Source organism: Corvus cornix, chromosome 2 (genome assembly GCF_000738735.6).
Source record: "Corvus cornix cornix isolate S_Up_H32 chromosome 2, ASM73873v5, whole genome shotgun sequence".
Classification (NCBI taxonomy): domain Eukaryota; kingdom Metazoa; phylum Chordata; class Aves; order Passeriformes; family Corvidae; genus Corvus; species Corvus cornix.
This window is the reverse complement of record NC_046333.1, coordinates 87,989,877-89,143,309: the sequence shown is the minus strand read 5'-3', so window position 1 is coordinate 89,143,309 and position 1,153,433 is coordinate 87,989,877. Positions and strand designations below refer to the sequence as shown.

Sequence of the window (1,153,433 nt, the reverse complement as noted above, 5' to 3'; positions counted from 1 at the left end):
GACTGGTTATATATATATAATAGTAAAGAACTGTTATTCCTATTTCCCATATCTTTGCCTAAAAAGCCCCTTGATTTCAAAATTATAATAACTCGGAGGGAAGGGGGTTACATCCTCCATTCCAAGGGAGGCTTCTGCCTTCCTTAGCAGACACCTGTCTTTCAAACCAAGACAAGGATACAGGAAAATGTGCAAAAAGGCCCTGCACTCTAATACGCTTAAGACCAGGACCCATCTGCTGTGATGATCATTGAATCCTATAGCAATGTTCATCTTGTTATTTGAAATGTCCATTTATGGATGTTTTCCCCTACACAAATATTTCAGTCATGGCTCAAATCTGGGAAACTCTAACTGTAAATATTTCCACCAATATTTAAATTTTGTGTTGCATTTTTCCAAGATTTATAAGTAACCTGATTCTATAAGCAGTGGGAACGGCAATACTCTTCAAGCACATTAGTCCTGAATTCCTTTCCTGACAGTTGTTTTATTGGTCCCAAGAGACAGTCTTTGAGATCCACACATTAGTTTTGCTGGTTCTTTTTCTGATATTCTAAGGTCTGTGGGAGGTAAACTGTGCAACACTGCTTAACACAGCCATAAGTGGCAGATTCATGATGCCAGTACAGAAAAGTTCAAATTAGCTGTTGAACGCTTGCTACCTCTACTACCTTTATCTTTCACTCATATATTTTCAGTAATGTCATGTTGTTTGGTATAGATCTCTCTCCTCCAACACACTCTGCAATGGTTTCTTTTTTATCGAAAAAAAAATTTTTAATTTTTTTTTTTTATGTGTCTCACATAAAACATATACTCTATCAAAGGAAAAGGTAGCAAATTCCAGGACTTCCTGCTTCCAGCCAGATGTCCTTACTGCTAGGGCATGAAATTCCTTCCTGCCATGCAACTTTACCTTCTAGCAGACACAATGCCCCAGCATCAATGGGAGTGGATGACTGCTCTACAGACATATGGGATGAAGGTCTGGGCATACTGCTGGCATGCAGGGGAATTAGACAAGGAGATCATTTCAATCCTAGTCTGGTGCAAAAAGCAGTCTTTTTTTTCCCCTTGGGACCGTGCTTGCCCTTTGGTGCTTCAGTGGGTCACAAATCACTGTTTTTCGAAGGTACTCAGATCAACATAGGACCATTACATCCAAACACCACCCAGGTGCTCAGTGATACAAGGCAGCTGCCATATTTGCAGGACCACAGCAGGCTCCCTCACTTTCCTAGTCCCTGGAGCTGTCTCCTCATCTTGGAGGATGTGGCTGCACAGCAGACCTTGGATTGCCAAAAATGTTATCCATGCTGGGGCCAGGTTCCGAGAACCTGCCCTTCCTTCATCATGCGGCTTTCCTACTTGAGACATTCAGCTGTCCCATCAAGCTCTTTGCCTGAGGCTCCCTTTCTTCTGGCTTTCTCTTGAACAACTTCCAGCAGCCAAGGTGAAGAAGAAACAAGGGTTTCTGCCAAGCCATGCAGTAGCAGCCTCTTTCTCGTAGGACAGCTCAAGGATTAGTGGTGAAATAAGCTCTTTCCGCTTCCTAAAACCTTTCAGCTCCACATGTCGTGATGCTGAGACAAGCACTGCACCCACACGTGTCTGTGCTATGTGACAAGGTGAACATACCTGCTTGAGACAAAAGAGAGAGAAGTGTTGCAGTGGGGATCCTGCAACACGCATATATCAAACCAGGAGTCCTGTGGAAAGGAAATATATATGGACAGACAGATTCTTGCTAGCTGTTTCAGAGATGTTTATTTCTCCAGCCGCATGGCCGGAGCTCTGCCGAGGAACTGTTCCAGTCACGGGACCAAGGGTCCTTCTGCCCGCGCAGGGAACACAAACCAACCAATGGGAACGAGGCTGAGCAGGGACAGGGAAACCCCGTGTCTGTGCCCTCAGGGCCCCTCTCCCAGGGCTACACGGCGGGGGAGGGACCCCAACAGAGAAGGAAAATGGACTGATGGAGTCAGTGATGTAGCCCACTAGTTGTGGAGTCACATTTGGGGAAGAGGAGAGAGCTTCCATTCCTTGCTCAAGAGTTTATTCATGCCATTTACGCAAGGTACATGTATATTAGAAAGATGATTCAGTTACTGTGGCACAAATTAGAACCCAGTACTCACTTTCATATATGAATGCCATATCATTCCTTTTCAGAGTCATATCTCTCCTGGCTCAGTTAAGTCCTGAAAATAGTCATAGAATTATAGAACAGCCCTGGTTGGAATGGGACCTTCAAAGCTCACCTAGTCCAACTTTTCAGAGGAAAGGGAACATAGAGGAGATTATCTAGCACCCTGACCAACTGCATCTTGAACACCTCCAACCATGGAGACTCAACCAAATCCCTCTGCTGAAGGCAAGTCACTTCAACAGGAACCAGATAACAATACAGGGCTGATAGGATGAGTGGGAGAACTAAATTCATGGAAGAGAGAGAAGGGCAAGTGAGGGTTCCTCTGAGCTTCTGGATGGAAGGGGATGCAGCAGTATCTCCCCTACCAGTCATACTCCCAAAGAAAGGAGTTACCTAGCTTGAAGTACAGTATCTGCTTTATTTTCTTGTTCTCAGTTTTTATATTTTGTTTATTTATAAAAGCAGAGTCCCACTTGCCCTTGCACTAGAGCACTTTCCTGGGGGAGAAGCTGTCACGCAGTGGGATGTGGCAGAGAGAAGAGGGGTAGGACTGACACAGGAGGCAGCGCAGCAGGGGCTGAAAGGCTGCTGAAGGAAGCAGGATGCCATCTAGGCATGTCCCAGAGGCAGCCCTTTCTAGGGACTGGAAGGGCCTGCTTGAAATTTTCTGCACTTCAGAAGGCTACCACATTGCCTGAAACAAAGACTGGAGGAAGAGATTGCTGCTGCAAGGACACACTGGAAATTCTTTCTCATCCTTGTATTTCTGTTCTGCTGTAACAAAGGAGTAGAGAGGAGGTCCCCATATGGTTGGTGTTAAAATTTAATTTGCCTCCTTGTGTAAAAAATCGGTAATACCTTGAACCATTGAGGCTTTCTAACATTTCCTGGCAATATTCAAATTCTTTGGCTATTACATAGACTTCTGGCAAGTACCTGAATATTTAGATTTTAACAGGGTTTGGGATCATTAGACCTTGCATTGAGAAGAGGCATGGAACCCATCTTCATTTGTGATGATTTGAGAAGCAAGATCTATTCATTTTCTGCTGTGTTTCTTTTCTCATTTCTATGCTGGTGATTTACATGATGGATTCATTAACCTTAAAATGTGTTTTAAACCAGCTTATATTAAAGTAAAGCATACAATATTTCTGAGACTGTGTTTAGTTTCAGATCTGTGATTTTTTTTATCTTCTGAAGCTCATTCACCTTTATTGGCCCACACTTTCAAGTCCATTTCTGCCTGATGCAACTACAAATTTCCAAAAGCAGGATAACCACCAATTGATTCTGACAGTTCATTTCCTGATTCAATCCTGACTGTTATTATACTGATTTGATGCATCACTTGTTGGCAGGAACATGATTCAGTATTCAATCATAAGGCAATGTTTTGAGGAAAAGTTCTCCACACATATATAAAATATAATTGTAGTACAATGTATTTAACTGCCCATTGCTTTTGCAAGCATATGTTGTCCTAGGATTTCTCCTAGGAAAACTACTTAGATATACTGAGTGATAATAACTGCCACTAAATCAGGACAGCGTTAACATCATTGTCACTTAATGTGGATTAATTTACCTAGTGCTAATGCATGTAAAAAATAATTAACCAGAAGTTCAATATGTATAAAACGTATGCTTTAGCCTTTACAACAGATCAGCTAAATAAAGATAAATTCTGTAAAGTTCACTCATTGTTCAGTAGACCTTAGTAAAGAGCAAAGGATTTCTGAGCTTCACTTTACAAGGAGAGCTCGTGAGTATCAGTCAAAAATTTTTTGTTCATCTTGGGAATGAAAACAGTTATGAGGTTTTGTAACATGCTTTATTTGCATAGACAAATTCCTTGTCTTTTATTTTACTATATATGAATATTTAATTGCAAGAGACTTTATGAGGAAATGAGGAAAAATAGTGCTCTGGGATGTTGGTTACAAAGATACAGAGTACCTCAGAGTGTGAAAATAGGAAGTATTATTTACGCAGTTCTGTTTCTGAAGAATAGTCTGTACAATAACAATTTATTCAGCAATGCAGTGTCAAAGTTTATGCAGTCCATGCTGAATATTTTGGTATTCTCTGATTTTGAGGATCTTAATTCGTGGTAAGTCTTTTCTTCTAGCATAAAGATCAAACAGACTAGATACATGTACGAAGCTAGCTTATGTCTCCACAGTGTTGATATCGCATGTAGAAATTTTTGCAATGTTGATATTGCATGTACAAATCTTTGCCAGCTAATCTCTTCTTTGGCAGTTATGGGGCTGCATTTTCAGCTGGAGCATGCTACTCACTTTGCTTCAGTGTAAGATCAAGCCCTACATATTTTATTTAGGAAAAAAATTATGAAGTGAATTATGTTAATAAATGTTGAAGAGACTAGAGAAAGATGTATCACGGGTTGAAAAAGCAGATCTAATGAGGTTTGACAGGTTAACTTTCCTGGAATTTGCCTAGGGTATCCCCTCAAGAAGCAGATGATTTCAAAATCAGCATCCTTGAATGAGCTTTTGCATAAGCTTTACCTTTCTCCTCCTAAGTGTTACAGGGGGAAAAAAGTTAAGTGTCTGTAAAAGCAAATAAAGAGAAATTTTAAGGGAAGATAAAGAGATCCAACAGCACGTTCCCAGGGGAAATGTGAAAGGAGAGCACAAATGAATCTTTCTGTAGGCAAATGGAAGAGAAATTTTGTCTGGTTTAACTAGCAGTGGGTATAGCTGGTACTCATAAGAATAGCATGGTGCCAGCTTGTCTACAGCCATCAGTACATATATATTGCAGTCAGTATGAATGTGACAGCCAGGGAGTGCCCTGTGGTAGAAAGAAACCTAAGCCAGCTTCAAAGTAGTTATCTTAGTTCCAGCAGCCATCTATTGTGGCAGAACAGACATGGATGGAGTCTGCAAAACCAACATTGCAGGAAGGGAAAATTACCCTGAAACCTAAAATAACCATAGGAATTTAAATGGAAATAGTGCCTGCTGTTAAGGAGAACTGAACAATTCGAGGTAACTGTTGGTCTCAAGCTTCTGTGGACCCTAATAGCCTATAAATGTTTTGGTGCTGGCCACCAGCTATCAGCAGATGGATCTGGCTGAGAACTCCTACGTGAGAAATACTTAAAGATATTTGCAGAGATACTGGGCTGGCAAAAGTTGAACCATTTTCACATTTACTTGTTCTGCTTTGTAGCACTGCAGTATCAGTTAACTTGCAGTAGGCAAGTTAATCAGCTGTGTCCCATCTCTCAATCATTTGCATCCATAGTAGGAAGTGAGTTAATATGCAGAATACTGTTAAAATAATTCATCAACCTGAAATCAAAAGCTCAAGCACAGCCTCAGAAATAATAAGATATACTTCAGTTTAATATAAATTGCACTTAGCTGCATTGAAAACTTCATAATCACCTAATTTAAAGCACAGCAACACAGGGGGAAAATCTTTCTAGACAGCTATTTAGACTGGTTTTCTCTGACATTAGCAGAGATGGAAACTGATGGAATGGATCTAAATGCCTCCTTCCAAGCCACTGACTCTAATGAACATCCCAAATCCACTTCCAACTAAGCACCTTCCAGTTATAATATTGAATTACATTTCAGTCATTTTTTATAAAAGATGAGAAATTTAATTGAGGCATTTTATCACTACAGTACAGTATCTTATCAAAAGAAGTTATTAAAACCATAGTGCAGTCTGCTCCAGTAGAAGATTTTGAAAAATTAGAAACTTTGGAGCATCTGAAATCTGGAGAGCCCTTGAGAGCGAGTCCTCCTCCAGCACTCTGTCTGCTGCTCCTCAGACCAGCCTGCAATTGCTACTTGGGAATTCTGCTGTAGCATTAGGTTTGCAGATATGGGGGGTTTTAGCAAAAGGGAAGTTTAATTGCTTTCCAAGTTGCTCTTGTGTATGAGATATGATTTAAAATCTTTGTCATGAGTTTAGTTTAAGAGTGTCAACATCATTCTGAATCTCCACAGATTTTTTAGAAAGAATTCAGCAGTAATTTTCAAGTTCTACATTTGCCCAGCCAGCTTGCTGGCAATGTCTGATCATTTGTTTTAAATCCTGTCACACCACTTATAGAATGCTTTTCCCCCCTTTGCTTCAGGAAACAGTCACAAAAGTAACAATTAAAGAGCATTGATTGATAAAACTGGTTTGTGGCAAGTCAATTAGAGGCCCAAACAAGTAAATCTATTCCAGTCAGCTTCAGAACAGCACTCAGGCTAAATCACCAAGGTAGTCACTTCCAGGGGTATACACTGTGTGCAAAGTGTTATCTGACTGGCAAAGACTGCAGTGCTGTGAACCCTGCAGCCCCTCTAAAAATGAGCCCGTAAAAAATCCCCACACCTGTATTTACAGCCTGCAGTAAGACTAAAGCACAAATTAAATGCTCCTTCAAATATAATGGCTTTTCAGCAGGCTGTCTTGGTAGATCCTTTAGGGTCTGAGAAGACACAATGCCAACACCCCTTCCATTGCTCTTGATGAGAAATAATGGAGGCAGGAGTTATTTGACAACAAGCAGTCACTCTGTCCTGAAGAAAAACAGAATGGCAAAGGAAGAAATGGAGAGGGAAAGCTTTCCTGGCTGTCCAGCTTCCATATAGATGCTCCAAACCCAATTGCACCAAAATACTTCATATTGTTTGGAGTTTCCTTCCACGTTGGAAGGCTGGATTTGAGGGTGTGTGCAGTTTCTATTTTGTTTGGGGTTTCTATTTTGTTTGTGGAACAATCTACAGTCAAATTATCAAGCACATTATGCAACACAAAGGCCAGGATATTCTAGTTAATCTGCCACATAATTAGTGTCTTACTAACTGTTACATGGTGGTTCTATATCCCAAGCATCACTTACAAACATATGAAGAATGCTTTGGCCCCAAATCCATAAGACTGTCAGTAGCTGGGGTAGAACAAGCCAGTACTTGGGCTGTGACACTGGCAGTGTAACACAGGCTCACACTTTTATGAATGTATTGCAATGATAGGGCAAAAAGGCTGATCTGGGATATTTTCCTACACCAGGCAGATGTAACTAGATATATACATAAAGCTGAGCACACACATGTATTTCCCACCAATATATATTAGCAACATTCTGTTTAAGGATCAAAAAGAAAATAACTCTAGCAGTCACATAAAACTTAATTGCCTATGTTCTGAAACACTGCGTGGGACAAATTACTTTTCAACTCTTTTAGTCCAGTAATGGTGTCTCACTTGAAATGGAAAAAAAAAACCATTATCTTTCTTAGGAACATACCTATGAAAAATATCCAAATAAAGATTTGTACAAAAAGCAGTTATAGGAAATCTAAAAATTGTGGTTTGAATGATGGAAGATTCTTATAAAAGCTATTATTTTTACACTTCTTTTTCTGACATAGTTTTGTAATGTTCTGGTGAGTGATCTGAATTGCTGTGTTGAAAATATTACAAAAACTAAGTGCATTAGAAAATCTACAGCCTATTTTTTCTTTACTTTCTTTATTCCAGGAACTAATATTAAAATATAAAACGGGCTTTTTTGTCTTTTAAAAATTCAAACTTTAATTGTTACACATAAGCAGAATTCTTAAATTATTTTAAAAAAAATCAAATTAGCTAAGTTTAACTCTTAGTTTGTGCCAATTTCAGAAAATGAAGATTGTTGAATCAGGAGCATCCTTTAGCCACCTTCTCTGAGGTAGCTGCCTTTTTAAAAAAAGAGAAAAATTTAGTCTTTTTAGCTACAATGCATTTCTATTCTCTACTGGCATCCGTCTAACAGACAGAACTGGTCCTTCAGCAGTCCTGCCGTTTAACACAGTGTCTTGCCAGCTCCTCTTTCTGCATCAGGTTGGGAGCAGCGAAGTTATCGTCCCCATTTCTCAAAGCAAGAGCTCCACCATTTGTTGGCCAGCAGCAGTGCATCCTTCCACATGCTTCCGAGGCAGAGACAAGGAAACGGGAGCCCCGGGTTCCCTGACACGGTGGCGTTTCCGAGGGGATGCATATACTCGTTTGCTAGAGTTACCTTTGCAATAAACAGAGAGCTGTAGAATTTCTGCTCCCAAGACGCTCTCACTGCAGGGTAAAGTCTCATTTTTCACAGTGCTGCGGAATGGGAGGAGAAAAGGCCGAAGAAGGGGAGTAGGGCATTGTGGCTCGTGCATAGCTAAGAATCACATGCTTCCAGGGAGATTCAGCAGCTCCCTTGCCTGGCACCAAGTGACTGGAACCATGCTGGCATACAGGGAGAGGGCTGCTGGCACTACCGTGCCTGAGGTACCAGTGCCACGGGACATACATATACGAGTCAACAACGGGAATTTCCCAGTTTTAGGGCATTTTGAAATTTCCTCTTTTCGGCTAGGGTAGATTTAATTTCTTCTCAGTAGCTGTTACAGTGCTATTTTTTGGGTTTGGAATGAGAATGGTGTTGATAACACACTGATGTTTTGGGTTTTTGCTAAGTCATGTTTATCCTAAATCAAGGACAAACTTCCTTGTTTTTTCCTTGTCTCATACTCTGCTGGTGAGGAGGTATATAAAAAACAAAAATAACCCTAACTGTGAGGGAGCATAGCTGGGACAGGTGACCTGAACTGACCCAATTTACTTTATTTTCAATTCTTAAATTGTTCTTATCTCAGCATACAAGTTTTACTTCAATTCTCCTCCCCGTTCCACCGGAGTGGTGGGGAAGAAAGGGGGTGTTGAGCCAGTGGTTGCATGGTGTTTCATCTCCAGGTGGGTTTAAAACCATGGCAGTTCATTTTGGCATCCAATGTCTGCCCCAAAGGGTTGAGATAAGGACAGATCCAACCAGAGTGTGTTAAAAGAAATTGTTCTAAATATTCACTGTATTGGTTTAACAGCTGCTAGTTACAATTTGGAATTATCTGCTCTCGTACTCACAGCATTTTGTCTGTATTATACCAGTAATACCTTACTTGCAGTACGTGTTCTCTGTGGTATATTTTGTGGGATGGGCTTATGACGTGACAGTGTCACTGTTTGGGACACCAGTCTGGAGTATGTATTCAGTACTGCAGGCACCTTTGTGCTTTGGGAGTCATCTACTCAAAACAATTAATAATCACACCTTTGGTTTTTTCTCCTCAGAGGAACAACCTATGGGGGAGACACCTTGCTATTTTTTTCTCCTGTCCTTTTTTACTTCCTTGTCCTCCAGGTTGATTACTGTAGTCGAGAATTTTAGAGATTTTGAATATCCTTTGACTACCCTTGAAACCAAACACGTTGTCCTTGAAACCAGAACAAGTGTCCATATAGAACGAAAATTAAAGGCCAGCTAATGTTTCTGATTTTATTTTTACAAGCCCATTCAGACTTTAATAAAATGCCCAGATTGCAGAAACTGAAATCTATGAGGTTTTAAGTAGAGATGAGAGGAAATATGGAGTTGCACTGTCTCTGAGGAAGAGTGAACTCAGGACAGGATCATAGAATGGCTTGAGTTGGGAGGAACCTCAAAGATCACCTAGTTCTAACCTTTCTGCCATGAGCTTGGACACCTTTCCTTCGACCAGGTTGCTCCAAGTCCCATCCACCTTGGCCTTGAACGCTTCCAGGGTTGGGGCATCCACAACTCCACGTGTTCCAGTGGCTTACCACCCTCACAGTAAACAGCAAGTCTTCCTGGGGTAGTAAATGTGACTGGAAAATATCATGCAAAAATGAATAATATCATGCAAAAATGTCATGAAAAAAATCATGCAAATGCCAGATTAGGTAGATTTCCATAGTCCTGACAATATTAGAATTACCAAACCACAGCTTTTGTAAATTAAATGGTTGGTTTTGATATGTAGGGAAGAATTTCACTTCAGAATAAAGGACCCAAAGTGCACTTTCTGCCTTTCCACAATGTTCCCAGGCCTTGTGCATCTGTATTTCAGGACCCTACTTTTATAACCTCATATTTTCATCAAAGAACAGGAACTGCTGCACTGATCTCCTCAGAGAGCTCCAGTACCAGGCACTGTAACCTCAGTCACTCAGAAATCCAGATATTTGACTGACTAACAAAACCGTGATGTTTACCAGGCCTGAGCCACACACCACCAGTCACAGGTTTTCTTTCCTGCCATAGCTTTTCCTGTTGTACACAAAACATATTCCCATCCATCTTATACACCATGTGCCTGTGTAGGCTGAACTTCTCGTGCTATGGCATGAACTTTGATGGGCTATGGAGCAAGGGGAAAAGAGACACAGACAGGCAGAGGGAGTATATCCCCACTCTGATCCATCCTGTCTGTTCTGGCTTTGCAGGAGTGACCCATGTACCTTCCTGAAGCCTTCTGCTGTCTGTTGTCTCCTTACTACTGTATGTTTGTGTATCAGTGTGTATGTGTTGGTCTGTCTGTGTGCACCGACATGTACCTGTGCATACAGCGCTGTGCATATTACTGTGTAAGGATGGATATTATAATCGACCTATAGATCATACCTTACATAAGGTATTGCATATTATATGCAACAAGGGATGTTACACAAGTCAATCTTCAACTAAAGTTCACAAGCAGCTTGAGACACGTTTGTTTTTAAAGCCTTAGATTTATTTACAAGGGTAAGGGGTCATCTGAGGCCCGGCAGCACTGGTGGCTGCTGCACCCAGGTTCCAACAGCCTGTGGTGTGAGTGAGACTATAGTGCCAAAGGACTCCCCGCTCTAGCCAGGATCGTGTCCTTGTCCAGGTGACAGTCTCCCTTGAGACATGAATAAATATTTAATGTACTCATTCTTCTTATGACATAATTGAAAGCATGTCCGAAGCCCCGTGCGTCAGAGATTCAAAAAGAGTATTTTTAAATTCAGAATAAAGCCAAAATAATTGCCCTGCTTTTGGAAATCTGTTCCTCCTTCAGTGAGAAGCTGAAGAAACTCCAAAGAATTGCAAAAGCTTTACAAGAAAATTAATGAGAAAACTCCTACTGAACTATCTGTTCCATAATTAAAAAAATGAGAAATGCTGTCTTTGGGCACTGAGTTATGAAACAAAATTAAAACATTCATAAAATCACAAAAGATTGTAATACATTACTAATTCAGAAACCTTAATAATACTCTACAAAGAAGACAAGTGTGATTAGCTTAAGAGTGCTTACAGGTTTCTAAATGTTTAAAATAATAGTAGTTCCTGTGGTAAGAATGGGAAAAAACCTTCATATTTTAAAGGGCATGCCAAGACTTTCTGGAATCCTGGAAAGACTTCTGGGTGCCAATGACTTTTGAATCTATGTGTGGACACCTAAATTGTTTTACCATTCTAGTGCAGGAAATGTATAGCAATATCTTCTTATACTTCTCACTTGGACCTTGGAGCATAGTATTCTGCATTTTTTATACATGACGAGGATTCGGAATTGTTCCTGCAAGACTGGCAGGTCACTTAAACTTGCATAATATAATATCAGAACAATGCATTTATTACCATAACTTACTAATAAATAAATCAGAATATTTCTAGAGTCAAATTTTGTACACTTTTTTTACCTCTTGGGAGAAGGAGAAGGATGGAATGTCACACTGTGTGACAAATGAAAATGACCTGAGCCCTTCTGCTTTTATGATCTGTCAATATCTTTCAGGTAATAAGATGCCCATAACTGAACACAGCATTGCAAGAGCATGTTTTGCATCCTAAAACCATATAAAGAAAGATTATTAGCTTCCTGCTCCAATAGAGGATGATAGGGTGCCTGGTGAATGCAACCCAAAACCACACTGACCTTTCTTTCACAGGCACAACATATTGGAAGTTCATGTCTAATTTGTTACTTAATATCCCTTGGGATTTTTAAAATTGGACTGGAAAAGGTAAAGGGGAAACTACGAATCTCACTTCAACAAATGGATGGAATTTTTATTTTAAAAGGTAGTTTCCATTCTGGTTTCTCTTATCTTTTATTGTTGTTTCAAAGCAACAATTTTACAAATATAAATCCACACTGAATAACTAATTATTCTATTTCCAGTGGATTACTTTATATGACCCAAATCCTGATTGCTTTGGTAATATGAGGTGAGCCTTAGAATTAAAGTTACTAGTTCAGTGCATTAAGTAACCAGGAGCTGGCTGAAGACTTGCAATAAATACAGAGGTAAGAAATAAGCAGTGAGTAAATCATATTTCAGAAATTACAATTTCTATTAAGTATGGAATTTTTTAAATTGCAAATTAATTAAAGAGACAAAATAATTAAAGAGGCTGTATTATGAATTTATAATTTATAAATTTAGCCAGCTGAAAGCTTTTTTTCAAATAAGTGTTCATCTCTATTAACTCCTCTTGCTGAACCCTGAGTGTTCAGGGACACGAGATGGTCCCCTCGTTTAATGTTAGGAGAGCCTGGTGCTCTAACTTTGTATCCCTAAAGGCAGTGTGTAATGCAGTTGGAATGCTAATGGATGACATGTTGCAGGAAAAAGGAAGCAGGTTATCATATTTGGGACATTGACAACTCAAAGTGTTGGGTGATACTAAACAACAATAGTCACTTGACTAACATGATAGCATTAGAAAAGCCAAGTCCTGACCTGTTACTAAGATATGTCATGCTCAGAAAGTGGATTAAGTTCAAAATGAAATGTCCTGAATACAAAAAGAAAACCACCCAAACAACAAGATTTAGGGTAGGTATTATAAATATGGAATGATAAACCAAGCTTATCTCTGCAGCTACCAGCACAGCTCTGCAACGGCCAGTCCATCTCCTTTCTTACTGGTGTCGTTGTTGATACCTTCCTCTCGGGAAACAGAAAATAAAAGACACAGTTCTACAAAGTACCTAAAACTGCAAGGTGTTGGTATTCAGCATTTATGTACAGACAAAGTAGGAGAGCAGAAACAGTTGTAAACCCCTGTGAGCAGCACCCAGCAGGGCAGGAGCACACTGGGACACAGACAGGGCAGCACAGAGCAGCTGGGAGATCTCAGTGCCCAGGATCTCAGAGCTGCCACCTCCCTTGGAGGAGCAATTCCCCACTGGAGGGACTGAAGAGAGCTTCCTGCCTATGGGAAGAAAATAGCTGCAGTGACTGATCTGCACCTTGTTGTACCTGGTGATTTAGACATCTGTGACCATCTTCTGAAGATACCGGCAAGGTACAATCATCTCCTAGACACACCTTAGATTGTAACTGGCTTTTTAGTACTCTTCATCCATAAAGAAACTGCACAAGCATTTGAACATAAAAGGATATTTATTTAACAGAACAAAATTCCAGTTTGGGGGTTTTTTAGTATGATCTATTATTTTTGGTGAGATAATTCCTTGTCCCACAGAGTCAGACTAGGGTCATTGTGTGTGTGCGTGTGTGTGTGTGTGTGTGTTCCCTTTTTCTTGGTTTTGTTTTAATCTTCTAACTACATAATTAATATAAGGAAAGGAACAGGACACAGATAATATGAGCAAAGCTCTATCAGGAACCTGTGATTTCAAGGTCTGTGCACAGTAGCTTTCAGCTTGTCTCATATCGCCTTAAGCTTTCATGTTTGAAAAGCTAGGAACAAGAGTATTTGATCACACACTTCAGAAGAGCATTTTGAGGCTTAATCCATTGCATTGCCTATAATTTTGTGAAATCTAACAATATACATACAGAAGTTGTAATTGCTCTAGGCTGAAGTACTTCATATGTATAATATGGATACAACAGTTCCCTTTCCATGAGACAGTAGTCCAAATTTTTAGTTGTTCTACAACAAAAGGTTTTATTTCATCATGGAACACTCACACTCCTTTTATGCTACCTATGCTTTCATCAATCCAGACTTCAACCACACTAGCACCTTCTTCACATGTCTGTCACACGGAGCTGAAATGCACAGCAGCAATGACTAATTTGTACAATGACTAATTATCATTAGACCTCAGTAGTCATTACTGGGAAAATATTAAAACATATACTGTTTTCCCCGTAAAGTGAAAGAACAATCAGTGCTAAGTCTGATACTAATTAACATAGTCATATGTTTAAAGAAGAAAATCAGCAATGACAAAACTGTGGTGAGAACTTGGCAGTGTGAGAGGTGATACTGAGGACCAGCCAGTCGCACAGCAATCCAGATTGCTTGGCAAGATCATAAAACTCAGCACTGGCAAGTTTTTCAAATTCCCTTCTAGCTTGTGCCACACACCCAAACCAAAATTAGGGATGCCTGTGTGACCCTCATAGAAGCTTGCATAGTCTGAATTTAAATACCTCCCAAAAGGGAGATTTACTGGCACGCTGAGGGACACTTTGCCAGGGTTTCACCATCCTTACAGCACAGAAGCTTTTTCTGGTGTCTAAGCTGAGTCTACTGATGGACAAATTGAATGTTGATTCTTCTGCAGTACTCCATGCATCTGCTGTTTATCTTCCCTGCAGTCACTTTTATCTTATTTAACATCTGCTGGCCAAGTTTAATGCTGCTTTCTTTACTTCAGACTACCCCTCTTTGTTCAGATTTCCCTCACAGAGGACTTTTTGAAGACCTATGATCATTTCCAGTTTCTTTCTCCAGTTTTTCATGGCCCTTATGATTTCAAACTGTGCCTGCCTTCATAGTCCTCTCCTCCTCATGCCCTCTTCCATGCCCATAGACATATTCTTTATCCCATTCTCTAGGTCACTTATAAAGATATTGAGCAGTTGTAGACACAAAGCGGACCTTGTCTGTTTTGACAGTGATATCAGTTGTAAAAAGTCTTTGAGCATACTTTTCCAAACAATTTCTAAACTGCAGTTTGTCCAGAATGTGCTTCCCTATCTCAGCTGTCAGTGTATGACATGAGGCAGCCACCAACTACTGCTCATCTGTGCGAGAGATTTGTCATCCTGCTGAAGAAATCTAGCAAGTTGCCACAAATTCTTTCTGACAAATCTGTGCTGTTTGTAACTCATTTTATTGCTTTGATAGGGGTGTTCTCGGGTATTGGTACCAATGCTTTTTTTTCTGTCATTCATTGCCCTGGGCCAGGGCAGGGCTGTGGAGAGCTGGAGTCTGGCCTGGGCCCTGAGCAGGCTGGGAGAGCTGCAGGGGACAGTCAGGGCTGGCTGTGCCCTCGTGGCCCTGACGGTTTCCTTACTTTGTCTGAGATCAGGGAAAATCTTATCATTTAGCCACATCAGTCCCTTCTCCATGGTAAGAAACAGGACGAGACAAAATGAATTCAAATTACATCAGGGGAGGTTTAGATGGCATATTAGGAAAATTTCTTCACTGAAAGACTTGTCAAGATCTGAAGCAGGCTGCCCAGGGAAGTGGTTAAGTCACCATGACTGGAAGTGTTCAAAAACCATTTGGATGTGGCACATTTTAAGTGATTTCATAATGCACCAAGTATGCTCCATCACTCCAGAGCAGCTAAGTATGGTAGCGAATAATTGTTTCTTTGGTGACTGCAGTAAACAGCCTTATGCCTAATAAATCTAAGATAAGAGAAGAAGTCACACTGCTCAGTTACAGCAAGAGATTAGCCCTGCACTCTAGAGGCACCACATCCTGCCCAGTTGCCCAGATTCAGCCCTGCTTCCCAGCTCACAGTCATGCTGGGCTCTGTCATTTGGTCATGATTTATTTACCCAGAGTGTTAAGTTGTCCTGGCATTTCCACAAGAACTTGTAATGGATATGTAGCTGGCAGAGGGCATGTGTACACAGCACAGCACAGAGCATTGTCAGAGATACCCATCTGGCTGGGAGGGAGCCAGCACACCTATGTGGAACAGCAGAGCTCTCTGCAAAAATACAAACCTGAAATCCCCAGCCACACTCAAGCACAGAAGCGAATTAGCTCAGCTCAGCACTACACATGCACAGCTTATATCCCCCAGCCAAGCAGGATCAGGGCCAGCAGAGAGATCTGTGTGTTGATCTCTGCTGTGCAAGGCTGGCATTCCCCGCAGAGGTGGCTGTGCTGCCTTCTCCTCCTGGTGGCAAAATGAGCTCTTCCCTCAGCTTCTTCTGTACAGCAAATGCAGAAACACCATCTGCTCTTTCCTCCCCTTCTTCTTGCTGAGCACTGGCTACAACTGAGATGACCTTTGTCAGAATATACTTATGATACTATTTATGTCTTGAATTGTTGACATACCTTGTCAAACAATGGATTTACGTCCTGCCTAGTTGATGTATGAAGTCCGAACCTGATTTAGAAGCCACGCCACTTTGCTACTGCATTCATTTAAGGGTCACTGAGCTGATTTATGACTTGAGACTTTGAATGATAAATCACAATTGTATTCTGCATTTCCTGTAACTTATTTGTAAACCATCACTTTTCACTTTCATTGTATTTGCTCTACTAACTTGCCTGTACAAATAGCAAAAAGGTGCCCTGTTTAACGGGCTAAAGCTCTAGGGAATACTTTGCAATGCTCGGGGCACCTTTAGCACCACCAGGCTCATCAGGCCAGGGAAAACTATTCCAGTCCTTGTGTGACCACACCACACACAATCCCATGGACCTTTCTGCAGCCTTACAAAGGTCAATGCCTAACTCAAACCAACAGCTTTGAGGCTGGTGTGGTCCGAACCACTGTTTCCATAGGTCTGTGCTTGTTGCTGACAACTCAAGCAGCCAGCATCCATTCATACAGGCTCAATACACCTACTCTCAGCTTTGGAATTGTCCAACAAAGAGGCTGTGAAACCAGGAGAGCATGGGCTGGCAGGGCAGCTTGGGCTGAGTACTGAGATAGAGTCCAGCAAAACAGGTCTCACAGGGGAAGGCTACCAAGCCCAGCTGGGCACAGAGGAAGAGTGTTAACGGCATCCCAAAAAGATGGCAAGGTGCTAAACGCAGGAGTTTTTCACAAGGAGTGGGTCAGAACACTAATACTGCCTCTGCAGCACACTTCAAACATTAAAGGTGTGAGTTGCATCTGCATGTTTTGGCTGTTCCTTCTGCTTATGAGTATCCCATGCTCTTAACAGAGATGGAATAGGTAATAAAGTTGAAGAGAAAATAGAAAAAGGAGTGCTTACAGCCAACTCAGGTACAATTATCTTCCCTAAATTTTTATTTAAAACAGATATAGGGTTTAGCAGGTTACTGGAGGTGACTCTCTTCATGTTTGATAGTACAGTATCCCTTGGGAATTAGGATAGGAAACCCAGACATGCATTTGTACATTATTATTTGTATATTATTGCTATATATATTAACAGAGATTTCTTCTGCTGTTGTACCATGAGTCTCTACACTGGTCAGGTATTTTCTTTCAGGAAAAATAGCTTGTGTCACTAATTTGTGGCTTTGTCAACTGTAATTCAGAAAAATATGGGAGATTTTAACACCTGCAGATTACAAAACCAAGTTCAACTACAACAATTCATGTTCACAGAAAAGGAAACCTCTCTCACTGGTTCCAGTAACAACTGGGTATTTCTTCATACAAAGCAACAAAAATGTAAACATGGATGAGAACTGCCAAAGTCCTAAGGTAGGTGCCTACGCCCTGTTTCCTTTGCTCCCTCTGTACTTGGCACAGCACATGGCCCTCAGCTGTCCTCTTACAGCAGGTAAGTGTTGTGACCCAGCCCTGGAGATTGGCCCAGCACAGTAAGCCAAGTCACAAAAAAAGCCTTTAAAGAAGAATATATATTCATCTCTTTATTTGGATCCTGTGACTAAACCAGATGTAGGGGCACTGACAAAAAAATAAGAAGGATCAAAGGCTTCTGTTCCAAAAAACAAAAGGATTTGCTGAGAGAACTTTACTGTTACCACTTTGTGACTGACATTTCCACTCCTGCTGAGTGTTTCTGTGAATGCTTGTGCGTTGAGCATTACAAGTTCAGAAATAAGATAGGTTGCATGAGACACACAATAGCATTCTCTATGACCCCATGATACACATAAAAAAATAAGAAAATTGTTTTAAGAGGACTGCAGGACCAAAGGAAAAGCTGCAGAGGTTACTCCAGGACCATAATGAAGCTCTTCAGCAGAAACCAACCAATGCATTTGAAAGTGGACAGAGGATGCAAAGGACTTCAATACACATAAAAACTGTGTATTGCATGTTGCACGAGGGAGACCTCACCTAAGGCAAACATCTGTTTAACATCTTTATGGATTATTTGAACTGGGGAATTCAGTAAGTTCACAGAGGAAACCAAGTTGGGTGGGAGTGCTGATCTGCTTGAAGGTAGAAGGTCTCTGCAGACAGATCTTAACAGAATGTGGGTGGGCTGAGGAAAATGGCATGAGGTTCAATAAGGAAAAATGCCAGGTCCTGCACTTCGGTCACAACAACCCTTTGCAGTTCTACAGGCTGCAGGAAGGGTGGCTTGAGAACTGCTCAGCAGAAAGGGACTTGGGGCTGCTGGTTCACAGCCAGCTGGATATCAGCCAGCTGGGTAACCAAGAAGGCCAGTGGCATCCTGGCCTGTATCAAGAATAGTGTGGCCAGAAAGACTAGGGGAGAGATTTTGCTCCTGTACTCAGCAGTGACGAGGACACACCTCGAGTACTGTGCCCAGTTTTGGCCCCCCACTTCAAAAAGGACACTGAAGTGCTGCACTGTGTTCAGAAAAGGGCAGTTGAGAGGGCGAAGGGTGAAAATGCATCTTATGAGGGAACTGAGCTGAGGGGAACAGGATTGTTTAGTCTGGAGAAAAGGAGGATCAGGGGGACCTCATTGCCCTCTGAAAAGAGGTTGTAGTGAGGTGGGGCCAAGGCTCTTCTGCCATGCCTCAAGGGGAAGGATGAGAGAAAATGGCCTTAAGTTGCACCAGCAGAGATTCAGACTAGATATTAAAAAAAATTTCACGGACAGAGTGGTTAGGCATTGGAGCAGGTTGCCCAGGAAGGTGATGGAATCACTGTCTTGGGCAGTGTCCAAAAGGCATCTGGATGTGGCATTTGGGGATATGATTTATGGTGGTCCTATGTTGGCAGCTGGACTAAATGATCTCGAAGATCTCTTCCAATGCTGATGATTCTGTGATTCTGTAATTGCCAAGGAGGAGATTTCCAGACTAGAGGAAGAAGATACAAAGCAGAAGCAGCACAGACTTGGGCAATTCCCTAGATTGCAGTAAACACAGTATTTGATAGTTCTGTTTCTGCAACAGTGTTTGGGGATGGGTCTTGCTTTGGGGATTTTTCTGGTGAGTTTTGATAAAAGGCTGAATGGTTTGAATGAGAAAAGGATTTAAAGGAAACTTTCCTCTCATTAATTTCTCAGCTACCACTTCAGATTTCTTTTATTTAGGTGCAGATGGCAGTACTTGTAGGTGAGGAATGGTACTGACATAAGAATAAGGGTGGTGAGAGGCTTGTGACTTACTGAAGCAGATGTTAAAGGTCTTTCAAGAGTAATTATTCTGTCAGAATAAATGTATTCTTTAATAATCACACTAACAAATGTTATTATCTACTCTCCATTTATACAAGCACTGTTATAGAAATCACAGTCTGAGAAGTTCCAACTAGAACTTAAGGAGTTGTTGTTCCCTGTGAGCATATACTTGCATGGATCTAAGATTTTTGAAAGAAACCATTATCCAACAGGTTGTTTGGTTACCAACAGTGCTGATATGGTGCTGGTGATTGAATAAATCAAACAGCAAACAGGTTGCAAAACAACATTTTCCTTCTTTGGGCAGCTACCTGCAAGGACTTTTTTTGGGTGTCACCCTGACACAGAGGGAAAAAATAGAATTCTTAGGTAATTTCCTCTGCCTCTAAAAATTCATCAGAGGAAAAATAGGGAACAGATGTTTAAAAACCAGTAAATTGCAGCCATTAATATTTTCAAAACCAATAATTTAAAATTACTCCTTGCATCCATTCAGGGCTACTTGCAGCTTCTATGACCTACAGGCAGAAGGTTAGCTCTTCTCTCAGATTTGTGACAAGCAGTAGAGGGAAAATGGATCATCTCTATGCTATGACAAAATTTTTTTCTGCTATATAGACATGCCCCTGAAATAAAACTGCTGGAGGTGTTCTGCTGAAGGTATTTAACTCTCAATATCCAGAGACGATGACTGCTTGCGTTACTGAATGCAGCTGCATGGAGTTAGGAGTTGGTCCCTAGAGCAGAGAAATGGACACACACTCTGATAACACTCACAGTTCATTTCCTTGGGAAAACAAGGTTAGTGTCCTTGCTTGGAGATACTTCAGCCTCTTGTGTGACTCCAGCAGGATGCAAACTGTTGGCAGTTATACTCACACCAATCTTCAGCTTCCTTTTGAGTTGGTTTGGCTGCCAAAGCTGGAACATCTCAGTTAAAATATTCTTCATCACTGCTGGCTGACAAGATCACAGCAGCCCTCCCTGTCTAGTGGCTGTAGTTTGAGATGATAATTAAAGAAACCAAAGCACTAATATTTGCCATAGAAGTTGTATCATTACCCACAATGACACTTGTGCTTCCTGAGAATGCACCTGAACCTCTGCAAGTCAGAAAACACCCTGCAGACAGCACTGCCAGTCTGGGACTTTATGTTTTCAGTGTAAGAAATGGTCAAGCACTTAGCTTTTCCTTTTTCCATGTGCAAATCCTTTCCTCTGCCGATCCATACCTGTCCTCACCCATCTGTCCTACGCAGACGGGCAGTGTTACTTTGCAGTTTCACCCGGTGCAGTCTGCGGTTGTTTGCCATGCTCAGGAGTGGTGGTGGGACCAAACCAACCAGAACCTTGAGGTAGAACTGCTCCACATAGCTCTGAAGTGAGCAAAGCAGAAGATACCATCTGCCTCCAGCTTTTAAAGCAGGAGTTATTAGAACTCAGCATACAGTATTAATGCAGAGTAACTTGTCAGGCAGAGAAATCTTATTAAGTGAATGACGTAAATTCACAAACATTTAAACAGGTCTCTTGTTCCCTGAAGCTTTGTAGGGAAGGTCCCTCTCTCAGCGCTGCTTCCTGCCCCACCCTGCCCCTCTGCCCACCTGCTCTGGCTCTCTGCCGTCGGGGCAGAAGCCGTCTCCTCTCCCTGTTTAACAGAACATGGGAAGCACAGTCTGCCCCAAAGTGCTCCCTACTGCAACCACACAAGCCAAACAACTAATGCTCTGAGAAGCAATGTGCTCCTCATCTCTCAGTGACACCTTACTGTTAGCTGACATCCTTATAAATAAGACCTGTCTTCTCTGAAACATAAATATTCCCAAAGCTGGATTCATGGAGGACTGAAAGCAAAATTTCCAACCTTGAACCTCTTCTTCCAGCAGTCCTTTGACAGGGTCTCGCTTCAGCAAAAATTAATCTGCTTCACTGAAAGTCCAAGGTGCCAGGAGGAGGACAAGAAACCTCACTGGCAGACCTGGCCAGCCTGCACAGGCTGTGCCAAACTCCTGAAGAATCACATCTCCATGGGACTGCTCAGTACCATACACATTTTTTTTCCAATCAGATCAAATGCTGCTTGGTTTTGCTCTAAGCACAGCATCAGGATGCTTTTCTGACTTCCCAGTAGACCACTAAAGGACATGTTCAGCACACTAAATTCTTTCATATATCAGATGGCTTATCTGCAGGTATCTCCTTTTCAGCTTCCAATTTCTTGCTCAGTGCCAGACTTAGATAAGCCTTTCCACTCATCATTGTTGCTGTTGAAAGGTTAAGTCTTTAGCTCATATCAGCCTGCTGACTGCTTGCCATCTGACTTAACGTGGCCACTGACATGGGGGCTTTAAATCCTCAATGTGTCTGCAGCCTGTAAAACAGTGGTTAAGCTGACATATCAGTCTTCCAACAACCAAGAATTCATTGGGAGGAAATTCCACTGTTATTTAGTAGGTGTGCACATCTGTAATGACATGTTCTGCTTCAACAAGTAACAAATAATCCAGCTTTTTTTTATGTACAAATCAGAAGGGTTGTGACAGAGACTCTGTACCAAAGAATAAGGCGATAGTGATGAGTCATCCCAGAGACAAATAAACCAGATTTGCTATATTTTGAGCATGTGCAACTTCTCCTGAATGACTTCCATGTCATGTCCTGTGCAGGTCAGAAGTGCAAGAGAGCTGGAAAGAAATCCAAACAGTTACTGTAAATTGGGCATTTCCCGACTTGTGCACAGCAAGCCAGAACTATATTTCTAACCATTTTAGAAATATATATATATATGGCATGTGTATTTATTGATTTACCCTGAAAATCTGCTTTTCCCTGGGGAGTGCAAGCTAGGGAAAATTCTTTTGTACCACTTCATAACTCTGCCAAGTCTGAGTTCAGTTTGGTAAGACAAAAAGAAATCACCAAAGTTCATCACTTGAGCAGTGCAGAAGTTCTCAGCATGTATCTGTGCTCTGTGTGCATGAGTCTGTGGTGTCACAACTGCAGGAATTTAGGCAGTGCTTGGGCATTTTGTCTGTGTTGGGAGACTGAGGTGAGTAGGTGTGTGTGTTTATGTGTGGTGGCACCTGGCTGACATCTAGGTCTGTCTGGGAAGGGAGGGACTTTTTAATAAGCTTTTTGATTAGCAAAAACCTGAGTGATGATGTAGCTGTCACTTGTTTTACTCATTAGAGTAAAATGAGCTGTGGGTTGGGACCACAAAAAACACTCTAACAAGTAAAACAAGTGACACAGGTAAAATCGCCACAGTCTAGATGAAGAGATTTGGTTCTATCACCCAGCCACAAGGCTGCAGAGTCTGTTTTATAAGAAAATATAAGACACTTCAGGCAGTAAGACTCTAGCTGAAATACCTTGTTTTCTCTTTCAGGGTATGAAGGATCACATGTGTATTTGCAGATAGAAGGATCAGGTGTATCCTTCCAATACAAGTCCTTTCTGGGGTGGGGCAGTGTAGATTACAGAATACTCACGAACTGTTATTTCTGGATTTGGAAAAATAACCTTTCCCAAGTAAAACAGGTCTCACAAGACAGAAAGAAGGAGAAAAAAATGTAGCTTCAAAAGGTGGTGTACATGGTGCTGTAAAAGAAGAGGGAGAATGTGTGGATCTGAGGGGAACTTAGAAAATGACTCAAAAGAAAAGTCTTTTTCCTAGAAAAAGTAGACACCATACAGAATTTATCTGGAAAAAGAATGTGTTTCTACCACTGTTGTGGATAATCATCTGTCTTTGCTTATAACTGTTAAGTAGGGGAGAATGAACTGGCAACTAATAATGTATTCAGTGTCTGAAACTCCATCAAGCAACACAGAAATCCCAAGTTAAAATTTAATATTAACTTTCTTTCCCAAACATCTGAATAAATGTGCTTGATCTGAGTGTATGTAAGAGTGTATTTTCAAACAATTGGTTGGAGATCTGGGAAGCTTGGTTGCCATGCTCTTAATGCAGAGAATATAGCAGATTCATAAGAAAACCCTGGAGCAAAACAGTTAATAATATCGTGTAAACATTTTCCATACAGAGGTCACACATAACTGACACACAGCACTGCCGATTTGATAAAACACTTTTGTAGACTAAAACAACATAAGCCAGCCTGTCACTCATTTGAGCCTTAGCCTCAAGGCTTATTTAAGATATAGAAATGAAAACGAAGCGTGCTTTTCTGATACTCTCTCCTGTTTCTCTTCCACTGGTGCTGGAAGGACCAGTAGGAGTTCAGTGCATGTTGGAGGAAATTGTGGTACCTACTGGTGAATGACACTGCTATTTGTACTCCATGCCCTACATGACCCAATCAATTCTTTGTTGCAATAAACACCACTGCCTGACTAAAAAACTTAACCTCAGAAATACTGAACCCCAAACAAATGTCATTTGAACTAAATTGGATTTTTTTGTTTGTTTGTTCATTAAAATTGTTCATAAGATTCCATTTCCTGAGGCAAACCAAGGGCAATAGAAGCAGAGATACTGCTAAACATAATCCTTGATGACTTTATATTGAAACATCAGTACTCAGCTACAGCCATACATCTTAATTGTGCTGCTCTACTCAAACATTAAAATTAAAAATTACAACCAGGAATTCATAAATATAAAACTTTACTAAAAAAGCCTACCTTCTATGTTTATCTTTATTGTATTGCTACCTATCAGGCACTCTACACCAGCTCAGGATTTAGAAGTCAAGAGTTTGCACCTAAAATTAGAATTTTGATTGATTTGACAGCAGACTACTCCTGTCTCTTCATGTCTCTTGTAAAAAAGACCCGTTCCCAGAGGGAAATACCTGGTGCTATTGAAGTTGGCTCTCCAGATGAAGAGTTTCCTTGCTGTGACTGTTACAATCAGCTTCTCAGGATACTTTTTCTGATTCAACATTATGACAAAGGTAAGAATAAAATGTTACTAAACTTGAACATGCCAGAGACTGAAACGAGAGTATTTTTCTTAGTTCTTGCTTTCATCGGAATCTAAAAAGGTTGAGAACTCTCCCTTTGATATCATCTTGCAGACTAGTTGTCTAACCTACCTCAGTGAAGAAAGCCACAGAGCTGGCTGACTGATTTGTGTGAGAAATAAATGTTTTGTCAACCTACTCCAGCAGTCTGAGGGACCATGAGCCCAAAAGAGGATGTCAGGTGTGTTCTAGAAGCTAAAAAGTGCCAAAACCTTCCCAGGGAGAATAAAGCATATAAGGAAAACTGATAGAAAATTATAACTGTAGATGCATAGTGCAGGGAACCCATAATTCCATGGGACTAATTCTGGAATAGCAGCAGTATTCCCAGGCACACAAGAGGAATGTCTACACTGACACCACTAAGAAGGTAGCAATGCCTACACCAGAAAAAGACTCTTATAGGGTTGCTGTAAATTGAGTCAACTCCCTCTCCAGATGAACCCTCAGCAATATTTGTGTCAGTGGAGGAAATCCCATCATTGGACTGAAAGAAATATGCTGAACCTTTAATAATTAATGAAAATACTAGATTCCATTGAGGCAGATGAAATAGTCCCTGCACAGAGAAGGTTTGTGCCATAAGTGGCACGCACAAAGATTTTGGGTTTTTGTTGAAAACTTCTGGGCAAAGTGTCTTTGTATGGTATATTAGGAGACTGTTCATTCCAACTACATTTTCTTATTGGATTTTTCAATCTGTGCTAATTGCCTTGTCATCTGTTGCATTACAATCTGAAGACTTTCATAATTTATTTAATGAAAATTAAGAGCAAAGAGCAAGAGGGCTCCATTGTAGGGCTCAGCGGTTCTCAGAAAAACATCATTAAAAAGTCTCAAAAATTGAGAAAACTGGTGCTAATGTGTTTTGAAAAAGAGTACATTAGTTGATGACGCCAGTTACTGAAAGACAAAGGCTAGATATACAACTTGTCTTTATTGACATAATGTTTTATCTCAACACACACATTATATTGGTGTTATGGTCAAAGGACATTAGACTGGCAAGATCTGTAATCACCACTCTTTATTTGACCAACTCATATTTGGAAAGAAAAAAGTTATTTTTTTGGGCACAGAGGTTCTTGTGTACATAAAACCTTGTCTTTGTTTTCCTTTTCGTCGCTTGATAATGTTGAGGATACACATTATGATAAACACAACAATGCTGTTTCTTCAACTTTAGGCTCTTTGAAATCCATATGTGAAGAGTCTCAGGCAAAAAAATAAAGAAGGAGGAGGCCTTTTTTTTGCCATTCTCATCACTGTTACAAACATTGTGATAGACTCTGGGTTGTTAGTTCATTTTGAGCTTGGGGGTAAATTCAAATGACTGTCCTGAATCCACTTTGGAACAGGATTTGACATCATTGTGAAAATTTGTCATGACAGTGAATTAGCCTTCACTTTGGCACACATGATGAAATCATATTTGTGTTGTGCATACAGCAGTGCAATTTTGAGTGGGGACTTTCTTACAAAAAGATAAAATCCCACACTCACAAATTTTATATCTTGATGACTCCCTCTAGGGTCAACAAATCTGATTCCAGGAACTCATGACACTGTGACAAAAAGAACAGAGAAATTTGCCTTAGTCTGCCAATGGAACACATGATTTTGTCCAGTTTCAATCTGCATTGAATTTCATTATATTTTTATTAGTTCTAGTGTCAAGCATAGCTATAAAAGCAAGCTTTGTCACAGAAGATATCTGTTTAATAATGCACAAAATTTAAAGAAAAAAAATCACTACAGAAATCATTATTCACACTAGACTGGTTGTAAAGTCATTAACTGATGGTTGTCCAAACATAATTACTAATGAAGACTTGTTGATAAAAAGCATTTTCCTAATAAATTCTCTCAGGGATCAGCTGTCAGGATAGCATTCCTCAATATTCCCAGGTCAATTCTGAAGGAAAATACAGGCAGATTATAACTGCGCAGGGAGCTCAAAGATCAGTCAGCAGTGAAAAGGAGCAGTCATTTACACAGTGGGGACCATTGCTGGGTCAGATGGTGGGACAAGGAGAAAAGGGCTGTGTATGAACTGTGAATGTGTTTTCTGGCTCTGGGTTCCTATGTCTTTTAGAAGTGATCACAGGTGGCTGCTTGGAGCTCTCCCAAGCAGAAGGCAAGGAGAGACTTCTTGGTTTCCTGCTTCAGCAGTCACTGTCATGGTCAGCCTGGAGGAATGGTGTAGGCAACAAGGGGAAGGGTGGCAGCTTTGAGAGTGGCCCTGGCTATGCACCAAAGGGATGGGCTGAAGGAAAAAGGCTGCTGCTGAGGATGTGAAAAAATGATGCCTTTTTTCTTCTTTATTGTCACTCCCATCTCAACCTCAAGGCCCAATATTTCTAAGAGGTCCAAAACTAGCAACACTTTTCCTTGTTGGTGGACTCAAATCTCAAAGAAAGGATGGATAAATAGGACAGAGACTGTTTCAAAACCCTCACAAAGGGAAGCAGAGGGGCAGGTGCTGATCTGTTCGCTCTTGTGAACAGTGACAGGACTCAAGGGAACAGCATGAAACTGAGTCAGGGGAGGTTTAGGCTGGATATCAGGAAGAAGGTTCTTCACCCAGAGGGTGGCTGGGCACTGGTACAGGCTCCCCAGGGGAGTGGTCACAGCACCAACCTGACAGAGTTCAAGAAGAGCTTGGACACTGCTCTCAGGCACATGGTGTGACTCTTGGGGTGTCCTGTGCAGGGCTAAGAGTTGGACTCAGTGATCCTGATGGGTCCCTTCCAACTCAGCATATTTGTGATTTTAGTAAGATATCAGGACAGAGCTATCAGTAATGAAATTATTTTAAAACAGCAACACTCAAGTGCACCTTGAAAGAATAATGAGCCTTGTAAATCCTTAGCTGGTAATATTAGTGTATTGTGGTTATATTGCAGTGATTTAAAACATTAGAAATATATGCAATTATGCTATACAAAGTTAATTATATATTTCTAAAAGTTTAAAAAAACCCAAAAAACAAACAAGCCAAACCGAAGATCCCACACATAAAAAACCCAACCAAACATACAAAAAAAAAGCAACCAAACCAACACCCACCAAAATATTGCAATATTTTAAATAGGTGGGGGTTTAATGCAATTTTGTATGACGGTTTGGGAAAAAATTAAAGTGATTTTTACTCATGCAAATAATTAAACTCTACAATAGTTTTACAGAGAAAGAAACCTGTAAACCAATAAAAGTTCAAAGTTAAAAGAAACTACCAGTATTTTAAGGCAGCAATGAAAATAGATACAGTATACTTTTTGGTTTGTTGTTGATAATCAGAAAAGATCTCCACTTTACACAAAATCGTTTGGTATCAGGTAATGGGGCTCTGAGGAGCAATTGAAATCAAGTATGCTTCACTAACAGCATCTAACAGTGTGCAAGCTGTAGTAGCTGCTGCAGTGAGAAGGATTAAGTAAGACAAAGGAACTCACTACATTACTGTGAGAAAGATTCCACTTTCTTTTAAGGCTGATGTAAATCTGCAGTGACTTCAGCACTTTTGTAAAGTCACTACGGCCACTAAAGGCCAATGTCCTTTATCAGAATTCACATCTCATGTATATTAAGCAAATGATCATTTTTCAGAATTACTAATATCAAAATAAGCAGTAATTACCTGCATACAAGAAGGTTTTGTGCATGTGACTGTTCGGTGTATTTTTTTTTCCCCATGTATAAATGAAAGCTGAAATCTACAGAAAGGTGGTCTTTTGCAGTTACTTATTTACATTTGTTATTAAATGTCTCCCAATGCAAGAAAACTATTTATTTCTGAGAAAACACAAGGTCAGATATCCAATGAAAATATGTTTGCTAACAGACCACATGGAACAGGATAAATATTTAATTATGTAATTTTGAAACTCCAAGAGAATCAGCAAAGCTGTAATTTGTCACGTCATTCTGGCTTTGAATACTTCATACTAAACTGTCTGATTATATAAATGTGTGTTGACTCTCACGTTAAAGGCATTTTTTCTTTTGAGCAAAAAAGGACAGTTTTCTCTCTAGATATCAGAGAGTAAAAATTTTTCTGTGGAACCAATACTGCTTTGCAAAACCCACCACTTTACAAAACACCACAGGAGACTCTAATGTGAACTAGTTTTGTTTGCCAAAAGACTAAAGTATTTCCATCTGCCTTCAGCCAGTCAGAAGTTATCCTAGGAATTGTTTTATAGGAGATTGAATTGGAAATGATAGAACTGTTTGCTAAGGAACATATAACCTATAATTGATTTTAGTCCCCTCAGTTTGAATAATACTTTCCTTTATCTAAAATGCATGAGCACATTTACATCTGTGGTTCATTTTGGCACAAAACTACATTAAAGCTTCTCTCTGAAAACGAGCTGAAGTCTGCCCACATTGTTTACTGTCTTATCCTCCTTCTTCAAATATTAAATCAGTACCACAATCAATTTCAAACTATTACGTTATAGACTTTAGTATTCTTGATGGATTGTTAGGTCATCCTGCTCAAAAGTGACACACAAAACCAAAAAACAAATAGACATGATAAGTAAATATGTTGCGATATATTTATGCAAATATGCTGGTGGAAGATGTGCTCAGTTACCAACTTTCCTTAGGCCTTTTGAAATCTGTAATCATGGCTGACATATACAAGTCATAGAAAACTCTAATGAAGACTATAAACCAAATTATATGTTCTAGTTTCTGGATTCTTTTTAGCATTTTGGAATATTTACTGATCCAACATGTTTTTGAAATTTCACATTCGGCACATGAAAGATCTGACCTCACTATAATGAAGAACTGCTTTTTTAAAAAAAAATAGGAAATATCCTAGTAACTCTGTGTAACCCCATTGAGTTCCCAGCCTTATCCAAAAAAGAAGATGCAGGAAGTTCACTTGTAGAGAGAAGAATGATGTTACTGTGTGTCTTGTACTCCTTGCAGATTCTGTTTCTTATGTACTATGTTCGCACATGCAGAAGATGATTTGGGCTACTCTAACAAAGAAATGAAGAATTAATACAAGTCAATAGAATGGAGGGGGGAAGGAAAAAAAAACCAAAAAACCCCACAGAAATAAATTCACCAAAACCCAAACACATGACTTCAGTACTAAAGTTCTTAATAAAACACTACATGTCTTGACTGAAAGGTCCTGCTCAGAACTCTGACAGCCCAAAGACCGTCACAGAGCAGTGAGTCCCATACAGCCACAAGATGCATCTGCAGCATGCATGGAAGTACTGGACCTTGCAGAAAAGGTGACTTGTTTGTGCTGGTGCTGACAAAGACCAGGGAGATCTGTTACTTGTGAGCAAGAGATCTCAAATGGAAGTGAGAGAAGAAAACATTTTATAAGATATTCATAAAATGGACAGTAAAGAATCACAAGGACCACACTTCCTTCTAAACGAAGAAATGCAGTGAAAGTATTGCACTGTCAATTGTAATGCATGTGCAGGTGCTTCAAAAATATTCATGAACTGTGAAAAATGTCTCTAAGAACAGAGAGAGAGAGACTTTAAGACCTCATACACTTTAACATATCAAAGAGAAGACTGAGAGGAGATTACACAGTATAGCCATCTCTATGAGGGAAAAATACTAATACAGGTATTAAGTAGTTTTTGAAACCAGCAGCATAAAGTGCACCAACAACAAGGTTGAAAGCCAAAGTTTGACATTCCCATTATTAAACAGGCAGAGTATTTTAAAAGGGAAGGTAGTTTACCTCTGAAACATGGTTATAGAGGGAATAGCTGGTTATCCATCTCTCATGGTCTTCTAATTAACCATTCAAATTAACCGTATCTTGGGCTGCATCAAAAGTAGTGTGGCCAGCAGATGAAGGGAGGTGATTTATTCCCCTATTCCACTCTCCTGGGATCTCACCTGAAGTAGTGAGTACAGCTCTGGGGTCCTTAGCAAAGGCATGGACCTATTGGAACGAGTCCAGAGGAGGATCACAAAGATGACCAGAGGGCTGAAAAACCTCTGTTAGGAAGACAGGCTGAGAGAGTTGGGGATGTTCAGCCTGGAGAAGAGAAGGCTTTGGGGAGACCTTATGGAACCTTCCAGTACCTAAAACTGGGCCTGCAAGAAAGCTGGAGAGGGAGTTTTTATAAGGGCACGGAGTGATAGAACAAGAGGGAATGGCTTTAAACTGAAAGGTTAAAGATTGGATATTAGGAAAAAGTTCTTTACTGTGAGGGTTGTAATGCACTGGAGCAGATTGCCCAGAGATGCTGTGGATGCCCCATCCCTGGAAGTGTTCAGTGTCAGGCTGGAAGGGTCTTTGAGCAACCTGTTATGGTGGAAGGTGTCCCTGCCACGGCAGGGAGGTTGGAATTGAATGACCTTTAAGGCCCCTTCTAATCCAAACCCTTCTATGGTTCTATCCTGCACTGAATCACAAAGGAAGTACAGCTTTGTAATGAAGTAATTATAAAGAAAATGTTAACAGGTACAAAACAGGCTTCTTCTTGTAATATCACTCTGAGAAATGACTGGACCATTTCAGGTGAAAATCAAACATGCACAAACACAGAATCGGCTTGAAGGAGGCTCTTTAAAGGGGAAGTTTTGCAAAGCTGTAGACAAATTAAATTATGTCTTAATTATAAGCAGTAGTAAGAGCTCATTCTTTTCAAACAACCTTTGGGGCTGACTGGTCTTCTGTATAGGTTAGGCGAAAACAACCTTCATATCCTAGTACTAAGCAAAATTATTGACAGTATCTAATCACTGCTAAAGTGATTGCTTTCAAATATACACAAAATTAGTGCAGTTTCATAGCCATATTCAAACATATTTCTAATAGCCTTGATTAAAATTTAAAATAAAAAAAGAAGATTTTAGATTAAAAAAAAATTTTATTCTTCATGAGGACACCAACCTTTTAAAAATGCAACATAGCATTAAGAAAACTATCTGCTGTCTTTCTTAGGCCAAAAGCAATCTGAAAGATAATGCAATTATAGGGATTGACTAGATATTTTTAAATTGTGAAAATACATTTGGTTTTGAGACCTTGCAAGTTTTTGAAAATTTTTTTCAAAATTTTTCATCCGTTTAGTATAGGAGTAAAGTGCACTGTAGCCTTTACCTATATATTACCTAAAATACAGAAATAGTTCCTAACCAAAGCCAAACATACCCACATGCAGTTAGTAATGTGCACTCATACACACAGATAATATGCAAGTAACAGAGTTTGGCTTCATGTTTGCAAATTGCATTTTTTCTTCCCTTCCCTCCCCTAAAATTCAACTGTTGTAATGAAACCCTTATTAGATTTTCTACTTATTATTAACCTGGAGGCCCTCCAGCCTCCTCCCTACTCTCCTTCTTATTCGTTTTTAAACTTCTGACCCGATGCAATCTGCCTGCAGGGGCAAATACAGTTATCTCCTTCTAAATTAAAATTGTAACTCATTTGGTACAGTTTACAGAAGGCCTCAGCTTTGACACATGCAATTACTATGAACATAGGAGGAACATGATTGCTGAGAGCCACCAGAAATAGAGTTTAATCAGAAAACATGGAGTTGTTCCAAGAGATTTGTAATTTCACCACTTGCTATTCTTTTATGTTCCTGAGTGTTCAGATAATTAGATACACTATTTTTTTGCTTCCCAAGAGGCCAGTGAAAGCAAAATTCCTTCTTTTACATTAACAAGATGAAATTATAATACACAAAATCTATAACTTTTCTGTTGAAATGACAAATTCATACAACATTAATTTTAGTACTTACAAAATGTTACAAATAATTCGTTCTGTAGTATCAGTGTGTATCACACAATGTAGACTTAGGTGAATTAATCACCCATTCAGATGGATTGCCCAGTCTATCAGCCTTTACTCACATAAGAACCCCTAGGTAGCTCACTTTGCCTATCTTAAAAGGCAGGGGTTTTTTAAAAGTTCTTTAAAATAAAGGTTCGTATGTTGTGCCACTGTTAGGGAATGATTCTCTGGTGTAGTGGATCAGACTGCAGATCTGTTAAAAGAAATACAGATGTTAGGAAGCAGCTCCCCCTGATCTCCATGCCTCCAATTCATCTGTGAAAAAGGGACTTTTAGTGTATTTGAGGAACATAGAGAGGAATCAACAAAGAGACGTCACTCACTGTAATTAGAAAGGAAGATGCAGACTTCAACTATATGTTGCCTTGCATGATGGCACCACATTCTTTCAAGTATAGGGGTGTTCATGATTCAATTGCTTTTACAAATAAAAGCATCTGAACAGCAAATATAAATGAATATACAAGTGCAACATTGCAGGGTTTTGCAGTCCTTTTACCAGGGTCTGAACATATTCATCTTAATTATACTTTAATATCAAGTTCCCCAGCCTGATGGATGGGCCTCTGGGAGGACTGTAGGTCAGGTAGGGAGTAAGGTTACGGAAAAGGGCTACAAAAAATACTCTGGGTAAAGAAAATGGCATGGCTGATGATGTGCTCTGTAGTACAAATGTGGTCCTGCAGCTCTGGCTGTTTTTTCAAGAGGCCACCTGCTTTCTATTTCTCCTTTTATGTTAGCCATTAATTTTGCTGCCACAGGCACAATTCATACTTACAAGGTTGGAGGCTCAGACAAAAGCAGCTGCTGTTTCAAATAGCACTACTCCTTTCCCAAGACAGCCAACTCAGCTGCAACAACATCAGTGACCTGGTTACACCAAATTCACCAAAAGAGAGACTTTCCCATCCTTAACATCCTCTTTTATGCTGCATACATTACAGCAAAGCAAACCCATAAGGCTGGAAGGAAACAAATTGCAGGTAAGGCAAGTTTATGGAAAGAAAGAGTCTGGAAGAGCAACAGAGAAGCAAAGAAAAAGGAAAAAAAAAAAAAGAAGAAGAAGAAGAAAAGGATTGTATAAATATTGGTGATGAGGTTGCCAGTCTGTCTCAAGCAAACTTCTTGATCTAGAAGCTTTTCCTGGTTTGTAAAAACATAATTTATATGATAGTAGCAGTTACCCAATTTATACAGAGATGGCAAAATAGAGACATGTGGTATCATCATGCTTGTTTAAGTCCGGGATGTCTGAGTCCAGCTCCAAAGGCAGACTTATTTTACTTGGCCCCAGGAACATGCTCTGAGCCATTGGCACACATTGCCCCTCTGGCAGCCTATGCACCCCCAGCCCTCTCCCCAGGACCCCACACTTGGCAGGATCTGTGGTAGAAGACAAAACACCAGCAGAGTTCTCTCAGGTCTTAAAAAGTTTTTGAGCTGAGACATGGCCCTAAGCAACCTGCGCCTTTTTGTTTCAAGCCCATTTGGTTTCATCTCAGCCCATTCTGAGAAAATCCAGCCCAGGGATCCCTGCGCCACATTTTCAAAACTGAAATGGAAGCATCCCAATACTGTTACAGGCACAGGTCTTGAATTGCATGGATGTTGATACAAGGAGGCAGGAGCCTGCAGCCAGGAGCAGGATCAGGGAAGAAAAAGAGGAGAGAAAAGGACCACAGTAGCCCTGAGCAATCTGCCTTATGCTGCAGTGAAAACACCCCCTGAAGCAGCTGGAATTTAATCATGCCCTTGTGCACCAAGGAGAGCTGGAGCTTGGGAGCAGTTCTGCAGTAACATGTGGGGACAGCAATGGCTCACAGTGAGTGGTTTTGCAATACCCTGAATGGAAAAGAGACTGACTGTTCCCTTTCTTGTCCAGTACAGCAGCAAGAGCCACAAAATTCATTTAGTAGCAGCCACACTCAAAACAAACAAAAGGAAGTGGCTCACCACATGGCAGATAGAGAGCTGAGAAACTCCTTGACCAAGAGGCTGCAGCTTCAAGTTTGATGGGTGTCAAACAGAGGCTGCAGGAGCACTTAAAAGGTCCTGAGTGCTGCAAAAAAGAGATCAAGAAATACCCTCAGCTGGGGAAGTTTTACAAGGGAAGTATTTCATACATTTGCTTTTATTGTTCCCAAGCCATAGGCTTTTCGGACACTGTCGGAGACAGGATAATGGATTAGTTAGCCCATGATCTGTACCAGTCCAGCCACTCCTCTACTCTTAAGATTGTTATATCCTACCAGCTTCCAGTTAGCAGCAGCTGGGCAATTTCCAGGGCTGCAGCTAGACTGCTGAGTTTGACAGCCACATCAGGTTTATCCTCCAAAAGTATGCTTAATCCCATTTTTTTAAACCTGTTTCTGGTCTCCACATTATCTTGCAACATTCTAAATTCTAAATTCTGTTTATAAATTGTGTATAAAGGCACTTCATTTTTTTCCTTTTAATAGGTCACTTGGCACCTTCATTGAATGTGCTCTACTCACCACATTATGAGAAAATAGTAAAAAATCAGGAGATCTTTATCATATTCTTTTCCATACATTCACAAGGCTCTCTTCTAGCCTGAAGCAGTTCATCTACTCATTTATTTTTTATTCCTCAGAGCAAAATTATTCTCATAAAATGTTAGAAAGTACATATTTTAAGAGGTAACTTTGAGAGTTTAATGCCAAAACTTACTACAGATAAAGCATAGGAATTGAAAGGATAACCATTTATTTCTACAGATAATTTGCAATTCCTATGATGGTCTTCTGTTGCGCCGATTATTCATGGAAAATAGACTCTACCCTCGTACCAGATTCTTCTGCACCCCTCAGTTGTAGTTCAGATATTTACATGCACATGAACTGACTCTAAGGGAATTGGTGAGGACACTGAATACTGTAATACGAACATGAAAACACCAAATGTTTAGTATAGCAGTGGGGAATCCACAGCACTTAAAAAGAAAGGACTGTCTAAAGTGGTATTGTATCCTTACGATGGACATGAAAATTGATAGTAACAGTGGCTCGACACGAATGAGGATAGAATAAAAACAGTTGTGCAATTCATTTGATTTGTGATGTTAGACTTGCATTTCTCTCCTGTGCTTGTAGATAAAGACAAAGCAAGTGTAAATACTTCTAATGGAAAGACAAAATCCGTTGTCCTGTAAGAACAGGTTTATCTGCTGGACCAACATCGTTTCCGCTAGATGGTGCTCCTAGCTTTCCGAAAGCCATAAACAGATTAACCGGCTGCATTGAGAGGGAACAAGTTGTTTCATGGGCTGGTGAACGAGCAAACACGAAGTGGAGCCTTGCAGATCTCAATCCACGTTCCTAGATCCCTAGGCTGCAGTAATTCTGCTTTTTCCTCACACCCACTAAGTACTCACAAGCATATTTTCCATTTCATTCTCATGTTCCAGTCTTCTCATCACAGAGACTGCCCCAGTCTTCAGCAACAAAACTTCACAAAGCCTGTAAGGATGCATCTCAAACACTTTCTACAAAGCAGGTTTGTGCAGAAACCACATCTCTCAGAAAGCTGCTTTAGGAAAAAATATCTATATGCACGTATTATGCAAGTTCTTTACCGGATCATCTTCATTCTTACTGCTATTCTTTTTATCTCTTTCACTGTTTCCATAAGGGTTACCATCTTCTTCGTTTTTGACAGGTCAACACAGAAAAAAAGTCCTAAATAATGCTCTTCACAGACGCTCGCTTTTGCTATTCCATTGACAGATATTGCAGCGTAGATCCACATCACAAGAGGCATTAATTCTTTTGACTTCTTGGATAACTCCTACTGATACCTTCTCCCATACTCTCTTCCATCTGATAGCAGAGCAGCTTTTTCTTCAGCCCCTCTCATAACATCAAGATATGTAGAAGGATGTTGGAATACTGGAGATATTCCAGAGATGAGTTGCAGAAATGATCAAAGATAGGAAAAAGTATTTCCAAGTGAGAGAATCAAAAAGTTCAAATCTGTCCTCTTCAAAAGTGTTTAAGTACTATCACTTCCCAAGATGAGAAAAGAAAGTTAAGAACTAGTACAGAACCAAAAATAGACATAGTTCAGTCCAAGACAGCACTGGTGTGCAGCAGAGTTGGGTTCATGTGCATTGTGAGATGGAAGAAGCTAAAACTGAGCAGACTATGAAGTCTTCCCAAAGAGACTCTTTTTTTCTGCAAGAACTGCCTGTCTTTGACTCAAAACAGCTTCCTCTGGTGGAACAGCCCAATAGCTGGCAGCACCATCACAATTTTTGTGTCAGAAATGTACTGCCACCATCCACTAACGTGAGATTTCAGGAAGTAAGGTGTTCCTGTGACATCTGGAAGATCACCATTTACAATTGCTGTCACTGGAACACTGCTGATAAATCACTTGCTGTGACAGAACTCCACACTGCCATCATGAAGGAGCAGTACAGAGTGCTGCAATCCATTTGGAAATACCACATAGTCATGTGGGCTGCTGGTGAGATTCACGTAGCCAATACACTGAGTTTCCTCGTGGAAAGAATATTTCTCTGTTGTTCGCTAGAGTTACAGAGAAGTCTAGTTACTATAGTAAGACTGGTTTATCACTCTTAATAGAGAAAGACAGTTTGTTTTCCTCTCTAGGCTTCAAATCCCTTTAATAATTACTTTGTTAGAAGAGAGGAATTGCTGACTGTGGCCCTAGGCTGACCAACACTGAAATCTGTACTGACAGGCAAATGAGAAATCTGAGGCTGGGTCTGACTGATCCATTTAACCTATCCTGGGTGAGCAAGACATAGAGAAGAAAGGGAGCGACAGAGCTGCTGGAAGTTTGAACTGCAGATGTCCCTTGTATGAAACTCTGACGGAAGGGGAAGCCCACTTTGCCTTACCTCACTGAGCCTTAACTCCATGCTACAGACTGCACACCTGTGCACCTAGTAAAAGAGTTCCTTAAAGGGAATTGTCATGGACACTGAGTGCTCAGAATATTACCCAAAATAAAAATAGCTCCATGTCCTCTCCCAGATTTTCAGCCCTCACTACTGAGGATCTCCTCCTTTGCCTGTCTTTTCCCCTGCCCCATGCCCTGGTGCTACCTCACAGAAACAGTCAGGCTGCATTCTCGTGTCCCAAAGAACTGAAAAGGTACTGAAACCACTGCTGCCATGGTGTATTTCTGGTTGCAGAGATGGCAAAAAAACACCTTTCAGTGCAGCGAACAGGGCTGTCCTACGTTCGCCTCTTTTCATTCATTAGGGTTTTGAAAAAACATTGGTCGCTATTCCAGAGCAGAAGTCCTTGGACTCACTCTGTTACTTACAAAGCCATCAGGCTCTCTGATGTGTCCTCTTCCACCAGACCTGTTGGATTGATTCACTCTGGTTTGAGGAGCCTGTGGTGAAAACACAAAGCAAGCCTATCGTGCTTTCCTGAATTTGAAAGTGCTCTCAAGGGCCAGGCAGCCTCCTCCCATGACTACCAGGTCAATGCAGATGGGTTTGCAGCCTCTTTAATGACTGCTGCCAGCTAACTGGAATTGGCAGTTAATTGAAACCCATCAAAGAAGGACAGATATGCATAGCTGCTATCCTTTCTGTAATCTGCTCCTTTCAGGAGTTTCCACACGCAGATGTAGGATTCTGCTCCTTCCTTCATTGCTACAGAATAACCCTGCCCCAACTTAAATGATAATAGATGAAGAACAATTTTGATTTAGTTATCAAAAGCTGCACACTCCATGACTTAAGATTAAACATAGCGGAATATAAAGACCGGCTAAGAAAATCTACCAATAAAACAAATGCCAACTGCACAATTTGTCAATGCCTCTTTACTGCAAAATACAGTGAAGTTGACCCTCTTTGGGTTTTTTGTATGAGGAAAGAGCCTTAAGCAGCAGTCTCAAGTGAAGCAGAGCAATATGCCAGTGTAACAGAGGTTTGGGGGTTTCACAGAAGAGCACAAGACATTGGGGGTTGATCAGCCTGTATCTTTTGAAAGAAGATATGAAACTACAGTTTTTGTACGTGGTCTGTGGCAACAAATTACCTGCATGCAACCAGTTCCTATATGGTAAATGATGTGAGACCAAGAACTGAAAGTATGGTGTATGCATCTGTGTGCATGAATATATAAAAATTATTATTATTATATTTTGTATATTTTTATAACTATGATGCAGTCACAAAGCTTCTGCTGAACCAGGAGGATGCTGAGCTATATTACTCGCAAGTCATAGAATAAGCCAATGACTAAAAATTTGACATTCAGCACAAGGGAGAGAGCCAAACTAAGAGGGTGCTCATCACACGCTGTGGACTCTGGCATGGTTCAACTGTGAAAAGCAGTATAAAAGATTCTCTTCATCGTGTCAGACATCAGAAGGTAGTGAGTTAATGGTTCAAAAGAGACACAGATAGGGGAATAAACTTTTCTCAAGCTTTCTGAATAATCCCAAAGAGTGGTTAAAAAGGAGAAGAAAAAATGGTTTACACTATAGCAGCCGTGTATCTGAAGAAAAAGATGTTTCCTGAGAAACCTCCTTTTAAGTCATTGCCATTCCCCGACTTTCACAAACACTTCAAGTGACAAAAACAGTCTCTCCCATGCTACAGATAGTGAACTTGAGATTTTTAGGGCAGATGAGCCTTCATATTTCAGCTTGGCTACCGGTTACACTTTGGTTTATGTCTCTGATGCTGACTGGAATCATCGCCCAAGTCCCTGGCTGCTGGTAGATTGTCTGTGCAGTCCATTAGTTTAACTCACTAGTGAAAGAGGTAAAGTCCACCATACTTCTGGAGCAATGGCCATTCAAGCAGAACACCACATGACCACATAAACTGATCTCTGCAACTTCTGCCCCAAATCCCAGACAGTGACTTTTGCATGAATTTCTCTTTCCATTAGGAAAGACTGAAAATATTTACTACAACAGCTAATGCAAGAAATGTAAGCATCTGAAAGGAAACCTTTGAATATTTAATTATTTTTTTCACTAGCCTTTTCCCAAATCTGCTCTTCTCCAAATTAATTTGAATCTTGATGCTTTTAGCTTCTACTTCCAGTCTCTGGATCTTGTTATGATGTTGTTTTCTGCAGGGTTAGAGTCATCTACCACTGGCAATCTCCTAAAGTGCCTGTAATTATGAATCCTACAAGGTACATCAGACTCCAATTTTCTCACCAGCTGGTTTGGTTTTTTTTCCCAGACCACAGAATATTCTTTTGTTTTCAGGCTGAAACCTCACTTACAGACTAGTGTCATTTATGAGGATGTGATCCTCTGGTAACAATCTCACCCATGCTGCAAAGGACTGACCCATGCTCAATCCAAACGGGAGAGCCATGTTAATGCATGCTAGTGACATGAGCTGAAGCCTGAACATTGTGTAGGGGGGAATCAGCTGATTGTGGGCTGATGATCTCCTTGCCCTCTTAATAAATTCATCATCTCTGAATACTGTTTCCCTTCTCTCTGGCTCACTGTGATGTGAGCCAGAGAATTAGAGCACATGCATCAAAGGACACAGATAGGGTTGCTCTGCTGAGGGGCTACAGCCACCACGCAGGCCACGCAACTACCTCTGCCTCCTGGGGACAGCAAGTGAGTAGCTCTGTACTGCTAGCAAGGCACAGGGGCAATAATCTTCCCTGCTCCTTTGCAAAACCTCTGCTGGCTGACCTGTGATTACTGCTGGTTGTGGGGGAGCTGTGCGATGCCACACAGATGAGCTTAAAGCTCTTGTAAGACGTTTTGTTTAACAGGGGCTGCTCTGCAAACCATCACTATGACTATTCTTCTCTGCCACTGAGTAGATTTTCTAAGATACCCATCCTTACCAGAGTTCTGGGAAAACTATCTGATCCAGCCAGCAATAGCACACTATGAATGAATCAAAAGTTACTAGTAGGGAGCTCCTGCAAACTGAAAACTGGATACTTACACACTTACTTACCACTTTACACAGCAGACATAAAAAATCAATTACCTTTTGGCAAAAGCCAATGAAAAGTGTTAAAATCCAAGTACAAGATTAGTATAGAACAGGACTGTGCAATTTACAACTGAATCATTTCAAATTAATGATTTCAAATTTCAAATGACTACTGAACTACTTATAACTACTTGACAGGGTTTAAAACTTTCACATCAAATTAACACACTCTGTTTAGCCAACCTTATTGTTTGTCATCATGGCTCACCGTTGTAAAATATTTCCTTTGAAATGTTACTAACACAAAATGTTCTATTCAAAGAATCGTCTTTTTATTGGCAAGATGATCTTGAATTTAAGAAAAGCTGTAGGAAAGTTAGGTACAATCAGTCATATTAACTAACCACTCTATTCACCAGCACCAAGAAATCATTCATAGCATGAAGAACAGCTAAGTAATTCTGAGCTCATGGAAGAGCCCATCTAAATTTAACTGCCATATCACGTTAACGAGAGATAACGCCCTGCGTCCACAAACAGATGGTGCTAGCCCACATTAATAAACTCACTGGAGAACTTAATATGCTTAGATTTAGATAGGTTATTCCACTGGATGACGCAGTCCATGACGCATCCTGAAGCAATGTATCTGTATTTGGCAGTTCTTTATCATCTTACTTGGTTCTCCTGGCAACACTGCCTGCTGTCCCTGTGTCCTGTCCTGCCTCTGGGCTATCCTGACTCACAGACATACAGGTGCAGCCCTTCATGGTTCTTATTTGTGGAAGCCAAAAACACTCACTGTGGCACAGCCATATTTTTCATTTTCACACAACCCCTGGATTTTACTGACCCCGTGGAAGACCTGTGCATCCATCTGTATTTGGAGAGCAGTTGTATCCCTGCTCTCCCCACCAACATCCATGCACACACACAGACTTACTTAATCTGCTTCTTTCCCCAGCAGAGTGTGGGGAGTATACAGATCCGAAAGATATGGATGCCTGTTTCTGCCTTGCCCTGTCCCATCTGAGGGCTGCAGCTGCCAGGGAGCTGGCAGGGGCAGGGGCATGAGCTGGGCATAAGGCCACTGGCACCGCTGGGACTCCCATATGGTCTTCTTTTGGCTTCAGGCTGTGATTTTCCCTCCCTAAAATCTGCCTCCCAAGGCAACAGATTGAATCTGGACATTTTTGCCCAGGGATCTTTTGGCATCTCATCCTATTTGCACTTCCAAAAGCATAACATGTTTGAATATTATGCTTTGCATATTTAGCCAGTGTTACTAGCTTATAGTAAATAAATATTTAAAATATATTAAGTATTATACTACTTCAGGAAAATTAAACTAAGCAATTAATGTGATTGGAAAACAGTATTGGATGCAATTGGATCCTGATATTAATTTCATGAAGACTGCTTCTGGTGAAATCATTTATATGAATTTGATTCATCTTATTGGCAATCTCTATGACTATTTTGTTATGTGAATAATGAAAAATAAAATAAACCCTAAAATAAATCTTTGGATACCATTTTACTGCTCTTCTGAATAATGTTAATGTAGCACTCCTTAAATAAAGGTTGCCTAATACAAAACCTCTGTAAATATGTACAGTAACTTAGAAATGAGAAATCATAGGAAGTGGGTGGAAGAGAACAAGTGCAAACTACAGTTCAAATGTGTTGGAATTCAAAAGGCATTTTCATAAGATATTGCAATATTTGCACAAAGATAAAAGTGGAGTATTCAGAAAGCTTTAGATGTTCTTATCTACTTTATATAGTGTGATCTGGGAGACGGGAAATATTTACTCAGTGTCCTAGCTTGCAGAAATTATGACGACAGTCATGGAGCTTTAGCTGCTGTATACCTGGGCATGGGATTTACACGGGGGCAGAGAAATACTCCTTCTTTTGAGCACAAGTACATCTGTAGAATTTGATGAGCATGCAAACCACAGATGTACCTGATAAGGCACAGATAAGTCAAGGATTTCATTCCTACCTTCCAAGATTATCTTATGTCAGGGACAGTTTCATCTCCTGAGGACTGCACTTTTCTGCCAGAACTAGAAACATAAAGTGGTTTTAGCCAAGACACTCAGAGAGAAGAGGACATGAGAAATTAACACATATATAGAGGGCTACAATCATAGTAAAGCACTGAAAATATTTGCTACTTTATTTTGTACCTAGTTCCTTTTATCTGTGCTGTATTTTCAACTTCCTACACCTTGTGTGTGCAGCTATTTACAAGGATGTGGTTTTTCAAGTAAGAACTGAGAGAAGTTCAGTCTAGACCTAAACCGTAAGAACCAAATATTTTTAAATGTCTGTGAGATATTATCAGAACCAGTATGGACTCTTTTTTTCTGTGTTTCAGTTTAGGAAAAATAAGAGAGAAATAAAATACATGGGACAAATTGGGATACTATTGATCAAGTGATCAAGTACGAGGCAGATCTCAAACTGCAGAGCAATTTGTTCCACAGTCTTAAATCACCCTTTGAATGAGTTGAACAAGGCTCCTGCTGACCAAAAATTTTTTTCCTCAGTGGGGAAAGGATGAAATCAGCACACACTGCACCTTAAATTCACCCACTCTCAGAAGGCTGGGTATTTCCAGTAGTGTGCAGGGGCAGGGTTTGTGCACCAAGTGTGGACAGCTCAGCATCCAGCAGTCTGTGACACCTAAAACACCAGCCTGCTCCTGCCCCACTACTGAGAGGCCATCATCAGGGGGAACTAAAGAGTTTCTTTGCAAAGCTGAAGCCAAGGTCATGTGTGAACCATAATACTGTGAATCCTGAGGTGAAACATAGGTATTAAGTGAAAAATTATTTCTTGAAAACCCTGAGTTATGTTATGCTATGTTTCCTAATAATTCCTTAATGAGGGAGGTCTCTTTCTGTTTTTTAACTATCAAAGCAAGAAACTGCTCTTCTTCCCATAGACCTGCCATTAGCTCCAGCCATTCCTTTCCAGATTCAAGAAAGTCCGACAGATTCTGCATTTCTTCACAAATCAGAAGAAAAATGTTAGTGCATTTTCATTGCAAAAATCTGGACTACTTCTAGTAATTCAACATGAATTTACATGCCTTTTCCCTTCACAAAATACATTTTTTTTTCAAATATTTTAAAATCCTTTCCAAGTACAAACACAGAATAGATTTGTGATTAAAGTCATGGAGAAAAACTAAGAAAGAAAAAGGAAAAAGCCCCCTACAGAACATGTGAAATCAACTGTAGAAAAATTGTTTTGAGGGTGGAAGTGTACCAGAATCATGCTTGAATAGGTATCAGCTGATTCTACCAAATGGCCATCAAGGTCAAGGACCATCATAAAAATCAAAGCAAGAACTTCTCCTAGGCAGTAATTTTTTTTAAAATTTTGAAATAAAGCTCAGGGCTACGGTCAATATATTTGCTTTTTATGAATATTTATTTGATTTATTTTCGAGAAAACCACTCCAGTTTAGCTGTTAAATATTGAATACTCCTTTTCCTACTTCAAGGCTCAGAGAAGCAGATTTCATAATATTTGTATGCTTTTTATGCATGAGTCCTCTTATTTATACAGCTCCCTATAAATCATATAAATGAATGACAGAAAGGACCAATTAGAGCTTTTTCAGGGTAGAATGGCACTTAGATGTTTGTGCAGTCTCGTTTTAGTGGTTTCAGGTTCCACAGTTTCCCCGAGGAGATTATTTGAGAGCTTACTGCAATTTATTCTCATGATAGTCAGCTTCAACATTTCCTTTTCCAGTTGTATCATAATACACTTACATCCAACATAATGTATCACACATTTTCTCCTCTTGTGATGCAAGGTAGATTCCATAAATCTTGCAATAAATTCCTTATGTCCTTATAAGTTCTTATTAGCTGAGTTACTTAGCACACACCAGACTTGACAGCAACATCACAGTTATGCCTCTTTAGTGATTTGCACAAAAAAGTAGCAATCAAACCCCAACACAGTAGACATACTTTATTCAAGTTCCAAATTAATTCACAAAAATGATCCAAGTTTTTTAAATAATTCTATGATTCTGTGTATTACAAGTATAAAATACTGCCCCTTTTTTATGCATGCTTGCAGAGTCTTAACCCCATCTTCCTAGGGTCATATAATAAAGCTCCAGGAGCAAGTTTTATCATGTGTCTCTGGAAGGATTCAAATAAATTTTCCAGTTCACTACACAGTAAGCAGTACTATCGTGTCAGTGTGGCTGACTCTGCCCTGCCATGTAGGCTGGTCCCTTCACCCCTCTCTTTATTACATGCCAAACTGGTTTGCTTTCAGATTCCTAGCCTGCCTTTTCCATTCAAGTCCTGCCATGGGATTGCCCCTGTTTCGGGGCTCACGCTCAGTTCCTTCACTGCGCAAATTTTATTACACAGGAAACAGGACTTACATTCATCTTTTTACAATTTCAGCTTAAAGGGACTACAGAGATACAGGAAACACATTCCTGCAAGTTTAAGACCACTAGGCTGTACATTTTTTAAGTTATCTGTCTTAAGTTATACTGATCACAGCAGAATTTTGAAGACAACAAATGTGAACCAAAAACCAGGAAAGCACCCCTTAACGTCCTAGTAGTTCATGTATGTACATACAGCCTCTAAAACAAGCTAGAAGATGGTTATCAAATTACAATTCATGGAATATTATCCCTACTGAACAAATGAGTTCTATAAAACTACAAAGTCTCCTGGAAACTCTGTCAGGTGTTACAGATGTGCTAATTAGAAAATAATTGACTAAACCCATGAAAGCAGTAATAAAAAGTTAGAATACTCCTCACGCACTCAGTAATGCAGAAAAGTGCTTAACAGCAAAGGTTTGAGACCCAAAGGACCAGGCACGTGCCTAGTTCTTCACTGGTTTTTATAACTGAGGAAGATGCTACAGATACCAAAAGCTCTGGTGCAAATAATAATAATAATAATAATAATAACAGTAGATTCTTTTTGGAAGCTGGCTTTAGAAAGCAAATAAAGCACAACCAGCAGAAATAAAGAAGCCTGCTTACATCTCACAGCTGAACCTGTACCCTCATTGTACCTTGTGTCCTACACCTACCAGATGGAGAAGGAGGGCGTGCGCTGGAGCGCTGAGGGGCCATGGGCTGGGTAGCCAGTGGCCACCACCTCCTCCTTGCTGACCTGACAGGACAGCTTATACTGGCTGATGAGCCTGGAAGATCCCTGAAGGGAGCTGCAATGAGGGGAGCTCCTCCCTGGCTACGTGGCATCCGGGCCTTGTTAGAGAGAGCCTCTCCTTCACTCTGCAAGAACTCTGTCAGTCATTACAGAAATCAGCCCCATTTGGCTGAACTAGCAACTGGCTTGAGGTCACTGGAGAGGGAAAAAAGGTGAACGCAGCCAAATCATTTGGAATGCAGCTAGAATACTTTAAAAGGGACCATTGGATCACATACTCTGACCACAGGCCAGTAAGTTTTACTACCAGTCCCAAACTGAACTAAGGAGCTTGTTTGTGATTAAAATCATTACATTTGCATTATATTATATCAGCTCCTGACCACTGTTTTTTTAATGTTCTTTTCTACCATCTTAAAAAGCTTTAGTATGGCAAATCTTGCAGATATTTTTGACCAATTGATAATGCATTCAAAACATACTGTTATAAGAGACTTCCTCCAGTACTGTAATGTTCTGGCAGTCTTTTCTGCACCACTTGATCTTTAATGTCAAGAGCCACACACACCTATTTGTACTATCTGTTCTCATTAATACACACTGTAATGCTGGTAGTATATCCAACAGTCAGACTGGACACACTGCACCTTATCCGTAACAGTTTGCCTGACATGATTTTTAGACAACTTTTTCTAAGACATAAACTCTCATTCCAGAGGCATGGCTTGTATTCCTGGAAAATTTGGCAGTAAATTTGGCTTGCATATTTGGCTGTTTGAAAGTGTTAATTTTACTAAGCAGTCCAGATGACATTGCAGTTGCTCTCACAGTAGTTTACTAAGTTACCATTTAGCACGTCCACAGATTTTATTAACAGTGAGTTTATTTTGGATCTCTGGCAAAACTCTTGAAAATGCTGAGGCTGCAGAAGCTTGCACACCCCAAACCCATGAACACTAGCCTCTGAAAATTCTTCTGATATTTCAGAAGTCAAGAACTATTTCTCTGTTTAACCCATTGACTGTTCAACAGCAGTAGCCACTGGAAGTACATATGGTATTAACCAAAGGACTCAGAGACGATTTTGCAGTTCTAAGCCTAATAGATTAAAAACAGAAGCATGATGTTTCTGAAGTTACTTTTATCAATTTACCTGTAAATGTCACTAAATAATGCTATAATTGTTTTATAAGTCAAGTGAGGTGATTAAGGATATCTTACTTATTTCTTCATCAAACCTTTTTTGTACCTTCTTCCACTGTTTTGCCTGTGGTTTATGTTAAAGCAGTCAAGAACAGGTCATCCAGCTTGGTATTTTGAAAATGGACAGAACACGAATGTTTTTCTTTACTTCTTACTAAATTACTTTCTATTTAAAGATTTATTAAACCCCAAACTTAGCTACTTCCTCAGCCAACTCTGTCAAGATCCCATGGCGCAAATTAGCCAGACTTCATTAAAAACTGTCTAGGTTTGCTTGGAACAGAGGTTTCCCCATGGACCTCACCAATTCCAGACACGTGATGCCAGCACAACACCTGGCTTCTCCCAGGTACGGCGGCGATGCTCACCCAGCACCACCGACGCGCGCTCCGTTACCGCTGCGGCAACCCAACACCCATCTCCGGCCCTGAGCGACTCCCCTCGCCCCTTCTCGTTCCCCTTTTTTTCCAAATTCCTCTCCGCTACCGCACGGCCCGCGGAACCCCCGTTCTGGGCTCCGAGCGAGGTGCCAGCACCTGCGCGGCGGTGCCGGCAGGTCCCCGCGGCCACCCCCGCCACACTCCCGTTCTCCCGCCGGGGATGCGGCGCCGGCACGGCCCACCGGGAGCGGGCGGGCGGTGCCCCTCACGCCGCCGGGCGGGGCCGCACTCCCGGCATGCCCGAGGGGGACGCTCCGAGGGTGGGTAGGTGGGCGGAGGGAAGGAGGGTGGGAGGGTGCGCGCCCACCCCGCCGCCGCTTCCCATTCCCACCCGACGCGGAAACCGGCGCGCAGCCGAGCCGCTGTAGCCGGCGCGCAGGGCGCATGCGCGGCCGGCCGGGAGGGCGGGGGCCGGCGTTCAGCGGGGAGCGCTCCGGCCGCCAGTGCCGCCCGCGCTCCGCGCTCCCTCCCGGCGCCGCCGCTACCCGGGACCGGCGGCCGCCGCGCAGAGCCCGCGCCCTCTCCTGCGCCGGGCCCGCCCGCTGTCCTGCCCCGCCATGAAGTTGAGCAGCCGCGGCCGGGGATGCTGCGCGGGCGGCAGCCGGGAGCGCGGGCCGCCGCCGCGGAGCCCCTTCGTGCACCAGCTGCGCTTCAGCCCCCTGGAGAAAGCCAAGGTAGGGGCGTGCGGCCACCGGGCCCCCCTTCCTCGCCGCCGCCGCCTCCTTCCGCGCGTTCCCCGCGGCGCTCCGGCTGCCGGGCCGCGTCCTGCGGCGGGCGGGGGCTCCGCGCTGCCGGGGCTTTGTGAGCCGGCGGTGCCGGGCAGAGCCGGGGCAGCGGTGCCGGGCGTGTGCGAGGCGGCTGCCGGGGGCGGCCGTGCCCGGGCCGGGCGGGCGGGGGGATGGGGGCGGCCGTGATGCTGTAGCGCCCGGCGCTCGCAGGGCGTGCGCCTCAACTTGTGCTCCAACGCCTTCTTCAAGGGAAAAAAAAAAAAGCTGTTGGTGGGGGGTTTTTTTGTTTTGTTTGGGGTATTTTTAATAGGTTGTGTAGGCATTTTGAGATTTGGGAGTTTTTTCGTTTTTCTGGGTTTTGGGGTTTCTTTTTGTTTTGTTGTTTTATTGTGTTGTTTTTTTTTTAAATGGGTGGCGGGGGAGCAGCCCTGCGGAGCCACTCTTTAGCAGCGTCAAGGTAGGAATTAACCTGGGCCGAGACATCCCGTGCAGCCGAAGTTTGGCCCCTGGGTAAATAGTCCCTGCGGCGTAATTTCGGTATTGTGCAGGTAGCGGTAAGACTACAGGAAGCAGTATTAAAATGCAAATTTGCAGTTGCGTGGCTTTTTATTTCATTGTTTGGTTTTGGTTTTCTTTTCTTCCCCCTCCGTGCCTCTGCGTCTCCTCGCACAGTGAGCAGTAAGTGGTTGGGTATTCAGAGAGCATGGCCCTTGTCTTAGGCTTTCGGTAAGATCTGGGTCGCTTGCTGGAGGAAGAAATACCGTCAGAGCCTCACCTAATGAGAGGCTGGCCATTTCTGCCACTTCCATCACATCACTATAGCTTTTTGAAGCTGTTGTTTTGGAAGCCTAACAGTCTTCGGTACCTGTTAATGCTGGAAATTATGATCCACTAATATTGAGCCTCTTGGGTCAAGGCGCTTTAGATCCAGCTTTGATTTAATTGCATTCTGAGTGAAGTTCGTTGTTGCACTGCCCTGTTGCTGTCCAGATACTTAACACAAGATATGTATGGCCTGACTTAAAAAACATCGGAATGTGCTGCCTGATACATATTTGGCAGCTCAGAAGTTCATAGTAGACTCCATCAGAAAAGGTTTCTACTTTTTAATTAAGTTGCCCGCTATGTATTCAGTGGTTTTTGATAAATCGTTGCTTGAGCCAGAAGAGGGAGAAAAGGTTTGTGTCATTTGCCTAATTTAGTTCATATCTAGGGCTTCCTCAATAAGTTGCATAGTTGCAAAGTTTTCCTTTCCATGTACTTTGTTCCTGAAGTCATGGTTAATATGCGATTAATGAGGTAGAAGTCTTTCAGGGAGCAGAGAGAAGCAAAGATAGCACATGTTCACATGGACTAGGATTGTCTCCAGTTATAACAATTAATGTTGCTTTCTGCTAGGTTATTTATAAGAAATTTTTAAAATACTGGTAGGAGAGCAGACTCTGTTTAACAGTTTTTGCAGTATTGAGTCTCATAGGAGCTACTAGCCTTGCTGATCTGATGTTAGTCCTGACAGACCTTGAGGTGCTTCATCAGGGAAGTGACTGGCAGTAGAACACACCTGCCTTCTGTGTGTGTAGAACACACCTGCCCTGTACATAGGTGTGAGATGTGACCTTTTCCAATGGATTTCAAGGATTTGTTGTTTTCAGTGAAGATGAGGACACGTGTTTAAACTTCTGTAGTTTGTCACAGCGCACAGGCCAAAGGAACAGCCCCCTCACCAAAGACTGTGTCTCAGACTCACTTTTTAAGCGAGCGGTCTTTCACTGATACACAGTGGTACAGAGTTCTTTAACCCAACCTCCCATCAGTTTTACTGTTGCAGTTTTATGTGGGGAAAAGCCCATAAGCTGGCATATGGAACTATGGAAGATTTTTTTCCTTTGCCTTAGTCATACTTTTCTAGCCTCTTCACTGATGAGAAGTTGTGCTTGAGACAGAAGCAGTTAAAGCAGAGCTGTGGAACTGCTCCTCTTGAGAAGAAATCCCTCCAGGTGAATTACAGAAGTGTGCATTCTCTTCCCTACAGCCCTGGACAGCTGCAGAGGGCTCTGTGTGAGCTATTGCAGCTGAACTCACTTTCTTGTTCAGCTGTAGGCACATATTGTGTCACAGGCTTTTCTGTCTGTCCTGTGAATCTAACGGGGGGGTTTTTGGGATTGCACAGTCTATTGAGGAAGGTTAGGAATGTAGGTACAAGAGGTAGGGAGCCCAGGGGATTGGGAGACAAGACTGCTTTGTCCAGTGGTCTGTTGTCTGTTGCTGATGGTCTGCCAGATAGCTGCATTATCTTCACTACAACCTCGTCCTGCAGTCTGCGAGAGGCTAGATTAGCTTTTTTATTCATTAATGCAGCTCAGAGGCCTTTTAGCCTGTTCCAGCCTGAGACTGGGGAGTGAAAGAAAGGTAGAAAGTACAGAGGGTAAAACAAACACAAGGAGGAAGAACAACAGCAAAAAGAAATACATTTGGCTGTCAAGGAACTGTTCACTGACATTACAAAAACTGGGAGATTACAGGAGCGTAAAAGTAGTAAGCCTGCTTCAGACCTGAGTCTCATCAGTAGAAATGATGGCTCTTTTACTCTGATCTGAGGGTGACTGTAGGAGTCATTCTTGGAGCTACCTGTTTCATTTCAGTACTATAATAAAAATATTCTTTCTGTGAGAAAGACAGACATGATTTTATTAACCATGGATTTTGTTCATACTAATGTTTTACCTGTCATGTAAGTTCAAGCTCTTGATTCTTGTTACCACTTCAGAACAGGTAGAAGCATTACTGGAGCTGTCTCTAAGCATCTGCAGCTTTTTTCCCTGCTACTTCAAAACACAATACAATGCCATTTTCTTTTCTTCCAGTGTTTCTGGCCCTTTTATTTCACCAGTACTGGTGTTCATTTGGTGCCTTGGTGAGCTGATTTGGCTCATTAAGCCAGCATATCATTGTGTTTTTTCTGTGTTCTGATTATTTTCTTTTGCTGGGATGGTTGGGTTTTTTCTCACTAATGAGCTATATTGGCTCACTGCTAGCTCACATAGTGCTAGAGCTGACTCAAGGGGAGGATTGAGGAGAGAGTGAACAGGACCACTCTTTCACAGCAGTGATCTGTTAGATTGGCTTAGCTGCACAGGAAAATTTCTCCTCCTGTATTTATCTCCATGAATGTGTCTGTTGGGGGACTTGCAGAGTGGGAAGGTGGGTAAGAGAATTGTTGAGGAATTAATTCCTAGCTCCTTCACTGCCGTCTTTGGTGAGTTGAGCTATAGGGATGATAATAGTGAGGAAGTACAAGTGTGGGGCAAGATGTAATCTTTATCTGATATGTGTGAGAGAAAAATCAAAACCTCTACCATGTCAAATACTATTTTCTTTTCTCAGTATGTGACCACTACTTTGTAACAAGTCCTGGAAACTTTGTTGTGAATAAACTGTTTTCAGTGATGTTTCTCACTGTATTGCTAATTTCCAGGTTGCATTTTTTCAGCTCCCCTGTGCATGAGAGCTATGATAGTGGATTTCAAGACAAGAAGCAGACCTAGAGAAGTAGAAACAAAGGTACTCTGTGATTCTCTTGTTCAGTGCTTAGATAAGTAGGATGATATATTTTGGAGAACTTGGAATTTGAGTTCATATTTTATACCTTCATTGTGAGGCCATACTTAAATCTGAATGCAGTCTCCCTAAACAAGGAGAACATATGATACCTATTTAGTTTAAGTGACTTGCCTTTCACCCGATTTAAGACCTTCTGATGGAAGAATGGAGATCAGTGTCCCAGGGCAGCCTTCCATTACAAGCTGTCCATGGGTCTTTCACAGTATACAGTGCAGCTTCTGAGAAACTAAGTTGGACGCTGTAGGCCAGCAAGTGTTAAATAAGCTGCAGTCAGCCCCCTCTTGAGATTTCTTTGGTCATGAGCTGAACCCCTCAAGTACAACTCTGGGTGGGCCTTTAGGGGTTTTTAAATGTATCTCAAAGCACAGGTGTTTACATCTGACTTATTGCCAAACAGAATTTTTAATTTTAATAGAAGACATGTCTCTGTGAACATCCCAAATACATAGGAATGTGATCACTGAAATAGTGTCTACATAAGGTCAGAGCCAGAGTGTGTGTGTCTCCTGCGTTCTGACCTCTGACAGTGGCCAGTGGGGACAGGATCTTCTCCTTTTTCTGTCTGACACTGACGCTATTGCTGTACATAGGTTTTACAGGATAGAAGCTTTCTTACCTGCGAAGATGTCTGAACATCTTCCCAGGTAAGATATAGACTGAACTACTTTTCAAATGTCAGTGTCTTTCTTGATTCCTAACTTTCTTCAGGAGGTAGACATACTTTTCTCTCCTACCAAATTTCTTGTGTGAACAGGTGACCTACTACCTGCTAATAAGGGGCTGGTGTCACAGCCAGACCCTGTACATCTGGTGCATTTGCTTCTTGCTGGCCATTACCATGCCTGCTGTCTCTGGAAGATCAAGAGGGCTTTTCAGCACATTTATGGCATCTTTCATGAAATTAAGGATGCAACTTCTGCTTCCATTCTGTGACTAAAATTATGGCACCAAAATGATCTTTGGTACAAAGGATTGGTACAGAGAGTCAAGGGATGGGATACCTCACTACCAATCACCCGCCGTTCAGCTTTGCCCTGGAGTAGGAGAAGACTTGGAGGAGTGGGAGGGAGGGATGGAGGAGTCATGAATTCCAAAGGTCTGTGTCCTCACCTGCATTTTGTTTCCCTTATTTCTTAGTGGCTGGTCCTTCTCATTTTACAAACTGAGAAGGCTGCTGCTCTCATCTCCAGAATGCTCCTCTGTTTGCTGCCAGACGTGGTGGTCTTGTCAGTGGATGCAGAGTTGTGTGAGTTGGTGTAACTTTGGTGCTCATCTGACCATTGTAGTGTGGGAAGTTTTACTGGTTCATTTGGGAAACTAGCCTTTCTAAGGGAAAAAAATACCCCTTTTTCTGTCACTTCTGCAAACTGAAGGAGTCTACACAGGGACTGAAATCTTGTTCTGGAGAGTGAGATCATGGTTGTTACAAGATGATGGTGCCAGTCTGAACCATCACTGTAAAATCCAACTGCAGTGGGCTGGTAGTTTAGGGCTTGAAAGTGGTGTCTTGGGCTTTTCTCTTGCTGTGTGTTCCCTGTACCTACCCTAGATTTACAGATTTGTGCACCTACAGAGTGAGATGGTTGTTGAGCTGTTTTGGGAAGTGAGAGGAAGTGGAAACTGAGCTGCATGATGACTAGATCTGCATCAGGGAAGAGAAGAATATGAATTAAGCTTTCCACAGCAGCCTGGAGATGCGTCAGATTAAGCACAACATGAGACAGCACCTTATGCCTCGTTACTCATCCTTGCCCAGCTATTGTGGTGTTGAAAAGTGTGCTTTTTTTAATCTTATCTGGCATATCTGGAATTGAATTGTATTCTGCTGTTTCTACTATTAGATATTTTTAAGTTAAGAACTGGTATCAGTTTCTAGGAATCACTGACCTTTTCAGTCTGAGATTGTGTTAGAATAATGCTTTTTTTATTATTATTTTGCAGATTGCCTTCATGACCTTGACTCTGTTTCCTATCCGACTCTTTTTTGCTGCTTTTATGATGTTGCTGGCCTGGCCTTTTGCCTTCATTGCTTCAATGGGATCTGATGAGCAGGAGCTTGAAAAGCCCCTCTCCTGGTGGCGAAAGTGAGTCACTGATGTGGTGAAATACTAAGAGAATCATTATACAGTTCAGCAGTTTCAAATAGAGGAGATGGGAAATACCTTTTACCTGTCTGAGATCTGCTTCTCTCTTCAAAAGAAAAATATAAAAATTGTTAAACACTTTCCTCAGGTGGGAAACTAGAAGTGCCTCAACTCTTTGATTTACCAGGTGATCCAAGAATTATATTGGTAATCTCTGGCTTCTTACCTTTATTGAGGATGTAGCATGAAGCCTTGTTGTGGCATCTTCAATTGCATTTATTCCTGTAATGTCAACTTTTGGTTATGAAGATTGACTCTATGGAATGTGCCCAGATTTCATATTCTAAACTGTTGTTTTAAACTGCTTCACCCCATTGTTTTCTGCCCCACGATGAACTGACAAAATTTGTGTTGATTCCCTGGGGGCTTGCCCCATACTTTGGTGCTTATTAAAAGTCTGTGGTTGCTTTGATATTGCAATGCTAATTAAGGTAGAATGTAAGATAGTGTCCTCCCATCCATGAAGACTGCCATTTGAGGAGCAGGAAAGGAGGAGTGTATCACCTCTTCTGTAGACAAATTTAAAATTAGGAGCTGGCACTAGCATGAAGGAAGCTGATTGTGTTTTTCATTACATGAGGGAAGGAGGTTGAGAACCACAGAGGCTTGTCACTTTACATTTCATTTGGAGTGATATCAATACAATAACTAATGGAATAATTGGCTGCCTTCAGTTTTGCATACAGTCATTTTGAATCTTTTTAGATTCTCCCTTCCCCATGTAATCCAATTTTCAGTGTTACCCTGCTCTTCAGCCTCCAATCCCTGTAAGTGTTACCATTTGTGGTGTTTGATTTTTGTACTCTGTTGGTTCAAAGTTTCTTTTTTCATGACTGTGACAGTTTAAAAAACCAGACAAAAACCGAAAATCTTTCCCACCCCAGCAAAAAAAAAAAAAAAAAAAAAAAAAAATCCACAAGAAACAAAAATCCAAACCACTTTAGGAGGAGATGGGCAAAAGGGAAGAAAGTAAAATATTTCCAGAGCTCCCATATGTATTATGTAGGCATTCCTGTATTTGAGAATCTCTGCCCTACATTTCTCCCCTGTTTTGTTTGGGTAAACTTGAAACCAAGAATTATGGTAAATGCATTCTAGCAATATCCTAATAGCATATTTCAGGAGTCAATTTATTAGAGCTTTTTAAGGTTTTACTAGAAAACCTTTTTAGACATTGTGTAGAAGAAACTTAACAGTCATAGTCTGAGTAAAAATTAATGATGAACTAAATGCCAATCTTGGAGACTAAAATGAATTAATGTTCAGGTATAAAATGAAATTAAACAGCATCTTACCTTGAAAGTGGTTTTAAATCAGCTAAGAAAGAGAAAAACAAAGTGTGTGCAGTGTTCCAGCTCTGTTTTAAGCATCATATCCTATCTGAACTTTTGTCATGCATGTAATGTTTTTCTTTTCATTATTTTAAGGTGTTCCTGTGGCAACATAACTGTTTTCCCAACTCTTTACAGGATAGTGGATATTTTGCTGAAAGCAATAATGAGGATGATGTGGCTTGCTGGTGGATTCCACTGGATAAATGTAAAAGGCAGACGGGCGTTGCCAGCAGAAGCAGCAATATTAACAGTGGCTCCCCATTCTTCCTACTTTGATGCCATTCCAGTAACTATGACCTTCGCCTCCATTGTGATGAAAGCAGAAAGCAAAGACATTCCTGTTTGGGGAAGTAAGTTGGTAGATACTTACTTTTTAAAGACCAATTAAAAATTATTGCTTAGGAAGTTCACTGGGTGGGTATGAGAAGGACTGAAACACAAGGGGAGTTTTGCTATAATATATGGTGGTGCCCTCCCAGAAATGTGTTTTAGGAATGTTGTGTGCTCTGAATGCTACCCTGCCTTGAGGGAGTGCTGCTAATCCTTCACACATCAATAAGTTTGTTTCAGGCAGAGTGTGAGAGATGAGCAAGAACAGATTGTTGTGCACTTGGGTTTAGTCATGAGAAAAGCAGATGCCTGAGTCAGTAGTGCTTGAATACTGTCTTTGGAATTATTAATGTAAGTTCTCCCAAATGTTTGAGAGACACCTGTAATTTTTGGTGCAGTTGTGACAGGAAAAAAATTGTGTAAGTCTGTGTGGAAGCATTTTGGAGGAACTCACTATCTTGTGTCTAGTGACCAGCAAAGTTCAAAGAATACTGCCATGTCTCATTGTGTAGATTTTTATGGGTAATATAAAAGTGACAAAAGATTTTACTTTGGCCATGGGTAAGACTCTTCAATTTAAAAGTATAAACAAAAGCTTTGAGTTCCTTTGCACCTAAATGGAATCAGGCTGTTGGTGTTGACATCCTTCTAAAATTTAGTTAGACAATATGTTTTTAAGGTGATATTCATACACCAGAAGCTGAGACATGGCCACAAAGGGTGAGTGGTTAGATATGGAAGTTTCGTTTAAGGAATCTTCATGTAAGGGTCTGCCTGTATGAGGTAAAGCTCAGGCCAGATCTGTAGTTGTATCTTAATTTCCTTGAGTATCTTACTAATGGAGTTTGGAAATTTGTGGCAGTGAAAAAAAATGTAAAAATGAATAGATGCTTTGAACAAAAAGAAAAAGGGCGCAGACAGGTAGGTGTTTTTGAAAACAACTGTATGCAAACAAGCATAGTGTGAAAACAAAAAGAAACTCAACTCCCTTGTTCAGTACTGAAAGAGGATACTGTTGTGAGACAGTATGTTGGCAGTCCTGTACAGCATAGGTGTATCCAGGCCAGCTTGGGCCTTAGGAGCAGTCCAGGCATAGAAGCAGAGGCTGATGTATCTTCTTTCTCAGGTGACTCAGTTGGCTGTTTAATAATTGTTGGCTCAGCAAAATAAAAGGAGTCTGTGTGGAACTCCCTTTGACTTGAAGGTGGTCTGTCTGGAGCACCCAGATTAAATGAGGTAGCTCCAGTCCATGATGTGTTACTGCAATTTGATGAAATGGCAGGATGGCATTTGACAGAATGCTACAAGGGCTACTTGACTATCCCACACAGTAGATTCAGTGGGAACCAGAACAATCTCTAGGGATGTGGAGGTTGTAGTTCCAGGGAATGTAACACAAGTAATGCGTATTGAGTAGTTCAAAGTATTTTCTAAGTACGTAATTTAATTTTGAGGTGACTTTTACAGGATTCCATCGAAACTCTAGACTTCCTACAATACATTTTAAAAATTATTCACTTCATTTAGTTCACATGTGAGTATAACCAGTTACAGAAAAAGAGAACATGTAGTGATTTGATGGAGTATTACTGGAATGTACAGTGCAGTCAAATAAATGAATGTTTTGTCTAGTGTGGCTGCATTCACTTTATGCTTGCAGCCACAAAAGTTGTGTTGTCACTTGTGAAGGGTTCACAAAAATGCCACAGAAGTGAGGCATATCAAAGGTCGTAACTGCAATTCAGAGTTCAAAAATCTTTTTTGTTTTTAAGGGTGGACTTCCATATGAGCACCATTAATTACAGCAGTTTGTGTTATTTAAGTAAATGGACCTTAACAGAGAGGTAGTAATCACTGTATTGATTAGTTTGACTTAAAAATTAGTGGGAACTTTCCAGTAAAGTTGTGATTTATTTATCTCTTCTACTTCTTTGAAAGAAGTTTTCCCTGAAGCAGATAGTTCTATCCTTTCCTTCTTTGATCTAGCATTTTAATCCCTATGTTTTTTACACCTCTCTACATGCACACACATAAAAATATATTTCATATTATTGGACCACTGATATTTCTCTTATGCTTATGGGATAATGTGCTCATGTTTTTATTGGATTGCCTGGTGAATTGTCAACACTCTAGACATTCATCCAGAATTTATCCCAGAGAGGTCAGAATTGTGTTGTGTTCTTCAGTTTTGTAAGTCTTGCAAACTTGTTATACCATCTTCTGTAAGGTTTTGGAGCCAGTCACTGATAATCCTAACTTTTTTATCTCTTGAGTCTTTTGTTAATGGTTGTTCTGAATCTTCTGGGAAGCTTTAAGTAAAGTACTTTCATTTAACTATCTGAGCAGACTTGAAAATGTGAAAAATGAAGTGGCAGAGGAAATTTAAAGATAATTTCTAAGGATGAGGACTTTGGGTGAAAAGTACATCCTCATCCAATATATTGAAGTATGATATAAATAAATTCGCTTTTGGATGTAATGACAGTGTTTATTGGGACATTGTACATTATATACCAGAGGGATCAGGTGCTTTAGCAGGCACAAAATGATCTGATTGCTAAATGGTTACCAAGATTGGTTCTGCAAGTATTTTAATGGGTTTCTGGAACAGCTGCCTATGTTATTGTACCTTTAGTTTGCCAGTCATGGAATATTAAGCTTCTGATCCACTTGAAAGTCCAGATGATTAAAAGCCTGGTTTTTATGGGATTGAAAGTATTCCACAACTGTATGTTTGTGTACAAGTGTTTTATTGCTTTCTAACTTGAAGGCAGCACTGCTGGTTTGCAAAGGCAGCTCTCCTGGTTTGCAAAGTCCCATTTCAGAAGCAGGCTTAAGTCTTGTGATTCTTACAGACATCTTCATCCTTTTTAGGAAAACAAAGAAAACCAGATTTTAAAATGCTCTTTGGTTATGAACTCTTCAGTCAGTGGTCAGTAGTGAGGAAAATTATCCACTTGGCACACACACAAGGTTAACAAACTCTGGGGAGGAACTGCTTGCCCAAATATAAAGGATATTTCAGCAATCATCCAGAAAAAAAAAAATCAGTATCTGGAAAGTAGAGAATGCCAAACAGATGGAATATGTCATGATGCTGAAGGAAGATGTATGTTTCTACACAATGACTTTCCAGGGTTTTGGTAGACTGGAGATGTGAACTTTGCTGGACCCCTCAAGTCTTAGAGCAGGAAAATGACACGTAGGAGTCTGTTGTACCTTACATGGGCTGAAGAAGTCAGATCAATTTATCAATACAGATCCATACACTTTCCCATTTTGTCTGTTGAATCCCACTTCGAGTCAAGACAAAGTTTGTGCATAAATTCTGGATAGTTACACTTCACTGTCTTATTTTTGACTGTTGAAGCACCCTGGATAAAAGTAAATTTTCATTGCTGAAATGGTGGGTCCTGTTGCAGAAATGCTTCAGTAAGAAGGAAAAGGGATTTATCAGTAAATATGAATTGATGTGGACTTTGTTGGACCGCTTTTATGATTTGAACATTTTCAGTCTGAACTTTTAGAAACTAAATTTAATTGAAAAGCTAATTTAAACTTTAAGCAACTTCTCAACATCTCTAACACCACTCTCTGAAAAGGAGAGGGAGTTGGTACCTGTGAAATGTACAGGATGATATGTTACCTTAGGTTTATAAAGGGCAAGGAGGTAATTTGTGTTTGGCAGAACACAACAGACCTATAAAGGGAGGATCATACAGTGCTATAAAACTATGAATTCTGTTGTAGGTGGTTTTTTCCACATCTAGTAAACTCGTGAGTTTTTGTTCAAGCTTGTTTTTTTAAAGTGCATTATTGGCCTTTCTCAAGTATCATGACTAAAAGATGAGAATAAGTAACTCAGGGGAAAGTATTTATGCTTAGGTAGCTGGGTATGTTTTCATCTCAAAACTTAAAAGGTGCCAAATTACCCACCAGCTCTGTTGTGCAACCTAATATTTTAGTTCTGCATCCCAAGTGCCCCCCCACCAAAGCACAAGAGGAAGAGAACTGTGGTGGACCTATAGTTCTTCAGTGAGAATCTCGCAGTTCTGAGATTCACTAAAACAGTCCTTAAACTCCTTGTGGAAAAACCTGCTCTAAGGTGAAGGCATCACAGGTTTCTTCTCTTTTATACACTGTAAATCAGCAGCTTAAACGCTGAGGTCACCAGGATGAATGCCAATGTCTTGCGCTACGTTGGCATTGTAGCCTGCCTTGAGTACACACTTGAGCTCCCCATTTCTGAGAAGCATCTTGAAGTTGTTGCCAAGCTTATCCATTTCATCTTCTCCTTTAAAACCCTGTGTTTCAAAATTCAATGTTTCCTTCAGACTCTGGGCCCCCAGATGGTCCTGCAAGATTTTGGTCCTCACAGAAGCTCTCTCGGAGAGACCTAAGATACTTGCATTGTCACCCGTGTATTATAGGTGTGTGTTTATCATTTGGCTTGGAGTCCTGGAAAATTCTGTAAAAATTATTTCTCATTTAAACTGCTGCTGGAATGCCTAAACCACCATTACTAGTTAATATAATTTATTGAAGTTCGAAGTTACTTGTTAATATCATTTATTGAAGTTACAAAGTGCAGTATATAGGAAACCTTCAAACCAATGCTGCTGCCTGCTTTAAATACTTTCTAGACTGGCAGCAGAAAGCTAAAACATAGACCTATGCCCTCATACAGCTACTGCACGTTTGAGAGCAAACAGCAATCTCTGAGATACAAGCAAAGTCTCTCTCTCTCAAGAAGTCCTTAAGGAAATAGTTCCCATTTTGAAAGACCAACCCAAATACCACAGAATTTACTTCTGTTAAAGCTAAAGAGGACACTGATTATTTCCAACTACTGACCTTTCTTTGTCCTACGGGCTGCATTGTTTCCTGCCCTTGTCTTTGGAAATAGAGAGGAGAACTTTCCCATTAATACTGCCTCTGTCCCATGAATACTTGGTATGCCTTCTGTCAGGTGGTCCATCTGCTAAGCTTTTAGTCAAACTTGGAGAAGTTGTTCTTGGCATACATTTATCTTCAGTGGTTGGTTCAGACTTGAGTCAAATAAGTATATATTTCTGTGTATGGTTGTTGCTCTAGTAAGTTACTATCACCAGTTTTACAAATCTCTTGTAGAGTATCATGGCTATAATAACACTTCTTCTGTAAGAACAGTGTAATTCCAAGTGGAAAAGTTCCTAATTTTGGTTGAATTGAGTTTTGTGCATTGGTACATCTTTGTGTATTTGGTGTGTGTGTTCTTAAGTTTTTCCATTTTTAAGGTCTATATCCAAATACACAGGAAGTAATTGTAATCTGGAACCTTAATGGTTTTTTCCCCCTATAACTTTCAGAACAATTTTGAACCTCTTGCAGATTTCTTTTCCTCTTTTCTCTACAGGAAAGAGCAGTTTTCATAGTAGATGTTACTTCGTTAGAAAAGTTGTGAGTTCAGAACCTTGTAGGTACATTTGAGTAAGGCAGCTCTTGAAAACTCAGCCCAAGATGGCACTTTTCAGCCTTTAGGGTTTTGTACCCCTAAATACAAAATGCACAAGATCGCAACTGCAGTCAGCAAAATAATTGCATTTTTTCCATACTAGAAAAAAAGTGAGGAGTAAATGCTGTAAATAGATACCCCACTGCAGGCTGCTTGTACAGCTTACCTCCATGTTAAAGGCAAGCAGAGCCAGTTGTGCTGCCTCTGTAGGATTCCTTTAGAGTGTCAGGGGAGTGTAGTGATGGGGGTTTGTGTTGTTTGAGAGAGAGGCCAAGTGAAACCCTCAGCTTCAGCATTCTCTACTTTTGCGGCTGTTACTTTGTTTGTTGCTGATTCTACAGTGGGGAAAATGTAACTGCCCACTCAAAAATGTGTGTATGGATACATCTTAGAAGAATTGTATGTAGTGCCACGTTGCTATTCCATAGCTTTTTGTGTTCTCTGGTGCCTTGTAGAGCCAGTGGTGATGTTGCCAGTATAAATGGTTTGCTACAATACTTTCTGCTGTTGTGTGTTATACAGCACTTTGTGTCTTGAATCAAAACAAGGTTTCCTCACGCACATTTGCCTGCAAATAGAGAGGTGAAATAATTTTTTTCCCCGCTGCTGTCCTAAGAAGTTTAGTGGCACCCAACTGTATGTGTTCAGCTTATTGGGGAAAAAGAAGTGGGTTTTGTTTATGCATTGAGCTGGTGCTGAAATTGATTGCGTGGGAGTTACGGTTCTGAAATCAGTTGGAGCTGCCACCCTGCAATTAATTAAAGCAATACTGAGTTTTTGCAGGCTCTCTTTAGGAAAAAAAACTGTTTTGAGCAATTTTCAGTTGGTTAGAGTATTTGTGGCATTCTGGCTGCCCTGCAAGGCAGAGGTTTTAGTGATATACTGGCAGCACTATTTAAATTGCAGGCACCTGCCTCAGAAGGTGGAGTACAGCATGTCAGCTGTCCTCAGGATTCCTTGTATGATCTGAAATTGGGAATGAGAGTGACTAGATGAAATAGGACTGACACTGCTAGAGAATAAGCTGAAATAATGATGCTCGGAAGATCAGTTTTGTGAATTGAGGGATTGTCTGTCATTGCCCACTAGATTTGATATTTCAAGGCTGGCTTTAATGGAGTGAGATGAGCTGGGCAAGCACATTTTTCAGAATCTGACCACCTGAGCTGTGGTCTTCACTACCTGGTTACAGCCAGTCTTGGACAGTTAAATCACTGAGCAGAGAAGGGTATGATTATGTTCTGTTTATTGAACATGGTGCAGAGTTCTGCTTGTTTCCTTTAGTTGCTCAGTATGCCAGCTCTCTGGAGCCTTTTATGTATTTGCTCCTGGCCTGACTTTGCCCCAGTCCTGCCTGTTCCTTGCATCCCGTACTACCTTAGGTACTGTCTCCTTGTGTTTCAGCTTGCCTTCTGACCACAGTCTCATCTTGGCTGCCTATTTGGTATGTTTCTCAGCTTCTCCTTACAGACCTTTGGCCCTGCTCCTGACTTTCTTGCCCAGACAGACTTGGTGCAGCCTTTGAATTTTCAGATTTCTGTGTATTTACTGAACATGAATATATGTGGTGAGAGTAAAGGTCTGTGTAGCCTTGTGCTCTGTTTTCGGAAGTGGTTAAGAAAAGACTATAGAGTTAGACTTTTCTTGGTGTGTATTTTCAGCTTTTTGCTGATGACTGAGAGTTTCAATTTCACTTAAATTGTTGGGCTTAACCACTAGGGGCCTGATAGTTGGTGTTTCACAGGAGCTTCAGTTGTTTAATATTAAAAAAATAATTCTGTCAGCTTTTTAGTCCAATGTCTAAGGAAGTAAGGCTTAATATAACCGCCCTAATAGGCTAATTCAACAGGCAGGACAAATCCATAGGAAGCTAAGATTTCAGTTGCCTGTCTTTCAGCATACCATAATTATTTTTCTTTGCACAGGGGTATGTTGCTGCTTGTGGTGCTGGTCATTTGTAAGGTAACTTGCCTTGTGTTCCTCTGGAACTTAGTGCCATTGCAGTAGCTTGCTTTTGGGAAGGTTGTAACAGTAAAGCTCCCAGGTTCACACTACTTGCCTGTATAGTTTTCAGCTACAGATGACATCAGTGTAGTCTGATGTTTTCTGTCACACTGCCCGAAGAAAAATCTGTCTGCTTTGTCTGCTTGCTTAATTTCATGCGTTATAAATAAGACCCTGCTTGCAGCATGTCCTCAGAAAAGACCCTTGGAGTTCTGGAATTATCTTACTCATTCCTTGGCCTGAAGTAACCTGAATTCTGTCATTGGGGCCTAATGTAAAAGAAACTTCCAAGTGAAGGCTGGGGATGTTGGATCTTTTGCTTTCCTTTGCTTTATAATGTTTTTGCTATGGAATAGTAATTTGCAACAGTAGGGCAAACTCAGAAGTAGCATCACTTAAAAGAAAACAATTATGATATCAAGTGTGATTTCCCTTGTTTTTATTGCTTGTTCTGTGTTTGTCGGGGTTTTCCCCTATTCTTTGTGTGTTAGTATTTTTGTGATTTGTTTTGGGGCTTTTTTGTTTGTTTTTACCTTCCCTTGACAGTAACCCCAGCTGGCCAAAGATTGCTCCCCTGACAAGCGTTTTTCTGTAGATATTGTCTGAGAGCAGGGCGTGTAGGAAAAAGTACAAGAGTAAGGTAACTTCTCTGTTACACTGTCTCCTGAGCTTTGGCAACTTGTGGGATAAAAGTAATATTTCAGAGGCTGGCCGAATGTTTGGGAACTTGCTGTAAGGTTTGACAGATTAGTTTCTCAGAACCTTCAGAACTGAAGGATTTTGGTGAGTTGCTGGCTAAACTTTAAGTAGGATAACACCAGAACCAGCAGCTTTTGCTGAGTACAGGACTGTAATTCCTTACACTGTTTTTTCTTCACACTTTAAGCACTGGCTGATCCATTAATGTAGCAAGTCTATCCTTGACAAAAGCAGATTATACAATTGGTGTCAGTGAACTCCTCTCACAGTGTCTGGAAAAATGGAAACTGTGTTTGGGGCAAGTAGGAGAGCTAATGTTTAGTCACTCTTGAACCTTCAGGTAAGATTACACGATAGAAAAATTATTAAAAGGTATTTGAAGACAACCTGCTTAAATAAAGGCTTGAAGCATACATTTGAAGGTGCTTCTCTTTTAGTGCTTTTGGACACTGCAAAAGAACTGTATGGGCTTCTTATTATTTTGAAAGTTGTCTTCGCTGTCCTTGTGACAGACATGCATGGAGATTATCTTGTGGATTGACTTCTGATTTTTGCTCATGTTCATTTTGTCTGGCTATGTACAAGGGTTTTCCCACTGAGGCAGGAAGAGGATGTCTGAGATCTAATTAATCTGGTATGAGGAACTGGCAAACAAGTGACAACTGAGAAAAAGAGCATGCTTTTTCTGTTGATACTGATTCTTCACAAAAAATAACATCAGTGTATATAATGTCTTTCGTGGTGTACCTTTAGTGGAGCTGAGCAGTCATAGAAGACAAGAGCTCTAAAGACAGTTTTACCCACAGGATGTCTTTTGGAAGCACTTACGTAGCAGGGAGATTCCTGCTGCTTTGCTGAGCTGGGAGTGGCTATAGATTTTGTGATTTTTGTGGAAGGAGAAAATGGCCTATAGATAGCCACAGCTGCATTGTTGCAGAATACTGTGCATAATATGTACCATCATGTTTTACATTATCTGTGTTGTATGTAATGATCTATTAAAAACTGAAAAAGTGCAAAGTGCCAAAACTGTGAAAATTTTTTTCCTCACAGAAACTTACAAAAATATTTCAATAAAACTGCAATAATTCAGCTGAGTATTTGACTTTGCAGTGTAATATAGTAAAGTGGTTATGTTCTTCTAACAGAATTTTTGTCCAGAGGACTAATAGGGGGGTGGGTGGAGGGGGGGGGGGGGGGGGAGATGTTTTTCAAACAAAGGGGAAATAAAGGCTGGTTGCTTGTTTTTGTTTTCCCTTCTCTTCAGCTCTGATCAAATATATCCGACCAGTGTTTGTATCTCGGTCAGACCAGGATTCTCGCAGGAAAACTGTTGAAGAGATAAAGAGACGTGCTCAGTCTGAGGGGAAATGGCCACAGGTACTGTATTCTGCTACTCTGTGAGAGATGGTATTTGGCATTTCCAGGCTTTGGATATGCAGTTTGCTTTTTTCATTGTGGGTGGCTTTAGATGGTTTGGGGTGGTGTGTGTGTGTGTGTGTGAAATTTCCCTCACCCCCTCTTTCCAGAAGATAAAATGTAAGATTCTCATCTGTCTCTCATTGCGCTGTGTTTCAAGGGAAACTGGGTAAGTACATGGGTAGACAGCTCCTAAGTGGTGCTAAATGGACAGACCCCATAGCAGGTTAGGAAGTCCTCTAAGAAGAAAAAAAATGAAGTGCTCAGCAGGATACCTGGGGACATATTGTGTATTCTTGCTGTTAGCAAGGTTTTGGCACTGCCATTGTTGGAGATGTGATACTGAACAAGGCAGCCCAAGCAATTTGGATGTTCCAATAACCAGAGCCCACCTCTATTAAACCACATTATGAAAGCATGGATAAATAAGTGGCTCAGGGTTTTTTTCTGTACCTAAAGTGTGACTGTTTATAATGTGCCTTGAAAGAGAGTAATGGGAAAGAAGGGATGACTATTTAAGATCTCAAATTCCTAGAAGCATGTGATTATTTTGCAAATTTGAAGCATGCCTGTGGTTTTTTTGGGATTAGGTTACTGTATGTTTTTTGTGGGATTATTGCTGCTAACAGTGGTTATGCCTCTGCATACTGGACCTCAAAAACATTATAAACAGCTATAAATAAATTGACAGGTGATATATAGCTTTTGCATCATGCCTTTCATCATTAGGTTTCAAAGCAAGCTAGTACAGAGTGGGGAATAAAACTAGTCATGTTGGTTCTAGTCCATTGCTTCATTCCCTTATGATGCAGATTTGGGGGGGGGGGGAGGCTTTGTTTTTGTAGAGTCTACCCTATTCTGCTGAATTGGTTCAACTTAAGCATTTTTTGCTTTTTTTTTTTTTTTTTTTAGAATTCTGTTTAGGTATTTTCAGTCTCTGTCATTTGGACATCTGTGCACATGCCAAGTAATAGCAAAGAGAAAATAATGTCTTAGCCTATAAGCAGGTAGCCTGGGAGCAGGAATTTTGTTCTGGTACAAAAACAGAATATGATATTTTTACCAGCACCAAAACTTTTGGTGAAAATGCTCTTATACTTAACAAGTGTTTCTGGTCACAGTTCCAGTAAATAGAATTATTATTGGAGGGCAAGAAAGAGGCAAATTCACAGATAAAGAAAAATATTTCTCTTATTAAGGTAGAACTTTACTTAACATCTTTGGTGCCATTTATTTATTTTTTTTTTAACTCTAACTGAACTGTTTTTCCCTGAGAACATTTTTGCTGTAATCAGTTAATGACAGCTTTGAAAAGATGTGTTTATAAATAAGTTCACATTGAAATAGTTCTTAAAAGTCAACTTTTTTTTTTTTTACTTCAAGATAATGATATTCCCAGAGGGCACTTGCACAAACCGATCCTGTCTAATTACATTCAAACCTGGTAGGTATTATGCTCATTTCTCTGTTCTCTACAGAATGTTCCTGTATCTTCATTTTCTGAAATACCACTTGCATTTTAATTTGCTTGCTGTTGCAGAAGTTGAGTTAAAAATCTTGCAGTCGGGTGAAATTGGAATATAAATTTTCTGATGCTACAGGAAGATTGTAATTCTACCATTGAACAAAACAATTTAGATAATTCAGATTTTTTTCTTGGCTTCTGAGATGCATATGAGCAGGAGGACTAATGTTTCTTACTGGGTTTTTGTTTGTGGTTGTGTCTTTTAGCTTTTTTTTTTTCCTTGCCCCCTCCATTTCCTATTTTCGGTCTGTCATGCAGCATTTAATACTCTCTGCTACCTTAAGCTCTAATAGTGTATCTATTTCAGGATGCCCAGCCTGAAATAGTTTGTTGTGTTGTATCTGGCTGATCCTTCTCTAACTCTTCTGTGGAGTTGCATTCTGGTGAAGATGACACGAAAATGTTTCCCATGTAACATTGTTGTGGAGGTTGCCATTTTTTATAATTTTTATGTAAGATCCATGTTCTAAGCTCTTTTCAATAGTATCACCCTTTTAGCTTATCAGATTAGTAGAGGGTGTAACACTGAACGTTGCTGCAGCTGTAAACTGCATTTCCAGTAGGGACAAATGCCAGTACTGCAGCAAACCACCAACCTTTAATGTAAACATGCCTTTATCATTAGGCAGGGAGATGGTCAATGAAGAAGCTTCAGTGAGCAAGGCAGCTGTGAATGTGTTTTTTGACTCTTCCTAGCTTTCTGCCTAGTTTCTGGTCTTGCTGTGTGTCTTGTATTTTGTTTGGCTTGCAATTTAAATATCACTATTAGAATATCATGCAGTGAGTCAGCATTGTGGTTCCTTGTACTAATTCATTTGGCTGAAGGAATCTCAGACTTTTCTCTCAGCTCTTACCTTTTTAGATGAATGAATGGTGGTTAGGGAAACATCCACTTCTTTAGCTCTTTACTCTCCCTCTCTCTCCACCTGAATCCTTTTAGCTTTGAAAGCTAGCCTGAATCCTTCATGTAAGCCCTGATTTCCTGCCCTCCCTCTGTGCCACACACGTTCCAGGCACCATGTGTTTCTGCCTCAAATTCTCATTCTACCTTCCTCTGCTCTGGTCTAGAGCATGCTGCTGTCTGCCTCTTGACTGTCTCACTTTTCCTACTGAAACCTGGCTTCTGTATCCATCCAGCCTTCCAGAAATCCTTTGCCTCAAAATTCCTCACTTGTATCACATTACTTTAGGTCTCTATTCAAGTTACTGCTTTCAGGATGCCTTTCTCCATTCTACTAACATGGCCTACACTCCTTGCTCTTAGTACACGTTTTCTTGGCTTTGTGTTTGTGTTTAAATGGTAGTGTTGTCATCCACCACTCAGCTTTTGTCAGCTTCGGATTGTTTCAGAAGTTGCTTAGACTGTTCTTCAAGGGCAGAAGGTATCACTGGCCTCCAAACCTCCTAAGGATTCCATTCAGACCACCTTCATTTAAAGATGTTTATACTCCATTAACATATATTCCTTTTATGTCTCAACAGTTATTTTGTAAATCAAATGTTATGCTAAGAATACAGTGTACTTCAATTATTCGGTTCTTAATTTTAATTGGAATATTAGTGAGCTCTTAGTAAATTGTCAAGAATAACACACTTTGAGTGAAACTCTTAATTTCTTCATGAGAAAAGAGATATTGAGAGAAGTCTTGGACAAGATAGTTATCATGCTTACCCAATCTTTGTATAAGAAACCAAGAAAATGCTTAGCAAATGGCATAGAACTTGTGCTGTTTATTTATTAGAACTGTAATTCTCACATGAGCTGAAGCAATGCTTCTGTATAATAGTTCTAGTTCAGTATAGCTCTAGTTCAATTTATCATTATTAGTTTTCCCATAGCTACCGAATAGAAGTGACATTAATTCTGTTATTTCAGAGATGAGAAATTGCCTATAAATTGTTGTTTTTCAGATAAAAATAGAAAGCTTCTTTAGCATAAGAAATCTTGGGTTCTTCACCAAAAATATTGTGACAGGGAATTAACCATCTTGTAGGTGGTCATATTTTTTTTGTTCATTTATTGAGCTGAATTTGGTACTAAGCTTTGACTCGTGTAAATGACAATACATGTAAGTTGTAGAGGATAATTTAGATAATGACAGCAAACATTTTTAATTGCCTATCTGCTGAAAAGGTGGATATGCATTGTCATTCTCCAGTGCTTGCTTTTTTGATTACTTTTGAGGCTGCTTTCAGATCCTATTTTTTCACCATCAACTACTTCGTATCAGTGCATTAGTTGTATAACATTTTTTTGCTGCAGTAAACTTCTTCTCTACCAAGATGCACCATAAATTAATTATGTGTCATATGTGCCTTCTAGGAGCATTTATTCCTGGGGTTCCTGTACAGCCGGTGGTTTTACGTTATCCAAACAAACTGGTAAGTTCAGCTTGCAGTGTAGTTGGAAATTTAGGGCATTTTCCTTTAAATACATTGGCTCTTGTACAACCTTTTAGGTTTAAAAATTCAAAAATTGTTAGTAAGTTCTTATTAGTTAAGTGTTTATTCCTTAAGCCTCAAGCAATATGAGGAGTCTTAACTGAGACAGTTTAAATGTTTCTTCTCTGAAAGTTGTTCAGGTTGTTACAAGAAGTCCTGTACAAATGATGAGGCAAATGGCAATTTCTGTCCAGGATCTGTGTGCCTATGTGCTCCCTGTTCCTGCAGCGTGTGCTGGAGAGTTTTCTTAGTGTCATTTATTTTTGGAAGATGTTTCTGCATCTCCTGCCTTTGGGGGTGTGTCAGTCACCAATTACTGTGACTGGCTGAATGGTATAGGGTAACGTGCTGAGGACCTTTGTAAAGCATCACCTTGTCCGTGCTTTGCATTCACTGTGCACTTGGGTAAGGAATTAGCTAACCTGGACTAGTCATCCAGTATAAATTATATTCAGGTAAAATGCAGATTACAGTGTTTATTTACAATGTCTGAAGTTTCTCTTTGAACCCACTGGGGCTATTTTCATGTCCAGTCTGTCCCCTTCTGAAGTAGAAGTTATTTAGGGAGGGTGTGGAGAGTGTCAGAAGTAAAATAAGGACTACCTGGTCTCTTTGCTGTGCATATCACATCAGAACATCTCAGAGTAGCCCATTAATAATCCCTTCTTCTAAGGAAGGATTTTGTTTCTTGGTACCTGAGTAGCTTACAAATATTTCTGTGCACTGTTCTTTGTCGTTTACAGGTTTATATAAAACATGTGCTTGATTAAAAAAGAACAGGATCCAAGCAAAGTTAATATACACAGACCACCATTTGCTCTTGACTGAGACAAGGTGTAATGGCAATCAAATAGTTGCAGTAACAAACCCAAAAACTATCTTTGCAGATGCTGTGACAAGAATAGCAGCCTGATATGCTTGCATAGTATCGAGTGCGTTGTAGCAGGCTGCCTGGGACTTCTCATTACATAATTGTTATATTTTCAGGAAGAAGGATTCTTTTCTAAAAATAGTTTGAAATTTTGATGGCAGTGCCATTTAAAATGGCAAATATGCTCATGGCTTATGTCATACTTAATAGGCCCTGTAACTTTTTGTTAATGATAAGCCTATAGCAATATAAAGCTGTCAAATGTTATTTTGTAAATATCTGCAAAAATCCAGGTGCATACTGAAATGTCATTGTTCCCTGTAGTGCATGATATGCAATGCTTGTAAACCAATTTTAAATGTTCCTAACACTTTATTAACAGAAATTTGTGAGCTTTTAACATTGAATTACGACAATGTAAATGTACATGAAAATTATAATAATTTTTGTGTTACTGCAAGAATTTCATAAAAGAAACTGTAATTATTTATATAGGTATCCATTGTGAGCTGGCATGAATTTGTGTATGGGACTTTACTTTTTCCTACTACTTTTAATTGCTGTAAAACACTTAGTTTTCAGTGCCTTACTGAGTAATTTAACCTCCCATGGTGTACTTCTTAGAGACCTTCCAAAGGTCTAAGCATTAATGACAGAGGCAATAACTGCTATTACTGCTTGATTTTTACATTAGCTTGGGGGTTGCAGGAGAGTTGCATCATAGTTAGAATGAGGAGAGGCAGAAGGAATATGATGTGCTACATGAAGGTGAGGTTTCTTTTGGTGAGGATACGGAGTTAGATTATTTTGTTTCAATTAGTGAGCTGTTCTTATCTCAACCTACAAGGCAAGGCTTACCTTTTCTTCCTGATTCTCCTGCCGACTCCGGGGGAGGAGGAGTGAGCAGGCAAGCAGCTGCATGGTACTTAATTGCCAGCCAGGATTAAACCACAACACATGTAAGAACAGAGTAAGGAAAGAATACTGGTTTTCATACACTAAGACACCATTTTTAGCAAACTTTAAATGTCTCTGGCTTCCTATTTGTTGTTTTGTTTGACTGCTGCATACAATTTTAGGTTTAGAAAGGAATTTTTTAGGATCTTTGCTTAGACAGTGAACTCCAGATAGACATTGTGTGCAATCACCCCACTGCTTTTTGCTTGAAGTGCCTGCTCTGATCTGCGTTCAGAGCTTTGAGTTCCACAGTACAGATGAGAACAGTCTTGGATTTGAGTACACCTGGCTGTTTTGGGAGGCTTTTTGAGATCAGAGCCTGAGGTGAATGTAGTAGATGGGTGCACTCTGGCATGTTTGTTTCATTGTAGTCTATTCAAGAACTAGGGATAGCACTACTGTTCTGCAGTGGGCTGAAACAGCGCAAAAGTGAAGAAGTAAATTCAGCTTTTTTTCTAGAAAATACAGCTGGTTCTGGTTGCTGTGAAGAATTCTCTATTTGATATTATTTATAGTCAGGTTGCTCCCTGAATAACAGTTGCCTTGGGCCTTGTGATTATTTGCATTAGATGACATCTCTGGTCCTGTATCAGTGCTTTTTAGTAGTAGTATTTTAGTCTGTTGCTCTTCTTGATGCATGAGTAGAAAGAAATTTTAAGGCTTAAAATGTTGTTTAGACCTGATATTCAATATTTGCTACTGGTTATCTAGATTGGTAATATTTTGGGTATTGTATGCCTGAGAGCTATGACCTATACTCTAATTAAAATAAATGCTCTAACGTCTTCACCCATAGGCTCTCTGCTGCAATCCTTTTTGCAATTTTTTACTTTTTTTTTTGTTGTTTCTTCATTTGAATTTTCTGTCAGAGTGCTGTTAGTTATGAAATTATAAAAATATATAAACTGTCTACCTGTTTAAATATCACAGAGCCATTTAAAATGTATTTTATGTCCAAATGTCTTCCACAAGTAACTGTGCTATTTGATAAGAGGTTTGGCAGCAACTCTTGTACAGTTTTGGTATATCAGAGTTAACTGAGCCTTTGAAAACACAGCCAATCTCCTGTTTGAAGGTTGGCATGTGATTCTCAGTATCCTCTTGTGTCAAATACAAACTTTGTGGAAGACGGCTCTTCTCCCTGTTTCCTCCCGTGCTGAGGGGAAAAAACAGAGGGGATAACATTCAAGGTCAGGTTGGATGGAGCTCTGGCCAGCATGACATAGTTGAAGATGTCCCTGCTCATTGCAGGGAAGTTAGAATAGATGGCCTTAAAAGGTCCCTTCCAACTAAGCTATTGTATCATTTTATGTACTTCCACACAATTTAAAGTATTCATTACGTAGATACAATAGTTTCAAAGTGTACTCAGAGTGCTGTCAAAGTGAATGTTGTCCAGAAGCGTAGCTGCAATAAATACAAAAGGTAACTTAGCTATGTAAGAAAAATCCCACTTCCCTTTGTCTGCTTCTTGTTTTTATCATAAAAATAGTGATTACGCTGGTAGGAGTCTCCTGTAACATGGATCTGCCTCTTCCACATCAGAATTCTGTTTTCTCCTAGATAGCATTTCTAGCCATTATCCCTGATGCATCCTGATGTTTTGATGAGAAAAAGCATGTCTATCTGCTATGATATTTGTATTGGGAATTTCTTGCAGGATTGTTGATAGACAGCATGGCTTACTTGAGTTTGACTTGCCAGCTAGCCAGCATGGATTCTGAAAATACCTATGCACTGTTCAGTGATCCAGATACTTTGTGGAGCTCACATTTTTCTTTATCTCCCTCTGCGCTGTTGCAATTTAGAGAGCTGAGCTGGAGATGTGTAGTGCTTGGTGTTCTATAAGGCAGATCTAGTCTCTAGATATCAGCTATCTACACTGGTTTCTCAGGGTTTGTAATGAAAGTTCCTTGTGGAAAAACAGCAAACCCCATAATGTGTTTGCTTGCAGTGTTATCAGAGACATCAAAATAGCCAGAAACAGTGTAACAATAAAAATGTCCACATTAAAGTTCTGAAAGACCTCTACATGGAGGTGGGGTTTTTTAATGCAGATAAATTGATTGGTACAGAGAGACTCATCCTTTATCATATTTTGTTGGATTGAAAATGATTGTTAAAAGTAAAGTTTTAAATTTTTAATAGATCTTTGACATAGACTTTATTCTCCAAGCTGCTGTTCTATCACATTAATTGCATTTTTCACCTTGTATGAATGGGTTTGTTTTCTTTTATTTTTACTTTTGATGGCCTTTTGCTCTAAGTGGTAATTAAATCAAGTTAAACTCAAGTTTTTTCATGGTCATGGCACATGTGATCACCTGAAATCTATAGAATGGGTTTGGAGGGTAGCATAGAACTGAACTGGAACAGTTTTCAGTAGGTTGAAATAATTATCTTTCTGATCTGGTCTTTTAGAAACCTGAATTTAATGAGTCTTCTTGTCTTTACACTAATGACTTGAACTCTTTTTCCCAGTTAGAACAGAACTAATTTCCAGGTTTTCAGATTCTTACTTGTACACTTAAGTCTTGTCCCCAGGTAGTGCAGTTTTTTTCTGTGCTATTTCTTAGTTAAAAATGTGATGACTTTTACTGTCATATTCCTACCTGTTACATATTTCTTTACAGGTCTCTGTTCCCTTTTTGCTATTTGCATCTTGTTCACTGCTTTTACTGCTGTTTGTCCTTTCTTAGAGTTTTACACAGTGTCATTTTGGCCATACAGCTATATAAAAGAGAGGCTGATTCCTAACAGGATTAAGAACTTTTGCAAAGAGAGGATAGAAATTTCCATGAAAACTTTTTAGTCATATGTTGTCAGTTATGCTGTGTGCAATGTAAATAATTGAAAGCACAATAATTAATTGCAAATGTCACACTTCTTTTCATAGGACACAATAACATGGACATGGCAAGGGCCAGGAGCGTAAGTGGTTTGTTTTATTGCTTTTATCATTGCTTTTCTCAGTTAGTTTTTATTTACGTAACTTATGTGCGTATGTAGTTAACTAGTTGCTGGTTATTTGATTATTCTTTGGGATTAATTTATCTTTTATCTGTTATTCTCTGATTATGATAATAGTCATTAAGAGGAATCCAGGTGTAAACAGTGTACTTCTGCTGCTGTGATTCTGCTGGTTTGCAGAAAGAATTCTAGGTTTTTATTTCAAACTTCTGGGTTTTTTTAGCCAAGTGCCTGAAGTAAAACAACTTGCTTCTGCTCTACATATTTTATTGTCTGCAAGTTGATTTGGTATCTTATTGTATAAAATTTCTAGGGCTGTTGTTTGAAATTGGTCTACTCTCACGAAAAGAGTCGACAGACTCAAAGAATTTGGAGATACTATTCCATTATTTTGTCGGAATATAATTTTGACTTTTTTTTTAAACAAAATGTTATTCTAGAGGTTCTTTAGCAAATTCATGTAATGTAAAATATTAAATGAAGCAGTTCTTTCTTGCTTAAAAAATTTTGGCATTATTTTCATGTTGGGATTTGAGTAGAAATTCCAAAACGTTTAGATGAAGATGAAAACAACAAATTTTGAACCTTAAGTAAAGGGGAGTTGGCTTCTATGGTTAATGCTTTGTATTGTTTTGAATGTCCCACCTGAGTTTCTATATTTTTGTAGTAATGAGGAAACCATGGGGATTAGCCAAGATTCAAGTAATTTGGAATTTTGTCAATTAGTTTTGCACTTGAGAGCCAGGTCTAATTCAGGACATGATCTGGAGACTTGAGGAAATCACTGATCACTTCCAAAGGTTCAGCTTACAATTAATTTGTTACTTTGGAAGTAAATAAGTCCATGGTTGTGTATAACATAAATAGACACTGCAGCATTTGCTGCATAAAGGGATTTCTGTTCTTGTGAGCTACTACCTCTTCCCTTGCATTTGCACTGTAGTTCATGTAAAAATAACTTAGCCATAGAGGAGAAAGGTGAATAGCTTACTTCCACCCTAGTGTCCTAACTGAGGAGTCAAGAACACATGAAAGGAGAAAGAGGGAAGAAGCTTGTAGGTGTGTTTCCTCAGATCACTATAATGTCTACAAAACTCTTATTCTGAAATGTCAATCTCTGCTAATAAAGCTAAATTAAAGCTGAATCAGAATCTGCAGCAGCATGTCATGTTATACAAATTGACTGGGTCAGTTTAAATTACAGCTTTGCTTAATTAGGATTAATTCTCCTGAGTGACCTAAAATGTATTTGTGATGTCTTAGCAGAAAATACTATTAAGACTGATACATTTGCTGAGAAAAGGAAGCCCGTATCTTTTCTGTCTTAGTGTTAGCCAAAACTTAATCTGGAAATGGTTCTGTATCTAGGAGTATTCCCTTTGTTTAAAGGTGCTGTGGGTTATAAAATGGATTGAAAACTTGTCACATGCAAATTTAAACGCTTTCTTACACTTACTGAAAGTAATGTTTTTACAACTTTGACAGTATTCAGAGCAGATCAACTGAGTCTACCTTGAAAACAAAGAATGAACATAGTACATAACTTGAATTCTCTACATTGGACTTGAGTTAGATACAGGTTCTATCATTTTAAATTTTTATTAAATTCAGGGTTTAATCCTTGAGGATTACAGAGTTGACAGAGAGAAAATCTTACTTGTAACTTATTGGGGATTTTTAATGCCCTCGAACAAGGACCTAGAAGCCAGACTTTCATGTTTCTGTCAGGGACATAAACTTCCAATCACAGGCTCCATTGTTGTTCTTGATCCTTTTCTTTGCTTTAATGTGTTGGAAGCTAAATAGAAAGGAAGGGGGGGGAAATGTTTTGCAGCCCTACATGACTGTCTAACAATAAATGAGTGGGGTTTTGCTTCCAGGAACTGCACTTTACCTGTGCAAGAGGATTTTGACCAGCTGACCCGTCACAATGATTGACTGCTGCAACTACCTAGATACTGTATAAAAATGTGGCTACTAACACTGCTTCTTAATTTAGGTGTACTAAATCCTTTCCTGGATTTGAATCTTAATGCTTTCTAAGGTCAAGTTGATTCCAGTTATCTTGTGTCTTAGGCTATTAAAACACACGTACTGCATTTCATTAACAGACTTTGGAAGTGTAATGAACTTTGATTCCAAACTGAGGCAATGATAAAATCTCAGTGGTTACATAATTAATCTTGCCAACTCTGTGCTGAATACAGCATTTTTCTGAAACAGACTTGTTCTTCCTTTAACACGTTATGCATATATTACCTTTTACTGTTTGTCTTCCTTGTTTTTGACTATTTTTTAAGATGCCAATTCAGTGTAAACTACTTTTGTTCCACCTTACAGAATGTAACATGTAGGAGTACTTTCAAAGACCTTTTCTGTTAATTTCTATCTGAATATGATCATACCTACAAGTAGGAATGTTACGTGAAGTCTTTGGAGCATGATGTACTAAGGTTTCACTATATATAATCTTTTTTTCCTTCATCATTCCCTATCTTTTTCCCCTTTTAGGTTTGAAATTCTGTGGCTTACTTTATGTCAATTTCACAATTCTGTGGAAATCGAGGTCAGTAAAAGAAAATTCCGGTGTATTCTGAGCAGTTGCAGAATACATAATATTGTACTTAATTCTGCAGTAAAAGTTTGCATTCAAGTCTTGTATGTATGTCTGTAAAAACAGGTTAAGATACCACTTGTATTTTATACAAATAAATATCTGTATCTGAAAATAGAGTCTAAAAATGAAATAGCAAAATACAGTTTTCCAGTTGGCATAAGACTTTATTTTCTTACTGATTTGAATTGAGTAGATAAATTTCTGGCTCAGTTTAAAGAGTCTTTTGTGAACAAATTTCTTGTCTTTTAATGGCCTGATTGTTTGAAGTAGTGTACCAACTTTGTATGTTAGACATTCAAGTGTGTGAATGCTGATGTACAAACTTAGGACTGTCTTGCAGAGAAAAATTTGTAGGTGGCTTCTTATAGGCCACATAAGTTATTTAATGTCTGGCTAATTTTTTTATTAGGCTGCACTGTTCAGAATGTGAAATTGGAAAAAAAAAAGAGAATCTATCTATATTCTTAACTTTGTTTTGAGGAAAATACTGTAATTTTAAGGCTAAAGACTATTGTAGGGAAAATGTGGAAACAATTAAAGCCTTTCCTTTCAATTTGTTGTCCTTACGCCTTTTACACAGAGTAATTATATTTTTGTGGACAATTACAGTATTTGAAAAGCGTTATATAGGATATTTGACAGATGTTCTGCAATTCTTTTGCTTTTTGAATAAAGAAGCGGCTATTTAGCTCTGACAGATGGAACTGATGGCAGGGTAAATCAGTAGGAAGAATTAGTGCATATTTACATACACTGTGTTACAGTAGTAACATATATTGCATGCTAATCACGGTGCTTATCATTGCTCTGTGTTTGCTTATTTATGCAATCAATTATTCCCAAAATCAAAGAAAGTGCAAAATACCAGCCACTCAATAGTTGTATGTGTTGTAGAAATTTGTGGTTTGTGTTATCAATTTAGTTGGATAAAAAAACAAATGGGATTTCCAGGATAGCGGCCTGTGTTTTGCAGAAGGGCCGGGGAGTGACTGGCTCACGCAGGGCTAAGACAAACCAGCTGGTTGGCAGGATTTTTACCCTTTCTCAGAAACAGTTTTCTGCCCTAGGTGAGTAAAATGGGTTCTTTCACACAGGAGTGAACACTGCAGAGCTTTCTTGATTTTTGAGGCAGCAGCTGCTAGCAGATGTTGAGTTTCTGCAGCTCTTACAGGTCTTGCATAACAAGCTATGATCTTCAGTAGTTCTTGGGGGGAAAAAAAAAGGCAAACTAACTAGTGACCTTCTGAAATATTCCATATAAAGCAGGAGTTGGCAGAGGATAGAGGAGCAGACCTGTTTGCAAGGTTGCTCTCAAGTATGAGGCAGAGTATTTGAGAGCTACTTGTTGAAATCTGTTTTTGTAAGGAAGTGTGGTGAGGACTAGGAATGTAGAGGAAAAATTAGTTGTTCTGTGTTCAAAGTCTCATTTTCCCCCTGTTCTCTGAAGTTTGTTGGTTTATATTCCTGCTCTGTTTCATCAACACAGAGATAGTTGCAAATACCTACCAGCCTGGATACCCCAGTTAGTGCTGATGATCCAAGAACTCAGAGAGACATGCTACAAAACAACTTCAGTGTTTTTGATTAAATGACAGCCAGTAAGATTTAACAGCCAGCAACCAGGATCCAAAGTTAGCTAGTCTGGGCTTCTGTGCATATAATACACGTTCTGGCATACTATATGTGTCATCCAGTATGTGTTTTGAGAAGCAAGCATCTATGTAGGTTTTATAATAGGTTTCTGTAAATATTGGCCCATCCACCCATCAGGTACTTAAAACTGATATGCTGGCAGTGCACGATGAAGAAAGGATATATGATCATCTGCACATGTGGCTTGTTTTGGCTCATGTCTGCTTGTTTTACTGACCTGGCAGCTTCAGTGTTCGTACATCCACGACAGTCTGCAGCAGCTGAGAGTTCTTCTCTTAGTTTTGTTAGTGATGTTGAAATGATTATGCTATTTATGTTGAATTAGGCACAGACACACAGAACACCTCTGAAATCACCTCATATTCAAGTTTGTTCTGTGTTTGGAGAAGTGACTTGATAGCCATTTACAACTCAAATAAATGGAATGGGGTCTGGAAGTTGAAGGAACAGTCTTTTCATCTCTGTTAACTTCACAGTCTTTGTGGTTTTGTATATTATGTGAGGCTGGTGTACCTACTAGCAGTGTAAACCTAGAAGACAGGGGCCATATGTTTTCAGCTGCAGTGGTGCATGTAGGGAAAACTCCAGCAAAACTCAAAATAAATTCAATGTTTTTCCATTCAGGAAACAGATGAATGTCTAATGGCAGCGTTTGGGTGCTGTTGATCATACCATTATGTATTTTTAAAAACACAGCTAGCTTCATGGTTATTGAGAAGTATTTGCTGAAATTATAAACTTTATATAGGTTCCCCATTTGTTAGGCTCTATTTTAAGGACCAGTGTGAAATATCTGCATCATAATTCCCATTTTTCACTACCCATAGGTATTTGTATGTACTATAACTAAACTTCTTGCAGCTTTTTTTCTAATTCAGAGGCTTTACACAGGGTTGTGAGCATTTTGCTCACTTAGTGCATAAATTATCTCACTGTGCTGTGCTACTAAGAGAGCTGTCTGTTTGGTGCTGAGTAGGAGTGGTGATCAGAGTGATGCCTTCTCATTCCTCCCATCTGAGCAGTTAGTTACTTGGCAGAACAAAATGTTTTGAAGGTTTTTATAGGTGAGACTGGCCATGATCTTGAGGATTATGTAATTTTTCAATGGACACTTAAAAACAGCTTAAAATGCTGGAAGATCTTTTCGTGTAGGCCATGCCATTCTCAAAGCTGCCCTTTCTGCTGCAGGTCTCCAGCAGTTCTGGTTTAATTTTACACTTTACAACATCAACTGTTCTGTGGTTCTCTGGTCATCTGTATTCATTTAGATTTTTTCTTTCAATGGAGTGTTAATGGCTGATGTCCAATTTGAAGGGAAAAGCTTTCAAAATGTCCAACAACAGAAAAACACTTCTCATGTGTGCATTAGGCAGTCATACGTGATTTCAAAATGTGCAGGGGGAACAGTAAATACCTGATGTCCTTAAAATTTGGATTCTTAATATTTAAGCTATAGAACAATATTCCTTTAGTGTGTGGGGGGTTTTTTTGTTATCTGGAAGGAGCTGAACAATACAAGATGTAAGAGAAAGGTTTATGCAAGAAAATATTACTACTTTTAAATTATTTTAAAATTCCTAGTCCCACTTAGAAAAGGAAGGTAAAACTCTGCTTGGGTCCCATGAGGTAAGAAATGAGCAGAGTCAATGTTATATGAATTTCTAGAAGTATGACATATACTTAAGCATTTAAGAGTTTAATTTTAAATATATTCTGTAGTCTTAATACATTTTTGTAAGTAACAACAAACTGTATACAATTTTCACCATAGTGCTGTAAGATATTGTTTAAAATGTTAAATATTTTTGGTATAATTCAGTTCTCTGTATGCAGTTTCTTCCTGTGTATATTCCTTCAGAAGAAGAAAGAAAAAATCCAGTGTTATATGCCAATAATGTCAGACGTGTAATGGCAGAGTAAGTATGTTGTAATACTGAATAAAAATAGATGTGTGATTTTAAGTTTAGAGTGAAGAAATCATGTCACAAAATCAAGTTGGTGTGGTTGTTTGCCTACAAAGAACTTTGTAATGTGCAGGAGTGTCTGCAAGACCTTTTACATAGCTGTTGCTTTCCCTTCTGAGGAGGCCAGAGAGCCACAAATACAGCAAGAACTGTAGGAGTTGATGGGTTTGGGATATTTTTTTCTTGGTTGGTTGTTTTTGGGGTTTTTTTAACATGCCTTCATATAACAAGCCAGTTCTGCTTGCTCCAATGGGTATTTAGTCTTTTGGGGGAAGGGTGCGGTTGAACCTTAGGAAGATAACGTAACTGAATTTTGTGCTATTGGGTTTGCATTTTAAGCTGTGACTATTTTAATGAGGTTAAGAATAGTTTCATGTACTCATTGTTAGCCTGTGGCTATTTCAAATAGTAAAGTGCAGGAAAGCCACTTTCATTAGAAATAGAGGACTGATACAATGCAAATTAATTGAAGTTAATGTGATGACACTTAAAACACTTCTCTGTAGGGTATAATAAAGGCAACATTTAATACTTTCACTCTTCTGTTGCATTTTTTATTAACATCTTCTGCATTCTTTTTTTTGTCCTTTCAGTAAATCTTCCATTAGTCAGTAGATAACTCTTTTGCATATTTACAGCAAACTCTCAGGCCTGTGATCACTAATAAGTCTTGAGAGGTTTATGAATCTTCCTAACCCTGATTTCGAAAGAACTTGTGAAATCTTAATTTCCTTTGTGTAACTTCTCTTCTGTTTCCAAGTTTTGGATTTAAGCCAAAGGCCAGTCTGTAGGTAGTGCCTGAGAATTCTTCTCTGACTGAACCCAAGTCTGTGAGTTTCCTTAAGGTTGTTGGGATGATAATATAGCAATAGATCCATTGTACAAAAGGAGGACATTTCTCAAAAGAGAAAAGAACAAAAGGACCTATTTGAATCATCTTGTCTTAGAGTCAAAAATCTTTGAGGCACTGACCTCAAAGACTTTTGTTGTTAATTAAAGACAATCACCAGTCAAGTATTGTCCTCAGACTTTGTGTAGAAGGCTGAGTTACTAAACCTTCATTCTGAACTCTGCTCCAATCAGATAACAGGGATTGTGTGCTATAAGGAGAAATTTTGAAAGCCTGCAAAAGTTTACAACAACTGCCATGTCACAAGCCGTCCTTTTAAGTGCACTTAGGAGGGAAGACATGATTTTGTTTTCTCCTTCCCACCCCTGAAGAATTAGGCATTTGGGGTAACAGAAGAGGGAAGCAGATCTAAAGGGAAGACTGTCAGAATGAGAGATGTCAAAAAAGACTTACTTTGGGATGAAGCACGGGCTGTAGATGCTGTGTTGTTGTGAATAGGAAAATAAATGTGTTTGGGTATCAAAGTTTTGAAATTAAAATGCAGATGAGAATGAAACAGAATGTTGATGCCTGGATACCAGGCATAACTCTAGACCAGTTAACATAAACATAGTTAAAAATTATTTACTTCTGGCCACTTCCAGATGCCTTCTTGTGGCAGTTCTCCAGACTTTCCCAGTTTATTCATGCAGCTTTTGGTACAGGAGATTCCAGCTCAAATGCTGTCAGACTGTTCTGGAGCTGTAGCAGTTGCAACTCAAGTACCTCAGGTGCTGTTTGGTGCTGGCATTGCACTCTGCATTGCTGGGTAAAGGACAATATTACTGCTTCATCTAGATTTGTCTTGCTTTTCTTGAGGATTGAGTCAGTGGCAATGTAGCATCTTGTTGTCATGAGGTCATTTCAGGATCTATTTGGATGTCTGCTTACCCCTCCTCCCCATCATATTTCTCTGGCAGAAGAGTGTAATCCTACTGGATATTTTACAGCATCAAAGGTGGCAGTCCCAGGTAATAATGTATTCGTGAGTCTAGAACCAGTGTTGTGCAAACCTTGTGTCTTGCTCCTGGTTTCAGGAGGAGTCAGTGGAAGTTGCTGAGTGCAGCAATAGGTACAGTTGCCACTCCTGAAATTGTTTGCCTTCACAATAATCTTGATTTGTGAATGGCTTCTATTTAGCATTGAACAAAGCATTTGACAAGATTTCTGTATCTTATGCTGCTTTTTCTTGTTGACTCTTGAAGAATTCTTGGTTTACCCGTATTTGACTAGCTTTTCTGTGGGCAGCCACAGATGTGAGTGATGGTGGTCTCTAGATACTCCATTTCTATATATAAGTGAGCACAAACTATTTCATGAAGGAGATGCTGTCATTCACAGAATTTTGCTTCTTTAGGACATTAGTTTCTTGCATGTTTGCCCAAAAAGTGAAATCCAAAGTGTGCATGTGTTATCGGAACTGGAATTACTCACACAGGGTCACCACTGGCGCTGAACGTGCTTGCCATCCTTTGGGTCATTTTCTTAATTTGCACAAAAGGTATGTGCAGAATAGATTATTCTGCTGTTTATGGTCCCTACTTATCCCTTAATGATCTGCTTCACATTTGATTTTCTCATACAACCCATTTTGAGTGAGTCTGTCTTGTTTGGTCTTTCTGGCCTTGTTCTGACTACTGCTCGGTTTAGTCCATGCCCATCTCACCCACAACGTGCTATCAGGAACTGTGTTTAGAGTCACTTCCAAATCACTGAAAATGTTGAGTGCTTTTAAATATGGCAACAGTCCAGGCTGGTAAAATCAATAAAAAAAATGTGGTGCTATCCTGAACTTTAATTCACTTCATGTTTTCTTTGTTGCTCTAACAAAGTTCTGAAACCACCCTGCTAGTAAGTCATGCCATGTAGGTAAATATTATATTGCCTTACTTTTGTATTACTTGAGCAAAATCATCATTTTGGTCTTCATGTGCACAAGCTATTATCATCTTTTGTTGATGGGGTAGGCAACATGGGTTGTTTTGGTCTGTTACTGAGTTTCACAGTTTCTTCTATATATTTTCTACTTGAGTGTCAGACTCTGGCCTGTGTTGTTTTTTTCAATCTTCAAATTAATAAGTAATAATTTACTGGAGTTATGGTAGTGTTGTAAAATTGTCAGCCACTTGAGACTTCAGTCCCAGCTTTTCCAGAATTATTAGGAACAAATCACTTGACCTTGCCATCACAAGTATTTATTTCTAAAAATTTCTCAGTGATAGAGGAAATATCTCTACCACTCTTAGAACATGGGGAAATACTTACTTTTATTCATAAGACATGTTGTCTTAATTGTTTCCCAATGTAAATTATTTCACATGACAGATTTTTTTTTTCTTTTTTGCCTAATGGCAATTTTACTATCCTTAGCTAGTAGTTAGTTATGTTATTTTTATATATATTTTTTATGCTTTAAAAGGTTTCATTCTTCTTAGCTACATCAGTTGCAACTCTCTATCTGTTTTTACCTCTCTGTGTTGTTTTGCTGCATCACAGTTCCTAATTTATTGATGGCTATTTAAAGAGTGATTTGTTTTGTGGTTTGTTTGGAGTATTTTCCCCTAAAGAAATATATTAGTTGCCTCTTTTCATTGTGGGGTTGTAGCCTTTTGCTGCTGTTCTTAAATGCCTAATTTTCATTAGCAGCTTTATTCTGAAAGACATCTCATAGTTGTAATCCAAGTACTGTTTAAGGTATAGAATTCAGTTTGAAGGTAACTTTTGCTCCCACTTTGGGGGGGGGAAAGTTAGTTTGTTACCCTGCTATTTATTAGGACTCATATATGTTTGAAAGAAGTATGTTTGTAACTTAGCTTTTAGTAAGTTGCAAAAATTGATTTTGTACATGGGTGAGCTGATGGTATTGCAGGCAGCTGATGGTGGAAATCTGCACTGCAGGCTCTTTGTGCAAGGCCAAAGTAACCTCACCTGTAATTACAGATATAAGCTGATTAGATGATGATACACAAACACATAAGTCATTTACTAACATGCAAACACAGTTTGTTTTCCTTTTGTTTTAGTTTCTCTTAGAGACTATCTTCAAAACAGGGAAGAATATGTTTAGGTGGTACAATTTGGGAAAAAATGGAAGACAAAATATTGCAAATTTGTTAATTTTTTTTGTATGTGGCACATGTTGAGACTGAAACTTGATGGAAACCAGACACCTTTGCCCCTTTGTGTTTCAAAACTGTAAGCACCTCAGAACTGAAGTTCTGTCAGTACTCCTGATTTTGAGCATTTTGTTTTCCCAGATCTTTCAAGTATTAAACTCGGCATTATAACAACATGTGTGGCACTGTCCAGGAGTTGTGAAGTTTCTTTTTTGGCAAGCCCAGAAAGGCAGACTCTTGTAGAAATACCAAGATACCATAGTACAGTTTGCATTTTTCTAATAACTTTGGTTTTCTTCCTCACTTACAGAAGCATTTAAAGACATGTTTTTATATTTGCAATAGATACTGAAATTGATTGAAGTGCAGCATGTTAGACATGGAACTTGAAATATCTGTCTTCCTGATGTTTTCTCTGACAAGTGCTTGCCAGGATCACTTTCCCCATGTTGGAGCATGTCATACAATTAAAGCAGTGACTTATCAGCCTGACTTATGAGCATTACATTTTGCTTTTGAGAAGTGAATACTTTTATCCACCATGCTGGTGAAGGCAAAAAATATTACAGTAGTCTTCTGTGTCCATCTTCTCTTGTCATCTACACAGTCAAAATCAGGGTTTGTTTCTTTTCTTGCAGGCTCTGACAAAATCAGAATGTGGTCTTTGCCAATATGCATGATAGAGTAATGCTAGTTGCTGAAGAGTAGCCTTGAGGATGTGAGTTTACAATAGCTTGCTGGTCTGTCTCATGGCCAGATATTGTATTCAGTGGCCTCCTGAATCTAACTTTGGAAAAACTGCTGTGCTCTGTGCCTGTGCTGACTGAAGTTCCGTGCGTGATTCTGCACAGGTACTGGTTGGATGCTCAGCATTCAGCTTTGAAATCCAAACTGTTTTTTTGGCATTTTTATACCATCAAAGGCATGAGCATCAGTGTAAGTGGAATTACTGTAGAGCTGGAGTTAACAAGCATCCATTTGAGGCATCCATGGTGAAGGGTCTGGAGAGTAAACCATGTGAGAAGTGACTGAGGGAGCTGGGGTTGTTTAGCCTGGAGAGGAGGCTCAGGGGGACCTTATTGCTCTCTACAACTGCCTGAAAGGAGGTTGTTCTAAGCTGTGGGTTGGCCTCTTCTCTGACACAACCAGTGATAGGATGAGAGGAAATGGCCTCAAACTGCTCCAGGGGAGGTTCAGGTTGAACACGAGGAAGAATTTCATCATGGAAAGTGTTGTTAAATATTGGAATGGGCTGCCCAGGGAGATGTTCAGGAAACAACTGGACATGGTGGCACCATGGTCTAGTTGAAAAGATAGTGATCAGTCAAAGGTTGGACTTGATGATCTCATAGGTCTTTTCCCACCTAAAAGATTCTGTGCATTGTTTGGTTTTCAGGCCATACACAAAAATGGAGATGAGATATACATTGTGTGCTCTGTTCATTTCTGTGAATACTGTGAGTGTGGCAGGTGGAGAACATAGTCACGGAACAGGGTTAACTGTGCAGCTTCTTGCCACATTCATTTTCTCAAGGAAGAAATAAATTTTTTAAAGTGAAGTAATACTTCATGACAGTCTGGTTTGAACTGGTTTTTGAATGCTGACAACACAAGGAGAACCTCCTTTGTTTTTTGCCCCTTGAAGATTTGTGATGGGCAAGTCTACAGGACCAACAATTGCAGGATCCATTTTCAAACAACACCAGGGAGAAATACAGCTGTTGGCAGCTTCTTATTCTGTCTTAAAAATTAAACCATTATGAGATAATAGATTCCTGATGTGAACTTCAGACTCATGACTGGACCTTCTTTTGCTTGGAGAATGTCACATAGTAGTTGTCTGAGGAGAGAAAATGGACTACCTACTCTGGCCTTCCAAAACTAAGTAGTTGACAGTTCTTCAGCTTGGGAAAGGATGGAAAAAAAAGTGGAGGGTTGTTTTGAAGGTCAGGAAAATCATGAGTGTTCTGGAAAAGCACAGTGAGGGAAGTCTTACTTTTCATAGCAGAAGAGATGGAAAGCACTTAACAGTAGATCAGCTGAAAGTAAACAGAGTAAGTCTTTAAAACATGCAAAATTGTAGCATTCATTAGCAGATAGATAAAATGACTTCATCAGAGCTGAGATTTACTGTAAAAAACCTGTGGTTAATTAGTGATTCTAAAACATAGTGGTACAAAAGGTCTCTGGTTCAGGAAGTTCCTGTACAGATGACTGCTAATAAGTGGAGTTACTTGTCCACTGTGTTTTGTATGTCTTTTTACTGAATATTGGATAATGAAGAAAAATGCCAAATTAGATAGAATTCTAATGTTTTCAGCACCCTATAAAGCTTACAGTTGATATAAAGGGGTTTTTTTGAGCAGCCTGTGGAATATTCTCTTGATTAGTTCACAGTTCTGCTTATTAACAACGTAAAACATTTTGAAAGTGTTTTTGTTGAGACGTAGGCTCAGAATGTCCCAATATTGCCTGTACTATTTTTCTCCCTTTGCATAATATTCCAGCAGTCACATTCTGTTTTATGTTTGGCATTTTGCTGCATAGTGGATTGGTATGCAGAAAATGAGGACGTTAATAATTCATTTTATATTATCACTGCACAAATGTTAGATATAGAGAGCTGTTTGGTGTAAGACATCAGGATATAACAAGTACAACTGTTGTGTTTAACCAATTGGGTTTGCAGGAAAACTTTTGGGTTTTTGTTCCATTTGGGTTTATTATTTTCAAGTGACCCTCTGACTTTGAAATTTTATGTAGTATGATATCATGACAGGTAAGTAGCCAGCATCGCAGGGAGGGCAGGGAAGGAAAAAGTCTTAAGGTATGTCAAGCCAGGCATTCATGTCAGGCCATATAAATCTGCTGAACTTTTTAAAAGGCTAGGCTCACATTAACTGACTGCGAAAGCAGAGGTAGTTTGAAGAAAAGAGAGGGGAAGAATGCTTTCAAATGAAAATACGGGAAAAATTTTTATTTTTAGTTTATTAAATATACAGGATTGTACTTGTGATTTGCATCTCAAATGGAAATTATCTTTTTTCTTTTTCCTTTTTTTTCCAATTGAAGTAGAAAAAGATTGCCCTGGAGGGTAAGTTAAAATAGTTGATAAGTGGTTCTGTAGAAAATTCTGTGAGTTGCGGTTGTACCGAGGCCTTAGAGTGAACTCTAATATGCCAGGCTTTATTCTAAGAAATTAAAAAATTCACAAGTCTTAGCATAAATAATGAACTTCATATGTTCCCCAGCTTCAGTTTTTTTCAGCATTCTGAGCTGAAATCAAGGTCCTTAAAGCTGCTAGCCCTATACAGCTTGTGATTTTTCTTCTGAACTCGAGAGCCCCTTGAACTCTTATCTGGCCTCGGTTGATTCTGATTGAACTCTGCTTGGAGCAAAAGTGTTTCTTTCCTTCCTCATTTCTGATCTTTGTTATTGTGAAAGTCTGGAAGTATATGTACCTTGTTTTAAGTTCATTTGGTTTGATTTTTTGTTTGGTTTTTTTTGTTTGGTTGGGTTTGTTCTGTCCAGCAGCTGGAAAATTGCAGCAGGTGAACAAGAGAAGCTGCTTTTGTCTTTCTCAATCCCATTTTGTGTATGTGTTGACATTTAACATACATGTAGGTATTGTTGTGGGGATTTTCCTGTACTGTTAGCTATGTAAGTCTGGACCAACTACCACCCCTTTTATAAGGGGTGCACAGTGCTATAAAAAGATGCAGGTTGTGCTTTCCCCTTGTGGTTTGGCTGAGTCTGAAATGACCCCTGGTTTTGTTTGGAATTTGTTTTGTATCTTACGTTTGGTTTTGATTTTTTGTTGGTTGTTTGTTTTGGGGGTTTTTTTATTCCTCTTTGGCTGGGCTCCTTCCAACATAATCAGAGACCATTATTTAGCAGTTATTTAAACCTGGCATTGGTGCTGGGCTGGCAGTCAGTCAGGCTTCAACCCTTCCCCCAGGCTGAGTGCCCTAATCTTTCCTAGTCGTCTTTCTTTTGATGCGTTGGAAACGTGTCTTGCTTTTGGTTTTAACAGGCTGTTGTTTCTTGCTTTGGCTTGTCACCTTATGGTTATGTTTTAACTTGTCCATCTTCTCTGTTTCCCTTGAGAGAACGCTTGAGTTTCTTTTGTTTCTTTAAAGTCTCTTTATTTTAATTGCCACCTTTAATCAGTTTCAATGACACTAATTTTTTTTTTTTTTTTTGTCCTTTCGGAATCTTATTTGTTGAGTGCCTTACCACTTCTCCTGATTCCCTAATATGTCCAACAGAGGAACACTTTACTCTTTTTTTAACTTACTTTTAACAAGCTTCCCTTTTTGCGTGTAGTTCCCCTGTGCTTCAGCTGATCGCCTCGAAGTCCCTGTATTTCTGTTACATGCTATACCTAGTGTGGCCTGGAGAACTGATGGATTTTGGTGTAATGTGCTTGGCTGGGCAAGACCTTTGTTTATTGTCCCATTCTTTAATGGAACTGCTCTGCGTAGTACTGCCTGTAGCATGTCCTTGCTGGAGACAGTTGATGTGGAAGTCTGTAGGGACGATGGAGTGCACAGATGGTACGAAAGAGGGGAATAGGAAGTTACCTCAACTGGCAGGATAGACTCTGCTTCCTTTGTCCACTCCTTTTTCTTCTTTTGAGGTGAATTGATTTTGTATTGTAAAATACCAGGGATTTCATCTTGTATAATACAACGGTGTATTGAATACTATAAAACAGAAGTCTTGACATGCTTGCAATGCCTGATCTCTAAGTCAGGTTGAACTCAGAAGTGGATTTAAATCCCCACAGCATGAGGAGTTCTTCATCTGTATTTTACACACTTGTTGCTAGGTTAACCATAAGTCTATGGGATGAGGTAAGGTATCACAAGAATTTTGTCCATTCCATTAAGGTGATTTATTGGTTTACAAATACTGCTAGGACACTTCATAGGAGGAGTGGATTGCTGAAACAACAACAGATAAAGCAGAGAAAACTTTTGAGGAACTGGATTTAATTGCTTAGATCCCCAGTATGAGGCAATCTAATCTTCAACACTCTGCTTTTAAGATGACTTTCCTGTGTACCTGAATCATTTGGTTTAGTTGGCTTTGTCCTTTTGCTCCTTTCTCTTTGTTGTTTTTTCTTAGGAAGGGGGAGGCTATTCAGCCAGGATCACTACCTTTTATGTCCTTGTTTTGTGCATAAATGGCTTATAAATAATATCCGGGGTTTTTGCCATATTTGGTACTTTTGAGCTTGGCTATTTATTAGTGAGGTGTTCTTCCTGATTGTTTGACTTTCTCAGCCTTAAAGAGAGAAACCCTGATCAGTACCTTTAAGGTTTAGTGCATGTCCTGTATATCAGAATTCCTGAAGTTTGATAATTAATTGGTGGACAGAAGAGAACTAGCTTATGTTATTTACCTTGGTATTCAAAGGCATTGGAATGAGATTCTGAGGAAGAGACTGTTTGACAGAAATTGTTTGTTGCATGAGAGAGAACTGCCATTACAGAACAAACTATTTATTATGAAGCACAGAATTGAATGCAGAGTTTTCATCAAAGCTGAAATTAGTGTGGCAGGCCTCGGGGTTTTGCATCAGTCTTGCCATTAGTGTATATTAACTTCACATATGAAAAAGGTGGTTAGCAGTAAGGCAGACAAACTGTAGATGAAAAGAATAAAGCTAAGTCAATAAAAAAACTTTGTGAAGATTTCATCAAACTAGAAAGGTCTGCATAAAGGAGATGATGCTCCTTACTACTCTAAGTAAAATCAAGTATAATAGAAAATGTGGCAGATGAGTAGCTTATATGGAGCAGTGTTGGCTTTCTAAATTGCTTCTTATGTTTGTACACTGAATTCTTAAAGGCCTCTTTCACACCAAAGTGTCTTTCTCTCAACTTTGCCACAGCAAATGCAGGGCAGCTGTAATATCAGGATTTCCATCAATTATCTTTTGGTGCTACAATTACTACAGAGCATCAAGTCAGAAGTAAAGCAAAAACCAATACTGAATTTTTTGGTGTATAAAGTCTTGGGATTATTTTTTTTTCTACTTTTCTTGTGTCATACATTTCAAAATAACTAACTTGCTTGGAGTTTTAACTACACTTGCTTTTATGTTATGTTCTACCTGTTCTTTGTTGAGGAATGTTGCCTTTTTTTATAATATTAATATTAGCTACAGGTAATAGCTGTTCTGCTCACGTAATTGCACTAACACATTAATAAATCACAATAAAAATATTGGACACAATTGTTAATAAATGTGTTCTAGAGTAAAAATTTTGAAATCTTAGTTTTTCACTTCTGTGAAATGGATATGTCTATGAAAGTGTATGCACTGCCCAGTTTTTGCCTTTTGTTCTTGCATATTTTCATGGACTCAGTCAAAGTAGATGTTCTGCAATGGATCGAGTACCCTATTTCATTTTCGCTATGTGAACTTTTATGAGCTCTATGGTTTTTCAGAATAGAGAGCATAATTGTTACAGGATTTCTTGCTGTGAAAAAGTGATTAATTTGTTTAGTCTTCTTAGATTGTCTTGTTTACAGTATTTCTTTGGTTTATTCAAGGGCATTGGGAGTTTCAGTGACAGACTACACATTTGAAGACTGTCAGCTGGCTTTGGCTGAAGGACAACTTCGTCTGCCTTCAGACACATGTCTTTTAGAATTTGCAAAGCTTGTGAGAAGCCTTGGGTGAGCATATACAATATTTATATGTAAGGTGCATCTATGTTTATATAGTTTTCCTGTCATGTAACAATATTGCTTTTATAAATAAATAAATATGGAATGTCATCATACAGTCAGGGAGACACCAGTATAAAATTAAACTAGTACTGTACTTCACTTGCAAGCAGCACCCCTGAATCCTAATGAGTAGAGTAGGTTGTAAAGTTCTTATTTTCTGTCTGACAAGTGAGCAGAGTGAGTCTGAATCGTTCATTCCTGACCTAGAAGACGCTTTCTGAAGAGGATCACAAATACTGTGGGATTCCTAATATTTGATACAGTTAAGAGTCAATTGCCTTTTCCTGTGACATCTGTGCAGGGAAAACAAGTGCTGCCAATAGCCATCTTGTGACTGGATTAACCTTGCAATAGTGAAGATAGAGGGGTCACCCTTTCCTGAGAAGCACAAGGTGGTAGTTGATCTTCTGAGCAGGTCACTGCCAGATGGACTTTCTAGTGGAGCTGTAGGTCAATGCATGCAGCGTGGATCCTCTCTTCTTTCTTCCCATAGCACCATTTCCTGTTGGCTTTACCTTTCAAAAAAGCCTCAGCAAACCTGAAAAACTCACCTAAACCAAATAGTAGAACTTGCTGCTGTTTTCCAATTTTTCTCCTGCTTCTCCAGTGATCATATTGAGCAACCATGAACTAAATGTACAAGCCTCATCCTATTAACTCTCAATACGCAAACACCCTTTTTCATTTTCTTGTCTCATCACCCAAAAGTAGAGAGCACAGTTTAATGTTTCCATTGTGTATTTTATTTTCCTTCACTAATTTTTCCTTCATCTTCAGCTTGTGTACATAAATGAAAATGAAGAAGAGCAAGCTCTGTTGGAGAATAAGGAATGTAGGACAGCACACATCATGAATTCAGATGACAAGCATATATTAAGCTATTGTCAGGTCCTTCATCTGAAAAGTATTCTGTTAGGATAGGAGAGACTTCTAAGGGAAAAGAAAGATTCTTACTTTGTTTCAAAGGCTCTGAATTTACAGTACTAAGGAATAAAAGCAAGTGAAACAAAACAAACCAACCACCCACGTCTCTTATTATGCAGTTGATAATCCCGGGATTCAGTTTAATCCTCTTGTTAAGTTGTCTGGCTTCTGTCTGCTCAATTTAAAGCTGTTCTTTGAAATTATGCTTCTCTAGGGTTTTGTTTTGGCCTCTGAAACAGTTACATGCATTTGTGAGTGAGGTTTGCTGCAGCACAGAAGTTCTCTCTGGTTTGAGCGATTAATCATCAGTGAACTATAATCCTCTCTGAATTTGGGCATGTGCCAATAAGAAGGATATTATGATGGTATTTTTCTGGCACAATTGGATGAAGATTGTAATGTGACTTCATCTCTAATGCATGTTTGATAATAATGTAGTCATTTTGCTGTTTATTCAAAGGTTTTGAGGCCAGGGAGGCATTAAGATCATCCACTTACATCCCTAAATAACTGGAACAGTAAATTTTATCCAATGGGTTTTTCATCCAGTCTTAGTACTTGTTTTTGAGCAATGATGTACCTTCGAGATAATGTCCAGTTTTAGAAGATTCTATAGCAAGACAAATTCAGAGTTCTTTGTGGTTTAGATGTTTTGAAATCAACTTACACCTCAGTTTGCTACACTGAAGAGTTACTTCTGTGTACATTATGTGTCTACAGGATTCATTTTCATTGTCTGTAAAATTTGCTTAGTCTGTGCTCAGCTGGATGGGATCCAGTCCAGAATCCATGCAGGCATAGCAGAGAGTTCTCATGCTTCATCTAAGGAAGAGCTCAGGCTCTGTTAACAGAGCTGTACACCACACTCTGTGATAAAATGACTGCCTTATCAGTGAGATCAATTGATCATAGACTTACCTTCTCAAATTGTGCATTCATTAGTCCTCAAGCAGTCGTGTTTCTCTTCAGTCTGATAATTTGTCTGACCAACAAGCTGATTGCTAAGCTATGTGCAGTCTATGTTATTGCTTTCATATTTTTTTTTCATACATTGCAAATCCTCTGCTTCATTTGATGATTTATTCTGTAATTAATTACCCCACTGTTTAAAGTGAATCTCTGTTTTTACTTGAACTGGATCTATTGCCATGTTCTGGACATTAAATCTTGTTTGGATTTTGTGCCTTACTAAGACTTCTTTGGGTATCTCCTCCTTCAGGAAGTGTTAATACAGTTAATTAAGTCTAGTCTCTGTCTTTTTATGAGACACTTCTTAGAAGTAGTATCTTGGTAGTTGCCTGCAAGGAGATCCTTGAGTTCTGATTTGAATTGATTTGCTCCTATTGTTTCAAGCCTCTGTTTGTTCTAATTCCCAATATTACTTCCTCAAGTTGACCATGAGGATCCTTTTAGGCCATGCAGCTGTAGGCTACCAAGATCTGCAAGAACCTCATAGGCTGGTGTCTTTCTATTCTTGCTCAGCAGCCTTTACCATCCAGACTACAATGCAGAATTCTACTCTCCGTGTGTAGAATTCTGCATGTGCCTGAAATGGTGGTCCAGACTGTAGGCAGAACTTTGCATCCCCAGAGTAATAACCCTCACATCTAACTACCAGTGCTGTAACTTCAGAGTACTCAGAGGTCATCTATGACAAGGGAAAAAACCTCTGGAGGATGTTTACCGTCTCTGTTTGTGATAAAAGCAATACTCTCCACTACAGGAGGTGATCATGGATCAGGCATGACAGCAAATACCAACCATGGCAGCCCCTGCTTTTGTGGATCAAGGCAGGGTGTGCCAAGAGTATTCAAGGTCAGTTTTGCAATTTTTCAATATATTTGCTCCATTATGGCAAGAAGTTGCACAGAAGTACATCAGCAAACATAAAACTGAATGTATTGTGCTTTTCTGGCTTAGGGCATGTTTCCCTGTGCTTGCAGTTTACAGTAGCTAGCTACAAGATCCAGCTGTTCTTTCAGCTCTCTGAGACACTAGAAGGTTTTTGCAGGTTACCCGCATGCAAGAAATGAGCTTGTCTTCAAATAGTCAAATACAGCTAAAACTAGCTTACTTGCTAAAAATAGTGATAATTATGCTGTAAAATATTCTACCTTCAGGGATCTGTTTTTTCTTGTGAAGTGTGCTGTGAAGAATTTAATATCCAGGGCTGTTAATCTTGAAAAATGCCCTTTCCATCTTCATGGACTCGGGAATACTTCTTGTTCCCTTTCTAATGTGCACTGACCTAAAAAATGAAGCAAAACACCACAACAGCAAATAATTTTATATATCATAAAGCCTAGATCCTGCATGGAAACCATTGAGCCAACAACCACGATTTCATGAGGAAAGACATTTGCTTTGGCTTTCTAGAATTTATGGTCTCCATTGGGATAAAAGTAACAACTGTAAAGGAATTGGGACATTCAAACCTTTTCACATTGGTTCAGAACTTATTATGAGATTTGTGCTTGGCTTCAGAAGACTTCAGTTGAGCAGCTTATGGTCATCAACATATTAATTACTTTCTGATTTTGAAGAGCTAGAGGGAAGTGAGCCCACCTTGGATTACCAGAAGCACAATGAAGTCACACTCAAGTTGAAACAGTTTGCCTCACTGATCCACATACTGCTTTTGAGATTGCCTCACATCTCTTTCTGTATTTATAAAACACAAACCACAAGATGTCTGTAAGATTTGTGGTGAGCCATGTTACTTCCCATACAACGTTTTGCCTTCAAGCTTCTTTAGCTTTTCAAACTTAATTACTGGTGAAGATCTTGCAAGTCTTGAGTGCTGTTCACCAGATGAGTACTCCCTCAGTTCTAGAAGGTGAATTTTGAGACACTTCATTGCAAACAAAATCTCTCTGATTTAGAGACAAATGTTACACTACATATTCTGCGTCAGTGGGGGCTTATCTCAAGGATTTAGATGCCAGCTGTCCTCATGCTACAGTTAAAATCCATTTCAGCTACTGCTCTGGCATGTATTATCAGTGGACACTTCTTGCATGTAATCCTGCATGTGAGAAGCTGAGTTCTGTGTGTGTCTCAAATCCTCTATGGACTCTTTTTGGTTTTGTTCCTTCTACTTTTCTACTTGATCATGGAAAATGAATGTTTGCAGAGGGGTGTCTCACTCTTTTGTACTGTCTAGGACTAATTCTTAAGATAGGTGTTTTAATGCTAGGATGGAGAACTTGTGAATGTTCTATAGGAGCCATGGGTTTCTGGAAGAATTCTTGCTTGTTCAAGTCTTATAATTCAGAAATACAGGTCTTGGAATTGTTTAGTTAGTACATATTGGTAAGTCAGTATAGGTCATGACAGACAACATGAGAGTTGTATTTTTACTTAAAAGTCATGAGGTTTAGGAAGGGTCACTACAGCAAGTGATCAAGTTCTGGAGCTGGTATATCGGATAATCTTCCTAGCAGAAATGCTCTTATCTTTTTTCAGAAGCTCCTCAGAATGCTGATATTAAGCATTTTATTCATTCTTGTAACTGAGAGGAAGCTGCTGAGGAGTCCCAGCTGCAGTCTGGGAACAGTTCTGGTGTAAGCTTCTGAGTTGTGTGAATAACTACTTTTCCTTGTCTGCAGCAGCAAACAGCAAAACAGGCAACTGCAAAAGGACACTGTAGAAGATTTTGCTGGCAGCTTTTGCCTTCAGAGTGGGAAGTTTGGATGCCCAAGTTACCCTCAATCAGTTCAGAGGAGGGTAGATCAAGATTTGCTTGATGTTGTATTACAAGGAAAAGTTACTTTTCCTTGCATCATACTGCAGCACCATTTATTTTATTCATAGTAAGATTATTTGGTAGGGGTTTTTTTGTTTGGTTTTTGTGTTTGTTTTCTTTTGCAAAGCCAAAACAGGAAGCTTGACTTAGGAAAAAAACTAACCAACAACCATGCAGTAGATATCTGCATAAGTATAAAGCTGTTCATTCAGCATTCGAGGTATGGCTTTGCAATGGGAAGGACTGAGGAAATGCTGTAGCTGTATGAACTGCTAGAATTTTGTTTGGGTTACCATTACCTCATAATGGTGTCCAGCTAAAGACTGAATGTGATAAATGAGGACTGACAAACAGGATTAACAGTATAATCACTATTACGTAATCCCTGATCTTTTTTTTTAAGGCAAGATGCATCATATCCTTCCTGTTCAGTGACATTAGTGAATTTGGAAACATAATTTGTTTGTGTTACTGTCCTACAATACAGCCATATTCAGGTGACTTAAATTCCACCTCGTTCTCCATGCTTGGAATTTACTAGCTAGTTCTAGACTGTGTTTCTTCCTGTTGAACTGCTTACACATACGGCTTATAACCAAGGTAGACTGAAGGACGTGAGTTTGTCCCGGGTTCTTAAGCCCTTGCAGTAATTCTTAAAACAGTTTGAGAACTAATGGGAGCTTTAAAATTACAGAAATATAGTATTTTATAATAAAGTTGTGTAATAATTCTTAATCCAGACTTTGTAATGCTTTACACCATTATCATCCATTGTTTCATTTGATATTTTGAAATATGTATTGTTAAAACTGGGTTGATTTTTAAAATCTGCAAAAATAATACGCTTTATAGGCTGAAGCCAGAAAAACTTGAAGATGATCTTGATAAATATGCTGCAAGTGCCATGAAAATGAAGAAAGAAAAGGTTGATCTTAAAGAATTTTCAGCCTACTTGGAATTTCCAATTTCTCAGACATTAGAAAGTATGTTTGCACTTTTTGATGAGGTAAGAAGCAATATTAAGTTTTAAAATTTTATTACTTTTGGTAAACTCTACTTTAGCCTACTTCTGTTTCAATCGAATTCACTGAGGTCTTATTCTGAGCACTTCATAGTATTTGCTTGCTGCACTTCCCTTTCAGCAAGGTAAGGGCACATATCAGCTAAATAAAGCATTCCTTCAGGTAGAACTTAAAAGGAGTATCAGCTGGACAAAACCTGTTTTTTTCTAGATGCAAAATATGAAGAGGAAGAAAGGGTCAGGCGAGACCTCTGCTGCTGCTCATTGCAGCTGAATGCAGTGTCTGGTAGCTGATATTTCATTTACCGTGTAAATAAATATAAATAAATATAAATAAACTTGTTCTTCTACAGTGCCCGAAACCTGAAGGATCTTGGCAAATGAAGCAGTTTTTCATTCCTCTGGCAATCAGTCAGAATGGAGAAATGATGATTATCTTTGTCAGGATGAGGTGCTGTCTGGACCAGGAGGTGGATATGTCCACAGTGTTCTCTCTTGGAGCAGATGTCATGTATTCAGGGCTTAAATTAGGGTGTGTTGTCCTCTGGTTCTCTGGTTTTAATTTCAGCCCAGTAATTCAGATGGTTTAATGGAAAAAATCTTAAATATGCAAGTGAAGGGTGACAGAAGCAGCACTGTCTTCCAAGAATATTTAAACTATGACTTTTGACTGAGACTCTGAGAAGGACCTGCAGGGCTTTCACCCAGGTTCTTGTCCTCATGTGATTTCATTTCAGTGAGACTGGTTTTTTTGTTGTGGCACGTGTAAAAATCTTTCTGAATATTCTGTATTTTTAGCAACTGTTAGTTATGAAAATTCTCAGACAAACTGCACTGTTTTGAGGGGAGGTTTTCCTTCACAGAATGAAGATGGCATAATTGACATTCGGGAATTTGTCATTGCTCTGTCAGTTGTCTGTAAGCCATCCAAAACTCTGGAAACAATTCAGTTGGCATTTCAGGTAAGCAGCATTTTTTTGCTCTATGTAGTTTACTTATTTTTAGAAATTGTTAATACTGGCGTTAGACTCAATAGAAGTTTCCACATTCCCTTTAAATACTTAATTACATTTTAAAACGGTACTAATGGAAAATTAGATTAAGAGTTCACATTAACAGGGAATGCATTTCAAGTGTGAGTTGTGTAAAATTATGGAAGCTTGCTGTTTGAAATTTTTCTTTGTAGAATTCTGGTAGAATCCTTTTCAGCAAATTAAGTCTCAAACCTCAAGTCCTTGGTATTGATTCCTCTAAACAAACCGGCTGTTGAGTTGTACTTACTACTCTTAGAATGTTTCAACCAAATCTAATTTTTCAAGTTAATAAAGTATTTTTTAAATTTTTCCTACATGTTAATAGAGTATTTTTTTTTTAATCTCCTTTTTTCTTCTTGTAAAGATTTTCTTCCCTCTTAGTCTTACCATGTTTGTGTGGTGGTCGTGAAGTCTTTGTCCAGACTTGATGCTTCCCAGAAGTGCTCCTGATCTTGCTCTAGCCTCAGTGGTTTGTCGTAGCATCACCATAGATTGTTAATGCAAGCTTTTTGGGAAAGTGACAGCAGCAATGCTTAACCAATGGGTTTCTGACACCTCGATGTATTAATTTTCAATTAATTTCTTTAATATTACTGTTTCAACATGCTGCATCCTGCATCATCTTCTCTCTTTGCCTTGAATTCACATGGTCTTCAGTGTTACTGAAACTGAGAAGTGCTAAGTCTTGATGCTGTCTTCACTAGTGAATGCATGGAGCTGAGAGCATTCAATTGCATGGTGCTACATTGCAGCCTTCTTTTCTGTGTAGTTGTGTTCAGGTTCTTCAGCATGACGACTTCAACTACGTCTTGCTGAAGAAATGAGGCTCCTGTGAATGCTTAGTGTTCACATGTATCATTCTTACCCTTCGGCCAGAATCCAATAAATTTGGCAAAGGAGGAAAGAGCAAAAATTATTAGTTCCTACAAATATTGTGGGAAATCTGCCACTAGTAGCTGCTGTTATCTACTTCTTCTGAGGGAAAAGCTGACAGAAAGGTCTCTGTCCTGACTTCATCTACTTCAGCTATGAAATGGCACAGAGAAATAGTCAGGTGCTGTTTGGTCAGCTCCATGTCTTCATACTAAAATGAACAAATTTGAAGTAAACGTAAAGGGGGCTTTGGGGAGTTCTTTTTTTTAATTTAGCTGTCATGTTTGATAATGTGCAATATCATTTTATCATTTGAGAGGAAGAAAAGCTCAGATAGGGTGGTTATTTTCTTTCTGGAAGCATTTGAAGTTAATAAAACTGTTTCTTAGGAAAATTTCTGTTCTTCCTTATCTGCTTCATTCTTCAACTCATAATACATAATTTTGAGTTACTTTGTTAATTGCAAAATATAAACTGCAAAGAAGCTTTATGTGTGTATTAAGAAGTACTCAGCCAGGGAAAACAGGTTTGGCTCATTTTATCCTATTAGTGATGATTGGAAGAGTTACGAAAAGTCTCAAGCTGAGGAAATTTTGCTTGTTCTAGGAGAAAAAAAAAAAGAAAGAGCCATTTTAATCCATTCCTACCTCCTGTCCTGACTTCACATACAGTAAGATATTCACACAGCTTACTTGGACCCGTTGAAGGATCTAGCCAGTTCATGAGTGTATGACTTTGAACAGGTGCTGTCCTCTGCCTCCTGCTGCTTTTTGCTGTCATTTGCTTTCAGAAAAAGTGCAACATTTCACATAGCTACACGTTTTAGAAGTGAGAGTGTTTAGTATATGACTGAAGAACTTGAAAAATAGTATCATTATATGGAGTTGATACGGAAGTGGGGGGCGTGAGAGATACACCTGAGGGCTGTGCTGCTGTTCAGTGGGATCTTCACAGGCTAGAGGGTTTGATGGGGAGAAACCCAATCAGGTTCAGCAAGTGCAGGCCAGTGCAGGGTCCTGCACCTGGGGAGGAATAGCCCCAAGTACCAGCACAGGCTGGGGTCTGACCTACTTGGGAGCAGCTCTGCAGAGAAGCACCTGGAGTCTTGGTGGATGACAGGCTGACAATGAACCAGCAGGGCCCTTGTGGCCGGGGGGCCAGTGGGATGCTGGGGTGCACTGGGAACAGTGTGGCCAGCAGGTGGAGGGAGGTGATGCTTCCCCTCTATTCAGCTCTAGTGGGGCCACATCTGGAGAGCTGTGTCCAGTTCTGGGATCCTCAGTACAAGGAAGATGAGGAGCTACTGGAGAGAGTCCTGTGGAGGCCACAAAGATGATGAGGGGACTGTTTAGTCTAGAGAAGAGAAGACTGAGAGAGGATCTCATTAATGCATGTAAATATCTCAAAGGTGGGTGTCAAGACAATGGTGCCAGACTCTTTTCAGTTGTGCCCAGCAACAGGATGAGGAGCAGTGGCCATAAACTAAATCACAATAAGTTCCACCTCAATATGAAGAAGACTTATTTATGTTGAGGGTGGCAGAGCACTGGAACATGCTTCCCAGGGAGGTTGTGGAGTCTCCCTCTCTAGAGACATTCCAAACCCACCTGGATGCACTCCTGTGCACCCTGCTCTAGGTGACCCTGCCTTGGCAGGGGGTTTGGACTAAGAGCTGCACTCCGGTGTAAGTGCTACACCTTCCCTTCTGAACTGCTAAAGAAACAAAAGGCTGTTGTAGATCTTGTCAATATGGTGTTCGTGAACCTGACCACCCAGTACTACCTGACTGCTTGTTCTGTCAAAAGGTAGCAGGTTTTATTTAAGAAATGTCTTGTCCTTTCCCCTATTCCTGTGAAACACTGTGCAGGTTAGGTGCTGGGGGGGTAAAGGCACGATTCCTGATTTGAGCATATGTTGTCTTCCATGGAACTTCAATATTTTTATTCCACTGAGGTGTGCTACCTCATGACAACAGCTTCTGCTTGTGTGAAAAATACATACTTATGCCTGTTTTGTTCAATCTCATCAGTTCCCACCTTCTCGATGATGTAGAGAAATGAAAAGGAAGTTTCCAAAACAGCACTTTTTACATTGTTTGATGTTTGCAGTGTTACCATGCTTGAAAAGGAGACAGGAATGTTTCAAAAACTCTTCTCTCTCACTTTACATTGTACAGGCAAATTGAGTTATCTTAAGGAAGCTTAATGAAGCTGTATTTCGTACAGATGTTTTGAAGTATTCAGGTCCATTTCTCAGGGAAAAACTGCACATATGCAAAGATGGAATGAGACTATGAACAATTATTCTTAGTTATCAATCTGTCAGTAGTAAAACTAACTCCTTCTGTGAGGTAACTTTTTAGGATGTAAGATTATGCAAATTCTTGTTTTCTAGAATAAATACTTGTAGAAAATTATATGCCCATCACTGATGTATGGGGTAGGATTCTCCTGATTAATACCATTTAGATACAGGCATTTTATGCCAACTGGCTTTTGGATTTTGGTCAAAGGAATCTTGAGTTTTACATCTGACCAAGTGGAAATGGTATCTGATTTAAGCTGACCTAAATATATCTCTCGATACCACAGACTGTCTTGGAGTTTAGACATGTAGCTCAATGGACTGAATATTATTCTCATTTATATATTTGCAAAACTTGTTAGTGATTGACAGTCTTGTCACTGAGTATCACTGTAATTCCAGTGGTTAGGCATGTAAACATAGGACTTTCTTCTGAATATTACAAGCTTTACTTTCTAAGCATACACAGGTGAACTGATGATGATATCTTTTACCCAGACTAATCTGAAATCCTTGATATATCACATCAGTCTGAGAATGACTAGAATTTCTAATACCAAATTTTTATTTCGCTTTACTTCAATGTAGTGCTGTTTCTAGGAGTTGGCATTCAGCTTTGCATGATTTATCTTGCTGTCTTGATTTATAGCTGTACCAGTCAGAAAGCGGAACTATAACAGAAGAGGATTTAGCTCATATTCTGAAGACTGCCATGGGTGTGTCACAGATTGATGTTACACATCTTTTTAGGGCTGTAGATGAAGACGAAAAAGGAAAGATTACATATGGTAAGTATTCTAACTGCATCTGAACTGGCACAAAATGTCTAAGTTGCCTGCACTCACGTTGATAAACAAAGAAGTTGCATTTTTATTAAACTCTACTTTTTTTAGTTGGCTTATTGACTTCAGTACTGATAAAAGCACTGCAAACAAAGTAAATTTACATTTTAAAAATTAGTTTCGCCTTTGGTATCAAATACCATGTTTGCATGTTTTCAGTTTTCCCTTACACATCAAGTCACATAATACAAGGATTAGCTCGTTCAGCATATTCTGTTCTGTGACTTCCATGTGTGTGAATATATAGTTTTAAAGGAAGCTACCTTAGCTCTGTCCTGTTGTTTTGTATCTTGTGTCTGGGAGCAGAAAAAGAGGGGGTTAACCAGGCTGCCTATTATGTAGTCTGTAATGTAGGTGGAACGGAGGCGAGAAAGTTGAATTTGAAAAATTGAGACCTGGGTGAATAGATTGTGCTGGGAGTCAGAGTACTTGTGTGTTACTTCAGATTCTTTGTTTTATGCAGTAAGGTTCTAAATTTAGTTGTATTATTTAAGTATGAACTGAGTTGTTGATAGCCAACATATTATGTATTTCCAGTAGAGGTGCTTATGACATACCCTGTTCCAATTGTTTTTCCCTCAGGATAATCAGTATGTATTTAATTTGTAAAAATCTTACAAATTAATGCATCAGTGTTAGTAAATCATAGTTTCTACACTAGTAGTTCCTGTGTTTCAATCATACAATATGCATGTAAATCTTCAAATACAAAAATGTTTTAGTTACTGAAATGAGTGTCATTGCCACTGTCCTTTCCTTATTTCCTGTGTCTCCTCTCCTTGGTTCCTGATGCCCTACCCTGTTCCTTTCTGTGCCTCTCATCTGTCACATCCCCAGTATTTCCACATCCATCCTGCCCATTGCCTTCTTCCTGCCTATCACTGTTGCTCTGTGTTTTCCAACTCATACCCAACTCAGCTCTTCTCCCCACCTCCCAGTCACCAGCTTCAAAAATACCAGCACAAATCTTTAGCTGGTAAGCATGGCAGAACTCTAATTTTAGCACATTTCATTGTTTGAGAATAGCTAAATTTGTAGTCATGTACAAGTGAACTCAGAGAAGGTCATGTGAGTTACCAAAGAACTAGTATTTTAATATTCATCTTTAATAGTTGCAGTTAATCTGCACTTCTTCCCTAAGTGGTCCTCATATGTTCCCATCACAAGAAAATCTGGACCACCAAGCCACAGCAGTGGCCACTGGAGTGCTTGGCTCTCATTTTCACCATTTTATTTCCTGTAGTCAAGAATAGCCTTTTGTGAGGCAACACAAAGTAGATAGTAGCATGGTGTTTACATAATTTCTTTGAAACTTTCCTTAGCGTTTTTTCTGAGAGAAGTGCTCATTTTATAATAGAAACATGTCATTTTAACATATCTGGAAGTTTAATAGTGAGAATAAATATCCAATTTATTAGATTAGAGAATTAGAAGTTGCAAATAAACTTTTGGTATTGCATTTCTGTCTTGAAAGTTCCTGCCACAAATATTCAACCTCTTGCCTTTCCTGAGATTATGTGGAACTTCACACATGCTCAATTTGTTGCACTTACTTACTAGAAAGGAGAGGTGAAAAAACTTGAAGACTACACGGTTCTGAAGATATTGTCCAGACAAGTTCTGAGAAATCAAAACATTGAATCTGTTGGAACTGATGTTACTTTGGATACACACAGCAGAGGTCTACTGACAATCTTCTTTCTAGGGTGTTGGAATTTAAAGCAGGAGAAGTAAGTCAAGTCTTACTTGTAAGAACGAAAGATAAAAGTATCAAACCTAAATTGCTGCATACACGGCAGAGTCTTTGAAGCCACAGATCTCATCCCAAAGGAAAAGCTCAGGTTGCAGGTAAACAGAATAACCAGTAGCAAAATCAAGATTGTGTAACTAGATTGGTAATCAGGAGTCTGAATTGTTGGAAATCTGGATTTTTCTTGCATTTGAAAGTACACTGGTCGCCAAAGATCTGTGTATCAGTTCTCTTGAGCAGTGTGCAGCTGGCTTAGTTGTTCAGATGCACTTTGATTGCAAAGCTTATCCTTTTAGTCTAATATAGACAGAGGCAAGATTTATCAGTCTTAAGGCATGATTATGGAGAGTCTGAATAGGTTCTCTAGGAGGGCATCTCAAATTCTAGGAAACGCTCTACCAGCTCTTGATAGACAATTCAGACTGTGAAAGTGTTCTGAAGACTGCCTGGCTTGCTGTAACCAGAAAAAAAGGGGAAGTGGTCGTATTTGGAGTATCTGCATGGATGAACAATCAGAGAAGGATGAATTATTTAAAATGATTATATATTAACCACCGGATTATCCTATTAAGTTGCTGTACACTAAGGTAATTATTACCTGAGTGGAAACAAAAACTAGAGGAGATTGGTGAACACAGAGCTTCCAGGAGGAGCAGCAAGTAGTAGGAGGGTGTTTCAAGGGTAGGATAAAAACCTCTTGAAGTTCTTGCAGTGCATATGCATACTTAATACAAAGATACAGACGTGAGTCTTAGCTCCACTTTGGATTCTTTCTTTCTTTATGTCTCTTTGCTCTTAGTGGAGGTAGAAGCAAAATCACCTTCCTCCCCAAGTTAGACTGAGGTAATCTTTCCTTCAGTCTAGTGCTTCACAGTTGCTTTCAGTTTGAGCTCTTCTGTGATTAGAAGTAATGCTGGAACAGCTGGTTCTTTCTACATCACCTTGTTTCACATTTCTGATGAATGAAGCAAATGGGATTCCAAGCACTTTTCATTACACTCTGCTGAGTACAACTTTGATAAATATTCCTTAATATCTTCAGGACTTATTTCAGCAGGACCCGAAATGTCAGCTTACTGAGATCTATCTAAAATGTTACCCTGTTCAATTCAGTGCTCCCTGAAAACAGAGGTTTTTCATTTAGATCCAGTACTGCTAAAACATTGGGGGATGGATCCTCACATAATTATCAGGATGAAAATTTGGATATAAACTATTGTAACTGTGTGAACAACTGCTTCAAGGGATTTTTCTGAATTTATTTTCTGAAAAAATACTGTAAATTCTTGAGAAATCACATAGACTGGTATCTACAGTAAATAGTCCAGTCTTTCCCATGTTTAATGTGATTGTAAGAGCATCTTTGGTGCTGCTGGTTGAAATTTTTGTATTTATCTTAGTTGAGCCAAATATTAGAATGACCTTTCCCAAGGAAAAAAGGCTATTTTTCATGGTCATTAATATGATGCACACATTGTATGTGTTGTTACAAAAAACAGTACGTTCTTGGGATGTGCTTAAAGCATCCATATGAAAAAAGGGAATGCTTTCATGGTCCTGCTGCAGGCCAGACCCAGTTAAGATTAAGGCTGACAGCTGATTACTGTCTCCTTGTTAGCTGCAGAAAAAGAATATAATCAGTTGGTTTCATTGAATGTACTTAACTGTTCTGATTCTGATGAATCAGTTTGCCCTCAAGTGTTTCTAATACATCTTTGCAAATACTACCACTGTTAAATATTTTAAATATTAAAAAGTCCCATGTTTCTGTCTTGAAAAAGGTTAGATGAATCAAATTCTTCACTACGAGATTTTTTTTTTTAAGTTGAACTTGCATTAAACACTGTCAAAAGAAACATCTTTGCTGTGTGCATTTTCAGATATTTTGGATTCTTCTTTCCTCATGGAGACTTTAGCATTTATATGATCCATTAGACTGTTGTACCTAGAGGTTTTTCAACATAGATAGCAATGTTGGTTTTCATGACCTAAATTTCATCAACTTTTGTTGAAGTTATAGGTCCAGAATACTCTGTATAAACTGTGGATAAAGGATACCCACTTTTTTGTTAGTGGAAGGATAAAGTTACACTTATTTCCTTCTCCCCATCTATCCCTTTGCAACAGTTCAGAGGCAGGGTTGCCCTACAACTTCAGTGCCTTGTGAGCCATATGGCATTCCCTTGCCCTTTGCAGTAGTGAAAAATCATGTCATCTCAAAGAGGGGCAGAGAGGGAAAGCTGCAGTGGTTCCCTTCTTCCATACCAGCCCAGTTGTACTCGGAGGAACTGGGCTTCACTCCTTTGAAAGGCTTCTTCAGGTGTCATCCGCTCTGCACTCCGGGGAATTCACAGCACTGTCTGATCATGAGCTCTTCTGGGATAGCACAGTGAACTTGAGTGGGAGGTGTGTGATACATTGTAGGTGACTGAATTAGTGAAAACATTCACATCCAGATTTTTCTAGTGTCAGTTTATGTTATAAGAATAGCTGCTTGTTGCTTGGATCCTTTACAGTATCCTGTGTTCAAATCTTGTCTGAAAAAAGTCATATGGGCAAATTGAGACAAAGTTTCAAAAGTCTGATTTTTTAACACAAAATGTTACTTCTTGATATTAAGGCTTCCCCACTCCCCTAAGAAGTAATCTGGCTCTTCTTATTATTGTATTGTCATCCAACATTAAAATCAGGAGTTTTTTCATGTGTTATGAATTATCCCCTCAATATTATTCTCTAAAATATTGGGACTTTTGAAATGCTCTTGAAAGCGGAAGGTGGCAATGACAGCTGCTGTTAGGTTGAATCAAATTATGAGTGCAAAGCATTAAAGGGCATGTCTGCAAAAGAGTTTTAAGAATTTAAGAAATGACTATTGATGTTCAGTGATCTTCAGCTGGAGGGCTTCTGTACTTCCCCAGTGAATAGTGAAATGCTATGTCAGGGCATGTGGTGCTCATCATGCATTTTAATGCAAATCTGAGCCTGTTTGCCCCTTCATGCAAGCTAAGCTCTGGCCTGAAGTGTTTTCAGAGGGCTTAGATAACTCTTTGCAGCATCTCAGCTCTGCGGATGTGGTAAACTTTTGCTGAGAAGCTAAAACAAGCACGGGGGATAGCATTATGTTAACTGCTGCTATTTTTCTCTGAAGAAATCATGTGATTATATATGTGTAAGTATTCAAATTTAGCATCCTTCTGTTTCAAAGAGCTGATTCTGTGCAACAACTTTTTTTTTTTTTTTTTAGATGACTTCTACACATTTGCTGAGTTGCACCCACACTTTGCAGAAGACTATCTCTATGCTGATCAGATAGGAGCTGAGAGTGGCTTGGAGACTCCATCTCTTTCTGCTCCTAATGGTATCTGTACTGACTTCAGCCCTGACAACGCTGGAGATAGAAAGAAGCCCCTGCAGAAGAAACTGAATTAACACTACAACTGTTACCTTCCTCTCCTGGTGAGAGGGTTGTATTTTCTTGGAATTTTCATAAGTCACTCCAATTATACAGCAAATACCAGTTTTGTGTGTGAAAATTCTATCTTAATACCATCCTTTGAATCGTATGTGCTATATTTAACAATATGTTCCAGGTTACTTTGGGAAAGGTTGTTTTGGTTGTTTTTTTTTTAAAAGGTCTTTGAAAGGTAATAATGTGAATGTGCTTCATTATTAATGTTCATATTTAAAAGGAAGCGGCACAACTTATTTATATTCCATTGGCTAGTTCCATGTACAAAGTGTCGCACAAACCGTGCATGTATAAAGAAACTGTAGCTACTATGGTGTAAAGTGCACTTTGGTGATTAGTGTTTTCCCTAGGTATGGGAATGTTTATTTGGGGCCAGACTTTGCTGTCCATATCTGAATAGTCAGTCTTGTTGATTTCAGTGGGATTATTCTCTTGAGCAAAGCAAGCATACTTTGGCCCTTTGTTTTGGTTTCAGTGAACAGTTTGGAAATGGTCATACAAAAACTTGCTAAGGATTACTTTTTATTTTTATTGTTGAATGACAAAATTATTTCTCTTTCCATGGTAGAATGAAAAGGAAAGGCTCCTTATCCGTCACCCCAACACTTTTCTACTGTAATATTCCGGATGCAATTAAACATGAATTCTTTCCAAACTGACATGCCACATACTGTTTGAAAATACGTAACCGAACTGTTTGTGCTTTTCTCTTACAACCAATTCAAATCATGTCCATAAAACATTTTAATGGGAGATGTTTACACAGCTATATTTGATTTAGATTTATCAGGAATCACAGGTTTCTTTTGTAGAAAGCCTGTACAGATAACATAGCATGGAACACACCATGAAAACTTTGGTGTATCAGCACAAGTTGGAAAACGTTGCAGTCACTTCAGAGGCCAAGCCAGCAACAAGTTACAGAACATCCTGAAGAAGTGCTAGTTAAATCTCTATAGCAACATTACATATACTTCATAGAACATACATGAATCTTAGAATAGTTTAGAACTGTTAAAAAACCCACCACACTTCTATTAGTAATACCTACGTTTCCTTTTGTAAAGCCAGATGCCTTAACTACTACTGGGGGTCTCAGAGAAAAATCTGGACTATTATAAAACCACAGAGCTTCGTTGATTAGGAAATGTGACAAAAGCCTCAAGGAATAGGAAGGAGGACTCTGTCACAAAATAACTGTGATGGCAACTCTGCTTCCAAACAAAAAAAAAATCTTTCAAGTAATTTCTGACTAATTTTGTAGGGCTGTGCTAAAATATGATGATTTTGTGATTGGAAAACTGTTGAGATTTGAGTCTTCCACAAAGGAATTTAAAACTAGATTTGAAAGGAAGGAATTTTAGCAAAGGAAGTCTGTTTGTGCCAAATGCTTTTATAACTCTTTTTTAAATAGCAGGAGGTGTTTTAAAGCTCATTAGGGTATTGGAATGTGTCCTTAGAAATCCCTAACCAAATGTGACAGGTCTCCAAACTGGAACTGGCTTTAATAAAAACGGTAGGAGGAAAAAAAAGTAAGAAAATACGCTTTATGAAGGTATGTAGAGACAATAATTAAATTTTTGATTTATCTAGGTAACAAAAGCCAAGCTGACAGGGAGGCAGCAGACTTCCTGACTTGAATTAAAATTGATCATGAAAAACAGGAGAAATGGATTGAAAAAATAAGGCATATGATAAAGTACAGTTAAGTAGGAATAGTCAGCTGCTCAGAGGAGGGAGAAGGTATTACTGTGTTATATCTTGAGGCAGGGATGGCACAGAATATGTCAAACTGAGCACTGTTAACTCATTGCTGCAGAAAAGATGCTCGTGATAGAGGGATGCATCAGCATGTGGCCTGTGAGAAGCAGGGTGGTATTTTTGCATTACCAAGATGTGATAAGGTCTCACCTGAGGTACTTGTTCATACTGGGGCACCTGAGAGAGATTGGGTGTAACTGGATAAAGTCTGGAGGACAGAAAGTACTCAAAAAGAGAGATCAAAAGTATCCTTTAATCCAAAGAAGAGGAGACTGAAGGAAGATGTGAACAGTCTTCAAATATGGAAAAAATTGCTATAGAGAAAACAGGAACTCATGGATGGTAGATACCAGCTATTAATTGAAAAGGCAAGTTAAGCATTAGGAAAAGTCTCTGATAAAATACTTAGTTAAGCTAAGGAGAAGGGTTATTCCAGATGGGGTGAAGCGCCTGCCTTCCTTCACCGGAGGTTTTAATAACAGAGAAGACAGCTGAGATAGAGACACTTGATTTTGTTGATCATGCCCCAGGGTCACAGGGAAATGTCCCTATGGTCTGTTTTCTGTAATTATACAGTATGTAAGGGAAGGCATATAGTCTGGACATGTTGCATCTCTGCAAGACTATGGCACGTGGCTCAAGCTGGCTGTCTAAGATATTTATCTTTTGCTTTGTATGTGAGCTTGGGAATTTGAGAATCTCAGAATGCGGGGAAAGAGAGTTCCCCAACACGTGTCTGAAAAGAAGAAAAAGGTAAGCATAGAATCCTGTGGATAACTGAAGTGAGAGAAGCTCCAAAGGAAGAGATCCTCTGCCCACATCTGTGAAAGAGTAAAGAAAGCTGCTTGAAGTTGGCTGAATACTATTGTCTAATTTGCACATATGGTGTGAGTAACTTGGGGGTCTGTTTTATGAAAGCCCATAGGTTCATTGGCTTTTTTAAATTTTTATTTGAGATGCTTTGTAATTGTGGTGAGTATAATAGCTGTACTTGTGTGCACCTAAGCTGTACAGAGCACACTGAAGGGCGCTGCAGCCTGTAGTAGATGGGCCCTTAAACAGGAGCCACATTCTGTGGTGAAGAGGCACTGAAAGTCCTGTGCACCAGTGAGCTCAGTCCAGAGCTGCTGCAGAAGGCTGGTGACCAACACAAGTCACAAGCAAGTATTCTTGGTGGATTAAAACTCATTTTAAAAAAAGGCATAAGACAAAACAACATATTCTGGAAGGAATTGTGATTCTTCCTCTTTTGAGAAATTACTGAATGAGATGGAGACATAATAGGATCAATGATAGGATGAAGGATCAGCATGCATAGAAACAGCATTAGATCACACATCATGTCACCAACACTGAGATTTATTAATATAATTCCACTGTAGAATATAATATGACAGTGCCTTGTAGTGAGAGAAAAGCCACATTACCACAGGGTGGTGAACTCAGACTCTTGAGGGCCAAGACCTGTAACATGTGGCATGACTGCAGCAATCAATATTTGTTACAACTCATCCATCAAACTCCAACTGCAGAAGTGTTTCAGTAGTTCCTGATGAGAACCCTTTTTAGAGGCATGTGACCATGGAGCAGCTGGGTTTTGACAGTCAAGTTTCAGTGACTTGCTGCAAACTTGGAGTAGAAGTGAAAACTTCCTTTCCCCTTCACCAAACATTGACATGTAAATGCTTGCCATTAAAATATTACTGATTTTATAGGCAGATTGTTATATTTTAACAGGTACTATCAACAGCCCCTAAAGTTACAAGGAGACATATGCAGAAATTACTTTGATTCTTTGCAACTACTTAACTTCAGAAATGATCCTTATACAAAAAAATGTAGGGGTGTGAAGGCATTTGACATTTCTGATGAGCATTTTTGTACTCTTATGTAACGTTGCCATCCCTTGCCAAGTAGAGCTCTTGCATCAACCTGAATTTTACATATTGTATGAGGTACCCAGCCAAGGCTCAGAAGTATTCAGTAATACTTCTGAACAAGTATTTAAAGTTACACAGAAAAGCACAAAATCCAAGATAACTGAAGATTTGGGGGTTTGGGTTTTTTTTATTGCTTCATTTATATTTTTCAAGCATAATGGAGCCCCACTAAAACCAAACAAATGTTTAGTAGGTGCAAAGCATGTTTAAACCACTGTCTCTAGAACAGTATGGCGAGTGTTATTACAGATTTTTTGGAGAGTCCGTTGCTATAGCAGATACAATGCTTCATAGGCAATCTATAAGCCTTATGGAGAAACTAGGGTGTACATTTAGTTTTATATTCATTAATTACACTATATGTTTTGATGCATTTATTGTAGCTAGAATGATCTAAGTGTGATAAATAGCAAACAGATTTGTGTGTGTTTGCTAATCCCATTTTGAAGGTATAAATCCTTAGGTCACAGGGGTTGAAAAGGACGTGTGCAGTAGGAAGTGATGCAACCTCTTAAGTGACACAGCTGCCGGAAGGAAATAGCTAAGTGTCACACAGAGCTCTTTATTAATGTGTTCATGCAAGCTGAATACTTCTGTTAGCTAGTTTAAGCATTGGGCTGCTTGGAGTACTTTTGTATTCATAAAATGCAGTAAACATTTTTCTGGAAAAGTCATTGATGCACTTCAACATCTGATAAATTTTTGAAGCAGGTATGGTTTTATTTATTTATGAGTTCCCTGATAAGTCCATCTTTGGTATTGCCATTAAATTATTCTTCCTACTTTTATATTACCATGTGGTAAGTAGAGCTTCTCATATTAACTGTTTTAGTCACCTTCTGCTCTCTGCTCCTTCAAAAATAGCGTTCTCATTAAAAGACAAAAAAAGATTTAAAATTTAAAAATTAAAAAAGAACAACAAAACCACAACACCCTAGTAGCTGTAGATCCTGTGATCTCAGAAAAAAAAAAAAAAGCCCTGTAAGCACAGCTTTGCATACGTTACAGGACTAAACTAGGCTGGAGAGAAAAGAAAATTCAGATTAAAAACTCTGACCAACTAAGTTTAATTCTTCTTTAGGTCAGAGTGTATCTCATAAGACTTTCTGAAATGTTGCATTTTACTTAATGTGAAGCCTCTGCTTTTTTCTCCAGCAGAGTTTTCATGAGTGCTCTAGAAATAAGAAATGACAAATACACTGGCCAAGATTTCTACATTAACAAAACTCAGATTTGGCTCCTAAAGCCACACTGACGCACAAGTTCCCTGTGAACCCGGCACTTCAAACAGTTTGCTACTTTTTAGGTATCTGAACTTCAGCTGATAAGGAAAACTTAAATTATTCTGAATAGATCTTTAACCAAAAAAAAAGAAGGAAGAATACAAAATGGAAAGTAAGAGTTATCATCAGTGCTATTGATAATGAGATATTAATTAAATTATTAATTGAAGAGTCCAGCAAAGCTGCAAAATCTGTTTCACGTATGAACAGGAAGGCTGACATGGTCATTCGGGTAATTTTGCTACCCTGACTAGGTAGTATTTAAGCCAGGTGGTCTTTAGTCAGAGGATGATTTCTTGAAGGTACTGCAGCATGCCAGTAAAGGTTTGGTCACTGGCAGTGTAGACAGTGAGACTTCATCTTCTCACCCTGCCTTTTTTCTTTGAATTATGGAGAAAAGTATTCAAACCATGACAGGAACCTTGTAAGATCTCCTTACAGGTAAAAACCCTCCAGCACCACCTCAGAGGCACAAGATGATTATTGTGTGGTACAGTTATGGTGGTGAACTGGGTATACAATGTTGGTCACCAACACCTTTGGTCAAACCATGTATAAATGGTAATACTGATGTAAAACTACTGAGAGAACACAGCAGCAAACACGGCATCCTTTAGTTGTGCTTGGACTTGGGTCTGTGAGTATTTCCTGCATCTCATACTGCTCAAGTCAAGACAGTTTCTTTCTCTAGGAAACATTTCAGGTTTCTTTCAAGATACTAATAATTACTTTGACTTCTTCACGTGGAAGAGTGATTTGTTTTGTAGAAAGCAGCTTCTTTTTCCCCAGATGGTGTGATGTGCTTTATCATGTGCAATGTGATTAAACTGAAGTGGGTGATACCAAGAGAGCAGAGGATGTAAGAGGCTTATGAAATAGAGGGTTCATGTTTCTGTGAGATATGCTGAGACATTTCTGCATGGTAGTTGATACTGCCTAGACTGGCTTGCAAATTCATTATGCAAAATAATTTTACTAGTTGTGTGATAGCAGTGGCTGTTTATTCCATTTTCCTTAGCAGGGTGGCAGAGCAGAGTACTCCTGTGCAGGCCAGCTTTGGGATATAGATGAATTTGCAGTTTTAAAGTGATCACTCTGGGAACAGAAACAGTAGAATCACCTTAGCACTGACTGCACCTCAGTAAGTTATTCCTGTTACTTAACTTAGCTCTTTATGTTATTTTTTTTATGAACACAATTACCATGCTGCTTTATTCTGAGTGAAGTTGCACAGAGCCATATGAACATCAGAGCTCACTTGGGATAGCTTGGGGATCTCAAAAAAGGTGCTGAATGATAATCTGTTGGTATAGTGTTACATTTCAGTTTTTTCGCTTTGACCAAAAATGTCAGAAGCAAGAGGAAAAAAGTCATAATGACTTCTGTAATACTCTATTTTTATATTATCAGTGGGGTGTTATTTAAGAGTGCCAGTTTTAGGCCAAAGTCAGCTGGAGAAAAATCAGGCTGAACTTCTGATCCTGAACCAGCAAGTAGAAAATCCCATCCATGCCCAGCACGGCAGCAAAGTTTTCACTCTGCAGCTCGCCTTTTCTGACAGTAAAGAAGGATCTTTTCTGCCTCTTGGGCTGGTGAATTCAGTTTACTGAATCCCTAGTTCTTGCTTGTGCTGTCTGTTCTTTGTAGGTTTGTTGCAGCCGGAGGGAGACCCTGCTGTCTTTTTAAGCTGACGTGACATTCATGGACTTTCTCCCTCAGCCGGGAGCAGCAAGTGAATATTCGAGTCCTGTTCTGGTAACGCTACCCAAAACTAAAAGCCCATGTACTATTTTAGCTCATGCCTGCCATTAGGTACAGAACTGCTTTTTCTTTTCATACACTTCACCCATTGCAGGTGTGTCCAGGTGACAGCAGGTCAGAAAGAGCTTACGGGATTCTCTTGTCCCTGTGAGCAACAAGAAATTAAATTTAGAAGTATTAGAAGTTTACAGTGCAACCTTAAATTGGATTGACTCCTGACTCGCTATATATATCACTGTCAGTGTGAGCCTGTTCACTTCCATGTTCCAAATGCAGGTTCTATAATGTGATTGCAAACAAAGCCTTCTCGTGGATACCGAAGAAAGCTGATGCCCAGACACTTTTCATCCTACCATGGTACTGGAAATGAAATTCATCTGACAATAGGTTGTTTCTAAGTCTATGAATGTATATGGGCAAAACCCAAATACATGTCTTTTATTCACTATCCAGCATGAAGACAATTTTGTATTTTAAACGCTAAAGAAATAAACTTTGAAAGATCTTTTATGGCCTAAGTATATATATTTTTTGTCCTATGTTTTCTTTTATAATGAACTTCAAGGAAAATATTTCTTATATTTCAGAAGGGACATTTAGGTTAGCCAGTGCTGTATTTTCCAGACAACAAAAGCAGTTTTAAAGTAAACATCTAAAAATGAAATTGTATTTTTACATATGTGAATTAGAATTCCTTTAAGTTAAACATGTCTCCTTAGCAATTGTATATACTTAGACAAAAAGCAAAACCATTGCAGCTGCTTGTCTCTATAGTTGTTTGTGTTTGGTGATTTGTTTATATTGCTTTTTTGGATTGCTCTAAGGGTATTAAGAGTCCATGTAAATCAGCAATGTTAGAAATAGAAGTCAGAACTAAATTTCTTTAGAAGTGATAGACTTTGTTTCCTGGAAGAGGACCAAGAGTAAGCATCAGCTAACCTTGTATTATGTACTATACTACTTCAGTGTTGCAGCATTGTGCTGAATTTGACATCTGTTCAATGGGACCACTTTCTAAACCTTTTTGTAATTCCCAGCACCTCTCCAGGTGTGTGACACATTTCTAATTTGATCATAGGTACTAGTTCATCTTTTTTGGAAAAATAAAACTGAGTCATCAACAAGCTGAGAAATAAGTCAAAAAAATAGCTTTGATCTCTATTGTTGAACTTGCATTGAGGATATCATTTTTGTATTTTGGAGAAAAAAAGATTGCTATGGTTTTGAACACACTTGAAACTTTAAATACAAAATCAAAAAAGTTAACACTGAAATGATCACACTCCGGAATTTTCTTGTACTGCTACTGAATCCAAGTTAGGCACTGCCATGAAAAGGATGCTTTTAGCTGGAAACCTGTGTTGACAGAGCAGGAATCTGTTTTGTAGAGACTCACTTGTGAGGTATCATGTGGTTGTTCCATCAGTGGTACAACTTCTGTTGTTGACTTCAAGGCTGCTTAAACAGACCTGGTGTGTTTAAAGGAAAAAAAAGCTTTTTATTGTAAGAGCCCTTGGATGAGCAGTGTAAATGTGTAACATGTAGTGCTACTGGATAATAATGATCTGAATGCATATTTTCTGCTGTAAATTTCCCTCATGTGGCTCCAATTATATGTGTACATAGACTATTACCTTCGCACTGAACTGACTATATGTCATAAAATGAAGAGCAAAAACAAGTAATGTACTAAAGATGACCATACCTTGTGGCTCCAATTGTGGAAATACTTTTGCAGAACAAAAAGTATAGCTTCAGTGTTATAAATTTGATTTTTATATTTTTTATTAACATGCATGGAAGACTAAGGATAATATTTTTTAAAAATTAACTTGGTTTTGTACATTTTTTCAATGTTTAAAACTATATGATTTAACATTACCTCTGAATGCCAGTGATCAGTAAATTTTTAAAGGAAATACCTCAATTCAAGCATTCTTCTCTTGTTATTTGTCTGATAGGTTAAAATGGACTATAGGGTGTGATGAAGTGAGCATATGATGTAGGTGCTTAAACTGTGCTATAGAAGGTGTAAGATGATTTACTGAAAGGGACCTAAATGATACATTACAAGTGTTGAGTGCAGTTACACAATCATGGCTCATTCTGCCCAACTGGACATTTTCCTCATGAATGGCTTGTAAATTGAATTTTCAGCGTGAAGCCAAATTAAAAATAAAACAAAAATACTTGGTTTCCTCTGGATTTCTTTTTTTTTAATAAACAACAGAGTTTACAATAAGGGAAAGGATACAAACCATAATTGTGAGTAAGACTGAGTCTGTATATGTTTAGGCATGATTTGTTGATGTGTGTTCTCTGTGCCAGTGTGTGTAGCAAAACAGTGTTTGTTTACCTGACAACTGGGACCATGAAATACAGGTGGTTGGAGGTGTGGGGGGGAGAAGGGATGGAAAAAAAAAGAGAAAGACAATATCCCTCTGTGACTGTGATATTGGTTCCAGTTCTATTTTGCGTGCTTAAAGAAGAATATTGAAAGATCAAAAAATACTCAAAAAAGACGCTCCAGAATTCCAGAGAATAAGTCTGTCTAAATTAGACTGGATTAGCTCTTGCTACATTTTTTTTATCCAGGAAACAGACAAGAAGGGAGCCAACACTCAAGACACCTATATACCTGAGAAATTGATAATGGAGGGTGGAAAAAAGGCATCCTCTGAGGTCCAGTGAGTGTAAGCTGAACCATTAATATGAACAGTATCAAGAATAAAAGTGAAACACTGGGGAAACTCACCAGAGAAGTGACAGACATTCAGCATGGTATGAAGATTTCAAGGGACTCGAAACACTTCTCAGTGTTTTTCTTAATGTTATTCTGTAATTTCAAGTGATGGAATTGTGGTTAACCTCAGCTGGCAACGAAGTACCACACATCTGCTTGCTCACTCTTCCCCCACCCCTGGTGGGAAGAGGAGGAGAACTGAGGAAAAAAAGGAAGGAATCTGGGGGTTGAGATAAGAACAGTTTAATAGTTGAAATAAAATAAGATAAAATAATAATGAAAAGGGTGACAACAAAGAGGAATAAAACCCACGAGAAACAAGTTATGCTCAACATAATTGCTCACTACCCTCTGACCAATGCCCAGCCCCTCACTGAGCAGTGATCAGCCCTCCCCCAGCAACTCCCCCCAGTTTATATACTGGGCATGATGTCCTGTGGTATAGAATATCCCTTTGGAAATTTGGGTCAGCTGTCCACGCTATGCTCCCTCCCAGCTTCTTGTGCACCTCCTCACTGGCAGACCATGGAACACTGGAAGTCCTTCATTTGGGGTAAGCGCTGCTGAGCAACAACAAAAACATCAGTGTGCTACCAACATTATTCTCATGCTAAACCCAGAACACAGCTCTGTACCAGCTACTAGGAGGAAAATTAAGTTTATCCCAGCTGAAAACAGGATGGGCGTGGATGCCCTTCACCTACCCAAGCGTCTGTTTTCTCTCATCTGTGTTTCATGGAAACTCCTGGTTATGCCACCTCGCCTCGCTGCTGGCGCAGTTATCTGTAACCCATGCTTGTGCCTCTTCTGCCCCTCAGTACCCTCTGCCCAAGCCTCTCAGCTGAGCTGTACTTGAGGTAAGTACTCACATCATCACTTCCTTCTGGTTGACCCACACACAAGCAGCCATCTAAGGACCACAAGAAACGTTCCTTTTTCAATCCAAGCACAGGGCCTAAAAGAGCCTTCCCAGCTCCCTTGAGGGACAATATGTGGAAGCTCAGGCCTATGAGAGCAGAGTCTGGCTGGCTGCTTGGCAGTCGTGCTGCCTAGGGGCTGCTTCCGCAGCTGATGAATGGACACCAGACCCTCCCCTTCTTCTGGGTTCTGCCACCACCCTTCACTGTTCCAGTTCACAGAGTCACAGAATATGCTGAGTTGGAAGGGACCCACAAGGATCATCAAGTCCAACTCCTGGCCCTGCACAGGACACCCCCAAGAATCACCCTGTGCCTGAGAGCAGTGTCCAACTACTTCTTGGACTCGGGCAGCCTTGGTGCTGTGACCACTTCCCTGGGGAGCCTGTTCCAGTGCCCAACCATCCACTGGGTGAAGAACCTTTTCCTAGTATCAAACCTAAACCTCCCCTGAACACAGCTTCAGGCTAATCCCTCAGGTCCTGTCACTGGTCACCACAGAGATCAGTGCCTGCCCCTCCTCTTCCTCTCATGAGAAAGTTGTAGACTGCAATGAGGTCTCCCGTCAGTCTCCTCCAGGCTGAACAGACCAAGTGACCTCAGCCTTTCCTCATACAGCTTCCCCTCAAGGCCCTTCACCACCTTTGTTGCTCTCCTTTGGACCCTTTCTAATAGTTCTATGTCTTATATTGTGGTGCCCAAAACTGAACGCTGGACTCAAGGTGAGACCACACCAGTGCAGAGAAGAGCAGGAATGATTTGTGTTGGAAGGGACCTTAAAGATCATCCAGTTCCAATCCCTGTGCCATGGGCACAGACACCTTCCACTAGACCAGTTTGCTCAGGACCCCATCCAGCCTGGCCTTGAAATGTTGCTCCTTTCCTTTCCCGAACTTCTTTTTTCATCATATTGCACTACCTTGCAGTCTGTGCCTGCGTATCAAAGGTAATTTTTTGTTAGACTGCCTAAGGATATTTTTGTTATTCTTACTGTTATTATTCCAACAGTTATGGTTATTGTTGTTATTATTACCTAATAACAACAAAATAATAGGTGCTGGTTGACAGCCGGCTAAACATGAGCCAGTGTGTGCCCACGTGGCCAAGAAGGCCAATGGCACCCTGGCCTGTACCAGAAATAGTGTGGCCAGCAGGACCAGGGCAGTGATTGTCCCTGTGTACTCAGCACTGGTGAGGTGTCACCTCACATGCTGTGTCCAGTTCTGGGTCCCTCAGTTCATGAAGGACACTGAGCTGCTGGAGCAAGCCCAGAGAATGGCTTGAAGCTGGTGAAGGGTCAGGAGCACAAGGAGCAGCTGTGGGAGCTGGGGGTGTTTAGCCTGGAGAAAAGGAGGCTCAGGGGGAACCTCATCCCTCTCTACAACCCCCTGAAAGGGGGGTGTAGCCAGGTGGGGGTCTGTCTCTTCTCCCCGGTAACAGGATCAGAGGACAAAGTCCCGAGCTGCACATGGGGGTTTAGGCTGTACTTCAGGAGGAACTGCTTCACAGAAAGGGTGATTAGATGTTGGAATGGGCTGCCCAGGGAGATGGCGGAGTCACCATCCCTGGGGGTGTTTAAGGAAAGACTGGACCTGGCACTTTGTGCCATGGTCTAGCTGACGTCACAGGTTGGACTCAATGATCTCAGAGGCCTTTTCCGACCTCATGGATTCTGCGATTCTGTGATTACCGCCATTATTATCATTATCACCATAATTATCATTGTTACCATTATCGCTCTGCTCGAAGCCCTCAGCGGACCCCGGGGGCGGGCTCCGCACACAGCGCCCCCTAGCGGCCGCCGCCGCACCGTAACGCGCGCGCCGCGGGCGGGGCGGTTCCGTCCCCGCGGGGCGCGCGCGGCTCCCGGCACCGGCTGCCGGGGGAGCGAGGCGGGGGGGGGAGGGGCGGGGCCCCCCGCGCCCGCCGGAAGTGACGGACGGGCCGGCGGGGCGGGGTGGGCGGCGCGTGGGGGATGCGCGAGCGGCGGCGGCGGATCCCGAGCGGGGCTGCGGCGGGGGGCGGGGGCGGCCGCCGCCATCGGCATCGGCACTGTCAGCATGCTGAGCCGCAGCTCCTTCACCAGCCTGGTGGTGGGCGTGTTCGCCGTGTACGTGGCGCACACCTGCTGGGTCATGTACGGCATCGTCTACACGCGGCCCTGCCCGGCGGCGGCGGACGGCGCGGCCGGCGCGGCCGGGGGATGCGTTTGGCCCTACTTGGCGCGGAGGCCCAAGCTGCAGGTGAGCGGGGCGGGACGGCCCTCGGCCCCCCGGCGCACCGCCCAAGTCTCGGGCTCCTCGGCAGCACCCCTGTCCCTGCCCCCTGCACTCCGTCCCTGTGCGTGCCCTCTGCCCCCGCTTCTGCCCGCTGTCCCTGCTCCCCCCCGGGCCAGCCGCTCCCACGCCCTCTCGTAGTGCTGGGCCTTGTGGAGAGCGCCCTTGGCTGGTGCACGGGTAGGACTTGGCTTCGGGTGTTTTTATTGATTTCGTGTATCTGCTGTCATACACATCCTGGTTAGAGCAGCCTTGCGGAAGTAATGCTGGGCCTGTTTAGTCTAAAGAAGACTGAGAAGGAATCTTATTAATTTATGTGAATACCTCGAAGGACGGGAGCCAAGGGGATGGTGCCAGACTTTTTTAAGTGGCGACAGAATGAGGAGTCATGGCCATAAACTAAAACAGAAGAAGTTCCACTTCAATGTGAGGAAGAACTTCCTTACGTTGAGGGTGGCAGAGCACCTGGAACAGGCTGCCCAGGGAGATAGTGGAGTCTCCCTCTCTGGAGACATTCTGAGCACACCTAAATGTGTTCTGTGTTACCTGCTCTAAGTGAACCTGCCTTGGCAGGGGAGTTGGACAAGACGATCTCCTGAGATCCTTTCCAGCCCTGACAATTCTCTGATTCTGTGAAATGGCTTCACTTCCTTCAACTTCCAGAACAGGTCATCGCATTAAAATTTATTTAGGGGCTGTGTTTCTGCCCCTAAAAGGAGCTGAAAGACTTTTTTGAGTACACTATTTTCTTTTGCTGCGTATACAGCCTTCCTGCACCTGGGGGAATTAGTGAAGATGTAAGACAGACCTGTACTCTAAACGTAGTGATGCATGAATTTATTTCCAAACTCTGATTTCTCTGTGCTGTGTTTTGGTTTCAGTTAAGCGTGTATACTACCACACGGTCAAGCATTGGTGCTGAGAGTAATATAGATCTCGTTTTGAATGTGGAGGATTTTGATATTGAGTCCAAATTTGAAAGGTAAGGATCTGAACCAGTAGTATCCAAGGTATCAGAGTTCTTTGTTTAATTCTGAAGTGTGCATCCTAGCTAGGAGTTACATGGACAGAAGTATGCATGAAGCAAGGTAGATTTCCCTATTGGTTAGCTTGGGTCAGCGTGCTGTTTTCAGCCATATAGGCAAACATTTTGCAGAAGTGTGCCTTGCTTATAATAGTAAAAATTTCCTTCCATTGAGAAAATCTAAAGACAAATGTGCCTGGGAATGCTTAAGACTTGACTCTAATCACATAGGTAGGACACTGGCTACACATGTTATGTTTTGTTCTTAACTGCTGTGGCTTCAGACTTGGAACAGGACTTGGATGTCAGACCATGTTCTCCTTTCCTGTGTTTCAGCAACATGCTGTTCCATAACTGTTTCTCTGCTAATAGTCACACAAGAAAACCTTTCTTTCTGATAATTTAGGGTTTGGGCATCTTCTGAACAGATAGAGGTGCCAAGATTGTGCCCTTAGAGAAATTTTTTAGTGTAACAGTGCCGTCTACATAGGCGCTTTGTACAATTAAGTTGACTGGAACTACTTGTTTTGTTCACTTGTTTTGTTGTTTGCCTCACTTTCTGTTTGTTTGTTTTTCTATAATAATTGCCTCACTCTCTCACCCTCTTACTGCAGTCTCCCAGGTTCTTTCACTTTCTGTGTTTTCTATGATTAAAGAACTTGTTGGTTGCAGTTTAGGTCATATTAAACTTCATCTCTGGCAGACCTTATAAGAATTGTTTTAATGCTAAGCCGTGGAAAGTATTCAGAGCAGAATAAGCTGAGCAAGACTACAGGAATAGAGGAGGCATTATGCAAGGGTGCAAGTAGGATGATTTCTTGGCTAGTACAAGGGGAGTGACTTCATGGTTTGGGGCTCCAGTTTAGAGTTCTGTGCTTGATGTGCCATAGCTGAGAAGATGTTTTATTAATGCAAAGTGCATGGCAAAACTTTGTGATTTTCTTTTTAAACTTTGTATCATGTATATGGTCTGTGATACATATTTAGCACATGGGAGGCTGTTTTTTACAAGTGCTGTCATATTTTGGCCCTGTGACCTATCAGTAAAGAAAAGCAACAAAAGATGATGCAGTCTTGTGTTATCTAGGGCAGTAAATTATGAAGTGGACAAAGATTAAACTATCTTAAGATGATAGTAAAACTTTGGAAATGCAAATAAAAATACAAATGAGACAATATTGTGATAGGTACTGGAGTATAAAAAATGACCCTATCCAGCCATGGAACATGTCAGCCAGAAGTAATTGTTGTGTTCCAGGCAACCCAAATGTTTAGTAATAGCTAAATATTTCAGCATGTGCTATGTCATCTCATAATGTATTTATTTTGTATTTTAGGACAGTGAATGTCTCTGTACCAAAGAAAACCCGAAATAATGGCACATTATATGCATTTGTATTTCTTCATCATGCTGGCATTTTGCCATGGCATGATGGTAAGCAGGTGCATATAGTAAGCCCTCTGACCACATACATGGTCCCCAAACCAGAAGAGATTAATTTGCTCACTGGTGAATCAGCCACACAGGTAGGTGTGTGTTCCATCTATAGAATAACATCTGCAAAATAAGTAATTTCTTTTATAGACCCTTCTAGTGTTAGTAATTGCTGTGCTTGCATCTTTAAACTAATGATGATACAATGGGAAAAAAAAAAAATCCTCTTCTTGATCATCATGCTAATAGCAGACTATTCAGCAGAGCAGAGGCAGAGCACTTTAAAACACTGACTAGTTATTAAAGTACTTCCCTAGTTAACAATAATTGCTTCAAGGATTCATTGCTTTTTGTAGAAATACTGTATTGCTCTGTAACAGCATGGTGCCCCTTTCTATAGTGAATTGAATTAATGTGAAATAATATGCTTTGCTGTTGTAAAATAGCAGAATAAGATATGAAGACAAACAGGTAATGTTTGGAGGATCATTCACATCCTTTGGACTGTTTTGGAGTTACATCTGATTACTGTACAGTCCTGTTTTCAAAGTGATTTTTTCTTATTAGTATCCACATTCCTAAGGTATGAAGATTAATTAGGTGAATATTCCTTCTTGATGAACAAGAAGTTTTTCAGTGTCAGATTGTGGTGGGCCTTTATAATCCATTATTTTGTATTTGAGCAAAATACTTGATCTGGTCAAAATTACGGTAAAGTGTTTCTTAGTGGGCTTCTGATTTTTATTATAGTTAATGACTCCCTGGATTCTGTGACTTAGATTATTATTACCCTGTTCAAAATTTTGTGTTGGTTAGCAGTATGTATTTTTATTCTTTTTTTTAAAGCAAATTGAAGCAGAAAAACAGACCAATGCCCTGGATGAACCTGTCTCTCACTGGAGGTCAAGACTAACCTTAAATGTCATGGTGGAAGATTTTGTGTTTGATGGCTCATCCCTCCCTGCTGACGTTCACCGTTACATGAAAATGTAAGTCAATGACTTAATTTTGTCAGATATGTTATTATAAACTTATGGCACATTTCTTCTAAAATCCTCCCTGACTTTCTTTCGTATTTTACGTTTAAGTGGGCACCGAGAGACAAAAATGCTTGCATTTTCGTAGTGACAAATTGCTACTAAAGTATTATGTACTAGAAAACCTTACTGGGGACACCTGGTTCCTGGGCAGCTCAGAGTTTAGAATACTTTCTGTGTGTGGAGTTATCATAGTAAGGCAAAGCAGCGCTACGAAGATACAGGTAAAATGCTACAGCAGGCTTGAAACCCATTTGTTCTCCAGTTGTCCTTCTGGCCTTCAGAGCAATTGCCATCCCTTGACCCTTTCCAATTACCCTTCATCTACGAGTTACCTGTACAAACTGGAAGTGCTGAAGAGGCATGGCTGATCTCCTGTGATAACTTTTTTCTCCCTTTATGATTGGCTTTATTTTACTTTGACACTGTGTGTTCCTACATTATGTCATTTTCCTCAAGAAAATACTAACAAGCAGGGATGGGTTTTTAGGCCACTAGGTGCAGGCAGTAGCTTCTACTCACAGCTGCTTCAATCGCTTCCAGTATCAAGCATATAAGTAGTGCTGTATAGGCTTGTGCAGCTGTACGTTAATGCCTTTCTCTACTTAAATCCAGAAGTAGTTGGTTTACCAGCAGACCCTGGGGTTCTGGGATAGCTTCCCAGGAGAAGAGATAAACTTAGTAACTCATAAAATAGACCCGAGACAGCAAGAAGGGGTTGTTGGAGTGGGGTTGATGAACGAGGACATGTTTTCTGGTTGATTTGCACTGGTGCTGTTTTGTTATTGCATTATACAGGAAAATAGTTTGGATATGGAACAACCTGCTGCAATATCACTAACAATAGCTTTAATCATAGTGATTACATAGAAATCACTTCAGTTAAATAACCAAGCACTATTTCTGAACCTCAATTTAGTACTTTTCTGTGTTACTCTTGCACATTATGTGTTTATTATGCAGTCTTTCTTAGCATGCATAGAGACTTCCTTCTTTTGTTGACAGCTAAAATTCAACTTTCAGCCTTTAAAAGTCTCCATTATGCTACTTAGATTTCTACCGAGAACATCACAGTGTAGATGACTGCCTTTTTAGTGAAGACATTAAGAATTTGTGTCTGTTAGGGCATTGGGCTAAATACTTCTCTAAGATACTGACAAAGCAATTGCATGTAGATCATAATTTGCTAATAACTTTACAATAATCAATTTGATAGAGGGCTTGAAGGCTAGGAAGTTTTAACTGGATTCGTGCAGGTTGGTGAGGTGGTAGAGCAATCCAAATGAGAGCTTGTGTAGATGGCAGAGAAGATTTCTGCTCCTTGTATGCTCCCTGCAGTAGTATCTGGCCTTCCCATTTGTGCATCAGCCATCACATTCATGGTCCCATGTGGGCTAGAGCATGTGACTGATGTCCTGCTGGGCACAGAGGAGTGGGGGAGATGGTGGAGAGGTGTCATGGTCACAGTAGGAGGGGGATATTTGTGATGAAGGATACAAATATGTGGCAGTAAACTTTGGCATGTTTCTCTTCCACAGATTTCTAAATTTCCCTTGGTCATGCAAAAGCTTCAGCATCATCACAACCAATCTCATTTGTATTTTTATTTGCTTATTCTGTCCTTCTACAGAAGAGTAAAAACAAACAAAATATTTCAGTACAGATATCTTTCAATGAAAGATTGATTCTAGGCTAGTGGCTAGTTTCTTGCTGTGTGTTAAAAGAAAATGTGCCTGACAAGATGGTGGGAAATTACATGGGTAGATCTGAAAGTGATGAATGAGTGCTAATTTGAATAAAAGTAGTTTTCTTTTTAGATCACTACAGTCATAAAATCCATGTTTAAACATCCTAGGGTTCAGTTGGGGAAGACAGTGCATTACCTTCCAATATTATTTATTGATCAGCTAAGCAACAGAGTGAAAGATTTGATGGTGAGTAATAGAATACCTTTAATTACATTTAAAAGTTTTAACAGTTATCTTCAATGTTGTTTTAATTAAGATTTTCTCATAGGTTGCTTGCTGTAATGAAAAAGTAGAAACGCACAAAAGGACTCAATGACCATTTAACTTAATGTGATTACTGTGGTAACTGCAGAAGCTGGATATGTGTTTTGAGACTTCTGTCTGGCAGAAGTATCTGTCAAGTGTTGTCTTCTATTCCACCAAAGATGTTTGGATTCCGTGGCTTCTGCCTTTTGGGTGGATATGGAGGACGTCATGGTAGCACCAGAGGCAGCAGGAGCCGTCTCCTCAGAAGTTTGACTCCCTAAGATGAAGAAGCTCTGTTAGCACCCCAGAGTAGCTTCTCATACCTTCAAGGGAAATAAGCATATTGACATATCCACAGCTGATAGTGGAGCTACACTTGAGAGAAGTCAGTAGCTATTCTCTTACCTCTTCAAAATTCACTTGTGGTTAAATTTCTTGGTGCTGCTCTCTGTCATTTTAGAGTAACTTGAGCACCTGAAAGCTTGGAGTTAACAGTATGTCCAATGATTTTGTGCTCTCAAATAAATCTGGACTTTGAAACTTCAGTAATGGAACTACAAAAGGGTGAAGTTGGATGAGATTTTTGGAGATTGCTAGTCCAATGCCCCTTCTCAGAGTAGGATCACATAGAGTGAGTTGCTCACGACCTTTTCCAGTTGAGTTTTGGTTATATCTAAGGATGGAGAGGCCACAGCCTATATGGGCAACTTGCTTTAATGTTCAGTCACTCCAGCAGTTAAAAAAAAAAAAATTATAAATTTAAGTAGAATTTCTGTATTCAGTTTTTGCCCAACTCTTCTCTTGTAGGAAATCGTGCAGTTCCTTTGCTATAGGTTACACATGGCAGTCACCTATATCTAAATCATGTTGATCTTAGCAGCTCTTAGTTAAGCTTTGCAGTTCTTTTCAGTTGCACTGACTGGAGTTTGTTTATTGGAGTTACTGAGAACAGCAGTCTTGGGGAATGTCACAAAACTGTTAAATGAGCACGTCTGGATTCTCTTCTAGATGGAAGCCTTGGTAGATGTCAACTTCCCATAAACTTTCTAAATTGTCTATCCAATTCATTACTTTCGCTCAGACCAAGAATTTTGTTACTTGGTGTTCAGGAGAATCTTTACAAACTTGCGTCCCTTCCACCCCAAATTTGTACAACAAAATAAACTCGTGAACATTTGTTACAAGTCTTGATAGCAGATAGTTTTGTCCAGTATTTCTTTAGATACACGTTTGTAATATCTCTATTAGTGGTCGTAGTCCTTTGTTTTAAGTTTTATCACAGCTCATCCAGTCCAGTTCAGTACATTCATGTGAACTAATAACTGGTCAAGTCATGTACCCTGTTCACAAATAAATTCAGCATTCTCATGTTACTAATGACATTCCTGCAGTTGTCATGCATGTCACAGTTAATGCTGTTGTAACTCACTGCCTCAGAAAGTCATTAAAGATCCTGGGAAGTGCTGCAAAGGCTATTCCACTAAGAGCAGCCAACTTTCCCTTCAGCAGTGGTTTATGTGATATCTCAGTAGTGACTGGTCTAATGGCTCTTAAGCCCTGCAGCAAGAGTGGTCCTGTAGTAAACATTCTGTGAGAGAATGAGGGGTAAGTGAAGAGCAGGAAAGAGTAAGGAAAGAAGGTGGTGCAGCTTTGATGGAGCCAGGTTAACATTTGCTGTAAGTAGGGGCACAGACAGTGTCTGTTTTCTATGCCTGACCTAAAATCATGGAGCTAAAGATGCATTTTTCCTGCTTGTGCTGGGCTGTATAGATTGTCAACTGACTCTGATTTTGATCAAGATGTAGGCCTTCTGTGGTAAGTACTGCAGTGTAGAGATTATGTTCCTCATGTTCTTAAATATGCTTGCCAATGCTGGGGTTTTGGGGATTGCACAGAATTTAATAAAGAGATCATTTTAAAATTCATACCACTGAACTTATTTGCAGTGTTTGCACACTGTTTTGTAGTATTGATTAAGTAGAGTGCTAGAAGTAACGTGTGATGCTCTGATGCCATACTGCAAGAGTAGGTTGTATTGCAGGGATTCGGTCATTCCTTGCTTTCAAAGGCTTAGCAACTGTCACACATCGAGGTTGTGAGGCACCACTTATGGGCTTTTAGCTGAATGTTGAGAAAGAATTCATTCTTCTAATCTTATCTTTATTTTAGAATTTCCATCTCTGTCTTCTATTGCAATCCAGTTTTCTCTCTATGCTACCCCTAATTCCACCCTAGTAGTTCTTTGTCTGTGGAGAGTGCACTTGCCACGTGCTGCTTACCCAAGCAGTTGCAAAATTTCTGTTGCTTGTTCATCCTCCACAGGTAAAATTTCTTTTCCCTTTCTCCCATATATGTTGATGCTGTCTTTGATAGACTGAGAAATTGAAATGAGACGAATTACAGGTATCCTTTGAAAAGGAGAAGCAGTCTGGAAGATGTTTATATGTTTTTGGTAAACAGTTGTAGAATCTTCCCAGCGTTCTCTACAGTTGGCTCTAACCACACTTGTTTTTCTGTTCTGTTCAGTCCAGAGATCCCTGACACTGTTCTAGTTTCTCAAGCTTTTCTATCTGCTGTATTCATAAAACTTTCTCAGCTTCCCTTCCTCACCCTCATTTGCCTGCATGTTCTGCCACTGTCTGAAAAGCTTAAAGAGTCTTGGGAGGGTGGTGAGATTGAGATTTGTTTGTACTTACTGGAGGAAAGAACGAATGGGAGAACAAACGTAGCCCTCAGTTCACATCTGACTGATAGGTGGGGAGCCTAAAACTATGTTCTGTGTCACAAGAATCAGAAGAAGTCCATTCACCTCAGTTAGGTGTCAGCTAACTAATTACTGTAGAAAGAGATGCAGTGTAGAGTAGCAGGTCTGAGATGGGAATTATGATTGGGAGTAATTAGGAGCCTGGAGCAGTAGGTCTGGAATTCTTGCAAAGTGTCTGCTCATCTGTAGTCCTGAGCTATCCTTGGAAATGTAAAACATACTGCCTGAACTTGTACTGAGGTAGCTGCTGAGTATTCTAACATCTGAGAGGACAAGGGGTTTTTTCTTTTTTTTTTTTTTAAACCTGTTTGAGAGGTGGATATGGACAACTGTCATGCAGAAGGAGCTGAGGCAATTTAAGACTTCTTTTTTCCAGCTTAAGTAACGCATAGATGATAGAGTAGGATTAGCTGAAATTTATTCTTTGGGGGGCAGGAAGAAAGTTTTTGTGATACCCCAGATCCCAAAGTTATCTTACTTAGCTTTAGCTGTGGTGTTTTCACTAGTCTGAGCTAGTGGCATCATCTTGCTTCCCTATCCTTTCAATTTCTCTCAAAATCAGCCTCAATGTAGTAAACTTCTGACTGTGGCTTTTGGGCTACAATTTATTTGTTGGCTGAGTTTTGGGGGGTTTTTTTTATAATATTCTAGTTGAGGTGATCACAGTGTGTACATTCAGAGAAGAGCTGTCAAAAGAATTATCTTAAGCACACTTTCCCCACTTTATGCTGCCATCTCCGAGGCATTTATATACAAGAACAGTGCGGTTGCTATAGGAACTTGAACAGAACAAGCTGCTAATTTAAACATTTCTTGGAAAAAACGCAAAGACTTCAAGCATGGTATAGAAGTCTAAGATCTTATTCCCTTTAAAAAACAATCTGAGTTCTTAAAATTGTGTGATTAAACTATAGTGTGATACAATCACTTTATTTAATAAAAAATGAATGGAAGTAATTCTTGCCATTTTTCTGCTATTAAAATGAAACTATGTCTTTTTGAAATGCAGGTTATAAATCGTTCAACAACAGAGCTACCTCTTACAGTGTCATATGACAAAATATCTCTTGGAAAACTCCGATTTTGGATCCACATGCAGGATGCTGTGTACTCCCTCCAGCAATTTGGTACGCTTACCTTTAATGACTTCAAGCCAAGAAACCACAACCTAACCCCTCAGTTTGTTTCTTTTATATACATAGATGACACTTCTTTTTCTGGATAGCTGGTGAAGAGGTTTAATGCTACAAATCTTGTGTTGTTTCACCTTAAGTTAAAGATAAAAATACATGTTGACATGTGGTAGGGAACAAGAATACAGAGGTGAATTAATCATTTTTAAAATGAATTTTATTTGAATAGTACTCTGTAACAGCATAAGAGGACATAATCAAGAAGAGCATTTTCATCATGGGTTTCCCCTATTGATCCATGGAACAGAAAAGTTGGATCAGTGGTACATAGGCTTTGATACAAGGTTTATATACAGCTGCTCACTGTAGCCATATATCTGCGGTGAAATACAGGCAGGCCATCCTAAGTAAAATCCAACTGCTTCTCCTTAGCTCAGGCTAATGTATATTGAAGCTACAAGTATGTCTGCTAAACATAATGGTCTTGAAATAATCAAGTAATTGCTTGCTCAGAGTTTGTGTAGGGCCTTTGTCCACCATCACTTCTCCATAATTTTTTTGTAAGCATCCTCAGAATTGAAATTTTCATGTTCCATGCCTCAGTTGTCTTGTGAAAGGCACAGATAGCAAGACCTCTCATCCCAGGACTATCTCCTCTGCCTGGAAAAAAAGCCTGTCTAAGATGCTGCTTGTTCCCCATAAGTGTATAGGTAGTGAAACATAAGGTTTGAAAATTTCCTGTTGGAGTAATTTCTGGAGCAGTCACCTTAGATGAGTAGCAAAATTCCAAAATCACTTGAAAATGGCCACGTTCTTGCTGTGATGGCAAAGTAAGCTGGTGCTGAACTCAAGCACCATTGCCATAAACACAGCATTGTGTATTTTCTGAGAACTGTGGATTTCAATCATAATATTGCATCTGTGACCATATTTCTCACTGACTTTTGTTGTGCTTTACAGTGTAGTCCTTTTTCTCATTTTTCAACTTTTGATGTGGAGCTCACTCTTCTTATCTATCAAACTAAAGTTCAGAGGTCAATTTGAAAAACTTTTTTTTTTACTTCTCACTCAGGCCAAAATGATTTCCTGTGTCTTGCCATTTGTCTGCCAGGTGTTCAGCTTAGGTTGTAATTACTCAACATGTTAAAGGCACGTTACAAACCACATTGTAATTATATAAGTTAAAGGCTTGTAACTGATGGGTTTTGTTTATGGCAAGCCATATATCTTGCCAAAATACAGGTAGATTAGGATTTTACCAGTAAAGCTTCCATCATGTTTTGGATTTATGATTCCTTAAAAAAACTTGTGCAGGTGACGTAAGATTCCTTTCATATTGGACTTGAGCATAACAGCAATGAACTGTCTGGTACTTCTTGCGCAGTGACTTGTTCTTTTTCATAGGGTTTTCAGAAAAGGATGCAGATGAAGTAAAAGGAATTTTTGTTGATACTAACTTGTACTTTCTGGCTTTGACATTCTTCGTAGCAGCATTCCATGTAAGTGGTTTTAGGTTTTAGGAAGTACATAATACGAAAAAAAAAAGGAGGGGGGTGTGTCTGGCTTTCAGCTGTTTTATTTATTAAGAGTTATTCTTGAAAATAGCAATTTCACTAGAGCAATGGAGCCATTTTCTGGTACAAGTCAACTCTATTTCCAATACAGAATTAATATGAAAAACTTAAAAGGCAGAAATTTGAGATAATTGTATAGAAACTAACAGTTTTGACTGAAATATGAAACATTACCTTCATTATCACTTTTTTACATTGTAGTTGAACCAAAGTCCCTAGAATTAATATGCCTGTCAACATTGGTTTAAATTTCGTTGACTTCTCACAAGGTTTACCACTGCAGTGGCATAGCTGGAACACCTGTACTAGGGTCTGAGTCTCTTACTTCTAATCCCTGCAGAAATTTAGATCAGCTGAAATAAATTCCTTTCAAAAATGTTACTGTAAAGTGTGGAGCACTCATGGTTTGTTGTTGTTGTTGTTGTTTGTCTCTTTCTTAGCATTGGCTTAAATCGGAATCTTGATTTTAGACACTGAACATTTTTGTAATCTGCAACTACACTCAACATAATTCCCATACTCTGGGAAAGATAAGAACTTGCCTGGAATGTTATGTGTCTTTATATTTACATTACATACAGTTAATTTGATTGGAAAGCCTTAGACTTCTGTGACATATTAATTTAATTTTTCCACTCTGTTTATCAGGTTGCAAAGTATCTGTAGATTGGGACAAGCTTTTCTGATACGTTTTTCTTTTGTGATCATTTTCTCAAATAATTTTAAAAAAACCTCAACAACCCCTTCCCATAAACAAACAAACAAATTCCACAAAAACAACTGAAAACTTTCTCATTAAAATCCATGGACGCAAGAATTTTTGGAATCTGTGTTCGAATTTTTTTAAGACACTGCATGCTTAAAGGAAATACTGAAAAATATGCAGAATGAAAATACTGAAGAAAATAAGAAAGCTTCCTACAAATAAATTGAATTCTAAAAGGTCCTGGAAGTACAGATTGACAGAGGAAACCTGGCTTGCTATATTGTATGATTTTTTTTTTTAAAGCTTTGGTATTATCCAAACCTAAATTGACTATCAGTCCAATGCAGAGCATTTTCAGTCTAATTTAGTGTGCCTTTCCGTGGTCCCTCAAGGAGGTGTGTGGTTCCTCAGGGTCCTCGTTCTTCACCCTCTGTGATGAGTTACCCTGTACTGGGTCCCTGACTTTCTTTACAGGATGGTGATTTGTACAGCATTGCAATGGTAGCAGTATTTGAAACTCATCCTGTCATTTTGTACTGCTTTTAGAGGATGGGCTTATGAAACAGCTTTTCTTTTTAGCTTTTATTTGTGGATCTTAGTTTTCTTTTCTGTAGCTTCTAAAATGGGGGTTTTTAATGCCATGTTGAATGCATTGTTAACATTTTCAGTCTCTAATTAGTGCATGTTTCAAGCAAATGAGTATGTTTCTTCCTATTTGCAGCTTCTCTTTGATTTCCTTGCATTTAAAAATGACATCAGTTTTTGGAAGAAAAAGAGGAGCATGATTGGGATGTCAACAAAAGCAGGTATGGACTAGAATGCAAAGTGTTGTCTATACGCTGTCTATTTTATGATGTGTGTTTTCAGTCTTGCTCTAAGTTGACACTTTGTAGGTTCACAGAGATAGCAAAATGAGATGGTTTTGTGTACAAAGAAGAGATGGCTAGCAGTCTGCACAGTTAGATGGTTCTAACTTTGTTAGTTCTGTGCTCAGGTATCTCTTGAGCACTCGTTTCACTTCTGAGGTTTGACTGTCTTGGAATTGGGAATTAATATTGAGTCAGTTACCACGTTTTCCTTACTGAAGGAACAGAGAAGTACTTTGACAAAAGAATGAAGACCAGAAGTTGTTCTGTGGGTGGAGAGAATGTGCTTTCATGGATAATGCTGTTCTACGAGTCCCTTGTGTTCCTTCTAGATAACTACAGGTTCCAAAATACTTGTGGGTGGAAAGTGCTGTAGTGTAATCTCTTGCTTGATTTGGGCTCTGATGTAAACAGGAGCAATAGAGGCTCCTGGGGTGGGGGAGGGGGAGAGCATGGGAGGGTTGATTTGATTTGTTTATCAGAAAGATGAGAGAAACCTAGTGATCTGGCATCCTGCCAAGCCTTCCTAGAAACAGATGGAGGTTTTTCCAATAGATTTTTTCCAATTTTGATTATAAAGCAAAATTATAAACCTGGAGTCACTTGACCTCTGAGACTATCCCTAATTCTGTCATATTGACAGATGGATTAAAACATGTAAGGACTCTCTGTACCAGGGGGAAAAAAAAATTTATGATGATCAACATGTTTTGCTCATGTAGAAAATGCATGTATCATTTTTATGAGAGTGCATTTGTTTTTCTAAAGCAGTTGTACTGCTGTTGGCATGTGTATGCCAGAAAGTTCATAATAATTCAAAACGGTCCATGGAGTTTCAGAAATAAGAGTCAATTGCCAGTTTCAAAACTCAGTAAAGTCAAATTGAAAAGACTTAACATTTATAAACAATAAATGAGTTTCAAAGAGTGACATTATATTGTCTCACAGCCTTTCGGCTTCCTAGTGACACGAATCATGTCCATGTAGTTCCTAATAGTACTGACACATTGCTGAATAGCTGAAGTACAGAAGCGTTCATTAAATGTTCCAATTTTCTTTCAGCTCCTGTGATAAAGATTGCATAAAATGTTTTTGTTCCCTATTTGTCTGGAGACCACTGGCTGTTTCTAGGACCACTAGATATATCAAGAAGTATATCAGAATATGTATATCAGAAGTATATCAGAATAACTTCATGCTTAAACTGTGTAAGACAGAATTACACTAAATAGGTCATCAGTCTTCTGTCATCTCAGCTGTTCATTTAAATATTAATAAGCCTTCCATTTTCATTTTTCCTGTCTAGTGCTTTGGCGGTGCTTTAGTACTGTGGTAATATTTCTTTTCCTTTTGGATGAACAAACAAGTTTATTGGTACTGATCCCCGCAGGCGTTGGTGCAGTGATTGAGGTGAGTTCTTAAAGCTGTAGCACCAGATACCAGTATTTGCAGCAACATCCATAGTTTACAGTAAAAAAAGAATGCTAAACTTGTTCCTGGAAAATTTTGCTGTAGCTTGCATGTCCTTGGCTATCAGTGGCAGAGGAGATTATGTCCCTTGATCAAATAACTAAACTGGAAGTACCAGTTTTTCTGGGATGGTCCAGCGGATACTGTAGAAACCAAACACAGAGTGATGCTGAGGTTCCACCTATCACATCATCTGGTAGGCCTCACTCCTGGCCAAGCAAGTACAACCGTGTCAACAAGCCTGCATGGAAGCATTGTGGAAGAGCAGGCTGTGTGCCCACAGACAGTGTCAGGACTGAGGTGATTGGGGAAGGAGGAAAAGGAGGACGCTGCTGCCTGTGTGCATGATTCCGCAAGTCCTCGTCTAGTCAGTGGGTTGCAGGTAGCACAGTTGTCTCAAAGTGACAGTAATCATATGGACAGTACATCTCAGAGGAATTTGCTAGGAAGAACTTCTTCACAGCTTGTGCTTAACTCCTGTTTCTCATGCAGTACTAATAGTGACATTGATGCTGTAAGAATTTTCTTACTTGCATCAGAGATAACAGTAAAGGATCGTCTTTACCCTATTCCCCTTTTTTTTTTTTGTTTGGAATATATGGTGAGTAAGAGAATATTGGTTTATCTAAAGTTAAACAAATAAACCTTGTCCACAAAAAGCTTCATGGGCTGTAGCTCTCCTGGGGTGCTGCATTGCCTAAGTTGTCGAATCTGTATAGCAATGTGGGTACGTGAGTAAATTTTCAGGTGAACTGAAACTTTTGGTTTACATTAGGGTCAGGCTGTTACAGCTGTACAGTAATTAACCAAATAATTCAGTGGATTCACTGATTTTTGCTTGTAGTCCACTACTGAAAGGTAATGGCCATGTAAGCACCAACCTAATCAGGAGTTCTGAGGCACCTTCATCGAGGGCATGTAAAAACTTGCTTGGCAGGTGACTACTGGGGAATTTTCTAAATGCCTGACCGGGGGGGCATGTTGGTGCTAACCTCACCTAGGCACTGCAGTCCAGATATCATGGAAGGACTAAATTACTTCACTTAAAGTACATCATCTGATAAAGAGACTTAATAGTACAGGCTCACAACGTTGTACTTGTTTGATGACACAGCATTTGGTTTGTGTAGACACAGGCAGTGTGTGCTGCAATCAGGCTGCTACTGATTTATGCAATGGGTGCTTAAAATAGGTGTTCTGGGATCTTGATTCTAATTATCTGAATCCTGATGTTCCTTTGTATAATCTTTTATGTGCACATTTTGTTTTTGCTAATCACAGCTCTGGAAAGTGAAGAAAGCCTTGAAAATGACAATCAGATGGCAAGGTTTGAGACCCAAATTTCAGGTATAGTAGACATTGCCCTGTTAACGATTACACTCTTGAATCATCCATCTGTTTCCAGGTCACTGTGTAACTTGACTTTTAGTGAAGTCAAGACTTCTTAAAAATTACAGAAGTTTCCTGTGTACATCTCTTTATGAATGGCTTAATCCAATAGCAGGATGAGCATTTTCAAACCTGTTACTTTCTTTGAGTTCTTTAGAAAAAGCAGCTATTTGTGTATATTTATGGTGCAAGAAACTTCAGAACTTCTCTGTCAGTCCTGTTAAATCTTAATAGGTGGGACTGTGCTGCTGCCACTGTGTTGGAAAGGCAACTCTTAAGTGACATCATGTTTTGAAATAAGAAACTGGCTTTTTCATGAACCTAATGATTCTTCTAGATAAAAATGAAGTGCTGAGACTGCAGAACATGCAGTGGCAAAGTTCAGTCTACATTGAAAGTTTATGTTGTTGGTAGGAGAAACAGTTGTCTATCTTCAGTGTTTTCTTCACAAGAAGTGCTGGGGTTTTGTGCTGCTTGAAATCTAGGTGTCTGGAGCGACTGATGGCTCTGCTTGTTCCTATGTCAGTAATCAAGGAACTGTGTTTAAGCAGGCAGAATTTCTGGACATGTGGAGTTAATCCATAACCGACCTCTCCATGATTATAGTTTGTAATAAATGCTTCCTTTACCTGACATTTTTAGCTACTTGGCTTTGCTTTTGCTTTGTGAATTTTGCTGTCTCAACAGCATTTTTCTAAGCAAAGAAGCCTGGAAATTTGGTGTAAAATATGAGGTGAAAGGTTAATCTTTTTGCCTGTATTTAGAAGGCTGCACAGGACAATGTATGACTCTCCTACATAGAAGCTTACAAAAGCTTTGTTACCTGCTTAATGCAGGGGGTTGGACAGCAAATGCTTTCCCTCTGTGTTCTGACTTCATTATGGTTTTTGTATATATTGCAGTTTGGTGCATACAATGACTCTGAAAAGAAAACAGAGGAATATGATGCCCAGGTAAGAGGGAATTCTATGTCTTTGGATCTACAAAGTCTGTATATGTGACCTGTTGATTGACTTGTTTTGCTCTTTTTTTCTACAAATGTATTTTCCATGTTCTCACAGTTGTCAAGTTGATCATCATTGTGTAGATGATCAGGTAGTGAAGATTCATTCTGATAATTTACAAAAGGAAACCGCAAAATAATCCTTTCGGTTGTTGAATCTGGTTGAAGCCTTGCTCTGAGAAGCAGAATTGCAAGTGACTTAGATGAAGAGAGGTCACTCACAAATTTGAAAGCTGATATTTGTACTTGTTATTTGTACTTCTTACTTTTACTGAAGGAAAGTTCATGTGGTTCCTGATTTGTGAAAGGAGTTAGACATAGGTGACAGCATTGGTGTTAAGTAGGGAGTTACTTTTAGACATGATCTTTGTGCTGTCCCTTAGTGCCTATGCTCTAAGGTGATTGCTTGTCTGAACTGGGCTTTGGAATTTTCACCACCACCACTAGAACTGGAAGCATAGTGGAAATGATAGCAGACAATTGGGAATAGACGAAGATTCTCAGGGAAAAATTATGTCGCTGTCTTCTGTTTAATGCCAAGAAAAATCTGCTGTATATAAAATGTGAACTAACAAACTTATTTTCCTTGTCTGTTAGGCTATGAAATACTTGTCATATTTGCTCTATCCACTGTGTATTGGAGGTGCAGGTTACTCCTTGCTGAATGTCAAATACAAAAGGTACTGTAACTCTATAAATTATCTTATATGGAATTGAAACATTCCCCATTTTTTCTACATGGTTATGGAAATTGGTTGTTTTAGTTTGATTCATAAGTCAGGAACTGGAAACTTCCTTGTTCTGTCTATCTAAAGCTGAAGAGTCTAGATGGTTTTTTAACATCCTGTAAGCAACAGGCTGTTGTATTTTACAAGTAACTTTAGTATAGAACTCAGTAGCTTGCATACATGAGCAAGCTGTCAATCAGAAGAAGAGGAAGAAAGCTGCCATTGATGCTCAGAGAACCAGTTGGTGATAGGAGAGATGAAAGAAATTCAGTGGTTGAACCTGTCCAATAGTGGAGAGAAGCAAAAACTTTGACAAAATTATTTTCTTTGAACAAGAGGCTCCTCTGCTCCTAAACACGATAGCTAGGATGGCAAGCAAGCAAAAGCATTTTTGAGAAAGGGCTCTTTATTCCTTTAGAGCCATGGACTTCCTGCACCATAGTAGTACTTCAGCAAGAGCTGGACACACAATGCTTGATGAACAAGTGAGACCCTTGTCCCCTTGCACTCAAAACAGCTAGTTCATTTTGTGTTGGAGAGATGCAAGCAAGTGTGCAGCCATGAGACTTTGTTGTAGGAAAAGTCTGTAAACATAAGCATGGTGATGGCCATGTAGGCATTTTTTTTATAGTTCTTAGGCCCAGATGGGATGGGAGAAAACAAGCAGTAGTAGTTCTTTGTAATGTTATTTTAAGCTGTTGCTGCACACATGAGCCATAACACTCATACTAGAAACTGGGGCAATTTCTGGGCTATTTGAAAAGCAGGTTTTTTTCCAAAGGTTTTTGCTTTAGTAAGCAGCTAACAAATATGCAGCATTTTAAAATTCTTCTTTTCTGACAAAATTCTTGAATTTTTTTAGTATTCAAAAATACTATATTCCAGGTGTTTTATGAGCTGCAGCTTAAGGAAGTGAAAACAATTCATATAATAGAATACAGAAGTCTTGCCATTGTTAAATCAGGAAGGAAATGTGACAACAAGTAATCTAGGCAGTAGATTATCCTTTAATCTTGGAGATATTTTCTGATTAATTCATTAAATGCTTGTGGATTACAGAAATACTACTACAACGGTAATGTTGCTATTAATGTGTTAGTAACACAACAGTGCAAGTTTAATTTTAAATGATGTAACCAGAGCATGACAGTTATTAGCTGTTCTCAAGATTGGAAGCAGAAGTATGGAATTCAATCACTGTCTGTAGTACTGCCATTGTTTTGTTAAGACTATGCTCCATTGAACATCTGGGAGGGTTATTAGATGTAAGGAGGGAAAAACGTAGATTCCTTGTATTTACCTTTTTTTTTAAGTACCTACTGTCATGGTTTGCACTGAATGGTATTTGTTGTTTGAAATCTGACAAGTCCTTACTGTGCCATATTGAGTGGCACAGTATATTTATATACTGTGTGTGTCTCTAATATTTAGAATACAGTGTTACCTTTGCAGGCTTTAATACAGTCAGGGTTCAGTGCACAGTATTATCTCATATTAGTTATCTGATTATTGACACAGAAGTCTTAGAATAGTCTGTAAAAGTATAAAAACAGGTGATAAACCTCTCGAAACTTCTTGTATGGACTGATAAATACCCTTTGCTTAAAGTACCTTCTATGGAGCCCCTCCTAATCCAAGGAAGATGTGAGGTATTTAGTTCTTGCATGAAGTAATTTGTAACATAGCCATTTCTTGGAGTAGTCAGCATACAGTCGTGTATAGGATGTGTTATAATTTTGGCTGAAGAGAAATATAACTCTACTCTCTTCTTTATTTGCAGCTGGTACTCCTGGTTGATTAACAGTTTTGTCAATGGTAAGTCCCTTCTGTTCTTTTTTCTATTCATATTTCTTCAAATGAAGGCCAGACTCAAAAGCAGAATATTAACTGCTGTCATTTGGATCCATGTAATACAGAGCAATAACTTATTATTAAACTATCACAGTGATTGAAAAAGGGAGAAGAATCAATTCAAAGTGAACAAAAGAATTAGATGCATCTTCTCTCTTCAGGAAAAAATAAGTGCAAATCATTAATTATGTGTGATGTACATCTGTGCATTTGGTTTTTTTTCCATACTTTCTCTTCAGGAGTGTATGCTTTTGGATTCCTGTTTATGCTGCCCCAACTATTTGTAAACTACAAGGTAAGATTGAAATGTGATAAAAGTCTACTTTCCTAGTCTCTTCTTGCAGACTTTATTACAATTTGATATTTTTTATTTCTAGATGAAATCTGTTGCACACTTACCATGGAAGGCTTTCACATACAAAGTAAGTAAAGCTCTAATTTAAAGTTGGGTGCAGTCCTTTTGAAAATTATTTTCTGTAAAAAGCAGCCTAATAAGAAGTAGCTGAAGGATGGTGTACGTTTTTTTTAAGAACTAAACTTGTTTGCAGCTGTCCTTAAAAAAAACCAAAAAAAACCACTGACTTTCATTTTTCATAATGACTTTCATATAATGAGAATACTTGCATCCTAGTTTTTATGATAATACTGCTTTTTGTACTGTCAGCTGTCTTGCATGAGTGCAGATGTTGGTCCTGCAGATAAATTTGTCAGTCTCAGTTAAATGCATTATTTTAAGAAGATGTCAATGCATCACTGACAAGGGATAGTTCTCAAGAAACAGTTAGGGATGGTTGAAGACCTTATTTTGGCAAGTTCCAGGAGCTACCAGAGACTGAAGTAATGTACACACTGTTCTGTGCTAGGGTGGTAATTGTGAGCTTCTGGGCAAACCCAGTATGAGGGGAGTTGTTCCATGGGGAAAGAGGGACTGCACTGTGGTGTCCCCACTGCCTAGATTGCCCTGGTAGGAAATAATGCGGTGCTGCAGTCAAGCTCAGTAGCAGACCTTGGAGGGGAAGGTGAGTTTATTGAAAAACAAAATCAGCTCACTAACCCTTTGATGGCTGTGTATCCACAAGCACCCACTTGTGTGTCCAAGTGGTTTGTGGAGTATTCAAACACCAAGATGGTAGACCCCAGTGTCCCAGTCAGGACTCCTTGTGCTGATATGGATAACAAGGGACACCCACTGTTAAGTCCCCATGTCTCCTATGTTCTGCCTTGTTGGGGAAGATGAAACAGGAAAGCCTTATAAATATGATTGCCTGACAAAAGATTTTGGGAATATGAAAACTACAGGCAACATCAAAATGAAAGCCACTTTTGAAATACCAAGTCTTAGTTACTGAACAACTGGAAAACAATGGTATGGCCGACTGAAGGTAATCCCCTCTTGATGGAACAATACCCTCTGCTTGCAAGCAGGTCCAAGGGTCAGAGCAGACCCTACTAGCTCAGCAGAAGGGGTCCAAAGAGTAGTTTTTAGAAGTTAAGATGTAACACTCTATGGTAATATAAGAACTCTTATAGGCTGTATGTAAATGCTATAGGATTTGTATCTTGTATTAGATTGGTTAGTGACAATTAGAATATTCAGTATAGAAGATGATTTATTGTATTGTAACCAGGACTTCAGACACTTCCATTCTATTCCTTCCTCTCTTGCTCTTACTCTTATTATTACTTCCACTCTTGCTCTTACACTCTCTCTCTCTCTCACCCGCTTACTCTCTTGCTCTCTTGGGCCTGCTCAGAGCTGAGTCTGGCAGCTCTGAGCAGTGCCCCTATACCCACGCCCTTTGCAATAAACCGCCTGTGTCCCAAGACCTGCCTATAGAGATCTCTCGTCTCCGTCACCACCCTGCCCGCCATAACCTACACTGCCTCAATGGCAACTATATGCTAGTTTTGTTCTTGTACCCGTAAAGAGCTGGTAGTGTTTTTACTCTATCATTTCCCACCAATCTCAGTCATTAGGATTTTTGTACTGTACTTTGTTTTCCTGATCGTCGTGTCCTGAGAAACCCTGGCTGGATGTGCTGGGATCATCAAGACCCTGATGCCATCAACATGTACCCTTTTTACTTGTGCTTCTACTCATAAATGCTTTTATTTTTCCTTTGTGCTGCTATATTACAATTCTCCAGAACAGTTAAAAGGAGCAGTTTAAAAACTGCTCAAGAAATGGTATCCAGTTCTGAATAGAAGATTTGGGACAAAAAACCTAAAATGTATACATCTAAAGAGACTTTAAAGGCTTTTCCATCTCTATGAGCCTATAGCAACAGTCTAACTTTCTGCTGCCTTAATGTTTTAAGGAAACAGGGTGCATCTAGGAAAACAGATTGAAATGTAGCTGGTAGTAGAATAGCAAATAAACAGTGTTTGATGTGGAAATAGAGACAAAAATAACAATAAACACAGTATTTCGGGCATACACTAGGCAAATCAGCATGTTTCTGAAGAGGAGGGAGCAGAAGGTGTATTAGTGAAATAATTTCTCAATTCTACTTCACCAGAGATAATAACTGAGCCGAGACATCAGCAGTTAAATAAACAACAAAGGGAGGTTATTCAAGCAAGTAACCTTTTAAGCAGTACAACCTTGCTGAACAGCGTTTTCTACAGAGCATTTATGGTTAGCATTTATGGTAGCATTTAGGCTACCCACAACAAAAGCTTGTGTATATGGAGAAAGAAGTCTATTTTGTTTTCAATTATGTTTAACTTTGTGAGCTTTGGAGGGAGTAATTGACTTTTTTTAATGGATATTTAAAGTTGCTTGCTCTCTTTTGCACTTCAAGTGAAAGGAAGAGTCTGAGGGCTCATCTGTGATCATTTTTCCTTAATTTGACCTCTGACTTTTCAGTTTCTGTGGGTTTAACGTTTATGCCCTTCATACATTTATGAGGAGTACCTTCAAGTGAGATAATCTCAAAAAAAATTACCCAGTCTAAACACTATTGGATGGGTTGCCTTGGTGCACTCACTTGCAGTGGCTTATGAAGACTGCCTGTGTGCCTGAAGGATGGAGCATTTAGCTTTTTCTTCCCTTCGTCACTGTAGGATCACTCACTTGAGTATTGACTTGGAAAGGCTGTCTTTTCCAGCTTGCCAAAGTTTTTATTTTTGCTCCATGACAAACCTTTTCATAGGGTTGAAAAGTGCCATCTGTATTCCTCAGTCACTTCAGATCGATGGGTTTGCTTTGACCTGACAGAAAGAGCTCTTCTGTTGTAACTAATCAGAACTCTCTCTTGTCCAACACCCTCATTTTCTGCTGGTGTTTTGTTCCATCATATAAACATTGGTTCATTTTGTAGAGTAAATCCTGTGCTTATATCACTTGCCCCCCTTCTTATAGTATGGATTAATGTACAGCTTGCTAAAACTGCAGGGAGCCACATTACTGACTCAGTTTGTTAACCCAACTGTGCATATTCTTTGCTGAATTTGTTTCCTGATGTTTTTAGTGATTTGGAACATTTTATTGCAACATATGAGCACTAGGGCTGGTGCACTGTAGTTGATGCATGCAGCCTCCCTCTAGGTGAGAGCCAGATCCAGAGGAGTTGCATTTCTGTTAATTTACCTTTCATTATTGCTGCAGAAATAGAGTCTATAGTATGTCTAATTGATTGGAAGTGATACAGAAAATTATTCAAGATATGGTTACTTCCAGAAAAGCACTGAAAACATTTTGAAGTCTTTCCAAGGCTATCAAGTTAATCTTCTAAAGAGCAATAAATGAACAAATTTTACACAAATTTCTGCAGAAAACGAAAGTGAAGTGACATTTTGTAAGTCTTGTCATTTGAGTAATGAATGAACAAAAGTGTGGGGGTTTTTCCAGTTTCTTTTGAAGATTTCTCTGAAATTGAGTCTGTGTTTTTCCCCTCCCATAAAAATACTCTAACTTACCTGAAACAGTCCTACTTCCTTTTTACTTGTAACTTGTGGTCTGTAGTAGACAGCATGGTCTTCATTAAAAGAATGCATTTTAAAGTTTGCATTAATTAGTTTTGCAGCATAACCTTTAAGTGTTGTTATAAATATGGAAGAAGTCTGTGTTCCTGCAGAAAAACATAGGAAGCTTGTAACTTTGTATGACTGATAACTTCCTTTCTTGACAGCCAACTGAAGCATACTTTTCTTTAATTTGTAGGCATTCAACACCTTTATTGATGATATATTTGCTTTTATCATCACTATGCCAACATCTCATAGGCTGGCGTGCTTTAGAGATGATGTTGTGTTCCTGGTCTATCTCTACCAAAGATGGTATGACTTCCTTTAATGTTCATTACAGTTTTTACAATGCTATTAGATGGTTCTGTCTTGTTGTTGTAAAGAACTATAGATTGGGATAGACTTGAAGTTTTATACTGTAATAATGTATAGTATAGTATGGTCTGGATAATGATAGCTATGTATATGCCTAGTGAAAGGAATGGTGAGCAGGGCACCCTGCAAAGGAGATCTCAATACAAGTAAGAGGGACAGAAACATTTTCCCATAACTGACAGTAATCCTGGACATGATACTGAGTAGTCAAAAAATTCCTCTTCTCACAGTACTCAGAATTTTTGTCAGTAACCCCTTTTCCCTCCCCAAAACAGCCTTCTTTTCACCAGATTTGAAAGTTACAAAAAAAAAGAAAAAAACAACAAAACCAACAAAAAAACCCAACCAACCAAAAAACAAACAAACAAAAACCAAACAAGCAAAAACAAAACCAAAAAAACAATCAACCAAAAAAAAACCCCACAAACCAAAAACCAACCACAAATCAAACCTGAGACATAAATACCTGAGGTAAGGGGAAGGAGAGAAAATCCTAAGCTTTTGTTCACAAAACCACTTAAGAGTTCTGGGCTTCTAACCCTTGCTGAGGGCCACATCTCCATGTGCTCAGTGTCCTAGGCATGCTCTCCAAGTTGCTCTGCTGGGCAGTAGTAAAAGCTGTTACCTGATTGGGGACTGCCCTGCTCTGCTTTTCTGTTTATCTAGTTTGCAAACACAGTTTACCAGGTTCTCTTGTAAGTTAAGTGTCTGTCTAGTTTCAGATTCTTCAAGTAACTAAAATCAGATGGGGAAGAAAGTTATATGCAGTACTTATGAAATACTGTTCATAGTGAAGCTACAGAAAGTGTATTCTTATTGCCAAGAAGAAACATTTTTATGTGGAGCAAACAAGAATTCTAAGCCAAGTTCACATTCTACCAGAATACAGATATGTACATCTAACTAATCATTAATACTAACTGCAGACTTCATTTTGGGGTTTATATAATTGCACCAAAATGTAGTGAAATAGGTCCCCTTCTGAGCTATTTTTGTAGAAGTTAAGAGGTCAGCAGCTTCTGATAGGGGCTGGGCACTGGTTTCAAGTTTGAGAGGTATCCTGGATTGCTTGAGAAAAGACTCCAGCTAAGCTTTAGGGGAGCTAATACATCTCTTAAGAGGTCCTGTTATGAGACAACTGGTTAAGTCATATTGTGAAGAAGCTGATATGTCTGTACAAATCTTTAAAAATGTTGGGGTTTGCCACAAATGGGAATAGAGAATATGATGACAAAGAAATTAACTTTTAAAATTAAGCATGACAGAACTACTTAATTCCTTCAGATAGGAGACTGTAATGTAACTAATGATTTGGGTTTTTTCTGCCAGGCTTTATCCTGTGGATAAGAGCAGAGTAAATGAGTATGGAGAATCTTACGAAGAAAAGTCAAAAAAAAAAAGCTCATAGAGAATAACTAAGAACTGAAGAAGATTCTGACCCCTGGACTCTTACTCGCTTTGTGTATTACCTGGTCTTAAGGAAGGAAAAACTTATTTAATAAGAGTATTTTTAAAGCTTATGACAGAACTACATGGACAATACATCTTCTATATTGCCAAAATCTAGTTTTGATACCCGCCTCTTTCAAGACCCTCTTCTGTCCTCACAAGGTCTACTGTCTGCCAGATGACATTATATAAACTTCCTTCACTTCAGCTTCTCTTCAGTGAAAACCTAAGCATCCTGACCATTGTAATTAGGATCCAAATCTGTGTTTTTAAGACAACTCACGAACTGAAACTGTGGTGCCTGTGCCACTAGGCTATGAAAACTGAAAAAACAAGACACTGTGTTACAGCAGAATCAAGAATTATTGCCAAACTGGAGGCTGTTAAAAATAAAAGGTATAATATTGGATTATATGCTAATTACCAATCATTCTCATTTGATAATGTGATAATGGAGTTAGAAATTGTAGAAATTGCGAATTCAGAGCTAAAAAAATATATTGTTGGAAATATAGGATAAAGCAAATGGTGTTGTTAAACTTCAAATTCCGCCATGTTCTTGGCCCGCAATATGGCAGAGGGTTTCGGTTTCCTTAAATTGAATGAAGGTGTGAAAAAACTGTAACATGATTTCTTTCAATATGTATGCAAGTTTATAGAAATCCTTCTGCATTGTTGACAGACCTGATTTCTTGGCATACCAGGTGTTCATGTAATGCAAATCATTGTTATGTGCTGGGAAAGTCTCTTTAACGCTTCTTAAATTCTTCATCATTTGGTACTGCAGTGACCTACTAGGCCAATTCTGTCATGTTTCAAAGGGAATAATTCCTCAGTCTTTTCACCTCTCCCTCCTTGCCCCATCCTGTTTTTTAGATGAAACACACATCATTCAAATGGAATTGTTTTGCTCAAGTAGAGGTTCAACAAACTACACAGATACAGAGAAAAAAAAATAGCCTGGTAAAGAATAATTCGTACCTCTCATATAATCGAAAATTCCATGGGAATGGAATCATTGAGGGAAGTATTTTGATCTGTTTCTTTCAAATTTGTAAAAATAATCAGGTTGAATTATTATACCAAAATCCAAACTCCCCAGCTATATCTAGAAGCGACTTTTAAAAATGGTTAGAAAAAATTTAAATTTAAAATCTTTGTAAAGATTTCTAAAAGCAAGTTTCTTAGTAACAGTAAGGGAAATATGGAGTGCATTCCTTTCAGCAGCAAATAAAATACAATTATAAAAATCCAAAAGGCAGAATTGTAGTTTCCAATTCTAGTTTTGCTTTGGTCAGTAAGTTTACAAATAATGATACTTAAGTTTATTAAATTGCATGCTCTTTGTGCAAGGCTGTTTAACCTCAATTTGTCATGAATTGAAAATATTCACTGAATAACTTTGAAAAACACAGGTCAGTTCCTGTGGTCTGCAACTACTTTGTGAACTGGATTTTATCCAGTTCTGTACTGCAAAAGTCAGAACATATAAATATTTGGGTCCCAAAAAGATAAGGAAATATGCCTGCCTATTGTATTTTGCCACAGACTAGTTTTTCCTATACTGAAGTCCTCCTTACACACTGCTGGCAATGGAAAGGAGTCTTGAAGTGAATATTTATCTCCTGTTCATGTTAAAGTCTCTTTATGCTGTTAATTGTAACTACAGATTATTGATTTTAGCATTAAACACACCCAAGTAAGTCTATGCAAAACTGGGGTTGCATTTGCTGTATCTTGTACCTGTTTTGAATTTGTTTGGAATGAGCTCTTTGCTGTTAAGCAAACTAGTATTTCACATTAAGTTAAATGTATGTGAAAAGTTTTCCTGATATAAAGAATGCATATAGCACGTTCCCTTTTTGTGCCATTTCAAAACAATGAAGTCATTGGTTCGTCTAGAGTAGCTTCTCAAAGTCCAGAATATCATATTTGGGTATTTTTGATGTTTCATTGCCCATTTTTGTGCACAGCTGTTGAAAAATTGCTCTTGCACCTTTACATACTGTGAGTGTACTGGTCTTCTGTCTTGCATTTCTTGACACTGACCTCATGATATCCTATACAATAGTCATAAAGCATATAAAATTAGAACATTTTAAGTCTTTAAAATGAGCAGGACTTTCCTGTTCAAGTCATGGTTTTATGCATTCCGTTTCCAAATAAAAGACTTGGCATATGGGATAAAGAGTTACCTTTTGTTACTGGAAAGAAAGGTGATAAAAAAACTGTAAGTAGTAACTTTGGAGATACTAAATTACATGTTTTAACTTTCCACTTGTGGTAATGGCATCAGCTAAAAATGTGGTTCTGTACATGAACCAGCTCACACTGGATTATCAATATCTAGACTCTGTTTAAGTGTCCAAGAGTAACTTAAAAATTTCCTCACTTCTAATGGGATCTCCTGCTGTAACCTACTAGGTGACCATCTCACAGTCTCATCTTCATTAGGCTTCTAATGGCTTTGGAAGTTAAAAGATTACTGTGATTTTGGGTTGGGGCTGTTTTAGAATTAATTGAGAAAGCCATCCTATGCTTCTGGAAGCTGCTCTTGCCCAGGACTTAGCACTGCATAATACCCCAGCAGTCTGATTCTCTAAGGATGTAAGTGACAAAAGGCAGCTGGCTGGACTCTGTGGGTTTAGATGGCCCGTGGTGCAGTGCCGCCGAGCTGTGACAGAGACTCTGCTCTATTCCTGCACAGCTCTTCACTTCCATACCCTGCTACTTCCTGCTCGTCATTTCCTGCTGCCATTCTCCAGGAGGTGACCTTCCACCCTTTGGACTTGTATTCCCAGGAGCCACAGGACAAACATTTACAAAACTGCAGCGGCACGGACAGGTTTTGTTTCATCAGCAGAGCTCAAGAAGTCTGCTCTGCTGTGCTTCTGTCCCTCTGGAGCAGGGGCTGGGGATGCTGCTGAACTGCAGGCTCAGCACCAGTACGTGTTCCCTTTTAACACGACACTCCAGTAACTCGGCTACAGCACCTACAGCTCGGCAACAGAAGCATTAAGACACATAATTCTGTAGTTGTTCTGCAAACTCTACGCTTTCCATTTTTTTCTATCAGAAGATCAATCTCATCTTGAAGAAGTGAAGTGTTGCAATTTGTTGGTAATGCTGATACCCCTTACCTTACAACTTACAGCTTTTCCTTATAGTACAATCTAAACAGATGGAAAAGGATGTCGGGAGGCTGCCCACTACCAGCACAGCATCTTACCGCTCTTACAATGCTAATTACACTTTCCTGATAGTCCTGTGTAAAACACTGTGAGTGAATAAATCTAGCTCTAAGTATTGAGAAATGGAGCGAGAAAGACCCCAGCCTTCCTAGATGCCCAATGACAGTCTCTGACTGTTCCCCCTCTCCCACTAGGAGAGGTTTGGCCCTGTGTCTTTGAGGATCAATACATCCTCCAGTGGTTATGGGAATATAGAAAAAAGACATTAAGCTATTAGAGAGCATCCAAAGAAGGGCAATGAGGATGGTGAAGGGACTGGAGGGGAAGCTTTATGAGGAGCAGCTCGAGGTCACTTGGTCTGTTCAGCCTGGAGAAAAGGAAACAGGGGAGACCTCATCACAGTCCAAAACTTCCTTGTGAGGGGAAGCAAAGGGGAAGGTATTGATTCGCTTCACTCTCGTGACCAGTGATAGGACTTGAGTAAACAGCATGAAGTCAGGGGAGGTTGAAGTTGGATATTAAGAAAAAGTGTTTCACCCAGAGGGTGGCTGGGCACTGGTACAGGCTCCCCAGGGCAGTGGTCACAGCACCAGCCTAACAGAGTTCAAGAAGCGTTTGGACAATGCTCTTGGGCACATGGTGTCACTCTTAGGAATGGTGCTGGTCAGGGCCACAAGCTGGACTCTGTCATTCTGATGGGTCCCTTCCAACTCAACACATTCTATTACTCTATTTAAGAATTTCCTCTTAGTATAAAAGGAGAACCGTGATGCCTCCTTTTTAAGGAGATCTGGAGCTAATCAGTTTGCTTCAGCTTTTTCTTTAAGCTATTCTACTTCTCACTGCTCCTTTTAACAGCAAAAATCCTGGTTTGATTGGGGTTTTTTAATTTTTTTTTTAGAATCCCCCCCTCCTTCATCAAAAGAAGCAAAATAGATTCAAAAGGCACTTTTAACACTGGGGCATTGTGGCTCACGCTTGTCTATGGTTAAAAGAGTAGGATAGCTTCTCCCATGGTGCCCCCAGCTTTCTGTTTAGTGGTACTGTTCTTTTAGTCCTTGCCATATGGTACCCATAAAACCTCTTGCAAGCTGTTTTGAGTCTAATTTGTATTTGGGTATAGTTACCTCTCGGTTTCTGTCCCCTAAGGTTCTCTTTTGTCATCTACAGCTCCACAATCCTTATTAAGAGAGCTCTGATGCTTGCCTTGATGATTTGTCCTCCTCCTATTCTTGCACACCTGCAAAGACTTGTGGACTATCTTACTCCTATTTTGGACTTTAAAAAGTTGACTCTGAACATTTTTACCAGGCATTATTTGCCTGTAGCAGTCTCTAGCCCCAGGTTAGTCTGTGTCAAGCAGCCTAAAGCAAGGCAGACGTTTCATTGGTGTGGTTCATCTGCATGTTTTGGTCCTGCTAATCACAAAAAAAATGTGACCAGGGAGCAACTGGGAATGAAAAATGCCACTTTCCCCACTCATGAGAGATTGAAGGGGGGGGGGTAGAATGGGTTGCAGGTCAGTGTATAAAATAACATAAAATAATAAAAACAGAGGAAAATAAAACCCAAAAAAGACAAATGATGCAAATTAAAGCAATTACTCCACCAACCAACTGATGCCCAGCCTCTCCCTGAGCACCATCTGCCCCCAATCTCTCCTCAGCTTTATATGCTGAGCATGATCCCATGTGGTATGGAATATCCCTTGAGTCAGTTGGGGTCAGCTTTCCCATCTGCGTCATTGCCCAAATTCCTGTGCACCCCCAGCCTCCTCACTGGTGGAATGGTGTAGGGAGCAGAAAAGGCTTTGACCCTTTGTAAATATTGCTCAGCAGTAACAAAAACAGCTCTGTGTTATCAAGACTTCTAGCATAAATTCAAAATGTAGCCCTGTAATACTACTGTGAAGATATTTAACTCTACCCTAGCCAAAATCAGCACATGGAAAATTATTTTCCCCTCAAACTCGCTAATACTGAAAGGCAGTGTGAAAACTGAGGAAGAATGTGTCTGAGGAAGAGCAAAGTGTGATACACCTGGGCATGGCTGGCTGCCAGACAAGAGGCTGAGATAAGATCAAAGAGCTTGTGGAGGAAATAGTGGGACTGAGCATTTATTAAACAGAATAGAAAAGTTCCGTGTTTAATGGGCACAAAGTGTGTCTGATGCAATTAAGACCTGACTTCGAGGAGGCAAATGTGGGAGGAAGGGCTGAACATCTGTTCTAACGAGCAACAAGCAAGTAGGGAGAAGCTGAATCCCACAGTAAGTCTGGGGCTGGCGTTAGAAGAGTGATGCCACTCAGGTACCATCACACACAGTGTGAGAGACACATGGTGGCCTGGAAAAAGCATTTAAGAGGTGAAGGGACCACTGCAGCTCTGAGGGAGAGTCCCAGTCCAGAGGATTGTGGTGGACAGACATGGGAAGAGCCAGAGCCATATAAGTCTGTTAACTGTGGTAACAGTGGTAGGAAGGGCTTGTTTCCCCACATCACATGCCCTCTGCATAGGGCCAGCCAGAGAACCAAATGGCAACTCCATTTACCAAGACCACTGTAAAGAAAACAAAGACTGCAGATGCAAGCCAACAGAGAAGAGAGCAAGTCACTGTCACAACAGGCTTCATTCCACAGCAGATAAAAGCCATGACACGTGACAGATGCTCTAAAAAGGGATTACACTGAGCAGCTGGTTAAACTGAAGGGATGTCCTTGATTAAAGGCATATGACTGTATGATCTGTCCCAAGCAGTAGCCTTGGGTGAGACTGGCACCAACATCAGCCACAGCTGCTGAAGATCCTCCAGTCGCTGATGACTCAGACTGATGGATGTGATGGGTCAAAAAGGGGTATTACTCTGACAAATTGTACTGGGTCTGGCTAGGACAGAGTTACATTTCTTCAAAGCAGTTGTTCATGTTCTACTTTGGGTCTGTGACTAACAGACAACACACCCATGTCTTGGTATTGCTAAGCAGTGCATGGACAGCATCAGGATTTCTTTTTTCCCACTCTGCCCCCACCATGAGCAGAGTGGGGTGGGCAAGAAATTGAGAGTGGACACAGCTGGGACAACCGACCTCAACTGACCAAAGGAATGTCCCCTTGTACCATATAATGTCATCCTCAGAAAATGTAATGTTGACTCCTCCAATGTGCCATAGCTATGCACGTGTTGACTAAATCCATTCTCTACTACAGAGTTAGTCAACTTTCACAGCTAAGTCCTCAAACTTACTGCTAGGTAGTCCCCATGATCTCCTTTGGGATTCTTGATCATAGCTTGTGATTCTGACACATTCTGGCTTGACCTAGGTAGTCACTGAGTTCCTTTAAACTCACTGGTAATTACCATCTAAATATAGAGACTCACTGATTTTTGAACAATTTTTTCCTCTTTCTTGAACAACATAATTCACAGTACTTGAGCTTGAGACAGTTCATGCTGTGTGCAAAGATTTGACACAGGAGCCTCCCTCAAGTTCCTCAGTATTGCTAAGATTGTCCTAAGTGTTCCTTCTCTATTTTTGCATTATAGACTTCCGGGCAAGGTGTTCCACTCCTGATGTTTCATGTTTCTTTCAACTTTGAGAAGTTATTCATCAAACTAATCTGACATTGTTTGATTTATTTTTTACTTTTCTGTTTGAACACAGCTTCGGGTTTTTGAAAGACACTTTACATCTTCATCTTGTGATATTTCTCATAAGAGTTTCCTGTAGCCTTTTCAAATGGAGCTTTGAAAAGAGAGGCACATTTGCAGAAAGCTTACCTCTTTAAGTAGCCATTACTGAAGCTGGACCTAAACATAACGTCTCATTTCCTTTCACTTTGCTGCTTGACCGTAAAAACAGAGTTTTATTTTTATCACTCCACTATCATCATCCATTCCCAGGGTAACTCCCTTTCACAGAAACTGGTTGTAAAGCAGGATGTGGATAAGGTTAAGTATGCCTTGAAGCATAAATTTTGTTGAGGAGAACTGTGACCCCATTATTTGTCCAGATCTGGGTTCCCAGTAAAAGAGTGATATGGATGTACTGTAGTGAGCACAGAGAACTAAGGGTCACTAAGGTGATTAAGGAGTAGGACAATCTGACATATAAGGAGATCGTGAGGCAGCTGGGATTGTTTAGCCTAAGGAAGAAAGGCTCAGTGGGGATCATATCAAAGTGAATAAATACAAGATGGGTCCAAACTCTTCTCAGTGGTATCCAATATCAGGATAAGAGGCAGTGGGCACAAATTAAAACAGAGGAAATCCCATTTATACTTTTTTTTTTTTTTTAAGGGTGATAAAGCACTGGAGTAGGTTGCCCAGAAAGGTTGTGTAGTCTCCATCCTTAAGGATATTAAAGCCTGATTAGACATGGCACTGGGCAATCTGCTCTAGGTGACCCTGCTTTGAGCAGCAGAGTGGACTAGACACCTCCATAGATCTCTTTCAGCCTCAGCGATTCTACATCTCTGTGATTCTATTCTTTTCCTTATTCATCCTGCCACCCCCTCCATAAAAACCCAAACCCCAAAAAAAGCCACCTTACTCTTTTTCAATGTCACTTCATTTCCCCTATCCCTCCTGAATTCTCTCCCCAGCCTGATGGTAGACACACAGAAAAACACGTGGTACCTGTGAAAAGAAAGAGGAAAGAGGCCCCCTTAGCTTGGCTGCAGCAGCCCTCTCCCCTGTGATCACTGCCACCGAGAAGGCATCAGGAAGAGGCACAGGATGGGACTTGCCAACAGCTAGTAGAGATTAATCGACCCCTTCTTCTTCCTTTTCGTCTTACTTTCTTCCTGAACATGTTTCTCACAGGAAATGGTGAACCATGTGTTTGCTACAGGCTACATTCCACCTTGGGGGTGCTGTCACCTTTGGAGCAACAGAGAGGTGGGGGGACATACATGTCAAATAGATCCTTCAGAAGCCAGACCTAGGGCATCAGCTTTATCCCTACCCTAGGTGCAGATGGATTCAGACTGTCTCCAAATCCCCTGCCCCTCAGTATCAGTGGCAGTGCAGTATTTCAGTTATGGCCTCGCTGAGGTCCCATGAAGCCTGGTGTTATTGCTCTCCCTCACCTGGAAATGCCAGCGGGTAGCTATCTCTGTTAAGGGCTGAAGCAGGCAGTGCTGAATGGGAAGTGATGTAGGAATGCCTCAACTTGTAGGTCACAAGGTGCAGGGGAGTTGTCTCCTCAGCCATGCTGCTGTTAGGAGATGAGTTGCTTCGCTCCCAGGAAGAAATTCATTGTTTTAGTAGGAAAGGAGACCAGTCCTCCACGAGCAGTAGGATGCTGACCTCACTCCCTAGTCTGTAAAGCCTTCACATGAGGAAGGGAAGGCACACATTACTCTGTCTCAGTAGACCCACAACTTCTACACCTCTGCCCCTGCCACTGGTGAGAATTACTCACTGCATGGCACCACCACTACCACCATGACCACAGGGACACTAATATCTCCCTTCACCCAGTGACACACCTGAAAAAATAACCTTCTCCGTGATGGGATCTGTCAGATGATTCTTCTCAAAGATGAGGTACTCTCTAATCTTTGGGAAAGAGAGAACTCTGTTATATTTCTGCAGGATACTCACAGCAACCTACCTATGAAGCCCAGCTGGAAGGCAGTCACCTGACCCTCCGTGGTAGAGTGCTAACTCCATCTGGCCCAAACATTTATTCAAAAGTCCTGGGTTTGTTAAACTTATGCCGTGTGTTGTGACACATTTCCTTGCAAAGGTTTTTGGAAATCCAAGTAGCATATATCAACCAGATGACGATAATTTTCATGTCTTTCCGACACTTGACAGAACTCAAAGGCAGGACTCCCTCTTATGGGAGCAATGTTGGCTGAGCAATTTGTACATCTCCCAACATCTCCTAATTCTGTTATGGCACAGATATTTCACAGATACTGTCCTTGCCCATGGCAAGGGGGTTGGAACTAGATGACCTTTGAGGTCCCTTCCAACCCAAACCATGCTGTAATTCTATGATTTCTACTAATTCGCCTGGAACAAACATCAGGCTTAGAGACCTGCACTTCCCCAGAACTCCATAGCAATCCCTTTCACAGTCTGGCATCAAATTTTCTATCATGAAGTCTTCAGATACCAAGGCAAACTTGGAGTAGGAGGTTACACGCTCCCGCAAGCTATTTGGCTTCTCCATTCATGAGTTTGATAAAAAAAAAACCAGGATGAGCCACTTCGGTATTTTTAGGGTTTAGTCTGTTCATCTCCACCACAACCTCTCCTACAGTTGCTCTTATTTCAGACAGAGTCCCAGTGGAGTGCTCATCCCGATAAAAAAAAGCGTTCCCCGCAGGGGAATCTTCCCGCTCGGTCCCCGACGGCGGAGCTGGACAGCGGCCTCCGCCCGGCCCCGCCCCGCCCCGCCCGGCCCCGCCCGCCGCCTCTCCGCGGCCACGCTGGGGGCACCGGCGCGGAGTAGCCGCACCGCAGCTTTAAAAGGATGTTTTGGCTGGTTTTCTTCTCCCGCCTCTCCAGTTAATACTTTTATTTACTTATTCATTCATCGCTAAGCAGCTGCTCCCCGCTGTCGGTGGGGCAGCGGCGCGGTCGGAGGGGCGCCGCGGCTGCCTCAGGTGGCCCCGCGCCCTCCTTGGCCGCAACATGGCGGGCAGGGAGCCCTTCGCGGCCGTGCTGTCCGCGCTGCGCCGCTGCTACGCCGAGGCCGTGCCGCTGGAGACCTTCGTCCGGCGGCTGGGGGACAGCGGCGCCGGGGACGCCGAGGTGCTGCGGGCCGACGACGCCCCCGGCTACTGCACCTTCGTGGGGCAGTGCCTCGTGTGCGTCCCCCGCGGCGCCCGCGCCATCCCGCGGCCCTTCACCTTCCAGCAGGTAGGAAGGGGCCCGGGGGCGAGGGGCTGCCGCCCTCGCCGAGCAGCGAGAGCCCTGCCGGGGCTTCCCGGGGACCGCGCTTCCCGCGCTCCGTGCGTGCGCGGGGCGGCGCGGCGGCCCTTGGCCCCTCGTGGCTGCTGCCGGCCGGGCCTCCCGGGCTCCCACAGCCATCCGCGGCTCATTCCTGGCCCCGGAGCCAGCGGGGAGCGGTGGGGGATCGGCCCCCTGCCTCCTCTCGGGGGTGGGAGAGCAAAGCCCAGGTGCCGGTGGGCGGACAACGCTGCAGGTCTGTGTGCATGGGGCTCCCTGACTCCCTGCGTGCCCATGTGGGTAGGGATGAACAAGCCGAATGTGGCCGGGGAGCAGCTGGGAATGCAAAGTGCCCCACTCGTGAGAGATTAGGGAAGAGGTGAGTAGAACGGGCCGCAGGTCAGTGATCGAGCCGAGAAAAAACGTCTCAGAGAGGGAGGACCGCTTTTTTCTTAGCGCCGCATGAGCAGAACTGTGCTGTGGTAGGAAGCAGATGTTGCGAACTTGTTGAGTGGGTTTTGGAATTGTGTACCGAGTCGTTTAGTTGAACTTTCCTTTACATAAAAGGAAATAGAGGCCTCAAGAAAATTAGCTTAGTTCCCTGGCGGTTCGAGCCTGCGCGAGCAGGTATGTACGGATGCGTGCCTGCAAACGGGGATCTGCGAACGCGGATCCACGGGCAGGGTGACCTGGAGGCAGTGGAGTCTGAGCTGCTGAGGGACTCAAGGGGAGTAGTGTAGGGCGTTTCATGGGCGTAAAAACCGGGGATCAAAAGGGCAGATATTAAAAAGACTTCCTTGAAGTCGTTGGCTTGCGTTGCTACATGTGAACATCTTGCAGTACGCTTGGAAAGTCTTAATTTTTGGGTGCAATGCTTGTGAATCATTAATACTGGTTTGAAAGTTGGTGTGTAGGGCTGTGTATCTTTGCATGTTTTTATTTAGAGGGTATATTGTGGTTTATGGAGAAGTAAAGAAAGCTAATTCTCTTTTTTCTTTGTTTCCTCAGTTATCTAGTCAGAGCGAAGTCACCACAAGAGTCGTTCAGAGACTGTGTGAAAAAAAAAAGAAGAATGTCCTCGCATATGGATACTCCTTACCGGATGAAAACAGTTCGCAGTTCCCAGTCGTGCCATTTTCAAAGTTATACAGCTACCTACCCAATACTGCCACAGAAACTCTTCGCATCAGCGGCTTCTGGGAGACACTGTTGAGCAGGATAGGGGATGATGTGATGATGTATTTATTGGAACACTGTGCAGTCTTTATGCTGGTTCCCCCTAGTAATTGTTACCAAGTTTGTGGGCAGCCAGTTTATGAACTTATATCATGTAATGTAGACTCATCCCTGGTATTTGTTAGACAAAGGCTCTCAAAGCATAAACGTACTAGCTTGCTTAAATACGTGCAAAAAAGGCTTATGTTTCATAGAAATTATCTTTTAAAGTCATATGGGTGGAAATGCAGACAGAGATGTGAAGATAACGTCTCCAGAATGAGAAATGAAAGAAATAACAAGATACGAAGCTTAGTGCCCAGTGACCAGTGTTCTGCACAAGTTGTTTCTAAAGCAAGCAAACAGATCAGAGTGGTTACTGAACATGGGGAAAAACAGAGTGGCTCCAGTTCATGTGTTTCAGCTACAGCTCCATCCCTAAAAAGGAAGATTCATGGAGAACAACCTGAAATTCCAGCCAAGAGGGCAAAAAGAGGGGAGAAAGTGAGAGAGGAAAAGGCTTGTAGTCTTATTCCTGATGTAAACCAAAGTAGTTCCGAGATATCTGAAACTGAGTATGTAGCACCACATTCTGAAAGTCTCATTAAAACCCCCCATATTTCTCAAAGAGGTAACAATGCTGTGTCTGGTCCTTCTTTAGTTTGCACATCTCGTGGCAGGAAGAAGTTTGTGTGGGGTAAAAGCTCTCTTCTGCGGGGAGTTCAGAGTAACAAACCTTTAGAGTCCAACACTGAAATGCAAGCAGAATCCCGTAGGAAAGGAGTAGAGGTGCATACGTATGAATCTCAGTTGGCTTCAGGACAAACCAAACCCATGGAGGGTATTTCTTCAAAATGCAGAAGGCAGGAAAGTCCCCAACCTCATTTGTCAAAGAAGTTACCAAATAGATTCCTGAGTTCTGCAGTATATGTTGAGCGGAAGTCTCTTCTGTACTCTCGCAGGAGTTTCCGAGAATGTTTTCCTAAATCATTTTTATTGAATCGCTTGCAGAGCTCTCAGGCAGGTGGAAGACACCTTGTAGAAGCTATATTCTTAAGCCATAACCAAAATCTGCCAAAACGCAAGCGGAGAAAGAAGTTGTTGCCCAAACGCTACTGGCAAATGAGGGATACATTTCAGGAACTGTTAAACAATCATGGAAAGTGTGCTTACTTTGCTCTCTTGAGAAAAAATTGCCCTGTTCGGATATCTGAAATCACTATGAGAAATATCAAGCTGTCTTGTCAGGCAGCCTTGCCTGGGGAAGCAGAGGTTCAGAAGCAAGCAGAACAGTTTGGGAAGGAGCCTACTAAGTGTGTGACAAGCAGCACATGTGAACCTCGTCACACTGATGTGCCAGACGACTTAGGTGCTTCCCTTGCAGAACCTGTGCGTGGGGAGTCACAGAGTGAGGAGCAAAACCTAGGAGAGGCACGTCATTCAGCCCTCAGGGAGCTCCTCAAGCAGCACAGCAGCCACTGGCAGGTGTACATGTTTGTGAGGGAATGCCTGGACAAGGTCATCCCTGCTGAGCTTTGGGGTTCAAACCATAACAAGTGCCGGTTCCTAAAAAATGTCAAAGTGTTCATTTCCAGGGGGAAGTTTGCTAAGCTTTCATTGCAGGAGTTGATGTGGAGGATGAGAGTGAATGACTGCATGTGGCTTCGTCTAGGCAAAGGTACTTCTTATATTAAAGACCTAAGTGGTGGGGCTGTCAGGTGTTTGGTGTTCATGTTTAAGGTGGGAAGGGGAGGATATTGAACCTGGAGTCAGAATTGCTGAGTTCATTGGTAATAACCATAGCTGAGGGAGCAAACCTAGTAGTGTTTGTAACTGATGGTGGAAGGACACTTAAGTTTGTCTTCCTTCTAAAACTTGTTTGCATTCATGCTTTTTGTGTTTAACAGAATGATGTTTTCATAAATATGAATTCAGAACCTGGGCTGAACAAAAACCAAAACTCTTTCCCATCCACTCCTGTTATCCAAATTGCAGTGACTCTGAAAATCCCTCGAAGTCTGATCTAAGCACGTAAGGAATAAAGGCTGTCTGCCTGTTAGTTACTATAAGAGTTCAGAAAGAACTAAAAGCAAATCAAGACACTTGCAGTGGCATGTGTTCCTCTGCTATGGGAGTGAAAAAACCCAGGTTTTTTTACTCCCTCACATCAACCCTGTGAGAAAGATGTGAGTATGGGACCCATTCAATACAGGGATTGCCTACCATAGAATCCCAGAATGGTTTGGATTGGAAGGGACCTTAAATATCTGGTTCCAACCTCCCTGCCGTGGGCAGGAACCCCTTCCACTAAACCAGGTTGCTCAGAACCCCGTTCAGCCTGTCCTTGAGCACTTCCAGGGCTGGGACATGAACAACCTCTCTGGGCAACCTGTTCCAGTGCTTTACCACCCTCACAGTAAAGAATTTCTTCCTAACATCTGATCTAAACGTACTCTCTTTCAGTTTATAACCTTTCCCCCTTGTCCCATCTTTACGTGTCCTTGTAAAAAGGGCTGTCATCATCCATCACCTTTCTAGAGCCCTTCTCTAGGATCAAGAGACCCTTACTGAGCACTGCTGCAGCCTGGGTAGTTGGTGGTGCAGAAGTCCTCAGGCTGTGCAGTCCCTGGCTAAAAAGCTCTCAGGAGGGCAACATCTGATTGTTCCAAATTCTGTGTGAATCCATTTCTGTTTAGTCCTCTTTTACAATGACAGGTGAATCTTCCTTTCCTCGAGTTTGTTCTTCAGACACTATCCTAGGATTTAAATCTAGGCTGAAGCTGTAGTCCTGTGGTTGGTTGCTGTAGGATCTAATGCATATTTTCATTTTTTGTGCTTCTATTCTCCATTTATACAATGTGGGTTGCACTTCCTTGACTGGTATGCTTGCAGTGTTTGTTCTTACCTGATACTGTACGTGGATCCTACAGTAATGTGAGCTGAAAATGGTATTCTTTTGTTAAAAGGTGCAATAAGTTCTGAAACTATTACAGGTTCTTTCTAGTTTAGGAGGAAAATAGAAAGTCAGATGTTTGAGAACTGATGTCAAAAATAGGGGAGGTTACACTTTCATAAGAAACTCTTAATTCTAGGAAATATATTATTTCTTTATTCAGAATCTGTGGTTCAAAACTACACTTTTCAAGATTCTGAGGAGTTAAATATTTTAAAAGGCTTTATTGTAAAGTGTGTGTTTGATTCATAATCATTTGGAACATCTTATCTTTAAAAATGTAATGCCCCCTTCTTTGGCCATATTCCAGGAAAAGCAACATATAGGCTTACTTTAATTTTCATGAGAGTATTCCCATGTGCTTGATGTTTAAACATGCATTTAATTGCTTTGCTGCACTGTAGGTATGGTTGTTTTTTCCTCCAAAAGTACTAGTGGTTTCTCAACAATTTCCTAAATTGTAGTAATTGTTTACGTCTGTTGTCAAGAACTTAGAAAAGAAATAATCTGTTTCCAGAGCAGCTACCTATCAGCATCCTGATTTAATTTGTGTATTACAACTGCATATTGCAGCTCTTCAGTTAGAGAGTTTTCCAACAGTGGGCTTTTTTCACTGATGTTACCTGGCTTCTGTTAAAGTAGTAGTAGTCTTTTTTTAAGTGCTGTAAATACATGAAAATGTCTCTGCCCTGGAGCATGCAAAAACTAAAGAGAGTAGGAAACTGAAAACTTACTTCCATTTTATAAATTTTAGTGTCAGTTCTGTTGCATCAAAGTGAAGCTGTTTTTAACACATTCATGCCATAATCATAATTTGTGCTAAGCAGCTAGACTAGTATTTCTGTATAGTTTCTTTAAGAATCCTGTTTCATTTTGGCTAAAATCTACCCTTTAAATGTAATTAGAATAATTATTATTGGAAGTTGGCCAAAAAACTGTTATTGTAGCCCAGAGTCTTATTCCCCGCTCATCCGTATTTAGACGTAATTACAGATTTATGTGATCATAAAATTGACAGTAGTTAGGAATGCTCTGGGTTCATAATTGTTGTCCCATCTAAATATTGGAAGTACTGATGGACTTCAGGTGATTTGAATTTTTTCCTTTTTTTTTTCCTTTGGCTGCAGCAATAGGTTTTATATAGGATGTCTGAAATAAAGCCTAACCCTGAAACCAATTAATTTTCTTGTAATTGGGAAATCTGAATATCATTCTTTTCCCCAAATCATCCCAGTTTAACTTTGTTAATTTTTACAGTATACCTAAGTATTTTCAGTCTTTTGCTTCTTTTTTTTTTTTTAAGCTTTATATTGTAGTAGACTTGTTCCTTTTTATTTTACCTCTCCTTTCACAACAATCTTGCCGTGGTGCATTAAAGATCTTGCACAATCAATGCTGAGGGAAGAAAGTAAGTCTTTGGTCTACTATGGTGTGTATTTGTATCCTCTATGTCAATTTGTTACTGCAGGTTAGTTCCTGTATTTGTGCTTTAAGCTTGGGTCAGTTGCATTATTTAATGTCCTGAAAATTTGGAGTGGCAAATCTGTGTAATTTGCTTGTACTTACCGTTTTTCTTTCTCATGACCTCAAGCTAAGGCAAGAATGTTGTGCACGTTTCTTGTTTGTGTGTTCTGTTTCTTTACTCATACTAAGGGTTGATAGTTACTATAACTACCTTTGAATTGTTTATTGAAGGTGGTCACTTTGTTCCTGCCGATGAACATTGTTTCCGTGAAGAACTTTTGGCCAAATTCCTATACTGGCTGATGGATACCTATGTTGTTGAGTTACTCAGATCATTTTTCTATATCACCGAGACCATGTTCCAGAAAAACATGCTCTTCTACTACCGAAAGCTTATTTGGGGCAAGTTACAGAACATTGGAATTAGGTAATACTAGAAAACTAATTAAGTATTAATGGATAGATATGTAGAAATCATGTGTTTTGTAGTGTAAAGTTACATTTCTGCTTTGATTTATTGCCCATTTATCCTCCTTTTGTTTGCCTCATTTCCCAAAGGAAAATTCAGCCTGTGACCGTAGCATACACAGTTTGTAATTTCAGAAATATTTTGTGTGAGAAAACTGATTCAAATTTAGACTTCTTTATTAGAAGAGACATCTTTGCAATAACAAAATCCGTTATGAAGAGGATTTTGTTTTGATAAGTCTGTATTTTACACCTTTTAACAATGAGTAAAGCATAGTGGTAGAATCCCAAGGTAACCTTGTGAAAGTTCATTTTAAAAATACTCAATTTGCTTCAGCTACTTTAATTTAGAAACAACAAAACCAAAACCAAGGCTCTGCTGAAATTCTGTAATACTCTGTTCATAAAAATCAGGCAGTAGCCTAGTGACTTTAGGGTTTTTTTTTTTCAAGGTTAAGGGATTTAGAAGCTGCAGCTCCTTTTGTAGTACAGCTGGAATTCCATGCTGGTTTTTTGGTCCTAAAAATGCATGCATGTATTTAAGTTAGGGCATTATTTAAGATTAAATTTCAAGCAATTAAGTGTTAAAATAGGAAAGGCAATTTTAATGAACAGTGTTGTGCACCCATCTCCCTAGTTCACATCTTTCAGATTTTCATTATAAATTGCTGGTGTCTGAGAGAGCTTTGGAACTGTGAAAAATTAGCATACTTTGTCTTGTGTTTTAGTGGCTATTTTATATGGTAAACCTTTTGCTTTTGCAGTGATCTCTTGGTCCACAATGTTACGTGTGATTTTTTTCCCCTCCTGCCCCGTCACTCCCTGATTTCAGCATTGATTTCTCCAATGCCATTCTTTGCATTTGTGTTTGCACTTAACGGAGTCTTGATGTTGTTTGCAGTTGTAGCACAGAATATGCACTTTAAATAGTAGTGATAGAATGTAATTTTCAGTCCCACACATTCTGTTTGTCTTGTCTTCAAACTAACAGCTGTAGTGTTGCAATTAGTGTTTTATGGAGTTTTAATGTACTTAAAGACTATTTTTTGGCACAAAATATGATCAAGTACTGACATTTACATACTAGAGCTATAATAAAAATAATAATAGAAGTAGTAAATAATAGATTTTTAGTGGGGTTTGTGATTAAAGGAAAACAACTTGGGATTTAGCTCTTTTGTCCCTTTTCCCAGTTTCCCAGAAAAGCCCAATGTGTAAGGATAAGGTGCTTTGAACTCAAGAGACCCTAATCTAGAGTCTCATTTCTTCTGATTTCCTCACCTGGCAGGAAGCCCCTTCTCATCTTTGGCTTGGAAGGTCCCTAAGATGCAGGGTATTGGAAGCTGGAGAAACATCCCAAAGAAGTGCTGCTGCATGCTTGTCAAAGGCGTGTTCTAAGAACAGGATGTTTGCTCTTGGCTGCGGGAGTCCTAGTTTGTAAGAACTTCTAGTCTGATCCCAGCAGCTGCAGTTAAGCTTCACTGACAGGGCTTTCAGCACTGCTTTTTCAAGTGTGATGTGTACTCGTGAAGCCACGAGTCCAGCTTCCTGCATTCATGCAGGTGGCCAGCTGCCAACTTCACATGGGAGGAGAGAAATTGGGGTTTACAGTTACGGGGGTACAGGTGTTTAGGGCTGCCTTGGCCATTTTGAGCCTGTTCAGACACTGCTCTTAACCAGCTGGTGTTTCCGTGCACTGCTGGTGAATCAGTGCCAAAGGCTATCGAGCTGCTTCCATCTTCGCTGGAGGAAGAGTATCTGCGGACCTCTGTTGTTGCCCTCATGGCTGTTTTGTGGTTCAGGTTCTCCTCAGCTGGAGCTGCTCAAGGCAGTTGCTCTGAGCTGGTTCACGGGAAGGCATTGGTAGCCACTGATTCCTGTTGAGTTCTTCTGCATCCTCCTTTGGAGGAAGAGAATGGATGGAACAGGCTGGATTTAGTGGACCTGGACCTTACTTGTGAGCTTGCCTTTGCATTGACTGCACTGTCATTTGGGAGTAAATCCTCATCTTGAAGGACTGTCGTTATGAGTAGATCATCCTGGGCAGAATCCCACTCAAGGATATGGAGCACGGTTCTGTGAGGGGCCTTGGTTCTGTATATTAGCCTTGCTGTATTGGTGGAGGTCAGAGTGTGCTGTCATTGTACACAGACAACTTTGTATTCATTTTTGAAGCTATATCAAACTTCATTCCCCAAATTAAAAGCAGGATTACTAAGAAAAATATTTTATGCTACAGTTACTTCAAGTTACATAGCCTGCAGAATGTAAAGTTGTGTTTCAAAAATAATGAACCCGATGTTGTGGTGACAGCACCTATTTTCTTAAGGCTCATGCCCTTGCCACACACAGTGGCTGCTGAAGATTAAAAATGCTGCAGAAATTCTGAATCTCTCCCATCAGATGGAGGTGAGATGTCAAAAGACAGCAGGACCATCTAGTCAAGTTCCTTCAAGTTGCAGTGCTTAACAGCAATGTGGGTGCCAGTGAGGGCAGCACGGTTCAGTGGCTGCTAGATTAGCACACATTCAAAATCATTAGCACTGCCATAAATGCCACGACATAAGCAATGAATGTTGCTGTAGGCACAATGGCATCCAGTTCCACAGCTGGCCAGAGGTAGGAGTGAAGATCTGCCAGTAACGGGCCTTTGACTTCACTTTCAAAGGAAATAATATTTTTTAAAATAAGGGTAGAGGTTCATTGGGGTTTTTTTCCCTCCAGTCTTGAATGTGAGCTGTAAAGAGATGGAGATTTGATCCCTAAATTGTTTCTGTTGAACTGGAGTTACTTGTTTTGTCTTGGTTATTTGCCTAATAGTATAGTAGATGATGTTTTATGTGTTCAGCAAGGAATTAATTCTATAAATAATAGTTATCCCTCACTGTGGAAAAGCAGTCATTTCTGCTTTCCTTTGGGCAGCATCTGTACCAGGAATTTAATTTCAAATTTTGAATATAAATGCTCAAAACTTTTTCATTACCTCAACTCCCTGGCCCTGCATGCTACTGTCCCTTCTAGGTATCATGCACTGTATCCCTCAGACCCGGAGTCCCAAGCAGCTGGATCATGAGCTTGTATTTGAGTTGTATAGGCATACAAAAGAGAAGTGTTTGTGTGCCTCTCTTACCTGCATTCTTGGCTTCTCAGGTGTCTCTTAGAGCATCTTTACCAGGTTTCCACCGTTCACCCACTGCCTTTTGTAATAGTGTAGCCTCCTTTTGCTAAACCAGCCTGCTGGATTATGTGGGTTGTAAAAAGTCTTCATGCAAATTTAGATTGATGTCCCGTCTTTTGTGAGGACTTGGAAATTGCCTCACCTACTTCCCAGGGTAATATCATAACCACTAGTCTGTAGGGCACATTTTGTCTGTCTGAACAATACAAGCAGTGCAGGAGATTGATCCAGGTCTTTTATGTTGCAGGTAGGGTACTTTAACATTGCATCTTAAGTAGAAACAAGGGCTTTTTCTCCACCACCATTTCCTGATTCATTGTATGGAAAAGTATTGATTTTGATGAAGCTGCATAGAACTGTAAATCCTGAGGGGGGATCTGGGAGGAAAACACATTTCCCGTTAAGGTGAACTTGGGAAGCTCAGAACCTGTGACTTAAGCGCCTTTAACGTTCTTCGTTATTTTCTGCTGTTCATTTCAACTGACAGCTGCTCATCAAAGCCCTGGATACCTAAAGCCCTTATGTTGTCTGTGTATCCTAGCACCTTAGTTAGCTGTAACTCCTAGTAAGTGGTAGATCTCCTAATTGTTGGGAGTAGAACAGCCCATTACTCTTTGTAAGTCCTTCCCAGGAGCTCTCTTAGAATAGTTTTCAGAAGGTTCTTTTCAACTTTGTTAATGTCTTTCAAACTTCTGAAACCATGAGCAATATCCAACTTCCCGTTTCTTGCATAAAACATATGTCAAAATTTTCATATGTATTCCACTAATTTGTGCTTAAATTTTAATTTGTTAAAAGGGGTTTTTATTTGCATTGAGCAGAAATGTGTGGTCTCTTACTGTATTACATTGTCATTAAGATACTGTGATACTGTTCTGAAATTCAGAATTTCATGTCAGTTTCTGCAGAGGTTAGTATTTGTATTGTCTTAGAAAAATGTTTGGCTTTAGTTATCATAAAGACATTGAATGTTTTGTTTTCTGCCTTTCCTGTTGCTTACACTAAGTGTGTATTTGTATTTTAGAAACCATTTTGTCAAAGTACAGCTACGGCCTCTGTCTTCAGAGGAGATTGAAACTATCCGTCAAAAAAAATTTGTTCCTGTGGCATCAAAGCTCCGGTTTATTCCCAAACCAAATGGGTTGAGACCCATAGTAAAAGTGAGCGGTGTTGTCGAACCACAAGCACTCAGCAGGGAAAGCAGAGAAAAGAAGGTTTTTATTTTCTTCATTGTTTTATGTGCATTTGATGTTGGTAACTAATAAATGGAGTAAGGACTTTTGTTACGCAAAACTAGTTTTAACATGGTGCACTGTAACATTCTAATCAGAATGGCTGAATGGGTCTGTTGCAGCTTAGCTTCTCCCTTTCCAATGCTTAATTACTACAAGCCTCCAGTTCCAGAATCACCAACTTCTGTTTGCAAACCTGTCTTTAGGAAATGAGCCCAATAGAATGATGCAACTTGTAAGGTAATCCCGTTTTCTTGGTATGGATGAGTCTGGCCTGTTGGGATTTGCCTGAATACTGATGGGTGCATGTTGATCTGTGAAACTGTCTGTGGAGCCAGTGAACAGTGGTGAGCTGGGTGTGTTACAGAAGAGGGCCTAAGGAAGGGCAAGGAAGCTGGAGCAAGCATGGTAGAGAGACAGGAAGGAAGCTGAGAGTAACTGCAGTATGGGAACAGAGACAGAACACTCAGTGCACAGAATAATCTATTTAACAGGGCAGTTAACTGGAAGACATAGTGGCAGCCCAGTTTCACCATCTTGCATGGCTGCATAAATTGCTTTTCCTTAAGGCTGGGTCTCATTCACAAGATTGAATATTCCCCAGGTGGGTGAGGTGTCAACAGCTTCATAGCACTTTCTGTTCACGCTATGTGATCGCAGACCAGATATAAAGAGCATCAGCTAAAAGCACATAATATTCCATATTATGGTGTTTACAGAGCTAATCAACCTGCACGACTTCAGTGCTGCTCTGATGTGCTTGACTATCCCCACAGCTGAGTTAAATCTTAGCTCAATTACTTGGATAAAGTACCTCCAGAGGCCCAGCTGATGGTGCAGCTGGAGTTAGCATAAAGTCTCAGAGCACACCTTCTGTTTGCTATTCTTGTTGCTGTCATTATCTCCAGCAGAGAGAATGAATGATATTTAAGAAGTTTTTTTCAGATCAATGGTGGTTTTATTTTCTGGCATTTATCTATTTATCACTAACTATTACACCTTGATTTCCAAGAGTCAAGTATAGGAACAAAAGCATTTTCCATAGGATGTAACTGTACCAAAATAAAAATCTCTGAGACTGTTTTGTCACTTTGAAGTAGTTACTGCAGTGATATTCAGGCTTTCTGAAAGCCTCAGTTGAACAAAATAATATAGTAGATACATAAATTTAATCTCAAACTTCATGTAAATTTGTTATCTTTGCATTGCACAGAATTTAATGTGTTTCAACATAGTTTAAGGTGATTTTCTTTGGTCTCTTTAGATGAATCATTACAACACTCAACTGAAAAATCTGTTTAGTGTGTTAAATTATGAACGGACTATAAACGCCAGTTTTATGGGCTCTTCAGTGTTTGGGAAAGATGATATCTACAAGACATGGAAGCAGTTTGTTACAAAGGTTCTTGAATCTGGTGGTGAAATTCCTCCTTTCTACTGTGTAAAGGTATGTATTTTTAATTAGATATTTAAACTAGCTTTTCAAAACCAGCTTGTGCAGATACTTTTATAACTGTATTAGCTGTGACCTGACTGCATAATTATTTCTTTTTCTAAATAAAATTTTGTGCATACCTAACAGACTCTGGTTAGTTTTTTGATGGGGGTGGCTGATTGCTTTTTGTGGATGGGTGTCGCTGCAGTAGAGCTTCCTTTACTTGGGTGTTTTTCTGTCCACTTTTTTGTCATGTAGGAGCTCTCACTTCTATACATGTGCTGAATTTTTTGCAGTTACATTTAGCTGGGTATCAAAGTGGGAGAAAGATACAAGCTCAGGTAGGCTTTTGAGCCATATGAAAACCAGAAAAAACATCCTATGTGCATTTGAATAAATTCACTGTCTCTTAAAAAATTGGTCTTTTCTATCTCAGTGTCATTAGTTTCTGTTGAAAATGAACACATGACTTCTAGTTGGTGTCTTTCCAATAAGTTTCTTCTCCCACTTTGAAAAAATCAGTGCTTGTTGTAACCCACTATTTGAAGGAGTTTGTTCTTCACACTTTTGTCAGTTCTGTCTAGCAGACAACATTTTGTTTGATTTCAGTTCATAGCTTTGAACTGGGGCAATGTATACAGAAATATGTAAATTACACAGATTTATGTATATTATAGGGGGGTTCCTTTCTCATCTCTCATATGTCGCTTGTCATCCTGCCCTGAAATAACTTTCGTAATTTTGTCTTGTTATCTTTCAAGCCAAAGGGTAATGTCATTGACATAATTTGTGTATAATAACCCTAAGATTGTTGCTTCTACAGGAATTTTTCAGTTTTGACTATGACAAGTAAAAGCAGAGGTAGGTTTCCAATATGAGGCTTGGGAAAGGTAAAATATGTAGGTTTGCAGCTTTCCAAAAGTCTAAGATGTCCTTTCCATGGCCATATGGTGAGGAAAGTTTCTTATAATATTTAAACATAAAAATATCAGCTATTAACTTAGGTTCAGTATTAGATTTAGGGTTGCATATGGTATAATCTTCTGTTAATAACAAGAATTGTGCTAAAACTGATGATTTGCATATCCCTTCTAAGGGAATACTTGATGAGTGGGGGAAGATTTTTCAGGTAAGTGGCGAGTTTTTATTTTGTCACAAATTTGGCCTAAGTGATGCAATAATTTTACTCCCATGTGATCTATCCTTCAGCCTTGCTTATGTACTACAGCAATACTTTTTTTATACTACCACAATGTTCACAACAGTATTGCTGAATATGTAGTGGAAGATATTTCTTCTATTTCAGGCTGATGTGTCCAAGGCTTATGATGCCATTCCTCACAAGAAACTTGTGGAAGTGATTTCGCGGGTCCTGAAGCCTGAGAAGAGAACTGTGTACTGCATACGGCGCTATGCTGTGATTATGATTACCCCAAGTGGAAAAGCCAAGAGGCTCTATAGGAGACATGTATGACTTCCTGATTTCTTCTGTTTGCTGTTATAAACTTACTTTGGTCCCAGGAAAAGTCTTCCTTTATAGCTTTCTTTACTCACAATTTGAATTGGTTAAGTACTTAATAAACCCTTTTTTACTACTGTTAGATATTTTCCAGAGGTAGAAAAGTTTCTTTTTCGCCCACACCTTTTAAAGTTTTTACTCACAATTAGTAAAAACAGAGATAAATGTGTCATGGAAATAGAGATTTGTGAGTGAGACATTTCATTTTAACAGTAGATTAATTGTTGGATTAAAATAACAGAATAAGGCTAGTCCTTTGATCTCCACTGAATAAAAGAAGTCAGTTACTGAATTTTCCACTGCTTTCATCATTTATTTCTTTACAATTTAAACAATTACACAGGTTTCTACTTTCAAGGACTTTATGCCAGACATGAAGCAGTTTGTGTCCCAGCTTCAGGAGAATGCCTCATTGCAAAATGCAATAGTAGTTGAACAGGTAAGTTTTGTGAGGCTTCTTTTCAACTGAAAAAGAAAGAATTAGAGGAAGATTGGGATTTTTATTGGTTTGTACATGTTATGTGGTTACATTCTCTTGTCTAGTTACCCAGCACCTTCTCTAGAAAGACTTCTGTCAACTCCTCTTTGGTGTTTGTAACAGGCTGTCAGTGTTCAGTGGGAGGAGTGCACCAGGCAGGACATCTGGCAAAAAGTCTGAGACTTGTCCCAGATTCTCATTATTGTCTCAAACTCTTGTTTTAACCAGTGTTTTCTTTCCCTTTTCTAATTTCATTGTTTCTCGCAACAGTTCTCAAGTGAGAAATTAACTGTCTATTAAAGAAGGGCTTCAGCACTTGCTATCTCCAAAACCTACAGAAGTAAGAATGAGCAAAATGTATTATACGCTAAGTAGCTAAGGATGTGGCATCTTGACTTATTTTAAGGATTACCTGTCAAGGTTGATGAAAATGAACTCTTCTTTAGGGGAGTTAAGTGCAACACAAACAAGATCAACTCTTAAAGTTTTTGTTTAAAGAGATTTCTTGCTTTCAGTGAATTAAAATTTGAATTAAAATACAAAAATTACATGTATTTTAAATTTACTGACTGATGCTTTGTTGTGAGAAGAAGGCATGCTTCTGTTTTAATTCTTGTGATTCAAGTGTTTGTTCTCAAGACTTCCTTCTGTGCAAGGAGCATGACAAAGGCATAGATGTAGCTGATATGCTCAGTCTTTTTCTATTATGGAATCATGGGGTTCCATAATAACAACCTACAGCATCTCCTGAGCATCAAATGAGCAGACAGGTATGTTCTTTCAGGCTAATAATTCCTCTTTAAATTTTTCTTTTCTAAACCTGGCAGTGGAAAATGACAGGGTTGACAAAAGGTGATTTCTAACATACAAGTAAAATGATCTTGTGTATCTGTGGACATAGGAGTAGAATATATGGTGTGCCTGGTGTACAGTTCCAATATCCTACAAAAATAAGAAAGTCTAATGAAAAAGGAAACTAGCTGGACATCTCATGTAAAAGTACATTTTGCACATTTTTTCGAACTGATTTAGAACACTGTGCTAGATATTGCATGAGCAACAGCCTTCTATTTAAAACTATTTTCCATTTGAAAACAATTTGTGTGTTGTTATTTTCAAAGAATAGAGTATTTTGAGAAAAGTGTTGTGTCAGGCTGGGTGTCTGTACCACAGGTACATCACGTTACCTTTTCAATGCAAGCAATCAAAAGTTGGCTCTATCAAAAGTTGGGTGCATTTGTCTGCTGCCTAATCTATGCAAGTAATAAGTAATTTTATTTTAATTTGAATGAAGTCATTGTTAAAGTTATTTAAATTGTTGTAAATGGATTTTTTTATCAAACAGTTTTTAACAAAATGTTCCATAAATATTGGGTGTACAGTCATGCATGGAAGTGTTGGTAATACCTGGCAAAGTGTGTGTTTTGCAGCAGAATGGGCAAGTAAGTGTATCTCAACTTGGGGAACTGTACAGACCATGACATACAGAAATTGTCCTACAGGATAGAAAATGGCCAAAGGAGCAGAGGTCTTATACATTGTAATAATCCAGTATATTATGCCAGCACTTTAAAAAGTGTGTTTAGATGTTATGTTTGATTTCTCCTAACACGAAACAAAAAAAACCCAACATCCAACAAAAAATTAACTTGTTGGATGTGAGCAGCTTTTTAGTATGTGTGTTCACATTTTTGGTTTAGGATTTATCTTTTCACTTACTTCGGGGTTTGAGCTGCTACAGTCCACTTTTTTAAAGATTTCTGTGTGTCTTCAAAGTTGTAGTGTGTTTTTCATTTCATTTCATTTTCATTTCATTTCAAATGTTTTGTCACATTTTTAGAGCTTAACTTTCAATGAGACAAGTTCCAGCCTGTTTAATTTTTTCCTTCAAATGATACATAACAGCATCCTGGAGATTGGGAACAGGTAAAAAAGAAACTAGTTATTCTTTGTATAGCATGTTTGGTTTGTTTGTTTTCTGTTAAGAGGATACCTTTAATTGACTCTATGGACTTTTGGTAGCTGTCTTTTAAAGATTTCTATTTCATGTTAATTTGAAATTTGCATATCAGTTTAAGCTCCAAAAAAGCATGATGAGTTTAGAAACAAATTTATATTGAATAAAATTTCTCTTTCCTACCTGGATGATGTTAACTATACACAATGCATTATTCCATAGAATATGGAATAACCTTCATAATTTATTATTCCATAGAATATGGAATAACCTTCATTTAAAACTGCAAGTGTAATTCAAAAGGAAAGTACTTTAAAATGGTGGGATCCATAGTGTGAGCAAAAGCAAGGGTAACATCCAAGTAATCATGCAAAAGCCTTGTTAATCATTTCTCTGTAGTGCAAAATTAAACCTTTTCTGCATGGTTTTGCTATTTGGCAAGTTGCAATAAAAATAAAAGGCAGTAGCAACAGGAATTAAAATTATTGGCAACTCCAAAATTAAGAATCAGATGTTACAGAAGGTGGTAGTGCAGGTTTCTTCTTGTGTTGGTAGAGATACTGGCTTGGTATTTGTATTTTGCCTCTAGGTGGCAAATGTGTACCATGTCTGAAAAAGGAAGTACTTACATGATCTATATTTGTAAATTCAGAGTGATGTATCTTAGAATTAATAGCTTCTTGCTCTGGAAAAAATACCTTTGTTTTAGAAAACTTGTTTTAGAATCTCACAGGACTGAGGGAGAGTGAGAAAAGCTTCAAGGAGTCACATAGAAGAGTGTTTATAGTTTTTTCTAGTTTTGGTGCTTATGCTCCCTTTGGCAGGATTATAAGACTGCTCTTGTAGCATACTTTAATAATGACTAACCAACGTGAGTATGTTTCATGGAATTTTAATGGTTTCCAAGGAAGCACACACTGACAAAACCAGCTTCATACATTTAAATTCTGTCACAACTTGACTGAAAAATGCTGTTTGTTCTGTTAGCCCTTTTAAGTAGCTTGTTCTCGTTTGTCAGAAAAAACCCATGTAAGTTTAGTAAGTAAATAGACTCTTTTTCTCAAAGAAAAAATCACAATTAGTCAATGCTAATGTGATGTTTTGAGAAAAATGCTGATTGTTGAGCTGAGGGCCTATAAGAAATCTTTTAATACCATTTGATATGTTTATCAAAAGTCTGTAAGAAAATAAAATTACTGCAAGGAAAATTTTCAGATGACTCAAAATGAAAGTACAATCAGTGCTCAAAAGTAGTATGTGGTCTAAATTAATTCTCTTCAGCTTCGCCAAGTCATTAATGGAATAATGTGAAATGGACGTTGTAGTATCTCACTGCTTCAAAGAAGTGTTGTGAAAATCATTCCCTTGGATTTTTCAAGCCATACCAATTTGGTTTCTGCCAGCATAGAAAATTCTCCCGTTTGTTTAGTGTACAAGAACACTTCTCTTGAAGCTGTCACCGTAAGATGTAACATAAAGAATTAAAAAACTTAAATGAAGGATGTGTCTGCAGCAGAAGGAGGCCTTGGGGTTTGCAGTTAGTTATAAAATTTCATTCATCAAATATCAGTTGTCTCCTGGAGTTTGTTAATACAAAAGGAATATGTGTATTAATGGGGTTTTTTTTCACTGTTAAAGTTAAAACTTCTGGATCTCTATGTAGATTCTTAGAACAAGCAAATTTAAATAAGGCTAACTGGCAAACATACAACATATTTCTTATTGAAACTTATGTTACACTTGGAAAAAAAAGAAAATTTAACAGCTGTTGTGCTCTTGTTGCATGTTTTGATTTTTTGTTTTCTTTTACTCTTTGCTAGGTACTACTTACAGTGCTGTGGAATTCCACAGGGCTCCATTTTGTCAACCCTACTTTGCAGCTTGTTCTATGGAGACATGGAAAACAAACTGCTCAGTGGAATACAGCAGGATGGGTAGGGATGCTTTGTTTTGTGCTCTGTTACCATAATTCATAATGTGTAGTATATGTGTTAGTCATTTTCTGTGATGTTTAATTTTGAATTTCAAGGATTTCCAACTATTAGGAGTGTGGTGCACACAAACATCTCTGCAGCTTCAGTGAAACTGTGATGGTTTTTTGGGAGAATTTCCCTGTTACAAGGTCGGGAAGAAAATGCTGAGAAGCTTTCCTGTGTCTTTAGTAGGAGATTTATTCTTAGATCCCTGTATTTAGGGATGCTGTAAAGAGTCTGACAAGCTGCTCTTGTACTTCTGAGAAGTTTATGGTTTTGCCTCGCTCTTTCCCGCATCATCTGTGGTCTTTTCACCTCAGACAAGATGAGATGTTTATTACAGACTTCCTGATACTCCAGGCTTCTGCCTGAGGGCTTTCAAATCCACCATTGGTAAATCTTAACATTTTATCAAGGTCACATCTTTATAGCAGATTTTTTATGAGGAATGTTGGTTCTTGTTTGAAGTCCTGTGTGACTTTTGGTAAATCTTCTTAGTCTTTCTGCCCAGCGCGTGTGCTTGCTCCTTAGGAGCTTGACAGAAAGCTAGCCTGATAAAACCTTTGTCTCTTTGTTAGGTGTAAAAATTTTGAACTTCCTTTTACCTTTGTATGAACAAATCCCCAACTGAATCCTGGATTAGGGTATTTAGTCATGAGCTGGACCCTGAAACTTGTTTGTGTTAAGACATCTCCCTTCATTGCTGTGAATTCTTTCCAAAGCAAGAAAAAACAACTGGATGGCAGTACCCCACACAGGTAGATGCTCTAGTGATGTGAGCTGTCTGTTGCTTTCAAAGGGGGGTGTTCACAAAACTGAAATTATGAAACTGGTTCAGAAGAACGCACTCTTCAGTGCGTGTCTGTTGAATGATCTTGACAATTTAATGTGTCCTTTTAAGTCAGGAGAATAAGGTGGTTATTGACTTGGCTGGGCCAAGGTGCAGCTGATCTGGTCATAGTGATGGCAGTACTCTTGCTTTGAAGATGAGACTGTACATCATCATCTCCAGAGCTGCTTCTCTGTGATCTGCTAGGCAGGATTTACCATAAAAACCTGGGCATGCTTGGGGTCTGAATTCTGTTGGAAAAGAAAATTCCAGCCTTTACAGTGGTAGATGGTATTCCATTTTACATTCAAGCTATGGTTTCATAAACAAGTTATTATGTGGTAAATGAAGATGGAGTTGGAGCCCACCAAGAATCTACTTGTGTACCTGGTCTGGCACCTCTTTTCCTTGTCTTGTAGAGAAAGATACTGCAAATTCTCCCTTGGAAAAGTATAAACCCCTGTATCCAGGGAAGCCACTGTGGAATGGTTTGTCTGTTGTAAATTCCTTTGTGTTTCATCTAGCCATCATCATTGCTTTTTTATTTTATATAATTTTTTCATTTATGTTTAGGAAAGAAGCAGAACTGAGAATTTCTTCATGACTCTCAATTTGGAGTTCATATCGGCCTCTACCACTTTTGAATTAAAACAGGCACATTGTTGCTCTGAAGTGTATGAAAAAACTTTGAAAGGATTACGTATTAAAATCTCTAGTGTTGGTTTCTTCTTTCATTACAGAGTCCTAATACGTCTCATTGATGATTTTTTGCTACTTACACCACATTTAATGAAGGCAAGAACTTTTCTAAGGTAGGCTATTAGAGATGTAGTCTTCAAAGTAGTAAGCATTATTACCTTTTACATAACTCTTTTTTGTCTTTATGCACATAGGTGTATTTGTTTTATGAGTTAACAATCAAGGACTATTTTGGAGCCCTTGGTAGTAGCCTGTGCTTGGGAAGAATCCTAAAGCTACAGTCTTGATAGCCAGTTAAAGATCTGTTGCAGTTCACATGATGGGCGATTCCTGCTTAAGATTAAGTTAGGGACCTACCTACTAACCTTGGTGGAGCTTCAAGCAAAAATTAGTGTTGTGGGCTAACCAAAGCAGCTGACAGTTGTCTTTTAAAACCATTTTCCCTCAAATTTTTAAGATGTCTTCTTTACATTCTCAAAATGTTTTTATTGGGCACTCATGCTGCTGCTTTCTGTTCCCTGGGAAAGAATGCAGCTCTTGTCTGATCCAATATTGCTAAGAATTTTCGGGTCACTAACATTCCATGATAAGTATCTGAAGATCCCAATAGCATGGTAGTATGCAGTTCACACAGAAGTTTTAAAACAGTAATTCTTTATTGTGCTTCAGAACTACCTTTTCTTTAAAAATTGAATCCTAGAAGAGGCTCCTTACCACGGATAGGAGTGTACAGTCAGTCTTAGGGGAGCTCTGCTGATGCCGAAGTCAATTTAAAGGATCCAAAGGAAGGTCTTGAAGAAAAGCTTAGCATCTGCAGTGTAGTCAGTTGCATCATGCTTTTCAGTTAGTCAGAAAGATGCAGCTCTGTTGTGAGCTTGAAATGTGGTGGAGCAATCAATTAAGTACAGTTTGAAGTATAAATTGTGTGAAATAGGGGATAGTGTATTTTGAAGACTTCATTTGTCCTCATTTCCTTGTCAGAACAGAAAGAAATTTCTAGGGATTTGTGGGTTTACAGTTCTGGAAATGATAAATCAAACTAACAGTGAGTGCCTCAAGCTATTAATCTCTGTAATATCTTTTCAACACGATGTCACTTGAGTAGCAGTGCAGATATTGTCCTTCTTGCCCTTTGAAGTTGTCTGCATCTTTGTTGTACATCAACTTCTGCACCAGCTGTGCTGATTTTCTGTAGAGAAGTAGCCTTTTCTGTGAGAGATTTCCGGAACTATTTACAGATCCGGTGAACTCTCTGCCACAAATGGAGTAGTAACAGTTTTTCCTAATGTACTATTAGAACCAGGGGACTCAGTAAATTAGTTTTGAGGACCAGCATTACGACTATGACTCCTCAAGAAGAAGAGCCTACCTCTTCCTCTCTTTAAAAGGATGAAGCCTGAACATAAGTACATTGCCAAGTAAGACAAACTGCTGCCTGTCCATGACACAGCTGATCCAGTATGTAGCAGGTAATCAGCAGGCATTCTGGCAGTGAAAACATTCTTAGAGAAAATATTTCTCTCAAATTTCAAAACTTCTCATCAGATAAATGAGGTTCCTGTTATATGGATTCTCCTTGGTTTTATTTACTTCCAAAAACAATAACTTGTCATCTGTCTTTTTCCAGTGATTTTGATCTCAGAGGTTTCTGTGAGTGTGGTTTATACAGCTTCTTTCAAGTGTTGCATGGCTGATGTGCTTAATTTGCATTAATCTGTAAAATTTTTTCTCCATTATCCTCAAGTTTATTTGTGTTTATTTACCTCTTGTGTCTTCAATTTCTTCATTTCTAATTGTGTTCGTTAACCTAAAGAGTTGTCTGTGGTTCCCTTTATTCTTTGATTTCTGCTCTTGTGTTCAAGATCTTGTCTTGCAGCATGGCACCAGTTTTTGTCTGCTTTGCTGGGGGGGGGCTTAGCCTAACTGTTTATATCTGTTTTAGGACTCTAGCAACAGGTATTCCTGAGTACGGCCTTTTAATAAACCCAAATAAGACAGTGGTGAATTTTCCTGTTGATGATATCCCAGGATGTTCCAAATTTAAACAGCTGCCAGACTGTCGTTTGATCCCGTGGTGTGGTTTGTTATTAGATGTAAAAACACTTGAGGTTTACTGCGATTACTCCAGGTAAATAGAGCTGTGTACTCCAGTGTCAGCGTTACAATATCTCACACATAGTAGGAGAAGCACAAGGGTGTCTTGGGAGTGGTGTAGTTGAATTAACTGCCAAAAAGATGGGGATTAATTTGGTATAGACTAGAGTGACTAGCAATCCTTTCAACATCAGAGGTGTTCCCTCTGTACACTTCAGATGGGAAAGAATGTGTGGGGAAGAGAACTTCTCTTTAAACTAGCAACCTTGATCATTTACACAAAACAGTCTGAAGTGGCATAGAACTCAGGACAGGATAAAGTATCCTACTGAAAAGTTCCGTAGACCCTTTACATGGACTACTAGAGATAGCATTAGACATTTGCTAAATATTGAAAAGAAAACTGTTTAAACTCAAGGATAATATTTGCTGCATTATTGACCATTTTTAGTATAAACAGCCCTTAAATAAGTGTTTATTAGGAGGAAGTTTTCCACCAATAGTATGGTAAAGTTCTTCAGTAGTCTTCCTAAACAGAAAAGTTTGGTCATTTTAGGAAAGGAATTTTTGTGACATGGTTTCCTATAGCAAAGGATCAAAGTCAACAGCCAAAGAGATTTATTTGCTGACTTCTTAAAAAAACCAGTTTATGTTGATAAGCTCCTGGTCTGGGAGACACTAATCAAAAAATATAGAATTTTTTATGTTGGAAAAGACCTTTAAAATCGAGTCCAACCATTAACCCAGCACTGCCAAGTCCACCACAGTGTTTGTTACAAGGCTTTGCTTTTGATAAGCTTGACTTAAGTAGGTGGAAAATCAGTGTTCCAGAAACTTAGGTGGCTTCAAGCCTAAGCTCCTTCATTGAATGGATCATAGATAAGATGATTGTCACTGGAGTAATTAATAATGTTCTGGCTAGACCATGTGATTAAGAAATACATTTAGTTTGTTTTTAAGGTTATTGATTTGGCTTTTTTTTGCAGGGTGAATTTTTCAGCCCTGAAAAATTATTAGCCCTTAGCTAATACCCTTAATGCCACAGGGCCTAGTCTCCTTCAACTGAATGTAATTATGGTCATCTTTTAGCTGCTGGCTCATTGATTAGCAGGAAATGTCTGTAACATGGGAGGTTAAATGAGGCTTACTTTACAGAATTTCATTTAGTCTATTAGCTCATGGAGTTTAACTATGTTTTTTTACTTTTTTTTTTCTAGTTATACCTGTACCTCTATCAGATCAAGTCTTTCCTTCAACTCAAGTAGAACAGCTGGGAAAAACATGAAATACAAACTGAGTGCCGTCCTCAAACTGAAATGTCATAGTTTATTTCTTGATTTACAGGTGGGAATCTGAAAATGGATGTTTGGCAATATTGTGATTTAGTGATGAAGAACATTAAAGCTGCTTTGAGTTCTAACATAAAAAAGTTTATTTTGAGAGGAGATCCACGTAATCTGGAAATGTTGACATCAAATAAAATGTGGAGTCTTCCAGAGGTGATCCTTCACAACATTAACTTAGTTGCATTAAAGAAATCTTTAAAGTTTAGCGTAAAATGTTTTTTGTTTAGATCTTCAACAAATTCTATTATAACACTAAAATGTTCTCATAGCTCTATTTCTGTTCTATTCTAGATCAACAGCCTTAGAACAGTTCTCATTAACATCTACAAGATATTTTTACTCCAGGCTTACAGGTAGGTCACTGTCATCTGAAGTGTCAGTATTTCATTACTCTTTCTTGACACATGGAGGAGCTATGAACTAGAAAAAAGTGTGCCACGTAAGTGTGCAGTGTGTGCATCTATGTATGTATGATGTGTGCAGTAGTAAATGTCAGTAGTAGGTCAAGTTATTCTTGTTTAAACACTGTTCTTAAGTAATACTGTTAGTTTTAGGATACAGGGATGTATTTGATGTGTGTGTTTAAGGGATACTTCACCAAATGGATTTTCAGTGTCTTGGTCTTGACAGCCGACCTCAAGATAACCAGTCTGTTTTGCTTCAGGAGTATGACAAGAAGCCTTATTAACCATTTTATATTTAGATCAGTTAAATGTTAGCCAGTTTATATTTAGAACTTTGTATCTGTTAAAATCATATAGAACTTTGACCAGTGTAACTTTAGGTAAAGTGAGGTTTCATTCCACCAAGTTAATTGTAGTTTGTTATTGCCAATAACATTTTAATTGCTCCTTAGCTGGTAGTATCTTGGCATTTGTGAGCTGGTCTTGATCAGCAGAGGAAGTGAATGTTTTGAACAAAGATAAGGGAAAGAAATCAAAACTGATAAGCAAGTTGGATGAAAATACTAAACTCTTTACATTGAAAACTTTGAGTGATTTGCCACAGCAAGTAATTGGGTTTTTATTGTTTTGACAGAGAAAATGTGGGAGAAGTCCTTCACTCTTTGTGGAAATCAGATGTTACTCTTTTGCTGTGCTCACCCTTGTTAGGAAGGGACATTTTAGTTTTATTCTTAAATTCATCTTTGTTCACATTCAAGCTGTATTCTTAGTCCAAGAAGTGTAATTTGGTTTGTGTAGTACAGCACTGATGTGTCCAGCTCTTAAACTTTTGTGTTGTGGGTGATTTAAGATTTTTCTCTGATAGATATGATCACTTAGTTACTTCTGTTTGGTTTTATGGTCACATTCTAACAATGGCCTTTATATGTTACTTAAAATACTGTCCACCATGATAACTGCATGTCAGGTTAATTCAGCCAAAACCTGCAATGCAGCATCGTAGTTAGGTTTATCCTTTAAATATTGAAAATGTCACAGTTTTTTAAAGAGATTGCAATGTGCTGGGTTAATTAAAAATCAACACTGTAATTGGCTATATTCAGCATAAGCAGGATTATAATGCCTGAGTCTGAAGGTAAAAAAAAAAGTCAGTGGTTTTAAAATATCTTCAAACAGGTGTAAGGAAGCATACGATACACATAATTTCTATAGAGTTAGCTTCCAAATAGGCAAAGGAGTGAGTATCCTGGTCTGTGGAATAATTTGGAAGTCTATTGTCCTGCATACCTGAACAGAATTTACTGGGGGGGTTTGCTTTGTTTTTTCTTCCTCTCACACTCTGTCATGTAGCTGTTCTCTAGTGGCATGGTCTGTTATAAGGAATTGGTGATGATGTGTAGTTTAATTTTCCCTGCACATGACACAGTTGCTGTCCTCAGAAGAGAATTCTGTTACCAAAGCAGATGGCTTCAAGATCTTCTTTCAGCATAAAATTTAGAAACAAACATCATATGTGTCTGGCATTCCAGGAATGTGTATATATGGGACAGGTGTCATGCAGTGACAGTGTTGATACAGCTGAAGACTGTTGGGTGCTTTTAAATGTTGTATAGTCCCTAAGCTGTGTAGTCATAGTTTCACTTAAAATTGCAAATGACTTTTGATTAAATAGGCTGTTTTTGTGAACAGGTTCCATGCCTGTGTTCTCCAACTTCCGTTCAACCAGCAAGTTAGAAAAAATCCTCATTTCTTCCTAAGGATTATCTCTCAGACTGCATCATGCTGCTATGCTATCCTGAAAACAATAAATACAGGTATAGGATGTTAATGGCAATGAAGGTAGTGGGTTTGGGTTTTTTTAGACAAGTAACAAATCTTGAATGTGCAGTCTGATGGTGTAATTTTGGGATAAAGATCAGGAATGAATATTGAGAAGTGCATGATAAGAATCATGGTGCATTTTTCTTCTTAAACTCAGTTTTCTGAAGATTGTGTTTCAGGCACTGGTTTTTAGTTTTTCTGTTGTTGTATGAGACTTCATTGACTACACAGGTTTCTAGTAAAAAATCCTGGGGTGATTTTGTAGAAGGAGAGGAGAGATCAGACATACTTCTTAATGCTCGTCATTTTCAGTTACATTATTTTTCCTTTTCTATCTCTAGGGATTGCTGAAGGTAACAAAGGTGTATCTGGCATATTCCCTATTCAGGTAGCAGAATGGCTCTGCTACCATGCCTTCACTGTCAAACTGTCAAATCACAAAGCTGTTTACAAATGTCTGCTTACACCCTTAAAAGTCTGTAAGTATTCAGCTATTTTTACAGTTTTATCTGTGGTTAATTGTAATAAAACTTAGAAACTAATGTATTTTTAAGGTTTTCTCATCCTAAAATATTGTTCTCAGATGTACATTAACCATCTTTTCTGATTTTATTCAAATTTACTTAGTATAAGTAGGCAGATTAAAATGCTTCTCAGCACTGCATTTTCTAGAGCCTTTTTCTCACAGGACAATTGATGCTTGACAGTAAGCTTGTGCAGTTCAGAAGGCTTAGTAAGATTGGGGAAATCATGTAAGTATTCTCAGCAGGTGTAACTAAATAAAATATAAATGCTCAAGATTCTATTTTTAAAAATGTAGATTAACAGGCAACTAAATAAACTCCTCCCACAATTTAAACTCTTACCCAAAAAAGTGTCACATGGGTCACTTGGAAACAGAAGCACTGGCTGTGCTGCAGGTGTACTGTTGTAGAGTTGTGGTGTTGGTGTGTCTCTGACACTTCTGTTCGGTGAAAGAAGCTGTCCATGTCCCTCGCCCCTGGGGAGCTCTCTCCTTAAGCAGTTGTGCAGTCTGCCTGCAGGCCAGCCACAGAAATAATAGAATTTTCAGTTTTAAGATATCAGAAGTGGACAGTGAGAGGTTTTCCTGAAGCAGCCAATCCTGTTGATGAATTTAGCTGTGGTGAAGGCCAGACTCTTGATGCTGACTGTGTAATTGGCACTCTGCTTAGGCAGTTTTGTTATACAAGACCAAGAAATTCTTGGGTTTCAGTCCAGAATAACACCTATTTGATTTGAAATGTATCATAAGCTTCCTTTGATAGCTTCGCTGAGTCCAGTGCCCCAAAAAGAGAGCAGTTCTGCTTTGGAGGGAAATCAGAACATCATCTTGTAGAGAGGGTTACTGCAGACCTAAACATTATGTAGAGATATCAAAGCTAGTTTTAAACATTGTATTTTAAGTTTGGTCTTCTGGAAATCAGGTAGCATGTGTGGATGTCAGAGTAGTCATGACAGGGAAGTCACTGACTTTCAGGTGGGATCCTGTGAAGTTAGCTCAGTATCTCTGTATGCTACAGTAATCTGTAGCACAAAGATAAACAAGGCTGGTAAAAGCCCCTGTGTTGACTTAACAGCTGCATTTTTTTGTTGTCATTTTGGAGTTTGTATTGGTTACATAAAACCTATTACCTCTGTAAGATCATGTTGTTGACAGGAATTGATATAAACATGGTTTTTTCTCGTGTCCCTGCACATGCCTTTCCATTACTTTCCATGGGAATCAATATCAAGCTCAGGTTTTGGGGAGGAGGGTTCTTCCCACTATTCCCAAACCTATTCAATATCAACATCAGGGGCTTGTCAGTATGAGTTGTCATCATTCTTCAGAGTTAAGTATTTAAAACACAGTTACTGTTTAACATCCCTCCTATTATTTCCAGTGGGGAAAGGAGCAAGAGTCTTTCCTTATCATGATCAGATAGAAATAAATCATCTGTGTCCTTTCCAAATACAGGGCAAATGTTTATTGAGCACTTCTGGCTTTCTGCACCATTGACAATTTTGCCGACTCTGTTTAGTGACGGACTTAAACTGTTGCTAGGATTTTACATGTTCTTCCTAATCTTTAAAAAGTCCTTTTTACTGTCTGTAATTCTGTTGATGGGACATTCAGTCTTTCAAAGTATCTATGATTTAATAGAAGGCCTTATTTGGTGGGTAAAGTTGTTGAACAAATGGGCTTATACTTTTCAAAATATAATGAAGTTCTCAAATCTGTACAAAAAAATGCTGCAAGAACAGAAAGTAGGAGGAATTTGCTCCTTGATTTTCTTTGTTAGTATTTTCACTTATAATTTTGAACCTTTTTATTTGTTAGCCTGATTTAAGGGTGGAAGAATAGTATCATATTTTATTAGAGGTTTTTTTAATCCCCATATTCCAGGTGTTTCAACTTTTTAGTTGGTTTTAGTTAGTATTGATTTCATTACTTCATTAACATTTTCCCTAAACCAGAATTAATAGTTATTTGCAGTTGTAGTGAATTGTTTCTGATATGTTGGTAGGTAAGATGCAGCTGATCAGGAAGATTCCAGAGGATACTGTGGCACTACTGGAGGCAGTGACAGACACGTCTCTTTGTCAAGATTTCAAAGCTATCCTGGACTGACTGAGGTTTATTTCATAATTTTCCCAGGTTTGAAAATAAATCCTCTGTCTGTAGGTGACTTTTCTTTGTAGTTTCTTTTGGTAGAGTGGACCAAAAGCAAGTTCACTCAGAAGTTTTACAGCAAGTTCACTCAGAAGTTTTACAGCAAGTTCACTCAGAAGTTTTACGTGTTTGTTGCTCAGATACCATGCCAGGACATAAAAAGAGCAGACAGTTCTGTTAATACTGTCTTGTTTGGGTATTTTGTTGGTGCGGTTTTTCTGTAAATTCACAGGTTGTTTGAAGTAATTTACTTGGTTTTGTTCCATGATTCTCATCTTCTTGATGAAGGAATAATTAAACTATGTTCTGTACAAAATTATTTACTTTCTTGTTTCAGTGGGTTGTCTTGAAGGGCTATGTTTTACTTCTCTGTGTTGCAGACTATTTTATAATAAATTGTCTTGTTAGTTGCAATAACGTGTATTTGTTTCCAAGGCCTTTATTTTATAGAAATCTTTAATATGCTGGGTTATGTCACAAAAAACAGTTACCTGCACAGAGCAAATGCATTTCATGGCAAGATGCACAGGCTAGAAATTTTATGCTTTGCAGGTCACAACTAATATACACCAAAATTTCACTGTCCAAGCTGGTTATGTTTGGTGCATGTTTTATTTATTTTGACTACTTTGTGATATTTTTAATACAGTGTTGTACAGAATGATGCTGGTGCATTTATATCTACAAAACAAAAATTCTTGATTAGATAATATACCGAGTATATTGCTTTTCTATTTGCATATCTTTGGCTCTGTAAAAAGAAAATTTTATCAAGGACATATAGTGAGAGAAAAAGGGAGAATGGCTTTAAAGTGATAGTAGGTTTACATTCAATATAAGGAAGAAATTCTTTACTGTGAGGGTGTTGAGATGCTGGAAGAGGTTGCCCAGAGAAGTTGTTGTTGCCTCATCCCTGGCAAATCCCCACCACACAGGGAATGGTAGCACAGCTCCTAGAAGTTGATTTGCAGTATTTCAATCTGTCCATTAACATCATAACTCAGTTCAAAATGTACAGTCAGTCATACAGGTTTGGGTTTTTTTTCTTTCTGTGAAGTGGCACTGTTAAAATAGAATACATTTTAAAAAAGTCACAGAACAATTGTTCATTCTAGAGATGAAGAACAACCCAGTTGCTTCCCAGCCAGCAGCTCAAATGTTTAAACACCCCCGTGCCCCACAGTGGTCTGCAGTGATGCCGGATGAGGGAGCACTGTCGCGGACAATGCTGCGTGAGAGAGGCCTGGCAGTGCAGAAAGCTTTATTGTATGGGATCCTGTGGCAGGAAGAGACAGCAAGATGCTCCAACATGAAGAACAGAGGGAATGTAAACTTCACTAATGGCTTGGATATAAGCCCATTTTTATCTGTGGGAATATAATCTAGTGATGTGGTCTCAGCTGAAGGTGTAATTTTATAAAAATGAATAGTGTAATGCTTGCAATTCTCTGAGCTGATGTTTGCCTTTCCCAACAATTACTGGCTGAGTTATCAATTTTAACCAGTAGCTGCTGTTTTTGAAGGCTGCTTGTAAACAGATACAAATACAATGTAGAAATCACAAGAGAAAACTGTTTCATTTAAAATGTGCTCCCCTCAAAGAGGCAAGTGAAAGTAAAGCTGAAACTGGGTATGTGTTTTAGCAAGTGGAGAAGTTGGGGATTTGAAGAAGAGCTGGCAGTCTATACTGGAAACTTGGAGATGCTACTGTGGCTTTTGGTAATTGGAAAAAAATACTGTGAGCATTTGTGTAAGGAATAGATGAACCATGGCAAGAGCATACAGTTGTTGCTGTAAAAATAGATGTTTATGATGTTGGGAAAGTAGAAATATTCCATAAAGCTATTTCTGCACAGAACTGTTCTAAAAGAAATAGCGTGATTCATTATGGTGGTAAAGCAGATTCTACTTAATTGGTAGCAAGGCAGTGTGTTAAACAGCAACTGCTGACAGGAAACGTTTGGGTAGAGTTAATAACTTGAATCTAGAAATACTAAATGAATTACCTTAGGAGCATTCTGAATCTGTAATGTGGATTTCGAACAATCATTGGACAGCTGGGAAAATTGCAAAAGATTTGAGAGTTGCGGTGAAGGTTAAGGTCTCAGTATTTAAGAGAAGGTGAGGAGAGAGATTGAGAGCTAAACCACTGAACGTAACTCCCCGCTCAACCTGTGCTGCAAGTGTTACAAGCCACTCAGGAAGTTGATCTTGCTGGAGGGTTTATATGGGCAGGGGGAGAAATGGGGCTGAACATTGTTTTTTAGTGTGTCTACAGAGCTGTAAGGAAGGAATTTGACAGAAGCCCCTCTAGGGGAGCTCATACTATCTGGATGCATCCATCAAACACGTCCTTCTCTCCCCACTGTGTGCTTTTGGGAACGAAATATGGACTGGAAATCTCAAGCTGAGGTAGGTATCAAATTTCACAATGTAGGAAACTGCCTGTGTTCCAAAAGGAAGGTGCTTTTCTTTCTGCATCTGTTTTCTGTTTATTGTATTATGATAATTTGGATGTGTCCTTATTTATGGTGCTGTTGCAATGCTCCTTCTGAGGCTTTTTCCTTTAACAGGCAATTGATCTCCTTGTCTTAGGGCTGTGGATTCTGGTTAAGGCTGAACATCACCATGACTGTTTGTGTCTTTTACTGATTTACCCCCAAAGAACCCAGGTGGTTCCTGCAGCCTAGACAATTCTAGGAAAGTCTTGTCTGTCAGAACGGTATGAGTTCACTGCAGCACATTAGAGCAAAGAAGATTTGATGGAATATGGAGAGAAAAGGTTGGGAGAAGAGTGAGCAGAAGGAGAAGGCACTTAGTCTGTATGACTTCAACACATTGAGTTACGTGTTTGCATACACATGCTCCCTCAAGTAACACAGTCATGCTGTTCAGGAGAAAAATGTACGTATAGGATATCATCTTATTCTTCATGAATAAGAAGGGGAAGATTGTAGCACTAATTTTATTGGAATAAGGCTACAGTTTTGGCATGGAAATTTTGGTAGAGGTCACATCAGAGGTGCACTGACAACAGAAAAGCGGTGTTCATGCAAGAGTTGCTCAACACATTTTCTACATGCCCACTTGAGCTAAACAGTAACTTCAGCTTGTGTTTCCCTGCCATCATTTGTAGTTACTGGAGCTGAAAATTGTCCTCCCTCAGAGTCCTGTCCTGGGCTGAACTGCATGTCCAGTGATCCATAATGTCTCCCTTCTGGTGAATGGAAAGGATGGCTCAAAAGTCAAGTCAGGATACCATGACAGTGACTAAGGATGGATTTATAGACTTGAAAGTCTTTTATATGTAGTTTAATTATTTTCTTAGCTTGTGTGTGTATTAGTTGGATGTGTTTTTGTTTAAGAGCAGAACTCTGACCAACTACTTAAACCTGCTGCATATAGTTGCCTATATGACTTTAATGAACATTTAGCTATCTGTAGTCAGAAACATGAATATGAAGTGTATGCTTTAGTTAGTTAAAAATTGTTATTTATGTATTTACAGCTTTTCAACCCTAATCCTTTCTTTTCCTTGACTCAATTATTCAGCCTGAAGGCTTTGTCGTACTTTATCCTCACATTCTTTCCCTATCTTTTTTCAGAGGCCTCAAGTATCTTGACAAGAGAAATCCTCATCTCCCATCACTACAGAGTGGCCAGGATCTGCAGCCAAGTACAGGAAGTCCTGGTTTTCAGTAAAGATTGATTTCATTGTCATGTTCTGTAAGGTTGCAGATCACTGAAAGGCTGCCATACATCTGCATTTTTGTTTTGCCATTCAGCTATTGTGTTCAGTATGAGAAATTAGGGGGAAAAAATGGGGACACTTTTTTTTTTTTTTTTTTTACGCAGTATTTTCTTCTACAATAAATTCTGGAATCTACTAAGATGAAAAGATTTGTGCTCAATTAGAATTAATTAATTGCTCAAATTTACTTAATATGCATTCTTTTATCTGCTGATGCTTTATCTTTGCTCCTTGCAATGCTTGAGAATATGAAATAACCACAAAATGACTGCTGCTAAAGTGTGTATAGGGATTTACAAAAATTAGAGTGTAGTGGAAAAGAGGAGTCTTTATTCTTAGAGAGCTTCCATTCTGCATCTCTCGGAGCAGGGAGGCAGGGTAGTGAATGAAACTGTAGGTTCTTGCATTCCAATCTGTGTTGCTGATCCTTAGGAACACTGGTTTTTTAAAAGTGAAGGAAGACAGAAGGCAGCAACAATACTTAAGAGGCTTTCCAAGTTTAAATTCTGGCTGGAGAGATACATGAAGCTGAGAAATTGGTAGAAATTAAAGGAAACACAACAACATTGTTTATAGAGTGTCGTGATTGCTGTAAGTGTATGAATTGTGTATACTAGGTTGGTTGAATGATACCCAATAACAGCTAATAATGTCTAACAAAGGCTGTCTTATTTTTACTTACAGACAGGTACAATGGATATTTATTCTTTTGGATGAGAAAAGTTGCTGTTAGCCCCCTGACATGAAAACACTTCTGGTGGTACAAAGCTTGGGTCCTTGCTCCTTCGCTTTTGTTTGACCAGATGGAAGAGTGCTACCAGAGGTACACACACACAAGGAAGGGCAGCCAACAGCACACAGATGGCCTGTACCCAAGGTGGATAAACCTTCTCTTCTTTCCTGGGGAAGCCTTCCTGTGGAGATAAAAAAAGCAAGCAAAAGAAATAATTGGTAGGTACACTTAGATTTTGCTATGATTGCTATTTTCTTACACTGTTTAAGTAAGGGTAACAAAAGTTTTACTCTCAGTCTACAGTAGCATTCAGTAGCTGTGTCCTCTGCAAACCTTTCTTTTGTGTGTAGAGACAGCTGTAAATGTTTTACAGTTTCAAAGATGTGTAGCTGGAATTGTGACACATTCCTGGGGATATGGGGATGGCCCAAAGTGTTATCAAACCTTCACCCTCTCTTGGTTAAACTGTGTTCATCCTTGTTGTACTCAAAGCTTACCTGGTTTCAGCAATTACTGAGCATGTTCTTTGTCAAATAGGGAAGATATATGTCAGAGATTTTGAGGGAATGATGATAAAGCAATTTCTGCAAGTCTGTGGCTATGAGTTTATTTGGGATGATAGATACTTGATGGCATTTGTGGGAGACACTGCTGCTGTGTAATCCTCATATAGTTTAAGACCAGAATTGATCTTCAAACCCCTACACAGGGTGTATTTGAGAGGGATCAAAGAAACTGCAGTTGATGTGAGACAGTGACATCCGGATCAAATGTTCTCAGCATGGACATGCCTTTGTTGCTGAATTAACCAACATTGTTCTCAGACACTGCCTTTCTCCCTCCCTGTCTGCCAGTCAAAAGTACACCAGGGTCCCAGTGATACTGGTCTAAAGCTCTGCTCAGGCATTTGTTCTACCTGTGAACCCCCTGTAGGTATGGAATGTCTGTGACACATTTCACTTCAACACTTCTGAGCATCACACACATCCGTAAGAAATACGGAGCATGGAATATGTGGGACACCTCGAGAAGAGACAGTTTTATTATGTGTAACCTCTTTGCACACCTGAGCCTTCTCATTCTGAGCACTACATCACTTCAGACTGCATTCTAAGCAGTAGATAACAATGATCTTAAAGGATCTGGTAAGGGAGGAAAATAGGTAATTCTTGCTTTTATTAGAAGTTCTGAAAATATTTGAGAACATACATATTTAGGGTTCCAGGCTGTGTAGCTTGGAGGCTTCTGCATCTGAAGAGTAACAAAGGCCATGAAGACAGTTAGCAGGAGCAGAGGGCTAATAAACCTCCATGTGATGTGCCAGTAGAGATTGAGTTTTCGTCCAGTCATCCATTCCACATCTTCACTGAACCTTGTAAAAGAAGGCATGTTTATGATAATGTCATATCTAAAGTAGTAACAGTTTCCTTTTTTTATAATTTTCTGTAAGATGGAAACCAGCACTGTTAAATCTTTTCTATTCCATACCATTCTTTAATAACTTACTACTCGCTTGAGTAAATAATAATATCATTCAAGTAGGTCTTTATTGATCCATACCAGAGATGAATGACCAATTTACATTGGCAGTTTAATTACCTGAGCACCTAGTCTAAGGTTTTTAAGCATAAATAAATGATGATAATGTTGCAGTAGTTCTGTAAACTATTCAGATAGTTAAAATAAAAAGACAAAATTGCCAAGGAAACAAACATAGCATGTTAGGAAAAAGTCTCAGTTAACCAGCACCAAATCAAATCAGGTCAGGGGCAAAATTACTGCAACCTGAGTTTCATTTTTGTCTTAAGAGAAAAAAATTCCATAACTTCCCAACGTACCTTTTAATTTTATAGATGTATGCAACTCCAGTCACTTCAAAGAAAGCGATGACTAGAAGAGGCACTGAGCCTGCATATCTGTCAAAAATGTCAATCCAGTAACTCCCTGAACCCAGTGTAAAACTCAGAGCAATGAGGAAGCTAATTAGACATATTATACCTGAAGGAAAAAAGATATCTTTGTTACTGGAGTACTGAACTTGGTAGGTTTATTTTTGTTCTGAATTACTGTGTTCTTGTTCTAATAATTTTCATTCCCTCTCCCTCTATGGAGTTACAACAAGCTGTTTTCTCCTTAGAGGAGCTAATACCACTTCCCAAACTCAGTTTTCCCCTGTGTGTTGGCCAAGAGGCACCACTGTTGCAGGAGGAAGGCATTCATGTGACTCAGAGCATCCTTCAGTTGTTCATGCTTCCTTCCATCAGACAGCCTGGGCTGCGCTGTGCTGTGTCCCAGTGTTAATTTTTGACTGATGTAATGAGTTTCAAGTGCCTCATTTCTGTGCAGCCATAGGCTCAAAGCACAGGCAGGTGGCACCTTGGAAGTGTAATGACTCCCTGGATTTCTGCCCCCATTTCCTCAAAGAGCCCAGAGCCACAAATGTGTGTGTCCCTTATGTTCCAGCATGTATCATTCGGGTTTCAGCACACTTCAGCCAGTTCCTCTTTAGCTAAGATTTAGATCTGGGGTAATTGAGAGAAAAAGTGGAGAGGAAAGAAGGGAATAAAGGTATTGCTGGACACATGCATGGGCTACATGTCTTTCTAATGTGTTGCTAATTGCTTCTAACTCTGAGATGGCCTTTGGTTCATTTTTGTAAAATGTTGGCTCCAGACTTGTTTTTTTTTTTGAAGTTCACAATTGGAAGATCAATTTAAAAATAATATTGGTACCTCATGAAGTTGGGAATAAATTTGTTTCTACATGAAAATTTGTAAAATTAGGGATACAATTTAGATGCCACAGGAAGACTCTACAAAAGGCACAACAGCAATATTTCCCATAAGGATTTAAAAGGGCACATTTCAGAAATATTAATCCATTACTTGCAACTGCCAGAGATTTTTCTGGACCAGTTTCACGGTAAGATCTCTCAGACTCTCAATTGAGCCTGGTTCTTAAGGAGCAGGTTTTGTTCAGTAACCGTCTCTAGTTGAAAAGATTCCAGTTTTGGTGCCAGAACAGGATCATACACCTTTATCCCTCATTTTTCAAGTGGTAATTTTCTCCTTGGACATGTTCACAGTAAATGTGAAACTGTAGCAGCATAAACCTGGATGAAATAGGGGTGAATGACCCCTCTTACAGTGGTAAGTTTAAGAGCAGGTGGTTATGGCAGCTGATGTCACTGGGTGCCTTAAAGCGATTTGTATCAGTGTCAAAGGCTTAGGGGAAGACAAGGCTCATCCTGCTGTCTGCAACAGCTAAGAGTGAACTTGACTCCAGGACTAGCAATTTAACAAGCTTTCTCAGAGTGAAACAGCTTGATTTGCAATCTAATAAAAATGGCAAAGGCAATATAATATTGTCACCTGACAGCTTCTGCCATAACTGCTACCTCATCTCTCAGCTTATCTTCTGCAAACACAATCCACTGCCCTTACTTACACTGTGAGATTAAGCTGAATTAACCCTACAAATTATTAATTCCTCTATGATACTAATTAAGCAGTTAGTAGTTTGTGCATCTCTAAGGAAGCCAGCTGCTTTGAACAAAGCAAATACCTTACCAGATAATAGCTCTTTTGGTGCTGATTTAGGTATAATTCGAAGCTCCAGAAGAGGAGTGAAGACACCCTCAATGTTTCCAAACATGGAAGAAAGGCCCAAACTGAACAACATTATGAAAAACAGGATGGCCCAGGCCTGGGAGCCTGGCATGAGGATGATAGCTTGAGTGAAAACAATGAAAGCCAAGCCAGTTCCTGAGACACTCTGCAGAATTCACAAACAGATAGATAAAAATACACATTACAATGTCTTTTCTTGGGTATAAAGTAATTATAACACACAGCTGTCCTTCTCTTCAGTCAAGGGTGCCTGGGGCCTCTGTGGCAGCCAGCAGTTGAGAAAATGGGCAGTGGGGAGTTTGATTTTAAATATTCTACTAGAGATATCTAGGCTATCATAGAGCAGAATTTTAGCCTGCACAGAGAGATGGGTCCACAGTAAAGCAGATCAGAGTGATGTGATTGTAATAGCAATTGTTTTGCTAATGCTATCTTAAGTGTGTTTTTTAAAAATCTATGGTGTAGTAGCTGCTGGAAAGAAAGTGGTGTAAATAAGAATATGATTACCACTCTTAACACCAAGAGAATTGGTGAATCATTGATCTCAAAACCCCCCATAGCTTCCAAGGCAGAAAAGACTAATAGAAAAAAAGCCACTTTCAAACAAATTTCTTTTGATTTAGTCTCCCAAGGACAAGGATATTTAAATGTAAGCATTGAAAAATGCTAATGTTGCTATAATTTGGAAGTAAAATATTTCAAGCTGTAAATGAGAGATGGGTGCCATCAGAAGAAGTGAGGCAAAAGAAGCTGACTTGTGCCAGGGCTGGAATGTTGTCCTTGGATTTCTCCATCATGTGAGTAAAATGGCCTACTTTACCATCATTGTGCGTTAAGCGTGTCGTGCATTAGCACACTCTGACTGCTCCAAACAGGATCACTGGAGCAAGTGGAATGAGGTAGGACAAGTAAACAGAGAAGAAACATCTGTGTTTAGTGGTAGGGAAAATGTTTTAGGAGGGTTGGAAAATAAGGAGAGGAAGAAGATTGTGATGTATTTTGGTGGCAAACAGTGTACATTGTAATAGGTTTTTTGATACTTTCCTAAATACAGATTTAGGAGATTCCCGTTCAGCTTCCATTTTTTATCGTCTTTCATCTAGATGTGTTCCCCCTATTAGGTTTATTTCTGTAAACCAAACTAGGACTGAATCTAGTTCCCATGGTAGACTTCTGGTGGGAGCACCCTTGAAGATAAGTTTTGTGATAATAACATGTAATTTTGTTTGCCATAACAGACAGTTACACATGCAGACTATCCTACAGCAGTATTGTTATTTCAAATGTTGAGAAGTTGATTTGTTGCATGATTATGTGTAATATATCATTGCATGTAGAACAGAGTACATGTACTTACAAGAAAAAGGAAGATACCAATCCTGCTGCATAACTTTGTTTAAAGATTACTTACTGAAAGCACTTACGGTACCTGATCAAGAAATTCTTGAAGATTACAGCTTTTCAGTTTGAGTCCAGCAATTTTTTCTGGATATGATGAATTCAGAAAACTAATCCAGGATGTATAGTTCTGTCGCATGATGCTTTCTTCTGGAAGATCAAATTCATTGATGATACTGATAATATTCCTGCCAGAGAAGCCAACATATCATTAGTTTAAAAGTTTGCAGATGATGTGGCTGGAAAAGCTATGCCATGTATTCAGATGTTACTCAAAAGTTGTGTTTACTTTCTGTGCTGCTATTTACAGTATAAGGGAAAATATTAGTTGACAGCTTATATATAAAGTAGTAGAAAATATTCAGACTGTTTAATGTTGTCTCTTTCAGACAAAAACTCCAAGTCCTTTGTGCAGATGCAGTCTGTAAAACATTTTTGTTTTATCAGGTCTCCAGACCATTTCCACTACTTGTATTAATAACTTAGGGAATCTGGTGAAACAGAAAAAGGTGGTGTTTTTTTACTTCTGATGTTAACCTGAGAGTAAAGTGAAAACCTTGATGCACTACTTGGAATGGGTTGTTTTATAATTTGTCTTTCTTACAAATGACCATCCTTGACTCAGTGCCATAGTACTTTATATTTTTACATTAAACTTCTCTATACAGATGCTTTTCCTTTCTAAAGAAAATAAATCCTCTAAATGCATGTTTTTCAAATAACACATTATCACGTTATCTATTTAGGCAGTGAAACCACAGTGTAACTTTGGGAACACAACTTTCTCACCTGTCCAAGCAGTCCCAGTAGGCTGTGGTTGCTTTAAACCCCAAAACAGAAAAGACTGGGATGGAAGCATAGAGGGATGTCATGCTGTTCACAATTGCTACTGTCACAGCATCCTTTTCACAGTCATTTCTAGAGATAGCATTCAAACAAGTGAAGTGATTAAAAAAGGTAGGTTTTTTATCTGTGATTCAGTTATTTCTGCAAAGTTGTTCTTTTTTTTCTTTAAATTTCTTCTCTCCCTCCTTCCCCCCCCCCCCCCCCGCTTCTGTTAGAAAATCTACCGCACCTTTTAGAAAGACAGATCCTTTTCCAAAGATCCTTTAGAAAAATTAAGGAAAGAGTTTTGAAAATTTAAAGAAATTGTACAAAATGCAGCAAGAATTTAGCCAGCTTGTAAAAGTTGTAGTTCTACTTACTTTGTTGGATTGTAGCTCGCGAATGCAATAAGCCCTCCAAAAGCCAAAGAGAGAGAGAAGAAAATCTGTGTAGCTGCATCAAGCCATACACGGGGATTTTTCAAAGTGTTCAGCTGAAATAATTGGAAAAAACGCATGTATTAGGCTTAAACTAAAACTTCATTTTCTCTTGCAATTCTTATAGCTCATCTCTTATTTCACTTCTGAAATTTTGAGTTGTGTTGCCATCTAAATACTCTGAAAATGGAAATAGGTACTAAACAGGTCAGTAAAACAGGTGTTTTCAAGGATATTATTGAGGCTATTTAAATGTGTGCAACAATTATAGAATCTTTTTTATTGTGCACCTCTTCTGTCTGATGATAAAAACGTGGTTCTAAATGATAGACACTAAGAACACAATAGGGACAATACATTACATTCTTCCTCAATTTCTTTCTTTTATTTAACTCACATACTTGGTAGCCTACAGTTAAAGCATATTATCTTCCTAAAGCTATATAAACAAATACTAAACCGTAATTGTTTTAAGACAGAAAGTGATTCTATAGCTTTTAAAATTTGCTTAAAAAAATAATTCAATAAAAACAACTAAAAGCCCAAGCAGACAAGAAGAGAAGTCTCATTAGAACAGCACCTGAGATTCAAAGTGCTGTGAAAACAGCAATAAAAGATAAAAAGGCAACATAGGAAATACAAGGGAAAAGGAGAAACTGACAGTGAAATTTGAATTTTGATGTAAGGACAATGTGATACAGGAGGTTAACAAACAATGATTGTTGGATTACAGAGAATGTTAAGCAGTTTTAAATAGCTGCACTAAGGAATCTTGCCATTGAAATCAATAAAAAAGAGAGAAAACATAAATAATGCGCAAAATGTAAATGTGATCAATAAATATTACTTTCCTGCAGAAACTACAAAGTGGTGTGTTATATTCATACCCTACCAGGTGAATTGCTTTCTGATCCATTATCAAGGAAGGGGAATAGAAATGTTAAGAGTGTTTTAAAAGCCACATCGTTCAAAAGTGATACTGGGGCTGTAGAGTATTTTCACTTTGTTTTACAACAGTCTGAGTCAAATCTGCATCCGAGCCATGCAGGATGACTTGTGTGTTTTGTGTCTGTGTGCCTGTGCTAGTGATGCTAGTCCATAACTGGGAACGTCTGTGCGAGTGAGAGGCATGTATCCCAAAAGACCACTCATAGCATTTTGGGTTTCTCTGAAGCTGCCTGAGCTTGAAGAGCAAGAATAATGGGTCCACCTCAGTGTGGATGAATGCAGGCAATGCCACTACTGCAGGTGCTCTCTCCACAGGGATTACCAGTGTTTGACCCCAGCAGAACTGGTGTCACCTTTTGTACAACACAACACAGCAAGCAGATACGTGGAAGCATTGCTGCCTGAAATGCTTCAACAAAGGCAAACCCTTCTAGAGGTTTGTTTTGAAAGATCATAGTCAAGCCCTCAAAGACTAGAGTGCTCACTTGACAGGACCTTGTGCAGGTTCTGTTGCGGTGCAGAAACTTGGCATTCATGTGGCTGTGTGGCCTTCACACTTTGATTAAGTGCTGCCAAGTCAGGTGGTGCTGACACATGCGTCTCTTAAAAGTCTGGCTTTCTGACTGGGGAACTTTGGCAAGTGAGTCTGGAGGTAGTTTAGACTGGTACTAGGTAGAGTGCATTTATTGGCTCCAAAAGATACAAATCAACCCCCAAACTTGAAAGATAAGGGGCATGCAAGCATGTCATGGCAATGTCATTATCTGGTCTTCAGCAAATTATTGAAAGTGTTATTTTATATTTGTATGGCATGCAGATTTTATAAGCATATCTTCAGAAGAAAAAATGTGCTGATGCCAGAAACATGTGGATGAAGATATACGGTCAGAGTGTTAATGAATGAACAGGGGAGTAAGGAGGAAAGGAAGTATAATTGCTCCCTCATGAGTGGTAAGGTGTCTGATTTCTTGAATATGTGAAACACAGAATTAAAAATTACTGGGGTCCCTGTGACGTGTAATTTTGGTGTAAAAACACCTGATGCTTTTGCCATAAGCAAGTGGCCAACACGCAATACCGCACTTAAGGTAGTGTTTTTGTTCTCCTTAATACCAGAAACAATATGGATGGACCAGATACCTTGAAAGGTGCTTTAAGTGTCCATGTATAGTAACATAACTGCAAAAGAGGGGAAAGTTACAAATTGTCTCTGTGAATAGAGGATTTGAGGCCTGTGCTGCCTTTTTTTTTCTTGGCCATTCTCACTCCTTGTTAAATAGCTGTTGAATTCTGGGCACAGGCAGCAGTTGCCAAGCCAAGTTCTTGGAATTGTGCATTGACAGAGAACCCCCAAATATTTACGGTCTCTGAAGCTCTTTCAAATGTGAAAGAGACTGGAGAAGGAGACATTTGTATTCCTTGGGTGACACAGGTGTCCACTGAAGCTGAACCATGCAGACTGTTGCTGATGTTTGTTGGAATCTCTTTTCTGCTGCCTCTGGTTATTTACTTTTCCAAAAACCTTTCCAAAGGTCTGTTCCAGCTCCTCTGTGGCATCATTGTTGTAGAACTTCTGCTTTCCTCTCAGGTGTCACTTCAGGATTTTTTTGTTTTCTTGGCAGCTTCATTTTCCAAGTAACCAAGAATTTTGAGAAGGTGAATAAATCATCAGACTTCTCTATGTCTGAAAGTCAATGAAAAGAAGTAGTCATTATTTGGCCTAAAATTTAGGGTGTGAAAGTGTGTTAGATGGCACAAGCTGATTATATATTTCTGCATGAAAATAAAACCATCGCCTTGCATAATTAAAATTTGTATTCATGCTATTATTACTTGTACTTATTAACAAGAACTAAAATACAAATTTGGAAAGTGAAACTTTAAAAATTGTGGTTTAGAAAAAAATAATTAAATTCAGTTGGGTGATTATGATGTTGAAACTGGATAAGATGGTACTTTTTGTGCAAGATAGTATTTTCTTTCACAGATGTTCAAAAGCAACACTGAGGTGTCACAGTTACCAGATAGTGAATGTGGCAGCTGTTACAGAGAACTACAATTTCTGCTACACTGCAGAGTTAGAAAGAAGTTGGAAAATACTGCCTCCAATTAGGGAAGGATGTCAAGAAGGTTGATTTTATTTATTTTAAAAGTAAGCTGAAACAGACAGTAGGTGATCTAATTCTTACTTTATTTTGCTAAAACTTTTCCTGCAAAAAGACAGGAAAATAAGAAGAAAACAGCACACACTTAAGAAATATGCTTTACAGTTTTGTAAACTGATGTGGCCTGGGTGGGCCAAGTAAATCTGTGCCAAAAAACCTAACAGCCCTCCTGTACAACTCACTTTGGTACATCCCTGTGGAGAAGTGTAAAAGAAGAACAGGTGTTTGCTCACAGCAGGGGTGGGAATAGGCCAACAGCAAAGGCAGTACTGGTGCTGCACACTTGTGGGGTAGGGGGACAAAGAGAGGAGGGCACTGTTGAAGCTGTGTGCTTACTGTCCTTTTGAAGTCCTTGAAGTGCAACAATCCTCCATAGCAATTGGTAGGTTAGTTGAACAAAGCCATCTCTGTCTTACACTAACTTTCTGTGCAATACCAACACCAATAGCAGATACCACTTACCAGGCTGTTTCACCAGCTTTTCCACATTTGTAGATAAGAGCATCACTAAAACCATCTTCAGATGTCCTTTCAAGGATGTCCCCAGGATCTGCTTCCTCAAACCAGCTAACCATCAGCTGCTGGTTGACTGCAGGTAGATTTTCATTCTGACTTCTGTAGCCAGTGTACAAATCCATCTGTCTCTTTTACGGTGATCTGCTCCTCCTCAGCACTGCAATACCTCCAGGCTTTGTGAGTACACATAAATCTACTTTTCATCATTCAGTTCAGGATCACTGCAAACCAAGTCCCAGAGATGCCTGAGCTCTTCCAGAGAAACCCGACATCTTGGCTGAGACCAGAGCACAACAGGCCAAGGTGTGTTCTATTTGTCTTGCCTGAGCTGCTTTTTTCCCTAAGACATTGCACCAAGCTCTTACTGTCCTGTCTGGGCCCTGCAAAAATGCAAGTGTATGTCCTGATCTCCTGTAAAAACCAAGCTTGTCCTTCTTGAGTTCTGACAGCATTTACATGGATGCGTGTGCCACTGGGCGTGCAGCAGGAGGGATAAAAAGGTGTCTCATCTGAGCCTTCTCTTGCTCTTCTACCTTTCCAGCCTGGCATATAAAGCATTTCTGAGCTTCTTGGCTTTTGTTTTCTTCAATGTCTGTGTTCTTGTTGTAGGAAAGGAAAGGGAAAAACCCAGTGCTCCTGTGTTTGAAGCACTGCTGTGGCTGCAGAGGCAGTGGATGCTTGAGAATGTGTCAGTGGGTGCTGCTTTTCCTCTACACCCACCACTTTATGGAGCTTTTTAGCCATGAAGGCAGAGTTGTGAGGAGCCTACAGTGGATAGCAACCACTTAGTGGGACAGTTTGACTTTGCATTTGGGAATGCTGCCAAGGACAGTGTAGAAAAAGTCCTGAAATGGCCAGCATGTGGAGGGATCTGGAACTCCTGTCCATATGGGAGGATTAGAAAAATGGCAGAGAGGCTGTTCTCCAGCAGTTCTGTCTTTTAGGAAGAGATATGGGGAAGGGGAGAAAATCCTACTATGAAGAAACAGGGGCAGGAGAAAATGACTTCCAGCCTTCCAAAAAAAAAATCACTTTACAGTGTAATTCCTCAGTCATTCTCCTTGTGAATTCTTAAAAGACTAAAGCTGTGTAAATTCTGTAGCAGTGGCAGGGAAATCCCATCTTTCTCATGTACTTGTGAAGTACATCAGTTTCACTTACACGTTCAAGACTGAGGCACCCATACTATTCTTATCATTAATTTTCCAGTATTTTCTGATATGCTTACTACTGAACTGTTAAATTCTTTGCTGCTTCTTGTCTTGTGAAAATATATTAAAATACTAAGTCACTTCATCTCAGAAAAAGAGCTTAGCTGAGCTCTTGGATAGACATCTAAACCAGGAGTTGTTGGAAAATGAGCATACAGTATGAAATCTGAGGGGGAGTACAAGGAAAAATATTTCTAATACTTACATTAGGGGTGAAGAGGTAAAGCAGACCATCAGTGGCTCCTGGTAGAGTGAGTCCTTGAATAAGGAATATAGTCAGGACCAGGTATGGAAATATTGCTGTTACATAAATTGCCTAAAGTAAGGAGCCAGAAGACAGACAGTTACTGGCAATAACTTCAATAAATCCTATTTCAGTTATTGCAACATACAATCCTAATAATATTAGATCAGACAGCTACAGATGAATATGACCATCTTTCAAATAAGCAGGGTGTACTTTTACAGAATATATTTGTAACAAAATGGCTCTTAAAACTGTGTGAGGGAAGTCTGGTAGGGCAGAAGTTTTTGTGATGGGAAAGGAGAGAAGCATCATTTGAAGCCACCTGCACTGCTGTTCTCACTTCGTTGGATAAGGAGCACGCTGACTGGTGCTAGTGTGGTAAATGGGGAAGGCTTTCCTTGTGGTAAAAACTCAGTATCTGGAGGGCAAGGTTTCAAAGTGTGGGATAATCACTTCTCTACCCTTTCCATACCTTTCCCGTGGTTTCAATTCCTCGGATAGTGCAGAGATAGACAATTGCCCAGCAAGTCCCCAAGCACAAAATGAGCCACCACTGTAACGTGCCACTCTCAGCAATATCAGGTGTTATGTTCAAAGTTTTCCTGTACCAAAAATAATTTACTGCGGTGCTTTCATAACATTCTTCATTGAACCCTGAAAAAAAAAAAGTGGCAAGTGTTAGAATAAACTGTGGGCTGCAAAATCAAATACAGAGATGGACTTTCTGCAGTGTCTGTAATGTGCAGCAAGACAAACTCTCACAGCAAGCTGAGACTCTGAGACTTCCATGAGACCATCACCAGAGTATCACCAGCATTTTATACAGGGATAACTTCCTAATTCGAAACAGCGTCATACTCAGTGCAAGGTAAAATCTAAATTAATTGCAGTGAAAACTGAAATTTTTTAGCTGTATGGCTGCAAGTTGGTGGAGCCATAACAAACTTCAGGCACCTGAGGATACATCTAAGCCCAGGCTCCCCTGGCCATGTCATGGCCCTGTGGTGGGGAAAGACCCAGGCATTGGCTTCTTTGGTTTGAGTTTCCGGGACTTCTGTGAACAGGAACTTTAGGCATCTGCATCCAGGGGAGTGGGCATTCCACAGCCAGGCTCTGTGCCTGAAGAAAGAGGAACTGGGAACATGGCATACACCACAACCTGTGATGTCTAATTGTCTTCCTACTCTGGAACAGTCCTAAGGCCTCCAAAAGAAAGTTTAATTCTGCTGTGTTTCGGGTTTTTTTCTTAGCCTTTTACTCAGATGATATTTCTTGCTGTACCCTGGAACTTGTTCTCTCTCACACTCTAAAAAAAAATTTGAAAAATAGTTTTAAAAACCTGAGGCATTCTTCCTTATCCTGCTTACATACACTGTCTTACTTCTGTCTTACTAAAGGTTTTGTAATGGATAACAGGACTTGTTCTTTATTTTGTTTCCCGTTTTGAAGTCAAACAAAAGGACTCATGGACTTTCTGGCTATTGCTGTTCCTGTGAGGATGATGAATTTGAGTAGGCTGTCATGACTCTTGTACCTTTTTAACAGGAAATCAAACCAGGACTTGTGCACAACTCAGGACCAAATAAAGTGTGGCTTCTCAGAGTTTCTTGATTAGCCCAGAGTCTGATGTTTGTGATCCTCCTTTTGCTAGCAGTTGTCATGGAGGTGTACTTACCTGTTCTGTTTTCATTTAGAGGACAAACACTCCAAGGAAGAGGTTCTTGGAAGGAGTTTATGAAATACCACATCACCCAGGTTAAAACAGTGTTGTAGTATAAGCTCACCAGAACCGACACCATCCATGAACCAACTCCTGCAGAAAGCATAAGATCTCACTTCAGAAAAGCTTTGAAAAAAGTTATCAGTCAATCACAGAACTAGCTCTTAGAAGCTTGCATTTCCTATTTTTTCAAGATTTTCTTCTCCATCCCCCAACCCCATCCTGAGATTTTCCCATGAAAGTTAGGCATTTGTGTCCTCAGTAGCTAAACACTGGTGCACAATCCCCCAGATCACCAGTCTTGCTCTAGGAGTGCTGACACTCTCTCCTTACACAGAAGATTAAAGTTGAAATTGAAATCTTTGCTCTAGTATATAATCCGTTGTTTTCAACAATACCAGACAACTTTAATAGCAGAGGGCAAAAGAGACCAAATTTCTACAGTGTGCTGTCTGTAGCTGCATGAGACCACTCTTGTCCCAAATCATGCACCTATGCCCTACATTGGTAACTGTTTTGCTCCTGTGATGAGGAGGGAAGAATATAAACACCACCGTTTCTGCTTGCTTGCATTTTTGCAAAGGGAGTATGAACATGCCTAATTGTAGGAGATGGATTTAGCTGGAAGCACCACCTGCTGCTTGGTATTTCTTCCTTGTTGCCCTCTGGTCCTCTTACCCACCCCTTCTCCTCCCACACAGGCCCACAGGCAGGGCTGTTAGTGCCAAGCCCATTTCAGGCACCTGCATAAAGCAGGTCATGATCCTGCAGGGCTGGCTGAAGCATCCAAAAGTTTCCCCTTGCCCTCCAGGCACAAGGGTATTGCCTCAACCAGTAGAGACAATGCCTTAACCCCCTGATGGTGGCTGTTCTGGATCACTTTTTGCAGCCTGACAATGGACACAGGACACCAGATGTGTTTTTTCATGTATTTGATAAATAGAAAAGAATTGGCAGTACAGGACTGCACACCTGTCTGTCTGCTATGTGGATTGTCCCTCGTGCCCAGCTGTGTTGATAAAGTCCCTTCAATAGCCCCACCCTCTTGTGGAGGGGAGCTTTCCCAGGTGCTTTGGACTCTCAGGATCCCTGATTTCCTGTCTTTCTGTCCTCCCTAGAGTCTGACTATTCATGGACAGAGAAGACTGGGTCCGGGAGAGGCTGTGAGGGAAGAGCAAGAAGCACTGTGGGCAGGCAGCTCTTGTATGGCACCAAGGTGTGGTTGGAATGGGGCAGCGTTGAGTAGCAGAGCTCATGTTCATTAATCTCTCCACAGCAAAAGTTATTAGGTTGGCATTTCAGGCTCCTAAAATGAGCCTAAAATGTGCCTGGAGTAATGCCTGGTGAGAGCAATACAGAATTACAGAATCACAGAATGGTTTGGGTTGGAAGGGACACTAAAGATCACCTAGTCCTACCCCCCTGCCATAGACAAGGACATTTCAACTAGACCAGGTTGCTCAGAACCCCATCCAGCATGGCCTTGAATGTTTCCAGGGAAACCACCCCTCAATATCTCACCACCCTCATTGCAAAATATTTCTTTTTAATCCTAACACTCATTTCTTTTTATATCCTAAAAAACATCAGGCCCAGGTCTGTAGGAAGTGAGTGCTGGGTGGGAGCTGTCTGCAGTTCCTTGAGCTGGGACTGAAGAGATGTACCAACGCCTCCAAGGTAAGGAGAGATGGTGTTCCAGGCTCCGATGCTGCCCTTCCTCAGGCACTGCCCTAGGGCCAGCTCAAGATGTAGCAGTGGAATTCCTTCGAAGAGAAGAGCGATGAAGTATGGGATCAGGAAAGCCCCTGAAAAGACATTTAAGTGTGATTAAGCCACATGATTATCTGCATCTCACTGAAATTACTGGTTTATCACTAATCTGCTTTATGAGCCTAACAAAATCCTTGTAGGATGTGTTGAGAGAGGGATCATTGCTAGGGACACCTACCAAGTAACAGCTGTTGCTGGTAATTTTGGTAGTGAAAATGGGGGAGGAGGGACTGGGATGCTTGGCACTGCAGGACACTTCCCTCAGGCATTGCCACAGCCCTTTATAAGTAGTCTCACTATTTCAACCATTTCCCTTTCTTTTAAGCATCTTTTGTCCTCCTTCTCATAAAGCACAAGGGTTTGCCTGTCCCCTATACCCTCTGTTTTCTCTTCAGTGCATTGCTTCATTTCTTTTCTTAAAGCTCTCAGGCCTGTGCTCCTCTGTCCTGCACTGGAAAAACAGGATATTGTATACCCCAGGCTAGGTTATTGCATGAAGCTCAGCTCAGAGCACAAAGCCTCTGGCTAATGAAAAACTGAAAGCAAGGCTGAAGTTGTTCTCTGAGACATGTGAGCCATGAAACTTCTTTTCTTCTCAGTTTGTATCCTTTACGTCTTTTCTGTTTTCCTCACAACATGTCCCTTGGGCCAGAAGCAGCAGGTCCTGTTGGTTGCCTGTGGGAAGGGCCCAGTCCTACCAACAGCCTGGCTGGTTCCTGCTAAACTGTGTGCACTTTCCCCACCTTCCTTCAGAAGGGACACACATTTGGGTCTCCCTCCTTTTGCACAGATACTGATTTTTGTGAGAGCAGAAGTTTCATCAGTATGTTTATACCACCTGCCCAAACGTCCAATTAAATTGAAATGGTGGGATAGATTGAAGTGTATTGCCATGACCAACAACCACTGTGACCACAAAGTCTCTTTTCTCCAGGGCAACAAAGACAGAAGTCCTGCCTCAGCCACCTCCCAGTCCTCCTACAAATATGTACAGATTCTATGCTGCTTGTCTCTTTGTGAATAAACCTGCTTTGCCTCCAGACCTCATATCTGGGTCTGCTCAGCTCTGCTCTTCCAGCTCTGGAAACTTTCTTTATGCTTTCCTGAGAGAGAGGTGGGGGAATGCATAAGGATTTCTGGTCTCCACCTGGGATGGCGCCTGGGTTCTGCAATCACTGGCTATTTAGAAAGGCTGGGCAGATAAAATCTAATCTCTTGAGCTAGTGTTGTATTTCAATAACTTTGCTACCTCTTGCTAGGTGCTGCAATAAATACATACAACACCCAGAATGTTGTTGGATGGTTTAGCCTTTTATCAAGGTATGCATTGGAACAAAAATCACAAAGCTCTTCTCGGCAAAGAACTCTTCCTTAACTGCCAAACCTGGAAATGAATGTCTCACCTTAAGATCGCTATTCTTAAAATGTTTTTAACTGAGAAGCAGATTTGAAAAAGGAATCTCACAGTTAATTCCCAGTATGTTAAACCCTCAGTTTGAGGTCCCTTCCAGAAAAACCCAGTAACGTCTTGCCGTGCTCAGTCCTGTGTTATGTTTCAAACCTGCTGCAGTATTCCTCTCTACAGGACACTTGAGGGTGCCAGCCCAGCCCTCCTGACAGTCTGATGCCTTGGACTGTCTCCTGGGAAGAGCAAAATACTGAGGCAAGTGACCAGAGCGCTGCAGTACGGAGCACTCTACTTCTTCATCCATCTGCCTGGCCCTCCAGCAGCTCTGGGCAGCAGCTGTCTCACTGCTATCCATGCTGAGCCCTTGCTAGCAGAGCACTCCGTAAGAGACCAACCTATCTCTCATATCATATCTCCTGGGAAATAACTGTGTAATAATTAGTGCAAACTGTTATCTCTCTCCCCTTTTCTGTTTGCTAGTTGAACCACTGGCAGCAGAGCATGTTTAGACATTCTGCTGATAAAAGCATGTTTACTTTGTGCTGACTTGTGTGTATCTTCAGGCATATTTACAGCATGGCAAAACATAATGTCACACTTAGAAAAAAAGTACTGGTTTTCCATGAGAATGATATGAAAGAATCTGCTATCTGCAAATAGGAAAATATGGCAAAAGAATGGGTTAACAAGAAATGGTTTATGAAGCTAATGTTTCTCAAACCTAATTCAAGTAAATGGCTTGTAGTGTAAAATAAGTTTTTAGTTATTCATTCCTTTGGACTACAGTATTTTTATGCAAAAAGAAAAGAGGAAAAGAGCAGACAGTCTGCTGAAGCACTTGAAGCTTACTCTTTTCCACAATAAAATCCCCCACCTATAGAAAAACATGGAAAAACATTAACAGAAAGGTATCAGATATGGAATAGTGAGTAGGAACCCTCTAGCACTGTATAGTCGAGGGGTCTGTTTAATAGATAGAGGAGGATGTGCCAGAAGGCCAAATTTAAGTACCTTTTTAAAAAAATGTCATGAGAAATCTAACCATGGAGAAAGCAAGCAGAAAATCCAAGAAGCAGAGAACCTAAGACACAGTAGGTATCGCAAACCAGAGCATTCAAACACAAGCACAGCAAAACCCCAGCAGAACCCATATGATGCTTAGCACAGGCACAGCAGAACTTTGTAGATTTGGCTTCCGTGGGGCATAGAAAAAGGAAACTTTAGCAGAAAAAAATCATAAAGCGCAAGTAACAAATTATCCTGTGTCTGCACATTCTACCTAAAAAAACCAAAAAACCAAAAATGTTTAGGGATTTTTTTTCTCTTGAAAAGTGAAAAAGGAAAATGATAGTGATGAAGCATTTTTAAGTACTTTAAAAGCCTGAAGAAATGCCCATAAAAATCAAAAGTATTGCCAAAGCATGATTTAGTTGCATCCCTGGGGTGCAATGTAGGAAAATTTTAGTCTACAACATTCCTTCTGTCAGAAAGACACTGAAGATTCATAAAGCATCTATCCTGCAAGTAGATACACATGGTACTAAAAGTAGGTCAAGAGAAAAAAAACAAAACTCTTCAAAACTTACATGAGTTAAATGTTATTTTGGAAGGAATCCTGCACAAGGATATCACAAAGCTATGGAACAATCCCCACGCACATGAGAAGGCACAGAAGGCCTACAAAAGCTTTTTCAAATAAGGCTGTCACCAACTGCAACTGCTGCACTACTGGTAAGCTGGTGTCATTAACGAGAGAGTCCCAAGTGATGAGGAGCACCAGTGTTTAACACGATTGCTGAAGAGCCATTGGAGTGGAGACAGCTCCACAGTCATAGCAGTAGGCAAGAAAGGACCGGGTGCACTCGAGATACACAGAGGGCTTTTAGAACCTGACCCCTCGATTGCAATGCACAGGCAACTCAGGTCAGAAAAGCAACTGCCCAGCCATATCCAGCAAAGTGACACTTGAAGGATACAGCCTTTGTTATATCACCTGCACATGGCAGTCTGGGTGGGAAGTGCATGAACCTCTAGGCAGCCTGTGGAGAGCTGCCCATGCACCACGGGACAGAGAGATCAGGAGACTCCGGAAGGAGTGCGGTGTAAAGTTGGTTCTCAGCAAGCAGCAAAGCAGAGTGAAACAACCAGATTGGGTTTGTCACTTGGAAAGAGAGACCAGCAGACTGGACTAGTGGAAATGTAAAGCAGTTTGAAGTATCAGCCAGGTGACCTCCTAATCTACGTGTACCAAGACCAGCAGAAATCGATGGGCCTCAGTGAGAAGCAGAGAAGACCCAGTAGCTTTGCTTGATATTGGGATACTACATAAGACTTCCTAAATGGTGGGGAAAAACTTGCAAGAACTGATCCATATGTTCAATCTTGCATCTTAACTGGTGCCTGTGGATCAGCTAGCAGAAGAAAAGCAAGTGACTTGAAATGATTATCTAAAGATGCAACAGCACTTGAAAGGCCAGAACATGAATAATAATTTTCCTTCAGATAGAGATTTAGGAATAGAAAAAAATAATTATAATAAAGACTGAAATGACCTGGAAAGTGGAAAAATAGTAATTTGGAAAAAAATACATCTGTAGAGTCTGAAAAATTCAGACAGCACCTCTCAACGTGATAAAATGCACCAAGCATTTGGAGATCCACTTCATCAGTTCTTTTGGTAAATAGGAATGGTGATGGGTGCACTTTTCCAAAAGACTGAGAACTTCAATGGCAAGATACCTGTGATAATTTTTGCAGTTTTATGCAATAGGTGGTAACTACTTGTTCAGATACAAAGAAAAAGATATTAGCTATTGAAAGGGGATTTTCAGACCTGTCTGACTCTCTCCATGGGAGTTCAGCTAAGCAGTGTAGGATAGTCAACACAGCAAGGAATCACATCAAGACATCAGGTAGGAATAAAAGCAACTTAATCATGCTCAGCCCTCTCTCTAGAAAATAGCACTTCATGACCTCTTTTATGTCTTCTGCACATGCCTCAATATAGATGGGAATTATGAGCAACTCATATTTTATTTGTGCATTATGATGGCACTGATATTGCTTTGTAGGCCACATTACACGTCTTACTGACTCTGAAACTTGGCAGGGTTGAATTTCCCATGTAAATGACTATACCTCCTTGAGCAACAGTGAGGGAGCTAAGACCATGCCCAGAAGACCAAAGGGGCAATAGCCATTTCAAATGAAGATGGGTAACACCCAAAGATCACTCATAAAATAAGTTTGGTGAACTTCCCTGTGAAATGTGAAGGATGCAAGCAACCAGCACTCACATACAAGTATGCACTAACCTGAGCTGTAAAGGGCAATCAAATATAACAAATTTTGAAAGAATCAACTCCACATGTCACAGCTTTTCACCAAGGGTTCAAGCAGGGCATGTCAGCAAACCAGAAAATGAAGTTTGTTACTTTCTGTAACCCAATTTTTCTGTCAGAGAGTGAACTGTTCTGCTCTTCCCAACGTAATAGGTTTGTTTGAGTTGGTTTTGGTTTGTTTTTGTTGGGGTTTTTTTGGGTTTTTTTTTTACAGTGTCTTCCAGTTACACATTTTGTTCCTCTTAGGTTTTGTTTTTTTCCTTTTGAGGACACAGTGAACCAGGCATTTCACAGCACGTTGTAGTTAAAATTTGAGCAAAAGGTCAGGTAGGCTGTGGGTTATGAAAGTCTCTAAATGGTTGTCCCAGAAGTAAACAGTTGTCCCTTTTTAGCGTGACTGTAGTGTTTATGTGTATTTATTTTCCTAGAAAGAAACTGTATTTTATATTAAAGATATTTTTCAGTCATTTTATAGGCTCAGGCACTACACACATGATTAATACCCGTGGGTTAAGCAAGCAGGTATATATATATGACATATATATATATATATATATTTATAAATATATATACTAGTTATAATCAAAAGCCCACTGCAGTCATTTCTAGTTAGAACTGGGTTGGTTTCTCTTAAGTATACTCATATGTATGACTTGTTAGTGTCTCAGTTTTAAGTGACAAACTCTATACTGGGCTATTTAGAGACTTCTTTTCAGTCCCAGTTACCTGGGAACATTTGTGTTTGTCTCCACTGACTGTGGCAAACAACCTTCATACCCATTAGTCATGAAAGGTAAATAACTAACTTAACTCAGGCAATAAATCCAAATAATCAGTAACGGCAGCAGGTGATAAATGTCAGCAGAACTGATATTATATTAGATCTGAGTTACTGAGTAACGCTAATGTGCGATGAATCAGGGCCAGAGGTCTGATGGGAACAGCTGACATGAGACAAATACACAAGCCCTTGTTTTCATCTCTCGTTTTTGAAGAGATGCAGAAACAAGGATATCACCTACCCCAGCAGCCATTCAGCCTTCAAGCATGTTTATGCCATATCCATACCTGGTTTCACCATGCTTGTAATTGTGGCTGCAGGTGTAAAGCCATGGTGCCTCTCAGGGCTTCCAGTTAAACACAGTGCTGTTGGTCTCTCCCTTGTGCACATCTTTACATGCACACATGCAGGATTTATGCTCCAGTGCCCCTGAAAATCTATTGGGCTTTTGCACCTGAGTTGTTTGCTTTCAAAAATGCAACCCCAAACCATGTCACTGCCTTAAGTTAACAGCAGAAAATGCAGCTGCCTTATGCGCTGATGTAAATGCAGGAGCTCTGTCTTCTCAGTGATCTTCATAACTCTTTTCCATAATTTCATAACAACTTTTCCAATGCCAGCTTTCTAGGATAACTTATTCACAAACCCCAGAGCACCCTGTTACAGAGCCCATCCTGCTACTGAGCTCTTCTAACCATATATTGAAGCCCAGTGACCAAACACTGGCCGCACATCCATATGTTGACCTTAATTCACCACTGTCTTGTGCCACTCCTGGTGGTGATGCAAAGTAGCTGTTTGCCACTAGTGAGTCTGGTGGCTATTTTAAACTGGTTTTTCACTGGCAGCATTACTACTCAGGGAGCAAAGGAGCAATACAGCCCTCATCCCTGCAGCATTTTCCTGTTTTTATTACCTTTAAACCTGCTCTACCCCCTGTCTTTTTTGTCCCTACAAGTTCAAATAGAGTTTTGGAGCTGGATATGCAAGCAAGCAGACTTTCTGAGCACTGTTTTGTCCATAAGATAGGTCACCTCCTTGCAGTTGGTCTCATGCTTCTCTTGGGGTGGTGAGGTCTGTAGGGTAGGGATGCAGGGGACCCCAGAAGGGAGGATGGAGGGCAGAGATCAAACCTCAGGAGCAGATGAGCATCGCTGTCTTCTGAAGTGAGGCTGGGATCTGAAGATGTTGAAACACCACTGGCCACAGCTGGCCACAGAGAAGCAACCATTGGTGCTTCACAGGAAAGTGTGAGAGCCTTTTTATGGCCAGTAGAACAATATTTCATCTTAATCCCAATTTTGCACAAATTTTGTGCAGCCTCACGCAGCTGGTGGCTCCAGAGGCTGCTCTGTGCAATGAGATGTGTGGAGGAGCTGCATCTTGCTATGGCCTTGCCTGGGAGTTTCAAACTTTCCACTGAACACTTTGTGTTAATCATGCATTACATTACAAAAATATCACATTATGTTTGCTTTATTATGTTATTTGTTAATCCTGAATGCTTTTTCCCTTGCTTTCCAAGATAGAAAGGCCACCTGGGTTGCTGTGGAATATTTGACCTAAAGCTCCTGCTCCAGAAGAACTTTTTCTTTGCAGGACTCATGCCATACGTGCTATGGGAATGTCTCTCTAAAGATGTTCATCATGTCTCATTAATGTCAGTATAATTAGTTGAACTGACAGGTTTTTTCCCAGTAATTCCCATGGACAAGTGCAGAGAAACTGTGCACTCATGACTTTCTAGCCACCCAGTTATGGCACTTTTCTGCAGGAGTTTCACTGGGTGTCACGTCTTGTAAATAAATAATGGGAACCATTAAGTGTCTTGGGAGGAATCTAACCTACTGGTTCTTGTCTTTTCTTATTTGTATTTGTGTAACTGTAACTCTCAGCTGTTACATATTCAGCCTTAAAAAGCTCCTTGCCACCAAAATAATTTCCATTTTCTTGTTTATACACTATGATAAACATACTCTTCAGTTTTCAACTTCATCACCTAAATAGATTGAATTCTCAAGTTGTTTCTTGTCCCAGAAGTTTTCCAACCCTGGAATAATTGCTGGCACTTTTCTGCATTTTGTCTAATTTTTAAAGTTGACTTTGAAAAGTGGACTTTCAGAAAAAGTCAGGGGTTCAGAAGTTGTCTTACTGTAGGAAGCAGTATCTCTACCTACTTCCTAGTGCTCTGCCTATATCTGCCAAGATTCTTTCTCTTGATACAACCTGCTATAGCTCATTCATCGAGCTACTTACCAGAGTCCCTAAGTGGCTACTTCACTCTGAAACACCTTCCATTACAGGCAATATCCATTCTTGGTTCCTTAGATGATTGAAATATATGTAGTTCATCAAGTAATACAGACACCTTAGTAAAACAAACTTGGATGGGATAATATTTTCTGTCATTTGACAGTTTCTCCAGGTGTGAATTTTTGGTTTCTCAAATTAATTGCAAGATAACAAATTAAACTAGGCTGAAACAATTTGTTCACTCTTCTTTAGACAGCTTACCAGAAGATTTCAAAAGCTTTTGTGGTCAGTGAGTTTTCAAGTACTCTTTTCTGATCCATTTATATTTACCAAATTGTCTGCTTCTAAAGCAATTCCTTGTGGAACTGCTGCCCAGGCACAGGCTTAGGCAGCTGTCCATGACACCTGGCAGGCTCCTGTTGCTGCTGCATCAGCTGAGCATTTTCAACAGCCTCACAGACAACCAAAAGCACAGTTTAGTTTTGTACAGTGGTAGTTCCAGATGATGAGGTAGCTCCTAAGAGCATCAGAGGAGGGTGGGGAATGGCTCACTCACCATCCCAAAAGGAGGTTCGGTGGCCATTTTTCTAGGGACCAGTTCCCTCAGGCCTCCCCAGGACTTCTCCTTAAGGTAGCCAGCTGCAGGTTCATTTTCCTGCTTTCATTGGGACTGTAGTAGCAGTATAAAAACTTTAACATTAACATAGATTTTCTCTATCATCAGTCTGGTCAGCATCAGCCTGGTCTTCCTAAATGAATGTATCATTTTATAATTAAATATACTTCTATAGAAAAAGCTAATTAACCGGTGCAAAACATTAATGAGAACTAGTGTTTTTTAAAAAGTGATATAACTGATATAAATGATGTAATTTCCATGCCCACCAGAAGTTAGTACAGTTGTATGAGAATTGCAGTTCAGTATTTTGGCAAAGCCCCGCTCCAACCTTACCGCCTCCGTGTATCTGACACAAGTATGGAAATCGCCACACGTTCCCCAAGCCAACAGCAAATCCGATACAGCTTAAAATATACTGGAACTTATTGTCCCACTTGGGTCTGCCATCTTCTTTAGGGATTTCAGGTGTTGCTGATAAATCTTTTGACATTTTAATGAAATATCCTTGGCTCCTTAGCCCCTTTCCCTAAAAATGGGAAGATGCATCGAAACCTGTCTCTCCTACAGGTTTTATGCGGGGTGACAGAAGGATCTTGGAAGAGGGGTGGAGCTTTCTTTTCATCTGATGCAAAGGATTGTGGCATTGCCAAGGCTGCAGTTTAAAGACAAAACCAGGAATTATTATTATGTAGAGAGTTACCACTCTTGCCTCTTTTGCAGCTCCTTCTATAGTTAGATATCTTGGGAATATGTTGTTAATGGGTAACTCAGGATCAAATAGGTTTTTATTTTCTGTTCTTATGTTCTCAGACTCTGCCAGAGAAGTGTGATGCTGAATATAATTAAAAAGAAACCTTTGCAGCAGACTAATTAAAATTGTAAAAATACTTGTAAAAATCTGTGGATTAAATATTGGCATTTCCTTTCTTAGTTTATTAATAGAAGTAAATAAATGAAGGCATCTTTTTCAAATGCAAAAAGTCAATTAGAAAAAAAGCCAAGAAAAATTAGACCTTGTATTTTCAGACATTAGCATTTGGTCCATTTTCACAATAGTTGCTAGAAGTTAATCACTTCCCACCTGTCAATGAATCCCCAGTGACTATTTTTATTATTCATTAAATAGTTACTGATGAGTGCAAGAGCTGAATGCTTTCCTTCTATTGAAAGTATGTGGGAATATTTTTCTGTTTTCTTTCGGTCATGCCAGGGTTTTGCTTGTGTGCATGCCAAATCAGTTCACACAGAGCAGCCAGTAAGCTTGCTTGCTTCAGTAAATCAACACTTTATGCCTGGATTCCCCTCTTGAAATGGGAAGAGCTTCTCAGTGAAGGTGAATTGTTTTCCCCAAAATAAAAGCCCTGCTCTGCAGCTAATCACACAAATCAGGTTGCAGATCATCCAGCCAGAAGCTGGTTTCAGATCAAGGCTACATGGCTATCCCTAGACTGTCACAGCTGATCTGCTTACAGCTCTGCAATTATCCAGACTCATAGACAGAGCAATCCAACCTCCCAGTCTCTTATCAGGGTTGTCTCACAGGTGGTTTGGCAGCACTTGCACAACGTCAGTGCTACCAGGGCACACACCACCATCACTCCTTCCTCTGCTGCTCTTCTAATCAGGAGATGCCTTGAGCCGGGTTTGGGCCCTTCCAGCAACACCCTGAATTCCACACCTGGCACCTGCAGCCAGCCGCTTCACACATGGTGTTACTCATTCTTGGTGAGCTTTTATATCAGCAGGAAAATCCAACAAAAAATGTTCTTCCCATTAAAGGGCAATATCTTCAAATAGTTTAAATAGTTACTTACATTAATGTAATTTTAAAAAATTGAAAATTGAATGTAAATGAATTTAATCATTCAGATTCTCTGGAATGAGTTGCCCAGAGAAGCTGTGGATGCCCCATCTCTGCAAGTCTTCATGTCCAGGTTGGATGGGGCTTGGAGAAACCTGATCAAGTGGAAGGTGTCCCAGCCCATGGCAGGAAAGTTGGAACTGGCTAATCTTCAAGGCCTTTTCCAACCCAAACCATTGATTCTATGATTCCATGCAGTACACATGTAATGCCTGGTACTTTACTCTCTATTTAGAGCAGATAGACTACACTAAAGATACATTCTGGAGTAAATATACCCTAAGTATACCTATTTCTTTTAAGAGAGTGTTTCAATTACAATCAGTATGAGGGTGTAAATTGGATCCATTCTTGTTCCAAAAGGTGGGTGTAGGAATTGCTGCAAGGTGGTCCAAGTGTGTTGTCCATGTACACAGACAGCTGGATGAAGAGGATCACCCATCCAGAGGGGACATGGACAATGTGTGCTCCAGGCACTCAGCCTGGGTGCTCTAACAGTGCCCCTTTCCCTCTCTGGTGGCCACATGAGGAATGGGGCTCCTCACTGAGCTCCACTGGGTCACATGGAAGTTAGAGCCTTGAAATAGTTTTAAGGTAAATGTGTGTGAGTGTGTGTACACGAACCAGAGCCACCTACCCTGATGGCAACAGAGGAAAGCAAGATTTGCACCCTTGTGTGCCTCGGATCTCCCATCAGCATGGGCACCCCAGACAAGTTGTGCACCCCTTGCTCATGGGTGCCACAGAAGGCAGATTTTGCTGTTTCCTGAACTGCTGCTGCCCCACTGCAAGATTACCTCTGCTGTCATCAGCAAAAGTAGCACTATCTGCTTGTAACTTGGGAGTTATAGCCAATTCATAAAATATATAGAATTCTAAATTAATCAAGCTGCCATTCTTGTACTTAGAAATGTTTTTATTAAATATTTTAAACTTCTTTATGAGACAAATAATATTAGTGGCTTTGTGCAACACAGTGGCATGTAAAATAAAAACAATTTAATGTGCAAGAGAAGACAGCATTAAGTTACCCTTCATATTGGCCACCCAACTAGAATGATTACACATGGAAGAGTCACTTATGGCATTTCACGCACAGTGCATCCCCAAGAGGAGGGGATGGAAGCCAGTTTCAAACAGGCTGGCTTCAGAACCAGAAAGAGCATGAATGATTTGACCTGGTGCCCCCATCACTTGCAAAAGTCAGTGTTTTGCTTCTAGGAGCTAGGCCATCAACTCTTCACAGTGCATTGCATTGTTAAGCAAATGTTTACCTGGAAACAACACACGGTTATCCTTTCATGAAAATAAAACTAACTCCGGATTCTTAAAAAAAAATATTTTTTTTACTTTTCTCACTGACAGAGCATCCTTCCACATTTGAAAAGAAAAACTGTTTTATGATAAATGCTTTAAGTTTCCATTAATGGAAGTCTCAGATGTAGCAATAAGGCCAGTACGATCATTCTTTTTCTGGCAGTAGTTCCTGATGGCTTTGTAGATGGCAAAGGTAGGGATGGCCAAACTGGGCACTCCGGCGAGGATTACAATGATAGCATACACCCACGGGGGATATTGAACCTTCTCTGTTTTGGGGAACTCCTCCTGAAAGAGCAAACAACCAAGTTGTAGAAAGTCATGAGGAGCAAATACCTGGGAATATGCACACATTCAATAATTCAACAGATCAAAAATGTCATCAGAACAGTGGCTGGCCATTGGCACAACAGTTTGCCAATTCCACAGCTTGAGGGTTTCCAGCCTCAGCTGTTTTGGATTTATTTTTTCTTTAAAATGATGTAAAGAAAATGGCACGTAAGAAGTAAAAGCCAGGAAGGGAGACTGGGGGACTGGAACACTTCCTTGGCACAAAGGAATGTGGGAATGGGGGGGCCTGACAGGCCACCAGGGCTTTATGGCCAATCAGCCTTTTTGTGGGAAGGCTGAAATCAAAGGGTGAGGGAGGTCTGAAACATTATTAAGGGGGAAGAGAGGTTGCAAAGGAGGAGAAAAGTAAGCAGTCCCATTTCCATGTCTTGTAGCAAGTTTGCCAGAAAACTGATGGAAGATGAATATAACTGACAATGACTCTTATGTTAAACAAGAATACTTAAAATAATTATAAATAAGTATTTTGGTTTATATACTTACATAGCTAGGGTCCCAAACACTGTAGAGCAGTTCTTTGTTGACTGTCACCACAAAATAAAAGAAAAAGATAACTAACATAATGAGGGGACTGATAAGTCTCCAGGTAACCTGCCAGAAAATGTTGGGCTTGTGTCCAATCATGAACTCAATATCCTTGTTAAACCTAGAAACAAAAATAGGAAGTTCAGGACCTTAAAAGCTGGCCAGGATCAAAGAATGCCTGCTCATAACCAGAGAAGTCCAAACTACCCTTAGCTGTGGTTCCCAGGAATTAGCTAATGCCAGTGTGAGACCAGAATTGACAACATCAGGAGTTAGACCTCAGGAGTTCAAATGAAGGCACATATCATTGCAAGTCAGGAAAATTATTTGTGGAAATGTACTGTCTTGAAGAAGTCTGTGAGGCATATGTGAAATAGTTTCAACAGGAAAGAATCAGTGCAGATTTTTTGGGGATTTTCCCCAAAACATGTTTCAGTATTGCTTCACAAATTTTTGTTAAGGATCTCAGTGCTGCATAAATTAAAGGGAGTGACACAATATTAAAAAAGAACAAAGGCAAATAGCAGTAATTTAATAGTTAGATTATAATATAATGTTTGCCTATTTTGGATATCTACCAGTTTTCTCAGGCTGAATAATGAAACAATATTGAACTTTACACATTATTAAGAACACCTACAATGGTGTTATTTGGATTATTCATGGACCATGGGGCAAAAATATTTCCACAAGAAGAAACAAGCCCTGCATTGAGAGTGGTACTGTCTGCATCAGTCCTGAACCAATTCATGGCCTCTCCATATAATGCAACCTTCCACACACACTTCTTTAAAAATAGTTAGTTTGGAAGTTTGGGGTTTCTGTTTTAGTCCTTTTGTCTGGCTTTCCTGCATATCCTATGGGGATAAACTTTTAGGAGGGGGCTATTCAGTCGGTCCTTCAGCTATGAACAACACACTGAATCCACTTGAATCTCAATTACTATGTAAATTGATTTCATCTTTTCATCCCTAACATCTGAGATCTAGGTGTCTTAAAATGATACGGAGCCCCATGTCCTGACTGCAGCACACGTTCAGGCATAGTTCATGTGTGGATAACACATACGTTCTCCTTCAAGCAACAGAGCCACCCTTCCACCAATGATCTTTTCTCAGGAAAAGGTCACAGAAATTCATCTGGAGCAGATAGGACCACCTTTGGGCAGCCCTGATAGCTCTGTTCTCAAAGAGGACTACCGTGATGTGTACTGGCCAGGAACATGAAAGTTTGGTAGAGGCTCTTTTCTGAATCAAACACACACACACACACACACACACACACACACACACACAAACATATTGCCCCCACTTTATAGACTCAACCCATGTTTGTGTCCTGGGAATAATTTTAATTTACTTTGTAAAGAGTTCTGAGATCTTAAAGGGAAGGAAAAGTGATCAAGATAGACTTTTCTGTTCTGAACAAATTAAGATAAGCCCTCTTCCTCAAGGGTACACCATCTAATTTACCTAACCTGATTCATGCTTCCTCAGGTAGTATAAAAGTATGGGAAAATGGGTCACAAGGGCATTCACCCCACTGCCAGGAGCAGCAGCTGGATCTGGCACAAGTTCAAGTAAAACTTGTGGGTGATTGAATTTCCTGTACTTTATTTCACATTTCTTATGTATTAATTATAAACATGAAGATGTTGAAACTTGATTTATTACATTTCTAGAAAGCTGAGAGGATAGTTACTCACTGCTACAACTGATGAAGTCCTGGATTTATGAGATAAGAACATATCTCAGTAGCCTTGGATTTGCAACCTGCTGTAAACCAATATCTGCAGCCTGCCTGGCGATCCCCGTGTTGGACAGTATCATTTAGCACTCCCTGCAAATACTCCTGGGATATACCTCTGCTTTAAACCTTCAGCTTAGTGCCAATGTGCTTGTACTTTGCTTCTGCTAATTAAATGTCTAATGCAATTATCCTGAAGAAGGGTTATTATAAATGTCACCATATTTAAAAGGCAAATGAACTATACTGGCTCTTTTGTAGCTGTTGCAAATTTCTGCATTCTGATGCCTACTTTGAAAATAAATTATTTGCACTCATATCATTGCACTCCAGGGCTCTTGTTAACGCCTAATATTCTCTTGCAATCTTAGGGATGTGTTTATTTGAACTGGTTTTTAAAGAGCATTACTTATTATAATGGCTTAATAAAATGGAAAGAATTCATATTTAAATTCTTAACAAGCATTATTTCTTTTTGCTGAGAACTCTTTAAGAAACCTGAAACGTATAAGCAACCCTAAACTACAGCTGCATCATTTCATTGATTCTGTAAGAGAAATTCTGTGCACAGAGATCCAGCAACACTGTAGTTATACAGCTATAATCATTTATGCATTGATATCCAGTAATGGTTAAGCTGTAGTTCATACCTGTCTATTCCATAAATGTAGACGACTGCAAACATCTCACAAAATGCAATTATCAGCAGGGGAATAGAGCCAGCAAAACTATCAAATAGAGTCAGCCAGTAGTTACCAGAATTCAGCACAAAAATGAAGGCTATAAAATAACACACCAAACAAACGAGACCTGGGGGAAAAAACCAAAACAACAGCACACTTAGGCAAAGAAAGCAAAAGCAAAAAGAGGAAGAAAAGTATTTCCCCAGTAGCTATAAAGGTTTAAAAGTAACTCTTGCAGCCTGAAGGCCACCCCTTTATTTTTTAATGGCACTCTGGGAAGGCTGGCTTCTATTTGGGTAAAACTCTCCTAACATTGCACAGGTGGGAGATGTCACAAAAAAAAAGGGAGAAAGCTGAGGAAAGAAAAGAGGTCCTCTTCCTCGTAGCTGATGGGAAAACGTTGCTCTGAGAGAAATCCTGCCTGGGTGAAGGACTCAGGTCCTCCAGCTTCCCAGTGGAGGACATAGTGGTCATTGTGAGCAGGCTGATGGGCAAGCCTAAGGGTGAACAGCTGCCTGCAGGCTCAGATGGAACCTTACAGGAGCTGCCCTGTTGGGGAACATGGGAAAATCTTCAGTAGGTTACTGGGGGGTCTTAAGACCACTCCAGATCAGAAGGTAGAAGTGGAGTGTCCCTCTTTTTCAGCACACAAGCTGTTCTCTGGGGAGAGTGGGGAGGTCACTTCTCTCTAAAAAAGCACTTACCAGTAATAAGTTCCTTAGGAACTCTGGAGGGTATAATCTTGAGATCTTGTAAAGGTACAAGCACACCTTCCATATTTCCAAACATAGATGACAAACCCAAGCAGAAGAGCATGATGAAGAAGAGAATGGACCACAAAGGTGAAACAGGCATTTTGGTAATAGCCTCAGTGAAGACAATAAAGGCTAGGCCAGTTCCTTCAGCTCCCTGGGGAAGATTTAGGATCATTAACATCACATGGCACTTAAATTTACATTGGTAGTCATTAGACTTGGCAACTAAATAGTGGCTATGCATTCCTACCATATTTAAGGTATCAATATGCGTTAGAGTGTTAAACTTACATCATTCAGGAAAGTTACCAGATCACAGGTTTCAAACTTGAGGCTTGCAAAAGTTTCTGGATCAGTCATGTTGCACAGCTGCTGCATTTGTTCAAAGTTATCTTGGGTTACGTTACCTTCTGGCAAATCAAATGCATTCATCAGAGTAAGAATATTTCTGAAAAAGTGAAGTGGAAGTAATTTGAGATTATTTATTTGTAAGCATCATCAGGATTCATTTACCTCATTGAACAAATTATTAAGAGTACAATATCAAGATCAGATTTGACACTGGAAAGTCCAGCAGATGTACAGGTGCAATTCTTTCTTTCTTCTTCCAAGATGAGTATAGCACTGTCTTTCATGGCACAGATGACACTAAATGGATGGACAGTCTAGAAACCTGTGCAGGAGTTAGGTGCCTGTCTTAGCATTGCAGACTAAACACCAGTCCCCAGACTGGGCAGCTTCTGAATCATGTAGTTTCACAGTTGAATGTGGAGGAACTAGACTGGAAACCACAGAGTCTGGCTGCCCTGGTAAAATGAGGCATCTCTGATGAGACCTAAGCATTTAAGCTCTCCAGAAGGAAATCTAAACACAGAGCTAACACAGGAACCAGGGAATATTACATTCATGCCACATGTCAGCATGGACAATAATGTGAAATGTGGTTGCTTATGTAACATCTATGTAGGAAATAAGGTGACTTAAACAATTATCACTTTCTATGGGATTTGTTCCACAAGATTCCATATTTTTATAAATAATGAGTAGTTCTGATGCCATGTGGGTCAAGAGCTGCAATTAATCAGAAATGATAAATCCATCATCAGCAGGCTAACAGAGCTGCCTCAGCTAAACAAACACCTGCATATTCTGTGGGGGTTCTTTTCACAGTAACTCACTTGTCAAAACAGTCATCATATCTTGCTGTGGCTCTGAATCCAATGATGGAATATATGACGGTTGCGGCATAGATGGATGTGAAACCATTGATCACTGAAACGATCACAGCATCTTTCTCACAGTTGTTGCTGCAATTCAAAGAGAAGAAACAATGGATGTCAATCACATTCCCAAAATAAACAGTGAAACTGGCTACCAAGACTAAGAAAAAAGTAGTCTACAAATGCACAGGTACATCAGTGTACCCTCTAAGGGCACGCAAGTAGTGCTGTTAGATTCAGTAAATTAAAACTTGGTGCCTTAAGCAATTTAATAGCTATGGTTTTGGTTTCTTTTGGTGGTTTTTTCCACTTCAAATAATCCTGTTCATAAGGAATAACTGCCTGAGCTGTTTTCATGTTTGGTTCATGGGAAGTAAAGTATGAGGGGCAAAAGAGTTATGTCCCCTCCTTTTCAAGCTTGTCATGGATGTGTGCAGACACACACTGCCATGGGCTGTGCCTTCACTGCTGGTGTATTGTGCTGCAAGTTGAAAGATTTGGGCTTGAATTCAGATACTCAGACAGGAAAAGTGAGCAGAATTTCACTTTTCATATCTCTTAGGTATGGTGAAATTGCAGTAGCCAAGAGCACTTGGGAAGAGTTTTGTTTGACTGTTGAACAAAAGATGGTTCAAAATGTTCTCAAGTTTTGGAAGAACAATGGAATGTTATGCTGATAAGATGGGATAGAAAAATTCCTTGTAGAAACTTCTCTGCTGCAGGCACTTCAGTGTGCCTGTGCTAACACAAAGAATTTGCCGAGCCAGAAACAGACTTTCATCTGAGGGACAAGATAAAATATCAATATTCATTTAGTTAATGGTTTTAAGAGAAGGCTGTAAAATGGTAGATACCTTATTTCTCCTGGGCAAGAGAGGGGTATTGAGGTAAACTTGATGTTGTCATATTTGATTTTCTGAACATGTTCAAGAGGAGAGGCAAGCCTGTCCAACCAAGACCTGTCACACTGTGTTCTTTCCCCATTTAAAGCATTGCAAATAGGCTTCTGCTGGACATAGGGCATTGAATGGGAATTCCTGGCTGTAGTCTTGTGTCAGTTTTTGCAATGTAACACGAGATTCTCCATGACAGGCTTGAAAAGCATTTTTTCCTTTTAGAGAAAGTAATGTGCTCAAGCTCCTTCTCATTATGAGTTAATGAATTCTTGATGGCACTGAAACCTTGTTGTATTTTATGATGTTTTTATACTCCCAAACCATCTAGGGCAGAGTCACTGATACCTGATCCAGCTGGTTCTGGATTGCAGGTGGCCCAACACCAGATGTTTTTATACTCCCAAACCATCTAGGGCAGAGTCACTGATACCTGATCCAGCTGGTTCTGGATTGCAGGTGGCCCAACACCACAGTGTAACACTGTGGACTTTGCATGGGGATTTTTTTACTTATATTTCCTTGGAAGTTTCCTTGACTTTTTTCAGTTTCCTCCTTAAGTCATGAATCACTGAGCATTGAATGAATATGGCCCGATATCACTGCCCTGTGTGTTGGAAAACCCAGAGGGCACTGGTCCTTTTCTTTGTGTCTTTTGGAAAGGTGAATACTCTCAGTTCTGACCCCATGACTGTGGGACATTGACTTGGCCCTTAGGTGGGGCTTGACACCTCACACTGAGACTTGCGGGCACCAAAAATTCCACAGGATCTTTTCAAAAAACACCTGAAATCAAGAGGGGTAGCAAGGAACTTCCTCAGTGACTGAAATGCTGGTGTGGTGTAATTGAACCCAAACCAAAACTGAAACACAGATTTCTGAATGCATGACCAAACCACATATCCAAACTTAATTCAGAGATGTTTGTCAAAAATATTAGGTTTAGAGAATGCCACACGGTTTTCCTGCAAGAGTGCTGAAGGGATGGCAGGCACCAGGAGGCATTGGTGGTTGCTCCAATATTTTATGAGGGGGAGTGTAGAATATAGTGCTGCATGGTAGTTTGCAGGCTGGGTCAGTCTCTGCGTGATGGGATTCCTCACCCCCTGGCCTCACAGCACACATACAAAGAAATTGAATTTAAATTTCAAAATTAGATGTATCTCCTCATCTCAAAGCTAAGTTTTAAACTGTGTTCTGTGAATTGATTTGAAATGTGTGCTCTACCACCCTGCTCTGACAGCACTGAGACCAAGGGCCTCACCATGCACTGAGCACTCCCACAGAGGAAACTCCTGCTCATCAGCTGCTGGTGGGCAGCCAGCCCCCTTCTTCCTATCCTGCATCACCACATCTTTCTCTAGGAAGTCAGCCAGAACAGGGACCTGAAATCTTGGTTTGGAGAGCTAGGATCAATCAGAGGAGATGCATCCTACATGTCTAAGGGGAGGCTGTCCCAGTCCCAAGTAGCACAATAATAGGGCAAAATAGAGATGCTTCATTTGAAAGAATGAAATACTCATATGAAATTTGGGTTTTGTCTTGCTACTTACTGAACAGAGTTGTAACTGGAGAATGAAATGAGGCCCCCAAAGGCCAGGGAGAAGGAGTAAAACACCTGAGCTCCTGCATCCAGCCACGTCCCTGGGTTTGCCAGCTCGGTAACCTGAGGCATCAGAAACACAGCTTTAAGCACATCCAACATTGCTATTTAAACTAAGTAGGAGACATTTAAAACAACAATGAAAACAAGAACATTAACCATGCCAAACTCACTGTTCTTGAAGAATTTCAACAAATAGGTCAATACTTGTTGTCAAACTTACTTTTTTATTCTAAAAGAAAACCCATCTGAAATTTTTATATAAGTATTTTGAAAATTGATCTAAAAAATGCTTTCCATAGCTGACAGCTGCCATGCCTGTTCTCAGAAAAGATATTTATTGCTTAGCTTTAATAATGATCATTCAGAGATCTGCTCATGGAAAATGATCCCACTTTTAATTTTGTTTGAAATCTGTTGTATAATTAAACCATTCTCTTAGGTCTTTTGTTCATATGGCAATTAGATGGGTTCCCAAATACATGATTCATGCTATAAATTTAGGCTGGTTCTTAAGTAGAATACAGGAAAATAAATCAAGCCAAATAAATGGCAACCCCACTGCTCTGTGATGATCATTCAATTCATTATAAAAAATTTTGATGGAGGATGGAGAGAGAAAGAGAAAATATTTGTGTGTATGTACACTTGTTATATCCAATGCAAAGGATTCACCTCACAGAACCAAGATTTTTAAGGTGTCTGAGGGATAGAAAAGCAGCAGTGGAGAGGACTAATTTGCAATCAGTTGTTAATTACAGAGAGAACCACATCATGTTTCACTGAGCAATGACCCAAGCAGTGACTTACATTAGGGGTGAAGAGATACACAATTCCATTGGTTGATCCTTTCAGCGTCAAGCCGCGGATCAGGAAAATGGTAAGCACCACGTATGGGAGAGTTGATGTCACATACACAGCCTGCACCAAAAAAATGTAAATAAACCATTCAAATAAAACAAAACACTTGAGTTAAAAAAAGAGAAGAAAAGAGGGAAATAATCAAGGTATGGTGACTAACAATAATGGCAAGTTTCAAGCGAGTCACAATTAGCACACTAATAAATATTCAATGAAATAGTATGTGGAGTACATTTTTGATAACAGACATACTTATTAGCAATAGTAGCCTATTTAAGAGAAATTGTCATTGTTGAAATTCAACTCAGACCATTCAAAAGCAGCATCAAAAATAACCTACACTCTCAGACCAGCCTGATGCAAGGATGGACTCTTAGGGCTTTGCTGGTCACTCTTTTGTAGAGACAATATTTAGGATTTGCACAAACCCAAATAAATCTGTATAGGCATGTTTTGAAGAGAATGGCCATAATAAAAAGAGAGTCCCTCGATCCTGCATTAAAGATAATATTAGTGTTAAAGTGATAATACCTAAAGAATGTCTTACTAGGACCTGTAAGGACAAGGAAGACTCAAAAAATTGCTCACAAAAATCTCCACACAAATCAAATCAAGTCAGATTCCATTTCATTCACGTTCATTCTTCAAAAAGCAGTCCTGGCGATAACACAAGATTTTAGACATGCTTTTACTCAAAACCCAGACAGTTTCTACAGCATTACTAATTCTGTATAAACAAGGAATCACAACAGCATTATTAAAATTATCTCATTAAAAATCCCCCCAGGATAGAGTACCTTTCCTGTTGTTTCAATGCCTCTGATTGTGCACACGTACAGCACAGCCCACGCACTTGTTAAACATAGCAAAAGCCACCACTGGATACTGCCGGAATCCTCAATGGAAGTGGAGATGTTCAGCGTTTCTCTGTACCAGAAGTAATCTACAGGAGAGCTCTTGGCACACTCTTCTACATAATCTGTAACCACAAAATGGTTGTCATTCTGTTTGTCTTCTTTTACTTGAAAAAGAGAAAGCTAAATAATAAACACCAGTGTTCTAAATTATACCACTTAATGCCAATGGATTCGTTGTTGGCAAATTTTCAGATTTTTGGAGGCTAGTTTCATGGCAAAATGAGACATGTAAAAGACAGCTGTTTAACAGGTATTTTAATACAGTGGCCCTTCCTGTCCCACACCTCCTTCCTCCCCCACACCTCCTTCAGCAATATTTTGTCTTCTGTTTTGTGGGGCATTGTTCAATGTCTTGTCAGCTCAAGTTGAATCCTCGGCTTCCTGCACTGCCCTGGCGTGTGCACTATTCTGCCCTGGCCTGCCCTCAAATTAGGCTTTCCATACTTTATTTGGGAGGAGAGGAGCAGAGCACTCTGAACAGCTGTTCACAGACCCAGCAGAAAAACCTGCTTCATACAGTGTCACACAGGGCTGGCTATGGAAAGCAAAGCTGCTGTCACCAAGCAGTCTCCAAGGGGCTGAAGACTTGTCATATTGAGAGATACAGGTGTTTTAAATGGATTGTGCATTTTTTTCCCTTTTCAATGTGCTAACAGAGGGCTGTTGGTGAAGAGATGGATGAAACACATTGCCTAATTCTGGAAAATGTTAGTGTTTATACTAGATCTGCACTTAGTGAATATTCTGTATATGAACACATCTGTCAAAATCTACCATGAAGCTTTATATAAAAAGCCAAAATTTGCCTCAAAGATTAAGTGCTGGCCAGATTTTATTTAATGTGAATTTGTACAAAACATAAGTGTCAAACAGTGCAACGTGCCTGACAGGACTACCATGCCTTACTGTTATTTCACAGAAAGGCTCATTCAGTGTAGCTGTTAGAAACAGAAATCTGTGCTGTGCAACAAAATACAGAATTTTATAAAATATACCTGTTCTGTTGTCATTGAGAGGACAGTTATTCCAAGGCAGGGGCTCTTGGAAGGAGTTGAAGAAATACCACATCACACAGGCAATAATAGTATTATAATATAAGCCCACCAGGAAAGATACAAACATTGATGCGATGCCTGAAAAAAAAAAAAATCAGAACACAGTGTACATTTCAACACTCTTGTCTTCAAGATATATCAAAGTACACAGTATCAAACTCAACCTTTCCTTCCTCCCCTGCTACATTTTGGATGTAGGTTGATCACCTTGAATTTGTTGCCTAAAGGTTGGACAGGTGAGTCCTAGGTAGAGTTACATCCTGAAACCTCTCTGAGACCGAAGCTGATGCCCCCTTAGGAGCCATCTTTATGAGAGGACTAATTCCCTACAGACACCACACAATCAGTTCACAGCCTTGCCAGATAATATCTAGGGAGTTTGGGATGCTGGACACATGAAAAGCTCAACTGATGTGGAATTTTGATTAAATGAGACCCAGATATCTCCTTCTTCCTCAAAGTCCCTCCAGAGGTCAGCAGAGGTGGTGTTGTACAGGATGGATGGCTGCCAGGAGGCACGGTCTGTGACCAGGTACAGAATTCACACTGGTATCTGTCCTCCTCTGCTCCTTCCCAAGTAATCAACATCTGAAGACTTCTCTGGCAGACAGTAAATGCTAATCATTAGCTCCTGAGGGCTCTCAGGTCCTAAAGAATCTTGAAAAATTCCAGCTGCAATGAACAATTATCTTTTGTAACTGATTTACAAATGCAGTGGATGCCAAAACAGCCCTGTTTCTTCCCTTTCAAGTGTGTGGTTGAGGTTGGAAGGGATCTCTGGAGGTCATCTGGTCCCACCTCCTGATCGAGCAGGGCCACCCAAAGCTGGTTGCCCAGGACTATGTCCAGGCAGACTTTGAATATCTCTCAGGCTGGAGACTCCACAACCTCCCTGGGCAGCCTGTGCCTTGCTTGCTCACCCTCACAAGGTTTCCTGGTGTTCAGAGGCACCTCCTGTGTTTCCTGTGTAATGAGGCAGCTGTGGAGGTTTGTATGTTGTGTGCATAATGCTGGTTTTGCTACATTTTCAAATGGAGTGCTTGAACACTCGGGAGTCTGGTACAGAGGTGAGTAAGTTATTTTCTGCAAGATATTGGTCCTGTGGCTTTTGGAATGGTAAGTCTCAGATGCAAAAAACTAAAATTAGGTGGAGCTGAGGTCTATCAGATAAAGATTCAACTAATATTTATCCACAGAACAGTTACAGAACAATTTTTGGCACACCTAAAGCTTCATCCTAATGGTAAAAACAGCCAGTATGGCTAACATAGAAAATATCTCTGAGGCCTGAAATTGGTCTCAAATTAGAGAAAGGTTTTAACAGGGCCCATGGTATTTGAGAATGTGAACACAAATTGTCATTGTGCTTTATCATGAATAGTTTGACCTATCAATAGAGAGTTAGGAAGAGGGGAAAAGTAATAGATCTTGAAATCTCTTATGGCACACCAGAATAAAACCCAGAAGATTTGTTTTTTAGATTATCAGTTCAGACTTGTGCTTTCTCAGGCGACTTTTTGACTTACCAACCCCTTTCAGAGTAGGGTGGATAGAGCTCCATACGCCCACACTGCCTTTCCTCAGCCTTTGACCAATGGCAAACTCAAGGTGAAGCAGGGGGATGCCCTCCAGGACTAGCAAAATCAGGAAAGGGATCATGAAGGCTCCTGAAATGGACAAGAAAAACAACGATTCCGATCAGTGAAGTATTACAACAAAACAAAAACATTAAGTTTGTTGGATGTTGACATAATAAGTGACCTGTAAGCATCTTTGTGGAAACCCTTCTCTGTTTTCTGAGCAATGCTTTGCCTGATTGCCCAGGCAGGGCACTCAATTACGTATGTGGTTTCAGGTAGGAATTCTTACTCTTCCCAAGTGACACACATAAACAGAAATTATACACTCTCAAGGTTAAACTTTGAAAAAGCCACCTTTGTATTGCAAGTGGAGGAAAGGTAGGAGTGGAGGAAAGGTAGATACTCTCCTGGAATTACTTCCCCGCTCCCCCCCCACCCCCTTTTATTTTTCTGCAAAAGATTATGGTTTTATAGCTGTGACTCATGCAAAGTATATGAAATCGTTGAATGAATTAAGCAGAGTACCTCAAAATATTAGGCAGGAGCCTGGGGCTGTCTGCCTAAGACAACAATAAGTGCTTGGCATCTATGTTCAACAACTTTTATGTTTGATTTGAAGACATCTGAAGTACAGGGTTCAAACCTTCTTAATTATTATAAAGTTGGTTAGTACAGGACAAGTATTCTTAATAAATTTTTTCCTGAACAAGGTGTACCTTGGAAATGGGAGATAACATAGAACATTGCAGTGGACTCTGAAAGTGCAGAGTCAAATGCTTGAATATTGCCACACATTAGAATTATGGTTATCTGTCATTACAAAATGTCTTTAACTTCCTAATCTAACAGGAGCAAGTCATTGGAATGCAATAAAAAGAATGCAGACCAGAATGTGAAGGGTTCAGATCTGGCTGTTTACTGACTTTGCCATCATGTGCAACAAAAATCAGATAGCAAGTGAAAGAGGAAACCTGAAGAATGAAAACCATTCCAGAAACTGAAATTTACTTCCTGGGGATTCCAAGCTATCAAGAAAGCTGGGGCGCTGTGAGCACAGAGCACACCTTTTAAATTTTTTTCCTTTCCTCTTTTTGTGTCTGTGCAAGGTCATGGAACCCCTTTATCTGACTGCTCTGTCATAGACGTGTTATGCTTAAAGACTTCTTCTACAGTATCTTAATAAAGGTACCTCTGTAAGCATCTGGGGGAAATCCCCTGAGGCTGATATAGAGCACTCTTGGCATGTCTGCCATTGAAGGTAGTTCAACTCTGAGAGTCCTGCAGCAAATTTTACATGCTGTGCTGTTGATAGGGAGAGCTATGGTGTTGGGACTGTGCTGCTGCTGAATCTCCCTGTCCTGGAGGGAAAGCAACATCTGCCCAGACTGCTAGAACTGGGCCTGAATGGTGCACTTTAGATTAGTGACAAAAAATGGAGCCTAAATCAGAATATCAGTCTGCCTGCTGTCTGCTGAAAGCAAAAAGTTCAGACTACCTTTGAATGCTTTCTAATGCTGCATAGGAAAGAGCCTGATCTTCCCCCACTTCTGCCAACAGAGATGGTAGCTATCAAAAAAGATTTTTCTTTGACAGGTATGATAAGGAACAATTGGTCATAGCTTGAAAAGACTATAAAGGTTGTACATTTCCTTATTCAACAAGATCTTTGACCAGGGAGATAATTTCTAATTAAGTCCTTAAGTGATCTTACTGTGACCTGACAAAAAAAAATGATGTGTCTCCATTAGGAGCACCTGAGCGGAACTAACTGCCAGTCCATGATCTAAAATCACTGCAAGCTGAGTTTCAAAGGATGACAAGGACTTATCCTCAGTGCAAATGGGGAGTGTTTGGATCAGGCAGCTGTACAGATCTATCTTCTGGACTTAACTGTTACTGGTGCTGAAGAAGGGCTTTATCAGAGAGAGTTGAGAGTGTGGTATGGCAGAGGCCTATATGGCATCCCAGAGAGTAGGTAACAAGAAAAGATCCAGATGAGGCAGCCATATCAACTCTGTAGGATCAGGTTTCAGATTCTTATGAGGTGTCTTGGGCTTGAAACAGAAAGAATACTCCAGAATTTAAAACTGCTGGTATAAACACAATGATTGCGTCTTTCTCTGATCTTACCCTCATGAGAGCTCCTGGTCAGAGTGTGACACGAGGGAAACTGCACCAGCCTGACACGGGGTTGGAGCACAGGGCATATTTATAGCTGCTTGCACTTCCATGCATTGGTAAGTAACTCCATCTTTCTGAAAGGCCAGAGACTTTGCGTGTGGAGGTTGTCCCACTGACTCTCCCATCAGGAGGGGAGGGTGGGTTCCCTCCCAAAGGAAAGGAAGCCATCAGGATGTAAGGGGATGGAACGCAACAGTGAGGGGGCACTCACTGCATACACTGCAAAAATCTTGTTTTCTATGAAAGCAAAAGTAAAACAGTTAGGAGAAGTGTTATTCACAGAAAGAGGGTGGAGAATCAGGAGAGAACAAACTGTTTGAAGCCAAACTTGCTAATGTCTAATCAGATGAATAGGGGCCCTTAGGTGCACACCAGTTCCAGCACAGCTAGGGAAGTCCATAAAGAAAAAATGGGACAAGCCTTTAGAAACTGAAAGGACAAACGGAGTCAGTTCCTTGCAGTGACTGAGTCTGACACGGTTTAAATGAGTCCCAGAACCTCTCCCAGCATGGGCAAAACCTTTGCACTGTCAACAGTGATGCCAGGCACAGGGGGATGAGGAGTCCATTGCCATTTCTGGCTTAGATGCCTTTCAGCTGCCAGTCAACAAAGCATGGAGAGAGGGCTGCCCTGTTGTATCTGACAGTAGTAGCTCCTGCAGTCAGTAAATTTGTAGAAGTCCCTGGAGTGGTGGGAAACAGAAGAAAGAACCTTGTTTTGGAAGAGACCCTAGGCCCTCAAAAATTGGAATATGCCTTATATGTTTCACAGGTTTGTGACATGAAAACACACAGTCAGAAAGACATGAGTCAGGAATTGACTGCTTTAGCACTGACACCATTTGTAACAATATCTCAACTAAGACTACAATGCTAAATTTGAATTTGCAGCTAGGGAGCTCACTTCCCTCAAAACTAGGGTGGATCATCGTAGTTCACTCTTTTCTGGCATTACAAAATAGCCACTGTTCTCCAAAGTGAGACAGCACCAGCCTGAGGCTCCTGGATCTATCATGGAGCTGCTCCACACTATTGCAAGGCTGTTCTTGCAAGGACTAATTGGTCTCCTGAGAAGGGGATATAGCTGAGATGTGAGGAGTGAGGAAGAAAACAAATGAGATACTCTTCTTCTTGAAGATGATGTCCATATAGTTCTTTTCCTGAAGGGATAGACTGGCACAGAAGAAACAGAGGAATAGTCAGCGAAGTTGGAGGTTTAGCAAACATCTACAAATAACAAATCATAATGAATCTTTCAGTCTTTGACTAATAAAAAGTATGTCCCAAGTCAGTTTTTCTTCTGGCTTTCCTCTGAAACCTTTTCAGTTTGGCAGTCTGGATTTTCTCAGTAGTAGCTAGTTTTCATTGCAAGCAAGGTGAACCACGCTGATTTTAAAAATTGATAATTTTTTAGTAAGAAGGGGTTTTGTGTGTGGCTAAATGACATGCTTTATAGAAGTCTGAGAATACCATGTCTGTACAGCTACCTTTGGCAACCGGCTTCAATAAAAAATATCTTTTCTGGTGCACGAATCACTTTTCAGTGATTAGTCATTCATCCTGATGTGTGCCACAAAGGGCTCAGCATTTTGAATAGCATTTTATGTATTTGAAACTACCAATATTTAGCTGTAGGAATATTGTTGTATTTTCAAGAGAAATAAAATTACAGCTCTCAATTATATATGACACTTCCTTTCTCTTTCTTGGGTTCTTTGGTTTCTAGGGTTCAATTCTAGCAGCCAGCTCAGAAATCCATCTCTGCTGTATTTTCCCTTCCTCTCAATTTCCCCCCAACCTTTCTGAAAGAAGCTACAATGGAAAAATAGTAATTTGACTTGGAAAAGCTGCTGTATAGGATCATAGAGTCATTATGGTTGGAAAAGACCTCTAAGATCATGGAGTCCAAACACGAACCACAGTGTTCACCACAACACCATGTCCCCAGGTGCCACACCCACACACCTTTGGAGCACTTCCAGGTTCACATGGGACACAAAAAGATAAACAAATACTTTTTAAGCAGTCACAATTTTATGATCCTAACAAATGAACCAATGATGTGAAAATAGACCCTGTATAGATGTACACAAACAATGATTGATATTCCAGTCTGTAAACCTTACAGCTGAGATATTAGATTCTCATCCTGTTCCAATAATGTATTTCAAAATAAATAATATTTGGTTTGAACATCTGTATAGCTGTTATTCTCTCTTTAATCTAAGAGCTTCTTATGTCAAATTGAAAAAAATCATTTTTGCTTGCACATTATTCCTCATGAAGGGAAGGCAGGCAGACTTCAGATGGAGGTGTTTTACTATACTAACATGATCTTAGACCTCAGCTGTAGCAACATGTCATTTCATCAACTGCTAAGTGAGGAATTGCTGATGTCATTACTGTCACTTCATTCAGTGTGGCATGCACAGAGATAAAAAAGTTCTCCCTCATGCAGTGGCAAGGTTTCCATATGCGAGCTGTAGAGTTAGAGACTTCTTTTAAATCAATGGTTTGAACATTAAATATGCATCCTCTTTTTTATAATGGTCATCAGGGATAAAATGAAAATGTTTAACAGTTGATTAAATGACATGTTGCTCAATAAAGATTAAAAGCTATGAGCAACGTCAGAGGCAGCTATCAAATGAAAGGAAATTTCTATCTCATTAAGCTGGTGGAATTGTTGAGGCAAACACCACACCTTTTACATTGTGTGCATATTGAACTCTATTTTGCCTTTGGTAATGATGGATTTGACAACTTTTAAGACATTAAAGGATAAAATGTGCTTTGCCCTACAAATTTCACTGGGGTAAGTATTCAATTTTTAATAATATAAACTCATAATCTATCACAACAAAAGTAAGTAAATTCTGTAACCACGAATTTCTTTCAGTGTATTAGGGTATCTCAGTGTTAAAATATTATCATAGTGTTGTATGTAGGAAGAAGCAGCTCTCAAATAATTCCAGATTTAAGTTCAATGTCTGAAAATAAATGTTACTTATAAACTCAGTGTTCCTAACTACCTTCACTACAGACAATTTGCAGAGAAAAAAATCTCCCTTCTTTGAAGTCCAAGTACCACACAAGGGTAAATTTTACACTTCACTGTAGTCCATTTATGTTTCATAAGGGATGTAAAATGTGCAAGCACCGGACCATAGAGTAGGTGGACATCCAGCCCCATTCAGGGGTGTCCTTGGCTGGAATACTCTCTACACCACTGCTACCAGACCTCACCCATCAAAAATGGTCCAAACATTCATCCATACAACTCATATTCAGAAAGAAAGAAGTTAAGATAGCAAAGCAAATCCTTAGAAATTAGAAACAATTTTCAGGAGACAATCCATGCAACCTTGTTTCTGCACATACCTAATATCTGATCTGTGGTCACACAGGACTTTTTCACATCCACCGCAGATATTTTCTGCGCAGCAAATAGCTGGCTGGCTTTTTTTAAAATCCCTTAATGCACGACCATAATCCACCATCACATCCAGTGTGAGCTTTAGGACTCTAAAATAATCACTCTGGGAACAATCTGAGGAGGAACATAATCCCCGTTTCCAGTGGGAGAGCAGGAGCAGGGATTCCTGCTGCTCTGAACCCAGGATTCAGTGAACACATATCTTGAAGACACAAAGTATGAGGACATACACCACCCAGGGCAGAGGCACTGGAACTATCGGGGAAGAATGGAGTTTCCTCAGTGAGCTCATGAGTGTGGTGTTTGCTTTCTAGTGGATGATCTGGAAAAAGGTGCATAATGTTGCAGTTTTACCCTACCCTGTTGTAGAGGCACATCTGTGACCCTGAGTGGACCACACAAATGCAAAGATGAACGAATCATCTTGGCCACCATGTTGAGGGGCAAAGACTAAGGCAAAACTTGCCCAAAATGTCTAGTAAATACACATTTCCAACTGCATGTAGGTGAAAATGGATAGAGGGAGCACAACAGAGGTAGGACGTCATACACAGTGACTTCCTCAAGCATCCTGTTCTGGACTGGTTTTATGGTGTCAGGGAGTTTCCTTCAGCAATCTGACAGCTGCAATCCAAGAAGTTGCAGTGCTGCCTCCACTGGGTGCTTGGTATGCTGCAAACGTGGCTGAACGGGAATTAGAGATTACAGAAATTGTCTCAACACCAAAATATCTTCAGAAATAAGAACTTCAAGATCTGCTTTTACAATACAAATAATCACGTGTTCAAATTCAAAGGCATCCACCGAAGAGCAGAAGAGCAGGCAGTTTTTTCTTTTTTCTGATTTAAGGGAGAAGTTTGGGAACAGAAACTGTAATGGGAGGAGGACAGTGGTGGCAGGAGTTGGATTTAGACCTACCACAAGAGGCTGAAATGCACTGTGCAGCAGAGGAGGAGGAGGAGGGGTTGCACAATAGCTCTCCATCCTTATGTGTGATGAAATTAGGGAGTCCTTCCTAAGAAGTTACAGGAAGGCATTGCTGACTACTTGTGTTCACTGGTAAGAGTCCCAGAATTTGGTGCTGTGCAAAAGGATTATTAGACAAGGTACCAAGTCTGGTTAGAAGGACACATATCTGTGCATTAACTTATAATTCCTTTGCTATGTGCTCTCTTTCAATTTCTGCCTAAAATTTGACTGAGAGAGTGCCAGGGAAAAAAGAAGCCAGGGTTAACAGTTGTCAGAGTTTCTGACAGTGTTTCCTGAGAAAGGACAAGTTACAGGATGATGAGAAAGAAAAATAATTGCTGCCAGAGGACTGACACACACACAAGCAATTTGTAAGTCTTCACTGACATCAGTCATAAAACCATGATCCATACCAAGTTCTTTGCATTTGTTGGGTGCTTGCTTTTCAGGTGCATTTCACATGACTAGAACACAAGGGAAAAAAATACCAAAAAGCAGGGAAGTGCCTATAAATCCATCCTGGAAAACAGAGCATGTCCACTTTCTAAAACTAAGTAGAAGAACCTGAGAAGCCAATGAGTGCCATCAATTTTGGAGATATGCATCCACTTTTTTCAAATTAAAATTGTCAAATACAGCAAAGGGCTTCTGACTCTGTGTGTGTGTCTTGTAACTTTTTTGCTACAAGAGCTGACTCTGCTGCAAATGACCTCCAGTTTGCACTGCAAACTCTAAACATCAGCGCATGTTAGAGAAATCTTAATGGTAAAAGCATCTCTTGCTGCAACTGAGCCACCTCTTGTTACATGTCCCCGAGTCTGTGTGAGCAACTCCCCACAGAGCCCTCATTTGTCCCTACTCTAACCAGGACAGCAATTTTTAAGCATCTCACCATGCACATGTAAGGAAAATTACTTTGAAATATTGTTCCTTAAGCCAAAATTTTTGTTTCAAGATCAAACATTACAAAGGAACAAATGCATTTTACACATATCCCAGAGTGAAACATGGACAATAACCAGATATCAGACAGAAAAGTCTGTAAGAAAATGAAAAATGTATGTTGTTGTATAATATTTAAGCAATGGGTCAGCTCAAAATTACCTTTCAAAACAAACAGCAAAAGAAAACATGATTTTTAACATGGTCATTCCTTATCTAAACCCTAAGGAGTACCAGTAAATTATACAGTAAACAACATATACTTGGATGTTAAATGACTTAGTAACACCAACTGATAAAAAAAAAATTAACTTCTTTCACGCTGTTACTCCTTGCACAAATTACACAAACACTGACTCTGCAGGTGATACACGGATCAGTCCAATCCCAATGAAAAACCTATAATAAAAAAATCATTTGGGATCATGATCAGAATCATAATCCCAAGTAGTTTATTAATATTTTAAATACACACTACATATATGTATGTATGTAAAGCAACATAGGGCTTAGATGGAAGAAATAAACTATGTCATCAGTGGAAGACTCTGGAAGACTCATTTGTTCAATCCTGTGTCCTGAAATAAAAACAGACCCTTCCTTTTCTTCCATCACTAACGTGACTTCGGTGGGTGATCATGACCTGTGAAATTACCTTCTCTGTTAGCAGTCTTCTAGAGAGAACATCATTGTTCTCACAGGAACTGACCACTTCTAAACATATTCCATCATTTGTTTACCAAAAGAGAGATTAAACCTGGTTTATACCCAAAGTTAGTTAAGATGTATTAAAGACATACCTCCTCCATGGCTCTGACAGAGATACGGGAACCTCCAGACATTTCCTAAGCCCACACAAAACCCTACACATGTCAGCATATACTGAGCCTTGTTGTCCCATTTTGGTCTGGAGTCTGCCTCTTCTTTCTCAAGGACCTCAAGTTCAGCATGGGAAGGTATCCTGTCCTCCAGGCCAGGATTGGGCAGCTTCAGCTTTACCATGTTTTAAATTTCCTGACTGAAAGGGTTGCCAGTGAGGAATAATGAAACAGGCAGCTTGTCAGAACCCTGCTCAAAAAGAGACCATCTATTTGCTGTCTTCAGCTATATATACTGAACCTTTGGCACTGGACTTGTAAGTGCAGGCTTGTGGTAAAAAGAAGTGTCAGCAAATCATTCGATTGACCAAGTCAGCTCTGACACTTATTAATGCTTTATCTGCCAAGTTTTTACAGAACAGTCTGTTCATCCAGTAGGATACATCGATTTCAGCTAATGTAATTCAGGAGATAATTTGGCTATAAACCCTAATCACCTATAAGGATATGTAACACCCCTTGCCACTCCCCTGTTTAAACTCACTTAAATACAAATATAGCCCTAGCAAATGAGGAATAGTAGGATTCCACTGGCCTCAGACTAAATATAGATATTTAATATCATTTTTTATCAGGAAGATAAACTGATTGTGACTCACCATCACGTTCAGTTTCCCATTATGTATGCTAACAAAATTGTATGTTTCACAATGAATGTTTCTCTGTAATGGATTGTACTCTGCTAAATGTTCTGACCAAAAGGATGGAGAATGAAAGGGATTATAAAATCTGACCTTTAAAGTCATAAGCAAAATCTGCTTATCCTGATGCCTCTAATCAGTACAGAACAAGGTCTGAAGAACATAACATCTTTCTTATAAATGGGCTTGAAATCAAAGGTCCCTTCACCTTTTCAGTGACCCTAGATATAGTGGTCAAAAATAAAAAAAGAGACACTGGTTAACAAATATTGAAGATACTACTCCTACCCTCATTATTTCAGCACAACCATAAAAAACTGTTCCCTTTGAAACTCATTGTTTTCAAAAGATAAGTCACTTGTCACTGAAAACTATATATAAAATCCAACACTGTATATGTCATAATGAATGTTGTCAGCTACAGGCTCATTGCATGCAGTGATACAGGGTGGTCAAAGAAAAGAACTGGGAGACATCTTGAAAGTCCAGCCCCTGGAAAAAGAGGTGAACACATCGTAGCATCCCTTTGCAATCTTATCACGCTTACTCAAAGTTGATTCCAAAGGCTGTTCAATATCTTTGGACAGAAAAGTTACCAAAAAAAATCTTCATCCTTCATGTGGACAACTGTATACAGTAGCCCATGTGGATTTTCCCTGGGCCTTGTCATAGGTATTAATATTTCCCTAATGTGACCTGAAATATCTCTCAATTTGCCTAGTGATAGTGCTTGCCTTTCTCATGACCCTGTCAGGACTGTGGATGTGCTATCTCCTGATTAACCATAGGATCAGCAACTTTCTTCTCCTTTACTGATTCCAGCTAAGGATTTCCTAGCTTGTGGCAGAACTTCCTTTTCTAAGTTGTCAAAAGCATATGTTCAATTTCACTCAGTTTCTGCTACTCCAGTGCATTGAGCTGCACAGCTCTTCCTGAATGATACTTTTACAGCATTCACAATCCTTCTGACAATGTGTCAGGAGTATTTCATTAACATGCTACTATTTCTTGTCCTTAGTCATTAGTGGAAGAATGACAAAACACTGCTCCTGAACTGATCCTTCAGGAACTGCCTTAGTAACCTCCCCTTAGACCACCATTTCTGCTTTCAAGCAGAGCTTACTATCATAATTTGATTTTTACCTAGTTCTTTGTTCCCAGAGTCATCATAGAACGCTTTGGAAGGGACCTTAAGCGTCATCTAGTTCCAACCTCCCAGCCATTGTCAAAGAGACCTTCCACTAGACCAAGCTGCTCAAAGCCCCTACCCAGCTTGTGGATGGGTCATCCACAACTTCTCTGTGCAACCTGTCCCAGTGCCTCACTGCCCTCATAGTGAAGAATTTCTTCCTATTATCTAATCTAAACCTACTCGTTTTAATTTTGAAGCCATTGCCCCTTGTCTTATCACTGCATGCCCTGTCAGAAGTTCCTTTCTGGCTTCTTTGTAGTCCCTTTAGGTACTGGAAGGTGCTCTAAGGTCTCCCTGGAGCCTACCCTTCTCCAAGCTGAACAGCTCCAACTCTCTCAGCTTGTCTTCATAGGAGAGGTGCTCCAACTCTCTGATCATCTTTGTGGACACCTCTGGACTTGCTTCAACTGGTCCACATCTTCCTTGTGCAGAGGGCCCCAGAGCTGGATGCAGTACTCCAGGTGGTGACTCACGAGTGCAGAGTACAGGGGAGAATCACCTCCCTTAACCTGCTGGTCACGCTTTTTTTGATGCAGAAGTTGGTTGATTCATCTCCTGGGTTGAAAACGCCCACTGTTGGCTCACATCCAGCTTTTTGTCCACCAGCATCCTGACAGTCCTTCTCTGCAGGGGTACTCTCAGTCCATTAACCACCCAGCCTCTATTTGTGCTTGGGATTGCCCTAACCCAAGTGCAGCACCTTTCACTTCGACTAGTTGAACCCCATCATGTTCTCATGTGCCCACTTCTCAAGCTTGTCCAGGTCCCCATGGATGGCATCCCTTCCTTCTGTTGTGTCAACTGCACCACCCTGTTCATATTATATCTCCTATTTAGTTCAATTAATACATCTAGTTGTGGTTACGTGGCAACTGGTTACTGAAAATTTCTCTCTTCTAAGTTTCATGTGCAAGCAGCTTCTATCAGGATCCAAAAATACAGTCCTGACTGCCTTCTATTGAGCAAATCCTCTTTTTGAAGGATTTTATCTTGCTCTGGTAATGCAAGGTGCCAGTGGTTGTTAGTTATCTATCAGCTGTTAAATATTTGAAGAAGCAAATACGCTGGTCTGGCATCTAGCTCAAATGTCTTTATCAGTGTAATAGTATGGCTAATGACCTTTGAAGGCACTGTGCCTTTTTCTGAAGGACCTACAGTGGCAGTGACACCAGCTCCAATATGATCCCCAGGTGCTTGGAGGTGTTGCCTATATTGCCACCCTGTGGACTGGAACAAGCAAGGTGAGGCTGCCCTCCTATAGTCACATCTATTCTCCCAGGTAACAAGTGACAGCACCCAGAGGAAATGGACTCAAGTTGCTCCAGGAGAGGTTTGGATTGGATATTAGGGAAAATTTCTTCCTGGAAAGGGTGGCTAGGCTTTGGAAGAGGCTGCTCAGGGAAGTGGTAAAACACCAACCGTGGGTTTTGAATCATCCTAAAAAAGACGGATCACTGTATTTAGCAACAAAAATAAATGAAGCAAAAGACTGGGAATCCAGTGCCACAACCTGAAGTTTGAAGCCTTGGGTCATAAAAGGTTCAGCAGATTCCTTGTGCAACAGCTTTCAGACCAACTTGCTCTGCACAGTTTCATAATAGTGTATTAACAGTTCCTATTTATTGTCACAATAAAACATTTGAGATAATTTAAAAGCAAACCAAAGTCTTTTACAGCTACATAAAGTTATGCACAGCTATGCTCCTGTGAGAAGCAGGGAGTTGGAACTGATGATCCTTCTGGGTCCCTTCCAACTCAAGATATTCTATGATTCTATGATTCTTCTGCCCTCCATCATGGGCTGGAGGAGACTGCATCAGGGGAAGTTTCTTTATCTGGATCCTGTGAAGGGGAGGACAAATAGGAAGAAGCACAACAGGACAGGGAACTGTTCTTCTAAAAACCAATTCCTTTCATATAAAGCCGTTGAGAAAAGCAGAGACCACTGGCAATATACATTGTTTACAACTAGGTTTCAGGTTGCAACCAATAGTTTCAGGCATGAAATGCAATAGGATCCTTTCATTGTGATTCTGTTATGCCTGGTATGACATAGAACAAATCTGTAACTCTCCAGATATTTTCATTGTTCTTTGCAATATACCAGGCTATTAGGATTAACTACATTATTTTCTGACCCTTTTTAGTACTGCAGCAGATACTGGTGTGAAATCTCTTACTCTAGTAATTCTATAGCAATATCTTACCAGCCTTAATCCTGTTTTCTTTCCAGTCAGCTTCTACTTTGTAGTCAAAGCATCATATCCAGCAGCACAATCATTCTTGCTTGTGTAATGAGCCTAAACCAGGAAAAGATGGAAATGTAAAGATGGTGGAGAAGGAGAAGCAGAAAAAGAAGAATAAGAATAAGAATAAGAATACGAAGAAGAAGAAGAAGAAGAAGAAGAAGAAGAAGAAGAAGAAGCAGAAGAAGACGAAGAAGCAGAAGAAGAAGAAGAAGCAGAAGCAGAAGAAGAAGAAGAAGAAGAGAAAATTGAGAGGCTAAACGAAATAGTCTCTCTGATAGCCCATCCTTTAAAATTGGTGGACAAAACACAAAATCCTTTGACTAGCTGCCAATGGATAACATCCTTGACCAGATGTGCAAAAAGGGAGCCCCAGCCTCAAGAGCAGACTCAAAATCTGCAGCCTAGGGGACAATAATGATCATATTAGAAAGGGAGATATGCAGGAAAAATATTTCAGAGCTGCTTAGTTTTAAGGGTAATAAACAATCGCAGGTGGTCATGCAGTTTACCTTGCCAATAAATGATCTGTAGATCTTTAACTTGATCTAAGTTTTATGCTCCGTTGTTCTCAAACTCTACCTGATAAGTAACCAAAAGGCACAGCTCTCACAGCTCCTCAGCTGGCATGATTTGATTTCCTATGTGAGTGCTTGAAAGCTGCTGCCACCAGCACACAGCAGTTCAAGTAGGGGTACCTTAAAGACTTTGGAGATGTCCAATAAACTTTGGAGCCTAAACTTCTTCCCGTGAGATTGTAAACTTCTCCAGATGGGACAGAAGTTCTGTGCCAACAAGTATCACTGCAAGGGAGAAATAAGACAGCACTGAGCTCTTGTTGGAACTGTCCCAGTCTACTGGGAACACAATGGAGGTAGGATGTCACACACAGTGACTTCCACATGCATCCCATTCTGGAGTGGTTTTATGGTGTCAAGGAGTTTCTTTCAGCAATCTGACATGCCTAGAAACTTTCAGTTCATGTTTATTGTGGAAGCAGCAGCGTCCTTTGCCACAGAAAAAATTAAAGAGAACAAGCTATGAACAGCATGTCTGGTGTAGTTCATCCAGAACTGAGCTGACACTGATGCCTGTGTGGCCTCTTTGCCTTTTTATCTCCCAGAAGGAGGCACAATCTTTATGTTTGTCTATACTGGTAGTTTGCCTAATATTTACTTCAGTTTATATATAAACATTTCACTGAAGTAATATCAGCTCCAGTGGCAGCATGCTTTGTTGTTTTGTTCTTCTTGTTGACACCAAGGAGGGAGATGTGCTGTCTTTAATATTTCACTATATACCAAAGATCACCAAAATATTGCTTTCATCTTTGTGTACATCTCACCTTTGGAATAACTTTGAGGGGAAATACAAGTAAGGAGCATAGGTGTAGAAATGCTTCTGTGGACAGCACCAAATTGTCTGATCTCATGATCAGAGGGCTGGAGCGCTTCTTCTATGAAGACAGGCTGAGAGAGTCTGGGTTGTTCAGCGTGGAGAAGAAACAGCTCGGGGAAACCTTACTGTAGCCTTTCAGTACTTCAAGAGGGCTTATCATGAACAGGGGTATACTTTTAGCAGGGCCTGTTGTGATGGGACAAGGGATAATGGTTTTAAACTAAAAGACCATTGGTTTAGACTAGATATAAGGAAAAATTTTTTTACAACAAAGGTGGTGAAACACTGGCACAGGTTGCCCAGAGAGATGGTAGGTGTTCCATCCCTGGAAACATTCAAGGTCAGGTTGGATGGGGCACCAAACAACCTGGTCTGAGATGTCCTTGCTCATTGCAGGTGGGTTGGACTAGATGAGTTTTAAAGGTCCCTTCCAACCCAAGCCATTCTATAATGGTCAGCATCCCCCTAAATTTCTTAGTCAGCGAAGTGCTACTGCTTGGGAACTGTCTCACAACACTCTCTTCTCCAGCAGGCAGCAGAACATGTTGACAGCTGTAGATTGTTTCTTGCCGTGTTCATTAAACAATGAACAGTGTTCTTTAATCGAGTTTGTCACAGTTTTCCAATGCGGTAGAATACAATGAGGTGCTAATGGGTTGCTGAACTACACCCAATCCCTGCCTGCCGCCTTTGCACAGAGGTCTGCCGCAGCACCCACTTCAGTAGAGACAAGTTCATCCTGGTTTGATCACCGAACACTACGTTTTTGCTCGCCTTTCTTGTTATTACGTGTGGAGGCGTTTGGGCCAGAGAGCTCTGATGGGCAGCTACCTCTCTGTAGCATCAGGAGATGCGCTCCAGCGGAGCTCATGGGAACAGAGGATGCGGCTGCGGCTGCCGGCTGGAAGAGCCATCAGCCACAAGGGGGAAGCAGCATCCAGCGATACAAACACCAGCCACGGCAGCTGAGGATTTTGTTCTGATTGCGTAAGCTTAGAGGAGAGGTGTCTGAGAAACAAAAACCTGTGATGAGCACAAGAGTGAAGAGGCATTTTTTCAGCAGCTGGACAGCTCGGGTGACCTCAGCACAGGGCTGCTGGGGTGCATGACTGCAAACAGCCGCCACCACTGTTCTCACAATCCACCAGCTCTCTTCAAACTCTTCCACCCGCAGACTGCTTGTTTCCAGAAGCACATTTACTTCCAGTTTACTTTCAGTTTTTGTTGCAGCAATCACTCAGCTGTTTTGTTGTGAAGTGGCCATTGCCTCACTGCTGAGCTACGCTAAATTTCAGCGAGTTACTTCTTAGCAGATCCAGCTGTTGTCTCAGATATGCAGTGAAATCTCCTGGACCAGGCAGTAAATTAATGACCAATAAATGCGGGCCTTGGCATGCACAGCAGCAAAGCCTCCATATCCAGCTGCACCACAACTGCAACTATAAACTTGACTTTCATCGTTTTTTCACAGCAATAACTCAGATTCCTTTGATTTCATCACAATAACTGAACCACCGTTTCTGCCTTGTATCCTCTGCAAGCAACACTGTTCTCTCATGCTCACGCAGGAGTGCTCAAACCCATGCTTTAAAGAGCCAGAGGATGGTGAAGGATTGTGTCAAATACAAACAGATTTAGGATCTTTTATTACAGCAATGAGGATTTCCAGAGCGTCTGAACACTGTCCTAGAGCAGCTGGATTGCAATTCTTCACAGAGAGCAGGAAGACGAGGGAACTAAAAAGCAGCTGACATGCAGAAGGAGACATCTGAGGGATTCTGGAAGAAGGCAGAATATCCTACACAACACTCTGTCAAAGGAATGTCCCCAGCCTTTCAGAGGGATGGTCACCTTTAATGCCACATCTTCAGTCAATGCTCTGCACTTACCTGTGTAACAGTGCTCTTTCCTAAGAAAAAAAACCTTTACAACATATTCTTTTTCCAGCACCACCACCAAAACTTTTCACTTGCCAATTCAAAAAATGTACAATCCATAAAACCAAAAATGGTGCAATTAGCTTGGAAAATCTGAATAAAGTAGAAAATTCCAGTTCTCCCACCCACCTTGCCCAAGTTACAAAACAGTGCAGAAATATGTAAAGGTTTTTATTAATTGTTAAACAGTTGAGTGACAATTTTATAACAAAAATAAGTTCATTAAATACTTTGAAAACAGATTATTCTTGCATTCTACATAAATACGTGGGCAGTTCCAAACAATTAACAAATTCAGAACAAGTGCTGGGCAAGATAAAACTTATATTAGAATTTTCAGCATAACAACCTACAAAGGGGGAACATTTCAAAAATACACTGCATACCTACAAATATGAGTTTTGGTAGAAACTAACAGGACCAGTACTTCTAAACCAGTTATACACTTTTAAAAAGCCTTCTGAAATAACTCTTCACTCTTAATACAATGATCTTCAAAGTGTCCATGAACAATACTTCAATTAGTTGTACAAATAAATGACATTTCTAAAAAAGAGAAAGTGAATACCAAACCTTTACTACATTGCATCCAACCCTGTACAATCAAGTGTGTAAGGCTGGACTGTACATATTTATACTGAAAAAATAGTATTTTATCCTTGATTACATTTTCTTTCAACATTTTGAGTGATATGAGTGACAAACTATGAAAAAAAAGAAAAAGCATAAAATCTTTGATCTCTTAATGCTAAGTTGTACAAATTGAAGGCATGAATCTCAAATACACTGGCACTGATTCGCTCTCTGCTCTCAGTCAGCTGAGCAGGCTGCCACAGCTGGACAGTCACTTTCCACCCTGAAGGAATTACACACAGGCTGTTACTCAAACTAATTTGTTCTCCTGGGCAATTCGAGTGTGTGCCTATGTCCAGCTGCAGCAGCTTGGCTCAGGGTGTCACACATGAGTAGTAACTCCATTGCGTTCTCATCTCCCAACTCGCACACGCTTGGCACCCAGACAAACTGTGGCCCTTCTGGTGTTTGTGATCTCTCTTTTTTTCTCCAAGTTTGTCTACTAAAACTTTATTTAAAAAATCAGTATGAAAAAAGGATTAATAACACAACAGTATAATTAGTACTACCAAGGTGAGCAAAATCTCAACTGGAAAACCGAATATTTGGGAAACATCTATTCTGTTCAGGAATTTTGTTACGTTAGATATTTCTGCTTAGTAACTGGATTAAGTTGCACACACTGTTTCAAAAGATTTATCTGCTGTTTTCTGTGCTCAGACTAAAATAAAACCAGGAGAAAACAGTAAGAGAAAAACCCCACATCTGCAGGAAAGGGATTCACTTAGCTTGGATTGCTTCCAAGCCATGGTTCTACATGATTGCCTAGAGCAAACGTGTTTGTCAAGTCCAGCCCTCAGTAAATAATAAGCTGCAAATTAATGAACTGACAACCAACCAACACTAATCAAAGTAACAGAGAAAACTAGATGTTATAAACAAAAGCGTAAACACTGCCCCTTTGAGGTCTAAGGCTTGACTAGAAAGAAGAAAAAAGTAATTCAAAATACATGAAAAAAAGGTGGTTCCTACTGCTAAAAGGACTCAAAGTATACTCAAAATTCTAAGAAATTTCAGGTATTGAAATGCACTTGGTTTAGTTTGTTTGTTGTTAGATTTTTTTAATCTGGATCTGTTCATTTTCCTATATTATTTTACCGTACCTATTATTTTATTTTTACCATCTCTATTTTATTTTACTAGCTAAATTAAAAAGCCCCCATTCTTTAAAGTTTGCAAAGCTTGTATATTTGTAGGCTTTCATGATCATGTGTATGTAAAGTGGTGAACCACAAGCATAAAATTTAAGAGCTGCAGAAGAGTACATACTTCAGTTGTGGGAGAAGGGGGACAGGTGGAGAGGGAGTAGTGGCCACCACTGCAGGCTGCATTTGCAGGTTCCCACCTGCAAATAACAAACAGGGCCTGTCCAAGGAGCACAGCCAGGTGCAACGGCAAGGAGGTTCCTGCAAGCAAACCAGGTGGCAGCCCTAGGACACAGAAGCAGCAGCATGGGGACATCCATAATGCTGGCACATTGTTGGGTTACAACTAAAATCTTGACTGAGAAAAAAACAAGTATTCTTAAATTATCTCAAATATATGAAAATATAACTTTCAGTTTATACACTCCCTAGTATTTGAGAATGGATCCCAAGTGCCAATGAGGCATCAGTCTATTTCTTTATGTGTTATTTGATTTAGCATCTTTTGGATGTTTCATTCATAAAGCACTATTTATATATTAAGCTGGAAAACAATGCAAGACTAATTAATCTGAAACAGGACCGAACCAATCCCCCCCCCTCAGAATACTAACACCTGCTTACACACACACTCTCACACATATATGTATTTATATAACTGTACATACAGACACGTAAGATTTATGTGTCGAGCATCTGGCTCCAACACCGTCTCTCCCAAACATCTGCCTCGAAGTCAGTCTTGCTTAAACAAATTTTCAAAAAATAACAGTAATAAAAAAAGAGACTGTTGAGACCCTATGTAAAATGTGAGGGATAAGGAGCACAATGTGCTGCTGCACCTGGGGGAGACAAATCACCGTTCTCTGTTAAGGGAGTGTGACCATCAGTGAGGCAAATGCCTCTGCTCTGTTTTGCTGCTTCTGATACCTGTGGGAGTTGGCGTATCTCTATACTGCAACACAAACACACTGAGTTTAACAGCATGCACAGCTCACCAGAGCATCTGTTGTTAGTGAGAGGAAAGGCACCAGAACTACACACATCCCATGCAAACACAGGTGCAAGGAGGAGGAGAGATGGCAACACTGCAGAAGAATTTAACAGCTTCGGACTACAACTGTGATTGTCCCTACCATGCATGGTGGATCTCACAGAATCCCTCTGCTTCCCCTACTTAGCGTTTTCCTAACATGGCTTTTTCTACTCTCTTGAATTTCTGCAGTTCAACAGCTAGCTCCCAGTATCTCAGATACAGCCACATAAGCTTTCCATTTTGACTTCTGGTTCTGTTCAGCACATTGCCACAGTAGTGATCATGTTTGAAAATATCTTTTAAGCCACTCTCCACATGTAAAGCCATAGCAACAGGATCAGTTGCTGCTTTAACTAGCAGATTTTTCTCTATTTCTAGTCTCTGACTTCTGGGGACAATAAGACTGCAGTAGATGTCCTGTCTTTCTTTCAGTCCCTCTTCAAATTCTTTTAGTAAAATATTGGCTCTCTGTTGCCACTCTTCTTCCTTTACCAGGCAACTCTGGTACAATGTACCTTCTGCTCCTGTGTGCAAAAGGACTTGTTTTTCTTGCTCCAGCTTCTCCTGCTCTTGTTCTAGGAGCTTTCTCTCTTCTACTAGCTTGCGGCTCTGGGACACGAGGGCTTCACGGTAACTCAGGGTCCTGTTGCGTTCCTTTTCCAGCTCCACCTCCAGATGAGCAACAGCACGACGATTCTCCGTGATTATATCCCGGTATTTGCCTTCCAGGTCTTTTTGTAAAGTCGACTCTTTTTTGTAGTACTCTTGCTTTTCTTTTTCTATTTCTTTCTGACATTCTCTGGTCCAGATCCAACCTATCATATATGAATGAGACTTCAGATGCAAGTATAACACGTAACAATGGCGGGTATGATTAACTAGCTATGCCTCAAATGAAGCTACTAAGTCGTAAAAAACTTTCTTTCCTGCCCTCCCAAATGATATTCACTTCTATTTACTTGTCCCCACAATAACTGTTTCCGTGGCCCCTGTTTCACTGTGAGTGACTTTAAATGATCATGCTTTCTCTGAAATAACCCCATTTTTTTACTGCCAATACTCACACTACTTGGATTAGAGAAGGAAAATAAAGTCATGGAGAAACAAACTGGAGGTTTATGATGCAGGTACTGCACAGAGAATGTTCTAGGCCCAGTATATAAATATACATCAGCAACATCTGGGGTTGTTACCTCTGGGCTCTCCAGCACATCCTGCATCCATTTTTCTTGAGAGCTTTGTAAACTGGAGCTTATTAAATTTGGATTCAACTCCATGTACGGAGTGGTCATTGCCTTAGCGATACCAACAGTGCTTGTTTATGCCATTATAAACAAGAATGGGAAGTCCCCAGACGAAGCATGCCTCTACCACCGCACTGCTCCAGGAGCCCCCTCGGGCTGGGGCCCAGCGCTACTCACGGAAGGCGGCCAGGCCCAGCATGGGGACCAGCAGGGCGTAGTTCCACCTGCTGCCGTCATCGCCGGGATCGCGCCGATTGGGCAGAATGTTCCAGTTGGGAGGGTCGTTTAAGTTATTCATGAAGGCACCTGCGATGCACAGAGGGGAGACGCGGCCTCAGCTGCGCGCAGAAGGGCCGGGGCCGCTCCCGCTGCCACCTTCTCCTCCCGCTGGAGGACTAGGAATTCTGCCCGAGCCTCTCGAACGACGGCCCCGACACTTGGGAACTTAGCCGCGCTCTGAGCGGCAGCCCCGGCCGCGACACGGCATGCCGGGCCCATCCCCGTTCCCGTTCCCATCCCCATTCCCGCCCCCGTCCCGCTCCCCCCACGCACGAGCCCAGGAGCGCGCGGACCCCGGGCGCTACCACTCACCTGCCGGCCCCGCCCCCTCCCGGGCCGGCCCATCAGCCGGGAGGAAGAGAGGGGAGCCGAGGGGGGGACAACAAAAGGACTCGCCCGAGCCCTGGGCGCTGCCGGACGTCCGTCCCCGCCCCGGAGCGGCCCTTTCTGTTCCGGTGGCGCCGACAGCGGAACGCAGCCGTGAGAGGCGTCAGAATTCCACCTTCTGGTCTTGCTGAGTCTACTTTTTGTCCTAGAGCGAAAATACAGTCTTTCCTTCGCCCTTCTGTCCAAGTCTTACGTTTAGGAAATGGTCTTTCGCACAACTTCAGAAAATAATTCTGGGCTGTTTATTTCGTAATACTTAAGGCGCTGTCAGAGAGAAAAAGAGGCCGAATCTTACAGTATTGCAGAACTACATTTTTCAATATTTCACCAAGGAAAAATAATGGCAGTAACACAATCCTAGGCTTTTTTTTTTTTCTTTATTTTTTTTTTTTTTTTAAGATATTTACGCTCAAAACATGAGCAGTTTAGGAACCTTCCATTACGCAGCTCTTGGGTGGGGTGGGATCGCACTGGCGAAGCTTCGCGCGGGGGGCTCCCCCCCGCGGCATGGTTGGTCTGTCCCGCCGAGACCCGCGCGTGCGCCCTGCGCGTCCGTTCCCTCCTTCCTCCCCCCCCCGCGCCCCCCCAAGTCTGCGGTGCGTGATGGCGGCGGCGGCGGCGCGGGGGGCTGGCGAAGCGCTGGCTGCGCCCGGTCGCGGCTTCCCGGGCGGTGAGTCCCTGTCCCTGCTCTTGCTCCTGTCCCTGCTCCTGCTCTTGTCCCTGTCCCTGTCCTTGCCCTTGGTCTTGCCCTGTTTTCCTGCCGGCGGCGGCCCGGCTCTGCTGTCTCCTCCTTGACCTTGACCCGCCCGGTAATCTCCCCACCCCCGGCAAGTTCGGTCCCTCCGGTGCTATTTTGGAGAGGCACCGACCTCGCTACTCGTGTCCCGGGGGCAGGTTCCTGGAAGTAGGTGGCTGTGGGCATAGCTGGGCCGCGCCTCCCGGCTCGGGAAGCGACCGCCGTAGCCTGAGGCCCTGAGTAGGTCCTGAGGGACTGAGGGAGGTAGCGGGAACGGGATGTGCTGGGAAAGGCCCTGGAGGAGCCTGGCAGGTGCGGGTCCAGCAGCGGGGTAGAAAGCTCGCCGCAGACTCATTCTGTATCAGCAATAATTGCGTGTACAACAGGAGCAGGGACGTGGTTGTGCTCCACTGCTCGGCCCTGCTGGGACCATACCTCGAGTGCTGCGTTCAGTTCTGGACTTCTCAATTGAGGAAGGACATTGAGGTGCGGGAGCGAATCCAGAGAATGGCAACTAAGCTGGTGAAGGGTCTGAACGCAAGTCCTGTGAGGAGTGGCTGAGGGAGCTGGGGTTGTTAAGCCTGGAGGAAAGGAGACTCAGGCGGAAGTTTATCACTCTCTACAATTGCCTGAGGAGAGGTTGTAGCAACATGGGGGTCAGTCTCTTCTCCCATGCAGCTAGTGACAGAATGGGAGAAAATGGCCTCAAACTGCACCAGGGGACATTCAGGTTGGACATCAGGAAGAATTTTTTCCCAGCGAGGGTGATTAGACATTGGAATGGGCTGCCAAGGGAGGTGGTGGAGTTACCATTCCTGAAAGTGTTTAAGGGAAGACGAGACATGGCACTTAGTGCTATGGTCTAGTTGACACGGTGGTGTTTAGTCATTGGTTGGACTCTATGGTCTTGGAGGCCTTTTCCAACCTAATGCATTCTGTGATTCTGTACCTGTGTGGGAAGCTAGTGTGTATCTGAGTTGCTTGAACCTGGCTGGTGATTGTGGCCAGAAAGGGCTGCTGAGGCGTCTGGCAGGTTTGTGTTGGACTGTTAAGTTACAAGACTGTAAGCTGGGCTGTAAGTCCTGCGTGAAGGCTTGTTCTTCTCCATGGTGAGGTGGGATTTTTCCATTTCTTCTTACTGTTCTCATCCTGCATGTCCATAAAGAGCTTGGGATTACAAAAATGAGCTGTAGTTGCCCTTGTGTTACAAAGCAAGTGCAGAAAAGACAACTACAGAGAAAGGGAAATGCTTAAAGAGTGTCTCCGTGTTCTAGATGGAAGTGAGTTGGCCCTGGCTGGACCTTAAGTTTCACAAGGGTCGTGATCTTCCTGGCAGCATAACAATTCAGGATCACTGCAATCAGTGTTTCCTTCAGAAAAGTGTAACATCTTTTTCTGCTTTGCGGACTTTTGTTCGGACTCAAAGCCAGTAACACAGCAGTGTGGAACAGAGAGAGGAGCTGCCTGGAGGAGAGTACTGGTAGAACACTATGAATAGGTGTTGAGACTGATCTCTCGTTCCAAGATGACAGTAGAAACCAGAAACGTGTTAGCAAGTATAATGGCAGAGTAAGATCTGCTGTTACGCAAGAAGATAATTTGAGGAAACTGGTATGAGAAATGATAAAACTAGGTTGAGGAATGTGTACTGTAGTTCACTTCATAGATGATGGAAGAGGTGCACATTTGGAAGTAATGGACAGGGAAGAGCTCCTTGTTAGCATACTGTAGGGTGATTGAACCATGAATGTAACAGCTGCTGGAAAAGGCAGATAACACTCAGCGAATTTTAGAGTATGTTTCAAATAGGGAAATGCCGATGTCACTGGACAGGTCGCACACATGGTTTTGTGTTGCTGTTCTCAGCAATTGTACATGCTGAGTTAGGCTTTTTGTTTCTGAACTGTGTAAAGAAGGAATACCAGATTCTGATACATTGGAGAGGTGGAGACTAAAATTCTGATTGTTCTAATCTATCCAAGCAAAGATTGCATACTGAGTAGGTTTGGGTGCAGTGCTTGTTGTTTTGGTTTGGTTTTGAACATGTTGGGGGGAGGGAGTGACATTGCAGAAGGGTAAAACTTGCACCCTTGTGCTTATTTTATGTATTAATAAATGGTTCCAAATTGGTCACTAATTTAATAAAGAATAAGAGAAATATCTCTGACTTTTGAAGCAATGGTCAGCTGGAAGACCATTCCCTACAACCTTTTTTAATTTTCAGTACTGTGACCACCTGAAATAATTCCAATTCTGGGGATTACTTGACAGGAGAGTAATTTTCCATTACTTCCTATGGTTTCCACAAAGCTGTCTTCATCTCTGCTTAATTATGACAAACTACAAGAATACTACAGCATTAATTGCAAATACATTCTTCTGTCAGTGCAGCCTCAGACAGGTCTGAGAGGCTGGTCACTGTTAGTGAAGTAAATAATGCATGGCCTGGGACGCCCTGTTAACTTCAGGCTGTTCTCTCATTAGTCAAACTTTTTTTGATTATATGGCATGACTGTAGGAAAGCCAGAGGTTCATTGCAGGTAGCTCTAAAATACATTAATATTCTTGTATATGTGCTACCAGTGGTAAGTGAAGATTTGTTATAAATGTAGGGTAGCTGAGAATGACGAAAGTCTATCCTATGGAAACATTTGTTCCATAATAGTTGTCTTGGCTTCTTTCCGTAGTGGCCAGCAGCATGCCAGGCTCCCGCACGGAACTTGCACTTCACAGTCTATGGAAAGAAAAATGCCTCCACAAAGGTTTCTGACTCGGTATGTTTGTACTTTTTATATTGTGATTCGGTAATGCACTAAATGCTTGACAGACAGGAAACATCACGCTTGTAGTGGAAGTTGCCGTTAAGTATTTCGTGAGACTGAGTTGCTGAAATGCCTGACTCTTTTTAATGATGGTTTCCAACCAAGAGAGGATAACAGATGTAGCAATTGCTGCAAAAGTCTATTGAGAACATTATACCTATCCTGCTTGTGTTTTTATGAAAATTGTTTGACCTCTCTTGAGCTACTTGTGATCATAACAAACTGATTTATTTTTCCAGATTTCTACCCAATACCCAGTAGTGGACCATGAGTTTGATGCAGTTGTTGTGGGTGCAGGAGGAGCAGGCCTGCGGGCTGCCTTTGGTTTGTCAGAAGCTGGGTTTAACACAGCCTGTGTTACCAAGCTGTTTCCCACCCGCTCTCATACTGTTGCTGCACAGGTGAGAAATGAGGCAGAGCCAATGTTTAAAAAATGCTTGCTGTCAGAAGGCTGATTTGGATGTAGAATAATCACAGAACGGTTTGGGTTGGAAGTGGCCTTAAAGGTTACCCAGTTCCAACGCCCCTGCCATGAGCAGGGGTTCTACCCATTAGATTAGATTGCTCGGGACCCCATCCAGCCTGGTCTTTAACACTTCTAGGAATGGGGCACTTGAACATCTTGTTTCAAGGCCGTGCTTCTTTTTATAAATATTGCATATTTAGTAGAAACGTTTTAGGGGGGTAATATATCATAGAATCACAGGATCATTAAGTTGGGGAAAGACCTCTAAGATCACAAGAGTCCAGCCATTAACCTATCCCTGCCAAACTTTATAGTAAGTAACAGGTACATTTCATTTGGCTTCCAAGCCAGTGATGTTGCAAGACACATTTTTTTAATCTCACTTCCAGTTGTCCTTAAAATCCTTATTTCCCCTTATGTTTTCATTTCATGATACTGCCTCTTTTTTCTTCCCCTTTTCTAAACATTATCAAAATGCAGTGCTGCTTGTCTCCCCTGAGTGCAACTGTGATTCACTGTTTCACACAGAACAGCAGGACAAGCCATTGTGAAACTGAGGAGTTTACAGGTTTTTCACAGCCACATTAAATCTGACTTTATTTCTTGTACATAGATGCATAACTGGTGTGTGGTTTTTAATAGAAACAAGGTAAACCTACTAAAGCTGTACTTGAGTAGTGTAATTCCAGGAAAATGGATTTTCATTTACAGGGAGGGATCAATGCTGCTCTGGGCAACATGGAGGATGATAACTGGAGGTGGCATTTCTATGACACAGTGAAAGGGTCGGACTGGCTGGGTGACCAGGATGCCATACACTACATGACTGAGCAAGCCCCAGCTGCTGTGATAGAGGTGAGACTCATGGGATTTGCTGTCAGCTGTAGTTATAAATAACACAGGCTAGCTTCCAAGGAGATCTCCTTAAAATAACTTCTTGTATTGTGATGCACAAGCAATAGCTTTTGATGCTTGCATTTGGGTTCAACAGCTGGAAAATTACGGGATGCCATTCAGCAGAACTGAAGAAGGAAAAATCTATCAGCGTGCGTTCGGTGGACAGAGTCTTCAGTTTGGAAAAGGAGGACAGGCCCACAGATGCTGTTGTGTTGCAGACAGGACTGGACATTCACTCTTACATACTCTGTATGGCAGGGTAAGGAGTTGTGAAGTAAACTTGGTTTGGGTTTTTGCATTTGCATTGACTGATTTTTTTTTTTCCCTTTTCCCCCCAAGAGGTTGAAAAAAAAAATCAATCCCAGAGCAAACAAACATGTAGCTGTTCACATATGAATGAGGAATCCAGGGGACTGGCTTATAGCGTTTCTGGGTTATCTTCCTTCCTGAGGCAATGTGGAAGGATGAAGACAATGGATACTAATTAGCGTCAGCTTTTTGGTCTGGACTAGTTCTGCACTGTTAGTACTTTTGTGTCTGTTAACTAGACCCAAAGAGAATTTATGTAAACTTTGCCCCAAAAGCCCTTTTTTTCCAAAAATTTGACACAGCACCATTGGGGAACTCTGTAAAGAGGCACAAGCCAGCATTTTTTTTCACTCGTCTTCAAACTGGGAGGAGGGGGAAACAAGGTGTAAATGAATTAAAGCCTACTGTGCATTCCTGAGCTTGTTCTATGGCAAGTAAGTGACTAGTGTTCCAGCATGTCTGCCTGTTAATTCTGCAAACGATAATTAAAGGAAATTCTGGCTGTTTGAAAATGGTAGTGAGCTACTTGAAACCAGAAATCCAAGTGCCCGGTAGCTACTGTTTTTTATTTACTTGGTAGCCAGCTAATTGCTCTCCTCCAGCTTCGCACTGTGTGTGCTGCTGCCATACAAATTCTCAATGCTGCCAAACACTGTTCTGATCCCTGAGGGCATGAAAGAATGTTTGACTAGTTGCCTCCTGCTCCTGCTGGTTTATTGGGCTCCTGGAAGTGTTTTCCGTATCTCTGGGAGCACTTAAGTGCGACGTGCTTGTACATGTATGGAGCACTGCAGCTGGCTAATGTGTTGCCAAGTGTAGAGTGAAATGGTTAAGTCCTGCTGACTCACTCATGACTGCTCAGAGTTAAGTGCTTTTGCTGCTACTTGTATCTTTTAAAGCTAGAGCAGATTAATTAGCAAATTCAGTAATAAATAGTTACGAGGAAACAGTCTTCTGTGAGAGTTGGTGGGGATGTTTTTTATCCTGATACAGCCCATGTGTATTCACAATTTTGAAGAGAGGTTACTTCAGTAAAAGTTCCTTTTCTAATTTTCCTCCAGTCTCTACGATACGATACAAGCTACTTTGTTGAATATTTTGCCTTGGACCTACTTATGGAGAATGGAGAATGCCGTGGTGTTATTGCCCTCTGCATTGAAGATGGAACTATACATCGTTTTAGGGCAAAAAACACGGTCATTGCCACTGGGTAATGTAACATTTGGGATGAAGGACCAAAACTTGGGAGCGTTATCAGTTGGAAGTTTGTGTGCTTGCATGTGTATTCATATCCACAGCGTGGAGAAGATACATTGATTGACAAAACATAATTTATGGGTTCATTCCCCCCCACACTTAAAGGAATATAACTGAATTCAGTCATTCCCTCTGAAAGAAGGCACATGCTGATTTTGTGACCATGTATAAATTTGGTATGAGGTCTAACTTTGAATTCTAGAACAATGGCATAAAGTAAGAATATGTAAGAGTAATATATATGATTCAGATGGTCTTTGATTTTTAAAACGTACTCTTTAAAACAGCCATAGTTGCAGTGCTTCCAATGTGTCTGTCTGTAGAGTTCTGAATTTCCTGTAGGAAATGGCTGTTGTCAACATTCCAGAGAATCTGTTTCATTAAGATATTGCCACTGTAATTCTAAGTGTTCTAGGATGAAACTATCATAATATGAGTGTAACTTAACATTACTTGGTTGCAAAGTTTGTTAGAATGTCTATTAGAATGCTATTTGCATTAGTCTTCTGCTGCTTATGGCTGTGTCCTATTTCAATATGAAAAATATTTATAAATGTATCTGTAAAAGATACAAATAAATTATGTAGGCAACCAGATTTGTCTTTCTGACACATTTTTCATGCTTGTGTACTTTGAGGTACACAGAATATGTACATTGCTGTTTCTTCTGAGAGTTTGTCCTGAAATTGGGCCGATCGGCTGTTCTCAATAATGTTGGAGACTAACCTAGATGTTTGCAGTGTAATAATTCATGTTTAGTACCTGGCCAACTAAATTTTAAAATCTAAGAATATAAAACCAGGGGGATCTAAACCATTGTTATATGCTATTTTTTATAAAACTGCTAGTGATAGTTCAAATGAAGTGGAATGGTATGGATTGAGAGAACTTTCTGAAATAACTTTTTTTTCTGGCAGAAAGCTTCTGATATTAACCTAACTATCCTGCTTTGGAATTGGTACTCTTTTTCTGTCACCAGACATTTTTCAAATATGGTTGAGCATATTTGAAACCAGTTTTGTTTTCTTTTGATTGAACTTCTGCACTTTTCTTGTTAACCCTTTTCTCTACTTCCACAGTTGTGCAAACAGCATAGTTTGGTGGTATGTTCTAGTGATGTTTTAACTTTTCTTCCTGCTAATTCTATTGACTTTTGTGTTCCGTAGTGGGTATGGCCGCACTTATTTCAGCTGCACATCTGCTCATACCAGTACTGGTGATGGCACTGCCATGGTCACACGAGCTGGGCTTCCTTGCCAGGACTTAGAATTTGTGCAGTTTCACCCTACAGGTACAGAATATGAAATAGTACTTGCAGCATTATTTTTAATGAGTTGAACAGATTTTTGTGTTGTTTTAAAATCTCACAGAATCACAGAATATGCTGAGTTGGAAGGGGCCCATCAGGTTCATTGAGTCCAACTCCTGCCCCTGCACAGGACACCGCAAGAGTTGCACCATGTGCCTGAGAGCAGTGTCCAAACGCTTCTGGAACTTTCATCTGGCTTGGTGCTGTGACCACTCCCTTGGTGGGAGTTCCAGTGCCCCGTCATCCTCTGGGTGAAGAACCTTTTTCTAATATCCAACCTAAACCTCCCCTGACACAGCTTCAGGCTATGCCCTCAGGTCCTGTCACTGGTCACCACAGAGAAGAGATCAGTGCCTGCCCCTCCTGTTCACCTCACAAGGAAGTTGTAGACTGCAATAGGGTCTCCTCTCAGTCTCCTCCAGGCTGAACAGACTAAGTGACCTCAGCTGCTCCTCATTCAGCTTCCCTTCAAGGTCCTTAACCATCTTCATTGCCCTCCTTTGGATGCTCTCTAATAGCTTAATATTGGTTTTATATTTTTGTGCTCAAAACCGCACACAGAATTCAGTGTGAGGCTGCCCCAGTGCAGAGCAGAGTGGGACAATCCCCTCCCTTGCCTGGCTGGCGATGCTGTGCCTGATGCCCCCCAGGACACACTTGGCCCTCCTGGCTGCCAGGGCACTGCTGACTCATGGTCACCTTTCCACTGACCAGGACTCCCAGGTCCCTTTCCATGGCACTGCTTTCCAGCATCTCCTTCCCCAGTCTGTCTGTACATCCAGGGTTGTGTCCAGCCCAGGTGCAGAATCCGGCATGTTCCCTTTTTGAACTTCATACAGTTGGTGATTGCCCAGTCCCCTAATTTGTCGAGGTCTCTCTGCACGGCCTCTCTGCCTTGGAGGGAATTGACAGCTCCTCAGCTCCTCCCAGTGTTGTACCATCTCCAGACTTGCTCAGTATCCCTTACAGTCCTGTGTCCAGTCATTTATGAAGATGTTGAAGAGCACAGGGCCTAAGACAGAGCCCTCTGGAATCCCACTAGTGACAGGTCACCAGCCTGATGTCACCTGAAACATGGTGTGCTCACGTCAGTTTGCACTTTTCTGCAGCACTTGAGTAGTTGCTTGTGATGTGTTTAGACTTGTCTGCAACTGTTGTTGAATATAAATTTGAGAATAAGATAAAACGTGAGAAAGGTCTCTGCTGTTGTAATTTAAAGAGCAATGTTAAGTATTTTGAGGTGCTGTCTTTACAATGCTAACAGGTTTTATGAATTACAAGCTGAAACCACCTCTTAAACTTGTATTTCCATTGTCCTTAATATTTTAAGGGGTTTGATATTAGATAAAAGAGCAACGGGATAGGATAAGTGCAAATGTTAGGGAATTCTATATTAAGTGGGGTAGTTGAAGTCCAGGTATATATTTAGAACTGCAGTTTTATAGCACATGAGCAGTATCTAAACTGAATAACAATGATCAAAAACTAGATTTGTAGCTAATTAAATGCTTCAGTTTAATTTGTGATGTGATTTTTTGTAAATGGTTTGCATACTTTTACAATGTTGTTATATCATAGAGATCCAATATTCAGTTGACTTAGTTAAGGTTTTTCTAGTTAAAGCTTCATTGCTTATATGATAGTTCTGTAGCTTTTAAGATAACTATCAAGTGCATGAGTTAGTTTGCATTTTTGTTTTCTGTGATGACCAGTGCTGCAGGATAACAAGTAGGCCTTCCTTCTCTAAAGGAAAACTGAGTAAGCTTTTACATTCCACAGGATTTGAAGTCATCCTATGCTTTAGCATAGGAGAAGAGGGAACAAAAATGAGCAAATGGACCCTGAGAGTATCAACTTCTGGTTTATTAAAAGTTCTAAAATAATTGCTGAAGGTCTACAAGGTCTTCATAAAATTCTCCTGACATATTGATGGGTGCAGATCACTTCTAGTTTTAATACTTGAAATACTACAGGTGTTCCAGATCAACTTGCTTACCTTTAGGAAAGAGTGTTTAAAAGGACTAACAACACTTTTTTCTATGTAGTCTTGAGGGACAGTTCCTGGTGGTATGATTAGGGTGGAATGAAATCTGCCCCTCTTATCTGCTTGTATTATTTTGAGAAGACCTTGTTTATTCAGTGTTCATGATCCTGATGAACATTTGTGAAGCTGTGTAGAGAATCTCCTTTGATGGCATTTTCTTTCTTGAACAGGTATCTATGGGGCTGGCTGCCTTATCACAGAAGGATGTCGTGGAGAGGGAGGTATTCTAATCAACAGTCAAGGTGAAAGATTCATGGAGAGATACGCACCTGTTGCCAAGGATCTGGCTTCTAGGGATGTAGTGTCTCGCTCTATGACCATAGAAATCCGTGAAGGAAGGTTAGTTAAATGCTCTTAACAAAGCTGCAGAATAAATACTTAATCATACTAGACTGTAGGAATTGCAATACTTCATTTGATAAGCACATGGTAATTCATGAGAGTGAGCTTTAATGACTGTTAAGCTGATCTCTGTGTGTGAGGCAGAAATCTTTCTTGTTAGTTCCTAATGATACTGACAGAGAACTGATGATGTTAAGAGTCTCCTGTTTGAATTCAGTGTGTCTAGAGACAGTTGCTCGAACAAGTTTAATGTATATGCTCTTACTACAAACAGTTAAAATAATTTGGTGCTCTGTTCTCTTGACTACTTACCTAATTTTTACATATTTCTGCAGAGATGTAATAGTTTAAAGTCTTAAATAATGTGAATTATTGTGAAAAGAAAACTGGGAGTTGGAAAATGGCCTCAATTCACCCAAGTGCCACAGTCTTATTAAATATGCTAGATACTAATTTTTGTCAGATAACATTTGAAAAAGAACTTATTTATTTTCACAGATGAAACAGATTGGATTAGAAATGCTACTAGTGTTTGTAAATTCCTGTTATGTATTCCAGTGTTGCTTTTTTTTTGCTAGGGGTTGTGGTCCTGAAAAAGATCATGTGTACCTGCAGTTGCACCACTTGCCACCACAGCAGCTGGCAACCCGTCTCCCAGGGATTTCCGAAACAGCCATGATATTTGCTGGAGTTGATGTCACTAAAGAGCCTATCCCTGTTCTGCCTACTGTGCATTATAATATGGGAGGTATTCCTACTAACTACAAAGGACAGGTAAGGAATACATGTCACTTTTGGACTGTATTTTCATCATCATACTAAAAAATTATTTTCCAAATAGAAAAGCATTAAGAATGTTTTTCATAAACATAAGGATGATTAATACAATTTTTAATAATATAATAATGATGTCAGAGTACTTAAAACACACAGTCTTTTTTGTGTTCTTAAATAACTTGATAGCCAAGTTCCAGTCCATCTGGAGGTGGGAGTCCCCAGAAACAGCTAAAATGAAGTTACTGTCACGTGTGACAACAATTCTCTGTTTATCAAGCTGAGGATAATATAGTTGAACATAGATCAAAGTAGGGCTCTGTTGCATTCTGTAACATGAGTTAACGCGTATTATTCCTCTGTAGTTCATGTAATTTAAACACTAAAGCAGATCCTCCAACTGACACTAGTCGGAAGTCAATGTGATGGTGTCAACTGAATTGTTCTCTTTGTGTATTGTACTTGTTGAATTTCAGTGTGAAATTTTGCCTTAGAAGCGTGTGCAGGTCAGACTTTATTCCTGCGCATTTCTGACTTGCTGCAGGGTTGTGGTGAAATGGAGCCATGCACTCTTCATAAGCATACATAAGGAGATCTTGGGGTTTAGTCCCATCTGTATTTACATACTGCATACATTACTACTTCCCCTTTAGAACTAAGGTAATTCTAGGTTTAGAGTTGGAAAAAATTTAAGGTTGTTGTGTTCCATCCTTACATCCACGTGGCCTCTGCAGATAAGGAGGTTTGCACTGTTACAGACTGTTTAAAAAAGCTGAGTATTAATGGAGTGTGTGCAATGTCAGGTGATCACACACGTGAATGGTGAGGATAAGGTGGTGCCTGGGTTATACGCCTGCGGGGAAGCGGCCTCTGCATCTGTCCACGGTGCAAATCGACTTGGAGCTAACTCCCTTCTGGATTTGGTGGTCTTCGGTCGTGCTTGTGCCCTGACTATTGCAAATACATGCAAGCCTGGTAAGTTTCACTTTTCTAGAGGTATTTGCCCTCATGATGTAATTTCTGCCCAACAAAGAGTTGTTGCTACCTGATTCAAATTTAGAATGATAGACATAAGCTCTTATTTGTTAGAAAAGGAAGAAATCGGTGTTTATGCTTTTTGTAGGTGTGTTCTTTGCCATGCAAATGTTTTGACATTACTGTTTGCTTTGTAATTGATCCTTTTAGAACTATTGGGTCAATGCTATTGGCATGAACAGTCAGGATTTTTGACAAATTAACACAGCATATTGAATGCAAAGACTGACTTCTCTACATCCTGCGCCATCTTCTACCTCAAAATGTAATCTGTTTTATACTTGGCACTTTTTGTATAGTGGAATTTGCTGCCACCTTGCTGATTTATATATTAGAAGGACTGACATGCAAGTGATAAGAGATAGATACTACAAATTGCAGTATTTCATTCCCTGGATTCTCACTGCTGAATCTTAGATATTTTTAAATAATCTGGTTCAGCAACCTGAGAAACAAAGAAGAAAGCTTTCCCTTCCAACCCCTAACAAAATGCTGGAAGTTCCAGTTGTATTGCCAGAGCAGCTGCAGTCCAGAAGTAGTTGTCTGTTTTCTTACTGCTTAATGTCCAAACTGCACCAACTGCAGAGACTGATGAATCCTCATGGAATCAGCTTAGATATTACGGCGCTTATTGTGTTTGGCTTTGTGTCAACATTTTTTCAAATCCTTCTGTGGCTCTTTAGAGTTTGAAATTGTAGAAAGGGGTTTATTAATCTGAATGCAAAGCTGCCTGTGAGATGAACTGTGCTGGTAAGATGCTGTGTTTGCTTCGTTGCCCAGTAACACATGGTTTCCTGTATTAGAGGCAAGATGCCAGGCTCATGTCTAACTGCCAAGCTTACTGACTTGTCCTGGTCCCTTACACATCCAAGAAAAGGTGGGAGGTTTGGGAATGAGGAGACAAGGAAAGCATAGCAGAAGGTTATTCCACAGGTTTATTCCATAGTTTAGAAGAATTTTCATCAAGTGCTGCTTCGAAGGAATGAACAGCAGAATTTTGCCAAACCTATAAAATCTCTATTAATTGTTATACGAAAGAATGGGATTCATATTCCATTGAGAACTTTTAAATATATGGATATAATTGGTGGGACTTCAGGAAAGTTACACTTACTGTGTACCTCAGAGGAAGAAAACAGATTATGTTTTAGTCAAATCTGATTTTTAGTAATTACTAGTCTATGAAACTGCCAGAAACCAAACCCAAGCCTGACTACCAAACTTACTGGAATTTTCTTATTAGGAGAGCCAGTTCCCCCCATTAAACCAAATGCTGGTGAAGAGTCAGTTGCTAATCTTGACAAGTTAAGGTTTGCTGATGGAAGCATAAGGACTTCAGAAGCACGACTTAACATGCAGAAGGTAAGCCTGGGGAAGCTCTTGGGGACAGGGTGGGACAAGCTGCAAGCAATAGTGGAGTTTGGTGACTTGGCAAAGTGGACTTCAGGATTTGCCATGCAGAAGTAAAAACTGTGTGAGAAGATTGTGCAGCAAAGGTTGTATCACTTCTGTTAATTCCTTCTTCCCTTCATAGTTATTCCTCTTGTGTAGTTTACCTGCTGTATAGTAGAGTGGGATTTCAGTTGTTTGGGGTGAATGGAAGAATGTGGGGGTTTTTCAGACTGCAGACAAGTTTGAACTCAGAACAATTCTGTATCAAGCTCTGCTGAAGCTAAGGAAGTCATCTGCTTTCATATGCTTCATATCAAACTGATTTTGTTTTACTGTGTTGCAGGCAATGCAAAACCATGCTGCTGTATTTCGTACTGGTTCTGTACTCCAAGAAGGCTGTGAGAAACTTAGCCAAATTTATGGTGATCTGGCTCATCTAAAGACTTTTGACAGAGGTAATTTGATAGCAGAGAGCACCTTGCCCAGAGTACTCTGGGAAGTGTATTGATGGTTTTGGTTTTCTTTTTTCTGTAAACCTCATGTGTTTCTTGAATGTTTGGCTGAAGATTTTGAATCTTTCAAAATATTTTGTAAAGCCCTACTTATTAAACATAGTAATCAGGTAAAAATACTTGACCTTACCAGTCATTTTCTAGTTGTGTAAAGTTACAAAGAAGCAGAGACTGAAATTGGATTTAAATGTGTAAGGTACAAACTGCTCTCAGAACATGATGTGAAGTTGTGCAAATACTGAGATGAATGATGAACTTTGTCAGTGTCTTCTGAAAAGGCCAGGGAGGTGCAAAAAGGTAGCAAGACTATTCATAGGCTGGACACTCAGTTTTCATTCTCCAGCTGAGCAGATCATGGTGCAGACAGATAAACTGCCATGTCTTGTGGTGTATCTTAAGAGAACTTGGTTATTTAAGTGCAACTGATGATGCACCTTTGGTTCACTCACGTGTATTTCTCTTGTTTGTAGACCATCTTCCATAGTATTTTAATATTTTACCAGGTATTGTGTGGAACACTGACTTGGTGGAGACCCTTGAACTGCAGAACCTGATGCTCTGTGCCCTACAAACCATTTATGCTGCGGAGGCTCGCAAAGAGTCCCGGGGTGCCCATGCCAGAGAGGATTATAAGGTATAAATGTTTTCTGTGACCTGCACGTAGGATTGAATCTCCTTTATGTGTCCTCAGATGGATTCTTTTAGATTTGTAAGCTCTTCAAAGTACAGTCTTCAGTGTTAAGATTAATGTACTGTTTGTTTGGAGTCCTATCTATTCTGCTTTATCTATTCTTATTTGTTATTTATAAGGGGACCAATACATGACACGCTGGGAAAGATCTAGAGAAGAGTTCCATGCGCACACCTGAGTGATTAGAGACCTCTAAAACAGGACTGTAGTAATAATATCATGGATGTATAAACAGGACATAAAGATGCATAAACAGAATAATTGAAGCAAGGAAAGTTACCTTAGAGCCCTTGCTAAGCCTGAGCATTTCAAATTGGACACGGGCAGTGTTAACAGAGAGCTTGGTGTCTGTCCAGAGACATGCTGGGTTACAGGTGTAATTGAAAGGCAGTTAATCTTGCGGCTGTGAAGTGATTTGCAGATACAGCTTCTGGTCTATACTAATCTCATTTTCTCCCTAGTTACGGGTAGATGAGTTTGATTACTCTAAGCCACTCCAAGGCCAACAGCGGAAGCCATTTGAGGAGCACTGGAGAAAGCACACGCTTTCCTATGTGGATATCCCAACTGGGAAGGTACTTTGAGCTTGGTGCTTGAGGGTCTTTTTTGCTGCTTCTCATAAACAGCCTTGGAAATGGTGATACTCCTGCAAATGACTGTCACAAAATTGAACACATTCCATTGTTGAGCAGTAGGCCTAACTGGGAGAAGTTACTGTTGATCTTTGGGAAGTGACTTTGCTATTTGAGCTGGAATTGTGTTTCCCCTTGTGGCTAATTCAAAAGCTTTTTTGTAATGGTGACAAAACCTGTTGTTGGGTGTTTAGTAGAACTGCTTTATGGTATTTCAAAGGAAGAACTGAATTCTGATCCTATAAAAATCATAATTGTTGGTGTTTTTTGGATCTCATTCTCTGAATCCTGTTGTCCTAAAGTCTTTGTTCCCTCTTACTTCAGGTTACTTTGAAGTACAGACCAGTGATCGACAGAACTTTGAACGAGCAGGATTGCCAGACCGTCCCACCAGCCATTCGCTCGTACTAACAGCTTCCATCTCACTTGAAGCCCTCTCCCAGAGGGGTCAGTGTACATAAGCATAGCACAAGCAAACCAAAATAGTGTTGGCACTTAGCAAAATGAATGGAAAATGCTGACAAAACTTTTCTCCAGCTTGTATTCTGCTGTGGCTTACTGTACATTTATTAAAAGTGGAATGCAGAACAGCTTGTGTTCTTTCACCCATCTGTCAAAACTGACAGTGAAAACACAAAATGTGTCTAAATAAAGTCATTACAACTCTTGTATTTGTTTGAATATGCTGATCTGTGTATAATTACAATGCTCTTACTGTGAATGTGTAGTTATTTCCATATTTTAAGAGCAAGAAATGCAGTGCCCAGTGCCAGGACAAGGGACAATGGGCACAAACTGAAACACAGGAACTTCCATCTGAATATGAGGAAGATGATCTTTACTTTGAGAGTGGTGGAGTGTTCGGGTGGCTCAGCCTGCTTTCGAGCTGAAACCATCAAATGTCAGTCACCAGAAGAGATCACTGCCGTCTAGGTTACTTCCCCCTGGGTGGCTCCAAATCCTAAATTACCTCCCCCTGTTCCAGAAGTTCTCCCTTTTGTAGTTATTAATTGGTTCCCTGTTATGACTCCTGCCTCCCTGTTTTCCCCATTTGTTCTGAAAAATGGTATCCTCCCCTCTGCTTGTACCCCATTGGTTGTTTTCTCTTTCCCTGCCTTGCTCCACCCCCCCCTAAAGGGGCGAGCCCGCTTTTTCTCGAGGCTGCGCTGGACCCTGGTCCCTCCTGCAAATAAACCTGTTGGAACTCACACCAGAAGCCCCTCCCGCCTTCTTTGCCTCCGGGCTAACGCCAGCCATTCCATCGGCTGCCGGACGTGCTTCCTTTGAGGAGGAGCCAGCGCACGCACCCATCCCATGCCGATTCCACTGAGCCGGCCAGCGAGGACGCTGTGGGGGCCAACGCTGCGTCCCCTCTGCCCGAGGGCACGCCGAGGTTTGTGGTTACAAGCCCCCGGTTGCGTTAGTGGAGCACTGGAACAGGCTGCCCAAAAAGGTTGTGGAATCTCCTTCCCTGGAGATACTAAAAGCCTGCCTGGATGCAGTCCTGCGCAACCTGCTCAAGGTGAACCTGCTTTAACATGGAGGTTGGACTAGATGACCTCCATAGATCCCTTCCAACCCCAGCTATTCGTTGCAACAGTTTAGACAAGATGGAGATGCTGAATTTTGTGATGTGGGGACTTAAGCATCTTAGTTGCTGACTAAGTAATACTGAAGAAAATAAGATGATGCAGTAGTACTTAAAACTTTGTATTGTCATACTGTTTTATTGAATGAAAAAGGAGACTTCCACTTAATTCCTCTGATACAGAATAATATATATAATATTATATTCTGTATTATTACCCAATGTTTACTGTCTCTGGAACTTCTTAAGCCATTCTAGTGGCACGCCCTGTGTATTTCCTAGACTGTATTTTCTCGCAGGAGCCAAGGGGCAGAAGACTTGCCTAAATATTAAAAGCTTACAAGACTCGAATTCAATGTGCATTTAGTGCCAAGGTGTAACTTGTAAGGCATTAATAGAGCAGTTTCTGACCGCATTTCTGTGAATAACACAGTTCTTGTAGGACTGAAGTGTAGCTGTGAAGATTGCAATGGAATGAAGCATTCTCCATGTTTGCCAAAAAATTGTTTTCTTAACAGCTGAATGTTGGCTGCTCTTTGAGAAAAAACAGAATGTTGGAAAACCTGAGGTGTTGGAATATTGCTGCTGGTGGGTGGAAAAATGGAATGTGCCCTCTTTCACTCTAGAAAGGTTTCTGTACTTTGCGCCAGGGAGGGACGTAACACGTTGGAGCACTCTGCCTTCTTGAGTAGGAAGTGAAGAGGGGGCTGCGCCTTGACTTGGCTTTTTTTATAAAAGGAGCCTTGACTGTCATTAGGAGGGAGGGAATAAAGTTCTCTACATCTTTGAAAAGGCTACATTAACGCAGAACAAGCTCATACTTTTTTCCCCGCTCGTGGAGAAACCGCGGCTACAGCGCTTTCGCTGCTGCCCTTCGCCCGGGGCGGGCGCGTTTTCCCGGATTTTCCCAGGCCGGGCGGACCCGCCCCGGGGCCGCACTCAGCGCCCGCCGCTGCTCCGATTGGCGCGGCGGAGCCTCGGGGGCCGGTGACGCTCGTCCGGGGCGGTCTCGCCGCACCTCCCGCCCCCGCGGTGCTCCCGGCCCCCGCCACCATGCACCGCTCACTCCACGCCTGCCGCCGCCTCGGCCGCTCCGCCGGCCTCCTCCTCTCCTGCCCGCCGGCCCCGCTGCCTCCCGCCACCTCCGGCCGCTGGATCCCGGCGCCGCCCCGCGCCGCCATGGTGAGCCCCGGGCGGGGAGCGGGGAGCCGTGACCTCTAAGTGCCACCGCCGGCCGCCGCCGCCCTCGCTCCGCCCCCGCCCGCAGGGAGTGGGGAGCGGGCGCTGGCAGCGGGAGCGGCGGTCTCCGGCAGGGCCGGGGCTTTAGTCTCGTGTGTTGCTCCGTCGGGAGCTCGCCAGCACCGGGAAGGCGAGTCCGCCATCCCTTGCCGGGCTTTTGCGGCCGTTTCCCGCATCCTTCCTGCGGCGGGGCGGGAGGCGGCGCCGGGCCCGGCTCGGCCCCGCTCGGCAGCGGCTCCCGGGCAGGCCGGGATGTGCAGCGCGCAGCTCTCCCGTGGCACTGCCCGGGATGAGATTCACGCCCGAGCACGGCCCTGAGCCGTCGCGGTGTGGCCGGGCAGGGCGGGCATCCTGCCAGGCAGGAAAGGTGTTGGTGCAGGACCTGCTGCACAGAGCTGTGCTGTGCGGCAGCCGCTTCCAAGCAGGAATTTTAGGCGTTTTCTTGGAGCTGTGGAGGTGCGAATAACAGAAAGCTGCATCCTCGCAGGAATGGGAATATTCGCCACTGGAGTAGCTCTGGGGCTTCCTGAAAATTAGGGAGCTTTCAGCTGAGAACTGCCGGGTACCTGTAGCAGGCATCATCAGTAGATATTCGTGTATAATCAGTTGATTGTCGGGCTCAGACGCGAGTGGGACTTGATTGTTGCGTGAGGTTCAACATAGAAACAGAAACACTGTTTGGATAAGGAACTTCAAATCTCACTGCTAACACGTAGGATGTTGCATGGAAGCCTTCGTCTCAGGTGCATCTTTGTGAGTTCACTCCTTAAAACAAGGAGGTAATTTAGACTGTCAGAAGAATTTCAGCAGAAAGCGGCGTGTTCGGGATTTTATCGGTTCCTTAGTTTACTAAAATAGTTAATAGATTTATCTAGAACATTAGTTTCCAATCTGTGATATTGATTAAGGTGTAAAAAGTAGCGTTTAAAAGAACAAGCTTCCCAACGAGTGAAAAAGCTTCATGGTGGGTGAAACTTACCCTGCATAAGAAAACTGGTGTCAGAGCAGAATATGTAACTCAAACCACTGGCCTGTTGGACGGTTCCCTTTTTTATTTTGCCACTTGGCGTCATCTGAGAAAAACATTATAGATCATGGCCTTCGTTCATTTGCTGAAAACCTGGTATTTATGAATCTGATCTGCAATCTTACAAGAAAGAGAGATGTGTTTTGCTCTTTGCAGGTCAGAAATGTGACCAGTTCTGTGTGTATTGTGAGTTCCTTGAGTTTAAATAACAGCACTAGTTAAAACATCCCTCAGTGAATTGGGAAGTCAAGCCACTGTTGAATTCTTACAGGAAGAGCTCTGTATATTCTTATGTAAAAGAGGAGTGACCAAAAGATGTACTAACCAGTATTTAAGTTAAAAAAACAGCCTCCCAACAAACCCAAGGCATGACTTTTTGATGTTTGTAGAGAATTTTTCAGTAGCTAGAGTTCTTTTAAAACATGTTGTGTAGATCCAAGGTAACATTTATGCTGTCCTGGTATGCTTATTGTGTTGCCTTAACTAACAGCTAAATTGCACAAGATGTTTTAAATGAAATTGTTATAATGCTCCTTCTGTAGGTGAACATTGTAAAATATTTGAGTTTGGGGTCTAAAAGGTAAATTTCAGAATTTGTGACTCAAATTATGTTACAAAAGAGAAACAGTGCTTGAAAATGAAAACATTCTTCATCTGATAAAGGAGGGCAGTTGAACAGAAATTACATATTCTGATGGCCTCAAAAGATTGCTTTTGACATGCTAAAAATGATGGTTCTTTGAATTGAAATACTTCTATCCAAAAGTTGCTGTATCCATATATCGGAATGTAATTTTTCACAGGAAGCATTATTGCAGCAGTTCTGCCGTTTGAGTATCTCTGGTGTGTTATGGTGCAATCAGTTCTGATCAGTTCCCTGCAACAAGGCAAAAGTACAGTTCTATTTGCCTAACTCTGTAAGCTTTAGACTGTGTTTGGGTTCTAGGGATTTTGGAGGGCTGAACACACCTTCCCAGGCCTCCTAAGAAAAAAAAAAGTTCAGTAAATGTGAGGAACAGTAGTTGTGAGCAGGTCCTTGCTTGTAGCTAGGATAGAAACTAGGTGAGCACAGGAGATCGCCTTGGCTTGTGGCAGAGTTTCCAGGTCTCCTTTTGGCTTTTCCTGAGCCCGGGGGAATGGGGGAGTAGAGGGTTGATGCGAGTGTGCTACTGATGCACCACTTTACAGCTGGTCCTCTGGGTCAGGGAGTGACTGCTGAAACTGCTTTACATACAGGAACTGGGACCTTCAGCTCATAAAGCCACTCAAGAGGTTGAATTCTGGCTGAGGAGAGAGGGAATCATGTGTGTTACATTCACATTCAGACAGTGGCTGCTGCAGCGTTCTGAGAGTAATGCTGCAGCTCAGTTACTTCAGTTTGCATGAAAAATATCACTTTGCTTTTTTACCTAATGGCACCTGGTGCACTAGGAGTCAGCAAATGACATTCTTCTTAAAGTACCTCACCATGTTAATTTATGAATTTGGAATTGTCTAGGAACGTTGTTGTTTTTTTAATAGCGATTTCATTGCTGAAAGGTACTTGAACGAGGATGATCCGATCCTACTTATCTTTGTTTCGCCATTGTTGACATTAGAATTATGTAAGTTTGAGGAATGAGTTGTGCAACTGGTAGCTTTTTTGTCTAAAAGGTTACAGGTAGTTTAACTTTTTATATTGTTTGAGGGTGAATACTTTTGGTGATTAAACCACTGATGATATTGAGAGCTAGGCTTGGAGCTGAATTTGGTTCTGCTTATCCAGCTCTGTGAAAGCTGGCGTTGTGTGCTTTTACAAGGTGCCCAAATGTCAAAAGCAGGCATTTCAAAGACTGTGAGTCAGTGGTCCCAACTGTTGGAATATTAATGTGCACACATGTACATTAAGACCCAAAAGCATCCCAATTAAACATTTTTGGTAGTAATATACTAAAGAAGCATTTACTATGTTCTGTTTTTTGTTAGCATGTAAATGAATGCTAAGTGACTCAAGCAGGACAAAGAGGATTAAAGAACATAGGAATTATGTACTCTTCCACACTAAGCTTTCTGTTCTTGTGGAGTCAGTGCCTGGGAGAGCATCAGCCAAAACACAAGATGTGGGGAGCAGGACAGCCGTGTGAGAGCTAACCCTTGTTGTGGACCGGGCTGCAGTTTCTTCCAGCTCACAGGCACCACCTCCTCTGGAGTACTCAAAGTGAGCAGGGCTGATGTCTCTGGTATGTGACTGATGGTACCTGAAGGCAGAGTGTTTCCATCTGGATGGGAATGATGCTTAGGATAATAAAAAGGGTGGGACACTTTCCCCTCCCTGCCTGCAGCTTGCCATCCATGGTGATGCAAACCTGGGCAGGCAGAAGGTCAGGGCTGCTGGAGAGGGTGTTCTGGCCAATACCCAGCTGTGCTTCTGTCCAAGAACACTGAGACCCACTAAAGAAGGAGCAAGTAAAATGAACCAAGAAGAGAGAGGAACAGTCTGACTTCAGAAGTGGACTCCTAGGGAAGAGTAAGAACTGTGTGAACATAGACGATGCTTTCCCCATTTTCTGACTCAAACTCTTTATGTATTTGGTACTGGTGTGGCCATACCTCGAATCCTGTGTCCAGTTCTGGGCCTCTCAATTCAGGAAGGACATTGAGGTGCTGGAGTGAGTCCAGAGAAGCACAGTGAAGCTGGACTCAGAAGGGTCTGGGTCACAAGTCCTGTGAGGAGCAGCTGAGGGAGCTGGGGTTGTTTAGCCTGGAGAAAAGGAAGCTCAGGGGGAACCTTGACTCTATTAATGGGTTTGTTTCGCAAGGACTCACCCCTGAGGGTTGTGGTTAGGTCAGGAACTCTGCATTGTATATGTATATACCCTGCCTACAGGGCTGGGATTGTTTAACTTTTATCCATGATAAAGACATGAAAAAGACTTTTCCCCCTTCCTGAAGACTCTGAAAGAAGATAATCTCCTGTTGTGGGAAAGTAGGAATACTTTTCTCACAGAAAATTGCGACTTTGCTGACCAAGTGGGTCAGCACTTGGAAGTGGGAAGAGGAAGAGTAAACTGCTCTTGCTTCCTGTCCAGTTCCAGAATCTTTGTAGAGATGCTTCTGAATGTGATCACATCATCACAAATGAATAGGCTGTTCTACAAAAAGAACCATTCAATTTTTGGGGGGAATGTCACCTAAATTAATTTACTTATGCCTGTGTTAGATAATAACAGACGCTAGGTGGATATATGACACAGAAATATTACCATACATAAATATTGCACAAAATATACCTAGATAGAGTTCTTTGTGTTACACAGCTAAAGAGCAACTGTGTTCCTGGTTTATTAGGCCAGAAATGACAATTAGTGGTCAGTAACTTGGTACTGGATTAGTCAGTTGCTCCTTTCCAGTATTAAGTGTCCCATGCAGAGTGGATTTCAAACAGGAATTGTGTTGCCCATGTGTTGATCAGGCAGATGCTGCCCGAATTCTTACCATGCTTCTTCTTCAGTTGGGTTTTAACAAAATGCTGTTCTGTAAATTAATTACTAATTTACTAATTCTTTGGAAAGGAGAAACAGAGTCTTTTGTCAGGATGAGGCTTCATGCAGTGGGCACCCGAGGTCTTCAGCCACAAGGGCTGCCTGTCACCATGGGTCAGCTATGGTACACAGTTTGTAGTTGTGGCTTTTAGTGAGACAGGTGCTCAAACTAGAAGAATGTCTCAACTTTGAAGATCTAATTAGAATAATACCTGTGACTAGGTGCATGTCTTGGCTTTGTATTTTTTTCCCTCTTCTTTAACATCTTTTTCTTGACAACCTGCTTTCAAAAAGAATATACTGATTGCCAGTGTTTGAATTATTTTTCCTTTCCCACAGTCTTCTCAAGAGGCTTTTAGGATAGAATATGATACCTTTGGTGAACTGAAGGTCCCAAGTGACAAATACTATGGTGCCCAGACTGTTAGATCTACAATGAACTTCAAGATTGGAGGTGTTTCAGAAAGGATGCCAGTAAGTATTTCAAATCTGTATTCTCTTCTTCTCTAGAGTATGTTTTGGATGTGAAAGTGGATACCTTCCTCTTAAGCTTTTGCTGGAAGTGTGAGCAGCTTTGAATTTTAACTAAAGGTAGAAATTTCACGGCAATATATTATTCTGGTAGAGATATTTCTTGTTGCATTTAAATAAATTGAAAATTGCTTTTGAATAATTATATGGTGCTGCTTTATTTTTTTAATAAACAGAATGAATAGAAATCTGTCATCTTTACAAAGATGAAAAAGCAAATGGAATAATTTGTCTGATGTAGCATTTATATAGTTTGTTGTTGAAGTTGTCTAGCATAGCATGTGTTGATCTAAACTTATGATGTGTAGCTGTGCATAGACCATTAATGTGCATGTGCTTTGTCATAGACTGAATTTCCATGTACTGAAATGTGTCAGTTTTCCCTCAAAAGGCTGTTTTAGAAATGGAACCAGTTCTGATACATGTAACTTTTGACACACAGAGCATACCTGGGCTTACAAAAACAGCTGTGTACTGCCCTCTGGACTGCTTGGATGAATGTTACTGTTGGTGGGAGCATAGGTCAGATGTCCTGATTGCTGTCTGGTTTGGTTGATGGACTGCTGCTGGATTTAAGAGCAGAGGAGTTTGGTTTAGAAGTAGACACGTGCTATAAATTGCTAACATGTCCTTTTGGGGGGAAAGAAATTGTGTACTTAAACTTACCCTTGTGTCTCAGGTCCAAGTTATAAGGGCTTTTGGCATCTTGAAGAGAGCAGCTGCTGAAGTAAATCAAGACTATGGTCTCGACCCAAAGATTGCTAAAGCCATTGTACAGGCAGCAAATGAGGTAGGAACCAGCTGTTCAAAATACTGAAACTGCCACTGTATTTTTGTTCAGCTTTTCACAGGAGGTTGGGGGATTGCATTTCTCAGATTGTTAGAGAAAAGCATTTCCTGTTAGTAAATCTTGTTTTCCAGAGATCATTTACTTAATATAATATTCTACTGTTTTCTTTCTGGCATGTAAAGAAATGATAGAATGTTCAAATGCATGTTGATAAATGCCACCCAAGTGCAGAGAGTTCTGAGTGACCATTATTTGAGGTGTAATAATACCAGGTGTTTTGCTTTGTATAAATCAACAGAGTTGTTTATCTAGAAGCATTTTTAACAGAGTTTTCTTGTCCGGACTAGCTTAAAAATATTTCAGTGTTGGCAGAAGCCGTATACTCTTCCTAGACCCAAGAGTTTTGGAGAACTCCAGAATATGTCCAGGCTCTTCTTGTGGTCTCTAGGGTTCCCCTAGTTAAAGGTGGATTAGAAGTTTTGGTGGATTAAGGCTCCTTAGTTGAGAGTCATAAATTCTGAAAGTTGTTTGTGGCTCTTTTTGTTGTGTTTTGAAAACACCCCTGCTATGATACCCTTTCCCTCACCTCCAAAATAATTTTCTAATACAACTTAAATTGAAAGAGGAATCAAGTTACTCTTGAAGGTGGGAATGTTGCCTCTCTATAAGATGGGAAATACAGAAGATCCTCTCTTGAAAAGCGTGATTCCAGGAGGACTGATGTATCCTGATAATCTGGTTATCTAGCCTCAGAGTTGTGACAACAGATCCTTTGCTTTTCTGAGGCTAGTATGTGTGAGAGTGATACTTCTGAGCACAGATTCTGATACTATCAGAAACGCATCTTTAGAAAACTCTCTGAATGTGTCTGACATTCAGCAGGCTTCAAAAAATGTTGATCAAACAGGAGAGACTGCCTTACAGGAAGGAGGTGTTTGATACTAGCAGCCGTCTGCTGGCTTTGTTGATGCAGCATGTAATGTGTACAGGTGTCAGAGGTCTGGAACTTCCCTGGATGAAATTTCTTTATTGAGAAATAGCAGAGTCCAATTACACAGAGAGAAGATGTAACCTAAAGCACCTTTTGAAAATATTTTCTATGTCTGTAGAACATGAAATCAAATTCTATATATCTCTGTATTTCACAATCCAGTGTCTTCAAAAAGCATAGCAAATGGTTTTTTCCCTGTTAATATCAAGTATTACATAAAAATGTAATATGTAATAGTGTAAATTCCCTGATGTTATATGTAGATTTCAAAATGTAATGGAGAGCATAATTTTAATTATGCAATAAAATTTTCAGATTTAATGCTTTTACTTTTTTTTCTTGTGGAACAACTTTCTTTCTTTTTTCTATTGTAGGTAGCTGAAGGAAAATTAAATGATCACTTCCCTTTGGTGGTGTGGCAGACTGGGTCTGGAACTCAAACCAATATGAATGTCAATGAAGTCATCAGCAACAGAGCTATTGAGATAATGGGGGGCACATTGGGAAGCAAAAAGCCAGTGCATCCGAATGATCATGTTAACAAAAGCCAGGTTGTTACACTTGTTTTATACTGCTTTTAATTGCAAAAGTTCTGTGTCTTTGAATTGTAAATTTTGAGTTTTCTTCTATCCACTGTTCAGATTTAAAAAAAAAAAAAAAGTTCTGTGGACAACTTTGGCAACAATTTTCTGGTTTTTTCAGTTAAAATGAACTTTGTTTGTCAGCGACAGTATGATTAAAAACTTCAAATTCATTCACGATAGATAAGTTCATACATGATGTATTAGACAGAAGTGGCTTTATGACAACCACTGCTACAGTCTTAAATTAAGTACAGGTCCAGTTTCTAAAAGTTGGATCATGGTAGACATTTTTATTATACTTCTCTCTTAAACCTCACCTACCTTGAAGGAAAGATTAAACCACTGACTTGGTTGTGTTCCTTCCTGATCCTTTGTGCTTACTCAGTATTCTGTGAACTATGGATTTAACATTATCACAGCAACACATGCATGCTTTAAAGTTGCCTGCAATTCCTTTACAATCATCTGTCCATTCATTAGCCATCTCTCATAACTACTGCCTTTTCTTTTTTTTGTCCCAGGGTTGTTGTGAACAATCTATTAAATTTAACTTTCTGTGGGTGTAGTCATAAAAAGTTGATTTATCAATAAGGAACTGACCTTGTGGAACACCCCTAAGCTGCTTACTCTTAGTTTAGTTTCTAATTGTTTATGAGATAAAGAGAATAAAGCCACACATGTACATCTTACAGCAGCAGTGGTGAGAAAAGCTTGTAAATTAATTGCTTGAATTTTCTCCACAGAGTTCAAATGACACTTTCCCAACAGCAATGCATATTGCTGCTGCCCAGGAGGTTAATGAGGTCTTGTTACCTGGACTAAAGAAGCTACAGAATGCACTCGAAGGGAAATCCAAAGAGTTTTCCCAGATCATAAAAATAGGGCGCACTCATACACAAGATGCTGTTCCACTTACACTTGGACAGGTAAAAAAAGAATTATGCATTTCTTTGGAAAATTCTTGTAAATGTGTTGGAGGAAATTAAGTCAAACTTAAGGATGCCTAAATTAAGTTGATGGTTTAAGATAAAATATAGAAAAATGGCTGAATCTCAGCCTGAGTATTTTCAGTCTGAACTGGAATTTGCTGGGTATGGTATACACCAATACATGTGTCATAATTTTTCTTAATTTTTTTTCCATATGTGTTTTACTTCTAAAAGTAGTAAAATATAAATTGTTTTAAAATGATGTTTCATTACTAGATAGCACAGCAGTTTTTCTGTTACACTGACATTGCAAGGAAAAGGTAGTAGTAGTCTATAATCTGTAAATTTATGTAAGTTATGTTCTGCCAACACAGAAAACTACTAAGTATTTTGAATGAAAATCTTTGATACATGATCTTGTGTGTATGTATGTGTATATATATATAAAAGATGGCAAATCCTACCATATTGTCAGAAATGGCTTATATTACAGTAATTTAGTAATGAATTAAACTGAATTGATAGAAATCCAGGTAGAATTTGTGGAGTTTTTCCAAGAATGCACAGGTGGGGTTTTTACTAAGATTAAGTGAACAAAGCCCGAGATCCATTTCTCTGTTTGTACTTTGAGAACATTAGTGTCATCTTGGAGCTGATTTACTATGGAATCAGATCCTGCTAAGTACACAACTGAGATAAAAGGCAAGAGAAAGATGCATTATATGCACATTTTTATATAGTCAGATTGGTTTATGTTTAATTGTTGGTAGCATGGGAGCAGTCTTTTAATAGAGGTATGCTTTCCCTCTTAATGAAACATGCTTAGATTGGGTGCTCTCAGGTTTTTAAAGAAATTAGTCAAATCGTGTTAAAAATCTAAAGTAATCTAGATGCTTGTTCTTGGTTGTTGTCTTCGTTCCTTAACTTTGTCCTCCTCTCTTTCAAAGGAATTTAGTGGCTATGTGCAACAAATTAAATATGGTGTGGCTAGGATTGAATCTACCATGCCAAGAGTGTATCAGCTGGCAGCTGGAGGGACTGCAGTTGGCACAGGATTGAACACAAGAATTGGCTTTGCTGAGAAAGTTGCTGCTAAAGTGGCTGAACTGACGGGTGAGGAATGATCCTTGGGAGTGAGTTGTCAGTAAAGCAGTGTATGTAACATACAGTCAAATTCAAACTAAATCTTTCCAGTTCCCATACTTCTCATAAGCTTAAATTGTATTTATATTACAATGTGAAACTTTTGTTAATGTGTTATATGCCTTCTACTTTGGATTTTTGTGTTAATGTGTTTTGATGATTATACTCAGTACATTGAAAGGGACTGAAATGATGGTGTTTATCCAAGCAAGGCTGTTTGGATATGGATACAGTTTCAGACTTCTATTATTAGCCCAACTATAATGGTTCTGTTTTCATCTTTGCTCCTCTGCCTCTCTTAATTTACAGTGACTTGGTGCAAAAGAAGGGAAAAAAAACACTTCCAAAGCCACTCTGGTTTTTTCATATGAAAGAGTAGAAGTTAACTGATTTTTTTGATTCTGTCTTTATAGATCTTAAAACTTAATTTACAGTGCAGTTGAGTTTTTTGACCTGTAAACCAGATCTTTTGTGTCACGGTATCAGTTTTCAAAATGCCCCCCAAACAAATGAGTACATATGTCATTTACTTTTGCTGTGAAAGCTGAAATTGCTTAGTTGACAGCATTTTTGTTTTGATGGATCTATTATTCACTGTCTTTCAGAGGGTCAAGAGTTTCTTGTACCCTGTGAGAGAAGTAACTTCTTTTAAACAACAGCTGCCAGGAGCAGTACAGGGCATGTTTTGGTGATGTTAGGAAGCTTTCCCATGTCAATGGAATGTTTTCTGTCCTGTGTGGGCAGGTTGTATGCATAGGGCAGACTCCTGAGGTTCCTCATGCTCTTACAGAGAGTGGTTATTGGTGAGGACAAAAGGAAGAGTTTGGATGGATCTCTGTAGCTGAGAAGCCAGCTGTGCAGTTCACAGGCCCATGCAAATTGTGTGGGATTTGGTGTTTGTTTGGAAGTGCAAAACACTGGAAGTTAAGGGAATTATGCTGCTCTCCTTGGAACTGGTGCTGAAAGCTCAGATCAGTGGTTCTGCGGGCAGAAGTCCAGCCCACAGTCAGTCCTTAGTGATGTCTGTAACCTCTCATAGCATTCTGCTGGGACTGTCCTTCCAGGGCAAAGTACTGAAGGAATGTTTTTCATCATGGAACCTAGGCTTGCATCTCAGGCATTTAATTAACATAAACAGAGCTGTTCCTTCCATCGCTCCTGTCCTTTTGCTGTTGGCAGGCATCCTCCTAAGTCTCAACCAGCTTTCCCATGTTCTGGCTGGTTTATTGTTCCCTTCCAGTGCTGATACTGAGATGAGTTCTTCTCTAAGTAGCCAATTCCATTGTGATTACTTCTTACTTACCCTAATGCCTGCACTGCGATGCAAAACCATCTATTTTTATAACCGAAAGCATCACAGCAATTAACAAATTAAAGTTTCTAACTTGATTTAATGCAAGAAATGCCTAAGTTGGGCTAACTTCTGAAAGATAATGGACATTCACAAAGTACTGTGGTGCAGAAGCAATGCTTAGAATGAAACACACTATGAAAGCATGAAATTTGTACCTTTGTTGTAGGTAGATGCTCAAATTTTATACTCTTCTATATTTCAGTGACTTTTGTTGTGTATTTTTGTATTTAATTCAATTTGATTAAGAAATGTGTGTGAAGAAAGCTCTAGAGGAAAGAGATGATCTTACAGTGTTAATAATTTTTAGTTTTTATTAAGCTAGTTATGTGTTTGTCTGATTTATGTCCGCAAGGAAATGCTTCACTGGTTTAATGTTTACACCTCTCCTTGTAGGTTTGCCTTTTGTCACTGCTCCAAATAAGTTTGAAGCTCTTGCAGCTCACGATGCTTTAGTGGAGCTCAGTGGAGCCATGAACACGGTGGCGTGCAGTCTGATGAAAATAGCTAATGACATTCGCTTCCTGGGCTCTGGACCACGCTCTGGACTGGGAGAGCTCATCCTGCCTGAAAATGAACCAGGGAGCAGCATCATGCCAGGTACAGAGAAAACATACAGGGAAAAATGACCTGTTTGGTTTTTTTTTTTTTTTTGGACCACTGTCTCTTAACAGATATTTACCAAACACCATCACAAATGTCAGTAAGTCCATGATTCTCTCAGGTTTTATCTAGTGCTGTATTTTACCAAAACCTGTGTTCATAAAAATGCTTGCACAGCTGTGGGCTGGCAAGTGTGTGGGGGAGAGTAGTATCTGTACGAATATGGCTTTATTAATACAAGCATACTTCTCAAAGCCTTCCTTTAGAATTGGAAGATCTTTACAATTTTAGGTAAAGGCTTTTCTGAAATAATCTTTAATCTGTGAATTGAAGCAATACCACCATGTAACTTGACTTCTGTCTTTACTTCCTAGCATGATTAGTGTTATGCACTCACATTTTCCCTTCTGCAATGATCCTGTTGTATGGGAGGATGAGAAAGAAAGGAATAATACTAGAAATCATTCCTTTCCTCTCCTAAAAAAGTATTTATATATGAATATTGTACATCCAATAACTATTTTAAGATTGTTCCTCCTGTGTGGTAAATTATAAAAGAAACAGCTCAATGAGCATATCTGGCTCTAAGAAAAGCAAACAATGAATGTTCTGACTAGGATTATATCTAAAAATTAAGTCATAAAACAAACTTGTTGGGAGGCCACTCTAACTTGGTGTGTGTGTTGGGTTTGGTGGGGGGTTGTTTTTTTATTTTTCTGTTTTGTTTTTTTTTCTGATAAAGTGTACTAACTTTATCACAAGTAATTGTGACAAATCAGTAATACTTTCCTTGAGCTGAGTGAGATTTGTTAGTGATCTCCCAGAAATTCCAACTTGCACATGTAAAGACAGGTTGTAATCTCTTGACTGTTACGAACTGAGGTAATGAACAGCTCTTAGCTCATGCCCATGTGATCCAGCTCTGAGTCTTGGGAGACTGCTGAAGCAGCCATAGCTGTTTTACAAATTCTAGCTGAAAATACTGGAATAGTACAGTCAATTTAATATCATTTGTGGAAATACTTTATTTTCTGTGGTGCACAGATACAGAGGAGTAAGACCAGTTATCTCTTAAAAAACATTTTCTATTGAATGTGATTTGGTAAACAGCTGCTGGTGGTTGGTTGGTTGGTTTGTTTTTCCCCTTCCTTCTCCTTTGGTAACCTTTTTCTTTCCCTTTCACAACCAGGAAAAGTGAATCCTACCCAGTGTGAAGCTGTGACTATGGTGGCAGCCCAAGTTATGGGAAATCATGTTGCTGTTACTGTAGGAGGAAGCAATGGACACTTTGAACTGAATGTCTTTAAGCCCATGATGGTAAGTTCATAAAGTTTTACATATCTAGGACTTTATATGTAATTGTTTGTACAGTCAGATAATTTATGGGCAGAACCCCCCTCAGTGAATACTTGAATACTGGCAGGGTTGTGCATCTGCAACATCCCTGGGCAACCTGTTCCAGCATCTCACCACCCTCACAGTAAAGAATTTCTTCCTGATACCAAACCTGAAGTTCCCCTCTTTCAGTCTGTACCCATTGCTCCTTGTCCTATCACTACAGTTGCTGACAGAGTCCCTCTCTGCCTTTCCTGTAGGCCCCCTTTACATACTGGAAGGAAAACAGCCTGTTAAATAAGTTGATATTGTAAGGAGGGCACTGGTTATGAACAAAGGTACCAGAATGTGCAACTGGTAATACCTGAATTAAATAATTGGTATTTTGTTCTTTGTCTTGTTAGATTAAAAATGTTTTAAACTCTGCAAGACTTCTAGGAGATGTGTGTGTTTCTTTCACTGATAACTGTGTAGTTGGAATCCAAGCCAATATGGACAGGATCAACAAACTGATGAATGAATCTCTGATGTTGGTAACAGCACTGAACCCACATATAGGTAGGTTTAAGGCTCAAAAACTTCTCAGAACATACTGAAGTAATTTGTGGTAGCATTATTTTGTACACTTTATTTGTATTGTCACAATGTCTGGAGGCCAGGTCAGGTCAAAAGTTACTTTACTTCAGCATCACCAATTGCTGTTGTAAAAGGTGTGTTCTCCTTGTAGTGGCCATGCCAGGGTATTAGAAAAATAACTGATGAGAGTCAAAAGGAGATTGGGAGAATTCGTGTACCTGTTTTCCTAAATTGACCTCTAATAATGATGAGTGAAATATTACAATATGAGATTTTTTATTTAAAGGACAATGCTGTAAAAATCTTTGAGCTAAATTAATTAAGACCACAATAACAAAATTTACTTTAAGTAAGGAGTTGGTGTAAACATTTGGTACATTTCATTTCCTGCAAATTGCGTTAAGCAGTAATAGCAATGCCTAGCAAATAATTTTCCAAAGACTGTGTCACACTTTACTCTCACCTCTAATGAATCATCTGAAATTGCGAATGGATAACTTGTTGATTTTGTTTTGTAACAGGATATGATAAAGCAGCCAAGATTGCCAAAACTGCGCACAAAGAGGGGACAACGTTAAAAGAAGCTGCTATAAAGCTGGGGTTCCTTACATCAGACCAGTTTGATCAGTGGGTGAAGCCTAAAGATATGTTAGGTCCTCAGTAACTTCTGTACAAAAAAAAGTGTTCTTAATATAAAAAAATAAATATTATATCATAGAATCCATTAGTTGGAAAAGATCTCTGAGATCATTGAGCCCTACCTATGACTGAACACCACCATGTCAACTAGACCATGGCAATAAGTGCCATGTCCAGTCCTTCCTTAAATATCTCCATGGACAGTGACTCCACCACCTCCCTGAGTAGTCCATTCTCATGTCTGTTCACCTTTTCTGTGAAGAAATTATTTTAATGTCCAGCCTAAACCTCCCCTGGTGCACCTTAAGACTGTGTTCTCTTGTCCTGTCACTTCTTACCTGGGAGAAGAAACCAACCCCCACCTGGCTACAGCCTCCTTTCAGGGGGTGGTAGAGAGCAATAAAGTCTCTCCTTAGCCTCCCCCCAGGCTAAACACCCCCAGCTCCCTCAGCTGCTCATGGGACTGGTGCTCCAGACTCTTCACCAGCTTCGTTGCCTTTTTCTGGGCTTGTTCCAGCCCCTCAATGTCCTTCCTCAGCTGAGCGGCCCGGAACTGGACACAGCACTCGAGGTGTGGCCTCAGCAGGGCCGAGTACAGGGGGACAATTACTGCCCTTATCCTGCTGGCCGCACTGTTCCTGATTCACAGCACGCTTTGGTACACTTCACATGTTTTCCTGGTATTTCTGACACATTAGCTGAGCCGCTGTTACGGGGGTGATTCTACACTGCAAGCCGGCGGTGTAGCTCCAGCAGTGGCTACAAGGGGGTGTGTTGGGGAAGAAAAGCGGAAAAGCGTCCCCGTGTGGGGGCTGCTGTGAGTCCGTGCTGCCCGAGGAGCCCCTGAGCGCCGCCGCCAGCCAGCGGGGCTGGCAGCTCCGGCCGGCGCCGCCGGACCGCGCTTCCTGCTTCCCGCGGCCCTTCCTCCGCGGGGCGGGGCGGGGCGGGGCCGGCCGTGGGCTTCCGGGTCGGCCGGGAGCGCTGCCGCCGCTGCCGGGGTCGGGAGCGACTCCGAGGCACCGCCGCCGCCATGAACCGCTTCTTCGGCAAGGCGAAGCCGAAGGCGCCGCCGCCCAGCCTCACCGACTGCATCGGGACGGTGAGTGCCCGCCCTGGGGCGCCCGGGCCCGCGGAGCGCTGCGCGGCCCGGCCGCCGCCTCGGCAGGGGCGGGAGCGCCGGGGCGGCCCTAGGGACGCGCACCTGTGCATAGGTGTGAGAGAGTGTGTGTGTGGATACTGCGGTGCGTGGGCACAGTGTGTGTGTGTCCGTGTGTGGGTATGTGCATCACAGAACCACGGAATGGGTTGGAGGGGATCTTAGTGATCACCCAGCTCCGGCCCCTCTGCCATGGGCAGGGCCACCTTCCACTCGAGCAGGTTACTCAGAGCCACACCCGGCTGGCCTTGAGCACTGTAATGTGCAGGGATACACGGTGTGTTTTGGTGCAGCGTGTTTGTGTGTCCGCACACGGACACAGGTATGTACCTTTATGTTCATACACCCATGCCTGCGTTTGTGTCCTGTGCCGAGGAGCGCATCCCGTAAATGGGTGCTCACAGTGAGCATGGAAGGCACGGCTCTCCTTACATCCTCCTGGATTTTCTCAGCATTTCCGTCTGCGGAGTGCTCTGACTGCACTAGCTAACTCCTGCCGTGGCAAGTTGAGGCAAGGCAGGGGCAGGAGCAAGAAAATCAGTCTCCCCGTCCAATACAGAAGAGTGTTTTGTCTCTTAGGGGTGAGCAGGGTTGCTGTAGGGTTGATGCCAAAGATATGTGCAGATGGACAGATAGGCAAGCTCAGACCAAGTAAGAAATGCTCAGAAAACACGTGGCAAAGCACTTGACAACTGTTGTATTGGCCTGCTTGCAAAGAAGGTTAAGAAAAAGTGTTAAGATTTATCTTGTAATTTCGTAGTCTTTTTTTTGACTTTAACGTGTATGGGGAAAATGGTAGCATGGTTTTGCAGCTCCCTCTGTTGTAAGCTAATTTGAAGAAGTGAAGAAAGAACACGCAGTTGCTTGAGTATTTGTGTCAGTAAACAAAGGGCAGTAACAGCTGTGGTATAAATGTAGGTTAACTAAGCTTTGTCGCTGGAACCTGACAACAAGAAGTTTCCGTGGAGAAATCACAGTTTTTCTCCCAGAAGATCTATTCTGCTACCCAGTGAAAAGACTCTCTAAATTAAATACCTGATTTTTGTCAGTGCTACCTCCACAAACCTACACATCAGTCTCTTGTGTATGCCACTGGCTGGTATGAGGAGAGAGAGAAGTGGTCATAATGTTTGTCTCGGTGCTTTATCTTACTGACAAAGAATGTTTTAATACTGCTTTTTAGCAGTATTAAGCCCAAACATAACTCTAAATATATTTAGTTAGAACAGTGAATACAGCATCTGATTGAAAATCAGGATTAGCTTATCCATTGTTGTCAGTAAACACTTTGTTGGATGACTTGAACTCCAAAATCCATGTGAGATACTGTTATTAGTACTTAAATTTGCTATTTTGGCAATGTAAGTGAAAGAGCAGGAAGCCTTGTGTCCCTCACAACAACTGACTCCTTATTAGTCTGTTAGATTTTTCACGCTGCTTTTGCCAGTTCCAAGCTGATGTCCATTTTTCTAATATTGAGCTAAATCAAAGGAAAATTTAGATAGGTCAGCAGTCTGCTTATGCTAAGATCGTGTTCAATCCTAGTAGAGTTTTGGGGTACATAAAAGTGTAATTTAAACAGATGTTTTGATTTGCAACACCAGGAATTTATTTTTTTTTTTTTCCAAAAAAATCCTGCTAAATGCAGTTTTAATCCTCTTCTAGTTGTTTGTAATTGCACTGTCTGAAAGTTTGATTATGGAAGACAGCAGATTAACCAAAAAGCAGAATTCAGGTTCATTTTATGCATGTGATGACTTTGGCAACCAATGATGAGTTACAGTGTGGTTTTTAAAACATGAAATCGAGAGCCTGTGCTGGTCAGCTGTTGAGAAATGAAGGGCTGGTTGCAAGCAGACCCCTTAAAGGTGGGTCATCACAGGAAGTGTATAAACCACCCTGTTTCGATGCCTTTCAATTTCTGTGGAAGGGATTAAAATGTGAGACATTTCTGTATACTAGTGAGCATGGGGAGAAACACTTCCTTTCAGTAGTTTGAATTTTATGAATTAACTTTTTATGCCAAGTTATATGCTATCTGGTTTGTGAAAGACTTGCTGCCTTTTCACAGTAGTGGAGTCTCTAGGATAGGTTCTGCTAAAACTACAGACATTATTAGATTTTTTTTATCTTCAATTACATGTGAATTATTTTTGAAGAGAGGTATGTGAGATATTAAAAAACTTATACTATTCCTTTTTAATGTTAAGTCCAACAGTTTGGAGGCTCAACTGCTGTGGCTTCTGGGGTGTCTTCTATCTTAGACACATTTTGCTCTGCCTTTTGAAAGAGTCAAATTGCTTTGTAAGATACCTTACCATGTTAGTTCAGTGATAGTTAGCCATTAAATGGCAGTTGGGAAATGTGTTTGGTGAGCAGTGATTAATGAAACATTAGTTAAAAACATAGAAAACTCTTAGGCAGTAATCATGCCTATGTTTTGGATGATCTTTCATGTGTAGGCAAGTTTAGTTACGTAAAATTCATTGCACTTAAAGGCAGGATTTTTTCTGCTTGCTGGCAGAGCACAGTCAGATGACCCAAAGCTGTCACGAGGCCGGTAGGAGGAAGGATGCACCAGGAAGTAAAGCATTAATAGTGTTTTTACTTTTTGTTCTTTCTAAACTTACGGTTTTTCAGAGTAGTAAATAGGAAACATAGGAACAAAAGGCTAATAGTTGTGACAACGGTGTTAAAATTCAGGTTCCCTTTCTTTTGTGTAAATTGGGACCCTTGTGTAGCAATGAAACATTCCTCAGTGTGCCTTATTTGTGAGTAATAGACAGAAGCTCTTCAAGTCCTAATAAACAGTCTAGTTTTCTGGATAAATTAGATTCATTCTCCCCTCTCCTGTCCAGTCTCATTTTTAAAAGCTGAGGTCCTGTGTCATGTGTGTGTGAAATTTTTATGTAGTTAATGGATATGGGAGGCTCTGTCTCCACTTCCTGGTAGTACTGCTTGAAAGAATCATATAAATAAACCAAATCACTGTTTTTCCCCCGTGGAGGCTGACCTCAAAGGTGCAGTTAGCTGATGAAGATCTTGAGGAGGTGCCATGCTTTGAACCCACAGGAGTATTAAAATCTCAAATTTTTCTCTTTCTTGCTATTAGTAAAATATTTGGCATAATAGAAAGCTTAATACAAATTTTTCAATGCCAGCTGTGCCCAGGCACTTTAATGTCTTGTGTGGAATGTTCGTATCTGGTGTTCTGCTCAGGATGCCTCTGGCAAAGGCATGTTGCTGTCATAGAGTGGGCTTTTAAAAGGGTCACTGAAACATCAAAATGAAAATCCACATAATTGTACATGCTTAGCAACACCGTTAGCAAGGCAGAATTGTAAATTTGCACTGATCTGTCTTATGCTATAATTGGAATGTCATTATAATCTAATCCCCAGAGAGGCTCCTTGGAATGAGAAGTTAATAAGCTTTATTTTGTTGTTTCCAGAGAAATGCTGGGGTAGTCAGTTCATGTTAAAAAGGCCTTTTATGAATTTGTATATGCTGTTAGAACTACCTATACCCATGCTTGGTTATGTAATTGTCATTTTTAACCCTCTTATGGTGAAGGGTTAAAATATATCCCAAATGAGAGCTCTGTGGAATGCCAGCAGGGTATACCTAGAAGTTTTCCATTCTGCTTTAGTCCGTGGCACTGTGTGTTACCAGAAATTCCTGAATGGAGTTCTAACCTGAGTGCATTTGCAAGGGAGCATCTCAAAATGATGGGAACATGTTACAGTGGCAGAGCTTTCTGCAGCCTCAGAGCATTGTTTCTTGTGCTCCTTGTAGAAGTTGTTTCACTTGGTTCTGGTTTTGGATTCTCTGCAAAATCTAAATTGTTTATAAAACCACTGAGTGGTTTTATAAAGAAACAATTCAGCTAGAAACACAATAAAATGGAGGGTGTTCTTTTTATTGACCCATACCTGAATAAAACCTTAATGAATGTTGTTTTCTTTGTTTTCCCCCTCATGTATTAAAGGTGGATAGCAGAGCTGAGTCAATTGACAAGAAAATTGCTAGGCTTGATGCAGAACTAGTGAAGTATAAGGATCAAATGAAGAAAATGAGAGAGGGACCTGCAAAGGTAAGAATGTTCTATGGAATTTAAGCATGAGAGGATGTGACTCAAACTTCTTGTCATGTGATTTAGCCAGTTCATCTGGTTCTTAAAACTTTATCTTGCCCTACAGATGAGATATAAGGTCCTGCAGGATTTCTTTATTAGACATGCATCTTTGAACAGTGTTTTATTTGTTCCAGAGTGTAATGTAATTCCTCCCTGGGAAGTAACTTGCTTCCCTTCTTCCTTGTTACCTGAATTAAGTCTGGTAGAGAGGCTGTTTTGTTTGTCATCCAAAATAAAAAGCTCTACACTATGCCTAAACAGAGCAGGACAACACATTTTTAAAGGGATGAACTTAGAATATAAAATGTGTCTGAAAATAAACATACCTGATACAAACTGTATTGTCAAAGTGTCTGCTGTGGTATTACTTGATGCTGACCATTGAAATGTATTAATGAAAGCTAGTTCTGATGGACTAAGTTTGACATCTTATTCTCTGTACTGAAAACAGAAATCAGAAGCTAGAAACTGAAAATATTTTCTACTAGAAGTTTTGTGTACTCCTGTTTTGTTAATCATTAATGCAGGCCAAATGCTGAATGTAACTATTGTTAAACTTTTGGCACTAGTAACTGAGAATTTTTTGGAAAACTTAAATCCAATGCATTAGGTTTAAACAGGATAACCAAGTGTAAAGTCAGATATTTTTTCCTAATGTTACACTATTGTGTCTTTCAGAATACAGTAAAGCAGAAAGCATTGAGAGTGTTAAAGCAGAAGCGGATGTAAGTTGAAACCTTTCTGAGCTTGTAGTTAATAAAAGGTTGTTTTCTTTGGGGGGGGCAAAGGCACACTTTCATTTCTCTTTCCAGTACTCTCCTGAGCATTCTTTAGAGAAAAATGCTGAACAAGTCTTTCAGAAGCATCTCCTTACAGATTTTGCATCAGCATGTTTATGATTTATATGTCAGTATATAAATTTGGATTGGTACAAGATGACCTAAGTCTGTTCATTATTACAAATATGTTTGGCTCCTAAATTTTCTGAGAGATTGCCTCATTTTATATTATTGATTGATTACTGTGAGTTGTGTATTTGAGGATCTTGCTCTGGTTTACTGGAAATTTACCTCTTCTTTATGAACACCCTTGAGGACTTGAGCAGATGTAGTGCAGGTAATTGTGGCTCTACAGAGACCCCCAAGTGGACAGGATAGATGGTCCTGTGGTCTGGTCTTGTCTAGTGTCCTGTCTTGAAAGTGTCCAGCAACAGATCCAAAGGAAAGAATATCAGAACATGGCAAGTGTTCAGGAATGTTTCACTGGAATATGTCATAGTCCATGAACTGCAAATCTAAGAAGCTGTCTGATCCAAAGCTCCCATCATCTTGTATTTCACATCCCTCAGATGAATTGTACCTTTATGGACTCACTCAATTACTTGTTAAGTATTAGTGAACTCTTACCATCTAAAATATCAAATGGCAAGGAATGCAGTACTTTAATTAGATGTTGTGAGGAGGAGTGCTTGATTTTGGGCTTTAGGGGTTTTTTTTTTTCTGTTTTTTGACTATGCTGTTTGCTGATCTTCCTTGGTGGGAGTACTGGGCCCCTCATAATAGGCTATTGTCATATCCCTCAGTCATTTCTTTCAGATCTTGTGGAACAGTAATATATGCAGTCATTAGTTGTCCAGAAGGTTTTGCATTTGGATCCTTCTTGTCTATCAGACCTCCTGCTTTTCATGTTAGAAGGACTCATGGTTCATTTTTATGTTTTCGTTCTTTTGTTTAACTTGACATAGTTTACATTCTTGATTTGATACAAGTTTAGCTTCAAGAAGGATGATTTCTTAATTTTTAAAGTCTTTCTTTTCTCTGTGGTTACCCTTAAAGGTTTCCTTTTGGTATGCTATCTTCCCCCTCCTCCCTGCCCTGAAAAACTCCAGTGTGGAACCACTGTGGTTTGGATAACCTGCCAACTCTTCCCTTCTCCTTACAGCATTAGTGAGCATGGCATGCATGTCTAGCTTATTGTGATTAAACTTTTGCTGTATCCTCACCTACTTTGTCAGTCTAGGCAAATATGGTGTTGCTGTCAGTTAAAACAAAGCTTAGTTCAGGAATAGCTTTGTCAGCTTCAAGTACGCAGAAATGCATAATGGCCAGATTTTTATGAAGCTCTTTATTCTGCAATTCTCTACAATAAGTGAAAAATAAAAACCCAAATCTGTTCATATCTTTAGACTACTGCTGCTGCTTTTTCAACTCTTAAAAAATTAGGAGTGTTTGTGGTAATAAATAGTGTGGTGTTTTAAAGTCGTTATTTGCCTTTTTTTAAACAGGTATGAACAACAGAGGGATAATCTGTCACAGCAGTCTTTTAATATGGAACAAGCTAATTACACTATTCAGGCACTGAAGGATACAAAGACAACGGTACTAGTTTATTAATCTCAAACTTGTTTAATTTGTTTAATCAGTGCTAGATTAGATATTAGATACAAGTATGATGTTTGGCTCTTCTAGGTGGATGCAATGAAACTGGGGGTGAAAGAAATGAAGAAAGCTTACAAGCAAGTCAAGATTGATCAGATTGAGGTGAGCTTTTATAGTTTAAATGATTAAAGAACAAAAATAACGTACTGAAATAGTGGTGAGTGGACTATGTAATTTGAAGGTGACTATTTTAGTTCACGTGAGTTTGTCTGCCTTATTTATGGGACCACCATCATAATTCCTTCCTGATTTTTCTGGTATTGCACAATCAGTTGTTTGCCTTATTGTACTGATTATTGTTTCCTTGCTGAACTAATCTTCAATCTCTCCTTTCCTTGCACTTCAGCATAAATGTCAGTGGATACTTCCTGCTGTGGCTTTTTTTGTCCTTTTTTGTTTCCCTATACTAGTAACGTGCATATTAGTCCTTTAATCTCCCAGTTCAAGGTAGTGCCTGATGAAAAAGAACAAAACCCAGAACCAAAGAAACACCAGCCAAATGTCCGCAAGGCCTGGCCCTGACTTCAGAAAATGCATAAACCCCCTCCCCATAAGATCTCTAAATATAATTTCAAGTACGCTGCATTTAAACTCTTACCCAATGCCAGTGCTGAACTCCTTTAAGTTCTCTTTCGTATTGTTTTTTATATATGGCCTGCATTGTAAACCTTTAGGCAAGTATTGTTTCCTTACTTGTACTCAAGTACACTGCCAATAATTATGCTAATATATCTTCTGAATTCTGCTGTGGCACCACTCAGGTTAGTGCTTATTTTCCAGATGGTAGATTTAATTTGTCTGCATTTCATACCTTTTCTGATTTTCAGGTACTCTTGTCCTGAATGTGTGTGTGTTGACCTGTATTATTGCTGCTTCAAAAAAATGGTTTATGCATTAAAAGAATTGAGTGCTTTGTATTTTGGAATTTCTAAACTGAATTTGAGTAAATATGGACCAATTTAAAATGATTCTTGCTTCAGGACATACAAGATCAGTTGGAAGATATGATGGAAGAAGCCAATGAAGTCCAGGAGGCACTGAGCCGTAGCTATGGAACACCAGAGATTGATGAAGATGATTTGGAAGCAGGTTAGGAAGGGGGAGGGTGATTTTTTTGTTACTGAATATAAAAATCATCATACTGTCATTCAGTGATTTTTTATTTCATTGGTCAAATACTTTAAATGTGTTTTAAAAAGCTTTAACAGCTTTTTTTAAACAGTAAAGCTGGATTTGCTTTAAGAGAAGTAACAAGAGCATGAGACAAACATGAGATACCAATGGAATGCTACAAAGCAGGGAAGAAGGTTCTCTCCTGTGTGTGTGTGTATTTCTGACTGATGACTGGTGCTAAGTGAGTCTGAATATAAGCATTCAGTATGAATCCTGAGTCTAAGAGCAGCTTTTCTCTTGCAAAAGGAACTTATTTCAAAATTTTTCAACCAACATAATGTAATTTCAGAACTGGATGCATTAGGTGATGAGCTTTTAGCTGATGAAGACAATTCCTACTTAGATGAAGCCGCATCTGCTCCAGCAATCCCAGAGGTCACTCCTACAGACACAAAAAACAAAGTGAGTCCTTTGCTCTTTAACAGCAAAATACATTTTGTTTGTTTTGGATTAATCACATTTGTGTTGGTTGCTTGATATTTGGGATCCTTAATATTTTGAACAAAACACTGTGCTTAATGTTTTATGTATGTTATTTATGTATTATATGTATGGATGCTAAATACAGAGAATTTGAGAATACAGTGTACTGAATGCTTTTAATTATGTTTAGAAGAACTAGAATGACATTTTGTCACTCCTATCAAACCCTGCCAGTAGAATTTAAGTGTACCATTACAGCTCTAGTCTTAAAACCATAAGAAAGGCTTCTGTATGTTTGCTTTTGGGGCTTTAATAGAGCTTCGTAATGAGGAAGAACACTGATGCTCTTGTTTTGATTCCAGTTGTCACCCAGTGGCAATTGCAGATACAGACACTTTGTAGAAGTAGTAAGGAAGTGTCTGTGAAATGTTCTGGTTGGTGGAGAGTCGTTAACCACCTTCTTCTTCTTTCCTACAGGATGGCGTATTGGTGGATGAATTCGGGTTGCCAAAGATCCCTGCAACATAAATGTTTCAAAAGCACAATGGATATAATGAACTATACTTTCTGAATTGTATTAAGAATCTTTTTTTTTTTTTTTTTTTTTAAATTCTGGAGAACTTGTCCTTCTAGTGTAACCTTAATATCACTACATCCTAGAATGCAATATGAGTGGCTGGTGGTGTTCTTTCTTTGGAGAAAGTTGTTCTACTACTGACTTTTCTGTTAATGGAAAATTCATCGCAGTTCCCTTCAGTGGAAACAGTCAGTCTGATAGGTTTTGATTTCCGTATCTTATGGACAAAGTAAAACGTGAAGACTAGTGGTGGCTGTCGATAGCTGAGGTTTATTTTGACTTTGTATTATGTTTCTTGAGACTAAGACTACACGTTGCTGCTTACTCTCTGTAAAATAGCTCCCTTATTACTACGCCTGTTTGATAAAAGAACTGAAAGCAATTTTTAAACTACTGCAGTCTTGAAACTTTTATGCGATTGTACTTGTAACCTTCTTGAAAACTGCTCGGGTTATCATTAACTTTATGTATTCTATGGAGACATAAAATCACGTAGATTAGCAGATCCCTTTGTGTGGCGTTTTTGGTGATGAATGTGGTGCGAAGGACAGGGCGGGGGGCAGGTTATCAGCGTCACGGGCACCGGGCTGGCCAGAGGCGGGGCCTGGTTTGGGATGGGGAAGAAAAGGTCCCGTTTACGCCAGGCCCGCCTCGGCCGCGTCCCTGCTGCTGTCGGGAGCTGCCCGGCGGTGCCGCCGTGAGAGCAGACCGGGAAAACGGCATTCCCGTTTTCCTGCTCCGGAAGTGACGCGGCCCGGCAGCGCCGCGGACGGTTCCCTGTGGCGGGGCGAGATGGCGGCGCCCGGAGCCCCGGTGACCGTCACCGTCACTTACAGTAAGCGCCCGGGGCAGGGGCAGCGGGCGGGGGCGCATCTCCGGCCGCGGGGGCTGCTCCCGGCCCTTCCCCTCCCCGCTGCCCGCGATCCCCGCCCGGCCCGGAGCGGCACCGGGCGCTGCGGGGCGGGCGGGCCGCGGCCGCATCGGCGGGGGGGGCGAGCGGAGGGCGGCCGGGGTGGCCGCGGCCTCGGCGGGGCACGGCCCGGCCCCCGTTCCGCCTGGGCTCCATGCCGGCTGCTGCCGTGAGGCTTCGCTCCTTACTGGGCGCGGCTTCCCAGTGTCTCCTCCAGCTGGATCGCCGGCGTAGGTGTGCGGCAAGGTTGATAGTGGGAGCAGGTGACAGGGCGGCCTTTGCCGGAGGGCGCAGAGCAGAGGTCGTTTGGGGCCGACGAGGATCATGGGGGGACTGGAGCATCTCTCCTAAAAGGAAGAGCTGAGGGAGCTGGGCCTGTTCTGCCTCGAGGAGAGATGACAGAGGGGACCTCACTGTTGTGCATAAATATATAAAGAGAGGACGCCAAGAAGATGGAGCCTTCTCAGTGGTGCTGAGCAATAGGACAAGAAGCAATGGGCAGAAACTGATGCACAGGAAGTTCTACCTGAGTATGAGGAAGAACTTCTTTACTGTGGGGGTGACTGCACTCTGGTGCAGGTTGCCCAGAGAGGTTGTGGAGTCTCCCTCACTGGAGATGTTCAAGAACTGTCAGGACACAGTCCTGTGCCATGTGCTGTAGGATGACCCTGCTGGAGCAGGGAAGTTGGACCAAATGACCCACTGTTGTCCTTGCAACCTGACCCATTCTGTGATTCTGTTGTTTTGGTAATCTTGACTTAGATGAAATATATTGCTGAAGTCAGCACTGCATAATAAAAGCAGGTGCTACCCAGTAGGCTTTCTTCTGGTTTGTTGAAGAGACTTGGATGTGTGCAGCTAGTGAGCTACAAGACTGCAACAGAGAGTGGTTTCTTCAGTAGGACAGGTGGGTGCTGGTGCTGACCTGATGGAATGGGTCACTCAAAGGCCAGCTGACACAGTTGGGCTTTTTTCCTCCCTCAAAAACAGGAGGAGGGAGAAGAAAGTGGAGGCAAAGATGGGCTTGTATCTATAAATAGATATAAAACGGTACTGCAAAGGGATGAGAATACCTTGGACTCTGCAGTTCTTAAAAATAAGATGGGAAGCACCATAGTTAGATTTTGAAGTGGATCTAGGTGAGACAGTAGGAGGAATGAAGAAGATAGTAAAGTATTAAATCAGCAAGGTATTCTGCTTAAACCTAGTAATATTTTAATTGGATTAGTTTTTAAAATTATTGATAGTAAATTCTGCCTTTGTTCGTTTTGCACTCTGTTGGTCATGTTCTTTCTATCTCTAGAGCTTATTGTTTATTTCTGCTTGCTCATTCGTCTTTTCAAATTGTGTTTCAAATTGTTTTGTTCAAAGGTTTCCTTTATCTCCTGGTAGTTTTATTTAAGTCTTTGGTGAGGAATTTTGTAGAATAATCTGTTTGAATCATCATGATTCATGTGCTAACTGGTGCCTTCAGAGAGCTCCATTTGATCTGAGGGGTTTTCATTTTGCAAAGATGTCAGTAATTTAATGATACTGACATTTATAATTCCAACATCTTGCTGTTTGCCAACAGCCTGCTTGTCTGAGGATGTTTTTGTCTTTCCAATTGTTTTTTTACCTGCTAATTACTTTGTCATTAATAGATAGCAAATAGAAGCCTTTGTTCAGCTTGGGCTTCATCTGTCTGATTTACACCTGCAGCTGTCACATGCTGCTTGACCACTTTGCGCAAAACATTTTTAGTAAAGTTTTGTGTGCAGGAGTGAAAGTGGGGAAAGATGGAAATTAGGGCTGAAAAATACAGCGACAGTAGACCCATGTGTGTGACTTGACAATCTGCAAGTGTGGTGGGCAGACCCTGGCTGGACATCAGATGCCCACCAAAGCCACTCTGTCGCTCCCCTCCTCAGCTGGGCAGGGGACAGAAAATACAGCAAAAGGCTCCTGGGTTGAGAGAAGGGCAGGGAGAGAATGCTCACCAGGTCATGGGCAAAACAGACTTGACGCAGGGAAATGCAGTTTATTAACATTCAAATCAGAGTAGAACAATGAGAACTAAAAGAGAAAAATCTACTTTCTCCCCTGGGCGTAACTTTCCTCCTCAGTTCTCTAACTCCTCCTGCCTGACCACTGCAGGGGAATGTGGGCTGCAGTCAGTTCATCACACTTTGCTGCTCCTTCCTCCTCAGGAGGAGGACTCCTCACACTCTTCCCCTGCTCCAGCATGGGTTCCTCTCATGGATTGCGGTCATTCAGGAGCAGACTGCTCCAGTGTGAGTCCCCCACAGGGTGACAAGTCCTGCCAGCAAGCCTGCTCCAGTGTGGGCTCCTTTCTCCCTGGGTCTACAAGTCCTTGCAAGGAGCCTGCTCCAGCACAGGCTTCCCACAGGGTCACAGCCTCCTCTCAGGCATCCACCTGCTCTGGTGTGGTGATCATCCGCAGGCTGGATCTCTGCCTCTACAGGCTGCAGGGGCACAGCTGCTTCACCATGGTCTTCACCATGGGCTGCAGGGGAATCTCAGCTCCAGCACCTGGAGCACCTCCTGCCCTTTCTTCTGCACTGACCTTGGTGAGTGCAGGCTGTTTCTGTCACCCATTCTCACTCCTCTCTGTGGTTGCAGTTGGTGATGCACAGGTTTGTTTTTACTCTTAGCTACATTGTCGAAGAGGTGCTTCCACCATGGCTGATGGGCTCAGCCGTGGTAAGCAGTGTGTGTGTCTGTCCTGGAGCCAGCTGGCGTTGGCTCTGTTGGACATAGGGAGAGCTTCCAGCAGCTTCTCACAGAAACCCCCCCTGTGGCCCCCGGTACCAAAACCTTGCCATGCAAACCCAATACAGCAAGAAAATGAATTGACCTGTTTCTTAAAATATATTTATGCTTTTAAAAAAATAAGTATTTTGGAATTTTGCAGTAGTGCTTACTTCAAATTAGTGTTGTAATTTACTGAAGCAAGCTGAGAAGCTGTGATACCAGTTCTAACCCATGAGTTGTTTTTTTATGGTGATTTCACTCTGCTGTGAATTTACAGTAAAATTTGTTTACAGTCTCCCCAAAGTGGTACTCATAATTTGTAATTAAACTAGTTATTTTGTTAGACAAACTTGATCTGTTTTTTTCCTCAGTTAATGTTTTTTTTTTCTCTCAACTGCTCGCTGGCAGAGCCCTTATACAAAGCAGTTGTATATATCAAAATGACCTTTTGAAATACACTGAGGTTGTGTTTTGTGGTTTGTTTTTTTTTCCCCAAAACAAACTAGTATGAAGGGCAGTTCATGAAAAATGCTTGGGTGAGAGGGACATAATGTGATTTTAAGCTTAAAATTGTCTTGGAATAACAAATTTTGTTAGAGCTTTAAAATTTTTGAGACTACAGTGTCACTTGTCATGTGACTGTGGGAGGCTGGAGCATTTTAAAATCAACTTTTCTGGTACTCTCCTTTGTAAAAGATACATGTACTTTAAATTATGGTGTGAGAATAGTTTTCCTTCTGGTATGTGTTAAGTTCTCTCTTCCTGCAGAGTAAAAATTACCTGTTTTGATTTCCCTTGCAGCCAGTGGTGGTTGATTCCTGTGAGTGCTTTGAGATTGACAGACCTTAAGTGTGTGGGAGCAGAGGGTTGTAGAAAGGGTCTGTTGCAAAGCAGAGATTAATAGGCATACTCCTTTTTTCCCCCTGAGAGCTACCTCCTGTTTGCATGCAAGTAATCATAGGGAGTCTGAATAGGATGCTCTGTAAGTGGAAGGTGACAGATAAGCTGGGACTTCTCCAAGTGGTTATGTCTGCTTATCAGCAGTTCATGGGGAGAAATAGTTTTTGCACTCTGAGAATTCTCTCTGGTTGGTGGTGGAGATGAAACGGGGTCGACAATGATTGCTTGTTTCTTGTGTTTGAGAAGAAGGGAGCAAAGGAAGTGATAAATTGTCTCAGATACCAAAGACTCATGACATCAGAAGTTCCTACAAGTAGGAAATGGGATACATCAGGAAGGTGTGGGCTTTCATGGTTTAGCTTGTAGGATGTCTGGACACCATCTGTACTTTTAGAAAGAGATAAGGAACAATATTTAGCAGGAGCTGAATTATGGCAGTAAAAAACACCTGATCAAACTCTTCAGGTTATTCCAGTGCAACCCAAAATTTTCAGCTGAGGTCAGTCACTTCAAGAGGAAGGAAGTGTAGTAGAATAAATTGATTGAAAAGTATGATTCTACATGAGAACCTGTGATTTGAGAACTTTCTGTATTAATGGTAATAAATATTAGAGATGGATTTTCTCTGTAATATTTTCAGGTTACAGTAAGTATTACTGTTACTGTTTTTCTACTAGGTAATGAAAAACACAGTATTCAAGTTGCTTCTCAACAAGAAGATGGTGAACCTACACTACAAGACATGGCTGTACTTATTGAACAAGTCACTGGAGTGCCAGTTCCTTTTCAGAAACTGATATACAAAGGTAACTTATAAATCTGCCATGATCTGTACAGATGATGAGCTTTCATCGTAGTCACTTTCAGGTATCCATGTTTTGAATGTCTTCAAAAAGACATTCTTATGCCACTAACTGTACTTCAACTATTTTTTTTCCTCTCTCATTCTTCATTTAGGAAAGTCTCTGAAAGAATTGGAACAACCATTATCAGCACTTGGTGTTAAAAATGGTTGCAAAGTCATGTTGATTGGGAAAAGGGTAAGCATTGCCTTTGGACCTTTTTTCCCCCTTAAACTGTGATCATTTTTGTCAGTAAGTCAGCTGCTGAACACACAAAGAAGCTGTAGCATTAACCTAATCTTGTATACCTATCCACAAAGTTGAGTTCAATCTCATGTTACACTGCAAATAAGTGCAGTTTGGACTTCTCTGAAATTACATTATTGACTGGCTTCTGCTTTACATTATTGACAAGACTCTTCCTAATCTGTGGTCAGTGCTCATGAACCTTCTGTGTACTGCTGACCTTATCTGCTCATCTTATTTTTCTGGTTTAAAAAACACTTCCCCAATTGTAGCTACTGTGTCTTGATTGTCTGGGTTATTTCTGGGGAAATGATTTGTGGCTGGCTTTGCAAGTCGAGGATGAGGTAATAATCTCATTATGTAAATGTTGCCTATACTTTAGAAATGATAAGTTTACAAAAAGAAAAAAAATTTGCACTTTTCCTTTTCCCTTCAAATTAATCTCATTATAATAATACATTGCTGATTTAGCTGTATTTGTAATTAAGCTTTGGAAGAAGCTTATTTGGTAGGTATTGAAATATGGAAAGAATAGCCACAGTGTAGTGTGTGTTCTAAACCATCAGAAGCCTTTATGTCTGTGTCAGCACTGCTGCTTTTTAGCTGCATTGTATCTTTATTTGTCCCTTAGTTGTGAATGTTGTACTTTTGAATACACAGAATAGTCCAGAAGAAGAGGCTGAATTAAAGAAGTTAAAAGATTTGGAGAAGTCAGTGGAGCAAATAGCTAATAAATTAGAGGAAGTTAATAAAGAGTTCACAAGTATCCAGAAGGTATGCCAGTTTTGTATCACTTTACATCTTTGCAAAGCAGTTTTGTAGGTGTATCTATTTAAAAAAACCCAAACAAAACAGTTTGAAGGTTTTGAGTAGTCAGTAATAGGCCACCCCTCTAAATGTCCAAGAGTCAGTAATAATTCTTAATGAATTTCAAATGCCATATATGAGTTTGCAAAGTAGAGACATGGCACTGTTCAGAGAAAGGTAAATATTGTTTCATAGGGGATAAGTTATATTCTTTATATCTGGAAAAACACAGAGTTCTCTCAAAGTCCAAAGAAGAAGGTCTATTACTTGTTTATCATTTAAGTAAACCTAACAGATTTACCATGTCAAGAATTGATAACATACAGAAGAATACAGATTAAGATTAGAGTCCCTATTATGCTTGAAAATACAGAAACAGTACAAGATGTTTTCTCCTGTTGTGGATTGACAGATTTTCTAAGGTGAGTATTGTGTAGGGTGTGGGATAATTTTGTTTTTTTCTTCTTCAGGGATTTTTAGCAAAGGATCTCCAAGCAGAAGCACTAAAACAGCTGGACAAGAGGATAAAAGGAACTGCAGAGCAGTTCATGAAGACCCTTGAACAGATTGATGCCATTGTAAGTAACTAACCACAGAAGAGGTCAAATCCCAACAGAAACTTACTTGATATTTTCATGTACTAAAAATTGAATTTGACTTTGAAAATTGGATAATCCCTTTGCTCATTTTTTTCTTTAATATGCAATACTTGACCCTGTATGTTTCCAAAAGACCACCTGGCGGCCTCTCTTTCTATATGGTGCCAGTAATGCCTGTGTATGAATTCCCATTCTACAGAAGAGTTGCAATTGGGACAGCAGCCCATGAAGACTAGGTGAAATGGGTATCCTTTGCTCAAGTTTTGTCCTTTTTTTGCTTCTTGGCAAACTTTCATGGTACAGTATAGGTCTGGGGAAAAAAAACCAAACAATGAGATACACTTCATATTTTATACCACAGAGGAACAAGGAGGTCCTGCAGACTGAAGGATTTTCTGGTCAGTCATATGTGGACTGACAGTACTTTTATCTGAGATACCTGCATATTGAGTACTGGGTTCTTTCAAGAAAGTATATACTGGTATATATATACTGGGTATATCCAAGTGCTTCGCAGTCATTAGTGGATCATAACCTTACATTACATTTCCAGACTATAATATACATCTTTCTGTATCATGTAGTAGCTGAGAGCTAGATGAGAATAAGGGTCTTGTACAGAGATAAAGAGAAGATACCCTGGTTGTGGCAATCTCCTTATTCTGTTTCTCTGTCTGCTGATCATTCTCTGTAAGCTCCATTATGTAATTACATTGCATATTAAGGATATTGTAAGATCCTGCTCTGAAGGAAAAGTGCTGCTTTTCTTTGGTAGTGGTGTTTTTGGGTCTCCTCCTTGGTACAGGAGATTATTTATTGGATTTTTTTTAAAAAGATGCCATGCAAATACCTGTAACTGGTGAAATAAATGTAGTTTAATTGATAGACACTTTGAAAAGCTCAACAGTAGACTAAATCAAAGACTAATAATTTGAATTGGCCATCATCAAATGCTATGTAATACGGATGTGTTCCTAGGAATAGTGGGAAGCTTAATAACTAATTTCCTGCTTTTGCATTGTGAGTGTATGATGATAACCTAGTCTTTGCTGTTTGTTAGAGCTAACAGTTCTAAATACTTCTTTAAAAAAAATTGCTGTGTTCTGAGTATTTTGGAGTCTTCAAATTTCTGTTTCCTTCTGTGCCTCATATGGAGAATGTGCTGACAGTTACTGAATGCTGTTAGACATAAAGACTTCATATAACTGATTTCCTGTATGAAGTGGCAGATTTACTATGTGTTGTCATGGAAATATCAATAAGGTGACAACTGTCTCAATTGGATGGCATTAAAGCTTGTTTCTGACCCCTTCAATTTTTGATACCAAATCCTATTTAGAAAAAACCTCAGTACTTGTATTTGGGTGTGCAGTTCTGGAACCCAGCAGGCAGCCTTGTAAAACTGTTTCACTGCTTCCTGATTAATCCAAACTCAATTTCCCAAGATTGCTTTTAACTCTGTTATTTTCTGTGTGGTTTAAACAGCAACCATGCTGTGATGTATCACCTTACCCAAAATACTCTGAACAGTACTGGACAAGGGATTTTAGGTCTAGTACAATGTTTTAGAAGACTTATAATCAGTGACTTGGTGTTTAGGTTGGGAAATAATGGAGTCCCTGTGCTTTGTTTCTTGAAGTTTTGTTTCTTGAAGTTTTGTTTCTTGAGAAAGTGGAGCAGTCAGAGTGTTAATTTCTCTGTTTTCTTTTTGTCTCTGAATTTCGAGTCTTTTACTCAGAGTTCGGATTGAAATGCAGGAAACACCAGGCTTTTCTTCTAATTGTTGTTTATTATTTTCTTATCTGTAGCACAGCTGCACTGGATGTGTCTCTTAGTTAACAAGGTGGAAGATGGCCCTGAGTTCTAACTTCCAAGGCCATTTAAAGTACAAATCAACCAATTATGAAATGCTAAGTAATATGTTTTTATTTATAATCCAATAACTATCTATTCATGACCTGCAGCGAGGGTTTTTTGACCCAATACCAGAACAGCCAGATTTGTGCAGAAGAAGGTGAAAAGATGATGAACAAATTCACACCCAAAATCCTCCATATTGTTACATATATATATTATTATATCCCAGAAACCTAAATTCTCTAAACCCAGGGTTCCAACATCAGAGCTAAGACTAAAATTATAATTAATATCTTTCAAAATCCATAATAATTGTTTGTCACTTTATTGTATAAGAGCCTATGACATTGAAAAGTCTTTGTTTTTTTGTTTAAATAAATGAGGGTTTGGATTACTGGTGATTGCAGTTACACTGCACATATTTGTTTCTTTTAATATACAAAGCTGGCTGTGAGATTTGTCATGACTACTGGACTTCTGTGAAATCTTGCAGATGAAGTACATGTAGGTGGAATCTTTACATAAAATGTGGGAGTTCAGTGTGCTGGTATTACACCAGGTCAGACGAACAGGCCACCAACTGAGGCAGTACTCAGCTGTACTGTGGTTGCAGTATCTGGAGGCAGCAGTACAGAATGGTAATGAGGGGTGTGTATGAACAATAAATGGGTTCCACTGGAGTAAAAAATGGCAAATAGAAATGCAAAGCAGTAAAGTATTTTATCTGTATTGTAGAATTGGTTTATACAAGTAATTAGCGTTCTTTTCGGCAGCCAAGTAAAGGCTGGTTCTGACACATCTGTTAAATGCTATTGAACATGTAGAGGTGCTGTTGATTCTGTCAACAGCATGTTAAAAAATTCAGAGGGGAAAAATGTGACTGACTGAGAAGAATGGATGATGCATTGTAGAAGTGGAACATACCAGCAGCCTCACACTATAAATGTTCCAGTTTTTTCCTTTGGCAGAATTGTCAAAGCTCATTAAAGTGTCTCAGCTGCTGTGTGTTACTTGGTTCACTCAAAACTATACAGCTTGGTACAAAATGAGATTTGGTTGGTTACAGAGAGCTAAGGGTGAGGAAGCCTGCATATTGTTTTCTCTCTATTCTAGGAGTATCACTCTCTTACTGGTAGCAGATGAGCTCATTAGTTAGAGGAGCTGAGTTTGGAAATAAATATTTTTTATTTACAATTAAATACTTTTAGTTGTGTTCAACAATTGTGAATTTAAAAGACGGGATTTGGAAGGTGGAGAAGTAAGTTTATAGTCATACAGTGGTGGGGTGTGAGAGAAAAAATACAGTGTTGTCACCCCCAGAGGTGTGAAAGAAAAGTCTTGAAGGGATTCTTCTGGGTAGAGCATCTGTAACAAGCATTTTAACATAAATGTGTTTAAACAGCTACTGCTTTCACTGCTCCTAAGATTGTAAGATTTTAGGAGCATCTTACAAATTTTTGATATTGTGACACAGTCAGACATTGCTATAAACTACAGATCTTAGAGGTTTTCTTCAGGAAGAATGCAGTTGAGTCTTGTTCAACAGTTGAAGATATGTATGTGCATTAGCAGAATTGCTGTTTTATTTAATCAGTTAAAACATGTGGTCCAGGGTAGAAGTCAAAATACACTGCTTACTACAAATTTCAGTGAGAAGAACACAGGAAATGCTTTACTTGGTCATCTGGCTCAGGTTTTTAAATATCTGAAAAGCTTTTTCAAGAAAAAAGGGAAAGTTTTTCTGACAGCAGTAGGAAGATTTAAACCCACAGTCATGAACAGAATGTACTTGTGAACCAGCTCTAGTTTACATGGACGCTTTCACCAATATCGCAGTGTGAGCACTCACTTTGTCCTCAAGATGGTCTCCTATTAAATGGCCGATTTTTTTAATCTAGAAAGACAATATTGCAGAGAACAGATTGTTCTAATGACTGAAAAAAGCTTTCTCTTCTGAAATACAAGTCACTGATTTTGTTAACATAAGTTCACGAGAAATCTCTCAAATTGCGTCTATCGGTCTGGGTGTTACTGACTCATAATTATGCTCTGTTGGCCCATCCTCCTTACCTGAGGATTTTTTTAAATTATAGTTCCTCTGTAGAACTTACTTAAATTACCATTCTGTTCTGATGAAATTTAATGGTCTCCTTGTCTCTGCTATATTTGTCATTGGGTAAATCAATACCAAATTAACATTTCAAGGATTAAAAGAAAGAAGCATTCTGGAGAAAACCCCATCCTTGTGCCTGTAACAAACATTTCCCAGACATCTGGGAAGTTTTTCCAGTTAAAATGAGAACCTATTACTAAACTTTTTGAATTTATCTGGATCAATTAAAATGTGATAAGTGTTTCTTACTATAATTCTTTAATATCTTAGCATGAGTTGTAAACATGAAATCAGAGCTTCAGAGGAAGGTATTTCTGAAGCTCAAGGAGCACTGCCATGTGAAAGGGGAGATTTTCTTCAACCCTTCCTGTTTGATTTGTGTGTTGGTGGCCCAGGCTAGCTGAGACCCTTGTGCCCCCCAGTCTGTCAGCATCTTCTTATGGCGACCCTTCCCTGAGCAGTCCACTTGATCCGAGGGTAGTTCAGCTGACTTGCTTGGGGTCACATGCAAACAGAGAGGCCACCCTCCTGGGCCTCCACACCTTTAATCGATCTGCTCGTGCCCCAGGCAAGATTCAGGGACAAATGCCAACAGCATAAGAGGGACTTCCTCCTGGGTATCCATAGTCAAATATTTACTTGCTGCCAGTGACTGTAAGTGCCCTTGAAGGACTCACTCTAACAGTTTGTGGAATAGCACTCCTTTATTAATACAACAGAAAGCTGTGACAGGATTGCTGGTGATAGTATCTGGTTGCAAAACCGTACTTAAAGCAATATACTAACCAGTGCTAATCCCCAGTAATGGAGTCTTCCCTGTTTTTACACCATTTTAGACTTACTTTTATACTATTTTTATGTTTAGGTGGAGCTAAAGTGACTCTAGTCATGCATCATGTTCAGTGGGGGGGTGGTTGTGCTTTGGAGGTGGGTAATGTCAGCATTGCATCTGAGGTGACCTTTAGGCTGCAGCTATACATTAGTATTGCATCTCAGGGAGACTTTGGGATGGAGGTGGGCATTGTGATCTTGCCACAGTTGCTGGTTCAACAGCAGGAAATCTTTTTCCTTCCTTGGGTGCCAGCTGTTACGTGGCTTACCAGCTACAAGGTGCCACCACATTCCCCCTCTTGCAAGGATTTGGACAGACCCTGGCCATGCTGTCTGCAGTCCACTGTCTCTCTAGGCCCCCTTAGCCTGTATTGTGTATGGGAAGTCGGGCATGCTGAGCGCATTCCATCCAGGGAGTAGCAACCACATTTTCTCCCTATAATTTTCCATATTGTTATACCTGGGTTGGTAACTTTCCACCCTGCTCCATCCTCCATTTCATCCCCCCTTGGCCTGTATGCTGATTACAGATTTTGTAGCTTCTCAGTTTTCTTGAATTTTACCCTGGGACTTTTCCCTACAAGCATAAAAATACTGTCATCCCTCAGTGAGGGCAGAATTCTTAGCTACCACTGCTGCATTAAGAAAACCCATTGGCAAGTGCTGCCATTTAATAATTGTTTTTAAAGAAACTAGTCTACCTGTCCAGTTTACTAGTTAGTATAAGAAGGGCTGGTACTCAAGAAAACCTATAAAATATTATTTGCTCATTTGGATTTTTGAATGAACCTAATGAAAAAGCTTTTTGTTAGACGGATGGAGTGTCAATAAAAATCCTTTTTTGCAACTGATTAGAGTTGATGCCATATGTAGCAGAGTGGTTTTTATTTTTTTTTAAACCATTTGATAACAACCCCAAAATATTTCTAGGTATTACTGCTAGTGACATCCATTGTGGAAGAGTGCCTGTGTTTATAATAGTGTCACTTTGGTTCTGATAAGATAGCCATAAATAATAAATTTTACTAGCTTTCTTTTGTTTATTGATTGACTACACTGCTCTATAGTAGGTTCAGGCATCAGATACTATGTATTGGGATCTGTGGTTTAGGAACCAAAAGAGGAGAACCAAAAGACATGGTGGCAACACTAAACTTAAAAATTGTTACTGGAAGCAGTGCCAGAACAAATGGAACTTGAGCAGAGCTTAAGGTGGTGTTCTGTGGCAAGGGAGGTGGTTTTATTAAGAGATCAGCTGGGAGAGGGGACAGAAATTAAAGAGAGTCTGCATTCCCTAAGAAGCAGCGCTCAGGAATGCTGGATTCTTAGTTAAAAGAACACTCAAGAACAGAGAGAATCTACAGGCAGGAAAATACAGACATTTTTTACTGTGTAAACGGTGGTTGGTTTGAGGATTTCTTGTATAAAATGTGAGTTATGTGCATACAAGAGATGAGTCTTTGAGGCTCTAATGTGTGAGAGCCTGCAGTGCATCTTGCCAGTTTATCATGGAGTATAATCATAGAATAGCTAGGGTTGGAAGGCACCTTTAATGTTCATCTTGTCCAACCTCCTGGCAATGCCATCCCATGACTCCAGTGATGGATTTGTCCTACCAAGTTTCAGTAATGGAACTAGGTTGTAGCTTTCTACTCCAGCCATCAAGCTGTTAGGGACCAAGAGGGAAACACCACTGAAGTACCTCTGAAGAGTTAAGGAGTGTTCCCATAGGAAGGTGACACACGGCCGACAGCCCAGCTGAAGTGCCTCACACCAGCACACACAGCATGGGCAACCAACAGGAGGAGTAGAAACCATTTGTCTGAACAATAAAAGAGCAGCATTTTTTGATTGTTACAAAAGTTTATGTATCTAAACCTCCCAGCTGGGCTCACATTTTGGCTGAAATGAAACAGATTAGGTTAGGGAAACCTCTCTTCTTGATCTGGAGTTAGGCTGGAAAATAAAAGGTAAACTAGTGTGAAACTCCCAAGATTTTTATGCATCTTCACCAGTGAGAATGCAGTGTTTCTAAGAATGTTAACATAAACTTTATATAATGATAATCATCTATACAGATGTTTTTACCTGTTTAAAAAAATACCATAAACCTGAGCACCATTCCCCAGCAACAACCCCAATTTCACATAGCTCAAAAAGGACAAAGCATGTAACACTTGCCAGGATGACATACATGAACATAATGGGTGGAAGGAGTACAGAAAATGATGCAGTTTGAATTAAATTAAAAGCTGACATCATGTAGCACTTCACATCTGTTGCCTTCCATGATTACTTTGCAGAGATGATCAGATGTACAGCTTAGACTGGCAATGGCTGTATTACTAATGAAACATTCTAATGATGGCAAGTAATTGAGTTAATGTATTTGTAAGAAATTTGTTCATGTTACAATCTCTGAAAACAATACTGAAAATGAAGCTTGGCCAAATGGCTAACACAACACAGTAGAAAAAGCAGTGTGTGTATTCTGTTGCTGTGTATTCCCTAAAGGCACATGGTAGATTTGCTGGCTTGGTTCTTTGCAGTCACCATGCTGCATTCCTGACTTTTTAGTGACTTTTTCTTACATATTCTTTCCTGCGTAATCATCCTCACTGAGCAGGCATGGCATTTTCAGGATGCCTATTCAGAGGATTCTTTGATAATTCCAGTTTTTGCTGTAAGTCTAACATGTTAATTTCAGCATTAAGCTGCATCAACCTGTTTGCTTATTTTACTGCAGAATCTGCCAGAGAATTTCAGTGATTGCAAACTGAAGAAGAAGGGGTTGGTGAAGAGGGTCCAGGTGAGTTTTCTTGGTTTGTTTCTGATGGGGTTTTTTCCTTTTTTTTTCCTCCATAAATGCTGGGCACATGTATACCAAGAGTTTGTGAAAATGAGCTGCTTAGATTTTTTCAGTGTTTGTTCTTACATTGGTATTTCGTATGACCTCCCTTTGAGAGGTATTTAATAGCTTTATAGAACAGCTCACAAAATACAGATTTTCATAGTTCATGCTGTTTTCAGATAATGTTTGTCATTTACATTAGTGGTTCGTCTTATGGCTGCCTGATGATGTGAAGTACTTCTGATAACTTGTAAAGACACCAGGACTGATCATTCCTCCTTTTTTTGAATCTTGGTGGACTGGAGTAATGACTGAGGTCTGGGCACAAGGATGCAGTCAGCTGTAACTTCTGCTGACCTACTCCTGACCTTGCCAGAGGTGTTCTTTGGAAAATTTAGCTTCTATTGCAATGTACCAACTTTCTATGGAGAGTAGGTCTTTCAGATCTGTACAGAAGAGCAGCTGTGCTGGGGATGGAGGGTTTAATTGCTTTTCTATTGTATGATGCTTGTAAATTCCTAGACATTGTTTCCTTAGAGACCTTGAATTAAAGGTTTGTTAATAAATACTGGAATTCACCCCCTGCCACTCAAACTTACATAAATGAATGGTAATGATACTTGTTTTACTGGATTTCTTTGTATTGTGCTAGCTTTAGTGCCAGGTTGGGCTCCTAAAAATTGTTTGTGGAAGTACCTTGCATTCATATATAGAGTTGAAAGATTTTGCCTTTTACTGTAACCTTATTAAATACTTCCCATTGGTGTTTCACAAGTTTTTTAGAATAGCCATCTATTATAGAGGAAGGCCTACCGGGAAGTACTTTGTAGGAGAAATGGTTTTAGTTACAGCTTTAGGGACAAAGCAGTTGGTACTCAGTTACTGAGGTAAGTTCAGGTAATGCAAATGGAAACAAAGGTGGTTGCTGGTGTAGCTGTGTTATGTGGGGTTCCAAACATGCTCTTAATTCCATGTGCCTAACCAAGGCAGCAAAACTTGTAATAGACTGGTGGCTGTTCTCAGCTTTGTGGAAGCTACTGGGTCTCCACTCTTGGGTGAAGTTACAGCAGAAGTAAGTGAGACTTTGTGTAAGAACTGCTGTTAAAGCATAAAATGGACTCTGTTGAGCAGAGATTGGAATTATTGATGTGCTTTTATAGGCACAGCATTATGCAGCTGTGGGTTTTGAACCCTTTGAGGACTGCAGAAGAATCCTAAGGGGTTTCAGACCAGAGCTGTCAACAGCAGTTTGTTTTTCCAGAGCAAGAGCAGGAGAACAGTGGCAAGTTACGCTTATCATTCTTGAGTATCCATGAAAGCCAGGGGGAGCTATTAACTGCCTTTTACTGCTGGCAGTCACACATCTTCCTGTGTGGGGAGATAAATATAAAACAGTAGCAGCCAGCAACTGCAGTTGTTACCACCTTCACTTTTTCATCACTCAAGTTCTTACAGACATGAGCTGATGACAGCTCAAGGGATTGGTTGGAAACAGATGATTCAAAGCAGTGTGATGGTTGAGGAACATTCGCATGGCACAACAATTTGCTGCTTTAGAAGGAAAGCACTTTCTTAGTGTCACTTAAATGTAAATAACATGAAATATCTGGTTTGACTGTCGGAGTCTGGTGCAGACATAGCAAAATCAAAGGCAAGACATGAATAGCTAATGGGAGAATCCTTCTCAGAAAGTGCAATATAGTTACATACCTTAGGATTGGCCTAAAACAATTTATTGGCTTAAAGTGCTGGTGTGTTGTTCTGTGTACAGGATGAGCAAAGTGACCAGGGGCTGCTGGCTCCTAAATGCTCTCTGTGTGTTGCTCTACTTGTGAGAACTCGTGGGCAGGTTCTAAGAAAGCTTAAGGTGCTGTGGACTGCCCTTTTTGGAAAGGAGCCTTCTGTCTTTTGAGGAACACCAGCTACTTACTGATAAAGATGACTATTCAGTGATGTCTTTTAGTTTTAAGAAATAGAAAAGGTCTTGGTTTCATGAAAGCTTGTTTTAAATTTGACTGAGCAGGTTTGTCCCTCCCAGCCTTGGCCTCTGAAGAACACGTTTTAGAAAGGAGCTTAAAAGTCATGTTCCAAACTGAATGAAGCACTAACTTGTCTGAACCTTTACGTTTCTTACTGTTGTTTATGAACTTTGGAACAGCTGAAAGGACTGGTGATGATGTGCAGCCATGCTATTGCCTTATCCAATGTCATGTTTCTGTTGAATTCTGGGTAAATGCAGGTGTGGATAAACTATTACCAAACCAACTGGAAAATGGTTGTTGAGTTGACATCTTCAAATTCATGATAGAAACTGCAGTTTCAGTTCTTCAGAAGCACCTCCCACTGCCAAATAGTGTCTCCAATAACATTTGTTTGTTTCTTATTCTCAGGTTTTTCTTGCCCAGTGTGATACCATTGAGGGGAATATTGGTCAAGAAATGGACAAGCTACAGTCAAAGAATTTGGCACTGGCAGAATGAGGCATCGCCTTACATAATTAGGAAACATAATTGCTCTATGAGCAAGAAGAAGAGTTTGCTCTTTGTTTTGGAGCACATATCCAGCTTCCTTTTTTTTTTTTCCCCAAAGCCCAGTCTATTAGACTGGTACCAGTCAATCATTTCTTGCTTGTTGTCTTGTTTGCCGCTTGGTTAGAACTATTATTTTGAAAAGAAAATCCTTCCTGAAGAATGGCAGAACTAATCTTTGTGATGAATTGTGTATCTTATGGACGATAAGATAGTTTAGTTAACTAAGTTATGAAGTTTTCAATGGTGGGCAATTTTGTCTGATATATCTTTGAATTTATTTACAGCTCGAATCAAAGAAGGTCTATAATTGTACAAATGCCATAAGTTGCAGTTGTAGGACTTCAGCTTGACTGAAAAAGGCAAACTGAGACAACATCTGGGAAAGTTGAACATTCTAGTAGACAGTTCAGAGCAATAAAAAACCCTACGCATTTGTATCTACTTAATGTTTGTATGCATTTATAAATATAAGAAAGCTTGACTATAAGGGAGTCGTACCTATTTTAGCCTTAAATTGTCATAATAAATGGAATGTACTGTAACATGTATGGTACTTAATTTTGAGTGGTGCTTTAAGTTGTTACTGAGCTCCTTGATACAGACGTATGTTTTTTACATAGATTTCTGATGTACTGTGGTTTTTATAGATTATTTGTATTTTTATTATTTGTGTTCTGTCTTGAGTTATGTTGAGAAATGAAATGAGATTACTCATGCTGCTCAAATACCAAGGGTTCAGTTCAAGCAAGGTATAACTAAGGAGCTATTTTGAAAGATTTTTTTAATACTTTTTTCTGATTTTACTGAATTCACGATGCTATATTTAATGGGAAAATGCAGTGATTGTTTCCAGTATGTTAAGGCAATCAGTGAATTTTTATAACGTGTTGCAAAGAGACACTGCTTTATTTTAGCAATGCCATCTGTGTGAGGGTTATGACTGATGCTGGCAGTGCTGTGCTTAACCTTCTCTGTTAGGTGAGACGTCAGCTTTTGCAGGAGACAGAAACTTTGAGTGGGTGCAGCCAACTTGGCCGTGGTTGCTCAGAGGCTCTGACCAGACTGTGGAGCGTGTCAGCCTGTAGGTAACATAAATGTATAGCAGCTGCTTTTTCACTGATGCTCCTTGTTGGGAGGTCAGCCAGATACACAGCAGCTGGCAAAGCAGGGACTGGTAGGGGGCCTCTTTCTGTGCAAGAAATAAAGCTCTTTCATCCCAAATGAGTCAGACTGAGAATGTTTAGAATTGGCCCTTAGGTAGTGAGCCGTTCTCCATATGTTTTAAGGTTAGCTGTCCTTTCAAGATAAAAATAGGAAATGTATGTAAAAAGATCTTAACTTCTAGTAAGTTATAAAGCTTAAATAATACCTGAAGTGTTTTTATTACAGTATTGTCTTTGATGTTCGTAATTGGAGGAACTTTTTTTTTGTTTTTTTAGTGAAAAATGCCATTGAACAAATGAAGTGATAGTTGTGCATTAGAAAGGGTCATTTGTATTCTAAAAATGCTGGTTGACCATACCAAGATTTGACTTACCATGTTTTTTGCTGTTAACCAGTTACTACAACCTTATATTTTTTTCCTTATGAAATTCTCTTATCAGCATCTGTGAAGGATTTCATGGTCTAAACTCCTAGGAACCTTATCTATCATGTTAGGATATGGTATGGTAGGACTGTGGAAGTTTATTTCTAGGCTAACTAGTCTGGTCATGCTGCATTTTCCCAGCACTTTAAGGTTAAGAGGAGGAAGCATTGGTTGTAGTAATTTTTGTGAAGCCCTGCCCAACCTGTGGCTGCTTCTCGACCAGGTTCAGCTGACTGTTAAACCACCAGCAACACTTGCCTAATTCAGGGAATGCAAAATCAACCACTTTCCTGTGCTGGAAAGGATCTTCACCCTCCTAAATGTGGGTTCTCTAATGCGTTGAGCTTTCACAGGTACAATAAGCAAGTATCCTCCTGTGCCCATGGAGAGAACTGGGAGCTGTGGTCATGGCTAGGACTGTGTCCATTTCTGCTGTTCCTGTGCAGTTCTCTTTCGGGTGAGAACACTTACAGGCAGATATTGTCTTCCCAGCACTCTTTCTCAGAAATTGCTGCTTCCTTAGATGTGCTTATGTGAGTACATCCTCAGCCTGTCTCAGAGCAAGGTGGATTAACTTTAGAATGTTCCATAGCAGATCTTTTGATGATCTGGTACTTTGAGGCAAAGAGAGTGATGGTGAACCTCTCCCACCAGCACATCTGTACTCAGTAGAGGGTGGGTGTCCTGAGCCACATCTACCTTGCAGTGTTAAGTCGTTTGGTTTCTAGGACAAGAGTATGTGTATGAAGACCAACTTCTGCAGTGTAAATTTTTTGTCTTCCAAATATAAAAATGAGTTGATTTGTTTTGGGAAACAGATGGTTATATTTAGAGTTATCCAAGACATTCTAGAGCAAATTGACTTTTATACTTAGTTTTGGAGAGGGGAGTCGTAAACATTTTTTTTTGTCATAATAGCCTTAAATTCAGTAAAAGCAAGCGTCTGTGCTTTTGAAAAGTGCAGCAGACTGCAATTGTGGGAGGAAGGGGAAGGAAGAGGAAATTTTAAATATTCTTCAGAATTTGTAAATATAAATAATCAAGCTTAAACTATAGTCTCACTGATTCTGTAGTCCAGGTGTACTGTGATACCTGTTTTGCTACTGAATCATTTCCTCAGCCCAACCATCTGCTGTGGTCACGTCAAAATGGAAGTTACTCCCTTTTGCCTTAGTTGCACTTACCCCATTGTCTTCCTCCAGTTGCTGTGTTGCTCTGGCTGTGTTTACACACCTTGGACTTGCCATCCTGGCAAAATGTACCACAGGATTTGTCTTTTATCAAAATGGAAATTGAATTGCACATGCCCTTGGCCCATTTTCTCTCCCAGATCCCATGGGCTGGTGTGAGATGAACCAAACCCGACATTCAGGGAACTGTGGAGTCTGGAGCCATGGGATGAGTTGCTCTCCGGAAACAGCACAAAATTATAGTGGCATCCTCTGTGACCAAGTCCTCTGGAAGGTAATGTTGCTATAAGCCTGGAGCAACACTTTTTGACTTCTAATGGACACTTGTGGAGCACTTGACACCGTGGAAGTTGGCACTAGATTTTTTTTTTTTGTTAACTTACATTATTGTACTATGATAAATGAAAAGATAAAAATAAAACACAGAAAGTTGTCTGCTGTCCTTGGTCATGTTGTAGTCACTACATTCTGTATTTGGGCCGTATTTTAGCAGGGCAAGGTGCCCACTGCTCTCGCTGGTGCTGCCGTGTGCGCTGTGCAGGGCAGCGGGAGGCACTGCGAGCACTCTCTGGGCGAGCGGGGTCTCCCGAAGGGCACCGTGATTTGGGGCCTCGAGCATTCCCTGAATTGGCAACGAGACAGAGCTTTAAAAAAGCTGGGTTGATGGTTTTGTTTTGTGTGTGGGGGGGGGGGGGGGGGGGGAGGGGGGGGTGTTTTCTTAAGAGCACTTTACACAGTTGTGTTGCACACTGTGCGCGGGAACAGGTTGTCCAGAGAGGGTGTGCTCTTCCTCACTGGCGATACTGAAGAACCGTCTGAACACAATCCTGTGCCATGGGCTGTAGGATGACCCTGTTTGGGCAGCCAGGTTGGACCAGATGACCCACTGTGGTCACTTCCAACCTGACCCACTATGATTCTGTGGTTTCTGCATGTGGATGTATGGGATGTACTGTTTCTTATTTTTTACTTATTTGTGTGGTTTAGCGTGAGAGCTGGGGTTTCAGGCGTTTTGTTCAGAGACGTGTCCCACAGCTGGACTGATGTGTCTACCGAGTTCTGGTGCGGCTCCAAAGGCTTAGCTAAGAAACATCCCGCTGGCGGCGGCGGCGGCAGATCGACCCCTCCTCCAGCCCCTCCTCCAGCCTCTCCTCCAGCCCCTCCTCCAGCCCCTCCTCCAGCCTCTCCCTCCCTCCTCCAGCCTCTCCTCCAGCCTCTCCTCCAGCCCCTCCTCCAGCCCCTCCTCCAGCCCCTCCTCCAGCCCCTCCTCCAGCCCTCCTCCAGCCCCTCCTCCAGCCCCTCCTCCAGCCTCTCCTCCAGCCTCTCCTCCAGCCCCTCCTCCAGCCCCTCCTCCAGCCCCTCCTCCAGCCCTCCTCCAGCCCTCCTCCAGCCCCTCCTCCAGCCCTCCTCCAGCCCCTCCTCCAGCCCTCCTCCAGCCCCTCCTCCAGCCCCTCCTCCAGCCCCTCCTCCAGCCCCTCCTCCAGCCCTCCTCCAGCCCCTCCTCCAGCCCCTCCTCCAGCCCTCCTCCAGCCCCTCCCCCTCCTCCAGCCCCTCCTCCAGCCCTCCTCCAGCCCCTCCTCCAGCCCTCCTCCAGCCCTCCTCCAGCCCCTCCTCCAGCCCCTCCTCCAGCCCCCTCCCCTCCCAGCCCCTCCTCCAGCCCTCTCCTCCAGCCTCTCCTCCAGCCCCTCCTCCAGCCCCTCCTCCAGCCCCTCCTCCAGCCCTCCTCCAGCCCCTCCTCCAGCCCCTCCTCCAGCCCCTCCTCCAGCCCCTCTCCAGCCTCTCCTCCAGCCCCTCCAGCCCCTCCTCCAGCCCCTCCTCCAGCCTCTCCTCCAGCCCCTCCTCCAGCCCCTCCTCCAGCCTCTCCTCCAGCTCTCCTCCAGCCCTCCTCCAGCCCTCCAGCCCCTCCTCCAGCCCTCCTCCAGCCTCTCCTCCAGCCCCTCCTCCAGCCCCTCCTCCAGCCTCTCCTCCAGCCCTCCTCCAGCCTCTCCTCCAGCCTCTCCTCCAGCCTCTCCTCCAGCCCCTCCTTTCCCGGCGCGCTCCCGGCCGCGTCACACCGCGCGCGCCGGCCCCCCGCTGCGCGCCGGGGCAAGATGGCGGCGGCCGGGGCGGGCGCGGGGCGAAGCAAGTGCGGCAGGAGGAGCTGCGCCGCCTCATGCGGGAGAAGCAGCGCCAGAACGCGGGCAAGAAGCGCATCGACTCGCCCTTCGCCAAATATCCTCGGCGCCGGGCTCCCTAGAGCTCGGCGGGGAGGGAGGGAGGCTGGGAGGGAGGGGGTCCGCGCCCCGGTCGGTGCTTCCTTAACGCGGCCGACACGTACAACAGCCTGGGGCACCTGAGCTGCTCCCTGTGCAACGCGCCCGTGAAGGGCGAGCTGCTGTGGCAGACCCACGTCCTGGGCAAGCAGCACCGCGAGGTGAGCGGCGGTGCGGAGTGTGCGGGTCGCGGCCGGGCTTTGTTGTTCGGGAGCACGGGGACAGCACTTGGAAAGGGGGGGATTGGGGAGAGGCCGCACCGCCGGAACGGGGGCCTGGGGTTCGCTGCTCCTGGCTCTGTGCGGTAATGGGAGCGGCGGAGGGAGCAGTGTGGGAACAAGCCTGGCTGTTCCGTCTGCGTTCTGTGCTCTTAAAGCCTATGCGGGGATTGAAAAGCCAGCACTTAAAAAGGAGTCCCGTGTCTTTCAGGGGTCCGCTCCTCGGGTGGAGCAGTTCCCACAGCTTTTGGCTGTCACTTGTCTGCAGCTCGGAGTTGGAAACCCCCCGGGCTTGCTCTGGGACCTGTGAGCTGTCAAGTGACAGCTTATGCGGGGTTAAGAAAATACACTTTTTTGTCTTTGTAATTTAGCAGTAAAGATTAAGAACTTGTAAAGCAAGTCAGGGAGTTTGTAACTTGGATGCAATCCTAAATTTTTTTCCTTTTAAGTTCTGCTGCTGCTTCTTAGCAAAAACTGAGAGATTATGTTTCATTTCAGAAGTACTGAGGAAAAGACCAAAGGAACGGGGGGGTTCTGTGTTCAGACTAGATGACTGTGGCAAGGCACAGTGACATCTTTCATGCTGTTAAAGTGCCGTGTTTCAATTTTAAAACACTTAATATTCCAGGACCTTAGAATGGTTCCAGCCTTCCTGCTCTTTTCTCCATTGCCTTACTGCTGTCAGTGTCACAGCTCTTAGTCTTTCCTTTCTTACTGATACAGCCTCCCTTGTGTGAGTGTCAGTTCCTCTTCCTCCATGTCACATCATTCCAGAGGCTGACAGAAGCACTGGTCTTTGTTTTGGTACCTGTGGTGTCTGTTTCAGTGATCTTGTTCTAGAAAGGTATTAGCTCACTTTGATGAGCTGTTGTAAAAGCACTGTGTTTTAAGCTGCAAACCACAAGTTATTGCTAGTAACATGCCCTGAATTTTTATTTTTTTGCAGAGAGTTGCAGAATTAAAAGGCACAAAGCAGACGGCCACTGGCTCAGCTGCTGGCACATCATCTCATCCTGTCAAAAGAAAAACAGTTGAGACAGAAAATACAGACCTAAAGAGAGTAAAAGGTAATGAGAGAGAAGCGCTTGCCAGAATCCGTCCATTTTACATCTTGAATGTTTTTGGTTTGTTTTGTTCCTGTGGAAGTGAGCATGAATATGGCAGATGTTGAGTTAATGTCAGCCCGTTGCTGCTGAAAAGGGAAGAAGTTTGCTTGGTCTTTCTTTGTGAGTTTCGTGTCAGGAGAAAACTGTTCTTTCAGAAGTTTACCTGGTTTTCTTCTGGATTATTGGGTTAAATTAGGTCATGGAACTGTGGGCTTGGCCCAAACAGAGCGAGAAGCACTGTAAATTAGGCAGTAGGAGCACTTGCCTAGGAGTGGTGTTATTCCTTTTCAGTGGGATCAAGCCATTCACTGGTTTACCTCAAACAATGCAGCAAAGTTCTTCCCAGAGGAAAGACAGTTAATTTTTTTCCCTTGGTGCTACCAGACATGTAAATATATGAGATATGTTAAAAAAATATATATATATTTGGGAACTTGGTGCTGTCACAGAAGTCTGAGGGATATTTCTTTAAAAAGTGTGGATTTTAAGCAGTGACTCTTGGCTGTTGTACAGGTACAGATGAAAAGCCCCACACGTCTTCGTCTGGGTAAGTAGATCTTGTTATTACATACAAATTTTTTCTAACTACCAACAGCTGCATTCTTTCCCAGCTCTTCCTTGTCTCTGTTTCCTAGAAAAGGGCAAAGGTTCAGAGAGTCAGTTGATCCCGTTTTCTAACAGAGTTGTATATTCCTGAACATGGCAGCATCTTCCTGGATAATTGTATCAAGTCTTAAGAGTCTGAGAAACCAGGAATTCTTTTACTGTCGCTGAGAGACTTCTAAGGATTGACATGTGGTGCTATTACACAGTTTGAACATAACTAGATTGTAGCATGTACTCTAATAATGCTGCTATACTACAGAAGAGGTGGCAGTCTGAAATTAAGACAAATTTTGAATGTATAATTAAATGATATTTATTAACAAAAACTACTAACAAATGTCATTGACAGATCTTCATTAGGATGGTTTTTGTCACTTAGAATTCATGTAAGTGCATATGCTGCAGTTGAATTTTTACAAATATAGGACTGTATTTGACTTCAATGGGTTGGGTTAAGCATCTCAACTGCCACTAAAAATTTCTGATGGTATTCAGACATCTTTGCAGGGTTGGCAGATGTCAGGTGACACCTCTACACCTGACCTCTACCTGTGGGTCTCCTCTACCTGTGGGTCTCCTCTACACTTCACAGGATAAGTCGTTATCTTGCATAGGTCCCACGTGCTGTTTCCTTGTAGGAATTTGAGTTTCTGTGCAAAATTAACACTTGAGAGGTTTGTCCATTTTTGAACTTGTTGGTATGATTAGTTTAAAATATAACATGGAAAAATGTTTGGCTTGGAGGTTGCAGCTATTCTCAGCAAATTTATGTTTTCTCATTGCTAAGCCTGTGTGGCTGTTCTAAATTGCAGTCCTGGACAGCAGTAGGTACCCAAAATAAGTAGCAAATCACTTACTAGGTGGGAAAATAATTACTTTAACCACCATTCCAATTTGTTACAGGTTATTTTTATTAATGTTCCTGATAGTGACTACCCAAATAGAAAAATGGATCTAAAATGTGTTTTTAGAATTAACCCGGGCATTTCTGGGGAACTTAGAATGAGATCCCCAAGTGTGTGCTGCCTTCAGGCACTGGCTGTGTTGGCAGCTGTGCAGTTCAGGGTGTTGCTCAGTATCTCACAGAGGGACTGGGCTGCTGGTGCTGGACTGGAGTCACTGGTGTGAAGCTTCAGGCAGTTGTGTTGTGGGCTCTTCACCAGGCTGCCAGCAGATTTTTTTGATGAAGCGGAGCAAGACAGCGCCAAGGTCCAGCTTTCCAAGGGCCCAGGTCCCAGTTTATTGTCGGGGAATTACGACGATGACGATGATGATGAAGAGGAGGAACAAGAACAGTCAAGCAAATCCTCTGTTGTCCATAAGACTGAAATTCCACCTCCAGCTCAAGACGTAATAGCCAATTCTCTGCCTGCAGGTAATGCTGACTGAAATAGTGATTCAGTAAGGAGAACCCGTGATTTAACTGATGATGAAAGGTTTTTATTTTGTTTTTCTAATTACTGCCGTTGGGTGGTTGGTAATTAGGTGAGGGTGTGTAATACTGGAAGTAGAGAAAAACTAGCAAAGAATCTCCTGTTCTTATGTGGTGGTTTTTCAGTGTGCTTATTGATTTTATGTTCTAATTGTTTGAGGTTGTCAAGGGAAGTAATGTCTGGCTGTTCTTCCCTTGATTCAGTAAGGTACTAACTGAAATTCCTGTTTAGTAGGAATTTTAGAAAATGCCTCAACAGCTGTTCTTTTTGTCATAGACTTCTGTCCTTTCCTATAGACTTTTTTGACACCAAAACTCCAGCTGCTCCTATAGTTTCCCATTCAGGATCCATACAGAAAGCAGAGATACAAGAGAAAGTAGTCGAAAGGTAAGCACTCAAATTAAATATTGATAGTCTTAGGAATTGTAAACAAACATTTATCTTCCAGGAAATAGAGACTGTGATCGCTTAGAGATCTTAACTTATTGTTAAGTTGCATTCAGAATAGTTTGTGTATATGTCAGCCTCGGGCATTATTTCAGACAGGAATCCTGCACCGTAGGGACAGAAGAGATGGAGCAATGTCATACAGAGTCTGTCAGACATCTCTGCAAATTTTAACACACGGTACTGTGGGAGCTTAATATCAACCACTGCTTCCCACTCTTTAAAGAAAACTGCTTGTTCTGTAGTAAGGGTTCAGCTCACTTGAGCACTCGTTTACAGTGGTTTAGTCTTTCAGGAGTGGCAGCTGTGCTGTTACAATGTTTGGGTGTTCAGCACACTGCAACAGCTCTTGTTTTAACAGTGAGATTTAAACCTTTCTGTGCAGCTCCTTCAAAGTGAGGAAAGACCAGGCTGAAAGACGAAGTTTTGATGGTTGTAGATAAAACTGAGGGCTTAAAAAACTTGCTGTGTTTCTACATACTTATATAAAGGACTGTGAATTTCATTATTGACTATTTTTAACTCTGCAGTAAAGCAGATTGTAAAGTGTTAACTTTGGCTAATATTAGTCAAATATTTCAGGAAAGAAAACACTGCTGAAGCTTTGCCAGAGGGTTTCTTTGATGATCCTGAAGTGGATGCAAAAGTAAGTGATCTACTCTTTTCATGCTACTGGATTTATTTCTGACAGTTGTAATGAGTTTGAGTAGTAAGGATGCTTTTCCAGGTAATCAGTCATACTGGAATATAACAAAATGTCTGAACTATTTAGACTACAAGACTATTTCAATTGGAAGTGACCTATGATAATCATCTAGTCCAACTGCCTGAAAACTTCAGGGCTGAACAGAGGTTCAGGCTTGTTATTAAGGGCATTGTCCAAATGCCTTTTGAACACTGACAGGCTTGGGGCATCGACCACCTCTCCAGGAAGCCTGTTCAGTGTTTGCCCACCCTCTTGGTAAAGAAATGCTTCCTGCTGTCCAGTTTGAACCTCCCCTGGTGCAGCTTTGAACATTCATTGTGTATGAATTAGAAAACGTGAAAAGGGATGGAGGTGGGCAGGAAGAGCTTGTTAAAATCATCTCTTGGAAGGTATTTTTGATTGTGGTTCCTCTGTGGCTCTTAAAGAAATGTTATTTGTTGGTTGGAATGCTGAACTGAGATTTGGGCAGTCTACCTTTATTTCTCTGAGTCGTCCCAGGAAAAGCATTTCAGCTAATTTGTATGTTCAGTTTTGCTTTGGAATTGGGGATAAGGTAACAGTTCTATCATATCCTATGTGAGATCCTCCTGAAAAGTGTTGAGTTACTGTGTGACTGATAGGGTGCATCCTGTTGGAATGAAAATAGCTCTATTATGGCAGACACTGTCATCTGTAGTTACACCACAGGAGTGAACTTGGTCTTCAGCCCTCTTGCCACTTTGGGGTTTTTTGATGCTCAGATACGTGAGTATTCAACTTGTTTCTCAAAAAACACCCCACAACTAAAAATCTTGAAATTGTGATCAAAAACATTCATATTTCCTTCAACTTGCACAGTGCCAAGTGATGACCAAAATAAACACTGATACTTGAAACACAAATCTTGTTTTGTTTTGTAAAATTTGCCACAGAATTGATGGCTCTCTTGCGTTCGTTAGTGAAATATAGTGTTGCAGGCTTAAGTCTTTTTTATTTTCCTTGAGTGTATTTCCTTGTTCACACTGTGGAAGGCTGCTGCTGTATTTAAATTGCATTGTGAGGCCAAGCCATGACATCTAATTTGGAGACCTTTCAAATAATTCTTCTTTATGTTCAGTTAGTCCCACTGGCCCAGCTGACAAGCTTAGGTGTTTTATTTGCTCTGGCAAGCTTCTTTTGGCACCACTCATGCCCACGTGTTGCCATATGTGAATAGTTTTGAATACTGAATATTATTGAAATACTGAAATATGTAGCTTTAAAAGCCATGCTTTGGCTGTTTGGGGTTTTTTTGTCTTTTGTTTTTGTTTTGTGTCTGGCTAATTGAAGTATTAAATTTTTCAAATACTTAATTTCATCATGAATTGGGAAGCTTGTATAAAGTGGGATGCCTGGCAGGCACAGGAGAATCTGCTTATATCTGTGAGGACACTGGTTAGTGACCTTTATTCTGATTATGGCCTCCACTGGTAAATTTACAAGTGGTTACTTGTTCCAGTCAGCTCTTCCTTGAGTTGCTTGCAGAGGCTCTTCCTTTTAATCAGCATTTTCTGAGTGTAACTGATACTCAGAGAAGGAAAATGTTTGTGACATCACTTACACTGAGGTGGCTGCAGTGGTTCAGTGTTGGAATCATACACAAAATCATTATTTTAAGAATTAACTGGGCATTTGAAAGGGAGATTGTGGGTGTGAAAAATGTTTGTTATTTGCATCAGGTATTTGTAAAGCATATAAGTTCTGGATTAGATAAATATTTCAAGAAAAAATAATAACTTTAGTGTTTAAATTTATTGTAAGAAATACAAATAATTATGAATTACAAAAGACAACCACAATGCATAATAACAGTACATACACATATGATAGAAATAATAACAGAAAAATGAAATGTTGACTATTACTTCTAAGCTTCTAATTTATTCTATAAACTTAATTCATACTACTTGATTTTGTGTTATCACTCAGGAACAAAATGCACCAAACTCTTGTCTTTACTAAGGTGATGACTGATGTGTCACCAAAAGAGCAGAATGAATAAAGGAAAAATAAAACTAATGCAAAAAGATGGTGTCATGAATTATTATGTTCAAACTGTTTAGTTCTCCTAGCTATAGAATTTCTACCCAGTCCTGAGTCAGGCATAATCTGTCATCTATAATACATTATATGCCACATCTTCCAGACTTGAATTGTGGAAGTTTCAATTACATAGGTAGACTACCTTGTTTATTTATTTGCATTAAAAGCACAATCTGGCATTGATTACCTTGGCTGTAGATCTTAAAACACATTCTTACCACTACTACTTTTTCAGACTTCATGTCTTAGTACTTAATGCCATCTACCACAGAATAAAAAGCTTTGCATGTTAAAATTGGTTTGTAGCTGTACAGTCTCTTCTGTTAGCCAACAAAATTAGACTAGATTTGAAATACAGTCAGGCTACCTAACACCAGCAGACTAGTGACTGCAAAGTTTGATACTTTACATTATGCCAAAGGCAAACAATTGACTGCTTTTTGGCTTGTGAAATGGCTACTGTATGCAATTGTACAGGCAGCTTACAGAAGAATGTAATAGTTATCACCTGACACAGTGAAATGACAGACCATCAAACTCACTTTTGTTACTCCAGACATTCCACACCAGCCATTCTTAGTCAATTATTCTTTAATGCTGCAGTCACAGATGTTTTAATCCAGGAGTAGAGTCAGATTTTTCCTCCGAAACCATTGTGCAGCTGCACTCTCTCACTCATATCCATTACTTAAACTGAAGTACATCAACCAGACTTTTCTGATAACGTGGCATAATTTTTCCTATTTCTCCTGGTTTTTTTACAGTGCCCCAAAGAGTCATTAGACTTAAAATTGTTAATAAATTTTCATGTTCCTTAGGTGAGAAAAGTTGATGCTCCAAAGGATCAGATGGACAAAGAATGGGATGAATTTCAGAAGGCAATGCGACAGGTCAACACAGTAAGTAATGGAATCTATATTTATTGATTCTAAATACTATACACAATAAGGAAAACAACAGTTTCATGCAGCTCTGCAGAATGGCTGACATCTGCATTTGTCAGCTGTTTGTTTCAATGCAGTGTGTGGTTAAATGCACTTTATAAATGAGCAAAGGGTTCCTTGTATTTTCCACTTAAAGGAAATTACGTTGAAAAACTTTTGATCGAGAGCCAGTCATTGTATGCATCTAGTTACATTTGTTACAGTGTATTTAATTTAAATACTATTTAGCTAGTCTATACCTCAGATCAGTGTCCTGTCCAGATCAGGACACAATTGTGGGCTCTTCTTTAGATCTAGAGATATATTCATATTTTAACTTTCAAAAACACAGAACAAAACACTACCCATTTGTCTGTCTCTTTAAAAAAGTATCTATAAAGTGTAGGTAGCCTGGGTTTCATGTTTAGTTTAAATGTACTGGAAAGGAACTCCAAAATCTGGGAAAGTGACTAAAGAGTTTGTGTGTGAGACACGTAAACTGGCCGCAGTTTTTCTGTACTTCCATTTTTCACTGTTTACCACTGCATGGAAAGTCTTCCTGCAGCAGGTGTTTATCTGCCCTTTTGTACAATACAAAACTGTACTATAGATACCTGGTGTTCTCAGTCTTCCCCTGGAGTATTTGCTATCTTTTAAATTATTTTAATTGTAAATAGTTACTCATATGTCAACTGCTGAGAAAAGTGGTGCAGAAAAATGTATCATTGCTCATTTTGAAGCAGTCAGCACTATAAACAGAGCGAATGTTCATACAAAAGCGGTGGTGGATACATTTTGCTAGCATAAGCCATTCAGATAATTCTTCAGCTTAGGAGGAATCTTCTCAGTTATGCGTGGACCATTGATTGCATAGCATCTCCCAGACATTCAGATTTGAGAAAGTATATGCTGAAAAAAATAACAGGTTAGAAACACTTCGGGATCTAGCGGGAATATTTACACAGTATGTTCAATAAGTGTGTGTATTTAAGTCCCAAGCACTGGGATGGAGCTCCTGTTTCAACCTCAGACTATGGGTGTGTGTAGTTTGTTTATGCTCAGTTTCAAATCATAGTGTATTGAAAATTTCCAAAGATAACCCCAAAGCAGCCAAACTACTTTTGATTTTAAGAAAAAGCATTTCCATTTCAAATTAAACCAGACCTTTTTTTTTGTGTATTTGCCCTTGTGAAGATGGGAATATACATAGAGGAGACTGACACTAACTTGAGGTAGGAGGGGAGCAGGGGAGGACACAGACATTGTAAAGGAGCGGAAGTGGAATTCAGGATGAAGGTGAATTTTCTCAGCGCTTTTCTGGTTTAGATTTCAGAAGCAATAGTGGCAGAAGATGATGAGGAGGGACGACTAGATCGCCAGATTGGAGAAATTGATGAGCAGATGTAAGTAGATCAATTTTTCCTCAAATTCTCTGTTCTCCAGCAGCAATGGATTGCTCTTTGACTAGAGTGATAAAAACGCTTTTAATCTGTGATACTACCTTTCAGTAATCACCTGAGTATCTGAAGGACAGACTCCCTCAAATTGCAGAATGATACCTAATAAAGACATGAATTTTGGTACAAAGTTAGGTAACTTTCTCCAAAGAGAGAACGCACTAGAATCATTGAAACTACACAAGGCAAATTCTTGGAACAAACTGTCCCTCCTCCCCTGTCGAATGTCTTAATTAGTATTTCCCTGTGAATTTCAACTGATGTATAATTTATGTGAACATTTTAAAGAAACATCTCCTCTACTGAAAACATTCTGTGGCAAACCCTCTTTAATTCTAGTGGAAGTTTACTTCAAGGTTTTGTGGAATGATGCACTTCATTACATGAAGTGGTTTGTTTTGTTTTGCTAAAACGGTGGGTGTGGTGGTTGGATAGGCACTGGTTTAAACTCAAGTAACCTAAAAAACAGCTCAGTGGAACAGTTTGTTACCATTATCGTGTAGCTCAACCCTAACTGGTATTAACAGTGATAATGGCAATGGTACTGAAAAGAAAGAGATGCAACAAAAAGAAGACACTAGAAATTACGCTTAAACCATCTGGGCAGGTTTACCTGCTACACATAATCAGTGTATGGTAACAACAGCACTGGGTTCAAACTGAACTGTGGTATTACAGGAATGTCTTTTAACAATGTTCATGTCATTCTGGAGAGGGCTTGAGCTAAACCTGCCTCTCTCTGAGAATTCATTTTTCTCACTAGCTAAGGCTGCTATAGTACATCGAACCAAATACAGAAATTCATAGAGTATTTAAAATTTGTCACTGTAATTATTTTTCCCCAAAATAAGAGTTCCAAATAGATTTTTAAAGACTTTTTGTAACTTTTGTCTTCTGAGTGTATTTAAATGCAGGCTATTTCAAACTAAGTTGAAACTTAAATAAATTCTTTGGCCTTCAAATCTTCAGCTATGACTGCCTGTAAGAGTCATATTGGTGATAGGCAAGGGGAAAGAGGATCCAGACAGTAATCCCTCCATGTCGACTCTTCTGAGCAAATAAGAATGAAAGGAGCAAAGATAAATTTAAATCAGGCTGGTACTACTTGGCATTTTCAACAAAATACCCTTGTTTAAAATGGCTAGAATAGTTATAAAACACAATTCAAGGACTGAACTTTTTAAGTAAATGGAAACCTGAAACTTTTGGATTGCGTTTACTTAAAATGTTCTGTTATAGCACAGAGGAAGCAGATAAAGAATCTGAACACTTTGTGCTGCTTTTTTCAGAGATGCCACCACTAAGTTATCGAAATTGGTAACTGACGTCACACCTTTCTCTCATGAAAACCATCCATAAATGGATGAAAGAATGGTGTTTCTTGTGTGGAAGTGGATATTGGTTCTGTGCTTTTTAAAAAATGCTTTGTGACTGTATTGCAGTTGTTAAATACCTGGATTTCTCATTGCTGGAGAATTGACCACACCTCTCCTCTCCTCAGTCTGTTTCCACTCTATTAACACAGAGAAGGTGCACTAGCATCTTCAAAGCTTATTTCTTTTTAATTGATGGGAAGCTGTAAAGCTTCTTTATCCAAAGCTGGAGAAGCAAAATCCAGCACTGGAGATGACCAAATTAATGTGGACAGGCCCAAAGTGTTAATAGGTGTTTCACTTTCCAACAGCGAATGCTACCGCCGTGTCGAGCTTTTGCGGAACCGCCAGGATGAGATGAAGGAGAAGTTAAAGGAAGCCATGAGATTAAGAGCAGCACAAGAGAAAGAGGAGGAGGATGCTGGTAGTGAAGATGAAGAAGAACTGCAGGATTTGCTGTCACAAGACTGGCGGGTGAAAGGGGCTTTGTTGTAGCATTTCTGCAACATGGTTGATACTCTTTTTATCTGTGGTGTTACTTCCATTGTTAGAACGGAGATTCTTTTGTTAAGTATTTATTTAAAGAGGATCATGAGTTAAAGAGCTAAGCTTATTAAAAAAAAATTGTAGATCTACAGTGGTGTATTACTTGTTGTAAAAACTGTATATTGCAAATATTTTACAATACTGAGCCCACCTTTCCTATTAAAATGATTGGTTTCCTACCAGAAGTATTTTAATGGGAATAATAGATCTGTAAAGAATCTCTAAGCTTTTGGAAGCATTAGCTCAGTTTGGTAATTTTGAGACTTGGCTTTATTGTCTGTAGAAGTAAAGGACTTGCATAGTCTACAAAGTTTTCCCAGACTGGGGGTTTAGGGAAAGGAAAATATTATGCATTTATCTTTTCTTAAAATTAAGTGCCCTTCTGTCCATTGCCCCAGCTCCCAATAAAATATGTACATTTTTTTTCAGGGTCTGTTACAGTTTCTCTGTGTATGTAAGGACTAAGCTCAGAAATGCTGGGCTACAGCTTCTCCACATTGTACATATCCTCTGATGTGCCATAGCACTGCTGAATATTTTTCTTTGTAGTCTCCTGTTTTGCTTAGTGCAGCCATCATACCATACATGCTTAATGCAGTAGCATACCTCACATTTCTTGAACCAGAGGGATGAGAACACAGTGGTTACACACCTGCATCACTCAATGAAAAGGTGACAAAATGCCTAAGTGGAAGGTACTGCACTGGAAACTGAGGAGGTAAAATAAGAGCTGCAAATACTGCAAATTTTCTTAAAATACTATCTTAGGCACAGAAAGCATCTAAAATTGATTCTGTTCTGATAAACACAGATTAAGTTAAAACCAAGAACCAACAAACTTGACAAGACTGGGACATGGAAAGCAGAACTGCCTTTGGTAAGTGTCTATTTTTAATTTTTTTTACTTTTGCAAATCTTCAAAGATTTCAGATTTGTTGAGGACTTTTTAAAAATAGGAGAGATGTGTGTGGCTTGATTGCTATGAAAAAGGAAAGTTGTGAAGAACAGGTTAACCTTTTTTAAGATTCTAGATTTAAAATTAGTGAGATTATAAAGGAAGAAAACAAGCTTTGCTCTTACGAAAGCATTCCAGTTACTCGCCTCAGAGATGGTTATTAACCAAGCAATAAAGATTAAACTTATATGTTTGATTTGCTTGTTTTGCAGGAAAGATTTGATATGGCAGAAGCCCTTTCCTTATAGTGAGATGCTTTTTTATCACTCCCAATTTCCATGATCCTTGGGTTCAGCTCTTCTTATTTATAAAGCTGTCAAAATTCAAGCAATGGTCCTTAGTGGGTTATGACATCCGCACGTGCCTACTCACATGTGCTGGCTTACAGCTGTTGGGTTTGGGCTGATTTAGTAACAGTAAGTGTAAGTAGCTGTTGCTGCTAAAATGTTTGATGTGACACTGCAGTCTTACATGAATTAGGACTGTCATCGAGACAGCAACATTCAGAGATGTACTGAAATACAGAGTAAGCGTTCAGAGAATATTGAAATAAATAATGAATGCTTGGACAAGTTGGAGAAAATTTAGTTGGACCAAAACTAAAATAAAATTTCTTTGTATGGCATAAAACATACGAATATCAATGTCTAAGGTGCCTGTCATGCTGCAGTGAGAGATCTCTACATCCATTTATCCCTGGAAAGAGAACTTCCAGCTGAGAGGGTGGTGCAGTATTAACAGGACAGTCTTCTTCCAAACAAACCAAAAGACACTCCCCCAGTTTCCCCCTGAAAAGAGCTAAGCTAAGTTTGTAACTGTTCTCTCTTTGCTTTCCACTGACCCCACTCACCAAAGCACACTGAACTTCAGAACCACTCTGCATCTGGCTTAATATCAGAGAAACAGATGTGATTAATGTCAGGTTACACTGAGCATCATGGACATACATGTTTTGACAGTATAGAAATGCTAATCTCTGAGTTTATAAATTACACTTCCATTTTGTACATTTTTCTGGAATTTTACTTTCATCTTGTACATAAATCTGCAAATCATAGTTTCAGCTCTGGATGAGTAGGAAATTAACTGAGCATTAAAGCAGTTTAGCTGTTTTAGTCCAGTTGCCTTCATCTTTAGAGGTATCTTGTGGTAAGAACCTGAAGGCAGTGAGTTTAGTTACAGTGCAGGGAGCTTGAACATTCAAATCCAAACCAGTGCAGCCCGTTGTTGTTAGGAATAGATGGCAGGAATAAACACTAGATCACTCATCATTCTACTCATTATCCTTGCATAACTTGCTGGAAGGGTAAAGATGGACCAGCCAGTGGGTGTGTGCATTGCTGGGGAAGTGACAGCATCCGTCCTTCTTGGTCGTGTCTTGTTTAGGAGTTGGTGCTCTTTTCCTTGGAGGAATCTCACAGATCTCCAAATAGTGTTGCATCCAAGTTTTTCACAGCTTACTGCATACAACTGTACCTTTCTTCAGCATTTGAAACAAAGCTTTTAGAGAGCTTTGTGAAGATGATGGGAGTGACTTTGTCCCTTGTGACCACTGATTTGCTTGTGCTATTGTGTCAAGAGGGCAAGAAATTATCCTGCTTTTTAGCAGTGAAAGTAGCATGGCTATAAGGGAGAAGAGGGAAATATCCTAACCTCACTCAGTAGTCAAGCTAATTTATCAAGGTAAGTAATCTCCTGTATCTTAGAAAAACACATGGATAATTAGTTTGTAATCCTAAGTATGTTTTCAGTTTTAGAAAACAATTTTATGTACTTCTGATGAGCTATTCAGCTAGGTTATTAACCAGCGGAAATGATTGTTTTTAAAAATATGTACTTCCTTAATTTTTCTCACTTCTTAACTTTGTTGGATTCTATTTTTTAACATAAAGATGAAAATAATCCTAATAACTAGCTCCATCAATAACCACTATTAAAAATGAAATTTTAATTGGCATTAGGAAGACTGTTTTAATTCTCTCATCTCCAGGACTTGCAGAAGACTGAAGTATCGGAGTTAGGGAGGAAGACATTTGTAATCCTTATTTACTGATATAGTAATGGAAGGTGCTGTCCAAACTTAAGAACTGTGGAATTTCATGCCACCAAACAGTAGTTGAGATTCCCCAGCTCGGTGGCTTTGGAGCTGGTAAGTGACTTCCAGGGGCAGAGTGTGTTGCATGTTTGAAATAAGAGTTCCAGGGAGCAGCTCTGCAGGGAGCAGCTCAGCACAGCTACAGCTGCTGGTAGCTCTCCTCTGGCAAGGCTGGCAGTCACAAATGGTAATTGCTGTGCTAATTTCTCTCCTGCCCTTGAAGAAGTAAGCTGCTGCTCTCGTGCCTTAGATGTGGAACAAGGTCTGTATTTGGTACACAGCACCCCAAAAGTGACTGTACAAAACCAACAGATCCAAATAACAAACCAAACAATGTTCTCATTTGCCAACATGATTGTTTTTCCTCTACCACAGTATTTAACTTTAAAATTTGCTTCACATTGCAAATACTGCCTAAAAAGAACATTAACATTAGCTTTGGCCAGGCCCCCTGCCAATAAATTCAATTTGAGGAGAGACAAATTTTTCTTATTACATGCCATGCCTAATCTATAATTAGATTCTCTGCATTTTATCATCTTAAAAACACTGAGCTAGAAATGAGAAAAGCCATATTACTAAAGTATTTTCAGCACTTAAAAATATCTTTTTCTTATAATCCATAAAGGTTGCCCTAGAAAATTAAGACATTCAGCCTGCATGAATGCTGTTGTAGCTGTCATTAGAAACCACAGTGTGAGTATGTAATGTTACAGAAATTCCCTTTTGTTTGGTACCATCAAATAAACTTGACTCTTTAATTTCAGTTACTGTGTTAAGACACATGCCAGTCTGTAGGGTGACAGGACACAGGCACTGATGCAGAAACTGATTTTATCAGCATTACTGCATTCCTTCCTGGAACCAAGGAAAATAAGTACACTTTCGTGCCAAGAAGGGCAGTGTGTACTTACATCCCTGGAGTGTTGCTCAGGCCAAGAGATGGAAATTTGAAATGTGAAGCAGTTTTTCAGTATCTGCCTTCATTTGATCTTCTGTTCATCAGTTCAGTTAGAATCATCCTGGCCTGAGAGCTGGGAAAACAAACAGTTCCTTTGTGTAGACATTAAACCAGGTCTTTCTTCCAGAAATACAGTGGAGGCACCAAAGCCTTGCAGCATTGGTGGCTGCAGCAAATACAGAGGATAGAAGAGATCTCTGTTCAAATCCCTCCTTTGGACACTGTCCTTTGAACACACACTTTGTGTCACCCAGTTGAGCAGCCTGACAGTGACAGTCTTCCCTGCAGAAGCTGTGCCACTGTTGAACCACTGGATCAGTGAGCATTGTGACTTTCCTTTAGATAATCATGACCCTCACTCCAGAAGGGGAAGGTCCTGTCCCAAGAATACAAATAGTGCTGAAATACATTCAGCTGATCTTAAGGCTTTGGAAGAAACTGGATTTTTGTGAAACCCGACAAACAGCACCTTGCCTATGCAGCCTTCTGAGGCTGAGGCACTTACCAGGTGCCTCTGTTCGTGTCACCAGTGAGACTCTGCTGCTTCCTAGGAGCTTGACTGGCACAAATGTGAACCTTGGGGCCCACAGATGCCCTCTGGCTATGCCTGAGAACAGAAAGCACTTTGGTGTATTAGCAGAGGACTAACTTTGTTTATTTTCCTTCTGGTTGACTGTTCCAGCCAGCATTCATGCTGTCAATGTTTTGTTTTTTTTGCTTGAGAAACACAACAGAGCTGTTTGAATTCATTTGAGATGTTTCCAGAAACCTAATTCCAATTTGATGATGCAAAAGATGTGGAACTTGTGCTGTCTTTCATCTGGAAACTCAGAGTTGTGTGGGCAGTGACCTTTTCACAGCGAGTGCACGCTTCCTCTTATCTACCTCTGGGCATGAATGGTTTACTTTTCTGTCTCAGTATTATTATTTACCTTCTTTCCCCCTTTTTTCTTTACCACCTCTTGTTTTGTTTGTCTGTTTTGTATATTAAAGCTATTCAGGGGCTTTTTCTTGCCATTCAGAAATATTTTCCAACTAAAATAATGAAATTGCAGTAGGCTTAGATTTTATCACATCTCTGCCTGTATTTTTGCAAAAACCTTCTCAGAAGACTTCCTTCTTTGTCCATGTGTCTTTATTTTACCTCTCCTCATTCCTCACAAAAACATGCCCCTGCACTAGTTTGTTTAAATCTTTTGGTTCTGCAAGGCACATGTGAATTATTAACGTGAAAGATACTATACAGCCCAGAGCTGCTGCTGCCCTTAGCCTGGCAGCTTTACTGGGAGAGCAGAGCTTTGACCTACTTACTTGAGCTGTAATAATGTTCTTTTTTTTTTTTTTTTCATTTATACTAGGCAGGCTAGCCACAGAAATAGCTTTTGCTGTTGAAGAAATGAAGACTTATGGAGGTCTCTGCTGTGACAGCAGCTTCAGCTCTCCTTTCAAGAATGAGGAGTTAAATACATTTTAAGTAATAAAAATGTATTTTAAGTAATAATAACAAAGAGTTCTATCAAGGTTAGTACTACAGCCTATAGTTTTTCTAAGAGTTGGAATAGCTAGGTGCAGTGAGCTGTTCTGTAATGTCCCTTGGCACCTGTCATCATCAGGGGTTCTGTGGCTGCATCTGTATTGAAAAAGCTGTTGATTTCTACAGGTCTCCAAGCCTGTATGCATGTCGTGGTCGTGCCCTGATTCCAGGCTCAGACTCGAGAGATGTCTGTACCCTGGAGACCACAGAGAATAATCATGGTCTGCCCCGAAGCTCAGCAGGGGCAGGGAGGGGAAGAGGACCCCAAGCTAAACACATGAAGGCAGGTAGAGACCTTTAACAGATTAGGGAGATGAAGGTTGTACACTCAGTCTTGTGCCATTAAGGATGCTACTCTTGCACTTCCAAAAAGCTGCTTTCTCATGAGGCCAGAGCAGTACAGGTGACAGTAGTGCCAGTGCCCCAAGAGGAGAGGGGGCCAGAGCACAGCCAGGGGTGCTGTAATGCAGCAGCAGCTCGGGGCCAGCCCCTTTCTTTTGCTTGTGTGTGAAGAGAGAACTCGAGGCTGTGACTGCAGTGCTTCAGCACATCCAGAGGAGGGTCTGAACAGCTGGAGCAGAGTGTCAGGGCAGGAGGAGGCAGCTCCTGGGCCTGCTCAGCTCTCCATTCCCTTTTTTACTGCACACTGCCGAGCTCCCCCCGGCTGCTGGGCTGGCTCCTGGCAGGGTGGAAGGTGCTGACTAGAAGTCTCGCCACTGGACAGTGCTGCTGGGAGTGGGGAAGTACGAAGGGCCTTAGCAATACTGTACTCAGTATCCAAGTTCATTCTTTTGTTCCTGTTTTCCTTTCCCCAGTATCTGATCTATAAATCAGTCTGGGAAAAGACCAGAGATACAAATCAGTGGCTGCTTGTAAACTGAAGCCAAATTTATCTTTGCTATGCAGTGTGAGAAGTTCTCAAAGAGCAGCTTCGTTAAAAACCAAATCAAGTTTTACAGAAATACTGCTTACTCTACTAATTGCACAATGTGGCTCTGTCTAGTCCCGAAGAGATTTGTCATCCCTGACAACGGGCTAATATCCTTACTAAGGCTGCCAGTCTTGCACAGGTGTTACACTGTTTCCCAATGAGCACTGGGACCTTAAGCGTGATGATATGAAACCTTTAATCATTAATTGAAAACAAGCCATTTGTCTGTGATCTTAGTTTGACAATCCATAAAATAGTGCTTCTTCAATGACAAGTTAGCAACTCGGTTACAAAGAACAAAGTTTAAACAACACAACAGTTGTATGCACAAAGCTACCACGTCTTTTTTTTTGTTTTTTTAATCAGGAAAAAAATTTATTTATAAAAACGTCTCATTTAACTTACTGTCGAGTCTCTAGCTGAATACAGTGGTTTAGAACACTAACAGCCCATGCTTTTTATACAGATTAGCCAAAGCATGAACATCAATGAAAATTAACCCCCGAAAATAACTTGTCTTTGCTTTACGTTATGAGCCACAACAGTGTTAGAACTGGAACAGTAATGAAAGCAACACAAGAGTTAGGAAGCACAGTTGCTTAAAGAGTAAAGGAAGTATTTTCTTTTGATGTCTCAGAATAATAAGAAAGTTAGAAATGGCAGAAACTCCTCTGTAGATTAGTCCATAGAAAGCATTGTCTCATGGGGCTTTGGAAAAGTCCTGTCTGGTGGCTAATGCACTAGGGCATGATGAGATACATTACAGAGCCCCCAGGCCAGTAACTTCTGAAGACAGCCTAAAATGTAGGAACAAAAATGAGGAAAAAAAAAAAACAAAGGCAAAAAAAAAAAAAAAAAGAAAAAAAAAAATCTTCTCACTATTAAAAAAATACCACTTGAGTACAACCAGCATAGAACAGCATTTCAGTGCAGGCAAGTTTTCTCACACAGAGTTTGGTGGTTTTTTTTTTTCCTTAAATGTCAATTATTGAAACAGTTACAATAGTCCAGAACAATTTTACAGCACTTTTCTAGAGCTTTTAAATAGCTGTGGTACCTTGATATTATTCCCAGTTTTTCCTTCATTATATACAACCAAAAAAAAAAAGAAAAGGAAAAAAAAGAAGGAAAAAAAAATGGAAGCCACAAACAAACAAAAAAACCCACAAAACCAAAAAACCCCCAACAAAACCAACTAAAAACCCCATTTGGATAAGTGCAAATTGTAACAATGGCAGTTCTACAAATGATTACAGTGACAAAACTTAGTGCAAAGGTGCTAAGGTGAAGAAAAGCCCACAGATTACAGAAATGACACAAAATACTGAGATAGTACTTAGCCCTATACAATAACACACTTTGAAATACCATGTTTTAAAAAGTATTGCATTTGCATTGTTTTTAGTTTATATTAAAATGCACTGAATACAGTTCAACTGTTAAAGCTTTGTGTCCAAGGAGTGCAAAGTGGATGAACATGGTGGGGTAATGGGACTCTGGATTTGGAAGTGGTGAGAAAAACAATATTGCATTACTGAGTTATGCAACAGAAATTAAAAAGAAGGTGGATGGACAAACAGAAAATGCAGTTAAGAACTAGTTCCAACAGCTGGCAACCAGCCACTCCATTCCCCAGCTCTCTTGGCTTTGGCTGCAATTACCTGTCTGGTTTTAGTTCATCTGAACATCCTGAAGTGCTTGGTCAAGGGATGGGATCTGTCCAGGCAGCAGCCTTTGAATGACCTCTAAAACGCTGCATGTTTTTCATGATTACTGTACAACCTGACTGCATGATTAGCGGCGAGTTAAACAGGGATGTATTTTGTACAGAAACCTGACAAAAAATGGTCATTTTGACTGAATAAAATACACATGGCAGGAAGCATCAGAATAGTGATGGCATCTGGTTTGTACCTGCTCTGAAGTACTTACAGCAATAAGTACTGTGTTGGTATATGTAAAACATTTGAGTGCTAAAGGAGGAGCCTGCTCTCTCTCTCCCTCCCTCCCTAAAGCAGAGTTCTTAAAATTACGTTTTTCCAAAGCAGAGAAAAATGGTTGCACCCTTTAAAAGAATCATGTGGAAAGGCACAGGTTCCTGACATTTTTTCCTGACTGTTTTCCAGTCATTTTAATTTAGCAGTTTTTCTCAGACCAGAAAGCTTCACTTGTTGTACGCAGAAGTACCTGAGGTTGGTACTTCCTAGCCCCCATCTCCTGCTTGTAGGCAGATTTTGGGGGCAGGGTATAGGGGTCTCCAGGCCTTTTAGGAGCAGCAGAATGGCTGAGGGGGCCAGCAGCACTTCATAGAGCATTGTAAGGGCACTAGTGATCATCAGAAGTGCCAGATTTGCAAATTCTACCAATAGGAAAAATACATTAAAAATGCCAGTTTGCCATAAGGAATTGTTCTGCAGTTGGAGGGATCCCTGCAAATGTGGATCTAAGTGTATTTTTATGCTGGGCAGCATTGCTGGAGCAGAACCTGGCTGTGAACGTTTTGCCTCGCTGATGTTTTTTCCTTCTCTTTACTATGTCTCCCTTGGTGGGCTGGGGGCAGCCCTGGCCACAGCCCCGTCGGAGGGACGGTGTCCGGGGAGAAAGAGCCCAGGCTGGCACCCGCTGGCTGTTGGAACTAGTTGGGAGGTGGTGCCTGGTGTTAGGTGTTATGGAGAGCGGAAGACGACTTGAGTCGGCAACAGTTAACACTAGCAATTGAACAGAAAAGAAAAGATGCCGTATTGTTTCCTTGATAACTAGGAGCTACCACAGACTCTTGGCAGAGCTGGCAAAGCTTGCATTGTGTCTCATCCCTTCAATATGGAGCAAACTTCTGGCGGTCAGATTTCTTAACCCCACTCGTCGAAGGAATTTTGGCAGTGTAAGCGGACAAACTCCCCGTGGCCCCCGCGGCGGCCGCGGCATTTAGTGCCAGGAGTGGGACAGTTTTCATGCCAAGCAGACTGGAGACAGGAACGGCATAGTGGGTGGTTGGCAGAGTTGGTAGGGGAGGGGGGGGTACTGACGGTAGCGGCGGGGGCGGCCGCCAGCACGGCCATGGAGGTGGGGGTGGAGGTAGGGGTGGCAGACTGAGAGAGGTTCATGTTGAGGTCAACAGGGGTCGTGACGGAAGCGGTCTGGGTGCTGACTTTAGCCATCTCTAAGCTGCAAACGAAGAGAGGAAGAGGAACAAACAGGTTGGGAGGGTTCAGCCAGGGTGGTGGGGCCGGGAGAAGGAGGAAGAGGAGGAGGAAGGGAGGGAAGAAGGGAGGGAAGGACAGCAACCACGAAAGGGCAGGATACAGGATTAGATCGGTGGACGAGGGGCACAGACGAGTGGGAGAGAGAAGGGGGAAGAGAGAGAAAAAAAGGGAAAATGAGGGTCAAAGGAGGAACATGTTATGTGTTAAAGAAGAGAAATAACAAAAGGGTTTTCCATGATTTGATGGGGAAAACATTACTGAGAGTCTAAAGTTCTTTCAGAACAGAAAAAAAAAAAAAGAAAAAAGAAGAGGGTATGGGGGTGTTGATAGTTCATTTTACATATGAAAAAAAGAAACCTAAGGAATGCAGGTAATGGCAAAAAGATGGAAAAAACAAAACTTAAAAGAAAACTTAAAATAACTATGAAGTTTACTCTCCAGCACTGATATGGTGAATTTTGCTTTTCAAAATTAGGGTATTTTGAAAGGGGGACGCGGGGGGTTTTCGTAATTTTTTCAGTTTGTCAGTTTTGTGACATAAATAGTACCCTTTGTCATTTTGCTAGGATGAGAGGAGACTGAGCAACAATTTGCTGCTCCCATTTAAGGCATAAAGTTTTGGTTGTTTTGGTTTGGTTTTTATTTTAAGTGAGTTAGTTTTTCATTTCATTCACTGTGAGGTCAGTGTGCATTTTTCATATAAAACAAACCAGATTAGCCAGTGTGTTCACTTCGGTTTGTACGTTCCCCAGACTTTTTTTTTATATCACAACAAAATATTTATGCAATCTACTTAAAAGTAAATTAGTAAAAAGGAACACTGAAGAACACCCCGGCTTCCACAGCAGTGGTATCCTTTCTGAGCTTGCAGCAGTGGTTACAGTGAACATGACAAAACTTTCCAGCTTACAGACAAGGTACTACACAGATACAGCAAACACATCCTCAGACAGACCCCGCCAGCACCAGAAACTTCAAGACTGACCCAGCCCCCGAGCCCAAGGCAGTGATGGGCTCTTTGGAGGATGTAGGAATCAAACCACCTTCGCTTTAATCTAACGCCACCCATCAGCAGGCAAGATGAGTTTGGCCCATATATTCCTGTTTTTCTGTACATTTTTAGATATTAAAATACAGTAATTCCAAGGACACAATGTTTTTTTCATATGCCAAAATTTTTTGCCTAGGTAAATCCTCCTTTTTCCCATTTGCTTGTTGCAGCTTGTGCACTGGCTTTTGGGTTGGCAAATAACACAAATACCAATTTCAGGATGCTTTTTGCAGGTGACCAGCAGGGAGCTATGGCAGCCTAGCATAGAAATAGGACTATGGGTTAGAAAACCTTTACTAGCTACAGTTATATGTGTATAGGAAGTTTGGGGTTGTCTTTCTGGCAACTACTAACTTGTCAGGCTCCTGGGCTTTCTCCTGAGGTGAGCTGAGGAGCTGTAGCAGCTCCTTGCTTCCAGAGTGAAGTGCCAGCAAGCTGCTGGCTGGCCATGCAGAGGACTTGGTGCTTTCTTACCACACCCCATCAGGCCCAGGGAGGCTTCCCAGCACAGGGTTTGTGCTGGTCCCTGTTGGGGACTGGGTGAGCAGGCTTGGAGAGCAGCTGTAGCCAGGCTGCAGGCTGGGAGGGGAGCATGGTCACCGCACACATGGCTTGGAAGAGCCTCACTTTTCCTCACCTTAGACACAGTTCTGAGAGTAACAGCCCCAAGGCTGTTCATAGCCAGAGAAAGGCAATTACCAGCACACTGCCTGCCTCATGCAACAATGCAAGGATCAACCAGTGCTATGTAGGGAATGGGGACACTGGACTAGAGCTTCCCAAAGCACTGCTCCTGATGGTGAGTCTGAAGGGCACCTGAAGCGGGTCTGAGCTGGGGAGAGGAGTGTGTGGAGGAGAGAGGGAAATGCTTGAGCACTGAGCTCCTCTCTTCCCCACAAAGAAAAGAGGGCTCTTGGAGCATAAACACCTCGGCGGCTCTTGCTGGGAAGTTGGAAGGAGAGCATCTTCTGCGAGGAGCTGGGAGGGAAGGCGGGCGAGTGCATGAAATTCAGACTCCTTTGTGGGAGGTGAAATTTTCATTTTCCTGCTCTGAAGTCTTTATCTGTCCTCATGGATGAGCAACTCTTAGCTTTTCTAAGCAGAGAGAAGTGCACCCTTGTGCTGTTGGTGTCTACTCACACAGAGGGATTTATGTCAAGACCACTCAACTCCAGTGTACATCCTCGACTAGGGGGTGTAGGAACTACATGTGATGCCCTACTATGTTTTGAAAAACTCAGTTTATACAGTTGGATTTTTTAGTATTACTCAGTATTATTCTGGGAGGGAGGCCCATAGCAAGGTATTGCAGGACTCAGTGTTTCAGTGACTCCAAATTTGCCTACTGTGCATTCAACAAAACCAAAAAAATCCTTACTGATATGGGGGGGTGTTTGAGCCTAAGCTTTTTTCTGCACCAGCATGGAGAACAGATCCCAAGGCCAAAATGCTGGTGTTGGTAGCAGCCATTCAAACTCCCTGTCTCTGGTTTACTCACACAGGTACGACTGTAGCAGTAATTTGCCCTGTTTCCCATTTGTTACTGGTGGCAACACATATGGTGGGAGTTCATCAGGTCAGCTATCAGCTGTCCCATGGCAGTGGCAGTTTCCCAAACCAACTGTGGATGCAACAACATTGCATGTGGAAGTGGGCGAGGCAGCCTTCATACAAAATTTCATGGTGACAATCTGACACTGTCCCTTTGCAGACCTGCACCTTCCGAATACATACACTGAAGGCCACATCCTGCATTACCCAAAACTGGTGAAAAGAAGAGAGCAGGTGTGGCTTTGGCAGTCCTGTTGTGTCTGTGAATGAACCTCTCATAAAAAAATACCTTCAGGAAACTGCTCTGCAACAAGGAGCAAGTGCTGCCGGCTAAGTTCATTTATAATCCAAAGTCAGATATTACACAGGAAAACTAAAATGCAGTTCAATCTTAATAAAAGCTAGAAGATGGAACTGGGTAATGAAAATCTAGTTACTACAGTGGAGACCAGTTAAAGAGACAGAAGGTTTCACAGGAAAAAAGACATTTCTACTGCAAACAAGCTAAGACACGCTCTATTCGTACAGAGGCCAGCGCTCGGGTAAGCAATACAGAATCAAACCAATACTTTAGAAAGATTTAAATCTGTCTTGATATTATATCAATATATTTATATATCTATAATTTAGAATATACTATGTACATATCCAACACCAGATTGCAATAAAAGTCTTAAAGCAAGCTGATAAATTATTCTATAGATAGCAACTTTGGCTGGAGGACAGCTTGAAGATACACGCAGTACGTTTCAGGAATACTGTGGATAGGTAATTTTAGTTTTTTACATCTTACGTTGCTGAAAGACATTGGTTTATGCAGAAATACTGGCCCTGGAAACCGATTCCTGTGAACAATAGATCTTGTAGAGGAGAAAAAGATCTACCTAATGCTGAATGCTTATATGGCTGTTATTTTTTCTAATTATTATTTTCACATACCAGACCACATTTTGGGCAGTATCTTCCCCAAAGCTGTTTTATGCCACCGTCTTTAAAAGAGACGGCATCACTTGTGGCAGGTTTAGGAAGTGGCTCCCAGCACACAGAGGCAGCGGCAGCAGCAGCAGCAGCAGCAGCAGCAGCAGCAGCAGCAGCAGCCTGGCCCTGCACCTCTGTCCTACCCGAGCACCTAAACCTCACTAGAGCAGACCTCCTGCCCGACTCAGAGCTTCTCAGTTTTCCTCCTGTGTGACTGAACTCGCACTGCTGCTGTGGTGGCACCTGGCTGGACAGCAATGTCTCATGTGAAAGGAGAGGTCTGGAACAGTGCCACTTTTTAAAATGAAAAAGCCACCTTAATTGCCTATGTTACCTTACAGCTTAATTTATTATACATTACTTTAAGAGTCTTCATTTACAAATGAAGTCACTTCATCTAAATACAGTTCCAACACATGGTACATAATAATATATGATGGTTTATTGTAGATTATGGTAACAATTGACTTCTATCTAGAAATTTAACAGGAACAAAGAACTTTGTTTCTGGTTTCACAGGGTATAGATAGAGATCCGTGGTATATGACTGCTGAGGAGTTTTCTTCTTTGCGAAAGTATGTTAAAAGACCTCATACAGATCCCATTCCATCAAAGAACCATTAAACAGAACCAACAGAAGTGTGAGAGTTCACAGGCTTTTCTAAAGTGAGTCAAACAGTTTTGTTCACTAGAGTTTCTGTCTCTGGTGAGCAGCTCACTGCAACTCCATTAATAAGTGCATTATTCTATTTGCATGCTTTAGCTGTCTTGAAGATCTTAAATGGTTATCTTCCGAGATCCAGATGCATGCCATATGGTGTTTGTGCAACTAAAAATGAAGGGGTCTATTCTCGTCTCGATGTGTGGGGAATCCCTGAACACCAAGAGAAGAACATATCCTTAAGGGTTAAAGGAGGGAACACATTTTTATTTGATTACAGGGCTTACGGAAGTGACTTATATTTGCTACAAAGAATATAAATCAAAAGAGCTGTAGGTTGTTTTAAGGTTCTGGAAATGGCTTATCTTAGTTTTCACAGTGCCATCCCTAGATATATCTTTCCCTAGGAAGCTGCTTTCATACTAAATTATAAAAAGCAGTATTTTTGCTTGCTATAACACAGAGCTGCACAAACATCCCGTTCCTCCACTCCAACCGTTACAGTGGTGCACTACAGAACTGGGATGGAGAGGAGGCTGGACCACAGGAAGCTGTAGGCCTGTGACTGCAGCCCCCACATAAATCACATACTTTGTACTACCTTAACAGCAAACATAGTTAAACACAAAGCTCGATTCATATCACAGTATTTTTGTGGGGGTAAAAAAGAAAAGAAAAGAAAAGAAGCCATAAAATACATAGCTACTCCCCCTCCCCCAAAATATATTGCCTCAGTCCAGCATTTACAAGTAGATCTAGGAGACAGCACTATATCCATTGCACTTTCTTCTCCATGTAATAGCAAATAAAAGTGGGATCAATTTTAATATTTTTCTAAATAATCATATAAAGACTGTTAGAGAGCTAAGCCATCACCGTGACTTAGCTAAACAGCCAGTGCTTTCATTAATTCTGGGAATGAGAAGTGGAGAAGCAGTCTCACCTGGTCTCATTAGGGAATGCTTCTTACAGATTTGTGGTGCTGTCTCTGAAAAAGTAAATCCTGTGCCTCTTCAGCAACCTAATGTCAGTTTATCAACTCTGAGTGGCAATTTCCACTCGGTAAATTAGATCTGTTTTGCAATCTGTTTCACTATATTTGCCATTTAGGACAGTAAAATGGGTCTGTGAAAAGTATTTTCCTCTAAAGAATTTATGATTGTCATTTCATTTAATTTATCCACCGATATTTTAGGTGGATGCTAATGTGAGAATTCAGATTTTGCAGCTTTTGTCATTCAACATGTACCTGGAATTGCACCAGATTAAGCTCCTTTCCATATAAACCAACAGCAAACACAAGTTCTAATGATACAGGCTTTACAAACCATTAGGAATTCGGTAATACTACACAAAATGGACACTGCAAAGCAACTTTCTGGATCTACCCAGGACAGACATTTGCTGGAGAGCAGACAGAGCAATCTCGCAGAAGCATGATCACTTACAAAGCCAACTTACCTTGCATTAATGAGGTACTGTGCTAAGCTGATGTTTGCAGGGGATCCTGTGATTGTAACTTGTCGTTCTGCCGAGCCTTCTGTGGCATTAGCAATCTTGATCTGCGCTCCTGACATCTGCCTGATTTCATTTATCTTACTGCCTTGTCTGCCAATAATGCAGCCTATTAACTGGAGCGGGACAAAGACTGAGATTAGTGCCACAGACACAAGCAAAAACCACTTAACTGCAATCTGTAGTATTGCTAAAAACATGGTTATGAGCAGCTCAGTAGCAAAAGAAGATTTTTGCTCTGCTGTTTGGAAGGAATCACTAGTGCAGTCTATTGGCTCTATGCTCATATGCCTCAAGATCCAGTTTTGCTGCTACATGGTTAAGTCAGTACCTTATTTCTGGTTTTTCAAAACTATTTCACTGTCTCCCAGGGCAGAAAATGACAGCCTGCTGAGGTGCTGAGAAAAACAAACCACAGCCCCACCTGACTTGCCAGTGGCAGCAGCAAGCCAAGAGCAGCAGCTGGAAGTCAGGCTGACCATCCACAGCTGCTGAGTGTGGCTCTGCACCTTTCCAGAGCGCTGACTGCCCTACACCTCCCTGGGTACACATGGTTCTTGCTTGGCCAGGTACTGTGCATTAAAGTCAGTGGGATTTACAGCTCTCTGACTGCAGGCAGAAACAGGCATAGCAAGAGACTGAAATTTGTCTGCCTTCCTTTACAGAAACTTACCAAAACTCTTATTTTGTGAATAGAACTGAGCCTGAGCTCTGTGTGTGTGCATGTGTGTCCCAGGGTGTTGCTCCTCCAGCATGGGGAGCCCCCAGGAGCAAGTGGGCACCAAGCCAGCAGCTGAGGCTGAGATGTTTTGGTTTCTGTAAGGGTGAGGAGGGGGATTTTGTTCTCTGTTAAGGAAGGATGGGTGCTGAGAAGCTCAGCCATGGCCAGAAGGGGTAGAAAATGGAATTACTCTACAGGTCTGTTGATGCTGGGATAATGTTGCCAGTTTTGCAGAAGGATGTGCCAAGATAGAGAGACTGCCCTTCCCCTCCCACCCTTCCTGCTGCTTCAGGCCCTGACACCTGACCACCCTTTGTGGTGCTGTAGTACTTGGAGTAACTGGCCAGAAACAGATTCACACTGTCCAGACATTTTATCAAAAGAAGAAAATCTCCCAACGCAATCCTTGCTTCACACTCAGGGACAAACAAAAAGCCAAAGTGGATACCCAGGTAGCTGAAACAAAGACCAAGCTGTGACGAGCACAAGAGGAGCAACCACGAGGGGAAAAAATGGGGTGGCAGGAAATGCACACAGGGTTTCCCATCCTGCTACAACAGGGGGCCTTGCTGGCCTTATCCCACGGATCTCTCTTAGTATGTGACTACACATACCAGTGCAGAGGACTGATGTGAGCTTCTGGCCTGTCTGTGTGCATACCAGTATGCCTGCACTGGCTACCTGTGGGCAGCACAGGGACCCCTAAGCCTCTGCTGCCGATGCCTCAATCTCTCTGGCCTCCATGGTCTGCAGGGAGTGAGGGTGGCACAGAAGAGCACCAGAGCACAGGCAGAGAAGGCACCTGCTGGGTCACTCAGGAAGCTGCCACTTGTACGTGCTGGGGGTCCTCCAGCGATGCCCAGCCTGTCATCCAGGTGGGTCAGTGCAAAGAATGTGCCATCTCCTAGCTGACTTTGAGTGAGGTAGTGAGGATTGAGTCCACACTGGTCAAGGACACTGGTGATGCTGGTGTCTGGAGGAGAGGTTTGGTAACCTTTGGCCAGAAGCTCTCCGAAGTCACCCTTCACTGCTCTGACAACAGGCTGTTTGGACACCCTCTGCAAGCCATGACATGGCCTGTGGCTCGTGCAGAACACACTACTCCATCTGCCATGCAGGAAGGTCAGCAGTGCTGGGGGCTGGGGCTCTCTCTGGGATGCCTTTCACATTATGTGTTACTTACACTGAAATTTGAGCAGTACCTGAGTATTCAAGAGCTGATGTGTTGTTGAAGAAGTTCAAGGAACATCTGGCTTTGGGCATTTGGTTTAACATAAAGACACCTGCCTCAGATGCCTTGCTCTGAGATGAAACCATGTGAAACTGCATCCAAACACCTCTGGCCCATTTGGGGAGAGGAGCCAAACCTACCACAGACTACCAAGCCTACTATACACTGTAGTCTAATACTACACTTACTAATAAATATAATCATCAGTGGCACAGGGTCCAGTTGGAGGCCTGTCATTTGTAGTGCCCTCCAAGGCTCAATACTGGGCCCAGTATTGCTTAACTTGTTCATCAGTGACTCAGATGAAGGGGCAGAGGCTTCCTCAGCAAGTTCACTGATGACACAAAGCTGTGAGGAGTGGCTGGTACCCCAGAGAGCTGCGCAGAGGGACCTCGACAGGGTGGAGAGATGGGCAGAGAGGAACCTTCGGAAATTCAACAAAGGTGGGGGCTGACCTGCTGGAAAGCAGCTCCGTGGAGAAGGACCTGGAGGTCTTGGTGGACAACAAGGTGTCCATGAGCCAGGAGTGTGCCCTTGGGGCCAAGAAGGACAATGAGATCCTGGGGAGCATGAGGAATAAATAACATCGCCCCCACATCAAGTGAAGTCATCCTCCCCCTCTACTCAGCCCTAGTGAGGCTGTGTCTGGAGTGCTGTGTCCAGTTCTGGGCTCCTCAGGACAGGAGAGACAGAGAGTTCCTGAAGCAGGTCCAGTGGAGTGCCACAAAGATGATTAAAAGCATCTCTCTTATGAGGAAAGGCTGAGGGAACTTGGCCTGTCCAGCCTTGAGAAGAGACAACTGAGAGGGGACCTCATCAATGTCTGTGAGTATCTGAAGGAAGGGCACCAAGAGGGTGGATCCAGGCTCTGCTCAGTGGTGCTGAGCAATAGGACAAGAGGCAATGGGCAAAAAATGATGCACAGGAAGTTCTACCTGAATAAGACGAAGAACTGCTTTACTGTGTGGGTGACTGAGCACCGGAACAGGTTGCCCAGAGTGATTGTGGAGTCTCTCTCACTGAAGATATTCACAAACCATCTGGATACAATCCTGTGCCATGTGCTCTAGGATGACCCTGCTGGAGCAGGGAGGTTGGACCAGATGACCCAATGTGGTCCCTTCAAACAGACCCATTTAGTGATTCTTTGCATACTTGTACTATAAGTATCTATCATACACATGTATGTACATACACACACACATAGTATGTACATGCATATATATTTTGATTCTCTCAAGACTTGGCTAGAAGAGCTCACATCAGATGTGCATCAAGCCCAGTAGTCTGTCTCTGACTGTGGCAGTAGCCCACCCTTACAAAAAAAAAACCAAACCCAAAAAAACCCCAGTGTGAGGTATAAAATAAAGTTTCCACCAGTATTTCAAATTCCCACCTAAGGCTTACAGACCCTGTGAGCAGCAGCTGCTATCTCTGCTCCATAGTCCATCTGTCTGACAATTTCTTTATGAACCTGTTTCTCCTTTCGCTGTCCAAGGGCCATGGCAGTGACTTGCAGAGCTTGCTGATGTGTTGTGTCTAAGTATCACTACTTGGTTGTACACCCCAAAATTTCAGCTGATTCTTTATCTGTGAGCACCAGGTAAAAATGGTTCCCTTTCCACTTTCTCTACACCACCTCCATCTTCCCCTACCTCAATGTACCTCATTTCTCCTTGTGCCAAAAAACTCCAAACAAACCAACCCTAAAACACACGTTCTGCTTTTTGCCTTTTTCTAGCTTTACTCTGTTCTTCAGTAAAGTTCTGCTGGCACAAAGGGAAATAGGACTGAGTCAGGAGTTCTGGACTCTTAAAGGGTGGGACTCAAAGATCTGCTATAATTCCTCCCACCCCAAACTCCTGATGTCGATAGTTTCTCCCAATATGCTACGGCATCTCTGGTTCAGGTACCTCTCTTCCATTTTTTTTATCTTCCCCATAATGCTAAATAGAAATGCTTTACATATATATATACATATATATATAAAATTTTCCTGTAATGCTAAAGCACTGACAGAGTCTAATAAAAGAGTTCAATCCTGCAGAGCACTGACTGCCACAGGAAGTGGCATGGAGATTTTACAAACAGGTAAAAAAGAATCAGCTTCCTTTCTTATAATGAAGTGCATGTAAAAAGGGCCAGCAATTAGCCTCTGCAACTTGGTATCTGCTGTCAGGAGCAGAGGGGTTGACCACACCAGTCCACAGGTCTTCATGGTTCCCCCTGGTTCTCCACTGCCAACACAGAGCAAGTCCGTTTGCTTTGGCAAAGCCCCTGCATTAGTTGAGCAAGCAGGTGCTCGTCATGAATGAGACTCTTCAATCTCTTTTCAGAAAGATACAGGCTGAAACTCTTAGTTTCAGGTTTGGGTTGGTTCGTTTTGTGTTTTTTAACCAGAAGGTCTGGGGCAGAGTACTCTATAGGGAGAAATATCTCCTGAGGCAGGATTACAGTTCTTTACAGACTTGCAGCAGGGCCTGGAAAAAGATGCTTAAATACTCTGCATCTCTTAAGACCAAAACAATAATAATGTTAAGAAATTTCCTTGCCATGACAATGCAAAATCTAGACTATAATGATGCACAGACTTTGCAATGAGCCATATAGAAAACAGAAAACATGTGGGCTGCTCTGAGAACATTTTGCACATGTAGGTCCCACTCATTTGCAGGGAAGTATTTAAGGCACCACAGGGAAATAAAGGCAGTTCTTCAAGTCTGCCATATCCATCTTGGATGGATTGACACTTCTGTTTCTACAGAGTACTGATCAGATTTCCAGCTGCCTTAAAATGTTCTTGGTGCTTCCTGAGGGGTAAGATGCTTTCCTGTTGCTTGTCCCTGTCTCTTCCACATAATGCAAAATATGCCGTTTTTAATGAGACAGATTTTTAAATTATTATTGGGTTTCTTCGTTTACTCTCAATGAACATTTTGGGGTATTGACTCATGAAATCTTAAGACATCTGTTATCTACACCCAAGGATGCTATGTCTTCTTTCTTTTAAGATTCTTTTAAGGACCTGTTTATGCCACTTTGTTCTGGGATTTAGGTGAAACACATTTCTACTGTATAATTTGGGCAGCAGTGGAAGGACAGACAAGATGCCAGCAAGGAAAGAAAGGCAACCAAATGCCCCTGTAAGAGGCTTTGATGAGCAAAATGAGATACTAGATAAGGACCAAAGTGAGTTCTGAGATGGACTGGGAAAAGTGTCCTCTTTGTTCTATTTTTGGAGTTACATAGAAGTTATGAAAAAACCTAGAAAGGCAAATCTTCTGAATTCATTATTTGGAGAGGAAGCCTCAGCTTTTAGCATGTGGAAAATAACTTTCTGTGAAACGTATTTTTTTTAATTCTCCAGTATCTCTCTGTTATTGAGCAACAGGTTAACTGCCACTGTCAGCATATTGTATGAAGAAAGCAGCATGATGTTGTTACAGAAATTATTAATAACAAAAAATTCTGTCACTGACTAAAATGCCAGAGGGCGTGAGGAAAATTTAATATGAAGCTACATAACTTGTAAATGGTTATTAATCGCTATCTGCTGTAGACTAGGCTAAACTCTCAGCTCCTTATTGTCTTTATATCTGATTTTTCTCCAGCAGATTCTTACTGAGGCTTTGGCTTTATGTGTTTATGATTATTCTGGTTTTAAAAGGTATGTTGTAGCACATGTAGACATACACTGGCTTCTCTGATAGCTGCAAAGCACGTAGGTATTTGCAAGTCCCATGGTCTTCTCATGTGTGCTGGACTTTTACACAGATAAGCACATATGATAAGAAAGCTGTGGAACTAATGCAATCCCTGGAGTTGGAGCAGGCAGGGGACAAACCATGTGCAGCTTCAGGGCTGCACTGCAGCTCCATGCCAGAGCCTGCAGCTTCCTTCACCTTCAGCCAGATAAACAATCACTGTCCCACACTGACAGACCGTCCATCAAAACTGGGACTAAGAGATGCTTACTGGGAAAGCAAAGTCAAATTGCCCATGCAGGCTTTAATGCACAGCTGCTGCTGCCTCTCCCACCCTGACCTCCCTCCACACACAGCATCTGACTGATGGTGCTGGTGCCTTCCCACCCTCTCTGACTCATATCTCTCCATCTCCCCCATACCCTCATTTCTCTTTGAATCATTAAGGTTCTAAAAGACCTCTAAGATCACAGAGCCCAATGATTAACCCAGCACCACCTAAACCAAGTTTTCAAGTGTCACATCCACAATGTCCTTTTGAACACTTCCAGGGATGATGATTCCACCACTTCCCTGGACAGGCTGTTCCAATGTCTGACCAACCCTTCAGTGAAGAAATTTCTCCTAATATCCAATCTAAAGCTCCCCTGGTGCAACATCCTGAGGCCATTTCCTCTTTTCCTATCACTTACTTGGGAGACCAACCCCCACCTGCCTACAGTCTCCTTTCAAGCAGAGAGCAATGAGGTCCCTCCTGAGCCTCCTCTCTCCAAGCTGAACAACCCCAGCTCCATCAGCAGCTCCTCATGGGACTTGTGCTCAGACCCTTTACCAGCTCCACTGCCCTTCTCTGGACTCGCTCCAGCACTTCAGTGTCTTTCCTGAACTGTGGGGCCCAAAACTGAACACAGGATTTGAGGTGCAGCTTCACCAGAGCCAAGCACGGAGGGACAATCACTGCCCTGATCCTGCTGGCCACTGTTGATAGGAAGAAATACATTTTTGGCACTGGGCTGCCTGGAGAGCAGCCGTAGTGCAGCTGTGATGGGGACATGGGACACTAGTATGCATGGTCACACTGGGAGACCCCAGGGAAGGCACCTGCAAAATTCCCGAGCAGCTCCTGATTGCTGATAGGAGAAGGGCCCGTTCTTCCCTCTGCTCTGCAACCCTGGGTGTGCACACACAGACAGGAGCACACAGAGCTCAGGCGGGCAGCGCCAACCTTCCGGTCCTCTACTGCACACCTTGACACCATAGAAACATAAGAACTCCCTCTCACCACCTGCAGAGCCTCTGCAGGCTCTTCCTAAGCCTAACCCCATTTTGGCCTTGGCTTTGCTCCTTTAGCAACAACAGCAAGAACACACTGTGTAGCCAGAAAAGCCTCCTGTGAGAGGCACGGCGCAGATTCGTGTTTGCTCTTCGCCAACAGTGCTGAGCTGAGCATTTCACACCTCATGGATGAGAAACTGATGGTTTTTAAAAATTTCTAGTGCACTACAGGACCCAGGGCCAACTTTCTCCCTCTCTTTCTCTGCTATGAGCCCTGAAAGAAAGAAAGTCAGAAGAGTGACCTTGGATTTACATCTCTGATGGCAAGAACAACATTTGCCTGAAAGTGAGATTAAGAAACTTGTGCTGTAAGGATAAAGAGGGTGCTCCTAAAAAATTCTCAACCTAAAATAAATTGGGTTGCAAAGCAGGAACTGATAAATCAGGAGGGCATTTTTTATGTAACAGAAAGCTTAAGAAATCACAGCACTCACAACTCCACTTCTTCGTGATTCTGTATCTTTTTCTTACTGTAAATCATCGCCACTGAGTTTAATAGGGCTTGCACAATATTGTAAGTATCTCTTAAGTAATATAATTGCTATTTGTGATCCCACTCATGCTTGAAAGCTTTTTTTACTGGAGGGAAAAACTTCCATTTTCCAAGTGACTCATTTGTAATGAAAACTGAACAAAGACCCCAATCCTGTCTGCAATGAAATTGAATAAAAGGGGAAGGCATTTTTATGTGACGCCCAGCATATCAGCTGGGCATTTTGAGTAGCTGTTTTAAGATTCAGCACCATGTTGCTCATGGACACTGGGCCTGTTGATCACAGATGACCCAGAGTTGCTGGAGCAGGAGCGTTTCTAGCCCTTGCTTTTTTAAATAAACCCTTATACTGCACCTTTACCTATCCAAAGTAGCTTTCTTTGCTCAGGAAAAATACAGTCTCGGGTAAGTGCAGGGTTCAGTGGAGATGGGCACAGAGGACTCCAGCCCAACACACAGCACAGGGCTGCACATTCTTCCACCCCCTCTGGCCCCTCTGCTGAGAACACCCACGGCAGTGTCACCTGAGAGATGAATTCTGGGAACACAGGCTTTTGTGAAGCCAGTGAAGCCCTGTGGAGCTGTCACCATGGGGCATGAGAGGGGAGAGTGATTCCTGCTGCTTCCATCCAGCATTTCACCAACCCCTCGCACCCCTCCCCACAGACTGAGTGCTGCACAGTTTATTCTGGGGCTGGTGCTTGCAGATCAGCCAAAGATTAAAGGTGTCCCCTCTGGTGGCAGAGGAGCGAGAGAAGAGAAAGAGATACGGACTATTGGTCCACTTACATCATTGGGAATAGTAAGTTCATGGGAACTGGTTGGAGTAGTGGCATCCAGTCCTATTCAGGGGACAGAGGGAAAATGTTACGCCAGCTGTTTGCAAGAAGGGCAAGACACAACAAATGAAATTTTAAAGAAGAACACATACAGAAAGGAGAGAAAAGAAAAAAAGAGAAAAGAAAGGAGCAAAGAACAATAGAGAACTGCTAGTGAAACAGAAAAGAAAGCAAAGGATGCAAAACTCAGAGGGCTGGACTAATTTTAAATGAGTCTTATTTTAATTAACCTTTAACCCACCAAAGCAACAAATGTCACATGAGATTCCACAGGGTCATCATAAAAAGCTTCTAGAAAATGGTTTGCTCTAAAAATAGTCTCTGAAGCTTGTTCTAAACACATCAGTTGAGAAATTAATGGATGGCTGAAATTGGACCTGTCTACTAGGAGTTCTAGAACATGGAAAATTAAAGTGGATGTCAAATGAACAATTAGCAGAACAAAATACATATTTATGAAAAATAATTAAAAAAATTAAAATAAGGACGAAGAAATTAACCTAAGAAAATTTGGAAATTATATGTGGGATTAGTTGCTGAAGAAATGTTGGGAAGGGTAATTTTGGAAGGGAAATGGACAAAGTACTCTAAGCTGCATACATTTGTTTGTAAATTGGGTGGACAAAAGGAAATGCTCAGGAAAAATGGAATTACTGCTCTAACACACAGTAACACTACAGAAACATACATCTCACAAATATAACCAGGGAAAGATTAAGGAGCAGGATGTTAATGACAAGAAAAAGGAAAATACAAAGCTAGGAAAAGGCAATTTAGTATTACTTGTACATATTTTATCAGATACATCACGAAGAAACAAAAGTTTGTTTTGATGTCATGAATCTTTCTCTTCTTTTCTCTTTTTTTGGTGTTTATTGTATTATCTGTAAAGACATGCCAAAAATACTAATTTCCAACTAGAATACACGAAAAGTAAATATTCTGTAAAAAGTGGCTCACCTACATTTTATGTTTACATTGAATTATGAGTTGCATAAGCTTATTTCATACTGAATATCAAATAATCAAGTTGCTCACAGAATTTGTGATGTATGTGATAAAATGTTATTTGCCATACAAAGCATGTACCAGTAGAGATACACTTCTGCTCTGTGAAGTTTTTAGATGCTAAGCATGTATATTGTGAAGGACAGTAAAAATGTTTATTTGCAGGGTTAAGTGACTTCTCACTCTTGAACCAAGAATCCAGCCTCAGTTTTATTAAGTATGGAGCAAATTTTAAGTCCTTAACTAAATTTCCATTGCATTTTGTAGCTGTAGCTGCATTATCTTGCAGGAAGTAAGGCACTTGTCCCAGCAGTGATGATTACAGATGCTCTCAAGACATATGGCTCTACAAGAATTCAACTTTCAGCATGCCATAGTTTCTTTAACTGGTGTTTCTGTGCCATGAGTACAAGCTCTTTTCCCATGTTTGCTTCTCTCTGATCCATGTTACCAAAGCATGGACAACAAGTTTGTCCAAGCACTTCCCTTGGAACCAACTGGTACATACTGTATGGTCCACAATAACTTTGAGAGGACTGAACAGAAGAAACTCAGGGCTTTTAGCCAAGGGCACAAATGAAGCAGTTGTGATTAATAAAAGTAACAAACAAAGCACGTTTTAGTAATGATGAAAGGAACTGTAACAGAGGTACGGGAGGGAAGAAGAGAGATTAATGTGTAAAAACAGAAGGATTGCTGGTCATTGACCACATTTATTATTAAAATGATGTAATGACCACAGGAAACAAAGCTGTTAAGAAGAAGGACATCCCCAGGGGGTCATGGGTACGTACCAGGGAAACCAGGGGTGGTCTGCCCAAGGGGAGTAAAGGGGGGATGCTGCATAGCCAACTGGTGAAGCTTGGTCAACTGCAGGGCAGGATGGGAAATTAGAACTAACCAATCAAATGGAATTATTTCAGAGCAGAGAAACCGTCTTACGTGTTCTAAAACTGGATTAATTAAAATTATATTGAAAATAAAAGGTTTAATCATTCATTCTAATCTACCGTAGAGAAAAAAAAAACAAACTGGTTATAAATGACATCTCTACTGTTATTACATGTAATGGCTATTGTTAATATTAACTAATTATTGTAGAATTACATATTAAAAGAACTCAAATATATCACATGCAAAAAAGACCAAGATAACTGTCATTTGTTCCTGGGCCATTGTACTTTCTAGCAATTATTGCACAAGGTAGGAGATGCAGCTGGGCTAACACTTGGCTATACAGTGTGTTGGTCAGGAAAGGTGTCCTTAGGCCGTGTCTTTATTGCTAACTGTAGAAAGCAAATGCTGCCCAGAACAAATAAGAGGGAGAGGAACAAAAAGGGAGTAATTTACATGTGCTGGACTCACGTCTGGATGAGGGATGGCATACTGCCCCTGAATCGTGAACGCCTGGAAACAACAAGCACAGTTAAGACACAGATTAGTCAGGTGGGACAAGCAGCATTCCTGTTCTCATTAGAAAAGCTTCTCCTGGCCCCCCTCCCCAGCAAATGCCACCTGCATTGCTTTCCACGCTGAGTGAGGTTTAATTGTCTTGTGCTGCTTGATAATCCTCGGCATGGTGCAGAAAGGTCTCTGTCAGGCTGCCTGTGTACGCCCTGCAAGCAGAGGATGCCAAACGCCGCTGCCCAAGCTCTGATGATCTTGGCTCTCAGGACCTCTCTTTAGTCCAGCTCTCTCTGCCTGGAGAAGAGCTGAGGACACTGAGGGGGTCAAGGAGCACAGGGGGTGGCCACTTCCCCTCCCTGCTACTCCATCTGCCCAATGACACCAGTGCACGTAGGGAGATGCTGATGCCGCAGCGGCAAGGGGCACAGTGAGGACAGACCTGCTCAGGGGATGCCCTGCCCTCTCCTCTACCTCCAGACTGCCACATGTGTGCAGGGCCACATGCCAGTCAGCTCTGAACCACCTCCTCTGGCTGCCAACAGCCATAGATGCCAAGTGCCAGCAACAGTGTGCCCTGGGGTGCCTCCCGGAGTTCACGCCCAGGCTGCTGTGCCAGTGGGTACCTGAGCATGTGTGCTGATGGTAGCCTGTCCTGCAGTGCCTGGACACAGGGCCAGCAGGTCAGTTTGGAGACAGGAGCATCATGGAGACCCCCAGCACGGTGGGTGGTCTCATCTTCCCCAACAAGCCAAATATCCTCCCTCCAAATCCAGCCACTCTGCACCACAAGAGCAGTGCAAGGGGTATAGTTTCTGGTGTCATTTCTGGCAGCGCTGGGGTGAGATGTGGGGACACAGAAGCACATGAATGAGGAGGATATGCTGGCATGCCTGGCACCAGTTAGCACAGCCCTTTGTCCCTCCTGCTGGTCCTGTTCATGTCTCTGCAGCGGCCTACAAAAAACAAACTCCAGAGGGTTTATGATTTTCTATTATGTGTGAAAGGAATGGCATGCCAGAAAAATTTTAATGTGCTTGTGCTTAGACAGGCAGGAATGCAGAAAGACAAATTATAACATAAATATTTGTAGTGGGAGAATTATAAACAGGAACAGAGCTGATTAGCTTAGTTTGCAAAATGCTTATTTGACAAAAGGCCTTTAGAAAGTAATGAATCCTCTGCAAATGATAAAACAATCCATTTAATGGAGTTCAGATATTAAAACCTTTAATGTCTCAACTGCATGATGCACATTTCTGCAGCAGAATTCCCCTTCTGGAGAAGAAACATTTCATTTAGTTTTTGAATTAATTACAAAGCCAGGCCATAATCTGGCAACCATTACGCACATGAGCAGTTTTCAGGGACAAGTGTGTGCACCACGCTCAATGGGAGGTTCATGGGCCAACATATTCACGTGCATCTATAGGGGATGGGCATCACTCATGGGTTATATACCACAAGAAAAGGTTTCAGTCCACAGAAACAAATGATTGCCCCCATCAGGGGGTCTAAAGGAAACGTATTCAAGCAAGCAAAACTTGTTTAACTGTGTTACCAAATGAGGACAAACTGAGTGGGGGCTCTGTGCTCAGCCAAGCGCAGGAGCAGCTTCAGGGAGATTACAGCGGGTCCACGAGCAAACAGTGGGTTTGGAAACCACGCTTTGGTGTCTGAACCCCTGTGCTGGATCACAGGTGTCCTTTCTGGTCTCAGCCATACTTCAAACCCAGCTGAGAACATCTTTTAATGTCTTTTTCCAAGCAGTGGTCTGCAAACCAGCAGGAATCCATCACAAAAAAGTCACCAGAAAACCTAACAGAAGTCACCCCTTCCCTCATCATGCTGCTCCCTCATCCTTCCGTGTATACATACGAGGAAGCAAACAAACTGGAGAAGTAACAAAAATAACAAACATTCAGTGCTCGGACCAGGTTTACTTGGTTGCTTGGTAGTCCACAAAAACCAACAAATCAGAATAGACAAGATGGGCCTTGAATTTTCTTTCAAAAAAAAAAAATGAGAGAGGTTTTAATTTCTTAGGCTGCCAAAAGATCATTTGATTGATTTAGCTTGAAAAAACAGTCTCTGTCTGCTTTACCCCTTCTCAGGGAAACCATGTGTTTTTGGGACTGAGGGCTGGGGCTTGCTAAGCACAAGCCTGATTAGAGGCTACTGAGACATCTGTCCTGTAATGTTCCACTGAGCACATGGGCTATGGATCCGCTTCCATCAAAGTCAAGGGCAACTTTCCTACTGACGTAAGTAACAGCAGGGATGACCTGGTCTGCACATCTCCCTCAATTTAGACCATCCTACTGGTAAGAGACACAAAGCAAAGCTGCACCCTCTGAGTACCCATTTAAACACCAATGTAGCACACGGGGTAGAAATTTCCAATTTAACCACCGCACATGCTAAGTAACAGGGGCAGAAGAGAGCAGTGTTCCGTTTCCTTTTAGTTTTGTTACACAATGCAGTATCGAAGAAGCACAAGAGAATTAAAAGCAATACTTAAAGTGGAAGAACCCCAACTTTTATGGGAAACTAGAGATTATATTTTGCTAATGTTACTTATTTTACTAAGTGTTAAAAAACCAAAATCCTTTCAAGATAGCCATGATGTAATTTAGAAGAGAAAAATAACTTCTGATAGCTTAGCTGAAAGGTTGAATGGAATTAACAGTGCTGATAAAATTTTATTTTTGGTATTAATTTCCACTTATAAAGCCTGGTTAAAGTGTCTTTCCATACTGGTGTCCAAACACACCTTAATCATTTTCTTAAAAAGTCTGCTTAGTCAGAGCACACAGAAATTCAAAGCACACAGAAGGTGTCTGCCTCTTACACTCTTTCTCACATCAACACGGTTGCATTAGAAAAGTGAGAACACTTTTTTTAACTGATAAAACTGAAGATGCCAAGAGCTATTAGACCTGAAAATAGGACACTTTCAATTATTTATACAAACTTCTCAGCACCCTCTAGCCAACAATTTCAATACTTTTGACTGATGATATATAGAGATGGTCTTTGAAGGCAGTGGCAATTACAACACTGGCAGAATGGGCTGCTGTGGATATATATACACATACACATTTCTTAAAGGAAAGCACTGCAGTGTAGACTTATAGATATGGAGTAAATTATTCTGAACTTTCAGTCATAGACCAGTTTCTGGCACATTATTTTACACTTCAATTCAGCTTTGCTCACTAAAGAAGCAGATTTCTTATTTTGACCACAAGTAAGAGTAGTAGGCTCGAGCATGATGAAAGCTACTACATCCAGGTTATGAAAATCTGGATATACATCAGAATGAATCATTACAGAGTAGAAGGTAAAACTCTGAGACAAAAAAAATCAGAGAAAGTTCATGATAAGGGCTGTAAGAAGCATTTTGGCATATGCTTGAGAAGTGCAGGAGCTTCCTTATACACCAGCAGATTGTGGTGGCACAGGTCATCACACCAACAATGCTAGCAGCACCTTGGGCCCTCAGCCCCACCAGGAACTCCATGTTCAGCTTCTCATACCATCTCCAAATTGCCTGAGGTGGGACACAGTCTGTGCCATCAGCCCACACCCTGTGACAGGGTGATGAATGACCTGGGATGGGCTGATGGGGAGGGAGGGGGCAGCTGCCTGCAGATGTTCCACCATGCATGTGAGTAATTGGGTAACTGCTTAAAAAGAGGCCTTGGCATCACCTTGGGGAAAAGATTTGGCTGGGTGGGGGTGCCTTACTGCCAGAGAGGCTTTACACATGTTAATCCTGACTAGAGAGATGTCTGCCTTCTTCTGGGCTGGGTTTATGGGGTCGATTTCCCCTTGAGTTAGGCAGGGCTTGCAGTAAGTATCTCACTCCTCCACCACTGCTTGTAGCCTGGTGGCTACACAGGTCCCCTTGTGACCCTCCCAAGGTGTTTTTAGGGTATTTATCAGCTGTGTTCATCACTGGCTCTTCGGTGAAAGCTGAATTCCCCCTGCAGTGGATGATGACAGAGCATTCCTGCTATGCCTCTGCCACATGCTGCAGACCCATTTCAGACATTACTAAAAGACACAGAAGAACCACATTGCACGTGGGTTTTTAAAGGCAGATGAGAACCCTGACTGATATAGCTAAAGGTGAAGGGGGAATCATCAAAACTTCCTTACATAAAAAAGAAACAGGAATGCTGTTCTTGTGTTATCAATCAGGCTGTTCCAAGCCACGGTTGGGAAGGTCTTCACTTGCATGTAAGTAGTTCCAGCCACCTCAGAATTCCATTGCTACTTGGTCCCGGGGGACTGCAAGCAGTGGAAATTATGTGTGTGTAAATCCTTACTTTAAAACGCACTATTTGGTCCCAAAAAGTATAAAAACTATGAGAGAAAAATTATGCTTTTCATGAGCAGAAATGTCCTGCTGTTTCACCATCTCTGAAAATTGACAAAACCGCTTATACTGCTAGTGAAGCTGCAAGTTAAGAAAAAAAACCCCCAACCCCTATGATAAGCAGGGCTGCCCCACTCAATGAGCTCCTGATTTGGACACCTCTCAATCTGCAGAAGGGCAAACTTTTCTTAATTACAGAAGTTAATGTCAAATCTTGGTAAAATAACAGATGGTCACAATTTTGTGTAAAGTTTACAATGCAGTGTTCTCCTGCCCTGCAAATGTAAGCACACAAAGTTGACAAAGCACACCAATACTATACCAGGCAAGAAAGAGTAAAAGTTGAAAACTAACAGGCGCTGGCTGAGGCTGGGCCAGGACGGTGTGGTTTCCAGCTGAAGCCAAAATGGTGTCTGCTCTTACCTGGCCACCTGCAAAAATGATAGGTGCAGAGGCAGGTTTGGGACGGTAGGGGATGGTGGCACCTTTGGGTGGGGACTGCAGACAAAAACACAAAGGAGTCAAAATGCAGAATGAAGCAGAGCTTGTATTAAAAAGATGACTCTTTATCTTGGTCACCTCAGACAACAAGGCATGCAGATAACCCAGTCCAGCCCCCCCTGCCCTCCACCCCATCAGACCAAAAGCACGCTAGAGGCCTCCTGTCTGGGCTTTTGGGGAAGGAGCTGAGGACCCGACTGCACAGACGAAACAGGCAATAGTGACACCTGTGGATTCATTAGTGCTGCTGTCACATGAAGTTACGAAGCTTCATCAAGCATGCTAAGGCATTTCCAACAAAGATTAAAATGCCCAGATTTTTATATAAATTTATTTTCCATCATTTAATCTAAGGGCTAAAAAAGTGCCATCAAAATGAAACTTTATGGCCTTATGCAATGACCTGACCCTAAGGAAGCAAAAAATCCTGGCTGGTCAGAATTTTCTGCCCTATACTGCATCAGAATAAAGTGTGTTTCTGTCATAATGACTGAAGATCCGTGCTGGACCTGGTTGTAGTTTGACAATGTCATGACAGCCTTTGATTGCTCAACCCTGCTGTGAGAGGCTCTCAAATGCCAGGAAAAGCAGAGTCTAACAGAGCCTCTGGAAATCCCTGGCACGGGAAAGGCAGACAGCGCTCCACGGGAACCCATGGCAACTGACAATTATTAATAATGTGTTTGAGCATCTCCTGGTGAGAAGGGACACGCTGGACACCCGCTTACCTCCAGCATCACCACGCAGATCTGCTTCACACACTGGATGATGGCGTCGGGAGTGCCGGATATGGTCACCGCGCGCTCCGTCGAGTTGGGCAGCATGTCCCCTGCCACCTGCACCTGGGCTCCTGTGGACTTCAGCAGAGACACAGCAAAGACACTGTCACTGCCAGGCAGGCAATGGCACCTCTCCAGACATTCCCTGATGCGATGGAGGAGGATGCACCCCTGAACATTTTGTTTTTTCTTTGCTGGATATGTGATGGAGCACACATGGAAACTCCTACCCCAGACATGGATTTGCCTGTTCAAGCCAGTTTGCCAACACTACCACCCTAGGGTGGTTAGTCCTCAGTAGCTGTTAGTGAATCAAACTGCGACCTGAATTTCAGGAGAAGCATTTTAACCCTCTCAAAGACAGACAGTTGCAATGCCGACTAAAAAGTGAAAAGGGTGAAATGAAGTACTCTGCAATAATAAAAAAAATAAAAGGAAAAAGAGCCCAGTAATTGAAGAAGGTTGGCTAATCAAACGAGTCACTCTTTAATCTACTGATAGATGGCTCTTTAATCTACTGATGGCTGACTTGTGTCTCTTGTTGAAATTTGGGGCTGTCTCATACTATATAGTACAGAAGCACTTCTAAATCATAGTTAGTGTTGATTGAATATATGCATATCATCAACTTTTAGCTCATTAATGAACCTAAGAAGGTAATGAGCCACTTTTGGGGGGTTTTCTGCTCTGTTTTTTAAATTTGATCTTGGTACTAGTGTGTCCTAGTTAAAAAAAAACCCAAACAAAACAAAGAAGAAAATACAGGAGGCCCAAACAACCCATGACATTATTATACAAATATGGAAGACCTTTTCAGTCAACAGAGAAAATCCCAGGCATCTGATGTTGACTAAGCTCTTTAACATACTGCACAGATCTATTCCTGACTGTTATTGCAATGCAGTATTTGGGCTTTAAAAAAAGTATTTTCAGTAACAATTGACTTTGTGTCAATTTGTTTTCCTGCTGGTTATACACAACACACATTATCCTTCTTTCCAAAGACTGATTAATGTACTGATTGCATCTTCTGTTCACTAGTGCTGTTTAAGCCAAAGTATCAATTCCATGATCTGTAACAGACTTTGGAATTTCACTGCAATTTGATCAATCCCCTGTGCTTTTCTTTTCTTTTTTTTCATAATCTTATCACAAAAATAGTACTGCAACCCTACATGTTGTTCCTGGGTGCATGACTAAACACAAAAGACCATCCATCCCTTTTGCAACTTCTCAGTGTGTTGTGTGATGATGAAATTAGACCACACCTTGGGCTGGATGCTCCTCATTTTCCCCCTCTTTTCCCGGTATTTGTTTTTTAAGGTACATTCCTGGGTATCTGTACATCCAGCACAAAAGACTGCCAAATACCAGAGTCATTTATGCATTTACTTGCAGTGCTAATCTTTTTTGTTCTCTGACTTTGGTCATATATCAGTAGCAAGAAGTGAGTAAGATTTTGTCCATTATCTTTATACTTAGGAAGATGCGCAGTGTGACTTCTCACCACGCTAGCCTTATCAAAACACCTATTTGGCCAAACACTATCCTTTTACTTCCTTGTACCAGCTAGAGGCAACTGCTTCTGAAACTATGCTCACCAGGATAATCACCTCAGTCATTTCACTTAACCAACAGACCAATCTCACTTTTAAAATCCTATATCCTGAGCACATTCTCACAGTGCTCCAAATGAAGTTACCAATATTTAATATAAAATCCAAAGTATGGACAGCTATAAAAACTAGAGCTAAGCACTCACCAGTACACAGTTCACATTCATGCCTGCTCCTATTTTAACACAACTAAGAAATCAACTTAAAAGCTCCATAAAACCTACTCTCTTGAATCCACAATTTAGGTTAAAAAAAGGAAGTTTCAACTTTTTAGAGCCTGTTTTGACACAGGCAAATAAAAAAAAATGGATCAACATGTTATCTTAGTATTCAACACTTCATCCCATGCTGGAATGAATTCAAATTTAGAAGGAATATTGTCACTTCCTCCAGGATAACAATCCATTTTTCTGAAATGTCCTATTCATATTTTCTCTACATAACTGAGCATGTACCTGATTTTCTTGTATGAGTGATTACAAACACCAGATCCTTGGCTTGGCATGTGCTATATTGTTACAGTCATGCATAGAAGAGTTAAAACAGGCAGTGTATGGTACCTTTTCCATTTTTTGGTTAGACAAAAAAGTGGCTGCTAGCACAATGAATGAATACCTCTTGCTAAAGTCCAGACTAAATCTATATTCTGCATGTGTTTGGAATGTATCAAGTCAGGTCACCAGTGGCCCAGTGACATTAAGAAGAAACAGGGAAGAAGCATGAAAATCACACTTTTCTAGAAAGTAGATCTACTAGCCTGGAATCCCCAGTGCTGCTTGGGCTTTTCTCTGACTGTAAGGGTGGTAACTAATTTGGAAATGGCTGCACCTCTTTGACTTGGGGTCACTTGAGTTATTGCTGGGCAGGGGTCTGTGCGCAAAGAGAAACTCAAAGAGCCATTTGTCACTGTTGCTTTGCTTAATTGTGCATGAAAGACTTTATACATTATAAAGCTGTTTCTCTATTTCACACATGGTCTTCAGTGTCAAGGAAAGTACAAGTCCAGCTGTGCTGGATTCCCTGCTTCTCCCAGAGCAAGGCTTTTCCAGGTTTTTCAGTTGACACATGCTCATGTTGGTGTGATCAGCAAAGTGCAGTGGGTGATGCTGGCAGGGCACACTGCAGCAGGATGCTAGCCAGTGTCCCCAGCACACATCCCAAGACTTACCTCCCTGATTTCTTTGATTTTGGAACCTCCTTTTCCTATAAGGGATCCACACTGACTTGCTGGGACAACGAGCCGCAGTGTTACGGGCGGTTTGCTTGTCACCGTGCTGTTTGTCATCGAAGCGTTTATGTCCTGTAATCACAATGTCAGCAAGTATTAGCGGAGGATTTGACACTCCTGGTGAGCACTGAAGGGCTCAGAGCAAATGCCCAGGCTGTCTGTGGAGACCTGGGGAGTGTGCAAGCAGCTTGTTTTTGTGGTAAGGAAAGCCCATCACAGCTCTGCCGGTGATACACCGTAAGCATGAAGTGGCTCGTGCCAGAGGAGCCCTTCGGATGTCCAGCATTGCAAGATCCATGCTGTGGGACCAGAGGGCAGGACTAGGAGGAGGAGGTGGTGTCTGCCATTAGACCAGCCAAAACACGTGGGAAAGGCAAAGAGGCTTTTGGATTCACAGGCTTCCAAAACCTGTTTTGGTGTCTTTTTCACCACCTTAGTTAGAACATTTACACTGTATAATACGTCTCTACGTTTCACACGTTTCTTCCCAGATTTGATTCAAAGGAAAACGGTTAAAAAAAGGAATGACAAAGAACCTGTGAATAATCCGAAGCAGAGAAAATCAGATTATTTTGGTAAGTGTTTTGCTGCCCTCTAGATTTAATTTCTCTTTTGTAGCAGGTTCATAAATATTTGTAGCACTACACAATTTCTAAAATCTCTTCCATCATGGTTATGGAACCAGAGTACAAAAAGCTCAGCAGAACAGCAATTGCCTGTGTTCAGGTAATGTAACATATATCCGTGGATCCCACTATCCAATGAGACTACACTACACACTCCCATAAGCAGTTCAATATACTACTTGTTGCAAGGTTTAAATTGTTTTAAATATATTTTGTTTGTTCAAAATCTTGTAGGCAAGACAAAACAATCCCTCTAAAGACTTCATCACAGAAGGAAAGATAAAGCTTATCTTCCCACTGATCAGTGGGATGCTTTGAGGGAACTTAGGATCAAAAAATAAAAAGCCACAAACTGCACTGCAGCTGTTCAACAACTCATGAGAATCTCAGAGCGTTTTGGTAACACTACCCATGAATTGGGAAGACTCTCCTCCATCTGTGAGGTGGCATGGCACAGCTATTATACTCTTCACAGAAATGTTACCAAAAGATTAGGAGAGGAATGAGAAAACATTCATTTCCTACTGAGTCATTTATGATGCAACAAGAGTTCCAGCAAACAGAACTGACGTGATTTCCTAGGCTTACAAAGACTATCACTTGTCAAAAAAAAAAACCCAACCAAACCTGCATATATTGTGCCATCAGGATCCCAAATTACAAAAAACCGAATCAACAACAAAACTACTCAGCACTTCAAGCAACTCTGCACATCTCACTGAACCAGTGTGGGAGTCCAGTGACACCAGCACCGATTCCTACAGTACCTCCCCAGTTGTGATGGCAGCATTCTTCCATCCAAGAAATGGCTTGGTATGACCTTACTTAGCTTAAAAGAGAAGAAAATAAAATCTTGAATGGAATGAGGCATTGCTGCATGTGACAAGACAGCTACAAAATCATTCCTCTGCCAGCCAGCAGTAACTCACTGTTGCATTCTGTTTAGTGTCTGTGTCAGTGAGAGATTGCAATCTAAAATAAAGCCAGAGGGATAACAGAATTTTGCAGTACCCATGTACCTGAGATAAAGTTGCACTAATTTTTTAGCTGGAAGATGCCATCTCACTGTATCATGTTTGTGTCAGGTGGAGGCACGTGTAGGTAAATAATCCTCTTCAGCCACACAGCATGAAACCTAATAATGTCTCCTACTTCCATTACCATACGTGGCCTGGCCTCAAAGCCTTCACTGCCTTTCCTGGTTTCAAAAGCACTTTGCAGGAACTGGAAGCCACTGTTCTCTTTATTTTGCCCTCATCATTCAAGAAGAGCAAAATCGAAACATGCGAGCTCAGCAGCATGGAGTGCATACAGGAACTATTCCAGCTTAAAAACATGACAAAGGAGAAATAAGTACAAAAAAATCCCCTTCACAACTACAGGCTTCTGAGTAGGGATGGCTGGAGACCTTCCCACAGAACAGTCATCTTTCAAACTGGGAGATTCCTATTTCTTTAACCTCCAACTTTTTGTGGCATTGCATCCATTTCCTCAGGGCTCTGGCAGACACTAGAGCTGGAGCTTGCATGGCTTTCTCCCTGCTTGGTGGGCTGCTCCTCAGCCAAGACAGGCTAACTGGGAGACTGAAAGTGTTGAAGATCCAGCAGCATCCCTAGCTCTTGGCATCCCAGGGTCATAGCACATAAGGCTTCCCAAGGCAAGCTAACCTGGCAGCTCCAAAACCTACCAAACCTCCAAGGAAAAAACATACCAAAATTCTTCTTACTGGTTTCAAAGGAAATGTTAATCTGTCCAGTTTTCACAGCAAGGAGGACTCTGTGAGGTGGCTCCCCACTTGGAAATGACCACCACAGGACTGACCACAGTTGTACTGGCAAGAATTAATGTTTGTCAGAAAGGCTTCATCCTGACTGTTTTTATCACCTTGCTTTTCTCTTGTCCTTATTCCTAGAGCTGAGCAAGTTCTTCATAGATATTTGCAGAGGACAAGGATTCCAAAAACCCTTTTCTTATTTATCTGGAGGTCTGACTACTGAGCGGCGCCTGCTGCTTATTCCAGTGCTTAAGTACCATGTGCTTTCAGTGGATTATGCAGACTTAAAAGCAAAGCCAGAGCTGCCCCACTTGCCAGTGAAGTTACAGCTTCATTTCTTGGGTCTCAGCCTCCAGTCCAAAAATGACTGCACTAAAATGTCCCCTCTTGCAATGCCAGTGGTCTTCCTGGCTTAGTGCCATTTTGCAGCAACTCTCTTTCTCCCCTGCAGTGAAGACTTCAGGTATTTACGTAAATATCTACCTAGCTCGTAAATTCATCGTAAGCCTGCTAGAAAAGCAACTTCCATTAGGAAGGCTGTCAAAGCAAAGAGATATAAGGCTACAGAGCAACCACAAGAAGAATACAACTTTTCTTATTTTTCTATCTCCCTGACACATTTTGAGATTTTCACTAACATTAGAAAAGCATTCCAGGACTTCCATGTCTTCCTAGACCTGCTCATCCCCAGGTATACAGCTATAGGGTTGAAATTAAGGGTTCAAGGTCTTCATGTGGGCATGCATAACAAATACCAAAAAAGATCCCTCAAAGCAGCAGTCTCACACATGTATCTTTTCTCTTCTGTTTCAACATAGCTGCAATAACCAGAGGGGGACTGATTTTTTTTAAATGGCTGAAGAACTCTCCAGCAAAAAGATATGCATGAAAAATAGCATTTGGTAGCTAGCTAATTTGTAATTTCTGAAACAGCACTTTATTTTGCCTCCAGAGCGTTACAGTTACCTCTTTTTATTGGCAGGGAGATTTATAGGAAACCCAACTGATTATATGAGACATATTTCTTTACTGCTGTTCTTTTAAATATACCACAAACCAATTATGTTAAAACTAAATACAGATACTTCAGAAAAGTACTTGATCTGCAGGGAGTGCCAGTACTCCTTTGCTAATGCTCATATGAAGAGCCAGACTACCCTCTAAAACCTGCAAGTGCAAATAGGTGCAAAATCCAGCCAGATGCCTGAATTTCAGCTTGCTTTGCCTATTGCTACCTACAGCACTTTCAAAGACTACATCACGTTGGGTGGTGGGCTGGGGATCTGATGCTGTGCAGTGTTTGACGTTTTTATGAAAAAATGCAGCATTATTTCCATTGGGTACCCATTTTGGTGGGAACTGGCAGGGATTATCTGTGCTAATGATTCTCTCAGCATTTTACAGGATAAGGAACATGTTTTTCCTGTAGAGAGCAGAGACACTGGTCTCTCCAGGACTCTCTGGACAGGAGAGTATGGACCGTACACCAAGCTACCTCTTAAACTAGAAGAAACAGGGATTATTCCATGATGGGTAGGAGATGAAGAGGAGAAAGAGATGACAATAGGAGGTTTTAAAATTGGGTTAGACAGAATTACTTGTGTGGTTCTGCAGGCTTAAACATCAAAATCATTATTTCATTAATAACCAGCAAGAAAAAAATCCCAAAGCATTCTTATAAAATGTGCCATGCCACAAAACTAAGAAATTTCATCAACATATTGAAAGATTGGAATATCCCACAGGAAGACCTGAAAACCCATGAAAGACTGAAGAAATACAAATTGGATTAACATCAGCAGTATTAAAAAAAAAAAAAGGTCATTTGTCTGGAGCTGACAGGAATGTTTGCCAAGACTGAAGAGGTGAAAACACCTGAGCAGGAGCTGGGGACACCCACCAGGCAAAGCATGGCTGTGTGCAAAGCACTGCACTAGTAGGAGGTGAGGCATTTCCAGCAGTGGCAGAGATATGATAGCACGATAAGGAGAGCAGGGGGCTGTTAATGCTGCTAAATAAGCCTTTGTGTAACTTCATTTGCAACCTGTCCACAATTAGCGCACACATTTAATGTAAAATGTATCTGGAAAAAGGTGGACAGGGACTACTAGAGTCATGAGAGGGGTGCAGAACGCATGCTCTGAAAGACCGTGCTTGGATCACTCTCTCTGGCAAAAGCAAGGGTGTGAGAAGATAAAATCAGTTTCTGAATATGTATCAAGAAAGGGAATCCTCAGGGATGGAAAGGCAAGAATTATCTAAACTAATGGCCAGTACTGGCACAGAAACAAAGCTGCATGAACTGTTCATGAATAAATGCAGGTGAGGAGCAAAAAGAGTATGTCTAATTATCAGAGACCTGAAGCTGCAGACCCAGTGTAAGGAAACAGAAAAAATCTAACTGTTTTTTGATCATGCTGTGAAGTTGCAAGTTCAAGACATACAGTTTATTCTAGAAGACAACTGCATCTGACGACTTACAAGCTCTCTTCTAGTCCTGTTGCTCTAAGCTTGAACAATTGCCATGGGTAAATAAAGGCGCCTGTTGATAATTCTCATCAATTCCCTGTGCTGTGGGGAGATGTGGAGACTAACCTTGCTGACTTGGAGAAATAAGAACTCTTAGGAAAGGGATTAACATCTCTCTAGTTTAATCCATTCTTGAGAGACCCTGCCCTTTGCTTCTGCTGCAGGTGACTCAGTTGACCTGTCTGCAAGCTCCTCCATTACGAGAAGGTGAACTGCTTCCTGCAGGGGCATCTGCCTCTCCAGAGAGGACAGGAGAGATACCCGGACTAGACATACAGTTTTCAAAAGTAGAGGGAGCTAAATCCTCTCCAGAGTGACCACAGTTCATGTTCTGTACTCTGCTGCCTTTTCTGTGAGGTTCTCCATTAAAATGGTGACCACATCTAATTGTAGCTGGTCCATGAAACTGAAGGAAATTTCAGCAATTTAGATACATATCTGCACAGAACAGTTAGTCTACAGTGAATTGAGCTCTTGCCTTACTTACTCTGAGTACCTTTACTTTAATTGGTTTTAAAAGACAAGCTTTAAATGTGGTAATTGGTAATCATGTAGTTTGTTTTTAAAATAAAAATTTTCTAGTTAAATGAGTTATACATTCATTTTGACACACATAACATTTACATCCATACCAACTGGATTCATATAAGAACAGAGTTAGAAGTTACGCAATTATTCTTTTCAAATCAAACCCACAATGGGAATAGAATTTTTCCAAGACATTTTTCCTACCATTAGCGCACATTACTAGAAGCAATTGCTTTTCCCTGAAGCCTCCAAAAAGCAAAAGAAATGATCAAACATCTTGTAAATTGACCCATTATTTTTCTTCAGTATTGCTGCCAAAAGCATTTATAAAAATACAACCACTTTCATTGCTATTAAATAGAACATTAAACAAATCCTATTTAACATTAAAGCAAACATGAGAAAATTCAAACAGTGTTTGTATTTCAACTTGAAGGGAGAAAAAAAATTATTTGCTTACCTCTTCAAATTTTAGTGCAATCATAGAAAAAGCTTTAAAAATTGCATCTGTTGGGCCTGTTATTGTCACAATTCTCTCTGGACAAGTCCCTTCTGAAATATTGATTCGAGCACCGCTCTGTCAAAAGGAAAAAATATTTTTCAAAGTTATACTTCCCAGGGAGGAAACTAAGTAGGATTAGGGATACAGTTTGGAAAGGAATACCTTGAGGCATCTAATTCCCTCCCCTACAACTGCAGCCCCAACATCGTATAATTCAGCATAAACTGATCACATTCAAAAATTCATGTAACTGTGGGAAGCTGGATTCTGTCTGGGTAAATCCTTATGTGGCCTTCTCAGTATACAAATAGCACCTCTGTAACTCAAAGTTGCAAATAATGGCATAATCAAGTCTTTTCCCTTCCCTTTGCAGGATTAACCTTAAGTAGGACTGGAGCTACAGAATTTAAGAGAAGGTGGTTGTCTCTAGGAAGCACCAGCATCTCCTAGGAATGATGCACCTCTCTGGTTTGGAGCCCCAAAGGTGGGGCTTGGCCTCTCAGCCTCTCTACTGGGGTCTCACTTTGCACTGTGGAGAAGGCTCCTTGTAGATGTGCCTCATGTGAAGGCAGTCAATCAATAAGCACTGAGCAACCCTTTAAAGGAGTAGTGGTAAGACAAGAAACAGCAACAGTACTGTGTCCATAAGGCAAGGAGCCTGTTGGATGGAGTTAGAAAACCAGAAGTCTCGTAGAGAAGCCAGGCTGACTCTCAGGTATACTTGGTCCTCTTTATGCCACTGTGGCAGTGCAGAGAAAACTTCTTAACCAGGGGGTTTTATATATTTATAAATTTGTATTTATATATTTTTAAATATATATTTAAGAGGATCTGGGTGTAAGTAATGATCAAATCCAGTTCAGGTAAGAGCCACCCTACGTGTTCCCTGAGGTTTCAGTCATAGAAATGTGTTAATGCAGCCTAAGAAGTCACTGGAGCCTCAACTCACCCACAGGCACTGACCTGCTCAGGTATCAGCAAATGTGACCAAATGTGAGACAACCTGGGTTAGTTTGGCCCTTTGCCTGCAGGGTCACCACGCAGCTCCCGATGTGCTGTGTGTCCCATACCTTACTCACAGCATGCTGCTGTGTTTCCCCACATGACAGCACCCCCACACAACATGAAAAAAACCAAAGCTCAACAATACTAGAAAAATCTTGCTGCCACAGACCTGGGTACAGAACTGAGGGTTCTGTACTTTTCTTTAGGCTTGAAGTAATTTCTGACATTTCCTCAATGACAGAACTGTCTCTGACATTTCCCCAAAGACAGAATACATTTCACACCATAAAGATGGCATGCACCCTGCCACATCTGCCAGGGAAGTCAAAATAAAAGTTGCATTTTGCTTTTAAAGAAGTACTGAAAAAAGCAGTCATTTAAAGAGGGACCAAATTATCATCATGTGGAGACACAGTCTCTTAGTCCTGTGCTGATATAAAGATGGATAAAACTCCCTTATTTTAAAAAAACATAACCAAACAAATAAAGTATCTTCTGACCACAGATACATGACAGCAGGTGTCCAGGACTGGAAGAAGAACATTTGATATTTATCTTGAAAGACAGACCAAGGATCATACGTATTCTCTAAGATGTTTTACTCAGAAGTCAGGAGCACTTTCCAATGATGGCTTCCCTTCTGTGCATACAATTTATATACAAAGATATCTGCCCAGGATCATAACTAATAATTAAACTGAAATGTGTTTAATCAACTGTTATGTTTACCTAGTACATTGGAAACACTTTTTCTTACCTTTTTTTTTCTTTAAGTCTTAGCAAGTGTGTGAAAACCTGAGTGAAAATGTCATCAAAAAAGGAGCCCTGAACTCAGTCAGCCTGACAATGAAATCCCTATTGTGTATATTTAAAGATGGATGTCCGCAATTTTCTTTACTAAAATACTTTGACATTTCCCTGCCACAGACCTTCTATCAGAGTAGAAAACAACAAAGCAGCTGACACAGTAATGTAGTGCAGCTTTACTAGAGCCAAATTGACTTTTCTTGAGGCACCCTCTATACACTACACTCCTGAAGTTTTAAACAGTAGGATTTGTCTTTTGACTTAATACTTTTAGCAATTGCTTCAAAGCAGAAAAATTATATGGATCTGCAGGTAGGATGTGCTGCCTTGCAGGACCAGTGTGGGTCTGTAGCCTTCACCCGAGTGCACTCCTCTGAAGACAGCACAGCTTGCTCTGTGGCAGGGAAAGAAGCCTGCAGTCACTGGGGAGGCTGAGGTTTATGCAGGGCTCTGTTTTAATCCTTTTGTGTCTTCAGCCTTGTCAAAGGATGTGAATGGCAGATGTGCAGGTCTACCCTGCCCACATCCACTCACAGCTGCAAAATGAGAAAAAGCTAAGGCTTTGCCAAGACGTGGCAGGGAGATGCTCTGGCTTACACAAGTCTGGCTCCAGCTCTGCTGAAGCTTGTGTCTACGCTCAAACTTGACGTGCATCAGTCTAACGCTTGGTTTCAGATTTTTGGAAACTCTACCAGGAGGCCAAGCCATGTGCAGGACTGATGCTGGTATGTTAATGCAAGATACAGTGGGTCTGATGCACAGAATCATGCTGGTGAGCTGTTCCTGAGATAAGACAGCAGCAGGCACATCGCTGTGGGAATGAATGACTCCAGACTGAGGCAGTGATAAGGAGGTTACATGAACAACAATGTTTAATTTAGCCCAGCATATTTATACCTCACCCCTTGCAAAGAATGGGGATGTTAAACGATCTGCCCACTTGATGGCAGCATCGGTCTGCATATGCTGAACTCCCTGTTCTCTGAGCTGGAAAGAAATGCAAGTGAAGACATCAATGCTTGTCTTACCTCCTCCCTCATCTTCTTCACTGTCTCACCTTTCTGTTAAAGAGACATAAAAAAACCCCGTTAGCCTGAGCTAAGAAAAGAGAACTGATATACAATATTTTGACATGAATATAAATAAAGTTATTTTCTGACCTTTCCAATAATGCTTCCAACCTCCTGAAACAGAAAAAAAAGAGACACCGTGAATGATACGATTTGTTACAGAAAGGCATTCGTGCTGTTTCTAAGCTATTTCACTATCACTTATTTTAAAGCTTCAGTGTGAAGCATAGCTCCCTTCCATTGTTGCTGTATACAAATATGTCATGTTAGATCCAAAGGGATGGACTAAAAAAGCAGCTTTGCAGCCAACTGATCGTGCAAGAAAAACACCTTTACCAGAAAATGACCTCGTGGTTACAGATCAATCCTGCTACTAAAAACACAGACAAATCCCTATCAGGGAATGAGAAGTTATGAAATAACAGAACCATACAATCTACTGGAGAAAATGAGGTGTAATACAAACATCAAAATAATTGCTGGTTTCTCCAAGGACAGGCATTTACCCTCCTTACGCAAGGGCGGGCATTTACCCTCCTTATGCCTTGTAATAGAGCTGAATTTCCACGCTGCTGAGTGTTATTGTGTAAACACCTGGTGGCCTGTCTTAATCTCCCTATTAAGCACTTACAGAACAGTAACTGCTAATCACTTTTTAGGGATTTGGGAATTGCGACTGGGCTCCCACCATCTTCCACGAAGGGAAGAAAATACTGAGAAATGTGGCTGTGAACAGTAGGGGAACAATGTGGCAGTTCTGGCAACATCCCAAGGGTTAAAAGCTTGGTGAATAAAACCAACAGGTTGCAAAAATGAAACTATTAACTCTAAAATGAGCAGTCTGGACATGTTACACAAATCATGCAGCTGTGGCATTAGGCTGGAAATCATCGGATGGAGAGACCAGCTAAAGGAAAATAAACTCCTCTCCTATTCTAAGATTGTGAAATCTACAGTTAAAGACTATCTCAGATAGTTGAGCTGTCCCAGATGTAGGATATACCATTTCCCCCCACCCAGTCCATACACTTAAGTGTGACCCATCCTGGCACACAGTCCGAAGTGTAGGATTTTTGAAATTGTCCTCCAATGCTCTATTCAGTGATGGACTCATGATAAAGTGGTACTGACTTCACTCTGCAGGAAAGAACTACCTGCAGTGACTTTGAGTTATTTTTGCCAGTTGTTTATAAGCCCATAATATGAAGCCGTTTGTCCTTGCAACTTCTCACATCCTGCTCCCAAGACATGAAGACTTTTCAGTGAGAAGAAGTTACCTATTTCAATGAACTCTGGCACACTGTTCCTTTATGCTCTCTGCAAGTCTGCACATAACACCAGACTGAGGGGAACAGTCAATGCATTGCTGGACAGGCTGGAAAATCGGGTTGAGAGAAACCTCAGGAGTAGAACAAAGTCAGATAAAGAGCCCCATGTCTGGAATGGAAAAAGCCCATGCAGCAGGACAAGCTGGACAAAAACTTCCTACCTTAAAACTGACTGCAGAAAAAGTCCCAAGGGTCTCAACTCAGAACTTCAACATAAATAACTGAGTACGTCAGCAGTGTATCCCTGATCAATCAAAGGCTGGACTGTACTAGCAGGAGTGTAGCCAGCAGGCTAGGGCAAATGACTCTCCTCTTCTTCTGCTTGTGAGACCATGCCTGGAGGATTGTGGCCAGTTTTGGGCTCCTAGTACAAGACGGACAAGGACACACTGAGGTGAATTCAATGCAGGGCCACCAAGCTGGTCAGGGGACCAGAGCACAGGACACGAGGAGAGGCTGAGAGAACCAGATTTGTTATTAAGAAGAAAAGACTTGACAGGGGAGTTGTACTGCAGTGTACAATAAGGAAAGCAAGCTACAATATCAAATTCCTACTCAATGTGAGGAAAAAAAGTTTACCATGGAGATTGGCTGGACATTGAAACAGGCACCTGGAGAAACATCATCCTTAAAGGTGTCAGAACCCAGCCTGGGCAAGGCCCTGTGTAATCTGCTCCAATGGAATCTGCTTGATTCAAGAGGTCAGACGGAGACTTTTGGGGGTCCCTTGCAACCTTCATTGGTCTGTGATTCTTCAGTCATAGCCTTATACCCACTGAAGTCAATGCCTTATTAGCCACAAAATTCCTCAGTCCTGTGAGGCCCCTTCTCAGGTTTATTTTCAAACTGTACTTTTCCTGTTTCCCATTTCCCGTTATTATTTCTCTTCCAACTGCTCTTTCAAGATGGCATTCTGCTCTCTTGTACATACTGACCAGTGACTGGATATTGTCCAGACAGGAGATGCTAATCTTCCAGAGGTATCTGCTTTACAAACCTACAGTTCTGCTGGCTGATGTAGAGTAGACCTTTACACTTCACACAGCTGTGTGAGTGTTTTTGGTAGAGCTGCTTGTGTCCATTTGGGACCCTCATCTGCACCTCTGTACATACAAAGCAAAGAAGCAGCTCTGTGAGAATGGGAATGTATGAAGTGGACTCACTGCAGTTTTCTGTCTTGTAACCAAATTATTGTAATATTGTCTCTTAATATGGTGGTTTAGGTCACACCTTTTCCTGTGCCTAAGACACCTATACCAGCACGCTGCCTAGGTTCTCAAATGAGATGCAGCTTTTTTTGTTAGCAGTGACACAAATCTGGGACACCCATTCCCCTGGGGTGGCCTGTTAATCCCCCTGATTCTGTACATTCCCCTTGTTCCCTCTCTGGTCTTGGCCCCTCCCTCGGTTTCTTCCTATTTGTTTCTGTACCCCAAACCCACCCAGGGACCGCCCTTGGGCCCCTGACAAAACCATCCCGCACTCAGAGCACGCTGTCTCTCCACCTCTGAACATCGTGGGGATGAGATGTGATTAAAGCCATCTCAAACCCTCATGAGAGACCCTTCTCTGCCTTCTTTACCACTACTGCGCTGTAACGCTGCTGGCTGCCAGAGCCAGATGGCAGGGCTGTCCCAAATGGACTCTGGGATGCAACTGATCGCATGGCCCTAGGAAACCCTCGCTGAGCTCTCAGGGAGCAGCAGCCTGCTAGGCAGAGTCCAGCAGTTACAACATTCCCCCAAATTTTTAAGATCTTAATATTTTTTATATTATCATCGTAACTCTGCCAATTTACCAGTAATTGCTGAATGGGCTTAGACAATACAGGGAGCAAGGCTTGGGATGACAAGCCTTGGGAATCTCCCATGTCCAGCAGTTCCTATCTGACCACTTAGCACATCTGGAAGTTTTATCTTAAAAACTTCTTCCATTCTTCTCAGTTCCAGCTTTCAGAAATAATTACTTTCATAATACAAATTCTTAGGAGGTAGAAGAACCTTTTGCTAGGGGTGAGAGCATTCTGTTTTAGTTGCTATGGGCAAGCAACTATATTTCAGTCCATGGTATAGCTTCATGTTTTGTGTATCTGAAGTTTCACTAGAATCTGTAGGCCTGGTCTTGAACCTCCAAGGCCTTGTCAGTATAAACTTAGTATGGAATCTATCCCAATCCATTCGATCATCTTGGGTCCTAATGACAGATGCAGTTCTTTCAGAAATGAATGGATGGGTCATGGCTAATAAATGCAAAAATATCTTCCTTGGAAATAGGAAAACATACTTTGCTTTAGGAAAAGAAAAGCAATGTACTGTTTGTAGCATTGGTAAAAAATACGGTCCATTTCCAACATGGAAATTAGGAGTATTTAAACAAGCAAAGGAGAGCATAAAATATAAAGATTCTCAAGCTGCTTGTTTCACTGAATTCTGTGTGAGTTTTGCTTTGGATTTCAGTGGGAACAGGAATTCTACATGACCGATCATCACCTTGTTATTTATTAACAAAGAGTACACACTACCAAAGAACTGAGTGAAAGAACTGTGTGAATCCCACTGAGAAAAAGTATTTCAGTAAGACTGGTGACCAGTTCCTTGGAACATGCTAGCAAATGTCATTGTAATCATACAGAGTACTTCAAATCTCCCCCTCATCAAAGGGTGACTTCAGAGCTTATTCTTTAAGGCCGTTTCAAAACATCCAAGACAATGCCACCTCTCCCTCTACACCGGGAGAGGGGATTCTGCTTGGCAATGTGAGGTTAGGTCACAGGGACAGAGAAAAGCACTAACTTTACATGGACATTTCTGATTTTTTCAAAATTTTGCTTCATACAAATTACTAAAAAAAAAAACAAACCAGGAATGATTTTAAATGGGTCACCTCAGACTTTTCTGGGGCCTCATCTTTTTCTAGGAAAGTTCCTAGGAAGTATTGGTGACAACAGATGATGTCTTTAATTATGATGAGAAACCTATTTCAGCCACAGAGTAAATCAAAAGACTCTTTTCACCTCATTCTTCAAACTACCAGAGCTACTTCACCAAACCTTTAATGTTTCTTTTTGCAGTCCAATATTTGTTTCATACAGTTTCTTACATCACCTTGAAGTAAGTTTACTGCTAAATGAGATAATATTTAACACCATTTTTATGACACTCAAGCTTTAGCATTATTTCTAACCAAGGTTACTTTGATGGCTTTATCTTCTTCAGAAAATGTTTCTAAATCTGCCAGACATGAAATGTGCTGTAGTTAAGTGCATAAGATGTCTGTCACCTACACTGGTTCATTACAAGTTAGGAGTTCAGTGTAAGTCAGGCAGACAACCCTCGCTGCAGTCCAGGCAGAGATAATGCAGGATATTTTGTTCCTAAAAAAGGAGGGAAGAAGTGTAGTCCCAAGGGTTTTTGGCTTTTCTCATCTGCAGTAGAAGCAGCCTAAACTGACACTAATATATGCAAAGTTTGGTGAGAGGAGTCCTACAACTCATGTCAAGTTCAGCCTCAGTGCAGGTCAGACAAGTGTTTGATTTAGCTGTATTAGTAAGTAATTGCTTATTACAATAAACTAACAACTCCTGAACTATCTGCTGTTTCCCAGTGCTCAGGAATATAAGCTAGCAGTAACTATTTATCTTCAATTTCAATCTGATTTATTGACTAACCATCTGCATGTAAATATAGTGGAAAAAGTTATTACTGAGTTTCATATAATCACATTTCAACAGCAGATCAAAAAGAAGTGCACAAAAAGAAGTTATAATGGGGGGAACTCAAACTCAGTGGGAGAAAGATCCAAGCCAACCCACCTGGCAGACAGATGCCAGAGCTAAAAGTACTACCCAGGCTCCTTGGCCTCAACATATAAACAGCCATCCTTCAGAAGCAGCTGTGCCACAGCACCCATGCTGGATGAACAGGATGACCCTAAAGCACTGCAAGTGTGTGTCTGCCTACACCCACTGAATCATACTCACACACACACACACACAGGTGTATTTGTATATTTGTGAAGTCAACATATACATGCAGGAGCTAAACAATGGGTATCAACTTTCCTTCAAGGAATGACAGCAATCTGGGGTGCCTATCCTGAGGTTCACCAAAGGAGCCTGAGTTTCAGATGGCGCTGAGTACCCAGCCCAGGTAATGCCTTCCAAAGGGCATTACCACCTGGTGGCAGCATCTCAAGCAGGGGACCTCACACTTGTGCTCAAGGAGTCGTTTTGGAAAACCCCAGGAAAATTTGAAATCTACGTGCTGATTTCAGATAGCCTGAAGATAATTCTCAAGCCTGGGGGAGTGAGTTGTCATCATGATTTTCTTTAGTCGGCAATTTCTAGTCAAGTAGATAAAACAACAAGAGCTGAACCTCACCAACAAACCCTGGGAGACTGCCCAGCATCAGTAAAGTATATTGCTAACCAATCAGCCAATTCATTGCAGATAACTTGAGGAAAAGCAACAGTAGAACCAGGGGATGGTTTCTTTCATGCTGAAATGTAGCATACAATATTATATGCACACCTTATTCACAAGAATGGGATGAATTTTGTTGTTAATGAACACTTGGGAAGTGGTGGGCCCATCAAAGAGCAGAAAGCTATTTCTGCACATTTTGCATCATCTGTGGTGGAGGCGAGGCAGCACCAGCAGAACAAAAGGTGGCAGCCAAAAAGTCTGTGAGTCAAGGCTTTTGCAGGGCTCTTGATAGTAAGAATAACTAAACAAAGATATAAAACTGGCTGCAGAAGAAGGCTGTTTCTTAATCAGTTATCTGGTGTGTCCTTTGAATAACAAGAGAAAGAAATCAGTCATATTAAGAAAACAAGAGACTTAACAAATGGTAACGAACCTTGGTTTAAAGATTAACCTTTGATCTGTAAACATAAAGTGTGAAATTCCATGACTTTTTCCAAGTGTGAGGTTGGTTTAATAATTACTGAGTCCTGGAAAACCAAAACAAAAACCGGTAGTAGCTATTGTGGGACCACAGAAACACACAGGTCTTGCTCTATTATCATGCAACTTTTATTATCAGCGCTACGGGGCAAATGGAACAAAAAATTCATAGGATCCCTGAGATAAAGCCACGTCTAGATGGAAAACACATTTAAGAAATAATAAAGGAATGTATGTTTTCACCCCAAAACATTTGACAAAGAACAGGTTCCATCCTAAAGCTTGAAAATCCTTCAGGCAATGCTCTTATTGCACATGCTAACCTGCTTTCTATGAGCAAGGACAAGGCAGATCCAGTAGGGCTGGACTCTACAAAGAAAACAGCTTTGAAAGGAAAGAAATACAGCCTTCCATGGTGGGGAAACACACCTGTCATGGGGCAAGGAGGGGTCCTGGCAACAGCACACGACAGCTGTGTGATAAAGTTTTCTAGACCCAGGCCAGTTGCCTTTCTCCCATCCATAAAGAGGCACAACATAACTCAACTCTCTCTCTTCACCTTCACCTGAGGACAGAGCTGCCAGCAGTCGACTAAGCTCACGAATATGTTTGCATGGAAGATCCCAAGAACATGTTCCACAAAGATGTTCTGAACAACGCGTTTGCATGGAGCATATGGGGCATCAACATTTTTCAAAGACTAGAAGAAAAGTCAGTTTTTGGAAACATGATGTCATGTGTCAATCTCAGGGAAAAAACGGCTACCTTGAATAAACTGAGAATCTTATTTGTGTTCTGGGATTGTGTGGGATTAGCTCCACAGACATGGGAGATCTCATGTTCCTAGGTGATGCTTCAGTAGTCACTGTCTGATGCTCAGCACCCTAATTTAGAAAGGCACTGCAGTCCAAGGCCTTCCTTACTGAGGCAGTGTTGCTGCCTGCTCCGAGCTGCCCTTCCCCCTCCCTGGTCAAACAAGCCAGGACTTGTCCCTGCCATGTGCTCTGAACTCCTTTGTTCCAAGCGTGGGCCAAACTGAAAGAAACTCAAACGCTGGAGCAGTGTCTCATTGGCCGGTCACCCCCGGTCCACCCCCAGTCCTCCTCTTTCCTTTCTCCTGAATAAAAGAGGGACCTCAGAGCAGGCCCGCGCTCTTTGGCTTGCATCCCTTCTGCGAACAACATCTGTGTGTCTGTCTCTGTTTGAAAGCTTCTAACTGCAGGAATTAGGCAAACCAAAAGGCTACATTTCTCCCTCTTTGCTTCTACTGGTGGTATCAGCTTTGCAGCTATTATTTGCCACTTTCAGAGCTACTGAAATGCTGGATTGCCCGTGCTACCTCTCTAGGCTGCCCGAGGCTTTCTAAGGCATTGAACTACGAGGGCTAGCCGGTAAAAAAGCTGTGAGTATTCCACAAGGCAGATCTTATGCTAACAAATGTGGTAGTGTATGAGGAAATCTACAAATTATGGTTTTTCTGATGGACATTCCAGTATTATGCATCTTCTGCAAGTCCATCTAAACTTTTTTCTTGGGTCGCTGTGCCAATGAGCATTTTTCCTTTGGTTTTTGACAGCAGATGGCTAGCCAGCTTACATTCCATTTTGCACCTAAGCTCCCAGCCTTGCCTGCCAAAACCAACCCAAAAATTCAGTTCTGTTGCTATGTTTGTCCCCACACCTGTGATGCTGAAGCAGCAGCACTGAGTAGGGAGTGTGACTTCTGCAATCTCAGTTCACTGCACTCATGGACCGATGAGGAGATTTTGTTGGGTAAAAGTGGGAACACTCAGCTATGGAGATTGTTTTAGGGGGCAGAGAGTGCCCAGGGGCTGAGGGAACTCTCTTCCTTTCTGCTGATTTTTGAGGCTAGTGAGAGATTCTTGGCTGCTCCTACAAACACACTGAGAGGAGATCCATCTTGTGTTGTACATTTGCATGCAGACTTTTGTTCCATGAGCAGGGCTCTCAGCTATCACAGTAATGCAAGCAAACAAAACAGGAACTGTAATAGCAATAGGCAGGACAGTCAATCCTCATAATACCCTGACAGTGTTCGTGGAAACTGGAAAGAATAGAACAAACATTGGCTTGATTGGCATTTTACAGCTTGGATTGTATTACTGATGAGGTGATTCTTAAAGTTACTTTGTTGCATCCTGTATTTCAATAAGCAAAAAATAAAAAATGGAAAAGGAGAAGGGCATTACCTTTAAGACAGGGAAAATTAATTTCTGTACTTGCTTTGCAGTCTTTCAGGGAGGCAATTAAGCACGCACTGAAAAAGTGGCCACTAAAAGAAATCCCTGATGCTAAAATGGTATTATCTGTACTAATGAAAAAGGCCATTTTTCTTCATGATTTTATTCTGTATTTGAGCTGGTAAGTATAAGCCATCAATTTATGAGTCTAAATTTTCTTTCCTTTTCTTGTAAAAATTCTGTATGTAGCACCACAAAGTAATCATCAACATGTCTGAAAGTCACCACTGAAGCTGGATGTAAATCCACTGTATCCAGTACTTCCAGTGCCACAAGTCACCCACTGATCTGCTGAAACAATTTTGAACTCAGATACCCTGAGTTCCTCAGGGAATGTAAAATAAAGCTGTAAGTACTGGAAGTTTAGTGCCTAAAATTCAAGGCACTCGTAGGGTTTTGTCCAAACCCAAACATTTGACTGCTGGTACATCTTTCTAATTCACTAGTGCTGAATGAGAAATGTATCATTGAGCAAATGGTATCAAGGAAACAAAAGCTCCACTCAGTCATCATATCTTTCCTCCACCAATGCAGATTATACAATCTAATAGTACATGTGCTATTCTTTCCTAGACAGGTCTAAAATTTGCATAGGAGACTTACAGAACATAATGAAAATCATAATACCAGAAATTTTTCTTGGGATTCCCTTATTAGATTTATTTTCAAAACAGTATTTTATACCATTATTTCCAGCCACAAGCACTTGCAGCATTCAAAATAACTACACTCCATAACATTTGTATTTATTCTCTCCATCTATTTATGAGGAGGTCTGAAGAAAGCTAGGCACAGTCTCCTCAGTCTCCTAAAACTTTTGTTATCATTCTGTGAATTCCCCCTCTGCTCAGTCTTCACCATCACTCACACACGTGGCACCTGCTGCTGAGTGCAGAACCGCAGGTGTGATTCTGCCAGAAGAGTGGTAAGGTAATTACTTTCTCTTTGCCCCATGATGCACCAACGCTATACATCCAAAATTGCACACACTTTTGCTGCAATAGCTTTCCTCTCCAACTTACTATATCCCAAATGTGCCACTCTCTAGCCACTGCCACATCTGATGCTTTTTAGCCTTTTATGCTTTCCAGATTTCCTTCTGTCACTGAACATGTATCTTCTAAATTACCTTCTCCAGTTAATTGCCTCAACTCTCCAATTTACACCTCTCAGTATTTGGCAAGAGTCCTACTTCCCTGCCAGTTTTCCCTTCACTCCTTCATCCTACCTGTAAATTATTTCCTTGTTCTTCCTAACCATCCGACTTCATTAATCCATTTTGGTTTTTATTGCTGAACTCCATTCTCTTTCTCTAAAAGATTCCTCAGACTCAATACATTACTATATTCTACTTTGGTTTCTTGCAGACTTCACTGCACCCAATATGATTTCATCAATGCACATGTTCACACAGTGTCTTTGGAAACAATGCATTATTTCTCCTGCAGGTTTGTACTGGAGAGAGGAAGCAGAGATTTTTGCACCACCACTATGAGATGGAGGTGGATCTCACAGTGGATTTGTGACCTGCTGCCATTTCTGTGCTGGCCCATTTGAACAATTTCTCCTGTTCCACCTCATGGACCTGGCTTTTAAATCTTCATTAAGCTGCTTTCCTGAGATTTAAGATCTTTCTACTGGCACAGTCTCTTTACCATCCACACCTAAAATTAACCTTTAATGGTGAGTCTCCAGAGTCTTAATCAGCCTGTTAACACTGGCTGTGTACAAAATCAAACTAGTCCAAAATCATGTAATCATTATCCAATATAGTCAAAATAGGTGCTTTTTCAACAGTTATTTCTTTCTGGGCATGAACTGACCAAAGCTAGATCAAGAACACTGCAGATGTCAAGTGCTAAGGTACGTTGGCAGATACCTGTGGGCAGTGCTACAATTTTTCAGTCTTTCAACTTCATTACCCATGGCAGTAAGCAAGGAAAAAAAAAACCATCCACAAGTCAGGGGCATAGAAAATTCAGCAACAGGTGAGCAAGGAATAGTAAGAAATGTGGAGCTCTACACCTATACCCTATAACATGCAAAGAGCCAAAAGAATTTTTATCTTGACAGAAATTTAGAAAGGAAGAAAAAGTAAAAGATAAAGTTCTTTTGGGGCCTGAGCTCTGCCTCTCCATACAGAGGGCTCTGATGGCTGTGGGCTGTTTGCCCATGAATGCACATACACTCCATTTGTCTTCTTTACACCCTTCAAAAACAGTGATCTGATCTGGGCAAATGTTGCTATTCTTGCCTTTGCTGGAAGCAGAAATCTTGCAATCCCTGCAATATTCCAATCTTGCCCAGAAATTATACTTTTGAAGTAGACAAAGATAATAAAATACCCATATTCATTCACGTGTCTGTCCTACACAGTGATTTTACTTATTTTACTTCAAGAAACAGCAAGAATCAGATGGAAAATACAAAAGTAGGGCACTGTAAACAGCCTCAACTCATAGTCTCTGTTTTTCTTTTCTGAAATGTAAGAAACAGCTTTATTTCTTAATGTGGTACATCTTTCTCATTAATAAAGGATGAAAATGCATATCTGCAGTATTTAACATATTCTGTATATCCAACTGCATGTCCTTCAAACAGCTCTTCTGTTTCTGACCTCTCTGGAGCAGCATTCAGGTAACTTGGTCAAAAAGGTGCTGAGCAGCAGAGGCTGCAGCGCCTGTGAAGTGCAGCTTTACAGGATGAATTTAGTTTTTGTCTGACTTGTCCTTAGAAACCTTCAGTGATGGATGGTGCAACATGCCCAGGCAGCCTTCTCCCCTCCTCACACGTCCTCGTAACAAGTTTTTCCTAATCTTGCTTTTAAGATTTCCTGCAAACACTGACAGTTGCTTCTCTGTGGATGCAAGGAATGTCTAAGCACTGCCCTTGCGGCATCCTCGCCAACACCTGCCCTCTAATTCATCACCAGAAAACGTGACAAATGTTTTGTGCTGCTCATGATTTCTCTTCAGGGCTGTAACACCATCATAACTTTTTCACTGATGTAACATGGCACAAGATGGAAATTAGACCTTTCATCTTGCATCAGCACAAAATCTCTGAAGTCCCAGCTCAGGAGGATACCTTTCATACCAGGCCCTGGAAACACTGAGGTTACCCTGAGGTTAACCTTTTATACCTCGCAGTGGTTGGCTTTTTGCTGGGTCTGCACAAATTCTTTTTCCATTTCCACTGATAAAAAAATTGCTTCCCTCCCTTAACACCATGTTTTCTGCCATGAGAATATCAAGGCTGTGCCTTGCCTTGTTGCCAGCTGGCTGCTCCCAAACCTTGCTATGCTGTGGCTGAGTGGCTGTGCTCCCTGGGGCCATCCCAGCCTCTGCAGCCAGAGGCTGCACAAAGCCCTGCACGAACTCAGCTGGACGTGCAGATGCTCCTTTCCCCAAAGCAAAGGTGCTCATGAGTGGTGTCCTACCTGCACTGGGGAGGCACTCTTCCCATTTGTTTTCCTTTCACTACACAATAATGTTGTCTTTTGTTTTTGCCACTTAATTTGTTTGCTGTTGTGGTTTTTTTATTCATTACCATCTTGGACAGGTCTGTCCATTCATACAAATCCTAATCTTTCTGCACGTATAGAATTTACCTTAATTGCCTAATTAAGATGTCCATTCTTGACTTAAAGCCACTATACAAATCACATGAAAAGTACATGCTGAAAATTTCCTACATTTACAGAACTTACAGCCAGGATAAGCAAACACAGTAGCATGAGTTAGGGACTTCCAACCAAAATGCATGCAAACAACACAAAGCACATAGTCTTCCCTATGCAAAGTACACTGGTAATAATGGTTTAGACACAGAGAGTTAAGGTTAGTGGGGAGAGATCCTCATTTTTCCATGAAACGGATTAATAAATAAGTAACTTTAAAATTGTCTTAATTTAAAAGTAACTGAATCCAGTTTGCTACTGTTATTTTTAAAACCTATTTTATTTCCCTTCTTCTCTCTCAAGTTATGTCCAGCTATTTACAGGCCAACTTCTGCTTCTAGACAAACTTTTTTTTCTAGAAATACTAATTAGAGATCAGCAATTTCCACTGACAACATTACCACAAGAAATCTCAAGGAAGAGTCTAGAAATGTGTTTCTTCTCTTCCAGAGGCATATACAGCTTTCAGAATGCCTTCTCACATTGAGATCATATTGATTCACACATCCTTCATTCCTCCATATTATTTCTAAATCACAGAAATGATATCAAAGAAATGGAAAGCATCTGACTTTTATCACCAAAATAAAGTCTGATTTAATGTACTCTTTCCAATACTTAGGCACAATAGGATACATCATTAGAACATAGTGGAGCTAACAGAATACCCATCGTGCCTTGTTAACTGAGGGTGCATTGTATAGATCCAGGTAAAATTTGAGCTTTGTAGCTTTTGTGGGTTTAATTTAGACCCTTGGGGCTACATATGCATTGAAGGTTGCACACATAACATCCATTACTGTTAAAAGTGGTTGCACGCACCATCAGTGATGTTTAACAGAGAAAATGAACTTCATCTGATTTCATTTCTGATTTATAAAACACCCCAATAATCCTAGCTCACAGTTTAACTAAAATGTCCTGAAAATTACAGACACTTGATTTTTGCTTTAAAGGCATGATTCTGAAACAAGCAGAGCTGTCTGACAATGATTAAAAAAGCCCAAAACACCACCACTTAAGCACATGGGAATTTGACTGCAACCAGTAGGGCTGCTTATACCCACTGGGATACGTATGTGTTCAAATGCTTTAATGGATTGGGACCAGAACTCAGTAGAATCAACCCTGAAGACCTAATTTTGAGCATAGACACGTGTACAGATTTTAGGTGGGTTTTGTAAGAGAGAGTGTTATTAAATTTGTTTGACAGATCCCTATTTAAGATGCAGATTTACACACCAGATGCCTGCCTGAAGCTGAATATTTCAGGGGAAAAAAAAAAATCAAACAAAATGGTTAGATCATTTCTGAGAAAAAACGTAATTTCATCTGACATAACCTAATTTCTGAGGTTTTTAATTTGCAAACTTAAGCTGTACCCCCCCCATACTTGTCCGTAAGTAAAATACAGTGGGAGATACCTTAGTGCCCTATTTGTGCTATGAGTTTATCATGCATGTGTTCATGCAATAGGTTGAAAACATTCACAATTTTAAAATGTGAAAGTATTTCAGTTATAAAATTAAACTCTAGGAGTAAAAATACTTTTTTAGATTTATATATACAAATTTAATCTCCAGAATAATATGCATATATATTCACTGTTCCCCATTAAGGAAGAGACCAAACTACCTTCTTTATTTAACATTCATTCATTAAACCTAAAAATGCCTGGAGTTGCCTGGTGCAAAGAATACAAACAAACCTATGAAATGCGGTTTTTAATTAAAAGCCCACTTTATGATATGTCAATGGGAAATAAGCAGCGACCAGACTGTTCAGTCTGACAATACTGAATTGGCACTTCGTCCATGGCACAGATTTCCCACTTATCTGCATGCTTTAAGTGCTGCACTGGACAGAAAGGAAATGAGAGTCAACCTTCCAAAGCAAACTCGCAGGGGACCTGGACGAATCCCTGGCATATCAGAGGACCCACTCTGATGAGATGTCACACCAGAATAACGAAGAACTCTACCCCATTTGCATTCAACAGAAACAGACAGTAACTCTGTGGCAATTATTTCACACGAGTCAATGTTCCCGTATCCTAAAAAAGCCCTGCAAAACCCAGCAAATGCTGAGAAAGGGGAGCTGTATGCAGGTCAGCCTCCTGCAAGGGTCTGCTCAATTTGGCTCACTATCAATGGAAGAAGAACTTTTTTTTGCCGTCGGATCCGCTCAAAATGGGTTCATTACAGGCAGGGTTTGTTTCAATGAGCTCGGGCTGCAGTGTTAACTTCAGCAGGATTCCCTCAAAGGCAGGGGGTGATTTTTTGGCCGTGGCAATGGTGCTTTTGACTCATAGTGGAGGAGGAGCAGACCCTCTGTCAGTGTTACTGCCAGGCTCTGCTGGTAGCTGCACACACACTCAACACACAGGCAACATAAAATGCTTCACCTTGCCATGCATGAGAAGGCGTATGGTAAGCGTGACATTGAGACCTCCTTCAGACACTTTTCCGTCCTTCGTGTTCATCCTGGCCTTGTATCTTCAATACTTGAAAGTAGCTTCGTTTTTCTTTTTTTTTTTCTTCTATTCACTTAATCAACCTGCAGAGAGAGAGAAAGAAAAAGTACCATTGAGTGGCTGAAGCTACTCTGAACTGAGAATATTATGTTGTACAAACCAATTAACATCCCTTCCTTTGATTTTCTGGACTACAGTTTAGAGCTGAAAAGGCTTCTTTGATTATTATCCCTCCCCATCCAACTCTTTAGCCCTTCACCAATTACAAGATAAACTCCCTTTTGAAACCTTGAAAATTTTCTTAACTTCCTGTATTTCACAGTTGAAAGTACAGAGCACAGCAGAGTGAAATACAATGTTTTCTTCTGAAGAGCACTTTGTTATCCTCTGCAGTGTGTATATGCTATATACATATATATACATACGTTTTTTTCCATGTGCCTGGTGCTGTTTTCACTTCTCTCCTTGTTACTACCTCTTTTTCTTTTTGCTCTTGCAGAAGAGATATTTTTGTTTTCTCTCCAGCTAGAGAGAAATTAATTCTGAGCCTAAACATTGATCCCTGCCAGCAACAGTGGATGACACATTATCAAAGACATCTGAATAACTAAGAGCCACTTGCTGTTGTAAATCTGGCCACTGTCTGACTTTGTTTTTGTCTATGAGGCCCAGAGGTGGCTCAGTCCCTCAAAGGCCAAAGCTGAGCTTCAGCTCTAAGTGGAAGGAAGATTTTTCTTAATTCCTAATGACAAATGGCAGATTTTCAGTCATTTACAAAGCCATAAATATCCAAAAATGCTAATGAAAGCTGCAAGGGCTGGCTTTGAAGGGATAAACAAGATGCATTATGAGTTTATTAATGCAAGGACATTTATCAGCACAAACAAAAATGTGGGCAGGAAGGAATATTACCAAGGGCAGGCAAATTCTGTAATAGAAAAGGCTTAGCGACTCCTTATTTAGTTTTGTCCTTTTCAGGCTTATCTTACAGAGCATAAAACCCTTAAACAGACATCATGCCTCTCAGTAACCATCCCTTTCTGTTACCCATCCTCTTTAACAACCCTATTAGCTTTGGATCTTTGGGCTTCCCAAAAACTTGCCTTGCACTATATATAAATAGGGCACTGGCTAATGAGCACTCCTAGGGACACCCATGTTGTGTTTCAGAGGGTACAGCAGTGTTCCACGGCTGTCGCAGGCTGCTCTCCCCTTGCCAAGAGTGCTCAGGCATGGAACTAAACAATTGGATGGGCCTATGGGATCATTCTCCTAAAGAGGCTGGAGGAAGTATCATGAGGCAGTTTCACCACCTGATTAAGCTCTATCCTAAGAGCCACTAAGCACTTTACCAGACCGAAGTAAAGCCCGCCTTGGTTGAACATGTTATGTGTGAGAGAAGTCAACCGCAATTCTTAAAGAAAGAGCATGAGAAACATGTGGAGTGATTCCTGATGGACAGGCTGAGCTGCCAGCAATCTGTGATTCATGGTACCCTGCGAAACTGCCTCCAGGCCTGCATTTTCCATAGCCATTGGTGGACAGCTCCATGAATTTGTCTACTGCCTTCTTGAATCCATATATCTGGTCTCCAAAAGTGGTGGTCTCACACATTTAATATTAGTATGGAAAAACGTGCTCCACTCTATCTGGCTTAAATTTGCTCACTGAAGTTTCCCCTTGTCACACATTTTGCCCTGTGTGTGTTATCTGAAGACCATCACACCAAGTCACTCTTCTGAAGCTGAAACCTGCAATTTCAACCAGGGCCTGCGAGTGGCCAAGCCACTCCTAGTGTTTTTGCTCCTGGGAAATACACTGGAAGATGCAGAGTTTTGTCTCAAGCCTCTGCAGGAATGCTAGTGCCACAGAGAGTTCCTGTGCCTTCAGTGACTGCAAGAATAAGTGGCAGACATGCCTAAGGAGAGTGAAAAGAAAGAGTGAGAAAGAGCAGCTTAAACTTCTCTTTTCTCCTTCCTGATTTCCCCTAACCCAGCAGCATGGACTCTGTGAATTTTATCCCATATGCTCCATCACTCAGACCACAGCTGCTGATATAAATCCATTTATTTCGCATTTCTAGGCTTATCAGTTACATTACATATTCCCTATCCCAATGGAAAAAGGGAGACAAGAAACCAAGTGCCTGGGTGAGAAGGCAGAAAGCAGAAGCAGCCTGGCCATGTCTCTGATGCACCAGGAGTGCAAGAAGGTGAGAGGAAAATGTTCCAAGGCAGATCCTAAGGAATGGCAGAGAAAGGTATCAGCTGTAGTCTGATTGTTTAAGATCAGAGCAGAACTCAGGGGAAAACCTGCAACTGGATGACAGCCCCTTCTGACAAGTTCAGAGTGTGGAACAGAGGAGATGACTGTGGTTGTTCCCAGACTGAGAAAGGGAACGGTCTCACGCTGCTCACCTGCTCCTTGCTGAGGGAAATGTCCTGGCTCTGACAGCCCAGCATTTTTTGCTCTGTCAAAGATAACCCAACCAAACCCAAAAAGCCAAACAGGAGCACTATGGTACATAAACAGTAGCCTAGACCTCGGCAGTCTGGACTTTATGGGAGCAACACTGGCCATCTGAGACCTCTAGAAACCAATGGCAGCTTTAGGACATGCTTGGAAGATTTCAAGAACAGCTGTGTTTCAAGTCTAGAAGCAAGGTACATAAGACCTCTGTGGATCAAAATTCAGTGATGAAGGTACAGTTGTGTTTCTAATGAGATGTATTCCCATGTGGGAAAAATAATCCCAGGCTAGAAACAGATTTACAGTTGCCATGGTCTTTTACTACTGGGATACTACAGCTTCACTTTGGGAAAAAGATATGGAGGAAAATCTTTACCCCAACAACATGCCAATCTTCACCCAAGCCTGACCTTTTCCAGATAAAACCTGAAAAAAATCAGAAATAAAGACTAACAGCTTTTGGGTTCTTTTTAAAAACCCAGAGGTTAGAAATGAAATTCCACCACAAATATTGTTAAAAACATCACTACTATCTGATTTTATGAAGGATTTTGTCACCGTCCCTCCTCCCAACAAGCTTAAACTCTGGCACCTGGCACTGAGAATCAGAACAGATGTCTGGGGGAGGGCTGAGAGTGTGTGTGCCTGCAAGGAGTTAGGCAGCTGTGTGAGACACAAAAGGAATTAATTCAAAAAGGCGGTCTCACATGCTAAGGAAGAGTATTTAAAACCTATACATATACCATGAAGAGAGAAGACTTTTTACCATGCCAGGTCATTTATATCTGCCTCAGTTGTCCTGAGAGTGCAAGTATTCTGGGTAAAACATTTACAGCTTTACAAAGTAAACCTACAGCACTGTTAATGACCTGGGTATTTTGGTTCTAAAGACAGATTAAAATAAAATGCATTGTTGTACTTCATTACTTTTAACTAATTAAAGCAAATTTTTCTGCAGACAACACTAAAAACATGCTGATCTCTGTCTCTGTGCACATGCAAATGTCAGATCATGGCACAAGGAGAGAATGGTTCCCTCCACAGAGCCTCCTACCAGACAGCAAGACATCCATGTATTTATAAACCTACTGCTGTCATATACAAGCGCATTGTGAATATTTAATCAGTAAAATAATTTCCCTCTCCTTTGCAAAGTCAGCATTTTGAACAATTTACTATGTTCCTGCCTTGTGTGTGCCTCTCTGCAAGCAAAGAGGAGGCTGAACACAGAAGGCTTTCCTTCCTCAAGCACTGTGTGGTGAGGTCCCATGGCTATGCTTGGGGCTGGGAGAGTTGAGTCTCAGACTGAAAAAAAATCAGTGTGTCACACTTTTCCTGATGCCAGAGGGAAGTCAGGGGACTCATAGGTGAGCAGAGAGTACTGTGCAGGGAGGCAGAGTCAGTGGCATGGCTAAATGTTAAGAGTGAGGGTATATGCATTTCAGCCTGCCTTCAGCAGAGAGCTGGCAGTGACAGGAGGACAGCTGGACAACATCCTCTTCCTGACCTTGGGACTCTGGACCAGAATGCACAAAATCCATGATCTGGGACTCTGCAGCTCCAGGTAATGAGCAAAAAATATCATGCCCACAGAATAAAGGAAAGTAGCTCACATCAGATAGATCCCAGCAAACTGCAGGTCTTTGCTTCCTTTGGGGCTTTTTCCATTGTCCTGTGGATATTTCCACTGCTGTTTATTATGTAAAAAAGAAACATTTTTCTTCTGGTAGAAAAAGACATCCAAATGCATTTTTAAAACCACAACCTTTTTAAAACTTCAACAAAATGGATGTGCAGTCTTATGCAAATGCCTTTTATGTGTAAGTATGTGTTTCTATACATTTTTAATATTAGCTGTCCCAAACTGGCATAAACCCACATGTCCTATATGCTCAATATTCATTACATACAATTTTCTAACATGGCTTCTCTGTAATTGTGGGTAGATTAAGCGAATAAAACAACAAGCAGCTAAGCCACATGTTCATCAGACTACTACAAAACCCCAACACAGCTCCTTAGAGATTTCAGTGAATTAATAAAAGCTACAAGATGAACTACACAGCTAAAGGGCAGTGTCACAACCCCCACACATGCACACACATGGAGGTTAGGAATCCTCGCGGCTGAGGGGATAGTGTGAGCTGGCTGCCTGAAGCCTGAGACATGGAATGTCAATCTCATGACCACCTGCCTTCCTACCCCTCAAGCCTACTGACTCCCTCCAAGAAAATAAGCAGACCATTGCAGAGAATATGGCTGCACAGTGCTTTAAAAAAAGTATGTATGTTAAGGCAACCACTTCAGGCATGCAGGATAAGAAAGCAGCAGGCAGGGGTGCCAAAGATGAATAAAATCAACAAAGTACCAAGGTAGACATCAGGCAATTGATCTCTGAGTTTAAAGCCCAAATAAATTATTTGACATCTGTGATCCTGGCAAGAAAGCTACTCATCTCAAAGATCCAGAGGGATGCAAGGGAGGAGGGAGAGAAAGAGAGTGTGCACAGGGTGAGATGGGGCGGAGCTGCACAGTCACAGAGGTGTGCTGGAAAGCAAAGAGATGCAGAGATAAGAGAAGAAAGGCAGGGAGAAAGAGAGAAATGAACCTTCAGGTACCTGATACAGGGAATAATGTGAGAAAAATCAATGTGGAAGCAAGAACCACCTGGAAATATTAAAGGCGAAAGCCTGCTCTGCTGCGTGAAATCTTGATTATATGGTTGTAAAATCTGAGCTGTTGGGAAGGAGGAAACTGGCCAGAGCACCCAACACAGCATTCTCTGTGTTTGGGCCTCAAAACCTCTTGAACCTAATTATGGTGCTTCATCACCACCAACTGAAAAATGTAATTATGAAGAAAGCAAGGAGGAATCCACTGATGAAATTCAAAAGAACAAATTCCAGCTGTTCCATTGGAAGAAATAAAAAAAAAGATAAAAGAATAGGGAAATTATAGTGACTGACATTAGGAGAAGCCACTTCTAATTTACATGAGGACAGTTAAACTCAGTCATATAGTTTCCATGTATCTGTATGTTTAGAAAAAGATAACTTTTATAAGGGAAACATAAGAACATCGAGTATCTCACAGTAAATATGTCATTTTCATAATATATGGAAACATCCCAAAGGAGGGGTAGCTAGGCAGATATCAAGCCATAAGTATGGGGGGCAGGGAAAGACAGGGGATGAAAAAGAAGACTAAGACATGAGCAGAGTAATGTGAAGATGAACAAGGAGATTTATCATGAGTTAGGAAGAACTGGAAATTGGACAGCAACACACTACTGTTATGAAGAAATAGTTCAGAGTTTCATCTACTTAGCAAGAACTCCAAAAGACCAGTATTACCCCCCCCAAAAAAAAAAAAAAAATGCAAGAGTGAATAAAAAAGAACAGATGACATCTGAAACACTGGAAGTCATGAAAAGGCTGTACCTAAGTCCTCTTCATCAGAAGACTCCAGGTGGAGGGAGACCTCCCAGGAATTGGAAGAAACACACTGCCAGGGATCACGATGAGAAGAAACAACCTGTGCTTTCAGCAGAGCACAGTTCTTTGGAAGCAGATTTATGCTACTTACACAGTTTTAGTCTTTCATTTAAACTGGAGGGAATACCGGAATGAATAAGGAACATAAATTACCACAGGACAAGAACTGATGACATTATCAGCAGAATCGACATATTTGGCCATACAGTAAAAGGCTTAAAATTAGAAATAAGTTGTCTGCCACAGAAAGGTTCATGCTATCAAACAAGGAAATAACTACTTTGCTTCCAAGCTCTTTGATAGGCTAGGCAGCTATTATCTATGGCTTTTCACTTGAAAGTAGCATCTCTGGATGTCAAAGGACTAAACAGTGTAATTACCCAAAAAACCACTGGCAAAAGTTATCCCTTCCCCTCCACCCTCCCCCCCCCCACCCCCTTCCCCCAAACCCAACAACCACAACTCTAGGTGTAATGCAGAACAAAACCAGCTCATCTGCAGTTGTATTGTTTCAAGGAACATTATTTTAAGAAATGATTAAAAAGGATAATGATCAGACAATATTTACAGTTTCCGCAGAAGCAAAAGAAGACAACTGGGTATTTGCTAAACATACACTTCTTCAGTTTCTGTGTCAACTGAAGGATAAAGACATCCACTGTTACTAAACGATATTGTTGTGAGGTTACTAAGAACAAAAAGCTCAAAGGAAGCCCACAATAACGTAACAGTAATAATAATGACAGCTCTTCAAAGGATTTTTCTCCCAATAATAACTATTTGCAAAATGAGAAATCAGGCTTTGGAACACTCCAGTTTTACACAGAAGCCTCACCAGGAGAACCTGATTAATGAACAATAGCTAAAGAAGCAGGTGCAGTATCAACCTTTCTACTTTATCACTTCCATCTCCCAAATTACTAGAGAGGACTCTATACAAAGGAATAAGATTATACATTTTATTCACATCCTTATAATTTATATCCCCAAAATAGATTTAATGCTAATCTCTAACTCTTTCATGAAGAGAACAAGATCTGCAGAACCTGGCTCCCTTAAATCATCGTATCATGGCCCATTTTAAGTAGGGGGATAGTTGGTATGAGTCCAAAAATCCAGAAATGAGAAATTAATTCTTTGTGTTACCAGAACAAAGCATGCATGTATCAGTTGGCAAATGGGTTTTTGCTAAAGAGGTAAAATAAGATAAAAGAACAGCTCAAGAATGAAATTTAAAGAAACACTAGAGAGAAGAAGGATTCAGGAAATTAATAAATTACATGCTCAAGGAGATATAAATAACAACTAATAAAAGTAAGCTGAATATGGGCCACTAAGCAGTAATTGAGTACACAAACAGATATACAAAATACCTGTTTGTGTGTGGGGGGGTTTAAGTGGTAAAATATTAGCTCAAAAGTCAAAGGGGATTAAAGAGCAACACATTACTCCACCAGTTAACAGCCACTAACAAAAGGAAGTTACACAGCTTCGCAAGCCCTGTGCTCCTTTTACTAATTATTGTAAAAATCTCTTTATCTGCCATATGCTAAGCTCTGTACTTACTACAGACAGCTGGAAGTAGTAGTTTTGCCAAAGATGTGAAACTGATAAGGAAAGAACATGAAGAAAAAATAACATACCAACTTTTAAAGGCAACTGCAAGTATAAAAACTGGCAAGACTCCAGGAATGCCCCCTTTTGAATGCAATTTTATGAAGTATGTGAAGTGGCACTAATTTTTCCTTGATATGTTTAATGGTGTTTTGCCTGAGGAAGAACCTACCCTATCTATAGAAGAAGCTGCCTTGTGTTCTCCCTGCAGCTGCCTTCCTGTTCTCCCTAAAACGAGAAATGCTGTCACCCTACACAACTGACATCTCATCTGCTGAAGATCACGGGATGTCAAATAATCTTTGAAGAGAACAGCAAAAGATTAGAGACATTTCTATTCTCAACTGCTGAATGTTTAGCTGCTGAACTTGACGTATGTGAATCCTGTTCTTAAAATGGATCACTTTTCCTCATGCTAGTCAATAAGCATATGCTTCAGGCAATTACACTGGCTGTTCCCTTTTTGATTTATTAAAGGAACTAAACAGCAACATATTTATTGACTCTTCTAGTTATAATGCTTTTTTTGTAAAAGCCTTTTGAATAAACAATATGATACAGTGCATTTATTACAGGAGGAAAAATCTCAGAAGCACAATAAAGACTACTGTCCTGTTCACAAATTTTCTACTATCAACATTTAATGACCAATTACTTATTTAACATAAATTAATGCCAAAATACCACTCCATGTGTGAATAGACAGCTCAACACTGCCAAAATAGAGAAAGTTATCCCTTCAGAAAACATCACATGTCAATAAATGCTATCAAATATCTGGAAATCAAGTATCAGGAAATCTAGAAAAGCTACATAATGGCATTCAGCAAATGCCAAACAGATCTGGGATCTGAGGGAAGTAAGTAATTTCCAGGCTAAAGAAAACACAGTGATTCTTTTGCCAAAGGTATCTTCCATCTTTGTAATTTTTTCCCCTTCTTTCTGCACTTATTCCAGAAAGAACTACCTTGGCAGGAGTGCAGAGAGCACCTTTACAATTTCCCATGAACCAAAAAACAAGCAGTGGAGTAAGCATGCCAGTACTTTGTACAAACCCAGTAGCCAACTAGCACTTCTGCATACGTGCAAAAGCCAGGCAGATAAAAGCTCTTGTAAATAGAAGCTGACGTGTTGGACTAATGCAACATAAATGCTTCCACAAGAAAGTTGTGGCAGCCCACTATAAATTACTCTGTGCAAATATTCTCCAAGAGGATTCGAGGATGAGCAGGACGAAAGAGCAGAAGGTGCTTTCTTTCCTTTCCTAATGGCAGCAATGAAATGAACTGTAAGCTTCCTCACGAGCCTGCCAGTTTGCAACATCAGGGAAGACAATTTATGCATATGGTAGACCAGTTATTTACCAAAGAATCTAAAGCTCTAATTATAGCTTTAAAAATAAAATCAGCTTTAGCTGCCACTTTATGCTGTGGCTCCAAACCCTCAAGTAAAGCACCATGTTTCTCAGACCTCTGGGATTTTTTATGTTGCTTGTTTCAAACTGAAATTTTGCCTTACTTGCTTGCTTAGGTTTGACTAAGAAACAGATAATCCAACTAACTTGGATTTATCATTCCATATGGTGTGAGATAATAAATCTAATAAAGAAATGTACACGTAAGTCACAGGAAAGGTGAGAAAAAATTGAACAGATAGCCATCACAAGTAGCATAATGGTCTGCCCAACACAGAGTTGCTTTCAAGAATGGCCTGCCATATAAGAAGAGATTTTTGGTCCACACCTATTCCTGGAAAACCCCATGTTCTGATGACCTACACATTGTGAACGTGTGGTGTATTTGTTAAATAATCTCTGCCCCCTAAAGCCAAATACATGACTTTGACATTTCCTCAATAAATATTTTCATTTAGTGTTTAAATTGTAAATTTAATACAATTTGAAACAGATAAAGCCTGTTGATTTAAAAATAAATGTACTTGCACTAAATGCAAGAGAGTCAAGCGTAAACAGCTGTTCTCTTTCCAATTTTTTAAAATGTGTGAGAGAACAGAGAAATTGTTCACATGGTCTATTTCCAACATATTTAAAGTAAGATTTATGTACATACATTAAAAAAAAAGATACATTTCAACACAGTATGCATATATGCATAGAATATGGTTACATGCTGAGAAGCAAGTAAGGTATATTTTTTTACATGACAGATGTGGACAAATTTTAAAACATTATGCACCACATTGCTGGGGTGTAATCTAGTAAGCAAATATTAAGAATAGAATGATTTTTTAAAATGAGATTTTTATCTTCAGTAGAAACAGTCTCATAGACATAGAGATCTGTAATTTTCTTTGCCAGCTTCTTGTTGATCAAAGGAAAAAATTCCCCAAACCAGAAGAATTGTCAAGGAAATACAGAAGCTTCTTTAATAGGAAACAATAACCCATCAAGTACGTTCCCACTGGGCACAGTACAAACAGATATTTAAATATATTTGGGGTTTTATATTTTCATCAGTGTTGAAATGATATCTGTCCTAGAATATATCTTTGTCCAATCTATTTGTAAATTAAATGTTTTCTAGACATATCTGGTTTGATAAAGATGAGTCACTTGTTTCACTCAAACCACAGACACGGTTGTTGGTTAGCAAAATGAGGTTGACAATAATAATGATACATTTTACTTTATTAAACATAAAAATATTATATATTGATATAATTGAATCTCTGACACAAAAGAGCAAAAATATCCCTTTAGTCATCACCTTAATTATGTTATTTACAAGGCTGTGATTTAAAAATCCATTCAAGCTTCCCAGATGAATAAAATAAATACTTCTTTAAAGAAAGGGAAATTCACACAGCCTCTCAGAAAGGGAAGAGGATGAGCTCCCATCCTTCAGTCAACAAGGGGATGAGTACTAGCCTCTGGAGTGTGAGTCACAGGCTCCTTCCTGGGACACCACACTTGTGCTTGCTTGAGGCAAAGATGGAACTGTCTCAGAAACTGGTCCAACAGCAGCACAGCTGTAACAGCTGCAAATATGGCTGAGTGCTGCAAAGACTTCCATCATTCATGGGGAAAAAAGGGGAAAACAAATAGCAATGTTGCAATGTCCTGCCAGGGTGTTGGAATTGTTGCCTTCAAAAGCCACAACCCGAATAGTTAAGTTCTCAGCCACTGATGGTTAGTCAAAACATACAGCCTTATACAGGTTTCACTGTGAAACTCAGGACTCTGCAGTAGGTAAAAAACCCCAGAATGTTCCAGAGCCTCATTTGAAAAAAGATTTAACAAAAAAAGAACCGAGAAAAAAGCCCAAAACCCAGCCCAAATAACTCTTCTATGAGCAGTCAATACTCAGAATAAAGAGCCAAACACATGCCAAGATTTAAGCCACTTAAATCAATATTTTTGTCACTGATTTAAACCAGGAGAATCTTTAAACTCAAAAGCCAGTTTAATTGATGAAGTATTCAAAACCAAAGAAAAACATCAAATAGTTTATTAGCAACTTCAAAGTGCCAGTTGTAAAGTGAGCCCCTGTATCTTACTCTAGCACTGCATTTGGCTCTAGCCATCCATTTGTTACTTCTGTGGAACCTTTAGAAAGGAAAGAGCCTATTTTTGAATAAACAACTCATTTGTTTCACCAAATTGCTCAGCTGAAACAGTGCTTCATGAAGTGTCTGTCCTTTTGTCTAACCTTCAGTCCCTTTCCATACAAACACGTGCATACACATGTACCTGCATATATGTGCATGAATGCATACAAGCTTCCCAAACACTTTCCACATTTTTAAGAGATACAGGGATGTCAAATGTCAGGTTCACACAAGTCTCATTGAGACACAGACTAAGCAGAGGTGCAACGTTCCACTGCAGGCCACTGGGAGCCTCTTCTCCCAGTGATAACCTCGAGCGAGCAAAGAGGGAGGAGGGGACTCTGAAAGTGAACTAATACACTGAAAAAGCTCCCAGATTCAGAGGAATTCCCAACAAGAGGTGCTTTAAGCAGACACAGGACACACATTCCCTTTTTTTCCCTCAGCTGCTCCAGTAGCTTTGTGGCTCATACACAATCCCAATACCTTTAACAGTTTCATTCTCATAACCAGATGTGTAATTTGGTGCTCTACATTCTTCATGAAAACAAGACAGGTCCTGTGCTAATGTGAATGATTTGATGGCACCCTTACCTTCCCACCTTTGGTTTGGGACCACAAAGTGATCCATTTGTTCATTCAAAAGAAAAAAGTAAAGACCAAGAGAAGATAATTGCTGACTTATTGCAGAAATGCCAGGGATACACTGTGGAATGGGTTACTACTAAATAAATAACACCCCCCATGGACTGCAGACATTAAAAATGAGAAGAGCTCAAATAGGAGCAGAATGATAATAATGATAACACAGTGAAAAAAAAAAGTGACAATAAATCTACAATACAAGCAATACATTTACAATACAAATACAACAACTGGGAAACCCAGTTCTTCAAAATGAGTCACATCTGGAAGGCTCTGATGATACAAAAGACCTGGGGATGACCCAGGCTACAAATTAAAGGCTGAAAACTTGTACTTTGAAGCAGGGAAAGAGGAAGCAACTATGTTCACACAACCATCTCCTATTTTGTATTTGCATCTGGACAATCCATAACCATAGAAACACAAAAAAAACCAACCCAACCCAACAAACCAAATGATCACAAACAAACAAAAAAAAGGAAGTGGTAAAAGAAAAAGAAGGAGTTAATGGAGAGGAGAACAGAAAAAAAAAACCTTACTAACTAAAAATGACAGAAAGATGGAGGCAGATCTTAGCCACTGTCCAGTCTAATGTAAAGGAAACAGAGGTGAATGAACTCATGAAGTTTTATTAATCTCCAGTCACCAAGACTTTGTACATTTTGTGTCTCTTTTCCATTTATACTGGAGTAATGGAATTATTTTTATTGAAGTTGGGGAGGGGAGGGATATTTTAGAAATTTTTTTATCATTATTTAGTCAATAAGTAAGTTAACTTGGTAGGAGGAAAAGGAGGTCATACAGTATTCAAAGAGATACAATACTTGTTTTCTTTTTTCCCCTCCAGTGCTCTGTATTGAAATCTGAAAAGCCCATTTCACATTCTGCACGTTGCTATTGCACACGTAATAATAGGACACACTGGCCTTTGATACAATTCTCTTCAGGGAACAAAAGCTTCCTTTGGCACAACTACAGCCACTGCTTGTTGTAGGTTACACGTCTTTCCAGTCAAGCATGATTAATAACTGTTAAAAAAAATGCTCATGACCCATGGCAAGTATTCTTTCAACTATAATACCAGCATTATGGGCTCTGAATCTAAGTAATTTTAAAATGTGCTTCTACAATGGAACTATAATTTAATTACTTTTTCTGCAGCCTGTTCCATTTTGTTTCATCACTTTGATTGCACCATGCACTTGGCAGCTTATGGAAGACTGCATCTGCCTCCAGGATTATTTCACTGGGCTCTTTCGACATCTGTTTCTGAAAATGACTTTATTTGCAGTGGCATAAAGAATAATCAGAGACTTGTTTAATCCAGATAAATTGGAAAAGAGAGAGACACAGAGACAGAGTTGGAGACAGGGAAGAGACCAGGGAAAAAGAGAAAGCAGATCTATGCCGCATGCTGCAGAAGACATCAAAATAATCTCTCCTCTTCCTGTGCTTCTGCAAATGTTGTTATCTGATGGATGATATGATACATGAAAAGATGAGTCACTAAGTCAGTTCCTTTTACTGTTTAGGGGGAGCTCACAGATGCAATACATTCCAGCTAAAGCTTCGTGCTGTGCTTGATCAGTTTAATACAATTTTCATGAATTACATTTGCAGCCCCATCCCCTGAGAATCACAAAGCAGTTTGAAATGATCCGTAGCAGTTGACAAAAGTCCTTATAATAAATGAGCTAAATCCAGGCTCCAGCCTGACCTGACATCCTTCCAAAGGCAGCTACAGCCAACACCTGTTGCCGAGTGCCACCGCACAGCTATGGACCGAGTACACAGTTCAGCATAACTTCCCACATATCAGCAGTCATGATCTGGGTCACCTGTGTATCAGATGACCAAGTGCAAGGCATCTGTAACATGCCAATGCCTGCCCGAGCTTTGATTCAACACAATGGAAACCACCATTGTTGACTCCTGTTTATTTTTGTGTTATAGATGGATTTGTTAACCCACAAACCATTATAAGCATTTAAAGACATGCTCTCTAAAAGATCACAGGTGTTGGCCAGGTTTTAGTTCATTCTTTAGTTCTCTTTGCTTGTTTTTTTGCAGAGGGTAAACATACATTTGTCAAGACACATCCACTGCCTCCATAAGAAAGTGCTGCAGGAAGGCAGCTCTGGCAAGAGAAGCAGACAGCAAGGCTTTAGAGATAACGACCACTAAAATTCAAAGTGCTAGACTGAGCTGACCATAAGGATAACAAGCAAAACAACTCCTAACATGCTCTTTCTTACTTTTGAGAGTTTAAAATCTTGCCTGTCTTGTTGCGCCTTTCTTTTTGGAGATTTTTTCTGTCATTTGTTGGTCTTCTGGGCTATATTGCTGGAGCAAGCACATCAGAAACAAACTGGTTTGGACACATATATTTTCCTAGGAATTACTTAAAGACAATTTCAAGGGAGGCTTTGCAGTTCTCGGGAAAACAATGAAGAAAAATCATCGTCCCCAGAAGTAACAGGTGTCATGCAAACGCACAATAGCTGGACCCAAACAATTCTGTATTAGCCTGATTCCCATGGTCGTGTGGCCTTAACTGTCACAAACATTTGGGCATTCCTTTCCTATATGACCAGAATGACTCTTGCCCCAGTCAAGATCCCAGCTTTCTTCTGGGATTTCATCCATCCAGGGCATGTAACTCCACCAAAGACATGCTCTTAAGTGGTGCCCATGCACTTTGCTGTTGTCCCCATGACAAGGTCACAAAAGGGAAAGATAAAAAATTCCTCCTCTTCTGTATTGCACGGCCTCACCTTTCCTCTGCAAAATACAGCAGGTGAGCTGAGGACAGGAAAAAAATCAAAGCTTCCACGTTGTTGATCTACTTACAGGCAATATGAGAAGCAAAACTCCTCTGCCAACCTGTGTGATAGTAACTTGGCAAGCTTGACAGTCTGCATTTGGAAGCCTGGTTATTTTCATAAAAGACATAATTCCCAAAGTAAACAACTCAGACTTTTGGAAGAAAACAGACCAAACCAAAAATTTGCAGTTTGCAAAAAGGAAGAGTCATCAGTGTATTTTCCTGATGAATTACTTGAAACCTAGGAGAAGAAAAAAACCTTCTTCCTAACCAAGCTCCCTGATACCTCTTTAAGGTCTGAAGATGGAGGTGAAGATCTGATAGAAGATATCAGCTATTTACAGAAGGTTTGTAGTTGGCTAAATCAGGTAGGGAAGCTGCCCTGAAGAGAGATACATTCCAGTGACAGAGTATGCTGTGAAAATCCTATTAACAGAGAGTATTAACAATTATTTTGTTTCTTTCTTATTTTTTTCTTTTAATTTAGACAAATCTACTTCCTCCCCTCATTATTCATCTCACAACCTTGGGCTATAACACAGCAGTTGTGCAGGGCTAGTGGCCATGCAAAGAAATTACACATTGCTTTTCTAGAGCTTCAATGTAAAATGTACACAGCATAAGACGCACAGAGTCTGACAAGGCTTTGTCATCTTGTCAGCATTACCAAAGAACAAAAGCCATCATTTTCTCCCTGAAGAATTGGTAAGGATGTACTGTTTAACAGCCAAGGTGAAAATAGGTTTCCCCCTGAAGTACCAGCTAGTGACCACTGCTGGACAATGAGTAGGGCTGCGCTGCTGGTCAGATGTGGCTTGGCAGCAACTCTTCCATAAAAGGTGTTCTTAAGGACAGGGTAAGTGTTTGAACACACAAGTGTTTACCTCAGCTTAGCCACATGAACTTGGAATGAAGCTTTCAAGCCACTGGTAGCAACTGAAGAGAGAGAGACCAATGCAATCCCTTAAGCACTGATAATAAAAGCAGTTTGTAAGGTCAGGGCCAAGCCAGGATAGGGCAGCACAGGACAAGTGGCTCTTTACCCAGGTTACTTAAGAGAACAATAGAGGTGTCAGCTTGTTGCCTGTGGTGATGCCAGTCTGCCCTCTTAAAACCAATTTTTCAAGAGGTAAAACTTTAGTTTTGAGCAAATTTGAATAACCAGCTTGGAAAGAGTTGAAATTCAGGGGAAATTGGTTTGCGCCTTGTCACATGGTCAGTAGTCCTCACCAGGAAAGAGTTCTCCTCCTCCTGTAACCACAGGTTCCTATCCAGATCACTTGAGACCCATCTCAGGGAGTGGCAGGAAGAAGAGTTCATGCTCTGTCCAAGACATTTCCACTGAACTACAGCAACAAGAGATTCAGTTTATGCACAAGACCCCAAGCCCTGCCTTTTACCCACCCACTCTGCCTTAAGCAGGTCACAGAAACGATTTTTTGAAGACACTATAAAGGCTACACTGTAACATGGAATAGCTTCTCCAGAAGTGAAATCTTCGTGTGACAGCAGAAACAGCAGAGATACCTCCTGAGTGTCTTGATACTGGCAGGTCTTTAGATACTTAGCCGACTATAAAACTGGGTGGTTTAGGCCCTTTAATTCAAGCACACTAAGGATCCTGGAGCCTGCCCAGTGTGGACACAGACACCAAATCTTGCTATCATGAAATAAAATGCTGTCTGCAGTCATTCTACCTTAAAGATCTTCTGTATAGGACAGTTATCTCCCAGCAGCTGCAGCCACCGTCCAAGACTGTCTGGAATCAACTAGGTACACCCAACAAAGCATCAGAAGATATGACCTGCTCCATATTATTGCTCTTAGGTCAGCACCAAAGGAAGACCTCACTATAGCACACTAATTATTCATCATCCCTTTCCCCTTGAAATGCTCCATCAAAATCAACCATTTTTCTTGCAGCATTTAAGGAAATCTACTTAAAATTGCTTTCTGATGCTCCATTTCTCAACTATGCAATTGATTTTCATCTACAAGGATATATCTTACTTATACATCCTTGAAGTGAAATCAACTAAAAGTGGCTGAAATGAAAATAGACCCTGTTTGTCACAGACCTAGTTTCTGTCCGTGGCTATCCTTCAGCTCAGCAGAAGTTATAAGATACAAAAGGAAAATGGTCTGTGTGGGAGGCTTCACTGTGCTCTGCTTAATTAGCTGCTGTTCAATATCTGAAACACACAGCAGAGTGCACCTTCATGTCCACACACGTGCTTGTAGAACCAGTGTGCAATGGTAACAGGGTTCATGTATTTTCTATAAATTGGAATATGACACCAAAACATTGCCAAGAGCATTACTTTAAAAAAAAAAAAATCACAATTATCCCAGACTGCAACAGCCCCAGGCCTGTTTAATATTGAGCTCATGAGCAGGATCTTCCAAGTTTTCAACTGCTTCCATAAAGTAGAAGCTCTGTCTTTGCAACAGCATTCAGTCACGCTACCTAGAGTCTTCCCAGACTGTACTGTAATATAAAATCAAGACAACTGAGAGATCAGCCATGCAATACACATATACATACATATCTATTCATTCTGATGGAGTTCTACACGTATAAAACTGCCTGTATCAGCCCCAACACTCCTCCAGCGCTCAGAGATATTACTCTGATCACATAAAATGCAGCAGCAACCACTCTTTCCTCACACAGTCATTCTATACACAAATGTCAGATTATGTATTGTTCTTGCCAATGCAAGTGTCAGTTTGGATCGGCCAGAGGCTACAGACATGCCCCAGATTATTCCGAGTCCCCTATCGTGCTGAGGCACAAATTCTCAGCATCTCATAGGATGAAAAGCCCTTGCCACAGTGACAGGCGAGGGTACACTGGTCTTGCCTTTCTGGCATGGAAAAGGCACAAACAAAAAACTAAGTCCATGCACATCTAACCCCCAAACTGCAGCATCAAACAAAAGCATGGCAGCACTGCTTCAGAAGCACAGCTTCTGTGGATATATAAAATTAATGATCCAGCTTCTCTGATCTGTGAGCACAAGTGCGTGCAGACTGAGAGGTCACAGGAAGTGCTTTTCTGGGCACAAACTGGACCTTTAAGGAGGATATCAGGCACCTAAAAACCATGTAAAGAAGAACAGTACAACACTTGGTGGGTGACTTCTACAGAGAAACACTCCTTTACAGTTTCTACTGTAGAAACAACAGCCTGTTGATTATAAAAGGCTGATGGTAGATGTCTGTGAGATAAGAGAGTGAAAAACAAGGCATTTTAGGGAAAGGATGTATCAGACATATCTGATGTGTTAATTGTTTCCTTCTGTTTCCCTTGATTTCCCTGTGTTCTAAATAGGAAAGGTGGTGAACTACTTTGAAGGATTTACTGGGCTTTACTGATAGCCTCCAGAAGGCTCTACTTCACAATTTCTCATTGTGACAGATTTGGTTAATGGCAAAATTGAAGAAAAAAGATGTAGACAGTCTGGATATGTTGAACCTAATCATTTTAATAATTTTGTATGTTTCTTGGGCTTGTTTTTTTTTTTTTTTTTCTGAAGTCTGAAGGACCTTGGAAAAGAGTTACACAGGTAGTTTGATATTATGGCTAGCTAAACAAAAACCCCCAAATCTCCAAAATCACATCACTGCCTCCCAGAGTATTTCTTCAAAGATGAAGTTTTAAAGCTGCATCATGCGGTGTGTATGTGTTAATAGAAGGATATCCGTGATGACATCCCCAAGCCCTAGGCAAACTCTCTTCACTCTGAGCCATGCTGCCTGCCTTCTTCCCTGCATCAGGTCTCTGCCAGCTAGTTCAAGAGACTCAAAGCCAAATATTCCAAATTTCTGCAAGGTGCTTTGTTAAGAATTACTAAAGGAAAAACTAGTCTAAAAGTCCTATTTCTGTTACCTAAAAATATGTCAAATATCAGTTGCTTCTGAAAAACCGTGGAAGCCAGTTCTCCCCGGAGTACAGACAACCAAGGTAACTGCAATACTGAAATGTTATTGTACTCTTAATAGTAATAGCAAAAATAATAGCAAAACAACAGAGAAGTTCAAAGCTGACTAAATACTTAAGAAGCAGTACTTTTCAGGTCGTGCAAATACATAATCCAAGTCTTTTTATTCCCTGAATCACAGAAGCTGATGTAGAGGAATAGCTACAGCTTCTATGCTCTCTTTCTTCCCCCACACACCCCCTCACACCACTCCCCAGTTGCTGACATCCTGGCACTTATGAGATTTACTGGTTTTGCCACCCAGCTTCTGGAAATAAATGCAAAATTCAATGGGTCTTACCCCCTCCTTACCAATGGACTATCAACACAACCTAGCAAGCTTGACTTTAAGCGCACACTGAATATACTAACAGCCCCATTCTTTCAGAAAATGAGATACGGAGTTATTAATTTTGTCACCAGAGTTATCAGACCAGTTTCTTACTTGTGGATATGAAATTCCTTTCAGATTACACACTTAGAAAAAAAAAATTAAGAATACATGTAGTGGAGGATAAAATGACTCACATATTCTAGCAAAATACAGGCTTGTAACTGAGACATGTAGGTCTGGCTGGAAGCAAATTTGTGCACAGCCTATTACAAAAGGCATCTTGTTGGTCTCTCCCCTAAATGCGTAAGTAACTGAGACAGGCTGCTTTCAAGATTTTAATGAAAACAGCTTTTTCATGGAAAACTGAGTTATTCTATTGCTGTTTCCTTTATAATTTTAAACAAGGAGTCTTATTTTTTGCATGAAGGACATTCCAAATCCCACTTTCCAATTTTAATCACGAAACAGTTTTGCAGCATGTATTACAATAACAATGGCTCTTCCCAGGGAGAGGTCTCTTTGCTGGATGAAGTGGCAGCTAGCAAATATCATGTAGCTGGTAGAATACCAAAGTGAAAACCCATGGCCACGCTCTCTCCCTTTCCTCTTTTCAGATCTTGCCCAGAGCAGTTTCAATCTGAGTTTTGAGGAAACACTCCCTACCCTTGACCTGTTCTCTCCTTGCTTGAACATAAATGCACTTCTCCGGATTGTGAGAGGAAGGAGGACTTGTGTCTCCATGTGGAAGAGGGACACTGTCCCCTGTCCCTTCACCCCACAGCTAGCAATGACCAAAGACAGGCACGAAGGCATGCACTAACAGCACACACACTACAGAAAATGGCACAGTTATCCTTAAGACCAGGTTCAGATGGGCAAAAGCCCATGCCCAGCATTTCCTCTGCGGGGTGCAGCCAGAATATACAGAAACCACTCCAAGGTCTCAGGTGCTGCTGAAGTCATCAACCAGCTACACTATTTCCTACACTGCAGCTGTCCCCCACATCCTGCAGGAATTCTGGCCAAGCCCAGGCCTGCTATTCAGACCTATACATCCTACATAGCCACCTCAAGACTCACAAACTTACAGCCCTGTGCTGCAAATTCTGCAGCCGTTGAAGACGGTAACAGCCCATGGACCATCTGGGGACTTATCGAGCTCAGAGCAAGGGCACCAAGGCCCCCCCACAGCTACACAGGACCAAAGCAAATGGAAACAACATCTGGTTCTACATGTAGGCTTAGCTGTGAGAGCATTAGCCTGCTTTCTAGAAAGGGTTAACTAAATTGATACTGCAGGTTTCTGCCAGCATGCACTGTCAAAGGACAGGAATAGGCAGCTCTTGGGGGCTAAAGCTCTGCCAATGCAACCTTCCAGGCCAATATATGGCCAGAACCACACACCTACCAGAAGCAGTTTACTGTGCTTACTGTGTACAAGCCATAATGTGTTCACTTGATATTCCAAGCTGTAAACACAGGAGGTGCCCTTAATTTCACTTATCCTTGTAATACTACCTTGAACTCTGCAAGGTGAGCAGCCATTTACATCTTTAGTAGATTAAAAGTGCTGGCTTCATTTGAGTTTGCTTTTCAAATAAATTTAATTTTGAGTATTCCATGTCCTTTTTGTTCCTGGTATGTAAAAAGCTAATCCACTAATTTTTGTACACATCCCTGCTTTAAGGTGCTTTATGACCACACTTTTTGTGACAGAGTAACAATTTATCATATACTGGCACTGAAGAAGACGAAATCCAAAATCTTGCAGTTCTGGAGAAGTTAAGTGATCACTATGAACACTGGATCTAGATCAACCACTGCCAGCAGTTTGACAAATACCATGTTTTTATCCTGCTGCTAAATTGTCTGTAAAGAAAATAAAGTTTTTCCAAGTGTGTTTGCCATTCTCTAGTGTACTGGGTTTGATTTATCCAGCTCCAGGTTTATCCTGAACTGTTCGCAGTGAATAACAAACTGACTGGACAACATACAGGACCTGGCATTCAGAAATGGTTGTACGTGCACCCAACTTGGTTTATTCCATCACAGGGCAATGTGGCTTGAATTAACATTACAAAATAGTATTAATCAATTTAATGCAATCTGGTTTATAAGTACCTGAGCCACAGAGAGATCCAAATAAAAAGTTTCTAATTTAATAGTTTGTTTAGAGGTTGCTGGTTTCTGACTGCGGTTTCATGCATAATGTAACTACCCCTTCTAAACACTGGTAAGTGTTTAAATGTGACCATGAAGATGAATTAAAATTTCCATGGCCGCAGAATAAAAAATAATTTCAAATTAATAAAAAATTCCCCCTCTATGTATATATATATATATTTAAATATATATAATATATATATTCTATGCATTATATTTAAAAACTGTAAGTGACCCTGAGCCACATACAGCTCAGACTTGCAATCTCCTGGTGCCAGAGTAGGCAAGTCCACATGCATGTTGCACATCCTTATCTCCTATACACATGCTATTACTTTCATATCCTCAGCAGCCCGTTTCCGTAACCTGACAGACAACGAGGAATATTTCATTAGAAGATGCTGAAACTGCTTTTTTTCCATAAACTATTTGGGAAGTGGCAGATAATGTTTTTTTCTGACAATTCCCCTTTCTCTTTCATTAGAAAACTCCTAAGAAGGTGCTGTTACATCAGAACAGTGGCACTGCATACCTTCAGCCCGCAAAAATGAAAGCAGAGATACAGAAACATCTTATGTGATGACAAATGCAGTTTAAGAAGCCTTTATACTTTTTTCTTTATATTTGCTTCTTTCATGCAGTCCTCTATCCCCTCAGTCATGCTGATGCAACCATACACTGAACAAAACTGTACTGATTTGATCTGAAAACCAAACCAAACTAAAAAATAAACCCAAAATCTGGGTCTGGTTTATAGCAAAACCCTATAAATAATCATCTGGCACAATATGGAAGTGGGTGAACAACAGTGCAGGAACGGTGCCTCAGTTTTGCTGGCTGAGAAAACACTTGTGTAATCACACTTGTCTATACAGAGTGGGTGGCACTGAAGAATCAGATGCTACAATTTTTCCCTAGTCATTTTGGCCATTTCTAGTTCGTCAGGGTTAAAATTTTCTGCTGTTTTCATGTGATCACATGACATCTTGCCATCTCTTGTAATTCCTTGCTGTTTCTCAATCATGCTGACCCGGTCCACGAATGGAGGAGGACATTTGTGGAATTTAATGTCACAGCAGTATGCCACAAACTGCCTTTCTGCTGGCAAAACAAGAGGAGTGGTCATTTCTTACTACTGCTGCCTTCATCAGTCTTAGAGCTGCAGTGTTCACAGTTAACCAAACTGGAAAGATGTGTCAAATAGGGAGGCTAAATTAATCTGCAAATTTTCTTCAGCAATTCACACATCAAAACATAGGTGTGATCTCTTTTCCTTTGAAAAGAGCAGCATACACTCTTTTCCAGTAAGCTGTGACAGCTAAATGCTCAATATGGACAGAAAAGTCAAGAAAAGAAAAACATATTTACTGTGCCTTCTTATATATTAATTATAACTTTCTAAGAAAATGAAAGCTTTATTGTAAACACATTTTGATTATTGAATGAAAATGTTCTTTCACATTTCAAAAATGTTTCAAGATCCCCAGAAAAAAGAGAAAGTGTAAACCTTACTGTTAAAATTACCACCTGCTCATCTTTAGAGAAATGGTACACAAAATGTTTATAATGAATTTTAATGCAGTAGAAATGCCGACACTATTTCTCCAAGACAACTTATTTCCCCTATTTTAGAAAAGCACTTGGGCCCAGATGTTACCAGGTGAAATTCAGCAGCAGATGTCCTGTCAAAGGCATGCCAAGCAACTTGAATTTATTTTAGTGATCTGCTGGCACTCCAGTGTAAATGGCTCAGTGTTATTAACTGAATTCTCCTGGCTCACCTGAAATGGATTTAAACCCACTTTTGTCTTGTGGGAAGAACCACACAAGAGTAATCTGATTAGTTTAGAAGCTCCTGGAATAAATAAAGATGATGCTTATATTGAAGTGTGTGGCAAGGAACAACAACTACCATCAGCAGGTTTCCTGCTTTTCCCAAGGACCCAATAGTAAACTTTACCATCCTGTTTCTATGCCAGTATCCCAGCACGTTCTGACATGCACAACCATCTTGTTCTGACAATTTTGCTAACGTGATTTTTGAAGATGGGTTGAAATCAAGACCTGAGCTGGGAATGCCAAACTCTGAAGTGTAGATTCTTCCTAACTACTGACAATTACAAGTACTTCCACCAAAGCCCAAGAGAAAGATTCAAGCTTCAAAACTGAGCCTTAATTTTATTTCTACTTTTATTCTCCATCAAACAATATTATTGCCTATATTTTAATAATTTGCAGTGCCTTTCCCAATGCAAATAAGGCTCTGCAAAATATCTGCAGTTCCTCACTAAGCATCTCTGGATCAGGAAAGGACAGTTGCTGCGGCCAGCTGGAGAGCACATGCCAGTGACCACAAAACCACAAAGATCTAAGCAGCTAAGGACTGCACGCTCCTCACATCTCCCAGAGGTCCTGCTGTCCTCAGCAGCCCCCTGGTTCAGCCTCATAACCCACATCCTGCCCACTTAAACAAAACCTGCATTGACACTTGCTCCTTGGCTCTTGGCTCCAAACTTTCCTGTGCTGCCTTGTGCAGGCATGGCAGCCTGGTGGCCTCCTGCCAACACTACCTTTGGACCAACATGAGTTTTTCTACATCTTCAAACCTGGACAGACACCTCCTCTCCCTGCTTAACAAACCAGAGAATGATCATTATCCACCACTGTCTTGCACCCTCCAGACTTGGGATGACAAAACATCCAAAGCTCAGCCTGTCCCACAGCTCCGCCCTCCCCCCCTGCTTGCGGCTGTCACAGCTGCGCACACTGTGTTGGGAACCTTGGGGACCAGAGCAGTCTGGCTTGCCCATGGCCAGCAGCCAAGAGGGACAGATAAGCCTGGCTGCACTTCTCCCTTCCCACACTGCTCGGAGCCAGTTCCTAATCCCAATGCTGTCCTTCTCCCTGCCACCCTGGGGCAGTGCCAGCAGCAAAGTCTCCTGTCTCCAGTTCATCTGATTTACACACAAGACCGTCATTTCCTTTCCTGAAGCCATCCTTGCTCTTCATCACACCATTTTCAATTCCTAGATTAACTTCGTCGACAACATCCTCATTCATTACACCAAACTGATTCATGTCCTGAACACTGCTCATCTCATCCTCAAAGGGAATGCTGGTCCTCTGGAAAAAGGGCTGCAGTGATGTAATTCGGGACTGTAACACAATATGTATGAATAATAAGTTCAAATCAGAGGCACAGAAGAAATCACACATCTGGCTTCTCCTAACTTCTAAGAGCTTGTCTCTGCCACTTAAAAGTTCTTTTCATGTTGGTTTTCAGTGCAATGCTACATCCTCGTTGTTAAGCACTGACCGTGGGGTTAGTGCCACAGTGGAAACAGATATAAAGAGAGTCTCTGTCTTGAGAAAGATCATTTCAAGCAAAAAAGATGCATAAAGAAAAGAGAGTGAACCCCTGCCTCACAGAACTTCATGATCACCTCCCACCACCAGTCAAGGAAAATCTACAGGCATCACAACCCTGAACCACTACTAGGGGACACACAATTATTCCTTCATCTGGAAATAAAGCTAAATACAATTTAAGTCTATATTGTTACCAGTCAAGAGCACGGCAGCTCTTACAGCATAGATATTAAATCCCCAGTGTTCAACCAGTCTTCATTCACACACAGTCTGGATTGGTTTGGTTTTCTTTCTGAGCAAAAACTTGGCACTTTAAGCCTCCTCAGTATGGAGGCTATGCCCTAGCATTTACTTCATTAAGCTTCATTGTTCTAATCAATATCACATCCACTTTTGTTCTGCTTTACAATTAACATCACACAATATCATACACTAAGATTTTTTAAAATGAGAGTCAGAGCTGCATGCAAAAGACTAATGCCAAGAAAAAGCAGCACTACCTTTGGTTCTGCCCTCTTCTTCCTTTCAAGCCTTGGAACTGCTATGCTTGCCGTTTCCATTTCTAATAAGTGCAACTTTAATATGCTGAGAATTTTAGGCACTCAAAAAATTTGCAGACATGTTTGAGCCTCTGAATATAAAGGGTCATTCTATGCTAAATTAAAAAGGACCAAATAATCACTTATTTTGAACAAAGACTCTTTTTGTTTTCAGAAGTTGTTGCTATGCACATTCATGTGAGAATATAACTTGAACACAGGAAACAAGAAAGCTTTGTAGTTTGCATTTTTTGGGCTTACAACCACAGCCCTGTTCAGAGTGGTCACTTGACATCACTTGATTTTTCACCAATATTAGTAATGAAACATTCCTTTCTTGCTAATGTTTAGTGCTGCACAATTAATATACAACTGCAATACAACTGGCATGTCTTTATGGGTCTGGGAAGCCTGTTCTTTGTAGAGTGTTTCTTGGTGTTTCAGATGCCAAGTGGTACCAGCCATGGGCAGTGGGTGATAGTTTACACTTCATGCAGCTGTGCCTCTTCACAGCCAGTTCACACGGTGCAAGCCACATCCCAGACCTGCTCATGCTGTCCCTGGAAGCCTTTTACTTTGCATTTTGGACAGAGTGTGATGTCCTCCGTAGCACAGGCAAGGCTGCCTCAGAGAAACCATGCTCTCAGGGCAGATTTGTGTTAGGAGTGACAAGCTGAGGGCAGAGAAGACCTTTCAAACCCTGGAAGCCACCACAATGTGCTTCTGCCATGCTGTGCAGTTGTGAGAGTGCACCAGCAGTCAAAAGAGCTCTCTGGCCTCAGACCAGAGCTGGGACAACCCTGGGCACTTCAACAGCACAGGGTGTCTTCATCTGCAGTCATGTAGGTTTAAGCACTCACTTATAAACAGGCCTTAAGCTAAGGAAAATTAGTTTACAAAGCATATTTTGCTTAAGAATAAATGAAACAGAGACATGAATACGTGAAGTCACTCTAGGAGCTGAGGCAAAAAACCTCCAAACATTCCTTGCTATTGAGTGGGTTTTTAGTAAGACACTCAAAACCTGGGAACAGTATTATTTTTGACCATAATGAACCACCATCTTCATTAACCCTAGCATCAAAGAAAAACAGCTGTCTCTGCCCTTATCCAGTTACTGCTGGGCAAAGACAGGAACCTGAGGCTGGACAGGCAGGAAGAATTCTTCAATCCCCTCCCCAAAGAAGCTGTGCTAAGAGTCTGCTTTAAGACTGCCAGGATGTGTAGGTATTGTCTTGTTCTCTACTGGAACATGAGCATACATGATGTGAGCCACCAAAGTGGCTCAGTAGCTCAGGAATAGCAAGCAATGCAAATCATTTCATAAAGCAGTTTTACAGAGAGAGTCTTTCTGCTACAGCACAGTATCAGTGACTCTACGGACGGAGCACTTTTCATCTGTCACTGATCTATAATTCACTTCATTTTGTCACCCTGCATTATCATACAGTTTAACACTGAAAGCAAACTTCCATGCATCTGTTACTTTCATCTGACAACGGGATGTGGTAATACTGCTTTTCACATGTAGAAAATAGGGCATCAATTAAAAAATTGGAATGGACAGCCTATGTGAAGGACTTTTCTAATAAAATTCGATTCAGGTATTAATACTAATTGTCACTGAGTGGTATGTATTTAGTGATGTTTTGTATCCTAAATTGTTCACAGTGATTCTGTAAAACCTTGAAAACACACAGAGCATAACGACCTTCAGTGGGTCAGTGGCAAAGTAGTGTCCACTCACTTTAACCCGAAGCACAAATCCAAGTGTGGCATAGAGATGATGTCACATGAACATTTGCACACGAGTTTGCTTAGGCAGTGGGATTAGTGCAGTTACAAGAGAGAACACTCTGAGGCCTTAACATGATGCCTTTACCCTATGGAGACTTTCTTTCCTTCTTATTTCTTCTGCTCAGACTAAAACATGAATACGATTTCAACAACATAAAACTGCTTTGTTCATTTCCAAGCTTTGCAACAACTAGAAATAATATCAGAAAAACAGAGGTACCTACTCCATAGCATAGTGAAGCTTGAATTAAAATCAGCACCAGTATTTTCTGTCCCCAACTCTAATGTACAGGGAACTAGAATAACGTATAAAGTCAAATTCTCAGGATGTAAAAAACAACAACATGCCTCTTGCCCGCCTGATTTTTTGGCTCTTCAGTTTGGTTCTGCTCTGTTAAGCTAGGATGAAATCACAGCAAACACTACACTAACTCTTCTGTTAATTAACGGCCTGCTCTGCAACTGCACTTTTCATTCCCACAAAAAGTGCTGCACTTCCACAAAGTATCACTTGTAGTAAGGCATTCAAACATGCTAATCGCAGCTTTGCCTCCCAGGGAGATGTATGAGCTTATTCTGCATTAGTTAAAGGCTTCTGAGCTGATTTCCTTTTATTACTGTTATTACAACTGTGAAAAAGTAGAATTTGTTTTACTTTTGCCAACTTGCACAAATCCTGCTCAAGAATGGCGATGACACTCCGATATGCTTTACGAAGTTACACATAACCCAGTTACGTTGACAACAGTGACACAGAAATGCACAGAGGAGGGGGGTGGGAAGAAAAATTCTTCCAACGTCTCTGGTCTTTTTCCACATAGGCTTGTGTGCACTGGCTATGATGGGAATGGGATAGAGAAGTGACTGTGGACTGTGCAAAGCAGATGCGATTGTAAATTGCAACATATGCAAATCCTTCAGTGCAGCTTCCTATAAACAGTGCATATCCATTTTTTGAAATTATCTTCACTTGTATTTTTATTGAGTATTTCAGGCTTTATTCCTCTGCTTCATTTTTATTCTGCTGCTGTGTAGTTATTCAAAGATTGTAAAGTTCAGTCACAAGACAACAGGATTCAGCACTTGGTTATTGCAAATTCCTGTTTACTGCAAACACTGACGTAAGTGAATAAAGAATCTGGGTCAAAAAAGCACAACAGAGGATGCTACCTGTCTTTGTACTGAATAGCAGGCAGCTGGGAAACTGGCAGGCTTTAGCACAAAACCAGTGTGAAACTGCTTCAGAGAGATGATTTATTTTTTTTATAAAGGCATTTTAAATGTTCAGCCAAAGTAAGAAAAGTTGGTGCTTCCTGTTGAATTAAGGCTTCACTTTCCAACAGATCTACGCATCTTCGCCTCGTATTTTTGTATCCACACAGCAGTGAAATTCATCTTGCTAGGAACAGCAACACTGATTGTGTTGCTAAACAAATTAGCAGGGGACTGGACCTGTAGATCTGGGAAGAAGCACTGTTCAGAACAGTTGTCCACTGCTAGATAGAGAAAAAGAGAAAAAAGATGCCATGGAGAACACATTAGGATACTGCCTGGGAAGAGAAGCCTCAGGGACACTGCTCTATTTTAAAAGCAGCTGCTATACTGATAACATATGGTAATCTGCTTGGAAGATTCTAGGGTAATGTTATAACAAGAATAAAATTGATGATGCAATTTTTGACCATGTGTAAGTGGTGGGAGATTGTACAATATTAAGAAAAAGACAAAAACCAGGCCACTGCATGAAGAGGATCTCTGGAGTGCATGAGGAGTAAGTTAACAAGGCATGGAGAAAAGAACACAAAGCAAGCAGAGAGCCCCAAACCAATTTACAATGAGTCACAGTTCTCCAAAATAACACATGAACATAAAAATATATCCAGTTGTCATCCAAACAATATGGCACTTTCTGAACCAGATCTTGAAAAGAATAAATTGTCTCTTGAAGCTGAGCATTTGGATGAGCCTTTTTTCAATGAAATGTGTGATTAATACCTTTAAAAAAATTTCAACAGACAAACACATATGATGATATGATGCTATCTGTTGAAGGTTTTGCCCCCTTTGAAAATGTCACGCATCAAGAGTCGAGGGCTCTTCAGAAGTGCACACACACAAAGCACATTATGCACTGTTAATCTGCTAGTTGTATTTGTACACAAATTTGGTCAGCCAAAGCCAGCAGAATTGTTGTTACTTTTTTTTTCCCCTGAAAATACATATCCAAATTACATATACAAAGCCTTTATTACTTTGATCTCACTAGATGTTGTTTTCACTGGGACTAATAAAAGTCTAGAGTAAATTAATTTATCTTATTGGTATTACTGCATAGGGATGGGAAAGGTAGATGAGGCTCCATTTTACTGTACCAAAAATAGTCAAGTACGCTTGCTGTAGGCATTTTAAAAATAGAATCTTATTTTAAAAGGAAAGAAATAATTTTTAAAAGTTCCTCTAAATCCACACTTTCTTACAAAAGTTAGATTTCAAAAACATGTATTAAACCCCCAAGACTCCTCTTGTGGAAAACACCAGGAACTCTGCCACGAGAATAAATGGCAGCCACATCAATGGTAATGGAAATCGTAGGTAAATTAATTGCCTACAAACATGCCTTTATTGTAAAAAAAGAAGTCAGGATGAGATTCATTTGTAGAATGTAGATGTTAGGCGTTATAGAGTCAATTAGTGAAAGAAAAAGTTAGAGTAAATCCATCACTGTCAATCAAGACGTATTAAATGTAAGATTGTCTCTGGCGTTCTTACACATGTAAAGACATTTACCTTTAGGCTATTGTTAGTCAGCCTCTGTGTTCGAGCATCAGCCTGCCATCACAATGCTCGAATAAGATATACATTTTAAATGCCTGTTTTCCTCACTTAAAGATGAACTGCTAAGCAAAAAGCTATGTCCCTACTGCTGCTTTAGGATGCATTAAAGAACTCAGCAGCAGGATCAAGCAGTTTTTGCTTAAACATTGTGTGCTAATGTCTTTTGTCTTGGTTTCTTTTCCAGTCCCTTCCTCAGCGAGCAGCTCTGAGCAATGAATCATCTTGATTTGTTAAAGTTTTATTGTTTGCTCCTTTTGAAAGGCACATGCTTATTTATCTTGTTCTAGATCTGGGTGTTTCTGCCACCTCCAAAACACGGGCAATAGGTTTTGGGAACTCGAAGAAAGCCTGGATGACTGTCAGCTCCCACTCCCACAGCCCAAAGAGGGGGTGCACCAGCCCAGGCTGCTGCACTTGAAGAAGGTGCCCTCCCTGCCAACTCAGATGGAGTGTGCTGACAGCCCAGTGTGAAGAGGGACCCTGACCTGCTGTTTGGTTTGATACACTTCTGAAATTCCCTACCACTTCTCTGGATGACTTTGTGCACTTTGTGCTCAAGAATCCCACTCCTCTTGCTTAACCAAAACAGTGACAGACAGACTGTTCCCACTGCATGATTACTTAGATCCTGGAGCAGAAAGTAAAGAACAAGAACCCACGTTTTCTGCAGGAAACCAGGCCCATTATCAGTACTAGCACTCCTATTAGAGGCATCACCAAGCTTACATAGGGGAAGACAACCAACGTCGTGGAGAAAAAGACATATTTCTCTAAATGCCACCCTGCTGTCCTCTCCCATCCCTGCCCACCAGCTTTGAAGAGGGCAAGATACAGCTCTCTGTGAATTCACTGGGCACAGTTTCAGCCATCTCAATGAATGAATTTGACGGCAGAAGCAAAAGACTTGTAACATTTTGTTCTACACACTGAACCTCAAAGGTCCTGATCTCAAAATGTCACCAGTCGGAGATGTCCAAATAAATATGCTTCAGAAGAATTGTAACCTTTAATAAAAAGGTACAAGTACTTTTTAAGGATATAAGGATGTCTTCAGCACAAATAAAATGTATACAAATAAAACCAAATCCAGCACCACAGCTGGTCTTTAATGACACTTAATTTACATTACAAAAGCAGAATTGGATGTTTATGGACCTGGCAAAGGATTGAAAAGACTGCTTTACCTTCAAACTGCTACTAAAAAAAGCCTCCATTTCCATAGATGTGTCCCAATGCACTACCTTATCAGTAATGAGTGCTAGAAGTTCTAATCAGAGACAGGTGCCTACTGAAATACAAATCCATATCCAGTGGCTCCTTCAGACAGCAAAATTCACCTCAGTAATTTCCCTTTTTTCAGAGAGCAAGCCAGCTTTAAGTCCCTCTTGAACTTTCAAACTAGGGTTTAAATGAGACTTGGGAGAGGTATAGTTGTTATGTTGACCACCTGCCTGAATGCTTAACTTAGGTATGAAGTAGATCATACAGCACATGAGTCAACAAGCCTTGTGATCAGCGGTGTCAAAGGCTGACAATACATCTAATAATAACCAGCACAGGCACCTCCATATTCAGCATTCATTGCTAGGAGTCAATTATCGCCCATCTATTCAAGGGCCTTTTGAAGTCCTTCTTGTGTTACTTGAAAATGAAATTACACCAGGTCAGGTCAGCTGAAATGCCTGGATTTCTTGTTGGCTGAAGTCCACATCTCCTTTTTTTTTTGGCTGTATGTCAATGCTAGCTGCAAACTTCTAGTAAAGCTGCAGTATTGTGTTTAATTAATTATTTCTTGATTAAAAATAAGTTTTTAAATCCAAGCTAGCATTCACAGAGCTCAGAACTCCTTGGGAATAGTCAGTTTTATTTATGTTTGGCACCAGTGACTCACCCCAGACTTTCTCTAAGCTCGAGCTTTTAAGAGTAACTGCTCCTTGAGTGCCCTGTTATAGCCCCAGTTTTCAGACTTCTGAGGTTTGCCATAAACCTCAGGGAGATGGAAAGTCCAAAACCCCAACACCTGAGCTGCCTCAGAAGTGCTTTGAGCAGGCTGTTATCCAGCTTTCTTCTAATCTCTTCAGTTTCAGCATCCTCTTTCTGACATAAACTTCACACTATTTCTCTCCTTTTCTCTTCTTACCCATTTAGATTACAAAATTGGCTTTTCCTTTCAGCCACCTATAAGTGATCTGACATCATGGTCAGAAAGTCATACTCCACATAGAAAGTCATCAAAATTTTAAGTTTTCATATTTCTTTGATGAAGAAAACAATCCTGAGAGATGAACTACTTTGTTAGGGCATCGACCTGGAAATATCTTTATGCAAGTAATCATTCCATCAGCAGTGACAAAGGATGTCAATTAAATAAAGAAACTATGCAGCTGAGTAGTGATATTCTATCAATGAACACAGAGGTATGTGCCCAATCCATACAACATGTTGAAGAAAACATGATGTCAGAAAAGGGTAGGACAGCCAGCCGAAGGAAACCTGGTGCAATTTTACTGTCACTGATCTAGGTGATCTAAGGTGACCACTGCTCAGTGTCCCCTCCTGCAGGCACAGCAAACAGACCTGACGCTTTTCTGTTCAATTGACTGAAAAGTCTCTTGGGGAGACATACTAAGAAGTAAGTTAGGGCAAACAGCTATGACAATAAAGGTCCAGAGAGAGTAATGCTCAGAAATCTCAGAGCCTCTCCATGACATCAAATGATGTCTTGCTCTGCCTTTTGGACAAGGCCATTTTGCTGGGACTAACTGAGAAGCAGTTATATCAACACCTTTGAAATTAAATAATAAATTTTGGGTTGATCATCTCTTTTCCATTCCTTCCATGTAGGAAGGATCAAGAATATCAATGATAAAATTTGGGGGTATTTTATATCCTGTTCTCTTGTCCCCCAAGAAAGTTTAAGACTGCGTCTTAGATGGGTGGATGGTTCAGTCAAGAATACACTCATATTAAAAAACAAAGCACAACCTACATTTACAGTTAGGAAAGTTACTCCACAAAGCTGTGAGAAAGTAAAACAACAAGACCTCATTGGGGAGCTCATTTTAGAGAAAGCACAGTGGGATGTGCAGCCACAGTAAAATAATATTTAAAAAATCTGACCTAGATAACAGTATTTCCTAGTGACTAGAATTCATTAAAAACAACAGATTAAAAATGTACTGCACAGGATTCTTTGAAGCTTGAGTATCACACTCAGATTAAATAACTGATCAAAAAATGAAAGCAACTTTTATTTTTTACCTTAACAAAAAAAAAAACAACAAAGGAAGCTGTGAGTTCTGCTATTAGGAAGAAGCTAATAATAAGTCAGAATATGAAACAGAGCTCTGACTTTGTAGGGATTTATATGAGTGAACGCTGTCTTTGGCTGTGAGTGAAGCTGATGAGCTCACAGACCTAAGTTCTGCGTTCAAAGAGATACCAAATACAAAAGCAGAACTCAGTATAAGTCTCAAGTTTCCATACTGTAAATCTAGAGCATTTTCACATCATTTTAGTGAAAAAAGATGATGATTAAATTACGCTGTCTCATGGCAGCCGTGTAGTAGGATGGGTTAGGAAACGTCCTTTCCTACTTCCCTGCTTCTCCCTGAGTGCTACAGTAAAAATCCTTAGAAAAGGAGGCTCAGGTGTGTCTCCTCACAGGGAAGAAGAAAGGCGAATCAAACCTTTCACTCCTTGAGAAAGCTTCTAAGTTGTGCTGAATACAGCCCCAGGTTGCCACTCCATTTCAGGAAGGTACTCCAATGCTTCCAGACTCAAAGTTAAGCATGTGCTTAAACACTATACTAATGCCAAAGTGCCTTTCCACATCAAGCTTATATTAGCCTTGCAAGTAGAGATGGTTTACTTTAAAAGCTTTACTTTTGTACAAGTATGAATAAAGGGATGAGATTAATGGACTTAAAGTTCTTTTTTTTTTTCTGTAAAAATAACATGATGCATCACAAAATACCTTCTAGTGTAAATTCAAAACTTAAGATCCCTGCAGAAGGTCCTTTGAAAATCTGAAAAGATACTCTCCCAAACCAACAAAAACAATAATCAAACCTCCAGTTTAAAATTTGCTTAAAAAGGGGAAGAATTACAGAACAAAAACATGCCTTCATGGTTACTACATTCAACAAGTTTAACAGTTTCTTAAAAATTACACCAGAAGCACCTTTAAATTGTACAACTGCTTTACAGCTGTTGACTCCACGGTTAGTCATTTGTCACTTGAGAGTATTTACTTTTGCCCTGAATCAGTTACAGGAGAGAAACTGAGATATTATCTCTTAGAAAACACTAAAACAATGTAGGTAGATGAGTGTGCTCCATATTTGTTGTTATTTAATTCCTACTTGTATTTAATATTAACTTTGTAACTAACCATCAAGTTTTTCTGAGCAAACTTATTAAAGGAGCTCAATTAGAAGAAGACTAATGTTAGCAGCTAATAGAGGGCTCCTTCATTCCCTGAAGATAGCAAAGCACTGGTCAACCATGCTGCCAGAAAGGAACGGTTCACTGCAACTTCTACAACTGGGACTGTAAGCACTCTGCAAAGCAATTCCTACTGGATTTAGCAGCGGTGACTGAAGAGCTTGCTGGTCCTCCCATCCAATTCCCATACCACTCCATTGCCACAGTTAAATCTGATGAGTTAGTGACTCCAAGTTCCCCACCGCCTCCGCTCACGGCTGCCTCAATACCAAATGAAACCTGAAGGTGAATCACGCTGCCCTCAAGCTGGGAGCTGCAGTGGCTGGGGAGCAGACATACTACTTTTTGCTATTTTTGTACCTCAAGGATACGAAATTCCAACAGAGGCAGGGCAAAGTAGACAGCAGTAACTTCTTAAGCTGCCTCAGCCTGAATCAATTGAACTCTTCAGTCACAGTCCACAGAGCAAAACCCAGCCTAGTTCCCCATCTGCTCCATGTAAGTCACCCACAATAGGATTTGCTAAAGTTTATTGGGATTTGCTTTCTTTTGTTGGCCAAATCACTGACAAATCTCTGGAATTAAACTTTTTATAACTCAATTTCACCAAGCAGATGAAACTTCATGGACAGACAGTTCTGCTCAGTAGAGCAGTTACGTGGATGGCTTTCAATCCTGGCCAAATTTGCAGACTTATCAGAATGAAATCTGACTGAAAGAACTTTATGTGCATTTTGTAACTATACTCTTGCATTTTAGAGCTACTATTTTTAGGCCTCACAGACTGTCATCTTCTTGCAGGGCCAGTAATCAAGAGGAAAACTCATTATTTTGGAATGAGTGCTCTTCCACCTGAGATTTATGCAGATTGTCTCAGAAGTCCTAACACAACTGGCATCTGTTCAAGTGTCTCTAGTGACAGTGACTCTCTGGCAGTCATCTGCAAAATCTCCCTAGCATTTCCTTTCTTACCATCAAGAACAACACATTATTTCACTGTATTCAGACTTCAAGCCTACACGTCAGGTAAAATTGCTACAAGGTCCTCCTGCTGCTTCAAGAATCTCTGGCAGCAGCTTTTTCCTGGATGCTGATTTACTGCGTTTGGTATCTGGCATTTCTGCATCGTTTCCATCATCTGAAAGTTCAAAACATGGTTAACAGGCTGGATGGCTAACATAGGCTATGCTGCTCTCCTAATGTCAGAGTGCATGCTGCCTTCATCCCTCTGCCCAAGAGCCCAAAGGTAATGTTGCTCCCAATTTTTACCTAATTTCCTTCTGTTCCAGAAGCTTTGAAAAAAATCTGTTCCGAACTATTTTCCTGTTTTACTGTTCACTCAGAATCATTATGCTTTTTTCCTGGATGGATGTTTCTTCCAGATTTAACTGGATGGATGTTTCTCCTATTTCCACTGTATGGTACACAAAAAAATCATTCCTCCATACCCAGTTTTCCAAATAGCTGATTTGGGGCTCTACATTAACCTTTGCAGCTAAAACTGTCTAAACTGTTTAATGCTTAATAAGGAAGTTTCTTCTTGCATGCATGAATCTGAGGCTTCCACTTTGTGACACTCAAGCTCCAGAAAAGGGCACAGCTTACTGTTCCTTTATAATTATTTACTTCATTTCACTTGAGGTGTTTTTGTGAAGAACACTTCAATATGAGTTTGGATCTTCAAAGCTAATTTACAGGTGAAGCTGACAGGAACACTAAAAGATGGACAACTGCAATATGCACTCCAAGTAAATGGAATTATATTAGGTAAAGATAGTGCCACTTCAGCTCTGAAACAGGAGCCTGTTCTTCGGGAAAGTGTATCTAATCTCTAATACACTAGTAGCGAATCAGGAGCAAAGTCAGGACATTGAATGGATTTGTATCAATGACAGAGAAGAAGATAACTGGTTTTATAGAACGTACTTAAAAAATTGAAGTGGCCTGTACGTCTCCTGTCCCCAACCCTGAGCCAGCCCATACAGACCCCCAGGATGTAATTCAGGGGGAAAACAAACCAAAACTATGACCCTCACCTGTACCTTTTGTTTTTCCCAAGATATTGTTCTGGTCCTAACACATGGTTTATTTTCACACGAAGGTCAGCAAACAGATACCCAAGCATCTGCTGTATTTCCTTGAATTCTCCTTTGTTTTCTCCATAGGGAAATACAGGAAAGCGGTCTTTTCAAAGACTGCCCAAAATCTGTACTTAGGCTGTGACTAAGTATTGCTTTGATCACTCAACCCCAAATTCAGTATACCAGGTAAATTTATATTTTGGTTTTTACTGCTGAGCTAAAAACTCACCTATACATATGGTCTCGCTGGAATCAAAAGGATTTAAACATATACTTGCTTTTACACAGAGGAGACAGACTTAAGCATTATGTTCAACAGCTCTTTGGAGATGGGACTTAAGCAAGCCAACGCAAGTAACAAGTTAAATTAATAAGTACTGCTCTCTGTGTCTGTGATAGCACAGTAATTAAGATGAGGCTGCAGAAGTGGCAAATCATACTCTGTACCCCACAAAAAATGTAAGTTAATGTAATTGAGGTACTTCAGACATATTGTTGGTTGTATCATGCTCCTGACCCTGTCTTTTGGTATTATTTTGTCTGATTTATTCCACCAGGAACAGGTGAGTCCCAATTTCCACATGAAGACTTGCTCCCGTAACTGGGAGAGAACAAATTTTCAAGTTCAGATAAGGTAAAATTAATGCACCAAAATGCAGGTAACTCACCTGAGGATGAGCCTCCTCAGACTACTGTCATAAATCATCATTACTCCAGTCCCTACTCCAGACATTGGAAGAGGCTGTGGTTTAAGCCAGTCTGAAACACAATTTTGGTGACTGTAAAATCTAGTCTGATCCACAAGCATAAATCCAAATTATCCACAGTGATTGACAGTTGTATTGTTCTCCAAAGCCTTTATGTGCCTCAGAAAAGTTGATGTATGTAGAATTTACCATCAGAAATAATATCTTTAAAAAAAATTAAAATCTCGTTGCAAATGGATACAAGTAAATGACTTTTAAATGATTTTAGAAAAGGTCTTTTGCATTTACTAAAGCAATGTGTTTTAATCCCACATTTCAGGCTTGAAAGCCCAAAAATAGCTCTTCAGCAAGGTAGAGTAGCAAGTGGAGATCAAGTAATGGACACATTTAAAACCGAATTCTGTGGTGATCATCAGATTTTTAACTTTAGAGTGTATATACTTTATGAGGGCATTAAAAATACATACATGAATTATTCATAACAATATCAAAATTGCACCAAAGTGTGCATCAAATTAGTGGAGTTTCCAATTATACAAATCTTAGTACTTCTTCCAAAAAAGGTAGAAAAAAGGAATTACCTTTTCCTTTTAATCTTATGATTTAAATTAAAAATATACTGAAATTTACCTTAATCAAAACACAAAAAAGCACTGGTTTCACTGAAGATTTTATAAAAATACTGGTCTCTGTTTTGCTTGTGGTAGTGCTCCTCAGACTTATTACTGCAATTCTCTTGCAGTTCGGTTAAATGTCAATGCTCCAATTGCTTTAATAGTCAAACTGTGTGCTATTTTCACCACACAGTCATTCAGGCTTGTCATGTTTGACAAATCCAGTAATTGAGATGAACTCTTGGAGAATACTGACATGTAACCAGTCATTTCCTACTGCAGAACATTGACCTCTGCAGCACAAACCACACAGGATTTATACTGCAGCTTGAAAAAACAAACAGGCTGTTAAGTTTAAGATCATCATTTCATACATCTCCATTCATTTCCTTGTTTATTCACTTTCTGTTCCACTGGGGTGGGAATTAAAACATAAGGGGCACTTTCAATAAGCACGGGAAAAGGACTACATCAAATATTCTGAAATTCTATTCTGAATTAAAAATGGCATAGTAGATTATTAGAGGCTGAGTGTGCTGTCAGCCTCAAATCCCCCTTCAGTGCTCCCTGACCCCAAGCAGCTGCACCCCACCCCAGATTCAGCTCATTAACAGAAGAAAGTATTATACATATTGCATAAAGTATTTATCAAGAGTGATTGTTTCAGTTGTTCCAGTACATTAACCCTTGCTGGGGCCTTTTTATTTTTACTGTACCTCCACACCATGATGCCCTGCAGCTGGTGTGTAACAACGCACTGAAAACTCAGGACTCTCCTCATTCACCTTGGATTCACTGAATCACCTTGGATTCACTTGGTAGGTGCAAAACCTACCAGGTGTGTACTTGCTGGGCTGGCAGGTCCTTGGGTGACGCTTTTGGGATAACCATCAGTGTTTGACAGGTCTGAACAGCTACGACCCCATCACATTTGTACTGAAAAACAGATCTTCTGCAATGACAGCTTGTTGCAAAGGTAAAATGCAACAAAGGTCCGGAATGAGGATGCAACCTAATTCAAATGCAATTCTGAAGCTCTCCTGTGACCTACGTCAACTGGGGACCTGATGCTACTTTTGTTATGAAAGACACTACAGACCTTAATATCAGAATTTAGCCTTTCTTTGGATGAAGCACTATCATTTCATGTAATGAAATTAACCCCCCCTCAAAGCAATATAGCCCCAAAAAGAAAGAATTGTGATCAAAAGCAAATGATGGATAGAAATGTAAGAAATAATTGATACAGACAGTATCAGCTTCCAAGAAATGACCTTTGCAGTTGCCAAAATTAAACATTCCTTTGAATGCTTCTGACTGCCTTCATCAGAGACAGTGGCTGGTCTAGGACGCACATTACGGAACCACGCTTCACATCCCCTTTCCCGAAGACTTTTTGCTTGATCTTTGTCAAGTGAATTCATTTATCTATTTTACAAGCTGATGGATTGTTCTTCCCTGGAGTCTTTGAAAGAAATGCATTAACTATCACAGGTCACTTAGCTTCTGCAGGGGATAAGGACCACTTACATACCAAAGACAGCATGTCCATATAATTTTTTTAATACATACTAATTCACAAGCAAGTGTATGGCAACCACCAAGCTGAAAGGACATGAGGAAACATCTGAGAAGGCAGAACTAAGAGAAAAAAAAACCTTAGTAGGAAAAGAAAAGCTAGAAATTACTTGTGCACAATTATATTTTTGGGAAAAAGAAACTGTTCAAAACCTCAGTAAAAGGGGAAAGTGAATAACTAAGCAGTTCTACTCTGATTAAATTAGTATATATTTATTTCCATATTGTTTCCTTCCAGTATAACTTCTTCCATTAGGTGTGCAGAGCCCACCTGAGAGACCGAGACCAGGAACCTACTACGAGGCTACTTGGAGCCCCTGGTAGCGTACAAAGCCTTGGAGCTGGGGAGCAAGAACAAGGCCCCCTCTCAATGCTGAGGTGACGTAACCCACATCAAAGAGAGGCAGTTAATTGTCTCGGCAGCTGGGTGCTGCAGATTCCAGCCTTTTCCACAGGAATGCACAAGATCTTCACAGAAGATGGTGGTTAGTTACTCACACCTCATGAATGCAAACAGAAATCAGCCTGTGCTGTAGGGCACAGCTGACTGAAGCAATTCAGTGCATTTGCCTTGAGGAGTCTGACTCAAAGAGGAATAGGAGGACTGGCTCTAAGTGCCAGTCCTTTCCACAGTCTCGCAATCCTCGGTATCTCCACTGGTCACGCACACTGTGTCCATCCTTACCCAGGAGTGCATTTGCCAAGATCATGAATTAACTTTCTGTCTATTCGCGTGACACAAATCCAGTTCAGCCTTGTAACAAAGAATGATCAGCACCGAGAAGGTCACAAGGGAGACCAGGTGCTCTCCCAAGGTACTGCAAGCTGGAGAGCTGAAGGCACCACAGTCTCTTGCACCATCCGCATGCGACTGCAGCTGCCGAAGGGGTCTTCCTAAGCGTCAAAGCACTACAGAGTCCTGATCCACAGAGCACCGTAGGCACCACCGCAGTGCAGAGAGGACAACTCCTTGAGCTTAGCTACGAGCACGTATGGATAAATGTGCATTAGGAGGCAGGAGGGTTGCTACCTCTCCAAGGCAGAGCCACAAAGCCTGAAGAACAGCATATGTGCAACACAGAGGTCAGTGCCCTGCCCTCCACCCCACCATACAGCTCCCCACCAACCTTACCAAACAAGGGAAAACAGGTCATGTCCCATCTGCCAATGCATGCTGGATAGATTTATTTACTTCCTCCTTCCCCATCCATCTGCTGGTACATGACCACATTACATCACTATTCCAGACAACATCATACCCCATGCACCTGAGCAGATGAAACTTTTCCTCCCAGAGACACCAGCCTTGCTACTCACGCTCCATGGCTTCACCACCTCCAGTGACAGTGGGGCTCTGGCAGCAACCATTTGCCTTTCTGTCAGTGTGGAGAAAAGCAGCACGCCAACTGAGCATACCAAAGCTTGCAAGTCCACATTAGGCTGCAGGCAAAGCTTGAGATGTTCTTTATTGTATATGAAGTTATAAAAAGGCATCAGACAACTGCTCAGCCCAGATTTGGGAAATGGGGGAAAAGCTATTCTCCTGTCCCAAGATGCAGTAAAGCCAAATCTCATTTCCTTTCCTTCTCCAGTAACTTTGAGCCTGGTCTGACGCATTCAGGTGACTGTCCCTCTTCTTATACCTTTTTGCCATAGCTACAGAGCGGCTTCTCACTGCTGTACAAAAGAACCAGGATTGCAACTCCCATACTTTTCATGAGGGCAACAAACTGTAGACCACAACAGGGAGCAAATTTTTCAAACAAACTGGAAGATGATGACCTTCAGGGTATGATTAAGGAAAGCTGATCCTTATGACAGCAGGGCCACACTGGATGACCTTTTGAGGTGCCTTGCAGCACTCTTTCCTATGACTCTGTTTGCAAAGCCCCATTTATTAGACAGCATTTGTGGCAAAGACACAGCTTGCATTCCTAGGTATTACATTCAGTATTACTGGCCTGTAAATTTGTTATTTACATAAGGTTATCTATCTTATCTGGTCACTAACATACAATTCAGATTATTTTCCAAGACTATTTAAAATTTTATTCACAGGCAAACAGGGCCAAAAAGTGACGCTTACTAGCTGGTAACTAATAAATAAGGAAGTGTCTGAGACATGCTTTTCAACATTTCACTTACGTTGTCATACAAAGCAACCTACTGTACAAGAGATGGTTGCTAATGATTATATAAAAAACATGCTATGGAAATCTCCAGACTTACATGATTTTTTTTTCCCCCTGTATAAACATCTTCTGCCTCATGCAATTTATCTTTTCTTTTAATAATCAGTATTACTTAAGGAACATTTTAAGGCCTCAGAGATGGTCAAAGCCAGTTTTGTTGACTAAATCAAAATCAGCCATATCTCTTCTGACAGTCTGAAAACAGATTATAACATCCTGTTTGGGTTTTTTTGGGGCCACATCCTTCTCTGCAAAGTCCCAGTGAGTCAGATGTTTGAACACAGTCTGAAACAAAGACTTTGCTCTTGCAAAAAGAGGCAACGGTGAGGGAGGAGTAAAAGGGCAGAAAGAAAGCATTACTTAGGATTTTAAATTGAGAAGGTGGATGACTTAGAGGAGCAGAAATGCATAGGAATGAACTAGGAGGATTGCGGCTTATGCCTTCCAAAGATGCTACTTTGCAGGGTGGCTTGCATGACAGGCAAGTAGGTGTCTTGATTTCCAGGAGACTCCAGGATGGAAGGAGAAGAAACTATTTGGGAAACTTGCAATACATACTTAAGGATATATTTTTAATGTTGTAACTCTTTGGGGACTAAATACAGGACAGACATCTTGCTGTTTGGTGGAAGAGCAAAGACTCTATTAGGAGTATTTGCCTAAAGCAGTAACAATTTAAGGAAGTATCAACAGCCTTACATCAATAATTAGATCAACAAGGGGCAGGGAAAAGCAAGTTTATTTACAGACAAGAAAACAAATGCATGTTGTGCGCTACTGATCATATTCAAATGTTTAACTACACTGTATTTAAAGTGTAATTTTTTCTCAGCTACAAAATTAACGATGTTGGGGTTTTAGTTTAGTCCTAGGGTTTTTTTTTTTTTCTGTTAAAGGAATTTTTCCCTATGCATGTTGCTAGGGGAACAAATGGCTAAGTGCTTAAGAAAAACATAAGACCTGGCTGCTCCTTTTGTTTCACCGGGTGTGTGGGCACGTTTCGACAGAGAGGAGTCTGCTTGCTTTTCCTTGTGCTGGAAAGCCCCGGGATCCCAAAGCCATCTTCCCTGCCCCGCTCAGAGCCGCGCTGTGGCCGCCCTGCCCCGCCGCTGCTTTGAGCCTTCGCTGCGCTGTAGCCCTGCTCGCCCTGCCTGCCCAGACCGCCGGGGGATTCCCCGCTTGGATACATCGCGTCTGCCAGCCGGGATTTGTGCTCGTCCCTGCCGTTCCAGCCTGCTGTTCCCAAGGGTCCAGCTGGACACCGGGGCCAGCTGCCCAGGGGTTTGTGAAGCCTTTGTTCCATCCTTTTCCCGGGATCCCAGGGCACCGGTGCCGCGTGCTCCCCGCGCTCGCTCCGGCGCGCCCCCTGCAGCCGCGGGGGAACCATCGCACCTGCCCTGCTCACCGGGAGCCGCCAGCGCCCCTGCCGGCTGCGAGCGGAACTGCACCCGAGGGGAAAGGGCCTGACAGCCGAGAAGGCTGGCACTGGGTTTGTGATTGTTTGCTGTCACTGCCGTAGTTATTGTTGTTTGTCTGACTGGTTATACACACATAGATATATAATAGTAAAGAACTGTTATTCCTATTTCCCACATCTTTGCCTAAAAGCCCTTGATTTCAAAATTATAATAACTCAGAGGGAAGGGGGCTGCATCTGCCATTCCAAGGGAGGCTTCTGCCTTCCTTAGCAGACACCTGTCTTTCAAACCAAGACAAACGAACACTCCTTTTCTTTAAAAAAATAATTGTGGATTTTTCAGAATATTTTAGGTTAATTCACGGGTTTTTTTTGATTCACAGGTAGTTGACTCTATGCTGGCTTATTAAAAAAACCAAAACAACAACAACATAAAAAACCAACCAAAAAAACCCCCAAAAAACAAACAACCAACCCTAACATACTTTAAGTGGAATGGTTACATCTATGAAGAATGGAAAAAATTAGTTCTTGTAATACCTAATAAAGGACTTACTAACAGATCTGGAATGGAGAAGCCAAAGGGCCTAATGTCCCATAAACAATGATATATTCCTTTAAAATCACAGTAACCATTTCAGACTCAGAAAGAATTAGTTTTGGTTATGTACTGATTACATTTGTTCATGTTAATATAAGTGATCTTTAATATTCCTTTTACATTTACATTGCCAACCACTGTACTAGGTTCTTTACAGAACAGATGAAATCCTTGCCTTGGCAGGCTGATGGTCTTCAGAGAGAAGAGTGAGAGTGGAAAGACAGCAACAACACTGCACACACTTTACTAGACACATCTGTATGCAATGCAATTACCAGAGTGTGTTTTCCTGAGTGCCACTCACAGCCTCACATGGAGGAAGGTCCATTCACATCAAGCCGCAGCCCACAAGTTACAGGTAAAAGGAAGATCCTTTAGGGTTAGTCCTAACAGGACACAAAAGGCTCCATGAGTGATTATCTCCTCCCATGACCATGGAAAACTGAGATGAAACACTCTCATTTACCCACAACGCTGCTTTCACAAACTTAGTGATGTAGAGGATAATTATAGAACATAAAGGAGTCAGGGCTTTTTGTGATACTAAATGAAACATCCTTTTAATCATATTTGCTTTATGTGGCTTTGGTGGCAATGATGCTTTTGGCAAAATCTTGTTTGAGTTGCTAAAGTGTAATATCAAAGGCCAGATTGGGCTTTTTCATTTATTCTGAGAATTTATACCATCTGGGCCATTCTATGACAATACATTCTATGGCACTTTTTATTTTTTTGCAGTAAAATTTGTGATTATTATACAGAATTTTTAACATATAAATGTGCATAGATAATTGTAATATGCAGTCTATTTTTAATAAGTGTACTTGTATATAAATTATATAGTATGTAATATATTTAATGTACATGTATGATTAGATGCAGTATGCTGCAGTATGCTGTTTTTCCTCAGTACATTGCAAAACTCTTTGTACTGGCTAAACAACAAGAAACAACAGACAACGTTTATTATGCATCTTGGGCTTGCTACATAACTGCTTTTTCCCCCTCTTTTACAGCTATTTAATTAAGTTGAAGTGAGAGTGCCACACAATTCTAAAAGTGCAAAACCTGAACAATGAACTGTACAAATAGGTGTACTGTACCATGACTATCTAACACCTAGCTCCAATATCATAAAAGCATTTTACAGATTTGATCTGCATATTTATATGTTCCCCTTTCAATCTGAAAAAGTGGAGTAGCTGTTGAAAATGTGCTGTTAATTGTTCTCAAACATCTGCTGAGTAACGCTTGAGAAAATCTGAAATCAAAGGGGTACCGTTAATGGATGATTTCTTCTTTGTATCTCTCTCATATACACATTCATAAGTGTATACGGAATACATCAACCCCTAAAAACTAATAGGAAACTTCAAATTACTTTGAGAAGAAACTGAATTTTATTCCTAAAGGCATAAACTTGCAGATACTGCCTACGCTGAAAATGAAGCTAACATAAAAATTTCCAAATGAGAAGGAAAGAAAGAAAAAATTCTTCACACAATAGAAGTAAATAATAAGGTACAAAAACACACACACACACACACACACACTCAGAGGAAGCCTGTCTACAGTAAGAAATTATTTAGACTTATGTTTTTGGTTGGTTTTCATCCCACCAGAACCCTATCAACAAAATTATAACCATGTATTACAGACTGCCTACTTAATGTTAACACACACTTAATCCTGCCAAGGCTGGTTCTACAGAAAACATTATCAGTGTGCAAACCATAAATGAACAAAATTACCATCTGCACACTGAAGAACAGAATTTCAAACATAATTATATCTCTTACATGTAGTAAGTACACAGTTGTTTAAAATTTGGACTTACAACCTGTTTTTCAAATAACAGCTTCAGTCTGCTTCCAAGTCACCAAGCTAATGGCTGTAATAAGTAGCTATACCTCTTAATCAGAGAATGTCACAATAAGCATAGTGCATCTATCTATCTAATCTTTTTTGGTCATGTTATTATGGTTTATGAGCAGTTTTACCATCCATATGTTATGCTGTCATGTTCTTCTAAAAGCTGGTTATTAGGATTAAATAGAGAAAGTGAAATATGAATGCCTGTATAAATTGCAGAGATGAATTCTGCTAAAAGCAAGGTGTGCTAGGTCAGAAGAAGACATGTCATATGTTGCAGGGCATGCCACTTATTTCAGCAGGAAACCCACACAATTTGCTGGGACTCTGTGAGGCTTTCTGATTCGTTGCCACAGTCTGGCTTCATATGGAAAACAACAGCTGATCCTCATTTGTTTCTACTCTTTCAACATGTACCATGGCCCAAAACACTAGAATCAATCCTTCTTCTCATCAATTTTAAAGCCAGATGCTGCAATGACTGTGTTATTCATCACATTAAGACCGTTACACCTCATGAAAAATTACTGATATCCCTTTCTGACCTTAACAATACACCAAAATTCAGAGGACTACTTTCATTAGAACAAAAAGTTCACAATGAAATCAGACATCCTTAGATGCAGACACCTTCACGCTTGGTACAAAATAAAAGAGATGCACAACAAAAGAAAACCCGAAAAAACCCAAACCCACAAAGAACCTTGGGATGTGCAACCAACAATGAATTATGACTTGCGTAAGAACCAATACTAGTAAGGCTGTTTTGGGTGGGGGAGGGACAATTCTTGTTCTGGGACATTTTAGCAGAAGAAAACAGGAAACAATGACTGTGCTCTGCTCAGCACTGAGGAGGCCAAATTTGGTGTTTTGGGGCATTGCACTTGCAAGAAGTGTGGAGAAACTGGAGAGAATCCATAAGAGCAACATATTTAAGAGAGTTCCTGAAGGTCTGATCAGGAAGGAGAGATTGAACGGTGGGATTTCCTTGTCTCAGTAAAAGAAGAGAGCTTTCTGAGAGAAAAAGGTTTTTATAAATGAAGACAGTGCTGTTTTTCTGCATATCTGGACAAAAAATCACCAATTTAACTTGCAATTTAAAAAAAAAAACAAGAAAAAGGAAAAAAAAGTAATAATATTGTAATTCTGATTAATCAGAGAGCAGACCTTCTAACTAAAAGGACCACAAAGCAGAGAAATAGACTACTGCATGAAATCCACTTCACTGAAGATTTTTAAGGAAAAAATTCTGTAAGAGATAATGTAGCCATAAATAATTCTACATCCTAATGGAACTAGATGACCTTTAGAGATCCCTTCTAGCAGAAGCAGTGTAAGAACCATGGTGGTCCACAAGGCAGAGGGGAAGGGATGAGCCCCTTTTCCCCGGTAGCATGGCTTTCCGTCCCAGCTGAAGAAGGGCTGGTAGGGCTCGGTGCTCCCATCCAAGGGCCTGGAGGAGTCACCCTCACAACTTCTCTACCCTCCAGTCTTGTATTTCTGAGACTGACAAGACAGGCCTGCATAACAGAGCTGAATGACAGAATTTCCATTTTTTTGCATGCAGCAGGAGTCAAACAACATAATTTCTTCAGAAGTCCCTCTGCCAGCACATCATCCAAAAGTCATCTGCTGTTTCCTAGAGCTGTCTTCCTGTAGCCACCCCTGATCCTCTCTGCTGCCTTTCCCGTGACCCTCTGCCTTGACCTCCCAAGCCTTCTCAAATCTTTGCATGGACAACAGCTCCCTTTGGACTGTGGGAGCAGTCTCCAGCTCTTGTAGGAACCAGGCTACATAGAGGAGCTAAATGACCTCTTGATGCCTATCCTGGCAGCAAGATCTACCCATGGTACACTGTGGTGTATTTATCAGTAAAACACAAGCTAAGGCACTTCTGTGACATCTTTTGCTACATCACTAGAATGGCAATGTCATAACTGGAAGTCTGCAGACTTCTCCAGAGTGGACTCTACTCTGTTCCCAAGTATTCCTCCTTTCAGACATACACATCTTTATATATCTCTTCTGCTACTGTAGGAGGAAGGATTCCTTCAAAAGAACATAAAGGCTGTAAATTAAGAAGAGACTTTTTTTTTTGTAGCTGCCTCTCAGATTCTGGAAAAGGTCTTTGGCCAAAACTGGCCATGCCCAGTTCCAGGGAGGTTTAATTCTGCACGTGATGGGCAGCCCTGAACCAGAGGCATGAAACTAGCAACGTGGTAACGTAGATAAGCAGCATCCATACCAGTCCTTTGGTGACCTTATGTGCTGAATGAGCCCACAGCTGGCTGCTGAAGTAAATGGGATGCCAGCTGATGATGCACAGCACTGGTGCTGTGTGCTTGTGGTGCTGCACCTGCTAATGAGGTAGGCTGCTGCGCTCTGCGGTAGCTGAAGTTTCTATGGAGCTTTTATCTTCAGCTTCAGTGAGCTACAATAATCCAGCCTGGTTGTGCAGAATGTGTTCATCACTAATGCTACATCCACGCCAAAGAAAAGAAAGCATAGTTTCTTGAACAGCCAGAAGTAAAATAATTTATTTCTGACTATTTCTGGCGTCTTGGTATTGAAGTACCAGCTAGAGTAGAATGCTGCACAGAACTCATAATGCTTTGAAAAAGGAAGGTCAAGTGCTTTCCCAGAGAAAAGGGGTCAGTGCCTCTTCTACTTCCATCAAATCAATCACACTAGATACACTGCTATGCTGTGGCTCGGATACACCGTAAACCAGTCACTCTTGCTGAGTAATTTAACAGTATATTGTGATCTACATGTCAAAACTAGTAGGAAGATCAAGTATGGATGTTAATATGATTTAAAAGGTACTTTGCAGTAGCAACAGCTAGAGACACAATTATGTCTCCGTCTCTGCTAGTCAAGGAAATATAATGGAAGATTAGTATAAGTAATTACATTACACTGGTCAAAACAAAAGAGCTAAGCACTGCATTTTCTTTCATGTCTGTACTCATTTGCCTGCTTCAAGTGGCAGTTCCTTAATGCCTTAGCTGTGATAATATACTGTGGAAGCTTTATTGCAGGTGTACCTTTACCATTCTATTCACTTCTTATGAAACACAACTAAATAATGGCAGCACAAAATGGTACAAAAAAGCATACGCTGGAATAAACACTTCTCTAATACGCAACAGCCAAGCATTACGATAGAGATGCATGAGAGGATGGGCAATCTTCAGCACCCTGCTGCTAGAAAAGTACCACCTTGTAGTGACGTGACAGCCTAAAATGCAATATAAACCATCTTGGCTGTGGGGAAAAATAATCCCATCCCAGAATATTAATCCTTGAAGTGGTAAGCCCTCCACATTTTTCCAATTTCCAGTGCTCCTCTGAAACAGCCTGCCTTGTTAGTGTGTACTAAAACAAAGAGAGGTTTGGCATCAGCCAGAGGTAGCTGCTGGCTTTTCATCCCAACTGGAGGGCAGGGAGGGAAGGACTGGCTTTTCCCAATGACAGAATCTAGAATATGCACTGCAGAGGGGCATATACTCACAGTATTAACAAAACAGGATTACCAGGATGTTTTCACCTCTGACGTAAGGCAGTAAAAAAGAGTTGTACACAAAGCAAGACAAACATCTGACCATCCATGCAGATCCCAGGACCTGCAGTACTTTTTGCAACAAATAATACCCTGTAATGCAACGACCTCGAGTCAGTGTATGTGACTGATGGGCACAGGGTACTCCTACAGACAGACATGGTCAGAGCATGAGAGCTTTTATCCTGAGCAATGTGCCAAAAAGTGCCTCTCCGCCTTACTCATTCAGGCCTTTCTGGGATGAAATTGCCTCACAATGCAATTTTGCATTCAGAGAAAATACAAGACCTTTTGATTTCTCCCCCTCCTGTGGCCTCCTGCTTTCTGTTACCAGCCATAATTGCACTGCTGGTATGAAGCCACAAGCAGGCTGAAGCACAAGATGGCTGGACAAAGGTGAGCCAATACAGCATCCATACCATTCCCACTCCAGTGAAGCAGCAACCGTGACCTGCAGCCAGCTGCAGGCACAGCCATCAGTGCAGAACTCCCCAAGGAACAATTCACATTTTAGAGATCCCAGGCATGTCAGGAGAGCACACCTTCTTCTACACCCCTTGGGGCTACGACACACAGCAGTGGGATGCAAACCTCATCCCTAAGAATATCCTTCTCCACATTAAGGCTTATAAATGAGATCAGCATAATCCAGTTCTCCTGGTGATGGTCCACCGGGCATCACTTTTTAAAATGCTGCCAAAGACTACGAGTTCAGGTTGCTTCCTCAGCCCATGAATTTCATGTAGTATCACCAAGCAGTACTCAGTAAATCTTCAGCTGCTGCTATACAATGAAATAAAATGACCAGTAAGCACTATTTTTAACCACAAAACATCTTACTCATTATGCAAGATATGCTTCTGTCATTCTCTGAGGGAAAAATGCCTAATTACTTACATTATATCTCACTGGAAATACAACAAATAAAACAAGAAAGGCTATTGAAGGATGAAAATAATGGCAACACGTGGTACAAAGGCTGACCCTAGGAGAGAGAGGTATTTATCCTGAAGATAGGCAAATTATAACAGGAGTTTTGAGAAAAGCGCTGCCAATTAAGAAAATTGTCTGCCTCACATCAAGGAAGACACACTTACCTAAACAATATTTGCTTAAGCTCAACCCATACTGTTCTGTTTGTGTTTGCAGGGGTGGAGAACAGTGGCATAAAAGATGGATGAAATCCCGACTTCTCTCCCCCAGTGTGCTTTCTGCTACTCTTTGGAACTACAGCTCAATGTAATTCATAAAGGTAGTTTTCTCAAAACTTTTAAGGGCTGTCACTTATGGCTGAACATATGGTCAATTTGACAAAATCTTTAGCAGCCTTATGGCTTAATACCTGCATACATATATATGCTGGTTTTTCCTCAAGAGGCAATGGTATAAACCCGTATCTTTTTTCCTTTCTGCTGATTCCCCGCCACTTGCACACGTTTACACAAAGAGGTACATACTGAGAAAAAAATAATAGTAATAATAATAATTAGTGACATTACATTTCTGCAAACACAATGGACAGCCACTTCTGAGGAAACCTCTATGTCCTCCTCCACACAAAACCTGTGAATGTCCACAACAGCTGCTACTTACTAGTAGTCTATAAAGCTGCACACACACAATGGGCTGGATATGCTTGGTTATCTATCAGATATGCATAAAGGTAGTGGTGTGGCACACATTAGAATTCATTACTGCACTTCTTGCTGCTTTTTTTTCCCCCAGAGGTATATTCAGGCCAAATCAATGGCCTGCAGAAAGGGGAGACGATGCAGTGCACAGCTTGGAAATCCATTCATGAGGGAGGGTGACATAAAAGATGCATTAGATAGCTGTACTTTCTGGAGCCACAGTTGTCATTTTTGTGGAGAGGCACCTGTTACTTGAAAAGTATTTACCAGATTTGACAAAATGGGGTGTAAGTGGACATGAAGCCTTAAAAATTTATACTTAAAATTGAAAGAGAAAATGTTTAAAGGGCACCAGAGCCATCGTTCCTACACAAGCAGTACAGCACTGGGAAGAACACTGATGCACTAAGATCAGTATGAAAGGTTCCTAGCAATGACTACCTGCTAAATACAATGTAATTAGAGAACACTTCCCTATGAATTAAATGCAAATACTTTGATATTTGACTGACAGTATTAGCATATTAAGTACAATTTAAGCTCTGTTCTCAAGCATCTGAGTTTTTACCTAAAATGGCAGCGGGCAGAATACAGTATTTCCACACTAGGGGCAGGAGGGGTACTGGAAAGCTTGGTGAGGCATGAAAAATTGAATTTCAGCAAGGCAATGGAAAGGACATTGTTGGGCAATTACAGCGCTCCAGTGTTTGCCATCCACAAAGGCTGCAATCATCTGCAGCGACAGCGTGGTGCACGGCTCCCCCAAGGCACGGCACTCCAGTTAAATCAATTTGTCAGGAGCAGGGCTGCTGCCTCCCTACTGCAGAGGAGGCCCACCGGAGTGGGGGACAGCTGGGGCACACAGCTGTCTCTCTGCAGCAGATCAATTAGAACATCAAAATTCATCTGCTAATTAGCAAGCATGTACAGAGGGGAAGAAACCTCCCTTAAATTAATTATTTCCATGTATTAATGAATTCAGTGACATCCCACATTCAGAACCCAGCCCAACAAGAAGAGACACAGCCACAAGAGGCACCGGCTAGCACGACGAGACAATTACATTATTGCAAAAGGTGATCCTACTGCTGAGGTGAAAATAAAACCCCCTACAACTAAAAATTTGCACTTCCAATATCAGTGAAAGCAGACCCACATCTAGTAGAGCTACTAATGTCTGATCACAGTGTAAACAGTGATCACTGTAAGGCTGCACTGAAAGCAAATACAAGTGGGACTAGGAAAAATACGAATCCCAGTCAGCCTGACACAGGCAGCTTGCTTTGGAACATGCTGAAAGTCCCTTGACTTCTGTGATTGAGAACTGGGCCTCAGATCAGCAGTTTTTATCCTTGTTTTTATTTATTTTTATATTCAACCTTTGTGTTGTTATCAGAACGACACTTACTGTTTATTCACATGTTGCAATGTTGCTGAGGGTGTTTTTACAAGAGAATTTGGCCAAAGTCAGCTGCTGCTCCAATGTCATTTCAAGGCTTAGCAGAACAAGGTCACTAATTTTTTTTTTTTTTTCCCCTGACAGTTTTAGCTTGTTTGGCACGGACAAGAAAACACAAACCAACAATAACATACTACATTTTCCATCAGAGCTCAGACCGTAGCTGTTAATTCTTGCACATAGAGCGCCCAAACCCAAGAGAATCCAGGTGCATTGACTGGCAATACACAGAAAATTAATTTCTTCAGCTGGAAAGAGCCCCACTAACCTCCTTTGTTACTTCCAGTGCCTTGCCCATCACAGCTTAACTGCAACGGACTTGAGCGGCTCTTCTTTGGATACAAAGCGCAAACCCTTTGTTCTTGGAAGTTTGTCTGAGAATGCTTGTACAATGGGTATGTAGCTGGACATGCTCAAGGAAAAGAGAACAATGGTGTGGAGAGGACTAAGACAAAATGACCTCCCAGAAACAGTAGCAGAGTAAAGGAAACTCTAAGTCTGGCATCTGCAGTGACTCTACTGATCATCTAAGCAGCTGATTCACTAAACACAATACATTTTCCCAAGCAGTTATCTTTTTTAAGGCTCTATTTTCCTACAACTGTATGTTGCACATGCAGGAATCCACAACTGTAGATTTGATTTTCAGGCCATTTGGTACCAGATAATCAATTGCAAATCATTATTTTGGAATAGATTGCTGTAACCCACAGCTCAATGCAGCCACAACACAGAATGCCTACTTGGAAACTATATTCTTTAACCTGACAAACAGGTGCTAACTGCTTACCTTGTTCTCAGTCCTCTAGTTTCTCACCAAAATTTTTTCCCTTTTATTCTTTTAAGGACACTCATTAAAACCAAAACTGTCTTAGATGGCTGAAAACATAGAGCCACACAAGAATGTTGGTACGTGAGGAGCTGAACTCTCCAAGGGAAGGCTAGGAAATTTAATTTCCAGCTCTGCTGCAGTAAGACAAACTGCCACAGAGATCCACGTCCATTCTCATTTATTGAGGGAGGTCAGCTGAAAATAAGACACAGAGGAAGTCAACCAAGATAGTACAGTGCCCCCAATTGCCTTGCAATAATGAAGAGTGGGTATGAAAAATGTTTAATAATATGAGGAAGCTTTATCACCACCCTCACTTCTTTTCAAATCCTGCACTGGATTTTCATCTTGCACAATTTCCATTACACCCAATGATGCTTATGCATGAGCAGGAAGAGTGCGACCCACCAAGTATTACAGCTTTAAGCTGCCATTTAGTATCAAATTTCTGTCTTAAGTGAGGATTGCTGAATATGTGAAGCACTGAGCTCTAATATATACTCCACTAAAAGCAGTCCAGAGAATGTGACATTCTTCTTATCATATTACCTCAATTACTGGCAGAATAATATAATTATGATTCATATTGAAGTGGCCTACAGAATGGATTTAATCAAATTTTAATATAAAATATGGCCACTTAGAGCATATTCCATTCAGTAGCTTGTTCAGTCAAGATGCTGGGTAGGGAGGGGAAGTGCAGTTATCATTCCCAGTAACAGGACAACAATTGCTTTTAAGTCAAATATGGCATCAGGATGTTGAAGCACACATTAGAGGATGCATTGGTGTCACTGCTATTGTGCTGTACTCTATATAATTTGGCACGGATGACTGCTGTGTCATTTTCAGTCCCTTAAGCTTAAAATACAAAGACCTGAAAGAAATTGGTATCTGAGTGTGTCTAGCAAGGAATAAGTAATTCATTCAGCGAGAAGAACTCTGATGCTTCCCATACTCATGCAGACCTAGTGGCTGGATTTTGTTCAGAAGGACATCCGTGCAAATTCAGAGTGTTGTCATCGAAAACACACCAGTTCTGACTGAGCTGGTATCTCCTGATTTGATTATAACATGACTCAGAAGTTGAGTGCGTTCCATTGGTTAGATCTTGGATAACTCCAAATGCAAGGAGATACTGTGGTAAATGTGCAAAATTCTCACCTCAGGGATAGGCTTTCAGAGAATCCACTTGGGAACTACGGTTCCAAGTGCTCAGATAGGAAACTAAATGCAGAAAAGACACAAAGAATACAAGAGATGAGAGGTACTAGATACAAAAGGCATCTGTGCATGAGTTTAGGCTCATTATTGTGCACATCTTCTGCAGCACAGAAACTTGGGTTTGCTGCTTTTCAGTTTTAAGGCTCCAGCAAGGCACTCACACTCTGGTAACACAGGAAGAGCTGTGCCAAGCTAAAAATTCAGTGCCAGCTACCTTTTAGTTTACAGCATCTAAGGTCCACACGTGCACTTTACAACCATTCACATTTTATCCATTTGACTACGATATCCTAGCTGTTTATGAGTTTTTCTTCTTGAAGGTAGATTAAGCCCATGAATTCCCTGAATGTCATTAATGGGTTTTGTTGTTGTTTTATTTTGTTGGAGTTTGGCTTTTGGGATTTTTTTTGTTTGTTGCTTTTTTAAAAATCCTGTTCCATCTGCTAGTCTCCTATGGCTCTCACCATAACCCTTACTGCCTCACAGCATCTGCTTCCTTTATCCTTTCCTTACAGTAGATCCAACTGCTCTTTTCCCTTTGCTTTCTTCTGTTAACTTATTTTTGGTTCCTACCTGTTATGTCTGATCATCTCTGTTTATTCACAGAACTAGCAAACAGTTTGGTTGAAAGACACCTTAAAGACCATCTAGTTTCAATCCCCTTCCACGGACAGGGACACCTTCCACTACAACAGGTTTCTCAAAGCCCTATCCAGCCTGGGATGAGGCATCCAACACTTCTCTGGGTAACCTGTTCCAGTGTCTCACCACCCTCACTGTAAAGAACTTTTTCCTTACATTTAATCTAAACCTACCCTCCTTCAGTTTAAGGCCATTACCCCTTGTCTTACCACTACAGACCCTTGCGAGAAGTCCCTCTACAGCTCACTTGTAGTCCCTTCAGGTACTGGAAGGTCTAAGTCTCCCCAGAGCCTTCTCTTCCCCAGCCTTCTCCATATTCTGATCTCAGCCAATACACAGCATCAACCCCTCCTCCCTGTCATTAGAAGTCTCAGTGATTTCCAGGTCATGAGCCCTGGTATCTTTTTGCCTATTATCAATTTAGCCTTGCACTCCTTTGCTCCCGTGCATGCAGTTGAAGATCATCCCTCTTTTCCACTTTTTTCACTCTGAACTCAGTTGTTCTTCTGCGTCATTACAAAGTATGGGAACTGTCCAGATATCCCACTTCCCACAAGAATTTTTACAAATACTATTTCAAACCATCCATTTCCATTTTTTAACCTCTTGCAGTCTGGCTTCTATTTCTTGTAAAAATTCCTGTCTTCACTGAAGGCTTCACTACCTTCTTTTGGTGAGGTCTTTTTGGTGTGGTCTTTTTGCTTGTTTTTACAGCTCTCAGTACACTCAGAATTTCAAGAATTGTTATCTTCTTGTGGTAATGACACATCTTTCTTCAGAACTTTCAAGTTTTACTCCCTACCCCTACCTAAGAAGTGAAAGAGGCAGCCAGGTGAACAGGAAGGGACAGATTCAGCCCCACCTTGAGAATGGGACATAAAGTCCAGTATCCCGTCTAGGGGAGGAAAACATGGAAGAGAAAAAACAGAAAGGCAAAGATAAGAAAGATATGGAAATAAATAAAAGGACAAAGAATCTAAGAAGTTCAAGCACAATTAGAAGACAAGAATAAATGAATGAATGAAAGTGTATGCAGTAAAGCCTGAAACAGAAAAAGAAAAAAAAAAAAAAGTAGGGGAAGTATTTGAAACTTAAAAGGGTATTTTAAAAACCCTAAAATTAGGCAGGTAAACTCAGTTACATTTTTAGGAGAAGAAATACAACCCCCTCATACAATGAAATGTCAATGAAAATCACCTTGTCTTACCAGGAGGTATATAAAATTCAAAGTACTTCTGAAGTTTTTACTAATCTTTATCTTATTCTTGAAAACAGGGAAGGAATGGGTTTGGTTTGATCAGCTATTCCCAAGTCAATGGTTCAGCTCTACAACCATGGCAACAAAGAGCTGACTTCCTGCTGCTAGGATCTCCTATGGGAGCTGCAAAGGCAGTGCGGCGCTGGAATCATGATCACCACCAAGAGAAGCACTGTGGTTTTAGAGCTCTGTGATAGCACAGCTACTTCGTGTGTTTGTTACTATGAATGCCAGTCATAGTAGGCCTTACTTGGTTTAGGATTATTTTCCAAGGAATTTACACTCATAACAGCTTTTTAAATATATCAGTATCTTACATTAAAAATAAATGTTTTCTCCTCAGAGCTAGATAAATACCTAAGGAAAACCTGTTTTGTCTAAAAACATGTATCTTACCTCCAAACAGAAGATCTGCTTTTCCCAGGTTATTAAAAATAAACAAGAAATCCACTATATTTAAACTGAAGAGTGGCTTCGAAGATCAACTCAAAAGTACTATAGATAACTTCAAACAAAATACAGCCTATTGAACTGATTTCTACATAAATTCTATTTGATTAAAATTATGCTCAACTGTTAGTATATAAGCATGCAATATATAATGAAGACAGATTTTAGTATCTAAACATACTATTTGAAATGAAGATAGATCATTAAATACTGTGAGTCTTGTCAGAAATACTTCAACAAACAACAGAATTGTGTTACACAGAATTAAAACATTAGATAGGTGATCTTCAAAGTTAATGTAGGATATCCCAATCTCAAGATCATTTTTTTCTCAGGTAGAAGATTGAGTTTTTGTTTTGCTTTCTAATTTACATGTTTTAGAATAATCTACAATATAACTATGGTACTTCCATCAGTTCCAGAAATACACCCTTTCTGTACTACCTTTTCATTTATCAAGGCCATGATAAATACAAAAATCAAAAGTATCATAAATTATCACAGTAAAGCCATTGAATATATCAGAGATTGAGTAAAGAAAGATGCTGAAGTAATCTGTCTTGCCACATGGAATGACGGAAAAGAAGCACTGCAGGGGATAACGCTATGCATGGAAGAGAAGTAACTGGAAGGGTCTCTGTTTCACTGACGGCTTGGTATATTTTCCTGCCCAGTTCTCTCTAATAGGTTAATACTGGGCTGTCACAACCATGATAGCCTTGATGATTGTATTGACAAGAAATCATGATCTACAGCAGATCCGCTTTTACAGAATGGCCGGATAAGCCCTTCCATTAACAATACTAATCAGATAAAGTATTCCTAATGGATGACCCTGCATCTGCTTAGACTGAACTGCTCTGTTTAGTATGTATATGCTGTGTTTTTCGTCCAAGATCAAGATGTCACTGCTAAGAATTTATACACTATGTTTGGAAAATAGTTTATAATTTATTCTCTGCATCTGCTGCAACTCTGGAAAACAGAGCCGGTTCTTTGTTCCTGTCATTGGATCAGATTATTCTCATGCATTGCTAAAAGTTTCCATGATCCAAAAACAAACAAGGGACTAACATGTAAAGACTCATGAGGAATTAATTTATATACTCACTTTTTGCTCCTGGTGTAAAGGAGTTACCTATTAAAATGTGTCCTGATAATCACACTTCTAGGTAAAACATATTATGAAATGGAAGGTGTAACAGCCATTTGACAGATAAGATGCACAAAACCATAGTGCCCTGAGCCCTAATCCCTTCATGTAGCTATAAAATATTTAAAGTACACACTGTTTACAGGCAGTTAACAGATAGCAGCAATAAATCCCCTTTCAGAAAAAAACCTTGTTCTGTGAGGTTTATAGAAATGAGAGGAATCTTAAGAGGTGCAACATCCACAAAATTTACTTGCCAAGAGATTCCCCATGCTCTTCTCCATGAAAAGAACGGCATCTGTGCCAAAGTGCGGATAAAAACGGTTTTCCTTCAGTCCTGTGATGGGTTACCACCGGCTAAAGCTTTTACAGCAGTTGTCTTCAGTCAGGAAAAATCTCCCTACTGGCAGCACAGATAACAGAACTTGCTTGGCTTTTTTCTCTTGCAGAACAACATTGCAAAAAGAGAGCAAAACATCACCAATTTGTACCAACATTATTTTAAGGCTATCCTGCAGAGTCAGTCCAAAATCTGTTATAGTCTGGACATCAACAAGAAATTGCAACTGAAGTCACTTATATTGTTTTGATCCTTCCCACCTCAACATTTGTTTTATAGAAGTGTATCAGGGTCCCTGCAGACTGTGGCTGGCCTTAAATTTAAAGCAAAATTTAGGGCTCTTCTAACGTGGCTCAGAAAACAGATTTTCTGCTTCAGTATTGCCAGGTTTACAGTAAAGACACAGGGATGTGTCTCTCTACAGGCTAAAACAGAAATTAAAGCTGCGAACTGTTAAAAGGATTTATCCCGTTTCAACTTACTGGCTTGTATCCTATAACTTCTTTATTTTTCCTCTAGATCAAACATCACTTGCTACTCTATTAGGTCAAACTAGTAAGATACTCTTAAAAAGCCAAGTTACAGAAAAGCCAGCAGAGTTCCTGAACTCCCATGCCTAAGCAAAACCTCAGCTAAAAGCTTCTTCTCTTTTATGAGGATGTTGAATACCGAGGGACAGTTTCTTACCAGCAAGGGCCTTGGAAAGTCACAAGCTTCCCCCCAACCCATTGGTCTCTTATTTTTTAGATGCAACTGTGATGCACAACACACTTATGAAAGAACATAAAGCATGCCCTGAACTTCCATTCCTTTGGTATTAAGAACTTGAGCTGCATGAACTGGGAAGCAAACAGGCTTTTAGAGTATCAGTGATTTTGAAACACATTTTACTTTGGCCCCCGCAAAGTTCTGGAACCTAAATGACTTAAACCCAGCAGCACTAGCAATGCTGAACATTGCAAGGCTAACTCATAGTGCACATTTGTTGACTCACACATCATACAAAGAAGCTAAATGACATTTTCGTATCAGGTTACTAACCATCTCTCTATTAAAAAAGAAAAGACAATGCAATTTTGTCCCTTTAAAGTGGTTTTTGCCAACCTGCAAATCTCAATTTTACTTTTAGTCAATGCAAACATCAGGTTTTTTTCAAGAGTTATCTCCCCCTCCCACCAAAGCAATGCTGTGCCAAAGCTTTTACAAGGATTACTTGATTTTTTTTTTAGGTGCAATAAGGTTTGGATGACCTTTCAGCTTTAATGCTTTCATCTAAATATTGTCATGCCCTATGAAATTTTGATGTGGTTTAGCACCACACAGAAACAATGCCTGGGGTTCTGTCTGTGTATCTTTTTGCCAAACTATGCTGCCTTCCACCTGTGGTTGGAAACAGGTGCCAGGTAACTGTAAGTGAACCCTCATATCTCTTCTCCATAATTAATCCATTTTTCTTTAAACTTCAACAACTTTAAGCCTTACAGAATGCAGCTCTAGAGGACCATGCCAAAAACCACAATAAAACAGATCTCAATCCAGCACAGTTCATTTGGCTCCTTTAAGGACAGAGACAGATCCATACAGTATAAATTTTTGCCGTTAACTTGCTCTGGTACTTTTCAGCCCCAGTGCACAACAGGAGAGTGGATAATGCAAGAAAGAGGAATTTTGGTAAAAGGAGGAATTGAGCTGGCAATTTTTACAGTTTTCAAGGCTTTAAGGATTTTTTCTCCCTAAAATATAAGTAACAAAGCAACAAACCTTTTACATATAAGCCAGGCTTTTCTACCCTGCCTTTAGGAAGAGCATCAAAAAGCACAGACTGTAAGAAAGCCAGAGGGCAGCTGTCAGCTTGGTGTCTTGCCTGGGTTTCTGCCTGAGCACTCAGCCTGGGAGGAACACATGGCAGAGGACCAAGCAGTCCCAGGAGCACCACACTGGAGAGGACCAAGCAGTCCAGACTTTGTACCAGGTGAGGGGTGGAATCAGCTCCAACACACTGACTGCTGCAACCATGCTGTTCCATGAGTGCTCTTCAAAACTGAGGTCACACATACAGAAAACTATTTTCCACCTATGTTTTGGAGGTCATAGTTAGGCTGCATATGCTTCTGTAGGGATAGGAAAGTACACAGTTGAAGAAGTACCTCTCATAACCTATAAGCATCTTTTGACCACTCCTTAAAGGCAGGTGCTTTCATCAAAGAGCTGAAAGCAGCATTTGTTTCAATAAATTCATGGGTGTAAGTTGTCAGGAATCCCTCTGACCATTCTTACCACTAATATGACACCACAGTGTTACCTGGCTGCTGCTTCAGCTTTAATAGGTCTGTGATTTAACTGTGAGAAATTCTCAGCCTCAGTCATTCTGCTCTCCTGGCATCGTAAGCATGTACCCCAGAGTTCAATTATTCAGCTAAAGTGCCGCTGTCACCCTATACATATAATGTAAGAAAAAGGTGGATTTTCACAAAGGAGCTCATCTATTCATTTCCTTTCGGGGCCTTTCCTTTCATTTGTTGCTCGCTTGTCCTTTTATTTTTATTAGACGCGCTTGCTGTATAAGCAACTGCAAAATGATTTGAGGTTAGCATAGCTTTTTTCCCCCTCCCAGAAAAAAGATAGATTGCTGGTGGTAGTAGTGAAAGGATCTTTAGTAAAAGGGGAGAGTTTTGCTTTGAGGCTGGCAAGTTATTTAGATAACCTGGTGGCTTCAGGCAACAGCACAAAATGAAATTATATGGTTTCAGTCAAACAAAAGGAGGAAGGTCACCAATATCACAGCAGCGCTCCAGTAAAATGCAGTACAATTAAACTCCATGAGCTGCAGCTTCCCTACCTGCACTCAGAGTGGTCTGCAACACACACAAGCCCCCATCACCCAAACTGAAATAATGTTTTTCTGCTCAAGACTGCTGCCAAAGGCTATGATTAGACATGAGCATATTCCATGAAGATGACAGTTACTTGAGATGACAGCTACTTTAAGGGAAACAAAGTCTGGGCTGATGTCCACTCCAGGCAATCCCAGTGATTTCAGTGCATAATTCAGGTAACAGCAACCTCCATGATGGAAAAAAGGCGGCAGGGAATCCCAAACAAAAAAACCCAATGCCACATCACTAAAAACACCGTGTTCTGTCAGAAAGAAGCCAAATTCCACCCTAAACACTTTTTAGGGGTAACCTCTTCCTATAAACCTTCAAGCAAAATACCACATGTACACATAAAATAAAGGACTATGATATAAATATATATGAATGAGCTCTGACCTTCCTTCTGGCTTGTCCATATGACTAAAATAATGACATCTGCTTAAGGTCAGAGGTCTGGAATATTCGAATGCTGCTCCTGTAGCACATGCATTCCAAAGACAGGCTACATAGTCCTGGATAATTATGACATTTAGTGTAGACACATCTGTTCCATCTATAGTAGTCAATCATTTTTTTCAGCATAAATAGTAATAAACCTTGATCCCAGAACTATAAGACATCTTAATTATAATGGGAGATCTCTTTAGCAAGACTGACCATTTGAAATTAAGTGGAAAACATGATTTTTTTTTAAACTAATTGAACTTTTCATTTGCATTTAAATTTGCAGTACATTGGACACTTGTACAAGCAGTCTACGAAAGCTTCATGCTGATGTTTCAACACATCTAATGAGAAAGATCTCATTAGAGAAGGACCATAAGAAATGAAAGGCTATATTCTAGTTACAAATCATGTGATCCATTAGTAGGATGGGGGGTAGGGAGGAAAGATATCAACATCACCATAGACAAATGTTCTGCTAACTCAGTCTTGCTGGTTCTCTGAAAACAAGGAAATATATTTTCAGGTCAGTGATTTTCAACTGTTTCAATTCACAGATCCCTAAATATTTTCCAGTGGAGATGCAGACCTTTGAATCGCAAAATTAAGCCCAAGGCAAAACGCTTGCTTTTCATCTTTATCTGCCATGGGTTTCTTAGATACAGTTCACAGACCATCATCTGAAAAACGTTTTTTGAAAGACAACTTTTGATCATAATTTAGCTGTTTTGCTTAGAATACTGTCACCACAGCCTTCCTCAAAAGGAAGGTTGAAGAAGAGATACCCTGTTCATGTTCTGCAGACAGGATTTCTTTGACCTGAAGTCACAGATGCTTAGTTTTCAGGTCTCTTTGGCATGGATGGCTTTAGGTAAAAACTGCATTGCAAACCTTTGTTCTGTAGTTTATCAGCCTTCCATTACACAGGAAAGCACCCATGTCTATCTACCCCAGACTGACCTTCAGCACGTGAGATCTGCACCTGTTCTTGGTTCAGAGCCAGAACATCTGGACTTAATTTACAGCACAAAGTGAAATGCCAATACACAATCTGGGGCCCAGGGAGGTACATACCTGCTACCCCGGAGAAGCCCTGCATGTCACCTCCATTTGCCCAAGAATGACCAGACGTGGAACCAACCTATAGAACTCTTATTTTTTATTTATTTTAGTTGCCTGCAGAATTCTTTCTTTCCCTCAGTTCCACCAGAGCCAGAGGAGGAACTGCTGCTCTGACAGATGTACAGATCTCTCTACTTTTCCTTTGGGAGAATCTCGTGCACCTATTTATCAACAGATAAGATTCACAAAAAGGGCCCTTCCAGGATTATGTGGTCTATGAGAAGACTCATCTACATGACAGATATCTCCTCAGGCACAGACTTGGAAACAAAAGTATCTTTGTGCCTGCTAAGCATAGAAGTTCCTGGAGCATTTAGTTCAATCCGTGTTTTGTACACACTTAGGTTTTGAAGATATGCATCCCTACTACTCTTTATAGAGCGTTCTTGGCAGAGGCATTTAAAAGAAATAATCATTTGAACACGTTCTTTCTGGCTATGTACTTTCTCTTTCCCAACCCCTTTCCAAACTCTGACTAAAGGTTTGAGCTTCAGCTCTAACTCTGGTGTTTGTCACAGGCACGTCATGGCTTCTCTTGATACACTGTACTACAGAGAGGAGAGGACAATACAGCCACCATGCATTGGCAAAGGCCCAATCTAGATGATTATGCAGGCTCTTTACTATAACAGCAACCCCTCCCCTCAATATTTTACACAGGACCTATAATTCAAAAAATACTCACAAGAATTCTTATGTAGAGATAGTGCAATTTGATAGAAAACATGAAAAAACCTTGATAGGTTGATAGAATCACCAGAAAGAATTCTTACGCATTTATATGATGCAGGCAAGAATAATGTCATTTTTTTTCCATGGTGGTTTTCATGTTAGCCATTCCCCCATCTACAGAGTGTTAACAGTCCTTTCCCTTGCTAATACACTGTGGAAATCCTTTTCTTGGCAAATATCATCATCAAGGGGACAATTTCCCAGAGAAATCTGGCTCACATTCAAGATTCTTTGTGAGGATCAAAAATGGATCAAAAATGAGGGGAGAGGAATTCATGAGCACATCAAGCAGAAAAGTTGTATGCATCTACTCTTGCACTTGATCAAGAAAAATAAAATTGTTTTCTTTTAGTGTCTGTCTGACTGACTAACATTGTGGCTGAGTCAACACCTCTCACTTGCAACTAGGAGCAACCATGCTTTCAGAGACATCCAGATCAAGTACATGAAATAACATCAGAAATCTTCATTGAGGAACAAAAGATGCTGAACAGAGACTGGTACACTTTTTCCCCAACAAGTTTTAACATCCTGAAAGATCTAATGATCATACTATAGAACTGCACAGAAGTCAAATAAAAACTTGACTTTAGGAATCAGTGGTTCAGAGTGGCTTCAAAGAACAATTGACTACTTCAGAAAAAATCCTTATTTTTGGATGAAACAAAATGTATGATTTTCCTTTACGTGGCCATGAAAACTTATTGAGCATCTTTGTTACTTGAAACAATGGCAATTGGGCTGCTTAGCTAGGGAAAATTGAAAGTAATGTTAATAAAACTACTAAAAAAAAAACCCGAAACATGCTGTTGAAACTTGCACTAAAACTTATTACCCTTGGTTCATAATAATAAAGTAAATTTGAAATATACTGCCACACATAGAGTAAAATAACTCAGATCACACCAGAAAGGGCCTCCTTACCATTGATGACTGCCTATCAGTGGGTACAGAGGAGAAATCGAGAGTTAAGTGCCTTTGCCCTCCCAGCATTATGAACTAATACACTTTCACTTGGCCTTAAACTGTGACTGTTTCCCAGCATTTTGCAACTTAACTCTCCTGAGGTGATCTCTTTTTTGATGTCAAAAGTGCACAAAATGATTGCTATTCTGATTTTAATTTGTGTGTTACATTTTCTTTGGCAGAGAAGGTAAAAAAAAAAAAAGAAAAAAGTGGAGGGGGGGTTAAAAGCAGGGGGGGGGAGCGGGGGGGAATGTGGGAAGGAGAAAGAGAGTGCACAGAAGAGATAGTAGAACAGTTCCTGCCTCTGTAAGCATTCCCTGTACCATTCCAATTTAAAACCAGACCTGACAATCTCCATGGTGGTGATGTTCAATGCAAGCCAAAGGATGAAGCAATTAAGGTGCAAGGATTACCCAGGCACAAAAACCAGTCAGGAGACAGTAACCGTAAGCCCACACTGGTGCTGTGGTATCAACTTCTGATGCCCTAACTCTTCAGAAAATCATCCTTTTCCAGCTCTGATTCTCTGTCAAAATGGATTAATGCACTGTCACTGGGTCCCAGCTGCCTTCCTCCCAGCCCAGTGCCAGCAATATTTAGGGACTTCATGTCCCAAATGCAGCTGGGTCCCAGCTCAGCCTGGGATGCATTCCCCAGCCTGTGAGTGAAGGAGGCATGGCCTCAGCTGAGGGAACAGGAAGGGGAGTGTTACACACAGTGGTCACTCACGTCCCACGCCCACCTCATCTCTGGATCCTCTAATGGGTACAGACTTCCCCCTGCCCCAAGGAAACTCTATGACTAGGAGCCTGTTTTCTTGTTTAATCTTGCAAGGCTAGTGCAGTACAATGCAAGCGAATTCAGTACAAATTACTGCTCAGACCTCAAAAATCTGGTTTGTTTGCAAAGTAATACCCCCCAAAAAGCAGCTGCTGACTCAGGAGCAGATGTAGTTGCATTTCCAGTGCCTGTGAGGTAAAGCTGTGGAACAGCCATTTCTGCTCATCCCAGAAGGTACAGACACAAGACGGCAACCAGTCCCTGCAGCACAACTGCCTGCACTCAGCAGACTAATCAAGCTAGGTGGCTGTGTTTAAAAAAAAAAAAAAAAAAAAAAAAAAAAGAGAAAAATGAAAAAACCCAACCCAAAATGCAAAAAACCCCAAACCCAACCAAACCATCTACAAAACAAAAAGCCCCAAATACACCCCTATTCTCTCTCTCTGACAATTCAGCCACAAGCAGCATGGTCACACGCTCCCTGGCCATGCCTTGCCTACCAGTGATGCTCTAAGAGCCTATGAATACCATGGGGACACACAGTTGTGGTGCAGAGCCCACTCACACTTTCTGTTCCCTGGCCTCATCTCCAGATGCCACACAGATCTGCAGGGCTGGTAGGGCACTCCCAGGCTCTTGCAGCCAACCACAGTAACGTGGCAGCATCATTTGTTTCGGAAACCAAACAATACAGACGGCTTCAGCTGTACAAATAGAAACCAAATGGCTTCTTTTGACCTGGAGAACTTGTTATCTCTACCATGTCTGTCTTTCCCCACACATTTTTCTTTTGCTATTTACGTACTACAGCACAAACTTTCTGGGCAGGCTACTAATCTGAAATGGCACCAAGTAGAATAATTACATAAATAACTAGCCACTTCAACATCCCAAACTCAGGCACTCATGGAATACCCTCACCCTCCAGAAAGAATGCCCCTCACCACTCTTGTGTTAACAGTAATGTCACAGGCATTCAAGAGATCTGCTCTACAGATCAGGGAGGCAAACCAGGAATAACAATCCTGAACCCCTCTGCTCCGAGCACAATCTGGCAAGATGAAGTCCCCATCTAATAGCCCAAGACAGACTTTAGGAAGGAGCCAGTCACTTACCAAGCAGATGGTAATCAAAGCCATGTCTCTGCAGATTCAGTGGCAATAAGGTATGAGATAAGACTCCAGCTCCAGGGTTTGAAAACTTCCTCCAAATGGCTTAAATTTTCTCCCTAAATCCTGTTACATTCTAATTCCAGTTCAATTTTTGCAGCATGTCCCCTTTCCTTGGGCTTCCTTTCGACTGCATTTAAACTTTTCAGGACTAACACTGCTCTCCCCGATCTCAGTGACTGCTAACTTGACAAGGGAAAACACTGGATTCATCAGACTACTTAATGACATTCATTCTGGCACTAATCTTAAAGCACTTAATGCATTAAAAACTTTTTTTATTACTATTTTAAATAACCAGTATAACCTAGCAGTCAAAATGGATTTGCCAACTATTGGTAAGAACCTCCACCACAGGAGGAAGCAGGCACGTTTTAAAGGCAGCATGCCTTACTCAACTTTCACCTGAATTACTACAAGAGTCATCCTTGCAGCAAAATATTTTGTAAAATATTACAGCAATGCTTAATTTTTTTTCCATCTGAAGATGATGAAACAACTTAATCTCTCACAGACTAGTATGGAAGCAAGTAAGAAATGAGGCCACTTATGACGATGACAAATCTGGATGGGAAGAAGAAGAAACCACCGGTGGTGATAAAATCAGCACATAATCTTTTAGGTGTTTATTACATCAGCATGGGTAGATGAATTTGATAATCAAGCAACAAACTTATTTCTTACTAGTTCTGAAATTCTAGGATTCACCCAGGCAAGTATATAAGATGCCAGTAGTGTGAGCTTTTCCACAGATAAGCAGCTCTGGAAGGAAGTAAAAGGTTCTAAATGTTACTCAAGGGAGGAGCAGCAGCAGCAGCAATAGAGAAAGAATTAGACAAGTAAGATAAATTTAGCAGAAAAAGACTACTGACTTGGAAAATGCACACCAAGTAAATTACAGGAAGCTAAAATAATGGTTTTTTAATAATAAAAGTTACTATACATGTCATTAATAGAACCACGTGATATTTCTATGTAATTTGATTCATGAATGTAATTCACTGTTGGGTCATAGAAACTGAAAACATTTTGAATTCAAAATAAATTAGACAGTTCAGAGGTTTGATGTACTGGGGGGGGGATGAGTGTGAAGAACAAAACCAACCAAGCTTCTAAAAATTTAGAGGCCTCCCAAGCACAGCAACTGAAGTTGGTTTTGTGAGAGTCCTGCCAGCAGCTGGTTTTATGCGCAGTTAATTTCTATTTTAGAACTGTTACTTTGTTGCTCTCTTGAAATAAAAAATGACAAATACACATGAAAATTAACCAAAACCCAAACACATTTCCAGTAAAGATGAATGATTTCTTATTTTTTTTTAATTCCACAAGCATTAAGTTCATGTACTTCGGGGGAAATATTTTCCACCTTCCCATTTGATTTGTCTTTGCCTACATGAGAATAGTAATCCACACACATTTGAAATGTGCTGATGCAGAAAACAAGGCAATATTTCTTCATAATAAGTAAAGGTATTCTTGCTTTAGGCTGGAATATAAGCAGCACTAAATGTTGTTTAAAAACATAGAGTGTGATGCCATCTGAAATATGCAATCTAAAATATTTGATTGGAGATCGAAGATTATTTTGCAAATTTGATCTGTTTGCAGGAGAAGCAACTGCGGGTCTTTGATGTGCATGTATCTCATATAAATCCAAGGAGGTAATAATTTCAGAGTACAAAGCCATGATGTGACCACAAATGGAATATCGTATGCGGCTCTTATCTCCACGCATTGCAAAAAAAGAGATAAAATAACTAGGCACATACAAAGAAGGCTAACTTAAATGATATAGGAATTGGAGGATAAGACACTGAATATGAAGACAGACTAAGGAAGCTAAAGTTATATAATCCAGAAAAGAGGATTGAGGAGAATATGATCATAGTCTATAAATAACTTACAGGTAACAATATAGATGAAAGAAGAGAATTATTGAGAGTCCTCATAGAGGGTAAGATGAGAAGCAACTTTCTTGAGCTAAAGAAGGAAAAACTGAACAGAAGAATGTAGGCCAGACATTTGCAAAACTTAATATCCCACACGATCATGCATGGGACTGCATTTTAATCAAGGTGGAATCACTTCATACGTGTGGCAGTTCCAAGTAAAATAGGCAAGTCTTGTGCCTCACAGGACACAGCCCAATCCTGTGGTCATCTGCCAAATGGACTGGGGTTTGTTTTGGTGTCTGGGTGCCCAATAGCACAGATGAATTCAAATGAGACATTAAAGTTGAATATAAATTTAGAATACAGGCTGTGCAAAAGAAGGATTTTTATTTCCCCCGCCAACTTATGGGAGACAGGTTGTTAAAACTAACCACAGACAGGAAAAAATGGCATTGAAATGGCAAATGACCCATCAGAACACTTAAAGATGGACATATGTTGGGTGCCCAGGATGCGCCTCAAACAGCATGAGAAGACTTGCTCCCAATTAATCCAGCTTGCCAATTTGCAAATAACATCACTGTAACACATACCTTCTCATATAAACTGGAATGAGTAAATAGAGATTTACCTCAAAAACGGAAAAAAAAGTGGACACATGCACACCAAAAAACAGCTTCTCCTGCAAACAGATCAAACTTGCAAAATAATCTTCAATCTCCAATGTGACTTTCCTAATACATTCAACAGAGTAGCAGAGATCTACAAAAAGACAAGAAGCTGGTCTTATGATTAATAGAGATCCAGAAGGCTGCTCTGAATGGAGGGCAGGGGGAAGTCTGCCTAGAATATGATCTTTTAGTTATTTCACTGCTGAATGTTCCAAGTGGTTGAAATGAAAATACACAAGTTCTGGAAAGTTTATTCCTACTGAAGAAAAGTGGTGATGGACACAGTAGTGTTCCTGTACTAACCACTGACCTTTCCTACGTTAATAAAAATATTATCTCCTCTTTGGGATGTGGAAAAAAATCCACATACCAAGATAAGCTTTTTCTATCCACACATACTGCAAAGACTTTAACACTCCTCTTCCAATCCCATGGACATACCACGCTCACTTTCCACTGGTCCCATCACACTGAGACAATACATCTTTGCAAATTGCATCCTTTCTCCTTTTACCCCAACAGAAGGAACCATCCAGGTTGAAAACTCAGATGATCTTCTGAAGAAGGGAGTGAAAGTTAGGAGAAACAGATGGAGAAAGAAGACAGAACCTGTGAACACAAAATTTCCATGGACAATAGAAACACAGAATCATTAAGGCTGGAAAAGACCCTTAAGATCACTGAGTCCAACCATTAAGCCAGGCCTGCCAAGTCCACCACTAGACCATGTCCCTCAGTGACACACCTACATGTCTTTTAAATACCTCCAACGGTGGTGACTCAACTACTTCCCTGGGTAGCATGTTCTAGTGCCAGATAACCCTTTCAGTGAGTAATTTTTTCCTAATACCCAATATAAACCTCTCCTGGCATAACTGAAGCTGATTCCTCTTGTCCTATCACTTGTTACTTGGAGAAAAAGTTCTGTTCTTATCCAGATAGAAGCTGGAGTAGTGTCACACATCACTTTCACAATGAGATGCCATTTTGCAGCCAAAGTCAACAGAAGTGTCTGGGAACATCATTGTGTCATCACAAAAATTGGATGTAGGAGGACAGAGGATCCCAGAAATCCTCAGGGATTAGACAGAGACCTGTTCTGATCCTACTGCTCCAACAGACTAACCGAGGAGAAATTCTGTCACAGATTTTGTGGACATCTCGTCCTCAGCATCTTCCTTGGATGTTACAACTGGGCAAGGCTACCTACAGCTGGGACTTTTATCAGATTTGGTCTTCTGTACACATGTTAAAATTCAGGACAACCTTCACAGTCTGTCCCAAATAATTAAGGCAGCAAATGAATGGAATACATTGAAATAACTGTTTCAATTTGCAAAAAATAACCAGGTAAACCATACTAGAATAGAACTAAAGTTAAAAATGCAAGATCATTGCTGGCTAGGAATACAGATCAATGACACTTCAGATTGACAATAAATGGAAGATATTTATGTCTCAGAATCTCCTCTAATACCATTTGTGTCACAAAGTCACTATGCATATATACAAACCATAGACCGGTATGTAAATTAGGTGCTCAGTGCTTGCACAAAACTACTGAATTTGACCAAGTATTAGCTGAACAACAATATAAGCTAAAAATTAATATAGATGATGTTCATACCTTGTTGATTACACATCATAAATGAAAAAAGGTATTTATTTGAATAAATACATTTCCGTAAGTCCTTCTTTTGTATGAAAGCGTAGAGACACTGTCACAGGCAGCAGCTATTCAGAGCTGTGGACATGAAAGCTTGCCTCCAACATGAGCTATAACCCCATTTTCGTTTATTACTATAGCCTACCCATTTGACATCTACCCTAATAAATGTTCATAATGAAAAGCATTCAAGTACACACACCCTGTTCTTTGGCTTTCCCCAGAGCGCTGAGGCTCATTAGACAGATTATCAGTTTTCTGCAAGAGATGTCTGCAGAGTTTTCAAATTTTGACTAATAATCTCTTGAAACAAGGTTTGCGGCAGAAGACGCGCTGAGAAAAACCCATCACTAGACTGGATCTGTGCTAATGTGATTTTTTAAAGAAGACTTTGCCCTTAGCTTTAGACATATTTGCAGGGCCAAAGCGGTTTTATGCTATGGCTATTCCCACCCCCCAAAAAACTGCAATTACTATTAAGAAAATAAAAGTCCCAATCCAAAACAACTTTAACTGAGACATTTCTGTGATTATTCGAAGCAACAAAGTTTCTCAAACCTCTTTCAGAAGCCAGTGGTAATAGTGCAAAATTAGTTTCCTTTTAAACTAGGACAAACATACGCACAAATTTTGCCTGATTTGCCCACATTCTAGAAACGAAAGCATGCAAGAAATTTAATGTAGTATAAACCTGAGAAAGTTGTAGTTAAAGATTCTAGCTAATTTTTTCAATTGAGTAAGAATTAATATCTTTGAAACCAACACAACCAAGAAAGAATTGTGCAAAAATCTCATGAACTCCTTATGAGATAATCCCCCCATATAATAAAATATATGTATCTGAAAAATGCAAATTGCATTAGCAGCATAGGAACTAGAAATTAAACTTATTTTAGGTGTATCTGCAATCTTTTAAGATTGTCCTGTATATTTTAAATATATTATTCAGAAATACAATTATTTTCCTGGCAGGTCACTCATACTCTCATTGAGAGAATCACATTTTCATGTATTTTTTAAGTATGATCTCAGAGGCATACAGAGCTAAAATGTAAGTGACATTTTATTAGTAGCCATAGGCAACCCTAGTTCTGGATACTTACGTTTTTATATATGCCCCAATATCTACATGATCTGCTGCTTTTAACTTTATTGACTAATAATAATAATATTCACTGGAGACTGGGTCATTCCTGTCTAGGGACGGGAAATCAGAAAGGTCACAAGGTAAAAGAAAACTCCATTTCCGTAGGAACTTTAAGGCATTTCTCCTAGGGGAATTCAAGCTGCTTTAGAAAGATTTAGATATATATTGGTGGGCCCTTTACACCTGAGCCAAGTAAAAGACCATCCATCTGTGCAGAATAATCTGTGTTTAATAAAGCCACAGTAAAATAGATTCCTGTACACTTTTTCTGTAAAGCCTCTCTCACATTTTACTGCCAGCTCCCCAGTAACTCCACACACCCACTCAAAGCGTGCTCAGGGTTGTTTCTTAACCGGTGGCACAACAGACAAGGAAAGGTCACGGTGCTGGGAGATTTTTTTTCAGACAATGAATAGGATTAGAACTGAATAGGTCCTGGTTAGCAGATCACCCTAAAAGGAAACCCAGAAATGACAAGGCAAAGCCCAAAGTCCAAATTGTGTGTCAGCAATCTCCTCCCAGCAAATCTGGGGTCAAGAAGCAACTACCAACAAAACTGGATATACACATGTGTATATATATACACACGCACGGGTATGTAATCCACCACAAGTGGTGTTCATACAACTGCCCAGTCAAAACCCAAAGTAAACAAAGAGAACCCTGTCAAAGTTTACCAAATCCAAAAGCTAAGGCTACCTTTGACAGAAAAAGGGTAGTAATGGAAAACATGGAAATATCAAGATAGGTCACTTAAATGGCCATACATCCACCTTTTATCATCTTTTCATTGAAACTAGAAACCAGGAAGACAGGAGGGATGTTTCCAAGAAATCAGAAAGTGTCATCCAAGCATATTAAAGTTGATCACACAACTGCAAGAAGATTGTTTCACTCACTGGCTAGGAAGTACCACTGAGGAGTATCACTCATCAGCTGGAACTCAGCAACTGGCCATGGATGCGATCCTACTTCGCAGCAAAATGGAACAAAACAGGTGAGGTATTCTTACACTCAGTCATGACAGTCTTAATAGCTGCAGAAGGAAGCAACTTGCATTTCTAGTGTTTAAGCTAATGCATTTTCCTCCACAGCCAGGAACAGAACAGGTATCCTTGAAGTTACTGTGTCACAGCTCAAGATCAGTGCCTTCTAAAAGCATGCTTTTCAAGACATAGAGGAAATTACTCAGAAAAACCAATAAGAGGTTGAATGCCATGATGTCACATATTAAGTTATAACAGGATATGCCAACAGATTAATTGGTACTGAAGCTCCTAGAGATATACTGGCAATTAAGGTTCCAGTAAGCAAACAGGAGGCCAACAGCAACACTGGTTGGAAGTGTGGGAAAGCCACGCCAGCACACGATGGTCACCTCCAAGTGCAGCAACATTTCAGTCAGGATTGGGGGCTGCTTGGGGATCTGCTCTAGTTGACGGAAAAATAACAGCTTCCAGGAGGCTCCACCATCATGGCTCATGCTGGAGTCTTTTGTCAGAAATGTATCACTCTTATACAAAAAACAGAAGCTTCCAAAATTTAAACAGCATTTTAAAACACAGGCTCAGATTCTGAGAATTTTATCTGACATTAGAAACACTGAAGGGACACTGGACTTTGTTACAAGCCAGTTTTAACAGCTCTTACAATTTTTATTCAGCTTCCTCTACTCCACCCCAGCCCACAGTAAGCACCGCAGGATGCTCACAGCAGATTAACAGTGACAGTCTCTTCGTTACCTGCCAGGCATCTGTACTTGCGCAGTGTGAATGCTGATGGGGGAAGGAGGAAGGGGGAAACAAAGTGCATCTCTCTCGGTGACAGCACAGAGCCCTTGCTCTTCATGGAGAAATGGAACGGTGTAACTTTTGATGTTCCCTACTACTCAATCAAAATCCACCGATCTAAACTTCTCTGAATTAAATGGACTTGGAACTCCAAACCTGATTCTCATCGCTGTGAATGAATACTATAAACTTGTCTAGCAGAACAAAGGTAGAATTCTCATGTCTTCCTATCTGCAGGAGCAAAATGTTTCATTTTAATTAACTTTCACAGGTATAGCATATATTTATAAAGAAACAAGTCTTTTTAATCACTTTGGTCATATGTAATGAAATCTCCACCATATCCACGCAGATCAGGGACTTTCAGTATTTAATCCAGTACTATATAGTAATTATTGAGCCTATACAGTAATTATTGAGTGGATTTTACAACGTTTACAAAGGTTGCATTAGCCCCCAATGTTTCACAGCCTTTTCATTTAAAATCTCTGCTGTTATTCTACAAAATGTTTAATGTTACAACACAGCGAGAAATTTTCTGTTTGCTCTTCTGGGTAGATGCTGGCATGTAGCCAGAACCACCTTAATGAGATCCTTGAGGTATGCACACAGTTTTGTTAACTGAGTGAAATCACAGAAAAGTCATTTTATGGGCTTCAAGTCTCAGATTCTGTCTTTCTAGTCTAGGCTCAAATGCTGAATAGGTGCTTTACTGCCCACTGACAAGAAAATACATGCCAACAGGGGCAAAGGTAGTAGACCATCATAAATACAGGACTAGATGGTGTGGACATTGCACCACACACTTCATTACCATGTAGATACATCCAAAAGTATTCTTTTTCTTGGGAGATGTACCCCTCTTCATTTTTCTGTGGCATGCTCTGCATCTGGGATGGTATTATGCTTCCCTTGGTGCCACTGAGACAACCAGACTGTTCAGATTTCATTTCATGAAATCCTAAGATCAGCAATAATATCTGTATTTGCTTACCAAGAAACATGTACCTATTTGTACATAAAACATGACAGGAGTCTTTTCGTAGACCTCCACACTCTCTGTGTGCAGCTGCCCAGACTCCTGCTGCCGTGCCTGGGACTGCTGTTCTGACACAGCCACCCCCATTTTCTAAAACTTGGCTGAACATTCAAAAAGCCCTGCTGTAAGCATCACAGTCAAGCCCTTTTGTTGGTTTGTTTTTTTTTTAATTTTAATGAAATCAAATTCTTTCCTATTACAGACATGTGCCTAAACTATTATGTGAGTAAATGTTTTTCAGTAAATGTACTGTGAATCTAACAGAAATAAAACAATACAGGACAAAGCAGAAAAGTACAGAGTTTTCCTAAGCATTTCCACTACTTTTTTTTTTTTTTTTACAATTATTATTTGAAAACATTTATCTTAAAACGTTTTTAAGGTCAAAAAGAAACAACACCAAATATCACACATTCAAGTTTTTCTCTGGACCATTTTGTGAAAGTTTTCAGGTGTCATTGCAATAAATCCTACTAAGAAATATTGCAGCATCCTCCTCACAGAATTTTATCAAGCTATAGGCTGTCTGAGCAGCTAAATTATGCCAAGAACAACAGGTACATAGATTCTTTTTATTCATTTTGTAAACCTGCTGCTTATTTATTCCATACTGTTAGTCAGATCCTGCCACTGATGCCCGTTTCTCCCATAGGAGGAAAGTCTGCGGAGGTCACTGGCTGAGTTTTGATGGTTTTAATCACTGCTCAACAACTCCCAGCAGCATCGAGATACTATGGTCAGGCACAGACCTCCGAGGAGGTGCATGGAAGAAAGAAACTTCATCCGACTCTAAATGACCATTACAACTTTGGGGAAAACAGGGTCTGATGCAAGTGGAAGGCAGAACTAGAGAATCAGAACTAAAACACCCAACAAACTGACTCTCTTGGGAGAAGAGATCAAATCATGTTGGTTTGCTTTTTTTTTTTTGACATATAGATAATAGCCCTTTATATTTTAAATAACAATGACTTTCTATACTAATTGTTTTTTGTGTCTCTGTGCTGAAGGCTTTCAGGGCTCAGAAAGCAAGTCAAGATGCTGAACAGCATGTGTGTACACAAGATGACAGCCTCTGGCAGGGGACACAAAGGCTTCAGAGAACGGGTGAGCACAGCAAAGGGCCACCCGTGTGCGTAGGGGATGATGGGCTGTCTGCTAGAAATCTGGCAGAGTGTTCAAATGGGAGTTTGTTAGCCTGAACTTGATATCTGTGCCTGACTGATGAATATGAACATACAACTTCTCTTGCTGAACATCTCCGTGGCTCTATGACCACTTTATAAATGCTCACATGTATTATCATCTCCCTCTTCCCTCTCCCAAGCTGACACACACTACATTCATAGGGGTAAAAACACACCCTTTAGATTAGGTAAATGTCTGTTATGAAGACTTTCTGCTTGATTTTAATCCAAAAGAGCTGGCATTGAGCTGCTGTTTTTTAATTAAAACCTCCTTTGCTCCGTTGTTTTTTGTCTTGCGGAGCATCTATCAATCAGGAGGAGTCACTCTAAGATGCACTTGGTTGGCAGCAGGCTATTTCATCCCTTCCCCCAAGCCCAGACACTGACTTCTTCCTTCTTCCTCCCCTCCCCAATTTCATTAACTAAATGCACTGAATAAACCTTAACATCCCAGCTAAATCCTATTGGCCCTGGATTTGCTGCTTAATGCTAAAACCCAAGCGACCCATTTTTCTCCTGTTGATACTTCGATTGCTGATGGCAGCCAGCAGAGAAAAATACCCAACTTTAAACTATTTTAATATAAGGAACAAAACCCAGAGCATTCATCACTCACTCTTTCTGCTGCTGTTCATAAACTTTACGTAAGCTTTACATGACGTGTCAAGGCGTCCCTTGCTTTTGTGCTTCATAGGCAGCACAGTGAGCCCGTTGCTTAGCAAATGATTACAAAAGAGTGCATCTGTTATTAAAAGTGTAACTAGGTCTCTTTTCAAGGAAAATGATCTGGCAAAGTCTAGAAAATTAATTTCTCTGCATTCTACAATCCCCAATCATGTTGTTATAAACATCAGAAGATGATCCCACTAACTTAAAATCTTGGGGAGAGAATAGCAATGAGAGTAAACAGCTTCAGTGCTACAGAATCATTTTGGTTGCTATCCTTATGTTTTGCTCTGAACTCTAAGTTTGTCTTCCCAATTTCACATATGCCACAGAAAAGGCTAAAGATTATTCACTGTGCCCCTGCCTCTTGGCTGTAAGCCCTGCAGTTATAGCTGCTGCACATCATCTCCCCTCAGCTCAGCTGCTCAATGCTTCCTCCTTGGTCCGTGATGACAAATGGGAACCTTGCTGGTTCTTCCCTGCTCCTGACTCGCTCTTTCCAAAGCACTCAAACTGAGTCATCCATCCAGCTGCAAAGCCTCCCTGGGGGAGCATTACGACCTTTGGCTCCCGGTGTCACCCACCTGCCTTCACTGCTTGCTCCACTAGACCTCTGATCTCTCTTCCACCTTAAAAACGTTACACCACGACTACCGTGTGTCTTGCCACAACGTCTAACACTCCAAAACCCTTCCCTCCCACAAATACCTCTTTTCCACTTCTGCCACACACACCCGTGGCTGCAGTCACATCCCCCATCAGCTTTGCAAGCTGCTCCACGACTTTCCATGGCAGTGATACCCTGCTGCAGGGTCCCTATGCAGTTGTCCCTGCCCAGCATGCTTGGACCCAGGCTCCCAACCCTCTCAAGCAGGAGACGCACCTCACCCTCTGCTCCCCCGTGTCCTGTCCTCTCTGAGCACTGAGCACCATGAGGGATGTGAACCCAGGTCCTTTCACCAGGAGAGCCTCTTGCCCTGCAATGGATCTGTGGAAAGTGGCTTCACACGCAGAAAATGGAGCACTTTCCCTCACGGCTTGCAAAAGTCGCTCACCGTATTTTCAGTAATCTGTCAGAGTGGCTATTCCAGCTTGCTCTTGGGTATCCAACCAACACAGCAGTCTTTGGATTTGACTTATATTTTTAATACCACATTTCACTTCACTTTATTATCAGACCTCAGTGTCCTACAATACCAAGGCTGGCTTCTGAGAAGGGCTGCATCCTGAAATGCCTACCCCACGGACACCCAGTTCTTTGCCCAGCAAATTCCCTCAGCATTCAGAGGCTGCAAAGGCTGCAAAGGAACAAGGAGCCTGGGCATCTGGTGGAAATGCAGCTATTCTGAATAAAAATTGTATTTATAAAGAACCTAAAAGCAAATGCAATCTAGCACTGAAGATATGTGGCACAGGTTGTGATTATTAGTATGCTGTCTGGTACAAGAAGCTTTCAAATAAAAACACTTTCTTACTGACTGTGTGCTTGCGTTAATGTAGTTCTTACCAATACCACTAATGGAGCGCTCATCATGTTTCTTGCTTCTCTGAAGTAACAAGAGAAACAGACTGAGCCATGTAAGAATAAAATTAATATATCCATGGCGCTACACATTATCATACTGCACACACTCTACAAATGTGTTTAAATAGGGTCCTTGAAGGAAGTAATGGCAACTGACTTCAATATTACAGAAATATTCAAACCAGCATAAATTGGAAGGCAGGAGAGATAAGGAACATAACCAGTAAAACAAACGTTTATATTCTTCAAGATTTGTTTTTGCAGCAAGGACACAGATGAGAGAAAGAAAAAAGGCGAGGTCTTCTGTAAGAAACCAGCTATTCCAGACTAAAGAAAGTAAAAATATTTTTGTCCGCCTGATTATAGATAAGGATGGTATGGAGCAATACCCACATGATCCATCAAGGTTCTTCCTTGCCTTGAATACAGCGACCAGCATACTAGATAGAGGACATATTTCTTAAGAGGTTTATGAGGAAGCAAACCTCAGCTTTTCCGTTTATTTTCATAAACCCTGGATGGATTTCAGCATGGCCGATTTCTGGACTCTGCTTTGAACCATTCACGAACTTTGCACCAGGAATCTTTTTAGAATTAAGCAATGGACAAATGGATTACCAGCTGTTCAACTCCACTTTTCACTACTGCTCTACTTCTAGAAACATAAACAAAAGAAACAAACAACACCTGCAGCTAGACTGGATGGTACACACACACTTCTAACACATACTTATTTATTCATTTTTAACATTTAAAGATAGACATGCAAAGGAATTGCCAGTTATGACTGAATTTTGTAGCCTATAATTTATGCCTGAGCTGTTAAAATATGTTTAGGTAATGTGCGTTAACTGAGTGTTTATTTTTCCAGTAGCACTAGGAAGGTTATCAGAAACACAAATACAAATTGTACACTAAACATAATCATATCCACTAACAGGACATTCTAACAGATGCATAAAGGACATTAAAACATAGTTTTAGGCACACAGGAACAACATTTCTTTCATCTTCAAAAATAATAATATTAATTACCATAGTAATGAGGTATGAAGTCCAGACTCCTCTATTATTACTGTTAACTCTAAACTACCATATACTTTCTAACTTTTCTTTAGGAAACACACACTTCGAAGTTCACTTTTCCCCCACTGCACAACTCCCAGAGCGACGACAAGGTTGTTTATTCAGGCTGTTTACACAGCAACTCAAAAACAACAGCACGAAAAACCTCCAGAAACGTTAACACTTAAACGAAAGGTGGTAACTTCCAATGCCAACACAAATTCCAAAACATGGGACAATATTCCAGGTTGGTTGCTTCTGACAGTGATGCTGGTTTACAGCACATCAGAAACTTAATAGCCTCTGCCTTCCTAATCCCTCCGCAACCCCTGCGGTCTTCCTCGGCCTCTCTCCGCTTCACGTTAAACTTGCAGGAAACCATTAACCGGGGACACACGGACACACACCGAGCAGGCTCCGGATAATATTATCGCCTTCCAGCGCCGGAGCCCCGGCTCAGGCGGGGTTACTCACCCGAGGGAAGCCCACACTTCCCGACTCACAGTCCCTGACGGATCTCGCTCAGCGCGGCTCACTCGTGCGGCGGATAAACCAGCCCCATCTCCGCACGGAGGAGTTACACAGCAACTTGTTGTGTTCGGGCTTTCACAAGTGGAGTTTTCCCGACTTGGCCCGGCGCTGCCCGTCCCGGGCCGGCAGCGCGGCGGGACGCGGCCCGCCAGGCTCCCCGCGGGGCGGCCCGCTCGGCTCCCGCCGCCGCACAACAAAGACCCCGCGCCCACCCGGGGCAGCGCCCACCGCGGGCGGCCCCCGCGACCCCCGAGCGCAGCGCGGAGCCCCGCGGGGCCGGCACCCACCTGCGGAGCGGCTCCGCTCCCGCCTCCCTGGGCGCAGCTCCCGCCGTGCCGCCCTGCGCGGACAGATGGCCGGCAGCCCTCACAGCCCTCCGCTCTGCCGGAGTGAGGCAAAGCCCGGCTTTTTTTTTTTTTTTTCCTTCCTTTTTTTTTTTTTTTTTTTTTCCTTCCTCTTTCCTCCCTTCTCCCTGTTCTTTCCTCTCTTCCTCCCTTGGCTTAGACCCTGGCAGATCAGCACAAGTGTGCTCACAACACCCCCTCCGCCAGTCACTTCAATTAGTGCCACATGAGAGGAGCTTCTGCCCAAAATCTGCTTAAGAGAGGGCCAGAGGGCAGGGCAATCGCCTTTGCTCAACAATGACCAGAAGCTGCTATAAATATCCAAACAAAAGCACTGGCAAGGCCAGGAATGTCATATCCTAATGTGATAAAAATTGTAAATATCCGATGTATACCAGAAACACAAAGCAAGAAAAGTAGGTTGTTTTTTTTTTATAAAAGAGACAAAGATTAAAAGCAGTTGCCACCTCCTTACCCTCTCCCCCCAGTATGTGACCTTGTAGCGTGTTATCAAAGTTGTGTATTTCTGGGTGCCAAGCTATTATGTTTTCGAGGTCCCGAGCAGCTCGTTCACAATCCCTTTGTGACAGCTGCTCGCTAATATTTATAGGTACCCAAGTTTGTGCACCTTATATAACCAAGTCGACTGACCAGGGCTGGGCAGAGGTAGCCTCCAACGCCACAGATATGGTGCATCACACAAATAGTACAAGTGGTGACTTCTCTAAATTAAAACGTTAACAAGAAGTTCCCAGTACACCAGTAAGTAAAGCAATACATTGGTACAGTACAGACAGGGGTGCATTTATATGAAGACTGGAGGGTTTAATGCAATTTGATTTAGACACATTTTACACGTTTAATGCAATTTGATTTAGACACATTTTACACTAACATATTCTGGTGCTGTGAGGAGAAACTCCAGCCCGAAGTTTCTAACTATACAGGGAGATAGCTAAAACTAACAAAAAAACAACCAACCAACCAACTGACCAACCTCACCAAAAGCCCACACACCCTTGATCAAACACAGAGCCTCCACCAGCAGTGCCTGGACCTTGGGCTTGTGCACCACTTCAGAAACGTCCAGTTCACACTGTGCAAGTAGCGGGATGCCACTGGTTCTAGCATGGGGAGGGGGGGCAGAGTGGAAGAAGGGAGTGGTTTTGGTCCCATAAGACTGCTTGTAAACTCTGCAGTCCCTTCGAGATAGTAATTTCCAGTCTGTTGATGGCCGGATGTCAACAGCTAGGTTCATCTGAGGGGAAGCCAATAGCCACTGTCACCTAATTCCCTCCCCAGACGTTCAAGAATGTAATCATTGCAGAGGGAGGGCACTCAGCTGATGTCCAAGTCTTGTGCCTCAATGTTTATGTACAAATCTGTGTAGAAGTAGTTAATCCTATTGACCAACCTCATGCTCTTTTAGAACTGAGATAAAGGCCATCTGAAATTAACCCTGTGTTGCCTCTGTCAGGTTTCCATCACTCAAAAATCAACTTCTCTTCTACTACAAAAAAAATGTTATTTTTTCCATTTCATTCCCATGCCCTCCTCTGATCATACTTGTTTGTCCTGCTGCAGTGAACACTGCTTTCTCAAACTAAACCAAGTCACATACAGATTTATTCTCAAAGCACCCTTATCCACAAAGGATGTTCACAGAGGGGTTTTGCTGCTTTATTAACTCCCTGAATTTAAGCATGTGCCCAACATAATGAAGAGTGTACTTTAGAAGATCTTTTAAAGAAACACATTTAAAAGAGAGAATATTTAAGTGAAGCTCCTGCAAAACTCTAGTCCAAAAAATCACATGTGCAGGCTTGCAAGAACAAAACTGCCCGCAAGATTTCCAGACTTCCTAGATTCAGCAGGGACAGAAATATTCCTTATTTCAACAAAGAGTTTTGAGTAACCCCGAGTGCACAGATGCAAAACAATAACACCAACATGAGCAACACAGACTGAGCAGTCGGGGCAAAGCTACCAACTCATGGGCTGACAAAGCTCTCCTGATGACGGGGGCAGAGGGAAGCAGAGGTCCTCACTCTGGCACAGGCATAGTGCAGGTCTGTGCAGCCCAGCACAGCAGCCAGAGTTATGGCAGCACATCCAGCTGTATTTCCAAGGTGTTCAATGAAATATGGCTAATAAACCCTGCCAGTTCCACTGGCTGGTCTTTACAGAGGCTCCTGCCTCTACTTCAGTCATGGCCAAGCTGGGTGTCCACAGCAGCAGTACAGGCATGTTTTGCATTGCAAGAGTGGACAGATCTCTCACTGAAGGAATAAAACCCCGACGTAATCTTCAACAACAAAAAACCCTCCAGGTAAGCAAGTAAAAGATTTTTAGAATAATAAGCTTACCTGGCAAAAATATGAGCAATGACTTAAATAACTGCATAGTTGTAACTGAATAACAAGACAGCAAAAATAAATCACTAATAGAGTGAAATGCAAGGCTTTGTGCATGGTATAAAAATTTAGCCAGCCAGGCAGGTGAATAAATTGGTGGAACTGAGTCACCGATGCTAGAAGTGACATAAAAATATCCTTGTCTCTGAATTCCGGGTGGGTTTTGTATCTTTAATTTTTGTATCTGTCATTCCACAGTTCAAAGAGGGTAAATAAAAAGGGTTATAAAAATAAAAATAAAAAAAACTTCTCCTTTTGCCAAAAGGCTCTGTTTGTATTGACCTGTCGTGATCTGCTCCTCATTGTTTTGCATGCTGCTTTCCTACACCAGCTTTTCCAACCTGTGGATAGAAATGGTGGAGGAATCTTGCGATCTCCCTTAAGGATTGATGAAAATGTAATATGAGAAAAACTGCATGTATGGAAATATACCTCACAGAGGGGTATTCAGAAGGGTTGTCTATGCAAACTTGAAAGTATTCCAAATGCCATTTGCTTTTCAGATTAAAATGCTCTATTTGATGATAAATCTAAGAGACAGATGACAGAAATCTCCCCGACTGAGCAATGTCCCAAAATGAAAATGTATAAAGAAAAGATACTGTTTAATTTATAAACAATATAATGTATATTTGCAATTTAAATTTGTTTATAAAGTATTCCACCAATAGATCACTCATTTTATAGAAAATTATGCATTATCTGGAAGTGCTTTAGGTTAACTCATTATGGCAATGGAAACCTGGACCAGATACATTGGGTCCTTGCATTTGACATAATTTCCTGGGGAAGGAAACCTGTGTACGGAAAATTCTCCTCAAGCACTGGTTGAAGTTTTCCCTTAAATACTGTTTTGTTTGATAAGTGAAAACTGACAACACCACCAAATCATCTAGTATTAGTGTTCTTTTCTTTTACATGTCCGTGCCCTTGGACAAAAAATAATAATGGCTTCTGCTATTCCTTAGCCTGAATAAAATGTTGCAGTTCCGGAGATAAAGACGTATTGAGCTGAGCAATTAAATAGCTAAATAAATGAATCAGCAGAGCAGAAGTGACAGATTTAATTACTGCTTAGAGCTAGGAAGGGGAACTAATTATGGGGTTCATGAACCGCATGCCATTCTTTTCCTTAAGCATGTGCTTCGATTATTCTGGATCAAACTCTAGTGCACCGTGCACTAGATTTCAAAAAAAAAAAAAAAGGAGAAAGAAAAGCACAAAAAACGTTCCAAAATTTGGAAATAAAGTCTAACCTTTGAAGAAAGAATAGTCAATACTCTGTTCTAAAAGCCCATGTTCAATTGACTCTATACTATGTGTTACAAGAGCTTGCTTTCAAACAGATAAACAGTAAAAATTTAGTTCTCCAAAAAATGAAAGCACAATGAAGTTCACTAGATGTGAATAAACCAAAGATTGCAAGAGAAAGCTGTGGTAAGTGATGCATAAAGCATATAGCTCTATCGAGTGATTAGGAGCCCTGTTCATCAGAAAGTATCTGTAGCTGGAAAGCCTGAGAAAACTTTTGATCCTACTACCTCTCTCCTGCTTTGGTCAGCCCACCACACCAAGCAATACATGTCAGAAAGATGCTTGTGTGGCCACCAACTACAAAAACACTAGTGGTGGAAAAAACCTGCTCCTCTGCTTCCGCCTTCTGTCTCATTTCTCTAGGTTGCATTTACTTTACCATTCTAATTTTATTCTTGTTTGATAAAACTGTCAATGCCAATTATTTGAGCTTCACATTAAACTCATGATCCTAGTGGTATAATCCCCTAAACATAGAATTCTTTTGCTCATTAGTGGGAGGGAGAAAGGGGATAAAAGCCCACATATACAGCATTTGAAACACATCAATCAATTAATTGCATAATTTTGGTTTACAGATATCTTACACAGATAAACAGATATCATTTTAGGAATAAAAAAAAAAAAGAGCCAAGCTGTGTTTTAAAAAATTAATTAGTGAAGGGAAGAGAGGAGAAATCTTTCATTCATAGCCAGTTGTTTTCTAAAATGAAAATCTCAATATGATGGCTGTTTTAGCATAATGTTAAAAATCTACACATTTGCCTCTTCCCTAAAAATACTGTGAAGAGAGAAATATCTCTAGACAGCTGACCTCATACACCATTCTGAAAAGAAAATCAGGCCTTTTACTCAGCTGACTTTGAAAATTTTAAAAGCGCAGGACATGATGCAAACAATAAAACATCTCATGTTTGGTAAAGATCTAAATCTACCCCAGCTTTAGTCGTGATCTCCTTCCACACCACAAATAATTTTGTCAGAATGAAAATAACTGCATCCAAACCCAGAGATGTAGGCTGATCCCTTGGAAGGCTCACTGAACAATCACAAATGCCATCATCATCCAAGATTACAACATCAGCTCTGCTTGACTGAAATTCTGTTCTCTGAAGGCAGCCAAAACCAAGGTCTATTGCCTCAATAAAGTCCAAAATGAACTCTATCTTCAAAATCAGTGTCTGGGTTTCTGTATCAAGGGAGACTATCTGCAGGGAACCAGGAGCACTGTACATTCAAAATAAAACCAGGATTTTTTTTTTTTTTTTTAATGGAATTATGGTATAGCTCTATTAAAGTGATATCCTTCGCCTGGAATTCTAGTTCAGTTAGATCAGAAGAAAATGCACTTTGTACCTAGACACATAGCAAAGCAAAGAGGAGCTGATCTTCCAAAAAGACACCATCTGAAACACTGGGTGCAAGTTGCATTAATACCCATACCATATGAATTTTACAGCATCAGATATCCATGTTATTAAAGTGTGATGTCTGTAGAATGCCACTAAGGTACCAGTGATCATGAACCTTGCAGAACACACACAACTGATATCTTATAATAGACATATGATGATTGTATAAATAACTTCAGTGGAGCATGATGAGAATTAAAGGATCTCATGGGCAGGGGCAGCTTGTCAGCAGACTGCCAAAGGACAAAAGGAGAATATACTGTTGGTGCACAACAATTCTGATCTCAGGAGGCAAAATCAGCAGTATTTTGCTAGCAGCCCTGCCAGGCTCACATGAAAATAAACTTTTAAGTATCTGAGGTACCTCTCAAGACAGGACGTAATCAGCATTTGCATGTGCATCCAGAAGCAGAGTCCCAGAGGAATACAGGGCATATAAAAATGAAAGCCACACAGAAGTGAGCTCACCATCTGGGAAGAAATCTGACTATGTATCCACCATCTTCTGCTCTCACTGCAGAGCAGTGCAAAAGAAATCCCTCATGGGATACTTGGAAGTGGAGTCATGCTTAAGTATACTCTGGAAGCGAATTTGTCATGGCTTTATTTATACCCTTTTGCTCTCAATCTTGCTCTTGGATGTCTGCCCTTAGGTCTTGCTTAACATAATTTTGTGGTGTCTCACCACCCAGCCAGCCTGGTGCAGTGAAGAGACAAGATGAAACAGAGTGAAACCAGTAGATGATCAGCAGAAAACAAAGAAGGGTGCACAGGGTGTCTTGAGACATGAATGTCTCTTCCAGCAGGGTCATAGAAGACCAGAGCTGGCAAATATTTCCTTCCTATTTTCAAAGGGTCACTGGCTCAGGATGACTTTACTAGCAGGGAAAGGATTATCCCTAACAGGCATGAACTAATTCTTCTCCTGCATGCTGGCAAAGCAACACTCCACAGTTCTGGGTGAGCCCTGGGTTTTCAAACAGCCTCTGACTCTGTGTTTGGTTATTTACAGGGAAGGCAGCAGGTCATTTTTACCCGCATGGGGAGTGTGCCATTTTATCAAAGCTGCCCTTGGGAAGTTTGCTTGTGCTGATTGGCAAAAATGTGACTAAGCAGGTGTAAGAGGAGTTGCTAGTTGTGTGGTACAAAGAAGAAATTACTGTATTTTTTGTATAAAGTCTAAATAACATCTACATGCTACTAATCTCAGAGCTAAAAATAATTTTAAATCACCAACCATTTTCTTTTTTAAAAACTCAAAGAAGCAATTTTTTTTGGAGTGGCTTCCTAATAGTTCATCAAAAACTGGAAGCAAATATCCAGTCTTCATTGAGGATTATTATAAAAACCAATCAAGCTCCTTGACAGTAATGACAACTGAAATAACAGGAGCCACTGTCCAACTGCAAAGCTGGAGTAAGCCTCCAGCCACGGTGCTCGAAGGGTTTTCACAAAGAAGGGCAAGGATGTGTGCATACAAACATCAGAGCTTGCTTACTCTTGGAATAAGTTGCATCTGGGAAAAACAACCAACCAACCAACCAACCAACCAACCAGAAAAATGCCAGAAATAGGAAGAGCAAGGAAGCCTGTGAACTGGCTAGAGTGCAGCCCTAGACTGAGCCTGAGCAAAACTCGCAGAAGGTTCCTCCTGTCTCCTAGAGCAGTAGTATACCAAACAGGAAGCAGCCATAAGGAGTATGAAATAAGGAGTGAGAAATCTAATCCTCATGAGCCTCATAATACAATCCTTGACCTAATACAGACGACAAAAAGGGGGTTTATAATATGTGATAATATGGTCACTGTGACACTTATGAACAATTGTAAAAAGTAATTAATTAACTAAAAAAAAAGCTACCTTGATTTGTGAAACCAGAGAAGCAGTTACGTTCAAAAATTCTGCCACTATGAAAAACAGTGGCTGCAACATGAGGGGGTAGCACAAGCCCATAATGAACCAAGAGAACAATTCAGAAATCTAAAGGAATGGTTCACTTCCATCTTAAAAGGTCTAAGGTTTGCCAGTTTGAAGGAACAAAGCTCCACGGCACAAAAATCAATCAGTTGTGGAAGAGAACTTGGGAAGTTCCACTTAGAATTTCTGACTTTGGCTACTGAATTGGTAATGTCTGGAAATTCCATTGATAAAAGGTATGGAAATTACCAAAATCTCCCAAACACAGGGAAGTTTTAAAGTCAAAACTGAACCTTTGTGATTCAAATCTCAAAAGCAGACAGTGATAGTAGACCATCCACCATTCTGAATGAAAATGTTTTTAATATTAAATTGTTGAATTCACAAAGAGCTTGGGGTAGAAGAAGACAAAACTGAGATAGCCAGAAGTGGAGAATAAAACGCTGATAAGGTCATCTACATTTTGGAATATGTAGCATACTACACACTACATTGAGACCAAGGACGCTCCCTGAATTTCTAAATATAAGTAATGCCATGATTATTCCTCATTTAAAATATTCCTCACTATAATCATTTTGCATGCCTTTTATTCTAGAGCCAGCACAGGACTTTTCAATGCCTCAGACAAAACTGACAGTCAATCCTCCTAAAATAACAGATGGGACAGGGCCACCCCTGCCTGCCACAGAAAAGTGGGGAATTGCAATGGAGAGATCTAGAGGATCCATGCTGTTAATCTGGCTGCCTCCAGGGACTGATAGCAGTCAGCTATCACAGCTGCTGGCACTGAGCATTCTACCCATAGTTTCCACTCCTACTTTAGGGGCAGCAGCACTTTCAGACAACCTGTTTTTCCCTGTCCTAATATGGACAAAATTAGGGTGGACAGATGTTAAGGGATGTGTGCTTTGTCTTTCCAGGAGCCTGCCACCTTAGACGATTTCTGCTTTGCCTCTGCTCACAGCCAGTCCAGTTTGCTGCTGAAAGCTGAAGACTCAATTTAACTTGGCTTCTTCTGCATTCTCAGAAGATTCCACAAAAGTTATGTCCACTGGTGTCATAATGCTTCTGAGAATCAGGGGCCTTGACCGTATGAAATCCACCTTCTGTAAGTCTTAATTCCATCTCCAGAGTCACCAGGATAAAATCATGCTCAAAAAAGCAAATAGTTCATCTCTAATGATCAAGAATATATTGTCTGTATTGTGCTCTTCAAGTTCCTTATGAAAGTGAAATTGCAGGGAAATTCTTGATGTAAAAGGCCACTGTGAGATATTTCAATATGCTGGTGCAACATAAGAGTTATCAGTGTGTCAGGGTAGAGCATGACTTGTTTGATCAGGAAACTACTGGAGAGCTGTAGAGTAAATTATAGATGTAAAATCAGAAAATGCTTTGAAATGTATATTGGCAGTTGTTCCTTTTACAGGACCATCAGAACATGTGTTGCATCAGTATTGGCAAAAAACACTCAAATTTTAGTAAATATTAGTGTTTCAAGCTGAAGTTACTAAAGCCTTCTGCAGATAGATTTGCTGCAGCTTTTCTAACAGATTATTCTGTTGTTGCCCAGTAGAGTAGCAACAGCAGGAAAAAAAGGTAGAACAATAATTTTGTGCAGCATAAAATCATACATTGCTGTACTGTAATGATTTTTTATATCAAACCCCATCTTCTACTTCCATTTTTTTTTTTTTTTAATATATGAAACTTTACTAAGGGAGAAATAATTCAGTGATGCTCAGCAAATTCAGACCCCTTCTCCACCTGCAGATTTCCACTGTGCCCTCTTGAGATTCACTTTATCTTTCAGCACCTTAGCTCCAAGGATGTAAAATAATAACCTTGTCCTACCTCACAGAGCTACTATTAGCAGAGCCCATTTATATTCTGTAGCATTACAGTGTTATGGAAGAAAAATGGTTTATATATGTACCATTTTATAGGTACATTTTCCACTGAACTTTTTAAAAAACCCACAAAACCTAAATTTGTCTCTTGAACATTTGGTTTTTCATTTTCTTTTCTAACTTCCATCACCTTGTTTTGCTGTGTACTGTGTTGTGTCTCCTGGTATAGTCTTTTTCTTGCTTCAGTCACTTTTCTGTGTCATCTGTGATGAGGTTTTTTTCAGTATTTGTTTTCTCCACTGTTGCAGTCTTCTCATTTCTCCTATATATTGCCAGTCTCTCCAGATTGAGAATAGGTAACTATTCTCAAACTTACTCAGGTCTTTGTATCTCTGTTATTACTCTGAGCCTTTCCTTTCGTGTCTGTGAACCACCTTGCTTTGCTTCCTGAAGGAATTTCCTTCCTTTATGGGGGTAAAGGAGAGCACTACACCTGCAAGCATTCACTGATGAGGAGACAAGGAAATCTCAAAGAGTGAATGATCAGAGAGCTTTTATTCAGGGTACATGAAGGCCCTTAGTGATGTGTAAAATGCCTCAGAGATAATGAGTGCTTCAGGGTGGGGATGGTATCTGCCTGAAATAAAGGTTTCTTCCGTGCTCAGTGCAAAAAAGTTGCTAACCTTGCAGAGGCCTTCAAGTTGCTACAGCTCAAATACCAGGAGGCTTTACAGGTTAAATTTTACATCTTGGACCCAACTGGGAAACAAACTCAAAGCTGTTGTGAGCTACAAAACAGGTGGTTTATGGGGTGATCGCAGCCCAGGTGCTGATGGCTCCTAGCTGTGCAGTGAATTCTCAAGAAGTGCAAATCAGAACCAACCAATGCTATCATTTACCTCGATTTCAATAATTTGGAGGACCTAGTTCTGTCTTCAGAAATATAAATCAAAAGTCTCATTGTTAAGCCTAGTTGAAAAAAAAAAAAAAGATGCTTACAACTGCAACTGCAACTTGGCCTTTCAAATAAGAACTCAGAATCCAGCAGAACTCCTAGAGGAAGAATAGACATGTTATTTGCACGTAGAATGATATTAGTCTTTGTATTACTTCCCTTTAACGGGTGGTAGGTGCATTTCTAAAGTTCGATAATTGCTCAGTTCCAAAAGGTAAGATATCTTCTCTCTGCAAATCTGGAAAAATGTTAAAGTTGTCAATACATGGCTGGAAGGCCTTACCTTGTTACGACTGTAAACCGACCCCCCATTTTTGTGCAGAGCAGCTGGCTCAGGGAGAAATCAGCAACTCTCCTGGACTGGCTTGTGAGCAAAAGCTCGCAGGACTCAGTCCTGCAAAGGCACTGACATAATCTGGTACCATCCTTGGCTTCCTCTGCAAGTGTGCAGTGCTTGGCCACTGCCTGAATATACCCAGGAATCACATTTGTACACACCTGTTTGCAGGAGACAGAGCCCACTATTTGGAATCTGCTGATGAAATCTGGCAGGTGCCCAAGGATGATATTTGCCTCTAGTTAGGGTGTTCTGCTCACTGTTCAAATCTCATCAAAGCATTTGGAAACCTTGCTGTCTCAGTTGCATTTCTGAGGCAAAACATGCATACACACATGCATATATCCATATCTACACCTCTGTCTATATGTGGGTATAATTTTCAGAAAACACACTCTTTCATAGTTTCAGAATATTTCTAGGACTCACTGAACCATAGAGCAAGTGGCACTGAAATTGTTAGTACTTCAGAAGTGATTATTTTGGTATGATCAGTTTTTTTATTTATCTGTTTAAGTTTTCCCAGCTTGTTCTTTCATAATTCTGCTCCTTTCTCAATTAATTTTTGGAAAAGTTTTCTTTTTTTTTTCCCCCATGGTTTGAATTTTATGAGCATTCCCCTCATGTTTTAGGATCTTTTCTGAGGAGGCACTAAAGTGAGAGAAAGCAATTCAGAAAAAGAACAATAATTATTTTATAACTTTTAATTACATGAAACCTTAGAATCATAGAATGGGTTGGAATGGCCTTAAAGATCATCTAGTTCCAACCCTCCTGCTGTGGGCAGGGCCGTCTTTAATTAAACCGGGTTGCTCAGAGCTTCATCCATCCTGTCCTTATACACTTCCATGGATGGAGCATCCACAGCTTCTCTGAGCAACCTGTTTCAGTGCCTCACCACCCTGACAACAGAGAACATGAACTTGAGCATGATTCAATATCTAATTTCCTAATATCTAATCCAAATCTACCCTCTTTTAGTTAATGTCAGGTCATTTTGGGGGGAAGGCAGGGAAAAGGGAAAGAGAAACTCCCCAGAGTTCTCATTTTTTCTATGCCATTTCAATACACAGCACAGTAGTGGTGATTATTAGTTCTTCTGAAAGTGGAACTTGTTTCCCAACCAGAAAAATAGGCAAGAATATCAACTCTGAAAAGTTAAATTTAGTAAGTCCAGCCAAAAAATTATTTTGAAGAGCAAGTTTCCAAAGGCATAAAGCAAGTATTTTTAAGTGCATCCAAAATAGGAAGTCTGCCAGAATGTCTGTAGGGCTGATAAGTAACTTGGATATGAAAGGGGAACCCAAATAAGATCAGACTCTACCTTAGCAAAGTGAAAAGAAATCTTTACACCAGTGTTCACTGTGTAATAGACTTCGGAGGTTCCCAGGCTGAAACTTTCTTTACAGGGCACAACCTCCTTACTGGTTAGACAGTAGGAAACACAGAGCAGAAAATAAAATGTTCACTCTTCAAAATTCAGAGAGATTTCTAGTAGATCAGTGTAGGAAAAAACTGTTCAGCATAGTCCTTGGTAATTTGGTTAAGGCTGAATAGTGAGGTGAGAGTAAATCATACTAGATTATTTAATGTAGTAAAAGCCAAAGATGTCTGAAAAATTGCAGAATAATCTCAATTCTTTGTGATTGGTGATAAAAGTCTGGACCAAGAGTAATGCTGATAAATGTTCAGTCTGGAACAAAAAACCAAGGAGTCCTAACTATACAACATACCCAGTGATGAGCCTTAAGTGAGCTCCCACAAAATCTGAAATAGGGCTACTGCAACTGGTGAAACCAGGTACCATTCTATAAAAGCACTGGCCTAAAGCAAAAGGAATATTATGAATTATTAGGAAAATGAAATAGAAGAGAGATGATACAGTCACAAAGAAAATACACCTTATCTCACCTGAAGTAGAAAACATATAAACAAGCATGTATAAGTAAGTAAGATAACTAATGGTAAGGCATGGGATCTGTATGAGGAACAATAAGCAGGTTGGGATAACTGACTTTTTTTGTTCTGTTCAATAAAAACCCACAATCTATTCTGGCATCCTGGTGTACATGATCACTCCTACAATATTTCCTAGCAGCAAAGACATACATTTTGGTAATAATAATGATCTGCATTTTCACTGTTCCTTTTCTTCAAAATACAAAGTGTCCCAGGAATACTGTTTAAATCATTAAAGCAGCCATTTAAGTAAGCAAAGCCAAATTCTCTTGGAATTAGCAGGTTGGAAGATGTCTTTGGGGCTCATCACCCAAACAAGATTAGCTTTGAAGTTACATTCTAGTTCAGAGGTTGCTCAGGAGCTTGCAAAGACATCTTTGTCCTATGTCCAAGAACGGAGATGCCACAGACTGTCTAGGTACCTGTGCCAGTATTTCACACACATATATATACTCACATACCCACACAAGAAAGGAAAGATTTTTCTGATATTTAAACAAAATACAACTTGGGACTGCTGCTTCTAGTCCTATTTTGGTGCACTGCCTAGAAGTGTCTGACTTAATCTCATCTGTACATTGCCAATAGGTAGGTGAAAACTACCTTAGTTTATTAGAAGTTAGATCCCCCCTTATTCTCACTTTCAGCCAGAAGAACCCCTTTTCTGTCAGCTTCTCCATGTATGTTGTGTGCTCCAGGCACCTGGAGCTCCAAGAGACTAATTCCAGTATGTCAGTATCCATCTTGTACAGTGGAATCCAAAACAGGACACAGTCCTCTAGGTAGGGTCTTACTAGTGCCAAGCAGAGGGCAAAGAATCACTTTTCTCAGCTTGCTGGCTACACTCTTGCTAGTACAGCCCAGGATGGTGTTGACTTTCAGGATGCACTGCTGATCCACATTGGAGTATTTTTGGCTACTGGGACACCCAGGACTTTTTATGCAGTGCTGCTCTGAAGCCAATTGGTGCCAAGCCTGTCCTGCTGCATGATCAGGAATTTGCATTGGCCTGTGCTGAACTTAAAAAAGTTTCTGCCAGATTTATTCTCCAGCTTGCTGAGAATGCTCTGAATGGCAGCCCTGCACTCTGGGCACTGTAATTGCTCCCCTAATCAGGTGTCATCTGTGAACTTGCTGAGGGCTTTATTTCGTCCCACTGGGTACATTTGCAGTGAAGGCATGAATGAATGTCAGCACTGGTGTTGATTCCTGATAGGTCTTACTAGAAATCACTCATCAATTGGACTTCCTACAGGTGATCACAACTCTTGGAGCCTCATGATATGGCCAATAGTGCATTCACCTTGTAGTCCACTGCTCAAGTCTCATGAGTCATGCTCAAGTCTTGAGTCCATGTCTCATCTATTTGGCTGTAGGAACACCATGTAACAGGCCTTGCAGAAGCCAGGGTAAATAACCTCTTCTTTCATCCATCATGGCAGCCATCTCCTCAGAGCAAGCACTCAGACTGTTCAGCCACAATTTGCAGTTTGTGAATCCATGCTGTTCCCAATTGCCTTCTTGTCCTCCATGTGACTGGACATGGTTTTCACAAGGGTTTTCTTCAAAATCCTTGTGGAAACTGAAGGGAGCTTTATCAGCAAATAGTTCCCCAGATCTGCCTTCATGCTCGCATGTAACACTTGCCTGTTCCCAGACTTCAGGAACCTCTCCTGATTCCTTGGGACCTTCTGAAGAAGATACAAAGCAGTCCTTGTAGTGACCTTAGTTACTTCTCTCCATATCCTTGGATACATTCTCTCTTGTCCCATGGACTTGTGTATGTCCATTTTGCTTACTTGGTCACCAACACGATATTCCCAGATTCTGCTTGGAAGATGTGAGGACAGAACTGGCCACAAAAGACCAAAGAGAAGAAGATGCTGAGTTGCTGAGCCTTTTCGGTATGCTTCAAGTCTGCTGCCTTGCTTCATAGCCCCACATCTTCCTTAGACCTCCTTTTGATTCTACTTCTAGAAGTTCTTCTTGTTGCCATTTCCGTTCCTCACCAGTTTCAAATCCAGCTGAGCTCTGACTTCCCTAATTCCCTGCCTACACGACTGACAACGCTCTGCTCCTGAGTAGCGCTCTTTGGCTTCCTCTGCCTTTTTGCACTGGAGAGAAGCTGGAGCTCCCTGCCTCCCTGTTGTGCCTGCATGGGCTGTGGGCTGAGCTGAGCCCAGGTCTGGGGAGGTTGTCCTCAGAGAGCAGCATCCTCTCTGGGTTTCCTTCCCTTTCCCTTTCCCTTTCCCTTCCCCTTGCCCTTCCAGACAGTCTCTCATGGGAACCTGCCAAACAGTTCCCAGAATGAGCTGTTGAACTCTCTATTTTCATTTGCTGTTATCATTCTGAAAACTTTCAGGTTTTGCTCAAAGTGTTTGTTCTTTTCAGACAAAAGATTCTCAAAAAAATGAAGTGTAAAAAAAAAAAATTAAATGAAACTTTTTTCTCTATCGAAGTCAATTTAGATGCAACTGAACTTTTACAAGGAGCCATACTCACTAAATTGTGTTCATTCACTAAGGTGAAATGAAAAGTAATGGAGTAGAGATGCTTAATGCTTATTGACTAAAAATAATTTAGATTATTTATAATTTTAAATACTAATTTGTAAATAATGATCCATGACTAAGTCTGACAATATGGGTGGAAAATAAAATCAAGAGAGATTACAAAGAACACCTCCCAACTCAGCATCCCATGAATTTTGCTTGCTGCCTGTCAACATCTGTTCCACTTTTCACCTTGTCTTGCCTGCTTTGCAAGTTACAGCAGTGCCTAATTTAAACATTCTGTAATTGTGGTTTTTAGTCCTAAATCATGAGGTTGTAAAATGTGCAATTACTGCTTCTTTCATTTTATTTACAAAAGACAAGCAAGAGGGAGAATACTGGTTTTTTGCTCCCACCTGTTATGGTAAGAGAAGCTGAATGAGCTTTTGACAGGTAAAAATATAAATGATGAGCCCTCAGATTAAAATACTATCAGCATTAAATTCATATATGTTTGTGAGAGTCTGAGCAAGTTCCAGCAACTGACAGCATTTTACTTTTCCTTCAACATGTACAGTATGCTCAAAAAGCTTCTCTTAAAATGCCATATAATTAACCTAGGTTACAAGAGAGAAAATGGTGAAGAGAACAACAAAGACAATTTGTCATCGGGATTTTCATTAAACCCCTCAGTATTATAGGAATTAATTTCAGTACTGCTTTGCCCTGATTACTGCCTGTCGGATAGTATACAGGCATCCAACAGGATATTTGAATGGGGAGCGTTTGCTCCCATCCTACATCAGCCTTATGAAGGTAAGTGGTTTATCTACACTGACTGTGATTCACATCTATACTTTAATATTGCAAAAACTGAAGACTGCTCTAATTTTAACTTCCCCTGTCATTGCTTTTTTCCAGTAAATTTTACATTGATAATAGCTCACATTGCCATCCCTGTCTTGGACAGGGGGAAAGATCAATGGAGTTCAAAGTCACAATAGTCATTAATTTGTTACTTTAATTTCCCAGACCTTATAGTTCACTACATATTGTTATATCACACAGGCACACAAACCTTATTGGTCACAGAAGGGAGGGAACCAGCTCTCATTTCAGACTGTCCTACAACCTGTACAGCATCTAGGCAGCGTTCTTATCTTAGCCTTTACATTTCCAGTTTTTCAACATGCTCCCCTTGTAGAGCAGACCACTTTGGAGTCTGCAACACATTTTAAAGTAATGATTAAACACTAATCCACTAACATACTGAAGTGGCACTTGAGAATTTGGCAGTATCACTTTAAATAATCTCTTAGCCTGCTGATGGCTCTCTCAGTATTCTGTGTTTCCACACATAGCTGATGAATAAAATTATTTGAACTAATCTGTGCCTATACTTCTCACAGTATTTCTTGCATGAAAAGCAAACAGTGCAACATGTACGCGTTAGAGTAAGAAAACCTGTAGGAAACATAGTCAAAATTTTAGTTTCTGTAGCACTTTCTTCTTCAAGTTATAGAAAAGTATTTTTAGAAACAATCTCACCTTAAATCTGAGAGTGCCATTTAGGACTATATTACAGAAAGTACTTTGGTAATTTTGGCCAAAGCAATGCAGTTCAATGTCACACATGGGTGCAGGGAGAGGGTAGCAGATAGAGAAATCAAATTCACCCCTACAACATAAATGAGATAGGAAACGTTACTGAGGAGCAACAAGCTGCAATGTTGCACAGTGCCTTATAAAGCCATGTAAAATGAACACAAGTAAATGGATGTTGCCTTAAGTTCTTTTTGCTCATTGGCAGGAATTTATGATTTTTTCTGTGCAGAAAAATTGACTGAATAATGTCTGTGCTGCACCTGACTGCTTATAAGGTGGGTAGGCAAAGTATCTTTTATGGCTAAAAAATTACAGGATCAAGATCTGCATAGCTCTCAGCTATCAATTCTCCCTCTTTGATTGGGAAAGTGAAGGGGTGTGTATGTGTGTGCTGATCTTTAAGTAGTATTTCAAACAAAAAAGCAGCTTTCTCAAGTATTCTGCTTTAAAAGTTGGGTAGGTTCACTGACTTTCCATCTGTTCCCAACTTTCCTAAGAGCTGTCCCTATATGCTACAGATACTGTGTTCAAACCTGCTTTGCTTGCATCTTCTGTCATAATCACATTATGAGATAACACATACATTCATCTGGTCATAAGGGAACACTTAGAGAATTCAGGTTAAGAAGATGACTCAGTTGCCTTATTTAGATTAAAAATTCTTCTGAGTACCTGGCCCATTAAGCCTTATATTAAATAACAGAATGTGCCATCTCTCTTTCTTCTCTCTGTTCTCATTTTTCCATTAACAGTTTTCTGGCCCTTCTATCATTGCAGGTTTACCTTCTCCCAGTCTGTTGATCTCTTTTCCTCTCTTTGCTACTCATATAGTTGCCCTTCCTCCTGTTCATCTTCTCTCTTCCTACAGTCTCTGCTATACATAACACTACCAGTCATTCCCTGCTTCTCCTTTTATTCCCATCCAGCCTCCTTCTATTTATGCTGTTCCTGTTGATGGAGCATATACACAAGGATGAAAACCAACAGCTTTTACATTTTCCAGTACTTCATGTAGGGAAGATCTGTGCCATGCACGTGGTGGGTGGGATTCTTAGGGTGTCCTGTGTAGGGCCAGGAGTGGGACTTCATGATCTTGATGGGTACTTTTCAACTCAGCATATTCCATTATTTTATGATTAAATAGGATCTAAACACAGTCTATAGTAATGTCTGTTCAGCAGGTGCCCCTGAAGCAAAGGGCCACCATTCTTTTGACTGTCCCATAACCTATAGAACTGTTCTAGCCAAGAACAGGTCCTGTAAGTGACATGCATGACTGCAACTCTATGGTAAACAGTGGGTCTTGCTCATCCCTGAAACTCTTCCAGACTGCTGGATGCGTATGTGGGGTCTAACTTCACAAAAAGTGTTTTTCCCCTCCTCTCCCAGTGCTAGATTTGCTTTTAAATTATTGAAGCTACCCATAAGAACTAGTTGTACTGGTCAAGGCCTGGGGCTTCAGAATACAATTGTATCACAGGCATAAAGCATCTCTTTTCTGCCACAGTGGAGCCAAAGAGTGGAACCCGAAATAAAAAGTAGAAAATCTAGAGACAGAACATTAGATTTTTCTTTTTGATTGTTCTTGGATGTAAAACCCATTAAATAGGCCAGTATGTAGGCAACCTCTTATTTAACTAGAATTATTGCGATTGCATGCACTCCACATGGAAACGTACTGAGTAGTAGTGGCTAGGTATTTCAGTGGACTCTTTTTTCAAGAGGTAATTATAACTCACAAATATCAATTATAACCTGTATCTTTAAAAATATCAAGAATTATTGCTAAAAGGCCGAGTAGTTACTTAGAGTAGAAATTATATGCATTATGAGAGCAGAATTATTCAAAATTGTGTTCATATTCTGCAACACAGAAAATCTATTAGCACACACAGATTAACAAGATATTTTGTGTTTTCAGTCAGGGCACCATGACAGCCAGTGACTGGTACTCTAGAACACAAATGAAGCTGTGAATTTGCTGTGCTAAAGTGGCACCACTGGTATTCCTACATTTCCCATGTCTTCCATAAATGAACTAGTCCAAGAGGAAGGTGGCTGAGTGATGCTTACTTGCATTTAGCTATCAGGGTACATTGTCACAGGGCCTATATAAGAACACTAGTTTCTGTGTCTAATTCTTTCCTCTTAACAGACTTTAAAACTTCAGGTAACATCTGACACAGGAATTTACATGGAAATTAGGCCATCTGAATATGACTTTCCTCCCCCAACTCATTCTCTCAGCCTCTCCTCAAGACCAAGGAACGGGATAGGTTTTAAGAACAACCTAGCAGCTCTCCTCATGTCCAATTAACCTTTCTTCACAGAAAGGGTGATTAAAGATTGGAATGGACTGCCCAGGGAGATGGTGGAGTCACTGTCCCTGAAGGTGTTTAAGGAAAGACCACACATGGCACTCAGTGCCTTGGCCTAGATGACACGGTGGTGTTCAGTCAAAGATTGAACTCGGTGATCTCAGAGGTCTTTTCCAACCTAATTGATTCTGTGATTCTGTGGATGCAGAACACAGCTAAGAGATATCTTATAATCTGGGTGCAGAAGACAGTTAATGATGATCATAAAATAAAATACCGAAATGACTATTTAATTGCTGTTCTCTGGCAGAAATTACGATGTTGGTTATTGCAGGCCTTTTGCGCTTCAATAAAAGTCTTTAAAATACCATGTCTGACTTGACTGATGTGGTTGTGAAGCAGTTTCTTGAGTCAGAATACCTCTACTGCCAGTGTACTACAGAGTTCCCTTCAGACTTCCTGGATTTTGTAATAACAAGCTTTCTTTCCTGTGATTTTTTTCTTCTCTCTCGTGGTCAGGATTTTTGAAATACTACGCTGCATTTATGCAAGGGAACAAGGTTCTTCTCAATAATTTTATTTAACCTCCCTTATTTAAAAAAAAAACCCACTAGGTTTAATTAATTCTCATATGTGACTTCCAAGCTGAGAAACTACGTTTATTCTCCTGGTCCTTCTGTCAGTTCTACTCATGAAGGTTATAGTCATCTACTGGTAGGGAATTTAAAGAGCAATACCATTGATGATACACCTTGCAGCAGAGAAGGGATCTTCTCGTTGTGACTCTGGTGCAGCCATCCTTTCATGGTAATACACAATAAGGCAGACAATCCACTTAGATATTGCAGCAACAGGATTCTGACTGAGGTCAAAGAGACCAATCAATCCTGTTCAGCATCTGGGTTCCTCCTGAGGTGTCCAGACCACATTATCTTCTCCATATACTTAATTTTTCTTCTGGAGGAATGATCAGGGATTTCCTAGTAAATTACCAAACTGAACTCTTCAAACTCCTTAGGCCTTTCCATAGCTGGGATTATGGAGCATTAGCTGTCTGCTGCCAGGTTAAGCTCCATGAGCTGCTGAGAGCACCGCCTAATCAACTCTTATGTTTCTAACTGGTCAACTTAGAGATGATGTTGGAGTCTAAATTGAAGTTTTGTCTCCAGTGTAGCAAAGGTTCGACACATCATCATTGATCTCTACTTACTGAAATAAATGACTAATCAATTAATGTGAAGCAAAGAAAACCAACCTCAAAATGCAGGCATAAGCCCATGCTAGTCTTTAGAGGGGAGAAAACTGTGAATGAATGTCTAAATACCAGTGTGAACAAAAATATTTGCATATGGGTTTACTTATCACTGCATGCTTAGCATCACACCTGAATGCAAGTCTGCTGGACACAACCAAGCTACAGCCACTTCTGTCACCTTCTCTTGTGTTTAAAGTGGCTCAAACTTAGGGAATAGCTAACTTATCACACAACATTACACTGGTTTGACAACATTACTATGGAAGAGGGCTTCGGTGGATCGATGTCGCGTTTGTCCCTACTGGGTCCCTCATGGACACGCTCAGGCAGCGCTCTCCCAGCACCCACGCGTGCACACGATCTCACCTTCGCAGGTGGTCGCGAACAGCCGCTCACACACACAGTCTGTGCACGAACCGGAGACAAGGAGGTGAGAGGGGCTCTCTGCATGCAATTCCAAGGCGTTTAATGGCAACACCCCGAAGGGAACAGAGGCAAGAACCCAGAACTGAAAGCCCGTGCCCATTTTATCCCGAAAACTCCCAAAGGTGGGCAGAGCATCCAAAACCAATAGTCTAAGGGCTAGGGGGCAGAGGCAAGGTTGAATGACATAACAGGGGCCAATGGGAAAAGGGATGGGAGGGGGGAGAGGGCCAGTGACCAGCAGGATCTAGACAAAGGGAGAACTTTCTAGCACACTGTTGTAAGGAGAGACCACTTTTAAGGCAGCTTGGGGGGTGTAAAGTGGACTTAGCCACCGCAACACATTACTTCTCCCTGGTCTTCACACCTTGCCCAACAGCTGTGCCAGCAGAGGGGTTTGCATGAACACTCTCTAAAATACTCAAGGCCAAATGAGCCAGTTTATTTTAAGCAATGTGACCTGTGGATCTGAACTGGCTTGGCTGAGCTAGCAGGTTTCAGGCCAAAGAGAAATCATGCAAGGAACTCCACTAGCAAAACCAGAGCGGCAGCACTGCCAGCTGCTAGGTGGCAGTGGCAGAGGAAAGCAGGAACATCTTTAAGCAGAACAGCTGGAGCACAGAAGATGCCATCCCTCTGCAGCTGTAAAACTTCTGCCCCAGTGTCCCTTAGGTGTGGGAAAGACCAGCCACAGGAAAAGCTTCTTTTAGTATCTGGGGGGAAAAAGTTACAGTATGTTACCTCTGTCCACTTGATATACGTTGTACTTGGAAAAAAAAAACCCCACCCAAAACCAGCTAGTAAATGAGCAATCTCTTTTAAGTATAGAAAGTACAAATTTCTTGTACCCAATTTTAAGATAAACAAATGGTCCTTATCTGTGGTGTAAGTGTACTGACACAAACTTTCCCCTAGTTTTTGCTATTAAAACTCTCCAAACTTGTAAAACCTTCAAATTTTGAAAACTAAATCTAACCCTAAATGTTGTTTCTGTACTGGCAAAAGTTTTCAGCTAAGATTTAGTTCAGAAAAAACACCATTACTGTTGCTTAAGTGTGTATGTGTAGAGTTTACAGGCTATAGCATCAAGCAAATGGCATGTCTTAAAATCCAGTGGTGGTTTGATGGGCACTTTCCCCTGGCCTGCCTGAACTGAGTCAGCTCCCTTCCCCTTGATGCATGTTCAGTTGCACTGGAGCAATGATTTGGAGGCTACACTGCAAACCAGATGAGCACATTGCTCTGCTTTATAAAGGACCTTGAGGAAAAGAAAGGAGATGGGTAATCTTTCAAGGTAACTAACCCACATCAGAGTTCAGTCCTAAAAAGAACTATGCCAGCACAATGGGAAGGAAAGGGCAGAGATAGGTGGAAGGCTGTGGCAAGGGGTGGGAGATGCTTAAGTTCAATTTTTTTCACCAAAAAATATACATATTGAAGTCTAAAATAGCATCAGGCATGACTTCTGTGCCCCACCCAGAACCATCAATTAGCATATATTAATTTATATTAGTACTAATATACACATACATTAAATAATTTTAAGTTAAAAATTAAACATACTAAATAAATAATATTAGAAACCTTGATTTAATATTCCTTTAAAACTATAATCAAGTAAAACTAAAATGAAGGCATTTATAATGTATTTGCATTTTAACACATTTAAAGAACTTCACCTAAAAATACAGTATGCATTCTTATGCAGGAAAACACTTATGATTCACTGTAATTTGTCTGTTGGAAGGAACTGTGGTGTGGCATCATGGAAATATGTTTTCTTCTCATTCCATTAGATACACAATAAGGCTTTCAGAATATCTTTATTTCAGACACAATTATTAGCATAGAAACTGCACTTTTCTGCACAAATATGGAATATGGACTTCAAGCAATGGCTGCCAAAGCACACATTTAATGGAAGTAGAGTAATAGAGCACTGAAGAATATCAGCTAGTAAATTGCTCAGTGTTACTCATGCAAGACATCATAATTTTCTGCAAACTGTCCTAGGTTACAGTGTAAGATGTAACCAAAAGCATGTATTCTGTTATCATCTTCACAAGCTGTTAAAGCAGGTGGGGCAGTGGTCGTGTTCTTCTACCATGGCTCATCCTTGATAACTCCCGCTGAGGGGCTGTCTCTGTTCAGTGGGCGATCAAGGACCCACCGCATGACTCATAGAATTACATCAGCCCACTGTGAGATGCTCTGCCCAAGGGGGAGCAGCCAAGCATTCCCACCTGGATATAATCCTGGGTTTGGAAAAGCACGAGCACTCCTTATCTACTGGATTTCCAGAGGACAAGAGCTGGACCTTCAGGTGAAGACCAGACCCTTCTACAAGATCACCGCTTCAACAGGACCACTTCATCTGGAGTGCTACCACCACCCTAACAGGGTGTCAGGTTGTATCCTGACTCTGTCAGTGTTCTTGTACTATTGCATTTATTTTAATTTTCATATTAAATTATAATTCTGACTTGTGATGTCCCACTGGTTTGTTTTCAAACTAGTACACAAACATGCAGTGCCAGTCAAAAGCCACATTAATCTAACATTGAATTAAAAGCAGTTTAACTTTTCCAGAGGTCGAAGCAGAGGGCCGGATTCTGAGTGCCTGGAGTTTCCCGAGGCTGCACCAAGCTTGGGTTTCTATATTAAAAGCACCTGGCAGCACTTCTGAGGATGTCCGTGGCATATTAGGGCATAAAGGTCAGGAGAGGAACTGAAAATGATCACCCCAAGGGCCAACCACCCCCAAAAGTGCCTCAGTGCCATGAGACATGACATTCTAAAGGACAGTCAGTCTCATCAACAGCCTGCCATGGGGGCAAAAATCACTGCAACTCTTTAAATGTGATTGTTAGAAGATACACAAGTCTAACCTAAAGAAGGACTTACATGCTTGACACTTGCCTGCGTCTCTCCACTACTCTGGTCCACACCAGAAAGAACAGTGCTGCTCCCCTACAGCCCATCTCTCTCATCTCACAGGCATTTAAAATTTGAAACAGCAGTTTGAAGTAAAGAAAAATCTGTTTCTAGATAAGATAAAAAATTACACACAAACTTTTTCAGACACTGAATTGAATGAATGTGAGAAAAGTATGAATTGTAAATAAAGTTCTACCACTTATTATTTTACAGAGTGAAACATAAATTAGCTGAGTGGCTGTATTTAATTCTTCAAGCAAAACTGTAGGACTGGATCTTCAGGTCTCAGCTTTAATCAAGGAAAATTAAATTCTTCAGGGGTTAAAAGCTGTAGGAAGTTGCTGTTACATTGCAGAACTACATAACTGGCTTGACTTTTAAAAGAAGTGATTGAAAGTACAGGTGCAAGAGACTGAGATACTGTTTTTTATCATTCAGTGGGCAGTGTTGAAGAACAGTGCAGAAAAGGGTGTGTGTTCCAGTCAGCTGCAGAGGAGCAGTTGTACTCATATACCAATAAAACATTAGGACAAAGATTTTAACAACAGAAACAGTAACTGAAATAGTACCAGGCACTATTATATATGAGTATACATTGTGGAAGTATTTGTAGCTTTTGTTTTATCAAAAACCTATTACAAAAAGAAGTTTTGCAATTTTTCTTTTTGTTCCCAAGTATTTAATGACAAGCACAGCTTGAGGAAATATCTCTTATCCTTCTGGAGTCTGATTTCTCATGCAGCGTATTGAGGTTTTAGTATTAAATAGTTTACTCACAGCACTTTCATTCAGACTCACATGCTAGTTTTCCTCCTTCATAAAAAGGCGTTTTTCGATACATGGCTGAAGAGCCCATCCACAGAGTTGCCTTCCAAATGCAGCAGCTGAGCACAACACATAGTCCCAGAGTTACCCCTCTCGATACACTCAGAGGAATGCATGGGTAACACCCGGCACCTTGGTTCGGAGCATAACGGGAAATGCCATCTACACCAGCAAGGCTGGAAAAACCTTTTTCCCGACTGGCCGCTCATCCCAAACTGCCTGGCAGAGGTTTGAAATATGCAATTCAGGGAAGTGATATTCTGTGGCATTCATTCAATTTACCTGCACTACACTCCAGGGAGCCATGCTATTAAACAACAGCTCCACTGGGTCAATAAAGTTAACTTAATTAAATTGCTTCCCCTCCTACTCTTCCAACTAGCAAGATTTAGGGCACAGGGACACAGTGCTGCTTGTAAATAAAAGGATGATTTAGCTAATCATTTGCTGAAGAAAGACATATTTTTGTCAATAATTCTATGCACAAAGCAAGGAGCTAGTTTAAATTAAAACAATCATGTAGGATAAGGGGAGAGACAATACCAACTATTGAAGGGCTGTGAATATTTTTCAAGCAGTGTCAATTAAATCCACTATTTAAAAGTTAAATCTCAGTGATTGGACTCTTTGCTCCATAAGACTGAAATTACAATTGCTTAAATGTAATGTTATAAAACATACACTATCATTATTACAAGCATAGTGAATACACATTCTTAATTTGCTGGGGACTGATCTAGTCCCTTTCTGGTCATTTTGATATCTACACTCTCACTGCTTTACAAGAGTCATGTTTTAGGAGTCTCTAGTCTGTCCTTTTCTGTGGCAATACATGGAAAATGTCACCAATAATTAAGCATAAAAAAGACTACAGTTAAGCCAAAATTAACAGATTGTTTGCAACCTTATCATAGTTTCCAATCATCAGTCTGAAACCTGTGAGCCTCCTTGTCTATTTGAGGTCAGATACTTTGAAAGGCTACAATTAAACTGATGTAGCTTTTTTGCAAAACAGTATTTAACTATTCTTATTCCTTTGTCCTCAGAAACTCTGCTAATTTTGATAGGAGTTCCTGATGTTACCTGTGCACCCTCTGCTCTGTCTCTTGAGTGTTTTCAGCTTTGCCCCAAATCTCCTTTTGCAGATACTGAGTAAAAGCATGCCAAACAGTAGCAGCTAGACTCTCTAAAGATTTCTTCTGTGCTGTTTATATCCTATTCCCTCTGAACTTTTACCTGCAAGTAATAAGTCTTTCTTGTTTCTTTTCTTCAAATATCTTTACTTTTTCCTATTAATAGCAAGAACTTGGAGCTGGTCTGAGTTTTTATAAACAAGTGAAGAGAGAGAGATGCTTGTAAATGCACATAGGCACAGTTTAATTTAGGAAGTATGAAAATACAAGCAGAAAAAGGTCCCTTTATGCCCTTACAGCCATTTCTTGCAGTACAGGCCATCTCTCCATAAACATGTCTGCTAGGGGGTCTGAGACTGTCCTTTTGTCCTAGACCTCAAATCCTCCTCTAGTGTTGGGTTTGTTGCTCTTTGTCGTACTTTGATTCAAACCATCCAGTGCAGCCGAAGGTCTCTGATCACAAACCAATGAAATCACCAAGTTGAGTAGCCTTATGGTAGAGTCCTGTCTCCATTTCATACTGGTTAATTAGTCTCTTACTTCTTCACAGCACAAGCTGGAATGGCAACAGCCTTCCTGCATGTCCTCTCCCAGTATCACAGAAAAAAGCTCAGAGCATTACTCACATGGACTTGAGTTTTACTCCATAAGAACTCCTACTGAATACCATAAGACAAAACTAAAATGAAACATGATTAATGTGATTGGCAATGTCAGAATTTGGTTGGAATGAGGATCCCTTTGACTGCTTCATATTGCAGGATGTGTTACTTCATCAATGCCTTGTCAAAGTCAGGACTGCACAAAGAAAAATGTGTATACAAATAAAAATGTTAAATGCCTAGACTAAGAAATTTAATATAAAACTAAAGATTACCTATCTAGGGAACTATCTATCAAAGAGACTGAATTAATTTAAATTAATGGTGCAATGCAGTGGGAGGGTGGTCAGCATGCTGAGTGCTGTAGGGTCAGAGCCAGGAGGACTGCTGTGATTGCCCTTCCGTCTCCTCCCACAATTTCTGCAGCACCAAGGGTGACACACTTGACCTCCAGGAGTGGAGAGCAATATCCACCTTCCAACTGATGTTTCTCAGCCTCTGAGAAATAGAGCCCTATTCACAGCATCCAGACTTGACAGGAAAGGGAGGGAGGTCTCTCTTGTAGGACAACAGTGACCTTTCAGCTAGGATAGAATACTCTGAATAAGACCTTTCTGGAAGTAGAAGAATGAAGAAAAGGAAAGTTTCTATGATAAGACAAATAGCATTGAAATGGAGATCTCCTTTTTTTAAAACCAGTTTAAGTCCATATGGCAGCATAAAATAATTCATGCTATTATATTCACATATTTTTTTCCTTTTTTCCACCTCTACTCCCTAAGCCTGATGAAGTCAATAGGCCAGAAGACAGATGCTCTGCTCTTCTATTCAATATGTAAATCTCAGTGAATAGTAAGAACCATTAGCCAAAAAAAAAAAAAAAAAAAAAGGAAAAAAAAAAAGGAGAGAGAGAAAGAAAAAAAATGATGAAGACAATTTTCTTAGGGTAATTATATGGCCTAGTTCCTTCCTAATGAGCTGTATTTCTGGCTTTTTGCTCATTTCTATCCTGACAAGACAGGCAAATAGTATGTCTAATAAGTGTTATCTTTTAACTGGTTATTATACTACAACACAGAAATACTATGTGTGTTGAGCTACATCGGACTCCATTTAGCCAAACTGCTCTTAAGCTGGGCTGAACCTGCCCTGTCGTATCAGAATGGGGGAATCATACTCTGGAAGAGGCACTCCTGTTTAAAAAGATGCTAAACACTCGCTCTCTGCCCCAAATTCTTTGGTATGTCAGGAATTTGCAGCCCTTTGCCAGAGCCCCAGGAGGAGCTGCTGTAGACAGGGTGTCACAGACATACTCCACAGCCCCAGGGATCCCAGCTGCAGCGACATCGATTTCTTCTGTTTTTAATGTTGAGAGTGATGCAACGCTGTTCTTCAGCCAAAGGGCTGAGGCAGGACCCTGCAGCCCCTCTCAGCCCAGAATCCTGTGCTCACTGGAAGGGCTGCTGCTGGGCATCCGTGATTTGTGCCCAGAGGAGCGAGGCTGGGAGAGCCCACACCTGGAAGGCTCAGCTGCCTCTGCTGCTGAGAGCAGGAGCAGAGCAGCAGCCTGCCTGTGCACTGTAAGGAGCAGAGACCACTCTCCTCACCTACAGGAATGAGGACTGAAGTTCACAGCGATCCTGCCTACATTTAGGCACTTTACCAAAGCTCCCAGTTCTGGAGAACAGTTGCTTTTGACCAACAACAGAAAGAAACTGGACACATTGGAAGGCTCAATCAGCCCTTAAATGGACCAGAACCCTCAAGGTCTTGCCCTCCAAGTACTCCTCCTCTGTGTTAACTGGAAGAATGTAAGATGATGGCATGACTAAACTTAGGACTCTCCATCAGATGCCAGGAGTTACACAGACGTGTGTTCATGGGATTTTTGAGGAATGAGCATCCATGAGTGTGAGAGCAGTGACTATGGCACCCAACACCCCAGCAGGACCTGCCCACTTAGCTCCTCCTGTTGCCATGAGCACCCCTGCAGAGCGTCCCTCAAAGTGGGGGTTACACAAGGGTCCCCTCAAAGGGTCCCCTTGAGGGATCAGGATGAGACCTGGGGCCACAGACATTTCTGGGGAGGAAGGGAGGGCTGCGAAGAGCTTCCGCTGAGGCAGGGAGTGAAGGTGCTGCTTGTGGGTTCAGCATCAGGTGGAAAAGGCAGGCAATGGCTGCTCTGGCACAAAATCCTGAGGGAATAGATAATCCCTGCCTACAATTAGAAATCTGAATTTTTGCTTTTTGTGTGTCTGGTGCCACTGGCATTTCTTGACTGATTAGAAGCTCCCTAAAAGTGATTACCTCATTCAGATTTCCCTGCTGCTGCCCACCCCTCCCAGCCAGGTGACTGTGACCCTTCATATTCACCTTTGCATTCATCTGCAAAAACCTGAATTAGCAAAGACAAGTGTCACAGGTGCTCAACATCTCCCGCTGAGGCAAGATCTTTATTTGTTATAGCTGTCAGCCCAGTCAGTGACTGCTCTATCTCACTGTGGGCAGACATATTCCATCCTGCTGATGTCAAAAGCACATCTATCTATTCAGCAGTGCTCTATGCTGAGCAACTGCTGCACTGTGGGGAAAGAAGATTGTGATCAGCACCATTTGTCCACATAATCACACTTGTTTCTGGACAATTGTTGGGTCAGAGGCTAATGTTTTTTATTTATAGTCTTTCTACACTCATCTGAATTTTCCTGTGCCTTTTTCCACAACAAAGAATTCAGCACCATTTGGCTTCTACTGCAGAAGTTCTGCTAGAAATCTGAGAAAAAATATCTGAAAGTAAATCCATCACACTCATTTGAACAGAATTTTACATTAAGGAGCTGGAGTAGTGCCTAAGACTCAAGGTGCATTTCTAGGAAAAAAGAAAGATCAAATACATATCTAGCTTCTCTTTTCCTCATATTGCATAACTACCAAACAGAACTCAAATATACTTGCCTGGATGCTACCTTGTCTTTAAAAGCTGAAACAAAAAATGCATGTTCCCTTTATATCTCAGTGCCCATTTAATCTGGTTCTGAAATTCCCGAAATAAGAAATAATATTGGTTTTCTTTATAGTAATAATTCTGTTTATTTTCACCAAGATAATTCATTTGGTATTTTGCCTTTTTGTTATGTTTATTAAATAAACAAATCAACATGTAAGTTTAATGCAGTTGTTGCCTTAGGTAAGCCACTATTTCACTTCTTTAACACCTCAAGTGTTTCCAACTAGCCATGCAAAGTAGAGCTGCTTGCTTCATTTTCCATTGTCCTGCAGGCAGTCTGCATAGGAAGTCATGCATCATTTTTTAATACAAGAATGGATTTTGTTCAAACTGCTGTTTGCTTTTTATTAATAGGTACATTTTTAAAATTTAAACCTATATTTTAATTTTAAATTATCCTTTCATTTCAAATAGGCTAATTTAAAATAAAAAATAAAATTTTAATAATGTAGTGCCAAACTTCTTAAATTCAATATCTGATTTTACATTAAATGACATTCAGTATTCACTATTATGTGTCTGTTAGCAAATATTTGCTGATCATCAAACCCCTGAGCTGGGAGAGTTTAAGTGACTGGAGAAAACAGCCTCTGACAGAAGTGTTTAGTCCAAGTTTGATATCTGTAGCTTTGTCTGCCTGTTCAGAGAAGGTATTTTCTTCACTTTATTCAGGTTAGCTTTATGCAATATCTAGTTCACGCAGAGCTATCTCTTGAGAGCTGATAAAGGCAGAAAACCTTACTTTCTACTGTAGGGAAAAGCACCATAGCAGAGACTGAAATCTGCTAATACTAAAATCTTGCAGGGCACAGAAAAAACCACACTGTTCTGTTTACTCAGTACAAAGAATGGCTAATTTGACTAATAAATCACCTTAATATATGCCATAAATAAATAAACAAACAGAAAAATGTGAAATGTCATTCATTGGTTTCTAAGAAAACAAAAAGCAAATATCAAGAATCTGAATAAATATATCAGAAAGTTTTATGTAATTCTCTAAATGAGACTTAATATAGGTCCACCTTTACTAATATAAGTACCTAATGTAAACAAAATAGCAGTCAAAATAATCTGTTGTATGATATTCTCACAACAGTGGAACAGGACTGATTATAGTGATCAAAGACTTCTCTCCCATCATTATTTTGACTACAGGAATTATGCTGCCAGTCAACAATACAGTAAGCAGGGAGAAGATGATGTAAAAGGAGGTTACCCACTTTTTTTTGGGTAATAGTGTACTACCCAGTCTAGATTATCAAACTAGTGAGGTCATCCACCATATTATTTACTGCTACACTTTGGCAGAAAGCCAAAATACTTTAATAATACCAGCTAAGGGGAACAAACCCTTCTCCAGAAAACTCATTACAAAGCAAATGCACAGAAGAAAGACAGAGTGATAATTTCTTCTGACCCTCTATGTTTTTACAGCACACATTCTTAAAGCAGAGGCACCAAAACACAGACTTCTGGATCAGTCTCACCAAAGTCAGACTCACAACCGAAGCAACAACCCCTGTTTTACGTTATCAGTTTTTTCAATGAAGTTGCTTATCTGCTGTGATTCCTGAAATATTTCCCTCAAAGATTAGGACCCCTTAGAACACAATTCCTGTTTCTCTTGATGGATCTAGTACTCTTCAGCCTTAAATTCAGTATGTTGCTATACATAGATGGGCTGAGGTTACCAAGAAACCCAGGCTGCTTGATAGAGCAAGTGGTCCTGTTGGACTGTTGGTATAATTTACAAATTTCATTGACAAGGATATTCTGTTGGCTTCCAGGTTGTCTGCAAAATACTGAAAACATCTAATTGTGAAACTTGCTGAAATCTTCTGCAAAGACTCTGCCTCAATTACGACTCCTCTTGCCAAGTATTTTCTGTGATATTTTCATTTAGCATGTGCTCCATTGACATTGTGTAGGGTTAATGTTTTATGAGAACACTGAATAGTTTGAAGTAATCTCTAATAAATATTTTGCTGGAAATACTGTAGAGCCAAGGAAGCTGATAGGTACTGTGACCAGAGGTGAGGGATTTGTGTTCCAATATTACTTAGCAGAGGAGAGGATTTACCCTGTGACTATTGCAATTCTGTACTACAAAACAGAAGGAGATATGACCACCACTACTTCACCTATGGGTATATTGTCCTTCTCCTTTGCTTTTGTAGCATTTTCCTGAAAACATAATGTTGTTAATGAAAATAAATTAATTTGTCCAAGCAGAAATGGAGCCTCTTCCTTGGAACTTGCCTTCCCACTTCATCTCAAAAAGAAACCCTCTGTTTCCTCCATTTAGATTGTCTCAAAATTTATTATTTATTTCCTGGGTTGATGAACTGATAAATCAGTTTTATGCACAGTCCTGACATGCTTAATGCCTTAATTAATTCAATTATTAAGCTTGGATTCATTGTCAAAGAGCCTCATATTCCTTACAATCTGCTTTTCATGGTAAACAGGACAGAGCTTCCAAACTGCATCTCACAGACAAATCCAAGAAGAATGGAAGCTGTTGGCTCTAGCCTGTCTGTCCTCTTAGCAAAATACAACTGAGTGGTCACTTAAGTAGATATGGAAGCTTGTGTTGTTATCCACGCCTGTGGCATGTTCTGGCCCAAACAGGAAGGTGAACCACACAGAACTGCGGACAGGTGGATCACTTAGTAATGAGTGATGTATTCGGTACTTCTGCTTTCTGGGAAGAGAGAAATCAAAGTCATGACCCTGTGATCCTTTAGGACCCCAAACAAGACTCAAAAGTTTGGCTGTGTTCTTACAGCTAAAATGCCTGAAAAGCAACCAAACAAGCAATAAGAAAGAAGGAAGGTGTTTTTATAAATATAAACCCAAAGATTTTTATTCCCATGGGCAGTTATTAAATAGCGCATATTCTTCACAGCACTTTTTCTTCTTTTATAAAAATAATACATCAGAAGTCTTTTGCTTTGCAGACTGCTGGCAGCTAAACATGCTTAATTATCATATTGAAGGTCATGAAATATTTTATACTGTATGAACTAAATTCAATGTATTCCTTATCTCAGAAATATGCAGTGGCAAAAAAAAAAAAAACCCACCCAAAATTTCAATACGAATCATCCACAGAATAATAAAACAAGATTGTCAAAGCTGAAGCAACCTGTAACCAGGCACTACATTTCATAAAATCTACTGGATACACTGAAGTGAAATAAGTGAAATATATTCCAAGAAGTAGCAAATAACATAGTATTTGCAGTAGTTTTATGAAACTAGAAAGAAAGGTGAAGTTTAGTAGTGCTATGAGAATCTTCACTGATATTTTGGAGCAGCAGTCTCTGGATATATAAGATCTCTCACTTAAGAAGTTAGGATAAGTGGACACGGTTGTTTAGAATAATTTTGTGTTTTAAAGTGCAGTCCCTCATGAAAGTTAAACTTTATGTGCAGGAAAACTAAAATTTTCGAAAAAGTTCTGAAGCTCTCCTTCAGCAAGTCATGAACAGCAAGGAACTTTCTTTTCTGTTCCTCTTTGTAAGGATCATCTTCCTCCTCCATTCAATGCAGTTTTTTCCCTCTCCACTTTTCCCAATCCTTACCAGTTTTTCTAACCCTCTTTCCTCTAACAGTAGAGGCTATCCTCAGACACTATTATTTCCAGCAGTTTCCAAATTCTTCCATCTTCCTTTCCTTAAGTCCAGCAAGAACATGCAAATGCTTAAATAATTTAATTTTTCCATCCAAAAAACATTTTACCCGAAAAAGGTTACCCAAAACATCCAGAGATATGACCACAGTTCCATTGGCTCTACAAGCTGGAATAATTAGGCAAGTCAGTGCTTTATGTCAACTCTATCTGTAATGTTGATAGGTTTCATTCTAGCTGGGAAATTTAAGAGCAGTTCCATACTATTCAATTTGCACTCACGTTTACTTGGCCCAGAAAATGAATGTGGTAGTCCATATAAGAAATGCAAGAATAAAATACAAGTCAGGAATACCAGAGAGAAAAAAAAAAATCTGAGAATGGAGAACTTACTTGTCAGAAGAGCAGTGATGTTTAAAAACCTGCTGTTGTTGGTCAGCTTTTGCAGTCTTCAGATATCTAAAAGTGTTGAGTGTGCTCTGAAAAGGAGAAGAATCAAGGATTTAGTAATTTTATCACCTATCAAATACTAAACTGAAACTTGTCCAAAATAGATTGCTTTCCCATTTTATGGGGTTATTAATTCATAAAGTATGTTTTTATTTTCCCACTGCATTTGCAGCAATTTTATGGGCTTCCAGAAGTTGAGCTGCTCAGATCAAACTTCCTGAAGTGCACAGGGAGTCAGAACAATGAGAAGAGTAATTATATTACTCATTCTGTTGCATACCTACATTTCCAAGCTCTTACAGTTGACAGAGAACAGTGAAAATGAAAGAAGTCTGACTCCTTTCTTGTTTAAAAAACCACGATACTGGAGTAAATGACTTTCCAAAACAAGCACAGAAAATCATGTCCCTAAATGTCTTTCAAACAAATGACTTAGAGTTAATTTGCTATCTTTTGGATTAGTTCATGTATTTGGCCTCCTCATTCGTGGTCTAGTAGCTGAGAATATCCCTTTATACTCAAACCTTATTCTACATTAAAGTCAAGCTTTATAATTTCCAATTGCCGTTAACAGACAGGGGAGTTGACTGTGTCAAGGAGCACTTTTAACTCTCCAAATCAAAATGAAATTGAAAGACTGGGAGATGACCAGTGCTTCCATCTATTTAGACTGTGGGGGAAGGAGGTAGAGGAGTTAGGAATTAAAGAGTGGGGTTGAACCTGTGAAAAAGAAGTGTTAGAGGGAAAGTGGGTTTAGTGTTATCTTTGTTTCTCACTTTCCTACACTATTTTTAATTGGAAAAAAAAATTAAATTAATTTTCCACAAGTCGTGTCTGGGGTTTTTTTTGCCCATGATGGCAATCAGTGAGTTATCTTCTTGTCTTTATTCCAGTCTGTAATATTTTCTATCATATTTTCTCCCCATGTTCTGCTGAGAAGTGGAAGTGAGAGACTAGAGGGATGGGTGCCTGGCTGCTGGCCAGAGTCAGCCCACCATAGCTATAAAATAATGTTTCCATTGCCAATGTTTCCAAGATCCCCAGGACTTAGACTGGAATGGAGATAAAAATCCATACTAATAAAACTCTGCCTATAACATACTGGAATAAACAGAATTAGTAAGGAGCAGAATGTTGATCAGAGAAAGCTGCATTAACAGGAAAACTTCGTAGATCTCTGACTTCTGTACTGTAGTGCAGAGTTTATGGTAACATGGACAAAATCAAATGACTCCCACTCCATGAAAGGAGACCGCTGAAAAGATCTGTGCTTGTGATATGATACTGAGGTGTCTTTGGCCCATTAAGGAATTTTTGACAGCAATCATTGAAATATAACATAGCAAGTGTTTTAAAGTCAGAGATGAGACTGATCGACTTGTAGCAATATATTTATTCTGTCAGCACTCTTTTAGAAACAACTATTTAAAGTTCTTTTTGCAGCTAGGTTTTTACAAAACTGAAGTGATTTATTTAATTCCAGATTTCATTATGCTCCAGAACTCCATTTTAGCAATCATTATGATGCCAATAGCACATTTCAGCTATGAAAAAGATTGAAGTGCTATGCATCTCTACCTGATATTGAAGGCTGTGGGATGAAATCTCCATCGAGTTAGTACTGCAGAGGATTATGCATTTGTTTGGATTCCCTTGGTTTTGGTCAGGATATGCCTTGCAGTGGCAAAATTAACAAAACCCTCTGTAAAAGTCATTGAACAAACTCTTTCCTGAGTTTTCTGTTAGAATTAATGTTCTGTTAAAATAATCAACAACCCACTAAAAAGGTGAGCTCCATGGCAAACATTCACATTGCCTCACATACATGTGAGAAACCTCTGGTATAACAAGACCTAGAAGAATAAAAGTTGCCATTAGAACTGAGCGAGTACAAAATTCTATCAACAACCTCCCATTTACAGCCCAACCACTCTTGTAATTTAGCTGTGTTTTCAAGGCTAAATGACTAAGGTCTCCTACCTGTACCCTGGGAAATCTATAAACACACAGTGAAATTAACTACTAGTTGGGAAAGAGAGCCTGGAGACAGCCTTATGAAAATGTCACCTAAATCCTCATCAGCTGTCAAAAAAACCCCCAACAGTATATTAGGAAATACTAGGAATAGAACAGAAAACAGCAGAAGAAACATGATAATGCTGACATAGAAATCCATTGCCCACCTAGCATTTTGAATATTGACTAGGGTTCCAGTCATCTCATCTCAAAAATGACAGGATAGCAATAGAAGGATAAAGAAAAGGGTGACAGCATGATCAAAGGTATTTAATGGTTTCTGTGCTAGGAAAGGAAAAAGAAAGGCTTTAGGATTTTCATATGGAAGAGGGACAAATGAGGAAAAGGACTGTGACAGAACCCCAGGAAAATCATGAACAGTACTGAAAAAGTGAATAAAGAATGGTTTTCACTTTATTTCATAGCAAAGGAAGCAGTCACAATAAAATGAACAGTTAGCAAGTTAAAAACATGAAACACAAGAAAGAATGCTTTCCACAAGGATCATAATTAAAGGGTGGAACTCCTTGCCCCAGGATGTGGTGGGAAGCTACAAACATGTGTGGGCTTCAAAAAGCACGTCACTGTAGTGGTAAAAGAAACATTGACCAGTACCAGTCTGTGTTTTACACAAAGCTGCACGGTACAAACGGTCTGGGTAAGAAGCATCACGGAGTGCTGTAGGGTGATACCAGGGGAGGTTGTCCTTTGGTCTGATTTAAATACAGCTGTTGCAATTGTTCTCATTAATTTTGCTCTTTTACTGAACTCTTAGCAATCTCTTGCAACATACAGATGTTAGAGAGCATTAGTGCAAATATGTGATTTTAGATTTATATAAACATATATACAGAGGGGCTTATGGACCATTTTAAGTTCAAATAGTGCAGCCTACTCAGGCAGGCAGGCTTTAGGCTAGGATTTTCTGAGGATCATCAGGTCTGGAATCCAAGCATCCAACTGCTACTGAAAACTAAAGGGATTGATCAACAAAACTCTCATTTTATGGAAATAAGAAATGATACTGAATTTTCTCCCCTCAAGAAAGAAGAAAATGGTCTTTCTTGTGTAGTCAGTGATCTTCATCTTAACTGTTTCATGTGTCTCATGATGGCAGGAGTAGAGATTTTTCCAGACAACCACATAGACATAGGATGTATGGAGTTGTCACTTGCTGTTTTTTGTGGTGATAAAATACCATAATTTTGGTGAATAAGCAAGGTTGCTTGAACTCTGTATGCATCTTCTGTTCATCTGACGCAGATCTGTTAAAGACTTTGCCCTGAGACTCTTTTGACACAAGTGATGGGCTTGCGACTTCCACCACGGGATGGCCGATGCTTCCGATCAGATAAAAGGCCATGGTCAGGAAATGCTTTTAGAAGACTGTGACAGAAATGTTCTGACTGGCTTTGGCTGACTAGATCTCTGGTTGTGAAGGTGGCAACTAAATTGTGGGGCATGTCTGGCCCCACAACTCTTGGTTGCCCAGATCACTAACCTTAGTTTCTATCACTATTCCCTCCTGCTACCTACCCGTGTTATTTTTCGTTGAAAACCAGCATTTGGGAGGAGGGATGGGGCATAGCTTGGTGTGATCCCAGTCACTGGGAAGTGAACCAGAAGCCTGAGGAGAATTTTCTTCCAGTACTTTCATAGTGGTTACTCAATGTCTGTTCAGGACAAAAAATGTTTGCATGGCTTCTTAAAGTGTTAAGTATCCTGAAAGCTGAATATGTCATGCTAGTCTAAGCTAACTTGGTATTTCGGCTACTGTTGTAGGTGGGATACAGGCTTAGGTAGACAGACCTAAGTGTAGACACTTTTAGTTACTCATTTATGCAAAACGCCAAAACACTAACATATTGTCACAGGTCTGCACACAGAATAATTATATTTATCATTGTATTAATTTTTTATTTCCTAAACTATGGATGGTCGTGTATAGAACTCTGAAAATAAAACCCCTCATTTATTCTATTTACCCTAGAATGTGAAGTTGTACACAGGTGCCAGTGAAACTCAGAATTTTCTGCCCTCAAAAATTTTCTTGCATACTAGCTGGAGCAATTCCTAAGAGCCTTGCCCAAAAAATAAAAACAAGGGTCAAGAGATACTGCAGAAAAATACTTCTAATTGCCCACATTGGAACAGTGACTACTCTTGAAATTCATACTCTGTACAGAGAAATGGTAGCTGTCCAAAACTGATGGGAAACAAATGAGGTTTACATACAAATCAGAGTGTCTGCGTAAGTTCCTTCAAAGTTTACATGAATGAATGAATGAACATGAAATCATTATTCTGTCCAAGCAAAAAGACTTTCCTATGCAGGCATGTACTTACTCCAACACCTGTCCACTCCATAAAGGTTACCAGTTGTGTTAACTGGTATTTCAGCTAGGAGATTTGTGTTGGTCTAGGGCAAGCTGTTCAAGTCCCCAAGCTGAGTTTGTTTTCTCTGTGACAGTAAAATGATCTAATTCATTTCGAGTCACGAGCTTTTTAAGCTCCTCTTCTGAGGAGAGGGATTGAGAGAGCAGCCAGGTTGGTGCCTAGCCACTGGCCAAGATCAACCCACTGGATCCTTGGATCAGGCAATGTATTTATGTGACTTTGCTTTCAGTAAAAATGTCCAGACTGGGTTTGTTGCACCTCAGTTATACACACCAATTCCATACCTTCAGTTAATTTAAACTGAACTGCTCTGAGCAACCCTTATATTGACAAAGAATGATTCTGTTCTCAGGGAGCACGAGGATGCAACCCTACTGTCCTACTACATCCAGTATAGGTAGACTGTAAATGCATTATCTAGCCATGTTTTCCACTTGGAAATTGTTAATGGGCAGATTTATGCAGATGCATTTGTTAATTATGCATTGAATTATTTGGACAAAGCACTTTTAGCATGTGGGTGGTTTGTGAGCTGTTTGCTATTGGCTATGCATTGTTCACAGTTGTTTCCACTTCTGCCTTATGCTCCTTGTGGTGGAGGAAGAATGACGCTGTTCCTGAATGGCCACTTCATAGTAACCAGAATGTTTCTACTTGCTGGACAGATGAAAACAATTTTCAGCAAGATAGAGGTGACTAAGAAATGACTGAATAACAAACAGAAAATAGCAACCGTGCTAGATTGCACCTGGATTTGTTGTGTGTGTGAGTACAAAACAATCAGCATGGCAAAGTGCTTCCTCACACAGGTAAGTATTTGTCAAATAGCTGTTTGGATCTAACAAACATTTTTGTCAAATGTTACAGCAGAAGTGAATCAGTTTTTAAGAAAACAATTTTACTGGAACCATCATGTAATCTGTAATGCAAAGGTTCCCATATTCCTCAAGGAGTTTTGATTACAAGCTATGGGGGCAATCAATTAAAATAATTATATTTACTCTAAGCTCAGACAATCATCTGGAATGATTTCATTTTCTTAAAGCTTGGTCAACCCAAGTGCATACATGCCACCTGAAAAGATCACATCTGGTAGGGTCAATGCTTTTTCTTTGCCCTTCCAATACCACATACACAACATTTTTTAAGTCCCAAAGGCCTTTGACATTGCATTACAATGGATCAGCTACCTCTAATATGCTGAGCAAAATAAGGCATACTCCCCAAGAGAGGGGAAGCAGACAATCTGCCCTGAGGCTTCCCTATTGTTATTTCATTTAGACAGACTGGCAATATCACAGTATCTATGATAAGAGAGGAAAAAATTTCAAGTCCTCCCAGCTGTCTCCTCCTTAATTCGATACTGATGGTTCAGTTGGTCCCAGCTGTCCATAATGCACTGAGATTTCTTGTGGCTACTGTGCTAGAGAAATCTCCCACCTGCTTGAGGTGTGCTCTTCTTCTAGTCTGAGCTAGTCCAGCTGGAAAGTACATGAGTAATCCTAGGCAGCGGACACTGTGCTACCTCATCCAGAAGCAAGCTGGTGTTTTATTGAAGATTGCCATGGTGTGTCAGGAAGCAATACTTAAATGCTGAAAGTTTTCTAACTGCCTCAGTTTCATATGGACATGCACAACACAAAGATGCATGTGAGGAACACTCCACAGCTGAGTAAGCATTGCCTTGGGAAGGATGGACAAAAAAGAGTGTGGTGGTCAGTAGGGGATCCTTGTTTGACAAGCTTGGACTGACAGTTAGGGAAGACTGTGCAGATAGCAAAGAACAAGGGTTGTTTCCCTGACACACTTTGTAGAGACTCTTCTCTATGCAGTAGACACTGATCAGTAATGGTTAAGAATGAGAGACTGTCTAGTTCATGCACCATGCCAATTTGGCATGCTTATTGTGCCTTACTGCTCAGCAGGAATATTAAACACTTCCAGAGTTATCATTCTTCTCCACAGTGGGTATCAAAATCCTTTACTATTTGAGATGCAGTATTATGCAAGTACAGAGAAGGCTGCGCCACCGCCTCAGGTCTTGAAATGAAAGGGATAGAACCAGAAGTAAAATTTATGTGAGCTGTCCTAGGCGCTGTGTAAGTACCATCACTGCAGACTGAGTTACACAGATGACACATCTAACAGGTAAGGGCAGAGAAATGACATAACTCGCCACATGTCACATAGGTGAGGCTTACTCAGCCTTCATTATCTGATAAAGTGCTCTGCCTCTGGAATAAGCTAAGGCTAATGAAATGGTGATGCTATCAGAAGGCAACTGAAAATAAAAGTCTCAGTGTGATTTGCTGAAAGTTATTGCTAGCATCACAAAAATGACTCTCATTAAAGTACCACTCTCCAGCAAAGAGAAGCAGGACAATCATAACACAGACTTACAATTTGCACAGAGAACTCACTGTACAGGAGATACAGGTATATTAGGAAGAAAAACTTATTAGCAGAGTATCAATTTAATCAGCAATTTTTATTGCAGGACTAGAATAAATGAGTGCATACCTTGTTAAAAGAATCTGTGGGCACAATCCCATTTCATTTATATATTAAAACAATAGTCTTGCTTTATAAAAGAATCTCATTCAGTGACATCCTTGAAACCATTCACATGATTAAGATGAGCAAGATTTCACTTAATACGGTCAGCTGACATCCCTGATGCGTTCTACACATCACCAATTATACTGTTCTCTTTACTCAGCACTGCAGTACTTAAAATGATATTTCATCCATTCAAGCATCAATATTGATCTCTGGCTACATTAAGTATTTCCAGTTAAACAGTGTGAAAAATCCCACCTTTTCAGCTATGGTTTCAGTTAAATAACTCAGCGGAAAATGACAAGAATAATGCTTATTCAATTTCCTCATTTCACATATCAGAATGATTGGCAGTAATCTACCTCATTCAAACAGTGATCTCCCATTGCTTTCCAACAAGATATAAATGGAAACAAATAATCTTGATAAATCCAGACCTTATACACAGTGTTGCAATCAGTAAGCAAATCTGTAAGGGTACAGTTTATAGCAGCAGGTCATTTGCTTGTACTGCAATTTAGATTTCAGTTTTCTCATATCCGCTTAGCAATTTTACCTGCTGTGTTTCCCAGAACACTGTGGTGATCCCATTGTTGAAGGCAATTTGGCCAAGCAGAAGCACAGTGATGTTTCTCTAATTTAACTTGCATGCAGAAGTCCACCTTACCCTTCCTTGTGCCAAAAGGAGAGCCATGGTTGTTTCCATTGCTTACAGATTAGGACCTTCTTATGGGTCCTCTTTGATCACCAAGTGTGACCTACTGCAGAATATGTGATGCAGAATCCCACTTACTTTGCAAGTCCCCAACTACGAGCCTAAACTACTCCCTTCCCACCTGTATCCTTCTTTTCACCAGCAAAGCTGTTTGGTTGTAGTGTATGAAAATAGGATTCCTCTTAAAAACTATGCTTTCCCTTCTTCTCTAAAGAGAAAACAGACAAGAAAAGTAAAGCTGATCGAGAAAAAATGGTTCTACAGACTGAAAGGAGGTCAGACAAAGTGTGCTGTGGAATTACTACTGGCCAATTCCTCCCATCTAGATCCAGGGTACGTTTGTCTGTAGAATAAGGAAGTAGAATCTGTTCTACCTACAATTACATCATTACCAAAAGCATTAAGTAGTTGGAGGAATTGAAAGGTTGCATACTGAATAGGGCTCAGCTGATGATTTCAAGTCCAGGCATGCCTGGGAAAATCTGCAAGATAAGCAGGGGTTCAGCAAATTTGGGAAAGTCTAAAAAATTGTCTTGGGGATTGGGCCAAGTGGTTTGCAGCACAGTCAATTGGTAGGTCAAGGGTGGAAGCATAACCCAGCCCTCCGTGCAGATACCGGACAGTGGCTTTCATAAAGCACAGGAGCCAGGAAACACGATGCCTTGGTGTGGCAAAACCCCGCTGCCACTCCCTGCTGCTGTCCTTCAGGAGAGCAGTGTGCTGCTCTGGCATGATGAATGCTGACGCAAGCAGAAGGTTAAGCAATAGATCCAATTTTTTTTTGTTCCCTTATCTATGCAGTTGGCATGAACTGAAGTTAGTAGGACCTTGCTCATGTCTAGCAGGCACAGTAATAGTTTACCTGCACTTTGTTCCACTTTTCAGTGAGGGAGAATGAGGCCTAAGGGAAACCTGACCCTTTCTGTACCAATCTGCCACCATTAAACCTCACATCTTTGTGCCTACAGCTGCTGTAACATCACAGTCTATGGATAGAGACGGGTCCTGAATTTTTTTGTGAGTAGCCATTGCAGTTTAAGTGAAAACCCTTCAGAAACATAAAAGTTCTTTGAAGCACTACAGTGTTTATAATGAAAATAAAGTAAGTCACTATAAATATTTAAATGTCTTAAATAAAGATTAATTAAGGACTAGGCAGGAAACTGCCTTTGCTTTTAAAGCAATTAATCTTTAATTGCAAAGTATGCATTAGTAACAAATCGGTGTTTAATGGTGATATAAAAAGAGAAATCTGAAGGTCAAGGATAAGGATCAGGTACCTGTGTATGCATCTGCGTGTAGAACACTGTACTATACTTGAGCAAATATTGCAAAAATATATTAATTTGAGTAAAAATATATTAATTTGAGTAAAATGATAAGTTTTGTTAAAGTATTTACTATTTTTTTTACTTGCATGTCTTTATGCTCGTATGGAAGAGCATCCCTTAAAAGAATACAAACTGCAAATGCCTGCTGAAGTTTCATGTGGCTGACATACCACTGATAGGAAAGTACAGAACAAACAGAAAGATGCCAATTAAAAGAGATGAAAACATCTACTTTTAACTACATGGAAGAAGCCATATCTATGAAGCATGAACTTAAGCAAAGAGCTTCAGTTTTTAAGTAATCAGGTATTAAACAACATTTATACCTGATCTGAAAATAGATGTAAATATTCATGTACAATGTCATGGCTTATTTTAAGGTATTCTCAACCTAGTTGAAAATAAAGGTAATTAATTACTCTCTGGCCTTTAAAGATAAATAGAAGCCAGAAAGGCACCGTGAGTTCCATTATTTTCAGCTACTCAGAGAACCTGGAAAAACTGGCTTTGGAATGCAATGGGCAAGGCATACTTTGGTCCTGTTTTAGGATGGTGCCTTGGTTTGTTTTGTTGACTCACACTTCCCCTGTTGAATGAGCTTACTTCATTTCAATGTGTGCAACTGCACACATTGAATTTTACACATAAGTGGGGATGTTGCTGTCCATCCAGGTACACAGTACTCAGTTTTGAATATTGGGTACTAAGCTGAACAAATAGAACATTATGTTCTCCACGCACCAAATGTAAGTTGATTCCTGCAGTAGCAGTTGCATAAAGGTAATTCTGAAATGCAGTTTTATAACTGGATGAACTGAACTGAAAAAAAACCAAACCCAAACTGCAAGAAGAATCTTACCTGAGCTGAAACCCAGCTCTTGATACAAAAAACGTATACCAGACTGAAATCATGCAGTTTCCCTACACACAGGTGTGGCTTCCTAGCATGCACAGAAAAAGTCTCTTTCATATACTGTTGCTTCCCTTTGCACATTCAGAGCCAAGAACATAAGAGCTATAAAAACAAAGGGCCAGAGAAAACCTCGTAGTGTTTCCCCCCAGTTGCTCAGGAAGGAGGCTTCATACTTTTCTTGACTGTTTGAATTTCCTAGATGCAACCCTCCAAACTGAGCCCAGGCCACCTGCAGTATGACATTGCTATGATTTTTTGGGTACTGACCGGCTACCTCCCAATACTTTATTCTAAGTTTACAATGGAGCAGAGAATATGAAGTGATGCACTAAAGCAAGGGACTCAAAACCAGATGTGGGCAGTTAAATAAAAGAGATTTTGAACTGCATGGTCAAGACATATCTTAACACGCTGGGTCACATCTTCAATTGATAGAAGTAACCTTAAGACCATTAATCTCAGAGCTACACTGATTCTCCCCTGCTAGTGATGTAGCACAAGTCGAAAAACATGCAGTGCTGGGCTCCCACATTGCTAAGCTTTGGTGCTTTGTGTATTTTATAGAACATATTGAGGAAACAGTCATGAGGGGTTGCTAGCATTTTACAAGCTGCCCTGTTAGAGAACCTGAGAAACTCAGCTGGTGTGTAGCCTTGGAGCTGCTCTGCCTCCCCACAGCATGGCCTGTGCACGCTGGCAGGACAATCTGGGACAGCCTCCACAGCCTCTCCCCAGCTACGCATACCCTGGATCAAGGGATCAAGTGATGCCTTCAGCCTTCCCAGTACTTACCAAGGCAGCTTTTTGAGCACAAAGAAACATCATTCCTGAGGATAAAATCTTGTAAGCATTAAAAACAAATGGGGGAAAAAATAAGAATGTTTTTTCAACAATTTTGAGCATTGGTTTTCCTGGGAGGTATACTGAGGTGTAGACTACATTCTCAAATACTTACTCAGCTCTGATGATCTTTCCATTAACCCTTGTCAATTTAAAATGTTCATGTTCTGTGATAGGGACATTTTTCACTGCCTATAAATTTACTTATATCTGGCGTAGGCCACAGTCTTGGTTGCACTAATGAGAAGCAAAGCCAAGTGAATTTGACATCATCTGTAAGAACAGGCTCCATTTTACTGTAATAGGCTTCCTCCATTCACTCCAATATAATTTCTGTCTCATAACATTTCAAGAAGCCACAGAGCTCCTTGCTTTCCTCAGTTGTAGGTGTAAGATTTTGACAGAGGTTACATTTTAGAGATGCTTAATATAAAGAGAAATTAATAGCACTGGTAAAAGGATCAAGATATGTATTGATTATAGTAAGAGCTTAGTCTGTCTAGTTTTGCTAGATTTACAAGATCAAGAAAAAATGATCAGAAATGCATCTATATCAAGGTACACTTGGAAATAAACACCACAGCTGGCAAATAAAACCACCATGCCTTTCAGTATTATTCACAAAGATTGTTTTGGTTGCCTAGCATAGTGGTTTAATACCAACATAACTCCATTTCAAAAAAGATACAGGTGCTGGGCTTACCACTCCACTGAGGAACAGGTTTTCTACTGAGGGTTCCCTGCTGAAGTCATAACATGGTGCCACAGCAGCCCAGCTGAGGGCAGAATCAGGTCCCACATGTTTTTTGACCACCAGAGCCATGGTCCACCCCCTGCTCACACAACTCCTAGTCACTGACTGACATTTCCAGGGATTTCAACTAGTGCTCAAATCTGGCTAACAGAAATCCAGATACAGTCTTTTCTACAAGCTCGTAATTTGTCTACATCACAAATGAAACGAGCACATCCATTATCATTGATCTCTTTCTGTAATTTGAGCAATGAATGTGTTGAAGCGCTGCTGTAAACAAGGTGGGAAGAATACTCCTGTGCATCAGGAGTAAAACAAACAAGGAAAGACTGTAAAAAAAAGATGTTTTCGTGCTGAAACAGACCGAATCACAGCATGGAACTTTATTTCAGAATCTGACAGCAAAGCGCTAATTTGCTTCTTTGAATGAAGCAGATTCAATCAATAAATCCCCAGCTAGCAGAGCAAATCCTTCAGGAGGGACCAGAAAATCAGAGTTCACTCTTCTTTCCACAGAACATTTGAAATGTTTAACCTTTTTCTGCTGTACCTTATTTCTAAGGTATTGAATCCATATCTAAGCCATGCTTTATTTTCATATTCCTTAAAAATTCCTTAAAAATTCCTTAAAAAATAATTTAGCAAATAAAAAGATAATCCAGCTTCAGTGAACTAGTGAACTATTTCTGCACAGCAGTGATTCTACCAGGTACTTCAAGGTATGTATCTTGCTCACTAAGGTCAGCTTGATGCCAGTGCCAGCAAGAGATGCCCAGAGCCTGAAAAGGAATCACAAGTCAGGTCATCCTCTGTTGATTCCGAGATATCTTAAAGTCTGCCTCGGTTCCTGGAGTGTCAGGACTTCAATATAAATACAAGAAGAAAACCTTTTGTAACTAGGAACCCTTCTGGATGCAAAACTCTCACTCTGGTTAGAATGTTTACTTGCTAAGAAAAGATTCAAATTGAGGAGCACCAAGGCTTGCACCCGGATGACCCTCTTTGGTTCAGGTGTTAGGAGAAGATTCCACTGCACCATTAAACCTCCTACTCTCCTCTTCTGCCCAGAGAAAGAATAAGGGATTGGGCGGGGGAGCAAGGGAGGGAATTCTGCAAAGGAACATCAAGGGAAAATGAACTGTCATCATACCTCTGTTCAAACAGAAAGAAATGAATTTATGTAATACACCTGAAAAGTTAGAAATTAAGTAATATGTATCAGTTTTAAAAGAAACATTTTTTAGATGGCATTACCTTAACCACAAAATACACAAAATACTAAATATTAATTTTCCAAAGAAAAATATTTTAAAGACTTCCCGTTCTATTAGTCACAGGAGTTACAGAAGGCCTCCTGGTGAGAACTTACACTTCTGGAAATGACTCCCTCCTCCCAGGTCATGCTGTCCCTAGTCCAGTTTGTATAGCTGGTTGTGTTAACACCCTGTGTCCCAAAGACTGCTCTTACTGGTTGCTGCTGCAGAATTTTGTGTAAATAAGACATTTGTAAGTAATCAATACAAATTGTTCCTGCATAAATGGTCAGGTGGGACAGTATTTTATGTGCAGTTAAGATATTGAAGAGTAATTTTTTAATGTAGTTAAGATACCTAAGTAGCAATGAATTAAACAAGTGCTGGGTGGTGCCTGGATTATAGGAAGTAAGCAGAGCAGAGGTTCAAGGGCTCAGCCCATACAGCTGAAAATGCTACTGCAAGTGCCCTTACAGTGGAGACTCCTGTCACCTCCATACAAACACCAACTATTTTGCTGAGGAGATTTGATTCTCCACTATGGTAAGATCCTCACAATTTTTTTTTCTCTATCAATCACTCCCGCTGAGTGTCTGTGCAACAGCAGGATGGAAAAACAAATGTCTATGCAAGAAAAGAGTGGAAAAAGGATATAAGACTAATAAAAAATTCCCATTGAGTTTCACTCTGCTGTAAGAAAGGCAAATTCTGTCTGGAGACACATAACAGAACAACAGACTGCAAGAGAAATGAAAGGATCCTTCTGCTTCTCCCAACCCAGGAAGACTCACGTGAGGGCATAAAACTAAATCAGTTCTTCATGTCCACAACAGGCAGGACAGGAAACAATGAACATAGGCGACAAAAAAGAAGGTTCAGGTTAGAAACAAGGAAAAACTCTCTTTTAATAAAAGATCCTGGACAGTGGAGTAGTCCATTAGAAATGTTACTAAATAATCTGCTATGAACATGGGCTTCCTGATCATTTGAGTGCCTTTACCTTTACAACCTGTGAACACCTCTGTTCAGTTCTATCTCCAATGAATTCCATGATATGCAAAAGGAAAGAAAGAGATGAAACATATTTCTGTTTCTAGTAGAGCTTATAAGACCATTAAGTTCACTGTAACTGAAATATGCTCTTACAGGAGCTTTAATACCTTGAGACACCATCTAAGTAAATAGGCATTTGCACTCCTAGACACATTAGCAGATGAATAACCTATCTCATAAATGTGTAATGAATGAATAACTTGTTCCAGTCCCTGGAGGTAACACATAGACTTGATACCATAATTTTCTCCTTTAGAAGTATCCATTTCAAGGACAAGCCTGTGAATTTCCTGTGATATGAACTGGTACCACCATGATGTGCTTATCTTTACACGGGTCTATTTGCAGCAGGAAGCCCTTTTTTGTTTAAAGTGAGACAGCTGCCAAATATCATGTCCCTTGTACCACACCCAGACACTTGCCAGCAGCAGTGGTGGCTCCTGCAGCTAGATGACACTGAGGGGGCTGTAAGAAATACCTTACAGTGAGTCTGACATCAGGAACCTGTCTGGCCTCCTGCCCCCAGCTCACATGAGCAGCCAACAAGGGGAGGTACAGAGCACCAGCAGAGAGCTGTGGGTGAAGGCTGACTCCCTTAGCTCCTTTCCCAGAGGCGGCAGGAGCAGGGAAAACAAAACTGCCGAGGGGAGAATAATTTGTCAGCAGAGAAGATGACAGACAGGTGCATTGTTCCCTGTTCCCAGGAAGGCTGCAGCAAAAGTGGAGGTGAAATCATACCTTTAAACATACCCTTTAATCAAGCCAGCCTGCTTGCCCATGACATAGGATTTACTGTCATTAATGAAGACAGAGGAACACAAGCCTCTGTATGGGACACTCCGTGAAGGTGAAATCCAGAGAAGGTCTTTGAAGTGTACGCTGGTGCCTGTGGAGCCATGGACTTACTGAAAGCACTGACTGCACAACATGAGCCTTAGAAAACATCTCACACCGCTGTAAGCTCTCTCCTCTTGACAGTCAGTCCCTCCTGAGCTCTTCCTTACCCATCAGTTTACTGTAAGAAAATTCAGCACCATCTCTGGCAACACATTCCTTTCCACCTGCACCACAGACTTCACAATGTCCAGTATCTCCCTCCTTCAGACTTCTCTAGGCTCATGTGAACCCACGTGAACACCATTTAAATTCCTTCCCAGAGATAAGCATCAGCCTTTCCCACACTGGACGAATATAGCAAGTAGCTTACCTTTTTAAATACAGATTCAGCTGCTGAATTCTTCTTGAATAATTATAACCAAAATTATATATTTGACTTGCAGAAAGCCATGTGAGAAAAATCAAGTGAATCTTGTGAGAGTCCAAAAATTCTGAGTGGCTCTCAAGAAGTTACTTTTATTAGTAAGTGCACATACAACCTCCCACTCATTAAAATAAAAAAAAATTATAAATCCCTAAAGAGTCATAAATAAACTCTCTATTAAGGTTCAACATATGTAACTGTCAAGTTTCAGGAAAAATGACAGCATTCAATACAGAAAAAGACAACTCCATCTTCAGCAATTATAATCACAAATTAATTAGTTCTGATATAACTTCAGAAACATTTTAATAACAGCCATTCTAATTTATGACTTAAATCCTTTTGCTGATGAGAAACATTACACCTAAGATAGCACAATATAAAATAGCACCTATCAGCTGCTGCATTTTCTGTGGTGGCATCCACCCACTTTATTGAGGAAAATTACCAAAGAACCTCTGAGAGAAGAGGGATGGTGTGTGTGCGTATTGGTGCAGAGCCTGACGGCATCAGAGCCCAAGGCTCTCATGGCACGTGAGAGACGGAACATTCAGAAGCAGAAATTGTGTTGAGGAAGGAAGGTTTGTTTCCTTAGTTTTGTGAGTTCAGTTTTTTACCTCCTGATCCTTTTGTATTTTTCTCTAAGTCAAAGAAAGTAAGTTTTCTGATGCAGGATATTTTGAGGGGAAAAAAAATCTGTGTGATTTTGTCTATTCCTTCACTGACCTATGTCACTCACTATTCCTTGTTTTTCAGAGCTCAGCATCAACATTAGAGTCCAATTCAGCATGGCTACATTTCGATCAATCACTCTTTTCTCCTTAGGAGAAAAATACATTTCTCGAGTATAACTGCTACCTGCGTTGGTTCTTCTTATTGCAGGCAGAAGACAAAACACAGCAGCTGAGGCTGTATGGTGTAATCTGACTGACCTACATTTCACTAAGTATCAACCTCTACAGGCTTTAAACACAATATTTCCTACTTTCAACTAATTTCAGCATTTAAACTAAAGTTTTCCAAAAATCTCCTCTGAGGAAGATTTAATTTAACAGTCTCTTCAATCAGACAGAGGCATGATTTTCTGTGTTTATTTATAAAGTATGCTTTATGTTTGAGTCAAATGTCACCTAACAATTGCACCAAATCCCATTTTTTACTCTTAGACCTCATCCTAAAAAGACTAATACAAACATGCAGTTTTCTTCTGAGTGGATCATGTTGGAAGGGTTGAAGGTACTAAGGCTTAGTATGTTACAGTTCTGAGGGAATTAAATGGATCCCGTGGGATTGAAATACATTTTTTCTGATCAGTGTTTTAATAAAACATTATTGTACCATCTTTGAACTGTTGAAGTGCATTCAGAAATATTCAGTGAAATCTCAACCAGAATGAAATTCCATTCATCTTACATTACAGCGTCTTTGGGCCAAATAAATAATCATTACAGAACACTTATTTTAGAGGATAGATAGATAGATAGATAGATAGATAGATAGATAAATTGATATATATGTACGTGTATGTATATGTAGAAGACAACATAATAGCTCTAAGCTATTCAAGTAGATTCTTCTTAGTACAATGATTTTTATTAAGAACATGATAGAAAGGCAGCAGTGTACTAGCTAAAGGGACACTGGCCAATCAATATTTCTATTTATTGATCTTCCTTTAAAATATTCTGCTGTTAAGATATTGTTAAAGCATCTCCTTTCCCTACAAAGAGGACAGTCAAGTGGAGGGAGACAAAACCACTTTGGAGACTGGTGTTGATATTACAATAATTATTCTTAGGAACAGAGGGTTTTAGGTATTTCCATTGTGTTTGCCAATTTCCAAGTGCCCTGGAAAACATGAAAACAGTGGTGGCAGAGAGTACATGCCTGGGCTGCAAACCAAGACAAAGCTGGCTTATCTGATTTGAAGCCTAAGAGGTCTGATGGCAGCCTGTCCACAGGAGCACGGAGTGGGCCGTGGTGAAGGTGGCCCTGTAGGTCTGCGGGGTGCCCGCCCTGGATTGCCAACCTGCAGCCATAACCCACAGCAGAGACCAGTGCTCGCCATTCTCTTGATGGGCAGAGCTACACATTTGCATTTAAATTATCTCAGAGCCACAGCAAATGCTAAAAGTTAAAGAAACCAAGGCCAATAGTGTACATCTCTTACACTCTTCTGCAGTGACTCTCATAATTGCTTCACCAGTGTTCTCCACTGCTGTTCATTTTTTCTTTAAATTGCTGTACGTTTATAGCTTCTTAAGACAGATTATTTTCTTGAACTCCTCTATAGCACACCTTGATCTTCTTTCTTCTGCATGCAAGTAATAATTATGTAGCTTTCCAATAACCTTAATTAAAAAAGAAAAGCCCCAAATCATACTCCACGGTGCTGATACCTTTATTCTAACCTGTATCTGCTGTTATTTTCAGTGACAACACTTACTACTGTTGTGAAGAGTTGCAGTTCTGTATCTGAAGCATCTTTATCTGTAAAATAGTTCTGTATATCCCTGATAATACATGTTAAAGTTTCTAACTTCTCAAAACTATCTATTACTTCTCAGACTCTGAGAGCCCAGAGTATTATTCCAGAGCACCTTCTGTGGGCATGTATCACAATGAGAAAGCAAAATCAGAAGACACCATTACTACCCTGACAATTACATTTACCAGGCAAGGCTGAGGAGAAGTGCAGTCCCTGGAGAGACAGAATGACATGCTAAAATCACTCAAAGGGATCACCTATCACTCTATCCAAATAGGTGCTGAGAACTCATTTTATCAGCATTAACTGATCACAGCAAAAGACTGTTGGTTAAAATGATCCTTCTGGTTACAACTCCATACACCAATTTAATTCAGACAAACTCTCATTGGCCCATTAACTCTCATGCTGGAAGAAAAAGCTTGTGGTCTTGGTTCAACTCTCTTTTCAGTCACTGCTTGTCACTGTTACAGGTATTATTTAAATACCGCTCCTTTTGAACATCCAGAATCTGACTTCTGGAATATTTTTGGTAATGAAAGCCTCAGGCCCACATGATGTGAAAATAAACATGCTCATGTCTCTTTAATAACTTGGAAAGAAAATAAAGTATAAAATATAAACTCTGGTCTGCTTCTGTGTGCCACTCCAGATGTTGCTTTATCCACTCCTCTCTTTTGGGGTATGAGGCTGACAGAGGTCCAACATGCAGCAATTGTGTTTTCCACTGTCCCCATCCATGAACACATGGGGTACATGAACAGAGCTGTAAAAATCTTGGGGTGCTCTCTTCTCTTAGCTCTTGTATTTTTGAAGGTACCGTCGGCTGGGGTGCCTCATGCTGTGCTTGCACATCCTTGCACTACACAGACCAAGCTCCACCATTCCTTAAGCCTTGTTTTTCACCCTGCCTTTGACAAGCTGCATGGCAATATTCATTCAGTCTGCCCTACCATCACAGGCTGATTTGTAACCTGACTGCTCAGCTGTCAGGTCCACTGCAGGTCACATTTTATTTTAATAAAACTGTGGGAGTGAGACAACTTCTTTGTATGAGCATGGCGGAGGCCTGGAGCTTGCCTGACTCAATCCATTAAGGATTTATATATTAGCTGGTCTTCAATATCTATTTAAATATGAAGTGTTAGTGATCTGACACAATGCTCAGAATAAATTTAATTGACTTTTGTTATTTTTTCCTTTTTGGGGTCAGAAGAACTGAGTGATGTTAACGCTCTGCTACTCTACCCATTAGTGACTGCAGAAGAGAGTACAAACCTACCAAACATACCAACACACAGGACTACACCCCAGCCTGCTGAGGATACCCACACTTCATATTAAAACCTAAACATTGTGAAGTATTTAATTCAAACAGGTGAAGTTTAATGAGGAACAGGAGGTTAACCAGCTAATCTTGATGGACTAATTATTTTTTTCTCAAATTTCCAAACAATTAATATAAAACACCCAAATCCTTTAAAATAGCTTGCACATCCTCAAAAAATAAGGCACCTGGATTTGTCCCCCCTAGAACTACACTAAACTCACAGCACTTGCATTTCTCAAAAGGAAAATGTAAGCTCATGGGTTAAAAACAGATAAGGCTCGCTTCAATGGGAATTGAGGAATGCAGAATCTTTGCAAAATTTAATTCATAAAGTAAAACAAAGTAAAAGAAGTATAACTAAATATATAGGAGACAACTAGAATTAGATTCCCAGGGCAGCAACATTACTGGTTCTGACAAGGTGAATTTATCCAAGCTTTCACAAACAGGATGTCAGATTTACCTCAGAACATGCTTGTATTTTCCTGTTCCATCTTTTCAATCTGATGATATTTCACATACTGCTGTGCCGTTAGCAAATAGGTTGCTACTTTTATAAAATGGCTTTGTCAAGCCCAGAATTTAACAGAGAAATACAGTTCTGATTCTGACACCTGTGTTTCAATTCACTATCAATCATCAGGTTAATTATTGCTCAAGAGGTAAATGTAAACCAAGGTGCAAAATAACCTGGAACAACTTTTGCACTCTCTAATGCCCTTTTCTGCCTCACTGATGTAATCAACAGAAGAATAAAAAAAGGGCTGGAATTCTTTCCATTATAGAAAATAACTTTGTTCAATAAAAACTTTTTTGCGGGTCTTGTTTAACTCCATAAATGACATTTTGGTCTGATTGATGTTTTCTGTTGACTTGCATAAAGCTGCAAATCATTGCCTGTCTTCTGCTTGTAACAGCATATATATACAGGGTATATATATATATATGGGTATTTTAGGAATTTTCTCCATCTGGAAAAATAGCTGTTTTTTAAAAGGTAAGAAGTAAGATATAGGTCTGATTCTGCAGCCCTTGTGTTGCGTTGTCTTAGCCTTAATATAGGTAAAAAATTCCAAGGAATGACATACAGTCATTAATTGTCTTCAAGAAGGATTTTTACCGTTTTAACACCATTTCAGAAATTATATGCAGACCAATGACAAGAGTGTTCTCTCAACTTAAAATTGTTTTAATTTGCTTGAACTTCTATGACAAAAAACCCCACGAAAATGACTGAAATAAACATGTTTCAAACCTCACTAGGGAGTTGATTTACTGTCAAGAACTGCTTTCTGTGTCCTGCACTGCCCCTTGCTGGAGTACCTTACAAATGTGACAGTGTAAACTCTAATAGCAATACTAATTAAAATGTTTTAATAGCATCTGAACTCTGAAATAATTTTAAGATACAGTGACTGCACAGTTTATAACATTGCTTAATCAACAGTTCATTGTCACACATGTGGACTTCTTTTCTGTAAAACTACTGACCATTCCCACTTGCAAAGACTAATTTTGATCCATATAGAGCCGATGAACATTGTTAGCTTTTTGGGTTTTATTTTTTCTCATAAACAGTTACTGTTGAAGAAAGAAAATAGTGAAGTGAAACACAGAAGTATTGCTGTTTTACTGCTAATGAAAAGTGGCGAGGAAACCAAGTAAGGCAGATGCTTTCCTAAAAAACATAACATGTCCAAGATGTACAGTAAATGTGAACACGACCTATATATAGAAATGAAATAAGAAAAAAACCCAAAAAAATATCTCTTACCTGTGAAACTCCCTTAGCATCTCCTGTTATTCATCAAAAAAACCCCCTGAAAATCTGGTGTCTCTTCCCTTTGTGTGTGTTACTCATCATTGATCCACTCATTCATTCTCACAATTCCAAGCTTGACAAAATAAATACACTTGAGTACTTGTGCCTGCAACTGCATTTTCCAGCTTTATTGTTCTGGTCATTGTTTGATTTCTTTTAAGTTTTCCATCATGGATAATATTTAACCTCAAAACAATAACATGTTTTCACACAACTTTAAAGGTCATTTGTACAACTGTGTATGTAGAAAAACTGGATTACATGTTAGAAGCCCAATGAATGCTTTCCTGCATTAAAGTAAATCCTACCACCACACAACTTCTACACCACAAAATGATTTGTAATATTCCTCATCTACTCATAATTTATTCAGTTGTGCTCGTATTTTTAATTGGATCCTAACTACATATATTAGGTTTGAAGAAAGCTCTCCTATGATGCCGGATTTATGTAAGCTGATGCAAGTAACTCTATCCTTGCCTTTCAATGGAAACAATCCTTTGCTGGTGAGTGAATCTGAGGACTGACCTTCCTTGAGCTCTCTCTCTGGAACTACACCTTCTCATTCGTCAACAAATAGTAAAGCACTCTACTGTACACTTGGTCTTTGCACTGGACTGAGTGACATCACTCCTCTGAAAGATGGGGACAGTGTAAGGGTTAAGACAAGTCGACTATATTTGAAATATTGCCTTTAATTTTAAAGTGAACTGGGAAAAAAAAAAAAAAAAGAGCCAAAGGCAGCTAGTTACATAAAAGCCTTTAAGAACTTGCAGAGAAAGCCTGAGGCGAGAGCCTAGCCCTGGCCATACTGACAGCACAGTACCTTCCGACTTTCTCAAAGCTTTGATTTCACCCTCAGACTTATAAAAAAACTTGGAAATTTGGCCCAAAATATAAAGGGGCCAAGTGGCAAGAAGAGGAATTAAATTGTACCTCTTAAATAATTCTCCATGCTGACAGTTCTGTGGGTGGTAAGAACATTATGGGAACAGAAATTACTAAAAAATATGAGGCAATATTGGAAAAGAGCACCACCAAGCACCTGCATCTCTTTAAGAACTTAGAAAGAAAATAAAGTATAAAATATTAACTTTGGCCTGTTTCTGTGTGTCATTCTAGGTGTTGATTTAGTCACTCCTCTCTTTTGGGGTGTGAGACTGACAGAAGTCCAACATGCAGCAATTCTGTTTTCCTGCTGTTTCCCCACGCAGGAAAACATTGGGATACATGATTGAAGCTACAAACAGTTTAGGGTGCTCTCTTCTCTTAGCTCACACACTTCCTGCTACTCAAGGGAAGCTCAGTGTGCCTATTTAAAATGTCAACTCGCTGCCACAGCTGATTACACATCTTCTCTAGAATGGAGAGTCATCAAGGGAAAAAAAAATCTATGTGTTTTTCAGAGTGGAGAGCTCTATGTGAAAGCTAAATTTAAGCCTGCCAAACACACCAAGCCCCTTTCCAGGAAGCCTGCAGAAGAGCAGTTCTGTGAATAAGAATCTGGATGCCACCACAGACATAGCATGACAAAAAGGATGACAGTAAGTCTGAAGGGTGAGACGGTGTCGCTGTGCTTCGTCTGTGTAAAATGAGGCAGCCCAACTCCCAGTTTACTCGTAAGACTTGATTGAGGGGGACAGAAGGACAATATATTACTTCTGTGTTTGGCACCAGTGTCACTGTGGCTGGAACACTGTGCCTATTTCAAGCATCCAAATTTCAAGAAGGATGCTGAGCAATTGGACAAGGTTCATAACAGAGCCTAGGGAATGATTAAAGTATTAGAAGACATGCCTTCTAGTGAAAGACTCCAGAAGGTTAATCTACTTAGCTCATCAAAGAGGAGGTTAAGGGTTGGGTCTTAATCATAGTCTTACATCTAATACAAGAAGCAGAAGTTTGACAGTAGAAGAGTTTATCTTCTGCCTCATTATCAGAGGTCCAGTGGTTGAAAGCTGAATATAAATACATTCAGATTCAGAAAAGACAGAAGGCAGGTTTTTTACTGGTGTATTTAATTTTAACCAGGAATGGTAGTTAACTACTGGGGAAAAAAAAATAAAGCGTGCTACATTTTACCAGTAATGTCAAATCAGATAGATGCTTTCCTAAAAAACTATTTTGCAGTTCAAGTACAGATATTGGATACAGGTTGTGCTTTTTACTGACAGATTTAAATAACCCAGAACAAACTTACAGAAACAATGTCATTGACATATTGGACTAAAGAGAATTGCCATGATTTCTGAATAGAAGTCCTTTAACTCAAAAGTAGTTCTGCCTAAACCTGAATTTAAAAAGATGCCTACTGAACACTGAATCAATAAAAGGGCATATCTAGCAGCAACTTGTAGGTAGAATTAAACATGTGAATGTAACCAACTGCAAAACACATACACAATACACAATATCCACTTCATTAAGGGCTATATTCTGAGAGACTGTTTTGCCACAATGCTCCCCAAATCATTCTCAGTTATTGATTTGCAATGTCCAAATGGATGAATGCGACTCTGATAAGGATGATGATAAGGATAAATGCTTCAAAGTTGAATCATTGTCCATAGCTGTCTGACAGATAAGCTTCTGAATATGTCTGACATTACTGGGAAAATACAACATAAAAATTGCACAGGTATTGCTCCGATCCTAAACTAAAACTCCTTTGTATATGCCTTCACCTTCACCAATTGCCTGCAAGCCCAAATTTCACAAATAAAAAAGTGTATTGTTTACATCATATTAGCTAGTAGACAACTTTTTGGTAGACCAAAGAAAACATTACAGTGACCTGACAGGCCTTAATATCAACCTGGAGGTATGCCAAAATCTGCCTATTTCTTATTCAGATTGACTTTTATTATCTGCTTATCAGAACCTGAACGTATTGACTGCAGAACTGTCCATCCCTTTTGTGTGTCAAGCTTGGAAAAATGGTTGTCAGTCAGTAGTCAGATTCATACTGTTGCCTTGACACACAAAAAGTGGATTTCATTAGAGACAGCCTAGCACTTTCTTCATTCACTGAGTAATTTGGCTTCACAATTTGTTGCCCTGGGAAAAAAATTTAAAAATACATTACAAGTACATTATGTCTCATTTTAGCATGCATATGTTCTTGAATGCTTGCAGTATTTTCAGCAGTCTCTTACAGTTAAAGGTGAGAGCAAGATTCTTTTGTCCTGTTGGCCAGGATCACAGGATTACCCAGCTGAAAGGTGCCATGAGCAGCAGGACAATAACGTCACAACCCAGCACTGCCTGGGGCTGATGCCCCATTTGAGTCTCTGGAGATTTTCCAAAAGGAAAGGGAATGGACGTGTTGCTCTAGGGCTCAGAAGAGGTTCATGGTGCAGGTCCATGCCCCAGGCAAGCTTGCAGAGATGGGCATGACTGCATGCAGTGTAAACCAGCTCTACAGTGGCCCATGCAATGCTTGTTGTCCAAAGCATTCAGACAGATTTAAACCAGCTGCACACCTAAAACATGTCTGTGTTCTGAAGGACAGTCCTTTTTTTTTTATTTTCAGCATATTTTGCTTCTTTTTATGCTACTGCTGTCTATTAATTTTACCCTTTTAGAAAAGTTTAGGACTAAATCCCTTTGCTTTTCCACATACTGATAGGATAGTCTTATCAAGAGAGACATTAAAGCAGCCAGTATTTCTGAGCAATCTGCATCAATCCAGGTTAGTATAAAAGTATCCAGGTTACTATAGAGCTGAGGAAATGAAACACTGATCCTAGGCAGTAGCACTAAGAGCTTTACAGGTTTAGTGTTTTACGGCTGTGGAGGTGTATGTTTGTGTATTTCTAAACTGCTTAAATCAGTGGGATGCAATACTGTAAGCCTTGAGAATCAAGCTTATTTTTGAAAGTTCAGGGGACAATAACAAATGCTGACACAGATTCTCTGTATTATTCTGAGCTATATTTTTGAAAGTGTAAGGTGAATTCAGAATATTTTTACATTAGATAGACTCTCATTGACTTTTTTCTTCCAGATAGGCTTGAGACAAATACTGAAATTTTCCTGCTTTGCCATATTGTGTTATTTTTTGCCCATCAATTACTGTGGGCACAATACAGCTCCCCAGCATCAGGGCAAGGTGAAAAAGGCAACTTACCAAAACTCAGTGGCCCTTTTCTGATGTTTTGTTCGTAGAGGGGTGCTTACTGTGCAAAGGGTGAAGTTGCAAGGTCTGTCTAAGCAGATTTTACCAAGTTATTTTTGTGCCATTTCAGTGACCTGAACTGGTTTGCTGTAGATGGCAGAAGGTGGGTGGTGTGAGCAAGACATTAGGCTTTGAGGGGCAAGAATTGAAGCTCTGCATCTGGGCACTAACAATCCAGATAAAGTCATACCCTGAAACTCAGCCTGGAGGAGCTTTTTTTCTGCTGTTTAAGGGAACTGAGTAATGGAGGAATTCTCCTGAACAGTTCAAGGAACACTAGAGCCAAAGCAAGGGAATACAGTCAGCTCAGAGGTACGATGTGGTAGAGCCATAGCATAAGAATATATTCTGGCAGATAGATAGTTAAAGAGAAATAACCATTTCATTGCAAGATTTTTTTTTAGAGGTTTCTGTTTAGCCCTACCTAGCAATAGCAACCAGAAAATCCTGTTAAGGAACAGCAGCAATAATGCACACAGAGACATCCTTCTGCAGAAGGAAAAATGTGAGGTCAGTATGAGTTGGGGCCTAAGGATGAAAATGAATGACACTGCATACATTGCTACACAGCTAAGAGACATGATCATCCAAGTTGCATAAGAAGCAACAACAACACAGGTCTTACATTCTTTCTCCTCCAAGTTACACAAATACACCAATTTAACATCAAGTTGTTGATTTTTAATCATTTGTAGTGGAGCTATTACAACTAGTACCCTTGAGCTAACGCTTTGAAAACTGTGATTACTAGATAATAGTCAATAAAAAGCCTACATACAAATTTTTGTGCCAAGAGGGGCAAGTTTGGTATATGAATGCCAGCATACCGTATTACTTGTTAAAACCAAGGTCTCATGAATAGCATGCTCACAGGAAACCTCATTACAGAAAGTACACTAGCTACTACCTAGCAAAAAATGTATCTGAAAATACGCTGTTAAGAAGCTGGATATTGATATACTGCATATAAATCTGATGGGGAAAACTGTCAAAGCTTCCAGATTTCAATAATACCTGTGTTAGCCGAGTTAATTGGAAGTCTTACCTATAACCTTTTCTGAATATTTCCTCTTCTTGCAATGATCTGTTATTTCCTTGCTTGTTAATGGAACAACAGGTAGAAATTTCTCAATTGACAGCCTGCTCTGCAGGCTGGCTTATAAACACAGAGGAGTACATTATAGCCATCCTCTGTTAAAGCTATCATTCTGGGGATACAATTTGCAATCTTCCTAACCAACCTGAAATAACCTCAAATATTTTGTTTTGCTATTAGAAAGGCAGAAAAACAGCACATCAATTTGTTGATTTTTTTTTCTTTGAAGGAATTCTTGGATACTACAAAGACCTGCTTCAATTTTTCTAAAACTTCAATAGTATAAAAAACAAACACTTGGAGATACTGTGGCATAAGAGCTGTAACTGAAGGGAATAGAATGATATTGTGGCAGATGGAAAATACACTGGTAGAGAGTAAAAATTATTTCGTTGGGAAATTTTCTCTTTAAGGTTTCCATTCATTCCTACACAGGAATAAAAAGTAGAAAAGATCATAAAGGAAGAGTGTACAGGCTAGACAGCTGCAGTCCTTTTTTTTTTAATGAAATTGAGCAGAGTATAAATATGCACATATATTAGCTTTCAATATATTAGTGTTTGTTTTCCCTACTTTTTTGGCATAGAAGTTAATTTTAAAAATAAGAAACGTGATGGGATGTTTTTCTTTAATTTAAAAGAAGATCTTATCTCCTTCTCAGAAACCTTACTCTATTTGGGTCTTTAAGTCACAGTAGGAGTTTTTTTAGCTCCTCATTACATGATTCAACAGAGGTATAATGGGATCTCTGCTTCACAAGAGGAGAGGGAACATGGCACAGGAATATTCTACAAGCTCAGAGCAGCATTGTAATCCTAGTGGAGTAGGCAGATCAAGTTTCTTTGTTGGAAGTCAATTCTGATCCCAATTGTCTTATGTTTAAGGTGAAACTTGTAAAACAAATTAAAACTGAAGCATTCCCATCTAAACTGTAAATCTTGTCATTTATCATTAGACCTAAAACTACCAATGTATAGATCTCCAATGGCCAGGAATGATGGAAAAACTACATTACCTGTTGTGAATACTTGTTTGCTATTTAAACTTTTCCTATGTTTCCCTTCCTAGCCCTAACGCTAACCCTTTCACTTTCTTAGGTTACAATATTAATATTCCTTTAGTGGAGCTTGTCTATGTGAATTAAATTGTACTTGAGTTCTGAGGGATTCAGATGCACTGTTATTTTTCTCTTTTTTTTTTTTTCTCCAGATTACTTATTTTTCCTGAGAAAAAAAGGCTTCAGCAAAAAGGTGTTGCCACTAGCTCTCAGCTGCATGAAGATGTCAGAGCAGCACTTGGAGCATCCAATTTAGATAAGGGTAAGTTCTATTTGGAAAATTTTAGAGAATGCTAGGATAAGAAGGTTATCTGCTGACCAGCTGAATGACAGTCAAGAAAATGTAAGCATCCTTCTCAAAGGATGGTTGTATCAGAGAGAGTAAATTAGCAAAATGAATAAGAACCTCCTACTCAGAATCATTTACAAAATTATTGTACCAGATAAGAAACAGCTGGAGTTCAAGAGTCTATCTCTTACAAAACATGATTAGATTCCTTAATCTTAGGAATGATGAATATTTACTCTTGAGCTCTTGAATGTATCTGAAGATTTACATACATTTATTCCAATAATTTAAGATTTGACAAAATACTGATACAGCTTGTAAGCCTTCCCTCGTGGAGGCACAGCTGAACTGGCAAAGCAGCCTTCTACCAGTAGAGCTGACAGTCAATACTCCAAGTCACATAAAAGAAATCATGGAATAATTTCTTTTTCTGCTAGAATCACTGCTGCATACCAGGGCTCCTGCTCCTGGGGAAATTATCAACCAGAGGCCTCCTCCTCTGCTCCTTGTGTTCTTGCTGGGTGGCCCTAGAAAAACCCTGACACAGACAGGAGGTCTCAGCACAAGGGGAAATGTCTTAAACAGCTCCTTGAGCAAAGACACCAGGACAATGTGGTCTCTGTGCCTGAGGCACTGGGCTGACCCACTAAGGAAGTGTGAGTTCCCATGGGATCTTCTCCCATGGTGCAAGCACTGGAGGGACTGCACTCATCAAGGGGTATCTCTGCTGCTTGGTAAGTTATCAGGAATCTATCAAGTCTCCCATTTACAAAACAAGGATAAAAGAAAAAGGTAACTGTAAATGACCAAAAGGATGGAAAAGTAACTGGATATACCAAAACCAGAGAGCAAAGAAACTGAACTCAGTGACAACACCACTGCCTTCCCCAAAGAGGGATGTAGTATTACTTGCAAATTCCTACTGCTAAGACTATCCTTTCTTACTTCTTTGATTATGATGATTGTTGGAATGTATATATATCATATAAAAACCCCAAACCCAGTATATGACATGTAATTTACAGAGAAAATAAAGTTGAAGGAATTACCTAACTAGAAGTTATATTCTTAGCTCTTACTCCAAACTAGGCCACTTTACCAGATAATATGATTTATTCTTAGCTCCTCTTTGAGAAGGAAATACGTGTCCAGCTATGGTCCAGAGATAGTGCATTTCTTCTAGACCTCTATGGCCAAAAATGATCAGTAGCTTGGTAGTTTTATGCAGTAAGGTCTATGCAATAAGAAAAGTGCAAGCTTGCTTTGCAAACCAGAGGCTTACTTGGAGCCTCCCTCATCTGCGTCACCACTTCTGAAGAGCTCAGTTCCTTGCAAGCAGAGGAACTTCTTCTTTCTTCTCTAAATACTATTTCCTTTTCTTCTGTTTTATAGCACTGTGGTTTTCTGCCTCCTGATTACCGATTCTGCTGTAACACTTCACAAAGTGTGAATACACATCTGTGAGCATAAGAAGTGCTAACACTGCAGTATCTACATTTTAGTAAATGTTACCTTCAATAAGCATGCTTCATTGGAGACAGCAAGAGTGTGTTTGTGTGAAACTAATCTTCTGGAAAAAAGAAATTGAGCCATCTTGATAATTTCCACCTAATATTTTAGATCTGCAATGAAGATGTCTACAGTCAAGCTAATACCCTGCACTTTCTTTAGAGTCAAGGAAGAGAAATAAAAATTGGATGATATGATTTAGGTGACCAATTTTCAACATAATTTAGAATGGACTCATGTACATCCTACAAGTGGTTATTACTTTCTATGAACTAAAAAGATGCTAACTGAGAAGATTGGCTACGTCAACATTTACACTGTAAACATTTATTTTGACAACGTGAGTCCCACCTTCTCTAAAGCAGAACAGAAAAAAGGGAAAAAAGAAAAGAAAAAAGCAATTAATGAAGCAAATCTGATTGTCAGAACTGTCTTGAAGAGCTTGAGAGTTGTTAAATTCCTTGCAGTTCTCTAGCTTTGCTGCATAACTTCATAATTTGAATCTTCCTTCCATCTACAACTGGATGCTGTTGATTTAATTTCACACAGATACTAATTAATTAACAAATCAATTTAATCAACTAAGCACAATCAGTGCAAGTCCAGCTACAAATTTGATTTGTTGATTGTACTAGTCGCTTGTAATCAGTTTTGTAAAATAAAAAATTTACAGCTTAATTGATTTTTATCCTACTGGCTTGTTAAACTTCCATAAAATGCTAAAAAGAACAAAGAGCTTCTGCCCCTAAAAAGAAACACAACCTGTAACTCTGCAAGAATATATATAAAGCAACCAAACCTTTTGCCACTTTGCCATGCTACCAGCTTACCACAGTCACCCACAGAAGATCAAGAAGTTAAAGCACTTTGAAATGATAATGAGATTCTCCCACCAGCCAGTAGGAACTCTTAGAGGATAGGTGAAATGTGATAAGAATTTGTCTCACAAAGAGAGGAAAAACACCTGTCTGAAAGACCTGGCACAGAAATCTGTCCTGTGTTTCAACTGGCAAATACGTCTGAAAATTTGAAGAAAACGGTACTGGGAAATAATTTATCCTAGAGTTGCATGCTCTCAATTTACACTGTTCCACCTTACAGGAATTGTTTTCCTTCCTGGACAGCAATTCAAGAGAAGGGGAAGATCTTAAAGGGACAACAGTGTAAGGAGGCTTTTTGTCTATGATTAACAGATTGTGGTCATCTAGTTTTATGTATCCTGAAGTACAGAAATAAGAAAAGGCCCCAAAACCAACAAACCACCCAACTTGATTCCTTAAAAAATAGGGAGAAAATGGAGCCTTCCAGAGGAGCAAGAACTGCTGCCAAAGGATACTAAGAATAAGGGAAATGAGATCTTCCATTTCCAGGATTGTTCCACCTATGTTTATGGTCCCTCAGCATCAACATATTCAAGGTGAGAGATGTAAAAATGCGCTTGTGGGCAGTGGTTATGGTACCAGTTTATTGATACACAGTGTATCCATTCTGTGTGTTTTAGTGCACAGTTATCAATGGTGGTTTGTCAGCTGTGCATGAAGAACTTCAAAATGTATTGAGGTTGTCATATGATCCGAACTGGGTGTTCAGCTGCAATTTGAACATTATTTTCTCTGCAATGGGGAGAGAAATCTGTGAAATTGGTTACTTTATGAAGTGGATTAACCCTGGCTGGATGCCAGACACCCACCAAAAGCTGCTCTATTACTCCCCTTTACAAGTGGATAGTGGAGAAAAAATATAACGAAGGTTTCATGAGTTGAATAAGGACAGGGAAAGATCACTCACCAAATAGTGTCATGGGCAAAACAGGCTTGAATTTGGGATAGTAACTGAATTTATTTTTAACAGAATCAGAGTAGGATAGTAAGAAGTAAAATAAATCTTAAAAACACCTTCCACCACTCCTCCCTCCCAGCTCTACCTCCTCCCCTGCAGTGGTGCAGGAAGAGAGGGAATGGGAGTTAGGGCCAGTTCATCACACATTGTTTCTCCTGCTGCTCAGGGACAGGAGTTCTTCCCCTGCTCCAGTGTTGGGTCCCTCCCACGGGAGACAGTTCTCCATGAACTTTTCCAAAGTGAGTCCATCCCACAGGCAACAGCTCACAAACTGCTCCAACGCTGGTCACTTTTTCATGGGGTGCAGTCCTTCAGGTACAGCCTGCTCCAGGGTGGGACCCACAGAGTCACACGTCCTACCAGAGAACCTGCTGCAGCTTGGGCTCCTCTGTTCACGGGTCTGCAAGTCCCTGCCAGGATCCTGCTCCAGCAGGGGCCTCCCATGGGGTCGCAGCCTCCTCTCAGGCATGCACCTGCTCTGGTGTGGGGCTCCTCCATGGGCTGCAGGTGGGTCTCTGCATCCCTTGGATCTCCCTGTGGGCTGCAGGGGCAGAGCTGCTTCACCATGGTCTGCACCATGGATTTCAGGGGACTCTTGGTTCTGGCTCCTGAAGCACCTCCTCCCCCTCCTTGGTGTCTGCAGGGTTGTTCCTCTCACATGTTCTCACCCCGCTCTTCTCTGGCTGCCATTACTTCTGCACAGTAACCTTTTTTCCCAGCTTAAATCTGTCATCACAGAGGTGTTACCACCATTTCTAATTGGCCCAGCCTTGACCAGCAGCATGTCCAGATCTGGGGCTGTGGTGGCCTGTTAAACCCGCGATTCTGAATGTTCCTCTCGTTCCCTCCCTGGCCTTGGCCACTCCCTCGGTTTCTCCTGGACCCCAACCTGTATTTGCTCCTGGACCCCAACCCTGCCCAGGGACCGCCCTTGGGCCCCTGACAAAACCATCCCGCACTCAGAGCACGCGGTCTCTTTACCTCTGAACATCATGGGGACAAGATGTGATTAAAGCCATCTCAAACCCTCATGAGATTAAAGCCATCTCAAACCCTTCTTTACCACCACTGCGTTGTAACGCTGCTGGCTGCCGGAGCCAGATCGCGGGGCTGTCCCAAATGGACTCTGGGATGTGACTGATGGCATGGCCCTAGGAAAGCCTTGCTGAGCTCTCAGGGAGCAGCAGCCTGCTAGGCAGAGTCCAGCAGTTACAACATGGGGCTACCAGGGATTGGCTCTGCCAGACATGGAGGAAGCTTCTGGCAGCTTCTCACAAAAGCCATGCCTGTAGTCCCGCACTACCAAAACGTGGCCATAAAAACCCGGTACACCATATCACTGCCAAAAGGTAGCAGATGTTTTCCTATAACTCATCAACCAAAACAGTTCTTTTATCCTCCAAAACAAGGTTCTAATACTGATAGAACCACTCCAATACCTAACTGAGCATTAACTAGAGGAATTAAATCACAAAGTGGCCAACAATAAAGTTTTTGCCAGTGTGCAGGCCCCACAGCTATAAACAGTAAGACAGAATTGGAGGGAAATCGTAATTTTTCCAGTTTTCATTCTTGTGAGTAAGGACATCAAAGGTAATGCTGAGTAGAGAGGTAACCTCACACACTGGAAGTGATATATAAATATGACATCACCCAAAGATCCAGCAACATTTCACAGACTCAAATACTACTTTCCAGCAAAGCAAGGTGCAAGAGGAACTGTTTCTCTTGTGCTTACTGGTGCTGTGTCTGATCTGCGCTTGCGTAGCTGACCAAGACTCAGCTCTGAATATTTATGATATATGATCAGCATGTAAGGTATTTATACACATAATTATTGGTTGTACCTATTTAAGCAGTTGAGTCAGTGGAGCAGAATATATCAGTATGAAATTGCTGAAATGACTAGCACTGGACCTTAATGGGGTGGGAGCACACTGTGTTGGTGTTAGGGAGTTTTGTATCAATATAATGTTAGAGTTTTCCAAGAAAAAAATATTTTGATACAAAAAGAAAATAAATTCTTCCCCCTCCCCCCCAAAAAAAAAGTCCTTGTGCTCAACTTAAGTAGCAACAGTAGGAAAAACAGTAGGAAAAAACACCAGATCTTAGTGATAAGCTTTGTCTGTATTTTCTTTCTCCTAGATTTTTTACCCTCACACAGGCCTGACTCAGGTCTTTTAAAGGATATAAAATACAACTGTGGCTACTTAATTTCTGAAGGCAATACAAGAGAAAAGAGAGAACAAGGAAATGAAAGGCTAAATCACTAGCTGGACTAAAGCAAGCTGTGGTCCCCGTGTTGTCCCAAGCACATACAGAGATGATCAGTATTTCAGAAAGAAGGAAATTACTTCTGACCTTGCACATGTGATAGTCTGGCTATCTGGTCATTACAAAAAGAAGCTTATGATCCTCTCTGATCTGAGCTGATGTGGAAATTTGGCCTGTGTTGTATTAAGTTGAACGTGGAAATTCAACAAGGGAGATTCCTTCTGTCCTTTTTACAGTTTATTTTAAACCTAATTTATAAAGCAGCACCCCTAATCTGCTTGTAAACTAGTTTTAAACTGTCAGAGTTGTGCAGCTATTGAGGAAAATTGTACACATTTTAAACAACTGCCTAACTTAGTATTTACTCTAGAGATATAGCTGCATCCAAAAAAGGTATTTCATCTTTACAGGCAAATATTTTCAATTTTTATAATTCCGTAAATGATTTTTAAAGAGAATTTAAATCTTAACTATGACTCCTCAGCAGCCACTGAGAGAAAGAAATGGAAAGTAACACTGTCCTTCAGTGCCTCAACAGTGCCCTTGTTTTGTATTTTTACAGCACTAGCTAATGTTTCACTTGCTGGTTCCTCCTTTGTGTCATACACCTGTCTGTCTTTTGTCACTTCTGTGACAACCATTCTGTTATTTAAACATATCTTTCCCTTACATCTAATATAATCTTAAGCCTATATGCAAAGGTGAAGCTGCATCTTCTCACTTGTACTTGAGCAAAACTCCTGCGAATTTCAGTGAGAGGATGGAATCCTGTTTGCTAAATTTCTAAGGGTAAATACCCTCAGCAAAAAGGAGAAACATGCAAATTTCAGTGGGAACATCCTTACCAAGATCTGCCTTTGGCCACAGACAGAGACAATTCCTCTGCCAGCCTGTGAAGAGGGCTGGGGAGTGCATGGAGACATGACTTTTTTTCACTGCAGAGTTAGCTTCAGTTAATATTTGTGCTGTTGATAACTCAGGTCCCATTCATGAAAAAAACACCCACCAACAAACCAGTAACTCTCATTCAAGAATAGCTATGCTTTCAACAGGAGTTATCTTACCCAACAGTGCAAATCAGCTCAGGAAACTGATTTCCTGAGCTGATCAGCTCAGCTACTCTACATTGCTATGGTGTTAATTTACAGGGTGGCTTTCCTCATTCAAGCCACATTAACTTGAGGGGCATTAGCTTGAGTGTATGCAATTTAAACTAATTTCTTTAGTAAGGACAAGTTCTATCGAGTACCTTTTAGCATAACCTTATAACCTTTCTGCCAGTAGTTCCTTACCAAGAATTCATTTTAAAAGAAGAGCTTTGTCCCTACTCCTAATGGAGTGTTGCACTGGGAAAAGCAACCAACCATTTCCCAGGTATTTTAGCAAGCCAAACTTGCTGGTCCCGCCTAGATCAGAACAGAGTCACAACAGAACAATATTTATTTCACTTGTTGTTCTATGTGCTTTGACCTCCAGGTTTAGTCATTTTTACCAGGAGGACCTATTATCATGAGTGCTTTTCACTAGCCAGTGTAAATCCTTGGCAGCCAGTCCCCTAAGCCTGACTGAAGCAATCAATCTGCCAGAAAATCACAACAGTATCATGTGCTATGAATATTTTATAGTTTACTTACTCTAATTGCCCAAGCACTAAGGTCATGCTGGTCACACCTGTTAGGATATTTTGTCCCCATGAAGCTGAAAAGCAGGTCAAACCCCAGAATATTCTCATAATTTGGTTAAAGAAGTATGACTAGGACTAAGAAACAGATTAATTGATGAGCTTCTCCAGACCACAGAGCTATCAAAACAGTTTCATGACACCTGACCTCTTTTCAGCCTGCCCACACATCTGTCAGATGCTTTGTAAACATTCTCTGGGTCTGGAGCCATGCAGTGACCATTTCATTGGTTTGTGCAGTGCGTTCTGTGGTACATGCTGAAGTGGAAGGCTGATAATTACCTCTGCTTCAATGTGGGATGCTTTTAAGTTCAAAGTCAAGCTCCTCCCAGGAGAAATGCTAACCATAATAAAAATTTACTTTAGCAGCTTCTTTTAGGATTTTTGCATCACGGGACCTGATTTGAATACCAGCCTCTGGAACACCAGACATCTCCAATACACTTATTGAAAATGTAACCGTGAAGGTTGTCCTGCACTGGATTTTCCTGTGTTCATGTTATCTGAAGAAATACCTGTGCTATATCACAGTTCCAGATTCAACATGTTCTATGCAGCTGGCACAGTTATTTTCGTCCCTCTTTCTGGTGAGGTTGAGATAGATGCCAAATGTATGTGAAGCATGGATGTATCAGAAAGATTCTCAAGAAACCTTTAAAGAATTCTACTACAGTAGGGCATCCCCCTGAATGCAAGCAGAAGCACAGTGTATTAGGCACATTAGGGATAAGAGTGATGCTCAAGGAAGAGACAAAAAACTGTCCTAACACAACAGGGAAATGAACTTGATTCTGGTCCTCTTTTCCTAAGACAGGCTATATAGACCTGGAAAAATGTAAATGGCTTTGTTTCAACACTGTATCTGGGCTTACTGTTTAAAGAGAAGAACACCTTCACAGGTACACTCAAGTTATACCACAGTTCTAGCAAGAAGCACATGATGTCTGCAGCATGTACTGCTGTGGTAATGCAGTGGGTGCTTAGAGATTCAAACAAACCCATCTTTCTGTGCAGGCCACTCTGGTATTCCACAGGCCATGATAAGAGCTGCTGGGTGGAGGCCAGCTTTGGATGTATAGCAGTGCTCTAAGCACTAAAAGCAGTTGGGAGTCCTGTTACAAAGCTTTGGAATTTGGCATTGTGGTAAAATAAGATTATGGCCCACAGATTCCGAACAGACATGATATTCCTGCCAGAAACAGGAAACAATAACTGCGGTAGCATTCGTGTTCAAGAACAGGCAGTTCTCAGCTGTCATGCATATTGAAAATTGGCAGGAATCCCTAAAAAAGAATGTTTGCTAATCACTTCTGTCCAGGTCTAACCATATTTAGCACAGAAAGCAGTTTACCAGATTCATTAGCATATTACATCATATGCTATCTGTCTCTCTGCACCTCAGTTTCTGTTGGGATTCATCATTAGAAATTAGAAAAAGCAGAACAGAATTAAGAAGCCATCACAATTCAATAAATCCAATGAAACTATCACTAGGGAAGTAGCCTAAAGCAGGAATGTCATGTATTAGGTCTATTACACATGGTGGTTTATGCTTTTCATGGATTTCCTGTAAAGATTTTGACTTGGCAAATTCGTGATGAAAATAAAGCGGCATATAATGTTTCTCATTTTTTGCTGATTCTTCTGCTGGTGAATGACTTTTGATATGTAATGCAGTAATACACCAAGGCTATTTCTTTGATATGTTAGTTACAGTCAGCTGCTTTTCTGGAATAAAGATGTCATCAGAAAATTCTCTACCTGATTCCCCTATGACAAAGATTCTTGTACACACACATAAAGTGAAAATATGATCCTTTTCCAAAATAAATTCATTACCATGCTTTAGCAGCTGTTGAAGTGATTTGAAAAGTTTAGTGCAAACCTGAACTGGCACTCATGTATACCCAGAATGATCTGTAGAGACACTAAGGTTATGTGTCTATCACATGTTCCCCACTGTACTGAAATAGATTTAAAATTGTTTAAGCACATTTGCCTTAAAGTGATGTGAAAGCCCTTGGCCACATATAGAATGTAGGTGATATATTTTTTCTAGGAAAATCTTTTATATATTTTTCTTTTCAGGAGGACAAATGCCTTTGTATCAAGGGATAAAGCACTGTAAGCTTGTTTTTCGTTTCAGCAACAGGAAGCCAAGTGATAGTTTTGTCTCAGTGGAGGAAGCTCCAGGCCCCGTAAGCCTCACACGACTGCATTCATAATACTCTGCTGAGATAAGACCAAGAAGGAACCGTTATCAGTCAAAATCTGTGAGAAAAACTGCTACTGATACATGGAACTTCATTGCCCTGGATCTTCCAGGTCAATCTCTTGACCTGGAAATACTGGACCTGGATAAGCTGCCCCTTCTCCAGACATAGATGAGAAATGAACACCATTTCAGGGCCTTGACTATGCAAACAAAGTAGTAGGCTACTTCTGCAAGAGAGTAGGTCACACCACCCAGCACAAGCCTGCATGGAGTCACTCTTCTGATATTTTTCCAGTTTTTGTTAGTAATACCTGAAAAATGCAATTGTCATTTCCAGTTAAATCTTTCCAGCAGCAGTAATACAAACATTTTATAGCACAGCACATCTTACTGAGAGTCTCTTTCCTGAAAAACATGTATGTCAAAACGTTCTGCTATGTGCACCATCAGCTGAAGAGTCACAGCAGTGTCACCATCATGGATACTGCCTACATTCTTGTAAAGCAAGTCAGAACTTACTCAGCTTAAGCAGCTTGCCTTAGAGCTAGCAAATTAAACAAATATGTTGAAGATGCTGCTTTAGTGACAGCATCTGTACTTACTAGATGAGCTGCAAATATGAGAGAGCACTGATCTAAGATTTTCAAGTGTGGCCAATGGGGACATCTGCCTACAAGCAACACAAATCACAACACATTTTTATTTATTTTATGACTATACTAAGCTTCTACATTACAGTACTCAGCTTCTACATATCTGATAACAAAGCAATTTTGCTTTTGAGATGTGCTTCATGTTTACTAAAATACTCCATCATCCTGCTGTTCTTCCATAAACAAACCCACATCTTATTGATTCAAACCAAGTTTCTTACTTTTAAGTCAATCTTACAGTAAGCAGCCATTCTATTCTTCCTCTGATTTTGTTCTGAATGGGCAAACTACCCTGAGTGTCAAAAGACCCCTGCTGTGCTTATGGCAAATGGATAGATGTACAGACAATGACTGAGCTCTCTCCTCTAATTCAATAGAGTAAATAAAGTAGATTAAGGGAGGAGTGGACTAAAACTTTTGCATATTTGGTATACAGGACTTGATTTGCTTTAAATGACAGTAAATTACATGTGGTTTCTGAGAGTTAGTACTGTACATCAAACTAAACATGACATGATAGTTTTCATAAAGATTAGAGATTGTCTGCTGTGGGCACTGGGCATCTGGAACTGAGGGACATGAAGAATACAAAGGCTGAACCAACCTCAGGTTTCCAGGGCTGTTGTTTCTTCCACTGGCTCAGAATACTGGGCACTGTTCAGTAGTATGGAAAGCTAGATCCTCAAGGACAGCTACTCTCTCACCTATGGTTAAAAAAACCCACATAGTACTTTCTGCTTCTGACTGCTGATTTCAGACTGAAAGCTATATATTGTTCCCTTGATGAAGTTTGCCCTTGAGTAAGATTTGAAACTTGATTTTGTGTTTGTTTAACTGGAAGCAGTGGACCACAAACACATCTGTCCTTTCCTTCAGCAAAGGAACAGCAAAACCTTCATTAATCAAATACAATAAATGTTAAACACAGACTCCATTAACTCAGAGTAAATAAGCTACATGATTACATTCAACTTGGAGGTCAAGACCAAGGGGATTTGTCAGAGTCCACTTCATAACAGGCTACCCTTCTGTTCTGCCACACCCTTTCCCCTCTCCATATAAAGCACAGAAAGAAATGGGCACTGACCAAAGAGGAACCAGGACATGAAGTCCATGAGTAATTCATCTTGATTTTGGTGAGCTACCTTCTATCTAGAGGCTTGAGGGAGTAGCAGAATTCACCCTCATATGAATAAATAATTTATTCTGCACACGTGCAATGCATCCACACATTTACAGAAAAAGAAACACAAGAACATAGTAAAAACAACTGTAAGTTTTCCAAAATGTGATTACTTACAGAACTTCCTTTAATACATTTGCAAGCAAACTCATATGAAATGATATGCGTATTCACAAATGCAATGAGTACATTTCTCACATTTAATTAGCATGGCAGAATTTCTGCACCGATAATCTAGCTGTGAAAATTATGTTAAAGATTTTGCAGATGATATGAAGACATTACAGTAAAAAACACCCAGCAAAAAATGTGAACTAATTACATAATGAACCTTGAAAAATCAAGTTCTCACTTGGTACGTCACTGGTGGTATATCAGATATCTACATCAGTGGCACCCAAAAGCAGCAATCTGTTCTATAAACATTGGTGATTATACTTAATAACTAGGTCTTAATTTTACTGAACTGACTCTCTAGGATTAGGTGTCTGCAGACACCCCCAGTGCTTGGAATGATTCATTTATGTCAAACCAGGACAGGTAGTTCCCTATAGCACATATTTGTTTTTTGGAAGTGTACCTCAAACAATCCATACTGTAAATCCTCCTTGCTCTTCCTTAGCCTATAGGCGTCTTTTAATGTCAATACATGCCTATATATGTCTGTATGTCCCTTATCCCAACATATGTGGGAGCAAATTATTTTCTAGTACTCAGCTGGAAACTGGGGGAATCTCTGCCCACATGAACATGCTGCACACCTGAGGTCACAAGGGCTGACCCTACCTTAGCCAGTTGGATGCACCAGCAAAAGCAGCTCGGTGGAGCAAAACACTTGTAACTGGAGATCTCACATTTGCAATTTTCCCAATTTGCAGCTTTTCACTTCAGAGCAGCCCTGGTCTGATTCCACTGGCTGAATACTTGTTTTCAGCTGGAACATACTATGAAAACCTCTGGAGAAAATCTTACAGCTTTGTTGCCTCCCAAAGGAAAGCATCTCACGTTCTGAGACAGCTCTGCACTACAAACCAAAGCTCAGTGTGTAGGGAGAGTTGGGAGAGTTGCATTGAAAGGTGCCCTCCTAATTTGAGCTAAAAAGTTAATGTAGACATACCCCCTCTCACCAAACCATGCTTATGCTACAGGGTGAAATTCTCTTTCCTCCATCTCACCTTTCAGGAAAGCTGAGGAGTTACAGTGCCAGGGAAATTTAAATGCAACCATAAACTTCAGCAAATGGTAATATATGTGAATATAGCTTCAATATGAAGATGCCTCTCCTGCAAAACCTTGGACAGAAAGGGATGGGCTTTTGCTGAGTGGCCTTCCACAGAGCCAAAAACCTGTGCTAATCCAAGATGATGTGAGACAGGGTTTCCAAAAACGTGTGCTCTGCAAAACTGTTTGCTTGCGATATACGCTCTGTGGTAAAGATTATATTTTTCTATTAGTCATGACTAATTTGAGGGTCAAGGTCAAACAAATTTAGAACAGATCTCTGCATATGCTTCTACCTCCTTACACTAATTGCAAGCCAATTTACACCAGGGCAAAACCTGGAGGGCCTGCTGGAAGCTTCAGCAGATAGTTGGGTCTGTCAAGAAGACATGCTTCATAGGTGCAGTTAGCTTGCAGGCAGCGTGAAAAATATTGAGTGCTCTCCATGACTGTGTGTGTTTTAATTTGATTTAACAGTCTTTTAAACCTAGGTATAATTAAAAAAATTATATATTCACACAACTGTTCACAAATACAATAATAAGACCTTCTCCATGGGAGAACAAGGAAAACTATGAAAAGAATCAATGAAAAATTTGAAATCCCTTCATGGAATTAGCACTGAAAGAGGTAAGGCAGTTTGTGACCAATTTAATGTGGCTTAAGCTGTACTGAGTAGAGCTTCAGAATGAGATTCTATGTGAATTTAAGGTGTTTTAAGTTACATAAAATGATCATGTAGGTACTTCATGGAGTATGGGGATGGGAAGGACTCAGTGATCTCATTCACTTTATATCAGTGTTCCCAAATATAATGTGCTTATTATTCAATAAATTTTCTTCAAAGAAAAAGTGTGTGCAAAAATGAACTCTCTCTACACATCGGAATGAATTCACGTTGATAGAGAACAGCAACATCATACCACACTGCCATCACAGAGCTCCAGTTCTGGCTTAGTTCTGATCCTCTAGGAAGATGTAAGAAATAGGTCTAAGACCAAAATAACTGGGAATGCGTATGCCTCCATAAGGAGCATGTTACGCTTTCCAAGGCTGCAAAAATTTCTCCCTATCCAGATCTTGTTCTGTAAGTGACAAACACTTGTCTTTATGTCCCTTCTAGGAAGAATAATCACTGTCATACCATCATTTTGCAACAAAGGTGCCAGTGATTTTTGTCTTTTAAATCACCTTAATGAACAGTACAATTAATTTAAAACAACATAAATTGTTCCTAATCTGCACTTGGTGCTGTTGTGCCTGTTTTCAGCCTAGAAAGAAAAGTTTTTCTTCAGGTTTGTTTGTATTTTTTTGGTCAAATGAAAGATGCTTACTTTCCTCTATCTCATCTTGCCTCCCTTGTACTTGTAAAGGACATTTCCCCATCTCTGTAACTGCTCCAGCCTTTAGCTGCTTCCTGAGCATTCACATGGTTATTGATTTCTGTCTATAGCTGCTTGCCAGTATTACATATAAAAACATACCAGTAAAAGAGAACCATAAGACACTGAACAGAAAACCTGTGTCAGAAGTAAATTAGGCAAAATTCAGAGGGTGATCCAAGGAATTTCAGCATACTTGTATGTATTTTTACTTCTTGCTTCTTCACTGTCTGCAGTCCCCCTTACAAAATTCTTCATTTAGATCCTAGAAAAATCCTATGTGTGGTTCTCAAGGAGATTTACTAAGTGCACGCCTGAAGTTTGGGAAGGCAGTCACAACAGTATGTTGCCTTTGAATGTTTTGTCTCTTCCTGATATTGATAATAAATAGATTTGCATAAAATTTGATGCACAGGAGTCATGAACTGAAGGAAATAAGCTTGTAATAGATGCTTGTGACACAGCATTATCAGATTTTGACATCAAAAAGTCTAAATTAAGGTTAATAAGACCATGTTCCATCACATTTTCCCAGTAATTCTGGAAGAAAGTATTGCTTGTGAGACTATTTCAAGAAGTGAGAAGACTAATGATATTTTTGATCTTAAGTTTATTTCTCTTTGGGTGTCTTCTTTCTTTGAATGTGTTTTCTTTCACATTGATTATTGCTGTGTTAGTCAAGCTCTTTTTGATTATAGCTGCCTGTGATAGTTTCTACTGAGATGAAATTCAGCTTTTAAAATGTGCTTTACTATTTTGAAGGGTTTTCTGTCTACTTTTCTTCTTTCTAATTTCTCAGTAAAATTAGGAGCTCTTTGGAAATGCTAAAAACTCCTTTAGGCATGCCTGTTATGCTCTTTAAAACAGCTTTAATTCCTATTTTAGAAAAGTACAGGGAAGAAACCAAAAATGGAGTGCCGTGAGTGTAATCTCACCACCGTTCAAAGTTCTTAACCCATCAATATGATCTGTAGCACAGCTCCTTCTTGAAACATTTTTGCCATTGCTCATTCTATTTAATAAAGCAGAGGGATATGTACAGAAGTGAATGTTATGCTGTGCAGCCAACATTTGTAGAAAAATTAGAGAATCTGCGAAGCCTTGGTTTATTGTCCAGTGTCACAGATTGACATAATCCAGGTCTCTAAACAGAATCTACAGCAAGACATAAGCATATATTTCAGAAATACAGCAATAACTCTCTAAAATTTACCTTCTTCTCTTATTTCATCCCATAAAGTATAAAAGACAATGCCAAACAGGAAAAAGAAAACCAAGATGAGAGTGTGTTATCTAGCTAGGATTCTTTATCTAAATGCAATTTCCCCATGGACTCTCTCAGTCTTCAACCTGAGTGTTTGTGTTATTTTCAAAAATTATTATCTTTTAATGAAAAAGAGCCAAAGCACTACAGTCATGCAATGGGAAATCCCACTGTGCAGGTGTTTATAAACAAAAAGACCATTTTGGCACTGAAGGCTTTATGACTGTTCCCATTGTTCTAATTCATTGAACACTTAAACTTTATTATGCATCTGGCTTTATAGAGCTTCTGACTCATCACTGCTCTTCTTACTTCTTGGCAACTATTTAAGGAGTAAAGTTTGACCCTTAATCACATGTGGGAAAACAAGGACCTTCAGAGTAAGTGTCTGAGAATTCTGTTACCAGAAGTTCAGAGACACAATCCATGAGGGCTCAGCACTGAGAAGCAGCAGGCACTGTTAGAACTGCCTACAAAGATAAGCCCAGAGGCCCAGTCGAGGGCTGGTGGGTAGCTGCAGGAACAGAAGACAACAGTTATGGCAAGAGAAGGAACCAAAAATGGGAAGACAAACTAAGAAAAAAGATGTGGTCAAGAAAAGGTCTGAAGACAATGCAGAGCAGAAGCAGCTGTGAAGCTACGTGACTGATCTGAGGAAAAGTGGGAAAGTAAATGATGGAAAAGCAGATGCAACATGGTCAGTGCTGAGAGGAATCAAAATCTGGTGGACGTAAGCACAGTCCATCTCAAAGGATGCAAGGATCTTGGTGATAACGGGACTATACTGAAAAGATGCATCAGATTGCTGAACCTCAAGTAATTCTGGAAAAGAATGAGGGGAAGAATGCAAAACGACTTGTGATGTACCAAATCTGTTCTATCTGTAGATCTAGCAGACCTGAGAAGTATTGAGCTGTGCCACCATAACCTCCAAAGCAGCTATCATGACAAGAAAGAATGGAACAGAGGCCTTTGAACTCCTCAGTTTTTCAGAAAAAACCCATCTGATCAAAACTACCAAGAACTATCCCACTGCAGTCAAGGCAAATCTCAATCCCGAGCTCAAAATGAGCCATTCTGCCCCATTATCAGCATCTTCTTTCCAGAGTGTAGAATAAGGAGAAGAACACACCTGAAGTAAGTTTGACAAGGTCACCAAAACAATGTGCCAGGAACTGGAGATTTAACAGCAGTATATTTATCATTTGGTAAGACAGCAAAGCTGTTCATTCTCTAAGTTAGACTTAGTGTTGAATTCAAATCCATTTTGCACCCACAGTTTCAGAAGCCCTAGCAAGGTTTTATCAGCTACTTATAATATGATTTACATAGCAAACATGTGCTAAAGATTACTGAAAAGGTTTCTCACATTGATAACATTAATGAAAATAATATCCAGGGAGCAAACCAGAATTTTACAATGCAGACTCACATGGATGATAGAATTTCTTTTAATGTACTTAACCAAAGTAAAGCTTGGCAGTACTCCCCTGCCAGAATAAAACTTTATCGCATGAAAGCTGCCCACGTAGCTGAATAGATGGAAATCTTTCATACTAGTTAAATAATATATGCAGCTTCATGCAGAGCAATAAAGTGACTATCATCAGAATTTCATATTGACAATGGAGAAAAAAAGAAGTAATGGGCCTCATTTATTCCTAGTATGGTTTTATTATCTACAGTAAGGTTATACCTTAAAATATAGTTTGGAGGCTTGGGTATGTCAGCTTTAGTCTAACTTCTCCTTTTCAGACTATCTGGGCTTTGATTTGATAACCCATTGTAATTTCATGTACTCAAAAGGACTGCCTTCCAGGTCCTGAGGTCTAAGTGGTAAAGTAACATCAGGAACTATCTAGTCCGAGCGATTTTTGTATTTGGCTTTGAGTTCACGTAACAGCGTTAGCACCATGCACTTTAATAAATCAGGCAGTTCAGCTTAAGTTTATTCCCATACAGCCTTCACAAAAGTTGAGTGGGGACACTCACAACTGAGGAGGCTCTGAATACAATACTCTGTGAAAAAAAATGCACCCTCCTACCTTATTAAGCTAAGTGCCATACCCAGTAACAGAACTGTAGCAATATAAGCCTTAGTGTACTAAGTGCATACAAAAATGAAACTAGATATTTCAGCTGGTACCTGACAGACTATCAGCCATTCATGTCTTCCCAAGAAATGCTAAAAGATCTTTGAAAGGAAGAGTTTCCCACATGAAAAGTTTTTCTTCCTTTCTTATTGAGTGGTGTTTTGGTTTGATTCTTATTTTATTTTATTGCCAGAAGCCTCTCCAGCTTTGTAGAGTGTCTGTTATCCTCGGTAAGAATTCAGACAAAAGGAGCATGCCAAGACTCATGTCTGTAATGATCATGAATACTGGAAAAATGTTCATTTCAGAATTTCCCCGTTTTCATCATGGGGAAGCTGGAAGATAATCTTGAATTACTGCATGTGGTGAAGATAAAATTAGGGATCTCTGCTTCCAAGCAAGCAGTGAAGGAAAAACAATCACAACATCTTGCATGCACATGGCTGGTGTCTAGCTGGCTCTAAAAGAATAGGATGTACTGCAGCCAGGATTTGCAAACACATTGGCATAAATCCCCCTTCCGATTTTTCCACCAAATAGAGACAATACAAAGTAGCATCACAAGCTCTTCTACAGTGTCTGTTATGTTAATGCTTGAATACCCCTCAATCCTTCTCTCTAAACACTTGCCATCTGTACTAACCCCATCTCAGAGGCAGATATGTGGGATATTCCAGGAGTACACACAGTGCTGAAATAAGGTTTCTTTGGACGACAGCTGTGCTACACAGCTCCCTCTCTGAGTCTGATCACAGCTGTAAATGCATTCAAGTGGAGAAGGATGTCTTAGTTCAAGGTTTAGCTCCTCTGATGTAATCTTTGGTATAGATGTCCCTGTAGTTTCATGGTTTATTTTATCTTGCATTAATATGTAAGCCAGTAGCCATAAAAAGATACATAGCAATGGAACCAGTCACATAAAACTCATGGTCATTTGGCTTCATGAAACTAAATAAAGCATGGTCGGACAATTATGAAAGAATCACAGTCAGAGACAGCAAAGCTGGGTATCATCAACTGAAACACATCTGAATAATTTTTGAATTGTGTTATGTTGTAGCAGGTGAGGAGCTATTACACAGATTTATCAGTTCACATTTACCCCTGCTATAACTCAGTTAAAAGAAATGGTGGAACAAAAGGAATAGATATAGTGTATTATGTACTATACTTTTTTATAGCTTTGCTGAGTGAATAAATAATGATAGATAGGTTTTGTTGTCTACTCTGGCACTTATTTTCTTCATTGTACATTTGTATTCATAGCAAATACAGTGATTGTGTTTTAAGACAAAGCAATCATAGAGTTGCACATTAAGTTTTATATCCAGTGTGAAAATTAAAACAACAGCAAACATATCCCAAAGGATATAAACGTTTAGTCATGATCTTATAAGCAAAACAAAAAAATTGACCAATGTTTCTAAACAGAGAATCTGATCTCTGGCAGTGTTCCCAGAGATTTATTCTGTGGGATTAAAGTGCTGAAGCTCAAGATGTAACATTCTTGGACATCCACCCTCTTAGCAATTATGGTCTTCACAGCAAGGACAGAAGAAACAGCATGCAAAAAAAAACCAATGGCTCTCTGGACACTGGAGTTCACAAGTTCAGTGAATTAGTTTAAACTACACTCATTCTGTAGGATTTAGTTGCAGTGTTTAAACAGTCCTCAGCAGGATGCTGAGGAGAACAGCATTCCCCTCTGCCTCTCCACCACATACCTGCTTGTCTCTCATGGCTTGGGCTATGGACACCTGGAAGCAGCAATGTCCTTATTGCTGTAGCTTAATCCAGCACAGACCAACCCTCCAAAGCCCAAGATCTCTGTAAACTTCCCCAGAGAAAGAATAAAGGGTTTTACAACATATTTATATTGTACATACAGCTGAATTTTAATGGTCTCCAACACAATAAAAGTTTGAGCATCCAAATTTAGAAGGTTCGTGGAGCTTAGACAAGGTGTGAGACACTCTGAAGCATCCCTTGGGCAATAACATTTTGCAGAGATTAGATAAGGAATCTTAATACTGCTCTGCTCTCTTTACCAAGGAATAAATCTTGCTCCCAAGAAAGCAGTGGCAAAATTTTCTTTTACCACATGCCACTGGGATCTTGCACCAATCCAACAACCCACATGTTAGCAGAAACTGTATATATTTTGATTTAAACCCAAATATTATACCCAAAGAAAGCAATCTGGCCCATTGCTCTGCTCCACCGTAGAGAAGCCTACTCCTTGTGGCTTCACAAAGAGTGAGGGAGACAGTCAGAGTCCTTTTCACTTCTACAAGGGGAAATGTAGGGACATAGCTATAGTATGTTCATTGATGTAGTTTGCCATAGGGTGCCCTATAATATTGCACAATCGTGTGACTTTTATTGCACAGAGCAGACAAATACTAGCTGTTAAAATATTAGTTCAAAAGTATTAGTAATTAAGCAGGTAATGAAAATTTACTCAGAGCAGTTCTCCTTTGCCACGGCTAAGAGTTCAACCCCCTCCTGCTTTCAGTCCAGTCAAGGGAGGAATGATAGACTTTTTTCTTAAAGTGAATTTAATAGTTCATTGCACGAGATTAAAACAAACTCAGACATTATCATAGGTAGCACTGTATTTTCCTAGGTAAAGCTTTTGTGCTGAGATAAACACACACACCTCTAAAAGCACTACTCCTTAAAAATACACATTTCACCCTGGGATAACTCAAACTAAATTTGAGGTAAGGAAGGTGAAGGTGGGGTTACCAAGGGAGAGGGAAAAGACAATGGAGGGGCTCCCAGGAAAACATTTTTTCCTTTTATCACTCACACACATATACAACGACTCTGCTGCTGAATGACATTCTACTGTTCAAGCAGATAACCTGCAGGTTAGACACATACAACTACATGTTATTACTGTTTAAGCTGCAGTACACTCAGGAATGGACTTTCACCCTAGTGTGCTGACTGGATTACTAACAGAATTTTTTTTAAAAAAAAGTTTTTGTCCCAGTAGACCTTCACAATTCTGTAAAATTACAGAAAGGTCACATCTTGATCGTAAATTGAACCCAACACTTTTCTGGTTTCAAGACACTCAAAGTGTTTTATATTACACCCTTGGGTTCTCTGTAGTTTCTTTCAGTCACAAAAGCATTTGGCAATCACATTATAAACAGTTCAGAAAAATTCAAAATGCAGGGGCATAAATGACTTTAGACACCTCAACCTTTAGAGAGAGAAGCAGAAAGAGGGGAGAAAGAGGTAACATGAATGTGAAATGGGGGACAAAGAAAGAGGAGCAACAACATTTCACTGCCAAACATTTTCTGGCATCCAAGTCAGAAGGAAAGAATGAAAGAGAATTTCTCAGGAGGTTCAGCCTCCCAGAAATCAAACGGCAGCCATTATAGGGAGGGAAATGATCTTAGGCAAAATTTGCCACCTCACCTATAGATGCAAGGAATAGGCGCAAGATACGTTGGAGTGTTGCAATTTAAGCTGATTTTTTCCTTACTCCTGGTGAATTGGATGTGCTAAACTTGTCAGCCAGTTATGCTCTCCATGCGATATGTTCCTGAGAGGTGCACAGGGCGAGGCAGAGAAAGTTCTCAAAGGTGAGACTGGGATGCAGAGGCAGAGATAATGAACAGGATTTTTTTCCAAGAAAACAAAAAAATGTCCAAAAGGCAGCAATAACAAATTCTGACACTCTCAGACCCCAGGATTACATTGATATAGGGAAGTGATCTCTTCATTTTTTCAGCTATGAGCTTGAACATTCAGATTCTCTATGTTTTTGATACAGCTGAGATCAAGATGAGGAATACCTAACAATATGTTTTGTACCTTTTGAACAAAAGTAATAAAGTTACCCATCTTTACTATGAGCACAGAGTTACAAGCAACATTGTCCACCACTAATACAGAAGAAAGAAAGATGTATGAAAGTTGCTCTGTCTTGGCTACTTTTGATATCCAAATGCTGAAGATGCTGCCTGAGATGATCCAGTTTACATATGTTAGTGAAACAGAGATAGTAATAATATTTCAAAGCAAGTTCCAAACCCAGAAAAGTGAGGCAAACCAACATCTGTGACAGTGGACTACAGTCCCTCTCCTGTGGTTCTGGACGTGGCAGGAGCAGCAGTTAATTACCAGTACCATTTTGCATCACAGGAATAAGGCCTTCAGAATAGGATCACAAAAGGAAGGATAAATATTTTTAACTGTAAACCAGAACATAAATACATGGCATAACAATATGTTGCTAAACCACTCAGAATGCTTAGTTTGCACACAAGCAGCAAATCTGAGATTAGCAGCCTCCCCTTGGATTTATTATGGAGATCAAAGGCTCAGAAGTCCAAACACAGAGCTTTGAAAAACAGGTTGGTGGATGTGGTGACATTGCACACCGAATTCATGCCAGGACCCTCAACCTTGGCCTGGCTGATCTGCAGGTATGAACACCTTCTCTTAAACCCTGCTGATGGTATCAGGTCCTTTGGATCCAAACAACAGAGGCAGAATACACACACACACACACACACACGTAGTAGGTGTCTGGACAATAATTTACAGGTGACTGATGAGCAGCACTCATGTAGTTAGACAGCTACGTTGTGACTACTACACTTCCTGCTTTAGTGCTTCACCTGAGAGAGCACTGTCTGAGTTAAGAGAAGCAGCAATTACTCAGCCAGCAGTGGGAAAAGTGGGAAGGAAAGGAAAGAGCAGTGTAACTACTTTACTGAGGACATGAAGAGCTTGGGCAGGGGACTTCCAGATTACACTATGCTGGCCTTTTCAAGGATTAGTGACAACTCTGAGTGTCATTAGTGTTCCTAAGAGCAATAGGAAAACATCTCATCAATATTTGCACAAAGTAGGTTAGGCTTGGCTGTGGTCTGACAGTCAGTACCAATGTATACAGATGTTATGCACTTGATTGCTTCAGACCTCAGCTGATAATTTGTCAAATGGGACCCCAGAAGTGAGGTCAGTCTGACAATAAGGATGCCCAAACCTCACTGCTGTCAAAAGTTTAAGGTCTTGCTTCTTATCTCTCCTCTCCTGCTCCTCTCATCCACTATCCCACAGCCAGCCCCATGACTCTTCTCCTTCCCTTGGACTGTATCTGTGTACCTTCCCTTTGCTGGGTGAGGTTCCTAATAGGTCAGATGAAAAAAGCATTTCCCAGAGTGGCTGACCAGGCACTACAGCGGACACAAGGTACTGAACAGAATTGTGTTACCAGGACAGACAGGAAAGATGATGGAAAGAAATACAATAACATCCCTTCTCAGTGGCCATGGGAAGTTGTTAGATCAGCTCAAGGCTTATTTCTTTTCACACCTTCAAATACATACTCCCACTACAATGTAAAGATTTGACTTGTTTCACTGAGTTGACAACATTAGAGGGCTCCAGAGCAGGTGATGCCCATGCACAGGTGACAGGGTTTTAAGCAGGTGGAGAAAGGTCAGGAGAGGCCTACTAATCTGTGTGTCTGGGCATGAATTTAACATGCAGTATAAAGAAAGGTACCCTAACTCTAGCAGGCACTAGAGATACATGCAGAGCTAATGGGATAAATTCACATTTCAGATATACAGGTGTACATCTGACTGATCGAGAAGTGCAGGAAAGAGATGAAAGTGGAAATAGCAAAGAGAAAAGCATTACAAAGGCATACATAAATACATACAAAGGGGAAAGTGAAAAGAACATCTGAAAACTAACCTTTGTGTACCATGAAGCTTTTGCCACCAAAGTAAAGTTTTAGGTGCTAATGCCCTGCCCTCCTCCTTCTCCCGATACCAGCACCAGCAGCGTGATGAGCCTGAACAAGGACTGATCCAGCTGAAAACTGAGGCCATCCCTGCTTACTTTTCAGCTGGATCCCTCTTTGAATCTAAGTGACCAGATTCACAGCAACAAACTCTGCCATCGCCCTGGACTCCATAAGGCAGGTGTACAAGTCCAGAAGAGCTGTCCAGTTATGGAGCCATGGTTCTCTGCTTTGTTACCAGTTGCCACTGTCTCATTAAGAGATAAGGAGAAAGCTGCATTAAATCCTTTGCTTTTCATTTTCGTTCTGAGCAAACTGTTCTAATTAGGGAGCTGGAGCCAAAGGATGAAATGGAAAGCAGTACATAGGCACAGTGTGCTTACACAGCTGTCTACTCTAGGAAATAAGAAGAAAACAGATGTCCTCCAGAACCTTATCATCTTCTACTTACCTACATGTCAATAACTGAATCTCTTTAAGGCCACAGAGACTTGGAATAAGCAAGGCTAGAGAAAAAAAAGAAAAAAAGTATGCAAATATAAAAGGCCAACAATTTCACTGGTTTTGTGAAACAGGTCTTAAATAAGTACCTTTTACAAGACTTACTGGAGTCTTTAATGACTACAATTAAGGGAGGTACTGTTCTTGCAAAGGGGTATTTTGAGAGACAGGTAGTTACAATGCACAAGAGGTGTCTGAACCACCAGTCCAGAACCACGAACACCATCTCCCTTCATGTAAAACACAACCTCAGCATCTGGTCTCTGATGGCAGCTCATTTACAGAGCAGTAGCTCTGATGTCATAATTACAACATTAACAGGTAGAAAGCTGTTAAAATGTGGAATTAAAATAAATGTGGCTGATACCTAAGGATTATTTCTCAGATGAAATACAAGGGAGAAATATTCATGTTTCAGTAATTATGGTGACATTGTATGAATAGCTTTCCTCAATTAATTACATACATTCTGAACCAAATAAAGGCTTAATGTGGCTGATGGCAGCAAAGCTGAACATGGTCTTTTTTGCCTAAGGAATAATGGTTCTGTTCACATACTTGGCACTTCTGAAAGGAAGATGAATTCTGGCAACCCGATCTGTTTTCCTTAACAGATGTTTCAAAATATGGTAATGAGGTGTGGGTTTCCTAGGCTGTCAGCTGGAATTCAGTAAGCAGGAAACAGGACAAAATGGATCTGACGCAATTAGTCTTTTCACTTTAAACCTTTAAAGACTATGTTAGATTTTATATTAATTTTACAAAACACTGCTTGCAATGAATTATGTAATAGTACATGCACCTCTGCTAATCCAATTTACTCTGAACCTTTCCTTCACTAATTCATAACTGTGTGTGACTGACATCATGTCTATCTGAAGAGTTTCACGGTGGCTCTGGCATCCAGAATGCTACCCTCAAAGGAAAAAAGTAGAACTAAAAAAATCAGAAAAAACACACTTTCTGTGACATATTCAGTCAAACTCCAGTATGAAAAATGCAACACATTTTTAGATAGCAAACAAAATTCATACTGAACTCTAATCTTAAGTAATTTCTTAAACACAGCTTTATCTTCATACTGATGAAAGCTGTACTAATGAAGGACCAGCTAGAATTACATGTCTAGCAGAGAGATGAAAGAGAATGACTCTCTTCATTAAAAGCTGAATCACGTTTAAATTTTCCACTTACAGTAGTTGCCAAACTCTGGTTTCCTGTATTTTTCTGGAATAACTCTCATATACATCCCAGTACAGAGGAGCAAACTATATCATGACACTGGATATATTAAATGTTCACATACCTACAGAGTAAACAATTGAGAAACACATCAAAACCTTCATCTTCTGGCATTATTACTAATGTGAATGATAAATTTGTGTGCCAGATGTTATATGTTGGGCATATTTGTTTAGGAGTTAAAATACCCTACACTGAATCCTGGCAACACAGAAAGAAGAGCATTAGTCATTTTTAGCCAGTGTGCCTTGTTAGAAATCCAACAACATTGGTAGCTGTATCAATAACATTATCACTGGCAGAACTCATAGCTTTGCCAGTCACTAGGGCTACCTGCCAATTCTTCTTACAAAGCCCTGAAGAGAAGGGAAAATAAACAACTAGGTTGTTATTGACAGTCTGGATTTCCCATACGTGATCACACCACCCAATTTCAGACACAACTGTTCAGACATTTCCATGAAAGAAGTTTAAGAGCCTAATATTCTGCAATTTCAGACAATTCAGGTGTTTGTTCCCTGAGAAACTGCAGCAACTCATGCACTGAAAGAGTAACTTGCAATATGGAAGATTGGTGGGTAAGATTTTATGTCAGAAATATGCTTCTTATTCTTATGCAAATCCTCCCAAAGTTGGCTGAACTATGAAAACAGGAACTACAGCTATGAAAATGCCTGAAACTCTTGTTCTTACTAAGAAAGCTCCATTCTTTCCCTGTCCCTGTCTATGACTGAACTTATCGCCAATCACCTGCCCTGAGGAACTCAGAATGCTCCACCAGGGAGAGACAGAGAGCTAAACCTCCTTCATCCCCTTGGTTGGCAGGAGTGCAGGACACTGTAATGGAAGACACCAGCTCTACCTCTTCTTCAGCCACACCTCAGCACGCTGCAGCTGCTGGACTTGAACATGGGGAAAGAGAAAAATTTAACATTGTTGGAGATTTATTTGAGTCTCATTATAAAACTTACTTGTGCTCTCCATCACAATCTCTCAGGCACCCTTTTTTATGTTCTTAAAAGTGCCTGAAGGGTGTTACTGCTCTTGTATTGCAAATAAACTACTGAACATTAGAGATTCAGAGCAGCACCCCCCCAAATGCCAGTTGTGTTGCAGAGCAGAAAGTGAATCCAAGTTTTTGATTTTTTTCTACTTTTCTGCTAGCCTGATGAGAGGTTGGGATAGAAGGAGAGCAGTGACTAGGGCTTAGAAAAAGACTAGGACTAATATCGCTGATAGTTTTTGTCTAGTCAATTCCCACCTGTAAAATGAAAATATGTGTTCTTCATTATCTTTAGGATCTACTGTGAAGATAAATCCATTGAAGAATTTGAAGTCACCAGATGAAAACTATATAAATAAGTTAAACTTGTTCTAATAGACATGTTGATTTTATGGTGAATATGACTTCAGTGAAGTAGGGTTTATTTATATGCTAAAGAGAAATATTTTGCTTTCATTTTGCTTTTTTACTGACTATATAAAAGCACGTGTATGTGCACATGTATACCTAAGGACAGATGGGGATAACATATACAGTAAATTTAATTATAATAAAAATCAAAACTTTGGTATCAAGCTGGTTGTTTCCCTCAGTCTACCATTAAATAATTCCTTCCACTCCCCACAAAGTTAGACTTGCCCTTATAAAGGAGAATTTGAAAGACAGTGGCAAAATAGGGTTTTTTTTACCGTCTGCTGCTGGCATAAAAACCAGTAAAATGCAGTTTCATTATCATAAGCAACACACTATAGACATTTTCTGCTGAGGCATTCCTGTATTGACCTGGAACAAGCAAGTAGTCAAGCTTCTGTCTTAAGTTTGATGTGTACAATAAATAATGGATAACTGTAAAATACACTGATATATGCCTCATAAGCAGGTCTTTATTTTCTCTGAGTGCTTTAAAAACTATTATATTAGTCCTATTGCTAATGGCAGAGCTTATATACAGTAAGCAGTTTTTACATCAGTCTTTGCAAGATGTTGACACCTCACAGCCACTCTCTTTTTCAGACCATGTTAAGTTGTTAATCCCGACCCAGTTTTGGCTGGATAATTTTCTATGCACAAGACCTCAAGCAAGCACAAGACATTAACTACAATAACATCAAAACAGAGCATTGGGAAGCTGAACCAGCACACATTTCAATTCCATCACGTATGCAGGGGTCCTTCTCAAGCAAGGAAGTTCTTAGAAAAAGCATCTCATATTTCAGGGGGAATAAAAAGACTCTTTTTTGGACCTCATAGTCCACCATCTCCTACAATCATTGCAACATTCATGCTGAGCAGGATTGCAAAGCCTTCCTGAAGAAATCAGAAGCAAAGTGGGTTTTCATCACCTCCTTAAACAACAGTCCATTCACTAACAAAATTTGTTCATACTTCGCTGTTACGTAGCATTGAAAAACCCAGCAAAATAAAAGTAAAGCCCCTGGACTTGAGCAATTTCGATAGTTACCATCACAAGACAAACCACAGCAGGACTTGCTCAAGCTCTGAAATCAAGAAATGCTGAAGGCATTAATAATTTACACTGGTGTCACCTTTTTTTTGCTATCCCCATCCATATTTCACACATTCATCAACACTGTGTTGCTTCAGTGGCAGCTGCAAGTTCATGAGAACACTGGAATGAGCTGACCCTGTCGCTCAAAGGCATTCTTTTTTACAGGTCTTTTACTACCAGTCGGGTGTTTCACTTATACTGCTGTGCTCTCCTCTTCAGTATTGCGAGGCTTGCAGTCCAAACAATTACTTTCACATCCACTCACCTCAGTCTTTCCCAGCTGCACTCTTTCCTTGATCATTTTACCAATAAGTCATTCAAAAACGCTCAGAAGTTTCTTGCACTTGATGATCTGTTATATTTGAGAGACTACTGCCAGCTTGCCCCATGCTGCTGTAGCTATCACAGAGCAGCCTTCTGGTGCCTAGCTCAGTGCAGAGTGGAAATTAAATCCAGATTATTTAGGAAAAGCATTTGATTTTCATAACTAGTGCCACATCACAAGCATCCTAAATTCAGTTTTGTTGATTAATGTGCAAGGTATCATAAAAGTATCACTACCTTGCACTTGGTTTTAGACAAAAGATCTGTTTGCCTCTGCCTGTCTTTAACCTTTCTGCACATCATCACTGGTCCCTGCTGTGTAAAGCAGCACTCTTCAGTTCTCTGTATCCCAAGGGCTGTCAAAGAGATGTATTCTCGTCATTCTTTCTTCAGCTGAAAGTGAGATGTGATCCCTGTATTAGCACACTAACCTTGCAGATGGGCACCCTCCACCACTAAAAGTACTGATCTGTGCTCTGACAACACCTGCCAGAGGCAGTGCCATGTTATTGCAAATTTCCAGTTAACTGCCCATGGCCATTCCAGTGCCAGAATTTCCATGCTATCACACAAATTTGGTAGGAGCCATAGAGTCAGCATCTGGTCTGCAGGGCTGTCTACCCAGTGCCTTTATGTTATAATACAGCACTACTATTTTTCCTTGAGAAGGATGAACCTCCTGACTCCATGCTCTCTTCTAAAAATTCAGTCCCTTCTCCCAGGTGAATTTTGATTTTTGGCAGTTCTCAGGGACATATCTCACACTTGTTCTAACTTAATTTCATTTAGTGGCAAGTACCACCTAGTATTGCTCGTCTTAAATACAGTGCCATGCAAGTGTACACAACCCAGACTTTAATATCACAGGGCAAACAAGTGTAAATCTCAGATTCACATACTCATTGTTTCCTATAGCAAACAGACACTATCCCCATTCCACAGATGAATTTGGCAAAAGATTTAACCGTGGCAGTACAGTAGACATTGAGACGTCTTCTGCAGTCTGAAATCTAAGGTTTAAAACGCAATCTAAAATTTACTGTTCTGTTGTTGTCATCCACAGTTCTGTTAAAGACTTCCTTGCATGTGACCATAAATATTAAATGGAGTTCAGTCAGAACATTCATTTCTGATTTCATCTGTGGATTGTAACAACCAGATTTTCATAGGGTTCACAGGCACACATTTGATTTGAATTGCTGCTTTATTCCTCACACCTGCATGCAGAACAGAAAAAGAAAATCGGAAGCTCAGTTACCAAATTTGGCACTGCAGGCCAAGAGGGAACTCTGGTGCAAAGAGAAATGAGAGCAAACCTACAGTCTTTCTTTAAGGGTATGATTCTTGCTGTTTACAATAAGATCTGACAGAGGTATGATCCACTAGTGATTTTCAGTTATAAGCTGCTTTGTTTTTTTTTTTAGAAATCAAGTAAATATTTCATTTCAAGTAACTTGACTCAGAAATAAATTAAAAAACATTACAAAACATGCTGCCAACACTTTCCAACAGTGCATTAAATAACATAATTAACATCTGACGCATGCTTTTCATTGACTTCTCATCTTCCCAGTGCAAAGGGGTACCCAGTTTAGAAACAGGTTTTCTTGCTTTAGAGAATAATAATAATAATAATAATAATACAATAGGCATAGAATTCAATATTTATTCATTAGAAAAAGTGGTACCAAAGACATGTGTCTGTATCTGGAGGTGAGAATGATAAGACTGTGATCATTCTCACTTCCTAAGAAAGATCAACCAAGAACGTCTTTCTCCCAAATTCTGTTTCATCCAGCTACATTTCACCCATATTGCCAAACAATGTTACTTAACCAGGGACTAAGGAAACATTGGAAGATGGTCCAATAAGTAATAAGAAAAACCTTTTGGTTTTAAGCAAAGATTTAAAAACATGGAATGAACATTCTCATTCATTACAAGTAAACAAGTAGAAACAGGGAAACAAAAATAATGTAAAACAACTTAAATAACCTTTTTGTTGTTGTTGTTGTTGTTTAGTTGTGAATTTAAATAAATATGGCAAGTAATATACTGTCCATCTGTTGTTTTCAAAAATGTTTGTGTGGCTCTTGGATTTGTTCAGGATAGGGCAAGTTATCCACTTGTATTTAAAAGGAGTGAGAAATTTACATGTATGTAAACAGTTTAGCAGTATGTTAAACAGTATGTTTGAGGCAGGTTCTTGCCCTGGGATGGAGCATCCCAAATGCCTCCAGGGGACCACTGCAAGAGAAAATGGCTGTAATTCTGAATTTGATTTCAAATTCTCAGCAAAGTCAATAGAAAGTACAGACAGTTTTAATTTGCACTTGGCATAGCTTGGACCATTGAAGAATCACATTGAAGCACTGTGTCCTATTTATTCATTTTCAAGAGTTCAGATTTTTGTTCTAGTCTGAATTGCAATGTTGAATTAGATATTGAATTGCTACAAACTAATCAAAAGAGGAATCACCTAATCAGATTACTTGCTAGCTATATATGCTTAATGAAAAGAACAAGGGAAAAAACATGTTGGTTGGGGTTTTTTTTTGGTGATATTACACAAAAGAGAAACTGACTCCCAAAGAGAATTTTCTTAATTAGATTTATTCTGCAGATTAATTTTTTTAAGATGAAGTGACACAAAAATGGGTAGCAAAAATTAAAATTGAAATTTTCAGATATGAATAATTTAGTATTAAGCTTATGTTTGCCCAGCACCTATTTAAGCCCCCTCAATTCACAACTTTCCTGATTCAGTATCCTCAACCTTTCATTTATTAAAAGGGCCCAGAAAACTTCTCATTGCTTAGTCATTCTTCTACTGTCTCCTACTGTGATTCTTAGTAGAGATGCTTCCCTGAACCCAGCAGGATGAAAAGTAACCATAAGAAAAGCAAATTTTAAGGAATATTGCTTCCTGTCATTAATGGTGTGGTAGTAGGATTGTTCAGAAATTGAGAAGTTCTTATCGGGGCTTGAACTGAAAGGAAAGAAAAGGATGGGTGTGTTTGATCAGCAGAGCAGACAAGCTGCAAGTCCTCACTGGGTTCTTCCAGTGGTAGAATTGCCTATCAGCTGAATGATGTTACATGTTCATTCAGTTGTGCCCTCCAGGCTGCTGGTGCTGCACTAGGAAAGAGCTTTCATTGTCCTTTTTCAAGCCCAGGTCCAGGAACACCGTGCCAGTCAGAGCATATTAATCACTGTCTTGAGTAAAACTGACCCAATTTCACAATCCTTGTTCTCTGAAGTACTCTCATTGGCCTCATTATCGCATTGAGACCTTAATATTTCCATCATACACAAAAAATGAAACCACCATGAATTTAGCTGAGATGAAAGGGGAAAAATCCTGTGAGATAAAGTGACTAGACTTATGACCAGCACAGGAATTTATGAATAAGAAGCAAGCTGAATGCATGACTTCTATGTTTTTGACAGATACATAAACACACACATGCTGATGAAATATAAGAGCCCTACTTTGTAATCTTAATTCAGTTTTCAGCCTATAACAACCTGTATTCCTCAATACATTATTTTTTGTAACATCTACAAGTGTAGGCTCAAATATGAGAAAATAATACATTTTGAATACTTACATTCAGCAAGAAAGTCAGGAGTGACAATGCTCTCAGCAAGAAGGAGTCACAGTCATTACACCATGAATGCATCTGTCATCCTGACATCTAGCTATGCTTACTTACTTACATCTTTATGGAATGGTCCAGAAATATCCCTTTTCTTCCATACTACTGATCTTTTCTCAGAATAAGCCTGCATTATTATTATATGAGAAATATAACAAAAGGACAGCATGACAAGCATTGCTGTTATAGGATGTTACTTGTGGTATAGTTTCATTATATCTCATGGTCTTTTAATTCAAGTGACTCTTCATATATTTAAAAGTAAGAAGAGATGTACTCTGAAGCTATACCCAAATAGCTGTATTTTGATTTGAACTGAGCAGTAAGCAGAATTTCTGTTCAGCAACAGCACCGTTTTGAGATAAAAGCCAATCCCACACCATTTTAATTGAAAGAAGAGCTGCAATACCTTGCTTCAGAAACACCGAGGTCTTGCCCAAACTTGGAGGCAAAGGTGCAAATGGCAATGATCAAGGAAAATAACACCATTAAAATACTTCCAGGTTTCAGAACTGTCTAATCTGGAATGCATATGAAGTTTCATGAATATAGGCATAACAGGATCGTCTAAACCATTTTAGCTGATTTATCCCTGACAGAAAACTAAGACCTGGGGATTAGTACTTTCTGAATATGAAGTTAAAATGCCCTATAAACTTATCTGGAATGTGAGCTTCAAAACTGAGTAAGAAAAGTTTGACTTTATGTCTTTCCCAATAGTATATTTACAGGCTGTTTTATCTTGCAAGCCTGAATGCATAGCTCATGAGAAGAAAGAAAAGTACAGTTTTAGAGCAAAGGCAAATTATTCTATGTTTATTTCTTTTAGTTACATGAGACTAAACCAGACTTAACTCCTCGACTTTGATGGAATTATTTACATCCTCTTGTAAAGCAGAGGATCTCTTACAAGCAGAATTTGATACTCCATTACTTTTAAGACTATTCCCAGAAGCAGATACATGAGAATGATCATTAAGACAAAATCCATTATCAGGGATATTAGACATAATTTTTCTAGGAGTGGGAAAAAACATTGATATCTCAAATACTAGGCACTTTAAATTAGATACATTAATATTTATTCAATTGCTTCAAAAATGTAAACATCAGCAATTACTTAGGAAGTGCTGTAGCCATATAGGCCAAACCATTTGAGCCAGGTGAACAGAGCTGTTCCCTCAATAGTGCTGATCAGACAAGTTACTGCCTTAGAATCATGATTCCCAAAGGGATTACAGTATTGATGATGACAAAAACCTCTGCAAGCAGCTATGATTCAATGCCTTCAGAGTGCTATGATATTTTCTATGGATCCATGTTTGGGATTCTCACACTGCAGCTGTGCAAAGCCCCCAGGCCTCGGAGAACCAGTCCAGCCTCCAGATGAGAGCTTGGTGAGACCTGCACTTGAGCCCTGCCAAACGCTTCAGCTGGAGGGAGGCTCATCGCAAAGCTCAATCCTCAAACTCTGCCTCCAATTAATTTATGGGTTAAGAGACTCACCAGGCAATTCCCCCTGGGACACTGTTCTTGCATTTGTCTCATTTACCATACACTACTGCAAGTCCCCAGGGCTCTGGTTTAAAACACCTCTTTAAATATATCCCCTATGTTTTTCTCCTTCCATTTTGCCCACTCTTCACTAGGTTACAATCAGATTTTAGCCCAAATCCTTCGAGGAGACTCTTCATCAACCCACTCATTTATACCTTCCACTCATCTAGGAACCACAGAATGTTTGCTCCTGCATGTAAGAAAACTGTAAAATTTTGAGGTTTACACTGCACCTCACAACCTCTGTGCAATGAATCCCAAGGGGAAAGCTGGGAGCGGTTTGCAAAATCCTCACCAGCAAAAAAAACCCACTGCAGGATCTTGCCATGCTCCTGGCGTGAGGAGCCCCACAACAGTCTACAAATACCTCCTCTGTGATGAGAATTTCACCACATCTTCTGCCATATAACTTAGAGGAACTCCAGGAGGACGCTTCTGTCAGCCCATTCCTCTGAATGGGAATAGCTGTAGTAAAAATGGGTAGGAAACCTCATGTTGGACTCTACAAGTATCCATCAGCCTTAAGCTTTGCTATCAGTGGCACAGTGCATTGGAGAGAAATACTGGTGAGGAGTAAGGGAGTGAAAGCAGGTGACATTTGCTTTATGTTTTCTCTAAAAATAACGATAAACCCTGGAGCTATTAAACTCCACAGAGATAAATAGCTTTATGAAGTATGAGTAACAGTTGAATCTTTAAGGCAGGAAGAATGTTAAATGACCTCCTGGGTAATATTTCTGGCATTAGTTTTCCTTATTCTAGAGGTCCAGTGAATCTCAAGAAAACTTTTATAGCTCCCTGATTTTCTTCCAGTCTTACACTGTCCCTTTTACTTTCATAAAGTTAACAGCTACCACCATGCAGAGCTTGAAGGAGGACTCTCAGGAGGCTGTCAACACCATCTTATAACTACACAGAAAATCAGTTATATGGGGTGTCACAGGGTGCTTCTGAAGAAACTGGAACCGGACTAGGAGTAAAGTATGCTAAAGGCATGATTTTCCAATGATGATGCAATTATTTGTCTCAAAAATTAAGACTTTGGTTAACAAAAGGTAATTACCATAGATAGAATACAAGAACAGATGTTAAATTATCTGTGATTCATACCAAGATCCTACTATTTTCTATTTAAAGCTATATGCTCCACTTTTAAGTCTGTCACCATGGAATTTGCTTTGGCCGATTCAGCAAAAGGACTTTAGTGAAAACAGTAGCGGTTAATTAAGGGGAACTGCCAAATAACTGGAAGCAAAGCCTGAAAGCCCATGCTTGCTAACTGTTAATCAAAGTCTGCTAGAGCAAGCTCTGAAACTGAGCTGCCTTCTGCCATGCTTAGGGACAAGAGTCAGAAAGCAGAAGCTATTTTTTTTTTCCAAATATTTCTGACTGCATGCACAGGTAGGAGAGACAGGAAGGAAATGAAACATGATGAAGTGCTGACACAACACAGACAAAGCCCCTGGCCCTGTGATGAATGCCTTCATGCCTGCAGGACAACAGAACATGACCTTCCAGCTTTGTTTCCCATCCAGCTCTTTGAGGAAGCTACAGGGCAGAACATATGTGTAGAGGGAGTGCAGTGTCTGCACAGCACCTCAGAGAATTCCTGATTCCCTGGTCCATAGATCTTCAGGAGTCTAGCACTGTAATATTGATTTCTCATTGCTGTTTTAATTCTGCTACTTGTCTTCTTTCTACTGAACTCTGAGAAATCCTAAGCATGTTTAACTGTGACTGCTCCAAAGACCTTTGTGAGAAGGTGAAGGTAAATGATAAAGTCATTGAAAAGATCAGACATGAAAAATATCTTCTGCAAAACTAACTGACAGCTTGAGACAGTGAACATCGTTTAAGAAAAAAAGATGCACGATCAGATAGAGTATAATTTAAAAGTTTTTCTGTGACAGCTGTTCTAATATTACAAGAATATGAACAAAAATGAAGATGACCTGCCTGATGACACCTTTGAGAGAAAGGAATGACTAGACACATGAAGATAATTGTTATTTCCCTTCTGTATACCTCTTACTTCCTCTTTGCCTTGGTCTGGATCATAGATTGACACTGACCACTGAAGAATATCAGAGTATGAAATGGCTTAACTGCCAGGGCCTTTCTGATGATGCTACATATCCCATCCAAAGCAACACTTGAGCCTAAGTCTGTTTTTTCAATTATATGTGTTTAAGAATATAGTTACAGGCTTCATTTTTTTTTTTTTTTTTATTCTGTTTAGGTTTCTGGTTCTGCACGTCTAAGATACAGATAAAATTATACCTTCCTGCAAACAGGCAGGAAATGTAGGCATGCTTTCATAATTATCAGAATTCTGTAGAATTGCACTGGCGTGCTGTTACATGCACAGGTAACACAATCATGTTATGGGTAAAATCATAAACACGTAGGGGCCATATATGTGCAAGAGGGTATTGAAAAAAATGAAGCTATTAGAGGATATGGTTCTGTCAGACAGAAATAGGACTGTCTTCTACCTTTGCTTAAGTGCTAGCCTACTCAAAGGATAGAAAAAAAGATAAAACTAAAGCATAACACATGTTGCTAAATGCACTCTTTATTGCATACTCATTTGTATTTTTGACATAGATAAAGAACCATGCTGCCGAAAGCCTGTCCATCTTTCTGACTTTATTAGTGATTTAATGGAACATACTAACCCTGCTTGGACACCTTGCATTACTCATCTGTGCCACAAGTACCCTGCTTATTTGCTTGAAAAAACCACAAAATGCTTAAGACCCACTGTAACAGCCACCCCAAATTAAAATATTTATGTATTTGGAATAGTTTCAAATACTTTGTTGTCTAGTTTCTGAGTTTACTTCTGACTTGGGGACTAAAATAAGAATAGATAGAGATCATGAGCATATTCATCCACAGAGAAAGGCCACACACATCTGTGATCAGAGCAGAAAACACGTCTCTTGTCTTGTCACTGCCCAGGCAGCACAATAAGAGCACCTGGTGACAAGGATTATTAGAAAGTCCTGTAACAGTTGAGCAGTTCAGAGAGATCAGAAGGACGTGTAGAACTAATGAAGATAACTTTTACACCTAGCACTCTGGTTTGCTACCTTGCTTTGATCTAGTTGTGCTTTGCTGCAAAAATACCTGGGAGACAGTGAGCCTCAGGCTGCTACCCAAATGGGAATCCACTGGAGGGACAGTCCCAGCTGATGAAATGCTACACCACACACAGCACATGCTTGCTTTTGTCTCATAGAGGTATCAGGAAATCTGAGTTAATGAGGGTGGAGGAGGGGTACAGAACAGATATTAACTGTTAAGTGCTTGCTTAACTGCTCCAAATAGATAAGGTTCTGAGGCCTGGGGAAGTGGAAGTGAAGTAGGACCATGGCAGGACAGCTGCTTGAATCAGCAGCCTTTCCGTCTCTCTAGGTATGTATGGAGACACATGGCATCTTCCAGCTGCCACTTCTTGTGTGAGCATCAAGCATCAGCATCTTTATTCTGCTTGCATAATCTGTAAGCAGCTTTCAATCAAATGAAAAATAGCATCAATTACAGGTATTAACGTGACAAAATTTATTTGAAAATCTCCAATGGTAGGAAGTGGTGAGGGATGAAGAAAAGGATGTGACACATCATCATTCTCACCCCTTCTATGTGTTTGCATTTCAGTACCTTTAAAATTAATTTAAAATTAAAAATTCCCAGTCATATCACAAGGGAATTTCAGCCACATACTGTGTCTGGGAGACTAAAATTACTAAAGACAGCAAGACCAATTCAAGTACATGTCTCTTAATACAGAAAGGATATTTGAAGAGCCTTTTATCACTTATGTGTTTTATTATTTATGAGGCCATCTGCAGCCAGTCAGTTCACCTAAGCCTGGTCACAGCTGAGAGCCCCTTTTTTGTTGTTGTTTGTGCTGTTTCTGACATGGAACCTGCCTCTTAAAATAACATGATATGAAATGCACTACTCACTCACAGCTGCACCTTCTTTTCCACAGTAGCCATATGATTGTTTTATGTTAATGTGACCAAGGTATGCAGGAGGTTGCTTGTTACCACCCTAATAAAAAGCATCTAATGTACAGACAATTCATATTGATGGGCTAACAAAACTAGTGTACTTACACTGATTTTTTTCAGTTGTTGCAATCTTTCTGGACCTTTTATCATTTAAATATCTTTCAATGGCAGGAAGTCCTGCTGAATAAAATACCCGAGAAATGTATTTTAGAGACATTTTAAAATATACCAGAGCACATTTTTCTAAATCAAGATCAAAGTCAGTCTTCTCCTATTTAGTCTCACATCTTTCTCATACACCCAGCAATTCATAGTCTCTGTGAAGTCTCTCTTTCCTCACACCTCATTAGGTCAGGCCTGAATGTTCCATTTGTGGACAGAAAAGCTGCCATTCCCCAAAGGGGGAAGAATTAGTGAGTATCTTTTTCCGTCTGCTTTGTGAGAAGTTACTCCTTGGAAAACATGGAAAGAAGGGTGAGTATTGGACCACGATAACCACCACAGGTAAGTCACTTCTAATTTTCTGGGGACAGCACATCTCAGGTTACTGTAGCTATCATTGCTTATCTCAAAGTTGCATTTACAACCCCCATCTGCAGCTGAGGATCTGTTGGGGTTTTAGGAGCTCTCCTGGTTTTTCTTCTGTTAAAGGAATTTTGCCCATACATGTTGCTGGGGGAGCAAATGGCTGGGTATTTAAGAAAAACAAAAGAGCTGCCTATAGAGTGGGGCGCATCTGGCTACTCTTTTGTTTTCACCTGAGTGTGTGGGGGCAGTTGGTCTCTGCGTTCCGACAGAGAGGGAAGCTGGTTTTTTTTCGGCCGTTTTCTTTCTGCCGGAGCAGCCCCGGGATCCCAAAGCCCGTCTTCCCTGCCCCGCTCAGAGCCGCGCTGTGGCCGCCCTGCCCCGCCGCTGCTTCGAGCCTTCGCTGCGCTGTAGCCCTGCTCGCCCTGCCTGCCCAGACCGCCGGGGGGATTCCCCGCTTGGATACATCGCGTCTGCCACCCGGGATTTGTGCTCGTCCCTGCCGTTCCAGCCTGCTGCTCCCGAGGGTCCGGCCGGACACCGGGGCCAGCTGCCCAGGGGTTTGTGAAGCTCCTTTGTTCCATCCTTTTCCCGGGATCCCAGGGCACCGGTGCCGCGTGCTCCCCGAGCTCGCTCCGGAGCGCCCCCTGCAGCCGCGGGGGAACCATCGCACCTGCCCTGCTCACCGGGAGCCGCCAGCGCCCCTGCCGGCTGCGAGCGGAACTGCACCCGAGGGGAAAGGGCCCGACAGCCGAGAAGGCTGGCACTGGGTTTGTGATTGTTTGCTGTCACTGCCGTAGTTATTGCTGTTTGTCTGACTGGTTATACACACATAGATATATAATAGTAAAGAACTGTTATTCCTATTTCCCACATCTTTGCCTAAAAAGCCCCTTGATTTCAAAATTATAATAACTCGGAGGGAAGGGGGTTTCATCTGCCATTCCAAGGGAGGCTTCTGCCTTCCTTAGCAGACACCTGTCTTTCAAACCAAGACAGGATCTTATTTCCATCACCAGCTCCAAACAGGACAATAATTAGTAGCCAAAGACAAGCCAAAGACAATTACAAAATAGGAAGTTTTAAAAGTGACTTTGAACCTCCAAAATGCAGCAAGGCTGTATTTTCACACTTTTCCCTGTGATCATGAAGACTATCAAGTTTCTTCTACTGGCTTCTCACAAGAACTATAGATTTAAGAAAAAACTACAACTATATGCCTTGCAGCAAAACCTCCCAGAAATGACAGCACCATTTAATCACTAAAGGTTTGGGTATGAGGGATGAACAAGTCATGCCCTGTGACTGTGACCATACAAATAGAAAACACTGTGCAGAAAATTTATTCAGTGTTCAAAGTGGTACATCAGATATGCAGATCTGGTGGATTGAAGAAAAAATAGCAGTAACCCGTTATCTGTATAAGTGGCCAGCACTTCCAAGGCATTTTCTGAAGAGCCACAGCATTTCCACAGCTTCTAGAGGGGATCTCACATCTGCTGGAGGCATTTCTCTGACTAGACACGTCATTTTTTCAGGCTCAATAAAGCCAAATGCTAGCTTAGGTAAGGCTTTTTCATACAGATATTTCTTTTATTATTGTTGGTTTTGTTTTTTCTGACAGGCTTCTTGAATACTCTAGCAAGTAGCATCCTGTTATCTTTCCCTAACATCTAAAAGTTGACATTTCAGGCTGGACATAGAAAAATTAACTGTGCTACTGTCTAAAACATTATTTTGTCCTAAGGAAAATTACACTGGGCAAGAGATCAGAACATATGAGGGCATTTCTCTCCCAGAATCTTCTAGATGCATTTACAAAATTTAAGGCTGAAGAACTAATGCAACATGTCAGATCTAATTTAGAAAGTTCAATATCTAAAATGTTATTTTTTTACCATTTCTCAGATGTTCTGTAGCTCAAGTGCATTCAGAGAGAATGGTCTTTGCTAATGTTATCTCCTAACTGAAGTTACCATGTCAATCCAAATTATCATCATTTTACACTTAAACTATTAATCACAAATAACAAAGCAGGACCTTCTGCTTGGTTCACTAGATTGGCAACTTCAGATATGTCCTTGCAATAAAGTATGAGCAGAAGAAGCTTGTCTTTCCAAAATGCATTCAGACACCTTGCTCTGTGTCAGCACTGGTAAAATAAGACATAAGAGTAAAGTATTTATGCAACCTATCATCTATTCTCTCCATATGAAGTACACAGGTTCCTTGTCATGTCTCCTCTGGAATAAATGAACTTCTACCAATTCCTTGTAAAATTATTCCACAACATATTGGTTTTTGAAGTTCCTGAGCTTCTTCCTCAGTTCCTTCCACCCCAAACCCCAGACAACTATATTTTAAATCTGAAGCCATATTCTTCCAAATTTGCACCAAGAGACAGCAGCAGGTAAAATTCATGAATGTATTTTATCTCCTCGTATTCCTTTGTTGGCCTGTTTCTTACTTCAAAAGTTGCCTTCAGGTGAATCAGCAAGCATCTTGTGGGAAACTGAGATCTGCATCTTGTAAATAAAAGAAGAATCTGGTTCCATGCCTGCATCCATGCATCTTTCCTCCTTATATAATCCAAATATTAATATAAACCTTTATAGGTAGGCAATAAGCACGTGGAGGTGCTAATACACTCGCATTTTTCTTGCTGAGCAAGGCCCTGTGTACTCCAGAGGAGAGGGGTTTTGGATGTTGTTGGTCAATCATCATATTCTGAGCTTGACAGAAATTAAAGTTTGAGGTTAGTCAATGAATATTCCTGAATAGTACAGTCAGCGTATATAGTGGTTGCTCTTTATCATCTCCATATTATCTTTTTTATTTTTATCTCCTACTTTGCCCTCTGCTAGGGCAACTGACAGCCAAAAAAGTGAACAACTACCCTCCAGGAGCTGAAGACTCAACATACTAAAGGGATGAACTGAGTCAGTTGTAATTTCAAGTGTTTCAGTCTGTTATATACCAAAGTATACATGAATATATGAAGCTTATACTTTACCCTACTTTTTTTTCCCACTGGTCCTGCTGTCCCCTCAATAACATCTCTTCTATAGTCAAGCAGGTTGCAGTACTTCTGTACTGAATGAATTTCACTACTCCTTCAATTAGCAGCTAGTGCTTTAAAATACACTAGTTTTTTAAAAAAATGTTTGGTGTTGTTATTTTGCAGCTCTCCTTTTTAAAAACACCTCTCCTCTGCAATTTCTACCTGCACCTGCAGGTGATAACTTTTATTCATTACCAGACAAACAAATTTAGGCATTAATCCCACAGGAAGTACCATAAAATTGGTTTCAGCCTGCCTTTAAATTTCCTTGCTATTTACCTCAGCTAAATCCATGAACCAATCTCCAGCTTTGCCGCTTTGCTTCCTCAACTCATGTATTAATGATATGTCAAAATCTAAAGCTCCCTGAAGAAAAGAGGTTGCCATGGGATACTGAGCGCTTAGGAGCAAAGAGTAGAAAGATGTATCCTGCTAAGAAAGGCTCCAAAGACCTTGCTGTGTCAGGCAGTATTGCTTTTTATCTCTTTAGATGAAACAAAATCACTGCTGTGGGAGGCACTGGGCATCTGTCAGCCTTGATTGCACCATCACACTGACCATTTCAACAGGACTATAGGAATCCATTAGTTGAATGGAAAGACCTCCAGTTCCTCAAAAGCTCTGACTATGCTGCATGGTATTGGAGCTGCTCTCTGGCAACAAAGACAAAGAATTTTTCCTCAACAATACCTGTCTGTAATTACCCTCTTCCCTCTTAGCTTTTTAAACAACTCCAAACCCATATGCAAAGAATTTGTGCGCTACAGATTAGTGATGCTTATGAGGAAGAAAAGGAGAATAAAATGTGAATGTTTTGCGTGGGGCTAGCTAGCTGGTGAACATCATTTATTCAGAAGTAAAGATGACTTTTGAAAAAGACAAGAGAAAAAGAAGAGGTGAAGACTAGAAGATGTGATTCCTGAAGCACAGTTTCCAAGAGAGAGCATATCTTCTGCAAGAAGTGTGTGCTTAGTGAGAAGAATAGAAGTCTGAATTGTCTGAAGGGCTAACAAGAGAGGATGCATTTGTGACAAGTTCTCTGTGTGCATCAAAGACCTTGGCCACTGATGTACTTAGCACCATAGAATCATAGAGTTGTCAAGGTTGGAAGAGACCTTTAAGATCATCAAGTCCAACTTTCACCCAGCACTATCACTGTGCCCCCTAAATCACTAAACCACATCACCCACTGCCAGATCCAAGCACCTCTTAAACACCTCCAGGAATGTGACTCCACCACATCCCTAGGAAGCCTATTCCAATGCCTGACCACCCTAATGGTGATTTTTTTTTTTTTCCTAATATCTAATCTGAATCTCCCCTGTCTCAGCTTAAGGCCATTTCCTCTTGTCCTCTCACTGCAGTCAAGGCAGAAGAGACTGGCCCAACCTCACTCCTTTCAGGGAGTTGTAAAGAGCAATGAGATCTCCCCTGAGCCTCCTCTTCTGAGACTAAATAAACCCAGCTCCCTCAGCTGTTCCCCATAAAACATCCTCTAGTCCCCTCATGAGCCTTGTGGCCCTTTGCTGGACATGCTCCAGGTCCTCAAAGTCCTTTTTAAAGTGAGGGGCCCAGAACTGAATGCAGTACTCGAGGTGCAGCCTCACCAGTGCTGAGTACAGGGGTATGGTCACTTCCCTGGTCCTGCTGACCGCACTATTTTTGATACAGGCCAGGATGCCATTGGCCTTTTGGCCACCTGGGCACACTGCTGGCTCATATTGAGCTGAATATCAACCAGCATGCCCAGATCTCTTTCTGCCAAACAGCTCTCAAGCCACTCTTTCCCCAGCCTGTAGAAGCATTTATATATTCCCATGGCAATGTAGTCACACCAAAATCTTTAAAATTTCACTTTCTCTGAACACAAATTGCTGCCACAGAGCAATAGTACATACCCAGAAGGGGCTTCTGACACAATCTTTAGTAACAAGCAAGTTGACAGAAATGCAGTTCTGCCTGAGAATTATTCACAGAAGTTGAATTTAAGTAAAAATTTACACCCTTTTCTTTTCCATCTCTTGTAGCAAAGTTACTCTTTGTGAGGGTAGCTATAAAGATTTGATTGCAAATGTTGTGCAGAGTGTGTTCATTGTTTCAAAAACCTACCTAAGGAGACAATATTCAACCAGTAAAACCAATTGTGCATTTACATGTCTCATGTTTCTAACTCATTTCTTTGAAGGAAAATGTAACAAAATTTTACCTCTGGATCATCAATGATGTTCAATTGACACGCAGATGATATTGGAGATTTCCATGCACTGCTACCTACAGAGTCTACAGCTATCTACACGCTCAGCCAACATACAGGCTCAGGTCTTCTTCTTTTGCAGTCATTTACGCAGAGGGGAGTGAGGCAAAATGATGCTCAGGGAACAGCAAATTCTCTAAGAACAAGTGCAGTGTATCTGCTTCACCAGTCAGTGACTGGTGGAGGTAAGAGAAGTTTCCCTATCACAATGGGTCACAGCTGAAGACCATGCTGGATTCTGTCAGCAGGATCTATTTTATATCATGAGCATCCAATGCTAACAAGAAAAGAAGCAACAAAATACTCATTTTAGTTGCATGCTACAGATAACATTTTACAGTAGAACAAGGAATATGGCATTATTTACCTCCAACACAACAAAATCCCAATGAATATATGACTAAAACATGCTTCAGCTCCCTTGCAGAGTATAGAGAGCAAAGAGCAATGCAGCAGAGAGCTACCTAGATTACCACTTACTTACCCAAATACAGATATCTTCAACCACTCAGCCCTTTCAGTTGGAGACTGGCCCTTGGAAATACAAAACCCATCCTTTGAGCCTGCACTGAAAGAGACACTCTCATTTATTTTAATATAACCTCTGCTAAACACAGAAAGTTGGAGCAGCTGCAGTTTTAGTTCCTGCTATAGGGTTGCTGTCAGCTTGTTGGTGTATGACATATTCAGGCTTGACTTCTCAAGGATATGGGGAACCATTTCCATTTTGCATTTAAATAAATAACCCAGGATGGACATTAAAACTTGTTAAACCCCTAGCTTTAAACTATTACTGAGCCTCATCAAGGTTGTCTTTGTACCTCAGCTCAAGGATGACCTCAAATTGCCTATGAGAAAGCTAAAACTACCTTACTCTTGCCCCCACTGTCATAATAAAGCAACACCTCCGCCATCTAAATTTAATGCAGTGTAAAGACATGCCTTTTCTTCAGTGAAGACATGGCCTGAGGCTGCTGCTTCTTCTTTCTCTGTGTGTGGGAGAATGGATGTCTTTTGAACTTCCTGAAGTCAGCAAGATCCCCATGGTATTATCATGTTTATTTTAGAAAAGGCCTATTGTTCTGGAGACTAAGACCATTTCTGAGGCTATTTTGAAACTGCTCTTTGAAACTGTTAATTGTTCTAACCTTCAATTTTAGGGACATCAGAGGAGAAGTGATTAAAGATCCATTTCCCCAAACAGAGACACTATTTTTATTCATTTCTTATGCCCTATCTGGCTATTTATTGCCCTTATTGTTTCTTTTGATTGTTGCTAGGGAGAAGGAGATTAAAACTCAATGCGCAGCACAGCTCATTCTAGGGTATAATTTTTTCTGGTATTTAAAATAATATATGCTAGATAATAGATATAAATTACTGTGTTGAGCTTAAAAGAGGATATTATTGTGCCATATTTAGTTTTATTTTTTCCTAGTCTTCAAAAAAATGTTTCCTGAGGGATGCACAGGAAGAAGACAGATATGATAAATGCAAACAGATTTCCTCTGTGAATGCAAGAGGAGAAATATAAGCCCCCAAACAACTGCCGGTTTTCCTCTACAGAAGTTCCTCTCTAGACACTTTAATTATATTTTTTGTTACTGAAATATGTGCTGTCATGCATTATTTGGATCATACGACATAATTCTATGAATAAAAATAATTTCCTAGTATAGCTATATTAGTGATTCACCTGTAAAATATGGACAAATATCCCCTACTTGGTGGTCAGCTACATTGGGCAAGGCAAAACCCAGAGTCTCTCTTGGAACAAGTAGAAAGTTGGCTAATCATCGTGGTTTGCTTTAGGTCTCTATCTTTTTTCTGAAGACATTGATTTCTTCGAGAAGGTTGGTTTTTCCAAACATGATCAGCAGGGAAGCAACAGATTCTGGGTAGACCACATGAGGCATCAGCTTCACTGATAAAGGTCATTTCATGAAACTGAAGCAAGTGGTTGAGGAGAAGGGCTTCCATATGAGCACTGCTAATCTGAGCTCAGATTCCTCCCAAGAAGAAGGAATGATTTGCCCACTTCTGAGACTATCTGGACCGGATTTGTGGAGGGAGAACTGTTGTGTGAATATCTGCACAGCTAAAGCCAGGGCTGTAGGAATGGCTGTGCCACCCATAATGCACCACTTGGCTGGTGATATTTTTCAGTTGAAGTGAAAGAAGAGGGAACAAGTTTTATCAAGCAGGAAGAAAAAATTCTTTCAAGGTGACTGACAGATTTTTAAAGCTCCTGAAACCTGGGAATGAGTAGAAACTTGTGAGTGAGTTTGGACAAAGTATTTACATTCTCTTTAGAAACAATATCCAAAACAAGGTAGTTGATTCCTGTTGCTGACATTTGTCCAGAAGAATTCAGAGGAATTTCTCTGGTGAGTTGAAAGAGAAAACATGCCTGTGGTCACAACCTCCTCTTACCTCCTCAGGCTCAGTTTCTACAGCTGACTGCCTTTGGGCACATGCCTATGTGCTGCTCACATAGTTTTAACAGTGTCCCATGAGAAGGGGAACTTGGTAAGAGCAAGGTTTCATTCCCAGCACTACCAAAGAGTTTCTTGTGAGCCCTGGAGCATCTCATTTCATCTGCACTGTTCAATTCATTCAAAAATAAATATATAGCACTTACCTATTCTGCTGTAAACTATATATATATAAAAAAAAAAAAAGTACATGTATCACTCATATGTTGCACTAATAAGCATCACACAGAAGCATCCCTAAATATTCACAGTGAACAACAGAGAGTCAGATCAAAGCGTTTGGCTATCTTACATGAACTTTGGATCTTTCTCTCACAGGTATTACCGTATGCCTCAATTGTACAACCAGAACTTGTGAAAGTTGAACATTAGTTACAAGTGTCACTGATTTAGGGGGAAAAAAAAGCCCAAAAAAACCAAACTTGAAAGAGCTTTGAAAGACTCCAGTTTGGACCTCATGACTTAGCCTGTGATAGTTCCAGTCTGTGACTGTTGCAGTGGACATCTTCTGGTTACCCAGAACTCTCAAGTTATATTCAGAGTGGTCTAATTGGCAAACACTGGAAATAGTGGGAAAGCTCTTTTTATAATAGAACCTTAATTCACCAGTTTCTCTCAAGATCAATGACCTTAGGAATTACAGATATATTTTAAAAGAAGTTACAAGACCCAGTGGTAATGGATGCGAGACAGAGTTATGTAAAATACTAACTCAGCTGCTTTCCTCATGAATCCTTTAAAATCTGTGATCCCTGAAATTGAGTATTTATAGATATTATGAAGTGTTTTATTTACCGGTGCAGTTTGCATCCTCTGTCAAACAAAAATAAAAGATTCCCAGAGTTCATAAACTTGTCAAATGCAAGACCTGGCATAGATATACGTGACTTTCTTCTGACTAACAGGTTCCAGAGAACTTTCATTTCTGAGAACACATTTTCCCCCAGCTTTCTATCTGCTCTTGTATGTAGGTGCATGCTACTCTGACTACTTTTGTTGATATAAAGCCTAAGATATAATATAGCAACAAGAAGTTCAACCTCAGTATGTATTACAGGGTGGAAGATGCTTCCTTTGCAGTAACTTTAGTTTTATAAACATAAACATTAGGAAGCTGAAAAAAATGGGGAACAAAGTGAAAATAATGATCCTGCAGAGGTCAAGTGATAGAAAGCTGAAAACATGACTGACTGCACAGCTCCAAAAGAAAAGCAACTCAAGACACAAAAAAAGAGGAAAAAGCTCGAGAGACGGTAGCTACTTGAGAGTCAAGATTTAAATTAAAACAAGACATGTTGTAGGAGGCAGGTGAACTGAGCTGACATTTTAGGGAATTAAACAAAGCCTTAAAAATGGAAATAGGGAATAAAAAGGTAAGGCAAAAGTATTGTTTAAAAACAGTTTTGAAAGAAAAAGAAGAAAGCACATAAGGTGAACTTTTAGCAGATTTGAAGATCAGCTATCAAGGGAAAAATGAAAATACTAACATTTAAGGAGATGATGAAGGCTACAAAAAATGACTCCCAAATACTATGGACAATGTTAAAAGTCATTAGAAAAATGAAAAGGTCTTTCCTGAAGATGTGAAATGAAAATATCACTATACTACAGTAGCACCTTATGTAAACAAATGGTTAGGGTGAAGTATAACAACTGCATCAGCTATACCATTTCACCATTTTCAGATGAACTATTTCCATGTTCAGATATTACCCCAAGTTGGGACAAAACCAAAGAGTGCAGAACTCTGACTAGTGTACAGGTGTGTCACTGCCACTTCCCAGAAGGAAGACTTAGGGAAATATTTGCAACTAAAATCTCCCCAAATCACAGAATATGTTGAATTGGAAGGGATCCACAAGGATCCTCAAAGTCTGACTCCTGCCCCTGCACAGGACACCCCAAGAGCCACACCATGTGCCTGAGAGTGTTGTCCAAATGCTTCTTGAACTCTGTCAGGTTGGTGCTGTGACCACTCCCCTGGGGAGCCTGTACCAGTGCCCAGCCACCCTCTGGGTGGAGAACCTTCTTCCTGATATCCAGCCTAAATCTCCCCTGACACAGCTTCAGGCCATTCCCTCGGGTCCTGTCACTGGTCAGCGCAGAGAAGAGATCAGTGCCTGCCCCTCCTCTTCCCCTCACAAGGAAGTTGTAGACTGCAATAGGGTCTCCCCTCAGTCTCCTCCAGGATGAACAGACCAAGTGACCTCAGCCACTCCTCATTCAGCTTCCCCTCAAGGCCCTTCACCATCCTTGTGGGTCTCCTTTGGATGCTCTCCAATAGTTTAATGTCTTTCTTATATTGTGGCACCCAAAACTGCCCCCAGCACTCGAGGTGAGGCTGCCCCAGTGCAGAGCAGAGCGGGACAATCCCCTCCCTTGCCCGGCTGCTGATGCTGTGCCTGATGCCCCCCAGGACACACTTGGCCCTCCTCGCTGCCAGGGCACTGCTGACTCGTGGTCAACTTTCCACTGACCAGGACTCCCAGGTCCCTTTCCATGGCACTGCTTTCCAGCATCTCCTTCCCCAGTCTGTCTGTACATCCAGGGTTGTGTCCAGCCCATGCAGAATCCAGCATGTTCCCTTTTTGAACTTCATACAGTTGGTGATTGCCCAGTCCCCTAATTTGTAAGGAATTATGAATATATATATACAGTGTATGCCCCTTGGATAACCACAGTAGTTTCATTCACAGAAACAGCATAGGTATCTTCTTCCAGTCTAAGATATTAGATAACCTATTTGATGTCAGGTATGTTAATATCTGCAGTTTCTATGAAATATATAAAATACCAGTGTGATATCAGTGTGGATGCACATCTTCTGTTCTGCTTTACATTTTGACAAATGTATTGCAGCTTCAAGGAGATTAATATCAATTCTGCTGAAGCATTCAGTTTTAATTTAGAAAAAAAGCCGTATAAAAATAAGAACCTTTAATAGATTTAAACACCAACTTCCTTTGAAGGAGAAACTAATTTAGAAAACTCCTGCACTGGATATTTACCACAAATTTGTTCAATTGTGATTTAAATGTTTCAATCAATATGGCTTCAGAGCTTGTCCCTAGTGAGATCATTAACTATTCAGCACTTCTAGCTCATCTACCATCCTTAACCAAATCACATGATATCTAAATGGAACCACTCCCATTTTTTTATCAGATAAACACATTTAAATTTTCAAGGGAAAATAATCAAGTCACAGCAAGAATAATTCAGAAACATATCAAAATGAACTCCTGTTTTAAAAATCAGACTCTCAGAATGATCAAATTTGATCCTGTTTTACTATAACCCCAGACTATATTGAGACAATGCTTTTATTTTTTAATTTCCCTTTGTTGCAGTAAATTTAGATACCAAGATGAGAAAGTACTCACAATTTCTCAGGTTCATCTTAATTTTACAAGAAAAACTGAGCTCAAGACTCTTTTAGAGAATCTTATTGCTCTAATCAACTAATGATGTCACCAACTACAACATAGACACAGGGCCAGTACTGAAACTGCTTTAATTACTGTTTGAAGCCCCACGGAAGATGTGATAAAGCACTCACCATCAGAGATTTCCACACCCTTAAGTGATAATCTGCAAAGCCCTAAAAATTCTGTATGTAGCTACTCCAGCATAAAAGTCAGAAAGATAAGATCAAGAAGTTGCATAGCATCATTTTTGATTTAAATCAATACAAAAATTCTCATAGGTTTATAATCACAGTCACAAGTTATTTTGCTTAAATTGGTAAAAAAATCCCACAAATATGCAAATTTAGAAAATAATAGGTGAAGAAGGTTAATCATCTTTAATTGAAACTTTATTTTTTCATTTTTCAGTTTTATTCTGTATGAGAAACTATTGCTGGGAATGCCAAATAAGCCAAAAAGACATTAATTAGCTAAATAAGACTACATAGCAATATAAACAAAAATGAAAATGAAATGCTTCTAAACTTAATTTAGGCATTGGGCATAATAATTTTGAAACTTAATAAAAGGTAAACAGTTTTAAGAATCACTTTTCAATTCAATTGACATGTAATATGCTCCATTTACATGCAAAACCTATCTTGGCTAAATAAGCTACCCACAGGTGGAAGAGGTTCAGTTTTCCAGTTATAGCTGATAGGCTTCTTACTGTAAGTTGAGAGAAGAATCACATGCAATATAAAAGCTTGTGATGACCAGGTAAGTTGAGAAGGAGCAGGTAATCAATAACAAGCAAGATCTGGAGTAGGAAGAGCAGCTGTTTTTTCAAGTGGGGGAAAACCACTGCAGAGACAACTGAATGGACAGATCCTGAGAGCTGCTGGTGCGTATCAGGTGTGCAGGGTGGGTATGCAAGAAAAAGGAGGAAATAAGGTGAGAATCATTTACCACTGAGCTACAGCTGCGAAGGGGATGTTTTGCTGTTGCCCTTCTCTGCTGTATTTGACTCATGTAGAGGTGCTGAAGCCAGAGACACCATGTCAGGGTGAATGAATGGACACAGAATCATATTCTGATTTTTCAGGTTTTAAATGTATATTTTTGGAGAGGGCAGCAGTCAAAAGCACCTAAGGAGCATAAGGGTAAATGAGCCTTTCTGGAGGATTGCTTTTCAAACTGTATAGAGACAGAAAACCATGATAATATTAAAATATATTGTTATGTATGTTATACCCTTTAGCCTTCACTAACAGTACTGGTGTTATTTCAGCTCTTCTACATTATTACAGGGATTCTTCAACAAGTTTTGCTTGTCAAGGGTCCTAACTGGGTAGTCAGGAGGAGTCAGGTCACCTCATTTGGATGGTGTTGCAGAGGTGTTTCTGGCTCTGGTTTCAGCCACAGGCACACATTGCCCTTCAGGCCCTGGAAACCCTTCCTTGCACTAGCCATCCTTATCTCCCTGTGTCAAGCTGAAGCCTCAGAGATATGTTGTGCCCAGAAAGTGCAGGACCAAACAGAGGTGTGGAGCAGTCCAGAAGGTATTTCATGCTATAGTTGGGGCTGTAGCATGAACACTCGGCTGCTCCCAGCTGAGCAATGTGCGGAGACCTCCAGAAAAACAAAAGTCTACTGCACACACATCTACAGTGTGCTGCAGGAAGGCCAGGCAGGATTTGCACTGTCCTGTGATCAGATTTCATAACAGGAGAGAAATGCAGTGAATTATCTTAGAAAACATTTTTTTGGATTTCTAGAATGACCTAAATTATTAGCAGTGTTAGTTGTGTTCTGCACTACGTCACAAGGAAAACCTCTCCGAGCAATATCTTAAAAACAATTAATGGGAGAAAAGAACATTTTTTCCTGCTACTGTTGCAGGTGCAAGTGCAGGATCTGTGTAGAACAGGAAAGAAGGGGAGGGAAGAATGGGATTTGCAAACAGAATTAACCATTCACAACTGGGTTTATTTTGTGCAATAAGTAATTTTATTTTCTTGGTGGTTTTCTTTTTTTTGGGTTTGAAGTTTGAAGAATAAAAGTGAGATGTGAAAAAGATTGTGAAAAAGTTGTTTTATTAGCCTGTACAATTCATACGTTCAGCCAGTGCCATGATAAAAAAAAAAAAATGGGAGAAGCAACAGCCATAGAGGTAAGAAAGAATTGAAAATGCATGAAGGAAAGAAAAGGTAAGTAGAAAGAAATTAGGGCTAAACATAGCACTGTATCTTATTATGATACTGTCTTTTGATGTAAAGGTTTCCACTATATGCTTCAACAAAAGACTGTCTTATACAGCCTAGGAAAAGGTTAAGCCAGAAGGCAAGGGCAAAAGTGGAATTTTAATACAGGAGAAATAAATTCTTTTTTGAAAGGCGTTAAAAGCTTTCCTTCGTTGTTTTATTCCAACTGAACTTTGTAAAAAGCACATTTTCATGTGAATTCATGATTTTTTCTGCAGCCTGTCAAGTGTTTTTCTCAAAATTTAACATCAAAGTGAGTGTGTAGCTAGATCACAAGGTCACCCAGCCTATTAGTCTACAGGATTTATAACTGTTGGTAGCTAAATAACTTTTTTATGGTGTAATACACCTTGTATTGGAAACCTGAGGTTTACAGTATTCAGTCTTCACTTCATCTTAATCTGAAGGGTAAGGAAACCTTCAGGCTGACATCGTGGACAGAACAGAGAGGTGATGTGGCCAAGATTAAAGGAAGCCAGTTTTCAGTGTGTAATCCGAAAAGCTCACAGAGAATCTCTTCTTGCAGATACTGACATGCTGGAAGGAGGCACTTGACTTTTTTGCACTGCTGTCACTCTACACACATGGATAGGGCCCTATAATTGGGATTCTCCCAGGGTCTTGTAAGGTCCTACATCACACATGAGTGTAAACAGTAATATCATTGCTGATTTAGCTTTGGCAGCTGAAATGTTGATCGACTGAAGGTGTCTTTCTTTCCCTTTCCTGGACAGTGTGCTATGAGATCTTGCAGTTCTTTATCAGGGCAGTCAGAGGAACTGAAAAAAGACTGGTCCATTGGCAGAGACACCTCTAGGAACAGCTTCTTCCCGGTGGCCAAAGAATACCACAAATTAAAATACAAAGACTAAGAAAATTATTCTGAAAATCTTGCCAAAACTCAACATATTGGATTTGCAGAGTTTCTTGCAAATATTGTATTTGTTGGAAAGATATTTATAAGCACACATACAGTGAATATATACATGTGTGCATATGTATTGCATATATTACTATGTGTTTGTATCTAATTACACCTAAGTTATATACATATTTATCCAAAATAAAATGAGGCTTTATTATTGCTGAGCTATATTGCCAGAATTTTAGGGTGCAATTTATAGCAGAAATGACAGGAAATCATGAGATTACCAGCACATTTGCAGCATATAGCTTGACAAAATCTCTTCCAACTACTGTTGCAAATAAAAAATGAGACTGACAAAACACAAATCCATTACTAAGCACCTTTCAGCCCATCCTGTTCTTCCATTTTACATATTTCTACTTAAAGGCATGCCCCAGCTCATGCTGTTCCAACATGGGGTGTAACTAACATGCATTGTTTATTAAAAATAATTACATTAATGGGAAGAGTGTGCAGATCTCTGGCATGCCATCCAGCTCTCCCTACAGTTAATAAACACATCATAAAGTCCTGTTCAATTTTACTAATGCTCCTTCTACAAACTGTTGATTATATACAGCATTTTAAAACTACTGCTGCATGCTAGAGGCCGACACATAAGAACACACAGGAAAAATGAGTTTGAAAAGCCAGTCTCAGGTTGCGATTATAACTAAATTTGAGCTGGCACCATGCTTAACTTAATTACACAAATTGAAATGAAGGCTAGGGAGAAAACCAGGAAAGCTATACCAGTGGCTTGTGCAACACAAAGGCAGTGCCCCTGCAGGTCAGGCAGTGGAGGAGAGGAAGTGGGCACACAGGACATGAGGAGTACACGGGAGACAGCCAGCGGTGGGTGACTGATCCCAAATTCTGCTGAGAGCTGGCCTGAACTGTAGCTTAAGGTTCTGGGTAATATAAATCAGTGTATTTATCTCACATAAATAATGCTATATTGAAAATACAGTTTTCAATACACCTGTTGAAAATCCAGTCCAGTACATTTCAGTTGATAGGAATGATAAATTGAGAAACAGATTAAAATTCACCACTTGCACTAGGTGAATCAGTAATAGTGAAAATGCAACCAACTGGGAAAAATATCCCTTCAAATTAGAGCTTTACAATGCTGACATTATGTTGCACGTTTTAAAAGAAATAGTCTAACAGGTTGATTAGCCCTTTCTAATGGTGCCCATCCATTATTAATAAAGCAATCTTATTTTTAAGGCCTGATTCTCAATTATTTCATTATCTGAATGAAAAATTAAACAAAGATGAAGAGAGAAACATTTTAGCTTCCTTAGCAGCCCTGGAGAGGAGAACCTTTTCTCCCACAGTGTATTTACTGAATTGCTTGACAAATGGAATAACCAGCCATTACTGCTAAGGAGTTTGGCTGGTGAGCATATGCCAACAAACCTACCAGATATGTTCATTAAGTCTGACTCGTGGAAAGACTAAAAGAGTACATCATCTCAGCAGTAGGAAAATGCCAAAAAAATTAGATGCTTTGTTTGACCTTTGTTTGTGAATTGACTTCGTCTAGAAATGAGGATGAAAGCCTCCTGTAAAAATGCTTCATCTTCTGAAAAAGGGCAAAAAGAAGCCTTCTTCTAATACAAACTCAGTAATACTTACGCAAAAATCCATTTTTTCTAATTGATATAAAACTCACCATACTTTTTTCCCATTTAGCAAATCATTCAGAAACAAAAGAGAGTTGTTCAGGCCAACTGTCTGAAATGAAATTCTTAAACAGAGCAACAGAACTTCAAAGAACAAGTCAATATTTAAAACTCAAGGTGCTTCCCATTCTTTTGCTCTTCTTCCCTGTGCTTATACAGATTTAACACAGTCAACACATTTCCTTTTCCTGACAGATTAGTACCCACTACCCTATGTGAGAGATGGAGATTCAGTTAATGTCCTGCCATATGGCAAGAGATGCATACTGATTTTTGCAGACCAGATCAATTCAGCCTATCATATTATTTTTACCTACACGGGCAGGAGGGAACACCAGCATATACTGGTGATACTCAAGCCTTGGCTTACAATAAAATATGTGTCTGAACAATAGCCAAAAGGGGATGAAACCATATTTGTCTGAAACCCTTAAATGTTTTCTACTTATTCCTTCATTGTTTCTGAAAGACTCTGTGTACGCTACAGGCCTACTAACAGATACTCTGAAAGCAAAACTGCTGCAGAACATTGCCTATCAGAGACTTCTTTCAGAGGACCCAGGGACAGGACTGAAGGGGAGGCATACAAGAGCTAAAGCAGGGAGAAATGGATGAGAACATTTCCCCAGCGATTCCTCAAGCTGCTCCTGCTGCATCCTTGCAGCTAATGCACTGTATCTGTACTTTAGAGAATGGGCTTATGTAACATTTCCTTCCCACATTCCTTGAGGTGTCTCCCAGGCTAGGAACATAGGTGATCAGCCAGTCATGCCTTTGTGTCAGAAATGAAGTCACCTTGCTCACTCTCACTGCTTAAACCTCTTCACTGTCACCCAAAGAAGAACACTTGAAAGAACAGAAAACTGAGTATTCTTTTTCATATGCAGAGAAGGCAGAGCATGGCATTCAAGAAATATGGCTGTAGAAATGTTCAAATAAATACTCATTTGTCTTGGTGTTCCAAATGTCTTCTTATTTTCTTTTTTTCTCTCTCTTTTCCTTTCTTTGATTTAAATGCAACTCTACAGTATTAAAGTTCTTTTTATATTCAAGGCTGATACAAAGAGGGAATAGTTGCAAAGTGAAATGAAAGCAGAGACGTAGTGAATGGAATCTAAAAGTTTGCCCTAACAACACAAAGCAACAGAAAACAAGAGATTTTTCTGGGAAAAGATGATGAAGGACATGGTGAGATTCACCTCTATGGGAAAACAGACAACAGGAATATTGCTATTTTTTTAAAATAATAAACCATATAATTCTTCCAAAAGAATTTTGTATCATCAGACTAAGCTTAGCATAATGTTTTCCTTCTGCTGTTCTCGGAGAATAACCTATTTAAGAGTTTATACTATTTCTTCATAATACGGGTTTGTATTACATCCTCAAACCTTTGCTGTAGCCCAGACATGCCCAGTGTCTCTCCACGTGTTGATCCACAGACCCAGCTGCTGCTCAGACCCAGGGCAGAGTAGTACACCAAAACCCTTGCCTTCATCCAGGCTCTAAGCTGCCCTCCAGTCCAACCACACTGGCAGTAGGGAGTACTGAACACGCTAAAGATTATCCATCCTTGTGGCTCTCCCTGAGAAATATGTGGATGTCGGATCCATGTTTCCGTACATCGTTGAGAATGGAAATGGCGTGGTTCACGGTACACTGCATACACATGTGCTCTCCTGCACCCCTGCACCCACTGGAAGATCAGCCAGAAGCACAGCTTAAGCAGCAGCCAGGTGAGCAGGCAGGCCCAGTGAGCAGTCCTCAGGCTCTGGGACAACGGCAGGTTTTTTCCATTCGTTGTGTATGGTGCCTGCTTCCATGGCATCCTTTGATTACTGTTCCTGTAACTATTACTTACTACTAAAATTTTCTGGACTGCATGAGCCATGACGGCCACATCTTCCCTGCAAGCTTTTTAAGCCCAAATTTTATATATAACTTGTTTCCAGCACTGATTATAAAGCAACACTTTTTGGATCCCCATTGTATAACACTGTAATGACTCAGGCTGACTAAATGACTAAATGACTATGGAGTGACCAGGATGTAAAAGGCATAGGAAGGGAGGAAAGATTTGCTTCTATTAGCATTTTGTTAATGTTCTTCATATTGCTAATCCTTGACCTCAATCTGTGAACACAATATTTTCAGATTTGGAGTGCTGGGATCATTTTTGAGGACATCCATTCTGGTGCCGGAAATTCCATTTGGGCTTACAGTAAGTGACAGAATTAAAAACTGATGAGATGACAGTACAGCATATTATAGTACTGGAATATCTGATTTCTGATTCGCTTTTTGCAATGCTGTAGAAACATACTAATGTGCAGAGGTCAGAGGTCTGAAAAGACTGGAAGACAATATCCATATCCAGTAAATGAGATACTTGGTGCAACTACTACCACCTGGTTACCTGTTATTAAAAAAATCGACTAAAATACGTTCATAGTAGCACACAATGTGGCAAGAAAGGAAGTGATGTATAAAACACTGATAACCCTGTGAAAGTCAAAGAGATGCTGTGTGTTTATGAGCCATCCAGATGTGATTTTTTCTAGTCATACTTTGAATTGATATATTTGTCATTTCAGTATCTCAGAAAAGGGTGAATTAACTCACTCTCTGCTATTATGAAAGAGCTGTAATCATAACTCCTGCATCATTACATTATCGGAGAACTAGATTATGAATCCTAATCTTTCCACTACAGATGACAAGAGCAGTTTTGTCATGAGATTTTTTGCAAAACAGAATCAGCCTGAATATTCGGAATCAGTATCTCAGCTTGATAAAATGGTCTTTGTGTAAATGTTGACAAGCAGAAAGTGTTACTGCTCCTGCATGTTCAAGCAGAAAGTGGATGAATAATTATTAGAGAAGATATTTACTCAAGAAAATTTGAAAATTATGCACAATTTTGTTTTCTCCTTTAAAATTGCTTCTGATATGTAATTAATGTATTTCAGAATATATCCTATCTAAGCAGTAATCACTAAAAAAATAAAATTAAAATATGTGCAGATAAAATCACAGGGGTCTTCAACAAACATTTGACTTAGAGCAGCAGTCCCTGTTTCAGCAAGTCTGCAGAAACTGGTTGCTCTTCTTTTCTTGTCTATATCAATACCTTGCTGGGGAAGTTAGGGGAACTACATATTTTGCCCATCTATCCAATGGATTTCTTGGGACTTTTGATTAGCCAACATTTCTAAGTCATTTGTGTAATGTTTACAAAGAACTTTAGTACCTTACCAGTGTAAAAGAAAGAGTAGGAGATGGTGTTTTTCATAATTTGTTTTGTTTGAGGTCTTGTTTTCATTCATTCTCCTACAGCTGAGAAGAACTTTCGTTTAAAATTTCTTAATCATATTGAGCTTTTTGGGAATCAGACAATGGCTGAAATTTTTGAAGTAGAAAATGCTCTGACATGATGGAAAGAATTCGGCATCAATTAAAACCTTTCTGAACTCCTTGCAAAGATCGGGCTTTAAATCAATTATTCAAACTCCTTTCACTAGGTCAATGTTTGCATACACAGACTCAACAGGTAAAGTAACTTTTTTTCACATGGGAGGACTGTTTCATTGGTTTCTTGTTTTCAGCTACTGTTTAGCATGAGGGAGGGATTCTAGACTAGTTTCACTAGATTCCAACGTTGACACCATTGGGAAGTCAAAACCTGAGGCTTCCTCTAAATAGTTATTTTCAAGTCTAATAACTAATTAAAAATTTAAGCTTCTCCTGCCTTTTAAATGATGCATTGAGAATTCTTTGTAGCTGCATCTGGGTTTTAAGTTTCTGTAATTGCTTTAAAAATTGCTTTTTGCAGCCACCAGGGCTATAGACCAAGATCACGTAAGTTAGTATATGCCAATGAGAATGTGGGAAACAGAGCTGTAGGCTGGTAAAAAACACCAGCAAAGAAAATCTTACCCAGAATATACCTATGGGAAGCTGATTTTTTATTTTAAGGCATCATCTCTTCCCTGACAGAGGATCCTGACAAAATTTTATGCTCCTTTCTTCTTCCTTCTCTTCTGCTTTTCCTCTCATTCCTTTTTTCTCTCTTCTTTTTCTTTTTTTTCTCTTTAATTTTTTCTTTTTCTTTTCTCTACGGAAAGTTTGGCTAAATAATAGAAAAAAAATTACCTATGCATATGACAGTCCAAGCCATTGTTAAGCAACTGACTGTCAATGGCACAAGACATGGTAGGGTTGTAGACAGACACCTTCTTTAGAACATCAGGCAAAGAATGAAGCATATGAATAAAAAAAGCCTTCCCCCACATTCTTTTAACAACAACAAAGAAATTTTTCCCTTTCAGAATAGAACACTGTCTTTCTCTCTCGTCCTCCCACACTGCAGTGCTCAATTCCCCTAATTTCCATTATTAAACTTTGCTTAGACATAAAAATGCCAATGAAACAGCACAGAGAGAAGCATTCTAAAAAGAACTCCTTCTGGGAACTACAGACCTCCTAAGATATGGATATGAGTAAATGGAAATTTGAATCTGTGAAAAAGAAAAGGACCTTTTTAAAAAGCACATTAATAACTGAGGAGAATCAAGACAAAACTACAAGAAAACAAGCAGTGCTGTAACCCCAAGAAAAACTTTGTGTGATGAACTTGAAGTAATAAAAGTTATATTCTTCCTAAGTGGACTTGCTTGTATGCTACAGGTTCTAGGTGTTCTGAAGACACTAAACCAGCCACAGTGACAGCTGTGACTGCTGTGTTATAAAGAGCTTTGATTTCACAAAAAACCAAACAAAACCCCACCTCTAATCCCCTGCATGGTGACTCATAAGGGATTCCGTTTATTTATAACACAGCAGTCACAGTTGTCACCGTGGCTGGTTTAGTGTAAGGATTTTTTCAGTGAGTTACTGGTATTAGAATTTTTCAGCTGCCCATAAAAAAGTGCTATAATTTCTCAACTCAGTGTCAACATGTCATTTTTTCTAAGACATTTGACAAACCCCTCACTCCCAGATCCAAATACTCATATTTTATATTTGCTTTTTATATTTCTGCACAATTTTTCTCAGAAGCTGTTACTGCTTTTCCTGATTTACTCACTTTTAAACAAATCCATTTTTTCCTCCTCTCTTGGCAAGAGTAAGGTATCCTCAATCATAATAACAGCTAAAACTTATTTGAAAAATAATTAATTTGTTTTTCTAGTTGCACCACATACAAATTTATTCTGCTTAAAAATGCCCTTGAAAACCCAAAAATGTCAGTTGTTTCACAGATCCGAAATTATCTAAATACTTTTCAGCACATTACAATTATATAGAAGATAAAAATTTGAATATTACTCTCTGTTACAACTCTTTTGATCTAGTTCTACTACAATGAAATTTAGATAAATTTTTTTCAAAGAGCACTAAAAGTCAGAACCATACCTAGTACATTATAAATGAAACAGCACTTTACTTCATTACACAAAACTTTATTAAGAGATATAAATGGGAGATCTTCCATTCTGCTTCCCCCAGGAAAAAGTCTTGCTACTAGCAGTTCTTTTTAAAATCAGTCACCAGTCTGATTATCACTAACTCAACATCATGTTACAAGGAGTTTTTCTTCCAGCTTTATAAAGTAGGAGGGAAATTAATAAGCATGTGGTGAAGTGTATAAATAATGAAGGATGTACTCTGCGAAATGCTGATAATCCTCGCTGAGACACATCAGAGCCTGTGTAATGACCAAAATGTCAATAAAAGCAGTCTCTGACAGGTCTCTTGTCAAAGTGATTTTCCAATTTCCTGTTGAGTCTACATTTTGCATTTGTAACATCCTCTATTGAGGAGTTGTATGTTCTACCATTCTGGTCAAGCAGTCATTAATGCGGCTCAAGTAATATATCCTTCCTGTCCACACCTGGACTTTTAATCCATTCATTCTAATGTTATAAATTGCAGTAGTGAGTTGACTACTGTAATTTGAATCTTATCTCCTTTGACTTATATTAGTATTAGTATTACACCTTACACAAATATTTGGAATTAGTGTCTATCTGATTATCTTCTTTCCAGTAAGATGTCGACATACACTGTTAAATTCATGTCTTCATTTAGTTATGAATTCCGAATCCATCTTAATTCTCCGATTGACACAATTTCTTTAGAAGTACACATACCACTGCTCTGTTCCTTTCTTGGCAATCTTTTAAAAAGATTCTCCATTTGTTTTTATTTTCCTATACATTTGGTAAAGAAGATAACCAGATATTCACTTAAGGATATCAATGTTTTTTATCTTGCTTTAGAAGCAGTATCCCAAACATCTATTCTTGTACCTAGTAGAAATGTCAGCATCTCAGTTAGTGATTATCCTCTGGACATCCCATGTCTGGGGGAAGTCTTTGGCTACTTCTCTTTTGCTTTGCTAAAAATTGAGCAAGGTATTTCAATTAATTTCTTCGGCCTGGCATACTGTTTTCACCAAAAGCTACAGCTGGAGTTATGCATTGCTGTGTACACCAGAATAGCATATACTTACGACCTGAAGAAGGTTCAGTTCTTCTATGCTTGGTATTATTAGCAATTTTGCAAATAATCTTACAAAAGTCAAAGCTTGCTACTATTGTCAGCAGTAGCTGTCTAGAAAATTGTGAGTAAAGGCCAAACACACTTCTCCCAGACTCCAGTAACTCAAGGACTCCCCAAGACAAAGATGTTATCTTCCATTTGGCAAACCTTGATGTTCTTTTTCCATTCATTTCTCCAATCTGAATCCATGTAAAGAAACCACTAGCAAAATTGTAAATGCAAAAGTTTTCATCCTTGGCCTGCTCTGACTGCTCTGTCAGATTTTTATCACGAGCAGTAACTACATCTTGTGCTGGAGCATCTGTGGATGTCAGTTATATATAAAAGACAAGAAGAGTTGTGTTTCATCCTTCTGAATTGACTAAATACAGAATGAGGCTGAGCTGCATCCCTGCTGGAATGAAACGTGGCTTTAATGCTTATGACTACTCTATACAGTTGAAATTTGGGAAGAGCAAAACAAAATTCTTTCTAAAGTGCTACGTCATGTCTTCCTTAATAGAAAACACAACTCCCCAGAGGTCAGTGGAGTGACACAGTTCACAGTGTCTCTCCCCAGTTTCTGCCTCCACCCTCAATGCACTGTCAGGTACAACATGCACCTGAAAATTAAAGACAAAACAAACTTTGTTAAGCTGAGAGGCTGCATAATGCAGCTTAAGCTATAAAATCCGTACCTTTAGGGGACACTTAAAAAAAAAAAAAAAAAAAAAAAATCCACCATCTGTTTCTGTGCGAAAGAGGTAGAATGCCAGACTGTACATTCTACTCCTTTTCAACAAGGTTACTTCAAAACTATGTGGGATGTGAGAAAAGCTCCTTGCCCAAGCACATGGTCCTTGCTTAGCTCTCCTGATCTTTTGGAAGACTTCTGACCTAGCAAAGTTTGAAGCCTTTGAACACTGTGTTGGGCATGCTCTGCAGCTATTTTAACAGCCAGGAAGTGAAATAGAAACATGGTGCATCCATGAGCAGCTGTGATGTGTTCTGCTTTCAAAAAGTGTAAGAAGGACCAGATACATTTGCCTGACTGCTTCCTCCTAATGTATGGCTTATCATTCGCTCTAGTTCAAAGCTCTAAAACACTGCATCTGAAAATGTAGACATTATAAGCAGTTAAACCCAAGCTAATGCTTCGGAGCCTCATGAGAGCCTAAATTAAAGCCTAAGGCCTTTATATCAGCTGGGCTAAAGAAAGAGCAGTAGCCTTCCCTTGGAGGAAGCAGAGAGAGCAAGAGAGGGAATGGAGAGGTAGCTCTATCATCCTGAGGATTTCTTCAACCACATAAACCAAATTTGTATATGGATATTCAAATAACTTTAAATACCCAGACATGCAGACATCTATGTACAGGAACTATTATTTATCCTGAAATTATGTCAAGTAGCTTCTTTTATTGCCTGAGACAAAAGTTGCTTTCTAAATCAGCTGTCTAGGATACAATTAGCATAGTGCCAAAACAATACCTAAAGGGAGTTAATCTCCAGAACCAGGGACTTCTCTACTTCTATAGGAAATTGAACTTCCATCAGTCTAAACGGTCTATGATTCTGCTGGAACAATGTCTATTGATGTGAGAAGCAGAAAACTGTTCAGGGTTCAATACAACATTGAGGGAAGAAAAATTGCTTACTTATCTATCATTTTAACATACAAGCTGCATTAATAAAGCTCTGAGAAATGACACTAACTAGGACACAGGTCATATCATAAGAATTTATTGGATGTCTTCTGCTTGATAAACTTAGACTTTGTCCACTGTATTTAGGTTCCTAAAGCTTTTATATTGGAGACTTAAAAGAAAATCACATTGAGATATTTAGGTTCCTTTAGCACCGACTTCACTAACAATGTCTGCTTCTCTGTGTCTGAAAGCTGGACTGCCACGACAAGATTTACTTTATAAATTAAGTCACTTTCTCCCCTTCATGCCTTGGAATTCTGTGGAGGCATTTCAGTTCACATAAAAACAGGGAAATCTAATAGGGAAAAAAACTTCACGGGAAGTGTCCTTGAAACCAGATATCCTCAAGGGAAAAACTATCTATTCTAATTTTTCCATGATGCAGAGTCCACACTGGTTTTACAACAGCCAGCCTGGAGACAGAGCCCTTACTGTAGGTATAAGTAAATGATGTCTCTGACAGCAGAATGCTGAGGCAGTCGTGGCTGGACAAGGGATCCAGAAATGTCAGCATCACATGCAACTCCTCTGAACAGCCCTTCAGTCCTGCTGCTACCACAGAGAGGGAGGCTGAGCTGGTGAGTATGGTTACTGTGAGAAAGGAAAGGTCCCACTAGGCAACTGCAGCTGACATCTTGCCCTTGACAGCATCAGGAGTAGCAAGCTCTGTCTACACTTTCACAAAGACTTGAGGTGGCTCAGAGAGAAGAGCTGATGTGTTCCTCACTGTTTCAAGAGAATGATCTCTTCTTTCCATCCCTTTACTTCCTTTGTAATCAGACTTACAGCAGATGAAATGCAACTTCATTCTGATTGCAAGTTCATCTTCAAAACATCGCTCCTGAGCATAATTTCCCAGTGACTAGACACAGAAAACCTCTGAATTACTATCTGCTTTTAATACCTTTCTGAGTGAAGATTATGAGCAAACAGGCCATCTTCATGTCTCCTCAGTTAGTCTATTTAGATTCCCCAAGTCTGCCCACACGTGACTGAAGGCGCTACACACAGAAGCCATGATATCTGAGTTTGGTGGGTGACTTCTCTTCCAAGTGTACTGCACTACAGATACATTAATATCTCCAGCAAATACCTATGCAGTATGGCGTTTTTCTATCCTGCTAGGACTTAATCATAACTGCATAAGGATTCTGAAAACTATTATTTTGAAGTCAAAGATTATTTTCTTTATATTAAGATGCATTAAAAAGGAAACACTTAAAATCGCTCTCTTTCAAACTTTCCATGTTGCTTTCTGCAAGAGCAAGGTCATTAAACAGATGCTTATTTTGACCCTTTGAAATGACCGTAATTTAGTAATGAAATTAAAGTTCTTCACCTGTCACCATACACCAATTTGTTAGAAGCTTTGAAATGAATTTCTGTGCAAATGAAAATAATTGTCACCATTGTACCAGCCATAAAAAATGAGTTCAGGGTTTCTTAACAGGATGCAAATGCTGTGAGTTTTTTCTGATAAAATAATTCACTGCTAAAAAGCAAAGAGTTTAAAAGGGTGAATATGAAGATGCAGTCAGCAAGACAGTAAATGTTAGAGAAGGGCAAAGCTGTAAGTGTGGGCACAGTAGGATGCCAAGACTACAGAGAAATATCAAGAAGTGCAAGAGTATAGAATCTTTTAAAATCAACATCAAGATTCTCTGAAACAGCCTTCCAAAGTTGCATTGCACTTTCTGTCGAGGTAGGATAGGAGTCAGTTAATTGCTTTTTTGCAAACTTACAACTTTATTGTGTAACTCATAGTTTCTCATTTTGGCTTACAACACATTAATAGCCAGCTAGAAGAGTGTGGTCCCAACATTGAAACCTGGACTGTTTAATCACACTCTTTGCATTTCAAACCTGATCACATCTAAAAATCCTCAGCCCAGTGACATCTCAAGTAATCAGATCCCTGTGAGGACTGGTGCATTAGTGTGCTATTCTAATGCATCACTGATATAGATTACTGTGTCTGGTCCATTTCTGTCTCAAAAGAACTGGACAGCAAGCAAGGAAGATTAATCTGACCCAAACTTTGTCTCCTTCTGCCTAAATTGCCTTTAGGAAGCAGCCAGACTATATAGGACCTAGATATCGTCCAGCACATATAGTTGCAAGGTCTAACAGACCCTCTTGTTTATTTTCAGGTGTACATTATAAAGCCCAGTTTAGCTGCCTACATTTTTAGTTTATCTTAAACATGGCAATAATAGAATATGGAAAGGGGAACTCAGTTTGCCACAAGATGGCTCACAGGAGATTTTAAGGTTGTCTGCAGAAGTCTTCTATTTTACAGGCTCATAGGACCAGTCAAGTTGTGAGGGACCTTGGGAGGTCTCTGGACCAATCCCCTGTTCAAAGCAGGGTCAGCCATAAGGTCAGACTGAGTTGCTCAGGGCTTCTTCTAGGCAGGCGTTGAAATCCTCCTACAATGAAGACTTCCCAGCAATGCTGTTCCCATGCTTAGCTGTTTTCAAGGTGAAATAGTGTTTTGGTCTATCTAGCAGTCTGAATCTTCCCTTTTCAGTTCACAGCTCTTGCCTTTCATTCTCCTACCACTTATCTCAGAGAAGAGCCTGGCTGTGTTTCCTTGCTAACCTCCTCAATAGGTGTTTCCAGGTCACTGTTAGCTTTCCACTCTTCCCCCAGGGTGAATGAGCCCCATTCCCTCAGCCTCTCCTCACAGGGCAAACGCGTATTTCCCAGCCATCTTGGAGATTCTTCACTGAATGTGCTCCAGTTTGTAATTTGCCTTTTATTAGCAGTCCAAGAAACAAAGAGTAACTTTGTTTGAGAGAAATCAACTCCTTTGATCTAACTGCGGTCCCATTAATGTGTACCCATCTATTACCCAACTTCATTGCTTCCAGGGCATGCTGATGACTCATAAACAGCTTCCTCTCCACCAAAAGCTGGATCAATCACATACTGCTGATGCCTTTTCCTGGTCTTAAAATCAAGAGTCAAACACGGTTAGGGGAAAACGGATTTTATCTTGGTATTTATTTTAAGGATCCTTAGGTGCACACGTCCAGGTCGAATGCACCTCCATGCACACCACAATGCCCCCCCCCCCTCCCCCAAAAGATCTGGTATAACATTACAGGTTTTACTAATTAGCATATCTATCAAAACTTCCCCAATGAGAGGCTTGAATGAACCCCCCTCCCCAAGGAACCTTCCCCTGGATGGTTCTATCTTAGTTTACAGAATGTGTTCTGGAGAGCACCTTGGGGTCTGGGGCACACTGATCCCTAACTACGAAGCTTCTAAAATGTTTAGTCTCTCAGCTTGACAAACAAGTCCAAGAATATAGGCAAAAAAGCACTGAGAATACAGAAGTTGTAAAAATGTATAAAAGTGGTTTAAAAGAAAAGGCAAAAAATCTTCATGGCATCACTGCTTAGTCCTCCTCTACCCCCTTCAATGCTAATAGTTTCTTCCAAGAACACAGTCTGAAAGTTTGGTGCTCCTGAAAGATGTGCCAAGAATGGCATCACTGTGGCAAAATAGGTGATTTCCTAAAGAGGATCACAAATAGCTTAAATACATTATGCTACGTATCTTTACTATAGCCATTCAAATCCTACACTTAAAAAATGGACGCATATCTCAGTCCTAGGCAGGTTAAAAAAAGACATAAATGATTGATTAATTTGATCCCTATTTGCAATGGAAAAGACGTGTAAGAAGTGCAAGAAGTAAAATAACATCTACATCCAACTGTAAGAAAAATTAACTACACTAATTACTAAGGAGGAAAACAAGATAAATAGTTCCTATACCTCAGGCAATTTTTAATCTTTAGTCTTGATGTTCTTTTTCCGCTGACAATTACTCTTAAGACCTTACAGCAAACGATAGTTGAATATTTCAACTGTTTTAACAGGACAAGGGGTAAACCTCCTCATTTACTCAGCATGTCACAGGGTTATTATGCTGAAACTAGGATCTATTGGGCTTTCTTTTTCTTTTGAGAGTGTTAAATATACACAAAAGGCATTGAGGAGGGAAGGTAATAAAACTGCTCAACTTAACATCACTGATTCAGAGGTCCAGGCATCTCAGATTCCCTGGCCCTGGTCATCTTTAATTGAATGTAATTTTAAGAATTTTCAGGTTGATCACAAGCAATGCTACATAAGACTTTTTCCTTACATAAGAAAATTTTGTTGCTTGGACAATCACTATATATCTGTCTGCTAATAGTAAAGACCGCTTTGTAGGACTTGAGGGTTCAACATTGATTTTATCATATTGTAAGGCACAGACTCTTACTTAGATCTTTTAGGACTTCTAAAACCTTGTGATCTTCACAAAGACAGTACTGAATATTCCATTTCTGCTAGTTTAAAGCTAAGATAAACCCAAAGAGGGTTGATGGTATCAAAGTGGGCTTTCATCTGAAAGGTCCTTGTTTAAGGTCATAGCAACCAGGCAATTTCTTATGTGTTTTTTCTTACTCATACTGAACTCAAAACACCTATTTGATTGCATGCCTTTCTTCAGACACTTCCACATTCTCCCCAGGTCTCTGCATGCTCCCTTAAAAGCATGTCCATTCATTGGTTACCTCCAGTCTCAGAATTACATTAACTTCTGCAAGAAGGTCAACATTATTCTGATCTCATCCTTTTAGTGAAGAGAAATTAATTCCAAATATTTTCACCTTCCGCGCACATGGCATATATTAAGTGAGTGCATCTGCACTTTACTGTACTGTGTCAGACTTCTGTCACTGCAGAGATCTTCCTGAATTTTCTATTCTGTTCCTGTTTATCTTTTCATGGGCTTCTGGAGAATCATTTGCTAATTGTTTCTGTATACAGGGACACGAATTTGGCTTTTTTCTATTTAATGTTTCTAATAAAGTTCATTGTGAATCATCATCATCTCAGGCCAAATTGCTCTTGAGTGAAGAAGGAAGTGAGCAGGGTAAAACCTCCTGTCTCCTTGTCTGATTAGATGTATGCAAGTTGCAGCATGAGGAATACGACTCAGTTATGACAAACATAATGAAGATCCTTTATTCAGGACATCAGAGACTGTCAAATCCCCTGCTTCTTCTGCAGTCTTATTAAACAAACTGTCCTCTCTGCTGCTACCATCTCAAGAACTTTTTATGCCCATGCATGTTGTGCAAATCTCCAGAACAGGACTTTGTCAACAGTAAGTACAGCATTTTTTTCCTTAATTAATTGCCCTGTTCCTGATAAATACCTCTAAATCTTCAGCATCAGTGAAAACTCAGTCTATTTTCATTAATAATCACTTATCCCTCAATTAGTTTCAAAAGCTCATGTAATACTTCCTGTCACTTCTTTAGAAGATGCAAAGCTCTTCTGGCATTCATTTTACTGTCAATACCAGCTTTGTAAATACCTACCATTTTGAATGTCACTATTCTTTTCAAATTGTTAACATTTTAAAGCTGTCCTGTTTATATGTGCTCAATTCAAAACTAATAAAAAAAATTTGTTTTGCCTTCATAATGTAGCTCTGCTTTGAAGATATGGATGTACCATTTATTGCTCACAGAGTTCTAGTAAAATCTATAAATAATCCCCAGAGAAAACACTTTCTCTTCTCACTACTTTTCTTCAGACTTTGTGCCATACAGATATGAAATTCTAGCTTGAATTGCATTACAATTATTGCTGTTTATTTGACTAAAGTGCCAGGGTTGGTGGAGTCAGATTTCAGTCGTATGATATGTGGAGAACATCTCTAAGGAAATCTAGAGTTATTTCACTCAAATATGTGTCAGTGTGTCTTGGGGTGACTTTATGATGTGTATCCCATATCGCTGCCCTATGCCCAGAAATTAATTCTTGTGCCTTTTTATGCCTCTAAACTGAGCCTGAGAGGGGGAAGGAAAAACTGAGAAAAACTTTTTCAAAGCAGTTTGCAGCTTGTTCAGGGTCACACAGAGATAGCGACTTTGCTTCCAGCTGTGTCAGGGGAGCGAGGAGGCACCCAGCTTGTGGTTTTTCCAGTCAGCTTTTGGCCAGTTGTTCAGTTTCTTTTTTCTCCAGAGAAAGACTGAGAGTTGAACTTTTTTCCTTCCCTGGAATTTCGGATTTTCTCCCTTTTCTGCTGGACTGCTTCAATATCAGAACACGTCGGGAGGACTTTCCACCGGGCACAGAGGGCCTGGCCCTGGGCCAAGCCCCAGCTCCGAGGAGACCAAAGGGAGGACTCGAACACTTTCCCAGGTTTTTCTCCACAGTGAGAGATTTTTTTATTTAGCATTATTTTCCTTTTCCTGTGTGTTTGTTAAATAAATAGTTTTTATCTCCTTCACTTTCTTCAAGGAAAATTTATTTTTCCCGAACCTGGTGAGGGAGGGATGGTTGTGACCTGCCTTCTCTCAGAGGATGTATTTCTAAATTTGGCCAAACTGGAACACAGTGGAATCAGAGTCTGCTTGCACTACAGCTGGAAATCCTGATTGTTATGGTTTGCCAAAAGTCCCAGCTGTAAGATGACCAAGCCTCTTTAAACATACTGGCTGGCTGGAAGCTGTACAAACAAAAATTAACAACAGCAACTTCCCAAATGCTATCATGAACCATTACATCATCCACAACAGCATTCAATGCTGCTTGGCTAAAAATGTCATTAAATAGATTTTCTAAGTACTTCAGCCTTCAAGTAATACTAGAGGTGGACTGGCATAATCATACATTATTCATGTGCAGTCAATGTAAAAAATTGTAAAAAATCAGCTTCCTTGTCTGAGAGACTGACTATTCTTCTGAGAATATCAGTTGAACAGCTACTGCATTTTAAGACAAAAGCCTTTCAATGAAAAAAAAATAGAAAATCCCTGTAATGATATCTATATCTATGTAATATAAGTCTATGTCTACAGGCACAAACCATCAATTTGGTATAATGAAAAGAGTATAAAGTTCATAGTCTTGAGAAAGAAGAGAATTAATTATATGGATGCCCTAAAGTATCAGGGTGGAATAAGCCCTAGAATTCTCACAATTAATTGTACAGGACACACATAACCAGAGGCATCAATATTTATATGACCAGGAAATTTAAAAATATAAAAAAAAAACCCCAAACATCTTATGCTATCTAATTATATATCAGTATAAAAACAGGTTATTAACTACAACAAAGTGAATCTAACAGATACTTAAGGTTAAAGAGGAATAAGCACTCAGCAGACTATAAAAGTTTATATGCTGGAGTTAGTGCAGTCAACTAGTATGTCTAAGCAACATCATATCTACAAGATTCTCGCTTTATCACAGTCAAGAGCCCTAGCAATTCTGCTCTGCAGCACGACACAACAGCACTCATGGTCAAAGCAAGAAAAGCAGACTGCTTAGTGTTCTTCATGTTCAGGTACAACTTTAATAAATACATGCCATGGCACTTCATGGTGTAAAGAGAAAAATTAACAAAATGTTCAAGATGTCTTACTATGCTGAAACCAAATCTGTCACCATGTGACATGGTGCAAGGTTCCCCAACTGTAACTTTCTCCCTGTATTTACTTAAAACAGGAATGGTTAGAAATAGATAATTATCTGAGGTGTTAATGTCCACCGATGTTTGCCTGACCAGAGGCCTGACAGTTTTGTTCAATATGGTAAAGTGCTTTATGATTGACTTGGGCATCTCTGCACCCACAGATCTAAGGCAGAGGGTGTAGTAACCTCAGCCATACAATTGGAATTGCGAGCACAGAATTTATTATCCTCTGTAGCTTGTTCTGAAGAGAGAAAATTTTTGTAGTAGCTCCTTGGTAGGCCACTTAGGAGAAAAAGCAGTATCTGGTACTCTAAGATAAAAAATTATCTCATGTTACTTTGTTTTTACAAATCTCCTTACCAGTTGAAGAAAAAAAAGTTTTCTTTTATTTTTCCCTATTGCTTTCTATCAGTAATGAAAGATATATTTTCCTTCTCACGCAGTTTTATTTTTTCATGCATTGAGAAGCAACTCCCTTTTAAAATCTTGCAGATTGCTCCCAACTTCCCCAACATTCCAATCTGACACTGAAAAAGACGTTGCCATTAAATCTTTCTAGGTCAAACACAAATTGTAATTTCCTATTTGACAGCTGAGAACAACTTATCCTTCACTGTCACTAGGTAAACACAATATTGCTTTTCAGAGAAAATCACAGCAGGAGAGGAAGTAAAGTAGATAGTAAAGGAAAAAAAAAATCTATCAAAACAGTGGCAACATTGTCCAAAATAAAACCAAAATCCTACAACTCTTCTACAGTACTCACTCATGTAATTTTTCAGAGACAGATGGTTGCAAAGGAAGCTCACTATTTAGAGAGACTTGGTTCATTGAAATTAGGAACCCAGCAATAATTTGGGTACAGGGCTTATTAAGAAGCACTGGTTTAGCAGTCTGAAAGTGAGGCCAATGTGCCACCATCAAAACCAAATAGGGACCATATGATCTTCAGCACTTGGTTAGCACACATTTAATTTCTTTTTATCGTGCTGATGAAAGTGTTCATGTTTCTCTGGTCAAACTGGGAGTGCCTAGGACAAGCGACTGTGATGGCACTATGCTCAAAGGCACAGAAATTTATCCTTCATCTCAGCAGAGTCACTCTTTGTTTTCGCATTTAAGCTGTGATCACGAACAAGGCATACAATAACTCTATTGTGACCTGGGAAAGAACCCACTGCAGATGTTTCAAATCTTGAATGGCTGTAGGAATTAACTGCTATTGAAATGAAATTTTGCATATAACAGGCTAAAAACTAGAGAATAGACAGTAACTCATCTGTTAAACAAAGGTAATGAGGAAAATATTGCATTTGCTTTTCCCAAATAATCACCTGAACATTTACTGTGCCACATGAAGTGAAATACTGGGCAAGACAGAGCAAGGCACCCAGTTCAGAACAGTGTCTCTGGCTGGTGTTAGTGCTTTAGCAGAAGTGTGGTGTCATGTAATAGAGAGATAGGAAAAAGAGAGGGCAGTCTCAGCAGAATAAAAATACGAACATATACATCCCTGCAATGAGAGATTCATTGTGAGAAGCCTCACAAGAGGAAAAAAGAAATAATATGCAGCTAACCCAGGAAATGGTTTTGCTAAGAAATTTTCTAGAACTGTGAGTAACAATAGTAAGCCAGGTGAGGGATCAGGTTGAGGAATGGAGAGACATTTTATGTCTGCAAACTCATACTTTTAAAATGTCTTTTGGAAATTCATCCTAAGGAAGCTTGTGGGAAAGGGAGCTCTATATCAAAAAACCCACTGCAGCATCCTCGTATCAGAGTCACAACTCGATAAATTGAGAATACAGCAGACACAACTTTCAGTCCTGCTTCATCAGTCCTTTCCTTTCTATAGCCCAAAGATTTGACCCTGTATCCTGCTGGGGAAGCCAGGCCCATCCGTTATTCCAGATTCCCAGGTCCACTCCCCAGAGCCTGAGGAATTCCTGCTCCCCAGGAATTTTTCCACATACTCAGCTCATCTGGTTGAGCATCCTCACCCACTGTTGGTTTCTTTCAGAGACAAGAGATTTCTTCAGCTGGCCTCCTATCAATACAGCAGCTCCCTGGCTATCCTGAGGTGTGACAGCTCAACTGCTCCCTAAATAGGAAGATACTATAAGTAACAGGAAAGGACAACAAGAAAATGACAGAACTAGGAGAAAACCTTATAAAATTTAAACCAAAAAGTTAGATTACCAAACATTTTTGGTAGATCCTAATTTGAATCTTGAAACAAAAAATGATTTTCGGGTGACTATGTTACAACTCCACATCCCAGAAAGGAATAGTTTAAACCGAGTATAAAATCATCTAAGATAATTAGGTTTCAACTTATTTAAACATATATTGGTGCTATTCTTAAGTAAAAAATTAATATCTCCATTCATAGCTCAAAACCTTGCTGCTTTTAAAATAATTCCTGCTGAGCAGTTATTTAAAATATGTTAACAGGGAGTGCCACAATTATAGAACCTATGAGGTGGCATATTTAGGAAAAGATTTACTTCCTGTAAAGAAACACCTGTAAGAAACACCTCTGGAAGCCTGATGCGTGCAGTCTATCAGACAGCTGCCCCAAAGGCTCAGAGGCTGCACACTACCTGACAAGATGGAAGCTTGAACTGCAGAGCAAATATCAAGCTGTTATCCTGTGCCAGTGAAGGCAGCAGATCTGTTGAGAGGATAAGCCCATTGCCTTCATGTTACTCAACATTCCCTCAATGGCCTGATTTTTCCACTGGTATTTGCATCAGCTTTGCAGGGCTCTGTTCACCTGCTCTTGGAGTTCTAAGTGCAAGCACCAAGTGTGACAGTGCTTTCTTCTGCATGCAGAAAAGGAGGAAATGGTCCTGAGAGACAGGGCTAGGATGAGACTGTTTCAGGCACAACAAATCGAGGAAACTGTTCCGTATGTGATGAAAATATGCTTAGAGGAAAAGTTATTGTCTAATGTTATTTGAAACTATGAGTTTGAAATCAGTGTCACTGAGATCACATTCTGGTTTGTGAATCCATATTGTATTCGGTTGTGTGGACTGTTTGCTTCACCAGACTAGGGCATCTGTTTCTTTAAAAACCACCAATGATTTTTTGAAGACCTTGAAATTTCTGGTTCTGCAAGAGGGATTCAGCCAAAGCTGTGTAAAGTAATAGCCTCCCTCTTTCACACACACTGGTTGCCCTGAGTGAGGCCACAATCCCAGAGGAGTAATGCTTCTGAACTTAAGAGATATAACACGTACAGCCAAACCCTTTCATTTCTATCTGGGAGCAGTGCTAGTGGAAGCCACAGTCAGAAATCTTGTTAAGCAACTCTACCACTCATTAATGCAAGAACACTGACTTCATTATAAATGTCATCTTGTTCAGCCAGAAACTTCAGAAACAGTTAAAAAAAAAAACCCCTCAACATAATCTTCCATTGTTAAATAATTGCAAATTAGAGAGGTACATGATAGAACTACTTCGTTTACTGCAGCAGAGGTTGCCATACTCTTTGATATCTTTCACATATGCTTTTCAATGAAATAAAGCATGTAGTATAATTTCAACTGCTCCACACTTGGACAGATATCAGACCTACCTCAGTAAACTTGGTGCTTTTCTACTCTCTTGTAAAATTTCACCTCACTTATAACCTTTTGTTTTTGGATACTTTTAGGTAATGATTTAAGCCCCACACAAAGCAACTGACCAATTGCTGTGATTACTTAGATGGGAGAATTATGAGGCAAGGTGGGAGAACCAAATTCCATGTCTAAACCACATCAAATTCTGCCCAAGTTTATACATCTTGTGCAATCTTCTGTACTACCTTTACTTTAGTTCAAGTTGCTAGAAGGTGACAAAGTCATGAAACATTTCAGGAGCACACAAATCCCTGGGGTTTTACATTTGCTTGTAAAATGGAACCAATATCCATGCATGCGTGACCCTGCTCGCTTTCCTTGGAAAACATCTGCCTTGAATCAGTTGTAAACCAGGGATGCAAGAATGCTGAAAATAGAAAGGTTTTTGAAACCATTTTTTCTGGCTTCAAAATGTTCTTTTCTGTAAATAAGAACATTTGTATCTTGCTTTACTTACTTTACTGTTAAAACAAAAACATAGTCTTTGTGTATGCACACACAAAAAGTTTTCTTAAAATTATATGAAAAGAAAGTAACTCAAACTGCTTCACCCACCAATCACCCAAATAGCTTGAATGTATGTTAAGTCTCATTTTACTTTTCACAGAAACACAACTTCCTGACTCAATACACATCACTGATTAACAAGTTTTTTTTAAAAAAGCATATTTGAACTCTTGTCCTTCTTCCAGAACTCTTTTCTCCCTATACTTGATATACTAGCCTGGCAATTTGCACAAACAAGTTCTCACTGTTTTTAGAAATGTTGGTCCTGAGAATACTACCTCTGGGCTGTATCATCACTTTTAATAAACTAGTTCTGAGGAAAAGAAATTAGGTCATCTTATAATCAGCTGGAATTTAAACCCAGAGTTGTTCTTTTAGAAAAAAACACTGGAGAACATTACCCAATATTAGCACTACTGCCACAGGACTGCTGCCAAAAAAAGCCACTCGGGTCTGTCTCCACTCTGTGCCCTGAGCTGTGCTTGCAGACCATACAGTCAGCAGGTACCAAACAAGTGATGCATCCAGCTTCCATCTTAGATCCAGAGGATGAGCATGTGATTCTTCCCCGTCCATTATTTCTAAACATATTTCTATATACCTGTGCATCTTGCAGAGGATTTTCCAGTTGGCCTGACTGCCAGCCTCTATCCTATTTCAAGCACCCCTCTTTTACACTGCAAACATGACCTAGAACCCATGCCTTTGCACTAGCCAGGAATGTTGAGAGCAGAACCCAACCCTGTCTAATTCTCTTCATCCTGATATACACCACAACAGTTACCAGACAGCCAGTCATTGAGCTGCTTGCACAGTTCTCACCTGATTCAGTCCATGGCTGGACATGCAGCTGCAGCTCTCAAGGGTGGTGTCAGCATGCCAGCATTGGAGATTATCCACCCATGCATGAGCAGCATGAGAAGTTCGGACAGGTACATGGCAAGGAGAGCATTAACTGTGCTCAGCAATAAGCCAGAAGAAAACAGAAACAGACTGTTGGTGGGACTCAGTCCAGAGCTGGAAATCTGACAGGCAGGAGTGCAGCTTGGTGTGCTACCACACACAAACCTCCCATTAGACATCAAGGGATACATAAAATGCTTTCAGTACCATCATTTTTTATTACACCACACTCAACTGTGATACTACATTCAGTGTGGGGGTAAATAGCTCAATGAATTCTTTGAAAAAGCCTAATACCATTGCACAGGACTATTGAGGGCTCACAGGTCCAACGAGACAACAGATATATTAATGTATTTTTTAAGAAGTAACTTATTGCACTGGTTTCAGGGAAGATACTTGTCAAAATATTACCACTGAAAGATGTCGTTTTATTAGCTGTACCATAATTATTGTGTCGTAAGAGCCCTCAGAAAATATCAAGCCTTTTATGTCCAATATAAGTAATAGGTGATTCTAAAATATGTTTTTGTATATCTATACAAATAAATAAAGCCAGTAGTGTATGTTTGTGGAAAGGAGGGCAATCTGTCCTAACTGATTAATACATATACTCAATATTTTAGCAACTCAGGCTAAAACCATACCTTCAGAAACAACTCAGCTCAGAAAAACTGTATGCATTTAAACTTTAATTTTATTCACTTTATAAACTATTCAGCATTCAAATTGCTAATTATGTCTATCTCCTGCTTTTTTTTTGTTTCAGAGCAGAAACCATTTTATGCTTTGAAAGCAGAATATTTTGCTTGCATTTTCACACCTAAGGAAAGCAGCCTATTGTTTGTTCAGGCAAAAAAATGAGTTTTCTGAGGGTATGAACTACTAATACTGATAATAGTTTCCTGTCTTAGAAGTCATTAAAAAGTCATTTTGCAAATGCCACAGAAGGAAAAATTGGAAAGAAAAGCCCACCCTGGTGTCATTATAAATTACTTTAACAAACATTATTATGAGAAATTGGGACTCTATGTTTAATAAGCAGCATTACCAAAGAATGGAAGTAGATTTATGTGAGTATCCCACAGTCATAATGTCATGGTCCTAAGAGCTGGATCTGTGCACTGTTGGTTTACTCAGCAGTAGGAGCATGTTCCAAATCAGGCAGCACTGAGGCTGCAGCACTGACTGCCCTGAGATTCACCAAGGCACACTGTGCACTGTAGATGTGTTTATGCTGGCTGCAGAAGAACAGATGATACACAATGAGGCATGAAGCCTGCTGGAACAAAGCTCCTGTCAATGTTTTGTGAGCTGATCTAACTGAGTTTAGGAAACATGTCATGTGGTTGCAGTGGGCTCGATCTGGCAGAAGACTGAAAGAGGTTTTCTGTACCAGTTTCATTGAGCATTTCTGGCACAACTTTCTTTGGGTTTAATTCTAACAAAAAGTTTGTCACAGTCACTAGGAGGAATTATTTACTTTGCCTGCTTTCCTTTGCACAGAAGCTCAGGTTTCCCATAGTTCTGATCTGTCACAATAGCAAACCCAAAGGGCCTACTTCTGATGTTATTTATGTAACAAAAATCTAGGGCCTGACTCCTTCCATGCATCACTGTAGTTTACCTCACGGCCAATCCTAAGACTACCTCGTTGGCAAGTATTCAGGACCTTTCAAGGAAATCTGTTAAATGTCTAAGATGGACCTACAATAGTGTCTTGATCTGAACAGTAGTGCACTTCTGAAGCAAATCTTCCAGATGTCCTCACTTTGCACTCTGGTTCACATCACAAAATGATCTCAGAGCTAATGAGCAGGATTCTCGGTCTTTGCATCCAAAGAAGAGCAGCAAAGCTGGTGAAGGGTCTAGGTAATAAGGTCTAGCCTGGAGAAATGGAGGCTGAGGGAGTTGCTCTCTACAATTACCTGAAAGGAGGGGGCAGTGAGGTGGAGTCAGTCTCTTTTCCCAAGTAAGAAGTGATAGGATGAGAAGAAATGACCTAAAGTTGCATGAGGGGAGGTTTAGATTTTATATTAAGAAAGACTTTTCCACCAAAGAGATTGTCAAGCATGGGCAAAGGCTGCCCAGGGAAGTGGTTCACCCAACATCTTTGGAGGTGTTGAAAGAACACGTAGATGTGGCAGTTACAGACACAGTCCATAGAGATGGACTTGGCAGTGGTAGGTTAATGGTTGAGGGTTAAGGGTCTTTTCCAACCTAAATGATTCTATGATTCTATAAACCACAAGATGTGCTCCAGGAGTGTCTAGTGCATCCCCCTGCTAAGGAAGGCTCAGTCCAAGGGATGACACTGGAAGAAGACCTTAGTAAACCTACAGACAGCTGCTGTGACTGATATTCAGTACGCTCTGATTGTCTGACCTGTCACCTTCCTGTTGAGTCTTCTAAAATGGGACAGCTTTATGCTTTTTCTACACCTAACAATTGAACTACTGTCTAAATAAGGCCACAATGCGTTAAAGACTGTGGAAGAAGCTTCAAGCTCAAATTTAGTGGAGTGGTAAATTGTGAGGTAAGAAATGGAGTCAAATGCAGTAATTTTCACCAAATCCATATTTTGAGTGCATACAATACAAACTTAAATTACATAATGCAGAAGGAGAAGCAAGGTCAACTAGGATAAGGAAAAGTGTATAATCTGCAAAATTCTATGTAAGTGATAAACCTGTATTCCCAATGCATGCACAGTAAGCTGGCACAGCTCAGAAAATTAAAAGCCATAAGAAAAAGGGCCTAAAATAGTCCTGGATTATGTTTGGTTTGGGGTTTTTTTTGCTTGCTTAGTTAGTTTTATCGGTTTGTTTGCTCGTTCGTTTTGGATTTTTTTTTTGTTTTGTTTTCCCTATGTGTGACTCTTTTTCTGAGAGATGGAATACAAACAATATTTTTCTGAGCATTAAAAATATTTCAAAATAGGATATACTAAACTCTGGTTTTGATCACACTATAGTACAACAATATTGCAGATGCTGTTATTTGGAACTCGGTCAATAGTCTAGGCACTGTTCAAGGCAAATATTTCCTTATTATTTTGTTGCTTGCCCAGACTTTACCTCCAAAACATATTGAGAAAGCTTAGTGTCCAGGAAAACCTAGACAAGATGATCAAGGACTGACTCAGGTGAATTACACCATTACTTGGTTTAGTAGATGATGACTAAATTCTAAGAATACCCAGATGATAGATAAGAAATCCACCACAATAAATTTGGAGGAAAATGGAAATAATAGACATTCTGTAGATGCCCCCAAGTAACACAGTGTAAGTCTAAAATTAGGTCCCACTTTGAAGTTAGCCTTGTTTTGTTCAGCTGCTGAGGGGGACAGTGGCTTAGACCAGATGGCATTCAGAGGTCCCTTCTATCTTAAATAATTCTATGACTCCATAATTTTTAACATTTGCTACCATAAATGTACAATTACTTAATAAGGAACACACAACACCACTGAGGCCTTGGTTTGTTTCAAGGCTCAGTGCTCAAACAGTCTTTCACATCCTGGAGGAAGGAATTCCTGTGGCCAAAAGATTACAGTGTTTCACTGCAATGAAAACGTGAGTTTTTACACAAATGAAAAATGTTTATCTCAGAGCCTGAGTCTTTAATTAAAATAAGTTTACACCACAGGTGAGCCCAAGTTATTTAACACTCACAGAACCTTGCAATTACATGCAATAAATGAGGACTCCAGAAGAAACAAATTCTGATCCTAGACTCCTTCTACACTATGTCATCCTAAGCAACTACTTGAAAAAAATGAAATCAAATCATAGATATTTCAATAGACATGAAATTTTTTTCACTCCAAATAAATCAGTGAGCAGCTAAGAGCAAGTAAAATTTGGAATTACACGTATACCTAAAGGTCTGAAAAAGCAGTTGATTCTACTTGAAGTTCTTAGTTCTCCTGTTGGTGATAGAAGCCATTTAAGTAGATATTAGAAAATGTTCCTTCCTATTTGACAGATTGGCAACTACAGATAAAAATAGCATAATCGGGTCTCTAGTTTCATCATTAATTATTTGAATACGCATGCACACACACACATATATAAACATTTGATTAAAAAATTTACATTTTTGAAGCACTAAGATTTTATTTATAAACATGTGCATTAGCTAATTCTCCTCAAACTGGTAAAGTAGGGAGATGAATATCAATATTCCTTCTTTAGCTGAAAGAAAATCAAGAGACCATGATGAGCAGTAAGTGATTTTTTCCACGACTATGTATCAAATTAACATTAAGAACTTAGCTGCTGGTTTGGTGCTCATTCCCTCACTTCATGTTCCCTCTAACTTGATTAGTTTCTTATGACTAACCATTAATAATTCTGCATCATGCAATCATCCCTAGTAAAAGAGAAGTTTATTCTTAATAAATGTCAGGGAATCTAAACAATTTTAGAGTACCACAAAATATACAACAATCAGATTAATTAAAGTGGACTCTGTTTGATCATGGCTATAACCTGATATACTCAGCCAGTCAGTCTCTCATAGGCTCTAACTGGCAGACAAAATTACATTTCAAATGTATCAGGGAAAAAGAACATTTTCCCACATTTAGAGTAATTATTTTCCTTCTCTGCCAAAATCCCAAATAACCCTTTCTACTTCCTAGTAAGCTAAATAAATAATAATAATAATAATAATAATAATAATAATAATAATAATGATGATAAAATACAAAAATCTGTGTAATAAACAGAAGCCTTGGTAAAAAAAAGTGATAATTTTCAAACAGCAAAAACCCCCTGTAATTTGACAATGAAGTAGAAGGAATTCAGCTGAAAGAGATCAGATCCCCCCACACAGCTTTTAATCAATTAGTCTCATTTAGCAAAGTACATGAATGCATGCTTAGTATTAATTTGATACTGCCTTCATGGTCAGTAGGTCATGAGGACATACCTGAGCAGCCTCCTGAAACTGGGTCTCTGGTGTTGCGTCGTGGTTCAAACCAATCAGTGAAGTAAATACAACGTGTGAGAAGGTACAGGGGCTCTACCTGCCTTCCTGTAAATGGGCAATTTCTTACTGGCTGACCCCACAGAGGCATATTTATGGCAAACAGCTTAAGAGTAGACACTGAATACAAGATTATCCACATTCTCATGAAAGATGACATGAACATAAAGGGCAGCCACAAACACAAGTTTCAAAGATGACAGAATTCCAGATTCAATTATTTCAGACATGACCATCACTTCTGTTTCTTTGCATATAGGTTTGCCTGTCCACTCTTGAGTTACACTCATTTTGCTCTTTCAAAATCCTTAAGGAGCCATGGAGGGGAAAGCATGGAAACTTTGAAAAGCTAATAAATCTTTACAAACACCACATCATGCTGGGTAGCTTAAGAGGTTTCACATCTTAGCCTTAAAGGGTTTTGGAGATCACACAGTCACACAATAAACCACCAGTTTCTCTGTTAGCACTGTGAACTCCACCAGCTCTTAAATCTTTCTGGCTCCATGGGCAAAGCCCCCTTCCCCTGGGCAATTTGTGGATGGAAAACCCTGCAGCACCAACTCTACAGCACCAGGCCATGCCGCTGCCTCTTGACCCCTCCTGCTGGCACATGCTTCTTTGCCCAGTATTCTCTGAAGTGAAAGAGGAAGCTGGAACAACTGGGCATGAATGTGATCAGACCTGAAATTCCAGGGACACTTGAAAAACTCTATAGCTTCTGTAAGCTTGCCTTCTGAGGAAAGAGAGAGGACTAGTCTCACGTTTGCGCTCCTCCTTCTGACCCCAGGATGAATAATTCTCTCTGCCTTGAATGATCTGGCCTGTCACTGATGCAGATGGCAGCACTGATGGACTGCTAGCACTGCCTGTAAATTAATTTCCAATTAACTGTACTATCCCTTTGATAGATGGCGCTAGCCCCCTCCTTTCTTACTCCTGCTCCTGGTGCCTGTGCCAACAGAGACTCAAGGTAGCAGCTGCAGATAGAACTTCAAATTAGCCCTTCAGCCCTTTCTTAATTTGCTTTCTCCTGAGCTTGGTCTCAGTCTCAGAAGCTGCTCCAGTCTCAGCACTTCACCTTTGACCAGTAGGGCCAAAGCTTTAGCAATCCCTTGGACACCGCTCCACTCCACACTCATGAGACCCCACCTGGAGCATTTCCTCCAGCTCTGGGGATCTCAGCATAGGAGGGACATAGAATCACAGAATCACAGAATATTCTGAGTCGTAAGGGACCTGCAAGGATCGTTGAGTCCAGCTCTTAAGTGAATGGCCCATATGCGGATCAAACCCGTGACCGTGGTGTTATTAGTACCATGCTCTAACCAACCAAGCTAATCTGCATAACCTGACATGGACCTGTCAGAGCGAGTCCAGAGCAGGGCCACAAAGAAGAGGATAGAATACTTCTTCTGTGAGGAAAGACTGAGAGATTTTTCACCCTGGAGAAGAGAAGGCTCTGGGGAGACCTTATAGCACCTTCCAGTATGCAAAGGGGGCCTACAGGTGAGCTGGAGACAGATTTTTCACAAAGGCATGAAGTGATAGGACAAGGGGGAATCATCCTGAAGGAGGGTAGGTTTAGATTAGATATTATGAAGAAACTCTTTAAGTGTAGTGAGACACTCGAATAGGTTGCCTAGAGAAGTTGTAGATGCCCCATCCCTGGAAATATTCAAGGACAGGTTGGATGGGGGCTCTGAGCATCCTGATCTAGTTAAATATGTCCATGTCAACAGCAGTAGGGTTGGACTACATGACCTTTAAAGGTCCCTTCCAACCCAAACTATTACAGGATTCTATGTTTGCACTGTGGTTGAGTTTGCACTTAAGTTGAGTTTTTCAATCTAAAGGAACTGCTAGCATTGTACCTCCACTGAAATTCAAGGAAAAATTTTCTTCTGAAAGCACCCAAAAGCCAGTACGCACCTTTTCCATCACGCACGTTGTCAGTAGCACATATCTAGCACTTCAGCTGCGCCTACAAATTCTCGAAACACTGTGACACAAAATACAAAGGAAAGCCAAAATTCTGAAGTTTTACTAGATGTAATGAAGTCCGTGATTTCAGGTGGTTATTATGTGAATAATCTGTGATCCTAATTTGTTATTTACTGTGTTCTTCTGCCGCACAGATTAGCCCCTTACTCCAAAGACTTCTGTCCAGAGTTCCTGCATAGTCTCAGCCTTCAAACAGGTGCATTTTTAGGTAAGCATAGAGAAAGAATTCCCATTATTTTATAGAAATCTGACTTTCCAGATAACAGCAGCAAATCAAAATGAACTTGGGTCACAAAAGGAGAAATCATATAAGACACAAGGCTATTTGACAATAGCCTTTGTGAGAAAGGAATTTCCGTGTGTTTTCGATGAAGTCGCTGAAAACCTGAACCTTTTCACCAGAAATGTCATCCCAGTAAATCGGTATTCTTGTGGTGACAGTGACTCAGGAGTACAAAAAGCTTTCAGCTGTTCCTTCTTCCACCTAGTACCAGTACCCATCTTAATCTACACTATATAGTATAATTCTGTATTATAAATATTAGATTGGACATCCCAAAAATTTGGTATAATCTGTGAATAAATAAGAATGTTCTTCAAAGACAATTACCATAACTGGAATGAATACATCAGACACAGTCCTCCTCCTTCCACACTTAACTGACTCAAATGTTTAAGCACTAACAGGAACCGAAAAAGATTTTCCTGGAAAATGTTCCGTGTAGAAAAGGTAGCATACACTGTAGGTAACACAATTCAAGAATAATGAGATCATACTCCAGGAATAGACACAGGTTGCTCCAGGTTGAGATAATGGAAACAACTTAAGGCACAATTTAAACTAAATCTAAATTATGTCTGTGTGAGAGAGCTATAAATTCAGACAGGAAGAGAAAGGAGTTACATGACAGTGGGTTTTCAATGAAGCTCTTTGGATAATTGTTGAACCTGAGTTTTTAATCTGTAATTGAGGTGATTATTTAATTTGAATTTTATTAGGAACCATGCATTGTAGCAACATCCTCTTTCAGTTTACAGATATCAGCTGGGTAAGATAGGCGTGAAGACCTAGAATGAAACATTACACCTCACTGAAAATTCAGCATGTCTAATTAGTCACCTAAAGGACTGATTAATTAAGTTTGGTGGGAGGGTTGCTTCCATCATACTAAATCCTTCCTGAAAATGTACAGATATTCAAATAAGTGCAATCAGAAGGAAATGAAATTATAGAAGATTACTACTACAGTTTCTAAGCTTGCAGAAATTCTTTTCTGGGTGCTACACACCACAGTGAAAAACTGGAATTAGAAGTAAAAGGCATTCAATCTCCAGTTTCAAATATCAGAGGAATTTCATTAAGTCATATTGTGTATCCTTATAGATAAGACTTTAACGGAGAGAAGAAACCGTGATAGCTTTCAGAACTTGTATTTTTGCTAATGCCTCATGTTTCTAAAAAATGCCTTTGATTTTAATTACAATTGAATATTTGCAGTAAATACAGATCTTACTATCTAGTGACTATTAAAACCTTTTAAGATTTTTACCAGTCTCTTACAACACCTAGGTTACTAACAGATTATAAAATTCAGACACAAAACCTGATAGGCTGAGAACCAGAACTATGAAATAAATTAAATTTCCATATATTTATTTATTTTCTCCTTAAAACAACAGGTGAAATCTCAAATGTAGCCTTTATTAGAATCATAAAAACTGCCTCTTTTTTTGTTTCTGTTGTTGCTTCCTTTCTAAGTCTGGTACACTCAACAGACTCTCAGACAGTCCTGCTTTTAAAAAGTAACACTGTCAGGTTGCATCTGCGTAATTTTCAACCTACTTCGATTTTCTGAGCATCAGCCACAAAGTCGTCCTGTAATGGCATATTATGTTTTCTCTGCTAGTATTCTGCAGAACAGGAACAGAGTTCTGATGCTCTTCTTTCTTCCTTACTCAGGCAACACCATTCTGACTGACTTTCCAAGGAGCCTGCCTCAGCAGGGAGAGTTGACCTCATCCATTTAACACAAGAAAGGGCAGAACTGGGAAAATATTAGCTGCACATTTACCCCTTATTTAATATCAATAATTTGAATTGCAGTATAACCTAGTGGCCAGACACTGCTGTACTTTCGACTCTTCATACCACACCACAGACAGAAAGAGGGCAAAGGAGGTTTATAACCTTATAGGAGTCCTTATAAGCACAGCTAAGGGGAACCATCTTGGACTGAAAAATATAGTCAGGATCAGGTGTCCATGTTTTTCCTATGTTGCATAAGTTTATAGGATACTACATGAGTAATTCATGTCACCACATAAGCTGTAGCATTATCAGGCATACAAATATGACTGTATCTGAAATATGACAGCTAAAAACATACGTGAGCACTGGCAAACTGCTTAGGAGGCATTTCTTTCCTGTAAAAGTTAGAAGTTAGTATTTTTCAAAATGTTGCAAGCATTTACATTTTTGGTACTAAAGTTTTATAAAGACAATACAGACGGTATCCTTCAGGACTTCTGCTTTAGGTTTCAGACTTAAATGTACCAAATTAGATCCATTTAATTAGTTATAAGGAAGAATTTTTTTACAAGGAGGGTGGTGAGACACTGAGACAGGTGGCCCAGAGAGTAGTTTCCCTGGAGACCGTCAAATTAGACTGGAAGGTGCTCTGAGCACCTTCTGATTTAGTTGAAGATGATCCTAATCATTGCAGAGGGGTTGGACTAGATGACCTTTAAAAGTCCTTTCAACCCAAACTATTATAGGATTCTAAATTGAAAGCCTCAAATGTCTGAACAGAAAGAGGCACAATTTTTAACTACTGTCCTCACACATCACTTATCAAACTTGGCTGGGAGGGTTTTCCTTCAAAATATGTTTCAGCTTCCTATCAAAAATGTTTTCCAAAGGAAAGAAAAAACATTAACGAACAACCTTTCTCTCTGTCCCTTGACACCTTCCAGGGGGAAATATCCAAACATTTTTTCTCAGACAAGAAATTTCTATGAAACAGTACCTTCCAGGCTGCTTTGTTTTAGTCAGTATTCTACTTGCTTTTCTCTCTTCCACTGCAGCTATTCCACTTGGCATAAGTCACTAAATAATCTTCCAGCCATAAGCTGAATTCTCAGAGAAGAATAATCACTACCACAAATTCTGTGTTTCTTTCCTTTTCGTCTCAAATCCAAAAAATATTTAGGGTTTTTACCAGTGCAACGGAACAAAACTGCTGGAGCCACCTCCAACATCCAACTCAAACAGCATCCAACAACTTCTCAAGTAAGTAAACACCCACAGGACAACAAGTCATATATGGATAGCTAGAGAAAACCTTTTCCTTCTGCTGTACTATGCAGAACATAACTCCAAGTAGACCAAATCTGATTGGATGAAAGTTATAACCAACCCACCATCCTGCACCCTGAAAATGATCAGTAAAAGGAAAAAAGTTAATTTCTGAATAACATATGTACCTGACAGGACTGCAAGCAAGCAAATCCCAGTCACCAAGAGAGTAGTTGGGGTAGGTCTTCAGCAAATTTACTGGACATCAGCACCCACAGCAGAGCTCCATGATCTACTGCCCCTCAGCTGCAGCATCATCCTTCACTAACAGCTGCCAATCCACACCTGTATTCTGGTGTAGGGGACCCACACCATACAAACTTTTAATATATTTACTGCTCCCATTTCCAGGCAGGTCATGCACTGGAAACAACCCCGATTAGTAGTGAATTATTTCAAAACAAAGAATCAGTGATGCCATATGTGACTTGCTGGCACCATACCCCACTGAGTCCAAGGTGGGTAGGGGTGCACACAAGAACAGAGAGCCCCTTTGCTACTTCTTGTCTGCCATAACATACTTTGATGCTTATTGGCAAAGAACAGTTGAAGACAGAAGGTGCCCAAATTCAATTTTTCCCACAATTTTGAGATTAAAAACTTTTAAAAATTCCACAGCGGAAGCATTTTAAGTTCAAACTCATTGACAATAAACATGCTCTTTTCATTTAGGCTTTAGTAGTAGCTCATGGATCTTCATGCAAACTATATAATGAAACACAATCTTAGTGAATTAGAAGTACTTTTGCTTTCAAGACCTGTCACACATTCTGTTTTTTATTAATACTAAGCATACTGTAGTTATACTACTAATGAAATAAAATCTATTGTTATGATACATACCATTTCTTTATCCAAGAGCTCCCAAAACAGAATAAAACTCCAGTTACCTCACCTTGAAGCTATGAAACTATGAAAATAGTCATGTTTATTTGTTTTGTAGAACTAGAATTAAAAAAAATCCTATTCTCTAATACTGAAAGGTCTCTCTAAAACCCACTGTTTTCTTACAAGGTTGTCTCAGACACAGTATTTCTTCAATTAAAAATAAACAAGGAAGATAAGCCAGCAAGCAAGTTCCAAACATACACCGCTTCTACCTTGAACATGATCTTTTTGCACTGCCTTTTTTCATTTCAAGGAGGCAAAAGGCATCCTCCAGAGATTGCTCTGCACCCAAGCAAGGGATGCAATTAAAAATCAGTCTTGTAAAACGTTATGGTTTCTCTCAGACAGGATAGTCATCACAGTCTTGCACAACCTGAATGCGAATGAGCTCCTACTGTATCCCATACAATTTGACCCTGTTCATCAGAACTGCTGGTCCCTCTGTGCTCAAAAGGTAAAGCAAGGATAGTGAAGCTGATAATAAAGAAAATCAGCACCTAGAATGGCAGACTAATAACAGATATTCCCTAGGCAATAATATATAACTTCTGTCTGGACATACATTTTCAGTGTATTTCGAATCTTAAGAATTTTTAATGAAACATATACAGATATTATATTTTAAACAAAATCCGTTCCCTTCATCTACTAAATCAAGCACATAAGCACTGCAAACAACCTTTAAAATATACTTTTATTTTAAAAGACTTATATGTGCATGGTGTATGGCATTGGTAGGAAAAAAGTCAGTCAGATGCAATGTCTATTTTTCACTACTCTGCCTCTGACTACCACTATAAGCAACTGATGCCTAAGGAAACAGTAAATAAGTGAGGGAATGGCAGCAATATTTCCTCAACAGCCAAGGGACTTCCCAAGCCAAAGTATGTGTCTATACCTTTGCTCTGATCATGCTTCAGGGGACTTTTGTCAAGAATTCATTAAATGATTTCACAGCCTGCTTGTGTAAAAGAATTTCCAACAGTTTTAAAAATTTTTGAAAGCTTTCAGGTTGAAAAATTGTGTTTGATACCCCAATTCCTTGCACCATAAGAAACAGAATAAATAGTCTACATTATTTTCCACACTGTTCAAGGTTATATAAAACTCTGGACTACTGTTCAGATATGTTCCTCGTAATGTGAAATCTGTCAGTGAACTTTGTCTCCTCATATATGAAAGTTGTCTTGTACTCTTAATTGCTGGCCTTTTTTTTGTTTTGTAATTTCCCTCTTTCTCTTCTGAGGAAGAAATCCAGACCAGCATGCAAACTTCAATACGTGAACACACCATGGATTTATGCAGGTATACATGCAACACCATAAGACATTTTCTGTTCATTATTTTTTCTTACTGGTGCTCAATTTTGACTAAGATTGAAGAGTAGTTTTCAAGGAGTGATATACAGCATTGCTCCAAGACCTGCTGTCTAAACACTACTAGCTAATTTCAGGACCATTAATGCAATAGGTGTACTCTAGGTTGGTTCCAAAGATGAATTATTTTTATTATTTGAATCTGAAATTTCATCTGCTATTTTTCTGAAAGATCACCTATAACATTAAGTTTTCCTAGACCTTTTTGCCACAAGAGTTAGCTCTCATTGCCCTTAATCATTTGGTCCCATCAGCCAAGCTGGCCAGTTCTATGCAATCCATATTTGAAGTACTCATTTTAATACTTTGATGAATGTGGCAAAACAAGAATTAAGGCTTGAAGACAACAAAGAACTACAGAACTAAACATTCTGATGTTTATATATACACACACACATATATATGAGAATAATTTGTCTTTGACATGACAGAATCTGATTTCTGCCACTCAAACTGTAGAGTAAGAAAGCTACACTTTTTTTTTTTAGGATTACAGTACTTTTATTACTAAGCAACAAAGGAAAAACTGAGAAAAACATTTCCCAGTGATTTTTTTAAAGTCAAAGAGTACTTAATCCTGCAGAATATGCAGAAGGTAAATTAAAACAGCATTTGCAATGCTCATGGAGGAATTAAATCAGCAGAATAGTGTATCTTTCTTTTACTGTAGGATCATATGTACATACATATTAAAAAAAGCCCTGAGTGTACAAGCTATGTGCTTTGTGTGTTAAGAAGGATATTAAAGAATTGGCTCTATGCTGCTCTTTTCCTACAAGATACTCTGAAATGCAGCATTTATCTTGTTTCTGCCATGATGGGATTGCACACCTGAGACAATGTGGTTGTTGATTTTAGTACTAAAGACACATCTCTTTCCGTGCAGAAATGCTAAATAACTGCATGTGACTATTTTGAGGAGGTCAACCAACTATGCTCAACAAAAAAAAGAGACAAAATCTAATCATAATTCAGAAGTTAAATTTAGAAGCTACATCACTCTCCACACATTTTTCCAGCTCGTGTTTTCAAATGAAGTCCTAGATGGCAAAAAAAGCAACAGAAGTTAAACACACAGTCCACTTATGCATGAGTTACAACACACAGTAAAATCAGCTGTAAGCATGAGGAGACCACGTGGTTTCAGTCTGAATGCAGCTCTAGGATGACTATGCAACAGAGCAGAAAAATAATTGATGGACACAGTAAAAGACCATCAGCTTGCAGAAGGGGCCCCATTGATTTTGCCATTTGATCTTCCATGAATAATTCTAGAGAAAGACCCAAATTAACCCACCAAGCAAGCATAGGGGAAGGATCAGGCTAAAACTCTGGCTGGTATTCCTGGTAAATACAGGAATGGCACTACTGCTCAGATCACAGTGTGTAACTACACTGGGAAATATGAAAATTCGCAATAATAACGTTTTACTACAGTTAAGTTTAAAATCCAGAAACAGCACATTTTGGCCAAAGAAAGACATGGTTGCAGTCCAGATCTGCAAACAGAGCTAAGCACTTCACTGCTATTTTACTCACAACATGAGATTGGCTCATGAATGCTTTTGTTGGAAACAGTCTCAGTGCTTCCAGGTTCCAACACCTTCTGCTGGCCCACATCTCCTACACAGCTGGGAAATTTTATTCTACTTAGCAAAAAGACTACAGCTAATTAAAAGCAATGTAGTCTTTTGGAAGGCAAAGAAAGGAGGGTATTTAACCTCTCCATTACTTCACACAAAAATTCTCACATTCAGTTCTGCTAACAATTGTGGAGTAAATGAAACAATACTGACTGTGAAATGTAGGTTTGAAAAATGTTTTCAATGTATTGAAATAATTGAAATAATTAACTATTGGTTTTTTTCCTTCTTAGAACAGCTCTACAGGTATCTCAAAACCTTCAAAGGAAAATAAACATGCCACAAACTGCAGTATCTCCAGCCTTTGAAGTACATGTGGAAGACAGCTCCAGCTAAGAGAAATGCTCCTGGTAAAGACAGCATACATTTAACTACAGTTAAGATACAATACAACCCTTCTTCAGATAGGAAACTGTTGTTTTCCCTCCACTGATCATTCCCAGCTGTGGGGGTTTTGCAAGTGATCCCCTGCAGGTACCCAGGTCAGAGCAAAAGACACGGATGTTCATACTGATGTCTTTCAGTCCTAGAAGTGAGAAACCTAGATTAATTTAACTCATTTCATTAAGAGGAAGGGAGAAAGGGAGGAAGGGAGGAAGGAAGGAAGGATGGAAGGAAGGAAGGAAGGGTTGGTTATGTTCTTCTTCCCCTATTGTATTAGTCTTAGGTGAGTGCTACAAGCAATTAGGCCTGACTTATGCTTCCAGCACTGTCCTTGCCCAAAGAAGTCAGGGACTTTATTAAGGAAATCAAATAACTGCTGTCAACCACTCAGTTTTATCAAGCTTTACTACAAATTTTTTTCTCCTGCAAATCAAGTTTATCAGTGCACTCAGCCTCCTTCAAATCCCTACACTGCTGCATTGTCAGTCACTGAAAAAAGAAGGTTCTCCAAGACTGCTGCTGTGGTCCCACCAAGTCAATGGGTGACACTATGGGGGAGTTAGAGGAGGTAGCTGTTATTCAAATGCTCAGGCATCTGGAGAAGAATATATGGGAAATATAGTTGTCAACATGTAGGCATTTTATGAGGAAAATACTGAACATATTTCTAATTGCTGACTCTCAGATTTGCAGTATGTAATAAGTGGAGAAAACTTCTACATTGCAAGTTCAAGAGATTGATAAATTGTAAACTGACAACAAGGAAACAGTTACACTGTTCTTGCGCCTTTTTAAAATTTAATTTTATTTAACTTTTACAAAAGCTAATCAAAACAATAAAGAAAAGTTAGTGAGTTCTTGTTTTATAAGTAAAGGAAACCTTTTCAAAAAGAAGAAGCTCATTAACATACTGATGACAATCTTAAATATTTCAAAATTCAAAAGAAATATTGGAGTAATTTAAACAATTTTCCACCTTGGAATTTCCACTTCTTATTTTTATACAAAAGAAAACAAAAAAAAGGCTTCTAGAGTGTTTGAGACTCCAGTCATAAAATGGGGAAAGCCGTAACTAGATTCAGAAAAAAATTAAACTGAAAGAATATATTTTGTAACTCACAAAATGCTCAAAGGTGTTTCTTTTTTTGTTGATTTTAACACATTATATAATACTGAACTAAAATGATGTCTTCAACAATGTGAAAAGTGGAAGTGGGAAAAATATCCACCTTGAATGAGGCCTGACCGTGACTTTGCATTCATGTTTATTCTCTACAGAAAGAAAGGAATGCATACTTTTTTATTTTTATGAGAAAGTACAGTTTTAGGGGAATGAAACATCACAAAAGAGTAGTGAAACAACACAGAACAGTAGCAAATGTTTAACTGGGAAATCTCTCAAAAGATTTTTCAATTTCACACTGCTCCAGTACCCTTTTTATCTGAACATCTTGTCTGTGCATTTTACAAATTTCCAAGCTGTTATAATGCTCCCAGACTGACAGTGCCCAGCAGAGCCAGGTAACAGTGGGGCCTCATTGTGTCTGCCACAGTACAAAACACAATGGCACATGTTTTATCTGCCCCAAATTTCTTCTAATCCAGCGGCTGTGACGCGTGGCTGACTGGTGATAACGCAATCACAGCTGTCAGACAGGCCCTTCTCCAGTGATGTTGTCATGATTTCACACATGGGTTTAAAGTAATACTTATCAATCCCATGCATAAAGGTTTTTTTCTGAAGACAATTATGCATTTGAAATCTCTCCAGCCACTGACTTTTCAGGAAACCCCATGTTACCTAAGCTCTTCTCTCGCCAGCGCAGCACACACAGAGCCAGCGTGCTCTGCAGCCCTCTGGAAACTGTCTAGGCAGAGTCCTTTTAGACACAGTTATTTCATTTTGAAAAAGCAGCTGAGGCTTTTTATTCCCTGTGTGGTATTTCAGCTCCCAAATTGCAAGAGATCATAATTTCATGAGAAGCAGTTTGGGAAGTGAACAAAATAAAAACCCAAACAAAATCAAAATCCCAGTTGGCTACTTTCTCTATGTAGAAAATAGTAACCTTACTACAGAAGTTGCTTGCTAAATATCTGAATTTACTGCCACACTACATAAGTGTCCTGGTTTTGCCTCCACTTTCCATTTTAAAAACGGTATCAGAATTTTTGCACGCTTGCTCATTTGCAAGGTTGGGCTCACCTGATAATCTTTGATAATCTTTGAATAATCTTTGATATCACCTTTGATAATCTTTGAATGATCTGTGAGCAACAGTCTCTGATATCCCACCACTTGACCACAGGTTTGTGGCTAAATACCTCTTATTCTCTAGACATAACTAAAAATGTATTTTAAATGACACTGATATAGAAGCAGTGCTGTTTCCACAGCTTTTACTCACAAAAGGTTTTTCTCCCTTCAAAGTTCATTCAGCATTCAGACAAAAAATGTGAAAGGTACTGCCTAGCAAGGAGGAAACTACTCCTAAAACTGATTTACTTAGGAGGAAACTTCTGCTCTGATGATGGTTGGTCCCTTTTAGAAAATTTTTCTCCAATTACTCAACTCTGTGCTTTGGCAGCTGGAGATGATCAGTCAAGTCTCTCTTCAAGCAGTAATAACTTTTTAGAATTTTTTTATCATACAAAACCCAGATATATGAATAATAGGCTGCTGCTTAGCACCTGCTTAATTATTACATTCAGGCTATATCTCTTCTACAGGCATTTTCAATTTATCTCTAAGAGGATTTATGGAATGGAGATGCTATTTAAAAAACAGATGATGAGGTCAGTGCAGCCCAAGGTATTTCATTTCAGCTTTTACAATTAACATGCACACTGGAAATGCTGGAAAGATCTCAGAAGAGCAATGGATTTGTCAAGTGCTCTGCCTGCCTCCCACATGCATTTTCAAGAGGAGGTAATGGAAGACCAACAGCAAGTATACCAAATCAGAAAGCCACAGACAGCTCTAGGAGAGAGTGCTGAGAAAAAAACATGCCACAAAGAAGCACCAGATACAGAATTTATTTATTTATTACAGCAATTTTCACCAGTGAAAAAGATCAGCTTTGTTAAATGGACCTTGTTGAGAATGAAGTGAGCTTCACTCTCTTTTCATAGTTAACTTTCAACTGCCACACTTTGGTGGCAGAACTCACTGAACTTGTGTCTGTTTTTAAAAGAAATGTGCCTTCAAGCATTACCCTTTGACAAGTATTATTATTTCTATCTCCCTCAGCAAACACAAAAAGAGCAGAATAGATGCTGTCTTATTAGAGATGGGGCTGTGTAGGTCAAAGAAGGAAAATACTAGGACATCCTATTAAACTGAAACTCCATGCACCGACCTGGAACCAGGGCACTGCTGTGAGAGCTGGAACTCTCTGGGAAATCCATTGCTTGTTTGAACTCATGCTTGGAAAAAGTCTCTAAAGTGAACTGAAAGCATAAGGATTTGAACAGCTCTACTAATACATACATAAGCTATACTATACAGGATGCATCCTGATGGAGAGAAGACATTATGTAACTATTGTTAAGGAAAAAAGCAGCGCTGAAGGGGGAAGGCAGAGTAGAAGGAAGGGAAGGAAGAAAAAGAAATCCGAAAAGCAGAGACCCAGGGGATGAATTAGTAGAGAAGAGTTGGTGGTTTCATTTTCACTTGTCTCCCCAGGCCTTGGTAACACCTATAGCTCAGCCTACTATATTTAGAAATGGATGTCTTCCTGCAGGTTTATTCAGTGATTTGAACTGGAAAAAATTCTCTTGTTGGGGGAAGAGAAAGGGAGAGGGCAAAATACCCTCTTGTGCTGTGAAGACTGAAATTATATTTCAGATTCAACTAAGTCTGCAGTAGAATAAGACACCCGATTTTGAATCAGAACTTGGAGTTAAATACACTTACATAATTTCAGCATTAGTGGTTGGATACGAAAAGGCAGTCGTTTATTTCTCCATTTGTTAGCAGCTCCATTCTCTGAAAGATAACTTGGTTTCCCAGACACAGTTGGCAGGAAAGTCAGATTTTTCAGTTTATGAGATACCATTATTTCCCTTTCCACCAGCCCTGCCACATATTTACATCAGAAAAAAACCAGCAACTCTTTGAAAATTACCAATAAACCAGAAACTCAAACAAATTTTTAATTCTAGGGAATAAAACATTTGAGTTTCTGACATAAAATGCCTTTTTTCCATTATTTGGATGCGCCATCTTTATCTCAGCTGAATGAGAGAAAATTGGATCGAATTAAGAGGTGCTCTCAGTTACTTGATACCAATTCAAACATAAAGCATGCCTGGAACAGATGAGTGCCTATTAAGCCTATGGAAAGGATTATCAGGTGATCTCAACCTATGGAAAGGACATCTGTATTCTGAGGGGGAGGGAGAGGAGGGGTTACTAACAGTAAATCTGAGTGGTCTGCTGGAAACTTTCACAGGGAGAGCACTGAGCAGCAAATGCTGTCCAAAATGGATACAAATATGTTGTCAAGTCGCCCTGACAGATCCATTATGGGCGAGCAGCTTAGCAAAATGAACTCGATCTCAACTGTCTCACAATATAAATGCCACAAGCTCAGAAGGACCTGAGCTTCCAGTTCCCCCATCCCTTACTGCAAAAGTGAGTTGGCATTCAAGAGAAGCAGCAGGTCAAGGAAAGCCTTATTCACAAGAACAGCCACTCTGGGAAAGACCTTCCTGTTACATGCCAAATCTGCCACACTGTGAAAACTACATTTTCAAACACATATGCTCCCACAGTTGCTCTCTTCAGCTGCAGCTGGAGTTGCAAATTTCAATGCAAATTTCAATGCATTTACAGAAAACAAGTCATATATCTGTTTGCATATTCTGATTTCTCAAATTACACCAAAAATGTCATAGCACAGGACATTTTTTTCCTACCATGAACTAATGAAAGAGCACCAGAAGATAATGATCAAGTGGCGGTAGAAACTTGTAAAATGATATTTCCTCAAGGTATTAGCAGTAATACTTGCAATCTATGATGTATACATGGGACATATATGGGTAAGTGATGCTAGAGGTTTTAAAACATATTCAATTTTCAAAACCAGAATATTTAACACAAAGTTAAGTTTTATGATAACAGTTAAGGCCACATTACAATCTTTGCTCATGATTATGTGATTGTTCAGCAAAAGGCATTTCAGCACATATTTAAGTCTCATTAAAGTCTCAAGAATGAGAACCTTCTGTTTCGCTGAGCCATGGCATGAATAACCAGCCACACTCAAAGGATCTTCAGAGTAACTACAGCGGCAAGGCAGAAAGGTGGAGACTGAGAAAAGGTGAAGTACACTATCTCCACTATTCAGGAAGATTTCTCTTGCACTGTGATGAGTTTAGTAGGAAATTAAATAATCTACAAGATTTGCTATTAATTCTTCCCTTTAAAATTACTGCTAGAGCAGACACCAAAGTTTCATAGAGGATCTCTTGATAATTCAGTATAGTACAAATACAGCTGCATGTGTAGATCTGAGTGCAGGGACGTGTGGAAGAGTGTATCAGAGAAAAGGCTCAGTCAAATATGTCCTCCTAGTCAACACAATGAGAGACAAAAGTACCGCAGGTGCCCTCAGTGTAGAAAATACAGAGAACTCCACTTGTTAATTAAAATCTAATCCTGGCTTTGCTCCAAAAGCCATGTTTGATGCCACAAAATAGGAAGAATAGCAAGGACTTCCTCCTGGCTGATGATGAACTAGCTTAGTATGTTGCTCCTCAGGATGAGATACTGCTGCAAAAGTATACAAACATTTCATGCACAAACCAAATCACGCAAGAATCACTTTATATCTTTTTCTTTCTGCTCTCCACTTTTCCTCTTTTCCAATGCTTTAGCACAAGAGCAATCCACCTACTGGTGAGGTCTTACTGTTTTCCAGTTCCACCCAATAAATGGACTGACAGCTGCCACCATGGCTCCTAACCTTAGCCGAGGTACAATGGTGAGTTTCCTGCCATTGCAACCCAGCCAGCACCATGTGGCTCATTCACGGGGTGAGGATTCCTCAGTTACATCCAAGAGCTGGCCAACAGTCATCATACAAATGGTACACATTCTCTCATAGTCGCTTAAAGTCACCCGAGTATTTCAGCAACCATTTCCACTCCCCTTCCACTCACACATTTTTTAAAGCACATAGTGCAGTGTTTACTACAATACTTTTACTACAAATGCTTTGTAAGACCTACATACTGATGCCAATTCTAGCTTTGGAGGGTTTTTGAGATGGAGAAGGGCTTTTGCTTTCCTTTAACTGGCCAAGTCCTCACTGGCCATGATTTTTTGTTTGTCTGCTTTTGTGTTTTATTTTTTTTAAAACAAAAACAATTATATTATTGCCATGAACTCTGATTAGATATCCAATTTAATAGACTTTGAATTTTGCACTTTAGTCTCAAAGGACTCCATAATATTATTAGTACAATTTGTTGAAACTAAGTGATCTTCAGTTTTTCAGGTGCCCATATTAAATGAAAAAAGATATTAACTTATGGAAACATCTGAGCTTAGTTAACATTTTCAAATGATGACCTTATGAGACTGGATAAAGAAGCAGCCATTAACATAAACTGGTGGACTGCCATGAAACCAAAGGAGAAAGATAAAGAGATATCAAGCAGATTAGCATTGACTAAAACCCAAACAAACAACCCACACATTAAAAAAAAAAAAACAAAAAACCAAAAAAAACCCAGCCTCCAGTCTTCAGTGTTTACTGCACATATAATGTAAGGTTGTTATTTTTACTGACATCTTTCTAAGCCTCTGCACATTGCAGTGCCCTCTAATAGAAACAACACTGTCATAGCAGAAGTAGCTTCATTTGCAGCTCTGTCTCCACTGAAACTTTATTTTTTGCTTTTTTCAGCTCCAAATTAATCTCTGGGGGGAACAGTACCCAATGTATGAGTGCTGAACCATACATAATGATATCACTTTAATAAATAATTCTAATAATTAGGTTAAAAGCAAAGCAATATGATGACTAATTTTTAAAAGTGAGTTCTTACATGTATAGTGCATATTCACTGTACAGTTTACCTCTCCTGTACTTTTGAACTACATGTGGATGGTGCTCCTTTATTTTCTCCACACAGCAGTTACTGGCATTATTCCTTAACAGAGAAGCAGCTTTTCCCAAATACCTTCAGCAGATTTTATTCTCTTCTGCCATCCTTAGAGGACCTGTCTGAACCTGGCCATTATGACTCCAATTTCATCCCCTTTGTCCTTTTGCTGTGTTCAAGCCATACAACTGATAATTAAGGCAGAATGAATCAAGGTGGGGAGTTGCCATCACAACAGGTAATTAGACACTAGCAATGAGAGAAACCCAATGCATTGAACCAGGGATAATGAAGGATGTTTTTAACAGTATTTTTTCACTTTCCCATCTCCATAAGCTTCTCATTGTAGCTCCTGCATTATAACCTCTGCCACTGAGCTCTCACTTTTTGGCTCTTTACTTCCCCCTCAGCTCCATATTTCCAACTTACTGGAATTTCATCTCCTGAAACAGCTGCCTGTGTGCCTGCCTCTCTTTTACAGCAAAGTGCTGCTCCTCTTGCAATAATAAAAGTCTGTCTATCCTTCTCCCCATATAACAAGCTATATACACATCAAATCCACTGCCTGACATCTATTTTCCTGGTGGATTTTAGGACATTAATTATGTTACTACAAAAAGTTTTCAGTGTGTTTATGGCTTGACAACATTTTTTGTGTTACAGACTGTTATTCTGTTACTCTGTTTCTGGTTTAAACCTGTGGTACAATCTATATTTCCATTTCCTCATGATCAGACTTTCCAGAGCATTGGACACTTGCTCCTGTCAGAGTGAAGGAAAGAAATGGTCCACTTAGATCTTAGATTTTTCCTCTTTTAAGGAAAGATTTATCTATAAAATGTCTTGATCTTTTATGCTACATAACAGATACTCATATGCACACACAAACACAAAGAAGAAAACCTCTACTGAAAAGATGAGCTCATGGAGTTCTCTGATATGAATCTTTCCCTTTCTGCAAGGAAGGACAGTTCCACATATTGCTGCAGCACCATTTTTCCCTTTTCTGCTTCCCACAAGCAAGAATGGATTTATCCAATCCATGATAAAAGGCAACATAGCAATGGAAAAATACATCAATTTGATCCAGTGTTCCCAATCACATTTCCATAACACACGTGTGTAACACCAATTTCTTTCAAGCACTCCTGCACTTTGAGTGCACCTCTCATTTGAGGCATTCATGCTCAGACCCCATTAAGTGCCTGCCTGTACAATAAATTGCAAGGTATTACACGCACACAAACTAAGTGACATCTTATCTAGGAAAGAACAAATTTCTGAGCTGTAAATCACAATGAACCGACATTTTAGAAGCTGCTCAATCCATGTGTGATACATAGGTCTGGATGGCAAACTCTTCTGGTGTTAAAAATATTATCATATGTTTTACCTTCCCTGTCATTAAATTTACTGTCACTTCATCATCCCAGTGTTAGTCTGGTGCTACCAGTTTGCCTTTGATGGTCTGTATCAATATGAATGAAAAATGCAAGTTAAAAATCCCAAACATATTTGATACCTTGAATAAATTGATCAAAGTAAAACAGGCTGGAAGAAGTGAAACTCTCTCCCACACAACTTCATAAAAAGAGAACTATGAAGTATGAACATTAAAGTTCCAGAAATTTATCATTATGTTCAGACTAAAAGAGAACACATGGACATTTTTTTTCCTACCTTCATTTTTAAATTCTAACTATAAAAATGTTAATGTAAACAGCAACATGTATTGTAATTAGGATTCAATATCCTACCAGGAATATATCTATATCTTGTCTAGATTACTTCAGAAAAAGTTACCTCGCAACTTGAAAAATGACATAATTAAATAGTCTTCTAAACTGCTTTTCAGAGATGGCAAACTAATAGCTATTTGTCATTTTTTTTTCTTTTTTATACATAGAAATTTCTACTGCAACTTTAAGCTGCAGTTCCAACTTTTTCAGCTCAACTATCTACAATTAAATGCACTTTTCCACAATGCATTTATTTGATTGACGCAAACAGTGCAGGACACCATTTGCCTAACTGCTTCTGATTGCCAAAATCCTTCCAGGAATCATTTCCACGGTAGATGTTCCCATGATGAAGTGTTTCTGGAGCCTTACACAATCTTAACTCAAATCCTTTCACATTTTCTTCACTGTTTCTCTAGAACTGGGGCAGCCTCACATATTTCAGGGTAAGCAAAACTCCTGCTTGGTCACACCGCTGTTTCATAAGACCAAACAGATCTGTAGATGCATGCCCTAAGTATTAAACAATTGCCATGAATAACCAAATTCAGCAAACAGAACAATATGAAACGCTACCCTTACATTAGTCTCACTTTTATGTACTAGTGACACGCTTGGACACCTTTTTTAAAACACTGCACATTGATTAAATAGCCAAAGAGAAAAGAGTTCCATTATGTAATTTAGTGTTGTTGTCCATTACTACACCCAAACAATTGTCTATTAATGTATGAGCACATGGGCTATATATCAATTATCCTATATTTTATGAACTGTCTTCTCATAAGCCCAAATATCCTTTTTCACAATAGAATATCTTAGCACCTTATTTCAAGAAATAAGGTTTACTGAAGTTACTTTTTTTTTGTTAAATATCTCCTGATGTATATTTTTTCTACATAAAATGGTAATTTATAATAATTTAAACCTTGAAGTGTCATTTGGGAGAGATGGAAAGGGAGGCAAATTTTCATTTCACTACTACTGGTGAAAATGCAAAATAAGAAAGATAAGAAATTGCACTTAGACTAGCATAATCAAGATCAATATTTGTCATGTGCTGATAATGTAATAAGATGTGTCAAATTCAACTTACCTATCACATCAGATGTCCATGAGCCGCAGTTCTGCCTCAATCCGAAGAAAACTTGACCTGTTGAATATGAAGCAACACATTTTCACTCATGATGAAGTCTTGCCCTCTTTAGAACAGACTAACAAACCATGGATTTTTGTGGGGAAGAACCAAAAGCAGTTTAGCATCACACACGACTTATGATGCCAAAAATTTATTTTCACTTTCTGTTAAAATTCAAATACAAACAGATAACTTTGATTTCCCAGTGATCTATCTCATTTTAATATTTATACAGTGCTCTCTGGGGTCCAGCATCTGGCTCTAAGAAGTATCTCAGAAAGATGTACAAAAACCCCTAGAGGTTACTGATTGTTAAAAATTGGTATGCACAAATTTTTATAATGCTCTTTGAACAAATCTGCAAGGACCAGAAAACAAAACATGATTTTCTTGCTTTACTTCCCCTTGTCATCTTTGCTCCATTCTACATATTTTTTCTCTCAGAGTAAAGTCAAAAGAAGGGAATGGAAAAGGGAAATGGAAAGAAATAATGAGGACTGTCAGGGAGATGAGGGGGCTTTTTTCTGCCAACAGCATATCAATTGCATTTTTATAAAATCAGGTCTCTGAAAATCATAGCTGTCAAGTATTTAGTCACACAACCCGAGATCTTGAACAGTTTTGCTGAAATTTCTTGAGCTATAAAGCAAGACAAACAAGACTCCCTATCATCCTAGAAACCAAGTAGAAGTTAGAGGTGCCCAACACTCATAAATGTATGTAGAACATATTTATAATGCTGATATTCTTGAAAAGAAAACAGCTTTAACTCTCTATTAGCATGACAGTAATACAACATGAATGCGAGTTTGAGATGATACAACACGCCATCTACATCTTTCGGTGTACAGAACTGCAAGTGCGCTATATTACCTGCCTCCCAAGCGAAGCACGAAACATGAATCCACTGTTGCTGACTTACATTGTTTCACTGACTGCACCCAAGCAGCACAAGAAATCTTGTTTCAGAATAAGCAACAAAAAGATACACAAGTCAGGATCATTTAACCTACGACACCTGAAACTGGTTTTTTTTACACAATATCTATTAACGTTGCCCTTCCTGTTTTTCTTTTGGTCCTACAAATGCAGGAAACTCGACTGCATCAGAATGGGGTCTGTAAGCAAAGGCTCAATCCCATTTCTACTCACCTGAGTGGCAGAACTTCCATTAACTTGACAGGGAGTTATAGCAGTGCCTGAATGGCAAAAGGTATCCTCCAGGACCCTCTTTCTTGCTTTGGGCTAGAATGATATCCATCAATATTTCAGGATATAAGAGGAAGGAAAAAAAAATGTAGTTGTTTGGGAGAGCTGAGAGAGGGGATTATTTCCATGGTTTGTTTGTTTTGTGGTGAGCCATGTTTACACAGAGCTAAGTGCAAACAAGAAAGTAAAAACTAACACTGTTCCATGCAGCAAGGTTCTATTGCAACCAGCAATCTGGCTTTATAATGCATCAGGAAATTTGCTCAGGAATAATACTGTCACAGCACACTTGCATGGTATGAAGAGATGCAAACCATCAACTTTCTGATATTGCCTGTAAGCAAATTGCTTTGTCATGCACTTACACCTTCATGCCAGAGAAGAGTTACACATTCCTTTGTGCTGATTTGCATCACTTGTTTGCTATTACAACAGTTTTCCTAGGGAACATTTCAATAATTAAAAGAGACAAGCTTTAAGCCAGCTGGGCAATGCTCTGCAGCTCAGATTAGATGTATCCACTGTTTCCAAACAAACAACTCAAAGCTGATTATCCACCCCCACCCCTGTGAATTATACTTCACTTTGCTTTACACTTCCTGTGGCTCGAATGTCTTTGAAGTAATATTTGCGTTAGGTCCTCGGAAGCAATCAAACCTCTGTCTTTGAAACTATTAGGAATAGGAAGTGAAACCAGCTCATTTAATTCCCTGCTGTTCTCAGAAGGGTCCCTCTCTACATTTCCCTGAAGGTACACCAGTCCTGTGGGCTTCAGTGGGTGGTCCAGGCATTTGAGCAGGCTCTGCCATAGGAAGAGCCATGACTGAGAAGGGCTTTCACAGACTCTTTCTATGAGGGTCTGAAAACATTTTAAAGGTGGGTGGCAGGATAAACACTGGCATATTTATCTCATCTTTATAATATATTTGCTGAAGTTTGAAGGGAAAAAAAAATTAATGCTTTAAGATCCATAATGTCTTTAAGAATATTACGCCATGTTTTAAATCCATAGTGTCTTTCTCTTTATTTGCATTTTTGTTCAGAGGAAGGTTTACGAATCAAAATTGGCTCAATGAAAATATATTAGCAACATATTCAATCATTGATACATATGTTTATCTAGATTAAAAAAGTTAGCTTGAAAATTCACCAGGTTTAATACACAACGTTTTCCTTCTTTTAATTTCAACTGTATTTCCTCATATACAGAACAGAAAGCATTTCCTTTTTACATCAAGATGGAGTTCATGACTCAATATTCTCTTTCCTTCCTTCTTTCAAAAGACCACCACCTTTCAGTGCACAGTTACGCAATACCAATGATGGAAAAGGTCCACGAGCAAATCCTATTAGTTGTGCTCTGTGCTGTTTGTCTGCAATATGGCTGTTTACAACAGGGAATATTTTATGTTTGGACTAACCCATCAGAGCAGGAAACATATGATATGAAAGCTGATACAAATACAATTGGAAAAACGTGCAAGTCACACAAACCAACATCCAAGTTCTTAAAAGAGTTAAAGCTTGAAAAAAAGTGTAATTTTCTCAGTGAGCAAACTATTTGGCATGGAATGTTATTCCATTTTCTTCTTAAGGTTGTTTTACATTTATAGTATATATATTGTTTTGTATTGTTAAATTCTCCCTCAAGTAACAATCTAAACACCTTCAACTCTAAGTTATGTCTGAGGCGAGACATTAATTTATTGTTTCAAGTATGGGAAACAACAACAGTTCAGGTATCACAATGCCTCTAAAGACGAAGGCTTGTTTAGCTACTGCTCCGTCCCTCTGCAGAGTTTCCCAATAAGCCAGTCATGATGGGATAAGCAGAGCAAAACTACATGTCCTGGAGAAGAAGCTGCTCACCTTCATGGGAAGGACACATAGAGAGCAAAAGTCATGCAAGGCAAAGACAATGTGGGATTCCTGTGGTGGAGACTGCCCTGTCTGTGGCTCCCAAGGAACCAGGCACCCTGGGGAGATGTTGCTAACACAAATTTTAAGAGAAATCCCATGATGCTGCTTCTCTTTTCTGCCACTCTGTAGGGTGATAGAACCCTGTGATACAGCAATTCCAGTTTCATAGCTGTGGTACATCAGGAAAGAATAACCCAAAGCCAAAACCAAAACCCAAACCACAAAACACATGTGGAAAGATAAGCTCTTGATTTGAGGCCTAAATGCAATATTTTTAAACCTTACAAGCCTGCACAATACTAGAGTTATTACCCAAGACAAATTTTCACATTGCACTGTTTTCTAGCCATGAAACGCTGTAAAGCCCTAGATAAGGATTGCTTCTTTCATCCCGAGCACCAGGAGACCACTGGCAATTTATCTGAAAGGAGAGGACTTTAGATAGAAACAAAAAAGGCAGTGTTGATTAACATAACTCAGTATTTTCTTTTAAAAAAAGTGTAATGTAACTGAGAAATTGAAAGTTTGGGGATATGAGTTATGCACTGCCTGTGCACTCAGAAGATACACAATTAACATGAGCAGTGCAAGTTTTTCCAAGACTGCTTCTATCTAATGTTCGTTATCTATGGACTTCTGAAAAAAAATGGAAAAGCAAAACAAAAACCCAGCTTACAAACCAAGCCAACTACCCAAACCTAAGAGATTCTACCTAGTTAGATTGAGTAGACTTGCATAAAGGAGAGGGGAAAAAAAGCAAAAACCTTTCTATAAAACTGTTGTCATAATGTTGTAAGACCATTTTACAGCTGAGCCAGTGAAGACTGCTATATTCTCCTTATGTTCCTAAGAAAATACACACTTTTTTAAAAAATAAAAAGCAAAAAAAAAATTGGTTTTACCAAGAAACATTGAATTTCATGGCTGGCATTTTTGAATGTTTTATCTTTAAAAATGGTGCTACAAGAATTTGGACCTTGTTAATTCCCTAATGTGACCCTGAGAAACATTGCAAGTTAACACATTTAGATAAATGAGCAAACAAGTCAGAAGTGGGGGAAGAAAAACAGCTCTGAAACACAGCTCTGCATCACAGTTACCAAAGGCTAAAACTAAGATAAAGTTGCTAAAGACATCAACAGCACAATGCTTTACATGCATTCAAAAACATCTACAATAATTGATACTAGATTAATTAACATTTTCCAGTATCATAAGTGAATGAAGTAAACTACAATTATTGCGCAGACACATTTCTGACACAGCAAAGTGGAAGCTATTGATGCAAAACTAAAAGGCTGACAGCCACAAACTGGTGAGGTCAGGTAACACATTCTGGAAACAGTGATGCAGCACCTGCATTGTGGCAGAGCATCTGTGCAATCAGAGGCGTGACAAAACTCACAGGAGCCTTGCAGCTATCAGGCTCCCACGGATCACTTGGTGAAGGAATGGAAGTAAAACACACTGCATGTCAGGGACAGCATTAAAATGAAGCATTTAAAAATTAGTGTGTGAAATGATAACAAATGCAAAAGTGTCTTGAGCGCATGTGGGCCAGATACTTGGTAGTGCCAAGCTGTGCTCTCACAGAGCTGGACTCAGAGAGGAGGTCTGCAGGCGCTCCCTTCAAGAAGGTGTCAGTTTTTTATATAGTTCTTTAACAACTCTGTTTAAAAATCAGATAGAATTATAGATACTAAAAAACCTGAAAAAAATTAAACACCTACATTTCAGTTTATATATTTACATATTTAAGTAAAACTTTATGTGACAAGCTTTTGCCAACTATTAAAATTTGAGTCAGACTGGACCATTATATGTGTTGATCTTGTGGTAGGATGTTCGTAGTTCTGTGGCTTTTCTCCTTTATTAATGAAATTTTTATCCCTTTATTTTGTAAAATAAAAACTTATTTCATATCAGGTAATAAAACTAAATTCCTTGGGATAGCAGCAACAAAATCTTTTAGCTTCCTAATTTTCTTCCCCATAAACTCATTCATCACTTCATAATTGCAAAATATTAAAGGGCTAATGTAAGACCCAAATACAGATGACTTTAAGAAATCTTTGTTGCCTTTCTAAACACTTTACCATCTGTTCTGTCCCTGCTTGTCAGATTTCAGAACCTAAGATCACAGCTATATGTGAATGTGTAGTCTCTTTAGCCTTCCAAACCAGACATACAAATAAACTCTCAGAAATAATACTCAAATAAAGGCAAAGGGCTCGAGATTGTCATACCTGCTGAAAAACCTCATTGACAATCACTGACTAAATCCAATATACACGTTGACAACTTTAGATCTATGCATTACGTTTTGGGGAATAAATGCCACTACATAGTTAGCCTTTATAGAGCAAAGCTTTTGTTTTGTATATAAATCTGCGTTTAATGAGCCTTGAAAGAGATGATTGCTAAATAACAGCCTGCTGCATTCAAGCTCAACTGCCTCCAATTATATTGTTTATAATTATATAATTGTACAATATAATGTGTGTCCAACAATCCCTGAGTTTTATTACTGCACAGCACTATGACACCAGTGTAAATCACCTTTTCACTTTCACAGTCAGCCTCTTTAACTTTGCTTAGTCAGCCAACACAAATGCACAGAGAACTGCACTTTTGACTGCTGAATGCATCAAACCAGCTTACCAGCCTCAGCAGAAATAAGAAAGTAATGGAAATGGTCAACTCACAAAGATGAAAGGGGGAAGAAAGGTACTGTCTATACAAGGAAGTAAGGGAGAAACAAAAAGAAAAAAACCAGTTAGTTCAAAACCCTATATAGAGTTTGTGATTGCTTCTTAGGGTGTTTCTTGTTGGCAGATACTTCCAGATATTGTGCCTATCCAAGATACCCAGGAGAACAAGTGCAAAGCAGTTAACATTAGCAGGTAATGCTCTTTGTATTATTCTTACTCCTATATGGATATTGCAGCATTTGCTGTGATGCCACTAAAATTAGTAAAAATCTTATTAGCAAACACATCATTATGCTGTTAAACACCTACACAAACCTCTCATTGTTCTCTATATTCAAACAGAATTTCTGCTCTCTCTTCCATCATTTGAAAACTAACCCAACTTCCAATCAGCAATTAATACAGTAGTATTCAGAATATAATTATAACTCCTGCCACAGAAATTTAAGCCCCAAAGTCATCCATAAAACACCTTTTTGACTTAATAGGGGCACCATTTCTTTGTTTTGAAGTTTTGTTACACACACCTTCCAAAGTAATAAAATTCTTGTTTTTAAATGTGGCTTAAAGCCCTCTGCCTCCTTCCTCTCTTCAAGCACACTCTCCACACAGGAATCTCTTCTTCAGTCCCAGAAGTCCTTACACCCACACCACCTGGCCTTTTAATCAGTGAAGTTCCAGTACTGCAACCCCCTATCAGAAGGGCTCCCATCAGCACACAACTACCTCCCACACTCACCCTCCCTTGTCTTTGCTCTTGGCTACTTGTAACTTTGAATTGGCCTGTGATGACTTTTAAAGCTTGCAGCTTAGTTTTACTCCAAATCAATACACTGAATGTTGACAATCTGAAAGTTTGATCTTTTTAATGTTTTTGGAGTTGTTGTGTGGCTAGTAGTTGAGCCCTTAAAAGGGGACTTTAGGCGTAGGGCTTCACGTCTTATAAACTACTGCAGTCTGTCCTCCTCCCTCATCAGCATTTTCACACCTTTAAAATGGCTGCACTTGGAGGCACCTGTACAGCAAGATGCCTCTTCCTGTGCTTGACGACTCAAGTCACTGTCTTCTGAAATCCACTGCTATTGTTATTCTTACAACTCTGAGAATTTACTAAACTGAGGGAAGCTGGTTTAAAACTAAGATTAATTTTTTCAGCATTACCAATAAAATTACTGCAAACCCCTTTTCAGGTCCATTGGTGCCTTTTCCTGGTCTTAAAATCAAGAGTCATACACGTTTAGAAGGGGAAAAGGGATTTTACCTTGGTATTTATTTTAAGGATCCTTAGGTGCACACATCCAGGTCATATGCATCGAGATGCACCATGCTGAGTATGCCCCAAAAGATCGGGTATAACACTATAGGTTTTACTAATTAGCATATCTATCAAAGATTCCCCAATGAGAGGCTCAGTGAGCCCCCCTCCCCAAGGAGCCTTCCCCTGGATGGTTTTATCTTGGTTTACAGAATGTGTTCTGGAGAGGACCTTGGGGTCTGGGGCACACTGATCCCTAACTACGAAGCTTCTAAAATGTTTAGTCTCTCAGCTTGACAAACAAGTCCAAGAATGTAGGCAAAAAAGCACTGAGAATACAGAAGTTGTAAAAAGGTACAACAGGGGTATAAAAGAAAAGGCAAAAAATCTTCATGGCATCACCATTAACTCCAATATTGCTCATCAGTTCCTAAACAGTCCCTTAACTAGAGTCTATGACTATGGAAAAGCAAGGCATCTGAACTTCTCTTCAGTTTAAATGCTCTTTGGGAACTGTAGACTAAATTAAAAATCAACATTGAATTATAATTATGTAGTTATTTTAAAATAATAACTGCATCACTTTCTTTGATCTTGAAATGTTTCACCATTTTTTATCAAACAACCCACTTTTATATGCCATTTCTTGTAAAGATTCCTCAAACTGATCTTAATACAAGTGTTTGTATTGTGTTGAATAGAAAAATGTCAGGTAGTGGAAAACATGATCACTGTCTCATAGTTTTATAAAACTGGTTGTTACAGCAAGATATCCCACATAAATGACAAACACACCAATATTAACTTGCATTTAGATTTAGCAAATCATTTCCTATAGCCCAGCAAACTTGTTTAAACAGAATCCAAGCAGAAGCCAATTAAAGGAAACATCCAGGGGCAGAAGGGAAATGGTGCAGTGAAGACACAGTGTCCCCCAGCCACTGGTGCTCTTGGCCACTGCACCTGGGCCTGGCAGTGAGGCCACAGGGAAAAGCAATGTGCTGTCAGCAGAGGACATAGCACCACTTTTATTCCCAGCACAGAGATCTCCACAGCTTCCAGATCCCCAGAACTACTCAAATGTATTGACCCAATTTCCAACTGCTGCCCTAACTAAAACAACTGGGAGAGTTTCTCACTGTGTCCTCCCCAGGTGCTCAGCCTCTTCTGAGGTGAGCATCTGCACCTTGCCTTGAACGCTGGTGCTCATTACAGCAACAGGAACGATAATGCTGATGGAAGAGACACTTTCTGCTAAAACCTGAGAACATAAATACACCTTAAATTGCTAAAGCTGTTAAATAAAATAGGATATTTCTAAAATTCAGAGTACTTTCATTTGCCATCTTGTTTCCAAGTCTCTGGGATTTACTCTTCTACATTTACAAGCTTTCCTCTGCAAAAATAATGGCTACATGTTTTGGGCTTTTTGAACAAGTTAGCAAGGGTTCAAGTGTTATCCTCATCCTTCTTCGATTTTGCTGCAGGGGAAGGAAGGGCAAGCCTTGTGTGATCTGCAGTAAGGAGAAATGACCATTCCGAGTGTGGAACCTTGAGGACATTACCTGGGAGCAACTCCAGAAGACCCCACTGTTCGTAAGCAGTGCCTGGTGCATGAAATGATGACTCCCTGTGTGTTTCAGCATTTTAAATAAACAGGCATCTGAGCTCTTCTCACCTGGCTTGTTTTCAAGCAGAAAATTAGGTCCCAGCAAAAGGGAGAGGAAGCACTTGGTAGGAAACGGAAAGGTAAGGCAGGGGCAAATTTAAAACTGTCAGGGGAGGCAAAACAAAACAGGTGAAAATTTGTTACTAACTGAGGAAAAAATAGATATGAGAAAAAAACCCCAAACCAAAGCAGGTTATATGTTAAATTTTGGATCAGTTTTCTTTCACAAATATAAACATTACCTTTAAGAGGCTTTTCCAGTATATCTATCTGGACTTCTGCAAATTCAGAACTGTCATAATAATTTGGGTTTTCTCCATGTTATTTAAAGGTTGTTTTCCTGACTGCTAGACATGGACTCCTTGGACTCCAGAAGTTACTGACTTGCTGCAGAACTGCTTCAGAAGATAAATTTTTGTTCAATATTAATTTTCTTTCACTACCCCTATCTGGAGAAGTGGCATTGTTAAATGAAATAGTCATGGCTCTAAAATAAATAAAATGTGTTTGTAAGCAAGAATGTTCAAATAAGAATGTACACTTCAATTCAAATGTAAAAAAAAAATAGAGAAGGTAAAAACAACAGCAGACAATTATGTCAAATTTAAGAGGAAAGAATGTGTCTTCTTGTCCGAACCACTGATAAAGGCCACTTTCCACTCAGACGTATAAATTGACAGTAGATAAGAAAGCAGCTGAAAAGAATGTGCATTAGATATTAGAATTTTTGCTGAGAAATAGAAATCCTGCTACTCTGTAGATGATAGACATAGCAAACACTTCAAATGGATCTCATCTTACTATACACACATTTGTGACCTGTTGTTTCCACAGGCACTGTTACCAGATGCAGCAATTTTCTGGTTGGCTTTTCCAGCTACCTCAGAAAAAGATCTTCCTTGTCAATCTGCAGAAGTCCAGGAAAATGTACTTTTAGCATGCCAAACTGTATGCACTTTAAGCCCTGAATTTGCAAAAGCTTAAAAGAAGTCTGAGCAATAAAAGCCTTCTATAATTTATTATTTTTCCTAGAATGTGGGGGATAAAATGCACAATTGAAAGACTTCACACAGTTATATGCAGTTGCACACCCAGCAGCTCTATTGCTGACACAGAGGTCTTGGCTCCTTTGACTTCCATCTCAAACAATCTTTGAAAAAGTGCTCAACTATCACCAAATTTTGTATAAACTACCTTCCCGCACAAAGTTAAAGTGTTACAAGAGGGTTAAGTATTTTTGCTTCAACAGCTTCATCACAAAATCTATCTCCATTTAAAAAAAAAGAAGTTAGTGCATATGAATGTAAGTTTCTTACTTCTCGTTTCCTTGAACAGTCTTGTACCAAAAATTTGCACAATAGGTTGTTTTAATTTATTCAGATTTACACAGAAAGATTTCAAACACGTTTTACCATCTCTATCTTTCAGGTAACCCAGAACAACTGAAGGGAAAATGTGTTTTCTTCCCCTATTTGGTGAATATACATTGATTGAAACAGAAGTGAAAGTAGAAGTCTTTATTTATGGGTTCATCAAACTGCTTTAATCTGATTCAGAAAAGAGCCTGTAGATGCCACAACGTATTTGAATGCATGATGGCACAGGTAAAAAAAAAAAGAAAAAGTAAAATCGATGAGGTCCATTTTAACCGAACACGCTAAAATATTTCCTAAAAGAAATTGAAATTAAGAAAGAAAAGTCTAAGTTAGGAGTTTTCCCATCAGTATTAGATTTTGTTCTGTACTGAGGTTTATGTCCTTGCTGACAGCTGGCAGGTAAATACATTACTGCAAGCAACCAATATACATCCCTTGATCAATCACTACAAGTCCACATCAGGAATTTAAATGTTCACACCTTCTTTATACAATAATTTTACACCTGCTGAAAATATCCATCTCTCCATGCTTTCTCTCCACAATCCTTTCTTTCCTTGAAAAAATAGTTTCATTACCCAGTGAAAATTTTATTAGCATAATTTTTAAGGCTATAGGGTATCAAACAGTCATTCATGATATCACAGATATAATAATACATCATTCATCCATTGGTCACACACATTTTGACTGTGCCTGTCAGGCAGGGATAGGTTTAAATATTACAGAACCTGAAAGTGAACAGCTTTTCCATCTCACATGTAAAATATATATGATTCCAAAGCCTGAATTCCTGGATGATATACTGATACCAGGATCAGTTGGCTTTCCACATGGGATTCATCTGCAAGAAGTCTCAAATCTTGTCAGCATAGGCATTCTAGGACCTCCATTTTCCACAGCGGCATATTTTACTATTGTTACCTAATAGAACAAAAGAGCTCTCTCCTGCCTCTGTAGCACTAAGAAGTGCTGTTCCTTGGTCATGCTTGCTGAGCCCTCTGCTTGTGCCATGAGCAAGAAGGATTACTTCAATGGGCAATGATTGCTCTCAGGAGGTTTTAAGACTAATTTCAAGCTTCACCTATGCAATCAGATCTTGCGTCATCTGGCAGGTATTCAAGAGCCCAAAATGCCCACAGCCATATGTCTGGAGCCTGTGCTGAAAAGGATCTTCAGCTTTTTGGAGTGAAGTTCTTGCAGGAACTGAGATCCACCACTGAATGCTTCTCTCTCCCCTCACATTACTTATTCACCTCCTAAAGCAATTTATTGGTTCAGCAGGAGAGCAGGTAACTCCCTACCTTGCAGAAAGGAGAAAGGACAACCTAGTTCCCTTCTGTGAATTCACATGGCCTCTTTAAACTCCTCACAAAGCCCCACTGGGAAGCTGCTCTGAAGCATTTTCAGGGCTCTGGAGTGTTGCTCTCCTTTATGAAAACGCTGACATTATTGCTGTGTCTTTTTTCAAAGATTTTGTCACAGTTAAGACAGGCAGAGCTTCCCTTCTGGGCCTATCAGTATTTCTCTGGGCTGTCAACCATGGAAGTTTCCAGCTCTAAAAGCACAAGATAATCTAAAAAAAGAGGCATTTGCCTTAATTGCCTCTTACTTTCCAAAAGTTCTTAAATTCTCATTCTTCACCAGCCTGCTAAAACCATTCATCTGATGCTTTTTTTTCTTCTTTTTCTCATTTTAATAGTACTGATTCCGTTTTTAGCTCTGCCCCCTCATACAAATGTTTCCCTGCCTGAAGTCTTATGAATTCTGCTTGGACTTCTTAGCAGGACTCCCTCATATGAAATAGGAGACTTCATTTTTCTCTTTTTTAACTGTGCTGCATCTACTGAGCTAACAACTAAGGGATGCAGCCTGGTTCCTTTGCATAGGAACTGAGATGTCCCGTGTACCCACATTGTAACTCATTCCATGAATCAAAAAAATTATCAAGGACCAGCAAAGCTAGGAAACACTATGCTTATATACTGAAGCAGCTCAGTCAGGCAGCTGGGATGAGCAAGGGCTCCTCAGGACCACTGCTATCTCCATAGAAAGCCACTTCAGGCTATATTGACTTCTGAAAACAAGTACAGCACAGACACACCTGCCATGGATGTGGATGGAAACCACCTGGGTCCCAGGGAGATTTATTTCCCTAGACTTCAGACTGCAAGACCCACCCTAGAGTTCTTCCAGAGCTGGCCCTGGAAGCAATCTTTCCACACATATTTGGATGTGATCTGTCAGATGGGAGGTGGCTCCCTGTTGGCCACTATGGGTAATGGTGCCAGTGGGTAGCACTGCCTCCTGCCCTGCACCAAAGCATTGCCACCTTGGGGGAACACAATCCCATGCCCTTAATAGATTAGCAAGAATGGGGATGTGCACTTATTCTCAGCTTTAGTGGTGGGAGAACATAATCAAAATAATTGGAACTGAAAGTACACCCACACTGATGCTTCAGATCCATGTCCCATATTCTCAGGAAGAAAGCAGGATGAAGGGGAGTTTCTTCCTTTGTATCTCATATTTTTTCTGTGAACATTCAGAGAAAAAAAAGATGAAATGCAATGGTCTGATGAAGCCTTAGTATACATTAATTTATTACAAAATAGGACCAGATATTCTGTGTTTTGAGGCAAACTAGTGCATGGAAAATGATGATTCAGATAATGTAGCATGGTTATGGTACACATAGAAATTCTAAACACAAGTATGTTTAGGGTTTTTTTTAATGTCTTGGCTTAAGCGGATTCTGAATATCCTAAAAACACGCTTCTTCTCTATACTTCATGTACCAGCCTAATTAATTCTATTTTGAAACCCATAAATGGTTCACATGTGTTTTAACACACAAATTCTAAGACAAACAAGGTTTCATGTGTCTCAAATGCTTATGTTTCTTGATGGCATATTCTTGCTGGTCCCACACCCCCTTCTTCAAGATGATGATTATTAAGATAATCTTTAGTAAGACAAAATTTGGAAACAAGACCTATACAAAGTCAGGAATTTCTTACTGTCCTTTCCAAAAGAAATTCATTCCAGGATAAAGATGAAGAAAATCTGGCATCATTAATGTAAACCCTTGTACCTTGGACTGAAGAAGAAGGTGCTTTAACCTGTATGCTGACCTGCCACATGAGTGTTATTCAAAAAGCAAGGTCAGGTCTTTAACATCAGAACAGAGTTTTTTGTTTGCTTTTTAAACATAAGTGACAGTATAATATAAACCAATTCATGAGATCAATATTGAAACCATTGGAATAATACGTATCTCTTATCCCTATCCACACAGCAATTTAGTCGCTCTACATCCCATCATCAAAATGATGGTTTTGATCTCTGTTTTTTCTGAGATTGGCCCAAAAGGGAAGAAAAGCTGAGAAACCATGAGAAGAAAATGCAATGCAAAGATTTTAAAAGATTTTCTAATATATTACAGATGTGATATCCTTTCTAGAGTGAAAGAGAGCTTTAGATACAATCCAAGTATATTTCTGTCCTCAGTTTACAAAATCAAATTCTTCACATCCACAGGGCTCTTTTCCACTATTTTCCTAATCTGATTTATGAGGTCACTAGTAACGATGATTACTATTAATATTTATGGTGCCATAAAAATATCATTAACTTTATTTAAAATTAGTTCAGTCTCTTCCTTTGTCCTATCTATCCTCTGGCTTACATTTGCATTGGTTAGTATAGAAAATGAAAAGAAAAATCAGGAATCTTTCCAAGCCTAAGGTTGGAAACTTAGGTGTGTTTCCACTGAGGATATTTTCTAAGATTAATTGTGGGTTAAGGTTGGTTATTCTGTAATTTCTGTCTGAGAAGAACTACATAGATGCACTAGCAAGTTATAAAGCCAATAAAATACCTCACAGAACAGAAAGTTTCACAATACCTTTCAGGCATCACAGACATGTTTGTGATCATTAGGTGGCTTTTCATCTTACGTATTTTGAAAATTGTAGGTGAAAACCTCAGTTATAACAGCCTCGGTGACAAAAATCCTATTTATTGGTGCAATTTTAGACAGCTACAAGATGGACATTAGAAAGACTTTCCATAGGTAAAAGTGTTTCATTTTGTTTAGTGTTTTCCAAACTCTTTTTTTCCCAAAACGCATTTGCAAATTTTTGCTTGTGCATAAATCCCACGTCAGTTACTAGTGAGGTCATAGCGCACCACTGCTGCGGAGCAATGAGAGCACCATGGTAAGACCCAAGTTCAGAACACCCAGCCATTTCACTGCTTTCTGGCAGTATCCTGGGGGGATTTCAACATTATGTTTAACCTCACAGTGCTCACACGCTTTGGGATACGGAGTTGTAGATTTTTGTTGTCAAATCATATTCCATAAACTTTAAAACAAGCTCTGCCAGCCCAAACATGAAGATCTAACTATAGAAAAAGCATGGAGATGGGAGATGTTGAAAGAATGCAGTTCTTTACCTCATCAACAATTTCTGGCAGGTTTCCATTAAAACTTCAAAAACATGCATAGCTGAAGGTAAATCAAACAACATGTGTGATGCTACTGGGAAAGGTCTGAGTTTGCAAGGATCACTTAACAAACCACAGCTTATGTTCTGTGTTGCTAAGGAGAACTCCAGAGTAATAGATTATTCATTAAATAAAAAGCAAACAAACAAAGAAACAAAACCCCCCAAAAAACAAAGAAACAAACAAACAGAAAAATATGTTAATTGGAACAGGAGTCATCAGAATGAACACTGTGTGAACATTCATAGTATGTTCTGAAAAATCTGAAACAGGTAAATCTGTTGTGGGCATTCTGGTGAAGGTGCTTAAAAATCCCCACTGGGCATCTATATAGTTCTACTTCAAGCCAATAAACATTTGTTGTCCTTTGATTATGTACCTTTACTGTTCCTGCTGAAAAAATATTATTGTTTTTCCATTTTTTTTCAGTTCATCTGAAATCTGCTCATGTTTCCCTTCTTGTTTTAAATATTTTGTACGTCAGAAAAACTAGACATACAAAAGCTTCCCTGATCCCATGCAAATTCAAGTTACTATTCAGAGAAGTTTAAGTTATGACTAGTTTGTCTTTTCTTGTGATTCCTATTAAATGAGAAAAAAAATCCACCACATCTACTAAAAAAATTGTTCAAGACATGGCAAGCAAAACATGATACTGTTCCGAATTACTTCAGACCCAAACCTTTTAAACCACTTGAACACTTCAATATGGAGTCAGGTTGTCCCACTGATTATTCTATGTGCTAGAACCAAAACATAAAATTAAATGTCGCAACAAAGTGAAAATTTATGCATTCTGGTGGAAGAGCTTGCCACTGCACTGCAGTCACAGTCATCACCAACACTATGTTTGACTGGGCAGTGTTCTTTTCCCCTAGTCCAAGCAAAGTAGAATATTTCCCAAGAAATCACCCTACCACAATCTCTTTTGCACTTGTACTTGTCTGTCTGCCTTGTTCTGTAGTCCCAACTACATAAAGGCGGTAAGAGAGCTATTATGGCTTAACTCCAGACAGCAACCCAGCCCCTTGCAGTCGTTCATTCAGTTCCCCTAGGTGGGAGAGGGGAGAGAATTGGAAGAGTAGAAGTGAGACCACTGGTAGGTTGAAATAAAGACAGTTTAATAGCAAAAGCAAAACAAGGAATTCTTTCACCACTTCCCATGGGAAGGCAGGTGTTCCATCCATAGGAGAGGTGGACTCCATCACACACAACAGTGACTTGGGAAGAAAAATCCTATCACTCTGAACATCCCCTCCTTCCATATTGTCCTTCCAGCTTTATAGGCTGGAGCATGATTCTGTATGTATGAAATGTCCCTTCAGTCTGTTGGGGCCAGCTGTCTTGTCTGTGTCCCTTCCCAACTCTTTGTGTACCCCCAGCCTCCCCTCTGCTGGGGTGGGGTGAGAAGAAAAAAGGGCCTCAATGATGCAAGCACTGCTCATTGGGAACATAACTATCTCTATATTATTCTGAAAGAAAAATAAACCTTTATATCCTTTACACTATGCTACTCTCCACTCAAGTATATTTTTTTCTCTCAGTGTAGAAATAAAAATACTCCAGGCAAACAAAATTAAGGAGATGATTTGTTTGTTGTTTCAAGTTTCATGACTACATCTCTACTGTGGAAGCCAAAATGTTTCAAATCTCTTTGGAGCCATACAAAGCACTAAGTACATTTCCCACACCTTTTGTTGCAGGTTTTCCATTACTTAACAAGAGTAAATGAAAATAGGAGATACATTTGTAATTTAGCCTAGTTCAAAAAAATGCATGTACAAACGGGTGTTTGAGCAAACAGAACAAAACCAATCTGAAGGACAGTGGGCGTAAATTGTTCCTAAATACCTTGTGAAACACTATTCTTCTGAGGTAAGAAAACAGGAAACTGTAAGGATTAAATATTTTAACCACACACTTCCTGAATTTTGGTAGTAGTAGTTAATGACATGGTATTACTTATAATCTTGTAGTCTGCTAAGCAGCAACAACTAGAGTTGAATCACCACAGCACGAGTGAGTTGCAGGAGATTTACACTCTTGCAAGTGCAAATGTTCAATTTAAGTTAATTCTTTAGTCGTGAAAGTATCATTCACTCCTGTGGGTAACAATGCATAAATATCTCTTACCATCATTACTAAATCCCTGAACAGAGACAGTGAGCATACATCTGAGACAAATTCAGAAAAGTTTGACTGCATCCTGAGGTGCTGGCAACCCTCATTATTAGTCCACCTGTAATTTGCTTCAGCAAATTGCTCTCACACATATGCAAAGACACACACAAATATATGTGTGGTTTAACTACCTCCCAAAAGTGCAACCAAAGTCATCTGTGGACACACTTAGGCTAAGTCAGGTACCAGTAACCAAACCATTACTGCAGCAAAGCTAAGCGTGAGCAGCAGAGCTCTGTCAGCAAACCCCAGCTACCTTACAGGGAACAACACTGCTGTCACTAGATCACAGCCCCAGCCTGCCCTAGCTGATATTGCTCCATGGAGCTGGATTGTGCAGAGACAGCTGGAATATCTTTGCATATGTGCATCCTTCCACCAAGACTTTTTTCCTCTGCAGCAGTAAGGCAAGTGTGTGCTGAGCAGAGAAATGCCCATAGCTTGTATGTGTGGTTTCTCAGTTTTCATGCAGACCAAGCATCCATACCCATTCCCATCAAAACTGACTACAAGACAACCAGGGATATAGAAAATTTGTTTGATGATGAAGTTCTGAAATCTGATCATGTGTCAGTGACACAGATTTTGTTTTGGATCTTCTTAAAAATGAAAAGACCATTTTTTGCCTTGTGATGATGATGAATCTGGTAAGTACTGGGATGGGGAGAAACTTGTATCTCTATATTTAACAGGTAATCAGGGCTATCAAGGGGGCAAATCTCTACCACTTAGAGGAATGACCTAGTGAACCACTGCAAGGACCCCAATTCAGCATAAATTTATGTTGGAAAGAGAGGCCACGAAATTGCAGGAATGGATATAAGTACCAAGGCCTAGATATGGACATATCACAGTAGGGAATGAGGATGGTAGGAGATTTAACTACGAAATACAGAGTTGATAACATGGCTTGCATAGCAGCTTATCATTTATTTGGTTTGGGCAGTCCTCCAAAGTCACAGAAAAGTCATAAACTGACTTTAAACAGTGTAGGTATCTTCAAAGTTGTTTGGTGACTGCACACAGCAGCTAGACAAGGGATGGGAATTTATTCTCTTTCCCCAGCCCTTTAAAAAAAAACCTGCCTTTCATATTAACATCTCCCTGGTTGCAAATGACAGGCAGATTATCAGAAGTGAGGGTTTCAGGTTCTTGGCAAACCTCAAGGATTTGTTCCTTTCATGATTCCTAGGCACACTCTGAACTTACAAGTAAGTACAAGTTTCAGTGATGAAAATGACAGCATGATCCCCTCACCTCAAATAAGTAGAGCAACAAAAGAAAAGATCTTCAGAAACGGGCAAGTATTTCAGTGGAAACCCATCTGACAGCTCCAATAAATGATTACAGACACCTGTAGCTCCAATAAATGATTATTTGACATGCTGCTGTTGACTTTCATTAGCCAGCTATTCCCCTCAAGACATCATGCTAATTTAAAGATTCAGTCTTATATTTCTTTCTTTTTTTACCTGATACACTTCAAAATCATCCAAAAGTACTTTAGGACTGAACATTTATGAGGAAATCACAATGTTACATTCAAGTTATGTACTTATAATCCTTCATTTGGAAAGTTCATAAATAGTTATAAAAAATAAAAGTAATTACTCCCAACTATTTATCATAAAGCAAGAAAAAGAGAGGTCTAAACAAAGTGTTTGGATGCTTTTTAATGTGGATTCTTTGATTTTGCAAAGTTTTACATGTGAATTTCTGAGAGCATTAAAAATTAGTATTATTATATATCAGGGATGAGCTACTTGGCATTATAGGAAGCTAACTATTCATCAGCTTCATAGTCCTCTAGGGTGTATTGCTCACCTACATGGTACACCTGACTGCTAGGCTTGATTTTTCTTTTTTAAGCTAGCAAATGAATAAAAAAGCCCACATAAATCCGACAACCCTCAGTTGGATAAATTTCTCAGAGGTTTTTACAAAGAGAGTTTTATTCCCACTAAGAGCTGAAAGAAACACATACCTCATTAAATTTTTGCCAGATAAAGAGCCTGTCCCCTCTCCTGGCCCTCAGATTTATCATAGAGGCAACTGCTGAGTCAGGCAGAAAATGATATTTCAAAAGAAAATTATCCAGATTCACTGGAAAGAAAAAAGAAAAAGAGTACAGAGACCTGCAGGATGTAGTAAAAAAATGCATAGCTCTGAATTTGAATCTCTCACTTAGTAGCACTAGGGAAAGTTTCTAAATATGAAGAAATAAAACATATTATCTGTGCTGCCCTTCTGGAAGCATATGCACACAGGTGTGGTCAGAGGCTGGTATTTCTACCTCCTCATTATTTATGTTTGGTTTTTTTAAAGTCCATATGGAGGTTCTCACAAAAATTCCTATCACCATGGAAGGACAAAGTAACTACAAGCTCAGTAAAAACACTCCTTCATGACGTTGTATGATGTCATTGTCCTCTCTGAGGGGCACTGGATGTGGCAATTTCCCCTTAGATGGTTTTAAAGAGTTTCAAAGTGTTGGCTCAGTAATCACTTCTCAATGGTCATGCTTCAACCACCACTCTTCTTTGAAGCATCTTTTTACTAAAGGCTGTTACCACATGGAGATCACCAACTGGCTTTCATCTAGTTTCAAACCTGGGATGTGGCATAAAGACAACTGCTCTCTTTTGATTTATGATCTTCATCTGCAGAAGGGCAAATGTGCAATGAATGAACATGAATTTCAGTCTACCAGCCAATTCTCTGGGACAGTCTCATTTGGTTGAAGTAGCCAGAAACCCAAAACAAGCTCAAGAGCACCAACCTCTCCCACTGCGGGGTTTGCTCGCCATGCCCATGGGGCTTCTTTCAGGAGGGAGAACTCAGCTGCCCTGACCAACTCTTTCACAAATGGCAGAGCAGGCTGGGATTTTCCTAACAAAACCACATCCACGTCAGGAAGAACTCCCTACTAACACCCAGCCCCAAGCCAGCAAACGCAGCGCCTGACAGCCTTCAGGCCCCACAGCCACCCCAGGGGCAGTGCTGCCTCCAGCTCCCCCATGAGGAGACATTTCAACAGGCAGCCTACACCTTCCATGGTTCTCCTTGCACCCTGGGCACCAGATGTGCCAACCTGGAGCCTCCCACATGTGACCTTGTCCCTGCCATCCCCATCCCCATCTCATCCTCAGCCCCGATGATGATTGGACACTTGGGACATGCTGTCACAGGCAGCCAAACTTACGCCTCTCTCCCACTCCAAGCAGGCTCGGGCCTTGCACCCCAGGGTGGGTTCTGAAAAGGCTGGTCTGGGAAGGATCCTGCCAACTATTTATTTATTTATCTATTTAAAATTAAACATTATGATCCTGATATGGGGTGGAAGCATTTTGACACTGCAGGATGGGAAAGGTGGTTTTCTGGTTCAGGTCTGTCGCACACACCTTCCCAGGTTGCATGTCCCATCCCCCCTTCACTTCAGCCCTGTTTTCACTTCCTAGTTAACACCATCTCTTCTCCTGATGCCTGGACAGAACATAAATATTGGAAATAATTATAATACTTACTGACTCTGCAGTTAGTGCCAAGCAAATAACCCACCGTAGTGGCATTTCTCCTACTTTAGGCAGGACATGCCAGCCATTGTTATTTAATGTCATGGAATATTTAATGTTTCCCTGTTATTTGTTTCTCTCTCAGTCTTACCAATGTGAGGAAAACGGAATTTATTATTTTTATACCCAAAATCTGATTTCTGCCCACCATCTGCAGAGCAACACAAGAATACATCAGAAGGCGAGGACAGAGTCACTCGGTGACAAAATAAACCCAAGGATATATAAATGCAACTGGATGTGAATTTTTGCACCTGTAAGCATCCTTTCGGATAAGTTAAATATGCTAGAAGGTGATTGACAATTTTCATGATTGACAATTTTCATTTTAAAGACTGAATAATTTAAATGCAGGGCTTCTCCTCATCTAATACGAAGTGCTGAGTACAGAATCCTAAACAAACACTGTCGAATTTAAATCTGGTCGGCACAAAATCTGAAATGGAGGAAACCGTTTAACCCCACGTGAGCCTGCATGCTCTGTGACTGCAGTACCATCTGGGTACTTGAAAAGTGGAAGGTTCATCTACTCCTACTGCAAAGGAAAAAGGGATAGGGCATGTTAAACACATTTGAAACAAAAGCCAAGGACAAAAATCCCAAACCCTGTAACTGCGCTAGTGTTAGATGATGACCTCTGTTTGCCTTATCTCTCATTACAGCTAATGTTAGCAGGAGACAAATCCAGAACGCTGTGCATCCCAAGAGTCACCATACTCCTAAAAATTGAGTAAGAGCCTGATGAACCTTACTGTCACTTATAGAAAGCCTCAGAAGAGCTTCAGAGCTACAGGAAAATAGCGGAGCAAATCCTTTAATTTGTGAAGGAACCTACATGCACATGGGTAGGCCAGCTATGTTCAGGAATTGGTTGGTGCCAAGGAAACCAAGGGAGGTCTTCCTCTGTTGTCCCAGACCATTCTATGCTATGGGAGCTGTTATTCCACCTCTATCAGCAAGTCCTTCCCTAAAGCCCATGCAGATGCCAATATTTTCATCTGCATTTCCCAGCAATATTTACAGAAATTAATTTTCTTAATTTTATCTGCTAATTAATCCTAGGGGTGCCTTATATAGGCATTTTTTAACATCATAATCACTGTCATCAGCCAGTAATGTACTAACTCCAGTGGTGGCATGCTGAGAGATGGTCATCTCATTCTGTTTTGTTTTATTATAAAACTGGGGCAAACTGCTGAGATCTCAGATTACTCTGAGTTTATATTTTTCCTTCTCCATCTTTTCTCATCTCTGCAAGACTCTTGCAATTCTGGCATGCTTTTCTCAGTCAAAGCACCTCAGCCTTCACTCTTCCAGTGCACTTAATACAGGCAGTGATAAAACTAGATTTTACTGGCCTTGTGCTGTGTTTTAATGCAAAACACAGATTGATATGCCACTTTTTTTTTTTTTTTTAAAGAAAGAATGTTAGTACTGTAGAGAACAACCCAACTACTTGTTATACTAGGATTACCCTTTTAGTTTTAAACTTTATGACAGCTTGCTTAAACACAACATTGCTATGTTTTTTGCAGCTTTACCAAAAAATGTATCTAGTAGAGGCAGCTACTCCTACTATGAACGACAAAGGTGAGAAATATGCTGTTCTGGGCAAGCTGTCCAAATAACCCTAATTGCTTTTTTGCCAGATGTCATTTCACAGAATTAACTCTGACAGTCCCATTCCTGCGCCTTTCTTTCCTCATCTCCATCAAAGTGACATTCTTTATAATCTAGCTATGATTAGCTAGAAATAGCTAATTTCCACAGATATGTTTTGACAAATGTTCAGGAGAGGGTGTGGGCAATCATACAGTTACTCCTAGGTTATCATTCAATTTGCAGCCACCAAAGCGCTCCCTATCCTCAGTAAGAAAGAGGTACAAGACTGGTGATTAGACGTCTTTTAGGAAAGAGAATCAATTTCAGCCAACTTAACCTCCTAAATTAAGATATGAACTTTTATTTTCTAATTTTCTGTCCAGGCTACTAATGTACGCCTAAAGAACATTCAGTTCTTCTTCAGGGTGAGACAAAAAAGCCACTGCTCAATTAAAATCATACTGCTCTAGGATGTTGCATCAATGTCTTCTTAAGACATGATCACAAGCAAAACTATTTTGTGTTTGTGACTTCTAGAAAAAATAGTCTGTTCTTCCATCCTGATTTTCATATAAGCACATCAAAAAGCATGAAATTCTTCTGAGGATCAGAAGATTTCTAAATATGAAAAGTGACTTACGTGCACATCTCTAATACTTGAAATATCTCCAGCAACTTTAAAGCACATATTTAATGAATATAATTACTGCTTAAATAACTAATACATACAAAGTATGAAACATTTATTTGATTATGAGATTTCACTGAAGCCAATAAAGCTTGTCTTTTTCTTTTCACAATGTGTCACTACATTTTTCTTGAGTTTCTAAGCCAGATGCAATCTGGCATGACAAAAACTGCTGGCTTCCCAGACACAGTCTGATAAGCCAAATTCCATGCTGATTCAAACCCTGCTTCAGTGGTAGCATGTGGGTTTCAAAGGCAGCATACAACAGTTGTTGCTGTTGAGAAACTTCTGAAGAGACAAGAAATGACTGCAGCCAAAATAAAATTGAAGATATCTGGGATTTCTTTTATGCAACAAGGATCTTGCCCATTTCCATCTTTGCATTAATCGACTGTATATGTTTTTCTGTTTGTTTTCTTTCTGATAGTACATGAATTCATAGTGACCAGTTTCTGCTTTTGTTGTTGCTGTATCAAACAATTTAATTTCCATGCATAGAGCAAGTTCCACTGGAAAACAAACAAGGAGACAAACAGACAAACAAAAAGTCTCCAAAATCACCCAGACAACTTTCCTTCTGCATAATCCTAAACAGAACCAATGCTTTCTAATCCTGCCTTCTTCCATTGCTGATAATGAACAGTGTGGGGGGGTTTGGGGGTGGGGGGTTTGTTTGGTTTATTTTGAAATGAAATTAAAATTTCTGTTTTTGCTGTTATAATCTGGACTAAAGTTCTTTTCTCTGGTACAAATATAACATAACAGTAAAACAGATTAATGTGCATAGCCTTTGTCTCTCTATTTCAGCTGTGAATCTGATATGCATTGCCACTGATGCCAACAGAATTACACAGATTCAGACATACAAGAATAAAAGACAGAATAATCTAAATATAAATTTGGACCAAAAATGAGGCTTACCTTTGCATAAAAGCTTCTGATAGTATTGCAATTGGCAAAGCACATCTAGCTAAATATGCATGGGTACAGATAAATATGTATATAGGCTATTCTTGTAGCTGCAAAAATGTGGATAGAAATGAAACCTATTTAACTCTGTAAGAAGAGAAAGCAAGTAGGCAAATCAAATTGAAATCAGGAACACCTCCACAAAAATACTCTTTTGCATCATAAAACACTCTTTTATAGACAGACACTCATGTAGGCAGACTTACTGAAAACTAGATAATATTGCTTCTGTCAGCACCTGATGCAACAGCAACATGTGCCTGTTTATCAAGGAAGATTATTTTCCCCAGTAAGTTAATGTCCTCAATTATAGTTTGTCATAAAACACTGTTGTTAATATTTACTCTGAGTAGAAGAATAGCTCTGATTATGTCTTCATCCATTTGATTTTTCTCTACACACATGGTCCACATCGGCTTACTTTGTTTGCTGCTGATTAACAGAGAACAAGTCTTGGAGATAGCAGTCTATTTTAAGCATATGTTTTAGAGAAACTAAACAAATCTGAAAAAAAATGAAAAAGTCAAAACTGTGGTATTTCCAGCATCTATAACAGAAGATCCCAACAATGCAAGATGAATCTTCAAGTTCTCTATTCTGGAGCCATGTTGCTCAGCTTAATCCTCGAACACCAGGGCAGGCAAAAGACAAGGGTGAGGTGTAAAGCACCGTGTTGTGGGAGGGTGAGAAAGACGGGAAGAGAAGAAGGCGATAATCCTCAGAAGTCCTAGAATAATAATCCAACATCTGCTCAGATGAAGCAGATGATAGGACAGCAGCTAATGCAGTTGGTGAACAAACAACCCCTTGGATAACCCATTTTTATTCCCACCCTTCCTCTATCTCTTAGAGGAGCAATATCTTCCAGTGACATTAAGAAGAAGGAATCACCAACCCATCCTTTTTCGAGTGTTCTGGGGGGACCCACAGCAGGAGGATAACTCTTACTCATCTCAGTAGGGTATGCAGTAGCAGAGGACATTAAATATGTCCTGGGTGCTCTTTGTAGCAGCCTGAGAAGAAGACAGTGGCAAAACCTTAAATTTTACTTCCTTTTGGTCTTGTCTGACTATTGCTACATACATGTATATGCTGGGAATGGAGAAGAGAAAGGAAACTTATTCAAAAGCATGTAGGGGGGAGACAACTGACAGAAATTTAAAACCTGACTGCATTATGAGCCTTTAAGGCTATGTCCCAGAACACCATACAATTTAGAAGGAAAAGCAGTGCCCATCCCAAATGGTAGTTCCTTTAAATTCAGAGGCTCACCATTCCAGTTGGATACAGTTCAGATGGACATTAGATTTCTATCTCCACCCTCCTCACCATGTAAATTATTTCATTTAAACGTGCTGAGGATATTAGGTAGCACCCTTTGTGCCTAAATTTTCAAAGCAATTTCAAAGGCATTATTTTCAACTCACACACAAGAAAGGCAGGTAAAAACAATTAAGTGATCTGTCCAACAGCTTCTCAAACTGCACCTGCTCTTGGTACAAGCCAGTCAAAGCTGGGCACATCTTATGTGTGACAGAAAGTCAGATGCAGATAGGCAAGGTAGGCTTGAATATGCCAGCAGCAGCACTGCTGGCATTATAAAGTTATCAGCACAGCGCTCAAGACTATGCTGAGAAACAGGGAATGGCAGCCCCCAGAGCACCACTCTAACACAACCATGCTGGGAAAATATGCAAGCAACTTTAGCTGTGGGCATGGTGCCCGCATAAACCTACACGTGCTTAGGCACAGCACTGATTTGACTGTAGGTGGAGCTCAAGAATACCTATCCAGTCCTGCATTTAGTGGGATGAATGCCGGCTGCACTCACCCTCGCTCCCTCTCTAGAACCTTCACTAGCCGTACATCAAAAACTAGCACAGCAGTTTTTAATTGAAATGGCTACAGAGGGTCAAAGCCACTGAAGAGTATATTCAGAATAATGAATACCTGACTGTAAGGATGGACTATTCTCACTCCAGGTTACATAAGAGTACTTGTACCCATCCGATAATCTGTTCACAGAAGCAACCGTATCTCCCAGAACTCCTTTCTTTCCTTGTCCCCACCTAGACTCAAGGCCGTTTCCTGCAAACCATGGGGAAACAGATTACCAGGGTCTCCCTCCCCCAAGGCCAAACAAAAAAAGGACTACTAACCAAGTCTCTGTTTTCATTTATCCTGACTTTATGGGAGCAATACTGTGTACTTTAGGGGCCATATACCATGAGCAGAACTAGATAAGCAGCCCTTGCATTTGTTTCATTCACTGATACCAGATAGGAGCAAAGTCATTAGAAACATTAGCTTCTTCAAATAATGTGCTCTCTCATTCAAAAGTGAGATTTTTAGTAATCCTCTTTATTGTTAATTGCTAATATTTAACCTTTCAAATCTGAACAAATTTCAAAATAATTATTATGTTATTTTTTGCACATGTAAAATAAAAACCCTGACATGTAAGGAATCTTACAGGTAATCTATTAAATATTTCAAATAGCATTTATTAAAATAAGTTTCTCTGTTTTGGTATATAGGAGCATACATTTCAGGTTCTGCTCCAAATGATACCTGTTGTTGTCTCTCAAGAATGGATCCAAATACTGTTACAAGTTTCTCCTCTACATTGCTATCTGAGCACAGCTGAGAGCAAAATTTTGTGAATGGGCTAAAAATGTAACTTCACAATGTACATAAGCTGGGATCATAGTTCCAAAGGCAGGATCAGCCAGCTGCAAATGAAAGGAATGCTGTACATTGTCAGTTTTGCAGTTTGTAACACAAATATGGCCAGAGTGTTCCCACCTGAGAAAACTGAGCACTTGTGAAATCCCTATTAATCTAGTAGTACCATTTAGGATGTAAAGCCAACATGCAACTGGCCCAATCCTGATTCCATTTAAAAACGGGGTTAATCTATATTAAAGCCACTAATGGATATAAAAGGATTCTGGATTTACACCAACATAAATAGGACCGGGGTATGTCTCTTGTTGAGGATTTTGAAGGGCAGATGACTACATTATGTATTTTTATTTTAACTGAGTGCCTGAAATGATTCACAAAGCTAGTATCCACTACAGATTAGTGGACACATGCATGATCCCATTTTGATGGTGTAGATGGTCAGGAGTATTATTCTAAGAAGTGCTGGAGAAAATTATGAACTACACAAAAAGTAAAAACTTGGAACTTATGTAAGTAAAACAGAAACAGTGGTGGCTGGGGAAATCAGAACAGCAAGTGCAACAGAAGCCAGTAGAGAACAGCATCAAGTTAATGATTTCTCATTTCTTACATACTTCTGACAAGTTTCTAACCATTTCACAGAAGTTGCAGCATCCTTTGTGACATAAACAATTAACAAAGCCCAAGGTGGGCATAACCACAGAACCAGCAGCAGAAGGAGGTGGATTGCTAGCAATCCACTGCACACTGGTTGGTGCAAAGGAGGAAAGCCACACTGAAGGAATGAACACTGCAGAGTGTTCGCTGAGCAGACTGCTTGATTAGCTCTGTAGCAGTGAGTGGGCAAGCCAATGCCACCAAAAAGGTAAACAAACACGGGAAAAAAATCTCGGTACCTGGAAAGTGAAAAGGTGAAAGTCCTGGAGGTTCCACATAGAGTCCCAAAATTAAAAACAAAACTGTGACATTCAAAACTGGAATTGCAAAACAGCCCTCAGAGAGTAGCATCTCTCAAGCTGTTCTCCCACAATATAGCATCCAACTGTGTTGTTGCTGTTATTTTCTACAGGATTTTTCTGCATGCATTTAAAATTTGTTTAAACATTACTGGCTCAAATAAACACACACAGTGCTTTTTAAAAACATGTAAGGGCCAGATCACAAAAATTCCCCCTTTTTTCTACCCATACACCATTTACAACAGAGACACATTTTATGACAGAGATCTGTTTTGCATAGTAATTACCTGATTTTGAAACTCTCAATTTTATAGAAGGTGGCCCAATAGCAGGAAATTCAGAACTAAGCTTAGAAAAAGTCCTCAGAAGTACACCAACTCATAACATGGTTTGAGTATATTAAAGAAGAAGATAAACCCCATCAGTTCAGCAAAATATGCAAGACTCATATATAATAATACTACATTTTGGCAACTCTGCAATATCACTGTTTTCCCTCTTCCTTAGTGGCAAGGATTCCAGGGAATCCAGTAATCTTTATGATTAGAATATCCTATTTTCTAGTTTATGCATGCCAGGACCAGCACAAGGTAACCAAGAGCAAGGAAGGCCAAGGAGTGGGCTTAGAGCATAGTCACTAGCAAAAAAAGTCTCTGAAGCATTCCCTTGTATACCAAGAGGGGAAATGGGAGAACAAACCAAGAACAGGAGTGGGAATTGGCAGGAAATGAGCCTGGCACATTAGCTGAAATGCTATCCCCTATGTAATGCTAAGTGGAGCACTTATCTGTGCAACCCTTCAAGTCTTGCTTTTCCCACTACACAACAGTAGCAGCAGGACTTCCATTAGCCCAGGACTGGATCCTCCTCAAAGCCTTCTCAAACTGGAAACACATACTCATAATCCTGCATTTTTGTTATGCAAAATTAAGTTTTCATGAGTCAAAATGGAGACACTCAAATCCCAGACAAGTTGCCAGTAACTGAATTAACAAAGCATGAGCTGGCGCAAAATAAACAGCACCTCCCTCACTGTCTGCAAAAATCCCTGTTCAGCATTCACTCCATTGTAGTCTGTTTGCAACTATTTTTATGCGTTTTCTCTCTCCTGCCAACTTTAGGCACTAAGATTGATCTGTACAGTCTGTTAAATATGTGCTAACTCATCAAACTACATGTTTCGTGCAGACACTTCCATTTTGAAAATGCTTTCACTGAAATTATTTTTTAGGAACAAGAAAAGCAAACTAAGACAAATATCATAGTCTAGGAAGTGGGAAGCCCAGGTTCAAGTGTCTGAGCTCAGTCTCCGTGAGTGATACAGAATGCAAAACTATATTGAATTGAGCAGACAGAAAACCTGAGGTAAGGTACCCCATACCCTACCAAACAAGGTAGGCTATCCCCTTACCACAGACCGAGCTACTTTTCCCTAAACCAAGAGTCACATACTTTCTATTAGAAAAGGGAAATGCATTGACATTCAGACAAAAAAAAAAAATCTTAAAATTGTTTAATTTTCCCTCTGGTACCTGAGAGAAATGGAAATTAGAAGTCTTGGGGAATGAGGTAAAATAGAAGCATCATCCCCCAGCCAGCCAGCCAGAGCCTGCCCTTGCGTTGCCAGCAATGCAGATGCACACAGACTGACTCTTTCATGCTGCTTTTTCTATCCCATGTTATGCCAAAACACACAGACGTGAGATGGAAAAAACCGAACCAAAACAAAACTGAAAAGATAAATCCTTGGGTTTGGTCTTGGTGGTGAAGATCCATTAGCTTTTTATCAGGCTCAAAAAGAGAAAGACCATTTAAAATGAATTTTTAGAGTAGTCCTCAATAACTAACCACAATTGAGGTGGAAATTCTAGTTGGGAATGAATTCATTGAAAACAATGAATACATTTTCACATTATTTAAAATGCTAAGGGGAGCTGTAATTGTCCCTCAAAGCATCCTGACTTGAATAAATCAAGTTAAATATATCAAGGGAGCTGCAGTATCAGGGGGGATTTTTTTAACACCTACTGTAATCATAATTTAAATGACAGGAACAACTGACCGAAAAAACAATGTGGAGTTGAACAGCCTTTGAAAATCATTTCACTTATCAACCACTGACACATCATGGCCATCACTTCTATTTCATCCACTCTTCAATAGCAACAGGTTGGACAGACAAAGTAAAAGAAAAATAAGCAAGGGAAAATTCAAATTGTACGTGTTTGTGTTCCCAATTTTGCAGAAGTCAGTTGCACTAGGCAGCACATTTTATTTTCTTCAGGGAGCATAGTTTTTTATCTAAACTGAATCAAACCAGTAAAATTAGTATAACTTATTAGGTATCTAGATACTCCATATGTCAAAATCATATTTTTTCTATTGTAAGAGGTCTATATCAAACATGGTGCAAAAGGCCAGTTTGCTAAGACTAAAATGAGGAAGACATGATCCATAAAGAATCTCTTCCTACCCTGAGTTTTGAGTGGAAAAAGCCCAAAAACACAAAATCAATTTTGCATTTTTTAAAGATACTAAGAGTTATCATTGACATCTAGGGGGAGAATTGAAGGCATAAGGATATGGATCAGAATTTACGGCTTGCATTTTTTTTAAGAAGGAAAAAGAGGAAAAATAAGTATTTGGTAAAGATCCTATTCTTGAAAATTCTAAAGATCACTAGCTTTGTTAACTTCTTCAGTTTCTAACATTTATCTGGTGAAGTACAATAAGGACACATTTTCCCACAGTTACTCCAATGTGAGTCCTTTATAGGAGCTACTTGGACCTACTTCAGTTGAAATAAGGAGGAAAAGAGCATTTACTAACTACATAAAAAGATAGCCCTTTTCATACTTTTAAAAAACAAAGTCACAAAATAATTGAAAAAAAAGGCAAAAAAAGCATACAGGAATTAAATCCGAATCTGGTATCTGATCCACAAGGTTTGCTGGAAGACCTACTTAATGCTGCAAGCACAGTCTCCAACTTCGATGGGAATTGCAGTGGTTCTAAGCACCACTGAACATTAAGCTATTTTTAATTAGTAATAATTTATGAAAGTGCAGTTTGCAAGAGGTACTGAGTCCCTCAAATAAACTTGAGCTGAATTCAAAGTGCATCAGATATGGGAGCAGCAGGTACCACTATCATGCATAATTTATCATAATGGTACTTCTCCAGCATCCAGCAGTACTGCTCTGCGGGCTGCTCCTGCAGGCAGCTGAAAGAGCTGCTGAACAAGTGGCCTCTTAGAAGGTTTTTGGGTATCTCAGTTCCCCTGAGCTAAAAGCTCACTGCGCAGCTGGTGAGGGCAGTAGAGGGGCTTTTCATTCCTGTTTGATATCATTTTGGCCTCTGAATTAAAGACAGAATTTGTGGCGTGGGTGTCATATGAATCCTCTTTGAACTCGGAGTTGAAGTAGAAAAAGGAGTAATTTAAGTAATTCCCTGGGAATATAAGCCACTTTCTGCACGAGTTATTAAGACTTTTCAAGTCACTTGTAGAACCCAGCTGGAAGTAAAATCTGTCCTTCTGGGAGATCTTTTTATTGCTAGTGATGCTAGAAAAGACACTGAAACCTTCTGGGAAAACCAAAAGTAAAAGTCTACTGGGAAAGCGAACATATAATGCTAAAAAAAATGCCTCATGACAGCAGTTGTTGGCAGCTACAGATAACATTTGTGAACAAAAAACACAGAGGCAAATGTTGCAGCATAAAGCACAGATTCTTTTCATCTCTTTCACACCAGTTTGGATACAAATTTTGTCTTGGGATAGTGTAAAAAGCAGAGTAAGAAACAGCAAAGATTCACTAGCTTTAATTTATAAAAAGATATTAATTAAACCAATTTTGCCTTGAGATGGTTTCTTCCAGTACGACTTTCTCCTGCAGTAATTTCACTCTTTGAGCCAAATCAAAGTATGGGGTAATTAATCCTGTAAACTAGAGACCTTATTCAGCATCACTTGCACAGTCAAAACTCCTGCTGAAGCCCCAAGGAATTCTGCATAATTAAGGCGCAAAGACGGCGGCTCTCAAGTTGCATCTAAGGAAACCTGGCTCGAGATGGGCTCTCTTGAATTACGGTAGCTGGTTCAGAAATATTACCAGTATCCATCTCAAGGATGTATTGCAAATCAGAATGTAAGGTTTGGTAGATCAAGCTAACAGGATGACAAGCAGTAGGTAAAAGACGACTTTACAAATGTTAAAGGTCTCTTTTGGGAGAGATCAGCCCTTTCCAAGCATGACAGAATCTTCTGAATTCAAGTCTTAGGAAATGCTGCAGTCCAAAGGGGGATAGACCAATGTACCTGCCAGCTGTTACTTTGCCTCCTCACCACTGACACAGGCAATTGTCTGAGCCAGTGCCTGGACATTTTACCTCAGTAAGTTGGCAAGAAACAATCTTTTGGTTTGGTTTTTGAGTAAAGAATAAAAGCCATCATTGTCTGTTTTGCTGGCAAAGCGTGATGGCTGAACAGTAAGTAGCAGAGTCAAAGCAAGAGAGGAGATTAGCCCAGATAGCAATCTTTGGATGGAGGAATAAACAGGATTACCATCTTAGATGACAGCCAGCTGTTGGATTAGGTCAGTAAGTTTTTGCAACCTGAGAAGCTACTTCAAACAGTAGGGTCTGCTTCATGAGTGTCACTGTTGAAATGTCACCCAGAAAAAGTTAGGAGGCTGGCTTAACCTCTGCAGGACAAGCAAAGACATGGTGATCTCTTGACTCCTCTGTGCACTTTTAAAGAACGTGTCTCCTGCTGATCTGTCTTTCATTTGAAAATTGTATAGATAAAAAAATCTTTTAAATAATATCCTTTTAATTTGAAGAATTTTCATTTTAATTCTGGACATAGAACAAGTTTGAGACGTAAAATGAATTTCAGAGCAGGCACACTTCAATTCAACACAGACAGAAATGAGAAAAATAATAAAGGACACCCTTTGACTAGTCTGTAATAAACAGGCTTATTCTTATATCTGTATAGAGTACATCTGTGCATAAATGGAAGAGAGATGTCAAGCCTGCTCAAACACTCACAAGACATCTAAATATATATATATAAAAAAACCCCAACCAAAATCCAAACATCCCTGAAGCTGAGAGCTTCTCTATCTAATTAACTTTCAAAAGTATGAAACACATAAGCAATATCAGATATTTCAGAATTTTAAGTCACTGAAACAGGTAAAAGACTGTATTTAAACAGTAAATTTAAAATTGAGGTTTTTATTAGCAGGAGAAAGACCTGCAAAATTTGGCCATGCATAAGGAAAATGTACAATGGCAATTGGAAAGTGAAGAAAGGTCTAAAGTTGTGAGAATAGTCCTTCAGGTGTCTAAACACATCCTAATAGAAGAAAGCTGTGTCAGGGGGAGTTCAGATGGGACATTTGGAAAGGTTTTTCGCTGAGAGGAGGGTTGATCACTGGAACAGGCTCCCCAGGAAAGCGGTCACAGTCCCAATCCTGCCAGAGTTCAAGGAGTGCCTGAATGACACTCTTAGTCATATGGTTTACTTTTAGGCAGTCCTCTGAGGAGCAGGGAGTTAGATTTTATGATTCTTATGGGTCTCTTTCAACTTGAGATATTTTATGATTCTATACACATGTCAGTGAAGTTATGCAGAATTTTCATTATTGTCTCTAATACAGATATGCTGGAAACACAGGGGAATTAACGAAGGAGTAATTTTGGTGTTCAAAAAGTTGAATGCAACAGTGACATATGTTAAAATTTTAGTTACTGAAGAGATTAAATTCAGCATAAAGAAGAAAATTCACCACAGTACTTCTAATGTAAAAGACACATTCAAGAGGAAATTCGTATCACAGGAAAAAGTATGAGAGAAATTCAGAAGTTTTTACTGCAACCTTCAACTAATCCCAAGTTTTGAACTGAGTGTAAAAAAAAAGTTATCTTCAGATCTCACTAGACAGAGGAAATAACCAGACTGACTAAAGCAACAGCAAGAAAAATAAACTTTTTTTATAGGATTTTTCATAGATTCAAGTACAACTTGCAATATATCAATTTAAAATATGGGTGACCATATTTTATTTTAAAACTATAACAAAATATGTACATATGCATGCACACACACTTTTGGAAAATCTACAAGACACAGCAGTGAGTACTTGAGACAGAAACATCTCAGAATGGAAGAAGGGGGTTACTGGTAAGTACTAGTTTTATCATGCCTGATTATACTTACATAATAAATCAGCAATCAACTGGTGGAAGGCAAGTGGCAACAATTCGTAGTGCTGGGGCTAGAAAATACACATGGCAAGGGGAAAGCAAAGTATGTGTAGCAGTTTAATTAAAAACATGCTTCCCGAGGTGTGCTTAATGACAATTAAAGTAGTAGATAAAGATAAGAAAGGGTTATGGAACACAGAGGAATGCAAGGGGCTCTAACCACATTAGAAATGACTAGAAAGCCCACCTCTGTGCTGTCATTTTATTCTAAAAGGCAAAGCTCCTGTCCTGCTGCCAGCTGAGGTATAGAATTCATTGCCTTTGAAGCTAATTATAGTTGTGCACATTACAATAGCTAGTGTTCTGCTGATGATTCTCATATCAGTTTCCAAGAGCAATTGTTCTTCTCTAGTTTACACCTTTGAAAAAGAACAAGGTTTGAAATGCTGACACAAATAGTTGACTTGTGCTGCTTGTAAGTGCAATCCAGGCATTCTCCTTCCTTTCCTCTTAGAGCAGACCATCCACTCAGTATAATGCTAACAAGTCTCCTGGTTGCCTTTCAAATATATTAGTTTTGGTCTAGTGCCATGTTCTGGTGCGAAACAGTCCTATTTATAGTGTAGTATATAATCTGTTGCATGTCAAAATGAGCACACCCAAAAAGTATGTATTGGGAAGAGAGGCATACTCCTAAAAGTGAAGATTGATTTATGCCTCTTCTCTTCATATTAAAATGCCATGCATCTCAAACAGGGTAGAAGCTGCATACCTAGAGTGTTTATGGAAATGATATGTTTATTTTGCATGAGCAGATAGCAGGCCTTTGCCAGGAACCCCGCATATGCAAGTGCTTCTGCAGCTTATTTTTGCGTAAGGGAGTATATGCAGACTGACTCCACATCCAAAATTCCTACGCCACTTGATGACAAAGGGATCAACTTAACAAATAGCTGAAGTTGCACACACAGGAACACAAATAACTGTGATGAGCTGTGTTACTGGAGTATGTATTTACTAATTAAAAAATTTAAAATACTGGATTCCTTCACAGACATTAACCAAGCAGGTGACTTATTCAGGATGATGGATACAATATGCTAATCAAAACCAGCATGTCAGTGACTGACCATTAATTAGAGATTCATCTTTAGGAGAAACAAACTCTGGAATAAGAAACCTCAAAATAGAAGTTTTAGATTATATTCCTATTTCCATTGGGATAACTTTCTTGAGTGAGTGGCTGTACCGCATATAAGTAAGAAAAAAAAAAATCCCTCTCTTACCCAAAGACCTTTATATTACTGTCTGAAAAATGAAAACAAATTAATCAGAGCTCCTAAGAACAAAAATGGTAATTTTACAGGACAGATTTCCTCTTTGTTCAAGCAGAAAACAATAGAAAAAAAAAATTGATTCGGGAACACTTTGGAAGTGGCTTAAAAAAAGTGGTGCCCTAATGCTGTTGCTTCCATGGAAATAAAATAAAACCCAACAACTTCATCCCTCCTTATATGTCCTCGGTGTCCATTTTCTCTGATTGTACCAAAGAGGGTCACCAAATGAATAATGTTAATGAATTCTCCTTAGTGTTAAAGATACCTAAAAGTTCTCTCTAGTTTTATGCATGAATTTCAGTTCCTCCTGGAACTGGTGAAGCCCTGCATCTCCTCAGGACTGCTTTCTACTCCCATTCACTGTAGGAACAGTCTGAAGTGGGTTTTTTTCTCCAAACCCTGCGAGATAGAATCGTGTCCATGGAAGACCCCTACAGTTTTCCAAAAGTTTACATTGAGCTCTTATGCAATCAGAAAACCTTCACCCTGGAGTGCAGGGAATGAAGCACAGGCAGCAGCCACTGTAGGACAGAAGCCCTGCACAATGCTCAATGGTGGCAACTGCTTCCACTTAACAGCTGTAAGAACAAGATAAGTTAACTGTGTTAGTAACATGTTAAGCCCTGAACAGTGCTGACCAATGTCTTGCAGCACTCCTAAACAACCTAGGAAAAGAGGTCACTGACCTATGCAGTCTGTGCCCCTCCTGTGTGAGAGACTAGCTTCCTCACAGCAGAGATATCTGAGAGGACAGCCACCAGCCATCACACTGTGCTCATGTACACAAAGCAGCAGAAGTTTTCTCTCGACCACAGGGTGATACATTGCAGGGCCTAGGAACTGCACCACTGAACTCCCTCTGACATAAAGCTGCCATCAGACAAAAAAAAGGCACCGTAGGAAGTTAAGCTTCTCCAGCTGTATCATTTATTAAGTACAAGTCATTTGCTCATCACGAGAGGAATTGCCTGAGCCTCAAATGCTATTCACTAGCAAAGTCCCTCCAAGAATTTCAGCTTAAGAAATGATCCCTGATGAACATTAATTTAGAAAAAATGTAGTTCCTTCTACTGTATTAAAAATGGCCATAGACACTCTGCAAAAACAGAAAAAAAAATATTGTACTGGCAACAGAAGAAACTGAACTAAAAAAGACTATTATGGAGGACTCCTAAATAAAGTGTTTGAGAGAAGTACAGCTCTTTGGGGGCAAAAAATCAATCTGTACATTATGTTTTATTGTTGCACAGCAGATGCAATCCAATATTGAATTTATTGAAATTGTAATACAGGGAGATATAATCAGAATCAAGCACTAGGTCTTAAAAATATTTTTTGGTGAAAAATCTTTTTGATGCTGTGTGACAAACTTTCTTTAGAAAGCATGACAACTTGCCTGGTTTCAGTTTCTATTCCCCTAGCATCAAATTTTGTACCAAGACCATTATCAATGAAGGCAGCCAGGAAGTTATTTTGGGTAGCTTTTGGCATAAAATAAAAGAGCACTCACTGGTTTTGTAAGTCTGAGTCTTACCCTTGAGAACTTAGACAAGAACAGCAAGATATTTTTCTCTAATCTGGTGGGGGGAAAAAAAATGCAGTAAGATTACAGAAGAGGGAATGAAAATTAAGAGACCCAGGAGAGCAAACAACAGTTGTACAGAAGAGAATTATAAACTACAGTATATGGTTTTGGTATTTTCCCTTGATATGAACTTAGAAAAAAGATCAATCAGACAACAGACAAATTTAAATACTATTACTTCAAAGAGGCTGGGTCATACCCCATATTTTGCAATGCCAAACTCACATTTACCAACATTCCAAAGTGTATACTTGGAATGGAAAAGAACTACTAGAACGCTTAAAAGCCTTAGGCATTATTTCAGCATCAAACTAGATTTTTTTTTTCTTTTGGGAAGCTGAAATTGTGGTGCCCCATGCATTTACTTGGGGGCTGGACATATTGAAAACCAAGGTAAAAAAAACCAATACTTTGTGGAAAAAATCTTCAATACTGCATTGTAGCTTCAAAAGAAAGAAGCAATGGACTCATGCAACAAATGACACACTCCTACAGGTCTCTCTCAGATGTTGCCTCTGGAGTGAAAATGGGACAGGATTCAAACGGGCTGGTTCCCTGCTGTCTTCCCCAGTACTAATGAACTAGTGATCCCTTAGTCATCTCACTGGTGAATAAAAATCAAACCAGCCTTTACATACATCTGCTGGATGTATATTCCTCTGCTTACACCGTTCCTGAGGTGTTAATGAAGGCTACTTCCCAAATTTTTTAGGCACATCGTTTGGCTCATACAGAGCCTATGAATATCTACCTAATCCTCCCCAAGGTCTTTGAGGGCCAAACATGTGTCTTACGCTCAGCAGCTCTTCAGTTTTAAAACTGCAAGGAGCTGGAAAACAAAGCTTCTTTTTGCAAATCAAAACGTATACATTTTGTCAAAATTATCCCCAAGCCATAACATAAAGCCTCAAGATCCAAACCCTCTTTGAAAGTCACAGGAAAAATTACCACATGCTACAAAGAAGTTTAAAGATAGGAGGTCTGTTTGTCAAACTTTGTCTAAATTGCAAACACAGTTTTCACTGATCCTTGCTCATTTGTGAGCAAAATAAATGTCTTTTCAACATTATAATCACTCATCAAGTTTGCTGACTGTGTTAAAACTGACTTCTTTAGAGGATCACAAACACTCCTAATTACTGAGAAAGCCAAAATTAACACCAGATAGAAATCTCAGAATGTCTACGTCTCCTCTACAAGTCTTCTCAATATAAATCAGCCACTTCCAACCTAAAATACTGCCACTGTATATATGACACATTAGTTGTGACATCTCTCTCCTTTGAACAGGTAGAAATAAAGGCAAAAAGTAATCCTGCCTGGATTTTTTATGCTCTATTTACACTTCTTTACTGACTTCTCAGAGCTGCAGTGGTGTGAAATACTCTAAATCTGAGAGTAACTGCATCTGTGGGAGACTTAGGCACATCACCATGCCAGAGAAATGAAGGCATGGTGTCAGCTAAATGTGCTATGGCAAATACTTCACTCTTTCTTGACAGGCATTACAACAGAAAAACTCCAGGCAATGAAGGCACTGGGCACAGGAAAGGGAGATGTTGAGCATATGCAAAAGAGAAAAACAATGTAAAGGGTATTATTTTTACAGGTGACAACTACATGATGGTTTGACACCTTTTTACCCTTCATAGGCTGTTACATACTTTTCTCTTTTAAATTCTTGTTACAGTTTCATCTGTGAACCAAAATGCTGTGCAAACAAAACATTACAGAAGTAAATCAATTTACCCTAAAATCACCTCAGACAAGAAACTCTTTCTATCCACACTACATACACAAGGGAGAATATAAGGATTAAGAATCTCAAAATAACACTGATGGCAGAAGTAGGAACTGAACCCTGACTTTAAGTCAATCTGTTGTGTCATGATCACTGACTCATCCTGCTCTCCCCCTAACAAATCTGAATGCTAAGAAGGGATCAGAGAACTGTTAGATCTTTCTAAAATAAAATAAATAAAATCAGAAACATGCTCAATCTTCACTCCTTGTTCACTATATTATAGTCTTAACTTCACATTGCACAGTTCACATAGCAAATAAAAAAGCCCAACTCCACAAGGCAATGGGAAAGAGTCTGCAGCATTACTATATATTAAAACTATTAATGAAATCACTTCCCATGAAAGCAAAAGGATGACAATTCTAACCAAACTAGAAAGTGTGTGTGCAGTGGGTACAACACAAAGCTCAGATTGCAGAAGGATGAGTGCGTGATCTCATTTTTACTCAGAGTTACTGATGTAATGCTACAAGGTTCAGTGGAGAGCTCTTGGTTTAATACTCCCAGTCAATCAAAACAGAGTTCCAGTTGCTAATAACATCAGCTCTCAGAATTGCTTCTAAGCTGTTTATGAGCCTGCAGGGCATCAGAAAAAAGGTTTATTTTGGGTTGTAAAAATAAGCATATTTTCATGCAGGCTTACAGAATTTTAAAAACAAAATACTAGAGCAAATCATCAGTTGGAACAAGTTGTTCATTCATTTCAGTAGAGCTGCCCCCTCATATTTACATATTTTCAATTGACCCTGCCAGATATGTTGGCAACTATTGTTTTTAAAAGACAAGCATCTCAAGCTGACTTTATATTAAAAAGAGCCCTACCCTTCCCAACCACTACCCTCCCAAAACCAACAAAAAGCCAAACAACTGAAACACAAAGAAACTAAAATCCACTACACAACCCCAACAACCCATAACATAGACAAAATACTAGTGTAAAGCAGAATAGTTTATTTTAATTGAAATAATTCATGATTACATTTTGAGGTCAAGTATCTTGCTAATTATACTTCCATGACAATTGTGGAGAGAGTGGGGGCAGGGAAGAGTGGCAGACAAAAATAAATTTGATTTCATCTGATAAACAAGCAAGTTAAGGTAACCTTCCTTTGTAAACCTCTCACTTTGTAAACCGCTTGCAAAAATTGAGGGCATCAGGGCCTGCTGTTATTTTTTTAAAAAGTCTGTTGTCCCATTTTTCACTCATGCCCATTTTAGCATAAATTTAGAATTGACCATACACAAACAAAATCCTGTAGTTCTTTGTCACATCCAAAACCAGTAAGAAGAGTAGAAGTCCCATTCTCGGAAGGATAAGCTTCTAATTCTGCTGTCTCAGTAAAAGTTCATTACACAAATGTCTTGCTGTACCACCTGAAGAGGCTTAGTCTGATCTTTTCACTACTGTAAGCCAGTTCTTACTTAAGTTGCACAAAAGCTTAAGAGATCATGGCTCAAATACTTTAAATTGACCATAGCAGACCACAGGTGACATTCAATATCCATAGGAAGCAAAAATCCTTAATGGAACTTCTGCTAAATATTATTTTATTTATTTTCCTCCTTGAGCTCCCAGATCTCTTCTGACTCCAGACTTACATGAAGGGGCGCTACCCAAAAAACCTCTGACAGCTGGGAGTCCCTGGCCCATTCCAGAACTGCATGGTCAGTGAGCCTGTCTTGGTTGCAACCTGCATGTTCTCTAGAAAGATATGTTGTAGTCCAAGGATAAGGATGCTTTGGGTTTGGGAGAGGAATTTGAGATACCATAGCCATTGTTTCTGCTGTTAATTACTGTGGGGATTTACATATTTTTAAAAGACGGCAATTAAAAAAAATAAAATTACTATGATACATTTAAAACAAATGGATTAATAAATAATTCATTAGTGTATGGATGGTGTAAAAGCATACTTACACTTAAAGCAGATTAACTAGTATCTGAAAGAAATCATTACAAAAAATGCAAATTAGTTTTCCACTGCAAAAATATTTTATTCACGTTATTCGATATTTATAGCTGTGTTCAATGTAGAGCAATAAATATCGTTATGAAAACAAAGGAATCTAGATTAATTCCATGCTGCTTAAGTGGGCTTTAGGCTGCCTTCTAGACATATATGCAATTTTTTAAAAGCACTTCTCTCTGAAAACAGAAAAACTTGACAGGTGAAGATAAATGTTTTCATTTTCAGTTTTTCACAGGAACCTTGTCTTTGTGATGCCTATAGATAGCCTGCTAGATATAAAATGAAATGAGTTCCTGAAATTGTCTGTAAGGCATAAAATTTTACAATATTGGATATATGTTATTTTGAAGAGATAAAAAGACCCCGCCAAAACCAAAATAAAACCCCCATGAACACAAAGAGGCTTTCTACTCCAAAGATGACTCTTTCCCCCACTCCAAATTCCACTAGCTTAAAAGAAAATGTGATTTTTAAAGAGGTTCACATCTTTCATAAAACATGACCCAATTATCAGGCAATAAAACCAAAAATCTCCCCATTTTCTTTTAATGGATAATAAAATAAAATATGGTTTACTTTTATTGATCTCAGATATTTCAATTCACCCACAAAAACACACATCTGTTTCTCACTTCCTTCTCTTTTTTCTAAAACTTCAGTATCTGAAGCTTCCCCTTCTTCCCAGTTCAGATCCAGGGAAAAGTGCCCTTTCAGCTAAATGATCTTGTGCAAGACCATGTATACAATCAAGGCAATGTGAATGTTCTAATGTGAACGCTGTAACACAAATCCCTCACCACCAGAGTGAGGGTTCTTTAGTCAGTAGGCTCTTAGATATTGCTACAAACTGATCTCTGTTTATATCTGTAACTGTTTGTCTCAGCTTCCCTATGAGCATCTGCATCTTCCTTCCCCAAAATTTAAGCTGAATTTATTGTAGCAAGCCCAGATATAAGCCAGTCTTCTCTGGCACACCTAGAAACTCAAACCTTTGCCTTTCACCACTGCCTACAATTAATTCCATGCAGGATCATTTCTCAAGTGTAATAAAACCCCCAAACCCATAGAGACCTCATTATGTAATGATAGTAGAGATTTTCAGTAGCATTCAAGATGCATAGCTTCAGGCAACATGGACTCAATGCTTGGTTTATATATGAAATGTCTATTTCTCTTCCTTTTTTTTTTTTTTTTTTTCCATGGTGCTGCAGCATATTTGGCTGATTCCTGGCAATGTAAGTTAAGCTTTGCATCTCCTATGTTTCAGTGTTCCTTCGTCATGCTTGACTCAAAACATAGATAGTAGAACAAATTTTTGGCAATAGTAAATCTGAAATGAGTTTTACTTGGTGCTGTAATGCATATTTTCAGTATAAGTTTTGACATAAATTATAGAATTATTTCATGTGTATAAAAGCTTGCTTTGTTAATTTTTTAAGACAGTATTTGGTACTACACACAAAGAATCTGTTAGACTGCATGAGTGTCCACAAAGCACTGCCATAATTTTTGTCCCTTTCAGACTGTAGTCAAATAGCTACTTTAGGAACACATACAAGACTTTAGAAGCAGTAAACAAGTTTACAGAAATTATCTTATCCTGAACCAGTTCTTGTCATCTGAGTTTGAAAGTGGGGAGTTCATGGAAATTGAATAAGGGAAGAAAACCAATGACTCTCAGAAACAGAAAACCCTACCTTTAGCCAAGAGAGCAGATTTAACCCATCTCCTTTCCCAAAAGGACAGAAAAGTAAGAGGATATTTGTTATAATGGAGAGACAAGGACTTTTAGCCTTTCTGCCTATTGCACTGCCCACAGTTTGTGCTCTTTGCTCAAGAGCTGGACCTTGAATGAACTCCTTGAAATTAAAACATCTGCTATGTCTAATTGTATTCAAAATATATAGGAAGTTTCAGTACCTGGACTGAAGACCTTTGCCTTAGAAAGAATAATAAAGAAAAACTTTTTTTCATTAATGATCTATTTTAAGCAGTACAAAAACTCATTGACATTTGCCTCTGTTCTACATCGGGAACATTTGACATCTGGTGTTGGTGACAGAAGAAATGGCATCTTGAGGGCTGAGGGAAACCCCAAAATCTCTGTCAAAGCCTTTGTAAGACAGCAGCCTGGGATCCAAAAGGTGAAGATGTTAACAGAACCAATGGCATTGTGTGAAAAAGACTTGCCTCCAGCTCTCAAGCATGAAATAAATCAATGTACACACTACAATATAGTATGGAAAACTACCATTAAACTGTAAAGCAAAACAAAAAGCCCCTTCCAACAACTTTTGATGAAACTAAAAATGTATTGTATCACAAATTATCTAGTTACTCTTTCTTAGTATAATATCTGAGAATGTTATTTCCTAATTCTTGTGTTCGACCTTAATACTCTTCTCAAGAGTACCTTTCAAATAAAAAGACATGCTTGAACAAAAAGTATCTTTCCCAAAACCATCTGATATTGACCTAAAGGTCTAGAAGTGCCAAGTTACCCACCCACTTCTTTGTTCTACTTTCAGTCTGCCCTCACCATCGAGAAATTATGCTGCATTCCCAGTCTGAAGTTTCCTCAGCTTCCAGATGCCAGACTTTGCTTTTTCCTGATGACACAGAGCTTGTTCTCAAGTACCACCTCTTTGTGCAGCTACTCAGAGGCTTGACTTAAAAGCAATTTCCAAAGTGATTCCAGTATCAAAGCACCATTTCACATAGAGTTACCTGTGCAAGGTCTTTTAATCAGTGTTACCTATAAAGAACCATGACATTCCACAGGCCACGCAAGCATCACTGTTCCAGGAATTCTCAATATCCTTTTATCTGTTCAGCTGCAAACAAGCTTGTGAAGAACAATAATTGAAGGAGTTAGTGTAGGCATATTTCCTTCACTTGACTTCAAGGACATTTCTGCACTGCAAAAATGTTGCAGTTTCCTTTCCACGGGACTCCTTGTTTGGTACATCGTGTTGCAGTATCCCCACTGCAACACAAAAATGAACACAGTGGCACTACACACATTTTCATATGCTTCCCAAATAGGACTGTATAACATCTTTGTCCATTTATTTGGTTTTAGAAAGGATGCACAATCAAAATTATTTCAGCATTTTTCAGAAATCAGTATATCTGTTATGTACCAAGAGAGATGTCCTAAAAACCTACATAATGCCAGATTTTATTTTTTTGTTAAGCAGCAAAGCATTCTATATTTATGTGCATCAACATCAGGAACCCAGGGACTTTGCATATACATAAATTGAACTGTTAAATATTGGCAGTAATCAAATCCCGTACTTCCAACCCTAGCATACAAGATTTGTGAAAGTTTTCCCCTCCATTTTAGGACACTAATTTTAGCACAAATCAGTTGTTACTGTTCTTGGATGCAGACATACAGTCTGCATGTCAAGACCACTGTTTCTCAACTAAGTCAGAAACTGGAAGATGAAAGAACTTGAAAGATTTGTCATTGAAATCTCAGATTTCTCATGACTCCCTGATAGATGTTTTCTTTTTGCCAAATCTTTCTTGTCTCTTACAGAAGTTGTATCATCTTACGTATGACTTCTCTGTATAAATAACTAGAGAGAAAATATGTATATAAGAGAAAAGGCAAAATGTACTGTAACTCTACTGCAAAAATAACAAAACTTGCTATGGAAACAGGTCTAATCTGTGACCTAGGATAAGGCAGTAACAGGTGCTATTCATCCCTCTCCTTCCCAAATCTATAGGGTGTTTGAACCATGCCTAGTCTCATATATGCATATAAAAGAAAGCTATTTGCCTTTGCTGCTCTCAAAACAAAGTACAACACCCTACAAAATAAAATAAAAAAAAAATAAAAAAAAGGAAATAAAAAGGGATTGTGGAAGAGTTTTACTGTGCAGATGTGAAGGCTGACTGTAGTTGTCACATCTGCATTGATGCTTTGGAAGTGATACCTTCTAAGCTTTGATAACCTCCTCTAATTAAAGTTTCCTTTGAAGCCCCTAAACAAATATCCCTGAATGAAGTTGTGTTAAACTCCTCTGGGGATTCTGTTGGGGAGCAGACATATTACAATCAAAATGTTAAACCAGTCTCATGAAGCAGAAATAAGGCTTCCTAATTTATGTATAACTTACCTTATATTTCCTGTTCATGTTATGAAAAACTTGTTTGTTTGTTGCTTGTTTTTCTTTTAAGCAAAACAAGAAAAGAAAATTATTACCTAGATATTCTTCAAACTACACGCATGATGAAGGGCACAGGGAAAAAGCTTAGTGATCAAACAACATGATATGAGCCCAGAAAAAATGTCAAAAATACAGGAGCCACACAGTTGTGACTTACAGAAGATATTTCTCTGTTTGGATTTTGTTGTTTTGAATGTTGCTATTTCTGGAAATCTTTTCTCTGAATTTTGTTCCCTCAAGTGTTATTTCTTACCTTACATTTTTTGTTTTCTCCCAGAAGTTTAATTTAAAAAAAAACCTCAAAAACACAAACCCCTTATATTTTGAAACTTTTTTTGTCCTCACTTCAAGGAAAGCTGAATACAGGATTCATTTATAGTTACATGTAGTAGACATTTGTAGTAGTTAACAATTAACTTGTTTTCTGCATTTAATTTACACAAATAGATGGCACCATGGTTAACAGATCTAGTTTGGATGAAAACTGAAAATTAGTCTGTACAATATTTATTTTTCTCTCTCAGCTGGGGGCTTGGTTTCCATAGACAGCTAGTAGCACTTTCTGAACTTTAAGATAGCTGTTCAGTAAGTCTTACAGCTCTACCAGCACTTTGCCTTGTTCTCACATCCCTTGGTCTGTGCAGTTAAAAATGTTCCTGACTTATGCTGCAAACTTGAGATAATATTTGTGACAGGAATATACATTAGAGGAAGTGGAATACAGCTGAGCCCCTTAAGTCCACTAATCAGAATGACAACACACCCATACCAGCAACACAGCATCACTACTACTGGCTGAGAACTCAATAATGAGGCACTGGGTGTCCCATAACCAAGCAAAATCAAAATATTTCATAGATGTGAAAAACTCAGCTTTACAGAAAGCTCTTGTAGCTCAGATTGAACAACAGCTTTGCACATGCCATGGCTGCTTGCACCAAAACACTGCTTGCTGTAATATTTCCAAGCAGGGAGCAGGATCTGGCTCAGACTACCTTTCTCTAAGCATCCCATGTTCAGGCTGCCATTGCACCACTCCCAAGAGAACAGAAAAGCTGTTCTGAAAAGCTATTCTCTGCCTGTTTCTCACCAGTGCACGAATGCAGAAGGAAAGAATATTATTTAAAAAGAAAAAAAAAAAGAGGGGGGAAAGGGGATGGGATTAAAGCTAAAGCTAAACCAAATGGACAGGAGGCTGTTCCCCTTAAAAACTTAAAGGACTTGCCTCCTGTCAGTCTCTGTAGCAGAAAAGAAACTGTTTAAACAAACCTGATTGAGGACTTACACAGTCTTCAACACAGAGGCTAACAACTTAGAAGCAAACAAAACCCCCCCCCCAAACAGTTCATTTTGAAAACATGGTTCCTTGGAGACTAAGACAGATATTAAAACCAAACAAACCAAATATTTTAATTTTGAAGCTTTCAAATTTTTCCTGAAAGAGGATTTTTTTTTTCCTCTGTGGGTGTCCAGAAGGGACTGACAAGTGTCCACCTGTTGTGAGAGCTGGCTGCACTCTAGCTCTGTGCTTAGGAAAAAACACTACAAAAAGAGAAAAGAGGCAATTGAGATAACTGCCTCTATTTGCTTGTGCTTTATCTTTTTAGAATTTTTTCTCTTTCTCTGCTCAACCTTGAAGAGTCATACAGATACAAACATCACACAAGGCATTATATTGTCCAATTCTACGCAGCATGATATCTTCAGATACCACACACATACATTTTTAAATGGTTAAATGTCTCATCTAACCATCAATAACTCTGTTGTAGATATTTCACCTCCATAAAAATTTTGCAAAACCTGTAAATAGTCTAAACAAATTATTAGGACTAGAGAAATATTTCTCAGAATTTAATGCTTATTATTGGGGGTGTGTCTGTCAAAACACTGCTCTGCTTCTTTAATTTCAGCATTCTAGTGTACTGCCTAAATCTAAACTGGAATAGAAAAGTATCAGAAAGGAAACCTATGATCATACATAGCCAAGGAATTATATCCTAAACCGTACTATCCTGCCTGTAAAGAATTGCTTTCTGGGTACTATCATCCTTGCAGAATCATTCTCAAGTGTCCTCTTTATTTTTGTGACTGTTAACAGCACACACACCAGAGCTGTCTGCCAGCTGAATCTCACGAGTGCATGCACATACATCTGGATGTTGCAGATACATCTGAGAAATAAATTCAGTCAAATCCATACATAGGCAAACTAAACTTAGAGGGAACTTTTTTAGAATAAAGTTTGCTCTCGTTTTTCCGATGTCAATTAGATCAACTTCCAACTGACTATTGCTCTGAGCAGAGCTGGTACAAGAGAGAAGGAATTTGCTTGATTTTGCTATGGATGAGAGACAAATAGGATCCTGCTCCTGATACTGGAAGCATTTTAAATAGTGGGAATGTGCAAATGTTTCTAGTGGATTTGTGAGATCTCTCCCAGAATTTTCACAATTAGTTGTGGGAGCCACCCCCACTGGGGCACAGCTGTGGCTGTCCAGCACTGCCTGGCAATCCCATCCTGCTACCCAGAGGGTGCCACTCTCAGCTCTGCCACCAGGTATTTTCATCCACTTAATTTAACAGAGAAAAAGTAGATTTACCAATGAATTTTATAGCTTGATTTACAATGCTGCCTTGGGAGAAAAAGCTGAAAATTTGCACAAACTGTTAGAAGAGCGTTAATTGCAATACATTACAATAAGCTTATTAAATAGAAGCCTGTGATTGAAGGTGATTGCACAGCTTCTGTTGTCTAGGTAATTAACAGCAGTGCATGGAGGGACTTGCTTGCAATACATTTTAAGATTTTAAATACTCACAAAGTATTCCCCTTCTTCTTACCTGCCCAGACCTAATCAGTTGTTATTGCTGTTTTTTATTACTTGTTAAGCACCTTTGCTGTGCTTGGTGCCTGCAGGATCCTTCCTAGCAGAGTGAAAACAGTATTTGAATTTTAAGGAGTGTAAAGGGGATTCTTTATTCAGGCTATGGGAGACAGAGAGTCTCTCATCTCCCTGCTCCTTCAGCACAGCTCTTTCTGCTTCATATCACCAGGCTAGGCCTCCACCAGCCATGGTCTGATCCCTATGCTCCTGAAAGGGATAGAGGACCACACTGTGCTGGCTGCCCATCAGCAACAGGACATCAAAAGCAGACAGAGCTCCCCTCTGACCCAGCCAGGCCACAGCTGCAGTGCCCTGTCCTCGCTAGTATGTCCTGGTGGGTGTAGTCTCACCAGGACAGATGAATTTGGAGTTTGGCAGATAGCTTTCCCCAAAATAATGTTCACCTCACATGCATTGCAGTCCTACCTATTCAGATTTTCTCTTTTCCACTTCATTACCAACATGAGTGACATAAAACTTTTAATTGGCAAACTCAATTAAAAAAAACCCTCTTATTTTCATTCACAGATTCACTGGATCAGGTTGGAAAAGGCCTCTGAGGCCAGCAAATCCAACCTTTGACCGAACACCACCGTGTAAATTAAACCATGGCACTAAGTGCCACGTCCAGTCTTTCCTTGAGCACCTCCAGGGACAGTGACTCCACCACCTTCCTAGGCAGCCCATTCCAGTGTTTAATCACCCCTTCTGTGAAGAAACTCTTCCTAATGTCCATCCTGAACCTCCCCTGGCACAACTTGAGGCCATTTCCTCTCATCCTGTCACTTGTTACTTAGGAGAAGAGGCTGACCCCCACCTGACTACAAACTCCTTTCAGGTGGTTGTAGAGAGTGATAAGCCTTCTTTTCTCCAGGCTAAACAACCCATTCTCCCTCAGATGCTCCTCATAGGACTTACCCTTTGGATGCTTCACCAGCTTTGTTGACCTTCTCTGCATTCGCTCCAGCACCTCAATGTCCTTCCTGAGCTGAAGGGTCCGGAACTGGGCACAGGACTTCAGGTGTGGCCTCATCAGTGCCAAGGCAGTGGGACAATCACTTCCCTTGTTCTGCTGGCCACACTATTCCTGATACAGGCCAGGATGACTTTGGCCTTCTTGGCCACCTGGACACATCCAACAACTTTCTGAACAACTTTACAGCCACTCTCTCCCCAGCCTGTAGCACTGCATGGGGTTGTTATAGCCAAAGTGTGGGATCCAGGACTTGGTCTTGTTGAATCTCATATCACTGGTCTTGTCCCATCAATCCAGCCTGTCCAGATTTCTACAGAGTCTTCCTACCTTCCAGCAGATTGACACTCCGACCCAACTGAGTTTCATCTGCAGATTTGACCATGGTGGACTCAATGCCTCATCCATGTCTTTTAACAAAGATGTTAAACAGGACTGGGTCCCACACTGATCCCTGGGGAACGCCACCAGTGACTGGCTCCAACTGGAGGCAGCACCATTCCCCACCACTCTCTGGGCCCAGCCATCCAGCCGGTTCCTGACCCAGCAAAGGTTCCACCTGTCCAAGCCATGGGCTGACAGCTTTTCCAGGAGGATGCTGTGGGAGGTGGTGTGGGAGAAGGCTTTGCTGAAGTCCAGGTAGACGCATCCACAGCCTGTCCACCAGGTGGGTCACCCGGCCATAAAAGGAGATCGGGTTCATCAGGCAGGACCTGCCTTTCCTGAACCCGTGCTGGCTGGGCCTGATCCCTTGGTTGTCCTGTTCATGCTGTGTGATCACACTCAGGGTGATCTGTTCCATAACTGTGCTGGCACCAAGGTCAGGGTGACAGCCCTGTAGCTCCCTGGATCCTCCTTCCAGCCCCTCTTATGGACGGGTGCCACGCTGACCAACCTCAACTCATCTGGGAGCTCCGCGGTGAGCCGGGACTGATGGTAAATGATGGAGAGCAACTTGGAGAGTTCTTCCACCAGCTCCCTCATCTTCTGGGATGGCTCCCATCTGGTCCCATGGATTTGTGAGCATCTAAGTGGCTCAGCAGGTCACTAAATACTCCCTCCTGGATTACAGGGGGTCCTTTCTGCTTCCTGTCCCTGTCCACCAGTTCAGAAGGTCAGTGGTCCTGAGGATAACACATCTTACTGTTGAGGACTGAGGAAAAGAGGGTGTTGAGTACCTCAGCCTTCTCCTCATCTTTGGTGACTGTATTCCCCTGCTCCACATCCAATAAAGAATGGGGGTTTTCCTTGGCCCTTTTTGTTATTAATCTATTTATAAATCCTTTTTAAAATTGTCTTTTACAGTTGTGGCCAGATTAAGTTCTGAGCTTTTGTCTTTCTAGTTTTCTTTCTACATGATCTAATGACATCTTCATATACTTCCTAAGTTTCCTGCCTCTTTTTCCAAAGATGCTACACGCTGTTTTTTTCCCCTTCATTCCTGCAAAATCTCCCTGCTTAGCCAGGCCAGTTATCTTCCCTAAAAAATTGTCTTTCAGCACATTCAAATCTTTCTGATCTCTCAGCCACTTTTTCTGGACACATATATTTCAACCCAAAAATTTGTTAGCTTGAACTTCATTTTCCAAGAGAAGAGAGGTTTATGGGTTTCCATAAACCCAAATGCTCCTGGGTCTTTGGTCCAAGACTGAAATAGATGACTTAATTTGCTTAAATAAATAATCAATCAAATGATCAGACATTGATAGAGGTTTTAGATTTGAATATCCCACAAAAGGGCTATTAGAACCTTTCAAAAAATTTATTTCTGTCTTTAAATCATAAAATTATATGTAAACATATTTGCAGAAAACACATTTGAACAACCCCTTATTTTTAAAGCTGATTAATGCAATGCCAAAGAAGCTTCAGTTCTTGCAGCAAGAATAGAATACTGTATCAGACAATGTTATAGGGACAGGGAACACTGCACCACTTTGGGGGCAATGCTGCTCAGGAGAGTGGTGCCAGGTTCAGAGCCTTTGGTAAAGGAAGCAGCAGAAAAGATTCAGGCAGGCAGCAGAGGAGGGTTGCCTTATCTTTAGAAAGAAGGATACTTGCTTCCTTGACTCAGAGGCAGAGCTCAGTTTCAGTGAACTGTATGTGTTCTTGCACCCATGGGTGAAAACTGGGTCTAAGGTAGCTCAGATAAATAACCTGCCGAGGTGATTTTTCCTTGCACAGATGCTAATTGAAAAGGGGAAAAACATCTGCCAAAAACCTAATCACTGCAAAGAGATGAATGTCACAATAAATTAACTAGTACTTAACAACGTGCTCATTCTCTGACAGTCTGTCACACACCAGTACAGGATACACACCCAACTGCCATAGACTGAGAAATGCAAACCTGAAATTTTCCTTTGACACAAGAAATTCCCTAGGATTTTCACTTTTCCAAGTTTCTCAGCGTAATGGAGAGGAAATAACAAATCTGCATTACAACTTCATTAGAAGATTAAGCAGTCTGCTTTGTCACAACCCAGGAACAATATATCCATGCTGTTCGTCTTTTTGGTCATCTGTTGATAAAGACACACAAACGTAAAACAATCAAAATAGGAGGGATAGAATATACTTTTATTTTTTCAGAGCACCCATCTTCAGAACCCTTCAAAGACTCTTTGTTAGTCTCCATCACCTTCTGTTCCCTTTTGCAATGCCTGGTCCTCTTCCCTTCTGTTACGCATGCCTCACCTTGGCCTCAGGAAGTCTTCAATAAGCCCTCTATCCTGTGCTCAGCTGCCACACAGCAGAGCTTGCACCCTCTTTCCCTTCCTCACCTCTTCCCTCCACAACCATTTCCCATGAAAAAAACTGTTGTCAAACTGATGCTATTTATAAGGGCTACCAGATGTAGAGAAGGAGACAGCAGACAGCATTTCTGCATAGTCATTGAAGAAGATGTTGAGATTCTCATCTATCTCCTCTTTGCCAAATTGCATCTCTGAGACTGTTCCCAGCCCTGGGCATAAAACAAAAGACACATTTCTTGTACATCTGGAGGGACAGTAGATTAGTTACTAAAAGTATTACTCAGTACATTTACCACATGCCATGTAAAAATAGCTGCATCAAACACCTGCCTTGTGGGACTGCTACCCTGAGATGTACTTCTTGCAAATGGCTTTTCAAATAGTATTTTATCAATGCTTTCTTTCCTAAAAAATGTTTCAAGTTTGTCACATAAATTTCTGAGAGTAGGCACTATCTACATCTGGCTATCTGTCCATGACCTCAAGATCCCCCCAAATGCCCTTGAGCAAACAATTGCACCCAAAAAACATGACATTCTGGCTTTAAATTCCAGAGAACCTACAGGGTTCTCCATAAAAGCTTCAGTACATTGGACATACCAGAATAAAATTTATCTGTCTCCAACTGGAGTGTTTTCAAGTTGTGTCCCATTTCTATGCATTGCATTTTTATTCTTTTCTTTTTTTCCCCCTGTAGTTTGACATATTATGCAGCTTCTTTTTCTGGAAAGGATTGACACCAACAATCAAGTATGACAACTGTCCCACTGTTCCTGCTGTCACATGCATTCCGTTATTACTGTACATACCCCACCCTTCACCACGAAGCCTTCCTCAATCTTTTATGCATCTTTCAGTGCAGTTCAATAAAATAATTTCTGAACAGGCAGTGTGAAACAAGCTGTGCAATGTTCTGCTTCTCTCCATTGCCACAAATTGCTCATAGGTCTCAGTTATTACAAATCTTTCTTTCAATTAGTTTCTGTCCAAAGACTAGTGCAGCCATATGGCTTCCATTACCTATACCCTCCAAAAAACAAAGCATATATACCCACACTTGCCCTGCCTCCACGTGCCTAGTCATGTTAGAGGATTTCAGCGACCCATACACTTTAGCAGTCTTGGCTTCATGTATAACACAGATCCAGCAATTCTTCCTCTCCTTTTTCAGCACTGCAACAAATGCAATGCTAGGGCTTATTTGCTTCTCTGTTCATAAAAACAACAGTAGTACACAACAACCTACTTTAAAAAACAGAGCTCTGTTTCTAGGTTGCTGTGTAAATTAGATTGTAAGAATATCCATATCTGAAGACAATAAACAAAGAACAGAGCAACAGCAAGCAAAACAAAACAACATATCTGGCCCAAGTGCTAACCTGAATAGCATTAATGCCAGCAGTACATCAGAAAACATTCAAAAGCAGTTTGCTGTTGCTCAGGTGTCACTGTTCTATTGTGGCGAGGATCAATAAGTCTCCAAATGGCCTGACAGCTGCACAGAAGAGACAAGCATGGGAGTTAGTTTCACTTGAAAGAAGACCACAGAAGATTAATTTGCACCAGGGACTCTTGTGCACCTTCACGTTTCAGAACAAGAGCCTAAACAGAGAGCAGAGAGGAGAAAAGTATTCCCCTTCAACAGAGAATAGGAATTTCATCAAGTTCGATAAACTTACTTGACCTAAAGCTAATGTAACTTGTCTGAGAGGTAACAGATGAATCAATTAAACACATTGAAGCACTATTTTATATGGCAGCTGTGGTGCCAGTACACAAATTATCTTGGTAATTTCCATAGTCCTTCATTAGGATCTCTCTTTCTGATTAGCAAAAGGTATACATTGTGTCTAGCTGGGGTCTCAGAAGCAAAGGTACGGAGCTAGAATGCAATTAACCAGCTTGGAAACTAGTTCCTTATAGCTAATTCTTCACAGGAGGGATTTTGTGGGGGTTTTTTTGGTGCGTGCTTTTTAAGCAAAAATAAAATGAAAAATTTTACAAGTTTAAGGTACCTGTCCCCAAGCAAAAACCAACAACTACAAAAAAACCAACCCCCAAACTTTCGACGAACAAGTGTTCAGCTTAAAAAAGGCATAAAGGGCAAAACCCAAGCCATAATGCTTTGTTTAACTGGGTCCAAACTAGGAAGACATTTCAAAATGTTACTTTAATTTTTTATCCCTGAAGATATATCACTTATCTGGTGAAGAGTTTAGTTAAGTAATAGTTAAATTATGGGTAGATGCATAAAAATTTGCAAAGCTGACCTGTGTTGATTTTTTCTTGTAATTGTCAGCATTTCATGGCAGAAATCATCCTTCTTTCTCTGTGTGCCACTTAACAGATGAGAGCTTCAGTCATGTTCTAAAAATTTGCTCTCAGTAAGAATACCAGAACACCAGTAATTCTCACGCAGCAGAAAGTCAGTGGAGAAAGGACCCAATTCTCTATGTCCAGCCTTCCAGTTTCCCAGCTGTATTCCACCAGATTTCAGACCTCATGACATCAGTCCTTCCAGCTACTGGACCGGTTAGAAAAATGCAACAACCATCTCTACGTCGCGAAAGGGAGTTACAGGCTGTTTTCAAATTCCAGAGAAACAAAAGCCTACCAGTCCTTCTGACACAAAGTACTGGACAATAACAAAGTCCTCAAACATCTCACCTTTAATCTTTGCATGCTGTGAACTTCCTCAGGACCCTTCCCTCTTTCTTTCAGGACTTGACAGGAGCTCTAAACAGGTTGTACCTAACAGTGTATGGACACAAAGTGTGTATAGGGTCCAAAGCAAGCAGTTTTGCTGTAACCAAGTCTTGTGCTACAGCAGGACTGAGTGTGAATAACCCACTTGATTCCTTACACCGTCTCTGGGCACTGACTGTTATGGGGAGAGAAACAGCAGAAATTGTTGGGTTTCACTTTTCTGTAGATTAAATCTGTGACAAAATAGATAGTTTATGGCTGCTTGTGTATTTCCCACACAGATATATGAGCAGATAATGAGGGCTTCACAGCAGTGCAGAATTGCCTGTGACTGCGGAGGACTGGATGGGGACTGATACGAATGTAGTGATGAAGGGGGCTGCCTTTGACTACCAGTATCAACAAGCTAAAGAAATAAAGGAATCCATGTGTTTTACAGGTTTTAATTTGTAATGCAAATGTGGAACTAGTGTAATTGAGAACAGAGACAGTAGCTGCTTTATCCATGGAAGACAAGTGAGACCTACAGAGGAGTACCATAGGTACACTTGGTTCAAAGGAAAAAAAAAGAATAGTGCTGGTGTCACCACTCCCTGCACCATTTTTGTCACTGACAGGTGCATACCACACAGCATGTTAAATATAATACACTGGCATGCCCTGCTAAAAGAAGGAGAAAACAGTGCTTACACACATTCCCTTTTCCACCGTGGCACAAGCAGTGACCAAGACTTTCTGGGAGAGAGAAACTGAACAAACCTGAAGTGTGCAAAAAGAAATATTTTAAACATTTTAAACTGAGAAGATAAAACTTATATTTCTCCTCTCCCTCCCCCAATCCCAAGAGACTATTTTGAGATAGTGGGTACACTGTATTTTAGAAAATTAAAGTATTAGTTTTGGAATATGGATTTTTAAATTCTCTAGGTCAATTATTTACATTAGAACAGTTTGTCAAGGTTTTCTCTTCAATGGAAGGATCAATGCTACCAAAAAGTCCACCTAGAAGTAAAATGCATGAGAAAGTATAAGTCTGTATGCAGAAATGCTAGAAGTCACAAATGAAAAAGATTAGAGATTTATAACTGAGGTTTATAAGCCCCAGCCCCTTTCCTAACTGCGACGTTTTCCTCTCACTGGCAGAGAGCAATACATGCATCTGTTTTTAGAAGTAAAAAAATATTACCTTCCAGGGAAAGCCATGTTCCTTTATTTTAACATATGGCCATCAGACTTCAGTTTTGGAAAATGTACAGCAATACAGTATATATTGTACTGTTTGGTAGTATTTTAGGGCTGCTTTAGCACGTTATATATTTAAGTAATGCAGATATCATCCTCTTTTGTGTATGTTTTCACAGCAGACTGTTTGTTATCAAACTCAAATTTTCCCAGAAGACAGTTGTCAAGTATAGACACATAAAACAATATGCACAAGGGAAATCTAGCAGACTTCAGTGTGTACTCTGCTGTCTCTCCTCACATGTGCATATATTGCATATTACAGACCCATGGCTATGTGCACTGGCTAATTGACTCCTTCCTTTTGCACCTACCTAACTTGTCCTCCCTGGATGCTTAAACAACAGGGTATAGTGACATTTTCAGTTGGAAGATCTGATTATCGTGCAAAGTGGTCCAAGTGGAGACCAGTGACAGGAGGTGTTCCTCAGGGGTTGATACTGGGACCATCAGTGTTCAACCTCTCCTTTGGCAACATGGACAGTGGGATTGAGTGCTCCCTCAGCAAGTTTGCTGATGACACCAAGCTGTGTGGTGCAGATGACACACTGGAGGGAAGGGATGCCATCCAGAGGGACTTTGAGAGGTGGACCTGTGTGAACATCATGAAGTTCAACAAGGCCAAGGGTAAGGCCCTGCACCTGGGTCAGGGCAATCCCAAACAAAAATACAGGCTGGGTAGAGAATGGATTGAGAGCAGCCTTGGGGAGAAGGACTTGGGTGTTGATGAGAAGCTCAGCATAACCTAGCAATGCGTTCTCACAGTCCAGAAAACCAAGTGTAGCCTGGGCTGCAGCAAAAGTAGTGTGGCCAGCAGGTAAAGGGAGGGGATTCTGCCCCTCTGCTCCACTCCAGTGAGACCCCACCTGGAGGACTGCATCCAGCTCTGAGGCTCACAACATAAGGACTTGGCCTTGTTGGAGCAAATCCAGAGGAGGGGCAAGAAGATTATCAGAGGGCTGGAGCACCTCTCCTGTGAAGTTGTACTGAGAGAATTGGGACTGTTCAGCCTGGAAAAGAGAAGGCTGCAGGAAGACCTTATAGCAGCCTACTGGCACCTAAAGTGAAAGAAAGCTGGAGAGCAACCTTTGACAAGGGCATATCATGATAGGATAAGGGGTAATGGCTTCAACCTTAATAGTGCAGCTTTAGATTAGAAGAAATCCTGCACTGTGAGGGTGGTGAAGCAAAGGAACAGGTAGCTCATAAAAGTTTTGGGTGTTCCATCCCTGGAAGTGTTCAAGGCCAGTATGGAGGGAGTTCTGAGCAACCTGATTGAGTGAAAGGTGTCCCTGGCCATGGCAGGAGGGTTGGAACTAGGTGACTTTTCATGTCCATTTTAACATGAAATATTCTATGATTCTGTGAAGAATCATCATGACATTGCTAAATAATTATCAAGTCCTCTGTCTGCTGCTACATCCTTCAGATACTCTCCATCAGTTGACGCTCTTGCCCTGTACAGGCACATAAGTCATCCTATATTTTGCTGTCTCTTGAAAAACTCTCCCCAACTCAGACCTTGCAATCGTCATCACTCCAGCGCTCTGCCTGCAAGATAAAAGTTTCTCCAGACTCAGCCCCAAGGTGGACAAAGATTCAAGCCCTCTTTTAAATTACATATCTATATTGTATGTATATTCTCTTATACTAGAAGATTAGTTAGACCTTTGATATAAAATTAGTGATACCATATTCTGCACCTGCCATGTCTCTGAAAGAGATATAGTTTTTTCTATTCTCTCGGTTTGAAAAACAATAATATGAACATAATCATTCCATTAGAACAAAATCTCTGGTTGGTGAAATATTGGTCAGTCTTTAGACATCCTACCCTGTGTGAAATGAAAACATTGTTACATTCTGATCCCTAAGAAGTGTAGCTTTTCCCCCTCACTGGTACACACAAAGCAGATGGAAGTTAAAAGGGGAGACATTTAAAGTATATATCAGTGCCACTTACAAGGACTTAATGATCAATTAATATTTTATGGCTTGGGACCGTTTTCCAGCATGATTCACTTTTTTAATAGCTTGTATTTGCAAACAGTACTTTAAACATTAAACTGCCTTGTGCACATATTCTATTCCTTTGCTTCTTTCTATAGACCAAATATGTTCTTTATTGGCTGCAGACTGCAATTAAAGCCATACCTATAGCTAATTAGGCAGTTGCCACAGTTCCCTAAATGAATCCTTATCTGGAAGCTACTCTTCAGTAATTTTAGCTCTGCATACCAATGAACTGATTATACTCACTTTGGCCAAACTGTGTTTTGTCTACAAGAGTTGTGAAGCACGTGCTTACACTTTGGCTATGGGACGTACTGTGCTCATTTTTCTTATCTTGACCTGAGTGACCTACCACGTGCTACAGCAACACAATAAGTGACATGAGTTATGTGTCACAAAACTGGACCCATGATGAGTGCCAGCCTACCCGAAAAGGAGTAAAAATTCTGTCACTTATGTGATGTCCGTTCAGGATCAGACCTCAAATGACTTTGGGGGTTGCAACACTGGCCACTGCTTAATCTTTTGTAACTGGTCTTTGAAGGGAAGAAAACAAATTCCAAGGGTATGACAGCTACATATTCCCTATGCTATGGCCAAGAAAGAGACCTGCTTCTAAAAGTATGTAATCTTATTATTTTCCCTATACCACAAGCCTTATTCTCTCCATGCTAGAACCCAGTAACTCCAGGGGCTGAAGCAGATGAGTCAGAGGGCAAGGACACATTCATGTCCCTTATATGGGAAACTCATCAGAAACATACAAAATGCTTAAATAAGAGTGAAGAACAGGGTATTTGCTGTTACACATCATCCTCTCCGGACTACTGAAAAACTGTCACTCTTATGTATTTTCAAAAGGCACATGACTGCCGAGGTGACATGTCACAGCTGAAAAGCTTATGGTATTCCTTTCATTTCACTTTGAGGCATGCTATGCAATGCAGCAATCCCAACTGCAAAATACCATCACAGATCCCATACATTGATCAAGCATATAGTGTTACTGGGCTACTTACAATTGCAGCAGCCATGAAAAGGCTGAGAAACTGGGGGAAGGAAGAATATCCATATGTCTGTACTTTTTAGGTCACGCATATGGTGGATTAGCTGTGTTTGGCATGTGAACTTTCAGCAGAAGGTTGCTTACTTCACACTTGCTGTTATGTTAAACACACTTTTTCTTATGCCTGCTAAAGAATTGTTTAAAAATCCTCTTCCTGACAAACTGAGCCATAGGAAACCAGAGAGCTTCTATAGAAATTTTGATATCAAGAGCACTCAGATTAAACATGGGTCGTGCACAAGCTAAGTACAAAGATAGAGCAACTGCAAAGTCAGAGCTTTCTTTAGAGCCACATAGAAAATCCAGGACTTGGCAGAAGTCACTGATGAAACTCCTGTTAGCATCACTGATGCTTTAGATGTGTTTGTGCAAGGCCTAAGCTGATGCATCCCCAGCACACAACAGGGAATGCCCTACTGCTACCAGGAAACCCTGGCACAATTCTCCACAAAACTTAGCCAACACAATTATCTGGGGTAAGAGAATAGGATGCCTCCAAAACCCAAAAAGCAGACCGCCACCCACACTGATGGCACAAAACACAGCTAGCGTTAGGTGTAGGACATGCTTAATACACTCACATTTCGAATTAGCCATTTGCAGCCATCTGTAAAGAACAAAGGAAACATCAAGTGCAACGAGGCAAAGGAAGATTTGATGCACGCTGTGTTCCAAAAAGTGAGCAACACAGCACTGCAGCTGGTGCTCCTGGGGCAAGGCTTAATGAATTCCTAACATGAGAGGTAACAGAAAACTGGCTGGTTGTGTTAGACTTTATCCCCACTGTACAGCTCTCTTAATCCACAGCGTGCCTGCTTTTTAGGAAGGAAGCCCCTCTTGGGTTTCTGCCAACATCACTTCCCGTGTGGGTACCTTTTGCTGTATCCAAGTCCTCCCAGGAAAGGAGCAGGGAAGAGAAGAAGGCAAGGTGAGATTTGTAAGTCCTCAGCACAGGGATTGCTGCAAGAGGTTTTGTGGGCAAGAAATCATACCCAACCCAAATCTGAACCAGTTTTTACAGTGTGCCCTATTCTGCTGCCTAAAACAAAAGGAGCCCAAAATATTTTCATGTTCCTGACCCTGAAGGGACCACTTATAAGGCCAATGCAAATAAGAACAGCTTTGCTTCTTTGCTTCTATGACATTCATATTAGAATGGGAACATATACCGGATTCACCTGTCTCATTTACAGGTGCCCCATCCTCAAAAGCAAATAGCAGCTGGCAGGCAACCAGTGGAAGAAGAGATACAGATTAAAGGAAGGGAAAGAAATATCACAGGCAAAAAAGCAGAAAAAGGCTAGACCAGAAAGTGAAAAAGAAAGAAAAAGTAGAAAAGGCAGAGGACAAAGATGTGGAAAACATTTTTTTTTTCCCCTCAGGACCATGCAGGTGCTGCAAAGCACCATGGGAATAGTTTCTACATGAAGGATTAAATCTTAAAGGCCCTCAGATATATACACTTTGACATGTAAACCCAAACTTCTTGCGAAAATTTCACTTTATTTTAATATTGAAAACCAATGGCTGCTACTGTGGTGTATGGAAGCTTTAGATGACTTGCTCCCTCCCTGCACAGAAAATCTTCCAATAAAACACTGACAGAACTGGCAGCAACCCTGTGTTCTCAAACAACACCCAGAGCCACCACATCTTACCATCAAAACCACTTCATTGTCACTGAGAATGTTTGGACAAATCACAGCAAAATGAAGAATTCTTTGCTCATAGGATTTCCACCCTTTGAATGAAACAAGCCAAGTGCAAGACAGTACCACTGAATCCCAAGAACAGTATGCAAGCATAACTTTGCCAAAGCCTTCAAAAGTGGGACAGGAAAGATATTGAGACTTTTAAAGAGTACATATTCACATATTTCAACAGCTTCTCTATAAAATATTATTAAAACCCTCAAACTATTAGAGAGGAAACACTTCATCAGTCAGTGGCCCTGAGAAGTAGCATGCACCACCCCTACCTAGAAAAAAAAAAGGCATATGGTTCCTTTAGCTACAAGAAGAAAAAATATTTATAATCCAAGTAATCTTTATCTCTTCTAGGCTCCACTTAAAAATATTATAACAAACATATCCATTAAATCTCAACTATTTCCAGCTATTTTTGGAGAAAAAAAGAGATCAACAGGCAACCACTGTACATTTTTACACTAATGAATAAATATACATGACTAGTTATTTTTCTGTAATGGCACAAATTATGTATAAAGGAATCTTGTGGAGTCCACACATGCTCTTTCAAGCCTAGGAAACATTCATGAAGAAAAGGTCAAATACATCTCATGCTTTACCTAAACTTTGCAGTCTTTCAGCTACTGTTTCTTACCTACAAAACCAGTGTTACAACTCCAAAAGTTGAGAGATTATGATATTAAATTTAAGGATTCTAACCCATAGATACAATCACTTAGACTAATCCAAAAGAAACATGGGGTGCTCTTTTTGTGGGATAACAAAAGGACCAGTGTGTGCCCTGGAAGGAGAGAGCCTGCCACCAAGGCAGGAAGGGAAAGGCAACATCCCAGGAGTCTGCTCACCCACTTTCACAAGCTGTTAAGTGCCACTCAGAAGCAGAGTGACAGAGCCACAGAATTTCTTCTGTTCAGTGCTGCCTACCTGTTTCTTCTTGCTCTATTACAGCAAGGTAACAGATCCAATGCACAGCACTGTGGGATGAGACCTACCCATAATCATTATCTATGATACAATAGGGACATAAATGTAAGCCCCACTGAAAAAATAGAAGTGTGTAGATGCAATAATGCTTCTCAGTTTAATTTTACGTCCAAGTATCACTGACTGTGACAGTCAAGAATGAGTTTTACAAGCTTTATCATAACATATTAAAACCAGAGACACACTCTCCCGTAAGTCTCAAGCATGAATTTAACTGCAGCATCCTAAGCCTGAATTATTCATATGAGCTCTAGATCAGATTGAAAATATGCACAATTCCTTGAATTGAAATTGAAAAGTAGGTATACTACTACTGCCTTGCTGTTTTTTTGGGGTTTTTTTTGGTCAAGAAAACCCCCACACTTCTTAAACCAGAAAAAAAATATGTATTACAAAACAAAACAATCATCTGAATGAAAAATTTAGATATTTTCTTGTATGAGATAAAAGGTGTATAAACCAAGTGTTGCAAGTACACCAGTTTGAAATTAAGTGGGATACCAATCTGAAAAAAACTGTTATCAGAATCAAAAAGCAATAATAGAACGCAAGCAGTGATGAGGTTAATAAATGAGGCTGCCAGAAAAGGACAGGTAAAAAAAGACTGTAAGGCTGGTCTACTAGGACTGAATTGAATCATAGAATAGTTTGGGTTGGAGTGAGCCTTTGAAGGTCTTGTAGCCCAACCCTCCTGCAAAGAGCAGGGATATCTTTAACTAGATCTGGTTGCTCAGAGCCCCATCTAACCTGACCTTGAATGTTTCCAGGTTTGTGGCATCTACCACTTCTCTGGGCCACCTGTTCCAGTGTCTCACTACCCTCACCACAAAAAAAATTTCTTTATTATATATAATCTAAACCTACCCTCTTTCAGAATGAAGCCATTCCCCCTCATCTTCTCACTACATGCAAGGGCAAAGGGTAAAAACTCCCCCTCCAGCTCTCTTGTAGCCCCCTTTAGGTACTGGAAGGTTTTGCTGAAGCATTCTCCTATCTAGGCTGAACAAACCCAGATTTCTCAGCATTAAAATATCAGAGTTTTTCCAATGAGGTGTCTCACAGTTGGTGCTTCAATAGTTTATATGTTTGTAATAGTTTTTTTTTAGCTTTTCAAGGGTACATTTCCAAGAAACAGACACAGTTTTATTTGCTTATAACTTCAGCAGCATAGAATACAGCTGAAATTTGTCAGCAATATATGGAGATAAAGAAGAACCAATGAGATTATTTTGATGAATTAATTTTAACTACAATCTTAAAAAAAATCTCAATTCTATAGATGGTTTTATTAAACTTTCCTTGGAAAAATCTGTGAGCAGCTAGGAGCAGTGACAGGAAACTGAATGTTACAGGCCACAAGGGTCTAAATGGTCATTCATAAATCTCTGTTAAAATGACTAGTTTTATCTAAGAGAAATCTTACCTAAATCACTGCTCAAATACATCTGGCTTTAGCAGATTACTGCAAAAAATAAATAGTTTTGGCAAAAATATTCTATACACTTTAGCCTTTGCTACTCACAAATCTCATATGTCATAAAGAGAAACCATGTTTATCTTTAAATAATTAATAGAATACTCAAAATAGCACTTCATATAAAATATTTAGTAGCTGCACTGGGCAACCATAACAAGTCCTGCATTCATTCTTACACACAACTTTACAGACAGAAGCCATGATTATCATCTTCTTTTCAGGTTTGCAAACCAGCAACTCCAACGAGTTCTAAAGCTTCAGAGTGATGCAAAAGTCAAGCAAGATTCTGACAACACATCTGGTATAAACAATGCCTTGGAAATTAGTCATAGTTATTGTTTCTACATTTACAATGATTCCTCCTCAAGACATATATTTCCTTCTTGGTTAAAATGTACATGGATAAACACCTGAAAATCCCATCTTGCATCTGGTAGAAGAAATATAAGAACAAGCTCTTTAGTTATAGGGGTTTGCATCTCATCAGCAACAGACAGACTCCAAGGCATTGAACTATAGCACCTGGAAGTACATTTAGATTGCATGTTAAATTCTTCAGCACCCTAAACAATGAGCTAGAGTTTCACATAAAATGGAACCTGCTATTTTACATTATCTATTACGTTTCCAATATGAGCCTGTAAAAACAAGGTATCCTTTCATCAACAGCTGGAGATTCTGGAGCAAACCCACATTATTTATGATAATTTGCATTTATGGGCTGAGAAAAAGCAAAGGCAAAAGGGAGACTTTCTTCAGCCATGACTTTTTATTCGCTCAGAAGAAAGAGAAGTAGCCTTTATTTCGTCCTCTTTGTCCAGCACCAGAGCTGCAGCAGCAGCTGATAGGGCCAGCTTTCCTGAAGCTCTAGGTCTTCTTTGATGTGTCCTGCTATAGATAAATCTGGCATGTACCAGAACAGTGTAGTTTCTTCCCACTTGCAAAATATTCTCCACAAAACCAGCCTCTCCTTGCTTATCCCAGCACTGGAGAGACATGCTGCTGTGTTTCATAGGTGCCGGCTGCTGCAAAGGGCTTTCAGAGCTCTCCGAATCCTCCCTCCAGCCATCTATAATCTGTGTGACGGGAACAGTCTGGCACTAAGAAAGATGAGGAGCCACTAAGCCCAAAATCACTTTACACAAAACACCTCTCCCTAATCTGTTCTGAGCACTTGATCTGGTCTGCATCCATTTCTGCTCATCCTTTCATATTTTTTCAGTACCCTACCAGCCTGTGGCATTTGAAGTGTATGTATGCTTCTTACATAGATGCAAAGTCTGTAATGTGCACATCTTCTGAATAATCAATATAAATTCAGTCACCTAAGAAACATTCCTGAATATATCCTAATTACACATCAGACTGCAACTCCATGCTACTCTGACACAACACTGACAGTATAATCCTCTCCGTGGCAGCATATGGTATAATCACAGATCCTGAAAATATTAAGAGCAGGCAATACTTAAGCAGATGCTTAAAAGCATATTACACATCACAAGTATGTAAGTGATCTAGAAATAAAAGATGATAGATTCCACAAGTGTGGAACTGCATATTACCAAAAGATTAAATATTTTATACAACCACTCACTACAAAGAGTGTCTGGAGTCATTCATCTGTCTTTCCTAACAAGGATAAATATTTCTTCACTGTTCAGGAAAAGCAGTACTCTATGAATAATTGACTTCTAAATAACTGGTATGATGTCCAAGTTCACGTAATTAAATCTCCCTTTGTCAAGACATACAGATAGTAAACGGTTCTTAAAAAGGAATTAGAAAAGACAACAACATCAAAACTTAACCTCTTAAAATCAGTGAACTGGAATAGTCTCCATTACTAGGCCAGAAAGACACACTGCTTATAAATTCCCTCTTCCCTCATCCAACCCTGATCATAAGTAGATATTATTGCCTGTTAGAGTCCAAATAAAAATTATGTGAAACAAAGGCAAACAGAAATGTTGTCATCTAAATTCTATCCCAACTGGGGTCAGTGGCAAGGCTCCCATGAACTTCAAAGACAACAGGATCTGGCAGGGGTTAAGCATTCCAAATGGCATTCAAACAACAGATGGACATTTGCTGCAGTTCAAAGGCATGAGACATAGCTTCTGCCTTGCTTATGCTAAAATCTTACCCCAGCTTATACAATTGTGGAAAGACCATTACTTCTACACATGAGGGAGAGACCACTGGGAGCCTCACGCAAGCTACCGTCCTTCTGCCCCAAAACTGTGGTGAAAGTCATCTTACTAGGATAAAGAAATAAAACAGTAAAAAGTGGCTGTAGTGGTCAGAGGATGTGTTTGCTTGGCAGCAATCCAGTAGTTTGCAGCAGATGCTGGGGAGTGGGGGTGCATCCCCTCTATCCCACATTTCAGTTCACTCCAGTCAGGAATCTGTGTGCAGTATTTAGCACTACAGAAAGACACATGCCCATGCTTGTGCTCACAGCCAATTACTGCTTGGCCTTAGTTTATCATTAAAATATTCCTTTTGTTTTGTTGAGTTTAGAAGACTTATCCTATTCTACTAAAATAATCTATAGTGATCTCCATATTATTAATGGCAATTTAATGAACAAGTATGTTCACATCCAGCTAAAATGGGGAATTCAGAAATTTATGAAAAAGCAATCACTTCTTATTGCTTTTAGTTTCCTGGCATCGCTCTAATTTATTCCATTTTACTAAGTTTCCTACACAATCTGGAAACATTGTTCATGGGTTTGTTTCCTCAGTTTCCTCCAAATGGCTCTTATATACAGTCATATCTATTCAAAATGGAAATCTTAGGAAATAACCATCCTGTGGAAAGCAACTCCATGGCATTCTTAGAAAAGCCACAAATTTCAATTCGAAGACAAGAAATCCTCTGCCAAAGAGGAAGGGTTTTATAGGCTTAAGAGTGGGTTAAAAACACTCATCTGAGGGGAGAAATATAATGCAAAAGACCCAGTAAAATTTGGGAAAGTACATTTACATCAAACTCAGCCAAATAAGTTTACGAAGAACCATGGGCTGGACTACACGGGCTACAGGTACCGAGGCATCTGTGCTGGCTCCAGACATAACCAGCTTGGACTCAGAGCCCACATAACCAGGCTCACATGGCCAGTGTCCAGCTGGCTTAAGTGAGCGTTAGCTCACCAGCATGTCAACTCTGTTACACTTTTACTGTGCGTTTTTATAGCGTGATTTGTGATTATCTGTATTTGCTTTCCACAGCCACCACTGTCACTGTTCTTCTCTGCTCTGTCTCCTTGCACCACAGATAACCAGGAGTCTCTTGCATCAATTGAGCAGCAAATTGCAAAACAGTGGGGATGTGGTTGAAGAAAGCTCTGTAACATCTCCATGAAACAAAAAAATACTTAATTGAAATTGAGAACACCATTCAGTGAACATAAATATGAACTTCAAGTGGTTCTTTGCTCTCATACTCACATCAGCTTTTCTGTAGCCTCTTTTGTAACTCTATTCTCATACTCCCAGTGCATGGAAGCCTGTTCAAAGATACTTCAAACAATACAAAAAACCCAGAAGTTTGGGCATACAAAGAGTATCCCAAATTTCTTCAGAGTTACCATTCAGCATCTTGCCAATAAAATAAAACAAAAGGGTCCTTTTGTCCTGGATGACTCTGACTGAGAAATGACTTGGATTTACCCACCCAATAGCTCATTCTCTCTGAGCATGCACAATTTGGAAGCAGAATGCTCTAAAAACAGGAAAGTTGTTAATGACAAACTCTATGCAACAAGCCCTGACAGCAAAACATTTCACCAACAATTTACTGACAGTTACACTTTGGAATTGAGGACGAAGGCAATTTCTCATTCACAAAGAGTTACTCTGGGCATTTTCCTTGCAACAGTATATTCCAAAATGTAAATTGAAGATTAGTGTTTACAGGTTTATCATGCAGTCATTTTCCTGTCTTTGTAGATAAAGTATGTCTCAGACAAGCTGTCCAATTATGTCTTTTTTTAGGATGTAATGAAATAATTGTTACTCTAAAGTTCATGTGCTTGAGCCTAATGTAGCAAGGATCTAAGCCACCTTTTGTCCCATGAGCTGTTCCAAACCTTATCTGGATCCATACTGAAAACAAAAACCAAGGGATATGTTACAGCATCTTAAGATGTCCTATAACACTGGCTGATGGTGAAAGACTGCAGTTAGAGAGCTCTCACATTTCCCCTGCATTTCATGACTGTCCTGCAAAGAAAGTCAAAAGTAAGGCTGCATAGATAACATTTCCTGGTTTGACCATTGAACAAAACCAAACATGGATGCACAAACCTCACAATGCTTTTGTTTGTATTCAGCTCAAATACAAGTTTCTAACAAATCCAAAATTAAATATACACGTTTAAGCACCTAGAAAAATATAAAGGATCTACATAAATACAGAAGTAGAAAGCACTGAACATTCTCTTTTAACCAATATCTACTGCATAGAGCATTTCCTAAGTCCTAGGTGAGTTAAACCCATTACATCCCAGGAGAAATCTCACTGACAGCACATTAGTTTTTCTAGAGTGGCATAAAACTTAAGACAGGGTTACTAATTTTGCTATTATACATGCATTGAAACAGATGTGTGAATCAAAATCTTCAGTCTTTCAGACAACATAAACACTTGCTGACTTGCTTGATAAATATCTCTGCTTTGTGTGGCAGAGCTGCAGAACTGGAAAGCTATCCCATCCTTGCAGTAGTCAACAGACAGAAGACAGACATGGATTCAAATCTTTCAGGGTAAAACATCATTTCAGCTAATGTCTTATGCAGCTCAGAAGAAGGAAATATTCTCATAATCCTGATATAACTTGTGAAAGCAAGCAAACAAACAAAAATCAAGAAACCCTCCCTCCACAATTCCACAAATAGGAGTGTCCTGGAATTTTTCTGAGCCAAAACCGAGATACATTCAGTCTGACTTTACAGGTAACACACAAGTCATTTAGCAAATATTCAGACTTCTGAACTGACTTTGCATCTCTCAAGTCAAATATAAGCAATATCTCTTTTCTTCTCCTTTCCTCCCAGCATTGAGAGAGCAGGCAGCAGGCTATTCCACTTCTTTAAAATTATAATATCACAGAAAGTTAAAGTCTTGAAGTTCAGAGGTGAAGGCAGAAATCACAGATCCACATCTCCACAACACCACAAATTGCATATTAATGTTTGTTCATAGATGTGACTGAAACCTGATGATTTGCAAGAGCAGAGGCATTAGCAAGCAGCCATGAAAATGGATTTTTACATTGAGAATGATAAGGTTGATACTGGGGTTTCTGCAGAGGAGCTTGAGTAGCAACTGTCTGGTTCCAGCCAGGACGGGGTTAATTTTTACAGTAGCCAGGAGAGGACATGGCTAGGACAGAGGTTATTCTGTATCACCTCACATCATTGTCCCTGGCAGGAGGAAGGGAGTCTCTTCCAGGGGGGTTTCCTTCTGGGTGGGTGTTGCGTGGCAGAGGGAGTGGTCAGGTATGGTCTGTTGTGGGGGGCAGGGTTCTGGGTGAATCATTCACCTCTTTCTTGCACCCTCTGTCATTAGTTTCGTTTCTGTTACAGTTTATTGTCTTATCTCGTTGCTGTTTCCAGTAAATTGTTCTTAACCTGTGGTCTTAACCTTTTGTGCCTCCAATTCTCATCTCTGTCCCACCATAAGGGGAGGAGAAGGGGAGAGAGTGGTTTGGAGAGTCACAGTGGGAGAACTATATCGGGCAGTGTCATTGCTAAACCACAACACAAGTTAGAGGCAAAACTGAACAAAACAATTTCTTTCTGTCAGTGGTTAAGCCAAGCTTTAAGGCTCAGAAGAGAGTGAAGGTTAGTTTTGATGGCTTACAGAGATGCAGTACTTTTCCTACGTTCACTTCCTATTTTGTCCTCAGCAAGTGACTATTTGAGTGCTGAAACTTCCACATATCTACTCATCCTCCTGAACTTGGGCAAAACCTCAGTCCCAGACCACGAGTAACAGTTGCAATACAACAAAGTAAGCCATATTCTCCTACTTAATCCCCAATCTACAATTATTCAAGCATCAGATCATCATTCAGTGAGAAACAGGTTTTGCATATTTAAAACTGTACCCTCTTATGCCCTTTAATTCTTTCAAACTGCCCTGGGGAACTGAAGGATAGTTAGTATGACCAATACCAAGAGGAAAGCAAGCTATAAAATTCATCTTTATACAAAGGCTTTAAATTTTCTGTACATCACAGGTACATACGAGCTTCAAATGGCAATGAGAGCATGTGGTACATAATTGTAAAATTAGTCTACCTTAACAGGTTAGCACCATTCAGCGATGCTAGAGCATGCATTGTGTTGTACATGGGGGAAAAATTAGAAATTGTGTCTGCATTGAATGATTTCTCTCTTCTTCAGATACCCATATTCGACCTCATGCATTCAGCTTGTTCCCCGAAGCACTGTGGTAGTAAGTCCTCCCTCCTCAATTCCTAGCCACAGTGGGAACGAAATGGACATGCTCTAATAGCAAACTGTCTGAACAGTGGAAAGTTTACATGTATTTGTGGTGAGGCTCTAAGGGCCATAAGGACCTCCTACCCATCAAAGAATATAATGAAACTAAAAAATAAGATTTTTACCAATGAAGAAAACTGCTCATTATTGTTCTAGACTTTGCTTAATTTCTCCTGCTCCTACTTAGCATACATGAGAAATGCTGGAATAGAGATTGCACTAACAAGGGCCAACACAGATGTACAAATAACTTACAAAATTTGAGAAATTGAGGGCAGGGAAAGAAATGAAAGTTCTTAATGAGCTGCAAAAGGGCTTACTGTCAGCAGTCAGATTCAGCATGGCAGGGATCAGGAAAAATATGTTCAGCTCTCTTCTCAACAGCAGTCAGACGTGGAAAAAAAATCCCAGAGTATTAGAGAAAAAAGCAAAGTTAATCAAAGCTAATGATTATACTGCCTTGAAGTGAATGGGAGCAATTCTAGAGCAGCATTCATCCCTTTGGGCTAAAGTGAAAAATCTGCATCTCTTGGCGATAATCACCTGCGTATGATGTGCTCTGTACACTCTGCTTGGGCACAGAAAATCACAGAGCTGGACCGAGAAGGAGAGACCACCAATGGAACCTCTCAGTGTTTCTTCCATTTCTGTAAAAATTTCAAGCTGAAAATGGATTCTTTTCATATAGAAACTATTTTTTTTCCTGAATTTCAGATTAAAAATAAATACATAAAGAAATCTTACTGGCTACCACAGTTACTGTGGATCTTATTTTGAAGCACCAGATTATTGTTTTGTGTGATGCCTGTGAAACTTCCTTCCACAAAATGAGAACTTATGGCACTAGAGAAACATACCCACCTCCCATTAGAACCAGTATTTCATAGAAGCATGGAAAGCCTGAATATATGCTCATTTTCAGACTATCTTTGGCATAATCAGTATAATAATGAGGTATTCCTTTTTCTGAAGTACTTGCTTAACTTGGATCCACTTCCACAGAGTTTGGCCAAAAGACATCTGCATAACAAGCAGAAGCTCTCCTCAGTGCAGGGGACACCCTGCCCCTGGAAATGCAACATAAAGCACCGTGCCTGCCACTCGGGATATGTGAAAGCCGCATGGCCCTTCACTTACAATGCTTCTGACCTTGGCCATTCCACCAAAAAGGCACAGCATCAGATGCAGCATGAAGAGTTTGTGCAGCTGCATAGTTTGAACAGGTTGTCACCTTATTTATCCCTGTACAGCCTCGCAACAGCAAAACACATGCCCCTGCATCCACAAAGACAAGCTATTGTAATTCTCTCCCTATTGAGTTTCCTTACAGGGCTTTCCTGCCACGCACAGTAAGTGTGGCACGCCACCAGTGTGTTGGCCATGGAGACAGAGCAGCAGTGATCACATTACAGCCACCCAGCATGGTGCTCCAACACTCAGGCCAAAAAAGGCCTTCTGAAGCAAGGTGTTGTACAGATTTGTTCACCACTGGTTGCAAAGCTATATTTTCTTAAAATCCCCTCATCCTTGCATTTGAATTAACACAAAGGAACGCTAAGTAACCTCTTCTCCAGGTAAGCAAGCACCTTCCCTGTAAGCAGCTCTGTGTGCCTTGGCAGGTCACAGCTGCCCTATCCACATCTCCTGCATGTTCAGCCAGCCCTTCAGTCCACAGACATGTCTGCCTTTCAAAGGATTTAACTTCAGCCTTTAGAGTTGTACCCTTTACCTTCAGTCTCATGCCTGGAAAAACCCTTCCTGCAATGCTTACACATCCTCTCTTCTCCTAGGCCTCCTGCCTCCAGGAATTGGTTAGAGCAATTCTGTAGGTCTATTTTAACATGATGTACCCTCCCTAAGTGAAGAAACTCTATGTAAATAGGTATCAGACCCATCCAAAGCATAATCACCATTAATTCTGGATTTACTGTGATTAGCTAGTTCAAGTGAGTCCAACAGTGATGCAATTAGCATCCAAGGCACACAGCAGCAAGTGCATTCTCATCACACAGAAATTAAGATGTAAGAATTGTCAGTGCAGCACCCTTCACTCCTCTGAGGACTCAGGTTAGAGTGCTTCACAGTGAAAATTTGGATGCTGCTCCAGGGGCTCACCTATATGAAGTAAGCTGCTTCCACAGGCCTCAGGGAAAAGCCCCAGCTTGCAAACCATGTCAATAGCTAAACCTCCTGGCAGTCTCTGCAGTGCTCCCTAGGTCAGTCTTAAGTAACTAGAAAATTAGTATAAGATGAAGCAGTTGTCATCAAAGACACAACATCTATCTGCAGCTGGGGTATTTTACTTGAAACTACATTTTGCATGGTTCCCTGGATAGGTGTTCCCCATGCAGAAGCAGTACCAAGCTGCTGAAAGAGACCACCAGTGTCTTCCATCCCCATCCACTGGGAAAGAAGTGGTTTTTGTACAGCCTTCCTTCAAATAATCTTGTCTGTACGAAAACTGCTTTGTGAAAAATTACAAGTGAGGACAAGGGGGGGATTCAGTTCAAAATTGCACTAGAGCTCCAAACAAAAAAAAAACACAACCAAAAAACAAACCAAACCAACCAACCAACAAAAGCCAAAAGACCTGCCAAAAGCAGGTCTCAGCCAGCACAACCATATTCAAACATCTTTTGGGGGAGCCCAAATTCCCCCTAACTTTTGCTCTGGGCTGGGGACCCACAAGCCTTGTCAAATGACAGCTGCCTTCCTAAACCACTTCTACATTTCTTTCAGAAATAGGTGCATGAAGAAGGCATTATTATACTTTCTCTTTTCAGCGTCAACTCAGAAATCATAGGTTTCAGTGCTGTTCAAGTGTAAAACTTCAGGCTACTGGAGAAGATATCTAAACAACTACCCAAACAAAGTGCTCACATACTGTGGGAACACAAAGATCTCATAGTGCATATAAGGAAATAGCTGGAAAAAGCATCATGGGTTTCTCCTCTCCTGGGAAAAGCCAAGCCCATTCCTAGGATTGCCTTCTGTCAAGAATCCATGTGCACTTGGTGGAAAACACAGAAGGATGAAGGAATTCAGTGTGTACCTCAGAGAGCACAGCAATAAAAGCACATAGAAAGGAGGAGGAAGGGGACACACATACATTCACAGTTGTGGTAATTGTCCTCCAGAGCAGCCCTTATACATGCTGAGGCTCTGCTCCTCATGAAGTGGATGGACATGTACCCAGCGACGGGAAGTAGTGGATTAACTCTTCCTCTTGTTATGTTTGTACACACAGCTTTTACTTTCCCTATTAAACTGTCATTATCCCTATCCAGGAGTCTTCTTGCCTTCCATTTTCTCCCTATTCTGCAGGAGTGGAGAATGAGCAAGTAAGTGGCTGGGTGGCTGTTGACCCATGTCAACCCACCACATCTGTATCACTTTGTGTGAACTAGAAGCACAAAGACTGTAAATGGTACATTTTAAGGGCCAACAAGCTCCAACACTAAAGATATTTTGAAAAAAGACACTCCCATCTGAAAAAGACATAATTCTTCTTTTTTCAATCATTTAACAGAAATCATTAGAGACAACAGCAGGTATGAAAAAAGTGTATATATATATACATATATATATACACACACTTCATGTGTATATATATGTGTGGGTGCATGCACATACATCTATGAAATAAAGCAAAAGCACTAACTACTTTCCTGAGCAACACTTGGCAGCAAACTTGCTCTCTCAAAATCTAGAGCTGAAAAAGCCAGCTGAAATCAATGGCTCTGAACCTGTGCCATATCACTGACTGGTCCTTCTGCACAGGGCCCCACATTGCTCCCAGAGTGGAGAAGATGGAGGCCTGGTGCACTTACAGGATATTGGGAGGGCTGTGCATGGTCGCTGGCTGGGGGTGGTGCTGCTGCAGTGCCTGCCCTGACTGAGCCCATCATCACTTCTGTCCTGGTGCTGTCTCCATGCTTGGCCCTGCTCCAGCAGGTGCTGCCCCAAAACCCTATGTGTGTGCACCAGTGTTTGCTGGCAAGTCTGTGAAGCAGCAGGTAAGGGTCAGACAGAATCCCCAGACTCAAATATTGCTAAGTTGACAGTTTCACGGAGAGCAGTTTGTATGGTTGTTTCCAAAACCAGTGATATTTACTTTAGTCCATCATGCTTGCTAGTCTATCTAAATTACTAAAAGAAATGTGGCCTATCATACCAAAACTCAAATCTGCTATTGGTATGAATTCACTTATTATAGAAAAATTATCCAGCTAATTGAATTATAATCAAAATATGAAATTGATCTTTAAATTTTCCTAAATTTTTTAAAGAGCAACTAGAAATTCATCATTACAGAAGGAGATGCAAATAGATGAAGAATTCAGATCCATTTTTTTTGTTAATCTACCATCCATCTGTTAGACGATTATAGCATTATCCAATAAAGCCTTGACCACACAGTACAAACAGACAATCATGTGTCTAATAATTAACATGCAGGAGGGGGTTTTTGCATGAAACAAACCACATCACTTTATTAGCACAGTTTCCCTAATGAATGCAAGTTTTATCATAGACTGGATACTGTAAAATATTTTTAGGTCAGGAAAAGAGCACATAAAGGCCTTAAAGAGAAAAATAACATTAATCAGTACCTTCATTAGTTGCATGCAGATCATAGATCTTTCTGATTCTAATTGTTAAAAAGTGGGGCATAACCAACTCAGTCGTAAATTCCCCAGCGCAGACACACAATTTTTACATTCGTTGGAGGATACAGAACTCATTAGTGGCAATATGTCAACCATCAATTTCAAAAAACAAATTCAACAATGATCTGGGGAAAAAAGCCTGCCATTTTAATGCAACAGTTACTATCCTTATTAAACACAATTCCTTAGAAGTGGAGCAACTGTGGTAACAGACTAAACAATAGAATCCTGATTCTCCTCCTCTCCCTCCAATCATCAAATACTGAGGAGAAGCTTTTGTTTAAATTGCTTAGTTACTGCCAAGTTGTTTACTGACCTCTTAAATTTTATGTTACAGCATGCTGCTGTGGTAAAACTGTGAGCACAGATGAAATAGCTGCCTTAAAAAGCTTCTCCCCACCCCCACCTGCCCCTCGTGGTATAAGGAGCACAATTCACCAGAAGACTACTAAATTCCATATTTTTAAGACAAGGAACAGCTGCAGTGGGCTAGAAAGGAATTATAATGAGGCCCAAAGCTCCACTTGTAGGGAAGCTCCCTTCAAGTACATCAACTTACCAATTACAGTTGCAGAAAACATTCAAGACTGAGATGTGAGAGCCTGGAACAAAGAAGAAACAAGGAAACCTCACTCACCCATTGCCATCTCTGCAGCAGGGATAACCTGCACGCTTAGAGGCAACAACACATAGCGCCAGAGTGTCAGAACAACCTGTTACTGGTTTTTTTTCTCTTGGAAGAGGAACATACCACAATGAAGATAGGAATGTCATCTTTTATCACTGGTGAAGTCTGCCTATTTCTCATATATGCTGGCAAATACTAGGAACAACCAAAATTCCCTTTGGTGGAGGGCCTCCCTACTGCCAAATCAGATTGGCCCACAGTGCTGTATCTCAGAGCAGAACCATCTAGCTGGAAAAACATGAGACATTACACTTAAACTTGATGGTTATTACTATTATTGTGTCAAAACACAATGGTGGTGAGGAAATATTTAGCACACTTGGGAGTGGACTTGGGCTCAGACTCATCAGCTTCACCTTAGTCCCTGGGAAGGTGACAGAGCAATTTGTCTTGGAAACCATTTCCAAGCAGACAAAGGGCTCAAAGGTGTCAGCCTGTATTTGTGCAGAGCAAATCATGCTGAGCATCTTCATCACCTTCTGTGAGGTGACCAGTTTGGTGGATTTTGTTTGAGCAGTGGATGTTGTTTACCTTGACCTTAGTAAGGCTTTTGACACAGTCTCCTATAACATCCCTAGACAAGCTGACAAGGTATGTGTTAGGGAAGTAGGCAGTGGGGTAGATGAGAAACTGGTGGAGCTGCTGGTCCCAGAGAGTTATGATGAATGGCACAAAGTCCAGCAGGAGGAAAGTCACTAGTAATGTACCCTACAGGTTTACACTGGAGCCAGTACAGTCAACACCTTCAGTAATAACCTGGATAACAAAACTGAGTGTACTCTCAGCAAGTCTGCAGACAGTACAAAGCTGGGAGGAGTGGCTGATACACCAGCTGGTTTTAGTCTGTGCTATTCAGCAGGAATGTACCGTCATTCAGCAGGACCTGGACAGACAGAGAGGAATCTAATTAACCTCAACAGTGCAGGGTACAAAGTCCTGCATCTGCAGAGGAGTAACCCCAAGTGCCATTACATGCTGGAGACGAAGTGTCTGGAAAGCAGCTTTGCAGAGGACAACCTTTGGGGGTCTGTTGAACCACAAGCTGACCAAAAGCCAGCAGCATACCCTCATCACAAAGTCCAACAGCATCCTGCCCTGCTTAAGACTTTTGTGAGCAGATCTGGCAACTTGCTCTAGCATACTTTGCTTGAGCAGGGGGGATTGGGCTCAAAGATCTTGCGAGGTTTCTTGCAGCCTCAACTGTTCTGTGACATTCTATGTGAGCAGAGATCTAAGTAGCATTGGCATTATCTTGTTGAATTACTATAAACAATGTCATAAGACAGACCTAGAGGTTTTATTCAGGTCTTAGGACCAGACTGGGCAAATAAGATGACTAAGAACCTTATTAGCCACATTAAATGTTTCAAAGTTAGTAGCAAGTCATAGAGGTTACCTCCAATGAATGCTACAATTCAGACCACAATGAGGCTCTTTCATTGCTCACTTCTGGAATAAACAAGAGGGAGCATTCAATGTTTAATCAGTGGACCCACAACACCACAGGAGCAAAATCAAGATTGATATATCCCATTCCAGAAATGTTTCCAAATAATTTATTTCTAACAACAGAAAAATACTTCAGCATCAGCACTATTTTGTTCTTTATAATCTAGTGTTGTTTGGTCTTCTATTCTGCAAGCACCCAAGCTACAATTTGTCAAGAAGTTTGTACTAATACATTGTTATACTCCCTGAAATGGTTCGAAATTACTTTTCTGGAAATTGCGATGTTGCAGTGTTAAGAAACCAATATTTTTCTCCCTATTTGAGATGGAAACAAATACTCTGTTCATCAGTGAGACTGTTGTCGTAGGTCTGTAAAACACCTGACACCACATACCAGCTAGAAGGGAGGTAAGAAGAGCAAGATAAATCTCTGTTGTGATTTATAATCCCTCTGAACCCCACCCCAGGCCTTGTGCTCACAGCTGAAGGCAGGTATCAGGCTGTTACTCTGGGGCTGAGCCCTTTAAGAGCAATGAGGACCGAAAGTGAGTGGGTAAAAGCCAGGCTTTTTCTTACTTTTCTGTTTGTGTGAGAAGCATACTCATGTTCTTTCACTGGACAGTTAAATATCAAGTTTACTGGAGAAGTAATTGACTAAAGGAGTCAAAATGGTATGCAGAAATTGCAGTCTGAAATCTGTTTTCCCTGCAGCTTATGTCACTCACTGTGTCTTAATTTTGTTGTTAAGACCACCTAATTATTTAAGAAATGATGGTATGTCCAACTGACACAGAGCAGATGGCTCAGATCTCTGCAGGGGCAGCAGTGCTGCACATCTGGCTAGAGCAGATACAGCTACTGCCAGGGAGAAGAGGGAAGAGTCTGTGTAATGGTAGGACTCTATAAATTCATCCAATAAAGTAACCCAAGAATAAAATGACTTGCTTAGAGAACAATAGCATCCCACTCCACACAACAGCTGGACTTAAATAATGCATTAGGAAAAGGCAAAGGGTAGGGTGGAATTATTCAAATTACTAATGGAGCACTGACTTGAGAAATTAAATTCAGGAAAATGCTTTTATTGGTTTCAGTAATACTCACATTACTCCTGTACAAAACAGTAAGGGAACATGGCTTTAAAGCTTCCTGAAAATGGAATTAGTAGTTAAATAAAATTACCCTTGGACAAATTCAGCAGGTATCTTGTTTCTCAATTTTAAAGGCAGAAGGGAACGGGAAAGCAAGAAAAACTGGGAGATAACATTGAACACAACTGTTTAGCTTGCCCTAAGGATCTAAAGCATTGTAATAAAACATCAGTGGATCTGAAGATGCAGGATGGAAAAACCCAAAGACTTAGGGACTTAAATTAAAAAAAAAAAAAATTAGCAGAGACTTTTACATTTGCTAGAGACGTATTTTTAGTGGACCATGTTTTTTAGGAAGGTGTTCAAGTGAAAAAAGGATAAGCAGCGCTTGAAGATAAAGCAGGACTAAATTCCTCATCTACATCCTTATCCTACTCCTTTAAAAAGTCACATCATCATTGTAGTAGAATTAATGGAAAGGGAAAATCTCACCACTAAAAGAGCCTCAAACTAGTATTAGATTTTTTCCTGTCTCCAAAATGTCATAATCACATGCATTTCATTATGCAGAGTAATGGGCTAGAAATAACAAGTTGCTGCATGCTTGTGGTAAAGATGTGCTGTGTGCAAGTGCAAAACAGATCTTACAGAGAGAATAGACTTTAAACAGTACAATGTGGAACAAGTTCTAAGCTTAAACCAAAGCCAGTAATAATTTATACTACCAGGTACAAAACATGATTGAAAACAGCACCTGTGTTCTAGACCTCATCCTAGACAAGTATCAAAATTAGTATGGAACAACAAAGATTATATCATTTGAGTCCTATGCTGAAACAATAAAAAGAAAAACTTCTATTACACTCTTAATTGTGCATATTTGAATCTAGAGTTACAGCTGACAGTGATGTTATTTCATACATTGAGGCTTAACAGGGAGTACGATGGGAAAACAGAATGTGAGAACTTTTCTATAGCTTTGATAGATTTTGTAGTTAAAACATGCTTTATTACAAGGCTGCAAATGGCCAGACAGGAACAGCTATTTCACAGTCTTAGAAGATTTAATAGCTCTGTGCTAACACTTGTTACATTTATCTCAGAAGTTGCCCAGGAAATTTATTATAATAATGCCAGAAGGAAAGTGGGAAAAAGAATGCAATTGTTTTCTCGGTACTTCAAAATGGGAACAAAAACAGAAATGTGAACACTTTATTGAGGCCCTGAAGTATACTATATAGCACCTGTTAAAAAAACAAAACCAAAAGAAACCTAAAATACCCATCCCTTTATCTCCAAATGCAACCTGTCCACATACTTGGTAAGAACTGCTGTCTTAACTAAGGTTGAAATGGATCTGCTTACATCTCCTCCTTATGTCTTCTCTCAGGGTCTTATAGGAAAAAGTAATAAATTTTAACCCTTTCTCTCATGTGCCAAGATGCTCATTGAAAAGGCAAAGATGTGGGAGAATGGATGCAACCTATATATCAAAAAAAAAAAAATTCTTACTTTGTTGAGGACTGTCATCCCCTCAGTGGAAGGAAACTGGCAGTGACTACTTTGAGAAAGGCCCTAGACTGCATCTTTGGTCTAAATGAGCTGGAAGCCTGCTCTCATGCGAGGTCTCCTTTGCTTTAGATCTGCTGCTTGGTACTGAGCCAGTCACTCACCATTATGACCTAAGCAATATATGAATCACATGTTTAGAGTTCAGAATCACAGGATGAACACTTTCAATATGCCAAGTCACTAGGAATGAGGCTAAGTTACAGCCAGTTCAGAAATTTCCACTTATAACTATTTTTGCTTATACACCACAGCATTTAGACATCCTAATCACGGGCCCAGACCCCACAATATTTGATCCTGTACAAACATGAAACAGAGGCATCCTAAGTAGCTGAAACAGATTTACATTTCCAGTTCTTAGAGCAAAAGGTGGCTCTAGGTTCTACAACGAAGCAGAAATATTGATGTCTGTCTTCGTCCTAGCAAAGCAATGTGAGCCTATTTCTGTTCAGCAGAGACTGTCATTTTAGAAGCATTCCTAAAAGTAAGGTTTGAAATTAAAAACAGATATGGGACCAGACCATACAACATACAGGGATTTTTCATACAACGACATTTGTGACCCCAAATTCTCACAGTTGCTAGGGTCACTAAGACCTGATATTGATAGAAAAGCCTTCTTTTACATTAACAGTGGCAGGCTGTATTTAATGAGTGAGAGCCTGGTGCTAACTTCCCACTGCCTGGTACATAGATTCTCAAGATATTACCATTTCTTGTGAACAGAAAAAAATTAAAACTCCAACTCCTGCAGTGATGGTCATGGGGCTTCCAAAGGAACAGAAAAGCATTAGAGCTTTTGTTTGTGCAGGTATGGTTTTGACTGACGTAGGCAAGGACACATGCAGGTTGTGAACCTCCAGAAAACACCTTTGACCTGTACTAAAAGCAACAAATGCACATTTTGAGGGTTTCTGTGGCTCAAAAATCCACATATATACACTATGTTTCACTGGCCTTCAGAAGTTGGAATTGAGGGGGTTTTTTTTGTCTCATAAATTCTCTCCCCCATCCCACTGGGGGGCTAGTGAGTGAGCAGCTGGGTGGGGCTTAGTTGACAGCTGGGATTAAAACACAACAGGATTCTGGCAAAAATCTGGTAATTTTATTCTGACAAAATCTGCATTTAACATTTCCAAACATGTGATACCTTGATTAAAACAAGCAAGTAGCAGGTAAATTTTAGTGAGGAAGCACTATTCTTGTTTGGAAGTTTTCATAGGTAGGTCCCATACTCCAATTCATCTTGAGGAGATAAAAAACCCCTTGACAATGAATAGGAAGAAGGTGTTAAACAATGGTCATACTACAGTTTAGTAAGCAGTCTCTCATGTGGGGATCCCTCAGAAACTTGAGGGTACATATGGAAGTTTAAACCACTAAAAATAACCCAGACCTTATATTTTACCTTGATATTAAACTTACTTTTAGAATGTATTTTTCTAATACTTAATGAACCATTTTAACAAGGGACTCATATTGTTCTCAGCTGATGTACAGTTTATGAATACTAAATCCATTTAAAAGTTAAATTACCTTTGATATCCAAACTAACACTTCAAAGAATAAGAGTCTTTTATATACACATATATTAAATAAAAGTGATTAATACTTACTTACATTTGTAAATCCATCAAAAAATCTGAGTAGCATGTAGTGTAATCATTTAGTCTAACCAGTCTATACTGTCTGCAACAGCTGTCTCAGACGGTTGATCTTACAACCACAAGGGTCTGGGTAGACAATAAATATTCTGCCAAACATACTGTTTTATAAAAGCTGAAATACTTCAGTAATGCTATAACACTGTCAACCAACATCTTTTATATTTAATCAATGGGACTCGGGACTGAAAATAGGCCTTTTGACATGAACTAATTTTGTACTGTCCAAAGGTTTGTTTTCCTTTGAGCACAAAATTACATATTTCAAAACCTCTAATGGTTTCATAAAACTGAGCTAGAATCATCCACGCTGCTCCTTCATAAAATGTCTAGAGACCTTATTGCAAATTATTACATCTCCTTAAACTCATCACTTAAAAGCTTCAGTAGTCAAAATATTTTACACCTGAAGTATCTATCTTAGTTCCTTATCCTCATCTCTTTCAGTAAGAAATTATTACTTGTATTTTATAAAAGAATGACAGTGTGGATTGGCCCCTTCCTCTTTCCTAGCTGCATCAGTGTTCACAATGTTCTTATTTCTATTGTCCCAAGTATTGCCTGAGGAGTATCAGCACCTTTCCAGCAATTCAAGAGGTGAGAAAATGGGTCCACAAGAGAGAAGCAGAGCACATTGTTTGTGGGAAACTGCTAGAGGACCAAAGAAAGAAGCTCACATGGTCAGACTTGGGATACCTTAAGAGACCTTCAAGTAACAGATATATCAGTTTACACATCTAGCCCATGTTTTTACATATGTGTATACAGACACATGATTCTGAACTAACACATACTGCAGCCTGCAGAGAATATTCTAAAGTTTTCAAATCCCAAAAGTTTGAAAATAAGCAGTACTATAGAACCTACATAAGTACATCCTAAAGCATGCATTTCAGCCTTGATAGTGTCCAATTCCCTTTCTCAGATATCTGCTGCATGGAATTTTTTCCCCTTCAGGTGATTTTACACAGATTAGTAGCATTTGTGGAAATTCCAATACAACAAGGAGCCCAAATTGTTATATTTGTCCACAGGGTGTGGAGGAAGCCCCTTTTGTCATACCACAGTTCTACAACCACAGGAACTACAAGGAAAAAGAAGTAGAGAAATTCTGCAGTGACATGAGAAAGCTCTGGCAGGTGCTTCTAAATGGAACACAGATTCCGGATGTCATCCGTCAGCTCTGACCCCACAAAAACACAATTGTGAAGCCCATGCATGCCAAGGCAAACAGCAGAGTGACTTGTGAGTAAGGATGACTCAACAATAAAATTGGTTTTGCCCATTCGAAAGTCATCAAGATGACACTCAACCATCACATCAGCAGATGTCAATTGGATGAAAGTTATCATTATTTCAGAAAGTGCAACTCTGCCTCAAAAATAAACAAATCAAGATTTCAAAACCTACAAAGTGGCAAGACAAAAGCTGTATGCTTCATTTTCTACCTTGGCAGACAAGCCTATCAGTGGGACCTCCACTTACACAGGCTGGTGTGAGCAAGACAAAATACCTAATCCTAAGGTCTTTCAACACCCTCTGTGAAATTTCATTCTCTTTACATTTCATAGCAATAACAGAATTTCCATGAATTTTGAATGCCTGTACCACAGAACACAAGTGTCTGCCCCACCCTGGCCCTAAGGCTTTGGGCTGTCTCAGCTGCATTTGCTCCTCTTATCCATGTCACCTCTCTGTATCAGAGCAGCTCCAAACAGACATTGTCTACAAATGAAGGAACATGCTCCCCCTTTCCCCAGAAAAGTGGAAAGTGTTTCCCAGCCTGAACTGCCCTCCAGCCCTGGGGGACTAATATTTCCTGAATTAAGGACCAGTCATTCCCCTGGGTGAGGAATCCCACTTTGGGCAGGGGAAGAATGTCAGGCTAGACAAATTTTAAAGTACAAGTAGACTCATTAGCTCTTATGATCACCACTAACTACCAGGATATGTGTTGGAGAAGCCACTTTTGATAGCCCTGTACAAGCTCTGAGCGTGTTCCCTGATACAGTACTTACAAGGCTTGCAGACAGCTGTGAAGCATTTCCAAACAGGCTGTTACAAATAATTCTGAATAACTGTTATTCAGCAAGACTTTACAGACATTGTTGCCTCCTTAGAAAAAAGATTGACAGAGAAAATTAAATCAATACAAGTCTGAGCTTATCCTTGGCTTCAGTGTGAGATTGAAAACTGAGCTTCAAGCATTTTGCACACCTTTGTACTTTCTTCAAGGTCTGCATAGCACTGACCAAGCCTGAGAATTCTTGAGCTACTCTAGGTCCTCAATAACATTACTTGAATATTATCTAGTAGGTGAAATAGCAAGAAAGCATTTTTCTGCTAAAATCATTAAAAAGAAGGTTTTACGCTCTCTGGGCTCCTCTGTCAGCCTCCCTATTCCTTGGCAGCAGCCAAGTCCCACTGCCCTGTCTGACATCTAAGAGATGTCATTAAAAAAAAATATCTGAGACACTCCTGCTCTGCCAACATTGAACTCCTGCCTTCAAGTCTTAGAGGAAGTTTAAAATTCTTTACCTTTTGCAAGATTAAGAGCAGAATGAGCCCTCCAAAGGTAGTATTTCAGAAATATATAGAAAATAAGTCCATTTAGTACAAGCAGGTCTATAGCAGGTCTTAGCTTTTGTCTTTGTCATTTGACATCATACATTAAGAACTGAGAAGTAGTAAGATTGCATTATAATGTGCTCCCTTTGCACCCATAGACATTAACAGGAATTACCACTCTAAACCAGGAGCTAATCTGCCAGTCAGAAGAACCAAGATTATTCTGATAAAATACAGAAATTCTCATCAAAGGATGACCTTAGGCTTCAATGGTTCTGAGATTTAGGGTGCAATCCCTTTTATCTGGAATCAGATGACTAAAATAGGTCAGATTAATCCCGCCCTGTTTCTCTCTAGCGACAATACAGAAAGCCCAAAGTGGCCACTTCCAACACGGGCACAGAAAGAAAGATGAATCTCCCCTTACTCCAGAAGTCTACAAGCTACCAATAAGCTCTGTCTCCATAGGAGAACCCAAGGTGGATCAATAAATGTTTCTATATTAGGAAGTATCGATTCCGTAGAAATTGTTGGAAAAGTAATTTGAAATGCTGAGTCGTAGTAGTTTGACACATCCTAAAACAAGAACAATTTTTAAAAACTGAGAAAGTAAGTAGACAGAACACCTAATTGAATTTGCCAAACAAAAACCCCACCTCTCCACCTCACTTACCTGAAAAGACACATTTCAAAGACCTTAGTTTGTCAATTCTCACAAAAAAAAACCAAAAAAAAAAACCAAAAAACCAAACCTGAGGAAGTTTCACATACAACAAAAAGCCAAAACAATTTAAGATAGAGGGCACTATTAGCAGTAAAATAAATATGAATAAACTGGCTTTGAACTTGCCTTAGTGACAAAAATTAGAAGGCTTCCAATTTTCACAGAAGCTCAGCTACAGAACAGCCAGCCTATAAAAGAGCAAAGAGCCCTGCTAAATTGAAGATATACTATAACAGCCTTCTCAGAGATTTATATACTACAGCAGCTGTGATAGCAAGAGGAAAGACAGCATTACTTAGGAGGTCCTTTCCAATCCCATGCTCCTAATTTGAGTTTCTACTAAAAAGCAGAGGTCAAGCTGATCAAAGAGCAAATAGTACCAGTGTTCAAGTAATTCAAGATACAATGTCAAATCTCTCCTTTCCCCATCTCACCCACATCTCAACCTCTTCTGTCTTCACCTTACCCTAAGACACTAGTACCAGGGAGACTAAGCAGGCCTGTTGTTTTCTGTAATTAAATCATCTCTGTCCTGATAGCAAAAAATGAAAAAGACAACTTCCATTCCCTCTTCCTTTATCTACCACAGAAAGAATGCTCTACATCTACGCAACAGAAAATAACTTTAATACACCCCAGCACTACCCTTACTAATGCACTGTATAATACCTCCTTTCAAAGCTCAAGGACAACACAAATAAAAAAAAATCTAGTAACACACTTCCTTTAGGAAACTATACATTATTATATATACTTATGGTAACTAACAATCAGAGATAATCTAGGAAACACGCACCACTTTCATTTGCAATGCAGCTTTACCTCACCAGAAGAGTTTGCTTGTCTTGCTTGCACAGAGCTCCACAGCATAAATAAACCCTAGTGCTGCCTGGTAGGCACCAGCTAAGAGCTGGCTGTAATGAGAAGAGACATTTCACCTGGGCCATACAGGAAGGTTCTTCTCCTCTTTGGGAGGATAATCAAATATCAGAATTAATGAAAACAAAGCAGCAGCACCTGTGAAGGTGGCACTGACATTCAGAAAAATGGATCCCCAAGGAAATTTTCTAGGCAAGACTGTATAGTATATTAGCGTATATGTTACCTAAGTAAAAATAAAAATATAAAGCAGTTGCAATCTCTGCACTGAGGTCTGGACTACTATAAGAGTTTTGATACTTACAAAAATGTTTTAGAAATGATAAAAAAAAAAGGATGACCATACCTATAGCAGCATTTTTTTAAAACCCCACAAACTTCAATATATCAGATACTCCCATATCAGAAGAGCAGACAGCACCCAGAAGCATGCCTAATCCTCAGATCCAACATGGCTAACTCAGGAGAGGGGTGCCATGCCGCTGCCACTCCTCTTGGTACTCCCTGCACTGCTTTACACTATGTTCAGGACGGAAGAGGCAGGGAATTGTGGGTGGCTGCTGGTGGGAAGAGGGGAGTTTTGTGCGGTGTTAAGGTGGTGGTTACTCTAAGGGGATGTGTTTGTGCAATAGGTGTTTAGAATTCCCATTTAAGTTTGATTAAAGGACGAGTTTCTTCAGGCAATTACTGATGGAAAAAGTCATTATTCAATGGAGTAGGAAGTGACTCAGGACAGCAGTCACATCCCTTTAACTCTTTTTGGTGAACCCAGATTGATTTCACTGACCAAAGTGACATTATTTTTAGTTAAACTCTCTGACAGAAGGAAGCAACAACGATTCAATCCATGTTGTGGCTGAAGCCTTGACTTAGTGCTCCTGTGAGAAGATGGTGGTGGACAGTTTGTATGAGTTGTAAGTGCAGGGGGAGTGTATTTGGGTAACTAACCTTTCACCTGACTAAGCACTAAGAGGCTCAAGGGGGCAAATCACTGAACCTAAGCAACTTACTGAAATAAAAAAGATAAATAGGAGTGACTTTACATGATCCACTCACAGCTTGAAACTAGTCCAGAATTCAAAGAAGACTGTACTGACTTCGAGTGAACCTCATTATGAAGAAAGAATATGGTGTTATAAATAGGAAATGATATGTAAAGTATCCCCTCCAAAATGCTGCTGAGCCTGGTGAGTAGGTATATAGTGAATATATAGGTTATTTCTGGACAAATGACTTTTCAAAAATTACACACTTAATTTCTCTGAGATGCTAAAAAGAATCATTGCTGCTCTTACCCAAGTTCTTCCCCCCTAATTGCAATATATCTGCTATTAGCCAATTCCCCTGGCCTCTCCAGCTCTCACAGTAATCTGAACCTAGGATAATGTTTTTCATTTTGTTTTTTTCTGTAGACAAAATCAGGAGCATTTCCTTTCTGACAGCACGACACAGGCTGCAGACAGCCTGGCGCCAAAGCTTTCTGCAAATCAATATATTTAATGCATTTAAAGTCAGTAAAATCTCCCAGGTTAGTCCTGGGTTGCTTGAGGAAAAAGAAAGACGAAAGGCTAGGGAACAGTGAAGATATGGATTTATTATTTCATTTGCTTACTTAAGGATCTCTCCATTTTAACAAAAAACTATTTAAGTTTCTATGGGTTTCATTTTAGAGTATTTTTCTCAAAAAGTATTGGTAAGCGTGGAGAAAAATTTAATGTATTAAGTGGAGTCAGATACACTGAGAGACAGACTGGTGGGAGGCTTGTTTATGTGCATGAACACCACACAGTGAATAAATGCCAAAGATTGTGGGAACAAAAATATTACCAGCCTGATCATACCAATTTTCTTTCTTCCCATTTCCCATATTTATTTTTTTCACTTGAATATTGCTTCAGTCACTCTGGCCTTTCCCACTGGCTTTCCTCATTTACTTAAGTTGCTCCTCATTGTCATTAACCTCCAATCTTTATTGCTCCAAATGATTATTTTTGCTCGTCAATGAAGTTTTACTGCCTCTTAAATACAACAGCCAGAGGCAATCACACAAGTGAGGAAGCCAAACATTCTCCTATGAAGTTCAACAGAATTGGTTTTCTTTCATTCAGCCTCAAAAATTCCCCAGGGATTTCCATTTAACCTACCTACTTTCCACCTTCCACTCCACAAAAGGGTATAATAAGAAAAAAGGAATAAGCCTCACTAAAAAAGCTGCCATACTGTTTAGTCTCAGTTCATACCCACCAAAAAACATTAGATATGTAAAACTTGAAAATACCATAGAGAAACTGCTACCTTGCTGTCAATCTTCAAATGATACTAAATAATCATACCTCAAGTTCACTCTATGTCTTGCAAAACAAGCATTTTTGTTGCTCATAATTGGAAGAGCAACTTAATGAACTTCAGTTCTATGCACAACATTGGGCTGCCAAAAAGAGTGAATGAAATAACATATTCCATCTTAACACAGTATTAACTACAAAGCTCAAGCACACACTGCTTTAAATGCAAATATTAATGGTTTCATGTTAATATTTTAGCAAGAATGACTGCAATTATTTCATCAAAGTAGATGCAGTGGGAGGTAAGCAAGAAGAAGTAGCTGTTACTGGTTTTTGGGAAATAAATTTTAGTCTTCTTTTGTATGCGTTAGATGGTTAAAAAGAGAAATGTTGCCTTTCTGTTACATCAAATGGTCTGTGATGAAGTCCCAGAACACTTGTGCTTCCTTCTGTCCTGGGCTGCAGTGTATTCTATTACCATCCTCAGGAGCTGTTGAAATTAGGTGGGGCAGTGTTTCCTTGCCTCCTCCCCCCAGACTATCTTGCTGTTAATGGCCCATCATTGTCCTGCGCCTGACTCAGAAGATAACTCCTCCGGACTATCTTCTTTTAATGAGCCCTAATCAACACTTGGCCTCATCGACTCATTACCCCCATTGTGAGAATGCTCCACCCAGAGGGAGGAACCAAGCATCCCATCGCGGATATAATCTGGGACTCTGAACACCAGAGACAACCCTTTCCACTGGAGCTACACAGTCATCACTGGACTTTCTGAGGAAGAGCAGACCCCTCTACTACAGGATCACTGCTTCAGAGGACTGCAGCCACCATTCTACCAGACTGCTACCACCACCCTGCCTAACAGGGACTCAGGTTGTATCTTGACTCTGTCAGTTTGAACCAGTGTTTTCTTTTACTATTTTTTCCTTTTCTTTAATTTCCATTAAATTGTTATTCTGACTTGGTGCCTCCCACTGGTTTGTTTTCAAACTAGTACACCTTCTTCAGTCCAGATTAACCCAATAATATTTGTGAAGTGTTTACAATAATTTTTATAGGGTTTTGATTGAAAATCTGGAAGTGAGATACAAGGTACTTCACACAATCGTTGAAGTTAACATCACTTATTTTGCTGAGTACATCCCCTTCTGCTAAAAGTCCTCAACCTTGGTGTGCTATACTACTACAAAAAACTTGGTCCTTGCTATAAATTCCAGGACAGTCTGACTACATCAGCTCTTGGGAATGGCATTTTGTTCCTTTGTAGCAAGTATATGCTATATATTTATTATATATGTATAAGCATATAAATGATATCATTTGGGTACAGAGCAGTAGAATAGGAGAGAGCTAGAGGAACAGCTTCAGGTTTTATGCATTTTTGTCTTGTGCTTGAAACAGCAGAAACCAGCTGCAAATATTTCACCCTGGGACTTGGTCTGCCTGATGCCATGGTAGAGGTACAGGGCAGCAGCCCAGCTCCCTGCATGTCTCTCCCTATCAAGTCAAATGGCACATGCTCTGCTTCATCCAGAAGCTTTATGTGATACCAATCAAAGTTCCTAAAGAACTCAGTGATCAAAAATGTGATGATCCCCTCTCAGAAAAACTGTCTGCTTTGGGCCCTGAGACTTTTGTGCCGTGAGCTTCTTGTGATGGAAAAATCTGGCCTGGAAACAAGTAAGCAATAAATATTTTCACATTAATTCACTTCACAATGCTAGCTCTCCTCTACAAAAACATCTCATTGAATCAGCTCTTCCTAACTGCTTGTCCCCTGTTACTCAGCAATGCACAACAGAATACGTGCATTTTAGAAAGCAAGGACCATTTCCCTTGTGTCTGTTCTTCCTTGTGACCTAAAGAAATCACTTTTTGTCCATGTTTTCTGAAGGAACAGCTGTTTTGGGGGGTTTGAGTGCTGGAGAGCTGGCCAGAGTAATGACACATGCACCGATATGATTTGAGAATTGTTCTCCATTTATTGTTCAACTATACAAGCTTATATCTACTTTTGCAAAGATTCACGCCCAGTCCCTCTAGATGGCCTCTAATCTGTGGGGGAGCTGACCGGTGTATTGCTTTGCCAAGGACTTTCAGGGCTGCCTGCAGCCAGGTGCTCTCCAGGCTTGCCTGCAGCCAGGGGCCAGTTCAGGGGTTTTTCCTCAACAACCCTGGGTTGTCCAATCTTTCCAGGGGTATCGTATGCCCATGTTCCACAAGAAATCCCTCTACACATCCCCCGTTTTCTTTTGGGGCAACCCAGGCCTGGTTGATGATCTTTCGCAGCCCTGCTTTAATGCAAGAAAAAATGCACCCAAATACTATTAAGCCTATTATAACTACAAATAGCAATTGGCAGCTTTCTACTACTAAGGTACACAGCTATCTGGTGATACCTAGACTCTTAAGCTAATCTCTAATAGGGTCGTCTGTCTCCTGAAGGTTACACAGGCCTCTCTTCACCACACCGGAAACAGGCTACTCTGCCCGTCCGGGGACCAGGAGGTGGGCCAGCGGCCCTCGCCCCCTTTTTACTTTGCGCCCCTCCTGTCAGAGCTACGGTGATGACTTGTCCCTGCTTTTGCAGGACATTCTGCAGCGTTGCAGTAAATGCAGCTGTTTGCGACGACTGCTCCACACGGCTAGCACGCACGAGCATCTCGTCTACTCCTGCTCCCTGGGGCAGCGTGGCAAGAATCGTCTTAGTTTGCCTATTAGCATTTTCAAAGGCAAGGGTCTGGAACATTTGCTCTTGGAGCTCTTCAGAGAGCTCAGTTGCATCCTTCTAGGCTATTGACAGACGGTCAATGAACTGACCATATGGCTCCGACAGCCCCTGTTGGACTGCTGCATATGGAGGAGACTTCTTCTTTTCAGGTACTGACAACAAGGCTTTGTGGGCAAGAGTCTGTGACAACTGATGAATGATTGTGGGCATGGTCAGCTGCATCACCGTCGCTCCAAAAGCCCCGCTCCCAGTTAGCATGTCGGCTTGGATCGCACACAGTGGGTCTTGCGTATCACCTTGGTGTTTGCTGGCTTCTTCTTGTGCTAGCTGCTTCCATGTTTGCTCCCAGAGCAGGAACTGTGAAGGGGTCAACAACAACTCTGCATACAGGACATCTGCTGTAAAGATAAACTGCAGGATGCTCTGTGTAGCTTCGGACTGGAGGCCATGCGTGGAAACTGTTTGCTTCACTTGCTGCAAGATCTTCCAGTCATGGGGCTCCCACCTTGCGGTGTCCCCCTGTATCAGTACAGGGCAGGCTAGAGCATCTACGGCTTGCCAATCTCCTTCAATGATTGCGTTACGGACAACTCCGTTCCATCTCCTTCGCAGTGGATCAGTCCTCGCCGTCGGGCTGATGGAGGCAATGGCCGCACCTCTCCTGCGGGAAGGGAGGGGCCCTAGGCCCTGTGCCCAGTTCTCCCGATGGGAACGGAGGAATTCTGGTGGCTGCCTTGACCAGTGGGTCCACGGGACGCCGCAGTGATGATGGTATGGTTTCGCAAGCCTTAGACTCCAGCGCATCCTGACGCGTAGACAATTCAGCAAGCTTCTTCATTAATTCATGCATCATCTCTTGGTGCTTCTCCTCCTCTTGGAGCTGACTCCCAGCAGCCCTGGTTGGCTCTGGCTCTGCAGGCGACAAAGTTGCAGAGGCTGCTTCGCAGTCAGACGATGATCCACTGACCAGCAGAGGGGAATGGCACGCTGCCGTTTTTGGCCGGGACCTAGGACCGCTCGTTTCTCCTCTGCTTGCCCGTGCCCTGCCCCCAAGGTCGGGAGCCTGTGTTCTGCCTTTGCAGCCATTTCTCCTTCAGGTGTCTCTGGGGTAACTTCCCCGTCGCGTCCAGCAGCTCCCACAGCGAACGTATGGGTGCTGTTGTTCCCTTCATCGGTCAGCCCGCAGTCAGCCCGAAGAATTGCACAACCCTGGACTCTGCCCTGGCCTCCGGCTGCTGCTCTGTGAGACCCCCCTCTCTTTCCTTTCTGGGGCTGCCACCCCCCAGTGCCTCCATGGCTGCCACGGCCACCTTCCTCTCTGCTTTCATTTTTGCAAGGGTATTAGTCACAGCTTTCCAAGTTAATCCCAGAGCTTTTGCTTCTTTACCTTCCTTTCCACCCTCAATTGTGGACAGCTGCAGTCTGTTTCCAACTTCCCACCACTCTTCGGTTGTGAACAAAAGCGAAGTGCATTTCAAAAACCCTTGTTCCCGGGCCCACGTAATTAGGGCATAGAGATCTCGATCTTTTACAGTCTTGCCTTTCTTAGAGAGGATACTGGCTAGGAGACGAGTGCCAGCCTAGTATTCCATAGCTTCTTACCTGCAGGGGCTCGCTCGGCTGCGTGAGCTCCGGTCTCCAGCTCCACTCAGCTTTTTGCTGGGACACTCCTGCTCTAGCTCTCCAGGCTCCTCACCACTGGTGCAATGATTCAGTTTTGCTGCATTCAAGCGAAACGCATTTAAGTGAAAACAAACCGCATCTAAGTGAAAAATCACTCGAGTCCCTGTTCAGGCGCCAGGTTTTGGGGGGTTTGAGTGCTGGAGAGCTGGCCAGAGTAATGACACATGCACCGATATGATTTGAGCATTGTTCTCCATTTATTGTTCAACTATACAAGCTTATATCTACTTTTGCAAAGATTCATGCCCAGTCCCTCTAGATGGCCTCTAATCTGTGGGGGAGCTGACCGGTGTATTGCTTTGCCAAGGACTTTCAGGGCTGCCTGCAGCCAGGTGCTCTCCAGGCTTGCCTGCAGCCAGGGGCCAGTTCAGGGGTTTTTCCTCAACAACCCTGGGTTGTCCAATCTTTCCAGGGGTATCATATGCCCCTGTTCTGCAAGAAATCCCTCTATAAGCTGTAATATCACATAACACCTCCATGCTAAAAAGAAAAAAATATGTACAATGGGAATTAAAAAGGACCATTATACCTAAACAGGACTTTAATCTGATGCGTTCTCAGGGATCTCAGCTGTAATTTTTGCATCTACATTACAAACCTCAAACTTTGCACATTTCCCAGTTGATGAAAATATCTGTTCTATCTCTTAACTTTCAATATGGCATATTTAACACTGTAGCATCTAGGGAGTCCAAACCATACGGCTATAAGCTCTTAAGAAGGGATAGACAAGGAAAGAAAGGTAGTTGGGGTAGCCCTGTATGATAGGGAGTGTTTTCACTGTCTAGAGCTTAATGATGGGTTGAATGTTTAGAGGGAAGGCCAACAGGGCAGATATCCCAGTGGGATTATGTTATAGAACTCTCAAACCCTTATAGAATATAGCAGGGGAGGTTTGCATTGGATTTTGGGAAATATTTTTACACTGAGAACATTGGTACAAGTTGCCCAGGGAAGTTTTTGAGTCACCATCCTTGGAGGTATTTAGAAGACATGTAGATGTGGCACTTAGGGAGGTGGTTTCGTGGTGGACTTGGCAGTGTTGGGTTAATGGTTGGACTTAATAGACTTAAAGACTCAGAGGTCTTTTCCAACCTTAATGATTTTGTGATTCTAGTACTGAGTCAGGCAGACAGCAGAAAATATACTCTGCCTCCAAATTTTGTACTCTTTTATATGCTTGTACCATATATAAAAACTCCAGTATATTCCACTGGTATAAGGACCAGAGGCCAATTTCCTTTCTACTATATATTGGAATGGCTCAACCAGTTGACTTCAAATAACCCATGCTATTTCATTCCAGTAAGGAGTTTGTCCCAAGGGTCTTGCTAACAGTTTTGATCATAAACACTAAAAGGATAGTAATCCTCAAGCTCAAATGAATTTACACACTAGATTTCTATGGCTTAGAAGAAGCAAACACTGTTCAATCTACTATGAAAAGCAGGAATTTTTCTAAAAAATGAAAAAACCAAACAAATAGTGTTGTCAAAATATGCTTGTATATGAGGTCTCCAGAAATTATTCACTCCTAAGCACAAGCAGGGCTAAATATTATGGATAGCAGCCCATAGCAGTGCTCTTCTGGAAGCTTCTCGCGAAGAAGGCAAGTGCTGCAATCTTTAAACTGTGACTTATGCAAAGCTGAAAACCCACTGAAGCCACCAGGACCATTCATCTTGTTGTGGGGTGATATATGCCTGTGCTTCGCAGTGCAAGACTACAAATCTCAAGCATTGTAGGGGGTAGCTGATACCACACTTACTTTTTTGTACCCATAAAATGAGTTACACCAAGAAACTTTAAATAATAGCAAGATCTGAATCACAGAATTGTTAAGGTTGGAAGGGACCTTTGAAGATCATCCAGTCCAACCCCTCTGCCAAGGCAGGGTCACCCAAAGCAAGTTACACATGAGTGCATTCAGGTGGGTTTGGAATGTCTCCAGAGAGGGAGACTTCACAACCTCCATGGGCAGTCTGTTCCCTAGGCAGAAGGTGCTCTGACACCCTCAATGTAAAGAAGTTCTTTTTCATGTCGAGGTGGATCTTCTTGTGTTATAATTTACAGCCATTGCTCCTCAACCTGTCACTGGGAAACACTGAAAAGAGTCTGGCATCATCCTCTTGACACCCACTTCTGAGATATATATATGCACTGATGAGATCCTCTCTCAGTCGTTTCTTTTCTAGACAAAACAGGCCCAGCTCCCACAGTCTCTCCTCATTAGAGACAGACGTTTCAGACCCCAAATCATCTTTTTGGCCTCCTCCTTTTCTTCCTTGTACTGAGGAGCCCAGAACTGGACACAGCTCTCCAGATGTGGCCCCACTAGAGCTGAATAGAGGGGCAGGATCACCTTCCTCCACCCGCTGGCCACACTGTTCCCAGTGCACCCCAGCATCCCGCTGGCCCCCCTGGCCACAAGGGCCCTGCTGGCTCATTGTCAGCCTGTCATCCACCAAGACTCCAGGTCCTTCTCTGCAGAGCTGCTCCCCAGTAGGTCAGACCCCAACCCATACTGGTACTTGGGGATATTCCTCCCCAGGCGCAGAACCCTGCACTGGCCCTTGTTGAACCTCATTGGGTTTCTCTCTGTCCAACTCTCCAGCTTATGAAGGTCCTGCTGAATGGCAGCACAACCCTCAGTTGCATCTTCCACACCCCCCAGTTTCATATCAGCAGCATAAAATGGTACAACACAGTACTTCTGTAGGCCTAGATTTATTGCACATATTTAATTATTATTCTGAAGAGGAGATAATAACCAATCACTAATTAAGTTAGTCAGATATGATGAAAGCTGTTACAAAATTTTGAGAGACCTCTCATTCAAACGGGAACTGCAATGGCAGGGAAAAATGCCAGGCAGCTGATTAAAGGTCTGGTGATTAAGTAGAGTAACAGGAACTTCTCATGTGGATTGCCAGATCTTAAACTAGCTATTACAACTCAAGGAAAAATCACAAGTTTAATGTGAACAAATCCTTGCCTAAAACACACATCTGCTCAAAAGGCATTAATATCAACCTCAAAAGATATTAAGAAAGGTAGTACTGGAGTTATGACTTCTTATAACTCCCCGGAACAGCATTTTCTTGCTGGTTACCTACCTTAAAAACAAAAAAACCCCAAACCAAACCAACCAAATAAATAAACAAACAAACCAACAAAAAAAACCACCCCCAAACCCAAACCAAAACGAACCAAACCAAAAAAACCTCAACCAAACAAACAGCAATAAAAAAGAAGAAACAATAGCTGAAAAATATTATGACAGTGAAAAACTTGCTCAAAAGACAAAGAGACATACTGAAGACAAAAGATGAAAGACAAAACAGAAGTCCTTTTCTACATAACCATTTCTCAAGAAAACTCATTTTTACTCTTTCTATTTGGCTACAATTCTGTAAACATCTCTTGGAAATTTCTATTGTAATTGTTGCAGAGGATCAAAAGAAATGGCCGCAGTGTTTTCAATGAGACAAAGAATATGAAGAAACACAATAATATTATACAATAGTAAGGAGAATGTAAAATACAATACTTTCAACAGAGCATAATTAAATCATGTTAAATATTGCTGTGAGGTGCATCTATAAGTCATAGGTTAAAACTGTGAAGATGACAACATATTTTTTCTGCTGAGCTTGACAGTACTAGGTGAAGTTAACATGAATGCAAACGCCCAACCAGAAATAAAATCTAAGCTATTTCATCCTGCAATAGTCTGGAAATAACACTTGTTGAAATTACTCTAAAATGAGACTCTTAGTACCATATGTTGGTAAGAGAATAAATCTTATTTCTTTAAGTGGGTTCTTGATCAAGAGGAAGTTAGGAGCACATAAAAACTTTCACATCTAAATATGAAAACTATCCCCAGAAAATTCAGTTCTCACTCTGTCTTTGAAGTCCCAGAAACAACTCCAGCTCAGCAACAAGATGTTCATCTCAAGTTCAAGAGCCTTTGTGAGCCTGAATCAACACCTAAGTCCCAAAATCTCAGATCTGCTCTGGCCTGTTTTCTATGACGTAGCTGGAAGAAGTAGTATTCTGTACTACACAAATGTAACTTGGAACACTCACTTGAGTGTGAGGGATCCCATTTCCAGGCTCTCCCCACCTGGAGGCAGTGTGGACACCACCTGTCTAGCAGAACTACAAGCTGGTTTGGAAAACAGGATTTGGGACAGTTTCACTAGCTATGCTACAGCCCTGCCAGAGTGAAGTTGCAAATTTCATTCAGCTGGAAGAAAGGAGAGAGAGGATAGCATAGCCCAGAGGCTGGGCAGCTTTGAAAGGGAGGGAAGAGCCACTGGTTTCACACAAGCAACAAGGTCCCATATATCTGTTGGGCAGCTGTGGCACCCATGAATCCTGATGAGTCCTTTTAAAAAATCCTGCTATGGGGACCTACCTCTGGAGACGGGCCCGGACTCCACAGCCTGTAGGCACTGGACGCTGCTCAGCCTTTGCTATGGGCTATTTCAAGGCTGTTTCTGCTGCGTTTGCAGGTTTCCACCCAATTCTGGCATGCACTACTGAGGGAGATTGTGTGTCCCAGCTTCATGTCTTTATCCAGCCTTCCTGGGACTGGCTACTGAAGACACCTGTTTCAGCCCTAAATATGACAGCCGAGAAGCACAGAGGCTACATCCTGCCCTTTGTTCTTACAACTAAGGCATTGCTGGCCCAGCAGTGTAAACATGTCACAATTCTCCCACCATCTGCAGTGGCAAGTGCACTGCATCTTCTATGCTTTGATTTAACTCTCCTCTCTATCTTGCAGCTGAGAACAAAAGTGTTGTTGTCCTTGTGAAAACTTTCCTTACCATACTAATACAGTTGCTAACAACAATGAAGGAAAGAAAAAACACTAGAAAAGAAGTGCACTACTTAGACAAAATAGTAAACCATAAATCACGATAGTGACAGGATTAACTGTGAAACCTTTAATTATACATTTAATCATTTGCCAACATCTAATTTTCCTTGTCGTAATGTTCATGAAGCTTCAACAAGATTTGAATTTGAGGTTGATATTATGTGTGAATTGCAAAAGCAATACTTATAGAAATGGTTTTAAGAATTAAAAAAATATTAACTTTAATCTTCAACTCTGTTGACATCTTACTGAACACCTTTGTTGCTCTTAGTCACACTGGCCCTCATTTTGGTGACATCACTGTGTCAAAACACATCAAGTCCATCTCTATTGCACAGATATTATATAAAATAAAGTAGAAAACTAAGGGGCAAATAAGTGGTGGCTTAGAAAGTACAATAATATATTAAAAAAAGAGTGTAATAACACTGTTGAAGACACTGTCATTTGTGAAGTACCGACAAACCTGTACCCCCAGGCTGTATCTGCTCCACCTCCTTTTCCACAAGGAGGCAAGAAGCAGCTGCTAGAGCAGAAAAGTGACTCATCAGCATCTGAACAGCTTTTCCTATGGATTTCAGAGTCCCAAAAGAAAGAACACGGCTGGTTGTTACTGTTGGGTTCAGAGTGGGCAAGCGAATTACCTGATTTCTGTAAAAATTCTGTGCACTGAAGTCATCTTCCAGCACACTCAGAGGAGTACTTACAGAAATCAAAGTAACTCAAAGCACAACAAAAGGCAAAATAGCAAAATTTTCCTTTTTCTAACTGGAGCATAAGGCAAAGTCCAGACAACATTTGCATTTAGACAGATGCCCTCAAAGAATGTGGAGTAGGAAAGTGCAGACTTTCGCCAAAGTCAAAATATTGCTTATATGCTAAGAAAAACAGCCTAATATACTAAACACAATATCTAATATGAATTCTAAAGGCACTATTGTACTGCAAGGTTTTGCTCCCCCTATCAGAGAGCAGTTGAAGTTGGAGTTGAAGGAAAGATCTTGTCTTGTGGAGTGCCTTTTATTTTTGTTTTATCATGTTGTAGGCTTTAGTAAGTTGTCACACGGTTCCTAGACAGGGTGGATCTTCAAGCAGCCAAAACTGGAATTCAGCTTCTTTTTTCTTTTCTAAAAACAAGTTTACACTGGGCATGGTTTGCAGGAAAAATGGGTTTGCTGTACTCATGCTTTTCTGCCCCACCAGAGAGGACAGAAGCATATGGGGCCTGGCCAATGTTTTGGGTGCAGAAATGGGCAGGACCAAATACAGTGGGGAAGCATTAACCACCCCAATGCAGGAAGGCAACATTTTTATTATGTTTTTTGCAGAGACACAAACCACCCTACAGAGGACTCTGAGGTAACCTTCAGGTCATCTTTTCTGCCATGTTCATCACCTGTTTCAATTTGCAACACCTTTTTGAAAAATAGGTCATCCTCTGTACATGTGACTCTTGATTCCCTTGAATTGGTTTGCTGGTACTTGACAGACCCCCTGGCTCACTGCTATGAACTGGAGGAAATGCTCCAGAACCTGCTACAGTCTCTGCTTCTACCATCTTTTGGAACAGGCAAAGCCAGAAAGAAAAGGGGATCATTTAATTACTATCTGACTATCACATAAGGCTACTGCATGTTTGCTTCTCAGCTAGGTAATTTTTTTAAATTGTGTTTTGTAAATAAGAAAAAGTTGCTTAGGAAAAGCAGGGAACACAGGCTCACATCCATAGGAATCTAAGTACAGACAGCACTGGGGAAATGAGTTTTCTTCCTTTCTTTCCTCTTTTGGATTTTTTTTTGTTTCATGAGGAGTTTGGACTGATTCAGTAATAGATATTTCTGTTTCACCTACCCCATTTGAAAATAGCCTTAACATCACAGCATGCATTAACCCCCCATTCCCTTCACAGAACTACCTATCTAGTAAATGCATGTTCAAGGCTTGAACTGCAAATATAGGAGGTGTTTGGCTTAGTACTTCTGACTGCATGTGAGGCACCAGTGTCAGAGTCCTGAAAACACAACATATTTTAATCTTATTTTTTCTCCACAATTACTCAGTAAGTAATTTCTGAAGCAATGATTAAAGCAGGCTCGCTCATTGTGTGCCTGACAACACATGACTGAGATGACAGGACATTTACTCACCCTGCCAGCCAGATGATCTGTAGGTCTTTGGAGTTTTTCTGTCTTTCTCTTCTCTAGTCCACTCATGCATCAGGTTCCTCAGAGATATGGAACAGCCAAGTGAATTTACTTTTCTTGCTCTGTCTATAAGATAGTTACCTGCGACAGAGAGGATAAAGAGACCAAATGTGGCATATGAAGGCACTGGAACAATAATTTCCAATCATACCGTACTTCAGGTAGCTCCTACCTGCTGCCTTCAACAGTAGCTACTGTTGAGGAATAAAAACACCAAGAGTTGGTTTGAAAATAAGCAGCCTGGGGGAATTACTGTTTAGTAAGGGTCAAAATGCTTCACACTGCCCTATTTAGTCATAGAGAAGTAATGTGTGTGAGGACATTTTTCAATGGTTTAATTAATTCTGCTAGTTAACAGAGTACATTTTAAATAAGGGTTTTTTTTTCATCACTGTTAAATGCATTTCCTTTCAGTTTCTATCCCAATGTTCAGATACTACAATGATCTGAAGCATTAATTCAATCTCACCATTCTACACATGTTCTCTTCCCTGTACCTTCTCTAAGCTATCTTTTCTACTGTTTTTCACTCCAGAATGTCCAGAATGAAGATTATTCACTGGTTTATGGTTTTTTTTGGAATACCTATAGACTATTCCTCTTTAAGGATGAACTGCTCAGACCTAAATATATTTCAAAATTGTGACCAAGCATTTCTGTTTCCCTCTTTTCCTCCCTGTACCACCAAGTAAGCTGAGGGAGACCAGTTTAAAGCCAAGCATGGTAATCATCTATGGCACTTTTCTGCTCCATTTCCTTCAAAAATACATCTGGTAAAGAGGTGGAAGAGGAGAATTTGGAACACACGCAAAGATCATATCCTCTACAACCACTGGACTGCAATAGGTCAAGGAGAGAAAAGCAAACATGCAAACCCCAAACATGCTGCAATTAAGAACATAGTAAAAAGCAGAAATGGGCAAATGTCTAGCTTTGTAGAGATCCCCTGAATAATTTTTCTGTTTTGTCAACTGAATAGCCAAGATACAGAAGTAACTGAGGAAGAAAGAAACCAAGAACAGGTCATTATTTAGTTCCCTCACAAAGTCTAAAATACAAAGGACTTTCACTAGGGGTTACTTCAGAGGTAAAACTGGAAACTTCTTTTCAGAGAGTTTTCTATTAAAGGTCATGGGTATCAAAATCTATTGTCTTACTTTAGATCAGTTATAAAGCTACTATAAATAAAGTCTCCTATATGGCACATTGTCATTGATTCCCACTTCAGTGTAATCAGCACTGGAGACACAGGAAATTCCTAAAATAAACAGCAGTATTCTGTATTTACTGCACTTAAAAAGGAGTCAGTGGTTCTGTATTTATATTTTAAGATATTCATTGCAGTAAGAAATTCGTTGTAATTTAAGATATGCATCATACTTGCTATTGAGCAAATTATTTTATTATGGTTTCAAAGAACAAATCTACTGTATCAAAATACAATGTAGCTATGACAACAGTAATTCATAGTTTACCACTAAGCAAATTAAGTAATTTTGCTGAATTGTTTCTTGATAATAAAAATGTGATAATTTGCAAGCAGTAGTGTTAGCATTTACTGTTCTTAGAAATAGGCCAATGTCTTCTATGACAGTGCTAAATACTTGAAAATATCTTTCTTGGATAAAAACAGGCCATACAGCTGGAAAATATAGTGTCTATTCTACTGAAGCTGCTAAAGAACTCATATGGTGACTGTTCCAAAGCTCTGGGTAAAAAAACCCAACAAAAACAACAAGACAAAAAAAAATCAAAATACCATAGTAAATTTACTCACAGGCAAATGAAACATTATACTAAAAAAAACCAACCTAGTGGAAATAGATTGTTTTGATGTCTTTCACCTTACCCTGTTATATCTTGCTGAAAAAGATTTGGAGGCGTGAAGATGGAAGTAAGAAGAATGACACAAAAAATATAAGCCAAACATTTGCATCAACTTTTTTGACAGCTCCCACTGAAAAGTGTCTCCTGAAAGCCAAGACAGCAAAAGTGGCCCAGAAGAGGAAGCTGCTTGCTGAAAAGAAGCACCCCCAATGCACTGGGACTTCCCAGGTTGCCATGTGGGAAGTCAAGCAGGCACAGCAGATGGACAGCTGAGGATGAAGAGGCTGGAAAGGCTACTTGGGAGCAATGCAGAACTTCCTTGTTCTGGATGGCTTGGGTGAAATTGGGGAAGCCACACCTCAGCTGGATTTGAAACTGGTGAGGAACATGAGAAACAACCAGATGAGCTTCTAGAGGAACAAAAGGAAGTCTGAGGAATTGATTGTTGGGAGAGGCTGGCAAATTCCATCCTTGTAGATACTCCAAATTCAGCAGATCAGGGCTGTGAGTGATGTTATCTATTTTTTTCTTGCTTAGACTAGGACATTGTCGATACCCTCCAGAGGCCTCCAGAAGTCTATTCTAACAAAAAAATTCCTGTGATTCTATGACATACTTAATTTGCCTGCAGTTTTCTTCCATCTGAATTAAAGAAGAGTGAACATAAGAAAAAAAAACAAACCAGAGGGAGTAAAAAGTAAAAATTTATTTAATCTTTAATAATTTTCTCAAAGAAAGAATGCTGAATTTGAACAACAACAACAAAAAAATGCAAACAGGTAAAACTATTAGACCGCTACTAATTACAGTTTGTTTTATCTTTCACTGTCTATCACCTCTATGATTTTATAAGCCATTCACCTTGTTCTGCTTTTTTCCTTTTACTGAATTAATGCAAACTGATAAAAGGAAATCACTGATGCCCTAGTTCTCAGCTGATCCTTGACTGAGCAGGTTTAGGCAGGTGCTAGGATTGATTAGCAGAGTTCAGAAGGCAGCTTTCCCTGTGCCACATAATGTCAGTTCACAAGCGACATTAGAGTAAGTGGCAATACAGAGGACATGGAGATTTTGAGTCCAGCCTTCACAAGAAGACTTATAGAGGCCCTTCATTTCACCTGATGTTTCCCTGAGCAGGAAACTTCCACTGTACCATAGGATGGCACAAGACTGTAGGCACTATAATTTCTCCTGGTGCATGGTTCATCTGTTTCTCCCTCTTTGCCTTTCCATGTTTACCCAAAAAAGTGCAAGAATTTAGCACCATACACTTTTCAAGCCAGAGTAAGCAGCTTAATTATTCAGACAAAATAGCATTGATTTGAAAGTGTCTGAACAAATGAAATTCAGGCTTGCCAACCTCATTGAGAAGGACAGCCAACCTGCTCAGGGAATTTTCAATTGTGTTACTTACAGTTCTTGTTTCTTTCTTTTATTTCAGGGTCATTTGATTCAATACAGAGCAAATTCTGGCATTGCAATCACACAGCTGCTTTTGAAATCAGAGACTTTGCTAAAGATGCAGACCTTCAGCCTCCTCTGAATTCAAGAGCAATCTCTGTGCACCCAAAGACAATAGATGAATCAGGGAAGTTGACAGCTGGCAGTGATAAAAAAATAAAATAGTAGGCTCAATTCAGCACCCACTAAAATGAATGGGACCATTACGTCTGTGAATGAGCTACCCTTAAACATGAAGTAAATATCACACTCTATCATTGACTCCTTCTTGGACTGCAAGTTCAAGTTTCCTTAGTGTCATTATGTCATTCCACAGGCTCATTTTTTAATAAGCCATGCCTTGTTTTCTTCAGTGTTTCAAAGTGTAAGAACTTAGACAATGGACAATCATGTTCCACAGTAATCACTTTTATTGCAGCAGTCATGCTACAAAATAGAGACCCTATTATACTCCATTTACTAAATGTAGACAGGAATCAACTTCTTGGGCTATAAATGGACACTATTACTCATTATGTTATTTGCTATAATAGTTGAACACCAGTGAGTTGCAGATCCAACAAATATCCAAAAATGGCTATGCAAAAAGCCCTAAAATTAAGTTCTTGACAGATAATAACTAATGCTGTACACCCCTCTTTTTATGTTACGAACAATATGTACACTATATTTATGCAGGAGAAACCAGTATTTAAAACTCTTACATCTATCATAAAAATAGATTTTATTACAGAAAACAGTGCCTTGCCATAAGAGATTTGCAATTGATTAAAAAGGATGGCTTGTCCTAAAACACTTACATGATTGCATGCAAAGAAAACAGATGGTCTGTGTAAGAGTAATTTGATTTCTTCCAGTAAACATTACTCATGATATAGAAAATGCTTATGCTGATCTACTCCAGAATGATGTGTGCGCTTTGCCTCTGTCTTTAAATGAAACCTGTAATTCTGTTCAAGAAACAGCACTGCAGCTCTGGTTTCCCAACAATCAAATAAAATCAGGTAGTCTAATGCATCATTCCTCACTTAAGAGTCTGACAACACAAAGATTAATTTTAACTTTTCACTCTCCCCAAAGTGCTTAACATAATGCCAAACTCCTTACTCATTTACTCCTTTTTGTAATGCTTCTTCAGGGCAAAAAAAGAATACTATTTCTACCTTCATCTCTGAGAGAAGCATCATAAGCCAAAATCCAATGTTTATCCTCTCCTGGCTGCATCTAACATTCTTCTCCTTTATCTAACTGCAGGGATATAAGAAGGAGGGAAAAGTCTTACTGAAAGTCTTCATCTGTCCACCTCATATTTTGTTCTACCTCTTGAGTCACACCAAGAATGCTGCTCAGGGAAATTCAGCACCCCATTTCCCTATTCTACTCAAGCTTCCTGCTTTCCAAACACCAGATGAAAAGCTGTCTGCCTTTGTTAGGCAGATAACCCTCATGGGGTTGTTTAAATCACTAAAGTTCTTGGAAACCAAATCACGGATGGGAACTCTGTTACTTGTTCACACAGGATAATGGTCTGGGGTGATAAAGGGTTCCTTTTGCATTTACAGCTCTTTTTGCATGGGATGAATACAGACAGATCTTTCTCAAAGGCACAAATTTAACCCCTAAGAATGCATCCTTAAATCTTTTCCTATGTTTCACAGGGACTTCACACCTGGGTATGTTTCATCATCTGCAAGTAATAATACCCCTGCTGGAATGTAACCCTATTTGTCATTATCTTGTCTTGTTTCATTACTGTTGCTTCACCTGACTGGCCTGGACTTACCCCAGCCAAATGACGTAAGGGCACAATCCTATTAAATGCCTGCTGGGAACACCCTAAGCTGCTGCTCTTGTCAGTGGGAATTAAGGGTTCTCGGCACATTGTAACAGGTACTCAGACCCTTGAGAAATTGGACTCTTAATTAGATATTCCCTCGTGACATTGTGTGATTATTTAATGTTCTGACGAGATGCCTCAGCAATCTCAAAGGCCCTGAATTAACTGTCCTAGAAAAGCTCTTTGCCAACTGCAGTTCTGTGAAACCTTTGTCATGCTTGGCCACAGAAGCAAATTGCATTTCATGGAGCATATGAAATGATTTACCCAATGAATTGGCTGAATTATATATAACATACACTACTGACCAGGCTTGAGATGTCCAGTTTCAAATAGCTGTTCTTTTTTTGTCCCTTTCGTCTTCCCTTGTGTGTACCCTGCCCTCCACTCTTCTGTGCACACTTTTTATTTTCCCGCTTGCTGGCAGAGCTCAGTAGCAGCAGCAGCAGCAGCAGCAGCAGTCCTTGTGGCGACACGGAATGATTCATCACACAATCTACATGAGGCAGATTAATACTGCCAGAGTAGTCCCTTATTATAAATTTCCTTTTCTCCGTCTGGCTCATCTGCATTATAATATTTGTTACTCACATGTAAATTTTCGGTTTAAGCCTATCCATCCAGGGGCTGCTGAAATTTTTTAATCTACATTGAAAAGTTTGAAAAAACCCCAACAGAGTAAACATTTCTGCCTTGCAGCTGATGCCATGTTATCAAACACATCAATAAGAGCTACAATAAGCATGAAAAACAAAACATAAATAGACAGAAGAAATGCTGAATGATATAGTACCTCACATACAAATGCACACAACCCTTGTCATCTTTTCATTATTCCCTATGCATATCAGCTTTAGGCACAATCACCTCAGGGGAAAAGGACATAGCATTAAATGTTTCCCATCGGATTTTAGCATTCTGATTACTAAAGCCTGGATCAAGTGTGCAAAATTATGGTGCTTAGCAATCAATACTCATCTCCTATCCACTTTGTAGGAAAGGAAGCTAGAGAAGTATTTGGACCACCTACCCTAAATCCTGTAACACCCAAATACCCACCGCAGGCCCAAGGACTGTAGTCAAAGCATATCAGATACCAAAACTGAAACGAGTGTTGCAGGTAAAGAATAATAGAAACGATGACTGCCAAGAGAAGCATTAAATGACACTCCAGAGGTTGTATTTTTAGGAAAAGCTTTATTATACTTTGAACTTCTCCACCCCTGCTGACTTGCAACATACTTTATGAGATCTCTACAAAGATATCACAGCTCTTGCATGCTCTCTGCTGTGGCTTGTAGTTCCTATGCTTGCAACTGCTTTTCAAGAGGTGTACTCAAATTCACTTTTTGTGGTCACAATTTCTATTAAGTCTAAATCAAAGAATTTGCCGACTTGCAGTCTCTCCCAGCCCTTCTACCCAGACACGACTCTTGCTTAACATGCTTACATTTAAGGAGCTTTTTTCACCCTCATATTGTTAACATTTCCATCAACAATGCATTTGTTTTTTTAATGAGGCTTCAACACAACCTTAAATTGTGTCTCACAAGCATCATCAAATCCACTTCCACAATGAGGAATCAAACTCCAGATAAATCATTCTACCAACCAGTTTCAACGATAACAAAACCAGGTCCTTGAGTGCTTTATGCATTCTGGCAAGCATCTGCTTTGCCAGGAGTGGATTAAATAACACTACTTCTATTATTCTAATAGTGTGGGAGATCATATAAAATATTTATATCGTGATCTGCAGGCAAAATGCCTACTCTAAATTATGCTCCACAAGCTCAGCAAGATATTATATTGATAGAAAAATACCTCAGTTTAAATAATTGGGCCATTTTAGTTATTCCTTATTCTATGAATCTCATGTAATTTTGCTGTTTCCCCCTTGGGAATGCTATCTATTTTAGTAAGTACTATTTTCCATGTTCAAGGGTTTCCTGTGTACTAGTACAAAAACCTCACCCACATAATACCGAATCACAGGGCTAGCATAGAGGTAGCTAGAGAAAGCACAAATGCTGTCAGTGCAGGTCAATGTTCTTCCTGAGCTTCTCTATAGGCTATCAGGCATTTTTGATTACACAGCTATGAAGAAATTTGCTTAAGGCTGAATTTTCAGCTGACTTCCAAATTTGCAAACAAAGAAGGTTTTTATAGTTATTTGCAAAAACTGTATTCAGAAAACCCCTTCTTTGTGGTCAGTTGAGCCGAAATACATGTGCAGGAATAATATTTTGAAATGCCAAATATCATCTCTCTTCAGAGTTGGGTTTTTTTCTTTATTTGGGTTACTCCAATTCACTGTGTGGTTATGCACAACTACTTTACGATCACAAGTTCAATCTCACAGAAGTCACTAGCTTCAGCTAGCTGAAGTTCTAATCTGAATTTTGAACACAACAAACACTATATTTTCCCCACATTTCATGATTATACAGTGCAGGACAGCTGGCATTAGATTCTGCATTGAGCTAAAAGCAGTGTATGTGTGTTGATGATGTTTTGTACAGCCCTAGGGCAACGTGGAATAAGAAAGGGGGGCATGAGCCATTCCTATGCAGAGTTTTCCTTGGGTAGGTGCTTTTTCACTCAGTCTGGAGCCAGTAATGACAGCTCGCTGAATCTGCACCTCTAACCCTTACGATGCTTTGCTGAGTGTCAGCATCCTGGAGAGGATGCAGAGGGAAAGCAAAAGTGGTACACAGTACATTGTGCACTCGGCCTTCCCCTCCATTGGCAGAAGGCATCAAAAGCAATCTTACTGCAGGTCCCACGCAGCCTTTCACATGCTATGGCCAGGCAAAGTCTTTGAAGATTGGTATCTCCACTAAGGTCATCTGTAAAGGAGATGTCCAAGTTAATGGCATTTTTAGTGGCCTGGGGGAATCTTCTCCACAGTCTGTCATGTGTAGTCTCATCTGCACTAGATTCAATTACTACTGCAGGTTGGTCTTGCACAGCTCAGTTCCCATTGCACACAATTTCTCTGACAAAACCGCCTTATAATGCTGCTGTTGATACCTCCTTGAGTGAATGCACATGCCCTGCCCTTCAGCTTTACTTCTGTTTGTAAGGGCAGACATGGACAAGGGCAGTAAGAGAAAGGGAAGCTGGAAGGGTTTTCTTTGGCCCTCTTGCTCTTGTCAATTCTGCCTCATGTCCAACCACACCACTCAGCAAGAACAGAGATGCAGCTGCAAAGCGCACCTTTACCAATGAGGAACACGGAATTAAGAAGTGCCTGTTTTTCTTAACCTCTCCTCACTACACGAGTCTGCTCCTTTATTTTGTAGGCACCTCTTACTGCTGTGTCCTCCAGCACTGGCTCTCCTATCTCTGCCAACATATTTGTAAGTAAATATTTGCATTTCCCCTCACTGGTCTGATTTCTTCCCACTTTCTTAACCTGCTCCTCATACTGACCCTCATGCTTCTGCAGTCCCACCAGTCTTTTTCTCCTGTTACTGTCTCCAATAGAGTAAAAAAATACAGCTAGAAAAGAGATCAATGAACATCCACAACCCAGTAAGAACTCATCCCGTGTATTAGGTTTTCAAATGATATTTCAATACAAATTTATCACCTCCCTTATCTGTGGCTAGTAAAGCACCCAGCCAAACAGCACCCTCTCTAGCCCACTGCTTTAATGATATTTAAAATTCTTAAATAAAACAGAGTCAGTTCTCAATCATACCAAGTAGATAAAGCAGTTCTGCACTGCTCTCTTTTTTTTTCCCAGTTACCATCAACTATAAATATACAGAAATTAACAAATTAATTTTGCTTACGACTCAATAAATACACTCAATAATACACTGCTCAGTAAATAGCTTTTATTAAAGAAAACATCATGACAACAGAATTATCCAAGTACTTAAAATAATTCATTTTAAACTTGTTACAAGACTGGGACCCTAAAAGCACCTCCACAAATCTATTCCTTCACTATCTTGGGCACAAACCAAGGAACAAGAGAAAACCCTCCTGCCTGCTTAAGCAAGCATTTGCCCTACAGCAAAACAGAAGAGCTTCTCACACTAATGAGAGAACCCTTCCCAGTATTCCTGAAGAAGTAGCAAGGTGTTTGATTTTCACTTCCATTTTAGTCTAGATATGACTTCCTCACTTGTACAGACATAACCTTAGCATCAGTCACACTGTTGACTCTTTCATGCTGTTTGTTGAGAGTAAGCAACTCAGGGTGTGGCTGGACAGTCAACAAGCCTGAAGCCTATGTAAGAACTGCATTTATTGTAAAATTTCAGGTACACTCCAGTGGTCTGATATTGGGTAAGAGAAAAAATCAGGTAGCCTGAGAATGTGCAGTCCCACAACAGCATTGCACCCAGATGTGAAGCTGAGCTGTATATTTTACATTCAAACGGCCTCTTTGACATTTGGATGCTTTTGCAGACCAAGGGGGCAGGTAAGAATTCAAGTCAAGCCAGGCATTCAGTTACTTTGCAGCATGTCCCAAGATGGCAAGGCTGGTTGAAATTTTGCATCTACTCTTTAGAAGACCTGGTCAACAAATACAAAGAAGCCAATACAGACCAGCCATTCGAGTAAGGACAGCTGTGTCAGACACAAAGAGGAAATCTATTGTGCTTTGAATTTCTTTGCTTTATGATGCTCAGTGACAACATGTTGTCAGCAAGTAGGATTCTATTGATGTAATCCACCACCCGTGGCAAAATAAGAAAAAGGTTCCCCAATAATGATTTTAATATTAAAACCTGTTCAGAGAGAGTTTTTTCAAGTTCTCACTGAAAGTCGTGCTTGGCTTTATGGCTTGTCACAGCTGACATGATTTTTAATCAGAGCTCCTTTAAAAACACACTGAATAGATAATAATATCTGGAAAACTAGGACATTAAAACTTTGATTCACATTGCACATCTCTCTAGTTTTATCATGCATTATGCATAGCTGTACTATATTTTGAAGGAAACTGCTGTGGTGTGTTTTCAGTGTGAGATATATACATGACTACAATCCACAGCCTATCAAAAAAACAGGATTCTGATCTGTGGAAGATGCCTACACAATTAGGCAAAACTGCAATACAGGAACATTTTGCCCCCAACCAGAAGTATTTTTGGTCGATATTGAAACAACTGGATTCCATATTAACACAAGCACATTTTGTGGGAGTTATAGTTTAGGTGCCTCAGCAGCCCAGTGTCAAGGAAAATTAGTTTCCCTAAAACTCCAGTTTGCCCTGTGAAGCCTGTCACTGGAATTAATCAAACTCCAGTTAGTATGCAATAAAGATCTCTAGCTGCCTACTTTTATCATGTTAGTTTTGTTTTTTAAAGCGATGGTAATTATTGACAAATTGGTATTGACTCTGATCTCTTTAGCTGCTATGTAGATAAATTTTCATCCTTTTAATTTACTTGGCAGTGTTAATGTCATATCCCCACTTTAATGATGCAATTGAATTTAAAGATTCATAAATTCATTACTACATTACATATCAAGGTTAAAAGAGAGAGAATTCCCTTATCAGTATGAAGGACTCGTACAGTTTACAGCAGTACTAGATGAAATTACCCTTTTGTCTTTCAATAAGCGGAAGTCTCCTGCAGTGGCAAATGTTCATAATGGACTGTTTAATCTTGACAATCATCTGAAAAGCATCTAATTCAATTAAAGCTTTAGGCCAAAGTGATCTCTCTTTTAACAATTAAATATTTATGTTAACACACATATCACTTAATTGGCATAACATATCAAAGGATATTAAATGACTGTACAGTGTGCAAGGACTGAGAAAAGACTCTAGCACAGGTTTAAAAGCTTTTGCTCTATTAAACACTAAATAAAAAATTGCAAGACTGAGAAAAGCCATCAGAGATACAATAATAATCAAGAATTAAGAAAACTGAGAATTTAATGATCATTAGCTCTATGCTACCACTTTGCTAACCGCTGGCAGTACAAACTGTATGACAAGTCACCAGAACTGCTATGTTCACAGAAGCCACATTAACTAATGCTGGAATTGAGGGAAAGAACAGGAGCAGAGATTAGAGAGCTCTTAGACTCAACAGTAGGTGTTTGTATTCTCAGTCATTAATCACTGCTGAACTCTTGATTCCAGAGCTGTGCCAAAGGAGCTGTAAGTGGCACAATACAATCTATGCCAACGTGAACAGTATAACGAAACAATATTTACAGCCCACATCATCTCAACAAAGATCAAAAGAATTTATCACATTTCATTCAATTATCTGGCAGAGCCACACAGAATTTAAATATGATAAAGCCACCCTAATCGGAAACATAATTTTCAGGCTTTTTAATGCCTTTTTCCTAGGGAATTAGAAAATATCTGTGAAGGGGAGGAGGTGAGAATTTGTCTGGATAGTTGCTAAAATTAACTTAAATGTGCAGTTACAGGCCATCTCCTCAGTTAACAAGTACTTACTGATACCATTTTATTTAGGGAGAAGCTGAATTCTACACTACTGAGCAGCTCAAAGGGGAACATTCAAGCAATTTAGTGGGGAAAAATAATAAATTAACCTATTACATACTACTTTTTGAGGTCTTACAGGGTCTACTGTTAAAACCACATTTTTTAAAAATTTCTCTATCAAACGGAAAAGAAAAAAAATAACTTGTTTAGTCATTCAGTACCACTTCAAGGGATTAGCTGCAATGTAGATATGTGTGATTACCCATTTATACAGCCATTTGGAAGTGTAAAAGCCGTTCATTGATGTTGCAAATATTAGCAAATAAAGCCTGTTTAAGATAAAGTGTCAACACTTTAAGCTGGCATGAACAGATGCTACTACCAAATGTATCCCTGGATCTCTCAGCTAACATTGCTGCCTTTGGGGTGTAACCCACGCTGGTTCCTTCCAGAAACACTTGTGGTAACACCCGAGAAAATGCAGCCTAAGACATAAAGCAGTTGGGTGGAAGGAGGGCAGGATCTCTTCCTTCAGTGGCAGTAGAAGTTTAAAGTTCTTGATCTCATGTCCACCCTCTTTCCTAAAAGCAGAAAAGGAAGCAAACCCAAAACCAGAGGAACTCTTCATTCTACATTCCAGAACTATCTGCCACACCCAACCAAGAGTGTACTTCCAGTTATTTGCTAATGAAAGAGGAAAATATGACAACTTGTTAGAAATTACAGCAACAAACATCTTAGAATTCAAGCCCTTCTTATAGGAAAGCATACCAAAGGATGAGTAACAAATATTTAGCAAATAAGGAGAATTATGTCTGTGAGAAGACAAGGCAAGCTTAAAAATGGAGTGGTGCTCTGTGGAAACAAAAATAGAGACACAAGGTGCAAATCTCCTAGGTGTAACATCCCAAAAATAAAACATAAAGTCATGTAAAGCATCACTAGTTATTTTAGCCATACATTGCTCAGAAATACAGTCTGCGTACACTCCCAAGGGTTTATTTTTAAAATTATGCCAATATCTAGTATTCATCTCAAACTTCAGTGAGTTTGGAAAAGCTTGCTCCTTGTACACAGCCTGATCACTACTACACTTAACAAGCACTTGTACAGGAGCAGCTGTTGATGAATCTTTCCAACACATTTCTTTGCACATTCCATTGGCTATTTGCAATGAACTTTCTCACAATGACTTCCTCTAAAACAGACTGTATGCTATTCATCAGTGTTCTAGGGCTATGTTTTACAGTTAAGAACTACATTTTTTTCCCCTGACCACCTTTAGAAACAGAAGTAAGTAGACATGAAAGATCTACTCAGGAAACTTCAATCTAAGATGGACGGAGCAGTTGATGAAGGTTATCTTCAGAAGTGTGATGTGAAATGGCTATACTAGGTCACAACATATAGTTCAGTAGTCTATCTTTGATAATGGCAAACAACAGATATTCATGGTAATAAAACAATTAAGAATCAGTCAAATGAAGAAATTTTGTAATCATTGGGTTTGGGACTTTCTGAGTCTGGACTGTTTCGTCCTTATTCAGTCTTGAGAGATCACTTTAAAACATAGTTTTAAATAAGTATTGAAATCATACGTACTTTCATCAGTAAAATAGTGTGGAAATAACGATATTTCTGTAGGTTTTAAAATTCTGCAACCTCTTTTGATGACTTGTGTTTCTTGTGTTATAAGAAACACTGAGAACTTGGTTTTAACTGTAATATTTCATATTCAACCATATCATATCTCAGTTTTCTCTTTTCAAAGGTGAAAAACTAGGCAATAAAATAATAGATGATATTCAGTGCTGATAAATTCAAATGAATATGTACAGAGAAAAAAAATGCCCTTTTACTCCTCACATACACTGCTAGGTCTGCACTAGCTACTGCTGTTGATGAAACAGATCTCAAAATCAGCATGGATATTTTAGTGAAAACATCCAGTCAGTTTCAGTGTTGGTCAAAAAAGCAAATATATCATTATTGATAACCTGTAAAGGAACAGAAAACAAAACAGAAAACAAATTTTATCAACTAATAATAAACAAATCATAGATAATAAAAGGTAAGAATAATAATAAAATGGTATCAATATAATATTGTATCTATATTCATATTCATATTGTTGTTGTTATTGTTTGTTATTATTATGCTAATGTAAAAATTAGCATGGCTCCATGCCTCCACTGATTCACAGAGTTCCACACTCTATGAGAAAAAACACAGTAAGACACAACAAGGTATATATTGTGATGCATTGAAGTCCTAAGGCATCAATTACACACTACAGCAAACAGAGATCTCAACAGGTTGGAAGACTGGGCCAACAGGAATTGCATACTATTTAACAAAGATATTTATAGGATCCTGCATCTGTGATGGAATAATCCCAAGTAGCAGTACAGGCCAAGCACCAACTGGGTGAGGTGTGCATCCTTGTAGCAGTAAAACCAATGTGGGGCCTTGACTGCAACAGCCAAAGCAAAACCAGCAGATCAAAGTTTATCACTGCTTTGTTTGGCATTTGTTAGGTCACACTTGGAATATTGCGTCCAGTTTTGGATTCCCACTTCAAAAGAGACATTGAAGTATTGGAGATGGTTCAGTGAAAGGCCACCAAGCTGATGCCTGTTGAAAGGTGAAAGGAACTCAGCTTACTCAACTGAAAGGGAGGGGGAGTCTAATCACATTTTCTCAATATCTAGAGGGGGGTTATAGAGAAGACGGAGACACTCTTTTCACAAGGACACAGCGATCAGCATCAGTTGCTTCAAAAGGCAATTTCATCAGACTACATGAAAAAGTTCTTCACTGTGAGAACAACCAAACATTGGAACAGGTTGTCTAGAGAACTTGTGGAATCTCCCTTACTGGAATTAATTCAAGAGTTATCTTGTTGGACCAATGCATAACTTAATCCAAACCCCTGCTGTCAGCTGTAGGTGGGCTCAGATGACCTCCAGAGGATCCTTCCAAACTAGGTTTTCCCCTCCTTCTAGATGGGAGGGCAGAAGACACAATGAAATTTCTGAAGCAGCTTCCACAGTGGGCAAGAAACAGCAGACCAGCACCTTTTAACAATGAAAAGGAAAAGACAGTGGACAGAAAGAGGGAAGACTGAAGTTTAGAGGATCATGAAAGACGCAGAGAAGATAAGTAGGGAACATATGCTCAGCCTTTTTCACAGTACAGGAAGGAGGGGATATAGAATGAAATTTTCAAAGGGAAGTCTTCAAAGACACCAGAGTACTTTTACCTACAAAACGTAACTGACCTGTGAAACACACTGAATTATATTGTCTGAGTATCAAAAGAATAACGGGAATCAAAAAGACATGCTAAAACAAGTCCATCAAGGGCTGTTAATAGGAAAGTTGCAGAATCAAACAATGGACAGGAAGTCACCAAGTGCAGAAGTGACAGAGCACAGAGATAATATGACAGCAAGGATCACGGGATGAACTCAGGCCTTTTCTGAAAGGATTTTCCATATTTGGAAAACAGGAGTTCATGGGAAAAATGAGACTATTTTACATTAAAAAAAAGATTCTGATGCCTTCACTGCCATGTCTGAATAAGGACATGTTTTGGGGTAGTTGCTCTTTTTATTATTGGTTGGTTTTTTCCTTGTCTTTTTTTTTTTTTCTCTATTTTCTTTCTCTTTGCTGTTGTGGTTTTTTTTTGTTGTTGTTGTTTGTTTGGGTTTTTTTTTTTGTTTGTTTAAGATTTCATCTAAAAAGCTTAATTCTTTTCCTGAGGACAAAATTAAATCCTGCAAAATATATGAAGTTTCTAAGCTCTTGGATAGCTGACTACATGACAACCAACATTTGCCCTATTTTTCTTTTTTTAACTGATGCTGGAAGCACTGAGATGGAAGAAGGATCATGCATATGATTATAGCAACAGTGGGAATTCTCCTGGCTTTACAAATGAGAACCATGGCTTACCACAGGGAAGCCACAGAGTGCCTTAAGGCCCTGACTGCAGCAGCCTGTCTAAACCTGCTGTGCAGCAGGATTTGTTTCTTAAAATCCACAATTTACATCTTTTTGCTAGAAGGGAGGTTGCACATTTTCCTATTAAAAATTAAAAAAAAAAGTAGTAAAAGTGTAGATTTTATCAGTAGCCTTTGCTAAGTGTTTATTTCTTTCTTCTAACTGAAAGGCTCCAAGGGAAACCTGACTCATTTAAAAGTGAAAGATGAGCTCGTGTGCATTTTGTTGGTAGCAAACAGATCAGAACATGATGCTGCAATGCTGCCCCATCACAGCAGATCTCTGGTTGGTTCATTTTCCCTGTCACACAAACTCACAGGTAGCTAAGGGTAGTTAAGTTGCTCAGCCACAGCAAGAAGGGTGCAGGACAGGACAGCCATAACCCATATCTCAATTGGGATCAAAGTAAGAATGTCAACTGGTTTAATTTCAGCCATAATTTCCTATTCTAAGTGCTTCTATGAACTAATGCAGGGTAGAAATACTGACATAAAAATTTGCTTAGGTTTTTACATATTACTTACATTAAAGACTGGACATTAAATTGTTACTTGAAATAAAATCTGATAGGTCCGGCTCTCACTGCTGGTTTTTTTTGCTGCAGTGAAGTACCAAAATCAAATGGCAGTATTTTAGGATGATACACGACTTTCTATGTTCACAGACATCCTGGCCCAACATTTTAACTGATTTTAAGGCTGTGCATTACAACCATTCTGTCAAAATATTGATAAGAAATTCAAACATCCAGATTTGAGTCACTTACAGCACATGGCTCAACCACTTGCTTCCCAAAATAAATAGCAGAGAATTATATTTCTTTCTACTTTGCTTTTTGAAAATTCTTCAAAAATCAGAGGTCAATCAATGTGCCTGTTCATATATAAATATCTCATTTATCAGATCCATTGTGAAGTCTCATTTCATACTCTTGTGATCAAATGCTGATTCTTGAAAGGATTCAATTCTGTTTATATAAAAATCTCTGTACATTCAATGAAAAAGAAACAAAATTTTCTTATGCAGATGGTCGTAAGCAATTGTCTAAAACTGCTGAAATTCGCTTTATTTCAAACCACTACATTAATTTCCTATTGTAGGGATTTGCAAACTGTAATTTATCAATTTTTTTTCATTTGTGACAACCAGTTGTGATCTTCAGAAGAGATATTCTCTGGGTTGCCTTGGTTTCATCATAGAAGGGATACATTTCTGTTTTCTGGTATGTTGGAACAGGCCAAGGAACTGGAACAAGAATACCCAGCAGATTATCTAGATTTTAAATACAAAGAAAAAAAAAGAAAGCCATCCAACTCCACACACTTGAATAACAATGTTAATTTGGTAGTATTTAACGAAGAAGTAGCAAATGTCAAGTTATGTGGATGACCATGAAAGATTGGTGTGTGGGACAACGGATTTTACAAGAATTTTTTTAAAAATCTAGGACAGAAAACCTTAGAATCAATAGATTAAATAATGTTAATTGAATGCATGCACTGTTTTAAGATATTCTTCTCACTTATGAAAAAAAAAATTATGAGTCAGTGATAGACTATAGAATAGATAAATGTACTCTTTAGAAAAATGAAGAGAACAGTTAATTTAATCTGAAATCAGGATCCTTTAAATTGATCACAAATAATTCTTCAATTGCTGCTTTTTTTTTTTTGAATAAATAAACCAGATTAGCATTATTCTAATTCAGTTTCAAATATCATTGGCTCCATTTTGTTGTTATTTGGAATACCTTCGACAAAGTGGAAAAGGTTTGTTGATCTGATCCATTGAGATGATGAGCTATTATAAACAGATAATCAATGAGTTTCAGATATGGTTGTCAGCTTCTTAAACACAGAATATCAAACTTTGGAGAAGAACAGAACTGATATTATTATCCTGTGATCCTAACTGAAGTTGCTTTTTCAGTCACTATGAATATAAAAACCACAAAATAAAATTACTGAGTGCTCTACAGCTGCTGCATTTAAAATACCCCAAGGTGCATTTTTTTTGTCAAATGGCTTTTAAAATCCATATGCGTTGCAGTAATGGAAGCATACAGCAATTAATCACAAGTTAATTTTTTAAATGGAAGGCCTAGAGGATAAAATACCAACTTTTTCACTAGCATCAGCCCCATGTACATATTAGCAACTGGCATCCACAAAATTAAAAAAACTACAAATGTTACATCATTTTCTCTCAAGCTGGCAATCTGTGCATAACACAAGGACTTATGAGTCAGCAGTTCATTTGCATGTTACCCCAGAAGATGAGAAAATTGTTATTTTTGTTTGGGTTTAGGGTTGTTTTTAAGGAGACTAAAAAGGGAAAATTATAATCAGGCTTGATTACTCTAAAACAACAGATACATTCAGATCATATACAATCAGTTTATCAGACCTGAAGTGCAAGCATATGAAAATGTATGCATGGTTAATGTGCAATATTTCTAGCTATTTTATTTCATGTTTCACCTAGGACACTGTATTGTGAATTTTGAAAGATTTCTATACTCAAAATTGCAATAGCAAAGTAATAAAATTCTGACCAGTGTAAGTTAAATGCCTTAATACATACATTATGTTGGTTCCTTTATCCAGTGTAACTGCAGGAGCTAATCTCTTTTCAGGACAGATCCTACCTGCATGCGTAGAGAAAACTACAGCATCTAAAATTGTACTTCATGTGGCCTGTTTGCAACTCAGTATCCTGACAATTCTTATGGGATTTTGTGTTATCAAACATGATAAGGTCAATCCCCCACTACATCCATAAATCAGAGGAACATATGAAGTAATGTCTGAGTAGGAGCACTCTTGGTTTCCTGATCCCTGAGCTGGTTCTTTGCAGTTTCTAGAAAAATTTAATCCAGTCTTGCTGCACAGCAAGAAGTGACCATATCAAATAAAGTGGTGGCACACTGGCCAGGAGTGCCACACTTGTTTAAACTTGGAAGGCAAAATAATGCAGTTTCCCCAGATCTCCCAGATATTTGTTGTTCAGCTGTGCTTTTTCTTCAGCACTCCCCTTCTCTGGCAACCTGAGGCTGGAGCAAGACAGCAGGTTAACCTGGCCATGACTATCAAAAACCATGACTGGTCTCAGACCACTATCTGAGATATAAGTAAATTGTTCTGGTCAGATTTTTCCTGCCTGCCTTACTTTGTTTTCAGACCACAGAGTTTTGCTATATTCCAGTTACAAATACCTTTTTGGTTACCAATCCTTACAGCAGGTAACTGAGTGCTCTGGAGTGTAAACCCCTGCTTTTTCTCACCTCAGATCACATCACGCCATGCTCTCTTAGCCGACAATTTTGCCTCAAATTCAGTTCTACCTTTCTTCCATGGGCTGAGCTTATTTTCTCCTCCTACAACAGAGGGAAACACCAGGGAATTGTTCCTTTCCTTGCTTTATGTATTAAGGGACAGAAAGGAGAGCAGGATACAGGCTAGCCTTTGGTCCCAGGATGTGAGATATCACAGCAGGGCAATGTCAGGTTAAACGCAGCTTCTCTTCCATTCCCTCTAAATATATTTTGCTACACAAGGGAAGAAGAATACCTATAATGTGATTTAGATAGATTATTCTAAATATTGCACTGTAACCCAATTTTGTAGTCATTCTGAGCTCTCCTTCCCAGACAAGAGGTGATCCTCAGCAGTGTTTGCGATTTACGTGCTAAAGTCAGTGAACTCCTACTTGTCAGAGAAGAGACTGCAGGTCCCACCTTTTCACTTTCATGTTCTTTTCACAAGCTGGCAAACAAGCTCTCTTCTGTATCTATTGATAATATGCAAGCAATACCTAAAATTATTTTAATTCTCGGTTAGAGAGTCACTGCACTTTGCCTTCTAAGAAGAAAAGGATGTTTTAATGCAACCCATAGAAAATGGTTTGCTTGGTTAATTTTAATAAAAACATCATTTATCTTGTCCCAAGCACCTTGCACACTACTAAGAGGGTTCTCTTCTATATTAATGAGGAAGAGGAAAAGAGGGGTTTTTCTTCCTTTGAAGGCATTTGCAAGCAGATTTACTTTTCCACAGAGAAAAAAGCAACACATCAAACAAGCAGACCTGCTTCTAAAAAGGTTACTGCCTGCATCACCTTCCTTTGTCCTAAAACTAGTTAAAGCAAGAGCAAGCTTGATCTCTGAGAGAGATAAATTAGTCTTTAAAAGAAACAAAAAATGGGCTATATGAAGCCACAAGCAATAGTGAACCATGAAAGTTGAGTGCAAACGACTGACTGCCCTGCAGACATTGATGCAAAAATGTGAAATATGATAAAGGTGGAATTGTCTGCTTTTCAACATTATGTGCCCACTGGCTAAACCCTGTCTGTTGCTTCCCATTAAAGTTGATGATATGGATCAAATAAGAAGGAGAAGTTGAGTTTGGTCATAAATATTCCATTCCAAAACAGAAAAGAAAGCAACAACACTTATCACCTCTATTTCAAAAGTCAATAACCATAATTTGACCTACAAGAATGTTCAGGATTATGCTTCTAACGTTTGATATAAATGTCTTGAAACTGCCTCAAATTTCAAGTGAATTGTTACAGAGATAAAACCTCACTGAGATTTCTAGATGGAAGGATGGCAACAAAAGTTGTCATAATTGAACCACTTACAGACATATTTAACAGGATAGGGTGAAGTCAGTGTTTCTATCAGTAACTGCAAACAACTTATAACAAAGTCTCAATTATATAGAGAAAAACACTTATTCAATTTCCAATGGCAGTAGCACATAAAGAAGTTTTACTTGAGTGAATAATATTCCTGATTTTGCCTTCAAGATATTACTGCAGCTTTAAGGCTTCGTATTTAACAGGATGTGTGGGTTTTTTAGTGGTGACATAAAAAGCATTGGAATTTTGTGCCATTTAAAAATCTAATTTCAATCTGGATTTTATTTCCTGCTAGTAAATCCAGAATAACACTTTTATGTTGTTTGACAAAACTATAAAACTGCCCACATATATATCAACTGCTCCTCATTAGGAGGTGCTCTCACATCAGCATTCCTCTCTCCCCACAGGACAGACGTCATGTCATTTTACAATATCTAATTCTACGTTAGCAACATCAGTAAGGCTCAATTACCAAAACCAAGCAGTTGTTGTCTGACAATATAAACAATTTGTCTAAACGGTTTTCCCACTGATGTACATCTAATTCCTGTCTCCAAGAACCCTCACACTTAATCTGTGATTTATTCTCCAAACTATGGCTTCAAAATCAATGTATTAGTCCATTTTGGGAATAGGAGGAGGTGAAGCATTGGTTTTGGAGTTTCATTTAAATTTAACTTTTTAGGGAATTTAGGTCTAAGTGCTGCTTCCACTGAAGTTTCAGTACAGATACTAGTAGGACAAAAAATTTATATAGGATTGAGATGGGACAGGTTTAGATTTTCAGAATTATATCCTTTACTCCTAATGAATACAGGTAGAAGAGGTTGGCTCATCAGAGCACTTCCATTGCACAGCAACATATAATGACATGTACATACTACAGCCAGAGATGGTCCTGAACAGAAAAAGATTAAATATTTATTTATATTAATAATTCTGTGCACTCTTTCTTCCACCAGCTTTGTTTCAGAGATGGAATGACAAAGCATTGCTTGGTGTTGTATTCTGTTTTGGAAATTAATATATTGGAATATATTGGAATTGTTGGTGAAATGGAAATTAGAATTTCCAAAGAGTTCTGGAGAGGAGAAAATGCCATGAACGCTTTGCCTTGGACTGTTACTGCCAGTCAGTTATGTTGGAGAAAGAAACACTAATCTTAGAGAGGCAGAATTTAATACAGAAACTCCACCAAAACCTTCATCTGAGACCAAATTGACATTTTTACCCAAAAGTAGGCAGTCCAGCTGCCCATTCAACATCAAGCTTGAAATCAAGACTCTTCTTTTGGCTTTTCCAGGTTTTGGATGACTTTCATACTCAGTACAAAAGTGGTCAAAAGTCAATGCACAATCTGATAGTGTTTGGTATCTGTTTCCCCAGGCCCTTTTCTTAAATTCATTCTCATCTGTATATGCATTAAAAGTGATTTTTTATATTGTCCACCGATTTGTGGTAACTATGCAAATATGCAACATTACTGCAATGTTTTTGTTTTGGCTTCTGATTGCAATAAATTATTTATCTTTTTCATTGTCTGTTGAAGCAGCACATACTAGACCTAATAAATGTTTCTATTCAGTAACAGGCAACATCCACTACAGGCAGATTTCATTTAGGCTGTCAAAAGCAGTACTGCACCAAAAGAAAGCTCTCTCCATGCAATTTTTAAGCATGATAATAAAAGCTATGCAACTGGGTTTTTCTTTTTGTATGTAGATAATTTCTAAGTTCCAAACTGAGCAGGGGGTGCAAATTGTGACTGGGGATGTGCATACATTAATTTGGAAACAGGTGTAGATCTCAGCTCCATAAAACACTAGAAAAAAATCTGGCTTTCTTCCTCAATAAAAGTGGAAGGCTATTTCAGTATTTTCAGTAAGGAGGTTGCAACTTCCTATAGCAGTGACTGGCACCATAAGCACCTCCATCTAGGTAACACACAGACAGATTTTCATGTCCTTGTGCAAGGCTTCTTTGGCCCATGAGCCAAATTTGCTCGATGGGAAAATGCCATTGATTAGCATCATTGCTTGTAGAAAAGCTGAACTTGGAAGAACCTATGGAGATACTCATTATAGAATCACAGAATAGTTTGTGTTGGAAGGAACATTAAAGATCATCGAGTTCCAACCCACTGTCATGGGAAAAGACACCTTCCACTAGACTGGGTTACTCAAAGTCCCATCTGACCTGGTCTTGAACACACAAACATTTCAAGGATCAGCCTCTGGCCTACATAGAGCATATATTCTTTCCCATCTGTCTGTCCCATAGAAAGAGTCCTGCACTCTGTATTTCTCTTCTCACAAATCTGCCTGCCTGTTTCAGCTCTGTTCTCCAATCGCTTTGCTACTCAAGTGATGCCACCTTAAACTCTAGCACAAACACCAGGAGTGTTGCTTACTCCCTCTGTCTGCTCCTATTTATGTCACATCTGAATTGGACCAGCTATATCTGTCAAATGCTCTAAGTGCTATTTCGGGAACATCCCCTACTTTGCTGAGTTCAAGAAGCCAACTGTAAAGTATCCACTGTAGAGAATGCTTCATTCACCTTTCAAGCAGACTTTTCCCACCACCCCTTCACTAACACATTTTGAAGTTCCCTATAATACATGACTTCTGACAGAATCAGTTCTTACCTATAAAGGTAACTAAATGAAGAAAGAGCTAAGAGGCACAGAAAAAAAAGCAGCTGTACTACGTCTTCCATAAGGATTACAGTGTGTAATAAAATGTTGAGGGTTTCTGCAAGTGTCTGGCCCAACCACCATGGGAAAGGTATGGACAAATCCAGTTAATCTAGTCCAGCTTCACACGGTTCTCTTCTGTATGATTCTGAGTCTAGAGTTTTGCAGTACTACAGAAGGAATTAATGAATTACCTACTGTAAGACTTAGTCCACCATCCCTTTGTCCTCTGGTGTTATTACCTGCTATGCTGAGAACCACGGGAAATATTTTCTTTCTGGAGCATTGTTTTTAATGAGTGGCTTGTTTGTGGTTTAACAGCACGTTTTGGCTGGTTGATTCAAGAGGAAAAGAAAATCATCATATTGCTTCATTACTCTTCAACCATAGCAGGGCCAGGTTTGTGATTTTTTTCCCCCTAACTCCCAATGTCTAACCCTCAATTTTATAATTGATTTCTCCATTTGTTTTTAGTTTAGACAGCTACTGTGTTTATACGAGTATGTGTTTGTCTGTATGTGTGTTTGCATATGTGTATGCATTCATATATAACAATAAATACTGTTCTTAACACTTATGTTATTAGCCTTGATTATCAGCAAATTTTTTTTCATAAGGCAATATTCCATAAGTTTAAAATAATGAAAAATATTAAAATAGAAGTCACAATGGAGGCATTTTTCTAGCTCTATGAGTCTTGTTGCTTGTGTAAAGGGACAGTATCACGTTTGGTATGTTTACTATTTATTAGTAGGTATTTGATGAAAACAGCCAGAATTTTTCTTAAATTGTAATTTTACATATTTTAAGTCTCCTGAAGCCAAATACATTAGAAAAAATATATTAGCCAAATAATTAGAACACCATGAAGGTATTGTATATGAACAATTACATGTAGTGAGCATTTTATAATGCCAAACCCAAGGAGAAATGCTTTATGCTGCTGCCAACAAAGGTTTTTGGGGCTACTGTTTATCCCATGGAGGAATTTTCTTTCACCAGAAACCACTTGATAATTCTTACTGATTTATGATTGCCAAAACTACAGCAATTATGGGACCTAGTAACTGGCTTTACTCATCCTGGAGGGACAGAAGGACAATTGGCTTCACTGAGCATGGGTTTGACTGCTTTGATGTGCAGTGATAAAGCTTAGGTTCTTTGTTAACCAACTCTTGGGAAAAAATGACATCAAGCATTTAATGGTCAGAACTGGTGTAAAATGCAGCTAATTTCTTTCACAAAACAGTGAGATAGCATGTATCAGGTCCTTTGATCCTGTGGCTCACTGAGGTCACCTACCCAAACATTAAAAACCTTTTTCAGATACCTTAGTTTCCCCTTGAAGATCTCTTGTGCAAGCTGTAGTGAAATCTGATCTTGTCTAGTTAGTAGATGGATCACAGCCCAAGGTCACGTTTTATGTTTGAAGGCCAAGATATAGGTGGATAATAAGACATAATATTTAATGAGATGGACCCAGTAGGGCAATTAGGAGTTGACTATAGAGCACATACCTCCTCTAGGTTCACATGAGTGTTTCTATAGAGGCTTGAAAAGCAGCAGAGAAAGGAAAATGGACACACAAAAAATGAAAAGAATCATGTGGAAGGTTTTCAAAGACCTAGAGGAGACTCGGGAGCCTATTCACTGGATGCATCATCTCAGTGAAAATCAGAGAGGTCTAATTTATCCTTCATCCTTACCATTCATCCCATGGTAAGGCAAAAAAACCCCACTGAAAATCCATAAGACTTACTACTTACTTGAATGAAAAAATTCTCCTTGGGAGAAAGAAAATAATTCTCTGGACTTTGTCAGTACATGATTTTCTGTGGGAAATATCTTGGATTCACAACAATGAGAAAAATGTTTGGCCCTCTGATCTTGTGGAAAATAAAATTGCCTATGACCAACACCTGAAAACTGTGAGGGTAAATGCCTGTAGTCACACTAGCTAGAGAACAGACTGCAGCTGGGCTTCTTCAAAAGGCAGGTTTCAAGTGGCATCTAAAGATTTATGGAAAAGCACTGCATTATTCTGGTTTAGCAAAGAACCTGCCTTTCAAAGATTTTTAGTGTTCCTCTTCTGGTGCATAACTAAACTGCTCCCTTCAAGAAGTGATTTACTGACTTTAGACAGAATTACAATCTTAGAAAATAACAATTTATAAGAAATGCCATGTATCAAGCTACCATATTGACAGCATCAATAGCCGAATCACACAGGTAAAGAAGTCTGCTGTGAAGGATTTCAACACAGAATTGCTACTGCCACATAAATTTCTTAGCCTGATGCAGTAGCTAAACCAGCGAAGATTTTGGATTGAAAGACATCATGGAGAGCAATGATAAAATGAATGTTCTGCATGAGTAACTCTACCCCTCAAAATCCTAGGAATTGTGAAATTTCAAAAGCAGTTTTCATTATATTATCCTCCCCTTGCATCTCAAGAGAGTCATTTATTTGAGAAGCACAGGTAGTATACAAGTAAGATTCTCTGAACAAAAGTGTCCCATTTCAGAAAAGTTGCCTTTGAAAGAAGATGAACAGGATCAAGACTTTTTCTTAGGCTTTACCTGTTTGGAATTGCTAGCAGAAGATCAGCTCCAAAATTCATTAATGAATTTTACAGAAGCTAAAGAAAGGAAAAAAAAAAAAAAAGGAGATAGGGAAATTATGCCAATGAGGTACTCCTCTGCTCTCTGGAGTCAATCTTAAAATTTAGATGGTGCATTAGATGCTGGAAGAACATATAATAAGTGGAAGACAGTCTGCAGGTATCTTTATCCACAGTATCCTTTCAGTCAAGTGAATACTAATACAGACACCATAAACATACGTTACAGAAGGAAATACATAGAGAAGCCCCTTAAGAGTCTTTTTTTTCAGGGAGATCCAACAAGTTGCAGGAATTCAATGTTATCTTTTCTTTGACAGAAAAATTAATGGCCATTACTAAAAGGAACTGAAAATTTTGATGCTCCAGAATTTGATACCTCCAAAAGATTCTCCTGAAAACTCTGCTAAGGCACACGGAAAATAAGGTGATTTGTGACAGCCTGCACGGCTTCTCTAAGGGCAAGTCAAGTCTGACAAATTTGGTGACCTCCCCTGATGGGAATAAAGTATGTGTGGATAAGGGAAGAGCAACCAACATCATCTACCTGGAATTGTGCAAAGCATATCACACTGCTCCACATGGCACATGGAAAGACAGGGATTTGACAGACAGTCAGTTCAGTGGATAAGGAACTGGCTGTATGGTCACACTCGAAGACCTCCTGGCAATGTCTCGATGTCCATGTGGAATCCAGTGATGAGTGGTGTCCTCAGGGATAGACATTGGGACCATCACTGCTCAAAATCTTTGTTGGTGATGTGGAGAGTGGCATCGAGTGCACCTCAGCAAGCTTGCCAATGTCACCAAGAAGTTGACACACTGATGGGAAGGGGTGGCATCCAGAGGGACCTTGACAGGCTTGAGAAGTGATGCCTTGCAAACCTCATGAAGTTCAAAACGGCCAAGTGCAAAAAGTCTCATTAACATATCCCATAATTCTGGGAGACAGGGGGAGAGGTGTTTTCACTGTGTGCAATGTTTCAAAGACAAGACAATAGGAGAAGTTCCCATCTCTGTGTGAATTGTGCAGAAATTTGTTAGCTGACACACACTTGAGTCACAAGAGTTTTTCCTCGCTACACCCTGTGGGCTTTGTAAAGCTTAAATTGCTCCGTACTTTTGAACAGAGAAATGAATCCACTTTGTGCCACTTGACACTTAGGTAGCTAGAGATAAGCTTTCACAACTCTCTGTGATTTTAAACAATTATTTAGGTGTTCTTCTTGCTTTCTACCCAAAGTGATTATAGACAGCGGCACACCATTGTTGAGGGCTAAAGACTGTCCAAGAATGGACAAGAATATAAGTGACAGATTTGCTGTACTGTCACCTATAAGAGAAGGAATGGTCCTTTCCTTCTCATTTGCATTCCAGGGGAAAAAAATTCAATTGCAATTAACTTGTTAATGGTAAATTAGCCATCTCTCCTCTGTGCAATTTGACACAGTTATTTTATAAAATGAAACTTTAGATCTCACTCTGAAGAAAAATACATCCTTTTGTTGACAGCCCCATGTGGATCAAATAAAATGTTCTTCTAAGTCATGAACTTCTCAGGTGATAAACATTGCACAATGAGGTCTGTAACAGATGCTATGTAAGAGAACAAAAGTACAAATCACTTAGCCATAAAAAGAAGCAAAAAGAGGAAGTGAATATTGATCAAGCATTCCTAGAACTTTTCTTAAACAAAGCAGAATTGATTTGGCTCCCAGTTACAATGGTCTGACAGGAAAGAAACTACTGAATTCAAGTTGTCAGCTACCCCAGAGGAACATAACAAAAGTTGTCCTGGCTTATAAGCACTGTCCTTGAATTACTCATTTTCTGTATTTGCCTTTCAAGGCACCAGTTCTACTCAATAGAAATGCACACTGTCTTTTCAGACTGTTCTCAGCCCTGCCCCACTGGGTTAGCGCATCTGTGGATGGACATTTCTCTGTTTTGGCTCCTCTTTCTGGAAAAAAATGTAATCTGCTTGTGTTTTCCTAAGTAGACCCCATGCCCAAATAGATCAGCTATCAATGGTAATCCTGGCAGGATTTGAGAGAGGTCTTTTGCCATCTTACCTTATCATACCATTTCACACTGAGGTCCAAAGGGTGGAAAAAGCCTTCCTGACCAATCTGGAGGGCTATGAGCTTCTAGTGAACAACCACAGAGCTCTGGATGTTTTTTTCAGATGCATTCTCTTAATATCTGAGTATTCCTTTCAAAGTGGAGCACAGTGCTTAGCGCAGATCTATACTCTAATTATTCAGAAATATTAAAGAACATATTTAAGGCACTTAGAGTTATAAACAAAGAAATATTGGGTCCTCAAAGTTTCCATCTTGGCCCAAAGGCTAGCTGACTTACAATCACTGAGGAGCATCTAAAGTCAGTGACATTATTTATAAGGTAATGTTTTTCAGCCAAAGTTTTTCAAATGCAGCCCTCGGGTTTTAGCTATTGTATAGACATTCCTCACCTCAGAGGCTTACTCCTAGAAGAAAGAACTGGTTTCATTTTCTTCAGTAAAACTCTAATGTCATTCAATGGAGGCTATCCAGATCTGGCTATAAACCAGATGTTCACAGATGAGCAGTGGAGACAAAAATAGTGTTATTGTCATTATTGCTTTCTTGGCTTGTACGTTACCCAAAACTGGGGCCTTCATAATGCTTTGTCTCCTAAAGTAAGCATTTTGGTTTAAGTGTAATGCTGCTTACGTACACACAAAGGGGAAAAAATTAAAAGGTCAACAAGTCCTGTTTCTCTGAATGCAGCAGAAAGAAACAAAGAAAAACAAATAGTTGTCTTTGTTTTGATCATGTTTTCTGTTATAACAAGCCCTGTGTCCAAGAAGTCTCCCCTCTTCCTGCTTCTGAGGGTCACAGTCACAGATTCCCAGACCATTTTTTTCCATAACCTGCAACTGGCATTTCTGCTACCAAGCACAAGCCACAGACTGGATATTTTCTCTCTAATGTTCATTCTGCCCAAAGCAAGCAGATCAAGCCTTCCACTAGCATGGTTTAGGGGCACGCAGATATGTTTATTCTTTCTTCCACTGAGAAATAATGCTTTGTGCACCCAGAGACTAGTGAATAGGTGCACTATTGCACTGGAATTTCAGAATGCCTGCCTAACAGCTGGCAGTGAATTCCCTCTGAATTTAATCTCTATCTGTCTACATCTTCTTGGACCACCTAAAAGAACTTGTCTGAACAATATAAAATGCCTGCTTTTGAAACACGTGCTTGGTCATCTCTGTATCCTCTATAGGGAAAGAAGAAGGAACTTTCCTTGGTTTCTAAGACACCCTTTTATTTTCTTATCTTAGCAAGATTTCACATATTTTATTGATTATTTCTTCTTCCTTCATTACCTAGTTGGCTGTTGCAATCTGGTTTCATAGACTGTGAGGACTTAAAGAATGCAATTGCACATCTCAAAACACTGTGCCCATAAGAAAAGTCACCACCATGGAAGTTGAGGTAAGCACAGATGGCAACAACAGGAAGATGCTAATTTCAGTCCTGGTCAGGTAGATCTGGGTAATGCGACCAGACAAAAATTCCCACTATAGCAAACTGTAGGAAAGGAAGAAAGTGTTTATGCACATGCCATCTCAAGTTATGGGAATGGCATCAACACCCCATGAATACCCAGCATTTGGACTGTATAAAAGTGGTAGCTCCAGAAGAACAGCTCTGGGAACTCCCCCATCAAGACCAGAGTGAAGAAGGACCAGCAGGACACCACAAGAATCCACATGGGGAGGATATCTTTTGCTTAATCTCTGTTTCTCTCTCAGTTTCTTTCTGTTCTCCTCCCCACCTTCCTTCCTATTTCTTTCTATCTCTCTACCTCACATGAACTGTTAAATAAAACCCTTATTATTGACTTTGGCATATGGTCTTGCTTGCACTTCAATTTGGGCAGAGGCATCTCTTATAATTGGATCATAACATAGACATAGTGCTGTCATTAAATATTTTAGCAAAGATTTTACCACCTATACTTAAAATATTTACTGTCCAAATGAATACTTTATTCACTGGTTTTAGCATGTTTCTCTTCAGTACATATGTGCTGTTTTTTCATGTCTCACACAAGACACCTGGTACCAAAATTCCACGTATATTTTTGTTATCAACTTCCACTTTGACATGTTCATATATGGACACAAAGAATAACATAAAATTATGGAACAAACTGTTTTAAATTAAATTAATTTTTCTTATTTGATGCAGGAATAATATAGACTGCATATCTATCATAGAGAAATATTTGTGGATACTTTTAATGAACCTATAACCTCCAGAAAATGTTACAAACCCATGTAAAATTCTGAAACTCCAAATGTGCATAGGAATTGTAGGATATGGAAAACTGCTTGCTATCAAAGAACTCCTTATGGTGCACATATCATGTGAATTGTTTATTCACATAGTGAAAGAAATATGATATGTGCAAACCCAATGTAAATACTAGGGGCAAAACCCCAAACCTTCACACAGATAAAAAAAAAAAACCAAACCTCTCCTATTCTAAATACTGCATTTTATTTTCAAAGAAATATTTAGAGCTATTATATGTACCAGCCAGGAGCAAAACCCCAGCTTCAAAACCACAGGAAATGTAGAAAATGTGAAATAAAGCAATGGTCTGTACTTTTATTAGACTTTATAATATGTTTTTTGAGACCAAAGTGAGCTTCAGAACTACAGGTTTTTATGTCACATTTCCATCAAGTGGTCTTGTATGCATTTGATGACATTATTTCTTCAGTTTGGAAAAAAGCCCTTAAAACTTCACTCTTGCCATATGCTGTACTACATTATTTAAAAATTGCCAGCAATGGGAATTGCTAAAAAAACTGGCATCAATTGCCTAGAGAGGTTGCAGGGTGTCATTCTGGGGAGATATTCAAAACCCAACTAGACAGGGTCCTTGTCAGCTTGCTCTAGTTGAGCCTGCTTGAGCAGGAGAGGTGTACAGCATGATCCCAAGACATTCCTTCCAACCTCAATTCAATGATGCTGTGATTCTGTGAAATAAAAGTCTGTATATGTACTGCCATAAACCAGGTAAGTCCTTCAGTATTTCTTCTTTTTAAAAAAAATTTTAATGACATAAGCAAAACACAAGACTGCTTTTTGTACTTCAGACAAGCCATTTAATAATTTGATATATCCCCTTATTTCATTGGGGAGATTTAATCTGTTTCACTTTGCTGATGCATGAAAAAATCCCAAGCTATAATATCCCCCTCAAAAATAAACCTCATTCGCTACCATTAAACATGATCAACAACTAAATACAGAAAATTTTATTCTTAAATTTTCCAAAAATCTCTGAATGCCTACACATAGATACAGGCTCAGTTAAATGCCTACTTGTAAACATATACATATTTTGTCATAATGCACGGTGTGGCTGCGACCAGTAGAAAGAGAAAAAATATTCATTTGGAGAGAACTTAAGCAGCTTTGACTGAACACTGTGAACTAAAATTAACATCCTGAGGTCAAGCAGTCCTTCTAAATATTTACAGAACAGGCTGTATTCTGTAACTCATATAATTGAACTGTAGCTGTGCAACAAGACCAGTTGCACTCAAGAAGCTGCCTGTAAAAATTGGGCTGCTTTGTTTGGACCCCAGCACCCTGCATTCTTCACAGAGCTGTCCAAAGGTGAAAACATTTGCACTGTAGAGCTCAAGGCAAAATGCCTTTTGGCTCATGTGGATTACCACAGGAATCAAATAATTTTCCCATCTAGCAACACAAAAGTGGAAGGACACAGCAATATTAATTATTTTTGGATTATTGTTTGTACTTGGATTATTGTTTTTACTGTAATTACTAAGGCTCTTGTTTGCTTATTTTATGAGTAGAAAAAAGCATTGTTGTTACAGTGTTTATAAAAAAGGTCTTCCCAAAATGGAAAAGCTTTCAAGCAGTAAGCCCAGTATCTTCATCAGTGCCAGTGGTATAAATACCAGAAAGAGTGACAGCTAATCCACATGCACTCAGAAGAAAAAATGAAAAGGCCAGTTACAGGCACTTGTCAGTGCTAGTCTCACCCACACCTACTAACCTGCCAGACCTTCAGACAATCGGTCAGTAATGAAATGAGTAAGGGGGGGGAGAAGAACAGAGGAGCAGGACAGCTAAGAGATGGAACACCAGCCAAACATCATTCCCCATCAACATAAATGGGAACAGGACATTTTAAGTTGAGCTTTACAAGGTGGCCTAAATAATTTCAGGACTATATATATTTCTGTACTACATAAACATCTCAGGATCACTGTTTGTTGGTTTTTTTTGCAATCTTCTATCTACTTTTCCACCTACCCTTTCCTACTCCCCCATAATTGTCATCATTTCTGTCTTGGCAACATCAGAGCAAACAGAGAGGAGACTGAAACAAGAGAATCACATAGAAGAGATTGTTTTGACAGGGCTATGCAGGGCTGCCTTACTAATCCGTCACAAGGTATTAGTGACTTGTATTCTATTAAAAATATATTAGCAGAGTGAAAAGCATCCCATGCCAAATCCAAGGGCTGCTGAACTCCAAGTGAAGTTCTTTCTTACAGCCTTCACCTTTCACTCTGACCCTGAAAATGCAATAAAAAAGGAGAGGCCATAGTTTTTGTTTGTCTAAAAGCAAGTTCTAAATGGCAAAATACATGCAGAGCCAGTGTGCTTGGTAATTTGATCAGCCATGCCTGCCTGACATATGTGTTCCCCCAAACAGTGATTTAAGTTACAGGGCATTTATGCATCAAAGGGGAGCTTTGCTCTCCTCTCTAACAGCTGTGGGGATGAAAATACTAATTGACAATACAATTTTATACAGATATATAAATAAGGCACTTCATTCCTTTAGACTCCTTGAAAAATCCTATCTGAACATACTCTTTAGAGGAATCTTTCCATAATTACATATGAGGGATCTACTGATTTTTCCACTGAAGATTCTGAGTTCACTCAGAATATATGGCCCTGAAGCTTTGCAGTCACAAAGCTTTGCAGTATTTTAGAAACAGCATTTTCACAAACCTTGTCATGATGTCAATATCCAGGAACAAAGATCAGCATGCTGTTATTTGCAAAACGAAAAAAAAAAAAATCCTGTCTTTGGTGAATTTGTTGGTGAAAATATCATTGCATTATCATTTTGCTCAAGCAGGCTAATAATTCAGTGAATCTGAAGGCTAATATAAGACTTCCAGAACGATCTTCAAATCCTCATACATTTATTGAGTAATACCATATAGGTAAGACAAAGATTTAAGGAAATATTTAAGAAAAGCCATATTGTATCATCAACATCTGACGTTTTGTAAAAAAATGCTGCTCAATTGTACATATGTGCTGGGTACAGTGCTTGGACTGGCAGATAGTGGGAGAAAATAAATGTCCATTGTCATTTTATTCAGTGTTATTCTTTAACTTCTCCTGTCTTAAAGCATGATGGGTGCATAAATTTTCTATTGTAACAGATCTGTTAAAGCTGCTTCATTATATACTTTTCAAACTTGTCAGAATTATTGTTCAGGATAGATATTACAACCTTTTCAGTTATTCCTGATGAGTGTATTTTGCAGCCTTGAAGAAGATGGTACTCCTCTAGCTATTTATGAAGAATACACAAAAGATTCTTGTGGTATTAAATTTTCTCTCCAAACAAGCAGAAGCTATGATAACTCAAAAACCATTAGTCAGCCTTCCCTGTGCAGAAGCAAAAAAATCTACAAAATAGGGAAGAAAAAAAAGGAAACAGGACATCAATCATACAACTAAATTTCAACAACACTCTTATTTTAGTCTTTTGTCTTTTACCAAAGTCTCAGGAAGAGATTAGTAACAGAGATTTAAGATGCAACCATCAACTGGTTGAACCCTCTCTTTTCCCACTTTCCCTGGATGTTAATCTTCCTGTAGCAAGCTGGCTGCTCCTTAGAGGCTCCAGTTGACAGCCTGGAATATTAATGTAAAGGCAGTTGAAGTAGATGTGCTGGCTCTGATTTGCAGGCAAGAAGCTGATACACGCTCTCTTCGGTTAATCCTGCTTCAGGCCCCTTGTCCACTGGAGGATGGATGGCACAGCCCACAGGATGCTATTACCTTTTACACTGATGGAGCAAGATCCTGCAGAGCTTGATCCACTTGTGACCTTATTAGATTTGTCATTTCAAGCACTAAAACCTACATCTGGACCAATCATATGTAACAGTTTGTGATGGTACCCTCTAAAAAGAGGAAAAGCCCCCTGGCTTGAGGAAGACATGACCTGCTGGCAAGGACTTGAGTAAGTATTGACAAATGGGTTGCACTTTGCTTTCCACTAACTTTTTGAGAAAATGTATTTTCTTGAACATAGTATAGTTTGCTGCTGGCACAGATCAGCATGAAATTATGATTCTTCAGAAAGCAAAAAAAGAATTACAAGATGAGATAACCAAGCTGACAGGACATATAAAATTCATACAGACTGAAATTTCTCCCAAACTCTGCCAAACACACTGAGCCACTGACAACATCAATTAGTCTTAAGCTCTTACCATCTTCTTTTCTTCAGTCATCCAACTTTTCCCTTAATTTTTAAGGGTGTATGTGGACCTGATTTTTTTCATATCTGTGTGACACTAAATGCTATTTACTCACATTCAGTGGAAAAAGAACTCAATAGAAAATACTATAAACACGAGGTAGATGGTGTGCTATTTTACTGTTAGATAGAATGAAAGACCGGCCTCCTGAGGAAAATGAAGATATTCCTATGAAACAACACAGTGATTTTTCCAAGATAAAATTTTCAATGCAATGTATGAGCATCATAGATAGCCAACTGCTGTAGAGAGAAAGGCAAAAGGGAAAAAAAAAAGTGGTTTTATAATATGATTTGATTAGTCTCAATGGCCCACATGAGGAAGTCACACCAGAAAGATATTTGCCTTTTTTTCTTGCAACATGAAAAAAATACTGTGTTGCAAAATTAGCCAGCATCTTTAGGCTACATTGCAGAGCAGCATACAGTTTATATATATAATACAACTATATTAGAGTAGTATAGCCATCTGCTTTAACAGAAAGGTACTGCTGGATATTGCACTACTGAGAATTCCTGGAACTACTGAGATTATTGGGAAGAAAAAAAATTAGTCTATGGATGATAGCAAAGAGCTGTTATGTTTTGTTAAAATATTGTTAAAATATTTCGGGATACTACATCCTATTGGTTAGACAGCACTGGAACATTTTTATATTACAATCTAAGAACTATTTTCTTTTTGGCTCATTTCAGCAGGAATAAGGGCATTCATCACTCAGTACTTTTTTTCTGTCAATTTCCAAAGTGGTTCAATGCCCATGTAGCTAATGCCACTCAAAAAACCACAACAAGCAAAACATAAATCTGCTTGTCTAATTTAGTGGCTCAGAGAATATTTTGATTTTTGATTCAAAAAGGAAAATAAAACCATCATAGTTCATCTTCTACTTTCTTTGAAATAATTCAATACTTCAAGCATTATATTCCACTCACTTGCTCTAATCTGTTAATTTACTTTCCTTATTTTTATTGCTTACGAGTGTAATGATCAAGAACTAAGCTGGTATGAAAGTCACAGTGAATAAAACTTGGATTTGGTTTTGTGTCAGTGTTTGGTGCAACATCCCCTTTCTACCCATGCTGGACACATCAAGAGTAAGGACAGCCACAGATTGCTCTATCTCTATGAGCAGTCCAAATCCAGCAAGAACAGAATCTGCTTCATTTATGCCTTTTGCTGTCAGCTAGTAAACAATGTACTATTTATCTATGCAAAATAATGGTAAATTCTTTCTAATTATACCTTTTACAGCACAGATGTTTGGGCCAGATACAAGAGAATCAGATAACATCAAACCAAGGGGAATCCAGCTCCCATCTCTGAGCACAACAGAGAATTCAGGGCCTGTAGGACACTGGATGTTCACAGGTCCTAGCAAGAAGGTTAGCAAGGGAACTAGTTAGAGCTAGTCATAATCACCTTTCCATGGTCTGGGTATCTCTGTGCTAGAGACAGGAAGAACTGTGTCAGATCTCATAGGTCCACTTTACAGAAGAGTTCAGCTCCTTGCATTTCATGTTCCTGGAGTCCAAAGCAAGTTCATCCCTCTGAGCATGTGAAGGACACCTTCATTCAAGTTGTCAAACAAAGGGCTTCACTCTGCTTTCATTACAGCCACTGTACACTCACTGAAAACTACTTCCCTACTCTGAGAGGAGAAAAGTGCTTGCTTATTCATATTTCATCTCAGATTTATTATTTTTTCTTAGTTACAGAATGTATTTTCAAGGGCTTAGGGCAGCTGTGACATTGATCATAGGCTATACTGAAGAAATGAAAACCTAATGCTCTTCTAGCAATAAGGAGGTGTGTACCAGAGCTGTCAGTGCTAACACGAAGCATGGATGGTGTACGTCCAGCCCAGGAACAGCAGTGCAAAGGTTAACATTTCCAGTTATCAAACCATTAACCTTCACTACATTTCTACAAGCCTGTAATCTATATTCAGTAAGAAAAGTATACTCTCCCCAGAGTTTTGCCAACTTGACCAGAAGTTTGATGTCTGGGAGGCTACCTACAAATTGTTACCTTTCACTTTTTGTTTAGAGAAAAAATATGGCTTCCTTTTCTAGTTGGATTTTAAATCAAAGATTTTGTGCAGCATTACTTTACTCAAATGATGTCTTAAGTGCAAGTCTTTTGATGCAGTATAATCTTTCTGAGAGAGAGTACTTTAAAATGTAAATGATGAAAAATTTCAATCTGGTGTAGGTTTTCTATCAACACTTGATAGATAAATGAACTTTCAAAGTCTTCATTATTCTGATCCGATGACACATCATATTTACATTCAGATAATCCTGAATGGGAAGCTTACTTGCATAGGAAAACAATCTGGGTCATCACAGTTAGCTGTATGCTTGCAATTTATATCTCCCAGTGAGAATAAATAATGCCCACAATATATTCAGGAGAGGAACCCTAGAAAGCAACACAGTGGAGAACAGAAGAAAAAGCAGTCCGGTTGTTAAAGATATGTAGTAGTTGTATCCTCATCTGGGTGACAACACTTCATCTCTTTCCCTCCATTTAAGTCTGAGAATGAAAAAGGGTCTGGTTTTCAAACAGAGGTCTGAGAGTCTTTGTGCCCATAATTCGGATCTCACCTTATTTTCTGATAACATAAGGTAAACTCATCGTGGGAGATGGCTGGACATATCTTGTAAAATGAATCTCTAACTGACTGAAGACACTGGAGCTGGTAAGGTCACCACACTTTCTCATAGAGCTGGAGCCAATAAATATCCACATAGGAGTACACATTGTAGGCAGCAGGAAAATCCTGTCTCGGTGGTCTAATACAGAGCATGAAAGAATTATGAATTAGAAATGGTTGGCAGGAAAACCAGCCATACAGTCTAGGAGAGTACCAAGGCGGTTTTGGAAGTCCTTGCACAAGGGACAAAGTAAGCTAGCAGCAAAGTAATGCAAACTGTTACATCTTCTGCAGTTGACATTGGATATCCTGCTCGAAAAGAAAGAGCTTTTATGGATATGCAGTCCAGGACCACACTGAAATGAAATGAGTACTCCATGGGAGACCTGTATCTCAGCAATGATGATGAGTTCCACCTGTACAAAAGAGCAGGATTTCAAAGATGACTTAGGACCCTGAAGAGGCACATAGATGCACGCACCGATTTCTGCCGCTCAAATCTGCCAACTTTTTCTTCCCTGTGCATGCAGCATGAAAGCTAATTTCAAACAAATTTGCATTAATGGCAGTTCTTTAATTAACTCAGGATGGGGAAGATTTTACATCTCAACCGAACAAGACACGAGAGTGAAGTGCAAATCCAGGGATCTCATTTCAAGCCCAGTGACTCAGTGTGTTGTAACACAATGAGAATAAAGATTTACTTCCTCTTCCATTTTTTATCAATACTTTTTTTTCTCATCCCTGTTTTTCTTTTTGTTCTCTTTGTTACTGGCACTACCTTTAATGGCATGTTGAAAACTCTGGCAAATGAAACGATAGCAGGATACTTGGTGCACCCTAATGAAATAAAAGACTTTTTATCCAGACATGAGTAGCTCTTCTTTCTAAGGAAAGAATTTGAACCCTTATGTCCCTCAGAACTGCCTAGCAAATAAATGGCATCCTAAAAGCAAATGCCTGTAGGATATAAGGAAACCAAATTATATCCTATATGAGGTCTATTCTATACGAGGTCTATTATCTCTCTAAACTTTCAAGATGTTGTGAGCTCAGGTATCTTGGGAAGCCTTGTAAAACCCACTCTCACCCTTCCTATAGGTCTGGAAATACAGCACGTCCCAAACATTTAAGTCCTTTTTTGTTTGTTCATGATGAAGCCATGGTCTAAATTTTTAGTATTTCACTTATTTTCTAAGCTCTTATTCCTGAGAATTCATTTAGAATGAAGAGGTGCCTTAAAAAACATGGAATCACAGAATGCGTCAGGCTGGAAGGGACCACAGTGGGTCACCAACCTCTTTGCTCAAGCAGGGTAATCCTAGAGCATGTGGCATAGGATTGTGTCCAGATGATTCTTGAGTATCTCCAGTGAGGAAAGACTCCATAGCCTTTCTGGGCACCTGTTCCAGTGCTTGGTCACCTGTACAGTACAGATGTTCTTTCTCATGTTCAGGTGGAATTTCCTGTGCATCAGTTTCTGCCCATTGCCTCTTGTCCTATTGCTCAGCACCACCTAGAAGAGCCTGGATCCATCTTCTTGACACCCACCCTTCAGACATTTATTAGATGTTGATGAAGCCCCCTCTCAGTTGTCTAAAGAATGAATATTTACAAGTTGAGGAGAGCTCAAAATGTTAGAAACCTGTTATTATATTAAGCATCTAAAATGCACTGCTCTTTGCGTTTGACAATCCGGCAACACCTCTCTTGTGTCTGCAAAACTTTTCACACACTGGTATGAGAGAATCTCCATGTTGGTCTCTGTCCCCAGTCATTGGGAAGTCATCAGGAAGTTACTGGGAAGAAGTCACCACACTTCAGTTAGAATTTATGTCTCACAAGTAGCAAGGAGGTCAGTGGGTGTCCAAAATCCACCCACAGGGAGACTGTAACATAATGAAAGAAATGCTGTAGAGGTACTGTTCAAGTCAGAGCATATTCTGGATGCTGCCCTCTCTGAAGGGAATATTCCTCAGGAAATATCTCCAGGACCTTGTCTGGAGCAACAAATTATTTGGCAGTACTGTATGCTGACTCAGGAAAACTTTCAAAAGATAGCACAGACTCACATATGCTCCTTTACAATACATGAGAAACACCCATAGTAATTTAGTGGCAAGTGCAGTTTGAACACTTCTCATACAGAAGCAATCTTAGCTATAGGCTAAGATCTAAAGTGCCTACTAACAGCTGAATGCAATTTTAGACTCCAGCTTTTCTGTTCCTGGGCTACCTGCTGCAAGATGAGACACAAAGCAGATAACAGATTAATGCCAATTGTAACCATGTCTAAAGAAAGAACTGGACAACAAATAGATCTTTTCATTTGTGCTCTCGATTTTATGTTGGTTAAGGTTGCCAATGCAAACAAGGGCTAATGAAATTCAAGATTTAACATTTAATTAACCGTAGCCATGTGGTATTTCTGTTAATGAAATGGTGAGCTCAAGGTTAGCAGGGGAAAAAAATCAAAGCAATCTATCTCCTTATCAATATATAGAAACTGAATGCTAACTCTGTGAATAAAATGCCATGATTTCAGTATCACGACACCCTTGTGCATTCATCTCCACAGAGAAGTCACACTTTATAGAGTGCTTTATAGAGCAGCCCCAGGCTCCAGCTCTGTCTTGACAGTACACTTGCTGAAATTCCACGTGAAAGTGGACCCCACAGCTGGGACAGCTGGCAGAGAAGAAGCTTAGATAAACTCTTGAGAGGTACTGTGCAAAGCAGTGTATGTCTAGAAGGAACACATAAAGGACAAACTTCAGATTTTTATTGCTGAGGAAGAATATTGCTAATATCCATTAGCAATAGATGTAGAAAAAAACCCTAGATGTAGAAAAAAACCACAAACAAGGACATTTTTGGCCTGAAAATAAAACTAGGGGGAAAACTAGCCCGCGACCAAAGTCCGGGGGACTGTTTTGAAGCCTGATGTAAAATACATTATTTTTCAATGATCCAGGATCAATCTGAATATTCTTTTGTAGCTATTGTGCTAATAAATATTTTGATTGATCTTTTAAATGCAAACATTGGGCTAATAGTGAAAGCCCATTTTGTTACTTCAAGTCTGGAGCACTTTCCATCAGCTATCTGATCATCAGTGGAGGATTTATTGAGTAATAAATTGCCTTGCAAAAGCTCAATACATCCTTATTAGTGCCTCAAAATTCTGCAATACAATAATTAGGCTTTGAGTGCAACGGAGACATTTTTCTGCATTCTGCAAAGTGTTGAATAACAATTTTGCAAAGTTCTGGTTGTTCTCAGTTGCAGAATATTTGTTAAGATCCATGGGACTCACACTTGCAAATCTTGATGAGTCAAAATGGTCCACCATAGGACATAACATAAACCTAACACATTAAAAAAAAAAAAAACAACTGTTTTTTTTTCATAAAAATGTAGGATACCTCAAACACTCTCTTAAAATTATAGTATTTCTCTATGTCCATCTGCCATGGAATAAAATGGCACATTATGTGGAGATTGCATAAACTGAACAGCTCTGAAAAAGTTTATTAGCCAACAGAGTGAATGTGGGCCATAAATCCCATCTCTAGCTACCTCATAATTTTTAGTGAGTGGTTGTCTCAAAATACCCAAGTGGGCAACACTATGCTTTAGATTCAAGTTGTAAATAAATTTAGCACACAAAAGGAATCATTCCAGTATTACAAGCATGAAAACATAAAATCCAATGTAGTTCCAAAGTTCTTCTACACAGTCCAGCTACAGATTACTTCTGCTTCTACAAGAACTTATTTTGGAGTTGCTGGTAGATGTAAAATGACAAGACATAGCTAATTTAATGAAGAACAGATCTCCTCTAAAGACATAGAGAGCATCCATAAGCATATCCTGACACACAGTCTTTTTCTGCTACAACACAAACCTAAATAATTAAGAATATTTGGACTCAGACAGCAATTGATTGCTTTTTAGATGGTGGAAAAATGCCTCTGGTTCCAATATCAGCCAAAAGAGGATAGCGAGTGGTGATGTGAAGGCATTTTCTGCAGGACTGTTGCTTGTACCTTAAATCACCACACAGTATGATACCACTGGCTGTGATCCCTTCTACCTGAGGTCCAGTACCACTCTGTTGAGAGAAGAAACCCACTACACACTGCCTGTGCTACAACTAGCTACAACTAGTGTCATCAGTCCGTAATTTTAATTAAAAAATTCTATGCATGCTGACACTTCCATCCCAAACTAATCTGACCCCATCCTTCCACCCTGATTCCATACCTCCACTGAATCATTTACAAACTATTAAAGGTTAAGGGAGAGTGAACCTCTTCCTAATTATTCAACTCCATAGTACACCATTTTATCACACAGAGAGGCATGCAGTTCTGGGTTAGAGGATTTTACTTCCTGAATCTTCCTCTCACCCCTAGATTTTCACTGTTATTGTAAGGTTACCATATAGTATCTAAGTAGAATGAGTGGGCAGGCAGTGTATGCAAATAAAGACCTGAAATGTCTTGCCTTTGACCTCTGCATCGTGCAACTTCTCTAAGCCTTATTTTCTCTAAAGATAAAATGTCATTCTTTGTAAACTGGTGTGACAAGTACAGGTGAGTCACACTATTTAAAAAGCAAAACATGAGAAAGGAGCCATTGAAAGACAAACAACACAGGAAAACAATGAGCAAAGGACGCAAAATCTGAATAAACTGCTGTAAGATCAAAGTATGTGAGAAAAACTGGTTGGTATCCAACACAACTGCGGCTCCAGGATAATAAGGGAAAGGGTAGAAGAACATGTGATACAGACGGTTTTATTTACAGACATGAAACTCTAACTGTGGCTAGGTAAAAAGCTAATTCTGATACTAAGAAAAATAAATTAATCTTATGAAATACATGCCATGTTGCATAAATCTAAACCAATCCTCAGGAATGAACATTATGAAGCTATTGTTCTCAGCTTTATAATTTTCTCATTTTAGCAAAACCAGGTCAAATAGACTATGCACTACCTGCCTCATATCTGTAAGTAAAAGACCCAAATTATCATTTATCACAAATACTCTGTCTTGCTTTTAACACAAAATTGTTTTCTAACTGTTCCCTTATCAACTGTAAAGCCTTAAAATAGATAGGGTAATAATAGTCTATGTTAATATCGACAGCATTAACATTTATCCCGTAGAAATTTCATCCTGTAGGAACAAATCATGACTTGTGTTGTATTTGATACCAGTGCAGTAAAGTACAGTTCATAACCAATATGCAATGTCCACTACCTGGCAGGCAAAAAGCAAATGATAAATTAAAATCCATTACATTTTCAGATACTAAACTATGATAAGGCTGGATGCACAAGGAGGGAAGGGAAGCTTTCTGCAACACATTTTAAATAGGATTCAAAGTCATTCTGGATACCTACCTGTAAAGGGAATGAGCAAAGAATATGGAACCAGACTGGCATTTTGACCTATTCCTCTGCCTTGTGCAACAAATCAAGCAGGTGAAAATATTTTTTTCTTTTTTTGAGGAAGAATGAGCTCTACTTTCCTACTTTTTTACACTTAAAATTCAAAGATTGTTTACCTCAGTAAACTACAACGACAAGGTAACTCATCAAAACAGGACCTCATGGACAACAGGAAAGAAAAGCTGGGTAAATGAAAGAATTTGTTGTTCCTGTTAGACACAAAAAATCTTTGTTTCTTTAAAAAATTCTGCAACTATAGTGACTGACAGTTCGGACAAGAGATTTTTTGTGAACACTTTTGTCTGAGCTGAAGTGTGAGAACTTGCGATATACATCTTTAAGATCTCTGGGAAGTATTCTAAAATTAAGAATCAGAGCAGGTGTTTCCAACATTTCTTATTTTTAAATAGCAGGGGAAAATTCAACATTCTAAGAACTTTTCCAATTTGTCTTATTCACTGCAAGACAACAAAGGGGGGGAAAGTTCAAAAGGTTAAAAATCACCTGATGCTCACCTTGTATTGCATGAGCCTTTACAGAGAGAGCAAATGTATTTCTTCTGTTAACCTGGAAATGGATTTCCAGAAAAATTCACAGAATACCTTGAATTTCATCTGACTTCTGATCCTTAAAGTAACACAGCAACAGCAGAATTAGACTCTAAATCGACATTGTCAATATCTGAATATTCTGGGAAATCTAATTATTACAGCAGGTTCTTTTAAAATAGGCAATATATAAAGTGGAAATGTAACTAAATGACCCAATTTATCCTGTTCATAGCTTGTCTCTAATAATACATGAATGAACACTTGAAAACAGGGAAAAATACTAATTGAAATGATTAAGCTGTCCATCAATAAGAAATAAGAAGTCTTTCTTTGACACCTCAAAAAACTACAGATAGGCTCTTGCCTATGGTGTCCAAATTAAGATCTTGCACCAACCATTCTCAAATGTGAATGCAATGTTTCCCTTATGAGGCTTTTAGTCAGGCAAAGGAAAACAAGTGCCTATGGTTTTATTTGTTCTCATAAGGTAGGAAAATTGTCATTTTTTCCACACATGGTGTTTCCTGGTGAAGTTTTTTAAGCATCTGTATCACATTTAAATGATCTTAAAAAATACCTTCTGGAATTGCCTGGTTATTGGCAATTCCTTAAATTTATTGTAATGTACAATGCAATGACAGTTCTCAAATCCCAGGAGCCTGGTGAAGGCTTTTGCATGGACCTGAATAAGGTCAGGACTATATACAATCTCTCAGTTTCATGGGGTATCCATACTAAACGTGATTATTCAACTCGCATACAGATTCATATGCCAAAGTGCACACTAAAGTAACTTCCAATAATCACTGTTATGTTGAACCTACTGAGCCATTGTTGATTCAACAGAGATTAAAGTAAACCAGACAAAATGAATTAGATATTCAGCCTTTGCTTGCTCAAAATGATACCAACACCCACTGCCATCACATCACAAGCCAATACAAATATTCAGAGAATTTGGTCTATGACCATTTCCATGGCAAAATTCCAAGCTCTGTATTAAGGCAGCCTGTTATTTCCATAATGCATGTACTATCATCACACCCAATTCAGGTGGAGGAAAAACACAATTAACAATTCTCATCTCAATGTTTCAGTCTTTAATGATCTCCTACAGGAAAGGAATTAAGGTATTTCTGGAGTGTTTGTGGCACTAAGGCCAGCTTCACAGGGAGCCATGGAAGAACAGTGGACAGGACTTGGGAAAAATAATTTAAAATTCCTTATTTAATGAAAGGAACTTGTTTTAAAGGGCCTAGACAATATTCTTAGATTATTAGATTTTAGTTGAATGACTGAAAACATGAAATGTCAGCGGATGCTTCTTCATTTATGCTTTCTTTTATTACCTTGCTCTTCTCTGATAAGAGACACAGTAAAAGCAAAAAAGTGAACAAAAGCCATCACCATTTTCAACTGAAAAAGCGAAGAAATTTAGGGATCTGCAAGCTTAAAACAAATACATGAGAATGCACTGCAAATCCAACTTAGCAGTTTATTAACTGCTCAAGACCTTGAGTGAAAAAAATCATCATCTACTTCCATACTGATAATATATCGTGACTGCAGTTAAACTCAACACTTGACTATAGCCCAACATCTTGAAACAATGATGAGCCCTGTGGTACGTTTGAAAGGTCAGGCTGGGAACACTGTTTTTGTCTGCAGGTTATTCTTCCATATCCAGCTATAACAGTTTCATCTATAAATTTAAGCCTTCTAGGTTATGTATACCCAACCTTTAGAAATCTCCTTGCCATGAAAGTAGTTCTCTCTAAAGCCTCTGCTTCACCACAAGGAAGATGTAAGGGTTGTATGCGTCAGGACTGAGATGCCTAGAATAAGTAAAATTATAGCTTTTCATCCTACCAGTTTACTACAGATGAAATAGATTACACAGAGCCTGCCCATGTGTGAATGAATCCATATGTATTAAAAACTGCATTCCTTGCTTGCTCTGCAGCATTTTTCTTGGGAGGTTTATGTCAATATCTTTGGCACAATTCCTCCTCCCTTCCTACTGTTTTGCAGTATGCTATGAAACTGTTGTCTACTGCCTGTCTGTAAGGTGGCTGAATTTGAGCAAACTTGTAAGCACAGACTGAGCAATGCAAAGCAACGAGTGTGATAGAAATTTGAGAAATGGCATATAAATTAATGATATTATTCTGCATTTTCATTTACTAAGCCACATGATCCTATTTATCCGGAAGAAGAGCTTAAATATTGCTTTATGACAACTATGTGTAATTTGCTATTCATTACTTCTTTATACTGCTGATCCTCTGCATTTACTTCACTCTTCAGATCTGATTGAGAACATCTCCAAGTCAAATCTTCTTTTGCCTTCTGGTAGATATAAAATTATAATTTTTTTCCTATACGTCATCTATCTTCAGTTCCACAACGTTGGAGCTCTGTTATGCATCTGAAAAGTCTTACAGGCAAAAGATAAAACAAGAACTGTAATTCATGAGCTGAGTGAATCAAATGTAAATATTTCAAACAGAGGTTCCCAAGCCATGCTTGAACTTCCACTCAAAAGGCTGTTTTTATTTCTTAGGTGCAATGGGTGGAGAAAGACCTTTCAGTGGAATACAAGGAATGCTGAATATATTGCAGATGGCCCTGCAAAGGACCTGACCTTGTGACAGCAGGAGTAATTTTTCATAAAAGAAAATAAAAAATCAGCCTTGTGTAACCTTAACAAACAGGCTGCTGCATGAGGCTTTGACTGGTAGAGACAATTCTTCCACAGCTTCCTACAAGTATGACCCATATTCTGTCTGATCAATACCTGTCTGAAAACATCAACCTTCTACCATTCATGCAAAAATGCTTAAGGCCACATCTTTGGTTACTAAGTACACCTAGTGCTGTTTGAAACCCTTCATAGCATTAGCATAGGTTTTCATAGCATTATCTAGACATTATAAGTAATAATTTGATCCAGATACTGTATCAGAGAACAAAGTGGTGCTAGAGATCAAACTCCCTGGAAATAATTTTGCCATATTCAAAGCATTAGTGATTGAATTCAGTGTCTAGGATTTCATCTGTAAGAGTGTAATGATTGTAGTGGTTAGAACACAATGGAATTTTATTTTAATAATTATTACTATTAGCCTCCAGTCATTCACTCTTCATATTTAAAAAGAGAAAATGTTCCTACCTCTGCATATGAGATCATACCTTCTGACTACAAGTAATTTATTTTGCTTTTATCTCTTCAACGTCACACTCTTTTGCCTGTCCTTTGTTTGCAATGAGAACATACTACAGTTAGATGTAACCATGCCCCCCTGCTCCTTCTCCCCCACCTGTCTACCCCCACCCCCCCAAAAAAAAAAAAAAAAAGAAAAATTAACTTTCTTTGGTATTAAATTCCTAGCAGAACCCTCTGGCCCTTGACAAGATTTTGTTTCCATGGTAGAATATGAGTTGGGGGTTTTACAAGATGAAATGATCATTTCTCTTGGATGAATAGAATGGAATTTACCCATCTCATTCCTTGTGACAATATTTCAACATTTATTTTAGGACAATGAACAACAGAGAACCATGTCCCTGATGTAGTAACAGATGCACTACATACAACTTAGGGAAGATTAAACAAATATATATATGAATAACCACTATTGTCCCCTACTGTAGGTACATGACGAATTTTATAATATGGAAATATAACAGGTTGCCAGTTCCACCAAATATTTTGGTAACGGAAGAATCCTGTCCAGTAATAACAACATAAACCAGAATGTGGTTCATAGATTAAGCAACTTTAATACAGTAGCTGCTAAAACACACTTTAGATTTGTTTAGTGTAGTTGTAAACACCCTTATGAAAAACACCTGCTAGAATTTATTGCATTTTAGCTTTCCCCTGGGTTCCCCTATAAGGAAAACTCTACTAGAAGGATAAACTGTAGAAAACACAGCTTCCTCATTGGATTTGGACCACAACATGTCCTGAATTAAAGCTTCCTGTTGAATGTAACTTGCATAATTCCCTGTTTATTTTCTTGATGGACATTACCCTACATATAGGCGTGAGACTTATCCATCTGAATTAACTCCCATTAAGGGATATCAGTTAACTCCACAATTACAGAAATGCTGGAGGATGGGACCAGCTGCTCGTTTGTCTCAGGGCCTCCAGGGGACCTTTTGCTGAGAGCCTCACAGTGCTCTCCAGCAGGATCCTGTTGTGGTAGTCAGCACTGGGCAGCAGTGCACACCCACCAGGCAGCTCCAGGGCTGAGACACTGCGAAAGACCAGCCAGACACAGGTCAGATTTGGTTCCTGTCCCCCATGTCACTCCCTGACCTTGTTGTCTCCGGCAGAGGGAGCTGGTTCAGTCTCCTCTGAAGACAACATGCAAACTGGCTACACACATCCACCCCAGGCTATGGTGATCCTGAGATAAGTGTGCATATTTACATAAATAATGTCGTAAATTTTTCTCCTCTCCTGTAAGTATAAATGTTTTGAAAGGAATAATTCCTTCCTGAGTGCAAACTATTTTTTCTGTATTTTACACATTCACAAATATGCAATACCTAAAATATACAAGCTCATTTTTACAGATGAGAGTGTATGGCATGAAACAGGACAAAAAACAGGTATGTTTGAAAATTATTTCACATGTTTCCTTGGCTATCCATCATGCCATTACATTTATTCTCCACAGAGTTATCTTTTTTTGTCATTCTAGGCTGCTCACAGATGTCACAATTTATTTAACATTCTACAGTGATTTTGACAGTGCACATGCATATCTGACAATTTCAATATGACTACTGAGGAAATACTATATTGCATTCTGTAGACCAATATAAAAGGAAAAACAAATATTTGTTTTCATAAAATTAAAAACCATATTCAAGCTGAAGTATTATTGTTATATTCACAAAGACTGCCAAATGAAGTGTGGGTTGCAAAGTTACCAAAACAATTTAGTAGTATGAATTAATTACTTGAGGGAGGAAAAAAAAAGAATTCTGAAGATCATTTAAACATGTGGTTATTAGTACCATTTTTCTTTTTGATAAGCAGGTAATTTAAAATCATTAAATAGTGGTGCATGACAGTTCTTAAGAAGAACACACCACTCTCAGCAAGGTTTTTCCCTTGGTTTCCAGCTTCTGGTCTTTTCAGTGTCAATTTTCAATACTTCATATCTCCAAATCCCATCATTATTCAGGGACAGAACTAATAAAGCCAGTGATAAAACTCATTCAGAAAAGTAGGCAGGGTGGGTAAATAAATCAGGAGTGAAGGAGAGAAGTCATGGGAAACCAAGTTGCTTTAGTTATACATGCCATGGGAGCTAGGACCATACACCAGGGAGGATCTTATGTGGCCAATCCACATTAATGCAGCACTAGTGGCTAATGGATGTGGAACAGGATTAAATCCATATGGAAATGGCACTGAAAAGGTAAAAGAGGGAGTAATAAGAATATAAAAAAAATAAAATGGAACAGTAATCTCCTCTTAAACAATTTTATGCCTCAATCAATCTTCTGCAGTAGTCCAATTTGCCATCGAGCATATTTAGAATACGCTGCACAGCTGTCAATAATGCACTCCCAAAAGAAGTGACTACCCTAAAAACTCCTAAAATCATCCACTAAAGGAATGGTTCTATCAGTGCTTAGCAAACTAAGTCCTGCTCAGTTCTAATGGCAATGGTCAGGGGCCCTGGTCCAACATCTGATCTCTCCTTTCCATTCCTTCTCTCAACAACAAATGCCTGGGATACCCTCACATCTAGAGAGGCTCCTGCCAAGTAAGAAGAAGCATTAACAGAAACCTCATGAAAATTCTGTGGTCTCTTAAGTGCTTGTTCAGGCTTGATGCTACAATACTTTGCAATATATCTAAGTCCTAATATCCTAATATATCTAAATCCATCTATTCCTAAGCTTAGAATTTTAGTAAGTGTGGAATTATTGGTAGACCAAGATAGTTCAGGCTCCTCCTCTTCTCCTCCTTCATCAAGAAATTAATTTTGTCATGTCCTCACAAATTGTGACCTGCCATAATGAAGTTGCAGTGCATGGAATTTGCAAGATAATTATTAAACTGATGCCAAAATGTAAGGAAGTAGAAGTGCACTTGCAGTGTATTCCCAGTGAGCACAAGAGCTACTGTTTACAACAGCACTCAAGACTGGAAGTGCCTCATATTTTACCTCCACATCCCAGTAAAATATTTGAGTGTCACCCACAAACAATTAGGACCTTGAATCAACTAAATCCTACTGTTTTACCACAGGAAATCTGGAGGCACAGCATTTATGACTACAGTTTCACATCACCCTGAAATCTCACAGACAATCTAGTACTATTTCTGAAGGTATTGACTTCATGGCAAGAAAAGGAACAAGGGCATGCCTTTCCCTGTAGTGCTGCATTAAATGTTATACTGAAACAGAGTGGATAGAAACAGGAGACACTTGCTGGGGTGAAGAGGAACACTGCTGACTCAAGTTGTGAAGAGCTCTCTCCTTTTAGCCAAGGAGCTGGCTGAGCTCTCTATTGCTCCCATTTAACTAATCCCTTCACCTAACAGATAGACAGTAAGGCGTTATTTCAATGCAGCTGCCTAAGATATGATAGGTCATTTCCCTTAAAGGCTTGAGATGGGAAGATACAAAGAGGAGTCTCAGTCCTGGTCAAGGGAGCAGCTTAGGAAACAAGAATAGTGGTACATAGCCCCATGGTACTTCTGTTCCCCTAGGACTAGGATCCAGCTTGTAACACTAAGCCTCACAGATGCCTGAAAGATCTCTCGTTGCTCATGTAAAGAACTGCAAAGTGAAAGAGGAAAAACAAGCCCTAGACAAAATTTCTGGATCTCAGATATTTCAGAACTCATAAATTTGGAGGCAGGACTTTGATTCACACCTGCTCATACTGAAGAAGCAATGTGAAACTTTATATCAGGGGATGTCAGGTTGGCTGGGCTGAAATTTGCCTCGACCTTAGAGGTTTGCAATGACTGACATAGTAAAATGTAAACACTATTTATAAAGCAAGCATAAGGAATCCAAAACTTGAAGCAATGACTGGAGAAGATCACAGAATAAGTGTGATGGGACACCTAAATGTCAGAAATATCAGGGACTCGTCACCTCATTGAATATTGATCTTGATTGATGGCTAACAGATACAAAGCTGCTATCTCCAAATACTTTGGCAATTTGGGGAAGCTCTTGTTTTAAGGTGGTTTGTGCAGAAAAAGCAGCCAGCTAAGCACAGCGTTGTCTTTCTGACTTGCAATTGGACTGTCAGCCTGGGTCCAGAAGCGCATGGCTACCTCCACTGACACGGCTGGACTCTGACATGAACCAGGGATGATAATCTGTGGCTTCTATAAATACTGTCACCTCCTCTCCTGTCATGCCCAGTGTATTTTACTGCTGAATCTTTCTCTTTTTGCCCTCTAATGAGGGCCCAGTTTGGCACAATCTGAGACATGTGTCCTTGAATTGCTTTTGTGATTAAAAGGTAAGTGAAAACTAACACTTCCATCTGATTCTCAGCCACCAAACCAGTGTTAAATTTTCCTCAGCTGAAAGTCACACTTACTATACTGCCATCATACTCACCATACTCTGAGACCTCCTGCCAAAATCCAACTCTGACTCACAAGACCAGAACATAAATATTTCTGTTCCTTGGTTTTCATAACACACTTTAAAATTACTTTTTTTTTCGTAGATGCAGTTCTATGGCCTGTTGAAGAAGCAAAAGTTTGATTTATAACACTAAAAACATCACCACTAGGACTAGATTTACAAGTAGACCACTCTGTCACTCTATGGACACAAAGAGCTGCAGGAAAGGACTCTGTGTCTTCTCAAATCAATGTATTTGAAGGAGGTTCCTTAAACGGCTGTCAGCTGCTGTACCTTTGGGGAATGGTGTCAGCAGTTGTGACACTATCTTCTAAAACAAGATCTGGTGCAGCTACACTTTTGCTTTAAATGTACTTTTTGGGCATCAGAAGAATTTGTACTAAGCAGCAGAAACTCCACCTATGCTGAAAATGGAATTATGATTCTGAACTCTGCGCTTTTGTGACAAGACTGCATTGAATAGTCAAGCTAGATATTTAAATATTACACTTTAGTATCTCTGCACAACACTAAAATCTATAGTGCAGACGTACTCAGGTCTTCACACCAATCAAGCTCTTCCTTACAGGTAAAGCTGCTTGACAGAAACAAACTTTTTCCACCAGTGAGTAACTAGTTAAAAAACACTAAAAAAAATCCAAGATTATAGGCATAATCTGGTACATAAGAGACTCCCAAATGAGGTAAAGAAAGAACACCAGTCTTGTTTTGAAGGCACCCCAGAAAATCTGAAAAAAAAAAAAAACCCATGGGAGTGACTTGTATGGTTTACTGAGTAATAACCAGCTTTTTAACTTTTTTTTTATTATGACAGAAGAAAAAACATGCACAGCAGGCAAGATGTTATATCACCCTTCATCTTATAGGCTACTGCAGTCCTAGAAACTAGTCAATTACTCCTGAGCTATCCTGGTGTGATTGAGATCAGCATCAGATGCTTAGGAAGTGAAGACATCTATGCTTTCTATTTAAAAAAAGATAATGTAGTAGTTTTAATATTTAAGAAACTCCAATCAAACCATCCTTATATTTCAACAGTATGCAGTAAATACTTTAGCAGGTCAGAGCATTTTAGATGTAAAGTGGTGACATGCTCCAATGAATAAAGGGAATTATATTACAGCATTGCAGAATCACAGATGCACCGAATGGTTGAGGTGGGAAGAGACCTCTAGAGGTCGTCTCGTCTAACTCCCTGCTCAAGCAGGGCCACCTAGAGCAGGTTGGCCAGGACTACTCCAGATGCTTTTTAAAGGTTTTCATTAAAGGCTTATTAGATGTTACACTGGTTTATTATGTAACACATATATAACATTTTTCTAACTGACAGAAACGAGGAAAATTATCTCTGAAACTCCTAAGGAAGTACTTGCTTATTATAATTATCACTGTGCTTGTGTGGTTATCTAAAATGATACCCGTGAGTAAATATTAGAATCTGAAAAACTGTCTAAAACAGAATGACAAAGTTTATCCAAGAGACAATTTAGATACTGCTTATTTTTAAATCACATCTCAACTAAGCAAATTTGGTTTAAAGTTTTTGTTAACCCAGTCAAGAGACATAATTTTGGAAAAAAACCCCTAAAAAATGGTGCTAGGAAGTTGGTTGAACAGCAAATTTCAATACCCACTCATTTTATCAGCAATATTTAAATAGACTTTCACGACCACTGCAAAGGGAAGACAAACAAAAACAACAAAGTAAAATAAAAATAAAAAAGTAAAAAACCCAGAGACAAACATAGGTGCAGCATGTCTTCCCAGCAAAATTACAAATCCAAACCACAGTCAGTTTTGACCCTTTCTGTCTTGTCTAATAGTTACCTTAGCATGTATTGCTCTACACATGCAATGATATGTTTCAGCACATTACTGATTTTTCCACAATCTAAACATAAAATCACAGTCTGCCCACGGAAAAGGATGCCTCTGGTTGTCACCATTCTTCTTCAGATGCAGCTCTGATATTTATATTTGCTATACAGTATTTCTTTAAATGGTCCACTCCAGCACAGGAAGCAACTACAGCTACTAATGATGCCTTTCTCTGCAGGATCGGCATGTCTGTAAAAGGTTGCCTGATAAGGAGCTGAGGCTGAGATAAGGCTGGAAACAGATTGCTTTCCTCTCCATCAATATGCTGCTGTATGTTGTACCCTCCTCTCAGGAACTGCACTGGATGCTTACACATCCTGCTGGAAGTACTTCATGCCATCATCCATATAAAACTACGTGATCCCTTTATGTTTATTGCTTTTGAAAGCATGTATCTCTAGTAAAGCACTTCATTCCTCTTGTTTGGCCAGGGAACAAATGTCCAGAGAAAATGTTTGTTTTCTGTGCCTCCGGGGTACCTGGTGTATGTGCAGAGAGCCAGGGTACTGAAAGAGAACAATGAATACCATCTCCTGAATGCACTTTTTTGTTCACATGTGTATTTATAGTGGGCTCTAAAGACTCAGCTAAGTCACAAATTATCTGATGCGTGCAGGACTTCATGACATGGAGCTGCAGTACTCTCTCCTGAGATTAAGGGTGGGGCACAGAGCTATTTCTCAGCACAAACACTGAGCTGCTCTGAGAAAAAAAGTACCATCTTTTCCCAAGCTTTTGCATTTCAATGATGTCTTGTCCCAGTTACACTTGAATGTGTTAGGCAGGCAATAAGAAATATGGAGTTGTTGAAACTTTTATTTCAAGATGGGCAAGATGGGAATTCAAAGTCAGGCTCAAAACAGAAGGCATGTTTATTCCTTCAGCGTGGAAGTATTCCTGTGACTGCAACAGAGATTACTCTTATTTGAACAAACCTTGTTGTTAAGAGCCAGACACGCCCTTGGTTTACAGCAGAGTCCCTGGTGAGGTCAATGGAGAAGCCTGCTTAAAAAACAGTTTTAGGACATGGCAGAGATATCTAATACAATGAGTTTCCCATCTAAGTGTAGGAAATCCCCCAGTGGGGCATTTCTGGAAAGATACCAATGGTTTGAAATCAATGAGGTGGAGTGCCGAAGGAGAATGGGAAGATGCTGACTGGCTCAGGAAGTGAGTTGTTTGTGAGCAGCTGTGCTGTGGCCTTCCAGCTGTGCAGGGTGTGCTGCTAGCCCAACCTGCCTCACTTCCAGGCAGAAGATCATCTGCAAGTGGTGCTTTCTGGTAGCTGTTGAATATAGATACAGTGGCTGGAGGCTAAATGAAAAGAAACAACACCATGCTAGACTGCTTGCTATTTTGAAAACAAAATCAGTGATCCGCAGTGATTCCAAAGTCCTGAACACTCAAGTTAGTGCTGATGAAGATAAACTGGTAACTTACGAAGAAATGAGGTGATTTGGTAAAAAAATATAATCTCTTACATAAGTCTGTAATTTATCACCTAGATCAGCACAAACTTCCAATGCATGTAGATAGGAAGAAGGAATTTGGAAGGAATTCGGAAGGAAGGAAGGAATTCGGAAGGAAGGAAGGAAGGAAGGAAGGCAAATCATGGTATACAACACCCCCAAGCTTAAGGCAGCTGTTCTCTTTCAGCTGCCTACCATCATCCACAATTAATGCAGACAGACACACTTCTTTGGAGGGCTGTGCTGGCCACCTGGTTAGAGTTCCGGTCTACAGGATAATCCAGATGCACAGAGTGGTGTAATATAAGCAGTGTAAAATACCCTGTCCTAGATTCTCCTGCTGCTGGAGAGGGGAAGGGAATGAGACATAGCCTTCCACACTTTCATCAGAAGCTCTGCTCTATTTCAACAGAGTAGCTATGGAAAACAGTAACTAAAAAAAAGGTAATTTATTACTATGAATCCTCTACTTCTGATAAGACCTCTGGTTGTTTTGCTGGACTATATGTCACCCCAGACTACTGCTATAGCTACATAGCACAAGTAAACCAAAAAATAAGACAGGAATGCCATGGACCTTAGTCTCCCTGTATACAGCTGTGTTATTGCTGTGATTCACACATTATTCACATTGACACTACCTAATGCTTCCAAAGTAGCAAAAAGCCAAAGAAATGAATATAATATTTTGAGCTGTAAAGACATTTTTTACTTCCAAAAAACAACATCAAAAATATCTAATAGATATCTAATATAATATCATAGATATAATGTTAAATGGGTACCTTGTGGTAATTTAAAAAAATATATGTGGAATCAGTTTGCCAATTTTTTTTTCTGTAACAGAGATGGCTAGAAATGGGTTTTTTATAAAGAAACCTGAAGTTAAAATGGGAGTCAAAGGAAAAATAATGAAACCCGGCAATACTGTGTCAGTTTAGAGTACTTAAACACCAGTGTTGTTAACAGGAAGGTGGGAGAACAAACAAAATGCAGGACCTTTACACAAGCTGCAGACAGGAAAATGGTAAGACAGCAAGAATGAGGAAGAAAAAAATCAGAATATAACAGGCAAAATAAGCTGTTTGGCATGGACCAAAAGTATTTAAAAATACAGTTAGATCTAGTTTATTAAATAAACATTTTTAAAATTAAAATGAAATTTTTTTTCTTCACATTATGCCAATGGTGGGTTGAAAAAAAGATGAGAAACAAAGCAATTTCTGGCTGGGCTGAGGTGATGTTTTGCCTATGAAATTTTCCATTGGAAATGGAACTCAAAAGAAAATCTTTCTTATCATGGCTTTCTAGTTGATGGCCATGATTGAGACCTCCAAAAGTAGCTTCTCTTGACCCTGTTGTATTTCCTCACTTCCCCTTATTTTACACACTTCATTGCATACTACAAAGAGAGTGTTTAGTACACTTTAGGCCCCTACACTGTTATGAAAGATGCTTTTTTACTTCAGCACACAGAATTTAATTTACGTCATTATTCTCAGTGGGTTTTTCACAAGATAATCTAATGATTCAGCAAGTAAAAGGATCTGTCTCACTGTATGTCACAAAGAGTAATATTAACTAATATTGTTTGTGATACCTTAGGACATCATCTTGCTGGCTGTACCTAATTCAACATCAGGCTGCTGCCCCTCAGGAATTCTGCAGATCTCTTGTAAACATAACAAAGTAAGTAAGCATGTTTCCTAAATCTGCATCAATTGAAGTTTTTTAAAGATTATTCCAGAAAGCAAATATACTCCAGACTATTATGGAGGCACATGAGTGGAGGGTTAGTTGGAATGCGGATAGGTAGGTCTCTTTACTCTATGGTTTTGAAAAAAAAAAAACCAAAAAAACCCAAACACCAAAGAATTTCCCTCCTCCCATAATATTAAAGAAAATTTTAATCATATTCCCTGAGGTTATTGTAGTGATGACTTCTCAAATTTTCAGAAATTTTGGAACAATTGCTTTGAAGTCAGAATGCCCTAAATTCTCTTCGTGGATACCAACTCTGATGCAAAGTAAATCCAGTCCTTTTTTTTCATTCCGGACTTGTACGATGAGGGGTGAAGAAAAATAAGAATGGTAAGTATTCATACACATGCATAGAGCACTGACTTGTCTTTTCTTTGGATGCATCTTTTTACAAACGAGTAACATTGTGATTTTTAGTACTGCAACATATTATTTCTTCATATTTTCCTTGCTACTCATTTAGATGATTTTGGATCGTGGCTCTACCATCATGACAGCATTTTTTACTAGGTATCCAGTATGTGAATTCCATTTCGTATTAACATCTTTTCTTTTACTTTTTTATAAAATAATTATCTCCCCTCTGTCACAATTTCTTCACACCTGCAGGGGTTGGAATTATCAAAAGAACTAGGTTTTTAATATAAACCACTTCAGAATTTCAGTCCTCTTTCTGAAATCCTTGTTTGACTGAGGACCACAGTATCTTACCAGTAACACAACTAAAAGATATTTCATTCCCCTTCTGAGGTATAGCTTTAAGTGAAATTGCAATAACCTTCTTGGACTGTAGAAAGCATTTTTTATCTTCCAACAATACTTGAAAGCTGGCTTATATCAACAAAGTCTTTTTACTTCTCAGAAAGTAGTCAAAACCTGGGTATACAACATAGAATGCCATTGTGCTGAGACTGCTCTGGAGCAAGTGTTTATTTACTTCCAGTACATCCAGGAAAGTGAATAAATAGCAATGCTTCCAGGAAGTTGGAGGAAAAAAGAAAAAATCATGGGTAAAAACCCAGAAAACCCCTCCCAATTTTACTGGGGGAAGGGATAATTTAGAAACTGTAATCAACAAACAACTACAAGGCAAATAACCAAGCACATCCAACGCCTATAACACAGTATTAACCAGATACAATTATCTGCTGGAGCTCATAACATCTTTTAGCTGATGAACAGACCAGCTTTGTTGTGTTGCACCCAACGCAACAGAGCTCCTAGCACTGGTGAGTTGAGCATGCCCAACACCAAATTGCTTCTTCAGTAGAGACAACCAAGCAATGACTTGATTGATCAGTAACTAAAATACTGACAGGCCACAGACAGGACATGCCAGGAGAACACACTATGGAAGCCCGAATTACATTCATAATTTTCCTGGGAATGTGGTAGATAATCATCATGCAACAGGCCTTGAGGTCAGTAGTCCTAGATCAGTTCTATAGAGATTCTAGTGATGAGTACATGTGCAGACATTCACCAAATTCAGAGGTACTCACTCCTCTTTAATAACTGCAAATGTGATAAAACTAATATATGAAAGATTAGTTTTATCCCCGTGGAATTTTCCTTAAAAAATACACTGGCTGAAATTTTTTACACATTTTAATTATCCATGTTTCCTTCAAGATAACGATGATGCTGATAATAATAATAATAACAACAACAACCCCCACCAGAAACAAGAAAAATCTATCAATTTTTTTTAAAAAAATTAAGATGCGTAGGGTTTAAGGAGAATTTTGCTAAGAACTGGCATTATTAACACACTTTAAAGCCTATGTATGTATGTAAAGTATTAAAAAGTCCTCAACAATTACATGCTCTAAAGACCTTTTACTTCTCCCCTGCTAGGACATCGGTTCTGCCCTGTAACACCAGATCAAGCCTTTGGCAAACACCATAATCTTCATGTTAAAACTTGCTGGGTTTTTTCTGCTCAGATTGAAAAGCTTTTGCAGAAACTCATTCCTCTAATAGCTAAAAACCTTTTCATTTGTTTCCTGTTTGTGCCCACTTTTTCTTTGTGCCAATGCAGTCCCTTAGTTCATTCATCTCAAATGTTTACCTACTTAGTGTTATAACAAAGAATAATACTGTCTGCTCTTAGCCTTTGTCTTGCTAGCATAAGAAGCCAGGATCTTTATGTCGCTCCATAGAAAAGAGCTTTTTCTTTCCACTTAGCCTAATATCTCTGTAGGAAAAAATCAGTGCTTTTTATGAGGCCTTAAATGCATAACCTTCAAATTCTCACAGTAAAATTCCATTCTACTGGTATTACTTCATCCCTTAAGGTGATCCCATTTTCCTCCTGTATTGTGATCTTTCTCTTTGTTCTTAATCGCTGCAAATTTAGAGTATCAAGCCATTTTTTCTTTCTCCCTCTCATAGATGTTTAGGACATTCCTTTGTAGTTTCTGGCATGATTTTAAGAGGCATTTATTCCTGCCAAAAGAAGCATGTAGGTACTTGCTAGAATTTTTAGCAGTACTTAGATACCTAACTTGGACTAAATTCTGTGACTGTTGTACTTTTGGATTCTCATTATGGGCATTCCAGCTTCTCTAGGTACTTAACACATCCTTCCAGTCTGACAGGTTGCAACTTGAAATTTCTCTACAAAAAAAGTTTTAGATGTTGATCTTCCACAGACCTATGAGAGCTCAGTGATCACCCACCTATATGAAAAGTTGATCCTGAACATCTGGAAAATCTTCTTTGTCTGAATACTTTCTGAAACACCTTTTCTTTTTTTAATTATACATTCAAGTACAATCTAGCAATTTTCCCTGTCTAGTGTGACCAAGTTATGAAACACACTAGTTATGAAACTAGTGTGTTTCATAACTTGGTCATCCAAGATTCAACATGTACCGTTTCCAAGTGATTAGGCTGTCGCATGCAGCTACCTAAAATACAGAAATTACTTCTCTCTCCAACAATGTATGTGTTCTGAAGGAAAGCCTTTCCCTGACAACTGCAGCATGCAAAAGGGAGGCCTACCACAGACACTGCTCAGAAGCAAGAGGAGTCCTGACACCATGGGGACAACAACTTTTCCACAACTCGATGAAAGACTCTCTTCTCCCCTCTACATTCTCAGGATTTTTCTGTGAGACTAGAAATTGAGTCCCCTTGCTTTTAGGCATTGGAGTGGTACATCAATCTTACTCTTGCTAAATGGATTCTAGATTTAATATGAAGTATGACTTATTTTTTTTCTATCCAACAAACATGTACTTTTGTTTTCTTAAGAAAGAAGCTGCCTTAGTGGCCTCTAAATAGAAATATACTTAGTTAGCCTGTTCAAAATCCACAGAGAAAACAAAGACTGAAACACGGCAACTTGCATTACTATCACTACTTTTCTTCTCAGTACTATTCTTACTCTGATGGTCATGTTTCCATAAATGCTCAATTCTTCTTGAAGACTAGTAAAGTCTAAACTGCCACCAAAACTGCAGCTGTGATAAAATACTGGCTTTTCACCTGCTTTGAATCTGCCATATGACAAATTATTCATATATTATTGTTCATCATCTGTTCTTTACTTAAAGCCAAAGTGCCCTATCAGTTATACTGACAAATTGCAGTCTTGAAATTATGCCAACTTTGAGTTTACCAGATAGATTTCTTTAAAGGCTCACTAACAGGTAGGTGCACGTGCAGGGATCAGACTTATACTCTTCCTTTTGGAAAAGTGAATTTCTTTGGCTTTTCATCTGGCTGATAAACCAAAATGGTTTCAACAAGGTTAACTCTTGGCTGGGAAGAGATGTTACTACCATGGTGCTTGTGCCTGTGTCAGAGTCATGGCATTTCTCGTTCATAACAAGCCTTCAGCACCCTTCAAAGCAGGAATGAAGAATGTTTCTTCTATTTAATCGTATATCTGAGTTATTTTGTTGACTGTGACTTTCACTGACAGGACTTTGAGAGGATGAGAGTGGTGGAGAGGGAGAAGCATACAAGGGAAACGTCTATTTCTTGCCTGTATTAACTATATTTGGTCTGCCACCTCATTTTGAAATTTGTAATTTTGTTTGTAAAACACTGATAAAGCCACAAAATGCCTTAGATACAAAGCAGAAAGAGGGAGAAAGTTTTATTGCAAAAATTTTCCCTTTTTTTTGTGCAATTTCCAAGGAAATTTTACTCAAACATCACGTTTATGTTTTGGGTTTTTTTTCTGGTAATCTAGTGCCAGTGCACTGGATTATCAGAAGTGCTATATACTTGACCTGGATTTTATTCCTTTTACTATTGTGTCAACCCCAGCGGCTTGAAGAAATAGAGTTTAAAAAAAAACAAACCAAAAAAACCCCCAGTACCAACCAAGCACACCAAACCAATCTAGGCTTTAATCTTTACAACTACAACTCACACAAGCAAGGGACAGTTGTGCCTGACCAGTGCCTAAACAAAGGCCTTCAAAGGAAGAAAAGTTAAAGTGGATGCATGTACCGTCATTATGCATCCCAAAGGAAATGTTCTTTGCTCTGAAGATTCTTCCCGCAGTTTTGGCAAAACTGCTTTTTCTCTGCCTCTCTGTTTCCTCATTAAAACAAAAAATAAACCTGGTTTTCAACTGCCTCCTTCAATTTTAGTGAAAAATGAATAGATCACATAGGTAGTGTACAGAAAACAGTAAGAAAACAGTATCTACAGTAACTCTGACTCTGCCACACTGGAGAAATGCTGCATGAATTTCAGATATCTAGTTTAGACTGACAAATGAGGCTTCCCCCTGGGGCCAGTGGAAATACGCAGGCTCCTCCAGATGATTTGGAACATTTTGTGTGGAGCTTCTCTCCCTCTTTTTTCCAAAGAGATAACCTAAATGTCAACAGTAGCAATTCTCTCTGTTTGTGTATGTATCACACAGCCCTTTCCTTATCAACCAGTTCCCGCTGATCATCACCAGTCGTGTGGCATAGCTTTCACAAAGGGCATCGCGCTCTGGTGATCAAGGAGCCTCCCTCCAGTAGGTCAACAAGGCAAGTCTGCAAAGGCAACTTGTCTTTGATATCACTGAAAGGAAAAGGGTACAGACCTGCCACTAGCCTGCCCCTACTATGTAATTTAAAACAGAAGCAAACTAAAAAGCCCTGGGCTCAATCAATCTGTTTAAGTCTCTAGCTCAAAGGGGCCTGCAGCTCTGGGGAAGCTGTAAAGTTAAGAAAAAGTCTGATTACAGCTGCAGATACCATGAGCTGGGGCCTAATTTTAAGATCAGTATATCTCAAGCAAATAAAGGGACTCCTGAGAGCCCAGCATTTTTTTAAATAGAGCCATTAATTTAGATGCTTAATTATGAATTTGGAGTCTACCATGGGCACATGTTTCCAAATCTGCCAGAATGCAAACTTCTTCAGCATCTCTAATTCATTTTCTAAGGCTCCATAAGTGTGTGCAAAAGCAGATGACATAACAATTATGTTATTCAAACAAAATACTGCACACATGTAAATGAGCTTTGCCAAAACGGTAGGCAGATATTTGGAAAGTCAGAGCTTAAAATGCAACGGCACGACTCTGTCATTTATAAAAGGAATTTTCGTTTCCTATCATTATCCATGGTTACTTGCCAAGAGTCACTTGATAAAAATCTGAGGTACTAATGTATACATAGCTTGATTTAGAAAATTCAGCAAGTCATTAACCCTAAGCAATATATGCTTATCTTTGCGGGTGATGCTGTCAATGTTTAATTTCCTGTAGATCATAAATTCAATAGAGAGTTGACAGTGCTGCCTGGAGTAAGAAGGGAAAGAATTCCCTTTTAATATCTCATCCTATTGATTATTTTCTTTCCTAGTGAAGCTCTCTTTAAGCCATTTGGACAGTAGGATCATTCCTGCAAGTCACAAGAGACATATGATTCATCATGGCCCTCCGAAAAAAATAAATGGGGGAAAGGAGGAAAGAGGGCTTTCTGTCCTTTCACCCCCACTTTCTTAGATTCCTTATTTGTTCAGGAAACGCTTTTCTCTAAAAAATCAGTTTACTCCTTTATGATTAATTAGTATTGTGGTATTATTAATGCAACATTTTGCATTCTTTGTTTATTCAGACTGTTATCCAAACAATCACTTCTACTCTGCCCGTTCCAATGGCTCCTTAAGTACGCAATAATATTATGTAAGACATGATCCTGTTTTCAAATAATCAGATGTCTACTACGAACATGAGGAAAAATCCAACAGATGGTGCCTGAGCAAAAGTCTTTGGTGGTGAACAGAAGTCACTCCATTGACTGAACCCCCAGGAGGCATGAGCTGCAGTCTCCTATCAACCATGAGCTCCACCAAAATATTAGGGAGTGGTGCATATGTCTGATGCTCCTCTGCTGGAGATCTTGAAATTGGCATATGGCTTAACTTTGACAGTGGATTCAAGTTTCACACAAAGTTATTTATGGATATCCTGTCAAGTCTGGCAACTTCTGAGCAAATAGCTTTAGAGTAACTTATTTTAGACTTTTAGACTAAACAATGTGCATCAGTCCTTTCAAATTCATATTCAACTGGGAACCGTATGGCTACTTTTAAGTTGATATATCTGTCAACAGAAAAGAAACATCAAATAAAAAATGCTGTGTTCAGAGAAGTATTGTCACATAAGAAGCATGTTTATATACCTAAGAGTAGTTTTTATTTAGCAACATATGTAGCTTTAACATTTATATAAAGCAGCACTACTACTGCTGCAGCCTACTTCAGTATTCAGTACACAAAAGATCTCACAGATTTTTGAGAGGCTCTGTTATGCTACAGCTCAGCATCGCTGATGTTCAAAGGCTTGCTGTTAAAGTAAAACTTCCTGGACAGCAACAGTCAGCTGCTCTCCATGGGCAAGGTCATACCCTGTAGCCTTATTAGTTGATGTTCTATATTCTTTTTGTTGTTTGAAACGAAAATCTTAGTAGAAATTCATTGAGAGGAAGTCTGGACCACTTTGTAATTTGCACAAAAGCCTACAATCTAATTATACTCCTGGGGAGAAAAACGTATATTGTGAGCTTCAGTGGCAGGACAGCAGTGTTTAACCAAGAGCAGCTCTTACTGCCTCATCCCAGTCTGATTAGCAGTTCCAAAACTTTTAGACAGGATCAAGATTTTCACTGTAGGAACTGAACTGCCATAATGATCCAGCCTGAAGATGATATCCTGCAGGGAACCCTCAGATCTGCAGATCTTTTCTCTGGAGGTACATTTACCATGTACTCCTGACTAGAACCAGAGTCATCAAAACATCTTATTCAGGTGAATAAGCACCATGCCATGACTGTGTTTGGAATAAGTGGTTCTTACAGCATCAGAGCAATCACAGGATGCCTCTTGCAAATGAGCATCATCCTGGGTAGCTTTGCATGGATTTTGCATGGGTCTAGCCACTCCAGTGCTATAACTGGAATACACTAACCGCACTGATCAGAAAATTTTGACAAATGACATCCACATGTACAGCTAAAAAAGAAAACTTTTAAAATATTACACCATTTAGTTGGGGTTTTTTTCCATCAGAACTCATAAAAAAATGTGCAAATGATCCATAGGAACCTAAAGAACAGAAAATCTGGAAGAAAAATTTCATTGACAGAAGAACATACTGAGAGGTTTTGTCCCTCAAAAAATTCAACTTCAACAAGACTTACACCTATTTTAAAAAAGGGTAGGATTCAAGAGTTAGTCTAAAAAGGAAGAACAAAATTTCAGGTTTCCAAAAAGCTCTTAAAGTAAGGCAAATGCTATTTATGTTACCTAGCTGTTGGAGTCAGGAAATGAAAACCATAAATCCCATTGCTGTAACAGCCGGCCAGTGGGGGAATCATCCCACTTAGAAACGTTTCTTGTAATCAAGCATATGCATGTTTAAGGACTGCAGATCTAGGGTCACTGCTTTCAAAGAAACAACAGAGCAAAGGGACTACACTCTATGGGAACCCTCCAGCTTGGAAACGGCTGTGAAGCTGCCTGGAAATGAAGAACAGGGTATGTCAGCCAGAGAAATGTCTTTCTCTGAGGATTCTTCAGTAACAAGAAAAGCATCCATACAGGACTGGAAAAAAAGATTGATTGTTTAATCCCCATTCACCATTACTGCTATTCGCCCGCCCATGATGATGGTGGATTGTGTGTACTGCTCTCCTCAGAGACTCACCACAGACGCCACCTGTGAAAGAGCTCTGCTCACTGCACAGGCCCCACTGCCTGGGTGAAGACAACAATAAGCTTCAAAATCCCAGAAGCTAGAGAAGATAACCTGTAGCATGACAGATCGCAAGGGCAAAGATTTACTGCCACAACAATGGAAACGCGTGCAGAAAGAGTGATAAAAATTAATGTAGAAGTGATGCTGCCCCTTGGTTTGTAAGAAAAGTCATATGCTTCATTTTTTAAAGTGATAGGTTAGGATATATCTTGCTGCATGACAATTTGTTTTGCTTGAGATGGATTTTTTTTTTCTCCTGCTGTTTTTAAGACACTAAGGTATGAAAAATGGAAGTTACATCAGGAAAAACATCTTATCATTGCTCCTACAGCACTTCTGACAAGGGGATTTCAAAGCCTAAAACAGTTCTGCAAATCTAGAAGGGATGATCTACATTAACACAGAACAACAGAATAGTTCTTGTCAAAACCCCCACAAATTCTACATGATCTGTAACAGAAGGATTTAGGACAAAAAAAACCCTAGCTGACCCTAACTAAAAATAACACCGCTTGTCCACATCCACATAAAAGGATATAACAGGATTATTGTGTTCTCATATTATCTTGTCATTCTGTATGTCTCTTCATCAAGCCTGTGCAAAAAAGCTCCTTACAGACAGCTGTTTTGTAGATTGTGTGAATGTTGCAAGCAGAAGTAAGTAAACATAAAAATAAAATGAGGAATAGCTGTAGTCAAGAGAAAACGACTGTATTTTAACAGAATCTGTGTGCAACGCAATATGTTATATACTCAGTGGCCCACGCATCCACCCCTTTTTCTTTTGTATGGCTTCCAAAACTGACACTTTTGTATGTAAAAAGACAAGAATTCTCCTCATCCTGTGAAGAATAATTGCCTCTTCATAAAACTAAAGCAAAATTATGGCTCTCATATATTTTTTGTTAATTTTTGTGAGTGGTTTTATTATACCAGGGAGTGTTTTTCATCACAAAATGAATGAATTAATTAAATTTAAATTTTATGACTTTTTGTTAATACTATTTAAACTTGTTTATGTTTTATTTCTTTTGAAAGATTTTATTGCTAAAAGCAGTTGTCTGAACGCCTTACTTTTTTTATGTCCCCTTATTTTAGTATCAACGTCACATTAGAAATGCACTCATTTACAAAAGAATTAATCCTCTAAGAATAAAATTGTTCTGAACTAGAAGTTTAATAGCTAAAAGGTCTGCAAATTACAACACACATGGGTCTCATCAACTATCAACAAAATTGATCTGACCCACTACTGCTTTAAACACTTCTGGAAAAGCTAGAACTCAACATGTCTAGGTATTGTTTGCTCCATATCAATAATCACCAAGAAACAAGTGAAATAAGAACTGAATTCCATCATATCCAAGGGATGGCAAGTTCCTCCTGCAATTAAATCAGTATTGTCATTATTAATTGAATTTGAAAAAAAAATAGTTACTCTTTCTGTAAAGAATGCTGACTCTTCAGCCTACCAAAAATCCATTTTTTTTTAAATTTCAGAAAAACTGTAGCCCTTTCAACCCATTAACAAATTAGCATTGATTCACAGACACTGCTGAGCATAACCAAAAATTACTATATTTGAACATATTAAAAAATCAGCAAGCTACATTACTATTACTGTGATGTTCAAATTTTTTAAAGTAGCAGAAGCTATTTAAACCATCTTCCTGTCTCCCCGCCATGGCTCTGTCTTCACAACATGTGAGGCCTGAAGTATGTCTGATGCTCACAAACTGCAATAAAGATGACATTATGAGATATATTCCCTGGGAGTAGATACTTGTGTCCCTCACACAGATTCCAGTAAATCTGTTTTTATGCTTTCCTACTCTCCTAGATGGACAACTGAGTGGAAATGTCCCTGACAGAAATATGGGTTTCTATCTGTATGATTAACTAAATAAACATATTGAAATGTAGTAAAATCTCTCCACATGTTTTGCAAGAAAAAAATAGAATCAGTGAATTCTGAGCACTCCTTTTAGGACTTCTCTAGTACAAAAATAGCAGTGAAAGTCTAGGAAGGCTTTGAAAAGGAATTCTGCTTACTCAGTGCAATGCTTCTGGCTTGTCTAGGGGTACTGAAAAGAGGCAAGATACTGCAGAAATCTTTGACTCAGGGGCAAGCCAAGGTTTTTAACAGAGCAGTTGGTATCTATTATTATAACCTCTCAGCATGCCCCCTCTGCTTATCCATGGACTTCAGGACTGCTGCACAGCTTCGACTTAATCCACAAAGGTTCCCGTGTGGCAGCAATTAAGTGACTCATGGGAAAGATCAGCACAAGATACAGAAGATGCAGGTTTAAAAAGGAAAATCCTCAATCACTGAGAGAACACATTTTATTTATGTCACCTAGAAGGTAAAAATGCCACAAACTAATTGCTTTTTTAAATTGTTGAGAAGATACAAATCAAGTATTTATCTTCCCATTGTACCTTGAAATGTAGATGTGTTTGTGACTGTGGTTGTTTACGAGACTACACCTGGATGAGCATAGCACTGAAGACCAGCCATCATGAGCAGTCAGGAGTGATACATCTGCAGAACATTTGCAAAAAAAAAGTGGCCTCTGCTTCCTGAGGCTCATGTTTGATGGAGTTACCAAAATACCTCTTGAGAAAAGGCTACGATCATTCAAGCACCATGTTATTCTGAGTCACCGGGGTCTGCTCTGTGAAGGGATTTTAGACCAGAACCAACTAGTACTAGAAGACCAAGGGCTAGGACTTTTGTGTGTATCCCAGCAGCCCTGAACCTTGCCACCCTGAGAGATCAGCACAGCCAGCTCCCAGGTCTGCCGTCAGATAGCAGTGGGCCTCCCCAGCGTTGACGAGAAACAGTCCTTCCCACCCCAGATGACCACCTCAGGACAGCTAAATTCTGATAAACACCCTGCTGGTCAGAAGGAGGCTGAGGCATGTGTCTCCATCACTTTGAAGAGCCTCCTCCATGACTGCTTGATGAACAACAATTGCTCTGCTTCTTTGTTTTCAAAGGGCTCATCTGCACCTCCCTTAGACATTTCTACAAGCTAAGCATTGAACTGGAGCTCCTAGGATCTTAAAGCTTTTCCACACATGTTTTACAAATTCAGTATTTGTATACTAAAAAAGAACATTTTCTCTCATGAATGGAAAAGCATTTCTACAGGAACACACATTGCTTCCTGCTGCTGTATGAAATATATCCTTAAGCACTTTAATAATACATTTGGTCTAGACATTTAATGGCTTTATGAAATCATCATAAAGGACTACTTTTCACAGGAGCAATTTGAAAGCAAACTAGTTTCAGATTGTACATATTTCATAAATAATACATGTATTTTTTAAACTAAGTATGGCTGCTAGTGTTAGACAAATTTAATAAACCTTAATGGCCCTCCTCTTGGTATGACACTGATCTCAGCCCTAAATGAAGAGAGTTCATAACCTGCTTTGTCATTAGATTGGCATAGACTTCTGGCTACTCCTTTGCATCTACTATTAAGAAATCTCTTTGTCACGCACAAAGAGATGAAGTTTGACACCAAAATGCACCTAAGACATTAACTCAAGAGACATTATGTAAACCTATTAGTTGCTTTTTGTACATAATGCTTTTTATTTCATATCCAGCTTGGTCTTTTCCATTAACAAACCAAACCAAACCAACAAACACAAAAATCTGAACTTCTAAATGTCTTATTTTGAAGAAGCTTCAGTTTTTGTGCTATTTACAGTGGTAGCTCTAATTGTGACTTTGCAAAGTGGCCTGTAACTTTTCCAAATTTCCAGGTTATGTACGATAATTATCTGTTAAAGACAAAATAGCCCCCAAGTACCTTCTCTGAACAGATATAGAAGTGCTAAAATTCTCTATTCCTTCTCTACCCTCAAGTAATTTATTCAAATTTTAAAAGTACTTTATATTTCCAAAATATTTAACCCCGACTAATACCATAGAATATTCTCTTTATGGTTTATGACAAATACCTTTCACTTGAAACACAGTGAATCCCAGTGAAAGTGATACAGAGCACCAACATAGAAGTTTTTCCTGTCTTAAAAAGGAATTTCTATTGAAAGACTCATTGGTCTCCATTTCACATATGGACTCCACAGATTTTCTGACCATCCTCCCCCAGTTCTGATGCAGACAGGAGTGGCATTACCAATTGTGCAGAGCAAAGAGAATGAAACAGAAGAACCAAAGTTTTAACAGGGACAAATTTCCTTTCCAATAAGGGATCTGCTGAAAAGATAGCTGAGTGGAACACCTAGCTCCTCCATTCTCCAAAGCAAATTGGCCACTGATCTTGAACACGCACAAAACTCTTGAGAAGCATTTGAAAATGCCAGATGATGTCTTTAAACCATAAAGCAATTTGTATTTGCTAATATAAAGGTTGGCATGTCTAAAAAGGACAAAATAATAAATTAGTTTTTAAAACCACTGCTAAAGTAGCTATTTACTGCAGTTCTGCAGAGCAGTGTCTTTGCAAGCACTTAAGAAAAGTCTTCTTCCCATGCTACCCATACATAACCAATTATCCACAGTGGGAGCGATGTGCATGCCCGAAAGGAAAAAAGCCCCTGAACATGGATTTCACAGTAATGACAGCACTGCATCAAAGTGGGCAGAAAAGTGCTGAATGGATTGTGGTAAATTTCTCACACCAGATGAATCCAAAGGTTGCTGTGCAGGACCAGAACCAGGATGAAAATTACAAGTCTTTTTTTTTCCAGTTTTCATGCTCAGTTGAGAAGCTCATTCAATTGTTTAACTTCTAAATGAGGTCCTATCTATGTGTTCCCTTAAATATCCTACCCGCAAGACATAATGAAAGACAAGGAAATTTGTCTCTTAAGAATAAAGACAAACCACCTCACTGTAATGTAAAAGATTTATAACAGACCGTTAAGAAGGCAGTGATAACAAACACTTTTCCAAGACACTTTTTCTGTGAATTCCCACAAGAATAGTAACTTCTTCAGCATTAAACGATACCTTAAACACTCAAACACCAGATTGTATCACAGAACTCTCCATGCACAAACACAAGAACAATCTCTCAATGGCACACAACAATTAGTTAATAGCCAATAGCAGAACTGAGCTGTTTCTTGCAGACATAGCAGTCAGCACTTATCTCAAGTCACCTTGTACTAGATTTCATGGAAAAAGAAAGGCAGAGAAAGAAAAGCTCTATTAAATCTCTTATACAGTCCCCAGAAAGTGTTAATAGGAAAATCTTCCCTTACATTTGTTTTGATCTTGAAAGAGATTCGGTGTAGCATGAGGGGGAAAAACAAGGCTTCTACTTTCCAGAGTAGTGTGACAGGAGAAGTGGTACCACTACAGCTGGACATCAGGCATAGCAGGATGTTGAAACCACTTGCACATTCAATCCCTTGCAATCCAGAGAGCAAAGCAAATGAGCTGTAGTACAGCTACTGGCAATTGCTGGTGCTTCTGCATCTCAAGAGATACCAGCTGAAGTGCGATACAGAACAGAGTCCTTCCCAGGCCCCCTGGGAACTGAATGGATGACAGCAATTTCCAAGGATTTTGCACTCTGGCTTTGCTCCAAATTACATCAGAAATGAAACACTTCAAATAATCTTGGAAGGAAAATTCCATGTCTCCTTTGATTATTTGTTTATTCTTCGCACTTATTTCTAAATAAATCAAAATAGATAAAAAAATGAATCCAAAGGATCACTTCAAAACTAAGAATTAAAAAAGATGTATTCCAAAATATTAAAATGTGTTCTGTCTGACAGACTTTTTTATTTTTTTGAAGCAAAAGTCTACTGCAGTTGACCTGCTTTGTAAAGTATTTTGATTTCAACAGAGCTGCATTTTCCAGGAGAGCTTTCACACCCCCAAAATTTGTAGATTTCTTCCATCTGTCTCTCACTTAGCCAAGATACACATTTAAATTTTATTCATTTTTTATCTTCAGCTCATTATACAACCTCTGTCATTCCCCAACTGATTCTCACTTTCCCATTCCTCACCACCCATCTATTTATCTCTTGCTGTGTGAAAGTGCACAGGTACAGGGTCTGCTGGAGAGATACCACACCTTGGCCCAACAAATATTGCAATACATGTAGCACATTTACAGTTCTGCAAATGTCTTTTCAAGCAAATATCAAGGGTCTAGGTCAAATAACTATACTGCTTTATCAACACTGCATCTGACATAGTACAGGAGAAACCCCAGTGAATTAAGTTCCATGTGTACTGTCTACTGCTACATCCTGCTCTCCAGCTAGGTAATTTCATTCCTTCTCTGCTATTTATCCATCTGATCAAACTGCACCCTCCCAGATCTAGGCACAAAATGTGAATCTTTTCAGACAGCCACTGATATAAATCTGAACACTCAGTTTCTGAAGTCTCCCCCATCCCTGCAAGTGTGCAATGATTCTTCCGTGAGGGAAAGATCAGAGCACCAACTACACAAGAACTCAGATTTTTACTAACAGCACATGTCATCTGAATGTGGCACTGCCTGTCACTAACAGGAGTTTGTGTCTCTTGAGGTCTCAGTCTGCTGTGGAACCTCAGGAAATTACTTCCTGCTTCATCACAAAATCGCTAAGAAGTCACAGGAAGCATATAAAGTTAAGGACACCTGTGATACACAGAAAATGAATGAGTAATACATGATGAATCACAGAAATAATGGTTGGGAAAAAACCCTGGATGTCATCTACTTTAACCTCCCACTCATGGCAAGGACTATCACTAACACAAGATAATGTCAACTGTGACTGTGCTTGGCTAACTCTAGAAAAACTCCAGGGACTGGCCGAAAAAAAATGTAAAAAAAAAAAGAAATTGCCAGATGACAAAACCATCAGAAAATTCAAAGTTTAAAAATGGACAAAATACAGAGCATAATAACATACATTTATGACAAATATACAATCACATTTGAAACAGCACTGCCAACATTTAAAATTAGGCTACTTGATCATCAGCACACCTGAAACCCAGCCGTCCAAAAACCAACAGGCTTCTAAAACATCTAAACCCAGGAAATGCCATGGAGGAAGGTGGAATGTGTCCAAGAAAATAACAAGAGCTATGAGAAGGAGACTGGGTGGCTTAGGTATGGCAAGATGATACATACCTCTTTCTATCTGGGTCACAGTTTAAAACCATATGAGCATAAACGCATTCCTTGCCGTGGAATAAAGATGTGATAAAACAATCCTGAAACAGGTGAGCAGACCTTCCTTTCTTTTCATCTACCTTCAGAAATAATCCACCTCAAAGAATTCACTCTGTTATAGCTACACCAGTGCTTTGTGCATACAGCCAAGATACCAAAAAGTTCAGTCTGGAGTTACATCTTTCTTATATCTGCCTGGGAAATACTTCTCCTGGAAATAAAAGGAACTCTTTACCTCTGTATCTCAATCCACAGAAAGCGATCCAGATGGGAGGAGGAAAGACACCAAGAGCAGGATTTCTAGCTTGACATGTGTCTTCTCTTTGCTGTGGGATCCTGAATATGCAATTGTTCTTATGCACAATTCTCCCTTCCAATGCTCATTGCATTTCAGGGATGTTTAATTTGTTCACAGGTTTATCTATAGGAGAGTAGTAAGTGAAAAAAACCCCAGAACCAAGCTGTCCAGTGGCTACTCTTAGAAAATTTCTATAGGTAATTGTTGTATGTACATTTGACAGTGAATTGTAGATCCAGTGTAGAAAAATCTTTCATGAAAAATGCAAGTACATTTAGAAGTTTTGAAGATAGAAAAAAAAAAAATCTTATTTAAAAAAATTAAAACATACTGATTTTTTTTTTTATTTAGAGGTGCATCCAAGTATTGCGTCTTGCAAGAGATGTGAACCAGAGGTCTATGGTGTAGACTGAAGGTTCTTCAATAAACATTGCAATAGGCACTGTAGTTTGCAGGATCTACTATGTTCCAAAGCCTTCAAAATTCTTTTTATCAGGTTTGTTCCTCCTGTTTGGTCCCCACTCCTGATGAGAAATACTCAAACCTTTACATCAGCTTTTGTCTTAGAGTCCCAGCTCATCAGCCATATTAAAAAGAATTGGTGCCCACCCCATTTCTTAGCAGGCAGCAGCATCTTCTCCTGGTTTGGCGTTGCATGGACCTCAGGCTCATGGCTTATTTAGAGGACCAGCCTTGTGAGCATGTGGTGACACATGCCCATGGGGCTGGAAGGACAATTTCTTTCACTTAGGGCCATGAGGTACCAGCAAGGCATGCCTGGACAAAGGCTTGTAAAGCAGCTGGTGATCCTACCCTACCAATAGACCAAAGGTCATTGCTTTCATGGAAAAAAACCCCAACAAACCCAGCATGTTTTTAATAAAAATCAAGTCTTTTTAAGGGAGTAAGTAGAACTAACTTTCAAATAACAAAACAGAATCTAATAATATCATGAGCAATTGTCTTGAATGTGTTAGCACATAGGGTGTTTTGTTGTTTTTCACAGCATTTCTAAATGTATTCTGTTTTCTTCTGGTTAGAATAGAAATCTAAATCACAGGACTGGGATTGTATTACATGTGCAAGAATGCAGCCATGCTCTTCTGAATCATCTCCCAGCTTAAAAAAAAAGCTTTCAAATATATATATATATTAAATCGTTCTTAAGAAATGCTAACAGTAACCAATGTAAATGAAGAACTCTCCTGAAGACACTGAATTGTAATGATATTTCATTTACATCTACAAATTAAATGCTGTTCTTCTCTCTAAACTTAAGTGTTATTATGCCTGATTACATTTTCAGATTTGTCCCTCTCTTTTGCTCCCCTATTGGACTGTCTGTTTTACAAATAGGTTTAAGCAAAAAACAGTTAACATTTCCATCTCGTGGACATTCATCTCACTTAATTGTGTTGGGGTCAAACATTTCTGGTATGACTAAAATGTATATGGCTTTGCTTAGCAATGCAAACTTACTTGATCTGCTTGAGCACAGCCCAAGACATAATAGTGTTTTTGTTCTGCGCTTTTAGTGAAGACAAAAATTTAGACGGATTTAGGTCAAAGAAAAAAGAGAGTGCTAAAATGCTGTAGAGTTAAAATTCAGCTGCAAGACTAACAACACATTCTAATTAATTGTAAACTTCATGAATACTGATTCAAAGATAATGCCAGTTGCCACAGCATTTGCAATGTTTTTCTTCAAAATAGTACCTCACTATTCTTGGTGCCTAATGCTGCAGTGAAATTTCCTGTTTATTTTACCTCCCTACATTTTTTCATTTTCTCTTTGCAACAGCAAGAAGGGAAATTTTCATTGTGGTGCTGTAAATATGTCCCATTTTCTGCTAGTCACAATGAAGTGGAATTCAAACATCAGGGGCTATAAACTGAAAATATTTATCCACTTCCTGTTCCATTACTACTACTACTAAATTCCAAAGTATTTTAACAACAGAGAGCCACTGCACATGCCAGCTTTTATAATGGTTCTCCCACAGAACATTTTCTTGTTCAAAATTAGTTAGTCAATGACTAGTCTCCACATTCCATTATATAAACTTCAGTTACACATAACCATAAAAACAATGGTGACAAAAAGCAAACTGAAAATATTTGCCTGACTTTTGGATCTGGGATTTGTTTGTGGGAGAAGGGAGATATACCATATATATAAGAAAAAAAGGTGGAAAGCAAAAGAAGAGTAAAAGAAGGTTGACTGAGGAAAAGTTTTTATTCAGAAGTTTTTCATGGAAAATACCAGCAGCATTGTTTTCAAAAAGAAAAGCAAAAAAACCATTAGGGAAATGGAAAAGATCTTGCTCTCTGTGATACTGTGAATCATACATCCTCCAGACGTCTCTGGGCAGCCAGGTTGCAAGCAAGTGGCACTTGGAACAGAACAGGAGGTAATAAACTGTATGGCTTATCGGCTTAGAAGCTAGCATGGAGTTAGTGCCCTGCTGTGGCCACAGGCAGGCAGCAGCAGAGGCAGGAGGAAAAGCACATCGAAAGAAGAGGAGCCAAGGGCAAGGCTTCAGCTCTAGGGAAAACCACGGGAGAGAGGAGCTATTGGTGAAACGTGCTGGGATGCACTGCCTTCACCAAAGCAAGGATGACTGCGCTACAGAGGAGACATTTTCTCTCTGCTCCTTGGGAAATGGTGAGTGCTACAAAATCAAAACTTACTTCTTGCCCTCATTACCCAAATACACTCACTGATGGGCCAGATTTAGCCCAACCAGCCAATTAAAACATGTCTCCTGCAAAGCTCCAGCCATGGCATAGATTGTACCCAACCTCTAATGCCATGTTCCGCTGTTGCGGTGAGCAATGATCAGCTGAATCAAGTGGACCAAAAGGTCCATTGGTTTGATGCTTCCACAGCCCAAAAGCCTTGAGCATTCATAAGGCTGTGAAAAATACATAAATCCATGCCTTCCCATTGGCTACAGCCCTCCCCTCCCTTTATTTCTCATATTTGGTTGTATTTCCAAAGAGTTCTATGTTCTTTGGTTGTTAATTGGTCCTTGTTATTCCTCCCCACCTACCCCTTCTCCCATTTGCTGTAATTCCTTCTCCCTGCCTCGGTAACACCCCCTGGCTGATGTTCCAGTGGTTACTGTGTGTTTTCCACGCCCATATTGTAGAAGTACAACACCCCCTGCAAGCCAGGCGCCTTCGGCTTTCTCTGTGGATTTTTCTCCCCAATAAACCGTCTGCCCCCACGAAGAAGTCCTTCCACCTTTTTTCCTACCTCCTTCTCACACCTTTGCCACCGGTAGGCAAGGCGAACCTGACCCGAAGCTTCGCCTGCCCTCCTGCGCCGCGATTCGTCTTCCGTGTGCCCTTCGGAGCAGGCAGAGATTGCCCGGTGCCTGGGACAGCGTGCTAGCCGGCATGGCACCGCAGCATTCTGCAAGTAGGAAATACATAGAAAATCGAAACCTACTTTATTCAAATACAATAAGTATTTAGAGGAAAAAAAAATACGAAAAAAGAGAATTGAATGTTGTTCTCCTCTCTTTCCCAAGGTACTCTTCCCCAAGGTATTTTTCAGATCTCTAAAGACACTCTCACACATGTGACATCAAGGACTGCTGCAAGCTCCTAATCAACCCAGCTGACACTGCTAATTTCTGGACAAATCAAGAGAGAGATAGATTTCATGGTATGTTGTACACCTAGCAAATTAAGTTGCTAGTGGTTACAGTAAAAGTACTAAATCCATGAGATGGGAAGGGGTTGGTATGAACTAGACTGCACTGTGATGCTCCTGAGTTTCAAAAGTGTCACTGATAAGAGTTTCTCACAATGGCAGAAGAAGAAGTGCTCCAAATTAGTGTAAAAAACATCAGCAAGCAAAGAGATGGGAGATGAAGGATTAATGGGGGGCTATGGCTAACACTCAGTCATTCATTTCAGCAGATTTCTAAGACTTCGGAAAAAGGATGGTATTGAAACTCCTAAATCAGTCAACAGCTCCATCCAATAATAAACCCCACAGAGGCTTCCTTCAAGAAAATACCATGATTTCTATGTCATTTAAAGCAGAGGACATCAGTAATACCTTGAGCACAGCAGGCAGGAAAAATGAGTTTGACAAAGCTTGTGTCATAGCTTCAAATAGCTATTTAATAGTTAACTTTTGTACTCTTGACAAACAGGATCTCAACTTCCTCTGACAAGTCTTAGGTCCAGTATATAATTTTCAGTATTTCTTACAAGAAGGTGAAAAAAAGAAAGAAGAAAATCAAACCAAAACCACGTGAAAAGAGTAACCCTATCTGCATTTGTTATGGGAGCCAATGCAGACCAACACAGAGGTATTATTGGCTAGTCACATGAACAAGGTTAGTGCATCAGCTCATTTGTCATCACATTGTTCTACCCTCTGGTTCACCTAAAATACTATTTCCAGGATGAGTCATTCCACCTAAAGTATTGCTTCACAGCACTTGGATCATAATTAGCAAAAGCTGATTTTAGCCAACAAACCCACCCTAGGTAACTGATACTGTCACTACATCCAATATGACAATAAAAGCATCATTACACATAAAAAAGAATTCATAAAAAATCTTTTAAGGTAAAGACACTCTAGGTCTCTACACTTCATCTCAAATATCATACTTAGTTGGACCTGATGTCCTGTTGTATTTCCCTGCTATATGGTGAAAAACTTCTTTGGAGTCACTGGAATGGTGTCTGGTAGAACAAGACTAATGCAGTAGGGAGACAGGTTGTGAAACGTCAGGCGTGGTACCTGACCAGAAGTTAAATAAAAATGTTCTCAAGTACCCTAAAAGCCATATCCAACAGCTCTTCTTGAACTGCCAGTAAAATCTAGTCTTAGCATCTCTGTTACTGACACTGGTCTACTGAATCAAATGTAAACCGAAAGCAAGCATGCTGACATTAATTATTCATGGTCAAAGTGGTGTCCTATTGTACTCTGTAACTATTGTACTGCCTAAAGGTTTGGGAAATGTAGATATGCAGAACAGCTATTTCTCCTTTGAACAGAGAATGGACATAAGTTCAGGACAGAATAATACCTAGCTGGACTACAAGGAGAAAGCAACTATTATTAAGCAAATAAGAACAGTAATAGTAGCAGAAAAAAATCCCAAGAAAAAGCCCTTGATGCAGAATTGAGAAGGATTAGTTTGGGAAGAGAAAATCCAACTCATAATTGCATTCAGTCAAATTAGACTCTTCTTGGATGTTAAAAATTAGAAGTTTATGAGCAGAAAAAATGTTACTCAAGCCAATGAAACATTTTGAAATGTTACTTCGTGAAAACTCATGATTTCCATACCACCTTTCTTTTGACAGAAGCAGTTAACATACTTATCAACTTGACTGACAGTTCAGGACTGGACATGCAGCTTTGGTCCCCCACAAACCTGACCTATCTCGATTATAGAGGACTGAACATGTGAAAAAGCAAAAAAATTCCAAAAAACCCTACCCAAACAAAGCATCAAACCCCATCTGTATCTTCTACAGGTTACCTCAAAACATATTTAACCAGATGTTTGCTCACCTGTGCTCTGCTTTATGATCCATATTACCCTTCAAAGACTTCAAAACAAAGGCTTTAACCCTTCCCTTAAAAAAGTTTCAAAACTTCTAATGGATGTACACTATCTCAAGGTGCAAAAGTACTCATCAGCCTTGAATTTACAATAAATTTTCTTTTTACAAAATACTATGAAAGAACAAAGAGAAGCATTTATAGGTAATGTTAAGTAAGTATGTGATGTAGGTGTTATTTTCTTCTTATGTTCGTTTTACCAGATAGAATAAATTCATGGTTCTTACGACCTACAATGAAAATACAGTGTGAAAGCACCAAATGAGAACCCACATGAATTTAATTGAATAATGCTGAATAATAATGATTGAGCAATAATTTTCTGAATAGAATTTACTATTTTAAAAGATTGTGCTGAATGTGTTGGAAAATAAAACTCTACAATATTAATGTAGAACTGAGGACTGAAATGCTGCCTTTCTTCTTTAATTTCCCCATTCAGTTTCTTAAACTTACTATAAATACTGACATAAATTTTGATTACTTAAGATCACATAATTTAAGCCACTCCCCCTAAAAATACATCATAGAATCATAGAAACATTTAGGCTGGAAAAGTCCCTTAAGATGATAGAATCCAACACTCAACCTAATACTGCCAAGTCCATCCCTAAGCAATGTCCCTCAGTGTCACATTAACATGACTTTTAAGTACCTCCAGGAATGGTGACTCAAGCACTTTCCTGGGCAGCCTGTTCCCAAGTGCTTCATAACCCTTTCAGTCATGAAAATGCCAATTACTGGTTTACTGCTAGAAAACTAAGATATGATGCTCATACAAAAAACAACCTGTAGCGAGGGTAGAGCTCAGGCCAGTAATCACATCTGCCAAATTTCAGGGTCTGAACCATGAAACCATCTCTGGTTATTTATGATATATCCCTGACACACCCTCCCTCCACTAAAGAAGCAGAAGCACTGCCACTATTGTAATTCACTTCTAAAGATTTGTAATGTTGAAACATGATTCATGAAGAACTTCTCTACAGGTGGAAAGATTTAATGCTCTAGTGGTTAATTAGCATTGTCAATGACCTTAATTCAGTGAATCTTGGAACTGCTGACTGAAGTGCCTCACTTGATTGAAATACTCCTATTAGTTGTTTGGTCTATAGTAAGCCTTCCTTTCAGGTGAAACCAATTTGGAAGAGGAAAGAAAAATCTCATCACTTAAGATACTCATTGATTTGTTCATATTTACATACAAAACACACATAGGTTTCAGAGGAGACTCTAGATCCCAAACCAGAGTATGGTTTGCTCAAGAACAGGGAGTTTTGAATGATGGATGAACAGGTGGGTTCATCGTTCAAAATGTTAGCATATTCCTGATGTCACCCGAAAGCTTGAAATTGCTGCCATAAATGCTGAAGACCAGCATCTGTTTCAGTCTTGAACCCGAATATGGAACTCCTTGCCTGTGTAAGGATCAACATGTGGCAGAGATCACCACAGTTTTTTACCTGTCAGCACTTCAGTGTAGCAGCACAGCCATCCAAATATTTTTGTAGTAGGATAGAGAACTAGAGAATAATCTCACAAGTATGGTGATTTCAGAAAATTTCAGGGGAAATAACAAATGACCTCAAAGAGATCCCATCTTACCATCTGTAAACATAGGGATATAGAAGAAGTGAGCCACATGAACTCTGGCTTTACTGTTCCCTTTTTATTCTAGCATTATATGTTGATGCTCCAGAGAGGCCTCTGAGAACTGGGAAGGGATATTGGCCAAGAAGAGTTCACTGATTTAATAGCTAAGAGAAATTGCTTTCATGAAAACCTAACAGGTTGTTAAAGGGCTACCCTAGAGGGAAGTATCTGCCTCCTGAAGGTTTTCCTGGGTCTGTTTTTGCAGAATCAGTCTGCAGCACATGATTTCATACCACCTGAGTTTGACTCCTCACTTTTATGTCCAGCTCTTTAGAAAAGCTCACCAGATTGAGCCCTGATCTTAGCCTGTGACACATGAAGAGGTTTTAGGTCTTAAGCTCCTTAGAAAAACTAACCACATGCACTTAAAATCTCTGACACACACACACATGCACACACCCCTCAACTGATTAACAACTTGCTCAAAACTGAAGCCTACTTGATGGCAAAATTTGCATGGCAAAAGGAAAGGTGAAAAAAGTCACCACTGAAATGACAAATCTCTCTGTCACTCTCTATTTTAAGAAAATTTAAAGATTTTAATCATTCTGCTTACCTCTGTCAAGTCATACTGCACACAGATAATACAGGTTTACTCCCAGAAGTGATTTCACTGAGGAACTCAGAGTAGCTGATCAACATTTAAGAGAAGAGATTAATAACCTGAAGAGAAGCTGTCCCAAATGAGCAATCTCATCTGTTATCTTTCTCCACATACTTTTACTTACAAAACTGATAAGTTTCTGTAAAAAATAACAGGACCTATTCCATCGTATTTGGTTATTATCAATTACTATGCCCTAAGAGCATTTTATGGACAAGGAAATATACTATTTTTGTATAATTTGAATGGAATTTTCATGTGTTAATAAGACAAGATATTAATTTGAAGTCTCTATTTATTTCTGTACAACTGAACAGCCATTTACAAAGCACATACAAAGCCTTACTCAAACTACCATCTCAAACATTTCCCATTTTCCACTTACTAGACATCTGACCCCTTAAGACAATGACAATCACATCAGAATTTTTTTTAATGTTCCTGAAGAAAAAAAGAGCAGAAGAAAAATCACAGACCTTTTCAAACTTAGCACTTGCCATACTGAAACACTGCAGACATTAGGTCTGGGCATGCCACCCTCCTGAGCACCTAGGAAAAAAGCCTGTGGGCCTGGCTTGGGAAAATTCACCATGAATGAATAAATTCAGTATGAAGTCTTGGGATTTTTTGGTCTGTGTTTGAAAAAAAATTCTAGGCAGCTGTAAATTGACGATTCTAATGTTTGCTTCTGAGTAAAACTAACTGTGTTTCTAATGCAATGTTTAAACACCCAAATGTTGCATAAGCACAATTTTCACTTCAGGTTAAGCTACCTAGTGGGATGGTGATTTATTTTCCTTTGTAGATTTTCATTTCGGAACAAAATCCTTTTGTGTGATCTCTTCTTATTCAACTGCCTGCATCACTACCTACACAGTCCTCTATAAAGTTGCTAATGGAAATTGTCCCTCTTGGTTAGTCATGAGAACCTCAGGCAGTGTAATTTACATAGATTTGGATGAATACAAGTAGGAGAAAGGGAAATACTCTCCAAATGCTGCCGGGCACTAAATAAAGGTGAATCAGTGATCCCCTCTCTGACAGTATGCCCTTAACACCATACCTCCTCCAACATCTGTAACATCTTTCTCCAACATCTGTGTAAATGTGCCTGTTGCTTTCACTGGCTGTGGTCTTCTGAGGTGAACTGCCTCTGTCTTTTTACATGGCTTTTTACTTTTGTTCTTTGCCATCAGTGTGAACAGAATGAGCTCAAAGAATTGGACTCTTGTAAGGTCTCACTCTTTACCTACTAGGCAAGCAGACACTACAGACAGGCACATGGACAACCGCAGCACCGCACTTCAAATATCCCATTTCTCCCTCATAAATATAAGACGGGAAAACTGACTCAGAAACACAGACCTATTTCAGGATGATTGGTTTTAGGAGAAATGAAGCTTCAGTGAGTCCCATGAAAACACAATAACATGGAAAATGGAGCTCCCAGGAGGAAGTGGTGCAAGATAACTATTGTCTCTAGATGTATCAACAAAACCCCTTATGATTTTGGGCTATTTAAGGAGTATCTTTAATTGTATCATAATCTGGCATGCTTAAATCATTTGGCTGTGATGAAGCATTTCTCTGTGTTTTTCAGGGATTTTTTTCTGTTTATATACCCCAATAATTTTACGATGAATGCATGGGTTCCTAGATAACAAAATTAAAAATTTTAACAGTGAGTTGTTATTGTCAATTACCTTTCACTGATCCCTAAGGAGGGATGCCTGGGGGTCTGTAAGATCATAGCTGAATACCTTTATGATCCTTGCAACACTTATTATTATTTATGTTCCTACAGAAATATTTCTTAGGTCTTTTCAGGATAAATCAAAACATTTCATTTACCAGGGGGCTATGGTTAGAGTTAGGGTTAGGGGTTAGGGGTTAGGGTTAGGATTAGGGGTTAGGATTAGGGTTAGGGGTTAGGGTTAGGGGTTAGGCGTTAGGGTTTAGGATTACAATTAGCCTTAGGGGTTAGCTTTAGGGGTTAGGGTTAGGAGTTGTGGTTAGGGTCGGGGTTAGGCTTAGGGGTTATGTTTATGGGTAGGGTTACAGGGTTAGCTTTAGGGTTATGATTACCATTATGATTCGGGTTAGCGTGTAGCGTTAGGGGTTAGGGTTAGGATTAGTATTAGGGTTTGGCTTTAGTGTTAACTGAGGGTAACTTTGTCTTTCTAAGGGTTAGGATTAGGGTTAGGTTTAGGGTTAGGATTAGCTTTAGCTTTTCACTGAGTATATCTTGGTCCATCTAATAACAGAATGGCCTCTTAAAGTTCCCAGCTCTCTACATTGATCAACAGGCATACTTAAGGGAACTTCTCAAGGTCTTCAAGAAGGGAAATGCTTGGTGTTTATAATTGATGGTTCTCCTGAGAGGCTTGTCATCCTAAAATGCCTATCTCACTGAGACTAAAAGGAGCCTTATTTTTATAGATGTTGATTCACCAAATAATATTTCAGTACAGTAGTTTCTTCAAGGTATAGGTACATCAGTTCAGGTGTGGTTATCAAAAGGGCAAGACTCAGATCCTTGATGGTACCCATGTGAAGATTCACAGAAAACACTGTGGAAGTTTGGTGCCTTTCAGAGACTGTACACATCTATTTTAGGTCACTCTAAAGGAGCAAGGATAAGAATTTCTCATGCAGGTTATGTTAAACTGAGATTCACACAAAGGCATTATGTTAATTAAAACAGTGTATTTAGTATCAGAAGATTCAAAATTAGTCAAGAATATTGCTGCTTGGACACCAGTCTCAGAATGGCATCTTGTCTGTTCATGGCACATCCTTGGTGAAAACACTGCTAGATACTTTGCCTTTACCTGGGAGGAACACAGGGCAAGAGCAAGGGTATGGAAGGCTATAGCCTTGTCAGTGCCCCATGTCCCAAATTACTCTTTTTTAAGTCTTAAGTTTGATTTTTGTACATTTGCTTTTTCTTTTAAAAGAAGGAGGATAGTGCTCTCTTTCTCAAAGTCTTTTCCCCCCTAATTCCCAGAGATGCTGAGCACCAATACATAGCAGGAAACGGATGTTGCGTAGTATGAAGCAAAGACTCTGGAAAGAAGGAGACTGGGGTGCACACATGCTGAGAGTTTAAACCAATAGTTACCAGTAAATCTGTTTCATGTTTATATGTATACATATATTTGGTTAGACATTTAATTGCAAATATTGTTTTAAAATGGGAATGAGGAGCTGCACTCACTTTATCTGCAGCAAGGAAAACCTTGCCCAGTGTTTGCCAGCTCAGTAAGTATTTTCTTGTGGAACTAACAGTATATATTCTGGAGGGCTAATGTGCTCTCTCAATTGTTTTTCTTCCTCTTAGTTCTATTGACAGTAAGATTTGTACTGCCATACCCCAACAGTCATTACACAAATAATTTTTAAACAGACCCACCCTAAAAATAGAAAGTTATCTCAAAGAGTATATGCAGCTTCTTTGCTAGCTATTGTGCCATATATAAAATACAATTTAAAAAAAAAAAATAATATGTAGCAAATGGAATTTTAGCTGCAAGTTTTTCTTATGTACATCCAGGCAAGGATTCACAATTAAAACAAGCATCAAAACAAGGTTATGTAAGCTATCAGCAGTTCTCACTGATGAACCCCTTGGCTTCTTGAAGGATTAGTTGCCAGAAGTAATGCAAACAGAAATGTAGTGGATATTTATACAACTATTGCATTATTCAAACAGAGACTGATCTTGGTAATTGTTTTAAGTTGTTGTCCTAGATTTCTTGCATTCCTATTAATTTGACAGGAATCTGGGCTAGGAAAGGCTTAAAGGTTTAGGAAGACAGTTATGGAGAGGCAATACCTTCATCTTCATTGAGACAGCTTGCTAGGTGTTGTTTCCTTATAGTAAAGTTGACACTTTCAGTGACCAAAGAAACTGCAGTACATTAAACTGTAAAAGAGCTGTGAAAAGTTGAGCCTTCTTTATGTCCAGGTACAATTCAAAGGGAAAGATGTAACACTCAGATTCTAACTAAACAAACAGCATAGCAAGAACATTTGCTCCTAACTATGTACTAAGAGGCAGATAAAATTGGCACCACTGATGCTGTGAAGACAGGCTTGCACAACTGGAGTCAGATTGCTGCCCCAAACAAAATCTGCAGTTGTGTCACTCAGGCACTGAAGGTAAGTGTGAAATACCTCCTTCATGATGATTATGAAACAGAAAGGAATGAAAACCTGGCAGAGGGAGAGAGCTAGGAGTGAACACCCTGCTGAACGGCTTCAAAATTAAATATGAAAGGAGCAACATTTAGAAAGTAGTGATTCTGAGCAGGGAGTGCCTTCTTGCAAGTCTGACATTCTGATTCACTAATGCACAAAAAGCCTTCTGACAAAAAGCCTTGAGCTGGCATTCTCCATGTAGGCAAGATTGTGGAAGTTACTGGGAAACTGTTTCTATGGGTGAGCTGCCACGGCTCAGAAGCTGAAAAGCCTCACTTGGTGTGGAGCACTTTGTGAGGCTCTCTGGAAGACTGTAGAATGGGGACAAGTGCAGACACAAGAATACTTGTTATCCTTTCATGTCCCATTCCCTTCTTCCTCTTGTTTGTGTTTGTCAAACTTGTGGATTTTTTGAGAAAAGCAGGAGGTGTTACTGAGTTATGTGAATTGCTGTGTTCACTCTCCCTTTGTTTTTTCCACAATCTCCTCAATGCAATGAAGATCTGTTTCTTGTATTTTCTGAGGAACACCATCAAGTCTTCAATTCCTCAAGTCTGAGGCAGAGACTACCTGGACAGAGTAACTGGAATGTCACCTCCTGTTTATATTGCACATCTGGTGCTACACATCAAAGGTCATCTGAAGGTACTTGAAAGCAGAATTGCTGGTAAGTCAGAGGTGGCTTTTCACTTCGTCCTAATCAGTGAAGGAGGAATGAGATGCAGAATGCTTATGGAGAAAAATAAAAAAAATTACTCTCTGAAAAGAAAAAAATAAAGGAACTTCCTAATCTGTGCATCAAAACCCCCTCCCAAATCTATTGGATCAGAAACTTTTCCTAGTACCAAAAAGCATTGGGTAGAACTGAAGACTTAAAATATGCAGACCTGAAAACTCAGACCATCTTCAGGTCTGGCGTGACTTTTTTGTGTAGTAATCAAGCATATATTTGGGACAGCAGCAGTTTCCCTGATTTATGAAGCTGAGGGTTTAGTCCACTAGTTTCAGAAGGAATTGATGGTGGCCAAGCAATGCTCAACAACCTGCAAAACTGAGCTTTCGGAGAAGTGTTGAAATATACACCAGTGAGGATGATTTTTCATATTGCCAAGTATCCTCTATCTATAATCTTTGCAAGCCTGAGGTTGCTCTCATTCTGGTTACACAGTGCTTTCCAGCTGGCTGGAGTTCTGAAGTCAGGTTCACAGGAAGGGGAGCAAAGGTTGGTCACTGAGCCACAAATATGACTTCTAGGAATCAAATCCCACAGCATGAGCCTGAGGTTCAAAGTGAAATTTTTCCATGGATAACTAGCTATAAAGGCTTTTTATGAAGAGCACTTTCACTGAATCAAAGCATGGGACCTTTCCCAGTTCTAACTTAACCTCTGTTCTTAATTTCTTGAAGTACTGAAAACAGAAATGCGAAATCAAGAGGGTCATGCAAAATCCAATGCTTTCTAATGAGGAATAATACTTATGTTTAATCTAACATATGTTGAAAGAATTAAATAAACTGTTATAGGAAACGCATCAAGAATAGCTATACATATCTAACAAGAACCAAGAGCTTTGATATCTTTAACATGAGTCTATGTGTAAATTTAGCATAGCTTGAACATAAACAGCCATCTGTGGTCATTTTTGACAATGGCTTTCTTAAGCAACAAAACACATCAGATCCAAGACAGAGTACCCCAAATAGACTATAGTTAGCTGCTGGGATTAAATGGTCACTTTCTGAAACAAGCACTTAGTCCTCAGGAAGGTACCGTATTTTATTTCCTTAAAGACATTCATTCAACAAAAAATGCTATAACCTTTGAGTTAACTAACAAAACTGGTGAGGTACAAAAATCAATATTTATACATTGAAACTGAAAACTCAAGGGTTTCTACTGTGCTGAACAGCAGAATATAGGTCCTTTTTATAAACAATCCCTACTGAAAAAATGACAGCTCTGGCACAACTCACAGTAGGAAGGGGGAGAGGTAAGACACATTTTTTTTGTTGTGGAGAAATATAGTCGTGCTTTGAAGAATGCATGTCAGAGAGATCATCCTTTGAACTTGCTCTAACAGAGATATTTAAAATATTTCTGTGCAGAGAGAGATCTTGTGGTGGAATATGTTAAAGTGTTCAAAATGGTGAAACAAATAAGAGGGATTTCAACACTGAGCTTATCCACAGAGTCAGAAACTTCAATGCTTCTGCATGTTAGCTAGTGGGGTGGATTTTGAAGGAAATATAACAGCTAGACTGAATCATGTTGAATGACAATATCTTAGTAATGTTTTATATTTTATCCCACAGGTTAAAATTTCAGTAAAAAGGAAACCCAGTATTACTTTAAAATTTTCAGATGAGATTAGGCAGAAACAGATGAGACTAGCAGACTACCATGACTCATTATAAAGCACCAGTAAAGCTGTCTGTGGAAGTTCTACAGTGAAAATCAAAACCACAGAAGACTGTAACTACACTGGGCCTTGAATAAGGAAATTGAAAGCTGATTCTCTACACAGAATACACAAGTGCATTCCATGCAATATCACTGCAGAGAAATAGAGCACACACTAACTACACACGCATGCATTTCTCAAGGTTGAGTTTTGTGGAAACTGTGAATATCTAGGTAGACAGAAGATTGAAAAAATCTCAGTTGTAACTAAGCACTTAGCAAATACTGGCCTGGAATAGTCTTCCTCATAATAAATCTCACAAGAGCAAGCTCAGGAGGAAAAACGTCTTTAAGCATCAGTATGAAGCACTCTTATTCATTAAGCCTCCAATTCATATGAATGTGACTACCCAACCTACTCTTCAACCAGCAAAAAATATGCTTCAAGTATTAGAGGGACTCTGTAGGAGCCCAGGCAGGATAGCAGCTGTCCTTGAAAGAAATTATAATGAAAATATATCGAGGTGTCTCCTACACCCTTTCATACACAACTGTGTTCTTATACCAAAGAAAAGGAGGTACATTGCACATAAGAATGTTTATTACTCAACAAATATTTGAGACCAGGGCAGGTCTCAAATTGTACTGACTCAGGCTAGGTATAATTTGCAGCAGCATGTGTAAATAACAATAATAATCAACTAGAACAAGGCAATTAGGATTTTTGAGTGATCCCTCTGCATCTCCTTCTCCTATTTTTGTTTGAGACCTACTTTATTAAGAATGACATCTTTGCCTTTTTCTTAGAGCTTATTCCAGTGCTAAGTCCAGCTCAGCAGCCTGTAATAAGTTGCACTGCAAAAAAGTGACTGTTCACTAGGCATTTTCAAAGGATTATCAAAAATCAGTAACTTCAGAATTGGTACTGGTTAAGACAGTGTACCTAACAAACAAGTATTGCAGGATCCCTTCAGAGTCACCTGACAGCACTTTTTAGTTTTCTTCATCCAACCTTTACGTTGTCTGACATAAAAATTAATAAACTGGGCTCTTTTAACAAGCACTGTCTTCTTTTCTGCTCAGAACATCACATAAATTCTAAGTAAGTATTTTTTTCATACATCTCTCTGTATGAATCCATATACAACAACTTAACGAAACTCTCATTCTGTGAATCCCTGCTGCCTGCTGGCATGTAGTTCTATTACACTCAAAATATTTAGTGCTTTTTTTCCTTATTGTTTTCAAGTATTGTATTTCATTCATCTCTCTGTTACAGCTACAGATAAGATCCAAGGAACTTTTGGTGTCTACTAACAGGTGCCCAAAAATATGTGTAGCTGGGGTTTTGGCTGCTCATCCTTCTTATACTGATCATGCGGTGCTATGACAACATTCTGCCACATCCTGCTCATGTGGTGCTATGGCACAAGATTGAATACTTTGTTTCAGAAACTCATTTCAGCAGAAAAATACCTCAGTGATAAACACTACATGCCCACTCCACCTGCTTTTTTCACCCCACTTGGGCAGAAATACTTGCTTCCCATGAAAAAGTCTGACCAAAAAGCTCTTCCAGTGTTAGTCAAAGCTCACAAACTGGCACTTGGAAGTAACAGTTCTACCCACATGTGATTTGAAATGTTTTTACTCCCATTTATTTCTCTGACTTGACTAGATCTTCCATGATGCTGTTTGGTATCAGATTCCCATGATCCCCTAGAAAAGGAAAAAGGCTTCTCCTTATACCAGGTTGGTCAGGACTGGTTGGACAGGAAGTCAAGTTCATAGAAAAATGTAAGCCCCCTGAACTTCAAGCCATGGAAACAAGATGCCATGGAAATATCTCTAAGCTGTCACATTTTAGGTTTTAGCCACCTTTGCACTTTTTGACCATCAGCAGCTTCTGATTATCTTTTTTTTTTTTTTTTTTGAAGACTGATCATTTCTGAAACAAGGAAGTAATTTGTGCATAAAAACTGCCTCCTGTTATGCTTTTGGTCTTGTACTAGTGTCTGGGGACTCGTGAAGGGCAGAAAAGAAATTTCCTGTATATATGGTCTTTTGTGCTGATGAGGCAAGCAGGACAAATGAGAATGGAATGCATCTTTGCTGCTGCTGAAATACCATTCTATGCTTAATTCAATTTTGCTTGTGTATCAAGAGTGATTGAGAAAGGATATGCAAAAAGTCTTGGTGTATGCCCAACATGAACAAGTATGTAGAGTACCAGTGAATTCAAACTTATGTTCGTCATTCTTTCTAATGTTCTTTTGGACACTGAAATCATTGATAAAACTTGAATACCAGTCACAACATGAATAATACATATGTCAAAAATTAGTCCACAAATGAACACAGCACACTGCATAAAAGCTAATGACTCAGTGAAAAGGCAGAATCATTCAGATGGATAAGAAAGGAATTTTATGTAGTCCTCCCTTATGAGATCCTCCCTAGAACCATATATTTCAGTTCAGCAGACATTAAACTGTAAAACCCCCTCAAATACCCATAAATAGAACACTATAAGCATACCTGACAGGGAAAATAAACTTAACTCCAACTTCAGGTGATCTAAAGTCTCTCATCATTCCAATCAGATTTCTCTGATTTTTAGGTGTTTGCTGGGGGAACAAATAAATGACAACAATTTGTAGCTTCCTCTCCTTTCCTTTCTAATTCCTCCCTACATTCTGGAACAAAACCACTATATTTTCATTATTTAGAAAATTTCTGATATTTCATTGAAATAATACAAAGACTTTATGCTCTTTATCGACAAATTTGTAGGTATGTATAAATGTTCTATATTCCATTTTATCATCATCATTGGTGGTCTTGAAAACAAGATAAATACTTCCATAGTTACACTGACCATTGAGTTAACAATTAACTTAAATACTTGGATTAGCCAGAGCATAAAACCATAGAAGAAGTAAGTTCAAATCCAGCTGTATGTCAGGCTGTGTGTCTATAAATTTATGTCAGCATCATACTGCTTCCTCCTTCTCTGTATGGATAAGGAAATTTCAAAATAACAACATATATTCCAAAGTACACCTTGATTTCAGGTTGCAACATAAACATTTTTGGCACAATTTCTTTCCTTTTCCTTAAATTAAATTCCACTTTGCTTTATTTTCAGTTCCCTTAAAGTGCCTTGTACTGGAATTATTTATTAGCTTAAATGAGGTCTAAGGAGAACAAGAGCTAGCTCTCTACACTCTCCACCAAGCCTACCAGCTTTCTTCAGAAAGCTGCAATAAATTATAGTTTCATGACACCAAACTCCTGCTGTGTGTTGTCATGGAACACACATGGTATTTGTTGAAACTGATCATTTTCCAGGATATATTTGGTGAATTGGTAAATTAAAGTCAGCAACAAGAAAAGCCAATCTTACTTGTACACTTCCAAATAATTCTTCCCGTTACAACAGCTATTTCGTTTGAGCAGGATTCTGTTCAACTGGAAGAATTCCAACCACTCCAGTAAGAAGGGGCTTTGTTTCCAGTGCTGTGTGTTCTCCAGTTAAACAAGATGCACTTGATCATTGTGTCATAGCAACTGATTTTAGTCCCTGCTTAACAAGTTTGCCCCAAAAACATATGGCTGTCACTGGGCTACCAAAACTCATTTTAAGCTGTTAGTCCCGATTTTCATTATCCGTGTTAAAAAATCATAAATTGAGGGCCTACCTGGAATAAAGGGATATAGCACTAGGGTTGCTGGTTATTCTCTGTGGCTGGAGCAGCTCAAGACCTCTTAGCAGACTTCTGTAGGACAGAGCAGCAATGGTCTCAATGGTCTGTTCTACAGAAGATAACAAAATGGTCTTTTGCACCATGGAACAATGCACTTGCAGGCCCTAAATCTAGCATACAAAAGTGGCATTTCCAAGCAGGGAGCTCATTCAGGTAAGGCCAGTACCATCCTGCCTGTATAAAATTTGCTAAAATGGTATCAGAATGTTCCCGTAGAAGTGAAAGAGTTAAACAGAAATCTTGTATAAATCACATTTTGGAGGAATCACTCTGTTACAACAGATTGTGGAGCACTATTTTTTCCCACTCTTTCTGATACAAGCACCCTAGGCAAACTTGCTAATTAGAGCAGCAGATGTATGCAGTGCCATGTCTCTGTGAAGTTATTATGCCCAAACCAAATTTTGTCACCAGCAGCCAATAATCCATTTGTCTACCAAGGGCTTGAAGTGGCCATATCAATTATTTAAAAACATACTAAGAAGAGGAATCCATTTAAAATCTTCTGGGAAGCCCAGTTATAAACCAGTGCATGTTCAAGTTTCATTCACAATACTGTCTTTTTAAAAATACAATATTACTAATTAAGGCTTAGTGCATTAGGCCATTAGTACTTGAGTGATTCATGACAGCATAACGATCTTGCTTGTAATTTGTGCCTTAATTTATGGGATACTAAGAAAAAACAAAAGGGAAAAAACCTAAGCAATTTACAAAACTGAAACTCATCCAAAAACTGCTTGCAGTAATTTCTCCTGAAAAGTGATTTCACTGTATGTAAGTGCTATGCTGGTAAGAAAATGCTTCCTATCAATAATTAAAGGATAATGAAAGTTTCATGTGTCAGAAGACGTCCTCAAAACAGGACTACAAAGAAGAACATTCCTTTTCATTCAGACCGTCCACATTTTAAACCTCAAAATAACACCCTTCTCAAAGAAGCATTTTAAATAAACAATTTAGTGAAATTTATGACTATTCAAAACTCACCAGAAGCTGTCACAACAATGCAAATTAGCACAATTCTAACAAAAGTTGCAGCAGAAAACAAAGGTCTGCACAGTGCCAAGCATCCCTGAATGCCATGGTTAGCCATGAAAGATGTGGGTGGTTATCATATCAGGCTTATGAACAAAAGCATTACAAAGAGGGTCTACAGACTTTTGTTGATTGCAAGTCTCTTAGTTGTCTAAGAAGGTCCAGCCGTTGTCTGACTCCTCTAGTTGGAGTATGCTGAGGGTCTGGAGCTGTCAAGGCTTGGAGCCCATCAGAGACCATCTGCAGAGTTCTCCTCATCTGTCCACACACACATCTGAAAGAAATTTCTAGGGACTGGATTGTATTTTGAGCTTCACATGCTCCTGGCAGATGTGGCTGATATCAGCAGAGACAAGAGGAGGAAGGCAAGAAGCACATTGCCAACAGTGTTTCAGAAAAACAGTCTAAAAATAACAGTAATTCTGCACTCTGATTTGAAATATCCACATCTAAGATTGACAAAGACAGAAGGTTAACAGGATTTTCAGAGAGGTCTTTGGCGTAAAATCCTCTTTAATATTGATGGCAGTTAGTGAGTGATGTTAGAGCGGGATTTTCCAAGAAGACTAAGTTTTTGTCAGCTTATCCTCCTGCTTCATCAACTCTAGTTATTATTGAACTCCACTGTCTTCACACTATGTGAGAGCACTTATGCTTACAGATGGGAGGACCAAACAAGCAGCAGCATTCCTTGGGAGAAAAACAGTTCCTCTGCTGCCAAGGAGGCATCTTCACCACAACTTTGCTCCTTCGAGAGTTTGCAAACCATCCTGCAAGTGAGATCTGGTATGTTGGATCAAAACAGCAGCTAAACAGCAGAAAACTAACACATGGGTGGGTCTGAATGAGGTCACAGGGAGCAAATTGCAGCCAGGACATTTGACAGCAAGCCTGTCACATTGCTAAAATGCTACTGAAGTGCAAACTCTGCACGATTCCGAATGGTTCCGAATGGATGCTGGGCTTGGCGTGAGGCCACTGGCTGCAATTCAGGAGGTGTCTGCTTCAAAAATAGGTGAAGTCATTGCAGTCTGAAGAATTAACTAAACCTCTAACTAAACATATTTTTATACTTTCCATTTTAAATGGTTTAATATTACAGAGCTACTCTTCTACATAGCATTTAGGTGGCAGTTTAGAGCAACATCTGAATTAGTGGAACCATTTTTATTAAAAACCTGTCAGTTTTGTAGTGAAAAACATTAAATTTGGATTAAACCCTCTTGGTCAGTCTCTGTTTCTGGCTATCAAATGGGCAGGTCTGGTTGGTGTCTCCTCTATCCAAAGTCCATAACTCTGGAGAGAACCAGCAGCCCTCTCCTAGAGGGAGCCTAAGGACTCCCTTTGATCTCCTGACCTTCCAACACAGACACTGCCTGTCATCCCATGTCTGGCTACACAGAGAACTTGGAGTCTCTAATCCCCTCTCCACCTCTCCTCATGCGTATAATTAACCTGTAACTACAGTTACTATTTTAAAAGTAGAGCCTCATCTCATGATAAGCTTATTTCATCACATTTTGAAATGTAGGTAACTTCCGTTCAGTAAATTCAAAACTCCCTTCAACAGGCTCTCTGTTTAGCAGGCTGCAGTACACAAGTACTCTTGGTAATGGAGTTGCAGCAATTAGGTCTGGAACCATCTGAAGACGACACTTGTTTTTCAATACTCAACCACCTTGATCAATCTTCACCATGTAGGAGCTTGGCATGCCATTACAGACCACAGCTGGTATTTCCAAGTTCTTGTACTCATCCAAATTTATCATGACTTGATTACTAAAGTCAAGTTGAGAAAACCTTGGTTTGCATCATCTTCACTCTCTGCTCCTTCTCTCTCCCACATTCTCCACAAAAGCTGAAAATCTTTGATTTTGCTTTTCTTAGCTTCATCTCCATTGCCCCATTGTATTTCCTTTTGGCTTTTTTCTTCCTTTTTTTCCATTTTATTTTTTCCTCATGATTTATGGAAGACCTAATATTTTCTAAAGGCGGTAAGAATTAATTTGTAGTTAATGTAATCTTATTGATAAAAAGGTTGACTTTCTTGATTTGTTTTGGTCATGTAAAAACAATCCCCGAAAAATGAGATGCTACCTAGTTGGAAAACTCTTTTGACAGGGCTTCAGTAATAACTCCAAACTATGGACCCTATGCTGCCCCATGAAATACAAAGCTCTTACAGGTTATTTTTTATGACATTATTTGCTATGATACCTCTCCCTGATGTGCTGATTCTTACCATAGCAACAGCATGTGGAAAAAGAAATTCAAAATCAAAAAGCATCCAAAGCATCCCAGGAAAACAGATCAGGCACTGCCATGACACATAATTATTATATTTTTTCCAGACCTATAGTTCATTTTATAATTTAAAAATAATCTGGTGGGTTTTTTTCTGTGGGGTTTTTTTTTGTTTGTTTGTTTTTTTTAATAACAGCAACATACACCACACTTCTGTGTGCATTGCTGCATTCTTTTAAGCCAGCATAAACATTCTGGATTGACGAACAGAGTTAGTGCTAAGGACTCCAAGCTCCTTCCCAGCCCTAACCTTTGTGCATGCACACACTGGCAATCTATTCCCCTACATGGATTTTGAATCCCTTCCATGCCCAGGTCTGCAGGACAAATACAACTCAGAGTTGACTCCTAGAAACACTCAAATGTGAAACCACAGTCCCGCTAGGTTAAATGGGACAAATCCAATGAGGGAACTTATTTGCCCACGTAGGTATGCAGAAATCTTAATGCTGTCACACACACCCTTTTCCACAAAGAGGATATCTACACCAGGATTAAAGGTGGCTCATTACTAATGGATTAATGCCTTGCAGATAACATGCATAGTCATTCTGCAGGCAAGGCAAATGTCACTGGCCCCAGGAGAAAGCTGAAAGGAGTGTTTGGTGCTGGGCAGCTGATATGAGTTGCAGTTCCAGCTGCTTCATTCACTGTGGAATTTTACTGTTTCAGATGCTGCTTTTTGTAGTAGTACTATAGCATCGTCAGAGTAGATACTACTTATTGTGGTATTTAAAAATATCTAATAAATAGAACAGAACTGTATCTTATCCATCCGTGTTAAATTTCCAACAGAAAAATAATGACAAGTAGTATACAAAGAAGTGGAGAAGTGGTTTTTTATAAATGAAAAATGCAATAATTCCACTTTAGGTAAACACTAACTACTTGTATAACATAGTAATGTATATACTTGCTTAAAATATTTCACACATAGGAGCTATGACTTAAAAGTTGCAAATTATTTAAAACCTTCCATATCACAAGTTTACTCCTTGGTTTTTGAAAAAGAACAGAAATAGAAAACTGAAAAGATTGTGAATGGATAGAATATTTCATTTGGAAGGAATCTAAAATGATCATCTAGTCCAACTGCCTGACCAATTCAGGGCTGACCAAAAGTTCAAGCACGCTACCATCAAAATACCTCTTAAACACTGACAGACTTGGGGCATCGACTACCTCCACAAGGAGCCTGTTCCAGTGTTTGACCATCCTCTCAGTAAAGAAATGCTTCTTCATATCTAGTGTGTCTTGTCACTAGGAGAAGAGCTGAGCACCTCCCTCCCCATGTCCTCTCCTTAGGAAGCTGTAGAAAGGTCACACTTCAACTTCCTCTTCTCCATAACAAACAAGCCCAAAGTCCTCAGCTGCTCCTCACAGGACATATGTTCCAGCTCCTTCACCAGCTTTGTTGCCCTCCTCTGGACACATTCAAGGACCTTCACATTTTTCTTAAACTGCAGGGCCCAGAACTGCACACAGTACTCGGGCTGAGGGTATGCCAACATTGGTACCCGTTGCATTTTAAAAGCCATTTGAAATAAATTCTTGAAACATAAAAAAGTCGGCCACTTGAATTTCCTGTTCTCTGTTTACATTATACTTCAAGGATCACAAATAAAAAATACATCTTCCCTTTCCCAGTGATTTTGAAACCAGAAAATGTGCCCAGAATCAAAAGTTAGTAATTTCTGGCTTCCCAAATGAAGTACGAGTGCCAAAGCTACATGAAATCCAATGCATTCTTGATTAAGAGTATTAGATAGTCTGATATGATATGCTTAGAGCATAATGGCTACCTCCTGTTTCAAAGACTAATGCTTAGAATATTGTATCCGTGTAAATGTTAAGGACTCAACTCTCACCAACTGAAATTTAATCCGGAGGGGAAACAGGACTTTTTTTCAAACTATAAACAAAGATTCTTTCTGTCTTACTTGAACTATTTATAGTGAGAAACAAGAACTAAGCCAAATGAAAATGAGTCTGCAAAAAACCCTGTGGAGCACTGCGCACTGGAAGATCAAACCTCCCAAAAGAGAAATGTGGGTAAGGCTCTTGACATATCATTTACATTCTGAAGGTCAGTTGTGAAGTCTGGTTTAAAGTTAGTCATCCATAAGTGGGTAGCATGACCACAAACCTGTTGTGAATAACTCTACACCATTGTCTATCCCCCGCAAGAACTTAGGAGTCATCACTAGAGCTGACCTCTGTCCAGCAAGAACTTTGCTTTTTAAGTCTGGCAGCGAGCAGGACTGCTCCACACTCTGAGTCAGTAAACATCTTACATTGAAGCTCAAGTACAACAGCTCAAGTAGTCCAAAAACAAAGTAATAAAAGCAGGCCATGAACATATTTAAGGGGAAAAGAAACCAGAAAACTGGAGCAGCCTCCAAATGGAGTATGGGAAGTAAAAAAATCCCTAAATAGTTGTAAGAAGGAGTTTGATCAGTACATGAAAGGAATTGTATGACATCTTGGCTGCAAAAGCAAGGGACTGAACTGGATAACCCAGAAGAATCAGTCATATATTTTTATGAGCATGCAATTCTCTATAGGTATGTTTAAAGGGAAAAAATGAAGTTTTTAAAAAATATGTTATGAAAAGACACCAGAACCCATAGAACATGATCAAAGTAAAATCTAAGATCATCAGCTAGCACTTATGATTTCTTAGACTTTCAAAATATTTTATTTAAATAAGTTAGCTAAGATTTTTAAAAATACATCTTTTATTCTAGTCTAGACAGCATGACATCATCTGCCAGCATCTTATTTCTCACAGGTCTGGGTAAACTGCTTTATTTCAACCCTCCCTTTTAAAGAATGGAATCCATAGTGTGGTTTAGCACCTGTCTGTGTATTTCTGCATAATGTACTTTCCCCATTTAATATTTTAAAACAATTAAAAAGATAACCAATACGACCTGGGAGCTTTATATTTCATTCATTACAAAACATATTCTAATATTTTCCTCCTTTTCTCTGAAGACATTTTATTCTGAATTTACTTTTATCCTTCTATATTGTTTCTTCTTATTCCAAGAGAAACTCGAAGCATACGTTACCGTTTAAAAGTAAGCTTAACATATTCTGCACATGTACAGCACACTGCAGGTGCAGCTCTAAGACAAAAGGGGCAGAAAGATGTTTTGTTTGGGAGTCATAAACACTGGGTTAATAGAACAGTGGGTGTAACACTGGGTTAATAAAAAGTCACCATGGAATATGCTGGGGGCCCATGACCAAGATGCACACGAAGGATGTGAGATGGAAGCCTGAAGCCTCCTGTGGGACTGTTGAGCACTGGACTTTGTCATTCATGACACAAAGAGGTGAAGTAAGCCCCAGGTCACAGGCACTGCTCTGCTCAACAGGGGTCATGAGGGACAGGGTAGCTGCTTGTGAGTAGGAAAAATGCCCTACTTGATCATGTAATTAAAGACTGCATCAGCAGGCATGCCCATGGATACTGAATTAAATACAAAGAAAAACATAAATACTGGCTTTTTGTGACTTCTAAATGCTTGATTTTGCCTCCTAAGTGTTTTTAGCATATTTTTTCCTTTCCATGCAGCCATTTTAACTGCTCACTCTAAGTACTGTCCCAGGTGGCTTCTTCCTTGCATTGTGTTACCACTCCATGTCTTCCTAGCCAGTCTCTCTTCTAAATAATTTATAACTCAGAATCTCACCAGGACTTTCAGACCAAGAGCACAGATCCGTCATCAGCCAAAGTCAATTTTACGCTGCCTTTTCCTGTGCCTCCCCTCCACTTTGCCTTGAGGCAGCTGTAGTGTTAATACAGCAGTTAGTCAGATGGATAAAGGATCTGATTGGGATAAATTTTTATTTTTTTTTTGTATTACCAGTTGCAGCATGCCATTTGGAGGAAAGGAGGATTGTGCAGGACCCCCTTTGCAGAAGGAGCTGGAATTTAGATCAACTTAAGCTGATCTTGAAAGTATACTTTAAACTGACAGTGTACAGCTCCCTTTCAGCCAGCCATTTCGCCTTCTAACATTAGTTGTGCTATCTTCCAATCCAGCCTTCAATCTCCGATATTTGTTATGTGCTTTTTATCTTGCATTCTGTTAAACCTTATTAATCCCATCCCAGAGCAATGCTTTTCCCTCTTCCATCCTCTCTCTTAAGGGCTTCCTCACACTTAAAGGTTTTTTTTAATTTTTGCTTACTCATGTACTTTGTTACTCTTTTTCTTTGATTCCATATATTCTACTATCCCTGATTCTGCCTCCCATTGCTTACACCTCTAGGCTGCACTTGTAGGTGACACACACAAGCAAAATCTGCATGAGGGTACAAATTTAGAAGTTGCTTTTAAGATTTCAGCCCTGAAGATTGAGCATGAGTTTGCCTTTGCAATACGTACTGGAAAGATCACACAGAGTGAAGGATCTGATATTATCCATATGGCACTGCAGATTTCACCTTCAGACTTGAAAGCATCAAAATCGTCCTCTTCCCAGATTCTTCTGTATTGCCAGGCAGGAGAGTTCTGCCAATCCCAAATGCTAACACAGGCACCTATCCCCACTCAAAAAGCAGTCTTAAAACTAAGCTGGTGGCCAGGAACAGTCACATTAACAGTTCTTTTCTAGTTTCTACCCCACATTACCCCTGAAAGCTAACTATAAAAAAAGAGAAGGAAAATAAATTATCTTCTCCTGGTCTTTTACTTTACTATTACTCCTGTGTAAAATTTTGTCTGTGTACTACAAAACACAAGGGTAGGGGTTGCTGAGATGACTAATTAGTTGATGTCTGTGACACAGAAACATAAAATGGTTTGGGTTAGAAGGGACTTTAAAGATCATCTAATTCTAATCCCCCTGCCATGGGCAGGGACGCCTTTCAGTAGACCAGGTTGCTCAAAGCCCCATCTGACCTGGCTTCTAACACTTCCAAGGATGGAGCATCCACAACTTCTATGCATAACCCATTCCAGTGCCTCACCAGTGTCTCCTCTCTGACATGTGAAGAGTAACCAATGAAGTATCCACCTGCTTCTAGAATTCATAAAATATTTTTATATTAGGTAAAAGTCCAAATATAGACAAAATAATTTCTTGCACATAGATGGACAACCAGAAACATACAGCTAAACCACTATATTTTAGTATCATATAGAATTAATGTATTTTAAATATTCCTATACTTAACATATGCTTTATTTAGACCTCAGATTTTAGAAAGAACTTTCAATTTATTTCATCCTGTGATGGAATCAAGCAGTGTCGTGTTGCAGAAATCAAATGAAAGTGCCAAGGAATTTTGGTTTAGTTATGCAGACTGCCTGAAACATGAGCCATCTCATACAAGATAAGCTTCTCTGAAGTAATAATAACAGATACTTCACACCTTCCCTGTTGTCACTGTTCTATGAGCCTGTTTGGAGTCTCTCACTTAGGCAAGCAATCCTACTGAAGTCAAGAAATTATTTAACATGAATAGGAGTTACTGAATTTAGCCATAGCTATGCTATCCCATTTTACAGGTAGGAACAGCATCGCACAAACCCCACATTCAGTGCCACTTTAGGAGATGTTTCTAAGACCTGCAATGAGAAGTCCCAAGGCATGGACCATGCCTCTGTAATGGTTAAGTGAAAGCTAAGCCTTAACTTTGAATTTCCATATTTTTATAGCCTAAGTCGTTCCCCATCCAATACTATAAGGCAAAATGTATAAACCTTTTCAAAAGGTACACAAATGAAACAGAACACACTTCTCTATTGGTATGACAACAGCAGAAGGAACCATTCACATTCTTATTTAAACACAAGTATTTACATTTGCTAAATTCTCCCTTTCTGTTCCTGTTACTGCCTCATCTGGGTTATACAAATTTGAAACCTGATCTACTGTGAGGTGTCCCTGGAAGGTGGCCATCACAGGGTTTGGAACTAGATGATCTTTAATGTCCTTTTCAACCCCAAGTCATTCTATGGTTCTGCAATTCTACAAAATTTCATTAAGTTACTGCACTGCTGATAAACACTGTAAGGCAAGGAAGTCCAAAGAAGCTTGGAAGTACATCAAGTACATGGTGCCCAGGTACTTGTCTTCTCCAGAAAGACTGGGTTTTTTGTTTATCCTGAGGGGTTTTCTAAGCCCACTTCAGGGTCCTATTTACTTCCCTGCTGATGCTCCCTGTCTTTAACCATGTTGTCTTTGAATACTGGTGTACTCAAGGTTACTGAGGCAGCCATCATGACCCAAAGATACTGCCTGAAACTGCTAAGGTTGGCTTGTAGATGTTTTATACTGAATTCACCAGGTGGAAGAATGGCAATGGTATAACTGGTAAGAGAATCACACAGCTCATGGGTGTTTTCTTCTATTAGAGCTCAAAGAACTCCAGATGCCTCATTATAAATGATACTGTTGTATGCAAAATGCCAGTATGTTTGAAATAGACCATGTCACTATATACATATGCTGGTTTTAACTGGGATAGGACCAGTTTCTTTCACAGGAGCCAGCGTGGGGCTGGGTTTTGGATTTGTCCTGGAAACAGCATTGATAACATAGGGATATTTTAGTTACTGCTGAGCAGTGCTTGCACTTTCCTGCTTCTCACCCCACCCCACCAGCAGGGAGGCTGGGGGTGCACAAGAAGCTAGGAGGGGACACAGCAGGGACAGCTGACCCCAACTGATCCAAGAGATATTCTTTAGCATATGGCATCATGTGCAGCATATAGAGCTGGGGGAAGAAGGAGGGGAAGGGATGTTCAGAATGATGGTGTTTATCTTCCCAAGTCACTGTTAGAGGTGACAGAGCCAGGCTTTCCTGGGGATGGCTGAACCTGCCTGCCCATAGGAAGGGATGAAAGAATACCTCATTCTGCTTTGCTTGTGTGTGTAGCTTTTGCTTTACCTGTTAAACTGTCTTTGTCTCAGCCCATGAGTTTTCTCTTTTACTCTTTGGATTCTCAGCCCCATCCTGCTGGTGGGGGAGTGAGCAAGTGGCTGTGTGGGGCTTAGTTGCCAGCTGGGGTTAAACCACAACAATGTATCATTTATATTAATGAAATTATGTTAACTACAAGTCATTAAGAGGACTAAGTTCTCATCAGACCTCTGGGGTTGGCCCCAAAACTTTGCTATAAAACTATTTTTTAAAATGCACAGAGATTGTCAAAAATTAATACTAATAAATCCTTCTGCAACTATTTTTAAGTAAACCAAGAGGCAAATTGTAATCAAATATGGTGTAGTCCTGAGCCATCCATACCTCCAAAGGCCAATTGAATGAACAAATTAGGTATTTTATCTGTCATTTACAGAAGACAAGCATTTTGCTTCCTTGGGTTGTGTCCACAGCATCTAAATATATCTAAGGCATAGATGACAAAGTCAGATGTTGCAAGATCCATAATTAAAATTACTGAATTCATACTTATTGTTAAAAGCCTTGCCTGCTAGTGGAAATCAATAATGTATTATGTATATCGCCCTATAAACAAAATTTAAGTTTTGTTGCTGATGCAATGGCAGCGCTGGAACAGGTACCCATCTGCCAGCATGGAGTTACAGCAGTGGACTGAGTAGGAGAAACTGCCCCACCCCACTTTCACCTGTAATTACCTGGGCTGCTCCTAGCAGGTTCTTCAGGACATGAGTGATCACTGGGACTTACACTGAATCTCATTCTGAAAAAAGCATTCCCTTTGAACTATGTTTAAAAATGTGCCTCTCCTCACAAGACATGAAATCTCATACTTATGTCAAACAAATTCTGAACATTTTAGCTACAATGCCACAGCTCTTCTTGCATTTGGTTGGAATTGGTGGAGTGGTTGTTGTCCAAAGTTAACAGTAACATCCTTTTCCCTTTCCTATAAACATTTTCTGCACACTAAACAACCTCCAGCCTATGCTGGCAAGTAGGCTATAGTAGCTGGAAGCAAATCCAGGGAAAACTGGAGTAAATAAAAACATACCACAAAGAAGAAACACTGTAGCTGGAGACCCCTCTCAACAATTACTTTCCACTTGACCTCCTACAAACAGTTGTCATCAGAGAGCTGTGTTAGCACTACCAGACTGTAATTAAGTCTTCCCTATCTAATAAAGGGAAAACCAAGCAGGCTGATGAATGCAAACCACAAGACAGAGGAGTTTAATACGGTTGAGGGTGAGGGAGCACTTTGCTCTCTTATTCCTGAAGAACTCAGCCAAAGCAGCACCACATCGTTTGACACCCTGCTTTCTAGAGAGCCACGCTCTTCCTTTCCCTGCCATGCCTGAGCACTTGTTACCTCTGACACTCATCCACATTCACCACGACCGGGAAAGGAGCTGCTTGTAGATCTGTTCAACATCTGGCTCTTCAGAGTAACACATTTCCCAGGAGGAAAATACTAATTTTCTTCTATGCATAAGCAAGTACAGCAGAAGAAAAAGACCTATTTTATTATAAAAACTGTATTTCCAGCAGAAAAAATGCAAACAAATAGTCATCTTTGTACAAGGTAACATCATTCATCTAAATATCTTAAAATTACAAACATACACTTGGATGGAAACACACACACCCATAGTACCATTTAAAACTAGTAAAGAAAGAGGTATCTAAAGAAAAAAATGGATTAATGTTTTCAGATGCTACTGATTTTTAACGTATATTGTGATTGCATTCTGCGTGGATACAAATAAAACCACTTCACCCTATCCCCAAAAATACCAGGCAGCCCTGTGATAATTTTCATTTACTTTGTTAAAAATCTAAGAAAATCCATGGTCAATACAGTTTCCTCAATAAGTATATCCAAATGAAACAGCAACTTTGCCCTGCAACAAAATGTCACTGAACCGGATGGGTAGTTTTAATTTAGGACAAGACAAAATATACATGTTCTTCTTTTGTGGAAGCACCACATCCACAGAATAAAAACTCCTTCCATTAAGTATTTTAGACTGATATTGCAGAATAACAAGGTGCAATAATGCAAGAAAATAATTTCAGTTGGTTAGCAGCAGAGAGAAATCTCACCTTACTTTCATAGCAATAAGGTCCACAAAGTTGGAGTGACTTCTGAACACTCCATTACTTTGTTTATAGCAGTTCACAGCTTTAAAAGGCTTGTTTCAAAACCAAAACAAATGAACAAGGCTTTAAAAGTGAATAAATCCAAGGTTTGATGTCATATCCAAGTCTCAAAATACAAATTAAAGGGATGTTTAATCTAGGTTAGTACACTACAGAATAAGCTAAGTGTTGGTGTGCTGTCACTCATGCCAACGGGAACAACCACCAGATCAAACTCAACATTAACCTGACTTCAACACTTTCATATCCAGCCGAAAGCACTCTTGTCTTTCAGCTGTTATTAAAAAAAAAACCCAAACACATGATTTGCTCTTTTTGTGTACAAACAATCCATATTTTTTTTTCTCCAACAGCCAAGCAACCAGCTTAAGGTATTTAGTGTGTAGATTTGTGAAGTGAGCACTGCTTTTTGAGAAACAGTTAAAAGACACCAGAAGAATTCTCTTTAAAAGCTCATGAGAAAAACAATGTTAAGAGTTTTCCATCTCCTGACAGATTTTAGTGTTGCTGTGGTAAAAGAAAATATCTACCTGTAAACGTACAATATGCACCCAATGTAAAATCTAAACAAAATGAGATCTGCTGTCAATAGCATCCTTTGGAAATATCCTAAATCCTGACATGTCGAGATTAAAAATCATAATGAGTGCTGATCACAAGTAACTCCTGGTGACTTCAGTAGGAGTAGTGGATATTTCAGCGTTCTGTGGATTAAAATGAGGTGGCATGATTTTTATCTACAAAACAAGAGCTGTTCTGTGCTACATGTGATTTTAACAGCAAACTCTATCAAAACAGAAAAATTGTATCACATCGCAGTGCTTACCAAGAAAATGTGTTTAGCTAGTAGTCAGGGTTCAGCAGAACAGCATCTGACAAGCTAACATGCATCACCCATATTTATTTATCTAGACTGCCAGTGCACCGTGCTCCTTTTCCATCCCTTTTTCTTACCCTGCATTCCTTCAGGGATGATGTACACAGCACATCAGGTGTCTCTCCCCTCACAGCTATCAAGCGTTAGGAATGCCACAACTCACTCAAAGCATGCTTCCCACTTTCACAACATCAGCCAGCCACAGAAGAAAAAAATCCCAAGGCAAACTTGTGTAAAATATTTTAATTTAGGCTAACAAGAAATGATGAAATGACCCTTGATAGCACAAGACTACTTTCATGACTGCTCATTTTTGCTGAGTGTCATCTATGCAGCATGTGGAAAGATAGGATATTTTGGAATTGCATTAACTAGACAGGAAACATTAATGTTCCTGTATCCATTAAGGCCTCCAAACACAGATTATAACAATAATTTTTAGCTCATTTGTAAACTTTTAGATACAAAAGTGATACAACCTATTCAAAACCATGTATACAAAATGTTCTTGTATGTACTTTGGATTAACTAGATTTTATAAGTAAATTCAAGTCTCACAGCCAGACAAGTGTAATACTTTGACCTAATATCTGAAACTGTGTACCATTGTGAAGCCAGTTTTCCTTACACGTTCTTAAGCAAAATCACCTCGTCTTGAAACAAACAAGAGAGATGTGAAAAATCCATGAAAAAGAGCTAGAGGCTGTTATTTTGCTTTATATTAAGCGACACTTGGCAAATGGCACCCTGCAAGTTATGCCTTAACATCTTGTTAAAATGCAACTAAAATCTATATTACCCCGCTTCACACACATAGGTAAAATACATAATTGAAGGCACACAAAAGACTTGGGGGAAACATATAAATTACTTGATTGCCTCTGAATAATAAATCATTCCCCAGCAGATTTATAATAGACTGTTTTACTGTAGAAACACACTTCTGCCATCAATAGGCATAGTTTACTGAAGAATGAAAAGCGGTCTAAAACAACTTCGGAATTGAGAAGTAAGCTGGTCTCCAATGCTTCTGCTGGCTGGCCAGACTGATAATGTTTCATGTCTCTTTTTCTCACTGAACACTAATATGTAACAGCAAATGATCCATTTACTTTGGATCACAACTCTATTTTCCCCACTCATCCCTGGAATAACACTGTCTCAGGCTGCTGGAGGAACAGAAATGCTACCCCTTCACATTAGCTGTAAAGTTTTCCTGTTCTGCACTCCTCTAGTGAGAAGCCAGGAGAGGAATGGGAACCATCACCTTGAAGGTGCCAGTAATGATCTATGGAAAGATGCTCTGGAGCAGAGGGGACTGAACTCTGTGGAGAGCTCTGTAGCTTTCCTGCATCCCTGACCGGTTTCTCCCTCAGCAGTCTCTGCCGTGCTCCTTGCTCTATGTGCAGGGACTGTTTGGAAGCTTTAACACTCCTCATCCCAGGAACATGAAATACAGATGCACTTTGCACACACGCATACGCACACACACACTCACTCACTCTCGAGACACACGTGCACATGCACACACACAGCTCCCCCGGCACCACATGCAATTCATTCCAAGTCCCCTGTGTATTGCTTAAAAACAGAAACCAAGCATACACACAGAAAAAAAAAAAACCAAACCAAATAAACCAAAAAACCAAAACCGAAACAACAAACCAAAAAAAAAACCCCACCACCAAATACCAACCAAACACCCCACCAAAATATTAAAACAAAAAAAAAAACCAAACCAAAACAAAAAGAGGACACAGAAAGGAGGAGGGAATGAGGGGGAGAGTCGGGGCGGGGGGACGAAGGAAAAAAGAGAAGCTTGTTTTTTTCCTGCTGTTGCTGTGGCTCCCAAGCATGCAGCGCTAAGGAAGAGTAGTTCCCCACTTTCATCAGCTAGCTACATCCTTGGGATAAAAGGGAGCAGTCCGGAATGATGCTGAGGCTGCAGAAGGCAAAATAAGGCTTTGCAAACATGCCTGACTCCCCATGAAATTCTCTCCTCCACATCCCCTCCTCCCTGAAACCTGCCCTAAATGGGGGGGGACCAAAACCAAAATACCAAAAAAACAACCAAAACCAAAAAACAACACACAAGGAAAAAAGTGATGAAAAGACACAACTCACCTTAACAAGGGGTGTTGGATGGGGTCAGAGAGGAGGAAGGGTATAAAAAGATCTATTTTTAGCAGAGGTTGTGATAGTATTGAAACACACAGACACAGGGTTTGGAAGCAGGGAGAAGAGTATAAAAAAAAATGAGGGGAAGAGAAATTATCAAGAACGTGTAAGTCAGTCTGGCAGGAGAGAGGAGAATCCCCAAGCAAAAAAAATTAAAAAGAAAAAAAAAATAAAAAAAACAACCACCAAATGCCGAGAGGAGAAGGAGGGAGAGCGTGGCAGTGCCGGGGTTGTGTTTTGTTTCTCTTCGCTGGGGGCGGGCGGAGGCGGCGGGGCGGGGGTGTGGGGGGTGTTCGCGCTTTCGGCGAGGGGCCCCTCGCTGCCTCCCCGCGGGGCTGCCGCGGCCCGAGCCTGCTCCCGGCGGCTCCGGGCGGCCGCGCTCGCTCCTCGCCCGGCTCCGGCGGCTGCGGCGGGCGCGGCGCTCCCGCTCCCGCGACTCGCTGGGGCTGTGCAGCCGCGTTCACGCCGCCGCCGCTCCTCGGCCACCCCCGCGCCCGCGCTCTCGCCGCCGCCGCCCGCGGGCGCCCCCCGCCGCCAGCGCTGCGGGCCGGGGCGCGGGCGGGCTCCGGGACGGCGGCGGGGCGGGGGCTCTCCGCGGCCGTGTGCGCAGCGAGCGCTGCCGGCGCTGCCGCGGCCGCGGAGCCGAGCGGCTGCGCGGGGAGAAGCGCCCGTGCGGGTCTGGGGGAACCGCGGTCCCTGCCCGCGGTCTCCGTGCGGGACCCGGGCTCGCCCTCCGTGCTGCGGTGCCCCGCTCGTGCCGCCCGCACGTCCCACGGCACCCGCCGGGGAGAGGGAACTCAGGGCTGGGAAGCGAAAGTTGGGCACGCCGAAAGGCAGCCGGCGTTTTGGCAGCTGAACGCTGCTTATCGGCGGCACATCAACGTCGCTCGGTGTCGTTGGCAAAAGCATCAGTAACAAGCCGGGAGGCTGAGAACTGCACTTATTCGTATCAAAAGTAGTAAAACTGCGTTCAGCCTTGCCTTTAACACAGAAGTGTGGCTCACAGAGAGCGGCGCCAGCAGATGATGTTCCTTTCTGGTCCAAATGGAGCCACTCTCAGCATTTTGCTGATGAGGACCATTGGCAGGTCACGTTTATCTCAAAAGCTGACAAAATCCAGCAAACATTTACATGTTACTGAAACATTTTACCCGATTTAACACCCCCAGGAATACTTTGCAACTGAAAATAAATCCTGTTAAAGTTGTTTTTAAGCAGATAAATATAAAAACTTTGGACACCTTTTTACATATTCATTGCTTAGATTGAAAGAAGTAAAAAAGAACAAAAAAGAAAAAAATGGAGAATTTAAGTGCAGAGAAATTAATGAGCTTTAAAAAGTACTTTATTTCTATCTACAGTGCTATTAACAATTGCAAGTAAATATGTCTGTTTATGACGTGTGATTTTTAATTGGCATTGTACCATAAATGATGAGAGCAAATGCAGGCCAAGCTGTTGGATCCACAACCTGCAACTGATATACAAGCTGTGCTTCAGCACCACTGTTACACTGAGATAAGCATATATAGTAAATAGTACATAGTTACTCCATATGTACATAGCAAATAGGTGTGGTAAATAGTAAAAAGGCATGTTTCAGGATGTAAACTAATGCTGAGAGACACTTACTCTCACTAGTGTCTGCTGTTGATAATTGGCGTAGATAAAGGTATCTGGAATGAGTGTTGTGGAGGTACCGGGGTATGAAATGGTTGCTCCTAAACATTGGCCTTGGTACCCACAGAGAGGATGTTTCGTGAACCAGCTGCCAGTGGAGGGTCTGCAGGCAGCCTGGATAAACAGGTCATGGTGGCCAAACTGCCGGGTACCAAACCATCAGTATAGTAGGGCAAGGGATGTGGAGTGCCTAGTTTTATTTGCCATTCAGCGTGGCTCTGGCCTCACAGGTGCCTTTGGAGCACTCCCACAGAGGGTCTCAAGGATACACTAGTTACTTCTGTGTTCTGGCTTACCAGTCACTATCAGCTGAAATAGAGGAGGAGGCAAAATATTTTGAACCCAAGTGCTGCTTAGAACCAGAACACTGTTCCTAAATTAAATAGAAAAATATCTTCTCAGAACTAAGTAACCATTTCAATATCCTCTATTCTAACTCTTTTTTTTTTTCCTCCAGATAAAAAGGTGCTTCCTATGGGTTTACAGGAAGGAAGAACTGAAGGAATAATGAACTTTTAAAATCTCTCACATGAAGTAGGAATAAAATAAGAGCATATAGTCCCTTTAGTGAGCTTCTCACAGGAATCAGAGGAAGGAGATCCTCTTCTGTCTTGCTCAATTTCTGCCCATTTCTTCTCCAGTTTCTTCTTGAACCAAATTTTGAGCAGTATAAAGGATGAACCCAAGAGTTTACAGGGTTTGGATCATGTCTGTTTTATAAGAAATCTAATATATACGAAGTTATTCACAGCCATGCTAAGGGGACTAAAGACATTGGAAATAAACTTTGTGCTACTTTGGGTCTTGATTTCTGCAATAACTAAGTGGGGGAAACATTTTATATGTTAAAGTGAGGGTAAAGTTTTAAACACTACGTTAGTAAATATTTTCTTTAATTTCAATTCATTTTCAAGAAACTGCATCTCAGTTAGCATGTATTTACATTAATTCTCATTGTTTTTTAATATTTATGAATCATCTTGTGCTGTTACAAAAGCATCAGTTTACTGTAAACCACAGGTCCATTCAGTATGCAGTGCGAGGCTCTGACCATTTCCTGTTCCCTTAGCTGCTCTATGCTCAGTAATATCAGGGTAATACTTACTGTCAATTATAGCTCTGTGTCCCTTTTGACTTTCCCAAATTTGCACAGAGCTATTATTTTTTATTCCAGTTAAAAACAAAACCAAAAACATAACAAAATCAAAACCCCTTTTTGATGAATGGCTTTATAGTTGAATGATGAAAAGCACACACACTGGTGGTGTTCAGGAACACCCAAATACAAAATGTTCAAATGCCAGCACATCTTTGTAAAATGTACATTTCAGTTTCCATGTCACAGGATCTGCATATTTAATGTCTGATTTGCAAGCATAACTTGGCACTCAAGTCTTTTGCATGCTGGGAAACAGACAGTTTTGCAGCTTAAATGTACATTTAAGTGGATGGAAATCATGACAAGGGTTAAAATCAGAGATTTTTTTTATTATCTATAGAGCTCCTGTAGAAATTCTTTTTTCCAGAGGGTAATATATCTGCATTATAGATAATTGTCTGAATTGCTGAAATAACCCAAAGGTAGTGAGAAAGGTTATTGAGGGAACAAGACAGAACATCTAAACTGACACAAACAAAATCATTCCTCACAGGTCATTGTATTGCTTCAGGGTGTCATTGTTGCTGCAAACAGTTAATGCCAGGGAGCTTTCCTTTGGTTTTCATTCATGCTGTCCAGAGGAAGGCAAACTTTCTGTTTTGTTCATTATGAAACACACAAATCATGTACACTGGCAGAGCAGCAAAATAGAGAGATAAAAACTTCAGTTTGGGTACTGCAGTTGATGTCCTTATACTGCTGAGAGGTATGAACCAGGATACCATGACCCCTTGTCAGTCGGTAGTACCCATTAGCAGGAATTTTATTGTCTGCAAGGTAGACCCAGCCACAAAGCACCTTGCTTCCATTCAAGCTGTTGTAGATGTCTGCAGATCTCCACTGCTGATTAGTACTGTTCCCTCAAAGCCATGCTGCAGCAAATGACATGAACCTTTGGTGTAGTCTCACCTTGACGACTGTATGTGATTCTGGGCTCCACCATTTAAGAAGGATGTGAAGGTCCTGGAATGCATTTAAAGGTGGGCAACAAAGCTGGTGAAGGAGCTGGAACAAATCTGTGAGTAGCAGCTGAGGATTTCAGATTCATTTAGTTTGGAGAAAAGAAGGCTGAGGGGCAACCTCATTGCTCTCTATAGCTTCCTCAGGATGGGGAGGGAGGTGCTTAGCTCTTCTCCTGGGACCCAGTGACAGGACACATGGGAATGGTTCAAAACTCTGTCACGAGAGGTGAGACTGGACAGTAGGAATCATTTCTTTACTGACAGGGTGGTCAAACACTGGAACAGGTTTGCTGTAGAGGTGAGCAATGCTCCAAGCCTGTCAGTGTTTGAGGTATTTTTACAAGGCCCTTAAAAACATGCTTTAACTTTTGGTCATGCCTCAACTGGTCAGGCAGTTGGACTAGATGGTCATTGTAGGTCCCTTCCAAGTCAAATCTCTTCTCTTCTCTTCTCTTCTCTTCTCTTCTCTTCTCTTCTCTTCTCTTCTCTTCTCTTCTCTTCTCTTCTCTTCTCTTCTCTTTTGTGGGTAGGGATGTAATAAAAAAATTCTTTCTAAATCAGCAAGCATCAATTGAATGGTGCATGTAAGTGATATGTCTGAAATAGGCATGATGCCAGTCTTTCTATCCTTGCTATTGGTATGTGCAGATGCTTGTTTTATCAATATAAGTTAGAAAGTGAATTTCAGGCCAATAAGTAGATTTTTAAAATAATATTATCTCACACAAATTGAAATGTATTTATTTATTGTTTCAGTCCATTTGGGATTCTCTGACTGTCCCTGATGTCTAAGCTTTTGTCTGCTTCACCTGAGTATGGTAAGGTCTATCAATCATGCCCAAGTGTGATAACCACAGGTTATGGACATTCTTGGGAACTTTTCACAGAGCATGTCAAAACCTTCATTTAATGGACACTCTCAAATTTAGTGTGGATGTGCAAGCAGTAGTACTTGAAGATGATTGGGAAGTCCCCAGAGATCTCAGATATGTCAATTACTTTAGACTATGCCCTTTAAGAAATGACCTCCCCATTATCTATTATTATGTAAGGGGTGTAGCCTTGCAACTTTATTTTCTCTTGTACAACAAGATAGAAACATGTGTTCCATGGGTTTTAAGAGTAAGACTTACTGCATTTGTGACAGAAGGTATATTTACAAGCAAGCAAAGATAGAATTCTAAAAATGGGACCAGGAAATAAAACAGGCTTTTGAATTGGAAAAAAAAAAAAATAGGAAACATCACTGAAATGAAACACTTCAGACTAGATGGCCAACCTTAATAGTCTTATGGTTTTATAGCTTATCAATTGTTTTGTTAAAATTTTTATTTACTTTGCCAATTATCATCAAAGGCTTTTTTTAAAATGTTACTATTATTCTAGCTTACATGTCTTTAAAATGCTAAACATTCCCAACACTGTGTAGTGTTGAATGAGTTGTTTGCTATCTGATTGCAGTTTGATGCAAGTGACAGCAATTTTAGATATCTAACTACATATTAATAGAAATATGACATGCATAATCATATTTTTGCTCTAAAATTATTAGCATTGTGATAGATCTGGATACAATTTTACATAATTTGAATTAACATAAACCAGGCTAATGTGCACTTGTGAGCAAATCTTTTGTTCCAGACTGAGGCAGAGCAGCTGAGCTGGAAACTGAGCAGACAAATGATGGAGTTATGGAGGGAAATCCCTTCTCCTTCAGCAGAGAAGGAGCTGTTATCTTAAGTTCCCTATTAATATGAAAGTTTCTACCCTCGATCAGAGAAAATGCCTATTGTGATCACTACTCCAGAGTCACAGCTGTATTTAAGTGTCTGCTTCCTATCAAAACTGCTTAAACTATTAAGGATTACTTGTGATACTTTGGCTTGTAAGGGGTTTTGTTGAGGGTTGTCAAACCTAAACTTTCAATATTCATTTATACTGCAGTCACGTCAGTCCTTTCTAGGATAAACTGGTAAATATGTGTCTCTAGCTGATGGTGATGAACACTTCCAGCCCCTATACTCCCACCAATTAATTGCTTTTTATCATTGAGTAACAGCATCAGTCTATTTCCTGAATCCTTCCAAGGATGTCACACAGACCAGGACTGCTGGACTTCTGTGAAAGTTGTATTACTCCCATTCACTTTTTATGTTTCAACAGGTATGTCACAAATTCACCAGAAGCGATGAAAAGTGTTTTTTCTGCCACCACTGAACATAGCTCTTCCAGAAAACAATCAAGTTCTCAAAATTACATTCCATTTCAACGATTTCTGAAATTACAAATGCATTTTAGAGAGTGAGTCATATGACATATGTCATAAGAATGACTTGGTTTGGGTGGGACCTTAACAATCATCCAGTTCCAACCCTCCTGCCATGGGCAGGGACAACTTTCACTAGACTAGGTAGCTCAGAGCCCCATCCAACCCGGCCTTGCTAGCACCCTGTCCTTCTAACATTTGCATGCCATCCCAGAGCTTGCCAGGGACAAGCCTGGTACTGTTCCCCTCTCCTATCACATCTTGTTTAAAGCTCTGCCAATGAGCCCCACTAATTGTGGAGCAAAGACTCTGCTCCCTCACTGAGAAAGGTGAGTCCCGTCTGATGCCAACATGCCCGGTGCTGGGTAGGCCGTTCCACTGTCAAAACCCACAACATTTTGGTGGTGACAACGGCTGTGGAGCCATGTATTAATAGACTCAGTCTATCTGTTGCTTCTAGTTGTTGCTGCCTTCAACTGGAAGTATAGAGGAGAAAATAATTTGCGTCCCAGCTTCCCTTAGCAACAGTCTCAAGGCCCCAAGGCCCAAAATGATCCTTTTTGGTCATTCTTGGACTATGTGTTGCCACTTAATTGACCCCTGTGTGGCAGATCAGTAATGGGTAGTAGTCTGAGGGCTGCACTAGGCTAGGAAGTTTCCTTAACCCCAGCCCCAGGGAGGCAGCTGACCTCCCTGTGGGTTGGGCCTGGTCAGAATATTGGGCCTTCTGTTCCCCTTAGAAGTGAATCACCTACAACCATTACCCACTTTTTTGTACTTTTGGAGGTGGTTGTGATGGGGTGGGTTAACATTTCTGATTGTGGTGACCCCTGTGGTGTAACTGGACCTTCATCATCTTTGTCCTTTAGCTGGCTTTCCACACACAAAGCCTCATACCTTTTGTGCTGGGGCACCTGGGGAGTGAGGTGACGAGGAAGGATTTCACTTGCCACCCAGAGTGAACATGGACTACCCTCCATGCACTCCTTTCTTTACAACTGCTACCTTCTCCTTGCTGGGGGATGAATAGAGGATCCCCTTGATCTTGAATTATTTCTGATATCTGTTTCTGTCTCAGGAAGGCCAGAGCTTGATTCTACCAGTCTATCTCCCTTTTTGATTCTCTAATATTCCTTAACCTTTCTTCCCCATCCTGTAACTGATACCAGGCTGAGCAAATCGTCCAGCTGGTCACATTTGACACAACAGTTATCTCTGCTACAGTCCAGTGAAAGGCTCAGGCACTCCCTACAGCCTGAAACCTGAATGGCTGCATATTTTTTTGGGAGCTCTGCCTGGGTCACTACATCCTTTTTGGTGAGTGTAAATGACTTGTCTCCCTTTCAAGGGGACACCATACCTGCATTCTCTTGGCAAGGGCAATGGCCACTACCTGAACTGACTGCAGTGCCCTTCCTGCTCACCTTGACTGCGTGAAGTGCTGTGCCATACCCTGGATAATGCACCACACCATTTGCCCATGAGCATGAGAGTTTTCTGCTTATTTTGGCACTGGCACCATACACACAAGGCTGACCTCTACAAGCTCTTTCCAATGGATCAGAATGACACTAGCTCTTTCCCCATACCATTAGCTTATTTATTAAACTTTGGTAGGCTATCTGTTCAGACTTATTGGTAATTTTTTTCTGACCAAGAAGATTACTGACATGTTCATTCATTTTAAAAGGAGACTAGAATGGATTTCTCATTTGGCTGTCAGTCCATGTTCTTCATTTGTCAGAAAAAAAGTCTAAGCTTGCTCTTCATTTGTCAAATCTGTCTTTCCCATCATATACAGTGAGTCAGAGATTACAACTCATCTCAAGTACTTATAGCAAATGTGTTGTGAACAGTAAGAATGAGATCACTTGACTTTACAGTGCATGTACAGTAGCTCATAGCACATGCTACGGGACACCATTGGCAGGATCAAGCCAATAAAATAGAATAGCAACATAGAGAAGAGTCCTGCTCCGCTCACAGATACACAAGCTTTGGCTTTTTGGTCTTGGGTTATTTTCGTCTCTGATGCTTCTGACAGTTGTTTGACATGAAGTTTCCCTCTTCTGACATTGTGCATGTAAAAAAGTATCAGCAGGATTCTCTTAAGGAAGCAGCCTTTTAAATTCTTTTAAATTCCAGTGAGATTTTTAAATTTTTGCATCCCAAGGATATTAATCACTCAGAATCACAGAATCAATCACAGCATGGTTGGTGCTGGAAGAGGCCTCTGGAGATCACCTAGTTCAAACCCTGCAGGTTCACCTAGAATAGGTTACACAGGATTGCATCCAGACAGGTTTTGAATATCTCCAGAGAATGAGACTTCACAACTTCTGTGGGCAGCCTGTTCCAGTGCTCTGTCACCATTACAGTAGTTTTTCTTCATATTCACATGGAACTTCCTGATTTAAGTTTGTGCCCATTGCCCATGTGCCCATTGTCCTGTCACTTGGCAGCACTGAAAGAAAGTCTGTCCCCATCCTCTTGACACCTGCCCTTAAAGATATTTGTGTGTATTGACAAGATCCCTTCCCAGTCATCTCTTCTCCAGACTAAACAGGCCCAGCTTCTCCAGTCCTTTAATCTTCTCCATAGCCCTACTCTGGATCTCACCTCACAACATCCAAATAACTTGAAAAAAACAAGACTAGAATTCATTGTCAAGTTCAAGTGAAAATCCACATTATCAGACAAGTTTGTGTGAAACCAATCCACAAGTCAGGGACAAGAACAAGTCCAGTGATTTCTGGGTGCATCCATCATGACAGAGGAGGTCTGAGATTAAGCTGGAAATTCAGACTGCAAATCAGAACTATACCTGGCCAGGCATAAATGTGGCAGAGCCCAACACAAGCACTCATACTGCATAGCCAAAAAAGAGATTAAGAGCTTAAAAAAGCCTATGTGTCCATGGGCAGTGGTGTGAACCAAGGCCCCCGATAAGGCCAGTTAGTGCCAGCAAGGCTTATTAATGTGTTCAGAGCCAAGAGGTGTTGGTGAAGTGGTGGTGAAAGGAACAAGGGAATTACCTCTGCTCACTACTTTGTGTATTTTTATGTTGACAGGGTGTGGCTGAGGGGCCACAGAAAAAGAGAGGAGATGCAAACTAGGTGTGTAGCAATAGTTTAGAAATCAGAAAAAGAGTGGGATGGAGGGGATGGGTGATTACAAACTGGAGAAAAGGAAACAAAACCAACCTAAGATGTGTGAGAACTGGAAGGAGAAAAGAAAAGATGGAACAAAAGAGTAAGGAGGAAAATTTTGGTTCCCATAAGAATAATGCAGTTATAGAATAATAAGAATTTTATGGAAATAAGGGAAAAAGCTCAAGTATATGTGTTTATTCTACCTTTTTTGGTGGCAGCTGGAGCTTTGCCCCTATGCATAAACGAAAAAGAAGATCTTACTAAGTCATTATATTTCATCTCTTTGTTTTCTCCTTCAAGTTGCCTTCATTTTTACTGTTACATCTTATTCTGCTTTGATGAAAGAATCTCTACTTGCCATGGGTGTCTGCAGGATTTCCTGTGAAGATGGATATTTTTCCCTTTGTTTCTACTTTCGGTTTTCCAACTTCTGTCTGTGCCCTGACCTGTGCCAAAAATTTCCATCAACAAAGTAGCATCAGGTCCATAGCTGACTGCATTTTGCTCCCTTTCCTTACATATGTATTTGGTTCACTGTTAACTTTATTAGGAAGGGCCTACTGACTTCCAACGAATCAGAATTTGAATTTGCAGCGATATGAGTGTAGTTTTATACCAGGAGAGCTTGGATCAGATCATCATTAGTTGTGTCTAGTGTTTCTTCAACCCATATCAAAAATGCTTCTTTCACCTTAATGATACCACTTCCAATTTCATGCATCTTCAGACCTTCCATTACCAGTTCTTCTGACATTTTTCTGTCACCTTAGATTTTCTTGCTGTCATTTTCCTCTTGCTTCCTAATCACAGATTTAGACACAGGTCTCATTGTCCTTGTCAACCTTGGACTGATGAGCAATTTCATGAAATGAGAATCAAATGTAATATCATTTTATACTTCCACATTCAGAAATATATTTTAAGATAAATGTAAATGCTTATTACTTTGTTGTGTTAAAATATCCAACAGCCCTTTAATATTCCACAGTTTTACCTTTTTCATGGTCTAAATTCAATTAATCAACAGAATATAGGGGAAAAGTAGAAAACTTATCAAGTCTTTTACAACAGTCTTAGCTCTGATTCTTTTTGCGCTGGATTTTACATCCTGCTTTCAAAATAACTGAACCACAGCATGAATGAAAATGTTACTTACCAGGACAAGTGAAGTGAAAATACAAAACAGAATAAAATATATTTCAATGGAACATACATATTACTTAATGGTTGCATAGCTATATCGTGGACAGTAACTTCTGAGTATATTTGGAAAGAGATAGCTGTGAATCTGTGAATTAATCAGAGTCAATTCAACTGTATTCAGTGTAGTTTACCCTTATGCTTATAAATCTGACCCATAATCCAATTTAGTCTCACTTTTATATTTAAATTCATGCATGATCTGACAGGTTTGATAATCTCAGTTACCACAATTAATTTCTCCTTTCAGAAAATAATGCATGAAGCACCAGATTTATGGAACTGACCTAGATAGTTTAAATCAAGTCTAATGTAGAGGTTGTCAGGAAAAAACCATACCTTTATTTTTAAACTGGCATGGAGAAGGTGTGTTACTATTTCTGGTATGTGATAACAAGATCAGGCAGGCCGTAGTCCAGTCTGATCCAGACAGGCCCATAGTCAAGTTACTTTAATTTTAATAGGAGGAAATTATATTTATTATTTGAAATTGTTAAATATTGAGTGTTGAACAGGGAACTTGCCAAGTTAATTGAATTAGTGCATGTATTCATTTGTATTATTTGATTATGTCAACTAGGAACAAGCAGACTCCTGCGAATAATTTGATTCTTCTTTATTCTTGCTTCAACCAACAATGGAAATAGTTTATGTTTCCCATTTGACATACCAAATTCCATCAATATTTCAAGAATCTTTTCATCTTGAGCCCCATTGTACAAGAACCTTTATTCACCAATCTGACCTTCTTCAGAAGATTTTCTACTGGCTCTCAATACCAATTTTTTTGTGACTCCTGAGCACGAACATGCCTTAGGCAGATGAATCAAAAGTCCTGTGTCCCTTGAGACAGGGACCATCCTGGGTGATTTAGGAGGGCTTTCAAGAGTCTCCTTTGAGCAACTAGTCTTCCAACCATGTCCCAGACTTATTTCACCATGGCCCTGAGCCTGGGGCCTCTGCAGTCTGGGGTGCCAGGAGATGGGGTAGGAGCCACAGCCACCAGCTGCAGTGGTGAATGCTCCCAGTTTGCTTCAGGCAAGATCAGCTGTGTTAGTGTAAACAGTTTAAATACAGTTTCTGTTCCATGAGGTAGAGCCTGTGAACTTTTCGCCCTGCAGATTACTGGCTGTAGCAACCTCTGACAAGGAGGCATTGCCTCACAGTGAGGGTTAATGAGGGTCAGGTCCCTCCTTTTCTGCCAAAGAGGGGTCTAATTATTAAGTTTGGTAGTGAACAAGTGAATTCAGGTTGGTGCAGTTCACTTGTGAAAACTTCTGGATAGGATGGAATGGCTCTCCTACTCACCTTAAATTGTACTACAGTTACTGAGTCTGCTGTGTGAGATTTTGACATTCTGGCATGCAGATTCAGAAATGCTATGAAGCAGGAAGCTCAACACAGTCTCAAAATTAATGCAGGTAAAGATAAACCATAATCAGCATTTAATTCACCAATTTTGATAAAACTTTGAAAATGGAATTGCCATTCTAGCTTGCCTTTAGTCCTTGCTCAACAAATAGCAGGGGTATTCTTTTCCCTTGCTCTGTGTGGGGTAATAAAAAAGAGATGTTAGCTATCTCCTTTCTTTGGGAAAGTCAACGGTGAGAAAACATCAAAAGCTTCTGAGAACATGCAACCTCAGATTTGAATTTCAGTGTGACAATTTCTTATCTGGAAAAACCCTCTTTGAATTTTCTGAATATATACATGAAAGCTATTACAGGAAGGTGGGGGGGAATAATGAGGAAGCAATAGAGACAAACTGATTTGAAGGTTTTCTTAAGATACATTTTTCCTGTGAAGTTTCCATGCCTTTCCTTTCCCTTAAGAAATACATTAGTGGTATCAATGGTGAGAGTAGTATTTGAGGTGAAGCTGTTTTACTGCTTTAAAAACACCACCACCACCAAACAGCATACAGATAAATTCAGAATAGTTTCAGGGGAAAAAACAGGAGTGAAAATTCAGGAGCTCTACTACTACAGAGCTTGTAGGGAGCCTTAGAAATTTCTGGTGTTAATTGGTCAATGTGTTGTTTTATGCCAAAACCCATAATATAATGTGCTGATCTGTTGGAATTTGGATGTGGTAGGAAACACTTGTTTGTTAAAATCCTTGGCTCAGGATGGACAGCACATGGTGTCAGAGATAAAAGAGGATTTTAAAAAGCACCCATCAGTAGCAGAAGGTACAAGTAAGAAGGCGGAGGTAGCTCTATTTCTCATAATAGCAGATTCTGAAGCAGCAAATATTTTTCATTTTTTAGCTATCCCAGAAAGAGGAGGCTGACTATGAAACTGTACTGCAGAAGTCTGAGGAGTATTGTGTTCCATCTGAAAATACATGAATACATACAGAGAAAGATGAATTTTAGCAGAGATTGTCTGAATGAGAGAAAAACATAGAGGAGTTTCTGACTAAGACTGAAGAGCTAGGCTTGCAATTTTGAGTACCTGTATCTTGAATAAGATAACAGATCTTGAGGAGACACAGAATTAAGCTATGATTAAAGCAAATAGAATTTACCAATCAAAACAAGCAATGTAATACGAGCCTTTAATTTGTGGATGGTTTGCAGTCTGGACATGACAGAAAATCCAAAACATTAAAGGAATGGATGGTTTAGCTAGAAAGGCATGAAAACCTCAAAGATAGACTTCACAAATAAATACCACAAGAGCAGCACAAGCTGAAAGCAAATGGGACTTTTCTTATTCCTAACTGCAATACTTAACCCCCTGATTCTGTGATGCCATGTTCCCCCTGTTCCCTGCCCTAGCCTTGGCCACTCCCTTGGTTTCTCCCTATTGGCTCCTGTACCCCAACCCCGCCTAGGGACTGCCCCTGGGCCCGGACAAAACCACCCTGCACCCGGACCACAAGGTCTCTCTGCCTCTGTGGGCGCTGGGATGAGATGTGATTAAAGCCATCTCAAACCCTCATGAGAGACCCTTCTCTGCCTTCTTTACCACCACTGCGTTGTAACGCTGCTGGCTGCCGGAGCCAGATCAAGGGACTGTCCCAAATGGACTCTGGGATGCGACTGATCGCATGGCCCTAGGAAAGCCTCGCTGAGCTCTCAGGGAGCAGCAGGTAGGCAGAGTCCAGCAGTTACAACAGGAGACTAATTAATGAGCTGTCAGAAACAGTTACTTCCCAGTTGAAGGAAAAGCCATAGGTGGCAGAAGGTAAGGAAGTGAAATTAAAGACTTAGGGAAGGAGGATTACCCCACTGCGTGAATTTTTTTTCTGGATGTATGGGTAAAGGAATTCTCAAAGATACAGATTTTAATAGTACAAGGGAAACTTAATATGCCTTCCTGTAATAAAAAGAGATGATCCCTTAGCCTATGCCTGAGTTTGTTAAGACCAAGATATCCCACAAGACCTCTAATGTATTTGTACAGCAGCATTTTTTCTTCTTTTGTTTGTTTGGGGTTTTTTTTTGTTTGGTGGGGTTTTTTTTTTTTTTTTTTTTTGTTGTTTGTGTTTGTTTTGTTTGGGGCTTTTTTGGCAATAAAGCAGCTCAAGGCCTTTGACCCTAAGTTGGTTTGATACAAACAAAGACTGGTGGTCTTTGCCATAGGTTTCGGAGTCACTGGATAATTGCTGAAGTTAGGATAGTAGTGTTCCTGCTTTGACAAGTACAAAGCCCAAGGAAGTGGCATGGGGCTGGGCAGGATGAAATACAAATCAAGGCCAGTAGATGAGCAAGGTCATTGCAAGGGAAGCTCTCACGGCTTCTGTCACCTTTGCATCAGTAGCTTTACCTGGATGCCTTCCTTGGGTCCATGGACACAACCAGGGCTGCTTCTCCCCTCCTGTACATCATGCCTTATTTCTTCCAAACAATGCAGGATCTAGAAAGAGGGGACATTTATGGCTACTTCAGTATGTAGGAAATGGCATAAGGTCTTTGTCAATACAGACCTTCTAAGAGAGTAATTTTCTTTTGCAGAATTAGTGGTATATACCTTTAATGCTGATTTCAAGGTGTTTTGCAAACAAATGTTTTAATCAGGAATAGGGTTTTAAAAATACTGGGACAGCAAAGTCTATGAAGAATTCAAAACAGCAAAAAATATTTCTTCATGCAATCTGAAATCAAGCTTCAAACCTATGGCCACCACAGAAGGAGTCAATGCCAGGACAATATCAAGGTGGGAGCGAAGGTGCATATGGCTTTCGGCTACCTTGTGCTAGTCTGAATCTTCCATCCTGTATTGCTGCTATAGAATGGAGTTTATACTGTGGCAAACAGGGGAGTACTACACTGGTTTGGAGAACTTTGAATAGTCTTATGTCAGGAGAGAACAGACATTCCTTAGGCAGTGGCCTGTACACAGGAGGGATGCAGGCCACATGCCTTCCAGTTACAAATGGGTTGGTGGAAACTCAGCAGGCTTCTACTGCAACCTGTCTGTGCTCAGATGTGAGCCAGTCCTGTGGTCAATCTTTTAGCAAGTCAGTGGGGGACACAGCCATGGAGCTGAAGAGCCCAGAGGTGGCACATCTGGGATGGATCACTTCTGAGCAGTTATTGGTAGCAAACAAAAGCAATCAGACACAATGTTGTGGGGGAGCACAGCTTGCAGGGGCTGGGGCCATATTTCAGGTTATTAACATCAAGAATAGCTTTAGTTAGTAATTCAGTCCTGATATAATTTAGAAAATGCCAGAAGTGCCCAGCAAACTTGAAAAAAAGCCTGAAATCTTGTTAGGTTGCTGGAGGAAGATGGACAGATCCAGGCAGGAAGCAGGTGTCCCATTGCACAGAGCTGTACATAACTAGGATTTTGACCTAAAATAACAAACTGACGATCTGCATCATAAAGGCAATCCAATCTCCAGTTCTGACTCATTGATCTCACTTTGTATTTAGCATAATGACAATGTGAGGCATTTTAAAGGGCTCTTTTTCTCATTTGGATTTTAACTTCTGAATGGAGGGTGAGGTCCCACTGTCCTCAAGGTCCCCTTGCCCTTGAGGATGTAAGGCAAAGGACACAAACTGAAACATATGAAAATCCTCCTGGACATCAGAAAATACTATGGTGGTTTTTTTTTGTTTTTTTTTGTTTTTTTTTGCGAAGATGATTTTATACTGGAACAGTGTTCCAACAGAGAAGCTGTGGAGTCTCCATCCTTTGAGATGTTGCAAAACCATGTGGACACAGTCCTGGACAACCAGCTCTAGATGGCCTTGCTTGATTCATGACATGAGTCAGAAAGCTTGAGGTCAAGTTAGAAATGGAGCACCTATCTCCAGTCTATCACTTGATCTAAGCTAGGAGTAGTGCTTCTTAAACCACTGCTGTGCCACTGCTACAAGTCATGGGTTTTCTTAAGCAAATTCTATTCAGACTCCAGATAATTATGTTATTGCTGCAACTGGTTTTGGTTTTTTTTCAAAATTATGATTCAAACATTTTTTAACCCACATATGTGTTTTTCTGAAATTACCTCAGCTCCTTCAGTTTATACACCTCAGTCAAGTGTAAAATTAAACAAAACCAGGGGGAAAATTATGCTCAAAGAAAGCAAAACACATCTGGAAAAATAAGTCACTGTGTTGTCTTAATGCATTGTAGTCAAAGGCTGAGAAGTGTAAAATAGAAATCCCATTCCATTTTGTGAAAGCTCTTCTGCTGGCAGAGGTGAAACTAATAAGGCTGGTAAATCTTTATGATAAATATTTAATAAAACTTCAGAGGTGTATGATTTACTGCATTATCATTCCTCAAAGAAAGGAAATAAGTAAGACCCTATACTTGCAAAGACCGTGCGTTTCTTTCAATAATTACAAACCACAAACCTCCCCACTGGTCACAATTGTGTGGGTGTGAAATAGAATTTTCCTCTATTTTTTAGTCATCTGTAACCCATACCTGGCCAGTACTCCCTAACCAAAAATGCTGAAAAGTGATGAAAATTTCCCCAAATTGGAAGGGAATGAGAGGAAGTTTCTTGGTGGAGAGGACAGCTCGCTTGTAAGTCATAAATCATACTGTTCCTCTCAAAGCAGTCAGAGTTCATAGACCCAGCACAGGTCCTCATTCCCGTTTTAATGGATATTCCCCATGCACGAGAACATAATTTGTCTAGGTAACATCATTTTACTCATTTGATGTGTATATAAACCTGTACACTTTATTGCATGTAATCAAAGAAATCAGTGAGCATATTTATTAAAAAGACCTACAAGGTTCTATATCTCTGAGTAAAGATGTTAGAAGTTGCTGTTTTAAGCTTCATTAAGATTTTTATGAAACAGAAAAGTGCTTCTGGCATTGTATGGTTCTGAGAAAATCTTTGATATGCATGTTAGCATCAATTTATGGGTAGGTTTAGGTGCCTGTATAATTAAAGGGATATTTCATATGCTCTTTTGGAGGGGAGAGTCTGTTTAAAAGACTAACAGGGAATTTTGAAGGGAGTGAAAGATCATTTGGTACCTTTGCAAGACAGTGTACTTAAAAGACATGAATCTTCACAGATCCATAGTGATTAAGCACATGAAATTGCCAAAAGTGCAGTGATTCATTGTACTGCTTCCCCCCTCCCCCTGCCATGAATTTCCATGGGTTGATTTATTGATTGGTTTGAAGCCCATTAATGAAGATATTTGAAAACTGATGCCTTGTGTGTATTCACATAGTATGTCTTAACTAGGACTGAACTCCCACAAAAAAATCATCCTCTAGTTACTTTCCAGGAAGATAAGGTTTATCACATTCCTAAACAGTCACAATGCTGTGGAGAAAGTAAAAAATACTGTAGAAAAAAAGAAAAACTTAAACCAACAGCCACGTATTTCTTTTTTCTATCACCATGTTGATGGGGGACAAGATTCTATTCTGCTACAACCTTGAGATACAGAGAGAAAAATATGGGAACTATAAAAATAATGCCAAGTGATGTTTTCTCCCAAATTCCGCAATAAATATACTGGTTGTGGAATAGCTGGGTGGGACAAGGACATGTACAGTAGTCATCTGCTGTTAAAGAAAAATCTATTTTTATCCTATAGAATGGAGAAACTCTTCAAGAATAGTTCATCTGTGTGAAAATACAACACCGGAAGGCCTACCAAGCAAGGTCTGTACATCCTAAAATGCTTTGCTAAATAAATTCAGCCCTAGGGAGTCTACAGCACAGAATAGCACAGGGCATGAATGAGCAGTAAGTCAGTTCCTTGTGTTTATCTGGCAGTGTCACCACCCCTATCCTGTTCCAGACAGTTTTGCACATCATGTTGGCACAAAGAAGGAAACAGAAAAGGTGTAAAAGAAAACTTCCAAAAACTTTTCCTGGTTTAAGATGTTGAAGACCCAGGCCTAGGCTTTCATGAGAATACCAGATTAATTGGACTCACAACTGCTCTTTTCCCCTTTTCCTGAAATTTCTTAGAAAATGTGTTCCCTTTGCTAATGCATAGATTTTGTTTCAGCTGTTAAAACTCACATTCTAAGCTTAAAAATAAATATCAATCTATGCTGGCATTTGCGACAAGGCAGAGGTTTTGGAACAATGATACACAGAGTTTTTTTTAGCATTGAAGCAAATCTTCCCCAAGAATTATGATGAAATGGAGGGCTGCATTCAGCAGCAGAGAGTCACTAATGACCATTTCTGTCCTCACCAGTAAATAGCACAGCAGTTAATGGAAATTACTTTTGAGTATTTCTCAAGACAGCTGAATGAAGAAACCAGCCAAAGACACATTTAAATCTCCTCTTGCTTAATTAACATGCATCTGGCAAACACATAACACTGTAAATACCATATTATCTCGGATACTGTAAAAGAAGAACAGTGAATGGATTGATACTGATACAGATAGGGAGATAAATTAGCTTGATAGATGGTCTCCTGGTGTTTGTCACTCCCAACCACCGTAATTACAACTACATTTAAATACTTGGCAGTATGCAAATCACAATTTAAAGTAAATAGCTTAAAATACATGTGTCTGAAGTATTGGTTCAAACCATATTTCAAGAGAGAGATGGAAAGGAAAGAGGAGATTTGATGCATTCTCCAAAAATCAATTTGTTTTACAAATTTGAGAAAATATTACTGTAGGGAAAGCAATATGATAGTGCCTCTTTTTGCTTTTTTTTTTTAATAGTTTCTTCTTTTTCTAAGTGTGTATTTCTAAGGCAAATCCTCAGTAGTTTCACAGAAAATTAATTCTTTACAGCCTTTTTGATTAAGCACCTGTAAAACTGAAATTTCCAAAATAACATTGCTTTCGGAAACACAGGTCTGTGATTGCTTAACATAAAAAAACCCTTCAGATGTGACCTCCAATGCAATGTAGAACTGCACTGATTTTCCAGTCCAACATTGCTGAAATGCCCTGGGCTTTAAGAGAATTAAGTATGCCCCAGCAAAGCTGGGATGGTGCCTTTTTTGGAAGATTGTACCATGAGTTTTAGTCCAGGCATGTTGTGAGGAACGGAGCTGAAAACTTACCTCTGGCATGGTGCTCACAGTGGTGTGACAATTAGCTGTGTGGTTGGAAGAAGTCCTGAGAAAAGGAAGGACTTGACTTGAAAAGGTGCTGGGCATTCCCAAATCACATGAAACGTTGCCTACAGATGGGTGTAGGTGCACTGACTAAAAGTTTGAGATGAGACTAAGCAAAACCATAGCCAACCCTGAATGACATCGTTCAGAAGAAGGAACAGACAGCTTCCATAAAAGTAATTTTAAAAAGCTGTGTGCTCTTTGTGGACCAGAATGGACATAAAAAATTGCTGGCTTCTATTTGGTGATTTTCTTTGTGTCTACCAAACTGCTTTGAATGCAGAAGTCCTTCTACCATTTATTTGTGTGTAGCGTCCATAAAAATGGAAAGATCTCAAGACCTTCTTATTGTGGGATTCACAGTATATCTGAAGAGCATGTTGGTAGGTACAGTGTGATGACTATGACAGCTTTTGAGACCTCCTCCCACGTCCCTGTCCAGAAATTCCAGGCAGTGCCTTCCTCTGGCTACAGATCCTACAGACACCCCTCTGACCTCCCCTTTCTCCTCTTATTCTGTAAACACCTTGCTGTACACACACAAACAGTGCTGCCATACTGATTGATGATCCAGTAGATGACCCCCAAGCTCCAGCCTGACTAAATAATTGTTTGGGGCATAGTGACATTGGATGAGTGCATCAGCATCAATTGGTTGACCATGTCTGTGGGACTAGGAATGCCATTCCCATTGTATTTTCCCATCTGCAATAACACACTTTTGATATGCTGTTTTCTTCCACCTCACACTACCTAAAATTTCTTTGTGTCCTCTGCTGGGATATTTTTTCACCTCCTCCTCTCCAGTAGAGAAGCTAGAGATTGAGTCATCTCCAGTCTCCAAAACTACCTCTTCCTGTAGCTGATATCAGGACAGGTGTAGACAGATTTTTTTTCCACAGGATTTGCAATACATTCACTTTTAGAGTATGCAGTCAAAGCCCTGACAGATGAAGTCCTTTTGTAAAAGGGAAGGCCAAGAATCCCGGCTCTGGGGCAGTTCATGTAACTCTCTGACCCGTAATTGAAGACCCTGTGGCCCTTGCTTCTCCTAGCTCATTAGTAGTCTTCCAGATTCCCATGAGAGTTTGGATTGCAAAAGAGCTAGGTGCTGAGAAGTTTGCAGGCCAGTAATCCTTGAGCTTCCAGGCTTCTGGCTCTCCATCATTTTGTTGGAAGGTGATCAAGGCTCTTTGACAGCTGCCTGACCAGCATGCTATAGGTAAGGTGGGAATGCAAGGTCTTACAGAGGTCTTCTTCACTCAGCCTTCCAGGGACTCTTCAGAGAGAACAAGCAAACAAACTAACAGAAGGTAAATACTTAGCTCCCGGTAGGAAGATCAAGACAATTGTACTGGGTTGACCCTGGCTGGATTCCAGGCACCAAAGCTTGTCTCTCACTCCCCTCCACAGCTGAACAGGGGGGAGAAAATATAATGAAGGTTTCATGAGTTGAGAGAAGGAGTATGAGAGATCACTTACCAAATACCATCATCACAGGTAAAACAGGTTCAAATTCGAGATATTAAATGAATTTATTACTAACAAAATCAGAGCAGGATAATGAGAAGTGAAAGAAATCCTTAAAAACACCTTCCCCCACCCTCTCTCCCTCCTTCCCTCCCTCCCTCCCAGCTATGCCCCCTTCCCTGGCACTGCAGGGGGGCAGGGAATGGGGATTATGGTCAGGTCACTGCACGTTGTTTCTCCCACTGCTCGGGGTGAGGAGTTCTTCCCCTGCTCCAATGTAGGGTCCCTCCCATGGGAGACAATTCTCCATGAACTTCTCCAATGTGAGTCCATCTCACGAGCAACAGATCTCTGCAAACTGCTGCAACCTGGATCACTCTTTCATGGACTGTGGGTGGATCTCTCCATCCCTGTGGATCTCCAAGGGCTGCAAGGGCAGAGTTGCTTCACCATGGTCTTTACCACGGGCTGCAGAACAATCCCAGCTCCGGTGCCCGGAGCACCTCCTCCCCCTCCTTCTCCACTGACCTTGGTGTCTGCAGTGTTGCTCTTCTCAGATGTTCTCACCCCGCTGTTCTCTTGCCACAATTACAATTGTGCAATATCTTTTTTTTCCTTCTTCTTAAATATGTTATCACGGAGGTGTTATCTCCATTTCTAGTTGGCCTGCCTTGACCAGCAGTACTGGGACTACCAGGGATTGGTTATATTGGACATGGAGGAAGCTTCTGGCAGCTTCTCACAGAAGCCACCCTTATAAGCGCCCCCACTACCAAAGCTTGGCCGTGCAAACCCAATGCAACAACAAAAATCAGCTCCTGTCTAAAATACAGTTACACAGATGTGCTCCTTTAGAACACCTCACGTAAGGAAGCAGTGAAGCAGAAGTGACCACAGTGTTGGTAGCATGGGAACTATCTCTGTGCCCTCATCACCACAGGGCTTAGCTGCATCATCCCACTGCTGGAAAAGCACATTTCTGACAGACCACTTTGCCTTTCCTCAATTAAGTGGAGTAAATCTACCACCTCCTCCTGCACTGAGACTGCATCATTGTTGCAGTGGAATTCTGAGTTGAGCCAAGACAGAGGCCAGAATTTCTATCTATAAACAATGGACTGACACTGTTTTCAGGGTTTCTTTTGTTCCTAGTTTATTTAAAAGTCTAATTTGCATTGTTTTTGACTCTGCTGACTAGAGGTTTTTCATCATGTTCCTGTTTCTTCATTTTATATATTTCCTACAACTCTTACTTTCTAACTTATATTATTTATATTCATTTCATTCTGGTCACAGAGAAATGTGCCTCACTTAAAGGCTTACTTTCACTAAGTAAATGCTTATTTCATAAATATTAAACAGAGGAATGAAGAGTATTCTCATCAAAAGCTTATTATGAGCAGTATGTTGAGAGTTTACCCCATGCTTATACACATTTTAAAATAATGAACCACAGTCAGAACACTTTGAACATTTGTGGATAAACTCCCCATTTCATTTCTAAAATACATATACATACATATATAAATTAAATACAATTTTGTACCTGCTTTTTTCCATTATTAAGTTGCTTTTATAAGCAGTGTGAATATTTTTCCACTCTTTTAGACTGTGGATTTTGAATATAATGTGAAGTAGTTCCACTCATGTCTCAGATGCTTCCGTTTATGTTTTTTTTCTCAACTGATTTGACTCATAGCTATTTTCAGCATTTCTACGTTGGGCCTATTAAAGCACCAAGTCTAGAACATACTGGTTACACAGTTATGCATTCTGTTTCCACATAAGAAATATAAATCAGACTCTATCACTCCCACTGAACTAGGCATCACCAGCCTGATAATCAAGCAATTTCTGTAGTATACAATGTCCCCAGGGTCAAACATAGTTATAGGTCAAGAAATATTCACCTCTAGTTTTACAAGCTCCAGGGGCAGAAGTGCAGTTTTTGCTGAAACATCTGCTAGATGAAGAGAAAGGATGCACAGTAATTAACTTTCCTCCCTGCATGTTATTAGAGAATACTTTTGGAACTCACTCTGCACTCAGATTTGATGGAAGGAAGAACATGCTCACTTTATCCATATCGTGATATTTCTGTTGGAATGGTGGTACATAATGATTGAAAACTTTTTAGTTTCAGGCATTCAATGACTTGGGAGTGCTGAATGATCAAGAGCACCCTTCTTCTGTTGCTTTTGCTGTTTAATCCCTTAGAAGGAATATATTAGAATATATCAAGTTTTTAAAAATTTGATTAATATACCCCCTTCCTGCTTCAGTGAATAACTGAAATATGTGCTCATAAGGAAGCATTCTGAATATCTCTCACCTGTTGCCCATACATCAGCATATAAAGAGTCTTCATTTCTTCTGGTCTTTTGATTTATTATGTCTTCAGCATTTAGATTTTAGACTAAATAGGAGCTGATTTTATTTCTGTCTCCTTTTGCCCACATACCACCAGTGGCTGTAGCTAGGCTGTTCTCTTGAAGATAATTTCCTGTGCCAAGTAGACCATCCTGCTTGGTTGCCTGTACACATAGAAGGGAAAATGATGTTCCACAAACCCCAAATGTTCTCCTTTCCCATATATTAAAATATGAGACAGTGCTGCTTTACCCAAAAGTCATAAATATAAAGAATCTGGGCATATATGTATGTTATTTCTACTAATCTGCGTAAATGTGTGACTTTAGATATGTATTTGTTGTGCTCCCCTAATATGTATTATAGAATCATAGAATTATAGAATGCCCTGGGTTGGAAAGGACCTTAACGTCAACTAGGTCCAACACCCTGCCATGGGCAGGGACACCTTTCACTGGACCAGGTTGCTCAGAGCTCCATCCAGCCTGGCCCAGAACACTTCCAGGGATGTTCCACCCCCAGCTTCTTTGGACAATCTGCTCCAGTGTCTCACCACTCTAACAGTAAAGAACTTTTTCCTAATATCTAATCTAAAGCTAATGTCTTTCAGTTTGAAGCCATTCCCCCTTGTCCTGTTACTGCATACCTTTGTAAAAAGTCCCACTCCATCTTTCTTGTAGGCTCCCTTTGGGTACTGGAATCTCTCCATATAATTTATGTCTCCAAGAAACAGGGGGATACTTGTATGCAAAAAGTGCAAGTTGTGCTCCAAGAACTCAGTGAACTGAGCAAAAAGGGCACACATTTAAGACAGCAAACACTACATGGAGAACACATTTAAGATACTAAGCTCATATATTTCTTAGAAACCAGAATGTTTTATATTTAGGATTTTTAAATTAAAATATTCTTCAAGCTGTTTACAAAATGTCTTCCTAAAAGCAATGAAGTCAGAGAGAATGGATAATGAAGATCAGAGACACACAGTGTTCCTCTATGTTGACAAAATGTTAAGCTAAAACTAATTTAATTCACAATAGCATACTCTCTTTGTTCGTGAAAACACCTTAATGATTTGGCATTTTTGTATTTCTTCATAAAATAAAGATCCTTGCAAAATTCCAATTACTGACTCTTGAAAGATTTTCATAGCACAGCTCAGATAGATTAACATTGATGATTTATAAAATATTAAGCAGTGGTAGTGAAATTATGTAACATCTTGCAGTCTGGGGGCTTTCTTGCACGGCATTATTTTAAAATGTGTATAAACACAGTAAACCCTTAACAGCATGTAAAACGAGTTTTTGGTGACAATTTTACAATATATTTCAATCTCGATATTTATGAAATATGCGTTTACTCCATAAAAATAAGTCTGTAGGAAAAGCAGTGTGGTGCAGTGGCCAGGATGCAGACATATGAGTCAGAAGTTTGCATTCTATTTCTGGACGTGCCAGAAGGCTTTTCCTATAATTATCAGCATCTATATTTGTCTCTTTTTTTCTCACTCTCTTTTGTCATATATTTGGAAACTCACAAGAAAGACAAGAAATTATTTTAGAGAGAGGGTGTCACCATGCATTTTGGGTTGTATGCTGACACTTGGAGAAAGTAGCACAAGTTGCCTCAGTACTTTCAAATCTTGAAATATTATTCTTTTTTGAATCCTGTTCATTCAACTGTGTGCACACAGAATAATGGTATCAGTGAAGACACCCAACACACCGGCCAGAGATAAATATTTATGAAGATATTTAGCCAAAATATAGAAAAGTCCCAATTTTACTCATGCAGTTCTACTGCATAACTGTTTTGGACAAAATCAATCAATTAACAAAGCAACCAGATTTCAGATGAAATTTTTCTTAAACCTGAGAGGCAAGTACTGGGATGTGGGGTTCCTTTACCTTCAGCAACTACTTCATGCCTTAAAAATTTTTATGCCAGGAGAATTCCAGGAACTGATGGTGCAGTATTTCAAGTGGGAATCTAAGAAAATATTCTATTCCTAAGTCTAATATTATAAAAGAATGTTTTCACCACTAGTTTAGAGAGGGAGAAATTTGTGTCCATTCTTATTCAGGATAGAATGAACTGCTGAAAACTCCAATGAATTCAATTAAATTCTGTTAAGGATTTTTACAAGGTAGAATTCATTCACCATAAAGGAAGTCATATGCTTATGATTTTTAAATGGAATATCTGGTGGCACGGGAATAAAAATCAAAATAGCAACTAAAAGCAATAAACTGCATGGTGCTAAACTGAATAAAATATAAAAATCTCTATGACATTACAACAATGAAATATCTTTCCAATGATGCCAACACAACAAGAACCACATTATAACCGCTGTTGCATCAAATAACACAATTTATTGAGGCAATTTGTCTTCAATCTGTGTTGTATGAATAATATATCAATAAAAAGATGGGCATAGGCAGCATAGCTTTAGCTATATGTTGGAAATTTTAAACATCTATATTAGGACAGAAGAACCAGAAAGGAATAACTTACAGTGAAGCATTTGAATAGCTTGATTCACCTTTGGTACACTAACCATCACAAGCAGCACAATTTCGAAGATATTAGTATTAAAATCAAATTTAGTTACATAGAGTAGAGCACAGAAAGGAAGACCAGAGCAAATTTACATAATCTGTCAGGATTTTATTGCACTTAATTACCAGTTCTCAAGTATTCACACTAGAAGTAGGCTTTCTAATGTAAAATGTTAGATTTACCACCTGTGTTCCACATGACTAGGTTTTCTTTTCAGTTTTTTATTGTCATTTTTATGTGCAACTGGATTTGGTGTCTGCCATGCAGCTTGAAATTAACACATGCTCCATTTATATTCAAGGTACTATTCAGGTTGCTGGACCTAGTTCTTCCACTGGAGATCCTTAGTGATGCTATTATAATGATCTTGATTGATGCTGAATACTTTTCTTTCATGAAAATGTATACACAACTGTTCTTATCAACCCATTTTATTCTTGTTTAGACTCTTTTGGAAAATGATTTTGTTTATCACTAATATAGCAACTCTGTTCAAAAGTAGATTTCTGTTTTGGTCTGTATTTTCTTCCACACTCTGAGTCTACTCTATTTTTCATTTTGCATATTAAAACAAGTTATTATTCTTTGCTGTGGCTCTACCCACCTCCACAAAGATCCCAAATTCTTCTTTGAACCTTTTCCTTTTTACTCCTGCAGCTGTAAGTACTCTAAACACACTATATTGCTTAGTTGCTCCACTGTTTTATTATCTTTGCTTCTGTTTCTCTGTTTCCAGGTACCAAGTGTAGCTCTCCAGTGGTAGATACAGAATATTTTCTGTGGAAGCTCATGGAAAGAGCAAGAGTCAGACTTCTACTAGGATTCTCCACTGATGCCAAGCCCCAGCACTAAATGGGGCTTTGTCAAGTATGTCCATCTTCCTGACTGAAGATACACAGTACTTACAACACAAGGGTCGGAGTCAGTCGCTTCAGTCTTGTATTTCTCCACAGTAGGTCCCAGGTTTGAATTTCTAGACATATTTACACAGTTCACTCCATTATGGCAGCTGATCCACTGCATCCTTTTTGGCCTATTCTGACTTACTATTTGTAGGCTTAGAGTGCAGCTTCTTTTCTTCCTTCCTTTGTAGATGTGTGAGAAGGCCTCCTGTTTCTCCTGCTGATCTACCTCTACTTAGCAATTGCTGCAGTGAGCAGGTAACACCTTCCAAAGAGATACTTGGCTTCTGCACCCATGTTTTGCTGTTCTTGTTATATTTACTGTTTTATGGATGAAAGAGCTTTAACTTCCTTTACCTTTCATCACATAATCTGCTTCATTTTCTCATAGCTAATAAGAAATGTCTATACTCTCATTAATAGTGATGACATAAGAGATTGTCAACTTCCTGCTGAACTGTATGAAAACATTTCTATGCAATTATTACAACCATTTCCTGAAACTCTGTGTCACCAAGCAGGGATCTGAATTTCTTTCTAAGGCTTTTGAAATTCTGTTTTTAAAAATATTCAGCAGAGCTTTTATAAGGGCAATTCACTGTGGGTACGCCAGACAATGGAGCATTTAAAACCGTATTCTTTAGCAGAACATTAGAAGAACTCCTAACAAATCATATTGTGGTCCATTATTTGTCACTACCTCACTTGGTATGCCATATTTAGCAGATATTAATTTTACATGTGAGAAGCTATTGCAACAGCACAGCAGTAGCACTCAGAGTGCTATTTCTGGATAAAGAAAAAAACAATTTCAAAACAATATGTAATATTTTCCTGTGAAAGCAAATAAATTAATGCCAGCTCTTTACACAGATCTGAAGTTTCCTTTAATATGACTGAATTACAAGCAGAATTTCCATCTTCAGTGTCCTCCTCTCTTGAGTAATTTATCGTTACATGCTGTCAAGGTTTTTAGCTGTTCCACAGCACTTCAACTTGTTTACTTTATTGCATTTTTATTGCTTTCTGGAGAATTTCATTTTTCCTGTGAATGTCTCATATTTCTTCCCTTCTCTCTTTTTTTTCTCTTTACCTTTTGGATGCCACTCTTCTCAGCCTCTAACAGTGTAAATTCTTTCCCATAGTATATGTGAGTGCAAAATCTTATCCTGTGATGGGGTTTCAGTGTAGACATGCTCATTCTCTGAAAATAACCCATGCTTGGCAGTGCAAGAGTTAAGAAGCCCATATCTCTGTTTACAGCAACATTTAAAATTTGTATTTAAAAGAAAAAATATTTGCAGCAAGGGATGAATTAACATTTAAAGGTAATTACTTAGTTGTATTTTAGAGTAACCTTGATAATGAATAGATGTCACAATAAATTACATTTATTTTTAAAAAGAGTCAAACTACTCTTCATAGGGCGATAATGGATGCCTTTAATGACAAGTCATATAACATTTGCATTCACAAATGAATATTCATACTGCAAGTGTTCACAGATACTGCTAATATTTCACTTATTCTATGAGGGAGCAAAGTAATCATGTACCACATCTAGTGAATAATCAAAAAGCAAGTAGATCAGAGACAACTCAGGGGATGAAACTTTTTCAGATAAATCATTTGTTAAACAATTACAGCTAATGAGCATATTCATAAAAATCAGTCTATTCATTGATAATACATCAAGTGACTAAAAGTCTCTGTTTGATGGCTACATTATTTGCTATGAATAGATCATCCATCTTCAACTGTAAGGCTTTAATTTTTCTTTTAAAGTGTGAACAAATATGGCTGAAATTATCTCTGAAATTTGGAAAAACTGACCTTTTTTTCCTTTTTTTTTTTTGTGCCAACAGGTTTCCTACTTGACTTTGAAGAAATCATTTATAGTCAGAGACTGCTGTACTGCTTCACAATGACCAAGATATCAGCACTATTTTGACACTATTTGTGGCTTTAAAGGTGTCCAGAGGTGTGAGATGTCCCTCTGTTGGCTGTGCAGGAAGGTGGGCTTGAGCTTCTTTCGGAAGAAACCTTTTTTAGAGCATGGCCACTGCCAACTGCTTGCTAGTGCAGCTGCCTGACTTGCAGCATATCCCATCTCTGCTCCCTTCTTGGAGAGCCAGCTGACGTGGGCTAGATTACAAATCAGCAGGTAAGTGGTGTGGGGCTTCAGCAGGCTGGGTCTCCGGTTTGTGTCCCAGCCCGAAATTAAGATGGTAGCATTGGTGTGTGCTTAAATCCCAGCTTCAGCTGGAAGATGCATCCTGCTGCCTTCAACTCACTTTTTAAAATCATGTTCTTGTCCTCAGTTTCATCTGGTTTCTGTTAAGTGCCAGATAGAGAGCCATCCTAACAGCCAGAGCTGAAAGCCACATCCTTCCCAGTTCCAATGCTGCTAGCCTGTCTGCCACTTGCATTGAAACATCCCTGCAAGCCATTCCTTTGCACAGCAAATTAGTGGTGGAGTGGGTGTAGCTAACTTGTTTGGAGCCCTGGAGCCAATGTGCATGAGGGAATAACAACAGGCAACACTAGCAGGAGAGCAGGGCCATCTGGGCACACACAGAGCCTTGGACTGAGAATTTTGGGTTGAGGAGAAATTAAAATGATTAAATGATTTCCAGCTGGGGGTCACTCCCTTCTTCAGATCCTACCGTAGCCTGGTTTGCAGATGTACTTCATATTTGGTATGCCAGGCGAATTGGTGGTTGTTGATTTTGAACATCTGCAGAGCTAGCTAATAGATATCAGCCTCTGTGAGAAGGATGGGATGTTCAGTACAGGGCTGAAGCCAGGGAGTATAAAAGAGGTGAGAGTTTAGAACTTGAAATAAGCTCATCTGAACTGGAAGCAGCATACAAAGGACACAGAGTACTTGAGCCACTGTGGCTGGATACACCATGGGTTGCAGAATCCAGAAAGAACTGACACGTGTTTGAAAGGTTCATAGCAATGAGTTTGGACAGAACTATTGTCTGTTTGGATTGTATGACAAAATGGCAACAAGCACAATAAAAATATTTGAGATGTGTGTGGTGGGGGCATGGGCATTATAACAGGGTCCATGTGTTTGGCCTCCTAGGCATGGTATGTCTTTGCAGAAATGTTCGTGGGGAAAACAACTAAAAGCATAAAGTAAGTGAAAATGTGATAAAATATGACTTGATTCTGCTGACAATGTCTCACACTATAATGACTTCACACCCATCTTTGTTAGGGTATTGATTTTACAGATACTGCATTTTCTTTGTCTTTTCTTCACTCTGATGTCATGTATGAAGCTGTTAGTTTAACTGTAGTGTAGATGATGCAATTTTTATAGGAGAATTATAAGATTAGTAAGGAAAAAAATAGAGAGGGAGCTCTACAATGTGCTGAAAGAACATCTATCTGGCTGTAGAGTGATTACTCCTCTAAGATCAGTCTTGAGACAGAACTTATTAAATATTTTTATTAATGACCTTGACACCAAAAATGGCAGTGTGCTAAATGTGATAACAAGCAGTTGTAAGGCACTGACAATATTCAAGAAGAGTTAGAATATAATTCAGGGTACACTTCAGAATATCACTGACAACTGGAGTGGCACAAATAGGGTTCAGTACTGTAGAAATGGGTTTTAGAGATGAATAACACAAATTTCATAGATAAATTTGGAACTTGTCAACTCTTAAAAACAGATGAGGATAAAGCAACAGGAAGTCTAAGTCCATTATGGGAATATATGAGACATCAGTCTGACATTCATAGTCTTAAAAATGTATGTGAAAGCTTAAGATGTAGCATCTCTAGTACAGAAAAGAACATATTAGTGCTAATGTCTAGGGCCAATTCTGCAATATTTTGTTCTATTCTGGATGATTACATTTAATGAAGATGAATCCAGACTCAAACAGGTGCAGAGCAGGAGAATTAAAATGAGACGGTAATGGAAAACTTTACCTGGAGGAGGGGGATTAGAAGAGCAGAATTTATTTAGTTTAGAGCATATCTTATTTAGTTTAGTAAAAACAAAAAAGAGGACATGCTTGCAATTTGTAAGTAAATGAGCTAACATGGGATGTGGAATATTGGTACAAAGGAAAAGAGTATAAACTTATAAATTGTATCTGCTTAAGTTTGATCTAGGAATTAAAGGAGATATGGAGGAGGTAATATTTCGGTTTTGTCCAAAGTTTCTTCTGGTTTAGGAAGCAGTTTCCTACACTAAAATGTCATCTGGGCTGAAAGATCCCATTCCTTTGTTCCTGTGGGAAGGCACTAGATATAAAATCCTGCAGGACACCTAGTTTGGAACTGAAGAACATCAAGATATAGTCTGGGAAGGCAAGGACTTCTCACAAGGCTTTAGGGGGGATATTTCTGTGAGGTTCTGGCAAAGCTAAATAATTAAATACAGCACCTGTATAGAGATAACAACACATGGAAGGTCAGATCCTGGAAGTGTGGAGAAAAACTGAGACATGGTTGAGGAGCCTGGTTGTGTGCAATGAGGATGTCAATGAGCAACCTGAAGAAAGAAAAGCGCTGTGAACTAGGAACAAGAGGGGGGAAAGAAATAGGGACCAAGAAAGAATAGACTGTGGCCAGTGGAGCTCAGTTCTCCTCAGAGCCCAGAAAGGAACCGGTGATTCCTGAATCCTGCCATTCTTCTGTTGACACAAAATATCTGTGAAACCTTGAGTTGCTTCATGCTGGACTGCTGGTCTATATCTAATACTCCCTTAAACCCAGAGATCTGGGCAGCGTTCCCCATTATCCTGTCCCAAGTGGTAACCACAGCTGTCACTACAATGCTTATGATTAAAACCACTTATCTGGGTGATACAAAATCCCAACAAAAGCTAACAGTAGAATCACACCAGAAACTGACCCTAGAAAACCTGTAGTGACACAATGAATAGGTATTTCAGTTGCACTGAATTCAGGATCCTCTGAAAAAATCCTAAAGGTTGGGGAAAATCAGATGTAAGAAAAATTAATTATTTAATAAATAAAAAAGTTAGTTCCTGTTTAATTAATGAACTGTGGGAAATATCAATTTGTTCTTAATTGTAATTATATTAATTTAGGATAAAATGTTTCCTAGAAGACTAACAGAGTTGGGCATTCTGTTCCTATTTTGTTTTCAAAGTAAAACCTCCACTAAAATGATTTAGGTTTTAGTTGCACTATTTAATATTTAGATTTCTTGAGCACTACATTGTGTCCTTAGTTTAGGGCTCCAAAACCAGTTTTAATTAAAACCCGTACAATTTTCATGGGGCAGTTAAGTTCTATAGGTGACCCAAAATGAATGAAGTCTGGCAAAGAATAAGGTTACCTGCAACTTAGTTCAGGATTGTGTACAAACCTGCTGCAACATAAAATGTCCAGGATTAAATATAAAAACCAGATAATTGGAGGGATAAAAAACCACTGTAAAAAATTCTGAACATTCATTTTTTACTGCATTTTTATTCACTGCTTTAGAAAAATTTTGAGATATGTAAGGAAGTTGGGGTTTTTTTCCCACAGGGAAGGCAATACCAGCAGGTTGGTAAATCTTCATAAATTTCAGCATGACTATAAATAGCCACAGGAGAATTACTGAATATATCCAATAAAACAATGACAGTTTATCATATGTCAGCATCTACCTTCCTTATATTTTCTGTCTTGTAAAGAAACACAGAAGTTTGAGCCAGGTAAAACTGACAAATTACTTGATGGCCATTTGTCCACGGGCATTTCACCCAGCAAGGCAATTTGTGCTGTTAGAGGGCAAAAAGAAATTAACATTTTTGAGATCTAAAGGAATTCTAACATTTCTGCTCAGGCAGACCAGGTTCTGATATTAAGAACCAACTTTATGTATTAATTTTCCTTTGAAGTTATTTAATCCCTTTTATAATCTGACTAGGACTTGACGTCTTGCATAGAGAGTGTATTTTAAAATAATTTTAGTTTACTTCTATCTTTGCACTGTTGCCTTCCATTTTAGTAATCTTCACATACTTATGTGAGACAGTTTTAATTTTTCTAGATAATTACCTGAAGCAGAATAAGAATATCTAGTTGCCAGGGGTACCCACATTACCTTTCTGTGATTAGAGGAATATTATGGATGTCCCCATTTTACACAAAAAAGGGTCTGTTATCCTTTTCTTCTTCAAACTTTCCTTTATGGAGAGAGACACTATTTTGGTACTGCTGAACACAGAGACCACACCCTACACTTGTGTTTCTCCTGGACACCTACTCTCATGCAGTCTTGCTAGAATGGTTTTTTCAGCCTTTGATTAAAGCAAAGTAAAACTCAAAGGATCAAAGAGCAAATCAAAGCTGTTGCTGCTCTTATGCACAACAGACATCTGTCATCAGGGTTAGCACAGAAAGGAATAAAGTGTGCTTGTGAGTGTGGTACTAAAGGATGATGGAATACCATAGGGTGCCCAGGGTAGTGCTTATTCCTGAAGATTGTTACTGAAGGTGGGATATCAGTGATATCCTATGAGTGGCACAAACAGAACTTGAGGCAAAATCCTGCAGATACGTCAATGAATTTATTAAATAGGGTCTGAAATATAGAGAGGAGAGGAGAGGAGAGAAGAGAAGAGAAAGGGTGAGGAAACCAAATAGACTTTTGATCTGTTTTTCTTTTGGAATTTGATTTTTATGCTTCTTGTCAGAAGTAAGTGTAGGAAATAGAATTGCAATGGCACAGCAACTAAACATGCATGTGTGAGCTCTGGTTCAGGGAATGCAGGTAATAGTAGCAATGTACTGTAAGGGCTTGCTCTGTGGCTTGGCAAACTAAACATAAACTTGCAAAATTTAGACTTGTACTTTGCTTGCTAGTTTATATCTTCTTTAGTGTGGCCTGTGCCAAGCAGATAGGATCTGTTTAGTTGCCCTCAGCCTGAAAGCTGAATGAGAAATTGAAGAAGCTTATTTTGAAGTAGCTTTCCCTGCTCTGCCCTGTCTTGCTCTGAGTATTTGTGCCTGTGTACTAAATCCATATAGCTTGGAAATGCTGTGTAATACAGAGTTGCTTGGGTTCCTCTCTCTCCTTATTTTGTTTCTTTATGGCTATAATATTCAGTGGTTTAAGATCAGGACATTAACTGTGTCATTGAAATCACCAAGAGGCAACACCAGTTCCTAAAATTTCTTATTCCTGGCACTGGGTTTTTGCTGTTTTAAACCACATTTCCTTCTACAGTTAGATGATTAAAAAGAAAAGATACCCCTTCTGCATTTAGGTCATGAGGTTCAGCATAAGTACTTACAGACAGTGCCAAAGGCACAGAAAATTGAATGGGAAGGGCATCTGGGGAATTGTCTTCTGCTCGCTGTCTGTGGCTCTGGTGCTTAGTGATTTGCTACAGCCATGATTCTGATTTTCCATGTTTCTTGTTGTACATTATAATTCAGGGCAAAAAAACCCCATGCCAGTACTGTTCCCAAGGCAGGCCTAGGACATCTGATAACTGCTTTCTGAAAGAGGTGGTGTGCCCTCTTCCCTGGTACATTCCGTTGTTTGTTGCACAAAATTCTACTTATGCAATGTTTCAAAAAAAAAAAAAAAAGCAACAGAAAAAGCATTTTAAAATTGCTGTGTGTATGATGACTGATCAGTATAAAAATTTATATCCTAACAAGGTCATTATTGGCAAAATCTTCAATTTTGGCAATATTTATTTCTCAGTTAAAAAAAAACTCTGATGTTCAGCTCAACAGGTGCCAATTTCTACCTAGTATTTAGACATGTCAATTGGTGAAATCTAGTACTTCAGAAGAGAAGGCCTTACAGAGACAACAGCAACAATCATGTTTTGTGTTATCATTCCTGCCGCCTAATTTTTCAACAGTGAAGGCTCTAACAAAGCCTTTTGAAAAATTAATCACTACTTCTATTCTGCACATAGATAGAATGAGTTCGGGAAAATTAAACCCTGTGAATGTCCAACTATTTAAAGAATGATTATTGAAAAGAATGGGATGGAATAGGTAGTCATGTCAAGGGAATACCCTTATCACTACTACTCTCTTTGTAATCACTTGTGGTATGGAAATGCAATTAGCCATTGTGAAGTTCTACTTATTTTTGTTAAAATTATTCTGGTTTTCTAAGAGAAGAGTACACATGAACCCCATACTTGGATTCAAAATATAAATTTCAGTGCAATGGAGGACACTTGAGGGTAGTGATATTGAAGGATTATTTTTACTTCAATTTCTTTTTAATGGTCTCATTTTCTTGCTTTTAATATTGATCTACATTTTTATGTTATTTAACTTGAACCTAATTTCCTAATTTTCTATCAGAAAAAGATTGTAACTTTATTAACTTTAGAAATGTTGGGGCCTGTATTATGTTGGAGATTAGACTACAAATTTAGAAGAGATGACTTGTCTTTACTATGGGAATAAACAGGCATGTATTAAATAAACAGAGCATCACATGCATCTGGCTGTTTAGCACACTGATGTTGTAAAAGGACAAAAGCTTTCAATAACTCAGTTGCTTTCACTGCTTCTTATTTGTATGAGCAAACCCTTTAGTGCATGCCATGAACCATAAAAACCTGGAGACAGTAAGATTAATATGTGTGTAGAAAGTAAGCTTTAACAAAATGTTTTATATATAAATTACAGATTCACATGCATTCACTCTGCAACACACATCACCAGACACCCACTGGAGTGGGACAGACTCTCAGTGTGGCTATCAGTAGAATGCATTGAAGGGCTGTTTTTTAGCAGTCAAGGATCTGTTTCATTGTTCATCCAGCACACACGGCCAGGTCTGACTGGAGGAAGCAGTAGTAATTCAGGAAGTTAGTGACAGAGATGGAAGAACTCTCCCCACCCTCCTTCAGTATTTAGCAAATCTCCTCTTGAAAAGTCCCGAGCAGAAACAGAGCAAGGAGAGACAGGTGTGTTCACAGATGCATGTTTTATAGAACCCAACTTCATCTGCAAGGGCTGGACCCTAAGCATCTGCCTCAAGACATGTCCCCAGCATGTAAAAGCCTTTACAGCATTTAGCTTGACCCTTAGCTACCTAAAAGACATACTTGAGGAAAAAGAAAGATAATCTCATTTCCATCTATGCCCTCTAAGAAAGGAATTAACAAAATTAATTTCTGCAGCTTCAGGCTTGAAACTAGCTTTTCAGTCCTAAAACAGTCCATAAAACAGACAGAAGATATTTTAAAACATGAGGCTCCCTATGAGATTGCACCTTTTTTTCTATGTAGCTGGTAAGCTTTGTTGGATGCTATGTTTATAAACTAAATTACTGATGCTCATGCAAGTAACTTAGTAACTTAAAAAGCTGATTGAATGCGTGTATGAATGAATGAATAGAAATGCAGTGGTAGCATAGCTTGGTAAATTCACCTCAACACTTCAACTCTATTTATTTCTTCTTGGCTTAATGCTTCTGAAAAAACTACATGACAAGCCACTGTTGGATTAGTCATCTTCAGCTGAAGAACCCTGCACCTTGAGAAGGCCATGATTCTCTAAGGTAAAAGGAGAAAGAAAATAATTTTCTATAAGGAAAAAGAAATACTGATCCAGAATGAATTCAGACACTACCAGTGTAGTTGCAGCTCCATGAAGTACTTCCCAATTTCGGCTGTCTACTGTAAATAGTAGTCTCCTGTTTTCATACAGTACAGTCACTGTGTTCAGCTCATTCTCTGATAAACTGTGTTGTTTATCAGAGAATGAGTTGAACACAATGTTGTGTTGAGATGTTGTCACATCTCCATGGAAAGCCATAGGGAGCATGTTATGGTCTGAGCAGAGTCTGAAGACTTTCTTCCAGCTGTCAAGAAGGAAATGATTCATACCCAATTAATTCAAAAGGAGTGACCACTCATTTATTTTTTAATCATATATTTTGCCACAATTTTAATTTAAGTTTTGCTGCAGGCCAGAGCTTACAAAATTCTACCTTGATTTGATGGGAGCTTAGCAAAGAGCTTTTTAGGACTGCTAGAGAAATGCTTGGTTTTGGATCAGAATCTAATTTGTTGCTGAGTCACAGGTGACTAAGGATGTCCAATTCTGTCTCACATATTTAGGTTTTATTCACTGGCTTTAATTTATGCAGAATTTGAAAGAAGCAGTAGACAGACAGCCCAGGCATGCTGGTGTACTTTGGTTGTGTCTCAGCACAAAATCTGGAATGGTGCTTTTAACCACATGAAGGTATTTTTCTGACAATCTATCTTTCTACAAAAGGACATAGCATGCAGTTCAGGAGGACAATGTGCTGCAGTTTATTGCTGAAGTGGAAATAACACTGGAAGTTCAACAGCTAATTTAGTGTGCTAATAGTTAGGAGTAATATAAAGTTCTTGACCCCCTTGTTTTAGTAATTGATGTAGCATCAACAAGGTGTTTGGGCAAAATGATGGCCATCCCCACTGGAGAAAACACATAAATGATGGATATTACTGAGATACATCATCTTTTATCTGGATAAGATGGGCTGTTAGGTGAAAGACATCATGCTGAGGCTTTGCACGGTGCTGGGCACAAGAGGCAGCTATGAGCTCCACATAGCAATGCAATATGAACACCAGCAGTAATACACTTCCTTTTGGCATTAGGATTTCAGGTCCAGAATGTGAAAAAGTCCAGTTATTTTCCAAGTCTGATCCTAAAGCAGAACCTCAGCAAGGCTTTCAAAAGTCCCAGTAAACTTAAGCCAAGAGGGAGCATAGATAAAAAATTCTCATTCCTTATTTATATATTTGTAGCTTCATATGTCTTACTGAATAAAGTAAAAGTCACTTTAAGTATAAGCAATCACATTCAGTATTATTGAAATACAGAATCAAGACACTGGTAACATACCTTCAAAGTAATCTCTAATAAGTATAGAAGTTTCAGGATAAACATCAGAGCAGGGCTGAGCTTTGCTTCACTCTGAAAAGTCATCCATCTAATGGCTATGTCTCTGAATCAGGTATTTTAATCCTCTTAGAAGACTTAAAATGATCCACTCAGAGAGTTACTCTGCCATTTCTATATTTAACTAGTAGCAAAATTTTGACAGGAAATTAATTTTGTTCACAACATTCTGGTCATGAAATCTCTTAATGAGAGAAATTAGTCCATTCTACTGGCAACCAAGGAAAGAAGACTTCTAAAGTTTAGGTTAAGACTTTTGGAGATGGGTGATGGATTTCCCTACCTTTCAAAAATCCAAGTGATTTGATATGGATGTAGGAGAACAAAATATAAACCTGCATGGACTTCTCATTCAGATATGCTTGACAGAGTAGGCTTCTACTTTTATAAGATTTTTAATTTCACTGCTATTAACATGGAAGTCACAAATGCAGTAACAAATATAGAATAATTAGTATGGCAGCCAACTCCATGATCATCTTACTTCGGCCCCAGAGCCAAGTGATAATTACTAGACACAAGTACTGCTGTCTTGGTCAGACTGGTGGATTTTAGTCAAGTGCCTGTGCACTCTTTGTCATGTCTACCTTGCTTGTGAACATTTACATGGACATTTTTCTTTAGCAGAATAAATACATGGGAAGTAGGACAGATTCAACCTGCAATGCACAGGCAGCCTTGCAACTGAAAGTTTTCTTCAGTCACTGGTGTAATAGACCAGCATCCTTTAGAAACAAATTCCTGGTGATACTGTCACCATGTAGACTTTACTACCACTTAAAATAGCAGTGTATGCCAAACTTCTGACCTACAAACCAGGACAGCAGTCCTTTGATTTTCCACCATTGATACAGTAATGTCATGCTGTTATTTTTAAACACTTGGAACATACCATGCCACCCAATCTGGTATTAGCAAATCTTGCCTAGGAGATTTCTTTTCTTCTACTACTCCAGTGGAGCAGTTTATGCTGCTTTTTCCTGTCTCTAGCTCAGCACTAGCATTTGAGATACAATCAGGAAAAATATGGTTTTATTTAAAAATGTGCTCGGTTTCTAGATAGTTTTTAAGTGTGATCATTAATGATTACTAGAAATAGCAGGTATCTTGACAAATATAAAAGAAATAGGGTCAACTAAGCTGAAATGAAACCAATTTTCCACTATTTAAGATAGTACCATCTTATCAATGGAAACAATATAGCATTCAAAGAAAAACATGTAGCTATTTTATGTTCCTCACTGAAGCCTGAAGATGCTGCAGATATTTTACATATCAGTCTTTGAAAATGAAGTGAGTGATCATTCAAATACAGTCCCATGATTCACATAATTTGACTTAAATACACAATTTCTGACTACTGATTCACAACCAGATCTGGTTAAGCTAACTTGTAGTGACTTTACCCCCAGAACTGTAATGCACGGCCCCCCTTACCCTTCAATTAAAGAAGTCAAACAACCCCAACATGTAAAACCAGCGTATGACTGCTAGGGCTAATGCTACTCCTGTTCCATAAGCCTGACATCAGCCCTGTCTCTGGCACGAGCAGCACACTCAGCTTGGTTTCCTAAAGTGGCATCCTCAGACACACTGACTCATCTCTGAACCTGTGGGTGAAGATGATAGTGATGACAGTGCTCCTGGAAACATTTCTAACTTCCCACTCAGTGAACAAAGCTCCCTGTTTTGTTTGGCATGCACTAAGTGAGGTTACACTGAACCTCAGGGGAAGAAGGCTCTGAAAGGCTGACATCTTCAGCAAAGATGTGTATTTTTCTTGCCATCTCAGAGGGATTTCAAAGCAACTCTGCTTTCTGGCCTTATGTGACAGAATGACTCTCTTGCTTATTCAAAGTTAGTGCTATTGCTGGAAGAACTTCTGCTGCTTAGCACTGATCTATGCTCCTGTTGGGGCCTGTGAAGGGGATTTATAAGGAAAAAAGTCCAAAGACACATTTTTATTCTTGGCCTGTACCCACCAGCACTCCAACACCCCCAACTACAGGGCTGGGAAGGCAGGTCACAGCATATAGCAGCTGTTCAGGGGACCACCTTGCAGGAGGTGAAGATGAGATATCTGCATGGAATGGGGCAGATAGGCATCTCGGGAGAGGGAGACATGAGCTGCAGAGAGAGACCTTGTTACCCTCCTACAGTCCTCTCAAACTCATCCCTTCTCATGAAATAGGTAGAAGATCTCATTAGAAGGATCCTTAAATCACAGTAGTTGTTGATCTTTCTTCTGCTCTCTTGGTGAGTATAGCAAGTCCTGCACAGTGGCTTTTTCTACAGCAGCAGTAGTTCCCATCCTCCTGTCTTGAATTTCTGGTGATGCCTACTGGTCTTGAGGGTGGCTCTGTCTGATGCAGCAGTCCCAGCAGCAGTCCCAGCAGCAGCAGCAGTTTCAGTTCCATGATTTAAGGCATTCTTGCCCGCAATATCATAGACCTACTTGGCTCCCTACAGAGAAAAAAGACTACAGTTTGAAAATCACCATTGTAGGTTTTAATACTGCACTCATGCTGCTTGCAAATATGGGATTTCTAAGTGAATCACTGGAACACAGTAAAACCTCCAGGGACTGGAGAAATACAGGCAGGAACTGCAGCAATTAAAAGAAAAACAAACCATACTCTGTCATTTTACAGTCTGTACAGTTTTTGTGACATGGCATGTTTAAAAATGTTTCCCTATTTTTGTAAAGACAGACAAGCCACAGCTCTCACAGGTTTTTCTTGTAACAGAGCTTCCCAATGAGAATTTTGGAATATGAATCTCTCACATCAACTTCAACCCAGCCATGTGTGACTCAGTTGTGAATCTTAAAGGATCAGGTCTCTTATTAGACATCTTTCCATAAAACAATTGACTGTATGAAAAACGCTGCAGAATTGAGATTTAGGTCATGCATGGCTCTACCATGTCAGTAGCTTCAGTATCCATCAGCATACTGACAGTGGTTATCCAAATAAATTGATATAGAGATGTGCTCTGCTTGCTGAGACACTAAACAAAATATTCGGGGCTATGGCTCCTCTCTCTAAAGTATGGAGCTTCCTGCATTTGGTCCTATATTTAGTGCTGATGGAAGAATTACACAGAACACTTAAACAGACTTATATGGCAGCAATAATTAGGGTACCTGAAGTAAGTGTTGATGCTTAATGTTCCATGGGAACTGCAGAAATGTAGGTTACTCCGGACAGAGTACTCTCTGATGTTATCCACTATTTGCAGAAAACCACTGGATGACAGAATGCCCACTTCACAAAGCAAAAGGAGTGGAGGATATTGTACTTAGACTCCCTTGAGAAAATATGACATGGGTATAAAATCTCTCACTGCTTGTGCTTTACCCACAGGGCTTAATTAGGTCTGTTGAAGGTTAATGACGATGAATAGGTAAATCTCAAAGTTTACAACATCTAGATTTTATCTGAATGAGCACCTTTTACTTCAGAGGCAAATTGTTCTGCTCTCCTTAATAGAGATTAATTGGGAGACCTGCTCCCAGGGCAAACAGCCTAGTGACCTCTCTGCTCAGCTTTGAAAGGGCTGTCTTCCAGGAGGCATCAGGAAATCCTTAACTGCAATCTGCTGCTTTTTAGTTCTCAGGAGAAGGATTTCACTGCATTGCTGTGTCTGGTGAGTGAGTTTTCTCACACACCTAGAAGATTTTAAGCATGTAATTTAGATGGCAAGGGCTGCTGTGTCCTTCTGTACCAGAATGGCAAAATGGACTGTACTTTTGTCATGCAAGAAGCTTTGCCTTTGAGCATTTTCACAAGTGCTTTCTTTTTTCCTAATCAAATAGCTTCTAGAAAACCTGTTTAAATTCATTGTTTCCCTTGCATATATACTGCAGAATGCCAGAAAGCAACTGGTGGCAGTAGCCTCCATTCTGGACACTTAGCACTTTCATCCATAAAAAACTTCACACGTAACTGCTATTCCTCATAATGTTCTTGTAGGTAAAGTGTTAGAGTTAGGTAAATAACTCACTACCAACAGTTTAAAGAATGAAAGCCCTTTTTGCATGCAAACTGTTGCCAACTCACTTTGATGGGTTTTTCTCCCTCCAGTCCCCATCTCTCCACTGCACCGTTTGCAGAACATGTGGCACCAGGATCTCTGGTGCTCTTCCTTAGGAGATGTGGCACTATTTGATCCCTTGACCACAAATGGAAATTTCATCCATCAAAGATTGATACCGCCAGTGGTTCTTGTCCAAGTTCCTTGGGAAACCTGCATAATCTTAAGCTTTGTGGATAAATTGAAGGATTGCATGATGTTCGGTGAGGGACTTCCCACATCCCCCTCCCACAAACCACCCTGCTCATGGCCACACATTCCCACCTCTCATCTTGGGCTGGCTCTGGCGATTGCCAGGCCTGTCTGTGAACTGCCATGGACCTCCCTGAGAGCAGAAAGCAAAAGCAGTGAATAACTCTGGCTAGCTAACTGCTGAGTTAGCATGTTAAACTGACTCATGGCAAAGAGTGAGAAGTGCCAGAGCTGGCACGAGGGGGAATGGTTGATCTGGGCAGTCAGGAGAGAGGCCAGGAAGTAAGGAAAGCAGGGCCAGCAGCAGGCAAGAAGACAATGCCCCTTCTGAACATGTCTCCCAGTCAGTTCTTCTCTATGGTGATGGGAAAAAATGACACCTTTCTGTTGCTTCCTTTTCACTGATGGAGGTGAGCAGTCTTAGTGTTGAAAAGAATAATGGATAAATAGGGAAATATAGTAAGAATATAAAAAAGAAAAGTATTTTTATAATATTTGACCAACAGGTCTCTTACCTCCTTTGTTAGAAGCAGGAAATTGTATGTTGTACTTTTTCGTTTATTTAAGGAAACTTTGTCATCTGCTATTTTCCATGACCAATCAATGCCCTCAAGGCTTTGCATTGCATCAACTCTGGTAGTCCTCAGACAGAAAATTCGTGAATACAGACAGATGGGAGAGTCCAGAGCTGAAGAAAGAAGCTGAAGAAGAAAGTAGTGAAGTGGATAATTTCCCAACAACTCATCATCATGTTGTGAATATAATTGAAAATCCAAAATGTGGTTATGCATAATGTGAGGCTGAATAGCTATCATCGATTGCTCTCTTTAGGGTTTTGCATGAAATTTTATTTACTTTTCTAGCTTATCAGCATAAACGCATGCAGAAAATAATTTTGTAAATCCTAGAGCAATTGCATGACAGAAAAAGTACTCAATTATATATTACTGGAAATACGTTGCTCTGGATTGATTGCCTTGTTTTGGAAAGCACTTGTACATGAAATATTTGATGAAGAATAACAATAGGAAGCAGGCAATCCAAAACCCAAGAGAAGAAATAAATCTGAGGGAAATAGAGTGAGGCAAGTAAAGCACAGAAAAAATAAAAGAGCTTTTGTCTCCAGGAAAAAGTGGTGAATATTGTTAGTCAGTTGACTCATAGTCAGATCAGGTTGTTGAGGCTTTTATTATTTGATTCAGGAAGTTGCTTAAACATGCCCCTCTGCATCTCTGAGTAATTCCATGGGGACTACTTACATATTTAGTTCAAGCCTGTATTTAAAATGCTTGCCCTCTGAAAGATATAGTACATAAAGGCTGAGTAACACTTCTTGGTGTGATGCTAAAACAGCCACATGTTCTGTGCCAGATGCGATTCTTAGAATTGCTGCATCTGGTCACATGTATATGTTCTGGGTTTTGTCTGCTTTAGCAACATCTGCAAGTTTTGCTCCTTTTAGCTGGGAGTGAATCCAGTGCTCTATTTTGGGAATTACTTTACTGCCAGAGCACCCCTAGCAAACTACCTCCATTCATAACAGGAGAGTTCATAATCTGTTCTTCTAAACTTTTTCTTAATTATAAAGAGCTTAAAACTGTGAATGGTACTATTAAGTCATTGAATCTCACTATTTTTTAGCTAATTACTAACATTATTTCTATTTTGGGGGGGTATATTTTCATCTTTGGAATTCAATCAGATTTTCTCCTATAAAGCCAAGTTTCATCATTATTCTGTGCTAAAGGCTGAATTTTAAAGCATGCCAATACAGCTGGCATCACATTGGCCTTCCTAATTCAAGGACACAAAGGATTACCCTAAACGATGAGCAGAAAAAAAAATCACATTTGTTCTATTAATCAAGGTTTTGGTGGGGTTTTTTGTCAAATATGATTCATACTTGCCTCACAGCAAGGTCTCTGAGCAACTCAGTGTTTCCTGGAAGCCCTTTGGTTAGTAAGAGCTGAGCATTGAACCATGCAGTTTGTCACCTGCCACAGTATTTACAGAGCCAATGGATGGGAACAAAATAGTGCAGAGCAGAAACTGTCAATAATTCACACTTAGTGACTGCTGACATATAAGATATCGGCAGGACAACTTCAGCAAGTCCCATCATTTCAGTTCATAAGCAGTAACAGGTTCTCTTTCTTTCAGCTTTTGATTCCTCCATAGATTTTTCTCCAATACATAAAAAAACTTAAAAAAAGAAATAAAAAGAAATAAAAAGAAATTTTTGGAAACCAGTACTGTGTTCCCTATAAAACTTGGAATTGTAACGGTTAGTGTGGCAGGAATGATGAAGGTCCTGCCTTCAGGAATAGAAGAAAACAATGTAACTAGATGTTTCTTGGACAGAGGAAACAAAAAGCCTGGCTTTCAACACATCCTTTTTGTACTCTTTCACTCTCTTAACTCTTTGAGTCTCTGATTGCCCAAGAAAAATAAGATTGGCATTTTATTTGGGTTTTTTCCCAGTGGGAACTAAGAGCCCTTTATCGTCTCATTTTGTTTTCACCAAACTCAGAGAATCTTTGACAAATCTGATTGAAATTCAGCAATGGGTTAGAAATCAGAAGACCAGCTTGTACCTACATGTGCAGAATGAGTGACAAAACAAGCCTCATTTCAGTGGGAGATCAAGCTAACTGCCTCCCACGCAGTGAGATATTTCTGAAATTTTACTCTAGAAACCAAGACAGTTCTGTCTGCCACACAGAAAATGTCCACAATCAAAAGCAAACAGAAAACATCAACTAAGGCAAGTCTTTATTTCATTAACTGAATATAATGGGTATGAAAATTAGGTGGTGAGAAGACACATTGCCACTTCACAGTACACAGAGATTGTGGTGTGTAGCGAGTAAGCACCACTGAGCACAGCTGTGGGCAGCAGGATTCATCCTCTAGGGTTGCCCACAGGGGATGTCTGAGTGGAGTACGAGTGCTGGAATTGTTTGAGGCTCTGTGAAAGACCACAGCCTCACATATTCACACAAGTCTTGCCCAACGTCATCCTTGTTTTCTGACAGTCTTAGTTTAATAATGAATTTTAGACAGGGCTTGAATGAAAGATGCTTTATAAGATCCTGCATAGTCCTGAGTGACTCCACTGAAGGTTTCCTGATGAAAGATCCCTGGCTATGTAAAAATTTGTCTTGATTAGTGAAGTCAGCTGCTGTTGGGATGATTTGGGCGGATTTATTTCCTATTTTAAATTCAAATTACTTCCAAATAAGTTTTCAAGGCACTGCCTATAGATTAAAGGATAGGAGGAATGTGACACAGAATATTTCAGTAGAAGATTTTCCTCAGAAGACTAATCACTTGGGATTCTAGTTCTGTTAAATGAGTTATCTGAACAGGCTCAGAAGTTTTAGCTGCAGTATATATCTGATCCGAAAAGTTACTGAACACAGTCAACATTCCCTAGGAGGCAGCTCAACAAGGGCACCCCATGCCTTACAAGGAGCACTTGGGATCTTGGAAATCACATCTTTTGTGCTCCCATGTCTTACCCAGGGTTTAGTTTTCCTCCTGCCCCATCCAGGAAGCCTTTTCTCATTAAGCCTTGGGGAACAGGATAGGTTCAGCAGGGCTTGGGAGGTTTCATAGCTGGATAGTACGGCTGACTGCCCATCAGCAGCCCAGAGTCCTTCACTCCCAGGCACCTGCTGTGGGCAACTGCAGGTGTAAAGTGGGAGGGCTGAGGAGATGCCTAAAACAAAGAAAGATCCTTGGCAGATGTGAGGAAAGTGTGGTGGCAGAGGAGTGAGGGAGATACAAATGTGCCACAGTGGCAAAGGAATGAAAGGAGGGAGGTTGGCAGCTGGAGACCTGAGAGTGAGAATATCAGGCAGAGGAACAGCAGAGGATCTCTGCAAGCACCTACCTGAAAAGGAGAAAGCAGGTTTAAAGATTTACTTTTTCAAGGACCATACATGTAAGTCTCAGGCTCATTTTGATTTTAAATCTTTTGGAAATTCAGAGCTGTGAATGGATTGTTATATGACACTCTTCTAGCCTCTTGATTTATTTTGTTTAAAGGACATGTTTAAACAGAGGCATGTCTTTTGGTAGTTGGAGAATAGAGGAGAGCTGCATTTAAAATATATCTTTTAAAAGGAAGGAGGCAGTAAATAGCAAACATATCCATAGGCTTATGCTCCCTTACATAATAGAAATTTTGAGTACATTTAGTATGGGTTAAGAAAGAGTGAAACTTCTTCTATCGTAAAATTCTCTTACGCCACTTTGAACATGTTTTATGAACTAACTTTAGGGGTCTATGTAAATCTGCTTAGTATTCTGAGAAAGGAGAGGATTATTAATCTGGAAAAAGTGTCTTTGCTTAGAGCCAACTTTAGAATCTGTTTAAAATAGGAATTTTTAACAAGTGAGTAGTATTCCCTCAGTTGCCCTTAGATTAGCTTTCTTTCATAGGTATTGGGCAGAGCCAGTACAATTTCACTCCTGGAAAAAAGTTTTTACATCCCTGAACAGATATTAAACATGATCAGCATAACATCAGTGAATCTGACGAGATTCAGCTCACACAGTTTGTTCCTCCAGAGCTGACAGAGCTCTTTCTAGGCCTTATATCCCAAACTAATCAAAAAGAAAGACTGAATGAGCTCCCACGACTGAAGCAAATGAAGTCAAATACTAGACAATTTTAAGAAAAATAATAAGGTTCCAGTCATCAGTGAACATAGCAGTTCTACTGAAATGAAATTTCTGAGTGAGCCCAGTGCAAGGCATGTTTAATTCAATATTATTGCCAGATCTTTGCTGGCTATGGAAAGCCCTATCTTCAGATCTTCAAATCTAGTCTACTCCAGCTGCATGTAGGGATTCTGTCACTTGCATTACCTTGCAAATGTACCTGCTTTAAGCAGTGCTGCCATTGTCAGGTTTCAATGAAAGAGTTGTCATGAATCTGAATACATGTTATACAGATTCGGTGATTTAAAATTTGAGCCTAGGGATATGTCAAGTTCTTTTACATTGTGGCATAATTTTAAATGATTGATTATTTTACTTGGTGAAATTGAAGTCAATTAGCTTGATACTATTTAAGTTGGAACAATTTTAATGGTGTAGTTCATAGAAGGCAGGCAAATTAATGGCCTTTAGTTGCTTCTTTGGATCTTTGCTGTTTGAGCCCACTGGTTTCTCAGTCTTGACAGTCATGCTGGTAGGTCATATAATGTTGGCTCTTGCATAATATTGCATTTTCCTTTTAGTTTCCCCCAAGCTAAAGGGTATCCAAGAGGTAGAACCTTACCAGGTCATAGCTCATCTCCCTGCTTTTTTCAGGCCAGAGCCACCCTGATCACAAAAGTCATCATGTAGTGGGAAGGCACACAGCCTTCATATTAGCCCCAGATTGTAAAGTCCTGTGCAGAGTCTGACCGACTGGCTTATGCTATGGACTTTCAGCACTGGCCTTAAACTTAAGCCTGATAACTCCTTTGTGTAAGGCATGTGCAAGATACTTGGGTCTGATCCTGTATGAGATCCAGGTCCTTCTGTCCTTCTTCTTTATCTCCCATGCCCATGTGTGCTGGTTTTAGCTGGGGTTTTACCTAATTTTCTTCACAGTGGCTGGCATGGGACTATATTTTGTATTTGTGTTGATAAAATAGAAATGTTTGTGTTATGGCTGAGCAGAGCTTACACAGAGCCAAGGCCTTTTTGCCTTTCGTACTGCTGACGAGGAAGTTGTGGCTGCATGGGAGGTTGGGAGGAGACACGTCCAGGACAGCTGACTCAAACTGACCAAAGGGGTATTCCAGACCATATGACATCATGCCTAGCATATAAACATGGTGGGAAGAAAGAGGAAGCACAGGGATATGTTTGGAGTGATGTCTTCCCAAGTAACTGTACCATGTTATGGAGGTCTGCTTTCCTGGGGATGGCTGGACACCTGCCTACCCATGGGAAGCAGTGAACTCCTTGTTTTACTTTGTTTGTGTGTGTGGCTTTTGCTTTCCATATTAAACTGGCTTTATCTCAACCCACAAGTTTTCTAGCTTTTACCCTTCCTATTGTCTCCCCAGTCCCACTGGTGGGGGAGTGAGCGAGCGGCTGTGTGGTGCTTGGTGGCAGGCTGGGGTTAAACCAAAACACCATGATTTTCTATGCCTTTGTAGAGCTCTCATCCTTCATACTTTGTGCTGAACCAGAGGAATCACCATGGTTAGCCTATGTACAACCATCAACATCACTTTCACATAACCACCTTATACCCGTACTCAAAATTTTACGATGCTTTCTTCTCCCAGTGTATTGGTGTCTTCTGCTATTCCAAGACATTTCATTCAGGTATCCCTTTCTGTTCCAGTTCCACAGTTGTGACATCTGATTTATATGTTTACTGCATTTTAACATTTAAAGAACAGATCTTTTTTGTGTTGTGTCAACTTCAGAAAATGTAAAATCTAATCGCTTTTGCTCTGTGGCCCCTCTTCCTTTATCAGATCTTTAAAAAGGCTCTGACTAACATATTCCTCCTTACTGTCAAATATATCTGGATATGGCTAGTAACAGTGTTGTTTTGTCTAAGTGTTATATTTCAGAAAAACTAATTTTAGAGTGGTGCTGCATCTATTAGGGTTAGCATTTCCCTTTATACTAAAATCCATAAACAGATTATCATCAAATTGTTGAAGATTTGCATACTGGACATTTTTATCTTCTTTTTCTCCTTTGTTCACAGTTGTAGTATGTCCCTTTATAAAGGCTAGGTCAGGTGCAGTCCTTTGGAGGGTAAAGCAGATGGTTCCTGTCTATCCAGCAGCTGGGCATATGTGGGTGGAAAAACTTTGCAAGACAGCTGAGTGTGGCACGTAGAAGAGTTACAGCAGAGAACTGGGATCCTGCAGCTCAGGAGGAGCAGACAGACAGACTTCAGAGGCTTCTGAGGATGACAGGGGATTAGTCAAGTTTGCAACAAACTTAGGAAGTCACTGAGTTGACCAAAAGCAAACCTGTAACTGAGGAAGACATGTTTAGGAAACCTTTATTTCTAATCTACTTGAATTGGACATTTTGTGCTTTTTCTTTTCAATTTTTTGGTTTTGGTTCTAGGTTTAATAAAAAATTGCTTTCTGAGTTTCAAAGTCTTTCAGTCTTCTTTGGGGAGCTCATTATAAAGAAAAGGTCTAGGCAGTTTCACTGCAAAACCTTGGCTGAGTCTGGTTTCTGTCACAGTTAGGTAGTTAAGAGACACTGAATATCTCCCTTGCTCATAAGCTTCAAACTGCTGATCATAATGAGTAACTTCAGTGCAACAAAAGACAGATTTCCATGAAATTCAGTATTTGTACCATTTGTACAACTTAATGATGCCACCTTACAAGGCCCATGTGAACTGAGCTATATTCAAAAACCTGTGAGTACCATGCTCTAGGGGACCCTGCTTGAGCAGGGAGGTTGGACTAGATGACCTCCTGTCATCCTTTCCAGTCCCACCTGTTCTGTGATTCTGTGAACAAGCAGTAATTACAGCAGTACTACTTTTGGACTATTTGGTCTGTTTGGGATGTGGAAGTTTCTGTAGTTGAGGAATCTTAGTCAATAGTTTATGTTCCTGTCTAGATCACTGGGTCTTTGGGGCTGGTGGTAGCAAGCCTTGGCTGTCTTCTCTCTAATAACTAAGTGTAGGTAAACCTGATCCAGGTAGGCATTGCCTAGATGTTGCTTGTTGTGCCTTCAGACTGAAAATTTGCTCCTGACTTGGTGTTTGCTCCTTGTCCTGATCCTGCAGTGTTGATTTAATCTCTTGGTATTTGAATGTTGGCCACTCCTTTGTCCTGCTTTTTTGTTTCATGTAGTACCTAGTATTAGTATTCCATGCTGATGGTCCAGCCAACATCAACTCCTTATTGTCATAGACACTGGTGTCTCTGCAAGGGTGTCAGGACCTTGGCAAGTCACTCCAAGCTTCACATTTCACAAGGGTAGGGGGTGATTTAAACAAAAAGAAATAAAGAGTAACGATAAATAGCACATAGTAGAAGTCTACGTTCCACTGAACATTACAGTGAAACTTCCTCATCTGGTCCATCATGATATTTATGAAACATATAAGGAATATTTTCAAAAATAACACTCATTTCATTATGTGCAAGGTTTCCTTCCCTCTTTGGGGCCCAAACCAAATGTGGAGTTGCTGATTCACTCGGAGAAAGATCCCATATTGAGAAATTTTCAAATTGACAAGCCAACCCCTATGGCTTCACTATCTTCTAAAGTGCTAGAGAAAAAACAGAAGTGACCAGCCCTGAAATAATTAAACCAGTTTGGTGCTCAGTCTGTCAGCAAATGATCAGAAAGGTGATCCACAGAGACTTTGTAAACATTTAGTAAAGAAAGAAATGTAATGATACAAAAATGGGAAATGGTAACAGCAATGAAAATATCCAGGTGGCTCATCTAAAAATGATATGTTTGCAGTCTGCTTTTATGTGAAGCAAACCTTAACTGAAGGAAAAATAATCCAAGCTAGGTATTCTGAGGAATAAAAGCAGCAAATGGGCCATGACTGGAAAGAAAACAAAACTAAACAAGTAGACTCACCTGCAGAATAAAGAGCTGTAATTGGTGTTTAATGCATTCTGCACTCTGAGATTGATGCTGGTTGTGATAAAAAGAGGAAGGAATAGCTATCTCAGAAAACAAAAGGATGGGCTAAAAATGGGTAGATAGAGGCGGAGAGAGAGACAGGCACATACATACGTGCACAGGAATTTACTTATATATACATACATGCATACATAAATACATGAATACATGCAGACACATCTAGCTAGATTTCTTAATGAGACTCTGCTGTAGTGATGTGTCAGTGTTCTGTACTGTATCAATAAGGTCATACTGAGATAAATATGCATGCTGAGAAGCACTAGACTCCCTATGTGCTTAGCTTGTAAGCATCCACATCTTTGGTTTGGAAAAACAATACTTTATAAGCTTTTCTTTGTTATGCAAAAGTTGATGAAGAGCCGTGCTGATTCAGCCCAGAGGGCTAGCCCAGTATTCTGTCCCAGCAATGGACAGAAGTTGATTCCTAGGGCAAAGAACAGGGCAAACATGATATTTACCCTCATACTTTCCCAGCAGTCAACTACTTGCAGCTCTGAAGATTTCATGAGCTTAGTAGCCTTCAGTGGAGTTTTATTCCAAATGCTCTTTTAGCTTCCGCTCATATCTATGTAAATTTTTTGGCATACAAAATGGATTCGTCTTTTAGAAAGAGTTTGAGTGATCTGCTGCTCTCCTTTGGTTTGTTTGCATCAAGCTCGTATCACCTTTCATGACGTCAGGTACACCAGTCATACACAATAATATTATCAAGGTGTCCGCATATATATATACACACATACATTACACATATATAAATACAAATATATATGTGTGTATATATATTTATATTTGCAATAGCTTTATATTTCCATAAAAAGCCTGAACTGAATGAAATTCTCAGGAGGAAGGAGAGTTTGCTACAGTGTTGTGGAGAACTGAACCTCTCTCTCTGGGGCTGAAATATTTGGGCCCACTGCGTGTGGCAGAAAAGAGTTTGCAAGTACAGAGCTGGGAGCCAGGTTCTCCTGAGAAACATCCCAGGGACCAGGAGCTGCTAGGAGGATTTTGCAGCAATTCAGAGAGTCTCTGAGTTGTCACTGAAAGTAGGTTTGAGGAAATGACTCACCTGCAAGGACAGAGTGGGAAGGACGAGTTATTTACGAACCTTTTAATTTAATGGTTGATATTTGGACTCCATCTGGCATAGTCGCTTCAGATTTTCTCTCTTCAGACAATTTAAGGATCTTAGTTAATACTACAGCAAAACCTGACTTGTCTGACTTTAAAGGCTTTTGCCTTGGAGGAAGAGTTCATTGGAGATGAAAGCCTGGACTGATCAACCTCAAAGCTGTGGTCAATATTTATTTCCTCAATTACGCTTATTAGTTGTATCCTGCTTTATCAAAAATTGCCTTGTGTTCCCTACAAAGAGATCCCTAACATCTGTTGCTTAAAAAGCTTTTTTTCATGCCATGTCTGTAAAAATCTCCTCATAATAAAGAGGTTGTAAGCATTTATAAAGGGCCAGTGATCCTTTTTCTGTGACTACTAGGATTTTTCAAAAGGCCTTTTTTGTGCAGAGTATGCTCCCTCTTGATACTGTGCATAAATTCCCTGCACTTTCATTTCTCCATCAGTGAATCTGAGTGGCTGATTAAAGATTTAAAAGTGTTTTTTGTTTTTATTTTTAATGGCTCTTTTGTCTTCCCCTTTTCTTTCATAAAATAATGCAACATTTTCATGATTTGTAGGGGCTAGTAGGCCTTTTGTGTCCAGCAGCAAAATGGTCCTTCTCATCTGCGACCTACCAATTATTATAAATGTCACTGATGACATTTTAAGGTGGCACAAATATTTGAAATGAAAAGAAACAATTAGGTGGTGCCAGCCCAAGAGAAATATTTACTGTTCAGTACCAGGCTGTATCCAGAATGGCTTGTCTCACAAATGCTTTTTTTTCCACATTAAATCTAGAAGAATGAGAAAGGCCAGACAAAACATATGAGAATTTAAAAGTGAAAACTCCATAAAAGATGAAAAATTCAATAAAACTTCCTGAAAATGTCTACAACAAAAATACCCTTATATGATGCTAGGTTGTAGACATGGGGAAATACAAGGGGACTCAGTGCTATTTCTGTATAATAGGGAAATGAATTAAGAAGTGGCTCACAAATGTTCCAGCACTAAGAGATCCAAACCAACCTGATACCAACCAACACTTTTTTGTTTTATTTAGATAAGTCGTATCAAAGTGATACTTTTTTTTCCATACATTTCTATAACTTTTTTTTTGTTACCAAGTTTTCTGAAAGTTGAGAAAGCTGGCTTTTTTATATGGCTACTTGCTGAAACCATGTCTCTTCTTTCCCTTTTTTTAATTTGAATATCCATGTTTGCCACCTTCTTAGCTGCCTGTTCTTCTATAAAGTGTAATTGGAATTCAGTGTGATATATGTGTTCAGCCCGAGAATTTTTGAAACAATTCCAACATTTTTATTTTCAAGAATATGTCTTTCCTATGTGCCCCATTCACATCCACCCACTCTCAGAATAATTTCTGCATCATTGTTATATCTTTCCTTATGCCTACATTTTCTCTCTAAACCTTTCACTCCAGCTTCAGATACCACACTCATTTGTGAGGTCTCTGGAGTGTCAAAGCTTCCAGACAGTATTCCAGACAATGGATGTGACTCTGTTTTGAGCAATTTTTACAACTAACTAATGTATTTCCTTATATATGTGTGCCTTTTTTCCCCTTTGGTGCTGCCAGTGAGGCTGTAAGTGCAGTAATGGCTTTACTTCTTTACAGAGAGAGCAACTCTGCCAAATGCAGGTTAGCACTCAGTTCTGTGGTTATCACTGTCCTCTTGACATTCCTTCTTCCAACCTCTTGCAGGTTCACTTTTATTTTCCTTCTGAATATTCCTGGGTTTTGTTTTATTTTGCTTTTGAACCTAGTCCACTGTGGCACTGAGGAGTCAAAAAAAAAAAAGAAATCAAAACTTGCAATCTGATCTGAGTACCTCCTGCAGGCTGGCAAATTTCAGTTTCTTAATCTGTTATGTTCAAGCTTATTTTCAGAAGTATTTTTTTATCTCTGTTCCATGTCTCTGAGGCCCACTACAATCTGATCTTACATTAGAGATTGTACAAACCCTACAAACAGCATGTCAGACTTGCCAAACTGAAGACTGCTATAAATGCTTCAAATTTTTTTTTGATTTCACATATGAAGCCAATTATCTTGCAAACTAGTTGTTCTTTCTGGGAATAGAGTATTTTCTATATCTGTATCATGGCTTGTTCTCTTTCACTAACTTTTAGGCTGGTGATTGAAATGCATGCCCTGGATCCTGCAAATATAATTTGTCTGACCCCCATATATTAGAATAGATATAGACCTTTCCAGGTCCTATTATCTCCCTATGCCTTTCCATAGTTTCATCTCTTTTTGGAAGAAAACAAATTCTTGCCTGAATGACTCCCAAGATTCTGTTGAATCTGTGGAAAATTCTAGATGCATTAGTACAATAATATACAAAGTTGCATTTTGACATTTGACAACTTTTGTCTTGTTTCATGAGGCTTTTCCTCCTCTCTTGAGCGCACTTGCTGATAAATATCGGTGACAATTGATAAACAGTCAATATCAGACTATACAACTAACATTCACTGAATCTGGAGCTGGAGGCTGGGCTGCCGCTACTTTATGTGTGGATACGTGTGGATACGTGTGGATTTGTGTGTGGCTCACAAATCAGAGAGGATGGACCACTTTGTCAAAATTTTCTGACATCCCAAAACACCACAATGATCTCAAGGGCACAGGCACTGATGATTGCACTACTCCATAGTCAAATACTGTGTTAAGAGCTGTCCTAGATCTGTAATTAGCTCAGTGTGAAGAGTGGACACTGAGAGACTCATCCTATGCAAGAAACCCCAATATATCCTTGTTTCAGCCAAATTTTAAAAAGGACTTCTTTTATTCTTTCTTCTTTAAAAATAAAAAAGCCAAAAAAGAATAAAAAGGGGTTTTTTTTCTGAACAGCTATTAGCCATTGTCTGCATAACCATGATCAGCACAATGGCTTTGATGAGACTAAGCCCACACAGCTTGTTCCTCCAGAGTACACCAAGTTTCCTGCCAGCCGTTTTGTATTTGCTACAGCCCAACCTAATAAAAAAGACTGAATGAACGCTCATGATTGATGCAAATAAAGCCAAATGCTGCTACAAAAGAAATAAGATTTCTGTCATTATCAGTCACTTTTATTATGCTGAAAGGGAATATTCTCAGCAAACCTCATGCAAACTATACCTAAGCCACAACCTTTCACAACCTCTTTTTAATTTTTTTTTTTTTACTAATTGCTGGGGAGATATACAGTGTTGGTACCTTCTAAAGCATCCTTCATGAGCTCTGTCCAGTTCCATGTGACACAAACTATTTTATAGTGTGTCCTGCTCACTGGCAGTGTCAGTATAGCCAGTTTCTTCACTCCCATGGGTGATGTTTTATCTAGATTTTCTTTATAAATTGTAACATCAATACCTAGGCATTTTAGCTGGCTCTGTACAGGTCAGCTCAGGTTCAGGCAGGGTTCATGTTACCACTGGAAACTCGATCATACACTTGTGTGATTTGAGCAAAAAAAGGGCAAGGTAACTTTAGAAGCTAGAAGCCTCTAATTCAATCCCAAAGCATCCTGGCAACTTTTTTCCACTACCTTGTAGGTTTAATGTTGCACCAGAAGGATTTGACTAGAGGGAGACTAATATCTGCTAACACCGTTGCTAACATATTGCTTTACTCGTGGGTGATTTCACTTCGTATTTTATTAGCAGTGGAAGAGATAGCACTGTCTACTATTAAAATTGGTGAATGTTGCCCTTGAAACTCCCCTCAGTTTCTTATAAATTTGTCTAGATTTTAAACTACCGATGTTTAAAATTTCATTCTGATAAGGTGTCTGCCTCTGTATGCTTTTGTTGGGTTTATTTAGGTATTTATTTTCAATGTGTTCCAGCTGTTTTAGAGAATAATTCCTGAGAAACTTTGGTTGTTTCACACAGGTTGAGAAACAAAATGGTACCTGAAAGTCTTTTTCTTTAATCACCAGTAATTTTTGTTTTCTATTCCTCATTATCTGAAGTAAGGTCAATAATTTTGATGAGGAGGGATTATTAGGACAGGGAGGTAAATCCTGTATCTTTGTATGAGGACTAAGCTGTTTAAAAAAGACTCTTCAAATATGGTCATTGCTAATGAAAAAATTCCCCAAACTTCCTATCTCTGGTGAGCACGATCCAGTGTGATGCTGTACAACATCTGGCAAATGCATCTGTAAGCAGCAGCATTCTCATCTTCATTTAGCCAGCTGGACTATGAGTAACAAGGTTGTATCAAAGCTCCCCATGCTCTTATGCAGGAGCTAAGAAAAAATCTGCTTCCTCTGAGAGAAAGAGAAGAAGAAAATGAGCCTGTGGAAGAAAATGAGAGTTTGTCAAGGAGCTCCTTGGGAAAGAGAAATAGGAGTGGAGGCTGGTAAGCAGCAGGAGAAAAAGATGCAAAGAGTGGAAAGGCAAAAATCCCTGGGAATAAGAACCAACAGAGGTGGATAAAGAAGGTGAAGGGGACTGGAAAATAAATACAGTGAGGAAAATGGAAATTTATGAGCAAAGAAGCAGGAAGAAAGAGCGCAGACTGCCCAACTTGAAAAACAGACCATATATGTGTGTTAAAGTGCCTCATGACATTTGCAAGATCTAGTTTTTCCAGTTTGTATGAAATAGTGAAATTCCATGATTGGGACTGGAGGATATGTTCTGAAAAGGCAAAGGAAAGCAAAGAATTAAAAACAAAAAATCCAAACAGACTGAAACATTTTTCAGATTAAATTGTGAAAAAAAGAAAAAAAGTCAGGTGACATGTTTCTCATTCATAGTGTGCAAAAAGTTGAATATAAGTTTTGGTAGTTATGCCTTTAAGCATCATTACACCATGAAATAAAATACATCTAAAAAAAAAGTGACTTTGAATTACAAGTATAACTGTATTATTCTGAAGCTATAATATTCTAACATTTTGTAGTTAAGAAAAAAAAATTCAAAGCACTCAAGCCAGCACATTCCTCAAAATTATTTCATTTCATTACATCACCAATTTACAAGAAAAAAAAGATCTTATAGGAAAGCATCAAACTAGTTTTATGGTCAATTTTCAGTTTTCTGGGGGTGTGCAATATTTTAGGAATGAGGCTTCCTTTTCTGTGGGATAATACTCAGAATTTGGGAGACATGCAGGATTTGGAAGAGGTGCTGCTAATGAAAAAAGGCATTGCAGAAAGAAAATGCAGAAAAAGGCATTTAAATTCATATAAAGCAGGTATGTCACAGGTGGTCTTTTTACTGTGTTTTCTTCATTTTCTGGATATCTGATTTGATACCTCAGCATCTCATTTGCAGAAAGTGATAACTTTAAAATGCTGTTGAAATCCATGGAAACTGTCTTTTGATATAGTTGCTGTATACAGTAAATCCTTTGAAAAAGTAGGTTCAAGGTATTTCAAACAGAGCAACCAGAATTAGTGGATATTTTTTACCTTAATCTCTCTGTGTTTGGATTTGCCATCTGTAAAACGGTGATACTGATATAGCGATGCTAATGCGTGGCAAATGCAGTATCTCTCTCTTATTGCTGGAGTGCTGAACTGAACAACTTCAGCAGTTTTCTTTCAATGCAAGTTTTCTTTTCTGGACTGAGTATGAAAGAGTAATTGCTTTCTTTCTGTGATCATAATTCAGCAGGAGAAAGTCATGTGAACAATCTCGAACCTCTCACAGAGGAGAATTGGAAAATATTTTTAAACTACTGAACTCGAGTCATTTAATCTTTCCTGCTTACTGCAGTGTATTGAATTTTTGAGACCAAACAGTGTAGAGTTCAGCTAGCTTTATAGCCTTGGATGTTTATGGACTATTTATCTTCCAAAAAGAAAAAAAAAAAAGTAACATGATATAGATGCTTCTTAAATTTACCATCAAATGAATAAATTTACAGGAATATTAAGTACAGATATGTGAATGTATTTCATAATTCTCCAAGAATGACTAACACTTATGACTTTTATTCTCCAATTAGGTGTAGTAAATGCAGAAAGACAAAATTGCAAGAGACCTTGCAAATAAAATATTTAACTTAAATATTCAATAAAAGCCTTCCAGATGCCAAAAAATGGAAAATTAGAGTCTACTCATTGAGAAAATGTAAACCTGAAACATGATAAAACATGTCAGCATTGTATTTCCACCCAAATAAAGACTTCTGTGGTTTGATAAAAATAAATGATACCAAATGTCATTGCCATAATTTTTCTTCTTATTCTACCTGTGTAATGCATTAAAACTATCAATTATGACTCCAAAATTGTAAGAAGCATGCTAATTTGTGTTTATCATGCTTCTCAGTTGCACAAATTGCTGAGATACATCTTTAAACTTTTCCAGTGACCGCCCATATTTTCTATATGAAGCAATGAAGCTGGAGGCCTGATTGCTTCTGACTTAGCTCCCAGCCTTTATCTTTGTTTTTTCTGCCGTATCTTTCTGGTTGCCTTTTAAAAATCTCTTTTTGGATTTGTGTCAGCACACCTGGTACCATGTAAAAGTTAGTAACAACTCAGAGCAGCTGTGTTACTGGAACAACAGTAAGGGCCAGCTCTGCAGCTCCCATCAGCCAGGAGGGAACCATGTGGTGGCTGCACTCTACACTAAAAGTGTTTACCTCTCCCAGGAAATTGATGCTCAGTACTGTTAAACAATCTCCCCATCATCTCCAGGGCTGACTAATGTTGTAGTGCAGTCACAGAGTTGCAGAGGTTGCTCATCCTTTCGCAGATGATGGAACCATCCTGATTCACTGAGGAGGAGGAGAAGATCTGTCTTTGTATGTCTTTGTTTCCCCTGGGAAAAGTGCACAGGAGAGCTTGGATTTAGCCGATCCACTCCTGGGTTGCTAAGACACTTTCCAAGAAATACCATTTATTACTGGTTTTGGATTTTTATCAGGTAGTTTTATCAAGAACCCAGAAATGCAGACTCATTTGGAAAGACGAACATCCAAAGAACATCAAAGAAAAGGCAGTGTTTGCGGGCAGAAAAAGCACAAAGTAATAAAATGACTTGCGTACAATCCCAAAATAAATCAAGGTCAGGGACAGAATCAAGGTTGTCCAACAGCCGTCACTTTTTTTATCCTCCCACCACTCTACCGCTGGCTAGTTTCAGAAGATTTGGACTTCTCAGTGGTTTCTTATGTAAAACGATGGCAGAGCAGAACAAAGACAGCTGAATAACTGTATCTGGGCACAGGAGGTTAGGGCTGGCTGCTACATTGGTACAATACCTCCTGCAATTGCTGCCTGGGGAGAGTGTGTTTGCAGAGTGTGGCAGCAACAGCTTCAGCAAGACGAAGTACTGCACATTTGACCGCTATGGTTGGCAGTTTTTCTGTCAAGTAAGCATTGGCAGAGAATACAGGGTGCACCTTGGAGACCCAGACTTGAGACATTTTGTTCCAGTTTCAGCAAGGGTCTGTGCTCCTCCATCAGCTGCTCAGTGCAGTCATATTGAAATTTTCTTCCATTAGGCCACTGCCTGTGCCCAGTAAAAGCAAAACACAGTGCAAGTCCCAGCTGAGAGGCAATGGACTTTTTCAATTCACACAAGGACCCACTGTAGCATCCCAGCAGTGCTAGGGAGGTATGAACAGATTTATTTCCTTCAGGTGCACTCTGAGGTCCATCGCACGTGAAGCAGAACATAAATCAACCTCAGGGCAAATGACTATGAGGGCCATTCCCTCTGTCTCGGACAGTCCCTTTGTGAATCTCACTTCTTTGTGGAAAGTCTTCGTGTACCTCAATGATTCTGGAAAAAAAAGGGGGATGCCCTGCCAAGAAGAGAAGGCTCTGTAGTCATCTCACTGTGAGCAAGAAGAACTGGTTAAGACCAAGTGATTCTTGTTTTGCCCACATATTTTGGTATGGCTGAAGTAATCTCTTTGCAAAGGTGACTGGCAACTGAAGGATTCTCTGTTGCTGGAACTCGGCTGGAGCTCATTACTAAGGTGAATCTTTATTACAGTTATAGGGAAAACTAAAAAGTGAGTGAAGCAGAGATAGGTGAGGGAGAAATAGAGGATCCAAAACTTGCCCCCTCCCTTGGCAATTCCCACCAACTAACACAAACAGTAGCAGCTTCAGACCCCAGTGCTTTGTCTCTCACATGGGAGCTGCGGAGGCAGAGAGCAGAAGAAGGAGGCTACCCCACTGCAGCAGTGGAATCAAGGTCAACCCTTGCAGGGGGCAAGTGCTGTTCTGTGAGCTGAGCTTGCCCTGGCTCAGAAGCGTGCTCCCAGCACACCAGGCTCTCATTTACGGACCTGGCACCCATTCCTTCTGTCACTGGGCTAGGATATGTTTGGGATTCCTTTCAGAGCTGCTTGTTTACAATTCTTGATGGAGTTTACTGGTTGTAAGAAGAAAAGTATTGCTCATTTTTGAACAGCCTTCCATTGTAGTTTAAGTTCTTTGCTCTGTGGAACATGAGCTGAAGTTTCAGTCTCTGTAAGAACTAAAAAAAAATGAGCTTATCTCCTCTCTTACAACGTAGCTGTTGTTCTGGGCTGTTCTTAACAGAACTTCAGGGGCTGATTAGGCTTCAATGGATATATTCCAACTAGGATAATGTTTCTAAACTTCCTATATATATACAAAGATCACTGAAGGTTTTTTAACATCTTCCAATTTTTCTGTTCTGTTACTTTACCCCATCAAACTTCTATTTCTGCCACTGTTCTTCTGCCTCTTTCCATCATTTTGACATGTCTAGCTACAGAAAGAAATTGAGTAGGATGCTTATCTCTGAACTAACAGCATTGCAGAGCTCTTCTAGTCAATTCTACTCTTTTACAAATGTACTTTATGGAAAACAATACAGGAAACAGAAATATGCAGGTGTATGTTTTCTTATTCCATATGAGAAAAAAAGAAGCACATTTGCATGGTATATGATTGCTGATGGATGCTTTCAGAGGAGAATACACCTGAACACAAATATTAATGATGTAGGAAAGCATCAGTATAATTCCTTTCACATTCTTATGGACCCCCCTGTTTAGGTCATGCCATCTTTCTCTGTCCGCTTCTCTACATTAATACAGTTAATAATCCTGATATCTCATTTATCTTTTGTAGAAGGGAGAGCTCAAGGCCATGCCTGCACAGAGGCACAGCTGATTCATTAGCAGGGTTTAGCCAGAGAACTTCCCCCTGAAAAAGTTTCCTGCAGTGGTACCAGAGGAATGCTGTGTCACCTGACAGTAGTTGATTTCCTCAGAATTTTTCTCATTTGAGTTTTTATGCCTGGCAAAGAAAAATTAAATATTCAGTCTACAAAAGGGTTCAGACCTGGTCCTGTTTTTTAGCAATGTGAATCATGGAAAGCTGAGTGCCATTACCCACCCCAGTAAAGGCTTTATTTAGTTTAATACTGCCTGAAACAGTGTAGGTTTTAGAGTTAAAACAGCATTCACTGCGGCCTAGGTATTTTCATTGTGTCACATGCCAGGGAGCAGTCCTGCCAGGGAAGATGACAAACGTCTTTGTGGTTGTCTACTCTCTGGTATAATGACTCCCAGGTTCCTAGAGGTGGACTCAGATCCCTTCAGAAAGATAATTGAATTTAAATGAGGTCTCCTACATTCAAATTTTCTAGCTGTAGACCTGTTTTCCACAAACGTAGAGCTGCCTCACATGCCCTCTCATTTTGTCCAGAGCTCAGCCGATGAGGCAGCACCAGCAGGGCAGCTCCAGGTTTGCAGAAAAGATCTGCTCAGGGCATTGCTGGGGCTTTGTGGGACCTTTGCCAATGAGGAGCTGAGAACCTCTGGGCTTCAGGTGTCTTCAGGGTGAGTTGGCAACTTAAGCAGGATGTGTGGAGCTTCAGTTACGGCTGTAGGTGCTTGGCAGATCCTTTGGTAAATTTAACAGCATCTAGACCTTGAGGAGCTCGCCCATTGGTGACACTAGTGGGATTTAGGACATGTTCTTGCATTCAGGCCCTACCCCCAGCGTGGGCTGTGTCCTGCTGAGGCTGTGGCCAGTCATCATGTCAGGGCCCCTGTGTGAGTCACAGCTCATACCCTCTGCCCAGCTGCCCTTAGGGCTGCAACATGGTGTCTCTCTGTGCAGGCAGGCTGGAAACTAGGAAGCAAATTACAAAACCAAGCTGTGCAATCACTTAAGTTTCAGTCCTTCAAAGCTACAGTCATTGTAACTCAGTGTATTTAACTGAGTACCTGTATCCATGCTCCCATGTGTAAATCAGCCTATATCAGCCAACATGGTAGGTAGATGCTGCTAGGGAATAACATAACTCCAGACACAGGATGGATTTTAATCTCCAATTGATCCTGTGGATCGAGGCCTCCAGCTTGACTGTACCATGCGTGACATTCAACAACAACAACAGCAATGGCTTTCCTCTGCAGGTAATGAATGCGCAACACTTTGAACTATTTAAATCAGTAATTGTATTTTCAGCTTTGTCAGATGAATCCTATGCTTCAAAGACACATCCTCACATTTTATGTTTTCTGGGAAAGTTGCTCATCAGGCAAGCTGGCCCCAGCACAGGCAACCTGTGATAGAGGGAGACCCATTGAGCTAACCAGAACTGAAAAGAAATTGAAGGCAAATCCCTGACCCAAAAGGCTCATTATGGGTGGGAAGAGAGGGTAGGTAGGCAAGAACCCCTTATTTGCACATCGCAGTGCTGCAGGTTCTTTGTGGCATGTGGGGAGGAGCAGCTGAGCTGGGCAGCCCAACTTTATCTGAATATGTCCAAATAGATTTCAAACAAATCCCCCACTTGTAAAAGTTGGCTCAACTTTCACTGATCTTAATAACAGCTACACAAAAACATCAAAAGAGCAGAATTTGGCCCCATGAAAAGCAAGAAATAACCAATTTATGGGTCTTATTGTAAGGTATTAGCAGTTTAAAATTACAGTCATTGTATGGCACAAAGAACATTCTGAAAAATTCATTCCCTTATGGATGTGATTTAAAATTAATTCATTCTTCTGCCTCACTCCATTATTGCCAGCAAACCAGTGATGTGGAATTACTTACTTCTAAGCCATGTGGTCTTCTGAGGACAGATACCTCCTTAGCCTACTCTAATTAAAACATTTTGTGTATAAGACGTTCATTCTGATTTTTAGTTTTTTGTTAAATAACTGAACAAAAGGAAAAGTGAATTTTGCAATTAGAGGTTAGGGAAGCTTTCTGTTTTTCTCATTTCTTATTTATTTTAAATCAAAGAGGATGGCATCCCAGTATGTCAGTGTTCTCTAGCAGAATATTAGAGTATTTTGGGGGAGAGATCAAATGGCTTTAAAACCCTATATTTGATTTTCATGCTTCTGCGTAAAAATGTAATTCTTTAAAAGGATTTCTTGTCACAGAGCCATTTCTGCACATGACTGTCTGAAGAGCAAGGATCTAGACCTTGCTGACTCATTTAGCAAATATTTCTTGATTTTCTTAACAGCTCGGGTTTTGAATTTGTTTTATTGTTTGTTTGGGGTTTTTTTTTCTCTCTGCTGGTTTTTTTCCTGCTGTCAAGAGTGGAAAAAATCTGGTTGACTATGCTTCACCTAGCCTATAGCCCCCTGAAGAATATAGAGAAAGGAGTGGTAAGAGGGTCAAAATACTACAGTAGCAAGTTCATTTGTAACATTTTCAAAGAGTAAATTCAGTGTCTTGAATTTAGGAACATTTTAAAACTATTCCCTGCAATATATTTTTATGTGAAAAATAATAAATCTACATGATACTTGGGTGGAATTTTGTATTACAGTAATTAATCAGAAGTATATCCTGTTAATATGTCAGTGGATGTCTGAACTACATGAAATAGTCCCCACATGAATTCGCATATCCCCTTCCAAATGTATTTTTGCTACTTTTCCACTATTTCATATGTTATTGATTGAGTATCATTTTCATCTTCCTTTTTCTATGTAATTTCCCTCTATAGCAGTATATCGCTTCACAAAACACCTTTCCCTGCCACTGGATAGAGATCCCATTTTTCAGGTTATGCCTACAATTAGAGGGGGAAAATGAGAGCTCCTATTGGAACTGGAAATGGACTGCAGTCAGGATTCTCTCCACTCTTTTCTTGTGTTTAAAACAAAATCAGCTCGATGTTTGTGCGTATCTATAACAAAACAGAAACCAGAAAAAACCCCTTCCATGCAATATCTATTGACCTTCACTACCAGTGAAAGACAGAAGTCCTCACAGGGCACAAGAAATAAGCAGAGGTTTGAATGTGCAGACAGACATTTTATTTTTATTATTATTATTATTATTATTATTATTATTATTATTATTATTTTATTTTGAGGCAATCACTAGTTCTGCACACATACAGGAAACCTTGAATTTGTCACCCATGGGAAGGCAGGAGATGTTGTTTACTGGTCACTTCCTCTAACCTTGGCAATTGCACTGAAGAGTATTAAGAGCATCCATTCAGTCTGTTAATGCAAGTCCTCCTTGCAGCCCACAGTATCCTTCTTAGAAGCAGTGGCTGCCAATATCACTCCTCCTCAACCCCAAGCAGCTCTTCTGGTTAATCCCAAGCCAAAAAAATTCTCTTTTAGTTCTGAATATGAATGCCTGCAGAGAGAGTTAAAGGAAAGGAAATAATGCAAGTTAACTTTCCATTGTACCTGATAAAGGCATGACCTCCTGACACAGACATGGCCCTGTAACATATCCTCTTCTTTTCCTGCCAGCCCTGTGCAAAGATTTTACACCCCGTGCATTTTGGCTATCATGCCTGCCTCTAATAATTCATTCTCCCACGAGGTCTAAGAGAATATGGATGAACTCAGTACTAAGAAAAAACCTGTGATACCAGAACCTGCAGGGAAAGAAATCATATAGTTTAACGTGTGTTTGGATAGTGACTTGGTTGCTCTGTTATGCTGCACACATTTGTATGTTTATATTTGTTAACATAATTCCCTTAGCTGTTTAAAGGTTATAGTTATTGCTCCACATTTCTTTACAGAATGATTTATTTCTAGCCACAAGGCAGGCTCAAGAAATAGCTGACAGCTTTCTGTATATCTGAAGCACACTTAGATCATAATCCCAATTTTAGGAAGCATCTTTACCAATCTCAGTATGTTCATAATGATGAAATAATTATGTTAGTATTAAAATTCATCCTTTGCCAGTAACAAGCTGCAGAACTCTTGAATGCTCCCTAGGCTAAAGTTCACAATCTGTTTAAATTGGTCTTTCATCGCACAAGTAAACAGCTTTAATTATCTCGGCAAATAATCAAAGTATTCTTAGATCTGAGGGCAAGGTTATATTAATCATATCCTACCTCTAGAGAAGGTCCAATCCTACCAAGCGCTTAATGGAAAGACAGAAGTGCTTACTCCATAATAACACTTATTAGCCTTCACAGTTTATGAAAATATTATGGGTGTCATGATGTCAGTTCTGTGAAGCTGGAGCTTCTTAATAACAAATTACTGAGGGTCAGTTTATACCATCCAGCAAAAAGAACTGAATATCTATGTATACCACTTGCATTTTTCACAAATAAGAGCTGCCACTGAACAAGGTGCCTACAATATATATGTCTGTGTGCACCTCACATGCCAGAGAAAGGTAGAGCCTCAGCATAACTGGTTAAGTAGCTGTGGACTTACCCCGAGTCATCTAGAAAAGAGAGAGGGCATTGCAGCACTGAGATTAATGGCTGGGACCAAAACCCCTTTCTCAATTCTCTCCCTTTGCCAGTAAATCTGCCCCAGAACTCATTTGCACAATACTTAAGCAGAGGAAATGACATTGGTCAACAGGTGCTATACCAAACCCGAGATTTATTGAGGACTACATTTATGGGTTTGCCTTGTCAAAGGCTTCCAAATACCTTATGCAGTGCTATATTTATTACATTACAAGTCTGATATAGCTTTCCAGTTACTTCTATTATGTGAACTCAGAGGAGAAATAAGGTAGAAGTAAATATACTGTCACTTTTCGAGATGAATTGTTCAAAATGCTAAACTTGCCACCTGAAATTTATGGCACTGGGAACTAAATTGCATGATAATATAAATTTGGCAACATGGGGTTTTTAACTTTGTGTATTGTGATATTCTGCCTTGACAACATCCCCGTGGAGTTAAAACAATGACCATGTTGTTATATTGCTTGTAACAACTTTGAAAGGAAATTAAGTGAAATGTAAATTCAGTGTGTTTGAATTAAATTGATTTATTAGGAGACACCTTTGTGATTGATAAAAAAGGGCTAGGTGAAACCTCTTTTCCCCATCACATTTTTTCTTGACTTTTCCCACGGAGACACTGTGGGACAGAGATCCTTATTTCCTTTACATTAGATTTTTCAAAAGACTTGTACTTTTTGTTAGAGGCAGATTTGCAAAGTATTTCAGAACACCTAAGAGGGAGCTGCTCTTTCACAGGTGCTTCAATCTCATTGCTTTCAACTGTGGTGACACACAACATGTGGAGATGGGAACAAGCATGGAGTTAGGAAGGTGTTGACCAGCCCCAAGGATGCATATCTTTGCTGTGCTGAGCTCTGTAGTCTGCTGCTTTTTCCTAGATTTTTAAACACTCTGTCCCTTGTGTGTAATAGGAGCATGCACAGCCTGTGTTTCAAGTCAGACCAAATGGGTCAGGTGTGTTTCTGGTCCATGTGGCTGTTCGTGAGCTACTTTCAGTTTGATGGACAGTCAAATCTAACTAAGCATCCAGACACCTTTGGGGATCTGTTTTAGCCACAGGGCAGAGAAGTGGGAAGCAAAAAGCCTGAAACGGGTCTGGGAGGCTCATTCCCTCCCAGTGTGCCTGTCATGTGCCAGGAACCTGGTGGGATAACAGCCACTTTTGGGAAGGCTGGGCTGCACAGGTAGAAAGAATTCTGTGAAGTTGGTCCCATTGCTTCTGTTTCCTCGTCCACCCCAGCTTAGGTCCACAGCAACTTATGGACACAGAATGATCTTGGTCCCCTTCATACCACTGGGGCAGTGGTTGGGAAGGACCTGACTCAGGCTGTCAGGGATGCCTTATCCCCTCCTCCACTTCCATTGGCTATGTCCCTGTGTCAGGGCCACAGTGGCAATGGTTTCAGTCCAGAAATAAATGTTAGTGAAATTCTGAAATGTCAAATAATCTGTCCTGCCTTCTCGAGGTTTTCTCTGATTTTTTCCTGGTAAATACCTTTTTGTTGATAAATATGTGAATGTATCTTAGATATGAACCAGAAGACCTATTAGTTTTGGACACGAACGTCTTAAGATCCAGCTCAAAGCCCCCAAACAGGCAGGGTGGGTTTATTTAGATAGGAGTTCTCTCACATCAGGCCTTGTCTTACTAACTTAAGGTGTGTTATGTTCTTCATGAGGTTGCCTGTTCGTGATAATGCTGGCGTTTCATAAAGGACGAGTAGTCACACAAGTGCATACAAATGCCCGCTTAAATATATTTTAATTGCCCCCAGTCTTATTTGATTTAGATTCTTGTGATTTCAAAAACCATCTCATGACTAATTTGAATCCCTTGGCATTTGAATGTATAGGGTTGGTGCTTACTTGGGTCCTGAGCAAGGTGTCACACAAATCAATAGAATAGATCTGGGAGTTAGAAATAATTTTATTTCAGAATCATGAGAATATAGATATTAGATTATTAAAAAGCATCACCTATGTCAGACCTGGAAAACAATGACATAAAATAGACGGTTTATTATTCATCTTCTGTCTTGTTCTAATGACTTTCCTTTGCCCAGAATCAATCCAACATGAACCATGCTGTTACTTCTTACTCTTAAACAGTGAACTGTCCTGAAGCAGAGGGAATAAAGAAATTGAGGCCATCTATAACACATTTCAATAAAGCATGAAGGTGGTATTGGTTCTGTCACCTGCAGATTAAAGTAGCTGAATTCGTTATAATTTGATAGAATTTTGTTCTTGTTCTATTATTTCACTGTATTGTATTTAAAAGAGAATGAATTGAAGATATTTAAAAATACATTGCCATTGTAGAAAAATGCAATTACATTAGCCTTCTGCTGATGTACTTCTGTCTCAATGTCAGAATTTGTCAGCTTTAAAGTAGGTTTTACTCTCTGCTTAAGAAGAGTGGGTATAGATTTTCCTTAAATCACCTGTGGATCCTCCTCCTCTTGTTCCTGTGTTTGTATGTTACCACCATAGGAAATTAGTCTCAGAACCAATGATGAAATGCCCATTTATTTCAGTGGGACTAGAATGTCTTGTTTGGGTTTAATGTTTGCTGCCTGATGTCCAACAAATGTTTTGAGTTTTGAGAATGGACAAAGTGGAGCATTTCTTCTTTGAAGACTAAGCCGATGATTTGGTTTGGGTACTTTAAACCTCTTGAGAAATGTCCCAAAGGCCTCGTTGAAAAGCCTGTTGAAATAAATGGCAAGACTCTGCTTTACATCAACAGATTTGAGCCCACCTCTCACATCTGAGCCCATGCCTGTCACAGCTTCAGAAACAGTACTAGACCCAAATTTTAAAAATCTGGCATTTCAGAACTCACTGCAGTGTATCTCCAGTTACCTGAGTTGATTTGTTTCCTGTGGGGCATATGAGAAGTGGAATCAAGTTATTGTCATTATCTATTCCTGTAAATTATTGATATCTGAAATGCTGATGCTTCAGGCTGTGGTTACAGTAAGCATCAAAGCTTCCTGGAGTATTACTTTTCTTACTGGCTCTTGTCCCATATTCTGGCCTTGTTCACTTCCAGAACAAGCAGTGATGAGCTGTGATTGACAGATCATTCTTGCTTGTTTATATATGATTATTTGCATTCGTTTCAGGAATGTCAGAGAAAATGCAACATTAAATATTGATTTCAAGCAGGAAAAGGCAATGCTTTCTTTTAACCACAAACATCTCTGTAGCTACAGTTAAATTTTAAAGTAAAATTTGAAAGTTTGTGTTTACCTTCCTGCACAAAGCCAGAAATGTTTTTCCTAGGGTTAAGCAGCGGCCTTCCCACTCTTTGTTTTTCTGTTGGCCATAGGAAAGCAGCAGCTATGGCATTCAGAGAGCAGTAGGTTTGAGCTGGCTGTCCATTTTGCTAGGAAGAGAATGGCTGCTGCATATCAGGGAGGATCCACCCTCTCACCAAAAAGCAAACAAAGCAGAACAATGATTTCAGAGCCTTTCTAAGATGTGTTGTTGACCCCATATGCCAACACCAGAGCTCTGATAGAGTGCATCAGTGCTCTTTGGTGGGGTGGAATACTGTGTATGCCTGAGAACCTGAAAGCACAGTAGTAAATTATTATGTGTAAAGCTTCTGGGACAGATTACTCAACCCTATTTTCCCAAGGAATTTTATTATCTCCTGTCAAGGAAAACATATTACAGAAATCAAGGGCTCTGTGTGTCTGCAAACCTCTTCCATAGATGTAAATACCGAAACTTTGGGGATGGTATACGATACTAAGCAACCCATTTCACTGTTCACATCAACAGTAATTAAGAGTGCTTGGATCTCAAAAGCTTTAGGTGATTTATTTGAGGTCATACTGAAGCCTGTAGGTGAATTGATCCGTGATGTTTTTATGGGGCTAAAGCTGCTGTTAGGTTAGGCTGCTCTTTTCCTGGTAACCCATGCTCAGATGGCAGGGAGCACTGGCCCCCTCCCAGCAAAGCATTTAAACACAGTGTGGAATATGAACATAAAATCCATAAAGACAGTGCTTGACTTAATAATTCCATGGGGATTCAGGTTACATGTGAGCTTTGCTGGAATGGGCATGTGATGGGATCTCTCTGCTTCCTGGTAACAAATGCAAGGAGAGATATTTGCCCTCCTAGGAGAAGGCATGAAATTGGCTCCAGAGTGCTGATAATCCTCCCAGAGGTTTTGAATGTTTTGGGGGTAGCACGTTGCCCATGTACACTGCTGAAGCACCAGCAATGTCCTTGCGAATACAGCATTACCGACTGTCTGAGGCTCTCCATATTTTTTTTGTTTGAAGCATGCTGCTGCCAGGACAGTTTGGATCCTTCCCTTGGCATCACCCTGCCTCCTGCTCTCCTGGATCTCTGTGCCATCTATCCTGATCCAGAAACCCAGTGAGCTCTATGTGTGGGCTGCGGGGGAAAGGGAACATTGCTGTGGAAGTAACAACTCTTGACATTCAACTCAAGGAGTAAAAAATCTGTCACCACACCTTCTGCTAACACAGAGAAAGCTCTGAGGCTTGAATTACACCCTCCGTCCTGAAAGCCAGGCTTAAGCGTCCTGCAGGAAGCTGACCTGGACTACCCCACAGTCACTGTACAGGAGGATATCTTGCAAGGCAACCATATGCTGAAGCTGATGTAGAGGCTTGTGAGACAGGCTTCTCACGAAGGAGAGTGGCAGATATCTTGAATGATGTTTAACAGTAGCCGGATTTTAACTTATTAATCTTGCAGAACATTTATGAAGTCATGCTTTGCTTTATTTGGTGTGGTAGACTTAGCTTTTAACTAACACTGATGATGCCAACGGTCTGTATATGCCAGTCTACTTTTTGACCACTATCTAAAATACTCCACTCTTCTCTTTTCCTATCCTAACTTGCTCATCCTTGCTCCTGTATACGATTATAAAAAGAATTTCCTTCATCTTCTATTCATCTTTTAACTTACAAGAGCTAAATATACTTACAGGGATCTGGGTCTTTCAGCACTAAAAAGAGTGAAAAAAGTGATTATTATTATTTACTTCTCTTCTGATATCAGAATTAAACTGTGCCTTGCCAGGCTTGCTTAGCTGGCTCTAGGAAGATTAATACACCCACATTTGGCTTACTCGAGTTACAGACTGTTTACGCTAACAATTTGGAGAAAATGACACCAGTGGTCTTCAAGAAGTGAAGTGCCAACACAACAGATTTTAAAATCTGCAAGAAATAAAAAAATGGGCCTCAGTAAGAAATGAAAGCCTTGCATGCTGGATTAATAAAGAGGAAACTGTTCATGGTATATAAAATACAATGTATGTCCAGGACCTGCTTGCTAATCCAAAGCTATACCAAAGCTAAAAAGTTTTGCTTTTTCCATTGCTAAATATCTGGGAAACCCAGGCACACCAGTATATTAAAATATTCCTTTAAAATGACATTTCCTTGCATATATAAAGGTCTTTTTCTAATCAAATCTGCATTTAAATCCACATACTGCAAATGCTTCTGCACATATTTAATTCACCTTGTATGCAGAAATTCTTGCAAGGTTATGGCCTTAAAGTATATGTGTTTTACCCTTTTAGTCCTGACCTTGCATGAGGGAAGAATGTGATTTTCAAGTGTGCTTAAGAAAGTGAAGTATGCTGTTGTCATTTCTCATACTGGGGGCCTGATCCTTAAAGATATCTTAAAAATTCTGACCAGAATATTTCAAGAAGGAAAAAAATGTCTACAGCTGCAAGCCTGAAAACACACAGTTTTTAGAGACAGGCAAAGGTACTGAAGGAACCGCCAAGAGGAAAAATGACTTAACAGTTGCAACTGCAAGACAGAGTGTACTTGAATGAACAGCATAATTGTACATGTCAAGCACTCCAGTGCAGAACATTTATTTCTATATCCATGTGGGGAGGGGAATGTGTAGTAAATGACTCACCCTCACTACGTTACAGTCCTCACACCGTGTTTTCTTCTAAATTATTGTGATTGTTCCAATAGTCTATAAAGAATATAGTATTTGTACGTTAGAATACGACTTAAAGAGCAGAATGTATAGTTATAGAATTAAAGACCCCCAGTAAGCTTTTAGCAAAGCTCCAATGACCCCTTTATCAATAGTGTCCATATCACCAATGTTTCAACACTATTTTTTATTTATGGTGCAATCTTTAGCCCACTGGAGGCAGTGAAAAGATTTTCACTGAGAACAGCATAGGCATGGTCAACTCCTAACCTTCCAAATCAGAGGCTGAGTTGTTTCCTAAAAGAATTTCTAGGTGGGGTTGTTGGAATAACTTTCCTCTTTTATAACTTCTAATTCTCTCCTCATGACCATGAAAACCATAGGAACATGCAGTAACATGCTGTAACCCCGTTTCCAAAATTTCTAGAAAAGTCATGGAAATCCATATCTCTTCCAAAATGCACTGAAAATTTTTCAGCTGATCCAACCTGCACTGACAGCAATTACAGGCTTGAATGTTCTCAGGTGGAAACTTTCTCACAAAACCCTGTGACTTCCAGCTCTATCATGGTCTCACTCATTTCTGAAAACTGCTTTCAGTGCTCCACCACTGCGCTGACCTCAGAGCAACAGTGCAGCCCAAACTGGGCATTAATTGCCCTGGCAAAATACTGCTCAGACAGAGCTACCTGGGGAAAAGGAGTCCTTAAAACAAAATGAAAGCAAACAAAAACAGTTGTCTCAATTATACTGGCACAAGCTGTGATGTTTGATGATTACTGATAAGGTGAAATGGGGTGCTAAGTGTGGTCCTTAAAAATCTGTCTCTTATCTGAGCAAGTCTAGGAAATATCAGTAAAACATTGGCATTATGTATAAAAGCTGGTAGAGAAACTCAGCACAGATATGTTGGTTAAGTCCTTAGTCACAGCAAAGCACCATAGGAGACAATATTTCCCTTGAGTGCATTAGCTATGACATGGTAATAGGTCATGACAAATGACCCTTAACAAGAAGCAGGTATAAAAGCATAGGTCTCAATCTCTCCCTCATGTGTTGAGGCTTTCAGGAATTTTATGGAAAGAATATTTCCTATAAACTTTAATTCAAAAAAGAGCTGCTCTTACTAATCCTCTTCTTGCTGACCCAGATAACTCATGCTGTATGAGGTGGTGGATCTTCAGGCACCAACAATCTGTTACTGTGACTTGCAGGAAACACTATTAGGAAACTATTATCTAAACATGTGTGGTGGATAGCCAAAAGATCTGAAGTGTGACTCTTCATGTTGGCACACCTCAGCAGCGAGCAGAGTGCCCAGCTGCTCTGACATCCACTGTGCAGCACAGAGAGCACAAAGATGACAGAAAATAAGCTCTCTGTTTGTTTAGAGTCATCAAAAATAAGATATCGGATGTCTTGAAACAGCAGTAGGCATACATAGCTCTCTGTTTAAGCAACACCAAAGTGGAAGAGAAAACACTGAGAGAAAAACCCACAGCCTCTCAATTTCAGCAGCATCTTACTGAAATACAAAGTTGGAGAACAGAATTAGGGCTGAATACAGAAAGAATACACATCAAGGTGAAGTTTAACATGTTTTGGGAATGACTTAAATACAATAAGTAGATTATTATTTAAATAAATAAAGTAGAATGAAAGTGAAACAAAATCCTTGTGTGTATTTTTATTTAGAAAAATAGGAGCCTAAAATACTCCCTCTTCCCTTGATCTGAGTGCAGATCTTTGCATTCCAGTCTCTATCAGCTGCCTTCACTAGCAAAAATAAAAATTGCTTTATTCCCCTAATAGTCTGCTAGAGCTGTGCTACATTGCACATCAACAAGGCTCACTGACTTAGTTGTAGCTATAAATTTTGCTCAGTGTCACTCAGAATGTAACTTGAAGACAATGGAAACTCTGTGGATATAACAAATATCCCAATTTATTCCACACAAGTTTAATTTCCTTTGTTGGAAACCACAGAAGCTGGTTGAGTTTACATGACTGAGATTTAATTCCAATAATATGAGAACCTAAAATATAGAAATTGAGAGAAAAAAACCACAGATGTCTCCCATGCCGTGTTTGAGGTTTGTTTTACAAGTACATGTACTCTGAACTCCAGAGGAGCAATCTTATTTATATATGTACATACAACATAAGTGAGATGGGATATTGGCATATTTGGATGGAAGCTCTGGGGAAGAGGTAATTAATCAACATAATAATCCTATAACTTTGCATTTTACATCCCAAATTAAATTTGCATTTTTAACCTGGCTTAGATTTATTCAAACTTTATTCTTTCCATTGGGTTTTACCCTTCCTTCTTCAGCTTTCTTTCCTACTTCCTTCCTAAGCAATCTCATAGCTAGCAGGCCTCCCATTCCTTCATGGTTCTTGAAGAACTGCCTTATTTTTCCTACCACCCTTTCAGTTCATTTATAAGACAGAGACAGTGTGTTCTCTCTACAATCAAATCCTGACAACCAGTTGCTCTGACAGCTCTACCTGCAATGCACATTTGATACCTTCTGAGTTTCAATCAGCTGTAAGATATAATGACAAGATGTTTGAGCAGTGAGGATGATAATGGATCAAAATAACACATGAATTCTTTGCAAGCATAATATGAAAAGCAAGAGTGATATTACCTTACACTGTCACTTTTAATGAGTAAGAACTCATTGCTCCCACAGACTTTCTCACTTGATTATGTGTGCCACACTTTTTGATAGACAGACAAATTGAAGACAATTTAGAGATAGCAAAGTATCAGTAAATAGTAAAACAAGAATGTAAAAGGAAAAAATCAGAGTTAGGCATGTCTGTTCAGGAAATTAGTTGATCAAAATATAATTTCTACATTAACCATGTTACAGTCATGGTTGATTAATTTAGAGAGGAAGATAAGAAACCAAAGCTTCAAGCAGAGAAGGAAAATGTAACTTCGATATTAAGGAAAACTTTCCAGTACAATGCAAAATTGACAAAGAATAAACTTTCAGGAAAGACTGCATAATAGCTATCATTGCAGAAGCTCAAGGTCAGATGAGAGAGCCTCATCTATTTAATATCAGTTAAGGAGAACTGAATCATAGCTTCACTTTAGGAGGATGACCCAAATCCCAGTCTTCTACCAAAAGGTTCTCATCAATAATCCTCACAAGCAACCTATCTTAAGCTTTTGTCTTAATATAAGACACAAGCTCTGTTTAGCATAGGATTAAGTACTAGGATCTGAGAGGCTTAAAGAAATTAGAATATTCTCTCTATAGGTGTGCAAGAACAAGTGACATTCAGACAAATAGAAAACTCCTTAACACTTAAAAAGAATATGCAGGAGTTAATGGACATGACCAACAGCAATTTCTGAAGTTCTTTAATGGGGTTTAACTACAGACAGCCTTGTTGATAGAGCACACCTGACCATCCTCTGAGCTTTTATAAAATGCAGATGCCTGAAAGAGCATTATAAATGCTGGTGGTGTTCTCCCTTACCTTTCCAGATCTGTGCATCTGGCATTAAGTTTTGATAGTTGTGCTATGTTATTTGGATAAAATCTCTGCTCTGTCTTTTCTTAGCACACTAGTGCCTATCTGGTTTACTGCTGGGATTTTGTCCTCCTTCAGAAGGTAACAATTCTCCCCCCAAATAATTTTTCCTTGTTAATGATTGCCTGACTTCAGTGGACTTACAGGAAAAGGATAATAGTGTCTTTACACATAAGTTCAAGTTTTCTAATTCTGCTTAAGCTATGTTATCAATGCTGTATATTGCTGTCACACTTTTGAGTTTCAGATAAAACTTCTAAAAGAGGAATAGAGAGAAATGTGCTCTCATTGAAGCAAAATACGTAGATAAAAATGTGATGGTACCATTTAAATACATGTAACAACTTAGAAGCACACCAACAGAGGAATTGTTTAATAGCTTTTTGCATAAATTATTCACAGGACTCCAGATATCTTTTATAATGTTACCTCTGTGCATTGAAAGCTTATTTACAAAAAAAAAAAAAAAAAAAAAAGCCAATCTAAACTAGCTGGGCTATGCTTTCATTTAAACTGATGTGAACTGTTAGCTCATTAGTACAAAGTCCTCCTAGCCCTGAGGTTTATCTCTGTATGTCTTTCTGGAAAAGCAGAAGTCTGGCCTGTGTCAAGTTAAAGCAAAAGGCCATACGTACTGTGAATGGTGTGTAACACTGTCCTAGCATCCTTTCTTGCCGTTGTGGAAAACAAGTCTCTGTCTAGCTTTTTGCTTTGCTTAGGCTTGAAACCCTGAGTCATACAACACGTGGTGCTTCAGGTCTGTGTAGTAACAACCAGCTACAGCAGAATGGAAAATAAATCCTGTAAGGACAGAAGAGAATCACAAAATGTTAATGCCCCAAAGATGTATAGGCCCCCTTCCACTGAATTCTCTTGACCTTTTGAATGAAGATAGGAAGAGCAGGAGCAAGACAGGTGATTCTGATTTGTGGTGAAGAGGAATGAATGTGGATTTTCCTAATCAAATGGCTGTGTATTTCAGCTGCAGAGATTTTTAAGAACAAGCTGTTAAAGGTTATGCAAAGAATTAACCATTTTGCAAGTTTAACTGAGGGGTAAATATTTTTTGCTGAAGGAGGCATTTTTAGATTTCAAATGAATGGTTTGAATCTTAGTTGTGGTGTTGTACATCATGTGCTCAGCCGTGTTGCTCCTCCAGCACTCTGCCCACCCTATTGGTGTTCAACCATCCTGTACCTAATGCTGTGTCAGAGTTCAGTGCTGCACTATTCAGGACATATTGTACATGCTGCATGCCTATAGATGTATGTCCATAAATAAAGTAAAAAGTTAGTGTGGTAGCACAAGAGTCAGACTAACTATTCCATTTCTTCTCCAGAGAGAAAAAGGCAATTTCTCTTCAAAACTCTCAGAAATTTTCTGTTGGGTTTATAGGCTGAGACCTTTTCTTTTCCAATGTACTTTTATGAACTCCAAGGTCAAATCATGCAGGCTGAATTAGATAACAGTGTCTAGAGAGAGCATGACTCAGTTTATTTGGGTGGCACAATATGAGCTACTCATAGTCCCAAGAGTTTCTCTCAGCTTGTCAGGGATTTGCAGGTGATATTTCTGCTTGTCTGTTTCTTTTTGTAGATTTTCATACTGTGTAAAAAAAAAAAAAAAAAAAAAAAAGACATCATCTTCACCTGGTTTATTAGGGAATAAGTTGTGAAATTTAAGTAGTTGCCTATTATGATAGAGAGAGATTTCCGTTTAATCTGGAGATTAAGGATTTATTTTATTTATTGTTGATTATTTAATGCGCCTATTTGACACATAACCCAATATTTCAGCAGTCCCATAGCATCTTTTGTGTAGTGTGAGTGTGTGATGGAGACCTTGGGATGGTATCAGAGGTGCCGCCAGGCTGCGGGAGTGGATTGTGCCTTGTAGCGAGGCTCCCTTGGGCTCAGCCTTTCCAGGCAGGGGGTGCAGTCAGACTTGCCAGGCTGGTGGGACCTGCTGTGCTGGTGGAGGCTGGCGGAGGCTGGCCTGGCTTCCAGACAGCTGGAAAGGAAGGGCTGCATTAGTGCCCAAGCAGGCTGGCGTGCCTTCTTTGGGAGAGGTGGCACTGCCCTTCAGCAGGGACACGGCAGGAGCCACCTTTGATAATAAGCACGTCAGCTGCATTTGCTGTAAGTAATGTCTCCTTAAAGAAGGACATAATCTGCATTAAGAGTAGCTGAAGTATTTTATTCCCTTTTAGGACACAGACATGAGTTTTGTTTTTTTTTTTTTTTTGTGGATCATTGTTGCTAAATGTAGAGCAGAATTCAGCTGCCTTCTCACTCAGGCCAACCTGGAACTTCTTTTTAGCTGAACCTAAAGCAATTGTAGAAGCTTGCTGACATTTTTGTTAGGAGACAAGCATCCCAATAAATAATCTGGAGAGTTGCTTTATGATAGACTGAGTCACTGTTTTCTGAAATAGGCCAAAGATCATCTAATTTATATGCCTGATCCTCCATCTGGCTGTCTTTAAAGCCCTTCAAAACTTAAACTGTAAGAGAAAATATGCCTGATCTTGTCTCAGTTCTGAGCAAAGAGTTTTGATTCCTGGAACTGGCTGCACCATTAAAAAGAGCATGTGATATTTTTTGTGATGGGATGAGAACAGGTGAAAGGGGCTGGAAAATAGAGCATAAGCTTATTGACACTTTTTTTTTTTTAATCAAGAAATGCACATCTGTTGATTTGTATTCACAAGTTATTTAGCCATGAAAAGAGCAGGTGAAAAGAGAAAGCCTGGTAATTGAATAGTTTATTTGCAACAGCTTGTCAATGAGTCTTCAAATGCCCTTTTCCACTACGTTTTTCTTGTGCCTGCAGTACGGTTTCCCCTTGTGAGTAAGAGTCTCAGCCTGGCTTAAAATTTTTCTGAGTCATCAGTTACACATCCTCTATCTCATATATTTATTGTGGCCCTGTGATTGTCTTTATCCAAAAAGGTTTGTTTAGAACTGGATTTTTGTCAAAGGAATCATTAATTAAAATTTCTCTGGATCCTTTCCTCAGAAACTTCCTTAGCCTGTCCTGTATTTCCTGCAGGAAATACAGGTGATCTTGACAGGTTTATCATGAGGGGTTACTTGTTTGGTTGGTTTTCTTTAAAAAAACACAACAACCCACAAGTATAATGAGCTTTGGAAGTTTTGTGTTAGAGAAAAACATAAATAGTCTGCCATGGTTGTATATGGTTGTTCCACACCAGTCAGTTCACATCCTTCATATTTGGCTCCCATAGGGGTTTTTCATATTCAGATATATTTTTCTTCTTTTAGAGTGGAACCCCATGAAATAAAGAAGTTTGTCCTTTTTCCCGTATTAGTCAACTCTATTGTGCTTTGTCTTCTTGAAGAATTTACTTGTCCCTTTTATTTTCCTGCTGCTTCTCTCTTTATTTAAGAATACTGATTTAAAACTTCTTTTCATACACTTAGAAAAAATAATGTTTTACTTATAAAATCCTGAAAATCAAACTGAAAGAACCATTACCATGAAATGAGCAAGTTGTGCTGCATTAATAACGTGTGCACTACATGAACAGGAGTTAATGCAGTGATATCTTACTGCTTCCTAGATCTTCCATGGAAAACTTCAGTCCTTTTCAGGTAAGCAATTTTCACATTTTTAGGTCATTTTGAGGGTGGTGTTCAAGTTACAGAAAAACCTACACCTTTTCTGAACTCTTTAGAAGGTAATAAGAGAACTGAGTTTTAACTTCCTAAAGAAAGTCAACAAAACACCTGATAGACACAAGCTTTGAACGATGATGGCTGTTCTATTAGTGTGACTTTGTGGCTTTCTGATCTGTGAAGTATGGTCAACTTCTCTCTACAGGAAACATGGAAGGATGCAACTTCTATAATTTTGTTCACTTTAGCTCCTGATTAAATGAACATAAAAATATCACACAACACCTGAGAAAGCCAGCTGAGGAACGGATATCGTAAAATGTGCACAAAATATTATAGAACCCAGAAATTTAATGCCTAATAGTACCTTTATAGAAATAAGAAGACCTCTAGGTCTTGTTTTGTCCATTTTCTTATTATAGAAATTAGACAAAATGGATTTACTGGAACGTGTGTCTGATGTATTTGCAGTCAAAACCTAGGAACTCATCTCTTAAAAAAAAAAAAAAAAAAAGGGAGAGAGTGGGGGGGAAATTTCTGCTAAACCAGTGTTTTAGAGGATTACCTGTCAGCTCTGTGGCTCTTCTGTACTTCCTTCTTTCCTTGATTCACTGAAGAAATGAATGCTCCATGATGGTTTATTTCTGGTGCTGGCAACACAAACTTTTTCATGTGACTTAAACAAGTACTCTTTCTGTGTTTTAACAGGGGTAAGGTTTGCCTCAAGGCTTATAAACCAAATTGACATCTCTCTGCCTTGTAAAATGCATTGTAGGTTTAAAATTGGATTTGTTTTACTCATGTGCTTAAAAATGTCATTCTCAAAACTTGAGTAGATAAACTGTGTTTTAAATAAATTGCAATTAAATGTACTGCCCACTTTACCTGTGAATACATTACTCTTCTGGAAACTAGCTATTTTAAAATTTAGGTTAGGATTATGTTAGATTTTCTTCACTACAATTGTCCAAGTAACACTTCTGAATAGAAGTGGTATCCAATTATGAAGCAGCCTATGGCAATTTGCATCATGGAACTCAAAACAGGTATAATCTGGAAGAAGGAAATGAGGAAAATAGTAAGGAGTTTATTCTTAAACACTGAATTTTGAAGTATATACCATTAGCACTTTCCAAAACTGCAAAGTAGAATGAAACCAGGTTTTAAACAAACTGATTTATTATGCCAACAATACATCTGACCTAGTTTTAGAACTTTTCCTTTTTTTTTTAAATAGTTCTGCAGTGTCAGAACACCAGCACAAGCCAGTAAAATGATTAAAACACTCTCTCTAAATTTCAGAGGATGACAGAGGTATACTGCAGCTGTGATGGACAAGAATGGTTTGTACCAGCTGTGATAAGCTTGATGTGAAATTGGCAGGCCACACTTTCACTGGTTGAAATAAACCCAAAAAAGATGTTTGACAATACTAGTGTGGTCCTGAATGAGAGAAAAGGATGTTTTTTCCCATCTTTGTAATAAAGAAGAATATTTTCTACAAAAACTAGCAAAGAAATGTGGTATCTAAAAAAAAAAATACTGTGGCACTTAATCTTTTAAAAGTAAGACTCCTTTCCTTCATGCCATGCAGACATCTTATACACTGAGAAAATCTTTTCCTTCCTGTTACTGGCAGAGCTGATGTAACACCATCTTTTAATTCCTCTTGGTAAGTTTAGAGCCCTTTTTTGAAGGATCCACAATGCAGTGCAAACAAAAGTGTACACCATAATCTTATGAGAAAATGAAACTGAGAATGAACTAAAACAGATTATTGGTGTTTGCATTGCTTTGTACGTTTAGTGCAACCTTAAGCAGTTAATACTAGAATGCTTCTCCTGAATTTCAATGATAGTTTGCATCTGTGTTACATTGTTTTAAAAATTGATTTGGTCAGTTGCATAAGCAGTCAAGACGTGGACTAGCAAAATAAATATCCAGTGATATGTTCCATAGACTTTTTTTTTCTCCTTGAAGTGAGTTAATTGAAAACAGTATATAGGTATTGACTGGGACACCTTGCCACTATATGTTTTAACAGAGCCCATAAAACCAATCATGATTAAGTTTAATAGATCAATATGAAATGTACTAAAGCTCTGTTAAACTTTAAGCAGTTAAAATCAATGGATAACCTACTGCAAACAGATACAGAGAGGCCCTTGATTACCAACAGAGTTAAACATCTCCTTGTGAAGTGGTGGAATAGAAAGTTCTTGTATGTCAGCAGACTTGTCAGTGTCATTGTTGTTCCTGGAGCTCTTCTTAGGGAGAAATGCATTTGGGAACCACTATGCTGACCTTGTTTCACAACAAAAGGATATGCAAAGCTGTGGGCACCACCTTCATTATCGGGTTCAACCCCAGATCTTCCACCCTGCCCACTACTTGGTGTTCATAGGTATACGGCTTCTCTCACACTGTGGCTGCAGGTCTCTGCTCAGCTCCCCGAGCCCTCACTACTGGGTCACTTCTGAACCATATCCCAGAGTGACATTTCACCAGGATTTGAGAGGGTTTGGGCTTGGATTTGAACATAGTAACTTAAGCACATATCTATAATTTTTTCTCTTTAGGGGTTTTTAAAATTATCATTATTAATTTCCAGACCTTTTTTTATGCTTTAAGCCCTAAACACTTGGAAATGCTCACAGAATAAAGTGCTGTTAAAGCTGCACTTTTTCATCTATTGCCTGCTGCTGTACCTGGGTGGTTGTGAAAGGTGCTGTGTGCCCATACCTAGTTTTACATTAGGGTGGATGCCTGTAGCACTGCATGTCTCATCCCAGGATTCGCTGTGGTCTGCAAAGAATGTTCTGAACGCTGTGCTGCCACTAGCACACCAGTAGTGGTGCCTGACCTCCTTAGTTTCTGGTTGGGCTGGTATAAAAGGCTTGCAGGAGTTTCCTCCATAGGTTGCAAACTGAATATGTCCATAATAGCAATTTAAGTTTTTACTGATTACACCCATAAATCATAACTTGTGATTATTATCATGATTCCATAAACAGAAATACTGTCTTGGTTGCTCATATTTTTTTTACAGCATTTTTAGTATTTTCTATGTTTCTTGATGTCTATTGGTTAAGAAATTGCTGAGCAACTCCTTCTGTAATGCTAAAAGGTAGGCTTGGCTTAAAGCAATAAATATTGGAGTACCTAGTTCTCAAATCTACTCACAGTTGGTGGACCCTCTGATCTTTATGGAGACCTGCATGTTCCCCTGTGAGTACTGATCTCTGTGCAGGGTAAAGGGATTAAAATAATACTGAGGGTTATATAACTCTGAAGGAGAATGGGAAGACAAGAGATGCAGTGCCTGAAACAAGTACAGTGATGATTCTGTTCATCACTGAGGAATGTCTAACGCCAGTTGGATGAAATAATGCATTCAGAGAATTGGCCACTTAAAGACAGAAGGGCAATTCAGATTGGCACAGCCAAAGCAAGGGTGCAGTGCTCATGCTTGGTGTAATGTGCCATGCTGAACAGCTTCATAATTCATGGAAATACTATCTGTAAGAATAAAGGTGATTTATTATAGGTGTTTCACTTGGGGCTAGCAATGATTTTTTGGTTATTTTTTTTTCTAATGTTAGATGAATGAAACTAAGGATATTTGTTGTCTTATATCCTGCTGGAAAAGATGGGTTTGCGTAATTTGTTAGTCATCTTTCCAGAGCTTCTCTCCCAGCATGTCCTCAGAGATGCACACTTTGGTAACACAAATACTGTCCTTTTATGCTGTTGTATTGCTGAATGTCAGCACAAACTTTTCAACAATGAAGAAATGATAGGTTGTAACAAAGCAATAGGACCATCCTTTCTCCCTCAGTGCTGGGTGTCTGTCCCAGTAACTGGGAGAGAAAGTCTTATTCCCAGATGCATATTAAATCTTTATAATAAAATCGTTTTTTCTGGTTAGTTACAATTTAGCTCTAAAACAAAGCCCTGACACTAATCACTTTTACAAATCCTTTTTCTAGGGCTTGAGTCAACTCCCTTTGAAGTCAGTGGAAGTCTTTGAATTTACTGAGAGTTAGTAGAGGCCCCTACATTATAAGCAGCACTTGGTTGATTGGATTTAAAAAAAAAAAAAACAACCACTTATAGTAACTGCACTTACACACAGCACTAAAACTTTCGAATAACAGCCTTCTAATAAAATCTTAATTTCTAAAACATGTGAGCCTAATTATTATTCATCTGTGCTTGCATGCTGTGCTACCTCTTGCAAAGCTTTCTGCCTCATATATCATGTTGTAATTAGTAAAGTGGGAAAACACATTCATCTCTTCTTCAAAGAAAAAAATCACACTTTAATCTTAAGTACATCATAATTGGCAAGAGAAAAAAGAGTGGGGGAGGTATCTGACGAGTACCTCAAGGATTTTGCACAGCCAATCTTTTTAGGAGGGAATCAGTGCTGTATAGCTTTTATTTCTGCATTATTACTGGCTAGAAAAAATAAGGGAGAGAGGCACAAAGAAAGGAGCACAAGGACCAATGTGAGGAGGCACCAAACCAAGAAGAAACACCCCATATTGGGAGAACCTTCTCTCTTTCCCTTTTTGGAATAAAACCCTGAAAGTTGTTCAAAAATAGTAATGCTACTGATCTTACTCATAGGACTGTCTCCCTAACAGAGCCAGCAGGCTGAGGTAGCAGCTTAGGGCTTATGGAACCATGCAGAACAGAAAAAATTATTTTTTCTAATTATAATTCAGACGATGAGGCTGCATAGTGGTCCATGGGATATTCAGAGAGTATGCAGAAACCCACTGGTCTAATATTTGGGAATTCTTGGTTAAAATTCCTTGCTTCTTTGTGAAAACAGCCAGTAAGACAAAAATGAAATGCATATTTTTACAGCGATGAAACAGGGGGATGAACAAATCTGCCCCTGTTAGAAGCTTGAATATGGTCAGTTATTCAAATAAATCATTTGAGGCTACAATTTGATGTTGTTAATTTCTCTTTCAGTATTGTAAAATGATCAGGGATCTGTCTAAGAAATATTCAGCTGGGCTAAATATTTAACAATAAGAGCACTGGGGATATGTATTTTTAAGTAGTGTAAAATGAATGCAAGGTTAAAAATTACCAAAATGGGAGTAAGGAGTGATAGGGCATGTTTCCCTGGAGTGAGCCTACTGAGGATCCCAGAACACTTTAAACAAACTTTGTCTGAAGCTCACAAACTCTTTAAGCATTATAATGTGCCACTTAGAAATAATAGGCCTTGGAGCCTATAAAAACATAGTAACAATGTTTTTGTTTCAAGTGTCTTGCTCAAACTTAAACATAAAATAGTCTCAGATGAAAGCAAGCTTTAAGTTTTTTTTGTCTTCCCCTTCCAACACATCAAATCCTGGAACCCAAATGTTAGGGTATTATGCAAAATATTATCTGTCTGTGATTACTGAGGTTTCTTCTCGGCTTTTGCAGAGACACAAACTGCAGCAGGGACAGCTGAATGTATCCTTAGCACAGTAAATGAACTGCCTTTTTCACATTGTAGTGAATTGAAAAAGCCCCCAATTTAGACTTCAATTTCTCTATATTTAGCTCTCCAAGTCAACAATTATAGCAAACTTCCATCCCTTATGGGTCTGGCACAATGTTCTCAAACTTTTAATCTTCCATCATCTTTAAATAAAAAATAAAATAAAATTTACATTTGCTCTCAGGTTCTGGAAATAAGCCAGTTTCCACTTAAATAGTCTATGGAGCAGAAAGAATTGGGAAGAAACTTACCCAGAGGAAAAGCCTCAGCAGATGAGTCCCTAGGAACTGGCTTGCTCTTCCTCTCTGCATGTTTAGTGTTTCTGTATCATAATCAGGACATTGTGCTTTTAGGGTTGACTTCTCCACACTGGAATTAGAATGCTTTCTTGTAACTACTTTGTTTAGGCATCTATGGCTTTGGGTAAGCTACTCAAGTGTTTTGCAGCCTGTATGGAAGTGGTGGGTGACATATTTGTCTGTACCAGAGGGCACACTGCTGTGAAGGAGCTAGGATATGGCAGCCATTGGCTGTGCACTCAGGCTGATGGCAAACCCATCTGCCTGACCTCTGAATATCAGTGTTCTATTTTGTCTCGTTTCCTTTTGCTGTGCTGAGCCGAATGACTTGTTTGAGGAAAGATACGTACTTAGCTTTGTTGAGCAGCAGGCTGGAACTTGATCTACCCATGCTTTGGAATTGTAGGTGACTCTGCCTCCCGGGAGCGGGGAGCTGAGGTGTGCTTTAGGGCAGCAGCAGATAGTGTGGGAGCGGCCTGTGTGCCCTCCAGAGGGTGTGAGGCACTGCAGAGTGTCTCCAGGCATTTCTTCTGAGCAGCCATATTCTGCCTGACAGTGATAAAAAGAGAGGGGGGAAGTCACGTCTCCTTGAAACTTGTTCCAATAGTTGACCAATTTTCAAACATCTTAGTTCAAATGCAAATTTGTTGAGCATCATCTTCCAGGTATTGGCAGAACCACCACCTAAACCTTTTTGTTTCCCTGCAAAGGAGATAAGATTGCTATGAAGCCATGTCTCATGTTACTTTCTGATAGTATAAACTGATGGAGGTCTTTCACTGAAGGACATATTTTCTGGTCTTTTGGTATTTTTTTCCTTCTTTGTTCTCCTAAACTTTTCATTACGCTTTTTTAGAACTGGAGAGAGAATTTTAGAACAGGACATAAAAGCTTTCTGGTTATAATTCAATATACACTATGTGCTACAGTCAGGAATGTAGCTGCCAGGAAAGAAATATAAGAAGGTATACGTTAAAATATGCAACACTGTTTCTCCTGCCTCACCGGTCTTTGCTGTCTTCACTATAGGTAAATTGCTTTGATCATATATCCATTGACCAAATGCTAAATCACACTGCTACACACACAGCCTTTAGTTCTTGGCTCAGTGCATCTTGGTTACCCTTTTAACAAAATGAGTCTTGTTGCATATGAATATCTTCGTTCAGTAAAATAAAATGAGTCAGTAAGTTTTAGCTCATTAGGCAAAATGTTGCATAAATGAATAGAAAAAAACTATTTGGTGCTATAAATATGTTCCAGAGAGTAAATGTTAAATTGAATCTAACATTTAATAACAGTAACATCATTTTTTTTAAACATTACAGTATACACATATTGATGGACAAAATGTGCAACTTAGGTTTCAGTCCATCGTGGGGTGTAGAAATGTAAAGCAATGTCAACAATGTATGAAGAGTAGAGATAAACATACCATATACCTCTGCTTCAAAAATACAAGCTACTTTTCAGCAATTTAGGGGACCTAACTTTACCTGGATAATTAAAATATGCTGAAATATTTTGCAGGGAATAATATGCTCAGTGAATCCCAAGCTGAATTCTTCACTCATCTGGCTTGAATCTGTCTTTTCAGAATTTTTCATGGGTTTACAACCACTGTAAATCTACCAATATTGTTTAGGCTAAAATTATGGTGGTTCCAGCTTCTTCAGCCTTGGTGCTTCTCTAAGTGGGTTTCAAACAGTGTCAGAATTCAATGGTCTTGGCGTGTAAGCCTGGAAAGTCTTGAAAATGGCATTTAAGATCAGATGAGGCAACAGGTGTGGGTAGCTTTGACCTAACTGTGATGGCAGAAAATAAGCTCAGAGGGTGCTCGAAGATGGACCTAAATACTTGATAAATTTTTCCTGGAGTGCAGGCTTACTAAATGGAGTCTCTTATGAGGAAAACATTCAAGTTCCATCAGACATTGATTCTGTGCACAATGCTGTGAGCCCAAGGAGTATGGAAACCGGGGCTCTTATGGGTGCAGCCCTTCAACTTCACAATTTTGTCAGTGGTATTTCAGAGGATTTCTAGATTACGAGAGTTGTCATGGAAGTGATCTGAAAGCCACAAAACAATTCAGCACCCATGCTATTGATTTGATTAGAGTTAATTTATCCCAGATTTTCAAAGAATAAAAACCAGCAAGTATTTGGGAATTAAAACAAATATTAACACAAATTGTAATGGCATGCTAATTTCCTCCAGGGGACATAGAAACTATAGATATCATAGTGCAAGTCTTTTTCTAGAGTTGATAAGAAATGACAAAAGTGCTATAGTTGTGAGAAATTAGCATATATATTGTTCAATGATCATATTTTTTTTAGGGATGGAGAATTTTTTGGAAGGTGATACCACAGAAATATAACTGAACTCATAACAAAGGTTAGTGATCTTCACTTAAATCTTGACTGAGCTGTCCCATCTTCTCTTCTGTAGATGAAGTTTTCACTTTGTCCTTACACCTCTACTAATTAGTTTACCTTCTAGAACATTAAATTATTCTCCCTATCCTACTTATGTCTGAACAAGGCTTTAAAGTCAGATAGGCTGGTAGCTAGCACTAGTTACAGCTCCAAGGCCTGGAAACAACCTCATCCCTGAAGTACCCATATTTGTCCACATTTGCTGGTGGACATAAACACCAGACACCTCAGCAGTTAAATTCACATGGAGATCCCCAAACCAGCCTGCTAAGCACCTGTGAGGACTGAGCAGGAGCCTAGCTGCTGACATGAGCCTTGCACAAAGCCCAACAAGGACTCCCAGGTGAAGTCTTCATCCACAAGATGAAGAAGAACAATCTCCTGTGCTGCCCTGCTTTTTAACCTCTATTTGGGATGTGAATCTAAGACAAATATCTATTTACATCCCAATCATCTGCCTGCAGTGCTCCAACAAGACCCTGGTGACTTGGTCTCTCTTATTGAAGGTCTCCCATTTTGAGCAAAGCTCAAATTCACTGGTCAGATGGCAGGAGACTGGATCTACCCCACTACCCAAAACAGAGTTAGTCTCCTTTTTTCTACTCAAGCTCGTCAACATGATGTATGAATATGGAGGGGACTGAGAGTGCAAACTCTGTGGTCTCCCTGTTTCTTCATGGTTAAAGGACTCCTCTCTAAATTTTAGTGCTTCTGGTGATGACTGTGCTCCAAATGAAGTCTCCCCCAGGCCACTTTGCTCTTGCAGCTGGGTCTTGGTGTGGATGTTTAAGAACAGGCTGGGGTCAGCTCTGCCCTAAAAGTGTGCAGAGAAAGCCCAGAAAAGATTATTCAGGGTCCAATCTTACATCCTTTGCTGTGTAAATTCTAAGGATACTTGACTATATAGTAGAAGCGATGGCTTGGACCAGAAACACCAAAGGTACAACTGTGACTTTAGATCATTCCCATAAGCCTGTCTAACATAATGGTCCCAAAGGAAGCAGTATCTAGTAAATCTGTCCCTTTCAATCCAAAAAGTCACATTACACACACAGAGCAAGCTGAGATGCTATTTTTCAAATGACTGACAGATCATTACAGTTTTTGAAACCTAGAGTTTTAGTAACCTGTCCTTTGTTAGTCATTAACAGAGGTCCCCCCCCCAACTGCTTGCTGGAGTTCAGATTTGTTCTAGTAGACATAAATCAGTTGTGAGATTTTTTCTTTTTTTGGTGTCTCAGTGAATTGCTGTCACTGAAAAGGATGATAAATGATTATTTCTGTTGACAATAGAAAATAACTAAAGTGCTAATCAGATCCCACATTCTGGGGTCAATACTGAATTTCTTACTAGACTATCTTTTACACCCCCGTGCATAGTCAGCTTCCTTCTATCCCAGGTATCACTTGAACAACAAAAACCAGCATCCCAGTAAATTCATGAAATATGGTTTCTGGCATGTTGCTCCCTTGCTCAGTGAATGCTTCTGAAATGAACACTCTTCTCTTGAATACAAACCTTTATGGCAAAGCACATCACACTTTTGCAGGCTTAATGTAACTAGAAATATGATCCCCTTTGTGACTTTGGAATAAATGAGAAATACTCTCACTGCAGATGAAGGACTGCCAAGCAGGTGAGTTCTCACTCACCCAGGGTCCTTGCTAGTTTCCTGCTTCCCATACTTCTATCTACTTTAGTTTGTCCAAACTTTTTTGTTCATCTCTCTTGTCTACTTTTCTCTCAAGGTATTCCCCAAGTCATTAAAGTCCTCCAAATCTCTCTCAGTAAAAGGGTTCTCCCATCCCTCCCTTCACACCTTCTGGATTCTGTCTATCCACTCTTATACTGTGGCCCTCAGCCAGCTCTGTCCTTCCCCAATACTCATTCCTTTGATTGTAGCAATGTAGAAAAGCATGGATGTGCATCTATGGAATTCCCTCCTAATACCCATGTTTAGGGAGGTAATATGCAAGTTGCCTGTCCATGGAACCTGGCACACTGATATCCCAGTTCTGGTGGGCGGGCCTCCCCTTCCTGGGAGCTTGCAGTGTTTTTGTAGTTGCCCATTCATTTGCTTATAGATGTTTGAATTCCCAAGCATACCAAAATGACACTATGTAAACCAAAATTAGAAGTTGGGGAACAGTAATAAGAATACTGATCTGAAACCATGCTGAGCACAGGAAATGGCAAAAGTTTTTCTGGTGAGAAATAATTAGTTCATGTAATTTAATCCACTGTTTTGTTGTTTAATAGTGGCTTCTTTATTAGCTTCATGCTAAAAGAGGCTGCTGTCTGCTTTGCCTCCTATTGAAGCTGTCTGCTTTAAACTCTTTCAAGTTGCCCACTGGTTGAAGCTTTCAAAAGTCAAAGTGACTGGCTAAGGGAGTCCCTCTGTGTGTGGGAGTCTGGAATGCAAATCCAAGTGGTACATGCTGGAGGGAAGCTGACTGCAGAACGAGCAGGAAGAAAATGCCAAGTAGCTTATTTTGCATATAGGTGCTTTTCTTATTCTAGAAAAATTTCTTTGGTACAGAGGAAATATACCTAATCTGTGATAACATAGTTCTGCCACATGACAGACTGCTGCTCATCAGGCCGAGACATGCTTATTTTCCTTTCTTTTTAGAAGAAAAAAGATCTAACTTGCCAGTTGAATGGTTTTTGACTTATTATGTTTTCTGTATGTAAAGCAGTAACTCAGCAGCCAGGCTCTAAGATAACATGTTCAGTGTGCCATAATCAGATGGGACCAAATGTATTCTTGGTACAACTCTATTAACTTTGATGGGCTTACAGGAGAGAAAAGTACAGCCCATCGACATTAAGGGGGAAATTTTTCCTGGATAGAGAGCTGCAATATCTCTATAGGTAATACTGACATGATTGTTCCGTGTCTTGGAGGCACAGTCATTGCAATTAATGGAGTGAGTCTACATGATATACAGCATTTTGTTGTATGTTTTCTTTTTCATTTAGCAGGATTAAACTACGTTTTCATGTGTACTATTTCTGTTCAAGAGTAATAGCTGTGATTTCATGCTCTCACTGCTCAGTGTGCAGTCTCAGGACTGCATAGCAGAAGTGTTTCTAAGGAAATAACACGACTAGGGGCAGTAACTGCTAAGCAAATGGTACAGGTGGATGTGATTTACTGCTGACCAAGTCTCATTTGAACTGTTTGGCACACCTCTAAATTAACTGAACAGATGGTTTTTTAATTAGTTCTGTCATTTCATTTTCTGCATTCTTAATACATGTCAGGCTGTATGTCAGGGAGTATTAGCATCAATTTCAAGTGATACAAAGACATTCATAGCAAGAATAAGCTGATAATAACAATAACAAAATATAATTAGAGTACAAATTGGGAGGTCTGCAGCTTTATAAACATGGTAAACCTAGATTTATGAGACTTCAGAGATTTGTTCAAAATGAGAAATGCATTAAACTTGCTGCAAACCAATTAGTTCTGTGCAGACCTAGAGCAGGATTTTCTGGCTTCCTGTAGTGGGATAGGCCCTGCTAATGTGAATTGCCCGAGAAGAGCTCCTGAATTTATGCATTTGATTTATCTGATTCCACCTTCCCCAAATGGCAGAATCACTTTCCTGGGCACTAAAGTGCCTTTTAGCTTCAGAGATGTCAGTAGAAGATTTAGTTATTCTTTCCTTCTCACCAAAGTGGTATTTGTCCAAGTGCAAAATCCTTTCTTTGCCATTTCCAGCCAGGCTAGTGGAACTGTTTCCAAGGGGAAGGTAGCAGCAGAATTTCGTTCAAGTATAGTAACATGGCAGCAACTGTTGCACTCCCATATGAAATTAAAATTATAGTGATTTCTCATGAAGAAGCAGCACAATACGACATAGTTTTATTAGGACAATCTTTCCGAATACTAATGATGCTGTTTATATGATGGTAGTTAACAAGATGAAGTGTAATCTACACAAAAACAAATTCTACTGACTGTATAGAATTAGAATGCCACACTGTTCATATAGTTTAAGCTGCAAAGATTACTTTTTATGCATTTGTAACTCTCCATGGAAAATTGGATAAAATACTTATTTCCTCCAGGTTTATCTCTGCAGGAAATACCTTAGAACTACGGCAGGCCATACATTACAAGTAGAATCAACATCTAAGTTAAAGCAAATAGCTTTAATCATAGACTTTCAAAATCTGTTCCTCTTTGGATCTGCAGAAAATGGATAGCATGTAAACAGGCCTAGTCAGAGCAATATTTCCAGCAGCAGGATCCTAGAGGAATTAAATAGGAGAGTCCTCATCACAGGGACATAATGATGCTTGGTAAGCTCTCCATCCCTTGACACCTTTTCTGCAATATTACACAATGTACACATAGTGGGAAGTGCTTTATTTAAAATACAACATAACATTTTGCACGGGTTTATTTAGGAGTGTCATCTTTTGATGTCCTACAACTGGTTAAAACACACACAGCAAAGTGGTTGGGGTTTTTTTCCCAAGAATAAGGGAAGTATTTAAGCCTGAGTGACTTTATGCAAGTGCAAGTTACTACCTTGTTTCCTTATTCAGTTATAGTCCACTTGCTGTCTTTTGTGCAAGATCTCAGCATCTCATGAAAAGCAATTGTCAGCAACAGAGCAGACAATATGCTGGCTGCTAAGGAAATTCTGGTTAAAGTCTCCCCATTTCAGAATTGGGGCAAACACTGAGCCCTTTGCTGTAGCCTAATCATATGGTTACTGGCTCTCCTGTGGCAGAGTATTTGGCTCTGGTCATTGACAGCATCCTGAATGCGCTGCAGACAGCTCTAGGTTTTTTGTGAGATATTCAATTTCAAAAGTGTCACTTTGCAGATTTTGAAATACTTACCCTTGGAAATTTTTCAGTCAGATCTGAAACTGAATAACCTTGGTTGATACTTTACATTGTCAGAGGATTTGCTGGGAGTCTTCAAATATGGGAGGCGTATGCTGACTCAGACCTGAAGATTTTGCATGTATTCAGGCCCTGATAGATGAGAGCCCTGTACATAGCTTACAATTCCTCAGTTGCAGAGTCCTAGAAAAGTCTTTTCAGTATCTGGACTACTTCATAGCTGATGCTTTAACCTGGAATGGCAGTGCAGGATCTGGTCTTCTTCAGCCTTGCTGTCCAGAGGGTTTGACAGATGGATCTGTGTCCATATGAAGGTGGGCTTGGGTGGCTCAGCTCTGCCTCCTCTGCAAAGAGCACACTGTGCTTCTGCAGAGCTTTTCAGTCTGCCAGGCAGCCAGAGCCATCCTGAAAGGACCTGAGATAGCCTGGCCTTCTCCTGAGCAGATAAGTTAATGTGGTTATTTTAACAAGGTTTGGAATTCTGTAGCTTTGGGGGGACAGGTGATGTTATGGAGACCGTCTTTGGCCATAGGCATGAGTGCTGCTGAAAAGTGATGGTTACAGTCCCCATGTTAGAGCAGCAGGCAGGATCCCTGCTGGAGCCCTGCTATCACCTCTGCCCAGCCTATTTGCCTTTGGATACAGAGATGGTCTCATTGACAACATAAATTTTCATCAGATATAGATATAGATATATGATATAGGTATCGATATAGATATAGATATATGATATAGGTATCTATATAGATATAGATATATGTATGTATATATTTACAGGAATAAAAGTTTTGTGTATGCAAGGACTACAGGGCATCAAATAAAATCAGCATGGACCAGGTTAATACCAAAGATCTGCCCCATGGCGAAGCCTGTGGGTGAGCTTGCCACAGAGTGCAACAGACAGTAAAGTCCTGGAAGTTTGAAAAGGAATTGGGCATGTTGCTGGATGAAACACTAATTAAGGTTATTAAATATTTAAGGCACCATCTCCGCTTCAGGAAGCCCTCAAAGCAGTTAGCACCTGAGATTAGAGGAGGATGGTGGGTCATTGTTGCTATGTGCCTCCCTTAATTCTTCCTTAGGCATGAGTTATTAGCATATGACTGGAGGCTGGTGCTAGGCTACCTAGACCTTTCATCTAACTCAGTATGGGTTTTCTTAGGTTTTTTTTGTATTCTTTTGACCACTGTTTTTCAAAGCAAAATTTCAGGGCAGAAAAATCTATGTTGTCAAAAGTAGGAAAATTTTGGAGAAAGCAAACAAAAAAATCTCTATAAGAACATGCAGTTTCTTCTCGAAATCTATTAATTGTGAGAGCAAAATAACAACCAGATGTTGTGAAAGGGAGTAGGGGGAAGACAACATGTACTGAAGTTGCATGCCTGTGCTTTTAAGTTCCCAGCACAATCAAAAGTGTTTTCGTCAGCCTGCAAGCCATGGCCCTTTGTGTAAATAGCGCATGATTTAAATGGTAACTAGCAGGTTGCTGAGGCAGCTGCTGAACAGACTCAACACCTCAATAAAGATATTGCATGTTTCTGGGGAGCCCTGTAAAACATTATTCATGTCTAAAAGCAGATTCTGAATAACTGTGTTATGCTAGGCATTACATCGTGTTTATTTGTAATTGTTTGGGGCCCAAATGAGAGTAAAGAAGACACTCCAAAACTTTTTGTAGCAGTGAGGAGGAAGATCCTTATGGGACAATAAATACTGAATTAATGTAGGTTCATCAATACAATCTGAATAAATAGGCTTCCTTCATTCTGCAGCTGGCATTAGCTGTATTATTAGCTGTTTGTAACAACTGCCAGATACTTTTGAAAGTGTTCATGAGTTCTGGACGATTCACGATTCCTTAGTGTAGGTGATTTTTCATGAAACAGTTCTTACCAGAAATGTGGTGTTACTCATTAATTCAGTATTTGCTATTTATTGTTTTGTCTTTTGTTTTATATCTTTTTGTATCTTTTGTTTAAATATATTTAAAATATAAATATATAAATATTTAATCAGAAATACTGTCTGGTAACTTAGGACTAGTTATGAACCATAAACAGCAAGCAGACAAAATGGAACAGTTTGACATCAGACATGGTATGTCCAAACTAGTTGGCAAGTGCTTTCCATTAAGGAATTTGCTAATAGAAATGATTACTTGTTCATGGTCCATTTGAAGCAAAAAAGAAATTATTTTCTGGTCAATATACACTCACTCAATATACACTCAGTTTTAATTAAATACTTGTATGGAATGAGTCTCTTGGTAGCTGTCCCTTGGAAGTTGGTGTTCATGAAAGCAAACACACCCAGCATGGGAAATAAAGAGCAGTTGTTAGAGACATGCACATACCTGCAGGGCTATGAAGTTGTTGGCATCATGGAGATGTGGTGGGATCGCCCTTATAACTGGAGTGTTGGAATGGATGGATAAAGGCTCTTCAGAAAGGACAATCAAGGAAGATGAGGAGGGGGTTTCACCCTCTATGTCAATGTCGATGACCATCTGGTGTGTATGGAACTCCACCTGGGGATGGATGAGGAGCCAACTGAGAGCTTATGGGTCAGGACTGAAGTGGGGTCTGCTACAGGCCACCTGACCAGGAAGACAGAGCAGATGAAGCCCTCCATAGACAAATGGGAGCAGCTTCATATTCACAAGCCCAGGTCCTTATGGGGGCCTTCAAACATCCTGATATGAGTTGGAGGGACAACATAGCAGAGCATAAGCAATACAGTATGCTGGAATATATATGCAGTATATTTAACTGATCTATGATTTTTCCCTCCCTTCCCTCCTGGTCACCCGAGTCAACATGTAGCAAGATCTCCTCACTTTCTTAAAATAGTCCAGTGGGAAGCATCACAACAGGATACTTCTGAGGCTATCACTAGATGCACACAAGTGAAGTCACAGACAGAAAGTGATGCACTACTAGACTTTGAACAAACTACCAAATGACTTACAAGAACAAAAGCAATCAAAGTTCTACCTCTGGCAATAAGAGGCAAGTGACCTCAGGGTGTGTTTTCTGATGCCGACTTCCCTCTCTGCTGAACCATACCAAGCTGATGATGAAGTACCAAGGATATCTAAAAAAGCTTATGATAACCTGATCTTTGAGCCCTGTGATTAATCATCTCCTGAGTTTCATGCATACACAGGTAGCAGCACTGTGGGAGGTGCTGGTAAGCATATTTTGTCTTTTTTTTTCCTCTTTGGTGATGAATGCTACAGAATTCTTTGACTTTGAGTGTATTTCTGCCATGTAAGAAAAATGGTAATGAGAAGTTAAATCTTTCTTCCAGTGAAGAATCAGTCTTTCTGGGCATACTTTGAAAATCTGTTTTCTCTATTACATCTTTCATTTAGAGGCTACCTTTGTGCCCTAGTAGAAAATAAGGCTGCATGTCACCTTGGGAACCTGCTCTTCAGAATGGAAATGATCTTTCAGACATGTGCTTTAACTTTAGTTTTGCTGTGATGAAGTAGTGAAGCAGAGGTGCTGGTCAACAGACACGAGAACACAAATCTAGCTGCTACACATTTGTTTGCAAATTTAGAGATTTGTGGGTTGTAAAGAAGCAGCAAATATCACTGCCTCTTAACTTATGCTGATAGTCCTCTTAACTGAGGGTAACCCAGCGGTGGTGGAAATGCAGCTGGTGTCAGAAACTAGAATTTTGTGGAAAGAGAAGTAGATTAGTGTAGCTCTTAGCAGTGCAATAAAGCAGCAGAGTAAGATAATACTTCTAGGAAGGGTCCACAGTCACACTCAGCGAGGATGCAGGAGGATGAAGAAAGATGTGAAGATGTCACATTTTCCCATGACCTGCCAGACCCAAGCAATGAATAGTTAACTGGGTTTTATTAAATACCACATTTACTGCTTGTGCAAGCTCCTTCTCTCCTCTAGTAACAGAAATATGGCAGCAGTGGCCAAATTAGAAGATGTGGATCCGAGATTGACCAGTCACCAGAGTATCTGCCATTCTCTTCATGTAGGGAACATGAGCACACTTGGAGATTAGAGCAGGAAGTTAAATACTGTGCTAAGTATAACTCTTCAGAGGGAATGGTCTTCAGTACACACTGCAGAATAGCATTTCAGAAGGTTCAGTTTGAAGCATTATACGGGAGAATATAACTTGAAAAATACTGCACTATCCACCCATGAAAATATGCACAATAATTTTAATATTACCTCTGTTTCTCACAGCTCTTGCAGCCAAGGTCAGTAACTGTGTGAAGGAAAAACATCTAGAGACATGATTTTTCCATACTAACTCGAATGATAGGATATCATATGTACAGTGTACAAAGCCACATTCAGGACAAATTCAAATGGTACACAAGAAACTAAAAAGCACATTAATCTTGTATATTTTAATCATTGTTTTACTGGCTCACATTGGCAATAACATCTTAATTCAATAAGTCTCAATTCAGTAGTTCAGTCTTAAATCTTAGACAGCTGGTAGAGATTTTAATAGAATTCAGCAATTTAGTCGATACATGAGAACTGAGATAAGCAAATTAAGATCTACCAGAGATAGGATATAAAATTAGAGACAGTATAATTTTTGATGGGCCATGACCTCAGCAGCTAGGAATTGTCATTTCACTGTGAAATTAGATGAACGGATAATGAAGCCATTACTTTGTGAACTTTGAAATTATAAACAAATGGTAATGCTGCAGGACAGGCAAAGTAAGTTATTTCCAGCATCTGCAATTTATCTTTAAATTCCACATAAACTCTTCAAATCTGCGTATATTAGTATAAATAAGAGTAACTAAACTCAAGAATGATTTCTCTCCCAAAGGCATGCCCTTTTTTTAGTATAAATAAATATGTTTATAATACTTTGCTAATCACAAGTCAATGCAGCTACCTTATGATTTTTGTCTTAAATTCAGGTGGCCAGGTAAATAACTTAATCATATGTATCATAATGACATCTCAGACAAAATACACCTTGTGTTTTCCTAAGGCTTCAATGAAATGACTGCTTTTCCTCAGCAGGAAATTAAGAGCAGTAGAAAGATCTGAACATCTTTGGACAGTGGCTTTGTGAATATGAAGTCTGTCTGTTTTTCTTTACCTTGGGCATAAATGCTAGGTCAGCAGGTTCACTCTGAGCTTGTCTTGCTGAAATCTAAGGTGCAAGCACAATGCTTTTGTAAAGCTCTGACTGACAGGACAAGGGCAAGTTCCACCCTGGAGTGCAGTAGAAATATGTTTATCAAAGGACAGAATAGGCAATTAACTGCATTTTATCCTGTGGTGATTTGGATAATACAGGCTTCATGTGCTTTTTGCTCTGTGCAGCACGTGATTTTTGATTAACACATTGCTGCCAGTTTTAGGCACAATTTTATTGTGATGAAGGTGATGATTTTGGCTCTCTTTGTAGGCATTTCCTCTGAGGATTTTTAATTCTCTTACTAAATGTGCATGTTTATATAATCTTCTTTAGTGCATTATACATGTACTTAATGAAGTGTGATTTTTCAGTGGCTGCTTATGATAACTATTTCTCCAGATGGGCAGCAACAAATTTGGGTGATCACAATTCTATTTGCTCCATGGTTCACTCAACTCTGGAGTTACTGAGAAGGTGGAAAGAATTGCATTACCAAAGATGTAAAAAGTAGTGTTTTATAAAACCAGACTATAAACTATAACCCAATTTTAAAATACAAGGCGATCAGTGATAGCAGATTATTTCTTTGACTGTGAAAGATGAATAGGGTAGAAAGGATATGGACAACATTAGAAATAGTGGAAAAAAAATCTGTACTTGCCTGTTCAGGAACTTATTTTCTCATATTATGAGCAAAACAAAACTGAAACTCAAAATATAGGCAGACTGAAGCAGGATCTTCTCTTTTGAACCCCTTCAGATTTTAAGGAGCTGGATGATCTCAGACTTCATCAGTCTTTTTTTCTCTAAGAAAACCGCAAATGAGGGGGGAAAGCAAAGTCAGCATCCCAAAGCTTAATTAGTGTATTTGCTCACTGTGCTCACCTTAGTCTCTTGGTGAAGGTAGATACAGATGTCAAAACAGAGTAAGACAGTGGTGAATGAAGTGGGTCTGCAGTTTGTATATCTGGTTTGGAATGTGCTTTAAAATTATTTGCAGGTATAAATCAGGAGTAATTCCTCACAAACACAGCTGGAAGAATACATGGATTCTATTCTTACAGATCAAAATCACTGTTTCCTGTGGGCTTTGACTTCATCAGAGAAGCCTTTGCATTGCCATGCTGCTTCTATTTGCCTTCCCCAGATGAGAAAGCATTTAAGGCCAAATTTACCTTTAGGCACATCTCTACATTTGGAATGACTTTGAACAGAATTTCTGTTCACTGGAAGCACATTAGGAAAGACAAAGATCTGTGGAATTCAGGAGCAGAATCCAAAACCTCTGGTTGGGAATGTCATGGATATCAGCTGTCAGGTTTCCACCAAACTTTTCCTATTCCACCACAAAGAATCAGGAAAAGAAGGAAAACCTGCTTACACAGATTACAGACAAACTATACTCAGACAGACCTGCCAGAGGCTCTGCTCAGAAGGGCATGCCAGAGGCTCTGCCTGCATTAGTTGTTCCCAGCAGGGCCGGATGCAACATTTGGAGAACTTGCTAAAAGCTCCAATGGAGAAACACCGAGTGGGATGGGGTGGGGGAAGAATTTGGTGCCTCTGAAAAACAAGGACTAGATTTTATCAAGAGTCACCGTTTAGGCATTTCTGCAGACCTGTTGTGTCCCGGCTTTCAGTTAGGAGCTGCATTTCCCATCACCTCCCAAACAGTTAGGACTCTTACTCTCTGTTTTTAAAAGGCTTTTACATTCTTACAGACAATGCCTAGAGTAGCTGAATTTAAAATGGAGAAGTTCTTACCAGCATTACTAAAAATTACTCAAAATAACAATACCAGCAAATTTTAATACCTTGCACCATTGCTATTGATTACCTTTTCTACTTGCTGACTATTTTTTTTAATGGTTAGATGCCTCACACAGTGAAGAGAACAGAAAAAAAAAATCCACTTATTTTTCTTTTACTTAGCTGTTTAGTTATTTTACCTGTCCTTTTTATTCTGTCATGGTGCTGTCCTCCCCAGATTGCAAGCATTGCAAGGAATCCTTCTGATACAAATGAAGAAGTCCCTATTCATTTTCTGAGATAGAACATACTTTTGGTAATGTTGTATCTTGAAATCTCTTTTGAAAGAACTTAAGTTTGAGAGTAAACATGGAAATGATATGATGCATGTACTGCAAAGGAGCTAAAAATATAGAGTAGTTTAGAATATTTATCTTAACAGTATTACCCTTTCCCTAGAGAGATTTTCTGTCTTCCATCTGCCTATATCCATTTTTATACTTACCCATGTTTCTAAAATAAATCTGACTCTCTTATTCAGGTTTCTTTATATTCCAACCCCTAAATATTCTATCCATTCAATTGCCTACACAAAAGTCCCATTTATGTGAAGAGTCCTGTATTACCCTTTAGTTAGGGGCAGTATTACAGATTTTCCTCATTACTTAAAACTCCAAGCTGCAGTGGAATGTGCCTAGTTATTTCAGGGTTTCAAAAGCAGCTACATTCTGTTCCATGAGAAAGTGTAATCCATGTATGTGGGAACTTTGCTTCATAATCTTCACATCCAATTGTGTTTGCATCAGTATTAAAATCCTTCCTTTATGGCAGCGTTCTGGATTTATGAGAACACAGATGATTACAAGGATAAAGAAATAAGTGCCATCCTTGTAATGTTTACCCAGCAAGAATCTGTATGACAGAGGAGCATTTATATAATTGATGACAAAAAGTTTCTTCAGCAAAGCCATATTTCTTTTCATAAAGTCATATTTCACTTGATCTTTAGTCAAACTGGACTAAACTCTTAGCTGAATTCACAACTTTGGTGCACAACTCCTGATCCTTGTCCTTTGGTGTTTCCTTCTCGAATCGCCTCCCTTTCCTGATTTTCCTAATTATGATATGCTACCTATGAATCAATAACAGACTAATAGGTATTATACTAGAATCTCAAGTACCATTTCACAATGGGTAGTTTAAGGTGTGAATTTACTGTGGAGACAAAAGGAATCCGTAACCTAGCTGGGCAGAAGGGAGAGAGGCTCAGTCCATGGCTCACTGAATTACTTCTTTCCTACCCAAGTGAAGGTAGAAGCTTTTGCCTTCCCTTCCTGGTTACAGTGGTGGCCCCTCTGATCACGTACAGACTGCTCTGATGTTCAGCTGGATATATACAGTAAATAAAACTTCTAGTTAAAGAAAGTGGGGGAAGCAATCTCTGGATCTGGACAGCACCTTCACTGGTATAAGACTTACAACAGGAGCGGAGTGAGCTGAGGGACCTGTGGGTGACAGGAAAGGAGGAGCATGGCTTTCTGAGGTATAATGGGAGTGTGTTTTTGTGTTTTGCCCATGGGGAGATACAAATCTGCTCTGGAAGAAGATATACTTTTTCAGAGTAGTGAGACGAATATGGCAAAGAGCAGGTATATGTATTTTACCCATTGATCCCTGAAGTCTGCACTCCTCAAGACATCTGGCCCCAAAGTATCACAGGGCCTGAAAGCTGTTTTGTGCAGTTCCCAGCTGAGCTTTGATATATACTGCTTTTTCTGTTGACTCAGTTTATTGGGTGTTTTGTTTGTTTGTTTGTTTGGCATTTTTTTTGTTGGTGGTGTTGGGTTTTTTGGTTGGGATTATTTTTTTTTTCCTAATGAGGTAGGCATTTTTGCACCTTGAATGAAACTGGAATGATGCTGTGATGATCTGGCATGCAGTACTGAAAGGAAGAAGAAAAGCCTCACAAATGACAAGAGCACATCTGTATATACAAATTGAACATTACTCTGATTACAAGATAAGGAACAGAAGAAAAGCTACTTCTTTTTTAAGTCGATAATATTGATTGAACATCATAATTATGGACTGGTGCTGCAGCAACTGAGACTCCACAAAGTATTGCGATCACAGCTAAAGGAATACAACAGGCATTTGAAATACTGTCCTAACTAGTAAATAGTACTAGTAGCAGCTGGCCTTTATACTTCAAATAGTTTTCTCTTAAATAGCTTAAAAATAAAACAAGAAACAAAGGAATAAAAAACAGATTAAAACACCTTTATCATACAGACACAAAGCTTAGCAGAAGGTAGTTGCAGAACTGAAATAATGCTGGATCAAATGTTCCTCCCTGCTTCTGCATGGTAGCAGCATGCCACACTCTGAATTCCCCTGCCCAGAGCAGATGCTGAACATCAGACACTGTGGGTCCATTTGATACTTGCCGTAGTGAACTGAGAGATGTTACAGAGGGCAAAGGAATGCTTTGTGGCTGTAATTCTTTGACTTCGTTATATCTTTTGAAAGCAGGGCAAGTAATTATTTAGACTTTTTTAATAGGAAAGTAGAATTCCACTTTCATGGAAGCAAGTGGAATTCAAAAAAAGAGGCAAATTACTCTGTTGGCACACTTCGCGGTCCTGCTTTCCCTTCTCAGGATATATTTAATGAAAAAGCATAGCGTTTTCCAATCATATAATTTTTTCAAGGAGAGTAGAAAAAGAATAGAACACAGTAAGTGTTCAAACTTTCAATAATTGAGGAACTGTACCAGATGAGCTGATGTCTAGTTCATTTAAATTATCTTTATTTTTGTGGAAAAATCCCCTAGTTTTCTCATGAAACTAAGGTCAACTGATTTTAAATGTAAATTTAAGTTATGTTATGGATTTGTATTGGACACGGGGCTGATAATACAGAGATGTTTTTGTTATTGCTAAGCAGGGCTTACACAGAGTCAAGGCCTTTTTGGTTTTCCATACTGCCACGCTGGGGAGGAAGTTGGGGTGAATAGGAGACTGGAAGGAGACACAGGCAGGATAGGTGACCCAAACTGACCAAAAGGATATTCCAAGCCATATGATATCATGCTCAATATATAAAGCTGGGGGGAAGAAGGAGGAAGGGGGAGACATTTGGAGTGATAGAGTTTGTCTTCCCAAGTCACTGATATGCATAATGGGGCCCTGCTCTCCTGGAGATGGCTGAACATGTGTCTGCCCATGGAAAGCAGTGAATTTATCCCTTGTTTTGCTTTGCTTTGTGTGCACGCCTTTTGCTTTCCCTAATAAACTGTCTTTATCTCAATCCATGTGTTTTCTACCTTTTCCTATGCTCTCCCTAGACCTGCTGGTGGGAGAATGAGCAAGCGGGTGTGCAGGGCATGGTGTCTGGCTGGGGTTAAACCCCAGCAAGCAGAGATGTACTTCTCAGCTTAAGCACAGTGACTAACTGGATTTTTTTTCCCCATTTTGGTTTGGAGCACTGTATGGTAAAACCTTGCAGACACATGGCTGATAGGACATAAGGCTGTCAGTTTCTCAAACCTCAAAGGAACAAGGTCAGTTCTGAAAACAGGAAGAAAAAGGAGTATTGGCATTGCTTACACTTTATTGTTCCACTTCTGATCGGATAAATGAGAACAACCCATGTAATGAAAAATAAAAATTAATACAGGAAAAAAAGAGCTTATGGTAAATCCCTTATATTTCTTAAAAATTTTCAATTATATATTGCCTTGCATAAATGTTGCCTTCTTCATGATTTCAAGCATAAGCTTGAAATTTTGAAGTGGAATGGAGTAGGATTTTCTTGTGTGAGGATAACTTTCAAATTGAATGACATCCTCACCTCATGTTGGTAACAAGAGACACTGCATAAAATTTCCATCCACAAAGAATACTTCCGGATGGATCAACTGTGAAACATCTGTGTTAAGTCCAATCCTGTATTTTGATGTCAGCCCTAAGAGAAAGAAATGAAAACTTCAAAAATAGAAATTATTTTATATTTTGAAGAGAAATTTTCTCTTTAGTGTGCATTAATCCCCCTTTTCTTTCTTATTATGGAAACTTGTTCCCTAGCCAAGTGTCCAAAAAGCACACTTGAGAAGTCTGAAACTTTAAAAGAAACAAAGTTTTCTCGAACATTTTTATGACCACTAAGAATCCCCTAGGGAAATGGGAAAATTAAAGCTGAACAGAACTAAAGATGCTTTCAAATTTTATTCTAACATAAGTGTTTCTGAAGCAGTCTTTACTATGACATTTAAATGTTACATATGTGAAAACCTTCGTTCACTCTTGCTGTAGGTGGAAATAGAGGCCATCTACATTAAGGCCTTCTTATTACCCTAGATCTACAATGAACACTCCTATTAAAATCAGCAAGAATTCACTAAATCTAGAGCATATTAATGAAGGTGGCAGAAATAGATGTGCAGTTGTTTTGCTGACTGGGAGGTTTTCAAGGATTGCTTTGAGGCACTCCATAAGTGTTGCCTCACATGCTCCCAAAGTAGGTTGGTGTTAGTGTTGAAAAAATAAGATCAGTCTTGAGAGATGAAAGAAGAGTTGTCTGTTATGACAGTTCTTTCAGCTGGAAAAGAGGGAGGAGAACTGGGTTAGGGCAGCCCTGTGTCCTTGACAAGAGCTGCAGACAGACCATCAGCAACTGATGGCACAGCCATAGAAGTGCTGATTGTTATGGACCTCTGCAGGCTGTCTGCTTCAACCACTGCCAAGGCACCATCTACTTCAACCACTTCAGAGCATGTGTCTCCACATATTGTAGCAATGATTTTCTCTAGCCAAGTAAGAAAATCCTTCAAAAGTCATCTCCATCCCAAAAATTAACTCATTCCAGTGCTGTGCTATTCTCCTTATGAAGAATTTTTTCCTGTTGCCACTTGGACCTCTCAAACTGAAGGTCTTGGCCACTTCCCCTTATTTTATACACTTCTGCTATTGCTGGGAAGAGGTTGGTTCTATTGTCTTTTATCTCCTTCATGCAGTTGTAGGCTACTAGAAAATTAACCTTAGTGAACCTTAGTCAATTAACTCTTCATCAAACTAAGCTGTGTGTTTTAATACACAGCGTCTGAGGAGCAGCTCTAGGCCACAGACATCCTGACAGCAACCTAGGGTACCCTTTTTAGTTCCTCAGTATCGTTTCTTGACAGGGAGGCTGAAACCAGGGCATAAAATTCCAATTGCAGTCTCCACGGCAAAGAAGAAAGCTCCACTTCATGCAGTCCAGCACCAGTTTCCTGCATTGGTAGGGACAGCACGGAGTTGGCTCATGTTTGACCTAATGGTGACTGAAATACCCTGGGCCATTTTAGCAGGTCTGCTCCTCACCCAGCTCTCTTCCAGCTGTGCTGACAGATCAGATCACCTGATCCCCAGTGTAATTCTTTGGGCTTTTTGCTGAGCTTCTTGAGGCATGTGTTGGCTCACGTTATGCCCCAATATGCTCAGCGGGTTTAGGGGAAGGTTATTTGATTCTCTCTGGGTGATGCACAGAAGAAAAACCAAAATTCTCAGGAGGTTCAACAACAAACTTTTACTTGCAAACTTTAGAAAATTAAGATAGAATAATGTACTTGGCAAATTTTAAAATAACATCCAAAGTAAGGTACTTCACAAACTTTAACTTAGCAAACTTCAATTTATCCAGACACTACAAGGCACTTATTAAGGCATTGACTGGAATTTTTTAGTCTGTCTTACATTATATTTCAAGAAGAAGCATCTAGGAGATGAAAGAGACAAAAAGAAAGAAAAAAAGGATGAGAAAAGTTCAGTGGGTTAATAGGTTAATATATACTCAGGCTATGTGGGAGCACCCAGATATCTTCCCTAGAGGTGAGTTTAACACTGATGCAGCACTGGGGATCATGAACAGTCCTCTGGTGGAAGGCCCCAGAAACGAGTCTGGGGGCACTCTGGGGGTCTTTGATGGTGTATGACACCTTCTAAAACATGACAGCTCTCATGTTAGTGTAGTTAAGCCAATTAGAAGGGATGAACACCCTCAGGGTTGTGTGTAAACAGGAGGAAGAGTTTTGACATCTGAGCCTGTTGTGTAGGGGAGGACATTGTCAAGATAAAAAGCACAATCCCACCTCACAGAATCTGCTTCTTATTGGCCTCTTTGCTCATCTGCCTCAAAACTCAGCTTATTGCTAAAAAAACGTTTCTTTGTCACGGCCATCCTGTAGTGCTCCTGCCCTCTGCACCTGGGCTGTTTCCTTGCACATCATCAGCAAAGCACCCACTGCTTTTGTAAATGGCCGATTGTTTGAGCCATTAATCTTTAACGTTTTGGTCTCTCACAGCTCAGTCCCCAAGTTAATCAAATTTTTTGGACTGAACCTCCTTAGACATCTGCAGAGGATGTGCTCTTGCTATCAAATCTGCTGATGAAGATCCTGAACAAAACAGGCCTTACTGCTTACCTGTGATACAGTCTGCTTCTTAAGCATTAGCTCAGCATCAAACTAGTGACTTTTTTTTTCTCTATGGAACTTGTGGTGTACCCAATTTACAACCTAGGCTTGATATCAGAGCCAGTTAAAATACTGCCTGTGTATTGTCTTTTTCTGTAGCACAACAGTGATATGTCGATGGTATCAGATGTGTTAAATCACACAATATTAAAACCTGAAGACTAACCAGAGTGGTTCAGAGTGTGGGTGAATATAATTCAGTTTTTCTATTTTCCTAGTTTAATGCTATATAAAGATAGATTATATATGAAACAATATTGGTTAGAATCGCTCGAGTTAATCTTTTCAGCATGCTTGTTACCACACACCTGTCCAGATGTCCCAGGACTGAGGTGGTAAGGCTGGTAATGAAATGAAGCATTCCTTACTGATTTTAAACAACATGAAGAGGTGAGCTGCTTGCTAAAAAACTCAGATTACCCTGTTTCACTTCTTCTAGGATGATCAATTGGGCTGTTTCTTCCTCTTTAATCTATTGTTTTTAAGACAGAATTCAAATTTTTATACCAAATAAGATGCTGGGGCCACTCAGGGATCTCAAAGATAATGGCCCTAAATTTTTCCTCATATTGATTATGCTTTTCAAAAAGGCACCTATGAACTCCAGAAATACTTGGCTTTACATTATTTAGTATCAATGCAAACTCTATTCAGAGAAGTTGTTTATCCACATTTCCACTTTTTTCCTGTACTTCTACCTGTTCTTAAAAAATTGCAATCTATTAGTATAAGAGTAACTTTCATGAGCCAGAAGACAGTAATTTAGATCTCAAAACCCACTTCTAGTGGGATAGTTATTTCTCCTGAAGCATAGTGCTTCTCTGAAATGAGTCTACGTTAAACTGGTGGCTTTTCTCACCATCTCTCTTGCAGAGCACTTTCACTGCTAATTTGAGTGACACAAATACATTTTCACTGTGCTTTATTCCTGTTTGCCCTGCAGAGGTACCACTGCTGAGAGACACTTTGATTTCTTTTTCTTGTACTTTATCAACAGAATTGTTTGTTAAGAACCATTCATGGAACGTTTCAAAGGCAAAAGAGAGGATAACTGTCACAGAAAGCACAATCAGAAACCTTTAGGCTAGGCAGGATGAGATTTAGCAAAAGACATTTGACTAATGAATATTCTTGAAAAAGAACCCACTGGGATTATGAAGAATTGGATAAGGAAGGGAGCAAGGAGAGATTATTTGCATACCAAAAAAGCCTGTGATGTATTTATGGAGATACATTAAACAGAGTTAGCCAAAGAACAGAATGTTTTTTTCTGGTTTTTGTTTTGGTTTTTTTTGTTTGTTTGTTTGTTTTGTTTTCGGTTTTTTAAGAAATGGCAGGATTTATCTTGTGAGTAAGTGCACATTTGGCTTTTGTGTGTCTAAAAACAAACTGTTTCAACTGTATCAAGACGGTGTGATAAATTTTTGTCAGCATATTATAATAGAACTACCTGACACCCATTTAAATTTCATTGACTTGGCATTTTTCAGTAGGAAACTACTTCTCTGGAAATTGTTTAATCAACTTACAGATGAAATAGTGCATAATAAATGTTTTCAGTTTCTTTACATCCTTCTCTGCATAGTGAGTGCTCATCTCATCAAAATCAGGGAACTTGAACTCTTATCTCGTTGCCTTTCCCCACCCAGCCCACCTTAGCAGTCTGTCTTACCCTCACAGAGTCACAGCAGATGAAGAAATACTAGGCTTCTGGAGTAAAACCTTCTAAGGGGAGGCATTGAGCAAAAATGCATCAAGAATTCCTTTTAAGAACACCTGTAGACCTGAACTATTCCCAGAGGAAATTAGCTTCTTTAATGTAGTTTTTAAGTGGCACTCTATTTTAATATTAAAGCTGGCCCTCAAAAGTGGAGGTACAAAGAACAATTTGGGTGCTGCAGGTTTTTCTGCTAGAGAGCTTGTCACTGCAGATGCATCCTGCCGGGCACTGTTTGGGAGCTGGTGATAAAAATTAAATCCTCCAGCTCCTGAAGGCTCAGAAAAACACTGAAATCAAAGGCTGCAGGGATGTTCTTCCCCAGACTGAAAACCAGAAATAAGTAGCAAAAGGAAAGACTTTATTCATATAGCAAGGAGAAAGGGCTTTTGGTTTTAAACTTGCCACAACACTTTATGTTCCTAAATATGTTAAAAGGGCTTATTCTCTTCAATCTAGGCCTGGAGGTTCACGACTGTGCCACTGGCAAGGGTTCATATAAGCATTTCTGCTGATGTTCTTGAAGCATGTTCAAGGAGACATTTGGCTTAATTTGGAAACCTCTTCTGTCACGAGTTTCCTGGAATTATAAATATTAATAGAGTCACTATTGTATATTATCTTCTACCCACAAAATTTCTGGAAAATATTTCTTACAAAGTAGCCTCTAAAGTGGGTTGAAAGATGAATGCTATGCTAGATAGAATGATAACAGAGGCAGCATCAAGATGACATTTTCTAAGGATTCTGATTGCTTATGTCTGGTTTTTCATAAGAATAATGCTAAAGGCCTTGCCTACAGCATAAATGACACTAAGCTATGTAGGGAATTTACCTGAATATCATCTCACAGTTTTTAACAGAGCTTAGTGTTTATGATGTTTTCATTGGAAATGATGTTTTAGAGATATATATATATATATATATAAATTGTATCTTTTAAATTAGGAATATTAACATTACTGTGTGTATCTTGGAAAACAGTGATAATATTTTATTATAGTCTATTATGATAAAGCTGATATGTTCTTTAATTTTTAGCCATGAGGTCACTGGAAATTGGAGCAACTTGCCAGAGATTTTTTTAGATTTCACATAACTGGAAATTGGCGTATCAAGATTGTGTGGCCTTTCTTTTCCACCAAAACATTACTTAGACATAAATTAATTCAGGGGATTCCTCTAACATGCATTGCACAGTGTGGTTACAGGATTATAGCCAGTTACTTTTGGTCTTATGACCTATTGATTTACAGTATGTTAGATGAATCTATACAATTGACAGTATACCCAGGCCTCCCAAAAAGTTCCCTGATGACTTTGAAATGTGTTATGTGGTCGTGATGTCCAATTCCTCTTACAGGGCAATTGCAATGATGTTCATAGTGCCAGCATTCACAAAACACTTAAAAATCCTTATATTGAATCCCATGTTCCTGTAAGTAGGGCAGGGGTATAACATACCTGCATAACAATTCAACACAGTTATGTGCAGTTATAAGTAGATTGAAAGCTGTTTGGGGAAAATGGGTGAGAGATAGGGTGCCTTGCTAATAGCACCTCATTTCTCAGTCTCAAGGCTAAACTGGACCTACAATCACCTTTCCCTCATGTTGGCTCTGTAACCACGTGAAGTGGCTATCCAGCTTTCATGCTCCAGGCTCAAGTAGGTGACACTGAAATGGTAAAATGTTGTCTCTGGTTTGTCTTGCTGTTAGTGTTTGAAATGCAGATTATTCCCATGAAAACAGAAATGACGGAGGCCCTTTCCTTTTAAACGACTTATAATAGCATTTTAGCGTAAGACAGTGGAAAGATTAAACCCTGTGTTTGCTTGTCTACAGCAAAATACAGAAATGTGTGTCTGTACAGCCATGTAGACAAGTAAATAAATAGCTTAGTGTTCAAAAGTGCTGAGCACATTCAGAAGTAATTGAGCTCAGTGGGATTACAAGTGCTTGCTGGCTGCATTATTATTTTAATATCTGTTTTAAAGACTTTAGGAAAATTTAAGATCAGGCTTTTATGCCATCGAACCATAAACTTTCCTTGTGTCACTGACTACACCTTCCATCAGTCTAGCCAAGAATCTCAAACGTTACTGTTATGCTGTAGTCCTAGGAACAGTCATCTTCCCTTCAACCTTAGAAGACAATCCTGTGTCTTCTCAAATATTTGTGTCTCAATCTCAAATATTTGTCAAGCTTTCTCAAACAAGGTGATTTTAAAAATGTGGATTTCATTAACCTTAGTATGAAACGATTGCTCTGTGCTGCCTCTACAATTAAAGCTGCTCTTAAGGTCCAAACAGGATATGTGGTTTTCTCTACACCCTGATGAATTTCACAGACTAATAGTTTCATGTATTTTCATGCTTTACTGTACTTGCAGTAAAAACTGGACTAATAGTGATTTTGGTGATTCCCCTCCCCACCCCCCCCAGTATTGCAATAAAATAGTACTTTTAATAATGTGTGGAAACAGGTCCCAGCACATTGTTAGGGAGGCAAACCCTAAACAGCCTGATGCCAACCCAAGGGGTTCCAGGCTTACAATGAGAAAATCTTTGATGGGAGAGGCAATGGCAGGGGTGTGTGGAAACACCAAGTGAGACAGAGTATTTTAATTTTTGCATGCTGTCATCTCAGTTTTTAGTGTGACAGCTCCTGCCTGAGATTTCAAGCTCCTGTACTAGTGTGAAGAATGGTAACTTCTGCTTTTGACTTAGCTTTCTCTTCTATTCTCAGATGGGATGCTTCATAAAACATGGTGAGGGGGAGAGGGGAGGGACCTCCAAAAAAAGTAAAATATTTAACTTGGCACTGACCCCTTCATCTAGTTTAGTTTTAAACAATAGTTCAAGGAGTTGCTTCTTCCTGGACAAAGTGGTCCAACTTCCCAACCTGATGCTGGAGTGTTTGTTGGCAAACATTAGGTTGCTGTATTTTGGCCAAAGTCAATAACAAAAATGCAATAACTGCACACTGCACGTGATTCCACTTTTTTAAAGTAGTTTGCATGCAATCACATGCAAGTGCATACAAATCCTTATGTAATATCCACTCCCCCTACATTTGCAGATGACTGGATGGTGCCATGTTATTTCTCATGCCACATTTTGACTGCTGTTCTATTTCTGTCATAAGAGGCTTGGGTTATGGGACTTAGTGCCTGTTAAAACTAATTACCCTTACCATTATCATCAATTAACCCCAATTAATGTCAGACAGAAATGCAAAAATGTTGAACCATTTTTTACAATTCATTACAGATGAGTTCAGAGGAACTGCTAATGACATCTTCAAGCTGTGCGCGAGAAACTCAGGCTACCAAAAAAAAAAAAAAAAAAAGGCTTTCTTCTAGGTTATATATACACATCACTTGAAGAGGCCAAGAAATTGGTGCTTCCTGTCACCAGGTCACCTAGCTCTTCATCTGGGAAGATGTGTGGGTTAGAGCATGCAGTAGGACAGGTTCTCCAGCACGACAGCATTGGCAGCTATGCCAGCAGGCTGACATGGAGGATGTACTGCATGTATGGCCTTTGTCCCTTGCCTGAATTCTTTCTGTCTTCCTGTATTATTAACTATTTTTCCCAGTACATGGCAGCATGCTGTAGAATGCTGATTTTGTCAATCTTATAAACATTTAGTCTATAAAGAAACATATGTTATTGAGGCTTTTCAGATTTGGATCTTGCACTTCCAGGCCTGAGTTTTGCTTTCTGCTTTAGGCCACGTGGGCCTTGATGAGTAAGAATTAAGCCTTCTGTTTTGCACTACCTCTCATTGGAAGCAATGGTGTCCTTGTCCCTAGTCCTTCATCCCTTTAAAGGAAAGGAACTTTGAATCAGTTGCAAGATTCTGTGTGTGCAGCGAGCACATGCTGAAGGAAGGGCAATGGCTTGCAGGTAAGGGAAGCTGTGCATCAGGAATGAGAACAGTTAAGAGTGGTCGGAGTTGTGCTTTAAAGTAAAAATGAAGGAATAACATTAAAAATAGAAAACCAGATTATACCAGAGTTGTTCCCTCAAAAAACCTAAATTAAGTAGCTTGCTCAACAATAGCTATTATAAAATTTGTGTGTGCAGTTTTGCCACCTGTGCTTTTCAGACATAGCTTTGCTGTTAAACAATGAATGAGGAACGGAGTCACTTTACTGTAATAAATATCATAATGTTAATTTAGTAAGTCATATGTGATAGCACAAATGTATTAATGTTGTTGGCTCGTGAATGCCAAGACTCACACAAGATTTGAAGTCCTGGTTGCGGTTCTAGCACTAGTGGATCTATGAAAGAAGTTTGCTCACAATGTTCAAATTTTCTGCAACATTTCCTAAATCAGTGGCTCTATCCTGGCTGCAGTATGGAGCTTGGAAACTTAGGACAAAGCTGTACATTATGGGGATAAAGCTCTGTTCAAAATCCTCTGACTGTGTCTGCCAGTATAGCTCCTCTGTACTCTCTCGCATCACTCGTCAGTTTCTGATCCCTTCTGTTGGCACCACCTGCACTGGGATTTGGAAAGCTTTTAGGGATGACTATTGCATGTGTGGAAGCTGAAGATGATTGCTTTTCATTATTCTGTTAGGATGTAGTGTGATAGTTATGACAAATACTGTGACAACTGAGTCTCTTGTTATTTGAACAGATTTCATTCTTAATAAAAGTTGACAAATATCCTTAATCTTTCACTTTTTTACAATGAAGCAATGAACACCGGTAATTTAAAGAATGAGTGTTTTTCTGATTTCAGAAATTGTCATATGAAATACACTCCAAATTTCTTCTTTGCATTGGTTTTCTACTTTAAAAATGTAACCTCTTTCAATACACAATATAAAGAAGCACCACTAGCTATGTTGTGAAAGATTATCATAAAAGAGAGTAATATACACATCTTTGAGGTATACATGTAGCAATACTTCATTTCTTTCTGTGCTACAAGTGGTCCTGGTTACCATATTTTACACAACAGCTGTGAAAATGCTGAAGGCATTAGGCTTCAGGGAGCATAAGTGTGATCTACTGGTCAGAGTATAGGACTGAGAAAGGGAAAATTTATACTGCAGGTCTGTGTTTGTGGTGGTGTCTAAATCATTCTATCTGATCAACTCAAAGGCAGTTTGGTAACATATTACGGTATCTCAGCCATATGTCACGGCTTTTCTGTCTAAAAAACAGAGTAGGAACAAAAATCATTATCTTATTGACCACAACACTGTCTGGCCCTTAAGAAAGTTCAGTAATATATATATGCTCCAAAGAAAGGCACAAGGAAACTAAATCAAAGATATTTTGAAATAATTTGGAATTTTTCCCCTGCCATTCTTTTTGCCTCATAGTAGGGCTGGTTTATACTGTGGAGTAGTGAGGCTTTAAATCCCTTATTTGTTAACCTTTGTGAAGTGTTTTAAAAACTTCAGTTGAGAAGCACTATGTAAGCCAAAGTATTCTTAATTGTTTTATTATACAGTGCTCATGCACGTCAAGAAATATAAATACTGGAGGGAAGGTGGAACATTTGTCAGCCAAAGACCTAGAAGGGTTTATGTAACCTGGAATGACAGGCTTGGAGTTTTTAATAATTTTTCAAAGTGTTGTTTGAAGAAATACATATTTCAAGAATTTCACTTTTCAAATTTTTACAGCAAGAAAGAGATTTTCTTCTCTATTCCTGAGACAAGAGAAACTATCTCTCCTGAGGAGAAAGGGAGAGAAAGCATGTGAAATGAAGAGAGGGGCTGGCTTTATCTATTACTACCATGAAGTTGTCTCTGACTCTTGAAACATGTTAAATCTTTCCTGCTGTAAGGAACCCAAGTTCGTATTTTGTTATTACCAAAGTACTCTTTGGTACTGAAATTACCAAAGAGTAAACTGGTGTGGGAATTTCAGAATCTCAGATAAGTCTCAGTCGGCATTTAATAGAATTTCACTTTTCTCTTTGTGTAATATTTTAAACTGTTCGTAAGACGAATGTGACACTGCACATTCTTTTCTTCAATTTTTGGATATGTATGTGTAGACAAAAATGTTGAGCATGTGTTATTGCAATAAATGATTTACTTTGCCAAATAACAGTTTTGCAAACATTGGCATGGTGCCATCTCTTCTGCTGCAAGCTAGTATTTCATTGTATTAACCACACTAAAACTGGGATGTGGACAAGTGATTTTTTTTTTTATTTACATGGAGTTTTAATGAACAAAAATGTAACTCGTTATAATTTATAGGATTTGCACAGTGTTAGTTCTAACTAGGTGCAGGCAGTTGTATATCAATGTCTTTGTTAATATTAACTACTGTACAGTTGCTGCTATCAAGAAATTCTTAGAGTACAAAGTAGCACTAAAAGCCTTGGTTGCATTTCATTGAGCAATGTAGATAATCTTTTCAGTCACTACCTGGCCACAGACTTCTGACTGAAGAACTCACATGATGTACACAGGGTTACTTTGGATGACTTGGCTGCTGAAAAATTTGAAGCTGTATGGCAACATTTTTTCCAAAGTGACAGTAACTTCTGATTATAAATTCAAGAATCTCTGATTCCTAGAAATGTTGAGCTTTAGACATCAGCACAAGGCTGTGAGAGCACTGCTGCCAGACCCAGACAGCAAATACACCAAGACTGCCAGCACACAGAGATTTAGCTAACCACAGTTTTGGCTAGATAGGGAAAAGCTGAGATACTCCCAGGTATGTCATTCAAAGAGGAATCCCAGAGTAACTTCTTGTTTCTGAGGGTGATAGATTTACATTTATATTCATTATATCCATGTCATAACATTTATTAGATTGACTTGATTTCCCCTTTTTGTCTTATTTACAGCACTTCCCTTCCCTCTATTTCTTCAACTGCTACTGTCTAAGAGGCCTTGTGAAGACCAAAAATATACCAAACCCAAATCTTGAGCACTTCCAGTGTAACAAATTTCTCAAACCTGCCTGTCAAGATCTGACATTAACTCCTTTTCCTTATATGACAGTTGGCAGGTGTCACTTTGTTGTTTGAAAGGGTGCTTGCTTTGTGCTTCACCTGCCCTTTTGCTTTCATGCAAAATTCTCTTATGCTATTAATATTCTCTATGAATTTGAAGAAAATCAGAAATTACTCCTTTTTCACTTCCTTTTCACAAATCCCCTGGTTTTTTGTTGTGCACTATAAATTCTGACTATTTCTGCTGCTCTACCCAGATATTTCATCACGCTGAAGAGCTGACTGGGGCTGCTGCCTGCCAGTCAGATGCTGTAGAAGGATGTCTCCATGTGCAAGATGATGGACACCCTGGCAGGGTCAAGTGTGCATGTTCACTTTGCCAAGTGTCAACTCCAATTACAGAATGCTACCTCCCAACATTTTAAAAAATAAAGTCCCTCCTAAAAGTACATGGAGTATTTCTTAATTGCAGGAAAACTCTCTCTCTTTTAATTTTTTATAAAGCTAAGCATAAAAAATTTAAGTGAAAACTTTTAAAGGGTATAGCTTGAAATTTAAGATTTGTAGTGTTGCTGCAGCACAACTGACTCCAAACTCTAACCTGTAAATAGGCACAAGTTTCATTGTGCAGTAATTTAATTTCAATTCCATTATCAGCTTCTTAGACTCAATACAAGGTGATTATTCCTCTCTTTGGCTAGGTAATGTTCTTGTAATAGTTCTTGACTATTACAAACTGCAGATTTGAATCACACTCTGAAGTCTTTAGAGTCCAAGAAGTGCTTCTAGTGCCCCTCAGTGATACCAGTGGTGTTGGGAGGCAGCTCTTTTGTTATAAATGGGAGTGGTAGAACACTGGAACAGGCTGCACAGAGAGATGGTAGATGCCCCATCCCTGGAACCATCCAAGGCCAGGTTGGTTGGAGCGCTGAGCAATCTGATCTGGTGACAGGTGACTAGGTCAAGATGAAGACAAGATGAGCTTTAAAGATCCTTTCCAATTCAAACAATTCTGTGATTTGGTGAAATGGTACAGTCCTTTTTTTATCCAGAAACAATGGGCTAAGTTAAGATGTTTGATAGTGAATACAGAGTAGGAAGAAGGTTCAGGACACACAATACTCTGGAGTCAGATTGATCAGGTTAAATGCAGTCCACTGAGACTAAACATTTCTCTGTTTCATCCACTCTGCCAACAGACTATAAGCACTAAGGGAACCTCTACTGCAGAAGACTCCGTGAACTTAGTGCTAGAAGCAGCCTTGTGCAGTAGGATTTCAAGTCCCTCTTTTGAATTAGGGATTTGGACACAGTTATGTAACCCTATAAGCACCAACTTTCAGGGTTTATCACTTGTCAGTTCACTTGTTCATAACACCAGCTGCAGGAAGCAGTTTATTTTCAGCCAGGCTTGAGACAGATGATCTGAACAGAATGTACTTCCTTATAAGCTTATATGTCTGTGGTTTGTTTCTATTAGTTTATATTGCTTCCTGATGAGCTGATTTCTGTGGCTTGTTCCTTAATTCTGCTCCCAGGTTAGAGGAAAGAGCCTGTGGAGGTATTTGGAGATGACCCTTCTAAGCAGCAGAAGCCTGAGATGATGCACTGCTTTGTGTTAAAATGCCTGTGGGAGTCAAACCTTCATGCCAGCAGTAAATGAGTTGTTCTTCCCTTCCATGCAGTGTCATGGTCAGCAATAAAACTGGGGGAGATTGCCCTGGGGGTGGCAGCCTGTTGCTCAGGGACTGGCTGTGCATTGATCAGTGAGTGGTAAGCAGTTGGATTCTGCACCACTTGTTTTGCATATTCTTTTATAATAATTATTATTTTCCTTTTCTGTCCCATGAAAATATCTGTATCTCAACCCACAAACTTTAATTTTTTTTCACCAATTCTCTCCCCCATCCCACATGGTGGGGAGTGAGCAAACGTCTGTGTAGTGCTCAGCTGCCTGCTGGGTTAAGCCACAACAGGAAACTAAGACCTTCCTTTTTCTGGTCTTATAATTTCTTTGTCAAGCCCAGGTGCCTCTCCCTTCTCTGGTGTGATTTATTTCACCCTGCTGCAGAATTATAGATGCATACTAATATTCTTTTTTCCTTCTCCCTTTTCAGTTTTAGCTAATAGATTGCTTGTAGGTGTGTGAAAACCTGGCTACCAGTCATTGTATCACATCTAACTTCCTGATCATTGCTGATGGCATACATTACTGTCTCACATAAAATAAGACTCCTAATCAATATTTCTAAAGCTATGAATGATGTCCGCAGTGCTTCTCAGAATTTAGTATAGAAGAATTTTAGGTAGTTGAGACTATCAAATACATGATTGATTTGATTTTTAAAATTTTTTTAATTGCTGGCTAGTAAAAATTACTTTGGAAAAGGCCCAAATGACAAAAGACCAACAATAATTACTTAATTAAAGCTCCTTGTCCCACACTGAAGGTAATCCCTTCTACAATGTGTTTCCAACATTTTCAAGAAAAAAACCCAAACCATTAGATCTCATGTCAGATTCTCTGTGTAGAAAGAGTAAGTATTTTTACTTAGTGAACTGTCTGCTATAGCTTGAAAACCATCTGCAAGCACAAAAAACTGCCAAAATTCATTAAGAATACCATTATTTTAAGTTAACAAGAGTGATCTTCATTTTTCCCACCATCCATTTGTGCTTCAGAAATCAAGAGAAAAGGTATCTTTGAAATGAAAGCTCTGCTGTTTGTAAATGTGGTTTTTTATGTGGAATATTTTGTATAGCAAAAATTTGTTGTGAAAACCACTATTCACAATAGTGTGATACCTCAGTGTGCTACCAGAAGTGTCAAAATTGGTTTTGGCTGGGATTAAAATAATTTTCTTCATAGTAGCTAGTATGGAATCATATTTTGGATTTGTCCTGGAAACAATGTTAATACCAGAGGTGTTTTTGTTACTGCTGAGCAGCACTTACACTGTATCTTATCATTTAGTTTGGAAAAGACCTTCAAGATTATTAACCAAACTGTAAACCCAGCTCTGCTAAATCCACCATTGAACCATGTCCCTCAGTGCCACATCTACACTTTGTAATACCTCCAGGGATGGTGATTCTATCACTTTCCTGGGCAGCCTGTTCCAGTATTGGAAAACCTTTTATTGAAGAAATTTTTCCTAATATCCAGTCTAAACCTTCCCTGGTGCAACTTGAGACCATTTCCTCTTGTCCTGTCACTTGTTACCTGGGACAAGAGACCGACCTCCACCTGTCCACACCCTCCTTTCAGGCAGCTGTGTAGAGCAATAAAGTCCTTTCTGAGCCTTCTTTTTTCCAGGCTAAACAACCCTAGGCCCCTCAGCTGCTCCTCATAAAACTTGTGCTTCATCCCCTTAAACCAGTTTCATTGCCCTTCTATGGACATGCTCCAGGACCTCAATGTCCTTCTCGTAGTGAGGAGCCCAAAATTGAACACAGGATTTGAGATGTGGCTTCATGAGGGCTGAGTACAGCAGGATGGTCACTTACCTGGTCCTGCTGGCCACACTGTTTCTGATGCAGGCCAGGATGCCATTGGCCTTCTTGGCCACCTGGGCACACTGTTGCCTCATGTTCAGCCGCTGTCAACCGGCACCCCCAGCTCATTCTCCACTGGGCTGTCTTCCAGCCACTTTGTCCCCAGCCTATAGCACTGCATGGGGTTATTGTGACCCAACTGAAGGATCTGGCACTTCACCTTGTTGGCCTTGGCCCATTTTCTAGCCTATCCAAATTCATCTGTAGACCCTTCCTACAATAGATCGATACAAAAGATCAATACTCCTGCCCAGCCTGATGTCATCTACAAACTGATGATACCCTTGCACAGATCACGGATAAAGACATTAACAGAACTGGCCCAAGCACTGAGTGCTGGGGAACACCACTGGTGACCGGCACCACTGGACGTAACTCCAATCACTACCACTCTCTAGCTCCAGCCATCCAGACAATTTTTTTACCAAGTGAGGAGCGCACCTGTCTAAGCCACAAGTAGCCAGTTTCTCCATGAGAATGCTGTCAGAAATTACGTCACAGTCTTTAGTAAAGTCTAGGTAGAAAACATCCTCAGCCTTTCCCTCATCTTCTAGTCAGGTCACCCCGCCATAGATGGAGATCCGGTTGGTCAAGTCAACCTGCCTTTTACAAACCCATCCTGGCTGGGCCAGATCCCCTGATTGTCCTGTGTGTGCCATGTGATGGCATTCAGGATGATCTGCTCCAGGACCTTCCCTGGCACTAAGGTCAGGCTGACAGGCCTGTAATTCCCTGGATCCTCCTTCCAACCCTTCTTGTAGATGAGTGTTGCATTTGCTAACTTCCTGTCACCTGGGACCTTCCCAGTTAGCCAAGGCTGCTAGTAAATAATGCCAAGGTCATGGGTTCAATCCCCACATGGGCCATTCACTTAAAGAGTTGATGATCCTTCTGCATGCCTTCCAACTCAGACTATTGTGTGATCCTGTAAATGGTGGAGAATGGCTTGGTGAGCTCTCCTGCAGCTCCTTTGAATGCATCCCATCTGGCCCCAGAGACTTGTGATGGTGTCATGTTCAGCAGATAAGGGAGGGGGAACACAGAGGAAGTGGGGGATGTTCAGCATGATGGAGTTTGTTTTCCCAAGTCGTCATGACACATGAAAGCCCTGCTTTCCTGGAGATGATGGAACACTTGCCTGCTCACGGGAAGTAGTATGCACTCCTTGTTTTGATGTGCTTGTGTGCATGGCTTTTGCTTTACCTGTTAAACTGTCTTTATCTCAAACCCACAAGTTTTCTTGATTTTCCTTTTCTGATTCTCTCCCACATCCCACTGCAGGGAGGGAGCAAGTGGCTGTTCAAAGTTTAGTTTCTGGTTTGCATTAAACTCTGACAGTTGGTCAACAGTGTCAAATATATTTTAATTTGTATTTGAAGAGAGATGTCAAATATAATACCTAAAAGACATAGAGATTGCCCTAAAAATAAAGCAATATACTGAAAGTAATGAAGCTCAGCTTGTAACAGTAGCTCGTCACATATTTGTTTCATATTGGTTTTTAGTCAGCACAAAAAATTCCAAATGTTTCAAGCTGAACAATCAAATGATAATGGAAAGTTTAAGAATGGGAAGTTGGATGAGAAACATTATTGCAAATTTAGGTACATTTTTAAGTTTGCAAAGTTACTTCAAAGAGAGAGAGAATTAAATTTTTTACAAAGTTGCCAGTGTGTTAAAGCTAACCTGCTGGGAATGACTTTTGGTAGCTTGTGATAACAGGTATAAATTATAAGCTTCATGGTTATAAACAACACATACGTGGATGTGTTGCATCTACTATGGAGCAGGGAAATCTTTGCACTTCTGCATGTGTATATATGAAATATTTTGGACTTTGTAACTGTAAAAAGCCGTTTTGCCATTTAAAGTCAGCATCACTAAGCCTCAACCAGCAAGATTACGACTCTCCAATCCACATTAATAATTCAGTGTAAAATATCTTCACGAAGCTTGTAGCCCTGTCAGAGATAGAAAGTGTTTATATTTTCTGGATACATTACATTAAAAGCAAAAAGTATTTGTATGCTGCAAGCATTTGCAATTCTAGTCATAGTGGATGTGTTATGACATGAAGACTATAATTTCAAACCCAACCCTGCATTATCACTCGTGTTGATTTCTGTGGACGGTACTGATTTGTAACAGGCAACTCATGATAAAAGTGCCCTGTCTGGACAGGTGTTATGGGTAAGGACAAGTGGTAAAACCTGAATCCCAAACCATATTCAGTTCTGATCTCCATATGGGGTATGAGGTTCATCAAAATCACTGGGTTTGGCCCCTCTTGTTAAAACAAGTTTTGGGTTTGTGTTTCCTCCAGTCCTTCTGTTTTTCTCACATCTCTATCTAGTGCCCCCTGCCTGACTCTTAGGATGACAAGGGATGCATGCAAATGTCTTTCCACTGAAATCTGTTTTAGTCGGAAAGACTAAAGAAAGATGGCCTAGCTACTGTTTGTCAAAGCCATGCATGTCATATTTGCAACACAATCAGCCTTTCAAAAGCAGAGGCTTATGTGATCAAGTCTTCCTTTGAACTTTTGGATTCTCGTTAGAAACGCAAAGCTTTGTCATGGTGTTGCAAAAAATCGTATTTTAGTAACTGTTAAAACCTTTGAACATAAAGTTTAATAATAACACTTGCAGGAATTAAATACTTTCATCGAGTGTCGGAGTTTATGGCCTAAACCCGTTAGATTTTCACCACCTGCTACCTACGCTGGGGACTGGGGTTTGCCTCAGAACAGGGGCTGATTGCAACAAACACTGAACAGACGCAGTCAGTAATAGTAGAAAAAAAGCATTCCAGAGTTTAAAGCTTAAAAACACAGGCCTGAAGAGAAGTGTGGAAATTGGGCAGAATGTGCCACCTGTGCTACCACGAGTTTCTTTCCCATCTCTTGATAGTGGCTACTTTTTTCCGGAATGGGGATCTATCTCAGGATTCACCACTGGTGGGCAAGGATTAGCCAAACCTAAAGACAACTAAAAGAGAAGGTGGGCTGCAAATAGACTGGAGGAAGAAGTGGAAAGCACATGCAGGCTGAAGCTAGAAAGAAATGGTGAGCGTTAGTGGAATGGGAGGGCAAAAGGGGCGGGGAACTGATTTGAACTGATTCGAATCAACAGACTCCTTCCACTTAAGCCACCAAAACTGCATTTCATGCTTGCTTCGCTACAACTGGACTACAATTGCTGGGGGGTTGCGTATGTAAGGTACTCATTTTCACTTTTTTTCCACCGAGTGAAAGATTGCCACAGATCAAAAACCTAAACAGTTCACAATGATCATCTCTAATTCTCAGGATAAATATGGCCATTTCTTTACTAAAGACAACCATCTATGTGCAAAACAGAATACCAGGTGTCAGTGAAAAAATCTTTTCTTTTTCTTGAGTGTAGTTTGTTTTTTGTGGTTTTGTTGGTTTTGGGAGGGTTTTTTCACACAGGAATAAACTAAAAGTTATAATCTTGACTTTTGATGCGTGTGCTCTAGCAGCTTTTTTATAACTGGTGGTCTCAAAGAGCTATACAGTAAGTGGACCTTTTGTAACTAATTGTAAGCATGTTGTGATTTAGATAAAGTTTTCCTTATAGCCAATAAAGTCAAAAGTCAAACTGTTTACAGTTAGTAAGCAACTGCATCAGTTCTGATCCTGCACATCTTATCAGACCAACCAGTTCATCAGAGACTGTAGCACTATGTGCACACATTGGGATGTCTCTACAATGAGCAAAACAGGTTTTTTTTTTATTGTTCCATGACACAAGATGCAAAAGAATATAGCAGGGTGAAATAAATTTTGTAAATAATGAATAAATAAGAAGGGTTATGTCAGTTCTGAACATGTAACAAGTGTAATCTGGGCTGCAATGAGTTAATAATGCCTTTCCAAATAAATAAGCACAAAGGCAAGGCTACGCCTGTGCTGACCTCAATGCACCTCATTTAATGGCTGTAGCATTCATTTCCACTGGTGCTTTCAGTATCAGTGGAGGATCAAAGAGAACCTGGCTTTCTGCTGGCAAAAGTTCTGCCTGAGAGCAATACCTCTCCCTTCCAAGACCTATTTTGCAGTTTTCACATGTACTGCATCATGGTGGTTCTTAGTATTCTGTATGCTTCCTGTTACATGGTTCCAAACTGCTTAACCCTTTAATAAAATATCCAATCATGCCCATCAGCTGTGACTCTTAGTTTTCAACAATTTATATCTAAGACTACTACAAGGAAGTAGTAGCTCAAGGAAGTAGTAGCAGAGACAAAGCCCTAGCTAATGGCTTTCTACAGCATTAGTCCGTGTATTTTATACCAGCCTTGTCAGTAAAGCTTTGTCAAAGCAGGAAACTGTAAGATGAGCCTTGGGATAGTCCTGTTATGGTTAAGCAAGCTGGGCATGACAGGGTTCAGAACTGGAAGTTGTCGCTTCATGTCAGAACTCCATGAAATCTCCAGCTTTTACCTCAGAAACAGAGTTAAGAGTAAAGCCTAGATAGTTTTTTAGAAGTTATACTGATTTTCAAACACAAAAACTTCTATACTGACACCGAGTGACCTTAACACCTCTTATTATCTAAAGATTCTGGTCAGCCTTTATGATGGATTAACTAAGCTCTTTATTGTAAACCAGTAGATCCCCAGTAATCAGTGATCATCACCAGGCTACATACAATGTGCAAACAGAGCACATTCCCAGTTAGTACTGTCTCCATGTATATGTTGCTTCCAAAGGGCTAATCTTCAAAAATCAGGAGGAAAAAAAGAGACAGAAATCAATTATGAGGGACCATATTTTATACAAAAATGTGAAAGGAAATTAGGTCTTCAAGATGCATTTATTGTAAGATAAGAAAGCTGCATTCTGTCATCTGTTTTCATGGGGAAAACTAGTCTTGTTTCAATAAGAAATTGAAAAAAACTACTTGACATAAACAATATATAAAAATGGTTAGGGAACTATGTATAGTGATCAATATAAATAAATTGCTCTGTAAATTAGTAACACAAAGCTAGAAATATGAAGGAAAATCCATAGCAGATATTTTCTACATATACCTGCAGTAAAAAAGAACTCATAGTGAGGGCATAGGATCTCCTAAATCACAATGCATAAGCTGTTAAAATAATTTAAAAAAAGGTATTTGGTGCAGGGTTCTTGTTTGGCTGTGGTTTTGTTTGTTTTTTTTTTTTAAGTGACTTCAAGAGATCAACCAAGAACATTCCTCCACTTGATAGCAACTGTTCTTTTTTTTTTGTCAGCAGTGTTTTGTTCATCTGGAAGGAAATGTTTAAGGTATGACTCATTTGGCAATTGGTTTTGGTAAAATCATTGGCTGGCCAAAAGAGGTACAATTTCACCTGGGGATGTCATGTCCTATATACCTGTCCCAATCATTAATACAGAGTCAGGGACAGATACACTTTTATAGTGTTACAGAAATATATGCCCTGAATCCAGGGCTATGTGTTTAAATTAGGCAAAATTTCCTAATATATAAAGCAGGGAGCACATTAGCATGCTATACTTCACATCGGGCTTATGTTATGATTTTCTACATGGCTTTATTTCAGTACCATTTTGTAAGTGAAAATCTTTACAGTTCAGTTTGGGCTGAAGTTCATTCTTTGTAGTTTCCCATTTCACTGACATCCCACTAGTAGCATTTCAAACAATCTAATGAGAGTCTGCCTTACCAGTTTTCGGATATAAGTCCATCCTAACATGTGCAGTTTTATTTTAGTATTGGACTAATATTGGAGGTCATTTAATGCTCTGCAGATTGCATAGCTGTAAGTAGAAAAATTCATTGCAAGGAGAATGTCAGAAAAAAAATTAATATGAAAATAACACAACACCCCCCCCAAAAAAAAAAAAAATCAAACCAACAAAACAACAACAAAAGGAAACAAAAAACCCACAACAAACACATTCCTTTAACTATGACTTTTTTGGTTTATTTGTATGATTATAGTTTATCTGACAAAGCAAAGGCTTTTACAGGAATGGCTTTTACACGGGAGAACATGCCTGTTCTCTCTGCCCCTGATGACCAGCCCGTACCACTCCTGTGGCTGTGGGCCGTGGTACTCAGCACTGCACACACAGCATCTATGGCCCTGAGAGCTGGCTCGGCGTGCTGCAGGAGTATCATACACCAAATGCAAGGTGTGGGACAGTGACCTCCGCTATTAGCAGCAATGGCACAGGGATTGAAGAAAATCTGGGCTTGAATTGGAAAATTTTAGGGGAGAGAGATTTCCATGAAGTATTATAAACAGCATGTCCCAATAGGAGGGTATGTGAGCAGAGACACACTTGTTACTGCTATCTCCAAACCGATCTCCGGGTGCTGCGGGTAACTTCTTCCTTACGGGAAACGCCTCCCCGTGCCGGCCCCACTGCCCGGCTCAGCCGCGGCCGGACCGGCCCCGGGGCCGCCGCCGCCCCCGGCGCAGGTCGGGCAGGCGGGGCGGGAGGCGGGCGGAGCAGCCGGGCCGGGCCGGGCCGGGCCGAGCTGAGCGGGCCCAGAGCGCGGCGGCCGGGGAGGCTCCGCTGCCGCGGGAGCCGCGCCGCTCTCCGCGCCGGGCCCTTCCAGCCGGCATGGCCGGGGAGCCGCTCTCCTTCCGCGCCTTCCGCGCCGCCCGCCCCGCCGGCTGCGAGTACGGCTACGGGCACGGGGACGGGCTCAGCGCGCTGCGGGACCGCGAGTTCCCCCGGCTCCGAGGTACCGCGGGCACCCTGAGGGCCGGGCGAGGCTGCGGGGGGCGGGCCGGGGGCGGGGGAGGCCCGGACCATTCCCAGCTCGATTCGGCCCCGGGCGGGAAGTCTCCCGTACGAGGGAGCGGCGGCAGGGGCGGGGACGGGAACGCCGGGAGAAGGCGCTGGGCTCAGGGGACTGCAGTTTTTTCTGCGGCTCGGTGGGGAGATGAGAGGCAGCTCTCCTTCTCCTCCCTCCGACACAAATACCTCAGAGGTGCTGTGGATTCAGTAACAGGATTTCGATATGGATTTTAAGAAGGGGGATGGGAGAGAAAGGAGAGACATTATAATAGTAAACCAGCCCATTCTAGTGAAAGTTTGTAGTTAGACGAGTGTTTGTGAAATACTTTTGCAGGTTATGTAGGTTTTCCCATCCCCCAGCATTAACCATCCTTGTGCATGCTACTTCAAATCTAATCGTGATGGTTATATGACAGCAACTTGTTTTGTTTAAAGAAGTATCAATGTCTGTGATATTGACACTTCAAAATTCTTTGGGCAAAAAGACCCAGGTAGAGAGTGGAGTAAATGACATCAATTTGGATGCCCTCAAACTGTTACTTAGGCCACTCTTGAGAGTTTCATGTTACTGCTCTTTTCTGTTTTGTAATTTCTCTGAATTTTGGTGATTGAATACAAGAGCAGGCTTTCTCACACACAGGTGTTTAGTTAGAATGGAGTTATACTTTGCCTCTAAATGAATATGAAAAAAACTTAGGCAACACTTTGAAGAACTTTGAGATTCAGTAAGTCAATGTCACAGTCTGATACTAGATACAGTATTTGCATCAGTAAAAGCTTGAACACAAGAAGTTGCTTGTCCGAAATTCAGGCTTAAATTTTGGAAAAGTGGCTGTTTTGTAACTGAAACATTGTTTAGGCCTTTAAGCAGATGAGTTTTCAAAACTCCTGAGAATTAGGCTCATTTCTCAGAGGTTCCCCAGTTTTGAAATAAAGTGTATCTGCTAATGAATGATGTTTGGTGGATTAGTCTGGTTCCCAAAGGGAGGTTACTGCAAAGACAGAGCATTAGGAGTTTTCCTCCATTTGAAAATGTTTTTCCTAATGTAGCCTTCTGAGCTGTGCAGCCTGCTAAAGTAAGATGTAGATAATTTAGAATATTTCCAGAAAAAAAAAAAAAAGGCTTTAAAATAGAATCTTCAATAATGTTAGCTAATTGAAATCACATAATCGTCTATGGTAAGGTGACCTAGGTTGCAAATTCCTTCTGCCCTTTCATTTCCTCTTTGGAACTTTAACATGTTATCCAATTCATGAATTGTCATGCATTCGCCTTGAAAGTTTGTCACTTCTGTGAGGAAACTCAGTATCCCTTAAGTGATTGCTGTACGTGCACATGGTGTCCTGTCTGGAACTCCTTGTCTGAAAAACAGTGACATCTTCTGTGCTCAAGAACTTGTGCCTTCAAGTGATATCAGCAGTGCCAAAAGAAAGGTGCCCGACAGATTCCTAGGCTAAGTGTCCCCTGCCCAACACATCTCTCTTTAGCTGACTAATTGGACTAGTCCAGGACAGACTCCAGGAACTGGCTGATAGCGGAGCAGTATGGATGAGAAGCACATTGCTTTTACTTATTTCTTGGCCTCCTTTTATTTAGCCATGTATCCCCACATGCTGATGGTCTCAACACACTGATGTTGAGGTAATAAAAAGTCTTTTAAAGCTCTCAATTTTGTTGCCTTGCGGAAAGAAGGCAAAGAAAATGTACAGGCTAATGTACAGGTTGGTGGCAGCAATAGTAAATAAAGGAACCTTCTCCAAGTGACTTACAAAAAATTAGCATTTAGCTGATCAAGCATTTTCAGTGGCCTGCCAGAACATGCATGTTGCAGGATGACGTAGAAGTTTTACATCTCTGGTGGCCTTGGATCAGCTCTCTGGGTAAGTCCTGATTGTACAAACAGTGATTCACCATAAGGAACTTGTACCTGTCCATGGGGTTGATCTCTACTATGTGTCTTCCTACTGCACAAAGCTGCTGCAGTTTTATCCCTTCTAGTAAAGAGCAATCTTAACTAGTTCCACTGGGCAAAAAGAAGGAGTGCTATTTTAGGGAGTTAACAGGAATCACAGAATCATAGAATCGTTTGGGTTGGAAGGGACCTTAAAGATCATCGAGTTCCAACCCCCCTGCTGTGGACAGGGACACCTTCCACTCGACCAGGTCACTCAAAGCCCCATCCAGGCTGGCCCTGAACACCTCCAGGAATGAGGAGTCCACAACCTCTCTAGGCAACCTGTTTCAGTACCTCACTAGCCTTATAGTAAAGAAATTCTCACAAATATGTAATCTGAACCTACTCTCTTCCAGTTGGAAGCCATTCCCCCTTGTTCTATGAGTACATGCCTTTGTCCAATCAGTAGATGCCATCTCCAGCTCTCCTGTAAGCCCCCTTTAGGTACTGGAAGGTGCTACAAGGTCTCCCTGGAGTCTTCTCTTCCCCAAGCTGAACAGCCCCAACTCTCTCAGCCTGTGCTCTGTTTATTTGGGGCATGCCTTAAAGATCTTTCCATCATTAAAACTGGTAAAAATTCAGATTTTGCTGCTCACTTTTTATGTGAACAGAAATTTTGGAGTCCCTGTCTAGATACCTGTGATTTAAGCCTAATGTTTGATTTTGGAAGTGTAATTTTTTTATGAGCATCATGTGATAATTATTATTGCATATCAATATATTCACTTTTTCCTGATTACTATATTTTGTGGCATCCACTAAGGACATCTTGTGCAAATGGTGGATCCTGGGGAAGGCAGAAATCTTTTCTGTGTTACAGACCATTGCTTACATGGTGCTGGTTCTTCTGTTGTAGCTTTAGTATGAGTGGTTGCACAGGTGCCTGTTGAGCAGAAGGTGCAACAGATGTCTGGAGGGAGCACCAGCTACCAGGCATACTGCGAAGCCAGGACTTTTCAAAGGTGGTCCACCTGTGGTTGTATCAAAGTCTTGGGGAGTTTCACTCTTAGCTCCATCAGAAGGAAAGTAAGGTTCATACTCAGTGTGTTGGGGATTTCCCTTTCAGGTTTTGTGAAGAGATAAAAAGAACTACTTTGCTTCCTTAAATCAGCAGGGGTCTGTCTGTTTTGGCACAGAAACCTTATATTTTCCCTTTTAAGCCAAAGTTTATCTTCACTTCTGTAATTCAAAGGCTGTTAGCTGATGACTAGAGCAGCCCTTTCTAAAAATACATGTGGAGTCTGTGAAACAGATCGCTGTTTCACAAGCAGCAGCGTATGTGCAATATGTGACCTTGACTTTAATCTTGTGAGCAGTGTACCCTTATCTGCAGTGTAGGATTTTAAACTGTGCTTTAGAAACGGATAAAGAAATCAGCAGGAGTTTATAGGTTCTGTTGTTAAGTAATGGGGATGAATATGCTTCTGTGATGTTTATCATTGCAAGGAAAATATCAGCTTCAGTTTGTATCATGGTTTTAAAAAAGAAAAAGCTGACATGTGATTTCGATGCAGCATTTAATCACAAGATACCTCTCCATTTTAAGTCGAGTGCCAGTATTCTCCTCTAATATAGCTGTGGCAGTTCAGTGGGAGCTTTCCAAGAGCAGTAAGCAGTGGATACCCATCCCCCAAATAAAAATCAGCATGTGTTAGCAATCAGGTATTCTTTAAAGGCTACTGACTATGTGAAGATAGTCTTTAGCTGAGGTGAGGTGGACTGTCCCATTTAATGTCAAATTGGTCACTGTCCTGTACTTTAATGTCATATCTTACCTTAGTAAGAACATTTGTGAGATGTGTGATTACATACTACTAACAATAATAATGCAATTTGCCTGTTAAACAAAAAGAAAAGGCAGACTGAGCTGGGAGTAACAGAATTGTCCTTTGTTTCTCTGAAACTCAAATGATGTCCCATGAACTGGTCACCTCTATGAGGACTTACTGTATTGCTCAGTTAAGGAATAGCAGCATATTGGATCTGACCTTACACAAAAGTAAGTCTTTTTTACTCATATTGCTGGTAATTATTTGAGTGGTGACTTTTCCTCTGTGTAGGAGAATGTGAAAAGCAGATCTCTGTGTGCTGCAGAAGTCCTCAGCGGCTCAGTTAGTGAAGTTCATCTCTGTCCTCGGAGAACAGAAAAACCTATCTGTTTTGTCACCTTTGGAGTAATCTAGTTTTCTTTGGCTGAACTACAGAAGTAAGAAATACATTCTGGTGTGTCAACTCAGAGTAATTTTGTTGATAGGTAGCTGATGCTCACACTTTATGAAACTCGTGAAGATGAGTGGACTGTGAGCCTGAGGAGTCATGCTCACCTCTTGATTGCAAATGTAGGCTTGCCTTGTCAACCAGAAATTCTACCTTGTGCCTGAGGGTTTTTCTTTATTTAAAAAAAAAAAAAGAAAAAAAAAAGGAGTAATTTTTGCATCCTAAAATAATAACTGCTTTTGGGGAAAGAGGAGGCTGAGGGGTTTTTTTTGGTTTTTTGTTTTGTTTTGCTTTTTATAAGACCATTCTGTTTGACTTGGTAGCTATCTTCTGTGTGTGTATGTTAATCTCTGCTGATTTCTTAATTATTAATTTTTGTCTGTGGATGAATCTTTTTTATTTCAATTTTTTTTTCTTGGAGCCTGACTGAATTTTCAGGAAAACCTTTTATAGTTCGGTTCTTTGAGCAGTACTGGTCTCTGACCAAGTTAGCAGTATGCAGGCCTGATCATGTTCTTTAAAAACCAGTTTGATAGTGAGGGATAAGTTTATTTTAATTAATTTTTGTCTAAAGACCGTCATACACCAGAAACAAGGCATGTACCATTTTATGGTCAGATGCAATGCTTACTGTGAATTCCCTGACACACACCCACCCATTGCTGTCCAGAGTTGAGACAACATCTCATGGAAAGGACAAATTACTTCTCCCACATGCAGAAACTGGCATATGTTAATGTTAATCCAGTGCTTGCTTCTCCTACACAAAGGCAGCCAAAGCAATGTGCAGGGGAAGGATGAGGCTGCTTTTTGTTGTCTTGTTGGAAGATTCTGTGTAGCCTAGAAGAGTTGCTAATTGTGCTGGAGAATAAATCTTACTGAGTTTCCTTATCTCTAGCTCATGCTGAACAGAGGAAAAAATCTTCTAAACCTTTCCATTTGGCGTTTAAAGCTGAGAGCTCTTTCTGTCACTGTCCAGGCTTTTTCACTCTCCTCAGTGGCTGTGAGATCTCTGGTAACCTGCTCCTGTTCTCCATAGCCTCTCCACTAGAATGTGATTTGATTTTGTGAAACACCTATTTATTTTTTTGGAGGGGAAAAGAAAGCAAAAGAAATTATCTTTATTGAAGGAATCTGCTGTTGGACAGTTTGAAATGCTAAAAGACATCTGGGAAGAAGTGTTTAGTGGGTGGAGAAGGTATTGTTCAAAGAAGCTGCAGTATGGGTAGTGTAACCGCACAACTAGTGACAATTGCTTTGGAAAAATAAAATATACATATGCTCATGTAAAGCCTTAATGCTTCCTGTTGATTCCAAGTCAGCAGCAGTTATATAAATAAGCTCTTATCTAAAGAATTGATAGCAAAGAGGAGGCATATGTTGCGCGTAAATTGTATTTAGTCCCAAATGCAGTAACAGTAGCTGTGCGTTAGTTTCAGATGTTTTCCTCTGCCTACACGGAAGTAACAGGTACTGCTAAGGAATTCCTTACTCTGCATTTCAGGGTTCAGGAGATGGTCTACTCTGTGTGGGACTGATCTTTCAATTGCTGTTCATGATGGACATAGCTCTAAATGAAGAGTAGTCAATGATATTGTCATTGTAATACTTCAGCACGGAAAACAGTTTTAGTTACTTTGAAGTTTAATTAGTGGAAAAAAAAAAAAATGTGGAGGAGAAAAGCAAAGTCCCCAACCCTATAAACCTGATACAGCTGACATGAACTCAAAATATTCAGTGGTATTTGAGAAATAAATAGTCAATCAGTTGGGACTAGATTCTTTACAAGAAGAAATAACCATATATAGACATTAGATTTTTTAAATCAATGTGTTGATGTAAAAAAAGATAAGATTTTGGAAGATAAATTTATGGAACTCCACAGATGCGGCAGGGTATCAGTCGCCCATTTTTTAAAAAATTTCACTTTTAATTAAAAGATACATTATCTCTAAAATTATTGCCTGTACAAGATGTATATTAGTATTTGAAAGTGTTGAAGCAGGCAGATGTTCTACTTAGAAGAGCACAAGATGCTTTTTTCTCTTCCTCAAAAATTGGAAATTCAACAAGGTCTTTTTCCTACAAAATACCGCCCCAGCGGTACTTTCTTCCTTCTGTTGCCTTTGCGTCCTCTTAAGTTCTCCTGTTTGTCCTCTTGGGTTGTTATGACGTTGCTATATGTGAGATGTGTATTGATTTCTTCCCAGGCTATTTTTGTATGTTTCTGTGTGATACATGGATTTTTTTTTTTTTTTTTTTTTTTTTTTTAGTATTAAATATAAGGTTATTAATTAAAGAGTGTATGTATGTTTCCAGCAGAAGCTATCTGCTTCTGGTGTTCCTGCATTTATACTGGAATTTCCTCTGCCAAAGCTGGAATCTGATGCCCTTGAAATTTCCATTAGATGTTATGGTAGCAATTCCCATTTCTGCACCGCTTGTCAGAATTCAGGAGTGCTCCCTGTGTAAGGACAAACAGTCAAATGGAGAGGTGAGAGGTCACTGTTTGTGGTTCAGCTTGATTCATTGCATGCCTGGTATCAGAGAGATTGCTTGGATGTGAAAAGACTGTCACTGAATTCAGGAAGGCCATACTGCAGAACACTGCATAGTAAAAAGCACTGATATGAGAGATTGATAAATGTGTAGACAGCACAGTATGTTTGGAGAACAGGAAGCCAGTAGGGTGCTTAACTTGGAGAGGATATTTAGGAAGTAGTTTGAGCTTCCAAATGTCTCAGGCTTTTTATAATCCATTGTTTTTGGCCCAAGCCATCAATGCAGATGTTTTCCTTTGTGTGACACTAACGTACTGGTAAGGCGGGCTTCTAATTTTTTTTTCTTTTGCTTCGCTGAACTTAAAAAGGGGACTAAAAAAAATAAAATTATTTTTAGGAATATGTCAGCTTGGGGTTGGTATAATTATTTTCTCTTCCTAATAATGCTGTTAGTGTTACCATGTCTGCATGTTGAGAACCACTGACTGGTTCCTCTCACATTTGGTAGAAGGGAATGTGTTTTGAGGAGGCATTAGGAAAAGGGTGGTGTCAAGACAGAAGGTGTGGGACAGGGATGTCAGAATTATGGAGAAACAGGTATAGTAGGGCAGGGAGGCATGAAGACAGGCCACAAAGCATTGAAAAGTCGGCCTTAATTAGTTTAATTGCTAGTGAGTCAAGTTGTTAGGCTCCTAGCTGTATTTGTGTCAGCCCAGATGGATCCTGTGCCTTGGTGCTCTTTGCCCCTTCACCTTCTGCCCTGCTGTAGAGAAGCAATGGTCTGTGAGATGCCTGCGGCGGGGATGTGACCCCAGGTAGGCAGCTGTTGTGAGAGTGGCATGCAGGAAAGTGTGAAGTCACTCTTTTTTTCCCCAGTATGTGAAATACCCATATTAAATTGGAAGGCAAGACTGTAGGAGAGAAGTCTTTCTCTCACAGTATTTTATTTCTCCTTCTTGCTTTCAGCATCATCCTGACTCACTCCTTGTTTCTTGTAGCAGCCAGGGGAATATGGCTTTCACATGAGAAGTAAAAAACAGATGAAGTTTCTGTGCTCTTTCAGATTAGTCCCTGGAGCAGCAGGTTCTAAAATGCCTTTAAAAGAAAGTTAAGAACATGACTGGACAGGGCTTTTTGTCACTTATGGTCTACCTAAAAGAGGGAGATGTGATCACAAGGATGTGATATTTTGGTGACATCATTAGCTGTGAAGGATGATTACACAACTAAGCTCACTTCTTCTGCCAATATGCAGAATAATGTTCTAAATTAAAATTTGGAAAGATGGCAGGAAGCTTATTTGAAGAAATATTCATTAATTAAATTAATGGTGTGTGACCTAATTTCATTAATGCACAATTAAACACCAAATATCACTCTGTATACCCCTTTGCAAACTTATGAACAGGTCAGGTGAAGTTACACAGTCATCAGAAAGTTTCTCCTGTAATTTCTTCCAGAGGAAGAAATTGAAACTCTGGACTTCCCACATGTTTGTGTTCATGCCACACAGCACATTAAAGATATCATAATTCAGTAACTTGGAACTGATGGTATCGGTAACGGGTTCCAGTGTATGTTGCCGTTCTTTATAAAAAAGACTTTGTATTGCTGTTGAGTAAAATACACTGTTCATCTGCGGTGCCATTCATTTCCCAAGTAATATATTGAGGAGCGTAGCTTATTAAATGTGTCTCAGAGTTGCATTTTTATTATTTGTATGCCTGCCTATAATTTCTTTTAATGTTAAACAGTTAGAATTGTCTAAAAACAAAATGTTACTTGGCTGCTCTGGCAGTATGCAACCTTCTTTAAGTCTGTCATCGTCTTTCATTCGTCACACACTAGGAAAATATTCATTACATATTTAATCAATTTAGGAGTGTGTAAGCCCAGTGATCAGAGTGAGATTTCTTTTCTTAATACCTTGTCCAATCTCAGTTGTGATGGATAATTTGTTTTGATAATGCACCTTGCCTTCTCATGAGACTGGATAAAAAAAGATAAATGAAAGTGGTTACCTAGCAAGAGCTCCCTGCCCAGCAGACTGAATGGCCCACAATTAAAGGCGGCATGAAAAAGAAGCTTTTGCCATCCACAGAGATGTTGCTTTCTTCTCCCAACACACATGAACTCGCTAGTATTGCTTAGCTGGGAAACTGACCAAATTAATGTTCAGACAAAACTGTATGTAGAAAATTGCACTCCACTGTTGGTCACAGAGTTTGTGTTCACAATAGATGAAACAGATTAATGAGTAAATTCCCATAAGAATGCAAATTCCTCAGAAGTAACGTATTGTTGGCAGGCATTGGACAGGAGGCTGACCAGGGAGGTGGTGGAGTCACCATCCCTGGAGGTGTTCAAGAAACAATTGGATGTGGCACTCAGTGCTGTGCTTTAGTTGACAAAGTGGTGATTGGTCACAGGTTGGAGTCGATGACGTTGGTGGTCTTTTCCAACCTCAAAGATTCTATGATTCTTTGATGTCATGGAAGGTTGTCAGGAGGTGTAGCAATATGGTAATGTTCCTCCTCTTACCACTTCTGCTTGGATGTTTAGTGACAGGTACAGTGCTGCCAAGACAGCCGAATATCACACATGCAGGTTGACTGTTTGCCCTTCTAAAAAGGAGATAATTTAATATTACTATAAGTGCATGAAAATACGTGCCATTTAAATTCATTGGAAGTGACTTAGAAGACTTGGAGTACATAAGAAATAAACTAAAAACCATGTAAGCTGTGATTTGGGTAGCATGAAATTACATGCAAGAGACATTAAAATGCAAAAATAACCTTTAAGGGATGGCTTGAAAGGTGTACTTTTAAGATAGACTAAGGCAATAAGAGTGTGACACCTCTGAACTGCACTGCAGCTCACTTTTTCTGGGGACAGAGCAGCCCATGTAACTGGGGCCCACAAATTCTTTTTCATTTAGTTTTTTCCATTTCTCGTCTGACTGAAGTGCATGTCCCTGACAGATTTTTTTTCTGGTAATGAAATTAAGCCCTCTTTTTGCAAATTGTTAGCTCTTTGGTTAACATTTGATCTGAATTGTCTAAGTATCACTCCAAGCTCACCAAGAACAGAAATACAGAAGGGAGAAAACTATTGAGAGTTGTAAAGGGAAAATCACTTTCTGTGTATATTAAATATCCCCAAAAGCCATCTTAAATTGCAAAGCTGGAGTCATAGGGAAAATAAGCCTTCCTTCCTTCCTTCCGTCCTTCCTTCCTTCCGTCCTTCCTTCCTTCCTTCTCTTTGATATAGGTCTTGTTGAAACCACAGTTATAAATCTGAGATTTTTTTGGTAAATGAGTTGTGCATTTCAGTGAAATGGTTCAAAATTCATGCTCAGGTGAAACTCTCTAAACTGGCATTTGATTAAAAAGTCATAATACCAGCAGCTTTATCTGCTCTTTGTCCTTCAGGGTCACTTCCTGAGAAATAGGTTGACTTCTCTAATGATCAGAAAATTAATGATTTGTTTTTCTTCTGCAGAAAGAGTAAAGGTTCTGATTTTGGGTTACATGGAAATTTAGCTTTTCATCAATTAGAATAGCAGTTATTGATGTACTCAGGCATAGCTAATGGCTCTACAGCATTGAGGAGATTACCGTGCATTGAAGTGGTTCTCCTATAGACAGAACACTGCAACTATAACTCCAACATAAAGGAAATCTATTCCTTGGGAAGCACCTTTTTTCCTTTCAGATACTTACAATTTACGATTTGTTGCTGTTAACTATATTCATTGAGAAGGGTTGATCAATAGTTTAAGTCACTTCAGTTACATTCCTTAAAGCCTCTGTAAAAACAGCGAGCAGAAGGAAGAGGTAGGGTATGAAGGAGGAATGAGGTAGATGCCTGGGTCAAAAAGTAAGCTTTTTATATATTCATTGTTCCTGTCACAAAGATCTGCTTCAATAGTAACTTCCATAGCTTATTATAAAGTTGAGTTTTAAACTTTCCATCTTCTATTTCTATGGAGGCCTGAGTATATTTGTTTGGAAAACAGAATTGAAGCTGAACTTTAGTCATAAACTACAGCTTGGAAAGAAACCACACTTCTGTGAATGAGTAGGAAAGTAATGATGAGATTGTTAGGAGCTGCCTCATGTTCAGGCTTGGTGAAGCTCACCTGCAGACTGCAGAAAGCATCACTGCACCACAGGGCTGTGGAACCAGGGCTGCCTTCTAGTGAGCACTGCCATGGGCCCAGCTTCTACTGATCCACTGGGAGAGATTGGCAGACAGGAGACAAACCCTTCCTGTGGCAGTATAGGAAGCCTCCTTGAGATATAGGCTGTGTAAAAACAAATCCTCCCTTCATCCCCTGTTTTTCAGTATCACCTTGCCCAAAGGGTGAGGCTACTCCAGTGAAATGCTTTCTAGGGATTGAAGCCATCTACTTCTCTCTCTTACAACTCACCCTCTTGGTTGTCCTTAGAAGCCTATAATAGTATGAGGTTGAGTACTTTATGAATGATGAAAATGTCTAAATGCTAGTGAGTTACATTAATAGTTTAGTGAGTTTCCTTTCTATCTGGTGTTTTTCAAGGGTGGGGATAAGTCTTCCTCACTCAGCTCCCCCAATGCTAAATTTAAAAATACCTGCTTTTGTTGGAATATTTATATCCTGATTGGCAATTATGAAAGGCAAATCAAGCTTTTTAGCTTGTGGGTGCTAAAGTTACCCACTTAAAAAAAATTATGAAAACCCCTTTTCCTTTGGATGTTGTGGAGTTCACAGGGTGCAATGCTTGTTTGAAGGCACTCAGTCGATTCTCCAGACTTAGCATCACTGAGTATGACAGCTCCTGAGAGATTAAAGAGCTGTTACCATCAGAAGTTTAATCAATTTTTCTTTCATTTCTGCAAGTACAGAGAAGGATAGGTGTACTTGTAAAGTGTCACGAGGATTACACTGCAATGCTTTCTGGATAAACTTCATTATATAAATAATGGATAAACTGAAGTGGGGGTAACAGGACCAAATAATCTCATGACATCTGTCACGTTTCCAGAAGTGTCTGATCAGATCTTCAAATCTGAATGCTAGATAACTTGTGGGTACATTCCAGTAGCCATCACTTCTGTTTTCATCCATTCTAGTTGTAGAAGTATGATTAGGTACTAAACTAATCAAACAGCTGTTAATTTACAATGATCTCTCCTCAATCTTACATGTGAAATGATTTATAATGAGTGGGATATTTGGAAATCTGGGGGAGAACCTGTCTTTGCCTAGTTCCCACTTCTTCAAATGCTTCCTAAACTTTATGTTTAGAGAATGTATTGTGTATTTAAAAATTATTTGGATTGTTACATGGGTTGTATTGAAATACCATGAGAATTTCTCAAATGAGTAAAACTGTTATTTATAATATAATTATAAAAATCTCCCATCTATGAGGGGTGAAGCATGGAAGGGAGTCTCTCAGATCTTTTGCTTTAGGGTAAGAGATTCTGTGTGTATGTGCTGTTTGCTTGATTGGTTGGTTTGTTTCTTTTATAATCTAGCTACATGACTTGGGGTCTTTCTAGTCACTACATATCTCCTTTTTTTGTTTGTTTGGTTAGTTCATTTGTTTGTTTGTTTGGGGGTTCTTTTTTTGTTTTGGGTGTTTTTTGGTTGGTTGGTTGGTTTGGGGTTTTTGTTTTGGTTTGTTTCATTTTTTACTGTAGATTGAATTTCCCCTTAGTTGTAGAACAGAAATAGCTGAATCCAGAGGAGAAACTTTACTGTTTAGGCTCTTAATTAAAATGAGTTGTAGCTAGTGTTGCATATGTTGAATCTACTTCAGTGCACTGCGTACTCCATGTAGAATGACTCAGAAGAAAACAGCAGTCTAGTCTAACATATATAGTCTCTGGATATATGTTGGCTGGGATTCCTGGCTTGTAGACAGCAGTATATGAGAAAGAATGAAACACTAGAGAAAAAAAAAGGTATATAGGGAAGAATCTATTCCTATCAAAACTGATTGTTTCGTATTGTCTTTTCGCTGAGCAGTCATTACAATGGGTATATATACAAATGTCAACATAAAAAATAGAACAAAAATGGGTATCTCTCTATAAATCTGTGAATTTTACTGTCACTCTGGTGAGAACACAAAGCATCATCTTTCATGGCAGAAGTAAGAAAACTGTTTCAAACTGGAAGGGGAGTAGGGGAAAAAGAGCACAGAGTAGGCACGGGGAAAAATTTGCCCTTAATACCATACTTCTTGTCCCTCAGTCAGCAGACATGGGAGAAGCCCATAGTTTGCTCTGTAGAAAAAAATAGTCTGTGTTTACTATGCAATAACTGATCTCACAAGGTTCACTTTATCCTAATTTTCTGTGGAGGCAGAGTACCAAATATCTGGTGTCTGTACAAAATACTGAGGAATACTTGCTTTCCATCTAGAAACAAGCTTCCTCAAAGCAGTAATCTCACATGTAACCAGCGTCCTGTGCAGCTGATTGCCTTGGCTCATTCTAGGTTTACTATTGGGGAGCCATTAATTCTGTTGTGGTGGTGATTACATGACATAATAGGGATCATTTGTGTTCCAGTATTTATGGCACAAGTTTGGAGAGGTGTTTTTGGAAGTAAATAGGTCTGGAATGAAACATGTAGAACCAATTGTATGCACTGAGTTAGATGCATTCTTTGAGTTATCATTGTTTCAGGGTATTTTGACCCATCTTTTTTTTCCCATTAGTTGTTTGAATTTTTCATAGTCTAATTTGAAATGTGGTGGGCAGATTGAGATATCTGACTGAACCAGATTTACAATAGTTGTGATCTTACAATTCTTTGAAAATCAGGTCCTTCTTGAGATAGCTGTAACTAAGGACACAAATGAGGGCATTCTAACAGACTAATTTTAAAATTTAAATTTTTATTAAACCAATTTGATTTTCTTGTTGCTTTGCTTAGATTTATAATCCTTTCCCTTACAGTTTCCAAAGCCCTGAGCTGTCCCTTGGCCTTTTTGTGCTCCACGAAGAGCCTTCACTAAGTATTTTAGAATGTGTTTTTGATGTGTTTAGGTTTTTCATTTTTGCATCTCCTGGGTGATTTTTTGGTGAAAAATGTTCATGCAGTTTTGCTAAAAATAAACAAATAGGAATTACAAGTTAATTTCTTCTTAATGGCAAATAACTAGCTTTAGAATGCAAGTGATAGGAATCAAATGTGGTATTGTTGCCTTTAACATACTTGCTTTGGGGCAATATAGAAATAAAATGTCTGCACGCACAAATTCAACAAAAAGTAGAAATTTTGAGGATATAAAAAGAGCTCCTTACAGAAGCTCAATACTATTCTGAGATGTTACTTCTAGCTATAGCAAGTGTGAGGAAGTATTTGAAAATTAACAGTGCATAAGTTAGCTTTGAAATATTAGCAAATTACTACTACTTTTCCAGTTATGATAATACTGTTCATTATTAATTAGATCATTCATTGTCATAAATAATGCTCACCTCAATTAAAATTCCTCTCCATCCCCACTTCATGTTACGGAATCAATTCCTGAATTTATTTGTTTGTGTAACTCTTCATGTGTCACCAGACATCCTCTGTCCATGTAAGGACGAGGTGTGTTCAGCCATCTGGTTTGTACAGCATCTGTAGAAGTGGTCTGTAAAGAAGGAGCAGCCTTTGGCCTGGCTAAGGAATTCCAGCACTAGCTGGAAGCTCTATCACTTCTGTGTGGCTGTGCTAGTTATGGAGGAGGCTCCACATAGGAAATTGCTACCCATACTTGGAATCCAGTCCTGTAGTCACTTTTGGAAGCAGCATATGCCATGTGTAGTTTTATCTAGATAGTATTTTGAAGTACCCTGTATCAGAAATTGAGTAAGATATGTTGTATGAACGTTATGTCTGGTCTTGTCATTTATTCAAATCTTATACAACTTGTGGGGGAAGGCCTTGATTTTTAAATACATAATGTTTTCTTAGATGTTTTGAGGCAAAGTGCAATAGCTGGTGTTGTGGCAGAGTTGTGAATTTAAGCTCAGAGTTCAGAGATTAGGGGTACTGGAATATTTGTTTTCCCATGCATAATATTTTACTCATTCTCAAATCTAGTCTAGTGTTAATGACGCCATTTGTATTTAGTATTTTGAATAATTTATGGTGAAATTATAATTCTCTTTAATTTCTAAAGTCATTAGTATTGAAAGAATCTCTTTGAGAGAAATTATATCGTGATTCAGTGAAGCACAGGTGTATGCTTATAAAACTGGGATGACATAGTAATTGCTTTATTGCTGGTTCCATGAAAAAAAAAAAAGGAAGAACTGTGAAACTTATTTTTGTAGCCAAAGGTACCCAATGGAAGGTTGCTACCAAAACTGAAATTCTGTGTATTTCTATCAGTAGCGTTAGACTGTTACTGGGTTTTTATGATACTCAGATATTTTTATCTCTTAGTACTAACTTAAATCGGACTAACTTCACAGGTGTCCCAAATACTACTTTTATTTAAACGTAGACCATTCTGATAAAGATGCAAAGGAGAAGCAGTTGACTGAGTGGACTTGGGTCGAGCTGAGCAGCTTTGGAACTCAGTCCCCAGTACTGGAATTCTATAGTGGATGCAAATTTATTCAAATTAAAAGTGAGCCTGACTCTCTTCAAAGATATTCACTGGTAACTGTGGTTAGCGTACTGTTATCGAAAGTTGGTTTTGTTTTTGTTGAGTGCTGATGATGTTCTGTAGATGTTAATTTTGATTTAGATTGAAAGCAGATGTGATGGCCCCTAGGTTATGACTTTGCCAAATATCAAAACGTACAATTGGATAAGCATTAGGGAGGAGAAAGGGGGAAAGAGCTGTAAGGGAAGAGAGTCTTCAGGTTCACATCTGCTTTTCCTTATGTTTTGCTACAAGAAGCAACAGGGAAACACTAATTATCCTCTTAAGGGGATCCTTACGTACATATATATTCATATGCCCATCTCAGCCCTGCATATACAGGCACATTTGTGCATATTTGTAACTAAAGGTGTACAATATGTGCTTGGAGGAAACACAATCACCTGGATGCCTTAAATACACCTCTGGAGCAGTTCTTCATTTGATGTAACTGACTCCAGTAAATTGATCGATGTGATTCTGAGATTCTGTTGCTTTTGCCTGTTATTACAGCACTCCTACTCCTCTTGTCAATGGGTTACTACAAATACTGCACTTTTAAAATTGATACCTGGAGTTTTAGAGAATCCATGCATATCCTAGAGACTGAAGATGTTCTTTAGGTGCCAGATAAAGATACAGCTATATGAGCAGTCCAGTGCTTTTAATTAAAGAAAGGAAAATTTCACTTGTTTCAAAGGTCATTTAAGCTTCTGTGCAGATTGTAATCCAGCTCTTTAACTTGGCCTGAAACCAGAAAGGTGATTAGTGCAGTATGTTTAGGAAGTGCTGGTTATAGTGTATTTGTTAATGGTTTAACTCGGAGTTCAGCAGAGCCCCATAATTACTTCAAAGGCTCTGGACACCTTGATGCGTGTTCTCACGTTTGAATGGAGCTTGCTTCTCTTTACAGAGTTGAGGTCTCTGTGACCTGAAGGCAAAGTTCTGCTTTGGTTATTCATTGTAGTACAGCAGAAATGCAATCAGACTCTGCATGCGTTCCTTTCGAGTCACTGGACTTTGGAAAAGACTTTTTTTTGCTAGGTTGCAGCCCTTTGAGTTCAGACAGCCTGTCCTCTGAAAATGTAGTATCTGTACTCAGTGCAACATAATGCCTCTGGAAGAGCCACAAACTCCTTCTTCTAAACAGCTTTATGGCAGTGTCCAGCAGTGGATTGTTGCTGCCCAAAGTCAGATTCAAAGTGATTACTTCCAAAAGCTGTGTCACATGCCAGCCATCCTTTAGAAAGAGGATTGTAAATGATGTGTTTGTGCCAATAGCTCAGGAGATTTTTAGTTTTCTTTTAGAAATCTTTAACATGGACAGCAGGGAAGTTAAAAAAATTGAGAATCTGGAAGCTGCATGCTGTTATTTGTATTTAAAGCAGGCCCATGTTAGGTAGGATTTCCCTCACATACTGCTGTGTTCAGACCTACTCATTGGGAAGCTGGTATTTTTGTCACAACTAGTTAACAAATCTCTACAGTTGTCAAACTGTTTCAGAATTAAAAACTTTGGTTTCCCCTAACAGTATTTTTTGATAAATGTACTGTTTCATTCATAGTAGATTTCTGAAAATGATTGTTGAGTATTTGAATCTATGCTTGGAAATACCCCTAAGAAATGTAAAATAACCTGTGGAAACTCATTTAGGTCGAGTATAATAAGACAGTAACAGAACACTTATGCCAATGTTTAATTGTATATGTATTAAATTATTTACAGAAACTTGTGTCTGTTAGATTTTTTGTCTGAATGGGAACAATTTTATTTTCGAGTAGGAGATGCTTTTTTTACTGAACTATTAAAATTTTGTGGAGGTATCAGGAAATTACAGTCAATCCTGAAAAAATTTACAAAACAATTCTTATTTTAAAAAAAAATCCCTAAATAAGAAATAAGGTTATTTAAGAGTTCTCTTATTGATATCTGCATACCTAATGTGGTCAATGAATTTCAGTAAAGGTAAAGCAATTGAGTATAATCTTACTATTTCAGTCAGTCTGTTTATAGTTGAATAGTTTCACCTGAAAGAGCAGCTTGGATCAAATTACTATAAAGTATAAATTAATCTGTGGGAACTTGGAGCCAAAAGGTTTTAAGATGGAAAAATACCTAGATTAACCCAATACATATGCAGAAGAAAAACTTATACATAGTTTTTCATGCATACTTACTATCTCCCTAATGAAATCTCAGTATTTTCTCTACCTCATTAAAAGTAAATTGTTTGTGTTAAGTCCTAATTATTTACTCAGTAGCAATACTGAAACTCCTACACTTAACATTTTTACACACTATTGTTGCTGTCTCCTGATTGTGGTTTCAGTTTTTGTTGGTGGCTGCTCACTGGTGAAAAGGTGATACAGGAGATCTTGGCCAAGCATTATATATGGGCATTTCAAGCATTAAGCCTCTCCCTGATCTAATAATGCTGTTTTTTCCTGACTACACTACAATCAATTAGGAGTGTAAATCAGGTAAGGAGTAACAGTTAGGAGTGTAACCCAAGAGATCTGGATATGTTGGTCTAAGGAAGTATATTTCCAGTAAAGTTAGGGACGCTTACTCTAGGTCTCCAAAATTCTGAGATCATCTTCTGGAATGTGTGTTCTGCTCCCCCACTCCTGCTCTCCAATCCCCTGTTGCTCCCAGAGAAAGGGCTTCCAGCTGGAAGAGGCATGACTGGGATTGAAATGAGTTGTTGGAATTACCATTTATTAGGAATAAAGAAACGTGGAATTTTTAGCCAGAGCAGATGGAGAGATGCTACTGGGTTGTCAAGGGAGAAATACCTGTTAAAGCTGAGTGGCTGGAGATAGATATTAAAGCAAAAGAATGCTGACATGAGAGATATGAGAATATACTGATCATGGAAGAACAGTCTAGAGGGTGAGATGTAGTTTCTTATCAGGAAGATACAATTGTGAAGCACTGTTCTGGTTTGAGCAAATAGACTAACAGCCTGCCTGTTTTGCATAGAGGCAGCTTGGCTGATGAGTGTTGTAGCAAAGGACTGCCCACTGTGGGCCAGGAGAATCTTCTTAGACCTCTCATCTAATGAGTGTGGTTTTCGCTAAAGCCCTCACTCACACTCTTCATTCCACAGTCTTTGAATTTATGCACAGTTCCTCTTGGTAATGTGGTCATTTGGTTTTACATATTTTTCCCTGAAAGATCAAATTTATGCTGAACAGAAATTTATGCTTCACTTACTCTTACATCCCTGAAATTGATCTTCACTATTTGTTCCTGGACTTTTTGCTGGATAGTGCAAGTAAATCAAGGGCTGTAAATGTCTGTGAGGAGCCTTGTACGAAGAACTTCCATTGGAGAATAACTTTACCACTGGTTTTCAGCAGCAGCCTTGCTTCTTTGCCAGAAAAAGCAGCAGAGAGGGCTGTTACATTTGCCAAACAAGGCATTAACATGGTCTTGTCATTGGGAAGAAATGATGGCTGGGAAGTACTTCTGCAGGGCCTCAACAGTGGATAATTGATATTTCCTGTCTGTCATTGAGTGTTCCTAGTGTGTACCAGTTCTCATGTGGGTGTTTAATTATTGCTGTGGTTGCAAGTTCAGCCCCAGGCTCCAGCTGCCAGAGGCTCATAGTGAATTATTTCTGCGTAATGAAATGAGTTTTAAGGGAAATTGGTGAAGAAAAGGGTTACTCTTTGGTTTTTGTTTTGAACTTAGTTTATCTTCTAGTGCTTTTGGAAACACATAAAATAATTTTAAAGGCTTTCTATATATCTTTGCACAATTCATTTGATGTATTTTGGAGAGAATATTGAGTCACTCTTTTGTCCTAGATTTTATATGAAGCCCATTATTTCAGGTTACAGAGCAAGAAGTAGAACTGACTAGAAAAGTTAGTTTTAAATATTATCTTGGCATGTTGTTGAAAGTCTGTGGCTGTTTTATGGGAAGAAAAGGAAGGAAAAAAGTGCAGGAGTATGCTACTAGAATGTTTAGGTAATGACTACTATTATAAACAATTATTATTATGATTCCTTAAACATTGCTTTTTACCATCGTTTTTTCATCTCAATTCTCTTTCCTACACAAAAGCGCCTCTTTCCTACACAAAAGTGAATGTTTCTGTGAAATTTTCATCAAAACCAACAAAAGCATTTTCCAGTAATAGGAGAATGGGGAATGTGTTCTCTTTCAACTCTTCTTTCATTTGATCAGTTGCATCAGAGAGAAAGGGAAAAAAGAAAGAGACCATATCATATCTTCGCTAAGGAGGTATGAATGCTGGTTTCAGTGGGAGCAAGTTGCAGTTGTTTGAAGACATGCATGAATATGAATCACTTGTGATATATATTTCATCCAAAGACAGAGAGGCAGGCTGCAGCAGGTTATTCATATGAAGCTGGGGTACCTCTGTTTTTGGCCCGCATGTAAGACTTCAACCGGTCTCACACAACCCATTAAAGGTGTCTATGGAAATAATATCACTGACTGCAGTCGATATTTAATCCTGCCCCAGTGATGCACTGAGTAAAGCTATGCCTTACAGGTAGGGCTGTAAGGATGAAGGTGAGTGCTGATTGATCCCTTTACTGCAGTCTCATTTAGCACAGGAGTTGGCAAATGATGAAATTTGATGCCATGCTGTTTTAAATTTTTTTCTGTAGCTGCACAAAATACATAGGCTTGGATGTGATTTCTTAATAAATGTGAAATCACTGCTTTCCTTTGCCCTTGCATCTTCCTCAGTACCAGCAAGCTGTAAACTGAAAGCTGCAAGTAGGGACTCATGTACATGGAACAGTGTCAATGCATAATGACACTGAATAACCTTATCCACCTAAATAGGTTTTGTGGAGTTGGTATAGCCTCTGCTGAGGAGTACAGCAAGCAAAGAGAGCGTGTGGTATTCACTGTAAAGGGTTTTGACGTTCTGCCTACTTTGCTGTAGGTAATAATGCAATGAGAGCAAATAATGCAAGCCAATAGCACATGGAGAAAAATAATGGAACTTTTTATGGATAAATATAATTGCACATTTCGTGCTTTGCTTTTTGTAGTGAGTCCATCAAGTCAAACACTCAAATACATTAGTTAAACACCATTTTCCCACAGAACTCAGTAACTAGTTAGCAGCCCTTGGAATACTGGTACCATTATCCAGGTTGGTTGCAGCCTAGTGCAGAGCAGCATTTGGCAGTCAGGTCAAGCTGTGATTACTCGAATTGATGAATTTGGTGGACTGGCAGTGGAAAGCAGAATGTGCCCCATGGCTGTGGGCTGACTGCTGCGTTACTTCACCAGGCCTGTAGCAATTAAGTGAAATCATGCTGAGGAACAGTGTCTCCTTTGACTGCATGGTAACTACTCAGGCTTTGAACATCTATGGCCTTGTCCATCAAGCACTATGCTCTTGTGGTCTTTTGAAGAGCTCCTTGGCCCTAAGCAAGGGAAATAAAACATTACCTTGTCTAGCAGAACAGGACTGTTTAGATGAGAGGCATGTTTTTATTGAGAAAACATACTCTGATGTGATTGTTTTTGTCTAAATCGATGCCAAAAACGCACTGAAGGTGCAGGTAAAAATATTCATTAAATATTGAATCCAGAAAATATCCAGCAAAGGCAAATCTCAAGCCATATTAGTAGGATTTTTCTTTTCTTTTAATGCACTTCATTAATGGTTTTGTGTAATGAGGATCTTTATCTGTTTGTCCTTACAGTATGTAGGCATATCATGTTCTGTGTCAGGAACTTCAGGCACTTTTAGAAAGGTTATATGTACTACATTACATAGTTAAAGCTACTTTTGCCATTTATTTTAGGAGCATTCCTTGGGGGAGCTAAGTCATATGCGGGGACTGGAAAGAAGGAGCTGACTCTAAAGAATATCTGACTTAGATTACTAAAATAACCTGGAGGCTGGGCGTGACCCGGCCATGTGTGCTCACAGCCCAGAAGGCCAGCTGTGTCCTGGGCTGCATCCAAAGCAGCGTGGCCAGCAGGGTGAGAGATGTGATTCTCCCCCTTTGCTCCGCCCTGGTAAGACCCCACCTGGAGTGCTGTATCCAGCCCTGGGGTCTCCAGCACAGGAAGGACGTGGACTTGTTGGAGTGAGTCCAGAGGAGGCCACCAAGATGATTAGAGGGACCGAGCACCTCTTCTATGAGGAAAGGCTGAGAGAATTGGGATTGTTCAGCCTGGAGCAGAGAAGGCTTCAGGGTAACCTAATTGCAGCCTTCTGGTGCCTGAAGCCTACAAGAAAGATGAAGAGGTGCTTTTTACAAGAGCATGTAGTGATAGGACAAGGGGGAATGGTTTCAAACGGGAAGAGAATATGTTTAGATTAGATATTAGGAAGAAATTCTTTACTGTGAGGGTGGTGAGGCACTGGAACAGATTGCCCAGGGCAGTTGTGGATGCCCCATCCCTGGAAATATTCAAGACCAGGTTGGATGGGACTTCAAGCAACCTGGGATAATGGAAGGGTGGTTGGAACTAGATGATCTTTAAGGTCCTTTCCAACCCAAACCATTCTATGATTCTATGAATCTGAGGTACCTGATGTGATGCTACCTGTTAAAACCTCTCTGTGTCCAAATGCTATCCCACTTGTCTACAAGCTCTGTAGACCCCACTTGTCCCTATTTTGTCACTTGTTTTTTCTCCTGCTTATGGTTTGGTGTATGGAAATGTGATATTTATCTTTGGACAGATAATGCTTAATTTTGCCTTCAGCTTGTTTTCATATAATCTATTTCATACTGGTTTTGTTAATATTGCTGTACTTAAGATATATACTCTCTCCCCAGGGCATTCTCTGTATCTGTTTTCCAAGTAATATTGTGTATATAATCCTACTGAATTGCAATTATATCCACCAATCAAAATTCATGACTCTGTAGAGCTGCTGCCTTGTAACTACACATTTCATTCTTTATTACGAGACTTTTGGCAATATAACTGGCAGCCTGTAATCAGCTGGAGTGCAGGAATTTTGAAGTGCCAAGGCTGTGAGAAATAATCTGCAAAGCCATTGCTCAGGTTGGCTTGTTTTGGTGACTGTAGCAGAATCACAGAATAACAAAAGGTTAAGGTGGTGAACACAGAGCGTCCAGATGGTGCGTAGGTAAATTGGTTATTTTTGGAAGTGATACTTAGATAAAGTTCATAAATGTGTAGCACCAAGAATAATTTCAAGGATTACAAGAACATATTACATAATACCAAAGTAGTAATCATTTAGCCGGAGAGGAGCTGGGTGGCTAGACATGGGTTTATGGGTGGGGTGTGAAGCAGGAGAAAGCTTAGTCACTTAGTGCCATGTGGCACCAGGCCACTGTAGGAAGTGCCTCCATGGCCTCTCTGTGCTTCCCCTCTAGACCATCCTCTGGGTGGTAAACATATGCACAGCTTAGTAGTTACTAAAAGATTTAGTAACAACATTAACTGCCTTATTCTACTTTCAGTTCATCAAATGATGTCTTTCAAGTTCTTCTAAGTCAGGTGGAGTCACGTTTCAGGGAAGTGTGCTTTTGTCAGAAGCAGATATTTGGCTCACAAAGATTAATCTGATAGTTTCTTTTTGCCTTGTGTGTTTTGCAGGTTCTCAGACTTTTTGCAGTTGAATGTTCTCACTTGGTCTTAAACTCTAATTTTGGAATGTTCCAAATTAAATTATCTTTTTTTTTTAAGAGATAAAAATGTTCAGTTAAACTGGATGGTCCCCTGGCATTTATGAGGCTGTATGTAGGTGTGCATTCATGAAGTTTTACAGACGGCCAAGGGCACACAGAGATGGTAAAACACTTTGTTAAGAGGCGAATTGTAGCATGTAAGGAGATCAGAGAGCTGGGCTGGGACTTTTTCAGCAGGACAGACTGGCCTGTGTTTGTTCCTGAAGAGTTCCTCATGTAAAATTAATCTTCAACGATATTAGCATATGAATATTGCAGCTTATGAACCAATACTGTATCTGAATAACTTTCCATAACTAATGCCAACACACTGAATGATTTTGATACTTGTATTAAGAAAAACCCCTACTTCTGAAATATGATCTTATCAAATAGTTGGTATATTATTAAACCAGGTAAGTCAGTTACACACTCCAAATATAATAGTATGTAAATTAAACTAAAAGTTAATTTTACATTTTCCCTGAGCAATGAAACCACGTCCTGATGGATATTGCATTTTAATGTTATTTTTGGTTGATCATATTATATTTTCTTTCTTCTGTTATTTGCCATAAACAGTATCAATTCATAGTGCTGACAGCCTATATACTAAATACCACAGTGAAACAATGGGAACTGTATTGTTCTCTATATACTGGCAAATCTCTTTGGTTAATGTGCATTCAATAAAGATAAAATAGCAAATGTTATTAAACTGGGGAAAAGCACAATGAAAGTTATTAATGTGTTTTTTTCACAGTGTTATACATATACCACTTTTTTTTCTTTTCTTTAAAAATACAATTTTTTTGAAATAAGACAGCAAGGAAAAACTACATCATAAAAGTGCAGTAGAGATGAAGATATTTGTTTCAGTGCAGTCTCAAAAGATGAGAGATCCCATTTCTTTTTTTGGGCAGTGAGAGAGAGTATGAAACACTGTTCTCTGTTTGCAATTAAACAGCAGCATTAAATATAAAATAAAAGTTTAAGAATTAATAATTTTTCCTTCCTCAGCCAAATTTCCTCACAGATTTTAAAAGTATTACACCCAGAGGAGGAGTTTAAAAAATGACTAGCTGTTTTTTATACTTCCATTTCACAGAACTGCAATATTGTCCTTCATCATGAGCTACATAAGGAATCAAATTTGAAAAACCACTTAAGGGCCTTTGCCTAGAGGTCTTTTAGTCTAAATTGTCTCACAGGAGTGTTGGTTAGGACGGGAAGTGCCTGTCCCTTGTCAGTGGGTGGTTTGCATTTGAGGAGCCTCAGCTGGTTGTCCGGTTTTTGCTTGTGCTGTAGGGCTGTGTAATGACTTCAGTGCTGTTACCATCCCTGGGGTGGAAAGGTCCAAACATGGCAGCTGCTCCCAGAGGAGCATCACCGGGCTGTGCTCCTGGTGCCCATGAGAGCCAAATGGCACCTCTGTGGAGGCTTTGTTGGGAGTGTGTTAGCTGGGGTGGTTCCCTCCAGGACAGCAGTCCTTCCACCTGTGTCTGGCTCAGGGCTGCCTCTTCCCATTCTCAGCTCCAATCCTATCTTTCCTAGCTCTCCCAGCTAGTGACTGTGGACTGCCTATTGCCCTGACAGCTGTTGGAGCTGGTGGAGATTGTGGCTGTTGCTCTGTGCTTTAGCTCCATCTCAGGGCCTATCTGAGCTTTTGGTGCCAAGATGCAGGTCCTGGGGTGGCCATGGTGAGCATATGTCCTGCTGGACAGAACGCTGCTGTCCCCTTGCTGGCAGAAGCTGTGCCACAGAACTGGGCAGGGGTCTGGCTGTGTCCTGCCATGGGCAGTGTGCCTCTCTCCCTCCAAAGCCCTGCATTCCAGCAGAGCTGAGCAGCTGTCAGGAACTGAGCAGGACAGACCTCCATAAGCATTTTGACTCCTAAGTGCTTGTGTGTGTTGCTTCATACTGATTGGGAGAAACTTCCTAGGATTCTTCCTTTTTAAAAAAGTAAAAACCTAAAAAACCTGTTCAGCAAATGAACTGACTCTGGTTTTTGTCCATGCTCCACTTCTTGAAGCGCCCCAAAACACTCGATTGACTTCAAGCCATTATTAAGAATTCTGCTTCTGCTAGGCACTCTTAAGGCAGAAGAGGGCTCTTCTCTTTCGAAAATAAGGAGTGGGCATCTGGATTGGTTTTATTATTAGCACTGCCTCACAGCTTTACCCACTGGATCACTGCTACAGTAATATAATATATAATAATATATATTTCCAAGTGTCAAGGCTTCTCGTTTAAAGCTTAACTCAATTTTAAATCCGTGTGGAAAGGAAAGACCTTTAAAATACTTAATAAATTCTAATCTTAATCATATTCATCATTATTAAAATTTGAAATAGGTTGAAATACTTAAGGTAAGTGAAATGAAAAAACTAATAAAGAGCATGAAACACACTGGAGAAATGGAAGAATAATTGCTAAAGATTAAGAAATCTACAATGGCCAAACATGAAAAAGCCTTCATTTCCAGTAAGCATTTATTTAAAAGTTTTGCAATAGCTTAATAATATAAAAGGAGATTTTAAGAATGAATTGAGTGTTAAGTGCAGCAGAGTGGTGAGACATGATTAAATACATTAAAACTTATACTAGTCCTGTCTTTGGGCTTCAGACATGATTTAGGCTTTGTCGGTTCTTGAGAGAGTTGCTTCACCTGTCAGCAAGGAGACAACATTGCTATTGCTGTTGCTGTTAATAATAATTATTATCATTGTGGTAATAGTAGTTTTCATAATACGTAGTGCCTAGAAGAAGCAAGGCTGAAGACACCAGCTTGCTCAGTTTTGTACAGGCCAAACAAAAGATTTTTTCTCTTCCAAAGAATGTGTAATATAAGCAAGAAAGGAAAGACCTCTTTGGTTTTAATTAAAAGTTATACACAGGTAATCAAAATGTTTGGCTTCTATTGTTTGTTTCATCCTTTTTTTTATTTTTCTGCTAGTGAATGAAGGGTATTTGAATGCTGCACTTCACAATGTAGTCTGTGGGAGAAAATGGCATTAAATATTTTAAAAAATGAAAGTAGTAATTTTATTTGTATTCTAGGGATTACTTACCTTGACCATGCTGGTTCAGCACTTTTCCCAGAGAGTCTACTTAAAGCTTTTACTGATGACCTCAGAAAAAATGTTTATGGTAAGTGCAAAGCAACATTCCCATTAGTCTTCTCAATGTTGCATCTAAATCGTACAAAACTGAGTTTCTTGGAAGAGACCTTCTGCAGGCTTTTTAATACTGCTATAGAGTAGTTGGAAGACCAGTGCTTTTACAAAGGAGGCATAGGCTCTTTGTGTCACCTCTAGCTTCATTCTTCGTTTGCCACAGACGTGTCAATGTTGGTGAAGAAGAAAAATCAAAGGGAGCATGACTTGCCTCAGAGTTAGGGCACCAGGCTTGGGATAAAGAAATACAGTGCAGCTATAACCACTGTTCATTCTTTGTGGTTTTTTCCACACAAAATGCAAACTCAATTTCTTATGCAAGGATCAGAATCCAGAATCACCCTCCTTCTCAGCGAGAGTCATCACAAAGAGTTTAGACTGTGACTCAGTATAAACATTTTACTCAGAAGAAAGCTTAGCTCAAAGATCCCAAGTGAATTTAGGCATGGAATAGGTGCTATTCGACTTTGCTCTATTAGACTTTGGTGCCTGCTCAGAAAAAGGACAGGTATTGCCAAAGCAATAATGCACAGAGGAACGTGAGTAAAAGTATCTACAGAATTGTGTAATATCTGGGTGGAGATTTAACTATTGCAGCACCACCTCTAGGTACTTCATCTCCAGATCCTCTACCTAAACCTTTCATTTCTTTCTGATGTTATTATTAGCTGAGAATCACACACTGAGTGTGATTTTACATACAAAGTCAGCAGCATCCATTGTTTAAAAAATATTGTTACTGTATGAGACAACTTACATTAGAGTGAGTCATGCTCAACCAGAAAAAAATATACTGCACAGTATTATGCTGTAAGTAGTCCCACTGAAGTAATGAAATTTTCTGTGGTATGTTACTATCTGTGGGTCATGTGTCCTTTTTGCTAGTTTTGTGTATTTTTTGTGCTCCCTGTTACAAGGAACAAAGGGATTCCTCACTTGGGAACTAGGTACCACTGCTTTACAAGAAAACTCTTGTTCACTCCAGCACTGGCACGCTTGTGCTTATCACCTGGGCTAGCCACTTGAGAGTTTTGGGTAGTTTTCATTTTCCGTGAGCCATCATGTCATTTTCCCATTTTCTTTTTTCCTTGAGTGCTGGCAAAGCTGGGATCCAGAGCATGAATTAAGGTTCCACTATAAAATAAGTGTTATTCTTGATAGGGATAGGGTCTTTTTTCTGTTATAACAAAATACATCGATTCGATTACATTCAAGATCTCCTATTCAAGTGCATGCCAGTGATATTAAAATTAATGTTCTGTCACCACAGACATTGTAAAGTGAAATGTATGCACTCTGATCTTAGTTATTTCAAACAACATTGGGCTCAACCCTTTTAATAAGTACCATCTGTGTCAGAAAAGAAAATTAATTTGTGAATCAATTGAGTGCATGTGAATAGAAGTAGTAGTACTACCAGTTTGGAGCAGATTTGCATAGTACCTATAATGCTATAGGAGAACAAATTGTGTGTTTTTATTGGTGTTTTCATCTAAAATGATAACAAGAGCTCCAGTATGGTCAATTCCCTTTTTTTTCAGTTACATCTCATACTCTGAGGACAGTAAATGCTGTATAGAAAGAGTTAATTTAACAAATACAGATGTGAATTAAGGGGGAGTCTCACTTGCAGCTTTTTTATTTTCTTGGTGGTAATCCACAGGCCCAAAGAACTGCAGTTTAGCTGTTGCATGTGTAAATGAGGAAAAGTAATATAAGTGAGAGATAGTCTCACTTCTAAATTGAGAATACTTCAATTGGAAATTACAGAAATGCAACATCAGACATGAAAAGTGTAAGTATTAGTTTTGGGTTTGAGCTCTAAAGTTATTATTTCCAACACCTTCACTCAACAACTTTCAGCAGGGTAATTTTTAAATTTTGGAAAGAGTAGCTAATATTGGAGCCTACTGCAAAAACTGTATTAGTATGGCAATTTTTCTCTTATTCTCTTTCCAAACTGTTTTGGCATGTTCTCTGAAGTATTTGCTAATAAGAAAGTGTGCTGTGCCTGTGTGAATATTGCTGCAATCTTTTTTGCTCAAGAAGATAAAATTATGCTGACTTAATTTTTATATATGCTTGTGCTGAGCTGGGCTAAGGTGGCTACTAATTTAGCAGTAAAATTTATATTTCAATGAATTAGTTGAATTTCAGACTCTAAAAAAACCTAGGATTAATTCTGCTGTCCAATCATGATTGTCTGTTATCTCCAGATCCTGTCTCTTTCTTCTTAGCTGCCGCACAAATACATTTATGAGTGTGCATTCTGTCTGTAGTCTAGTATGTTTGTGCATATGCAGTTTCATTTTCTTTTTAGGAGAACTGCCTAAGTATTAGTGAGAAATCCAGCTGAAGTTTCCTGTTATAACTACTTTACCCTCTTGTATGTCCCTTCTCTTGACTAAGGTGCTTCAGGACATTGCTGTGAAGTATGCATTGAATCTTTTTTTTATCATCTTTTGGGCTTGCTTGGTGTAATACTTTGATAAAAGACAAATTTAATAGCAAAATTGTGATTGATTATTAATTTCTGTATCTCTGTTATCTCCTAGGCAACCCTCATAGTCAGAATCTCAGCAGCAAGCTGACATATGACACAATCGAGCATGTTCGATACAGGTAGAATAATCCTTTTCTCAGATGTTATATGATGCACTTGATAGTTTTCTTTTTGGTCAGGCCTGTAGTGTTTTGATGACTTTGATGTGATGCTATTTTCTAAGGGTCATCTGTCATACCTAGAGAAAACACCTCACTTTTAAAACACAAGGTATTTGGACAGTCAAATGTTGGATCATATCAGTTCTTTTTCTCTCAGATGCCCCAATTCTCAAAGTCCTGTAGTTAGTTTAGTACTGTAAGACAACTCCACAGTTTTAATTACGATATAGGACTTGGAATTTCAGAAGAGATTATTAGTAGGATGTTATGGTAAGATAGCAAGGTAGTACGAGGTTTAAGGACATGGTTAAAATTCAGATAAAATTAAATAGAGCATAATGGCTCTATTTACAAATAGAGAATTTACAAAAAGCTTATGGGAATGTGTACAGCATGTACTTACTTATTACTTGGAGTAATAAAATACCTTTTAAAGCAGTTTTAGTATAACTTTTAAGAGTAGAAAGTAAAGGTGAAATTGACTGTTGGGGCTTCTGAGTATAGGCAAGAAAATGAACTGATTCTCTAAATAAAATACTCCTTTGAAAGTTCAGGATGGAGTGTGCTGAAGGGTACACTTCTTGCCATTGATTTACACCATGATGAGATATACAACTTAGGTACTTGGTTATTCATTTTAGGGATTTGTTTCAGAAAACTCTTGCTATTTTATAAAAGATGTCTTCATCGCAGAATATGGATGCTCTGAGTTTATTTGCCTGCTTTTAATGGCACTCTTAAGGCAAGTAAAGAATGTCATGGATTCCTCTTATTTTATCTTCTTTCTTGGAAGTAAATGTTTCTCCAAAACACGTCACAGAATTCAGATCAATAGCACTGTAATAGCATATAGTTGTAATGAAGAAAATCTGTTTTATGCCTTTCTGCTGCATTTTCTCCCACTGTTTTTATGAGAGTGTAAAAAATCCAAGATTTCTAGTTGGATGCTGCTGCTGGTTAAAACCTGTTTCCCCCTTCCCATTACCTTCTTTCTGGAAAAAGTATATTCTTTTTGCTTCTGCCACAACCCTCTCTTAATGCTGTGCAGGATGACAACCTATTAATGCATGGCCAAGTGAAATGAAAGAGACTACCCATGAGGAATAGTTGTCTTCAGAAGCAGACACTCACAGCCAGTTACAGCAATACCCACAGCCTGCAGAGTCTTTTGAGCAGACCTGTGTGCTCACATGCAGAATTAGCATTCTGATTTCCATTTACTCTCAGTGCTGTTGCAATGTTGCTGTTTCACAGTTCTGTTTATGAAGGCACAGTAGGAAGTGTAACTGTTTTTAGAATAATTACTATTGTATTGTGTGTTCTTCGTTGTTAGGGAATAAGGAAATAGACTTTCACTGTGTAAAAACCTAGATTACTTTAAAAGAACTTACATCTTCAGCTTGTTTTATTTTGGATCTTGCTTTAAAAAAGCTTGTGACTTTTTTAAGGGCAGAATGGGAGATGACAAGAACATACCAGTGTTAGTATTGAGGGGTCTTTTGTGTGTTTTATTGTTCTGGTTTTTTTTTTTTAGATGCCCTCTGCATCTAAATGAACATTTTTCGTATCACACCTGATAGAATTTGTCATCTGTCCCTAAAGAAATTCAGCCATTTTTAACTCCCAATAAAAATTTAAAAAGCATAGTCGTCAAAAAAGCATAGTCATAAAAATTCAGGAAGAAAATGCCCCAAACCTACTGTCAATAAGTCAGCTATCTAAAATGCAATAAAATTATATTAAAAATCTATACTTCTATGCCATTGCAGCTAATCAAAATAAGCAGTATGACAAGACAGGGAGACAGGCAGCTCTGTCCTGCATCACAGTGCAAAGATTGAATTTCCTCAGTGAAAAAAATTATTCAGCAGGTAATTTTAGAAATCTTAAAATGAATTACTGGCTTGAATGTGGCTTTTGGCACATGGCTGTAGTCAGAAGTATAGCTTTTTTTTTCAGTGTTTGACTCTAGGACAATGCTGTTTTATTTTTTAAATTATTTTTTAAATTTTACTTTCTGATGTGATGGCACAATCAACTAATTAAAAATTAACACAAAGCTTAATTTCAGATTTATAGGTGCTGATATGGGTGATAGCAGCATCAGAATAGACTTTCCTAATCCGGCAGTGTACGCTGTACAAAGGTGAATGATTTGGTCTTACCTCCATATCTGCTGGGCAGGGAGAAACCACTCTTAGAATGTGGCTTTGTGAGAGAATAATAATAAATAATTAAATAATTGAGTCAGTGGATGTTTTCTCTGATTTAAAAAATTATAAAAAGATGCTTTACTTCTTGACCAACTCAAGTGCAGTAAGATTAGAAATAACTATTTTATGCTTAAAAACATTGCTACTCTTTTCTTAATATGGACTGCTGAGTGATTTTTAACATCGTACATATCTCAACATTAACCATGAGTGATGCTGAGAAGAGGAAGCAAGAAATGTAATAAGCCTTACTGAAATGTATTAAATGTATGCACCAAAAGATTATAGATCGTTTTTATGACTTTACTTATGGATGTATGGCAGTGCCATTGCTCCACTCCCACATAGCTAGAGGGCAGGAGTACAATATCTCCTGATGATGCTGCAGTTAATGTAACTCAGAAATTCATTACACTGAGTATTAAATAACCCTTTTCCCATATGCAAGCATTTTAAAATACTAGATTTCTGAATATTTTAAAACATTGTCCTTGTGAATCTTGCACTTGCAACATCAAATAGTGCAGCAGTGTCTTCTAACCAGAACCAGACTGAAGTTTTAGTGTTGTTTGAAGTTTGTGATGTGTTTAAGATCTACAACAGGATACTTTTTAATTTAAACACAGTGTTGGTGTAACAGAGTTTTGATGTTCATCCTTGAACTTTCAAGTACTGTGAAGTGTTAAACTGAATCATACTTTGGGAATTCAAATATATATTTAAAAAAAGGCCAGAAATTTCAGGTATGATTTCGGTACCAAGCATCATCTAGATGTGGCAATATGTGTATTACAGAATTTTCTCACTGAAGCTAAAAGGATTGGGCACTTAGCTAAATGGGAACAAGTCAAAATATAGAACCAAAACATGTATTTCTATAAAGGCTTGTCTCAAAGTATGCCATCTAAGTGAACTATAAGAGGAGAATAATCTCTGTGGCCAGGGCATACAAACAAAAACAGGTGCAGCAGGCATGCAAAAAATGACTGTAAATGGCTTAGAGTTTTAAAAATGTATTTGTTGCTGTGGTAAAACACACAGGTGGTACCAGATTATGCTAAGGAAGCAGTCTCATAAATGCTGTTTATAATTTCATTTGCATTGTATTTTTAGAGGACATTTCATGATAGGAAGGTAGAACTTTACATTCCTTCTGAAAGCATCATACCTTGCTTATGAAATTGATGCCTTTTCCTGGTCTTAAAATCAAGAGTCATACACGGTTAGAAGGGGAAATGGGATTTTACCTTGGTATTTATTTTAAGGATCCTTAGGTGCACACGTCCAGGTCATATGCATCAAAATGCACACCACAATCCCCGCACACCACAATCCCCCCCCCCAAAAGATCTGGTATAACATTATAGGTTTTACTAATTAGCATATCTATCAAAGATTCCCCAATGAGAGGCTCAAGTGAGCCCCCCTCCCCAAGGAGCCTTCCCCTGGATGGTTCTATCTTAGTTTACAGAATGTGTTCTGGAGAGGACCTTGGGGTCTGGGGCACACTGATCCCTAGCTACGAAGCTTCTAAAATGTTTAGTCTCTTAGCTTGACAAACAAGTCCAAGAATGTAGGGGAAAAGCACTAGGAATACAGAAGTTGTAAAAAGGTATAACAGGGGTATAAAAGAAAAGGCAAAAAATCTTCATGGCATCAAATAAGTTTCCATTCCAAGTCTTTTTTTTTAAGTTAAAACATTTTGAAATGGTGTTACATGCAAGATAGGGATTTTTTCTTAATTCCCGGGTTTAAGCAATTCTGTGTCTGAAAACAGTAATGTTGGAACACATACATACATGAAAATGGGTTGACCTTTCCTACACAGTAAGAAGTAGTAGATACAGTATCTGCTTAGTATTGATTTGTCCTTTGCAAAGGTCATTGACGGGACACCGTATGGATGAGTGATATCTGAGCGCTGCATCCTGCCCTCCTTAATGGCACCTATCAACTTGAAAACCTGGTTTCCAGTCTAGGGTGGTTCAGCCCCTTTGCGTGCTTGTTTTAGAACACCATTTGCAAACGCTGCTTTTCCTGATCCCACTGCTCAGTGGGGCAACTCTGAAATACCACGGGCAGTGAAGTCCAGCAAAAGGTCACCATGCTCACTGCAGTGACTGCACACATGGCAAATCAGAGAGGCATTAGAAGATAATTACGAATAATGAATAGGTTTTTTGGAAGAACTTAGGCAAGAGGGGTGATCTTTTTCCTTGTGGTTCATGAAATGATTTAGGCATGCAATTAAACAATCCCAGTGTGCCCACAGTGAGTGGCTGATAACCCCACTGTGGGCTCTGTCCATGTGCTGAGTGATAACACAGCAGGGGCTTTGGTGCAGATGCTTCTTGTTTTTCCCTCAGCCACACCTAGCCTTTTTTACAAAGGACTCCATTTTATAAACATTGTTTCTATGAGTCAATCTATTACTTTTGGTGTGTTTATTTTCTGCAATCCTATGCAAGGTAGTAAAAAGATTCTGGTCAGGGTAACAGGTACTGTCATTTTTGAATGAGTTAGGAGACTGATTTAAGAAGTAAAATCGGCCTGTTTTACTTTGGAACTTTGCTCCTGGACTTTCAGCTCTATTTAATAAATTAATTAATCATTAACTTGATAAGCTGAAGCTTTAGAAAGGAATTTGCTAATGCTTTCTTTTACTCTTCTCGTAGTCAGCTTTATACTTTCATAGTTTGTATGGAAAGTAGAAAATAAAACTGGTATATGCACTGTCATACTCTGACTAATCTTTGTTGCAAAGAGAGTCAAATCTGGAATGCTTCATTTATTGAAAGAAATAAATATTTCAGTAAAATAAATTAAAATCTGGAGGTCAAAATTGCTAGTTTATGAACAAAAAGGATAAAATGCTTCTGGGAAATTCTGAGTTTTATTAGTATGGGTGGCTAGAATGTTTTGCATAGAGGTCTGAAAAGCACTGGATACAACCTTTACTTTTTTTTTCCTGATTCAGAAAAAAAGCCCTCAGGACTCTGCTTTTGTAATATGCCTGTGACAAAGAAGCTGTGGAGACTAAGTGTAAAAATGATCTTTTTGTGCCATTGCTCTCTAGGTAACATTCAGAGTAGGGAGAGTGGTACAGGCTTACTTGGATTCAGGCCACCAGTTTAGTTCATATTTTTTTAAATGCACGCAGCCTTGATGCCTCCTCAGCTGCTTTTTGGCAGGGACCCAATGGCTTCTGTGCCCACGGGGAGGTCTGTGAAAGGGCACATGAGCTGATGAATGAGATAGTCCAACTGGAACAAAACACATTGATAAAAATAGTGAAATTTCTCCAATGCAAATTCCTTTTTTCCATTCTCTCAGTCTCTTTGTCTTTTGCAGGATTTATATAGAAGCTTTTTTTCCCCTCCCAAGGCTGTACAATACTTATAGAAGAAATGTAGTGTTCATCCCTCTTCTGGGTTTGCAGCTGCTTTTCCTAAGAAGCAGCATTGCGAGGCACCAGTGGGTGACGTTTCTGGTGACGTTTCTGTTGCCTTGGATGTTCAGGGAGCAGTAACATTGTCCTGCCTAGCTGTTAGGAACACTAGCAGTTCCTTTGCCAACTCCAGGGGAGCCTGACAACTTCATTACTGGTGTACATGATTATTTGTATTTTAAGTAAGGCTTTTGGAAGACCAGATATTTAGCACAAATATAATTTCTGCCATCCCCTGTGTGCACCTGTTGTGCTTGACAACTTTGTTTTGGCTTCAGTGCAGTTCGGTTTCTCAGCACAAGTTGTGTAGCACTGGAGAGGTGCTCCACCTGAATGAATTCAAGAAATTTTGAAAGCCACCTTCAGTTATGTGTGTTGTTCAAAATTCAGCTGATATTTTTTTTCATATCTAATTTTTTTGAAGTCTATGGACTCTTTCTCTTTTGCTCCATCTGAAACTGACTCAATGATCTTGCAGCAAGAAGTACATGACTGACAAAAGTTTAACCTGTGCTGTTCATATCTTATTTCATATTTAAAATCATAATTTTGGGAAATACTAATTAATCTACTTTTTTAGAAACACAGAGATAATTTATTGCTGCCCCTTTTAAAATAGTCTCTAATAATCTCTCTGTGAAGTTAGCAAACCCAGTATTGAGCTCCATTTTGAATCTTACTCATTTCACTTGTAAAGTAATATGGGTATTTCATTTATTGTTATAATTAAGCTGTTGAAGATGCACTAAAGCATTCCCAAGGGCTTCCATGGTGGCATCTGTGTCTCAATGAATCTGAAATTTCTGGTGTCATTTCTGCTGCAAGACAGAGCTTTTTGTACTCATCCTTTATTTTCTATCTGAGCCCCACCTTGCTACACTTTTGACCAGCAGACTTGAGTCCTTAAACAGTCTCATTTGCACTATGAGACTTTTTGCTCCCATCCAAAATTCTGACTGCCAGTTCTGACTCTGCTTACTGCTCTGTTCCCTCGGCATTTTGCTACTGGTTTTGTTGCCCACACTGCATGATCCTTAGTGATCATGATTTTTAATACTTCAAACACTGATATCTACTGATGTAGTTTTATTATAAAGTCCACCTAGGTGAGTAGCTATTAGTGTTGCTTATGTTTTTATCACTATGAATGGGGGCTAACTAGTTCATGATTTATTATTTGAATTTTGAATATAAATATTTTAACTACTGGTGAACTTCTAATCTCCTGAATATAGCAATGTATTCAGGATCTTCTGCTAGTTTTTTCTCCAGAAGCAGATATGATGTGCAAGTCGTAGTAACTTTGGGACAGGTGCCTCTGCAGTGTTTGAGTGATTTAATCACGTTTCTTTTTACTCTCATTTGTGATGTAGCCTTAGAATTATTTTCTATCCCTGTTACATCAAGTGTACATCAAGTGGCTGCCTTCTCATCTGTGATGATGCCAGTTTTCTCTATGCATTGTTCCAGACTATCTGTAGCTCATCCGGTCTTCTTATAGACAAAGCAAACACATTTACTTTGTCAAATGATGGCACAAGCCCTCAGCTCCCTTTCTCTAATGAGCAGGTTGTTTACAGCAGCCATGCTAGATGCTGTAGTCCTAACACTGTTGGGGGTTTTCTGTTTGTTTGTTTTTGTTTGGGTTTTTTTTCTTTATTTTGCTGCCCTCTGCAACCTGCTGTCTTGCTGAAATTCTCAATTAATATCTCATTTCTCTTAGCAGTTGTTGTCTTTTTTTTCCTCCCCCCAGCACTGAGACTGCACTTGGCTGCAGGCAGGTGCCAGCTAGCTGTGTTCATTAAATATATAACGGCCTGTTACTGAGGTCATGGCTGCCCTGGTGAAAACTTCTCTGTGGCAAAAAGCAGGCAGCTGCATGGCTTCCAGGCTGCCCAGGGGATGTGTTAAACACCACAGGGAGCAGAGCCAGCAGAGCACTGCAGCAGGAGAAGAATCCAAGAAGGGGGAGTGCAGAAGGATGGGCAGTGACTGGCAAGGGGTGATGGTGTGATGTAACCCAGCCACCTTAACCTGGAAGGGATGAAATGAGTGTGTGTGGCCAGTAGGGGTTTTAGGGTGCCAGGTTTCAGGACAGCCAGGTGAGAAACATATCCCAACTTATACAGTTCAAGAGTATGGGAATGCAAATGACCTTCAGGGTTTTGTGTTTCATCTCCAGCATTATAGAGTACTTTCCATCTACTGTTGATGATCTTTCCCCATTGGAAGGAATAGAAAACTTCCTCTTCCACTGGGTCTTGAGAAACCAGTGTCCTTTTGTTCCTACACCAAAATTTCCTGTTCTTATAGGCTTTTGTAGTCTGTTCTACTATTAACCCCTTCTGATTTAAGTAGAGGAGACCTGTTTCCATAGGCTGAACAAGATATGCTCCTCTAGATACTGTTTCCAAAATGCATTCTTCATCCCCCACCCCAATCTCCCTGACCCTGTCTGTGGGCTTGATCTGAATTACCTTCATCTTTCTGAAGTGTGTGACCAAAATAGAATGGGGTTGTTGAAGTAAGTCCTGAAGTCTGGAAATTGAGGGTTTGGTAACTAAAACAGAATAAAAGATGCTTGAGATGGTGCTGTGACCTCATCAAGTGTTCTGGGTGCTATGAGGCCAAAAGTATTGTAAAGCTAAGGAAATGGCACGAGCATTTCAAACAGAGGAAATCTGCAGGCACAATGGATTTCCAGAGAGAAAGAAAGCACATAATTTGGGGAATTCTTCTAGAGTGTAATGAATTTGCTGGAACATGAACTTTCTTGTTTTTGTTAAGAAATTTCATGCTAGGCTGAAAGTGATAATGTGGTCCGTAAACTGGTTGGTACTTACAAGAATGGAGCAAAAATGAAAGTGAGATTTTGTACAGAGTTTTTGTTTAGGACACCACAATCACTTAAAGGAGAGAAATTTATTTGATTAAACTTGATCACTTTATGCATTTAGTTCTTTGAAGCTAAATGCTTTAACTTTAATTCGTAATTTGAAATAATGGCAAATAAGTACCTAAAACTCACATAGACCTTTGTAGTGTATGCTGGTAATATTAGTGAGTTCCTTCTAATTTTCATTATTCTTTCTATTGTTTCTCTGCTGATTCCATTGATTCAAGTTTCTTACCTGTTTTAAACTTTATTTCTAATTTGAAGTTTGTAAGCAAATATGGTGTCCTTGAAATTAAAGGCTGCCTTTAAGAAGCAGCACAAGTCATGGTAAGATTTAGGAATATGAAAGATAAATGAAACAAGACTTTTAACAGAACTGTCTCCTTTATATTTAGGTCAATAACACAGGTTTAATTTGCTAGATTTTATTAGTGTGTTTGGTATGTGTCAAGGCAGAAGAAAATTGCATCATTGATATTACTGAGTGCCAGCTCAATAACATGTTGCAAATAATTTAGAATTTATTGCAAGCTTTTGGATGGTGAGACTTTTTAGAGGAGTATGATGTATGTACTTTGGATTTTATGGAGACTCCCTAGGCTTGTAATGAATCCAGTGATCACAGGCAATGGTTCTCAAAAGAGCTTTTCAACACTCAGGCTTTTCTGAGCCATCCACTTACCACTTGTTTTAGTTTGTCTGCTTTTACCTTTTTAAAGGTGTTTAAAATTTAGATACTTTTTTTTGCAAATACCTGTCATGATAAAAAGGAGGTTTTAAACACGTGAAACACTTCTTTGCAAAATCTGTCAATCAGGGCACAGACCGGATATTTCTGACTTGTGAGTAAACTATGTATGAAAACAGTGTTGCTTTGCAGGAAGGAAAAAAAAACACAAAACCACAAAAAGACCAAAGATAAGAACAATACTAAAACTGACCTCTAGAATATAAGGCTGAGGCTGTTAGCTTCTGTGCTAACAAGGGAAGCACTCTGCAGCAGAGGTGTAAGGCACAATCCTAGTTACTTTTCCCCTGCTAAAAAAAATTTCACTGACCTGTTGGTTTCAAAATCCTCATGCCAAAGTCTTGTTTGTTGTCTAATTCGGTCTTTTAAGAGCCTGGGTCTCTGGTGAGCTGGGTGTGAATCTTCCAGTTCAATGATTGTCCAGCTAACTTGCAACAGGAGAAAGAGATCTGCCTGCCAATAACAGCTTGTCTCAAGATGCTTACAGTCTTGCTGTAAATTCATAAAAGCTGAAGGTTGTTTTATTTCACACACATCTGTCTTCCTGTGGAAGGTGAAAATGAGAATCCAAAACGTTTTGTTAGACAATAGCTGCCTTGCTCACCTTGCAGGGCTGGAAAGCCTTTAGTCCCACACGAATACAATCCAAACCCTAAAGTCCCCATGTACAAGCTTACTGGGAAGTGCCTGTCTGGCCTTCCAAGGACCAAACAGCTCACCACATATGTAAAACTTTATGCCAAAATACTTAACGTGAACTCCATCAATATCCTACACACAATATAATGTTTTAATAACATATTTGAGGAATGGTTCCTTCCCTGCAAAAGGTATTTATGGACAGTTTTGATCATTGGATTTTTATCTGCCATCATGTAATGACACATTTACAATAACTGTAATTACAACCTGCCTTGTTAGAAACTTGGGTGTTACCATGCTTTGAAACTGGAATGTGAAACTGTACAGACCTCTGAAGTGTTGTGGCTGAGAAAGCATATGAAGGCAGTGAATGAGCCTAGATTAAAACAGACCTTCTAACTCTTCTTGGTCATGTTCCTCCTATGTGAATAGTGTGCTACAAACAGGTAATTTATGCATTATTCTCCATGACTTCGGCACAAACTGCCTGTGTTTGTTTGTGATGAGCTCAGTGTGTTGCAGAAATGGACTGAGTTTGTAAATCTGTCAGCAACAGGTTACCTCAGCCAAGGAAGAAACCTAAACAACCATGGTATAGTTCAGCTAACCAGACCTACCTGAACCAGAATAGGTAGGAACTGTGCCTCTCCTCCCTCCTACTTGGCTGACAAAGTTGCTTAGATGAAGGAGGGAGGCCTCCAACGTTCCAATAACACTTGTCAGCTGTCTTGAGTGGCTGTCATAGTATATGGGATGCTCTTGCTAAAGTCTCCTTCTTTCTCCTTTGGGTGGGTGAAAGTTTTGTGGCAACCTTACACATGCATTGTCTGAAGGCAGTGTACAAGGGTAACTTTCTGTCAGTCAGTGAGAAGTCCTTGCTGACTGGGATGTAACCCAGTGATGAGTATAATATGCTGCTTCATTTCTGAGAGGAAAATAAAATAAGCTAGTTTACTTTATAGGCACAGCTACAAGCAGGATAGTTTTTCAATGCCTTGGGCTATACCTGTGAAAATTTAAAATCAAGGATATGCCATGTAGCTCTCAGTAGCAGTTCAGATACAGAAGACTTCATCTGAAAAAACATAGAACATTCACAAGCTCCTGTGAGTTTATCTGACCGTGTTTGCCTATTTAAACATCTAAATGGGATGGGATTGCTATAGCAAATAATACTGGCATTTAGCTTTTCTAATGAACTTCGGAATGAGTTTGATGAAGTATGCTTTTAGTATAAATTGGAGTTAAGCTGCACTGTCAAAATGTGATATTATAGGTGGAATTCTTAACAATGAAATGCAAATGAAATTCTGCCTGCTTTTAATTAAATAAGCACACACTCCACTGAATTTTGGAAATTTAATTCTCTTAATCTGAAGTCTCAGACCCTGAATAGCTATTGTAATTTCAAAGATAGTGCTGATATATTTCAAAGCTGTTTGTACTTAACAAAATACTCATGTTGTTTTCTTTGGTAAATTTGGGGCCCTTTTGATTTCCTCTAGTATTTCTTTTTCAATTGTGTGAAAAAGAGCTAGGGTAACCTTCCCCATGGTTTTGGCCATGAAAGTCAGAGCTGTAAGCACGTGAATATCAATGACAGGGCTCAAGCACCTGGAATCTGGTGCTGGAATTTGGAATACTGAGGAGCACCTGGAACCTGGATACTGAGGAACTGTTGGTTGTGGCTACACCCTGTGGACAATGCACTGAAGTGTGTTTTTGTACATGAGGAAGTCATGCCTGGCAATTCAGAGCTGTCACAGGCATTCCCAAGTGGAAAGCGATTGACCACAAATTCTTGCTGGAAAGGTACCCTGCTATTTTTAAACTTCATGGCCATGATAAGATGCTGGAAAGGCATTTGGCTGAAGATCTTCCTATAGAAGGGTCATAAGGCTTGGAGGACAGAGATTACCCTAACAATGATTATTCTACAAGATGTAATAAATTCACACTTACCAGTGCTAATTACTTCATTTTTGGTGTTCTGAGAAGGTATGTACAGCAAATTGAATAGGAAGGGGAAAAAAGGAAAAATAACTGTCAACATTTATGTAATACTGTGCTTTGAGTTACAAGTCTTTTAGAGAAATTAGTATGTGCTTCATCCTTTTCTTCTTTCTTGACTTCCATTATCACATGAATCAAATTACTACAAACAAAAAATAAGGATGGATACAAAGTCTTCTAAGGATAAGAAATACAATTTTATTTGGCAAGAGTTCATGATATGAAGTAAGGTCTAGTTAATTAGATAGTATGTAAAAAAAGTTTCTTGAGTTTGGAATAGTCACATTTAAATGTTTCGCTGGAGGGGTTTTTTTTTGTATATAAAGACCTGCATTTGAACTGTTTCAGAAACATTTATAAGAGGTAGCAATCTTTTTGGATATGTTTATATGTGGTTTATGTGTTTTGGAGTAATCTCAGTTTTATTTTCACAGCCTAAAGTATTTTTTCACCTCCATTATAAGTAATTTAAAACCAGTGGCATATAATATTTTCTCTGTCACTTGCTTGACTTTCATTTTCAAGTCTAATTGACATTTACTTGCAATGAATTTGAGCTATCAAATCCCTTAAACCATTACTGTAGCAGAAGCACTCTGCCTTTAGGGTGTACTTATATTTCTACATTAGCAGATTTGTGTTTTGTACCTATATAGTGAAATTCCCTGTATCAAACTCAAACAAGAGAAATGGAAATTAAATCCTCTCTTTTTTTCCCTCTTTCTAGACAGGAGAATTTTGCTCATGTGGCTATATTAACTTCTTATCATATACCTGACCAATACAGTAACTATGGCAGTAGAACTAGCTAAATATGGAATTAAGCATTTGGGAAAACAATATTCAGCATAACTTTATAAGAATTCAGGGTTATAGTGTACAATTAACAGCTTAATGGACCTTTACATTTTCTGAGATGCTCATTTTAAATGAGACAGATTGCTTGGCAATGTTTAATAAAAAGTTTGATTACATACAGTGTATAAAATGAAGACTTTAAAATTAACCGTGTTCAGAAGTAATTTCTCTCAAGCACACGTGGGTTGCTACAAAAGGAGAGTGTGTGTGAACTTGATGACTTAGAATATAATTACTGAGGTGCACTGCATATTGTAAGTAATTTAAAATTTGTGAGTGGCAAGTCTCTGTGAAGGTTTAATCACAGCAAAATATAAATGTTGTTAAACTTGTTTTTACAACCACAGTGAAAGAATCGCCCGGGTGATTTATTCTGTGTTGCAAGCAGATCAGTGCCACTTTTTAGAAGGAAAAGAAAAAACAACAAAGCATTATTTGGTGAACAGAGGTCAGCAGACTTACCTGATGGAGCATTTTGGGTTTGAAGACAGCTTTTGAGGGAGCCGTGGGATGAGTTGTGACGTAAATAATGCTTTACCAGCTTTGGTCATGTGCTGTTACTGTGTCCCATGGGCTCCTTCCATGCCTTTTCCAGAGGTACACCCATGATGCCAGCAGACTGGAGCTGCTGACAGTTCAAATGCTGAATGTGGAGCTGAAGCAGTGGGGACACACACATGTGCACAGTACCAGCTGTGGCGAAGATGGGTCATTTTGGGCAGGCAGTAAGGCAGGCAAATGGACATGGTCAAACCCATTGCTGCCAGACTCACAGCAGCTCATAATAATGCCTATGGCATGTAGCATGTCTTGGATCCCTGCTAGGCTGGGGTCCTGTCTCTGAATGTGGAGCTGTAAGATGGCAAGTACTGCCCTGGAATGTGGCCTTCTGTCAGTGCTCTGATTGGATGTTCAAATTGCTTGAGACTTCCCCTGACTTGAGGATCTGGGGCTGGAAAATCCAGGATCCTGGGTGTCACTTGGTAGAGATCAGCTTTCTGAAGGCTTTACATCAGGAAATGTTGTTCTCAACCGGTCCTATATATTCCCACTGTTAATGGTGTCAGAGGAGTTGCAGTAGATGGATTTTAGCTATTTATAACTTCAAAGCTTTTGGGTCTAGCACAAGCAAGTGTGTTGCCCAGGAAAAGCTACTGATACAATGTAAAGAAGAAAATGAGAATCTTAAATTCTTCCTAGAAAATTGTGAGAAGATTATTATTGTGTTATGCAACAATTTAAGGTATGTTAGACCTATTAGGACATGAAGACATGTTCCTCCAGTGCATTGTTAGTCACACTACCACTAAACTTTCTGAACTTACAGTGTTTATAGTTTGTTGAGTACAATCTGTTATGCTAATGGTGTTGTGTTTGCTTATTTATGTAGGTAATTTTAAATGGAGCCTCTCACCATTGTACTAGGTGCTTTGCAGAAAAATTAAAAACATAAATTACATAAGCTACCTGCAGTGGATACAGTAAGATAGGGAAGCTGATAAAAATGACCACCCAAGCATATAGCTGAGTTCTCTGAAACAAAACTAAAGCCAGAGATATGGATGCAAGTCAGGAGAGAAGAGCTGCTAGTTAGATGCAAAATTAAACAGTGACTGTCTGTACTTCCTTCTGGGTCCCAGCAGCAGTCTGTACCAGGCCAAAATGATTAATGGACTAGAAGTAGGGTTCTAGCAAATTTAATAATATATTTTATACATTTCTTGAATAGGTGTTTCTTCCCTTTTCCTCAGGCTTTCTGCTCTAGATATGTTCTTGCAGGTTTGTCTGCTGATTTCATAACAATGCAAAGGGAATATTATGTTTTCTTTCTGCTACTGTGGGCAGGTGATCTGGCTGCAGAAAAGAGCTTTTTAAGGCAGAGCAAAGTTATATGCAGAACCCTGGTTTTGTGTTCTTTTATACCTGTGTAATGCGTGTGATATGCCTAGAAGGCTGCTAATGTGAAGGGAGAAAAAACCCCAGCAAATTCAAATCTGTGGGTGGTAGGCGACTGAAAAAGAAAACTCTTTGGTCTTTACATATGCAATTCTATTTCTGTGGAGCAGACTGAGATGAGAGGCCCTAAAATAATTTTGAAAACCCAGAGGGATCTTACAGTGCTATGTGGCTGCCATGATTTTATTTTTATTGGTTATATTTTTCTCCATTTTGCTGGCACACCTTTTAAACCCGGGTTTTATAAGAAATTCTGGTTGAGAAGTTTTTCAGGCATTTTCACATCCTCTTGATGCTGAGCTCCACATTTTAGGAATTTGGACATTCTTTTCTATCCTCTTACTTCATGACACAGGATAAGACTGATCACATACTATTATTGCCCAGAGAAGAGTTACCCTTTAAGGAGAGAAGATATACTGCCATTCATCACTGTTTTCTGTGATCTTCAGTGTTTTTCCTGCTTGTTTTCTGTCTAAAGTATTTTTTTCTCATTTCATAGACTGCATTGGTTTTACCTGACTGTTTTAACTCCTTTGCCCCTCTTCACTGATTTCACTGTCAGGCACTTCATGACATATTTTCCAGTTAAAAACAGCTCTATGAGCTTGCTTGTATCCTGATATTGTCTATGTAAAATAGAGTGTCAAATCAGCCTTGCTGCTTCTGAAGAGCTGCTAGAAAAACAGCAGCCTTCAGCTTCTTGCCTAGTGCCTGTCTTGAAAAAATTTGAAAAGGATTCTTTGGACATGAGAACTGTGTCATGGCAGTAGATGTTAAAAAAATACTCTGCATTGAATAAACTGTTAACCAAGTAATAACAAGACAAACTCAAACATCAGAACAGGATTTAAGATTCCAGATTTTTGTGCCTCCATGGGACTCTGTGATCTTGCATCTGGGCCTATATCTTATGTCTGCAAAAAGACTTGTCTCGTCTACAAGAGGAATGCTACTTGTATTGACTGTGAAACTGTGAGATTGTGGGTGTTAAAGGCCACAGCTGTGACTTGTGCTCCCAAGAGAAAACCTGACATGGTCTCTGCAAATATTAGGAGAGTTGTGGTATCTCTTTTCGTTTTTGAATGCTTCTGGATTGACAATACTAGTGAAGAGCACTGCAGCTTGTTATTAGGCTCAAATGGGCATTTTTCTTGACTGCCTGGCTTGGCTCCTGAAACATGGCATATAGCAGCATACTGCTCACTTTTTTCCCACTGGATATAGTTATGTGGGTCTATTTCAACTGCAGCTGAGAAACTCAGTATTTATTTTTCCCTGTTCCAGAGGTCTCTGAAACCTCCTCTCATCAGTCATACTGATTTGAAATTTGACAGCATCCTCAGGAAGAGCTTGAGGTAGAGATCCTACCAGAGGTTGTGCACGGCAAAAAGTTCTCCCTATCCCCCCCAAAAGGCTGCAATTACCACTGGTGTTTGGCTTTATGATCCTTTGTGAGTTTTTATTGTGCTGATTTGCTTCTAACAACAGGACAGAGAATTACACCAACAACAGAGAATTGATGTTGGATAATCAGAGGCAAGGGAATGTATGAAATAGAAAAATAGGAAGTAAACCCTACGCGTGCGTGTCTAGCATGTAGTCCCCAAGTATATTTTCCTAAGCAGTCTTTTCTACCTGCTTTGTGCCACCGGTTTGAAGCTTCAGTTTTTACCTCAAGGGTGCCACTAACCATTGGTCAAGAGACTTGGCCCCTAAAGTACCTCTTTTATCCAATTATTATTAGTTATATGGGAAAGAAGTACAAAATGGAGAAAGAATATGCACATTTTCTCTGTCTCTTTCAGTTAGTTGATGTGATGCTGGAATTTGCATGAGCTTCCTGGTCTCAATGTTGCACAATAAACACTGTGGCTCGTTTTGTAATGGTATTTTAGCTATTCTGGGGATTCCGTTTACCTCTCCTAGTTTACCTCTCCTTGGTCTTATCCTTCGTGAAACATGGGAAGCAAAGTCACAAACATCTGTGTGTTTGAGAAAACCTGTTCTCCCCAAACCTTTCCTGTTCAGCATTTGGAACAGTTGCCTTTGATGTTTTCTTACCATAGTAATTGCAGACTCATAATACTATGAGGGAGTTGTACTCCTTTGCAGCAGTTGCAATATCAGTCTTAATCTTTTTCTGCCTAAGTCACTAGAATTGGTTTGCTGCCAAGCACAGGGAGAAGTGCACTGTTTTTCTGGTAGAATATTTTATCCCACAAATTTCTGTAATATATAAAGCTGTTTTTTATAGTGGATAAATAAATTGATGTGTTGTCTGTGTTCTTATCCAGTGAGAATCGATCCAGACTTTTGTTCCTTTTTGTCACTGATTTTGAATTTAATTATCTACATGTAAGCATCTCCGATTGATCGCACAATATAAATGCCATGCAGCTTTGAGCACAGAGGATTGGATGGTAGCAATTGCACTGTTTACATTATTTGATAATACCTGTAAGTCTGTATGTGTAAATTACGAGAGATCCACATCCTTTATGAGAAATGTTCACTTTAGTTTTATAGTCTATTCCACATGCACAAAGCCAGAGTCTGTACTGCTGTAAGTGGTCTCTGATTTCTTTTGATGACTTCTGTTCAGTTGTCAGAAAGTATTTCTATATTTATGTACCCACTGTAGTTTGGACATGCTGTGAGAGGTGGGCTATTCAATTTAACTTTTGCACTGAAATCTGTACAGGTGTTACGCATTTTGGGATGCATGAAGGTGTGTTGCAAGTACCAAATATATATAATAGCCTTTTCCTCTGCCCACTTTATCTTTCATAAACTCCTCATAGGACTTGCCCTCTGGACCTTCACCAGCTTTATTGCCCGTCTCTGCACTTGCTCCAACACCTCAATGCCAGTCCTGATGTGAGTTTTGGCACTGTTCATGTAGAAGTTGGTCAGTTTAGTTACCTTATTTTAACTGTCTCAGGTTGAGATTGGTATCTATGGTAGGTAGCATAAATCTACTTTTTTAGGGATGACTAATGTATGTTTAGATGCTAAACTTAGGTGAAGTTCTAGAATCTAAAAAAGATGATTTACTGTATGCATTTCTGATTGTATAATTGTATTTATTGAAGAAAATAGACATTTTATTAAATGCCTGCTCCAGAATGTGGTAACTTTTTAGTTATGCAGAACTTAACAGCAAAAGGAGAGAAAGAGGATGATAAGAAAGGAATTTTTTTCTTTCAACGACAGATAGAAATGATTGAACCAAGATCGATATTGGCAGCTGTCATTACTGCTGTACTTCTAAACGTGGCAGAAATAGTCACTTTACTATATTGCAGTAACCTGAGAGGAGCAGTGACTTGTGTAAAACAGGCTACTTCTGAGAAAAATAAGAAAATGTTGTGGAATCTTCAAGGCAAAGCTTGTCTGTGTTTGTGGGAAACAGTCATCCCAAGCATCAGTACTGCTAGTTAAGGATCAGACACTTCATTGCAGTCAATGTAAGCTGTAAGAACTCGGGAGATTTAGGACCACATGTGCCCCCCCTTCCATGGGGAAGGAGAGGGGAAAAACAGGGCTGTTCTTTTTCACTGTATTTCTTTTCCGTCCAACTCTGGGGCAGTAAGTTTCCCATAAGTATAAACAACTATGTTATGGTTAATCTTAATAACTGTATATAGTTAATAACTGTGACTGGAGACAAAATGTAGTGCACACTCTGTCCTTCAAATGTTACACGATTGCTACATTATTCAATTTGGAGTCCAACCTTAAAAATCTTTTGCTCAGAAAATTGAGAGTCCAGCCTTTTGCTCACAAAAAAGCAGGTGTAACAAGGAAGGTGAAAAACTAGACTTTTGTTCCTCTTCACACAGCTACTTAGAGCTTTCTTTTGCAGAGGCTGTGAAATAAGTTTAGTAAGAGACTATGTAATTCTTATTGCGGAGCTGATGGTTTAAGTAGCAAGGTGGGACTATATGGCAGTACCATGTGTCCCTCTGCTGAATAAGTGAAAATGAGAAGAGCTCTTAGTTACAGAAGCCTGTTCATTGTTTTGTTGTTTTTTTTTTTTCTGTGCTGTAGCCTCTTTAGGGGAGAGCAAGTGTTACATGCCTGTTCTTTAGCTTCTTTTGAAGTACAGATTTTTGGAACAATTACAAGTCATTGGAGAAATAAAACTATTTATTGAATGCATATTATAAAAAAACTTGTAAGATAATCAGACACTGTTATTCACAGTACCATACATCTGTAAAGCTTTCCCACATATTAAAGTTGTGGCAAGAGTTTAGGATACTTTAAAATGTTTTTCCCTTAACTGAATGTGCTAGACAGCTTTTTAATGATTGTGTAAGATGAAGCAAAGGGATTTTGTTTTGCAGTTACCCTTAGCTGTACAAGCCATGACAGGGTAAAACTTTTGCCCTGGTTCTCAACAGTGCAAGCCAGACTTCAGTGTTAAAAATTAAACCAAGAGGTCTGTCTGCTGGCTTCTTATTTTCACAAACACCTTCCTCACTGCAAATGAAGCCAGCAGGTATGGGAAAGAGGAAAGATAACCTCACCTGTACTGGGGCTCCTAGCATGGTTCTTAGGGCTACACCTCAGCCAGTGCTAATAAAACAGGGAAAGCTTCAGCAGAACCTTCTCTTTGCACAGGACGGTTCTCTTATCAGAAGCCAAGCAATTGATATATGTATATAATGAATAATTTTTCTACATATGTTTGGGTCTATTTAAAAAGATTTTATTTTCTGAGAAGTCTGGGAAGGAAATTTAGAGAGGGAATATATTTCCCACCTAAAACCCCCCACTTCTTAAAGGAAAGTATTTAGACAAATGAGTCTGAAGGAGCCCCAGCTACAGTGGCAAAATGCAGAATAGAAATTGTTGCAAGGAATTACACTCTCTCCAGTATTCTGACTAATTAACATTAGGTGTGTTTGTGCATGTAAATGCAAGCTTCCCTTGTGTATACTTTGCTGTTCACACTCAGAATTATATTCATCCATGGAACAACTACTAATATGCCAGCTGCATTGTTAGTACATTTAATATACTTTAAAACATTGTAAAGCAGGAATGCACTTCAGTGAATAATAAGTACTGGAGAGGAAGGGGAATACGTTGGTTGTAGTCTCATTAATATATATCTGCCTGAGGTGTTCTTCCAGTGGTAAAACGGGGTAGTAGCGGAGTGTTGTCCAGCTGCATTGGTGGTGATCCACAAGCCAGATTATTCAAAATGCAGGTTTAGGGTATGTGTGAAGACACAAACCAGACATGTGATTCTGTAGGTAATATACTCAACACAGCAGTGTAAAAGAAACTCAACACAGAGTCATAGAGTCTTAGAAGGGTTTGGGTTGAAAGGGCACTTAAACATCACCCAGTTCCAACGCACCTGCCATGGGCAGGGACACCTTATACTAGAGCAGGTGACTCAAAGCCCCATCCAGCTTGGCTTTGAACACTTCCAGGGCTGGGGCATCCACAACTTCTCTGGATAACCTATTTTAATTCAGCGACTGTACAAAACCATGCCTTTACCAATTGTTTCCCCAAAAATCCCTTTCCAATGCCGAGTGGGGGATGAAGAGGGGGAGGGAAGAAATTAACTATTATTGTTTAGAGTTCCAACAGGTACAAATGGAAGAAACCCTCTCCTGCCTCAGTTTCCCCACAAAGCATGCCTGGAGAGTCCTGTCTCCCTTCTGTCAGCCTTAAGATGTTCCACAGAATCTGTTTGGACATTTGAAAACTCAGGAGGGTGGTTTGTTCTGTTTTGAAACTGTTCTTGTTATGTTTATCCAGTTGTTTTCAATGTTAAGTTTTAAATCTCTTTTTGTTAAATGGGTGAAATGTTGGGGTCTCCCCCCCTGCCACATAGCCCTGGGAGAGGGGCCCTGGGGGGAGGCACAGGGTTTCCCTGCCCCTGGTCAGCCTCGTTCCCCATTGATTGTTTTGTGTTCCCCTGCCCAGGCAAGGACCCTCGGGTCCCGTGATTGAGCAGTTCCTCGGCAGAGCCCCGGCCATGCGGCTGGAGAAATAAACATCTCTGAAACATCTACCAAGAATCTGTCCATAGATATTTCTTTCCACAGGTCTGGTTGTCTGATACACGTGTTGCAGTATCCCCACTGTAACACTGTACACTTCAATTAGTTACTGAAATTTAATTCTGTTAGGTTAAATGCTCCAAACCTGAATAGTCATTGTGCTGCATAATTAAAACATTCTCTTCTTGTAGTCTTAAGTGATGTTTCTATATTGAAGCTGCTTTGCTTTCTATAGTTTGCTAGGTCAAACTTTGAAGTAATCTGTTTCTTCAGACTTTTTTGGGATTTTTGTGTGACATTGTCCCTTGAATGTAGCACAAGATACTCAGTTGATCATTATTGTTATTGATAATATATCTTAAAAGTTTGCAGTTGCTAGATTTTGTAATATTCCAGGTATTATAAATCTTCTGCGAGATTAAAAAACATTAAAAAATCACTTACATTAGAAGTTAGAGAGCTAATCATAGATTTGGAGTTTGCAAGAATTGGAATTCTTCTTGATAGAGCAAATTCTGTGGTGTTAAGGCTCTGTTTCAGCTTCTTGGAACCTGTTTCTCTCTGTGTAAAATGTGAAGATAATATCTCGCTGAGTTAGAGAGGTCTTTTGAGGCTTAATAAGAGGATATTTTATCATTGTAAGATACTTGAGTATAAATTAATATATTGGATTTAATTTTAGAAATACGTGCAGGCAAACTTTATCACAATCAGCATTATAAAAGGAGTGTCTTTCATCTTTGGGCAGTTCAAGACCAAGGTTACAGATTGATAATTTCTTAGAATAAGTATCTTATGCTTACATAAGTAGCACATACTCCTTTTGATGGTTTGCTGTGAAATAAATGCTCCTAAAATTCTCTAAAGGCTCTACACAAGTGCAGTTAACAAGACCTAGGGCCTTGTCAGTACTCAAAATTGCTCTCTAAGTCATTTGCGAGTGTGCTATGTCCTTGCAAAGCATGACATATAGTTGATGTTTAAGTTCAGTTTGTATTGATGTTTCTTTTGTTCGTTCTCCTGAAATCTGTAGGGAAGGGGTGTTCACAAGCAGTAATGCTTTTGCCATCATGATAGTCCTTCTGAAATAATTGCCTGAAATGAGTAAGAGTGTGATGCATGAGGTTTATGGAAATGAACCACTATTTTCTGAGTTTCCAACCAGTGGTCTGTCAGACCTTCTCCTCATTTTGTCTTTTAAGCTGTCAAAGTGTACACAGGTTTTACTTTATTTTAATTAAACCTTTAAAATAACTATATTTAAACCTGTTTGCTTTTGAGTAGGACAAGATATGCAAAGTGTTGATGGTGTTGTGTTTTCTTTTTTCCAATCTGTGAAATTTGTGCCCACTGCTCTGTATATGTATGAATTATTTGGCTTTATGGAGTTTGCTAGTTTACAGTGATGCTGACTGAGAGGATCATTCTTGTCACTGGTGCTGCTGAAATGCCCTACATCTTTTTTGTAGTTGTTAAAAAGGAAAAAAAAAAGCTGGCTACAATAGGCCTTTTTTGTACTTTTGTTCTTTTATCCCCTCTTATGTGAGGGAGGGAGGGTACACAGTTAGTTGGGAAATATCTATGAAAACTTAGGGTTATGAAGAGTGATACAAGTTAATAATTGACAGCCACATTGCAAGTAACAATGGCTTCTTTGTGAGCTAATTTGTGCTGTCTCTGTGACTGGGCATTTTGGTCTTGGCAATGAGATGAAGTCAGCATTTTGTCACTGTGACCTCGTGTACCTTGATTTCAATTACTTAGTCCACTGATTGGATATACTTTCTTCTCCTTTCATGTTCTTACTCTTCAAAGGGTTGAGGCAGCTTGCATTGATAATTTCTAAATAATTCAAGTCTGATTGCACACATTGTGAAAATTGATGAATTTTAAATTGCACACATTTGTAACTAAGTTCTTCAACTCACAGATGGCTTGGATAGATAAAAAGTGAACCTAATAACTTATTGAAGAGGAAAATATGTACAGTACCATTCTACCATTTATGTAGCTTTTTAGGGGAGTTCATATGTGTCATTTGCAATGCCCAGGCTTTGTTCAAAAGTATTTGTTCTCCTGTGAAGCTTAAGTAACTTTATATCCATGAGCTTGACATCTGTTCTGATATCTATCTGAAAGATTCAATCAGTAAAAGATTAAAGGATAACAACTTTCTTAATGCAAATCTGTGTGCAAATCAAACTCATGGAAAACAAGTTTTGTTTGCTTGAGACCATTTTCTGAGTTTAATTGGTAGAAAGAGCTCTTGACATAGTAGATTTTTGATAGGCATTTGACTTAGCACTGCACAGATTTTCTTGTTTTTATTTATGTTTTAAGGGTTCTGCACCCAGACATGAAAAACAGATTTTCTTTCTACAGAATAAAGATCTGTAATTTGGAATGAGTGACTCAAAAAGGCTTGAGATGCATGGGTATAACCGACATATGCTGCACTTCTGCTGCTAGCATAAATAAACGGGGGATTTTAGTCAAAAGAGATTGTTCAGCCAGTTGAGGAAAACTGACTTGTGCATATACCAGAAAGAAAGGATGCATGTAAAGAAATTATAGTCTACATTTTTGGTTTTTTTCGATGTAGACAGTTAAATAGTAGGAAAGAAGGTTGAGTTTACAGGCCGGGAGACAGTATCTGAGATGCAAAGGAACTGTGGCATGGACTAAAATAAGTTAAAACTTTTTTAACAAGTAGTGAAGATACTCCCATAGAACACACACGTTTATGAAGACATGTTTTCTGAGATGGGGAGGCACCTTAGAGACACTGACACGTTTTTTTATTGTTTTCTTCCACTGATAGTGGAATTCAGTGGATTTTGGTTCCCACAGAAATCAAGAAAAATGCATATGAAGAAAGATAATGTTCAGTTTAAGCTTAATCCACACCATATAAAAATGTGTCACATCAAACAGTGAAATGTGCAAAGCTTGTTTATAAGTTTACTGATAAGGTCAAAATCTCAAATCACCTGCCTAAGCCTCCTATCAAAAGAAGCCTTATCTTATAATAATTCATGTTTTTCTAATGTTTTTCCTTGAATTACAATAAGTAGTGTATATAGAAATATACCATAGTGCTGAAAGTCAGTCCTCTGAAATTAATTGTAGAATCACAGAATCACCATGTATTCTGAGTTGGAAGGGATCCACAAGTATCATCGAGTCCAACTCAGCCCTGCGCAGGACACCCCAAGAGTCACACCATGTGCCTGAGAGCAGTGTCCAAATGCTTCTTGAACTCTGTCAGCCTTGGTGCTGTGACCACTCCCCTGGGGAGCCTGTACCAGTGCCCAGCCACCCTATGGGTGAAGAACCTTCTTCCTGATATCCAGCCTAAACCTCCCCTGACACAGCTTCAGGCCATTCCCTCGGGTCCTGTCACTGGTCAGCACAGAGAAGAGATCAGTGCCTGCTTTTCCTCTTCACCTTGTGAGCATGTTGAAGACTGTAATGAGGGCTCCTCTCAATCTCTTCTCCAGGCTGAACAGACCAAGTGACCTCAGCCATTCCTAATGTGGCTTCTCCTCCAAGCCCTTCACCATCTTCATTGCCCTGCTTTGGATGCTCTCTAATAGCTTAATATTGGTTTTATATTTTTGTGCTCAAAACCGCACACAGAATTCAGTGTGAGGCCGCCCTGGTGCAGAGCAGAGCGGGACAATCCCCTCCCTTGCCCGGCTGCTGATGCTGTGCCTGATGCCCCCCCGGACACACTTGGCCCTCCTGGCTGCCAGGGCACTGCTGACTCGTGGTCAACTTTCCACTGACCAGGACTCCCAGGTCCCTTTCCATGGCACTGCTTTCCAGCATCTCCTTCCCCAGTCTGTCTGTACATCCAGGGTTGTGTCCAGCCCAGGTGCAGAATCCGGCATGTTCCCTTTTTGAACTTCATACAGTTGGTGATTGCCCAGTCCTCTAATTTGTCGAGGTCTCTCTGCAGGGTCTCCTTTCCTTTACAGGAGTCAACAGCTCCTCCCAGTTTTGCAGCACCTGCACACTTGCTCAGTATCCCTTACAGTCCTGTGTCCAAGTCTTTAATGAAGATGTTGAAGAACACAGGGCCTAAGAGGGAGCTCTGTGGAACCGTACTAGTGACAAGTCTCCAGTCTGATGTCTCCCTATTCACTATAACCCTTTGAGCCCAACCCATGGGCCAGTTGCTCATGAATTGCATAATGTATTTATTCAGATGTGTGCTGTCCTGTCATTTTGTCCCAGAGGATACTGTGAGAGATGGTATGAAAAGCTTTGCAGAATTCCAGAAAGATTACATCAACTGGCTTCCCTTGATTCTCTAGGTGGGTTATCCTGTCATTAAAGGAAATCAGGTTTGATAAGCAGAACTTTCTCTCATGAACCCATGCTGGCTGTGACCAATGACTGGTGTTTTTCAATATGTTCCAGAGTAATCTTCTCCATAAATTTACCAGGCGCTGAAGTGCTACTGACAGGCCTGTAGTTTCCAGGGTCCTCCATTTTGCCCTTCTTGAAAATTGGGACAACATTTGCGAGCTTTTCAGTCAGCTGGGACCTGTTTGGATTCCCAAGACCACTCAAAAATCATTGAGAGAGACTTTGTGGTGACATTAACCAGTTCTTTGAGGATTCTTGGATGAATCCCATCAGGTCCCATAGATTTGTAGGGATCCAGCTGGAAATTAGTATTGTTTTCATATGGCCGTCAGCAAAACCAGGAAAGATACTCTCTATCTGTTGCTGAAAGTTAAGGAAAGCTTCTGGATTTAGTAAGGGTATCTGCAGATAGCTGTTGACAGAAGAAAAAAAAAATTGGTGATGACTGAAAGTCCTGTAGCATTCTGTGGCAACTGAAAAGTTGTTTTTCCTAATGCCTTGGAGGTCGTGGCAACTTTTCTACTCTAAAACAATGTACCTCTGTGAGACTTTAGGCTTGACCTGATATGCTTTTTAATAGAAGAGTAAATAAGTGGAAAAATATCAGCATGAAATGACACCCTGAAAGCATTATTTAAGAGAGTACCATAACTCTTCCCTTTGCATGGGAGGTGACAGGTCACAGTGCACTCTTAGGAAACATTTTCCCTCTTAACCAGATATGATCAGTAAGATTTTCTCTTGTTCTATTTTTAACAAACTGCTGGAAGTGCCTCTCTGGGTAGCATAATGGAATCATTCAAGACAGAAGGAAGACATGGCTGGGAAAGGGGAAGTGTTTGAATTTCAGTACAATTTGACTTTTAGTGGCTTTGAGCAAAAAGGTAAGAAGTTGTCATCTTGGCAAATGAAGGTGTCCCATATCCATTCAAATGTTTCTGTTTTCTAATAAGGTCTCTTTACATGAGGTGGGTTTTATAGTTTATACCTTATGTCATGTCCAAATTACCTGTTATGAAAATCATATTTTTTCCTCAGGAGCTGTAAGTAGTCAGTGTCTTTTGATACCTAAGGAGGATACCTGTTAGTTCAACTTGAATTGAAAACATCTTTCAATCACTGTGTGGACATGTCCTTTCAGAATGACACAGGACTTCCATTTCCTCGAAAGAATTTTTAGTTTTGCTGTATTTGGGAATAGTGATTTTGAAATCCATGTTCAGTCATAACCAATATACATGTGATCCATTGTCTAAGTAACAAAGAAGATAAAATACCTTTGAAATTTGAAGAGCTAACATTAAGACCTGCCCATGTAATGAGATTACATTTTATGTGTATGTACAGTTTTTTTATATATTTACAGCAGTGCAGTGATCTCTTTCTGCAAGGAGCAGATACATTTCCATCGTCGTGGAACACTGAAGTCTAATTGCCAGTGATAGGAGTATTGGATGTTGAAAAGTTCTGTATTATTTTTACTGAACTTTAAATAAGAGCTCAGAGTTGCAGGTGCAATTTCCAGTGAGTTAGTTTTGCCACATAGACTTTCAATGACTGCCAAGACACTTTGCTCACTGTTCACAATAACCCCAATACAGACTGAGATATTTTATTAGTTTGGGGGTTAATAGAAACTGCCTTTTGTCAGTGCCGTGAACATTAGTGATTTTTGAATCTGGCACTTGAGCTGAAGTCTGTGCCACCATGCTTACTCATTTAATAGTTACATGTTGCCTTGGAACTATTTATAGGACTACAGCCTTTTTCTAAAGAGAGAGGGATTGATGCATATATCATCCTTGGCCTCATTTTAACATTTACTGTAATTTTCAAGCTGCAAGACGATGGTGGCCTTGTGACAGGTTTTTATATATCAAACAATCACAAAGAACATGGCTGAGTTTTTTATCCAATTGAAATCAATACATCTTGTCTAGTTTACGTCACTTGCTAGTATTTAATCATCTACAAGCAAGTCAAATTGATTTCACAATATAAGAGCCTTACAGCTTTGAAGCAAAATGACTGAGCCTTTAGATTTGGCTAGGATAGCTATCAATGCTGGTGGCAAAGTATAATTAATAAATTAATATTTTTGGGAGAAACAACTTTTAATAACTTTGAAGGACTTGATATAACTGTAGCTTGAAACTAAAATTCATCATAAGAGTCAATATCGTTGCTGGGTTTGGTTTTTTCAATCTTTTGTCCCAAGTTCGTGGTTATCATAGGTGCTTGTTCACATATTTATCTTCCCTAAAATTTGGAGATAAAGAAAGAGTCTTACAGTTTTGTCCCTTATTTCAACTTTTGTGATTATTGATGGAGGAGATTTTAAACTTGGGATAAAAACGGAGCAAAGTATCTGTGAATATATGCCCAGGCAAAAGTTTTAGTGAGCTCTTTTTGCAACAAGAAGTGTACAACTTGCATGCAGCGTATGTGCCTGCATATCTTGCATGAAATCTCTTTACATGCTGATAGAAATCCTTCAGCTGACTAGGAAAAAAAAATGTAGATCTTTCCCCTAAGATGACATTTCATGGCTCTTTGTTTCATATTTTTTTAGAATGAAGGTGAAGAATAAAGTTGTGCAGGTTAAAACCTAAGCATAGTGAAAGGAGAGAAAGAATAAAGGACATCTAAAATGCCAGTGCAGCAAAATTAAGGCTATTTCAGAGGGAAACAGTTCTAAGAAGGAAGGCAAATTCTTGGTTAGGTAACAGATGTTTTCCCTCAAGGATAGTGATGGAACAGAGGCACCAGAGGGGGCAAAAAAAAATCTAATGAACAGCAAAATTTCTCGTTTTTTCTTTTTTCCTTCTACTCCCAATGTCAGAGCAATGTCTAAAGAAGTGTGACAAGAACTGTCACCTTCTTTGATATTGAAACAGCACCTAAGAAAACAGATAGCTAGTTTTTAAATTTCCATGTAGGATGAGAGGAAATGCTCCCAATAATTAGATGACTAGATCTATCAAGGAAAGCTCAGCACAGCTGAGTACTGTGCATGTAGTTGAGCTGCCTTCAAAGGGAGTGTTGTGTGTGCCAACATTTATTGTTTTCTCCTTTCCATTGCTGCATACAAGAAAAGCAGCAGGAAAGTGCTTTACTCCCTAGAATTCTCACTAGAGTAGGATAATAGTAGAATGTTCATTAGAGATATATCAGCATGTTTGTGTTGTGAAGGTTAGTTACGAACTTATTGTACCTTTGGTACTAGACTAGTTATGTAATGAAGATTACTTCCTTGCACAGACTTCCTTATTGCAGTTTCTACCTAAGGTCAGGCTGTGCACTGACTTGCAAGAGAATTGAATAAATCCATTTAACATGAAATTACAGACTTTGACATTTGGCTGGCACAGACGTTTTTTAAAAAGATGTTGCCACCACATCAGTCAGTTTCCATGTGATAAACACATTGTTTCCAATATTTGAGACCCCAGAAATTTATCAGTATAAAAGGTCATCTCCAAGTCAGGAATGGAAATATATCCATGATTGTATATGTCTTTTTCCTTTTTTCCTTTGTTTCCTTATTTTTATAAGAGCAACTAGGTAACACAAGAGGAAGTTGGGAGCCAAATTTGCCCTTTGACACAGATTTCCTGTTGATTGTAAACCAGTGGGAGCCATATGCTTGTGAAGTTAAAGCTTTTTTTTTTATGTTTATGCTGTTTTAATTTAGGCTATGATCCTGCAGTCATTTATTCAGTAAAAATTCCCATCAAATTGAACAGCAGCATGAGGATCAACAGTGGCAATTTTCTCTTAGTAGGGCTTCCAGCAAGAGGCTGCCTGCTGCTCCCAGCCGTGGCAGAGTGCAGCCTCACGCTGCTCACGGGACTGAGTGGCTGTGATCACATTATATCCACCCAGCAGTCTTTTCACTCTCTGCCCATAAAGTGACAATGGATCGATTTTAAACTGACCCCATTGACTTCTAAAGCCCTTGCCGTAGAAGGAGCTGATTTTCTGTAAGCCTCCCCCATTCCTTTGGCTCTTGAGTCCTCTTAGTTTTTTTCTAGTCAGAAGTAGTTGGTTGGCAGGCATTCTGTTGTTGTGGCCACTGTGGTTTTGTAACTTGTTTATTCTCAAACATCTCTTTGAATATTTTCTCCTGCCATTTTTAAAAAAATGTTGTGTGAATCCAAATTTTTGACACAGCCTTCTTCTTCTCCCCAGCATCAGTTCAGTTTTAGTTGTTCTTCTACAAAGGAGCAGCAACATCCGACCTCCTTATAGCATTTCATAATGATTTTGACTAGTTTCCCTTAGGAAATAGAGTCATACAATAATTCAGCTTGGAAGGGACCTCTGGAGTGGGTTGTGTCACCAAACAGGGCTACCTTCCAAGCTAGGTTAGGTTGTTCAGGATTGTGTCCAGTTGAGTTTTGAGTTAACCCCAAGGATGACACAGCCTCTGTGAGAAACCTTTGGTGGTGGTTGGCTGTCCTCATGGGGAAGACTTTCTTCTTCATGTTTGATCAGAATTTTCCTGCTGCATCTGTGATTGTTGCCTCTTATTCTGTACTGTGTATGTCTGAGAAGAGTCTGGCTTTGTTTTGTCTATAACTCCCCTCTCTTTAATTAATAAAGGCAGTAATGAGATCTGAAGCCTACCTCCTCCAGGCTGAGAAAACTCCGTCTTTCAGTCTTTCTTCATAGGACATATACCTCAACTTCCTGGCCATTTTAGTGGGCCACTGTTGAACTCAATGCAGTTTACAAAGGCTGAAGACACAAAACTAGATGCAGTAATCCTGACATCTTTTTGAGTGCTGGGCAATAGGAATAACCACTGGAGCTGCTATCCATGCTATTAATAGTACTGCCCAGGATGTGGCTGGAATTCCACACAAGTGCTCTGGTTGCTCACATTCAACTGGAGATTAGTGTCTTGCTTTCTATGCAAATTAACTATCATGCACTAATGATATGTCCATTCCTCTACACCTTTCTGGAAATGGGTTGGAGGACCTCGGGGGGTCTTTGGTGATCTTGATCCCCCCCTACTGGGTCTGCCTTTGGTCGACAGTCCATGTCCGCTTCTCACCCTCATTCCTGCGCCTGCGTTGTACTGTGCTGTGCTTGTCTCCAGAATCCAGAACAAGGATGTTTGTCCCAGAGAAGTGCAGCCATACCTCCATATGGTCTCCCTATCCAGTAACATCCTGTTCTTTTTCACACTGTGTTAGTACCAATAGTCCTTCCTTGGCTCCACAAGTATCCGGCCACTGGTGTTTGAGACATACACATTATTCCTCTTATCTTCTAGGCTTCTACACATGGGCAGACTGAAATTTTGATTTGCATTTTCTTTCTGGCTTGGGAGGCCATTGTGCGTAATACCACTGTGAGTAGTGGGAGAATGGTATATCCCTCTGGATATGAATGGCATAATGTATAGATGCCCACAGTTCTGAGCACCTTGGAGGTATGGAGATGTTTTGACATGAGTTTAGATGTTACTGATGTTCTGGACAAATAAAAGAGGTTTACCAGAGAGTGCAATGGGTCTCAGTGCTGGTCAGTACCATGGGGAGGCAAGTCCATAGCTTCTTCTTTTGGAGAAGATGGCCTATATGTGATAAGGTATTTTTCACTAGGACTTGTAATTTTTTGGCCTGTTTGGTTGCTCTGGAAGTTTTCCAGGCCTCTTGGCTACATATACATGTGCTAAAATGGGCTCTACAGGCACAATAGCAAAGCTTAGCATCTTTATGTACCTTTTTATTATTACTTGAGGGAAATAAATGGCTGTTTGCATTATGCATGAGCATGCTGTGGCACTGCATTACTCTGTCTTCCATTAATGTGTCTTGTTCTCTTTCTTTATCAGCTAATGCTCATGATAATTTCAGGGGTGCATCTTAAAGCTCAAACAAATGAATATCATAACCCAAACAGGTGGAAGAACATGATATTAGGCTTTTGCATATTCTAATACATGAAACAGCCAGCCAGATAGTTATGTTTTAACAACATTATCAAAACAGAGATATATCTGTGTAATAAAATTTACTGTTGCTGTAACCATTACACTTAGAATGATTACATGATTATAATAAAAATGCAGTGGTTATTTGCTACATTAATTAGCTGTTGATTTAATGTTATACAAATGTGATTCCTTTCAAGTAATCATATTTCTTGCTGACATTTCTGAATAGGACTACCAATTAGTTAAACATGGGTAAATAGCTGATTATAGTTAAGCCACAGCAGAAAACTGGAATAAGGCCTCATAATTTTAAACTTTTAACATGTTACTTTCCAGGCCATGTTGTTGTTAATATAAACTTTTGATGCATTAGCAGCACCTTTTTAAATAAACACATACCTCAAGATGGCTCTGTAAGTGTTGAAAAACTTCTTCCTTAATGAAAAGCAAATAGTATGATCCAAATGTGAAAATGTGTACAGCTAAACTGTCTTCTTCCGTGACTTCCTAACTGTCAAACCTCCTTGAAACTCAGAAGACACAGCTTACCCTGTGCTAATGGAGTTGTTTCGTAAATCCTCCTCATAATGAGGATGCTTGCAGAATCCCTCTGCCTCTTGCTTACCTGTGCAAACCAAAGCCACACCCTCAAATGATGTTTTCAGTGGGGTTTATTTCCAACAGCTTGTGCTTAACTTGCTGGACCTGCATGATTTCCATCAAGAGCAGTCCTTAGCTTAAGTAAAATTTATGAGTCTGAAAAACGACATGTTTAATCACATGTAAATACTTCATTGGTTGAATCCCTTAAATAAGAAGTAGATTTCCTAATTAAAGTGCTTTTTTTTTCCTAGTGATTGTATAACAGTCTGTAAACTGGAGGTGACTTGGAGATTAATAATATGTGGTGTTTGCTCTAGGCATTTTTTACACAAAATATTTTTGTGTGCCATCTCCTGTACAGTTTTCCTTCCTATAGCTTGCTATTTTCTTGGCTGCTTCCCTCCTATTTATATTAAAAGAACATACAATATTTATTGTAGGACTCTCTCCTACATACAAATACATTTTTCTGTGTAAGACATTTGCCTAATCAATAAACCATCAGTGCCATAAGACTGCAACTTAATGTCTTTAGAACTCTGCATGAGGGTTTTTTACATTTGCAAAGCTATAATTAGTCAGGACTTTTTTGAGTGGTATTAGGAGTTAAAATCAGTCAAAAGTTCATTCTTAGTTTGTTTAAGCAGCAACAAGCCAATTCAGTCAATCATGCCTACTGCTAAGCTGTTTCACAGAAAGCTATGCAAAGTGCAGTAAAAACATCCACTTTTTCCTTGAAAAATTGTTAAAAACTGTAAAAATTGTATTTCAATTGAGAGACTGATTAGGATGTGAACTTTTAATCTGCCTGCAAACTACACAAAGTGACAAGTTCTTCTGGCTTCTGCAAATCTGTAATGATCTGTATTTAAAAATTCATTTGCTATCAGAACTCCTCATCTTGCACATGCAAAAACTACCACACATTTTCTATTTGGATTCAAATTTTTACAATATTCATACACCAAGGTGATACAAAGAAATTTGGGAAACTGAGAAAAAAATACACTGAAGAGCTATTGTACAAAATATGGATTAGTAGCATATTTTCTTCATTGTTCTATTTGTTCAAAACAATATTTCCTCTGAAGGACTGACTGAGGAAGATATATATACTCACACATGAATCTCAGGCCATAGAAAACCCTTTACCTTGGATTTTATGTTTTGCAGACAGAGCTGAAGCCATCAGAAAGGAAAGAGGTGAACAAAAAGTAGATTATGATTTTAAGTGCTTTGGTTTGGAAAGCTAGAGCCACTGGCCTTTTTGCTGCCTTGTCTTTTCTCATGTAGGACTTGCAGATAGCTCTGGTGGTAGATGCCAGAAAGACCCACAGAGACATGGACAGATTTTAATAACCTGCTCTTAGCCAGCTTAAACTTCCCTTCTGGTAAACAATGTCAGGCCTCCATTCCAGAAGATAATTCCATTTATCTGTTACTGTCTGGACTAACACATAAGCATCCATTAAAATCTCAAGTCTCTACTTCAGTGGGACACACACCTACATTTAAAACTAGGTATGTGTTTAACTGCTGTTCAGAACACGGGGTTTTTTTATTAGCAGGCTTTATTTTTAATTGCATGAACAGAAAGACAAACAGCATGGGGGTGTTTGGTTTTTGGTGTTGTTTTTAATTTCTGACTCGTTTTATGTTCTTGTAACCTAAATATTTGGTTTGCACTGTCAGCTTTGAAAAAAAAACAGAAGCACATCCAATTGGAATTAGCAGCTAGACTTAAAGTTCTTAATTATTTAAGACTTAACTGTTTTTATTTCTCTTGTTGTGTGACATATATCAAACCTATTTTCACACTTGCAAAGACGAAAGCAGTATCTACTTTGGGAGGCGTTTTTGCTCTACTTCTGGCTTTCTTTTTTTTGTAAAGTGCAAAAGAAAACAGCCAAAGATATCAGTCATCCCTTGTGCTTTAAATGTAGAGAACCTTAGGAATAGAAGGAGAAGGTGTTTGGTACATGGTGAAAGCCTTGCAGTTCTTGAAAGCCATATTCATTTGTAAACCTCCAAGAACCCCAGTCCGTATAATACTTCTTGGCAAAGTTTCATTGCTTTGCTGTCCCCATAGGGCAAAAGCTTTTTCTTCTATCCAATTTGATCCTCTCTCATTTCATTTAACATCTTTTCCACTTCATCCTCATGCTACACCATTGTGAAGAGCCTGTCTCTGTCTTCTTAATGACCGCCTCACAGGTAAGGGAAGGGTGCTGTTAGATCCCCCTGAAGTCTTCACTTTCAGAGGCTAAAAGCCCTGCAGGTCATGTACTCAACCTTGATGTCCATCCACTGAATTAGCTGCACTTGATCATTGTCTTTCCTGCGCTGGAGGCCTGAAACTGCAGTGCTCCTGATGATTGCTTCATAGAGGAGAATGATGAGCTGTGCTTCTGGTAATCCAGCCCAGGATGCTGCTTGCCTTCTTGGCTGTCATGGCATCCTGCTGGTCCATATTCCCTTTTGTGGATATATATCTTTTTCTGAAAGAGCATGTTACTCAATTACTAAAACTTTATAGAGCTAACCAAGCCCCTGTGGCAGGAGGTGGTTAACTACTTACACTTGGCAGAATTGCTTGGCCTCACTCATCAACAAAGTGCTCCGTTATTCTCCTGCTAGATGTGTCTGATCCTGGAATCTGTAAAGGCTGTGTACTTTGGTCTGTCATATATTTGGTGAATTGTAAATGTTCTGTGCTCACATTTTCCCAGATGCGATACCTGCTAATCCCCAGTGACAGTGACCTGCTATTTTGAGCATGGAGTTGATGCATTATTGATTAATCCAGTTTAGACTGCACTTAAAGTGGTTGTACTCTAATTACATCTGGTGTCTAGAAATAATAGTTTAGCATTTCAGAGGCTTCTTGGAAGAGATGAGGTTTTCTGTACTGCAGCATGCTTATTCTGATGGTATTTTGGTGTTATTAGAAAAAAAAAAAAAGGTGTATCCTTTAACGGAGTATTCTTTTAATCTGGTTGCTTTTCTGTAACAATAATTTATCATTAGTAAGCTTCTTTTTCCCTGTGGATGTTTCATTTTATCAGTAACAATTCTTACTTCCAAAGAAAATAATACATCACTTGAAACCACTATACCGTAATCTCAAAATGAAGCTTCTTTAGTGAACCTTTTCCTTTCTGTGTGTCTGTGTGTGATTTTTTTGGTCAGTTACTCCTGTTTTATTAATGCTGAATTCTTTGAAAATATTTTATATTAATAGTTTCTGGCTGTGCCCATTAGTATATTTGCTTGCTTTCTGACATCGAGAGCAGAGATGTTGCTAAGTTTCATGGTTTAAAAAATAGGTCTCCAGGTAACTTTCACATAAAAATGTCTTATTTTCTTTATGGGTACTAATAAGTACCCCTTTAGCATCATGCTGATTGTGAAACATTTCAGATTGTACTGCTGATGGAAGTAGGCTTAATGTAGTAATTTGAAGAGAGGAGATCTACATTTTCACACATCCTCTATGTGATTTCTTGGGTGAGTAATTTCAGTAAAATTATCACCTAAAGTAAAATCAGTTTAAAATATAGTCAGTTATTGATTAAAAGACAGTTGAATGTGATAAACTGTTATCAGCATTAGTAGGTGCTAGAGTTGTGTTACTTAAGCCTAAATTTCAGAAGTGCTACCAAATCAGGAATCCAAAATCTTCCTGTTTTGTATGCATTTTGGATTGCATTCAAACATTTAGGGTACAAATGTTTACCATACTTCTCCTTTTCTTTGTGCTCTGATAGTGCATAAAATACCTGATGCATACTATTGTACTTGATGTGTTAGGTAGTGTCGGGGGAAGGTATTCTCTCTCCTGGAAAATTTATTATCTAGGTTTAAGAGCAGGAACTGCAGGTGGGCCCAGATGTTTAAGGGAGCATAGCTGACCCAGCGGAAAAGAGAGATCAACATGAGAAGTAACAGTGGAAGGGCCCCACTTGTTGAAAGAAAATTTATTCTGGAGGGTAGTGGGGGTGGAATGCAACAAGGGAGACTTGTAATCAAATAACCATAAATGGATATTCTGCTAGTGGATACTTGCTACAAGCTTTTTCTAGAGCAGGAATGGGACCATTTGAAAATGCATAAGTGGTGAGGTTCGTGGCACAAGAGTCAAGAGTCAAAACCTTGGCAGTGGAGAACAAATTCCCTTTTTGGTTCAGTTGAGATGGGGAGAGCAAGTTGGGGGCAGTGAGTTGGTCAAAGTGACAAAAGGAGAAACTGTTTCTTGCAGTAGAATTTGAGCTAACAGGGAATGGGAGACGGGTGTCAGAGAGGAGCATGCAAAGGGAAATGTGTTACATTAGATATTTTGTCCGTGTGGACAGATGCCTTGGGACATTATAGTAGGTTGTGTAAATGCAGTTTAGCTAAAGCTCAGAAGGATTCAAAGTGGGATAAATTTATTTATTGGTTGGTTTGTTTATTTATTTATTTCTCTTCAAAAGACTTTATTGAAAGAAATGATTGAATTTTAATAATGCTGGTAATGTGTTTGGGACAAGCTTTAGAGAAAGAAATGTTCACACTCATCAACATTTTCTTATGTTAGCGGTCTTTATTTGGCAAAAATTTAGTGGAATTGCTAGCAAGAGTGTCAGTTTCTAATGTCTGAGATATGACACTTAATCATGTAAATGTCTAAATGTTACCACCCATACAGAGAAATGGCAAAGAGTTTAGTTCGTGTAAGGGCCTCAGCCTGTAGCTTTCCAAGAATAGCAAAGGATCAAAGTGTAGCGTACTTTGATTGCTGCAGAGAGCAGTGGTTGCACAAGAGCACCAGGAAATGTACAAGAACACAACAAGAATGCTTGTGCTTTTCTGACCTTGGTTTCTGAGCATCAGATACCAAGTACTCTGCAGAAGCAAAAAGGGAAAAGAGAGATCAAGGGGAGAAAAAAACCTCCTAAGTTACTGAATTCCCTGATGGTTCAGTTGTTACTCAATATAATAAGTAAAAATGCTTATTGAGTTATTGTACAAAATATAAACCTTTTTAGGTTTACCTAAACCTTTTATGTATCGTGACTTAAAAGCAAACTTCTCTTTAGTTTCTCGTTCAGAGTAAAATAACAGTACCTCTGTTGATCGTAAAGGAATGCAACCTTATGGCAGATGTGTATTTTTTTCTTCCTTTGTAATGTGGCTGAGCAATATCTGAGAATCAAAATAAGTTTAATCCTCATGAGAACAATAAGGACAATAAAGTCACAAATGGTCTCCATATGCCCATATGAAGTCTTATGCACTGAATAAAGCAGCTATCACAAGACTGTAAGGTTTTTTCTTTCTCTTAAATCGACAGTCAATTAGCTTTGTCTGGGGAGCACATAGAAGCTCTGTTCCTTTGCATAATTTTAAAGATCTTGTAAAGCTTTACAACTATTCTGGAGTAATTTTCTTTTTATTTACATGTCTTTTTTCCTAGCATAAAGGGGTTTTGTCTTTGTGCATGCACACAGATGTGTATCTAAGCAAAACAAATTTTCTGTTTGATTTTGCTTTGTGCATTCTGCCTGGTTGTAAAGTGTTTTTCAAGGCTGTGCTGTTAACCTTGCCAATTCTGCAGGCTTTCAGAAGGCAGTCAGAGCCATCCTGAAGTTCCTTGGGGAATGTAGTTGGTTCTGTGCGAATACAGCATCTCTCACAGTGGCATCCTGTGGGTGAGCAGAGCTTCTTGTGTAGTAAAAGAATGTAAATAATTAAACAACAACGACCAAGTGTGTCTCTGTACTACCAGTTCATGGTAAGAGGAACTGAGATTTCAGGAGATAGTTTTGGGGATTTTTTTTTTTAAGCTCAGTCCTTATCTTTTAATCTCACCATCGTGTTAGGTGAAGCATGAAGGCAATGGAAACAGTTACAGATTTGCTAAAATTTGCACTAAAAGTGCAATAATATGAAAAATATTAATTGCAATCTTTCATTACTACTAGTACTAGTACTTAATATTATTATTACTATTATTACTACTATTATTATTATTTGGTATGTGGAGTTATTTTGATAAAAATTAACCTTGAAACTTACATTTAAAGAAATGTGTAGGCACAGAGACATTTGATGACATCTGCACTGCAGCTTGATGAAATATTATAAACAAAGTAGCTCTCTTTATCTAGAATCTCTTTCTTAGAGACCTCCAGAACAGGACATTCATGTGAAAAAAGAATCAAAAAAGGCTATGCTAAAAACCGTTACAAGTCTGCTCAACATCTCCCCCTGTTCTACCAGCCTACAAGCAGTAAGAGGGCAGTCTACTTTCATTTTTCTGCTTGACTCTGTGGTTAAACAAAAATAGACAGTATGGCTCAACATTGAATAAAGAACTGTTGAATAGCTTATAAAATTGTTATGACATTTATGGCATTTGAATAATTTGTGGGGGTTGAAGAAGAAGGATGAATATGAGAAATTTACTGTGTAATGTCTCTGTTCAAGAAGGTTTTTAGGCATGTGTGTAATTGCAGACAAATTGAAAACAATGGGTAAACATTGAGAGTTAAAGACATGCTTAAATACTCTCCTTACCAAGGCTTAAGTACCCAATAAACCTGCAGTGCACTTGTAGTACAGATATGTCATGTCAACCCTCCCTTTCTAACTTTAGTGAAGTGTTATGGGTACATCTGCTGCTTCCAGTGAAAAATAGACAGGATTTGAAGTGATTGCTGTTGCTGCAGGAGTTTTCTGTAGTAGCTGCCAAATGGGAGGGAGGAGGGGAAGACAGCAGCAGAGGAAGCAGTAACCTTCCTGCTTCAAGAAAAGAAACCAATCAATCAGTAGCTCTATGCAGGGAATTGGAGAACCTGCCTGACATCTGTCAGACGAAAACCGACACGCTGCAGCAGAGTCTGCTTTATTGCCAACCATTGTGGGTGTTCTGCCTTCAGAGGTGTATTCTGAGAGCTTTTTGAAGTTCTTTACATGGTACAAAGGTGGTGTATCAGTGGCACTGCACCCCTGCATATATTTGAAGCAGTAAGTCAAGAGTCAATAAAGAATCAATAAATACCAACAGAGCTTTATATCTTTCATATTCTTCTGTAAAGATCTTGTTTCTGGATTACTACAAGCAACGTGACACTTTTATACAACCAGCCCTCTAACCAAAATGGGCAGTGAGTACAGTAGAAATGGTAGAGGTTGTTTCACCTGAGAGGGAGGTCTCAGTAGAGTACAGAAATTACCCAGTTCATAATAGTGTGCAGAAACACCTTTTTAACCTCAGGAGCTTCCTGGGAAGTGCAACACACTGGAACTGTAAGTTTGAAAATATCTATGCAATTCTTGCCCTTTTCTTCATCAAAAAATTATGCATAATGAAAAACAGCCCAGTAGAACTATAATGTGAATGAGCAGCAACACATAAAGTATCTTGTACCCTTCACATTTAATTGTCTTTGAATCACAAGCAAAGTACACTTGGAATGAGCCCTTCTGCTTTTTATAGCAGACCACTTACTGTTTCTGACTTCTTCTGGTAATACTCATAGGTAACTTACTTTGATGGGATCTCTTGACAATTCATGCATCTACCTTTTTTTTTAGGGACGTGCAGTTTTGAGTTGCAGCCAGATGGTCTAGACAGATGATTAAAAAGTATGAAATGATACACCAGAGCACTTACATCCTGCTGCTCTGTCACATTGAACAAACACTTAATGAAATCTGAAGTGTAATAGCTAAAAATATATACTGCAGTACAATGGACTTGCACACATCCTTCTGGGATTTAATTGTCTTTAAATATGGCTTCTGAAAAAAAGTTACCTTTTGGTTTTATTTCTGGACAAATTCCTAGTGAGCTGATGACCGTGAGCTGGGCAAAGAACATAATTATTCTGTGTTGGGATTTTCTCATCACTCATTCTGGAAATTGTCCATAAAAATAAGACTGTTCTTCAGCGTGGTTTTTTATTCACCCAATAATTTGCTAAAAACCTCATTGAAGGGAATGCTTGACAGCAATTAATTTTGAGATCCTGTAATTCAAAATTTGGACCTTTTAATGAGATACATCGTGTGTGTTAAACTTCTGCCTTTGGCCTTTAGAAGATAGGTCTTAGAATCAGATTTCTAGTGTACAATTACAAGCTCAGTATTTACCTTCCTAGAACATTCTATAATCATTTATACTTGCTGTACATTTGCTGGAATGTTTGCAGAAAGCAATGTACAAAGGGCACAGACATATGCACCATGAGTGTCCTTAGAACTTTGAATAAATATTCATCAAATATATTCATTTTTCATTCTGCTCCTCATGATATTAGATGTTACCAAAGTTAATACCAAAGCATCAAAGGTGTGACAAATCTTCCAAAATGGTGTTGAAATTATGATAGGTAGAGTTTAAAAGTGCAGACCAGAAAGAAAGTAGATTTTAACTGTAAAAACTTCGTAAACACCTTGGAATTCTGTTCTCCTACTTCATGCATATGAAATGTGGCTTGATCCTGGTGTAATTTGAGGCCAGGGCTGCAGAGAACAGCCTTAGTAGATCTCTAAAACTCTGATCAGATCTTACTGCTCACATCCCCTCTGATTTGTGTTTTGAGATCACTTTCAGAAGAACTAGCCTATTGTAATGTGGTGCTGCAGGGTAACACAGAGGCTGTTGCAATTTCTAGTTGTTTTGGAATGTAATTTTTCCAGCCATTAATAAAGCTTTCCAATTTTGGTGAATTTAAAGAATTCCTAGATTCCCTAATGCAAGAGGGTTATAGGTTAAATCTATGTCTAGTGAAAGATTTATTCACTTAATTACATTTATCCCAAAAGGGTTTCATCACTATATAAGATAATACATGAATGCACCCAGTCTTTTGTTTTAGCTTGAGTACACTTTCAGGACTTTTGGATCCCAGTAGCAATAAATTCTAGACCATATTTTACCTTGAAATGTGATCAAGGGTAGAGGGCTTCCTTTTATGCATCTGTGAGCATGTAACAACACACGTGCCCCTACACATGCATACATTGACAGGAATTGCATCAGTGTTGTCACAACCATTAGTTCTGCTAAAATGACCACACATTTACCAGTGAAAACAAGAAGAATAATTAACCCCTTCCCTGAAAAACAACAAAACTAGGAAATCATGTAGTGAGGAACATATTTTTTGCTAGTGCACGAACATGGATAGTACTGTGGTTACCCAAATTTGAATAAGGCAATTTCAGTGTATCTGCATGAATCCAAAAAGAATGAGTGTTCCTGCTTTTCTAGCTCAACACATGGTGTCAGCTCAAGTGGTGAAAGGCTACAGTGCAGATTTCAGTTGTCAGCTGCAACATGTTACTTTACTTTGGGGTTTTTTTAAGGTTACTGATACCTCAAATCGGAAAGAGAAATTTTTGCAAATGTTCTAATCTGTTAATCATCCCATTTAAAATAGCATTTCAAAGAAGTCAAACATGATGGGATTTTTCCATGCTGGGTTGTTGGGGTTTTTCTGCTTTTGCTCTGTAAAGAAGCTTGAACTTAAAAAGACAACTTAATCACTGTTTTGAAGGTGTGATTGGTGGTTCTTTTCCCACAAGATGCTGTGTATTTTGTTTCAACTGAGCATGGTGTGTCATCTTGTGCATGGCAATATCCTTATGCATGTGAATAGTCCTCTGCTCACTTTGAGAGTCATTCCCTGACCTGCTTTTCTCTTTTGGGGGGCTTTTCTGTGAAGGGTGGCACGCTTGGAGTGCCAGAAATAGGTTCCTAAGTATTATTCCTTGTTGTAAATGGATCTACTGAGGTTGCAGTGATGAATTTGCTATTCAGAATGTTTCCCAGAATACAAGCAGCATGGATTTGTATTTCTATGTATGGACTGACCATCTCACATCTGGATTTCCTGGCTTCCTGGGTCAGGTTTCTACCTCCTAGGAGCTAGATAGTGACAAAAAGAGAAATTCAGGGCAGCCACTACATTTTCTGACTCAGATTTTCTCTGTAAAATGAGATTGACGTGTATTCTTAGTCACTTTTGACTTCTTGATGTTTCCAAATGGGAAAGGTTATTTCATATGCACCTTCTGGGGTGAATTTTCTAATCAATAGCATCTTTAATTTATATCAGGATTAGCTAATGGGACACTTTAAACAGCATTAGTTTCAGTTTATAGTTGTCATGTCCACTTTGGTTTGAACAGAGTGATCCTCAACAAAGATGGGATAGACTGCAGCAAGTCACAAAATATTTCTCTTAGTGCTCTCTCACATATGCAGCATCTGGTTCCTGAGTTTTATTCATATTTTCTGTTCAATTAATAAAGCAACAGCTTTTATATGGAGCTTTTGTGATCCTACGGGTTTTAAGTTTCCTGTAAGCTGCTTTCATTTTACAATTCTAAAAATGTCACTTGTGAGCTCCTTAAAATGCTTTTATTGTTCCTTTTTCCCTGATGTTGTAGATCGCGACCAGCTTTGTTTTAAGGCTATCCCTCAACAGCCATTTATGCCTTGTTGCATCCATCATGTGTCAAAGAGTTTCTCCGTCAACTGCCAGGAGCACTGGAAGCTCAATTGTCAGGATTTAAGGTGAATGAAGAGCAACTTGACAGGCAGAAATTATTCTTCCCATATGAAAAAAACATCCATTCATAGTTTCTGGGAAATCTTGGGGCTGTTTGAGCCAACACAAGAAGGTGGTTCAGTGGGAACAGCATGCAGCAAGGGCACACTAAGACCAAGAATCTGTTGGTCAGCTCAACAAACAAGCAGAAAAGCCTTTCACTCCTGAGTGTTTCTGTAATTATGGTTACCAAGATGTTTTCACTAAGAATTCATGATGCTGTGTAATTTCTACCTCACAAGTGACCAGATAGTCCACTGTTTTACCAAAGTATGAGCCTCGCAGGTTTCAGGAATTCATGTCCCAAGAGCACTGGCTGTGCTCTTCATATTTTTGTCACTGCCCTTAAGGAAGTTTTTGCAGTTTTGTGTAAAATGCTTCAATATTCTTCCTAGAAAGCAGAATCAGAGCTACACTGAAGTGGGATATCACATCACATGAAAAACAAATGGCAAAAAACTGGTGGCCAGCTGTCTTCCAGACTTCACTCTTGGGGCTTTTCCCCACAGCAAGGTGAAGTACAGACTGCTGTTGAGGATTTGTTTGATTTGCTGGGATACCACGTAAAGTAAAATGCTGTTGAAATGCATAAATAGATTTATGTAAGCCCTCTGTATTTTGAAAGCAGACTGAAGTGATTTCAGATTAACATCTTCATCTAAAGTCATTTCCAGACAAAGCACAGTACTTGAAAAGTTACCCTTGATGAAATAAGACCTATATACCCTTGATGAAATAAGACATTTGCTATAGTCTCTGTCACTATAGTAACTGAGACCCAGATTCACAAAATCATGTAATTCCCACTTAAGCACCTGAGTACCTCTGAAGTTCTGGGCCTAAGTATTTCTTGAGTAAATGTGAACTCACTGTACAGGCCTTTTATGAATGTCAAGAAATTATCCTTTCTTCATAATTCTTTTTTCCTCTTGAGCAAGAAAGCTCTGGCAGGGGATCTGATGATTTTTTGTAGTCATACTGTGGCAATATGTTGTAGAGGTGGTTCCAAAAGGTTATACTGGAATCCATCAGTTTCTGAGCTTCTGGACATTTGGGATCAGAGTACTTCATCACCACTGTGGGTCCATTTTATGTAGTTGACTCCTTTTGACATGAAAGCATTTTGTCTTTGTTTCCTTTCACCTTGTATTTTGCAACTTTTCCAGAGAAAAATATTAATATTAAAGAGTTGACAATACATGCGTGTGCCAGTTTGGCCAAATTTAGAAATATATCCTCTGAAAGAAGGCAGGTCACCACCCCTCCCCTACCAGGTTCGGGAAAAATAAATTTTCCTCAAAGGAAAGTGAAAGAGATAAATCGATTTATTTAACAAACACAGGGGAAAAGGAAAATAATGCTAAATAATGAAATCTCTCGCTGTGGAGAAAAACCTGGGAAAGTGTTTGAGTGTTCGAGTCCTCCCTTTGGTCTCCTTGGAGCTGGGGCTTGGCTCGGGGCCAGGCCCTCTGTGCTTGATGGAAAGTCCTCCTGACGTGTTCTGATATTGAAGCAGTCCAGTAGAAAAGGGAGAAAATCCAAAATTCCAGGGAAGGAAAAAAAAAGTTCAACTCTCAGTCTCTCTCCAGAGAAAAAAGAAACTGAACAACTGGCCAAAAACTGACCCAGGAGCAGCAAGCCGGGTGCTTCCTCGCTCCCCTGCCGCAGCTGGAAAAAAAAAAAAGTCGCTATCTCTGTGTGACCTTGAACAAGCTGCAAACTGCTTTGAAAAAATTTTGCCTTCCCCCTCTCAGGCTCAGGTTAAAGGCATAGAAAGGCACAAGAATTAATTTCTGGGAATAGGGCAGCGATATGGGATACACATCATAAAGTCACCCCAAGACAATGCATGATATGTGAACACTGATATTTGTAGTTGATATCTTTCAAGATTAGGATCAAGGCCTTGTTTCAGAGCAGGAATTGGAGTAGAAACCATCAGATAGATCTCAGCATTGGGAAGATGTCTTCCAAGTGGCTCATCCTACCAGGGAGGTGGGCAGCTCTACTCTTCACAGGCTATAGACTCTGGTGTATCTATTTTCTGATAACCACAAGAGTGATTGACTCCTCACACTTCAGAAGGGAGATGGTAGAAGGAGATTGCTAGCCATGTGGGAGTGCTTGGGGCCCACACACCTTGTCACAGCTGTTGCACTTTGATCCCTGGCACTCAGGATGGCTCAGGGATGGACTTGTTTGGAGCAGGTGTAGAGCAACCCTGGTACACAGGAGTTGCACAGGCTTGTCTATACAACTGCTCTCCTCCTGCCTTTCAAACCTACCTCAGTCCCAGGCAATACCACCCCAAAAAGAATAAATAAGTAATGGAAGACTGAGTGAGCATATGTCTGTGCTTGACTCATGCACCACAGAATAAATCCTACTGTTGCTGGAGAGTGTGAGAGCTGCTGGGTTATGCTTTTGCAGCTATGCTTCATTACTCATGCTTTACAATCTAAAATACCAGGCAACGTGCAAGTAAGTCAAGCTTACTTGATAGCAAATCCATTTTGTAAACAGGTCATGGACTCGTTGTCCCACGTCCGTTCTCTGGCACCTACAGGGAAAAGAGATTGGCCAGAGTCAGAGTGTCTGGGGTATGTGACACACTGTTTTAGGAAAAAGTTGCTGTAGTTTTTTAATTGGCTACAAAACCCCTACAAAAGAAAAAACAAACCACCATGGCTGAAGATATCACAGAAGAACACAGTTTAAAGGCCAAATCTAATCTGGAAACAAATTCCACTAAATAAAATTTGAACAAAGAATAATGTTTTAAAAAGATTGGAAGCCATGGTACATTATTCAAGATTAAAAAATGGCTAGCTTATAAAGTTTTTTCAGCACCCTAAAGGATATTTAACTTCTTATCTGACGTTGCTTAAAAGGTTAGCCACTGTAAAACCTTGAGAGTTTGGAACCATCAGAATGCCTAAGTGGGATTTTTTTTTTTTCTGAAACAACCTTTACAAATTTGAAATACTTGGCTGAAAATAGCCAAGTGTTATGCTCCAGTTGATTATTTCCTATTGCTATGATTATTTCCAAAAAGCAGAAAACAAAGTGTAGTAACTTCTGACCGGTTACCAGCAAATATCTCTACAGCAGGTAGGCAGGCCTCATGGCAGTGGGTGCTTGCTGGCATTAGCAGTATTAATTAGACACTGCAACACTGAGTCTCCCCAGCAGGAGCTCAGAACACCTGCAAAGGTCAGAGATCAGGACTTACTAAGTAAGATTGGGAAGAGGGATGATTGCGCTCCAAAGATGCTGAGGTTAAGCTGGATAAGTGTAGCTGTGTATGGTGCACAAGGCATTTAGATGCCTTTGGTGTGCAGTGGAAGGATTTGGACATGTCCAGAGCAAGACACCTTAGCCTGAAGCAGACCTCTAGCTTAGGTCAGATGAGCTTTTTGATGCAGAGCCTGTGGTCTTTGGGTGGCTCTAAAATGATGTGCTCTGGTTTCCACAGTGTAGATGTCTTACAGTGATATGAATTTCCATATGCACACCCTTTACTTTGTTCCTGTAGCCTGTGAATAGGATATTGCACATATTCATGGTAGAAATGACATCTCTGGCTGGTATTGTGCTGTCTCGAGTGTTCACCATTTAAACAAATCTTGTGTTCTTTGTTTCTGTTCCTGGCATGCCTAAATATAAACCTTATGGTCTGTGCTAGGTAAGAGGAAGATACAGTGACTTTGGGTGTTTGGTGTAACTTATGAGGAAAATACTGTATTGAAAACATCTCACACTGAAGTTGCCTAGACACCAACTGAGGTGATATGCTAGTCCATGCACAAAATCTTCCTATGTTTGTTTTTAGATTTGCTTCTTCCTAGTGACTCCTAAGACTTGCTGCAGAAATAGCTTGAATTCTAAGACATGAATGATTTAAAAACTGATTTGTATTAATTTGTAGTTTTTCAATTTGGCAATTAGTTTTTGCAAATACAGTTTGGAACGGATTTCTCATGAACTGTTTGATGTTTATGGCTAGTCCTCCTTAAATGGTTCCCTAAAATATGGGTTATTTTTTCCATTTCTTTCCTGGTTACTTGAATATCAGGTGGTGAATTCTTCTTTAAAAAACCTATGGTATAAATTTTCAGAGTCATTTGTGTCGTAATTACTGAAAATACTAGGTTTCATGGGTGTTTTTACAAATCTTTGGCACTTGTTCAAGTACTGAAATAAACAGATCTGGCTGATCTTACTCAGAAAAAATATCCACAAAGTGGTTTTAAAATCATGTAGCTATTGATCTTCCTTCTCTACACAGAAAAACAACATTTAATTTCAAAGAGAAGAGTTACCCAGGGGCTTCTGCCACATCTAGGAAGTTACAGGCGTTAGAGACTTCTGTCAGTGAGAGGAGTTATAGTTGCGTATTAGAACAAACTGTACCAACAGGTCGCTTGTAGTATCGGATTTTGTGGATTTTATGAGTCCTTCTGACTGTTTTGCTCTTTTGATTACATGTGGAGCCATAATACCACCCTTATTTGTAGTTTGCTCTGTCAGTGTGTCAGGTGTGACACTGAACACCTGCTGGATGTGCACTTTGAAATGAGTTATGAGGGTCAACACCTCTCAGTCAGGGTGTGTGCTTGTTATAGGCTTTATTCATCAAAGCATCTTTTCCTGCAGGAAGATGTTTTGTGGTCATTAAAGAGCTCCTGCTCTTCTGAAGCTGTTGTGCAAGGGAAACTCCAGGCATTCTGCTGAGCTGCCAGCTTTGTGGAGCTGGAGAGAGGATCTGTTTGGTGAAGACTGACTATGACCCTTTGTAAGCAAATAGGTATTTCCACAGTGTGTCTCCAGTGAACTTGGCAGGGGAATAAATGTAAAGGATTATAATGCTTCAATTCAGATGGCTGAGTGTGAATGCCTCAAGAAAGTGTAACGCTTTCAAATAGCAAGGGGGGGACTTTTCAATCACCTGCCTGTGCCAAGTGGAACTTTTGAGGTGCATTCCATCTAATCATTTATTTTGTCTCCAGGGAGGAAATAAACAACAGTCGTATCAATGGGTAAGATCCTAATCACTCTCATGCAAGCAGTAATGGGAAGAAGCTGGGTTCAGAATGAGTGCCTTTCAAGTAATATGGTCAGACAAGAAGTTTATGTGTATGTAACTAGTGAGGATAAACAAGGCAGTGTGCAGCTATTTCACAGTTAGCGTGCGCTCTGAAAACTTTAAATTTGTACATTGTCAGTATGAGAAAGGAAAATGAAACAGAAAAGGGAACTGACTGAGGAAACTTGGAGAGAGAGCTATAAAGGATTATTTATCCCAGTGCTCTTCCTCATGCTAGTATTAATCCATGGGCAAATCCTTCTAATTTGGAGGATCTCCACTGGATTAGCTGCACAGGTTGCAGAGGTGATATGGTATAGATTTCTGATGAAAACATTGCTATAAGAAAAAAACCAAACAAAACAACAACAACAACAATGAAAAACTAAACAAAACTCCCCAAACCTAAACCTTTACAAGAGCTTTTTTCAGTAAGTTAATGTTTTGCTGAAGGGAGACAGATTAGGTAAATTCTTTCCTGCTTGAGTATATTTGATTCTTTAAAGCATTTATAGATTTTAGTTTGCTTTTGTTTGAATTGGGAATTGACAATGAGAATATAACTTGAGGCTGTGGCATACTGGATTGAATAGACCTTGTCTTTATGAAATAAAATATAAGATATTTCCTACCCAGAAGGCCTGTCTTTTTAGTCTGTAAACTGGAACGTTCCCCTCATGGATATAGATGTAAGCTGTCACTTCTGTCAGCAAGAGAAATTAAAGAAAATTTAGGTTGTGTGTTAAGAAGTATATCCTTTTCTACGGTATCCTTCTGTGCTGGCTTGAATGAGGATAGCCACATCTTCTTTTCCTTTTTTCTCTGTGTAAGTAGAGAGAAAAACATGTACAGAACTGCTACTGCACATGAAGTTAAGCCTGAAAGCAGGGGTGGGTCCTGCTCTGTAACAGCCACAGCAGTTTACAAGACCTTAGGAACTCTCACTAAAGTTGGTGGGAGTTTTTCCATTGGCTGCTTTGATCGCTGGAGCTGACTCTTAATTAATAAATGGGGAATGTTAAAACACTCTTACCCAGAAATGTAGATTCAGCCACTGTCTATACTTCCCACATGCACTTGTGTCCAGAGAGGATTAAAATGCCAGTTAAAGAATTTAAAAAACCCAACAACAACAACAACAACAACAAAAACAAAACAAAACACCAAAAAAAAACCCCAAAATAAAATATTTTCTGGCTCAGAAGTAATTTATTAATTTTATTCTTACAAAACCTATTCATTAAACAACAGCATGTCACATCTTTTCAGTTTCTATAGAGCAGAAAACACTGTGATGATACTTCTAAGGCCCAAGGTAAGCATCTTTTAATACAAGTGTAAACTGGATTTGTGAATCTGGCTGGCATGACACTGAAAAAATATTAAAATAGAAAATACTTTTAGATTTAGATGTGCAGCTGAAAAGATTCCTTTATAAAATGCAACCTAAACTTGTACTGTTGTATAGGTAACTATGCTCTGTCTTCAAATCTGAATCTCCTGTTACAATGGCAATACTTAAATTTTTATAAGGGTTTTTTTATCAGCTACTGACTAGAGAATCATTGTACTGATGATATTTATGAAAACTCATATACAATCTAAATAAAAATGTGAATACAAATATAAAAAATGTAAACCACTAAGTCCCTGAGCATATTTTGATCTTGCCAACTAGAGATAGAAATGTTTGCACCAATTGGAATTAAAGTATGGCAGGAAGCAAATCTAGCAATATAAGTTGCTTTTCAGTTTTTTACTAGCTGTTTTCAAAAGGTAGATTTGAATAGAGAGAAACTGATGTAAAACATATTTTTTGAAAGTATTTTAAGCCTAGCAGTATGGAAGAAAAGCCATGTCAATCAGCTGAATTTTGGGAGGCTGTAATGGAAATGGTGTAGTATGGGAATAAGTTTGTTTGCTACTGATTTTCTGCTGAGAGCTACAAAGAGCTGATGGCAAGGAGGAACAAGGGGCTTCTTGCATGAGAGAATGGCAGCCAGGAAGCAGCTTTGGAGAGCATCTCATCTAACTTTGGGTGTCACAGTGTCCCTAAGGTAGCTGAAAAAATAGTAGCCTTTACCTTCTGCACAGCTGCCAGTGGCACTGTGGAGTGATAGTTCTAATTAAACTATTAATTTGGGCTTTTGGACTGGATAAGTTAGATAATGTGACTACTCCCTCTGAATATATGACTTGTTTATAGAAATCTTTAAGTATAAAGCTCATTACTAATTTTGTGTGTATTAAACGTATAAAATGAGACAGCAGGCTTGGCGGGGTTGAAAATTGACTTTCTTTGCCAGTGTTTGCTTTGAAGTGCAAAGGCATTTTGGCTCAGCTGTTGTTGTAAAGATACAAAAGTCTCCTGGCAACTTTTAAAAATTATTAAACGCCAGCTAACAGAGAGGTCTCAGAATACAAACACCCACAGGGAAGTGTGGTCAAGTGGGGGCATTTTCACTGCCTTCTCTCTGGACAGGTTTCATGATCTATGTATGTCACAATCTGTGCTCCTGGGGACGTTGAGAGGACGAGGAGAAGAGGTGGCCACTCGTAGTGTGTCTTCAATGTCTGCAAAGATGGAGCTTGCAGCTTCCTCCCTGCCTTGCCAGTCTGACAGCAAGGGACTGGATTAAGTTCCTCAGCCTTTCTGCCAACTTGCAAGTGAAGGCACAGTTGTATCCATATGTTTCACAATTACCTTCTTAGTCCTTTCTTCCAAAGAGTCCTTTGAAACGTGGGAATTTGTAATACTATAAAATGCCACTGCTCTTTGCAGCTGTGAGCTGTAGTAGATCAAGTTATCAGTTTTCTACTTCAAGTCTTTAGTCCTGCTGCCAACAGCAACCTTATATATGGCTATAAATCTTCCTGGAGTGTAATAAAGGTGTACTGCATTTCACTGTAATGGGGTATGTCTTGCACGAAGACAGACAGCATTAGGAATTTTGTGTGTAATAGCTAGTGCTTCCCAATATCCATGTCAAAACAGAGGATGTAGTACTGTGAAGTCAATAAGATGTATTTTAGTTTTCTATCCCTTAGTAGTCTGATTTTATCATGGCAGTGCTGCTCTAGTTCAGGATTTTGTGGTATTCATTTCATAAACCTTATTCTGAGGTGCTCGCAGCTTTTCTGCTCTGCACATCAAAAGGAGAAGGAAGTTCCCTGAATTCAGTTGCTCTTGCTTTATTTATTTATTTTACTTTTTGAGGTAAGAAATAGTTCAAACTTTTAAAATTCCACTTCTTTTGCAAGTACTGGAGTTATAGCAATCTTATAAGGCATTTGGAGACTCAAAATGCAATAGGTACTTAATTTGACTTTCAAAAGAATCTATTTGCTATCTAAGTCAATTAGAAATATAACTTGATTGTTTCTCTAGCTCTAGGAACTTAAATGGCTTTAAAAAAAAAAGCATCTAATTTATTTGGAGACTTCTGAAAAGTTAACCCTACAGCTTGATTTTTTTCATCTGAAAGTCAATTTCTTGTACTGAGCTGAATAGATAATACATCAGTGTTGTGTCAGGGATTTTATTTCAGAACTTTTCAGCTATTTCTGAATTTGAATGAATTCAAACTAAATATAGTTAAAATACCCATGAGCTTTGTCTCACTCATTTATGAATTAAACATAGAGATGTCACTATTTGTGAGCCTAAACAATCCAAAATAGTATTTATTGTTTTGTAAAATTCTGAAAATGTTTAATAAAGGTACTCAATGGCTCTGATATTCATGGTTGGATGACAGCATCCCATTATTAAATCCCATTCCACCATTTTTGCATTCTAGCTATAGTCATTTAACAGTGTCTTTTGGTCAAAGTAAGTGCTGTGGTAAGCAAGTACAATTCCAGTGGAGAACTTCAGGTACTACTCTTACACAAAATTTAGCATTTGACCCAGGTGTGTCTCACCTTGCACTGAGCATGTGTGGCACAAAGAGGCTGAGTGGGGAGGAGAGCAGAGAAATTATAGAGAGTAAAAGAGGAGCAGACTTGATAATAGCCTTCAGCTTGCTTTTTGTCGCTGCTCTTGTCAGCTCACTCTTACGAAAAGATGTTACATATTAAGAATTTGCTCCTATCACCAAGTGTTTTAGCTCAAAATGTATTCTGTGTGTGAATACGTAAGTTGGCCTGCAGCTCACAGAGGTAAAAATAGAGCAAGTTGGATATTTTATTGTTGTTGTTGTTGATCATTTTTCTTGAAATTGCACAACCTTTTTGCAATTTTGTTTATATCAGTGTGATGATTCCAAAACTTATCCAATATGACTGTAGAGCATACAAAAATTAGTCACATCAGATAATACATAGAAAATTATGCCCATAACCACAAAGACCCAGCCTCCTTTCTAATCTACTCTCCACCATTCCATTCCCATAGAAACAAAACTGTAATGCTTTCCTTCTCTGTCCCTGAAAAAGAAATTAGGACTCTTGCTTTTTCTGCTTTCCATCTTTTCTGTATCTAGGTAAATGCATGGAAAGAAGAATAAAGGCAGAATGATATCAGGACTGAAATTGAGGGCATGGTTCTGAGTGGTAACCCTGCAACCAGCTGGGTAGAGGGTTTCAGGTTCCTTCACTGAGGTGTCCTACACAACACGTACACGTGCTCTAAGCTGTAAAGCAGGTGATGGAGGGAAAGGCTGCACAGCACTGTGCAGGGGAAAGGGGAATGATTCAGTGACTGGAGAGAACAGGTCACAGCAATGAATGAGGCAGGCTGTCAGCTCAATACCTGATACAAAAACGTCTGTGATTGTTCCTGTCTTCAGTGCTAACAGGGTTTCTAAACTCTAATGGAAAAACTTGGGTTCTATGAACACGGTCTTTAAAAATTATGTGCAGGGCTGTGAATGCTTGCAGCAACTATCCTTTGGCAGGTCTATTTCAGAAAGATTCTTATGAATTCTTTCAAATGGTTTCTCAGAATGTTTAAAGCCTAAGTCCATGACCTGCTCCTTCATAAAAGTTGCAATTCTGTCTTTATTTCCAAGACATAAAATACCTACCATTTGCATCAGTTTTCAAAAATTTAAGTTCTGAAAAAAGTCAAGTCTCATTTGGGCTTATGAAATCATCTGTTGCATCCTGTACTTCCCAGTACCATAACAGTTTTCTTCAACTGAGAAAAGTATTCATAGTATCATTTCAGTGGGCCTTTTTAGGGTGTTTTTTTAGTGCAAATCATCAAAGCCATTGTAATTGTTTCTTTTCCAGTGTTTAATATTTGACTGTTGCACCCACCATCAAGCTCTAAAACCCTTTCCCTGTAGCATTTGTGTTTCAGACTGGACGAATAAAATTTTAAGGAATTTCAGCACTGTCCTATGTTTCATGATTTTTAACTTGAATTTGTCACATAATCTTTTATGCAACTTATATTTAAATGCACCTGCATCTTCAGTTTCTGCCTCTTCTAGCAAGGGAATATCATGTTGTATGAAACATGCAAACTTTTAATGATACACATTGGAAACCAGAGTTCATGGCCTCTCTAAGTGCTGGTCTGTATCTTGGAATTCCACAGATCAGAATGCCAGCTGCTTGGAGAGCACTTCTGAGCAGCAGCATGTATGCTCTGGTTCCATTTTGTTTGCTCTGCTCCATTCTCTGAAGCTGATGTCTCTCGGATGTTTATTACATTTTCTGTTTATATTAGTAGGAGTTTTATAAAGTTAATTCAGAGAAAGTCCATCAGGTGAAAAAGGTAAGAAAGGTGACTGAATTGAAGCTGTTCCTCAGCCTCTGAAAAGACTCATCTTGCACACTGCAAAACCGTAATAGATGCACAGCCTAGCGTGGATACCACAAGCTGTGTTAGATGGTGTTCACAAAAGGTAGTTTAGAGCCAACAAGGTGCTCTCAAGACATCAAAGAATGTCTAGTGCAGACATGCCTCCAGAGATCAGTTTGCTTTTCATAGTTTGGGTCATTGGAAAACGTTAGATTGCTTCTGGTTTGGGAAGCTTACCTTTGTGGAGCACAGAGATTACAGCCTTAAGTGCATAAGGCCCATGGAATTGTGTGTTGCTTCTTGCTGCCTTCTGTTTCTATTGTTAATAACATAAGCAAGGAGCAAAGCTGTTTTCTAAGGTTTCCCTGTTGAATATTGTGACCCTTAATTTGGATGCTCACTATTTAAGTAGATTATCTTAACTGAAACATATTCTGTCTGCTCTAAATAGTCTGCAAACTGAAAACAGTAATAGTTTATAAATAAAACTGGTCCCTCTCAAGGACAGTGTAATTTTAATTATATGCAGGCTTAATTCTGATCCCACTGAGGGACCAGACTGGCCACTCTATTTGGAGCCAGGCAAATTGGCTTCTATCCTTAAGAACACAGCCACGTTCACTGCAACAATGAAAAGTGTCTCTTGTGGACAAAGTGATTCAAGATCCCTTGTTGAAGCTTATTGTACTGTTTGGCAAAACTTGTCTACTATTCATAGTTGGTGTCAGAGTAGAACTTATGGTGAGGAAAACTGAAATACATCACACAGCAATAAAAAAGAAAAATCAGAAAATAAATTGATATTTTTCTTTTTTCATTTTTCAGAACATTGCAACACTTCCACACTACTGCTGAGGATTACACCATCATTTTCACATCTGGATGCACAGCTGCACTTAAACTGATAGCAGAATCATTCCCTTGGATACCTGAAGGCACAAAGCAACCCAGCAGTCGATTTTGTTACCTAACTGACAGCCACACATCTGTGGTGGGTATGAGAGGCATAACTGCTTCAATGAATGTCTTGTCTGTTCCAATAAAACCAAAGGAAATTTTGTCAGCAAAAAGCAGGTTACCAGCTGAAGAACAAAACTGCACAACACCTCATCTATTCTCTTACCCAGCTCAGAGCAATTTTTCTGGTACCAAATATCCCCTTTCATGGATACAGGACATAAAATCTGGAAAACTCTGCCCCATCAAAATACCAGGGAAGTGGTTTGTTCTACTAGATGCAGCTTCGTATGTGAGCAGTTCTCCACTGGACCTGGGAGTTCACCAAGCTGACTTTATCCCCATCTCATTCTATAAAATCTTTGGATTCCCAACTGGTTTAGGAGCATTATTGGTAAACAACCGGATTGCTCCCCTCTTGAGGAAAACCTATTTTGGAGGTGGAACTGCAGCTGCCTACCTCGCAGGAGAGGACTTTTATTTGCCAATGAAATCCATAGCAGAAAGGTGAGGCTTTGTTTAACAAAACAGGATTTTTTGCTGATACTGTTTGCATCAGATAAATGTCTCAGGCTTGGTGTATGCACTGGGCTGTGATGCATGTGCTTTTTATGCAGTTGGATAGGTGTTTCACATCTAACTCAGTTTGTCTTATTATTCTTTTTCCTGTCTAAAGAACATAATCTGAAATATGCGCCTTCCTTTCCTGATCTAGTTTGCCAAAACAGCTAAAAATATAAGGCTTCATTCAGTGACATAAAGGTCAATCCATGCATTTTTTAATTTGTATTTAAGGTGCCTCAGTGGAAACTTGATTTATTTTTGAAACTCTGTACCCAAAGCAGCCAGACCAAGGTCGATCACACAGTGTAACAACCCTTAGTGAAATTGCAAAGGTAGGTCTATGTATTTCACTGGACAAGTGCAACGCTTTACCCTCAAGAGAAGCTTCATCAGAATAACAAGTTCAGTAAGATACATTACCTACAACAAATATTTGTGGTGCACTTATTCCTTGACTGAGATTCTGAAGAAGATCTGAAGCTCTCCTACAGAAAAGAGAGGACACCTAAAGGAGGTCAAACATATACACAAAGGAAAATGCAGGGCAATAAGGTAAGTTTCACCAGTCCTTGAACACACTGAAGTGCCACTCTTAGTGATGCTTGGTCTCCCTTCTTCATGTCAGCAACAACTTACATAAATGCAGTAAAGGGTCTTTCTTCCTGTGTCACATCTGCACAAAGGAAATGCTAGAGATCAGCATTTCATCACAGAATCATAGAACAGTTTGGGTTGGAAGGGACCTTAAAGATTGTCTAGAGGTCCAAGCCCCCTGCTGTGGGCCCAGACACCTTCCACTAGACCAGGTTGCTCAGAGGCCCATCCAGCCTGATCTTGAACATTTGCAGGCATGGGGCATTGAGGACTTCTCTGGGCAACCTTTTCCAATGCCTCACCACCCTCACAGTAAGAAAATTCTTCCTTATATCTAATCTAAACCTGCACCCTTTCAGTTTGAATTTACCCTTGTCCTGTCAATATATGGCCTTGTAAAAAGGCTCTCTCTAGCTCTCCTCTAGTCCTCCTTCAGGTACAGGAAGGCTTCTGTAAGGTCTCCCCTGAACCTTCTATTTTCCAGTGCTGAAGAACCCCAATTCTCTCAGCCTTTGTAAGAGAGGTACTCCAGTCCTCTGAGCATTTTCATGACCCTCTTCTGGACTCATTCAAACAGATACATTTCCTTTCTATGTAGGGTGCCCCAGAGCTGGATGCAGCACTCCAGGTGGGGTCTCTGAGGGCAGAGCAGAGGGGCAGAAGCACCTCCCTGAACCTGCTGGCCATACTGCTTTGGATGAATCCTAGGGTATGGTTGGCTTTCTGGGCTTCCAACACACTCGTTGCTGGGTCATGTTGAGCTTCTCATCAACCAACACATCCAGGTCCTTCTCCCCAGCAGTGATGTTAGTTCATTCTCCACTCAGCCTGTATTTGTGTTTGGGATTGCCCTGACCCATGTGCAAGACGTTTTACTTGGTGTTGTTGAGATTTATGATGTTCACACAGGTCCACCTCTCAAGCCTGCCAAGGTCCCTCTGGATGGCATCCCTTCTCTCCAGTGTGTCAACTACACCACACAACTTGGTGACATCAGCAAACTTGCTGAGAGAGCGCTCAGTCCCACTGCCCACATTGCTTGCAGAGATGTTGAACAGCGCCAGTCCCAATATCAACCACTGAGAAACACCTCCTGTCACTGGTCTCCACTTGGACATCGAGCCATTGGTGGCAACTCTTTGGATGTTGTCATCCAACCAATCCATCCACTGTTCCACTGAGTGGTCCATCTGTCAAAGCCATGCCTGTTCAGTTTAGGAACAAGGGTGCCATGTAAGACAGTGCCAAGTGCTTTCCACAAGTCCAGGTACCTGCTCTTCCCTTATCCATCAATGCTGTAGTGCCCTCTTAATAGCCCACCAAATATGCCAGACATGGTTTGCCCTTAGTAAAACCATGTTGGCTGGCAGGAATCACCTTCTTATTTAACATGTGGCTTAGCATAATTTCCAGGATGATTTCTCCATGGTCTAGCTGGGCACCAAGGTGAAACTAACCAATATGTAGTTCTTCAGGTCTTCCTTTGCTCTCTTTTTAAAAGTGGGTGTTCAAGTCAGTGGGAACTTCACCTGACCGCCATGACTTCTCAAATACAATGGAAAGTGGCTTAGCCACTTCATCCACCAGTTCCCTCAGGACCCACAGATGTATCTCACCAGATCACATGGACTTGGTCACCTTCAGGTTCCTTGGATGGTCTCAAACCTGTTCTTTTCCTACAGTGGACCATTCTTCATTCTTCCAGTTCTTGCCTTTTCATTCTGTGGCTTGGGCAGTGTGACTGGGGCACTTGCCGGTCAAGACAGAGGAAAAAAAGTCATTGAGTACTTCAGCCTTCTCATATCCTAGGTAACCAGGTGTTTTGGAGAGACCATCATTCCTAGGCTTGGAAAAGATGATCCTTGAACCCATGCAGGCCTCCTGGCGTTTTTGCCTGACTTCCTCTTCGTTGAGATGCGTCATTCCTAGGCTTGGAATAGATGACCCTTGAATCTTAACCAACTCTCTTGTGTCACTCTTCCTTCCAGGGCTTTATCCCATAGCATTCTAACAAATACTAAATACATATTGATATATAGATATATATAAAATTATAGACCTTGAGAAAGGCTAGAGGTTAAAAGGGGAAATGGTAAAAAACGCCCTTAATTCCTTTCAATTATTTATGGATGTGTATTCAGAAGCACGATGTCCTGCATCTCCCATAATGTGAATGTCTGACCTTTCACTGTGTGCAAAATGATGCTTCATGTGTTTGCACCTCTTCTGGGTATGTGCTCTGAATGCTGCTGGGAGTTCTGGTTCTGGGCTGGTAAATGCAGAGGCTGGCTGCATTCACCTGGCTCTTGCCATACAAGACCATGCATTATTTCTGAATTGGATGTCGGTACCGTGAATGTCCAGTTAATCTTTTAATGTAGAAATAAAAAGAACAGGGAAACATTGTTATTCGGACCCCTGTTTCTGATTTTTCAAACCAAAAAGGCTTTGAAGTGCAGCTCTCACTGAAATTCAGGATGACAGGGCATAGAAATCACGGGATCCCAGGGTGCTCCTGCATCATCTGCAAGCCAAGGATAAAACCTGCTTTAATTTCACCTGGGCAGGCTCTAGTTTCCAAGCAGCTTTTCTAGAGGTAATTGATACATGACTCCTGAGATAGCATAGCAGATAAAAATATCTGAAATGTGTTTTATGTCTCAGTTCTGCTTTTATACTTTCTTTAATTAAGAAGGGAAAGGTATGTGGTAACCTGAAGGGGTACTGTATTTCTGGTATCTTTTTCAAGAGTTTTCAGAGGTTGACTAATTATAAACATTTCAGGTATCTGAGGCTCCCACTGTTTCAAGGGCTTTTTTTACTGAGTCAGAAGAAGGACCTGCTTTAACCTTCTTCTACTACAGAGTTAGAAACAAAGGAAATTGACTTCTAAGTCAGGCTGGGTACACAATGTGTAATCTTGGTACGAGGGATTAAAACTAAAATAATCAAAACTGACAGCTGGATACTAGTTGCCATTAAACACCAAAGTGTCATGCAGACAGGTCTAAGTCATTGTTCATAGGTCAATATTTATACTTGGCCTCATCTGATCCTTTAGTTGTTATTTGAAAAGCCAATATTTAAAAGTTCATGTTTAGAGCATTACTGATGCAGTCCATAACCTCTCATGAACTGTGGAGACTTAAAGTTCTGCCTGGAGAGGCTTGAATTTTTCAAAGATAGGTCAGGAATGAGGCTAACTTTCTTGAAAAGTAAAAACAACAATACAACAATGTTGTATTGACATCCTCAATCAATGTGCTTGAAGCTATAGCACCTTTTTTTTTTTTTTTTTTTGTTCAGCTGCTATGGGTTTTGCTTTGTTATGTTTTTAAAGTGTTTTCCCAATAATAAAATACAGGCAGAGCAGTTAGGAACAGAACTACTACAGTTCAAATGAAATGCCAGGTCACCATAGCTGGAGTTAATACGATTACCTTATCTGTGGGCCACATTTCCATTTCCTTGCTAGTGGCTGAAACACCTCGGTCATTATTTGTTGAGTAACAGCAGGTCCAGTCAGGTTTTATCTCTGCCAAATTGCAGTCAGGAACCTCCATCCCTGCAGGTATCCAAACCCAACTGGCAGAGGCCCTGAGCAACCTGCTCCAGCTGGACATGCTTTAGGCCAGAGGTTGGATTTGAGATTCCCAGGGGTCCTTTCCAGCCTCTGTGCTTCTGTGATTGATTTTGTGCACCTCTTCTGAGCTCCATCTGCATTGTCTCTTCAGACCTGTCTTTGTGATTCCAAAAGGTTTTATTTTTATTTTACATTTTTTTTAAAAAAGCTCGTTTACAGTGTGGGATTAGTATTCGGAATGAACACACTGAAACATGTCATTTCATCTGATAATTCATAAGGAAACTTGAACTCTAGCAAATGGCATTGGAAAAGGGGATTTAAATATATGTGTCTGAGTACTGCTAGCAGAAGGTATTCCCCATTCACACATAATCCAAGAGCAGTGTACTAAGAAAATAGCTTTTTCTAAGTCAAGGTGAAACTTGAGCAGAAACATGTAACGAGCGACGGTTTATCCATCTCTCCTACCCAAGACTGTCAAAATGGTTGCCATTTTTCTTCATAGATGCAGCTTTTGCTACTGTTTCTTGTATTTTATTTTGATGTTCCTGCTATATAAATTAATATACCGCAGTCTCTTTTACATTTCTTTAATATCTTTAAATCACTTCCATGTTTTCCCATTTCATGTCAGTAGCCAATCTTCCTATCTCAACTTTTAAAATCATGTTTATTGTATTCTCATCCTTGTATCAAACAGCTTGACAAATTACTATTATCATTCACAAATCTAGCCTCATTTCCCATGGTTTTTTTTCTGCACAGCATGAGATAATAAAATGATATGATTATGTATAGCAAGAATTCAGCGATAAATTATTCATCATCTGCTCTATTTTTCTTTTGTATCTGGGAGTGCTATTCAGAATCTGATCATCCTGGAATTTATGACTCAGGGAAAAGGAGCTGTTGTGTTATCTGTAAATTGGGTATCTGCATCTTAGTCTACCAATGTGAAATATTTAGTGCATTAGCTGTTGTGTGTTGTTCATTTCCAAATGCATTTTCAAAAGCTTTGTAAATCCAGGTGGCATGACTTTGCCCCTGACAAGTTTAAGTGACTATTGCCTCTGTTGTTCGAATAATTTGACAATCCCAAAGCAGCACACACACTTTTGTAATCTATTATACATTGCACTTAGCCAAAGCAGGTTTCTTTATTCTTGATGCTGTGGCTGGAGATCCCTGGGACAACTCTGTGCATGCTTATGCAGTGTATGCTGACATGGTTTGAGTCCGCAGTGGCATTCTGGGTTTGTGTGTGCTCAGGGGAAGGAAGCAAGGAATGGGAAATACAGGCAGAAAGCTAGGGATAAAAACTAGAATCCCAAGAGCTGGAGTTGAGACAAAATCCTGAGGCTGGATGGTGGGTATGCAGCAGCTTGACAATCCTTTGGCAAATAAAGCTGATCTTCTGCTTGAAGCTATCTCTTTAGCGTGATTGTTTCTGTCAGCCTAGAAAGAAAGAATATAGTGACAGGTGCTGGCTTATTCCATAGAAGCTCTTCACAGTGCTCAGAAATCACCCAGGGCCTGGACTGTGCTGAGAGGAGCACAGTCTTTATGTGCAAACTCACCTTGTAGTCGGGCATATGCTCATTGGCTCCACACAAGAGGACTTTGGCCATCTGCCCATGATTACTTTATGTGGTAAGTGGACTTAAGCATCACCCTGTCAAAAACCACATTTTGTTTAAGCATTTTGCTATGATTCTTCTGCATTTTTATGACGTTTAGAGATCTCCAAACAGGGCAACTTTTGGGAAAATTTCAAAATCTCTAAATTTCATGAACAAGCACCTTTTCAAATAGCAGTGGTGGATTTCAGATTAGACACTTGGGAAGTAGTCTTCATTTCTAATGTGTGTTTGCACCATGAGACTGCCTTCTGCACCTGACAGATCGGTGGCAGCCACTGACATGGACTCGTAAGCCTGAACAGGGAACATGACAGTGAACAAGTCTCTTCCTTCCTCTCAGCCCCCAGTGCCACCATGTCCTGCAGAGATGAGAGGTCAGAGGTCCTTGAAAAGAACTGCATAGGACTCTCATTCAGCTGTTCTCCATGTCTGAAAGGCAAAGTCCTTTCATTTAACTGCTGGAACTTTCACTTATGTAATAGAACTTAATTCTTACGACTTTTCAACTGTTTTTCAAAACAAGAGCTGTGGAAAAATAAAAGGGTAACTGTAAGAAGATTCAAGTAAGCCATTACTCTTTCCCTTCTCTGTTGAAGTGTAAGTATCTGCTGGCAAGTTTCATGCAGTCTGTTTTGTTACCTCTCAGGACATCCAAGGTGGCAGTTGACATTTGCTGTGTTTTTCTGCCAGCCATCACTGCAGCCAGCCAAATTCTTCAGTATTTGATGCAAAGGAAAGTTTTGCTTATTTTTTTGTTCTAAGTCCCATCATTAAGAAGGCATTCATATGTCATTTTGCAGTCTAATCTTCCAGGTGATTTTTTTTTCAATACTGAAGTTGTTTTATTCCCCAGCATAGTCAAAATAAACTGAAAATTGTACATCAGCGACCCAGATGGTATCCTGAGGGGATCACTTTTGATCTTGATTCACCATGGGATTCACCTTAAATTGCTGAATCTGGGATAAACTGAAAGCAGTGCCCCTGATAAATGCTTATAGAGCATAACAAGACACTTAAAAACATGTTTGTTAACTTGGATTAGTGGGCAGTCACCAAAAGAGAAGAAATAATATAGGTAAAATTTTGAAGAGGCAACACAGTTGGCAGAGGTGGCTTCTGTTATGCAGCCAGCCCTACCTCTATGCATTTGCACGCTCCTGGAGTGTTGGTGCTAGGATGCAATCTTACAGTATGGAAACAAATACAGAAGGAGGTGTTTTTCTCAGGAGGGGGAGGTAGTGGATCTTGCAAAGTTTTTAGAAATGTTCAGCAAAATGAAATCAATAAAAACCAGAATACAAAGAATTTTTTAACTGTACCATGGATTCTCTTACTCAGATGGAGGCTAATCCAAGTAATCATATTTCCTCTTTTGTTTTGCAAGTGTCATCGAAAGCCAGTAGAAATCATGGGCCCAGTGTAGCCACATGCCTACCACAGAGAGGCACATGTAAATCACACCAAGCACCAATCTGTATTGTTGGGAAACTCCATCCCCCTATATGAATAGAACCAAATTACTGATTTATGAAATAAACCTTATAAACTGCTAGAGAGCTACAGCACATTCATTTTTTAAAGAGAAAAATGTGGAACTCATTGTAAAATGCATTTTTCTTAAAATATAAAGTGTTTTGAGATGATAGCAAGAAAGAAGGGAATTCTGGCTTATACCAGGATTCAATTTTGCCATTGATCAAATACAGTAAAAATTTTGCTTGAACTAGGATGTATTGTTACAGTCATTATGGCTAGCAAGGTGACATAACATAGTTTTACCCTATGGAGTTCTTGGGCTCAAATTTAGAATCAAACATTTTCCCTAAGACTTCTCTAAAAGGCTTTGTGCATTTCTAGCACCAGCTATTGTGACTTTACAGAATTGGTTTTCTGCTGATAAATTTATGGCACATTTTTAATTATGCTTTGTAGATTTTGCATTTGTGATTGATTAACATGTTTGATATATGAGGAAACATAATGGTAACTTGTTTGGCATACAAATCACATTTCTTTTCTTCACCATTTGTAGTGTGTACTTAAAATGTCATGATACTGGATGTAAAAGGGTGAGACTGGCTTTTTGACCCAGATAGTATTTACAATATACAAGTCCTATTCAATTACTGTTAAGGGAGTGATTTACTTTAAAGTGCAGAAATTAAAGCTTTTGCTCTCTCTTTTTACCTCAGGCAGTTCTTAGTAACAGGAATTGCTGTAAATACTCCATGGTATAGTATATAATTAGTATAATGCTCTTTCTTTGACTCCTGAAGTCTCAGAGACAAAAGCATGAGCTAAGGCAGACATATGGAAGAGCTGTAACTACTATCAGGGGGTCAATTTAGATATTTAACATTATTTTAACCTAGTTTTTATGTGCTCTTAATCCTCTGGCACGTGTATGTGTGTTTAAATACTTTCCAAAGCGATGCTGAAATTGTTCTAAGTTGGCTGCTGAAACTTTATTGGCTTCCTTGGAGCGAGTTCAATCTCAGTTTACATGGTACAGCCCAAGATGTGCAGAAAGCACCAAGTCTGGGCAGCATCATGTGTTGCCCACAGGTCTGGTCCTGCACAGAGCATGTCCCTGTACCTCTTCAGAACCTCCCAAACAGGAAGAAATCCTTCTCAAATCTTCCCTCCTTCCCCAGGAAAGCCGTTACTGCTTTCTATAACCTTTTGAGGAGAATGGGGAAGGAAGGGTGGGTTTTTCATGTGTGTGTGTGTATGTGCTTCCATCCTCCTTAAGAAGGAAATGACTGTGACAAGGTGTTTATATTTTCCATTTTGCAATTTTTTTAAAGCATAAGATAATGTAAACAGGAGAAAGGCGTGAGCTAATAGAAATAAGAAAAAGCAGAATGGAGATGGCAAAAATGGAGGTAATGTTGAAACAATGTGTCTGTAAGAGTGCCAGCCCCAAGCCAGATATGGTGATGTGAGGTTGCTGCTGCGAGGGTGGCAGCTCTGCATGTGGAGAGCAAATCCGCCCTGGGAGATGACCCATCCAGATGAGGGGGGCTTCTTCAGGCAGGATGGGGAGGGCTTGGGATGTTAGGAGCAGATGGGGAAATTGAAGAAATACGGCTTAATGTCTCTGTCTCCTCATGTGTCTCTGACCCCCAAACAAGTAGTGTTGGCTTGTTGGAAGCTGTCATAAGATCTGGATCAGGGCCATTCCCTTCAGCACGTACCAAAGCTTCTGGCATGTCTTCTGCATGGACATTGCCACCCTGGGCTTCAAAGCAGACGTTGTAATCTGTGAGTTCTGCAGATTTTTTTTTTGCTGAGTAAATGAGTCCAAACTGAAGGATCCTGCTGTGCATGGCTGCCATGCCACCCAGTCCTTCTGCCAGCTGGGTGGACTTTGCACTGCAGAATAGGACACCCAGGTCCACATGTGGATTCAAGACTCATAGGTGTGCATGCTCACAGCTGTGAAGATGTAGTTTAATTTCCCATGTATGGATGAGAGCTGAATGCCACATGGCCCTCTCAGTGTTCAGGTAGATCAAAGTAACCAAGACTGTGAGCCCCATACCAATCCATTTGCTAGGGCTGATGATGAACTGATGCCTTTGCAAGTGCAGCTCCATGACATGCCAGGGGTGCCTCTCCAGAGACATGCACCCGAGGAGCAAAGTTGTGTGGCTGCACAAACCCTGCATTTTGAACCTTCTTGGTTTCAACAGTTTTGTCATTCTTCTGTTGAAAACTTTCCTATTGAAACAACTCTTAGACTTAGGAGATAGTACTGTGTTGGGTTTTAAAAAGAGTGATGCACAGCAGTGAAAATTGTGGAGAGGGGAATCTGTTCTCCAGAAAAGGACTGAAGCATATGTATTTCAGTCAGTCTCTGGTTCACAAACTCCTCGAGCTTTAGCAGAGATGTCAGCTTGTAGTTCAAGTCGAGTAAGTTTATGCTAATTGCATTGGTGTATTTCTGTATGGATCTTTTTGGAAGCAAAACTTTCAGGAAACACTTGTATTCTCTCTTCTCACAGCAGTTCCTGTCCCCATACTACTTGTGTGGATTTAGTTTATTCTTTTTTGGGGATAGGGAGCAGAGGAAGGCATGGTAGAGTGCCTGGCAATTAAATCACTGACTGAATGCCATCCAAATTTAGTTATTCCAAAATGGGATGGGACGAGGTAGTTTCCTTTAACATTTTGTCCTTAATGGAAATAATCATTATGCAATGAAAAAGTATACTTAGAATAGAAACTGTCTGACCACAAATGACGAAACATCCCCTCTACTATAATGTACTATTATACTCTAATGTCATGAATTGATGTTAATCATTCTTGCTAACTTTTACTTGCCCATTTCAGCAAGAACAGACTAAAAATCAGTGTGTTTCAGCATGTTGTGCATGGATTCCTTGAGATCCATGAATTCACTGTAAAGGGTCCAGCAAAGGAGACTGAGACACCTCCATGTGGCATATCATGTGGCAATTGCAGATTTGATCTTTTGAAAGAGAACTTCATCTTCACTGAATTTTTTTCTAGTCTGGTGAGTTCCTTCCACTCAGATTCATGCTTATAAAATCTTTTTGGAATGGTATTCTTATCAGACTTATTCTTTTCAGTATCATCAGAGATCTCTTATCATTTAAGAAAAGGATATGTTTTTTCCTGTCTAAATGACATCAAAATGCAAGAGAGAAAGCTGAAATGCTATAAAGGTTTGTCTGTGTATAGCAGAAGACCTACAGAACTATCTTAAATTTAGTGACTCAGATTATGTGGCTTCTTATTTGGTACGCGTATTATTTTATATTTTATTTATACCTAAGCTACAGGGAGATACTTTTTAAAAAAGTTTAGTGTTCACTGCCTTCCTAGTGGTAAAAAAGAGATATATAGAAACAGAGTAGTTTTCATGCTTAGATGACACCACTCAACCTAGTATTTGAAGATTACAAGTACAAGCACGGGTTTGGTCTAGGCTCTTTTTTTTCATGTTCTCACTAGTCAAATATATGCAAGAGTGCATCTGGCAGTTGTGCTCTTGGGAACCCATGAAAGAAACATCTACAGGCTTCTCAAACAGATTTAATTTATAAGAAAAAGGAAAATATTGATGCTCTTGAGAAAAAGGGGTTTTACAGTCTTTCTTAAGTTTCACATATAAGCAACGGTTTCCAAAAATGGAAATACGCAGATTTGATTAAAGACTTGGCTGTCACATTTGTGTCTGTTCATGTTCAATTAAAAAATTCAGAGGGATTCTCTAGCATTATTATAATCTACTTTTTTAATATCTAGGCATTTATATTATCAAGTAACATCTGCTATGGCTTAATAACTGTGTCAAATGATTGTAATAGCTTTATTTTTGGTGAATTTAATGATAAAAAGTTTTAGAGCTACAGCAGGGAGAGTATTAATGCTGAATGGATAGGATCTCCTATTTCATATTTTATGGCAGACATTTTGCCATTATGTTTTCAGGTTGTACTCTGAAGTGGCCCCCTTTTTTTTTAATTGTTGCTGATGCCAACAGTCTTAAGTTCAGCAATATAGATTGCATGGATTATCTCCATAATGTCCACTGCTAAAAAGTGGTTAGTATGAATCTAACTCTTCTTATCACTCATTTTGGCTTTATATTAGAAGTGTCTTGATTGGTCTTAAGTTACGTACATTAATATATGACCAGTTTAAGTGGGAAAAATGGTGTGATGATTTTATTAATGAAAGATTTGACAAAGGATTTGACAAAGTCTGTGCTCTTAAGCAGATCAGTAAGTTGATGCCAAGTAACAGGAACCCAGTTAACCTTTCCAAGAAAAGAAAGTGTATATATATATATATATATATATTTTTTTTTTTTTTTTTTTTTTTTTTTTTTTTTAGTTTTCTGCTGTCAGTATATGAATGAAGGGAACTGCTTTGAAGTTTTCATCAGTATTAAAGAAGGGTGTTGTTCATATTTATTTTGAACATATCATACTTAGGTCTTGGGTTTTCTGTACATATATTTTTCTGTACATACATTTTTCTGTGTTTTATCATGACAGGTTAGTTTAGAAGGACAGTTTCAAAATAAATAGCGAAAGTCATTGTTAGCCCTAGATATTTTGACTTTTATCTTAAGAAAGATAAAAGGTAAACCTTTCATGAGCTTTTATCAAATTAAGGAAAGCATGTGTATACATATAAGAAATCACAGAATCACAGAATCACAGAATATGCTGAGTTGAAAGGGACCTACAAGAATCATTGAGTCCATCTCCTGGCCCTGTCACACCATGGGCTTGGGAGCATTGTCCAAAGGCTTCTTGAACGCAGGCAGGCTTGGTGCTGTGACCACTCCCCTGGGGAGTTTTGGGTTTCAGTGCCCAACCACCCTCTGGGTGAAAACCTTTTCTTAATATCCAACCTAAACCTCCCCTGATACAACTTCAGGCCACTCCCTCAGGTCCTGTCACTGTCACCACTAAGAGGAGGTCAGTGCCTGTCCCTCCTCTTCCCCTCATGAGGAAGTTGTAACTGCAATGAGGTCTCCCCTCAGACTCCTTCAGGCTGAACAGATCAAGTGACCTCAGCCATTCCTAATGTGGCTTCCCCTCCAAGCCCTTCACCATCTTCATTGCCCTGCTTTGGATGCTCTCTAATAGCTTAATATCTTTTTTATATTTTTGTTCTCAAAACCGCACACAGAATTCAGTGTGAGGCTGCCTCGGTGCAGAGCAGAGCGGGACAATCCCCTCCCTTGCCCAGCTGCTGATGCTGTGCCTGATGCCCCCCCGGACACACTTGGCCCTCCTGGCTGCCAGGGCACTGCTGACTCATGGTCAACTTTCCACTGACCAGGACTCCCAGGTCCCTTTCCATGGCACTGCTTTCCAGCATCTCCTTCCCCAGTCTGTCTGTACATCCAGGGTTGCCCCATGTCAGGTGCAGATTCCAGCACTTCCCTGGATTTTTGAACTTCGTAGGGTTGGTGATTGCCCAGTCCTCTAATTTGTCAAGGTCTCTCTGCAGGGCCTCTCTGCCTTCATGGGAGTCAACAGCTCCTTCCAATTTTGTGTCATCTGTGAACTTGCTTAGTATCCCTTCCAGTCCTTCATCCACATCATTTATGAAGGTATTGAAGAGCACAGGGCCTAAAACGGAGCCCTGCACAACCCATCCTTCACTGCCAAATACCAATATGTGGACACCAAGTTATCTCTAAACATTTTAATGATAAACTTTTGTAGTATTTTTCTAGTATAGTTCAAATCACATCTCTGTGTGACAGCAATCTTTCAAAATAAGGTTTTACACATCAGATACTTTAGTATGCCTCTTTGCTAGGACAGAACATGTAGCCCCAGAGAGGTTGTACTCTGTTGTGCTAAAAGCCCAGGAAGAGCTTTTGCAGGCATTCGAAAACATGACACAGTAAATGTGAATAGCATAAGCTCTCTGGGAGGAGAGTGACAGAGCTGCTGTGTAAAGGCCTGTTGACCCAATTCATCTCCTGTTGGATTCAACAGGAGACCTTTGATTTCATTCCTTATGCCAAATTTAATCAATTTTAATCAAGTGAATAGATTTTTAAAAAATACATTAATCTCATTGATTCTGTATCTAGGCATTTCTAGATGATTTTCCTAGGCAGATTGCTGCAGAATTGGTGATGAACAGAAAGAACACCTCTCTAACTGTTCATAAGAATTACACTCTTGGCATTTAATGTGATGATTAAATTAGAAGAAAAATAAGCAGGACCATGCACTTTATCTGATTTTTCAGAAGAATTTGTCATATTATGTATATGAAAATATATATATATGTGTGTGTGTGTATATATGTAAGGGCATACATAACCAAGAAACTGTAGTAGATTCACCAGTAGACAAATAACCATGGAAGAATTCCTCCCTCCAAACTTTGACTGCTTGTAAATGTACATTCTATATGTAACAACTTCATGCAGCTGTAACTCTTCCTGTGCTCTGATACCAACTGGTGGTGTTTACAAGGAGTTTAATACACAGAAGTGCAAGGTGCAGTTTTAAATTCTAGTGAGGACTAAATGCTGTGGTGTTGCTAAGCAAAACTTGATAAGGTACATGGCATGCAAAATGTTTTAAACAATAAGATATAATGAAGCGTGTTTTAGCTTAACAACATGATTGCATTTTCAAGAAGGTTGAGTTCCTTCCTCATTTTCTTGTTTGTATTCTTTATCTTGTGTTGCTTATGTAAGTCCACAGCAGAGAACAGGTAAACATTATAAATGAAACTGCTGTAAAATTTTACCTTTAGCCAAGAAGTCACGTGTGAAGACACGTGAATGTGTTCAGCTTCTATAAAAAATGCTTATCAAATTGTACTATTCTTCTCTTGGTAAAGGAGAATGGTCTCCGAAATTGTTAGTGTGCCAGTTTGTAGCAGATATTCTAAATATTTTCTGTAAGTCCTTCTATTATGGAATGAAGTACATGAAGATGAATGTCCACAGCATAAACACACCTGCGGTTTTCATTATCTGAGCTATTCATAGGAGTGTAGATATATTAATTTTGTGTTCCCTAAAAATTTCTCTAATACCTGCACGCTGTTCACGTTGTCACCAAATCCTTAATGTGATACTATGCACACCTTAGTGGACATGCACCTTTTAAGATCAACTATATGAAATTTTCAGAAATTCAGATTTTGACAAATCAAACTTACGAGTATAACTATGGTTAAAGTATAGCAAATATAAGGTTTATTTCAGTTTTCTCTGTGCAAGAAATATAAATTTACACGTACTTATCCCATGCAGGATAACTTCTCATTTAATCTCCTTTCCTGTCTGATGAACACAAATGCTTGGCAATCAGAATTGTGAGTTAAAGATAAAGAAAGATTTCTTATCCTAGCCTGGTTTATTTAAATTATGATCTAAAGGTGAGAATCTGAATCTTGAAGCCGTTTTGTAGTTAATGAAGCAGTAATAACAACCAAGGAGATCTACCTTCAGCTGTTTAAATGGCTGCAGGAGCATTAAAAATTTATACTATAATAAGAATTCTCAGCAGAACATCTTATTTAAGTAAACTTTTCTTGTCTCTGCTGCTTTCCCAAGCTAACAATTAATAATCCATTAATTTAACATTTCTGAATTATTTTTTTCTTCAGGTACACAAAGAATTTAAAAAGGAAAGCCCAACCACCATTAAATATCATGTGTGGTTCATTCAGAATTCAGATAGTTTTATAATCTATAGTGGCCTATCAAAAGATGTGAAAATACTTGACAAGTCTGTGAACCTTGCTTTTGTGTGGATGTCCCGAAGGGGGTGGAGGAAGAATAATGTTCATGCACTATATTTATGCCTGCAAATTGCACTATCAACTCATTTTCCAGGTGCAAATGACGTACATGGAAAGGAAAAGTGAATACACACAAACAAGAAGAGTATGTCACTAAGTTTTTCATGGAACTACTGACCAAAGAATGTCTAACCCATAGGGATGAATGCAGCATATTGCACAACAAGTATTTCTCCCTCTGTTCTACATTCGGAACTCGTTCTTCTTCCAAGAGTACCCCAGAGCCAAGACTGTAGGTAATACGGACTAACAGAGAAGTGGGACCCTGTGTCTTGTGAAAGGTTGATTTCTCAGTTCCACATGGTACTGTGCATAAGCCTTAACTTACATCCTTTGCCTCTGAATTCTGTCTGGCCAGTGCCTGAGGCAGTGACCTGGCAAACAAGACTGATCAGTGTGCACCATCAGAGAGTGAGCAATAGCTACGATAGTCTCTTCCTAACTATTTCTAATCTTGCTGGGTGATCTGCCCTGCCTTGCTGTCAGCATGTCTGTAGACTTAACTGTACAGAAGGTAAAAGCGGAAGCCAAGTCTCCTACTCACCTATTCTCTGGGCTGTGCTGAGGTGCCTGTTGATTATAGCTACAGAATAAAGGTTTGAAAACATCAGAAGAACTTGATGTTAAAGAAAACATCAGCATATCAACTCTGTAAACTGGTAGTGGCTCAATGATTTTAGGGCCCTTTGTGATCCAGAAAGTCTTTGAGTGATGCTGCCCTGAGAATGAATAATGTGAATCTTAACTATGTCTGTAATAATAACTGATTAATCACTTCATTTCAAACTGCTAACTTTCCAGGCATACACTGCTGGTATTTTAAGCATTAATACAACATTATTTAAACATTAATACAAGATTATTCTGGTGTCTGTTCAGTTTCTATTCTAAAGCTAAATACATGAAAAATCCTCTAATACAAAGTTTCTTGTTTAGGGAAGAGGGCAAAACCTGAACATTGAAGACATCTCTTTCCTTTTTACAAGCAGAGGAGCAGGTTTTAAGCCTGCTTCTGTGGTCCAGGTAGTGCACAGTGCTGTGCTCAGAAGTGTTCAGCCAAATTCTGGCCCCTGAGACTCCAAGGACATGGGAGTTGTAGTCACAACGTCTAAAATGCAAGTGAGGCAAGGCTCGTGAGTTGGAGTAACCTTATTTATGGGACCAACTGCTACAGCTGGGAAATCTGAAAACTTGCATTACAAGCTTCAGACACCATTGAATCAGGCAGTGTTTGCTGGTGCTCCACTGAAAATACACAAGACGTTCAGACACTTGTCCTCTGCTTCTTGTCCATTTCTCTCTAAGTCAAAACCAGAATTCTAACAATGTTTAATTTCTAGGGAACAGCCGTATAGGAGAGGATGAAATCTGGTTCTTAAACTTGAAAGAAAGAACAGTATAACTTCATTTGTACTGAAACATATAGTTATCAATTACAACAGAGACTTTATGGCTTCAAATACCACAGTGATTTGACATCCCATGGTGATATAATTGCTACATGCATTACTGGTCTGCAGAAAAAAAAATAAAGCAATGACAGTACCATTTTTCAGATTTCCACAGGGGAAAATATCTTTGGCATCTGTTTCAGTTTGCAGAAAAAAAAAAGGAAAAAAAATCCTTTTAAACACTCTTTGAATGACTTAAGCTAAATTGCACAGTAAAAGAAAGATAATCTCCTTTATAAGATACTATTGAATAAATCCTAATCCTAAAAGAAAGAAAAAAAATAGTTAGCAGTAGTATTTAGATCTATGGTTTTTGTTTTTTAATTTCCATATACTTAGATTTTTAGACAGCATCTTAGTTTCGAATATGAACTTGGTTCTGCAACCTCAGGCAACTAAAAATCAGTGAGGCATGGTGTCTTGTCATGTTTTCCTTATTTGTTTAATGATGTACATATCTACAGCCCCAATTAGGTTTGGAAGTTGAGGTCCCTCCTGGGTGTTCTTGCAGTCTCTTGGCAGATCCAAGAAGACAGTGTTACCTTGTACTATTTCCAACATTCTGTCTCAATATTTTTATTTCAATTACTTCCCTGATTGCCGGAAAAATATAGTCAATGGAGTGATAAAACCTTGCATCCTTTTGATCCTGGCAATTTGATTACCATTTAAAATGAGGATTTCTTTATGACTGAAAAGTTCAAAGTTTGTCTTCTCCCTTTCAGCATTGCCTTATAGCAGCATCCTAAGAGAATAAGACCTCTTTGGCATATATGAGATGCATCAGTAATAATCCTGTTTGCAGAAACCCTGCATGGGTAGAAAATGTCAACATTCAGAGTAAGTGTTACTGTTTTGCAGGGTTTTTTTAATAAATTACATTTTTATGATCTTCCTTGTAAGATTATTCCAAGTAACTGTTGACTCAATATTCTGTTTTCACTCCATTGTTTTTTCTGGTTTTGTTTTGCAATCCCCTGATTACACTTGACTCTTAAGAAAAGCTTCAGAGAATGCTCTGTATTTACAGTGTGAATTATGATTCTGCCAGTGTGCATAACAATTACATTATAAATATTTCCTCAGCCATTTGATAAAGATGCAAATTAAGAAAAATAATTACCATTACAATTACAATTATATATAATTACACTATATTCAATTTAGTTTATCTCTAACCTTTCTTGCTATAATGTGTTCATTGTTGAAGAGTGAGATTTCAACTGACTGTGTTGGAAGTAAACATGGATTTTTCTGTCATTTACAATGTATTTTCTTCGAAAGAAGAGTTTTATCTCCAGAAAATGATAGTTTAGGTGGTTCAACTTTGAAGCTCCTCCTAGATTAAGATTGTGTATGTGTGTCTGTGTGTGTGTGTGTGTGTGTGTGGAGTTTGCCCTTCATTAGTTTAGAGAGACTGTTTGCTCCTAAAAATGCTACTTCCTTAAATATAAATTATTCCTACCTGGGCAGGTAGTTAGTTTGTACTTGTGCAGTAAGAGAGATTTATGGCTGCTGGGTTGACTAAACATAGCGGATACTTTTCCAGAGAAGCACGGTCTTCCAGAACATTGAGTGAAGACCCATTGTCTCTGAGAGGGAACAGTGCAGAGACTTCCTTAGCATTACACCCTTATTTAGCATAAATATTAGCTGCAGGCTAATCAGTATGTGTACCAAGACACCTGAGGAGGTAGAACAGCTAAGATGTGCCGACTTGCTTTGTTTGCTGAGAGCAAGTATGTACACACCTGCTGTTCACAAGAACTGCACCTACACTGTCTTGCTTTGGAAGGATTGATTTCTGAAAATAAAAAGAGGACAAGCAACTAGAAAAGAGAGGATTTTTTATTTTTCATTTTATGTCAAGAAATGCCCTGTGGTCCTCCACTGCTGCTGCTTCTGACTCAAAGTACTCAAATGGTATTAGCAAGACCATGTTACCTGGTCACATGCCTCTCAGATGGTACAGTTTTGCTGACAAAAGAGGCTATGTACAGCAGTCTGTATGGTGCTATTGTTGTTTATAATGCATTTGTTTGGTATCTTCTTCATGCTGCCTTCAAATAGTCCCTTGATACTTTAAGCATTCCTTGTGTATGTTAAGCAGTCATGTTAATTTGTGCTTTTCAGAGTCTCTGAGGCTAAATATTTTCATTTCTCTACTCACTTTAGGGAATTCTTGTCCTATTACAGATGACATTCTGTTTTTAGACAGTCGCTCTGTGCAGCTTTATGTCTTAGATGTACATAATACTGATTGCTTGCTCTTCATTACTCAGTCTGCAATCTGCCTGTGTACTGTGATCCACAAAGGGGTAATAGCCCATGATTCAGTCTCTTTCTCCCAGGTAATCAGTGACAGGATGAGACAAAATGGCCTCAAGTTGCTCCAGGGGAGGTTTAGATTAATAATTGGGAAAAATTTCTTCATTGAAATGTTGGCCAGTCATTGAGATAGGCTGCCCAGGGGAAGTGGTGGATCACCAGCCCTCGTAGCGTTCAAAAGGCACGTGGATGTGACACTTGGGGATATGTTTTAGGGGTGAACATGGCAGTGCTGGGTTAGCAGTTGGACTTGATGATATTAGAGGTCTTTTCCAACCTCTATGATTCTATCATTTTGTGACTAAAGGAAATTGTCATTTCAGAGATATGGGTCATCTTTATTTTTCAATTTCCATAAAATTTTTGTTATAATTAAGGATATGTATCTTTGCTGGTTAACACAGATTTTGAAAGTGGACACAGCTTTTATTTTCCCCAAACTGTTACGGGTTTAACACTAATGCCCTTGTTTAAGTTACCATGTAAGGTGTAACCAAAAGTATGTATTCTATCACCATCTTCATAAGCTGTTTAAGCAGGTGGGGCAGTATTCCCTATCTCCTTCATGACACATCCCTGATAACTCCCTTTGGGGGATATCTTCTGTTAATGGGCCGTCCAGCCTCACTGCATGACTCATAAAATTACATCCTCCCATTGTGAGGTGCTCTGCCCAGGGGGAGGAACCAAGTATTCCTACCTGGATATACTCTGAGGTTTGGAACACCACACTCAGCCCTTTCCTACTCGATTCCCAGAGGACAAGAGCTACATAACCACCACTGGACCTTCTGAGGAGGACCAGACCCTTCTACAGGATCACTGCTTCAACAGAACCACATCTATCACCTCAAGAAGACTGCAGCCACCACTTAACTGGACTGCTACCACCACCCTGCCCGACAGGGTGTCAGGTTGTATCCTGACCCTGTCAGTTTAAACCAGTGTTTTCTGCCTTTAATTTTCCTATTAAATTTTAGTTCTGACTTGGAGTCTCCCACTGGTTTGTTTTCAAACTAGTGCATTATTAAACTCTGAAATGCAGCATTGGTCAGTTGGCAGAACGGTAGCAACTCCCAGCACCTGAAAAACGAACCCAAATACAGTTCCTATTTTAGTATCTCAAAATTGGAACTGCAGCTGTCTGCTTAAGCTCCAGTTCACCTTTGTAAAGCAGGAGAGCAGTATTTATTTTTTGTATGCGTATGTAAAAAGGTCAGTCAGAGCTTCACTAAGATTTGGTTTTAAATAGTGGCTGAGGAAAACGGAAATGAAGATAAACTGAGAGTAGCATTTAGGTTAATGTATAGTGCTTGTATTTCATTAGCATCATTAGCATCTTTATGGGAAAGATGTCCACAGTAGGACACAAGGTATTAATTTATAACCTGCTCACTGTGGTTAGCAGCACTGAGCTGACCCACTGTGCAGAGTGGTGTGAGGTAACTGGCGGAGCTGAATGGTTGAATGTGTTCATGAGCAGGTGCCGGTGAGCAATTGTTTGGAAAGTGTCTAATTTATTCTAATCAGGATAAACATTGATGACTTACATCTAACAGGTATATAGGAAAGAAATCTGAAATTACTCAACTCACATTTCTTCACATCAATGGATGACTTGCATGATTTAACTTGGTCGGAAACCGACCTAGGTGCCATGTATCTGCCCAAAAGTAGGGAAGTCAAGATGACTCCTATACCTTTAATGTAAACCTTCATTTTTAATGTTCCTTTTTTAAATTAAAAAATAGCTTAAATCTTTTGGAGGAAAAAGTGCAAGTAAAGACAGCATAGCAGATGGCACCTGTTAGACCAAGGGAAAGTGCAAGTTCTAGAGGACAGTGAACTTGGATATAGGCAGTACTCCATGGCAACATCTCATGGTGGTAGCCAGCAATGTGTGTCCCTGCCAGTCTCTCCAGAAAACTCCCCAGGCACCCTCTCCCTCAGTGGACATATGTGTTATAAGCAGAATAAGGTAGCATGGTCCTCTTTCTCAACCTGCCTGCACAAACACTCTTCTTGGTGAGATCTTCCCACGTGCAGAGGGAGGAAGCAAGGGAAAAAAGAGTCACAAATTCTGATGACAGTCCCTGATAAATTTGTCCATAGAACTTGTTGCTGGTAGCAGGAGTGTCATTAGAACAATTCAAAAGCTCTGGAGCTCACCTTTAAATTAGTAGCCAGACTCTCCAGGCCTGAAGCCAAGGGCTTCTTGTGAGTCAAATTTTACTAGGATCTCTCTGGTTAATCACTATCCATCTCTGTGGGTAGTCAATGTTATCTTCAGTCAGTTCCATCATTGGTATTTGCTATTATGGTAACAAAAGATGGTAAAAAATGCTGGTTCTTGTTGCATAGCTTAAAATTTCCCAAGTTTTGTTTTGATGATGAATGTGCCAGTATCAAACATTGTACCTTTCAAAAATCTTCCACTTACCTCACTAATTTATTCTGGTTTTCTCAAAGGAGCCTTTGAAATGGCTCCAGTGAGTTTGAACACCAGAATTTTAATAGATGCTATGTTGGTTAATTGAACAAATGTGTTAGTCAAGTTGTATTAAACATCTTATCTGCAGAGCATAATTCCAATAACAAATGTAGCTTTACAAACATTAACAAATGCAAAATTGAATTAGGTATAATGTTCTTAACAGTGTATTATCAGATATATCCCTTCTCCAAAATATATAAAGTATTAGCCAGAGAATAGCCTAAAGAGCACTAGTTTGCTAGATACCATAAAAACTAGAGAATATGCTTGTTACGAAAACACAGTTATTTTCATAGGTTACAAGTGAAAACAAATTTTAGATTTTTTGCAGTTCACATATGTCAGCAAGATATTAGTAATATTTATTTGTAGGTTTATACTAAAGCAATAACGATTTAGATTTCTGTCTACAAGAATGGCAGCACTTTTAGCATTAGGTTTGTTTTCAGAAGAATTTGTGGAGAACCGTGCTTTTTAATCAGAGCCTAAAATTGTGTCCCTCAAATGTGTTTGAGTTTAGGAGGATAGGATTACAACAAGCTAGTAAATTTTATATGCCATATCATATGTGCACAGAATGGTATGGCACAGTGAGAAATCACAACAAAATAAACAAATTCTGTTGTGAAGTTTGAACCTTTTACATGAGTTTTCAGCATGCTGCAACTTGAAAACAATATCCCCAAGTGAGCTGATTTTCTATAAATGTGTACAGGTTTTCTTAAACTAGACCTGCCGTCTAGATTTGGACTGAATATTAAAACTTTTTCATTTTAGCTATGCTAACTACAAAAATAATGAACATATTCTTGTTTCCCACCATGCCTGATATTTTCCTGATAAAGACATGTAGCAATCAGTGCCCTTTGTCTAGTCATCACAGGCAATATATGTAAAATTACTGCTTTCCTTTTCAATCTGAAGTCATGTACAGCAGCCCTGTGCTGTGCTGGGACACAGCTCCTCAGGGCAAACTTGCACATTCATTGCAAAAAAAAAAAGGCCCAAGGCCAGTGACAGGATTCACAAGCATTCAAGTAAATACACAGTGGGGACCCCCTGACAGTAGAAAATTCTTAGGACCATGTCTGAGGTGAAAAGAAAATTAGTTTAGTGCTTACAAGGAGAGAAAAAAAAAAAAAAAACAACAAACAAACCAACAAAAAAACCCCCAACACACCAAACTAGGACAGCTAAGGCTTACCTTAAAATACCCTGAGCTGCCTGTCTATGTCATCCAAAGGTTTTCTTTTTCTCCCCCCAGGATCTTAGGTTTCAATCTTTTGTGTGAATGTACACATTAAAAAGAAAGATATCTCTTCAGAAATTGTACCAGAAAGAACAAAGACTGTTTTTTTCCTCATATGGTTAAGCTGCCATATTAATGTCAATTTTTAATTTTATCCTTTGGATTTCTCATTAGCTTTACAACATGTCTAGATTATTTAATTATTATGTTTCAGCTCATAGATGACATAAGATTTAAGAACTTTTGCTGGTCTCTAGCAAGTTGTCGCTATATTTTGCCTGAAGCTGCTTTTGTATAAAATAATCTTTCCATAGTTAACATTCAGGATACTCTGCAGAGCATCTTAAGAAGACTTAAATGCTAAATAACTGTCACATAGCAAGTCTTGGTATTATTGCACTAAATTACATTGCAAGCAGTGTGATAAACAACATCATAATACTTTGACACATTCATCATTAATTATAACTGAAATCTAATCTCAGCTGGATTTCTTTCAGTAATTATAACCAGTAAAGCAAACATTAACATACATGGGGAAGGGAGGGTAGAGGAAAGAAGTCTTCCAAAAGCATAGCTGATATATCAAAATACTGAATGGACTGACAGTCTTATTAGGTTTTTATATGGGGTTTTCTACATATATTAAGAGATTAAAAATCTGAAATACATTTGGAATTCATTATGTGAATAATCATTTTGAAAGCAAAACTTTCCAGAAACCTACTGGTTGTGTTATTTTAAGGTGGCATATGACATTCCAGATTTCTGCTGTCTTACACAGAAGAATAGTATAGAACTAAATTTTAAATTGGGGATCTCTCTGACCACCAAAATACTGTCTGGATGGTAGTTCAGCCTTCTTACTGCTAAGCTTCCTGTATTTCCCTAAAAATTGTATAATGTATTTTTGAATGGCAACTCCACTTACTTTTTCTCTCCAAATTCACATTTATTTTCCACTGGGGAGCTTTCTTCTGTTGGGGAGCTCCCATTTTGGTGGTGCAAACCCTTTTCCTTTGTGCTGGGAGACTGGGGAGTCTGGCAGCCAAGCTGTGGGCAGCAATGCTGTGTGCTGCTCCCCACAGCGCTGTGAGGCACCACCACAGCACCCTGTCGGCCCAGTCAGAGCTCATGGCTCAAGAATGAATTTTTGCTCTCTTTGCTGTCTTCCTAAGATTCTGTTTTAGGAAAGTACTTTATGGCTTGTGCAGTACTAAGGATGCTTTCAAGCGTGATTTTACTTTCCTCTGCATATTCTGAATTCCCTGCATGCAAAGTTACCTGTTTTCTACCATTTCCAGTGGTTAGCAAGTCTGAAGAGAAAATATGTATATCTTGTCAACCATATGTACTATATTTGGAGCAATGTCACCTGGTTCTCCTAATGGATATTTCAGATATCTTCACTGCCTATTATTTTACGACCATCAGTTACCTGGCTGTGTGTCCCTGAAATATTTATATGCTGTACCTGAAAAATCAAACTAGTGGAAGACGAAGTAGGTTCATTTCAGCCCTGGTTAGTCGTTGGTTGTAAATGAACTATGAGAAAGTTTTTTCCAATGAGACTTTTACAGAAAACATACCTATTTTTCTGTGGTTGCAGGTGCAATTTGGTGAAACTTGCATGCAAACATTTTCTCTTATACTTACCGCTATGCTGTCTATAGCATTTACAAACCCAATATATTCTTGTCCAAGAGGATTCATTGAGAGCTGAATTTTGAAAGTGCTTCTATTCATAAGAGGGAATAGATGACTTACTGTATTGGTGCATGCTGAGTTTTTTAAATGAGTGTTTTGTATTACAATGTCACTGTACAATTTTTCTTTCTTGATGATACTTTTGTGTCTGGTGTGACTGAGGCAGAGATTTCCTGTACTCTTAAGTGAAAAAAACATTAATGGAGATGGGTATTTCCATGTTTACTGTGTTAGCATCATCTTATAAAATTATACAGCTGTCAAGATCACCTTTTACTTCTGTGATGATCAATCTAAATAAAATTATCTACTTATTCCTCACCACCATCTCCAGAGACCCTCCTTACAGAAGCATAGAGAACTAGTCAGTATGCCATACTTTCAGGCTGGTAGAATATGCAGACAAATTCATAAGAAAAACCCCCTGTCAGTACATGCATTTCTTTTGCTCTTGTCTCAGTAGTCTCATACAACTGATGTTGAGCAAGATGGTGTCACCCTAATTGCATGTCAAATGGAACTGACTTGGTCACAGGAAAATCATCAAGAGGGATGACTCCAGGGTTTTCAGAGGTTCCCAAAGTAACAAACTTCTGCATTTATGTTATTTTTATATGTAGTTTCAGAAAGTAAAAGGAGTTGCTATTTTGGCATTTTCTCTTTTTGTATTCTTGGGCATGGGGTAAAAGCCTTCTGGGTCATGTAATCAACCTATTCATGGTCAAAGACACCCACACTATGTAATCACCTCTTTATCCTGAGCTTGTGTGCAAAATGAGGGGGATACCTTTGGGACAGGGGAAGGAGGATATGTTGGTTTTGGTTTGTTCCTGCTTCTCATGTTGAGAAATGGTTCTATAATCTCATGTTTTGGATGTTCACAAACTTTTAATTTGCAGTCTATATTACCTTGTGGACAGTTTGGTCATTTATCTGCATTTTGTCCTCTAGCTGTTTTTCCTTCCTGATTATTACCCACCTTTTCCCCATCTTTAGATCTACCAAGCACTTCTACTTAGCTTTGAATTTCCATACTAAGTGAACTGAGTACTTCTCTAAGATAGACTTTCCTTTTCTCTGTTTGTCATATACAGCATGCCACAGAAAGTCTTATCAGACCTTTATTAATGGTGTTATTTTTCTATCCGGAAGTCCTAGCATGTTTTCCTGTTTGTCATCCTCATGGCTGATAGCTGATCTGATAGACTGGCAAATCTAATATTTTGGATGACAGTCCTCCAGTTCATGGCAGAAGTTAATTTCAGTAATCCCTAAGTGCATAATAGGGTTTATGCACAATGATGTACTTACCATACATTGTAGCATATTATACATTTAATCTCATTTCTGTTTTTAGGGTTTTCAACATTATCTGTTTCTTAATGCACACATTATACAGCCCCTTCTCCTGCACCGACAATCTCCAGATTTCACTTCAGCAGCCCATTTTATCTTCACATTCATACCTTATATGCCAGGATCATTACTGAGACTACTAAAAGAGATACTTGCCCCAAAGCCAGAGCTCAAGGAATTAAATGGGAAACCTTTTCCTAGCGTAATAGTTCCCCTTTCAGCACAATTGCTTGGCCTACTGTAACACTCTTCTAATATTCTTTGTTCTATAATAGTTCTTCATATGACACTAGAGGTAATGTTTTACTGAAATCCAGATAAATTAGTTCTTCATTTCCTTTGCCTAGAAAAATAATGTGCTTTTAAAATGGCAGCATCTCTGGGATTGATTTTCCATTGGCACAATCCAAGGTGCGTTTGAACATGCTTTTGTTTACTCATTTAATTGTGCTTTCATTCAGAACTTTTCAGAACGTACATAACACTGAGTTCAAGCTAACAGACATGTTGTTTCCTGGATTACTGTTTCCCTTTCTTCAGCAGAAATACTGTGTTTTCTGCTTTCCATTCCTGATTTGAAAAATTTGCTTACTGGCCTGTGTTATTTGGCTTGGGGAGTTTTTCATGCCAATTTCTTACAATTCTGGGACATAGTTCATCTGTGTTCATCTGCCTGTGTTCAAGTACATTAAAACCTTTGATGTGAGCTTCCACACTCACTTGCAACATCCAGTTGCAATAATTTCAGTTTTGATACTCTCCACACACTTTCAGCCATGAGTCACCCTCTTCTGACCTGTGTTTTTCATCAGTCCTTCTTAAAATCTGAGTCCAAGTACTCAGGTAGTTTTCAGACTTTTCCACCAGCTCTTTGCTTTTTGAATAACAATCATAATCCTTTTCTTTCTCTTTTTATTTATATTCCTTATTTTGTTATATTTATATGTTATTATATATCCTTAATATTTTCCATTGTTTGTAAATAAAGAATAGTTTACCCTTCAGTGTGATTTGTCTTGTCAGGGCTTGGCTCCTGGGAATTCTCACTTTATCCCTGTGTTTTCTATCTTTCCAACAGTAGCTTCCTTCCCTGAGCAGCACTGTTTCTGATTTCATGTCATCATTAATAAAAAGTGCTAAAATTGCACATAAGAGGTCTTTTTTTAGTGCAGGTTATTGCTGGAGACTTTCTCTAAAAGTTCATTTTCTTTATTTCTTTCATACTTTTGGGATGCAAATTCCATATATTTTTTAACCTCAACTTCAAGTAATTTTAAGTCTCCTCTTTATCTAAGTATTTGATGATTTCAGTTCAGTTTTCCTGGCCAAGTAACTTCATTAATGTCTCATTTTTCCCCAGTCACATTCAAAATCTCATTTGAGGTTGCTTATCCATCTGTGACACATAAACTTGTAGTTCGTCTGACCAGGGTTTCAATCAGTCAAAGTCTTCCATTGTGTATTGTATAACTGTTGGTAAAGACAATTTTTCAGGTAACTATTTTATTTGTAGCAGGTTTTGTTTGGGTTTGGCCCTGATATTAAGTAATAATTGAACCTGACCATTTCTGTTATCTTGGTTTTGCTTGAAGAACAGTTAATATATTTATTTCTATGAGAGTGATAGAAAAGTATCTGTTGGACCCAAAAACTTTTTTTTCCTCCATGGCTATATAGCCTATAGCAGAATCTCAGCAACTAGTCCTTCTTGTTTTGAACATCTCACCAAAGACATTTCAATTCAAAATATTTCTGTTTTCTTCACCACTGTCTCTCCTATATTTATGTGTTTTCTTCAGCATGATTTCTGTTTGTGATTTTTCTACCACATACTAATAAGGTAGTGTCCTAGAGTGGCTCTAATCCCTCCATTTTGTACCCCATGTACTTTGTCTTAGCATATAAACATCTCTGCTTTTTTCACCCACTCATTATCCTGTTTTCCATTTGGGTGATAGCTGGGATGCTATTGCTTACATAACGAATGCTTCTATGAATATTAAGTTTTTTGTTTCTCTATTGATGCATGCACTCCTAACCATCTGCTGTTCCTTCACCCTGTTGTTTCCTCAGCTACATGACTCATGCTCTTCTCTGTCAAAGCCAGGGACAGGAGTCATCTCCCTGTGCGCCCTACTTCAAGCATCAGGAATGCCGAGTAATACGCCAGAACTTTCCTGATTCTGGAAGGAATTGTTAGTTGAGATGATCCTTTCTTCTGGATTAGGATGACTGGAAGACCTCCAAAACTTCCTTCAGTTACTGACCTTATCAATGCGGGTCCAGGACACCTTTGATTATATGAGCACATGAAATTCCTGGGGACTCCATCACTGCACTCCTGTTAAAGAGGCAAGGCAGTTGTATGGAAAGGGCTCTTGGCTTTCTGCAGTTTAAGGTGCAAACTACTTAAAACAGTGAGAAACTAGGAGTACTTGCTAATTCAGTATCGCTGCTGTGAATTCAATTTTCTGGAAATATGGTAGCTCTCAAAATCCAGTCCATGCTTGGAAAATCAATTAGAGTTGGTACACGGAAAGAAAAGTTGCTTACTTCTTCAACTTCCCAGTCTTCATACACTGAGGTACCTGTTGACCTCACAGGGTAGCGTGAAGTATTAGTAAGCCTCACAACAATGCTGAAAAATAAAAAAATAAAAAATATTGGAAGAAATCTACATATTATAGTCCCAAAGTGGAAAAACAGTTTGGTGGATCTTGCAGTAAACCAAATCATTACCAGGGTGCACCTGATTTGGTGTAACAGACCTTACAATACAATTTTTTTTTTTTTTTTCCAGCATGAAAGAGGTGCAGAAGCAGTAAGGGTTTTTTCTTGTGAAAGTCATAGTTGGTTGTATCCCCTAGGCATAAAAAGGCTACTTGTATGCCTTAGAGTGTTTTATTAGCTGAAGTTTTCCTTGTATTTGTCTTGTCCCATTCTTCTTTGATGGTTTTACTGTTATCACAAAGGTCTCAACATGCAAACTAGCTAATAAGACCTTATTCTGAACCTTAGTTGTTTCATAGCAGGAATTTAATAATGCCAGTTCTGTCAAGCTGCCAGCCTTTCTGAATACACAGTGTTGTTTCTACATATATCATACATTAAACTGAATTTGGCTGCTTAGTACTCACTTGTTACTACTTGTAGTTGGTGTATGCCACCAGCTACAGTAGTTTCACATACATGCACGTTCACATCAGAAGTAAAAGACAAAAACACTGATAACATTTTATTCTTGCTGACACCTATGAAATATTAATTACATGCATGAAGACTTCTGAAATACACTTAACGCTCATTCCATTTTATAAAAATGAAAATTATTTCCTGCTTGTATTTTATCTGAGTTAATCCAGCATTGCCAAGTCCACCACTAAACCACGTCACTCAGTGCCACATCTACATCTTTTAAATATCAGGGATGATGACTCCACCACTCCCCTGAGCAGCCTGTGCCAAAGCTTGACAACCCATTCCATGAAAAGATTTTTCCTAATATCCGATCTGAACTTCCTGTAGAGCAACTTGAGGCTGTTTCCTCTTGTCCTATCACTTGTTACTTGGGAGAAGAGACTGACCCCTACCTGGCCACAACCTCCTTTCAGATCAGTTGTAAAGAGCAATAAAGTTCCCCCCAAACCTTCTTTTCTCCAGGCTGAACAATCCCAGCTCACTCCCTGTTCTGCAGGGCAGCTTTCCAGCCACTCTGCCCCCAGCCTGTAGTTCTGCCTGGGTTTGTTGTGACCCAAGCACAGGACTCAGAGCTTAACCCTGTTAAATGTCATACAGTTGGTCTGTCCAGATCCCTCACATTCATGAGCACACTATGGGCATCTTTCTTACTGACGGTAACAACATTTGAAGTTCTTTAAGTTAGTTTTTGTGTTGCCATGAAAGCAGAGCGCGTCTTCCCCAAATGGTGGCTCAACACAAAGTGGTTTAACATGACGGTCCTAATTCACAGCTCCCAATGCATTCTGCTAATCTTGGGCATATATTGCCTCTGAAAATTACCCCTGGAAAGAATTTTTTTCTAGAGAAAGAAGCTTTTTGGATGACATCAGAGAAGTCTTTTCACACCCTCCCCCGCCTCCCCCCCACATACACACACACACACACACACACACCCCCCACCCCAACTGAGGAAATAAAACACTCAGAAGTCTTGCTGAATTCACTTTTATCTGTAGTGGAAATGAAGTTTATGCAATGCAGCAATCCCTTCTTCAAGGCACAGACCTTTGTATAGAATGGAGATTACCCATTGGAAAGCACTCATAGGGATTTTTCTCCATTATCTGAGGATAAGTTACTGCTAACCTTATCTGAGGTCACTGATCTGGGGCTGCCTCACTGGCACACACGATTAGACAGTGGTATTTTTAGGTGTAGGTTTTTAAGACTGAATTCATGTTCAAGTTCCTTTCTTGTCTGCCAATTTTTAAACAGATATTTCAATTTAAATCTTTAGCAGTTAATTACAAAGTTATTCTTTATCCCCAAATGTACCTGTTTAAGGATGAAAGATTACATCTCAATCTTCATGAGGAAATAAATCTGTTTATACTGAACACAGAAAAATGATTACAGCTGGTCAGATTCTTGCCTGTGAAAAATTTACTTCCAGAATGTCTTTCATCCTTTCCTTCCTCCTAAGGAGAAAATCAAAGAAAGGGCTTTGAATTTTTATTAATGATTCATTACTCATAGCTGATCAGTGAACAGTTTATGCAAATACACTTTGCAAATTGCTCACTTTAACTATTACTTGGGGTTATATCTGGATATTACCTTCCCATGGGAAGCAGAGGTGTGAACATTTGGATTATTGATATATAATCATGGGAGTATAATGCATATCAAATGTTAAATACTCAGACAGATACAGAAATCATTTGCAATACGCTTGCTTGCACTGAATTGTGCCTTAATGGGGTTCTTGTTGACACTAATAAGTTACAAGTTAAGATGAGTGAGTATAAATTGCAAGCTAACTAGCTGATAGTTGAACATATTATTCTTTGAGAGTAGTTAACCAGCAGGCCTCATGTTCCTAAAGACTTAAATTTAATGTACCTCAAGGAAATATCCCTTTGTATGATGGAATTTAAAAGAGAAAGATTATTTTTGTTTGTCCCTGTCTGCCATAGCAATACAATGAAAATATATTGACCCGTTTTGTGAGTTTGGAAGGGAACTTTTGGCCTGTGACATGCAGTGCATTGGTTGTTTTGTGACCAATGACTTCTAGTGGGGAAAAAAAAGTAGTTTTGTTATTATTTTGCTTTGGAGGGTCCTTGTAGGTGTTGGCAGGGGGAGTATGTTAACCCTGAGATGTAATTTATTCATTGTTTCAGAGCTCTGAGGAGTTGATAATCTACAAAATCACAATGTGTCATTCAGACCAATTTGAGTAACAGGTTTAAGGATTGCTAATCTTTTCAGCGCAAATGGGGAAGATTTTTCTAGATATACATAGTGAGCAAAGTTACCAGCTAGGAGTTCATCAAATTGTACATAAGGGAGAGATGCACAGAGACATTTGAGAAATAAAAATGGATTCATTTATTAATTCAATTTTCTCCTCCACAAGTGGCTGGTTTTAGGGCACTGGATCTCCTTTTATTGTATGAGAAACAATCACTGTTCATGATTGTGTAATGTACCACTAACAGAGGTAAAAAGGAGTTGCTGAAGTGGTAAGAGTAGGTGTCTTATTCAGAGGTCTAGCATTTATTACTGCCCTCCTACCATTTAAATTCTTGGCTTACTGTAGTATGCTCCTGTGCACATAATTACACAAATGTTAGATTATTATGAAAGAATAGTTTAATGGTAGCATATGTGTCTGTTCCAACAGGCTATCTCCTAATTTTATTTACTTGCTTCAATGGCTTTCACTGTGGGAAACAGAGATTTAGTCAAAATGGAATGTGTACCTGAGGTTAGTCATCTGTGGATCATATTCTGTTCCAAAGATCTTACTAGTGGAGGATCAAAAAGCCCACAGACAAATGCTTGGTCTTGGGAGATGCTGCCTTAAAGTTCAGCTGTTGGTGTCGATGTGACAAGGATTTTCCCCGGTTAAGAAAGTGACTAATACAGTCAACTAGCTAATTGCTAAAAATGAAGAGTATCACCTGTGGGAGACAAAGCCAGACAAAGGGAATCATGTCCTCTGGTGACACACAAACACCCTGGAAAACTACCTTAGAATTTTGTCTCAGGAGGAGTTGATAAAAGTTCTAAAGAGCAGAGCAGGGCCCTAAAGGTTTTGTAGCCTAGTAATGATATATTTTGAGTTAAAGAAAAGCAAAACAAATAAAGCTCCTTCTGCAAATGTTGGGTTTTGATGTTGGAAAGCAGTGAGACCAATTAAAATCTGTTCCCCTGCTAATATCAGAGATGGCAATTACTAACCTAAGAACATGAATATGATTGAGAACAGTCTGTTCCTACAGCCATGAGCTTGATACTGTATACCCTTGTTGCTATTGTAATTCCAGAAAATGTCACTTTAGAATAAATAAGAAAATGTATAAAATGTAAAAATTGAATTTGCCAGGACAGATGTTTCATGTGGTGGTGATATGGAGTATCTCTAAGAGCTGAAAAATAGGATCTGAATGAACTACTTTTAAATGCATACCAAGAACCTCTCTGTATTGTTGTACTTTTTAATTAGATGAAAATAAATGAATTGAAAAGATGAAAGGAACTCATGTAACATCTCACTTCAAAGGGCAGCTCCACTCTTGAGGAGTGTTTAAAAAAAAGAAAAAAAAAAGAAGAAAAGCAGCTTATTCAAGAAATATGCCTTCTCTGTGGATTTGGTTTCTCTTTTACCTGCTTTAGAAACTCAGGAATGTCTTCTGTTCATTTGACCTAAATGGAGTCATTACCCCAGTGTAAGGGAGAGTGGCAACTGGCTGACAGTGATGTTCGCCATGCGCTCTTTCGCTACAATTTGCATTGACTCAACAATGCTCACAAATGAGCAGAATTATTTTTGACCTTGTGATGGGATTTTTATCAAAGTTTCAGTGCTCTGGCCTCTGTTCTGGATAGATACTGCACATGTGGAAATGTTCCTTAGCTGCTTCCCAAGGTGAGAACTAGAACACCAACTACCTCAAGTGTATACATATCAGTGCATGCAGCCTGGGAAACAGACAGGATGAACTGGAGCTCCATGGCTGGTCAGAAAGATATGATAGCATAGGAATAATTTACACATGGTGGGACAACTGGCCTGAGTGAAGGATTGTGATTGGTAGTTAAAGGCTTTTTTGTAAACACGGGCAGGGAAGAAGAGGAGGAGGGGTCACACAAGTTAAAGACAACCTTCAGTGTACAGAAGTCAAATAGAGTGATTATGGAAGCCTTATCTAATGCCTCTGGGTCAAGATCACAGGGGTCGTCTCCAAGGAGGATCTTACAGGAGGCATCTGCTGCTGACCTCCAAACCAAGACCAATGAGGCAATATTTGGGTCAACTAAGCAAGCTTCAAATCACCAAGAACCCTGTTCTTATGGGTGACTTCAACCACCCAAACATTTATTGGAAGAACAAACAATAGCTAACATATCATCTATCAAGTTTTGGAAACGTGTGGAGAGCTGCTTCCTTATGTTAGCTGTGCCAGCCAGGAAAGAGGCACTGCTGGATTTGCTACACTCAAACCAAGAAAACCTGCTTTTGTTTCGATCTCGGTTAGAGATGGCCTTGGCTGCAGTGATCACAATATTGTGGAGTTTGGGATCCTGCTGAACATGCTGAAGGTGGCTAGTAAGACAAAGGTTTTAGATTTTAGAAGGAAAACCTTATCACCATATTCCAGTATTTAAAGGGTGGCTAGAAAGAAGATGGAAACTCTCTTTTTTTCCAAGGAGGCATATGGGAAATATGGGGAGTAATGGGTACAAGTTACTCCTGAGGAAATTCTGACTGGACATTCCTGATGGAAACAATCAGCCACTGGAATAATCTCCTCAGGCAAGTGGCAGATTCCCCAGAATTGCACACTTTTAAGATTCAGCTGCACAAGATGTTGTGCCATCTTGTCTAGACCATGTTTTTTCCAAGAAAGGTTGGACCAGATAATTCTTGAGGTTCCCTCAAGAACCTGTTATTCTATGAGTCTGTGATTCTATGCACAGATAAAATGTCTCTATGTCTGGATTTACTTTATCTGGACAAATGAATTGAAAAAAAAAACCAAAACCAAAAAAATCCCTCAAACAACTCAACCACTTATCTGCCTGGTAAGCAAGTCAGCATTCCCAATCCAGCAGCGGATGCTTCCACCCAAAATACCTAAAAGCCATGCCTTGTATACTTTTTATATGCAGAATAGCTTTTATTATTCCAGATATTTCATCACCTCAGCATTGGTTGATTGTCTTGAGGGAATTTCTGGACTCTTGACTTAAGTCAGTGCTGTCCTACTCCAGGGTAGTATTTTTGCCTTCCACCAAATTTTCCTCTAAGTCCTCTTTTCTAACATGAAGGGGTTTTTAGCCCTTCAGCACTTTATTTCCAATCACATCTGCCCAGGCCAGAATTCTTGTCATCATATTTCTGTGTAAAGGTGACTTGGCTAAGGGCAGGATGAATTGAAACTGCCCAGGATGCCACAGTTTCCTTCTGTGTTTCAGTTGCCCTGAAGTGTGAGATGGTAACTTTAGAAAATAGCATTTGTATGCAGAAGTGTAACAGACAAGCAGTTGTGTCACAACAAGCAGTTGATTGTTTCAAAGAAAAACTAGCCCATCTCCATCCCTAGGAAGATCCCAAAGGCAGGACTGCTCACTGTAAAGCAATAGTTTTCTCTTGTGACTCAAAAATTTTTGCTTCTAGAAGCAGAGTTTGTGTGTGACTTGGAGAGGGAGAACAGCTCATCAGCTTCATAACTCCTGGATAGATTTTAGGCAAGCTGCTCTGTTCTTTGTTATGTCACGAATTGCTTAGCCAGTTTGTCAGATAGCAATTGGATGTGAAATGCTATTAGCACTTCACAAACACAATCAGCTAAGCAACTGAGCTCATCCCAGACCTGATTAAGTGAGATCAATTATAATAAGAACTAGATAAAAGAGGTAAGCTTCTTGTTTCTTGGGTTGGTATTCTGCCGTATTAGCCTTTGTAAGTATCCTTTATACATCATCAGCTGCAAAATCTTGATTACTTCAGGAAGTGGCTTCTAGACCAGCATTCAAATGAACTTCATCCTGAGCTGATTATTCTAACACTGCAACTGCCACTGAGTTTATTTGAAGCATCAAAAAAATAAGCCATTGAAGCCAATGTTTTGCAATTCAAGAAGCATGTTTCCTCTCAATCTTAAATACTGTTAAATATTCTGAGAGAGAGCTCTTTGTGTCCCAAGAAGGGAATAGCTGCCCTTCATAGCATCGTGTTTTGCCATGGCACTATTGCTATAGCACTTTAGGCTTAATTTCCTAGATACCAGAAATTATACATGATTCCTGAAAATCTTCACATGAAGTTGCACACCAAGTATTCACAAAATCTGAAGAATATATGTGAGAGTCAAGTGCACCAGAAGTAGTATAAATATACATTTTATAGCAATACCACAATATTCATGCTTTGTTAATCAGAATTGGAAAGCTGCTAATGTAGGAATAGAGGGGGCCATGTGAACAAACAAAATACAAGAGAGGAATGTTGCAAAACAGTCCATGTCTAAATTGTAGAAAGAGAGACTTTCCCATCTCTTTGAGCAGATATTTTTAGCATTATTTTCATCTCTTTTGTGGCTTCTGGTTCTTGCCATGGAGCTGCCAGGAGGTAATTTTTTTGTGATACAGAGAGATTAAATGCAGGATGCATATCATGCCACTACAGTTGTGCTGTTCTGGAGCATAAGGTTTGACCAAAGCCCACAACTCTTTTTTTTAATTTGAATGAAGATTCCTGAGCTCTGAACTATTTTCATAAAAATATTTAAGATCTTAGAAGAGTGACATGGTCCATACGTCTTTCCTATTGTGTAGCATTGGATGTACTCAGTTGTCTGCTTAGTTAATAATCATATCTGATAAACAGAAATACAATTTTTGCCTTCCCTTTTACATTGGGTAAGACTCACATGTCTTTGGCGATCTAGGCTGGCACCTTTGTTGCCCTTTCAAGTGCTTTCTACTATGATAGTGATAAAGTTGTTGTTAGGGGTTGTGCAGTCTCATTGACGGGCTCAGTGCCAGTGCCTCTGCTCTGGTCCAGTTCCCAGTGTTTTGTTTGCTTTGCTGGCCATTGTGAGTAACTGAGCAGAGCAGATCAGTTCCCCCTCACGGATGCTCTCTGTAATCTCTCCTTGGCAGACATATGGGACCACTGTGACCTTTTATGCATCCAGTGTAAGTTTTTAATGTTTTTCTGTATTCAATTCCAAAACAACTGTTAGCCTCTGCCTTATCTTTTCTTCCCCATCCTCCCACATCTTTTATGGCTTTTTGGATAGAGTAGTGCTTCCCTCAGATACTGGTCCACAGATCTCTGTGAAAATATTCCTGGGGTTAGGTCTCTTTCAAATCACAAATGGCCATTTTACATATCATCACTGACAACCAGCAAGATTTCTTCCCTAAAGTTCAAGATCAATTATTAATAATTACTAGGCAAGATTCAGAAATTTCTAGGACAGATTCTTTGGCCTATTCTACGTTAAAATATGTGAACATGAGTGGTCTCTTTTGGGCCATTCATATTTGTAGCAGTCCACCACTTTTCTCTTATCACTTGGTTTATAATTATTTACTGCCTCTATCTTCTTTCATTGCAGCTTAACATATTATCATATATACACAGTACTCTTGCATTTTTCTTTTGTGTGGACCTTTACCAAATATTTTTGGAAGGTTAATATGTCCTTCACCTGATGGTGTCACTTGCAGTGTTTAAAAGATTTGATAACTATAGAAAAATAAAATAGGAAGTAAAAAAATTATTATAGAAATGAGAGCTATTATGATATTCTATCAATGTTTATTTTATTAAAGAAAAAACATTTGATATCTGACATTTTCAAACTTTGAGCCTTTTCACAATACATACTTAATTGTGGCACCAAAAGCTTTTAACATGCATTATGAAAGACTATGCATACAGGAAAAAAAGTAATCCCCTATTTTGTGGTCTTAAACATGTATGTAAAGTGTTTTTGCCCAGGAGTGCATGTCTTATGCTCCACCTTGTCCACTAATTCTTCAATGTAGATATCATCTGACCTTTCTGAGAAAGATCCAAGGAGCACCAGGTCCCTGTGGGGGTCTTGTCCTCATGGTCGGAATTTAATTTTGAGCTTGAACCATGAGATTTGGGATGGGTTCATTTCCAGCATTAACTGTTACCGTTTTGGACATAGCTCCTTCCTCAGAGACTTGCTGTGACCCCAGGTTTAGCCTTGCAAAGTATTGAGTCCTGTTCAGTTCATCAGTAGCATTATTCTGCATTCTTCTTTGTGATGAAGAAAAATGAATGATCACTCCTTAAAACTTCTCTTGGACTGTAGTGCACACACAGCCTAAATTAAACATATTTTGGGCTTCCCTGGTGTCCCTTCTGGTCCCTTGAATGCTTTTGTGCATCAATTCCTGAATACATTCTCACCTTGGAGCTTCACCTTCTCCTGTTGGACTGTGGTAGTAGTTTGGTAGTAGTAGCTGCAGTAGTTCATAAAATCCAGCGGTTTTGTTTCTATTTGATGTTTCCTTTAAAAGATGCTGGTAGGGGATGCACCTCTCCCCCCATCCTTGTATAGTGCTCTCGTTGCAGGTCAGTTAAAAATTAATTTCCTGGAGAAGCACACAGAGGGAGATTTGTTAGTGATCTCTTTGTCTGATTCCTCTTTGCACCAGATTACTGGAGTCTTCTAACACAACTCCATTAGGTGTAATTACATCGGGGGGTAGGGGGATACACACAAGTCTCCACCTGTCTTCTCACCTATTCCCTAATCTCTCAGAAGGTAACTTAGGACCTTAACATAACTGTTAACCATTACTTTAATGTAGGTTAGTACATAGTTACTCTATGTAGGAGAAATTATACCTTTCTATGTGCAAGCAACTGTTTATGTGAACCTCTATTGCTTTGGGGAACATATTTTCACTTCACAGGACACTACAAGACTGGGGGATGAATCCCTAAGGGAAGAGTTCCCACTCTGCAAGTTAGATTCACTGAAAATAAAAATAGTAACTCTTAAAATAGATTTAAAATCTGTACCTTAGCTGCATGTTGTATTTACTGTGCTCCTTTGTTCCATTCTTTAGGTTTGAAGATGGTACAGTCTCTTTTCTTGATATCATTGCTCTGAAACATGGATTTGATGTTCTGGAAAAACTCACAGGTCAGTTAATATAACTCTAATACTGAAGCCTGAAGATTTATGCTCAGGGTACAGGTCTGGTCATATTTCTTATGTGTCTAGCTTAATTTCCCTTTGTAGTTTTACTATCCACGTTCATCGTTGTGAAGATGAGACTTCAGTGTAACTGGCTTATTCATGTTGGATTAGTCCAGCCTGGTTTGAAAGAAAAAAAGGGTCCAGACTCTTCTGGATATGCAAGTCTTGAGTACATGGAGCACTTTTTGTCTGCCTCACGCTCACAAAGATGCAATAGGAAAGTAACACTAGAAAGTAGCTGAGTGACTCACACTGAGTCAACCTTTAAAGCCCTTGATGTGGAGCCAACACTAAAGTCCCAAATAAAACTTGAAGCTGATGTTCTGGCCAGAGCCTGTATGTGAAGAGTGACACTCATGTACCGTGTTTACTCCAGGATAGACTGCTGCTTTTTTGGCTCAGCAACCCAAAAGCACAATCTCTCTTGTGTTTGCTGCCATGGGTCAGGGATTCTCCTGAAAAGAGCAGGAGATGACACCAGGCCAGGGAAGCGTGCTCCACTGGCTGTGCATACTAGACTGAGGGGAACACTCAGCCCTGAACTTGAATAAAGTGGATATCCGTGGATGACAGGGTAGAAGAGAAGCATGAAAAAATAGTATGTTGAGATCTGTCAGTTGTCAAAAATGTGAATTGGCTTTGAATTTTCATATTTACAATCCTTCCATTAAAAATGTAAATCAAAAATTTAGGAATATTTATATTTTCAATTAATTTTTTTTTTCACACTGCTAAAATATAGAAAGATAAAGAAAGACAAGAAAACATAGACCAAATGAGAAAACAAGAAGAAGCCTATATGGAGAAGAAAATTGAAAAATTAAATAAAAAATGGTTTTGACAAATAGTGGAATTTTAAAACTTCAGCGCTTGTGGTGTAGTCTAGGTACTTTAGTGGTCTGTAGTCAAATTCAGGAGTGCCACACTGAAAAGCAAAAGTGCCAGCACTGCCTATTTACAGATATAGAAACCAGAGAAATCCATAGTGGAAGAAAAAATGGAATTTTCTGAAGGATTTTAATCACCACATGATCCAAGGATTTTCCATAAAGTTGGGCTAGTCCTAGACCATTATACATGGCCAAAGATAAATTAAGCTTGTGTTCCAGATAAGTAGGAACTTTTAACATCCTCCTGCTAAAACTTTTGTGATTATGCTTACGTTTATGTGTGTGTAAGTAGAAAAATTTCCATGTGATGTGTTTTTGTTAATTCGATTTTAATCATACAGAAGAGAAATGAAACAAGCCACTCAAAGTTGATAGTAGCACATGGCACAACTACAGTCATGTTCAGATTTTTCCATCATAAAATGCATTTTGTGTGCCCATGTTTCAAAGCTGATGTGAAGGGTAGCTCAGCCCTGTCAGGTCTCTTGGCCCTTCTGTGCAGGCTGTGAGACGAAGGCTGTGGGGGCCTTCAATTTGTGTAGGCATTGAATATATCTGTGCCTGGCAAGACTGATGCAACAAGAGATTCAGGGCTTTGCAGTTGCCATCTTCGTCTCACCATCCTTTTGTCCCCTGAACATCATTGACAACATGGAGTTTTGCAGGTTATTTAATTTCTGTCAAAGGCTCAGCATTCCTTTTGAACAGAGATTATTAGCATTTGGGTGTACAGAACAAAGCCATTGCATGCTGTAGAAGCATTTCCTAATCCAGAAGGACTGCAGATTTGTTTTAAGCCTCTTTATGCATATTTCTTCCACTTCAACTGTCAGAGTTTTCAGTGGCAAAATGCACTGTCAAATGTGAATCACTTTTGAATCTCACTTTGCTGTAGCTACTGGAGCACTTGCTTTGCACTCCCCAAACACAAAAAATTATTCTCATTCTGGGTTGGAAATAGCCTGGAGTAGAAACAGGCAAAAACCCAAAGTATTGTTGTTATTAATCATGTCCTAATGTGTAATAAAAGCACTGCTGAAGTTCTTAGGGGATGTGCTGTAGCTGGATTATTCTGGTGTAATTATTGAAGATGGGGAGGGAAATCACTAATGGAAGGTAACTCAGAGTTTCAGTGTTAGTCAGTGTTGTGAAACATACCAATCAGTTTCTGACTGATATCATCTGAATAAATCCTTGACCTGTCTCAGCTTCCATTTAGAACAAGGCACATTTCCTGCCAGAATTGCATAATTATGTGCATGTGTATTTAAACCATTCCCAGAGGTCTTGCATCTATATGATTTTTAAACTTATGGTTTATGATATGTATTTTTGTTAGTAAATTTTATTCTGCTTTAAAAATGAAACTAAGGCACATCACTTGCTCCTTATTGTTATAAGGTTTACTTTGATTATAATGTCTGTTCAAGAAACATTAATTCACTTCAGAAGAAAATATAATATATATGGGAAGAAATTTTAAAATGCAGGCTGTCTCCTAAGTATGATGAATTGAAAATTGTTTTTAAATTTACCAGATGCTTGATAGGTTGTTGGAGAGTAAAGGTTATATTGACTTTCATAAAGACAATTGTACCACAAAACAACCAAAGCAAAATGTAGTTCAGGATGTTAAATGGTGATGCTAACTTAGTTTTTTAACTTGGTCTTTGGAACTTTTGTTGTGTTTTGCCCTGGTACAGCAAGGACTGGTTGCAGTCAGTTATGGGATGTTTGTCAGCCTGCATTTAATGGTACTGCAGAGATTCTCAGTGTTGTGTTTAAACACTTAAGATCATGCAAGTCATCCAGTTTAGGGGCCAGGAAAAAAAAAAAAGAGTTCTCTTACATAAGATTGTCAGGGATTAGTGGGATTTCTTTTGTGTGGAGGTTGTTACATCATCCTGCTGTTGTCTGATCACGTCACCTAAACATGCACCATGGGTGTGATGCTTTCATCCTTAGTTACTGCTTTCATCCTTAGTGCTCCTTTCATTCATACTTTTAATGGATTTGGGGGTTCACTAATGTGAACACCAACTGTACAGTCTAAATTTCTTGCAAGTATGCCTGTCTTTCTTTCTACATGTGGTATTATATAAAAAGGTAGTTTTCCAGGCTTACATCAGATGGCTGCTGTAAAACTAAGCTGTGACCTACTGATGAATCAGAACCTCTACAGAGGAATTACCTGCACTTGTTCCCTTTCAGATTTGCAACATGACATTGTGCTTCACTGTGAGTACCTCATCTGTGTGGACACTTTGCTGAATGCTTCCATTGAAGTCAATGGGGCCACGAAAAGAAGTCTAATAGCTCAGGAGCTAGGCGAGGAATTGGGAGACTTGAGTTCCTTTCCTTGGCCACAAAATTTACTTGACATTTATTAAATCATGTAAATACTAATATTAAGGGGAACAGGGAGTTAGGTAACTGAATATGTTTTCAGATCTGTGTTTAACCTCTGGATGGCATTTACCTTATCTTGTTGTCAACACTGATGCCTGAGGTACCATTTTGATTCCCGTTGAAATCAGTGGAACAGACAGTGACTTCACCAGCCTGATCCCTCTGAATTTTTAGAAATTTAGGATGAGAGGAGGTATAGCCAGCAGTAGCAGCTCTTTTCTTTGTCTATCAAAGGAGCTTAGATGATTACCTTAGTGTGGTATAGGACATTTCTTTAATTTTATATAACTTTCCTGCTAATGATCCCTTTGGGACTAGAAAGATGAACTGCCACATTAGTTAAGGTGGAAATAGTGTTTTGGGATTTTTTTGCTTCACTTAAATCTGCAGCTTCTTTTGAGCCGGGCAGGTTCTACATTTCCTGTGGCTGAAATAAACCAGTAAAGCATAACAGGAAATGTTCTGCAAGAACCCTGAGGAGCATGAAGTTTTCTATTTGTGAAACCTTTATCTGTCCATTACTCTAGCAATGATTTCTGATTTCCAATATATATTTCATGCTTCAAATCCAGGTTTATTCAGGTAGATGTTGCTTTCTCTGAGGGGGAAAGGCTCACAGTCTGACAGCAAACTATCCTGCAAAGGCAAAAAAAAATTCTGTCTCCAGGGTGAAAATGTGCCTGTTATGGTAAAAAAAGATGTCTTATATAAAGAACTTGTGTGTACAGCTGATTTCAGAAGTCCGTGGTGGTTTTCATTTTCAAATGACTGGTTACAGCAGATTAGGAGGAAAGAAAGCTCAGTTGGTTCTTTTGGGTCAAAAGATGCCATTGTTGGGACTGTGGTTAATTTATTAGGAAGAACAGGCTCAATTTAGTACACATTTACTAATGGCTATGGATGAAATTAAAACAATTACAGAGGCAGTATTACAAAATGAGCAAGGAGGTGAGGCAGTTTTGTGCAACTGCCTGGAAATACAGCCAAGCATATACAATGTGTTTGAAAGGCAAGTCTGGATTAATGAATGGGGCTACTTTTTTTACTGTAGATACAGAAACTGTTCCCAGTTCTGCCTAAGGTAGCATGGTAAAATCCATCACTTCCCAGAAATAAAGGGGGAGAGATTGTTGTACCCTCCATTGAGAGACAAAGTCTATAAGACCAAGTGTTCAATAAAGGCCATAGGAATATTAACAGCAGTCACGGGTAATGGAACTCAGATCTACTCATTCCTACAATGATGCAGCATTGCCTACATATGGCCAAAGGATGTCTTGGAAAAGAAGTACTTTCTGTCTGTAATAACTTTTTCCCAAGATCATTTTCTGTGTCAGATATAGTTAGGACCTGAAAGACTTGTCATTTTCATTACAAAGTTGTCATTATCACTGCTAAGATATAAAGTCCTATGAAACCATCTTTTTCAAAGGAGAACAGAAGTGACAGCTTTTAGACTTGGGGGCAGACCTTCCAAAGACTTTTTGATGCCTCAAGTGATTGATTAGGTGAGGGATCTTGTTATTCTTAGAATATCCTTTTGAAATGGGAAGAAAAAAATCTTGTTCAGCTGTATTCTTAAAACCCGCATATGAAATATTCCAGAATTGTCTCTGTATAGTTACAACTAAAACCTGGAAGGAAAATAGCAAATAAAATTACACATAAATTAATTCCATTACATTTTAAACAGTGTCATGTATTGCTAATTATTTTTTGCTGCATCTTGATATACTAACTAGGAAATAAAATGTTACCTAGTGGATACTAATTTCCTTTACTGATAAGGTGAACAATTTTCTTATTAACATGCGCCTGGAAAATGAACCTTGACATGGTGGTGAAATAATTCAGTTTTCTGAAAAACTGGAGCGCATTGGGGTTAGAGAAGGGATCAGTGTTTTGGCATTTGTGGAAGAGGTCTGGCTTGTGTTAGGAGTGCTCACTTAAGCCATCCCCCAGAGATCTCAGGGTCCCACTCTACTGGCTACCATGGCAAAGATTACCTTATTTCATTTAGTACATTTTTAATTTCCTAGCTAACTGGATCCAGCTGTTTCAGCCCTTCATGCAACACAGAGATTTTATGCTAAATCCAAAGGGGCTAAATTAAAGTGAAATGAAATTTGCATATCGTGTAAAACTCGACTTGTTCAGCAGATCCAGATTATATGGTGCTAATCACAAACACTAGACAGAGTAAATCCTCTTGAAGTCACCCTGGGGTTAAGTCAAATGCTTTACACTCTTTGACACATACCCATGAAATATGTAATCAAGTCTGTTTGACGTCCTCTCCTAATTATGTGTGTGTATTTTAAGCAGATGCTTTTCCAGCTGATCTGCGCCTTTTGAGATTTTTTTTTCATTATTAATCAGAAAATCATGCTGTATGTTAACGGCAAGTGCCAATTATGAGAAACTAATATTAGTTTCTTTGCTTAGAAGCTGTGCTTTTGCAAATAAGACCATTGCCAAATAACATATAGATGTAAAGAAAATATAAGAACCTCTGAATGTTTTACATCAGGGGCACAATTATTCTAGCACGCATTGCACTATTTCAGCCTAAAACTAAAATTTACTTTTTCCATATAATAGTTTAAGAAGCTCTCTGTTGGAAGTAGGAAGGACTGCTTGTTTTCACAAAAGTTATTATTTAAATGATAAAAACATTTTTCCCAAAGACTCTAGCCTCATAACTCCTGTCAAGAATGTTAATATATAAGCTTATTTATATATTTTATAACTTTTCTGAGTCTCATTACTCAGTGAGATAATATCAGGAGACAAATTTAACTAAGTTGGGAGTCACTGAGTTTTAAGTAAATGCCATTTGTATTGTGACTATGTAAAAGCAGTCTTCAGAAAGGACTAGTGACCTAGTTGGTTCTATCCTGCTCTTCAGCTGAAGGATGCAAACGTCCACTTTCATTTCACTGAAATTTCAAACTGAATATTTTCCCTTCAGTGTGTTTAGCAGAGACATCTACTGGCAAATTGTTCACTGGCATTCTCCTCCTCAGGTCCTACACTGCCATTTCTTACATCTCTGAAGCAGAGACTTGCTAACAGGGAAATGACTACTTTGAACCTTTTAGATGTGCTGCAGCATTCAATTTATTGTTTGGGAAGAAGTGTTAAGTAGTATATCAACAGATACAAAATCAATAAAGGCAAAATAAAATTTTCCTATTTTCTTGCTAATGTTACTTCCTCTTGAACTGCCAAGCTACTTTTAGCAGAAATGTGCCTATCAGAGAAAAGGAGTTTATGATCCATTATAGATGAACAGGACTAATTGCAAATCACGTAATAATTGTCGTCAGTCTCCATTGATTTTGATTCAGTCAATATAAAATGAAAAGAAGGAAATCACAGGATATAATTGGAAGAGCTGTTTTGCCTACAGGGATTGGTTTCGTGTCTACTGCTTGCACCACACTCGCAGTTTATTTTTTCAATTAAGGTCTGCCTCAGCTGTCACCTTTGCCCAGTTGTTAATGGCTCTCAATAGAGCCATGCTAGATATGGGTTCAGCTCTTGAGCACCACCTGCTCTAGTTCTGGTTTAAACAGTTAGAGGCTGTTCAAGTGGAATAAGACTCACACAAACAAAGCTACCAGAAAGTCCCCCTTGGGCTTAGGCCCTGCAGGAGCCCCTGGGAATACACCTGGGCCTCTTCTGCAGTCCAGCCTTGCTACCCCCCCAGGAGACACTCACATACCTTGGGGTGGGCATCACTTTGCAGAGGTGCAAAAGCAGAACTGAAAGGACACAGATGATTGATTGCATGGCCCCAACAAAAGATGTCTAAATATTTCAAAATTAGCCTTTGCATTTTTGGGTAACCTGTGGATTCAAGACACTAAGTAGCATCTCATCCTTCCAGTTGGAATGGGTGCATTTTCTCACAATCACTACTGGTAAAATATATTTAAAGGCCTTATCTGAGGCCTGCTCAGATAAGTGAATTTTTTCAGATTGGCTTCATTCAAGTAAAATATCCCTATTCTCTGAACCTACTGACCCTACTGAACCTACTTTGTGCATTTGTGTGCTACATTCCTACATACATTCATTTTACGTTACTCTAGGTTTATATGCATTTGTAATGACATTTCAGTTCTGTTATGCTTTCAGGACTCTGTGTGCACCTTGCCTAGTTCCAGATTTGAGATCCACACATCTGATCTTCCATATCACATCCCGTATTCCCCATTTTCATCCACATCCTAATTTCCACTAAAGGAAGAGTTTACTGGGCAAAGAAGCTCCATTTGTAAGCTGCTTTAATTGCAATTGTTGCAATTCTATGAGCTGGTAAAATATTTTTGGAAGATATCCTCTGCTCCTCCTTTTCCCTTTCCTTAGATATTTTCACAAGCAAACTAAGTTGAGTATTGTCACAAGGGCTGATGTGAACCATCTTTATGTTAGAAGGACTTTGCTACCATAACTACACTAGCAAAACCTTTAAGGCAAAAAAACCTATTTGCTTCTGAGTGTCCAGCAGCACAACACAGTATTTCAGTAATGATGTTCAAGCATTTGAACAGGCTGCTTAGGGAAGTTTTGGAATCACTGTCCCTGCAAGTATTCAAAAAATGCTTAGGTGTGGTGCTTAGGGATATGGTTTAGTAGTGGATTTGGCAGTGATGGGTTAATGGTTGGACTTGATCTTGGAGACCGTTTCCAACCTTAATGATTCTATGATTCTATGATATAAACTGTCGTAGTTTATTGATGCTAGTGGAGACATGGTAGTTGATACCACCTGTCCCTAAATCTTTGGCTAAGATCATGGAGATGTTGCTTGAAAAGCTGTCATTTATAGGCGGGTTTGACAAATATCGTCAGAGTACAGACCCGTAACAATTGAGCTGGTTTCACTCCTTGGACATGGCTAGTTCACACCTTAAAAGAACTTCATCCCAGAAATTAAAGAGCTAGGCTGGGGATCAGAGCTGGTTTTATTTATAGAAATAAGTTTTCATAAATTTTGGCAACACTCTACAGTGGTATGATCTTCCTTCCATACTGTATAAAGAAAAATTGGAGCAAATTGATTCTAGGTGAGTGAATAAACAGCGTAGGATGGGTACTCACACAGATGTATTTGAGCCTGTTTTGGCAGGGAGGTGGAAGTCTGCTTTGAAAGGGTTTTTTTTTTCAATATAGTTCACATAAATACAACAATGATTTTTTTTCCTTCTTGTGACTATATGTTAAGCAGTGAAACTCAGTTTCTAATTAGTAGAGAGCCTGGGCCCAAGGGTCAGTAATTTACTTTCTAAAGTATACCAAAACTTTTTATTTGGGCAACTGAAAGCAACAGGCCAGTGCCTTTTCAGGGTGCTTCCAAGCACCTGCTTTTAATTTTTTACATTTATTTTTCCCTTTTCCCCCTCTTCACATTAGTGGAAGTTTTGTTGCAGTCATTTTTGTTGGATTTTGGAAACTGGTATCATCTCTGTTCATGGAGATGTCTTCAACAATTTTTTCAACCTAGTTTCAATTGGAACAAGTGTCATTAGATTTTTTTGTTGTAATTTCTTTCTTCTCTACTGTTTTTATTGTCTGGTATAAGAAAATCTACTTCTTATTTCTATTTTCAGATAAGTAAGATCTTCTAGAGGGACATGAAACTCAGATTTTACTTAGTCTCTGGTTTGCACGATCTGCTAATTCACCATCATCACTGCCGATTAAGTGATTAAGGGGTTTCTGTTTCCAGACACCCCTCCCTCCCCCCCCCCCCCCCGCCCAAATCTTGGCCAGAGCTGATGCCTAGAGGCTGAGTAGTCAGTGTACCTACTTCTGAGCTCAGGCAGGTGGCAGCCCAACCTACTAACTGAAGTTTCATCCACCTCTGTCTCCATAAATAAAAATCACGAAATGCCGCGGCTGAATGCTTGAATTCACAATCCTCGTTAGGACTGTGGGTGCCAGTTTGCCACTTCTGTCTCCTTTTCTGTAGCCAGAGTGCTGTGTAGACTGACAGAGGCTTCTAAGCAGAGTCTTGAATTACATATCAGTAGAAGCTAAAAAAACATAAGTCAGGTCCAAAGGCAGTAGAGACATAAAGCCTCTGGTAATTTTATATTGACATGGTATGGGTGAAGAACAGAAGCTCCATGGACTATCTTGGAGAATAATATGGAAGATACTTAAGTGCCGCCCTATAAATCGCATGTTTCTTATAATCTAAAATGTGTCATGCAGTCCTGATTACCTCACCACACAAGTGCATCCAAAGAATTGGAGGGTGCTCAGCAATGAGCAGCAGCACAAACGAGTGCTTACATGAACAGAGACTAAAATAATCAATGGCATTCTTTAGGGACATGTCTCTGCTTATCAAAAAAAAAAAAAAAAAGGAAGCCAGCATAGGCTTAAAACACTGTTTAGCAGAACACAAAACTCTGTGACTCTGTGTTTTCCCACATATCTTTGGTTTCACAGTGCTTGCTGTGTTTGAAGCATTCCCATAATGCCTCCTGTTCCTGCTGTTCCACAGGGCACTTGATATTCTTTTTCCTATTTGCTAGAAAGTCACCAGCAGAATTAGACCAGTGTTCAAGAAGCAAGGAGTGGAAACAAGAAAAGAAACTGTGAGGACAATCCAATTGTTCCAATGCCACTTGATTCAATAAGAACAATAATGTTAAAAGGATATGGGGTCTGCAAGCTGCTGTTGTCTGAATAATTTACCATGTGTGCAAAAGATCGATGAGGGGGCCTTGAGCTAGCCAACAGGCACTGTTGATCTGGGCAGTTAAACTGCTGGGTACATCCAATTATTAAGGAAAACAATGAAGTTCAAACTCCAGAATATGTTTTTCTTGATGTGGGTAATGCATGTGGATGTTTGGATTGTGCAAGTTCCGTTGTGAGAAGCATAATGCGAAGATAATGATTACCCAGTTAAGTGTGTTGACACATTTCTGTTAATCACTTTCATTAAATTATTAAGCCACTTATCTGTCTTTGGCATTAATGCACACTACATGACTAGTGGACATTACATTGATAACAAGTCTGGAAGGAATTCTTACCCTAAGCAATCTAGATAGCTCTGTGCATCCACCACACGCTGACAATGCAAAACGTTGAGTCAGACTCAGTAACTTGAGCAACCCTATTAAGGGGTGCATGACTTGACCCAACATCATGAGATTTTGAGAAGAAACCATACCATTTTCATTATGTTCTGAGATTTTTGGTCCTATAAAATAGCAAAACTCTATTGCTATTTTTGCTATTAGGTAATTTTTTGTGTCTATATTGTGTGTGATTTGCAACTGTGTTTTATCTTTCACATTGCAACAAGCTAAAATGTAATTGACAATTTTCAAAGCACTGGCTTTGACAGGCCTCCAAATTATTCCACTGTCCAACATGAAAGATCTCAAGTCATGCTATATGTTTAGCATAAAGTATTGTGAGAAGGGTATGTGGTTGGCTTCCTGAGTTGTGGTTGGAGAGAGCTGGGGAGGAGCGTCTCTTGTCAGCTAATCAGGGGATAAAAGGATCAGGTCAATGGCTGCATCCAGCACAGAAAGTTATCAAACTGGTAAAAGGATATAATTATTATTGGTGTCATGTTTCTCCCTCACTATTTTATGTGTATAAATAAAATAAAACCAAACCCTAAATCTCCCCCCTTATTTCTGTACCAGTATGTGAGACACTACTCCGAGGCGGTGTCTTACAAGGACCTATGCCTGCCACATGCTGTCCTATGGTAGGGCTGAGCCTGAGGTGCTGGGTCACAGCTTGAAAAGGTGCCCACGGTGTTGTGCAGTTCCTTCCTCTTCACCCTGAGCACAGGCACAACTGGTATAGCAGAGCAGCTGTGCTTGGGGTGAGAGGCTGTGTGTTCCCCTGGGTCTCCATTCCACCATAACTTGTGTTCCTTTTTTTTCCACGTAGAGAAGATAATGTTTCCTGCTAGTTAGTTGGTGGAAGTATAGGCAATAGGAGTTTCAGGGCAGTATAACAGAACAAAGGAGATTCTGAAGTGCTGCCAAATGGTTAGGGGGCAGGAAGTACATCAGATATTCCAGTTAGAAAACTGATGTTAAAAAGGGTAAGAGTAGAGGCAGCATTTTTTGTTTAGTTTTGTTTGTTCTAGTTCTTGTTGGTTTTTTTCATCAAATTACAGAGAAAAAACTTGCTGTGATTTGATGCTCATAAAATCTAAAAGCAGTGGGGGACACAATTAACAGATTGCTGCGATTTGTGAGGTGAAACAAGAAATATATTTGGCTCATGGGTTTTAGTAGCCCAAAGATGTTTTTATGCCATCCTTTCTTGTGCTTGTGATGTTTGATAATGGCTATACAGAATGAGTTAAAGTGTGGTAATTTTTTTGCCAGTGTGGGAGCTGCTAGAAGTTCCTGGGAGAGAAGAGCATATATAATACCATAGTAATAAAGGGCAAACAATATCAAGGGCAAATAACTTCATTAGACAACACAGGCATGTGGTCTTCAGTATAAAGCGTTGTAGGTAGAGCAGCTGCTGGAGAGAATGAGAAATATCAGGATGGATCTGAATAAAGCCCAGAAATGAGATCTATTTCTATTTCTCTGAAGTCTTATTTACAACCTAAACTCAGATCACCAACTGATGTAAAGTGATTTATGGCCTAAAAATAATAATGGTATTAGTACAGCTGAGCACCATTAGGAATCTGTCCACTAAAGTCTCCACACACCCTGTAAAAACAAGACCAAATTCCCATTGTTGCATTAAGCTTGCCTAAGCACCATGCATCATCCAAATGGCAAGCAATGACTAAGCAATGTCGTATTTGAATGAATATTCAAACGTAGATACGTTATTTTATTTCTGTTGGCTTTTTGATTTCCTAATGCTTTTTCAAGGTCTGTGCATCTGGAAGGGTGGAAGGGAGATGTTTGCTCTTAGAGGAAAAAAAAATGCACATTGCCATTTCATTTCTTTGTAGAGGTTGGTAATGCGATTACGAAAATGTGAATAACAATCAAATAATGCAGAGGCTTATTCCCTATGGATAGCAAAAATAAATTTCAGTCAAATGTTTCCAGCAGAAATCTCAAATTTGTCATGCAAAGTACTTCTCTGCATTCAAACTTAATGTATTTATGTGACTCAGAAACATCAAACATTAGGATAAATAGCCAGATTATAAGTACAGTCCGCTTATGAAATGATTGGAATAGAAGTGCAATTAATGAAACTGGCAGAATGGCTATGAAGCAGTGTTAATGCCTTGAGATTTAAAGCAAGAATCCAGACCTGCTTTACAGCACAGGGTGGAAGAGACACTTAAGAGATTGCTTGCCATTCTCCTGTTAACAATCTTTGAGTACCTTTTTGTGTTTGTGACTCATATTCATGTCAGAAGGAAGTTAGAAGCAATTTTTGCAAGATTCTCCTAAGCTCAAATTTAAAAGGGAACTGAGGCCTGAGGAGCCAAGGCGAAAAAAATTAAAAGATTGGTAACATCATCAATGCTTTCCTTCTGCCTCAAAGCCAGTGTAACACTACATACTTCAAAAAAAAGCCAAACCAAACAGAAAACTAACAAACAAACCAGGAGTAGGGAAGAATGGTGAGTTTGTATATGTGACAAAAGTGCCGCTTTGAACTCCTTATCCCAACTTTCCCAGCTCCCCTTACCTGTCAGAAATGTTGTCTTAAGTTGCTCCAGATCTTATTTCCCCTAGATGAGCTGTTGAGTTTCTGTCTCCTCACTTGCTTTCTCTGCATCCTTGAAAAGGAATGGATATAGTCTGAGATACCTGGATTGGATCTACTGATGTTTGTGAGAGGTTAGGTAGGAGTGGCATAAAGCATATGAAATGGCAGGTTTTAATAATTGTGTGGGTCCTGTGTGTTTCTGGGGCTGAAGGGTGCATGTTTGGGAAAAACAAACAGGAATAAGCATTGCCTGCTCAGTATTAGTCTGTGTGCATGCAGTTCTTTACTGGGCAGATAGTTTGGAGATGTGCATCAGCAGTCTGTGATCAGTGGATTGATTGTTCAGCAGATTTTGTTAGTTTTCTGTGTCCAGCAGCTAGTGGTGATGGAATAAATGTTTTAATTTTGTAAGGACCTTCGAGAGAATGTTCAAGCAGAGGTTGCTGAGTGCAACACTAGGCTCAGTTACCATTGTCTGATGGCAGAGGCTGACATTACTTTTAAGCAGTGAGAAGTGCTGAGATTCATCTTCCTATTGCTGGAACCTCTGACACTACCTTTATATGGAGAATTTGTTACGGCTGTTCTTACTGGGTTTTTTTTTTTCCTCTGATCTTATTAACTATTAGTATATCAATGTGACTTGATTAGCAGTAGCAGAAATTTTTGAATTTACCATAGTGCACTATTGCAGGTAAATTATAACGGCCTGCTCCAAATAAATGTTAAATTAGTCAGGTATTCAAATCTTAATTAAGCTTGCTCAACACCAAGGTTTCACAATACTTTGAGTACATTACTACTTATTTCGGTAAATGAATGTATAAATAATAAACCTCAGGATGGGTTTCATGAGCTGAGGCAGGTGAAATGCAAGTCTGGGTGACCTGTGCTTAGTACAGAATTTAGAGCATATGAAAGTGAAAAAAAAAAGGTAACAAATGGGATTAGTACGCCTATATTTTGAAGTTGTAGAGGATTTATTACACCTTATATAGCCTTGGAGCTAGCATAGTTTATATCCACTTATCTATAGCCTATAGATCTTTATGAGAAGGGTTTTGCCAGGAAATAGATATGTTACTCTATAGTTCATCACAGGGGAGGACTCCTCTATAAAGGAAGAAATTTTACTAGTCTCAGATTTTTCTTTTCCTGGCTTCAACAGGACCTGCAAATGTTTTCCTCCAGAAAACCCTTTAAAAACCTTCCCCTTTAAGTCAGCAATAATGATTTCAGGTGTCCAAGCAACTTCTGTGCACTGAAGCTATACTTTCAGTAACTGTGGAAAATTCACAAGGACTGCATGAAATGTTATGAGCTGGTATCTTGCACAGGTGATTCCCTTCTCCCAGTAAGTCCATACGAAGTCCTTATGTGCTCACATAGGAGCCTCTGTTCTGCTTGATGAGCCTGGTAGAATACAGCTAGAAGGAAAAGCTGGCAGTAGTCTTCCTTGTGCCTCAAGCAGTGCCCATGATGGTTTGTGATAAGGCACAGTCCCAAGGAACTGTAAGACCTTCACTTCAACTGTTAAATCCTGAAACTGATTTTTCTTCTGTTTGTGTGTTGAGGCCAACTAAGAGTCTACCAAATCTCAGAAAGGTAACTCTAGAAAGAGCTGAGTCTTCTGCAAAGCTCCTTGATGACAGTGATATAGCCTTTGCTTGCATATATATTGGACAGCAATGTATTTACTAACTAAATTATTCTCTGACATTTAATTTTTATAAAATTTAAACTTTACTGAGCTTTGGGCTTTGTTTTTGTTGTCAAAGAAATGTCATTGATCTTGTACTTAGAAAATGTGGAAATATTTTAATTTCTTATAGGCTTTCTTATATTTTAAAAGATACTAGCTTTTATATATCTTGTTAAATGCTGTCAAATAATAATGAGATGTGGTGGTTTTTAACTTCAGAAGTTTTCAGGAGTCAGAACTAACCAACATGGTGAGTTTTTCAGTTACATCACTCAGAAGGTACTTGGTGGAAAGACACTTCTCTAGGACAGTGAATTCTACATCTTCAGCAACTCCAGCAACTACTTCTTTAAAACCTGCTTATAAGATACTGAGAAGATGTTTGTTCATGGGCATTAACTCTGCGGTGATTTTTGAAAATTTTCACTTGGCATGAATTCCATCACTTTATACTTGCAATTCAAATCAGAATTACTTTTTAATATGTTAGAATTTCATATATAACAGGAATTCCATTTCTTGAGCAGTTGTGTAGAAGCCCTGCTTTCCCTTCAAAGAGACTGACTTTTATAATACGATGAAGAGAGTCATAATCAAGTCTGGCTGCTCACAAGTTATTAAAACTGTTAGTCACTGTGTCCATGTAAGAGAAGCATGAATATATCATTGAAAAACTAAACTAGCAGCATAAATAGATAGGCCTTTTTGCCTTTTTCTTGAATGAGTCCATATGTCTCTTTTAGGCCCACAGAGGGACTAATTGTGTTACTCAATGGAATGAAGAAAAAGATCTCTCTCAGTTCAAGGTTGAGGGCTTTCTGCCAAGTTTATTTCTGATGTTTTTGTGGAATTTCCTGTTTTTCAGTTTGTGCCCATTGCCTTTTGTCCTGTCACTGGGCAACACTGAGAAGAGCCTGGCTTCATCTTCTTTACAATCTTCCCTTTGGGTATTTATGCACTTCAAGAAGATCCCCACCTGAAATATCTATTCTTCAGACTGAACAGTTCCATCTCTCTCAGCTTCTCCTCATATTAGAGATGGTCTAGTCCCTTATTCCTATTTGTAATCCTTCAGTAGACTCACTCCACTATGTCTTGGACTGTGGAGCTCAGGACTGGCCATATCACTGCAGATGTGACCTCACCAGTGCTGATAAAGGGGAGGGATTACCTCCATTAGTGTAATCCAGACCAGGATACCATTTCCCTCCTTTGCCACAAGGTGATCAGCTGGTTGTTCACTAGGACACCCAGACCCTTTTATAACAAAGCTGCTTTCCAGCCAGTCTGGCCCTTACCAGTACTGGTGCCTGGGTTTGTTCCTACCCAAATGCAAGACTTTGCATTTCTTGTTGATCCTCATGAATTCCTCTTTACAATTCTCCAGCTTGTCGAGGTCCCTCTGCTTTGCAGCGCAATCATTAGTTGTACCATCTGGAAATTTGTTGAGTGTGCATGCTGCCCTATTGTCCAAGTCATTATTGAAGATTTTCAATGGCAAAGGACTCAGTATCAATACCTGGGGTACATCACCAGTGGCTAGCTTCCAGCTGGACTTTGTGCCATTGATCACAGCCCTCTAAGCCTGACAGTTAAACCATTTTTCAGTTCCACCTCATTGTCCACTTATCTAACCCATACTTCACCAGTTTCTCTGTGAGGATTTTATGGGATAGAGTGTCAAAAATTAATTAAGTCAAGATAAACAACATCCAGTGTTCTTCCCTCATTTACCAAACTGGTCATCTCATTGAAGAAGGCTGTGAGGTTGGTTAAGCATGTTTTACTCTTAAATCCATGATGACTATTCCTGATCATCTTCTTGTCCTTCATGTATGAAAATGGTTTCCGGACTCATCTGCTTTATCACCTTCCCTGAGACTGAGGTGAAGCTGACCAGCCTGTAATTGCCTGAATCTTCCTTCTTGCCCTTCTTGAGAATAGGAATGAGATTTGCTTTTCTCCAGTACCAGTCTTTGAGAAATTCTCTCAATCACCATGATCTTTCAAAGATTATCAGGAATGGCCTTGTAAGCAACAGCTCACAGCTCCATTGGCACTTGTGGGAGCATCCCATCAGGGCCCATGAAGTTGTTTATGCCCAGTTTATTTTAAGGGTTCCATAATGTGATCCTGTTCCACTGATAGGAAGTTGTCCTTGGACTAGACTTTTCTTCTGAGCTGGGGGCTTGGGATTCCTGAAGGCAAGGTTCACCAGTAAAAAATGAGTCACAGAAGGCATTGAGACCTTTACCCTTTCCTGTGTCCTTCCTCAACAGGGCTTCTGCTTGTAGAAGTCCTTCTTGTTACCAGTTACATTCCTGACCAAACTCCTAATTGCATCCATGCAGGCTCAGACCACAGCTCTGTATTCCTCCTGGGTCACCCGGCCTTGTTTTCACCTTTCTACTTCTTGTGTTTTAGTTCAGTGGGGAGCTCCTTGGTCATCCATGAAAGTCTTCATGCTGCCTTAAGTATGTTTCCTGTTTGCTGGCATGGACCACTCCTGAGCTTGAAGAAGGTGGTCCTTGAAACATGTTTTCTTTTTAACCTGAAATAGAATTTTTCTTGTCAGGTTAAAACCAAATTTTTGCAGTGACTAATCCTAAATGTGCTGGGAAGCCTTTCTGAAAAGCTGAACAAGGACATCTGGGTAATAACAGGCATTTGAGTATATAGACTATGTATCTGCATCAGGAATAATTTAAATCACTACCAAAATTTCTCATTTATTTCCATGAGCACAGAATCAGGAAGTGGGTTATTCTTGTGGTTCATGAGATCATTGTACCATTTGGAGAAGAATCAATCTGTGCTGCACCTATGGGAATGGTAGCAAGGGCAGAAGATGGAGCCTGTAAGCTTTTTATGGGCATAGTAAAAAATGGTTATTGAAACTAATCTCAAATATTTAGGGTTTAGCCCTTCTTGAAAAGCTATCAAGGATTTAATAGAAAATAAAAGCTTTTCTATTACATTTGTAACCATATGCTAGCAATTAGAAGAGAATTATGAGCTGGATATAGAATCCCATATGAAAGCATAAAATGCCTCCAACCTCTAAAAAGGAAAAATTCTCTCTTAAGCTATCTGGACTTTCACAGTAATTTCCAGGCAGCCCAATAGATTTGATTTCACTAGGTTTTTCTATAAGTAGTTTCTTACAGGCATATAGCTATTAATGATATTTAATAAATTATTTCCGGGATTGAGGTCTTAATGAAGTTTTTATTTTCAAGCAATTTAAGAGGCTAGTGTTGATGCAGTGATTTCTTTAAGCTGAATATCTTCATTTTAGAGCAAATATATAAAACCTTTGTCTGCAATAGCACCTGTTTATCCATCAAACTTAAAATTCCTTATGTACATCTACACAAATATGCTTATGTCCCTTTCACAAATTCTTTTTTAAAAAAAGTGTCTGGTTAAAAGAAGTCCAACAGATCTTCACAAAACAAGTGCTTTCCTCTTTGTTATCGGATTTTAGTGTTTCCCTCAGCAAACAATACTTACAGAGATATGTTTTATGTATTGATTCTTACCAAGAAGTGGTTTAGATCAATGCTAACTTTGAATTGTCAAGGTACTGAAGAGAAGCATAGCTATAACGTTAGTAGTCGATGGCTTTTCTGTGTTCTACTAATATTAGGAAGTGGACTTTACGGGAGGGTTTTTTTGATGGAACAGCAGTTTCTAGCAGACAAACAAATTCAGCAGTGCATATTTTGTTCCATTTCTAGATCATCTGTGTGGCATTCCAGGTCTGCTCGTAACTTTGACATATATTAACTAAAAGACAATTCAGTAATCTTAAAAATAGTACTAAATAATTTATCTCTGGAGTTTTAAACAGAATTCTTCTTAATCTCCAAAATGATCATGTTTTAAAGTTAAAGTTTTGGGCTGAAAACTCAAGTACCTGGTTTCATGTAAATAAATACCATTTTCATTTACATAGTGTCAAATTTCAGCAGTTGCAATTACCAATACAAATTTTGAAGAGGATTAATAAAAGAGAGGAAAAATTTTTGAAGTTTATAGAGCAGAGGGAATATTCTGCAAGGCTCTAGAGCCAGGAATTCCTGTGGCTTGTATAGTTCTCCCTCACAGTAGCAGTGTGAGCTGAGTAATTGAGTCATTCAGCCATAGCTGGAAGATGGGATCAACGCCATCCAAGGGAGAGCCCCCTCTGAGGGCCACAGTAGCATAGAGAAGGCAGCTCTTCAGCCGTCTCACATGTGGGAGGAGGCAAGGCACTTTCCCTCAGAGATGCCCACCACATGGCGTGGCATTCATGTTGAGCTGTGCATGGGAGGATTTGAGCCTAATTAAACAGCAGCTGTTGACCTGGCATGTTCTGTAAATAGGCATGACACCATTTGGTACTTAGTTGTGGTCTAGCATCAAACAGCTCCCTTGAACTGCAGATCCGAGGCACAGCTCAAAGAATAATTCCGTTTGCCTGCGACAGGCCAGGGGCTGGCTGACAGAACAAGTAGCATTAGCGAGGGTGGAGACTGCCAGCATCAATAATGATTATATGTGCTGCTTCTGCCTGTGATGAGCTGCCAGCTTGTAAATGCTGAACAATTGAGTGACCTTGGACAAACCGGTCCCAATAATGATACAGCATTTGTTTTAATATGAAAGTGACAAGAAGGAAAAGATCACAGTGTGTCTCTCTTTCATGCAATCCCTCATCTCCAAAATGGATGCATCTCATGTGAGTTTAATAATTTGTTTCATATGCAAAGCTTCTTTCTCTGGTATTAAGAACATCTTCATTTCAAAGCTTAGAAAATTTAAAATCTGAAGGCTGGAGTCAAGAAAGGAAGATAGTTCTTATACCTGCAATGGCTGTCACCTGCTTAGAGATAATAAAAATACTTTCTGAAATTTAAAACTGTGCTTTATCTCAGCTTAGGTACCTGCAAGCTTTTTGTATTTGGGAGCAGTGGCAGCCTGTCCCCATGGGGGGACGAGGCCTGGCCGTGGCTGTCCCGAGGCACTGCATGTTGCTGCCCATGGCCCACATGTGGGAAGAGGAGGAGGGGGAGGCATGGGATGAAAGTGGCTGCCTTGGCACAGGGTGCCCCCCAGTGCTGGCAAGCCTGGCCTCAGCATCCAAACAGCTCAGTGTGGCCCCATCCCACCACAGGGCTCTCCCTCCTGCCCCATCCTTCTCCTAGCGCCTCCTCTGAAGGCTCAGCAGCCCTTTAGCAGGCTGGGAGTTGGTGTTCTCCAAAAGGATCTCCATGGTTGTGTTTGGCATCCTCTGCCAGGGGCAGCCAGGGGAGATGCTGCCTCCTGAGAGAGAGAGCTGCTTTCCTGGGAGCTGGGCACCCCAGGGCTCTGTGTTCCTTCAATCCCCCCAGGACCAGGGCAGAGCCCTGCAGTTTCACAGTGGTTTCTGGGCATCTCCAATCCCAGCACAGGTGTCCTGTGGCAACAGGTTCTGGTGAAATTAATGATTTTCTTTAATAATTTAGAAAAGCTGGAGGTGAGTAGAAGGGGGAGCATGGGGATAAGAAGGGTGTAAAATACAGTCTGAGAATCTTACAAATTGTAATTTTTAAATTGAGGGTAGCAATACCAATTCATTAATTGAATAACATCATAGGCATTTAAAAGCAATATATTTTTATGGCTGTGTTAAGTGGTTTTAAAGATATATTTTGCTCTCCTTTTCATAAATTAGTCTTGATAAAATCTTCCTGTTCATGGAAGCAGAAATTCTCAAAATCTGTCTCTTGGCATTTTGCCATTTTGTGGCAGTAATAGATCATTCTCTTCTGATGGGAAGAGTTTTAAATAAATGTCAGCTCAACAAGCAGCTGTGTGAAACAGGCTGATCCAGCCTCTGTCTTTGGGTCAAATACTCACTGTCTCTGCTGGAAACGAAATACGAAAACTAAAGAGATGAAGTCCAATGGGGTGCATTCAGTTATCACGGAAGAATTTCAAAACACCTTGGAGGATGGATCTGCATCTCGGCGCCACATAGGACATGGAAAAATGTTCTTGCTGGTTACTGCAGGAGACCTTTACAGCTGTGGAGGATCCTGTTGGCTTTAATAGTCTCTGAATACGTTACTGACTAACATGGCTTACAAGCAGCTGACATTGAAGTGCCTGATACCCCTGACACACTCCTTCATCTCTTCCTTACCTGTAGATGAAAAGACAAAGTCTGCAGGAAAATAATACCAGCATAGCCAAAAAGCCAAAATAGCTGAGCAGTGTAGTGATGTGTTTAACTTCTGTCTTACAGAATATTTTCAGATAAAATTACAAACATATCACACACACATATACCCAATTCAGTGACTATTGTACATAAAGAGCTGTGGAAATGAGGGAAAAGAAAGAACTGCATGAGACGTGGGAAACAAATTAATCCTCTGTAACAGAGCTTATCATATGGTACAAGAAAGCGTGGTATGAGTTAAGTCAAAGCTTGGTAGTTGCAGAAGAAAATAAAGACTGCAGTTGCTGTCTCTGGCTGTTGAACAAAGTGAGCCTTCAAGGTTCAGCTTTTAGTCAGAAATAATCAACATGCTGTCTTGTTACCAACACTTCTTGTTATGTGCTCTGATAAAGAAGAATCTAGGCTTTTATATTAGATCACATACTGAACTTGACAGCATCATTCTGATAAAGAAAGAAGAAAGGGAAGAGCTGTAATGAGTACATTTGGCAGGACTCACATTGTCAAGCCCTCAAAAATAAAATTTTTTATTATTTTGATTGATTGATTGGTCTGACCTTACATGTGAGTCAAATCTCAGCAGGACCATAAAACTATAATTTTTCTGACCCTTCAATTTATAGTACCTTCCTTTTTCCTTTTCTGTTCTCTGTCCAAGACAGGTGAAATGTTTCAACACAGCTTCTACTGATCCTAGAAAATTCTGTGATTCATCATAACTTCAGGATATTAATCAATTTATTTCTTGCATATTCAAAGACACAGAAGGGAAGATGTGCTTGAACCAACATTTCTTTAATTATCTAGTTATTTGTTCCCTAGCTGTACAAGGGATGTTTTAATCCATTGAAATGTCTATCTTCAGATGGCATGTGAGAGAGTAGAACTCCATGGGACACTAGAGAGTCTCTCCTTAGATCAAAATGTAGGCTTTTCTGTCACTTCTCAACACTATGTGGAAGTTTTGATATCAGAATAGCTCGGAAGAAATTAAGAAAAACAGAACACAATACTATTAGAAAGACTTGACAGCAAGAGGTATGTCACGTAAGCCTCCTCATACTCTGGAGAGCATGGTTGTAAAAGTATGTGAGAAGACAAGAAAAAGGAAAATTGCTAACCAGTGTAAAAACCTCTCAGGCCAGTGCACTGTTAAAGTTTCAGCAGTTTGCTGAAGGAGGACTTGCTGTGTAGCTGTCACTACTGCTTTGTCTCTCCTGGGGAGTTCAACTTGACTGCCTGCCACTGTCATGAAAGGCCGGCTCATCTTTCTGACCTCTGTTCTTAGTTTGTATTAACTCTCTGGTGAGAATTGTTGCAGGTCTTATAATGAAAGGGAAAAGGGTGGAGAAGCCATATCACAATCCAAGCTAATATCATCTGATAAATGCTTCATCTTATCCTGGTGTCACTTTTGGTCACCCTAAAATAGAACAACACACTAAGGTTGATGTCCTTGCAGTTGCCTTTTGGTCTCACCAATTTAGTAAAATTTCCCTGTTGAAAACTGCTTAGTAAATTCAAACCATTTATAGTAAACATTGAAGATGTTCTTCACCTCTTACAAATTATTGAGGAGTTTCATGGGAAAATTTCACTGAGTACTAGTAAAAGAGTTTGCAGATGGGAAAATTGTGGGACTGTTATTTTTCTCCTAAAAGGAAACAGGGCTGATTGTTTGCATATAGTTTTCCCCTATTGTGCCATATCCAAGATGGCAGAAGAGTTTCAGAGAGGTAAGGGAATGTACGAGTTCTGCATGAAATGCAGCCACACTAATGTTTGATACATGCAGCCTTTAAAGGCATTGCCATGCATTTAAATTCACACCTCTTAGTTGTACAAGTTTTCCTGTTGGGTTTGCAGTCAAATATTTGAACAGTTTGATTAATCACTCCACTTCTAATTGGTCTGAAGTTTGCTGCTGCTTTGAATTAGGTGTCTTCTCTCTCCTGCAAAGTACCTCAGCAGGGTGACGTAATTCCTGTATGCTTGCCACCTAGGTATGTAAGACCACCAGAGGTGTGGTGAGACCAGAAAGGTTGAGTCAATAAAATATTAGAGAGGTTGAGTCAAGAGAAATATTAGAAGCTTGGGCAGTCTGAGACAGCCATTCTGGTTAGTTCAATTCAGACAAGAATATCTGTTGCACTTAATAAATGAAATAGACTAAATAATAATCTTTAATAGGTTTAAGTACTTTCAACTACAAACCAGGGCTCCTGCCTGCTCACCTGTAGAATCCAAACCAAGACAACATTATCTACAACGGTGTCTTGTGTGCCATTGCAGCCATTCAAATTATCTCAGGTATTTAGTTAAGCACCTTTCAAGAAGGCAAAAAAACCCAGGAAGAGATGCATGTATTTCATCAACGAGTTTCGTAGTTCAAGGCTTGAGTATGGCATTTGCATATCTCGTGTTGTGCAGCACCTCTGCATAGCCAAAGGTCATGGAGCTAAGCATGTGCCAACTTTCTTTGCCAACAGTAGTAACACTCAGTGTCTGTTAGGCATAGTGGCCATATACACTGTGAGCCATTTCTGAGGATTTTCTTTTCATGATGATTTAAATAAGAAGCTCTCTTCATGGTCATACGTTCCATTTACAAAAGCAAGACTGCACTTGGTGGGGCAAGAATGAAAAGGAAAGTAATAAGGATTATCTATGTATTTCTGTAAATTGCTTCTTCCCTGAATATTTCCATTTACGAATAAAAGCTTTGTAGGTATCTTTGGAAAATACGCTGCATAAAAGAAAGAAAGAAAGAAATGAATGGTAGATAAGAGTAAATAAGTAAATAAAAAAAAACCACAGGAAGAGCTGTTATTTCTGATTTTTTCCTTCATTAGTCCTGATAGTATTCTTTAACATCTTAAAATATGAATCTCATAGAAGTCTGAAGAGCAGTAGCCACTATTACTGCTAATAATAGTGGTGGGTCTAAGAAAAAGAAGTCCAAAAACTGAGAGCTCCAAAGAAACGAGGCAAGTAAAATATATTGTTTTATTGTCACGTGTGGTGACAAACTAGAGTGTGAAGCCCCTCAGGGGAAGACGTAAGTGAATTTGGGCTCCTCCACACCACAGGAGTGTTGTGGCTTCATCCCTATGCCATAAGAAGGGAACCTTTGCTGTCTTGCCTTTTCTTTGTGACCTAAAATTGGAATTATGTGAACAGTGCCTTGAGCTGGACCTTCATTTTTAAAGCCTTGCTGTTGTTAAAAAATACCTGAAGTGGAAATGATGAGGAAAATGAGTTTTTTAAAGCCATTTGTTTATTCCTTAGCTTCAAAGTCCCCCATTTGAAAGAATTGCAGCAGCCCCTACTCTTTTTCCCTTCCGTCTGCAGAGCTCATAATGTAATGGGTTGCCATGGGAAAAGGCCAGGGCTTCCTAAGTGCATGCTGCCTTGCTTCTTTTTCCTGTCAGTGGCTCCCTCTGAGTTGGCAGCACTCATCCTTCACCGATGCCTTGCTCTCATCAGTGTTTTCTTTTAACCTTGCCCAAGTCTGTCTTCAGAGGCAGTTCCTCAGTTCACCGAAGAGCTTGATTTACAGCGTGAGACAATGAGTGGTGCACATAAGAATTGCTCATGTCTTGAATACTTCAACTCTTCTGAACTGAATCTGAAGTACAGATTTTGACTGATTTATGGTGTTACAGCTTATTGAAGCTGATATAAGGCCAAGAGTGGTTATTTTTTTTGGAAGCACATTACCTACATTCTTTCGAATGAAGCAAAAAATGGCAATAAATTACTTATAATATTAACATTTTCTACCTGAGATTTCTCTTCCAGTCTTCTGTTTAGTAGATCTGCTCGTTGAACTTACAATTGAGTAAAATACTTATTCCATACTTAGAAAATTACAAATATTCAGTCTTAATCCAGCACAATTTCGTATTGTTCATCAGCCCCTTGACTTGGAGACCACAAAATCTTCTAGGTGCGGTGGGTTTCAGAAACTCAGAGGAATGAGCAATGTAATAAAAACCTGCCAGAAGTTAATTTGTGCCTGCCAACACTGGAGGACATTCTGCTTATGAGAAACCTGGTGCTGTTTTACAGGAGTGATTGCTGAGCATCCCATAGCAATGGCTATCCTTTAAGTACTGGCATCTCACTTTTATTGCATGAACTCTTGAAGTGAGGCTGGAACTATAACATCATTGCTGAAACCTATGTGTTGAGAGTGTGTAACATTGTGCCAAAGTAGCCACTTTTTGCCCTCAGTTTTTCCTTTCACTGTCTGTGAAATGTTTTTTGTGTTCACACATCTCACAAACTCAGCAATGAACTTCAAGAGCTCTGAGCCTGTTATGTCCAGTCAGAAAAGACAACCACAAGCGGGAAAGTGTGTCAATGGGTCACCTTTTGGTCCTCACAAGTCCAGTGACTGATGTAAAGCATACTTAATGCTATGTCCTCAGGGGAGGATCTATAAAACTCACAGCAAAAATATTATATGTTAGCTATAGGTCTCTCCCATGGTGTTAGTGTAGATAATTATTAAAACAACATTAGCCTGGTTAAAAAGCCTGGGAGAAGCACTGGTGTGATTCAATTTAGCATAAGGTTCCAGAATTCAGAGCACTTTTTAATATTGACTGCATGCTTCCTAATGATTAAGACATCAAATTAGAAAAATTTCAGGGCAGTTTTCTAATTCATTGTATTTGCTTTATTACCACTGTTTCATTAATGACACCCTTCCTTCCATGGGAGCTATTATTATTATAATAACAGTACCAGCAGAAACCTAGTCTGATAATGCAAAACAAATGGCAAAGCATCCTTTCAGGCTATTAGAAAATTATGAATATCAATAAATCCAAAATTTCACTAAGAACAATGTTGTTCTTTTAATAAAAATGGATAGAAATTATTTTATTAATTTCCTGTATTCCTGAATGTTACAGATAGAGAATGGGAAAATTGAGGGTTTTTTTTTTCTTGTTCCATCACTATTCAGCCTCATGCTTAAAGATTTGTCCTCTGGAAAATTCTCTTTTAGTGTTTTGTGATTCTTGGTTTAATTAAATGAACTTGTGGTATTTTCTGTATTGCTAGGATGGGAAAGTTCTGTGGAACCTTAGAAAGAGCAGGATACAAAGGCCGCACAAGAGCAGACATGGAGCATCCCCACTACTTCATACACTGTCAGGAAAAGCCTTGGCTCAGAGATTGTCAGAGAAAAAGAGGAAAGGTGTCCAACCAAAATTATGAGTAAGGGAAAAGCTGTACTGCAAATCAATATGCTGCCTTGAACACCAAAGTATTTCACTAACAGAGAGATTCCAAAAATGTTACGTTGAATGTTTTGCTAATACAAAGCTTACAGGAAGGTAGAGTCAAACCAATGGGTACTGAGGTGTGCATTCTGGGCACAGCATTAGCCATTCTTCTTCACCTAGTCCAGGCATGGTGAGCTTTGAAGCAGAACTGATTTATATCCTAGCAAGGCTTTAGATTGGGACCTGTCAGCTTAGGAAGGAAAGGAAGGAAGCTGTCAGGGTTTTCAGAATATTTTAAATGGTTCTCTTGGTGCTGAGGGAGAAATTTCCTCCCACAAACACCCCACATTTGGATTTCTCTTTATATCCAGTTTATTTTTGGTGAAGGTTGATTGTATCCATTGGTCTGCACCTCCCCTTAGAAGAAAAAAAAAATGAACAACCCACAAAACTGTGGAGATGTTAGAAAATCATGAGGCTGTCAAATAGCAAAAAGTCTGCGTCTTATAGAAAAGTTATTTTTCAGAAGAACTCAACTTAACTGCAGATTTGATTATGGTTATCAGTTTAGGCTAGCAGAAGATGACAATGGTTCTCCTCCAGCTATGTTGCAGTGATGAGAAAGTTGTTGCTGACTCGAATAAGTAAGTTAGAAAATAAATAAATAAATAAATAAATGTTCATGCAAAATCAGGGTCAAATTAGTCTTATTGGCTTGAAAATGTAAGATTTACTTCCCCATCTTTAAATGTTTTCTAAATGTTTTCATTATATAACTGTAACACAAAGAAAGAGTTTTATGCTCTGCCTTATATTAGCAGACTAGTTGTTGAGAGTTAAAAATTCCAGGGAACAAGCAGCAGTAAAGCTTCCACATGCTGACTTCAAGGAATTGTGCATAGCAGGCTCCATTAAACAGAGGACAGAGACATTTCATAACAAAGCAGAAAACAGGCCTGTATGTAACATTCAGGTTTCTAACAGCTGCCAGGAGAATTCATGTGCTTTTATAGTACAAGCTTCTCTTGCATTTCGTCCTTAAGATGACAGAATCATAAGCAGAAGTTGTTCTGCTGGACTGAGAAAAACCTTGGGAGATAAAGCCTTTAGAGGTAAAATGTGAGTATGACATAAATACTTACTTTTAGGGATGATTCTGTTGTTCTCACAGAAATCTCTGTGGGCTCATGTCATCTAACACTCTGGAGGTGCAGTTTGAATGCTGCTTCCATGAGATGTGCAAAGCATTCTGCCTTTTTAAGAAAGACTCCTCAGTCATCTTTTATGTTGCTCTTTTTATGGTTTGAAAAGTCATCCTGAAATTATTACTTCTGCTGAGAGTATGGCATGGGCACAGGGAAGAAAAGGATGGACAGAAATACATACCCTCCCTTGACTCAAAAAAGAAATCTCATAATAGCAACCAGTAAATTAAATGCATCTTACATGAAGTTTATTTGAATTCTTAGATAGCTATTAGTCTAAAAAGCAGTTAACTGAAGTTGAATTGTACCTGTAATTAAAATATTTATACTAAAAGTGAGTCAGACATGTACAACTTCCCCGCTTTCATGCAACTCCCAAGAAATTTTTAAAAAAGCAAAGTATTCGTCATTATGATGTTTGAAAATTAGTAGCTGCTTCTTTCAGAATGTGCTGCTCATTTTATTTAGAACAAAGACTTCGAAACTCCCCTCACTGTGGGAAAACAGAGCGTGAATTAGCTGCTCTAAAGAAGTGGGAGATGGGGCATCAAAGAGCCTTCTGTTCATTAAGATAAACACCGAATATGTGTTTCATGTTTGGTTTCAGTATAACATCCTGAATAGAGGATTAAGCAGTTGCTTCCCACAGTCTTAAACTATTGAGATGGTGTGGGAGAAGGAGGAGAATAAAAGGATTTAAGCTATTATGCAAAGAATTAGTATTGAGAGAGTGAAAGGTCCCCCTATTACCCATTGAATTCTGGATGGATTTAGTTGTGTTGAGAGTGTGACATAGCTCTCTGTTTTGGACACACAGAAAGTACATAATTAGGTTGCAGGAGTCCATCTGAAGTTTCAGTCTGAACACTGATCTTGTGAGATGGATTCTTGCCAGTCGATTACGTACTTTCAAACAATATTATGTACTTTTCAGGAAAAAAAACACCATTGTTTCATAACCAAAATTTTCTTTTTATGTAATTCTTTTTGTTACATCTTAACTTTAGAAAGAAGCCTGCATTATATTTTTAGAAGTACCAATGAAAACTGGGGACACAGATTTTACCCTTCTTGCTCTCAAACACAGTCACCTCAGCTGCAGAAACAGTCATGGTCCACCCCACTTTGTGTTCCCCAAACCAATTTTTATTACATGTGTTTTATAAATCAGGTTGATTGGACTGGTCATGTGAGTCAGTATGAAAGTGAGGTTTGCAATCTGTCCATGCCTTATGCCTTTTCTGTGAGTGTGGATGATAGATATTTTTATGAATTGGCTGGTAAGCCATTTACTGTAGTTTATTTTGAATTAAATGAATGATATTTTGTTAACAGTTATGGCCACTATTGCAGTTCTCTTACATCAGAAGAGCTTTTTTATGTTGACACCAAGGAAATGTTAATGTGCTAATTGTAAAGCTCAAGTTCCCTGAGGGGTTTTTAAGCCATTAGTTCTGTTTTTAAAATTAATGTTTAGTTTCTGTTAGCCAACCTGTAAGCACATTTTCATATTTTGGGATTTTTTAATATATATATTTTGTTTACTTCGTTGTAGCTGATTAGAAATTACATACCTTTTTTCATATATTTTTTCCTCTAGGCATCTGTTACTCCTCACTCTGGGAAGCAGGCAGTAGCTAGATTTGGTCTTACTTAGGGCAGCTATTCTCATAATTTAGGGGGGAAAATCCCACCAGGAATGGGCGTATTTAATATTTTTATTGATAGCTGTAGAAGCTCTACCAAGGGATGACTGATCAAGTTGATTATATTTTCTTCTCTTTCTTTTCTTTTCTTGTATTTATAACATTTCAGGGTTGCACTTCAGTGGCAGGGAGTTGGATAATCTTAAGAATATTTGATTTTCAGGTCTGCAGCATTCTGCTTAAAACAGGAGTGATAAAGAATAGCAGTGGTTAGGATACGTTGTTTAATGTGGTTTAAAGCTGAAGCACTCAAATTCGCAAAAAATTACCATTACCAAGTTCATCCTCAAGAGATTTTTTTGTGGGGAGAATCACACTAAGTAGGTGACAGACCTCAGTCAGAGACATCCAATTCTATGCATAAATGAACTCCAAAACCACTCAGAAATTAATCCTAATGTACACTTCTTGGAGGAAATGAAGGAAGGACTCCAAGTGTTTGACAGGATTTCCAGGTTCCGTGGTTTCATTAGCACATTGACTCACCGGTCCTGCATGGTGATCTGTCTCGTTTGGGATTCAGTAGAAGGTGGCTACATCTTGGTTTCACTCCCTGCTGATTGGTTTGCTGAGATTTCAGCTCATTATTTCTCTGCCTCGTTGCTATCTATTAGGTGATGCTGACGAATAGTGAATCACATTGATCTTTCTCTTATCCAGAGATAGACGGAAGATTGGATTCACTGGAGTGATAGAGAATTTGTCGCTTAAACCTCAATTTCTGTGGCTTTTTCACACTGAGTTAGAACAATAACTGTATATTTGTTTTATGTCTCTCTTCTTCTTTATCTCTGGTATTTAGCTTCTCGTAATAAGAGAGATAAAAAATGTATTTGAATGCTGATCACAGAGGTTTCTGAGTGCAGCCTGAAAACCTTAAGCACCAGAGCTTTCATTCTAGAGGCTCATTTTCAGTCTCTGCTTTATCTTAATCTCTTTATTCAAAATCTTTTATAGGTGTTGACATATGCCTATTTGTCTACAGCTCTTTCAGGAAAAGCTAACATTTGAACATTTGGGCTGCTGAAATCCTGGTTCTTTTGGAGAGGAGATGATATTCCATTACATGTTTGCCATTATGTAATGCAAAATCAGGTCCATGCTAACTGAGAATCATTCTTCACTGAATACTTGTTGGACATCTGTATATCTCAGATGTCTCTGATTAGATAAAATTCCACTGGAAAAAAGAAAATCTTACTCTATTTTGCACAGAACAAGCAGCTAACAAGACAGAGGTGATGGAGATACAAGATGTTATCACCAGGCAAGACAAGCAGTGGATTTACTATACCGTGATGACAATTGTGAATAGTTTGGATGCACATAGTTTGTACCCTCTCGTAAGCGTGACATAACTTCTCCTTCTCTTCCAGATGACTTAACTGTCCCACATTCTCAAACAGTCTCTGTGGAGAGGCATAGGCCCACATGCAATTCCTATGGAAGAGCTGACATTACAAATTTATCTGTGGGCTATCCAGTGCAGTGGCATTCTGAATTTTCCATACTGGAACACTGTTAGTTTCCATAACAATACCCAAACTGAGGTAAAAGATGGGATGGCAGATCTGATAGGAGCTGACCTATCAGAATGCTGTTGTGTGCAAACATACATCAGCGATATGAGGGGTAACAGCATCTCCACAGGTTTGCTAGATTACTTTGGCAAGGAGGTTTGTGCACAAAAGTACAAACTTGCTTTGTCAATCTGTTCTGCTCAAAAACTTTAGCACTGCAGAAGTATATAGCATTCTTTGTAGCAACAATTTATGTGGAAAATCTGGTGCTACTGGGAAGAAGAATTAATTAAATGATCGTGTCTGGCTTAATGTAATGTCAAAAAACGCACATGGAGACAAAGTAGTAAGGGGCATATTAATCCACAGAAATGCAGAAGTTTCCCTTTTAACAGAGTAGTCCTTACGATTCCGCTATAGCAAGAAGTCACTAATGAGTGCAGACTGTGGACTGTGAGCATTCTTTGTGCTGAATGTGTTCCTACACACATTACACTCATAAATACAGTGGATGGTATTAGATAGACTTCATCTGATGTAGTTTAGACATTATGGAATGCATTTTAAAATAATTTTTAAGAGCGACTAGATGCAATTCACCTTAATGAAATAATGCAGCAGTAAGGAATAAAATCCCTAAACTGAGAAGGAGTCAAGGCACTTGAGTCCTTCCTAGCACCTTCTTGAGGTGAAGTATCAATGAATTTCCAAATTGTAAGTCTTCCAAAAGGCTTATGATGTGTTACTACTTTTATTCTCAAACAGAGATTTGTTCTGGTTTTTATTTTCTCTTGCTCACATTCTTGTCTCTAGAAGGGAGATGAGGTAAGCACTGGATTTATGCAATACGCAGTATAGATAATTTTGTTGAACAAAATAAAAATAAATTGGATCTATTTTTTGAATATATCCCTTTTTCTGTCAGAACAAACTTCAGATTGTTGGCAGCTTTTCCATAAGGTTTTCTGTGACATCAGACCTAATTACCACCTATTCTGCTACTTAAAAATATGGGACCCTGGCAACACAGCTTCCTTTCTCCAATCACGGGGCAGGAAAGCAACTGCAGGCTATTGCATTTGGATTTGTCAGAATAAATAATTAAAAGGCTCATCAGCTTCTTGCTAATGAACAAGGAAATGTGATTAAGAAACTTTAAAGGAGAATAGCTGAAAACAATATAGAAATGATAGCAGGATGATTGCTCTGAATGAGTGACTGAAATTTCTGAATAAGAGATTTCTTCAACCAGGCGCAAGGACAGTAGTTTAATCTTCTATTAAAAGATTCCTGACAATTTGGAAAAGCTCTGAATCAGGAGATTAGACACATCTCAGAAGCTGACAAGGCAGTCACTTCTCTTAAGACAGCTACTTTCTGGCAAATGCTCAGAAATAACTTTTTCTCTGTGTGGTTTTGGTCTTCTTTTTCGCTATTTCAAGACTTCTACCCAACAATGACTAGGACGTTTCTGACTAGGCAACCTTTTATTCTCGGAGACTCTGGAAATACATCTTTCAGACCAAAATGTTCTAGAGATGCTTGCCAAGTTTACTGTGGCTAACATCTAGAAATTGCACTGATTAGCTTCTGGCATGCTTCCTTGCAAGTGCTATGCATGTTAGTATCTCATTAGAAATCTTCTTCCTCATTATTATTCTTCAGCACCAAAAAATGTACTTCCACCTTACATCTAATCTGTTTCTATGCTTTTAATGTATGCTCTCCCAACTTATCCAAAGGACATAGCACATGATAGAGAAACTCAAAGAATAGTGAAATAACAGATGCTGCTACAGTTCTTCTGCATGTCAGAAGAAATATATCTTTTTTTTTCCCTTTATATACATTCATAAATGGCATGGTCTTTTTATGAATAAAGGCACAGAAGTCAACAAGATTACAAAATTTCAATTCAAGGGTGGAAATTTCCAGATACTCAATATAAAAGTAATATGCACAAAAGTGAGATTCATAGTTACAAAGATTAATAAAAAAAGGTAAAAATAAAATGTGAAACATGCTTTCGAGCTTCAAAGAGGATACTCATTTTTACAGGAAAAACTCTGGGTCTAAAACCCAGAAGGAAAAATGCTCTTCTACTTCAAGAAGTCTTTGGTGATTCTTTACCTTCTTTTGTTCTTTCCGCATGATGTAGACCCACCATGGTGCAGTGCATACTGTGCATAATAGAAGCCCCTTCAATAGGGATATCTAGCAAAGGCACAACCTCTCCTCAAAGAGCAGAGATGTAGAAGAGATCTTCATCTGTCAGGAATTCTCTGAGGTTCTCTTTTCCAAAATGTACAGTGTAGGAAAAAAAAAAAGTTTATTTCCTCTTTATGTTTTTCTAGGCCAAGTTCTGTAAAAACTTGTGTGTAAAGTTTCTCTTGAGCCCCCAGATTGCATGGATGTAGTCAATGAAGCATTCACAATGTCCTTTTTCTTCTACAGAAAGAAGTATTGGAAGAATAATTCTTCATTAATCTAATAAATTCCTTGTAAAATGACATTTTTATTTTGTCATTACATTTAGAATTTTATTATTTTCATTTTATCTCAGACATAACAGTTCACTTTCTGTGTTGTGTTCCCATGATCTCCAGAGCGAGATCTGGAGAAAAACTTGCTTTTCAATTTATTTGTGTCAGAACATCTTAGTTTTATGTATAGACTGCAACTATAAATCTCGTAATTCCTGTAATCCATTTCCGTGAAACTTTAGCTTCCTAAAGTTTCTACAGTAGATTAACTGTAGATAAATCCTTGGTGCAACAGTACTTCTGAAACTTCTACGTGAGAAAAGAAACATTTGAAAATTGTATATGCATTTAAAGAAACACAAAACTATCAATTTTGTACTAATTGCCTCAGACTGCACCACTCTGAAATATCATCCTTTTTTTTACATTGCCATAAAAATAATGCACCTGACATGTACGTGCACTTTTCTTTTGTAGGTGGAATGGAGAAAATAAAACAACATACCTTTGCATTAGCTCACTACACCTATACTGTGCTGTCTAACTTGAGATATGCCAATGGGGCTCCTGTAGTACGTATTTACAATGATACAGACTTCAGCAGTCCTGATGTCCAAGGTCCAATCATTAATTTTAACGTGCTCGATGAAAATGGAGAAGTGGTCGGCTTTTCACAGGTATGTTTTTCTTTTGTCTTAACTTGAGTTTATGGTTGTATTTTAAGCATATTCACAGTGAATTCTTTAGCCTAAAAAAAATCCTTTATTCATAGTAGTCCCTTCTGAGGTTTTGGGTTTGTTTCTTCATAGCTCTGCGCCATATATACACACCATTTTTAAAGCAATAGAAAGAATCCAATAAATAGTGCTAGCACAATACAAAATACATAATAGCCAGAGGCAATATCTTACAGATTTATTACTCCACAAATAGGAAGTTTGGAAGTGGGCTGTTTTAACAGGATTGTCTGACTAGGCAGTTTGATTTTTTGTTGGCTTCCTTCTCTAGAGTTCTCAAAATTGGGAATTGAAGAGCAAGTCTGGAAAAGCTGATTAAGAGACTGCCTTGGAGCTTTGACGTATAAGTGAAATTAGACCTCAGAATATTGCAGTCACCAATGAAAGAGGAGTTCTCTTTTCCCTTCTGTTCTAACTATTGCATTCTTGTAATATTCCTGAGGAAACATGGAATAAAGTTGAATGATCAGTGTAAAGAATGAGATTCAAGCTCAAGAAATCCTTAAATGCTGTCTTTCTCAGCAGCATTTTGTAGCCTTTATCCATCAGGTATACCAAGTATCTTTAAGATGAAACTTCATTAACCTTTTTTCCCTTCAGCAGAGAGGTAATGGTGTGTGACCATAACTGTGTGTGTGGTTGTGCACCATGTAGGCAGTGGGTCACAGAGGTGAGAGCAGCTCACTTGCTCATCAGCAGAAGGCAGAAAAAACACAGTTCTCTTGTTTTACTGGATTCTTCTTTTTTTTCCTTGGCTGCCTGAGAGAACAGGATGAGGAGGGGAACATGGAGATATGTCTACAAGAATGAGATCCATTTCTCACAAAGGAAAACAGAAGTGAAGCACTTGCTTTGTGGTCTGCAAGTGTGGAGTTTTACATTTTTTTAAAACATTTACGTGAGTAACATGGGATGGCCAAATGTGTAGTACTCAATAAGCTCTTCTTAACATAAATCTTTTTTTAGACAATGCTACCAAATATGGCAAATCCTCACCACATTTCATTTCAAAGCAGTCCACATTTTAGGAGTGAGTTAGTCATTCATGCAGCCTTCAATATGTGTGACAATGTTCAGAAAAGGCTGGAGATATTAACACAACTGAGTTTGTAAAACTCCCCAAACACTTTGATGTTGCTTCTGTTCTTTGGTTAAAACCAAAACCTTTACTTTGATTTCTGATTTCCACAATTTCTTAGTAAAAATGGCTCATCTGTGTTTCAGTTTTTAAAACTCAACTGTACCCTCAAATTAAAAATTCTTTTATAGTCTTAAGAATCCATTGGGCCTGTTTGCTCCAGTGGCTGATCATAAAAAGCTTCTTTATTGATCTGTATCGTCTGGATTGTGCTGTTCACCAGATTATCGAAATTTCTGGCATATGTAGAATGAATAACTATAAAATTTTCAAACTCATCCCAGTCACATCTGCAGTGTCTGTTAGACTACTTTGTTTAATTAAAATAATGTGCAATTTAATGATTTTTAGAAATTAATAAGCAGCAGCACTATTCTTTCCAAAGCTACAATGTGTGATATATATATAATTGGCTTCTTTATGGAATTAAATTCTTTCATAGACACCTTATAGAAGTTACGGGGGAGAAAAGTCTTTGCTGCTTCTTCTTTATGATTACAAACAAAACACATACAACAGAAAGAAAGCTTCATCTTTCAACAGAAAGTAAGCAGTCAGCTGCATGCATGTCTAAAATTAGACAGGTTTATTCAAATCAAAGTTGAATCCAATACTTTTGTTAATGGTTTGGAAGTGAAATAGTGTCCCCTGCTTTGGTTGTGTCTGTGGTCTGTACATCCATGTGGATGCACTGGGCAGTCTCCAAATGCAATCTTGTGGAGTCAGGAGAACACAGTTTCAGAAGGCTCTGTAGTGGTTTGGGGATTTTTTTATGAAGGGAAAATTGGATGGTGTTTCTATCTGACATACCTACTACTAGTGGGAAACAGTTAATGAATCAGGAGGTTATCTTTGTATATTAAAGGAGAAATGACAGACCATCCTATTTCTTTATGGATGATATCCCATCTATAATTAATTACTTAAAACCAGGCATTGAACCAGTTCTATTTGTCTTTCTGACAGGCAATTGTTATGTGTCCATTGCCTATTGTAGGGCACAGTGTGACTGGACATTAACATTTCGTAGCTTGAAAAGGACAATATGGCTAACTGATTCCAGAGAAAATATTATGAGGAGGCTTGGAGCAGTTTATTTGGAACATTTGAGATTGGCAAGAAAGACTTCATAAGTAGATGCTGTCTTCAGAGGATACCAAGCTTACATTTAAGCCTCAAGATTTGCATAATTGGCATGATATTCAAAACTCTGAACTAAGCCCAAGATATTTAGGATGTGAAAGGCATGTAGTGAAATACATGACATGTAACACCGCTGCTGAAAAATGAAAACAGAGAAAAAATTATGTCTTTCATCTGTGTAGCAATGGGGAAGAAAGTTATTCTTACCTGCTCATATGATTGAAATCCATTTCTCAGTGTTATCAGTTTAATTACCAGAGGTAACAAGATTGTGCCACTAAACACAAAAATTCTTGAATTACATACATGGGGTCAATTGCACCAAGAGGAAATACCCACAGTCTCATGTTCATCTTTGAGTAAAACTTTCATTGCAGCACTGAAGAGCAAATGAAGGCATTTCTTTAAAGTGAGAAACAAATAGCCACACCATGATTGCACTCTCAGAGATGGCAGCAATTTTTACAGCCTCCTGTCCCAATATATATGATATAGAGTATTTGGATGTTAAGAAGTGATAGGGTGGGAGTGAAATAATTGTGGAAGTTAGTTGAATTGCTATTGCTTTTTTGTTTGAATGTTTCTTTGTGACTGTTGAAGGGTAATACCGTCTTAGAATATTATACTTGGAATAAAATTGTGTTATATACTATATGTATCATTGGTTTAATTGACAGTTTAATTACTAGTTTAGGTTTTTTGGCTCTAAATGGTAATTAAAACAATTAAATAAGAGGGACTTTCAGACTCCCAACATCCATAGTCACTCACTAGCTTTGGTTTTAATTTAGATTTTTCATGATACATTTACCTAGCAATAAAACTACTACAGTTTTGAAATTTCCATAAATCTCTTGTCTTTAAGCACTAAAACTGCATTAAATTTCCTCCTTTGAGCTGCACCAAATACTTTCCATGAAATTTTTTTCCTTCGGTAAAGCTGTCTCATAGACTACTATTGGTAGTAATTTGTTCTTGAAATCACTTGGGAGGACACCTGTATTCTTTTCACGCAAGATGCCTGTCCTCTGCAGTAGCATCTCTGTCATTTTGTTATGTGTTTATTTGCACTGCAACATCAAAAAACCCCTGTTACTAACAGGGGTTGAATTATGATGAGTACTTGACAGGCCCAGGACATAAAGATGGCCTTTTTGCCAAATGGCTTCTTCATATATATACTTGTCTAGTCAAGAATGGATAATTCCCCAGCATTATGGTTTTTGCTGCTAATGAAGTGTGGACAGATGACAGACTGGTAATTTGGAAAGATGCGAAAGTGCAGGGGTAGAGATGAAAGACGTCTGCAGGATAGAAGCAGAAGAGTTGACATTAAAGCAGCAAACTGCCGATCTTCTGCTTCCTTTTGAGGCTACCAGAAAAAGATAAGCAATCAGCCCTAGATTTTAAAGAGGGGTTGTGATGTAACAAAAAATGGTGTTACAGATATATACCTGGTGCTGAGCTAATGCAGCAAACTCTTCACACGGAGAATCATCAGCAGCTCATTTATTAACAATGAATATTTGCAACCTTCAGCATATATGAATGCCACGTGTTCTGTCATCATCAAGTCTTTTCCAGCCTCTGGAACACTGACAGCAATGACTCAGCTTCAGTTTGCATCCTTGCCATCTTTTTTTTAGTAAAAACTTGAATAGGACTCTATGAAGTCCAACCTGATCTGAATGCCAAAGAGATGGAACGGTCATAAGAGAACAACACAGATTTGAAACAATGATACACACAAAAAAAGTGGATTTCTTATAAACTGGGTCTCTTCCATTTGCAGATATGATAAAACATCACCATCTCTGGTCTGCGAGATTTTTATGCTAACATTATTTATAAAATTTTCTCTTTGTTTTGATAGGGAGACAAGACCTGTGAAATTCTCTCTGTACATTCAGTAGATAATTGCAGAGTAATATTATAATTCCTTCATATTTTATTCTATAAAGTCAGTTTGGAAGCTGGAAGAGTGGAAAGAGGTAGGAGACACAGATGGACAGATGGAATTTCACCTGAAACATTTGTTGAATTATATGCACTGGAGAGCTCTTACCCAGCCACACCTTTCAGTTCAGTGTTATGCCACTAGTCAAAAATAGCCCTTCCCTTATCAAAATTTTCTTTTTCCACTCTGATCTTCTGAGACAATATTTTTTTCTCTTCCTGTGTGTAATGGAGCTAGTAATGGGCTTTAAAAAGTGAGCAAACCATCATGGCTGTCTTTTGAAAAATGGCCATCATTTCACATTTTAGCTGTGGATTACCAGCATCCATCCCTACTCTCCTTTTTCACACTGCCTCCTTTGCTTGGAGCCTGGACCTAAGCACAAGTAACTTGCTGTGATTGGCTCACCTGCAAAAGTTCCCTTGCTATATATATATTCTTGCCATGTCCCCTAAAAATCCTGTCATGGAGGGAATGAGCATCAGTCCATTAGCAGTCTCAGCCTTCTTGCCTACCACTTCACACTTGTGTGTGATAGACAAACTGCTATAACAGGAATAGCTGCCAAAGACAGAGAATGTAAACGTTTTGGTTTGCCTAAGGAAGGCTCTTCTGCAGTGTTGCATATGAATGAGTTTTGCCTCTCAAGACTGAGAGCCCTGCTCACATAGATTATAATCAGTTTTGTCTAGGAGCCTACATTAGCATGTCCTGGCTCACCCTCATCAATCCAGATTGAGTGAAGGGAGGTCTAGACTTTGAGTTTACTTTCTTCACTCATTTCTCAATTAAAGAAAAAATCAGCATTTCTCAAGAGACAACTTCTAGTGTGTGTCCCTTCAGTTTAAATTTATAAAACAGTTCGATGACTGCTCTTATTATGGCATGTGCCCACTGTCTCACTTACCTTCCTCTATCTCAACTGCCCTTGAATTAATGTAAGGATTGACTCGATGACCCTCTGCTGGGTTTTTTCCTTTCCTCCCTTGCTTTCTATCATTCTGAAGTGAAGACCAGGGTTTTCCATTGGAATGTGTAGCCTCAAATCACTTACATCCAACTACTCACCGTGACACTCTTGGAAGCCTCTTTTCCTACCCTGGTACCCTCTTTCTGCTAGAAGTACATGTTATGAGTATAATCTTTAGTTCCTGGTCACAGAATACTCTGAGTTGGAAGGGACCCACAAGGATCATCAAGTCCAACCCTAAGTAAATGGCCCAGATGGGGATAAACCCCACAACCTTGGTAGTAGTAGCACCCTGGTTGATGAAGGCAAAATCAGAGTGAGATTCCCCCAATAAATAAAATTTTGTTTTCCTTTTAACCCATTTATCCATCTGTATCCAAAGCATTCTATGTTAGTGAATTGCCTTGTAAGCAGCTTAGCAGCCAAGCCAAATTCTACCCTGTGGTTTGAGATGTAGAGGGAGAAAAATCTATCTTAGAATTGCATGGTCATCTTTACTTAAACATTTCTTACCAGAAGCAATTTGTTCTGGAACTTAGCTATAGTCAGTACTACAAAATATTTCCTAGTAATTAAAATAAATTTCTCACAGTGCAGCTAAAGTCCATTATTACATGTATTGGGCAAAGAAAGACACACCAGTTTGGGCAAAAAAGCAGAAAAAAGAGGATTTCAGATATCCAAGGCAGGGAAGAATCGGACAAGCAGCATGAAGCAGTGTTGTATGGGTGAGGTGTGATGAGGGAAGAGACAGAGCTGTATATGCAGGTAGAAGTTATTCCATCAGTTTGTATTTGAACAGATCTGCAAACAAAAGTAACATGGGACAAAGGGGTGTGAGGCAGGATGGGAAATGCACAAAAAAGTAGCTGCTTTAGGTAAATATCATGGTGATAGCTGGTTCTGGAAGAGCTTTCATACTGCAAGTACACTTTCTTTGCTTTAGTTGCACAATATTCTCTTTTAAAAGCTTCCTTTTCCTTTAGTAATATCTTAAGTAATTGTTTAGCTGGACTTAGATTAGTAACCAGGACCCACAAACAGCCAGGTAAAATGCCCTCCTGCTGTAGGCTTTCAGTGTCACCTTGAGGGATTCAATACCTTATCTTCCCAATTTACTCTCACCTCCCAGGAGTGGAGAGAAAATATGTTAAATACTGTCAAATCTTCAGATATCAAGTGGCGGATACATTTGTATATACACACAGCTGGTTCAATACATATTCATATCACTGCTTATCATTACCTGATAAAAGCGACCAGGCAATACCTGAAGTGGGTCGATTTCTTGAAATAATTGCTGTTTGTGTCTTAGATTGTATTTTTAGTTGCACTAGAAGATCATCTCCAGCCCACTGTACACATGGTGCATAGGTACAGAATAAAAGCAATGGCAACATGTGAACGACAGGAGTGAAGGAAAGAAACAAGCTGCAGCATTTCCCATGCACAGGAAGTTGCTACCAGGTCAATTGGATCAGATTGACCAAAGCCTGGTACTACTTGTCAGTACTCATCTGGAAAGTCATACCACAATATGAAAAAAGTGGGCAGTGATGGGGGATACCTCCTACTTCATTTAATCTATTTGAAATAAGTCTTCATAGAAAGTTATTAAGCAAGAGATCTTTGCTGCTCTTCATATTTAATTCTTTTATGGTTTTTTTCCCCCATCTGTTTCTTTTTAGTTCTGTGTAAAACAATAATTCAGTTTTGTAAGTGCAGCATTTTTTCATCTGGGCCACAGAAAATGGAAATCCAGCATTTTTTAATTCCAGCTAAGAATGTCTTTGCAGCAATGGTCATATGACTCTGAGCTAGTTACACTAATGCTTTTAGAAGCATAACCACTCATTATATTAATTTTGATGAGTTAGGGAAAGAAAAGTGTTCTCTAACTTGCTTAATGGGATTTTTGGCCATCTTCCCAATAGCTACCTAAAAATTGCTGTGATTACTCACTATTGATTTTAGCTATGGATTTAGCCATTGATTTCAGGAAGCCAGGAAGGGCAGATGGACCAGCATAATAGAATGCAAACAGGATGATAAGGACAAAAAGATTCTTGTGAAGATTCCTGTTGAACATATACTGATTTCTTTGGCTCCAATTAGTTTCCAGTTGTGCTGTGGATGTCTTGGACCAGGAAGATAGCAGCAGTGAAGTAAACCACACTGGCATGTCAATAAATGGCACCTTATTTCTTCAAACTGGCAAGAAATCATTACAGTCCAGATCTTTGCTTTCATGACACGGCACTGGGTGCTCAAAGACAGCCCTTACAAAAAGGAGCTCACAACATAGGAGGCAACGTTGTTGATCTAGGCAAGGGGTCACTGACTGAACATAAGGAGGTGCTGAATTTTAGAGGCTCAATGTGAGAAATGCAAACCTAGTTAGTAGGTAATGAATCTCTCTTCTTGCTGAGGTAGTAGTGACAGAGTACAGGCTGAGTTCTTTCTGTAATGTCTCATTGCAGGAGGACAAAGACACATGTGAGTTAGTGTGCTTGAAATTGCCTACTATTAAACTGCACATCAGAGCTCATCAAGGTTGGAAAGCTTCATGAAAGACTAGACTGAACGTGTTGCCTGACAGTGTTTCTCTGGAGTGTCCTTGCACGTTGCTAAGGAAACGAAAGGAGATAAAAGAAAGATGCTTATAGTTGTTCAGATGAAAGAATCTGAGATGAATGAGGGAGGCTAAAGATTTTCTGTTTGGTAACAGGGCCAAACTGTGGCTCTAAACTACAGACCTTGTCATATGGGAGAAATGTGAAGAGAGAGCACATGATAGCAGGAGAAGAACTGCACTTTTGACAGCTTCCACTGGATTCCGTTTGCCTTCATCTTGGTAAAAGTAGATCAGCTGCTTTTGAATGCATGCAGTGTCTAGTTTCAGTCCATCATCTGAATCCTTTGAAGACAAAAGAGCCTGGGCCCACCTTCTCTACTACTCTGCTTCCTTTTTCTCTTTTACTCTTCTTCCTGCCCCCACACCCCTCTACCCCACCACACTACTGTATAGGATCCTGTGGCTGTAATTAAAGTAATATGAGATTTTGACCCCACAACCTCCCTGTGTTCTATTATCCCTGTTTTCAGGGGTTAAATACAGACAGAAGAGGATTTAACTGCTTTAAAAGAAAGAGGAAAAGGTGGAGAAGATTTTAACTGTGACATGAATTAAACCTATGTCACTAGACTTTCAGTATCATGCACTGCACATTTTTATTTCTAGGCATTGTTTCCACTTGTATTAGTCTGCTACATTCCCCTTTTATCCCTCTTGATATGAGTTATAGCTTAGCCTTCTGTGTAGTTTTCCTCTGGCTTTCACATTTCTGACTAGCAGCAGTTTGACCGAAAGCCTTTAGCCTACAAAATAGCTGGGGATGCTCAATGGGATGTACAGATACAGATGTTTTTCTATGACTCACAAGAGGATGCTTTGTTGAAGTCAGTTAGGAAACCACAGGGGGCTTGAGATCCTTTACTTTGCTTTCTTCCTGAAACCCATCTGTTGCCTGATATCATTTTAGCAAACCAGGTTTTCATTGTCAGTGAATGCAGCTTGAACTGGAGGAAAAAACCCACAAAAAATGGAAGACAAAGTATCACTGATTGGAGAGACCTATGGCCATTAAGATACCAAATCAAAGAAGGAAAGATGTTTAGCCTATTCATCAGTCTGTTCAGTTTCACATAGTTGGATTGTGGACTCATTAAGTTTACATATGTTCAAATAAGTCCATGCCAAATTCGCTGCATATACAGAAGGAAAGAAAAAAGCAGTTGAAAAAATGTTAAGTCATCCCTTAACAAGACTGTGTTTCATTGTTACATTTCTTTTTTATAGCTACCCCCTCCCCAGGAAGTCTTTTAGCCTCTGGTTCTCAGAAATGTAAAATTATTGTTACTCCTTTAAGCATGAAGAACCTGCAGTTCACTATGTATATGGCATCTTCTAAGTGAGAGTGCCTGCAGAGTGGCAACCCACATATTCTGAATTATGCTGATGTTTCCAGTCTGCTTCTATCCCATGCAATCTTACCTGCTATTTGGCTGTCTTCAAAAGTAGCTGAGAAAATTATCACATTGACTGCAGGTTTCCTGATAAGATGGCATTTATACTATCAGGACACTGAACTTGACAATTTCAGTAAATTTCAATATCTCTGTCTAATACTTCACTGCCTTCTACCAAAGGGATTTTGGTCAGAGTAAACAATGAATGGATGAAGACTGAATAGAGATATACATCCTCTCTTCAGTTAATTTAAACCATTGTCTACAACTAGAGAGGCAAAAAAGAGGAGAGGATCAGATTCCTCAATACTGAGGGAATCTGCCCACAGAGAAATTATTTCTCTGAAATGGAAAAAAATGCCTTTGTTGCCGAAAACCATGCAGTTAAAACAATTAATGATACTGTAACTCAACTAAAATGCTTTCCCCCCCCACTTAATGATTTGGTAACAAGTACTGATTTTTTTTTTCCTTCTGACCTACTTCTTATTAAATTGTATTAAACAAGATTAAGTACACATTTGCATCAGCAACAGCGTTTCACAGTCAAATTCTGGATGACAGAAAGAGCTAGCTTACTTTCTCTCCAATTCCATGCCATGAATCAGTGAATTAATTTACCAGTGGATGTGGAGAACAGCGTCATGAAGCCTGTTTTATAACCAGCCATCAGTGGTGTGCAGTGAAATTCTTGTAATGAGCAAATCCATCAGACAGACAAACTGCTCTGATATTTGGGCATTGGCATTGTAGAAAGCAGAATGAGAAGTCCTAATCCCAATTCCTGAAGGACAGTACTTGCCAGTACTGAATTATATGATTTTTTTTTTCAGAACACCTCATGATGTATTATAACAATTTCCTTTGTTCATGTGAATAATTCTTGTGATACTCAGTGAGATAACTTACACAAATAAGTACTTGCTTGAATAAGAGCTACAGAATTGCATCCTATGGGAATGACTTCAGCAGGGTTTCTAAAACATTCATCATTCTTAGTGAAAGTCTTAGACTTAATTGATTAGAAATAATGCAAAATTATGTGCTATTTGTAAATCTTTACTTTCATTTAGTATATACGTACTTCCAGCAAGTATCATTCTCAGACTTTTTTCAATGGAACCTGAAGCCAGAGAAAAGCTTACAGCTTTCACTGAGTGCCCCAGGGGCCCTGAAGTGAATGGACAGCAGAAGTCAGTCATTTAGCAAATGCAGAGAAGTCACCAGTGCAATTGTGTGACAGGAAATGGGAAAGCAGAACACACCAGAATGTCATTTCTTCTCAGAACCTTCCAGCTAATGAGTGTCAACTAAAATACCAAATTTCCAAGAGGGGACTACAGTAGGGTAATGCATTAAAGTGAGGAGGGGGGAAAGCTCTCCACTTCAATATTTTTTATATATTAAAAAAAAAAAAATGTATTTATTAGAAAGAGCACTATGAAAAAAAAATCCAAATGTGAACATTTGATCAGTGTGGAAATGCTGAAGGAAAGCTCACTGATGGAAAAAAATAACAGTTTTAAAAAATTGGTTTAGGCAAACTTCATTTCTGTATCTTTATTAAATTTGAAGGCCGTGGCTTGGAAGTGTGAAAAGCACATTTTGCTTGTCAAAAATTAAGACAATGTGACACTTGAAGTGTTGGGGTGTGAAGCAACCTACAGGACCAGGTCTACAGTAAAGAGCCTTGGAAAAAGTAATGAATACCAAAGGGCTCTGAGATAGAAGGGACTCTAAGATAGCATGATGGCTTGATTGCCATGTCCTCACTGGCTGAAATCAGTAAAAATGCTGCAAGATTTCTGCATTTGTTTTGCAGTTTAATTGTAGTCTTTAATCTCTAAAAGACCAAGACACAATAGTTCCAAATATCAGACCCAGGGAATCACCAAACTGACAATCCAAGTACATTAAACTGTGTACTTATCATTAGCACCATTCATGCTTCTGTGCCTTCATTGATGAACACATTCCTGGCTCCCAAAAGTCAGCCTCTGCTGTTACAGACAGAACTGCAAGTGACGTTCTGTATTTCATAACCCTGAGCTCAATATCCATCATTGCTCCTTATGGCAATTTTAAAGATGTGTTTTATTTAAGGAAGCTTTTCTTCATCGAAATAACTGTAACAGATGTTTTATGTTCTATTTGTTTTGCTATGTGGTAGCACTGCAGAGAGAGATTAAATTAACTCCCCAAGTAGTGTATTTCTAGGGTGAAACTAAACAAGAGGAAATCAAAACATATGTCCAAGGGAAAACCAAGCATCTATTCAAGGGACAGATATTTTTGCAGTGCTGCCTTTACTGCTTCTTTACATGGTGTCATTGTTTCCAGTGAAAAGTGTGCATTGCATTCCCAAGATCTGTGCACATTATCACATTGGTGATAATGAACTTCAGTTAATAGTAAAGCTATTCATAACTTACATTTTTTTCCCTGAATCACAATTCCCATATTCCTCTAATGATCATGTTTTTATGTCTCAGTAGTCCTTGTCTAATGTACAGATTAATATATATTATAATTAAAGTATTATTGTACAAGAGGATTGGATTGAATGGCTAGAATGGAGCTACTGTTCATTAAAGAACAGTAATAATTTATTTGACAAAATTTAAAAAATTATTTTAAAAATCTTGTTTGTAATTCCTTGAAGATGTGTCATGGAAACTTCATTACACCATATACATTTTGATTTAAAAGGCTGCCCCAGGAACATTTCTTTTAAAAAGTATTAATAGTAAAAAGATTATATATTTTAAGGCTTTTTGTATACTGAGTAAATAAGCCCAAACTGTACGATTTCAGTAGTGATATATGTCATGATTTTTGCCTTGCTTGTCATCATTAACAGAATGACAGATCCGCCCACAAGTCACTAGCACCATGACAAACCATGCTACGGCAGAATGACAACTGTTCTCATCTAAATGAAAAAAGACGTCAAGAAAATGTCACTGTTCCCATATTGAAGTCTTCTGACAAAACAAAGCTAGAGACACTACAACAGTCTCTCTCAACAGATGCCTTTTACTAAAACTTCAATTTAGAAACGTGCTTTAAACACAAGATATTCTCCAAGGCATTAATCATCAACAGGGATCTTGGAGCTAATTGTATTCTCTGCTTTCCAAGTCTGTATATATGGAGTTATTTTGATTATATCTCTGTTGGAGAACTGAACGAATTTGAACTGAACTGGTGGTGCAGAACATATTTAAATGTGAACTTGAGAACTTGTGCACTACAGCAATGTAGAGTCTTTGTAGATACAGCACATTTTTGTGCTGAGACCCTTGTGCCCCACACATGAAAAAAGAATAAGAACTCTGTTTGAACTGCTTTTAGCAGGGCTAAATACTATTTAGGTTGAATTACTTCAGCATGGAGTAAGCTCTTACAGAATGCTTGGCTTTTCCAGCTGCTGAGATAGTGACTTTAAAGGTGCTTGGCACCTTACACAGTTAGAGATGTCAGAAGATAGAAGATTGATATGTCAAGACAGAGGATAGATGGAATTATACCAGAAAGTGTTTGGTATATGTATCGGGCCATTATCCTGTGCAGAGGGAATTTATGTTAAAAATAATAAAAGCCAGTAGAGGTTTAGCCAGCTACAGAAGCTATGTTGAACATTTATACTGATACCTCAGACTAAGCAAGAGCTCACAGTTAGGAAAGTGGTTAGTATGAGTTGGTTGACACTCCCTTTCCTGCCCCTTTAGGCTGAGCTGTTGCTGTGCATCCAGCTGAGCCGGAGCTTCGTGCATGGAGGATTCTGTCAGTGGTACAGTGGAGTCTCCTGAATCTGCAGGGTGGTCATTCACAGAGCTCTCAGCTCTCTTTCCATAGAAAAGGAGCAGAAGCAGAGAGGGGTTAATGCAAGTTGTGCAAGGTTGTTCTGGGAGCCTGTGGTAGAGACGGGGTCAGATTTCATACATTTGGCTGTCCTTTCTTGCAGTCTTCACCAGGAATGTTTATCATTTTTCCAAATAACTGGTGTTAGCTCAACTAATCTTATCAGCTGCAGCTGTTGCTTTTTGAAATCAATATAAAGCATTTCCAGGTCCCTGCAGTGAGCTTCCATGGTTTCTTAGCTGTGCTAAGAGGATCCCTGTGGTGCGCTTGCCTTGCGCTGTGCTATGAAACCCTGACAATCCGTATCCCTTGCAGTGCTGTCCTCCCAGTGCATGCATATATATGTCTCCTTCTGAGGCACATATGAGCATGTTCTTCTGTTCTCTTTGCACATCATTTTCATTCCTTCCCATCATTTATTCATGCTAGTTTGTCATCAAGTATTGTATTTCTGCCCATTCATTATTTATATGGGATGATGAAGAAGTGGTGTAATACCTAACAGCACAAGGAAGAAATGCACCAGGGACTTGGTAGACTGGGGGGTTGTATGTGCCAGACACAAGGAGACATTCCAGTTCATTCCCTGTCCTGGCAGATGCTATTGCTTACTGAGGGGCTGATCCTTCCGGCACTTGGGTGCCAAAATCCCACAGATGCCCTCAGTTTCTATAATGAGGACTTACATTTTCAGATTCTTGGAGCACAAGCTTTTCTTTAGCTACCTGAAAAGGTGCCCCAGGATTCTCTTCAGTCTCTTCAGATGCAGCTGCAGGTGGTGGCTCTGTCAAGACACCGAGTAACACCTGGCTGCAGGTCTGTAATGAGCAGTACTGATGTGAATAAACCTGTTCACAGATTGAAAATTCAGCAGATGTACTGGCATTTACAGGATCGAGACCTGAATGGGTGTTTTGTGTGTAGTAGTCTCTCAGTGCTAAGGTAGACATCTCTGCTTCTACCACTGTGTTCTTCTAGCTGAAATAACAAAGTTGAAAAATACTAAATCTGTATGTGAAGGGTAAAAGCGACAGTAAGTTGTTAATTGTTTAGAGACACCATTTACCTCCATTGATTTCTACCTTTAAAACATTGTATCTTGTTGACCACAACTTTAAAATATCTATTTTTCTTTCTTCTCCTATATCTTCTGCTGAATTGGGAAGGTGGACAGCATGGCCAGTCTCCACAACATACATGTTCGCACAGGCTGTTTCTGTAACACGGGAGCCTGCCAGATGCATTTGGACATAAGCAATGAGGACATCCAAAGGAACCTGCAGGTTAGTTTCTACATCTGATTAGAAAAATTTAAAAGCTAAAGTAAGTGTATCATGTCCCACAGTTTTGAGTCTCTGTGACTTTACAAATTTGATTTGCTTTCTATGAACTTTAAAATCACTTGCCTTGTTAAAGAACTAAATTAACTGAAATTCAGTTCATTGAAATAAGGTATTGAAACAAAATCATTTGATGGACCCAGAGAAGTATGTGTTGCTTGTTATTATTTCATTGGAAAATAGGAAGTTGGGGCTTCTTTTTGGTTTTGGAATTGCATGACATCCAGACTTCCAGAAGAACAGAAGTTCCTGGACAATTCCTCTCATATTTTTCTTTAAGTATGCTTAATTAATTGTTGTACATAATAATGTTCAAGTCGTGTAGACCTATTGGTATTGGGTGTTACAGTTTAAAATACATGTGCAAACTGGACAGGAAACAATAAAGGCAAATACACAGTGAATCTCAGAGAATGAAGTAAATTTAGATGGCATCTACTTAGGTTACTGGTGTGTTAGGTTGTTAGAATATGAGTGTAAAGACTGTTTTCAAGATTACTAATGTTTTCCATAAGCTATCATTAAAAGATATATAGCAGGATGTATTACAGTGAAGTGGAGGAGGCTTCCTGTCTGCATATTTGTCAGAGTTTGAAATTACAGTAAATTAATTCAGAACAATCAAAAATTTTATTAATGGTGTTCTTCAAAAGGTAAAAAAAGAAAAATCTAATGGCTGTAATCATATTATAGCTCCCTCATAAATTCACAGAGACATATAGATAATTTTGCAAACACATTTACATGCAGGACTGATAGCACAAGTACTTAAAGGCTGCTGCAGTTCTTTAAAAACTTCCTGGGCAAAATGGTGATTTGATTTACCATGGAAGCTCTCTCCTCTGAGAAAGCAAAAAAGAGCCTACCCTTCTACTGAAGTGAAAAATGCCAAATAACTACCTGCAATGCTCTTAGGTCTCCTTATACAAGGAGGATTTTGCTAAGGAGTGAGTGACTTCTTTTAGATCTGTATCATTTACATGGGGATAGGCCAAAGTTAAATTTATGGAGAGACACTTAATCTGCCAAAGGTTGTATAAAGAGGTGGTACAGTTACACAGTCATTTTTTTGGGACATTCCATTCCCATCAGTGCCTTGAGAAAGATCAGGATGAGTTATTGACAACATTACTGCATAGAGGAAGACATCTTTTATCACATCATTTGCACATATACTTCAGTTTCACATTTTCCCAGGGCGCTGTCTGTATTCTTCCTTCCCTGATGAAGATTTACATGATAAAATGGCTGTGAGGGAGGACTTTCTGTCCTCAAGGGTCCCTGGAGAAGTGTGGTTAGTTTTCTTAGAATGTTATGTAGGAGCTCGTTCACTTATTTGCACAGTAGGAACCTCTCTCCTCAGTCAATCAAGCAATACTTGCCAGAAGGGTTACAGAAGGGTATATTAACAGATGCAACCTAATTTTGCAAATGTTGATTCTGCTCTGTTGTCAAGGATAAAACCTACATCACACTGCATTAAAATATTTACTACTGTGTTGCATGCTTTGACATAGATGTAGGGTTTTTATTTCTCCTTGCATAAATGGCATCTGTGTTCACTGTACTGTGACATTTCTTGCTTAAGGAAAGGCCTCATGTAAATAAACTATTCACACTTCCATTTTTAATGTAACAGAAATGTGTAAATAAATTAAATTCTGAGGAAAAAACCCAACAGCTGCTGCACTTAGGGAATAGGATGCTGAGTTAGGACTAAATCCTATGTCCATTGGTGAGCAGATATTAAATGGATGGACTCTAGCTTGCTTCACTGGTGGTGAGTGGCAGCACTCACTGACTCACTTAAAGAATGAGAAACTTTTGCTCTTAAGGGAGAGTTTTCCGTAGAGTCTTGTATGAGAGACATATTAACATGTGTATCTTCATGGAGGTCACTATAGGGCAATCAAGGAATTTTTCAGCAAAAGTTTTTCAAGTGGAAACTTGTGCTCTTCAAAGGAGGAAGTGTTAGAGGAAAGACAAGTTCTCTCCATCCTGAAAGCAATGAGTTGACTGGATCAACAAGACAGACATGATGAGTATTCCAATGTCACTTTGGATGTCTGAGCTCTAGATTCAAGTCTTTGCTTTGCTGACATCCCAGATGAGTTAGTTCTCTGCTGTTTGGACTGTTTAACGCAAGCCATGAATAAGCCACTGATGGTATAAAATGGAACTCTTCTGACAGTGAATATCAAGAAAACTGCCCCAGAAAAATCATCTGTCTCATGCTTTGTTCACTTATCTGAACATAATATCACAGTTTAAATCCCAGTGAACTAGGCAGGTGAGACTGGAATATGCCTGGGGATTGTCCTAGCTAACAATCATGGGACATACAACCTTTTAGGGAGTCTTGATATGTCTTGAGAAGTATCTCTTCCCCTAGAGTAGGATACGACAAGCAGCTCAAAATTATTTTCTTCGGAGTCTGAGTAAATCATAAGATGATTGTGGGGTTTTTCTCCATTTTCTTTCTGTATTGATGAGTTAATCTTGTATTTTTTACAATAGTTTTTTGGGTTAGAATTAAGATACTCACTAATAACTAGGTAAAGTTAGAGAGAAATAAAGCAAACTTCATGACAGCTCTCTGGTTTTCTTCCTACTTCAAACTAGGCTGGCCATGTCTGTGGAGATAATATAGACCTAGTCGATGGACGTCCCACTGGTTCTGTGAGAATATCCTTTGGCTACATGTCTTCTTTTGAAGATGCACAGACATTTTTGAATTTCATCATAGCCACCAGACTCTCCAAATCGGATGCTGAGATTCCTTTCCAGTCTGTTACAAAGCTGATGACAGAGTCTGTTCCAGATGAGCACCTTTCTTTTAACAGTGCAGATAAATTGTCTCCAATACTGCAAGTCTCGGACGGAGAACTCAGGAATAATCCATTTGAGACAGAGACAACTGGCAGCTGGCAGCCACTGGAGCCTGAGGCAGAAAGCATAAGGGCAGCTGTTTCTGAGACTGCAGTGCCAACATGTAGGAAAGGTGGCAAGCCCATCACTGTCACCAAAATTTACCTCTACCCAATCAAATCCTGCTCTGCATTTGAGGTACGTGCTTTGAACTATTTGGAAGCATTTGTTCAGCTCAGCCTTTTGTTTTTCCTCAGACACACGTGCATGAGATAGTAGGAAGCAGTGTGTGGGTACCCATGCTTCCTTTTTTCCAGTTTCTGGGATCAAGTCCTACATGTTAGGCTACCTTGAAGGATTTTCAATTGGGCTGAAGGTACAGGGCAGGGGGATGTGTCTTCTGTTCTCCCCTCCCCCACAACAGGCAAATCTGCACATAATATGCTGTCTTGAAGAAAATAGTTGGTTTTGCAAAACTTGACTAAAATATAATCAAATAATTAGTATGCTTTTACAGAATGACATCTGATGGACTCGTAGGCATTGATGGGTAGGCAGCAATTGAGAAATAACTTGATTAACATGTTATAATTGAGAGGCGGCTGATTTACATTACAAAGAAATGTTATCATTAAAAATACATTTGCAACAGAAATATGACATTTAAGTGTTGCTGCACTATTTGAAAGTTCACTCTTTGAAAATTTTAATTGCTTTTTTACCAAGTTAATAATATCATCACCTTAGCTGTGACATTTTTTTTTTTTTAAATAATGCATGATGAAATAGGTGCATGGCCCACACATGACCTAGAATGTTGCTCTGCTTAGTACCATACTGGGAAGTGATTTCATGAATATCAATAATGGTATAACTTTCTCTGCGAAAACTTACTGGTGTAGGTCAGTGTCTAACATCTGAGAGAAAATTGGGGTCAAATCCAATGATGAATCCCCTGCATTTCAAATAGGGTTTTTCAGCTGATTTGATCATGTTTCGGTTTTTTTCTTTCTCAATGCAGAGAGGTTGGGCAATTAAACACTATTAAATGATCAGCAAAACATCTGTATTTTTAAACTTGGGTTGGCTTATGATGTCTTTAATTCAGAGGCACAATCCTGAGCATTAAATGAGACTCGAAAAAACTATTTCCACCCCTTATTAACCTCCTACTAGATCAAACTGTTTAGAAAATCAAATTAATTGCCCATTTCATGTGAAAATTTTTTAACCTTTGTTTAAGTGTTGCAGTTTTTATAGCTGTATTACAGAAGCCCAGTATAGAAGTTGCTGAAATATGTTGGCAGTATTCAGATGCCTTTGGGTTAAATTCTATTTTTGACATGCAGACTGGTGTTGTGAGATACATGCCACAACATTCAGCACTGGGAAGGCTTTGAAGTGATTGTGCCCAGGAGCAGGTAAGACATACCTCAGCATGAAAGAAAGCTTATGTTTCCCCACAAGCTGAGCTGGGTTTCTCCTCTTCAAGCTCTATGAGGGGAAACAGCTCTAGGTGATAAATTCACACAAACCTGGTACTCTCTGGCAAACAGGACTGGAATTCTATATGGGGGGAGGAAATCCCCATGCCTCATGCATAGTGCTTGTGCCAGGCATGTGTTAATGGGCCCAGAGTGAAAACAGGGCTCACCTTACCTCAGCTTCCACCTCTAAAAGTTAGACACTGTTCTGTAAGCAGTGAGAGATGGATACCTGCTTTTTATTTATTTATTTATTTTATTTATTTATTTATTATATATGCTATTTATTTTATTTTATCGTACAATAGGCATCTGCAGTAGAAGAAATAAATTGTTCCTGGATATTTCTGTTTCTTTTCATTGCCTGCAAGAGGAATCCAAGGCAACTTGGATTATGCAGCTAACACTAGCTGATCTGAATAATTTAAAAATAGATATAAAAACTGCAACTACATTATGAGGTTTAATTTTGCATGTCTAGAGTAATTTTTGAAGTCTGTTTTGATTTTGTTTTTATGACAAAGCCTCAGCTCCATTAGAACACTGTAATCTAAGTACTGTTAGAGCCTGTATTGCCAAAGAGTAACAGAAAATTAAATAAATACTCGATTTAGTGTAAGGTATTGGAAGGGACTCGAATTTCACTATAAAGAGCATTTAGCTCTTCCCCTCGTCTTCTTAAAAATTAATTTTTTGCATTTCCACATGGTTTCCATGTGGTTCATAAGAGATACATGAGGACATATGAAAGCACAGTAGAAGTTGACCAAACAAATCCACTGGGAAAGAGCTTTTACTGCATTGGGACACCAGGCCAGGAATTGAAGTCAAAAGAGTATTTTAACTTTCATGGGTTTTTTCATATTGACGTAAATCCCCACAAAAAATATGTTTGCTTTTGTGACCGTCTTCCTGTCCACCAGACTTTCTTCATGATTTTTCTTCCCAAAAGTCTGACTGGCATTTCTAGACCTGTCATATGTTTATAGCCAGTATGTGAAAGATCTGCCAATTTCATTGTCTGCCTATAGAAGAGGTAAAAATGCCAACTTACAGACCACCATTTGTAAAATGAACTTTAAAACTCAGTTAATCCCATTCTAAATCACCAAGTGGCTTAGTCTCTTCCCAATGGGTAAGAGTAGAATAGGAAGCCATGGCTGCCATATATACATATATGTCTTTATATGTCATTACTGAAACTTCAGCCTGTATAACCTTGAAACAGGAAAACAATGCATGCCACATGGACTGGAGTTTGAAGCAAGGCATGCTAGAGAGGAAAGATTACCACAATTAAATGGAATCAAATCCTGAAAATCATTTTGCCTTCTAAAATATTGATTATACCAGAATCTTAAGTCTTTATCTTGAAAAGACTGAATCATATGCAAAACTATTCTTTTGCCATTTGTTTAGTGGTCTTTTTCATACAGACTTCACACTCAGCATTATATTATCTCCTTACTTCAGGAAACTCATAAACTTCTGAAGTAGTAATCATGTAGCTTGTAGTTTCTTTAGTCTTTGATTGGAATCCAAGAATTGAAATTCAGTGTCTTGTTCTAAATCTCAAATAGCTTTAGATGCTTTGTAGTTCCTGGAAATTTAGAACAGTATTTTCCCAATTAAAAATTTGATCTCCATGTTTATCAGTTATAGGGTAACTCTCAGCTAGCCGATGTGAGAAGGTAAAAGTGCTTCAAATACTGAGCTATAGAAAATTCATTCACCTTGTGATACTTTGATACTTGAGACCGGAAGCCCATAGATCTGTAGGTTCAAGTGCAGGCCTCCAGCTGGTATGGGAGGTCAGATCTTTAGCATGTGTAGTAACTAGGCTTTATTGTAACTACATGATCACTTGAGTTTTCCTAAAATAATATGCACAGTGGAAAATTCCACCTAACCATGTGTGCAGGACCCAGCCCATCTGCCAGTGAAATCTGCCCACTGATTTGCTGGTTGCAGGATAGATGATTAGTGGCAGGAGGACAAACTTGAGGAGGATGTGAGTGCAAACTCACAGCTGTTTGATCTCCTCTTTAGAGTCACATAATCTCCTCCTCTCCTAAACTCTGATTTCTCTGTTCTATTCTAAGTGGTTTAATATGAGAGGTTCTTGACCTCCAGAGAAAATGAGAGTGCAGGGTGCTTTGGCAGCTGGGAGGATGAAACTTGGCATGAAGATTGTCAGCTCACTGCAGGTCGGGTGGTTTCTGCAGCATTTTATAGATTGTTCCTGGCCACAGGACAATCCCTATCCACAGTTGTCCCATGGATTTTGTACACATGGTGCAGGAAGCAGAGGGCAGAATATTCTAACTCAACTTCTCAAATGTGTTTTCTCTTCCCTACAATTATTTTATTTAATGGAGAAAAGCAGAGGAGTAACCTCTATTCCAGACCACTTTCTTTTTTCCAACATAAAAATGTGTTTTAAACATGCATTTTTAAACAGGAACATCTCTCATGTCAATGACTTTTGCATAATTATATAATGCAATGTTCCTAGTGAAAGAGTTTAGGAATTTAAACTAATAACTAATTAATAACTTTATTATTCTTGCAGTAGATTTCAGAGTATAAAAAATTGCATCTCAACAGAGAAGACAAACTAGCTTTTAATTTAAAATACAATGCAAATTCCTAGTGATCAGTGGATAAAGTGTATGTAAGACCACTAATATTTTTAAACTTAGATAATTTAAAGCCTTTTTAGTGATTCCTTTAATGTGTTCAAAAACTGTGGTAGCCTTCATGGTGACGTTACTCCCGTTACTATGGGAGAAATGCAGCCCAAAATGTTTTACAGAAAATTCTGAAATAAAACAAAACAACCAAACTACCCCACCTGTTTTTGCGGTGGATATTTTTATTTTGTGATAAGAAAAGGTGGACTAAAGCAGATAGGACAATCCCAAGTATTGGCTGTATTATGCAATGATCCTTGTGACAGGTAGAGAAGACCTTATATTGAATGATGCTGGAATGCATCATCCCCTGCCATGCTTGGAATGAACATGTATGCCGGTATCCATCAGTAAAACCATGCTCTCCCTGCTCTTCTTCTGTCCTCCCACTTTTAATTTGTCTCAGGAGCCAGAGATGGCCAGGCAACTTCATACAATGCAGTATTGCTCACTGCCACGTATGCTAACCTGCTCTATTTTACTTCATTTAACAACCCCTTCAGCCTCTTTGAAATAAGGGCAGGATATGCTGTGCACAGGCCACAGGCCTACATGCTGAGAAAAGAAATGAGTGTGTTCTTCCATGCTCATCTCCACTGTCAGTATTAGCAACGAGTCAGCTCTGGCTGTTCAGAGCTGTCTGTGACTCTCCATCCAAGGCAGGGCACACAGTTATTTTGTTGTTGCAACTTTCTTTAGCAGAGTCCTAGCAACATGTGCAATACAGTGAACTGAAAAGTGGAGAGGGAGTTGGGCACTTGACAGTGCACAGAGGGCATCCATGAGAGGACAGGGACTCACTGCAGGGTATGTGTGTGACTCTCACTACAATGGCAAATACCCAGCGGAAGGGCGAAAAAGGGCTGGGGACCTCTAGTCACGTGCTGCATCACATTTGTGATGTGAGTGAAGCATGGAGTTAGTCACCATTATTTTGGACCTGTCAGAGGTATTTTGAGTGGAAGGTGTTGATTGTATCCAAATATCTGCTACCTAGTTAGCTGTGCTTACCCTTTAGTGCCTGTCAGCATGTAAGAACTACCTGAAGCTCTGACTAAAGAGAGGTTTTGTTTTGCTCATTAAACCTCTTGCCTTCCATGAAGGGGTAAGAAAACACTTAAGCTATTTCCTGAATAAGATTGCTATCCTGAAGTGGAACCAAAACAACGGAATGTTACAATAGGGAACTAAGAACCTTTGTGCTCTTTTTCTATTTTTCTGCTTTTTTAGTTTATTCTGCTCTCTATATCTTGCAAATCCTGTAAAGATCTGTTGGATTCATAGGAGGATGTATTACCAATTAATGATCTTCTTTTTTGGAAGGGAGATTTGTTAGCAGGAAATTCTTGCAGCTCTGAGATGATCACCAGCTGTTCAAATGCATTTTGTAGTCTAATTATACAGGATAACCAAAAATTCTGGTCTCTCCAAAGAATAATTTCCACTAAGAACAAAAGTGTGTTCTTCAGCTGATATTGCAGTCTTAGGGTTATGCTTCCTCTCCTAAAAAAGACAGGGCAAAGGTTCACATAACTGAGGTGCTGACAGTTTGAGGTACTTGAATAATGTGATTTCAGATGACCCTGTCAGACTCAAAATTTCTATTTATCACTGAATTTTTCATCCACACTTGCATAAAAAAATTGCCAAATAATATTATAAATGAAGTAGGTTGATAAAACACATTTCTTTTCTTTTTTTTTTTTTTCATTTTCTGTATTCAATATAATTGGTAGCACTGTGGCAAAATTATTTTGAGTTAAGCTTTGGTGCTTTAAATTTTCAGTTCTAGCATGCCTGCCCCCAGCTTTCTATAGTGAGACTGTCAGTGTCAAACTGCTGCTGCAGGCTTTTATAAACACAGGAAAAGTTTTTAAGAATGAGATCTTTTGGGTTCTGTCAAGTTTTGGGTTGATCATATGATAAACAAAAATGTGATTTTTAATTAATCTAACCAGTACTTCCAGACATGCTTTACTTCAGAGCATCAGGCTGTGCTTGACATATCTTTTACTCAAAAAAGTCTTTTGTCAGCTAATTCATGTGAGATGTACTCAGCTTTTCTATAAGAATTCAACCAAGTTCAGCTGTAAACTTTTCTCCATATTCAACTGTGACTAGAAAGCATACGTGAGCTGAAGAATATGTTTAAATGGCCAGCTTTATATTACAAGAATGGTATTAATATTTTAACATTCTGGAGAAGAAAGCAGATATTAATGTCACCCAAAGGCATTACTAAAATTGCTCTCTTTTTGGATTTCAAGATTACCATCTGTGTAGCATCAGAAACAGATGTTCTTTTCACCAGAAAAATGTATGTGAAAGCAAGGACAATATGCTTGTATGGGCTATTGAATGTAAAGAGTGTTACAGAAGTAGTGGAAGAACAGATAGCAAAGAAGACAATGTGTATTTTTGTTAGGGGATCTAAAGAAACTATTATTCTCCCAGCTAAACCAGAAGCTTCAGTGGTGGAGATTTTCTCAGATGGATTAATTGATAAAGTGGTCCCATTTTATGAAAAACAGAATTTTGAATTTCACAGTTTTTCTGCTGTTTCTTTGGTTTTGCCTTAGTTCATAAAAATCCCATAAAATTTCTGTACTTTGTTAAGTTAAATAAAAATTGCTGGGGAAACAGATCCTAAAAATGGACGAGTATAAAATTAAAGACAGTTTTCAGAGTGTTCCAGAGATTCTTTATTCTTATAGCTCTGTTAAACGGTATGATAATATGTAACAAATCAGAGTAATTTGATTTTGTTTTGTCAGCTTTGTGCAGTGATATCTTTATCTTTCATTTGCAATCAAGGTTTCTCTCATAAAAAGCTGACATTGGCTTGCAAAAGCTTTCCTGATTTCAATGAGTGTCGTAAATGGATTCTTTCCCCTCTCTTTTCTTTTCAGCATGAATTTATTAATGCAGCTAACATTTTTTAAACCCTTGTACCCCCTCCTAATGCCTTCCCAGGTTACAGAATGGCCGGTAGGAAGCCAGGGTTTGCTGTATGACCGAAACTGGATGGTTGTAAACCAGAATGGAGTCTGCATGACTCAGAAGCAGGAGCCAAGGTTGTGTCTTGTGAATCCCTCAATTGATCTGAAGCAAAAAATTATGGTCATTCAGGCAGAAGGTTAGTAAACAATATCCTTTCCTTTCCTTCCCTTCTTTATTGGTGTCAGACTTCTAGGCAGGGACACCTGCATGCACCCACCAAACTACTGAATGCTGTGCATGCTTACTTGGGACTTACTTGGGACTTCAGGGACAAGTTCTGTGCTGGCTGTGGGCAATGAAAGCCCAATCTGTTATATGCAGCTCTGGGGGGCGTTCCTAACTTGTTGCTGGGGTAGGCAGAGAGTAGATAATGACTCCCTATGTGCAATCATAAAGTGGATGCTCCAGGATGGAGAGAACAGACAGATGTGGAAATTTACTGACTAATGTCTCTCCATAGCATGAAGTGCCATAGCCTGAAGGCATTGTTATTGCTGCAAAGGTGTAGGAATAGAAGTCTAACATTAAACACCCTGGCCAAAAACCTTCCCATTTTGTATCTCTCTTCCTCCTTCCATCTGTGGGATTAAAGGGGTAGAGTCTTCAGGTGAAATTAGTATGAATTAAAATAAGGACCAGACATTATTTAACTCAGTTAAATACTTGCACTAGCAGGCAAATATTTCATGATGTTTGACCTTCCTGGGAATTATCAAAATCCTTTTTATTCTCTGATGAGGGGAAAAAAAAAAAATATGTAAAGTGTTACAGAAAGCCCTTTGCTACTCAGGGGTGAAAATTATTTATTTTCATAACAGTGCCATTGGCACTGAGCACTGGAACAGGTTTGTATTCCACCAAAGTCATTACTAATGCTGACTTTGCATGTGTCTGAATGATGTTCATCATTTCCCCAGGGTCCAACTTTTACTCAGCCTGTGTGTCTTAACCATTAATAATACATGTGCCCACATTTTCAGCAGCTAGAGCAAAACAAGGGAACCTATCTTCAGATTTTTCACCCTTTATTAGAAATCCATATGAGTGGATCTGTAACTACAATCTCTTTTCTGTGTGTACATTAGAGTTGTAGACCTGTCCAACTGTCTGAGCACTCTCCAGAGAGTTAAATCCAACTCTTTGATTCGTTTTGTCTGAAATAGGTTTCTAAAACATACATTTGGATACTTCCACTAATCATGTGCTACTTCCTGTGTTTGTAATCCCAAACACGATCTACTCTTGTCTTAGGGATTCCAGACTTGCTCACTGGCACACACACTGCTGTTTTCCCCTCTCTCCTCCATACTATTTCTTTGAAAATCTATCATTAATTAATTTAGATTTAATGTGGAGCACCTTGCACCTCAGATTTTTGTAGTACAGCTGCACAGACAGCCTTCTCCCACAACTTTTAAATTATCGAGTGCTTCAGAACTAATTATTTCTAGAAATTTATTTCCTTACCATCTCTCTGTCTTTCTGACCATTCTGAGTCTGTTCTTCATTTTTTTTCCTTACTAGCATTTGTTCAGACAAGTGCATACCCCTTACTATGTTCACCTGTCAATAACACCTGTACTGACATACTTCAGGGAGTCAGGAAGAGGTTTTCTCAGACAAAAATGACAGTCAAGGTACCCACTTCACACTGAGATTTACTATCTCTTTCCATAGTGCAAGGGTGAAATTTCCTTTAAATTCTACCTTTTGTGTCATTTTTGGAGTTTTCACTGTCATTTGCCTTCCTTTTGATGAAAGTGAGCACCATTTCCACACAGAAGTGATTGTCCAAGTCTATTGATCATTTCTCTGCCCAAAAGTAATTGATCAGTGTGCTCTAACAGGAATGTCATTGCCATTTATTTACAGCCTGCTTTGGCACAGCCAGTGTGTAAGAATGAAGTAATTTTATTCTTTGTATAATGACTCTAGATACCAAAGTCCTAGCCCGTGATGTGGTCTAGGACCTCTTTTATAGTAGTCCTACTGTTTTTTACTCTCATGGTGTCCTTGCAACCTGTGGCATTTTTTTTTAAGTTCTTGACAGTGAGATAAAGGCTCTCTTTTCCTTGGGGAGTCTATTCCAGAGCTTACTGCTCCTAAGATAGCACAGTGATGGGAGCACATACAAACCAGCAGGGTTTGTTTGTGCTGAGCAGATAAATCTGTAGGAAGTTGTTCCAATACTTATTTTTTTTCCTCTTACCCACAGTCTAAATGCATTATTTGTTTGTTTATTTTTTTCTTTTATCCCTTCACAAACATGGGTCAGTGTTATATCTCCCACTTAAATCATTTCATGACAGACAAATTTAAGTTAATGTTGACTGTTTCCTTGAAAATCCCATGCTAATCCCTGCTGCTTTTGTCGCCACTCTCACCAGTCTGCCTGTAGCTGGTTGCAAATGTAGGCCCTGAAGCTGAATGCCTCATGTGAAGCTGGAGCAGTGATCCATGTGGTGGGTGTTCCAGTTTGGCCAAATTTAGAAATAAATCCTCTGAGAGAAGGCACAACCACCCCTTCCCCCCCCCCCCCCCCCCCCCCCCCCCCAGGTTCGGGAAAAAGTAAATTTTCCTCAAAGGAAAGTGAAGGAGATAAAACTATTTATTTACCAAACACACGGGAAAAGGAAAATAAGGCTAAATAATAAACTGTTTCGCTGTGGAGGAAAAACCTGGGAAAGTGTTCGAGTCCTCCCTTTGGTCTCCTCGGAGCTGGGGCTTGGCCCAGGGCCAGGCCCTCTGTGCCCGGTGGAAAGTCCTCCCGATGTGCTCTGAGGTTGAAAGCAGTCCAGTAGAAAAGGGAGAAAATCCGGAATTCCAGAGAAGGAAAAGCAAAGTCCAACTCTCAGTCTCTCTCCAGAGAACAAGAAACTGAAAACAACTGGCCAAAAGCTGACTGGAAAGCAGCAAGCCGGGTGCTTCCTCGCTCCCCTGCCGCAGCTGGGGGGAAAAAACCTGCTATCTTTATGTGACCTTGAACAAGGTGCAGACTGCTTTGAGAAAGTTTTGCTCAGTTTTTTCCTTCCCCCTCTCAGGCTCAGTTTAGAGGCATAGAAAGGCACAAAAATTAATTTCTGGGCATAGGCAGCGATATGGGATACACATCATAAGGTCATCCCAAGACACTGGGGAGCAGTGGAACTTGCTTGAGCCAGGCAGGCTGTTCTGCAGCTCAGAACCTTCACTGGCCTGTGTCGGTGGCTGATGTTATTTCAGATCTGTAGCTCTTGGCCTGCTGACTGACAGCCTCCTCCAGGTCTCTTCCTGCTTTGCTCCTTCCTGAGTTATTTCTCACGTGGAATGCCACCCACCCAAACCGCCTTTCCTCAGCCACAGCAGCATGCATCTTTCCAAGATGAGTTTTGTTTCCTCCATCTCTCCTCCCCCTCTCCTCACGGTCCCTGTGCTGAGTTTCTCTGTCCTTTCCATTTCTGCAATCCCCTTGCTCTGGTGAACGTGCAAGCCCAGTGGCTCCCAGCTGACTGGTGACCAGTGCAGTCCAGCCGGCTGCCTCCCTGTGCTGCTCTGCAAGGAGCTGTAACCTCTGTGTTTTCTCTGCCAGTTCCGCTGCTACCTGTGCTTTTCTCACTGTGAGAGCAGGCTGTGGCGCACATCTCCACCCAGAGCGCGCTTTGCTGCCTGGAGGCGCCTCTCTCCAAAAGAGAGAGCCTGAGGCTACTGCGCTGCTGGAATAGGTGCCTCTGGTAAGTGCCGAAAGCCGAGCGGGGCGAATCCCACGTAGCTGAAGTACACAGCATTTTTAAAGAGCATTCTGCTATTACACTATTAGATATGGGTGAAGACTTTATCTGTGTCACTTTTAAAACATGATGAGTCTGTTCTCTCTTCCCCTCCAGGCACATGCTTTCCTCTCCCTCTAGAACTTTTCATTAGTGGAAGATTTGTTTATGGCTATTTTATTTCAATGTGGCTTAATATTCTCGGTCTTCTCTGTCCAAGAAAAATTTGTCAGCATGATTTGGTGTGACAGTAACTACTTTAACACCTTTTGCTGAATCCTGCTGGGACACCCTTTCAGGGTTGTTCTTTAACCCCTGCATGTTGGGTGTCTCCATAGCCCATCTAACCCCCAGTGGTGGAAGGGCAGAGCCTGCTGCCTGACCGACCCAGCTGTGCAATCCTGCCGCCACTGTGGGTAGCAAAGATGGCAGAGTGGGGCTCTACACAAGCCCAAAGCTGCCTGAAGGCTTAGGATCTTTCCCTGGCATGCCTGCAAAATTAGTTGGCTTGCGTGGCAGCTGAGGAGCTCCAGGTATTTCCCAGATCCCTGACGAAGGGGTTAAGTGAGAGCAGAGGGAGAGGCAGGGCTTGTGTCTACTCTCTCACTGGCTGTGCTTTTATTCAGCAGAGGGAGTGAGATTTTAATTTTGAGAAACTGTATTTATTAATTTTGTCAGAATTATTTTCTTAGGCTATGTGATTGTTAACAGGCATTTCCTATTTTATTTAATGTTAAGAGTGTAGCAAAGCCTTGCTATCGCAGAACCCACTTTGAGAAAATCAGTGTGCCTAACTCTGAATCAGCCCCCATGGAGAAAAACAGCTTCTTGTGTCTTGACTGCTGTTTAGTGGTTTGGCTCCCAGTAACTTAAAGGTGGTCAGGAGCAAGTGCCTTTATTTCCAGAAATCCTATTACTTGAGTGAGAATCAAGGGAAATATCCTTGTCCTCCTCCATCAAATACGTGGGAGTGCAGATTGCACTTGTTCCTGACCTACACAAATCTGTAGCCAAACAGAATTTGGCTGAGAATACACTTCTGGAAAAGACTAATTTCTCTCTTTCCATTTTCGCTAACAATCAGCATTAGTCTGGCAAGTTGGGCATTAGTTTGCCACTGCACAGTGGGAGAAATTCTGAGTGTTGAGGAGGCACTTTAAAATATTGGAGTAGAAAGATGCTAGCAAAACTGAGCAGCTAATTGCACTTTATGGAGTTTATTGTGCCTTCAAATAGTCATGTGTTACTGCCAATAAAAATAATGGGAATTAAGTGCATACACTGATGAAAGAATATACATGAATAGTTTATATTTCAGTCTATTGAAATAACAGATCTCTAATTTTCCTCATTGACTGAAAATAGGAGCTATAACGATAAGAATTTTTTTATATTAATACTGTGAGCACATCTGTGAATTTTATTATCGAGCAAATGACCATGGAGAATGACAGCTTTTACATTTTAGTAACTGGCAATATTCTACTTTATTTTTTTGCCTTAAAGATAGAATAAAATTGTAATTAACAACGTTTAACTGACCTAAACATCACTATAAAATGTGTACTGTTCAATAAAAATGTGGTACACTTGCTGATGTATAAAAGCAGGCTTTTTAAAGCCCTGAAATTCTATTTCAAAAAATTTTGTGAGTGTGCTTTTCTTAGAAAGTATTTGAAAGATATAACAGTTAAGAGCGCGTGCAGGATGAAATATTTCAAACTCTTCCAGAAGGAATGATGCTAATGTTTAATTGTTTCAAAGTCCAACAGCATTAGTCTAGTCAATAAGATGATAACATTGGCTTCTTTTTCAGGTTGTTACAGGGTAGTTCAAAGCATTTATTACATGTATTATTTTCCTAAGTGAACCTAACTTTTCCCTCTCTGTCTTCACTTATGAAGTATACTAACATAATTAACCAAAGAAGAAGTAGACCACTTTCTATTTTATAAAACGTGCATGAAACAGAGTTGATAGTCATAGTATAATGAATCTGAGCTACATTTCATTACTCTTAAGAAGAAAATAAACCAACTTGATTTCACCATATCACAGAGCTGGTAGAGCTTGATTCTTATTTGTTTTACATTATAATATCAAAATGTGTGGTTATAATCCTGGGAAATGGGGGGTCAGAGTCTTGGTTAGTATATGTTGCAGTATAATGGAAAAGCTGGATTCATTGCAGCCACGCAGTAAAACACTTTGTTCTGCAGTTAAGATTATTGTTTTCAACTAACAGAAAGAAAAGTAGTACAGCTTTTCTTTTTGGTACTAGTAAACTGCAGTACCCTTTCCATCTCTTTGACTCATTCTGTTCAAGATGAGAAAAATGTGGGAGAAGTTGTTAACATAGATCATTACCAGGTTTAAACTTGGAGATGAATAGATGAAAATAATTCTCTCATTCGCAGTTTTCCATACATTTTGTCTTCAAATTATTGTAGTTTTATCCCACAGTATATTTCTTTTTTTTTTAACAGACTGTGCTTCTTTTTTTCTTCCCCCTCTTCCGTCTTTCACCTTTCAGATCACTCAATCCCTCTATTCCAAAAAACCCCAACATGACAGTGTTTAACATCATCTCCTGACTTGATAGAGGGACCATCCTTTCAACAGAAACCGTGGCTGAGGCAATAATTCTGTGCCAGTTTCATTGCCTGAGATAAACAGAGAATGAAGTTACTCAAAGCTGAAACTGTGTATTTCTTAATATGATTTGAATACCAAGGTCATCTGCAGCCTTTGTGCTTTGTTTTATCCTTTGGAGCCACCTGCAGGCAGAGAATATAATTCTAACAAAATGGAAAAGGATTTTTTTGATTTGCTGTTTGTCAGGCTGCTGTGATTGTGAACAGGAGCAAAAATAAGAACTTTTTTCATAACTTTACGATTCTTTGTAAATTTTTTATTTAAATATGGCTTGCTCTCTGCCCATCTAGGCATGGACCCAATATCTGTGTCACTAGAAGACAATACTGGAAAAGAGACTGTGATCTGTGAGAGTAAAGTCTGTTCACACAGGTAAGTGAGAGCAGAGAGGTACTGAAGCTGAAAATCACTGTAGTGACACTCAAGATGTGAACAGATGTGCACAAAGACAGAAGTCCTTGAAAAAATGGTGGAAAGCAATGACTGACTTAGTGGACCAGGAGAGTGGTCCTATTTAAGTAAGTAAGTTGGCATGCCCCACATGTCTGATAGAAAACAGTAAAAATTTTTTTTAATTAAAAAGGAGAGGAAGGGTGGTACAATAAAATGACTTAGTACTCACTTGAATGAGTGAGATCTTTTTTTTTTTCACTTGCTCCAAGCATGAGAAAAGGAGGTGTGTCCCCAGTTACTTCCAAATGCCAACTGGGGGTCTCAGCAGGACTTGAATTTAGTTCCCTCATTTAACAGTAATGATGCTGGCAATGTTGCCCATTTCATACTGCATGGATTTAAAATTGCTAGAACCTTCTAAAGTTATAAATAGCTTTCCATATTTACAATGCTTTTTAATTTTGTTTTGACCACCCATGTTGTTCAGTGTCCCCTTAATAATCTTGGGATGACTGAAGGTGTGTAAATTAAATAACATTAATTCTAATCAAGAGACATACCACTTCAGTGAATATAACATTATGAATAAATTTATTTCCTATCCCTAAACTTAAGTGTTTATCCATCATATTTTCTAAGAACTTCCCCCAGTCTCATTAAGTGGCAGTGTATCAAGCGCCTTCCTAAAGTACATTTGCATTATTCACTATGTTTCTTTTAAATGAGTCTCTTGGTAAGTCCAACTAAAAGAGCCACTTAAAGATTTATATCTTCCTTTAACCAAGGTATACTAATTCTTTGTATACCTTGAGTATCTCTGAGTAACACATAAACAAACCAGCAGAAGACCTGGCAATTTCCCCATGGAGCCATGCAGAAAATTATGTTCTCCTTCTTTTCTACTAGCTATTCAGATGATAAAGAGGATCTTTTCCTCAGAAGTGTATTTTCCTCAGGTAGTGGAATTCACCCAAGAGTCATTTGTTTTAACCATCTGTCCCACTTCCCTTAGTGTTGACTCATCCCTGGCCTCCCCATGGTAAGCCCATCTATTACAGGCTGTAAAATAGCCTGGCTTATCCTTCTCTCTGTGTGCATAAAATTTGTTGCCATACTATTTATTGTAGCTTTCTTTCATATAAATGACCGTGTCATTTTTATTGTATCAAATTGGAAGTTTTCATGGAAAACTTCTTAGAGTTCTGAGAAGGAGGGAAAGGACAGAATGAATAAGAAAGGGGATGTGAAGGCAAATTGCACAGAGTGGACTGCAACTAGCAAATAAACAAGACAGGAAGTAAGGCAGGATGGGTGAACAACATTGATGAGGCTCTGAAACTGCTCAGAGATCCAATAGCAATTGATGCCAGTTTCCAGTGTTTCATCAGAGGAGCCTCCAGGGCTGAAAATAATGAGGAAAGCAGTGCTTTGCAGTAGGGCAGGAGGGGATTTGTGGTCTGGGGTCTTTTCTGCAAAGTGTCTAAGGTGAGCAGTGGGACCAAAAAGTCTTTGTTAAAAGGCTTTTACTCGAAAGAAACCCCTAGTGAAGGCATTTTCTATTTACTGATTCTGTGCTCTGATGCTGTTATTTCATCCAGTTCTGCTGGCTTACTCTGAATTTAGACTGAGATTCCTGAGAAAAGTACATGATGTAGAATCTGCAAGCAGTCATGTGAGGAAGTTTAATTTTGCAGAAGCCACGCAAGTTTAATGAGCCCAAATTTCGCTTCTGAAGCAATTAATCAATGTTAGCCTTCATCCCAGCAGGGACTGTCCATGAGCAGGTGCTGCTTACATTGCAGGGACATGGCTTTCTGGTACAATATCAAACAGTGGACAGATGAAAGTAGAAGCTAGTGTTGATAAGGTTATTGATGTTGTAAAAGACCCTAAATGCTCAATGTTGCTGCTCTACTGAAATAGGCAGGGGTACAGCCTCCTCTTTGACAGGCTGCAACATCAAAGAAATCAAGGGAAGTGTAGCAGTGGTAGGAAACAAAGGTGTAGTTAAGAACAAGGTGAACTGAGCCTGTTGTGTGCATTATATCCCTTGGGATCAATATTCAGACTTCATCTGTCCTTGTTTCTTGTTCTGTAAATTACCCTGCTAGAGGGACCAGTTGTAACGCACTGAGGCTAAATGACATAACAGAAAGATGAGTGGGAAACTCAAGGCAAACAGCAAGTGAAATCAGAGAGAAATAGGCTCTTCTTTATAAATTGCCTGACATGTGCCAAATGAAATGTAATGCTGACAGATGTAAAGTTACACTCCACAAAAATAAACACAAGCAGAAAACAAGTAGAATTGAGCTACAACAGAATGACTTTGACTAAGACCTTGAAGAGATGATGGTACTTGCTCAGAAAATGGTCTGAAAATAAGGGAAAGCAATTTGAAAACATGGGAGTCTTGAATTACAAAAAGTACACTGTGACATTTGATGAAATATCAACAATAGTGTGAGTCTCTAGCTCAGCCACTGTGACTCAAAACAATAAGTATATAAAAAGAGGGCAAAATTTTGTTCCTGGTTTATACAGTATTAATCTCCAACAGGCTGCTAGAGGCAATTGGCTCAGGAGATATTTTAAACACCCCTATACCTCTGTGAAGGTGGGAAAAAATATTGGAGGCATTTGTTTCACTTGCACTGTTACCGTGGGAGATTCATGTGTTCTCATTAGCAGCCTTCTCCCTAACACAGTGGTGGGCAAGAGCACAGTTCAGACTGTGAGATCTCATGTGGACACTCACCTTTTGGCCTCTTTCTTGACACAGTGCCTGCATCTCATACTCACACCAGAACACCATTTCAGTTCTAGGGCATCACTGGCTAGATGCAGCTGTGGTTAACACCTGTCCAGTCTCAAAGTGGGGAGAGGGATGCAGAGCTGCACCATAATTCAAAATTCAGAACAAGCACTGAAGAGATACCTGATCCTTGCAGGGTGATAAAATCTCCTTGATTTTCCCTTGTGCTGGCTTTCTACCTGTGTAATTCAGTTGAACCCTACAGAGCATTTCGTAAAGCCAAGCCACTTCCTCTCAATCCTGGGGCTTAGCACCTTTTGCTGTGAGTAGCTGTTTTCTTGTTTCACAAAGCAGATGGTTTCCATGCAGATCAACTTTGGCTGGGTAGGAAAACAGGGTGAGCATAGGAACGTGGCTACTTCACTTGCCTTGCTACAGGAATCCTCCCTAGATCAGCATAAGAATTTGCATTACTCTTACGTTTAAAGTTAGGTATCAGTCAAGTTTCCTTTTGTAGTCAATAAAGAGTTGAACATCCCCACACTGAGAGTCATCCCATCCTGAGGTCTAATGTAGATGAGAACTACTTACTTCTACCCATTATCTGTGAGCGGAACCCAGACAACTGATTTAAACTAAATGCCTGGATTTTGGAAGATTGACATTAAGTTTACTCAGGGCTGAGGAATCTAATGTCAAATAGGGTCAATTTCCTGTGGACTGATCTGTGGTCTTCTTGGATGGAGAGAGGTGATTTCAAAATCCCTCTAGGAAAGATTACATCCAGGTAAAGAAGGCAATTCTATTGCCAGCTTGCATAACGCACTAGACATTTTACAAGTAATGGAAATCATCTTTAGAGAGATACTTGGCCTCTGTTAGTGGAGCCATGTTTTAATGTGGAATGTCTGTACTAACATGAATTAAATTAGGGAAGTAACATCATTGTACCTGATGGGATCGTTAAAAATTACACACAGTGGAGCAATCTTAAATTGAACTCAGATCATTCATCTCTGTTCTAGTAAAAAGCACAGACAAGAGTGTGACTTTTTCATAATACTGTATTGTAATATGGTTATATGGGCAACCACTTGCTGTACTTCAGAGTCAGTGTCTTCAGCATTATGATTATTTAATCCTTTATTCCACAGTAATTTTCTGTACTAAACTAAATTAGATCTTGTGAAAGTTGACTTCAAGTGGAACAGAGTAAAGTTGAGGAAATGCGGAGTTAGAGTCATGCAGAGCTTCACATCAGAAATTCATCAGGCAATATGGATACTGTACTTTGTATTGAAGGATTCAGAAGAAACATCTTCACAATTTGACTTCTGTTTTGCAAATTAATGTTTGGGCAATCAAATGTAAACTCCCTCTTTTCTTGTTACAGGGTAAAAACATATGACTGTGGAGAAAGAATTGCTGGCTGGTTCTCTACATTTCTTGGTCGTCCATGTCGCTTGATACGACAAAGTTCAGACATGAAAAGCAAGTCACATCAGAAAAATACAAAAGGTATGTTGTCATTCTTAAAAATAAAAATAATTCTAAAAAAATCTTAAAGATTTGTGATTCCTCATACAAAAATCAGGCTCATGGACTTCATACTGAGTATATAGGTACCCTGATAAAGGCTGAAAGAGTTATCCAGCATTGATCTAGTAGTTATGTTTATACTCAAACTGACTTTTTGCTGCCTTTCTACTTGTTAAACTTGGTGAAAATGTACAGATACACCAGTATAGGGGGAGTTACCATCATGACCATTATTTTGTCTGGAAACTCAAAGACCATTTAGAAAAATGATTGTGAAAAATCTAAGGATCAAAGAATTTATCCAGAGACTAAATTTCTTTATAAAAATAATTGAATGAAGACTGAAATTGAAAGAGGATTGAAAATGCATAGATATTGCTCTTGTAAATTGTTTTACAAATTTGGTGAAATATCAACTCTATCTCAGTTTCTAACTTCATTGCATTATTATCATTTACAGGTTTGAGGGCATTCTTGGAGTATTTCATAGTGACTGAAACCAAATGAATAAACTAGTAATGAGAATGAGTAAGAGGTCAAAGGAAAGATGAGGTGAAATTACTAATTTTTATGATCATTTTAGAATGTTGGATTGATTTTTTTAGGTCTGTCACCTGCTACACACATCTCACTCTCTCTTGTGAATGAAGCACAATACCTCCTGATAAATGTAGCAAGCATTCTGCAGCTGAAAGAACACATTTCTGCAAGGTAAGATGCTTCTGTCTCCAAATGTCTCTCAGTGATCTTGGATTCCAGAACCTTGCCTTAAGGTGCCAATGTAGGTGTTTTATGTGGAAATTTAGAGATAGTAACTTTTCAACATTCAACAAATATATAGCTACTAAACTGGTATAATTAATAATTATTTTATGATTTCTGAAAATTTGAATTAAATGCATGAGCATAATCTGTCTACCAACCATCTTTAGGAAAATTTAAATGAAATTTTTGTCAAATTATTTGGTGGAAAGATATTATTGAGAACCAGCCAAGTTCTATTTGTCAGAAGAACATGGAGAAATAGGTTTTCTCAACATAAATCATCTGGCAGGTGAAACTATAAAGTCTTACTACTGGCTGAACTACTTCCCTCCCATGGGAACGATTAAGATTTAGAATAAATACGCACAACAGAAATACTTTAAAAGTATTTTCAGGACTGGAATAATTTTATTTCTTAATTGAATTTGGCTTTACTTACACAAAAGTGGGAGATAGAAGCAGCAAATGAAACACTGAGTCAGCCCACAGTTCAAAGATAACAAACCCATTACCAACTGAATTTTCATATACTGGCCATAGGAAATTGTTGTTCCTTGAATATAACTAGGCAAGGTTCAATTTCCACAGAAAATCTTCCCTCAAGGCCTCCATTATAGCTGTGCATCCCACAGCCCCAGCATTTGTCTCGGAGCCCCATTTTCCTGTCTCACAAAACTTCTCTCTTGCCTCTTCCTGGAGTCATCTTGTCTCCTCTTAGTCACCCACCAAACACATCCCCTGCATTGAAAAGTCCTGCTTTGAGTAGGAGAGGAATCTATCTATCTATCTATCTATCTATCTATCTGCAGGAGCATATGTATATAGCTTCAGGATTTAAAACCACTGACTGAATGAAGCATCACTAGGACCACTGGAGCTTGCATTGTCTGAGGGTTTTCCTTCTTTAGGAGAAGACACTTGGGCAATTTTATTATATCATGGGAAATGTGTGTAGAAGGGGTTTGAATCAGTCCATCTCTCAGTGCTTTGACTACCCTTTCTCAGTCTTTTGAGGTTTGACTGGCTGGGTTACATCTCCTTGGGAGGGCACTTCTTGCAGACATCCCTTACTCAGACTGGGCTTTTTCCATGGTGAGACTCACTGTGGAACCTTCCAGATATGGGATTTGAGTGCAAGGATGTAGAGCAAGAAGCAGCAAGTGAGGATGAAAGAGAACAAGGAACTTCAGTAACACATTCAACCTCAGATGATCCACTGATTTTATACCTCATATCTTCCAGCACAACTAGGCTTGTAATTTCCCTTTCCTCAAAGGAAACTCCAGATGTGACCAGAGCTGCAACGGTGAGAGAAGCATCTTGCTTCCCACTCTGTAGCATGAGTTGGAAATGTCCTCCCTTCCATGCATTTTGCCATGCAGTGCCTTCTCCAGGTGCTGGAGAAATGAATTCAGATATCCTCATTCTACACTGTTACTAAATCCTGGTGTACAAACGTTCCAAATACTGAACTATCCAATGTACTTTCAAGAACTGCACTTATGGGTCTTTATTAAATATTGGAGGGTTTTTAGAAAATATTATTTAGCTTCTTGGCATGTGGGTTTGTTTTTGCTTAATGGAAACCCGCTAAGTTTTGTAAAACAATTTCAATTTTCAATTATGTTTTCATAATTTCTCTGTGTATCTTCCGTAAGTAAAAACTAGTCTTCTAGTCTGCACCTGGCTTTTGAGAGGTGATTTAAAACAGAAACAGTAATTCAATTAAAAATTAGAATACAGCATACTGTTGGAGAACTACATGTGCCTGCAGACATTCGTCTCTCTGGTGTTTCCATTACAGGTCACCTCTATGAAAATCCCTATGGCCTGGCCTAATGCTCATATGTTCTTGTTAGAAATATAACCCTGAAGATATAAATATTCATTTTCAGGTGTGCCTGTTAAATACAGGTAATGCATTCTTCATCACAGAGCCTACTGCTCTGAAAATCCAAAGCACCTAGGCTGACTTTGACACATTACAGTGATTTTCAAAACAGGTGCATGTTGAGATTTGCAGGATGAAGGTACCTGCCACTCCATCCAACCAATGCATGTTTTGTGGGAGGAGAAATAATGGGAATTTACTCAGATACATGTTGCCAAGTAATTATAAGCACTTCTGAGGGCTGGGGGAGGTGCGAAAGAGGTGAGGTGTTCTGGATATGAGCCTGAGCAGGTTGAAGGCAGAGACTCAGGATGGGGGCACTGCAGTCTTTGAGTTCAGCAGCAAAGGGTAGATTAGTAGAGGCTTGAAGTAGTTTTCAGCAGCTGTCTCAGGACGCTGCAGGCCCAGCTCTGAGCTTACTGGGGCTTTTGATGCCCCCACCAGTACAGGCTGGGGTGGCAGGCAGTTACATTTTGCAAAACACATTTGAAACTAGAGGCTACCCAGCAGCCAAGCTCCAAGAGCCCACAGCAAAGCTGGGAAGCACATGTTCACAAGTAACTGCTGTGTTCCTCCTTGTTTGCATGAGCACTGGCACAATCTACGCTTCCTGTTGGCTCCCACCTCCTGCGCTCATTACAAATTGTGTCTCAGCCATGGGATTGCATGTGGGATCTTGAGGGAAAACCTTTGGCCTTGCAACTTCCAATTCCACCTTCTACCCCCAGGCTGCTGGAGCCCTTGTGAACACTGGGGCCTTGGTGGAGCTGGACTTCTGAGGTTTGACTGAAAGTCTACACAGGTAGTTTATCCTTATGCTCTTTTGTCTGCTAGAGAAGATCACCCAGACTATTTTCAATAAAACCAAGCTCTTTTTTTTTTTTTACCTAACAGGCCTCCTCCGCCAAGACTGCTTGATGTGAACTTTCCCCCGTACTTTGGTTTTTTGCATGTTTTTTCTCTTTTTAACTAAAATACATTTTAAACTGTATGGCCTTACTTCTTTTTCTTTGGAAGAGAAACGCCTCTCCTCACTGCTTACCCAGGTTTCTGTCTCTGCTGCAGGATTTCATATCCCAAAGTTGTCAGACTAAAGTTGATGGAGTATCAAAAATTCTTCATGCCCTTAATAGCTAATGCAAAAAGAAGTGTTCTTCTCCACTAAAAATGGCACTGAGAGAACCCTCTTGCACATTTTACAGTGTCTCTTTTTTATTTTTTCTGGTGCTGTTCAAGTTCTCCTTTAGAAGAAGAGTGAAGAATGACAATTCAAAGATGCAGCAAGATTTCTGATATTTGTATGCAGTCTGCTTCTCTTTCTGTCTCATATACATTCTCCACACTGACACAAATCTACACTCCGGCAGTTCAAATGCTTGTAAAGAGGGGGAGATATCACCACACAGAGATTAATTTTTTTAAAACACCTATCATTTGGTGCAATCTGCTGCCTCCCAAAGGCAAATAATAATAATAGGAGGGATATATTCTCTCATAAAATTATTTTACTGGCCTTTTTCACCTTCAGCAACTGTTGGTTTTGTCCCTTCTGACATTGCAGCATGTGCAGAATAAATTTTTATTTGGCTTTGGTTCTGGAAGCTTCTATTTTTACAACATTTAACAAGTTAAATGATTACTAACTGAAAAGATCTTTTTATTTGTTACCATTAGCCCTACATATGATAACAAATTGGGAATTTTCTCATATGCATGGTTCACCTGTCTACATGTTTTCATACCTACTTTTCCAGGTTACACCTCTGAAGAAGCCACCTAGAGGGTTACATATTATAGTTGAAAGGTTACAAATTATAGTTAAATACCCTGTGCCACTTCCATAGCCTTTGTAATAAAACCTGGTCCAGGTTATTCTGGAGAAGCACTTACTTAATCACATGAGCCACCAGATTCTTACAGTACAAACATCTAATGCAAAACCATTTAATAATTTTATTTTTTCTTTTTCTCTGTCAACTCTGTGAGACAGACTGAAGGAGCCATTGGAAATAGAGGAATTAATCCGACGTTTCCGTGCCAACATTGTCATCAGTGCACCAGAGTCCTTTGAAGAAGAAGAGTGGGCTGAGATTTCAATAGGTGCTCTGCAATTCCAGGTGTGAACTTTCCTCTCTTGTCCATGTCCCAGTCTATCACAAAGCATTTTGATTCCTGGAGACAAACCAATTTTTATAAGGCTTTGGCTAGAATATGGGCAGCATGGTTTGTGCAGGTGAAATTTATGAAGTGTGTAAAAGAAAAAAAAGTGATGTGTCCTGTGACAAACATACTTCAATATATCTGAGAGGTGTTGACATATTTCTCCACACTTTTATTGAATTTCATAATTCATAGCATTCCTTATCTTTATCTGAACTGAATAATAATCAGGTTTTTTGAGGCAGAGTTTACAGCACATATTTAGCCAGCACGTCAGCAGAGAACACTCACTGTTAAGCACAGTAGTCCAAATGTAACCTCACATTGCTGCACATCAAGCAAGTGATTGCCAAAAGACTGGGCATGAATGCAAGTGAACACTCGTGGTCTATTGCCCTCTGTTGTATACATCTTATCCTAATCTCCACTCAAGGAACGTTTCTAATTCTAGCCTGGTAGGGTTTTTTGGTGTGTTGTGCTTCATATTATATTCAACAATACAATGTCCCTTGTACTTCAAGGAAAACGCTGAAGAGTCAGACCTTGTTTGCAAATACATTCTTTTAAGAAAAACTCTTAACAAAGAATCTCTAGAAACTACACATGAAACCTAAGGGAATGATGCACACATGTATTACATGTTCTGCTGAATTTGTCTGACCTTGAGGTATGAAATATGTATTTGAAGATGCTTTGCCTAGGATGTGAAAGTGGCTTATTCATTGTTTTCTTAGAGATTATAATTAAGGTGTGAATAACAGAAATGCCGAGGTCAAACCTAGAAGTTGTGATAGACATCACTCCTATTATTTTCTGGTCAGCACAGTGTAAGAAACTTTTTCAGAAGGGTGATATTACTTATCTGCTCTCTTCTTATGTGTACTTTGATCAGTAAGCTGCCATATGATTTACAGAAAACTGAGGAAAAATTCCTATAAGTAAGAAACAAGGAACACAAAGGACAAAATCCTTGGTGTATAGCTTGTTAGAGGCTGGAGTTACACTGGGGAGCTCAGCTGAGGTTCCTGTTGATAAGTTACTGTAAAACAGTAAAATAAAAAGGCATTCCTGGCATCGATATACTTTAGGAATACAAGGCTAAAATAGAAAAGCTTATGCAACTTATATTGTCTTTCCCCATCTCTGCTAAGTCCTTCTTCAGATACTGATATAGTAACAGTAGAAATTATGTTAATGCTCCTTGATGCCATGAAAATGGTAGAAGCTGTTGAACAAAGTAATATTTCCTTCTCTGTCTTGTTGTTCTTTTAATTAAAAAAAAATTAAAGCTGTGGAAAATAATTTTCTAAAAGAGCTGATGTATGTTGTTGATGACTGCACTGAAGAGTTATACAAGCAGTTCTAGATGCATCTCAAAAACGTGAAATATCACTTCAGATCAGCACATAAAATGTTTGAAGTGTACAGCTTAATTATTTGCCCTATTTGACATTTATGACACATTTTACCAAAGTAGAATGTGTATACTGGGATACTGTAAGACTTCATTTCTGTAATGTAGAGCTTTGCTAAAGTTAGTGAAGCAGTGTTAAGTGAAAGTGCAATATGTCATCCTTCTCCATTTTAAAGCTCTAAGAATAAATTTGTTGCAGGGTTCTTTTACCCCTAGCAACACACCTTAGTTCAAACAACAATTAACTTTAAGAACCATTAACATCATATGTAATAGATGATAGAGGATGAATTGTTTCTTCTGATTAATAAACTTGTATATGTAAATATTTTACATTCTGATTATCTAAAAGTGCCATGCATATAAGAAAGATATAGTGCATTTCAGCTGCGCTAAAACAGTCCCAAAAAAATCCTCCTTGGGTTGAATCCTGAGGCACTGGCTAAATTTTGTATTCAGTTCTTTGGGCAAGCAGCCCTGCTAACCCACAGAAGAAGGGAAGCCAACCGGAAATACAAATATGTAAATGTCTGGTATTTCTCAGATTCTGTCTCTGAGAAAGTTTTCCTTAAAAAAAGAAAAAAGTGAATTAAAAATTCAGTGAGGCTTTTGCAAGTAGACCTACTACATTAGGTGAACAGACCTGACCTTTTACATAATGAAAGCTTGAAAAACCACAGGAAAAGTATGCAAAAGGTATGTGTTTAAGATATGATTATGGTCAGAATCTTGTACTGTTCAGTGTCGTACTGCTTTGATAAACAGCCATGAACTTTCTTTAACTAAAATTTCAGGTTGTGGGTCCATGTAGCAGATGTCAAATAATCTGCATTGATCAACAGTCTGGGGAACGAAACAAAGAAATTCTGCAGTCCCTGTCTGCTGCCAGAGGTAGAAAGGTTAGTACAGTACTTCAAAATAGCTGTAATGAAAGATGTAGTGACTTTATTGCATGGGTAGTGAAATACCTGCTGAGAGAATATTCACAGTTAAGTTGTTGTGCTAATTGCTACCATCTGAATTTTTTCTGTAGAAAGAGGGTGCACTTACAACCCAGATATGACATGGTTTATTTCCATAAAAAGCTCAGTACGTTTTTTATTCAGAAATGGACTATTAATATGCATTATTTTTAACTGTGCTTGCTTCTATTCAGTATGTACTTATTTACAGTGTGTTTATTTTGTTCTTAAAAACACGACCTGATGCACTGATGTCTTTTAAGAAAAGAAATATGCAGAAAAATCCAAAAGTGTTTGGAATTATGCAGTTGGCTTCTAAGACTACATTTTATTCTTACCCTGGGAAACTAGTTATCAGGAAAAACAGAGCAGATGTGAATATAGTCAAAGTGGAGAGTAATTGCTTAAGAAAATGACTAGAGAGAAAGCGTGAAATACAGGTGTTTATTTGAGGTCCTGCTTCCTAAGGTTGAACTGCTTCTTGAAACTGAGAGTGCTCAGATGATGGCTAGACAGTACAGCATCCCAAAAGCTCCACAAATCTCATCATACATATTTATTTAGCTGAAAATCCTTTTTCAAAATTCATTGCTTCCTGTTAGTTAAGCTTCTGTTGTTAAAGTGTCTCAGGCAGTCAGGGCTCGGGAGCCTCGCCAGTACCAAACACCGGGCACAGGGCTGGCCCAGAACAATAACAAATAGGCTCAAAATCATTCACCCAGACAATGCACAAACAAGTTACAAATACTGCATTCTATGTTTGGAAAAAAAAAAAAAAAAAAATTGATTCGTCTCGGTGACTCATTAAACAAACAAAGGGCTTTCTTTTCATTGGCTGTTATCCTTGGTGAGTAGCTCCTCTGGCTCCGTGTCCGAGCCAGCCCAGTGCAGTGAGCTGGGGAGAGGCGCAGGCAGGGCCGGCTGTCGAGGCACGGCTTCTCCTGACCTCAGGTGACTTAGGGTTGCACAGCAGGCTCTGCTCCAGGTCACCGCAGTACATGAGCCTTTGGGAGATGAGCTTCTGGCCACGGTAGGTAGCTTGAGGACAGGGGCCCTTTCCCGGTAATGGTGAGCCACAGCTTGAGCATCTGGGACAGTTCAGAGCACATTTGGGCACTCTGGGCAGGAATGCTCCCTGCCACATGGGGCGTAGGAAGCAGAGGACTTTTTCTGCCCATATGGGTTTTACTGGGTTATAACTTGGAACCTCTGTAGAGAGAAAGCACTCTGTACTCAAGGAGAAAATAGCAACAAAACCTTACTCGAGATACAGATTCTCAGGCGAGGCAAAGTATCTTCTGCATGTTTCCCACAGCAAAGATGAGCTCCTCTTTCACTCTGATTAATTCAGCAATGAAGAGATTTTCTTGACACACTGCTAGAACCAAGTGACTCGTTCAAACAGGACTAAGGCAAAGAGAGCAATCCAGCCTCTCGAGAAGAAGCTGGCGTCGGATAAAAGCCGCCCGGCGAGGCGAGGCAGGCGCTGCCGATCACCGCGGGGGAGTGCTCTGTCTCCCTCAGCTGTGCGCCGATATTCACGCTGCAAACACAGGGGCATTCAGCCTTTTTTATTTTTCCCAGCCTTCAGCGCTGCTGGCAGATGGGATCTTGTGAGCATGCCCTGCTCTGCGTAAGGGCGAGTCCTCTGGGTTAGCTGACAGCTGAAAGGGAGAGTTTGAACTGGTGGCTTTGCCTGGGCTGGTCTGAGAAGACCTCCGAGTCCATCCCGCCTGCAGGTCACCTCTGTGGTGATGGGCACCAGCTGACTATCAATGAGCAGCACCCAGGAAGGACTATGGCATTTTCAGTGTGCTCAGCAGACCTAGGAGAGGACATTGATCCAAACCTTTCACAGCTCACAGTGGGGAGAGAAAAAGAACGTTGAGTTCATGTGACTGTGTTAAATTGCAGAGCTAATCCTTTGGTGACTTATATCTCTACCATGTGCTTTTCTGATAAGGAGTCATCTAATGGACTTCATTCTCTTTTTTTTTTTTTTTTTTTTAATCAGATGCAGATTCAGTGAAGGAATTTAGCAGTGTTTTCTCCCATCTGTCAATAATCTGATTCAAACTACAAAAGCAACTATTGCGGAAAAATAAGATTTAAGATAATTTCCCAGTTTTTTTGAAAAGCTGCTGTAGCTAGTTGTTTGCCAAAGCATTAAAGATACTGCATGTAGAAAAGAGTGCCAGATATTAACATTTACCATTTTGTTTTGATATTTTCCAAGAACATCAACCTGAAAAAAATTACATTGAAATTTATCAAACAAGTAGCCCAAATAGCAGCACTGCCAATGAACTTCAATAATGAGCTAAATAATGTAAGGCTTGTAAAAAGTAGCTCGATATTTATTTCTGAAATCCTGTTTTTCTCCATTCCTCTGAGACTCTGAGAATTTTTTTTTACCCAAATTGAAAGATTGAGCCTTTGTATAGACGGATTGCAGCTGAAAGTCAGAACCAGCTACTGTAACTAACCACACAAGCAATTTGCATGTTTCCTGATAAATGTAAAGCATGGTGCTGAGGCCTTGCCAGCTGCTTTTTATGAAACCTTTTATGTCACTGTTGGACATAAAATGCAAGCACCTCTACAAAGTGAACTTGAGCTCTGCTTTCTGAAGAAACACTCACTAAGGATTCCTTCCGTAATTTTTGCCTGGAAAAGAAAGATGAGCTCTCCTCGTGTGACAGAGTGCTCTCTGTTACTGCAGGAGATTAGGAAAGACTAGATAACTACATTAAGCAAATGGCCACATGCTGTTTCACATGCCTCACCACCTGATGCAAAACACACATGGCTGGCAAGGGGAAAACACTGAATTCTTGCCTCTCTTTGGTGTTTTGCAGATGCCGTTTAGCGCTAATGATAGCGGAAGCCCTGTGGGTAGATTTGCAGCATTGCTATAAGCTGGGACTTGCTGTCAAGGCAGCAAAGGGAATTATTGCATTAGCAGTCTGCCCTGGTCTAAATGTATGGATAGCAGCACATCAAGGGAAATCCATTATGTTTGAACATGCCTTCATACGCTAAAAGGCTTGTGTTTTTTCCTGGGGGCTGTTGATCCTCCTTTATGTATCTCATTGTGCCTTGGGAGAGCTTCCTTTTGTGCGGAATTAGATGCTGTGCCTTTGTATTGCTTACTGGAGCGTTAGCAAAGATAGCAAATGACCTTTCATATCTGATGCATCATTATCATTATTTTCATAGTAATGCAGGGCTTTACACCATGCAATGCTTTTCATTCAAATATCTGGAACATTGGAGAACAGTGATTGTTGTAATTAATAGACCTCTGAAATAATACGGTTCTCTTTTCTCATTGGTGGCTGAACTGGAAAATGCATTTATTTAAGGTAGAGCAAAGAAATATCAGTTCTTAAGAAACCATTCTATAGTCCAGATATTTTCAACAGAACGATATAAGGTTTTATTGCCACCAACTTAAAAATTTCCCTTTTTCCAATAAAAAAAATCAGTGTGTCAAAAGTGAGTACTTCCACTCTCCTATTTTTAAGGCTTTAAGTTTTGGTAAATCTAAAGCTAATAAAACATTCTTGCATTTAAAAAAAAATCAATTTTAATAATTGCATCTCCCAAATCTTTGGATGAGAGGGAGGTTATGTTATTGTGTGAATAAATGATCAGACCTGGACAGGTAAATTTATCTGCTGGGATATGGCAGCTGAGAGCTACATCTAGGGGCAAAATCCAGAACTCATCCATCCAAAGCTAAGTATTAGCATGCAGTATGATTTATGTGCTTGTTACACATTCTAGCAGGGTATTTTCCTACCAAGTTCTAGTCTGTGTTAACTGATTCTTTGGGAACTGTAGCTCGAAGGCGTCTCAGCTCAGGCCTTTGTCAGATGCAGCCCCTCAGGTTTCTATCTTACAAAAGGGAATAGTGCACACAGGGTATTTCTCTGTCAGTGAATTTCTGAGCAGAGCATATTACTGTTGAACCAGTAAATGAACTTGAAACAACATGCAAGAATGACAGCATTTCATAGCTCCTCCTGTGAGTGTGATGACTATCATATGATTCACTGTTGGCAAGAATAGGTATGTTTTCTCTATTTCTCCCAGCAGTGAAGTGGTCTGCTTTTTCCTAATCAAGAAGCTTTAAATTTTTTGTCCCTCTAACATTTTACAGTGATGGGAGGAGTCTCTACTGCCAGGTAAAGCCACAGAGCTTGCAGTCCTGCACTCCCTCCCCAGTTCTCAGTGTGTTCTGGGAAGATTATATGCAGAATAAAATGCCCTTGAAGTCAGGAAAAGGTAGCAGCAGCAGTGAGAGATTATGCAGTTCACTGTAATAACTCTGCATCTGAAAGCCTCATTTTTCATCAGAAATGTGAGAAGGGCTTATTTCTACATTTTATCTTTCTCTGGAAACAGAGCTGAAGTGGCAGATGCAGCTTTTGTGGTTGCTTGGCAGGGGTGTGTGTATGATTGCTATTATCAGTACTTGCTGAGTCATTATTTGTAATTATTGAAAAAACAGGGAAATTTACTTAAAAGATGTTAAATCCACTGCTGGCAATCACAGGCTAAATTTTGGTCTTAAGAACATTCACAAAAAAAAAGAGGTCGGCAATTCCAAGCAGGCATTAGTACTAAAATATATGTAGCATCAGTATATCATCACCTTGGAAACTCCTTAGGCATTACTGAAACTCCTCACTGAAAAAAACACTGATACTTTAGATTCCCAGTTGGAGAAGGAAAATATTAAGGAGCAGCATTAAAACAGTATTTGAGATCTCCTAAAGACAAGATCTATTCAAACATGCATTTTCTTAAATAATTCTGAATGTTTTAAGGTGCATCCAAAAAAAAAAAAAAAACCAACCTGCTAAATAATTTGAAATAACAAAAACTGATAAATTAAGTTCTTCAGAGTGAGCAATCTGCCCAGATTTATTTTAGTCTCATTTTAAGATACATCAAGATGACAATACAGTAAATATAAATAAAAACTTCTCATGCATCAAATAAGCTCACTTACATGGAAGAATTATAAAATTCTTTCCTGTGTGAAATGTGATGTATCATGAACTAATATTAATTTTACAATTTTTTTTATATTGCCTGATTTTTTAAAAAAACAAAATCATGGCAACTGTCTTTTTTGCATTAGGGTATAGGAAGTGAATCCAGGTTATTACCCACAAGGCTGAAGAATACATCATTAATGCCAATAGAGAAACTTGTCAATGAATGAGAGAAAAGCAAAAATGGAAAAATAAGACTACGTGCTTTAATATTTTAAATGAAACAGTCACTGACACCATTATGGCATCATGGCTGATCCAACACAGTCTCTGTGCTGGAGGGTTGGCATCTTACAATGCTGCAGTCATTCCTCGACATTAAATATTGAACCCTGACCATAAGGATATACCCTGTGTCCACTGAGTGTTGACACCATTATAGCCACTGGTACCCAAAAAGTGTCAGCAATAGGACAAGCCTGATAGGTCCAGCTCATGCCCTCTACATGGGATGTGCCAGTGAGATGAAGGAATAGCAGAGGTAGCCAAAAATACCTAAGCCTAGGGCCCATTTTTGTCAGTGATGTTTAGGATTACGAATGAAACAGAAAGACCCAAATTCAGAGTCTGAGGCCATGTTCGGACAGATTTCTGCTTTACAGCTTCTCTCTTATTTAGGAGTAGGGCTCAGTCTTATCTCTCATGAATTCTTCAAAGACTAAAAGCTGTTCTGTGTTACCTCATTGCTGCATCTTTATTTAATTATTCAGGGCAAGAATAGGAGAAAACATACTGCCTTCATATTTAGGCTGTGAAATATGCTCACTTAAATTCACCTAACAGATTTTTTTTGATTTATTGCAATTCTTTTTACTCACTGTTTTTTAAACCTGCTCTAAATGTAATTCACTCAATTTCAGGATCATTGATCTGAACAATGGCAGTAAATGTAATCAGGAAATAGAGAAGGATAATAGAATTTTGTTTTCGAGTAATTTCATTTGCTTTTTTATTTACTTTACACTTTAGAACGGCTTGTATGTTTTGGCTGTAGTCTATGAAAGCAAAATACTTTTTTTTGAAACCTGAAAAAAGAGACAAGAAGATTAGTATTGGGTTTCCAAGGTCCTCAGTTTAATGAGCAGACTTTCTGAGGTCTAAAAATCAGTTATCAATTTAACATGGTCTTCAATGTTCCTTTTTTTCCTACTTTGCATTTTTTTTTTTTTATTAATTATTATCTAATTCTTTGGAAAATACTCTCATGAGATGACAAGTCTTTTTCTTCCATATTTCTAAATTCTCCGTGGCTGGAAAACAAAACCACAAAACCTCACCAGTCTCTTCCTGTGACATTTCCAGATCACACCCACAGCTGTAACATTCAACTGATTGAGATCAAGACCTCACATAAGAATGCAGACACTCACATCAGGTTTTTGGTGCCTGTGAGGGTTGCATGGTCAGTGGGGAAAGTGGATATTCCATTCTTCTTTTCTTTATTACTCAGAATCACAAAGACATATTCTAAGTATTTCTAATATCTATGCAGGATGGGTCCATGGATAATGCCACTTAACAAGTGGGAGCAATAATAAAACAAACTTTCTGAATATTTTCTGTAAAGCATACTAAAACATTCATAAAAACAAATGAAGGGAAACTCGCAGAGGCTTGACAGAATAAATTTCTGTTAACAAAGCAAATAATTCTTGGTAGAAGATGCAAGACTTCCTCGCTGTTGGAACATACCAGTGTTCCCATCCTGCAAAGCCATTGTTTGTGACAATGCATTAACTGTATTTGTCAAGGAGCCAGAGCAGTCATTAAATAACAAGATTGTGAGAGAGTGTAAATTGCATATATGATACTATGGAGCTCATGGTGAAATACTGTGTTATTTATCCACTTACTTAAGCTATTCTTCCTGAATAGCATGGCATTAGCTTTTGTTTACCAGTCTGTTATAACTAATGAGTTAAGAATGTTCTTAATTACATGGACATAGTACATACCTCCTTATTCTTAAAGCAGTATTGTTCTTCTAAATGTATCTGGGTTGTGAGATCCTCTATAGATTTGATTACCCTAACATGTGTTACATCTTAATACATATTTTGGTTTTTTTCAGACAAACTTTGGCATATACCTGATGAACCAGCCCTTGCGCTCATCCTTTTCAGATATTTTATCAGTTGGGTCTCAAGTGCTTCCAGTGCTGAAGGAGAATACAGAAATTCAGCCTCCGACATCCAGTGAAGAAAAATGTTCAGGATAGATTCTCTGGAGATGAAATTTTTATGCAAGTACAGGGAAAAGTCAGTTACTAAAAAAAGCCACGAAAAAGCTTCCCCTCATTTGCTTCTGGTAATTTTCTGTTTGCTGTAAATGTTATCAGATGGCAAAACTGTTGATAATTATAGCTCACCTACATGTTTTTGCTTGTGATTAGGTTGCAGCAGCTATAACTCTATTTTGCACAATTGCTTCAGGGTGCAACAGGTTTGATCAAGTTTTACTGGTGGATGACTCCCAAAACAAGCCCAACTTTGTTGTCAGAAAGCCACATCTCAATGAAAGAAAGTAAACACAATAATACACTACTTCCTTCTGCTGCTTTGTCAAAACCCCAATTAGGAGAGAGGATGCAAGACATATTTTAGAAACAATGTGGGTGGGAAGAGAACAGTGGGAGAGTGGCATGAGAGTAGCAGTGCATTCAGCTTTTCCAAAAGGAAACTGATGGTGATGTGTAGACAGTCTGAAAGCAATGGAGAAGAGGGAATTATTGGGAAATCTGTCTTCCCCTTTGGAAGTGGTGTGTGGGGATGCCAACAAGGCACAAAGATAATGAAGATTCAGGATGCCATTTGCAAAACACATTCCCTGTGAAGGAATTCCATCCATTTGTTCTCAGCTTCTTTCTCTTCCATTTGTTACTTTTCCATCTGATTTATTTTATGCAATGTCTTCCCTGGGATGTTTTGTGTGATGGTGTCCCTGCCTATGAAAGGGGAGTTGGAGCTCAATGATCTTTAGGGTCCCTTCCAGCCCAAGCTGATTCCATGAGTTCCACACTCTTGTTTCCTTATATATTTGTGGATGCTGACACATTATTTCTAATTAGATATTTTTCAAGTAATACAGTCATTTCCTATACAAACTTTGTTTATCCTCAGCAATCTCTAATGGCTGCTTAAGGGAACTCTTGAAAGTTTGGATGTTTCTCCATCGTGAACAGGTCAAAATATTCTTTTTTCTTATCTCTTTGTTCATTTCATAATGCCCTTCTTAAAAGGCTGCTGGAAGCTCCTAAACAAGATTCATGCCTTCTGATTTCTGAGAGCAAATGTCTAAAACCTATGACTTAGTCTGAAATATCAATTATTGTGAAAATTACAAAAAATAAAGGAAGCCACAGAGCGAAAAAAAAAAACCAAAACAACAAACCCACATGGAAAGTCTATGTAAATCAAGATTGAATACATTGAGGCCAGGTGTTTTATGACCCTCAACATGTGTCCAGCTAGCTATGGGATGATTTCATACTTACAGGAAGTCCTTCTGGAAAAAGAAATTCTCCTAGATTGGCTGCTCTATTTCCACCTGGGAAGTGAAATTTTGACCCTGCTAAAACCACCATCAAAACTCTCATCCAATGTGATTTAGATCTTCCTTGGGGCAATTTTGGCTCCACCTGTGTGAAAGGGCTTCTGGCTGAAGCAATGCTTGAGTTTTTTGAGCATATCCCTGGAGAGAGGCTTTGTGAAAGAGTTGGTAAAACAGAAAGGGGAGCAACTACCACAGAGAAGCAGAGAATGGGAAAAAGGAAGCTCATCACCCAGTGCACAAATCAGAATTCAAAAATGCTCTTTCTTCTTTTTCTTTTTCCCTATTCCCCCCCCTTTTTTTTTTTTTAATGTATAATATTTTATTTTTTCTTTTGTTCTTTTGAAGAACTGGTTTTACTTCAGCTGGAACAGTCTCTCAGCAAAGCTTTGTAATGGAAATGAGAAGAAACATTATCTGTTTCTTACAATCTGCCATAAAATACATGTAAAGAGAGAAGTTTTTCATATGTATGTAAACTGAGAATCAGTTTTGACAGTTGTGCCTTCCACTTCAGAGCCCAAGGTCTGCTCCTTGATGTCTGCTTTGAAAAGCAGGGGGTTTATCTCTCTAATAGTCAATTATCTGAGGTTGTAATGAGCAGGCTTTTTGGAACCTTGAAAAGCAGTTTCCTGGTATCTAAATCTCTCAACTGCTTCACTCTTTGCCTTTCTGTTATGCAGAGCATTGCTTTGTTGGGTAGAAAGCCAGCAGCTCTGGCAGTTTTAATATGAAGAGACCTGTTGTATGCTGACCTTCAGGTGATCTCTGGTCTTCTGCTCTGTCCTCTTCACCTCACCACTGTGTCATTTGTTTAAAATGGCACAGAAGTTAGAAAAGGAAATTGAAAGCAACATCAACAAGCTCTGTTTCACTTGTTATTGCATTTAGTACAAAATAAGTCACTTTGGTACACAGTGGCTTGACAAATACTGTTTGTGAATATCCATAATGCAATGTATAATAACTATGGATGAGAGGATTTGAACTTTAAAAATGTCATGCTTGGTCATTTTGACCTATTATTTACAGCCAATTACACATTCTCTCTGCTGTGGCTTAGAAATATTAGATCAAGAATAATTTTGCCATTTTACAGGGGGAAAAGAAAGATTTTCTCTGATGTATGAACATATTCATTAGTACAGCCTGTGCATTTCCTGGAAGGAACATCCTTGCAGTATGGTGATAGGAAATGTCACAACGCTTCAGATTGATGGAAGATACATAAGGAATCTTTCAGCTCAACAAAGGATCATATTTCCCTTCTAGTAAGTGGAGTGTTCCTGCCACCACTGATATGTCTTTCCATCAATGAAGACAAATTCTTCTCAGTGTCAAAACTCTCTGGAAAATCTTGAAGTATGAAGAGTTGCTTTTAAGTGGCACGCACTGTAAGTTTGTAAAAAGAACATCCCTCCCATAAAGTGAAAAAATAATTCAAAGGAAGAAGAAATTTAACATAGTGCAACCCCAAGGACTGCCAATACAAAAGGGGCATAAACACTTTGACACACTATACAGAAAAAATTTTGATGATCTATAGGGTTTTATTTCTTAACCTTCCAAATATATAGAAAATAAGACCATTTCATATGAATTCAGGCTCTTTGATCTAAATACTCCAATTACTGCAAAATTAAATCTTCGGAATAATTGCAGATATGTGTCTGCCTTATATGGATAATAAATGTACTTAATACAGTATTTCTAGAGTGCTGTATGTGGAAAGTCCTCTATATATTTGAAAACCAAATCCTTATTTACTTGCAATGAATTATTCAGACACATTCCATTCTCTGGGAGACTTAGCTCATTCTCAAATCTCAAGGTAGAAATGGTGACTATTACAAGCTCTAATAATAGCCAGGAGGCTGAAATCACAAAACAGAAATCGGCATTTTTAGGAGAAGTTTCTGAGCTCTGTGTTTTCTGATATGACTAAAATATTTCAAATACAGTTTATGATTTATATACTTTCAATGGTGCCCTTCAAAGTATGGTAAAAATTTTAGGTCATCTTTCTGTCAAAATTACACTCAATCAAAATGAAGGACTGCATAAAAGATGTGATTATTCTTCATAAATTGTAGAGATTATGCTATGCAAGTCTTCTTCCATCTTGTTTTTAACTTTCTTGGAAATTAAACCAATAAAACACATACCATGTTTGATGTGTCTGCTGGTGATGGTTGCATTCCTGACCTTCGAGCTCATGAGGTGCTCAATTCTGCTTGGAGGCATTGCTGGGCTCATGGATGAGTATGTGGCTCAGGACTGAAGGGATGTCTCATCACTGCTGGGTTTCACAGGTGAGGTGTTCCCTCCGTGTAGCCACATGCCAGTTAGCTGCACACCCAAGCCCTGCACAAAATGAGCTCATAATCACTGGTTTCCTTTAAAATATGTACAGTCAGTCCTGTTGAAGCAATCTCTGTTATCCAGAGGTTGGAGCTTTCACCAAGGGTGAGATGGTGAGGGAAGAGATGGTTTATTTCCCTCTCCTTTGCCTGGAGAGATCCAACACTGTTTTTCCCCACTGTTTAACCCATCACTCAGCAGGGGAGACTAAACAGGGGGTGGTGTGTGTAGGAATCTCGGGGAAGGCTTGTCCCTCCCTTCTCAAGAGGTTTACCTGGAAATGATCTGTGACTCACAGGGCCAGCAAGAGACAGACACGAGCACAGTGAGGCAGTATCCACACGTGACTTTGAGCTACTTGTTCATGCATTTTTTGATTCGCTGAGTGTGGGAGGGGAAGCAGAGCAGGACTCTGTATCCCAACAGGTAGGTCACTCCCGTGGAGGTGAAATGTGGGTACATTCCTGTCTCTCTATTATGCAGCTGTCATGAGGCAACTGCTTGGGAAAAACATAGGCACAGCCCCCAGAGAGGGGAGAAGGCAGAGTGCCCCTCTCCACTGGGCATTGTGAGACAATGGGTTTGCAGAGGCAGCCTTGTCTCCTTCCTCTGGCCATCAGTGTTTAAGTACAAGGTGGAACTT

General features: G+C 39.6%; 13 protein-coding genes and 1 long non-coding RNA gene across 29 annotated transcripts; 10 read left to right on the top strand and 4 right to left on the bottom strand.

The window, feature by feature from the left end:
- The first annotated feature begins 47,464 nt into the window (after window positions 1–47,464).
- On the top strand, window positions 47,465–115,467 carry LPCAT1 (lysophosphatidylcholine acyltransferase 1). Of its 4 annotated transcripts, XM_039572119.1 has the most exons (15): window positions 47,547–47,713; window positions 51,258–51,328; window positions 53,330–53,472; window positions 55,002–55,216; window positions 64,664–64,776; window positions 66,199–66,259; window positions 68,664–68,722; window positions 73,507–73,541; window positions 76,092–76,146; window positions 79,684–79,766; window positions 90,384–90,509; window positions 96,085–96,238; window positions 97,117–97,215; window positions 101,114–101,252; window positions 106,301–115,467. In XM_039572119.1, exons 1-15 carry the CDS (start codon window positions 47,623–47,625, stop codon window positions 106,483–106,485), a joined length of 1,629 nt encoding a protein of 542 aa, XP_039428053.1. In that variant the 5' UTR covers window positions 47,547–47,622; the 3' UTR covers window positions 106,486–115,467. The 4 variants fall into 4 exon arrangements, with proteins under 4 accessions (XP_039428057.1, XP_039428072.1, XP_039428053.1 ...); XM_039572123.1 differs by lacking the exon at window positions 51,258–51,328 and having other exon boundaries at window positions 47,465–47,713; XM_039572138.1 differs by lacking the exon at window positions 101,114–101,252 and having other exon boundaries at window positions 47,496–47,713; window positions 106,301–106,469.
- Window positions 115,468–118,890: 3,423 nt separating this feature from the next.
- On the top strand, window positions 118,891–146,161 carry CLPTM1L (CLPTM1 like). Its single transcript, XM_039549258.1, has 17 exons — window positions 118,891–119,173; window positions 120,088–120,188; window positions 121,568–121,757; window positions 122,512–122,654; window positions 124,558–124,636; window positions 128,470–128,587; window positions 129,998–130,092; window positions 131,595–131,679; window positions 133,046–133,149; window positions 134,491–134,556; window positions 135,501–135,551; window positions 136,199–136,281; window positions 138,110–138,144; window positions 138,420–138,475; window positions 138,558–138,602; window positions 142,346–142,461; window positions 143,854–146,161. The coding sequence occupies exons 1-17, from the start codon at window positions 118,991–118,993 to the stop codon at window positions 143,930–143,932; spliced, it is 1,629 nt and encodes a 542-aa protein (XP_039405192.1). The 5' UTR covers window positions 118,891–118,990; the 3' UTR covers window positions 143,933–146,161.
- Window positions 146,162–153,623: 7,462 nt separating this feature from the next.
- Window positions 153,624–182,227, top strand: TERT (telomerase reverse transcriptase). 2 transcript variants are annotated; one of them, XM_039550103.1, is made up of 16 exons: window positions 153,624–154,037; window positions 155,076–156,960; window positions 159,931–160,126; window positions 164,370–164,559; window positions 165,842–166,024; window positions 167,319–167,480; window positions 167,875–167,970; window positions 169,850–169,935; window positions 171,787–171,900; window positions 173,509–173,580; window positions 175,410–175,595; window positions 176,779–176,905; window positions 177,199–177,260; window positions 179,001–179,125; window positions 179,474–179,611; window positions 181,661–182,227. In XM_039550103.1, the coding sequence occupies exons 1-16, from the start codon at window positions 153,810–153,812 to the stop codon at window positions 181,762–181,764; spliced, it is 3,954 nt and encodes a 1,317-aa protein (XP_039406037.1). In that variant the 5' UTR covers window positions 153,624–153,809; the 3' UTR covers window positions 181,765–182,227. The 2 variants fall into 2 exon arrangements, with proteins under 2 accessions (XP_039406037.1, XP_039406038.1); XM_039550104.1 differs by lacking the exon at window positions 173,509–173,580.
- Window positions 182,228–186,258: 4,031 nt separating this feature from the next.
- On the bottom strand, window positions 186,259–210,048 carry LOC104685844 (sodium-dependent neutral amino acid transporter B(0)AT3). Its single transcript, XM_010393892.3, has 12 exons — window positions 209,892–210,048; window positions 201,051–201,191; window positions 199,342–199,479; window positions 198,139–198,320; window positions 197,625–197,735; window positions 192,523–192,635; window positions 192,107–192,235; window positions 191,349–191,505; window positions 189,860–190,064; window positions 188,129–188,288; window positions 187,500–187,662; window positions 186,259–186,471 (listed from the first exon to the last, which is right to left on the bottom strand). The coding sequence occupies exons 1-12, from the start codon at window positions 210,046–210,048 to the stop codon at window positions 186,259–186,261; spliced, it is 1,869 nt and encodes a 622-aa protein (XP_010392194.3).
- Window positions 210,049–212,785: 2,737 nt separating this feature from the next.
- On the bottom strand, window positions 212,786–233,484 carry SLC6A19 (solute carrier family 6 member 19). Its single transcript, XM_010393893.2, has 12 exons — window positions 233,253–233,484; window positions 224,872–225,012; window positions 223,286–223,423; window positions 222,171–222,352; window positions 221,323–221,433; window positions 220,463–220,575; window positions 217,975–218,103; window positions 217,088–217,244; window positions 216,746–216,950; window positions 216,009–216,168; window positions 213,571–213,733; window positions 212,786–213,024 (listed from the first exon to the last, which is right to left on the bottom strand). The coding sequence occupies exons 1-12, from the start codon at window positions 233,452–233,454 to the stop codon at window positions 212,818–212,820; spliced, it is 1,908 nt and encodes a 635-aa protein (XP_010392195.1). The 5' UTR covers window positions 233,455–233,484; the 3' UTR covers window positions 212,786–212,817.
- A 7,414-nt stretch (window positions 233,485–240,898) lies between these two features.
- Window positions 240,899–245,532, bottom strand: CCDC127 (coiled-coil domain containing 127). Its single transcript, XM_039548580.1, has 3 exons — window positions 245,394–245,532; window positions 244,980–245,108; window positions 240,899–244,373 (listed from the first exon to the last, which is right to left on the bottom strand). Exons 2-3 carry the CDS (start codon window positions 245,098–245,100, stop codon window positions 243,700–243,702), a joined length of 795 nt encoding a protein of 264 aa, XP_039404514.1. The 5' UTR covers window positions 245,101–245,108; window positions 245,394–245,532; the 3' UTR covers window positions 240,899–243,699.
- A 524-nt stretch (window positions 245,533–246,056) lies between these two features.
- SDHA (succinate dehydrogenase complex flavoprotein subunit A) lies at window positions 246,057–261,357 on the top strand. The gene is given in 16 exon segments (XM_039548579.1): window positions 246,057–246,092; window positions 246,094–246,138; window positions 248,892–248,978; window positions 249,266–249,427; window positions 250,204–250,347; window positions 250,484–250,648; window positions 251,760–251,908; window positions 253,122–253,246; window positions 255,479–255,647; window positions 256,229–256,424; window positions 257,228–257,399; window positions 258,703–258,821; window positions 259,195–259,306; window positions 259,867–259,997; window positions 260,516–260,629; window positions 261,011–261,357. Coding segments are annotated over 16 exon segments (1,998 nt in total). The 5' UTR covers window positions 246,057–246,071; the 3' UTR covers window positions 261,098–261,357.
- A 1,932-nt stretch (window positions 261,358–263,289) lies between these two features.
- On the top strand, window positions 263,290–277,618 carry FH (fumarate hydratase). Of its 2 annotated transcripts, none has more exons than XM_039549711.1 (10): window positions 263,290–263,456; window positions 268,401–268,535; window positions 269,272–269,382; window positions 270,748–270,924; window positions 271,701–271,883; window positions 272,834–272,999; window positions 274,777–274,980; window positions 276,173–276,300; window positions 276,723–276,876; window positions 277,416–277,618. In XM_039549711.1, the coding sequence occupies exons 1-10, from the start codon at window positions 263,328–263,330 to the stop codon at window positions 277,556–277,558; spliced, it is 1,530 nt and encodes a 509-aa protein (XP_039405645.1). In that variant the 5' UTR covers window positions 263,290–263,327; the 3' UTR covers window positions 277,559–277,618. The 2 variants fall into 2 exon arrangements, with proteins under 2 accessions (XP_039405645.1, XP_019138154.2); XM_019282609.2 differs by lacking the exon at window positions 263,290–263,456 and adding an exon at window positions 266,736–266,759.
- Window positions 277,619–278,482: 864 nt separating this feature from the next.
- On the top strand, window positions 278,483–287,940 carry CHMP5 (charged multivesicular body protein 5). The gene is made up of 8 exons (XM_010393897.3): window positions 278,483–278,632; window positions 282,678–282,782; window positions 283,503–283,549; window positions 285,109–285,202; window positions 285,293–285,364; window positions 286,243–286,351; window positions 286,725–286,837; window positions 287,336–287,940. The coding sequence occupies exons 1-8, from the start codon at window positions 278,564–278,566 to the stop codon at window positions 287,384–287,386; spliced, it is 660 nt and encodes a 219-aa protein (XP_010392199.1). The 5' UTR covers window positions 278,483–278,563; the 3' UTR covers window positions 287,387–287,940.
- A 78-nt stretch (window positions 287,941–288,018) lies between these two features.
- On the top strand, window positions 288,019–307,896 carry BAG1 (BAG cochaperone 1). Of its 2 annotated transcripts, XM_039548961.1 has the most exons (7): window positions 288,019–288,270; window positions 292,677–292,805; window positions 292,957–293,039; window positions 293,748–293,861; window positions 294,365–294,472; window positions 302,041–302,103; window positions 304,536–307,896. In XM_039548961.1, the coding sequence occupies exons 1-7, from the start codon at window positions 288,228–288,230 to the stop codon at window positions 304,623–304,625; spliced, it is 630 nt and encodes a 209-aa protein (XP_039404895.1). In that variant the 5' UTR covers window positions 288,019–288,227; the 3' UTR covers window positions 304,626–307,896. The 2 variants fall into 2 exon arrangements, with proteins under 2 accessions (XP_039404895.1, XP_039404896.1); XM_039548962.1 differs by lacking the exon at window positions 293,748–293,861.
- Window positions 307,897–309,544: 1,648 nt separating this feature from the next.
- On the top strand, window positions 309,545–321,005 carry ZNF830 (zinc finger protein 830). The gene is given in 11 exon segments (XM_039570144.1): window positions 309,545–309,569; window positions 309,572–309,665; window positions 309,768–309,867; window positions 310,871–310,991; window positions 311,544–311,577; window positions 312,800–313,011; window positions 313,366–313,456; window positions 314,099–314,162; window positions 317,102–317,182; window positions 318,533–318,609; window positions 320,348–321,005. Coding segments are annotated over 11 exon segments (1,083 nt in total). The 3' UTR covers window positions 320,532–321,005.
- LOC104685850 (poly(rC)-binding protein 3-like) lies at window positions 315,974–820,175 on the bottom strand. Of its 8 annotated transcripts, none has more exons than XM_039570122.1 (16): window positions 819,926–820,175; window positions 714,959–715,096; window positions 617,142–617,198; window positions 490,839–490,924; window positions 378,677–378,828; window positions 364,192–364,215; window positions 364,060–364,092; window positions 361,178–361,294; window positions 355,201–355,332; window positions 352,366–352,494; window positions 351,491–351,634; window positions 346,699–346,755; window positions 346,143–346,218; window positions 344,291–344,343; window positions 335,964–336,133; window positions 315,974–318,115 (listed from the first exon to the last, which is right to left on the bottom strand). In XM_039570122.1, exons 5-16 carry the CDS (start codon window positions 378,752–378,754, stop codon window positions 318,055–318,057), a joined length of 1,074 nt encoding a protein of 357 aa, XP_039426056.1. In that variant the 5' UTR covers window positions 378,755–378,828; window positions 490,839–490,924; window positions 617,142–617,198; window positions 714,959–715,096; window positions 819,926–820,175; the 3' UTR covers window positions 315,974–318,054. The 8 variants fall into 8 exon arrangements, with proteins under 8 accessions (XP_039426056.1, XP_039426075.1, XP_039426077.1 ...); XM_010393911.4 differs by lacking the exon at window positions 315,974–318,115 and adding an exon at window positions 325,924–327,855; XM_010393912.4 differs by lacking the exon at window positions 315,974–318,115 and adding an exon at window positions 325,924–327,855 and having other exon boundaries at window positions 346,714–346,755.
- Window positions 820,176–833,337: 13,162 nt separating this feature from the next.
- Window positions 833,338–846,287, top strand: LOC109143844. Its single transcript, XR_002044214.2, has 3 exons — window positions 833,338–833,494; window positions 837,432–837,499; window positions 846,075–846,287. It is a non-coding gene; the product is annotated as an uncharacterized LOC109143844 (long non-coding RNA).
- A 97,040-nt stretch (window positions 846,288–943,327) lies between these two features.
- Window positions 943,328–1,152,605, top strand: MOCOS (molybdenum cofactor sulfurase). Of its 3 annotated transcripts, XM_039569005.1 has the most exons (15): window positions 943,329–943,532; window positions 969,617–969,706; window positions 972,288–972,354; window positions 1,026,391–1,027,029; window positions 1,065,128–1,065,204; window positions 1,098,789–1,098,988; window positions 1,113,316–1,113,432; window positions 1,116,112–1,116,555; window positions 1,123,508–1,123,670; window positions 1,130,226–1,130,307; window positions 1,134,477–1,134,601; window positions 1,135,228–1,135,333; window positions 1,139,269–1,139,395; window positions 1,141,647–1,141,751; window positions 1,148,952–1,152,605. In XM_039569005.1, exons 1-15 carry the CDS (start codon window positions 943,409–943,411, stop codon window positions 1,149,096–1,149,098), a joined length of 2,613 nt encoding a protein of 870 aa, XP_039424939.1. In that variant the 5' UTR covers window positions 943,329–943,408; the 3' UTR covers window positions 1,149,099–1,152,605. The 3 variants fall into 3 exon arrangements, 2 of the variants coding, with proteins under 2 accessions (XP_039424947.1, XP_039424939.1); XR_005604188.1 differs by lacking the exons at window positions 1,139,269–1,139,395; window positions 1,141,647–1,141,751; window positions 1,148,952–1,152,605 and adding exons at window positions 1,137,192–1,138,080; window positions 1,138,173–1,139,239 and having other exon boundaries at window positions 943,328–943,532; XM_039569013.1 differs by lacking the exons at window positions 1,139,269–1,139,395; window positions 1,141,647–1,141,751; window positions 1,148,952–1,152,605 and adding an exon at window positions 1,137,192–1,139,239 and having other exon boundaries at window positions 943,328–943,532.
- The last annotated feature ends 828 nt before the right edge of the window (window positions 1,152,606–1,153,433 follow it).

Excerpts from the sequence above, each read along its gene's own strand:
- LPCAT1 (XM_039572119.1), top strand. The coding sequence starts at position 47,623 with ATGCTGCGCGGGCGGCAGCCGGGAGCGCGGGCCGCCGCCGCGGAGCCC. Across the intron at positions 53,473-55,001 it reads CCCCTCTCCTGGTGGCGAAA|GATAGTGGATATTTTGCTGA; the intron begins GTGAGTCACTGA and ends AACTCTTTACAG. Across the intron at positions 68,723-73,506 it reads TACGTTATCCAAACAAACTG|GACACAATAACATGGACATG; the intron begins GTAAGTTCAGCT and ends TTCTTTTCATAG.
- CLPTM1L (XM_039549258.1), top strand. The coding sequence starts at position 118,991 with ATGCTGAGCCGCAGCTCCTTCACCAGCCTGGTGGTGGGCGTGTTCGCC. Across the intron at positions 133,150-134,490 it reads GCGTTGGTGCAGTGATTGAG|CTCTGGAAAGTGAAGAAAGC; the intron begins GTGAGTTCTTAA and ends TGCTAATCACAG. Across the intron at positions 138,145-138,419 it reads GATTAACAGTTTTGTCAATG|GAGTGTATGCTTTTGGATTC; the intron begins GTAAGTCCCTTC and ends CTTTCTCTTCAG.
- TERT (XM_039550103.1), top strand. The coding sequence starts at position 153,810 with ATGGCGGGCAGGGAGCCCTTCGCGGCCGTGCTGTCCGCGCTGCGCCGC. Across the intron at positions 156,961-159,930 it reads GTGGCTTCGTCTAGGCAAAG|GTGGTCACTTTGTTCCTGCC; the intron begins GTACTTCTTATA and ends TGTTTATTGAAG. Across the intron at positions 164,560-165,841 it reads GGGAAAGCAGAGAAAAGAAG|ATGAATCATTACAACACTCA; the intron begins GTTTTTATTTTC and ends TGGTCTCTTTAG.
- LOC104685844 (XM_010393892.3), bottom strand. The coding sequence starts at position 210,048 with ATGTCAAAAGATTTATCAGCAACACCTGAAATCCCTAAAGAAGATGGC. Across the intron at positions 190,065-191,348 it reads TTCAAGAATTTCTTGATCAG|AGTGTCTCAGGAACTGGCTT; the intron begins GTACCGTAAGTG and ends TGAATTCTGCAG. Across the intron at positions 188,289-189,859 it reads ACCAAAAGAGCTATTATCTG|GTATAATATGTCTAATTAGC; the intron begins GTAAGGTATTTG and ends TTTTTCCTTCAG.
- SLC6A19 (XM_010393893.2), bottom strand. The coding sequence starts at position 233,454 with ATGGTAAAGCTGAAGCTGCCCAATCCTGGCCTGGAGGACAGGATACCT. Across the intron at positions 218,104-220,462 it reads TCCAGTTACAACTCTGTTCA|CAACAACTGTGAGAAAGATG; the intron begins GTAAGTAGCAAG and ends TTTGAATTGCAG. Across the intron at positions 216,951-217,087 it reads TGGTAACTTTCCTGAATGAT|GGAGCTGAAGGAACTGGCCT; the intron begins GTAAGTTTAACA and ends AATCTTCCCCAG.
- CCDC127 (XM_039548580.1), bottom strand. The coding sequence starts at position 245,100 with ATGAATAACTTAAACGACCCTCCCAACTGGAACATTCTGCCCAATCGG. Across the intron at positions 244,374-244,979 it reads GCTGGGCCTGGCCGCCTTCC|GTTGGATCTGGACCAGAGAA; the intron begins GTGAGTAGCGCT and ends CATATATGATAG.
- FH (XM_039549711.1), top strand. The coding sequence starts at position 263,328 with ATGCACCGCTCACTCCACGCCTGCCGCCGCCTCGGCCGCTCCGCCGGC. Across the intron at positions 263,457-268,400 it reads CGCCGCCCCGCGCCGCCATG|TCTTCTCAAGAGGCTTTTAG; the intron begins GTGAGCCCCGGG and ends CCTTTCCCACAG. Across the intron at positions 270,925-271,700 it reads ATCATGTTAACAAAAGCCAG|AGTTCAAATGACACTTTCCC; the intron begins GTTGTTACACTT and ends TTTTCTCCACAG.
- CHMP5 (XM_010393897.3), top strand. The coding sequence starts at position 278,564 with ATGAACCGCTTCTTCGGCAAGGCGAAGCCGAAGGCGCCGCCGCCCAGC. Across the intron at positions 283,550-285,108 it reads GTGTTAAAGCAGAAGCGGAT|GTATGAACAACAGAGGGATA; the intron begins GTAAGTTGAAAC and ends TTTTTTAAACAG. Across the intron at positions 285,365-286,242 it reads TCAAGATTGATCAGATTGAG|GACATACAAGATCAGTTGGA; the intron begins GTGAGCTTTTAT and ends TTCTTGCTTCAG.
- BAG1 (XM_039548961.1), top strand. The coding sequence starts at position 288,228 with ATGGCGGCGCCCGGAGCCCCGGTGACCGTCACCGTCACTTACA. Across the intron at positions 288,271-292,676 it reads GACCGTCACCGTCACTTACA|GTAATGAAAAACACAGTATT; the intron begins GTAAGCGCCCGG and ends TTTTTCTACTAG. Across the intron at positions 302,104-304,535 it reads GGTTGGTGAAGAGGGTCCAG|GTTTTTCTTGCCCAGTGTGA; the intron begins GTGAGTTTTCTT and ends TCTTATTCTCAG.
- LOC104685850 (XM_039570109.1), bottom strand. The coding sequence starts at position 378,754 with ATGAACACGAAGGACGGAAAAGTGTCTGAAGGAGGTCTCAATGTCACG. Across the intron at positions 351,635-352,365 it reads TCTGCGTGGTGATGCTGGAG|TCCCCACCCAAAGGTGCCAC; the intron begins GTAAGCGGGTGT and ends TTTTGTCTGCAG. Across the intron at positions 336,134-346,713 it reads ATGCCATCCCTCATCCAGAC|TTAATAGGCTGCATTATTGG; the intron begins GTGAGTCCAGCA and ends GTCCCGCTCCAG.
- MOCOS (XM_039569005.1), top strand. The coding sequence starts at position 943,409 with ATGGCCGGGGAGCCGCTCTCCTTCCGCGCCTTCCGCGCCGCCCGCCCC. Across the intron at positions 1,027,030-1,065,127 it reads ATGAAATCCATAGCAGAAAG|GTTTGAAGATGGTACAGTCT; the intron begins GTGAGGCTTTGT and ends TCCATTCTTTAG. Across the intron at positions 1,098,989-1,113,315 it reads AAGTGGTCGGCTTTTCACAG|GTGGACAGCATGGCCAGTCT; the intron begins GTATGTTTTTCT and ends TGAATTGGGAAG.